Source organism: Leopardus geoffroyi, chromosome B1, assembly GCF_018350155.1.
Source record: "Leopardus geoffroyi isolate Oge1 chromosome B1, O.geoffroyi_Oge1_pat1.0, whole genome shotgun sequence".
NCBI lineage: Eukaryota > Metazoa > Chordata > Mammalia > Carnivora > Felidae > Leopardus > Leopardus geoffroyi.
In genome coordinates this window covers 65684852-66838284 of record NC_059327.1, presented here as the reverse complement: position 1 = coordinate 66838284, position 1153433 = coordinate 65684852, and the positions used below count along the sequence as shown (strand labels likewise).

The 1153433-nt window shown below is 34.2% G+C and overlaps 1 protein-coding gene, 1 long non-coding RNA gene, 2 other non-coding genes and 1 pseudogene across 6 annotated transcripts; all 5 read right to left on the bottom strand.

Annotated features, from left to right (window-relative positions):
• Nucleotides 1-9312: 9312 nt before the first annotated feature.
• Nucleotides 9313-11028, bottom strand: LOC123582872. The gene is made up of 2 exons (XR_006704630.1): nt 10969-11028; nt 9313-9583 (listed from the first exon to the last, which is right to left on the bottom strand). It is a non-coding gene; the product is annotated as an uncharacterized LOC123582872 (long non-coding RNA).
• Nucleotides 11029-293456: 282428 nt separating this feature from the next.
• On the bottom strand, nt 293457-1059497 carry FSTL5 (follistatin like 5). Of its 3 annotated transcripts, none has more exons than XM_045464161.1 (16): nt 1058799-1059497; nt 1007307-1007448; nt 926685-926718; nt 793584-793832; nt 650180-650376; nt 635116-635236; nt 544498-544664; nt 482169-482289; nt 442783-442944; nt 438292-438426; nt 402218-402244; nt 392856-392974; nt 371999-372148; nt 355089-355196; nt 348477-348601; nt 293457-295974 (listed from the first exon to the last, which is right to left on the bottom strand). In XM_045464161.1, exons 2-16 carry the CDS (start codon nt 1007430-1007432, stop codon nt 295272-295274), a joined length of 2544 nt encoding a protein of 847 aa, XP_045320117.1. In that variant the 5' UTR covers nt 1007433-1007448; nt 1058799-1059497; the 3' UTR covers nt 293457-295271. The 3 variants fall into 3 exon arrangements, with proteins under 3 accessions (XP_045320117.1, XP_045320135.1, XP_045320127.1); XM_045464179.1 differs by having other exon boundaries at nt 402218-402241; XM_045464171.1 differs by having other exon boundaries at nt 926685-926715.
• On the bottom strand, nt 329308-329436 carry LOC123596645 (annotated as a pseudogene).
• LOC123596584 lies at nt 512177-512285 on the bottom strand. The gene has a single exon (XR_006711755.1). It is a non-coding gene; the product is annotated as a U6 spliceosomal RNA (small nuclear RNA).
• Nucleotides 525882-525987, bottom strand: LOC123596574. The gene has a single exon (XR_006711747.1). It is a non-coding gene; the product is annotated as a U6 spliceosomal RNA (small nuclear RNA).
• Nucleotides 1059498-1153433: the final 93936 nt, after the last annotated feature.

Here is a 1153433-nt window from a genome sequence, read left to right as displayed (position 1 = left end):
AGGAGTTTCTTTCTTATGTTTTTTTTCTAGGTGTTTTTGTTTGTTTGTTTTATTTTTTTTTTTTTTTTACAATATCAGATCTTATGTTTAAGTCTGTAATCCATTTCAAGTTAATTTTTGTGAGTGGTATAAGATAGAGGTCCATCATTGTCTTTCTGCATTATCCAGTTTTCCCAACACCATTTAGTGAAAAGACTATCCTTTCCCCATTGAATGTTATTGGCTCCCTTGTCAAATGTTAGTAGACTAAATATGTGACAGGTAAAACTATCATTATTTGCAAATGATACGATCTTTTATATAGACAATCTTGAAGACCCCCCAAAAAAAGTTGTTGGACTGATCAATGAATTTAGTAGAGTTGCAAGAAATAAATTCAACATACAGAAATCAGTTGTGTTTCTATACACTAGCAAAAAATTCTGAGAAAGAAAAAAACTATTCCATTAACAACAGCATCAAAAACAATAAACTACTTAGAAATAAATTTAATGAAGGAAGTAAATGATGTGTACACTCTAAACTATAGGACTTTGATAAGAGAAAATGTAAAAGACAGAAACAAATGGAAAGACACTATGTGTTCATGGATCAGAAGAATTAATACTGTTAAAATGTCCATACCACCCAAAGCTATCTATGAATTCAATGCAGCTCTTATAAAAATTCCAATGACATCTTACACAGAAATAGAAAAAAACAATTCTAAAATGTATTTGGAACCACAAAAGACCAAAAATAGCCAAAAGAATCATGAAAAAGAAGAGTAAAGCTGAAGACATCATATTTCCTCATTTCAAACCATACTACAAAGCTATAGTAATTAAGAGAGTATAGTACTGGCATAAAAATAGATACATAGATCAATGGAACAGAATAAAAAGTCTAGAAATAAACTTATACGACTTGATTTTTAAGACTTACTGTGAAATAACAGTAATTGAGAAAATAGGTTATTGGCTTATGACATACCAATCCTGGGATAAAATAAGGAGTTAAGAAATCAACTCATATAACAAGTGTCAGCTGATTTCCTTACACTTATAACATGTGATTTTCTTCTCCTCTTATATAAAATTACCTCAAATTGGGTTGCATAATAAATGTAAGATATAGCAATAACAAATACTCTACAAAGAAATGTAATAGAAAATATGACAACTTTACGTCAATAATTTTTAGATGTGACACAAAAAGTGCAAATCATAAATAAAAATTGATAAATTGGATTTTATCAAATTAAAACAACAATCTTCTCTTTGAAATTCATTGTTATGAAAAAAATTTAAAAACTGGTGTAAAAATCTATTTGCTAAATAGATACTTGACAAAGGACTTGGGTGCAGAATTGACAAAAAAAATTTTCATTACACAAAAATAAAAAGATAATTTAACACAAGATGGGAAAAATATTTGAATAGACACTTTACCAAAGAAGATACACAGATTGTATGTAAAAATAAAAAAAAATTGTTTATCATCTTCATTCTTTAAGGAAATGCACATATAAACCCCATTGATATATGATCAAACACTTATTAGAATGATTAAAATTTAAAAGACTGATAAAAACCAAGTACAGGTAAGGATGCAGAACAACTGAACTCTCATGAATTGTTTGTGGGAATGCAAAATGGTACAACCACTTTGTATGAGAAATAATATGCAGTTTCATATAAACTTCAACCTGTGCTCATAATAATACCCGAGACCCTCATTACTAAGATTTTCCTACAAGGAAGCAAAACAGTTATTCACATAAAGACCTAACTGCAAATGCTGATAGCAGTTTTAGCCCATAATTACTGCAATCTAAAAACATCACAAATGTCATTAAACTTTTGAATGGATTAAAAATTTGGTATCTTCATACAATGAAACTGCTCAATGATTTAAAAAAATTACTTAGATATGCAACAACATTAATCTCTATACAAGGTGAAAGAAACCAGTTGCTGAAACTCCATACTATCTGATTCCATGTATATGATTTTATAGAATGGCACAGTTATGAGGACAGAAATCAAATAAGTGGTTGCTAGGGCGGGGGGAATTAGGAGTGAACTTGCTGCAGAGGAGCATAAGGAAATTTTTTAGGGTGATTAAATTGTTCTTTATCTTGATGGTGGTGGTGACATAACTCTATACTTCTTCAAGACTCATCAACTGTGCCTTAAAAGGGTGACTAAAAACAGCAACAAAAAAATAAAGTTCTATTTCTTGCAAATCCAAGATTTTGATTCATACCCACTATGAATAAAACCAAGCATGGGAGGCCTGAGTGGCTCAATCAGTTGAGTGCCTGACTCTTGATTTTGGCTCAGGTCATGATTTTGCAGTTTGTGGGATCGAGCCCCACATTGAGATCCGTGCTGACAGCATGGAGACTGATTGAGATTCTCTCTCTCCCTCCCTCCCTGCCCTTCCCCTGCTGTCTCTCTCAATAAATAAATACACATTAAAAAACAAGCATTATATCCTTACAACTATCATTAAATGTTTGAAATCTTCAAATCTGATCTCAGAAATCTAAAAGGGAAAAGTTATGTCAAAAAGACTTGGCAAATTTTAAATTACTTTTAAAATACTTAGTTAAAAGTAAGCATTTTTTTTCTTTTGTCTTCATATGATATCATCAAACCAGCTGCAGCTCTTCATTTTCTATTATAAAACGAATGATTTGTATACCAAAGTATATAGAGTTCAAGTTAGTGCATATAAAACACAAATTTAAGACCTCCTTCTTTTTAGCTCATTCTAGACATATCAATCACACATTTGTACTGATAAATCCTTGTGACATTTGTGACAAGCAATTTTAAGGTACCTAACTACGTATCTTTAAAACTCTTATTAAAACTTAAAACAAAATTACAAAACACTTTTCTATAACAAGTTATACAATACTTACAAGATGATTTGGGGATGAATTTAAGTTACAAATATTTTCTTAGTTAATTTATTTTTTCCCAAAAATAAGTACTATAATGTAACGGTTATACTTTCAAATGTGGATGTGATTTCAAAATATATTACTTCAAAAATCTATTATCATGCTTAATAACACCAAGAATCTAAATATAAATCAAATTTTAAAAATATGGAACATTTTTCTGACACATCCTTAAACATGGGTGTAGAGCAGTGGTATCAATATTTCTAATTTAAAGGAGATTGTTTCTCTATAGAAAATTTTTGCCTATTTACACCACTCAGAGTTTTACATCTGAACATCTTGGACTCTCTAAAATGTTTGTAATATAGTTATATGGTTATCAGTCTGTAAGCGCAGCTCAATTCTGCTGATATAAAAGACAATGTTCTTTTTAATATTTGATACTGACACTCTTTCATGTAATTTAAGGAAAAATAACTTTTTTATCAACAAATTTTCTGTATCTAATGTATATTTACTCTTAGGTTCCAAATGTTTAATGTTTATACTGGAAAATAAGTCTTTGCACCAAATTTGTATTCTGTCTGTAACATGGCAGGTCTTGAGCTGGGTCCTGACTAAAATTATGTTGATTTGCTTTAAGAGAGGAAGAGAGAGATAGCATAAGCAGGGTAGGGACAGAAAGAGAGGGAGAGAGTATCTCAAGCAGACATGACCTAAGCCAAAATCAAGAGTAAGATGTTTAACTGACCAAGCCACCCAGGCACACCTAAAATTATGTTGATATTTAATTGATATATTTGTTTCCACCTTTATGCATTATACATAGACTCTGAGATGTCTTACAAAAACATTTAAACAAAAAACAATAAATTTAATTATGCACATCTATTGGTAAAACATATAATGCATATTTCCTACAGTATTTAGTGCAATATACAACAGATCAAGAGAGGGACTGAGAGCGGCTATGTTTTTTTATCTTTCTATGTCTCTTTTAAAATCTTGATACCCTTTGGAGTAGCATTTCAGCACCCCAGAAACACCCTGCTCATCACAGAATATTTTAAAAATGTTCTATTTTAGTAAAAAGGTAGTCTTTGTAGTCAAGAAAGAGTAAATTAGCCTTGTGGATCTTTGGGGACTGCACTCTCATGGTTTAGATTTCCAAATAAAATAGGTCTCAAATTTTCATAAAATACCTGTAAAGACACCAGGGAGGAAAGTGAAACATCACTGACATTTGCAAAGTTTGCCTACCAACTCCCAAACTGTTGATATAAATAAAGAATGGCAATTATTGAACCAATTAATCTATATTCACTTGAAAAAGTGACTAGTCCTTGACTTCCCTGACACCAGCCAATTTTCTACCTGGTTCATATATGGAAAGACAGTGGTGTGCATATAAGCTGGCTCTTCTGTTTTATGAAATTCAATTCTCAGGGAAAACAAAATTGTGACCTAAGAATATTTTGGCCAGTCTGTTTTTCTTTTGAATGAGTACAATAGAACAACACTCATATATTAGGATGCAGAAAAAAATACTACTGTATTATTATCTGTAGACACAGTTCAGGCAATAAGGAGATGAAATAAAGAAGGCAGTGGTATTCTCTTATTTACAAACACAAATAGCAAGGAAAGGAAATAAGTTATTGCTTTATTATTGAAAAGTCCTGCAGGAAAAGGTGCATATTATTATTGAGGTATTCTGCTGTAGTAAGTTCCCCAGTCCTAAAACTTTACCATCCCTTTATGATCTATGCTAGATCAAGGAAATATCTTGTGTTCCAACTTAAAGAAAGAGGAAAGAAAGTTCAGTGGCTGTGGAATTAGTCAGAGCTCTCCAGAGAAACAAACCAATAGGATTGAGGTTTATGTACATATGAGGTCTGAAGGTAGTCTGTGGAAGAATTCTCTCTTGCTTGGAGGAGGCCAGATTTTTTGCTCTATTCAGGCCTTCCATTGATTGGATGAGGCCCAAACACATTATGGAGGGAAATATGCTTACTCAAAGTTCATCAATTTGAATGTTAATCTCGTTCAATAACACCATCTAAGTTGACACATAGAATTAACCATAACAGGCAGTAGTTTTCTTTAACGAAGTAAAGTAGAATTTGCTTTTCGTTCATGTGTCATTGGGAAAAACTTAGATGCCCAAGCCTCCTGAAAGGTGGTCAGGGGGAATAAAAATAAAATAAAATAAAAAATAAAATAAAAATAAAAATAAAAAATCCCTAGGTGGGAATTTACGTGCCTTAGAAAAGGAAATCATAGATTTGGGGAAACATCTATATGCAATCTGCTGGATACGCAGAAATTCATGGAATCATCTTTTTATTCCTCAAACATAACTTTCTCCTTTCACAGGATCCATTAAATTACTTTATTCAGCAAAAGTCTGGGATTCCTGTGTGATGCATTATTCTTTGCAACAGGTCCGTATTTGACTGCTTATCATCTTGAGACTACAGACTGAAAGATGAGGTATTTGCTCCTACCCCATCAAATATAAAATCATGGAGTCAGAACAGAATAACAGAAACAAACCAATAAAAATTTGGAAAGAACTGAAATCACACAGAAGTTTCTAGTCCACAGCAGTGATTAAATCCTGGGCAAGATTTGAAAGCCTCCTCTGACCCATCAAGTGGAGTGAATTCCATAGTGTATCAGGTTCTTATTGCTGCTGTGACAAATTTCCACGCACTTAGTTGTCCTAAAACAATACGAATTCATTATCTCACAGTTTGGGATATTGAAGTGACTTTGGGCTAAAATCGAGGTGTCAGCAGGACTGGTTCCTTCTGGAAGCTTTAGGGGAGAATTATTCCCTTGAATTTTCCGGCTTCTAGAGATTTCTAGACTCTTGGCTTCTGAACAGCACCACATAGCCCTTTTCTTTCTGCTCCCATCATCACACACCCTCCAACTGAGTCTGATCCTTCTCCCTTTCTCTCATAAAGACATTGACCCTGCCCAAATAATCTAGGATGAGCACCCTCTTCTCAAGATCTATCTGTAAGTCCCTTTTACCATTAGTAACTAGTAATTAACTAACTCACAGATTCAGGAATTTTTAGGAGGGGAACATCTTTGCCATTTTCTACCTATCCCCTCCCACAAACTTAGTAAGTCCCTGTGCTTGTTCTCTGGGAAGAAAGCCTTTATCCACTGTTATCCATGACTTCTTAGAGGTTTTCCTTGACATGTTTTTCTTTGGCTATAGTAGGTGTCAGAGAACTCTCCTTTAGGTTGAGGTCTTCATAGTCTGGTGTTATGATGCATATGTGAAGGCCCGAATCTTTTTATTCAAACCAAGCTTGTGGTCATTAACCATGAAATTCTCTTAAAAAAATAGTAGACTTCTAATAGCATGTACTAGTAAACATTCACCATGCTCCTTTTTGGATAGAATTCCTAAGCCTTTCTTATTAAGTGCCTTCAATCTACATTTTTCCATCATTTTATTAATAGTTACAATAAAACTATCTTGCATTAGAAGGTGATACCTTTATTTAATACAATCTGTTGCAGGATTGGGACTGATTGTAAATGAGAGCTTGTGATACGAGGCCTTTGAGAATGGCACAAGGAACAGTGTTATATATGGTTCCCAATATTATTATTAATCTTTGATATATTATTCCAGAACTGCAAAAGAATAAGCTTTATTTTGTTAAGCCACCAAATGTTTGGAAAATTATTACAGCAGAAATAGGAAACAGATACACCGAGGACTTGTTCCCCTGCCTGGTCAAAAAGGCTTTCCAATACTGTGAGCTGATATTATCACTGCTGTGCACCAGAAACTACAGTGTGGTTTCAATTATCCCTTTTGCCAATTTTGTTGTTTGTTTTTGTTAACCTGTTCTGGGTCCGTGATTTAATATTTGATGCTGTGGGAACAAGTATCTTGTTCTTCAGTCTCTAATCTTTGTGTCATTCATTCCCAGCACATAATCCAAATTTTGGTTGAGATAAATTTTTTTCTTATAATACTTTATTAAGGGGCCACTGGGTAGCTCAGTCGGTTAACCAACCAACTTTGGCTCAGGCCGTGATCTCACGGTTCTTGAGTTTGACCCCGGCATTGGGCTCCTTGCTGGCAGTAGGGAGTCTGCTTGGGATTCTGTCTCTCTCCTCTCTGTCTGCCCCTCCCCTGCTTGCACGCACTCCCTCTCCATCAGGTAAATACATAAACTTTAAAAACCAATAACAATAATATTTTGTTAAAAGCAGCTAGGAATAATTAATACTTACTAATACTCTGGATCATTCCAACTGCTTCCAGAAAGCCAGAGGCCTTGTAGTTACACAGATGTTCTGTCAAGTTACCACAATGACAACTTACCAAACGTTCTGCTGCAGTATAACGAGGAACATGAGAACTTGGTTTTCCTCACCTCTCCTTGTTTGGTCACTAAGCCAGCGTCACATATTTGATTTTACATTTTCAACTTGAACAATGTTTTATGTCAATTACATCTCAATAAAACTGCAAATATTATACTAGTGGAATGCTGTCCCCCTAGTTGCTATAAAGTTTAATTTTCATTATCAAGAAACTTAAGGGGCGCCTGGGTGACTCAGTCAGTTAAGTGGCCGACTTCGGCTCAGGTCATGATTTCGCCGTCCGTGAGTTCAAGCCCCGCGTCGGGCTCTGTGCTGACAGCTCAGAGCCTGGAGCCTGTTTCAGATTCTGTGTCTCCCTCTCTCTGACCCTCCCCCGTTCATGCTCTGTCTCTCTCTGTCTCAAAAATAAATAAACGTTAAAAAAAATTAAAAAAAAAGAAACTTAAGTAAAAGATGAATGTGTTCCCAAAGCTCATTTGGACTTTCTTGAGTCATCTAGGTTTTATAACTGGCAAAGTCCAGGAAATCACCCAGGAAAGAAAAACGTGCACCTAGAAATTTCTTCATTTAGCAGTGCTTACTAGTCATGAGATTCTAAGTACAGCATAGTATTCCAAACTCAGGTTGTTATCAGATCCCACAATTTGTATAAAGAATTTGGGGGCTAGAGGGGAAGCAGGAAAGGCAGAGATAACCAGAGTTGGGATTTCTTTCTTTCTTTATGTTTTTGATTGTTTTATAAAAGAGCTAAGTTCACATGAATGTTCTTTAAAGTCTGTCTAATATAACAGCTTTATTTTTACTGATGTAACAGATTATAATACAGGGAGGGGAAGGGTTTCTCTCCATAAAAGTGAAGCAAATTCACAGCAGCCTGGTTGTTAACCTAACGGCCCTTTAGTGGACATTGTCAGATCATCCCTAGCACTGTCCTGGTACCAGCCATAGAGGGCTCCACAGGAAGTTCTCAACATCTTTGGCCCAGTGAAGTATTGGCTGGGGAGTTTGGTGGCCTTTAGAGGCTGGAAAGGTGAGTGTTATCAAACAGAAGCAGAGTCAAAACAGAAGACAGGGTAAAAGGTGATGGCTCTGTATGAGCTGAGTGCTGTGTTGTGATCATAGAACCACAACCCCTGTGGATCTGAAGGAATAAAAAGGACAGAGGGTTTGAAAGGCTCCTCTGGATGGAGACACATAACTTCTCTTAGTTACAGAAATTGTAACGCTGCATTTATGTTCGGTTCTTAAAAACCCTTGGGCCATCATGCAGTATGTTTCAACTATGTCACAGGTTGTTGTAAAGGGATATACAAAGTCAGGCACTACATTGATTCATAGCAGAAAACATTCTGCCAAAGTACTTACACTTCTTTATTTATATGTTACATGGGGATTATAGAGCATTACCTTAGTTAATTTTATACATCAGTCCCAAAGGTACAAAGCAGGATACATTTGAGGAAAGTGTGTGTTCATTTATGGAACTTATTTTCTTTTATTATAAAGTAGATGTGGTGGAGGAGACATTAGAAAATCCCAGATTTTATGAGTCTCTGAGTTGCAAAAGTGTTTTAAAAAACCAAGCTGTCCTATGTTTGATGTATTTTCCTTTGGGGCTTGAGTAATAAACATAGATATATGGAGGGAAGAATTTTATATCAAGTTTTAATGAAAGGTTAATCACTTCAGCATCAATAAGTCATTTACCAGGAAAGACATTCTAATTCATAACTGTAAGGTTTGATATGTGTTTCCATTTATTAAGATGTAAGGAGAGAAAAAATGAAAATAACCAAACTTAAAATATAGCTATTAACTGCTTCGTGTGTCCTGGTGCTAATAGATTCCTGTCAAAGTAGAAGCCGACTTAAGATGACCTTGGCTGAAGTTGACTAGTACTGAAATTCAATTAACTGCTGCATTAAGGTAGTAATGAACACACTTTTTTGCAGGTTAGTAACATCCAGAGGAGACAAAGCCCAAGGGTACAAGTTGTTCAGTATGTCACAGAGATAGCAGGAGAAGAATAAAATTATATGCAAGCAACTGGAAACTTCATTAATAAATTATTTTTAATGTTATGATGATACAGACAAAAATCCCTTGATTCTTTAAGGAAAACCTAGGAGCAGCAAGTTGCTGAGAAGGTTGTTAATACTTTCTTTACAAATATGTAAGGCTTTTTATGAGAGATTGGGAAAGCACAATTATTTGTGCTTCCTTAGGTCCATTTTCTTTGCAGAGTAATGTTGCAGATGTTTCTTTTAGAGGTGGAGGATCTTTCCTTACTCTTTGAATTTGAGCTGGTACAGTGACTTGTTTTAGCTAAGAGAGAGACACAGTGAGGTTATATCTTACTCCCTAACTTCAGACTGGAGAAGCCTTGCATGTCCCCAGTAGCTTGCTTGGACTTCTGTAGCTTCTGCATGAATAAGACTTAGAACAGAGTCAGTCAGCTGATTCATCTCAGCCAAGACCCAAGGTACATGGAAGAGTCCAAGTGAACTCGGCAAAGCCAAATCCCATCAGTCTTTCCAGCTAACACCCCAGCTGACTGCAGCAGGTTACACAACCAAGGCCATCCTAGATCTGTCAAGCCCACAGCGAGTCAATGATTCATGAGCTAAATCACTGTTTATTGTTTTAAAAGACCAAGTTTTGGGGATGCCTGGGTGGCTCAGTCAGTTAAACGTCTGACTCTTGACTTCTGCTCAGATCATGATCTCTTGGTTTGTGAGTTCGAGCCCTCATCAGGCTCTGCACTGACATTGCAGAGCCTCCTTGGGATTCTCTCTCTCTCTCCCTCTCCCTCTCCCTCTGTCCCCACCCCCACCTGTGCTCTCTCTCTCTCAAAATAAATAAATAAACCTAACAAAAAAAACAAAATAAAACAAAAATGAAATAAAACACCAAGTTTCTCATCAGTGTGTTACATAACAACAGATAACTGATATACTATTGATTGCATTGTGGTAGACAAAATATAACAAAAAATTCATTTTTTAAAATATAATTGTGTTTTGTTTTTGTACTACTACTCTGTAAACATCCTCTAGTTCTATCTATCTATCTACCTATCTACAAATATATAGGTATAAATGTGTGTATCATATGTATACCCATATAGTATTTATATCTATATGCATATATCTGTAGATATACCTATGTACATATGCATGTATGTATGTATGTATTTAAGTTCTATGAAGAAATATAACACAGAATAAGAAGACAGAGTGCTAAGTGAGAAGGGGTTCTATTTTAGACGTAGAATGATACCAGGATGCTCTCAGGAATTGGAAAACATATAAATAGGTTCACTAGATTGTCAAATCAATTTTTCACATCACTTATATGATGGACACAAGTGCTATTAATAGCTGGTAGTTAGCAGGAGTGAATAGTGTCAGGGAACCAAACCTCCACATTAAAACTAAGTGTGTGAAAGTTTGGAAAATTAGTCAGGTTGAGAAAGCTAATTTATTTCACTTTCCTGTTAGTTGAGATGGAAACAGCAACACCTTTTGCTTCTTACTTTTCTTCACAAACTAGATTAAAATCCAACTAGAACCTATAGTTTGTAGCAGCTCCTGAGATTTCAAAAAACATCTCTTCTGTATCCCTTTGGCCACCGCTTGTCAGAGACTTATTATCACTAGCATGAAGCATGGCAAAAACATGCTGTAGTGATTTTTCTAAACCGAACAAACCGCTTTCCTTTTAAGCCAAGTTTCACTCAGGAAAGATGTTCAGCCTGAACCAAATTGAAAAGTTTCATTTTTCATTTATGATCCTTCAAAGGCTACTTTATGACATCTTATCAACATTCATGACCCCAGAGCATTCCAGAATTGCTTCCCTCTGTCTACCACTCCCCATTACTGCCCATGGAACATACACTTTGTATGCAGTATACCATTCAAATATACTTACCTTTTAATTTTTTAAAAAACCTGAGGCATAATAAACTACATAAATGTTAATGTTTCCTTTTTTCCTAGAATGCTGAAGAATTGAAAGTCAAATATGTATTTAACTTTTAAATTTTCCCACTCCAATATTTTTCTTCTTGGTCAAAACAAGATTACTGACACATATCTGACAAACTATTAAAATAAGTAGAAGCAAGAAAAGTAATCAAATAAATAAAAGTTCATAATAAAAGGCACAAAGTGATAAAAATATGTTTTAGTTGGTCAGAGATAATCAGTTTTGGTTGATAAAAACAAGTTAGTTTAATGAAAGAGGCCCAAAGGGACTTCTATATCTGTGTCTGGTAGAGTATGAAGATATTGAACAGAATATAATGAGTATGCACTATATTCAAGTATATGAAAGTAATGAGCTTAGTACTGGAGGCTCTAAGAATACCAAAGTCTGACAAAAGCAGTTAATGAGTGGGAAAGGAAAATGATGTATAGGATTTAAGCAGTCCACAGTTGTATGGGATAATATCAAAGATGATGGAATCAGAGTGCCGGGATTTTAATCCAAGTTCATACATTTATAAGATATGAGCAAGTTAAAATTTTCCTGTTTCCTCACTTGGGAATAGCAATAGTTTGACTTTTCAGGGTTATAAATATTAAGTGAGTTAATGTTTTATTTTTAAAAATATTTTACTGTCCAAAAATTCTTGCTTGTCTTAGGCTACATTCACTTCTCCGCTTAGGGCATTTGGATCCTCTGACATGGAACATTCGACAGATCCTCTGGTCTATTCTATCATTTCATCTATGTCTTCAAATGCCAACTCCTCAGAGCATCCCAGTATCATCCCTGAGCTAAAATAGATTCCCTTCTTACTCAGCACGCTCTGTCTTCTTACTCTGCTTTATATTTCTTCATAGTACTTATCAACATCTGAGATCACAGTCTATATTTAGACAGTTGTTTTCTCTCTTTCTACTAGAATATAATAAAAAAAAAACATTACAGTAGAGATGTTTGCCTTTTATTATTGTTTTTCACGGAAAGTATGTCACTTATAGATCTTTCTAAATATTTTTAATAAATTATTTTTATTTTTTATTCATATATAACTAACACACAGTGTTACATTAGTTTCAGGTGTACAATACAGTGATTCAACAATTGTATACATTACTCAGTGCTCATCAGGACAAGTATGCTCTCAATGTCCTTCACATTTTCACCCATTCCCCACCCATTTTCCCTCTGGCATCCACCAATTTGTTCTCTATATTTAAGAGTTTTTTTTTTTATTTTTTATGTTTTATTTATTTCTGAGAGAGAGACAGAGAGAGAGACAAAGTGTGAGTGGGGAAGAGGCAGAGAGAGAGGGAGACACAGAATGAGAAGTAGGCTCCAGGCTCTGAGCTGTCAGCACAGAGCCCAACATGGGACTCAAACTCACTAACCATGAGATCATGACCTGAGCCAAAGTTGGATGCTTAACTGACTGAGCCACCAGGCTCCTCAAGAGTCTTTTTTGTGTGTTTGTCTCTTTTTGTTTGTTAGCTTATATCTTGTACATCCCAACGAAATTTTGTCATTGGTCTTTTTAAAATCCTATCTTGAGAGAATGAGCAGAAATGTCTTTAAGACTATGCTTTACTCAAAAAAAGCAGAGAATTCCTTTTCTACTACCCTACATCAAAAACTTCAAATAACAAGTAAGAGAAAAATATGCTGGGAGAAGATCAGGAAGAGGACAAGAATGTTGAAAAATGCCTTTTTTTAGGCACCACAAAAAGCTAAGTTTGTCACAGTCAAAAATATAAGACGAAATGCAGCAGGAAGGAGGGAATGCATACACATTCAGAATGGATGTACAACTCAGAAATGAGTTCAAAAGGACTCATGAAAAGTAATACCATATGTAATAAGTAAAAGCTGAACATATATACACACACGCACACACACAGATGATCTGTATTTACAGATACAAATAGAAAAATTAGCAGAACAATTTTTTTTTAATCTGGAAAAACACGTTTTGGGAATTGGGATATCTTATATATTCAGAGAGTAACATTTTTTATGACCCTGATTCTTTCATCAGAACAGCTTTGATTACTGTAGCTTAGTGTGTGTATGAAGCATGTGAAAAATACTCTCTTGTCTTTTCAAGGATTAAAGTTTGAAACAGCTATAATGAAGAGGAAGCATTAATATACATAGTATTTAATTTAGACCTAAGGTACAAGCAATTCCCATCGGTATGATTTAAATTAAGGGCAAGATTTGGTCAAGTTTGTCTCCCTGCTTGGCAAGTCTATCAAGTCTCTTATAGTCACATAGAGAACAGTCCCTTCTTTTCATGTGTTCAGGCCTCCCTGGTTTCTCAGATTTGGACAAAAGATATAAATAATAAAAAAAAAAACTTTGTAATGGAAAATAAAATATGTTATTCACCAAAAGACTAATTTAAATTTAAAATATTTTTTAAATGCATAAATGACACATTAAACTCATTATCATTGAATGTTGTTGGATCAGTTTTTCATTTTTAAATGTTTTGATCTTGTATAATCATAGCTTTTCTAAAGTTCACAATAACCCATTTTATTAAATGACTTTATGAATTTTGAAATTAGAGTGCTTAATTTTGTGGATTGTTAAAAAAATATTTTTCATAAAGAGATCTGGCTATAGTTTAATATTTATTTGGCACTGTACTATATAATTAGTCATGTGAATTATACACATATAAAATACAAAAATAATAACCAACTTTTTAATATGAAATAAAAATCTTTATTAAGAAAATAAAGACCTTTCTTTGCAGTTTTCAATATCAATATTTCAAAACTGAATTTCAAGTTTACTTGTTACCGAAAATTTTTCATGATTTTAATCTCTTTTTGACATGTTTGCTAATGTAAAAATCTAAATAGCTAAAAACTTGACAAGAATATATATCTCTGAAATTTATGGGGCTCTTCTACCAATAGTTAAGCGTATACAGTATAATGCAAGGAAAAACTTTCTTCCCGTCTCATTTTCCTTCCAACAGAAATAGAAATTGTTGAAAATACAAGAGATTCAGCTGAAATTCATTATTCGTATTTTTATAGAAATGGTTGCCCATATCATAACTTAATAAACTAACTAATAAATTTTATATTACACTCAAATTGTCATAGACCATAGGTCTTACTCCCTAGGTAAGAGTAGAGATTTCAGATTATGGCAGGGGAGACAATATAATCCTGCAGCCAAACAACAGCACTTTTCAGACTGAAAGGTTGTGAGGCCAAGAGATGGGACACTGGAACCACAGTTGTAAACCAGAATTGTGTCTAGTAAACTGTAATCTAGGTCACGCTAGTTATGTATTTACTGTCTTATCTTAGATATTTGACTGAGAACTTTTCTGTGTGTTAGGCACGGACTTTGGGTCGCTCGTCTAGTAGTTGGGAAGCTGAGATAATGGATATAGCTATGGAGGCAGCAAGGCAAATGGTAGTGAGTTTTGAGTAAAAGTTATAAAGAACTGACAAAAAGTAGGAACAAGAGACTCTGAATAAGGCTTTCTTTATAGACTTTACTGCCCTGGCATCTGAGATGAAAAATCCAAGCAAGGGAATGAGGCACTAACAATTTACCTTACTGTACTGTAGATTTTGAAGATTGATAGCATTTTGTTCTCCTTGTACAGCACATTGGATACATGAAAAGGGTATATGGCTTGCCTTAGCACACTGAGTTTATATCTGATTTATACGCTGTAGAGGGCTCTCCATCAAAATAACAGAAAAGGTTTTAGTGTTTCTTAGAACGGCATTCTGACTTTTGTCTAAGAATGAAATGTGATTTAAAGTGTATCACCTTATTGATGGGGAAATCAAACCCCTCCCACTACCTATTTTACAACTTATTTCAAATAAGGCCCTCAATTTGGGCTGTGGCAAATATAATTTCTTCAGTCTTGACAGATTTATTTTGATCCTGACTATAGCATCACCAAATAATAGCTCTGTCTAAGAGGGAAGCTACTTACTTTGCCTTTGAAGACTTAACAGCTTATCGGGGGAGAATGTTACAACTACTAAAATGTCCACTGTTGCATAGAGTGGCTCCCACCTAAGATTTTAGTTTATGCCTAAATAACCTAGCAAATATAAAAATATATAATAATGACAATCTACCTGATATTAGGTTTAAAAAAAGGAAACTGGCTTATAATTAAACAAAAATTGCTCCATATTTTCATGCATTTGATATGAAGGTATGTTTTATTATAGTGTCCTAAGTAAGTGCTTCTTGTAACTGGCAGTCTTGAATCTCTTGTCTAAATAAATACATAAATACATTTTGAAAGAAGGAAAGAGAGAGAGAGAAAGAGAGAAGAAGGAAGGAAGAAAGGAAGGAAGGAACATTAGAAACTTAAAAATCTTACAGGAATTTTATAAAATTTCATATCCTTAGTTTTTTAAAGTTATTTATTATTTTATTTTGAGAGAGAGACAAAGAGAGCACACCAGTTAGGGAAGGGCAGTGAGAGAGGGAGACAGACTTTCAAGCAAGATCCATGCTGTCAGTGCAGAGAGACACAGGGCTCAATCCCAGGAAACCCTGAGGTCATGATCTGAGCCAAAATCAAGAATCAGATGCTTAACCAACTAAGCCACCCAGGCACATTCCTCTTAAGTTTTTAAAAAAATATTTTTGTTGGGATATATTCATGGGAAATTCTAAATATATTCTGAGCAGTATTATATAGATCTGGAAGTTCAAGATTTAGGGTGGTTAAAGGCTATTAGCTTTGTTTGATACATGGCCACAATATCCACCAGATTTTATAGCCCTAATAGAAAATTTATATCGTATATAATGATTTAAAATTTCCTTTAAATAAATATCAAAATCTATTTTATCTAAAATATAATCCATTATCTGGCAGGGAAAAGATTTAGCTGAGGGTACAAAAGTATGCATAAATGAAAGGTTTATCATTTGATTAACATATGCCTAACTATTCCAAATATCTAAACTAATAAAAATAAATAAATAAGTTAAATACCATAGTATCAAAAACAAACAAACAAACAAACAAACAAACAAAACTCAACCATAAAACCCCTAGGCATAAAAATAATCAAGTATGCACAATGTCTCTAACTGAAAATAACAAAACATTGATAGGATAATTTAAAGAAGACATAATATATGGAAAGCTACGCTTTGTTTAGTAACTTGGATAACTCAGTATGTTAAAGATGTCAGCTTCCCAAATTGCTATATAAATTCAATGCAATCTCATTAAATATTTGAGATCTTTTTGCAAAAAGTGATGTCTGTTTTAAAAATAAAATGAAAACACAAAAACCTCAGGTACCCTAGACAATCTTGAATCACAACAAAGTTGGACTACTATACAACTACAAAGTTACAAAAATCACAACAGCATATTAGTGCAAGAATAAACATATAGAAAAGTTTAATAGAATATAGAGTGCAGAAATAGATTTCAGAAGGGAAAGAATGAAAAATTTAAAAATTTAAAAATTTAAAAAAGAGAGGAAAGAATTGTTTGCTTAATAATTGTATTAAGTTAGTCTATGGAGAAAATAAATAAATATTCACCTTCACCTCACATTAGTATAAAAATTAATTTGTTATGAACCCTAAAATATATGTGTAATAAAAGACATAAAGCTTTATAGAAAAAAATTTTTAAAATTCATGACATTGGGGAAATAATTTTTGTCAAAGACACAAAAAACACTAACCATTCAAGGAAAAAACTCATAAATTACACTTAATTAATATTAAAAATATCTTTACTTCAGTAGAGACAACTGAATGAATGAAAAAGAAAAAAATATATGGAAGGAAGATTTTCATACAACATATATCAAAGATTGAATCATATCCAGATATTTTAAAGAATTCCTACATATCTATAAGTGAGAGACAAACAATTTAATTTAAATATTATGGTAAAGGCTTGAACTTACATTTCACAAAGAAGAATATCCATATAGCCAATCAGCATATGAGAAGATGCTCAACATCATTTTTTACCAGGAAAATACAAATTAAAATCACAAGGCAATGAATTATGTAGTCATCAGAATGGCTAAAATTAAAAATTTGGTAACTTACAACAATCATTATCATAGATTGGAATGTAAATTGGTACAACAGCTGTGGAAAACTGTTCGGTGATATCCATTAAATGTAAACATATACTCAAACTATGACAAAGAAAAGTCTACTCGTACGTAACAAGTAACAAGAGAAATAAATGCCTATATGCACCAAAAATGTACACATGGGAGCATTCATCACTTTACTCATAATAACAGAATGTCTGTCACTAGAAAAATTGACTATTGACTTAGTGACTTATGGTATGTTCATGTAATGGAATATTCCAAACTAACAAAACAAACGCTAATACACACAACAAAATGGGTACATATTATAGCTATTATTTTGCAATAAAGCCAAAAGAGGGCATTCCATTCATTTAAAGTTTCAGCACAAGAAAATCTAAGATTAAAGAGAGAAATCAGATTATTGATTATAACTATAATTATAATAGGGTTCTATTGCTTAGAAAGTGACACAAAACAACTTTTGGTGCTTCTAAAACATTGTATATTTTTATCTGAGTTTTGTTTACATGGATGTATAAATTATAGAAAAAAATCATCAGTCTGTATGTTAAAGTTACCAACATTTAAATACTTTATAAATGTTATACTTCAAAATAAGGTAACTATAATTTTGGAATACAGATAAGGCAATGATTGAAAGAAAGTTAAGAGTCTTAATTACATATATTAAAAAGGGAAAAATCTAAAGTCATTGACCTAAGTATCATTCCAATAAGATTGAAAAAAAACATCAAATTAACGAATGGAGAAAAGAAAAAAAGAAAATTTGAAGTAATTTATACAAATATAAAAAATATAAAAAGAGATTAAAATAACTGCTATAAATGAAACACAACAAAGATTTGAAGAGGCTGGTCAGGAATGAAAAAGAAGACATTAATATCTAATGTAAGTAATGACAATAGAGTCATCACAATATGCACTAAAAGCATCAAGGACAAAGATATAATGAAGAACACTATGTACTAAATGAGCTAATATGAATGGATGGGTTACAATTATCATGGTGAGTCAGAGAAATTAGACCTAAAGGATATACTTAAATAAGTATAATTGTATAATTAAATAATGCAAGATAATATTAATGAATGATTTGATTTATATAAACACAGGAAAACAGAAAACTCTATTTTAGTGTTAATGTTTTGTAAAGAATGAGATTATGATAAAGAATGGGCAAGTGAGAGTTTCCTAGGTGGCAGTACTATTTTATTTCTTGATCTGGGTGTTGGTTATCCAAGTATTTTCTTTGTGATAATTCACAGAGCTGCATATTTATGGGGGAGGGGGTGAGTTGGCACTTATCTGGTTGTGTTTTATATTTATTTTTTTAATGTTTTTATTTATTTTTGAGAGAGAGACAGAGCATGAGCAAGGGAGGGGCAGAGAGATAGAGAGGGAGACAGAATCTGAGGCAGGCCCCAGGCTCTGAGCTGTCAGCACAGAGCCCAATGTGGGGCTCAAACTCACAAACCATGAGATCATGACCTGAGCCAAAGTCAGATATTCTACCAACTGAGCCACCCAGGCATGCTGTATATTTCAAAAAATTATAATATATCCAGTATCATACCAAAAACCTCCAATAAGACAATGATAAACTTTCAAAACCTATAAGGCTAATTCTGGATATTCGTAAATGTAGTAGAACAGATTTGATGGTTTTAGTGACAACAAACGGGATAGAAAGTATTGTGACAATTAGATCTTATAAAGAAAATTGTGTGATATGGAAAATTTTTAGTAATCTTTTATTCATGATCACCCTCTATTCCTCCATATTTGCTAGTGTAGTACATCAAATTTTCTTAGGACTTTATTAAAATTAGTGTACCAAATTTGAAACATGGTAGGAAATTTCATGAAAATAATGAGAAGAATATAATACACTGTAATACTGTTTATCTGCCTCTGGTTTCTAGCACAGAGATCCTAAAACCCTTGGAATTTCTCAAGTGTTGTGAGTGATCAAGGTGTCTTCTGTTATGTCAATGAAGTGGCCTTTGGACCCCACCTAAAGATGTGGGCTGGTTGCTAGGAAAACCAGGCATGTGATTAGAGGGTTGGAACTTTGATTCCCACCCCAGACCACCAGGAAAGGGAGAGAGCCTGGAGGTTCAATCAATTGCCAATGACCAATAATTTAATTAATCATGTCTATCCTTGTATAAAACACAAAAAGGACAGTGTCAGGCAGCTTTTGTGTTGGTGAGCATGTGAAGGTATTTGGATAGTATTATGTCTGGAGAGGGCTTTGAAGCTCCTCACCCTTTCCCCATGCCTGGCCCTAAGCATCTCTTCTGGCTGGCTGTTCCTGAGTTACGTTTATACCCTTTTATAGTAAATTGGTAATCTAGTAGGTGAAATGTTTTTTCTGGATTTGGTGACCCACTCTAGCAAATTAATCAAGCTCAGGGAAAAAGAGGGTTGTGGGAACTTCTGATTTATAGCCAATCAGAAAGAAGTACAGGTAACAACCTGAACTTGTGACTGGCATTTGAAGTCCAAGGAGGAGGTAATGTAAATCTGCAATCTGTAGCCTATCAGTCACAGGCACAGATAACAACCTTGGCTTACAACTGGCATCTGAAGTGGGGGTTGGCTGGGAGCAAGGGCTGTTTTGTGAGACTGAACCCTTAACCTATGGAGTCTGATGCCATCTCAAGGTACATAGTGTCAGAATTGAGTTGAATTACCAGACACCTAGTTAGTGCCCAAAGAATTACCTGTTGGTGTGGGAACACTTGTCACATTGGAAGTGATGCCAGAACCTATTTATACATTCAGAATATAATTTGCAAAATAAACTTTGATAAAATATTGTGAACATTATTTTATTTATCATTTAAATAAGAAAGTTGTGAAAGGAAAAGTTATGTATAGTTATGATTGAATGATAATAATCACTTCTCATAAGTTCAGTAGTAATAAGAAAGAAAATCTTGAAAAATAAAATAAATTGAGCCCATATGATCTACTCTTTTACAATAGATCATAACATAATTTCATTTTGGGAGAACAATTTTTGAATCATTTGATTGTACAGGAGAAAAACTCCAGAACATACTGATTCATTTCTTATTTCTTAAATTTGCAAAGATAAAATGAAACATAATTCTGTTAGTTATTTTTCAGCATATATAATTTTACTTTTTAAAAATTAATGTTTGTAATCTGGAAATGAGTGGCATAGAATCGTATAGATAGGTCTTTAGACAATCTGTCAACAATGCTTAGATGTCATTTTTTACTTTATGTTGAGATAATTGTACATAGTTTACTCATTTTCTTCTTTGAATTCTCCATCAGCTTAAGTGATAATATGAATTGAAGTTTGACTATTTGCCTACTTAACTTGCCATGTTTAATATCGAAGTAAATGATGATTACATGAACATTAATTTTAAACTGGCAAAGTACAGTTGCATCTATGTTAGAATAACATTTGGAAGGTTTCCGCTGTTAACCTGTCCATTCAAATGGCTGTTGTGTCTTTTTTTTTTCCTATTTAACTTATTATTTACTTGACTAAATCAAATAAATAAATTTTCTGTAATTTTAGCTCAAAAAGTAAACTCTTCTTAGGACTTTGGCTTTGTCTAATAGTTCACATACAGCAGCAATTTAAAGGCATACATTCTACATGGCATGATTAATAAATTTGTTCTTCATCTGGCAATATAAATGCAGCTTAGCTATATAAATCTTTTTAGAGATCTGTTGTGAGTTGCAGATTCTCAAATAAGATTTATTGTAAAAAGTTTCTTAAATTTTACAATGTAAAATGCAATGTTTGTTAATGGTTATGTTGAGATTAGAAGAATCCTATTTTTAAATGGCCTATTATGGATATATTGAGAAGGCATAAACGTCCAGACCACAAATGGTCAGCCCTGTTATATCTTAAAAACCCATTATCCAAATGTTAATACAGTTGTTGTTCATTAGGACAGTTGAGCAAGACAGCTTCATGAACACAGTCAAATCTGTTCTCTACATAGTCTTGGCTTTAATATCCATATAGGCAGCTGCTCCCAACAGGATGGCTGGGCTGAGACTATAGATACTATGGAGAAAGTAACTGCCTTGTCACATGATTTAGAGCATTGTTCTTGGATTAGTTGTCATGTGCCACTTTCAGAGTAGTATAGAACATTGAAGATACTTGTGACCAGTGGTAAAGGTGGTATAGAAGGCTAAATGCTGGTGGGAGCCTTTAATTTACGGTAGTTTTTTTAGAAAAGGAAAAACAATATTGCAAGACTTGGCAGCATACCTTCCTGTTAACAACCATGGGATCCAGAATTGTTAAGACTTGAGTTTGAAATTGATCTCTGCTTTTTATTAACTATGCACTAAACAAAATACCTGATCTCTACTTCATTTTTCTCCATAGTGAGAAATATAATCCTTCTCCTATGATTAATTTTAAGATTTATCTATTTATTTGTTTGGTCAATGATTATAAAGTAAGCTTATGGCAGTAAACTGCACAGATGTAGAATTCATTCTTTTCATTGAGAGGATTATGGAAATTTACTTTTTTGCTTGATAATAGTGAATACTGTTAATTTTAGCTTACCTTCAGAAAAACTAGATTTTTTTAAGTTTATTTATTTTGATTTTATGGAGAAGGGGAGAGGCAGAGAGAGAGAGAGAATCTCAAGCAGGCTCCACACCACACCATCAGTGCAGAGCCTGACATGGGGCTTGATCTCACAAACCCATGAGATCATTATCTGAGCTGAAATCAAGAGTGGGATACTCAACCCACTGAGCTAGCCAGTTGCCCCCATAAAAACTTGGTTTTTAAAATTTTATTATTGAAGTATAGTTGACATACAATCTTATTTTACTTTCAGGTGTACAACATCATGATTCTACAATTATATACATTACAAAATGATCATAATAATAAGTATAGTTACCATCTGTCACCAAAGTTATTCCAATGTTCTTGAAATATTCACTATACTGTACTTTTCATGCCCAAGCCTTACTTGTTTTGCATGTGGAAGTTTGTAACTCTTAGTCCCCATCACCTATTTATTTTTAGTTAGCTACCAGTAGTACTTTTCTTACTGCTGATTGTTTTCCATGTACCCTATCATCCTTCCTCTTCCAGATTCCAGACTTGTGTTCTCTTTGTGTTTAATTTAAATCAGTAATTTACGAATTCCAGTCACCTATGCTAGAAACTCATAGACATTTTCAAGTACTTCAATACCTATATATAGAATGCATTTCTATACTCTTTTGAAATTTCCACCCACTGTAGTTTTTTTCCAAACAATAAAAATATAATTTGAAAAAATATACTATATACTCACTATTCTTATGAAAGCCACCATGTATTCTCTGCAATTGCTGCCTGGTTTATAATGCATCACTTTTCTCTTCCCTTCCAGTTTCATTCTGTTATTATGAAAAAAACTGCCCAGATTTTTATAAAAGCCAATGCCTACACTTATACTTTAGATCCTTTTCTCGTCTCCTCAACACGGTACGATTCTACCAGTTTTATGGATTTTTGTCCTGCTTGGTTCTATTTTCTCTCTCTAATAAATAATTCTGACTAGCTATAAATATATTAGAATTTCTCCATCATAAATATATGAATTACTACCTTGTCTCTATATATATGCATAAGCATATAAATAGATTTATATCAAACTAAATACATATCTATATATGTGTATATTAACATATCTAAATCTATTTTTTTTATTTTTTTAACGTTTATTTATTATTGAGAGACAGAGCGTGAGCAGGGGAGGGGCAGAGAGAGAGAGGGAGACATAGAATCCGAAGTAGGTTCCAGGCTCCGAGCTGTCAGCACAGAGCATGATGCGGGGGCTCGAACTCACAAACCCTGTGATCCTGACCTGAACCAAAGTCGGATGCTTAACCGACTGAGTCACCCAGGTGCCCCTCACATATCTAAATCTAAAGCTAAATCTATTTATCATCTTGCTTATATCAGTCAGCATAGGCTGGGTTATGATTTGGTAAAAAAGAATGCCAAAATTTCAATGAATGTCTTAAAACAACAAAGACTTTTTTTTCTTCACACAATGTATGTCTGCCACAAGTTGAAAGAAGTCTATGCTCTTTTGAATTTCTTAAGGAAGGTAAAGTAGACAGTATCTTGAATATTGTTGATTGCTATGCCAGTACAACAGAGATATCTGAATGATCTCAAACAAGCAATTAAATGTTCTGGCCCAGAAGTAACATTCATATCTTTATACACACACCATATCTTGGGTACCAACCAAAGTGAAGGAAGCTAAGAAGTGAATCCATATAACCAGGAAGCAGAGTTGAATATATATGATAAATGCACTAGTTTTAATGACAATCTGCATTTTACCACTAAATAGTCTCTTCTCCCAATACACAAAATACCCCATCTTCAAAGGAAACAACCCCAATTCCCAGTCCAATAATAAGATCATGGCATCAAATTTAAAGTTCAGAAACTCTGAAAAGTGTGCAATTATATATTCATCAGATCCATGTGGTTCCCCTTTGATCTAGAAACGTATGAAATAAAAGCATGAGTTTGCTTCCACCTCATATATTCAGTGGACGTAGGTGGAACAGAGATAATGTAATTAAAATAAACACCCTCATTCAGGTAATGAAGAGGAAATGAAGCAATTCTGAGATGCATTTGGGCAGACAGGTGAATAAAGATGGAGGCCTCCACCCTGGGAGTAGCTGTCTTGTTCTCCAAACACCCTGGCTTTGTCCTTCTGCAGCTTCTTTATTTCCCCTTTTGCTCCACCTGAAGGGACTTTGTGAAATATCTATTTTGTGGGTTCTGAGCAACTATTTTTTAGTCTACATCACAAACATGGACATCTGGAGGTACAGGTTTTGTTTCTATGACTGCTATGACTTTCTATCTTAAGACTAAGATACAGGTCTTAGTCATATTTGCTCACAGATATTTAGAAAATATAGCCCTCTCAAAAATATAATGAGTTTTTAATCTGTTTAATTCAGATTGCTTCCAAGTTCTAAAAGCCTAGTGAGGTGGGTAACTTCATTAGTGAACAGAAGAGCCAGATTCAAACCTAAACTTTGGAGTTCAGTGCCTATGTTCCTGGTCACACTGCTACTACACTGAGTCTTGTTTTTCCCTCTTAAATTTCCCAACTGCAATCACTTTAAAAGGCAATGATCCCAACTTCATCATATTTGTATGCCTTAAGACATTTAGTATATGCTAAAGGGCTATTATTTTTATATCAGAAATATCTCATTTATTTAATAAAGTTTATACAATAAGGTTTTGAGATTCTAGAACATTCAAACTCATTCCATTTTATCCGTTTCTCACTATGACATGGTGCCTAACAATCAATAATATGCCTTACAAGTGATATGATCACCTTCAACCATGCCATCTTCTTTGATATAGACTCTCCACAATTTTTAGAATATATAGTCAATAACATTGTGTTGGCTCTGTGGTTTAGCAGCATATCAGATCATAGCATTATTTTAAAATCATTATATGGTTGGTCAAATATAATTTCTTTTTTGTCCCACATCCAATTCTGACCATTAATTTTTTCCCTATTATCATTCATTTGTACATATAATTTATTTTATAGGATATTCATATTGTTATGTTGCTCAAACTGTTATGTGGCATTTAATGTTCAAGGATTTTGCCTCTTAAAAAAATGCATTGCATCTTGATTCTGTCACCAAATTGCAGACTATCTCTCAGGGGTAGGAATCATCTAGAGATCTGACAAGAATTTGCCATATTATCACTTAGATAACTGCTAAAAACATTAAAGAGGTATAGAATTTTGTAGTACAGTGACCTAATAGTGAAGAATTATCAATTTGGGGGCTCTGATTAAGCAGCAAGAGAATTGTCTCAACTAAGCTATGATCATGTGAATACCCAATGTGCAGCTTATCTTCAAAGATAATACTCACCCAGAGGTATATTATCAGGAACCGTGGTGGAGGAAAAGGGCACAGAGCAGAGATTAAGGAAGCCAGTATTCTTCTCTTCATTCTGATGCTTACAAGCTACATAACAATCAGTCACCAAACTCTACAAATTTTAATTTTGTGTATTAATAATAAAATCACTATCTTAAATACATTATGAGCATTGTAAGCATTCTAGTGCAATGTCATCTATTTTGGTCATCGTTGGAAGCAAATACCATTTACTGAATGCTTTCTACATAAAAGCTTTCATGTTTTTATTCTAATCTGTTCAATAAACTTATGGGGTGGGTATTGTAAATATACTCCAGCTTGTTAAAATGAGAAAAACAGAGGCCCAATGAAATTACACAAATTGCTAATATTGACAAAGTTTAGTTTGGGAATGAGATCTGGCTAGTAACATTATGCTATTCTGTAAAACATAATGGATTTGAAACCCTTTTGTGTAAGGTATAAAATTTGGCAAGTATAAAGCATTATGCTTCTGAATAGAATGTAATTAAATAAACTACAATAATTTGACACCAATTTTTATTAGATTACCTTTAGTTTTTTTTGGTAAGAGATTATGTTTAATTCTATTAATCAATGTGAAAATCTTATTTAAATGAAAGCTTGCTGAGAAAATTAAATCTACATTACTAAAATGAAAGCTCTGAAAAAACTTATAAAGAAGCAATAGAGCAATTTTCATTAAAGTAATAATAGAGTGGGAAACTGTTAAAGATTTAAAGATACAGTAAAGTAATATGACTAGAAATGGCTGATGAATATTAAAAAAAAGATCAGATTCATCAATACAAACGTTGGAAATTTTTTTTTTTTAATTTTTTTTTCAACGTTTATTTTTGGGACAGAGAGAGACAGAGCATGAACGGGGGAGGGGCAGAGAGAGAGAGGGAGACACAGAATCGGAAACAGGCTCCAGGCTCTGAGCCATCAGCCCAGAACCCGACGCGGGGCTCGAACTCACTGACCGCGAGATCGTGACCTGGCTGAAGTCGGACGCTTAACCGACTGCGCCACCCAGGCGCCCCAAACGTTGGAAATTTAATCACATAAACGCTAAAGTGTGCAAACACTCCATACAGGTGATATATGGTGTTTTCCAGTGTACATTAGATAGAAATTCACATTAACTTTAGATATAAAATTGGAATAAGTCCAAACTTCCTTTATGGGGCACCTAGGTGGCTCAGTAGGTTAAGCATCCAACTTTTGACTGCTCTCTCTCCTCTCTCTGCCCCTCTCTCTGTTTCTGTCTCTTTCTCAAAATAAATAAACCTTAAAAAATTATATATGTATATATGTATAAATATATGTATATGTATATATACATATATTCATATAAATGTACATACATATCTACATATAAATATATATTGTGTATGCATACATATATAAAAATTACAAGTGTGTATGTATAAATATATATATTTATGATGTTCGAGTATTATTTCTGGTATTTCCACCTCCTGAAATTTAGTTAAATGAAATAATATAAATCATGGTCAAAGATACATGTTTACAAATACTCATTAGATTGTCCCATATAATCCCACCAAATTTAAAACAACTAAATATTTGGAAGTATGGCAATGAACTTAAGATAATACATCATAGGGGCGCCTGGGTGGGTCAGTCGGTTGAATGTCCGACTTCGGCTTGGGTCATGATCTCGCGGTCGGTGAGTTCGAGCCCTGCGTCGGGCTCTGTGCTGACCGCTCAGAGCCTGGAGCCTGTTTCAGATTCTGTGTCTCCCTCTCTCTCTGACCCTTCCCCGCTCATGCTCTGTCTCTCTCTGTCTCAAAAATAAATAAATAAACGTTAAAAAAAATTAAAAAAAATAAAGTATTAAAAAAAAGATAATACATCATAGAATTCAAACAACATTATGCTCCTATCCCATAACATCATTCTAAGAATATATAATAATCTTGGAATATGTTAAAGTGTTAAGAAAGCAGAAAGAAAAATATTATAGTGCCCATTCTTTTTTAATAAATTTTTATTTTTCAATAATTTTAGATTTACAGAAAAGTTGAGGAGATAATGCAGAGAGTTCCCATATACCACACACAAAGATTTCCCTATATAAAACTCCCCTAAGACTCCCATTTATGGAAACTCCTTTTATGAACTATATGAACTTACCCTAAAATATCTTATTATTTGTGACACTATAATGGATAGAAGATGGTTGGAACCAGAGTTTCAACATTGCAGTGGAGTTCAAAGAAAAGCAAAATAATTAGGTCTGGAATGATCTGTGTAATAACAGATTGAAGTTGGAAAAATCACTGTGAATTCAAATGTAGCTTAATAAAAATAGACATGGTTTTATATAGACATGTTTATCTTGTGTATATATACAGGCTAGCATGCATATATTTCTCCTTACTTAGTCATCTGAGAGGGGCTAGAAGCTACAACACCCACGTAGCAATGAGCACATCTAGCACCTGGATCTTGTTTTCTAATATCATTCTCCAAAAAAAGGAACCAAGTTTCCTTGGGGAAAATGGTTGATTATAGGACTAGGCAGAAAATATACAACCTGGGCCTGGAGCAACTGGTAATTCCAGAAAGTGAGGAAGTGCTTTAGAAAAAAGTTAAAATAAGTAGAATATATCAAAGACACATGGGAGTCAACTGAAAGAGCTCCAAATGTCCGACTATGGAACCATATGAGCAAACTAATAATAAAAATAAATAAAAAATAATAATGTATTAGATTATAGCCCAAGGTATAAAATAAATCCACATACATTCATACTGATTGATATGAGTAATTTATTAAATAAATAAGTAAATAAATAAGAAGAAACAAATCTTCCTTACAGAAGAGTTTCAAATAATTTATGTAAATACTCCAGCATGGATAGAACATGACTCTTCACTTTTTAAATATGCACAGTCACTTTCTTCAAAGGGTACAGTTGAAAAGAGGCAAGGAGGAAGTAACTATGTAGTGGAAAACCTGACAAACACAAACTCAGCTAGGTGATCAAGGTTAACATCAACTGCTAAGTCATGTTCCTAGTATGTACCCTTGATATAAAGTGATAAAAAGGCATTTTAACTGTGTAATTTCCTCCTTAAAACCCATAATCTCAGTGCTATGAGAAAAATAATTCTACTTCAGGAGTATTCTGCGAAATACCTAACCAGTAATAACAATTTCGAAATTGCCAAGGTCGTCAAAAGGAGGAAAAGTCTGAGAAACTGTCACAGTTAAAAGCTTAAGGAGACATGACCACTAAATATAATGCTCAAATCCTGGATGGGGTCCTGAACAGAAAAAAAGGATATGAAGTAAAAACTAAGAAAATATAATCACTATACAGGTTTCAGTTAACCTGTGCATCAACATTGTTTAATTAATTGTAAGAAATGTACCATGAGAAAAGGTGTGGAATATTTGGGAACTCCCAGTACTATCTTCACAATTTTTCTACAAGTCCAAAAATTTTTCTAAAATTAAAAGTTTGTTTTCAAAGATTCCTTGTACTTCTCTATTCAATGATTATTTCTCCTAATTCCTGGCAGCTGTAAATCTGTTTACCAGCTCTATAGGTTCTCTTTTTTCCAACTGTCATATAAATGGAATTATACAGAATGTGTCCTTTCCAGATTGCCTGTTTACTTAGCAATATACATTTAAAATTCATCCAGGCCTTGTATGACTTGATAGAAATCCCTTTTGATAACTGAATACAGTATTCCCCTGTAGTATTTAATTATTCATTCATGTATTTAAGAACATCTTGTTTGCTTCCAGTTTTTGGTGGTTATGTATAGAGCTTCTATAATGTTACTGCAGGTTTTTATGTGGACATAAGATTTCAAAGGAATTAAAAAAGTAACTACGATATTATTTTCCATCATAAGACTAAATTTGTAAGAAATCACCAAACTGTCTTCCAAAGTGGTCATGCCATTTTGAATTTTCACCAGCAATAGTTGAAAGTTCCGGTTTTTCACATTTTCTCCATCAATTACCATTTGTTTTGATTCTAGCGTTCTAATAAATGGTATCACATAATTGTTTTAGTTTGCATTTCCCAAATGACAAGGGATGTTGAGCATCTTTTTATATGCTTATTAGCCATCTGTATATATTCTTTGGTGAATGTTCAGATCATTTGTCTACTTTGAATTGAGTTGTTTTCTCACTGTTGTGTTTTCAGAATTTTTTGTAGTCCGTTACAAGTCTGTTATCAAATCTAGGTTTTGCCAATATTTTTTTTTCCCAGACTGTGGCTTGTCTTTTCATTCTCTTAGCAGAATCTTTACAGGACAGGCAATTTTACCTTTAATAAAGCCCAACTTATGAATTATTTATTTCATGGACTGTCCTATTAATGTTGTATCAGAAAACTCATCACCAAAACCAAGGTCACATACATTTTCTCCTGTGTTTTATGCTAGAAATTTTATACTTTCACATTTTGGATTTGGGAACATGATGTGTTTTCAGAGAATTTTTGTGCAAATGTTAAGGTTTTCTCTATGTTACTGATGTTTTTATGATTATTATTTACCCATGTACAACCAATTTTCTAAGTGCCATTTGTTGGTAGATTATTCTTTCTCTATTGAATTTTCATTGCACATTAAAAAATCAGTTAAATATAATAGTGTGTTCTATTTCTGGGTTTTCTATTCTGTTCCATTGATCTATGTATCTTTTATTTTGCTAGTGCAATGCTGTCTTGATTACTGTAGTTTTATGTTTAGTCTTGAAATCTGGTAGGGTTAGATTTTCAACTTTGTTCTTCAGTATTGTGTTGACAATTCTAGGTCTATGACTTTTCATATATATTTTTAATCACTTTTTAAAATATTTGCAAAATACCTTCCTAGGATAGTGACTGGAATTGTTTTTAATTATAATTCAAACTGGGAACAATTGGCATCTTAACAATAGTAAGTATTCCAACTCATGACCATGGAATATCTCTCCATTTATTTGGCTCAGCAGATTTTTGTAGATTTTCACATAACAATCCTACATAGGTTTTGTTAGTTTTATACCTAAATACACTATTTTTTCATGCAAATGATATTGTTTTTGTAATATCAAATTCCAGATGTTCATCAGTACTACACAGAAAACCAATCAACTTTTGAATGTTGATCTTGTATCCTGCACCCTTGCTATTTTCACTTACTAGTTACAGGGCTTTTCTTCCAGATTCCTTGGGGGTTTCCACATAGACAATACGGCACTTGCAAAAAAACTGATTGTTACTTTTCTTTCTGTACAAAATGTATAACTTTTATTTAACTATTTTGGTCTTATTACATTAGATAGAATTTTCAGTACTATGTTGAAAAAGAGTGATGCAAAAGGTCATCCTTATCTTCTTTCCAATCTTAGTGAGAAAGTGTTCAGTCTTTCACCATCACATATGTTGTTAGCTGTAAGCTTTATTTAAATATTCTTTATTAAGTCAAGGAAGTTCTCCACCCTAGTGTGCTGAGATCTTTTTCATGTATTCGTTCTGGATTTTGTCCAATGCGTTTTGTATGTCAATTGATATGATCATATCCTTTTTCTTCATTGCTCTGTTGACAAGATGTAATGTAATTTTTAAATCTTGAACTAGCCTTGCATTCCTGGAATAAATTGTATTTGTTCATGGAGTATAATTCCTTTTGTACATTGTTTGTTTTAATTTTATATTATTTCATTAAGATTTTTCACATATAAGTTTATGAGAGACATTGGTTTGTCTTCTTTTTTTTTTTTTTTTCTGCATGTCTTTATCCAGCCTCTTTTTAAGTAATGTTGGTTTCATACATGAATTGGGAAGTGTTTCCACTGCATTTATATTCTGGGGGAGATTGTAGAGAAATAGTGTTACTCATTTCATAAATATTTGGTAGAATTCACCAGTTACATCATCCAGGCTTAATGGTTTCTGTTTTAAAGGTTATTAATTAGTGATTAAATTTATTTAGCAGAGATAGAGCTGTCAAGAACTCAGCTGAACTGGAGAGCAAGTTGAGCAGCCAGATGTCAGAGGCACAAATGAAAGCAGTAACATGCCAAAATGAAAATAACAGCAATGCCTTTAATCACTTACTGGAGAAGTGTAACTGCAAGGCTAACCCTCCCTCCCCCCCCAAAAAAAAATGCCTACTCCTCCACTTTCCATTTTCCCCCATGAGTCAGTGCATTGGTTCAGGGTCAGATGTATCAGCACGGAAGAGAGGGTCAGTTCACAATCTAGGGATACTAGAACAAAACGTTCTTTTAGTTTTATGGGCCCTGAGGCTGGAGAGAGGGAAGCAGAGGGAGGATTAGGAGTAGAAAGTTATTGAGTATGGAGTTATGGTGAGGAAAAGTGTCTTTGTGTCTACCTCCCCCAATAAGGAGGTCTGAGTAGAAGCATGTGAGGAAGGCCTCAGCTAAAGGACTCAGATATAGAGGCCTCCAACGTAAGACATCTGGGCTAACAATGCAACTATATATTTGTTCATAGAGTATGGCTGGTGAGTTGAAGTCAACTTCAGAACCTGTAAGTATTTGACTGCACCAAGTCTGGTGTGGAGAGGCCAGCTTTCCCCTAAGGTCTACCAGGTACAGCCTCTGTAGTTGTCTATGGTTGAGCCTGAAAAGAAAAAATAGACACTTTTTTTTTTTTTTTTGGCCAGGCGCCCGAATTTTCAGGAACTATTCAGGTTGTGTATTTCACCTTATGCAAGCTTTGGTTGGTTGTACCTTTCAAGAAATAGTCCATTTGATGTAAGTTATAAAATTTGTAAGCTTAAGGGTTAGTTGTCCACAGTATGTCATTATTACTCTTTAAATGTTCACGAGATGAGTATTAATGACCTCTTGTCATTTCTCATATTGCTAATATGTATCTTTTCTCGCTTATTCATTGTTAGTCTGACTAAAGCTGTATTAATTGTATTGATTTTTTTCTATAAATAGAAATAGATAATGTTGATTGATGGTACTGCTCAGATCATTTATGTATATCTTTAGTGACTTTCTGCTTATCTCAACTAATCATTAATGATAATTTTGTAAGTATAATGTATCCACATATGACATGGATTTGTGTAAGTATCTACATATGACAATGGATTTGTCTATTTCTCCTATCAATTTTGTCTCCTATGTTTTCAAACTATGTTTTCAGGTGATTATATGTTTTGGATCATGATGTCTTTTTGCAGAATTGCCCCCTTAATCATTACATAATGCTCTTCTGACATAGAAGTTGTCTGAAATCAATACCTACTCCAGCTTTATTTTATTGTTAGCATGGTATACATTTCTCCATCACTTTACTTTTAACCTAAGTATTTATACTTAAAGTTGGTTTCTTGTGTGTGTGTGTGTGTGTGTGTGTGTGTGTGTATACATATGTATATATAAATAAAACTGGATTTAGTTGTTGTTGAATCTAACTTCTTTTATTTGGTATATTTAGACCATTCATTTAAAAACAATCATTGATATAATTAGATAATATCTGCCATGTTTGTGTTTTCTATGGGTTGCCCTCCCTTCTCTTTTTATCTGTTTTCAATTGAACACTTTATATGATTTCATTTTATATCTTTTCTTAGTATATCAGTTATATTTACTTGACAATTTTTGGTGCTGTTCTAGAGTTTAACAATAAACATGTTTAATGGAAATCCATCTTCAAATAACACTATATCACATGTAATGCAGGTACTTTTCACCAGACTATTTCCAAATCCTTCCTCCCCTATATCCTGTGACATTACTGTCATTTATTTCATATATATGTTATACGTATGTTATATGTATATATATATATCTAATGTGTATATATATATATATATATATATATATATATATATATATATTTTATATGTTATAATCACCCAATACAGTGGTATTATTTTTGCTTTAAGTGAAGAGTTATCTTTTAGATCAAATAATAAGAGAAATAAAATTTTTTATCTTGATTTCTTTTTCTGTTTTTTTCTTTTCTTATTATTTAAGCAAGTGTTTAACTTACATGATTTTTCTTCTGCCTAAATAATTTCCATTAACATTTCTTGTGGGGCAGTTTTGCTGGAGAATTCCCTCAATTTTTGGGTTTTTTGTTTGTTTGATTGTTTGTTTTGAGAAAGATGTTACTTCTATTCACTTTGTAGAATAGTTTTGCTGGATAAAAAATTTTAGGTTGGTGTTTTGTTTTGTTTTGTTTTGAACATGTTATAAGTTTCAGTCTATTCCCAGTTTCTTAGGAATCTATTATAATTCTTGTCCTCAGTTCTCTATATTTAAGGTGTTTTACCTTTTGTCTGGCTTTTGTTCAATCACTGTGTTTGCCGTTCTGCTGTTTGAATATACCTAGATGTGTTTCTTTTTGGTGTTTTGTTTTCTGTTGTTTTCAATTTATTCTGCTTGAAGTTTTCTGTGCTTCCTGAATCTGTCGTTTGATGTGTATCATTACTTCAAATATTTTTTTCTCTTTCCTTCTCCTTCTGGTATTCCAATTCCACATATGTTACATTTTTTTTTTGATATTGTCCCACAGTTCTTAGGTGTTCTGTTCAATTTTTTCGATGGTTCATCTTTTAGAATTTTAGTTTGGAAAGGTAATTAACCATTTTCAAACTCACTGATTTTGTTTTCAGCCATGTGAAATCTACTTAGCTCATCAAAAGCATTCTTCATTCAACAATTGTATTTGAATTCTATTTTTTTTTATTCTTAGAGTTTTTATCTCTATGCCTATTTGTTCTTGCATCTGGTCTATGTTTTCCATTAGAGCATTTATCATATTAGTCCTACTTGTTTTAAATTCCCAGTCTAGTCATTTCAAAATCTTTGCCATATCTGAATCTAGTTCTTATTCTTCATTGTTACTTTCAGACAATGTATTTTGTTGTATTTTAGTATATCTTGTAATTTTTTATTGGAAACTGGGCACGATGTATATCTAGTGTTAATCTTTTCTTAACCAAAGTTTAACCAAGGATTATCTGATTTTTTTCCCCAACTAGGCTTAAACTTTTGGAGTTCCATTGCCCCATTATTACAAAAATCCTGCTAAGTTGGTTTAGCTAGAATCCCCCACTCTGATTAAATGACCAAACTGCTCATCCTCTCCTATATCCCAAGTGATATCTTATCACCTTGGTCTGCTTTCAACAAGAATACTGTTAGGTTTGGATACAGACACCCCACCCCCTACCCCTCCAATACTCTTGAGATTTTCCTTAGTTGTTTTCCATCCACCAGACAGCTCCTTTGCTGCAAATTTCCATTTTTATGTGTTGTATTCAAAATTGAGCCCAGTTCTATTTTGAAGTCTATTTTCCTCTATTGTGATAGACCACAATAGTATTGAATAAAATGTGTTATTATTACTTTATTCTTTTCTTAAGTTTTATTTATTTATTTTTTTTTACATTTATTTATTTTTGAGGGACAGAGTGAGACAAAGTGAGAGTGGGGGAGGGGCTGAGAGAGGGAGACACAGAATCTGCAGCAGGCTCCAGGCTCTGAGCTGTCAGCACAGAGCCTAACATGGGGCTCGAACTCACGAACCGCAACACCATGACCGAGCCAAAGTCGGACGCTTAACCGACTGAGCCACCCAGGCGCCCCAGTTATTGTTACTTTAATGACCAGCTCTACTGTTCTCTGATAATGGCAATAGGAAATGGGTTACATAGGCTTTAAATGGGAGGTTTTATGAACATCTGTCATGGATTTGGGCTGTGTTGATTTCACTGTACTGTAGGAGCCAGAACCTTCAGTTTCCTCCAGGGTCTTCGTTTTGGTCATTTATCTTGGCTTTAGTCTTCTATGAATATTCCCCATCAAAAAGAATCCCTTTTTTAGAGCCTTTACAACTGTAACCCACTGTTATTGTGTTAGTGTGGTGAAAAGTGTGTGGAAGGAGATACTTCTATAATTTCCTAATTAAATCACAGTGTTTAAATGACCCTGTGAAACAAAGCTATGACTTTCATAAGTAGTTATCCATGGTATACATCTGTTTCATGTTTTCCACTGATTTCTCTTCCCTGAGTACAGTGTTCTCAATTCATTTCCTAAGGGCCTGATGCCTCTTGATGACTTCTCCCCTTTAGTTGTAAAAGGAGGGCTATGAAGGGCTGGAGTGGCAGGAATGCCTTTATCCCAGCTTTCCAAAAGCTTTGGCAAAATCCTTTCACCTGAAATATAGGCCTTTGTTATGGAGATAACCCTTGATAAATTTCACAATGATTACCTTTCCCTTCTGAAACCTGCCAGAACCAAGATGATTTTTCTTGATCTTCACTATGGGAACCTGAGATTGGTGGGGATATATTTTATATCTTTTATATATTTTTATCTATCTATCTATTTTATATATTTTTATCTCCAAGATATATATATCTTGGAGATAAAATATATGAAAATATGGATCCCCTCAATACCAAAGCCCCCAGAAATTTTTCACTCTTGCATCTGTCTGTATGCAACCTATAACAATCATCAAAATTACCACTTTAGTGTCCTTACCTGTTTAAGGCTCTAGGTTCATTTCCAAGTAAGCACATCTAGAGTATTTCTCTCAGGGTGTTCCAGTACCTCCATATTTCCAGATAGCAATTTCCCCTGAAATTTCAATTCTCTGAGTCCAAAAACAGTCACTGATTTTTAGTTTATCCAGATTTTCCTTCTGCATGTGATAACTACTAAGCTCTTTAAATGAAGCATCATTTCATTTCTTCTTAATAGGTTTTTTTCTTGCTTATTCCATTCTTGTTCATCCTCCCTATTTATTAACTTACTTTTGATATATCTGTTTTTTTCTGTTTTCTGAAGTATAATTTTGATGTCACCTAATGCCCTGTATATTTTCTAATCACCTATTGAGTTATAGAGTACAGAATTAATTTAATATTTGTGAAACTATAAGATCATATAATAGTGCATCATTATAATACTAACTCTGATTTATGCATTCCCAATGGAAGTCATATTGCTTTAAGTAAAGTAAATACCTTTCTATATGACATAATTTCATTGACCTCTGGGAAATACTCTTTTTTTAATGTTTATTTATTTTTGAGAGAGAGAGAGCATACATGAGAGCAGGGGGAGGGGCAGAGAGAGAGGGAAACCAAGGATCCAAAGTTGGCTTTGCACTGACAGCAGAGAGCCCCACGCAGGGCTCAAACCCACAAACCATGAGATAATGACCTGAGCTGAAGTCAGATGCTTAACCAATTGATCCACCCAAACGCCCACTGGGAAATATTCTTGATTTCAAAGTAACTTTTCTCCAACATATATTTGAAATACCTTTAACAAGAGAGAAATCTTTTATGCCACAATGAGAAATAAGACTTCAAATATCTCCTTGGAGAAGTAATATGTTGAGTTCAATTCTTCTAAGGCAAAATTAAGTAACAAGTCCTTTGAAGGTAGTAAAAGATTGAAAAGGAAAAGTAATGGATCAGATAAGCTGGAAAAAATGGAAAAAAAATATAAACCTCATGTGAAGAAACTCTGAATGTGTCCCAGCTCTACTTTAAACACCAAATCTATAACTTTATAAAGGAAAATATCTTAGAGTTGAAGAAGAACAAAAAGCCACGTAGAACTCACCCATAAAATGGTTGTCAATTATGGCCTGCTAGAAAATCACTGACATTACTGAACAAAAATGTTGTGACCATTTCATTCTCATAAGCAGAAACAGATCTAGAGAGATTAAGTGAGCCAACCCACATCACAGAGATAAATAGTAGCAAATGTGGAACTAAAATAAAAATATTCTAACTACTGTCCTTTGCTAACATTTGAGTTTGTAGTGTACAGTAAAAAGTTATTCACCTTGCTAATTTTTAATTTAATTTTATTTTTTTTTTAATTTTTTTTCAACGTTTATTTATTTTTGGGACAGAGAGAGACAGAGCATGAACGGGGGAGGGGCAGAGTGAGAGGGAGACACAGAATCGGAAACAGGCTCCAGGCTCTGAGCCATCAGCCCAGAGCCCGACGCGGGGCTCGAACTCACGGACCGCGGCCGCGAGATCGTGACCTGGCTGAAGTAGGACGCTTAACCGACTGCGCCACCCAGGCGCCCCATCACCTTGCTAATTTTTTAAATCATGGCAACAATAAATCATAATAAAGTCACAAAAGTAGAATGTTATTAATTTTTTTTTTCATTCATGCCTTGAACTTTGAAAACTTAAAAGCCTAGATTTGAATTCTGGCCTTGAATTATTTATCTTACCTTAAAACTTATTTCAAGATGATGGGCTGAAAACATAATTCAGCTGCCCCTTGCCTATTTAAAAATGTGGTATTTATAGAAGAATATTTTTAAAGATCTATAGTTTTTTTGGAAAGCTAGATATAGAATGCCTAGTAGACAAAAAATGTCAAGAAATATCAGAAATAAGGAAAACAGATGGCATATTACTGAAGAATAAAATCACAGTGATAAACGCTTGAATGAAAATTATATATGATCAATATAGAGTATCAAGGACCAAATTTACCTCCCCACTTGAAGGAACAGCAGCAGCAAAATAGACAAAATATATAAAACAAATATTGTTGAGATAATGGACATTGGATAACAAAGATAGTATTCATTGATAGAGGAAAACAAGGAAAGTAAGTCCTAGAATGGCCTTGGCTTAATACCAGGAGAAAATTTCCAGTCCATGGAGTAGGAAGAAAAAAATCCAAACAGACTCCTATAGCCTTTCTAAAATCAGATCGGAACAAAAAATTCAAACAGGCAACAGGAACTAGAGTTTACAGTGAAGAGGTATGTAGGGGACTTCTACCCAAATTGGATTATAGATTCAAGCAAGCCCAGTAAAAATCTTAGCTGATCAATAGGATAGTATAGATAATACAGAAATAGATTCATACATATATAGTCAACTAATCTTTGACAATGGAGTAAAGGAAATTCAATGGAGAAAGGATAGTCTTATCAATAAATAGTTCAAGGAATATTAGATTTTCAAATAGTGAAAAATTAACTTAGATTATACATCATAACTCATGAAAAATTTAAATCAAAATGGATCCTAAATTTAAATGTAAAGCCCAAACTACAAAACTTCTAGAGGAAAACACAGGAGGAAATCTTTGTGAGTTCCTTTCTCTGTTCTGGTTGTTTGTTTGTTTAATCAAGCATTTTTACTCTATTCTTTTTATACTTTTTCTGTATATCCTTCTTTATTTCTCTCTCTCTCTTTGTATTAAGCCTTATAGTTTCTTTAATTCTCTACCTGGACTTTTTTTTTCCACCCCTGTCATATCTCTCTTTGTAGAGGATAAGGTTTCTTCCCCCCCCATCACCACCTTTTTTTCCTTTTCTCCAGGGTTACTTCAATGAACAAATCAAAGCACACCTGGTGGAAGTTCCAACCTACCACTACGAGCAGTGAAATAAAGCAACCAAAGACGCTACAACAGAGTCCACACGACACACTCCAAAAACACTTCCTGTAGTGACAGGCCCTAGACAGTGTATGACCACTTTTTAATATAGTAGTAGTCGCAGGTGCAGGACACACTGCAAGCTATTAAAACGTGTAAAGGACAGAAAACTAGCCAAAATAATGAACCAGAAGAATTTTCCTTGAACACAATTCCAGGAAGAAATTACAGCCAGAGAACTGCTCAAAAACAGATATAAACAATATATCTGAACAAGAATTTAGGATAGTAGTCATAAGACTAATAGCTGGGTTTGAAAAAGCATAGAAGACAGCAGAGAATCTATTGTTGCAGAGATCAAGGACCTAAGAAATAGTCATGATGAATTAAGAAATAAGTGAATTAAGAAATAAGTGAAATGCAAAATAAACTAAATGCTGTGACGGCAAGGATGGAAGAAACAGGAGAGAATGGGTGAACAGAAGACAAAATTATGGAAAATGATGAAGTTGAGAATAAGAGGGAAGGAACATTTCTAGACTGTGAGGTAAGTATCAGGGACCTAAGTGATTCAATGAAATGAAATAATATCCATATCATAGGAGTTCCAGAAGAAGAAGAAGAAGAAGAAGAAGAAGAAGAAGAAGAAGAAGAAAAGAGAGACAGGAGCAGAAGGTTTTTTTGAACAAATTATAGCTAATAACTTCTCTAATCTGAGGAAGGGTGCAGGCATCCAATCCAGGAGGCACAGAGAACTCCCTTCAAAATCAACAAAAACAAGTAAACATCATGACATATCACAACGAAACTGGCAAAATACAAAGATAAAGAGAGAATTCTGAAAGCAGCCAGGGACAAACAGGTTTCAACATACAAGGGTAGACACATAAGGGTAGTCACAGATCTGTCCACTGAAACTTGGCAGGCCAGAAGGGAGTGACAGGAAATATTGAATGTGCTGAATAGAAAAAACAAAAAACAAACAAACAAAAAAAACATATAGTCAAGAATCCTTTATCCAGCAAGATTGTCATCCAGGATATAAAGAGAGATAAAAGCTTTCCCAGACGAACAAAAACTGAAGGAGTTAATGACCACTACACCAGTCTTGCAGAGGATCCTAAGAGGAACTCTGTGAGTGGAAAACAGCCAAGACTACAAAGGACCAGATAACACAGTGACTCTAAATTCATATCTTTCAATAATTACTCTGAATGTAAATGGACTAAATGACCTAATAAAAAGACATAGGGTATCAGAATGGGTAAAAAAAACCAGGATCCTTCTATATGGTGCCTACTAGAGACTTGTTTTAGATCAGAAGACACCTGCAAATTGAAACTGAGGGGAAGGAGAACCACCTATCATGCTACTGGATACCATAAGAAAGCTGATGTAGCCATACTTATATCAGACAAAATAGATTAAACAAAATTTTTTATGTTTATTTATTTTTGAGAGAGAGACAGAGCATGAGCGGGGGAGGGGCAGAGAGAGAAGGAGACACAGAATCTGAAACAGATTCCAGGCTCTGATTGAGCTGTCAGCACAGACCCCAATGCGGGGCTGGAACCCACAAACCGTGAGAACATGACCTGAGCCAAAGTCAGATGCTTAACCAACTGAGCCACCCAGGCACCCCCAAACAAAATAGATTTTAAAACAAAGACTAACAAGAGATGAAAGGGCATTATATCATAATTAATGGGTCTACCCATCAGGAAGAGCTAACAATTGTAAATGTTTGTGTCCTCAATGTGGAAGAACCCAAGTATATAAATCAATCACAAACATAAGTAAATGTATAGATAACAATTCTGTGATTGTAGGGAACATTAAACTCCACTTACAGCAATTGACACATCATCTAGGCAGAAAATCAACAAGGAAACAATGTGTCTCAGTGACACATTGGACTGGATGGACTTAATTGATATATTCAGAACTTTTAATCCAAAAGCAGAATACACATTCTTTTCAAGTGCACATGGAACATTCTCCAAAATAGATCATATCCTGGTTTATGAAAAAGTCCTCAACAAATATAAAAGGACTGAGATCATACTATGCATATTTTCAGATCATAACTCTAGAAAACTAGAAATCAACCATAAGAAAAAAATTGGGAAGCCTCCAAATATATGGAGGTTAAAAAAAATCATACTACAGAATGAATGGGTCCACCAGGAAATTAAATAAATGAAAAAATATGTGAAGTCAAATGAAAATGAAAATACGATACTCCAAACCCTTTGGGATGCAGCAAAGGCAGTCCTAAGAGGAAAATATGCAATCCAGGCCTATCTCAAGAAGCAAGAAAGGTCCCACATACAGAAATTTATCTCACACCTAAAGGAACTAGAAGCAGAACAACAAAGAAACCCTAAAGACAGCACTAGAGGAGAAATAATAAATATTAGAGCAGAAATAAACACTATAGAATCCAAAAATATATATAGTAGAACAGATCAATGAATCTAACAGCTGGGTTTATTTTTTAATTTATTTATTTTTTTAATTTACATCCAAATTAGTTAGCATATAGTGCAACAATGATTTTAGGAGTAGATTCCTTAGTGCCCCTTACCCATTTAGCCCATCCCCCCTCCAACAACCCCTCCCGTAACCCTCAGTTTGTTCTCCATATTATGAGTCTCTTCTGTTTTGTCCCCCTCCCTGTTTTTATATTATTTTTGTTTCCCTTCCCTTATGTTCATCTGTTTTGTCTCTTAAGGTCCTCATATGAGTGCAGTCATATGATTTTTGTCTTTCTCTGACTGACTAATTTCACTTAGCATAATACCCTCCAGTTCCATCCATGTAGTTGCAAATGGCAATATTTCATTCATTTTGATTGAAACAGCTGTTTTTTTGAAAAAATAAACAAAATTGATAAACCTCTATCCGGACTTCTCAAAAATAAAAGAGAGAGGACCCAAATGAATAAAAATCATGAATGAAAGAGGACAGATCATAGCCAACATCACAGAAATACAATTATCAAGGAACACTATTAAAAATCATATGCCGACAAACTGTACAACCTGGAGGAAATGGACAAATTCCTAGACACTATCAAGACTCAAAAGGGAAGAAATAGGAAATTTGGACAGACCCATAACCAGTGAAGAAATTGAATCAGTTATCAAAAATTTCCCAACAAATAAGAGTCCTGGGCCAGATGTCTTCCCAGGGCACTTCTACCAGACATTTAAAGCAGAGCTAAAACCTATCCTTCTCAAGCTGTTCCAAAAAATAGTCATGGAAAGAAAGCTTCTAGACTCACTATGAAGCCAGCATTATCTTGATTCCCAAACCAGACAGAGACCCACTAAAAAGAAGAATTACAGGTCAATATCCCTGATGAACAAGGATGCAAAAATTCTCAACAAGATACTATCAAATCAAATTCAACACTATATTAAAAGAATTATTCACCACGATCATGTGGGATTCATTCCTGGGCTGCAGGCCTGGCTCAATTATCACAAATCAACCAATGTGATACATCACATTAATAGAACAAAGGATAAGAACCATACAATCCTATCAATAGGTGAAGAAAAAGCATTTGACAAATAATGAATTCTTTCTTAATAAAAACCATTAAGAAAGTTGGGATAGAAAGAAAATACCTTAACATCATAAAAGCCACATATGAAAATCCCACAGGTAATATAATCCTCAATGGGGAAAAACTGAGATCTTTTCCCCTGAGATAAGGAACACGACAAGGATGTCCACTCTCACCATTGTTGTTTAACAGTGTTGGAAGTCCTAGTTCCAGCAATTAGACAATAAAATGAAATAAAAGGCATCCAAATTGGCAAAGAAGAAGTCAAACTTTCACTTTTTGCAGATTACATGATACTCTACACGGAAAAACTGCTAGAACTGATACATGAATTCAGCAAAGCCTCTGGATATAAAATCAATGTACAGAAATTGGTTGCATTTCTTTACACAGATAATGAAGCAACAGGAATAGATATCAAGGAATTTACCCCACTTACAATTGCACCAAGAATGATAAAATACCTAGGAATAAACCTAACCAAAGAGGTAAAAGTTCTGTAAGCTGATAACTATAGAAAGCTTATGAAAGAAATTGAAGAAGATACAAAGAAATGGAAAAATTTTCCATGGTCATGAACTAGGAGTATAAATATTGTTAAAAAGTCAATAACATCCAAAGCAATCTACACATTCAATGCAATCCCAATGAAAATAGCACCAGAATTCTTAACAGAGCTAGAACAAACAATGTAAAATTTGCATGGAACCACAAAGAACCTGAATAGCCAAAGTAATGTTAAAAAAGAAAACCAAGCCTGGAGGCATCATAAAATAGGACTTTAGCATATATTACAAAGATGTAATTATCAAGACAGTATGGTATTGGCACTAAAACAGACACATAGACCAATGGAATAGAATAGAGAACCCATAAATGGACCCACAAATGCATGGCCAAATAATCTTCAACAAAGCAGGAAAGAGTATTCAATGGGGAAAAGAAAAAAAAAAAACACAGTTTTTTTAGCAAATGGTGCTGGGAGAACTGGACAGCAACATTCAGAAGAATGAAACTGGACCACTTTCTTACACCATACACAAAAATAAATTCAAAAATGAAGGAAAGACCTAAGTGTGAGACAGGAAACCATCAAAATCCTAGAGGAAACAATAGGCAGCAATCTCTTTGACTTAGGCTGCAGCAACTTCTTACTTGGCATGTCCCTGGAGGCAAGGGAAATAAAGGCAAAAATGAACTATAGGGATGTCATCAAGATAAAAAGCTTCTACAAAGTAACAGACAATCAACAAAACTAAAAGGCAACTAATAGAATGGGAGAAGATATTTGCAAATGACATATTGGATAAAGGATTAGTATCAAAAATCTATAAAGAACTTATCAAACTCAATACCTGAAAGACAAATAATCCAGAGAAGAAATGGGCACAATGCATGAACAGACATTTTTCCAAAGAAGACATCCAGATGGCCAACAGACAAATGAAAAGATGATCAACATCGTTCATCATCAGGGAAATACAAATCAAAACCACCCTGAGATACAACTTCAGACTAGTCAGAGTGGCTAAAATAAACAACTCATGAAATAACAGATGTTGGTGAGGATGTGGAGAAAGGGTCACTCTATTGCACTGTTTGTGGGAATGCACACTGGTGCAACCACTCTGGAAAACTGTGGAGGTTCCTAGAAATCTATCCAAAGGATACAGGAGTGATGATTCGTAGGGGCACATGTACCCCAATATTTATAGCAGCACTATCAATGATAGCCAAATTATGGAAAGAGCCCAAATGTCTATCAACTGATGAATGGACAAAGAAGATGAGGTATGTGCATACAATGGGATATTACTTGGAGGTGAAAAAGAATGAAATCTTGCCATTTGCAACAAAGTGGATGCAACTGGAGGGTAGTTTGCTAAGTGAAATAAGTCAGTCAGAGAAAGACATATATCATTTGTTTTCACTCATATGTGGAATTTGAGAAACTTGACAGAAGACTGTAGGGGAAGGGAATGAATAATAAGTTACTAACAGAGAGAGGCAAACCATAAGAGACTCTTAAATAGACAACAAGCTGAGGGTTGATGGGAGTGAGACACTGGGTGGGGGGCGTAGGGAAAATGGGTGGTAGGCATTGAGGAGGCCACTTGTTGGGATGAGCGCTGGGAGTTGTATGTAAGTGATGAATCATAGGAATTTACTCCCAAAGCCAAAACTACACTGTATACACTGTGTGTTAGCTAACTTGACAATGATTTTTTTTTTAAAAAAGGAAACTACAAATTAAATGCATTTCAAGTATAAATGTGTTAATTCCAATTGAAATTAAATCCATTAACTCCATTAATGATATAATACTATATTCCAATTAGAATGTATAAATTTTAAAAGGCTCACTATGGCAAGTATTGGCTAGGATGAGAAGTAATTCAACCTTTGATACATTGCATATGAGAATGTGACATTGTGGAATGCCTTCAGAAAGCAAAATTCTACACTAAAATATAATGACATAAAGATCAGTGGTCATCTTGTGATGGGGACCTTAAAGAGGTAAGTGGTAATACAAATGTAAACAAACTTTTGGGGGTGTTGGATATGCCTATTATCTCAACTGTAGTGATGGTTTAGTATGTACTAAAAATTAAATTGCACATTTTAACTATGTGAAGTTTAATTTGTGTATTAAACTTTAATAAAACCATTTTAAAAGAAAAATGTATAGAACTACACAGTTTGTAATTCAGTTTGATTATGACTCAAAGAAAACTTGAAATAGTAATGGCTTAAACAAATGAGGATGTTTTTATATTTTTTCCTCCCAAGATAAGAATTTCAGGCTTCCAGGTTTCATTAACGTTGTGGGCTTCTTAGTTTTTTTCTGTTCAATTGTTATTAGTGTTGAGTGTTTTCCTTATAGGCTCAGGAACATACCCCTACTTCCAGTAATCAAAAGCATGTCATAAGCAATTTGAAAGAGAAAAGTGAAAAAGGAGAGAAGCCTGTACTACTCGACCTTATTTTAAACAGGCTTTCTCATTTCTGTATGGCTCTTTGGCCAAAATTTGTCCTTTGGCAATCTCTCTCAAAAGAAAGTCTGTGATATATAGTTTTCATTTTCTTTGTTTAGCTTTACACATTGCCTTTCCAAACTAAATTGAAGTTTTATAGTTTCTATTATTAATGAAGAAGACTAGAATGGATATTGGATTGATATCTAGCAGTATGTGCCAGAGGCACCAATAGTCCTTTTCATAAGTAGGTATAGATACAAGAAAGAGAAAAGTTCTCAAGATCAGCAATTGTAAAGTGTATGTAGTATGATTCCTGGGGAATCAAATCCTGCATATTCTACCTCCCCACCTGCCTCATCCCTGACAGTAGTACTAGATATACGTACCAGACAGAGGAGAAATGACTATGTGAGATGGGGTTGAAGAAAGAACAATGTCTCACATAACCTGCTATTGTGGAGGATAAATGGAGCATCTACATCCAAATTAGTAGACAACAAAGGACCCCATGCAAAAAATGCAATCTCCCAATCTTATTTTCTATTTAAAAAAAAGCCAGAAGACACACAGAAGAGGCATATATAGCTTTTCCATCTAGTGCCCAAAAACATTTTGGAGATCCGAAGGAAAATATCAAGTGAGATGATTAAAAAAAAACCAAAAATTCATCAAATGAGCAGGTACTACCATGGATTAGACAAGAAATTTGACAGATGTGAGAAATCATGAACATTGAAATCGAAATGATTTTCATTAGCTCTTTTTTATTTGTTGGTAAAGTGGAATGTTTTCTCACTGGGTGTTAAATATTGTCTAAAGTCCTAAGAAATATCTTAAAATATATAATGTATTCAATATTAAAAGATATTTTTGGAAATGTATAAAAAATGAATTTTCATTATCAAAGAGAATATAAACAAGCTAATCAATGAAAAGGTTGGAGCCAGGCTGAAATTATACTATTTATAATCTATGATTCTATTGAATTTATGCCAATGCATTTAAAAAAGCATTATAAACAAGAAATTTTCCAAGGGATCATAAATTATCCAAATTGGACCAAGAAGAAGTAGAAAGCCTGAGTAACTTTATACTTATGACAGTTTGAAAGATAATCAAGGATCTTATATTTGAGGTACAGATGATTTTACAGATGAAACTTGACAAGAATCATTAATGGATAGTTCCATATTATATAAAATATATTTAAAAAAAAGATTATCAGTTCAACCAGACAAGATAGTCAATAAATTTAACTACTTTTGAAATGTAAATACAATCAGGGTGTGATAATTTAAGAAATTAGAGAATTGTCATACATAGTTATGTTTCTTACTTTCAGAAATAGCTTGAAGCAATGTTAGCTAGAAGTAAAAATATTCATTTCTACCTGAATGAACACGCATTTATTGCAGTTTGCTTAAATCTAAAAGGGCAAATGGACTTCGAGACAAGTCTGAGCCTAGTTCTGCAGGATAATAAGAGCTATAACCTTATTTTCTCTTGAGCTGAAAAAATAGGTGTAATAAGAAAATATACCTGTTTCCAGAATGAATTACCTATAAAATTATTTATTCTTTTCCTTACAGGTAATTAAAGATAGAAATTTCTGTAACTAGTGTCAATTTATAGTTGGAATTAAAAATAACTGTGAAGTTTACCAGTCTTATTGATAACAAGTAGAGCCTTATAACAGACTAAGTCAAAGAGAACTCATAGCAAATTTACTTAGTATAGCAAATATTATGAAACCTGTGTTATATATTTTAGGCTTAGAGGGGAGAAGATTTCAATAGCAAATATTGTCAAATCTCAAAAATTTAAGAACAGAAAAATAATTAACAGATAACACATTGACTATTGGAATGGATACCTTTTTAAAATTCTTAATGCAAATGTAGGTTTCTTTTTCTAGTAGAACCTGATGACTGGTAAAAATTGGTTCATTTTCCAATTTTATAAGTGTTTGAAATCATTTTCCAAATTGCTTTCCCAGGTAACCTTACAATCAGCAATGCAAGAGAAATGCCATTTTCCCACATTGTGTCCATTTTTGGTATTATTAGACTTTGTGTGTGTGTGTGTGTGTGTGTGTGTGTGTGTGTAATCATAGTATGAAAATTAAATCAGCACCACTTCTACTTTCCTGTTTTAGAATACCTAACTAGATGAGCAATTTTCTGCATCTTTAATGTCAACAAATATGAATTTTTTAGTCATACAATTTAACTAGTTTTCTATTGGTTTGTAGGTAGTAGAAACTATTTGAAAAATATATATTTTGTACACTCTGAATATCAATTCTTTGTTGAATTTTCCAGATATAAATCTATCATTTCATATTGGGCTTTGCATTTCAGTTTAGTTTTTCATACATTTGGGCATGTGTTGTTGTTGTTTTTTCAATGTATTTATTTTAAGGAAGATTAATTTGTAACTTTTCTTTTTCTTTTTTTTTTTTTTTTTGATAGACAAGTAAGTACTTTTAATATAAAAAATCCTACAAATCAATAATAAAATGTTGAATGCATCACAGGGATAAAATAGGCAATAACACAAAATTTAAATACTACAAAAATTGCTGTTTGAGAATTTTCTGTTCTTTTTTTAATATTTTTTGTCTTAAAAAATGTATAATGTTGAAAATGTAAACAAAATACACTTTTAATAGCTGTGGACATTATGTGAGTAACAACACTGCTTGAGACATCGCACCCCACCGGATTCACCAAATGGCTTACTCTTTAAAGAACTTCCCCCTACTTGCTCCAAGATGAAAAGAGCCTAGTTCCTTTTCTCCCCATTGTTTAACTACTTTTATTATTACTGTTGATGTTGTAAAACATTTAACATAAGATCAACCCTTCTGACAAATTTTTTAGTGAACAATACATTATTGTTAACTCTAGGCCCAATGTTGTACAGCTGATCTCCAGAACTTATCTTGCATAACTGAAACTTTTTACCTGTTGAACGACTTCTCCTTCTCCCAGCTCCAGGCAAATACCATTCTTTTCTGAGTCTGACTTCTCTATAGGTACCTTCTAAAAATGGAATCATTCTGTATTTATACTGCCGTGTCTGGTTTATTGCATTTAGCATAGTCCTGCAGATTCATCCATGTTGTCTTATATGGCAACATTTCCTTTTTTAAAGGTGAATAATATTCTACAGTATGGATTTACTACATTTTCCTTATTCATCCATCCACTGATGGACATTTGTTTCTTGGCCACTGTGAATAATGCTGAACATGGCAGTGCAGAAATCTCTGAGATTCTAATTTTAGTTCTTCTGGATATATACTCAGAATGGGATTGCTGAGGTATATGGTAGTCCTAGTTTTAATTTTTAAGGAAACTTCATACTTTTTCCCATAGCAGCTGTACCATTTTATATCCCCATCAACACTGTGTAAGGTTTCCAAATTCTCCATATCCATAACCAACACCTGTTAGCTTTGGGTTTTTGTTGTTGTTGTTATTCTGTTCTGTTTTCTATAATAACCATCCTAACACATGTGAGGTGATATCTCATTGCAGTTTTGATTTGCATGTCCCTGATGATTAATGATGTACAGTGTCTTTTCATATACTCGGATATTTGTACATCTCATAAATCTTTATTTCTGCTTTTTAGTACTTTTTAAAAAATTGCCTAAGATGAATTTAATCCTTTGTATACTTTTCCTAACACTTTTCAGTTTTTCTCTTCATAAGTCAGCTTTAAATACACCAAGAATTTGCTTTATACATGGAACATAATGGGGTTAAGAGTATTAAAAGTAAAGCACTTCATAAAGTGTCAATACAGGAAAAGTACAACAAGTATGTTGTCAATATTATAATGCAAAGTTATACTCACAGAAATAAGCATAAATAAAGAGAGTGGGGCAGGAAAGAATTAAGTGATATAGGGATAGATTAAAGAAAAGCTGGCTGTCCATGTTAACTGAAGAAACAAGGAGAACAGATACAAAAGCGAAGACCATTTTCACTGATGCTTGAACTCATATTTGTTTTCACAGTTTTAAGAGCTCAGAAGTTAGGATGCATCCTACAATCACTAGTTTGTATCAGTTTATTTGGCAGTGTTTTCTCTTTCTTAATAGTACACAAAATATAGTAAGACTTACAGTTAATGGCACCTTTAGATTTGATGAAACCCTTTAATAAGATTTTCATTGAGCTGTAGAGAACACAGATATTTACATTAATGGGACCCACTGCCTGCTGAATAGGATGAACGATTAAAGACTCATAGTTACATTATGGCAAAATATCAGAGGCCTAAAAATGAAGACAGAATCGTCTCAGACACCAGAGATAAAATCAAGCAAAAAGTAAAGAATTATACTAATGTAATAATTTTCATCAATAACACTGGAAAATAGTAAATGAACACTTTCCAAGTTAAAATAAAATTATAGTTTTGGACAGAGAGAAGGCCATGTGAGGACACAGCAAGATGGTAGCCATGTATCAGCCAAGGAGAGAGGCCTCAAGAAAAACCAACCCTTCTGGCACCTTGATGTCAGACTTCAGCCTCCAGAATTGTGAAAAATACATGTTTGTTGTTTTGCCACTCAGTTTCTGGTATTTGTTAAAGCAGCCCAGGCAGACTAAAGCAGACTTCGACATAGAGAAATGGGGTTCTGCTATAACAAATACCTAAAAATATGAAAGCAGCTATGGAACTGGATGACGGGCAGAGGCTGAAGAATTTTGAGGTGCATTTGACTAAGGAACTCTCACTGGATAAAGAGATTATAGGATTACACAAGTGGAAACATTGTAGCTTTGACTAAAGGGCATACGCACCAAAGAAGTGGTGGAAGGCTCTCAGACTTCTGGGATTCTATAGGACTACACAATAGAGCTAGTTAGCTGAGAACTAGTTAGCTGTGATCCTTCAAGAAAAGGAAGAAAGACCTCAAGGTGTCTCACAGCTCAGCAAGGCTGTCTCCTCCTCCTTTTGAGAAGGTGGGGCCATCTCCTGGGGGCAGGCTGTTTTCCACCAGTGCCTATGAAGCAAGGTGGGGACCACGGCCGAGGGGAATACCCTGCTGCTCCAATGAATCTGGAAGGCCATATCTAACCCCGAGGGTCACACGTCTCACACCCCAGGGGTAACACCACCCACAGCTAATGCCACGCCCACATTAAGGTGTCCAGTTCCCTGGAGGACTCTCTTTGGTCTCTTCTTGGGGTCTGCGGCGAGACGCGAGAGGTGAATGTGGCTGAGCTGGGGATTTGCTGCCTGTGCACTGCCAGGAAATGTTTTGGTTCGCAGAGAAAGTCATCTTTGTTCTACAACAGCTCTCTCTGGGTGCCACTCAATACCCAGATCCCCAAAAATCTCTGGGGCACTCAGCAGTCCTACTGACCTTGCTTCCTCCAAACCCACCAGGATCCCGGGAGCTTTTCTGGAGGCGGGATTATTCAAAAAGTAGGCCGGCCCCAGCTTGCAGCCGAAAGTCTTGACGGGAGTCCGTGAAGGATGGGAAAGGGGGCGTGGCCGCTTCCATAGCTCTCGGCAAGGCTGTAGGTCTGGCGTCTGTTCAGCGCTTCTTGGTGGTGCTAGCCGCGGCAGCCATTCCGGGGGCCTGCTGTGGATGGGAACAAGCCCAGGACTGTCCAGGGAAGCCATGTGGGCCCCAGGTGCAGCCGGACCGCCTTCCCCTGAGGCTCTGGGCTTAGATCCCCGGATGACCATGACAGACTAAGTGGCACAGTTGGAGGGACGTCACTCCACAAGAGGGGGCAAGACTGGCCTCACTAACTCAACGTCGCCTGTGAAACGCGCCCACGATGACCTTTAGCCGGGTGATTTGGCAACTGCATTTCCACAATAAGGTAGGCGATGTTGCCAGTTACGATGTGGGTGAATGGACATCGCATCCTGAGCTTTTCCCAGGTTATAAGCAGATGGTTGCTCCCCTCGCCCGGTGGGCCGCCAGCCAGTCATAGCTCCTCTCTGCCCTGGCGGGGGGGGGGGGGGCGGGCGGGAGGAAACAAAAGGCATTCTGGGAAGGACCGAGTGCTCAAGTTCAGGGGAGTGGAGGTGGCTTGACACCTTTTCCCTGGGTCAGGGACATGGGTCCTGCTGGCTCCGCAATTGATCCGCAGCTCCGAGGACCGGCTACCCCTGTTCAAACCTTCTGTCACTAAGAATGTCACCCAGGACATAGCCAGCCTCCAGGGGCATGCACACCTTTCCAGGCCTGGCCTTAGCCGGCCCTGCGGCTTTAACCCCCAGTCAAGTCCAACCTCAGCCTCCAGTGTGCCCCTTTCCACCAGGAACCCTGTTACTATTGCTGGACTGTAGACCTCATGTCTTGGGATGTTGCAGTGAGTGAGGTGTTCATGCCTTTCGTTTTCTTGGTAAAAGGAAAGATCAGCAGCTGCACCCAGGCTTCCGGTTAGGTGATAGGTAGCTGATGTTTCCATACACATTGCATATAATTTTAGCCAAAAGACGAACCTCTAGGTTTTCTAGCTGTCTTGTGTGGTTTTATTGAGAATAGAGGCATAATGCCTTCAGCTTTTGAGTGTTCATTAAAGCATGTGGACTTGCAATGGGAACACTGGCCTGTCCAGTCCTGCACCCTCTGGTCTTCGGTGCTTCTTGGGATTTCATCTGCCCGCCCTTTCCAGGGTGCCCTGAGTCTCTTCCTGACCCCAGTAGGCTCTCTCATGTCCCCATGAGGGCTCCTGCTCCCGATCCCTCAGGGCTCTACCCTTTTTTGTGCTGCTCCTTATTCACTCTGATCTCCTGACAACACGGAATCCCTGTCTACCTTTTAGTATATTGCGTGAATGGAAAGCTCACCACTGAGCAGTGGATATTTGAGACAGACTTATCTATTCTCTTTTGGATTATTCACAGTACTTAATACAGTACTGCATTATTATAATTGTGCAGATTTTGCTGTGGTGAGTTAAGTTTCCAGTATTAAGCAGGTAAAAGCACAGAAGGCTTAATTAGAAGTGTGGAAAGAGTGCCAGTGTTGTAAAACCTGACAATGTAATAATCATAACCAAAGTAACACAAACCAAAAGTCTACGCAGATGTGAGAGGTAGAGAAATTTAGTGTATTCTTTGTATTTTTTTGTGGTAAGTTAAAAAGCATTTTATCTAAATAATTTTAAAATTAAGAAATAAAGGAAAAGATGTGCATGATTCAAAGCTGTGCAATTAATCATCAAATAACTAAATACTGAAAACTTTAAAAATAGTTAATCCTGAAAAATAGGACCTGAATCAGGGGACGGAGGCTGATAACTTCTTTTTGTTTTAATATCCTATTTTTAAAATCGTTGTCACTCGTACATAAAGCAGAATTAAAGGAGAGTTGTTAATTTTAGGGAAACAAAGGTTTCCTTTTTATTTTTTACCCTGAGTTTGTTAATTTAACTTCAGGTTATTTCTTTTCATATGTGTACAAATATTTTACTTATTCTTTTTACCTCACAACCCAAACTTCTCTTTTTTCCTAATTACTTAAGGAAAACACATAATTTTAATTATAATTTTGTTTTGCAAGTAACCCAGATAATATCTCAATCAAGTCTACAGCCTAAACAATGAAGTACATTTCAATTACATGAAAATTATTAAATGAAAATAGGCATGACATCAAATAAGAATCATTAAGTACTTTTATAATTTTCAGTTAACTTGTATCTAAATATTTATTCTGAACTGCTTTCTCTCTGGGAAATAATGCTCAAAATAAATTCAAAATTCAGTCAGTGAAAACATTTCTTTTTTATTAAACCAGAATTTTGTAGAGATATTTTTCTTTGAGTTCAATGGTGAGATATAGTACATAGTTCCTATCATATTGTATATGGATTTTATGGGCTGACTTCTATGTAAAAACTAGCTCCAGAGAAAATCTTTCTGAATATGAATCAGCCAAGTTAAAAATAGTATTTGGATTAAATCCATATCTGAATCAGAGACAGATTTTTCTTTTCCTGCTTCTTTAAACATAGTTTCATTCAACCTAGAACCCATGTATTATAGTTTTACATTTTATTTCTAATGACAAAGTATAATATTACTATTATACCAGAAAAGAGTGAATAGTTTCTTTCTAAAATGTGTATGTGTTGCTATAATTGATATTATATCCTAGTGATTAAAATAAAATAGAAATACATGAATTAAGGCTCAAGCAACTAATTTATAGAATTTTCAGTAGAAACAGTGATTAAAATAATATAATATGCATTGCCTAAAAGAGCTAAGCTAGAGTACAAAGAGACTATGATAATGGAATATTTTTCCTGTGTGCAGACATAAATATTTGTATTCTGCCCACACAGTATTTTGAACAACCGTTGGGAAAAACAGACAGTTATGCACTAATATAATTAGCATATCCATGTCTGAGGGATAATACTATAATTGATTATATAAATCACAGAAGTATATAACAGGATCATAACTACTGAAAATTACTACGTTGAAGGTGAAACAAAAAATATAGTTTTAGAAATTACATAAAATGCCAAGTTATTTTAAAATATTTGCTATAAGGAATAAATTATGTATGCTGGACTCTATGTCAGTGAAGGATATACTAAGTAGCAAATATGTTTACATGAGTGAATAAATAATATTGTTTTAACATTTTATTGTCAGAATGAATTCTTTTCCTTTACTACCAACTGAATAATTCAACATTTTTTGAAAATAATTTTTATCATTAAGTATCAGGATTTATCTAGTTTCTGATTTAAAGAAATGGTCCCAATATTTCAGCCATAAAGAACGGTATTTGCTGTGAGATACTGGTAACTGCTCTTTAGTAGATGAAACATATGGAGAAAAGCTTATGAATGGCAGTGGGCATTATGTGTTTGTTTTTCTTTTTTCTTTTTTTTTAGTAATTGAGGTAATTAGTGTTTTTATCCTCTAATCTGTTACATCGGTAGAATTTTCTTTTTCTTTTTCTTTTCCTTTTTATTTATTTATTTATGTATGTATGTATGTATTTATTTATTTATTTATTTATTTATTTGACAGAGAGAGAGAGAGTTCGAGCGGGGGAGAGGCCAAGAGAGGGGTAGAGAGAGAGAATCCCAAGCAGGCTCCCTACTGTCAGTGCGGCATCAACAGGAGGCTCAATCTCAGCAATATGAGATCATGACCTGAACTGAAATCAGTAGTTGGACTGACTGAGCCACCCAGGCACCCTTGATAGAATTTTCTAATTTATATCTGTCTTTAGGGGGTTTTTTTTGCATCTATGGTCCTAGGTAGGTTTGCCTTTAAACTCCAATGTTGTGTGTCTTGTCTCTTACTCATTTGATGAGTTTTTACATGTGAATTGATGATTGGCTGAGCTGGGAGTATCCTATGAGGCTGGGTTGAGGATTTTTTACTTCATAGAGATTGGTTTTTGGTTCTGCCAAGTACTCCAAATAGTTCCCACTTAACAACAACAACAAAAATCCCATTAAAAATTTTTTTAAATTAATGTTCCTAGTTTGGTTTCAGTGGGCTTTACCAACAAATAATCTCAAACTCCATATCATTATAAGTATAGGCTGGTATTTACAAATTCTTATATTAAAACAAAGCAAAACAAAACAAAACAAAAAAACAAACCTCTATCTAGAACCCAAGCAAAGCAGACATGTTTTTATATGTATGTGTCTCCTTTTGCTAGAAATGCGGATTCCCACCCCCCCCACCCCGTCCTTTCACTGAGCCTGTGTTTTTGGTTTTACATGGGAATAGAAATGAGTTTGTATTCTCTGTTCCTTTCCTTCTCACTTTGCATGAGCCCAAACCCTTGCCTTTTGTTGCCCATGTGATTCCTAAATCCCAAAGCTCTATATTAGGCAAATACTTTGAATGTAAATGTGGATCCATTGCTTGATTACTCATATGTTCCCGGGCTATGTATTTCATTTGCACAGTTGGGAATTTCCATTTATAACTTCTGTGGTTTACCTGGTATTCATGTTAGCACAGATGCCCTGTTTCCCTTTCTTGAAATTCTGTATATTTACCTGTCTCAATTGCATAGCGTCTGAAAAAATTGCCACAGGTTCCTTTATGGCAAAATCAGAGGAATATTTTCTATAAATATTTATAGTGGCATTACAGTATCTTTCCTTAAGATGATTTGCCTCGTCTTCAGTCACTGGGTTCTGGTTTTGAAAACTACATTACTTGTCTAAACAGGATAATGAGTTGTTATTTTTCATGGTGGTAGCTGACATATTTACCTTCTCGTTGACTTTCAATTTTATTTTGATTGTATTGATTAAACAACCTTCTACTTGGCTGCCTATCTATGCCTCCTGTAATATTATGAACTACCAAATGTCAATATATTGTCTTGAGAGTCCAGACACAGTGCTAGCCTCCTCAGCCATCCTGCATATGAGGAATTAAGACATTCTTACAACTTAAGGTAAAAAGTGTCATAATATGAACATTGCCATTCTGTAATGCTATTATCCATGTTGAAATTAGGAAGCTCGGTTCAGGGAAACATCTTCCATTGTTAACTGTGGCTAGAGGATGGCCATTACCAAACTTCTCAAAAGATGTTGGTATCCTCCTCACTAGTGCAGTCCTTATTACCTAATAAAGGGAATGACCTCTGGGCCTTTCCAAGGAATATAATTAGTAGAAATTTGATATAATAAGAACATAATAAATAGAACTGCAGTTATTACATAGTAAATCCATTGTTACGCTAAAGATATACTGACATCTCAATCTCATTTAGTATAGGGAATCATTATGTTCACGGTTCAAGGTGATATTACAGTAGTATATTTGCCTAGCTCTGACTTTCCTTGCCAGAACACTCAATTTTTAGCCAGTAGTAAGTCCATTTTTCAGTGTATTATTCTTTGTCTCGCCTCATGTTATTCCTACTCAGATCTAACTCCTTAAGGCGCATCTCCGTTCAGGTTACCCAGGTTCCTTCTAACACATATTTAATAAACTATTTTCCCCCATTTATGGTAAGGGAATTAAACTCTTTATTATTTTTATTATTTTTGAGAGAGAGAGAGAGAAAGCAAGCGGGGGAGGGGTAAGAGAGAGGGGGAGAGAGAGAATCCCAAGCAGGCTCCATGCTGTCAGCGCAGAACTCAATGTGGAGCTCGATCTCATGAACCATGAGATCATGCCCTGAGCCAAAATCAAGTCAGATGCTTAACCAACTGAGCCACCTAGGCTCCTGAGATCCTTTTTTTTTTTTTCTTTTCTTTTTTTCTGACACAGAAGCCATATTCAAAATTAAAATGATGCTGTGTTCTCACCGTGGTCATCATCACCAAAAAATAAGTGTTGAATATCTTGACAAGAACAAGCTTTGTCACGTGAGGTATCTACTTCAGATGGAGTCACTATGCAGTCTGCAGACAAAGAAATCTGCTTTTCATTTTATTTATTTATTTATTTATTTATTTATTTATTTATTTTCAGTAAAAGGAGAAGGGATGTTACTGTTAGCCAGGGAATTTCAAAGGATTTGAATATTTAATTTCCCAGATTTGTGTACTCAGAGGCTATTTTCCTAGGAGTAGAATACCCTCTCCTACCTGATGAGGGAACAAACTTAGATATAATGTAAATCTCATAACTTTATTCTTCATCCTTTGTAATTAGATCCTGAAGCTGCTGTTCAGCAGGGTCTGACCATTATCTATAGAATATAAGAATTTCCACTGAAGCATCATAAAGATACTCTAACTTTCACAGCATGATTTAAATTGCTAATTAACACTTCTGGACCTAAGGGTTTCTTTTTGCAAAGCTCCAAGTGCCATAAAAAGCAGGTTTTCTACAGGACAATTATCATTGCCACTCTACTATTCAAGTACAATAGTCAGTGTCCCCCCCACCCCCCCACCCCCGCCTGCATAGTATTAACTTTCACATGAACTTCATTCCACTTGACCACAGATAAGTGTTGTGTGGTCTCTGCAAACCACAGGTTGACTTCCACCCTAATTATAGCCATAAACAAAGATTCTCATTTCTTATATAAAAGTGGGAAAGTTAACTCCAAAATAAGATTCTGGCCTCTGGTGGTATCAAGTGTGTTAGCTCTGATTTCCTAGGGAAGAGGGCTGAGGCAAAATATATGTACTACTACATGTATGCTTCATTTGAGGCATTTCTTGGATAAGGAAAACTGAAATGAAAACACAAAGTAGAGGGAGCAAATACAAGATAGTACTTTCACCAAGCTTTCACAAGGAAATACAGACTAGGTTAATGCATCCATCAGGGGAGAATAAGACTACTTTTCCACTTCCTTTGTTTCTTCTTTTCATGTTTCTATTTTGCTTCATGGTGTGTTAACTGTGTGTGTGTCTGTCATGTGTAACCAGGCCCAAGACACCTTGGATGTGTGTCTGTCATGTGTAACCAGGCCCAAGACACCATATCTCATGCCTCATGGGGCAGTGCCTCATCTGAATTGGGAATTGGTGGGAGGATCCATTTATTCTGTCAGTCTAGTCAACGAAAGCAGAGTGACAGAGCTACTTAAATGCCCACTGTAGCAGCCTTGATGGAAGCTGTACCAAAAGGTAAGCCCCAGTGTTGGGGAATTAGGGGCACTTGATGATATTAGATGATGAGACAAAGTTGGTTATAAATAGGGCTCACCAGTGAGCAAGTGGGAGAAGATCAAAGGAACAAGTGGGCACACTGCACTGAAGGAGGGACACAAATAAATCTAGTACAATCCTGCTTTTTTCTCCATACCCAACTTAATAAATATACTTTTAATCTCCGCATATATATTTTCCAAATTCTATTTTCATGTTTTCTGTGTACTTTTAAATGTATCTCTTGTAAATAACAAATCGATGACTCATTATTTTTGTGGATTTTAAAATCTCCATCTTTTAATTACTGTGTTTGAACCAGTTATACTCAACATAATTACCGTTATTTTAGGAATTGTTTCTAAGATGCTAGTTCATATTTCCATTTACTGTACTTTATTTTCTCTATTTTCTTGCCAGCTTTGAAGTGTATGTTATTATGCACATAGTTGTATATGTCAGCTTTTCTGCTGCTGAGTAGAAAGTAATATATTTTGTAATTCTTTAGTTAAGGTTTATATTTGAGGTATTTTTACCCCTGTTGATTTATGAAATTTATCCAAATATAAATTTCTGAATGAAGACAAGAAGTAATATGGTCTCACATTATTTTTTCTTCTTTCTTTCTCCAACACCATAGTGATATTTTTTACAATTTTACATGGACTTTTGTGAATGCATGTTTTTCTATTTGTTTGGTTCTTTGATTATATTCAATTTACATATTTCCTCCAGCGTCATCTATATTGTTCTTCCAATTTTCAACCTTTCCTCAAAATTCCTTTCAGGTATGCTTTTTGGTAAACAAAATAAGAGAACTTAACTAATAATATCTTTATTGTACTTTTCATTAAATTACAATTTAAATTGAGAATAAAGGTTTCATAATTTGAAAATTCTGTTCCACATTTATAGCCAGTATATTTGTCTTGAAGATTCTTTGCCCCTCAGTGTGGTTTTTGGTCCATAGTTATTTCAAATTTTTCAAATTTTTAGTACAGAATTTTCTTTTGTATCATGTTTGGCATACTGAATCCTTTCAATGTGCTTTCTTATATCATTCTTTGATTATGTGAAATATGTCATCAGTGATATTTTCTCCATTCCATTTGTTTCTCTTTCCTTCTGGGACTCCTATTATCTGGGATATTGATACTTATAATTTTATGTCTCTTAGCATAATTTTATTTAAATCATTTATTTCTTAAACTTTCTAAGGTATTTTTGGGAGTTCATCAGTCTAATTCTTCAGCTCACTAATGTGGTCTTTCATGCATATGTTCTCCTCTTTGGTTTATGATTTGTCTATTTAAATGTATTCTCCCATGCAGCTCTTATTTTCCGTTGGTTCTGTTTTATGAAAATCCATTACTATGTCATATCACCAATATGTTTCCTTACTCTTTTACAGTTAGTTTTTATTTTCTTAAAGGTAATTTAAATACAGCTGTTTCAGCAATTCTACTTTATTTGGTCACCTCTTTCAGCTCTTATTTCTGTTTTATAGCAGTTCTCTTTTTTTAAGAGTGGGCTCATCTTTCCCTGGTGCTATCAGTCTTTCCCTGTGGTAATGAATGCTGGTGATGGCATCCAAACCACATGCTCTAGTGTATGATGCTCTTGCAAATTTAAGAAGAAAGAAGAGAATGTGGGGAGAATGGAAGTTCCAGGCGTTTATAAAATCACATTGACTGCCTATGTTGCCACTCTACCATGTATTTATTTTAGTCCATGTATTTATTCTAGTCAGGAATATCTCTTTGATTCAAAGAAAGAACTGCAAAAGCAGCAGCAACAGCATAATAATGAATGGTTGCAGAGTCTATGCTGTGGGACAGGCACCTGTGTGTGTGTGTGTATGTGTGTGGGTGTATTCACTTAATTCCACAGCAACCATATGGAATATACACTATCGTTAGCCCACTTTACAGAGAAGAAAACTGATACAAAGAGAAGTAATGATTCCTGAGTCTGGCCCAGAGTTTTGGCACTTAACAAAATTTTTCCCAGTTTTCAAATTGTAACCATAATTTAAATATAATGACTGCTATAGTTATACCATACAAGTTTTGTTATTTTCTATAAAAACACCTAGATCAATATGTTAAAGTTAATTCAGTTTTGTGAATTCATTTTCTTAAAAGGTTGATTTCAATAATCTGGAAGTTTCATTTGTATCATGTTGACAGACAATAAGCAGACAAGGTGTTTTACAAGAAAGGAAACATGGAAAAAGTCTTACCATCACATATTTTACCTTACAAAAATAAAAGTTATCAAAAATTTTGTAAGAGCAAAGAATGCTAACATATTAAAAATGCAGTTTTTCAAAAGGGAAGAAAAGGGGAATGAAGACAAAAAAGAAGGAATTTTAGTGGTAAGGATTTTTTTAAATAAAAGAAAAAAGGAAGAATGTACACTTGAAAATAAAGTGGAAAATGAGTTTGATTTGAAGTAACATCATTGCATCATACTGAAGAGAAGTAAAACGATGCAAATTAGATATATGTCATTGCATTCAAAAGAACATTTCTTCACAGAGGTAGCTGAATGTAGAGTCTATTCTTACCTTTCTTCTAAACAGCAAGTCGACAAATGACAGATAGAAAGAAGTAGAAAATGAATACGACTGAAAAAGAGAGAAATCACAATAAGAGATGCATTATCAGGATTCATTATTATTCAACTCAATTACTTGATTTACTGTAAAAAAAAAAAGCCCTTAAAAACCATCATTTTATGTGTTCTGTATAATCTTTTTGGAGTTTGTATTGGTCAATATTCTGATGCAAAGGGTGAGTTCCACTCTAGATAATTTGAATAAAAAGGATGTATTACAGCATGCCACATTGCTTATACAACTATTAAGATGCTGAATAGAAAACTGTAGGATGAGATTCTAGAATCTCAAAGCTATGCTTCAGAATCAAGCTGCCAAAGGAAGTGCTTCTCCTCATGATCAGGAAGCTGCCAGTAAAATCAGGAGGCATCTTTTTTAGTATGTATATAAATAAGGACTGCCTTAATCTGGTATGCTAAATTAGCTATAGGTACTGGTTCCAGAAGAGCATCACCTCAATTGCAAAATCAGAAAGTTTACACTATAGCTTCAGGGTTCGGTGGGGAGATGTGTGAAATAGGTGGAGAGCATTGGGATACAAACTTTCAGTTATAAAATAAGCAAGTCACAGAGATGAAAAGTAGAGCACAGACAATATAGTCAGTAATAATGCAATAACATTGTATGGAAATGGATGGTAACTTACTGTGATGAGTGTTGAGTAATGTATAGAATTGTTGAATCACTGTGGTGTACAACAGAAACTGATGTAACTTTATATGTCAACTGTACTTCAGTAATTTTTTTAAAAAGACCATAAACAACAGTCAGCGTAACTACATAGATAAAAATAAGGGTCAGTATTTTATTAAAAAAAAAAAAAAGCCATTTCTGCTAAATCAGCAAGCCTCAGAGATTGATTTTAGCTCCAGACCTATGCCACATTTGCTCTACTCCACACTGATGAATGGGATATTGTGCAAGTGTTTTATCTCAGTTCAAATTTTGCGTGTCATGTGATTGCATCTGATGTGGAACCTGAATTACACTTGGATCAACAACTGAAAGTGAAGAACTTTTGATTTAGCTTTCTCCTCTCCACAAGAAATGGGAGTCACACCAAAAGAAGATTGGAATAGATATTGTGATGCAAACTTCCATAACTTCATTAGACTTCATTCTTACTTTGCTTCTCCACATTAATCTTTAAAAATTTCAAACTTTTTTTGTTATATAAAAAATTATATGTTTAATTCCATTTTTGAGCATAGTCCCAAGGTCTAGAATACTCCTACTGTAAATAAGTGCTTAATAAATATTTACTTAATAGATTGATGTCAGGTACTTATTGAGATTTGAAAATGTATTTTTATAAGAAATTGGAAAATATTGGATTTTCTGGTTACTTTCATATGGAACGAGCACATCAAATTCTTCTCTGTATTAAGGGTTACCAGCTAGAGCCTTACTTGGAATTCCTAGACATTTAGGAAATTTGCTAAAGTTTAGAGTAGACTGAAAAGATTTAACAGTATTTAATAACTCTGTTTACATAAGAAATTGGGGAGTACAAGAGTAGGAAATTTTCCTAAAGGATGGAATAGTCAGAACAATGCAATTAATCAAAAAATGATCCACAGTTTTCAAAATGGTATGGCAATTATGAATATAGCCTGGTGGCTATAATTCTAATCTTTCTTTATCCAACCATCATAGGCACATATTGGTTCTGAAAAGGAGAGAGGGCTGTAATTAACAGCTGCAACAGCTGTTTCTCTATAACAAAGCAAACAAAAATCTATAAAATTTTGTAGCCCGAGCAGAAATGATTTGGGTCTCAGGAGCATAATGTTACATAAAATGTAGAGTGATGATGCTATCTTTCACATTTTATCTCAGACTTCCAAGAAATGGGGTTCTTAACAAAAGGAAAATGTCCTATGTGAGGAAAAAAAATCCAAAATCAGAGTATCAATCATTGTCTTTTTGCTTTAAAATTGGTAGTAAACAACAGGTTGTTTGCCTAGTTTTATTTACTTATTTTTTCATGCTACTGGTAGCTAAGAGTTAGTGGTTGTTGCTGGAAAATTGGGTACTTAGCAGGGTTTGTAACCAATTTAACTTTGGTGAATAGAACATGTTTTTGAACTCTTACATAACCAGCAACAATGCCATCATATTCACTTCATTGGTGAAGTCCTTTGTGGCTAACTGATATGCATGAATGTAGTGGTTTCCCAGTATAAAGGTATAAAAGGCCTTCTCCAAACTGAATGCTATTAATGAGCCTCATAATAGACAAGTATACCTGCTATCTTTCAGGACAATACTTTGCTCCCTGCTGTTAACTGACATAGATCTATTCTTGTTATTTTTCCTCTCAGACACAATAGGAAAGGTGATATAGTTGTTGAAGTTCTGCCAGTGTGAAATTTTCCTTCTCCATAGTCATTCTGGGTCCTCATTAAGCCAGGATCTAATACCATGAAATGCTGGGGATTCTTTTCTGTTAATGGTCACAGAACCTCACATGAGGCCTTAGATGTAGGTTGAAGAAGAAACAGCAGAGTGACAAGAAAAAAGAGACATGTTGGAAGTTGAGCAAACTATTTTTGAAATTCGCTCAGACTTTCAAAATCTGTTTAGGTCTTAGCTTATGTATAACTCTTCCACTTGATAATAGAATGCTTTTTGGGCATTTATATTTATATGGCCAGTCATATTAGATAATGTTAAACTCATTGTAGACAGGTAAATTTCCTACTTTTCTAAAAAAAAAAAAAAAAAAACTTGGCTGGTTTTTCAATATCCATCACAGGTTAATAGCAAGAGTTGTTTCTTAAAATGAGTCTTTTTCATTATTTAGAGGAAAAATCTTTGCTCTTAAAACTCTGAGGTCTATACTGTGATTATCCTAGTATGACTTGGCTATGGTCTATAAAGCAAGTCCCAGAGACATTTTAATGCCCATTGGATGATCATAGATATTTAGCAATAGTACTCTTGGTCCACCTGGAACATCCTTTCTTGATCTGAGTCCTCTGTAAAGCTAACAGGTTTGGGAAGATATAGGAAATGAGTGAAAATTGGATAGCCAACTATGACAATTTTTGCCTTCATAATTGAAAGACCATATTGCAATCTCCTACTTAGTATTAGGGAGTATAAATTCAGCCATGTGTTCTTTGCTTTAGAGGAGTAATTCCATATTACTTAAGCCACAGAATCCCCCAAACTACACAATATAGCAGGCTCTTTTATTACATGGGATTTATGTCTATGTATGTTTGTAAATAATATAGACACATAATTTGCTACGCATGTGCCTTAACAAGTCACATAGTGTACTTGGTACAGTATTTCCAACTTTCCAAGAATGGCATTAATAGGTTAAAAGTCAATGTGTATTGTATTCTAACACCATGCAGAGGTGTTGATTTATCCATGAGATAAAATAGTAAGGTTAAAATATATCCCGTGATGGGTAAAAGAAAACTACTTCAATTATTTTCTCTTTAACAAAATGGAGGGAAAAAAATCAATTACAGGCAAGATCAATAACTGCATCAAGGTGCAAGAAGAGGAATAAGATAAAAAAAAAAAAACAAACATACAAAAATTCATTACCTGAGTTCCTCAATCAAATCTTCTCTCTTACTAGTGAGCCATAATGGCATTCTTGGTATCATGGAATTATTTTGCCCCAAGCCGGTGTCTTCATGTGCCCGGGAAAATTTTAATGTCCTATTTTATTCAGTGTGCAATGACTCATGCCAATGGCTAAAGGTCACTTAGAGAATATCCAAATAAAAGAATGACTCTATATCAACTTGTGTTGGAACCATAACAGTCTTCTTTACATCCACAAAGTGATATAGCAAATAAGAGACATACGTGTGAGCTGCAACAGCGTCTTGTTCTTCTGTCCAATATTATTGCTTCACTTCTGCATTCCAAAGCGTACACAAAATGCCTTTTTGTATTCCACTGTATCCAGACATGGCTGAGGAAACGTAGTCCCCCCTTGTAGTGAAGCCTAGCCAAGTTGAAATACTACAAATCCACTAAAAGCAAGAGTTTGGGATGGATATGGGATGGTACTTGGGGCCTAGCCACATCCTAATTTGTAATAGATTTAAGAATGCTGAGAAGATCAATATTTCAGAAAAAATAGAAGAACTGATTGGATTTTGATTGTTGGTAAAGTCTATTTTACAACCATCAATCTCATTAGACACTTGATAAAATACCATTATGATACTGATTCCTCATGAAAGGGGACTTATTACACTTGTCCAATGTCATTGGTAGGAGGTCACAGTATATGATTGACTTTTAACTACAAGAGAATTTTTTCCAGTTTGATGGCAAGGGAGTAAATTATATTCAAACGAGAAGGACATTTTCTTACAAGATGGAAGAGCTGCTTCATTTGATAAGGGGGGAGCATCTGGAGCCTTCAGAGTTATTCAAGTTTAGGGATGCTCTGAATTCTTCAAACCCTGTCATGTAGCTCCAACCTAATGACAGAGTACTTCCTCTTCCATCAATGCTCCCAAGTTTTATATTAGAGGATAGTAAGATATGAATTGAATTGATAATATAATTCAGCCAACTCGAAGATTATTTTTTGGCTATCATAGCCTTGTGTGTAAAAACATATATAAAAGATTCTTTCAACATAGGCATAGAAAATCCCTGAGTTTCAGATCATTCCTTGAAATGAGAATTCAGAAAGTGGCATTTCTCACTCTTCTTAAGTATCTTAATATAAAGTCACACCATCCCATATTTCTTGACTGCCGCATACTGTTAATAATATAATATTCTGTGATTCCCCCAGAGCCTGACCTTCCTGGCATACCCAAGAGACCACCAGCAATAACTTACTTAGTTGTTTTGTCATAGGGTAAAGCAATGGCCAGGATATTTTTCTGAGTTTGAATAGAGCTTCACTGCCTTCAGCTGCATTCTTCAAAAATACTTCATATTGTCCTGGCCATATCAATTTCTTATAGGAACATCTGTCATTAATTTATTTTCCTCTTATTATTTGCTTGTTTTGGGCTATAAGTAACAAAATTGATGTTGTCTAAGTAAAATGTATTAAGTTCTTACAAACTTGATAAAAAGAACAGATTTGAAAATGATAAATGCCCTATTTAGCTGTAGAGGCTGAGAAGTGGGGACGCTACAGTATCGAGTGTCATAACAGAAACCATCATGTCCGAATGCCAACACCAGAAAGGTAAAGGTGCTAAACATCTTCAGTTTCTTTGCTGTTCTTTTCAGCTCAAGATTCAAATTAAAAAGGAGGCATATGACTATTCTAACTTCAGTCACATTTTATATATGCAGTAGACTAAATCCAAAGGGGAGCAAACCATTCCTTTAAGGACGTCAGTGTGCTTTTAAGAGGAAGTAGAAATGGATATTGAGTAGTTAAAAATAAATTAACATTCTTTGAACTTAATTTGTTTAATATTCATAGAGATGTAACCAAGAATGCTTCCATTTTATCTTTTTGAAAAACATCTACCGTAAATGGTTCTGCTAGAGTTCTTAAGTCTATAGCATTTAAATGCTTTCCAATGATTAATGTATACAAGAATGAACTGGCATGTTTGGTATAAATGCAAATTTTAGGGTTCCACCCTTAGAGAATCTGATTCTTTAAGTATGGCCTGAAGCACAGGAATCTACACTTTAACAAATATTCCAAATGAAGATCATAACAGGCCTTACATACTTAAAGAAGTGCTGTTCTAGAAAATGTTGAACACATCATTGAAAACAGATAATACAAACTTGATCAATTAACAGCTAACCCAATTTCACATTACATCACTAAATAATTTAAATTTATGTGTATACCTTGCCAATTCATTTAATTAGTGACATTAATATTTATCTAAGGTTTCCATTTATTTAAATTTCTTAATAATAGTTATTTGTTGCAAATTTCTATTTTGCGTTTATTTCTCTAATCTAAAATGTATAATACATGTATATTCAAATGTGCTTATAATATGATTAGTATCTCTACCTTTTTATCTTATCTACTATGTTAACCTAAATTCTGTGAAGAATTACCATCTTCATTTTATAAATCATGACAGCAAGATTTTGAGAAGTTAAAGTGATCAATTTCTTATAATAAATTCAAGAATGATAATGCCAATCTATTTGATCAAGATATCTGATCTAAATATATTTAGCTATTTTGTTACACCATCTGAAAGAATTTTGTGTTTTCATTCCCTTTCTAGAACAGCAGATACCATGATATAAGTTCTGCATTCTAGATTGGAGATAATTCCACATAATTCAAGAACTGGAAGCAGAACACATATGCTACGTTGTAATCATTGTCATGTCTTTCTTATCCCATAGTAGAAAATTCTCATGTGATCCTCCCACAGTACACTGTATGCTAGAAATTTATATAATGTATTTATAATGTTTTGTGACATGTATAAAACTGTGAAAATGATAATTATCTTTTACTTAAATCATTTTTTACTCAATATCTCACCAAATGATGTCTACATTTGAAGTCACTCTAATAGTTTTGAGTTCTTGTTTCTATAAAACAGTAGACCAAATGTGGAACAGAGACCAAAAATTAACAAAAAACAACAACTCTATAAGCAAAGAGTTACCCTAAACACAATCCTAAAATTCAAACGTGACTCACCAATAAAAACACAGGAGAGATTTCAGTACAAACATGGTTGATACAATAAGTCAATTCTTGTATGACCTATGATATCACAATGTCATCTGTATCTCTGACCTCTTAGCACTTATATCATGATAGTACATTGCTATTTATTTTTATTTTTATTTATTTTTTTATAAGTTTATTTATTTTGAGAGAGAGAGAGAGAAAGAAAGAAAGAGCACTGGAGAGGGGCAGAGAGAGGGAGAGAGAGAGGTAGACCCAAGCAGGCTCTGCACTGTCAGCATGGACCCAGACACAGGGCTTGATCTCATGCACCATGAGATTATGACCTGAGCCAAAGTCAAGAGTCGGATGCGTAACCAACTGAGCCACCCGGGGCCCCTGGTTTCTAATTTCTTAATAAGTAGTTATTCAGTTATAAAAATAGCTGGCTGAAAAGCAACCAAGTATTATGAACTTTAGTTATGTTTTAAGGGATAAATAGATTTTGAGTATAATGTACATAAATATATATTTTTGGTAATAAACAACAAATGTATTACACAAATTTATGTAGCTTGTGCAGAATGAAATATCCTTCACAATGCAGATAGTCTTATGCTGCTTTGATCTTTTTCTTGTGTACTAACCCTCATTATTTACATACTTAATTTACATAATTACCAAAGTCTAATTATGGCACACTATTTGTTTTTAGGAAATATAATACATTTGGGTGATAGTGAGATTTAAAGTAATCTATATTCTCATAAAATAAATAAAATCATTGGTTGAAGAAAGAACCAAAATGACATAAACTAGACATATAACCTTTTGATGACATCAAGACAATAATACCTAAGATCTGAAAATATCTTATTTTAACATAAATTTCTTCTTTTAACAAATCATGCTTTTCTGTTTGTGTGTGTGTGTGTGTGTGTGTGTGTGCGCGTGTGTGTGTGTGTGTACATGGTCCTTGTGGTGAGCTACAACATCACAACTGCTGCAAATAGCAAGATATTATCACTTTCTACCCATGGAAATATGTAAGCCCTGGGCTTGCCTTAGGAACAGCGAATTGGAAATATAATAATACAGTGTTCCCATCAGGCTTCATTACAAATCCTGGATATGTTTAATTCTACCCATAGCCAGTATAAGACTCACAAAGAATCATTAAAATTTATTATCTGATTTCTCACTAAAATGTTAGTCATCAAATGCAGTCCAAAATAAAAACAACACTGAGCTTACACTACACAAATTGATATCTGTTAAATGCATAGCTGCTCCTATGATAAAGTTTTTTTTTCCCTTTGTTTTAACACATAGACAAAATTAGAGAAAAATAATTTAGGAAAAAAAGTCTGTTTTTAAGGGAGACGTACCTAGTGTCAATGAGCTTAACAAACATGTTTATTTATAGTTGACCAAAAACTATTCCTACATTCCATTGAAGCAATACTAAGTGTATCACTGTGATGCCATCTGTTTACTGTGTCTGTTATAATCAGCAGTTTTTGAGGGTTCTACTAGTGACTAGTAATTTGAAACTGATCTTGAATTATGTAAAAGAAAAAAAAATAAACCTAACCAGTGGAAAGTAGGAAATCTTACCAAATTATCTTAAAAGTCAGGGTGAAATTACTTTAATTTCTGAGGAGCTTTCTAAATGGTATTCAAACTATGGTTAACATTCCCATTACCAAGAAGTAATTTGTAATGGTCTCTCTGATAGAACCATTTTTGTAGGAAAACATGAGATTGAGGGACTTACAACCTTGAAAAGTAATTATTCAAACATTGCTCTGAGAAACTTTTGAAAAGTGCAGAAAACAAACAAAACTAAAAGATGTTGCATATGACATTCCTTGAATCTCAGATTCTTTGTACTTTCGAAATCAATGACAATTGATCGCCCCTTCTATTTCTATATCTCTGGTCCACTCATCTGCATATGTTAGACATTCCCTGTATTTAAAGTTATGTTATATCCAAGAGAAGATCAAATATTCTTAATTGCAATTTATTTTAGAAAATAAAGTTATGCATGGAAAATACTGATTACAACAAGTAGCATATGCATTGGTCATAGGTATTGTGAAAGATAATTTTAAAAAGCGTCACCATTATGGAAATAATTATTGGTTACTTTTTGAATAAGGATTCATCTTCCAGCAAATGCTTTAAAAGGTGGAAAGAATAGAAAAGAATAAACATAAGCAAAGACACACAGAATTATTTCTGTAAGTGCAAGGAAATTAAATAAGCTAGCCTACAAATGGGGAGCATCCATTGCTATCTATGTCAGGTAAATATAGAATCATTTTGATGGATTGATGTTGTTTAACCCTTTTTTCATTTAAATATGATATTAAATGTTCCATATAATACATGCATATGGTTCAAAACAAAACTGAATACAAACTGTATGTTGAGAATTCAAATTTGTACCCCTTTCTGCACCTAACTCTTCCTCCACATAACATCTTTTCCCTAGTCTACAGCATATCCTTGTCATATTTCTGTTAAATTATGATGATGCTCCTTTAAAGGCAATCAAAAATATCTATAACTCATCTTATTCTACCTAGAGTGTGTGATAATTTTATGCCTCCTTGGTGTTTTATTTCATAATGTGCTACTGTTCATTTCCTATCTGAATTTACTTTTCCCACATAGGTCATGCCCCCTTTGGGGGCATAGTTGTTTTCTTTGACTTTCCTCTTCAGCGTCGTGAGTATACACTTTCTGATTTGGGGTCAGAGGTGTGACAGCTAGACAGACACCTTCTCCCTCCAGTTTGAAACAGTTGAGAAATAATGTGGTCATTCCTTGATCAAAATATCAATTTGATTGCAGGTGGAAATGGTCTACACTGTGGCTTTGATCTGCAGTTATACATAGACAACTTAATATATCCCCTGACCAAAGAACTTACTTAATTAGGCACAGAAAAAGTAAGTAAAAATGTTCTCAAGACTCACCCCTGGGATACTCCCCAGATAAGCTAACTTAATAAAGGCAGTAAAGGGCTCCTAGTTTAAAAAAAAAACTCATGAGTATGCATTTTTCTAAGAGTTACTCATCTGGACTCTTCTGAGGGACTGATTTTCCTTCTTAACCTCTGCTCCTATGATGTTTTATTCCACACTGAAGGACTCAGACCTCTGGTGGTGAGTCCACTCGTAGCAGATATGGTTTTCAAACAAATTATGACTATGCTAATTGGATATACTTTAGCAATAGCAAAGGGTGATTGTTGGTTCACATGAAGATGTTTAGATTAATAAGTCATGGAGAATGAGAGGCAATCTGAAGGACAGGGAACTACATAATGAACTGGGCACCCCACCCGCGTGAGACTCCTGTGTGATGTGTTGGACTATGTTCCTCAGTGATGCATTTCCTCATGTTATAATCCCCTTTGTTAATAAAAGTGATGTCCGTGTACGCACACACTATGTATTATACAGCTTGTGGTAAATAGGGAAAACTTAACAAGGCAACAATGGCAAAGGGTGTTTCTATTCCCTTCTCTATATTTTGTCCATATTGACACCTCTTAAAATCTGCAGTCTAGGATAAGATCTCCAAAATTTTAGGTGGTGACCATAACAAAGTAACTAAGCAACCTAAGTAGCTAAGTAAACATAGTAAAGCTAGGTACAAAGGAGGAAGAATAGTCTTAGGGAGGTAGAGCTTTTGAAAATTAGTTTTTTGTTTTATTGGTCTGTTCTCCTTATCCCAGGAAAAAGATGAAGAATCAAAATAAACTACTATTATTCTAAATGTGTTTCTAATGTAAAATCATTAAAATTCAGACTAGATGTTTGACATAAATTTTTAATTTATCTTCTGTTTATTACCTTGGGATTTTTTAAAAACAAGTTGAGGAAATGCAGCCCCTCTTCTTATTGCTCTGCATGAAAAATAAAAAAAAAAAAATGGGGAAAAACGCAGAAGGCCTAAAAACTCAGTGTTGCAAGCAGTTTAGGCATGTGGACAGGAAGCACTGGCTGATGAAAAGTGGTCCATCAAACCAAAAGCCTCTCTGGAGACTGTGCTTCCATCATATCACCGAAGGCATGTTTTTTGTTACTCTTTCACAGTTAGGTAGACAAAAAATAGCTCTAAGAATATGTGAGCATTAAAAAAGAAAAAGACCAAGGCTATCAATTTCCTACTAAGTCAAAAGGAAAAGTAAGAAGTATCTTAGCAGCTACTCATTTGAATGATGTATATTATTGCTCATCACCCAGCAGAATGGAAAGCAAGGATAATTTGTATGACTTTTTATCTTAGGCCAAAGAGTAAAAGCAAAAGTAGATGACAACTTGTTTCATATTAATTTATACAATTTTTTAATTTTTTAACTTGAAGTATTAAGCGATGTGAATGAAAAAAATCAAAATTGAGCATTGTAATAGTAATTTGTGGTCTCTGTATTTACAAATATCACTGATTAGGAATGCCATTGATTAAGTATGACATTTAATGAGCTCATAACTTTCTAAGGAGTAGAAAAGGCTACTGGGGTTAAGCTTAATTGTTTGCAAGGACAGTGGGCTAAATAAAATATTAATCACTGGCACCTTAATTTAAGTAGTCTGTTATGGGGAAAAAAGCAATATAAACATGCTCTTCTTTCTTAAAAAATACTGATGATCTGAAAAGTAATTTTATACTTACAAGTAGGGCAAAGACAGCCTGCAGCAAACACTGTTATGTCAGTGGCAATAGTTTACATAATGATTCAGACTGTTTTAATAGCTCACTGATTTTGTGAGTTTGTACAGAATGTGCAGCACTTTGACTTGCCAACTGAACATTTCAGTATCTACATATTTCAGTTTATTCATTGCCTGAAATTAATTAACAATGATGAGAACTGTGAAATCACAGATTCTAAGTCATTTCACATTAGAAAAATGTTCGGATTAGGTGACATTCAGTTTCTATAATTCTTATTTTCTCTACCTTCATTTTTGAGAGTTTGATGCATATCTTTAAAGCTTATAATATGCCTAAAAATAATAGTGATCTTATAAAATCACTATTTTGATGATATATCTACCAAAATAATATCTACTAAATATACTGTACCCCATAGGTGAAAAAATATAGAGCTCATATATCTTCTTCATTTTCTTCTTTCCTTGCATTCATTCCTTCATTCAACACATATTAATTGAGTGACTATTACCTCTTAGGCATTGTGTCTGATTTCAAGTCACTGGATACCCAAGTGTCTGGGTATTCATGAGCTCACATTGTACAGTACACTTCAGTGACTGGCATCTAGTAAGGATTGTATGAAACAAAAATAATAATTTAGGTATTTGTGGATATTTTTGCAGAAGTACAAGTTTTGATAAATTTTGAGCTATAAAATATAATCAACCAATAACAACAGATGAATAAAAACAAGCATAAAATCAAGAGATGGATTTGCTTATTATGAAAATAAATTATCAGAAACAATTTTTGAGATTTTATCTTCATTTGGAAATGTGCATGGCACTTGAACAATGGTATTTTGAACTAAATTTAAATGGCCATTTATAGGCATTAATTAATTAGCTAGAGAAATCATTGTCCAAAAAATTAGTAGCACTTTGATTAGCCTGAAAGAAATTCCAAAATGCTTTTAAATTGAGTGTACTGCTCTCATAAGAAAAAAAAAGTGTAGGTTTCTCCTTCTCCTTTCCTTGCTTGTGCATCTCTTCCCTCCCTCTTCCCCCTTCCTCTCTCTCTCTCTCCGCCTCCTCCTCATGCTCTTGCTCCTTCTTTTGCGGTTGCTACTTCTGAATCATCTGTTTATGCCCCTCTTCCTCTTTCTTGATTTCTCCTTCACTTCTTTTTTTCTTTCTCCTTTTTCTTTCTTTCTCTTCCTCTTCATTATCTTTTACTATTATTTTCTTTGTTTCTCCCTTCTTCACTGCTATTTGAAAAACACTCATTTAAATTAACATGAGAAGAGAATCAATTTCCTTCATTAGTGTGTTTAACTATGATCTGAGGACAAGGATTGAAGACATCTTCTCAGGTCCCCAAAGAGGCTTAATGGATACCCTAAGTTCAGATCTTTCATTTTATCAACACTAGCCTAAGGCAGTAATAAATCATGTTTCAAACAGTGCACTGAATAAAAGAACGCACAAATATCCTTGGATCAATAGCCTGAGGTTTTATCATTGTACTATAATTACTAACATAATTTAATTCTAATGCAGTCTAAAATTGAGTTTAATTACCTAAAGAGAACAAAATGATGGAATACAGCATATGAGTTAAAAATTACATGTTATTTTGGCAAATACAGTTCTACAGCAGAAATGACTTGCTAACTAGGCTAAACAATTAGATAGCCACTTGAACTGCACATTACAAATTTTAGATGACTGAAGCTTAAAGGGTAGGGTATGCAATAGTTTTGTCAGGTAGTAAATATCACTGAGGTGATGTACCATACAATTGGAAAAACATAGCTCCATTTTCTCCTCCATCATTTGGGTTCTGCATACTATTTTTATTTTTAAAATTTTACATTAATTTTATTTTAATAGACTACTTATTCTGTTATGTTGAATTAACCATAATTTGTTTTATTGTACCACTGAAACTTAACCTTTACCTGATAAATAGGTCACTGACTAATATGAGAATGATTGAAAGTACTTATTATGAATGCCTGAAATTTCTGCAAATCGGTTAATAGATTTTTTGTATATATTTTTATTCCTTGATTTTCAAATATTTTCAATAAAATGTATTTTAAACTAATGGTATCAATATAATTTCTATAAATAGCTTATATGTTATTATGCAAACTTCAATCACTAAGAAGAATGTATATATATAATGTAATATAACATACATAATATATAAATAGTGTATAATGTAATAAAATAAAATATATATAATGTAGACACATATGTAATAAACATACATTGTTTATATATATATTCATTTTACTGTGAAATATTCCTGTAGAAAGGACCTTGCCAGTTATGTGTGCATTTTAACAAATAATTACAAATTAAGCACTCATAAAACCCCAATCGAAGAAACAGAATATTATTATCATTGTAGAAGTCTCCTGTGTATCTCTCCCTGATAATAGCCCATGTGATCCCCCAAGAGGAAACTACTCTTCTGCAATTTGCCACCTTACAATGAAAAATAGGACTTGTTTACTTCACTTAGAATCTGTAGGCTTTTCTCTAATAGTTATGTATTACCCTTTTTGGAGATCTCCATGACACTAATGATAGCTATCATTTATTCAGCTTGCTGTGTGTGTCAACATATTCAAAGTAATTTACAAACAGAAATTTATTTCATTTTATAGAAACTTTCTGAGGTGGATCCTTATGTAATCATTTCACAAATGAGGAAGCTGAGGCTTATGTATGTTAAATGATTGTTTAAGTGCCTGTTACAGCCAGTGTGATAATGAACATGGCATTGATACTCACTGAGAAAGTGTAACTTTTCCTGAAGAATTATTTTGATGCCTAGAATCAGGAGGTTTTTAGGTAAAATACCAAAGTGAGATACTGCATTGAAAGAAAGTAGTGTTTTATCAGATCAGTAAATGAATCACTTAAAATTAATAAACTGAATGTGCCCTCTTATAATAAATTTAAAAATATTTTCTTTTTTCCACTTAAAATAGTCATTGAAAATATGACATGAATTATTGGAAAGGATTTATTTTTATTTTTTATTTTTATTTTTTAAAAATTTTAATGTTTATTTATTTTTGACATTTATTTAAACATTTAATGTTTGTTTATTTTTGTTTTGTTTATTTGTGAGAGAACGAGGCGGGGAGGGAAAGAGAGAGAGAGAGACATAGAATATGAAGGAGGCTCTAGGCTTTGATCTGTCAGCACAGAACCCAACATGGGGCTCCAAGCCATGAACCACTGGATCATGACCTGAGCCGTAGTCAGACACTTAACCAACTGAGCCATCCAGGTGCCCAGGAAAGGATTTATTTTTTAATTTATTTTTATTTTTTATTATTTTTTTTAATGTTTGTTTATTTTTGACAGAAAGAGAGAGACAGAGCATGAGCGGGGGAGGGGCAGGGAGAGAGGGAGACACAGAATCCGAAGCAGGCTCCAGGCTCTGAGCTGTCAGCACAGAGCCCCCACGCCGGGCTGGAACTCAAAGACCTCAAGATCATGACCTGAGCTGAAGTCGGATGCTAGACTGACTGAGCCACCCAGGCGCCCCAGAAAGGATTTATTTTTATTTATTTATTTATTTTTTAATTTTTTTTTCAACGTTTATTTATTTTTTTGGGACAGAGAGAGACAGAGCCTGAACGGGGGAGGGGCAGAGAGAGAGGGAGACACAGAATCAGAAACAGGCTCCAGGCTCTGAGCCATCAGCCCAGAGCCTGACGCGGGGCTCGAACTCACGGACCGCGAGATCGTGACCTGACTGAAGTCGGACGCTTAACTGACTGCGCCACCCAGGCGCCCCAGAAAGGATTTATTTTTAAAAACGATCTCTAGATAACCCTTTGTTTTCAAATGACTTTTAAGTAACCAAAGACAGATATAAATGCCAAGTAGATACATTTATTTTTATACACCAGAAAAGTGTATCAATATATGATATGAAATGTCATTAAATAATTAAATAATGAGGCATATAAAATAATGGGACAGAGAAAAAGAGTAAAGATAAAAGCTGGAATAAAAGGGAGAAAATAATGCACCAGGAAAAATTTCTAATTTTAAAACAGATGAATGATGAGTATTTCTTTGCACCTACAGGTACCCAGAATTAAGCTACTGACCTTTAATGTTTGTAATGTGACAACTGTAGACAAGAGTCTGTGTACAACATTTTAAAATTTTATCTTAAAACAAATAAACAAGTAATCCGAAAACAAATAATGAGACACAGTATAAGACTGCATTGGAATAAAACTGTGTTTTACAGGAAGACTAATTGCTAGTTCTGGCTTCCAATAGCAGCACCTTCAGCAGCAGCAAGTGGCAGCGAGCATGAAGAAATGGCACAAAGAAGTTAGGAAGCTATAAGAAGTAGGGCTCATGACCTTAAGTCTTTCACCTTGTACACAAGCAAAACTGTATTTAATAAGGAAGGTGGATTCTCAAAATTTCATCTTACTGGGTACCTCTGCAGTCAAGGGCAATAAAGAAAGGTAGTTTAGGCAGAACACAAGTAGATTTTAAATAATAAATCAAATCATATCCAAAACTTATGCCCCCAACTCTGAACTCAGAAATGGCTGGGAAAGCACTTTAGAGTATGAGTTAAATTTTCACCAGTTTCAGGGACAAGGATTATTGTAAGAGGATTATTATTTATTATTGGTAGAATTTTTTTTTCTCCAAGTTGGACTGTTTGAAGAATCTGCATTATACGTGGCTTGAAACAATCTTTTTAGAAGGAATGAAACCAGGGAGTCAAAATTATGGTGTTGAAATGGAAAATTTGAGTCTCTGAATAAATCTATGAATATAAGATATAGAAAATTTATAGATTAATTGAATATATTATTAAAAACATAGCAAATGTAAATAATGTTGCAGGGATAAGTACTAAGGAGAAAATGGGAGCAAAATGACGACTAATGACGAAATATTTGACCAGAAAGGAGAACAGTTAAATAGCAATCACATAAAATTCTAGCCAGGAAAAGCAACTGTACTTGGGCTTTAAAGGTCTGAATCTTTTTTATTAAAGAAGTTTATTGTGATGACTTGGAAGAATTGTAAAAGGATAAATACTTTTAGGTAGAAAGGTCATTTGGGAACTGGAGAGAAAGTCAGCTGTGTGAAAAATAAAGGACATTGTACAACATTGTCAAATAAGTAAAGATCAATAGTAAGAGACTTAAGAAAATAAAAAGGGGTGCCTGGGTGGCGCAGTCGGTTAAGCTTCCGACTTCAGTTCAGGTCATGATCTCGCGGCGCGTGAGTTCGAGCCCCGCGTCAGGTCAGGGCTGATGGCTCAGAGCCTGGAGCCTGTTTCCGATTCTGTGTCTCCCTCTCTCTCTGCCCCTCCCCTGTTCATGCTCTGTCTCTCTCTGTCCCAAAAATAAACGTTGAAAAAAAAAAAGAAAATAAAAAGACAAACCAAATACTGGGAGAAAATATTGTGACAAAAGACTGCTATCTAGAATAAACAGTGAAAAAATCTAAATATATTAAAAAATAAACTTCATTTTTAACTTAAAATAACTTTTACATTTTTTGTTTGATTTAATAAATATACTTTAATATCTGAATTCATACTGAATCAAGCGTATAGTGACCATATAGTTGGGAAAGGCAATCTTTTGTCCATGAAATTCTTTAACTTTTTTTTTTACTGAGTTTATATAACATAAAAATGATTCTATATTTGTATATATTGTGAAATGATCACCACAATAAGTCTAGTTAACATCCATTACCACACATAATTAAAAAACATTTATTTTTCTTATGATGAGAACTTTTAAGATTTACTCTTTGAGTAACTTTCCGCTATACAATCCAATATTTTTACTATAATCACCATGATTTTCATTACATTCCCATGACTTACTTATTTCATAACTGGAAGTTTGTACCTTTTGATCCTTTCGCTCATTTCACCCCACCCCACTCCCTACCTTGGTACCTACCAATCTGTTCTCTCTCTCTCTTTTCTTTTTTTTTTTTAATTTAATATAATATTTATCAGTGATTAGTGTTAAAATTACTTCTCTACCTACAAAAATACAGATTTGAACCCTATGAAAACAACCTCTAATCTCTTCTCTGTTCTCTGAGTTTGGTTTTGTTTGTTTCTTTCTTTTAGATTCCACACATAAGTGAGATCATATGATATTTGTCCTTCTCTGTTTAATTTGTTTCACTTAGCATAATGCCCTCAAGGTTCATTCATATTATTGCAAATGAAAATTTCATTCTTTTTTTTTTATGGCTGAATAATATTCATGTGTGTACACATGTACACACACCACATCTTCTTTATTCATTCATTCATCGCTGGACACTTAGGTTGTTTCCATATCTTGACTATTATAAATAGTGCAGTGCACTAAATGCATATATCTTTTTGAATTAGTGTTTTTGTTTTCTTTGGGCAACTATCCAGAAGTCTAATTGCTTGATCATATAGTAGTTATATTTTTATATTTTTGAGGAACTTCCATACTGTTCCCATAGTGGCTGCACCAATTTACACTCCCCAACAGTACATAAGCGTTTCCTTTACCCACATCTTTGCCAACCTTATTTCTTATCTTTTTTGATAATAACCATTTTAACAAGTGTGAGGTGATATCTCATTGTAGTTTTGATTTGGATTTCCCTGATGATTGGTGACATTGAGCATCTTTTCATGTAGCTATTGGCTATCTGTATGTCTCCTTTGGAGGGAAAAAAAACGTCTATCAGATCTTTTGCCCATTTTTTAATCGGATTTTTTTTTTTTGCTATTGATATGTGTGAGTTCTTTATATAGTTGGATATTAACTCCTTATCATATCTATGATTGGCATATATTTTCTCCCATTCAATAGGTTGCCTTTTAATTCTGTTGATTTCCTCTGCTGTGTAGAAGGTTTTGAGTTTGCTAAAGTCCCACATGTTTATTTTTGTTTTTGCCTTTGCTTTTGATATCACATCCAAAAAATCATCTCCAAGATGTCAAAGAGCTTACCACTTTTTTTTTTCCTAAGAGTTTTATGGTTTCAGGTGTTACATTCAAATCTTTAATTCATTTTGAGTTAATTTTTGTGTAGTGTATAAGATAGTGTTCCCGGCAATTTTTTAAAAACCCTTTTTAAAAAATATTTTATTGAGATATACTTGACATATAGCATGTAAATTTAAGGTATACAATGTGTTGATTTGATATATTTGTATATTGCAATATGATTACCACCAGAACTTTAGCTAATATCTCTGCATGGAGTCTTAATGCTCACTGGGCTACATGAGAATGTGGCTTGGGCCTGGAACAACACTTCCTTACCAAGAGATAGAATTCTCACAGCCTATGCTGGGATTATCACCTTGTGTAGGACAGTCTTCCCTTGTTTCAGATTCAGTGTATTCTTTTGTTCTGCTTACCTGTGCATGTCATACGGCACCTGGCCAACTGGATGGTTATATCTGTCTCCTAATGGGAAACGATGGGGGTCTTTATTCTGCATCACAACAGGGGTGTGTCCCTGTCAGTTGCCCCTGGAAGGGATCTGTAGCCACGGGGGACTGATACCCAGTACTGAAGCCCTGTCTGTTCTCCAGGAGAATAAAGCGTGACTGTGTTGTGTTTTTCTTGATGACTCTCATAATAGGATACAGTGGGCAGAAGTGTTCAGATTTTGGCTCCTTAATGATAGGCAAAAGATGCCACTTACATGACAGTTATGCTATGGCTAAAACAAAAATAAAGACACCAAATTACTATAGAGGAAGAATTACAAAAGAGTAGAAGATCTAAAGAAAATATTGAAGATTGTTTGGCCCCTTCCATACACATTTTGTGGTAATGTATGAAAAAAATCTTTAGGTGGAAATGAGAGTTTGGGAGTAAAAATAGAAGATACAGATAAGCAGACAAACTTAGAAAAGGAGTAATTTATCCTCTTTGTGTAGGATAAACATTTCTAGTAGACATAGGGGAGTTATGTTTTTCCATGTGAACTTTGAAATAAAATCTAAAATAAGAATTTTCAAATAATTAAATATGCCATGTAATATTTTATAGCATTTAATAATTCAAATAATAGTGATAATCATATTTATCATTAATGTAACTATATCACCAATAAAATAGTAACACACAAGTCAAATAACAGAGGAACCAATGGATTTAGGGAATTTAAATTTGGATATGATCATAGACATAATTCATTGCAATATGCCATTTCTCCTGCTTGGACATGAACACAGTATTTCCAAGTACCAGTCAATCTTAATAATAAATGAATCTTAAATGTGTCTATATTTTTCTTTTATTTAAGTAAATCAACCCCATTTAGGTATAAATTACACACCAAAAAGCTCATTCAAAGTGTGTAAGACTTTTGACAGAAGTACACACTCATGTAACCACCTTAATACAGTCAAGTTATGGAACATGTTCATCAGTCCAGAAAATTCCCGTTTGCTCCTTTGATATCATTTATTAATTGAAACAGAGCAAACAGTGTTCCACTTTCTGTCATCTTTGCTGATAAATAACACCATTTAAAATTTGACAGCAAGCTTTCTTGGAACAGGTTTGCTTCTATGCTGCCATAGTGGAATGTGAAGATCAGATTGAGTCTCTAAGCGTAGGACTGAGTCTAGAAACCTATCATCCTTTCTATGACTGTCTCCTACATTCATATACCTTAGTTTTGTGTGTGTGTGTGTGTGTGTGTGTGTGTGTGTGTGTGTGTGTGTTTTAACTTGTTAACAATTTAGGAACTGCTACTATTAATATTAAATGGAAAATAAAGGGTTGTTAAGATGGAAGACCAAGTATAGCCATTTTTCTGGTTTATGAAGGGATTTGGAAAAGCAATTATAGAATGAATGCCCTAGTCAGTGAGAAACCAGCATACACTAATGACACAATATGGACATTATGGAAATGACAGCAGATAATACATGGTTCTACTAGTAGAAGGTATTGAGTTCTTACTAGGGCTTTCCTGGTCTGGTGGTTAAAAATATACTTAACACTTTTGGAATGAATACATCCCTTTAGAATGTTTTTATATTTGGGGTACCTGGGTGACTCAGTCGGTTGAGAATCTGACTTCAGGTCAGATTCGTGGGTTCAAGCCATGCATTGGGCTCTGTGCTGACAGCTCAGAGCCTGGAGCCTGCTTCCGATTCTGAGCCTCCCTCTCTCTCTGCCTCTCTCTTGCTGTGTCTCTCTCCCTCTCAAAAATAAATAAACATTAAAATTTTTAAAAATGTTTTTATATTTGAAGAGGAATAAGAGAAACAAAACTCAAAGATATATTAATTATCATGTTAATTGAATCATGGGATGAGCTGAGCCATTAATTTGAAAAAAATAAAATAAAATAGATATGATTCTATGCATACCTGGAATTATGGCAGTGGGTCATAGTGTTATTCATCTTTCTTCATCTGTTGTAAGGGGTGTAGAAACACATTTTATACTCACTTAGAATCTAAATATCATTATGTCTATGAGGGCTTTGCAAATTTACTATAAAGTTTGTTGTTGTTTTAATCACTGGTGGATGGTCTTCTTTACTGAAATCATTGGTTTTATGCACCTCACTATATTTTCCTGCATATGTTTCCTTCTGTTTTGTGATTTCTTGCTCATGCCATCCTGCTGTTTCTGCTGCGATGAAGTGATCTCCTTTAAACAGACAAATATCTCTTGTAGTCAGACACTCCATGCTAACTTACTTGCTCTTAGTGCTGCTACTATAAATCACTCTCTTAATCTAGGCACACAATTTTCCTACTCTTATCACTGTACTGCTCCTGGGAGCAACACCAAAAACTCTATCCTTGCTTGCTGGATTCTATTCTATTCTGTCCTGACTTTAGGCTTCTATTCTTAACAAATATCATTGATAAAAGAAACTATTTCTGCCAGAAGAGGACCAGTATAACAGAGGGAAGGAAAAAAGGGTAACATGTATCTATTTCTGCAATTACTAGATGCTGCCTTTTTTCCCTCTGATTACTCCAGGATTAATCCATGGCTGATCCCCACTCATTGTTTTGATTCCTATTCAATTTCAGGCAGTGTAGGGATTACTTAAATTTATCTTATTCAATTATACTTATTTGTGGCACTGCTAAACATTCATTTATTTCTTATCTGCAATAATCTCCCTCTGCGTCTCTTCAACCTCCCCCCACCCACCTCCTACATTTTGCTTCATACTGCACTTCTGAACAATTTCTTCTCCATACTACTTCCAAATGATCTTCCAAGATTATCTTCCAAAGCTAGGTACTTAGACTCCATTAATAAATCAAGAAGACATGATGCTTTCCCTAGGGTGGTATATTTTCTACTTAGGATTTGGAAATAAACTTAAAAGAACAAATATAGTAACTGCACATATAAGAATTTATAATAGAAAACAACCAAATAAATTGAATAATCAAATGACAGGGCATAACTTCTGATAGTGTGATTAGAGACAGCGTTTTCAATCAGATAACAGTGAAGCAAAGACTTGGAAAAAATATTCAGGTCTAGGTATTTAAAGAAGAGCCTTGGAGGCAAAGACATAAGCATAAAAGAAGTCATAAATGCCTTTTTAAGAAACAGAGAAATCATATGAAGATGCCTTGTTCTGAAATGTAAAACCAAAACCCATCACAAGCAGAGGCTTTAAAATATCAGTTGTTGAAACCATTTAAAAAGATTAATTAGAGCACTTTTGCACTTTGGGCTTTCTGTCTTTTCTGTGCAATGCTTATTTCTGTTAAGGGTGAAATTTGGCCTGTGTTTGCTTGAATATAACTGAGAAGAGCTGAAGCTGTGTGGGTTAAATAATTTGTTAAAGTAAGTTAAATGCTGTTACAGATAAATCCTGACATTTCCATGTCTTAAGTAAATTAGTTCATTAACACTGAGAAGTGTGGCTTAACACGGTCACACATAAAGTTTATTGTAGGGGAGTTCAGCTCAATTGAGTTATTCAGGAACCCAGAATGATAGAGTTATTCAAGGGGCTCTACCTTCTTCAACACTTGACTGCACAGATCACCTTAGATTAAAAACAAAACAAAACAAAAAAAATGAGAGAGTTGGTCTCGAAGTGATTTCATCAATTTTTCCTACATCCCATTAAATGAAGATTCAAATGCAAGAAAAACATGAAATGTAGTCAACTGTGGGCTTACAAGGAAATGCCAACTTTGGAAAATAGTTGGCTAGTCTCAGACCCAGTCAACAACACTGGTTATTGAATGCAACTGGAAGGTTTTCTGGGGCCAATAATCTTTTTCAGGGTAGACTGTGTACACAATAAATAGATAACATTTGTTTGGATTCTTTAGATTCAGTACGTGCCCTTGAGGACTATTCAAAATCGATTTAGCGTATCATATTGTAAAATATTTATTCTAAATTTTAAATACTGTCTGCTCACACCATTTAAAACTTTTCAATTATTTGATGTACTCCATCTCCCATTAGTAAAAACAAACTTCTAAACTTAGGAGTACATGAAGGTACATTTGTCAAGAGACGACAGGCTATGCTGACATCATCAGGTATTTAATTCTCAGTTGCTTTAAATAATAAAAATTACTTTTTGGATCATCTTATATATCCATTGAGCATCATTAGGAGGGGTCTACTCCACATAGTCACTCAGACACAGAGCTTGGACCAAATAGGCTTCCTTGGTCATTTTGGGGAAGGGGAAGCATACATATATAGAACACATATAGCTTCTACTTATAGTCAATTTTCCAGAGCAAATTATGTGTCCCCTCCTAACTTCAAATTGGGCTGGACATATGTGGGACTATATTCACTTTAAGTGGAAAACATTGGTTCCCAAGTTATATATTTTCAAAATCCTATTGGGAGGAAATATTAGCAGAAATTTGAAGACCATATTTTTAAAGAAACCTTAAGGAAATGCTGGAGTTGAATTTGCATCTGGAAGAACAACAATCAGTCATACCTAGTAGAAATTTCATATGATTTCCTTACATCTGTTATCATTATGTTTTGAATGATGTTATGAAAAGTATAAGATATATACATATCATTATGTCTTGAAGGGTGTTATAAAAGGTGGTACCCGTAGTGATGTAGGAAATGAATGGAGGGTTCTGTGTATATTATGTATGAGGGAGAGAGCCATATTGCCCTCTCTAGTTGCTGTCCCCAACATCTATGAAAGTCCCAAGATCAACTCTCTGGAATTAGATGATCCAGGAGTCAGGGGAGTTGTTGTTAAGACTTGGTAGGAAAAAATATGAGCTTATTAGCTCATGAGTAACTGATACAATTGAAGAGTGGCACTAGGGGGGAGGGGAACCTATAGTTGAGAGGTTAATAATCTCAATTGAATCATTAATATAATGATTTTGTAATGGTGAAAAATTTTCTAAATTTGGTGAAAATTATAAAATCACGTATTTAAGAATCTCTACAAACCTCACACAGTGTAAAAGAAAATCAAGGAAAACACATCAAAGCATATCGTCATGAAATTACAACAGTGATACAAAAAAATATTGAAATAAACTTGCAATAGGAAAATGCAATATGTGCAGAACTGTAGATTGTTCATAAGAAAGAAAATAAGACATATCTAATGGGATAACATCTTCAGAGTGTTGAAATAAATTTTTGCCATCTTAGAAATCTCTACCCGTTGAAAATATCATGCCAAAGGAAAATGGATGTAAAGACTTTCAGACAAAATCTGAACAATCTCCTGGCTAAGAGGCCTGTACTAAAGCAGATATTAAAATAAAATCTCCAGGTAGAAAGAAAATGATAGCAGATAGACATTTAGATTCACACAAAGAACTATGAAAATGGAAAAATGGGACAAATATAAAATGATTTTTGAATTATAATTGGATAATTTGTTAACAAAAAATAATTTGTTAAGGGGTTTATAACTAATGTCAAAGGAAATGTGTAATAAAAAGTCCACAAGGTTTCAAGAAGGCCCCATATACCCAGTAGGTTTAGAATCTATAGCCTCTGAATCTATTGCCCCCAAATCGTAACAATCTCATTTATCAGTAATATTAGCTCTTAAAGATTTGATTACTCAGACTACATTTTCTGAAATAGGTACTTTTATACTTAAATTGTGCCTATTAGAAACAAAATTATTAAGTTAAAAGGAGAAAATGTATTCAATTATGTAGTAATTTGACATATAGGAGAACTATATATGAGGAAGATCAAAGTATAACTCTTTTCTCCAAAATTGGCTTGAAAGATGATTAAGAAAAATCATGGCTAAAAAGAAGTTCCAGAACTGTGGAATCCAGCTCCTTTTTGTAAGTAGATGTGAAAAGAAACTGTCATGGGTTCATCATAGAGGCATGCTGTGTCATAACATTGTGGGACAATGAAAATATGAAGTCTATGTAACTTTTTTTTTACATGGCACTGGATTCACTTTGTGTCCCAGTTGTGAGTATCTATGTTGATGTGCTCACAACACTGACTCATTTATGTTATATATGCGAAGAGGGGCACAGCAAAAGGGAGAGAAAGGTGAACACTGAGCAGTTTTGCATATGTAATTTTTCTCCTTTGTGTTTGTTTCACTTTAATGGACCTTATTGTTTATATTCATTTACAGATGAACACATTTGTATTTGAGAAGAAATAGCACTAGGAAATATTTCAAAGGTTTTTATTTGGGGGCGGGGGAGAAATAACTGCTCTTATTCAGGTCATGTGCCTAGCAGATACACAGGTGAGCACTTCATTTCTCTTCACAGTGTCATCAATTGGCTTGACCTGGTTTCCAGTGATGTGTGAGACAATCATAAGAGTTATATTTAGTTACATATACTTATAGAAGCCAAATGTGTAATTAACATGTCCCAAGGAGGTGAAGGAAGTGTCAGTTTGAGCCCATTAAGTGTCATGTAATCAAATTTCATGAATTAATTTTCTCAGTGAACAGTGTTTCCTGGAGGTATGCTTGCTAAGGTAAGAAGTAGAGATGCAGATTAATTGAAAATCAATTTTTTGGAACAGATAGTGGGCTCTTAAGGTAACATCCTATTGGCAGGTGAGCTTAAATGCTTTGATAAATAAAAGGAAAGAAATGATAAATAACACTATTCTTGAACATCATTCTTGAACATTCATTATGTAACAGCCCATAATTTCACAATTATTTCTAGATCTATAATTATTTGTGTTATGTTGGCAAACATAGTATTTGGCTTAGAAAACTGTGCTACTAATTATTAGGTTTCTGAAGATTTATTTTGTAGCATCTGTCCAGTTGCTACTATTTATCATTTGTAGTTCTGACCCTATAAATTCAGAACTTCTATATACTCCTGGGAGTATTCTCCCTTTAATGAGACATTTATAGTGAAGGGGTATTAAAATGAAGCATTTCATTGAAAAGGTCATTAAGCATCTAAATTCATAAGCAAGCCTATTTAATTGATACATTAATGGCATGTTCATAAGAAAAAATCCCTAAAGATGTATTACTACTGAAAGTGAAACAGCAAATATGTAAATTTAAAATTAATTGTTTTCAGTGACTTAGAATGTATAAGCTGCAAGAGAGACTGAGGGTCATTTAGTTTTATAGTTTTCATACCTGATTGCACATTAGAATATGTTGGTTTCCAGAAGTTCTTATTCAGTAAGACTCTTTTTAAGGCAAGAATATGCAAAGTGAAATAAGTCAGACAGAGAAAGACAAATATCATATGATTTCACTTATATATGGAAACTAAAAAACAAAACAAAATGGGTAAGGGAGAGTGGGAGATACAGGCTTCCAGCTATGGAATGAATGAATCATGAGAATAAAAAGTACAACTTAAGGAATATAGTCAATGATACTGTAATAGCATTGTATGGTGACAGATGGTAGCTACACTTGTGAGCACAGCATAAAATATATACTTGTTGAGTCACTATGTTATACACCTGAAACTGATGTAATGGATGTCACCTATACTTCAACAGAAAAAAAGGAAAAAGAAAAAGAAAAGAAATCTGGATTTCAAAAGTGGTAACTAAACCAATTCTTCAGATAATTCCCACATAGCCAATCTGTACTAATGCATTTGAAAATCGCTGTTCAAGAATAAATATTTCATTTAACATACAAGAAAGTAATAGCCAAAAAGAATGAGAACCGTGTTAAAATTTTATTTTTAATTTTATCCAGTGTCTTAGGTTTTTAGGCCAGAGGAAAGGTCGGGTACCAGTTACTTCAACACAAATGGCAGCATACATTGTAATTTTTTAATAGTGTGCTATATCTTCTCGTAATATATTTGTTATGTATACCTCTTTTTAAAAAAAAATAAATGCTTGTTTTGGAGTTGAAAAATGCGTTGTTAATTTATGAAATATTTTATTTATGTATTTATTTTTGATTTTTTTGATGCTTATTTTTTGAGAGAGAGAGCGTAAGCAAGCTGAAGAGGGGCAAAGAGAGAGGGAGAGAGAAATCCCAAGCAGGCTCCATGATGTCAGTGCAAAGCCCAATATGGGGCTCGAACTCATGAACTATGAGATCATGACTTGAGCCCAAACCAAGATTTGGGAGCTTAATCAACTGAGCTACCCAGATGCCCCAATTTATGAAGATATTAAAAAAAAAACTTTTTTTAATGTTTATTTATTTTTGAGAGAGAGAGAGAGAGCAAAGGAGGGGCAGAGAGAGACACACACACAGAATTGGAAGCAGTTCCAGGCTCCACACTGTCAGGGAAGAGCCTGACAAACCTATGAAATGTGAGATCGTGACCTGAGCCAAAGTTGGACACTTAACCAACTGAGCCACCCAGGCATCCCTATGAAAAGATGTTTAGAATAAATATTGTATTATTTAAACTGTACACTTCATACTTTACCCTTTATACTTCCTACTTCACACTTCAAACTTGCCAGATTTTAGTTCCAACGTCCCATTTCTGACTTCTACAATGAAATAATGTCCCAGGAGTATAGTTCTCTATGTCCACCTACGTGGAAGAATAATTCCAAGTGTTGTTGTCGTATCTTGTATTGCAATGTACATTATAAACCACATTTTACATTTTATTAATTCTATTTTTGTCAGTTCTTTTGGAGGAATATTTTGAAAGAAAAAAATAGTCCTTTATTCTTACCTACATAGTTACTTTTCTGGCACTCTTTTTTCCTTCTGGTAGATCCATGTTTCTGTTCAGTGTGGTTATCCTTCTGCCTGAGAAATATCCTTTACCATTTCTTGTAGTGCAGGTATTTGGGCAACCAAATATTTCAGTTTTCATTATTCTGTAAAAGTTTTATTTTACCCTTGTGTTCAAGGATATTTTAACTGTATAGAAGAGTGGTGGACAGAACTTGGTTGTTTTCCATTCTTTCTCTCACTTTTTTATTTCTTTTAATTTTTCAATTTTATTTATTTATTTATTTATTTATTTATTTATTTATTTATTATTAATATGAAATTTATTGTCAAATTGGTTTCCATATAACACCCAGTACTCATCCCAACAGGTGCCCTCCTCAATGCCCATCACCCACTTTCCCCTCCCTCCCACCCCCCATCAACCCTCAGTTTATTCTCAGTTTTTAAGAGTCTTATGGTTTGTCTCCTTCCCTCTCTGTAACTTTTTTTTTTTTTTCTTTTTTTAAATGCCACCACAGGGGCACCTGGGTGGCTAAATGGCTGTGACTGACTCTTGATTTCAGCTCAGGTCATGATCCCAGAGTCATGGGATTGAGCCCCAGGTCAGGCTCCGTGCTGAGTGTGGAGCCTGCTTCAGCTTCTCTCTCCCTCTGGCCCTCTCCCCTGCTTGTAGTCTCTCTCTCTCTCTCTCTTTCAAATACATACATACATACATACATACATACATAATAGAAAAATACTTCTCCTTTTTCTTCAGGCCTCCATTATTTTTGATGAGAAATATGTATTATTGTTTTCCTGTATGTAATATTTCTTTTTTCTCAGAATGCTTTCAGATTATCTTTGACTTTCTACTGAATCTATTTGGATCTGCAAGTTGATTCATTTCTATTACTTTTGGGAAATTATTCTACATTGTTTCTTCAAAATGTTTACCAAGTTCTCACATGCTTTTCTTCCTGGAATTCTTATTACATGTCTGTCAGATTTTTATTTTGTTTGACAACTTCTGGCTATTCTGTGCATGTTTCTCTGAATCATCTCTCTCTCTCCCTCTCTCTTTCTCTCTGTTAGTATAATTTTTTTTTTTTTGGTCAGTGATTAAGTTCACTGAGTCTTTTCCTATCCTCAGCCTACTATGAAGCACAGAAAAAGTTTTCACCTCAGTATAATTTTCAGTTTTAGAATTTTTATTTTTAAACGTAGGCTCCATTTTTCTGAGCTGCATTCATTATCAGCTTCTGTTGTTTAATTCTTTGAAAATCATTATAAAACTTTCTTTATTTCTTTGAACTAAATAATGCCTTTTCTAAACTTGTCTGCCAAATCTGTCATCAAGATATAACTGGTTTACCTTCTATTGACTGCTTGTTTTATTGACTACTAGGCATATAGTTTGGTTTCTTTGCATATATGATTTTTAAAATTATTTTTAAGTCTTTTTTTTTAATGTTTGTTTATTTTTGAGAGAGAGAAAGAGTGCTAGACAGAAGGGGAGGGACAGAGAGAGAGGGATACAGAGGATCTGAAGCAGGCTCTATGCTGACAGCAGAGAAACCCGATGGTGGGGCTGGAACTCACGAACCATGAGATGATGAACTGAGCCGAACTGAGCCGAAGATCATGAACTGAGCCACCCAGGCACCCCTAAAATTATTATTATTTTATTCTATTTACATTATTATTATTTAAATCATTATTAATTTATTTGAAATTCTTATTTTATACTGAAAATGTTTGATGATACATTATGGAGACTCTAGATTCTGTTAATTTCTTCTCAAGTATGTTTATTTTCTTTTGGTAGGAGTTCAATTACTGGTTGATTACCCTACCCTTAAGTAGGCTTTGTTAACACTTTCCTGGTAAGGATCTGTGGGAAGTCTAAGTTGTTTCTCAAGCTCTTCTAAATTGGTAAGATTCAGTCTCAAACTGCCTCTGCTTTGGATCTTGTCAGGGCTTGATTTTAGCTATTAGGAAAAGTATAGTGTAGGCCTTACTTAAGTCATCATACTCACTCATAAGCTGCGGTTTTTCTGTTGTCTCAGCTAGATGTACAAGATGTGAAGTAAGGGTAATGTGATTTCTCCACTTTGGCTGGACTGAGCTACCAGTGTCTCCCAGAACTGTGTGATCTCCTGCCTTTAGCGAATGCTATATAGTAAATTGTGTAGAATTTTCCATTATGTATGTGAAATCTGGTCCTCCACAAATGACTAGTTAGGAAACTTCATGCATATTTTCAGGAAACCACTTTGCATAATCCTCTTCTTCAGTAGTCCTTGCTACAGAATTCAGCTATTTGAACACTCATGAATTCTGACCTCTCCCTCCTTATCTCAGTTCAAACATAGTGGTTCCTCTTGGAGATCAGCTTGCTGAGCCATCATTAGGAAGTTGTCTGCTAGTAGAGGGATGATTGTGGAGCTCATCTTATGAATTTCCATGTTTCCAAAATCTGTGGTTATATGCTGTTGGCCACCCAGTTCGTAATAACTAACCTTGCCTAATGTATTTTGTCTGATTGTTATTTGTTTAGAGGTCTAATCCAATATCATTTACTCTATAATATTTGGAAGTGAAAACTCTGTGTTGATATGTAATATTTTATATTAGCAAATGAAGTACATAAGACTGAATTGTATCTGCCAAAGAAATAAAATTTGCATCATTGTCAGAATAAAAGTAAAGTTATGTCATATATAAACTAACAGAAAGAGCACAGGCTCTTGGATCCTCACATTATAAGAAGATGAGTCAATGGATAATGTTAAAAGTTGTCTACAATTGATATTTTAATTAAAAATCAATTGAAGTTTTAAAAATAACATTACTCTTCTGTATTGGATGGAAGAAAAACAGGGGGGGACAGAGTGATTCTGATAAGATAAATTGCTATGTTTTATTGTAGTAAATTAATAGATTGTCAATATCTCATATTGATAGATCAAGAATTAGAATCATGGAAATAACCATGAGAAACAGTACATACTAATTTCTAGAAAAGAATGTAATTGAAGGAAGATGGGAAAAAATAAAGAAGAAACTCCAGTTCTTCTTTCTAATGAATTGAAATTGTACATGTTAAAAAAGTATAAAATACTATATAGTAAATAAACATATCCATTTTTTAGCATTCATTTATAATATAATAATTGGTTGAGTCTGCATTATATGATGAAAAGATCCTATTTTTATTCATTATTTGATGTTTTTAAATAATTTAAATTTCTTTACATGAATGTCTTATTTTTATGTTCTGAAAACACAAAGTCATAAAAACAAGAGCACAGTGCTTGGTTTAGATTTTTATCTCCCTTTGTGTTTGTTAATTTGTATTTTAAAAGAGGGTACCCACAGTGTGTTAGTCTGCCATAATGTTCCTCAATAACCCAGGGACTCTGATAAATCACTGTCCTTAAAATACCCAAAGACATCAGACTAATCCCACCTCTCCCCTGTTCCCTCCAGATATTTTATAAAAATTGCCTACTTTCACCAAGGATTAAAATCCTGTTTGCTGCATTGAAATGAAAATGTCTCCCTCAGAACAGCATCCAGCCTATATCCAGAATTAGCTAATTTGAGTCCCTAAACTTACTTTGTGTTTCTTCCCTTGACTGTACATGGAACCCCTGTGGCTGGCCATTGCATCTAAAGAATAAGAGATTAGTGTGCTTGATTTCCATCTTTTTCGCTACTGTGAATTAGATTTGACACATATAAAAAATATGGTGTGGTAGGGGCACCTGGGTGGCTCAGTTGGTTAAGTGTCTGACTCTTGGTTTCGGGTCAGGTCATGATCTCTTGATTTCGTGAGGTCGAGACCTGCCTCTGACTCTGCTCTGGCAGCATGGAGCCTGCTTAGGATTCTCTCTCTTCTCTCTCTCTCTGGCCCTTCCCCACTTGCGCTGTCTCTCTCAAAATAAATAAATAAACTTAAAAAAAATATATGGTGTGGTATTTCAGTGTTGTACTGAGAATACCACAAGCCCTCGTTACCTTGGGGAGATTTTCTATATCTGAAAAAGGAAGTGAAAAAAGCATTCTCTGAGAAGATGATTGTTTTTTTTTTTTTTTTAATGTTTATTTATTTATTTTTGAGGTCAAGAGCACAGAGAGCCTGATGTGGGACTCAAATTCACAAACCTGTGAGATCATAACCTGAGCCAAAATCAGGAGTCAGATGCTTACCCAACTAAGCCACCCACCCAAGCGCCTTTGAGAGGATAATTTCTAATGTCACCTGGAAGATGGCATGTGGAGTCATACTCCCAAGCATTGTGGGTTGGCAATGACTTGATTACAGTTGTTCTGCTGGAGTATGGTTATCCTTATACAGTCTGTTGCTGACTTCTATTGTAGGTTGTAAACATACCACAAAATAAATGAATAAGTATACTTAACATTCCGCTCTTTCCTGAATATTGCATTTTCCATGTATTTTTGAACTTCATTTCTCTGCAAACTTGCTGATATTGCATGTTATTTATAAAGTTGTAGCTCCCAAACTTAAGTGGAAAGGTTCATTTTCATATGATGACTATCTTGCTTAGTTTTATTTCAGACCACTCCACATTTTATGGCACAAAATAAAATATCTTAGGATAGCACAGTTATGAATCATTTAGTGTCCTGGAATGTATGAACATAATTGCCATCTAAGATAATAGAAAATACATAAAATAATCTCTCAGAACTCAATGGGCATATTTCAAATCCTACAAATATTTCTGTTTTGTGGAATACTATATCACAGAATAATGAGCAAAAGAATATAGATTGTGTAATTCAATAATCATCTCCATAAAAAAAAACTGAACCCAGATTTGTGTGGTTATTCAGTAAGGGAATAATTCTGATCATTAATATGGATAATGTTTAATATAGTATTCAAGCCATCCTGATGTATTCTTCTGTGATAGGACATTTCACTTAGATATTTTCCTGAGTTCATCTATAAGAGAAAGGTAATTAAAAATGAAGATGCAATGCTTACTCCCATCACAAATCATACTTTATTGTAATGCATACTTTTAGATTCACATTTAAAGGGTATCCATCATAAATTTTTATGTTGTACATGAAGAAAAGTGGGTAATATTCCAAATAGGTAATAACTTTACAAATTGTATGGGAATGAATGGCACAAATGTGCTGGTGCTGCTTTATTTTAGAAATACACAGCAGTAAAATTCATCACTTAGGAAGATTTTTATTCAAATGCTTATAAGTTCAGAAATCTTCCTCAATCAGAACCTTTTTTTCCCCTTGTTCTTTTGTTGGTTTTGTTATTAATATAGATAATAAGTGAATCACCAAACCAGCATTCAAGGGATAATAGTACTTCCCAGTGTATTTTCTTTAAGTCTATGGAAAATTATTTGGAGTATCTGACTTCTGTTGTCTGTGACACACTTGGAAACTTCTTGCTCCTCCTTTCTCCTTTTCAAGATCTCTTTGCATGGATGGGGTTAATTGGAGAGCAGAGAACTCATCCAGGACCAATTGAGTTGTTTTGAAATTATCTGAATTGATGAGCATTGTTGTGGGGAGATAAAAATGCCATAGTATAATCATTTGATTATTCTAAAGCTATCTATCCCTTTCTTCGAATGAGTGTTCATTTGTAAGTTCACACATATTTCTGCTGCATTGGAGAAACAGATGGACTTTGTTTTACAATCCTCACCGTGCCTCTTGGACTTCATCAGTGTTCTCTGAGTATAACCTATATCTAGTAAGGCTCAGAAGGTGTTTCAAAATAACTGAAGAGAAAGTACGGACATTTTTTAGTTAATGCTGTTTCACTCCCATCATTTGTAAGAAGGGGATAATAGTGGCTGTTTTCCTAAGGTTACAGTGAAAATTAAAATAAAACATGAATTTTATAAATTTTTTTTTTTTTAATTTTTTTTTTTTTTCAACGTTTATTTATTTTTGGGACAGAGAGAGACAGAGCATGACCGGGGGAGGGGCAGAGAGAGAGGGAGACACAGAATCGGAAACAGGCTCCAGGCTCTGAGCCATCAGCCCAGAGCCCGACGCGGGGCTCGAACTCACGGACCGCGAGATCGTGACCTGGCTGAAGTCGGACGCTTAACCGACTGCGCCACCCAGGCGCCCCGAATTTTAAATGTTCTTAACAATCCCTTAAAAATAACAAGTTCTAAATAAATGTTAATTCTCTTCTTCATATATTTACTGACATAGAAGACAACCCATAATATGATCACATACGATTCCAAGATAAAATATCCTAGTTTACTAAGAAAACAATGATATAGACACCAGAAAGTAAGCATAAATTCTCACAGAGCTCTAACACTATATTTTGCTCATTTTTAAATCATACTTGAGCAGGGTAGACAACTGGAAGAACTAAGAGACACCCATTCATTCAATTATTTATTTATTCATTCGTTCAGTATTTATGGAGAATCTACTATATGGCAGGCACTGTGAGAAGTCCTGGGGTTAAAGTAATGAGCAAGACAAACATGCTCCCATTCATAGATAACATGAAATTAATAGATTAGACATCGATCTAAAGTGTTCACTTACCAAACAAAGTTTAGTTCACAATCTTATTCATGGTTTTAAATTTTAAACATAATTTCCAAATGGTCACACAAAATTGAAATAACTCAAGTTTTGTTTCTTTGCCTTTATAGTCACTGTCCTATTATTGTTTACTTTAAATCCACTGTTTAAATGCAGGAAAATGTAGCACCACAGAGGTTGGAGACAAAAAGTGAGTCTGAAGTGATCCTAAACAAATTCAAATCTTGATGAATTTATTCTTTAAAAATATATATATACACTCTTAAAAAACTGGAATATATGTGATTCAAGGGATAATTGTGTAACTGGGAAATTTTCCAAATTATTAAGGCATATATAATAAATGTGTTATTTTAAAACACACACACATATGCACACACACACACACACATATATATATACACATGTATATATGTGTGTATGTGTTTTAAAATAACACATTATTTTGTCACTGACTTTATTTAAAGTTTATTTATTAATTTTGAGGGGGTAAGGGCAGAAGGAGAGGAAGAGAAAGAATCCTAAGCAAGCTCCACTCTGTCAGCACAGAGTCTTACTTGGGGCTTTATCTCACAAACCACGAGACCATGACCTCAGCCGAAATCAAGAGTTGAATGCTTAACCAACTGAGGCACCCGGGCACCCCTGTCACTGCCTTTATTTTAAAATGCTAGTGTAGGGGCGCCCAGGTGGCTCAGTCGGTTGAGTGTCCAACTTCAGCTCAGGTCATGATCTCACAGTTTGTGAGTTTGAGCCCCGCGTTGAGCTCCGTGCTGACAGCTCAGATCCTGGAACCTGCTTCAGATTCTGTGTCTCCCTCTCTCTCTGCCCCATCCCCACTCATGCTCTGTCTCTCTCTGTCTTAAAAATAAATAAAACATTAATTTTTTTTTGAATGCCAGTGTATGTTGATAATATAAGGCCAACCAATGTTCAGTTGGTTTTATTTTTGTTCATAAATTCTATATAGAATATGTGATACCTTGTCATCTGCACCCAAGAAAAATATCTCCTGCCAGTTCAATCTTGGCCTTCCACTGGAACACACTCACTTGAGAAACCCCTTCTTACTATTGGGAAGGATGTAGAATTGAGGATAAATGTCTTAGTATGTCAGAGCCAGTGAGCCCCACACAGCATTAAACTCCCCTACTGACTAATACATTCTATCTCATAGGATAAGCTCATTAAGCTTATCTATCACAAAATTATAATTTGATTAGCTCAAGTTGTATTAATGGTAAGGGAGCAATAAGCAGTCATGTTCCTTATCTTCTGTTTATGGTAAAAGAAGAAAGTCTCAATACTTGCAACACAGTCATTTCTAGTTTTCAAATAATTGAATGTGAAACCACAGGAAAAGTATTCTTTCTTACTCCATTAGTGGCATGTGGGCTGAGCAAGAAGGGAACCAACTGAAATATTCAAAGAACCCAGTTTGAAAATCTATGGCTTTACTTAGAGGCTGTGGTCAAAGTAGATATTAATTATATAGCCCTAAAGCACTGCAGATGGGAAAAAATGTTTCCTTAGATGGGGATTAAGATTTGGTCAGAAGTATGCACAGGGTGGGACAGAACCTGTTTGAAGTTTGAAATGTTGCAAATTTTAAATGTGCAAACATTCCCCCTACATAAAAGATTTATAGGTAAAGATTTATATAAGATTTACAAAGACTTATATAAATACAAATTATAGATTTTTATTATGCTCTATGAATGGACTAAGAAAGATATGGATATTTTAAAAAAATTCCCTATGATTCTGGTGATCATGCAGGTGACTTTGGCCACTTTCAGAAAGAACACAGAGTAGGTTACAAGGGTGTGGTTCTTTTCATCCTATGTGGCTGCAAATGCTCAGACAAAATTTGGTTCAACTTGGGTTCAGAGGAAAATTTTTCACATTGGTATCACCTATTAAAAATATTTTCAAACTAAAAAGCTACTAGAATTAGCATGCATCAGCACTCTCCCCCCACCCTTTCATTAAAGAGAAATCAGAACTGTAGAGTACTGGTCTAGGATAGGAATCAAAACACTTTGATGATATTTTAGTGTGAAGAAAAATACATTCTCTATATATAGGTTCCTGGCTTGAACCTATTCCAATGAACAGAAGATTTTGAGCATCTCTATTTTCCAACAGTATTATAGTTAGCAAGAATCATCCACATTCTTAAGGTGAACCCTAACTAGAGAGACCTTACAGATTTATTATGGGGACTCTGTTTAAAAGAGCAAGGGAAATGGAGGGTAGTGGTGTAGCTCCAACTCTGCCTACCTTAGAATTCAGACCCTAATTACCATGCTCAAATTGCCCAGCACTGCTCCAAACTTAACTACCGAGAGTCTGGTCCTCCCAACTTCACCCTATTCATTCTATCAGTGGAATCAGCGGGAAGAGGTTAGTAGAAACACCTGAAGTGACAGCCCAGTCGTGTAACTTCAAGATATTGAGGGGCAAGATGTGGCAAAATGTGTTGTGGAACATAATGTGGAATGTGAGGTGAGTATATAAAAGAGGGGAGTGATATGGAGTATGTGATTCTTGGCATTCAGTGATAAGGAACAAGTAAGAGCTCCACGTATAAACCACCACTCACTTTCCTGACTTGAAGTGAGGTGACAATTTTAGGAAGAGACCCCCACCACGCCACTACATGTGGCTGGAAGCTACCTGAAAAGGTACTCCTAGCCCTCTCCACTCATTAAACTGGGAGAGGAGAGTATCGTCACTTTGAATATATTCAAAGCATTTCTCCAGGGAGAGTCTTTTAAAGGCCAGAATTCCCCCCACCTCATTTCTGAGAACTTAGTCCATCTTCCTTATTTTCTCACCATTTCATTGTCCTAACCCATTCTGTCTTTGGTATAGAAGCAAAAAGAGATGAACACTCTGTTACTTCCATGATGCAAAGAGTTCAGATGAAAGAGATGTTCAAAAATAACAAGAGAAATGAAGATTTATCGTACGCATTTATGGGCCAGATGGGCCTGAAATTCTAGTAGCTTTTAAGTTTGAAAACATTTTAAATTTTGTTCTAAAAAAACCCGAAAGATTTCCCTCATCCTACATGTGATTCACTGTGAGAGAACCATGGTGAGGTAGGTAAGGGCAAGTAGTGGTATAAAGATACTAGAAGACCTATGATAGGAGAAAAAGATGGAGGGTTCCTTGATGCTTAGCTCATTTTATGGGTTGAGAGCAAAGAATTTGCAACATACTCTGATCTCTGTTAGGTATATACATCATCTGGTAATAAGATTTCCTTGTGGCTATGGAGGGTGCCTTTTCTTACTTCCAAACATTATGGGCATACCCAAGTTTATTCATAAATAAATATGTTATCTTTCTAACATTCAAGGGACCATTATATTTCTAAAGAACTAGTGCAAAGTCAGAAAAATGGAGAATTTTCTGCATATTTGGAAATTAAAAAAGAAAAACAAAGAGCTCTAGAATGTTCAGGGTTGTCTCCAGTAAAGGTCTTCATTCAACTAATAATCAAATTTTAATAGAACAGTCTTGGATATCCCTTTTTTAAAATGTTTTATTTATTTATTTATTTATTTATTTATTTATTTATTTATTTATTTTTGAGACAGAGAGGATGAGTAGGGCAGGGGCAGAGAGAGAGGGAGACAGAATCTGAAGCAGGCTCCAGGCTCTAAGCTGTCAGCACAGAGCCTGACGTGGGGCTCCAACTTGCGGACTGTGAGATCGTGACCTGAGCTGAAGTCAGACGCTTAACCAATTAAGCCACCCACGCGCCCCTAGTCTTGGATATCCCTTAAAAGTCTTGTCAGTTTTGGAGAAGGATTAAGTTAAATATAAGTTTCCTCAAAATAATTTACAAACTTATGTGATTCAAAGTAAAAGAGTATGTTAAATACGATGAAACAGGTTGAAAGGATTCAAAATAAGGGGCCAGAGTATCTCGTATGTTTGATCCTTATTCACACCATGAACAATTAACCTTCTGTAATTTCATTAAAAAGATGGTATGATGAGATTAATAACAAGAAGTTTGATTTGAGGAAGGGGTAATTAATGGCAGACATCCGCATTTGTTTGTTTTGATCTGCAATCTTCCTGGGATTTATTTGAAATTTATCAATTGGATAAATGCACGTTTTAAGTGTCTTATTACCTCATGAAGGCTAGAATGAAATTTGAGACTAAATCATGAGAATTCTAAGGAGTACTCTAGAATTGGGCTGGTTCTATTTTCTGCCATCATTATTATCACAATTGCCACAATCAAGAACTACATCAAGAATAAATTAATTTAGAAAAAAATTGTGCATATAAATATATAAAAATTTGTGCTAAGGGCAAAACTCACTAAATAAAAACACGTATGAATTTCACTAAAATTTCTTTTGAGAGCTATGAAGGATAGTTGGATTATATCTCTTGAAGCTACTTACTATTTATAGCTCTAAATCAAGAAAGAAGTAAATTAAAAAAAATGTTTATTTTTGAGAGAGAGACAGAGCATGAACAGGGAAAGGGCAGACAGAGAGGGAAACACAGAATTCCAAGCAGGTGTCAGGCTCTGAGCTGTCAGCACAGAGCCCGATAAGGGTCTCAAATCCACCAACTCAGATCATGACCTGAGCTGAAGTCTGGCGCTTAACTGACTGAGCCACACAGGCGCCCCAAGAAAGGAGTAAATTTTAAAAAGAAAATAAATGTCATTTTATATTAATGAATTCACATTACACTTTTCTAGTAATCAAGTCAATTGATTTCATATGGCAACAGGATATTTGAAAAGTGCTAAGGTGGGTTCATGACAAATATGGGTAGATGGGCCTTCCCAAGGGTCCTTAAAGTATTTCAAAAATGTGTAACTTATTTTTTTAATTTAACCTCTATAATACTCTTAAAATATGGAAGTACTACTTCTAACTACTTAGAACCTATAAGTGAAAATATAATTAATTTAAATTTAAATTAAATGGCACTATGCAGCATATGATTTCAATAGTATAATACTACTTACAGTGTTTCATGAAAAACAAGTAAAAAATGTTAGAGAAACACACTATGTTACAACATCAAGAAAATTTATGATGAACACAACAATATAAAATATCCCAGAAGTACTTCAGTTAAAAAAAAAAAAATTATGTAATTTAAAATTTTCCCTTACCGATTTTTGCATCACAATTCTTTTTTTTTTTTTTTTTTTATTAATTTTTTTTTTTTTTTCAACGTTTATTTATTTTTGGGACAGAGAGTGACAGAGCATGAACGGGGGAGGGGCAGAGAGAGGGAGACACAGAATCGGAAACAGGCTCCAGGCTCTGAGCCATCAGCCCAGAGCCTGACGCGGGGCTCGAACTCACGGACCACGAGATCGTGACCTGGCTGAAGCCGGACGCTTAACCGACTGCGCCACCCAGGCGCCCCGCATCACAATTCTTAACTGGTGAAACACACTTTTGGGAAGTTTTAGTATGATAATTTTTTTTTCATTTTAGAGAGTGCGTGCACACATGCATGTACACGCGCGTGCGCGTGCGCACACACACACACACACACACACACACACACACACATCAGAGTAGGTGAGGGGCAGAGGGAGAGAGAGAGAATCTTAAACAGGCTTCCTGCCCAGTGCAACAGACTTGGGGCTCGATCTCAGGACCCTGAGATCATCACCTGTACTGAAATCAAGAATCGGAGGCTTGGCTGACTGAGCCATCCAGGTGCCCAGGTAGTATGATAATTTAATTCAAAAGCTTAACTCTCAAATCATATAATGTTGGAGAGGAGACCTGAATAACCGATAAACTGAAAGACTTGGACATCACTTTTGATGCACCTGAGTCCCCATAACACAGTTGTGGGGTTAAAGGACGATTGGATATCATGACCACCCTCTTTTACAGCATCTGTATTTTGTTAAGCCAGTTAACAAACTTGACCTCCCTGGGACATGACTTTCCTTTCCTCTCACTTGAATTCTCCACTCTGTAAACAAGGAAATTTCTTGTGTAGGTATCCCCCTTATCTTTAGTCTTCAGTTGAGCTTTAACTCTTGTGGAAACAATCACAATTCCTGAATGAAGAAAATACTCAAATAGGTTTGTAATAAAGCCTGAAATGCCCCAATGCCACTATTAATCAAAAGAAGATTATGGTTAGGATAACTTCAAAGCTAAGTGTAATTATTTGAAAATCAGAAATATATGTAAGAATAAACACAAGAATCCTTTACTTTTCATTTAACCAATTAATATCTAGTTACTTTACTGCCCAGTCATCCTGCATAAACATGACTTTTTTATACTTGCTGATTCTATACTGAGACCCAACCCAGTTGGTTAAAATTACTGAAAAATCTAGATCACAAAACTGTGTAGTTTGTTAGTAAACGGTTTTATAATTTGAAGTTTCACTTTGCTTCACAAAGCCTTGTGTGATATTTTCTTGTAAAAGAAAACATTGAGTTTTCTTGATTACTTAGAGTATATATATATATATATATATATATATATATATATATATATCTAGAATATTTTCTTCAAAGTTTCTCAGTAGAAATATAGAATACTATGATATTTATAATGTAAAGATGGAAAAGTATCTGAAAGAAACCACTAACACTCACATGCACTTTTAGTAATCACCTGTTATTATGCTCCCTATAGTCTCCTTAGTATGTGGGCCAAGGCATGTATGAGTGACAAAGGCCTTTTTGCCTGTCTAGCTTAAGCCTGTACACAAACTCCAACCAAATGGCCTTTTGATCCTTTTCCACTAAATTCTTTTTTTCCCCTTTTCGCTAAATTCTTGACAAATCTTAGGCATATAGAAAAGTATAATCTAAAAAATAATGTGCAGAGGAAAAATTATTTATTATGAGACCCTAAAGCAGAGTTGTGTTAATCAATGAGGAAAAACAAGGAAATGAAAATAGCAAACAAAGGACAAAAAACAAAACACAAAAACTCTTCTAATTCCTTTTGCTATACTAGGAGATTGAAATAAAGTAGCCAACAAACATGATCTCAAAAAGAGAGTGAAACCCACAAACAGGATTAACTTTAACCTTTTTTCTGGATAGTAGCTCCATTTCTGAGTAAAATATCATGATCTAATTAGGTCAGGGATCCTGATTAGTCTTTTTTGACCAAGGTGGCCTTAATGTTCCCTTTAGTCTGACTAAACTTTAGGCAGCTTTGTTCCTGATTATAGGCCCTGATCTCTGTTTTCTTAGGGCTTTTATTTTAGATATCTTGCAAATGTAAATTCTTTTAATGTTTCTTGGAGATGTAAATCTTCTCATAGCCTCTCCTTGCCTCTTGCTAGTTTTACCACACAATCTTTGTCAAAGATTTGGGAGCAATCCCTGTAATGTAATCATCAAGAAAATAGGACTCCTGGGGCGCCTGGGTGGCGCAGTCGGTTAAGCGTCCGACTTCAGCCAGGTCACGATCTCGCGGTCCGGGAGTTCGAGCCCCGCGTCAGGCTCTGGGCTGATGGCTCAGAGCCTGGAGCCTGTTTCCGATTCTGTGTCTCCCTCTCTCTCTGCCCCTCCCCCGTTCATGCTCTGTCTCTCTCTGTCCCAAAAATAAATAAACGTTGAAAAAAAAAAAAATTAAAAAAAAAAAAAAAAAAAAGAAAATAGGACTCCTATCTCCTTGTCTAATGGAGGGTGGGAGCCTAACTTTGATAATTACCAATTAGTAAAAACGGGTGACCTAAACACATTGACCAGCCTCTCAGTGACCTCCTGTACTTTACCAATAGCTCACCCTAGTACGTAAGAATGCTCTTGCCTTTGGTTTCAGCAGAGTTAAATTCAGTCTTTCTTCGCTCTTGCAATAGTGTAAATAAAGTCTTCCTTGCCTGTTTAAATCCATAATTTTTCTTTGACACTTCCTTTTTGGGAATTAAGAGAGATGTGGCTCAACTTGATCTCTTTGTAAAGGCCAAGAATTGCCAATATATTTCTGTAAAAACAAAACTTCTTGTGATAATTTTAAAAAGAAATAGTTAAAAAACTGCTTTTAGTGTGGGAATTAGTTTAACCTTATTTATTCAGCATTTTCCACACCCACTTACAATCAAAGTAGTAACATAGGTTAAGACAGGTTTTAACTTTCCTGGTGTCTTTTTTTTTTTTTTTTTTTTTTTTTTTTTTTAACGTTTACTCATTTTTTGAGAGGGAGGGACAGAGAGAGAGGGAGACACAGAATCCAAAGCAGGCTCCAGGCCTTGAGCTGTCAGCACAGAGCCCAATGCAGGGCTCGAACCCATGAACCATGAGATCATGATCTGAGCTGAAGTCTGACGCTTAACTGACTGAGCCACCCAGGAGCCCCCTTTCCTCATGTCTTAATTGGCTCATAAGAACATGTTCACAAAATAACTTTATTCTTTAAATAATATATAAGGTATGTTATTAAAAATGAAGGAGACATTTGCAAATATGTATTTAATTTTGTCTGTGGGCCAGTAACTTAAGCAGCTGGACTTTGATTATCCCTGCCCACCCCTCTACCTCTATACAAAGAGTCTTAATTCGTTCTGGATGTTATAACAGAAATATCATAGACTGGGTGGCTTATAAACAACAGAAATTTATTTCTCAGTTCTGGAGATTGGGAAATCCAACATCAAATCACTGGGACATTCAAGATCTAGTGAGAGCTTATTTCCTGGTTCATATATTGTCTCATTCTTTTTGTGTCTTCATACGGTGGAAGGATCAAGGGGAATCTCTGGGATCTCTTTTAAAAAGACACTAATCACATTTATGAGGGCACCACCCTCATGACTTAGTTACCTATCAAAGGGTCTACCTTCAAATACCATCACATTGGGGATTAGATTTCAACATATGAATGAGGGGAGGGGGAACACAAACATTCAGTCAATAGCAACAGGCAATCTAACTTTATTATATCTGTAACTATATTCACACAAAAACATTTAAATATGGCCACAATTATTGAATCAATACTGCTGTATTTGGCATACTATCATTATTTAGTGTTTTGCAAAAAAAGCTCATTACCACTCCCCTACTGACCCTTTTTAGACTTCTTTTTTCCTAATTGTTCAGCTTCCATCATGAAATTTTAATACCACAGAGATACTGTAAATTGTTTATGTATATACTGAAGGCCACAAACCATTATAATATCTAAGATATGATAGCTCAAAAGAGCTAATTCTTATTCCTTTAAAGGTGATGGGACTCCCTTTACGAATGCATGGTTTAAATAATTCCTTTGATAAGGTACAAATCACACTATTCTCTATAATACAACCAATATAAAAAAAAATATATCTCTGCCAGTTAATTTATATATGTATTATGTAAACCTCATTACTTTCACCAATTTAAAATGCCATCTTAGTTTACTAGGGTCGGGCAGGAGAAAGTGGGAGGGCAGTTTGTGGGGGAGGTGAGTTTCAGATCACCCTTGGGTAAGGCATAATTTTGTATGTTTATGTCTAGAAAATATTACCCAAATGAATCTATATATAATTGACAATGACCCTAGTAAAAGTAGTTAAGAGGACTGAAGAAATATTGAGAAGAATAATTAATTTCCTAAAAAGCAGCTTTGTGCATTCATTATTATCCTCATTCACATCTGTTTTATTATATATGTCTTTTATACGCTGTTGAAGAAAAACAGATAATTTTCTATTCATCCTGGAAAGTCCCACAGCATGTCAATAATTTTCTTCTGAGTTCTTAATGAGAGGCTTTAAATTTCAATAAAGAATGTTCTTCCTTTTGGGAACTCATGAAGGGTTTGCAGCAATTCATTCCCAGACAATATTTTATGGCATCATTATACCAAAATTTTACCAAGTAATTTCACTCAAATAATTCAATAAGAAAATACCTCTATAAACAGTTTTCTTGATCTTTATAGCATAATTAATTAATGGCAGTCTTTTTAAAAATCTTGCCACAATAATATGTTGCTAAACCCAGTTGCTTTTATAATTTCATTATATCAATGCTTCAGTCAGAATGAATTAAACTAATGAGCTTATTAATGTCATTGTAAATTATATTGTGATATACATTTATCTTTTTAACATATAATTTAAGTCTTTTTATTTGTGGTGCTCTCCCACAAAGTCTGGTCTACATATGCAGTGTGTAATAGAATATTTAACTATTTTCAACACTTTCACAAAAACAATTCCTGAAACATTAAGATAATTCAACTGAAAACAATTTTTGTTGTTTAAATTTCTAGATGGTTGTCTTGGTTCTGTATTCTTTGGTGTGTATAAAATATGCTAAAGTAACATAAGAGAAAAAAAAACATGATTTATTATTTAGGTACTTTAAAAATATATTCTACATATAAATTCTACATATTGTACTATAAATATAAAACATGTTGCATAGTAATTAAAATCTTAAACCTTGACAATATATTTAGTTATTAAATGTAAGTGCATGGAAGCTGGAGCAAGTGAGCATTATACATACAACTAAAGACACAGACTCTGGAATCAAACTGCTAAGTTTGAACCTGAGCTATGACATGTACTGTCTGGATGACCTTTGACTAATACTAATTAGTCACTAGTTATTTATTCTCCTTATTTCATTTTCCTTCTCTGTGAAAGAAGGATATGAATAGTATATGGATAGAAATAAACCAGATACAAAAGAGTTTATATTGTGGCAGGCCAAACGAACCTTTGAAATAAATAAAAATAGATAACTTTAGCAATAGCGATTGACTGGAAAAAAAAGAAAAGTAAGAAGTTTAAGAAGTTTCTGGAGAGGGAATATTCTATATCATGATAGGGTTACAAATTATATGGATGGATGCCTTTGTCAGAAGTGATCAGAGTTTGTCTCTAATATCTCTTAATTTCATTATATGTAAATGATACTTCATTGTTGTTAAGATGATGATGATGATGATGATAAAAATACTCAATATAATTTCTGCCAAGTATAGTGTGACTGTATCATAGTAATCAATCACTGATAGCCTTGGAAGTCAGGGCTTGGCTGTGATCTCACTTTGCCTATTAATGAGGGTAGCAAATATTAGCTTTGGGCTTATCCTTCCTTCCTTCACTTCACAGATATTTTTGAGTGAGTTCATGTGCTGATACATCAGTGTTGAACAGGACATAATCCTTGCCTTCAAGGAGCTGATAATGGAGCTAATGTTGGCATTTCTTAATTTGCCTCCTCATCTGTAGAAGGAAAGTGTGATGCTGGTAAGCACCCCCTTAACCATAAACTAAGCAGAAGAATTCATTGTTCATGAAACAAAAACATAGTGCTGTGCTTACTATAGATATACCTGGGTCTAGAGCCAAAAATACGGTATTTTTGGCTCATATTTTCCTCAGTCCATCTATCAACTCTGCTTTTCTTTTTGCATGTTTGTTCTCCTCCCCCCACTCCCTCCCCCCCCCCCCCCCCACACACACATTCTTACTTTCTGACTCCTTCATCAGCCCAGGGAAATTTGTGGCAATCCACTTACTGACACAAGTATTCATCTTCAAGAAAGAAAGACCTTTTATTTCCCAGGGTACATATGTCAAAACATCTGTCAAAAAAACTAGACAGATCTTGACTGTCCAGCTATATGGGATGGACGGTGGATAAGATTATCTTCACATAAATCATATGGAATAGATTTCCAACACCAGGAAAATCGATGATGGGGACACTAATTACACCCAAACAACTATCACACACACCATTTCACACTGAAGCAGCACAATGTGGAAAAGCAGAAACTATGAAGGCTGAATGGGTACAAAAGCACATTTTGCAATTTATTTACTGTGTGTTTTATACATTTACTTAAAATCTTGCTGCTTCTGTTTCATTATTATGAAAATATGGATTATAATACTATTCACCTATGGTTAGAAAAATCAGGCAGTATAAAGAGTACTTAAAATGGTATCTGTCACTACATAAATGCTTGATTAATGTAAAATCTAAACTCTACAATGTTACAATTAATTAGAATTGGTGTTGTTATATCCTCATCTTCACACTAGTAGCCAGAAACTATAGAAATATTTTGAAATCCATAAATGCCTCAGCAAACCATGAAATTGAAATCATGTTTCTGAAGAACAATCATACTAACTAGTCATTCAATCAGTCTCTTATTTCATTAGAGTTTAACTTTTAATAACATCAAGAATATGATGCAATATCCCCCTGAACATGCCAATTTTGGAAACATTGTGAAGCTATGTATAGACAATACTGTGGTGTGTTGTAAAAGTTATGAAACTACAGACGTAAAATAGATAATTGCTTGGGTTGTTACAGGAGAAAGTTGATTTCAATAAAAATTACAGTGTTCAAATGCAGCCTGTCATTAATGTCAAGTTATATTTTAGCTAAAATTTGCTAAATGTGAGTTATTTTCAGGGTTTTAAAATATTGAGATGTCAAAGGAGCCTTTTTCATTCCTCTGTGGAATATGGTTATATTTCTTGAGCAATTTGGAAACCTAGAGACCTCAGGAAAGTCCACTCTCTCTGGTCTCTTTATAGAGTTGCATATAAATACTTGGTCACTGTGATACTTTGTTTTATGTTTTAATAGCAATGGAGAAAGCATATGTATCCCCACTGACTTCTTGGATTACATCTTGATAAAAAGTAAAAGTGCTTTATCACCACACTTCGTGCCACACGTAATTTTCTCTGTCTCCTTAGAGAGTCCAGCAATTTTACACTTTTCACTTGAGGGAGCCACTTCTGGTGTTAAAAGAAAACAGAAATAAAATACCAACCAAAAACGTCAACGCCTTATTTTTCAAAGTTACATCCATCAGAAGCCTCTTGTTATCTGCATCTTGGGCAAATATGTTTAATCTGGTCAAACATGGAATAGATGTAAAGTCTAAATGAAGGGATACAGTCAAATATATCCTAATTGCCTGTTTTTCAATACCGTGTGTTCATTTCCTATAGTTGGTTAAGTGCCACTAAATATGTAAAAAGCTATATTACTCAAAAAGATGCCATGTGTTAGTAAAGATTATGGAAACTTGTTTATATTGCCTTCCAGAAATATTAAAGAAATAAAAACACAGTTATCTATAAATGAGTTTTAGTTTTTTTTAATGTTTATTTATTTTTGAGGGAGAGAGAGACAGAGCCCAAGTGTGGGAGGGGCAGAGAGGGAGACACAGAATCCAAAGCAGGCTCCAGGCGCTAAGCTGTCAGCACAGAGCCTGACACAGGGCTCAAACCCACAAACCTTAAGATCATGACCTGAGCCAAAGTCGGATGCTTAACTGACTGAGCCACCCAGGTGCCCCTCTATAAATGAAATTTAAACACATTTACTCCTACTCATGTTCTGCTTTATTTTGGCTTTTTAATATGTAAAGTATTAAAAATAAGGGGGTTTACTTTGAAGTAAAATATATGACATTATTTATGATAGAAAAATAATCATTGCCACCAGAGTTGAACAAACTAGGTAGAAAGTAAAGCTAAACCAAGTATTTGTCTCCATGCAGAAGAAGTAGTTGATGCTTGAATTTATTCATTTAATTTATACACCTTTGTGTATGTATACAAAGCTAGTGATTAAAAGAATATTTGGGGGCGCCTGGGTGGCGCAGTCGGTTAAGCGTCCGACTTCAGCCAGGTCACGATCTCGCGGTCCGTGAGTTCGAGCCCCGCGTCAGGCTCTGGGCTGATGGCTCAGAGCCTGGAGCCTGTTTCCGATTCTGTGTCTCATTCTCTCTCTGCCCCTCCCCCGTTCATGCTCTGTCTCTCTCTGTCCCAAAAATAAATAAACGTTGAAAAAAAAAAAAAAAGAATATTCAGCCACAGAAAAATAGCCTGTTGTTTTTTTCTCAACATGAGATATCATTTTTTTTTCCCCCAACAAACACACAAGACCCTCTTCCTTTTCTCTGACATGAAGTTAATTAGGGAAAAGTGAAAACTAATAAAAATAATTAAGTACTTACCAAATGTCATGTGTTTATCTAATATCAAGTGTAGTGTGCCAGAAATGTTAGTGGAGGGCTTAAATCTACAGGCTTTGGAGTCAGACATATTTCAAATTTGAGCTAACTTGTATGGTAGACTTAGGCAAGTTTCTTCCTTCTCTTCCTTCTCTTCAAGCACCATTTCCTCAAGTGTAAAATAGAAATAATACTGTCACCTAATAAATGATTTCTGTAATTAGTATACAAAAACTTTAAGTGTCTATAGTGTACTCAATAAAGTGTTTACTATCATTACCTCATTATTATTTTGTCTACTCTTCCCAGCTAAACTCAGATATATATATCATTATCTTTATTATACATTTTAAGAAAAATGAAGTCAAGAAAATTAAAATGACTTGGCCAAAGTCATGCAGTCAGTTAAGGTACTTTGAACCCAAAACTTTAAAGTCTATTGGTTTGTCATCAGACCACAAATTTTGCACACTTCTCATTTTCTGGTGTCTGTTAGGCAACGAGTGTTCTGCCCATGCCACTGTACAGATCATTGTGTAGAAAATTGACAGGCTGTTCACATAGAGAACATTAAGTTTATAATTTTAGTGCACATCACAGTAAAATTATCATTTAACAGTTACTACCTCTGTCTTCTGGTCACAGTAAAAAGAATTATCCCATTTAATTTTCAGATTATCCTGAACAACAGGTATATTTCTTTTATTTCTATGGCGAGGAAACTGATCACAAAGAAGAAATGATGTTTATTATCAGACAACCAATGTGAAAAAGATTTGTTACTTGAACCATGTCTATCTTATTCTAAAGTTTATAATGTAATCATAAAGCAACAGTGTCCCCCATGTGGGTCCAGCAAATAAGGTCAGATTTTTTATATTCAAGAATTGCTCCTGCCAACATGAATTGCCACATTCACCTCTACTCTGAGAAAAATTTTCCTGGATGATACAACATACAGTTATGAATTCCAGCTTTCATATTTTAAATAGAAATATTAAATAGGGGGATAATTTAAAAGACAAACGATCTCCTCTGTAACGTCCTTAGAAGAAATCAAAGTACTTAAACTGTTTCACTTTTCTGACAGCTTTGAAGTAAACTCGTGTTGAAGACCGAAGAAACCAGCATGATATGCTGAACCTTGCACACCTTCAGAACTATTATTCATATAAAGCAAAATCTAGGCTTATACTCTGAGATATGATTACATATAGAGTATAGGGAAAGGATTTCAGTCCAAAAACAGGCCTATGAGTTGTGGATGTGCTTAGCCAGAGCTCACAATTATATGCCAATTCCTTACAATAAGTTCATGTAAAATTGCATATCTCAGTCATAAATATCCTGAATCTGCAACCTGTTAGTTCTGCTTCTCTGGTTGAATCCTACCCAATACACCAACCTTTTTCTTACTCGGTTGACACCCCCTGGTTAGAGCAAGCAAACTATAAAAAAAGTTTGGTACCAACAGAGTCTAGATAGTTTTGAATTGTGTGGAGAATGGTGGGATTCTTTCCTGAAGATCATAGACAACCCTTCAGCCAAACTACTTGCAGATGTTATCTTCCTTTTCAAATGAGTGGTTTTCATTGGGTTATAAGATAGTCTTATGGCAAAAACATAAAATTGATTCTTGTGTTCTAAATAACCATGAAAATGTCATGCTGAATAATATGTTGGCATATTCAATGAGAAAGAACAAAATAGGGGTAAGATTTTTGCAATTGCCAGTGGTTGTGGTATCATTTTTATTTATAGTCATTTATAACCATTAACAAATAATTAGACATTGTTTGCTGAAGATAAACCAAAATAAAAGTTAAATTAAAATTGTAAAGAATGATTTAACATGATTTAAATATTCTAAAAGTACATTGATCAATAATATAAAAATGTAAAAAAAATGTTACTTCTATATTTCTCTTATCTTAAAATTAATCAAATTACAAAGATAAAAATTACATACACACAGTCATACATAACTGCTAATAAGGGTTGAGGATCCAGTTACCTACATTTTTATTTTTTGGTTTTAAAGCATGCATAACCCCTTTGATAATTAGAATATGCAGAAATTAAACTGAACTTCATTTATTTTCATGTGTGATTCATTATGTGTGCATTAAATAAAAATGTTTCCATTTTGCATTTTAAGTCAAAGCCTCTAGAAAAATCCAACCATTTAACTACTATTTATTAATAATGTTATTGCAAAATGACAACCAGAAGCTTCTTACATCATTTGCATCATACCAATTTTCTAGAGTAATCTATGATATAAGACAACCTCTGGTTGATTGCATTCTTGCTTAAAATTATTGAAAGATCACATTCATGACTTTATTCATAATAAGAAATCATTTTTTAGCATCTGGGTAAGTGTAAGCTATACATATTACTGTTTTATTTTCACTGGCTATTTTTATTTCAGTGCATGATAAGAGGAAAATTGTGTATCCTACAATAATCTGATTTTAAATAACAGTTTTGACATGCTTAATATTATTATTAAAGAGTTAATGTTTATCACAAAACGAGACCTCTAGAACCAGCTTGATCATTGTGATGTTCACATTCTATCAGTTGTTAAATATTTGAATATCATATTAATTTCTTTATCAGCACACTTTTCCATTAGCCAGTCTGCAAATGCAGAGATGTTTCATATGTAAATGCATCACCCAAAGACTATTCTATTTACATTCTAACTCCTTCACACTCGTCTTCCTACTGGAGCTTTGTATGATTTCTCTGTGGCACCTTTAATAACACTACCAGGAGGAATTTCACTGGCTAATTAGATTCTCTTAGATAAAACTAGAAGAATAGATAATGGAAATAGACTTGCTGAACAAGAAAACTGTAAAATATAGTGTGTGTGTGTGTGTGTGTGTGTGTGTGTGTGTGTATGCATACACACTTTTCTTCTAGAAATAGGCAACTCAAACATAAAGAGGTAAATGGTTCATGTAGCAATGGCCATTGGATAAGCTTGTTTATTTCAACTAAAGCAAAAGTAAAACCATGTCTAGTCCCCAAAGAATTTATGATTACATGATACTCGTGTCAAAATAACCTAGTGTTTATGGGCCCAGTAGCCAAAGCAGTTCCTCTGTGGCATCACATTCTGTTCATAGAAAATTAGTGGTTATATTCCCAAACTTCAACTCTTCCCTGGGTGTAGGGAATCAGATCAAGAATATGGAAAAAGTTTCCTTCCACCCACTAGTCTTTGCCTTTAGGAATCCAGTGGATGAAAGTGGGGATATCTAATTTATTTTAGTTACCCACGTCTAGGAAAATACTTTAGGTTTCCAATTACATGAAAGCTGAGCTCCACAGAGCTGAGAGTATTGAGCACTGTATCTTTGGTAGTGTGCTCCCACTTGCTTGCCCTATTCCTCACAGGTATGTTCCCCAGGAACTTATCAAAGATTTTCTCTATGGGAGAAACACATGAAAGCCAGTGGGTCTGAAAGAATATATAAAGAAGCTGGATGGAACTGAGCAGAATTTCTGGAATGATCCTTAATGTGGTATAATCTCCTTGGGAGCTTGCCAATAGCTAATTCTCTGGGACAGAGAGTACGGAAAAAAACAGAACTGAGGCTAAAACTGAAAGTAGAGGTAGAAGTTTTATACGGATGAGCATATGATTGGATATAGTAGCAGAAGAGTTAATTTTTAGAAGTATCTGGCTAGGTTATTGGAGAGGACTGCCTCTTAAAGATCAAAACTGTTAATGCTCATCCAAATATCTACCATACAAATTCCTTGGGCTGGAGACTGACTGCTGTTCTGTTGGCTCTGTGAATGTGCCAAAATGGCAGTTGGAATTGCTTGTTATGATCTTTGCTGATTGCTTCAAAAGAGTAATCATTGCAAATAAAAATTCTGGTAGAAAGTCCACCAAAGGAAGGCATATATTCAGGCCCTCTACCCTTACAAAATAAAAACCTAAGTGTTGGGGAGGGTAGGGAATCTTGAGGAATATTCTACTTCCCCTGTCTGTTTTCATAACTTCCTTGAACAATGTAGGTTGATAGATGGTTTCCATTGTTCAGATGAAGGGCAGCTGGGTGGACATAACTTGGACCTCATTTCATTTTAGGTGGCTCCAAAGTTAAACTCTTGTATTTTCAGAAATCACATATGGTGACATAATGCTGTCTTCTGGATATGAAAGAAGGATAATAGTCAATGATGGATAAAATCCCAATGGATTAGTCAAACACTGCCAACCCCAGGAAGTGGATGGAGGGTATAATATATTTCTCACTCTATTTTCCTATTCTTGATTCAATTAATTATATCTCCTGATAAACAGGGTTCATATTTGATTATTTCTTAAGATTAGGGGTTGACTTGGAAAAGACATAATTTTTGTTAAGATCAGACTATCACAGTTCTCTTGGTATTGTGCAAGGATGCCAGCTTATTCTATTACCAGGCACTTGGAGAATGTACAAAGAATCTTGGCAACCTTCTAGAGTTTTCCAGTGATATCAGTACAAGTATTGAACAGGTGGTACCCAAGTTCAGACTGTCATTTTACCATTTTTAAGAACACTCAAATACTCTCTGTAGAACATATTTTTAGGAAAATTTCTTTCCTGGAACACAATGTTATTTCTAGTTGAGTCTGACCCAAATATTCCTCTCTAAAGGATGCTGAGAGAGCAGGGACCATCCCCCCCCCCCCTCATCTTGCTGGTAACTTTATTCTTTAATTCTAGTTTCCAAATATGGTCTCTGATAGTATTTTTTTGAATCCTTCCCTCAGTGTGTGGATAATAAATTCTTCATATAAGCTCCACCAAAATCCCAGTCATTATTTGTTTCAGCTTAACACATTCTTAGACACTTAGGAGTAGGAATATGGAGAATGAGACAGTTTGGGGGATGTACTTTGATCTAAGCAAAGTGAAATATATTTCTTTGACCAGTAAGTAAAATGTGTTACATATGAAATACATCTTGTGACCTTGAATCTATAAACATCTACTATTGTGAACCGTATAAATTCTCACATAGTGAATTTTTATGTTATAAACTAGCTCTTATGTAAACAATTGCAAAACTATTTCCTAACCATAGTAATGTATATAATACCAATTTATGTGATTCATGGAACATCATATAATAAAATTTACCCAAATTTCTAATAACAATTTGCCTTTGCCTCTACTACTGAATGATTTCCAGAGTAGTCTCCCAAATCATAGAATTTCTGGTCTTGACTGACAAAAGCAAGGCAGAAACACTAAAATTATCTTAAACACTGATTGTTTTCTTTATCCAAAAAGAAGTCCAAGTTCTTAAGTAATTTTATGGTCATGAAGTTGTAAGGAAAAATAACCAATTTGCTATTTTATGAGGGAGATAGTTTAGATTTCTGAATATTGAAAGGCATACGTTTAATCAGTTGGTTGGTATTATACCTAAATTCTGAAGTCTAAGTTGAATGCCCAGAGAAAAACCTGATAAATTTGAGGGGACAGATGCCTTAACCTTTACTCTGAATTACTTCTAAAGAAACATACAGAAAATAATTAAAATGGAATTACATACTTGTATCTATGAAAGATTACTAAGAGGTATCTAATTCAAAATCCATGTCAACATTTTCAGAATTTTTCTTTTTCTTTTTTTTATTTTTAAAAAAAATTTTTTTTTTCAACGTTTATTTATTTTTGGGACAGAGAGAGACAGAGCATGAACGGGGGAGGGGCAGAGAGAGAGGGAGACACAGAATCGGAAACAGGCTCCAGGCTCTGAGCCATCAGCCCAGAGCCTGACGCGGAGCTCGAACTCACGGACCGCGAGATCGTGACCTGGCTGAAGTCGGACGCTTAACCGACTGCGCCACCCAGGCGCCCCAAGAATTTTTCTTTTTCTACCTTACTTTTTGACATATATATTTTGAAGCTACTCATATGTTTAAATCTCAACAATCTCCATCTTGTTTCACAAGATCGTTTTTCCTTTTTCTGCCTCCGTCTTTCCTTGAACTTTTTAAGTTGAGCAATCTAGCCTCTTTTCCATTGAGTACAAATATTTCTTATTCAGAATACCAAGGAATGATGAAAAAAAAAATCACTGGAGACTGATACAGTGGGTTTAGAGCTCAGAAATAAAAGGTACAACTCTCAACATTCTCATGCAGTTTTTTTCAATTCCCACATATATTTGCCACGTGATAACTGTCTGATCTGAATGAGATAATTCAGAAAATAAAAGCTTCAAGAAGTTAGGGATCATGTGGAAAACCAGCACAGAAATAACCTCTACATATCAGCATTTTCCTGTTTCTGCTAGGTATTACATGAATGTCCATGACTGTTTTGGGAGAGATATTTATTTTCCTTCCATAAATGGATCTCAGAAAGTACTATGTTTTTTATTATCCACAATGCAGTTCTTCATAAAGCGTTACCTTGAAAACTGAGAAGCATCTTTTCTCTTCACATGTATTGTATACAGTGCAAAATTCAAGATGTCATAGCTAAATGTTCACATTTTAAGACAATTTTTAATTAATTATAAATAACAAATAATTAAAATAAAACAAACAGTGGGCATAAGATGTTTGGAGAAAAAAAATTTCACACTGTTTGTTGAGGTTCTGGGCATGGCCACCCGGAAGCGTGTCTGTTATCTGCCCTTATCTTGGGTTTAATGGTATGTGTGTAGTCAAGAAAGGTCATGTTCACAAACATGGTTTCAACTAATATCCATGAATGATGCTGGGATTTGAAATTTGTATTTAGAAAACTATAATGCTTAATTGTATTGGTTGGAACCACTAAGATACACAGAGAAATTGGGGATTAATTTTTAACACCATATTGGGTCTGTTTGCATTTACCTTTTGGGTGACCATACAGTTATCTAATCTGGAAGTTCCCCAGGAAATTTAGAAATCATAGTGTATGATATCACCCACTCAGTTCCTCAGAAGAAAGACTTGACTACACAAATGTATTTCATGTCTGCTTAAAATGATGTTAAACTGTTCTAATGTGGTTACCAACACAAAAATTTCAATATGAACCTCAAAATATTCTCTTGACTTATTATAGGTCACTTATTATAAACTTGTTCCATGCTTACTTATACCATTCATATCATTTATATAAAACAATTTGTGACAGGTAAATAAAGGTCTTGTTGATGGGGTGGCTGGGTGCCTCATTTGGTTAAGTGTCCGACTCTTGATCTCACGGTTCATGACATCAAGCCCTGTGTCGGGCTGTGTGCTGACAACGCAGAGCCTGCTTGGGATTCTCTCTCTCCTGTTCTCTTTGCCCCTCCCCTGCTTGTGATCTTTCTCTGTCTCCCTGTCTCTCTCTCTCAAAATAAATAAATAAACTTTAAAAAGTAAAGGTCTTATTGTATGTTTTTCTTAACTTCTTCCCTGTGTTTCCCTTGTCAACAGTCACTGAAACCAGTATTGAAAAGTGTTTTTCATCATGGCAAGCTGTAATAGTCATTCATGTCACACTCTTCTAATCATGTTATATACATAGATTTACTGTCTAAGACAGTAAATAGGTACATAGATTTACTAAGATCATATTATGTAAATGCAAGGTCACCACCAACATTATACCAGTCACTAAAAAGTTTTTATGGGGCACATGGGTGGCTCAGTCGGTTAAGCATCTGACTTCGGCTTCGGTCGTGATCTCCTGGCTTGTGAGTTTGAGTGCTGAGTCAGGCTTTGTGCTGACAGCTCAGAGCCTGGAGCCTGCTGTGGATTCTGTGTATTTATCTCTCTGTCTGTGCCTCCCCTGCTCATACTCTGTCTCTCTCTCTCTCTCAAAAATGAATAAACATTAAAATATTTTTAAGTTTTTTTATGCTTTATGTCCAAAAAGAACAGTAAATTTTAAATATTCCAAAATTATTTAAATTTTGAACTTAAGGTAATCAAAGATTATTGGTAAAATATAAAAAGTAAATTCTAAGATTGTAAATGATAAAAAAGTTTCCTGCATTTATGTATAAATAAAAGTCAAGAAAGTTTAACATTGACATTCAACAGAGGCCATGATTTTTTGCAAATGTCAAATTTATCTTTGTCTAAAGCTAGTCATTTTTTTAAAGAAAATATTTTAACATAGAGGCACAAGGATGGAATTTCTGAATATACAATTAGAGTTTGTCTTTTGATTGACTGTTTGGATGCAAATAGGATTCCATTTATAAAGAATAGAAAAGATCCAAATACTATTATTCTTAGAATTCTCATTATTTTAATTACACAAATGATGCTACTCTTTCCCAAAGGTTAATTTGCTTTAAAATTTTGCAGCTCAATCCTTGATTATAGATTATTCCAATTTCCCTGGAGTGGAAATGATACTAATCAAAGAAGGGATGAAAAAAGAAATTTATAGTTATAATTAATTAAATATTTCAGTCTACATATTGGAGCTTTTATAGAAAAAAGATATAAAACTTTTAGTTATTTAACTAGTTTGAATGAAACACTGTTTGAATATATATGCACATGTTCTTAATAATTTTCCTGAAGTCAAATAGTTATTCAAATTTATCCTTTTTGCAGATCAGCCAGCCCTTTGCTTATCTCTAATTGAGTTCATTGTGGCTGACCCACAGATATTATCTCACAAGGATTCATTTTATTTAAGTTCCCAATTTCAGCTCATTCCCACCTGAATCCCCCCTGCTCAATAATATGTTACTAATAATATAGTTTATTAATCATAATAATATAAATTGCTTCATACAATAGAAAAACCTGAGTTTTTCACATATACTGATCTCATCTCAGTATAGCAATAAATATACATGTCTCATTTGTAAATAACTTGAAATCATAAATGTTCTCAGGTTATCAACCTTTAACACATTGAGACTTTAGTTGTGTGAAAATGCACTTTTTTTTCTAAGATGTTCAAGCTCTTGGAAAAGGTTCCTTTCTTTATATCTTTAAATATTCTCAAGTTGCTAATGTTTTATTTTATTTTTAAATTGTTTTTAATGTTTATTTATTTTGAGAGAGAGAGATAGAGAGAGGCTGAGTGCAAGCAAGGGAGGGGCAGAGAGAGTGGAGACACAGAATCTGAAGCAGGCTCCAGGCTTCAAGTTGTCAGCGCAGAGCCTGATGTGGGGCTTGAACTCGCAAACCCTAGATTATGACTCAAGCTGAAGTCAGACACTTAACCAACTGAACCACCCAGGCATCCCTCAATTGCTAATATTTTTTTTTTAAATGATTATTTAAAATGCCCTTTCAGGACTAATCTCTCATTCAATCTCCTTGAAATCAGGTTTAATTACAACCTACATGTGCTCCTTATTTTCATCCTCTTCTATTTGACTTCCACTCTTGCACAACACTATATAAGGGTGACTTGAAATTTAAAAGAAAAAAAAATTATCTAATCTCCTATATGGTATTTCTCTTGCCTAATTCCTCTGAAGCATTTGGTTCCACTGGCCATTCATGGCTTGCAAATTTCTCTTGCCGCCTCTTCAGTGATATTATGCTCTTGATACTCATGTTATAGTTACAAACTTCTCTTCTATATCATTGTCTCTTTCTTTCCTTTCACTACTCTCTAGATCTTAGTGTTCTTAAAGCTCGAATGCTTTGTGTTAAAAGTAACTTCAAAATTGCAATTAACCCCTTATAACTTTTATGTGCAAATCTTGATTAAATTTACTGTTATTAACTTTCTTAAAACTTTATTTCTCCTTTACCTCCATGTGCCAAGAACTGAGAAATGTCCAAGTAATCGGATTGAAATGGCTCACTGAGTACTTAGTGATGATTAAAAATAACAAAATTTAAAAAATACATTTTTTTAAATAAAAACAATCATAAAAATTAAAAAAAAACAAAATAATAAAATTAGATTTAAAAAACCCATACAAACACATAGAAAACAAATGTTCAGGAAAAATATACAAACTAGATTGGAAATGAGTTTCCTAACAGTAATATGGATGCTAGAAAGACATAGCAGCAGCACTTTCAACTTTATAAGCAAATGATTTTTCTATCAGAGATATATACTCAGCCAAACTATAATTCACTTGTGAGAAGTTTGTTTTAAATTTTTTTAATGCTTATTTATTATTTCGAGAGAGAAAGACAGAGTGTTAGTGGGGAGGGGGCAGAGAGTGAGGGAGACACAGTATCTAAAGCAGGCTCCAGGCTCTGAGCTGTCAGCACAGAGCCCGATGTGGGGCTCGAACTCACAAACCATGAGATCATGACCTGAGACAAAGTCAGATGCTTAACTGACTGAGTCACCCAGGAACCCCCATGTGTGAGGAATTTTTAAAAGCATGACAGATATATAAGAATTCAGAAAGTTTAACTTGTCACAGCCTTTGTTAAATAGTTGAAGATGTGTTTTGGCAGAGTGGGATGTACATCAAAGAAGAAAAACTGTTAGAAGCCAGGTAACAGTGGCTCTTGCTATCAGTAATTCTTAAGGTAACAGCCCAATTGCAGGTGGGGAGATCAAAGTTTCACCATGAGAATAGAGATTGAAGGTAGAGTCTCTCAAAAGGACAATAAAAGAACTAAGGAAATGAGAAAATTTGATTAAGCAAGGAGAAATACAATGAAGTCTTGATAAAAGTAAGTAAGCTAAATAAAAGTTTTTACAATGTCAACAAAATATAGTAACAGCACTATTACCCCATAACTACTACTGTTCCTACCACTACTATTATTGCTGCTGCTACTATCTTCAAGACAATCCATGAATTGGAGACAATTATGTCTACAGTAGTGTGATTTTTTCTGTTATTTATTATAAAATATAGATCAACTTAGGAAGAAAATACTAGAGGAATACTACCATGGGTGTAAAAGTAAAAGTGTAGCTGACTAAAGGTGAGGTGTGAATGTGGGAATGTAGAATAGGAAAATTTATATGTCAATAATAGTTTTGTCTTACAAAGTGGGGACAACTGGCATTGCTCAATAGTGATATTAACATAAATATTAAGTATATACTTCAAAATTAGAAATGCAACCAAAAGAATAATTAAGATAACATATCATATATAAAACACTTGTTAAAAGTTAAAGTAAGATAGGGGCAACTGAGTGGCTCAGTCAGTTAAGCATCCGACTCTTGATTTCTGCTCAGGTCGTGATTCCAGGGTCCTGAGATTGAGCCCTGCATAGGTCTCTGCACTGAGGGTGGAGCTTGCTTAAGATTCTCTCTCTCCCTCCCTTTGCCCCTCTCCCCCATTCCCACTGTCTCTCTTTCTCTCTAAAATTTAAAAAAAAGTTAAAGATATATATAATTTAAATGTTATAGACCATATTATTATTATGATAAATAATGTTAGCTTTTTATTAAAGTTTATTTATTTTGAGAGAGAGAGAATGGGGGAGGGGCATAGAGAGGGATAGAGAGAAACCCACTCAGGCTCCATGCTGACAGCAGAGAGCCCGATGTGGGACTCAAACTCATGAACTGTGAGATTAGGACTTGAGCCGAAATCAAGAGTCGGATGCTTAAATGACTGAGCCACCCAGTGTTCCTACCCATATTTATTTTTAAATAATATTGATAGTAATGTTTCTTTTGTCCTATTATACAGTAGAATACTTTTATTCTCTTTTTCCTTGTCTAGTAATACTTGTTTGAACTGCCTACAGCCATTGAGACATCTTTCTTTTCTTTTAAAACTCACTCTGACTTGCAACTCTGGTCTTCTCAAGGCTGTATCACATTGATTCCACATTTAATGAGAGGCAGCAAACCAAATATCCTCACAACAAAAAGAGTTGAGCATAGACTATTTAGAATTTTACTTGCCAGAAAGTTTTTAGATGATAGGAATTAGTTTGCAGCTCTCCAAGTGTCTACCCACTTACACTGCCAGCTAGATCTGGTAGACCAGTCATTTACCAATCAGATTTTCTGTACTCATAAATGTATTATACAGCCTATTCATGTTTAAAGTGCCCATCATTTTTAATCATTCTGAAGCACGTGGATGTCATCATAAATTATATATCCCTTTCTTAAAGAAAATGGTTTAAATGCACAGAGGTAATTTGATTTTTGGGAATCAAGTTAAATTTCAAGTGAATTAAAAGACATAAGAAAGTTGCATTTAACTTGGCTTCCTTTTTCTGGTGAACCTTCCTTCCTTCCTTCCTTCCTTCCTTCCTTCCTTCCTTCCTTCCTTCCTTCCTCCCTCTTTCCCTCCCTCCTTTCTTTCTTTCTTTCTTTCTTTCTTTCTTTCTTTCTTTCTTTCTTTCTTTCTTTCTTTCTTTCATTTTTTAATTCCAAAGCCATCTTATTTCCTCTAGTTGGTTATTTTTCACTTTAGGAATTTCTTTCATACCTACAATAACAGTGAATAACTCAAATTCAGTTATTTTATCCTTTTCTAGGTTCATATGTCCTTTTCAAAGATCATCAAACAGTTTAGGTGAAACAGCATAATTTTTCTTTTACTATAATGGTTTCCCTCTTTTTCATGTCCAATGTATCTCCAAATTAGAGTACATCCTATATGTACACACTTTGAAAATATAATTTGATGGCAGGCCAACATTTTAAGATCATCTCTATGGCCAGAAAAAAATGATAATTATCTTATAGGTGCAAGTCTAATCTCTGTCCTTTTATATAAAGTTGAAATCTTATCATGGGCTCATGCATGTTTTAAGAAAACTGAAAAGTGAGAAAGCGAAGAAAATCTTTACTATGAAAGCCTCAATATCACAAGTCAGCAAACCCCGCTCCGTTTTGACATTGCTATTTACAAGATATGCGGGATGTTTAGCAAGTAGGGTCTCTTCATTTATTTGGTAAGAAGTTTATAGACTAAATGGGATTTGCCAAAATCTACATTTGTGTTTTCTGCCAAACATGAGAACAGAGTCTAGTTTTTATTTGAACAAGGTAACAATCTTTAGTTTCATATTTTCTGCAGTTTCATCACACTTGATAGAAATCAAGATTATTTGAAACTCCACTTTTTAAGTCAAAATTCCTAAAAGCTAGAAGGGGAATTCTTCTTTTCTTTATTTCTTTCCTTCCTCCCTCCCTTCCTTCTTCCTGTCTCTCTTTTTTCTTCTTTTGTCTTCTCTTCATCTTTTCTCCTCCCCTCCCCTCTTCTCTCTTCTCCTCTCCTCTCCTCTCCTCTCCCCTCCTTTCTTTCTCTTCTTTTTTCTTTCACCTTGATTCAACAACTTGATGAACTTAGAGAGTATCATTATAGGCAGGATCCTCAGAATTAGCACTACACCATAAAAAGCCAAAACATATGTTATTAAAATGTCCTTTTGTGTTTAAAGGAACAATATGATAATTACTTTTCGTTCCTATAGTAATATACCCAAGCTAATTCAGCAGTCACTATTTTCAATAGACAATTTGTGTCTTTTGGGGAGATGACCAATCTTTTGATTCATTTAGAAGTGACTGTGTGTCTTCTCCTGGAAATGTGAGTTTGTGTGTCCGTATGTGTTTTCTTATGCTCTGCTCCACCAGGTCCAATAACAAATTCTGTTCTGCAGATTGTCCAATATGCTCCATTGTGTTTTTTTACCTCCCTAATCCAGTTGTATGTGTTCCTCCATCTGCCATCAATATAGCACAGTTGTTCAGTTCTTTTTTTTTTTTTTTTTGATAATGTCTGAGTCATCCTGTGTTGGCATGGTAATCATTCATTTTCATTATCTTAAGCAAAAAAAAAAATATATATATATAGTCACAATATACACAATGTTAAAAATTAAGCTGGCATTACCATGATACAAAACATCACAGTTAATCCATAGAGGCAAAGTCAAAGGTAAAATAATAATGCTTACAACTACAAAATAATAATGCTTACAACTACAGCACCCTCAGTTGCACATTTAGTTGCATAATCTGGAATGAGCAACAATTCTCATGATCCATAAAACACAAATCATGGTTTCCAAGATCAGAAATCGGGGAAAAAAACAGTAACAGGACACCAGGAGGCAGATAATCTGTCCTATCCATTTTACATTAAAAACAATGCTACTTTTAGCCCTTGTTTTGGAAGCAGCTATATAGGTTGTGGGCTTTCCCCCAAACTTCCAAACTCATCACCAAAAAAACAGAACTTTTCAAATCCTGAAGAGAGGTTTTTTTTCTAAGATATAGCTCTTTTAGTACTAAAACAGGAGCTGACAAACCAGACTGTTTTATAGCAGCACATGGTAAAAGGACCTTGAATAGAAAGGTAAGTGAGGCACTGAAAAGCAGAAAACATAGAAGCAGTATAAGCATATTTGCTTGGTAGGGGCTTTGGCATAGGAATATTTTTTGGGGAAATGGAAAAGCAGTTTGTTTCAATAGCAAACAAAATATCAAAAAGATTAGTCCCTGAATACATGAGACAATTTCTCAGAGTCCTTATGAGTAAAGTTACAAGAGGGGATTGTAAATTACACATAAATATGTATATAGAGTGTATATATATATATATATATATATATATATATACACACACACACACACACATGCACACCCATATATATACACACACACATACAATTTACTTACAGTAATTAAAGAAAATTATTATACATACATATACATATATATAATTTTCTTACTCTTACAATATACCTATTTAAGCCATAGGATCACATTTGCCAGAAAATATATATTCCATATTTATAATTTGTGCTTCTGGGAAACTGCAGTTTTTTTTTTATTTTTTATTTTTTTAACGTTTATTTATTTTTGAGACAGAGAGAGACAGAGCATGAACAGGGGAGGGGCAGAGAGAGAGGGAGACACAGAATCTGAAACAGGCTCCAGGCTCTGAGCTGTCAGCACAGAGCCCGACGCGGGGCTCGAACTCACGGACCGCGAGACCGTGACCTGGCTGAAGTCGGACGCTTAACCGACTGCGCCACCCAGGCGCCCCGGGAAACTGCAGTTTTAAAATAAACACTGTTAAAAGAAAGAGTAAAGATAAGAGAATAAAAGAACACTGTTACAAAAATCAGTTTTGATTAAATGAGGAAAAAATGGAGTAGAAAACAATGAATATATAAGGATACTTGAGCAAGATAAAATAATAGAAAACCTTAATATCTACCAGAAAATTGGCTGGGATTATTCTGATAATATATTTGTTTTTATTACTGCTTTTTGTTAGTTTTAATGTATCTTGCATTTTACCAAATGTGACTTTGTTATAGCGTTTCCCTCAGGTTTTCTTATTAAAGGCTGACATTTTGCAAATTTAAAAGTAGGTATTGTCACATAATTATATTAATTTATATTCAAATACTTCACACGTATCTATCGTATATCAAAACATCTTTCAAAATCTTAGAAGTGTAGTGTGATCACCTTTTTCTTTACCATTAATATCATCTTTATTTGAAGGAATAAGTGCTACTATTTTCTATTTAGTACCTTAGAAAATTTTATTTTCACATTATTTTGTCTTTTCAGTATAAAAACCTTGTATTTTATTGTCTGTATTCATTTTATGTGAATTGGAAATATCATCCATTCTAATTTTCAAAAGAAATAATAGTGACCATTTGAGAATTTCTAGCGGATTAATATATACTTTATGGTTTGAGGAGCTGTTACTGCCATGCAAGTATTTGCCACTACAGATTACATATTTGCATTATTTTGAAAATGTTCTATTCTGCACCTAAGTCAGTGCTTAAAAGTTAAATGATATCTATATAATATGTGAATGAATTACTTTATATTGCAGTCACATTTTTGAGTATGTTATATGAAGAAAGAAACTTAGTAGAGATGTATAGTGCTAAATTTATTTTTAATAGTATTTATTTAACATTGTTTAGTATATTTTGTGAATATATCATGTTTTACATTTTTATGACATAAATTACATGGTACTGGGAAAAGTATGGGTGTTGCAACTGTAAATAACATAAACAAAACTCAATATTTGATAGTTTATAGACAAATGCCATTGATTTATTGCTGAAAGAGCAAGTGAAATCTCATGTGTACTAAATTAGGAGTCAAGTACTAAATGAAAGTGAAAACCTGGGCTTCATTTGAGATTGGTGGAAAAGATAGCAAAACAGGAGGAAACAGGAAGGAAAATGAGATTTCGGGTAATGATTACAGATAGGAAAGAAGTCTAAAGAGATCATGTACTGAATTGTGTATGCTAATCATGCTCATCTGAATATTCAACACACATCAATATAATTTGCTCTAAATTACTACCCAAACTATTTTTCCTCAAATAGATCATATTTTTTTCTACTAAGTGTTTAAAATAAAAATCAGATCAACTTCTTTAATCCTGTGCACTCTTCATTTGTTTCCTTATTTTATCCTTGATCTTGTGTACAGGAAAAATATTTATAGGCAATGATTGATTCAAAGATATTATAGTTTTATTTTTAATTTAATTTAATGTTTTTTAATTTTTATTGGGGCACCTGGGTGGCTCAGTTGGTTGAACATCTGAGTTTTAATTTCAGTTCAGGTCATGATCTCACAGTTTCTGAGACTGAGCCCCACCTTGAGCTCTGTGCTGTCAGCAGAATTCTTGAGATTCTTTCTCTCTTCCTCTCTCTCTGCCTCTTCTCTGCTAGCACTCTCTCTCTCTCAAAATAAATAAACATTAAAAAATTATATATATTTAAGGTGTGCAACCTGATTCTTTGGTATATAGTCATCATGCTGTACATTAGTGTAGCTGATGTAGATATACTTATATCAGAATTTAAAACAAAGACTATAATAAATGACAAAGATTGCACATAATGATTAAATTGCCTCAATTAAACAAGAGGCAATCCAACAAAAGGATACATTTCTAAATATTTATGCATCCAACATAGGAGCACCTAAATTTACAAAGCAGACCTAATGGATGAAATAGACAACAGTTCAGTAATATTAGGGATTTTAATATCCTATTTACATCAATGGATAGATTATCAAGACAGAAAATCAATAAGGAAAACATCAGCTTTACACACGTTAGACCAGATGTACTTAACAGATATTTACATAACATTCCATCCAAAAGCAACAGAATATACACTCCTCTCTAGTAAACCTGGAACGTTTTCAAGTATACATCCTTTGTTAGGCTACAAAACAGTCTTAATACATTTAAGAGGATTAAAGTCGTTTCAGGCATCTTTTACATCCACAAAGTAATGAAACTAAAAATTAATTATGTGAAAAAAAAAGGAAAATTCACAGATAAGTGGACATTAAACATGCTACTGAACAACCAATGGATCAAAGAAGAGATTAAAAGATAAATCATAATATGTATTGAAACAAACAAAACTGAAAATGTAAAATACCAAGATATGTGGGATGCAGTAAAAGCAGCTCTAATAGGGAAGTTCATAGTGGTAAATACCTACTTCAAGAAACAAGAAAAGCCTCAAATAAACAACCCAGCTTCACATTTCAAGAAACAGAAAAAAAAAGTCAATAGGGGAGATCAATGAAACTAAGAGCTGGTTCTTTGAATAAACAAAATTGACAATCCTTTAGTGAGACTCATCAAGAACAAAAAGAGAAAGAACTCAATTTGATGTTGAGGTGATTCAATTGAGAGGATTCAATTCAAAAAAGAGGTGTCTATGGGGCACCTGGGTGGCTCAGTCGGTTAAGCGTCTGACTTAGGCTCAGGTCATGATCTCACAGTTCATGGGTTCAGGCCCCGCGTCTGGCTCTGTACTGACAGTTCAGAGCCTGGAGCCTGTTTCAGATTCTGTGTCTCCCTCTTTCTCTGCCTGTCCCCTGCTCATGCTCTATCTCTGTCTCTCCCTCAAAAATAAATAAACATTAAAAGAGGTGTCTAGGGGCGCCTGGGTGGCGCAGTCGGCTAAGCGTCCGACTTCAGCCAGGTCACGATCTCGCGGTCCGTGAGTTCGAGCCCCGCGTCAGGCTCTGGGCTGATGGCTCAGAGCCTGGAGCCTGTTTCCGATTCTGTGTCTCCCTCTCTCCCTGCCCCTCCCCCGTTCATGCTCTGTCTCTCTCTGTCCCAAAAATAAATAAACGTTGGAAAAAAAATTTTTTTTAAAAGAGGTGTCTATTTGATAGATGAAGGATAAAGAAATTGGGATATATATGTATTTTTAGATATAATGGGATATTATATATATTGAAAAAAGAATAAAATGTTGACATTTGTGACAACATGGATGGACCTTGAGGGCATTATACCAAGTGAAATAACTCAGACAAAGAAAGATGAATACCATATGATCTCTCTTATATGTGAACTCTTAAAAACAAAAAGGAAAAACAAAGCTCATAGATACAGAGGTTGCCAGAGTCAGGGGATAGTGTGTAGGAGAAATGAGTGAAGAGAGTCTAAAAGTACAACAAAAGAAAACAAAAAAATATGTTCATGTTAATGATATTGGGCCATATCTATAAAGTAGAATTCAGTGGGGCCGTTTATAAAAATTATATATTTTTTTTTTATTTTTTTTTCAACGTTTATTTATTTTTGGGACAGAGAGAGACAGAGCATGAACGGGGGAGGGGCAGAGAGAGAGGGAGACACAGAATCGGAAACAGGCTCCAGGCTCTGAGCCATCAGCCCAGAGCCTGACGCGGGGCTCAAACTCACGGACCGCGAGATCGTGACCTGGCTGAAGTCGGACGCTTAACCGACTGCGCCACCCAGGCGCCCCTAAAAATTATATTTTTGATATAAACAGATGATCAAGTGAAAATAGCATTATTATAATACAATTCAGTTTTTTTGTAATATGTATATATATTGGGTGTGCATGGAAAAGGTCTGAAAGGCGATATATCAAAATATTAGTTGTTATCTCCGTTATGTTAGAATTATAATGACTTATTTTATGTAGGAAGAAATAGATCTCTTGGCTTATTCATCCTATGTAACTGCAATTTTGTTCTCTTTAACCAGCATTCCCCATTTCTCCTACCTCTTCTCCCCTGATAATCACAATTCTACTTTCTGTTTCTATGTATTGTTTAGATTCTACTTATAAGTGAGATCATACATTTTTTTTCCCCTGTGTCTGGCTTATGTCACCTGGTGCAGTGTCCTCCAGTTTTATCCATGTTGTTGAAAATGGAAGTATCTCTTACTTTTTTGATACTGAATGATATATATCCACCATAATTTCAGTTCTGTATCTGTTCATCTGTCAACAGACACTTAGGTTGTTTCTGTATCTTGGCTATTGTGAATAATGCCATGGGAGTGCAGTTATCTCTTTGAGGTACTGATTCCATTTCCTTTGGATATATACCCAGAAGGAGAACTGCTGGCTTATATGGTAGTTTTATTTTTAGTTTTTTGAGGAGTTTACATTCTGTTTTCCATATAGCTGTATCAATTTATATTCCTGTCAACAGTGTACAGGGTTCCTTTCTCTCCATATCCTTGTCAACACTTGTTAATTACTGTTTTTTTGATGCTAGCCATCCTAAAAGGTGTGAGGTGATATTTTTCATTGTGATATTGATTTGTATTTCCCTGATGATTAGCGATGTTGAGTACCTTTTCATGTATCTGTTGGCCATTTGAATGTCTTCTTTGGAAAAAAATGTTTATTTGGGTCCTTTGCCTGCTTTTTAATCATTTGTTTTGTTTTATTTTGTTTTGTCTTTTGTGATTGAGTTGTGCTATGTTGATTATAATTTAAAATCTTAAATTTATTCAGATGTACTCTTTAGATAATTATATATGTATTTTCATATTTAACCTGACATTTAAATTACAGAGAAAATTCTCACATAATTACTAGTTATACATATACCATGCAGCAATGACTTTTTACTGTATAAAGGATTTCATTCTATGCACTCATGTTTGCGATCACTTCTCTACTGATAAATTGTTAGAACTGAGAGGTAGGAGTCAAAGGATGTGCTTGATGACTTTCCCCAGGAATCATTGTCTAATTTAATCTCTCTTATTTTATTACCAGTGCTTTTGAGTTTTTTTTTTTTTTCTTTTACCATGGTCTTATTTCTCTTATTAGATCTCAAACTGAAAAATTAAACTGGCAAAAAAAAAAAAGCTGAAAAAGTTAAATAGAAAAATGGGAATAATAAGCTTAGCTTAATTCCTTCAAGATCTCCATTTGAAAAGTGAGATGTCTGTTTGATGCCTAGGTTGTGTTGGAGTCTCCTCCAACACTCCCACACTCCACTTGAGACTCTAAAAGACTCCTTTAGTGTCCCAAAGTTTAGAACCAAACTGCTGACTTGGCACAATTGTTAAAAGTCTGTAGAGTTAATGTGACACATATTATCACCCACCAGTATTACAGACAGAAAACTATACATACACTCCCCAAAAGTATTCCCAAACTCTAGAAGTTTACTTGAGTCGAAGTATATTCCAAGAACTCATTGCTTAGATCTATGAAAGACCATAACAAAAATTAATTGTAGCCGATGTCAGTCATTCTTCTTCAGTTGTTCAGAATCGATAATATGTGAACTCAATTTGGCAGAAATTAAGGAAAAGACACAGATTAATATGAGCACTCGCCATGCATATACCATTTGGGACAGAAAATTTAGTTACACATTACCGCTAAATTTTCAGTTCTTGTTTTAATATATGTTTCTGTTTAGTGTTATTGTCTCCTTGTTAGGAAATGGAGTAATGGGCTAACAAACACTTAATAAGAAGAAGTATACTTTTGTATGATGTGAACTCACTTGACTTATTATATTAAATATAATCACAATACATAAGAAGCGGGGATATAATCGATAGGTGATCCCTTTGCAACTGCAACACTTGGTTTCTTTTCCAAGAACATTGGAAATTTAAAAAATAATAGGACAGCATCTTTTACTAGAGCCAAAGTATATAGCCATTTATCTTACACTGTGATGAACAAGGGAATATAATCAAGGTGTTTGGAGCAGATTTTACTAGGCTTCGTTATTTCTTCAAGTAGTATAGATGACTTCATGTTGCTTCCAGCTGTACAGAGGCTTAAGACGTCTTCAGGGGGTGCCTGAGTGGCTCAGTTGGTTAAGCTCCCAACTCTTAGTTTTGGCTCAGGTCATGATCTGACAGTTTGTGAGCTTGATCTCCGAGTTGGGTTCTGTGCTGACAGCACGGAGCCTGCTTGGTATTTTCTCTCTCCCCCCCTCTCTGTGTGATTTCCCTGCTCACGCTCTCTCTCTCTCAAAATAAATAAATAATTTTTTTCTTTTCTTTTTTTTTTTTTTTTTTTAGTCTTCAGGGAAGGAAACTCCTTAAGAAAGGCACTCTATCTTTTTCTGTATTTTTCCAGTCATGCTCCAGGTGGAGGTCATGGGTAGAGATCCTAGTCATGATACTAAGGAAAGGAAAGTAAACCTCTTAGATAATGTCACAATCTTTGCTGATACCTCAGAAAGTTAGAATTAGAGATTTAATACTAGCTATTAGCCAATAGACTCTCTCCCCAACACAAGGAAATTGATAGGCCGCTAAAATTTGAATGGAGTCTGTTTATCTGAGGCAGCTAAAATTTGAATGGAGTCTCTTTATCTGATTAAAAGGGTATGTAATTAAGACTTCTCTTCAGTCATGAAAAGGGAGCCAGGGATGGGCTGAGTATGGTCCCTTCTATAGAAGTAAGAGATTTTGCAATTTTTTGGTATGGTTACTTTAACTTGGAGAGGTTTAGAAGCAAATCAATAAGAACCCTGATAAATGTTTTAGGCAATTTACTGCAGAAGAAACCACAAGCTTGAATCTTGAAAGCCAGTGTAGCAGATCGTATACCTACCGCATCTCTGAGTTCACTTGAAGCTATGGAAGTTAATTTCTATTAGTCTTTCTCTGCAGCCTGGGAGCTGACTCTGCAGCAATGACACTAAAGAATGTGAGCTGAGGATGGGGTTAAAAGTCTGAAGATCCTGAGTGCAATGCTGAACACCAAAGGGTCTGAAAGGATAAATGCTGCTGGTGGAACAGTTCCTGTTGAGGCAATTTAGTGGTAAACTCTATGTAGTTCTTAGAGATTCACAGTGGAATTGAGCCCAAGTTGATCACAGTTCCCACTAGGCTCATTTTTGTACACTTTTTTTTTTTTTTTTTTTTTTTTAACTTTTCTCACTTCACTGTCTCACTTTCCTCATTTAGACTCCTTGGGATTACTTTGTCCTAAACATTCTGGACCCAAGTCCTCATCCTGAGGTCTACTCTGGGTACTCCAAATCCTTCACTGGCAGAATATAAGCTATACAACAGAACGGCCTCTCAGTGAAAGACAGCCAGAGAATTATTCACAAAGGGCAGATGGACTTACCAAGGAATTTACTTCTGTCTCAGGCCCGGGGATGTCTGCATTTTCTGACGAGCAGGATTTTTAGATTGCTGTGGATAGCTGACTGATGTGTGTATCCCATTCAGGTAGAAAGTCCTGGCTGACTAATGAGATTCATACTCCCCTTCAGCTTTACAAACTGAGTATATGGATGACCAACTAAGGGCAGCTAAAATTTCCTAACCTATTTTTCAGTTGGGTGTTCCCCAGTGGTTAAGTTTTCTCTGATAAAATTTGGTCTGAGCAGATAAATTTCTCTGAGCAGAAATTTGGGTACAGTACCTAAGCCTGACACAAGAAAATTTCCACAGTTTACTCCAAGCTCTTTTCAACTTCTGGCTTCCGGATGTAGCTAACATCAGGTTGATGTTATAGGACCACATATGACAAATGGCAGAGCACCTGAGTTTGTGAAAGCATCGACCCTCTGACCTGCAGCAGATGAAGCATGCTAGTGCTGAAGGCAAAATGTAAACTTCATCCTTGTACATTTGGGGAGATTTCACTGGAGCGGTTTAAGTCCTCATAGCTATACTGTGGCATTCTTCCTTTTTCCAAAAGGAAATTTTAATGGGCTTATTATATTTTTGCTCCATCATTGTACATCAGTTGTGGAAGGACAGATATATTGACTTTTTAAAGTTACTGGGGAAAAAGTAGTCATAGCATGACCTTCTAGAGAGTACTTAATGCACATCACCAAGAGATCCTAAAAAAATAAGCTGAAAGCAGTGCAGATAGGGACATGAGGAATTCACCCTTGGAATGAGTCATGAAATAGCCGTACTTGTGGGAAAAAATGGCATTCAGGAATGCTATGGTATTTTCTACCTATAACCTAGCATTTGTTCTTATTTTCTTTCTTCAATTTTTTTTAAAAATCCGTGAACTGTAGTTGGCAATGTAGACGCTAAGCCAGAGACTGCATTTCCTGGCCATTAGTATGACACTGTGCTTAGCAGGAGAGCAATGAAATTGAGGGGGATAGATGTGCTTCTTCTTCCCTACTTCCACAGCCTGAGACCCAGAGCTAGAAGCCAAACCACATATTTAGGATGTCAGAGCAAACTCACCTAATTGGATCTTTGGAGTAAAACTCAACCTAGATATTGTTGTTCATCAACATTTGGAAAAATGGGGAGAGAGAATGTAATTTCTATCATACCTAATTAAACGGGAAAGTATACACAAAAGTCTATTCAAATTACATTTCTTCAAATTAATCAACATGGGCACATCTAACTGCAAAAAAGAAAAAAAAAAAAGACTGAAGAACAGATTGATGGTTGCCAAGGACATGAGTGGGTGGTGATGTGGGGTGGGTATTGTGGCTGAGGTAGCCAAAGGGTACAGCTTTCTAGTTACAAGATGAATGAGTCCTGGATATGTAATGTACAGTGAGCATACTGTATTGTATATTTGAAAGTTGCTAAGAGAATACATTTTAAAAGTACTCATCAGACAAACACACTAAAAGTGTAACTATGTTAGGTGATGGATATGTTACTTTTATTGTTGCGATCATATATATTCATATATATATATAGTATTTCATACATCACATATATATGATTGTTACATGTATGCCGTAAACTTACACTACATTATATGTCCATTAGATCTCAATAAAGCTGGGGGAAAAAAGGTTGGGATATATAGATATATAGTAAAGTATCTTCTGATGCTATTTGCCTACTTTACAGGTTATCTCCACTGACCACCCACCAAGCACTCATTCTAACATTTCATATAAAGTGAAAGTTAAGTTTCCTCTTTATATTGTTAACACATTCCCCTTCCTCCTTTCCAGATTTAATCTTCTCCCAAGGTTGTTTTATGTTCTCACCATGCATTAAAAATTTTAATCAGTCAAAACTGACCAAATAAAAAAGTAGTTCAAATAATTCTAACATCTGTTTAAACAGGTTTAGACTTAGCTTGAAGTTGGTGTACAGAGATACTTTGCTTGCTATATTCCTTAAAATGTATTTTGTAGCTAATTCCTTATATAAGATTAATATTTTATGTAAAATTATTTCATATTTCTATATGCATTCAAATTATAAAAATATATTTACTGAATTCCATAAAATCTTCTAAAATATCTCATAAAATGATTTATCTGTTTTTTATCTGTTGATCAAAACAATGGTGATGGTGTATTTTAAAAATTAATGAAATTAGAGAATATTTATATGAACATATAACAATGCTAAATCTTTACTGAAATAAAAATTGAACATAAATGAATATATTTAAGCCAACAGCACCACCAAATAAATCAGCTAGAGTATTATTTTAGAACATTTCTAAGTGGATAAAAATATAATATTTATATGTTTAAATAAGGAATAAGAATACTGTTCTAAAATAACTTATGTGGTCTCAAAAGTTTCTTAGAAGAGCCCATAGGAAGAGGGTTTGTAAGGCCAGTTCTTTTTTATTTTTATTTTTATTTTTTCTTTAAATTCCATTTAGGTAACATACAGTTTCAGGTGTACAGTATAATGATTCAGCTGTTCCACACAACACCCAGTGCTTATCACAGCAAGTGCAGCCAGTTCCTTTATTTTTTTTATTTTTTTTAATGTTTATTTATTTTTGAGAGAGACACAGATTATGAGTGGGGGAGGGGCAGTGAGAGAGGGAGACACAAAATCTGAAGCAGGCTCCAGGCTCTGAGCTGTCAGCACAGAACCCAACAGAGGGCCCAAAGCCACAAACCATGAGAGCATGACCTGAGCCAAAGTCAGACGCTCAACCAATTGAGACACCAATGAGCTTTTTTTTTTTTTTTTTTTTTTTTAATAGGGGCATCTGGATGGATCAGTCGGATAAGCATCCCACTCTTGATTTTGGCTCAGGTCATGATCTCATGGTTTGTGAGATCAAGCCCCACATAGGGCTCTGTGCTGACAGCTAAAAACCTGCTTGGGATTCTCTCTCTCAAAATAAATAAACAAACTTTAAAAAGTAAATAAAAGGGGACCCTGGGTGGCTCAGTCGGTTAGGCGTCCGACTCAGGTCATGATCTCGCAGTCCGTGAGTTCAAGCCCCGTGTTGGGCTCTGTGCTGACAGTTCAGAGCCTGGAGCCTGTTTCAGATTCTGTGTCTCCCTCTGTCACTGACCCTCCCCCGTTCATGCTCTGTCTCTCTCTGTCTCAAAAATAAATAAACGTTAAAAAAATTTTTTTAAGTAAATAAAAATAATCTTTAATAAAGTACAGTTGACACAATATTACATTAGTTTCAGGTGTAAGATATAGTGTTGCAGAGCTTAATAAATAAAAAGGAAAAGTTATTTTTAACCCTTCAAATAAGTCAAATAAACTATTAGAATAAAGTAATTAATAATCATTATTTATATAATGACTGCAAAGAAAGCTTTAACACTCGGTAATTATAACATTATACAAAAATAATTTATTTTCCCCATCATAATAATTCTGTATAAGCAGCAAATACCTGCAATATCAGTGTCAACCACATCATCATGTGTCAGAGTAAGTATAGAAATAATGCTCTTTTTAATTGGGCATATTACTTTAATACTTTGTTTACGACAGTATACAGGTAAAGATTTTGTGGAATTGTCACAGAGAAAATTAAATTTAAATTAAGCTCTTTGATTCATTTACACTGTGACCTTCGCCATATTATTGCTTCTATGAGATACAATTTTGTCGAATGTAAAAAGCAAGGAAAACAATCTGTAACCTGCAGCCTTTATTTTAAAATCTTTGTTGTCTGTCAGGCACTATGTTAGATGCCAAGGAGATATTGTTACAGAACGCAGATCCTGGCTTAAAGGATATTATATTCCAGAGAGAAAAAGGAAACAAACATGTCAATAACTGCAAGATAGCGTGATGTGCAGGGTGATAAAGATACACGCACTGTGTACTCTGTATTCAGGAATGGAGTAAGGAGATCTGCCGTGGGGCTGGGTCAAGGTGAATCATTGTAGAAGTTGCCTTGAAAGACAGACTGGAAGCAGCTGGATGAAGGAGGGAAGAAGTGTGTTCCAGGTAGAGAAAAGGGCATATGTAATGTCAGAGAGACATTAAAATGACATGGGACAATTTTTTTGAATGAATAGTGAGAAAAGAAATAAGGATGGATGATGGGAAAGGACTCCCTGGGAGAAGGCCCTAGCCAAATTTTTGTAAAAGGCTTTATGTGTTAAGCCAGGACCCTAAAAATTATGATAATGTCCTGCTATCAAAATATTAAGGTAAGCGTGCGTTTTAGAGAAATTATTTTGGTAGTGTGTGGATGATTAAACGTTTGCGAAAGTACAAGCAAGAAGTGCAGTTGGGAATCAAATCTGGGTATTTACATGGTAAAAGTGAGGAGAATAACAGAACTGGGGATAATGGAAAAGGAGAGAAGTTGAAGAGTGCAAAATTAAATAAAGAAGAACATTCACAGACTCTGGTACATGATAAGGCATGTGACAAATGAAGGGACTGAGGTTTCTGAGTTTCTAACTTGCCTGACTGTAGAAAAAGGGCAATTCACAAGCATGGCAAATACAGGGAGAATAGATATGTGGGGAGAAAAATGGTCTTCAGATTTAAACATATTTATTTTAGTTTTTAGTACGAACTCTCAGTGGAGATGCCAGATGAGCTTTGGCTCAAAAGACAGAATCAGACATAGATTAGGAGTTATTGGGAGTTTTGGTTTATATGTGCTAATCAAAAATTGTACATATGAGGTTATTCAGGGTGACATTTAGAGAAAGCAGAGCTCTGGGATGCAGTGAAAGATATAACACAAGTGGAAATACTACCTAGGTTTTTGATGATGAATTATATTTAAAAAACCTGGTTTATATCATGGTAAATGCTAAAATTGGTCATATGTATAATTGATATATAAAATCATATATATTTGGTATATGTATAATTGGTATATATAATTGGGCATATGTATAATTGGTACATATAATTATATATAATATATATCATCAACATATATATTTATAGCAACTTGATTATATAACAAGAGTATGTATACACACACATACATGTGTGTATACATGTATGTGTGTATACACATACACGTGTGTATACACACATACATGTATTCCATATATATACATCTTTATATATATGTAATTACTAGATTGCTACAGTGTAGAGTATAAGGTGACTCCAGAAAAAAATGTCTTAAATACTCATAATTTTTCTAAAAAACATAATAAACTTTTTAAACATTCACGTCATAAAGAAATGTAGGAAACATTCATTTAAAAGCAAGTCTAAAATGTGTTTGGGTAAATTATTTTACTTGCTATTTCTTTCCTTTAATCAGCTGTAGATATATCTTTACCACCCAGCTTCCCAGTTATTTTTGACCATTCTCCCTTTAAACGGAATCCTTCTTTTCTCTCCATTCCATTTCACCTACTTCAGATGTCTTTCAAATATATATTGGATCAGAACAGATCAGAACAAATATTGGGTCAGATCTGATCTCATTTTATAGAAGATAAAGATCTTGCATAAATAGAACTTAATATATTATTGGTTTATATTTGATTTTTTTACAGGAAAATAATCAAAGTGTTTTCCAGGTATTATAACATACAATGATGAATTTTCATTACATTTGCAGAATGAATAGAATAAGAGAAAATGGTATGATTACATAAGTGCCTTTTATATGTATTAAGTGAAGATTTACTGCATGATAAACAACAGATGATTATTTTATGTATGTGTTAGGATCTAATTGCTGTAGACATCTGAGTGCACAGCTTCAGTAACTGCATGAGGAAGGCAGGCTGCCTGAAGTCTTCAATTAAGGTAAAAAAAAAAAAAAAAACAAAAACACGCAGATCCTTCAGGTCATTTATGGGAGAGTAGAAACTGCACTGCAATTAGAGTTTCCAAGGGGAGAAATAGCTCAATCTAATCCCATTTATAAATAACAAAAGGAACAATGATGGCAATTTATCATCAGTCAGTGGCGAGGAAGTAAACTAAAGAAAGTGGGGATTAAAGATAGCACTGGCTTCTGTGCTGGATGCCTAAACCAAAACTAAGAATGGCAGACCCTGGGGACACTGTGGTCTGCTAATGCTTAGTTTCTTTCTCATAAAAAAAAAAAAAAAAAAAAAAAAAAAAATTCTGAGGATACTTTTGTAATGACTTAATGTGACCATGGTACATTTACCTTCAGGGGCACCTGGGTGGCTCAGTCAGTTGAGCGTCCGACTTCAACTCAGGTCATGATCTCATGGTTGGTGGGTTTGGGCCCCGCATGGGGCTCTGTGCTGACATGCTGACAGCTCAAGGCCTGGAGCTTGCTTCGGATTCTGTGTCTCCCTCTCTCTCTCTGCTACTCCTCTGTTCACACTCTGTCTGTCACTCAAAAATAAATAAAGTTTAAAAAATTTAAAAAAATATATTCCTCAATCCTTTTGATTTAGCAGAGATATGAATAAATATTACAAATACTGTGAGCATCACTATTCATCTCATGCGATAGTGATATATTTGATTTTTGCTTTATTAAGTATTTTATGATCACATTTCTTCTCCACTATTGGCTTATTATTTATACAATTTTTTTAAAATTAAGATATTACCTTAGGATATACAATATATATCTTTAATTTGTCATAGTCTACCTTAAAATAATGTTATAGCTCTTCAAACATAGTATAAGATCCTTACAATAAGAAACTCATGATTTCTGCTTCCCATACTTTTTGGTATTATATTTATCACATTTTTACATATGCTGTAAACACCAATATGTTACCACTATTTTGGGTTTAGCAGTCAATTAACTTTTAAATTTATTTTTATTTATTTTTGAGGGACAGAGAGAGCGAGTAGAGAGGGGCAGAGAGAGAGGGAGACAGAAAATCCCACACATGCTGTACACTGTCAATAAGGAGCCCGATGCTAGACTCGAGCCCACGAACCATGAGATCATGACCTGAGCCAAAACCAAGAGTTGGACGCTTAACCAACTGAGCCACCCAGGTGCCCCACAAGAAAGATTAAACATTAAAAAAATAAATTTATTTCTATTTTGATTTTTGCCATTTCCAGTGCTCTCCATTGCTTGTATCGCTGAACTTTCTATCATATTATCTTTAATATGATATAAATTTACCATATTCTGTCTGCCGAAATAACTTCTGTTAATTTTCTTATAGTGTAGATCTGCTGGGAATGAAGTCTTCCTTTTTTACTTCAACTGATAAAACTTGTTTTTCTCCTTCAATTTTGAAAATGGAAGATGCAAATTTGAATAAAGAATCTAGGTTGTTAGATTTTATTTTACTTTTTTTTCTCAACACTAAATGTTTCTATTTCTATAGTTCTGAACAAGAGGACTGTGTAATTCTTATCTCTGTTCCTCAATATATAATGTGTCTCTTTTCCCTGGCTACCTTCAAGATGTTTTCAATCTTTCTCTCTATCTCCCTGTCTTTGTCTCTGTCCCTCTCTTTTGGTGCTGAATATATGTGTCTAGGAAATTTTAATTTTTCCCTTGCCTTAAAAAAAAAAAAATAGACTGGCTGATGCTCTTTGAGCTTCTTGGTAGTATGGTTAGCTGTCCCTCACCATTTTTGTAAGAATTTGTATCATTATGTCTTCAAATATTCTGGTGCTTATTACTTTTCTATTCTGAAATTTTAGTTGTGTGCATGTTAAATCATTGATATTGAGTAGCAATAATATGTTCTATTATTTTCTTTTCTACTTTTTAAATATGTTTTGTTTTCTATTTTCTTTTTATTTTCCTTTTTGTTTCAAATTGGGTAATGTCGATTAGGATTTCTTCAATGTCACTTATTTTTTTCAACGTTTATTTATTTTTGGGACAGAGAGAGACAGAGCATGAACGGGGGAGGGGCAGAGAGAGAGGGAGACACAGAATCGGAAACAGGCTCCAGGCTCTGAGCCGTCAGCCCAGAGCCTGACGCGGGGCTCGAACTCCCGGACCGCGAGATCGTGACCTGGCTGAAGTCGGACGCTTAACCAACTGCGCCACCCAGGCGCCCCCAATGTCACTTATTTTTAAACCTTATCAAACTTATTTAAGTTCACTGATTAAGATTAGTGTATGAAGCGGGGGGTGGGGGCACACCTGGATGATTCAGTGAGCATCCGACTTCAGCTCAGGTCATGATCTCACAGTTCATGAGTTCGAGCCCTGCATTGGGCTCTCTATTGTCCGTTCAGAGCCCAGTTCGTATCCCCTATCCTCCTATCTCTCTCTGCCCCTCCCCTGCTGTCTTTCTCTCAAAATAAGTAAATATTAAAAAGAAAAAAAATATGCTATGAGGAATGTTAAAGGACTTTCAGGAAAAGAAACTGAACAAGCTAAATAAACAAAAAGCGGTGGAGTATTGAATCTTTAAAGAGGCAATGATTGAAAATTCATGAAATATATGAACCCAAAGGAAGCAGAACATATCCCAAACAGGATATAAAACTAAAGTACACCCACATATATTGCAAAAATGTGTAGAATCCCAAGACTAACATAAGATCTTGAAAACACCAACAAAGAAAAGAGAGATAACATTCCAATAAAAATAAGAGAAATACTATAAAAATTATTTCAGCACCACCTTAACAATAACAATAGTTAACTTGCCTTTTATCACCTGTATATAATATAGACTCTAAATCTTGAAAAATAAAATGTTTTACTTGAGAGTATTAAAGATGCAGATATTAGAAAGCTAAATATATTCAAAGAAACTCTTCTATTCTCCTAATCCAGTTAACTCTGTCACGGTTGTAGGGTATATTTTAAAAAATGCCATTGGTAATTGGGTCTTAATGCTATGATAAGACCAGAGAAATCGCATGTAATATATATTTTTGAGTGCATGTTGTTTCACATGATACATCTAGGGGATATAACTTCTTTTTTGGTTTTTATTTTCCTTAAGTTTGGAAATGATACCAATTTTTTATTGGTTTTAATCATTGTATTATCTTCAGTCAGATATATATATTGTGTAGATGATAGGTAGATAGATAGATAGATAGATAGATAGATAGATAGATAGATACACTGATGTATGTATCAATATATAATGATAAACATTATACTTACAAATTCAAACACATAAATAAGAAGAGGTGAAAAGTATAGCCTTTGCATTCTCTATAGCCTGCAAGCAGAGAAACTTAGTGCTGTGATGTATAGAGATGAAGAGTGTTGAACCATATTTAAGAATTTTTAAAAATCCTAGATTTTTGGTCAGAAAGCATATGTTTGAATAGCTTTGTTGATAGAAAATAAATTGGCATATCCTGCCAAAACACATCCTCTGGGCTTCTCTCAAAGAAAAAAAGTGGGATGATGGAGAATGTAGGAGACTGAGGTTGAATACCTATTCCAAGACATACTTCAGAATTGCCGTGTCAAAAACGAACATACTTCTTTTCCTTTCAAACTAGCTTCTCCTTCTTTGTGACATATTTTACATGTCAAGACTACTATTCATTTAGCTAATCAAGCTAGGAGCCTATGTACCTCACAGACTGTCCCTGGCCCCTCACCTGCCTTTGTGAAATCTGTTATCAGTGCTGTTGTGTCTACCTGTGTCATAGATCTCAAAACTGTTTTGTTTTGTTTTGTCTCTCTCTTTCCATTCCTGTTTATACTACTTTAGTTAGAGGTTCTGGCCTCTTTCAATTACCTGTAAATATTTCTTCACAATTAATCTTCTTTCCACACACATTCAATATTTATTATGCTTTCAGAGTGAGTTTTCTGAATTAACAATTTGACCGTTTAATTTACCAGCACAAAATCTCTTATGGCTTTCTGCTATCTTCAAGATAGAATGAAAATCTGTAGTTTATCTTCTGTTTAGACTGCTTTATTTACCAATATTCAAAGGTTTAATTTCTCTCATTTTGGAGTTTGTTCATTGTTCTAGAGCTTTGGATTTCTTCATTATGATTTTTATTTGAGAATGCAAATTTTGTTGTTAAATATTTATTATTTATTTATTTATTTATTTATTTATTTATTTATTTATTTTAAGTAAGCTCCATGCCTAGTGTGGAGCCTAGCATGGAGTTTGAACTCACAACCTTGAGATCAAGACCTCAGCTGAGATCAAGAGTCCAATGCTTAACACACTGAGCCACCCAGGCACCCCAATTTGTTGTTAAATTAAAATGAAATTCCAAATATCATAGATAAAACTAATAGAGTAGAAAGGCACATAACTGTTAACATATGAATGTAAATAAATATCTGACTTTTTCAAATCATGCAAAAACACACCTGGCTATGTAGAACACATTTGTATGGCCATTACTGAGGTGAGGTACTCTCTTTAGGGTTACCTTATCCATCTCAGCCTTAGGAAGTGCAACAGCAGATGGGAACTAAGACACCTAAAAGTAGAGACAATATGTATAACGTTTAGGAAATGTGCTTCTGGAATAACACTTCCAGTGTTTGCCCACACCATTTATTAGCCATGTGAACTTCACTGCATTACTGAAACTTTCTGTCTATACCTGCTATAATCAAGACGACAGTAGTACTAACTTTATAAGGTTGTTTTGAAGATTAAATAAGTTAATACATGTAAAGCAATTAGAATGGTGCCAGAAGATACTAAGTGTTCAATAAGTGTTAGATATTATAAACATTATTATATTTTAAAATGTTATACATAGCTAATTTATCAATTAATTGTATTGGTAAAATGAGGCATTTTAAGTCTTATAGGGCTCAAAACATTTCATCCTACAAACTTGTTGCAGGACAGTAGTAAGGATATGCCATAGCAAATGAAGGGATGAATCAAGAAACGAGAAGACTAGGATCCAGAAAAGTGGCGACCCAAACTAGAAAAGCAACACAGAATGGCAGCTCATTGGCTGAGAAAGTAAAGAGCATACTGGAGCAGAAGGGAAAGTGAAGGGAAGGTGTTTTCAGCCAACAGAGAAGATTCCATAGGACTTCATTAATAGGAAATTTGGGAAAATACTTGGCTAATATATATATATATATATATATATATATATATATATATATATATATTTCTTGAAGAAAGAATGTCAATTATTAACTTCATATAAGCGTATAAGGAAGGACTTATTTCTAAAATACGTTACTTGATGGGGCGCCTGGGTGGCTCAGTCGGTTGAGCGTCTGACTTCGGCTCAGGTCATGATCTCACAGCTCAAGAGTTCGAGCAGCACGTCGGGCTCTGTGCTGATGGCTTGGAGCCTGGAGCCTGCTTCTGCTTCTGCTTCTGTGTCTCCCTCTCTCTCTCTGCCCCTTACCCACTCACATTCTGTCTCTGTTTCCCTCAAAAGTAAATAAACATTAAAATAAATTTAAAATACGTTACTTGGATCCACAATGAAAGCATTCACACAAATATAATGTAGGCTGTATATATTTTCTTACTTTTACACCAAAACTAAAGATATTATTATGCCATGATTAAACGGCATGATATAAATCTCCAACCTGGAAAAATGTAACAATAAAATATAGACTGGAGGTAGTAAGAGTTGGGAATAGGAGCTTAAGAAAAGAGCAGTGTTCATAGTGCCCTCATCTTTCAAAATAAGGAGTCAAATGATAGCTGAAAGAAGTAAAAATATAAATGTAACAAGTTATTTAAAACTGTAAAGCAACCAATGAAGAAATTAAACTGGGAATTAAAATATGCCAGGAAGACGGTTGGAAGGAGGAAAGGTGCGAGATTATACAAATGAGCTAGGCTTTTATCTATTATAATAATAAATTAACAGCTAATTTCTATAGTTGATAAATCAACATTTGAGAAAACATATTAATTTGATATGTAGTGGTAACCAACAGAAGAATAACCTAAAAGAATCAAGGGAAGTTGCAATAATACGAGTTGGAAGAGGATAGTAGCAGGAGATGGCTGCATTGTGTTAAAATCATTCTATTTTTCTTTTAAAAGTCATTAATATAGGGGCGCCTGGGTGGCGCAGTCGGTTGAGCGTCCAACTTCAGCCAGGTCACGATCTCGCGGTCCGTGAGTTCCAGCCCCGCGTCGGGCTCTGGGCTGATGGCTCAGAGCCTGGAGCCTGTTTCCGATTCTGTGTCTCCCTCTCTCTCTGCCCCTCCTCCGTTCATGCTCTGTCTCTCTCTGTCCCAAAAATAAATAAACGTTGAAAAAAAAATTTTAAAAGTCATTAATATATATCCAATTATAAGAAGGCAGATAATATACTGAAGAATACTTTTTTAAATTAATTTATTTATTTTAGGGAGAGAGTGAGAACAAGCAGAGTGATCAGAGCTGAAATCAAGAGTCAGACACTTATGGGGCACCTGGGTGGCTCAGTTAAGCATCCAACTCTTGATTTTGGCTCAAGTTATGATCTTATGGTTTCATGAGTTTGAGCCCTGTGTCTGCCTCTGTGTTAGTAGCACCAAGCCTGCTTGGGATTCTCTCTCTCCCTCTGTCTCTGCTCCTCCCCTCACGCTGTCTCTATCTCAAAATAAATATATAAACTTAAAAAAAAAAAGTCAGACACTTAACAGACTGAGCCACCAGCAATCAAATAATGATTAGATTTATTTAAGTAACCTTCACACCAAATGTAGGGCTTGAACTCATGACCTCAAGATCAAGAGTTGCAGGCTCTAGTGACCAAGCCAAACAGGCATTCCAATTATACTTTTTAAATTACACTGGGATAGGGGCGCCTGGGTGGCGCAGTAGGTTAAGCGTCCGACTTCAGCCAGGTCACGATCTCGCGGTCCGTGAGTTCGAGCCCCGCGTCAGGCTCTGGGCTGATGGCTCAGAGCCTGGAGCCTGTTTCCGATTCTGTGTCTCCCTCTCTCTCTGACCCTCCCCCGTTCATGCTTTGTCTCTCTCTGTCCCAAAAATAAATAAACGTTGAAAAAAAAAATTTAAATTACACTGGGATAGAATTATGATATGAATAAGAACCTGGAAGGGATAACCTAGTGAAATATAAGCCAAAGAATCACTTTTATAAAAACTAAGCATTAAATGTCAAATATTGTTAAATTATCTCTTTTAAAAATTTATTCCAAGAAAATAATCAGAAATAATAGATGTTTAGATTTAATTAGGGAACAAATATTAACAATTGAATTTTCATTCTATATAGCTCCTGCAATTTTAAACTTTGTATGTTGATTTCAAAATTAGAAATATATAAGTGAAATCACATTCAAGAAATTCCGATTACACATTTAGAAATTGAAATATAATAATAAATTGGTTTTAAATAAGCAGAAAGCCAAATTAATTAATACTTTGTCAAATATCCATATCATTACCTCTTCTTTCTTCATAATTTTGTAAAAAAATAAATAAAATTGTATGATTCTCAATGTATATTTCCTGGTGTAAAGAAAGTCATTTTCATAGATGATTTATTTCCAGGATCTATTCAAGCCATAGGAAATAGTTATTAAGATACTCTTTTTAAGTATATGGCACACATAGGATCAGAAGGAAAGAGAATTACTTACTCTGTTCCCTCTACTGAATTCGCAGGATCTTGTTAAGCATCTTCCTTAGCAGGTGTTCATTAAAACTTGTTAAATCAATGGATTAATTAATGTACAACCATTTATTTTCCCTTTTGCATTGGGAAGAGTGTTTTACCAGCCAGAGAAACAAGAAAACAGTTGTTGAATGTACACTATACCACAGCTGCCAAATCATCAGGGAGGGACATCTATTGTGCCTATATTATTTTCATGTGATGGCTTTCTTTAGTCATCAATATTTTAGAGGCTGAGGCAGCCATGAAAACATTCGCCTCTGAGAATTTACTGAACTCTGGGGTAGTAGGTGACACTTCCATAATCAATGGGCTAGGTGGGAATCTGAGCAAATTACAAGTATATCTATAATTTGCAAGTAACCACATGTAAATCTCAAACTGGTTTTAAAGGTGACAGAAACTTTCCTAATTCTCAAGATTAATGGTCTAATAAATTAATGCTTTCATTTCATTTTTTTATCATTTCAATTGGAATCAACACAGCAAATGTATTTATTGGTTTCTTTGCACCTTTGATTAAGATATTAGTGACTTTATGAAACTATATTATGATGAGATCAGAAAATTAGATAAGTAGACTCAGTGGAAAATGGAATAAGGAAAATACTGAAACCGTTTAACTTAGGTAGTCTTTGATTGTGAATTGATAAAATGTTTTTATGAAAATCAGTTTTATTTATTTGTAGTCACATATTGCATATTCATAGAAATCTCCATCTAAAATAAGTTAGCATACAAAAATAAACATACTTGATGTATTTGATATACATAGAATATCGAGGTTCATCAGGGTGCATATATATTTGTGAAGTTATAATATCAGAACTTTATCAGAAGACTCTTTCCATATCCTGTTGATTTTTCTTTCTTTTCTTTTTCCAAGAGGTTAATAAAAAGCAAGAGAAAATTCAGAGCCAGATATATTACAGCTGCACAGAAAAAGCAAACATCTGGCACATAAACATGATTGTAGATTCATTAGATCATGAATATATATTCACACTTACCTGCCATTGCAAGGTGAGAAAAGTTTTAGTTATTGTCAGTGCTATAGAGTTTCAATAGCTCATTGGACCCAAAGCTGCTTGAAATATTATAAACAAGACATCTAAGGCATCCTTAAGGGGAAAAGAGAAACAACTGTAGCTGAAGCAAAAAAAAAAAAAAAAAAAGTAAAGCTATCCATATGGCTCTCTGAAACTACTGCCAAAAAAATAAAAAATAAAAAAATCCCAGAAAAATGTAATTGTCTTTTATAGGGGTTCATTATTTTTCTAAATACTCTGAAAATAATTTTCCTTTGTGTGGAAATAGTTTAAGAAAATACTACTCTTCATCTGGCTGACCATTAAGCCCACACCAAAGGCCTCATGTGTTATATGTGCTAGCAATTGAAGAGAAGGAATAAACATGTTTAACTGAATTGAATACAAGAATTCATAATTTGCTTAAAATCCTACATTTTTTGGAAAAGTGGAAAAGTTCTTTTAGCATATTATGTACATACATTCTTGTATGCTAAAATAAAACATTCTGTTAAATTAGTAACTAAAGCAGGATACATAATGCACATAGAAATTAGTAGAGGACATTATATTGAATGAAAACACAAATCCACAGTATTTGTAAATAATGGCTTGAATATTCCCTACAGAAATTTATGTTATAGACTAAATTTCTTGAAAATTATTTTTTTCTGACTTTCAACTGTTTAGGAATGAACTAATCACAAAAACGTATGCAAGAATATTATTTTCATTTATTTTTCAATATATGAGAGTTTCTATATTTGTTTCTAAACATCTACATAACTAACATGCATAATGATTTCCCAGTTACTAGAAAATAAGTAAAATATTGTAATATTGTTGGATGAAACTAGGCTCTGCCCATAAGTTTAACTGATAAAGTTGGTTTTAATTCAGTCAAATCTGACATTATTCCATTTTTTAACTATTTGTTTCAGCACACTTCCACAGTTTCATTTTATTCTTTACTCCATGCAAAATACATAGATTTACCACAGTCCTTACTTATCTATATTCTAAAGTTGATCCCTAGAGGTCTTATATTAAATCCTTAAGAGAAATGCAATTCTTTTTTTTTTTTTTTTTATTCCAACATGCTTAAATTAGATGTTGGGATTCTAGATACAAAACTTCAAATGAAACCAATAGTACTAAGAAATTCAAAGTGAATAGAGAAATTATTCTTTTGAGGAAAATTACTTCAGAAAACATAAGATTTAATGGGTTTTTTGTTGACCTATAGGCAGCACTGAATCCCATATGTTTCAAAATCTGCCCTTTTCATCTTTAGTGGATATTATTGACTTTAATGTTTTGTTGTTCCAAATGTTTAATTGAAATATGGAAAAATATGAAACATGTTTTTCTTTCTAAATAATGCAAATCATTTGAATATTGGGAGTAAATTTATTTTTTGGAGCTACAGTCTGTCAAGTAAATTTAATTGTATTTTTTCTTAAAAATATAATTAAATACATCTTCTACATAATTTTACTTAAAAATTATTTTTTGAGATCACTTATTTGCATATTAACTTTGAAATTAATATTCAATAAGACATTTTCAGTCATGCCAATTTTGATGAATTACAGTTGTTACCATTATGAATATTATTTTTGGTTCATTAGTCCAAAGAAATTATTTATTTCTGGGTCATATTTCACAGATAACATATTCTGTCAAAAACTCTCATTCTTCTCAGTTTTAGGCAAATTTTAATTTTAGAGTATGTACTTCTGTACACTTTCAATTTTATTGTCTATTTATTTTTTTCTCCAATTATGGGTTTTTATTTTTATCAGTCAACTTTGGTGGTTTCCAGATTTAGAAATTGTGATACAGCAACCATTGTCTTCTCATTTAGAACAATTTTACTGAAAGCAGCTTTGGAAAGTGTCTCTTTCTTTGAATTTCTTTCTAACATTAGTTATCATTAAGAATTGAAAATAAGTGTTATGTAATAAATAATCCACAAAAAGTTAATTGACAGAGACAGCATGAACAGGGAGGAGCAGAGAGAGAGGGAGAGAGAACATCCCAAGTAGGCTCCATGTTGTCAGCACAGAGCCTGATGTGGGGCTGGAACTCATGAAACCATGAGATCATGACCTGAACTGAAACCAAGAATCAGGATGCTTAACTGACTGAGTCACCCAGGTGCCCCAGTAATACATTTCTTAAATACATTCTGACCAATTTATGATTGTGTGATTATTATATATAATTTAAAAGTGATTAGAAGGATCATAACAATCTCAGCATTCTTGTTTCAAAGCAAATATGCTGGGTCACAAATTGAAAATACCATGATCAGAGTGATTTGATAGATTCTTAGAATTCCAAGTTATGTGGAATTCTGCTCTTGGGCATCTAGAAGTACAATTGTTGGCAAAATGGGGCATCTTAGAGATACTGTAATGCAGAAAAAAAAATTACAAGTGTTATCTTTATGACACTGTACCCAAAGTTTGTTACAGTTTTCTGCTTTTAAGATGAACCAAAACCAGCTAATCAAGGAACCAAACAACTCCTCAGCTTCCCATAAAAAAAAAAAAAAAAAAAAAAAAAAAAAGCTAATGGACTTCTATAAAATTTGTGTTTCAACTAGCTACTCCACACCTCATTATTTTGTTTTATTCTTGAGTTTAAATCTTGGCTTTTACTCCTATTATTATATCATTTTTATAGTAACATAATTCATTTTTATAGTAATATCTTTTTTGTTACTCATATAAAAATGCTACACATGACCTTAAAAATATACCTCGGTAGCAATGAGCACATCTAGAAGCCAGATCTTGAATTACATTATCATTCTCCAATAAAAGTTACCAGAGCTCATTAGAGATATGACTGAGTCCAGGATTGGGACAGGACATATACAAAATGAGTCTGGAACATCTTGTATTGCCAGAAAATAAGAAATTATTCAAAACAAACAGACAACAACAAAACACTGAGGGGAGTGTTTGTGTCAAAGGCATAAGAGCCAAGTGAAAGATCTCTCAATAGTCAAAATGTAAAAATGTGATAAAAAATTAATCAAAATAGCATTGGATTATAACCTAAATTATAAAATAAATATCCAGGAGTCCATGCTGATGTAAATAACTGAAAAATAAATAAATGAGTAAGGAAAGACAAATGTCACAAGCAAAATTCAAAATAATTCATCAAGATACCTCTTTATGAGGAAGGGAATCATAACTGTCTATTACTTAAGTGACTATTGTGACTTTCTTCCAAAGTGAAAAATGTGGAAAAGATCAAGGGTGGAGGGAAGAGTAACTTTGTAGTGAAGAAACCTAACAAATGCTACTTCAGTTAGGTGATCAAAATCAACAGCAATAATTATAAATTACATTGAATAAGTTTCCCTGATATTCTGTGATGAAAATGGCACTTTAGTGATCTTCCTTACAAAACCCTGCAATCTTAGTATAGTGATGAGAAGAAAACAGTAGAAAAACTCCCAACAGAGGTGACTTCTACGAAACATCTGATCAATACTCAAAACTGTCAAGGTCAGAAAATACAAGGAAATTCTGAGAAACGGTCACATATAGGATCATCCCATGAAGACATGACAACTAACTACAATGTATCCTGGATAAAATCCCTGAACAGTAAAAGGATGGTAGATAAGGGGCGCCTGGGTGGCTCCGTTGGTTAAGCGTCCGACTTTGGCTCAGGTCATGATCTCACGGTCTGTGAGTTCAAGCCCCGCGTCGGGTTCTGTGCTGACAGCTCAGAGCCTGGAGCCTGCTTCGAATTCTGTGTCTCCCTCTCTTCTGACACTCCCCCGTTCATGCTCTGTCTCTCTTTGTCTCAAAAATAAATAAAGATTAAAAAAAAAAAAAGGATGGTAGATAAGAACCAAGGATGGGAATGCAAACTGGTACAGCCGCTCTGGAAAACAGTGTGGAAGTCTTCAAAATATTAAAAATAGACCTACCCTGTGACCCAGCAATAGCACTGCTAGGAATTAATCCAAGGGATACAGGAGTGCTGATGCATAGGGGCACTTGTACCCCAATGTTTATAGCAGCACTTTCAACAATAGCCAAATTATGGAAAAAGTCTAAATGTCCACCAACTGATGAATGGATAAAGAAACTGTGGTTTATATACACAATGGAATACTACATGGCAATGAGAAAAAAATGAAATATGGCCTTTTGTAGCAACGTGGATGGAACTGGAGAGTGTTATGCTAAGTGAAATAAGTCATACAGAGAAAGACAGATACCATAAGTGAAAACTCACTCTGATGTGGATCCTGAGAAACTTAACAGAAGACCATGGGGGAGGGGAAGGAAAAAAAAAAAAAAAAAAAACAGAGAGAGAGAGGGAGGGAGCCAAAGTATAAGAGACTCTTAAAAACTGAGAACAAACTGAGGGCTGATGGGGGGTGGGAGGGAGGGGAGGGTGGGTGATGGGTATTGAAGAGGGCACCTGTTGGAATGAGCACTGGGTGTTGTATGGAAACCAATTTGACAATAAATTTCATATTAAAAAAAAAAAGAAGAACTAAGGAGTAAACTAGAGACTTTAGTTAATGGAAACACATCAATATTGGTTGAATGTTGATAACAAATGTCACATACTAATGTGTGAAGCTGATATTAGGGGAAACATTGTACAGGGTATCTGAGGACTTTATACTCTTCTCAAATTTTCTAGAAGTCTAAAACTGTTATAAAAACTGAAGTATATTTAAAATACTGTAGATTACTACTGTTAAATATTGTTTCTATGCTACATATTCTGTAATCACAACTTCATATTCAAATATTCAAGACAAAACTAGACTTATGGCCTAGTTCTCCATCCACTGAATGAGACTAGTAGTTGTTTTTTAGGACTATTATGCAATAATATTTTAACAGTGAAACAGTCAGGTGCTCCAAATATCTGTTCTCATTTTGTGAAGAGTACTTACATAGTGCTTATCTGTAAGGCTTTTAATTTGCAGATAATAGGTCCTGAATGTCTTCTATAGGTTAATTTCTTCAAGTATTACTTTAAAATTCTCCTTATTTGAGACTTACAAGTAAGATGTAGGAGACTGTGATAGGTGAACATTCCTGATGAAAATAGGAAAAAGAAAATACTTGTTAAATTGCAGAGGTAATTTTTTTGCATTTATTATGGTTTTTTTTAATTCACAGATTTTATTTCTTTAAGCAGTTTTAGGTTTACAGGGGAATTGGAAAAAAAAATAATAAAGTACGTCCTGTATACCTTTCTACCTGCCCACAGTTTCTCCCTTATTACACCTTGAATTGGTGTGGTACATTTGCCAGAATTGATGAACAAATACTGATACATCATTATTAATTAAAATCTATAGTTTGCCTTGGGATTCACCCTTGATGTACAATTCTGTGGGTTTTGCCTCGTGCATACTGTCATGTATCCACCCTTGAAGTATTGCTATTTGGGATAGCTTCACTGCCCTAAAAATGTTCCTGTACTTCACCTATTCATTCTTTACCTCTCTTCTGAAGCCTCTGGAAAGCACTTATCTTTTTACTATTGCTATAGTTTAGCCTTTTCCAGTACATATCATGTAGTTGTAACCATACAGTATGTACCCTTTTCCTATTGGCTTCTTTCACTTAGCGATATTCTTAAGTTTTCTCCATTCCTTCTCATATCTTGATAGCTTATTTTTATTGTTGAATAATATTCCATTATGTGGATATACATAGTTTGTTCACCTGTTCACCTATTGAAGGACATCTTTTTTTTTTTTTTAATTTTTTTTTTTTTAACGTTTATTTATTTCTGGGACAGAGAGAGACAGAGCATGAACGGGGGAGGGGCAGAGAGAGAGGGAGACACAGAATCGGAAACAGGCTCCAGGCTCTGAGCCATCAGTCCAGAGCCCGACGCGGGGCTCGAACTCACGGACCGCCAGATCGTGACCTGGCTGAAGTCGGACGCTTAACCGACTGCGCCACCCAGGCGCCCCACTTTATTTTTTTTTTTTAATATTTATTTATTTTTGACGAGAGAGAGAGAGACAGAGCATGAGTGGGAGAGGGACAGAGAGAGAGGGAGACACAGAATCAGAAACAGGCTCCAGGCTCTGAGCCATCAGCCCAGAGCCCGACGTGGGGCTCGAACTCACGGACCGCGAGATCGTGACCTGGCTGAAGTCGGACGCTTAACCGACTGCGCCACCCAGGCGCCCCTATGGACATCTTGATGGCTTCCAAGTTTGGGCAATTATGAATAAAGCTGCTATAAACATTACGTGTAGGTTCTTGTGTAGTCAAAAGTTTTCAATTCATATGGGTTCAATACCAAGAAGTGTAATTGCTGGATCATAGGGTAAGAATATGTTTACCTTTGTAAGAGACTGCCAATTGCCTTCCAAAGTGGAAAGCCATTTTGCATTCCTACCAGCATAACGAATAAACATTTTTGCTACTCCACATACTCACTAACGTTTGATGCTATTAGTGTTTTGGATTTTAATAGGCATTCTAATAGGCGTGTAGTGGCATCTCACTGTTACTTAATTTGCAATTTCTAATATATGATTTGAGCATAATTTTCTATGATCATTTGCCATGTGTATATGTTTTTTGCTGAGGTATCTGTTCATATCTTACCTGGGACGACCTTGACAGTTTGGAAATTAGCAAATCCACAATACAAGCCAGATTTACTGCAGTACATTTTGTGAATTTTAGGGTGGCACATGAGGAAACTGGATGTAGGGGCCAGAAAGACAAAGTGAAATCGCCCATGGTTCACTAAGATACAAAGGTCCCACTGATCCAGAGAGCAGGGGACTCAGGAAATTCTGGCCACACATGCACAATGAGTTGCTGCCTCAAGACATAAATCAGATTGTGAAGATGTGTAGGATAAGGATAAAGAGTTAAACTCAAGACCTCTGAGTGATGGAATGGAATCTTCTATAATCTGTTAGCTGTGAAGAATCAGAAACCTGCTAAACTCTTAATCAAAAGACTCCGAAGAACCCACACTTAAGACTTTGCCAAGAAGCTCTTATAGGAACAATCTTTTGCAGATAACAAATAAACCTTAGATTAAATACTAAAAACAGCTATCTGAAGATACTGGAGAGTGAACAAAAAGCCGCAGGTTCTGTTGACACTTCAACAAAGGGAATGTCTCTGGGTGAGTTTCCAGCTTTTATGACTCAGCCTGCCTGGGGCAGGCTGTGGGCAGTGCTACCTCAATGGCTACATTTTCTAAAAAAAAAAAAAAAAAAAAAAAAAAAAGAGTTTGAGACAATTGCAGGGATGAATGGTGAATGGTGAGAGAAATCCCAGGAAGAAGAGAGCCAGAGCCCTGAGTTCTGTGTATCCATACTGTCTAAATATCTGGTTACCCCTGAGCTACACTTGTATGGAGCAGACACTAAGCTAAGGATTAACGAATGTAACTTAGATTTGAGCTTCTTCACAAGACAGTTTTCTGTTGGAGTCAAATCAAGTTAACTGCTGCTAAAAGATACAAACAAAATCAATAAATGTGTGATATTTTGATGCTTCTGGCAGCCTTTCTTTTAGCATTTTTGGCTTCCACTAACATGATTCCTTTTAGTTAGATTTTTAGTTTTGTAGGATAAATTATTGTGAAAAGTATTTAAAATTATTCTGGGGGCGCCTGGGTGGCGCAGTCGGTTAAGCGTCCGACTTCAGCCAGGTCACGATCTCGCGGTCCGTGAGTTCGAGCCCCGCGTCGGGCTCTGGGCTGATGGCTCAGAGCCTGGAGCCTGTTTCCGATTCTGTGTCTCCCTCTCTCTCTGCCCCTCCCCCGTTCATGCTCTGTCTCTCTCTGTCCCAAAAATAAATAAACGTTGAAAAAAAAAAAAAATTAAAAAAAAAAAAAAAAACGTTGAAAAAAAAATTAAAAAAAAAAAAATAAATAAAATTATTCTGAAATCAAGGCGTACACAAGAATAGTTGAAAGCATTTTGTAATTCGCCGCTCTGTTTTAAACCTCAAAAATGCACATTCAAAAAGTATATATGCAAGTTATTTTAATACTACCTGCACTTATGCATGTATGTATTTATATGTGTAGTACTTTTGTCACTATAGTATTTGTTTCTTCATGGCATTTTGCCACACCAGAGACAATTTTGCATACAATTTCTTTTGGGACTGCCAAATTTTGGCAGGAAAACATATGAAGCATTCTAAAATGCAATATGATAGATTGAGATGCATAAAATATGTAACTTCACAGACAAGCACATTCGCTGTTTGAAATACGAATACTAATAGAGATTGTGGCACACAAACCCATGAATTTTGGTGATTGCTGCTTCCCACATTTCTTGACCACCCCTCAAATAATCTATCTACTTGTCTATCTATCTATCTGTCTATCTATATCCCTATGATCTTCTCACTTACCTACTTATCTGTGCATCTCATATAATAGTAAAAAAATGAATTATACGTGTAAGCAGACAAGACAGATTATTCTAAAGATCAATGAAGTGAATAATACACTTACAACTTACACAGCTCATGACTATACCAATTTTCCACAAAATTATTTCCAGATCTATCTATTTATTTATTTTTTTCTCCTACACTACTCACATCATTCCAGAGCCAAGTACTGTAGATTACATTTGCATGGTGAATTTATCTGGCCCTGTGTCACAGTGCTGGTTGAGTCAGCACAGTGAAGGGCAGCTCCTAAACTAAAGACAGCCAACCAAACATTACAAGTCCCAGAAGTATATCCTACAACACTAAAAGCAAAAGATTCCAACTCCTTCAGTGATATCCTCAAAAGTGCCCATGCTTAGTCCAGTATTAACCAGTATGAGAGAAAAGATGACAGATAGTAAGATGAACCATTAAGAGATAGTAGACATTAACAATTGTATTTAAAATCATGCTTTGGAAAATTTTACAAAAAATACATGATTATGTGAACAAATATCCAGAGCTCATCCTGGGGTTTTGGAAGAATCCCATGAAAGTAAAAGGCGCAAAGTTGGAGTTTTATTACCTTCACTGCAAAATCACCATCGTATACTTTGTACAGCCTGGTCAGATTTTTGCTCATTACTAGTTAAAATCCCTAATGAAGTTACCAATAGAGTGAAAGACATGAGAATTTTCATACATATCTTCAAAAAGAGGAGCAACATAGCAAAAATGTCAAAGCATTTAATTTTCTTATTGATCCATGGAAAACAGAACAAGTTAGAATTCTTAACATTGTGCCTGTGTGGGAATTCTTGTTCTATGAATAGTAAACCTGAACACATAAGGTATTTTCAGGTCTATTTTATTTCAAAAGTTTTGAAAAAGAAACAAATAATTTAGAATCTTAGAATTGTTCAAAAAAAAACTTACTCATTCACCTCACTAGTTAAAACTATCTTTGTATTTTGTAGCATTTTTTAATATTGGCTAAGAAAAAGGATAAAATAACTGTGCGGAATTCAAGAGTTTCTACTAAACTATTCAAACTTCTATTCAACTAATGTCTTTTATATTTTATATTTGCTTCAACCAAATTTATTTACTTTCTTTTTATATGTGCACCATGTTTTCTCATCACCGATGCTCTTTCTTCTTTCTGGTGTATTTTTATTCTTCCTTGTTTTGAATAATTCCTACCCTCAAGAACCAACTCTTTAATAAGGCATTCTCTCCATCCTCAAGATTCATGTAACACAGTGTATCCTTTTCTTTTTTTAATGACAAGGAATTTATGCCTTTCACAAAAATTAGCTTAGCTCTCCCACTAACTGAAAACTCATAAAGGACCATGTATTTTCACTTGTATATCCCCTGTTCACTTCACCAGTGCCATGAAGAAATATCTATATAATAATTATTTGTTCAAAAAACAACCAAAATTATACCATGCATATTAGTAAACATAACAGAGGTGTTAAACCTGACTTACACCCACTCTGCATGTCTCTGAGCCCTCTCTGTTCTGCAACCCAGAGAGTCTTCTCTTCCCTTCTCTAATTTTCTCTAGTTATCCCTGGTTTACATATTTGAAAATGATTTTGTTATAAGAAAAAAAACTACATAACAAACAATGTTTTCTGCACTGTGCACAGACATTTATTTTTCCTTTATTGTTAAACGTAGCCTCAATGTATAGACCTAGTTTTTTTGGACTCAGGACAAAATAACAACAGCCCCCCCCCCAAAAAAAAACCTATTTACAGTAGTTACATTGTAGAGTATAAATGGAATGCCCTTTTCCATGTCTCATAAATTGTCATATACCACAAGGAATGTAAGACAGTGATATACAAAATCCATCTTAAAAGAACAAGATGAAGGAGAGTTGCAAGCAGACTGAAGAGATGTCCCTCAGCTTCAGATTTCAGAGAAAGTGGCAGAACATTACCTGAATAAGGCAGCATACCTAGGAAGAAAAATAACCATCTCTTATTTAGAGAAATGGGACCACCTTTCAGTGGCTGATATGGGCCTTCCTAGATGGGTGTAAGGGGGAGCTAGAAAAGTGAAGGAGGAGCTGGAAAAGTCAAGGTGAATGAGAAATCCCTTAGACATGCCATATTCGTAGGAAGCCGTCTGTTGGTGAGTATGGATGATGAAAGGATAAATTATAAGTAGCCCAATATCTGCAGATTGTTGAAGGCAGGGAGTAATAAAGCTAACACAAATTCACAGATATATCATGTCGTAAATAAAATCACTGAGAATGAAAGAAAATTTCTCTTATTCTTGGAAACTCTACTTAATAAACATTAGTTGATTAAAAAAATTAGTGACCTAGGGGCGCCTGTGTGGCTCAGTCGGTTGAGCATCTGACTTTGGCTCAGATCATGATCTCACAGTTTGTTCGTTCAAGCCCCATGTTGGGCTTTTTGCTGACAGCTCAGAGCCTGGAGTACTTTCAGATTCTGCTTCTTTGTCTCTGTATGCCCCTCCCCTGCTCATGCTCTGTCCATGTCTCTCTCTCTCTCTCTCTCTCTCTCTCTCTCTCTCTCTGTCTCTCGCAAAAATAAATCAACGTGAAAAAATAATTTAAATAAGTAACCTATTATAATTGCTCTATTTTAGGCAGTTTTTGTCTTCTATGTTGTGTGTTTGTTTTTCAGCAATTAGTTGCACAGCTACCCTGTATTTTGGCATATTATTAAGGTATCCTTTTGAACTTTTAACACCATTGCCCTTTTCTATTGAATATTTTAGTAAAATTAAATGAAAGAATTATCAAAAATGCTTAGTACTCTTTTTTCCTAAATGTCTAAATAAATGTTTATTGCTGCTATTATTATTATATCAGTATAAGTCTAGTTAATATTACAAGCACTAAACAAGTTGAGTCAATAAATATGATTCTCTAAATTAGAAAGTCACATGCACGTAGAGGCTCTTGGGTGGCTCAGTCAGCTGGGCATCCGAATGCAGCTCAGGTCATGATCTCATAGCTCCTGAGTTTGAGACCCATGAGCCCCTCATCGGACTCTGTGCTGGATTCTGTGTCTCCCTGTCGCTCTGTGCTCCTCCCCTCATGCTCTGTCTCTCAAAAATTAATGAACATTAAAAAAAAGAAAGAAAGCCACATGCAGTTAAAGTAAACCGCACATTTGTGTGTGACAGGGATTAGGAAAAATACGTGTTAGACCATGACTGAATTATGAGAAAACAAACATCAGGTGAATTGAAAACTTGTATAAGCAACTTACTTTATTCCTATGACCAAAATTAAAATGTTTATCTCATTATTCTCGATATCAAGTTGTTTTAGGTGCAAAATGATTTTTGCATTTCCAAATAAGGCTTAAAATTGATAGGTTAATTATTTTTATATTTCCACTAGTAGAGGTAATGTAGAGCTAACTAGATTTAAGAAGTGAAGTTTTCAGTGATCAGTAAGAAATATTCAATCATTTAATTCTAATCACATTCAGACATTTTATAGATGTATTCTCATTTGGAAAAATATCACTGAATGTATGATAACATCAGATCTATGTATTACCTACTATGTCAATAATGACACATTTGTGAACTGGTTAGTAGCACTTTCAGGACACAAAGCATATCCCACTAAAAACAAACTTGATTTTGATTGTTTGGAATAGTGGAAGTGAAAATATTGTCTTTACTTCCTGTTTGCCAGAGAAATAATTCCACTGCAGAGCCAACAGTAAATTTAAAGTGAAGAACATTATGAAGAAAAATAAAATTCAGCTGTGCTTGAAATGTTTGATGCAATTACTACAATGAGAACATATGTTAATAGGTATGCAGTCAATGACTGACAGATTAATAGATTGTCACACATAAAGGAAGACAATGCACAGTAAAGGAACATTTGTCCAAATCAAAACATTAGGATGAAACATATGTGGTCTTTAGGTTTGTATAGTGTGTATGTGTGTGTGTGTGTGTGTGTGTGTGTGTGTGTGTGTATTAAGGCTTTATTACCCAAAGGTGTGGAAATTATAATCAGTACAAAAAGGATAACATAAGGAAACCCATAAGTTACAACAAAAGTTGCCTTCTAATAATGTGATTTAGAAAAATAGAGTGAATGGGATCAGCCTTCTAGTAAAATGAGTAAAACTAAATAAAAATCTATGAATTGTTTACTAAAATGGATTTTTAATAACCTTATTGTAATCAAGGTGTCTAAGCTATGGTGCATTTTACGTGATCATTTTAGTAAGCATAACTTTGTCAAATAAATTTTATTTGTGTGGGCTGTGTACCTCTCTGCCTCACCAAATCCACTCTCTACCCCTCTCTCCTCTGCTCTGTGCCAAGAGAGACAGATGTTTATGGAATGCATCAAAGGAGCTCCTTGTTCTTGGCATCCACTTGAACTAACAAAAAGTACTAGCAAGGAATCAGCAAGTGGGTGTGGAGTCAGTCATGGAATATTTCTCCTGAATCCATCCCCCATAAGATTGCTACAGATTGGTTAAATTATTTTAATGGAAGCTACTAATCTGTCCAGGTTCTGATAACTTCAGACATGGGGCAGATTTCTTTATTGTAAGCTAAGGCCCCCTTGCTATTCATTATTGGTTTTTCATATTCCCACCTGCACCATTTAAAAAGGTTTCTTTTTTAAACTATCCTCAACTTTCAAAGTTAGTGTCATTTATTTCCTGATAAATACACATTTTAAGGGAAAGCGTTTATTAGTAAGATTGAGAAAGAATTCACAGGGCCTAGAAAATTGAATTTCTGTAAAAAAGGTAACCTGTTGATATATATCAGGTACTCTTTGGGAGATGACGTGCTGCAGTCAGTTGCTCCAGATGATCCAGTCACATTATGTCTCTCTTTCTCTCTCTCATTTTCAACATTTTGCTTACTTTATTGAATCGGTATCATGAGTTATCCAGATTTTAAAGAAGCTAGTCCTATAGTAAGCACTAAATCAATGTAATTCCTTCCATAGTCAGTAATGACACCAGAAAACTTTGAATTAGAATCCCAGAAGAATTTCTTATGAGGAAAAGGGAAAATATTTGATAAATGGGAATTTCTTCCTAATGATATTTTGAGAAAAAATGTAAAGTGTTAAGACAAAAACAGGAACATAAAAGTATATGATCTCTTGAGAGTTTATTGATACATAAAGGAAGCTATGGAGTTTATGTCAAACTGCCTTTGTTTTTGTGTTTTTTTTTTTAATTTTAAAAATTTTATTTAAATCCAAGTTAGTTAACATATAGTGTAATAATAATTTCAGGAGTAGAATTTAGTGATGCATCACTAACAAGTATCAACCAGTATTCGTCCTAACAAGTGCCCTCCTTAATGCCCATCACCCATTTAACCCACATCCCCAACCCAACACCCCTCCAGCAACCCTGTTTGTTTTCTATATTTCAGAATCTCTTATGGTTTGCCTCCCTCTCTGTTTTTATCTTATTTTTCCTTTCTTTCCCCTATGTTCATCTGTTTTGCATCTTAAGTTCCATATGAGTAAAGTCATGATATTTATCTTTCTCTGACATTTTGCCTAGTTCCAACTGCAATGTTGCAACACTCTAATTCCATCAACATGGCTGCAAATGACATGATTTCATTCTTTTTGTTATTGGAGAGTAATATCCCATTATATATATATATATATATATATATATATATATATATACACACACATATATATACATGTATATATATATATATACACACACACATATATATACATGTATATATATATATATATATATATATATACACACACCACATTTTCTTTATCTGTTCATCAATCAAATGACATTTGGGCTCTTTCCTTAATTTGGCTATTGTTGATAGCACTGCTATAAACATTGGGGTATATGTGCCCCTTGGAATCAGCATTTTTGTACCCTTTGGATAAATACCTAGTAGGGCAATTTCTGGGTCATAGGGTAGTTCTATTTTTAATTTTTTGGCGAACCTCCATACTGTTTTCCACAGTGGCTGCACCAGTTTGGATTCCCACCAGCAGTACAAAAGGGTTCCCCTTTCTCCACATCCTTGCCAACATCTGTTGTTTCCTGTGTTGTTCATTTTAGCCATCCTGAACAGTTGTGAGGTGGTATTTCATTCATTATGGTTTTGGCTTGTATTTCCCTGGTGATGAGTGATGTTGAGTATCTTTTCATGTGCTGTTAGCCATCTGGAGGTCTTCTTTGGCAAAGTTTCTATTCATGTCTTTTGCCCATTTCTGCCACTGGATTATTTGTTTTTTTGGGTGTTGAGTTTGATAAGTTCTTTATAGATTTTGGATACCAACCCTTTATCAGATATATCATTTGCAAATATCTTCTCCCATTCTGCCCATTGCCTAAGTTTTGGTGATTGTTTCCTTCACTGTGCAGAAGCTTTTTATTTGGATGAGGTCCCACTAGTTATTTTTGCTTTTGTTTCCCTTGCCCCTGGAGACATGTCAAGTAAGAAGTTGCTGTGGCCAAGGTCAAAGAGGCTGTTGCCTGTTTTCTTCTCTAGGATTTTGATATTTTCCTGTTTCACATTTAGGTCTTTCATCCATTTTGAATTTACACTGAAAACTGTAGAAAGTTTATGAAAGAAATTGCCGAAAACAGAAAGAAAGAAATGGAAAAATATTCCATGCTCATGGATTAGAAGAACAAATATTGTTAAAATGTCTGTACTACCCAAAGCATCTACATATTTAATGCAATCCCTATCAAAATAACATGAGAATTCTTCCATACAAAAATTCCATTCTAAAATTTGTATGGAACCAGAAAAGACATTGAATATCCAAAGTAATATTAAAAAAGAAAACCAAAGCTGGAGGCATCACAGTTCTGGACTTCAAGCTATATTACAAAGCTGTAATCATCAAGACAGTATGATACTGGCCAAAACCAGAAACATAGATCAGTGGAACGGAATAGAGAAACCAGAAGTGAACCCACAAATGTATGGTCAACTAATCTTCGACAAAACAGGAAAGAATATCCAGTAGAAAAAAGATAATCTCTTCAGCAAATGGTGTTGGAAAACTGGACAGTGACATGCAGAAAAATGAACCTGGACCACTTTCTTATGCCAGTCACATTCTCTTGAAGGGATAGCCTTATCAAGCTATCATTGCTGGCATTGGTTAACATCACTTAATATTTTGCTTGTGTAGTGCTTATGAAGTACACTTCCTGATAGTATAAATTCCAGTGTAGTTTTTTTATTTAAGAGTGCTAATTAATGAAGTAAAATTTTGTGTAGTGTAACTTGATGCTCTTGAGTTAGTCTGGTCATTTCTCAGCCCTCAGTCTAGAGAGAATTACCAGACTTAAATTAATAATCAAACTTTAAAATGAAACTCAAGTTGTGCTACCCTGCAGAAGACCAACTGGACAGACAAATTTTCATGGTGCTATTTCTCTTAAACTACATAATTTTAAAAACATTTCATATCTTCCAACTCTTTTTTGTTTTTTTAAATATAGCAGTCTAACTATCAATAGCAAAGGCATATCCCTGGTTTATGCAAGTAAGTCAGCTCCTGTAATTGTGTTCATTTAAAATAATTGAATAATTATTTCCAATAAGGAGTGTAATTTCTGTTCCATAACAAATATAAATTGCAGCGAGTACCCATTTATGACTATACAGTATAAAGTTAAAAGAATACCAGTGTGAAGAGAGTTATGGCTTATTCCATGATTCTTCTTTTTTATTTCAATATAATAAATCAGAATGTATGAGCTGTATGTGGTTGTCCCTGCCCTGAATTATGGGCATCTCTGGGGACTAGATTAGGAGGATAGCTAACATAAGTCTAGTTATTAGTTTGATTAACACTGATAAAATACTTTTATGTTCAATGTGTATACATTTTTTGAATTGTGTTGAAAGAACAACAACAAATAAGATATTTTTACTCAAAGTGAAAAACGCCTAAAAACCAATCAAGTTTTATCACTATAAAAGAAGGCAGGGTCTCAGGAGTGTCACTTTCTTCAATTCTAATGATTTTGCCAGATATCTTTTATAATGGGATATTCACGTATGGTGATATAATTATGTATCATTGATGTGACATTTCTTAACAATTCTCTACAGTAAGGGAATGTGATTGGCATTTAGAAGAAAGCAATAGCAAAGAATGGTCCATAACACCATGGAACTTACATTTCTGAGGTAGAAACAGACTTAACCAGGTAATTGTGCATTTAATTATTTAATTTAATGTTGATGAGTCCTCCAAAATTAAAGGGTGATAAAAAGAATATAAACAAGATTTAGGGTAGTGTAGAAGTAAGGGAAAACAAATTTGGAAGAGAACATAAGATTGAGATTGGAAACATTAAAAAATAGTAAATATGTGAAGATGAAGATAATAATGGAAAACATCGCATACAATAAAAATAAGATATTTGACATAGAAGAGATAAAGGATAATTGCTATGAAGTTCAAAATTCTAGTAAGCACTAAAAATAATGACCTTATACAGTGAACTTTTTTATCTTAATTGTTTCTAATTTTATTTTTTTGTATCTATAGTTTTTATTGAGATGCAGGGGTTTTTTAAAGATATTATTTATCTTTAAGGAATTGTGACTTCCTAAAGAACTACCCCAAAATCATTTGTTCTCACACCTGGTAGGTGATACAAAAATTCAAATATCAAAAATTTTCCTATACTTTAAAAGTTCTCTCTTAGTCACTTGAGCATATTTGCAAATGAATCTTTTATAGCAGTCTCCAAGGACTCTTACTTACTGCAGCATTTTGTCTTTCACAGGTGAGAAACTTCAAGTGCCTACAGTAATTTTATTTGAGCCTTTACTATCCTTTCAAAGCAGGTGCAAAAACCTAAAGAGCCATGGTATTCATCACTCAGCAAGATTTTTATGTATGTAACATTGAAAGAAAGCTGCAAATTTGATTTGAGATTACTTTTAAAAATCCTAGGAGAACTGACTTACTACTCAGCAGCTTGCCTAACAGGCTATTTTAATCACAATTACATTGATTATCCCTTGTCTGAATTCAAAGAATTTCACTTAAAGTCACACTCACATACATATCCTGAAAACTTTCCTTACTCTTATTGATAAATAAGAAAAATAATGGTTAATAAAAACAGTATTTTTATATACAGAAAATGGAGTAGTAACTTAAATGTGATACCAGAACTCTGTACTAATGTAGAAAAATTCTGTTTGAATGAAAATTGTATCTGTTCAATAGCAAATGTACTACAGAAATTTCTATCATGAATGTGACAACACTCAAGCATTACTATTATGTGTGTGTGTATATAGTGTGTATGTATATAGCGTTCATTCTCAAGAGAAATGATATGAAATGAAAACTGGGATCTACAATAAGGAGTGGAGAGCATCTGATATAATAAAAACAGGTGTGGGTATGTGTGCATATATACTCGTATGTGAGTCTGTGTGTATGTATGTTTCTTCTCAATTTCTTGAAAGTATGACTATTTGTAAAAGCATTTATAATAACAACTGGAGATATCAATTTTAGTAACATCATTTATGAAAAAAATACTAAGATGGAGAGGGCTGTAAACAGAATTTTATTGCTATAAGTTTTGGGGTTTTGTTTGTTTTTTGATTTTTAAGTGAAGTGCTACAATATTACATCCAGGTAGACTTTGATAAGTTAAAGACACATAAGATAGTTGGTGATCCCAAATGTCACTTTTAAAACTAAAAAGAAATATGATCATAAAACCAACAGATATTAAAATGGCAGGAAAACAGGATTAAAGTAAAAAAATGAAGATGTGACAAATAGCAAAATGGTCAATTTAAACAAAAACAAATTAGTAAAATGCAATTTACTATTTTTAAATATAGTTTTAAATATATGTGGATTAAGCATGCATATTAAAAACAATCATTGTCAAAATAGGTAAGTAGTAACACCCCAAACCTTGTCATCTACAAACACACTTTAAATTTTTTTTTTCAACGTTTATTTATTTTTGGGACAGAGAGAGACAGAGCATGAACGGGGGAGGGGCAGAGAGAGAGGGAGACACAGAATCAGAAACAGGCTCCAGGCTCTGAGCCATCAGCCCAGAGCCCGACGCGGGGCTCGAACTCACGGACCGCGAGATCGTGACCTGGCTGAAGTCGGACGCTTAACCGACTGCGCCACCCAGGCGCCCCTACAAACACACTTTAAATACAAATATCCAGATGGCCTAAAAAGTGCAAACCATAGTAAAAGATGTATCTTGAAAGGGATAGGACAGGAAAGCTGGATTGGCTATATCATGATCATAAAAAATATACTTTAGATATAATCATGGTATATTATCTGATATACAGAACTTTATTGTGTTATGACAAAATACTAATTCTGTAGGAATTAAATGTATCATGTCTAAGACACCTACCAACTGCACTTTAACATGTGGGGCAAAAACTGGCAACACTGAAGAATTAATTTAAAGAAATAACAATTTAGAGATAGAGACTTTAACAAGGTTTATCAACAAATGATAAACCACCTAGATAAAAATTCAGTAACAATACAGAAGAATTAAACAATGAATAACATAAGGTGGTTGAATTGTTTCAAGTTTTTTGTTTACATACTTTTGCTATCATGTTACATTAAAAAGATAAGAAACCAGGAGCCATTGAGACCAACTCTTCTGTGTTTCATCTATAGTCCTTTTAAAGGTATTTTCTTTTGTTTCCTGAGATATCAGTGTTGTCAATACTCTTGTCCTGCCATAGGAAATATTCCTTAATACCTTCACCCTATCATTCCACTTATTATAAAGCAGACAGTAGGACAGTTCCTTGGGAAGATTTTATAGGTATTAATGTTAAATGAGTAGAAGATCTTAAGTGATATTTATCGTACCTAATTTATAAGCTTTCTGACACAGTTTAGTAATTCGCTTGATATATCCAATTGTGTTCTTTTAAGAAAAGGATATATTCTTAAACCTAAGTAAATAGTTACATGGTTAGAAAGTAGGGGCGCCTGGGTGGCGCAGTCGGTTAAGCGTCCGACTTCAGCCAGGTCACGATCTCGCGGTCCGGGAGTTCGAGCCCCGCTTCGGGCTCTGGGCTGATGGCTCAGAGCCTGGAGCCTGTTTCCGATTCTGTGTCTCCCTCTCTCTCTGCCCCTCCCCTGTTCATGCTCTGTCTCTCTCTGTCCCAAAAATAAATAAACGTTGAAAAAAAAAATTAAAAAAAAAAAAAAAAAAAAAAAAAGAAAGTAAAGGAACATATCTTCTCCCATTCAGTAGGTTGCCTTTTTGTTTTATTGATGGTTTCCTTCACTATACAAAAGCTTTTTATTTTGATGTAATTCCAATAGTTTATTTTTCCTTTGTTTCTCTTGCTTCAGGAGACACATCTAGAAAAATATTGCTGCGGCTGATGTCAAAGTAATCACTGCCTATGTTCTCTTCTAGGATTTTTATGGTCTCACATATCATGTTTAGGTCTTTAATCCATTTGGGTCTATTTTTGTGTATGGTATAAGAAAGTGGTCTGAATTCATTTTTGTGCATGTAGCTGTTCCATTTTCCCAACACCATTTGTAGAAGAGAATGTCTCTTCCTCATTGTATATTGTTGCCTTCTTTGTAAAAAAACAACCTACTGAATGGGAGAAAATAATTGCAAATGATATATCCAATAAGGGATTAATATCTAAAATATAAAAAGAACTTATACAACTCCAAAAAACAAACAATCCAAAAAAAAAGAAAAAAGAAAAAAGAAGCAGAAGACCTGAATAGACAATTATTTTAAAGAAGATATACACATGGTCAACAGACACATGAAAAGATGCTTAATATCACTAATCATCAGGGAAATACAAATCAAAACCACAATGAAATATGACCTTATACCTTTCAGAATTGCTGAAATCAAAAATATAAGAACAGTTGTTGACAAAAATGTGGAGAAAAAAGAAAATTCCTGAACTATTGGTGGGAATGTAAATTGGTACAGCCACTGTGGAAAATGGTCTGGAAGTATCTCAAAAAATTAACAATAGAAATATGATATGATCCAATAATTCCACTATTGGGTATTACCAAAGGAAATAAAAAAACACTAATTCAAAAAGATATATACATCACTAGATTTATTGCAGCACTGTTTACCATAGCTACAATATGTAAGCAATCTAAGTGTTCATTGATAGATGAATGGTTAAAGAAGATGTGGCATGCGTGCACGCACACACACACACACACACATGCATACACACACACACACACACACACACACACAGTGGAATATTACTCGCCCATAAAAAGATGAGGGTGTTGTAGTTGTTGTTGTTGTTGTTGTTGTTGTTGTTGTTTGCTTGTTTTTTGTCTTTTTTGTTTTGTTTTGTTTTTGTTTTGTTTGCCATTTACAACAACCTGAATTGACTTAGAAGGTATTAGGCTAAGTGAAATAAGTCAGACTGAGAAAGACAAATACCATATGATTTCACTCATATGTGGAATCCAAAAATAAAACAAATTAAAGTAATATAGTTAAGGTACTTTGGGAAATATTTAAAAATTGTTACTATTGTTTTGAGCTATTTTGTAAACAAAGTCAATTGATAGTCATCATTCTTATCTAAAGAATTAAGTGGTTTTTTTTCTTGAAAATTCATAAGCTTATTAACATCGATATTTTAGCAAAATAGTCTTGTTCAATTCTAAGTGTTAGCTGGAAAGAGATATTGTGTAAATAAATATTTAATGCCTGTTTGTATAATAATAATCTGGTAAATTGTGGGTTACAGATAAAGGAAATATAAGTGGGTTTTCACATGCACTATTAATACAAATATTACAAGTATTTTTTTAGACCTTTTGGTCCTAGGTTATTAATTCTTGTTTTGTCAGTCTTGAATTATGCAGTCTGCTTTCACGTTATCTGTCTAGACTAAAAATTCTTGGGAACACTGTGTCTTTGTACTGCCTGAAAGAACTCAGTTTATGGTGATGCTATCACCTTAGACTGGAAAGCCTATATGAATGGTAGAGTGATTAAGGAGGAGAATACACTTAATATTAAGATACACATTTTGTGGAAATTGTAGTAAAGTGTTATGATGTTCCAACTTACTTCAAGTGATCCAGTAACAATAAAAAATATCTACTGTATTTACACAGTGAAATGAAATCAGTATATAAAAATGTATATTGTAATCAAATATAGGTGAAACTAGGTAGAGGATATAGTAGTGTTTATTCTACTATTTTTTCAACTTTTGTGTATTTATACAAGTTTTTGTAATAAAATATTAGGCAAATAGTTGAGTATAATATCAAACTAAATTTGAATATTTAATTTAATTTACCATTGGTATTGCCTTATATTATGTAAATACTCTTCAGTTTTAAAAATTATTTTTTTTTTTTATTTTAGGGAGAGAAAGAGAGGATAACCATAGGAGAGGGGCAGAGGCAGAGACAGAGACAGAGAGAGGATCCCAAGCAGGCACCATGCTCAGTGCAGAGCCCAACACAGGGTTCAATCTCATGACCCTGGGATCATGACCTGAGCTGAAATCAAGAATCAGATGCTTAACTGGACTGACCCACCCAGGCGCCCCTACTCTTCACTTTTTAAATGTAACCTGGGTACACTGTGTCTTATGCACATAGAAGCTGGAGAATGTTGAGTTCTTAGATTAAGAGAAGACACAAAAAGATGATATAAATGTAGGCTCTAGATATTCAAATTCTCTGTTTAAAGAAGTGGCTATCAAAATTCTACTAGGACTAGAGAATTCTAATGTGTTATATCTTGCTATCAGGGTTCTATATTTTTCTTTTTTATATTAGGAATTTATTCCATTAAAATAAGTTAAGATTTTCTTGTGCAGTTGGGGACTTAAAGAAATAGAGGACTCCTTTTCAGTAATTGTGGTTGTGGGGGAGATGAGGTTTAAACAACCACTTTTATAATATACAAGTACTATAATCCTATGCATATATATGCATTTATATTATTATATAATTAAATGTAATTTATCTTATTTAATATATATAAATACTATAAATGATTATTTAAGGATAACCCACAGAATAATTTTGCAATGAAAAAAACATTTAGGAATTAATTTTGCTGAGAAAAGAGGCACAAAATTATAGCTGTCTATACCTAAGTTGTATTATACTAGGATATCCCATGCTTGCATGAGCATTATGAAAACAAAAAGTTGTGACTTAGGTTTTAAATTCTTTGTGGCAAAGAGATTTGGCTGGTAATAGAATGATCTAGTAGTTTATGAAGACAATACTAACTAGAGAGATGAGTTCACCTGCTAGATGTAAAAAGGTTGGGTCTTTCTATCACATAATATACAAAATGTTTTATTATGATATTAGAAGTTGAAGTTTCATAATAAATCTATTTTCATGGGATGATATTTTTAAATTTTATTTTTTATTTCTTTAAATTTACATCCAAATTAGCATATAGTGCAACAATGATTTCAGGAGTAGCTTCCTTAGTGCCCCTTACCCATTTGGCCCATCCCCCCTTCCACAACCCCTCCAGTAACCCTCAGTTTGTTCTCCATACTTATGAGTCTCTTCTGTTTTGTCCCCCTCCCTGATTTTATATTATTCTTGTTTCCCTTCCCTTATGTTCATCTGTTTTGTCTCTTAAAGTCCTCATATGAGTGAGGTCATATGATTTTTGCCTTTCTCTAACTAATTTCACTTAGCGTAATACCCTCCAATTCCATCCACGTAGTTGCAAATGGCAAGATTTCATTCTTTTTGATTGCTGAGTAATACACCATTGTATATATATACCACATCTTTATTCATTCATCCATCGATGGACATTTGGGCTCTTTTATTTTCATGGGATGATTTAATCTTACCTGAAATTAATTAAATGTTCATATTTCTGAATTGAACACAATGTTTCTATAGTACCAGACTTGAAATCTAAAATAAAATTCAATTATTTTTGCTTACAATTTAACTTTTAAAGAAAATGAAAATGTTGCTTTTCATCATGTATTAAGGTTCATATATTTGGTACTTTTCATTTCATGGTTTGCTTAACACAAAATTTCATTATTACTGTCTACTCTCTAACCACACACTTGAGTGCTAATTTTATTTATCAATATATATTTAGGAAAACTATATCTAATTCCTGTCCTAAACTTTCTAATACTATAGAATTAAAACTTATGCTCTCTTTATACATATATATTTTTAGTATAAACAGGTAATAATCTTATTATATGAGTGTACAAAAACAATAAATAAAAGTAATTTTTCATCTACTTTACTCACATTCCCTAACAGTAAAATAATAAAAACAGCTGCAGCTGACAGTTTGGAGTTTATTCTTCCAGATATTTTATATGTGTGTGCACATATATAATGTGTGTATATATATATATATATATATATATATATATATATATATATATATTTAGTATATTATACTTTATTATGTAATATTAAATAGAACTTAATATTATTCTATATTACATTTACACATAGCAGTATTTTTTGGGCCTCATTCCATGTCTGTGAATGAAAATTTAGCTCATTCTTTTAAGAAGTTTTATAGTATGACATAATATAGAGAAGGATATGACTTCTGTCTGAGATTTGTTATATTATTATGGATAAACTGGTTATTATAATTGAACATGCCAAAGACACATCAGTGTCTGTTAACTACCTCAGAGACAAGTAGTCCGACTTTAATTTACAAAGGTGAATGAGAAATGAGCAGTAAAATTATGACCTAAAATAAAGTTTTCATGTCAAATGAAGCCTTAATCATGTTATGTGTACAAATGAAGCTTCTGCAATATTTCAAATTTTATAAAAAGGCAGAAAAATCAAAGCATCACATATCACTCATAATTCTAGATATGGCAAATTTGAAAAAAAAAAAACCTTGTGCTGTAGATATCGATATACTAGCTCAGCTTCTTTGAAGAATGTGGTATGTTCATGGGCGTCTGGGTAGCTGGGTCATTTAAGCTACTGGCTCTTGATTTTGGCTCAGGTCATGTTCTTGTGGTTCATGGGATAGAGCACTGAGTCAGGCTCTGTGCTGAATGTGGAGCCTGCTTGGGATTCTCTCTCTGTCTTTCTCTTTGTCTCTTTTTCTGCCCCTCCTCAACTCCTGTGTGTGTGTGTGTGTGTGTGTGTGTGCACTCTCTGCTTTTTTCAAAATAAATAAACATTAAAAAAAGAATGGTTTCAGCACATCATTCATAACATTAAATTAATGAACTAATTACATGTAATTGATTCTATAGTTACATTAGTATTTAATTTGTAAAGGTTTTGGTTTCGTATCTGCAGAGAAACCGTAGCATAAGAGTTTACATGTAACTTACTAGTATATTTAATATTTCAATAACTCTCTTAGTGAGAGTGAGTGTTCACAATAATTTGATTATTCTTTGAAACAGTCCATACCTTATTCAACTTTAAGAGATATTGACATAGGAAACAGCCTCAACAAAGATTACATGTTATTTGTTTGCTATATAGTGAACATTTAGTTTTTGAGAATATATAACTTTTACATTTTAAACTTCTTTAATATCAAAAGTGAAAATGAAGGCATACCTGGATGTTTCTATGAAGTGAAAAACAGAAATTAAGGAAAAGAAGAATTTTCCAGCATCATTGATGATCTACTTGACAGTATAGAATATAAAATTCACTGTGGCAATGACAGCTGGTTTGACCAGTGTAGAGAATATTTTGGTTGCTCAATAAATATTTGCTTAAAATACATATATGTGAGAATACATACATAAGCATGTAACAGATTATTTAATATTGCATATAAATGTGTTATTTTGCCTGCATAAAAAGTGTATGTTGATGAAAAACAATATGGGTCGGCACCTAGTGAATTATTCTTAAAACTAAAGCATTAAATTTTCTGGAAAAAATCTGTCTACATTTTAAGATGGAGAGAAATGTTAAAGCATGTAATTGCATGGTTTTCAACAAACAGAAATTATTCAGGCTACATGCACTTATAAAAGATTCAGGAGAAAGGCAATACTTTCAGAATAGCAGAAGAAGGCCCTTCCAAAATCTACATCTCAAAAAAGAAATCTTCATCTCCATAAAAGCCATGAGAAAACTGACGAAACATGTAAAAAGCAACTCAAAACTCTGGATTTAACCAAAGGCTTGCAACCATCTAAGGAGTGACTATTCAGTAATAACAGCTAAATCTCTGTAAGAACAGCCAGTTTTTGACATATCCTATTTCCAACCTTGTGTCCCCAGGTTCATGGTAGCCTTTTAAATGACAGCCTCACAACCTGAAAGGTGTGAAAACTAACAACATTATAGTAATTGGAGAGGAGAAGCCCAGTGTGCAGCTCATCCAAAGACTCCCATCGCCAAAGAATTGGCACTATTTGACATACATGTCACCACTCTGTAAAAGTCCCATTCCCAGGTCTGATTGTCTGATTCTGAGCTTGCTCAATGGAAAAAGTCTCTTTCTTAGGGAGTTGGTAAAAAACTTAGTGACAATTATTTAACATCATAGTAGACTAAGGCAATGATACTGGTTGAGACAAACAAGAGGAAAGTAAAATATTAAAAGGAAGGTTTGAGGAATTAAGATGTCCATAGTGGTTTTAAAAATCTCCTCATTTTTTATAAATATAAAAGACCATATGCATGTGAAAAGATGTTTCACGCCGAGAAAACCCCAGATACATGAATGCTTCACTTGTGGCTAATTTTGAGGTTCTATGCAAGCAAGAAGTGAAAGGTAAAGCGGAGATGCAATCTGCATATAGAAACATTGAATGTGACCCCAAGTCAGAACTAAAGAATCCTGACGAAGTGTAAGAGACTTACTGATTCCAAATATTTGAGGAAATCTATCCAATCTTTATCTAACCACTAAGCTAAATGAACAGAGACTTCAGTAGCCACAAATGTCAGGGAATGCAGACTTTATAGAATCAGTTCAGGAAGATCACTAAACTAACAAACAGCAAAAAACCCCAACATAGTAAACACCACCAACAATACATGGGAAAGAGAGGGAATCTACTACCCATACTTGTCAAATATATTGTCTGTGACATTTGTTTTTTAAAAAAATAATTTTCAAAAATGCTAACAGCCATTAGTTTTTTTTTCTTCATATCAAGTGAACAAAAATAATCAATAGAAACTCTTTAAAAGGACAGATGTTGGACTTACTAGACAGATTTTAAGGAATTAAAAATGTTCAAAGAACTAAAAATAATCATGTCTAAATGATTAAAGGAAGGTGTGGATTGATATGTTACTAAATAGAGAATATCATAAAAAAGAGAGAAATCCTAGGGTTGCCTGTGTGGCTCAGTTGCTTGAGTGGCTGACTTCAGCTTAGGTAATTATCTCATGGTTCATGAGTCCAAGCCCCATGTCAGGATCTGTACTGATAGCTGAGAACCTGGAGCCTGTGTCTCCCTCTCTCTCTCTGCCCCTGCCCGATTGTGCTCTTTCTCTCAAAAATAAATAATAAAACATCAAAACGAGAGAGAAAAATTCTAAAAAAATATCCTGGGGTGAAAGTACATTGTTATAGACTGAATATTTTTTTCCTACAAAATGTATGTATTGAAATGTATTCCCGCCATGTGATGGTATTTGGAAGTGAGAATCTTTGGGAAATAATTGTCTCATGATGGTGAAGCCCTCATGAACAGGATAAGTGCTCTTATAAAAGAGGCCCCAAGAGTTCCCTCATCCCCTCCACTATATGAAGACACAGCAAAAAGATGGCTATTTATCTATGAACCAGATAGGAGATCATATATGATAGCACCTTGATCTTGGACTTCTCATTCTCCAGAATTGTGAGAAATAAATGTTTGTTGTTTTGAGCCATACTAGTGTTTGTCAAATTTGGCCCAAATGGATTAAGACATACATTAACTGAAATTCAAAATAATCACGAGAGTTCAACAGAAGATTTGAATTGGCTTAAGAAAGAATAAGCATACTTGAAAATAGGTCAAAAGAAATTACCCAGTCTTAAGAGCAGATAGAAAAAAGGGATGAAGAAGAAGTGGTCAGAGCTTCATATGTCTAGGGGACATCACAATGTGTACCAACATGCAAATAAATGTGACAAAGGAAAGCAGAGAGAAAGAGGCAGAACGTGTATTTGAAGAAAAATGGCCCAAAACCTCTGAAATTAAATAAAAAGCACTATTTATACATCCAAGAAATTCAGACTACTAATAGTATGTACAATAGCATGATATTAATATCATGACAAATTATATAGTTAGGTTGTCAAGAGTAAAAAAACAAATAGAGACTCTTTTTAAAGTTTTTATTTAAATTCCAGTTAGTTAACATACAGTGTAATACTAGTTTCAGGTGTACAATATAGTAATTGAACATTTCCATAGATCACCTTGTGCTCGTCACAACAAGCACACTACTTAATCCCCATCACCTATTTAACCCATCCCCTTACCTCCTCCCTTCTTGTAACCATTAGTTTCTTGGTTTGCCTCTCTCTCACGAAGAGAGTTAAGGGTCTCTTTCTTAGTTTTCCTCTTTCTCACAAAAAGAGACTCTTAAAAGCAGCATGAAATAACTCATCACACACAAAGGATTCTCAGTAAGATTAATAGCAGATTTCTCATAAGAGCCATGGAAGTCAAAAAGCAGTGGGATGACATTCAAATTGCTGAAAGAAAAGGACCATCATCAAATAATTCTATATCCTTCAAAAATAAAAATAAAGATAAAGCTTTTAAAAAATAAATGAATTTATTGACAGGATATGTGCATTATAAGCAATTCTAAAGGAAGTGGAATAATACATGAAAGTAATTTAAATCTATCTGAAAAATAAAGATTACTGATAAAGATAGTTATATAAGTAAACAGGAAAGGCAATATGTATGTGTTTAGACTTTTTATTTTTCTTCAACGATCTGACTTAACAACAACTGCATAAAGTAATAATTATAAAAGTTAAACTGTATAAATATGTAACTGTATGACAGATAACACGAAGAAGGAGGATAGAGCATAGATCTATTTTGGAGAAAACATTTTATATATTATTGAAATTAAGTTAATATTAATGTGAATGATATAGATTTATGTAAAGATGTAATTATAAAACTCAAGGCAACCACTAAGAAAATACCTGAAAATGTATACTGGAATAAATAACAAAGGGATGAAATGGAAGACTAGAAAATGTTTATTTAACATGAAAGAAGGCTATAATGTAGAAATAGAGGAATATAAAAGAACAGAAGACATATAAAAATAGCAAAATATCCTATAGGATTTAAGAGAACAGAAGACATAAAAATAGCAAAGTATCCTAAATTAATTTATCAGTAATTTCATTAAACTTAAATTGTTTAAACATCCAACGAAGAGTCAGATGTTGATAGCATGAAAATAAATGTTATCCAACTATGTTTTATGCATGGGGACACACTTTAAATTAAAACTCACAAGTAGACTGAATTAAAGAGTAGAAAAAGATATACCATGCAAATAATAACTAAAAGAGAGTTTGAATGGCTCTATTAATAAGAAACTAAAAAGAATTTAAGAAACAAAATTGTTATTAGCATCAAAGAATCACATTTTAAATGATAAAAGGATCGAAAGATCAGGGAGATATAGCAACTTTAAGCATGTGTGCAGCTACTAACAAGGTTCTAAAATGTATAGTGGAAACCAATAACATCAATAGTTAGAGCTTTGAAAAAATCAACATTGACAAAATTTTAGCTCGGCAGAACAATGAAAAAGACATAAATTATTCACATCAGGAATAAAAGAGTAAACTCTTTACTACTTGACAAAAATAAAAAAAAATAAGAGGAAATACTATGAACAATTATCTGCCAAATACATATACAATATATACATACATTGCATATGTAATATACATATATATATATATATATATATATAATATACCTATATATATATAAAACCAAGATAAAGTGGAAAAATTCCTAGAAGGATACAAACTATCATAACTGAATCAAGAAGAAATAGAAAATCTGAATAGATCTATAAAATTTAAAAATATTCAATTAATAATTTTGAAAATTTCCACAAAGAAGAAAACAGGCCTACACTGCTTCAATGGTATACTCTACTAAACATTCAAAGAATATTTAATTCCAGTCCTTTACAGACTCTCCCCAAAATATTAAATCAGTAAACAGTTTTCCACAAATTTTATTGGACTAGAATTACCCTGATGCCAAAACAAGACAAAGGTATCAAAAGAAAAGGATAGTACACAGCAACATCTTTCAAGAATATAGCTAGAATAATCCTCAACAAAATACCAGCAATCAAATCTAGCAATATATCAAATGGATTATACTTCTTGACCAAGTGGGATTTACTATAAAAATGCAAGGCTAACCTACTCGAAAATCAATCACTGTAATACACCATACTATACAATAAAGGACAAGATCCTCATGACTATCTCAAGAGATGTAGAAAAAAAGCCTTTGACAAAATACAACACCTTTTACTGATAAACACTTAACAAACTAAGAATAGGTGACCTCCTTTACCCAGTAAAGCCATCTATAGATTACCCACACATAACACATTTTAAAAAAAAATGTTCATTTATTTTTGAGAGCAAAGAGAGAGAGTGTGTGAGAAGGGGAGGGGCAGAGAGAGAGGGAGACAGAATCTGAAGCAGGATACAGGCTCTGAGCTGTCAGCACAGAGCCTGATAGGCACACATGAACCCAGGACTATGATCTCATGACCTGAGCTGAAGTCAGACACCCAACAGACTGAGCCACGCTCCCCACAGCTAACATGTTTAGTGTTTGAAGACTGAAATTTTTCCCTCTAAGTAGAGGGCAAGACAAAGACTTCTACTCTCATCTCTTCTGTTTAACATTGTACTCGAAATTCTATACAGGGAAATTGGGCAGGAAAAAAGTTTTAAAAGACCTCCAGATTAGAAGGGAAGAAGTAAAACTATCTCTATTCACCTATAATGTGATGTGTATAGTCTTGCATATAGAAAATCCTAAGAAAGCCACAAAAAAAAAAAAAAACACTATTAGGACTAGTAAATTCATAAGTTTACCAAAAAGTAAGCTCAATATCCAAAAATTATTTGTATTTAGATTAACTGGCAATGAAAAATCCAAAAATGAAAAAACATTCCACTTATAATAGCATCAAAAATACAATGCTTGGAAAGAAGTTTAGCAAATAGTGAAAATCTTGTCCATTGAAAATTACCAAATATTTTCATTGAAATCTTTAACTTTTTAATATTTTTCAAAAATGATTTTTAAATATCAAACTAATGGAAAACAATTACATGTTTATGAATCAGAAGACTAAGTATTATTATTATTATTACTATGGCAAAATTCCCTAAATTGATCTACAATTTCAATATAATCTTTATTAAATAATAATACCAACATTAACAATAATAAATATTCAGGATGAAATCATCCTCTGGAAATTTTTGATGATTCTTTTTTACCCTAATAGATGAATTTCAGGATATTCTACCTGTTAATGCCAAAATGTTGCTATATCTTTACAGATGATATGTTGCCAGCATTTCAATGCTCGAATTTGGAATCCAGGAGCAGAATAGAAGTTCAACGTATTATTTCCTCACTCTGATTTTACTAGTGTATCCTTGATTCTACAGCAAAGAAGGTAAGATTCAGAATCATAAAGTCATTCATCTATGCAGAGCAAATTTAGTTTGCCTCTGTGTGAAAACAATTTAAAAACACTGCTTGAAATTTTTTTTGTTTTAAAATGTTGCTCAAAATGTAATGATCCATGATAAAAGCTACAAATTCTTTCAAACCAGTTGGTGCTGAGGATAAATTTCCATAGCTAAAGCAAATTTATAAACCACATCTATTATTTTAAAAATCTTAACAAAAAAGAAATACAAATGATAAGGTGTTTGATTCCTCTTCAACAAAGAGGTTCTTGTAACTTTCTTCGAATTGGTACAATTTAGTCATGATTACATCATATGCTGATATCTAATGATGTTGCTTATGAGACTAATTTTTTTCTCTTTATTTTCAATAAGAGGAAATATCAGTAGTAATAACCCCTGGAGCATCTACTGATGCAAATTTTGAAAGAAAAATTAAGTCTGTTTCTTAATTAGCCGTAATAGCTTCTAATAGAAGTAAGGTGTGTAAACAGACTTGCTAGGAGGGCAGCCTAGAAGCAATTTACATCAGTGTCAAACACAAATTATATCTAAAGGTTTTGCATTCAAATAACTCAAGCTAAGTTAGGAAGAGTTAGTATAATTAAACCTGCATATAAAACCAGATCTAGTTTAAAAACAACACTTTTTAACATCAAAGAACATGCAAGTCTCACATCTGAGAATGGTTGCTTTCAAAAATATGTTTAAGTGAATTTTATTTTAATAACCACAGTATCAAATACTTTATTTTATTAATACATAAACCAGAGTAAGCTTGTTAAAAATAATAGTATGTTTTGAATTATAGGTGCAAGAATTCCAGTTTAGCCTGGAGACATTGCTTGATGCACACATGGTATTTTGTTCTTGACCCTTTGATGCTCTTTGATTTTGAACTCTTAATAGATTGATTTATAAAATGGAAATTTGGGGTCTAATTTCAAATGTTGTCTTTTAGTGGAAATTTACATTTGCTTCTCTTAGTAGTCAAATGTCATTCTTAACCAGGACCACAATTGGCCCCTTACAGCCCCCCTGGATGAATCTGAGGGTTTCAGGTGCTGCTCCTCTGCTTTATCCACTGGCCAAATGCTTAGTCTTTTAACTGATAACAGCATTCTTTTCTTCTTGATGCCTTGTTTTAGCATTTGCTTGCTCTTGTCTTTTCAGTGGCTATGACTTCTTTGCAGATTTCATTTTTCACCGCAAGTCAGCTTTTCTGTCTCTCTCTCCTTAGATAGTCTCTTAATTTCCTGTTAGCTCAGGAATACAATGAAAATTATGTTTGTAGCAGAATGTATTCTTTTGCATTGCAAATGACTATTACCAACACCTATTTTAAAAACATTATTTTGTCACTATTTTTTAAATTTTTTTTAATGTTTATTTATTTTTGAGACAGAGACAGATTTTGAGCTGGAGAGGGGCAGAGAGAGAGGGAGACACAGAATCTGAAACAGGCTCCAGGCTCCAAGCCGTCATCAAAGGGCCTGATATGGGGCTTGAACTCACAAGCCATGAGATCATGACCTGAGCCGAAGTCAGATGCTCAACCGACTGAGCCACTCAGGCACCCCTGTCACTATTTCTAAGAGAGAAAGGACAGTAAACCTCATATACTTGCTTTAAATACATAGGGGACAGAAAAAAAAAAAAAAAAAGCAAATGACATGGCAATTCTGCCGATTAACCCAGCATATAGCTTAAGAGGGATGGTGGATATTGTCAGCTGACAGCCAGTCCTGTCATCATCATTTTCTTGCTTACTTACTCTGTAAAATTAATTGGTTCACATTCTTCTCTAAAACCTTAGTTTCAGAACTCTGAAGTGGGAAAAATAGTAATACACAATTGAGATTATTTCATGTATATTCTTACCTGTGTTATGCCTAATTCGATATGTGGCAGCTATTATCTATCAGTGTTATCATTACTTTATTAGATAATGCAGAGACAAGAAACAGGAGAGGATAAGGAAAACACAAAAATAATAAGAAAAGTAATCAGAGATAAAAATGCAGTTGTCTATTGAGTAAGAAACAAAGAGAATAGGAAGTTGAGAGAAATAGAGAGATAAAAAAGAAAGATACATAGGCATAGACTGGGAATAAGATATATAGGTATTTAGGTTCATATAAATAAAATCAGATAAAAACAAGGAAAGTAGATTTTTGGAGAAACAAATTCAGAGAAACATACAGAGGCAGTGAATAACTGTAGATACTGATTTGAATTACATTTGTAAAGATTTGTACTTTAGTCATTGAGCTTTAAAAAATCAATATCACTGGGGTGTCTGGGTGGGTCAGTCAGTTAAGTGTTTGACTCTTGATTTTAGCTCAGGTCATGATCTCACAGTTCCATGAGTTTGAGCCCAGCATCGGAATCTGCACTGACAGTATGGAGCCTGCTTGGGATTCTCTCTCTCTCTCTCTCTCTCTCTCTCTCTCTCTCTCCCTCCCCTTCTTCCCTGCTCATGATCTCTCTCTCTCTAAAAATAAGTAAATAAACATTTAAAAAATCAAATATCACTGATTATAAAAATTCCTTAGTGCAGTTTATTTCTTAAGTATTTTCAGTTACTATGAATGTTATTACAGTCTCCCGTCTTTCCAAAATCCACTCCAAATTCATTCACTTCTAAAATTCACAATTATATAAAATATTATTTGAGGGGCGCCAGTGTGGCTCAGTGGTTTAAGCATCCGACTCTTGATTTTGTCTCAGATTCATGATCTCACAGTTCCATGAGTTCGAGCCTGGCATCGGAATCTGCACTGACAGTATGGAGCCTGCTTGGGATTCTCTCTCTCTGCCTCTCACCTACTCACACTCACATGTGCATGCACATTCTCTTTCTTTCTCTCTCAAAATAAATAAACATTTTTTAAAAATAGAAAGGATTATTTTTTAAGCTGAAATTTACCTGTTTGTATTCTTTTTATTCAAATTAGAATTGAATGTAGTACACAGAAAATTATTCAGGCAGCCCAGAAAACAAGTTTGTTGTCCCATTTATAGCATCAAATAGCAAGATAACGTTGGGCAAGTTAATAAACTTCATTAAAGTTAACTCTTTTATCAAACGAGATTTGGATTAAATAAAAAAATATATTTATTTATTTTTGAGAGAGATTGAGAGCATGAGTAGGGAAGGGGCAGAGCGAGAGAGAGACAGAATCCCAAGCAGGCCCCACACTGTCAGCATGGACCTTGATGTAGGAACTCACAAACCATGAGATCATGACCTGAGCAAGAGTCAGAGGCTTAACTGACTAAGCCACTCAGGCACCCAGCAGCATTTTCACCTTTATATCCAAATGTAAATCATAGCATGTTGTAAGTTACCATCTGAGTATCAGATGTCTTCTTTTTCATTTACACTGTATTTAACATGGTGTGTGTAATTCCAAAATTAATTGGTTTTATAGTTTTAACACACTTGGAGCAAGAACCTTTAAAAATAAAACTATTTCATTATAAAAGTTAAAAATCTTTGCTGTAGAAGCCTGCTTAAGATTCTCTCTCTCCCCCTCTGCCCTTCTTCCCTACCGGTGCTCTCTCTTTCTCTAAAAAGTTACAAAAAAAAAAAACCCACAAAACCTTGAAATATATGTTTAAATCAGAAACACTTAAATATTCTTCATTCTTGGAATGTTTGAGAATGTTATGCTACAGCCATAGGCTGGATCACATACATTCATGATTACTATAGTTAACAATTTTAAATAACTTCGAACGTAGGTGCTTTTAAATGTTATGTAAAAATATCCAGCATGAAAGATAAACTATATGATATGTATTTGACTATAAAAAATACATATGCTTAGACTAAAGCCTAGGAAGAAAGACAAATAATAATATAATTTGTATCTAGATTATAAGATTAAGTTATTCCTATTTTTCCTTTTTATAAGTTTATTTTACTAATTTTTAAAAATATTTATTATTTTAAGAGACACAGAGAGAGCATGAGTGGAGGAGGGGCATAGAGAGAGCCAGATTGAGAATCCCAAGCAGGGTCTGTGATATCAGTGCAGAGCCTGATGTAGGGCTCAATTCTATGACCCTGGGCTCATGACCTGCGCTGAAATCAAGGGTAGGACGCTCAACTGACTGAGCTACCCAGGTGCCTCAATACTATTTTAAATACTATTTAAATACTATTTAAATACTATTTTAAATACAGAGCACCAGATGAAGTAAAAACAAAGAAGTACCACAATCCTGTGCACACTTCTATTGTCACCTGAGAGCTGTCTTCATTCTTTCTTTAATTCCAAAGGAGAGAGAATAAATTATTAAATGTGACTGTGTGAATGAGGCCTAATCCTTTTATTGATGTAGAAAACTGTAACTTATTTTCTCACAGTACAAAGGGAAACAAAATGCTTTGAAAATTTGGGAGACTACAAATTCTAGAATTGGCAGGTTGGTGAGGTACAATTACACTGAGAAAGTGATAATGGCAAGGTAGAGTGAAGAGAAACATTCTGAGGAAACTTCTGGAAGCTTTCTATTTTTCTCATATGCTACTAGGTCATTTAGGAAAAGTCCTTGGTCTATATTAAAGTAATATTTTTAAGGCAAAATATGATATATGAGTATATTTAAAGATTACATTTTCTTTTAAAGTTTATTTTCTTTTATTCAGCTAATTTGAAGATAGTTTGGGATATTTCAATAATCGGCACATGTTTATAATTTTACTTTTTAAGGTCAGGTGTCTATGTCATTAAAAATAAAATTACTTTAGTTTGTAGTATTTAGCTAGAGTAGTCATGACTTCCCTCCCAATATTTTTGCAGCTTGTGAAAAATAGTAGCTTCCCCAACATCCACTCATGATCATGCATCTTTGATCAATCTATTCTTTACTTGGTACAGAAGGAAAGGCATACACTACAGTGACCTCGGAGGGAGATAAGTACCACTGCAGTACATATACACACTCCTTTTTGTGCCTACAGATAAATCTCTGCCAAGGTGAAGTAGGAAGGAAATAGGAAAGGAAGAAAAAGGCAGGAGAGACCCATTTTTCTTATCAATTCCATTAACAAAATAAAGATTCGGAATCTGAAGTCAGTAGACAGTAAATCACTTCCTAGCTAACTTCACACTCACAGAAGCCCTATGAAAGATTAACATACAAGAATTACTTTTACTGCACATACACAGACTAGAGATAAGGACAAGGGTTTTTCTAACCCGTTGCTGAAAAATTAATGAGCATTCAGATAATAAGCCCGTTTTTATTTCCCCAGTCCGAATCAGGAAGTTATTTTCTTTCTGGCATAGACCTCCCAAAACCCTTGTAATTTCTTGCGTAAGAGCACTAGGAGCCTCTTGATTATTAAGGTGACTCTGAGTGAGCTCCTGGATGGCTCCTGGAAGGGGGCTGATCACCAGAAAGACCCAGCCATGATAAGAAGCTTGGAACTTTCAGCACCCCGCCGCCTCTTCCTCCAGAGAAGAGAGGAATTGGAAATAGAGTTAATTGGTCATGCATTTGTGAGGAAGTCTCTCTAAAATCCCAATAGTAGGGAATTGGATTCAAAGAGTTTCCAGTTTGGTAAACACATACACACCAGGAGGGTCAAACATCTCAACTCCATGGGAACAGAAGCTTCTGCACTCAGGAAACTCCTGGATCTCATCCTATGCATCTCTTCATCTGGGTGTTTATCTGTATTCTTTATCATCTCCTGTAATAAACTGTGAATATAAGTACTTGATTCCCCAAGTTCTGTGAGTCACTGTAGCAAATTTATCAAACCCGAGGAGGCGGTCATTGGAAACTCTAATTTCTAGCTGTCTGGTCATCGTGACTGGCATCTGAAGTAAGAGGGAAGGTGGCATAGTCTTGTGGGACTGGGCTTTTAACATGTGAGATCTGATGCTATCTTCCGGTACATGGTGTCAGAATTGAGTTGACACCCTACTGGTGTCCAAAAACTGCTTGTTCTTGTGGGAACCACCATCACCGCCCCCAACCCCATCTCCACACACACACACATTTGGTGGCCAGAAGTGTGTTTTGTGTAAGTAGTAAAGGAGACACAGGGATAAAGACCCAAGGCAGGGAAGAACTGTGTTTTTCCCAATATAGAAAGTAGAGAACTGGGGAGCCTGGGTGGCTCAGTCGGTTGGGTTAGACTCAGGTCATGATCTCCCAGTTCGTGGGTTCAAGCCCCGCGTCAGGCTCTGTGCTGAATGCTTGTTCAGAGCCTGGAGCCTGCTTTGGATTCTGTGTCTCCTTCTCTCTCTACCCCTCTCCCACCTGTGCTCTGTCTCACTTTGTCTCTCAAAAATAAATAAATGTAAAAAAAATTTTTTTTAAAAAAAGTAGAAAACTGAGGTGTTTTTTTTTTCAGTTTTAGTAAATGCCTTTTTTTTTTCATCCATTCTGAGAGAGGAAAACAAACAAACAAAGAATCTAATTCATATAATGCTTTGAAAGAACTATTGAATAATAGACTTTAATTTATTTCTGGTCTTTATATTGAAATAGTTGGTTGTTACAGGAAGATCAGTAACACTAAACATTGGGGAACTGACGGGCCTAGATTTCTTAGGAAACAAACAAAAAAGTAAGGTCAAGTGATATTTAAATAATTTCAAGGAAATCTGAAAATAATCTTAATTTTTTCCCCATAGAAATTTTCCACGGGAGTAAAGAAATTCATTGCCTTAAAAAGGTTCAGAAGTGGAAAAAGGTAGTATGCATTTCCACATATAAAGTGGTATGCATATTCCACGTCTGATCTGTGCTTTTCCCAGAAACCACTTAATATTTTAATTATATGTTAAACTTGTATTATATTATAATCTTATTTACTCTTTTTATACTATCCATTCTTTATTGTGTAGCTCCTCTTTGCAACATTTGTACTTTAGATATTTAAATACTGCATTGCTCATGGTAAAAGCAAAAATGTGTATTTTAACAACTCTTAAGAAAGTTCTTTTTTTTTAAGTTTGTTTCTGAGAGAGAGAGAGAGAGAGAGAGAGAGAGAGAGAGAGAGAGGAAGTCAGGAAGGGGCAGAGAGAGAGGGAGAGAGAGAATCTGAAGCAGAGTCCACAGTACCAAGACGGAGCCCTATGTGGGACTCGAACTCACAAACCGTGAGATTATGACCTGTGCCGAAACGAAGAGTCAGACGCTTAACTGACTGAGCCACTCAGGTACCCCAAAAGCAAAATGTTTTAAAAGAGATTATGTTCTAATTTGTTTAAGCACTGGTAATCAAAGTCTAGATTCTTTTCAAGAGATGTTGTGCAGTTGAATGGATTCAGTCCCTTGCCCCAGAGGTAAGTACATGATCCAGAATGGGCCTATTTATACCCTTGGTCACAGTAGTTGTTTCAGGGATAAGAATGAGAGTGAGTCAAGGCACAAAATAATTCTTTGTTCCTTGGCTACTTTTGGAAAGAGGTCCTCTCTTTATGATCAAAGATATGGACAGAAAGAGAAATAGAGACCTAATGCCAATATTTTGACCAAAGTTCATGTGTATTTGATCCAGAAGACGCCTGGGTTTTTCAGTTTACCTAGGTCAATATATACTCTATTTGGGTAAACAAGATTGACTTTGGGTTCTGTCTGTTATAAATGAAAATTATTATCTAATATAACAGGAATTAAATTTAAGTGTAGGATTTCAGGAACATCATCCGAGAAGTAAGAAAAGTTAGAATTCTTGATTTGTTTGATTTTTTAAAAAAAATGGGTGCCCCTCACCCTAATCAGTCTTAGTTAAGTCATCTTTATGTCAATTAAGGATTTTAAAACTTAGGTTACTTTCTAAAAAATTGGTTATTCAATTATCACCCCTATTAGGTATCATCTATATTCCTAAATGGAGAATGCCATTGTAACATTTTGGTAAGAACAGCTTGTGACTTCCAGAGAAAAGCGAGAAATATGGCTCAAAGAGATAACCACTGTGTTTGCACATCTTGGCCTTTATGTGAATGTGCTCTTTTTAAAAGTAGGACATAGGGGTGCCTGACAGCTCAGTCAGTTGAGCATCTGACTCCTGATCTCAGCTCAGGACATGATCTCACCGTTCCTGGGACCGTTCCTCTGAAAGCACAGAGCCGGCTTGGGATTCTTTCTCTCCCTCTCCCTCTTTCTCTGCCTCTCTCTTTCTCTCTCTCTCTCTCTCAAAATATAAATATATAAACTTTAAAAAAATCACATGTAAAAAACAAGTTGTATATCTGTCTGATTCCTCTGATCAAGAATCTTCCAAAGCATTCTTCTCAGTTGGTGATAAAGATAGTGAACACATATCTTCTTTAACCTCCTGTCAGTGGCTTTGCCAAGGCACATGAAATATGGCAGATTTACAGTGTATCAGTAAATGAGTATAAACAACCATCAGACATTTTGTATTTATGGTGGTTGGAGTAGTTTGATATCAAAATATAACACAGGCTCTTGATTGATTTCTTAATATTCATTTAGTACCAGTATTAGCTTGGCTATATACATTATTACTAAGCTCAGAGATCTCTATGTTACACTTGAGCAGGATATACCCTATTTATATTGCTTCTACTCTGTTAGAGAAAAAGAACATAGTATCTGGATCAAATGTAGTCTTAAAATATTTGTTGTTAATTTCAGCTAGCAAATGCAGCGCATAGCACTTTAATATTGTTAGAAAAAAAAGGATAAATATATGGATAATAGTCTTTTGCTATACTCTTAAGCTTATCTGGGTGGAAAAACTTGAGGCAGTAAAACAAAAAAGAGTTAAGTGTTTTTATTAACTAGAAATATTTAGGCTGTGTCAATAACAATAGGAATCAAGCTATGTATATTTAGATTTTTTTAAAGATACCATTGTGTTTTCTAGATGCTTTTGTATATAATTATTTCTTATTCTACAATTCTTAGAAAGAGTGAATTAAAAAGGGAGAGAGAGAAAATACATTTAAAAATAAATAAAGAGGAAGTGATCTGATTTTTCCAGAATGACTAGTCTTACTAGAAGTTTCCTTACCATACTTAATTGTGACATAAGAATAAATTGACTTTCTAAAAATATTGAGAGTAAAGATGAAATAAGTCACTGGACTTAAGCATCTATATATTCAAGAAAGCCTCTGTCAAAGGCGATCTGAAGTCATTAAAATGAGGCCTGTATAGTCAAGAATCTAAACTGGTAAAAATAGTTCATGTGTATGATTTGGGGAGAAAATAAAATATATTAAGCATTAGCACTATTTATACAGCCTGGTTTTTCAGTCTGTATTCAGTGAGGCAAGCAGAGAGTCACTATGGGTGTAATGGGATAAGGGATTTACTATTCTAGTTTGACCTTTTACATTTGTGGATGAAGCTTGGACAGCCAAAGCCTGCAAGGGGAAATTAGAGGAAAAAGAAGTCAGTCACTAACCAGTCAGTCTGAAAAGACAAGCACTTCTACTCCCAGATGTGGGCTTGAGAAGGAGAAACCTATGGGAGGCTCCATGCAAAGCTGCTGCCTCTGAGCGGCTTTATCTCTGACAGCTGAGCATACAGTGAACTTGGGGCCTCTGTTGGTCAGCAAGTTCAAAAATCTGAGAGAAGACCTAAAGAGATCAAAGAGAGGTTGGAACCCATGGGTGTGTGACAGCTTCAGTAATGACCCCATCCTTCATTTCTGTTTTCCAAATCTTTTGTCCAACTCTCACCTCAAACTGTACAAGAGAGGGGATTCTGGGAAAACATTGTTCCAGCTTAACCAAGTCAAGAGAACACAAAACATGACCAATGTTCTGGCCCCTTAGAATATCAAGTTGTCTAAAACCAGCCTTTAGAAGAAGGAGTTTTACATAAAGAATGTACAACCTTGAGAAATGTATTCAGAATGACCCCTATTCAGTAGATGCAATAAGCAACACCTTATCTTGACTAAATAAAACCAAATTTGACCAAGATCTTGGTATTTATATAGGTACAGCATTTTATTGTTACTGTAAAAGGATGACCCATATAAACTGACTCCAATATAGAACAGTATAACATGACAAGAGCAAATTACAAATAATTAAAGAAGAGCGATTTCCTAACTAGACAAAGGAAGTGTCTTGCATTTAGCAGGGAAACATAAAGAATGAATAAACAAATGTAAGTGGACTGAAACAGATGAAAGATACAACCAGCTGTAATAGCAGGAACTACAGAAAAGTAGCAGCCATTACAGTTTAAAGACATCAGTGTGTAGGGAATCTGAGAGAACCTGGGACCAATAAACTTTTAAACACCACTGTCTCAGGAGAAAATTACTAGTTTAGGAGGACAATAGAGATTCCAAGGACATTGTGACAAAACAGAAAACTGGGACAGAGTAGGACATTGCCTTTGGCTATTTTCTGCTAAAATACTTGAACAATACTTAATAAAGAGAAATGAGCAACTAAACAAGAAAAGGACTATTAATAGACCATAAAATAATGTATAATGAATATACATATTAACATATTAGTTAATTTATGATCATTTCCTTGTAGTGGTATTACAATTATTTTTGAATTTGAATTTAATTCCTGAAAACAATTTGAAGTAATCCTTTTGTTGCTAAAATAGAAATCTTTTGGGGCGCCTGGGTGGCGCAGTCGGTTAAGCGTCCGACTTCAGCCAGGTCACGATCTCGCGGTCCGTGAGTTCGAGCCCCGCGTCGGGCTCTGGGCTGATGGCTCAGAGCCTGGAGCCTGTTTCCGATTCTGTGTCTCCCTCTCTCTCTGCCCGTTCATGCTCTGTCTCTCTCTGTCCCAAAAATAAATAAACGTTGAGAAAAAAAAAAAATTAATAAAAAAAAAAAAAAAAAAGAAATCTTTCATCCAAGTGAAATCAACTAACCATTTGGAAATAATCTTGACCTACCTATTGGTGATTGGTAAACGAGTGGCACATTTATAGTTTATTGAGCTGACTTGTAAATGTGAACTGGCCATAACAGGTGTATCTCCTAGAAAACAGTCTTGTATGTGGTGCTGCATAACCTGATTGGAATTTGTCAGACATTTTCAACACTTCCACCCCCACCCCTTTTTATCACAGTGATTGGGAAGCAGAAGCTACATTTGTTATTCTTCTTTGAAGCTAGAGTTCTGTATCCATTTAAATTATAGAAATAAATAACACTCTCATGGGATTTGAAAGAAATTTTAACTTAGACCATTTTATTGCACTTTTAAAGCAGGGAGAGCAAGACCTGGCGCATATGACTATTTGTAGCAGATTCCATATTTTTGTGTTTAACTATAAGTTTCATAGAGATGAGACAAGCATAGAGGATGTGTACCTGAAGATTCCTTACATTCTGTGTCTCTACCCCTTCAATCATTATTGTAACCACAAAATTCCCTGTATTAAATTTCTTGCTGGTTGGAATACTTTCAGTGGATTCTTACACTATTTCGTATATTATGGCCTGACAGATACACAGCTACCTCTAAGAATCCTTATCTGATCATGCACACACTGAAATCCTGATAAAACACCACAGTAGAAACTGAATTTCAACATTGTAATATAATATCTATTTAGTTTGGAAAACAAAACATGCCCAGTTGGATTGTGAGATGGTGAATGTATGGTTTCAAATATCAAAGTAACATGAGAGCATGGACAGTAGGACTTGTCTTAAACCTTAGGAATTTTTGATCTTGCTCCATTGTCCCAAATCGTCGGCACTTAGAAATAAGATGAGTCACATGCAAACATTGGAATATGCCTAAACAGCACTAATGAGTTACTTTCAATAATTATGTTTGATGTTTTATCAAGGTAATGTGATAGTACTTCTTACTAATGCAGCCATTTTGACTCTACAATTTTTATTTATTTTGTTATTTGTGTATTTATTTATTATTTATTATTATTTTTTTGATGTTTAGTTTTGAGGGAGAATAACAGAGAGGCAGAGCATGAGCAGGGGAGGGGCAGAGAAAGAGAGAGACACAGAATCTGAAGCAGGCTCCAGGCCCTAAGTTGTCAGTACAGAGCCTATGCGGACCTCAAACTTGTGAACCAGGAGATCATGACCTGAGCTGAAGTCAGACACTCAACCGACTGAGCCACCCAGGCTCCCCTGATTCTACAATTAAAAAAAAAAAAAAAAAGGAAACAAATAGGGAAAATGTATTTAAAATAAATCATTTTATTTTTATTATTATTAAAAGAACGAAATTTGTGGAAAACTGGTCTATTTTCTGGTATCCAAACATGGTTTAATTCCTGGATTTTCACAGTTTAAATTAATAATGTTTATTCACTGAATGCTCAATCTGCCCATATCCTGAGCAATGAGTTAATACATTGGCAGTCTCATATTGAGCAGCTGATAGGCTCTGCAATTAGTCTTGTTGAAGACCTGGTATTTAGTGTGCAGAAAAGCCTTAATTACATGTAAATCCACTGTCTTGTCTTTTTCTTTTTCATCACTACTCCTCCCACTGCCTTGTTGCTACCTCAGTATAACTAGACTTCATCTAGCCTTGATATCCTTGCTTAGTACTTGTATGTTCAAATCTGGTTCTACACCAATCAAAAGCAAGCTGATTGGAGCCTTTACACACAATCTTCCTTTTGTCAATCTCCCCCAAAATTGTGTTCCTTCAGCAGTGATATTGTTCTTAGGAGGCCGGTCCACTATCTCCTGACTGATTCCAAGCATTGCCTGTCACCTATTTTCTCACTGTATCATAACTCTACCATCTTAATGGGTCTTTTCAGTTCTCCAGGCCTACCAACCAAGCCAGAGTTAAGTACAACCTCTTGGAAATAGCACAGCTCGGAAGTGCCATATTGCTTTGCCAAACATGGCCTCTTTAGAAAAGTTACCTTCCTCTGTCTTTTTGCTACTGGATCCAATTTGCTTCAATGCCTTTTTTTCCCCTTCTGCTAACATTGCAGTCTGAAAGCCAACTTTTTCTCTGCTGGGCATGATGAAAGCATTTCAGTTTTCCTTTTCTGTCACACTCCATAGATCTCATAAATCTTACACTCCTCGAGAGCAAGATAAACGGCTTTCAAGCATATAAAACTTACTTAGGCATGTTTTTCTGGATGTGTAGCTTTTTATTCTGAACAATTGGAAGTTTATATGAAGCTAAATAATTATCAACAGATAGTATCAGACTATTTCATATGCTAAGAGTAAAAGAAATATTGATTAAAAGGACTTTCAAGCTGTTCTACACCACACAAACTCTTTATAGTTTTCGATTTCTCAACAAATCTTCCTGACCTACAATTTCAATGAAAACAGCTTCTCCAGAAGTTTACATAGATGAGAAACATGGGATAAAGAAATGTTATATGTCCTCTTGTCTATAACACGTACTTGCTTCACATATTTTTTCTTAAGAAAAGAAAATCTCCTTATGATGTATTAATTACTGTGAATTATAATGAGAACTAATTGTGTTTAAGATACATTTTGTATACTTGGAGTTAATTTTGCTGACACATCAATAATAAGTAAAAAAAATTAACATAGGAAAACAGGCAAAATAAAGGAATGCTTAATAGTTGGATATGCATGTCCATTACCACAGATATATTTGTATAATTTAAAAACAATACTATGTAAATTGTACTTTCTTGATCTTCTTTTAACATTTTTAATAATGCAATAAACCAAGAAAATAATTTATATGGTTGCATATAAGCCTTGAAATTCTGTAGTTCTGAGTCCAGATCTCATATACTTAACTGAGTAAGTATGTCTCAAAAGATAGTGCCTCATCAAATGATAAATGGCTCTCATCATTTCATTTAATTGTAAAACTGTTTTATCTTGAAGATAAACATAAGGGTACCTGTGTGGCTCAGTCAGTTAAGCGTCTGACTCTTGATTTCAGCTCAGGTCATCATCTCCTAGGTTTGCAAGTTTGAGCCCCGCATCAGGCTCTGTGCTGACAGTGCAAAGCCTACTTAGGATTCTCTCTCTCCTTCTCTCTCGCTGCCCCTCACTAGCTTGTGCTCACCCTCTCTCTTTCAAAATAAATAAATATTTTTTAAAAAAATGAAAAAATAAAATCAACATAATATAAAACTCTCATAAAATTCTTAGAAAGCCAAATAAAACATCACACTATCTTTAAAGAAAATAAAATTGTTTTAAAGTTAAGCATCCTTCCAAAAGGCTGAGCACACTCTGAATATATTTTTAATGGAAAATTTCTAAAAATAATTGATCTTTATACTGATATGTAATAAAAATTATATATTCTGAATTGGGACTCTAAAATCTAAATTCCACTTAGTTTAAACTTGAAGTTAAAATTCATAGAGCATATTTATTCTTTAATTTGTTATTTATTACCATTATAGCTAGGCTACCCATATATTTTATCCCTATTCAATCCATACTTTAATGTCAAATAAAGAACTGTACTGATAATATAACGTAATCATTTATAACTTGAATTCTTTAGTGATCTAAAAATAAGTTTAGTCAACAAAGTTGGGGACTACATCGAATGAAAAACCTGCATGGCAAAGGAAACCATCAACAAAGTGACAAAGCAACCTACTGAATAGTAATTTTTGCAAATTATTTGTCTGATAAGAGGTTAATACCTAAAAATATAAAGAACTCCTACAACTCAGTGGTAAAAAGATCTGACTAAAAACCAGCAGAGAATATGAATAGACATTTTCCCAAAGAAGACATACAGATGGCTGACAGGTACATGCAAAGATGTTCAACATTATTAGTCATCAGAGAAATGAAAATTAAAACCAAAATGAGATATCAACTCACACTTGTTAGAATAGATAGTATTAAAAATAAAAGACAAAAATAACAAGTGTTTGGAAGGATGTGGAGAAAGAGAAACCTTGTGCACTGTTGGTGGAAATCTAAATTGGTGCAGCCACTATGGGAATAAGTATGGAGGCTCCTGAAAATATTTAAAAAAATAGAACTACCATAGCTAATATCATTCTCAATGGGGAAAAACTGAGAGCTTCCCCACTAAAATCAGGAACATGCCAGGGATGTCCACTCTTACCACTGTTGTTCAATGTAGTACTGGAAGTTTTAGCCTCAGCAATCAGACCAAAAAAAAGAAATACATAGCATAAAAATTGGTAAAGAAAAAGTCAAACTTTCACTCTTCACAGATGACATGATACTCTACATGGAAAACACAAAAGACTCCACCAAAGAAACTACTAGAACTGACACATGAATTTTGCAAAGTTGCAGGATATAAAAACAACATACAGAAATTGGTTGTATTTCTATACACCAAGAATGAAGCAGCATAAAGAGAAAACAAGGAATGGATTCCATTTACAATTGCACCAATGACCATAAGATAGGGAGAAATAAACCTAACCAAAGAGTAAAAGATCTGCATGCTGAAAACTATAGAAACCTTATGAACGAAATGTAAAAAGACACAAAGAAATGGAAAAACATTTCATGCTTGTGGATTGGGAGAACAAATGTTAAAATGTCAATACCACCCAAAGCATCTACACATTCAATGCAATCCCTATCAAAATAACACCAACATTCTTCACAGAGCTAGAACAAATAATCTTAAATTTTTATGGAACCAAATAGCCAAAGTAATGTTGAAAAAGAAAACCAAAGCTGGAGGCATCACAATTCCAGACATTAAGCTATATTACAAAACTGTAACCATCAAGATAGTATGGTACTGGCACAAAAACAAACACATTGATCAATGGAACAGAATTGAGAACACATAAATGGAACCACAAATATAAGGCCAATGAATCTTCGACAAAGCAGGAAAGAGTATCCAATGGAAAAAAAACAAAAACAAATCCTACATTCCTACAATCCTAAAACAAGCAGCAATTTCTTTGACTTTGGCTACAGCAACTTCTTACTTGGCATGTCTTTGGAGGCATGGGAAATATAAACAAAGTGAAATATTGGGACCTTATCAAAATAAAAACCTTCTGCACAGTGAAGAAAACAATGAAAGGCAACCGACAGAATGGCAGAAATTTGCAAATGACATATCAAATAAAGGGTTATTAACCAAACTCTATATACATATAAAAAAAAAAAACTTATCAAAGTCAACACACAAAAAACAAATAATCCAGTGGTAGAAATGGGCAAAAGACAAGAATAGACACTTTTCCAAATAAGACATCCAGATGACTAACAGACAAATGAAAAGGTGCTCAACATCACTCATCATCAGAGAAATACAAACCAAACTACAGTGTGATATCAGAATGGCTACAATGAACAACTCAGGAAACAACAGATGTTGGTGAGGATGTGGAAGTAGGTGGGGAAGCAAACTGGGGCAGTCACTCTGGGAAAATGGAGGATTCTCAAAAAAAAAAAAAAAAAAAAATAGAACTACCCTAAGACCCAACAAATGCACTATTAGGTATTTCCCCAAAGTATACAAAATTGCTGATTTGAAGGTGCATGTGAACCAGTGTTTATAGCAGCACTATTAATAATGGCCAAATTATGGCAAAAACCAAAAGTCCATCGACTGATGAATGGATAAAGAAGAAGTAGATAAAGAAGAAGTGTATATATACATATATATATGTATATATATGTAAACAAGGAATATTAGTCGTTGATGAAAAAAATAAATTCTGTCCTTTGCAACAATGTGGATGAAACTAGAGTGTAGTATGCTATATGAAATAAGTCAGTCAGAGAAAGACTTATGATTTCAGCCATATGTGGAATTTAAGGAACAAAACAGATGAACATAGAGGAAAGGAAGGAAATATAAGATAAAAAGAGAGAGGGAAGCAACCATAAGAGACTCTTAAATACACAGAAAAACTGAGCGTTACTGGAGGGGAGATGGGTGGGGGATGGGCTAAATGGATAATGGCCTCTAAGGAGGGCCCTTGTTGGGATGAGCACTGGGTGTTATATGTAAATGATGAATCACTGGGTTCTACTCCTGAAACCAGTACTACACTGTATGTTAACTAACTTGAATTTAAATAAGTAAATTTAAAAAAGAAAAAGAAAACATATCATCAATGAAATGTATTAGTGTTTACTTATATCCATTAAAAAAAAAAAAAGAACTATCATATGATCCAGCAATTCCACTTCTGGGTATTTATTTGAATAAAATTAAAACACTAACTTAAAAAGATATGCACCCCCATGTTCATTGCAGCATTATGTACAATACCCAAGACTTAGAAACAATATACATGTCCATCAGTGGATGAATAAAGAAACTGTGGAATATATATACACAGTGGAATAGTACTCAGCCACAAAAAAAAAAAGAAATTTTGCCATTTCAACAACATGGATGGACCTTGAGGGCATTATACTAAGTGAAAAAGTGAGATAGAAAAAGATAAATACCATATGATCTCATTTTCATGAGATCTAAAAACAAACAAACAAATACACAAATAAAAACCAAGCTTATAGATCTAGAGAACAGATTAGTGATTGCCTGAGGCAAGGAGTTGAGTTGGGCACAATGGGTGAAGAGGGTCAAAAGATACAAATTCCCAGATATAAAATGAAAAAGTTAAGGGAATATAATATACAACATAGTGACTATAATTAAGAATACTTTATTGTATATTGGAAAGTAGGTAAGAGAATGGATCTTAAAAGTGTTCATCACAGGAAGAAAAGATTTTTTAACTATGTATGGTGAATGATATTAGCTGTACTTTTTGTAGTGATCATTTTGCAAGATATATACACATTTTGAATCATTTTATTGTATACCTGAAACTAATATAATATTACATAAATCATACCTCGAGAAAAAAATAAGTAGTGAATGCAACATGCTATACTGTTCATTCATCTTACAATAGGCATTAATTTATGATACAACATGTCGAATGCAACGTAATAAGCAGTTTTAGAAAAATGCAGAAAATAATATACAATTAAAAAAAATTAGCTGGTGTGGTGGAGGGGATATGAGAATTGGGATAAGTAGCCAAAAGTCTGGTTTTGGTACCATCCCTAATTATCTGCACTACGTTGATTTTTTTTTTTTTAATCTTTATTTTGAGAGAGAGAGCATGTGCGAGCAGGGGATGAGCAGAGAGAGACGGAGAGAGAGAATCCCAAGCATGGTCCATGCTGTCAGTGCAGAGTCCAACTCTATCCCATGATCCTGGGATCAAGGTCTGAGCCATAATCAAGAGTCCATCACCTAACCTACTGAGCCACCCAGGTACCCCACCCTTACTATTCTTTAAAGAAGTCTGACATAAAATCTTTCATTAAGTGGGTGAGCCAGACTGAAAAACCTATTTGGACCCTTGCAATTCTAGGATCCTGAATCCTTATGAGTTTTAGTTCTATAGATGGATTGACATTTCTTTCTAGACCAAAAATCTGGGTATATAATTCCATGATTAAATTCTGTATTCCCTGCTTTGTGAGAGGGCAGTCTAGGCAATGTGGTCAAGATGCAAAATGATAAGGCCAGAAAAGTGGTAGCACAATGCCTGGAGCTTAATAATCATAGAATAACTATTAGCTGCTCTTATTTTTACTCTCTATACACACTATAGCTACATGATTTCTTAATAGTACATTTTGATGGGTAGGGCATGTGCTAGAGTGATTCTGGAGAAAAGAAGGCATTGTAAGAGGAAAATATACAAACTTGTCTCTACCTTGTATGTGACGTTAGTCCTTGATCTTTTCAGCTAACATCTAAGTGTCTTGGTCTCTTTGTTGTGTATGCCTGTTTTTTTTTTTTTTTTTTTTTAAATTTACAAATATATGTGCTGCTTAACCACAAAATTGCACTGAAAGCAGCAGAGGATTGCTTCCCAGACAGGCATCCTAAGTAACATTGACTTGATCTTGCTCAGAGGAAAGACTCCTAAAAAAAACATAAGTCATCTGAGCAAAATAAAAACTCATGAAACTCATTGTGTTCTACCCAGAGAAGACATTCTCCACAAAATCGCTTCCTATCACGATACCTTGTGGAGCCTTTTTCAAACTACAAGTACGTCCTCAACCTGTCTGGTGAGTATGTATGACACATTGCAAGTTCTTGTCCCTTCTGATAATTACTGCTGTCTTACTGCTGTTGTAGTGCAGTGAGACTATGATGTAACCTTTGAGTGAGGATAAATGATAGTACAAATGGTTGAAAATGTAGTGTACTGCTACCTTTATTGATTTTTCCAAGCGACCTGTTGGTGTTATGTAACCCTTCCCATTTTTATAGTTTATCACCTTTTCCAACATGTATCATTACAGTAGGTGCTATGTAGTTTCTTGCTTTGCTGCATTTACTAATGAGATGGCACTAAAAGTTGAATGAAGTGACCATTTTTTAAATCCCACTATTTTCTATCTGTGTGAACTTGCGCGTGCAATAGTCAAGTGCCCGAGGTAGACGTGTACAGGCATACATCATTTTATTGCTGATATTGTGTGTTTTTTGTTTGTTTGTTCATTTTTTTACAAATTGAAAGTTTGCAGGAGCCTGCAAGTCTATTGGTGCTGTTTTTCCAACAGCACTTGCTCACTTTATATCTGTGTCACATTTTGGTAAATCTTGCAATATTTCAAATTTTTTCTTCATTATTGTATTTGTTACAGTGATCTTTGATTGGTGACTTGCTGCTGAAGGCTCAGATGATAACATTTTTTGGCAATAATGTATTTTTAAATTAAGTTTAAATAGCATTTACACATGATGCTATTATCACTTAATAGACTGTAGTATAGTTTAAACATTTATAAACTTGTACATGAACTGGGAAACCAAAAAAAAAAAAATCATTTGACTCCCTTTCCTGCAACATTTGCTTTACTATGGTGATCTGGAACCAAACCCACAATATCCCCTAGGTATGCCTATGTATCAAATAACTGTTGCATATATCACAAGCTTAGAGCTTAGTCAGGGATACTAATAGGGGCAAGCAGTTGTTTAAAACTACTTTTTACTTGGCACCTGGGTGACTCAGTCAGTTAAGAATCCAACTCTTGATTTCGGCTCAGGTCATGATCTCACTGTTTGTGCCTTTGAGCCCTGCATCAGGCTCTGCACTGACCCGTGGAGACTGCTTGGTATTCTTTCTCTCCTTCTCTCTCTGCCCCTCCCCCACTTGCTCTCTATTTCTCTCTCAAACAAATAAATCAACAAAAAAAATAAAATAAAATTACTTGTACTACCTAAACTTATTTTTTTTTAGATTCTTTAGATTCAAATTTAATGTTCAAAGAAGGTTGGCTGAGAAATAAGAGATAAGATACTTTGAAGATATAGATGTACATTGAAGGGAAGGGATGACAGTTAAAGATATTTTCCAAGAGTGAGTACAGATGGTAAAGTATAGAAGAGAGATAAAACAGGTAGTAATCAGAAGAAATTTGTTAGAGAATTCCAGGGTCACAAAACCAAGGGCCACACAAACAAGCCAGTTTGTCTTCAAAATTAACCAGATAAATCACCTACTAAACACCATGAATTTTCACTTGTGGAATGTTTATGGAATGGATGAATAAATACATATATAAATTGAAAGTCATGACTAATACTTTGGCCTCTAAAGTACTTGAACCACAAATGGAATAAAATGCTTTAAAAGGGAGATACTAAAGATATAAAGTATTTAAAGTTGTTCAGAGTATAGACAACAAAATATATTTGTCATATTTCTACACTTTACAAGTCATGACTGATTAATAATTTACTGAATGAAAAGAAGCTCTAAATTATGATCTTCAAAATTCCTGATATCAAGGGATTTCCCTTCCCTGAAAAGAAACCAAAACGAGTTCTAAAATAAATAGCATTCTCATTCCTAGTATGTCTAATATTTGGGCAAAGGTGATTATTGTGCAAGATATTTTAATCATACACTTATTAAAAGAAATGACTTTATTCTACGAAGTGATAAATTAAAATTCCTGAAGTAAATTGCAAATTGTGGATGCTTCCATATTTTCAAATTCATTATAATCTTCTTGTTTTTGTTTCACTCCACCACCTGCCCCAGCACACACACCATCTTTGGGAGACTTAGCTAATGAGAGGAAAGCTGTTCTGTTTTTTTTGGGTTTTTGTTTGTTTGTTTGTTTTTAATTTTTCCAGATTCTTTCCTGTTTATCAGTTAACCTCAGTATACACAGTTACTCATCCTCTCGAATGATCTGAGACTGCAAGTCTCTTGAAAGTACAGCCAATGCAGAAGGCAACATAGGTGTTCCAATCTTGCTGTATCCTTCTTTGGGTCAGCAAGCTCCAACAGATGTGATTTTCAGTTCTATTAGCCTCATTAAGAAAAAAAAATAATATTTTTCTAAATAGTTGTTATTTTTTAGAACAGATACAAATTTGCAGAAAAATTTGTGTAATAATGCAGAGACACAAATGTCAGCTGATATTTTGTTAGGGATTGCATTGAATCCATAGATTAATTTGGAAGTATTGTCGTTTTAACAAATGTTAAGTTTACCAGCCCATGAATAGGAAATATTCTTCCATTTATTTTGAATATTTTAAATTTCTTTCAACGTTGTTTTTTAGTGCAAAGAATAAATTTTGTGTTTCTTTTATTAAATTCGCTCCTCTGTACTTTATTCTTTTTGATACTTTTCTAAGGGGAAATTTTGTCTTAATTTCCTTTTTGGAATGTTCACTCCAAATGTATACATATACTACTGATTTTTGCATATTGATATTCTTCAATCTTGCTGAATCTGTTATTCTAATAATTTGTTTAGTAGGTTTCTTAAAATTTTTTATATACAAGATTATGTTATCTGCAAGTAGGGATGGTTTTACTTTTATTTCAAATATGAATGCCTTTTATTTCTTTTCCATTTCTAATTGCCCTGGCTAAAAGTTTTATCAGTCAATCAAGATCATTTAGTTATCAAGGGACACAAAGCCAGCAGAAAACAAAATGTGTGTGTGTGTGTGTGTGTGTGTGTGTGCACATATGTAAGATGTTTATTTCAAAGAATTGGCTTATGTGATTGTGATGTCTGGCAAGTTGAAAATCTGTATGGCAGGCCAGAAGACTGGAAACTCTCAAGTAGGAACTAATGTTGTAGTCTTGAAGCAAATTTCTTCTTCTTTGAGGAATTCTTTTTTACTCTTAATCCATTTCAGTTGATTGGATGAAGTCTACCCACATTACAGATAGTAATCACCTTTACTGAAAATCTGCTGATCATAAATGTTAACCACATCTACAAACCTTCATAGCAAAGCATAAATTAATGTGTGATCAAATCACTGGGTGCTACAGCCTAGCCAAGTTGGCAAATCAAAATAATCATTACCTTCCAACTCTTGTTAACCTGATACCCATACACGTCTCCTTAAACCATAATTATCTATTAATGATGTCAATAGAAAAGTTACATTTCCACCTAACATGGTAAAATTATTCTATATACAACCAAAAATGTATTAACCCTTTTCTCTAAAGAGGATTCAAAATTCTTGCATAATGTTCACTCTTCCCACAGATATAACCAATATTGTGATGTTAACTGTTATCAATACATCTTAAGTTATATGATAAAGGAATAAGAAGAAAGTATATATATCTGAAGTATATAACATACACACATAAATGTATTCATAACAAAATAAGGAAAAAATACAATAATTACAGTCCTAGTTTATACAACTTGGCATGTGGTCATAGCTGGAATTTAAAACTGTATTCTTCAACTATCCATTTGATACTCCATTTTATCTCATCAACTACTTAAGTTAGTTGTGGTACTTTGCTTGGTGGGTGACTTTAACTTTCACTCCTTAAGTAGCTGGGCCATAAGTAGTCCTGAGTGGTTTGGGGTTGTGGTTATTTCCCATTGATTTTAATCACAGAGCATGGTAGTACTAAGAGAGATCTCAAGGAATCTCCTATATTCCAGACATACTCTTTCTTGCCTCCATTGTAGAGTAGCAGCCCTGTATCCCCTTGGTAATCAGAATCTGCAGTATAGGAAATCCTTTCCCTGCCTATCGGTGCAGAGACAGGTGAGTCAAAATAGCTGAATGGCAGTTTTAACTTGCAGTTCAAAGAATCATTGTGTTTCCTAGTGCAAGCACTCTTCCTTTGGAACTAATGCCTCTCAACTCACAAAGCATAAGGTCGTAAGGATAGGAAATGAAAATTTTGTCAGTGGATCACCAAGAGTAATAATGAATTGTACCACACTCATTTCTGCCACTTGATTCCTAGACCTATAAATCTTGGCTACATGAGAAACGACACCATATATTAGACACAAATTCAAAACTTCTAGAGAACCTTGTCACAGTTCTACAAGGTATTGCCACCTAGCTGGTATATTCTACATATTCAAAAGGTTATCCCACCATCAGATTGACTGGATCATATGGCCTAAGTTGAAGAGGAGCTTGCACAGAAGCCTGGATCTGTTACAATGCCTTCTTTTGGCCTGGGACTCACACGAAAGTAGCAGCTCTTTGAGTAACTTAAATAAGCCAGAGTAGCACATCCAGATGAAGAATATGTTGCCTTCAAAATCCAGAGAGGCCTAGTAGTTGTGGCTCTTTTTAGGTTATGGGAAATGCCAAATGCAATTATCCTTCACCTCAGAAGAGATATCTCAACATATCCCACACCACTGGCCCCCTAGAAATTTTACCGAGGTATAAGGCACTGAATTTTTGTCATATTTATTTCTTAACCTTTGGCATGTAAATGTCTTACCAATAAGTTTAGAGCAGTGGCTACTTCTCAGTCACTGGGTTCAAACAGCACGATGTCCTCTCAGTGTAGTAAGACAATGGGATATCTTGTGGGAGGAAAAAGTTATCAAGGTCTCTGTAGACTAGATTATGATATATGACTACTGATTTGATATACTCAAGAGGTAAGTAGCAGACATTCTTGTCTTATTTCTGATCTTAGGAGGAAACTATCTAGTCTTTCACCATTAATTTATTGTTAGCTGTGGGTTTTTTTGTAAATGCTATTCACCAGGTTGATGAACTTTCCTTCTATTATTAGTTTGTTAATTATTTCCTTATGAAAGGATTTGGATTTTGTCAAATGTTTTTTGTACATCTATGGAGACAATAGTGAGATTTTTGGTTTTTTGTCTGTTATTATTATTACATTAATCCATTTATTGTAATCAATTAGTATATGTGTCTATAGTAACCTCTGTGTATGGATATATCGCTACAAATGTCTATATGCAACCCCTGTATTTATATTAAGCTAAATATGAGTTCATAATATCTCCAACTTTATTCCATTGCCAGATGGATCATTTCAGTCTCACTCCTTATTTACGCATAAACTCATGCTTTGGCAGTGAGAAATCCGGTTCCCAACATCAACTGTTTATTTACTTAATTGTACGTTTCAAATATTCATGTATAACAATATGCATGTAAAAGTATATCAGAATACTTAACCTGTACTCCTGGAGGAGCCAACTTTAGCAAATAAAATACAGTGGCTCTATGCACTTTGGCTTTCAGTCTTACGGATGCCACTGTTTCTAAAGTTACTTAGGTCAGCACCTCCCTCTTCCTTCACTGAGGGTGTTTCATGTATTTGGTATTCCAAATTTGGTATTTCAATTAGATTCTCTTGACAGATTCTGAATTCCTTTCTATGATTCTCAATCTCCTAAATGATATTTTAGAATTTGCATATAAAAGGTCCTCTCTTTCTGATGTAAATGTCTATGGATTTTCACAAATGCAAAATGTCATGGACCCACAATTACACTCTCAGTAGAAGGGTTTCACCACTCTAAAAATCCCCAAGTTTACCCATGTAAAGTTTCCCTACTGCCCTTCCAAACTCTTGGAAACCACTGATCATTTCACTGACTATAATTTTGCTTTTTCAAGAATTCCATATAATTGGAATCACAAAGTGTTTAGCCTTTGTAGACTGCCTTCTTTCACTTAGCAATACGATTTTAAGGTTTATCTATGTATATATATATGGATTGATAGCACATTTCATTTCATTGTTGACTAGTATTCCATTATATGGTTGTACCAAAGTTTGTTTATCTACTTATCGGTTGAAGGACATCTTGGTTGCATTCAAACTTTGGCAATTATGAATAAGGCTGTTATAAACACACTTTGAGGTTTTTGTGTAGGCAAGTGTTTTCAAATCAGGTAAGTAGCTAGGAGTGCAAATGCTGGACTGTGTAGTAATACCATGTTTAGCTTTATAATGAACTTCCAGCCAATCTTGAAAGTTGTGTACAAGTTAGCATTCCCACCCACAATGCATGAGAGGTCCTGCTGTTTCAGCATTTGTCACTGTCAGTTTTTTTTAGATTTTAGTAATTCTAATAAATGTAAGTATCTTATTATTTAATTTTTTAACGTTTATTTATTATTGAGAGACAGAGAGACACAGAGCATGAGCAGGGGAGGTGTAGAGAGAGGGGGAGACACAGAATCTGAAGTAGGCTCTGGGCTCTGAGCTGTCAGCACAGAGCCTGACGCGGGTCTTGAACTCACAAACCGCGAGATCATGACTTGAGCCGAAGTCGGTCGCCTAACCAACTAAGCCACCCAGGCACCCCAGTATCTTATTGTTTAATCTGCAATTACCTAATGACAAAATATTTTAGTAGCTTTTTATATATTCATTCTCTGTATATCTGCTTGATGAGGTGTTTATTCAGATCTTTGCCCATTTTATTTGTGTTTGTTTTCTTATTATAGAGTATTAAGAATTTTTGTATATTTTGGATACAGGCCCTTAATGAGAATAATATTTATTTTAATAATATATTTTATATAAAACAATGTATATATTAAAATGTTTATACTAAGGAACTGGGTCATTTGATGGTAACCATCGGTAAGTCTGAAATCTTTGAGAAATGTTGGCAGGCTGGAAACTCAAACATGAGTAGATGTTACAGTCTTGAGGCAGAATTTATTCTTCTCTGAAACACCTGGTTCTGGCTCTTAAAGCCTTTAGATTTATTGGATAAAGCTCATCCACATTATAGAAGGTAATTTCCTTTACTTAGGAGTCAATAGATTGTAGATATTTACTACATCCACAAAATACTTTCACATCTATCCCTAGATTATCGTTTGATTAAATAATGTTAAATAATCTTTAATGTCTAGAAACATTTTTTATAGACTGGGTAATCTAGTCTGAAAAAATTGACACATAAAACTTAACCATCACAGAAGTCATCAAATTTACTATCAAAAAAATAAACTTAGCACCAGAGTTAGCATATATGTAATGATTTTTCAATACCTGAATAGAATATCAGTTTTTAATTTAAGTTTAGATTAATTAAAATGAACAAAATTAACAATTCAGTTCTTCAGACTCACTACATTTGAAGGACTCCATGGCCACATTTGATTATTTGCTTTTATTGGACAACACAGCTCTAGACATCTTATGTGTTTTCTTGCCATCAAGCATCCATTTATTTGGGCAATTCTTAAACATAGTTTTCCATCTTAACATTTCTCAGCATTGCTGTATATTTCCAAAGAAATTCTATGAGACAGGCTTATTTATTCTTAACAATGTATTTGAAAACTGAACCCAAGCACCACTTTTATAATCCTTAGTCTTCATTATTAGAACTGCCTTATTTGTCTACATTGTATAATCATACTGTATTAGGGAGTAGAAAGTATCTGAACTTAGGAACAAGGCCCAGGTGTGAATACATGTGTTAGCACTTTCTAGCTAACGATTTCATATCTATGGACCTTAATTTATTTTTTAATTTTGAAATTGGCATAATAATACCTTCCAAAATTACTTGATATGATAAGTAAGATTATTAACAAAATAGGTGTATAGTAGCTGCTCAATAAATATTACTTACCTTATTTCCTATTTATGTTTTTCTGTATTTTGTTACTTTAGTTATTTTATCATTTACATGCCAAATAGATTTTCCCCAGGTCAGTTCTTTTTTTTTTTTTTTTTTTTATTTATTTTTGGGACAGAAAGAGACAGAGCATGAGCGGGGGAGGGGCAGAGAGAGAGGGAGACACAGATTCGGAAACAGGCTCCAGGCTCTGAGCCAGCAGCCCAGAGCCTGACGCGGGGCTCGAACTCCCGGACCGCCAGATCGTGACCTGGCTGAAGTCGGATGCTTAACCAACTGCGCAACCCAGGCGCCCCTCCCCAGGTCAGTTCTTAACTGTATTTCTACACGGATTTTATATCTCCAGGTCTGTATAGCCATCCTTAACATCTTTTGATCAGATAAATCATCACAAAAATCTAACTCTGCTTGCATGCCTATCTTATTTTTTTTTAAGTCAAGTATCTATCCATTCCCAACCAAAACATGATACTTATTTAGTTGAGAATAAAATAGTCATGGCATTTACAATACAGACCATTTCCAAAGTCGTCGCAGTCTCAACTCATACTTAAAAAGAATATATGCCATTTCCAGAGAGGACCTATATTAATTGCATTACTTGAGTCTCTTTTTAGATGCTGATTTTCCACAACTGAAATACTTCCCATTTCAATCCCACCATTTAATCTCATTTCAGAACAAGGTTTATTACATTTAGATATGTACATTGTAATTCCTATTCATTATATCATGAGTAAAAACTACACTCTGGTAAATTCTGTCTACTCAGTTTGGATAAAGTATTCTCATTAGAATGATAATTTCTCTTGAAGTAAACATGACCTGTTTTCTTTCTGTCAGTTAAGTTAGATGATCTTTGATTTTTCTTTTCCATAAAGAGGATATGACCCTTTACAGCTTATTTCTTTACCTTGTTTGACTATCTGTCTGTGTTCATTTGAACTGAGATTTTTTGGGTCAACTAAATATATGACTGTATGAAACTCTCAGATGTGCGAATTATAAATTGTGTATTACAAGACATTGGTAATATTAAAATAGCACATTAAAACAGAGGTGAGGTCAATGTACATTGATATAACAAACATTGAAACTCTAGTTTGAATTGAATTTTGACTGAATTGAAGGTTACTATACCAGAACATGCATTTTCACTACATTTTGAATGTAAATGATGTTGAAGGGATGAATACAGAAGGAAATCTGAAGTGTAAACACCACAGTGAGGTTATATACTGCATTTTAGATTTGTGCATAGATTATAGTATTTCTAGCATCACAGTTTCACAAAAGCTAAAATATTTATGTCCATATCCACAGAGAGAATATGAAAAAAAAACTTATTCAAAGCAAATTGAAATGACTATCAGAGCTAGATTTTAATACTATAAAGCACGCATGTGATTCATGCATTTGTGAAAGTTTTTAATGCTAAACATTTCAAGCAACACATCTTTAACTGAAAAACTCAAAAGATATTTAAAAAAATTATTCTTGGGGCACCTTGGTGGCTCAGTTGGTTAAGCATCTGACTTCGGCTCAGATCATCATCCTATGGGTTCGTGAGTCTGAGCCCTGGATCAGGCACTGTGCTGACAGCTCAGAGCCTGGAGCTTGCTTCAGATTCTGTGTCTCCCTCTCTCTCTGTCCACCCCTCCCTGCTCTCTCTCTCTCTCTCTCTCTCAAAAATAAGTAAACATTAAAAAATAATAAAATAAAAAAATAAAAAAATCATTCTTGAACTAGAAATTTAGAGATGATCTCTTCATGTTTTTAAATCATGTTGTTCCTTTCTAAGTTCCATAGGAACCACATACTTTGAATTTTCTGGAGTTAATCTATCTCAATTCTGCCAGTATATACATATATACTATAAATATGTATATATATGCAATAGCTTTTATTATACTTATTTTACATTAATGTAATTATGGATGAAAAATCTCTAGATCCATGAAACTTCCTCAGATCAATGCAGTGTGATTAAAATCTCAAGAAACAAGCAGTAAGCAAGTAAATAAAATGGGTAGGTAAATACTGCCACAAATATATAAATGGCAATCTTATATTTTGGAACTCTGCACTAGGAAACAAAGGCCTTTTGATTCCTTCATTTCAAAGACATGCCCCTCATGGGCCTCATTGTTTTATTTCATTGTTAAGACCTTAAACTGGACACATATTGCCTCTAAATACAAATCCTTGTCTCCTTTCTGTATCACCTACTGACCAAGTGCTCACAAAATGCCCTGAATTTGTCCACTGAACTTTGGCTTGACCAAACTGTAGTCAGGCTTCTCTTCTCCCCACAGGCCCCTAAACGTTGGCTTGCCTCCAAGTTTGAGCAAGCACTAAAGCACTAGGCGCAGAACATTCCCTCTGACCAGCTCATTCATCTTTTCTTAAGTTTATTTTTAGAGAGAAGGTGCACGCATGAGCAGAAGAGGGGAAGAGAGAGAGGGAGAGGAGAGAATCCCAAGCAGACTCCGCACCATCAGCACAGAGCTCAGTGCAGGGCTCAAACCCACAAACAGTGAGATCATGACCTGAGCAGAAACCAAGAGTTGAACGTTCAACTGACTGAGCTACCCAAGTACTCATGACCAGCTCATTCTGAGAATCAGCCAGCCACACAGAGAAACATTTCTTGCTGATGCATACTGATTTACCACCTGCACATTCACACTTATTGACCCACTCACTCTCTCACAGAGTCCTGCTAGTCCTTCTTATAAAAGAAAGCCTTTCCTGTTTGTTTTTGGGATGTTTGCAAATTACTAAGATCGGAGTCTCCTCTGCATCTCAATAATCTTTTAAAAATAAAGTTTCTACTTATCTAGGTCCTGATTGATTTTTATTTTCAATATGTTCAGGATATTTCTCTCACCAGGATAGCTAATCACCAGTCAATTATGTCCTTTATAGAAAACTCTGTACCCTACCTAGATGTAGTTAGACCAGTTATTAGTTCCTTTTCTAAAACACAGAGGATTTTTAAGGCAGTGAAAACATTCTGCATGATACTATAACGGTGGATATATGTCTTAATACATTTGTTCAAACAAATAGGATGTACAACTCCAACAGTAAACCCTCATGTAAACTGTAGACTCTGAGTAATTATGATGATAATGTAGATTCATTACCTGTAACAACGTCCTCTCTGGTATCAGATATTGATAATGGGAGATTAGTTTGTATATGTATAGGGGCAGGTGGTACATGGAAAAACCTCTGCACTTTCCTCTCAATGTTGATGTGAACCTAACATGGCTCTAAAAACCAAAGTCTGTTCTGTTCTTTTCAGAGTTTATTTTCTTTGCTTTTCAGTTTTGAAGGTTTCTATTGCTATATCTCCCAGCTTAGAGATTCTTTCCTCAACTGTATTCAGTTTACCATCAAAGGCACCCATTTCTGTTGCTTTATCTCTACCATTAATTCTCCCCCCACCCCTTTAGGGTTTCCATCTCTGCTTACATTTCCTATTTTTCTTACAATCTGTCCACTTGATTGGTTAGAGCCCTCAGCATGTTGACCTTAGTAGTTTTGAATTACCAATCTGGCCATTCCCTCATCTCTGCCATGTCTAGTTTTGATGCTCACTCTCTCTCTCTCTCTCCCTCTCTCTCTGTCTCTTTTTTAAAGCAGGCTTCACGTTCGTTGTGGAACCCAATGCAGGGCCTGAACTCATGACCCCAGGATCAAGACCCGAGCTGAGATCAAGAGTCTTTTTAAAAACATTTTTTTAACGTTTATTCATTTTTGAGAGACAGAGTGTGAGCAGGGGAGGGGCAGAGAGAGAGGGAGACACATAATCCGGAACAAGCTCCAAGCTCTGAGCTGTCAGCACAGAGCCTTATGCAGGGCTCCTGACTGGTGAACCGTGAGATCATGACCTGAGCTGAAGTCTGAGGCTTAACCGACAGACCCACCCAGGTGTCCCTGAGATCAAGAGTTTTAACCAACTGAACCACCCAGGCACCCCTGACTCTGTCTCTTCTAACTGTGATTTTTGTATTTTAGTATGCTTTGTGGTTTTTTTCTTGGTAGCTGAAAATGGTGTATTGGGTAAAAGAAACAACTGTAAGTAGGCCTTTAGTAATGTGATACTAAGGTAGAAGGGGAAGGAGAGCATTGTACTGTTCAATGATCAGGCCTAGTCTTAGTGATCCTTTGCCTCTGGACGTTGAGCTTCACAGTTCTCTTCAACCCTTACCTTAGGAGGGACGGAATTGCTGGAGTAGGTTGAAGTGAGGCTCTGATAATACTCCAGCAGGTTAGGCTCTAGTTAACTACTTTCTCCTGAGGGCAGAAGGTTTTAAGAATAACAATGCTATGGCATATTTCAAAATGCTTCCTTTTCCCCTCCCTCTGCTGCAAGTATGACGGGATTTTTCTCCAACATTTACTGTGAGACTGTAGTCAAAGTTTTGGAAGTAAAGCTTACAAGAGGAAGAGGGCCTCCATAACTGAGTTCCACTGGAGTTTTTAGTGTTCACACTTGTCCTCTCTCAGCCTCCAGTAATTTGTCAGTTGTAATTCAGATTTTCCTATCCCATCTGCTTGTGAATCTCTGCTCTGGTAAACTGTATTTTCCTGTTTGTCTCACCAATCTTGAGGCTGACATTTGCCCTGTTTCCTCACCTCCATTAGAAATTTAAGAAGCATTGTTAATTATTCAGTCTGTTCAACTTTTCACTCCTTAGAACAGAATGACAACTTTCGAGCTCCTTACATGCAGAAGTGTAAACCAGAAGTTTCTATCAGCTCTTTTTTTTAATTCTTGCTTTTAGTCATTAAGACAATCAAATTTATGTTCCAAAAAATTAATATTTTCTTATTAATGTTCTATAACAAATGGTTCACATAGATTTGAGGAATGTTGCTTATAACCTTGCTGTAGATATGTCTGTTAGAGACCTCACTACAGAAGTTTCTGCTTGAACTTTGCTACATTGACCACTATTAGTATAGCTTTAAACTCTTCATATAGTTTAGAATTTGGCCTCTAAATTTTTCAAGAAAAAAAGAAAGATAATCACTACACAGATATTTAAAGTTTTATCAAGGTCTTACATTGGGTTGTAAATGCTATTCAACACTGATGGTATTTATCTTTAGTTAACTCCCTACCATGCTTTCTTCACACTCCCTTTTTCTCTTAATATTAGCCACGAACCACTTCAGGCAAATCTCCTTGCCCCTTATTTAACTGAGCTTCTATTCCTCTGTTCACATGGTCTATACACCTAGTAAATAGATTTTATGTTTTCTTATCACAATTATATAATCGTTTATCACTTTATATTTTCTTAAAAATTGCTTCCTTGTTTAATTTACCTTTTCTTTTTTGCTTTCCAATTTCACTGCCAATATCTTTTCTTCTGAATTTTAGAACATCCCTTTGATTGGTTTTAATTTAGTTGTATTCAAGTTAAACTTTCAGAGTTTATTCAATTATCTTTCCTGGAGGACTATATTAATTATCATATGGTTTATTCAAAACTTTCAAAAACACCATGTTTTGTGCTGTTTCATGCTGTAAAAAGTTATATTTCCCCATCCCATATTAAAGATCACTACTATATGTTACTACTTATCTTTCTGGTGCATTTTTGAAGTCTCTTAAAATAACCATTAACTTAGTCCAAATAACCCACTCACTGTTTCTCAGTAGACCTTATTCATTCTTTTCCCATTGTGTGTGTGTGTGTGTGTGTGTGTGTGTGTGTGTGCGTGCGTGCGCATGCGCGCCCGCGCACACACACATATGCTTAAATCCTTCCTCTTAATTCAATTCTATCTCACACATAATAAAAATATTCAGTAACTTCCAGGTGGATTAAAAACTTAAATAAGAAAAAAAAATTTTTGAAATTTCCTGGAATGAGAATATCTTTAAATGACATTGGGCCTGGGAAGGAATTTCTTGGCATTACCATACAAATCATGAAAATAAAGACTAATGCATTTGACTACATGTAGCCTTTTTGTTATGATAACAACACACAAGAGATGAAAAGACAGGACATAAACTGGGAGACAATATTAGCTTTATATCATTTCAAAAGTCTTAATATTCAGAATACATTGTTTCCTATCTGTTAATAAGAGAAACACAAGCACCACAACAGAATATTGGGTTAAAGTAATTTTCACATATTTCACAATAGAAAAAATATAACCCAATGATAAAGATAAGAAACAATTTTGAGTTTATAATTAATCTAAAAATACAAACAATGTTATTGAATTGAATACCATTTCCTTTTTAACAGGTCAAAAAACAAAACAAACACTAAAAAAATTTTTTTATAAATAACAGTAAAGAATAGAGCAATAGCTAGTTTAAGCAGAATATAAATTGATAGACATACTTTTGAAAAATAATTTGGTATTACCAGTTGCAGATATGTAATTTTATTCTTAGAAATATTCTTGCATATCTGTGCCAATGAATATGTACAAGAATGCACATGCCAGTATTAGTTCTAAAAACAAAACACGACAAAGAAGCAAATGTCTATTCATATTAAAGTATAAATACAATTTTTATAGAGTTATACAACAAAATCCTACTCAACAGTGTAAAATAATTTTTTTTCAGTGTTTATTTATTTTTGAGAGAGAGAGAGACAGAGACAGAGCATGAGCCGGGGAGGGGCAGAGAGAGAGGGAGACACAGAATCTGAAGCAGGCTCCAGGCCCTGAGCTGTCAGCACAGAGCTCAACATGGGGCTAGAACTCATGAAGTGAGATCATGACCTGAGCCGAAGTCAGACAATCAAATGACTGAGCCACCCAGGAGCCCCTCAACTGTGTAAAATAATAAACTAACTTCATATTGATCAACATATATGAATCTTAAAAAATATTTAATGAAAAATATCAAGTCACAGAAGAGTATACATGCATATTACATTGAAGTAAAAATCAAGTGTGCAAAACTTGAAATTAATTAAAAATGAATACCTATGCCATAACATGATGAAACAATATAAAAGGATAAATAATAGCATTTTGGATGATTTTCTTGGGCAGGAAGAAGAAAGAAGATCCTTTCAGAACAGAACCATTGAGAAATTTGATTGCAATGGCAATATTATATTCATTAAGTTTGGTGGTGTCCATGGATTTTCATCTTATTATTAAGCTTTGAAATATTATAGATTTTTTTTTTACATTTTTATGTATATTCACAAAAAGGGATGAGGGGGAAAAAGGAAAGGGAAGGAAAACAAGGAGAATAAGAAACATTGGAGTTGGATGGGCTGTGTTCAAAATCTTCATTTGCCACTTGCAATGGTACTCTGGGCAAGTTATTGAACTCTCTTGGGTATTTTTTCTTATGTGTAAAGTGAATAATGACAACAGCTATCTCTCAGTCATGAAGAATAAATAAATTAAAACATGTAAAACAATCTAGGACTGTATCTAGCAGCTAGCAATACTGAATAAATGCCAGTTTTCATTTTTAATTATGGAAGAGTAAAATCTCACTTATGTTTTGTATCATTTATGTAGATAAATAGTTACTTGAACATAACAGAAACACTAAAATCAATAAATATTGTTGATTTTTAATAACATTGTGTGTTATAAGAAAACAAACTCTTGCTACACACACACACACACGCGCACACACACACACACACACACACCATGAATGTTCTGGCTTGTGTCAACTTCTCCAGCCTTCAGAATAGTACATGACCTTCGGTTGGTTCTTCAGATACATCCTCTCTGCTTTTTTATGTACTTTTTATGTACTATTTCATCTATATAGCAGTCTCTTCACTTAGTTCTTTATATATTTGGCTCACCCTCATAGATTAATTCTAGACAAAATTTCGCTTCTAAGGTAGGCCTGCATAACATCCCTAACCAAACATGTAAATATGTATGAGTTTGATTATATTCTTTTCATAGGATTTCTCACAAAAATTCATACTATTACTTGTTGTTTTCTCCTTCCTCCCAACACAAAACTAAATTTTAGGGAGTCAGGAGCTCTTCAGTCTTTCTCTCCACTGTATCCCCAACACTAAGAGATGTGTCTAGTACAGAGTAGGTGTTTAATATGTTTTCATTAAATAAATAAATGAATATATAACAGAATAAGTGAATAAATGAATACATTCTGCTCTTGAATATTGTTGGTTATTTAACTAATAGTTTGTAATTTCATTACATTAATTGTGTGATTATTTTCCTTCAGTTATCTAAATCATGTGCAAGTCATGACCTTTTATAGGGGAGCAAGGCAGGGTGAGCAAAAGATTGTTATTTGAAAAAAGATTTTCCCAAATAGCACAGTGATTGTGTTAGCAAAAGGTTTTAATAGAATAGATCCAAAAGTCCACATTGGTCTCCTGAAATATGTGAGCTTTTCTCTTTAGTTGAGGAAAAACCATTCAGAAAAGTAAAAATAATTGCCACAGTGTTGCTTGAAGAGTGGTGCCCTACCCCAGTTATAAAATTGTTTAGATAGAGAGGTGGCTTGATGTAAGCAATACTAAAACTTTTTTCAGTCATATTAAAGATATCTATGAAATGAAAACTAGCAGGAATAAGCCTTTTGATAAGCAGTTATTAAACACAAAATTTACACTTTGAAACTATTTTTATATGATAAACCAACTTTCACATGGCCAATGATTTTGAAACAGTTATACACTTAATAGGAAGTTGTGGATCTTTGTTCTAACTGTAAAATTGGAGTTTAGAGCTACTTAAAGCAGGCAGATTTGCCTTGATGACATGAAATCAGGCTGGAAAGCGGGAAATTTTTACAAGTTGATGCAAACTGTTTATTACTTACAAATTTTGCTGTCTATGTTTTCACATCTTCCCCTCATTCTCAGGGAAGCTATAACTGCATATCCCCCATCAGTGTCATGAAACAATTTGGATTGCAAGAATATGAAGCATCTTCATTGTACATCTTCAATGTACAAATACCTTACCCCAAAGGGAAACATAATGTAATAAAGAGGTTGAATGTAAATAGGTGAGGTATATATATAAAAACTAAATTAAAATGCCACACACCAAAAAGTATAAGCAAGTGAACAAATAAGACAACCACTTTGAAATTAAATGCTTCTTTATTTATTTTAGAGAGAGAGAGAGAGAAAGAGCACAAGTACAAGCAGCAGAGGGGTGAGAAACAGATAGGGAGAGAATCCCAAGCAGGCTCCACACTATTAGCACAGAGCCTGGCACATGATCGGGAGATCATGACCTGAGCCTAAATCAAGAGTCGGTCACTTAACTGACTGAGCCACCCAGGAGCCTCCGAAATTAAAGAATCCAATAAAAATAAAGCTATTCACTGATCAGTTCAGGCTGTTAGTGATTTTATTATTTTTAAAAACACACTTCATGGATTCTAAATAAAAATCTTCTATAGGAAACTTAGTGTTTAAAGAACAAAAGTGATGTAATGAATCAAATTCCTAAGAGTTTCAACAATCAATATAAGAAATCTTCCACACACAGTGACTCTGTAGTTTAGTCAGCTGTTTCAAATGGTCTTCAAGAGAGTCTGACAGCAGGACCCTCAGTAGGGAGCCACATCAATCGCGGGCAAATCATTCTAGCTCATCTAGTGATAAGAGGTAGTAAAAGGAATCACAGACTTTAAACTGATTTAAACTTGGTATAACAAACTTGAAAAACTATACTTTTTAAGGGTTATGTAACAATTGCAAATATTCTGAACTATCTAAAAAATAATTTGATGTGATTGGATTTCTTTTATTCAAAAAAAATTTTTTTAACGTTTATTTATTATTGAAAGACGGAGAGAAACAGAGCATGATCAGGGAAGGGGGAGAGAGAGAGGGAGACACAGAATCTGAAGCAGGCTCCAGGCTCTGAGCTGTCAGCATGGAGCCTAATGCGGGGCGCAAACTCACAAACCGCAAGATCATGACCTGAGCCGAAGTCAGATGCCCAACCGACTGAGCCACCCAGGCGCCCCTGGATTTCTAATATTCTATGATTTTGTACAAATCATTACGTTTAACAAAGTCTTTTCTTATGGATGGCAGTAATGTAGGGTGCTTATCTTTTGATTCATATTTCTTATTTATAAGAACTGCATATGAATTCTACACTTACAATTGGAGAATAGGCATGTCATAGCAAATTGATTTAAGGGTTACACTGTGATGGTAAATAAGTTATGAATATTAAAACTCATGAAACGTTTCTATAAAAATTTTCTGATTTAAAAAAATTCACTGTCTTTGATATTTTAAAGAGAAATTTAAAAAATAAATAGGGATGACCTACAAAATATTTGTTTTGTTCTATTTTATTTTATTTTATTTTATTTCATTATTTTTTTTTTAGAGAGAGAGAGGAAGAGTGAGGGAGAGGAGCAGAGGGAGAGAATTTTAAGCAGACTTTACATTCAGCATGGAGCCCAATGTGGGGCTTGATCTCATGACCGTGACCTGAGCCAAAGTCAAGAGTTGGACTCTTAACCCAGGACACTGAGGTGCTCCAAAATATTTTATTATTTATAAAACAAAGTTTGTGAACTTAATAACACTGATACTATTAATGAAATCAGATTACAAAACAGTATTTGACTGATTCATCCATCTTACATATAAAGCCTATGACCAGGGAAATAGAAATGATTCGTTTTCTTTCCTTAACACATGTTCTAAAGTGGAGAACAGTTACCAAGTCTTTGTTATGGAAACTATTAAATTTTTAGCACAACTTGGTCTCTGCTTTTCTTTCAACATTGTATGAGATACTAATAAAACATTGGACATAAATTAAAATTCTTAGAAATGCTAGTTTTAGGTTCTCTTGTAATGAGAGGCAATATAGTACAGTGAATAATATTCAAAAAGTCCAAACAACTTTAATTTAAGATCAGGTGCAATACTGATAAACTTTGATCTTTTAACCAGAAAACCTTATTTAACCTCTCTCTGTGCCTTCATTTTCCCTGGTTAAAAACATAAAAGAATAACTTACAGGGCCTACCTCAAAGTGTTATTTATTTAATATTATACAAAGCACTTTGAAGTGAGACTGGTACCACTGTAGAATACATGTGTACGTGTATGTACATATACATATGTTTCTAGATTATTTTGAACTTTTATAATTTGATCTTATTTAGAAGAACTTTATTTTATTTAGAAACTTAGTATAAAATATTACATATTATCACCATTGCCATATTTATTAGATTTTCCAGGATTTTCTCTATTTAAAATATCATTTTTCATTGCATCACCTATTGTTACCATTACATTCATACTTGTGAGATGTGTAAGTTTTGATTATTACAAATACGAATGTCATGAAGGAATGAAAATGAAAATTCAATCAGGAAATGACCATAATTGATAACTATAGTTGTATGTTTGAAAGTTGCTAAGAGTGTAGAACTTAAAAGTTCTTATCACGAGGAAGAAAATTGTATTACTATGCATAGTAATGGATGTTAAATAAACTTACTGTGGTGATCATTTCATAACATATACAAATATCAAATCATTTTTTTGTACACTGAAACTAATATAACGTTATATGCCCATTATATATCAATTAAAAATAACCTAAAGCTCTTTTCTAATAAAAATTAATGAACTATATGGTGAAACAAACAAAAAATCCTAATAGAAAAAAATAATATGTAAATAAAAGCAATTTGACGACACTCTCACACTACATTTTTTTGTACTACAATTCATAAACGGTAATATTTTGTTTTCACAAAACATAGAGGCAGCCAATACAAGGTTTTTCTAAGGGCTTTCATATAAAACAAAAAGAGCTCTGTCTATCGCAGTTCTAGTGTCTAAAAAAGGATTACTGGAATGAAATGAAGTCAAACACCTTGCTCCATTGAGTATTTAAGAATGTCTATCATAACACCAATAAGGTAAGTATGAGTAGGGAAAGAAAATCTCTCAGGTAGTTTTTAGAATAAACAAGAAGTAGAGTTCTCAAACTGTCAGGCTGTTTTCCTAAGGGGATTTTATTTTTACTCAGGGCTTAACTGTCTGAAACACTTCTTTTCTGCACATCTGATAAGTCAAATTTAATATCACTCTTTCTATGAGAAAACCTAGAGAGTGAATTAAAATAAAACATGGAAAGTATTTGTGCTTAACTTGCAGCATAAGACAACAAAAAGAATATCCAAATGTTTTTCTGGGTCTTCTAAGTCTGTAAGCTTGGCAGAACATCATATACAAATATAAATAAATATTTAGAGGTGCCTGGGTGTCTTAGTAAGTTAAGTGTCCAACTTCGCTCGGGTCATGATGTCACTGTTTGTGAGTTCAAGCCTTGAGTCAGTCTCAGTGAGCCTGGAGCCTGCTTCAGATTTTGTGTCTCCCTCTCTCTTTGCCCCTCTCCTGCTCGCACTCTGTCTCTTTCTCAAAAATAAACGTAAAAATTAGAAAAAAAAACAAATACAAATGAATATTTAAATCAAATCCTAGATTATGAACTTTTAATGTAGTTGCTGTCATACCTGTCTCTGAAAACACATGGGATGAAAGTATTCTCTATAATTCAATACAATTAATTATTATAAAGTTTTTTCATGGAACATGTTCTTCTAATTATTTATCAGTAATCACCTTAAAGTATATACTATAAAACATTCAACTTCCACTTGAATTTTTATTTCTCATTGAGAATGATATCTTTTTATCTCTGCTTCCTAGTTATCTATAGTTTGAAAGACAGTTTCCTACTTCTATTTTGGTTCATAATGGAGCACTCTATGATACAACAGACATTCAAACAGAGTAGAAAATTATTCTTCATTGAGGATTACCAACTTGAGAAAAAAAGGCAAAATCCTATTGAATAAATACATAAATATTAAATAAGGCCAGGAAATTAAATAACAAATTTATTTAACATATTTTTGTGATAAAATATATGAGAAATGCTACCCACCTAATTTAATTGCTTTTAAGTATTTAAAAATATTTTATGGTAAAATTATATATACTTATGTAAAAATTAATGTAAGTGTTTGGAATATTAAAATAGAATCAGAAACAAGAAAATTTTTTACATTTTCTTTAACACACAACCTGGAAAAAAACTCTCTAAACATTCCATGCACATACTTTTTTCTTTAATTTTTCTATGAATATGGTGTATAAGAAAAATATGTTTCAAATGGTCAGGCTACAGTTAGGTTGTTAGTATCACTAAGGTTCTCTCCAAAAATAGATGTGTATTTGTTTTTCAAAATAACCCTAGGAGTGCCCGGATGACTTAGTTAAGCTTCCGACTTCCACTCAGTCGTGATCTCACAGTCTGTGGGTTAGCCCTGCGTGGGGCTCTGTGCTGACAGCTTGGAGCCTGGAGGCTGCTTCTGATTCTGTGTCTCCTTCTCTCTTTGCCCCTCCTCTGCTTGTGCTCTGTCTCTCTCTCTCTGTCTCTCTCAAAAAAAACAAAAACAAAAACAAAAACAACCTAAAATAAACATTAAAAAAAGAAAAAAAAATAGCCCTTATGATAAGAGTAAATTGTTTAAAAGAAGTATAAAATGATGAAAATATGAAAATCTCAGTAAATAAGAAAATTGAAGGCAAATAAATGTATTTTTAACACCACTCAACTTTCTAAGAAGACAAAAAAAAGAGACATGAGCATGAAGTCCACTTTCCTTCTGTCCCACTGAAACTATGTAATGAAAAGATTAATCACTCCTACTGGATTTCTTGGAGTATCTAAGTTGATAAAATACATTAGAGTCCTTTGAGACTTGCTGGGGGTATTGTTAAGGTATTTAGCTTAAAGCCTTTTCCTTTATGAGTAAAATGAAGTATTGTAAAGAACACTGAACTACAGAGAAAAATAGGAAGATAAAACACCAGAAGTGGAAATAGAGGGCTGATGTAAGAGTTCATGTTAGATTTGTTAATTGTTCCCAAGCCTCCACTACGTCTCTGTAATTAATTACATAACCACCTAATTTTGCCATTTGCCTTTGTAATGGTTATCAGTACAAGTAGGCAGAGTATATATTACCACCCCATTGAGTATGTAACTCTCTGGGACAATAAAATGTTAGTAGATGTGATGTAAACAGATGATTAAAATGGGCTTTTGTTGTTTGGCTCAGTCCTTTGGGCTTCTACTATGGCCACAAAAAGAGCACAACCTGGGTAACTGTTGGTCCCCAGAATGATGAAGATAAATGAGTTAAGAATTCCAGAGTCTCAGCTGAGCTCTGTGAGAACCAAATATGTCTAGTTAAGACCAACCAAACTGTATCCGACCTAAAGATCCATAAGCCAAAAAAATCAGTATGTGTTGCTGCAATCCATTGAGCTTTGGGAATTATTTGTTATACATTTGCACAACAATAGCTGAGTAATAGCCTTACTGTGTGTAAGGCTTTGGTGAGTAGGTCAGACTCTGCAGCCAGACTGTGTTTTAATTCTAACCACACTACTTTTTAATTGAATGATCTGGGTTAAGTTGCTGACATTGTGCTGTAAGCTGTGTGTGCTGACAGCTCAGAGCCTGGAACCTGCTTCAGATTCTGTCTCCCTCTCTTTCTGCTCCTCCCTCACTCATGGTCTATCTCTCTCTCTCTCTCAAAAATAAATAAACATTAAAATTTTTTTTTCAAAAAGATCCTCTTTTAAGAAAGAAGTGTAAATAAACTTAGAGGATTGCTGTGAGAATTACATAAGTTGAAGTATATATGTTTAGAACAACAGCTAGAATGTAGTAAGTGCTTGTTACATGTAAATAAGTTACAATTCTTAATCAAGTCTAAAATTCATATTATTTCACCTAGAAGCGTGATGTTTATGTAAAAAAGAAAATATATATTAACCCTGAGTGTCTAAACATAAATAGAAAGGCTAACTAAAAGTTTATAGATTGGAAACTTGAGTGCATGTGTGTGTTTCTAAATCTCAAGTGTAACTGGTAAGTAATTGAATTACCTGCAATAGTTCAACATTTTAATTTTTTCTGGCATTATAATATTATGGAGAAAATTAAATTGGATGAATTTTTGGATAAATATTTGGATAAAGTAGGATTTTGAAAATTCTGAATAGAAAGCTATCCAAATCTGTATGCTTCTGAATGTAATGAATTACCACAAGTTTAGTGGCCTAAACAATACAAATTTATTATCTTATAATCAGGAGGTTAGACCCAAAATGGGTCTCACAAGACTGAAGTCAAGGTATCCTCAGGGTTGGACTGTGTCTAGAGGTTCCAAGGCAGAACCCAACCCATTGCTTTTCCATCTTTTACAGGTGGCCTGATTTCTTGGCTTGTGGCCCATTTTCCATCTTAAAAACCAGCACAGTTGCTGTATCTCTTGTTCTTTCTTCCAATTCCTTTCCACCCTAAGGACCCTGGTGATTACACAGAGCTCATCCAGATAATGCAGAATAAGCTCTCTATTCTGAGGTCATTTATTAGCAAATTTAATTCCATCTGCACCTGATTCTTCTTTGCAATGTAATCTAGTATTCACAGGTTCTGGAGATTGGATATGGATATCTTTGGAGGGGGACACTATTCTACCTAGCACAAATACTCAATTTAATTTCTGTAGATAAAATAAGAATATATCAAATTTTACCTATTATAGTGAAAGGCAGGAGCATATTGACACAATAAAGTGTTCATCTTGTCATATTACGATATTTCTGTGTGTTGTTCTGTATTTAAATCTTCACTGGGTAATTTGAATGTTTTCATGTCTTATTTTCCATTTGCATGTATGTACATATTGGACTGAGAGAGATTGTTTCAGGGTGCAAATCTGCATATCTTATTTATATCAATAAGTTTTTCAGGAAATAGCATTATATATTATATATAATGTGTATTATATATATATATATATATATATATATATATATATTCCTATTCTAAAACTTCCTCTCAAGGTATATATTTTTAAATTGACTGACTTGGGATAAAAAGTCAGTACACATCTCTTTGTTATTGTGGCTGTTCTGTTATATGAGTTTTTATTTTCAATCCATTACTTTTTTAACCCCTACTCAAATACTAGCCATGCTATAGTATTATAAGACCCATTTTTGATGAAACTAAGTAAAATTCCACTGGGTAACTTTTGTCTCATTATGTCATAGAATACCCATATGAACTTCAAATGAAACATGAACTCTAAAAAGCCTGTATTTTATTCTTTTATGACTTAATATTAGCCAAGTTTGTATTTTCCTATTGGTTTTGTTTTTCCTCTTGAATTCTAGGTGATGAGCAAGAGGTGAAATATTTTATAATTTGTTTTTAGAACATGCTTAAACATGAAAATAAGATATAGTTATTTTTATATAGATGTGGTCTGCAGTCTATCAACATACAAAGAATCAAGAAAAAAAACCTTAATTCAGGACATAAATCTTATTTTGTTCAATCCCTTAATTCTTTTTCTGGAAATATATTATGGGGAGAAAAAATTTATTGAAATTTGAAGAGATCTAATACTTTTATAATCACTATTATACTGTTGAGTTCTGGGTATCCCTTGACAGTGAAATGTTATGGTTCAAAATAGTTCTCTTCCACCTCATGAAGACATTTTGCAGTAGGTCATACAACTATTATATTTAATATGGCATCCACTGTGTCATTTAATTCTTAAATGCTGAGAGCATAGTTGACTAAAAATAGTTTATTGGTGTGACCATTCTAAACAATTTCAGGATAAATCCTGCTGACAGAAAGACTTTGCTAAAGAAAATTAACATCAGCCATGTAACCTTCTAATGTGAGAGACAAAGACATATTGCTGTGAACTCTGAAGAATGCCACAAAACACCAGTTATACTGAGCTTCTAAAAGCCTGCAGGCCTGAAAACAGCAAAAACTACATGATTTAAAAAGAATGCTAAAATCACTAAGGGGTAGAGTAGAGCAATTTTGAGGTCAATAGGGTTTTAGTGACTAGCCTGGCAAAATTGGAAACATTATTCCGTATTTCTAATCTTAAGGTCATTTCACTTTTTTTTTAAGACCAAGAATAAATTTTAGGGAAGTTGAAGACAAAATTCTACTCTAAAGTTGTTATTTTTCAAGTTTCAGAATCACATATCCATTTAAAAACCATCATTATTCCTCAAATTGTTCCCCCCAAATGCTATAATTCTTTAGGTGACTTTGCACATATTATCTTTATCTTGTTTATGTATTTATTCATTTGTTTTCGTTTGATTTTAAGATCCTCTAAGGGAGAGTTTCCCTCCTCTGTTCTCAGCTAGTTCTGATCTATCATGCTATTTTCAAGTGTTCTCAACCCTATAGGGCTTTCACTTATGGCTTTAATTTTCAGTGTCATGTTCTTCCCAAATGCCAATAAAAATTAAGTTTAAAAACACAAAAGTAGGAAATGGTTGACTATGTTGGTTTCATTGGCCTGTCCAAAATGGAAATAAACAACTTACCAATAATTGGTCATTTTTCTGACAATGAATACGAGAGAAACAGTAATAAACGCAAGGTGTTCATTCTACCTCCTAATTAAATCCAAAATACACTTTAATTCCAAATGTATCTAAAGGAAATTTAAACTTTAAAAACAATGACTACACACTAATTATATTTATTCTAATGAGAAGTGCTTAGATGAAAAAGAATTTAAAATACAGCACATATGAAAAGGAATATTCACAACACAAACTAATTTTCTCTTACTCCCTTGGGCAACCTGAAGTTAATTATAGCCAGAATTATTCCCCTTTATACATTATTTTTGAGAATCTGAAAACACAATTGCTTGCCATTGAATTTTTTTAATTTAAAAAGCTTTATTAGATCATACAATTTGAAAATAATAATGAGTTATAATAATAGTAAGTGAAAAGCCTCAGAGCATAAAAATATTTCTGTACATTTTAGATGTGCATAGTCATGACATTATCCAGATGAATAGTAGGATGAATGTTATTTTGAAAAAAATAAATTTAATTAAATGTCTTTGCCTTAAAATATCCTTCAGAATAATACCTCCCATGCCATGCCACCTTGGCATTTTGGGGAAATATATAAAGAATAAAAGTTTCAAGTTTTGCATAATTTACATCACAATATCCACACACTTTTTCCATCACTCATTTACTCCAGTTCAAGTCCAGAAACACTCATTCCATCTTTGATTCAACAAAACAGATATATGCATAGTGCAATGATGAATCTATACAGAATTGTGTTCCCTTTATCCAAAAATATGTTTCTTTTTTTCCCAGTTAATACTTTAAATTTTTTCTAAAATAAAAAATGCAGACCAATCAATATGTTTTAATGCAAAACTATATCTGGAAAGATTATTCTTTGTGCTTTTCCTAAACATTCACTTTCATTTTTCAAGAACTATATATTGATTCTCCTGGAAAACTTTTGTGGATAAGATTGTAATTTATATGCCCATCATCACTTCCTCAAATTTTCCTAGTTGCCAGTTTCCTCCTCAGAATACAGCTGTATGCAATGGCCTAAAAATATCTTTCCAAACTTACAAGCTTTGATTCCCAATATTACACAAATGATATGTTAGAAAAGCAGAAATCCCTCTCTGAAGGAAATGGAAACCATATTCATTTATCTAAGTATATGTTGATGTGAAAATGGATACAAAACTATTTATTCTTAAAATGTCTATACTACCCAAAGCAATCTACACATTTAATGCAATCTCAATCAAAATACCACCAGAATTTTTCACAGAATTAGAACAATTTTAAAGTTTGTATGGGACCACAAAAAAACCCAGATTAACCAAGGCAATCCTGAAAAAGAAAAGAAAAGCTGGAGGCATTATGAATCTGGAATTCAAGCTATATTACAAAGCTTTTGTCATCAAGAAAGTATGGTACTGGCACAAAAACAGACATATGGATCAATGGAACAGAATAAAGAACCCAGAAATAAAACCACAACTATATGGTGAACTCTTATTCAACAAAGCAGAAAAGAATATCCAATGGAAGAAAGATAACCTCTTCAAAAAATGGTGTTGAGAAACATGGACAGCAACATGCAGAGGAATTAAACTGGACCACTTTTTTATACCATACAGAAAAATAAATTCAAAATGGATGAAAGACCTACATGTGAGACAGGAAACCATCAAAATCCTATAGGAGAACACAACAATAACTTCATTGACCTTGGCTGGAGCAAATTCTTACCAGACACATCTCTGAGAGGCAAGGGAAACAAAAGCAAAAATGAAATATTGGGATTTCATCAAGATAAAAATCTTCTATACAGTGAAGGAAACAATCAACAAAGCTAAAAGCCTATGGAGAAGATATTTGTAAATTACATATCTGATAAAGAGTATCCAAATTCTATAAAGAACTTCTCAAACTCAACACCTAAAAAACAAGTAACTCAGAGTGCCTGGGTGGCCCAGTTGGTTAAGCATCCAACTGCAGCTCAGGTCATAATCTCATGATTCTTGAGTTCAAGCCCCACATTGGGCTCTCCTCTGTCAGCATGGAGCCTGCTTAAGATCCTCTGTCCCCTCCCCTCTCTGCCTCTCCCCCACTCATACTCTTTCTCTCTCTCACAAATAAATAAACATTAAAAAAAAACAGTTAAGAAATAGTCAGAAGACATGAATAGACAGTTTTTTCCAAAGAAGACATGTAGATAGTTAACAGAAACATGAAAATATGCTCAACATCACTCATCATCAGGGAAATACAAATCAAAACCATGGTGAGATACAACCTCACACCTGTCAGAGTAATTAAAATCAACAACACAATAAACAAGTGTTGGTGAGGATGTGGAGAAAGCAGAAACCTCTTGCACTGTTTTAGGAATGCAAACTGATGCAACCACTCTGGAAAACAGTATGGAGTTTCCTCAGAAAGTTAAAAATAGAACTACTCTACAATCCAGCAATTGCACTACTAAGTATTTACTCAAAGGATAAAAGAACAAGAATGCAGATTCGAGGGGTACATGTACCCTGATGTTTATAGCCACATTACCAACAATAGCCAAGTTATGGAAAGAGACAAATGCCCATTGACTGATGGATTGATAAAGATATAAATACACACACACACACACACACACACACACACACACACAGCCATCAAAAGGAATGAAATCTTACCATTTACAATGATGTGGCTGGAGCTAGAGTGTATTATGCTAAGTGAAATAAGTCAGGCAGAGAAAGACAAATGCCATATAATTTCACTCATATGTGGATTTAAGAAACAAAACAGATGAGGGGTACCTGGGTGGGTCAGTAATTTGAGCAAACAACTTTTGGTTTCAGCTCAGGTCATGATCTCACAACTTACGAGATTGAACCCCAAGTTGGGGTCTGTACTGACAACATGGAACCTTCTTGGGATTCTCCCTCTCTGCCCCTTTCCCATGTGTGTGTACATGCAATCTCTCTGAAATAAATAAATAAACTAAAAAAAAAAAAAAAAAGAACATATGGGAAGGGGAAAAAGAAGAGAAAGAAACAAACCATAAGAGACTCTTTACAGTAGAAAACATACAGGGTTGATGGAGGGACATGTGTAGGGGATGGGTTAAATGGGTGATGGGTATTAAAGAGGGCATTTGTCCTGGTGAGTACTGGGTGTTATATACAAGTGATAAATCAATAAATTCTACTCTTGAAAACAATATTACACTATATGTTAACTAACTAGAATTTAAATTAAAATTTGAAAGAGAAAAAAAGCCAAAACAAAACAAAAACAAAGGTAAAAATAAATAAAACTATTTATTTTTCTCACCACATAAATAGCTAGATTGCATTGATTTTCGACATGGTCATTCATTGTGATGCACTGTGAGCAACAGCATATGAGTTTAAGTGTTAAAAACTTTCTAGGCTTGTAGGCTTGACTCATGTCACTTCCCATGTAGCATAACCCATACTTTTTTGTCCTTTCTTTGGGCATGATCCAATGTACATGAATGCCCAAGGGTTGTAAAACACACGGATTCAAGATAAAAGAAATCCAGGTTTGTAACTTACTATTAAGAAGAAAGACACAGACCAGTTAGGGACACTAGTTTTGGAATTTACTAAAATGATAAATACACTTCACTCATGTGTGAGTCCTTATATTTATTTATTAGAGCATCTGGCATTACGTCAGTTTATACCAAAACTGGTAACCAGAAATGGATCACTGCCTTTATAGTCACGTGAAGTATGTGACATTGGCTTGGTGGTTGGATGACAGGTGGTAAATATAAAAATATACATATTACAAATTGTAAAGTTGTGTTAACTGAAGACCTGTACAATTGAAAAGTATTCAATAAAATTATTTCCTATAAAATTGTTGAAAATTTTCAAAATAGACTATGTGCCCACTGAGCCTGACTTAAGGGAAATGGAGTTAAAAAATATACTGTATATTCGCTATGATTGGCAGATTTTAGCAAGGTATTATAAGATATGACGTCAAACAACAATTGTCTGGTTTCAAATACAGATATAAATAGAGAAGATATAGAAATGAAGTTATGGGGTTGGAAAAAACCACCAACCCCTTCTCGATCCAAGTAAAAAGATATGAATACAGAGCCAATAATACTCCCTAAAGAGACAAAGATCCAGTCCAGAGGCAAAGATCATCGACACTAATACTGACACACTTGAATCTTCTCTTTCATTTTACTTCACATTAGCCAAAATTAAGAGGGGAAAGGAGCATAAGATAAACCAAATAAACAAAGAGTACCTGAGAACTATGCACTAAGACGACTTTCTGTGAATGTATTGCACATTTGAAATAGCTCCAATAAAACAGGTTCAAAACCCGTACAAAATGAGGGAATTGTTTTGTCAAAGAAACAACACATCTACAACTAAAAAACAAACAAACAAGCAAAACCCTTTGAACTTTTTTTTTTTTTTTTTTTGCTTCAAATCTGTTCAGAGTTGCACATGTAGGAACACTGTGAAAACTGCGCATGACCAAACAGATTGTTCTCTCCAGATTACACACACTTCAGATGTAGCTTTGGAGAGTAACAAACAAGGAGAAATTTGTCAGAGAGCAGAAGAATTAAAAAAACAAACAAACAGCAATTATGAGAACAATGTATAAGAGGAAAATTAGGGAGGGTCTTATTAAGGTGATTCTCCAACAGTCAAAGTAGTTCTTACAATACCTGAACAGTAGGATTTTATTATTTCTCTGGAAAAGTGATTTCATTGTGTCTTTCATTCTCCACTCTTCCAGATGATAATTTTTATTATGATTATTCAACCCCTGCTTCTCAGTTATATAAACTGAGATAAAACATCTTTTGGTTTATAGGTTATCAGACAATTAGGAACTCACCAAAACCAAATGATCTTGATTGAAAATAATTATGCACCAAAAATGAGCACACCAGAGACACAGAAAACGTAACATAAAAAGTTTTCAGTATGTTATCCTGTAATGTAGTATTCGTGACATCATCAAAATCAACATTGTCAATGGGTACAACTAAGATGATTTGGTTTTATTTTTTATTTTTTAAATGTTTTATTTATTTATTTTGAGAGAGAGAGCATGAGTGAGGGAGGAGCAGAGAGAGGAGGAGGAGAGAGAATCCGAAGCAGGCTCTGCATTGTCAGTGCAAAGTCCGACATGGGGCTCTATCTCACACTGTGAGATCATTACCTGGGCCGAAACCAAGAGCCAGACGCTTAACTGAATGAACCAACCAGGTTCCCTGATTTACTTTTAAATTTAATACTTTATTCCTTATTCCTCTGACCTTAATTCCATGAAAATGCCAGAGTCAAAGAGAAGATTTTTTTTAAGTGAACAATAAAATTACGTATGTATGTCTGTTTGCCACTGTGTACTACATGAGACGTTAAATACCCTCAGTAGTCAGTTTACTACTATCAGGCCTGAAATTTGCTGGCCTTGGAGTTCACATCGCTCTCTCTTATTCTGGCATCTCATCTTCTTTATCTCTGGACCTCTAGTTCTAGATGATGCACCAAAAGTGTGATGTAGATTTATCTATTTTTACATATAATAGCATCTGAGGGAAAATCAATGGAAGTACAGTTTTTCTATCTTGTGAGAGAATTGCTAAAATTAACAAGGACACTGATCAGATACACTTGGTAAATTTAATAGTGGCACAATGTGTATGTAGCATTCACAAAATGCTAATATTAAGTGACATTAAGGGAAAGGAGAAAATCATAGTTTTGTTTGTAGCAAATGCTAACAAGTGCACTTTGACTTGAAATCCAGTATTGAAAAAATGGAGAAATAGTTCAATGTATATTTAAACTGCGTATCATGAAAGAAACTGTCTGTGCATACACAGCACAAGTGATAACTAAAAAAAGCTTAATGCGTTACTTTTGTCATATGCGTAGGTCCATTTAATATTACTGTGAAACCATTACTAGTTTAAGTAGAATGAATCCTAGATAATGTAACATTTGTGGCTGCATTAATACTCTCAGATACAGAGTGCTGACTCCCCTATTGTTTTCTTACTCCTTCCAAACACAGGGGAATGGTTTTACTGTTAAGATTTATTTATTTTATGTGGCTTGAATGTATTTCATCACTTATTTACTGTTTTGGTGCACATCATTATACATTATTATCATCAAAATATGCTTTTGTAAGTACTTTATTTTTATGTCCAGGGATATTCCATATATAACATGTACTTAACTAATGAAATTTCTCAGTTCCATCATTTGTAGAAATATCTATAGCCTATCTTTCATGAATGTCAAGAAATCTCTATATGAAAAGTAGAGGACTAGTTTATTTATACCTTGCCTATAAGTTGCAATGTTGTTCTGACAAGTCCAATTTTTCAAAATAATAGAATGTAAACTCACACTGTATTTGTGTAATTGCAGGATTCTAGAAGACTCCTGAAAAAAGTATTATACTTTCGAAAACCAATGAGATATGAAAATTATAAATGTCTACAGCTTTTAAAATTGAGAATAATGGAGAGTTGTTTATCACACTCCATACTTTATTCATATCTGACTTCACTTTGAAGTATATTAATTGAAACTTACTACTTTGAAAGCTATGTCAATATAGTTTTGTGGGTTTTTTTCACTACCAAATCTGTTTCCAGTTCTGTCTTTAAATTATACAACCTGAACAATATTATGAACTTAAAAATGACTATTAAACTTAGAACAATAGTCCATTGATTTTTGTGTTGTGACTATAAATTTTGCACTTTTGAGATTTGGCATAATATTCTGTAATGATGCTGAACCCAGAAGTTATAACACTGTCCAAATAGCTCAATTATAAATTAATAAGTTACTATTGAATACTCATCTAGTAATGTTCCCCTTACCAATATTGTAAACATGCATTATTCTTTAAGTAGAAGTTATTACTCAGTCGGTTATGTGGCCGACTTCGGCTCAGGTCATGATCTCGCAGACCGTGAGTTCGAGCCCCGCGTCGGGCTCTGTGCTGACAGCTCAGAGCCTGGAGCCTGTTTCAGATTCTGTGTCTCCCTCTCTCTGACCCTCCCCTGTTCATGCTCTGTCTCTCTCTGTCTCAAAAATAAATAAACGTTAAAAATATAAATAAAATAAATTATAGAGTGATAATTCTTATATGTTGTCTTCTTTCAGTCTTGATTCTGTCTAATGGAATGAAAAATCAATGCGGTATCAAAGGCATAGATCCAAGTGCTAACTATGTTGAGTAATTCAGTTGTGAACTTTTTTCTTTGCTGAGTCTTTCTTTGTCAGGAAACAGGAGAGATTCTGGAGCTGAGTGAAACAATATCATCTCAAAGATTCCCTGCAATTCTAAAGTCTCTTTATTTCAAATGTAACTCTCCATACATTTGTTTTGTAATCTTCCAATTTATGGATAACACTCATTATTTTCATAATTATGGTTACTTTTTATTTTCATAGTTTGTTTCATTTTCATCAGATGATATGTATCAGTATTACCATAGATTAGGATTCATATTATTCTGTACTGAATAAGGTATTAATTGTTTTATTTCTCTATAAATGTACCTTTATGAGAAACTGTGTGAGAGTTACACCTGTACAAGAAGCTTCCATGGTAACAGAAGATAGATGTGGAAACAGCACACTGGATAAAACATATTTATGCTGAGAGCATTGGTAGTCTACAGCATCCTCTATAATTTGTACTGATAACACAGAAAAATAAGATCAAATACGGCTGAAATCTAAACATTTTACAGAAGAGATAACGTTTGAGCTATAACTTGTCAATAGATAAACTTCTGACCCACAGTAAACTTTAGGGGAACATTTTTTTTTTCAACGTTTATTTATTTTTGGGACAGAGAGAGACAGAGCATGAATGGGGGAGGGGCAGAGAGAGAGGGAGACACAGAATCGGAAACAGGCTCCAGGCTCCGAGCCATCAGCTCAGAGCCTGACGCGGGGCTCGAACTCACAGACCGCGAGATCGTGACCTGGCTGAAGTCGGACGCTTAACCGACTGCGCCACCCAGGCGCCCCTATGGGAACATTTTAATGAAAGGAAATGACTGTGCTCAACCTTTATTTCATCGTCCCGTGCCAAAAATATAGTGGCAGATCTCAAAAGTGAAGTCTTGAATGACTTTTACATGTTTGTGATAATCCCCAAACATTAATAAGCTATGAGAATATTTACTAAGATCTGACAAGCTCTTCCTAAGTGAATAAAGTTGTTAGACAATTTTCAGTGTTAGAAAATAAAACAAATTTACTGGGGAAAGGTAATTCTGAAAATGGAAGCATGAATTGTTGGAATCACAAGGAACCAGAGAAATCACCTAGTTTAAAACTCTGCTCTTTAGAAAAGTATTCTCTGCAATATTTCTTTAAGTCATCCTCATACTCTTTCAGTACTTCCAGTGATACAATTTTCATTTTCTTTAAAAATATGAGTAAGATATTGCTTTTGCCGTATGCAAACTGGGAGAGTTGAAATAAGCTAGTAAAAATACTATTCAATAGGGAAAGAACAATAAAAACCTTTTTTTCCTTTTTTTTCTTTTTTGTGCCTATCCCATTTTACGACTGTCTTGAAATTAGCATATGGCATTATGATTGCTATTTCCTTTCTCCTTTAGGACACGGTCTTTGTCATTTGTATTTGTAACTTCAAAATGTATCATTTGCTTACCACATAGTAGATGACATAAATATAAGTTTCATGACCAAATCAACCTCCTCTTTATGAGGAAGTGATTAAATCTGAATCTTAAATATGAAGAATATATACTTTGAAGGGAAAGGAGCAAAATATAGGAAAAGGTCATTCGGTGCCAAAAGAAATTGTATATGAAAGAATAAGGAGTATTAGCAACTTAAAGCTGAGGAGACGTGATCTGTCAAAAACCCAATAGTAATCATAAGGTGGCTAGTATTCCAACATAATTGGAATAAATTTAACTACAGAAAACACAATCTTTGTGTTTATTCTCAGCTTGTTTAATACAATGTTTTCTTAAGAATTTTAATGTCCTTTTTCCCTTAAACAACTTTATTGAAATATCTTTGACACATAAAAATGCTGTATATTCAAGGTGTACAATTTTATGTTTTGATATATGTATATCTTGTAGGAAGATCACCACAGTCAAGCTAATTAACATACCTATCACCTCTACATAGTTACCATTTTGCATGTGTGTGTGAGAGAAAGAGAACACTATTTTCTTGAGGTATTATATAATATGTCATATGACTGTTAAGATTTGTTTACTCCTGTTGTATTTAAATTGTATTCCAAAAATATAAGAATTCCTTTGCTAGTGACAGAAAGCTTTTTTTTTTAAGTTTATTTATTTATTTTGAGAGATAGACAGCACGAGTGGGAGTGGGGCAGAAAGAGAGAGGGAGAGAGAAAATCACAAGCAGGCTCCACACTGACAGCACAGAGCCCAGTGTGAGGCTTTACCTCAAAAAACCGTGAGATCATGACCTGAGCGGAAACCAACAGGCAGAGGTTTACCCGATTGAGCCATCCAGGTGCCCCTTAGATTTTTTTTTTAAGTTTATCTATTTTGAGAGGAGAAAAAGTGCTCCTCGGGGGAGGAGCAGAGAGAGAGAGAGAATCCCAAGCAGGCTCCCTACTGTCAGCACAGAGCCCAATGCAGGGCTGGAACCCACAAACTGTGAGATCATGTCCTGAGCTGAAGTTGGTCACTTAACCTAATGAGCCACACAGGCACCCCCAGAAAGCTTTTTAATGGGGAGTCAAATTAGAACATCAAACTGTTTATTCTTTAGAAAATAGATTTTTCAGAAAATTGCAAGGTGACCTCAAACGAGTTACATTTACTGGGGAGAAAAGAAAAAAGCCTAAGGTGAGAAGAGTAACAATATAATCCTGAAGTGTCAAAGGCTTCGTTGATGTGTTACAGATGGATGTGCTATGCCAAGGCATTTTTGTTTAATTTGGCACCTCAGTATTGAGTAGGAGTTTTTCAGGTAAGAAGGAAAAGGCAAATGGTATAGAGAAATTACTAAGAAGGGGGCTAGAGGCAAGAGAAATCTAGATTTTCTTCTAGGAATTACATTGCATACTGTATAGCCAAATGGTAAAGTGTTCCAAGAAGTTAAGTGGAAATAATATGAAATAGTCTTCCATTAAATCTCCCGAGAATCTATTATGATTTCAGTTGGAAGAATGCTTACATTAATTTTATTCTCAAAGTAGCACTAAAATTAGTATGTATATTTTGGAGACACATAGTCTCCAAAATGTAAGCTCACATATCTTTCTCAATTGCTAATAACTGCAGATACACTAAAAACTAAAATTTGAAAAAAACCTGTAGAATATTTTGTTACTATTAAATCTTTCTCTAGAAGAGTGTAAGTTCATTGAGGGCATAAACTCCATCTATAGCTGTTTGCCCTTGGCCTGGCATAATATGTAGTATACACTATGTACACATATATTAATATTTATCTCAGTGAATAAAAATAAGGTTATTCAATGGTGAATTAAAGAGAATATGACAAAGGTCAATAGTGTACATATTGGCTGTACTTCAAAACATATTTTTTTGTCATTTATATTCTTAGACCTAGCCACTTGTAATTAACCTTACCTCTGCATTTATAATTCCTTATTGGAATGATTGGTTTGCTCACTTTTCTTCTATTTTAGAATTCAGACTACTTGAGGAAGCCACTATGCATCGTTCGCTGTTGTATTTTCTAAAGAAGAAAACTGACACTTAGTTTTGAGGTAAATTAATTATAACAAAGCAAAAATAGCTTAAATTATAAATAAGTAATAGAATAATGACGGTGAAAAGAAAATGGTTTTGGGGGTGGGTGCCTGGGTGGCTAAGTTGGTTAAGTGTCCCACTCTTGATTTTGGCTCAGGTCATGATCTTGTGGTTTGTGAATTCGAGCCCCATGTCGAGCTCCCTGCTGACAGTGCAGAACCTGCTTGAGATTCTCTCCTCTCTCTCTATGCCTCTCCCTGCTCTCTCTCTCTCCCAAAATAAAGAAATAAACATTAAAAAAAGAAAATGTTTTTTAAAATACTCTTAAGCTGGGGCGCCTGGGTGGCGCAGTCGGTTGAGCGTCCGACTTCAGCCAGGTCACGATCTCGCGGTCCGGGAGTTCGAGCCCCGCGTCAGGCTCTGGGCTGATGGCTCGGAGCCTGGAGCCTGTTTCCGATTCTGTGTCTCCCTCTCTCTCTGCCCCTCCCCCGTTCATGCTCTGTCTCTCTCTGTCCCAAAAATAAATAAACGTTGAAAAAAATAAATAAATAAAGTACTCTTAAGCTAAGCAACTTTTTTTTTTTTATTTGGAAACACATGAATTAATCAGGAAATAGTTTTAGGGATCTAAAGGTCAGGATGTTAAATAGTTTGAGAGTTGACATGTGGTGATCATCTACACTCATATATCCGAGTCAATGAGGGTCCAAGAGTATTAGAGAAATTAGAGGTTTTGTTTTGTGTTGTTACATTTCCTAGCAAAAAATCCAAACCAAAAAAATCATTACAGGGAAGACATTACAGCAAAACAACATGTCATTAATTCATATAATATGTATAATCTTACTACTGTGTATATAAGAACACATGCACATGTACACATGCACACACAATAAGATGTTTAATGAATCAGGGACGCTTGGGTAGCTCAGTCGGTTAAGCATCTGACTTCAGCTCAGGTCACGATTTCACATGAGTTTGAGCCCCACACTAGGCTCTGTGCTGACAGCTCCGTGCCTGGAGCCTGCTTCAGATTCTGTGTCTCCCTCTCTTTCTGCCCCTCCCCTGCTCATGCTCTCTCTGTGTCTCTCAAAAATAATAATAATAAAAACAATAATAATAAAAACATTTAAAAAAAAGAAGTTTAATGAATCAGATTTCAACTGACCCAAAGACAATTGGTTTTAGAAGAAATATGAGACTTGGAGTCAGAACTTGATTTAAATTCTGGTTATACCATTTTCCACTTTTATTGAGGTAGACATTACATACAAAAAATCCACATATTTATTGTATACATTTTGATGACGGTTCTACTGTGGTATTATTAAGATATTTAATGGGGCGCCTGGGTGGCGCAGTTGGTTAAAGCGTCCGACTTCAGCCAGGTCACGATCTCGCGGTCCGTGAGTTCGAGCCCCGCGTCGGGCTCTGGGCTGATGGCTCAGAGCCTGGAGCCTGTTTCCGATTCTGTGTCTCCCTCTCTCTCTGACCCTCCCCCGTTCATGCTCTGTCTCTCTCTGTCCCAAAAATAAATAAACGTTGAAAAAAAAAAAAATTAAAAAAAAAAAAAAGATATTTAATTATCTTGAGCCCCATTTTTTTCTGTAAAATGGAAATGATAATATCCTCTAGGTTATTTGTGAGGATTAACTATAGTAATATTAAAAAGTTCTAACACAGTGACTGAGTTAAAGAAGGAACTCACTAAGTATTAATTCCAGTGTCTATTATCAAGTAGATATTTCCATTAGCTTTTCTAGATCAAATAACTTATTGTACAGAATTTGACAACAGCAAAACTGAAAATTTGGTGACAAATATGTATGGGAAAATGTATGCTGATGGATCTCTTGGAATAGAGTGTAGATATTTGTGCCACGTACAAATGACCACCAAAGCACATCCACTCTGGAGGAGAGTGTCAATTATCATAGACAAAATGACTGATCATATAACATAGCTTTGGTGCAGGATGAAGGCTTTCTCTGGGATTAATAACAAATTCTCCTTACTGAGGCTGTTTTGTCTGCCAAAGCTGTTGAATGAATGCATAATCTTCCAAGAGCAAAGTCCAACACTGAACTCCTAATATGGTATCAGAGGGCAAGCTGGTATCTAGTTGATTATAGTGAACCTCTCTTATCACCAAGGAACATTACTGTGCTCTCAGAGAGATAGACAAATATTCCAGATAAGAAAGAATATGCCTCTCCGTTCCACAGAGCTTCTGTCAAAACTGTGATCCTTTATCCTTTCTTTATACTGTCTGACACAGTATTCTTTGGGTTCAGGAAGCATGTTGTGTAGCAAAAGAATATGGCAATTACCCTGAACTCATGAATTTCATTGATTATAAATACATGCTTCATCATCCAGAAGCAGTAGCCTTGTTCTCATCAGTCAAATCTCCAGTTTAATGTCATGCTATCTAATAGGTCGTGATGAATATATGTAATTTTTTGTTTCAAGAACCTCACAACCACTAGATGTCAAATTATAGAGGTGCCTGGGTGGCTCAGTAGATGGAATTTCCAATACTTGATTTCAGCTCAGGTCATGATTCCAGGGTCATGGGATTGGTCCTGTGCAATTAACTCCAAGCTGGGTGTGGAGCCTAAGATTCTCTCTCTCTCTCTCTCTCTCTCTCTCTCTGCCCCTCTCCCCTGCTCATTCATCTGTTATCTGTCTCTCTCCAAAATGTACCCTAATATTTATAGCAGCACTTTCAACAATAGTCAAATTATGGAAAGAGCCTAAATGTCCATGAACTGACAAATGGATAAAGAAGATGTGGTTTATATGTACAATGGAATACTACTTGGCAATGAGAAAGAATGAAATCTGGCCATTTGTAGCACCGTAGATGGAACTGGAGGGTATTATGCTAAGTGAAATAAGTCAGGCAGAGAAAGATACCATATGTTTTCACTCATATGTGGATCCTGAGAAACTTAACAGAAGACCATGGGGAAAGGAAAGGCGGGGGAGTTACACAGAGGGAGGGAGGGAAACCATAGAAGACTTTTAAATACTGAGAACAAACTGAGGGTTGATGGGGGGTGGGGAGATGGGGAAAGCAGGTGATGGGTGTTAAGGAGGGCAATTGTTGGGATGAGCACTGGGTGTTGTATGGAAACCAATTTGACAATAAATTATATTTAATATAAAAAATAAAATATTAAAAATAAATAAAGTCCAGGTCAATAAACCCAATATTTTTATTAAAAATAAAATAAAATAAATAAAATTATAAGCCCAAATGAAGGATTCTAATTGTGTGTGTATGTGTGTGTGTGTGTGCGCGCTTTTTCTTTTTTCTTTTTTCTTTTCTTCTTTTTCTTTCTTTTTTTCTTTTTTCTTTTTTTTTTTTTTTTGTAGACAGATACAGCATGCAAGCAGGGGGAGAGAGGCAGGGAAGGGGAGAGAGAGACAATCTTAAGCAGGCTCCTAGCTCAGTGCAGAGCCCCACACCAGGCTCAGTCCCACAATATGAGGATCATGACCCGAGCAAAAATCAAGAGTCAGACACTCAATGACTGAGCCTGTGAGGTGCCCTCTCTAATTGTATATCTTAAGTCCTACTGTTTCTTAAAACTGCAGGGTGACATTTACAATACCTAGTTGACACTTAAACAGTTATACTGGACTGTCTCACCCACAGCAGCCCACATTCACTGTTTTCAAATCTGATAGCCCAAGACATGGTAGAGCCATCAGGCCAGAGTCGTCAGCACAAACGTGGACCCTCTTACTCCTAGTCTTATATTTGAATGTCCCCTGCTATCTCTTCTTTCCCTCCACTGACAACCTCAATGGAGTAAACGAATAGAATATCAATTGAATAGACAAATTCCAGTCTTGTATTACAGGATCTTTTGATTCAAAGGGTCTCTTCTACCTAAAATGCTTTCCAGTTTCTTCTAGCCAATTCAACTGCTATTTTGGGAAATAACACTCCATCCGAATGGTCTGCTTCTCTGAGCAAAAGGTACTAAAAATCTTCCCTGGAAACTAGAGATAGTATCTCTCTTCAGGTCAAAGGGCATTTGTGTCCTGACCAATATAATAAAGATAGAGAATTTTATTATATTTTTTTCCAGGAAACATTCCAGGAAAGTAAAGTCTCCTTTTCATCCCCAGAGAAGATTTGTTTACCTTCCAGAGTAAAGATAAGGGCTTTTGTTTTTCCTCATAAATGAGGAGAGAGTGGGTAGGTCACCAGCAGCCCTAGATAAGATCAGTATTCCTTAATTCCTGAGTTCCTCCTCCTTATGTCCTCTGTATTCCCCCACTATGTGTCAGGTATCATCTGTCCCTCACTCTGTATGGAGATCTGAGTTAGGAAACTAATACAAAATATTGCTGGGGCTGCTGCTTTTATCATGAGTTATAACTGGTCTTTGTCTCTGATAGCGGATTCTCATATTTTCTTATAACACTGAGGCAGACTCACTTGTTAACTTGCAAATAAGACAAAACCTCACCCCCTTCCCAGTTTCTGATTATACATACCTTCAGGAGGATTTGCAGATCCTTCTAGATGTAATCTTTAAACCCTTTAGGATTTCTCTTTCTTAGATCTCTTAACATCTTTTTGTTGTTGTTGTTGTTACTATTCTTACTACACTCATCCTGAACTTCTTTCCCAGTAGTATGCTACTGGAAGGCAGAATTATACTGCTGGTAAGAGATAACTCCTTTCTTTTGCCCAACATATGTTGTCTGGCCCTTAAGAAACATTCAGTAAATATGGAGTTTTATTAATAAAACCTGAACTAGGTTTCAAAACATTCTTTACAAGTCTGCATTTTCTCCTGCTTTGATATTTGCATTAGTTTCACCCTTCTTTGAGTTTTGAACATTCCAATGTCATATTTCTTTATGTGCAGTACATTTCCCCCCTACGTTACAAATGTCAAGAACCAGGAGTTTTCTATTTAGTAACAGTTGTTCCAGGACCATCATGTCTGCCACAGCTGTTCTTGTTTTAAATCAGAGTGGGTGGTTTTTCATCCTAATCAATGTTTTGTGATATAACTGTAATATGAAACTATTTTATCACGTTTTATTACCTAAATGGGTTATATATTTGTTTCTAATTTTTTTGTGCACTGTTCATGTAGTTTTTAAAGGTAGGCTAAGAATAAAAAATTATCTTATAAACAAATTTTTTTTTATGAATGGGATTGAATGAGGTGTCTGTCTGGAGGGATGAATACAGTATTTACTGACTTTAAAGTTTTAGTGGTAACAATTGACTCATACAGTTTTCCTTAAATAAAAGATTATATCATGATGTACATCAGTATGCCCCTGCTTAGATGCACATTATGCTGAAAAGCCTCTGAAAAAAGTAATATGTGTACTTAAAGGTATTATAATTCTCTCTCAAGATACTTTTTCTTCTGTTTCATTTTTAAAGGAACCATTCTTTGGATGTTTGACCTCCTGCTGTTTTAAATAGGCTGCCTAATCAAAAATTTAAACCATAGTACACGTATTGAAAACAACTCTAATAAATCTTTGAACTTCATTCCATCTATGAAATTCTATTTGTGCTGTAGCTTTTTCATACAAAAAAAGAATGTCAATATTCTATAAATATACCTGTTTTCAATAATAATCCAGTTTTCCATAAGTAACATTTCAGTCTTGCTTTTCAGCAAACGCACAACAAATATGCATGCATAAACACAAATGCCTATCCGTTTTCATTGTGGCAAGATGAGATACTCAATGAGAAAACACAGCATTTGTGTTTAGGCATGCACATTTGGCTGTGAGTTGTATGGCTGTGGGTATTTTAGAGTGTATATGTGGATGTGAGTGTGATGGGTGTGTGTGAATGCATGTTTTACCTCTTGAACTAGCAAGAACTGAGTTTCATGTAGAGTTTGTTGTTCTTATGTTATATATGAGAAATATATTTTACTTTAAGAACAAGTCAGAAAACATCCTCACATAATTTGAAAAGCAATTATCTTTACTGGTTCAACAAAAATGTCACATTTACTAATGAAATTTTAATAATAATGTTAACCCTTAATCTGGTTGGTTATGCCCCATGCCCTAATAAAAAACCCTTTTTTTCTCAGACATTTAGTCCGTTGCTCTCTCAAGCGTCCCCTGTGTCTACTCTAGTGCAAGTACTTTCTTTACTAAATTCACTCAAGCTCAGATGTCTACTACTTCATTCCCAGAAAGAGAAATAATTTACTCTTTTTTAAAATGCTTTCTAATGTTTATTTATTTGAGAGAGAGAGACAGAGACAGAGACAGAGGCAGAGAGAAATGAAGACACAGAATCCAAAGCAGGCTACAAGCTCTGAGCTGTCAACACAGAGCGGGATGCAGGGCTTGAGCTCAAGAACCAGTAGATCATGACCTGAACTGAAGTCAATCGCATAACCAACTGAGCACCCAGGCGTCCCACTAATAACTTACACCTAAAGTTCAAGCTACAAGCATATCATTAACATCTCAGGTGTTTCAACTAATAGAAAATAATAATCAGATATGAATTATTAAATTGGGGCAACAACATAGTCATACACAATTTAATGTGATTTAAATTACCTAATTACAATAATAATTTACTAAAATTCTTTTGAAGTGAAAAATTATTATCCCATATGCTATCATTTCTACTATCACTCTGTGTTTTCATTTGATGATAGAATACATATTTGAATCTTTGCTAAATTCATTGTTCCAAGGGCTGCCGTGGTCTCAGACTGTTTTGTTCTGTTTCACTAGAGCATCACTCCACCCCAGCATGCATTCCTTTTGCTGGTCAATCATGTTGTACCCAACAGGCTCCCATATCCTTAACTCAAGCCCATTCTCTCCCTGTTGAACCTTCCTGTCTCTATCAATGACTGTTCTCTTAATATTCCAACATATTTTAGGTTTGAAACCTTAACTACATCCTTATACTCATTTTCCTTATTGAAACTTGTCTTTTACTAAGGGCAGTCTTTGCCTTCCTTGTGAGTGCACCTCTTTATTCAGTCAGCAATTATAAGACCCAATGCTTATCACAGAAGCTGCTAGCATTGTGTTAAGCTCCTGATCCATGATAAAGGATCAGGAAAGCTCTTCTGTTTCTCCCTAACCTCGATATGTCTCTTCTGAAACTGGATGTGAATTTTCCCATACATCAAACAATTCTCTCACACCAGCTGGGTGTCCTGCAATTCAACTCAATTCTGACACTGTCTACCTGGAGTTATCCTCAGGTGCCACATTGGTTAAGGGCTCTGTCCCATAACTGCCCCACCTCAGATAGTGATCACAAGTCCAGGTTGTCACCTGTGCCTTTGACTGGCCAGCTCTAAATGGGACTTCTCTGTGACTCCCTATTCTGATTCATTAATTTGCTAGAGGAGCTCACAGAACTCAGGTAAACAGTTTACTTACTGACTTATCAGTTTATTATATAAGGATATAATTCAAGAACAGAGAGATGGAAGAGATGCATGGAAGATGTATGTGGGAGAGGGCATGGAGTTTCCATGCCCTCTCTCTAGGTGTACTGCCATTCCAGCACCTCACATGTTTGCTCACCAATCCAGAAGTCCTCTAAGCCCATCCTTTTGGGGTTTTACAGCACCTTAATTATATAGGCAAGATTAATTAAATCATTGGCCATTGAGTGATTGTACTCAATCTCCAGCCCCCTTAGCTCCCCAAAGGTTGGAAGTCAGGAGTAGGACTGAGAGTTCTAATCCTCTAATCGTATTATTGGTTCCTTTGGCAATAAGCTCCCATCCTAAGGGGCTTTACAAAAGTCACCTTATTAGTAGAATCTCAGGTGTTGTTCAAACGGGCTTGTTATGAATAACAAAATACATCTTTATCAAAACCCCAAGGGTTTTATTTTAGGAGCTCTGTGCCAGTAACAAGAACAAAGATTGAATATATATTTCTTATTATAAATTGCAATATCACAAATGGGGACGCCTGGGTGGCTCAGTCGGTTGAGCCACCGTCTTCGGCTCAGGTTATGACCTCACGGTTTGTGAGATCGAGCCCCACGTCAGGCTCTGTGCTGACAGCTCTGTGCTCCAGCTCTGTGCTGGAGCCTGCTTCTGATTCTGTGTGTATGTCTCTCTCTCTGCCCGCCCCACCCCCCTGCCATGCTCTGTCTCTCTCTGTCTCAGAAATAAATAAACATTAAATTTTTTTAAATGGTTTGTTTGTTTGTTTATTTTAATTTTTATTTCTCCCAGCAGTGTTGAGTAAGTTTCAGGATAGATGGTTCTCAAGTTATGATGGTTTGACTTAACGATTTTTCAGCTTTGCAATGATGCAAAAGTGATACACATTCAGTAGAAACCATACTTTAAATTTGGGATTTGATCTTTTCCCAGGCTGGCAATATTCAGTATGAACCTCTCTCATGATGTTGGGCAGTGGCAGCCACAGTTCTCTGTCAGCCAACGATCCTGAGGGTAAACCACCCACACACTTACAACCATTCTGTACCCACACAACAATTCTGGTTTGTTTTGTTTTGTTTTGTTTTGTTTTACTTTCCTTACAGTATTCAGTCAAATACACAAAATATTCAACACTTTGTTATCAAATTGGCTTTGTGTTAGATGATTTTGTAGAACTGTAAGCTAATGTAAATGTTCTGAGCACCTGTAAGGCAGGCTAAGCTAACCTATGATGTTTGGTAAGTCATCTGTCTTGAGTGCATTTTCAACCTATAATTGACTTATCAGGACGCAATTCCATTGTAAATCAAGGAAGATCTGTACTGATCTTGTACATCTTTTGTCAAATGCATTCAGTATTTCATATTTTTTAAAGCTACTGTAAATGGTATTAGCTTTTAATTTAATTTCTGATTATTATTAGTTTATAGAAATACAACTGAGGGTCTTGATTAGTCATCTATCCTGCAATCTTGCTAAATTCACTTTGTTAGATTAGCATGTTTTTTTTTTTTTTTGTAGATTCTGTACATTTTCTGCATAATCATGTTGATTACAAATGAAAAAAATTTTTCTTTCTCCTTTCCAATTGGATAACATTACTTTCTTTGTTATTCCTACTGCACTGACAAGAATCTCCAATATATTGGAAAATAGAAATGGTGAATACAGACACCCTTTCTTTTTCCTGGTCTCAACACAAAGTATTCAGTCTCTGATCGTTTAGGAGCATAATAGCTGTAGATGTTTAGATGATGCCTTTTATCAGGTTGGGAAAATTCCATTACACTGTTAATTTATTTTCCTTCAGCTTTGACATAACCATAGAGTTTATCTTTACAAGTCTTTTTTTTTTTTAATGGTAAAATGCATTGATTGATTTTCAAATGTTACAACTTGGTATTCTTTGGATAAGCTCCATTTGTAAACTGATCTATATTTTTATTTCTGGCATACATTGACCTAATTTTAAAGTCAATGTAATAACCTCAAATAATGAATTTAAAATTATTTATTCCTTTTCAGTTTTCTACAAGAGTTTTTGTGAATTTTTTTTCTTGTTTAAATATTTGCCAGAATTTATCAGTGAAGCCATCAGGGTGTGGAGTTTTCTGGTGGGTAGTTTTTAACTGTAATTTTACTTTATTTAATAGATGTAAACTATCATTTCTTCTGCGAACTTTGGTAGTTTATATTTTTCAAAGAATTTGTACATTAAAGTTTTAATATATTTACATAATCTTGTTCATAATAATTTCTTATTGACCTTTCAATCTCTACACAATTTGTATTGAGGTCTTCTCTCTAACTGTAAATATTGGTCATTTATGTCTTCCCTCCTCTTTCCCTGATTGGTCAGACTTAGGGTTAATCAATTTAATCTTTTTTGCCCAGTGGGCTAGTTTTTGGTTTCATTTTTTTTTTTTTTTAATTTTTTTTTTTTCAACGTTTATTTATTTTTGGGACAGAGAGAGACAGAGCATGAACGGGGGAGGGGCAGAGAGAAAGGGAGACACAGAATCGGAAACAGGCTCCAGGCTCCGAGCCATCAGCCCAGAGCCCCACGCGGGGCTCAAACTCACGGACCGCGAGATCGTGACCTGGCTGAAGTCGGACGCTTAACCGACTGCGCCACCCAGGCGCCCCAATTTCATTTTATTTCTCCCATTTTGTTTGTTGTCTAATTATTCTACTTATCTCTTATTTTTATTAATTCACTTCTTTTTTTTTATTGCTTGCTCTTTGTTTCTAGTTGTTTAATTTGGAAACTGAGGCCATTGACCTGAGACTTCTTTCTAATGTATTTATTTCTAATGCATTATTCTAATAAATTTACTCTATAATTATCGCTCTAAGTTCCACTTTAGCTGAATACTATAAATTTTGATATGCTGTGTTTTTATTTTCATTCAGCTTAAAATACTTTCTAATTCAGCCATTGATTCCTTTATTGACCCATGGATTATTTAGAAGCATGCTATTTGGTTCCCATCTGCTTGAGGATTTATTAGAGACTTCTCTGTTATTGATTGCTAATTTAAGTATGTTGTAGTCAGGGTAACTCTATGTAACTTTAACTTTTGTAAATATGTGGAGGGTTTTTTTTTTTTTTTATGGCTTATAATATGGTCCATCTTTAAATGTTTCCTGTGCAGTTGAAAAGAATGTGTATGTTGTCTAGTGAAATACTGTATAAATGTCATGTAGGTCTACTTAATTGGTAGTGTTGTTCACGTCTTCTATATCTTTACTATGTACCAATAATTTCTTTCAATTACTGAAATGGGGGTGTCTAAATCTCTGACTGTAACTGTTGAATTTTACTATATTTACTTTAAGTTTTATCAACTTTTCTTAGTTTATCTTAAAGTTGTCTATTAGGCACATAGACATTTAGGATTATTATATCCTTTCAGTGAATTTTCACTTTTATTATGAAATGACCTCTTCATACCGGTAATATTCTTTACTCTAAATTCTAAACTTTTAATTACTAAAATAGCCACCTTAGCTTGTTCTTTCCTTCTTTCTTTCTTTCTTTCTTTCTTTCTTTCTTTCTTTCTTCTTTTCTTTCAAGAGAACTAATATGAGCAGAGGAAGGGCAGAGAGTGAGGGAGAGAGAATCTTAGGCAGGTTCTGCATATGCAGAACCCGACATGAAGCTCAATCTCACAACCATGAGATCATGACCTGAGCCAAAATCAAGAATCAGATGCTTAACTGACTGAAACACACAAGCAACCCCCCCAGCTCTCTTTTGATTAATATTATCATAATATAACTTCTTCCAGCTTTTTACTTTTAAACTATTTTTTCCTATATAGAAACACATAATTCCATCTTGCTTTATTATCAGCAGTATTCACTTAATTTGGTTTTAATATCACTTACAGTTTTATGATTACTGATATCACTAGGTATAAATTTATCATCTTTCTATTTATTTTCTATTTTTCCTATCTCTTTTTGGTTCATCCCCCACCTTTTTTTTTCTGCTTTGCTTTGAATTATTTTTACTGATTAGTAATTTTATCTCCTTTGTTGCCTTATTAGCTTAACTCTTGTGTGCATATTTACTGTTCACTTTAGAATTTATGAAATTTACTTTAACTTATTACCCACAACCTTCAACTTTTGTTATGCCACAGCATAAGAGTCTCATAACTACATGTTTCCATTTTCCTCCCCTATGCTTTTTTTGTTATGGTTGTCAATATGTTACCTTCCATCTATGATATAATTTCCACAAATATCTTTTTTTTTACGTTAAGTAGCCAATTTTCACTTAATAAGATTTAAGTTTTAACAGAAATATCTCTTATATTTGTATACTTATATATATCATTTCATTCATTTATATTTGAAATCTAGTTTTGATCTGATGTATTTTTCTTTTGCCTTCATGATTTACTTTAGCATTTCCCGAAGTGCAGTCTGATGTTGATGAATTTCAATTTAGTATGTCTGAAAAATGTTATCTATATTAAAAGATATTTTTGCTGGATATAGAATACAAGATTAACAGTCTTGTTCATTTTGTACAAAAGAACAAGGCAAAAACCGAAATATGCTACAGATGTCTCTGCAACTAATGTCTTTTTTTCTTGCCATGCCTGTAAGATTTTCTCTTTATGACTTGTCTTAAGCAATTAATGAGGATGTGCCTCAATGCAGTTTTATTCATGTTTCTTTTGTTTGGGATACTTTAATCTTCTTGGAATTATTTTAACAAATGTGAAACATTTATATTATTTCTTTAAATGTTTTTGTGCCCTATGAATTTTCTGGGTTTTTACTATGGCTGATGAGACATATCTGCTTCTAGTCCTGTTTGAGTACAGGAGTTAGCACCGTCTAGTCCATGCGGATGATTCCTTCTCCAGCCTTGAGTTATCACCTTACACGTATGCACTGATCAGTACTCAGCTTAAGAAGAAGATCCTCAGGGCGCCTGGGTGGCTCAGTCGGTTGTGCAGCCAACTTTGGCTCAGGTCATGATCTCACAGTTTGTGAGTTTGAGCCCCGTGTCAGGCTCTGTGCTGATAGCTGGGAGTCTGGAGCCTGGAGCCTGCTTCAGATTCTGTGTCTCCCTCTCTCTGCCCCTCCCCTGCTTGTGCTCTGTCTCTCAAAAATGAATAACTGTAAAAACTATTTTTTTAAGAATAAGATCTTCTGCAGATCTCTGAGTTTCTTTCTTTTTTTTTTAAATATGAAATTTATTGTCAAATTGGTTTCCATACAATACCCAGTGCTCATTCCAACAGGTGCCCTCCTCAGTGCCCATCACCCATTTTCGCCTCCCTCCCACCCCCTACCAACCCTCAGATTATTCTCAGTTTTAAAGAGTCTCTTATGGTTTGGTTCCTTCCCTAACTTTTTTTCTTCCTTCCCCTCCCCCACGGTCTTCTGTTAAGTTTCTCAGGATCCACATTAGAGTGAAAACATATGGTATCTGTCTTTCTCTGTATGACTTATTTCACTTAGCATAACACTCTCCAGTTCCATCCATATTGCTACAAAAGGATTTCTGGGTCTCTTGATGCAGGTTTCCCTTTTCTGATAATCTGTCCTGCGAAAACTATCCACTTTTGCTTCTCAGATCTCTCAGCTTTCTCTCTCAATTCCCTGGGGTCCTGATCCCTGTGATGAGGAACTCTGCCATAAACTAAAGCGGTCAAGTCTTCCCTCAATTGTTTCCTATCTTTCATGGATCCGTTGCCTGATGTCCATGTCTTGAAAAGTGTTTTATCTATTTTGAGTTTTTCCGTGGGGTGGCAATCTGATCGCTACTAATAAACAATATTTTCAATGTTTTTTTTTCTTTATTTCATTTTCATATATATATATATATATATATATTTTTTTTTTTTTTTTTTTTTTTTAACCCAGCAAAATACTGCGTTAGGGTTAGGGATAGGGTTAGGGTTAGGGGTTAGGGTTAGAAAGCGCTCAATGACAGCTTTTCTCCTTAGTGTATGCCAAATGCTATTTATTCTTTAAGCCAAATTCTTCTTCATACACTGAGTACCTACTCAAATATTTTCGTAACAACTAATATCTGAGATTTTCTGACAATGCTGTATATATTTATCTACATTAATAATTAAAAAGTTTTGTTAAAAGTTTTCTTACCTTGTGGTGTTTGAGTAGGTCCATTGGTTGCACCATTCTTGGTTTCAGCTCAGGTCATGCTCTCACTGTTCATGAGTTCGATTCCTGCATTGGTCTCTGCACTGACAATGTGGAGCCTGCCTTACTTTATGTCTCTCCCTCTCTCTCTCTGCCCCTTGCCATACTCACATGCACTCTTTCTTTGTCACTCAAAATAAACAATACATAAACATTTAAGTTTTTTTTCTTACCTCTAATTATGTTATATATTATATTTTCCAAAAAAGAGATGTGTCTTCCAGAAGAGTGAAGCTTACGTTTTTTGTCTTTAGCATATTAATTCATAGTAAATTAATAAGTAAACATTAATATTTATTGAAGAATATGTAAAATATAGTAAAATATGAACTAACAAACAACATGGTTAACTTGTAGGATTATCCAACTTCCTTTATAAATGTTTTTAATCACTTATGAATAATTATCTTCGGAAAGTTTCTCAAATTCTTTTCTCATCTATGAAATGGAATAACACTAATTAAATGCAGTAATTTATATAAAGTGTAAGACTTAATAAATGTCAGTTCTCTCCCTGCTTGTTCGAGGGACTAAATAACCACTTTAAAATAAATACAGCTTAATGTGTTTAATAAAACCATTTGACTAATCTGCTCATAAATTGTGACTTATAACCCATGTGTTCATTCCAAATATATGTGATAGTACACAGATTGTCATGTTTTGTTTTGTTCTTCTCCAGGATCCTAGAACAATGATACATACGGAGAAGTTACTATTTTTCTAATAAGTAAACAATGTTGAGATTAAGTACAAAATTTTTGTCCATGCTTATTTTTTTATTCATATAATGTCAGTTCCCACATTTAATAAATCCTTTAATAAACAGGATTTTCAGGGGCACACATCAGTGAGCTATCACTCGAATAGGCATGTTACATAACCATTCTTCCTTGAGTCTAACAGAATCTTCAGCAATGAGTAATATCTTATATAGCTTATAAATGTCTGCTCAACAGATTTAAGACATTTGATTTGTCTTCTAGCTTTGCTTACTGCTTACACACAAGGAAGATGGCTGATTACCACGCTATAGACATTGTCAGTTCAAAGATATTTGTGAATTTGCTTAGAACTTTAATCCTAGTCTATTCATTATCTACAGGTTAAATTTCGTTTTAAAGGTTTTCCTCTTTCTTGTTTCCCTCCCACAGGCTTTCATGTATTTTAGAGAACTCTATGAATAAATATTATTTTACTAGGTAACATTTATTGAGCACTTACTACATACCATTTTTAAATTTATATTTAAATTTATTACATATATACTTCCTATTTGTAACATCATTTTGAGGCAGATACTACTATATTCAGAAGTTCATAAATGAGAAAACGGATCACAAAGAGGTTAGGTATCTATTAGCACACTTTCCGGGTTATTAAGGTATTGTCTCATTGCATCCATTTTACCTTGCTGATCTCTACTTGATGGTGCTGAGTTTGAAAATCTGCAAACCACATTTATCATTGCAACTGCCTTCTTGTAACATTCTAACAATAGCGAGCAACACAATTAAGAAATTACAGGGTGCCTGGGTGGCTCAGTCAGTTAAGCATCAGATTTTGGCTTAGGTCATGATCTCAGTTTGTGGATTCCAGCCCCATGTCTGGCTCTGTGCTGACAGCTCAGAGCCTGGAGCCTATTCAGATTCTGTGTCTACCTCTCTCTCTCTCTTTCTCTGCCCCTCCCCTGCTCACGTTCTCTCTCTCTCTCAAAAGTTATAGGCATTAAAAAAAATTATAAAAAAAGAAAGAAATTACAAAATTACAAACTAAACAAAGGGGAGACTGTCTCCCTTCTTCCAACTGCTTGCTATTTATGTCACCACCACCTCCATCACTGGACTTCACTTCAGAAGCAGCAGGTGATTCCAGCCTCCCGATCCTTTTTGCTCTACTAGCACCTGGGTCCTTTAAACCCCTCCTGGTACCTGCAGCAGCACTCTCACACCTCTTCTCGGAGTCCTGATTTCTGTTCTGCAGGACCGTTCTTAATAGTCTATATTACGATAATCCCACCCTTTCTCCTTTATTTCCCCAAAGGTAAGAATGATAAATTCTTCTTGTAGTTATCTCTGACTTACCTCAGTGTTCCTGTTTTTGTTTCTTAATCATTCAGTCTATTCAACATCTACATAACCAATTCTCTGTTAAACTCCTTCGTTTCAAATTCCTAGTTTGATTTCTGATTTTCCTGCCATATCCCTGATTGATCAATTCTCTTGGCTCATTTATTTGCATTGTGAGATCTCTTAATTTACGTCCCTTGGGGAGTGAAAATAAAATTGTTCATTTTAAAACATTTTCAAATAATTATTGGTATAAATAAACAAATATAACTACTTCTTACATCCTGGATGCAAATAATGCTCAACTAAGGAAAGCTGTCATATGCTCATAACTGCTCTGAATGCTGAAAGTGTCTAAGCCATGCCAGCTAGAATTGTGAGGTAGCATGCCTTTATGCTCATGTCCGTGTGGGTCTCCGTCTCCCAGGTTCTGAGCCAACACAGTGTGGGCCCAGAACCTGCCAATAATTTTCAGCTATCCATCAGTCAAAATCAAAATCATGCCAATATCTAAATTTCCCTCATCAACAGCCTTCCCTTTCACTCTACTCCATTTAAAAAATCTGAATTCATATCCAAGATTTAAAAGAAAATTAGGCATTACTAAACATACTAACTTATACAAATAGCATGTGTATTTGCATGTGCGTGCGTGCGTGTGTGTGTGTGTGTGTGCGCGTGTGTGTGTTGGAGAGGAAATGGTGATTCCAGATGCCTACTAATCTTTCTGTTTTAACCAGTCCAGCTGAACCATCTGTCTTAACCACACTGAACAGAATTGACTTTGCCATTTACCAGTTCGGGAATTTACTCAAACTCCACACACCTCAGTTTCTTCACCTCTAAACTGAGGAATTCAAAAGTATCTGAATCAAGGATTATATGAAGTTAAGTGAGCTAATAAATATTAAATTCGTTGAATGGCATCATCACATGGCAATTGTTGAATGAATGCTAACTACTTTTACTGGTATTATTCTTGTAACATCCTAGGATGGCATAGCCTGGAGAAACATGTACTGGCAAAAAAAAATTAATGTATTCTAAAACATGTATAGGAAATTTCCATAAACTAGCAATAGTTTGCTCAAAACTATGGAAAGTATAAATTTATCAGACAATTTCTCTTGTGAACAGAAATATCTGAAATGAAGTCAGGAATGTCAATGGAGTGGCAGGTCCTTGGGGAGGTTAGTCTTACACATGTCCACACTTGGATGGAATGTGAACGTTTTTTAGACTGTGCCAACCACAAACTACCACATCCTGTTGCACTTCTCGGAAAGACTTATTTCACTAAACTCAAACCTATCAACTAGCATAGTCACCTATAGTATAATATAGACCAATGTTAATTATTTTTGCCTACACTAATCATGTGTCTTCCACAACTTACATAAGCCCACTCTTTTTGCCTTTATAAACTTTCTCCTCGCCTCTCAGGACACATTTCAGTTTCCTCCTGCATCTGTGCCTCCTGGATTTGAGTTCCTAAAGACCACAAATAAACTTTTTGTTGGCTTTGCAGCCTCATTTCTTTCTTGTTCGACACTCCTTTATACTTGGTTTATTAATTGGGTGGAACTGTTTCACATTTCTGGAGAAGAGAGCCCCTCAGGTAAAAAGAAGTGTGAAAACGCTTTCTTCACCTGCCTACCCCTCATTTCTCCCTTACCATATGTTCTTAGAAGAAATGTGAAGGCAGATGTGGCATGCAAAATTTTGATACTACTTGTAGAAAACAATTAAAGATTAAGTAAATTGAATATGAAGTAAAGTTGCTATATTGTTTGTTCCATTTAGACAAATTTTCTCAATCCTGTAAAGAACATTTTTCTAGTTCTTTGGCAGGAAATTAAGCACTGCCCTCTCCACCAGCTCCCACCCTGTATGTATGTATGTATGTATGTATGTATGTATGTATGTATCTATCTATCTATCTATCTCATTATTAACCAGATTTTTCTTTCCTATCTTCAATTTCTCTGACTTCCAAGTTCCATATATAAAAAGCTGCTATTTGGTTTCAGAAGTATTTTTTATACTTTATTCAAATTGATCTTGGTTATGCTTCTCCCTTATGAACAATAAAGTTGAGTCCTAGAAGCTAAATGCCTGAATATAGTGTTTGAGTCAAGTCTAAATTAGATTTCCTGATCCTTGGCCCGGCATCTTTTGTTAATGTCTGGATTAGAAGTACGTGTTTGTCCTTTTCTAGGGCAAGAGTCCACAGCTTTTATTAGATTCATGTATGGATATATACAGTGAAAATTTTGTAATAACCAGGACTTTAAATATTACAAGAAGCTGAGTTTTGGATAGTGAAATGTACTGAGTTCTTTACTAGTAGATCTGGTGAACACATTTTAGGTCTATTGCACTGTTCCCATTTACTTGTGAGTGAGAGGGATCCAAGTAATTCAGACTAAAGAGGATTTTCATTTCTCCTTATCTTCTGTGCTGATCCTGCCTAGCTGAGACTTCTCTGACAATAAAAGGACTAAATATTTAGTTCAGAATAAAATGTTTCTGTAATTTTTCACTATAGTAGAAAGACAGAGATTGGAGAAAATATATCACAAAACCTTAACTTAGCCAGTTGAGTTCCATCATAAAATACAGCAAAAAAAAAAAAAAAATTAATTAGGAAATAGTTATCCTAATGTGCTACATTTTCCTTGGAGTATGTAACATTTTGCAGAGAAATATAAAACATGCAGGACTAGGTCCATTTATATCTAGTCCTGGAGATTCTTGGACTCTATTTCTATTTCAGAAGAAAACTCCCTGGAGCAGGCAGCCAAGACAACATGGCAGGCAGGATATAAAGAGAGAGCGTCTGACTTCTCATCTATTCTACAAAAACTATAAGTGCAAAGATGTATGGAGTCTACATCCATAAAGTCTCCCAATGTGATACATTCACAACTGCAATACCTGCACTTTTTATCTAGTGAGAAATGTAATCATCTCGAGTTAATACGCCTTTCCTTCTTCATACTGAAACTCGGTTCGTGTGGGCCTAGAAATCTGTTTCTTTCCCTCTGTGTCTCTTTCTCTTTCTCTCCTTCATTTCCTCTCTTTCACGTATTCCCTCTCCCCATATCTGAAGTTTCTTCTGTAATTTAAAGCATCTTTGTTTCACAAAATTTAATATTTTAATTGACAAAACAGCATGCTCTCTCAAGTCATAAAATTTTTATATGCTTACTTATTCCTTAACACCCTCAAAAGAAATACAAATAAACAAAAAAACCCAGTTGGAGGAGGAAGTTACAGGGACACTACATTTCCTAAATGATACTTATGTTCTTGTTTGTTACTAATTCCTGAATTCGCCTCAATCCATCCCTGTTGAATCCTCATTTCTAGAGACTTTGCCACGAAAACTTCTGCTCTTCTGAAACCTTGTTTCCGTTAAAACCAAGCAAACTCTACGAGTTAGGTTTAAAAGAAACAGAAGAAATCGTCTTGCTTCATTGTGTTGCATTTTCTTGTATTTTTTAAACAAAACTCAATTTATCAATTCGGGAGAGGATAGAACATAAAAGTAAAGGATGTTGCCATAAAAGTTGGAAATCTATCCTCTGTAACAGCTTCTGGGGCCGATCTGCATAGCAAGCTCTTGGTTGTTTATTCAGTGCGAAAGCTAATAAATCTATTTGTGAGAACTCCTAAAAGGCAATCATTTTCAGCAAGAGTGAATTCTGGCAAAAGCTATTGTTTCAGCAAACCCAAATGACAAGTGCTTTAATATGACAACATTTGCAGTTCCGGGGGCACAGTACATTTTGGAATCATAAAAGTAGCAACACGTTCTGTGTGGCAAAACATACTGTGTTTAAATCTGTCCCACTGAAACGTGCTGCTAATGGTTATGTACAATACGTGAGGGAGAGGAAGGATGACAAATTATACACCTACACAGATCCAGTCATTACAAGAAAATCTTTATTTTCTTTATTTATTTTGTTCTTTTCATCCATCTGTTTTAGTTATACACACCCTCCAAGTTTAGCTAGAAATCTGTCTCTCAAGAGCTTTCTCACACCACATTTCTACTTTTCTTTAAAGGATATGCATTAGAATTTGCAATAACAATAACTTTCTACTTTGTAGATAGCAGCAAATAAAATGTAATTATTTTAGATTAATGAATTAAAAGAAACAACGTTTTTTGCTATGTGTAAAATGTAATGATTCTCACGAATGCTTAGGAAGGTGAAATTCAGTTCTCATTTAACTTACTTTTTCAGTTGCTATTTTCTGTTTGTTACTGGGACACAGGACACCAAACATTGTGGAAAATGAAAAGTTGATAGTCTTTGCCCCGAAGCTTACAATCTGCGAATAAAAACCTGAGACAGGCAGAGTCAAAATAGGAAAGCTGTACCGAAGTGAAGTGAACACTGTTAGAGGTAAGGCAGTAAGAAAACAATAAACTCTGAACTTGGAAGTAGAGGAAAAAAATCGTGTTTGTTTAAGAATTGTCAATTTCTCTAACTTCATGCCGGGAGATGACCCCTGTGATAGCGGGCTTAGATATTTCTCTTAAGGATTCACGGAGGTAGCTTCTTATTTGGATTTTCTGATTGGGGCTCAAAACCACACTGCACAGAATTGTCAGGAAAACATACCAAATTTTTGAAGATATTCCAACTCCCTCTCCCCCCCCCCCCCCGCCCTTTTTTTTTTTTTTTTCTGTTACATTTGATCTAAACCTGTTGCACAAACTTTCAAAGCTCTCTATTATATGACTCTGCCATTCCTAAAGAGTTCACCCTTCCTAGTCAATGATCAGGCCAGGTTTCATGTGATCCAGTTTCCCAACGTGCTCAGTTTTCTCTGTTCTGCCTGTTCAAATCTTGTCATTTAAGTCCAGATGAACACTCACCTCTTCCACCATCCTGACACTATTCTTTTTTACAGGTCTCAGTTTCTAGGTTATATATGAAGGTGTGACTTGTAGATTGTCAGCTCCTGTTTCTGGTGCTCCCTTGGTCAGAAAATGTGCTGCTTTAGGGGCGCCTGGGTGGCTCAGTCAGTTGAGCTTCCGACTTGGGCACAGGTCATGATCTCACAGCTTGTGAGTTCAGTCGGGCTCTGTCGGGGCCTGAAGCCTGCTTTGGATTCTGTGTCTCCCTCTCTGCCTCTCTCTGCCCCTAACCCACTTGCATTCTGTCCCTGTCTTTCTCAAAAACAAACATTAAAAAAAAATTAGAAAATGTGCTGCTTGAGGAAATCTGTGGTGTATTGGCAAGTTTTTCATTAATAATTACGTTATTAATGCTTCTTATATTAAGTATAATAACTATGTGATGGGTTAATAAAAGTGTTATTTTAGCTACTTTACATTTTCAATTTTATTCTTAAAAATGTTTTTTCCTTTATTTTTATTTTTAACATTTATTCATTTTTGAGAGTGAGAGAGACAGAGCATGAGCGGGGGAGGGGCAGAGAGAGAGGGAGACACAGAATCGGAAGCAGGCTCTAGGCTCCGAGCTGTCAGCACAGAGCCCCACGCGGGGATCGAACTCACAGAGTGTGAGATCATGACCTGAGCCGAAGTCGGACGCTCAACTGCCTGAGCCACCCAGGTGCCCCTAAAAATCTTTTTGAATACATTTGGCTCTAAGATAAATTTTCATTATAATATTTTTTCTCAATTTTCCTCCACTCAATTCCACCCTAATTAACGTGAAGAGAGCAACGGGTTTATTTTCCTAATTTTCAATTGAAATTATGCAAGTGAGGATAGCATATATTGATTGTCTTGAATACACACACACTCTGAATTTGGCTAAAATATTTTAATTATTTATAAGTTCTTATTGCTTTATAAGTAAAACACCACATCATCAAGCTCATCAAACCTTTTTTTTTTCTTCATAAAGGACTCTCATATGGAAGCAAGTAAGAGTATTTATTTTGTATAAACTTACATTATTTCAAGTAATATTAACTTCATTTTGGTGTAAATTCAGTAATATTACAGGGTAAATAATACAATATAGGTTCATGAACAGTTTCCTGAAATTGTTCCAATAGCCAGCACTGCTTCAGATATCAACACTAGTTTGCAATATCAAAGGAAATCGTCACAATAGATTCTTTGCATCTACCTTTCAGTTTTTACGGGCTCAGAGTGGTGAAGTGATGGAAAGAATGAAGAGCTCTCTCTCCCCCACATCTCTCTCTGTCTATATATATCCATCTCCTCCCCTTGTCCTGAAGTCCCTAAGTACTCTCTGTCACCTCTTCACAAAAGCTGTTCTCCTTGAGATCACCAGTATTATCCACACTGACCGTCCACATTATTAGTTCTCAATGAAATACTTGACACAGAATATCAGCCGAGTTTGACGTATGTAATACCATTGATAGACATTCTTCACATAGTTTTGAGAACACTATATTACATTATTTTTACTAACTCACTTTTCTGATTCACTCTATTTCTGTCAACATTGCTTAGTGTTAATTCTTGGTTCTCCTTTGTTTTTCTTTTTATTTTATAAATAATCTCTTGATGATCTTATTGATCCCATGGTTTTAAATAGGGCAAAAACTGACAACTTACAAATTTCTTTTCATGAGAACTTCATTCTCTCAGTGGCTCAGTTAGAAAAATCCTAAAGTCACTTTTTCTCTCACTCCCACAGCCATCAGAAAATCTTCTTATAATTTAAATTTTAGCCATTTCTCTCAGTCTCTTCACCTCTTAATCTCTTAACTCTATCTAAGCTGTTGCTGTTGTCATGTTGAGTTTCAATTGTTGCTGTAACCAACAGATCTCAAATTCTTCTAGTGCTCTCTCTAATCTGTTCTTTTTTTTTTTTATTTTTTTTTTAACGTTTATTTATTTTTGAGACAGAGAGAGACAGAGCATGAACAGGGGAGAGACAGAGCATGAACAGAGCATGAACAGCCCCGACGCGGGGCTCGAACTCACGGACCGTGAGATCATGACCTGAGCCGAAGTCAGACACTTAACTGACCGAGCCACCCAGGCGCCCTCTAATCTGTTCTTAAAATAGATGCCGCAGTGATCCTGTAAAATGTGCTGTAATTCTTCTTCCCTGGCCAGAGCCAGGCAATGATTCTCCATTTCAGTCAGAGTAAAAGCCAAAGACCTTCCCATGACCTAGAATACCTCGCAAGATCTGACCTTGCTATGGACTGAATTGCATCTCCCCATAATTTATATATTGAATTCCTACCCTACAATATTAAGATATTTGGAAATGGGGCTTTTGGGAGATAATTAGGTTTAGATGATATCATGAGGGTGGAGCTCTTGTGATGGGATTAGTGCCCTTATAAGAAGAGATATCAGAAAATGTGTTTTTATTCTTTCTGCTATGTGAGGACACCGACTTCTGTCATTTGAAAGCCAGGAAGGAAGCCCTCACTGGAACTTAACAGTGCTAGCATCTTCATGTTGGATTTTCATCCTGCAAAACTGTGAGAAAATAAATTTCTGGTGTTTAAACCACCTAGTCGATGGTATTTGGTTATGGCTGCCCAAACTGAGTACTTCAGACCTCTGTTAGCTTTCTGAATTTTTATTCTATTAGCTTCTTTACTTGAGTCAGAGCCTCCTTTCCTTTCTAGAACTACTAAGTATAATCCTGTGTTAGAAACAAGTTCTACCCATACCCTTTGCTTGAGATAGTCTTTTGGAAGACATTCTTCAAAAGATTTCATTTCTTTCGAGCTATTGCTCGAAATCCCACTGTGGAAGCAAAGTCAATCCTGCCTGCCCAATTAGCCACCACTTGTACACCTGACCCAAGGATTTCTCACCCTCTTTACTCTGCCCTATTTTTTTAGGTTTTTTTTTTTTTTTTTTTAATTCCAATTAGTTAAAAGTGTAATGTTAGTTTCAGGTGTACTATGTAGTGAGTGATTCAGCACTTCCATACAGCGCCTGGTTGTATCACAACAAGTGCACTCCTTAATACACATAACCTATTTAACCTATGCCCCCAACCACCTCCCTTCTGTCAACCTTCAGTTTGTTCTCTATAGTTAAGAGTCTGTTTCTTGGTTTGCTTCTCTCTCTTCCCCTCACCTTTACTCATTTGTTTTGTTTCTTAAATCCACATATGAGTGAAAACATATGGAATTTGTCTTTATCTGACTGACTTATTTCACTTAGCATAATACTGCCTCGCTCTACTCATGCCATTGCAAATGGCAACATTTTATTCTTCTTTATGGCTAAGTAATATTCCATTATATATATATCACTTCTTAATCCATTCATTAGTTGATTGCCACTTGGGCTGTTTCCATAATTTGGCTATTGTAGATAATATTGCTATAAACATCAAGGTGAATGTATCCATTTGAATTAGTATTTTTGTATTCTTGGGGTAAATAACCTAGTAGTGCTATTGTTGGATCATAGGATTGTTCTATTTTTAACTTTTTGAGGAATCTCCACACTGTTTTCAAGAGTGCTTACACCAGGATGCATTCCCACCAACAGTATAAAAGGGTTCCTCTTTCTCCACACCCTTGCCAACACATGTTGTTTCTTTTGTTGTCTATTTGACCCATTCTGACAGGTGGGAGGTGACCTAATTGTAGTTTTGCTTTGCATTTCCTTGATGATCAGTGATGTTGAGCATCTTTTCATATGTCTGTTGGCCATCTGTGTGCCTTTTTTGGAGAAATGTCTGTGTATATTTTCTGCCCATTTATTTATTTTTATTTTTTAAAGATTTTTTAATGTTTATTTATTTTTGAGAGACAGACAGAGTGTGAGCAGGGGAGGGGCAGAAAAGAGAGACACACAGAATACGAAGCAGGCTCAAGGCTCTGAGCTGTCAACACAGAGCCCAATGAGGGGCTCGAACTTACAAACCGTGAGGTTTGTGAGATCATGACCTGAGCCGAAGTTGGACATTTAACCTACTGAGCCATCCAAGTGCCCCTTTCTGCCCATTTTTTAATTGGATTATTCATTTTTTGGGTATTGAGTTTTCTGCATCTAGTTCTTATCCTCTGATTAATGTGATGTCTCACATTGATAGATTTGCAAATGTTAAACTACCTTGCAGCCCAGGAATAAATTCCACTTGATTGTGGTGAATTATTTTTTTAAATATATTAGTAAGTTCAGTTTGTTAGTATTTTATTGAAAAATTTTGCATTTAAGTTTATCAGGGATATTGGCCTTTAGTTCTCTTTTTTAGTGGTGTCTTTATCTGTTCGGTTTTCTTTAATATAAAATATCATCTTGTAATCATAAGGTGTCATTTACTGATTATGTGTATTATGAAATGCTGTTCTCTGCCTGCTAAACTGAGAGCCTCACAAAGACAGGGATATTTTTCTCTATGCTTTTTTCCTGATGAATACCAAATATCTATAGAGAATACATAGTATTTTAACTTAAAGTTTAATTTTAATGTATTTTATCCTATCAACAGTATTTTTTTCCTGAGAGCTCAGAACATTCATATAATAATTATTTTATTGTGCCGATTTCATATTTTTTCTCTTAAAATATTTGTAATAAACAGTTTATCTAATTTTAATTTTTGCTATTAACATTTAAATCTTTGTATATAACTAGCTTCTTTTTTATTGACGTATAATTGATTTACAATATATTAATTTCAGGTGTAAAACAAAGTGATTTTAACTTTATATACATTATGACATGATTATCTCAATAAGTCCACTACCCTATGTCATCATACAAAGTTAATAAAAAGTTGTTAATTATATTCCCCCTACTGTACATTACATCCCCATAACTTACTCATTTTATGACTAGAAAGTTGTACTTTTTGATTCCCTTCATCCATTTTGCACTACAACCCCCATCCCACTAGCAACTCTCAATCTGTTCTCTTCAGCTATAAGTCTGGGTTTTGTTTTGTTTGTTTTGTTTTGTTTTGTAAGATTCCACATATGACTAAAATCATCCAATATTTGCCTTTCTTTTCTGACTTATCTCATATAACATAATACCCTAATAATAATATGGAAGGTCCTTCCATATTGTTGCAAATCACAGCATTGCTTTCTTTTTTTATGGCTGTGCAGTATTCCATTGTGTGTGTGTATATATACCACATCTTATCTGTTTATCCATCATGGACATTTAATCTCTTTCCATATTTTGGCTATTGTAAATGGTGCTGCAATGAATTTAGAAGTACACATATCGTTTGAAATTAGTGTTTTCTATTTCCTTTGGATAGATATCCAAAAGTAGAATTGCTGGGTCATATGATAGTTTATTTATTTATTTATTTATTTATAGGAATTGTAATACAGTTTTCCATAGTGGCTGCACCTATTTACATTCCCAACAACAGTGTGCCAGGGTTTCCTTTTCTCAATATCCTTGTCAAAGTTGTTATTTTTTGTCCTTTTCATAATAGTCATTCTGACAGGTGTAAGATGATATCTCCTTGTGGTTTTGATTTGCATTTCTTTGATGATGAGTGATGTTGAACATTTTTTCATGTGCCTTTTACCCATCTGTGTGTCTTCTTTGGGAAAATGCCTATTCAGATCCTCTGCCCATTTTTTAATCAGATTTTTAATTTTTTTGTTGTTGTGATTGAATTGTATAGATTCTTTATATATATTTAATATTAACCCCTTATCAAATATATCATTTGCAAATAACTTGTCCCATTCAGTAGGTTGTGTTTTGGTTTTGTTGATCTTTTTTCTTCCCCATATAGAAGTTTTTGAGTAGGTCCCTTTTGCTTATTTTGCTTTTGTTGCCCTGGCCTTTGGAGTCAGATCCAAAAAAATCGCTGAGACTAATGGGAAGGGGTTTATTGCCTTTGTTTTCTTCTAGAACTGTTACGATTTTAGTCTCACATTCAAGCCTTTAATCCACTCTGAGTTAATGTTTCTGTGTTTGGTATAAGACAGTGGTCCAGTTTCAGTCTTTCACATGTGTCTGTCCAGTTTTCCCAGCACCTTTTATCGAAGAGACTGTACTTTCCTCTTGTCTATTGCCTTTTTTTGTCATAAATTAATTGGCTCTACATGTTTAGGTTTCTTTCTGGGCTCTGTATTCTGTTCCATTGATCTATGTATGTTTTTATGCCAACGACATACTCTTTTGATTACTACAGCTTTGTATTACAGTTTGATATTTGGGAATATCTCTGACTTTGTTCCTATTTCTCAAGATTGCTTTGGCTATTCAGGGTCTTTTGTGGTTTCATACAAACTTGAGGATTCTTTGTGCTAGTAGTGTGAAAAAAAATGCCATTAAAATATTGGATAAGGATTGCATTGAATCTGTAGATTGCTTTGGGAGATACAGGCATTTTAACAATATTAATTATTCCAATCCATGAGCATAGAATATCCTTCCATTTATTAGGGTCTTCAATTTCTTTCTTCATGTTTTATAGTTTTTAGTGTAAAATACTTTTTTCCTTATTGGTTAAATGTATTCCTAGGTATTTTATTCGTTTTGATGTAATTGTAGGTGGGATTGTTTTCTCAGTTTCTCTCACTGATTGTTCATTATTAATTTATATAAACAAAACATATTTTTGTATATTAGTTTTGTATCCTGCAGCTTTAGGGTCTTTAGGGTTTTCTATATATTATTGTGTCATTGCAAATGGTGACAGTTTTGCCTTTTTCTTTCTAACTTGGATGACTTTTATTTATTTTTCTCTTCTGATTACTATAGCTAGGATTTTCAATACTATTTTCAATAAAAGTGGCAAGAATGGGCATCCTTGTCTTGTTACTGATCCTAAAGAAAAATCTTTTAGCTCTTCACCATTGAATATGATATTAACTGTAGGTTTGTCATATATGACTATTACATTGGGGTACCTTCCCTATATACTCACTTTGTTGAGGGTTTCTATTATAAATTGATGTTGATTTTTGACAAATGCTTTTCCCATTTCTTTTGAAATGATAGTGTAATTTTTATCTTTTATTTTGTTAACATAGTGTATCATGATGATCGATTTGCATACATTGAGCCATTTTTGCATCCATGGAATAAATCCCACTTGATCATAGTGTATGATCCTTTCAGTCTATTGCTAAATTTGATTTGAGAATATTTTGTTGAGGGTTTTTGAATCTATGTTCATTAAGAATACTGACCTGTGAATTCTTTTTTTCTTTCTTTCTTTCTTTTTCTTTTCTTTTTCTTTTTTTTTTTTTTTTTTTTTTTTTTTTTGGTAGTCCTTGTCTTGTTTTGGTATTAGAATAGTGCTGGCCTCATAAAATGAGTTTGAAAGTGTTTTTTTCTCCATTTTTTGAAGAGTTTTAAAAAGATGGATATTAAATATTCTTTCAGTGTTTGCTAGAATTCACTAGTGAAGCCATTGGGTCTAAGATTTTTGTTTGTTGGGAGGTTTTTATTACTGACTCAACCTCCTTACTAGTGTTCAGTTTATTCAGATTTTATATTTCTTCCAGATTCAATCTTGGAAGATTGTATTTTTTTAGGAATTTATCCATTTCTTCTAAGTTGTCCAATTTGCTAGTATATAATTGTTCATAATTGTACAACATAAAAATTCACATTTACAGCATCCAGAATACAACCTTAGAAAATTCTAAAGCATATGCAATTAGATTTTAGCAGTAAGATAGTCCTTTTGTTTATTGTAGCACATCACTTAAAAAGTCAAGAGTATTATGGATAAAGTACTGTTCTGTCAAGAACTAGAAATGAACTCCATGTGTATAATATCACTGAAAGCAAAGTAACTTCTTCTGTGGATGAATTTCAGTGGCAAATATTATTGACTTCCAAGAAGCAGATACTAAAGGAATTTCCAATCAAAATACAAGTGCAGTGGCTTTCATCCAGTATAAAACTATGATAATTCTATAGAGACTCTGAATCCTTAAGTACTTGTAAAATGATTTTATGCTGTGACACTAGCACAAAACACTTCAACTCTAATGCAGATTCTGACAGACTATAACAACAGAATACTAGAGATAGCCCTTTTTCTATATCAGAAAATACCGAACATATTTCTGTGGTATCAGTTGTAATATCCCTACTTTCATTTCTGATTTTACTTGTTTGAAATTTTTTTTCTTGTTGAGTCTAGTTAAAGATTTGCTGATTTTATTTATTCTTTCAAAGAACTGGCTCTTAGTATCATGTATCTTTTCTACTGTTTTTTTTTTAATTTTCTATTTCATTTATTTCCTCTATAATCTTTATTATTTCCTTCCTTCTACTACCTTTGAGCTTCATTTGTTTTATTTTGTTTTATTTTACTAATTCCTTGAGGTATAGATTTAGATTATTTGATGTTTTTCTTATTTCTTTAGGTAGGCTTGTATCGCTATAAACCTCCTTCTTAGAACCACTTTTGCCAGATCCAATAAATTGTTGTATGTTGTATTTCTGTTTCCATTTGTCTCTATGTATTTTTTTTTATTTCTCCTTTGATTTCTTCAATCATGCAGTAGTTGTTCAGTAACATGCTTAATCTGTATTTTTCCCACTATTTTTCTTGTAATTCATTTCTAATTTCACACCTTGTAGTTGGAAAGATGCTTGATATGATATCAATATTCTTGAATTTATTGAGACTTGTTTTATAAACTAACATGTTATCTATCCTAGATAATATTCCATGTGCACTTGAGAAGAATGTATATTTTGTTGCTTTTAGATGGAATATTCTATATATATATCTATTAAGTCTATCTGGTCTCATGTGTCATTTAAGGCCAATGTTTTCTTATTGATTTTTCTGTCTGAGTGATCTATCCATTGATGTAAGTGGGAAGTTCAAGTCCCTTACTATTATTACATGGCTGTCAATTTTCTCATTAAGTCTCTTAATATTTGCTTTATATATTTTGGTGCTCATATGTTGGGTGCATATATATTTATAAATGTTATATCTTCTTGCTGAATTGACTCCTTTATCATTATGTCATTTTCCTCTTATTACATTTTTTGTTTTAAAGTCTATTTTGTCTTATATGAGTGTATATATATATATATATATATATATATGTATATATATATGCCAGCTTTCTTTCCATTTCTACTTTCATAAAATACCTTCTTCTATCACTTCTCTTTCAGTCCCTATGTGATGCTACTTTTGAAGTGGGTCTTTGATAGGCAGTATATAGATGAGTCTTGGATTTTTATCCATTGAGCCACTCTCTGCTTTTGATTGGAGAATTTAGTCCATTTATATTTAAAGTAATTATTGATAGGTATGTACTTATTGCCATTTTGTTAATTGTTTTCTGGTTGTTTTTGTAGTTACTCTCTGTGTCCTTTTTTTTTCTCTCTCCCCTGTGGTATAATGTCTTTCTTTAGTGTTATGTTTAGATTCCTTTTTGCATTTGCTATAAGTTTTTGCTTTGTGGTTACCATGAAGCTCATGTATAATATCCTGTATATATAACAGTTAATTTTAGGTTGATAAAAACTTACATTCAAACACATTCTAGAACTTTACATTTTTACTTACCCTCCCGTTTTATGTTTTTTGATGTCACATTTTACTTCTTTTTATTTTATGTATTCTTTAATTATTGTGGTTTTAGTTAATTTTGCCACTTTTTTATTAAGGTATAATTAACATATAATGTTATATTAGTTTCAAGCATAAAACATATTGTTTCAACAATTCTATACATTACTCAGTGCTTACCACAATAAGTGTAGTGACCATCTGTCACCGTACATTATTACCATATTATTGACTATATTCCCTGTTTTACTACTTTTGTCTTTTAAACTTCATGTTAGCTTATACATACTACCTTCACTGTATGATTACTTTTCCAAGTGATGTTTTTACTTTCATATGTTTTCTGGTTTTTAAATAGTGCCATTTCTTTTCAGCTTGAATAGATCTGTTTAACATTGCTGGTAAAGTCAGTTTACTTATGATAAATGTCTTGAGCTTTTGCTTATCTGGAAAACTCTTTATCTTTCTTTCAATTGTGACCAGGTAGAATATTTTTTTTGACAGTTTTATTTTTCCTTTCAGCACTTTAAATATCTCATGCCACTCCTTGCTGGCCTGTAAAGTTGTTGCTGAAAAGTCTGCTGAAAGCCTTATGGGGTTTTTCTTGCACATGACAAGTGGCCTGTCTCTTGATGATTTTAAGATTGTCTCTTTGGGGTGCCTGGGTAACTCAGTCACTTGAGCATCTTGCTCTTGATTTTGGCTCAGGTCATGATCTCACAGTTCATGAGCTTGAGCCCTTTGCCAGACTCTGTTAGCACAGAGCCTACTTGTGTCAGCATGGAGTCTGCTTGGGATTCTCTCTCTCCCTCTCTCTCTCTGCCCCTCCCTCATTCACATGCTCTCTCTCTCTCTCTCAAAATAAGTAAACATTAAAAAATGATTTCTTTATTTTTAACTTTTGCCATTTTAATTATGAGGTATCTTAGTGTGGATCTCTTTGGGTTCATTTTATTTGTGACTCTCCATAGATTTTGAAAACTTACATATCTCTTTCCTCTGTGGTTTAGGAAACTTTTAAGCTATTATTTCTTCAAATAAATTTTCTGTTCCTTTCTCTTTCTCTTCTCCTCTGGGACCCCTATAATACAAAAGTTATTCAGCTTGGTATTTTCTCAGGTATCTTACATTATCTTCATATTATTATTATCATTTTCTTTTTGCTGCTCTGGATGAGTTCCAAAATCCTTTGTCTTCCAGCTCACTTATCCATTCTTCTGTTTCATCCAGTCTGCTGTTGAACCCCTCCAATGTATTTTTCAGTTCAATTTTTGTATTCTTCAGTTCCTTGACTCTGGTATTTTCTTAAATTTTCTAACTCATTGTTGAAGTTCTTGCTATATTCATTTACTCTTCTCCTGAGTTTGGTGAGCATCCTTATGACCATTACTTTAAATTTTTTATGAGGTAAATTGCTTACCTCCATATCATTAAGGTCTTCTCCTTAGATTTTGTCTTATTCTCTCATTTGGAACATATTTTTCTCTTTCCTCATTTTGTTTGACTTTATGTGTTTGTTTGTATGTATTATACAAAACAGCTACCTCCTTGAGTCTTGAAGGAGTAGCCTTATGTTTGTGATGAAGCTTTCATTAACCTTTGCCCTAGTTCACAGGTGTCTCTCAAACCTTTCTGTTTGTCTAAATACCCTGATTTATTCTTGATATGTCTTCATTGTTGATGGTGTGCCAAGACCTGTCAGAGTTCCAAGGGGAACAATCTCATTTTGCATCAGGTTGCAGGCTGATTGGAGTCGTACCCTCAGACAGAAGCTTTTGAAGCACTCAGATATATACAGTCCTGTGAGGCCACAATTGTAACCTCTGCTAGCCTCCAGATCCCTCAGTCTGCAGGTATCCCCTGGGCAACAGTTGCAAAAATCAAGGCTTCAGATAAGCCCATTTCTGGGACATTTCATTGAGTTTTAGCAAGACAAAGGAGTACCCAAGAATGGTGTCTTCCTGCTTACATTCTCTGGGAACACTTGCATAACCTATAGAACCTGGAACCTCTTTCACAAGCTGAAGCTCCAGGATAAGTAAATAGGCCTTTTTCACAGGAAGATTGGGGGTATATTTCAGTTTCTGTGTAGCTTCAGAAAGACGACAAGAAAATGTCTTGACTCTGTGCACTAGTGGGCTTCAGTGATGTTATGTGTAATTAGCTTCTTTTTTCTTAACACTTCTTTTGTGACTTAATAAAACATAATCTCATTAGGTTGTTCCAATGAAACACTGAATTTGATGTTTCCTAATGTGTCTTGCTTACAACAAACTATTTCTTACAAAGATCTAGAGTTCTCATCACAAACACCTTTGTAACATACCTGAGGCACTTGGCATATATCTGTGATCAAGTTAAAAACATCCTTATCCTCTATTCTATTCTATTCTATCCTCTATTCTACATACCATATATATCATATATATATATATATATATATATATATATATATATATATATCATATATATACCATATATATCCTATGGGTTCAAATCCAGCTGTCTGAATTTCAAATACTATCATACACTTTGACCCCCTTTCACTTTAAAAGTTTCACTCCAAAAGACTTGCATTAAAACTTTTTCTCAAAGTCTCTGTTTAAACCATTCCCTTGGTACATATAATGTTTCTTCAAATTTATTAAGTTTAATATTTATCCTTTATGTTATGGTGTTTCTCTGAAAGTTCCATATGGTTTATTTAAAGCTTTTTCCTTCTTTTGATGGATTATAAATGCCTTTCTCACAAATGGGTTGATATATATAAAATAACTTTAAAAGTAAATGCAAGTTTTTAATATTCATTCCCTCTTTTTTACTTCAAACATCATTTACCTTTACTCTTTTTCATCACCACTTTTAAAAACTCTAGACTACAATACAAACTGTAAACTTTTGTTAATATAATTTACTCCTTTCATTTCCATCATTATTTTGTACATATTTCTTTTAGTTTCTTCTTTTTTGTTGTTGTTGTTTTTACATATTGTCATTCCATTAGTGAGAATTAATCTAAAAGGTTTTCCGTCTGAGTAAGTTTGTTCGGTGCACTTAAGTCCCTGCCTGAGAGTGAATTAGGCACTTAGAGAGGACCATTAGCATCTACAGTGCATGTATAATGTTCAAAACAGCACCCAAGTGGTCCAAAGAATTTATGTACCTGATGCCAAACATTCTTACAGAGCTTAACTTCGGTACTAGGGAGGAACAAATGAATAACAGGGTCCTAGAAGATTATCCGATCTAGCTCCTTGACTTCAAGCAGGCACTTGCTGACTTCAAGCAGGACGGATCTTTTCTAATTCTGGATATCTCATGTTCATATTTTTCTTCTCCTCAAATTACACAAAGCAGTTGTTACAATGCCATGCACTTGGTGCCTTCTGACATTGCCTGGTTTGAATGGTTGCCTTGGATCATTTTTTGTTGCTGTCATTTGTAGGTACCCATGTAGCAAGGGTTAATATATTTCACTACTCACTATTTTAAAAATTGAAATAATGTTAGTATTCTGGGGGTTTAAATTTATATATGAAAGATAAACAAATAGGTAATGTAAAAGTAAAAACAAATCCTTTATTATGAGTCAGAAGAGATTCCACCTGATTCTGCCATTGGAGAATTCTGGACACTTAACATTTTCTCCCTTTGTTAAGTGTTAAAAATAATATCTGCACTAACTACCTCATTGAATTATTGTAAGGATTAAATAAACTAGTGCATGGGACAGTGCCAAGAATTCTACAGGGTACGGGGCGCCTGGGTGGCGCAGTCGGTTAAGCGTCCGACTTCGGCCAGGTCGCGATCTCGCGGTCCATGAGTTCGAGCCCCGCGTCGGGCTCTGGGCTGATGGCTCAGAGCCTGGAGCCTGTTTCCGATTCTGTGTCTCCCTCTCTCTCTCTGCCCCTCCCCCGTTCATGCTCTGTCTCTCTCTGTCCCCAAAATAAATAAACGTTGAAAAAATAAATAAATAAATAAAAAGAAATCTACAGGGTACTATTCAATTATAAGGCCTTTAATCACTATCCCTTCTATGTCCCTGGCAGAATTTGTTTACATAGTTATTATAACATTCGGGATATTGTTTCGTACTATTAAATGTGTCTCTTCTGTTTCCCAACAGCAAGGTTGTCAACTAGGAGAAATCAGAGGCTGTAATTTATTGCTATGCTCCCAGAATGTAAAACAAGCACAGTGCTATGGGTGTTAAGAGCCAATAAATAAATGTGGAATATATGATTAAATAAATGTGTAGATTTCATTGCTGATTATTTGCAAAATTAACATTTTACTGAGCTAAGTTGGAAACAGAAAACAAAGACATAATGAAAATATTTCAATCTGTACATTGCTAGATTTCAGTGGTAAAAAAATATGATGTAAATCTGTATGAGAAATATTGCGGACACAAATTTAGAAGAGAACATCATGTTTTAAAACTATTGGAAAGATTGGGGCACCTGGGTGGCTTAGTTGGTTAAGCATCCGACTCTTGGTTTCAGCTCAGGTCATGATCTCACAGCTGGGGAGTTCAAGCCCTACATCAGGCTCTGCAGAGACAGTACAAAGCAGGCTCTGGGATTCTTTCTCTCTCCCCCTCTCTTTCTGCCCCTCCATACCTCTCTCTCTCTCTCTCTCAAAATAAATAAACTAAACAATTTTTAAAAATTTAAAAACAAATTAAAAAAAAAATAAAACTATTGGAAAGAGATAACTCACTTGAAAAAAAAAGTCTGCATTACCATGTGATTATGTCTACTTGTAATACCAGAACTTTACTCAAAAGAGAACACCAGAAGTCAATACTAGGTCAGTATATTCTATCTATGTGGTCTTGACAAGCTGGGAATTTTATGATTCATCTAGGAATGGGATGTCTATTATTTAATATTAAAGTATTAAGTGTTGCCCTGCTTTGTAACTATCTCAATCCATTATTTCAAAGTTTTATTCAAGCTTGATCTAAACGTTATTCAAAGCAGTAGTTATTTAGGAAATTTGGGGCAGAAAATTCAGCAAAAGCAGTAACATAGAATCTGGTATAGCTAAAAGAAATATAAGAACACCAAGCATTATGTAAAATATTTGAATAAACTGATTTTCTCACCATTCCCGAGAGAACTACTTGTCAATATAACTTAATATTAATGAAGAAAAAATCATGAGGTATGGGAATACTCAAATGGTGACAAATTATGATATAAATCAGAGGGGGGAAACCAAATATGAAAAAGGATAAAACAGTCTACTACAAAGAAGTGAGATTTCACCTGATTTAAAATGCTTAGAAGTTTGCTGACATTAATAAATGAGACTTTAAGGTATGCCTGGGTGGCTCAGTTGGTTAAGCCTCTGAATCTTGGTTTCAGCTCAGGTCATGATCTCACGGTTCATGGGTTTGAGCCTCACATCAAGTTCTGTGCTGACAGCGCGGAGCCTTCTTGGGGTTTTGTCTCCCTCTCTCGCTGCCCATCCCCTGCTTTCTCTCTCTCTATCTTGAAAGAATAAATAAATAAACATTTAAAAATTTTTTTAAATAAATGGGGTTTTAAAATATTTAATTCAGAACAATTTGCTTCTCAATGGTTAAGTCTACATTAAAATTCTGAAAGAGGATACTAAAATCAATAATATTACTGTTAAGAACACATAAGAAAAAGTTACTAAGCATATCTTTCCCTTATCCACCACTTAGAATTAAACATGTGTATTTTTTGACCTTACCAAAAGGCAATAATAATAATAATAATAATTAAATAATTAATGAAAACAAAATGCTGAGGAGTCTATTAATTCCTAATCACATGCTTATCTAACTTTCCTGAAATTGGAGGGGTGTTGGGGCGCTGGGAATATCAGTGTAATAGAAGAGTCTTATATTAAAGAAAACATAAAGGAAAAGGTTGTTCATTTATGTGGGAGCTACCAGTTTACAATGTGATTGCTCACAACATCCTTTACTCAATCTGGTGTTATATTAGTTGTCATAAAATCAACCCAAGTTTGTAGAGTTTTCTCTTTCCCTTTGATCTTTTAAAATGGCTGTGTCGCATTTTTTTAATGTTTATTTATTTTTTGAGTGAGACAGAGTGTGAGCAGGAGAAAAGCAGAGAGAGTGGGAGATGCAGAATCTCAAGCAGGCTCACGTTCTGAGCTGTCAGCACAGGGCCTGATGCGGGTCTGTAATTCTCGGACTGCAAGACCGTGACCTGAGCCGAAGTTGGACACTCAACCAACTAAGCCACCCAGGTGTCCCTATGGCATTTTGTATCAGAATATTTACATTTTCTTAGAAAATGGTTGCAAAGATCTATGAATATTGTTTTGCTGAAAAAAATCAGAAAAATTTTGTATGTTCATCAGTGGTGGCTTTTGCTATTGTGAAATTCTGATTCTTTGGTTAGAGAGACAGGGAGATCAAATACCATTTATTAGAAAAACTGTTGCCAGCAAAGTAAGCAACGAGATAAACGCCAGTAACAAATAAAATACTCAAAAGATTGATATCTAAAAATGTATGGGAGAAGTGGTATCAAGCAGAGCCTTATGTATAAGGAGAGAAAGAAATGGGAAAAATTAATAAGTGAAAGAATATTCAAACCATAGAGTACAGTCCACTCTCACAAGTGAGAAGTCATTTCTTTACTGGCATGTACATCGTATCATCAATACAATTTCTTAGAATACTGGTGGTGACTATCATAATATGTCATGACAGATCATATTTCTTCATGCAACATTGATATCATTAAAGTAGAATTCACCTATTGAGAGGGTAAAACATTACGGGTGTATTGAATTTTTTGCCAAGTAAATGCAAACTCTTCCTGACTGTGTTTTATAATAGAGTGGGAAAAACTAGCATGAACAAGATCAATAACAGTGTGCCATTTGCCTTCATCTAGCTGAGCTTCCACTCCTCCCGTGATTAAAAGCATGGACTCTGGAGCCAGACATCCTGGATTCATGGTCTAGCTCCACCTCTTATTAGCTGCATGACTTTGCCAAGTTACTTAATCTTTCTGTGTTTCGTTTTCTTTAGTAAAGTGCATTTTAATAGTACCTACTTCATAGAGCTGTCATGAGCATTAAAACAGTTAAAATACTTAAAGCTTATAGTAGAGTGTTTATAAATATAAAGAGCTATATAAGATTTTGCTATTATTCTTATACTCAAATGTTTTACATATACCACTTCTTCAATTAGAAATCCTATTTCTTAAAGTCTTCCTTAGAGCCAGTATGATTTCAAATTTTCCACTACTTTCAGCCTAGTAGATCAGAGGTTTCTACCAAGCATGTCCTCTTAAACCTGAGAGAAAAGCAGCACTCCATACATCAGAAAGGTTTTAGCATTTGGTTCTGATTCCCACACCACTGTGCTACACTGTGTCACTCAGAACAGAGATCATGCTGAACATATTTAACCTCCCTTTTCATTTTTCACATCTTCATCACTGCAGCCCAACACCTACCTAAGGTTATAGCCAGCCTCTGGTGTTGGTGTTTAGAGCTAATGGCATAATCCACAGAACCCAGGAGTTTCCTCCATGGTATTTGTGCAAATCCTGCCATCTCAATCTTCTGCAGAGCAGTTAACAATAACTAGGGAAATTCAATGATTGTTTTTCTTTTAAAAAATTCTAATGTAATCCAATGAGCCAGACCCCTAAGAGCTAAGTCTTCATACTCCACTGAGAATTCTACTTGCCATAATATATCATAATGTCTGAATCACAGGAGATACATTCAGTCAATCAAGCATTATATGTTCTTCCCCAACTCCATTCCCTTTATCACCCTGGTATCTTTCCACTGAGATTTACCCTAATGGTCTATGGTTTCCATAGCAAATCATTTAAACTATTCTTAAGTAAGTCAGTACAGTCAGAATATGTCACAGAGAGAAGCACCATTTTTCATAAGAGATAGTGGTACAGAGTCCTTAAAACTTAGAAATCCTCATCTGTTCCAGGGAAAAAATAATATGAAAAAATAATATGAGGATGAGAGTCACATTCTATCTCCAGGATTCTCAGGTGAGCCATGAAAACTCAGCCTTCTATGTACAAGTGTAGAGAGCTACTACATACAGTACACAGCAAGATTGGAAGCACACTGCATATGTCATCATTATTGGAAAGGTACTATAGCCCATATGGCTACAGAGTGAGAATGAGTGAGGGAAGGCACAGAACACAGGCATAAACACACTCCTCATTTGTCATCTGTAGCTTCCTAAGCTAATAAAACCTCATCCAAGTGTGTTCTTGAACTCAGAGCTGTAGAGTTAGAACAAGAGTTACACGACATACTCAAGTGTCTCTGAGCATCTGGCTAACAGTCCTTTAGGCAACCACACACCCTATGTTGAGCACTCAACATGTTTAAATGAATTTGTTAAACATAAAACTTTTGAACCTATCATATCTGATCACATTATTTGTAGTGATGCATTTGTGCTGTGGTTTGTTAAAATCGAGTGTAAGGTGGAAAATCATACCATTGTTTAGTGATTTTCTTGAACTAGGTAAGATATTTGCACTTAGAAGATGCCCACTGACCCTTAAGTTGCATTGAGAGCAGTGCAAAAAGGGCAATGGTAGCTATGGATTAAAGTTCCAGGGGCAGCTTTATGAAACTTCATGCCTCCCCCTTGTTTTAACTGAGTCAGAATGTTTGTGTATAGGTGTGTCTCCGATCCATATCCTTTCCCCAGGGACTCCTGTACACCAAGTAAAAGCTACAGTGATAAAAATGGAGAGGGGTGCCTGGCTGGCTGAGTCGGTAGAGCATACAACTCTTGATCTTGGGGTTGTGAGTTCAAGCCCCACTTTGGGTGTAGAGATTACTTATAACTAAAATCTTAAAAAAATAAAAATAAAATGGATAAATGAAAGAATCATCTGTAAAGGGATAAATAACAAAGCATAAAAAATAGAAATGGGAATCGACTGGAGCACAGCTTTTGAAGCCACCATGAATAGCAGAAGGCACAGGCAAGGACTCAAACAGATAGAATTTTGTCCTCCTGGTTCCCTGCATCTCCCCTGACTAGACAAGCCCCCTTCAAGAAAAGTCTTTGTCTTTGTTTGTTGCTCTATAACCAGCACCTAGATCAAACCCTAGCAATAGTCAGTACTTGCCAAATATTTTGTAAATGGATGAAGGAAAGAACAAAAGTAGCACAGAAAAAACAGAATTTGAAGATCAGAAGATTGATGTAGTTAAGGACACAGTGAACTCTTTTCCTGAAAAAGTCAGGTTGCTAGTATAGATAATGTCCATTTGTTCCTAAAGTAAATATCTTCCAACTTGGGGGAAACTATGCTGTCATATAAAACATAATAACATCACACTCATATAACACCTGGTGAGCAAGTGCCCAAACCAGCAGTGCTACAAAGCACAAATGCAAATGGTCAAACTGATAAAGTTAAAAGGCTGCCAAATAAAAATTTCAAAATATTTGTTCTATTTGGTTGTTTATTCCTCACTGGATTGAAAACTTCTATAGATGGTGATAGGATCTCATTCATCTTTGTTCCCTGGTAGTACACAGTATCTGATTCAGAGTCAGCATGCATTTATTAATTTAATTGAACTAAATCCCAAGAAACTTTCTCAGTAAGCAGACATCTTGCCAGATCAAATAAAGCCTGCCCTAATCTCTGCAAGCCAAGATTACCAGTGTTCCTACTTTGTTAAATCTTCTGTAAAACAGGTAACTTTAGGCAATTCCTCCTCTAGCTTGAAAGAACCATAGTATTGACACTACTTTGATTTTTTTTGTTTTCTTTTCTTTTCTATAATCGTGTCACTTGAGGTAGGCACTGCCAATCGGTCTTGTCAGACAGCTAGTTGCCACCCATTGCCTGTCAGCCTCTCAGAAGGTGGTGGTTCAGTGAGAGAGAGCACATTTACGTCTCTATGATTCCATCAATTGGTTTAGAAAAGCACTACTTCTAACAGCGTTCAGCTTCCACATGATGAGAGAGATTGTTCGCTTGTCCCTTAGGCTACAGTCTGATTTGTGTTGAAAAGTATGATTTATGTGAACCATCTGATACAGGCAGTATAGGCAGATGTCAGTATTTTAAATAAAATGGCAACAGTGCAAGTGAGATAGATATGGAGACATGGGACCTTAAAGTGGTCTAATTCTTTCATCTCAGGGAGAAGTAAACTATTCCAAAGAGATTATGGCCTAATAAGGATTATACAGATAAGTGGTAAGAAAAACACTGTAAATTAGAAATGATGTATACTATATGCTAATTAAAAGGATTCTTTCCAGACTAGAACTTTGAATGACTGTTTCTGTCAAATATGGTAGACACTAGCCATGTGTAGTTGTAACTGAAATTTAAAAAAATTAAAGACCCTGTTCCTCAGATTCTCTCTCCCCTGTCTCTGCCCTTTCACTGCTTACACATGTGCCTCTCTCTCTCTCAAAATTAAAAAAAAAAAAAAAGGTGGGAAGATGGTGGCGTAGGAGGACTCTGGGCTCACTGCCTCCTGTGGATCACTTAGATTCCACCCACACCTGCCTAAATACCCAGAAAACCACCAGAAGACTAGCAGAATGGATTCTCCGGAGCCAAGCCTAGACGAGAGGCCAACGGAAGAGGGTAGGAAGGGAGGAGAGGCAGTACATGCTACACGACTGGCGGAGGGAGCCGGGGGGGAGGCGCAGCCCGCTGGCCAAGCAGAGCCCCCGAGTCTGGCTTGCAAAAGTGGAGGGGCCGGACAGAGTGTGTTCAGACAGTAAGCGGGACTTGACATCTGGAAGGTTATAAGCTAACAGCTCTTCTCAGAGAATGGGAGGGCTGGAGGACAACGGGAGGGAGAGTTGTTGAGCCCTGGATGACAGAGCTCAGCTTGGCGGGGAACAAAGGCGCTTGCCAGCACCATCTCCCTCGCCCATCCCCCAGCCAAAATCCCAAAGGGAACCAGTTCCTGCCAGGGAACATGTTTGCGCCGTGCAAATACCCATCTCTGTGCTTCTGCGGATCCATCCTTCGGGCGGCAGGTCTGACTCCCTCCCAGTGCCGCAGGGCCCCTCCCGAAGCGCATCACCGAAGGATAAGTGAGCTAAGCCTGTCCCTCCTGCCCCTGTGCACCTTGCCGATCCACCCCAGCTACTGTGCCAGATGCCTAGCACCACAAGCCTGGCAGTGTGCAAGTAGCCCAGACTGGCCATGCCACCCCACAGTGAATCCTGCCCCTAGGAGAGGGGAAGAGAAGGTACACACCAGTCTGACGGTGGTCCCAGCGGTGGGCTGGGGGCAGACATCAGGTCTGACTGCGGCCCCGCCCACCAAAGCAAGTTATTCAAGATAGCATAGGGGAAGTGCCCTGCAGTTTCGCACCACTCCAGGGACTATCCAATATGACGAAATGGAAGAATTCCCCTCAACAAAACCTCCAGGAAATAACGACAGCTAACGAACTGATCAAAAACGATTTGAACAATATAACAGAAAGTGAGTTTAGAATAATAGTCATAAAATTAATCACTGGCTTGAAAACAGTATAAAGGACAGCAGAGAATCTATTGCTACAGAGATCAAGGGACTAAGGAAAAGCCAGGAGGAGCTAAAAAAGGCTATTAATGAGATGCAAAATAAAATGGAGACGACCACAGCTCGGATTGAAGAGGCAGAAGAGAGAATAGGTGAACTAGAAGATAAAATTATGGAAAAAGAAGAAGCTGAGAAAAAGACAGATAAAAAAATTAAGGAGTATGAGGGGAAAATTAGAGAACTAAGGGATGCACTAAAGAGAAATAATCTATGCATAATTTGTATTCTAGAGGAGGAAGAGAGAGGGAAAGGTGCTGAAGGTGTACTTGAAGAAATAATAGCTGAGAACTTCCTTGATCTGGAGAAGGAAAAAGGCATTGAAATCCAAGAGGCACAGAGAACTCCCTTCAGACGTAACTTGAATCGATCTTCTGCACAACATACCATAGTGAAACTGGCAAAATCAAGGATAAAGAGAAAATTCTGAAAGCAGTTAGGGATAAACGTGCTCTAACATATAAAGGGAGACCTATAAGACTCGTGACCGATCTCTCTACTGAAACTTGGCAGGCCAGAAAGGAATGGCAGGAGATCTTCAATGTGCTGAACAGAAAAAATATGCAGCCGAGAATCCTTTATCCAGCAAATCTGTCATTTAGAATAGAAGGAGAGATAAAGGTCTCCCAAACAAACAAAAACTGAAGGAATTAGTCACCACCAAACCAGCCCTACAAGAGATCCTAAGGGGGATCCTGTGAGACAAAGTACCAGAGACATCGCTACAAGCATGAAACCTACGGACATCAAAATGGCTCAAAACCCATATCTTTCTATAATAACACTGAATGTAAATGGACTACATGCGCCAACCAAAAGACATAGGGTATCAGAATGGATAAAAAAACAAGACCCATCTATTTGCCGTCTACAAGAGACTCATTTTAGACCTGAGGACACTTTCAGATTGAAAGTGAGGGGGTGGAGAACTATTTATCATGCTACTGGAAGTGAAAAGAAAGCTGGAGTAGCCATACTTATATCAGACGAACTAGACTTTGAATTAAAGGCTGTAACAAGAGATGAAGAAGGGCATTATATAATAATTACAGGGTCTATCCATCAAGAAGAACTAACAATTATAAATGTCTATGTGCCAAATACGGGAGCCCCCAAATATATAAAACAATTACAAACATAAGCAACCTTATTGACAAGAATGTAGTCATTGCAGGGGACTTTAATACCCCACTTACAACAATGGATAGATCATCTAGATATATGGTTAATAAAGAAACAAGGGCCCTGAATGATACATTGGATCAGATGGACTTGACAGATACATTTAGAACTCTACATCCCAAAGCAACAGAATATACTTTCTTCTCGAGTGTACATGGAACATTCTCCAAGATAGGTCACATACTCGGTCACAAAACAGCCCGTCATAAGTATACAAGAATTGAGATCACACCATGCATACTTTCGGACCACAATGCTATGAAGCTTGAAATCAACCACAGGAAAACGTCTGGAAAACCTCCAAAAGCATGGAGGTTAAAGAACACCCTACGAAAGAATGAATGGGTCAACCAGGCAATTAGAGAAGAAATGAAAATATATATGGAAAAAAACGAAAATGAAAATACAACAATCCAAACACTTTGGGATGCAGCGAAGGCAGTCCTGAGAAGAAAATGCATTGCAATCCAGGCCTATCTCAAGAAACAAGAAAAATCCCAAATACAAAATCCAACAGCACACCTAAAGGAAATAGAAGCAGAGCAGCAAAGACACCCCAAACCCAGCAGAAGAAGAGAAATAATAAAGATCAGAGAAGAAATGAAAAATATAGAAACTAAAAAAAATTGTAGAGCAGATCAATGAAACCAAGAGTTGTTTTTTTGAAAATATAAACAAAATTGATAAACCTTTAGCCAGGCTTCTCAAAAAGAAAAGGGAGAAGACCCAAATAGATAAAATCATGAACGAAAATGGAATTATTGCAACCAATCCCTCAGAAATGCAAGCAATTATCAGGGAATACTATGAAAAATTATATGCCAACAAACTGGACAACCTGGAAGAAATGGACAAATTCCTAAACACCCATACACTTCCAAAACTCAAACAGGAGGAAATAGAAAGCTTGAACAGACCTATAACCAGCAAAGAAATTGAATCAGTTATCAAAAATCTCTCAACAAATAAGAGTCCAGGACCAGATGGCTTCCCTGGGGAATTCTACCAGACAATTTAAGCAGAGATAATACCTATCCTTCTCAAGCTATTCCAAAAGATAGAAAGGGAAGGAAAAGTTCCAGAGAACTACAGACCAATATCCCTCATGAATATGGATGCAAAAATTCTCAATAAGATACTAGCAAATCGAATTCAACAGCTTATAAAAAGGATTATTCACCATGATCAAGTGGGATTCATTCCTGGGATGCAGGGCTGGTTCAACATTCGCAAATCAATCAATGTGATACATCACGTTAATAAAAGAAAAGATAAGAACCATATGATCCTGTCAATCGATGCAGAAAAAGCATTTGACAAAATACAGCATCCTTTCTTAATAAAAACCCTTGAGAAAGTCGGGATAGAAGGAACATACTTAAACATCATAAAAGCCATTTATGAAAAGCCCACAGCTAATATCATCCTCAATGGGGAAAAACTGAGAGCTTTCCCCCTGAGATCAGGAACACGACAGGGATGTCCACTCTCACCGCTGTTGTTTAACATAGTGTTGCAAGTTTTAGCATCGGCAATCAGACAAGAAAAGGAAATCATAGGCATAAAAATTGGCAAAGATGAAGTCAAGCTTTCACTTTTTGCAGATGACATGATATTATACATGGAAAATCCGATAGACTCCACCAAAAGTCTGCTAGAACTGATACATGAATTCAGCAAAGTCGCAGGATACAAATCAATGTACAGAAATCAGTTGCATTCTTATACACTAATAATGAAGCAACAGAAAGACAAATAAAGAAACTGATCCCATTCACAATTGCACCAAGAAACATAAAATACCTAGGAATAAATCTAACCAAAGATGTAACAGATCTGTATGCTGAAAACTATAGAAAGCTTATGAAGGAAATTGAAGAAGATATAAAAAAATGGAAAAACATTCTGTGTTCATGGATTGGAAGAATAAATATTGTCAAAATGTCAATACTACCCAAAGCTATCTACACATTCAATGCAATCCCAATCAAAATTGCACCAGCATTCTTCTCGAAGCTAGAACAAGCAATCCTAAAGTTCATATGGAACCACAAAAGGCCCCGAATAGCCAAGGTAATTTTGAAGAAGACCAAAGCAGGAGGCATCACAATCCCAGACTTTAGCCTCTACTACAAAGCTGTCATCATCAAGACAGCATGGTATTGGCACAAAAACAGACACCTAGACCAATGGCATAGAATAGAAACCCCAGAACTAGACCCACAAAGGTATGGGCAACTAATTTTTGACAAAGCAGGAAAGAATATCCAATGGAAAAAAGTCTCTTTAACAAATGGTGCTGGGAGAACTGGACGGCAACATGCAGAAGGTTGAAACTAGACCACTTTCTGACACCATTCACAAAAAATAAGCTCAAAATGGATAAAGGACCTGAATGTGAGACAGGAAACTATCAAAACCCTAGAGTGAAAGCAGGAAAAGACCTCTCTGACCTCAGCCGCAGCAATTTCTTACTTGACACATCCCCAAATCAAGGGAATTAAAAGCAAAAATGAACTATTGGGACCTCATGAAGATTAAAAGCTTCTGCACAGCAAAGGAAACAATCAACAAAACTAAAAGGCAACCAACGGAATGGGAAAAGATATTTGCAAATGACATATCGGACAAAGGGTGAGTATCCAAAATCTATAAAGAGCTCACCAAACTCCACACCCAAAAAACAAATAATCCAGTGAAGAAATGGGCAGAAAACATGAATAGACACTTCTCTAAAGAAGACATCCGGATGGCCAACAGGCACATGAAAAGATGCTTAACGTCGCTCCTCATCAGGGAAATACAAATCAAAACCACACTCAGATATCACCTCACGCCAGTCAGAGTGGCCAAAATGAACAAAGCAGGAGACTATAGATGCTGGAGAGGATGTGGAGAAAAAGGAACCCTCTTGCACTGTTGGTGGGAATGCAAACTGGTGCAGCCACTCTGGAAAACAGTGTGGAGGTTCCTCAAAAAATTAAAAAATAGACCTACCCTATAACCCAGCAGTAGCACTGCTAGGAATTTACCCAAGGGATACAGGAGTACTCATGCATAGGGGCACTTGTACCCCAATGTTTATAGTAGCACTTTCAACATTAGCCAAATTATGGAAAGAGCCTAAATGTCCATCAACTGATGAATGGATAAAGAAATTGTGGTTTATATACACAATGGAATACTACGTGGCAATGAGAAAGAATGAAGTATGGCCCTTTGTAACAACATGGATGGAACTGGAGAGTGTGATGCTAAGTGAAATAAGCCATACAGAGAAAGACAGATACCATATGTTTTCACTCTTATGTGGATCCTGAGAAACTTAACAGAAACTCATGGGGGAGGGGAAGGAAAAAAAAACAAAAAACAAAGAGATTAGAGTGGGAGAGAGCCAAAGCACAAGAGACTCTTAAAAACTGAGAACAAACTGAGGGTTGATAGGGGGTGGGAGCGAGGGGAGAGTAGGTGATGGGTATTGAAGAGGACATCTTTTGGGATGAGCACTGGATGTTGTATGGAAACCAATTTGACAATAAATTTCATATATTAAAAAATGTGGTAAATATATACAATGGAGTATTAACCACCAATCAAAAAGAGTGAAATCTTGCCATTTGCAATGACATGGATGGAACTGGGTGGGATTATGCTAAGCGAAATTAGTCAGTCAGAGAAAGACAAATATCATAGGACTTCACTCATAGGAGGACTTTAAGACATAGAACAGATGAACACAATGGAAGGGAAGCAAAAATAATATAAAAAACAGGGAGGGGGACAAAACTTAAGAGACTCTTAAATATGGAGAACAAACAGAGTGTTCCTGGAGGGGTTGTGGGAGGGGGGATGGGCTAAATGGGTAAGGGGCACTAAGGAATCTACTCCTGAAATCACTGTTGCACTATATGCTAGCTAACTTGGATGGAAATTAAAAAAATAAATTAAATAAAAATAAATTAATTAAAAAAATAAAAAATATTAATGTTTATTTATTGTAGGGGAGGGGGAGGGGCAGAGAGAGAGGGTGACACAGAATCCAAGGCAGGCTTCAGGCTCTGAGCTGTCAGCACAGACCCAATGCAAGGCTTGAACCCATGAACTGTGAGATCATGACCTGAGCCAAAGTTGGTGGCCTAACCAAATGAGCCACCCAGGTGCCACCCCAAAATAAACATTTTAAAACAAATTCCATTCCTCAGTAATACTAGCTATCATAGATGATTAGTGGCTATATATTGGACAGAGAAAATATGGAACTTTTCCATTAGAATGTTCTTTTTTTTTTTTTTATTTTTTAAATGCTTATTTATTTTTGAGACAATGCAAGAGACAGAGTGTAAGCGGCTGAGGGACAGACAGAGGGAGACACAGAATCTGAAGCAGGCTCCAGGCTCTGAGCTGTCAGCACAGAGCCTGATGTAGGGCTTAAACTCACGAACCATGAGATCATGACCTGAGCCAAAGTTGGACGCTCAACCGACTGAGCCACCCAGGCGCCCCTAAATTTTCATGATTTTTATTTATTTTTTATTTATTTAAGAAAATTTTTTTTAATATTTATTTATTTTTGACGAGAGAGAGAGAGACAGAGCATGAGTGGGAGAGGGACAGAGAGAGAGGGAGACACAGAATCTGAAACAGGCTCTGGGCTCTGAGCCGTCAGCACAGAGCCCGATGCGGGGTTTGAACTCACAGACAGCGAGATCATGACCTGAGCTGAAGTCAGATGCTTAACTGACTGAGCCACCGAGGCACCCCTAGGATATCATACTTTTTTTTTTTTTTTTTTTGAGAGTGCGAGAGAGACACAGTGTGAGCAGAGTCAGGGGAGGGGCAGAGAAAAAGGGAAAGACACAGAAATCGAAGTGTGCCGATAGCACAGAACCTGATGCAAGGCTTGAACTCACAAACTGTGAGATCATAACCTGAGCTGAAGTCGGACACTTAACCAACTGAGCCACCTAGGCGCCCTGAGAACATCATAGTTCTAAAGAGTATGTTTGCTGATGGCTGCACCTCATATCAAATTAAATATTTCTTTAAGTTCCTTCTACCTAACATATTTGGCTTCCTACACAGAATTTCATTAAAAAATATGGTTTAAAACTAATATAAATATCACAGCAACTTCCTGCCTTTGTTTCTGTTTCTTCAGGAACATAGTGATACTTCATAGTGACATTTACTACCCAGGATACATCACATAATAAGAACTTGTGGATTTTAAACCAAAGTTTCCATAACCAGCAAATATATAGCATCACATCCATAAAATTGACATTAATATAAATTTAGTACTCTATTTCAATAAAAAGTCAACTTTTAAAAATACTTCACTTTGAAATAATTACAGATTCACAGAAAGTTTCAAAAATATATACAGTAAGGTCCTGTGTACTCTTCACCTGCCTGTATCAATTTTGACATCTTGTACACTACAGGAAAATGTCAGAACTAAGAAATTGACCTGATTCAAGCTGTAGTTTATTCATATTTCAGCAGTTATATATGTAACAGTGTATATATGTATGTACATATGCGTGTTACTCTATGCAATTTTATACATGTGTGGCTTAGTGTAACCACCATCAATGAGGATAGTTAAGTGAACCATCGCATGACTTCCTTATGTTATGGCCAAGTCCATTTTACCCCACTCTCCACTATGGCAATGGATATTCCTCGCTATCTCTATAATTGCTACTTAACAGATGTCTACATACAAATGAAATTTTGTAATATGTGTTCTTTTGTGATTGGCTTTTTCCACTCAGCATAATTTTCTTGAAGGTCAACCCAAGTTCTTGTGTATATCCTTTTTATTGCTGAGGAGTGTTCCATGACATGGAAGTTCCACAGTTTGTTAAACTATTGACCCACTGAAGAACATTTAAAAAACAGTTTTTTTGTTTGTTTGTTTGTTTGGGGTGATTATAAATGAAGCTGCTGTGAACATTTATGGACAAGTTTCTTCATGAATCTCTGGAATAAATGCCCAAGAGTGTAATTCTTTGGTAATTTTTAAAGACCATTTTTAGTTTTAAAAGAATCTGCCAAATGCCACATTACTCTTCCATTTTACATTCAAACCAGGGAGGGCACCTGGGTGGTTCAGTCAGTTGAGTGTCTGACTTTGGCTCAGGTCATGATCTCACGGCTTGGCTGGTGAGTTCACAGCCTGTGTAAGGCTCTATGCTAACAGTTCAGCTCAGAGCCTGGAGCCTGCTTCAGACTCTATGTCTCCTTCTCTCTCTGCCCCTCACCCTCTCACACTCTGTCTGTCTCTCCTTCGAAAATAGATAAACACTAAAAAAAATTTACATTTGAACCAGCAATGTATGAGTTATCCAGTTTTGACACACCCTCACCAGCATTTGGGGTTATCATCATTTTTTAATTTAGCCATTTTATAGGTATGTAGTGATATCTTATTGTGATTTTAATTTATATTTTTGTAAAAGCTAATGATGTGAAAGATATTTCCATATGCTTATTTATCATCTGCCTGTTATCCTCTTCTGTGAAATGTCTGTTCACATCTTTTCTCATTATCTAATTGTATTGTTTATTTTATTAACATTGCGTTTAAGAATTCTTTACATATTGTGTATATGAATTCTTTGTCAGACTTAGGATTTGGAAATATTTTTCCCGAATCAGTAATTTGCTTTTTCATCTTAGAGTTTTTAACAGAGCATCATTTTTAATTTTGATGGTTTCAATTTATCATTTTTTCCTTTGGATCGTGGATCACCATCATATATGTAATTGATTTATATGGATCATTATTTCTGTGTTAAGTGTAAGATGCTTAGCCTAGTTTTATACCCCAAATATTTTCTACTGCCTTGTAAAAAAAGTTTTATCATATTATGTTTCATATTTAATCCATTATCAACTTTAACTTAATTTAGTACAATGTGTCAGAGTTTCATTTTTTGCCTATAGTGGTCCAGTTGCTCCAGCATCACTTGTTGAAAAGATTATCTTCCTTCTCAAGATCCCATAAGACTCTCTTGAATACAGAGAACAAACTGAGGGTTGATGGGGGGTGGGGGAGAGGGGAAAGTGGGTAATGGGCATGGAGGAGGGCACCTGTTGGGATGAGAACTGGGTGTTGTATGGAAACCAATTTGACAATAAATTGTATTTAAAAATAAAGTAAAATTAAATAAAAATTAAAAAAGAAGAAAAGATTATCCTTCTAAATTAAATTATTTTTCCCCTTTGTCAAAAATTAATTCTAGTTTCTGTATTCTGTTACATTTATCTATGTCATTCACTCCAGCAGTACCACACTGTCTTGATTATTCTAGATATGAAATAAGCATTTATACTGGAAAGAATGGTTCCTCTCACTTCCTTTTGTAAAAAATTTTATGTATCTTAGGGAATTTTCATAAAAAATTTAGAATAATTTTTCTATATCTACAAAAAATTGCTGAGAGTTTGATAATAATTGCATTAAATCAACACATCAATTAAGGACAATTGACATCTTTACTGTGTTGAATCTTCCAATCAATAAAAATAATATGCTTCTTCTAGTATTTATATCTTCTTTGACTTTTTTCTTCAATATTGTATTATCATCATATAGATCATATAAATATGTTGCTAGATTTATCCTAACATTTCCTTTTCTCTGGAGCAGTTGTAAATGATATTGCATCTTTAATTTCAGTCTCCAGTTGTTCATTGTAAATACATAAAAATCCAGTTGATTTGTGTGTATTCATATTGTATTTCATGACCATACTGACTACACATATGAGTTCTAGGAAATTTTGTAGATTCCTTGGAATTTTCTACCAATAAATCATGTCATCTGAATATTTCTCCTTTTATCTCCATCATATTTTTATTTTTTTATATAATAGTTTAGTGAGATAAAATTCAAATGCTATAAATTCAGTCATTTAAGTGTATACTTCAATAGTTTTAGTATAGGGCTCCCAGGTGCTCATTTGGTTAAGCGACCAACTCTTGGTATTGGCTCAGGTCATGATCTTGTGTCTCATGAGATCAAGCCCCCTGTCAGGCTCTGTGCTGACAACGTGGAGCTTGCTTAGGATTCTCTCTCTTCCTCTCTCTCTCTCTCTCTCTGCCCTTCCTCCCATCATGCTCTCTCTCTCTCTCTCCTTCTTTCTCAAATTAAATAAACTTTAAAAGATGGTTTTAATATATCATGGAGTTGTGCAAATTCCATTGTAATGAACTGCAGAAATGTTTTTACCATTCTAAAAGAAAGTCGATTCCCACTAGCAGTCATTCCTTCTGTCTCCTCTACCCCAACCACTAATATGCCTTTCTATCTCCATAGATTTTCATTTTGGAAATTTCATATGAATGAAATTATTCAAGATACGGTCTTTTATGACTGACTTCACTTAATTTGCATAACGTTTTCAAGATTTATCCATGTTAAAGCATAAAATAATATTCATTCTTTTATGAATGATATTTAATTACTTGGAATATACCATATTAAAATTGTTCATTAACAAAGTGCTAGACATTTGATTGTTTTCACTTTTTGGTTAGTATGAATAATATTGCAGTGGACAATCATGTATATGATTTTGTGTGGACCTGTTTTAGATTATTTGGATATATATCTTGAAGTGGGATCCTTGAGTCATTTGCTAATTCGGAGATCAATACTTTAATAAAATACTTTATTTTCATACTGTTTTCCAGTGTCTGTAACATTTTATATATCCCACCAGCAGTGTAAGACAGTTCTAATTTCTTCACATACACCCTAATACTTTTTATTTTCTTTTTATTATTCTAGTTGCTGTGAAGTAGAATCTCATTGCATTTCTTTTAAATGTTTATTTATTTGGTTTAGAGAGAAAGAGGGAGGGAGAGAGAGAGAACATGAGCGGTGGAGGGACAGAGAGAGAAGGAGAGAGAGAATCCCAAGCAGGCTCCACACTGACAGTGTGACAGCTTTTCATGGGCTTACAGGCCATATTTATATCTTGTTTTCTTATTTTTACAGCTTTATTGAGATATATTGACATACTACATTTTGTGAGTTTAAGGTTTAAAATGTAATGAGTTCATATATCTATATATTACAAAATATTTATCATAATAAAGTTAGTTAACACATCTTATACCTCATATAATTACCATTTTTTGTTGCTGCTGTTATGATGAGAACATTTAACATCTACCCTCATAGGAATGTTCTGGTGTATAATATAGGATTGTTAACCGTAGTCACCAGGCTGTACATTAGATGCCTGGAATTTATTCATTTTATAATGGGCAGTTTGTTCCCTTTGATCAACATCTCTTCGTTTTCCCCCATTCCCCTACCTCCAGTCCCTGGCAATGACTGTACACTCTCTGTTTCTATAAACTCAGCTTTTTGGTTTCCACATATGTGTGAAATCATATAGTGTTTGTTTTTCTCTGACTTGTTTCACTTAGCATAATGCCCTAATCTATCCATGTTGTCACAAATGGCAGTATTTCCTCCTTTTTATGATACAATAATATAATATTCCCATTATTCCATTTTGTGTGTGTGTGTGTGTGTGTGTGTGTGTGTGTGTCACTTTTCTTCATCCATTCATCCCTTAATGAACACTTAAGTTTTTTTCCACATCTTGCCTATTGTAAATAGTGCTGCAGTGAACATGGGGATGCATTGTCTTTGAGATGGTGATTTTATTTTCTTTGATAAATACCCATAAGTGGATTTTCTGGGTCATGTGGTAGTTTTGTTTTAATTTTTTGAGTAAATTCTAATTCTTTCTCATAAACTTGTTGGCATACAATTTATTTTGTAAATTGTAAGTGGAGCTACCAACCTCCACTTAGTTGCTTATAATCCAGATCTTTATTGTTTGTAAGAGTGGTCTCTAACCTTAATTCTTCACATTCTGTTTCAAATAACATCAGTTATTTCGAAGGAAATTTTAGAGCTATTTATTCTTATGGTCTGCCTCTCCTCCTGTTCAAAATATCTGGTTTCTGATCTGACATTGGGAGTGGGAACAATGATTCAATTTGCTCTGTGTGACACTAGGCTGGTATTGTACTCTTTGGTCTTTTTGAATTCCCTCTCTTCTCCCGAAACTCCAACTTGCAAGTAAGTTGGGGCAAAGACAAGCAAAGCCAGCGTTTCCAAGTTTTCTAGGCTGGGGTAGATTTTCCTTCTGACCTATGAGTGGATTGTCACGGACATTCAGTTTTTTGGCTCAACATGTTAAGTAATATTCATCCCATAATGCATAATTTAAGTCGTACAGTAACTTTGTCCAACATGGTCAAGTGTTTAGTCTCAGCCAGTAGTAAACAAGAAGCTACTTTTAACTTCATTTTTTTTTCTGAAAAATATAACATGGATATGCACCAAAGCCCAGGAGGAAGGAGGATTTATTTGGGGCTTTTCCAATATAACTGAGACTATAGGCTTAATACAATGTGGCAGGACATTGTATATTGCAACCTGGACCTTTTATGAATCAAATTAATACCTTATACTATTGCCAATAATGCTATTTTTAAGGTTTTATAATATTAATAATTTATGAACTTTAAATTTGCTTACCTTAGGTCTATAGCTGACTCTCCCTCATACCTTACTTAATGTATGAATTCTATGCACATTCCATAATATCACTTCTCCCACAATCCTTTGGGTTATGTACATTTCTCCTAGGCTTAAACTGTTAAATTTATTTTTACTTGGTTTTACAAGTTAAGAGAATACATAATAATAATGGGTTTTATAGAAAAAAAATCTAGGAGGGTTTAAAAATGATAAATATTTTAGATAAATATTGGGACTACTTATTTATTTTCCTTGTATAAACTTCTCCTTAATTTTGTCTCTCTTCTCAGATTTTTAAAAAGCAAAAATTGATCCTAGTAATATTCTGAAAGACTTCAAAAATACAATTTATAAATAACATAGTTTAGTATTTTAAGTATAATGTGTACATTTACTTTTTTCCATTTACTTATTTTTTAACTATAATTTTCTTTAATCAGCATGCTCTTTCTGGATAGCACTACTTGGTTCAAATAATCATAACTAATAGTATTAGCAAAAAATAAACACTGAGCTAATAATGGAAGGAGATATTGAACATAGTTGGATAACAGTGAAAAGTTTTATGCACGTACATGAGTAAGAGAAATCAGAGGCAAGTTATCTCAGGTTGGGTGTTGGGAAAGTATAAATTCATCAAACAATAAAGTTTAAATAAAATTGTAGCTGCCTCCAGTAAGGAGTGGAATACTTTCGATTTCATAAGTAATCTTGAAACAGAAATACAATTATCATCCCCCAATATACTGATATTTCTTTAGGATACCAAGATGCAACATTCTTTATTTATTTTATGTAAGCATGCTTTTTTGTGGCACAGCTAATATATACAGGACAATCTGCCTCTAGAAATAACTAAAACATGATATATATTAATTTAGAGATTAATAATAAATGGAAGGGATTAATCTTTAGCATAACAAATATCATGTTTACATAAGCAATTACATTTGAGATGACAAATGTTTAAAAAAGACATCATCTATTCAAATGTTCATTATATGTCTATTAGTTCTAATACTTTAGAGAATTATAGAATATTAAATAGAAAACTCCTGCCTGAATGTTTCCACAGTTAATTATCACAGTTTAATAACATTCAAGGAATACATTTTTACGATAATGATTTGAGATTATCAAAAGTTAAATATATATTCTATAGAGACCAAAAATAGTTTGAGTCCAATTAAAATAACAATTCAGTTGTCTCACATACATTTATTGACTGCCTCATATGTACCTACCACATTCTAAGCCTTTTTCTGGATATGATATAAACAAGACAGACAAAAGTCCCTGCTCTTATTTGGTTGCGTTATGTGAATGTGTTGGCTGGGGTTATGCAGGTAATAAACAAATACACAATAAATAATATAGTATGTTAGATGTTGATACATTTATGGAAATGCATAACAGCAAAGGTAGATGAGCATATTTTGGAAGATGATTTCAAATTTTAAATAGGGTAGTCAAGAAATCTCACTAGTAAACAGACATCTGAAGAAAGTAAAGAAAGAATTCATGAGAATATCTGGGGAATGTGTATTGTAAGTGGAAAAAAACAACATGTAAAGACCCAAGTCAAGAGTAGTTTTTCGAAAGAAAAGAAAGCTATATGACTACAGTTGAATGATTGTGGGAGAAAGTGCTAGGGCATGATCAGGTGATTAGAGAGCTAATGGGATGTTACATCATGATGTTCCCTGCAGATAATTTTAAGACAGTTCCAGGATCAGAGAAGAAAGCTTAGAGGAACAGAAGCTACCATCTCCCACCCACTGCTTTGCTCATAAAACTGGAGTATCAGTCCAAGAGTAGGGAGCAACTATTTCCAACACCAGCTCCAAAGCTGTGGTTCAGATATTTTGCAGGTCACAGGAAAGAGGGAGAGGCAGATCACACATACACAGACACACACTCACACACACACACACACACATTCACATACTCAAAAGCAGAGTATAGACCCTATAGTCATAAAAATCTGACTCGCAAAAGAGTGTGAAGGAATTCAAACCTAAGGGCTCTTCAAAACATTAGAGATTTTGGTGGTAATTAAGAAGAAGGTGGGGATTCTTCCATGGCTCAGTCAGTTAAGTGTCCGACTCTTGGTTTCATCTCAGGTCATGATCTCACAGTTTGCAGGTTAGAGCCCCATGTTGGGCTCTGCGTTGACCCTGCAGAGCCTGCTTGGGATTCTCTCTTTCTGGCTTTCTCTCCCCCTCCCCTGATCACATGCTGTCTTTTTCAAAATAAATAAACTTAAAAAATGAAAATTATGCAAAATTTAAGAAGCTGATTACTCTACCTGGGTAATATATTAAATCATAGGTCAGCTAATATTCCAGAGATAACCAGGAAAGGAAACAGTAAAGGAGAGCTATGTTGAAATAATTGTGGGAGAAAGTGCTAGGGCATGATCAGATGCCTCAAAATTATCCCTGCATAGGAGTCTAGATTTAATTGGGGCAGACTGGAGCAATTTGGTTCCCAGGACATTGTTGAAAACAATAATAAATTCTGCCAGCAATTAGTGATACAAAATATGAATTCAAAAGTATACATGCACCATTATATTTATAGCAACATTATCTACAAAGTCAAATTATGGAAACAGCCCGTGTCCATTGACTGATGAATGGATAAAGCAATTAGTGGAGCTCAACAGCTGGGTATAATGCCAAACTAGAGAGATCAAGTAAAGAAATAGTATAAGCAAACCGACTAAAACATTGTCATCCTAGAGTTAATGTGCATATGCCACATAATGTGGTGTTCTCTGAGGAGTAACGTCAGAGTCTTCACATTGTGGGGTTTCTGTATTTTATTTCAATTGTCCAGTTAAATCAGTAATCAAATAAATGAAGAAACAAGGAGAGGAGAGAGAGGATCTAGAGTTGCTATAGTATGCTATCTAAAAGATACTATTTTTGGGGCGCCTGGGTGGCTCAGTCGATTAAGATTCTGACTTCGGCTCAGGTCATGATCTCACGGTTCGTGGGTTCGAGCCCCACGTCAGGCTCTGTGCTGACAGCTCGGAGCCTGGAGCCTGGAGCCTGCTTCTGATTCTGTGTCTCTGTCTCTCTCTGCCCCTCTCCTGCTCATGCTCTCTCTCTCTCTCTGTTTCTCAAAAGTAAATAAATGTAGAAAAAATTTAAAAAAATCATAAAAGATATTATTTTCAGCTGCTAGAAACATAGATCCTAACCTGCCCCTCATAGGTGAGACAGATGACTGCCTGTATCTTAGCTCCTTAATGTTTTGGTTTCCAAGGCAGAGGAGTCAAGGCACGGGGGAAATGTCTGTCTCCCCACAACTGGACCACCACTTACACACCATGCTGCCTGGGCAGCTCTCTTTGATCTCCTGCCTGTTCTCTGATCCTTTTGCCTGCACATGGTAGAGGCCTGTGGAAACAATATTGAAAGTGAATATGAACTCTTCACGTGCCTGAACCACCCCCTCTCCATTCCTGCAGCTGTTCCTGATAAGCTAACTGACCCATAGCCTTTAAGAATTTGTGAAAATTTTAGGAGATATCTTGACACCTGCTCTTATGGAGGCCACCTCTTTCTTGTGCCATGCCAAGGGCTACTTGGGGAACTTGCAAATCCAAATATATGATATGTTCAGGTGAAATTATAATTTTGTTGATTTTTCAGCTTTTTCTTTTTACTAGAGTGGCAGTAACTTTCTTTCCAGATCTCTACTTTCTAAGTAATGTCAGAATCTTCACATTATTGTTGAATTATATTGTTTCCATTTTTATTATTATATAAAGAATCTAGATTGGGCCTATCTGAATTTAATTTTTCTTTGAAGTGTTGTTTATAAATACTTGTATATATTTTTGCTTATTAATTTACATATTTGTAACTTCTTAAGTGATTGAAAAATGGTTATGTCTTAGTTTATTTCAAATGAATTGAGAATGTTTTCTATATCATCTTCTTTGTTTTTTTTCTTTTGTTTTAAAGTCTGTATTTAAATTTCAGTTAGTGAACATACAGTATAGTTAACATACTATAATATTAGTTTCAAGTGTACAATATAGGGATTCAACACTTCCATATAACACCCAGTGCTCATTACAGCAAGTGCCTTCCTTAATTCCCATCACCTATTTAACCACCCTCCCTTCCCCTCTGGTAACAATCAGTTTGTTCTCTATAGTTAAGAGTATGTTTCTTGGTTTGCCTCTCTCTCTCTCTTATTTCCCCCCTTATGTTCATTTGCTTTATTTCTTAAATTCCACATATGAGTGACATCATATGGTATTTGTATTTCTCTGACTGACTTATTTCACTTAATGGAATATTCTCTAGCTTGTCCAATTGAAAAAATGGGCAAAAGACATGAATAGATACATTTCCAAAAAGACATACAGATGGCCAAACAGACACATGAAAAGATGTTCGTCAGAGAAATACAAATCAAAACTACAATGAGATATCACCTCACACCTGTCTGAATGGCTCCTATCAACAACACAAGAAACAGGTATAGGTGAGGATGTGGAGAAAGGGGAACTCTCTTGCACTGTTCGTGGGAATGCAAACTGGTGCAACCACCCGGGAAAACAGAGGATTTTGAGGTTCCTCAAAAAGTTAAAAATAAAACTACCCTATGATTCAGCAATCACACTACTAGGTATTTATCCAAAGAATACAAAAATATTAATTCAAAGGTATACATGAACCCTGATATTTATAGCAACATTATCTACAAAATCAAATTATGGAAACAGCCCAGGTGACCATTGACTAATGAATGGACCAAGAAGAAGTGATATATATATATATATATATATATATATATATATATATATATGCATATATATACACATACACGATGGAAAATGCTTGAGCCATAAAAAAGAATGAAATATATTATGTTCTTTATTAAATTTGTGTTTGTAATTGATTTTAAAATGTACTAGTAATTTTGAAAAAATCAAGGGAGTGATGTGTATAAGTGTGTGTGTATATACACACACATAGTCATTTGTTAAATCTTAATATTACATTATTCAGATCATATATATATTTAATTTACTTGATCTAATAGAATCTCCAGAATTAAGACCCATTACTATTTGGTTTCTACGATTTTCTTTACTTCTATGTAGCTTATACTTTCATTATTTATTTATTTATTTATTTATTTATTTTTAAAGTTTATTTATTTTGAGAAAGGGAAAGAGAGAGATAGAGGGAGGGACAGAGAGGAAAGGACAGGGAATCCCAAGCAGTCTCCATGTTGTCAGTGCAGAGCCTGATGCAGAACTCAAACCCACGAACCTTGTGATCATGACCTGAACCAAAATCAAGAGTTGGACACTTAACCAACTGAGCCACTCAGGTGCCTTTAGCTTATACTTTGAAATACTTTGACAATCAATCTTGTCATTCTAGATTTAATAGACATTCTAAAATACTAATGGGATATGTTTGAATATTAAAATTTAATTATCCAATATTTCCAGATATGCTTCAATTTTTGCATATGCCCTAATTAACACACACACACGCACACACAAACACACACACACACAGTGAGTTTTCTAATTGCTGCAGTATCTAAAACTGCATGGCATATGGTGCAGTTGCACCAAAATTGACAAAATGGAATAATATAATATTTCTGTCAACAATCAAATTTTTAAATAATGCAAAACCAACATGCTGTGTGTTAATATAATATCTTTAATCTAATCTATATATTCACTTTTTCCCAATTTATTATAATTATTTCCCTAAAGAACAATTAATGTATCAAAAAGATGTTTATTGATCTAGACAAAGTCATGGATTATATTTTATTCATAAGCTCAAATGTTGAATGCTTGCTACTCTTTGCTAATAGTTCTGACCACAGTGCATAATTTGAATTAAGGGCAAAACTGGTTTGAAAGTTGGTGGGTAAGCTGAGGCACAGTATGGTAATAAATGATTATTTGCTTCTAATAGCTATATATTTCATGTATGTTGAGTCCCTATCTTGATTATCATGAGACTGTCCTCTTGTAATTTGTAACACTGAACAAGTATGCAGATCCAGGTATAAAAGAACATTGTAATTTTTCATAGAAGTGTAAAAATAATTACACACAGGAATAACAGACTTTTTTTAATTCAAGTAACAGTCTATTCTTTTGACACTAAGGCAATTTTGATTCTTTTAAAAGTGTTGAAATGTGTCTTCAATACATTTATCAAACATTAAAACAGAATCATGTTTGGTATTTTAGTGTCAGTTTCATCCAAATTATACTATTTACAAAATTTAATTATGTATGTAAACATGAATCTGAAAACATTGAGAATTCTATCATTTCTCAGCTCTAGTATAAAAGAACAATTAAAACTTTTGTAAGTCACCAAGTGCAGCTGAAAATTACTGTAAAATAGCTGTGATGTACCCATTAAATACCAGAGAGACAGCTACGTTTTGCTGATGAATATTACTGAAAAGCTAAGTGCTTTTCCAATTACCAATAGGACTATATAATTTATTAAATACAAACAGACAAAAAAACAAAAATATGCTTGTATGCTCTGGTTAAGACTTAATCTCCTGGGAAATAGGAAAACTTACCAAGACTTAAGACTGCAGACAAGAACTTCCATAGCATAACTTTGAGAATACATTGCTATGTATGAAGCTTCCCAGAAGAGGTAAATGATATTTGAGTGTTTTCGGAAGGATAGTGAAAATCGGCTTTGATAAGGTGCTGCTATAGTTCTTTTTTTTTTCCATTCATACAGGAACAGATAAATGGTAGATATATGAACAAGTGGCATTAGAAGTAGCCTCTGATGACCTTTTAAGGCTGTAATGGTGGGTTGTGCATTTTCATCTTGTACTGATTTCCATGATAGTATTTATCCTTAATATTTTTCTCACTTGAAAACTTATAGAATATGATAAATTGTTATATATGATTAAACATATTGTTTCATCCTGTAAAATCTTTTACTACTGAATGTAAAACCCAGTCAAATTAACTTATTTCTCAAAAGAAAACCCTATGAGGAATTTTTGAGTGGGAATCTGAAAGGCAATAAGGTTCTAAATTGCATTTTTTAAAAAATGCTTCAACTTTACGTAGATATAATTAAATGGAATTTGGTTTGCCATACATGCTGACACTTCTCTGGGAATATATTCCATGGCCCAATATTTTCAGTTAATTTGCCTTTTATCTAGTTTCTTATTTTCTGACCCAAATCTGTTTCTCCCTCATGGCTTTCCTATTTCTATCAATGATGTCGTATTTAAAACCGGTCATGTTTACCTCTTTTTATGACCCATATTTATTCAGTTGGCATTTCATGTCTGGTTCCTTAACACACCTTGTTTCAAAATATATACTTTCAAATTATTCTCTTATATTAAAAACTATAAACTCACCTTATTGCAGCAGCCTCTCAACTGATACCTCTTCCTCTAATTTCCCTTTTCTTCAGTCAACTCTTCATTCCATTAAAAAATAATAAATTCTAGAGGCACCTGGGTGGTTCATTCATTTAAGCATCTGACTCCCGGTTTTGGCTCAGGTCATGATCTCACATGGTTCATGAGTTGGAGCCCCTACCTCAGGCTCTGCACTGATGTGTGGAGTCTGCTTGGGTTTCTCTCTCTCTCTGCCCCTCCCTCGTTCACTCTCTCTGTCTCTCTCAAAATACATAAACTTACAATATTAAAAAATAATAATATTAAATTCTAAAAGTGCTGTTTTCACTGCCATTTCTGTTTTCAAAAATTATTGAGTCCCTATTGTCTGGATTAAGTCCAAACTCTTTACATTGGTTTCTTCTTCCTCTCCCACCCTCCCAAATCTGATCATAACCTACTTTTCTTACCTTATTAAATATCACCTTCTTTACATAAAACATTTACTTCTTCAGTTTCAGTCAAGGGCCTCCCATATCATATTCCCATTCTTTGTTTCACACCTTTTCTTATTCCAGGGCCCTTCACTGCTATCACTTCCCTTTTTACTCTGTTTAGTAGAAATATGCTATTTGATAGAGTTGTGTTTATTTGTTTGTTTGTTTGTTTAGTGCAATTATCTCATAATTTTACCTTGTTTTTTCTAAACTTTCAGTGTTTACACATACCCACATTATCACTGACATCATTATTTGCAATACAACTTACATTTTCTATAAAAAGATAAACTAAATTACCTTTTTTTGATTGTTCTCACTTTCCTTGCCCTCTACCTCATCCCATCAATTTTCAAAATAATGCAGAGTACCAGACTATGTTTGAGCACGTGGAGAAAAAACAAAGCAAAACACTGTTATGCGCGTTAAAACATTGACTGAACTCAAGCGTTAAAATTTAAGAGGTTTATTCTCCTTTTATCAAGCAATGTCTACAGACAGAGCATCCACATGGTGTAAGCTACTGAAGAAGGATGTATGAGACAGACTTACATTAAATCATTAGACACTTTATATGGTTCATGTTCACAAGGGAGAAAATCGCTAAAAAGGAAAGCAGGTAAGTAGAAACATAAGCTGATCTTTGTTGTTTATTAAATCTACCTCCCATAATGTTTCCTTAAGCTAAGAAGAAATCTACTGCATCACACAGCTCAGGATGCTATATATACATAAGATATTACACACTATAAAATTTCAGGTTTCTAAGCAGTTTTATACAATTTAAACTTGAGTAAAATTTGTATTTAAAAAAGACCTTATTGGATTACCTTCAGTAAACGGAGGTCATTTCAACAGCCCATTAGCATTTTTAGCAACAATTAAAAAAAATAAGTAAAAAGATTCTCCAAACATGTAAGCTATTACTTTAAGCCTAGATAATTATCTGCTTATTTCAGTAAACCAACTTTCTAGTTTTAATCCACGTCTACTGGCCTTTTATTTGCCCTTAAAAAAAAAAGAAGCAATAATTTTTACTTCTATACAGTTTCTCAAATAAGAGGATTAGTTAGGTTTCAAACCATAGCACACAGTTAATGAGGGGGTCATTTAAGGATTATGTAGGAGTTGAGCAGAAGTTATTTAAGAAAGTTCTTAAGGAATGAAGTTCTTTGATGAGTTATATTTAAATTGCCAAGACAATAGTGAAGTATGTCTTTACTCACCACTGTGGAGCTATCCCCTTATTTCCAATTTCTGCTACTAATTCTCCTAACCCGCTAATATTCATCAGTTCTTGGTGTTAATTTCCCCATATGAGGTTTACTCTAAGCAGATACAAATGGTACTACTTTTTTAAAACTGAAAGTTCCTGCTGATTCAATTCTGGACTACATGAAAAGAAAGGAATCGATTCTGCTAATAATAAACATTTGTAAGCAGTTGACATCCCAGACAAACTTGCATTAAAAATACAATGCACTCCAATGATTAAAAGCAAAATGAATAGAGAATACATTGCAAACATTTTTTCATAATTATTTTTCCTCCTTTCTTCCTCATTTTCCATAGCATGCTGCAGACCATATAGTAAGTATTAAATAGAGTTTGTCACTGGTGTACGACCTAAGGCCAACTTATGCCTTCAAATGATATTTCGTTGAGGTTTAAACCAATGCTGAAGACAGGATTTGGTGTAAGAGATGTTAAACTTTTCTCTTTTAATGACAAAAGATTTGTAGTTATGAGGGTGTTCAGTATGCAGCTTTCAGCCTACTTTTTCCTCTTGTGACATTCCCTTCAAGGCACAAAAGATTATAAACAGTGGATGGGACAGAATATTTTGAAGTAAGAATTTTAAGGTTCCACAATACCTTTTGATTTCTAGTTTAAGCATACCAAAAGACAGAGAAAAAATAATAGATAAATCACTTCCAAAATGAAATGCTTAAAGTCATCTGAAATTCCCTGCAGTTATTTTTTAATTGTTTAAATTTCTACTTTGTTGGCTTGAATGTAATTATAGATTTGAATCTTGTGATTGATCTGTTTTTTTTATTAAATGTCGTGTTAAATATTTCCAGTCAACCAATATTACTAATTGTGTTCATCTTTGCAAAAGAAAAAATCTGTTTTATTTGGGTCTATCAAGTAACTTATGTTTGACTAGGGTGTGATCTTGAAAAGTTAAGCTGTAAATTTAAACAATGGGTTAAGTGCAATGTACTGGAAAACTCTTCATTCAATAATTATCTAATAGGGCTTCTAGGCATCTCCAACCCAAATGACTGTATTTCCTTTCTCAACTTCAGTGATCTCACAGTTTAACTTATTGAGTCGTCCATCTAGTATAAAGAGAGAGTCCTTGGAAGGTGTCATCAGGTACTGACCAAACAAGCCACTGTCCTGGATTTGCCTGTTCTTCTGGTTCCAAGGCCATTCTTCTGCCTTGAGTGGTTCCTTAAGACTCTTTATCATCTTAACCTTCCCAGAGGAGAGCTCCACAAAGAGCACATCAGTTTGTGTGCTTGAACTACCATAAATGTTGTATTGGTGAGCTTCAGTAAAGGATGGCTGAAATGCCAGATCAGATATGTGCAGATTTGTGTGAATATCAAAAGCCTCCTGTATTTCTCCTCGGATGGTAATGTACTGGACCCTTACAAGACCTCTCACATCATTAATGCTGACAAGATAGTGCCCATCTGGAGAGACATATGGAGTGCCCGTCACATCGCTATTGAATCCAATGACTGAGTCGGTTACACTGTCCACCATAAGCTGTGGTGGAATTGCCCCAGTGCTGTCAGGTTTGCAGCCAATAAAGTAGTATCCTCCCAAGTGTGTATATGCCAATGACTGAGGAATGCACTTATAGTCCATCAAGTTAATTGTCTTGATGTATGACATGGTTTCAAGATCAATTTTTTGTAATGCAGCTTCATCTTTGTGAAGAATAAATCCAAACCTGAAAAAATGAAAACCAGAGTTAGACAGGAAACTACAGAGGGGTAATCCCATATGAAAATGTACCTTGGGCAGGTGGAAAGGGCCACTGCAAGTCCACACATTAATTGTCAGGCTATGCAGCAATTTGTGTCACGATCATGTTAGAATTAAACTTTAAAATTTTGCCACCCTCCTCCTTTCTCTAGGTCATTCCTTCATTACAGCTAAACAATTGTAACTCATGGTGTAGAAAACAAAATAATTAAAAGCAATATATCTAGTTAATTGGAACAACAAATTTTACTTTTACCATACAGGGGGAAAAAAGTAAAAATCATCTTGTGTGCCTCTAATCCTGATATTGAACAAGTTTGGTTTACTGCTACTAAAGTCAGGAATAATAAAATACTTGAATATATAGGTATTTCACTCACTTCATTTCCTTCTTGTCTCATGACCAACAGAAAAATGTGACAGTCATCTCTACTTAGACAATTATCCACCACTTTCTACTTTCTCATTTTAATAAACTTTACAGGACTACCTTAATAAATGAAGTTTTTTTTTTTTTTTGCTAGAAAACTATTAAACTTCTATTTATTAGATTTTAGGATTACTTTGATTAACAACTTTTATGATTTCAACACTTATTATAAGTTTTAAATACAAGTTACATTTTCAACCTTGCTATGCTTAAATTGTTATTGTTTCTGGTGGTATATCTAAGTTATATTGGTTATCTTATACTGAACAATGATAAACCTTAAAGATTTATGATATCTTCTGTTAAAGTTCATTTAAAAGTAAATATTTCTTATTTGTTTTGGTGTCCTCTTTAACTACTTCAGTATTTTTCACAGCATTTGTCTGGAATACTCGCTACAAATTATTATAAGTCCCTGTGATGAATGTAAATGTATTTTTAAACTGAGACCCATAAGACCAGTGGGTTCTTATGAAAAATAAGTAAGTTAAATAAGGTAAAATGAGATGGGGGCTACTATACGAAATTATATCTGAAAGGATACTGGTCAATGAAGAACTCTACTTTTTTTGTTAATAATATTGATTAAAACACAACCTAGTATTTGTTAATAATATTGTTATTATTTTTTGTTAATAATATTGATTAAAACACATCCTGGGGCGCCTGGGTGGCGCAGTCGGTTAAGCGTCCGACTTCAGCCAGGTCACGATCTCGCCGTCCGTGGGTTCGAGCCCCGCGTCGGGCTCTGGGCTGATGGCTCAGAGCCTGGAGCCTGTTTCCGATTCTGTGTCTCCCTCTCTCTCTCTGACCCTCCCCCGTTCATGCTCTGTCTCTCTGTCCCAAAAATAAATAAATGTTGAAAAAAAAAAAATTAAAAAAAAAAAAAAACACATCCTAATATTTTCAAAAGCTCCTTAAATATAAAAAAAAAGGCATCTATTATTACACTGACTGTGCTAATAAATGAAAAAAAAATAAGATGACTTGTGACAATGTAAAACAAACAAAAACTCTAATGATACCCAATTATGTTATTGTCACCTGCAGGAATCATTTTCAATATGCTAATATTTACACAAAATTTTATTTATGTAAAAATGACCATTTCCACACATAACACATACATATAGTGCATTTGGGGTAATAGTTCCTGAAAATTTCAAATATAAGCACATGGCAAGCTCAAAAATATAAATAAACTCATCTTTAATATCATAGAGAAGATAAGATGAATGTTGTCAAACATCATTCCTGTGTTGTAATTGTAGAAAGCAGCAAGTGCATAAGCACAAATACTTTACTGAAATGGATATAAAGTTGTAACTGCTTCTATGTTCTCATATTATATATGGTTGGGAAACCATATTGTAATTTTCGCTATATTTGAACATTGATGAAGAGACTATTTGTCCTTAGAGAGATTACAACTCCATCTATACAAAAGAAAAACTACAATGTATACCTAATCCTTTTTAAAAAAAAGTTTTAAGCATTTATTGAACATCTACCGAATACAAGGTGCTGGGAATATATTAAGGACCAACATATCTCTCCCTGCTTTTAATGAGTCTAGGAAATGATTAATGAAAAAATGACAACTTAGTGATTAATGTTTAATTATAGCATTCTGCTATACTATGACTTAATTTAGTAATTATCACTTATTCTATTTACACGAGATGGAATAAAGTAATCATTTTGAAAATAACATTCCTGGTGTATTTCAGAATGACATTCACCATTTCGGCTTATTTCCTGGATCCTTCTCTCTCCTGTGTCCTTAATAACTATGTGTCATTTCAGTAAAGACAGCTCATACCATACCTATTTAGGATAAAGTTCTAGTTTTAATTATAATGATATGAAGAAACATTAATATTATTAAAAAAACACTTCTTAGTTTTTCCACTAAAATATTAATAACCTAGCAAAGCTCTTAAATACTACTGAATATTAAAAAATAGAAAAGAAACCAAACCTCAAACTGAAAACTGAGTCCCATTGTTTTTTGTCAACATCAAAAACACTGTAAAATCTTAGATATCACTCTCCACTCTCCTACTTGTCTTAATAAATAATTAACTTTGATTATTGTAAAGGGATATTTTTCCATTAATGGATAATCATTAAGGATATACAAGTGTGTATATGATTGTATGTGCTATTATTTATGAAATTTTGAATAATAATGGAAGATATCGTCTTTTTTATGTTATGTGTTGTACATGTGCCCAGAGACAAAAGCAGTAATATTCACAGTTAATAAAAGCAATAAGCCAATCAAGTTTTGGCATTTCAGCTCCTCTCTTAACCTTGAGTCTTCCAATCCCTTGGCAATGGTTTTTGAATGCTAATGAAGAAGAATGAGAAAGCTCCAACTACTCATGAACTATTTTAACTCTAATACTAAAGAATGCACTCAAGTTTTCTGTGATACTATTCGGCCTCTTTTGGAGGTAATTAAAATTTTAAAAAATGGTCCCGTTAAAAATGCAAAAGCTCCATGTGGGGTGATAAAATTACATCTATTTTGGCATCCATGCTGCATGCTCCTTTAGGACTAGAGATCTAGCTACATAAGCAGATGCATGAGAATGCCTTCAATTTTTCACTACTGATTTATTGGGTAGGAAGTGGTGTCTCTAATTCAAAATTTCCCTCTAGTACAGATTGATATTCAGAAATCTCCCACTGTTCATTAGTCTGTGATTAATATTTACGAGGCTCTCAGCTTTCATGCCTGCTTAGTATAATAAAATCCTGCACAGTACTAGGCCTAACATAGTTTGTCTAATATTTGTCAGAATGTGTATAGGAAGTTCCAGACTGTAAGAAATGAGAGGTAAAACTTACTCTCGGAATCACTTCTTTTACTAGGAAATTAATAAACCTAGGAAAGTGTGACCTCCCAGCGCGGCATTGTGTGGATTTGTTGTTGGAGCTGGTGAGGAGAATTAGAGCTGTGTTTTTCTTTCCCAAATTTCTGAAATGTAATCAATCTAGTTCATTATAGATGTTTTTAAAAAGTTCAACTTTAATTACTGCTTTTGTACTTTAAGGTGAGGTCCTGAACTGATTCATACAAGAGAACTTGTTTTGGACAATGTAAAGGTTTTCAGTCCAGGCTGATTTAGTCTCATGATCCAGTTTTTCAAGGTAATAGATAGGTGACTTTGTGTAAAGTCCTCGACTGCCATAAGTTTCAATGTTTTCATTAGCAGAAAAAGGATAAAACTACTACCTTGCTTTGAGGATAAAAGTGAAATGTGTGTTCTTACCAGGCAAACAGTACATCCTTAATAAATAGAACTTGCTTATGCTTTACACTGCAACTAACATCATTTTCCTATTGTCAATCATATAGGATATTTCCTGTGGGACAGCAGATTGTTATAATTCATAAATGGGGAAAAGAAAAACAAATTATTGATTTTTCTATATAGCCAGTATTCCCAGTTTTTAAAGATTTATTTATTTTTATTTTTTTTAATTTGTTTTGAAAGAGAGAGAAGGAGAGAGAGTGGGGCAGGGGTAGAGAGAGAGGGGGAGAGAAAGAGATCTCACAAACCATGAGATCATTACCTGAGCAGAAATTAAGAGTCAGACACTTAACTGATTGAGCCACCCAGGTGCCCCAGTCTTCCCAGCTTTTAAAATAAGCACATCTGGGGCGCCTGGGTGGCGCAGTCGGTTAAGCGTCCGACTTCAGCCAGGTCACGATCTCGCGGTCCGTGAGTTCGAGCCCCGCGTCAGGCTCTGGGCTGATGGCTCAGGGCCTGGAGCCGGTTTCCGATTCTGTGTCTCCCTCTCTCTCTGACCGTCCCCCGTTCATGCTCTGTCTCTCTCTGTCCCAAAAATAAATAAATGTTGAAAAAAAAATTTTTAAATAAGCACATCATGTTACTCAAATGTGGCAAGATTTTTCTACTTGTGAATGCAGCAGAGATCGCACTGACAATAGAAATTCACATTTTTATTCTTGCTCTCACTTGTGCCAACAGGATCTATGGCTGGAACACACCTAACCCAAAAACCAAGTCTCTCACATTGTTAGGAACGAAGGCGATCAGCTCACTCCTTTGCTTGGAAGTGCTGTTTCAGTTGGGGGCCTGGAGCACTGAGTCATGGTGTGCTGGGTGATTTTGACGTCGGCATAGATGATGGGATTTGAAACAGATACCTGTCTTACTCAAGAATTTTCACTAAAAGTGAAATTCCCTAAAAGAAAATTTTGTAGGCAACTTTAGGACACGGATGTCTAAAGACACAGAGAACTGCAGTCAGAGTTTATGTCATGGCAATTCAAGAGCCTTGCAAGGGAAGTTATTTGGCAGAGAAGGGGAAAGAACAGATATTTAGAGAGAAACATGGCTGAAATACCATGAAGCCGAATAAAGAGCTGCTCAAAGACCTCCACATCCCACAAGACCAGGCTGCATTTTTTGCATTTGAGTAATGTTTGATTTCCCCAGATGTCTCACCCAGTTCCCAAATGAGTCTGATCACACAGAGTCTCACAGAGCAATTTTCCAGTTATTGTCACCTCACATCCTCTGCCGTGTTAGTCTGCCCCTATTCTGCTTTTTGAGATACTACTGAAGGAATATCAGAATTACAATTAATAACCTGTATTACCTTTCATGGTCGGTGCCAAGAATGTTAATAATCCAAAGCTTGGGGTGAAAGAAACTCATAAGATTTGCAGAATAACAATGATTTTATCTCCTGAGTCTTAATACCACCTTTCCCCAGAGTCCTCATAGATTCTCACCTGAACAGCTCGCCCTACTGCTGACTTTTAGTATTTAACCAGTGAGATCACCACCGCCCCCCCCCCCCCATACTACAAGCTGGGAAGTGTCCCTGATGCTCCCTCTCCATTCCTACATTTCTTCTTTCCTCATACCCTACCATCTACACCTCCCCAGATTTAATTTTTTTAACGTTTATTCATTTTTTGATAGAGAGAGACAGAGTATGAGTGGGGGAGGGGCAGAGAGAGAGGGAGACATAGAATCCGGAGCAAGGTCCAGGCTCTGAGGTGACAGCACAGAGCCTGATGCGGGGCTCCAACTCATGAACTGTGAGATCATGAGCTCAGCTGAAGTCGGACGTTTAACCAACTGAGCCACCCAGGTGTCCCTACACCTCCTTAGATTTTAAAACAAGTATTTCTATGTATATCAATGGATGCAAAGGGGAAGTTGTAAGTACAGATTGGATGTATTTGGGCATTGGATTCATCAGACACTCTATCCTGTTATAAAAACAGCACTGATGTCTATTACTGATGTCTCAGTAATAGAAACCATGTTCTTTGAAATAGAGCAGAATAATTTCAACAGCCCTAGGAATTAGTTGTATTGAGGCACAACATCCAAAACATATTATCATAATTAGTACTTCATAATAGTAGTGGGCAGGATTATTAATACCTTATTTTTTTAATTGGATAATAAGTACCTTGTTTTTTTTTTTTTTAATTGGAAGGTAAGAGATGCTTAACAGATGATAAGAAACAAAAATTATAACTTCCTCTCCGTATAATTAATATATAAACTCACATATACAATGTGCTGTTGAAATGACATCTTCCATTGTGTAACAGCTGACAGAGAGTTTTCATGGGCGCAAAGCATAAATCTGACATGAGCCATTATTCACTAGTTTATGAATTCCTTTATATTTAGTTGTTTTCTATTATCCCAGACTGACCCTTGTAAGAAAAGATTGAATGCTGTTCCTACTCAAGTACCAGAGGATTTAGTTTTTATCTGAACTTCACATAAATAGCTCAGTAAAACACACCTGTTCATAAATAGTAGTCACATTCATATTCGGGATATGGGAAGCACAGAGAAATAAAATTGACACATTTAGTAGAGATTTATAACTAGGGCAAGGACAGTTTTTGAATAGGCCTAATGCTTTGATGCGTTTGAGAAATGGTACTACTTTGAAGTTTTCTGTTTTCAAAACATAGGTTGGAAAAGCTAGAATGAACCACAGGATGCCTCCTGCCTGCCTTTTTAAAGTATATTATAGAAATTCTATAGTAAAGATTTTAACATTACTTCACCTACTTTCACTTTTAGAAATTTTTCCTTTAAAAAATGGAATGTGTTTTGGAATACTAAATTCCCTATTTTCTTCCCTCTCTGGTACCCTATTGTTCTGACCTGTAGAAAGTTTGATTCTTCTAGGCCAAATCAAAACATAAATGCATAATTTGATTTCAGTATATTCATGATGTCTAATTGCTTGATAGAATTAATACAGTGTCTAGAGGTCTATCACTTCTAGTGTCCAGAACATTAAAAAATAAATAAATAAATAAACAAACAGATTTATTAAGAATTCTGTGCACACCATATATACTACAGAACATATTTCAAAAACCAAAGTCCTCAACCTCTTTTTGAAGAGCTTAAAAACTTAGGGAAAAAACAAAACAAACAAAAACAAAACAAACAAACAAAAACAAAACAAACAAAAACAAAAACAAAATACCCTGACACCGACACCTGTGCTTTCAGATGGCATTTTAAAAGTTTGGTTGCTCTTCTTAATTTGGTTTTGGAAAAACATGAAAATCTGAAAATAGGAGCCTCTTGAATCTTACCCATTTTTCTGATTAGGATATGTTTTATGCAGGAGTTGACAAATGGAGCAGGGATGCCAGAGTGGAAATGGAGTTAGTAATTAGAAGAAAGAAATAATTTGTGAATATAAAGGTGGAAATACAAAAGGAAAGTAAAACAAAGGCAAGAGCAAAATCTGTTAATAAATAAAATACTACTGAAGTATCCATTGCATACCTACAAGAAAGAAATCATGGGTGAGAAAAAGATTCAGTAGGAACTAGGTCTGTCATGAGTTGGGTTCTAGATACTGTATGACCAAATTCAATATTATTCACGTCCTGCTATGTTCAGTACACTTTGTACAACCTTATAAAGGAAATGGAGAGGAAATAAATGATTCCTATCCTTAAGGTAATTATAGTCAAACAGTGGGGTGCTTATAATTGTATGCCCTGACTTTCAAAAAGTGTTTAGGGAGCCTCTTCAAAGATGAGAGATGGGATGGATATAGTTATATCCCTGTTTCAGCTACTAATTTACATTTCTGTTATGCTAGGCTTTCACTTGAAGAGAGAGTTTATATTAGTCTGGATCCCAGAAGGAAAGGAATAAATTTCAATTAGAATAAATCAAGGAGGGTGCAATAAAGAGTCTGTTTACAGTGAAATAGAAATTGGTCACAAGAGACAGTGCAGTAATATGGGGAGAGTAATAATAAGGCTGTTGTCACTACTTTATCTGGGAAGGAAGGAGTTATATAGAGAGGTGCCTCTTGTGAGTATCTGTCTCCTTTGATCTAAAGAAACACTGATTGCTTACAAAACAGCAGACATGGGGTGGGAGGAGTGGGGGAATAAGCAGTGGGAGGGTAGGGTGGATTCTATACTCTGGTCTCATGCTCCTTCTTCATGCAATCTCCAGTCAGGCTTTTCATTGGCCCAAACAACCGGAAGCCATAGTATCCAGCCTTCTGGGATAGAAAGCAAGATAGTGAAGGCTAGAGTGTGTACCAGGGGATAGAGATGCAAAACAGCAGCCACAGATTTCCTTGGCCAAAGAGACTTGAAAAAAATGAATTGTAGTGAATATACAGAGCTACATCAAGTAAGGATTGTGACATGTGACATATACATTTAGTCTCTTTTTTATAATATTTATTTATTTTTGAGACAGAGAGAGAGAGAGAGAGAGATACAGAGCACAAGTGGGAAGGGGGGCAGCGAAAAAGGGAGACACAGAATCTGAAGTAGGCTCCAGGCTCTGAACTGTCAGCACAGAGCCTGATGTGGGGCTCAAACTCATGAACCATTAGAGAACATGACCTGATCATGAGATTAACTGATTAACCGAATGAGCCACCCAGGTGCTCCTATATTTAGTTTCTAATTGGAATCATTTGACAACTGATAAAGAAAAATTGTGTAACTTTCCAAGCTGGGAAAGGTGTATTTATTTATTTATTTTGAGAGAGAGAGAGAGAGAGAGAGAGAGAGAGAGAGAGAGGAGGGAACAGAGAGAGAGGGAGAGAGAGGAGGGGTTAAAGGGAGAGGGAGAGAGAGAATCCCAAGCAGGTTCCATGCTCAGCCCAGAGCTGGATGCTAGACTAAATCTCAGGACCTCAGCAGAGATCAGATGCTAAAGAGTCAGATGCTTAACTGACTAAGCCACTCAGGCGCTGAGGAGAAGGAACATTCTTGATTTTTTTTTTTTCCACCTGAAATAAATGCTTCTTTAGATAGCACTTTCTTATTTCTGGTAAAGCTTTAGAAAATGTCTCTTACCTTTCGTTACTGGTAAATATTTTCAGTAATTGTTGTGTAATAAATGTTTGTGTACCCCCACCTGAGCAAATTCATGTATTGAAGCCCTAATCCCCATTGTTTTTGGAGGTGGGGCCTTTTCAAAGAAATTAGGTTGTGAGGGTGAGCGTTCATGGATTAGATTCATGCCCTTGTAAGAAGAGTCATAAGAGAGAAGATTTCTTGCTATCTCTGCCACGTGAGGACACAGTAAGATGATGGCAGTCTACAAATTTGGAAGAGGGCTCTGCCCAGAACCCAAACATGTTGACATCCTGATCTCTGACTTCCTAGCCTCCTGAACTGTGATAAATAAATTTCCATTGTTTAAGCCAGCCAGTCTGTGATATTTTGTTAAAGCAGCCTGAACTGGCTAAAGCAAACCTCTTATCAGAGGGGTGCTTCTACTTTTCTTGAAATGGGGCTGAAGCATTGGAACTGGGTAAGGCATAGAGCCTTGAAAGGTTTTGAGGTGCATGCTAGAAAGAGTCAATACTGCTGTGTAGAGGCCACTAAAGACATTCCTGGTGAGGGCTCGGAAATAAAAGAGGAGGGCTGGAGAGAAAGCCTTCATCTTCTTAGAGAATTCATAAATAATCATGAACAGAATGTAGAAATATGGATGGTAAAGGCCACTCTGATGAGGTTTCAGATGGTAATGAGGAATATGTTATTGGAAACTGGAAGAAAGGCATTTCCTTACGGTAAATTGACAGAGAATTTAGTTAAACTACGGTAGTGTTCTAACATTTTATGGAAAGTAGAACTTGAGAACGATGAAATTGGATAATCAGCTGAGATTTATAAGCCAAGTGTTGAAAGAGTGATTTGGTTTCTCCTGATACTTATAGTAAAGTGAGAGCAGAAATAAATGAATTAAAGAGAGAATTGTTAAGCAAAAAGGACCCAAAACATAAATATTTGGAAAAATTTTAGCCTGTCTATAATACAAAAAAAAAGGAAATGCTTGTTCAGAAAAGAACATTAAGGGTGGGGAAGACCAGCCCCTTAATAAGGAGGTTAACATAGTGTGAACCACAGAACTAATCAGCCACCCCTGCAGGGAGACTGCCAGTTTGAACTGAAGGGGATGGAGACTGGATGGAATGAAGGAAAGCTCTTAGATGTCCTGAATTTTATGGGATGAGCCCACACAGCTATTTTTAAAACTTTTTTTTAACATTTAGTTATTTTTGAGAGACAGAGAAAGGCAGAGCATGAACAGGGGAAGGGGGGGGAGAGAGAGAGAGAGAGATACAGAATCTGAAGCAGGCTCCAGGATCTGAGCTGTTTGTTAGCACAGAGCCAGACGCGAGGCTTGAACTCATGAACTGCGAGACCATGACCTGAGTTGAAGTCAGACGTTCAACCAACTGAGCCACTCACACGCCCCTCCCACACAGCTATTTATCTGTGAACATGCATTATTATTCAAGATAAAGGAAAAAAAAATGACTCCAAGGTGATTCAGTGATCATGAGGGCTACAGTCTCAGTTTGAAAGAGACAAAACATCACCCAGAAGCTTGGGGGTGCAACTCTCACCTTATGGAGCTGCAGGGACATGGCCACCCACTGCAGTGGGTCTGGAAGTCAGAACATCAAGTCAAAAGGAGTTATTCTCAAGCCTTAAAATCTTAGGGAGTTTCCCTTTCCTAAATTTTAGACTTGTCTGGGACTACTCACCACTTCCTTCTTATTTCTCCCATATGGAGTGGAATGTCTATCCTATGCCAGCACCATCATTTTATTTTGGAAGCACATAACATATTTGATTTCATAGGTTCACAGCTAGAGAACAATTTTGCCTCAGTGTGAATCAAAGTCTTTCCCATATCTAATTTAGATGACATTTAGTTAAGACTTTAGACTTTAGATTTGATGCTGGAACAAGTTAAGACCTTTGGGACTGTTGGAATAGAATGCGTGCATTTTGCATGTGAGAAAGACATGAATTTGAGGAATCAGGAGTGGAATGCTATGACTGAATTGTGTCTCCCCCACACCTCAAATTCGTATGTGGAAGGTCTAATCCCCAATGTGATATTATTTGGAGGTGGAGCTTTGGGGAGGAAATTAGGTCATGAGGGTAGAGCCCTCCCTAATGGGAATGGTGCCCTTAAGAGAAGAGACATGGAGATATGATCTCTCTCACTGTCAGCCATGGGAGGACACAGCTTAAGGCAGCTATCTGCAGATCAGGGAAAGGGCTCACCACCGAAACTCGAGCGTGTTGGCAGCCTGATATCTGACTTCCCAACCTCTAGAAATACGAGAAATAAACTTCTGTTGTTTAAGCCATCCAGTCCACGGTACTTTGTTAAATTAGCAGAACTAAGTTAGAAATCTGTGGTAAAAGTTATGCACATGATTAATACCAGTGGTTGTATTATTATTTTCCCATTACTTTTACATTTTCTTTAGGTGAAGCTGCATGAGTAATTAGTGTTTAACAGGCTAAAAGTTTATAAAATATGTTTAGAAATTTACCTGTATTTGGTAATTTTTAAAATTTTCTTAATCTGTGTATATGTTCTCAGTATGCAGAGTAAGGGAAAGGGGAGGACTTTATTTTGTTTTGTTTGCATTTTTTATTTTATTCATATAAATGACGAAGTGGTATATCTCATGAGTGGTATATCTCATATGGTGTGTTTTGTTCTTTCAGCACTACATTTTAAAGATATATTTGTGTTACTCTGCATATTTACTATACTGCTTTATAGTCACTCATAGGAAATCTATAGTAATATCCACCATATTTTACTTAATCACTTCCCTAATAATAAGTGTACTCATGTGGCTTCATTAAATTGGTGGGTTGGTTGGTGGCTGAGCTTAGCAAGAAAGCCTGAGATGGATGAGCCTTCCTCTCTCCACGTGGTTTTCTGTCCTTCAAGGATGACTTCCATCAAAGGTAACTGCAACATTCTAAGAGGGAAAGCTCTTGTCAAGTCTTTGCTTCACTTGTGTTTGCTTATGTTCCTGGAAAGAAATAACACGCTTAGGGGCAATGTGCAAGGAGACTCGCCAAAAGCATTGATACTGGGAGATAGGATTCACTGGAGATCATTATCATAAAAAATTATCATATAAGGTAATGGCTCAATTGTTTTTTTAATTCTTTTTCTTTAATTTTTTTTAATGTTTATTTATTTTGGAGAGAGAGAGAGAGAGAGAGAGAGAGTCAGTGGAGGAGGGGCAGAGAGAGAGATGGAGACACAGAATCTGAAGCAGGCTCCAGACTCCGAGCTGTCAGCACAGAGCCTGACCCAGGGCTCAAACTCCCAAACCATGAGATCATGACCTGAGCCAAACTGACTGAGGCCCCCATCATTTTTTTTTATTCTTAAGGTAGTTACCTATTAGCACTATTTTATTGAATAGTCCATTTCCCATTGATTTGGAGTGTCACTTGTTGGCCTACATGCATTTTGTCTATGTCTGAATGTTCTGTTTCTTTCAGCAGTCTTTCTCTTTCCTCATACTTTTCGCACTATTTTATTCATTGAGCCTATATAATATGTATAAATATCCAGGAGAATGAATCTAACAATTTTCTTTCTCAAAACTTATTGGCTATTTGAGTGAGTGCGTGTGTGTGTGTCTGTGTGTGTGTGTATCTGTGTTTGTGTGCCTGAGTGTGTGTGATGTTACGTAAACTTTTCAGTTTATCAGGTTAGAACACGATTAGAACTTTTATCTTATGGGGCACCTGGGGAGCTCAGTGGGTTAAGCATCTAACTTCTGACTTCAGCTCAGGTCATGATCTCAGGATTCTCTTGAGTTGGAGCCCCGCCTCTGTCTCTATGCTGACAGAGTGGCCTGCTTGGGATTCTCTCTTTGCCCTTCCTTCCCTACCCTTTTCCTCCCTCTTCTCCCCACACACTATCTCTCTTTCTCTGTCTCTCAAAATAAATAAATAAACTAAAAACATTAAAATGTTGATATATGAGGTGTTTATTAATTTACATAGTAACTGAGTTTTAACACTTTTAAAATAATATGATATGTATTTCTATTTATTTGATTTATTTTTTAATTTGATTCATTTTTAATTGCTGTATCAAGAAAAATTAATTTTTTCTTGGGTATATTCATAGATATTTTACCTTTTACTTGCTAATAATAATAGATTCTTTTTTCCATTATATCTCCTGATTGGTTTTGTTCATATGCATAAAGTTATTAATTTCTGATATTAATTTTGTGCCCCCTTAACATTTTGAATTACTTTATTTTAGGTCTCCAGCCTATATTCTACTGTTATTTATATTCAGTCATATCATTTTTAGAGATGGATAATTTTACCTCCTCTTTTCTAACCAAATTAAGTCTTCATTTTTTATCATTGCAGTGGCTAGTACTTTCCTCTTATTTTTAAAATATATATTTCTGGGACGCCTGGGTGGCTCAGTCAGTTAAGCGTCCGACTTTGGCTCAGGTCATGATCTCAGGGTCCGTGAGTTCGAGCCCCGTGTCGGGCTCTGTGCTGATAGCTCAGAGCCTGGAGCCTGCTTCGGATTCTGTGTCTCCCTCTCTCTCTGACCCTCCCCCGTTCATGCTCTGTCTCTCTCTGTCTTAAAAAAATAAATAAGCATTAAAAAAATTAAAAACAAAATAAAATAAAATATATTATTTCAAAATTGGCCTTAATCTAGTGGTGTTTCAACAATACATAAAAATATTGATGGAAAGAATAAAAATTTCAGAAGCAAACATATGTGTTATGTGAAAGTTAAAATATAATAATAATAATAATGGTTTATTAAAACTGTAGAGAAGATATAGGCTACATTGTATGTTGAGATAATCACCTATCTAAAAGAAAAATGTATATATAACTCATTTTCTGTGTAAAATAATACCTAGATAGGTGAAAGAGTTAAAATTACACTAATACTAAATAGTATTAAAAGATTGGTATTAAACAACAGTATAATAACAGCATTAAATGCATCAACAATTTAAATATTGGGGAAGATGATACCTTTCAAAGAAAAACCCCACATTCTTAAAGTCTAGAAATGAAGCTTGATAAAGGTGATTATATTTTAAAAATGAACAATGGTTAATGCAATCCATAAAATGAGCAAAATATAAAAGAAGAATTCAATATTCTGACTATAAAATGAATTACTAAAATCAAAAAAGCAAGAAGTTAAAAAAAATTTAGCAAACAAATAGCTATTCCTCATGTGAGGGGGGGAGAATCAATTTACCCCCCCCCCCAAAATGTGGTATTTATTTTCACCAATCCATTGGTAACAAAAATAAAGTGTGTTTACAACCAGCACTGATTCTGGGGTGCCTGGGTGGCTCAGTCAGTTAAGCACCTAACTTTTGATTTCAGCTCAGGTCATGATCTCACAGTTTCTGAGTTTGGGTCCTGAGTCAGTCTCTTCACTGACAAAGCGGAGGCTGCTTGAGATTCTGTCTCCCTCGTTCTCTGCCCCTTACCCTCTGGCGTGCTCTCTCTCTCTCTCTTAAAAAAAAAAAATTAAACAGGGAGCCTGAGTGGATCCTTCCATTAAGCATCCGACTTCAGCTCAGGTCATGATCTCACAGTTTGTGTGTTTGAGCCCCGTGCCCCGCTTTGGAATCAGTTCTGTGCTGACAGCTCAGAGCCTGGAGCTTGCTTCAGTTTCTGCCCCTCCCCTGCTCATGCTTTGTTTCTCTCTGTCTCTCAAAAATAAATAAATGTTAAAAAAATAAAAATAAAAAAGGAAATAAACATTATAAATCCAACATTAGTAAAGATCTGATCAAATAGGTGTTCTCACGTACTGCTGTTAGAAGCATAGATAATTTAGGCTTTTTGGAGAATGATTTGATGTTACCTTTTAAAATTAAAATATGACTCTGCTTTAATGAAGCAATAACATCTCTCAGTATCTCCTCTTAATTAATGCTCATAAATGACCACAAAGTAACATTCGTAAGGATATTCACTGCAGCTTTGGTTGCAATAAAGAAATTTAAAAATAATTTAAATGTCAAACAGTAGAGGAATGCTTAAATACACTATGAACAACCAAAAAAAGAAATCTCACACTATACAAAATCTTGCAGCTATACAAATGATAGGTTATTGACAAATGACATAGAGGTCTCTCCAAAATGGTTCATTTTTAAAGAAGACATACCAGATTTCAAAGAATACTAGATATTTTAATGCATTTATGTGTAATTGTTTCAAGAAATGGATTGAAAGTTTATTCAGCAATATGTCTCATCTTCTAAAGAGAAAAGTTCTAAGAGTGCTTATAAAAGGAGTACTTATTATATAAACTTCTTGATGGTTTCAATATTGCATATATATTTCAAAATATATAAAGAAAACAAGCAGCTACATAAGTTTTCAACTAAAGAAAATTAGAGACATTTTAGTCTCTAATCATCATTTTCATTTCACAAATTAGGAATATATAATGGTAAAGAGTGTTCAATGAAATTGGCACTTATATTGCTAATAACAGTGGAATTGCATGTGGAAAATATTTAGTAATTAGCATGAAGGATCTTTCACATATTTCTACCCTTTTTAGTAGTAATTCACTTTCTAGTTGACTATCCTGAGAAAACAATAATAAACAGGAATGAAGCTTTGTGTATAAATACACTCATAATATTATTATGTATTGTAGTAAATATATGTAAGCAACCAAAAAGACCATATATGAATGAATATGTAAATGGTAATAAAGACACTTGATGCAATAGAGTACACATGTTGAAAATATAAAACACTAATTTAGGATTAATGTTCATTCAGTGAAGTTATAACAAAAAAGCACAATATTGTATGGATGATATGATAAACCATTAATAAGAAAATAAACAAAGCCCGTGCTTGCACTGAAGGTAAATATACCCAAAGTTTCACTTTTTGATCAAGTTTAGAGACTGAATTAGCTCATTTTTTAAAGTCTTCCATCTTTGTTCAAAGAGAATAGTCTACTTTTGTAACAAAAAATATATCATATATTTCTATGTGCTGATAGAAATAAAAGAGTATGTATTAAGTCTGGATAAAAAGCCCAGGTAGCACTCATTATAATTGGTCAATGTTTCAATCTTGAATATGCACTTACTAAGTTGCTAAATAAATGAAGAGACTGTGAACCCACAATTATATAGTCAATTAACCTTCAAGAAAAAGAGGCAAGAATATATAATGGGAAAAAGATAGTCTCCTCAACAAATAGTGTTGGAATAACTGGACAGCTACATGTAAAAGAATGAAATTTGATCACTTTCTTATACCATACACAAAAATAAACTCAAAATTCACTAAGGACCTAAATATGAGACATGAAACAATAAACATCCTAGAAGAGAACACAGGCAGTAATTTCTCTGACATTGGCCATAGCAACATCTTTCTAGATATGTCTCCTGAAACAAGAAAAACAAAAGCAAAAATATACTATTGGAACTACATCAAAATAAAAACCTGTGCAGCAAAGGAAATAACCAACAAAACTAAAAGACGGCCTACTGAATGGGAGAAGATATTTGCAAATGACATATCTGAGAAAAGGTTAGTATCCAAAATATATAAAGAACTTATACAAGTCAACATCAAAAACAAATAATTCAATTAAAAATGGGCAGAAGAAATGAACAGACACCTCTCCAAAGAAGACATACAGGTAGCCAACAGACACATGAAAAGATGTTCAAGATCAGTCATCGTCAGGAAAATACAAATTAAAATACAATGAGATATCACCTCATACCTGTTGCAATGGCTCAAATAAAGAACGCAAGAAACAAGTATTGGGGAGGATGTGGAGTAAAGGAACCCTTTACTGCACTGTTGGTGGGAATGCAAACTGGTGCAACCACTGTGCAAGAGTATAGAGATTCCTCAAAAATTAAAAATAGAACTACCATATGATCCAGTAATTGCAAGAGTGGGTTTTTACCCAAAGAATATAAAAACACTGGTTCAAAGGGATATATGCAGTCTTTTATTTATTACAGCATTATATACAGCAGAGAAACTATGGAAGCAATACAGTGTCCATTGATAGATGAATGGATAAGGAAGATATAATGGAATATTCTTCAGGCATAATAAAAAGTGAAATCTTTCCATTTGCAACAACATGATGGATCTAGAAAGTATAATGTTAAGCAAAATAAGTCATTCAGAGAAAGAATAATGCCATATGATATTTCACTCATATGTGGAATTTAAGAAACAAAACAAAGAAAAAAATAAGAGACAAACCAAAAAATGGACTCTTAACTACAGAGAACAAACAGATGGTTACCAGAAGGATGGTGAGTTGGGGGGGGGGTGGGTATGGGTGAAATAGGTGAAGGGAACTAAAACTACACTTCTCTTGATGACCACTGAATAATATATGGAACTGCTGAATCGTTACGTTGTACACTTGAAACTAATATAAGAAAGTATGTTAATTATACTGGAATTTAAATAAATAAATAAATAAATAAATAAATAAATGTACAGACTATGCTTCATGCTTCAGTAAAAATTCATCCATGTAAAGACTTATCTGCAGAGAACGATAGACTTACTGGAAAAAAAAATTTTGAAAATACCAGAGTAGGGGTGCCTGGGTGGCTCAGTCAGTTGAGCATCCAGCTTTGACTCAGGTCATGATCTCATGGTTCATGAGTTTGAGCCCCACCTCCGGCCCTGTGTTGACAGCTCGGAGCCTGGAGCCAGTTTCTGATTCTGTGTCTCCCTGTCTCCTCCCTTCCCCTGCTCATGCTCTGTCTCTCTTTCTCTCTCAAAAATAAATAAACATTAAAAAAAAAAAATACCAGAGTATGTTTTGATGTTAAATTAAATGAAAAACATGTAAATACAAAGAATACCTGCACTGAAGATAATGAAACAATAAATTCATAGTATAAATAAGAATATAATAGTTGAATATTAGAGGACCAATGGAAAATGTTATGATTTGTAATACTAATAAATAATTTGCATAGTAAAATGAAATTAAAATTTTGCTTGAAGAAAATGGTTTGCAGCTGTAATTTTGTTTTATTTTATCTTCAAATTATTTTTTTTACCATTTATTTACTTTTAAGAGACAGAGACAGATTGTGAGTGGGGGAAGGGTAGAGAGAAGGAGGCACAGAATCCCCAGCAGGCTCCAGGCTCTGAGCTGTCAGCACAGACCCCGACGCAGGGCCCAAACCCGCAAACTAAGTTTTCGCAGCTGTGATTTTAATAGATAGAAGAATGCAGCAGAAAACAATGGAACGGAAAAATTGGAAACAGGAAAGTTTTCTCCTCTCAAGACATCATACCACAGTGTTAATCACAGATTATTTTTTTATATTTCTCTAAACTATACTGTCTTTGAATATCTGCTTTGAAATTCAACCTGAAAATAATATGTATATATATATATATATATATATATATATATATATATATATTTACAAATTCTATATTCAAAAGAGCACCTTTGATAATTGTCTTAACTCTCATTTCAACAATTTTGGAAGGTTTTCCATTTTTAAGTCTGTTATGGGCAATTTGGTGACTGAACATCAGACTTTAAAAATGAATGTGATTTATTGCAAATCTCTGAAAAGGCATATTCATTTCAAAGATTGAACCAGGCATACATACTATAGAAATGAAGACAAGTCAAAAGTAGTTGAATTTGTATAACTACTTCATCAGTTCTGCTTGAAATTTTAATCTTATTAGCTTTAGTAGCTTTTCCCTGGTAACTTCTTTTAATTGGCATAATGCTGCTATAGAGAAACATGTAGTGAAGTTTTATGAGGAAGAAAGTAGAAATAGAAAAACCAAAGCGTGTCTGATACTTACGTTGTAAGCCTGCCCCAAAACTATAATTTCATTGGTTTTATCTATGTTTGCACAATGGTGATTATGCTAGTTACTTCCCAGAACACTGTAAGAATAAGTTAGTTTTAAGAATATCAGTGTTTTAAGTCATGAAATTCTTATATAGGGCAGAAGCAACATACATATAGCTAGAATGTTTACAACAATGAATTGAAAAATGGTGCTTTTTCACTTGGATGGAAATTAGATGGTTGCTGTCTATTTATTTACTTATTTGTTTGTTTATCTGTTTGTTTGTTTATTTATTTATTTATTTATTTATAATTTATTGTCAAATTGGCTTACATACAACACCCAGTGCTCATCCCAACAACTGCCCTCCTCAATGCCTATCACCCACTTTCCCCTCTCTCCCCCCACCATCAACCCTCAATTTGTTCTCTGTGTTTAAGAGTCTCTTATGGTTTGCCTCCCTCCCTCTCTGTAACTATTTTTTCCCCCTTTCCCTCCCCCATGGTCTTCTGTTAAGTTTCTCAAGATTCACATATAAGTGAAACATATGATATTTGTCTTTCTCTGGCTTATTTTACTTAGCATAATACCCTCCATTTCCATCCACATTGCTGCAAATGGCCAGATTTCATTCTTTCTCATTGCCAAGTAGTATTCCATTGTATATATACACCACATCTTCTTTATCCATTCATCAGTTGATGGACATTTAGGCTCTTTCCATAATTTAGTTGCCGTCTTTTTAGAATACTTAATGAATGTCAATTAACTTAGAGCTCAATAATGACATTTTTTTCTTATTTTACTACAGTGATTTTAAATTTATTATAATTATTTGACATTCTCTTACTTTTCAATCAATAATAGGATCTTTAAAAGTGACTTTTTTATATCTCTGTATAACTATCAGTCAATTAAGAGTAGATAAAAAACACAAAGGAACTGTTACTGAAAGGCTCTGAGTATAGCTAACATTTCTGACGATAGTCAGGATAATGGCAACTTATTGTTTAGTGGGTACAGGTTCTCCCTTAGAGGTGATGACAACACTTTGGGATATTTAAGTTTATTTATTTATTTTGAGAGAACAAGTGGGAGAGAGGCAGAGAGAGAGGGAGAGAGAGAATCCCAAGCAGGCTCCTCACTGTCAGCATGGAGCCCAATAAAGGGCTTTAACTCATGAACCATGAGATCATGACCTGAACTGAAACCAAGAGTCCATCACTTAGTCTAAGTCACTCAGGCACTCCTGGAATATTTTTAAACTTGAGTTGATGGTCACACAACATTCTGAATATATTAATACTATGAATGATACATTTTGAAATGTTTAATATTGTGTTATGCGAGTTTCACCTAAAATATTAGAAAACAAACAATGTAAATCAAAGTATTAATTGATGTCTAAACTAAATCTAACAGCAAAAGAGGAGTAGGAGTTGCTGACTGAGTATAACTCAAGACAACACCGACGATATTAAACAATGCTGTCCCTGCTTTGGGGCACATTGAACAGCAGTTTTATCACATCCTCAGTTCCATCCTTAATTTTACTTACTGGTTGCAGGGAAAAGAAACAAACAATGAAAACATGAACATCCAACAGAAGGCCATTAGATATAGTCAATTAGATATAGAAACAAATTAGATATAAAAACAAAGCAAAACAAAAATATCTATACGATTTAGGTTATTCACCTGAAGGAAGTAAAACGCAATACATTTTTAATATTTGCATTTAGAGATTCTCTGAGTCCACCGTACTTCTAGAATCTTTGGTGTAATTTTAGCATTTAGTTCAAAACGGTCATTTACTTATCATGGAATATCAGTCAGGTATCTTAAATCTTTTCATCCCTTGGGGTGCCCAGGTGGCTCTGTCAGGTGACTGGCTCTTGATTTCGGCTCACGTCACGATTTCACGGTTCATGAGTTCGAGCCCTGCCTTGGACTCTGCAATGACAGTGTGGAGCCTGCTTGGGATTCTCTCTCTCTTTGCCGCTCCCCACACCACTTCTTTCTCAGGATAAATGAACTTAAAAAAATCTTTTCATCCCTTATATTTTATATAGGGAGACAACCTAGATAGTTGTCTAATATTCATTAGTTAAACTCATCAAAAAAGGAGAAATAAAATCAAAAATAAAAACAATATTACAGGAAAGGAAGCAGCAAAAGCAAGAAAGGATTCAAAAAATAAATAGAAAAGATGACAATAATAACAACATACCAGCAATCCCAGAAGAATATTAACTGAACATTTTTTTTCTGCATGTGGAAAATAATAACATACCTATTGTTTCCTTCCTTTAAATACTGGTATGAATTTTAACATGAAACAATATTCCAATTCAGGTTCATCACGATTGTTTGTATAGGGTGTTGTGGAGTTACCTGAATTTCAGTACTGTTATTGCGACATTTTGAATAAGTTTCTTTATTTGGGCTTTGGTTCTTCTCTTTTTTATATATTCTAACAATGCAAACCAGTGAATATTAGAGAAATACATGTACAAAGTCTGATATATTGTAGGAGCTTAGTAATTACAGCTATTACCATTAATGATAATTGCAAAATATCAAGAAAATATATTAAAATTACAAATAATGCAGTTTCTTTTCTAGAATTTAGATAATTGCCCTGGAAAGGGAAGATAAATACATCTAAGAGCTCTGATTTTATTTTCCCCCCTCAGCAGGCTTTCTTGTCTGCTCACTTTCTTTTGAGGTTCACTTAGCTATTTTGGCTTTAAAATAATTTATCATCTTCTACCTACTCAAGAAGATACATGTTGCATTATGGGGGTTAACTCTCTAGCATTTCATAGTAACAACTGCTAATTTGCTTTGATGTTATTCTTTAATTTATGTCTACAATGGGTGGGTGAGTGATGGATGGCCTGCACAGATCATTTCTCTATTCAGAGAACTTAGCGCTTGGATACTTGGAAATGCCATATGGAGAAATATTTCTGTTTAGCACATTCAAGCGTATGAGCTTATGCTTACATTAAGCCTGATTCTATATCTTTATTTATTGATGAGCTTTTCAATGCCAATCCATCAACATTAAAATATGGAGTGACAAGAGATTTTCCCTAAAGCACAATGATCTAGTGTGATACATAATTTCATTATTATTTTTCCAAGAGAAAATGTGAAAAGTTCATCTGAGAGGAAGGTCATTGAATCCCACTTTTTTCTTCTGATGACTGCAAATGATTAAGTGTTGTCCAGTTGTCATGGCTGGTTACAATAAACAATTTGGTTTAGAGAACTGACAGAGCCAGTGATCTTTCATTTAACTCTTTTAATTTATTGGTGCGACTGACAAAGTTTAAATCACTAGAATATATTTTACACAAGCTTTTTCTGTTTGTTTCTACTGAAGATTTTATTCCCCCATTATTTGGTCATTTTATTTTAAAGATGATTGAAATCATTTCTTGTTTTCACACTATGTCATGCTTTAGTCACACAAGAAGTGTGGGTTCATCAGCACTGTTTTTCTCAATTCATTTCTGCAGGATTTAAAAATATTCTACATAAAATCATACCCAACAGTGGTATCCTTTCTGGTCTGTGTAAATTGCCCATTTCCCAAAGGACCCCAGGCTTGCCTTCAATATTCAGTATATTATACTAAAATCTATGCATTGGACAGCATCTCTTTATATGTGGTCTATTTTAACAAACATAAATAATGCTACTTTATACTTCAACAGTAGCCTAATTTTGAAGCAGCATATCTAGTAGATATTTAAGTGGTTTGTTTGTTTTCACTCTAGAAAATTTTGCTCAAAAATCCACAATTCTTTTATTATTTTTTTAAATTTTAATGTTTATTTATGTTTGAGAGAGAGAGAGAGAGAGAGAGAGATCGATCAGGGAAAGGACAGAGAGAAGGAGACACAGAATCTGAAACAGGCTCCAGACTCTGAACTGTCAGTACAGAGGCGATGTGGGATTTGAACTTCCAGACCGTGAGATCATGACCTGAGCTGAAGTCAGAGGCTTAACCAACTGAACCACCCAGGTACCCCCCAAAAAATCCACATCTGTTAATGATCATGCAAACTGAGTGAACATTTATCGCTCTCTCTCTCTTATCATCAAAGTCACTCATAAAATAATGTGTGCCCCATTTCTTACTAATTTTCAATAATGACATTCTATACTACAGCTAATTTATAGTTATAATTTGTCTAATATGTTTAATAATTTTCCAACCTTTTGATCTCCTCTTCTCATGTTGTCCTATTCAGAAAGTTGCTGGGTACTAGAATTACATCATAGACTGTGGAACAGTCACTATTCTTTAGGGGTGTGTAGTCTAGGATTAATAATGTGGGTCTGGACACTAGGCTTTCTAGCTTCAAATCCCACTACATAATGACTGTGTAGCCATCAGGGACCTGTTTTTATCACCTCTATGATGGGAATAGCAATAACATCTATGTGTAAGGGTTTTGTGAGGGCTGAATTAATTCATGTAACACAAAATCATGGCTTGCACATATTTACTCCCATATATGTTTGTTCAATAATATTTAAAAAGAGACACTAATGAATACACAAATTATTTTAATACAATGTATTAAGGGTTATAATTAGCCATGAAATTCCATTAGAAAATGGGCAATTTACACAGACTGATAGAGATTATGAATGTTTTACTGGAGGAAATAAAATAAATGTTGGAGAACGGTGGTCAAATGGAGGAGGGGGAAAACACATTTCAAGTATAGGGAACAAAATAAGCCTCACAGTCTAAAACAGCACATATAAGCTGCCTTGTGTCACACAACTGAAATGTGTAAAGCAGAGATATCTATTTCATTCTGTTCCTAAGCTCCTGGAGAGGGAAGTCCTGGGCTGGCATAAGTGCAGCACTTGTAGTCTCTAACCCAGAGCTTTACACAAAAGAGACCCTCATCATGTCATGCATTATTCTTGTGATGGCTTTCTAAACTTCTCTCAAATGCTCTTCTCAATCACATTTCAATCTACTTCCTGTAGAGCTTCCAGAATAACCTATGGCACACACATAATCCCTCAGAAGAAGAAGAGGCTGAACAACACTAGTTTCTGCTTGTTACCAATGGCATTAAAGACACATTCCTGTTCTAGTACCAGACGTGTTTTTCACAACTTAAGGCCTCTTTGCTTTTTATTCAGCCTCCTCTTTTCTTCCATCTAAATCATACATGTTTACCTACACATATGAAACAAAAATAATTGTTCTAACTATAACACCTCTGTTTTTGTATAGCACACATTAAATCTAGAAGTTTAAGACAAATGCAGTGGGAACAGCAGAGAGAACACAAAAGAAAATACTCTTAAAGGAAAGAGATTTCCTGAACACTGATCAGTTCTTAGTATCATGTTCTTGAGGACTCACTGTCTGGAAGATCCTGCCCTTTGATTTGTACTTCTACATTAGCTTCTTAACTGATCTCCACACCTGTCTTCTTAAAATATAATCTCCACAACTGTGCACTTTCCCAGTGAAAATCAGATTTCATCTCATCTCTGATCAAAACTTTTAATGGCTTTTATCACACTCAGAGTAATATGCCAATGGCTCCACTTATTCAAACTCATCTCCTACCACCGGAACTGCAGAGGTCTCCAAGCTGCTCCTCAAATATGCCCAAAGATTTCTATTCAGTATGTTTGCACCCAGCTGCCTCTACCTTAAATACTTGGTTTCATTGTTCTCTCACTTTTTTTTTCAATCCATATCATCTTTTCAGAAGCATACCCTGCTTATTACCAATCAGTTTACATTCTAATGTCTTATTTGACCTTTTATGTATTTTAGTGGGCTAGAGGTCGTGCTGAGATTCTGGTCATCCCTGCGTACTTCAAAGTATTAGTCTCCTTGGGGCACCTGGGTGGCTCAGTCGGTTAAGCGTCCGACTTCGGCTCAGGTCATGATCTCACGGTTCGTGGGGTCGAGCCCCACGTCAGGCTCTGTGCTGACAGCTCAGAGCCTGAGACTGCTTCTGATTCTGTGTCTCCCACTCTCTGCCTCTCCCCTGCTTACTCTCTGTCTCTTTCTGTTGCTCAAAAATAAACAAATGTAAAAAAAAAAGTATTAGTCTCCAGGCCTTGAAATTAGAGTCTAACTCCTGAATTCTGCTATCAAATCTAAGAATCATTTAGTAAGGCTCTGCTCAGCCTCCAGCAGGCTGTTCTTTGGTTAGCATTATATGATTTCCACATTTCATTCTCTATTAATGTCTATAAATCCCTCATTTGAAGGGTTATTGAGAACACTGTAAATGTTATACGTAAAGTACTTAATAGACTGCCTGGCACAAAATAATGAAGAGGCTCTACTATTACTATGATTGCTGGTCTAATGAGATGCATGAGGTTTCTGAACAGGAAAACTAGTTTTTCCTGCTGAGCTAATGAGAATTTTATTAGGAGTCCAGAACCAATTTTCTTGTTTAGATTGCCTGGACTAATCCAGAAATTACTTGGGTTTAGAATTATCCCACAGAAAGTGAAGCTAGGGATCCCAGGGGCTGAGGTAAAAGTGTGGAGGTCCAGCATAGCTGAGGGCATTTGAGCATCTGGACTGGGTCTTAGGACTGCCTATATTGCCTGTCCTTGACTTCCTCTGACTGACTGTGTAACCACCAAAAAAAAAAAAAAGGAAAGGATTTGAATATTCCTTACAGGATGCCTAAATGCTAGTCTTCAAAGTGCCCTGGGGAATGTATTTTATTTTTAAAAAAATAAGTCAACCATAATGCGACACATTTCTTTTTTAGAAAAAGAGAGTATGAAAGAGGCCAGAGTGTTGCCTTGGAAAGGACCTATGGCCTGAAAACACATTTACAGCATATTACAATCCAATCACAGCTTCGCTTATCTATTTGGAAAGGCATTTATATTGCACTTATTACCTAGTCCCTGTTAAAGCTGTTTATGGAGACCACAAGGAAGAAATAATTTTTATGCTCCTTTTAGTTTGCTATAAATTCAGAAACAATTTTGCTTGAACAGCTGATCTGTGAATTAATAATGAGGGACTATAACTTTTTTTCACTACAGTATGTCAAGTACTTCTTTGTGTTTAAAAATTGATGAGACTCAAAACTCCATTTCTTTACACGAAACAGATTTCAAAGGCATATGGGGCAATCACCACTTCCCTCATAAGGAAAGTTCTTTCCTAGATCATGTCTTGGCTAGTAAAAAAATAAATAAACAGTGTTTAGCTTTAAACTCAGTATGAAATAAAATACTATGTTCTTTCATTAAGTACTTCCTGAAAGTATCCTGACAAATGATGTAAAGAATCATTTCTGGTAAAATATGTCATGATTTATCTCAGAAATTCTACCCTAAGGGGCAACTGGGTGGCTCCGTTGGTTTAGTATCTGACTTCGCCTCAGGTCATGATCTCATGGTTCATGAGTTCAAACCCCTTGTCAGGCTCTGTGCTAACAGCTTGGATCCTGGAGCCTGCTTCGGATTCGGTGATTCCTTCTCTCTTTTCTGCCCCTCCCATACTTATGTTCTGTGTCTCTCTCAAAAATAAACATAAAAGGAAAAAAAAGAGCTTTAAAAAAATTCTATCTGAAGAAACAATTAACTGAGTCTTTTCATAATGTAAATAACTCTCTTAATTGCTTTCATTGGCCTTATATATTTATTTTTATGTCTACTGTTTTTGAAGAAGCAGTATTTTCTCTAGATTATTTTTCATTCACTATTAGATTGAATTTACCAAGACTAAGACGTTAGTGAAATGAGAATCCTATCATTCATATAAATGGACAGGTATAGGTCAATATGGAAATACTCTCTTCTCCAGATATGATGCCTTAGTCCTGAGCATGGACACATCAGCAGCTGAACCAAAGTCAACCTGAAAGTGACCTGAGGCAGTGGACAGGGTTTGACCTTTCTAGTATTTTATATGGTTTATCATCAGTTGGAAGATAGAGAGGAGATAAAGTTTTACTGATGTTGAAAGATTGCCCAGATTATCCATGTAGTAAGAATAATTCTTAAGGTAACTTTAATATAATTATTTTATCATTGGAAATAGGGTGTTGATTTAATCAAAACATTTCCTGGATGTTTACTGGGATATAGGGGATGACAGTAAATGATATAGTGTCTTCAAGGCAAATAGTCTACCCTGCTTAAGGTTTTAATTTTTGCGTGGCAGGAAGAAAATTTCCTAAGTAGTTTCTGCAGAAGACTTGCATTTTCATTTGAAGAAAAGCTTATACCTTTTTTTCCCCTTTATCTAAATTTTTAAACACATTTATTGGTTTTCTTTTGTGTTTTTCCCATTCTATCTCTTTATTCATGTGTGTGTGTGTGTATATATATATATATATATACACACACACATATATGACTATATATATATGACTATGTATACTTATATAAATATATGTATTATATATTTATATATGCATATAAAGGAAATCCTTTCTCTTTCCTGTTTTCTCTAGGACTCAGTATGCTAATAAGATTTTGTAAATGTATAGTCTCTATGTGTGGAGACTGGAAGTTTAACTCAGAAAATGGCAGAACATGACTTTGAATCTTTGCAGATATGCACTCTGCACATGAGCTTCAATTTGACAAATTTTAAAAGGAAAAAAAAAGGTTATATAATGTTGGAAATTTTTTTGGAGGCAGACACTAAAGTGAGAAAGAAACTGTAGCTAGGAAAGAAAATCATTTATATTTCATAAAATGTTGGTATCTTGACTTAATGTTCAAATTTTCCTTATTTAGATATTATTTACATCAAAGTATGTCAAATACCAATCCAAAGATTCTGGGGATGTGTCTTCTTCCTGTACAATGCCACAAGAATAGGCTGAGACTAGCAAGGATTTATCTGTAGTTAAGGCTATATTTGACAATACGGCGAGCTGGGCTGTGTTATAGATCTCATAGATCTTTGAATAATCATGTATTGTATTTTAACAGGTATTAATTGCCCAGGAAATTCATATTCCAAAGACTGTTGGCCTCCTTTGGGAGAATGATTAATATTTTGTAATTCTTATATACTACCACAAGGCATTAGAGAGAAAAAAGCAGAAAGCCAGATGTTCTGGTCTGAGACAATCTTAAGACCTTGGCGTTTGCTTTGGAACTGGAGAGACTTTAGAGATGATCTGGTTCAATCCCTTCATTTTACAGATGAAAATCTTGAAGCCCAGTGAGATTAAAGGATATACCTGAAGTCACACAGCTCGCTTACTGAGGATCTTGGATTAGGTCTTATGTTCTTAAATTCTATTCCTCTCTCAGGAGTGAGATGGTCATGAGTAGAGCTTAAAACTACTGTGGGAAATATATATATATATATATATATATATATATATATATATATGAAATATATATATATGAAATATATATATATGAAATATATATATATATGAAATATATATATATATATATATATGAAATATATATATATGAAATATATATATATGAAATATATATATATATGAAATATATATATATTTAATTAGTGCATAGAAAGAAGGAAAGAGTAACTAAGAATGATTGAAGATTGTAAACCAACAGAAAATTCCAGAAAACAAATACTTTCAAAATCTACCATTTTCTAGGTAGTATCTCAATCTATACTATTTGCACAATATTATTTGTTTTGTGTAATTTATAAACATTTTTGTATCTACATATTCTTTACTATAGGCAGATATTAAAGTTACTAAAATTGATTAACATATATAGGTATGATATATATGTTATATATTATATATACTTATATATATGTTATCATATGTATTTTGTATGTATGCATGTCTGTATATATGTGTATTTTAATTGCATATATATGTACATATATAAATTCTACCCAAATGATATTTATTTAACACATTGTCTGTTAGGTACTGCAATAAGTGAATAAATGAACAGTTTAACAAAATTCTATTACCTTACTTCCAGCAACATAATGTCTAGAATGCAAAGATAAAAAAAAACCTCTCTGATATAAAGTACAATATGATAAATGCTACAGTAGCTATAATCATAATCAGTTTGAAGAACACAGGAAATGGACAGAGTAATATAGATGCAGCTACAGAATGATACTGAAAAAAATATGGAAAAAAATCCTTAAAAATAACAGACACAATTTGATGTGAGTTTTAAATGAGAGACAGTCCTTGTAGGCATGTGTATGAAGGTGGGTGTTTTTAGTACAGGAATTATTCCAAGTTCACTTCTACCACATTCCACTTTCCTTTTCCAAGCTTGAGGGCACAAATCTTTCAATAGAAGAAGGTAAATTTTTATTCTACTTATTGAGAGGACTAAAACAACCATATTTTCTCTGATCTATAGCTATGAGGACCTTGAAAATAATTTCACATAAAATTTACTTAGTTACCTAATGGTCTCTAGCCACACTTAAAATGATTGCCAAATGTCTCAGAGAATTCAACAAAAGATTTTTTTTATATGTTTATTTATTTTTGAGAGAGACACACACACACACACACACACACACACACACACACAATGTGAGCAGGGTAAAGGCAGAGAGACGGAGCCAGAACCTGAAGCAGGCTCCAGGCTCTGAACTATTGGCACAGAGCCTGACACAGGGCTCGAACCCATGAACTGTGAGTTCCTGACCTAAACTGAAGTCAGAAGTTTAACTGAGCTACCCAGGTGTCCCTTCCAAAGGTGGTTTTTGAAAGGACTTGTATTCTCTACCAAATATCATGTTAAGTATAAATTATGTCAAAGATTCAGACAATAGATTTAAAGATCTAAATCTATTGTTCAGATTAAAATATGAACAATGCATTATCTACTGTAGAAAACCAAACATCACTAATATGCAGGCATTGTAAACATATAAAATAAAGATTGGCTAAAAATTACAAAACTCCCAACTTGGAAACTAAATACTCTAGAGTAGAAGTTAATTTTAATTTTTGCCTAGATCTCAATATGCTTCCTTAGGAAAATATCGCCCTCATTTTTATTGTTACTTGTAATTTAACTTAATTCAATTAATTTTACTAAACTCTTGCTGACTATTGATTTCTGTAGGATCCATGTTACATGCTGTGTCAGCCATGAAAATAAGATCATCTGTTCTTCTCCTGTGGGGACCCTAATTGACTGAGGGTCTTGGCTGCTGTGCTTTGAAATCTATAGACGCATTTGTGACCTGACCATGTTTTCAACAGGCTGCTCTGAGCCAGTGCTCCAGTCCAGTACTGATAGTAAAGCAGACCCATTCCTTCTAGAGGTGAGGCTTCTCTGAATGAGGATTTTGGCTCTAGGACTTCCAAGAGCACTATTAAATCTTCCAGATCTCTGGCAGTCTAGGATGTTTCATCCAAACTGACTTCCTTTTCTTTTCATTGTTCTTCACTTAGGGTCCGACATGCACAGGGTTAGGTAACACCCCCAGCCTTGCCTGTCTCCCTCCCCATTTGTTTTCACAGGTGTTCCTCCTAATAAATTTCTGCTTAGTGTCTGCCTTACAAAAGACCCAGAATAAGACACGTGCATATAAATGATATGTAAAAATAACACCCAGTTATAATAAGCCATATTGTGAAGGTGACAAAACTTCAATAGAAGCAATAAATTTTTATTAAACCAGGAGGTCAGCCCTCATAGTAAACTGTCAAAACTAGACTGTTCCTTGGCAACTCTCAAAAAACCTACTCATGTTGGTCAATGAATGCAACACTTTATGCTTCTATGATTCAGAAACAATTGGACTTCCCCAAAGGAATCAAAATAGTTTTTTTAAGTGCACTTTATTTTCTGATTATAAAAGTTAGCATGCCATTTTTAATTTTTTTAATTTACATGATTTTCCTCTATCTGTAATAAGTCCTCATGTTTCTCCCCTTGTTTAGTATGGCTAGCCATGGAACTTGTTGTAGTTGTCTTAGATTGATTAATAGAAATTCTCCAACAGACATAATCAAAAAGCCACTTATTTTTTAATGAAGTCAAAGATTTAAGAATATGTCTGTATTGGTCAGCACTTCATGCAGAAGATACAACAGACGGCTCTCAGTTGGAGAAACAATTTTATCAGCCCACTAGTCCCCATAAGAGAACTGCTGATGATAACCCTGAAGAGAGAATGAAGATCTAGAAAAGTCCCTTCTTTTGTTTCTTCCATCAGCTCTCAAGGGATTTATATACCCTCCTAGATTCTTCCAACTCTTTGGGGGATTTTGGCTATTGACGGCCCACTTGCCTGATGTAAGAAACTAAGTATTCCTCAGTGTTTACCAAAGGGGTGAGCTGATGTTCAAATTTCTGTGCAAACTCTGCTAGCGTTTTCACGTTACAAGCTTTGCCTTCTTTATTTCTTTAAAACTGACTGTACACATCACTGCTACTGCCACTTGTCTGACTGGACCAAAATGGTTGTGTCCTTCACTTCTAATAGAAACGTGTTGGCATTACCTCTGTGATAGCACTTACCATAATGAATTAAACAATGTTTATATACTAAGCTATTTCACTCAGTTATGAAGAACTTGGTTGAAACACGTGAGTTAATGATTTCTGTATCAGAATCTTCCACCTATGCCTATGTTTATCTTCAAGGGTCAGATTACGTCCATCAAAAAATTGGGACATTTCATTTACTAAGAATAATAAGAATTACCGGCTCTTACAGAGATAGAGGAAAGTAAAACCTTCCCCTAACTGGTTTCAAGATTGCAGAAGAAACTTTCTGAAATATGTGCAAGTGGCTTCCACCAATTACAATCATTCCCTTACTGAGCATTCCTGTGCCAGACAAGGAGCTGTGGGCTAGGGATAACAGTACAATGATTATGATTCTGTTTGTTACTAGGAACCTTATTCTCATAGGGAAGATAAATATGTGAACAAATAATTTTTGAAATCTGAGTTCTACTGTCATATACACTTGCATAGAATTCTATGAAAATACAATTATCAAGGGCTGAAATGCTTCAACAGATGAGATTAGGCACGGAGACCTTGCAGCATAAGAGAGCCTGGAATAGTAGAGGCACTGTGAACAGTCTGTGTGAAACACAAGATAAATATTAGGAAGTAGCAGATGGTGAGGATGAAAAAAAAATGAAAAACCTAGGTCACAAATGTCTTTAATGCCATGAAAAACATTTTGGTATTTCTTTTAAAGATAACATATGTTACTGTTATTTGAAGCATTGATTTGATTCTAAATGCAATATGAGTAATAGGGTCAATTAGACAAATTAGGATATATTTTTGAGTAGAATCAATAGCACTGGTTGATCTTGTGAAAGCGTGAAGTGAGATGGTGGATGAGTAGTCCACATATAAGCAGAAGTTACATGGCAAGACATGGGATGGGGTGAAAAGTACCAACTGACGTTTTGTTTGTTTTGTTTTGTTTTGTTTTGTTTTGTTTTTAAATCTATATTCAAGTTTCTTTTTTTTTTAATGTTTATTTATTTCGAGATAGAGACAGCAAGTGTGAGTGGTGGAGGGACAGAGAGAGAGGGAGAGAGAATCCCAGGCAGGCTCCACACTGCCAGCATGGAGCCCAATATGGAGCTCAATCCCACAAACCGTGAGATCATGACCTGAGCTGAAATGAAATCAAAAGTTGGACGCTTAATCAGCTGAGCCACCGAGGCACCCTAAGGGGATTATACATTTCTGAAGGGGAGCACTTGCCTTTTTGTCTTGGTGATGGAGGACCAATTGTCTATAAATGACTGTGTGGGCAAAAATGGCAAAGGCAAACAACTCGCTCCCTCAGCCCCACGCACATCAAGGCTGTTTAGAATAAGGCATGTGTGCAAAAATAGCCTACAATAGGAGGAATGGAGTTTCATTAAAATCAAGGAGGGTGAAGAAAAATGCTTTTAAAAGTCTGTGGGTGTAGGGAAATTTAACTCAAATAGCTGTCTATAAAAATAAGATAACGTTGAGGCATCTGAAGTGATTTTCTGCCTATGAGCTCCATCTGTCCGTTTGAAGTTTTTTACATTTATCTCTAAGTGGGCCAAAGTCTACACTTATTTTTTTTTCTTTTATGTTTACAATGTACCAGCAAGAAAATAACAACTGTTACATACAAATAAATGAGCAGCTTATTGTACTGGATGTGTTCATGGTGAAAATGAATATACCATTCAACAAAAGCATTTCATCTAAAATCACTCATATGTTGCCTTTTAATTATCCTTTATCTCTTGCTGATGATTAAAAAAATAGGTTGCCCAGTTACCATCTTATATGGCTACAGAATCGTATTTTTCCAATATGTCATGGAAAAAAAAGATTCTAAAAGTCTAAAGAACACCCAGAATTATATTTCAATTCTACAATTCATGAACTAAATGAACAAAAGATAACTGAATTGAATTAAAGTATATCACTACTGGACAAGGGTTCAAAAGTAAAATTAAATTGAGGAATCCAATATAATGAATCACTATCTGAAAGATACTTAAATGTTTTTACAGAGTACTTAATTATCACATACGAAGTAACATTTTGGAAAAGACAAGCAATCAACTCTGATATAATAGATTAGAAATGAAAATCCATATTATAGTAGTTCCTGTCTCATACTTGAAATTGAAATATATATTGTATCCTTTCTAAAGCCTGTGCCTGTAATATTTTATAGTGAGTGTAAATAATGTTTTTAGAGTATATAACACACTGTCAGCCAAGAAGGAAGCTCATAGATGATGGTATTAACCTGATAAGAACAGATACTACACTTGATCTTAGCCAAAAGGCCTAGAAGCGATCATAGATGATGATAAAAATGAGGAATGAGCTTGCTTGTTTTCCACCAGAAGAAATTTTTAAGCATTGAAAGCACCAGAACATAGCACCACCCAATTATTATAAAACATACATTATAATCAATATAATTTAATTGATTTGATGTCTTATAACACAATAAGCCATTGTTTATACGTTAGCAATGAACATCTCTCAAAAAACATCCCATAAAACAAATTTCAGAAATATGTCTGACCAAACAATAGATTGTGCAAAATCTCTCCACAAAACAAACACACACAATGGGAAATGTTAAATGGAAGTAAGTGTGTATGTACTTGTGCTGAGGAATTGGGTCAGATGGGTGTCTTCAACAGAGCAAAGTTTTTAAGAGCATTCACACGCAGCACTCCAACCAGACTATGCAGGTTTGTGTCCAGCTCCATGATGTGATAATTTGTGTAATGTTGAGCAAGCCATTGGATTTTTCTGTGAATCTGTTTCTTTTTTTTTTTTTTAATATATGAAATTTATTGTCAAATTGGTTTCCATACAACACCCAGTGTTCATCCCAACAGGTGCCCTCCTAAGTGCCCATCACCCACCCTCCCATCCCTCCCGCCCCCCATCAGCCCTCAGTTTGTTCTTAGTTTTTAAGAGTCTCTTATGCTTTGGCTCTCTCCCACTCTAACCTCTTTATTTTTTCCTTCCCTCCCCCATGGGTTCCTTAAGTTTCTCAGGATCCACATAAGAGTGAACACATATGGAACCCTGTGAATCTGTTTCTTAATGCATGAGATGGAATTGGTATGGTTGTTATGATTAATAAGCTAAACATGCCCAAGATACATTCCGTTGCACAGATTAAGTAGTTAATAAACACCAGTTATTTTTGAAGTGATATTAAAAATATCTGACAACTTATAGGTCATAGGCACCAACCAATTAGAATGCATGGCAACCTGGTATACACCTCTTCAATACAAACCCTGATTATTTAATGCACACTTATATGTGCATGTGTAAAATATATGTGCATAAAGAGTGATTTGTAACCAACTGACACTTTTTAGTTGTTATTACCACAAAGTTAAGTTATTCACATAACAAGTTATAGAGATATCCTTTAGTGTATCTAAAGATTATGTCAGGAAAGTTCTCCAGGTAGTGGCCAAAATGAGTTGGCTCTTTGAGAGGCATTTATTGATGCCATGGTCTAGCATATTTTCTATAAATGATTGAAAATGGATTAGTGCCATTTTCAGAAGCTTCAGGTCCTGTCAGAAATAGATAATGCCTAACAATACAATATATGCTGATATTAGAGTCATGGAGAAAATAAGATGACTTTGCAGTTCATCTCACAATGACAAGGCTATGTTTGATTTTCCTTTTTTTTTTTAAACCATAATAAAAAAAAAAGAGTAACCGTAATGTTCCTAGGGGGTACCTAAAACAAACATTTCATCATTGAACATGTAAGGGATGTATCAACATACAGATTTTTGTTCCGTTTTTATCTATATATCATCTATCTAACATCTATCTATCATCTATCTATCTATCTATCTATCTATCACCTATCTATCATCTATCTATCTATCTATCTATCTATCTATCATCTATCTATCTATCTATAGCAGCTAACACAATGAGTGTAATCACGTATCTGGACTTGTTGATGAAATATTTTATTTGCTCTCCTCCTACCCCTACAGAAAGTCTCTGGCAGTCTCAGTCTCCAAAAGAATGGGGATTTGTCTTGTTCTTTTCATGCTATTCCGAGTTTCCTAATGAACATCTATACTGGTGGTTGTTGATTCTGTTCAAAATACTGATGTGCCTCTGGACTGGCCAGATAACATATCTGGATTTTATTTTGGAGATCCTTGTTTTTGCCACGTTTTCATCTCACTCTTGTGTGAAGGTCTCTATCATGGCTGTGATTTCAACAACTAATGGTGTTTTGCTTCAAAAATTACACTATAGGATTAATGTTTACAGTGGCACATATTGAACATAATAGAAATAACTGTGAACAATTCTTTATTAATTCATTTTGAGTATGTACTGATATTCCTAGTAAACTGAGTAATAAATTTTGAGAATGTTCAAACATTTACCTATATAATGCTCGTCAGGTAATAAGCTTATAGATTTATGATTTGATTACTCTGATAGTGACACTAAAAAATTCTCCAGTATTCCATTTGATAGATATTTATTTAGATTTCTTCTATGCCATCTTTGTTACAGGATGTTTTTACTCAAACTATTTCTCACCAGAGAGAGATAAGGCACTCAATACAGCTACCCACAGTTTTGTGAATCATCAGTCCTCATGATTGACAACAAAACAAATCAAGACAAAACCACATTATCCTTGGTTTTGAACTTTTTCCTATATCTTGTTTGCAGAAGACTATGATTTGCTTTCTCTATAGCACCAATATTAAAACTTAAAATTAAGGGGTGCCTGGGTGACTCAGTCGGTTAAGTGTCCTACTCCAGCTCAGGTCATGATCTCACAGTTCGTGGGTTCGAGCCCTGCACTGGGCTCTGTGATGACAGCTCAGAGCCTGGAGCCTGCTTTGCATTCTGTGTCTCCCTCTCTCTCTGCCCCCCCCCCAAAAAAAAAAAAAAAAAAACTAAATAAACCTTAAAAATTTTAAAATAAACCTCAAAATTAAAATGAACAAAAAACCAAAGCTTCCTGAGCTTTATAAGTTATTTAATAAATATACTGAATATCAACTACAGATGAAGCTCTTCTTTGCTGTGTTATAATTTGATAAATTCAATTAAAAAATTACACTCTTTGGAGAAATATTAGCCATGGGGTGGGTAGGGTTCTAACTTACTTATAAACCTTACTAATTAGTCAATAGTGTTATAAACTAGGTTAGTAGTAAATTGAAACTGAGACACCTAGGGGCTCCTGGGTGTCTCAGTCAGTTAAGCATCCCAATCTGCTCAGGTTATGATCTTCTGGTTTGTGAGTTCGAGCCCCACGTGGGCTCTGTGTTGAAAGCTCAGAAGCTAGAGTCTGCTTCAGATTTTGTGTCTCCCTCTCTCTCTGCCCCTCCTCCTCTCATACTCTGTCTCTGTCTCTCTCTCTCTCAAAAAATGAATAAAACACTAAAAAAAAAACACCCTGAGACATTTAATGAAATGTCCACTCCAATACACATTGCTTTGAACCAGAAAAAAAATCACTGAGTAAATGTCTCTAGAACATTTTCAGAATTTCATGAAAGATATAAATTTCAAACAAACATTCTAGGAGATTTATAAAGAAATCCAGCTGAGAAAGGAAAAAAAAAAAAAAAAACAAACTAGATTCCCTAAATCTTAGAAGAATTATAATATTCCCAGGGTTCAAGGTTTTGTTCAGTCACAAGTTTCAGTCTAATCTTAAATGAAATAACAACTTTCTCTCTGAAGAAAGTCCTAGTGAATTTTCTTGTCTTAGCACTTAGAGGAAATGTGGATTCGTGCAAACCATAGAGATAGATGCCCAGATTGAATAAACCAATGGCCTCGTCTGTAGCCATTGTAATTTTAAAGGACGCTGAGAAAACCTCGACAAATGAAGCCTTATAGTCTCAGTGTTACTCTTGAGCTGCCTCAAGTGATCCAAATATCTTCAAACTGAGTCATCTTCTTAGGATGTTACACAAGTGGTTGATAAATAGCAGCTCCTTATCTCCATAGGACTAAAGCCATGGAGAAGTTTTCAGTAAGCTACAAACTGAGACTTGACTCATTGCCCTTTGCTCTTTTATGCAGAATCACCATGCCAGACAGGCATTCAGAGAAACATTACTAAGTACACGACTTTTTTTTTTTTTTAAATTTTTTTTTCAACGTTTATTTATTTTTGGGACAGAGAGAGACAGAGCATGAACGGGGGAGGGGCAGAGAGAGAGGGAGACACAGAATCGGAAACAGGCTCCAGGCTCTGAGCCATCAGCCCAGAGCCCGACACGGGGCTCGAACTCACGGACCGCGAGATCGTGACCTGGCTGAAGTCGGACGCTTAACCGACTGCGCCACCCAGGCGCCCAGTACACGACTTTTTAACAAATATTTACTGAGTGCTAATTTGTAAAACTGCTATAGTTATAGTAACTATACCATGACAAGAAATTTGTCAACCCAAAGCAGTAGGAAAATAGCATTTGTTAATCACCTATAGTGTGCCCAGAACTGCACAAGATCTTGCAACCAACTCAAAATAACTGTGAAGTGAATGTCCTTTACAATAGGTGTATTTTAGACATGAGGAAGCCTCCTCTTAGACTCTTTCTTTTGTGAGTAATAGGATATGCACTCCAGACCTTTTAAAAGGAAAATAATATGGGGATTCATACAGATAGAAATTCTAGAACCAGATCAAGCATAGCTGAAATTTGGTCTAGAGTCATATTAATATAGACCATATTTTTTCTTTGTATATTGGCTCTGCCATCTTCTATCTTGATTTCAGGTCTGGGCTTCACATGGTATGAAAAGAACCGCTGATGCTTTAGATCTCCCAGACCAGCCTACACAGAAAAACAGAAGCTGCTTTCTAGAAAGTCCCAGAAAAAAATTTCATTGTAACATATGGGTTCTGAGTGGGTTACACGCCTATGTCTGAACTAATTATTTTAGTCAGAGAGAATTTGGGGACGTATTTGTCTCTCTCTCTCTGTACAGGTGCTCTTCCTCTTCAGTTTTGCATATGCAAAGACATGCAAAAGACATGGACCTAAGAAGAGGGAGGGCTAATCTGTAGCAGACAGTTTTCTTTTTAAAAAATTTACCTTGAGAAAGTTTATTTAAAAGATTTTGAAGAATCACACCCCATTGGAGTCTGCAGAGAAAAGCAGGGGAGAAATGAAAGTGAAGGTGAGTGGGTAGGGCTTTCCCCTCCTGCCACCCCCACCTATCTCTGTTAAATTAACCTGGGTTGACATTTATTTCTTTTACATAAAGACTTCAACTTCGACATAGGGTTCCATTGCTTTGGTAAGAGAAAAAGAAAGAACACTAATATTTTAAAACTAGGTGTCAGTTGACCTGAATATGGACATAAATTATGTGTAGTTGTAGGTGAGGAAGGGGGAGGAGTAAGCGAAGAAAATCATTCCAGCGAATTAAAGATAAACTAATATTTGAAACAAGCAACATTTCTGGATGAGACACATATCCCTAGCAGACAAATTTTTTAAATGTCCTTTACAAAGTTTAATTTACTTAAAATTGCACTGTAGTGAGTGGTAGCATCTGAATTTGAATCTATATTATTATCATCCCAAAGTGTGAGTTCTTTTTAAAAAATATCTTTTAATTTTTATTCACTGTTGTGATATTCACATTGTACTATAGGAAAATAAGATAAAGTTTGTATTCACTTTCCTATTGGAATCTAGAATAATGTCTGGCATGTGAACAGTTCAGCTGTATTGAAAGAATAAATGAAATAAACTAACAATTGAGGTGAGGTTGGTGCACTCAACAAGAAGTAAGTTCTGAGGAGAGTGCTAGCATAAATGACAGAGGAATAGAAAATGTTGCATGAATTGGAGTGTTTTTGAGTTTGGCCAGAAGATGGACATATATTAGGAGGGTCTATATCAGAATCAGAGAGAGCCCCTTAGATAAAATGAATGGTTAAGTGGGAACAGGAAAGTATGGTCCATTCACTGGACCATAAAGTATGTGCAGATCAGTCCTAGGAGTTCAGATCAGTAAGGAAGTGGGTTCAACTTAGTTTGGACTTAACCTATATGCAAAAGGAAATATTTTAACATTTTTTTTTCTCCCCAGTGCAGAACTATATCATCACAGCTAGGAATTCAGGAAGAGGGATGTAGTGGTTCTCTGTTCAGTGAACTGAAGTAGGGAGAAAAAGAAGTAAAGAGAAACAGTGAAGACCTCATTGTGTTAGCAAGGTGCGAGATAAGGAAGCTCAGCTTAGGGCTGTGTCACGACAGTGGAGAGGAGCAGATTAATAAATAGACATTATGAAGTTAGACATGAGCAGACAGCAAAAAATTACTGTGGGGTCTGTAGGGACTGTAGACACCACATCATATTTTTTTTCCTCTATCCCTTCTGAAATCATTTACCTTTGGAAGAGGAAAATCAAACTTATCTAAGCAAAATTAAATACTGTGTTAAAGGCCCCAAAGGATCTGAAGAGCTACTTTCCAACCTAGGTCTTGTGCGAGTCTCAACACAAATGAGAGAGAACGAAAATTCAGAATGCCAAAGGGACTCCAATTAGGGAAATTATAAAAAATTTTATCAAAGGTGGCTTTGTGATGAGCTCTGAAGGGTTTATTGGGCAGATGAAGAAACAAGGCATTCTGCAAATAAACGCAGATAGGTGAGAAAATACGGTGTAGGTTTGCTGTGAAGAGGAGAGTTTAGTTGTAGCACAGGTGCATACAAGAGAGAGAGGGAATATTTTAAAGGTAAGTTTAAGATAATTTGTAGAGGACATCAGTCATTAAGGTTTACCTGAAAAGTGAAAAAAGGACTTGAACACTAACATGTATTAAGTGTTAAGAAACTAAATTTAGACACAACTAAGTTTATAGCTGGTTCCAACACTTATTAGTTAAGTGATTCACCATATGTAGAATAGGGATAAAAATTTATGTAGCTACTAGTTTTAAATGAGGCAGTGCATAAAAATTCTGAGCTCATTGTCTGGCATAGAATAAGTGCTCAATGTTTCCTCATTACTCTTAACACATTATATAATAACCATAGTAATAAGAACAAAACTATAACCAAGCAATACAACCTGAGGGTATATAAATGATAAAGTAAACTCACACTTGACTTCAGAAAATCAGGCTTTGCTACTATATTAAAATAAAATTGTAGAAAACCACTTTAAATGATTATTATACATAGGACCAGAGGAAAGTTGGACATTAATCATGAAGCTGCTAGGCAATATGAATAAGTGGTAGTCATGTATTTCCTGTATTTCTAATAAATTTCCCATGTACCTGGGCTTCTTTTTCTTAATATTTTCATTCCTTTATTTCCTGATAAAATTCAAATTCTTGATTTATTTATTCGCATAACTTTTAGGAAATCATTATGAGTTTATCATAATAAAAAAAGTGTATCTCTTTAAATTATTTACCTGAATGACTTACATTTTAATTTAATGATATTGCTTATATTTAACTAGTATAAATACAATAAAGAAAAATATTTCCCTGGTGAATTTGAAATTTTAATAATGACTTCATAATAGGAAGATGAAATATAACGTATCTGCCTTCTGTAAAGCCACATATTAGGTTATCTAAAAGTGTTTTCAAGTATTTAAAAGTTTTAAAAGATGGTAAATGGATCAACTTGAATTCAGATAAGTGGTAAAAGTATCAAAAAGATGATCAATACATCTTTATACGATGTTGTCAAGGCACAGACTTGAGTCAGGAAATGAAAAATGTAAAAAAAGGTTAATGTGACCTCTCTTTTTATAAGGTCTCTGATAATGATGATACCTATGATATATCTCTTTATTCATAAAGCATTCATTATTAAGTTATCAATATAATGTATATCTCAAAACGACTGTTGCTAAATAATTTCTATTCTATTCTATTTTTGTAGTGTTTATTTATTTTTAGAGAGAGAGAGAGAGTGCAAGCAGTGGGAGGGGCAGGGAGAGAGGGAGAGAGAGAATCCCAAGCAGGCTCCTTGCTTTGACATGGGCTTGATTCCGTGAGATCATGATCTGATCTGAAATCGAGTCAAACGTTTCACCAACTGAGCCACTGGCACCCCTCTGATTCTATTTCTTAAAAAAATAATTTGTGTCCGAAAAAACCTCTCTAAATTATATTCCATTATGTTCCAATGTGAATAGTAATTTGGACAGAAGTAAGGTTTGATGTCAAAAGTTACCAAACAAATTAAGGCTATATACAAGGAATCTTAGAAGACATGTCTAGCCCACATAAAGATATGTGTACCTATGATCTACTAAAAATATTTCTTAACATCATCTTCCTCTGTAAACTAATAATCTATTTTCAAATTATTTTCATGTATTAATTAAATAAACATTGTCCAGTTTTTTAATAAAAATTCTTCAGATGTTCCAAATATTCTATTATTTCATATTTGTGCAACCAATCTTTGAACAGAATTTAAATAATATTTACTTTAATTAAAAACATTAAAATATTTTCTATTAGTCAAAGTTGATGAATAATCTTGATTTACATTACAGGGGAAACATCTAGGTTATTTTAGGATTTTCTTGGCTTAGTTACATAAATCAGCCACTACTTTCATAGCACATGCAAACTCTGATTCCCTTTCGTTTCAAAGAACTAAAAATTGTATTTATGGGTGCAAATTACATAAGCATAAAAGTAAGCCTCTACATTATGACAAAAAATGAATTACCGTAATTTCATACAGTTTTTCTTGAAAATCAGTTGTCAATATAGAAAAAAATCAATAAGTATTCATTATCTCCCCCAAATAAAATAAAAAAATGGAAGATAAGAAAAGTTTCCTTAGTATAGAAAAATTCAGCTAACCCCAGTCTAAACAAATACAGACATTTTAACCATAACTAACCCAGCTAGCAGTTTTATAAGTCATTTAAGACAAGTATCATTTTTATCTCCTCTGAAGTTAGCTATTTCAATACATTTTGTGAGATTTATATACCTACACAACACTAGTGCATATACCAAAGGATATAACCCTGGAAGTTTGATATTTGTTGCCTAGTGTTCTTAATCTACTCATGAGGTCATGTTGAGTATTTCCATTTATGACTGTTGACAGATGAGACCTAATAAGCAGTTTCTCTATACATCTACTAATTTGGTTGGTTTTTCTGTAAAAGTACATTTTAAAGGCTTCTGATATCCTTAAGTACCTTACTTTTGCTTGAACCAAATCTTAAAGAACTCTAAAACCTGAAATTTTGCGGCATGGTTACTTTTTCAAAAAAGAGAAGCAAAAGCTAGAACACTGCTACATAACAAGTGAATGATAATTTAATGGAAAAAAAAAAAAAGGAATGCATTTGTGTTAAAATTATTCGATTGGCTTACAACAACCAGTTCCTTTTTCCTACATGGATAGCCATAGTACGACAACATCTCACTATCTCACTGTAAATATACAGCTAGATTAAAACAGCACAAAATATCAACTTGGGTAGATTCACAGTGAATAGTTTTGACAGTCTTAAATCATTGTAGACAGAGAATATCAGTGCCACCAATGTTGTCCATCTAAAGACAGCCCCCCACTACCACCACTAATTATACAGTTAAATTAACTTTGTTTTTATAATTAACCAAAATTGAAAAGTGATGTATACATAAAAAAGTATTTAGCCACATTCAGAGAAAATTTCCAAAATATTTTATGACAGTAATCATTAATTTATGCATGATTATCAAAGATAAAATTATTTATTTAACAGTATTGCTTTGTTGAGCCACAGTAAGTCTTTCATTCAAAAGGGAGTTTTTGTTATGCTATGATACTTGTATTTAAAGTTTTAGTACTTTTATCAAATGTTTCAGCAATAAAAATTAATGAATTCATAAGATATTCTGGTAAAAGATATCATCTTCCTTCAATAGAATAATAATATAGTCACTTCAGATAGAAGGAATTAGAAACTCCAATATACATTATTCTTTTGTATACACATTTTATGAGATCTAGTTAATGCTTTATAAGCTTGATTCAAAATACTACAATCTATTAAATATATGCATGAAATAAGTCATGGAGTGCATATACTAAATTCACATAAGAAATTACTTAAATTCTCAGGATGAGCTCTCTCTCATCTCAGGATGAGAGAGAGAGAGAGAGAGAGAGAGAGGCAGAGTGTGAGCGCAGTTGGAACAGAAAGAGAAGGAAACACAGAATCCAAAACCGGCTCTAGGCTCTGAGCAGTCAGCACAGAGCTTGACACAGGGTTCAAACTCAAAAGTCACAAGATCAGGACCTGAGTCCAAGTTGGTTGCTTAACTGACTGGGCCACCCAAGTGCCCCTGTTTATTTACTAATGTTAATTGTTACCTGAGTCTGTTTTTACTACCAAGCAAAGAGAGCAATCCATGTAACTTTATCATTGACTCATTTAAGGTAAAATAAGTTAGATTTACCATTTCCAGCAAAACTCAAAATCATATGTGACAAAGAAAAACAAGTACAAGTATGCTGCATATATCCCACAGCTGTCACCTAACAAGAATACTGGGTCCTATCAAATGGACAGACCTATGTTTTACTGAACACTTTGATGAGTTAGCATAAGGATCTCTGAGAGTAGCAAGAGCTATGTTTCTTTGCATAATAAAACTCAAGAGGCAGATCTGCAATGTAGAGTGTTTCTAAATAACATGTTATTCTTGCTCCATTGATTCCTTCCTTTAAAAATTCTATAGAATGAGTCTATTTAGGGGCTTTATTAAATCCTAGAAGTTGGAGTCTACTAATAACATCTGTACAAAACTTTTCCTTTTTTAAAATAATGAGATTCCCATGTTTTAAATACAGTTTGCCCTTTAAGTCAAATATTGTTTCCCTATACAATTAAAAAAAAAATTACAGCTATTATGAGCTACTAAGCTAAGTGTATGTGTATCCAAAAGAGATGCTGGTCTACTTGGTTCATCCACTTTGGACACTAGGACCTGCTTATTTATTTATTTATTTATTTACTTATTTATTTTTACACAGGGTTCAGATAGTGCAAAGACCTGTTAATATAGGACAGAGACCAAGCAGGGAAGCAGACCGTGTTCTCTAACTCGAGAAATAATGATGATAACACACTGAATACACACACATACGTGCACACACATACACACACACACACACATCCCACTTGGCTGCAAGCACACCACTTGGTTTTCTGTCTAAGCATTTTACACTCCATGTGTGTATCACACTAGTATGGTAAAGAAGGTTGAAAGTAAAAAGGTAATCCAGTAACCTTAATGAAAAATAAAAATAGCATTACAGATCCAAGTTGAAGGGTATAGTGTGTTTAGACTTCTTTAAAAATAAGATGAAGAAAGCTGTCAAGTGTTTATGCAGAAGAAGCTTTGCACCCATGTAATAATGCTGGAAGGTTTTCCAGCAATGATTTGTATATGTATATTCAGACACACTTATAAATCTACATACACGTACTTTGTTTAATAAGCAACTTATGAATGTCTTATGTTTTTCAGATAGTGCACTAGGCTGTGTATATGTAAGGATCCCAAGATACAGAAGGTCCTAACAATCTAGAGTGTGTGTTTGTGTCGAGTAGAGAGGGCAATGAAGAATTTCAGAGACACTGGGAAAAGAGAAGGCCATGGTTTCAGAATTTATGAATGTTTCAGATATTTACTACGTAAGAGAATATAGATAGAAAGAGCTCCCACTCCTAGGATATTTAGAATCCTTCTAGTTTGTTATTTTATTTCTTTGTGGGAGGAATTAGCATATAAGGATGAATGGAGTAAAAAAAAAAGAACTTCATTAAACTGTGATTTTGTGAGCTCTTTAAGAATCATTTTGCAAAACAATTTTAATTGTTGCTTCTCATCCTGAGATTATATTTTTCCTAAAAATGAATTGCCCAACTGATATTTTCAATTTCTAATGTGCTAGGATTTCAGTGTAACCAGACAATTTTACTGCTAAAATTGTATCTCCTTACACCTGGCCTATCCATGAATCAAGTCACAAGTGTAGAGTTGTCTTGATAAATGGCTAACCGTATATATAATTTTGCTTTAACAGATTTGATAAAATATGAAGAAGAATGATATACTTTACTTTAACTTTCACTTTCACAGAATGTTTATTTTTCCCTTGGAGAAGCTTCAAGGAAACATAAATCAACTCCAATCCCTTCTTAATCATTTCCTTGCTGTAATTTATAACAGAAAAGGAGTGCTATAGACCTCTCTCCAGACTCACAGAATAGTGCCCGTTACATGTTATTTCAGTTTTCTTCATCTCTTGCAGTGGAGCCATAGCCATTGGCTGTGCAGGAATTATGACTGATCCGAAACTGGATAAGCACTGAGCCTCTTTTCCACATTTGACTGCAACCCTCTTACATTACACTCTTCATACTCATTCGACTTTTGAGGGTCCTAAAACAGTACCTCCAACTACCCTTTCCTTTCCAGCCCACCAAAATTGAAGAGTAACACTGAAGTCCACTAACCATGGAATTATCCAGTTTGAGATATTTATTCAACACTGACATCATCTTGGAGTATGTGGTAAGGAAGGAAGGAGTTTTATAAGGAAACTTTTGGAACATTATTTGTTTGTTTGTTTGTTTTGTTTTGTTTGGTAGGTCAGGTCCAGAGGAAGAGAAAAATGTGGAAATTGGCATTTTCAAGTGTTATTGCTTTTAAGGTCTCTATTATATATACTCTATTCATCTTATTGCTTATCAATGTAATCATTGAAATAACACACACAACACACACACACACACACACGCCCTCCTGAGTTCAAACATTAATTTTAAGAAACTACATAATCAACCAATCAACCCATAAAGTAAAATGCTAGTAAGAAAGATTATCAAATTTCCCAACAACTCCATTTTCCTCTCAAGAAGTAGAAGCACTTTAAAGGTAAATTTCTAGAGAAATATAACCCAAAGAAACAGGAGAAACAGAGTTCGAAATTCTAGGCAATATAATCAAATGGTGGTGTTGTTGAGGGTGATGTTAAGGTTAGGCAAGCCTTTCTTTCGAAGCATCTCAAACAGCATCATCGAAGTTGCTATCTCCCCTTTCTACTGTAGGACTACTCCTGAAGTAGCACAGAGTCTAGAAATGACTTCCTTCTTGTATTTACTGTAAGTCTCCTGTGTGCCAGTTGAACTAGATGGTATTAAACTTGTCTGTAGATGCAGTCATAACTTCAGAGAGGACAAGAGATGGAAGACACGTGATTTGTAGACCTATAAGGGTTAGGCTGTAAATACACATTTTTTCCTTCATGTAGCACCTATTTTAAATTTTTTAATGTTTATTTATTTGAGAGAGAGAGATATCATGAGCAGGGGAGGGATAGAAAGAGAGGGAGACATGGAACTTGACAGGCTCCATGCTATCAGCACAGAGTCCAATGTGGGGCTGGAACCCAAGAGCTGTGAGACCGTGACCTGAGCCTAAGTCAGACGCTTAACCGCCTGAGCCATCCAGGCATCTCAATGTGGCACCTATTTTAAATTGTATCAAAGGTATTATTTTAGTCAGGGAAAATTTTAAAGAATTTCTTAGAGCCCTAAATGTTGTGCCCCTTTAATGGAGGTGAAACGATCTAGCTGTTACCTTCTTCCTTATCTTCCAATTACTTTTATTCATGACAAGTCAAAGGCTCTCAGAAAGACTTCTGCTAATTCCTGCATTTGTTGTAGCTGCTGGCCTTCTAGGTATCTTGCACTAAGCTTTATCAAGTTTCCTTGCTCTGAGCCACCTTGGCCCCTATGTAATTTTCTCTTTAGTCACCGCTCTACCAAGAATAAATCATTCTTTGGAAAAATTATGGAAGAACTTTCAAAAGGCAGGGGGAGTTCCATGGAATTATTTTGTCACTCATTGCTTGGATATCTTCCACCTCATTAGCTACTCCTCTTATTTTTTCAATTCTGCTCACCCGTTGAATCTTTACAGGGAAAATTGAAAAAAAAACATATGATAATTTGATAAATCACTGCCAAACCTGTGTTTTTTGTTTTCTATACTTATTAGAGTAAAACTTGCACAGTAAGTTGTAATCTTTACACATACTACAACACAAAATTGACATTAAATTCTTTTCTCTTCAGAATGGTACCAAAAATTAAACAATATAAATTATGTAAATGTTCATTCTTTATGAATTTTAGTTGCTTTGAAGTTAATACAACCATTGTAATACAATCATTTTTCTGGGGGAAAAAAAACTTGGTTTTAAATCACTTTTTAATCTCTGACTAATTTAAAAAATCAGTACAAAAATTATAAAATCTCCCATGCATTAGCCAAATCATAAAAATATTAAGAGTAGAACTACAATATCGTTCAAATATATTTATTTGCATTTAATGATATTATAATAACTCAGCTCTTTGGGTACAAGTTATGAGTACAATAATGAAATATTTTCCTTTACATTTGTAGAGCACTTTTGATTAAAAAAGAAAACTTTTTTCTTTTTTCTTTTTTCAGGGAATTTAAATTCCCTGAACAGTTGGAGGGGGGGATATTGACCAACTCACACTCAAATGTATTAAAAATATCTATGCTAGAATTTTAATAACATTTTAAAAACAAACTTTCAGTCAATAGGTATTGAGTCAATCCCTTTCAGAAGTTGAGTAAGTAGTTGGAACTTTGGGGAAACACGATTATAATACACCTTCTCTCATCTTCCTGGAAGTTTAGTTTCATTAAAATAAACTGAATTCACAACTGGGGCTCACATATGCATATCTTAAAGAATGGCTGCACGCTGGTCTGGAGTTCTTTATTATCTTCTGGATAAGCACTCATATTCAAGAAAGTGGAAGGCAAGGACACAAGCTTGGTCCAGTAAACAGAAGTCAACAGTTTAAAGACCATTTTGATTTAGATCAAAGATAGCATGGCATTGATGTATCTGTTTTATCCCTGGCCTAGGACTCAGGTACCCTTCTGATTTCTACAGAGAAAAAAGGAATACATAAAACTAAAGGGGATTTTTCTCGAATAAAGTGTCACTCTATAAGATAAATTTAGAATAACTATATGTGGCCTAGGCTGTGTCTCTCAAGGAATGGGAAGGAATTCAGCTGAGAAACTGAATAAGTAGATGGAACCAGGCCTTCCTTCTCAGATATTTTTAAAATGGAAATTAGGGGCGCCTGGGTGGCGCAGTCGGTTGGGCGTCTGACTTCAGCCAGGTCACGATCTCGCGGTCAGTGAGTTCGAGCCCGGCGTCGGGCTCTGGGCTGATGGCTCAGAGCCTGGAGCCTGTTTCCGATTCTGTGTCTCCCTCCTTCTCTGCCCCTCCCCCATTCATGCTCTGTCTCTCTCTGTCCCAAAAATAAATAAACGTTGAAAAAAAAATAAAATAAAATGGAAATTAGTTTTTTGAAATGAAAATTCCTCAGGCCATTCAAAATGGGTGAAGAAAATGTGAAACATATGTACACACACACACACACACACACACATTGGAATATTACTCTGCCATAAAAACAAATGACGTTTTTCACAACAACATGGATGGACCTAGAGGGTATTATGTTAAGTGAAATAAGACAGACAAGGACAAATATCAAATGATTTCACTAATATATAGAATCTAAAAAGCAAAATAAGTGAACAAACAAACAAAAACAGAATCATAAATACAAATAGCAAACTGGTGGTTTTGAGGGAGGGGCAAGAAAGCAGGATGAGTGAAATAGGTGAAGGGGACTTAGAAGTACAAACAGAGAATATGGTCAATAACATTGTAATATTTATGTATGGTGACAGATGGTAACTACACTTACCATGGTGGGTACTTTATAACACAGACAATTGTCAAATCAGTATGCTGTACACTTGAAACTAATATAACATTGTATGTCAACTATATTTATGTTAAAAGGGAGAAAATAAATTAGAATCTCAAGGACTTTTAAAGTACTGAGAATATTAAGCTGTTTTAAAAAGTGAACATCTTCCTAAATTTTGTGAAGACTGAATTTTTTTTAAATTTTTATTAAGTTTATTTATTTATTTTGAGAGAGACAGAGACAGCACCAGTGGGGAAGGAGCAGAGACAGAGAGAGGGAGAGAGAAAATCCCAAGCAGGCTCCACACTGCCAGCACAGAGCCCAACATGGGTCTTGAACCCACGAAATCGCAAGATCACGACCTTAGCCAAAACCAAGAGTTGGACGCTTAACCAACTGAGCCACCCAGGCACACTGACTGATTATATTTTAAACTACAAGTTTATTTTTTAATATAGATTGATTAAGTAATTTTGGTTCTCTTAAATTCCTCAGTCTTGATTTACTTTATACACTAGATTAAACAAGCTTGAGAATTATAGACACTAAAAAAAGAAAAAGAATAAATAAAAGGAGAACAAAATGAGAAGAAGCCAAGCAGGGAAAAAATAGAGACTTTTAGCAAAATTTAAAGTATTCGCAAGGGAGCCCCTGCACCAATGTAAATTACGAGTAGAGTAGTCTGAAAGATGATTATGGGCAACCTAATACTTAAACATTATTTCATTCCAGTCCTTAGAAAGAAATGAAGTAAACTAGCTAAGGTCACAATAGCCAATGGCAAATGATGTTGCTGGACATTCAGGTTTAAATCTATCTGAGAAGAAACTAAGTACTTATTACTACTTCTACAGAATTCATGTGCTCTTAATGCTGTATTTGTTGCATCTCTGATATCATGTTAGATGTTGAGAAATCCAGTACATAAGAAATACAGTTCCCTCATTGCTATATAATTCCCTCAAAACTGTACAAATTCTGGTTTAGGAGATAGTGTAGTATTTTCTTCTTTATTCCCATTCTTATGAGATATGTGAATTAGGACCCTACCAGTTTTTAGGCACTTAGAATATAAAATCCTGACACTTGTCCAAGAGCTTTTCAGACATTGGAGATATACATTATTTGTAGTGAGAGTGTAGCAATCTGAGAGAAAATTAGATTAATGTGATGAGGGGTCAGAGGAAGGAAACTCATATTAATCCAACACATATTATGGGTCAGACCTTCTGCATAGCCTGGAAATATATACCAAGCAAAACAGTCAGAAAATAGTTTCAAATTCCAAAAAACACAATTTATAAAAAGATCAATCTTTGCAACACATATTTAAACACATGCCAAATTTGATTAGAAAAAATATGTTACATGAAATTGGTAGAAGAAAAGATCGTGTCTATCCGTCAGATTTTCCTAATGTAAAAAAAAATTCTCATTATGTTAAAAATAGTTTATGTTTAATGTTTTGATTTTGGAAATGTATGCTAAATTTTACTCTTACTCTTCACTTTAGTAATAGGAATAGTGAGAAGAGTAGAATAGTTGCAGTAGAAAATTTGACCATCTGCATTCATTAAAATGGGACTCCATATGCAAGTAGGATTGTAATTTAGTATAAATAAAGCAAAATACTCTTGCATTTCACTATGCATCCCTAAAAGGAAAAAGATTTAAAATATCCTCAAGCACACTTTCCAGCGTTTCTCATAATATATAGAAATAACCCAAATAAAATTTTGCCTTATATGTGTTCATAGTATTAGGATGCTCCTCTAATTATTAGCTCCATCTCTACCTATGTTGTAAGACCCTAAAGAGATGTTATGTTCTGACTGCATATGTATCAATTCTATAATTGTGCAATGCAGTCTTGAATGTCAATTATAAATACAACCCCAGAAATAACACATAGCACTTACAGCATTTAGACAAAGTTAAACTCTTGGCCTGGTAGGTATCTTACCATAATGAAATAATTTACTGGTTGCAGGGGAAAAGAAATACCCCCGAACTGTACACTATTAACCTGATTAGTGTTATAGACACAGAAAATTTGCTGCAAATAATTCCATCTTTAGTGCATTTGGGAAAAAAAAGCAAATTTCAGAATAGTGTATTAAATACAGTAATGCATAATAGGAAATGGGGTAAATAAAAGCAAGTTTTATCTATTAAATTATTGATTAGTGATAATTCATCAATAACTTGAAAATAAAAAAGGAATAGTTGTTACTCATAACACTCACTGCCAATTAAATGAAGTTGTATCCTTATCAAGTGTATAAAAATATTTTTAGGTACCATCTCAAGTGGTACCATTTTTGGTTAATATGCTGATTTCTTCTGTATCTGAACTATTACAGTGCTTATCGTCAAATGTAAAAATTATGACTTTGATACAAACAATTTTAAAATATGCTGCATTTTCAACAAGTTCTACTTATTTTCCATAAAACATGCAATAATTGTGACAGGCCATTACATTTTTTAATCACTTTATTGCTGAGTACATAATAGACACTCTGAAAGTAATGGTCAATTGCTTGAAAAATATGCTAACCTCTTTGAAAACATACTTGACTGTGCAAATGACAGTTTATATGTAATGTCTGACTATGAGCCACAAGTCTGATTTATTAATCCCCCTTTTTTCCCTCATGAAAGTTGAATTTCATAATCTTTATAATTCTTACAGCTCCAATTCTTAGATAAGATAATTTCCAATTTAATACAAAAGAAATATACACAAGAATCAATAATGACTCATATAACATATCTGGAGCATTTCCACCTCATTCACTTGAGAAACAGAACGTATTAGTTAGGTTCAAATTCACTAACATTGCGAAGCAATACTTTAAAATTTTTCCAAATAGATTATCAAGATACACAGTACCTGAAATTGTGATATTATCCAGCATTTAAGCCACTTCTATGGAACTTTGGAGTGACGTCATTCGAAGTTAATACTTTTCCTCCTCTTGTAAGTACACACAAAGATGGAGCACAATAACGTATTTCTCAAAGGGTAGACCTCAAACATTTTATTTAAACTTACTGTATACTTCCCAATACAGTTTTATATTAATTTCTAATGGACATTTTTATAGTAATTTCCATATAGACGTGGTGTAAGAATGTCATTATAATATATTGAATAGATTTCTAGAAGAGTGGTTCTTTCATCATGCTGAGTTCAAATGTCAGCATTTTGTAAAAGCCTAATAAGAAGACTCTAATGACAGCTTGCAAAAATATTAACTGTAAAATTGATTTTAAAATGCAACTGATCTTTTAAAATTCACTTCCTTATTAGGCATACAAAGAAATTCATGACAGGAAACTCATTACTAATGTTGGTAAATAAAATTTCATCAAGTAGATGAGACAAGGTAAATCATGTGTGTATTTGTTGTATAACAGAAATGTGTTTTAGTTTTTATGATTTCCCACGGCTTCCTGTCTAAATTAAGAGGATTCCAAAAATTGATCATTCATTTTAGCACTTACCTCATATGTGTGATGATGAGTGTTGTCATGGGGATAAAAAAATCATCCACTCGGTCAAACTGCTTTCCCACAGGCTGGGTGTGAATAGTGTGGTGGGGAACATTCCCACTGGCCAGGGTTATTACCTAAACAGAACACGCCATGGTTAGACATTGGCAGTGCATTCCCTTAATAGTATCAGTGTTAACTTTATTTAGAGATGAAACAAATCAGCAGTTGTTTCTTAGATTCTTTATTGCCATCCTGAAAATTAGTACATCATTAAGCAAATTGGAATTTTATAATTGTTTGCTTATTTTTAACATAGAAATTTGTTTTTATAAAGAAAAAAACAGAAAAAGATTTGTCTTGAATAATTTCTGCTTAAATTATAAAATTATTATAAACAACTTCTGTGTTATAAACATGTTAACCTTGCTATAATGAGAAAAATAAAAACAAGCATACATATGATGTAAATGAGATTATTAGCTTTCCTTCCTTCCTTCTTTCCTTCCTTCCTTCCTTCCTTCCTTCCTTCCTTCCTTCCTTCCTTTCTTCAGTTTTGTTAAGGTATAACTGATGAACAGAAAACTTTTTTTTTTTCAACATTTATTTATTTATTTATTTATTTATTGGGGACAGAGAGAGACAGAGCATGAACGGGGGAGGGGCAGAGAGAGAGGGAGACACAGAATCGGAAACAGGCTCCAGGCTCTGAGCCATCAGCCCAGAGACTGACGCGGGGCTGGAACTCACGGACCGGGAGATCGTGACCTGGCTGAAGTCGGACGCTTAACCGACTGCGCCACCCAGGCGCCCCCAGAAAACTTTTAATATAGAACAGAGCTGGAAATAAAACTGAAAACTCTAAAACAAATCATACATAATATTTTAGCACTTAATAACGTAGAATAGATGAAATTATATTTAACTTTTTCCTCCTATACATTGAAAATAACAGGTTCAAGTAAGTTTTTATCAAAGACTTTTCCTCTTTTTATTCATTGTTAATTGGTTTTTAAAACTTTTATAGTCCATTCAAGAAAAGATGACTACATTTAAACTCTTTTGTTCCTTATATCCCATTATGCACCAAATTCTATCAGTTGTTTCTTCAGATTTCTCACACCTCCATATGTTTTCCTGTTCCTGCTGGACAATCATTGCTCTGTGTTAGCCTTTTAAAGCACTTTCTGCCTTTATTTCTCCCCTTTTAAATCCTTTCTACATATGGCCACCAAATTAAACTTCTTAAACTATTGACTGACTCTCCTAAGTTAAGTAGACTTTCCCCCCTTAAAACTGAGTCTTTTCCTTTGGTTTATATGGCAAAAGCAAATAGCACTTTTGATTTTTTTTCTCTGAAAAACTAAGTTTTCTTCATTTCTTCATTTCTTCAGGCTGATCGCAGCAATAATAACATTTATGGAGAGCTTGCTATATACCAGTATGTGTTCTAAGCAGTTTACAGGCATCACATAATTTAATAGTCAAACAACACTATAATGTATCCCAACATTACTGATGAAAATTATTTTATGCCAATGAAGCATAACTGAGCATCTCATTTGTGTTTGGCATAGTCCTAGGTTGTAAAAATACAGTGCCTCCCTCTGTGTTCAGCATAATGCTCTCCAGTTCCATCCACATTGTTACAAATGGTAAGATTTCATTTTTTTGATTGCTGAGTAATATTCCATTATATATATATATATATATATATATATATATATATATATACATATACATATACATATGACACATCATCTTAACCATTCATCATCAGTTGATGGACATTGGACTTTTTCCATAATTTGCCTACTGTTGATAGCACTTCTGTAAACATTAGGGTGCATGTGCCCCTTCAAATCAGCTTTTTTCTATCCTTTGGATAAATTTCTGGTAGTGCAAATGCTGGATGTACAGTAGTTCTCTTTTTAAGTTTTTGAGGAATGTCCATACTGTTTTCCAGAGTGGCTGCACCAGTTTGCATTCCCACCAACAGTGCAATAAGGTTCCCCTTTCCCTACATCCTCAAAACCATAAGACACTCTTAAATATAGAGAACAAACTGAGGGTTGAAGGGATAGTGGGGTGGTGGGGTGGGTTAAATGGGTGATAGGCATTAAGGGGGGTGCTCTTCAAGATGAGCACTGGGTATTATATGTAAGAAATGAATCACTGGGTTCTACTCCTGAAGCCAAGAAGACTATACTGTATGTTAACTAACTTTTCCCTAGTTCTTAGTCTGGACTTTGTTTCCTGATGGTTCTAGATCCTTCTCATTGCTGCAATTGAATGGGAAGAGGTGGATTACCAGATATTAGGACTGAGCTGACTAACTGCCAGAACACACAAATTGACCCACAATGCACCTTAATCAACAGGCCAGATCTTGGGACAATCCTTGGCTCATTCCTAATGGCATCCTGCTGCTTGTTTCTCTATCTGTAATAACCTACAGCTGCCAACTCCGACTGTCACCCCATCTGGCTGGAGCCTACTTCCTGGCCAATAGCAAGACGTAAAGACTTTTTTTTTTTTAATTTTTTTTTCAACGTTTATTTATTTTTGGGACAGAGAGAGAGCATGAACAGGGGAGGGGCAGAGAGAGAGGGAGACACAGAATCGGAAACAGGCTCCAGGCTCCGAGCCATCAGCCCAGAGCCCGACGCGGGGCTCGAACTCACGGACCGCGAGATCGTGACCTGGCTGAAGTCGGACGCTCAACCGACTGCGCCACCCAGGCGCCCCAAGACGTAAAGACTTTATTCCAAGTTGTTTCCTGGGGACATTTCCTCTCTAATTATTGTGCATTTGAAAAGATAACATATGGATTGTAAATCTGTGTAGATGACAGACTCATGACTTTCAGAACAGCATTTCCTAAATTTTCGTAAGGCATAGTTTCCTTTTAAAAAAAAAAAATAATGATGGGCGCCTGGGTGGCTCAGTCGGTTAAGCGTCCGTCTTTGGCTCAGGTCATGAGTTCGAGCCCCACATCAGGTTCTGTGCTGACAGCACAGAGCCTGGAGCCTGCTTCAGATTCTGTCTCCCTCTCTCTCTGCCCCTCCCCTGCTCACGCTCTGTCTCTGTCTCTGTCTCTGTCTCTCTCAAAAATAAATAAACATTAAAAAATTTTTAAAAAATAATAAAAAATAAAAAAATAACGATAATAAATCTTTGATAATTCATCTGAGAATACTAATTGGAAAACCACAGTCTTATGTACCTATAGTTATGAAATTTATTAGTTGTTATTAATTAATTATAAATATCACAGAAAATATGTTTTGCTTCCATAATTGGTAAAGTTGTATAGATTTAATTATAGTCAAATGAAAACACAAAGTATAAGTATATATATGAGTTTCAGATCTTTGATAAAAATGCTTTCGCACCTTCAAGCTTTCAGTGGCCACTATTATAAGATATATTGCATTAGGGCAAAAAGTTATTGCCTAGCCATCACAACCTGACATCAATACCTCTAGTTCTAGTCTAATCTTTCAACATGCCACAGGAACAATCTAGCAAAAATCAGACCTTGCCCATATTTTTGGTTTGGTGAATTCAGTTTCTCCAAAGGTAAGTCTCTTCCCCTTTGAAACAAATCTTAAATCCCATTTCCTTTGCAGATGTTTCCTGATAATCTTGTTGGAAGACAATTAACCACTAATCTGTTGACATTTCTGCTGAGTCAAGTCTTTCTGAGCAGAGGGCACTGGCAGAGTCGGTTAAAGGATGACAGGGTAGCAAAAAGGCCTTGGAAGCTAAAGGTGGTGTATTGCTCCAGAGAGAGGTAGAGACTTAACTCCTTTGAGCCTTACTGACATTCCAGGGCACCGTCCTGATAAGATTTGCATCCCAGAGTAATAATAATGTCTATCTTTCACAGGAGAGGATGGGTTATTGTGCCAGCAGTCTTAAAAAAAAACTTGGAGACACATAATTGCAGGGTCCTTCTCTTGTTAGTGCAACTGTGCTGAGGCAGGGTAATATTAATCTCTCATGGCATCACCCCATGGGAATGGGGTTGGAGAATTAACACAAATATGCTCCTTGAGTAAGAAATGGTCTGTTCTATGATCCAGAGACTCTGTGTTTCCTGTCAGCCTGTCTATCAATCTATCTAATCTATCACAGATTTATATAGATGTATGTGCATGTGTGTAAATTTTACTTCATGCAAATAAATCTTATGGTATGTACTATTTCAATAGTACTTCTGAATTCTTACATATTGTATTATATTTTCAGGTGTGGAACTTACCTTTCCCTCCATCCAGCAAGTACTTAAAAAAATCATTAAATCTTACTAGCATATTTTTTATTAGACATCCAGAGAAAAAGAACCCATTTTTTAAGGGCTGGATAATGTGTGGGAAGTTACTTAACACCTTTATAAAACCTTTTCCCCCCTTTCTGTATGATATTAAAGGAGTTTGCCTAAAGTGCCTTATGGAAGGATTGCAACACTGAGGATTGCAACATTAATCTATCCAAGTAGCAAATACCAATAGGGAGGGAAAGAAATCAGTTCTAAAGAATATAGTAGAATGAAAATATACAGCTTGTAGGGTGCCTGGGTGGCTCAGTTGGTTAAGTGTCTGACTTTGGCTCAGGTCATGATCTCATGGTTCATGAATTGGAGCCCCACATCAAGCTCTCTGCTGTGAGCACAGAGCCCACTTTGGATCCTCTGTCCTCCCTTTCTCTCTGCCCTCCTCCACTTACTATCTTTCTCTCCCACTCTCAAAATTAATAAATAAGTTTTAAAGAAAGTATAAAAATAAATTAAAAAAGAAAATATATACTGCTTTAAAAGAAAAAAATTAACTTTTATAAGCTGTGTTTATTTTATTTTTAAGGTAATAGAATTAAAATAATTCATAAGAATGTTTTTTTAAAAAATAATATATATTGGCCTGTTTTATCTTGTCAAGATTTAAGAGTGAAATATCAAATAACTAGACGATATTACCATATTGTCATAGATCAGTCAAACAGTTGTCCACAATGAACACTGTAGTCTTTCCATCAAAAGATTGGCCTTGTTACTTCATGTTCTTGAATCTAGGCAAGGAGTATGCCTTGCTTTGATCAATAAGCTGTAGTAGAAGTGACTTTATGTGAATTCTAAGACCTAGATCTTAATTAGCCTTGCAATTTCCACTGTCTTATAACCTGGAACCACCATGTTGCCAGATGCCAGTCTAAAGGATGAACAGGCACATGCTAGAGACACAAGCCACCCAGCTAATCACCACTATCACATAACAAACGTGGGAGTGAGACTATTTTGAACCATCCAGCTACTGTAATCAGATGAGTGCAGCCATCTGAGTGTTTCTTAATCATGCCCACAAACTGCCCAGATTGCTGCACCACAGAACTATGAGTAATAAGTCATTGTTATTATTTTTTATGTTTATTTCCCTTTGAGTGAGAGAAAGAGACAGAGCATGAGCAGGTGAGGGGCAGAGAGAGGGAGGCACAGGATCCAAAGCAGGCTCAAACCCACAAACTGCAAGATCATGACCTGAGCCAGAGTTGGGTGCTTAACCGACTGAGCCACCCAGGTGCCCCATTAAGTCATTCTTTAATTCTGTTTAATACATCAAATTTTGGGGTGATTTCATTTGCTACAGCAAATAACTGAATAACTATTACATGTTAGATGTTACTTATGACACATATTTCTAGTGAAATATAAAATGAACCATCATTCTCATAGTTCCTTTAAAATCATTTCAGTAAACTTGCCTCTTGTAAGTTAAATATTGTAAAACTAAAAATACTTCAGAATCATTTAAAGTATTGGTAGTGACAACTGACAAAAAGTAAAAAAAAAAACCAACAAAACAAAAAAAATTTGCATGTGAGACTTAGTGAAAACTGGCCAAAGTTAATGATTTAGGACTTTATAAGAAGAGGAATCTTCACAGCAGTGCTATAATCAAGGCAGTTTGAGAAATAGATAAAAACACATTTCCAGGGCCAAATGTTCTTTCTCATTCCCTCTCAGTTTTCTGTTAAACTTGTAACTCCAAAAATTGAAAGACTGTGCCAAAGAGACATTGTCAAAATATATATTTTTTTCTCTACTAAGTTCTGTATAAACAATTTTAAAATGTAAGCAAATTCCACAAAGATTCTACCACTTATTCCCCAGTTAGAAACGAGTCTGTGCTCAGATAATAACACACTATCTTTCTGGAAAAATTGGAGATGTGTCTTGAGACTGTCCAACTCTCTTAGTCTCTATCTCCATGCCACGTTTTGAAAGAGAGATGGAAACAAAAGAAATCTCATGCAAATTGGAGTGAGGAAGGTAATTGCTGAAAGGTAAATTATGATTTTTTTCTTCCTAAAGGCATCAGTTTTGTCATCATCGGTCATTATTTTTGCGTATAAATCTAACCTTTGATAAGTATGACCTACAGTATTTTCCAATCCAAACAAGTACTTGAGTATTATCTCCCCCTGCCTTTTCTATGCAGATCTAGATGTGATTAAAGTACAGTCCTCAGATGGAAGAATATCATTGCTAAATAGTTATAAATATCCAGTGATATATCTAAAGGTTTAAAAATCATTGTTTTCTCAAATATACTGAAATGTACTTACTTGCAATGTTGGAGAAGTCTTTTCCATGGTACCCCAGCTTAACACCCATACCTGGTCATGTGATTTGTCGTAGTGTAATTTAACTGGCACAGGGTCTGTGCTTACTGCCTGTAATAAATAAGAGTTGAAAAAAATGTTTTCAGACTGAAATATTAATTTAAAACTATGCCAAAAATTATGAAAGAACACAAGAGTTTAGATGTCAGATTAAAAATTTATGTTGCAAATTATCTAATTTTCTAAACCTTCATTTGATTAATTTGGAAATATGATACTTTACCCAAGCATATTTTTTGAATAATTTTTTGCCCATATTTTTATGTAGTCTTAAGTTCCTTCATTACCTATGCAAATTGTGTGTCGTAGAGAAGCTATTTAGAAACTCAAGGTATATAAATGATTAATATGTGTATTTTATTCAATTGTTGAACACACGTAAGAACTATGTTTATACTATTAGTTTTTTTTTTTTTTCATTCTAGTGCTGGTTATGGGATTTCGCCATCTATAATGCTAAAATGCCTGCAATCTGATATATGGTTGTAACTCTAATGACAGATTACCTAATTTAGTTTCCTTAATGAATAATCTAATACTACAGAAAGAAGTAAAAGCATTATTTTAACATATTGATGTGGTAAATGTGTTTTTCTGCTAATATATATAATATTTAGCAATTACTTAAAACAAAACTTCCAAAAAACAAATTGCTGCCAGGAAGTTATTTCACTCACCTTAATTTCAAGCTATTTATATTTCAAGCTAACACCTTTTTCAAGTAATTTCCTGTAGTGGTTTCCTTACATATTTTTTTTCTGATCATATAGCATTAAACAAATTGTATTCAATAAAACTACCTTTATTCAATATAGAAAGCATTTCTTCCAAAAGCTCTGTTCAATATCCCTAGAGAATTTCCCAGTTTTTAGTTAATAATGCAATCCTCTTCTCAGTGGATTAAAGGTAAACTACTGTTGGTTGAACATGTGAAGGTTCATGCTTTAGTTAACATGTTGGCAATTTAGTCTTACCAAAGTAACTATTTTCTAAAACCTTGTTCTGCATTTTATCTATTTAAAATTCTCAATACTCTTGGATTACTGCAGTAATTATTTAATTTCTAAAAACACCTATTTAAAGATTTCTGTATTAGTGCCCTTGTCACTTTCTTCCTAACAGAGCCACTATGTTGCTTTGGGATTAGGTGGCCATCAATGTTCTCAGGGAAGGTAGCCCACTTGGTGAGCATCAGAGATTTAAGCCTACTTCCCTTTTTTTTTTTTTTTTTTTTTTTTTTTTTTTTAGGGATTCCAGCTTTATTATTCCCCTTTTACACAAAACCAAGTAGAAGAAACAATACAAGATTAAAACTGCAAACGTAGTCAATTGGTAGAACACATATACACAAAAAAATCCAGACAGCAAGACAGGCTTATCTACAATGGGAAACACATGTAAAAATTAAGGTAGTTTGTAGTTTTCATATGGAACATTAAAAAAAAAAATCAAACATTATGCTACAATGGGTGCCATTGTTTACAGTAATATTGAAGGGGAGAAAATAACACTTATTTAGGGTCCCTTTCACAAGTGCGAAGATTCCCAGCCTCTCTAGAGGCTAGAGTGGTCACATAGAATATTCCCCTTTATACATGGTAAAGATTAATGTGATGAATGATTTTTGAGAATGCTACTGTGCCACACTTTCTCTTTCTTCCTGCTTTGGATGCTCTCATATGAGAACAGTAAACTTTAATTTCCAAAGTCATTTTGAGGCCATGAAACAATAAGCTTAAGAAGGAAAACCCAAGCAACACTTGGAGGATTTGGCAAGAGATAAATGAAACGAGACTGAATTCTCCGTAACAACCTTGAGTTGCTACACAAACCTAGAATAACTGTCTCTAGACTTGATGTTATTCGGGATAATTAAATGGCTTTTTTACTTAAGAAATAGTCTGATATTTTGTTCATTGTAATCAAGTGAATGCCAGATGTTTCATTTAAATTCTTCATATCCTCATTGACAATTTCATTGCATATACAGCAAAAGTGCCATCATTAATCATTACGCTAATAACAAAGCAATAAGATCCTTTTGTTTTTCATATCGTAATATTGTATTATTTGTAAAATTTGATCTATGTGTGATTATAACGTTACCCTATTTTGCATGCAGCTTAAAATGGAATAATCTACAATGTAAAGATAAAATAGTTCAATACAACAACAAAAGCAACATTAAGAAAAGGCTCTTTGTTTTTCAACTGTTAAGACACAGTTAAACAAAGATCAAAGATGTTTAGATAACTTTAAATATTAAGGAACAATTTAAATGAAAATTTCCATTTTGCCAGCTCTTATAAGTTTCAGTCCAAGGGTTATGTTAATATCCACATAAAACAGGATAAGAAATGGAGACTCGGTCTTACCAGTAGTCATCTACAGGTGGTCAGAAGAGCTGAGATTTGATAGTCTGTGTTTACCCCCAATGTGGCAACCTCCTTGCACATGAAAGATCATCCTTCTTAACTGATAGTTTAATTCCTGACAGTGCGTATGTGGATATGGTGCACTTCTATTTATGCCTCATGTATAGGAAACATTCTTTGGGTTTTTTTTTTTGTTTGTTGGCTTTGTTTTTTGTTTTGTTGTTTTTTTTCTTTTATGGAAGGTGGAAGGAAACCCACAGACCCCAATACATGCAGTATTATCTGTATAGACAGTGCAAACGAAGCCAAGAATCAGTGAGAGGCAGTAGTACCCCATGCTTCTGAGCATGCATTCTGAAGCTAACTGCAAGTTTTAGCCTCTTCACTTAAGTTAGAAAAATAATAGTACCTTGGGAAGTTACTAAGCTTCTCTGTGTTTCAGTTTCCTCTCTGATAAAACGGAGACAATAATCACACCTACTTCAAAGGGTTGTTCTGAATATTTTGGTAAGGTAGTAAATATAAAGTACTTAGGGTATGCCATGGAAATACTACTACTATCAGAAAAGCTAACCTAACTAGAGGTATTTTCATGACAATTAGCATCATAATATTTTAAAGTTAGAGATATAGTACCCTTATTTAGCAAATGAAGAATCTGAGACCTGGAAGAGAAAGTAAATAAACACTGTCTTTGTCCTGAAAGAATTTGTAGACAAGAGGATGAAAGAACTTAAAATAACTAGATGTGGCAAAAAATAAAAATAAGAACCAAATGCCACGAAAGCTCAGGGGAAGGAGTAAAAAGCAGGATGAAGGATAGGGGCATGAGGTGATACTTTGATTGAGCTTTTAAGTATGAATATTTTTATAAATGGGAAGACAGAGACTATTTTATATGGGAAGACAGAGACTTAGAATATGTTTCAGGAGACGTCAAAAAGCAGTCCATGAATAATTGCCTTCAAGTAAATTAAGCTATACATATTTGAAGGAGAAAAATATCAATCAATTTTCAAAACAGCTTCAGAGTTAGAAAAATATCTGCTCAATGCTCTCCCAAATTTTTGAACATTTTGCCTTTCAGGATTTCAAAGTTTTGGTATTCAATTCTCTTCAATTTATTTTGGGATTTGGTTATAAAAGCTCACCAGAACTAAAAAAGATATGTGGATCAAAATGAAGAAAAGTACATCTGACATACTTTATTTGGAAAATGTTTAACTCTAGGAGATAAAAATATGTTTACAACATTTCAAGTGTGCAGATATAACACATTTCACAGAAGGAACATTTACATGGTTTTCAGTAACAAATTCATGTAACAATGACAGAAATATTTCCAAACAACCATTTTCAGGCTAATCTTGCCATACCCAATTTTCAGCCAAAAAATTGTTATTTTTCTTACTTATATTGTCAACTTTTGAAAGGACTAAATTGCATGTATTGTATTGTATTTCACAAAATACCTGCTTGTATACTCTGGAAATTACTTTAAATGTTGAGTAAGTTTAGACCATTAGCCTTTATAAAAGAGAAAGACACTATATTTGGTACTTAATTTTTTTCTTCCATAATTAAACCTGTAAACTTCAGTGTTATAAAATAGTTTAAATGTTTCTCCACATTTTATGAAAAGGATTGTAAATTTTCTGTTATCCTTTTTTGCCCTCTCTCTCCCATGCCTCTCATTCTCCGGAACAGGATTCCATCTGCCTTTTAAATACTGATCTCTGCAGCATCTCCCCTGCTACCGACAAGAACAGAGACTCTATCCTCTTGACCCTCATCACATGGTTTCTAACATCTAACTTTATACTCACCAACTTTCTCAACAGATTTGTCAGGATGCTTTTGTTTGTTTGTTTGTTTGTTTTGTAAGCATTAGACAGATCATGACAATAATCTGCTCTAAACACCACAGTGTCTTTTCCTTTCCCTCAGAGTAAAGCCAAAAGTTCTTCGAATGACTACCAGGCCCTAGCTGACTTGCCACTTCCCTCTTCTTTCTCTGACTCCTTCACCTCCTCCTCCAATCAAGGTGCTCTTGGTCTCCTGCCATTCATCCAACATGCTTTCCACATGTCTGTCTTTTGGAGGACTTTTCCCCTGAACTTATCCACAGATAGCCCAGTGTCTGCTTCCTCAACACCTCCTTTGTTCAGAACTCGCCTTCTCAGGGAGGCCAGTCTGACCACCCTGCTTAATACTGTTAGCAGCCTTCACTTTGTGCACATCCCCTCATCCTTAGCTTGCCCAATCCCACATGGCCTTGCACTACCATTTTACCTTTTCTAAAGGACTTACTACCTCAGCATACATTATGCAATATACATTTTAATATTCCCATCTTTCATTTGTTTTCATCCAATGGATTCTAGGTTGCAAGAAAGCAGATTGTTTGTGTTTGTGTAAGTCAATAATATCACCTATGCACTTAGAACAATACCTTGTAAATAGCAGTACTCAACATACAATTAATGGACCTCTAAATCTACTTAATTGGGGAAACAAAATTGCAAAATTAAGGAACATTCCAAAACTTATTACTATCATTATTATTTTTTTATTTAAGAAAGACAATTATACTCTGTGCTATGCTTATTATAAACAAGGTTTTTAAAAATGTTTTACAAATACAATTTCTTTTAATCTTCGTAACAGTCTTTGTGATGAGGTATGCAGTATCATTATCCCCTTTGTACAGATAAAAATGAACTAAAGTACCACTATTGATCCCTCCTTATTGTAAAGCTCCCACATTCTCTCCAAATGCCGTCATGTTTAGTGTGCATTACATCACTATTCAAAATACAGATGAATTCAAGCTTCCCACATTGTTCCGTATATTAAATGTTTATAAAATGTAATATGTTTTTTTTAAGAAAAAAGACATCCTAGTATCTCCTTCTCACAATTTGTCATTTTCATTCCTTTATGCTGCACCCACTCCACTTTGGAGACCATTGGTGTATATAGGTTTTTTTTTTTTTTTTTTTCCTGCAGCTACTAACCATTTACCAAGAAAAAAAAAATGATATAAGTTGAATAACAAATGTTCAAGAATATGTGATTGGAAAAAAAAAGTGTATATGTATTCATCTTTCACCTCACAGCTAACCTATATAGAATGCTCATTTATTACTTTGTATAAATTTGTTTTAATTACTGATATTATTTTACTAGGAAAATTGCTTTCAAACTTTGCCTGGAGAAGCCTATGGAAATGAGATTTTTATTTGTAGCAGGTCATTGAAATCCTGACCATAATAGAACAAAGGGAAGCAGTTAAATCTATTGAATGATTCCATGAGACTTTGTTCAAAAAATTTTTTAATGTTTATTTATTTTTGAGAGACAGGGAGAGGCAGAGCATGAGCAAGGGAGGGGCAGAGAGAGAGGGAGACACAGAATCTGAAGCAGCTCCAGGCTCTGAGCTGTCAGCATATAGCCTGATGAGGGCTCAGACCCAAGAGCCAAGAAATCATGACCCGAGCCAAAGTCAGACACATAACCAGATGAGCCACCCAGATGCCCTGCATAAGACTTTGTTTAAATTAAAGGTTCTGATACTGCAGACTGGAACTTTTTCTCCCATATAATAAACACGATGATTTTCTGCACACAGTATCCTTTGCTTGGCCTGGTGATATTCAGATAATTAAACCATAATCCTACTTCCAAAAATTTTCATTTTCAGAAATATCTTAAAAATTACAATATATTGTTACCATAACTAATTAATAGTAGTGATCTAGGTATTCAGGTCTGAGAATCCATATTTCTTAATTTTCCATATAAGTACCGTTTTCAGAGTGTTATATTATGTTCAATTAACTTCTTACCCTATTACTTTCTTTTTTTTTGTTTCTTTTATAATGTTTATTTATTTTTGAGAGAGACAGAGACAGAATGCCAGTGGGTTAGGGGCAGAGAGAGAGGGAGACACAGAATCCGAAGCAGGTTCTAGGCTTAGAGCTGTCAGCACAGAGCCCAATGCGGGGCTCGAACCCACAAGCCGTGAAATCATGACCTGAGCCGAAGTTGGACGCTCAACCAACTGAGCCACCCAGGCGCCCCAGTATCCTATTACTTTCTTAAAATATACTATATAATGTAATAATAAAAAGGTTTTATTTGTACCTTTATAAAGATATTGATAATTTTCTTTCTTTAATATTTTAAAACATTGTTTAAGGATATAATTTACTTACACTATAAGGTTTTGTTTTGTTTTTTCTCTATGTCAATCTACAAACCTTAACTCCTTCATAATTCCAACATACCTACCATTATATAAATTTATCAGTATTTCTTGAGGGGGTGAGGCAAATATAAAAAATCTAAAATACATGCTATATTGGGCGTCTAGTTGGCTCAGTCAGTTAAGCATCCACTTCAGCTCAGTTCATGATCTCATGATTCATGAGTTCAAGACCCAGGAAGAGCTCTGTGCTAACAGCTCAGATCCTGGAGCCTGCTTCAGACTCTGTGTCTCCCTCTCTCTGCCCCTCCCCTCCTCGCACGGAGTCTCACTGTCTCTCTCAAAAATAAATAAACATTAAAAAATTAAAATACTTGCTATACTGGTCATGGCCAGTTGCATCAACTTCTATAAAGATGGCTTATTTTGTAAGGGTAAAATACTGATAATAGCAACGAAGATACACAAAACTTGAGGTTGAGTCTTGACATGCAGGAACAGTGAAGCACAGCTTGTTTATCAGTCTGACAAGGAGAGTAGCAGCTGGCTAATTAAGTGAACCTAATTTAAACTAATGATGTCGATTCTCAAGATAATGTGCTAATGGCTAGAGGAGACTGCTGATGACACTTAAGAATACTCCCGAGGTGTCACAAGCCACTTTTGCATCCAAGCAAAACCTGATTTTGCTCCACAGAAGACAAAATGAGGTCAGTTGGTTACTAGTCAATCTCTTTTACAGCCAAATATCACCTGTATGCCACTCATAAAAATTTCATGTGTTCTTATAAAAACACATTTGATGTTTAAAGCAACACCAACGTTATAGACTCCATTAAAATGTTGTGACCTTTTACTTTTTAAGCTGTTGATACAAATGATATTGTTGCATCCACTGAAAACAAATAGACTCCAATGATAATATTTTATCATGGATTTTATAAAATCTAACGTTGTCAAGAAAATATTTGTCATTTTAATAATAAAATGTAACAAACCTGCTCAAAATGTTTAGATTTTTAATTCTAAAATACACATTTAATACCAATCCACACAGCCTTTTGCAGGTGTTTTCAGGCAAAAGTAAAAGTCAGAAATATGATTTCTTAGATAAGGTCAGTGTAAAACACTAGGGATCTACTTTAATTAGATTGAAAAAGAAAGCTCGAAAGATTAAACTTAAATAAGAGTAGTGTTATTTTTCTTCTCTTTTCTGTTTTTTTAAGATTGATTTGGGAATTCACTGTTCCATTTATATATCCACACTATGGAAAATTCTATGGTATTTTTTATCATGTTTGGGAGAAGATGAACTAACTTTCTGTTATAATTAATATTCTTAGCTGTATAATATACTCAGGTTTGAAAGAAAGAAATAAACAGCTACAGCACTCAATCAGGAAGTATAACTTTACTTGGATGCAAAAAAGACTGACTTCAAATCTAGGCTAAGTTGAGAAAAGTGATCAGAATGAGAAAGAGATGCTTTACTTTTTATAAAATTAGCTTTGTGCTTTGCAGTTGACTTTGAGTGTGCCGTGTATTTGGATATAAATACAGCTTTAAATCATAAAGTGTTTTTTTTTTTTTAATTTAGTCTTTCTTTTTTTTTTTTTTTTTTTTAAATTTTTTTTTTTTTTTTTTTCAACGTTTATTTATTTTTGGGACAGAGAGAGACAGAGCATGAACGGGGGAGGGGCAGAGAGAGAGGGAGACACAGAATCGGAAACAGGCTCCAGGCTCCGAGCCATCAGCCCAGAGCCCGACGCGGGGCTCGAACTCACGGACCGCGAGATCGTGACCTGGCTGAAGTCGGCCGCTTAACCGACTGCGCCACCCAGGCGCCCCTAATTTAGTCTTTCAAGTAGCTAGAAATGTTTTTTTTTTCCTTAAGTAGTTTTAAAACTTGAACTACTTGGGTTATTAATTTATAAAACAGAGGGTTCAATATTGAAGTCTGTAAGATCTATCATGTTGTTTTCAAATTGGGAAAACCTTGAGGGAATTTATAATTCTAAGAGATGAAGTGTTTCAAGTACAAAAATAGAACCACTAGGATATTTATAATTCACCTTTAAGCATGTACTTTTGAAGACTAAAATTTACATACTGTAAGGTATTGTTAAGACAAATATAAGGATGTGTTCTTTCACCCAGAAGGTAGTAGACATATGGAACTCATTATCTAAAGAGTTCACAGGCTGAAATTACACACGGTTTTGAAACAAAGAGCTTAGACAAATTAAAAAATTGGAAATTCTAATTTTTGGGCCCCTGGGTGGCTCAGTCAAGCATCCGACTCTTGATTTTTCTCAGGTCATGATCTCATGTTTTGTGGGATAGAGCTCCACCTTGGGCTCTGTGCTGACAGTAAGGGGCCTATTGGAATTCTCTCTCTCTCTCTCTCTCTCTCTCTCTCTTTCCCTCTCTCTCTCTTTCTCCTTCTCCCCCTCTCTGTCCCTCCCCAGCTTATGCTCTCTCTCTCTCAAAATAAATAAAATTAAATTAAAAAAAAGAAGATTCTAACTTCTATATTTAAAAGGAAAGCAAACTTTTATGTATATATCTAAAATTTTAAGTTGATATTTACAGTCAACCAGTCAACCATAGGTTTCAATAAGTAGTATTTCTATCAGAAAGAATACTAGACTGAGTGTACTCAGTATGGAAATTTTCATTTTAAAACTACAGTGATGTCTAAATTTCTATAGAACAGATTGTTGCAGAATGACCCAAATCATTACACTTGCTACTTCACGTTCCTTCTTTCCAGTGAGGTATTCGGTAGCCCCTATAATTCAAAACCATTTCTTTTTATTGATGGAAAGGCAACATTCAACTTCATCATACACCTTGCCAGAATTGTGTGGGAAACCCCATGACACTCTACTGCCTCAGCCTTTTTGCTCCAAATATTAAGTTCTTACATTTTTTTTTTCCTACAATAGGAACATATCTGGTACGTTTTTCTTGGTTCCTACTGTTCTCCAAATAGAAGGCAGCTGTAGAAAGTGAGGCAATAAGGCTGATAAATGGTGTGTGGGGCAAAATGCATCAAGAGAAGGTTAAGATTTGTCTTTGATAGTAGAAAGTATGAGAATATACAGAGACTATCCCCAGAGGAGGAAGAGTAGATAAAACAGGAAGAGAGCCACCAAGTCAACTTTCACCTCTAAACCCAGTTGGGACAGAATATTTTGTGTTGTTTTGTTTTAAAGCTCTTAAATTAATATTCCTTTTTATTCTTTTTTGAGTTACATGTTTCCAACATATTTTCCCTTTAATTTGTTCCTTCCCACATTGTTTTTAGAATTTACTACTTTAATACTTTCTTAGTTTCTTCTATTCTCTGCTAGGATTGTGGTTATATATTCTTTTATTCAACTCTAATAGTGTTAATCGTGACCTTTGTCCTTATTCTTTGCCAAAATTCCCAGAGTTTACTTTTACTTAGTCTTTTTTTTAATAAATCAATTTTTGTCTTTTATACATTTATTCCTTTGTGTATTTATATATACAGGAAAAGCTTGGATTGCCAGTAACTTGTTCTGTGAGTGTTCTGCAAGATTAGTAAACATTTCTTATAAATTTTAACTTGATAAGCTAATTATGTCTTGCAATACAAGTAGTACATGACACCAAAAATCACATGATCACAAGTGAGCGAATGGTTCTTGAAATTCGCTTTGATATACAAGTGCTTTGGATTACAAGCATGTTTCCAGAACAAATTATGCTCGCAAACCAAGGTTTTACTGTATATATTTGTCTTTATATTTTCCTTCTTTCATAAAGATTATTCTGATTTTCTTTAGCTAAATTCTAAAACTATCTGGTTAAATGTTTTATTTTTACCTATTATTAATTTTTTTAATTAAGGAAAAAAACCCTCAAATCATAGTCTTACTTGGATTCAACATATTTATTTATGGTTATCAATATTACTTGATATTGATATTAATATTTTAAATTTACTTTGGTACTGTTAATAGCTTAACATTGTGTCAGAAAATCAGTATGAAATAATTTCATTTCTATTTCTTGAGACTTAATGTGTAGCCTACCATGTGGTCATTTTCACTAAATGCTATGGTCTGAGTGTTTGTTTCTCCCTCAGAATTCATATGCTAAAATCTTAACTCTCAAAGATGATAGTATCAGAAAGTGGGCCTTTGGGGAGTGATTAGGTCATGAGCATGGAGATTATGGAATTAGTGTTTTTAAAGAAAGATCCTACAGAGATTCCTCACCCCTTCTACCATGCGAGGACACAGTGAGATGGCACTATGAACCAGCAAGAAAATCCTCACCAGATCACAACCATGTTGACACCTTAATCTTGGACTTTCCAGAGTCAGAACTGTGAGAAATAAACTTCTATTGTTTATAATCTACACAGTCTGTTGTATGCTCTTTGTAATGGCCCTAATGGACAAAGATATAATAAAATGTTTAGTGATGATGTATATATTAATCATTGCCGGATGCAAAGCCCAACACGTACATCTGTTCAAGCATAGTAATACTGTTGTTCAATTCACATATAGTGTTGATTTTGTTGATTGGTCAAGTATAGATTTATCAAATTCTTCTCACTTTGATCATATGTCAATCTCTACTAGTAGTATGGCAATAATCACTTTACAAAATTGTAAGCAATCATGTATGTTTTTAGTCTTATATTTTCTTAATAAAGTAAACCTTTTATCATTATCAAGTAACTTTCTTTAACTTAATACTTTGTTGCCTTAAAGTTCCTTTAAAATCTGATGTCAATATAGCTATATGAGCTTTTTTTATTTTTTTAGCATACTTCCTGCATCATCTGCACTGTCCTTACACGTCAATTTTTCTTTTATCTCTTATCTCATAATGTGCATATGGCTAGGTTTTCATTATTCAGGCTGACAGGTCTCTTTTTTGTTTTTCATTGAGTTACGTTAGTCCATCCTCAGTTATTGTTATTGTGAACATATTTTTTTTAATTTCTATTTATTTTATTATTTTTTAATACGTGAGTATAGCTGACACACATTATTACACTAAGTTTCAGCTTAGTTATTTTACAAGTTTATACATTATGCTATGTTTACTATAAATATAGCTACCGTAAATATAGTCCCATTACATTGCTATTCCAGTATCACTGACTGTATCCCTTCTGCTCTGTATTTTATCCCTGTGACTCGCTCATTCTATAACTGGAAGCCAGTATCTCCCTCTCCCCTTCATGTATTTTGCCCAACCCTCCACCATCCACCTCTCTGGCTATTATCAGTCTGTTCTCTATATTTATAGTATGATTCTGCATTTTGTTTGTTTATTTTTTTTTTAGATTCCACGTATGAGTGAACACATATAGTATATTTGTCTTTCACAGTCTGACTTATTTCACTTAGCATAATACCCTCTAGGTCCATCCATGTTGTCTCAAATGACATGATATCATCCTTTCTTATGGCTGTGTAATATTGCATTGTGTATCACATTTACCTTATCCATTCCTATCAATGGACACTTAGGTTGCTTCCACGCCTTTGTTATAGTAAAAAATGCTGCAATAAACATAGGAGTATATCTTTTTGAGTTAGTGTTTTCATATTTCCTGGGGAGATACCCAATAGTGGAATTATTGGATCATATGATATTTCTATTTTTTAATTTTTTGAGGAATCTACATAATATTTTCTAAGATATCACCTTAGAATGGCTAAAATCAAGAAAGCAAGAAACAATGAGTATTGAAGAGGATGGGGAGAAAAAGGAACTCTTGTGCACTGTAGAAAACAGTATGAAATTTCCTCAAAAAATAAATGTATTCAGTTGTATCCTATCATTTTGTTTAAACTTGTTTCTATTTATTTGGGATTTTCCATCCTTATTATTTGTCTTTCTTATTTATTTTTTCTCCCAGTGTATTTATTTGTAAGTTTTTCATTGCCTTTCATTTTTTAATAGACAGACACAATATTGAAAGATAAGTGCTTGTAACATTAATAAGCATACTTAACATATGTATGGATAATTAGTTATTATTCCCATTCCAAAATAATACAAAAATCTTAAAATATTGCAAACAAATCATCCCTTTCCCTGTTTACGTATTATGTACAGTACTTAAACACTCATATCACTGTTTTTGTCTTGTGTTTTCACTCTTTTAAACATTTCAATCTTTTTTTTCAAAACATTTTTTCCTTAACATTTTAATTTATTTTTGAGAGACAGAGAGAGACAGAGTGTGAGTGAGGGAGGGGCAGACAGAGAGGGAGACACAGAAATCGAAGCAGGCTCTGAGTTGTCAGCACAGAGCTGTATGACTTGGGGCTCAAACTCAGAGACCATGAGATCATGACCTGAGCTGAAGTCAGATGCTTAACCGATTGTGCCAACCAGGTGCCCCTAAACATTTCAATCTTAAACTAAGAGGATATCCTAATTATTACTGAAAGTTAGTATTTTAATATATCATATATTTACCAAATTGCTTGCTCACTATCATATCAAACTTACTGATCAGTTAATTTTCCTTATTCCTGAAGCAAACAGTTTCAGTTTCTGTTCTATTTCAGTTTATCTTAGTGATAATATCTGTTTTTGTGTCTCTGACACAATAAATAATGCTCTTGTTTCAAAATTATTTTTCCCTGATCATATTATAATATTAGAATATATTTTATTTCCACTAAGCCCTTTAATAATGTTTCTCTTTCATTTGGTGTCCATTATTGTTATTGAGAAAATTGCTGCTGTTCTCATAGTAATTCATCTGCCATTTTAAGATTCTTCTTTGATATTTATTTTTTTTCCATTTAGATTTCATTGTCCTTTCTAAATCTGAAGGCTTACTATATTTTATTTTATAAATTATAAAATAAAAATAATATGCAGTGTATATGTGTACACATATATATAAAATATTCTTTATTATAGTATAGTAAATGCTCAGTTATTATCACTCATTTTGACCTAAATACTGTTTCCTCTTTTTTTTTCTTTTTTTCATTCCCGGTTTGAAAAATATTACCTCCTTTCTGGAATCTCCTTCTGTAATTTATGTTTTCTATTGTTAATGGATAAATAATGTCTGGTATATTAAGATGCATTTGATTCCATTATCATTGGTAATTGTTTCTATAAAGTTACCATAAACACTGAATTTCTGAATAATAACCCATTGTTCCTAGGGGAAATACATACTTCAATTCCTAAGGGCCTCTGGTCAAAAGGTTTTCATCAACTAATCAATACTTAAATTTATTTCATGTGTGTTTCTGTTCAAAGACACTTTACTTAATATATATTGTTCATTAATTAACATTGATCTCATGGCCAAAGTGTACTACAACTCATGGCTAAATGAAGCTTACCATTGGGCACATCACAGCCTTCTTACACGGGCATTTCAACACTATGCTTAGGAGTCATTTTAAGTGGAAAATTGCCCACAAAACCACAAAAATGCAAAACACATGGTATTAAATAGACCATTGAAAGACGACTTGTTTACAGTATAAAACCTGAAGCAAGAAGGCAGAGTCTCTTCAAGTTCAATCTTTGCTAGAAATATATATGTTGGGTGACAAATTTTTCACCACTCTGTGCATGTCCCTGAATGACCACAAAAGCACCATGAGCATTGATTTTTTGGTTCTAAATGAATTTGGTGAACTTTCACATGCAGAATCAACAAACAATGATAATTAACTATAATCAATGTCCCTACAGCAAAAAAAGAATCACACTACAGCTATGTTTAAATGAAATGATCTTATGATTATAATGTACAGCAAAGTAGCCAGATACAAATAATGGAACTATATATTTCCACTTATGTCATATATGTCATATTCAAAATTAGTCAATACTTATTTATGGTGGCAGAAATACACATAATGATTATCTTTGAACAATGACCAAAAGGAGTAATAAAGTATTATTATTTTAGTAACAAGATCATAAGGAGGACTCATTTGGATGGGGCCCAATTTTCTAACCTATAAAAACGTAAATGTTAGATTCTTGTCTGAAAAATCTCCACAATCATGATATATCATAATATTATTTTTAATAATTCAGTATTATATAGTATCTTTTACATTCTCATATTTCATTGTAATTATAGGCACTATGAAAAATAATATAATTTATGTGACTTTTACCATTGCATTAACATTTCATTATCAATATTTTCTATTAATTTAAAATTTTACATTGCTGTCTGAAGATAGTGATTATATGAAGATAAGTGATATTAGCTTTACTCACTTTTGAGGATCTAGTAGGTAATACATATTTAGTCAGTGTAGGTTTATAGTTGGAAGACTGAATTTAAAAACCAGTTTGATTATTTCTGAAACATACTTCTAATTTTAACCTGCTAGCTTTAATTTTTTTTAAATATTTATTTATTTGAGAGAGACAGAACGTGAGCCGGGGAGGGACAGAAAGAGAGGGAGATACAGAATCCGAAGCAGGCTCCAGGCTCCAAGCTGTCAGCACAGAGCCCGATGTGGGGCTCGAACTCACAAGCTTTGAGATCATGACCTGAGCTGAGGCTGGAGGCTTAACGGACTGAGCCACCCAGGTGTCCCCATTAACCTGCTAGCTTTAGAATGTAAATAATCCCATACTGAATGCCTATAATTTGATGGCCTCTGTTACAGCTGAAATCAAGATAAAATGAACCTGCTCAAAATCCAGCAGTCTCAAAGACAGAAGCATAAGTGGTGAAATATACAGAAAGATATATATTCTCATAATAGGTACTGAACCATTAGATTGGTTATATATATGAGAATCATGTAACTCTGGAGGTCTTAGATAGGTTTTCTACCAGAACAGTTATGCATCCTTTTTCTCATGATTATACCAGTCGTTATCTTATTAGAAATTAAACCATTATACTAATTGTCCACTGTAAATTTGTAACCCTAACCAGAGTTTTTCAATAGAAACACTTTTCATTCTTTTACTTGTAATACCAAAAATATCTCATAGTAGGCAATCAATATGTAGAGCATGAATGGATGGATGGATGATGGGTGGGTGGGTGATTAGATAAATTCATGTGAAGCTGTTAAGGATTCTTAGAACGAAAAGCCCTAACTTTGGACTTATTACCACTTTTTGTGGTTCTAGTCAGGAATCATTAGAGGGACTAATAGCTACTTCAATATTCAATTTCAAACCAATATCGATGCAAAAAAAAGTCTTTATATATGCCAAGATCTGCTATAAATGCTTTATATGCATTAATTGAGTTAATTCTTTTATTTATTTTTTTATTTTTAATGTTTATTTATTTCTGAGAGACAGAAAGACAGAGCACGACCAGGGAGGGCCAGAGAGAGAGGGAGACACAGAATCCAAAGAAGGCCCCAGGCTCTGAGCTGTCAGCACAGAGCCCGACGCTGGGCTTGAATTCACAAACTGTGATATCATGACATTAGCCAGCCACCCAGGCTGCCCAGTTAATTCTAAATATCACTTTATGAGATATGTATAATTATTAATCCGTTATTAGATATACCTAATAAAACTGTTTTAAGTTTGTTTCCTCTGAGCTGTCAAGCAATAGATCGTGAGTCAAGGGCCCTGTCACTGGAACCAAACTACCTAGAAGCAAATCCAGTACCACCGGTTTGCTGTTGTGCAGTGGAGTACAACCAGATTGCCTAGGTTCAACAACTTTGGATGGAGCAGAGCATGAAACGTTTGGGGACTCAAACCAGAATGTTTTTTTTGTAACCATGATCATGATAATTTTTATTAGGAGTTTTTTCTCTGTCATTGACCTATGCACCTATTGACTTGTTTTACTACTATACTAAAACCTACTACACTACTATTATCTAGTAAAGTCTACTATTATTTTGGCTTTTGTTAAGAATAAAATAAAGAGATAATAGTGTTTCTGGAATAGTAACTAGGAACACCTTAATTAACTTCTGATGTGAATTCTTCTTGCTCTAAACAGAATAAGCAATTCTTAGGTTCATTTTTGTGGAACTAGTCATGTTAGTATTATGATGTGTTTATGGAATCAAATTTCTGAAAATAAGAAAAAATTAATTATTTTCTAAATTCATTAAGTTCAAGCAGCAGAATGAGAGGAGACTTTGCAGAAAATGCATACAGTTCCCAGTTATCCAATTAATGAAACAAGTTACCAAAGACAATCAAATGGCAATGTACAAGTTACCTGGTGAAGAATTACATAAAAGGACATTTTTTTAAATATCACCTTAAAAAGCAGGGATCATGCATACCTGAACAACTTTTTGGGACTGCACATCAACGATAAGGACTCTGTCCAAAGTTGGCTGTGCAACATAAATGAACTTGTCTTTGACATTAACAGCTGAGGCCCACACACACCTCTGAATTTCATCTCCTTCAGCTTTGGGACATACTTCATCCTATAATTTAGAAAATAGTCGAAAAATGAATATTTTAAATTATAACATGGGTATGACATATTAGGAGCAAAATTAATGTTTGATGCCTTACTACTTTCAACATCAAATGTTAAATATAAACATACACAGAGAGATAAAGTTGTCTGTTAAATAAAACAATACATAGTGCACATTTAAGCTCATTAAATGTATAAATAAATCAATGTGAATAACCCTCTAATATAAATTTCATCAAGCCCTTAATTACTTATTTCTAATAGGACATTGGCCTTTCATTTGTTACTACCTAATTCATAACTCAGTAACTTCAGATATAGATGATAAATTCAATGTTTTCTCTCAAGTCTCCCACTCCTAAGCTTCTTTACCAGACATTAAATGCCACACCAAAGTATAGTTAGAGGTTATCACAGCATCTGTGGCTGCCCCCATGGCATCTCCATGGTCTTTTCAAAAGCCTCCAAATCCACTGGAAATGATTGAAAGTTTTCTAATTCTAATTCATGGAGAATCAGAGTCTTAGAAAAATTATTAACAAGTATTCAGAATGCTTATTTTATATTTTATTTTCCAATTTGGTATCAAGGTCAAATTTTACAAAGTCTTTTAATCTGCCCAAGCCTTTTTATTCTGTCTGCCCCTTCACCCTACAACTTCTTTCTGGTTGAATATTATATAGCTTGTGCTAAATGCCCATAAATGAGGTTAACAATGCCTTCTATTTCCTCCTTTCCTGAATTTTGTCAATAAACGCATGTTGAAGGGATACATAAGCCCTGGTGATCAGTGCTGGCAGACACATCACAAATGGAAGAAAAGTCATTTAGCTCATTATTTTTGTTTCAGGTTTTTCTTTTATTCACTGGTCTTTTTGGTTTGTAATTTTCTCAATTTACCTACAGTTAGAAAACTGCTAAGAAGAGAGATTTGTTGAGCTATACACAAAATGTATGTGTAATGATATTTATTTATATAATGATAATGATGTAATGATAAACACTCTTCATAGCATTTCATTTGTTTTATGATTTTGGTATGATCATTGACTACTGATGTCTAACTTATTGATTTGTATACTCCAGTTAGTAACTCTTAAGGTAAACTAGAATACTCTGCTTCTTCCTTGATTCAAATGAATTTTTTTCATCATACATTTCATTTACCATTTGTATTCAATAATCATGAAATAAAATCAACAAGGTTTTCCTGATCACCACTAAGCATTTCTTTTCATTTAAAGATAATACTGACAGGAAATAAACCACATGCGACATTTAGTAATTAAAATGAATACCACAATAATATAATCCTTTTGAGGCAGCACATAGTAGGTTGATTTTCTATCTGCATAACATATAGAAAATAATGTAAAAACCATAGCACTGTGGAATGAGAAGGTCAATATGTGGTCTGATGTTTTTGTTCTTTAGAGAACTTCAGATCTGATTGTGGGAGGATCTGGCAGTTCCACTAGATTTTAAGATCTAGTTTTTAAGATTTTAAGATTCAGTCCAGAAGTTTCCAGGTATGGCCAAATCACCAAGAATATATAATGATAGTGATTTTAAAAAATAAAATAAAAAGTAAAAACAAGCAAACAAAACCAGTACAGGTTGTTCCAGGCTTGCAGAACATAACCTAAAAAAAAAAAAAAAAACAATCCTATATATGCTTCTGGTAGTTCTGGAGGTATGAAATTAACTTCATTATATAGAATATACCGCAGTCATTCTAAAATGATTACCAGTGGGTTCATCCTGAATCATGTCCATGACACCCTTAAGTGGGCATCACAAACCTGAAGGCAGAAATCTGTCCTCAGCACATGCCCACTATAGTTTCATTCATCAAATGAATTTGAATAGAAACATTATTTTCTATGCCAAACAAGCTTCTTCAGAAGCATATTAAATATCTTTGACAGGAACCTATTTTGTGAGAATCAAGCACTATATAAAGTAAGTACTTGAGAAGCATGAAGATGTGGGAAGAAAGTGGGATCTAAGATTGATGAAAGGCTCTGAATTTGGGAAATTGTTTACAAATTCTTTGCTGTTGTGTAAAAGCTACCAAGAAAATCTGCCAGAATAATAGGAAGTGTGAGTGACCTGACACATCACTGTTAGCGGAACAACTGCTGAACCAGGAGCAATTTCCACCCCTTTGTTTTCTACAGAACTATTCAACAGTAAAATAAACTGCTCTGCTGGGAATTATTTCCTATTTGTATGCTGTCCCCATAAGATGTCCCTGACCAGCCTCGCAATCATTTTTACAAAGCCATTAAAAGTTTCCTGACAGCCACCCTGAGTTTTCCTTGCTTCACTTTATGCCATTATTTCTGATGAGTCTATTAGGTCCCATTTTGCAACGACACTCTTATTTTTTCAGATCACATAGATTAATATTTATTTCTGGGGATAGGAATTTTAGAGGAATGTTTTTTTCACATGCCTTAGGCATTTAATGAAGTAAAAGAAAACCTCAAAAAAAAAAAACAAAGATGCAAAATAAAATTAAGATAATACATATGGATTAGGGAAATTGTCAGGAATTATATTGAGAAGTTTAATTAAATCACTTTTTATAGAAACGTATACCACCATTTAGAGTAAAAGGAATTAATAAGATATTAGAACTAATAAGGATGAGCATCAATAATAAAAAGACAATTCATAATCCACAATTAGAACTTATCTATTTCCCTTTGGGTCATTTTGACATTTAATAATACACAATTCCTGTCTATGCATTATTCTCTTCCAAAACTTTAAAGGCAAACAAGACATGTTTCTAGCAATGATGAAAGTTTGGATTTAACGATTAAAACAGTGCTGATGATACCTGACTTCTAAACATAAGTAGGTCAAATAGATGGATATATGCATTTGTTTTCTATACTTTGCCATTTTTATTTATTGTATTGACTCTCTATTAAAAACACATTCCTCAAATTTCTAAATTCCCACCTCTCCTTCCTCTTCTTCCTCATACACCCCCTCTCAACATGCCTTCCATTATTTATGGCAAGGACAAATGTTATTTGTCATAAGCACCTCCATTTTCTTTGCATCCAACTCAGCAAGTGTCTGTCATTATCCCCTCCTCTCATCCTTCTCTCCAATCATAGATTTGTCCACCTGTCTTTTGCCTTCAGAAAGATCTGCCCTATATTTCATTTGAAATTTTATCTATGTCTCCAACTATTCAAGCATGAACATTCTCTGTAATTTAAGAAGCAAAGAATAAGAAAACATTAATTGGATTTCATCATCTTTCCCTTCCAATCATCCATCCAATTCTCTTCAGACACTGAACAAGCTGTCTCGAAATTTACTTCCATTTCTTGATCTTTCAATATAAATTGTTCATACTTCAGACAGGTTTTCATCATCCTAGCTCTTTAAAAAGAGGAAAGATCACCAGTGGCCTCAGAATTTCCAATCATTATTCTTTAGTTTTTGTTGGGAAGCATTTATTGAGTTCATATTATGTGAGAGATATTGTACAAAACTATGTTTGGAAACAAAATCATGAATAGAAGAGAACGCCTGCTCTCAGATTGCTCATAAATTCTGATGCATTTGGCTATTCAGACACTGATTCTTCCTAAAATGTTCTTTCATTCAAGTAAGGCGAAGATCGGCAAAAATTTTTTTCAGGAGTAGATTCCTTAATGCCCCTTACCCATTTAGCCCATCCTCACTCTCACAGCTCCTCCAGCAACCCACTATTTGTTCGCTATATTTAAGTCTCTTATGTTTTGTCCCTCTCCCTGTTTTTATATTATTTTTCTTCTCTTCCCTAGGTTCATCTGTTTTGTATCTTAAATTTCTCATATGAGTGAAGTCATATGGTATTTGTTTTTGACTAATTTCACTTAGCATAATACCCTCTAGTTCCATCCATGTATTTGCAAATGGCAAGAGTTCATTCTTTTTGATTGCTGAGTAATACTCTATTGTTTGTATATATACCACATCTTCTTTATCTACTTATCTGTCGATGGATGTTTGGAGTCTTTCCATACTTTGGCTACTGTTGATAGTACTGCTATAAACATTGGGGTGCATGTGCCTCTTCAAAACAGCACACCCATATCCCTTGGATAAATACCTGGTAGTGCAATTGCTGAGTCACAGAGTACTTCTATTTTTAATTTTTTGAGGAATCTCCATACTGTTTTTCAGAGTGGCTGCAACAGTTTGCATTCCCATCAGCAGCGCAAAAGAGATCCTCTTTCTCCGCATCCTCGCCAACATCTGTTAATTGTAGCCATTCTGACAGGTGTGAAGTGATATTGTGGTTTTGATTTGTATTTCTCTGACGATGAATGATTTTGAGCATTTTTTCATGTGTTGGTTGGCCATCTGGATGTCTCCTTTGGAGAAGTGTATATTCATGCCTTTGCCCATTTCTTCACTGGATTATTTGTTTTTTGGGTGTTGAGTTTGATAAGTTCTTTATAGATTTTGCATACTAACCCTTTATCTGATTTGTCATTTGCAAATATCTTCTCCCATTCTGTCAGTTGCCTTTTTGTTTTGCTGATTGTTTCCTTCACTGTGCAGAAGCTTTTTATTTTGATGAGGTCCCAATAGTTCATTTTTGCTTTTGTTTCCCTTGCCTCCAGAAATGTGTTGAGTCAGAAGTTGCTGCGGCCAAGGTCAAAGAGGTTTTTGCCTGCTTTCTCCTCGAGGATTTTGATGGCTTCCTGTTTTACATTTAGGTATTTCATCCATTTTGAGTTTATTTTTGTGTATGGTATAAGAAAGTGATCCAGGTTCATTTTTTTCTACGTGTTGCTGTCCAGTTTTCCCAGCACCATTTGCCGAAGAGACTGTCTTTATTCCAATGGATATTCTTTCCTGCTTTGTCACAGATTAGTTGGCCATACATTTGTGGGTCCATTTCTGGGTTCTCTATTCTGTTCCATTGATCTGAGTGTCTGTTTCTATGCCAGTACCATACTGTCTTGATGATTACAGCTTTGTAATACCGCTTGAAATCCGGGATTGTGATGCTCCAGCTTTGGTTTTCTTTTTCAAGATTGTTTTGTCTATTCAGGGTCTTTTCTGGTTCCATACAAATTTTAAGATTGTTTGTTCTAGCTCTGTGAAGAATGCTGGTGTTATTTTGATAGGGACTGCCCAAATTCATACCATTTCCTACTCTGGTATGTGGCCCAACAGCTAAGAACATTTTTTTGCATTTTTTAGCGGTTGACAATAAAAGAAGAATACTATTTTGTGACATGTAAACATTATATGAGATTCAAATTTGCATAAAGGTTTATTAGAACACAGCCACGTTCATTTATTTAAATATTGTCTATGACTGTTTTCATGCTATAATAGCAGACAAAAAGATCATGTGGACTGGAAAGCCTAAGATATTTACTATCTGAACCTCTGTAGAATAAAATGTTGTTGATCTCATTCTTGGATATAACCCTATCTTAGTTATTATTTAAATCCTATTAAGTTCTGTCTATAGTGACTTCTTTATCTTATGCTCCTTAATTATGATTTCAGAAAAGGTAAGCCTCAGACCTTGGTTTTCTGCTTTATTTCCTTTACATTAAATTCTTCTCAGAGTGCATTCATTCTTATTGCATTATTGTAATTATGGTCAGATGACACAAAGAAATTAATCTGTGGCCTTGCCAACCACCAGGCCTTCTATTATCAGTCTCTTTACAGAAAAAAAATCTGTTAAATGAACAACTTGAAATACCACCACAATAATAAAAAAAAATGTGTACTATATTAAAGGTGATTCAAAACTAAATAGAAAGTAAAAAGAGTGAAATACACATACATGAACACACTTAGGTAAATTACAGATAGATGATAGATAGGGAGATATATGATAGAGAAGGAGAAATACACAGATGGTATAGAAAGATAAACCTTTTCCATCTAGAGATAGATAATAAGGTTTGTTTTATATTTGGAAACTTTAAAAAACTAAGTAATTTTATAAAATAAAGACTATTGAGTAGCAAAATAATAGAGTAAAATTAACAATAATAATCATGTGTAGGCCCGCATACAAATGTAAGTATAGTTGATATGTAAAATATCTTGTTTAAAAGTAGACAATAATCTAAGGAATGTCAGGACTAGGGGCAAAGGGAACAAAACACAAAAGGCAAGCTAATTAAATACAAATAGGTTAGAATTCTCTGAGATATACAGAAAAGTAGGTATCTGATCTTTTGCATAATTTGGATTATAAAGGCGTTATGTAATATACTGAGCTGTGAATAAAAATAAACTGGCATTATATTATATTATAATAAAATATTATTAAAAAGGCAGAAATAAGCATGTAACATATAAGGTGATCTAAGATGGATATACCAAATTTAGGCATTGGATTCACCCAAGGGTGGTATATAGACACTCTTAGGTAAGTACTGAACTACTAGAATTTTATATTAAGTCAAAGAATGAGAGAAAGAGAATTTGACGTTTTGATCAACATGAAAATTTATAGATATATTGCAGACCTGGTTCTCTTGCTGATGTGGTCACTAGTTATTAAAAATAAATTGATTTTAGTAGTTCTGCATTGTTTAATTTTTCTGCTTCTCTACCAGTCATGTTCCTAAGACTGGCAAGAGAGTTGCCTCCCCTGGCAATAATTAAGAATTGTGGGGAGTTGAGGGACCTTGCAAATAGAAAAAAAATTAAAGAAAGAAATTTAAAAAATCTTACTGAAAATGTGTAACTATAATCTTCATTTACCTGCAATAAACAGTCTGTTCCCTAGCTAGAATATTCTCACCAAAACTTCATAAACACCAATGATTTTCCATAGCTACTAAAAAGCACACCATACCTTGTATTAATCAAATTCTTTTCAATCTACATTTGGCAGTCATATTTCTAATATTTCCAGTGAACTTATCCCTAACTACTATGGGTCTTACTGATTTCCTTCTTGTCTCAACTTCCATAGCTTTTATATTTTATATCACATAGTTTGGCATATAACCATGTACTATCATCTTAATTAAAATGATAGCCTTTGCTATTCCTATATTTTTACATTTTCCAAACATAATAGCAAAGATACAATATTTCTTCAGTAAATATATGTTTAAAATATATTTGGAATCTTTTGCAGCAATTTGGCATTGGCATAATAGCCATGTGCTCATATGACTAGTAGACATCTCTTTAAACAGAATTTAGACCAGTCTGGGTGTGTCAAAGTTGCCTGGAGGATTTCTTGGGATGAAAAATACCTACTGGTTAAAAAAGAAAAAAAAAAAGAAAAATTGAGCAAAAATCAAAGTGATTCTTTCCCCCCACAAATAGTTTAAGAAGCATTGATTTGAGCTTTTTTTTTTTTTAAATCCCGACTGTCATCATCTGAGTCAACTGAGATATATAGAAAAGTAGAAATATAAAATACTTGAAAAAATAGTGTTCACTTTATCAATAGACTGTAAATAATTATTTCCAATGAGGATTTGTTCAGTTTATCGTGAATCAAGACAAATGAAACAAAGGTTCTTTTGTACTGTTTAGGTTGGGATTCCTAGGATAGTTTTCATAACATAAAAATATCTATAATCAAGGTTAAGCTTTTTTTTAATACACTGAATATAATGTATTCTGTTGATCTTGCTTAGTGATATTAAAAAAAGAGATCTTACAAAAATGTATTAATTTAAATTAATATCAATGGTTATCTCCCTGTTGGACCACTTTTTAAAAAGAAAGGCCATGAAGTTTAAGTACTTTTATCAATTTTTAATTGAAATCACTATTTATAACCTGAGCAATACAACTTTTTCTATAATTATGTATATATATATATGTATATAATTATGTATATTCAATTTATCTAATTCTATTTGCCATTTCATTTATTAAAGTGTCATAAACAGTCTAGCTCATACTAGTCAAAGCACAGGTAGTCAGAGAAATGTAGGAGGTCATTTGCCTTAATTTGGCCTTAGAAAACTGTCATATAGCATGATTTTGATTCTAGTATATTAAAAGTACAAAGACCGCATTACAAAAATTTCCATCCTTTCTTTTAATATAAAAAGGATGTATTTATGTTTTTTAGTGTTACAATAAAAATGGAGCTGATAACATTACAGTTATTGAGAATCAGTATCTCTTTAGAGACAGTGCATTAGAGAGGTTTTGAAAACAGACTTTGAGGTCAACCAGACCTAGAGGTAATACACTCATATTAACTGTGTAAATATTCTTCGTGGCCCTTGTTTATCTCAGTGGTATAACAATATTATGTATCACATAGGATTATTATGTACATTAAATAAAATAATGCTTGAAAAGTTTAAGTGATCCATAATATTACCTGCTATTTTCATATAGAAAATTTCCTATGGGTTATATTTCATGAAACTAAAATAGTCTACATATTTTGCATATGATTTTTTTCACTTTTTCATAGTGTTTTGGAGAGAAGTCACTGTGAATATTTAAGAATTTCAGAGAGTTACTTTAAGTATGGAATAGTTGATGCATAGATAGAATTATTCAAGAGATTTTTTTCCCTTTATCATTTGGAAGTTCTGTGACATTGAGCAAATCACTTCACCTGTCACATTTCATCTGTAGGTTGAAGACATGAAATTAAAATTTTGTCAACTGTTTTCAAAAAAGAAAAAAAATCCAAAGTTTTCTGAATTATTTCTATTCTGCTTAAATGGAAAATATTTTACCCAGTTTATAAAAATATTGCATTAGGTAAGAATCGCTAATAAAAATTTCAAATGCCTTCATAAGAGAAGAAAACTGTAGACCTTTTGTAAATGTAGGACTAGATGGTTTGTGTCTTGCTTCTCTTGGTTCTTGCAAAAGAACTGAAATCCTGGCTAGGGCTTGGTCCAGATGCCAGTAGGCACTGAGAATCCCAGGGGCAGGAACTTAATGTCTGTTGGGAAAGGCATAAATTTGAATAATGGGAGACCAAATTAAATATAAAAACTGAAGGTTTAAAGTTAGCTTGAAGAACCAGTAAATAGAGTTTGGCAAAAAAGTTGAATCAAAAGCTGATATCAAGCACTAAAGAAATTGAACAATTATGATCAATATCAGAAAGTATAAATTATATGGGCCAATATGTTTTATGGTGGATAGTTTGGTTAAATAGTAGTGGGGATAGTTGAAATTAAATTATTAGTTGTGTTGAATTTTGTTCCCTAACATAATGAAGTTTTGATTTGTATAGGAGCAATAATAGTTTTTCCTGACTTTGTTTTACAATGCACAATTAGTAAATGGTGAGCTAGAGGGAAAAAAATAAGATTAACAAATTTTTTTCCTTACCAGATAACACATGAAGTTAAGTGACCAAAAAGAGAATAGAAGAGAGAAGAGAGGAGAGGAGAGGAGAGGAGAGAAGAGAAGGGAAGAGGGAGGAAAGGAAAAGAAAAACAAGAAAAGAAAGAAAGAATGAATGAAAGCAACCAAGCTGGGCTATAGTGTGTAAACTTTTCTTTAAAATAATGAAAAACTCATTATAATAGTGACATCATTATGAACACTAATGAATATCATGGGAAATGGGGCTTACTTCTTTCAAATACATTTTATAATTTCTTTTCTTTTAATTTTTTTGTTGAAAAAAGTTTCAGTGTTTGTATTTTATTTCTGAGAGTGAGACAGAATGTGAGTGGGGGAGGAGCAGAGAGAGAGGGAGACACAGAATCTAAAGCAGGCTACAGCTGTCAGTACAGAGCCTGACACAGGGCTTGAACCCACAAACTGAGATCATGACCTGAACTGAAGTCAGACACTTAACCAACTGAACCATCCAGGCACCTCTGTACTTGAGTTTCTTTAAGTGGAAATAGAGAATACTTGTTCAAATGGTCCTTTCCAACTACTGATTAGTAGATTCATTATTAAAAAGATGAATAAAATATTTGTTTAAATGCCAAATATACACATTTCCATTCTACAATTTTACAATTTTTTCTCACAGCTGGATATCTAGTATTTTTTTTCTTTCTTTCTTTTTAATTTAGAAAAAAGGGAGGCTTCTTTATAATGTACACTTTTAAATTTTGGCTTGAGAGCATAGATCTGTCTCCTTATAGCTTTCCATCATTTGATTTAGTTCTTCCATTTTGAAGCAATATATTCTCTCCTAAACTTTACATAAAAGTCCTTCCAATGTTAAAGAAAATTTGTTAATGTCCCTTTAAAACACAGCTCCCAAAACTAAACTTACATTTTTTTAACGTCAGTACAAATTAAGGAGTTCATTTCCTTTGCCTTCCTGATTACCCACTTCACAGGTATTATTTATTTCAAAATCTATAAATGCTTTAAGTAATATGATAGGAGCATGGAGAAGTGCAATCTGTCAAAATAAAATTGCTGGTTTTTAGAAGACATTGTAAATGCATCAGTTTGGATTATTTACCTTAATGCTTTGAAATTCTTCTATTAAAATGGAGTATATTAAGTTATTTCTTATCGTTAAAGTCCACAGGATATAGATGAATCAAAGTTAAACTTTTAAGGAAAGAGCTAAACAATTTAAATGAGATGGGATATCAAAAACAATCTAAGGTTCTAAGGTGTCCTTTCCTTTAAATGTTCATCACTCTCTCTTTTCTTTTTTAAGTAGTGACACATGAAATTTGATAATGCCCATTTTTCAATTTTTTGTTTCAAAACATTAGTTTAGGATCAAGATGGGTTTTAGTGATTATCTTTTTCAAATATACATATGTAATCTGTCCTTGTGAATAGCTTACTTTGCCTTGTAACTATTTTTAAAAATGTTGACAAAGGAGTCCCTGGGTGGCTCAGTTGGTTAAGCATCTGACTTTGGCTCAAGTCATGATCTCAAAGCTTGTGAGTTTGAGCCCCGCATCCGGCTCTGTGCTGACAGCCTGAAGCCTGCTTCAGATTCTGTGTCTCCCTCTCTCCCTGCCCCTCCCCTGCTTGTGCTCTGTCTCTCTCTTTCTTTCAAAAATAAATAAAAACATTAAAAAATTTTTTAAAATGTTGACATAAAAGTATAAATTGAAAAAGAAAGCATAAATAGAGCTAATTTATACTTGTTGGACTATCTACACTTGTTTCAATAGAGTGTAATATCATTTAGGAATTGAACTTTTTTTGTAGCACATAATCTCACAATGCAGATGGCGACATGTCATTTTGATCGAGTCCTTCCATCTTTCCATATTGTCTAGCACAGAAGTGCCTTATGTGGAAGACAGGCGTGATCATTTTTGCAAGACTACTATTTACTGAAGCAAATTATTCTGAAGGGTGATAGATTTATCTTCAAAAATTATAAAGCTATTTATAGGATAACTATATGCATTTCTATTTTTTAACTTTACTGTAATGCACACATAAACTTGTCCCACATCAGGATGCCTACATTGAATACCATTACATTTTACCTTTTAGGTCAACAGTCTTTAAAAATTATTTTAGCACATGTTATATTATTTTCTGTTTAAAGATTATTGCAAATGACTTTACATTCTATTTCTTATAGGTATGCAGTGAAAGAATATTGGTCAAATAATTTATGCCCTTATGTATTTTGCTTTGTTTATATCAGTTAAAGAAAAACCATGAAAATAGGCCCATTTTTAAGTTATATTTTGTAAACCTTTAGAAATAAATGTTATGTTAAAATAATTTATCTCTGCACCAACATTCTTTATAAGGGGATACAAACCAAAGGTACATTTTCTTTATTATATTTCCTACAGAACTATATTTTGTCTTGTCTCCTTTTTACTACTGAATTACATAAGAGTTCTGCCCAGTTCAAAAAACTTCTTGGGTGATAACATGAAGACAGTATTGAGTGAGAATTCACCAAAACTGCCTAAGTTAGTTCTATGTGAATCCTTCAAAACGTATACAGAATGGGGCGACTGGGTAGCTCAGTCGGTTGAGCGTCTGATTTAGTCTCAGGTCATGATCTTGAAGTTCTTGGGTTCCAGCCGCATGTCAGGCTCTGTGCTGACAGCTCAGAGCCTGGAGGCTGCTTCTGATTCTGTGTCTCCCTTTCTCTCTGCCCCTCCCCCATGTGTGATCTGTCTCCCTCTCTCTCTCAAATATAAACATTTAAAAATATTTCAATGTGTACAGATCACCTAATCCGATATGCTATTATTTTATTACATTTCTAATTTTTCTAAATAATTTCAACAGGGAGCAATCAGCAGTAAAGTAAATGTTTATGAAATTATATTAGTAGATAACTATATGCTGCAAATTATACATTAAAGAGTTCTTTTTTTTTAATTGAAGTCAATGTATACACAGTGTTACTCTAGCATCAGGTGGACAATGCCCTGACTCGAAATGTCCATACTTTATTCTGTGCTCACCACAAGCTGATTACTATCTGTGACCACACAATGCTATTCTGATACCATTGACTATATTCCCTCTGCTGCCTCTTCTACCCCCATGACTTACTCATTAAAAGTTACTATTTTTCAATGAAAATGGTACTAGTGTATAGGTTTTTAAATATACTAAGCTCGTTTTCTTCTGCTCTTATCATAGGAGTACGTTTTTCATCTTAAAATAGAAATGAGATAGGAGCGACTGCTGTGGTCTTTTTCAGGATGGAAGGAAGTACACGTAAGATAGAGTCCGTAAATGGATCCAGTTCTTGAAACGAGAAACACTTTGGCGGTGATTTCAGGCAACTTAGACTGCCAGTAGTTAAGCCCCTCCATAGTGGCTCGTGTTCCATTTTCTTTAGCACTTCAGAGATGAGATTTAAAAAGGGAATGGAATGATTGCCACGCTGTTTGGCAAGCCCTAGGTGCGCTTTGGGTTTGTCTTTAATTTACTGAGCAATCTGTAACATGTTGTTTAAAACTGCTTTAATAAAATCTTGAAGAAAAATTACTAAATTATAAAGAAAAAGGAGTTTTAATAGGCAATAAATTAGCAGCTTAAATAGTTAAGAGATAAACAATAATTTTGAGCTTTAAGTTTTGTCTTCTTTTAATTCTTATTGTATAGTTGTATCTCCAATTTCCGTGTAGGAAACATATAAAATCATTATATGATAAGTATATAAAGAAATGCATACTGTCTCTCTAAGTGCTTTCAGCAATATTTTTAATTCTTCACAATTCAAACACTTAATAAAATAAAATTGAGGACATTAATTTACTGTATTGTTTTTCCTCCTACACCTCCTCTCAAATTATTCAAACTGAGATTTATGACCTATCTGAAATATGAAAATGATATTAGAGAAAATGACTAGCCTTTGGTATTAAGTTGCAACTTTGACAACTATGTTTGAAGCATAAAATGTAAACAATAAAATATCAAGCAAGAGCTTGGGAAATTAAAGTTACATAGAAATTTTAGGAAATTTCAAGAAAAATAAGAACTAAGATTTAAACAAACCATTAAAATTTTAAATCTAATCCACAAAAGCTTTAAAATAATTACATAATGTTCAACATATTCAGAGAGAGAAATGTTAGGAATTATGTGAGCAAAATTGTCATCGTTCATAAAGAAACACCAACAGGAAATATCTAATTCATAATTCAAGAGATACTGCACACTCCTTAAAGTGAGTAAATGAAATGGATTCCATGCAGTGGGACTGGGAATAGGGAAGCATGAAGAAAAAAAAAAAAGACTACTTTTTCTGTAAGCTTTTTTTGCATCATTTTATTTTACCATGCAAATCATTCCTTTGGGAAAATAAAAATAAAAATAAAATAAAGAATAGGTACCTTTCTTGTGAATAAAATTAAATCTTAGGCCAGAACTATAGTTTAAAATCTGTAAAAGACATACTTATATGATTTCATAAATCTCAAGTAAAAAGGTTTCATGTTTAAAGACATTTGTATTAATAATTTTTAAATAGTTAATTGTTTATTAATTTTGAGAAAGAGGGAGAGAGCACACATGTGGGGGATACAGAGAGAGAAAGAGAGAGAGAGAGAGAGGAAATCCCAAGCAGGCTCCATGCCCAGTGCAGAGCCCAACAAAGGACTCCATCTCACAACCATGAGATCGTGACCTGAGCCAATATCAAGAGTTGGACGCTTAACCAACTGAGCCACCCAGGAACTCCTGAATAATTTCTTACAAAACTCTTCAATTTTATCCTTAGGAAATTTCCATCGAGAAAATTAAATTGCTATGAACTCATTTCTTTCTGAAGTGCATAGAATGTATTTTATATTATAATGAGTTCTTATTTCTCCTGAATAAAATGTTTCATAATGATGGCAAATGATTGTCTAAGATATATATATCTTTTTGGTCATATTTATCCAGGTAACTTGGCTGGTTCTCATTAGTAATCTTGAAGGAGACTTAATCTGCTTTCTTAGATAAAGTCACCTGCTATTCAACTCCACTAAAATGTTATTGCACAATTTACATGTTTCCCACTGTTGTTCTCCCAATGTTAGGCTTACATACTTACAGTCTAATAGAAGCACAATACAAGATTTTTTAAAATAATGTGATTTTTATTGGACAATTAGAAGGCCTCTTTAAGTCTAGGGTTTCAAAGATTTCATATATTTACTTCTTTTAACATCTACAGAGGAATCTACTAAGATATAGAAGTAGTTTGTATTACTTTCTATAAGAAGCTCTTTGCAGGACATCACTGCAACCACAAAGGGAGAAAAGCTTAAATCTTCAGCATTCTAGAACTCTTTTCACTATAAGCCATGTTTGAATGGAGGCCGATTGAGAAAAGAATAAATGGAGAAACATTTCTTTCTGAAGTCTACAGTGCCCTTGAATTCAAAAGGATGCTCAATGGCTTCGTGGGGAAATGAATGGTCTGCATCATATAAAGGAGCTGATGATTTAACAAATATTTTTTGTGGACAGAGTTTGGAGAAGTAGTAATTGGGTTAGAACCAGAAAGAAACGCTGAAAAGGGAAATTTGGAGGTGTAACTAATGGAACGGATAAATACCCTGAAGGCGGCAGTGCTTGAGGCCAGAGACAACACCAACGGAGAAAGAAATGTGCACCTGCTGTGTTTCCCTATTTCTAAGTTCAGCATCAATTTCTTAATATCTAAATATTCTGAATGCTATAGACAATCTGTTCCTATATACCAATTCTATTTCAATAGAGTACTAATAGTATTTATTCGTAAAAGTAAAGTAATTTTCATAGATGGGAATTTCAGACCTAGAAAACAGGCATTTTAGAGGTGATACATATCAGACTTCTTATAGAAAGTATGTTCCTCTGCAGTTCAGCACCATTTTAATTATCATTAAACCCAGTAATTAAACCTTCGTGTCTCAAAATATAAGACCCATGCAGGATAAAATATATGTGATTTTCATTTGAGCTCTTCTAGGGTCGATGAAAGAATAAGTAACACCATGGTATGTGTGAGGAACCGCAGCTAGATCTATAATAAGCAAACACAGACGTAATGGAATTTAAAAGGTATTAAGGAGTACAGATGACAAAATAGTTGAAAACCAGAAGAGTTAAAAGGTTGGTAATCTTGGAAAATCCTGTCATCCTCGAGCCTGTAATTTACACGTTTTTCCAACCCATTTCAGTTTGCATTCTGAATTCATAAGTCTGGGTTAGAATTCTATTTGCTTGAAGTTCATACTGTGGGGGACGAGATGAAATCATGTGTACAACTAGGATAAACATAGCAAAAATCATCTAGTAAGGCTATGTAACAAAAAAGAAAAAAAGAAAGAGAATGAAAGTATAACCATGTTGCATGAATCCTGACCAGCTCACTATCAAAAGCTGAAACCCGATGTAATCTGACATTGCACCAAAATTGAATTTTTATTTAAAGCAAGAAAATGGCATCTTCTGAGAGATTTGATGGAAAATTCTATATTCGCAATATTTCAGTTTTCATCTTAATGTTACTAGTTAATGAGTTATATTGGAAATTGTGCTTCCATTCTCTTAATACCAACAATGACTTGATAAATGTTATATTTGTTTAATCCTTTCATGGAAGAAAAAAAAAAAACTCCAAAAGACTCATTACCCTCACTCAAGAGATTTATCTTCTAAATTCCCAAAGAACCAGCTTTTTTTTTTTCTGTAGTAAAACTCCAAACTATCTTCTACAACTTATCTGCACAGTATATTTTGACTATGTGATCCTGAATTAATAGACACATGAGGTTATATGTACCCTGAAACAATCCATTGATAAATTATTCTATGAAACATTTTTTTCACAAACACATTAAAAGAACACTGTTTTCTGGGAACTGAAGTAAGGAACAGTATTAAGGTGAGGAAGAAATTAGATGTATACATGTTTAGACTTAAAGAATGCATAAAAGAATGAATAGCCCAACTGTCTAAACAATGGAATTTTTATGAAATTCATTTAACAAATGTTGCTTGATTACCTGCCATGGGTAAAACACTGTACTAATATTGGGTATACAAACACGGATTTAATAAGTCCCTTGACTAAGAGATAGTAAGATGTGATGGTTAATTTTGTATGTTAACTGGGTTATTACTAGACTATGGCACCTAGCTGTTTGGGCAACACCAGTCTATTTGTTGCTATAAAGTTGTTTAAACGTGATTAACATTTATAATTGTTCTTTAAGGAAAACAGATCACCTCCCATAATGTGAGTGGTCCTCGTGCAATCAATTGAAGGCCTTAAGATTTAAGAATGAGTTTTCCATAGAAGAAGGAATTCTGCCTCAAGCCTTCCCCATAGAAGTCTGCTTGAGTTTCTAGTCTGCGTACATATTTGACTCAAGACTTCAATACCATTTTGTGTCTGAGTTGCCGTCTATTGGCTTTATCTGGATTTCAGACTCCAGACTATATATAGCATCCCAATATTCACTCTTACCTGAATTTCCTGTTGGCTGTCCTGCCCTAGGGTTTTCAGACTTGCTAACCCTCCCACCATCACCCGAGACAATTCCACAAAATAAAAAGATCGGGGATAAAGACAGAGACAGAGATAGACAGAGATAAGGATAGAGATAAATATAGAGATAAAGTCAGAATAAAGAGATACAGGTATTAATTATATTGGTTCTGTTACTCACATAATATGCAACAATTTGCTCAGGAAATGATTTTATAATTAGAAATGTAAATCTAGAAATGTAGCACCAAATAGCTTACACACTCTGAAATTGGTATCTCTCTTGTGTTTAAACACAAAACAAAATAGCTTTGCGTGAGCTTTTATTCTCAAAACTTAACATGATCAATTTCTTCTTACTTCTACCTCTGTATACTTGTATATCATGAAAGTGCCTGTGTATATATACCAATTATTTAAGTTTATCTCACACTAAGGAATAAAAAAGTAACAGAACAATATGAAATAAAAATTTATTTACTGTACTCTTTATTTCATATATATGGACTATAATAATCACATAAGAAATGTGTCTTTCTTTTTGGTATTCATTGAATAATTTTATATTCTGCATTTAACAGTTATAAGCAAGACATAGTTTTAGCCAATTCACAATTCTCTCTATTACTTTTAGTGCTTTAAAAAATATATTGGTCAGAGGCGCCTGGGTGGCTAGGTCAGTTAAGCCTCCAATTTTGTCTCAGGTTGTGATCTCACAGTTCGTAGGTTTGAGCCCCATATTGGGCTCTGTGCTGACAGCTGAGCCTGGAGCCTGCTTCTGATTCTGTATCTCCCTCTCTACCCTTCCCCATTTGCACTCTGCGTCTGTCTCCAAAAGAAATAAACATCAAACAGATTAAACAAATAATATAAAATAAAAAATATATTGGTAAGCTGAAATGTTTTGGTATTTTAATATCAACATTCAAAGCAATAGAAAGGTCATAAATTTCAAACATACACATTTTGGGGGTTCAGTGGGTTAAATGTTCGACTCTTGATTTTGGCTCAGGTCATGACCTCATGGTTCCTGAGTTCAGGCCTGGCATTGGGCTCTGTGCTGACAGTGCAGAACCTGCTTGGGATTCTGTCTCTCCCTCTCTCTCTGCCCCTTTCCCGTTCGTGTGTGCATGTGTGCTCTCTTGCTTGCTCTCTCTCAAAAAAAAATAAGCTTTAATTTTTTTTAATTTGATAGTTGCCTTCTTCTTAAAAGTGCAAATCTGGTATTTCTTACTTTTTGCTTACTCTTCCATTATAATAATTAGAGTATTAAATTTTTTGTAAGTTTTTGTTTTTTATAATACAGGAATGCTAACTTTTCTCCTTTTATTTTCTCTCATTTTGCACTATGCATTTCTAGCATAAACTCTTATGTAGGCTTAATATAAGATTTCCAGAGACTGCAATTTGGAAAACCTGATGCAGTAAATTAGTTTTTAGTAATTACCCTTGCTTTGACACTCACTGTAGATGGACGTTTGCAGATAATGGTTCTCAGGTTGAAAGAAATGAGTGAAGGCTGTCATCACAGGGTTTGGTTTTCACTTCTTCAACTTTTAATTTTTATAGAAAATTACATATAATTTACATCTATGTAAATATGTAATTTCTCACTATATATACCCAGACATGTAGGGAGAGATGCATGATCCTATATAGTTTCTACTTTAGTTGTTTTAGAAGAAGGTCTATATAGACAAAGGCTTTAAAAAGAGAGAAACTCAGGTAAGTAAACTCACATCCTTATTGTCAAGACATGTCACAAAAATTCCACGTCACTTTTTTGCTTGCTTTCTCAGTTTTAGATTCCAAATAATTAAATTAACTCATCCAGAGCCATCAAAACACATTCTAAAAAAGGATATTCTTAAGACTTGCATTCAACTAAATTGCATTAAACCATTTACTGATACTCTGAAATAGCACACTTGTAATGTAAGAAGAAAATTCTTTGTCTCTAAATTTGCAGATCAAATTCAGGAGGTGATGGTTTTGAGATAAAAATTATGGATATCACAGATTATCTTATTGCTGTTAGTCGCCGAAGTTTCAAATTCTGTGATATGACAAACACATCTGTGTCAGTTAGCTACAAAACTGCTGGTCCTGTAGGAATCAGAGATATACTCTCCTACAAAATTATTTTGCTTTAATATACTTTTTTTGCTTTTATATACTCTCCTACAAAATTATTTTGATTTAAATCATTTTGATGCTACATTATCTTTGTATTAGCCCAGAATTTTCATCCATAATGCTTTTATGAAAATATGAATGTGGTATTAAACTGCATGATTTGCTTTATCACAAGCAAATATTTATATTTTCCTATATGTCTTTATTTATTTACACACACATATATGCCTTACTCAGAATGGACTTAGTATTGATATTATATGATTGTAAAACAAAACAAAATTGTTTGTGTAATTTTAAATGTTTTCTTCCTTGTTAAACTATAATTTAGCAAAAATAATAATTCCATTTAGCTTATAACCGAAACATTTTTAAATTAAAAAATGTTTCATTTGTTTTAAACAATCACAGGCATATTGAATTATTTATTTTCTTCATTTAAAATAAGAGGTCTTGGGGGTGCCTGAGAGCTCAGTCGGTGGAGCATCAACTCTTGATTTCGGCTTAGGTCACGGTTCATGGGTTTGAGCCCTGTGTTGGGCTCTGCACTGAAAACCTGCTTGGAATTTTCCATCTCCCCTCACTCTCTCCCCCCCCCCCCCCGCCTCTCTCTGCCTCTTTCTCTCAAAATAAATTTTAAAAATTAAAAAAATAAAATAAAATAAGACATGTTTTTTCCTATAAAATAGCTGGAGGGAAGCTCAATTATCTTATCCCACTTATATTTTTCTTCTCATTTTAGTGCCTAAGATGTGAATTGTCTCCATACATCAACATAAGACAACACTGGCTACTGGTAGGCTGAAAATAGGAGTTGAAAGTAAAAAATCTAAATAATGGAATTATTAAATATTTATTTTACTCATATCTCATGGCCATGCTAACCTTTAAAATGAGTATTGGGAGAGGATCCATGATTAGGTCTACCAATATTTTAACTTATTTGGGGAGTTTGGTGCATGTCCAAACTTGTGTGGGAACACATAAATAACATAGATACCTTTAATCTTACATATTTTGGTGTATTCATGTTTATGTGGAGATATATATAGAGCTATGACAATGTAAACATAATTATAATTTATCACCTCATAAAAATATAATCCCTAATATGTATGATTAATACCCATTTTGTTAGATATTATTTTATTTTCAGAATGCTGTACCAATATTTTACAGAAAAAAATCTTTCTAAGAAGGGTAAGGTACATATTTATAAATAAAAGAATTGATATTTTCCCATATAAATCTAAGGCATTCATTCCATTGAGACCTCATAAAAATGAGATGAAAAATAAAGGGGAATCAATATTTATAAAGCAGCTAATATACCCCAGTTTCCCATCAGATTATTTTCATGTTATTTTCTTTTATTTTGTTAAATAACCATTGCCTACCCAGATGGGAGACATTCTAAATTAAGGAGCAGGTAAAGTTATTATACTGTGTTCATTCTACACGTTTCACTTCTATTGCCTTTATTTTAATTAGAGCAAGTAATTAGGAATATACAACATATTATTTTTTCCTTCTCAAGTATAAAACCTGCATAGAATATCAGCCTGTCTCACAGTTTTAATATTTTACTCCCCAAACTTCTCATACACGCATGGATTTCATTGTGTTTCCAAAATATAATTCTACTTAACAAATCTGCTGCATAAAACTGCATAGGAAGTTTTTAAATACTTGCCTGAAATCCAAGGAGCTTTTCACTAGGCTTAATGTGCCTCTGAAATTCACATTCTATGGGTTGTATCACTTTGATTCCATCTTCATAAAAAACATAGAACATGTTCCCAATTCCCAGACCTTAGGAATAAAAACACATTCAAAAGTTCAAAATAAAATTATCAGAAATCTTTACAACCAAAACTCAGTGTTCCTCCCAGTACTGGCAGGAGATCGATTTGTAAAGTTGTATAATGTTAATAAAGCAAACCATATGAATCCTTTACCTTATACCAAAGCAACTTTGTGATATTATGCGACATTCTTTATGGTCTCTAATCTGCAATTCAGTGATTTCTTTAGTATAATTCAATAAATGTTTCACATAGAAATGGAACTTGTAAACTCTTTGATATATAGATTATGTCTGACACTTTCCCCACTTAATTTAGGTGTTGATTAAAAAATAAAAATAGTTTTTGGGGCGCCTGGGTGGCTCAGTCGGTTGAGCGTCCGACTTCGGCTCAGGTCACGATCTCACGGTCCGTGAGTTCGAGCCCCGCGTCGGGCTCTGGGCTGATGATGGCCCAGAGCCTGGAGCCTGCTTCCGATTCTGTGTCTCCCTCTCTCTCTGACCCTCCCCCGTTCATGCTCTGTCTCTCTCTGTCTCAAAAATAAATAAACATTAAAAAAAATAAAAATAAAAATAGTTTTTGAAGAATTATATTTATTGTATATTATTATTAGAGTTCCCTAGGGAAAATAAAATTTCATTCTTTGTAGAAGTTTTGTTTACATAAAGACTTTTAGAAAGAAAAAGACCAAGTCTTCCAGATTGGGGAAAATATATTTTTTCCTAAAGTAATTTTTGTAAATATAATCATATATGAGGCCTTAGATTTCAGTTTTTACACTGGCCAAGTTTGGGATCCATTTCCACACTTTAAAATTTGTATAAATTTACGCTCTTAGGAAAATTTCAGTAAATGATTGAAATCATACTTTTAATTTATTCACACCACAGATTTGGGTATTTGATATCTCAGAAATTCATCTCACTTTACTGATCCATGACCAATAGGTGCAGGATGCTACAAATCAGACACTGGGAATGTGGATAAGGTTAACTGATGCCTGCATGTGGGAGGCTTTCACATACTCCTGCACACCTGTTCTCTGTTTCCTCTGCTTCTGCTTTGTTCCAACATGGCCAGTCCTTAGCACATATAGTTCTTTTTCTTCTGATCTTCACCTGAGTACCTCCCTCTCTGGCTGTACTATTTTGCACAATTGTATGTATTCAATCTAACTATAGCATGCACAATTCAATGATAGCATGACCTCTTTAAAAGATAAGTAATGATATTCAAATCTCAGTAGTTTGAAAAGCCAAACCATTATTGTTTTAAATGTTTAAATTCTAAAAATATTTATAAGGAAAAAAATTTATTTAAATACAAAAAAATTTCCCCAAGCATCATTTCATTTTGATTGATTACACCTGCAAGGTTTTTAAGTCAAGCCTAAGGATCATAATAAAAGTGTATTGATTCATAAAAATATTTGTTTATTCAACTTAAGCCATATTTATTCTTATCTAATATGTTCCTAGTTAATAAAAGGATCACCAATTTTGTCCATCCAGCCACATATCCATCTATTCTTATGATTTAGAGGAAAATATATTCAAGTACGATTATGACTTTATTGGTGTTTATAGATAGTGGTTATAATTTTCTTTTAACACATGAAATCATTTCTATATAGTACAGTTATGCATTTTAAGTGACTCTGGATCATTTTCACACATCTTATTGTTTTATAAATATTTCATAGTACTCATATTTTAAAATGATGCAATCTTTATCAGTTATTATGTATTATAATTCCAGAGAGCACTACAGTATGTTGGAATATTTCTGAACAGTAACAAAAGTAGCAAAAACTAAATTCAAGTCATATTTTTCATAGAATTTAATTCATAAATTTTCATAAAATTTAATTTTTTCATGATTTCTAATAATTTTAATATAAACTTAATATTTTTCAGAAAATAAAATTTAGTAGTTGTCAGCTCTTATTTATAATTATGTTTATACATAGATGAATATAAATTCTATGCCCAAAGGATAAAACTTTTAAAAAGTCTGATTTTATGCCAAAACAATTGATTCATATCCAAGCTTCCATGTAAGCATTAACATAGGATTGACGTGAACTACATGTTGGTGACTATCAATTTTTTTGGTTGTTGAAACTTGTAAACATAATCATGTAGTCATGTGGTGTCTAATTTTTAGTTGTGTCAGTTTACTATGTTTCATGATTATTATAAAGCTCCCAAAATGTTTAATGACTATGACTCTCCCTTCCTTCAGCTACTGCAAAATTCTGGTCCAGAATCAGGAATTTGAATGTGTTTGAATATGAAAAAAAATACTCTAAGTCCAGAGTGCAAAGTTTCATGAAATCTTTCTGCCCTGACTCAAATGGAATCTTTCATTATGTCATTTACCATATTCTGTATACAATGCAGTCAGTGGAATTTTGCTGAATTGTTGCACTGATGAAGTTTCTAAGATGTACTTTCCTCTAAAACCCACTTAATCCATCCAAATCACTTGTTCAAATCTCAAGTCTATTTTCTTACTTTTTAAAATATAAATAACACATTCAGTGTTGTTACAAAAACAGCTGCTTCTCAGGTTACAAGCTATTGAAGAAATACAGATTTCATTATGCAAAGTTTAGTTTGTTCTTGAATTTTTTTATTTTCAATGGAAATATAACTTTTCAGTGTTTATGAATAGTAATGCCAGCAAAATACCATATATATTAGCTAAAATAATAATTATAAAATGAGTAGTTTTTAATCACTCTCTTGCTATCAATTAAAATTTTATGTATGCCTTTAGAGCCATCTATGAGTTCCTCTTCTCTACACTCACAAGAGATGTGTTTTCCTTTTTCTTTTTCTGGTTAGAGAAATATTTTAAACTAAGTTTTCTGTAGGTTTTAGCAGCAGAATTTATGATCTGAATATGTGATACAGATGTGTTTATTTTTAAATTTACTGCTATAATATTATACATATAAACACTTATTATGATTATACTGGGCACAGAATAATAAAAAATACCCAATAATGGAGATGTTGGTAGTTAAAGACACAGATTTTCATTTAGAGCATTCATTAGCTTTATTTATAAAGAAAATAATAATGTATTTGTGTACGTTCACTATAATTATTAAGTTGTCATGACCAAACTTCTTTTTGTTGTTGTTGTTTAGATGAGAGACAGTAACAAAGAGAGATAAACTCCATTTTCTGGGTTCACACATTTCAAAGATCAATCATGGCAATAGAGCTAAGTGTTGTACCATGGGAAAGTTACTCAGACTATGTGAGAATTTCTCTATCTCAAGCTTCGAGATAAGTATTATACTTATGTCATACAGCTATTATAAGAATTAGATTAAATGGAGAATGTAAAACATTTAGCAGTGACTGGTGCATGGTAAATTTTGAAAAAAAATGGTACTGTCGCTATTTTTATGACTGACATCTCTTCTTTTAAAAATTAGTAGAAAAAAATTGTAAAATGGTATATAACCAGATTTTGATTTCTGTTCTCATGTTTTCATCAAATCTACACTGTGAGATATACTGCTACATTTCAGTTTTCTATGTTATCAAATTCTATGGATCCATGAGCCTGCTAAAACTCAACTGCATTTTCTAGTAGGAATTCTTGAAGTTGATCCTTTCAGGGGGTCTACAAATTCAAAACTATTTTCATAATGATACTTAGGTGTCATTTGCATTTGTCTCTTCCATTCTCACACATTAGATTCTTCCAAATATAGAGGGTAGTTTTCCAGGGGCTACATGACATGTGATATAATGAGTGATATCACAACAATTCAACGCAGAAGCAGAATATATGAATCCAGCATCTTCTATTGAGCCAGACATGAAAAGAATTTGCAAAATGCAAAACATGTGAATCTCTTCATTTTTCTAATGTAGCTTTAAAAATATAGCTTTAAAACTGTTTTACTTATGGGTACATATAAGGAGCTTATTATGGTTTATTTCAATAAATTAATAAATAAACATCTTTTACTTTTCTCAGTTTTAATTTCTAGTATGGTAAATATAAGTGGATAGTAGTAACCCCATAAAATCAAGCTTTTGAGTTCTCAATAATATTGAAGACAGCAAAGGGGTTCTGAGTCTGAAAAAGTTTAATAACCATTTAGGTTTCAATTACAATTCTTTCTTCATGAATGCGTTGTATTGCAGTATATTACAAAAGTTCCTGGCTTCAGTAAAAGCTTCACCACTCTAGTCACAGTAAAGATTTGCAATATGTGCAGCCTGTTGTTTCTTTTTTCATCCCCTGGTGAAGACAGACACATGTACTCTGTCTTTTCCAGGTCGATTGTTAATCTAATGGAGTATAGAGGCTCTAGAAAGTGATCCATAATTTGTTTGTTCCTTGTGAGCTTTCTTTTTGCTTTGTTTTTCTTTCTATACAGAGAAAGGACGTAAGCAAGAATTACTTGCAGTCTTGTAAAAGGGAAGTATTTCCTAGAGGAATTTCTAGTCAATACTGCACCTTTAAATACATGAAAAAGACTGAGAAAAAAGTGGATATAATGCACATTACTGTCTCTTGAGGCTATCTGCTGAAGAATAACCATGTACCAAGATAATATAATTGTATCATTTCTTATATATAGCGTATATGTTACGTAATTTATATCAACAATAAAATGTGGCTAATTTGTAATTATTGGATGGATAACGATGGCAAAATAGTAATAAAAGCTATTTTGTGGTGATGTTTGTCGTTCTCTGTTTAAATTGCCATTGCTTTAACATTCAAATTATAGTCAAGAGCAAATTATAATCATATGATGCAGTGATTTGGTAACCAATCAAAAGATAATTCAATAAGTTTAGTGTATAAAGTCCTTCATTGGTTGATATTATTATTTTCACCTTATAAAGATGCTGAGCTTGTTTTTTTTTTTGAAATATAGAAAAAATATCTTTTTTAGCTAAAGAAAAATATAAGCAAGAATAGATAGTCCATATTGCATGTCTCATCTTGAATAACTTAGCAGGGAAAGGTTTTGGTTCAGGAATGTTCCCGTTTTATATCTTTGTCTCTGGAGTTAAAAACTTTTTCACACCCAAAGCTCCTCCCCTCCTCCCCTGCATGCACATGCACTCTCTCTTTCTCTCTCAAAATAAATAAGTAATGAAAACTTACTTTCATTCTCACTAGAAAGTTTTTGCAAGTGGTCATGCCAGGCTCTTTACTGGGCACTATTAATTCAGCAAGTGGGTACTATTTGACTGGTCAGAGTGACATTATGTAAAACCAGTCCTTTTGAGTCAGTATACCATTTCCTGAACTTCCAAAGATATGCTGAAAAAGCTGAATACAAATCTGCATGATTAATATCACATTTAATGATTAACATAGCAAAGGTTATAATAGAGTATTTTTGTTATATAATTAATATTAGTTGGAATTATGTATATCTTTGTATATACACCCATGAGTATGTATGTGTATATATATATATATATATATATATATATATATATACATTTAGCATACATAAATATGTATATGTATATACACATACATCTGCAAATGGATATCTCTTATCAGATCACAATTGTGATGTGAAAACTTTTTAATGAAATAATTTAAAACACTCAAAAGGCCAGGTTGATGTTAGTATTTAAAGCAAGGGTAGAGAACTGGTAATGAAAATATCGAGAGCTTGATCATGGTTTAATTGGCATCGTGCACTGACTGTTAGAAGGCATGGTCTCTACCTCTTCACAATGCTGTAACTTTCTAAGTTTCATGAATTTAGAAGTTTATGCTCTGAAAATCCTTTTTAATTTTAAATAACTTCTCAATATTACTGTGAGGCAGCAATCTGGTCTTGAGAACCTTAGCATTTTTTTTTCTCTAAAAATATACGAGAAGCTTATGGAACTCACAAAGTTGGTATATATTAGTCTATATTTTTCAAACTCCCTTACAATGCATAGTAGGCCAATGAAATAAGAATAATTTCAGGCTGAAGAAGTTAAAAACTGACCTGTTTGCCATATCTCTTTTTCCCCAGTTTGGTGACATTACAGATCACAAAGCTTTGCGATCAGATCATCGTGTAACGTGTAAGCTTTTTGTAAGGTTTCCCTGCAATTTTCTATTTGTATCTTGTGTTGGTAGGTGTTAATTATATTGATTTGTTTCAATCATTTCCATATTGTTGTTTGAGTAGATTCATAAATATTTACAAAGTTTAGAAGGGACAATCTTTAATAACATAGAAATTATATTTTTGACTTTCAAATCATTAGATGTCATGTAAATCCACTATATCCCAAAGTAGCCTTTATTCAATATTGATCCTATAGATATTCATCAAAATAATTCCATGTTCTAACAAATTTAGGAAATGCTATCCTATATAACGAACCACCTTACATCTGTGTTAGGCGCTTGAAATTAGCATATTTAAAAGTTAAGATTAATTCATCAGTGAATAAAATGGCTTAATTTCCTTTAATTCAGTGCTTATACAAACCAAAACACATATTATTAAGTTAGACCATATAATATATTCCTAAATTGTTGTTTACAAACAAATATTAATATACAATTTATTAGATTACATTTTATTACAAGATCATAAAAATGTTGTGGAAGAAAACCAGTCGGTCTTTTAATGTGTATTTTCAAATCACATCATAAAGTCAGTTATCAACAAGAATGACTTAGACTTTAACTTACTATATTGAAATTTTCTTTAGGGAAAATATTCTAGTCTTTATATTTCCAGTATTTTCAAAGTGCTTTACATTTAATAGGCTCTTTAAAATATTTGTCATTAAATGAGGTGGATATTTCCTCTCTTAATAATGTCTTCCTGCACTCCTGCAAGCCACAATGATGGCTAGAAAAGGAGTGGAAGAACCCATAGCAGTAGAGGACGCTGTGCTTCAAGCTTAAATATCTGTGTAATTAGTATGGTAATACACATTAAATTCAGTAAAATCAATTCAGATTACAAAACCCTGGCTAAGTTAGATTCTGATGTTAATGTTTAAAAAAATAATTTTTCAGTTATAAAATTTTATAGTTTTAATACTTGCCTAGAAGTAAAATGACATTATGAGAGGTTTATCATTTTTAACTCTTTTCAATATTAATCTTAAAATGCCAGAAACTGGAATTCCCCAGCTGGTTTTCTCTTGGATAAATTTCTCTTGGCCATGACAATGACACATGCATACAAACAAGGAGCATTACTACATGTGGAAATAAAAATAGCTCTCAGAGTTATGTAGTTCATATTTGTTATTTTTGATCCTTTAAAAATAAAAGTAGAAAAATTAATTTGGAAGCTTCAGTTGACTATTACTTTAATTACTTTTTATGAAATAATTGTACATACTGTTAGTATTCAGTGATTTCTCAAGCTGGCCACCATTACTATTATTATATGCAATCATTTCTAATTGTAATGCCTTGCCAATAACTGCAGCATTGTAAAAAATAATTTACAGATGACTATGAATCTAAATCAGGCATATTGTTTTCTCAAATATACTATGTTAAATCTTGTTTATTCTAAGAAACAACAAAGGACTCTGATGATAATTGCACATGAAATAAAAGATTTTAAAAACTTTACCCAAAGACATTTACTTATACAGGTCTTCAAATTATCTGCGAAATAGACTAAATGGCTATTACTCCTCAAGATATATTCTCTGTCAAACAAAGTTATGAAAAGTAAGCAAATCACTGGTTGATGGAAAATAATTATTGAGAGTATACATTTTAAAAAACTAACAGAGGAAAATTTTAAATAGATAAAAATGGTTTCATATAATGAATCTCAGCGTCATTTTAATTAATCTGGAGGTCTCCTATAATTTTAAGGGTAGCCTGAAAAATATCATATTATTATTTTATATTCAAATCATAAAATAATCATGGTCACGATTGTTATCATAGTCAAATCACAAGAAAGCATTGTTTCACATACTTTGAGGGCATTCATATATCACAAATTTGCAAGGGGAGTGACAACTGTATTTCAAGCAATATGTTAGAAAATCTGGCTCAGAGAAGTAAAATAATACATCCAGTTTTTACCAGCAATTAACCAGCAAAAGTCAGATTTGTGCTTCCTGATCTCTGACTACTTAAGTTTTGTTCCTTGCATTTCGATAACATGAAATCAATTTTAAAAATTTCAGGAGATATATTATGTGATCTCAAGAGGGAAGAGAATATAAAGAAATGTTTAACAGACATGTTAACGCTAGTTTCAACAATGATTACATTTGTATGTTCAGCTGTGAACTACCTAAGTGGAATAAAATGAGAAGGTATAGTTACACTAGAACCTCTTTAGAAAACCAGACTTTGAAGAAGCCCATACAAAAGATTTGAGAAGCAACAAATACCAACGGGGGAAATAGTGGTATGCCTCATCATTGAGAACAAAACTGAGATGCTTCAATTCTCAAATTACTTGAAGTTTACGAGACACAGCCCTTGCAGGCAGCAATGACTCCAATTCATTTAGGAAGCCCATTATAATGAGGGAAGAAAAAGTTTGTATAGGATCAAGTGTGAGGCAATATTTTGGTCATTGCTTACCAGAACTCTAATGATGACTTACTACATTTTTCTCCTAAGAATTTAAGTCAAGCACATGAGTACCTGGCCAAATGCATTCTCCCTGGTTTTTATGAATAAGAAAAATAATAACAATAATAAATGGAAGTGGAAACTGCTTATTCAGTATAGACTATGTTTAAGGAACTGGTAATAACCCTACTGAGTATTAACAACTATCCTTATATTTGAGATGAGAAAATTGGGACATTAAGGGGCCCTTGATTATATGGTAGTGGAATCTAGATTTGAATCTAGATCCTTCAAGTTTACCATTGATTTTCTTAAATAATTTATTACATTTCCTTGATAAGGTGATAGTTTTTTATAATTTTTCTTTTTCTAATCGAAATCAGGGTTTATTATGGAAGTTAATGTTTAAGTTTGCCTTTATTTTTTGACATAATTTTAAACTCTTAATAGCATTTCAATATATTATAATGTACCTCCCTGGTTATACATCAATAATAAATCAAGCTGATGAGGAGTAATAAATATTTTAATGGTAACAGTTTCACAAAATAATATTGATTTATAGTCAAATGAAAATATTGAGTCAACATAAAAATGAATAAGGTAATTATTAAACATAGTCAACAAATCTACTAAAAATTAAACAAAATAATCACAATATAAAAATAATGGAATTTAGTACCTTCTTCTCTCCATAATATGTTAGCTACTGCAGCATGTTAAAAAGAAAAAGGAGAGAAAGAAAAATGAGTAAATAGAGGTTCAACTGCATACTAATATAAATAACTATTAAAGAGGTCACAATCTCTAAGATAGAACATGTACATAACAGTGATGTTGAATTCAACAAACTACTTCGAATTAACAAAACAGTAAAATGCTGGTACTAGCTAATAATGCTCTTTTCATTTATTGAAATTGTCGATTCTTCTTTGTAATAAAGATGTTGCTAATAAACAAAAAACATTTTATGCATCACTGGAAAGAATGGGATAGTTAGGTTAATGTTATTGAAATACATCTTTAGAACAAATATTGGTAGTTAAAACTATTTACTAAAGACAGTATAGTTAAAAGTTGCTAACTGAAAAAAATGTATTTTAAAAATTCTCAATAATCACAATATGTAATAGAACTACATAATATGCAATATTCCTGAGCAAGAAGAATTCTTTTTTTTTTTTTTTTAATTTTTTTTTTTTTTCAACGTTTATTTATTTTTGGGACAGAGAGAGACAGAGCATGAACGGGGGAGGGGCAGAGAGAGAGGGAGACACAGAATCGGAAACACGCTCCAGGCTCTGAGCCATCAGCCCAGAGCCCGACGCGGGGCTCGAACCCACGGACCGCGAGATCGTGACCTGGCTGAAGTCGGACGCTTAACCGACTGCGCCACCCAGGCGCCCCAAGAAGAATTCTTTAAAGGATTTTGAACATGGCAGTAGCCTATTTTTAAGTAGCATGCTTTCACTTTTTAAACCAAACAGAATTAAACATAGTAAAACCTTGGTTTGCAAGCATAATTCGTTCCACAAACATGCTTGTAATTCAAAGCACTTTTATATCAAAACAAATTTCAAGACCCGTTGACTCAGCTGCGATCATGTGACTTTCAGCATTGCATAATATTCATATTGCAAAACATTGCTCATTTATCAAGTTAAAATGTGTTAGAAATGTTTGCTCGTCTTGGAGAACACTCACAGAACAAATTACTGGTAATCCAAGGTTTTACTGTATTTCTAACTATATCTTACTTAGTTCAGTGCACAACAATGGTTCAGATTAAATTGTTTTTGGAAAATAGTTTTATTAAATATTATACCGAGATTAAATCAATAGAGTTAAAATATTGAAATAGAAATAATGAAATAAATACCAATTAGAAACATTCTCAGAGAAATGTCTGCCTCCATTACCAATTCAATGTTGCCCAAATTTTATGCTTTCTAAGCAAAATAAGATGTCAAAAGAAAGTGTGACTGATGTAAAATCTCATGCACAATTAAATATTCCCTGAATATTTTAGCCATATTAAAGCACTTTTTTTTTTTAACGAAAGCCCTTTATGAATGCAGCAGAGCCAACACGGTAGTCCAGCACTCTTAGACAGATGCTGACGGACCAAGTCATCCAGTTTTCAAAACCTGCTGTATTTTTTAAAAATAAATTTGTGTAAAGTAAGCTTTTTTTGTAATTCTTGGCATTTTTAATTCTTTATGATTATTTATCCAAATCTGAATGCATGCTATATGCTTCCCTTCAGGACATTTTGTGGTGCTATTCTTGTTGTCTACAGTGTTCTTGAAATGAATATGAAAATGATAGATCCTATTTGTGAGGAGAGGACACAGACCTCAGTTACCAGCAGTTAACCTCGGTCTGGAAGTAGATGATCCTGCTCCGGAAGTACCATCAGAATATCAGTGGTAGTCTCAGAGTCTATCTATGTCATTCACCTCGCTTCCTCTCATCACATAGGCATTCTATCATCTCACATCATCGCAAGAAGAAGGATGGCGAGTGTGGTGCAAAGAGATATTTTAAGAGAGAGACAGAGGGAGAAACCACATTTCCACAACTTTTGTTATAGTACATTATTAAAATTATTTTGTTATTATTGTTGCTAACCTTTTGGTGTGCCTGATTTCTAAATTAAATTTTATCATAGGTATGTATAGATAAGAAAACACATGGGGCGCCTGGGTGGCGCAGTCGGTTGGGCGTCCGACTTCAGCCAGGTCACGATCTCGCGGTCCGTGAGTTTGAGCCCCGCGTCGGGCTCTGGGCTGATGGCTCAGAGCCTGGAGCCTGTTTCCGATTCTGTGTCTCCCTCTCTCTCTGCCCCTCCCCCGTTCGTGCTCTGTCTCTCTCTGTCCCAAAAATAAATAAACGTTGAAAAAAAAAATTAAAAAAAAAAAAAAAAAAAAAAAAAAAAGAAAACACAGTGCACCTAGGGTACAGCACTATAAGTGGTTTCAGGCATCTGCTGGAGGTCTTGGAACATATCCCCTCCATAAGAGAGAACTAACTACTGTATTCAGAGAAATTTAAGTAACTGAGTCTATTTGAAGCACAAAAGAAGATGAGGCTGGATAATTTTTCCATGAGTAGATGAACAAAGTCTTTTGTACACCATGCAGCAGATATTAAATTTTCTTCTGTAGGCTCAGGAAAGGCTGAGCCATGATTAGACTTATTTTTGTATGGGTGGGTTTTTTTTTGTTTGTTTATTAAAAAAAGGGGGGTGACTAGACACATTTCCTCATATCTCCATTCATTCTCTCAGTGAGTACTGACTGAGTGCCTAGCATGTGTCAGACATTGTGTTCAGTGATATAGGACACAAAGTAGAACAGGCCTAGTCTCTCTGTTAATAGAGCTGACGTTCTAATTGAGAAAAAATTTTTAAATTACAGATTTAATGTGTTATAAAAGAGAAGAACATTGCTGTGAATGCTTTCAACAGGTGGATTAAGCATAGTGAAATATTGAAGGTGTAGTATACAAGATAAATAAAAGTGAACCGAGTGAGGATTTAAGGGTAGGTTTTCCAGATACTGGAAAAAGCCTGCACAAATTCTAGTGGTATACCAAAGTACTGCTATTTTAAAGGGCTAAGGACAGATATTTTTTAAAATAGGAAATCATTTATGAGAAAGTACCAAAAATACATGGTTTGTGATATTAACATCAAACAAGGCAAAATTCAAGGCACTGCATGCTGAACCTAAAATTATGTAAACTAAAAACATACAATTAAAATATAAAGCAAAAGCTATTAGGATTGGATACAAAATTGATAGATCCACAATTATATTCTATTTCTATAACTCTTCACTTGCAGTGTTTGAAAAATTAAGAGAAAAAAGACAAAGTTTCAATGATATAATTATTAAAACTGAATTAGTATTTTTATAATAACTATCATACTATACAAATTGAATGTTGTATTATACAAACAGAAGTATTTTTTTCAGGCTTTCTGGAAAATATTTTCAAGAGTGCTCACAAACTAAACTAGAAAATAAAAAGTCTCTGTTTTGTAGATATATTCCAGTCAGCATAAATCATTTAGATATTTTCAGACAATAATAAAGAAAATACGATAATCTATGAGAGGTGTTTAAATATATTTTATTTTATTTTATTTTATTTTATTTTATTTTATTTTATTTCAGAGAAAGAGAGAGAGAGAGCACATGAGTGGGGGAGAGGAGCAGAAAGGCAGGGAGATAGAGAATCTTAAGGAGAATCCATGCTCATCACAGAGCCCAACACAGGGATTGATCCCACGACCCTGGGATCATGACCTGAGCTGAAATCAAGAGTTGGATGCTCAACCGACTGGGCCATCCAGGTGCCCTGAAAATCTATGAGAGGTGTTTAAACACACAAAATCCTTCAATAAATTATTACTTTTTAAAAAATCAAATATAATTACAATTCATATAAGACAACAAAGATGAGTATTTGATATATGGACCCAAAGAGTTTTGGACAAAATGTAATACATAGACTTAATTGATTCATTATTGAGCCAAACAGAGAGGGGGAAGAGAGAGAGAGAGAAAGCAGAATTGGAAGCAAAAGCAGGAGGAAGAAAAAAGAAAGAGAAATATGGAGACAAGTAAGAAAGTAGGAATGACTATAGTTATGATTTTAAAATATGGTAGAAATTTTTTGTAGTTTCAAGTTTTTAATTAAATTCTAGTAGTTAATATAATAGTGTAATATTAGTTTCAGGAGCGCAATTTGGTGATTCATCACTTTAATGTAGAATTTCTTGCTAATAAATTTGATAATCTGGATTTCACTTAAAAAATAATCCAAGGTGGGGCGCCTGGGTGGCTCAGTAGGTTGGGTGTCTGACTTCGGCTCAGGTCATGATCTCGGCGGTCCATGAGTTTGAGCCCCACATTGGGCTCTGGGCTGACAGCTCAGAGCCTGGAGCCTGTTTCGGATTCGGCGTCTCCCTCTCTCTCTGACCCTCCCCTGCTCATGCTCTGTCTCTCTCTGTCTCAAAAATAAATAAAACGCTAATACAAATTAAAAAAAAAAATCCAAGGAAATGTAAATATCCAAACTGAAAATGAAGAAAAATATGGAATAAAAATAACCGTAGTACTAACATGAAACATTTTTTTAAAGTTTTTATTTACTTATTTTGAGAGAGACAGAGACAGCAAAAGTGGGAGAGATCAGAGAGAGGGAGAGAGAGAATCCCAAGCAAGCTCCACACTGCCAGTGCAGGTCTCAAACCCATGAAGCTATGATATTATGACCTGAGGCAAAACCAAGAGTCAGAAGCTTAACAGACTGAGCCACCCAGGCACCCAAAATTGCAATATTTTTAAATGTTTATTTGTTTATTTTGAGAAAGAGAGAGAGAGTGGGGAAGGGGCAGAGAAAGGAAGAGAGAATCCGAAGCAGGCTCTGCACTGTCAGCGCAGAACCCCACACCCCAGGTGACCACATGAACTGTGAGATCATGACCTGAGCTGAAATTAAGAGTTGGACACTCAACCAACTGAGCTACTCAGGGGTCCCTTAAATGTTTTTAGAGTATCAACCAAGATGGAAACATTTCATTTATTTTATAAAGTCAGCAAAAGAGATGCCAATAACTGATAATGGTAACAAAGCAAAGGGAATTATAGGACAATTTCAGTAATGACAAAAAATTATTTATAAAATGCAATCAAAACTAATCAGGATATTAAAAATTTGATCATAAGTGAGCCTGGGTGGCTCAGTCAGTTCAGCATCTGACTTCAGCTCAGGTTCATGATCTCGTGGCTCATGAGTTCAAGCCCTGCATTGAGCTCTGTGCTGACAGCTCAGAGCCTGGAACCTGCTTTGGATTCTGTGTCTCCCTCGCTCTCTGCCCCTCCCCCACTCACAATCTCTCTTTCTCAAAAATAAACATTAAAAATTTTAAAAAACAAATAAAAATAAATTAAAGCTTGATCATAGACAGGAATCCTCTTGGAATGAAAGACTATATTGGTAGGTATTTATTTAAGAAATTAATTAATTTAATGTAATATATTAGTAATATAAAGTGAGAATAATTAATGCAATATAACTAAATAAATATAATCTGATAGAGTGTGCCACCTATTACCAAGTATAGTCTAAATACTCTTAGTGACTGAGCAAACTATATATAGGGGGTATTACACTAAGTGAAATAAGTCAGACAAAGAAAAACAAATACCACATGATTTCACTGACATGTAGAATCTAAAACATAAACAAACAAAAACAAACAGATACATAACTACAGAAAAGAAGATAACAAGATAAAGATGATTAAGAAGTGAAATTCCACTTATAAAATAAGTAAGTCACAGAGATGAAAAGTACAGAATAAGGAATATAGTCAATAATATTGCAAAAATGTTTTATGGTGACCACACTAATCGTGATGAATGAGCATTGATGTATAGAGTGTCAAATCAATATGTTATATACCTGAAACTAATATAATATTGTACATTAATTATACTTCAATAAAATAAAAATAAAGGAGAATGTAAATACAATAGAATTAACTAAATTGCTATTATCTATACTTAATAAAAAAGAAAATTAGAGACATATTTTATATTAATAAAAATTTAACAAAATATCAGGATAACAAGTTGAGAGTCTAAATAGTGATTTGTAATTTTCATTAGAAATTAGTTTTTTTGTGAATTCATTAGACAATTCATTAAGTCAAGAAACAAATATAAATTGCATTAGTAGTGCAAATTAGAGAATTAAATAATCAAAATTTGAAGATAAAATTAATCCCAAAAGATTGAATTCAAAGTACACATAAAGTTAGTAAGACGATTCAATTTGGTGACAAGACACAAGATAAATAACCCAAAACCTATGTTATAGAAGAATTAGAAAACACAAAAGAGAGGTGCCTGGGTGGCTCAGTAGGTTAAGCATCTGACTCTCGATTTTGGCTCAGGTCATAATCTCACGGTTCATGAGTTTGAGCCCTGCATCTGGCTCTGCACTGATGAGTGGAACCTGCTTACGATTTTCTCTCTCTTCCTTTCTCTGCCTCTCCCCCACTCTCTCTCTCAAAATAAATAAACTTTAAAAAAAGAAAATGCAAAAGTGATCTTTTTACAATAGCCCAAAGCATAACATATTAATGGATCACTAAATTCTACACCTGAAATTAATATTACACTGTATATTAGTTAACTGGAATTTAAATAAAAACTCAATGACTTATTAAAATATAAAAAGTATAGCAAATCAAGTGTAACCCTCACTAAAGATATGCTAGATGTAAAGCTATATTATTCTTAATTCAAGAGAATGAATGTTTATAGATAGAATTTATTCTGCAATTACTTAATTTAAAATTTGCATATATTGGTATTGTGTATTTAGAACATATTCCATGTCATTGTATCAAGTTGGAATGCACATTAAATTAAAAAAATACTTTAAACTCAATTACAGGGATATATTAACCAAGTCTCTTTTCCCTAGATGTCTTTTCATTATTTTTCTGATCTTTATATAAATGTGCATGAAATGGGGGTGTTTCTGATACTATCAGTAAATATGCAACATATAAAAATAATTTTAAATCCTCTATATTAATTTATCATATGTCTACCCTAGACTTCAAATATATACGGTTTTAATCATTATACACTATTCCTTCATATGGATTTCTTCCTTTAAAAAACACTATTGCTCATTATTCAATAATCCTAACTTAGTACATAGACCAGAAGCTAATTTAAGTTATAAGGTTCAGTAAGTATCATTGACTTAGTCAAAAAGATGCATGTATGTATACATTGATACGCATATGTGTGTGTGTATGTGTGCATGGATGTGTTTTCACTGTGATGACCATCCTTCTATGTAGTTACTCCATTAGTATGCATTCCTACAAGAGGTATGGGGATATTTAAAGCCATTGACGCATGCTGTCAGGTTAATTGCCAGATGGTTGTTATCAGCACCAAACGCAGTCTATGCAAGTATTCACCCCACCACACTCAAGGAAGACTAAGACCGTATGTATGTGTATGTGTACATATACACAAGCTTACCAAATATGAATATATGTTATATGATACATGCGTATATATAACATATGTATGTTATATATAATATATAATACTTTGATTATAAGCTATATTGAGTATGTTTGCAAATATTTAAGAAAATTTTCTTCTATTTATGCCTATAACCTATTATTTCTGTTGGGATGTTACTTTTCTATGTTTTATATTTTAACAGCTGGATGCATATTGGAATGGCTTTGTTTTGCCATATTAATTTCTCTTTCACACAATAAAAACAGCTACCTATAGTAAATGCAGGCTTGATCATGCCATTTATTTACTTAAAAACATAATGCATATTCGTGTGTGTGTGAGTGTGTGTGTGTGCATGTGTGTGTACTTAAAGTCCTTAGCATAGCACATAAGGTCATCCATGACATGCTTGTATCATATTAAACTCACATTCCAAACATCAAGTCATTTTAAATTTCTTCATTTTTACCCATATGTTAAATATGACAGTAATACCCTTACCAGAATTCTTCACTTAATTTGCCCCTAGTTCTCTTTTAAACCATCTTTTTTTTCCCCTGTAGAACCAACAGTCTGGGCTTAATTTTTTGTTCCTGTATTTATAGAATCCTATAAAACATCTAATGCATCCCTTAATATAGCATAAGTAAATTTCTGTCCTGAAATATTTTATTTATAATTGAACAAAAAACCCTCAAAGTTACAGACACCAAGCAATTAAACACTTATTCATAACTTAAATGAAATGCAAAACTCTTTCTGAAGATAGCATATGTCTTATAATGAAAATGTGGTTCAATTGAAGAGATGCTTGAACACTAGTAACAGAATCTTTTATTAATGCCTTTTTTTTTATTTTTTTTAAGTTTATTTATTTTGAGAGAGAGAAAAAGCACAAGTGGAGGAAGGACAGAGAGAGGGGAGAGAATGAGAATCCCAAGCAAGCTCTGCACCGTCAGCACCGTGCCTGACACTGGGCTCTAATCCACAAACCGTGAGATCATAACCTGAGCTTATTTGGATGCTTAACTTATTTGGAGCTTATTTGGATGCTTATTTGGATGCTTAACTGACTGAGCCACCCAGGTGCCCCAATGCCTTTTTTAAATAAATTGCCTCATTTTATATTAGCGACTTCCAATTATATTCAAAGTGATGGATCTCATATTAAATATGCTACCTGTTTGTGGAAATATGTGTGGGAGATTTGAATATTATATAAGTAATAGTAATAAGGTGATTAACTACATAGCAGCATATCATAGTACTAAACAGCTAATTTTACTTGGCTACTCATATGTAAACTGGTTGGCTTTTCATTAAATAAGTTTTTGTTCGTCTTTGTCTTTGAAAGTGTAAGGTTTTCATCAGTGGAAAACATATTTTTATAAACTGCATTTACGGAAAGATAGTATTTTAGTTAGATGTCTTATTGACTGCTTCTCCTTTTGCATTTAAGAAATTGACTTAACTTCAGAAGGCAAATGAAAAAGGGTAACGTTAAAAGAAAATGTAGATAAAAATTTAATGTATCCAAAAATGTATAGTTAGTATTATGGTAAGCTGGAATTTCTTTGAAAGTGCATATGGAGAATGAAATGAGACATTTAAAATATACTATTTTTAGGAAGGAAAGCTATGTAAGATATGTCAAGTACATTGCCTGCCATGTGCCAAATTCAAAGCCACTTTTAAGTAAAACTGTCACTTGCTGGGCACTGATTGAAGATGATTCTCCCCACTGACTACACAGCTTCCCAACCTAGTGTCTCACATTAACTAAGTAGGCTATATAGTGTCCAGCTTACATTGGGGAATATGATTCAGAAACTGGCCAGGAATCTATGGTCTTAATTTATATAAGCTGATGAAATGAGATGATCAGATTCTTTTCAGGACTAATTTGAATCAAGAAATCATGTTAAAAAACGAAGAACACAGAGAACCAGAATTATAAGAATGCAGAGCAAAAGGCACCATTATGCAGATTCAGAGCCCCTGATAATTTGTGAGACTGAAGAGAACTCTCCCATGGGAGAGGAAGAGAGTCAGCAGGTGTCTTAGGATATCAGTTTCTGGATTCTGAATGTGGATACATCCTTCATTGCTTCACATTGCCAGTTTAACAATCACATCACTTTAAAAATAACCTATACTTAACCAAATAGAACTTACTCTGGCGACCAAGTAGTCTGATTGAAACCAAGGCAATGTAAGAACTGTTCCCCTGTCAAAAGATTAAAGCCACAACACAAAACAAATAAAAATTATATCCATATTTCTAGGGCACATGGCTGGCTCAGTCAGAAGATCCTGTGACTCTTGATCTCGAGGTCCTGAGTTCGAGCCCCAAGTTGGATGTAGAGATTACTTAGATAAATAAATACACTTAACAACAAAAAAAACTATATCCATCTTTCCTTCCAATGCCAAATCAAGTAAGTTTATATCTGTAGTAGTTATCACATGATGTGTTAAAAAATTATCTCAGACTTAGTGGCTTAAAACAACAACAACAACAACAACAACAACAACAACAACACATTTATGGTATCTGTGGTGGAGACTTGTCTAAGAGAGTTCTGATTTGGGATATCTCATGAAAGCTTGACTTAGATTGGAAGATCCACTTCTGGGTGGCTCACTTACATGGCTGGCAATTTTGTGCTAGCTGTTGGCAGAAAGCCCCAGTTCACCACTTATGCAACTCTCCCCAAGGCTGCTTACGTGTCCTCACATACTGACAGTTGGCTTCCTCCAACTGAGTGAGTGATCCAAGAGAGCAAGGCAGAAGCCCAAATGCCCTTTTTGAACTGGCTCCAGAAATTATATACCTCCACCTCCACCCTACTCTATATGTGATAGAGAACTGATCTATTTCAATAGAAAATTATATAAGGGTGTGTATAACAGCAGAGGAGGATCATTAGGACCATCTCAGATACCACACAATGTAAGTGTAACAGGCTGCTTACTAACAAACATAACTTCAAGAAAAATTTTCTAGCTAACATCCTCCCATCCAGACTGCCAACACCTGAGCTTCTCTTAATAGAAATTCTAAGCCCACCATTGTCAGGAAGTGACTTGATTTTGATAATTCTTCACACAAATGATTGATTGTCATCTTTACATGATAAACAAGAAACAATGACATTATTAAACAATTGTGGTGATTAGCTATGGGTATGTATGGGAAAATCTTTGCCTTCTAACTTACTTATATACCCTACCATTTCAAGTATATGGCAAGCAAAGTTACTTCCTCTTTTGCTTTAACTTTCTCACCTAGAAAATATACCAAATGGTTAATTAGAGAATTACAAAATAAAATAAAGTGATTATAATATTTGTTAAATATCACATGTCACATAATGAATTGTTCAATAGATCTTGATTATATAGTTGTATATATACAATAAAAATATTTATATATATCCCATATCTCCTAGGTAAAACTTGAGATAATCATACCTATAGAAATTAAATTAATAGAAATGTTGCCAAAACAAAACCTTGCATAAAAGTATATCCTAGCTTATCATTAGGACTATCAGAGAGTCTCTCTTATTATCATCGAGAAAACAAATTAATTAGAGATATAGACTATTTGGATGTTAATTAGCATTATGCATAGGAAACAATGAAAGATGGTAGACTTTAAAGCTATTGCAATGCAGTATAATTTTTATAAGAGTATTATTTCTATAACTTTTATCACTTCTCTCATATATTGAACTTTTCACTATTTGATATTTAAATGTCTATTTAGTATATTTATATTCATATGTTAACACACAAATATAATTATATTTAAATATAGAGTAAGTAAAATAAGAGATATGGAATCTTTGAAGGAAATTGATTACTTTAAAAACATTTATTGATAAAATAAAGATTTTAGGTAAATATTTCATGAGATTAATTAAAATTATAATTACAACCCTCAAATACATTAAATATCTTGATATTTATGAATTCTGGGTAACTGCTTAGTTTATAATTCAGTTAAAATTGCTCATCTTTAAAGATATTATAAACAGATTAGTAGCAGTGCAATAAAAGGCATCAGACACCCAAATGAATAACCACTGTAGTAGGCCATAAATTTAGCACCTGAAATTTCCAGTAGTCACAAAATAAAAAGGAAAAAAAAAATATTGGACTTTACACTATCTAAGAAAGTGTTCAGGTAGAAAATGACATAATGTCTCATAAAACAACAGAGGGTAAATTAACATAAATTAACAGGGGATTACTTCTTCTTAGAACAAATTTCTAGGGGTACCTGGATGGCTCAAGGGGTTGAGTTCAAGTCTGACTCTTGGTTTCTGCTCAGATCATGATCTCACTGTTCATGGGTTCCATCGCTGCATCGGGCTCTGAGCTTACCGTGCAGAGCCTGCTTGGGATTCTCTGTCTCCCTCTCTCTCTGCCCCTCCCCCAATAAAGAAAAAAAGAACAGACTTCTATAGAAATTGAATGAAACAAGAAAAATGAGATATTATAAAGAGTTTAGGAAAATTCCATGAGCCAAAATTTTAAATTGCTTACAACAGTGATTGGCACATACTCAGACACACACGTGTATGCACACACACCACAGATATGTTTATATGCATATGTACATATATATTTTTCTCTAAACATATCTTTAAAGATAGCAACTTTATATTGTGTCTCAAATGTGAAGCAACTTGCAGTAATAATTAGCATATATATATTGCTTTTTAATAAGGAGAAATAATATGATGTTTGTGTGTACACAGTGTTGAGAAACACGTTATTTAACATACCCCTTCTGTGCTGTCAGTTCAGAGCCTGGAGTCTGCTTCATATTCTGTGTCTCCTTCTCTCTCTGCCCCTCCCCCACTCACGCTCTGTCTCTATCTATCAAAAAAATGAATGAACGTTAAAAAAAAAAGACATTCTTTGTCAAAGACCAAATATTAAAAACCTTAGCAGGCCAATGACAAGTTCTGAAATAAACTCAAATTTGTCTCTTACAATACCTTCAAGTATTTGAAGTGTTTTTGTAAATTTTTTTAATGTTTATTATTTTTGAGAGAGAGAGAGAGAGAGAGAGAGAGACAGAGCATGAGTGGGGGAGGGGCAGAGAGAGAGAGGGAGACACAGAATCCCAAGCAGGCTCCAGGCTTTGAGCTGTCAGCACAGAGCCTGATGGGAGGCTTGAACCTGCCGACCATGAAATCATGACCTGAGCCGAAGTTGGAGGTTTAACCGACTGAGCCACCCAGACACCCGTGAAATGTTGATTAAAGTGAATTTCATATTGTTTGGATTTTCTTATAGACACAATCAGCACCAGGCTTAGCACTCTGTTACAAAGTTAAAATGTGATATTTTCAATCTGTTACATTCCCATTCTATAACAATAAGGTCACATGTAGTGGGACTGAAGGGATGACTAACTCTAGAACTGAATTCATTTTCCCCAAAGTATTTTAAATATATCTTAGCTTTTGTACAATTTCATAGTAGAGAACCCAGATATCAGCATTATGAGGTAGGAATTTTGATGTAAAAATATTAATTGGGAAATTAGACACTAACAATAACTTTTATAAAATAATGTCAGCTTAATCTTGGAAATGTGTGTGATATTAAGTTAAAAAGTATCTTGGGACACCTGAGTGGCTCAGTGGGTTAAGCATAGGACTCTTGGTTTGGCTCAAGTGATGATCTCATGGTTTGTTAGTTCTATCCCCAAATCAGGCTGCTCGCTGCTGGTGTGGAGCCTGCTTGAGATTCTTTCCTCTCCCTTCCTCTACTCATCGCCCCCCCCAAAAATAAACAGATAAACTTAAAAAAAAAGAAAGTATCCTGATGACTCCAAGAAGATAAGTTAACTGTGCATTGCATGTACCCTTGGTTAATTGAGTCATCCTGTTGAATAGGATTGTTTTGTACTTGCCAACTCTATAGCCTGAGGTTTCTCTTACCGTTTGTTCTCCTGGGATATTTCTCTTTCTCTGACTTAATTATGAATGTAGTACTTGCTCAAAAAACATTAGCCTCTTTGTTTGGCTTGCATTAATGGAAAGGGAATGGCAGCTTCTGCCTAAAATTACATCCTAAACTCTAGATTTTGTTCTCAGCTCTTCATGGTATTGCCACTGACTAGTCTACGTTTTCCTAAAATTCTCCATAGATACCCTTCTAATTATTGGAATTTGGAATTTACTTACCTGTTTTTGAAACATCATTTAGATGAACTAAGTGAAATATGGTGTTTTAAATATGACAAACTAAGAATCAGTTCAATAGTTTATTTAAAGAGGAAAATATAATGAAACCAGAAAAATGTCTCCAGTCATCCAGTTTTTTTTCTAGATTAACTAACATGCTTCTTACATTGTTCCATTAAAACTCCTGATCATAATCTCACTTGATTTTAAATCTCAACCTTCCAAGAACCTAACATCTTCTCTCTCTCTTTTTTTTAAATCTTTTTAATGTTTATTTTTGAAAGAGAGATAGAGCTCAAGCCAGGGGAGGGGCCGAGAGACAGGGAGACACAGAATCCAAAGCAGGCTCCAGGCTCTGAGCTGTCAGCACAGAGCCCAACGCAGGGCTCGAACTCATGAACTCGTAAACTGCAAAATCTTAACCTGAACTGAAGTCAGTCACTTCACCCACTAAGCCACCCAGGAGCCCTAGAGCCTAATATCTTCTCTATTGAGATATTATCATTATTGTTTTAAATGCCTGCAAATAAACTTGAGACCACAATTCTTTATCATCACATGAGAAGGGGAAATTAAAGCCTGAAGAAGTGACATCGATGTCAAAGACTGTGTAAAGGAAGCAAAAATGTGCCCTACCACTACAAATTAAGATTAGGAATTTGTAAACCCATCTCATTGGAACGCAGATTATCTTCTCTATTTGAAACATCACTGTTACTTCTGGGGGCAGGATCACTGCTTAACTGTTACAATGGAGAAACAAATGTTGGAAAATCCTAACAGGTATAAACTGGTCTCTTCTCCCCAAAGCCCTATCTTTCCCCTCTCCTCTTCTTTCCCATCTCTACCATTACACCACAAAGATTCTGTTTCCTTAAGAGAGAACAATGGCAGGTGCTCTTCCTTCCATTGTCGATGCTGAAAAAGGGCCCAACTAGCAACAGAAAGCAGTGATACCTTAGCAGCTGCAATTACTGGCACAGAGAAAAGGGAATGGGGTCAGAGATGCTCAGCAGAGAAGTCACAGGGAGAGCAAAAAAACTAGGCCAAGTAGCAGCGGTGTAACCACCCGTGGCTACGGTAAGAATGTGCATTGGCACCGAAACGTGAGAGCATTTTCAGCTGAAGCCTTCTGATATCGCAGTTACTCCGCACAAGTGTAACCTTTAACTATCGCTCACTCTTGAAAATAAAGTGTGGTGAGGCATGATTTTGAGAATATGATATAAAAACATTTTCATATACATTTAAATTTTTTTTTTACTAACGTTCCTTATGAAACTTATTTTTCTTTCCACACTCTACAAGAAGGAAAAGCCACGGATAATTATCAGATTTGAATAAAACTCTGAAATTAGATGTTCTAGGGGTATGTTTTCAAACTGGAGGATAAAATGTTCTGATGGGATTCAAAAACAGAATTTAGCTTCAGAGGAAAGCGATAGACTATGTAAGACACAAGAGTAAAATAGCCACTTGCCACACCTGTTAATAAAAATGTAAGCAATTTCTAAATATATCTGAACTTCAAAATATTTTGCTACTAAATATACATCTATGATATCTAGTTTGTGATTCTTTCTTCAATAGTCCCATACTAAGCTTATGGTACTATCACTTTTATCCGTTTTCACCCAATTTCATTTTTATACATTGTTCAGTATATTTAAGAAAAATTTAAAGCTAATAATTGTTGAACCCAAATAATAACAATAACGATAATCAGAACAAACACCTATTGAGTGTTCATTAATTCAAATTAATGAATTTTCATTAATTCTACCCAGGTACTAAAAATATGCTCAAACGTCTACTATATTTACTAATAAAATCTAGAAAAAATGCTTATTGTGAGCTCTGTAAATAACGTATATGTACAGAAATTTTACCTTTGCAAAAATATACCATGTAAATCACTCTTTTTTTTTTAAGTTACGTGCTGGACATTGGTAAGTATTTTACAACACTAGATCATTAAAATTTTATTTCTACAAATGTCTCCAACTGAGTTAATGTCGTAATAGCTTAATCTAAATAAATAAATAAATAAATAAATAAATAATAAACATAAAGCAAGCACATGTTAAGAATATAAGAGGCTAAGGGTGGGGCACCTGGGTGGCTCAGTCAGTTGAGCGACCGACTTCAGCTCAGGTCATGATCTCATGGTTTGTGAGTTTGAGCCCCGCATCGGGCTCTGTGCTGACAGTTTAGAGCCTGGAGCCTGCTTTGGATTCTGTGTCTCCCTCTCTCTCTGCCCCTCCCACACTCATCCTCTATCTCTGTCTCAGAAATAAACATTAAAAAAAAAAAAAAAAAGGCTAGGGGTGCCTGGGTGGCTCGGTCTGTTGAACATCAACTCTTGATTTCCATGATCCCAGAATCATGGGATCGAATGCCCTGACGGGCTCCACACTAAATGAGGAGACTGCTGGAGATTCTCTCTCTCTCCCTCTGCCCTCTCTCCTACTTGTATGCTCTCTCTTAATAAAATAAAATAAAATAAAATAAAATAAAATAAAATAAGCAAATCCAATAGTCTGGGATAAAATAATAATATTCTAAAAATAAATCAATGAGCAGAATAACCACTGTTTATTTTCTTTTCAATTTTTTTTAATTTTTTTTATTTTATTTTTGAGAGAGAGAGAGACACATAGAGCATGAGCAGGAGAGGGGCAGAGAGAGAGGGAGGAACAGAATCTGAGGCAGGATCTAGGCTCTGAGCTGTCAGCACAGAACCCCATGCAGAGCTCGAACCCACAAACCATGAGATCATGACCTGAGCCGAAGTTGGAGGCTTAACCAACTGAGCTACCCAGGTGACCCATAACAACCACTTTTTAAAGTATCACATAAAATGTTTTCAGATTAGGTTTGTTATCCAGAGTTGTTTATCTGGCCAACATCCCACCAACTGTATTTGTATCACTGTAAAGTAAAGATTGCTCAGAGGGCTCAAAAGTATTAAGTTGACAGTAGATTATCTTCTATCTATTATCATAATAGAATCTTCCCCATGTCAGTTTTGCTGTAATTTAATGGTTGCAAATTAATAGGCACATACAACCTAACGCATAATTTTAGTTCTTGGCTGTTTTAATGTGATTATTTATGATGAAAAATAATACTTTATGAATGCACTGGTTTTCTTCTTAGAAATTCAAGTAGGCTGATGAACCAAGTAATACTACTTTTGGGAAGTGCCATTATGCCAAATACTCTTCAAAAGATAGATAAAGGGAGATAATTCAACTTCACCTTGAATGCTCACAACAATCGTGAGTCACCAGCATGCTGTAATGAGTTTTCACCATACACATTCTGTCTTGTGATTAAATACAAGCATATTTGTCTTATAAACTATGTTGGGAAATTGAATTTTCATTAATTCTACCCAGGTTAAAAAAAAAAACATGTTCAAATGTCCACTATATTTAATAATAAAATCTAGAAAAAATGTTTATTGTGATCTCTCTAAATAATGTATATGTAGATAATTTTTACCTTTGCAAAAATATACCATGTAAATCACTCTTTTTTTAAACAAATAATTAATGTTTATTTATTTTTGAGGGAGAGAGAGAGCAAACAGAGGCAGAGCAGAGAGAGGGGGAGACACAGAATCCTGAGCAGGCTCCAGGCTCTGAGCTGTCAACAAAAAGCCCAACGTGGGGCTTGAATCCACGAGCCATGAGATGATGACCTGAGCCAAAGTTGGACACTTAACCGAGTCACCCAGGATCCTGGTAATTTACTCTTAATTTGACTTTTTCCACTCATAAAGTTCAAGGCCTCCTTAAATCTGGTTCTACCCCATAATTTGTTCTCACTGTGTGTTTTAAATTCCAGGAAACATTTTTATGATCATATACTACACCTAGTTCATGAAACCTACCATGTACTTTATGATTATTCCCTGAGTTTGACATACTTTTAAGTCTCCAGCTATGTAAGGATCACTAGAGCCACCAAATATCAGCTCAAATGTCATCACCTCTATAAAGAAAGGCTACACTATGTAACTCGGTTGGAATTTGTTGCTTCTGTGTCTGTGATCCTTTCATACCTGGCTTATATGTCTAGTGCAGCAATTATTTCATTCCACCATGCATTATAGATTCTTCACTTCTACTTGTACTTAACTATACCTTTCTGAAAGTAGAGAACAGTCTTATTCTGTGTTAGCCATATGCCAGCGACATGTTTGTTTTTGTGTTTGTTTTTACCTCAGTAAATATGTAATAAGTGAAAACATGAGTGATCAAACCTATTGTCCCTGTAGATTGTTTTGTTCTCCTTACAATGAACCTCTTATTCATGGTACATTTTGTCAATGTCCCTTTTCTAATAGCTAATTAAGAAATGAACAGATAAGTTTGAAGCAATACTGATGCGGTGCTCATGCAAGCGGGAAGGTAACTAGCTTCACACACATTTAAATTATAGCCATTGTAAAAAGCATTTGAATTAAATTTAGTTCAGTTGCCATGGAAATATGGATGGAATTAAAAGGCAGATTTAAAAGAAATTACAAATTGTAGCAGAATATCAATTACATGGAAGGTTTTTCCTAAATAGATTCTCTTTTTTTAATTTATTTTTTAAATGTTTATTTATTTTAAGAGAATGAGAGAGGGGGGATCAAAGGGCAGAGAGAAAGAGAGACAGAGAGAATCCCAATCAAGCTCCACACTGTCAGCATAGAGCCAAATGTAAGAATTGATCCCAAACACCGTCAGATCCTGACCTGAGCCACATCAAGAGTCGGACACTTAGCTAACTGAGCCACCCAGGCACTTCTTCCTAAATAACTTCTGAATGGATGGCAATTCAATGTTTCTTTAATGCATGTGATTGCTGGCTCCCTAGGTATATGCGAAATCAGCTCTAATGGATAATGCCAAAGAGCTTTCCAAATGGTGGTAAAATTGACATTAGTACAAATCAGGTATAATGATTCCTATTTTTCCTAATCTTGTTATTATGTAGCTTTTTAACATTTGGCATTCTAGTGCATACAAAACAGCATTTCTCTGTAGTTATAAGCTATGCTTCCTTGATAACTAATGAGGATTCATTCTTTTCATAATATAAACTGCTGCTTCATTTTTTCTTGTCTCTGAAAAGTTCTTTTTAAAATTATGCTCTAGTTTTTTTGCTTCATTAACATCTGTCTGTTTATCTATCTATCTGTCTATGACACAAGTCCTTGTCAACTATTTGTATTGACTACATCTTGGGGGCAAACTTTTATGATTAGAACTTCTTAATTTTAACATAATCATGCTGTTTCCTCTAACGTTTATTCTGCTTTTTGAAACAGAATTACATTATATTTACTGATTAACATTTGTATAATAGTAATTTGTACAATATTGGTTGCAATATATATGGATAGTATGTATATATGTATAAATACATACAGTTTTTAGTTAAATATTATTATAATAATTAAAATAGAAAAGAACACATCTTTCTCTTTATTCTACAGTATACTCAGTCATCTGAGTCAAAACTGTCTCTAGAGACATATTTTGACTTCCTATTAAAACATATTTGAAATTAAAACAAATATTTTGGTGTGCCTGGGTGGCTCAGTCGGGTTAAGTGTCCAGCTTCAGCTCTGGTCATGAACTCGTGGTTCATGGGTTTGAGCCCTGCAAAGGGCTCTGTGCTGACAGCTCAGAACCTGGAGCCTGCTTTGGATTCTGGGTCTCCCTCTCTCTCTGTTCCTTTCCCACTTGCACTTTGTCTCTCTCTGTCTCTCAAAAATAAATAAATATATTTAAAAGAATGAGAAAAGAGCCCTTCCTAAAACAGAAAAAAATTAATCACTAATAATTTATTTTCTATTAAAATTTCACTATCACCAGAATGTTTACAAAAATTCTATTATGTTTACAGTAGAATTTAGTATAAAGGTATGTGTTAGTTAAGCAAGTAAATTTAGGGCAAAGATATCCAATTGACACATAATTTTACTGCATGAAATAGGAAAGTGCTTCTAAAGAATTTTCATATTTAAAACATTTCATATGTAATATTACGTTTCATATGCAGCACAAGTCTGGAAATGTGGACTAAGTTGAAAAATAAAACAAATAAAGATGCAGAACAATAATTAAACTGACTAACTCTTTCTGTCATATTCACCTCATAACCAGCTCTATCAGAATTCAGGTATCTGGGCAAACAGAGCACAATAGGACGCACTATGTGTAATCTGGGCTCTGCAGACAGTTGATAAAAATGTGTGGCATAAATTAGACTTCATAAAACTTTAAGAAGGTAACACTGCAGCTCCTTATCCCAGAGCCTGCAGTGAAGAGCCCATTTCTTTTAGTAATGCTTCACACATTTACACTATTTTTCAATTGCATTTCCGTATCAGAGGACTCTAAGAAAATCACAGAGTGATGACAATTCTAAATTCCTTTTGAAACTAAGTGCCCAGTTATTTTGCAAAGGATTCACCAAGCTTAAGACCTTTGGAATTATAGAGTTTTAAAGTGAGTTCTAACATTCTTTCCTGAACACACCAACAAAATATTAGTATGAGATTTTCTAAGAGTTTCATAGAGATGTTATACTTAGCACTGCCACTGTATATAAGCTTTTTAGTCTACATGCCTGAAGTAATATAAATAAGATGTCATCATCACTTGCCTAATTTATCATCAAATAAATTAGGCAATTGGCATTGTGTAATATGATATGAGAATATTTCAGTGAAGGTATATAATGCCTTGCAGACAAAATGTAGGCAATAAATCAAAATAAGAAAGCTTGGAGTCTTATTTTTTTGGTAGGCAAAAGAGATGCCTGATTGCTTATGATTTTTGTAAACCTGTCAATTTGATGACATTCAGATCACGGAGCATTCTTGTTAGACAACAAGCCTCCAGTATTGTGCAAAAATGTGTTAGACACAGATCTATTTAATGATGTTGAAAAGGGTGTTATTTTAAAAATACAGCCTTCAGAATTGGAAATCACGAGGCAGATAATTTCAGCGTGTTCTGGGTCACCAGATGAAAAGATTTATGGAACAAGTTACTTCACAGGATGTGACAATGTCATTGGCCAAATTGAGACTATGAATATTAGAATTTATGATAAATAATAAAAGCTCATAAAATAATAAATGCTTATCAAGCATGGCTAACCTTGACATGAGTCTGATTATCCTAAGTGCATTTTATTTCGCACTAAGCTTACTAATATGCCAGGGTCTGTGACAAATATTAAATAAATAGGTTTGGGGACTTTTCAAAAGAAATATGAATTGTTCATTCTGCTTTAAATATTTTTAGTATAGCTTTTCTATGGAATAATATTTAGTAATAATTAAAAAAGAAAATTAACATTTTTCATGTATTGATTTATTTCAGTTTTCCCCAAATATTTGTTTTTACATCATTCTTTTTGATTCAAGTACTTAGCTTGTAACTATCAGGATTAAAATCTCACTCTGACTATCACATGCACACCTTATCTTTAACTATGGACTCTTCTTACTCCTAATTATTCTACCTATCTCACAGTGGTTGAGTGTAAAAATTATAACTAATGGATGACAGTTGGATCTTGCTTCATCTGTACCTGTTTATGGACTATGTTCATCTATTTATGTTATCTTCCTAGCATCTAAGATATTGATAAGATTCTGCCTAAATGATCTCATTCAATCCATACAACTGCCCTTTTGAAGTAGGTATTTTCTCCATTCTTTTCTTTTTTAAATTTATTTACTTTGAGCGAGACAGACAGCATGAGTTGAGGAGGGGCAGAGAGAGAGGGAGAGAGAGAATCCCAAGCAGGCCCTGTGCTACAGAGCCTGATGTGGGGCTTGAACCCACAAAGCTGAGCGATCATGACCGGTGTCAAAACCAAGAGTAGGGGAGGATGGCCAATATGGCAGAGAAGTAGGGGTATCTGTACTTCCTGTATCTCCCAAACAAAGAAGGGCTGAAGCCAAAGGACTTTGAACTCCAAAACTCTGGGGGGAAAAGAGATTGAATCTACCAGGAAGAAAACGGGACAACTTGAGAGACCATAGGTGGTTGATTGTGACCTGGGGGAGATAAAATGGGCCACGTAGGCATAGAGGAGAGGGATCCCCTTCTGCTGAGAGACAAAGGGAAGAGAAAGAGTGGCTGGGGAAGCATAGGACTGTATCTGGACAAGAGAAAAAAACATCAGGCCAGACAGAAAGGGATCCCATCTCGAACTGCAGGTTAGAGGATCTAACTGCAGATCCCATCTTCAGACTGGGGCCCGATGCCCTGTTTGCACACCTGGGGAGGTGGGGAGCCAACTCCAGGTTTAGCTATAGATTATGAGCGCAGTCCGCAGCAGGAGAAACCAGTCCCTTCCCCTGAAGGGCTGCAGCACAAGACAAAACCAGCCAGGACCTCATATCAGGAGATGCTTCCCCAGTACTGGGGTGCATGGAGCAGGAATTTAATTCCCAGCCAAGCCCCTGGGGCAAAGGAGTCAGTGAAGCAGGACAAACTGCCTCATCTGGGCTTGCAGCACAGTGAGGACAGCTCCAAAGGAATGATTTGGGACACCAGGTGATGGAGAAGAGACTGGGGAGGTCACCATTTATCTCCCCACCACCACCAAGGTGGGGCCCACAAGAGGTGGGACCAGCCTACACTAAACAATGCCCCTCTGCACTGGGTAACTGTGTATCTACTGGAGCAGGATAGACACTGTGGAACTAGACGGATAGCTCCTCCAGACCAGCACTGCAGCACTGTCTGGATTAATTCTAGGACAATTCTGGATATATAGATGTATTCTACATGAGCCCCCCCCACCATTTCTCCTCCTTATCTCTTCCCTCTTCTAGGCTGGTTACTCTGGTTATTGGCTTGTTTAAACAGACATATTTAATCCATTCTCTTGATACATGTTCCACACCTCCTTCTTTACATTCCTTTCTCTCTCTCTGGAATAATCAAGCCATATAGCTTCTCTGTCTGGGTAACTTTATCTTCGTTTCTTTCCCCCACCCCCCTCTTTCCTTACTTTCCTTTCTTTCTCTCTGGATTAAGCCTTGTAGTCTCTCTGCCTGATCAATGTTCTTTTCTTTTTTTCTTTTTCCCTGCCCTTGTCATTTCTCTCTTTGTGTTCTTCTATAAGCATGGCCTCCACCCTGTTCTTTACTTGTAGCTGGTGTTTCTGGTTTTCTGCTTTTGGATTGTTTTCAGTTCTTCATTTTCTTGTTTTTGTTGGTTTGTTTCATTTGTGTGTTTTCATGTTTTTATGTCCTGTTTGTCTCTCTCTTTGCTTTCCTTCACAAGGCTACTTCAAGGAACAAATCAAGGCACATCTAATGGAGGGACCAAAAACATCACTATGAATAGGGAAATAAAATAACCAAAGTCACAACAACAGAGAGAAAGTAACACTGTCCAAAAAACACCTCCTGAAGGGTGAGGACCTGGACAGTGTATGACCCCCTTTAATATAACAGTGCTTACAGGTGCAGAGCACATAACAAGCTTTTAAAACTCATAAGGGATAGAAAACTAGCCAAAATGATGAAACAGAAGAATTCTCCTCAAAAGAAATTCCAGGAAGAAGTGACAGTTAAAGAATTTTTCAAAGCAGATTTAAGCGATATAACTGAACAAGAATTTAGAATAACAGTCATAAAATTAATTGCTGGGCTTGAAAAAAGCATAGAGGACAGCAGAGAATCTATTGCTACAGAGATCAAGGGACTAAAAAATAGTCATGATGAATTAAAAAATGCTATAAATGAGGTGCAAAATAAAATGGAGGTAGCCACATCACGGATTGAAGAGGCAGAGGGGAGAATAGGTGAATTAGAAGATAAAATTATGGAAAAAGAGGAAGCTGAGAAAATGAGAGATAAATAAATCCAGCAGTATGAGAAGAGAATTAGAGAACTAAGTGATTCAATCAAATGGAACAATATCCATATTATAGGAATTCCAGAAGAGAGAGAGAAAGGGGCTGAAGGTGCACTTAAACTAATAGCTGAGAACTTCCCAGATCTGTGGAAGGAAACAGGCTTTGAAATCCAAGAGGCACACACAACTCTCTTCAGATGTAACTTGAATCGATCTTCTTCATGACATAGCATAGTGAAACTGGCAAAATAAAAGGATAAAGAGAGAATTCTGAAAGCAGCTAGGGATTAACAGACCTTAACATACAAAGGTAGACACATAAGGGTAGTAGCAGACCTAACTCCTGAAACTTGGCAGGCAAAAAGGAATGGCAGGAAATTTTCAATGTGATGAACAGGAAAAATATGCAGCCAAGAATCTTTTACCCAGCAAGCCTGTCACTCAGAATAGAAGGAAAGGTAAAGGTTTTACCAAACAAACAAAAACTGAAGGAATTCATCACCACTAAACCAGCCCTGCAAGAGATCCTAAGGGGGACTCTGAGTGAAATTTTACAAGGACCACACAGGACCAGACACATCACTACAACCATGAAACCTACAGACAACACAATGAATCTAAACCTATATCTTTCAATAACAACACTGAATGTAAATGGACTAAATGCTCTAATAAAAAGACATAGGGTATCGAATGGATAAAAAAACAAAACTCATCTATTTGCTGTCTACAAGAGACTCATTTTAGACCTGAGGACACCTTCTATCTGTCTATCATGCTACTGGAAGTCAAAAGAAAGCTGGAGTAGCCATACTTATATCAGACACACTAGACATTAAATTAAAGGCTGTAACAAGAGATGAAGAAGGGCATTATATAATAATTACAGAGTCTATCCATCAGGAAGAGCTAACAATTATAAATGTCTATGCATCGAATTCAGGAGCACCCAAATATATAAAAAATTAATTATAAACATAAGCAACCTATTGATAAGAATGTGGTTAATTGCAGAGGACTTTAATACTCCACTTACAACAATGGATAGATCATTTAGACAGAGAATCAGTAAAGAAAGAGTGGCCCTGAATGATACATTATACCAGATGGACTTGAGAGATGTATTTACAACTCTGCATCCCAAAGCAACAGAATATATTTTCTTCTTGAGTGCACATGGAACATTCTCCAAGATAGATCATATATTGGGTCTCAAAACTTCCCTCAATTAATATAAAAGAATTGAGATCATACCATTCACACTTTCAGATCACAATGCTATGAAACCTGAAATCAACCACAGAAAAAAGTCTGGAAAACCTCCAAAAGCATGGAGATTAAAGTACACCCTACTAAAGAATGAATGCATCAACCAGGCAATTAGAGAAGAAATTAAAAAATATATGGAAACAAATTAAAATAAAATACTACAATCCAAACCCTTTGGGATGCAGCAAAGGCAGTCCTAAGAGGAAAATACATTACAATTCAGACCTATCTCAGGAAACAAGAAAAATCCCAAATACAAAATCTAACAGCACACCTAAAGGAACTAGAAGCAGAACAGCAAACACACCCCAAACCCAGCAGAAGAAGAGAAATAATAAAGATCAGAGCAGAAATAAACAATATAGAATCTAAAAAAACAGTGGAGCAGATCAATGAAACCAAGAGTTGTTTTTTTGAAAAAAATTAAAAAATTGGTAAACCTGTAGCCAGCCTTCTCAAACAGAAGAGAGGACCCAAATAGATAAAATCATGAATGAAAATGGAATTATTACAACCAATCCCTCAGAAATACAAGCAATTATCAAGGAATACTATAAAAAATTATATGGCAACAAACTGGACAACCTGGAAGAAATGGACAAATTCCTAAACACCCACACACTACGAAAACTAAAATGTAAAGAAATAAAAAATGTGAATAGACCCATAACTAGTGAAGAAATTTAATCAGTTATCAAAAATCTCCCAACAAATAAGAGTCCAGGACCAGATGGCTTCCCTGGGGAATTCTACCAGAGTTTTAAAGTAGAGTTAATACCTAGCCTTCTCAAGCTGTTCCAAAAAATAGAAAAGGAAGGAAAAGCTCCAGACTCATTCTATGAATCCAGCATTACTTTGATTCCCAAACCAGACAGAGACCCAACAAAAAAAGAGAACTATAGGCCAATATCCCAGATAAATATGGATGCAAATATTCTCAACAAGATACTAGCAACTCAAACTCAACAGCATATAAAAAGAATTATTCACTATGACCAAGTGGGATTCATTCCTGGGCTTCAGGGCTGGTTTCAATATTCGCAAATCAATCACTGTGATACATGACAGTAATAAAAGAAAAAAGAAAAGAAAAGAAAAGAACCATATAATCCTGTCAATGGATGCAGAAAAAGCATTTGACAAAATTCAGCATCCTTTCTTAATAAAAACGTTCAAGAAAGTCTGTAGAAAGAACATACTTAAACATCATTAAAGCCATTTATGAAAGGCCCACAGCTAATATCATCTTCAATGGGGAAAAACTAAGAAGTTTCCCTCTGAGATTAGGCACACGACAGGGTTGTCCGCTCTCACCACTGTTGTTTAACATAGTGTTGGAAGTCCTAGCATCAGTAATCAGACAAAAAATAAAATAAAAGTCATCAAAATTGGCAAAGATGAAGTCAATTTTCACTTTTCGCAGACCACATGATACTCTACGTGGAAAACCTGACAGACTCCACCAAAAGTCTGTTAAAGTTTCAGGGTACAAAATCAATGTACCGAAATCAGTTGCATTTTTATATACCAATAATGAAACAACAGAAAGAGAAATAAAGAAACTGATACAATTCGCTATTGCACCGTGAACTATAAAATACATAGGAATAAACCTAACCAAAGATGTAAAAGATCGGTATGCTGAAAACTATAGAAAGCTTATGAAGGAAATTGAAGATGACACAAAGAAATGGAAAAGCATTCCATGCACATGGATTGGAAGAATAAGTATTGTCAAAATATCAATACTACCCAAAGCAATCTATACATTCAATGCAATCTCAATCAAAATTGCACCAGCATCCTTCTCAAAGCTAGAACAAACAATCCTTAAATTTATATGGAACCACAAAAGACCCCGAATAGCCAAAGTAATATTGAGGAAGAAAACCAAAGTGGGGGGCATCACAATCCCAGACTTTAGCCTCTACTACAAAGCTGTCATCATCAAGACAGCATGGTATTGGCACGGAAACAGACACATGGACCAATGGAATAGAATAGAGACTCCAGAATTGGACCCACAAATGTATGGCCAACTAATCTTTGACAAAGCAGGGAAGAGTATCCAGTGGAAAAAAGACAGTCTCTTTAACAAATGGTGCTGGGAGAACTGGATAGCAACATGCAGAAGAATGAAACTAGACCACTTTCTAACACCATTCACAAAAATAAACTCAAAATGGATGAAGGACCTGAATGTGAGACAAGAAACCATCGAAACCCTAGAGGAGAAAGCAGGAAAAAACCTCTCTGACTTCAGCTGCAGCAATTTCTAACTCAACACATCTCCATAGGCAAGGGAATTAAAAATAAAAATGAACTATTGAACACAAATGCTTCTGTACCGCAAAGGAAAAAATCAACAAAACTAAAAGGCAACCGACTGAATGGGCAAAGATATTTGCAAAGGACATATCAGATAAAGGGCTAAGCTCCAAAATCTATAAAGAACTCACGAAACTCCACACCTGAAAAACAAATAATCCAGTGAAGAAATGGGCAGAAGACATGAATAGACACTTTTCCAAAGTAGACATCCAGATGGCCAACAGACACATGAAACGATGTTAATGTCACTCCTCATCAGGGAAATACAAATCAAAACCACACTGAGATATCACCTCATGCTGGTCAGAGTGGCTAAAATGAACAAATCAGAGGACTAGATGCTGGCGAGGAGGTGGAGAAACGGGAACCCTCTTGCACTGTTGGTGGGAATGCAAATTGGTGCAGCCACTCTGGAAAACAGTGTGGAGATTCCTCAAAAAATTAAAAATAGAACTACCTTATGACCCAGCAATAGCACTGCTAAGAATTTACCCAAGGGATATAGGAGTGCTGAGCATAGGGGCACTTGTACCCCAATGTTTATAGCAGCACTTCCAACAATAGCCAACTTATGGAAAGAGCCTAAATGTCCATCAACTGATGAATGGATAAAGAAGACGCGGTTTATATATACAATGGAATACTACTTGGCAATAAGAAAGAATGAAATCTGGCCATTTGCATCAGTGTGGATGGAACTGGAAGGTATTATGCTAAGAGAAATAAGTCAGGCAGAGAAAGACAGATACCATATGTTTTCACTCATATGTAGATCTTGAGAAACTTAACAGAAGACCATGGGGGAGGAAGAGGGGAAAAAGAGTTAGAGAGGGAGGGAGGCAAACCATAAGAGACTCTTGGTTACTGAGAACAAACTGAGGGTTGATGAGGCCTGGGGGAAAGGGGAAAGTGGTTGATGGGCATTGAGGAGGGCACCTGTGGGGATGAGCACTGGGTGTTGTATGGAAATCAATTTGACAATAAATTATATTAAAACAATAAATAAACAAAATATATTTTGCACAAAACAAACAAACAAACAAACAAGAGTAGGATATTTAACCAACTAAGCCACCCAGGCACCCCTGGTCCATTCTTTAAAAATAATAAGGGGGCACCTGTGTGGCTCAGTTGGTTAAGTGTCCAACTCTTGATTTCAGCTCAGGCCATTATCTCACTGTTCCATCCCCGCATTGGGCTCTGTGCTGACAGCATGGAGGCTGCTTGGGATTCTCTCTTTCCCTATCTCTGCCTTTCCCCCACTTGCTTGCATGGGCACATGCACTCTCTCTCCCCCAAAATAAATAAATAAATAAATATTTTTTTAAGTTAAAAATAAAAATAGGAAGTAAATATGAGGTCAAGTCCCATACTGAATGTGAAACTTACTTAAAATTTAAAAAATAGTAAAAACAGGAGGTAAATGATGACTAGAGAGTTCGTTAATTGTTTTAAATTATCAGAATATGTTCTATTTTCAAAATTTGTAATACCATATTCAAACTGTGTTTGTATGTAAAAAGACCCCATTTTAAGCCATTTTATTTTATTTTATTTTATTTTAATTTTATTTTATTTTATTTTATTTTATTTTATTTTATTTTAATTTTATTTTAATGTTATTCTTGAGACAGAGAGAAAGAGAGAGAGAAGAGAGAGAGAGAAAGCCAGTGTGAGCAAAAGACAGAGATATAGAATCTGAAGCAGGCTCCAAGCTCTGAGCTATTAGCACAGAGCCCAACATGGGCTCAAACTCAAGAACCAGGAGATCATGACCTGAGCTGAAGTTAGATGCTTAACTGCTTAACCGACTGAGCCACCCAGGTGCCCCTAACCTATTTTAAGATGCTTTTCTCTACTTTTTTTCATTTTCTTATCTTTGCATTTTGCTTTAAGGTTTTTATTTAAGTTCCAGTTAACATAACAATGTAGTATGTTACACACAGTTTCAGGTGTAGGCAAGCTGGCTGTGACATCTGTCACCCCACTGATTACCAGGCTTGAGACTGCTGATCTGGTTGGTTAGACACATGTCCCCTTCTCCCCTCACTGTGGCCTGCATGTCCCTCTGAAGCTGTGTGCTCAGCGGAAGAGGATGATCATCTCTAATAGAGGAAGACCATCGTTCGTCAAGGAGATAGGAGTAGCTGCGCTCCCGTGCTGTAACTCCAAACATGCTCTCAAGGTCCCTTCTAAAATAGGCAGACACTTCTTGAGCATTTACATATCTTTTGAAATATTTAGGTGCAAATGGATACATTTTACCATATTCCTAGAGTCTGTGTATTGTGAATTACACTCATTATATTTTTATAATATCATTAATTTACATTAACATTATATATTTGCATACCTTGTTTATTCAAGTAATCTTGTTGTAGAGTTTAACACATGTCAAATACCCTGTAAAGGAATCCAACAACTGATGTATTTCATAATTGTTGACCAATACTAATTCACTGAATTCTAAAATAATGATTGTTGTAATGGCGCAATATTTCCAAATATAATACTGACCGTGACAATGATGAAAAGAAAAATTGTATATACCATTATAATGTATTCAGGCATTATATTCCAATATTTACAAGAGGCTAGATCTTTACTAAAATCCTAGCAAGGTGTGATATAATCTGTGCTTAGTGCTTAATGCAGCTAGTAGTTTAAAAGCTTTCAATAGCAGCCTACATTCACACTGCTTTTCATTTACCTTAATCCTGCAGATGAATTATTGTCATCTGGGAATTCACTCCCCTTGGGAATGAAAATGTATCAAGTGCTTATGCTCCTTGCAAGATGTTTTAAAATGAATAACATTTACCTCTGCCTAAACCCCTCTCATATATTTCATATCATCTCTTACTCCCTGTTACAATCCCCTATGGCCCATTTCTACTCTTCTTTACATTTAAATCCTCCTCATATATCACTCTATTAAATCTTAGTTATCAAACCCTATCCCTAATGCAACTGTAGATTATATTATTTTGAAGCACTTTTTTTGTAGTTCAATTTGTCACACGAGAAGACTTCCAGTGAGGTTTGTTGACAAAGTTGGGTACTGTAACTCAAGGTTTTCCAATTCAAAGATTAGGTTACAAGCAAAACATAAACTCCTTTGCCATATGATGCTTTGCATGAATTGTTCACTCAACAGTATCATCCTGCTGGGAAATGTAGTATAAGAAAAAAAATGTGATTGATACTACTATGACTGCTCTATTATGTAGAAAATAATGGATGATTGCTCTGAAGCTGTAGCTAAACAAAGTAAGACTGTGTGGTGTCATTTAGTCCAAAAGTTGTAAATCTTTCCCCATTTTTCTTGCTGTCTAAGTGAAATTCAATACTTCTCATCTTGCATCTTTCAAAAAGAAAACAGAAGAAGGGAACATTAAAGAATTATTTTTAAAATGTAATAGGAGTATAAATTGATGTAAAGAGAAATAAAATGTAGCTTTTGCTTTCATTCTGTGACAAAAGTGGACTCTGGCAACAAAATGTATTTTATTTAAAATATCTTAAAAGCTACATTAAAGGAAAAATGTATTCTCTAATCCATTGAAACAAGTTTTTTATGCCAAATGAAATAATGATATTTTATATTTGAATAAATAATTTTATAGGTGTCCAAATATATGTCCTCTCTCTCACAATCCCTCATTATCTCTACATCTATTTCAGTTCTGCCTCAATCTTTTTATCTGCCTCTAAGTATCATTCATCTTAGAAACTATAATTTCTAAGAATTGCTAGATTCTCCAGAGTATTAAAAAATAACTGTCAATATTTCTAGCAAGGAGTAAATAATTATTTTCAGAAAATAAGCATAAATTGGAGGAAGAGCAAATTTATGTCTAGCACTATGGAGAATGCTTTATAATGTCTACAAAGAAAGCCCTTAGTAAGTTAGTAGTATTCATTCCATATTACAAATAGATAAATTAAAGCTCAGAGAGGTTTTGTAATAGCTCCAAATCACAGAACTATCATGGGGTAGGGCAATGATTCTAACTCCTGTCTAATGCCCAAATTCATGCTCTTCTACTATACCAATCTGCCTGTTTAGATACATTGTATCCCATCACTACTGGCAGGGAATAAAAGACCTCTGAATTTATATTTGATCAATATGGGCAAGTCCACAATTTTTTAATATGTACAAATGAGAAAAGTAAAGTCATCAGGGATGGCTCTGTGACTATTTCCTTTGGCTTTTTTGAAAATAACTATCTATCCAAATACACATTGTATAATTTATATTGGACTTTGTCCCTTGAATTACTAGTAGAGAACCCAAGGAAATCCTTAAGAAGTAGGTTACATAAGGCCATAGACTTCTCTAATGTGATCTCCACTTGATCTGGATATTGTTTTTGTTATACAGGATTCTGACAGTTTTACTGAGTAATAGGACACATCCCCAGGAAAACTGTCTTATACCACATAGACATTCTTACATTTTCTATTTCTTCTTTTCTGTAGCTCCTAATATTCTCATTTTACTCATTTAGTGTTATTCTGATTTTAATTATGTGCATAAATTTCTAAAATGGATGCATTCACATCTCTGTCTCTGTCTCTGCCTCACTCTCTCTCTCTCTCTCTCTCTCTCTATATATATATATATATATATGTATATATATATAACCAGTACAGCAAGTTTTTGGAAACCAAATGTCACAAAAATTAAAGCCATTTATTTAAATGAGAGGTAAATTTGTTATTCCAAAGAAACTGGATTGCATCCTATAAAAGAGTAGAATATAAACATGAATTAGCAATGTTTGAAACTTCAGGGTTACAGTCAAAATCCATTATTTTCATTGCCAAGATCAATGTAATGAAACATAGAAGTTTTACACTTTCAGGTCTTATGTTTAAATCTTTAATCCATTTTGAGTTGCTTTTGTATATAGTGTAAGACTGGGATCCAGTTTCATCCTTTTACATATGGACATTCAGTTTCCCAGAATCATTTTTTGAAAAGACTACCCTCTCTCCAATGTATATTCTGGTCCTCTTGTTGGAATTCAATTAACTGTGCATTCATGGGTTTACTTTTGGGTCCTCTGTTCTGTTCCATTTGTCTATGTATCTGTCTTTATACAAGTATCATATTATTTTATTTACTATAGCTTTATGTACATTATGAAATCAGGAAGTACAATGCCACCAGATTTGTTCTTTCTCAGGATCAGTTTGGTTACTCCAGATTTTTGTTGTTCTATATGAATTTTAGTTTTTTTTCTATTTCTGAAAAAAAAGAAATCCATTGTGTTTTTTATGGAAATAGCGTCGAATCATAGATTTCTTTGGATAATATTAGCATTTTAATAATGTTTGTTCTTCTAAACCATGAACATAAAATATCTTTCCATTTATTTGTGTCTTCAATTTCTTTCATTAATGTATAATAGTTTTTAGTGTACAGTCTTTTACCTCCTTGATTAAGTTTATTCCCAAGTACATTATTCTTCTTGATGCTATTATAAATGGGATTGATTTCTTAATTGCCTTTCAGATATCTCATTTTAATTTATAGAAACATAACAGATTTTTGCATGTTGATTTTGTACACTGAAACTTTACTGAATATGTTCATTAGTTCTAACAGATTGTTTGTGGAGTCTTTGTACGGCTTTTTATTTAAAAGTTTATATCATTTGCAAATAGACTATTTTACTTCTTCCTTTATGATTTGAATACTTTTTTTCCCTTTGCTTGACTAATTGCTGTGTCTAGGATTTGTAGTGATATGTTGGATTGAAATGGTGAGACTGGGCATCTTTGTCTTGTTCTTGAGCTGAGAGAGAAATATTTCCATTTTTTTTTTCATTGAGCATGATGCTAGCTGTGGGCTTGTCATATATAGCCCTTATTATGTCGAGGTATGTTCTTTCCATGTGTCATTTGTTGAGCATTTCTAGCATGAATGTGTCAAATATTTTATCTGCATCTATTTGATGATCAAGTGATTTTTTACTCTTCATTTCTTCATTCTTTTTTTTAATGTGCAAATCACAATTTTATCTGCATATGTTGAACCATTCTTGTATTCCAAGGATGAATCCCACACGATCATGGTGTATGCTTTTGTTAGTGTGTTGTTAGAATCAGTTTGCTAATACTTTGTTGAGGAATTCTGCATCTATGTTCATCAGGATATTGGCCTATAATTTTATCAAAAACACAGGCAACAAAAACAAAAATAGACAAGTTGGACTATATCAAACTAAAAAGTTTCTGCACAGTAAAGGAAACAATCAAGAAAGTGAAAAGGCAACCTAAGATATGGGAGAAAATATTTTCAGCTCATATCATATTATCTGATAAGTGTTTAATTTCCAACATATATAAGGAACTTCAGTAACTCAACTTAAAAAAAAAACAAAAACAACTAAGTAAAAAAAAAATGGGCAAAGGCCTTGAATGTCTCCAAAAAAGTATATAAGAATGGCTAATAGGTTTATGAAAAGGTATTCTACATAACTAATCATCAAAAATGCAAATCAAAACTACAATGAGCTATCTCACACTTGTTGGGATGGTTATTATTACAGTAACAAAAGATAAAAGTATTGGCAAGGATGGTGAGAAATTGGAATGTGCCCTGCACATTCACGGGACCGAAAAATGGTGCAGTTATTATGAAAAACATAGAAGTTCTCAGAAATTAAAAATGGAACTATCATATGATCCAGTAATCCAACTTCTGGGTATATATATATATATCCAAAAGAATTGAAATCAGGATCAAAGAAATACCTGCACTCACATATTCATTGCAGCATCATTCACAATAGCCAACGTATAGAAACAACTCAAATATCGTTTGACAAAATGAATGGATAAAGAAAATTTTGTGTATACATACAATAGAATATTATTCCACCTTAGAAAGAAGGAAATCCTATCCTTTGTGACAATATGAATAGACCTGAAAGACATTATGCTAATTGAAACAAGCCAGTCACAAAGACCAAGACTGTGTAATTGCATTATATGAGTTATCAAAGAGTCAAAAGTCATAGAAACACAATGGAATGGTGGCTGTCAGTTGATGTGGAGGAGGGAAAAATGAAAGTTGTTCAATGTGTACAAAGTCACAGTTATACAAGACAAACAAGTTCTGGAGATCTGTTGTACAACCTAGTGCCTATAGTTAACAATAAAATGTGGAGCATTTAAAAATTTAAGAGGGTAGAGAATTTATGCTGTGTTCCTAACAGAATAAATGAATTAATTAAATTAAAAAATAAAATCTGGTAGTTTTTCTCTTTATCCTTGAAAATGTTACATAATTAAATATAGAAGGAACACCTATAAATAATTATATCCAGACTTAGGACCAAAACCCTTTGAATCTTTTATTTATATTGTTATTTATGGGATGAATTTGAAAGTTCTATAAACATAGATATAGTAAGGACTGCATTGCTATAACTTACAAATGCTACTTCTGATTTTAATAGGATGTTAACATATAATCTCAAAAAGTTATTTAAAATGTATTATTTTGACCTCTAAGAGCTTAGAGTAAAAACATGATTTCAGAAAACTGTTTATAATTAAGCAAATACATTCATGTGACTGAATCTATGAATAAAATTATATTAAATCTTCCCCTAAAATTTTTCTCAAAGTTACATGCTGCTAAATAGTAAGTGGTTCACTCATTAAAGGAACAGTAGCTAGTATTTTAATGTTGTAACTAGGGAAACACATTGAAAAATACTTGACTAACATTAAAAGAAAATCAGAATAGAGAATTGAAATTAAACTCTGTCTTACAACTTTCATCATAAAGAACAAAGAAAACTAAAGTATTCAATACTTGTCACCTAAATTATTTTTAAAGAGAAAGTGGATTGCAAATTGATATTTAGCAGAAATATATAAAAGGCAAAAAGAAGTTACGGTGGACCTTATCCAGGTCATTAACTTTAACTTTCTTTTATCTTTATCTACCTTAAGAATTTTCTTTAAAAAAAATTTTTTTAATGTTTATTTACCGTTGAGACAGAGACAGACACAGAATGCGATTGGGGGAGGGGTAGAGTGAGAGGGAGAATCCGAAGCAGGTTCCAGGCTCCAGAAGCTGTCAGCACAGAGCCAGATCCAGATCCGGGACTCCCAACTCACAAGCCCTGAGATCATGACCTGAGCCGAAGTGGGCCTCCCAACCAACTGAGCCGCCCAGGTGGCCCAAGAATTTTCTTTTTAAATATTTGCTTGCAATGATGGTTGAACTAGTGAGACCAAATATAGATAAAGAAATACTAGTAGTCAGGACTTGGATAAGATCTTTCTCCCCCCTTGGATCCACCAATATCTGCATATACTCGTTGATTTAAAGAGAAATAAGATTCCTGAGACAATGCTTTAACCTTGTTCAAGAACTCGATTGAGAAATAGGCATGCCAAACTAGACAGTCCTCCAAGTATCAGGGGCCCTGCAACAAATTAGAATAATTAGATTTATAAATGCATCTAACAAATCAGATTGAGGAGCAAGGGTAATAGTCATTCCAAGTACATCCAGACCCAATCTTAAAACAACCATCCTGTGGCATATGCGGACTGGGGGAACAAAGTGTCCGTGACTTTTCTCATAGAGAGCACATTTGATAAATCATGGTACTTGGAGTTCCAAGCAATTTAGCTATAACTAAAAATCCATCTTGAGCATCCCCACTCTATCCATATCTCTTTCGCTACGTAATAGTTGTTTTTTGTTGTTGTTGTTTTGTTTTGTTTTAAAACAGAATGAATGGTACATTTTTCCCCATTACTTCATGATACAATCGGGAAACGTGGGCAGTGATGGCAAAGCATTTCTAGCACTGAATGGAGAAAACAGCCCAGGGATTGATGTTGGTGGCAGGGCAGTGAGCTCTTAAGGTGGCAGTAACCACAGAGACTGCTGCAGAAAAGCCCTGCTCTATAGCCAGTCGCGCTTTGTGAGGGCGAGTGTTCGATACATACGGGTCTTTCTGGCAGAATCTTCCACGAAAAGAGAAGAGATGTCTTCATCCACTCCTGCTTCATTCTTTGCGATACAAGTGTATGCTCCTGTATCTTCATAGCGCACATTGCTTATATGAACCTCGCTGCCATTTGCTGAAAACAGAAGGCAAATGCAACTTGTAAACTCCAATTTCAGTTTTGGTACAGTGCTTTCCGATTACACAGTCAAGCAGTTCTCTTAGCTTGTCCTAATTAAACTGCTTTCCTTCCTACTTTCATGCTTTGGAGGCATGCCAAATTATTCCAAAAGCATTCAAGTGTTTCATAAACTGTGTTGTCATTCTGCTAACAGAGAACCCAAAACTCTGTATCAAATGCACACGCTTTATATTTTATATTTATTTCCTATTTCCTACTTGGTATAGGTATTTCATATTGATAACTATAATTCCATTTATTTATTTCTTTTTAGTATTCAAAATTCACTTTGTCTTAAGTTTTACAAAATTTTAAAATAATAACAATATGTTTTATATACAGGAGAATACATATAAAAAGACTTCATAAAGGAATTAAGCCAGCTACATCATACAAGTATAGTGCAATTACCACTTGTCAAGTACATTATTGAGCGTGTATTAAATATCTGGAATTATAAGGTAAGGGAACTATTAAGTAAGGAAAACAGAAAGATAAAAGCACATGATTTGTCTGCAAGATTTCAATCTTTTGCCAGGAATATATGTAAACAATATTATAATATGGAAATTAACACTGTCAATGTATAACCAAAGGGTTAAGGGAATAAGTAGCTCAACTTTTACATCTTAGTAAAATAATTTTTTAAGCTAATCCCTAATTAATGAGTTGTATTCCCTAATGTGGATACCAGAGTATAATTAAAAACTGACTATATGTAGGAAATATACAAGGTGGTGTTACACATATTATGTGTTAATTGTCCTAAGTAATACATAATTATCAGAAGCAGAATCCGAGACTCAGAGAATGATCGTACATAAATCACTCAACTCAAAAGATGGGGGCTGGATGCCTATCAGACTCCCAAATCCAGTGTTTGTTGTGCTCATTTTTTTCCCTCTTTTACTTTATTTCTTTAAGTCTTTCTGTGTGTGTTTGTGCCCTTTATTATCTAATCACAAGAACACCATGCACCATGTCCTGTGTGGTTGTCTGGGAAAGAAGGCAGAAAAACAGTGGGAAAAGAGCTTGAAATGCCAATGGCTCTCAAGGGATGTGAATAGGAGGATATGGAGAGGCAGTGAGTGTTTGGGGAGAAAGAGCCAGACTACTTGAACCTCTTTCTCACTTTGTAGATGTTATTACACACCTCCACCATCCCCCACCCCCCATCCATTGTTGAGAGTCACTACTCCAAAAGGGAGGTTGGTGATTTTTTTTTGTTTTTGTTTCTTTGCTGTAAAAGGCCTGGTAAATATTTTGTGCTTTATAAGCTATATCATATCTGTGACAACTGCCCACTTCTGCCATAGGCTGCATAAAGGAGCCATGGACAATACAACATGAGTGTGGCTGTGTTCTAAAGACAAACAAAAACAAAGCCCCCCCCCCCCCAATTGACTTTATTCACAAAACAGGCATTTTCCCAGATCTGGCTTGTGGACCTTAGTTGGCAGACCCCTGCTCTGAAAAATAAGGAGTGAACATACATTTAAGCCTGCATCAGCTTCTTGTTTTACATGAAATATGGCTCTCTCCAAAGAACATACTTTTTCTTAAGACCCACAACTTCACAACTTCAATTCTCTAGATTTGTTTTGAAATATCGTCAATTTATTCCTTCCTTAAACTTTCTCTTCTCAATATTCTTATATGTTCTCCTAACCTACATGCCTCACTGTCTTCCTCCTTCTCTACATAATCCACCATTTCTAAATATTTTCTACTCTATTGCCAGAATGAGCAATTCCCTCGTCCATTTATCATTCTGACACACAGGCCTTACTAACTGCCCAAACTGCAACAAGCTGACATATCTCCACACTTGGTGTCTCTGAATCTAGTTTTTTTGAGTACATTAAGAGACTACTGCATAGGCAAATTTACAGATTTTGAAATTCACAGTTTTCAGTTTGCAAGATGTTCAATGCTACTTGCTATTTATTTCACCTGACCTTTATGGTTACATGCCTTTCATTTCCTGCTCCATTTTTATTTCAAATCTTTACTATGTTTGATGTTTCCCATCTTAATACTAACTTCTTAATTTACGCAAGTGACCTTGCTTTTAAATAATGAAATACATACATGTAATTAGAAAGTAAACTCAAATCATTTTGCAGTATACATGGTTATTAAATCATCACATTTATTACCTTAAACTAACACAATATTATGTCAATTATATTTCAGTAAAAGCTGGGAAAACGAGTTAGGCCAATTTCCTATTTCCATCTACATTTTTACATTTATTTACATTTCAAAGGAAACTCTCTCCTGTTTCTTTGCAAGGAAAATCTCCTCTCTTTTCTTTCTGATTTCTATGATTATTTGGTCATCCTTCCTCACCTCCATCATCTCCACATCTTTTTCCTTACTAATATTCCTTCAAATCGATGCACTGTTTAAGAAAAAATATCTTTATTTGCCCTAGTTCTTACCCTCAGTGGCAGCTAACTTTTCTTTTTCTTCCTTTCAAAACTGGAGAGATTTTTATACTTCCTACTTCCTTTTCATTTCCAAACCCACTGAAGACTAATTGCTACTATTACTGCTTTTTTAAATGTCAAAAGGCCAAACCTAATCACCTAACTCACAAATACATTTCAGTGACTTTCCTTAACCTTTCTATGCATTTGACATTGTTGAACACTTTTCCATACTTAGCTTTATTTTCTTCTGTAGAATCACCTTAATTTCATGTTTCCTTGTTGATTTTCAGTCTCCTTGTGTTATTTACCTTGATTTGCCTTCCAATTAAACACTTCTGCTTTTCTAGGATTTTACTTCCTCTCATTAACATATCATCCCATCCATGGACATAGTTATGGAGTCTGTGCCTAGACTTGGACCTCACATATAAATGCCAACTAAGCATTTGTTGAATAAATGGATAATTGAATAACTATAGTATTTGGTAATATGTAATCATATAGAAAGTCCTATGAAATTCAACACTCCAATGCACCCAGAGTTATCTCGTAGGTTGTGTTCCCTACTCACCTTTCATTTGTCACATTTTCTCAAAACTTTAGCTATTTTCTCTTGTTTTTAAAAATGATAATAGCTATCCTACAAGGGCCCACACTCTTTCAAAATTGAATCTAGAGTGTAACCAAACCCCTGAATTTACCTCCCTGTATATTCCTAGAGGCAAAGATATAACTTGCCCATCTAATATGGCTTACTAGTATTAAATGGGCAAGAGATGACAAAATCAGAAACTAATTAGAACTTTCTTCACTTTAATTTGTGTTAATCAGATCAATGTTCTTCTCTTCTAAGATTATAGACACTAAAGATATGATCAGCAGATGTAAACATGTTGGTTTACTTATATTAATATGGAGATTTGTAGCATTCAGGTTTTAAAGATCAAAATTACTTTCCCATGTCATTTTTGAAAAAAAAAATAGTAGATATTTCAAAAAAGTATTTAAAAACATATATTGAAACATTCTTTGTCAAAGTGGAATAAGAATTGATGTCTGTGCTTATAGAAATAATGCCAAAATGAAAATACATTCATTTCTAGCAGTATGAATTGCAGGAATTTAAAGCAAGCAATAAAGAATATCATGTCATGCAACAGATACTCCAGCAAAATGACCTGTCATATTCTACTCTTGATGGTGGAAATAAGATATACATTTTTCAACCTACTGGTATAATCAACGTATATGCAACTGTTTTTGCACAAAGATATTTTTTGTTTTCTACTTACCACATATTAATGATTATTATATGTGTAATAATTAATTACAGTTACACATTAGATTATTAAAATTTAGGATATTTTATAAATTAGAATTCAATAATAATATTCATAACCTTAAAACAATTTGGTAATGTTTTTATTTTCCTCTGTCTTCATTTGCAAAGTATACTACAAAACATTCACTAAGGAATTTCCATATTATTTATACTTCCTATAATGTATTTTAAAAGTATGATTTAAACATTTAATTGGCCCCTGCAGAAAGGTATTCTCTGAAGACATCCACCTATTCTGTTCAGCATATCTGCTATAATCCATAAGACAAGTATTTAAAAGATACATAATATAATATTTTATTTATTGCTAAAATAATGACGTAATTATTATGACAAGATTATTATTGAAAACACTAAAAATACTAAAGGGCTCTATTTCAGATATAATGTGTTAGAAACAGCTATATTCTTTTCATATTCATGACATTTTGTTGTCATCTACTTTTTTTTTTAAGTCATGTAAACTGTGTTATAAATTTTAATATAAAATTTCTACATGGTCATTTGAGAGGAGAAAATGAAACTGAAAAGCACCTTGAAGTGTGAGTTGTTTGGACAGCTTTGGTGTAATATCGATTCCATTCTTCAGCCAGCCAAGCTGAGGGTTTGGTATGCCCTCTGCGTGGCACCTGAGACTTGCAGTTACCCCAGGTTCTCGAGCCTGACTCTCTGGATACACCCGGATCACTGGAGGGACTACAAGAAGAAATGGGAAAAAAGTGAGTTACTAAGCCATATTCTGTGATTTTCCAAAAATTACAATATGATAAAATTGATAATTATATATTCTAATGATATGTAATTCCATAGATCTTAGTTTCCAAATATCAATATCTCCAAAAATTTGCCACTATTCCTTGCATCAAGGTTATTATGAGACTGTGTCAGGAAAAATACAAGCTGAGCCTGGAATATCCTGTTTTGGTAATAAAGGAGGTTTTCAAAGGATGATAGAAACAACAATAAAATACAGAATCCAAGGGCGACTGGGTGGCTCAGTTGCTTAAGCATCTGAGTTCAGCTCAAGTCATCAGCTCACTGTTCATGAGTTTGAGCCCCACATCAGGCTCCATGCTGACAGCTCAGAGACTGGAACCTACTTCGGATTCTGTGTCTCCCTCTCTCTCTGCTCCTCCCTTGCTCACTCTCTGTCTCTCTCAAAAATAAACACATTATAAACAAAAAAATCTTAAAAACAAAATACAAAAGCCAGCTTAAAGGGGCTCCTATTTGCCAAATATATGAAAATGTGGGCATTAAAATAATTAACAACTCTAAAGAACTATAAGGAACAAAATAAGACTTTAAGAATTCAGTTATAGGGTCCCTTGGGTGGCTCAGTCAGTTAAGCATCCAACTTCTGCTCAGGTCATGATCTAGCAGTTCATGAGTTTGAGCCCCACATCGGGCTCCATGCTGACAGCTCAGAGCCTGGAGCCTACTTCAGATTCTGTGTCTCCTTCTCTCTCTACCCCTCCCCCACTCATGCTCTGTCTCTCTCTCTCTCTCTCTCTCTCTCAAAAATAAATAAAACATAAAAAATTAAAAAAAAGAATTCAGGGGGCGCCTGGGTGGCGCAGTCGGTTGGGCGTCCGACTTCAGCCAGGTCACAATCTCGCGGTCCGTGAGTTTGAGCCCCGCGTCTGGCTCTGGGCTGATGGCTCAGAGCCTGGAGCCTGTTTCTGATTCTGTGTCTCCCTCTCTCTCTGCCCTCCCCCGTTCGTGCTTTGTCTCTCTCTGTCCCAAAGATAAAAATAAACATTGAAAAAAAAAATTAAAAAAAAAAAAAAGAATTCAGTTATATAAACAAATAATGAATATATAAATGAGAAAGAACAAAAATATTTTCCTTACCATAGCATGTTTAAAAGATCAGAGTAACAATTATATTTATAGAAGCATCCAAAAAATAAAATATTTAGAAATATTTAGAATATTTAGAAATGAATTTAACCAAGGAGGTGTAAGATTTTTACACTGAACACTGCAAAATGAGTTGAAAGAATTTAAAGAAAAACACATAAGTGAAAAGTCATGTGTTTATTAATTGAAATAATTAATTAGTAGGACAGTAAGAATTGGTAAAAATTGTCTGTGAGATGACAAGACTCCAAAAAAATCGATCTATAGATACAATGTAATCCCAATCAAAATTCCAACTGCATTTTTTTTTTGCAGAAATGGAAGAGCTAATCTTCAGCTTTATATGGAACTACAAGGGACCCCAAACAGCCAAAACAATCTTGAAAAAGAAGACAAAACTGGAGGTCTCATATCTCCCAATTTTCAAATGTATATATATGTAGACAACACACACACATATAGTATAGTAATCAAAACAATGTGATAACTGGCATAAAGAGAAAAGGCAAATCTATGGATATAGACTTGGGATGCCAAAATAAACCTATTAATCTATGGTTAATGGATTTTCAACAAGGATTCCAGAAAAGAGTCTTTTCAAGAATTGATTCTGAAACAACTGGATATCCATATGCAAAAGAATGAACTTGAACCCCTACCTCACAACATATATAAAAATTAACTCAAAATTAATCAGACTTAAATGTAGGAACTGAAATAATAAAACACTTAGAAGAAAACATAAGGATAAATTATCCTGACTTTGTATTTTACCATGGTTTCTTAGATATGACCCCAAAATACAAGCAACAAAAGAAAAATTAATAAACTGAACTCATTAAAATTAAAACTTGGGGTGCTCAAAGGACACTATCAAGAAAGTATAAACACAACTCACAGAGTAAAAACATATTTGCAAATTATATCTGATAACATACTAGTATCTAGTATATATAATGAGCTGTTATAACCTAGCAACAAAAGACTAACATCCCCTTCCACACAGCAAAGGAAATTGTCAGCAAAATGAAAAGGAAACCTATAGAATGGGAGAAACTATTTGTAAGCCAGATATCTGATAAGTCATTAATATATATACAATGAACTCATATAATTTAACAGAAAAAAAGCAAATAAAAATGGGCAAAGTACCTAAACAGACATTTTTTAATGAAGACATACAATGACCAACAGGTTAATGACAAGGTACTCAACATTACTCAACATTACTGCTAATCAGGTAAATGCAAACCAAAACCACTTCATATTTGTTAGGATGTCTATTTTAAAAGGCAAGAGATAACAACCACTGGTAAGGATATGGAGAAAACAGAGCCCTTGTACACTGCTGGTGGACATGTAAATTGGTACAACCACTATGGAAAATAGTATGGGGGCTCCTACAAAAATTAAAAATAGAACTACTTCCAAGTCAGTAAATTCTAACTTTCTGCTCAAGTAAGTTTTAACTGACACAGATTCCTTCTGAACTTTATCCTCAATATTCTCCCAGGAAAAATAAGATTGGATTTGTGTATCTTCTTTTGCCCTGTGTCAGTTCTTCTGCTGATAGAAAATAATACCATCAGCAATAATACTTTAAGAGTAAAAATAATAATATGTTCATAGATGCCATAGAATATTTGTGTTGTACTTCTTATAGTCATGTTGCTTTAAAGATGAGTCACATAGAAGTTTGAAGCCTTCCTCAGGACACAGAGCTTGTTAGAGTCCAGAGTTGAGATGAAACTCCAGGAGGCCGTGATTCCTCAGCCAATGTTCTTTGCTTTTCATGCTGCCCCTAATCAACCTGGCTGATCTTGGTCTCTAATAGCCACTCTATTGGTCTCTATTTAGCCAATAGGAAAAAAAATACACAAAAATCTGAAGGGTAGTAAAAACATGTTCCAAATTTGACTGATCAGTAATTCCTATGGCAATCAATCAATCAGTCAGTCAATCATAAAAATTGCCTTACAATCCAGCAATCCCACTTCTGGGTATATACCCAAAGGAAACAAAGAGTGATATCTCTCACTATCTTTGGAGAGATAACTGTAGTCTTATGTTCATAGCAGCATTATTCACAATAGCCAAGGTAAGGAAACAACCTTAAATGCCCATCAATGGCTGAGTGATAAAGAAAATATGGTATATATATGATGAAATATTATTCAGCCTTAGAAAGGACATTCTGTCATTTGTAAGAACACAGAAGGCATATTGTAAGTGAAATAAACCAGACAGAGAAAAAAAGATACTGTATGGATGCCTTATATGTAAAACTTAAAAACAACAACAAACAGCAATAAAACCAACAACAGTAAGAAAATTATGTTGACTGCAACCTCAGAAAAGACCTAATACCAGACCATCTGCTTAAGCTGTTCTCAAATTCTTTAGTTGTCTCATTTCTCTGCTTATAATCTCATAAATCTATATCTCTATTTTCCTGTTATCTCATATGAAAACAAATGTTATTTTAAACCACTAAGTTTGAGGATAATTTATTGTTCACTAATCTCTCTATCTCTCTTTCTCTCTCTCTCTCTCTCTCTCTCTCTCTCTCTATATATATATATATATATATATATATATATATATTATCTGCACTGCCAGCGCAGAGCCCAACATGGGGCTCAAACCCACGAACTGTGAGATCATGACCTGAGCCAAAATGAAAAGCCGGACACTTAACCAACTGAGCCACCCAGGTACCTTTAGCATTTGTTATTTAGAATGACCATGAAAGCATATGCACCCTGCATTTGCCTTAGTAATAATATGACTTGGTAAATAAAGAAAAACACTATGGTTTTCAGTGAAAAAATTTTCTGCAGGAGCTATCTTAGCAGAAGACAATGGACAGATATGCTCACCTGGGCCATTTTGCTCTTTGGTTAACTAATATACTTTGAACTACCTGATTTCTTTTATTTTCACCCAATGGAATGCCAGTCAAAGATGCAATATGGATAACTAAACTGGGAGACTCTCTTTAGGATCTCAGCTTTAGACCTAAGTTAATTTCACCACTGTTCTTTCTAGTGACTGGAGGAGCCATTGTATATACAAATTAGATTGACTAATGAATAAATGTCAGCCTTCTAGATTTACTGAAGATATAAAAGCAATTCAAACCAAGAGACTAGTTGAAGCCACAATCAGGACTATAGATATGTTTATCATCCTACTGTCCCCTTCTTTTTGGCTGTGTACGAGAGCTCTTAAACTAGACTCAAATCAGCTCTGATATGGAGACAAAGGGAAGGAAGGGGTCCTCAAAAAGTCCCAGTAATCCTTTGAATTTGCAGCTGCTTCTTTACTTTGTGAATTGCCTTTAATAGTTTCAGGAGCAGAAAAATATTAAACTTCCAAAATTCTGAACACCAGATTTTTGCTACATCCTTTCCCCCTCTCCTAAATATAATTCCAAAGAAATGCAATACACACATCTGCAACAGCGATGGGAGTAAACCAAGCTCTGATTTTTTGTTAACCTCAATGACTATTTAAATGGTTTATTTTGAAATATCAAATATATTTTCAAAAATAGTCTTCATAAATTTCTGTACATGCTTTCTGGTGACCTAATGCACGTATTTTGGTATTGGGTACATATCTAAAAGCCCAGGGTAATTTCTATACCATTTTATTACATTGGAGGTTCAAGTAAATAAGTTTTTAAAGAGATACAGTAATATACTTCCAGCAAAACCACATTACCATAAGATCTGGAGTAAAGAGACTTCTTTCATATACTCAGACCCAATCTTTAATCTCTTGACAACTCGAAAGTGAGTTAGAAGATGAGCTTTTTAAAAAGACTTTCATAGAGTGCCAAAATGGAAATCTACTCTTTCAGTAAACATTTAATAAAAGAAAGTGTATCTTGCCACAAAACTCATAGCCAAAGTAAGGACCAAGGCTTCTTGAAATATTATTTGGAATAGCAAAAACTTGAGACAACCTACATACATTGAAAATTAGTTTGAAAAGAAGTACATCAGTCAACTCAATGATAACAATAGATTCTAGGGGCTCCTGTGTGGCTCAGTTGGTTGAGTGTCTGACTTCATCTCAGGTCTTGATCTCATGGTTCATAGTTTGAGTCCCATATAGGGCTTGCTTCTGTCAGCATGTCAGCATAGAGCCCACTTCACATCCTCTGTCCCCTTCTCTCTTTGCCCCTTTCCAGCTCACACTCTCTCTCTTTCTCAAACAAAACAAAACAAAACAACAAAAACAATAAATTCTACATCTTTTCTATTAAAAATTGTAGATATTATATGGGTCACCTATACTGTCACTGATACTCCCCAAAGAACAGCTTTTCAAATAAGATGTTCAATTTCCCCCTGCATTCCTAGTTGTTTCTACCTTATTGATACATTTGCACGTGAACTGAAAGGAAAATAATGAATAATAATTTTTGTCATATTGAACCTTTATACCCAAATATATAATATTACATTTTGAAAAAATCCTAATACTTATATTGTATGCTTCTCCTTTACTATATGGATACCAAGTGATTGTCTGAAAGCTATCTCTTAACTTAGACACCAAATTGAAGGATAAGTGATCGGCATAACAACTACTTAACCTCGGTGACAAGCTACACATTTAAAAGTAGGTTATTTTTCCCGGGATACATATTATGAAATATAAATGACGATTGATGGCAGCCTGAATTAAAAAGTCAATAACCCTCCAGAGAGCATTTCAAGTCATTTGTTACCGTCATTTTTAGTTAAGAAGTTCACTCTATGAACTTATCTTTCCTTTCTACTGGTATTGCATAAAGAAACTGAGGAAGACCACCAAAGGGTTTTCACATTGGATTTAGAATATTATTTGTGTGTGTTATCATGAAAATCTTTAATTTTTTTAATGTTTATTTATTTTTGAGAGAGTGAGAGAGAGAAAAAGTGTCAGTAGAGGAGGGGCAGAGAGAGAGAGGGAGACACAGAATCTAAAGAAGGCTTCCGGCTCTGAGCTGTCAGCAGAGAGCCTGATGCAGGGCTAAAACTCATGAACAGGAGCTCATCACCTGAGCTGAAGTCAGAGGCTTAACTGACTGAGCACCTCCAGCGCCCCTATCATGAAAAACTTTAAATTACAGGTTCCCAGTATTTTAAGCAAAATGTAATATGTAAAGGTTAGTGTCTATACACTGAACATTTTCTAATGATATTCAGTGTAGCACTAAAATAACTCAGGAAGCACTTTAAACTGGTTGAATTTATTTGGCATAACGTTGTCTAATAAAGTCAAATAATATCTATATTAAATAGTATAATATTATGTGCTTATATGTACTAAACATTTAAGTAGGTGAGTTTACATACTGTTCAAATTCATTCTATAAAATATAACGAAATAAACTTCTGTGCCTTAAAATGGAAGAGATCTAAGAGGATGCAAATATATGAATTCTTTCATTAATAAAACTTAAAAAACATAAAATAGGAGTTTTGAAATAATAATTTACAGATAATTAGTGAGCAACTTCTGAGTGTAGCAAATTGAGCTAGATGATGTTCTCTCTCCATCTCCCACATACTCTGTTTTATGCATTAACATATTGAGTGAATGTTGAATTCAGGTTTTGAAATTAGCCAAGTGAACACTGGAAAAAATGCATTCTTGGCCTAAACTGTCTTATCTGGTACTGTTTATAAAATAAACATATTTACTGGATTTAACTACTTGGAAACTAAATATAAAGCCTGAATTCGGTGTTTAGCAGTTATATATAAGGTATATTTGGGGTCCTTGAAAAATAGTATTTTAAATGTCAAGGTCAAATAAATGTCAGTTCATTTATAGTAATTTGAAGAGGGATTAATGATTCACCTTAAATGGACATAACTTATGGAAACCCAACTCTTCTTTCTATAAGACGGTTAAAATAAATATCATGTGACTATATTGAGCTAATATAATAAAACTGTATTTAATTTACCTGATGGTTCTTACAGCATAAAGTAAAAGTAATTGGATACTGTATATGGAGGACTAAGAATAGGTACTTAAGGCTAATACTTTTTTAACTAATTATAGAAAATAAAATGGAAATGAGGTTCTGATACTAAATATTAAATTTTGAATCAAAAAAGTAGCTAAGCTAAAGAAAATATTGCATAATTAGTACAATTATATTTGTTAGATCTTTCTTCCTGGAAACTTTGGGGTCCTAATGGAATCATTTGTGAAGATTTATCAGCTTAAAACCATAAAGTATTGAATAATAATAGGTATAAAGCTTAGTAAAGGTTGATGTATATATTTCTTAAAGATCTATAATAACTTCATTGTATTAAAATATATCAGTGCTATTCTCAATATTAGGAGTGTCTAGTAGAATCTAATAATCTTCCTCATCTAGTATTAGAAAAGATCTAATGAAAAAAATAGATCTCTATAATACTAAAACCTGATTTTTTGCCCCTTTAGCTTTCATTCTGTGATCTTTCTTTAGAAACTGCTGCACCATTATCAGAAAGTATAAAAACAGCATAACCTGGGTACTTTGGAAGCCTGATTTTGGAGTCAGGAAGCAGAGGTCACTGACCCAATACGGTGACTGCAATCTAACTGAAAACAAAAATGAATTTAAGGTGAATTGTCAGGTCACTGGTATGTAAACAACTAAACATTAGATATTTTTTTCTTTTTCTTGATGCCATTATCTTGCACTCTTTTGAAGGATTCTATCACTGCTCTTCCACAAATTATTCACACAGCTGCGACTGTTACAAAAGGTTCTAAGAAAGCTTGAGGGTAAGAATATAAATGTCTCTGAAGTAGTGCTGACTCACAGCGGCATCTGGATTGTTCTGTTTGTATTATGACTTCCTTTGTCATTAAAGCAACTTTCCTATGAAAAATTACAGACAGAGTTTAATAAATATTTTAAATGCTACTGAGCTTGTCCAATGCCTTTTGTCTCTGACATTATTAAAGCCATCAATTTCTCTTTAACTTTGTCCCAAAGCAGTCTTTTTATATTCATGACTTTCACACTGCCTCTTGTCAATATTACAAAACTCTCTGATCACATTATTGCAGCCTTCATAAAAATGTAGAGGATACAACAAATGTTGGAGGCAAAATATAAATAACAGCAACATACTTATGGTCATAAACTTTTGCAATTTTTTATTGGGTCTTCCTATTTATCCTACAGTATTGTAACAAATCACAACTTTTTAAGCTATTTTGAAAGGAACAGGAGTCTATCCTACTTTAACAAACTTAGATCCATTAATAGCTGTCTTTAAAGTTAGTGGCCCTTTTAAGGCCCAATTTTGAAAAATCTCAAAAGCCCTCATTTACAGAAATGCTCTCTGAAACAAAAGAAAGCATAACAAAGGCATTCAAGGCAATAATATAAAATGTTGTTTTTCTAAATCTATGAAAAAAGAACTAATGAAAAAATTAATGTTATGTCTGGTACATGATGTATACTGTTTTTTTTTTCTTTAGACTGTATTTACTTTCATTTAATATATATTTAGTTTTAAAAAATTGGGGAGATCTCAAATTAATTATTTGAGGCAGGGAGTGTGCATCATAGAACATTATAGTAACCACTCCACATGCACACCTGAAAATTTGAATGTATCTCTAACACTTATTCTATGCTCTAAGAAATAAAATATCCAATTTCTCTAAGTCTCAGTTTCCCCACTTGTAAAGTGTGAAACCTTTCCTAGGATGAAATTGCTGAAAAGAAACAAAGTATGACAAGTTGAAATATTAGGTGTCTTAACTCACACACTTTACTTTCCAGAAATCATATTTTTGCCATTACTTGCAGAATGACTGAGACTTAGTAGGAGAAATGACAAATGCACATAATTTGACTAGTCAATATCAATTGATTAGTAGAAATGGACATTTTGAAGACCTAAATTGGAAGTGGCCAAAACTTATGTATGGGTTCAATACAATATAAAAGCTATATTTGATCAGCAAAATCTGCAAAGACTGGAGAAAGGGAAATGGAAGCCCAGACACATTTTGCAAATTTGTTTAATTTCAATATACAACATTAGATATAAACCCTATCTCAATACAATATGTAATGAGATATATTCAAAGCTGTCTGTAACTGTTCTAAACATGTCAAGTGAATCTTCTAAGGTCTTCCTCAATCACATTTGTATCCTATTGGTCACATAACAAGTAAGCATATGCTTACTCTGTAAAAAGACTGTGCTTGTGACTAAGAAGTAAGAAAAACAATTGTATTAATTAGAGCTCAAAAAGATATAGAAAATATATGTAATTCAATATAATATTAAAATGTGTGGCCAAAAACACAACTTTCCTTAAAGCTATCATTCTACCTAGACCTATCTTCCACCATTTGTATAAGGAATTGTAAGAACTTTAAATATATGTGAGACCATAAAATATGAAACACATTGTATCAGACAGGATCACTCAATTTACAGATCTTAGATCACACCCTGGAATTAAGTCATTTTGGAAAACTTACTCTAAATCTTCCAGTGTGTGTTTCTTCACTCGAAAAAAAAAATGATGATGAAACAATGTGATGGCTCTTTAAAATATAAAATGCTTTGCAAATGGAGAGGAATACATTTATGGTTAATATTGTTGATTCAAATGTTGGTGGAAGTCTTCAATAGAGAAGATGATGAAAATTGCAAATATAAAATAATTTTGTTCAGAGATTTTCTTATTGCAAACTACTCTATGTAAAAAACAAAAAAGAGGGGCACCTGGGTGGCGCAGTCGGTTAAGCGTCCGACTTCAGCCAGGTCACGATCTCGCGGTCCGTGAGTTCGAGCCCCGCGTCAGGCTCTGGGCTGATGGCTCAGAGCCTGGAGCCTGTTTCCGATTCTGTGTTTCCCTCTCTCTCTGCCCCTCCCCCGTTCATGCTCTGTCTCTCTCTGTCCCGAAAATAAATAAACGTTGAAAAAAAAATTTAAAAAATAAATAAATAAATAAATCTTTAGGTTTACGGGGTTAAATTCATCTACAGTTATGCCAATTTAGCTAGTCCACAATTCCACGTCAGAGATATATACTTTTTATTACAGATTGATCTCCAGATTTAGCAATGTGAAGTAATTTCTTAAGAAACTACCTAATTCACCTAGAGCAATTTTTATGCATGCTAACACACTGAGGATTATAAATATACTTTCCTAATTTCAAAATGAGCTTTTTGATATGAATCATAAATGCAATCTACCTGTAATTAGAGATTGTCATGTAATACTAAGCCATAATATTAATTTACTAAAAGTGTACAGATAGTTCATTTGAAAAAAGACACTCTTGGGGCGCCTGGGTGGCTCAGTCGGTTGAGCAGCCGACTTCGGCTCAGGTCATGATCTCGTTGTCCGTGAGTTTGAGCCCCGCGTCGGGCTCTGTGCTGACAGCTCAGAGCCTGGAGCCTGTTTCAGATTCTGTGTCTCCCTCTCTCTGACCCTCCCCCGTTCATGCTCTGTCTCTCTCTGTCTCAAAAATAAATAAACGTTAAAAAAAATTTAAGAAAAAAGACATTCTTTTTATAAAATTTTATTTATTATTTTTTTTAAATTTACATCCAAATTAGTTAGCATATAGTGCAACAATGATTTCAGGAGTAGATTCCTTAATGCCCCTTACCCATTTAGCCCATCCCCCCCTCCCAAAGCCCTCCAGTATCCATCAGTTTGTTCTCCATATTTATGAGTCTCTTATGTTTTGTCCCCCTCCTTGTTTTTATATTATTTTTGTTTCCTTTCCTTTATGTTCATCTGTTTTGTCTCTGAAAGTCCTCATATGCTAAGTGAAATTAGTCAGAGAAAGACAAAAATCATATGACTTCACTCATATGAGAAAAGACACTCTTGAATAAAGCAGCAGTAAGCTTTGTTTTAAGCAAACATTATTTTATTTATATTTTAATGAACAGTTATCAAAAGAAATCTTTAAGTTATAAAACTACAAACAAAACTCTGGCCTCAAAAATTACCTTACTAAGCATAAACCTTATTAAACAAAGACATACATATGACTACTTTTTATTAAAATACTTTATTATTTAAACTTTTCATTGGTAAATTGACAAGGACCTTTTTTAAGGATTTTTAACTTTTTTATCTGCAAGAAAAACCTTCATGGCATACATAGAAATTTGCTCTCAACAGAGGAGGACTATGCTATTTTAGACTTAGTGCATTTGATAATTTTCAGAATATCCCCTAACTTAATGGACAGTGACATGGGTTTTTTCCCTTCTAGTCAAAACCTAATGATTTTATCTTACACAGGCATGATCAGAATCTATCCCTGTTCATCTAAATATATGAACCACATGAAACCAGACCAATCAGTTTGAGGTCAATTTTTAGCACGTACAGCCACCTGTAGGTGGAAACGTCTTAAGCTTTCTTTTTTTTTTTTTTTTATCATAAAATTAGCATATTAGTACCTCAAAAGATTTTTGAGAGAAAGATATCATGTATGTATAAAAACCATCAAAATACTGAAAAACAGAAATTGCTCATTCATGTTGGCTCTAATTTATTTCTTTCTAATTTCTTCTTACTGATTTCTTAATATACTGCATATTTATTATTAAAAACTCATAATATATAAGAGGAATATAAAATATTATTTGCCTCTCTCATCACAGATGTTTGAAATGACCAGTTTTAACCTTTCAGTGTACTTTAAATTTTACCTCTATCCTTATACAGTGTATACAAATGTTTGTTACTCAAATAGGAACTTATTCTTTATACATTACTTTTGATTTTTTTTATTTTAGATATCTTAGACATATTTAGGACAATATGTGTAAATTAGTTTATTGTTTTTAATAGATTAATTTAATAATTTTTACAGTAAGGGTTATAATAATGTATTCAACAATTTTAATGATGACTAGGGGTCACAGTTTCACACTATTATATACACAATTGCGCACAAAAATCATTCTTGTACCAAGGCATGCGGTGGCTCAGTTGGTTAAGTGGCTGACTCTTGGTTTCGGCTCAGGTCATGATCTGAGGATTTAGTGAATTCAATCCCCACTTTGGGCTCTGTGCTGGCAGCAAGGAGCCTGCCTGGGATTCTCTCTCCTCTCTCTACCCCTGCCCCATCGTGTTGTCTCTGTCTCTCTCAAAATAAGTAAATAAGCATTAAAAAAAATCATTCTTGTACCTACATACTACTGTTGCTTTCAATTTTTCAGATTATCCGAATCAAAGAATTGCTACATTAAAAAGTACATACATTTAAAATTGAATGTCAGATGACTTAGCTAACATGTACAAATCCCTTCTCACCAAACTAACCAATGTGTGGGAGGGTCCACTTTCCACAAATTCACCTGAAATACATGTTATTATTGTTTTAATTTGGTAAATGGTTTCTCATTTTAAATAAATTGAATTTCACTAATTGCTACTTGAATACGTTTTCCTATACTCATTAGTCATTTTGATTTCTTCTATGAAAAGGCCTGTTCACAGCTTTTACCCATTTTTCTTGTAAGTATATAGGGATACATATTCAACTAGAGAAACCTACAATAATCTTTTATCCCTTATTTGTGTGTAAATGTTTTATCTAGTCTATTTTAAATAATTACAAAACAGAATATTTTTATTTAAGGTAACCCATGAAAATCTCTTTTATTACTACTGGATTTCTTGTCTTGCTAAAGAAAAATGCACACATGTTGCCATCTTCAATTAAATAAATGTTTTCCTGAACAATGAACACCCTAAATTTATTTTTCTTCTTAAAACAATTCTATTTATAATTAGATTACAATCTAGTTTATAATCCAATTTTTGGATGAATGTTTAAAATGTTTACATATAGTGTGAAGACACATAATTTTCTTTCAATGATGTTGATTACTTTTTATACATCATTCAAGAATAAAGCAATATATTCTCAATAATTGGATATCCTTTCTTCATCACACTGTATAATTTGTCAATCACTATATATATTTCCATTGTACATTTTCTGTGTTTATTTTATTTTATGCATCATATATACATACATATATTTTCACACTTAAAATGATTTTACAAATTTACTGACTGCATTTCTTTCTGGTGATTTATTCACCTCATGAATTTTACCTATATTCTTTGGTTAATGTAGATTTAAATTAGGCTTTATTATCCCTTACGACAAATTCATTCACACTAGTGTTCATCTTATCATTTTCCCCCCACATTTATTCTTTTATTAGAAGACGTTGAGGGAGCGTAAAGAGAAAAAGGAGATGTAGGGAGGAAGAGAAGAAGAAAGAAAAGAAACAGAGAAAGGGAAGGAAAAACGGATCCTTGGAATTCCGGTTGAAACTGAATTAAATGCACAATTAAAGAAGCTGTGCAATTATTTTAATATAGGATATCTCCCAGTCTAAGAACATAGTATATTGCTCCATTTATTAACATTAGTTTTGAAGTCCTTTAGTTAGATTCTGGATTTTTTCTACTAAGTTTTTTTAACATTTTCCTTTTTTGCTGTTAATGAGAAATGTGTTTCTATATATTCATAAGTAGTTAAGTGCCAATGAGCACTAATTTTCTTTTAGTAAAAAAAGCTTTTAGATATTTAATCTCTTGGGATTCAAAGGTAAGCCATCATATTATCAGCAAATATATAAAAAAACTGTCAATCTTGTAATATTTATGTTTTTAAACTTCAAAACAATTTGAATGAGGATTAATTATGGATGATAGATGATAGTATGGCTTATTTTGGTGTTAAAGGAAACATCCATTATATTAGGCAGCATTTTAAAAATAAGCATTGTAAGGTATGGATTGATTTTTTTGGTATCTAATTTAGTATACTATGGTATATTAATTTGACCAGTTATGTTTCAGTTACTTTTCAGCATTATATATATATATATAGACATGAACACATATGAAAATGAATATATATGTATATACATATATATAACTCAGTGAGTATGTTTGAGATATATATGTCGTATTTAGATTATAGATAGATGGATGGCTGGATGGCCATAGCATTAGTTCTGTCATCTGTCTGTCTACTTATATCTAAACACAACATATATATCTCACATATACTCATGGAGTCATTACAATCTCCATTCCTTTGCTTAAACTTTATTCATTTAATCTGTCAAATATTTTATAAGTTTATTTATTTCTGAGGCAGAGAGAGAGAGACCACACAGCAGGGGAGGGAGAAAGAAAGTTGAGGGAAAATCTCAAGTAGGTTCCACACTGTCAGCAAAGAGCTCGATACTGGGGCTCAATCTCATGAACAAAAATCATGACCTGAGCCGAAATCAAGAGTCAGATGCTTAACGGACTGAGGCACCAGGTGCCTCAAAGTCTTTTTAACTATATTTTAAAATCCTATCATTATACCTTTATCAAAGAATCCTTTGAGTTTTATATTTTGCTTGATGCAATTTCACTGTATATATTGGACACATAAAAAGTTTTGATTCTTATATGTTCTTTGTATGTTGTATGTTTTTACTATGGGAAAATATTTTTCTTTATTCTAGTCAATGAGTTTAGCATAAATAAAACTTTAGCAAATATAGGTACATTACCATTGATTTAATGCAATTTATTTTCTACACATGTATTGACTAATCACTTTATTATCAATATATTTTCATTATTTCTTTTTTTGTGTTTCTTACAACTATTACATAACTGAATTTTTTTACCCAAACATTCAATTTGATGCAGAAGTTCAAACCACATATACCAATTGTGATACACATGATAGTTTTTTTCAATTTTCCATTTTATTTTAAACTTGTACATTGTTGCTGTTTCCTTTTTTTATTTTACTTTTTTTAAAAAAATTAATGTTTATTTTATCTTTGAGAGAGAGAGACAGTAGGAGGAGGGGGGGCAGACACAGAGGGAGACACAGAATCTGAAGCAGGTTCCAGGCTCTGAGCTGTCAGCACAGAGCTTGATGCAGAGCTCTAGATAATGAACTGAGTTGAAGTCAGCGCTTAACCTTTTCTTTTTCTTACCTATACTTCACTGATAAAGTTCCTTTGTATTCCTTCTTCTTCAGTTCTATTGCAAAATTCCTGTGTTTAGCTATCACATAAAAATCTTATTTGTCAAGTTATATCTAAGAATTAAATAACAGCTACTCCTACCTCAGGATGTAAGACCACCCTTATCTAAGATAGAGTTTTAGAATTCTTTTGTTTTCTTGCTTCTTTTTACTCCTGACATCCACTTTCCAACCTAGAAAAAGTAAAATAGGACCAGCAAAAACTCTAACTCAATCACATCATGGAGACAGGAATCCTTTTATTTTTCTGGTATAATTTAAGGATTAGAATTTAGAGATATATGAGCTGTCTGAGAAATAAGCAGATATTTGGCTATAGGAGAGATGGTCCAGTTTGTAATTACACAGATTTATGTCATCCTTCCCATTGCCTGCTTCTTGTAATGTTATACCCATAGTTGGAGGTTACTATTTTCTCTTTTGTTAGTGTTAACATATTATCCTTCTGTCATGGCATTATCATTGATTCATATCTCATACCTTATACAAAACCTAACCTAAAATGTACTATAAACTGCAGAACATAAAACTGTAGAACTTTTAGGAAAATACATAGGAAAAATTCTTCACTATCTAGGAATCAGCAAAGAATTATTAGATTTGACATAAAAGTACTATTCATTAAAAAAAAAAAGGATTAATAGACCTCACCAAAATTTAAAACTATTGCTCTAGAAAAAAATCTGTGAAATGGATTAAAAGACAAACTACAGAGTGGACAAAATATTTATAAACCAGATTGCAACAAAATAATATTTAAAGAACTATCAAAACTCAACAGTAAAAAAGCAAGCAATTCAATTCGAAAATGGTTAAAGGACATAAGAGGACATTTTATTAGAGGTGATATACAGATTGCAAGTAATCACATGAAACGATGTTTGGCTTCATTAGCCAATGCAAATTAATATGACAATAAGATTTCACTACACATATCAGAATGGCTGAAATAGAAACAGTGATAATGCCAATTGTTGGCCAGGATGCAAAGAAACTGAATCACTCATACATTGCTAGTGATAATGTAAAATAATATAAGCACTCTGTCAGTTTCAAGAAAAGAAAAATCTAAACATGTAACTACCATATAACTTAGCAATTAAATTCATGAGTATTTATCCCAGAAAAATGAAAATTTGTGTTCATATAAAAAATTCTACATGAATACTTTTTTTTAATGTTTATTTATTTCTGAGAGAGAGAGAGAACACAAGGGCAAGGAGGGGCAGGTAGAGGGAAGGACAGAGGATCAGAAGCAGGCTCTGCACTGACAGCAGAGAGCCCAATGCGGGACTTGTACCCATGAACCATGAGATCATGACCTGAGCTGAAATCGGTTGCTTAACCGAATGAATTAACCCCTACATGAATACCTTTTACAGTGTTATATGTAATAGAAAACAACTGGAATCAGCCTAAATTGTCCTTCCACAGGTAAATGAATAAGCAAACTTTAATATATCCATACCATGGAATACTATTCAAAAAAAAAAAAAAAAAAAAAGGAACGAACTATTGATACACACAACAACATAGATGAATCTCCAGATAACTGTGATCCATGGGGAAATAAAACCAATCCCAAAATGATATACTATGCCATATTATTTCATTTATAAAACATTCTCAAAATAATCGTATAAAGGGAGAGCAGATTAGTGATTGCTGGGGATTAATGAGGGCAGAAGAGAAGTGGGTGTGGCTATAAAAGGGCAACATTAAGGACCCTTGTGGTAATGGAACAGTGGAACAGATAACATATCTGCACCTGTTAATGTTCTGGCACATATCACCTGCAATATATAATCTGATCAAACCCTAGAGGTCAGTGGATATTACCACCACTTTCTGCTCCTTTCCTCTCTGAAGTATTGTCCCTTAATTAGCATATATTTTTAACAATCAAACTCTTTAAACTACTCAGTATTACCTAGGTAATTTGGCCAGAAAGACAGATTGTTCCAGCCAGGTGTATTGTAGAAAATTGGAAAAATTAAAGATAATAATTTAGAATTATTGAGAAGAGCTAATCTAAGCGTCTTTTACATAGTCTGTTATTACATATAAAAAAAACAAAATTAAAAAGAAAAATAAATATTAAATTCAGTCATAATAGTATGTTGAAAGGTACATATTCAAATTTTTACATGTTAAAATTATTTTCTGCACATTAAAATAGGATAAAAGAGAGGGATGCCTGGGTGGCTCAGTCAAGTAAGCCTCCAACTCTTGATTTGGGCTCAAGTCATGGCTTCCTTGATAGTGCAGAGCCTACGTGGGATTCTCTCTCTCCCACTCTCTCCTCCCCTCGCCACTCATACATGTGTGTTTCCTTTCCCTCAAAACAAATAAAAAACATTAAAAAATAATAAATAATGAGACACAATGATTCATCCCTCGCCATATAGGTAGTTATTGCTTAATATTTTTAGCAGAATATAGTATATAATATTAAAGTTAATTTTCTTCATTGATAAAATTTATTATTATTCAATTGATTAACAGCTTAACTAAACTTAATTCAATAACCAATGTCTATTACAGGAAGTATAACATTATTAATCACATACATAAAAATATACACATAAATACATACATATACACACATAAACACACCCATTCACACAAATACTATTTTTAACACAAGTCTAGTACTTGATGTGATAAAATAATAATTTGAAATAATCACAACACTAAGGAATTATATATTTTGAAATATATTCCTATACATGTAAGTCTCGGTTTTCCTTAAAAAGAAACTGTAGTTTTCAATTTTATCAATAGATGGCACTACTATTTACCACATTTTTTGCTACACTATAACATAAAAAATTTGCTAAAATACATCAGTTGATTAAATAATATTTCCTTCTTTCTAAAAGCTTATATTCAATAAATAATTATTATTCCCTTGACATGGTGATATAATACTTTAAAATATTCACTTTCAAAAATGATACAGATTTTAAAACCATGATAATTACTGTAAAATTCTTGGTATCATTCACAAAATTTCCCAGATACTTTCTAAGTAACATTTATTTTATTATTAATAGTTTTAAGACAGTGTGATTTAAATGAGCATTTGCAGGAAAGATGATCACTGTAGTTGTTGGGAATAGTACTATCATTGGGTGTTTTGCTTATTACTTGCTTTTACTTTAAAATAGCTAGTGGTCTTAAATGAAAAAGTGATTTAGAGGAAAATTTTAAAATTTGATGGCACATGTAATCTATTAATAGTGATAGGGCACCACTGATAGTCACAAATGATCTATTTTCCATTGTTAATTTCTTATGTGTATATGACAGACAAAATTATCTGTATTTTGCTATGAAGCATATTCCCAAGTCACTATTACAGATGTCAGTATATAGCACTCCCTCTGCTTACCCTCCGGCAAAGCTTACTTAAACTAATTTGTTAGCTGGAAATGTGGAGCGGGAAGCAAAGAACTTCTCAGGCTACCTTATGAACAAAACATAATCAGAGCCTTCCAATCCATACTGCCTTCTCACTTTCTTTCGTCATATCTTGTCTGTCATCATCATCATAGTCATCATAACTAGCAGTAACAACAACATCTTTTACCACTTGACCAATATGGAGCCTTTATATATGTCATTAAACTTCAAGAAGTATGCTTGCCTCATCATCTAAACTAAATTGAAACCTCCTTGTGCTTAATATAGGCTCAATAAATACATTAAAATAAATACCTATATAGATTTCTGAGGAAAAAAAATGCTATTGCATAACCACATGTTTCTCTTTGACCTCATCTAAAATTATTAGCCTGCATAAGTGTCAAACCTGCTAAGAGAAAATGTATTCAAGCTAGCATGTGTCCATGGCCCATTTCAGAAAAGTCCTTCTTTGCACTTTGCACACAACTTTTTGGATTTGTATGATACCTCAAATTTCAAAAAGGCTGCACGGGTAGGAGTTATGTCCTTGTTTATATCACCACATTTAATTAATGACCTTATCTGTTGTGTGTTTAATTCAAGCAGTGGTTTCATCATTCTGAGACTACTATGCAAAAGACCTTTGAACATCACAGGTTTGAATTGCACTGGCCAACTTATATGCAAGTCTTTTTTGGTAAATACATACAGGACTGTAAATGTATTTTCTCTTCCTTATGGTTTTCTTAATAAAATTTTCCTTTCTCTACTTTATTGTAATATAATACCTTTAGTATACAAAATATGTATTAATTAATGGTTTATGTTATCAGTAAGGTTTCCACTCAACAATAGTCTGTTAGTAGTTAAGTTTTGGGGGAGTCAAAAGTTATATATAGATTTTTCAACTGTGAGGGGGGGTTCACGCCTCTAACCTCCACATTATTCAAGGGTCAACTGTATATTGAGACACAAATACCACAATTACATGTAGAATAGCCAATTTTCATCAGCCCATAAGCCATTAAGTTGATTATTTTTAGTTTGTAAAAAAAAATTTTTCTAGTTCAAAAAGCAAAAGAGATCAATATAGATGTGCTTACTGTTTGCTATTTGCAAAGTACAAAATTAAACCTATGAGAAAGCAAAGAATTTATGAAACTTGACCCTCATTTTTTGGATATCTAAATGCAAAGCTCCATATACATTAAAACCCTAAAGAACGATAGTTTGAAAATCAAATTCATTACTTCTTTTAAATTTTTTTACTGTTTATTCATTTTTTGGGAGAGAGAGAGAGAGAGAGACAGAGTGTGAGTGGGGGGAGGGGCAGAGAGAAAGGGAGACACAGAATCCGAAGCAGGCTCCAGGCTCTGAGCTGTCAGCACAGAGCCAGACGAGGGGCTCAAACCCACAAACCATGAGATCAAGACCTGAGCCAAAGTCAGATGCTTAACTCTCAACTTCATTACTTCTATTGAAAATAATATGCAGTAAGCAGGGTGCCTAAGGTGGAAGAGATTACTATGAGCTGAAGTGCTCATGGATATCTGCATGTAAAACATGAAACATGAATTGAGTCTTAGAAAATGGATCTGACTTAAGTCAGAGAAAATAAGAGGCTGACCCATGCCAGTACTCATGCTCTGCTGGCTTCAAGAAATAAAGTGCTACAAGAATAAACTGCATTGAAAAAGAAATAAAGACTGGGCAGTAAAAATCATGTAAATGAATTATGAGAATCACTCATTAACAAAGAGGTATTAATAAAGGGGTATTAATTTGGAGAACTCATCCAAGCCTAAATACGGAATGTGAAAATGTAATTCTATATTTTTCCAAAGCACCAGAAAACAGTATACAATTGACTGAATTACTGCTATATATGATCTTCTGTTTCATTGTTAAATTAATTTCTAAAATGTTCTCTCCATTTGGTCAAGTTTAAAAATGACACAGGTATCAAATAATGAAATCACACATACTAACATATTGTGTGGTGTAATATAGTGTACTAAATGACATAAAAGTTACTTAAATGAGTCTAGTCATGATTTGTCATAATTGCCTGCATTTTACTCAGCTATTGTTTCATAATTTAAAACATCTTACTATTTTGACTCGAACTACAATTTAAACATAATACAAAAGAAAAATTATAAATAACACATATCAAATGAAAAATTCAAAGAAACCCCATCAGTAGTAACAGTAAACAGCACAAGGGAAGAGATGAGACAAATTCATTAACTTAAAGGAAGTAAAATTTATTTTTAGAACATATGGATTAACAAGTACACATGCAAATTGCAAAAGGTGCTTAAAATCTAATTAAGCTATCTTGAGAGTTCCTTCATGCTAAATCTTTAAGATCAAATAAGCCTCATTATCACATTAACCTTCTTTCGACTCTCTTGTTATACAAGTGTCATTACATTAATTAGTCATTATACTGTTCTTTAAGTGCTGGCCACCTCATGAGTGTTTTGTAACATTACCTAGTACTTGTATACACAGAAACAATCTATGAAATATCACTTCTATGGACAGGTGTAAACCAGTCCAGTAAACTATGCCTTGCTAATTTCAACGTGCATGTAGATATAATAAGATTATAATTTTATGAAGGAAAATACTTTTGTAATATTTAAAAATAAGATTTAGTACATTCACTTACCCATGAAAGTATATAAATACATTCATTTACACCATAAAAGAATTTTGGCTGAATAAATTTAGGTCTGAGTCAATCACGGGTGAATACAATAGTATCTGAGAATGAGTCATCCACCTGAAAGATTTGCTCCTATTACCAAAAGACTCCAAAGAACTCTGTGTTCCTGTCGAGGATTGTATCTATCCCCAGACCTTAGTAAATCCACAAGTAAGAAGAGGGATGAAGTGTCTTCTTGTCATGCTTTAAGAAAGACTGAGCCTTTTCAGTTCATCCCTTCTCATATTTTGGGTCTGTCTGTAAAGAGGATGTGTATTATTCTGCTCTTGGTTAAATCAGGTATCAATTTTTGTTTTCTTGTGCTAAGGTCTATACCAATGCTCATGAGTTATTGGACAAACTAAATTATAAAAATTAAACAACTGTTACATATCTCAAACACATTCTCTAAGCAGCTTTTCCACAATGTAGATGATATTTTGTCCTTTATATGACTCATTATCTCTCCCTCACTTGCTTCCAAAGACAAGATCAGGAAGGGAAGAAGCTGGTGTTATTTACCGATCTCCTAAATGCCTAACATCTGATGCTTTGGGAAGCCTTGACAAATTTACAGAGTAAAGTTTGGTTGACATGATAACACTAGGGTTTTGAAATGGCTCCAGTGGGTAACTTAACTCTGATAGTATATGCTTTGAGGGTGATTTTCTATGGAGAGAGAGAGTAGGAAAGTAGGTTTCCATATGCTGCAGCCTTAGCAAGTGGCTTTAGGCCTTAAGCTTTAATAAATATGGGTTAATTAGATTTGATCCCATTGGGTGACTTTTTTCCCCATAAATGAATTGTTGTGTTTATGCAGGCAGAACTGTGCCTAACAAATACAGACCTTAAGAAGTGGGTCACCCTGTGTATGGGCTTTAATAATTCAATTTTGAATTACAGAGGTGCACTTTGATCTGGTATTTTAATCAAGGCTGAAGTAAAGGTATCAGTAAGTGGCTTGTGCTGTGTTTCTCAACCATGTCTGTGGGAAGCATTTTTGTGTGTTTTTTTTTTCCCCCTAATGCACAGGCAGCTAATTTCCATTAGTGTTACAAAGTGCTAAGTACAGGTTATTGCTTTATATTATTAGTGGCATATCTAGGTAGGCAATACTAAACTGACTACCCAAATTTCATTAACCACCTTTTCATTACAAAGGGAGGAATCTTGCAGGGATTACTAATATAAAGAGAAGCTTTTTCAAAGACTCTTAAGCCCCAGCCCACTGTTAGTGGTAATAAGTTCTCTGGCTTCCTTATTTATATAAACTCTGATCATGGCTTTAGATTGCAGAGATCTATAATGTGTCTTCACCCAAACAAATATTATATATTTTATTAGCAGACAAATGCAAAATAAAAAAAAATCTTCATTCTAGAGAAGTAAATCTCAAGGGCTGGATAGAGGAAAAACTCAACGAAAACATTGCTAACTAAAAACCTAACACGACCTTTGAACCTCCATACCTCCACTGTCTCTAAGAATTACATTTGCTCAGGATGCCAAGGAGGAAATGAAATAATTGAAAAATATACTTTAATTCTCTACCAGGACATGAGTAGTAGAAAATGAAAACAAAAGAAAGGAAGAAAGATTGACTATACTGGAAAAGAGAGATTTACCTAGGAGGACATTTTAGAAGACAGAACAGCCTGATATCAAAAGGAAAATTAGATCTTGAAGTCCAGTGCAAACACATCCACCCACCCTGTACACACACAGACACACACATACATGCACATGTCATGAAGAGGCGGCTCTTAAAAAGGATATCAGTAAAAAATGATGAAATGTTTTAGTTGTCTATTTAAGGTAGTCCCTCACAATCTGACAGCTGAGAAGAATGGGAACATCTCAGAGAGCAGACTACTAGATTCCTCAAAGGGATCCTGAACCAGGAACTAATGACAAATATTTATTTATCTAGTCATATGTATTTATCCAGCAAATGGTACTGTTTTAAGTACCAAAAGGCAGAGAGAGAAAGAGAGAGAGAGAGAATCTCCTCCAGTGAGGGAAGACCAAAATTAAATTATAAACAGGGGTGCCTGGGTGGCTTACTTGGTTAAGCATCCGACTCTTGATTTCCGCCCAGGTTAGGATCTCACGTTTCATGCATTCCAGCCCTACGTTGGGCTCCACATTAACAGTGCAGAACATGCTTGGAATTCTTTCTCTCCCTCTCTGTCTGCCCTCTCACCCTGCTTGCATGTTCCATCTCTCAAAATAATCATTAAAAAAAAGTATAAACATACTAAATAAGTAATCCACCTTACTTAATTAAATCTAAGATGCCATTATTTATATACCAATAACAAAGAAAAAGAAAGCTTCCAGTTTAATAGACACATTGCTTCCTATAACCCTAGATTGTAGAACATATCCCTATTTTGAGGATGTTAAAATGCCAGGGAAAAAAACTTAGTGCAATACTATGTTAGGATGCATGAAGTTATTAGAAGGTAATACTACTATCCATAAAGTTGTCAGTGACTGCAAGTGTGAGAAGGTGGGGACTAGTTATGGTTTCAAATTGTGTGGTCTGCATAGACTTCATTTTAAAAAATGCACATTTAACCAAAGAGTTGAAGGAGGTTGGAACTGGGCCTGGTGAGGATATAGAAAGTATCTTCAGGCAGAGGGAATAGCCAGCTGCAAACACTTGCTATATTTACAGAAAAAAAGCACATTAAATACCTGGAATGGAGTTTGCAAGGGAAAGAACAGCAGGATAAGAAGACACCACAAAATCCGAACATTTAGCATTTTGAAGGGCATTTGAAAGACTGACTTTTAATCTGAGTGATTAAAAGGGGTCACTATAGGATTTTTTAAAGTGTTTATTTATTTTTGAGAGAGAGAGAGAGAGAGAGAGAGAGAGAGAGAGAAACAGAGAATATAGGGGAGGGGCAGAGAGAGAGGTAGACACAGAATTCCAAGCAGTTCCACGCTAACAGTGTGGATTTGAACCCATGAACCGTGAGATCATGACCTGAGCGAAAGAAATCAAGAGTCGGATGGTTAACTGACTGGGTTTATCCTAGGTGCCCCAAGGATTTTAAGCAGAGTAAGGACATGGTCTGACTTCATAAATGTGAAGTTAGGGATACACAAAAATAGGAATAATCATATTAACTGGGAAATACTTAAAAATGAGAATAATATTTTACAGATCTCTACCAAATGTTTACACAAATTGTGGAAAAAATGTTAGAAGACAGAAGAGCAGCATAAAAGTCTCATGGCATCCCTGGATGCATTTCAAAGTGACAGTCATTACAGGTGGTCATGGAGCTATCCTCTGCAACCAAGGACACATAACCAGGAAATCTATGGAATTAAGACTCTGAGAGAAGAAGGATCCAAGATGAAACATGCTAAAGGAATCTAGGCATGATAATGATGGATCATGTCTGGGCAGAGGTTTGATATTGTTCTAATGGAAAAATAACCTCTGAGTGGGATTACTCAAATCAATACGGAGAAGGTGGATAATATTTGTTTGAACTGTGAATGTTTTTGGCAGGTTCAGATGCAATATTTTCAAATCTCTCACTGAGACAGATCCCACAGGACAACATATAGAGAAATACATGAGAACAAAAACGTTTGGGCCAGAAAGAAGAGAGCAATAAAAAAGAAGGAAGACACTTATTTCTAGCATACCACCCTGCCAAAGGAAAAAAAAAAAAAGAAATAGTCCAAATTAAGAAGATAATGAAGTCGGTGAACCTTCCTGAAATAAATAATGGAAGAACTAAGAGAAAGAGAGCAGTAGAAGCAGGGGAAAGTGTAGCAGAAATACAGATAGCACAGGTCTACAATCCTTCTAAACTGAGGAAATGACACGTCGCAGAGCTCCTGGTGAAGTTTAGGTCTGCAGTAGTCCCCTGAAGGCACAGCTCTCAGAAACATTAATCTCAAGTTTAGTTTCAGAATCAGCTAAAGGGTATATGCCAGCTGAGACCAGGCCTTATGGACTTGGTTTCACAAATACAAAGAATTCCTTGGGGCTCCTGCATGGCTTACTAAATTAAGTGTCTGACTTCAGCTCAGGTCATAATCTCCTGGTTTGTGAATTCGAGCCCCACATTGGGCTCTGTGCTGACAGCTCAGAGCATAGAGCCTGCTTCGGATTCTGTGCCCCCCTCTCTCTGCCCCTCCTCTGTTCACTCTCTCTCTTTCTCTCTCTCTCTCTCTCTCTCTCTCTCTCAAAAATAAACATTAAAATAATTTTTAAAAATGCAAAGAATTTCATTGTGACACTGGGTCCCAAAATGCCTGATCCTAGAAGACAATATGATTATCTTAAATGTTTTCTATACCATTTGATCTTTCTCCCAGAAAGCTTATGAGCATTATGCTCTTGTGGCAAAATCAGGCTAGGTGCACACTAAAAGTATTCCCCTTTCTTTCTGAGCCCAGAACCAGCTTATCATTCTCAAACTCCCTTACAAAAGAATGTATAATTGTGAATCCCAGCAAGTGGGCAAAAGTGCTATCTGCTACAAGTGCTACCCTATAAACTTCCCACACAATCCTTCATGTGTTGCCTCTTCTGTTAACCACTAAAAAAACACACAGTGGATCTAGTGGAGGACTCACAGGCTTTACGGAAGTGATTCTCAAACTATCTGTGATTGGAGGTTTTTTTTTTTTTCTTCAATCTCTACAGTTATCAGATAATAGAATCCTTTCCATAGATGATGTAGAAATATGCAATTACTATAAATTTTTTTGAACTTACTAATAATTTCTATACTTTATTTTATGGATAGGTAACAGATGACAGATGACAGATGACAACCCAGGAATAGCACTACTAGGTATTAACCCAAAGGACACAAAAATACTGATTCAAATAGTTCACAGACTATAACAAGGACATGCAGTACCATAGCCTTACATAATACTCTAGTGTGCTAGGCATAGAAGGATCCTGGATTGCTGAATGCATCAAACAGAGCCCCTCTACAAATCTGCGGTTGGACTGTGGTAGAAATGAAAAATAAACTTGATAAAGATATGATGTTGGTTAAACTGATGTAACAGAGCAAAAATACAGTCATGGCTTCAATAAGATATAAATTCTGATATGTGGTCAATATGAGTGGCTTGATAGTATATATAATAGAGACTCAAATACAGTGGTTTAAGCTAAATATAAGTCCTTATAGATGGCCAAAGGATGGTCTGGTAACTTGATCTTGTTACAGAACCCAGTGTCACTGACAAAAATTACCACAGGTTTACTGGCTTAAAGTAACATTTCCAGAGGCCAAAAATCCAAAACCTATTTTAGTGACCTAAAGTCAAGATGTCGGCAGGATTGGAGCATTCTGGAGTCTTAGGGGGCAGTCTGTTTCCTTGCAATTTCTGGCTTCTTGAGACCACCTGCATTCCTTGGTCTAAGACCCCTTTATCAAATCATTCCAATCTCTTCCTTCTGTTATCACATCTCCCGTTTCCTTCTTTGACATTTTTGCCTTTTTTTTTGTATGGGAATCCTTATATTTACAACACACCTGGATAATATTGCCAACTCAAGATCCCTAACTTCATCACATATGTAAGTCTCCTTATAAGCCATATAAGGTACCATTCATAAATGCCAGGGATTAGGATATGAATGTCTTCTGTGAAGACATTAAGCCTTCCACACCCAGGGACCTTCTATTATTTTCTTCTGCTAACTTTTAAACATGACTTCCTTTCTCTAAATTGAACATCATTCCTCAGCTACCACTGTCAGATCCATATTCCAATAAGCAAAAACAGAGAAAAAGAGAAGGGAAAGCACATAACCTCCTTTTTTATGGTAAAATCCAGATATTAAATACATTAGATAGTATCACACTCCATTGGCCAAAACTCTGTCACAGGATAATACTTAGCTTCAAAGAGATCTGGGAAATATAGTTTTAGGTGGTTAGCCATGAAGGGCTAAAATTGGGCCTCTGTCACTAAAGAAAACTAAAGAAAATTAGGTGGTAGCTAATAGTCTCTTCTTCACACCTAGTCACAAAATTAACATCATTTGGGGTGGTTATGATCAATTATATATTTAGCCTTGAATATTGAGCCTTGAAAAACTAATATAGAAAGATTCATACCTTGTCACAGCCAAAACAAACCCTTTTTTTTCTTTTATTGTTATTCATTTATTTTATTGTTATTCATCCTCCTCCCTTCATATACTGAGTACCTGCCATCCTCTTGGTAGAATTAAGTACTGGACGCTGAGAACAAACAAGTAATACCTGAAATTTCCAACTGTATTTCATATAGTGTTGATGCTGTCAACATTAGCCATGTCTACTAACTTTCAGAAAGTTTATACACAAGGGTCATAAGAAAACTTGCTTTTAACTAATAAAACTTCTCAGTCTTTTTTAAAAAATGGTTCCTATGAACCTTCTTTCACTGTTAGTGGGAAGGCAAACTGGTGTAGCCACTCTGGAAAACAGTATGGCGCTTCCGTAAAAAGTTAAAAAAGGAACTATCCTACAACCCAGCAATAGCACTACTAGGTATTTACCCAAAGGACACAAAAATACTGATTCAAAGGGATACATGCACCCCAATGTTTTTAGCAGCACTATCAACAATAGCCAAATTATAGAAAGAGCCCAAATGTCTATTGACTGATGAATGGATAAAGATGTGGTTTATATATACAATGGAATATTACTCAGCCATAAAAAAGAATGAAATCTTTCCATTTGCAACAATGTAGATAGAGCTAGAAAGTATTATGCTAAGCAAACAAGTCAGTCAGAGAAAGACAAATACCATATTATTTCACTCATATGTGGAATTTAAGAAATAAGACAAATGAACATAGGAGGAAAACAAAACAGAGGCAAACCAAGAAACAAAACTCTTAACTATAGAGAAAAAACTGATGGTTACCAGAGGGGAGGTGGGTGGGGGGATGTGTTAAATAAGTAATGGAGACTAAGGAGGGCACTTGTGACGAGAACTGGGAGTTGTATGTAAGTGATGAATCTCTAAATTTTACACCTAAAGCTAATATCACAATGTATGTTAACTAACTGGAATTTAAAATAAAAAAATAGAGGAAAAAAAAAAGGTTCCTCTGAGATTTAAGGTCATGATAGAAAATGTATAGCAGATAAGTCCTCTGCCATAGATAAATAGAACAAATATGAGTGGTGCTTGGGTGGCTCAGTTGGCTAAGCATCCAACTCTTGATTTCGACTCAGGTCACAATCTTGAAGTTTGTGAGTTCAGGCCCCACATCAAGAACTGTGCTGATGGTGCAGAGCCTGCTTGGGATTCTCTCTCTCTACCTCTCTCCCTGCCCCTCCCCCACTTGTGTATGCTTTCTCTCTCTCTCTCTGTCTCTCTCTCTGTCTCTGTCTCTCTCTCCCAAAATAAATAAACATTAAAAAAAAATAAGAAACAACTGCTATCAAATGCTGGGAAACCACCAACAGAAGATCATGATCCCTGAAAGAAGAGAAAAAAGAAAACAAATGAGGTGGGTTTATAATTGCCTCAACTTTCTGCCTAGAGACATTTAAACTGATTCTAGGAAGAGGAATTGAAGGGTCTTGCTATAATAAAAGAGACTGGAATTCAAGAAAGCTTGATACCTGGAATTTGTAGGGCAGATTTCCAAAACTGAGAGAAATATGTAGAGATAGAGATCTACAGGAATCCGAATAAGTGTCTGTTGGGGATGAAACTCCACAAAGTAAGGCAAAGTTCAGTGACTATAAAAAGAACTACAACCAGGGAGCTATAAATATAAAGTCTCCAAGAGTTTACTCAAGGATAGGTGTCATTTGAGTTAGATTAATCAGACTCTGAATGGAGAGACCTAATAGAAGAAAAAAAAACAAATTAAAAGGAACCCCATTAAATACCTCCTAGAAACCCCAGAAACACTATATCTTGGAAGGATAGTGAAATAAACCCTAGTGTGAAGGTTACTCTAGATATACTCAAATAGAATTAAAAAAAAAAAAGTGTCAAAAAAGATCTAACAGGTGTGCAGGTAAGTTAATGCCAAAGCAGCACTTCTCAAGAACCCTGAAAATCTCTCTCACCAATTCCCATCATCAAAAAACAAAATAAAACAAAACAAAACAACAACAACAACAACAAAGACAGATGTAAGAAGAAGGAAGTGTGATTCATATGCAAGAAAAATATTGATGAATAAAGACAGACATAACATTTCAGAGGTCATGAAGTTAGTATACAGATTTTTAAAATATCTGGTACGGATAGGTTCAGATATTTAAGGGGAAACATGAACATAATTAATGAGAAAATGGAGATTATGAAAAAAACAAATGAAACTTCTAAAATTGAAAAATATATTATCTGAAATACATTTTTAAAAATAGTTTGGTTGGGCTTAGTGGAAGATTATACATGCAGAAAAACAGAATTTTGACTTTGAAGTCAGAGCAACAGAAACTATCTAAACTGAAGTATAGCGAGAGCAAAGCATGAAGAGGAAAACAAATAAAACAGATTTTAGTGGACTATGGTAAAATGTCAAGCAGTCATGCATATCTGTAATTGAATTCCTAATGGAGAGAGAAAGCAGAAATCTACTTAAAAAAATCGCCAATTTTTCTTCCAAATTTGTTGAAAAATATATATTCCAAAGTCCAAGAAGTTGAATAATCCCTACAGGATAAATACAAGTAAAGAAAACAAAACCAAAACATGTTAATAATTAAATTGCTGAAACCCAGTGAAAAATTGAAAATTTAAAAAGCAGCCAGGTTGTGGGAGGCAGGGAGGAAAGACTGGAAATATAACTGACTTTCCTTTACAAACTATACAATCCAGAAGATAATACAACAACTTCTGTAAAATGTTGAAGGAAAAACAGAAAACAAAAACTGCCTATTCAAATTTCAATATCCAGTAGAAATATTCTTAAGTGAAGAGAAAAAACAAAGGCTAAGACAAACAAAGACTGAGAAAATTGTTAAAGGATTTTTTGTAATGTATGTATTTTTAAGTAGGCTCCACACCCAGTGTGGAGCCCAACACGGGACTTGAACTCATGACCCTGAGATCACGACCTGGGCTGAGATGAAGAGTGGAACGCTTAACCGACTGAGCCATCCAGGTACCCCAATGGATGTTTATTAGGCTAACGGAAAATTGAGAAATTTGCATTTATGTGAAACAGTGAGGAGGATCAGAAACTTAAAGTAAAAGTTTTGTCTCTTGTTTTTAAAAAATAATCTTTTTGAAGGATATTTACTTATTAAAAGCAGAAACAAAACAATATGTTGTAGAGTTTGTAACATATATAGAATTAACTATTTGACAATATTATCAAAAAGGATGGAAAGGGAGAGGTCAAAGATTTCTGTTTTAAGGTTCTTCTTTCAAATGTGAAGTAATAAAATATTATTTACAGATACATGGTGATAAGTTAAAGTTGCATATTATAAATATAGCTTACAGCTGCACTTAAAAAATTAAACTAAGAGGTATAGCCAATAAGCCAATACTGAAGATAAAATGAAATTCTAAAAGTTATGCAATCCAACAGAAGGCAAAATACAAGGAAATAAAGAACAGATGTGACCATTTGTAAACAAATAGCAAGATAGTACATTTAAATCTGATGGGAATTAGATTCTCATCAGATAAAGATGTAGACATTATATCAAAGCCATAAACTTTTCAAAGACCTCTCTCATCAAGAGGGAACAAAATAAGAAATAAGGGAAGAACTGGACTCCTGGAACTTTACTTGTAGTTAAAACATTTGGACTTTCTTTAGACTTTATGTTCCAGGGCAGAAGTCTTCAATTTTGGACATTAATTACTTTAAACTAATTTCTTTGAAACTTTAATCTTTAAAGTTTTATGTATCTCTGGGAATTTAATAGATTGTACATATTAAATTTTGAGCATCTATATGCTCTTGCTATTGCATAATTGTAGTATATTGATGCCATGATTTAATCTAGTTGCAGAAGCTCTGAAGAGCTCTATTGAATAGTATAACTGGACATAATTTAGCATGGGTAAATGATAGAGACAGAGAATTTTCAGACTCTGGAGTTAATGAATTAGTGTAATGTTTTATCACATTTCAAAGACTTCTGGAAGCAAACATATGGTGCCTACCAGTAGCTATCAAGGGCGAGCTACCAAAGGGCAGCAATTATTACTAATAACAATTACCTTAAAGTAAGAATATTCCCCGACATAAGAATCCCCAAAAAAAAGCACCTCTGAGAACAGAATTTAGGTTCGTGTTTCCTGTTTGGGATGTGATCCCAGGAAACACAAGTTAGAGACCAGGAAAATGAGATGGAGGAAAGAAAAATAACAAAAAACAAAAAGCAAGCAAACAAAAATAAATGAATGAATGAATGAATGAATAAATAAATAAATAAATAAATACGAATCATGTAGACTGCATCTCAGAATCTTCCCCCTGAGTGAGTGGGAAGCTATGATTCTTACCTTTTGACTTGTGTCCCTCACTGGTTAAAGATTGTCCTGGGAGAGATTAAATCCCTGGCAAATCTAGGCTGCCTTGAGTACAGCTGATAAAGCCTCCCGTATCAAATATAATTCTTAGGAAGAGTGGTTTGGGACTGGCTCCTGTAGTATCAAGCCATCAGGGGACATCCACCACAGCTGAGGTGGCCTGGGTGGGCTTTGGGCAAGACATCAGTACCATATGCTGCCAGGCCTCATGAGATGGATGACTGATCTGATGCATGGCTGATCCCACCCCCTAAGAGACAGCCATTTCCCAAGAACACTGTGAACTTAGTTTCAAGTCAAAATTAAGGGAAGAAAGCTGGAGTATATGAGGAAGGAACACATATTCCCACTTCCCATTTCTCTAGGGACTAGCATTTCTAGAGCAGTAATTCGTCAGCTACATCATCTGAATCATCAGGAAGGTTTGTTAAAACACAGGTCATTCTCCTTCATGCACAGAACTTCTGATTTAGTACTCGTGGGTGCACCCTAAGAATCTGCATTTAAAACCCATTGCTGAAGGTGTTTGCCCAAGAACCACAGAGAATCACTGAGCCAGAATAACCTTCAAGACTCTTCTTTCTCTCATCTTTTCGTAAGTCATAGAAGAAGGAGGAGTGAGAAGGGGGAGGTAGGCCTCTTACCACCTGCTTTCTGGATCTTACTGCTTGCGGGAAGGTTTTATTCCCATCTGCACTTTGGCAATACAGAAAGTTTGGCAGGGAAGGCTGTCTGTGACTGGAGGAGGAAGTTCAAATCTATGATGTAAGAAGAAGCAGGCCACTGTTGCCCAGACCTAAGCCACTTTCTCTAAATAGCTTTGTCAGTAAAGAAGGTGATGCTTCCATATATACATCTGGCTCTAGTGTCTTTCTTTCAGAGTTTTCCAAACTTTGAAGGAGAAAAAATGGGGTGTTCTATATAGACATCTTATAAAACCAGCAATATTGTGCAGACATTTCTGACATGAGCAGGAAAAAAAAAATCCAATTGATATTATGTGTGAGGTTTTAAATAATAAGAACAAGAGAAATAACAGCATACATATGGGTCTACTGTGAATATGGACAAGCTTTTTGCCCAGAGGGTAGTGTAAACACTGAATGACTTTTAAAATTTCAAACATTCTGTATCATAAGCTGAAGATCTAAAGACGATTCGCTTTATGTAAAAAGAAAAAGAAAAGCATGAAATGAATTCCACTGGCAGAGTCAAGCTCCTTTGATTTATACATAATGTTTCTTCTGACAAGGACACAGAAGCACTCTCATATTTCAATAATCTAATTTTGCATTGTTTGAAAAGAAACAGGGCTATTGATAGACTTATTTGGCTTGCACCCTGGGATATTTAAATAGACTTTGCACTTCAAAAACACTCTTTCACAAATTCCAATAACTTGTGGTATTTTCAGAGCTTTTTATGGTAATCAATGATATATTTTATTTTTATTACTAATTGAAAGATTGTTCAGACAAATATGTTAAATTTTCTATGAAAACTTAATTTCTAAAGGCCTTTTTAACCTTTTCTGAAAAGTGGATGAAGAATAGAAAATGAGTTAAACCAGTTTAGAGATTTATTGGATCTATAAATGTGCCATTTGGCTAATCTAATTTGCATTTTCTTGCATTTTCATTGTATTTTTCCAGTGTCACAGCTCATTTCCAACTATTCTTTTGGTATTGGTCTATAACAATATTCTGAGTGATCTCAAGTTTACTGTACTTATTTATACTCAAAATATATGTTTAAAGTTATTATCCCAAATATAAAACACCATAAAATCAAAGGAAAGCAAACCACCAAAAAGAGGAGAAATCACTTGTTTAGCAAATCACTTGTAGGGTTGTTGTTTTATAGAGAATCTTACTATTTCTAAATAATTTTATAAAGTATCATTGTTCTATTACTGTTTTGCAAAATGTTTTGACAGATCATATATTTTTTCATAACAAAGATGGCTATCTACCTACCCAATATTTATTCTTCTTGTAAATAATTGAACTGTTAATTGTTGTGGATGTAAAACAAGAAGGTCAAAGAAATATACTTTAATCTCTGCATTTAGAGAGGGTCAATGTAAGTTATTGTTTATGCTTCCATTGGTGTTATTTCAAAAGTGCTCTCTCTTGGGGCACCTGGGTGGCTCAGTCGGTTGAGTGTCCGACTTCGGCCCAGGTCACGATCCCACGCTTTGTGGGTCCGAGCCCCGCATCGGGCTCGGTGCTGACAGCTCAGAGCCTGGAGCCTGCTTCGGATTCTGTGTCTCCCTCTCTCTCTGCTCGCCCCTGCCCCCACTCTGTCTCTCTGTCTCCCAAAATAAACAAACATTTAAAAAATGAAAATAAAATGGCTAACATTTAAAAAAAAAAGTGCTCTCTCAGATGTTCTCTCAGGTTATTTTCCTTCTTCTTTCTTCCTTTTTCCTTGTACTATGAACATGATGATTGGAATTTCCACTGCCATTCGGAAAACATGGGATGACACTGAGAATGGAAACCATTTCTAACCACAATGGGGGAAGAATAGGATAATGATGACATTGTGGAGTAGCCATTTTGAAGCACCTCATCTGAACATTTTTTATGCATTAAAAAAACACACTGGTATCTTCTTTAAGCCCCTGTCATTTTGGTTCTCTGATATCATGCCTGAAGGTAATCTCTTACTGATATACATCTAATACATTTTCTACTTAGCTTCTTGGCTTCTTCAAATAGGTTTAAAAATTAAAGATGATCCTTGAAATGCACTTTATTATCTTCCCTCATTGATAAAAATGCTGTAGAACAAGGTTTTGATCTACTCTCGTTGGTTTTGATGAATTAATGTTATTCTTCCCTTTGTTTCTCCTTTTCAGCTAAGCCTGGATCTGGCAAGTTAGATTTAGAACAGCTAGCTCCCTAAACACCTATCAAACCTTAGTGATTCACACGTTCCTTTATATAAACTTGACCTAATTAAAAGTGTTTCTAATAAAGAGAAATTGCCATATGTCTTAAGAGAATGCTTTGAGTGGGGCACCTAGGTGGCTCAGTTGGTTAATCATCTGACTCTTGACTTTGGCTCAGGTCATGGTTCAGGGGATCAAATCCTATGTCGGGCTCTGCACTAACATTGCAGAGCCTGCTTGGGATTTTCTCTCTCTCCCTAGAGACTGACCCTTCCCAGTCTCTCTCTCTCTCTTTCAAAATAAATAAACATTAAAAAAAAAAAAAAAGAAAAGAAAATGGGGCCCATGGGTGGCTCAGCCTGTTAAGCTTCTGACCATGGCTCAGGTCATGATCTCTCAGTTCTGGAATTCAAGCTTCGCATTGGGCTCTGTGCTGACAGCCCAGAGCCTGGCACCTGCTTTGGATTCTGTGTCTCCTTCTCTATCTCAGCCCCTCCCCCACTCACACTCTGTCTCTCTGTCTTTCTCAGAAATAAATAAACATTAAAAAAAATTAAAAACAAATGCTTTAAGTGATGGTATTATATTTCATTCTCTCTAGTACCTCCTCCTGGTAGTATTTGATCAACTTGGAAACACCAGTCAGGGTTTCATTTCATTTCACATTTTTCATGCTTTCACTGCTTTCCTCATCTACCACTTTCCTTACCTTACCACTTATTCTCTGGTCCATCATTATAATCATTCTCTTGTAAACTTGTTTAGTTTCCTCATGCCTGTTTCTCTCCCAGTTACTCACCTGATAAAATAAAAGGCAGGTTAAACCCAATTCCCTTCTTTCCAGGATTGCAAACTCACAGCCGACCACAACTGAAGGAAAACATACTAATATATATCACCTCGAGAACATTCAAAGATCTGCCAACATTCCAACTGCCGCCTGCCATTTCTATCACCCTCCTGCCCTGCAAGATAATTGTTTTCTATCTCTTCCTCTCCTCAAACTGAAACTCTCACAAACTCCTTGCTTTCAATAGTTGGTATTCCCGACTGCACTGAAAAATTCCAAGCAATGCAAAGAGGATTATTTCCTCATGCTCTCTCCCTGAGCATCTGTTCCCAAACAGTCTGTCTTGCTCAGTTTCAACAGATTAACTATTCATCTTCCAAAGACCAATCCTTCCATTTCTGTACTAATCACATCAACTTTTTAAAACCTTGACTACGGCAATTTTCCCTTTTTTCTCTTAAATGATCTGCTTTTCATCTTTTACCATATTATTCACATCAGCAGAAAAGATTACCATATCTGCAATTTTTATAAGTTCCCTCCCCCCTTTAACTCCACATCACTCTCCAGCTACTGCAGAGTTCTCTCTGTTCACTTTCAACCAGTGTTCAGCAATAATAATATCATTTTCCCTTTTTCCAAACCCCATGCCTTCATAAAAACATTTATATGAAAGATTCTGAAACAGATTAAATGTAGTAGGAGGTAATAGAAAGAGATGGGTTTTACTCCCAGGTTCAGGGATCTGTGTTTCTAGAAGAGGGACAGCATTAGATCTCAGCGGCAGTCACTGCTAATATTGAATTCCTCTAAATTAATTCATAATATTGAGACTGATGGTCATGGCTCTATTGCTGAGACCTCATTGTTCCTTTATTCCGTTATTCCATCTTCAGAAAAACCTGAGATCAGAGAGTAAGCAGTTCATTCACAGGAGGGGATGAAGTAGGGAAACTGCATTTCTCCAGTACTGCTCAGGGCATATCTTGCAACATGAAAGCCTGCAGTTTGGCTCAAAGTCTTGTTCCTAGGCTTCCCAGCTGGAGCATGGCAAATGAGTAAAGTTGTCTGAGAAGTCTGCTTCAGACATCAATAAGGAGCAGAAACTCCTAAAGAACAGTCATTTGGAATGATTCTCATGCCCGACCATGCATTACAATTACTAGGAAGCTTGACAAAATGCAGATTTCAAATCAACTTCCATAAAGTGCTGGTAGAGTCCAGCGTTCTACAATTTTGATAATTTTTTTCATGTGATTCTGATACAGCTAGAACATGAACCATGCACTACTTTAGAAACTAGAAACCTGACCAGTTGGTCCTTAGACTGAGAGAGTGAGTATAGAAGAGAGAACTAATTGTTAGCCAAAACAAAACTGGAGAGTCTCCAACAAAACAAAGATAACAGCTCAGAGCATTTGTCTTGTCAAATAGGCCATTAGTTTGTAAACAATCACAACAAAGAGGGAGGAAAGTACCAGATTTGCAACAATAGCCATTTCCCCAGGAATGCAGCAATTAGATAGAGAACATCCCCTAGGCAGACTTGTTCTGTCCTCTCAAGATTGTATATCCTCAGGTAGATTGTACCCAAAGCCCAACTCCAAACATCTGGACCACTGGGAATAACATGCATAACCTCCCTTGTACCTTGTCTGCCCTCTTCACTGGCTTCCTTGAAGGTTGGTTTTCAAGCCTTGACCCACGTTAGTTACAACTGGGTTTACATTAGAAAGCAAGGCCTAGATCTGCTTCTGTTGAGTGCCCACAACAAACCATAAACTCTCCAATCTTTTCAAAGTTTTTGCCAATATTTTAAAATTGATTTCTCAGGACACACTTACAATCACAAGGTGCTCATTCTAAGTCTTCTTTTCTCCACCTGTTAACCTCAGCTACAAGGCTTAATCCTCAATAGGAGTATTTATACTCATTCTTTTTTTTTTTTTTTTTTTTTTAATTTTTTTTTTTCAACGTTTATTTATTTTTGGGACAGAGAGAGACAGAGCATGAACGGGGGAGGGGCAGAGAGAGAGGGAGACACAGAATCGGAAACAGGCTCCAGGTTCTGAGCCATGAGCCCAGAGCCTGATGCGGGGCTCGAACTCACGGACCGTGAGATCGTGACCTGGCTGAAGTCGGACGCTTAACCGACTGCGCCACCCAGGCGCCCCTATACTCATTCTTAAAGTGACCCCATCAAGCTCAAATTTATGGCTTTTAATACAGTTTATGCACATTGATATTATATAAATATACAACTTGGGCTGACACCCTCCTCTGATCTCCAAACTTGCATACTAAAGACTTGATTTCCATTTAGAAATTGTATTGTCCAAAAATATATATATTAATTTCACTCAGTCTCCAAATGTGTTTCTTCTATATTCAGTTTATGTCACAAGGATATATGTAAATGTTTCAAATTTCTTGTTTTTTTTTTTAACTCTCTTTTGTATTTACATGCCATTCCTCAATAATATCACCAGATCTACTTTCAAAATATATTTCAAATTTAACCGCACTTTACCTTTTCATCATTAACACTATATTTTAAGCCACAATTATCTCTTCCCTAGATATTAAAATAGTTTTTTTAAACATCTCAGTGCTTCCAGTCATTTTAGAATAAATCAGAATATGCTACTTCACACACTAAATACTTAGAATGAGAATCCACATATTTAATTAAGTCCACAGGGTTCCACATGATCTGACCCCAGACTACCTCACCAAGCTCATATCTGCCACTCCCCTCCTAATTCAAACCAATCACACTAGCTGAAGAGCCCACTTAGTTTTTATCTCCTTTTAGTAAATCATAAATTAAATTAACATATATATCAGTATGGAAGTAAATTGGTATGAATTAATGTGTCATACATACCATCCTGTATCATCAATTGAACTAAATAGCTAAAACTTGAATTAAATTTAAAAAAAGGCTCTGATTATAAGAATAATATCAGCTTACATGGCAAATGTCCAAAGTCATTTAGTTAATTATTAAAAGTATAACATTTGCTGAACATAAATAGCAGTTTTTTTATATCATTAATAAGATCAACCAGATAATCTGATTAAAATTTTAACATGCTTAATATTTTGTTTCTAAAAGGTATATGGTTGCCTACCTGTTGATATTTAGAGCTTAAAAAGTAATTTAAATTTCTTATGCTTTAATTTTCCAATTAAAATGAGTTACTCTATAATATTTCAGAATGAGAAAAGTGGTACAAATTTATAACATTTACTCACTCAACCACCCCATTTTTAAAAATTTATTTATATTGAGAAAGAAAGAGAGCACAAGTCGGGGAGAAACACAGAGAGAGGGAGAGAAAGAATCCCAATCAGGCTCCACACTGTCAGCATAGAGCCCGATGAAGTGCTTGAACTATGAGATCATGACCTGAGCCGAAGTCAAGAGTTGGATGCTAAACTGACTGAGCCACCCAGGTGTCCTGCACTTTTTTGTTTGTTTTGTTTTGCTTTCAGTTAAAAGGTTTTACATTAACAATAATTCCCAAAAGAAAACAAAACAAAGCTTATACTTTGCCAAAACTCAAAGAAAATTGAAGATTTACCTTCCTAATCAACTGTGATATTCTTTGAATATATAGTGAAGCATAAAACAATAATAGCAACACCATATTTCTTACCATTTACTTGGAAGATGTGAGTCTGAAAGACTTGTTCATAACCATCTGCATAGCAGGTGTAATTGCCCATGTGAGTTGTGGTAACCTTAGTAATATACAAGGACCCATCATCTCCAAAGTCCTATAGAAATAAAATAAAATGAAACAAAATGAGCTGTTCATATTTAAAATGTATTTGAACAATTCACTTAAAAAAATAAACGTGTACTCAGGAGCAAAGTAAATAGACTAAAGTATTGTTTTTAAATTATCAAAATATCACTGTTAGTCTTTATAGGGATGGAAGACCTATAATTATCAATTCTCAAGATATGGTTTGTTTAAAAAGTGTAATTTCACTCATACATACAGATTTTTAGTACTTATTTGAAGTATATGAGTTTATATATTAAGTCAATTTCCACATATTTTTTTCTAATTTAGCTTACAGCAGTCTCCCCTTATCCATGGTCCTGTTTTCCCCAGTTTCAGTTACCCATGGTCAACCAGAGTCTGCAGGCAGATGACCCTCCTTCTGATGTAACATCAGGAGGTCAGTAGTAGCCTCACACTAAATCACAATGTCTACATCATTCACCTTGCTTCATCTCATAACATGAGCATTTTATCATCTTACATTACAAGAAGTATGAGTATGGTACACTAAGATATTTTTAGAGAGACCATATTCACATAACTTGTATTATGGTATATTGTTATAATTTTTCTATTGTATTATTAGTTAACTGTTGTTAACTCTTACTATGCCTAATTTATAAATTAAACTTTATCATAGGTATGTATGTATACGAAAAAACATAGTGTATATAGGGTTTGATACTATACAAAGTTTCAAGCAGCCACTGGGGGTCTTGGAACACAACCCCTGAGGCTGTCCATTTTTAATTAATAAATAGGTAAAATGACTTGTTTTTATTTGTAGCTAAAACAAATAGCTCTTTATTATATTCTTTACACTTATAATTGTCCATTAATTTTTATATCCTTTAGTTATATATCTACCCAGAAAAGAGATGATGAAAGCAGTATGGTCTCAGAGATAAAATTTATAGCTATATTGATAGAGTACAATTTTTTAAGCCCAGAAACAATCAATAGAGTAGAGCAAAACAACCATACCATTTCAAAACTGTGGGGGCAGATGTATGACCATTTTGGAAAGAAGAAAGAAAAAAAAAATCTCACAGTGTTTGTCAAAATCAAATCTAAGAAGCACCTCTGGAACAGCAGAGTAAAGACCAGAAAATCTTCTCTTCCACAAAGGCAATGAATACTCTGCAGCAATTGTCAAAATCAACTTTTTCAGAAAGTTTATCTATTTGGAAATAGATAAAAAGGGCTTGCACCAAACTACAGAGCATTTACTCCAAAAAAGGAGTTGAATCTCAGTAAGAACAAAGAAATTTGTGGCATCCCTCTCTCCACAGCTTCATGGATGCCTTGAACCACCAACTTTTAATTCTGCTATCTGTGAAAACCATCATCCTAGCAGGCACCGGAGGGGGAAGAGCAGGCTAGGAGCTCTTCCAAGGTCCCATCCCCAGAGAATTGTCACCATTTGACCTATCTAGCAGCCCTTTGGGAACTTCCATTTTTCTGACTTTGTTTGTTTGTTTGAGCAAGGCTTTGAGTCCTATCCCAAAGGTCTGTATTGAAAAGAAACAACAGCAATCGTTTAACATTACAGCTTCTTGTGAAGGAGATATTAATGGGGATAATAACAGGTGTACCAAACAAAATAATACAAAGTAAAAGAAACCAACAAAAATTTAAAGGGAAAGTGGGAATGGGATGTCAAGAGAAGGATATGAACAAATCTACATATTTCTGGGAATTTAGAAGTCCATAAAAATGTGTAGGACTGTGTGCATGCCCAAAAGAGATGTATTTTCTTTACATTTTAGAATTAGGAAAAGAATCCCTAATCTCTCATCTCTGATTGATATTGAGGTCCCGTAAGGACAGAAAGTGAAGGCTAAGGCAGACTTGTAACTGCCTATGGGAGCATTCAGTTTATAGCAAAAAGCAGAAATATAGCCCCTTGGCCTAGTCTGGAAGACTTATTGATTCAATACATTTAATTAAATATCTGTTCAATCATTAGCTCACCACTACACTGAGCAAAGGTTTCAGTAATTAAATATAGCAAACTCAAGGAGATTGGATACATTATACTTCATCAAAATTAACAACATGTGCTTCCCAAAGGATACTATCAAGAAAGTGAAAAGATCTCCAACAGAATGGAAGAAAATATTTGCAAATAATTTACCTCATAGGAGTTTCTATCTTCAATATATATATTTAAAAAAAAACTGTTACAATTGAACAATAAAAGGGCAAACATTCCAATTAAAACAATGTTAAACAATTTGAAGACATACATACCTATCAAAAAAGAATTACAAATGGGCAATATTCACATACAAGTATAATCAGCATCATTAGTCATGAAATACAAATAAAATATTTTTTATTTACAAATACAAATAAAAACCACTATGAAATACCACTTCACACCTGCTAGGATGGCAAAAAAATAAAAATCAATCAATCAATCAATCAATCAGACAGTCAATAACAACCATTGAAGAGGATGTGAGAAAATTGGAACCTTCCAACATTGTTGGTGGAAATATTAAACGGAATACCTAGTTGGGATAACAGTTTTGGCAGTTCCTCAAAAAGTTAAACAAAGAGTCTAATATGTCTAACAATTTCATTTGTAGGCATATACCCAAAAGAATAAAAATAAATAAATAAAAATCTGTACACAACTGTACATGAATGTTCATAGTAGCATTACTTGTATTAACCAAAAAGTGAAAATAATTCAAATACCTATCAATTCATGAATGGATAAACACAAAATGATATGTCTATATGTAATAGAATATTATTTGGCTATAAAAAGGAACAAAGTACTGATACATATTATAAAATAAATGAATCTTGAAAACATTACACTAAGTCAAAAAAAATGAAACACAAAAAGCTACAAATTGTATGAGTGTATTTATATGAAACGTCCAGAATGACAAATCCATAGAGATAGAAAATGGCTACCAGGAGCTGAGCAGAAGGGGTGATAGGAAATGAGTGCTAAGAAGTTGGATTCCTTTTTGGAATGATGAAGATATTCTAATCTTTGATAGTGATTATGGCAACACAATATTTATTTACTTATTTATTTATTTTTGAGAGAGAGCACATGCAAGAGCGAGTGGGAGAGTGGCAAAGGGAGAGGGAGAGAGATAATCTTAAACAGGCTCCACACGCTCCACACATAGCAGGGAGCCCAAATTGGTGCTCTATCTTTTTTTAATTTTTTTTAATGTTTATTTATTTTTAAGACAGAGAGAGACAGAGCATGAGCAGGGAAGAAGCAGAGAGAGAGGGAGACACAGAATGTGAACCAGGCTCCAGGCTCGGAGCTGTCAGCACAGAGCCCAACGCGGGGCTCGAACACACGGACTGTGAGATCATGACCTGAGCCAAGGTCGGACACTTAACCGACTGAGCCACCCAGGCCCCCCTGGCGCTCTATCTTACCACCATGAGATCAAGACCTGAGCCAAAATCAAGAGTCAGAGGCTTAACCCACTGTGCCCTACAGGTTTTGAGAATATACTAAGAGCCACTGAACTCCATATTTTTCAAAGGGGTTAAATTTATGGTATGACTATATTTCAAAGCTGTTACTAAAAATAAGTTATATATGGAATACTTAAATATAAAATATATATGTTAAAATAAAACTATATATAATTTTAGCTAATATAATCTTTATTTACTTTAGGAGCTCCTGGGTCACTCAGTCAGTTAAGTTTCAGACTTTGGCTCAGGTCATGATCTCACCATCCGTGGGTTTGAGCCCTGCATCAGGCTTTGTGCCAACAGCTCAGAGCCTGGAACCTGCTTTGGATTCTGTGTCTCCCTGTCTCTCTGCCCTTTCCCTACTCATGCTCTGTCTCTCTCTCTCTCAAAAATAAAATAAAAACATAAAAAGAAAGAATCTTTAATTAGTATAAAAATTTAGAAATCAAAAAAAGTGGGGTGCCTGGCTGGCTCAGTTGGTTAAGTGTCCAGCTTTGGCTCAGGTCATGATCTGTGGTTCCAGCCCCAGGTCAGGCTTTTGTGTTGATAGCCCAGAGCCTGGAGCCTGCTTCGGATTCTGTGTTTCCCTCTCTCTCTGCCCCTCTGATGCTCATGCTCTGTCTCTCTCAAAAATAAATAAACGTTAAAAAAGTAATAAAAAGGGGCGCCTGGGTGGCTTAGTCGGTTAAGCGTCCGACTTCAGCTCAGGTCACGATCTCGCACTCTGTGAGTTTGAGCCCCGCGTCGGGCTCTGGGCTGATGGCTCAGAGCCTGGAGCCTGCTTCCGATTCTGTGTCTCCCTCTCTCTCTGCCCCTCCCCCGTTCATGCTCTGTCTCTCTCTGTCTTAAAAATAAATAAAACGTTAAAAAAATTAAAAAAAAAAAAAAAAAAAAAAAGTAATAAAAAATAAATGTTTAGAAATCAAAGAATGACCAATATCCTTATGTAAAAAATAAACACTTCTGAATTACAAAACATGGTAAGCATTAAAAGAAAGAAAATGAACCTCAGGTTATCTATGCAAAATATACATAAAAAATACATTTTAATCCTCATTTATGTAACAGTTATTATATGTCAGATACTGCTCTAAGTAGTTGATAAATATTGATATATTTGGTCCATATAACAAGCCTATGAATCTGCTAAAGAGAATCTGTTAAATTCCTGCCACGTTATAGCAGGGGATATTCAAATGTTGAGTAATCCCCTTAGTTTCTTTTGGCCCCTAATTAGTAGAACTAGCATTTGAAGCCAGGTAGGCTTACTCCAAGGCTGTGCTTTAAACCCCTCCACTATGCTGCCTTCCTTGTCAATCATAGATTGAACTAGAAATAAGGACAGGACAAGAGAACAAAGAAAAAATTCAAGATAAAATGCCCCAAAAAAGGAAGTCAATTATACCGTTAAGTTTGAAAGGGCCAGATATATAGTGAGAGCACATATGGAAAAGGAGGAAGGAAAGCTGATAGATCTGAGGCTTAAGTCAAAAGACAAGAGTATTTAAATAAGTCAACAACTGTGTCTCTTCCTTTTCTCAGCAGCAGAAAAGGAGGATGACAAGAAGGGTGCTGTTGTACTCATTCTTCTCAGGATGCAATTGACAAATTTTCAACATCTTTTACTACAAATATTATTAAAGTGTTTTTTTATACATGTGGTGATGATTAGGATTTACCCTTTAAGGATTGTTTACTGTTTCTTTCAACTTTTAACTTTGGAGTTTGCTACTTTTCATGTTAATTCCCCAATTTTCTAATGCATTGCTTATCTTGTAATTTTGTGTGGAATACTGTAGTTTGGATTTTTTTTTTCATTCGTTACAGCAGCTTTATGATAAGAAAGACTTTTTTTTTCATTCTGATATAAAATAAATATTTCCCAACATTTCTTTCTCATTTCCTAATGTTTGTAAAATTACATTTAATCCTTTAACATTTTATTTTTATTTTTGTGAAGTAAGCAATCACCTTTACATTTTACCTAAACCGTAATTAACTGTGTCAGCAGCATTTGGTCGGGAAACTCCATGGCCCATTAGTGATTTTTTTTTAATCCTTGTATTGTTAAAATATCATAGTACCCAGTGACTTACGAATATTCATACAGCAGTGCTCCAAAAACATACCTTGTATGTTTCTGACTTTACCTATATTCAAACCATGTGCATTTCTTTTAAAAATAGATTCCCTGTAACTGATTCTCATACAGATTGATTGCAATCAAGAAAATTACTATGAAGCTTTTGAATCTGGGCCCGAAAATAATGAAAATGTACTCTCAGTCAAGAGAGAAAGAGACAGAGAGGAGACAGAAAGAGGGAGTGAGAGAAGGAAGAAGAATAAGAATGTGAACAAGGAGGAGAGGGTAGAAGAAGGGAAAAGGGAAAAATAAAGAGAAACAGTGGCAGGAAAGAAGGAAAAAAATATACTGTATGCTCTGGCAATCATATTATTTAGCTGAAAAATAATATTTTTTTAATAACTGCCAAATAAAATTAAACCCCTCTACATTATATAAGATTAATCATACCACATATCTATAGCTGCCAGGCGGAACTTTCATAAAGCTACAGGGGAAGGCTCATGACCTGCACAATAAGAGAGGATTTGGAACTTGATCCTCAACAAGAAAGTCGCTGTGTGATACACATGTGTGATAAAACTCCTTGCATTACTGCAGGCTGCCTTTAAAAACACTGCTCACTCTTAGTGCAGGGCACTTTGGCTAGAGAATGGAAATGCCAAACATAAAGACAGAAGCTGTGATTCTAGTTAACACTAAGGCAGATAGTTGACATGCGGCAGGATAAAATGTGGGAAAGCCAAACTTCTGTAGAAATCAATTAATAATGGTTAGAGTTACAAAATATTTTGTGAAAGATTATGATCCAAAAGTAAACATTGATAACCTAATATATAAGAGTAATATACCCAGTGTGCATAAGGTGACAGGGAGGCAGGGGGGCATGGTCCTGGAAGAAAGATTCATCCCAAGCAGAACAAATCACGGAGACCAAATCAGAACAGAAATGAATCCTTTCACTGAACAAGAATAGTTGGAAATAATTGTAAAAGCCCAAAGAATATTTGATATTTGTAATTATTTTTATATTTCTATATCCCAGGCTGTCAATAGGTATTTTAAAGTATATTTTCAAACAATCTTTTTTAAATCTCCATAAAATCTGAAATAAACAACTTTTCCATGTATTGTTCTATATAGCTACCTAGAAAATATGACTCTTCCTTGTCTACTATAATTAAGACTCCTTCACCTAATGATGTGAAAACTATCTGAGAATATAACTTTGAGAATGTTTATTTAAAGTATCTTATTGCTATCTCTGTTACTCTGCAACATGAAATTGCTTTAACTTATTTTCTAAAATAGCATATGTGTGATCCCCTTCTAGTCTATATATCTTTATGTTTTTTCTCTTTCTTCTAAATGGAAGCAAAATCTTCCAGCTTCAATTTCTTTCAATATACAACTTTATAATCACCTTTTCAGACAGCTTTTCTATATAAACAAGACTTTAATATTCCCTCATCACTTTGAGAAAGGCATGGATCTTTTCACTACACTAAAACTAAACCCAATAAATATTTATTGACCACTTAAATATGTCGGGCACTGTGCTAAATAATTTATATAAATTATAAAATTTCATCCTTTAAAAAATAAATCTTTTTTAAATGCCCTATTATTGACTCCATTTTATATACAAGAAAACTGAAGTATGCTGATGCTAAGTTTGAGGTCACCAGTTCTTATGGTCTGAATGTTTGTGTCCCCTTCCCAATTTATCTGTTGAAATCCTAATGCCCGATATGATGGTGTGAAGAGATGGGGCCTTAAGGGTAATTAAATCATGAAAGTGAAACCCTCATGAATAGGATTAGTGCTCTTTTAAAAGAGACCCAACATAGACCCCTCACCCTTTCCACCACTTCAAGACACAGGGAGAAGCCACTTGCTATGAATCAGGAAGAGGGCTCTCAGCAGAATATTAATATGGTGTGGGGGATAAGCTTAGGAATCCCCGGGCTTACACCAATGGGTTAACAAGGCATAAAGAAATACAAAGTCATAAAATGCTCACACCTGAGTTTGGGTAAATCAGTTTGGCACTCAAGAATAGAGGGGTGCAAAGACACCCCAAGAATAGGGAGGTGCAAAGGTGCCAGGAATCGGGAGGTGCAAAGGCACCCCAAAACAGAGAGGGGGGCATAACCCTCAAAATAGAAATGGAGAGGCAAAGGCCTAAAATAGAAATGGTGCAAAGGTGCCAAATACACAGGTATATGAAATGGACAAGATTAGATATTCAGAGTGGAAGCACCCCCAATTTAGTACTGTAGCAGAAAAGCTGTTTTCACAGGAGTATAGGGCCAGGTTAGGTAAATTGATGAATTAGACCATAGACGGCTATGCTGCAGGCAAAGCAGTCAGCGGAGATGGTTAACAAAAGAAAAGGTGCCTTGTCAACCCTGAGGTTATTCCCGCTATCTGTCTCATCCCCTAGGCTAAGATAAAGAGAGGTGCTGCCTCATGTGCGCTGTAAACAACCCTCCTCCAGACTGCCTGGTGCCCGGATTTTGCTTTGTATTAACCCTAACCACGAATATCCTCAAGACCCCCTTTCCCTCACATCCACAAGTTAATGTTCACAGATTCATTGTCCCTTTGTGCACGTCCATTGCCATGCTTGTAAGCCTTCTGATCCTAGTAAAAATGGGGCAAGGACCCTTATTCGGGGCTCTTGTCTTTTTCCTGGACATTAGCCATCTTCTCGCTTTAATCCTGCATCTGCTCTTTTGCTGGTCAAAAGAGAACTTTAGACTTAAAGTCTAAGACAACATGGTAGTGCTTTACACTTTGATTTCTCAGCTTCAGAACTGTGAGAAATAACTTTTTATGGTTTTTGCTACTAAGTCTTTAGTGTTTTGTTATGGCATCCCAGTGGACTAAGACACCACCAAAGCCAGGGTCTAAGATGAACATCCCAACTACCCTTGTTATTATGCAGAATCGAACTACCCTTGTTATTATGCAATGAAAGTATTTTCTTAATTTTATTTTATTCATTTGCCGGGGGGGGGGGGGGGAAGGGGCAGAGACAACCCACATTGCCAGCACAGAGCATGAACTGTGAGATCATGAGTTGAGCTGAAATCAAGAGTCAGATGCTTAATCGACTGAGACACCCAGGCTCTCCTTGTTATTATGTAATTGTTAACACATCTTCCTCTTTCTAGATTTCCACTATTTTAGCCAAACCTCAAAATTACCTTTGAGTTTTTAAAATATATATGTTTTAATATATATATATATAAATAGATACACTATATATAAATCTATATAGACACATCAATCACACTCTTTACCTCCATCCTGATTCAGCTTTTCTAATCTTTTAATCTTTCATTTTCTCAGCATTTTTCTAATCTTAAATAGATGAAATCAAATGTACAATTTTGATGCTTGACCATAGTTGAGAATTATGGCCTGAGAATAGGCACTCTTTGAATTCAGGGACAAAATCTTCCATTTATCCTGAACCCCCATTACACCTTTATGATCTTACTGCCAATAGAAACTCCATAAATATTTCTTCAGTGATTAAATCTTTATAAGCTTCTACACAATTAAAAAGTTGCCTCAAGGCTCTGATGTCTGGAAAGTCAATAGAAAAAAAACTACAACTTTTTAAAAAATCATTAATTTTGTTGAGTTGATTGCTTACATTCTTTCCAAAGCAGTAAAAAAGAGAGCTGTGGTTAAAAGTAAAATCTGTAACACATTGCAAAAATTTTGAAAAAATATTGGGGCTACTATTAATGATAATCAATTATGTAAGAGTAAAAATTAGAACATTTAACAACCTATAAATGGTAAACACTGACCACTGTGAATATATAGGGTAGCACATGTCAGTTGTGATTATACCAGAACATAACAAATGAATTTCAGGCCTATATTTAACAACAAGCATTTGTTCCAATCTGAAAGAAAATTTCATCCATTAAAAAATGGCATATTTTAAATTTAAAACTTACTTTCCTATTTCGTATTACGTTTTTCTTCATAGTTCTAGATTACATGGTAGCAGTGTTACTTTACTTTAAACGAGGCTTTCTATGTAATATACATTGCTTCAATATATACTCACATTAATGTAATTTCCTTTGTAATTTTGATTATGCTAGTGTGTTTTTACTTTGTAAACTTGTGCAAACTATTTCCTAGCTTTTTATGTGTATAAAATATGTTTTCATAAAATAGCAATAAAAGTAATTTAAGCAAACATCTACATTTTAAAATTGACTAAGTAGTATTATCTCATGATTTATGTGATTTTCTAAAAACTCTGGTAGTTTCTCATTAACCTATTTAGATATTTATTCCATCATCAATAAATAGCACAGTGAAATATAAAATTCAATAATGTAAATATAGTTTGTTAAATACATTATTTGTAAAACTTTTTTTACAATTTTGTAAATTGAATTTTGTAAAACATTCAATAATGTAATTTAATTTGTTAAGTACATTATTTGCAAAACTTTTATTTTCCTCTAGGGGCACCTGCCTGGCTCAGTCAATTAAGTCTCCAACTTTGGCTCAGGTCATGATCTCATGATTAGTGGGTTCAAGCCTGCATTGGGCTCCTCAGTGACAGTGTGGGGCCTGCTTGGGGTTCTCTCTCTCCCTTTCTCTCTGCCCCTCCCCCAATCGTGTTTTTTCTCTCTCTCAAACATAAATAAATAAACTTAAAATAAAAAACAACTTTTTCCTCTAAAGTAAGCCATTTCATGTGTTAAAGAGATACACTAGAAAATAAGTAAACTAATATGGACTGAAATTATTATTTCAAGTTAACAAGCAAACAAAAGTCAAGCAACTACATTCTTTGGTGAGAAAAATCAAAACCAAAATCATGAAAGCTATGTAAAAAATATTATTTGATATATATGTGAATAATTAGATTAATTATATTTTATTTCACTGAAGAAAATAACCCTGCACTAATTTGAAAAGATATATACATCCTTATGTTTATTGCAGCATATTAACAACCACCAAATATAGAAGCAATCTAATATTCGTTAATAGACAAATGGATAAAGAAGATGTGGTTGGGACACGTGGGTGGCTCAGTCGGTGAAGCATCTGACTTCAGCTCAGGTCATGTTCTCATGGTTTGTGAGTTTGGCCCACATCAGCCCAGAGCCCACTTCTAAAAACTCTGTCCCCTTTTCTCTCTGCTGCTCCCCTTCTCACACACATTTTCTCTCTCTCTCTGTCTCTCTCTTTCTCTATCTCTCTCTCTCAAAAATAATTGAACATTAAAAATATTAATTTAAATATATATATATGTGTGTGTATATATATATATATATATATATATATATATATATATATATAATGGAATATTACTCAAACATAGAAAAGAATGAAATCTTGCCATTTGTAACAACATGGATGGACCTAGAGGGTATTATGTGAAGTGAAATGAGTCAGAGCGAGATAGATAAATACCGTATGATTTTACTTATACATGTAATCTAAATAATAAATGGACAAATAAAGCAAAATAGAAACATACTCAGATGTTGAGAACAAACTGATGCTTGCCAGAGGGGAGGGAGATGGGAGACAGATGAGATAGGTGAAGGGGATTAAGTGGCACAAATTTCAGTCATAACATCAATAATACAGGAAGCCATAATGCACAACATAGGGAATATTGTCAGTAATATTGTGACTGCTTTGTGTGGTGATAGCTGGTAACTAGACCTGTCATAATAACACTTTCATAATGTATATAAATATCAAATCACTGTGTTGTACAGCTGAAACTAATATAATATTGCATGTCAATTATTCTTCAATAAAAAAGGAAAGAGACTTACAAAATGTTTCCATTGATATAATAGTGAGTAATAAATTAAAAATGTCTATCATTTTTATAGAACTACTATTCAAAGGGTTTTATGTATATATGGATTCAGATTTGCCCCAAAGATAATAAGGATTAATTAAGTTTCAGAGTCCCTCATCTGTACATTTACAAGGATATGACAGGAACCCTGAAATGTGTGTATATCGCTATATGTTTCTGTAAAAATTTATAAATATATTGAAGTTTCTGATTTCCTGTCTTATTGTAATAAACATCCAATTTTGTATCTAATTGTTATTTATAATTTGTATTCTATTTCTTAAATAGAGCACCTTTCAACTACAGGTGTTCTATTTTTTTAATGGAATTTACAGGGTTTTTTAAAGTTTATTTATTTATTTTGAGAGACAGAGAGAGACAGAGAGAGACAGAGTGCAAGTGGAGGAGGAGCAGAGAGAAAGGGATGGAGAGAATCCAGGCAGGCTCCACACTGTCAGCACAAAGCCCAATGCAGTGCTCAAGAACTGTGAGATCATGACCTGAGCCGAAAGCAAAAGTCAGATGCTTAACCAACTGAACCACTAACGCCTCAAAATGTGGGTGCTTTAAAACTTCAAGGTCACATAATGTTGAACCACCCCGATTATATGAATTCTTTATATTTTGGCAATATTGTACTTTACACATGAATAAACAGAAGTAAAAAAGATGAAGTAACTTATCTATGAAGACTTTTTAGTTAATTTTACAATATTCAAAACTAGGCCATCTGACTGTGAAGTCCAAGTTCTGGAAGTCCATGCTTTATGGATATAAGCATCAATATAGATGAATCTCCAAACACAATGGCAAATACATATGTAAAATACAATATGACTCAATTTATGTAAAATTCAAAAGGCAAAAATTAACTGTATCTTTTAGGTATATATGCATTATACATTATATACATTTATGGTAAAAATAAAAAACAACAAAGAACTAGTTAACATATAAGTCATGGTAAGAGTTATATCTACAGAAAAAGAAGGAGAATATAATGGGGAGGAGCCTATAAGCAGCTTCAAGTTTGTTGTTAATGTTATATTTTTTAAATGATTATTGGGTCCATAATCATCACTGCATTTTTTTTTTAAGTTTACTTACTTTAAGAGAGAAGAAAGTATGATCTGGGGAAGAGGAAAAGAGAGAGAGAGAATCCCAAGCAGGTCCCTCACTGCCAGCACACAGCCAGATGCAGGGCTCAAACCCACAAACCGTTTTATCATCATCTGAGTCGAAATCCAGAGTCGGAGGCTTAACCAACTGAGCCACCCAGGAGCCGCCTATAATTATCAGTGTATTACTTTACTTTATTTATTTTTTTTTAATTTTTTTTTCAACGTTTATTTATTTTTGGGACAGAGAGAGACAGAGCATGAACAGGGGAGGGGCAGAGAGAGAGGGAGACACACAGAATCGGAAACAGGCTCCAGGCTCTGAGCCATCAGCCCAGAGCCCGACGCGGGGCTCGAACTCCCGGACCGCGAGATCGTGACCTGGCTGAAGTCGGACGCTTAACCGACTGCGCCACCCAGGCGCCCCTGTATTACTTTACTTTAAGTTGTATACACCCTTAGGTATGTGTAATACTGAAATATAAAACAACTAATTAAATAAACAATTCTACTAGACCTTAAATCATGTATCTTTAAGTAGATAGCTTTCCCTAAGTATATGTAGAAAGTTCTGTCTCTTTCTTATTTACTCTAGATAGACTGTAATTTTACTTCTTAAAATTTTAATGAAAAAGATAAACATAGAGATGCTAAACTATATTCTAACATATTCTGAAAGAGAACTAATCTTTATTTTGGTTTCATCAAAATTATTAATAACATAGTACCCAAAGGTACTTGGAATCTTAATGTTATATAATTAGCTAATTAATAACGTATATTATAGACTTCTGGCTCCATCTTAGAATAGAAAATGGAAAATGGAATAGAACACGGAAATCCAAACAATCAGAAGCTGGGCAATCTATAAAATCATACTGTGTTCTCAAACCCAACAGAGTGCTGACTTCAAAGGCAACTGATAAGGGTAAAATCGGATTAAGCTGGAGTGAGCTTCCAGAAAGAGACAAGGCACAGGCAATCACACATCTATACGGGAGCACCGGAAGAAAACAAGGCTACCATGTAGACAGGTATTAAAAAAAATAAAAAAAAAAATGAAGTGATTTTTAATGAATTGTTAAAAGCTAAACACACACAGTTAGGAGTATAGACCCCCGGGAGCACAAATGCTTGCAGCCATTTCTCCATGGACCTCACTATTTGCTCATGAAAAACACTGGGGGCAGTAGAGATCAGGGGAAGCATCCGTCAAGTGTAGTTCTGATGTTGTGTAACATAATGTAGTCCTGCTGCTGAGAAAAAAGAAACAACAGTTCTTGCCTGAGTCTTCTCCCCAGTGGAATAAAGTTTTAAACTGCCAAAGAAAGGCAGTGAATCCTGTCACTTTCTGTTGGTGAAAACTTACTGAGTTTGGGAAAGGGAGAAAGGCAAGAAATCTTCCTACTTCCAGAAAATTAAAGATCCCTTAACACTGGGGGCAGGCAGGATATCTGAGAAAACTCTGCTCAAAAGACTCAGAGACACATGAACAGCCTAAGGCTAAGGTTGAATGAGGAAAACATAGAACGCTTCCTTGCTCCTCACCACCCAGGATATCAGAACCAGAAAATGAGCAACAGCAGAATACCACTAGTGGGGAGGACAAGAGCATGGAGAGACAACTTCGCTGAGGAACAAAAGTATAAAATTGAACGTGGACCAAGCAGAATCGAGAATTTTCTCAGATAAGCAATCTAGCTCCCACCTTAACCAAAAGGTATGACTAGAGGAACTTGAAACTGTCTAACTTGGTCTCTACTACCCCACACAGAATATGCGGATTTCAACAAAAAAATTATGAGACACACAAAATTGAAAGGAAAAATAAATTGTTGTTGAGAGGTGAAACAATCAAAAGAACTAATCTCAAGTATAAATCTACTGTTAGGATAATCAGATAGGGGATAACATAACAATGATTAATATGTCACAGGCTCTAGTAGAGAAACTTGAAGACATTCATGAATGGATGGGTAATTTCAGGAGAAAAATAGAAGCAATAAGAAAGTGTCAAAATACATGCTGGAAATAAATTTAAACACACACACAGTAGCAGAGATGAAGAGAGCCTTTGACAGGCTCATCAGTATGCCTGACACATCCAAAGAAAGACTCAGTGAACTTGAATATAGGTCAATAGACATTACTTAGATGGAAACACACACAGGAAATTAGTGAAATAAAAATTTAGAAGAAAGAGAGAGAAATGAGCATCCAAGAGATATAGGCCAATATCAGTCTAAAATGTGTGTAATTGAAATCCTAAAAGAAAAGAGAGAGAGAGAGAGAAAGAGAGAGAGAGAGAGAGGGAGAGAGAGAGAGAGAGAGAGAATGGAGAGAAAAATGCTTGCAAATGAATAGTCAAAATATTTTCAAAGATAACTAATTAAAAAGCAACCAGGAAATAAATTCATACTGCTGAAGACCAAAGATAAAGAGAAATGCTAAAGGTTGTCAGAAAAACAAATGCACATAATCAACTTTAAGGACCTGGAGAGCCTTCCAGGTTCTTGACACCAGGTATTACCAGAGTAAAAGTATCAACATATCTGAAAAAAAAATATGTATAATGTAGAGGAGTGGATGATCTCCAACAGAGGTTAAGAAAAATCAGGGAAGTGAGGTAACAATATCAATATCAATTCTCCAACATAAAATAAGAGAAGTTCTCTTTCCCTGACCAAGGGAAGTTGGACCATTCAATCATTGATAACTTTATTGCAAATATCAATCAATCACTCCATCAATTAATTGAGCATATATAAATAAAAAATGCATACAATTTTAACAGAAAATGATCAGATTCTGATGTTATTATATATTCAAATGATAAAACTAATCATCTCTTGGTATTTGTACCTAAATAATATTCATTTCCAATCACTTTCTTTTCAATAGAATTTGCTTCTTACTTTCAATGTAGTTTTGATAATTATCTTCCCAATATCTTCTTGGGTTGATTTTCATATTCAGTTAAATTGAGTTTAATATTCATTGATAGATATCTTAAATTTCACAGATTAAATCAGCAAATAATAATATGCAAAAATCCACTCAGCACTATTACCATGAATCATCAGTCTTGAATCAGAAGAGCTCTGAGAACCAGAAGAAAGCAAACACATAATTCAAAAACCAATCAAGAGGCAGAAACCACACAGTAATTTGAACATGGAATTTTCTATTAGAAATTACTAACTGTAACAATGAATTACAGTAATGGGTGATCGTCTACTAAAAGTACTCTAAACAATGTAGGAATAACAGATACAGGGGCAACCATTACCCAGAGAGGTGAGATAGTAAGCCTAAAGAAGAGACTCCTTTCCTGCATTGCTGACACCCAGCCCTTTTGTAGAAGGTAGGCATGTCCATGGCTCATTAGAGAGTAGAAAATTCACTGAGCTGCAAAGCTTCCCAAGAGGTACAGGAGAAATTTTTCATAGGACGTACCCTGCTGGAAACCCCCAACTGAGAAGTCACTTATGGTGTTGTTGGAGAAATCTACCCATGGGGACTGCCATGAGCTGTTAAAAATCACGTACTTTTAGAGTCAAGGGACTAAACCAGGAGTTGCACAAAGCTTTGGGACTAAAAACTTGCACATAGTGCAGAAGTCTGCCAAGGAAAACACACCAGAACTTCAAAGAGAAACCTTCCTACTGATGTGTTCTTCCAGTACTCTCTACTAAAAAAGGATGCCATCTGCTACAGGAGAAATATTTTCAAATATATTACAGAACTATCATTTAAGGGTGATTAGAGAGAAGACACAATGCATCAAAAAAACATCAATTTTCAGTATCTTTCAAGAAAAATGCCAAATTAGGAAAACAAAAGGTCAGCGGTCTGATCTACTACAAGCCACATGTTTTTCACTACACACACTTTCTATCCTCATCATTCACCAATAAAGAGAACGAGAGGGGAGAGGGGATAACATATAGAGAATAAATTCAAAAGTATCCCAGGGCTGGATACATTGTTATTTTCAGTTTGTGAAAATTCATCAAACTGTAAATTTGTGGTTTATGCATTTGTCTGTAACATTTTTTAATAAAGATTTAAAATAAAATATCCTTGTTGCAAAGTTTAATTTCTGATTATTAGTGACTGCCTGTGCAGAGCACTCCATAGAATCCATGTCTATAGCCCTATTAACACGTATTTCTCTCTGTTGTAATTGCCTATTTAATTGCAATGCTCTGAATTGAAAATAATTTTATTTCCACATCCTAAATAAAGGTTTGTTAAAAAGGAACTAAAGAATGAATTTACTTTGGAAGTAAAGACTTGTCAGTCATTCAAAACATGTTTTTCTTTTTCTTTTTTTTTTTTTTTTTCAACGTTTATTTATTTTTGGGACAGAGAGAGACAGAGCATGAACGGGGGAGGGGCAGAGAGAGAGGGAGACACAGAATCGGAAACAGGCTCCAGGCTCTGAGCCATCAGCCCAGAGCCTGACGCGGGGCTGGAACTCACGGACCGTGAGATCGTGACCTGGCTACGATCTGGCTGAAATCGGACGCTTAACCGACTGCACCACCCAGGCGCCCCCAAAACATGTTTTTCTATGACTTCTTGTATGTTTCCCATTTTTCCTCTACATGAAGATAATTGTCATTACATATGCTATCAGGAAGCTACTGCCAACAGTATTAATTTTTTTATGGTAAAAACCAAATGACCCTCATTTAACTCCCTAAGTTCTTGCCCTTTCAATGAAATTTACTAGTTGGACACCCAACTTATCCTCAATACTGAAAGTTGAAATGTCTTTGCCCTTCAATGGAAAATCATCCCAAATCTTAAAAGGTAGGTCTTTTTGACAGTGTTGTTAACACAAGAATCACCTTTTGTGGTAGACAGATTTCACTGATGGTCTCAATTACTTGCTTTTCTAAACAATGTAATTTGCTCTATATCTTTCCAGTCTTCTCTTTGACTATGACTTCTGCTGTTTTAGTTACTCTGGCTAAAGTGATTTAGTAAATGTGATGCAAACAAAGACTTGAAAAAAAGAAAAGTGCATTTCTGCTTGCTCTGTTACATGACTTGTCCTTCTCTCTTCTGGATTCTTGCCATTAACATAAGCACATGCAGATTAGCCTCCTACAAATTGAGAGACCCTATGGAGTAGAGCTAAATCATCCCAACTGAGGCTATTCAAGACTGAGCAGTTCATGGTTTACACACAAGTTTATTACATTGGACTGAGAAAATTAAGCAAGGTCAGTCTAGTTTAATCCAGATCATCAAGGTCTCCATGCTAACCCAGAACCTTGCAAGAAATAATGAATGGTTGCAATTTTAAGTTATTTAATTTTGGAATAAAATATCATGTAGCAATGTTAATTAGTGTAACTTTTTACCTCTGGCTGGAGTTTTCTCTTACTTGATTTTTTTTCATTATTAAAATTTTGTTTGGTTTTGTTTTCTTAAGAAATAATGTTCAGAGCACTTCACTGGAGTTATTGAATAGGCAAACTGAATAAGAATCAAAAAGCCACATGTAAGAACATTAAGTGATCACTTGGGTTTCTCAATAACTAGAGAGCATTTTTCTTCATATCAGCAATGAGAGATTATAAATCTAAATTGTATTACAACCAAAATAGAGAATATCATATACCATGAACTTTAAAATTACTTGGGATGAGTTAAAGCTTATATTTAAAATCTATAAATGCTGAGCCTACTAAATAATATAATTGATGAAAAATGAAATTAACAGTTAAAAATTAAATATACAGTAGTAATGTTCTGATTTCATTAAGAAAGTTGCAACGTTTAAATAAAAAATGTTTTTAAAATCATTTGGAAGCCTTTTACAATCAAAAGGTGATAATTCAATAAATGTAGACTTACTGTTGTTTCATTATGTGTGAACTGACCCACAGGTTGTTATTAAGTAACATAACAAGTTTGATGACCATCAGTGAGGTAATAATGATGAACAGCTGAACAAAACTGAACAGTCTCATGTTCCATATCATTCTGCAAGTTAGGGGAAAGAACCTTATGATTTCATGATTAGTCATGAAATGCTGTTTATATGAGAAATTTATTACTGAATTTTTCTTCTCTGTGCAGTTAGATGATAACCCTATTATTGGCTCAGTTGTCTTTCGTAAGTTAGGAGACAATGGGGAGTATTGTTCTTCTAATTGCATGCACGACAGGTAAAATATAGGTCATATTCAAAAACAATGACTCTTTTTTTTACATTAATGCTGTCTGTTACCACGATAAGAATAAATAAGACTTTAAAAAATGAAGAACATTAAATAACTTCTCTAAGACAATTTATTTCTTTCAGGAAATGTTTGTTGGATACCTCTTTTTGACTGGCCACTTTGAATCTCAGGCAAAGGCTGCGTACTTGTCTTTTCATATGTCCTATGGGAAGGGATAATTTCCTTTTAACTAATCACAAAGAAAAAAAAGATATAATCGGTACTGAGGACCTGAATAAAGATGATTCTTTATTCTACTCCTAATCTTAAAAAAAATTTTTAAACTCTCCAATCCAATGGGTGCTTACTTAGAACAAAGATATTTACAGAATTTATAGGATGCTGATTATTTAGCATTTCAAAATGTTTATTTTTTTCTTTCTACTTATTCTTTCTGCTTTCTTCAGCTTTATTGGATGATATTATACATCCACATGTGTAAACTTAACCCACCAAAACTATGCTTATTAGAGAAGCCTGGTTGATGCTTTTGTTAACAACACTTTAATTCTAATTATTTATTTAAGTCATTGACTTTCTGAAAAATCAAAACTTGAATTTGAAATCCAGCTTTGTCACAGACTGCTTTCAAGAAAACGGGAGAAAGCTGTTTCCACTCTCCAAGCTTCAATTTCCATATATACAGAACGGGGTTGAAAACATTTGCTCACTTTATGTCACAAGTAGATCTGAGGAGAAAATGAAAATAAAATGATGTTTCGCAAAGCACTTTGTAAATTACAGTAAAATAGGACATATGACCCTTTTAATGGTAAGGAATTAAAAATTTGTATATTAGCACATCTAATTTTGCATGCATTGAAGGTTTCCAAATGGGAGGTAAACATGTTAAAGTAACAATCAATATTATAGTTACTTTTAGCAGTTCATTCCAACATCACCAATCAGTATAGTTTTCATACAGTTGGTAAAATTAAGATGTTCTGCAGTTCTTTTATAAATGCAGCTGTATATTCTTCTGTTTGGAAGGACTGTTTCTCTCACGGTTCCTTTTCTTTGGTCTACAAAGGCTCAGATAGCTTCGTTGTTCGGATGATAATTTCACATTTAGAGCAAAATGGTAAAGAAAAGCGTAACTGAGAATAAAGCGATACTTCCTCATTTGAGATTTTCTACACATTTCTAAACTCATCAAAAAGGATGAAGTAAAAAGTCATAACTAAGAATCTTAAATAATTAGTATATATTCTTTAAAAACATTTTTTACCTCATGTTAACATCTGTAGGAGAAAAACCACATGTGATATACTAATAGAAAATGTCATATGAGAGTTTTAAATTTTATATCAAAAAAGAATATATGACTGCCTATGCAGTCTTGTCTCTTGCCATCAGGCTCACAGAGGCCTCTTTTGATTTCTTTCCAGCAGTCCAGAATCCTTTCCACCCTGTAGTGCTCACCCTATTGCTTAGTGCACACCTTCCAGAACATCTCCTATATATCCTTGAGATATTACACTAAATCTCCTGTTGGATAACATAAATGAAGTCCCCTCTGTATAATCTATCATATTACTCTATACTTTTTATTCTTAACTTTTGGTACAATTGCTATTAGCTTTTAAATTTTATGTGACTATTTTTTTTTTTAATTTTTTTTTTCAACGTTTTATTTATTTTTGGGACAGAGAGAGACAGAGTATGAACGGGGGAGGGGCAGAGAGAGAGGGAGACACAGAATCGGAAACAGGCTCCAGGCTCTGAGCCATCAGCCCAGAGCCCGACGCGGGGCTCGAACTCACGGACCGCGAGATCGTGACCTGGCTGAAGTCGGACGCCTAACCGACTGCGCCACCCAGGCGCCCCATATGTGACTATTTTTAATGATCTATCTCCATAGTCTTATCCACGAAGGCAGGTAGCATGTAGTTCACTACATGTCTTCAGCATGTAGCACCATGCCTGGCATCTGGGAAGAGGGCAATAGACATTGGAGTGTGTTAATAAAATAAATCAATAATAATTTCTCTTTTTCAAATTTCCCAAGCATTTAGTTGGAAAATTATTTATTATAAACATTTTAAAGTATATATCATGCTGAAAATAAGTTTATTTTACCTTTGATTAGACTTTTTATTAAGTGGTAGATCATTAAGTGTTGCTATTTAGATTTATTAGATAAAATTATGCTGCAGCATTCCGGTTTTAAACCCAACAAATATACTTAGACCTTAAATTATTTATTTCATTGGATTCCAGAGCATTTTATTTATTATTTATTTATTTAAGAGAAAGCGAGAGAGTGTGAGCAGGGGAGGGGCCAGAGGGAGAGAGAGAATCATAAGCAGTCTCCATGTCCAGCACAGAGCCCCATGTAATGCTTCATCTTACAACCGTGAGATCATGACCTGAGCTGAAATCAAGCGTTGGCTGCTTAATTGACTGAGCCACCCAGGCACTCCTCCACAGCAAATATTTTGTTTAAAGATGGTTATCAAAATTAAATTCAATCCTGATACGTCATGTGGCTAGTTTGCTGGATTGAATTAGGTCAAGCTATCAAGAACAGTGACTGGTCTAATATTTTTTCCTACTTACAAGTTACTAAGTAGGCCTGCTCGAGTTCTGTGAATGCTGGTGGAAGACATGAGATTCCTGGGTCAGTGAGAAAAGTCTTCCTTATTTGTAGTGCAGCAAGCAGCATGAGCTTCACACTTTTATCAGTTCCCCTTGCCCCATCAGCCTTATGGGAATGATGCAAAGCAGCCCGGGTGAATGCTGCACATAGTAAGCAAGCCCAAACTCTGTTTTGGAGGGAGACACTATTTCCATTTTCAAGGACTGTATTCTACACAAATACCCTTACAAACATAGTCCTGAACAAAAACTGTCAGTGCCTCTGTTCAAAAGACATGCAAAAATGTTTAACACTCATTGGAAAATTGTTTTTTTTCTTTTTTTTTTTTTTAATTTTTTTTTTCAACGTTTATTTATTTTTGGGACAGAGAGAGACAGAGCATGAACGGGGGAGGGGCAGAGAGAGAGGGAGACACAGAATCGGAAACAGGCTCCAGGCTCTGAGCCGTCAGCCCAGACAGAGCCTGACGCGGGGCTCGAACTCCCGGACCGCGAGATCGTGACCTGGCTGAAGTCGGACGCTTAACCGACTGCGCCACCCAGGCGCCCCGGAAAATTGTTTTTTAATGTACTCCTCATTTGATGGAAATCTTGCAGCTTATACTTTGAAATAATCATTTTATTCATTTTATCAGAGCAGTACATGTGTCAGAAAACTTTTATTTCCATATGTATATTTAAGCACACTAAATATGACACCAATTAAAGCATATACTGGCTTGTTGAAACTCTTCTCGCTAATAAAAAATAGATAATACGCAGCCATAGAAATGTTGAATGTCGGCTTTCCTTCTTTTGGATTATATTTCTAGAGCCAATCATGTTGCACATTTGTAAAATGCTCCGTTGCATGTGTAAGGGTTACATATGCTCTAATCACAGAACTACGGTTTTGTTATAGAATGCTTAAGCTGGCAGAAGTGATAAAGATGAGATAGAGGTGTACATCACGTAATAACATCAAATATAATATCTCTTTTACTTTCCCAACGCATGCTGCTGGCCTCAGAAGAAAACGGATTCTATCCTTGTTTCAGCCCAATTTTGCTTTAAATTTGAAAAATTTGAGGTGATCGCATGGCTGAAGTCAGTAAATGCAATCCAGGTTTGCAAAATCTAGAAAGGACTGCTTTAAACAAGAGAGTGGGGGAGGATCATTTCAGTGGGGATAGCACATCACCCCTGCCATGGAAACCTAAATTCAAAATCAAATGATTAGGGGTTGAAATTGAAAATGAAGACTCTGCCACAAATTTCATTCTTGAAATGACAAGGCAGCTTCTTTGTAGTGATATGAAATTACTAACTTAAATCAACTTCTTCCATAATTTATTTCATTTATATTTTGGTTGTGGATGAAGTTTCTCTGTAGAGATTTTATGTGCTATAGTTTTTGCATGGCAATTTCAGGTGCAGATATAATGAAAAATTGACTATTTTCTATAGCCCCTTTTCTCATTCATAAGACAAAAAAAAACAACATAATTAAATTTTAAATTATGAAAGAAATATATAAAATTATTTGTAATATAACTCAATTCAGTATATTTATTCCATCAAGGAATAAATGGACACAGAAGATCTGAATAATTTGCCCAAGGTCAAGAGTAGGTGAGGTCAAGAGATGAAAAAAATATAAACATAACTTCCTAGATCAGTCAATTATTTAAGTCATCGTCTTAAGGCTTTCTTTGCAATTTAATCATTAATACTCTATGAAGAAACCTGAGATATCTTTTTCTTCTATTCTTTTCTTTTTTTTTTTTTAGACCTTTGCCTGAAATAGAATATATGAAAGCCATATTAACAAATCTTCTAAGTGAAGACCATGTGTTTGGACTAGAAGGAAAATATAGATAAAAGTCTTCCAGTGTGACATCAATGGGTTAATGGGTCCCAAGTGAGAGCTGGGGGCCACTCACAGTGTTAACTTGAGAATAATGCTTTGGACTAGAGAAGCCATTTTGGCCAGGTGTGGCAGGCTTTTAGCCAAAGATGAAGAATCAGCAGAAACACCTTTAGATCACATTATGAGAGCAGAGCTATAGCAGAAACAGAGACAATGGAGGAGGGGTGTCCAGAACTCTTGGGGATACCATGCCCATTCCAAGATGCTTCTGAAGCCAAGATAGGAGAAGTGGCATTCAAACACTAGAAGGTAAATATATTTTCCTAGATATCTCTAGAGCTATTAAGGTGGGATGCCTGGTGAAAATGGGACAAAGGTACATAAACCTGGTGCTGGCAAAACAGTTTTGAGTATATGGAAGGGACTATGTGCTAAACAGTGTGGGGCGCCTCATGTGGATCACCTTTTCCATACTAACAAGATTCCTGGGTGGTGGGCAAGATGAGCCTCATTTCACAGAAGAAAACACTAAGGCTAAGAGTGGTGAATTCCCATTGCTAGGAAGTAGCAGGGCCCAAAGTTTGAGCCAACCGTGGTTGGTGGGCTTGTTTCTTTTTCATAAGGTGCTTAGCTACAGCCAGGTACCTGCTTTTGGAAGCCTAGTGGATACAATAAAAGGAACAAGAAACAGAAGTAACATTTTGAGAGAATTCGCCACAGACCTGAGCTGATACACAAGGAGGGGGTGGCTTCCTGATACAACTGGAAAAAAAGGCACAAAATAGGCACAATGTGGGTGGACAGTCCAGTTACTCAGCTGTGGTTGGGACAATGGGTGAGAAGAGAAACATTTGAGGGATTCTCAGGTTCTCAGCCTGAATGTGGATATTTGGATTTCCTAGTCATCAAGGAAGAAGGAAGAGAAGTGATTTTCCATTTCTTCTCAGCACCAGTGAAGCATTTACTGGTTGAGTAGGTGGGGGAGAGGCTGGAGAGGGGTGTGAAGAGAAGGCATATTTTTTTCTTCAGTGGCCAGCGGAAGGCAGCCACAGCGCAGCACCACTCCTTGGCACTGGGGTAGCCAGATCTCCTACCTCCCAGGGAGCAACATAGGATGTGGAGGGCTGGTTGAGGCACCGACCAGGTCCTGCATGCAGCCACCACTCCCACATGAGTCTGAGGACATTCTGACAAGTCTCAGTAGTTATCATACAGTATGGTGTGCCTTTCCATTAAGGCACACATTATGGTGTGCCTTCACGAGGGCAGGATTATATCTTTTTTAAAAGCTATGGTCTTAGGTCAGATTTACCTATGAATATACTCTGAGGATCAGTTGGGAATGTTCTCAGGAGCAATACCTGTTAGAACATAAGGGAAAGGATGAATGGTGATGGGATTAGAACAGAGGCCATGGGGAGCTTGGAGTGTGGCTGGATACAGGCTCATGACATGACATGTCCAGGAGCAGGACATATCTATTTCTATTTCTTTAAATGTATTTTTAAAATATTTTAAAAGATCTTTATAAAAGATTAAAAATAAGTATGTAGTAAGTATGTAACTTACTACATACACTCTTATGATAACTGTAGCCTTTATCACTAATTAGCTAAGAATTAGCAATATGTTATATGTTTTTGTTTATAAATGAATTTTTTATCCATTGTAAATATTCATGAAACACTCACTAGGGAGTATACAGTATTCAAGGTCCTCTGTATACCAAAGTGTACCAACTAACCAAGAAATTGCCATCTGGAAGCTTAATTACAGTGAGGACAATACAACAGTAAATACAGACAATAACTAATTTCTTAGAGAAAAATTATGGAAAAAAAATTTAGGGTGCAAAAGTTATTTTGGATGGAATGGTCATATAAGGCCTCTCTGCCAGGGCATATCTTACTAACGAAACTATAAGCTTGAAAAGGAACCAGCCATGGGAAGGGCCAGAAAGAAAAGAGAGCGATGCTCAAGCTCAAAGCCCCAAAGGCCAGAGCCATTGGAGTTAAATCTGTGAATATCACAGCACTTACTTCAGGCTGGATAAGTTCATCTGGAGAAAAGAGAAGGGGGTTAAATCTGGCCGTGCCAAAATCTATAGATTGTTAGTGAAGGACGAGTTGGCAAACAAGAAGACTCAAGATCCTCCAGAAGCACAAAAATAAAACCAGCAATGTGCCAAGAGAGAAAGCCAAAAGAGAAAAGAGATTCCTCACATTGTGTGCCTTCTAATAATTAACAACTTTTTTTTTAGCGTTTATTTATTTATTTTTGAGAGAGAGAGAGCGAGCGAGCAAGCACAAGCGCGACAGGGGCAGAGAGAGAGGGAGACACAGAATCCAAAGCAGGCTCCAGACTGTGATCTGTCAGCACAGAGCCCGACTCACAAACCATGAGATCATAACCTCAGCCGAAGTTGGACACTTAACCAATTGATCCACCCAGGCGACCCTAAAAATTAACAACTTCTAATGCAGAACTTCAATTAATTGCCAAACATGAAAATAAAATAAATAAAAATAAAAAAACAAAGTATAACTTCAATATTACTTTAGAATAAAGGAAAAGCAATAAAATAATAGATACATAAAAGTAATTTGAATAATAACTTGAAATATTGTATTCATATTATTAAAAGAAGATGTTTTATGCCTACTACTTTCAGGATAATAAATAGTACATAATTCAATAACACAGTAATCAAAGAACAAGGATTTATTTCACGGTATTCATTAGTGTGTTTTTTCACTAAAGGAAAATAAAATCAGTGGCATTTTATAAGGCTAGAATAGTCAGCTTTCTCTATTTTGCCCTTTACCAGAACCAGTGTATGATCAGGATGAATGAATTTGGTGCTCGAAATCCACACTATTGTGTTCTACCATTGTGGTATTCATTAGCGCCCGCTGCCACATTAACATAAACTTGTGATATGATTTTCTAGATTCTTTTAACAACTATAAAAGGTCACACAGTTCACTTGGACTTTGGAAGTAGGGAAGACACAATATCTTTATCAGGGCATTGCTTCAATGAAGGCATAGAAGGCTATAAAAGCTTCAGAGGGAATTTCTGCTTGTGAACTGAAAAACTGGTTAACAGTGCTGCAGGGGTCTGTTTCTGTAGGGAAAGGTATTGAAGTAGAATCTATTCTAAAAGCAAGAATTATGTGATGAAGACAAATCCCACACCTCTTTTTGTCTCAGACTTACTATCTACAAAATGGGAATATTAGTGATAATCTTATAATATTAATGATGTTACAAGGTTCAATGATTCTATTAGTAAAATATACCGAAAAATATGTCTGCAACACTCCAATTGTAACATAAATATCTATTATTAGTGTTCTGTTATTATAATCTTAAGTAGTTTAACAATTCTACCTTATGACTGAATGCCGAAATTCAGAAAAGCTTGGAGCTAAAGAAGGTACTAACAAATCCTTTTTTTTCCTTTTTTTCCCTTTTATTTTAGTATTTTTAAATTTTATTTTAGACAGAGAGAGCACACACAAGTGGGGGGAAAAGGCAGAGGGAGAGATGAGAGAGAGAGACTTAAGCAAGTTCCATTCACAGCGTGGAGCCCAACACAGAGTTTGATGTCACGACCCTGGCGTTCATGACCTAAGCCGAAACCAAGAGTTAGACACTCAACTGGCTGAGCCACCCATGCACCCTGGTACTAACAAATCTTTAACCAAGCCTGAAGGAAACTGTATCTATTGAACTCAAAGTATAATCATAGAATTTCTTATAAACTAAAACTAATTATGTGACAATTCACAGTAGTGCAGCATCTAGTGTAATGCTCTCAAAACTTAACATGGTGGCCTAATCATATAAGTGCTCCTAGGATGCTGATGCTGAGGAAGAAGAAGGCCCGGAGACAGAAAGACTACAGAGTAGAGCAGGAAAACAGGGAGACCAGAAGGCAAAATCCCTGATAATGTCTTCAAATATTATCCAGTTTAAGAAAACATACAGGTAAATCCATATGCAATAACTTTTATCTGCATTTCAAAAATATTCATCTGAGTTTTCCTTTAAAGAACACATTCCTTCAGCATCTTTTAAATGAAAAATTACAAGTTTTGTTTCATATGTAACTTTTCTGGAACATATCTTGTCTGTGAACTAACAATGTATGTAGAGAATGCAAAAAAAATACAATTAAGTCTGAAGGTCATGTTTAAAATATTCATTTTCTGTGAAGACTTTGAATTGAAACAAACATAAAATATGCAAAACATGAACTCCTAAGGTAGCTCAATTATATTTCATATATCATTGACCAATTAATCAAATGATTTTTATGTTTATTTTGTTATTTAATCCTTATTTATTACATTCCCAAATTCTTCTTATGTTTAAAGAAAGAAAATAGTTGAGTGCTTAAATTTAAAATATAGTATGGGCTTATACTCAATAATTGCTATTTAAAATACTCTTGCTTACAATTTATTTGAACTCCTTAAAGTGGGAGTTTCACAGTGTGGTTTTTTATATTATATAGGGCTAATATTTTCTGTGATATCTTGACATTCTTATTAGTAATTATCTTATCTCAGAATTATACAAAACAAGTTAATAAAATTAGTATAAATTTAAAGCTTAATTATTCTGTATGGATTCTGATAAACTTTCCAGTCTTATTCTAGTATGAACCAAATGATCTGATGTTGAACAATTATGTGATCCTGAGAAAGTTGGGCTCCTTGAATTTCAGTTTCCTTATCTTTAAAAAAATTTGTTTAGCATTTATTTATTATTGAGAGACAGAGCATGAGCATGGGAGGGGCAGAGAAAGGGGGAGACACAGAAACCAAAGCAGACTACAGGCTCTAGCTGTCAGCACAGATCCCGTTGTGGGGCTCCAACTCAGGATCATGACCTGAGCCGAAGTTGGTCGCTTAACTGACTGAACCACCCAGGCACCACCAGTTTCCTTATCGTTCAAAATAAGATTAGTAAAACTGAATTTATGATTAAATAAGTTTAGATCGGCAAATCTAGTATACTATCCATCACAAAATAGACATTAATTAAAGTAGAAGTATAAAGAAGTAATTTAGCAGAGTGACAAGAGCAAGGATTTTGAAATCAGAACCTTGGAAAGGACTTGAATTCCATTCTCTACTCTTGGATTCCATTTCACAAGTCAACTGGCTTCACTGATTAGTAAGAATAAAAATGTTTATGTTGCATGATACAAGCACATGAAGTTTCTGGTAAATTGCAAGTAATCACAATCATTGTCATTTATGACTATATTCCAACAGCCTATTCTCATTAATAAACCTTTTACCTATACTCTGATAGCAAACCATTTCTATATTGTACCCAGTATACAATACACTATATTTAAAATAAGTTTATTCCCAGAGACTATGTATTCACAGTCATTCCAAATTCACCAACACCTCTTCATCATCCAATGGTTGACAATCTCAAAAATATGGGAGTAAAAGAGAACTTCAATTTAAATATAGGATTGCAATCAGGTGTCCATTACTATCTGTTATGGAACCTCAATTAAAGAGATTCATTGAGATAATAGAAATTGTAACCAATCAACAAGATGAAATGATCATGTAGAACAAATAAAGGGGAGAATCTTCCTGAATAATTAGGAGTCCATATAATCCTTTCTTCCAGATTTATACACAAGGGCTATATATACAAAAAAAAAAAATCAAATGTTGTAATTATATCTAGGGTAAAAAGATTCTGATTTTTTGCCTCTTTAAATATCAAAATCTTTAAACATAAAAAAATATTTAGAATCATACAATACTCTTGTTATCTTATAAAAATATTATTAATTTTTCATTATAAGCATATCAATCCATGTAGCATGGAAAGAAATCTAAAAATAAGTGAAAATGGGATTTAATTCCCCTCATTAGATCAAATAAACATCATAACGAAATGGTACAAATATTCTCCATCTCTTCAGTGCTCCTATATTTATAATATCAGTGTACTTCCAATACCATCAACATTTTCCATAATCATGTGTATAGAAACTTTTTACTAGGCTATTATAGCAATACATTTTTTAAACTGTAGCATGCATAGCTTTCCTTCTGTCAAAATTATTTTATTAAGCCACCTTTTAAAATTGTTTGGATTATATCTGCTACTCAGCAACCATATTCTGTTACTTCTGGTAATTGGACTTTTAAAAGAGCAACAATTCTCTTTCACCCTTTCTTTTTCTTTTTTTACTAAGCGTATCTTCAGATTTTGTTACTTTATTGTTTGAAAAATGGAAATAATTGAGCTAAACACTTTACAAACCTAATGTCGTGTGTGAAAAGTGTACCATCCTCACTTTACAATGAAGAAAGAGGCTCCGAATCTCCTCAGCCTAGAGAAGACATCTAGTTAAAGGCAGAGAAGGACTTCATAATGGTAGAGCCCAGCCTTCACACAGCTCCTTATGGCATGTCATGCATTGCCATAGCTCAATACTTAAATCATGGTTAAGAACAAAATGCAACTTTACCACCGTGATATTTTCATTTTTCACTTATTATTTTATAAGTATTATTAATGCGGATTGGTGTTTCTGAGTATTTCCATAATTCGCTTCTTTCAACTTTTTTAAATTCAATCCTCAGGGGATAAACCCCAAGGTTGTATCTGTGAAGCCCATGTTGAGATCTCTACATATTCATTACGTCATTCTTGTGTGGGGCCATGCTAATCTTCTCTGTTTCATTTCAATTTTAGTACATGTGCTGCCCAAGGGAGCACTCTACATATTCATCACTGTTTAAAATTTATGTAGTTTGCAGGGAAAAGCATACATTAGGAATATGTATAAACAAGTTTAAGTTTAAAAACTGTAACTGTTTTATTTGTTTTATATTTAAGATAGGTCACCTGATTTTTGAGATATCTAGTTTGTATTATTATAGTCCGACAACACTCTTACAGGAAATCATTTTGATTTTTGTTGTGGTGGAAGTTGGTACTAGACAAGCATGTGGCTAGATAAACAGGGGCCAGAATGGTTTGGGTTACTACCAATCTAACCAAAGCTATATTCACTTAATGGGTTTCTTGACACAGTGTTCACACTTTTTTTCTCCTGAAGCCTCAAGTCTCACTCAAGAAACTACCATGATAGGCATAGAAACTTTTTACCTACTTTATAGAGAAGATGTATGAGCTCTTGTATCTTCTCTCCTCTCTTATTTAAAATATACTCTTGTTTTTTTTTTTTAATGTAATCTGCATATTGTTTGTATCAAAGTCTCAATGAGTGCTTGTTTAAAAATACAGATTACTTTTTCCAGGCCAGCTAATTACTAGATCTTGAGAAGGAATAAAGCACTTCACAATGAAATTCTCCCAGAGATGATTTTTAACATAAAATAATTTTTAAGACACACTTAACATACTTTTGTCTTTTTGCCTTTCTTAGTGAAAAAGTAAATAAATAAAGTTCCCCTACATTTCTAAGAAGGAAATATTTACTTTTCTTAAACATATTATCTCACATATTCCTTTTGCCACTCTTTGCAAAATGTCCTCCTTTATCCCCAGTCCTAATTTAGTTAAAAGCCCTTATTTATTGGCTTATGTAATGTTCATGTTAAGCCCTTTCTATCATGGCATTATTTGATCTAGAAGTAAAAGTTAAAAATTAGCCAAAAGATTTGGTTTTGTAAGTGAGATATCAGCAATTTTGTTAGCACTTCCTCCTTCACTTTTTTTGTCTGTGTGACTAAAATGCGTACTTGATGTCCAAAGTGCAACCACCATCACAAAGGAAGGCACAGAACGAGGGATGGAGGAGCCCGGGTCCCGAGGCCACAGCTGATCAACCATTCCATCTCCAGCCTGTCCAATTTTGACTTGAGTTATGAAAGACAAACACATCCTTACTTATTTAAGCCACTGTTTTTCGAGTTTTATCTTACTTGTATTCATATTCAACTCCTAGTTAAGACGATGTATAGATTTGATCAGGAACAATTTCAACTTTATTTTTTGTTTTGATCACAATGTTGTTCTGGAATTTCCATTGCCCTACCCTTACTCCATTTTCCCAGATATTTTTTTTTTTTTTTAATTTTTTTTTTTCGACTTTTATTTATTTTTTTGGGGACAGAGAGAGACAGAGCATGAACGGGGGGAGGGGCAGAGAGAGAGGGAGACACAGAATCGGAAACAGGCTCCAGGCTCTGAGCCATCAGCCCAGAGCCCGACGCGGGGCTCGAACTCACGGACCGCGAGATCGTGACCTGGCTGAAGTCGGACGCTTAACCGACTGCGCCACCCAGGCGCCCCCCAGATATTTTGTTAATATCAAAGTTAGTACCTGGAAATTCTACCTTTGGGTAAAAAATGGATCCTGGATATCATTGGATGTCATGAATATCTGGCATTTGTTGTTTCTACACCTCTATTCTGATTTTTATATGATATATTCATTTTCAGGCTGACTATATCCACATAATGGCTCCCATAATAGAATTTCTCAGGATGTGACCCCAGAAGTATATCCTTATAAATCTAAGCAGAGCAGAAAGAGCTCAAAAAATCTATCCATTCATCCAAAACTTGGGATTGATATTGACTACCATGTTTTGGTTTTGGTGACTACGGTGTTATATGTGCCCCATCTGGAACTAAGGATGAGGTCATCTTCATCCAGACCCATGGACACAGAGTCATGGAGAGATGGTTATCTAAGAAGATAAAGAAATTCTGGGCTGGCAAAATTAAAAACAAAGAAACAAACAAAAAAAAAAAAAACCCAACACTTTCCACTCTACTACTGCCTTACTTTTTACATTTTATATTTGCCTGGAATGCTACAATATCTATTTTTTTCTTAAGCACCCTGTTTTCAATACTTCAGTTGCATTCTTTAACCAACTATTTCTTCCTACATCTAAATCCCTTTAATATTTTCCATTGAACTATGCTTGTATACGAGAAACTGAGTAGAACTTTCCACTACTGCCTAAGGCAAGAGAGTTTGGAATTTGAGTCTAGTCATATAGTCTGCCTACTACAAAAAGAAAAAAACAAACACAAAAACAAAACAAAACAAAAAAAATGATCCCTCTTCAGAAAAAGAAAAAAGAATCCATAGTGTTCATAACATATTGTTCTTACTATACACTATCCAATTAAAAATAAACCAGACAAGCAAATTGAAAAACAGGACCAAACTCAAGAGAAAAAAAATCTGTCAATAAAAACTAATACTTAGATGACTGAGCTATTGCATTAAGTAAATAAGGAGTTTACATAGGATACTATAAACAGGATCAAAGATTCAAAGAAAAAAAGGAATGACAAAAAAAATCTTGAGGCATGTGGGTGGCTCAGTCAGTTAAGCATCTGACTCTTGATCTCAGCTCAGGTCACGATCTTACAGTTGATGAGACACAGCCCATGTGTTAACTCAATCAACAACACATGACAGAAGCTGTATAGCTCCACATCTCCCAAAAATTGTTTTTATTGTCAAAATCTTTTCCCACCAAGAAAGTTCATATTTTAGATGTTTTCAATGGTAAATCCTAGACAGACTAAGGAATGAACTAATATGCCAATCTTACAAACACTTCCACAAGTACAGAAGAAAGCACCTCTCAACATATTTTATGAGCTCAGAAAAAATTTGATGTCACAACATGAGAAAAACATTGCTAAAATAGAATATTATAGCATTTCATAAATATAGACAAAACTGTTAAAATGTTAGTATTGGAAAACAGCAATATATGTAAATGATAATACATAAAAAGATAATATAGTATGAAAAAATAGAGTTATTCCAGGAATGAAAAGTTAGTCTAAACCTTAAAAACTAAATACCATAATCTACTATGTTATCAGAATAGCATGATCACGTTAATAAATGAAGAAAAAAAACACTGGACAATTTTCAACTCTCATTAATAATAAAATTCTCTGAATACCAGGAACAGAAAATAACTACCTCAATCTGATAAACGATATCTTGGTCATTACAATAAATCATGCCCAATTTGCTTTATCCAGGAAACCAAGGTTGGTGCATATTATAAAATTCAACTTCCAGTAAAAGATTAAAAGAGAAAATTCATAAGACCATCCCAATAACTGCTGAAAAAAATAACATTTGATAGAAAAGAATCTTTGATGATAACATTTTTAGGATATTCAGAATAAAATAAACTTCCTTTATTTATCTGCCAACAGATATTCAAAATGTCTAGAGCAAACATCCTATTTAAGGGTCAGACCCTTAAAGCTTCCTTTTGAGACTTGAAGAAGAGAAAAATTCCCATTATCATCATTTTCATCCAACATTTTACTGGAGTTTCTAAAAGGTGCAGTAAGTCAAGGAAAAGGAATAAAAGCAGAGACAGGAAAGATGTATTCACAGATGTAAGGACAAAATTATGAATTTTCAATAAAGTGTCAAGTGAAAATACATATAACATACTTGTGTCTTCAACATGAGATATATTATTTATATCAACACTTAAACATTTATTTTTTAAATTTATGAATAGATTTTTGAGAAATAAAGAAAGCCTCAGTTCCATTCTAACTTTATTTCTAGAGTTTCTTGATAGACTCACAGAAATATCAAGCATCACAAGGGGTGGTGGCAGTTAAAATTATATGTAGATACACATACACAGACACAGACACACACCCAGTTGTATTTGAGATTATATCTGGAACTCATCCTTGACGATAGGAATTTTCTCAACTTTTTGGCCCATGTTTCATTTCATAAGATATTGAATCCAATTAGAAATTATGATATTAATGAATACCATTCCTGTCTCATTCTCAAGTGTACTAACAATGACAAAAACATTAGAAGGTGAATTTTTATTTATTTTTTATTTTTTATTTATCACTACAAACACGCTTTCATTCCAATTACTCCATTTTTATTTCAACATTTATGTGGTATTAAATTAAATACATGACTACCAAATGACCATATATTTAAAAAATTGAAATCTGAGGGATGCCTGGGTGGCTCAGTCGGTTAAGCTTCTGACTCTTGATTTTGCCTAAGTTTATGATTCCACAGTTTGTGAGTCAAACCTTATGTCAAGTTCTGCACTGATAGCACAGAACCTGCTTGGGATTCTCTTCTTTCCTCTCTCTTTCTGCCCCTCCCCTGCTTGTGCATTCTCTCTCTCAAAATAAATAAGTAAATATTTTTTTCAAAATTTAAATCTAAAATATTGTATCTAGACTCTTTATAAAATATATTATGCTTATTGCTCATTAAGATTATTTATAGTTTTTATATTAGTTAAATGAAATCCTTGTTTGTCAGGATATGTCAGTTATGTTATCAACAAAACTATTTCCTGTGTAATTTTTCATAATAGTTTACTTTAAATTAGTTTTCGGTTCACATAAGACACTCTTAAATGCAGAGAACAAACTGAGGGCTGATGGGGGTGGGGAGTTGGGAGAGTGGGCAAAATGGGTGATGGATATTAAAGAGGGCATTTGTTAGGGTGAGCACTGGGTGTCATATGTAAGTGATGAACCACAGGAATCTTCCTAAAGCCAAGACTACAGTGTATGTTAACTAACTTGACAATAAATAAAAAGCAAAATAAAATAAAATAAAATAAAATAAAATAAAATAAAATGATAAATTAGTTTTAGGTTCAGCTTTGTGTGTGTGTGTGATATGGTTTATAAACAAAATAATAAAATGATGGTATTACATTTCATATCCCAAATGACTGATTTCTGGCATGATATATTTCAAGTCAATGATAGATATCTACTTATTTCTGTTAAAGAAGGATATCACTTTTCTTCATTAAGTGGAACCTCTAAGAGCAGATTTGTGCAGAATATCTTGTACCCTTTGCTTGGAGAGCTTTTATTTAATGTATTTGAGATATTGGATGTGGTAAAACTCTCAAGGACTTGCTTATACATCTCAAATTTATTATTTCTCTTTAATTAAATTCACATAAGCTCTTAGGCAATTACATTTGCAAGAGAAATTTTTAAGTGATGAGAAAGATTACAGGGGGGGATATAGAAAAGTGAAATTTTCCAATACTGATTACATACTATTTTACATAAGACAAAAGCAGTGGGGAAGATAAATGCTTACTCATAAGAGATAAGATAGTTATTACCAATTAAGAAAATGCATTTGAAGCAATTACTAAAGGATAACAGCAGTAACTCCATTCATATTTTGAATTTCCCCTGTCTGCCAAATTGAAGTGTGGACCTCTACTCCATAAGTTACTGCACTAAATTTGATTTCCCCCTTTTTTTATATTAATAGGGCAACATATTAAGTTTTGAAAGCCTAAAGGACTTTCAATTTTGAAATCCAGAAATAAGCACTTTTATTTTGTTATTTTAATTTTTCTCTTCATGTATATTTCCACATATTAAAATTTGTTTTAAAGATTGAAAATCAAGATATCTTCTGATATAAATATTTAAAGAATAGAGGAGAAGAGCCAGGATGGCAGAACAGCATGGAAGTTTTTTGTGTGTCTCGCATCCATGAAATACAGCCAGACCAACACTAAACCATCCTACACACCTAGAAAACTGATTGGAGGATTAACAAAACAATCTGCACAATCTTAACCACTGATTTCAGCAGGTACATGGCACGGAGAGGTGAACATGGGGAGAGAGAAGCAGGCAGCAGGCAGGAAGCTGCTTTTGCAGACGGAGAGGATGGAGACTGGGGAAGGGGGTGAGAATACAGGAAAAGCACGCCTCCCCAAAAGCAGCTGGAGAGAAAGTGGAAAATTGGAAACAGCTGCAGGGACTAAACTAAAACAGGAGAAAGGAGAAAGGAGAAATTTTAAATTCCATTAAGACTGTAAACAAGGGGAGTGCAAAGGCTGCAACTCTGCAGCTGGATACCTTGTGGTGCTCTGGTGGGAAGGGCGAATCTCCAGGAACAGAGTGGGGTCCAGGAGGTTCTTGGACCACACAGGAAGAAGCGGTTCCACTGTTGGAAGGACATTTGGTAGAGACTGTTGAAGCTACCTGGTCCCAGCAGACCCCAGAAGGTGGCAACATTTGCTGGTGCTGGAACAAGGTCGTTAAGGGTGAAGCCTGGTGCCAGATGTGTGTTGTGATTTTTCATAATCCCTGAAAAACTGCTGCTACACTACTTGCAAACTTTTTCTGGGGCAGACTGGCACCTGGCCACAGTCTTGAGACACCAGCAGCAGCAGGGTGCAGCAAGCATTCCTGGGTGCAGCTGGCATTCGGCCATTGCTTGGTGAGACCCTTCCTCAGAGGGGTGGAACAGGTCAAAGCTGCAGTCCTTCAGAAGTAAGGGGCCAGAGAATACAGGCACATCTGAGACAAAACTCAGGAGAAAGGTAGTGCCTGGGGCTTGGTCACAGACAGTGAAGAAAAAGCGGGGAGTGGACAAAAGCTGAAGACAGAGAACAGGTGCCCTATTGCTGATCATGGAGAACAGGGTTCCCATACTAAAGACTGGGTAGCTGGGTGACGCCATTTTCACCACTCCCGCGCATGCACATACACACCTATGAGTGCCACAACAATCCACTCCAGTAGGCTAGCAGCACCATCTAGTGGAGAGCGGATCCGTTACACTGAGCCCCGCCCACCAGGGCCAACCTTGCTCTTCAAGAACACAAGTCTCACCGCCTACTTAGTTTATGGACTATAAAGTGCTTCATAGTCTGACTTCTACAGGAAAATGAAGTAATTTCAGTTATATTTCAATCTGTGAGCAGGTCCATCTATTCAATTGTCTTTCTTTTTTTTTTCTCTTTTACAATACTTTCCTTTTCTTGAATACAGAAAGAGAAAAAATTCATTTTTATTTTGAATTTTTATTAAAAATATTTTTCTTTAATTTTTTATACTATATTCTTTACTTTTGTGTAAATTTTTTAAAATTCTACTTTACTCCCATCATCTCATTTTAGACTACTTCAGTGTATTCATTGTTTCAAATTCTCAAATGATTTCCTTTTTTCCCCTAACCCAGACCTGCAAAAAATTTTAAGGGGGACTCTCTGAGGGGAGAAAAGATTAAATATATATATATATATATATATATATATATATAGAGAGAGAGAGAGAGAGAGAGAGAGAAATGAATAAATAAATGCCAAAAGCAGCAATGACTAGAAAGGACCAAAGAACACCACCAGAAACTCCCAACTCTACAAGCATCATAATGGCAATAAATTCATATATTACAGTACTCACTCTAAATGTCAGTGGACTCAATGCTCCAATCAAAAGACATACAGCAACAGAATGGATAAGAAAACAAGATCCATCTATATGCTGTTTACAAGAGACCCAGTTTAGACCTAAAGACACCTTCAGATTGAAAATAAGGGGATGGAGAACCATCTATCATGCTAATGGTCAATAAAAGAAAGCTGGAGTAGCCATACTTATATCAGACAATCTAGACTTTAAAATAAAGACTGTAACAAGAGATGAAGAAGGGCATTATATCATAATCAAGGAGTCTATCCACCAAGACGACCTAACAATTGTCAACATTTATGCACCAAATGTGAGAGCACCCAAATATATTAATCAATTAATCACAAACTAAAGAAACTCATCGATAGTAATACCATAATAGTAGGAGACTTCAACACCCCACTCACAGCAATGGACAGATTATCTAATCAAAATATCAACAAGCAAACAATGGCTTTGAATGACATACTGGACCAGATGGACTTAACAGTTATATTCAGAACATTTCATCCTAAAGTAGCAGAATATACATTCTTCTCCAGTGCACATGGAACGTTCTCCAGAATAGGCCACGGACTGGGACATAAATCAGCCCTAAGTAAGTACAAAAAGATAGAGATCATACCATGCATAGTTTCAGACCACAATGCTATGAAACTCGAAATCAACCACAAGAAAAAATTTGGAAAGGTAACAAATACTTGGAGACTGAACAACATCCTATAAAAGAATGAGTGAGCTAACCAAGCAGTTAAAGAGGAAATTAAAAAGTATATGGCAGTCCATGAAAATGATAACACCACAACCCCAAACCTCTGGGACACAGCAAAGGTGGTCAAGAGGAAAGTATATAGCAATCCAGTCCTTCCTAAAGAAGGAAGAAAGATCTCAGATACACAATCTAACCTTATGTCTTAAGGAGTTGGAAAAAGAACAGCAAATAAAACCCAAAACCAGCAGAAGACAGGAAATAATAAAGATTATAGCAGAAATTAATGCTATCAAAACCAAAAAAAAAAAAAAAAAAAACAGTAGAACAGATCAATGAAACCAGAAGTTGGTTGTTTGAAAGAATTAACAAAATTGATAAACCACTAGCCAGTTTGATCAAAAAGAAGAAGGACCCAAATAAATAAAATCCAGAATGAAAGAGGAGAGATCACAACCAACACAGCAGAAATAAAAACAATAATAAGAGAATATTATGAGCAATTATATGCCAATAAAATTGGCAATCTTGAAGAAATGGACAAATTCCTAGAAACATATACACTACCAAAACTGAAATAGGAAGATATAGAAAATTTGAACAGACCCATAACCAGTAAGGAAATCATTTAGTAATAAAAAATCTGCCAAAAAACAAGAGTCCGAGGCCAGATGGCTTTCCAGGGGATTTCTACCAAACATTTAAGGAAGCGTGAACACCTATTCTCTTGAAGCTGTTCCAAAAAATAGAAACGGAAGGAAAACTTCCAAACTCTTTCTATGAAGTCAGCATTACCTTGACTCCAAAACCAGACAGAGACCCCACTAAGAAGGAGAACTATGGACCAATTTCCCTGATGAACATGGATGCAAAAATCCTCAACAAGATATTAGCCAATTGGCTCCAACAATACATTAAAAAAATTATTCACCATGACCAAGTGGGATTTATACCTGGGATGCAGGGCTGGTTCAATATCCAAAAAACAATTAATATGGTTCATCACATCAATAAATGAAAAGACAAGAACCATATGATCCTCTCAATAGATGCAGAGAAAGCATTTGACAAAATACAGCATCCTTTCTTCATAAAAACCCTCAAGAAAGTAGAGCTAGAAGGAGCATACATCGAGATCATAAAAGCCACGTATGAATGACCCAACGCTAATATCATCCTCAATGGTGAAAAACTGAGAACTTTTCCCCTAAGGTCAGGAACAAGACAGGGATGTCCACTCTTGCCACTGTTATTTAACATAGTATTGGAAGTCTTAACCTCTGCAATCAGACAACACAAAGAAATAAAAGGCATCCAAATTGGCCAAGAGGAGGTCAAACTTTCACTCTTCACAGATGACATGATACTCTATATGGAAAACCCTAAATATTCCACCAAAAAACTGCTAGAATTGATTCATGAATTCAGCAAAGTTGCAGGATATAAATCAATGCACAGAAATCAGCTGCATTCTTATACACCAATAATGAAATGACAGAAAGAGAAATCAAGGAATCGATCACACTTACAGTGGCACAAAAAACCATAAAATACCTAGGAATAAATCAAACCAAAGAGGTGAAAAGTCTATATGCTGAAAACTATAGAAAGCTTATGAAAGAAATTGAAAAAGTCACCAAAAAAGGAAAAAGATTCCAGGCTCCTGATAGGAAGAACAAATCTTGTTAAAATGTTGATACTACCCAAAGTAATATACATATTCAATGCAATCCCTATCAAAATAACACCAGCATTCTTCACAGAGCTAGAAAAAATAATTCTAAAATTTGTATGGAACCAGAAAAGACCTGGAATAGTCAAAGCAATCTTGAAAAAGAAAGCCAAAGTAGGAGGCATCACAATCCCAGACTTCAAGCTATACTACAAAGCTGTAATCATCAAGACAGTATGGTACTGGCACAAGAACAAACACTCAGATCAATGGAACAGAATAGAGATCCCAGAAATGGACCCACAAACATATGGCCAACTATTCTTCGACAAAGCAGGAGAGAACATCCAATGGAATAAAGACAGTCTTTTCAGCAAATGGTGCTGGGAAAACTGGACAGTGACATGCAGAAGAATGAACCTGGATCACTTTCTTCCACCATACACAAAAATAAACTCAAAATGGATGAAAGACCTAAATGTAAGACAGGAAGCCATCAAAATCCTCGAGGAGAAAGCAGGCAAAAATCTCCTTGATCTTGGCCGCAGCAACTTCTTACTCAATACATCTCTGGAGGCAAGGGAAACAAAAGCAAAAAGTAACTACTGGGACCTCATCAAAATAAAAAGCTTCTGCACAGCGAAGGAAACAAAGCAAAACTAAGAGGCAACCGACAGAATTGGAGAGGATATTTCCACATGACATATCAGATAAAGGGTTAGTATCCAAAATCTATAAAGAACTTATCAAACTCAACACCCAGTAAAACAAATAATCCGGTGAAGAAATGGGCAAAAGACATGAATAGACACTTCTCCAAAGAAGATATCCAGATGGCCAACCGACACATGAAAAAATGCTCCACCTCACTCATCATGAGGGAAATACAAATCAAAACCACAAAGAGATGCCACCTTACACCTGTCAGAATGGCTAACATTAACAATTCAGGCAACAACAGATGTTGTCAAGGATGCAGAGAAAGAGGATCTCTTTTGCATTGTTGGTGGGAATGCAAGCTGGTGCAGCCACTCTGGAAAATAGTGTGGAGGTTCCTCAAAACACTAAAATAGAACTACCCTATGACCCAACAATTGCACTATTAGGCATTTATCCAAGGAATACAGGTGTGCTGTTTCAAAGGGACACATGCACCCCATGTTTATAGCAGCACTATCAACAATAGCCAAAGTATGGAAAGAGCCCAAATGCCCATCAATGGATGAATGGATAAAGAAGATGTGGTATATATATGTATACACACACACACACACACACACACACACACACACACACAATGGAGTATTACTCAGCAATCAAAAAGAATGAAATCTTGCCATTTTTAACTACATGGAATGAACTGGAGAGTATTATGCTAAGTGAAACTAGCCAATCAGAGAAAGACAAATATCATATGACTTCACTCATATGAGGACTTTAAGTGACAAAACAGATGAACATAAGGGAGGGGAAACAAAAATAATATAAAAACAAGGAGGGAGACAAAACAGAAGAGACTCATGAATATGGAGAACAAACTGAGGCTTACTGGAGGGTTGTGGGAGGGGGGGATGGGCTAAATGGGTAAGGGGTACTAAGGAATCTACTCCTGAAATCATTGTTGCACTATATGATAACTAAATTGGATGTAAATTAAAAAAAAATAAAACAAGGTAAACAAATTATATATAGAGAGTAATTTCCTATCTGCTAATAAAGCTACAGAAATTGGCTACAAAAATAAAGAAAGAAAGAATAATTAGAAAGCATGCAAAATTATGTACACTTCAAATTTGATGATTTTATAATGTATTTTTTTCATTCTCATATGTAGATACTTATTAAAAGCTGCTTAACAATGTGAGTAGAGCTACAGATTTATAGCAATATTGTATATATTGTATTGTATCTATTGTTTTGTTAGTGTTGCTGTTTACCCCTTTTTTCTTTACTTCTTTTTTTAGAAATACATTTTATTTTTATTTTTTCCCCACATTTTTATTTAAATTCCAGTTAGTTAACAAACAGTGTAATACTACTTTCAGGTGTACAATATAGTGATTCAACACTTGCACACAACACCTGGTGCTCATCAAAACAAGTGCCCACCTTACTCCCATCTGCTACATCACCCATCCCCCTGCCCACCTCCCCTCTGATAACCATCAGTTTGTTCTCTATAGTTAAGATGTCTACTGTTTTTTAACCACAGCACATTAAAAACTTTTATTCTTCAATGTAAGTTAATTACTTTTTGTGTGCTCATTACCTTAAAGTGTTTACATATATATATGTGTTTATATATATATATATATATATAATATAATATATAGTGTATAATATTATATATATATGTGTGTGTGTGTATATGTATATACATATAGATATATGTATATATATGTATACACGTGTATATATAATCTGTATCAGTTTCTGTTCTGTAGATTGAGTTTGTACATATCTGTTGTGTACAAAACTGAATTCCAATCCTATACAGAAGTCTGATGCAATCTAGATTGGACAAGACAGAGAAGCCCATGTTGTGGTGAATAACACGTAAGCTGCGTGGGGCCTCTTTGGCCAGCATCACAGCCGCTACAGTTGGAGCCATGTTAGGAAACACCAGTTTGTCATTCTAACTCTACTTTGTCAATAGCATGCACTATTTTTCATTAATGGGACAGCAGAATAAAATATTCATCATATGGGAATGACAGCCTTCAAAAAGTTCTTTTTAATCATATGCAAATTGAAGTCTTAATAAGTTGACCATTTTTCCATATTTACCAGTTTTTAATAGCAGTATTTCACAATAATTTTAGGAAGTGTGCTTTTATCAGGTACCTTTGTGTCAATATTGACCCTCAGAATCTTAATTGTTAATTAAATTGAATTAATTTTTGATAATTCACCATGTTCATATCTATTACTATAGTAACTTAAGGCATAAATCATGTATAACCAGATAATTTTCCACATGATTACTTGGGGTAATATCGAAATATTTTTCTGGAATATTAAAATGGATTTGATTAAAATAATACCATTTCTATTCTATATGTAATAAAACATGTAATTTCATATCTGAAATGGAAATTATTATTATAAAAATTCTGAGTTTATACTGATACTATTATACAGGTATAGACTTGGAATAGTCGTAAATAGTTTTATGATGGCATCATATGCCAAAATAACTGTTTTTTTTTTTTTTTTTTTTTTGGAGAGAGAGAGCATGAGCAGGGGAGAGAGGGGCAGAAAGGAAGAGAGAGGGAATCCCAAGCATGCTCCATGTTCAGTGCAGAGTCCCACACAGGGCTTGATCCCACAATTCCAGGACAATGACCTGAGCAGAAATCAAGAGTTGGTTGCTCAACCAACTGTACCACCCAGTCACCCCCCCCAAATAACTGATTTTTTTTTAATGTTTATTTATTTTTGAGAGAGAGAGACAGAGCGCCAGCAGGATGGAGGCAGAGAGAGAGAGGGAAACACAGAATCTGAAGTTCCAGGCTCTGAGCTGTTAGCACAGAGTTCAGTGTGGGACTGGAACTCACCAATCCAAACCATGAGATCATGACCTGAGCTGAGATGCTTAACCAACTGAACCACCCAGGTGTCCCAACTCATTTTTAATTCAAATATAATACACAAGGAACAATTAGATAGACATGGATAGAAACATTCCTGTACAGACAAAATGGTATGACTTTGAAGCCAACAAATCTGGCTTTTTTTTTTAATGAAATGCTTCATGTTTTTGCATGTCATCCTTGCACCAAGGCCATGCTAATTTTCTCTATATCATTCCAATTTGATATTATGTACTGCCAAGCAAGCACCAAATACGGCTTTTAATTCTGACTTTACTTCTAGCTCCCTTTGTATGATTTTGGTTAAATCAGTCTTCTTAGCTTCCATTTCTCATACTTAAATGGCGGGGGGGGGGGGGAGGGAATGCACCTTTCTTTATTGAATTTGAATATTATGATTGAAGGAGCCAATTTAATATAACACAGCACTGTGTCTGTCATGTTAAAGGCACTCAAAAAATGTTAATTCCTCCAATATGTTTTTATTGAACTGATTGGATTTGAAAATCTATAATCTCTATGTTTTAAGTTATGGAGAATATTTTAGTTTTGGTAAGTGGTAACAAAACAACAATAAATTGTATTTAAAATATCAATGAGCCCTGATGAGTCTAAAGGATTTCTTAAGGTAGAAATGTTACACTCTAATCAGAAGTATGACCACCATGATAAAAACTGCTTAAAGGAAACACACGGATGGCAGCTCCATTTTTAAAATTATGCCTAAAGAAAAATTACTACATAAAACATAATTTCAAAGTATAATCATTTTACTTCCTCAGATTAACCAAAGATGAATGACGGCCATATTACTTTTAATGTGCAAAGAGATGCCAAAAAGGACATTTAAAATCACTTTCATCCATTAAGAGTAACATTAAATCCCAATGAAATTTAAGTTTTAATTTTATAATGGATCTCAATCTGAAACTTTCATTTCTAATTAGTAATTTATTCCTTTGAACTTCCTATCAGGTTGGCTGTGCCAATCTCAAGCCCTCGATTACAATTTGTCACTTACTCATTTCTGATGTCAAGATTCAGACTACTAATGGACAGCCATGTTATTCTGCTACCTGGATGTACCAAAAAAAAGTCACTGATCTCAAGGACCAATAAAACTCTATATTTTATTGACTGCTTAGCATACTCCACTCAATAGTATTTATTGAGAACTTCCTATGAAGATATTATTTTGGTTATTATATGGTTACAAAATATGAATTAAGCACTGCCAGAATTAAGCATTACCAGTGAGCAAAGACCTTGGAATTTAGTGAGGGAGCTAAGGCAACGTGTATATAGATATGTGTTAGACAAAGCAGAAAGACATTATATCAATAAATCATTAGTAAAATCTAGGTTTGTGTTATATATGGAGATTAGTGATGTTTAGGGTACATCCAGGCAGCAGAACCCAATGGCTGTCTAACATAAATCTCACACAAGGAATTCTTCCTCCATCATTTTTTTTTCCTTCATCATTTTTTATGTGGCCTATGGGACTACCACATATATCTCTACCTCCAACTCTGTTTTCTATGCTAAGTTGCAGCAAACATTTCCAAACATATATTTTATTAGTAAGGAATGGTAAAATTCCAAGAGATTATAGGAAAATCAATAAAGTCAACTTACTAAAAATGTTTTTAATAAGGACATTGATCTTGAATAGAATAAAATGGGATTTTTTTTTCAAGCTATATGGGTACAAGTTTGGGTTGAATCGGTTTATGCCAAAATTATTGAGTCAGGCTTCTGCTCAAAAAATCTATGTGTGATCTTTCAGGCCTGACCACAGGCAGTTACAAAAGTTTTGCTTGGCAGATATTGTAAGGGGGAGCTGCCTTTCCTACACCAGACTCGGAGCACAGCCAATGCATGGACGTTTCTGGAGAAAGTTACAGTCAGGAACTCAGGACCTCTTGGCCAGCCATGCTCTTATCTGTATTACCAGCCTAAGCGCCTCCATTCACTACCCCCATCAGGAACCGATGTCAGAGACACCTGTGACAGACACCTCTGCTGAGATTTCTTTATGGGGAAAGGGATGGGGGAGGGACATGACACTTTTTTCTGCTTGGACTCTGTATTTAGTACTTTGCCACTCCTAGCCCTTACCTTTCCTCCTCTTCCTCCACCCAGGTCCATAAAACTACAGGATCCTTTTGTTCAGTTTCTCTTGGGAGTAATATAATTACTTCCATTTTGGTTAGCGATCCACCATATCTGTGCTGATGCATCTGACCCTTGACTGGTGCCATTTGACGGAGAAAAATGAAACAGTGGGAGATTTGGCCATCCTCTATTTAGCCTGTTGCTTATAATTTTGCACTAAGTGACTAAAGGGTTTCATTTTGGCGTGTAGTGTCAACGAGCTACTGTGACACCTGGCCACTCAGCAATCTCCAGCTCAACTTGGCCCTTGAAGTTGTCTACCTTCTTTGAGCCCTTCTTAGCTGTAAAACTGAGATGCTGATGCCTTTGTATCATAAGAGATGACATAAGTAGATTTCTTAAGATAAAACAGACATTCAATAACAGCAATCTCAAAACCATAACTATAACTGGAAACTTGAAGGATCTCCAAAACAGTAAATAACAGCGATTGACCATATGAATCATGTTACACTTTGGTTAAGTTTTTATAAATACGAACATTAGATCTTGCATCTTCAAAATACACATATTTTCAACAGGATGTCATTAGATGACTTCAAAGTCAACATATTTATGTAAAACATATTCTAATTCCAACAAGAAACTAACTCACTTTTTACCAATAGTACTGGGTACTATGTGGTACTAATAGTACTGCGCAATAGTCACCAGGACCCAAGTTTTTGAGTCCTATTTTGTTCCTGCTTTTCCCCAGGACAGTGCTTCATGTGCACGTATGAAGGAGACAGAACCTCACTTGCTATCTATACCTGTTACCTTAACAGGAATCTGACACAAAAAGTCATCCTGCCTATCCCCAACATTTCTGTAACATATTTGTTCAATTACAAACAAATAAGCAATACTTGAGCAAATGAATTCTTCACAGGCCAAGTTAATAATTATCAGATGCACCCAGACGTTTTTCAGTATCAATTTAAAGGCAAGAAAATTTCATTCCCTACTGTTGTCTTACATACTAAGAGCAAGTATGGCAGTGGAGTTGGTTGATTCTATGTCTTCTGAATATTATTTGTCCATTTCTGCCTCCATGAAATGTCCTTATAATTAACATTTATGCATATTACTTAGAATTTTCTGTTCCTTCAATCTCACAGTTTGTGAGTTCGGGCCCCACATCGGGCTCTGTGCTGACAGCTCAGAGCCTGGAGCCTGCTTCCGATTCTGTGTCTTCCTCTCTCTCCACCTCTCCCCCGCTCATGCTCTATGTCTCTCTCTCAAAAATAAATAAACATTAAAAAAACGAATTTTCTGTTCCTTCTAATTCTTCAAAACCAAAGTCTGAATTTCCCCATCAATTTTTTAGTCCACTAATTCATATTCCTTTCTTCTATCAATAATGCATGTGACCCACAACACTAATTTGGTCCTTGGTGCTGTGATATTTTATTCATTTAACAACACAATTATTATTCAAAATGCCATATAGCCTTCTTAGGCACACATAATTGCCACGATGTTTTGACTAGACAACTTTAATAATAAAAAATTAGATATATATTAGGAAGTATAGTTTCAAATTTAAATTGCTGCCTGAATAAACTTGGTAATTAAAGCAAGCTGTATGAGATTTCAGCATATTATATAAGTGGGGTCTTTCTTAGGCATTTCCTTTAAGTCTTGATTTATTCTTGATTTATTGTATCCTAACTTCTCTCATTTAAAGTTACCTCCAATTTAGAAATATATTGAAGTTTTATTTGACTCATATAAGATTTATTTTAACATGTGACAAGGTCAACTCCAACTTCAATGAAAACAACACTCTTCAACTGATCGCCATTCCACTGCACAGAAGTAACATTTTATTTTTAGAGGAAAATAGATTCAAAGAAACATGGTTGCCATGGTATAATTAGAGATAGGTGTGCACTGTTTCAAAGTCTTCAAAATTAGTATCATTTAAGGCTAATAAGATTTTTTTTTCAAAGTAAATTACATGACCAAATATATATTTCTGTTAATGTAATTGTATTCTTTTGATATTCCTCACAAGATAGTAATTTTTATATTCTACTCTAGGAATTTGTGTCAAGGAAAACATATTCTATGTAATATTAAGAGTCTGAAATAGAACATTTTCTGGATAATTATTTTTGTGTTTTTCAGTTAGAAGGTGAATATTATGTTTTATTATGAAGTATTCATTGGTGTTATATATGCTTCACTAATTTACTTAAAAATTGATTTTTCACTTCTTTGATTATTAAAATATTCAGATATAATAGGATAAAATCTTATTAGTAAATGAACAAGGGAATTTAAGTCAGGACAAAAGGAATGGAGTAAATGTTCTTGTGAGGGAAGGAGAACTAAATCTTATTAAATTTTACTATTTATCTTGCGTTACTTTAAAGATGTATGTTTCATTTAATATAATTTTTTCACAAATCTACAAGGCAAGTTGCTGGAATGTCTTTTATTTTCTTTACAAATAAGAAGGTTGTGATTTAGAGAGATTTCACTCCTTGCCAACCTTCAATTACCACGGCACTTTCACAGCAAACACTTCAGTGTTTCACGGATGCATATCTCTCTTGAGCCACAGATTATGTTAAAAGTCTCTGAATGTCTCAGTACAGTAGAAGCAATTAAGTTCTTTCCACCCACCCCACCAAAAAAAAAAAAAAAAAAAAAAGCTGATTCTAACACCGAATGTTATCACTAAATTGTATAAATAATAGCTCCCTCTTTTTATTCAGTTAAATTGCTGGAAGTAAAAAGCACATTTTACCAAAATATCCTGCTGGAGTGTGTAAGAACTGTTGATGCAGGCAGCTTAAAACACTGTTAGTGTAGCTTTAAAAGTGTTAAAACAGGGGTGTCTGGGTGGCTCAGTTGGTTAAGCATCTGACTTCAGTTCAGGTCATTTATTATCTCCTTCAGTTCAGGTCATAAGCTCATGGTTCATGAGTTCAAGCCCTACGTTGGTCTCTGTGCTAACAGCTCTGAGTCTGGAGGCTGCTTCAGATTCTGTGTCACCCTCTCTGTCCCTTCCCCACTCACTCTCTCTCTCTCTCAAAGATGAATAAACATTAAAAAAATAAAAGAGTTAAAACACAATTCTAGTAAAAATATAAAATGAACAGGAAACAAAGTTTTATTTATCTCATTAATGAGGAAACCAACAGGACAGTAGAGCTAGTTTAAAGTCCATTTGAGGAGCAGAGATTTGTATAATTTGGGAAAGTCATGCTGAGGTAAGTTTGTTAAGTTAAACACAAAAGTGATTAATAAACAATTATTTTGGAGTTATTTTTTCTATAGAACAAAAATCAATTGCGTCTCTTTTGGACAACATATATACAACTTAACAACACGCGTATTCAGAGTCTTTGTCCCAATAAGTAGTTAATGGACAAATGTACATCCCTAGAGAATTAAATAATCTTCAGGTGAGAATGTTAGCCCATACTTCAATATGGTATTGAGAAATATGGTATTGTTAAATATCTTTGTAACATCACTGCTACATTGTTTCCAGCAATTGACTCTAAAGCATCAGGCAGAAGATGACCCTCTAGTTGGTTACCTTAACCCAGAATATGAACCAATGTCACAACATATCATTGTGATCATGTTTATTTCAGTTTCTCTCTAAAAGTTAAATTGTCCTTGTTCACCTCATACACTGAAGATTGTCTTTATTTCTGAAGCCAATTTTTGCCATAAATTAAGTACCTCTTATCTAGAATAATAGATGATATAATATGGCCCCTATTATTAATCATACATATTTTTTGGCTTTGTAAAAATTCATTGATAAGTTGTCAAAGAAGCTCATTGAGCCTAAGTCATTAGACTTAAATATGCCATAGTGGAATAGAAATGAATAAAATAAGGGAGGATTTGATATCTGCCTTTGGGACAACAGCTAGTTAATTATTTTAGACAAAAGTTGTAAAATCACAATGCATTTTCCTCCATTGAAAGAAGGTTTTGTGAATCACAATGTCAGTATAAATATGTTTGAACATTGATTATATAAATTTAAGAGTTTGTTAGAGTTCTCTGTCATAAATATAATTCATTTTCAGGAGGAAAAACAGTAATTTACAAGTAATTGCCAATTAACATGCTTCACTAATATAACTGATTTCACACACCTCTGCATCAACTTCTTGAGTGAGCAAAAAAATTTTAAGAAATGATGTTCTTTATTAGTAGTGTTTTTATGTCCTTGCCTTATTTTAATAGTGTATACTGTTAGGAAGAAAATATATGATAAATCCCCAACCTCTGACAAAACCCTGCTAATTGAACAGAAATAGCAAATCCTTTAAGGAACAACAACATTGGATTTTACAACTTCTTTTCTTTTTGGTTAATCATTTCTCATAGTCTTCTTAAATTTCTTTATCTAAAACACTGAGTACTCACAAGTATACTATTGGTAGCTTCTATGAAAACTGTTTCAAGACAGAGATATCTATGATACTATTTCTTTATTTTATTTTTTTATTTTATTTTTAAAATGTTTTTAATGTTTATTTATTTTTGAAAGAGAGACAGAGACAGAGTGTGAGTGGGGGAGGGGCAGAGAGAGAGGGAGACACAGAACCTGAAGCAGGCTCCAGGCTCTGAGCTGTCAGCACAGAGCCCAAAGCAGGGCTGGAACTCACAAACCATGCGATGATGACCTGAGCCGAAGTCTGATGTTTAACTTACTGAGCCACCAAGGCGCCCCCTATTTCTTTATTTTATATTAAACTATAAATTTTGCTTCTTGTACAAAAGGAGAAAGATTAAGAAAATAAGAATCTACAATTACTGTTAAAGTGATTGGTTGTCTTTCTGTATTAAAAAGTCTGCACCTATTATGCCTTTAATTAGATAAGAAGATTTTGATTTTGAACCCTATGATTGTTGGTGGCTGTGAAGCAATTATACCATAGAATTTCTCTTCGGTTCTTTTAAAATAAATTGTGTAGTAGATGTAGCTCTTAAATCTGGTCATTATTTAAAAGGTTAGGAAGAAGTTAACTATAATTAGAGAGCAATGGAAAGTCTACTGTGAAATGAATGGTATATATTTTAGGAGGTCTGTAAGATCAGTTGGCATAGGTTATATATCCTTTAAATTGTGCTTGCTGTTCTCCTTTGCTATGAAACTAAAAAGTTGTTTAAAAGTTTATAGATGTATTATTTGTTTAAATTATAGTTCTATCCACAAATATGGACCAAGGTGACTGGACAAAGATAAACTATTAAGAGAACCAAGATTATTATCAAAACGATGCACTTAAATATCAACTTAGAGGTGCCTGGGTATCTCAGTCTGTTAAGCGTCTGATTCTTGATTTTGGCTCAGATCATGATCTCACGGTTCCTGGTTTTGAGCCCTGCATCGGGCTCTGGGCTAACAGAGCAGAGCCTGCTTGGGATTCTCTGTTTCCCTCTCTCTCTCTATCCCTCCCCTCTTCTCACTCTCTCTCAAAATAAATAAGCATTTAAAAAATCAACTTGGGGGGGGGGGTTGGGTGGCACAGTTGTTTAAGTGGCGGACTTTTGGTCTCAGCATAGGTCATGGTGTCACAGTTCAGGAGTTTAAGCCCTGGGTCGGGCTCTGCTCTGGAGGCATGGAGCCTGCTTAGGATTCTATCTCTCCCTCTCTCTGCCCCTTCCCAACTCTCCGTCTCTCTCTCTCAAAATAAGTAAAAAATAAACTTAAAACAACTTAAACATCATTTTGTGTACAGGTATAGATAATGTTGGTTTCTCTTGTGTTGTGAAATAAATAAGTTAGTATACTGTTTTAGAATGATAAATGTCAATGCTTGGTAAATATTAAGTATCCATCCAATGTTATTATTGTGTTATATGTTGTAAATGTAAATTTATACCTTGATAATCAAGTGCAAAAACCTAATTTTCTGTAATATATTCAAACCTTTTATCAATATATTCATATACTGAAGCCCTTTATTAATCTATTGTCCTTGCTTGTTTATACACAAGGGACTTGCAATGCATTAAATATACTATGCTATCTCAAGCCTGATATATACTCTTTCCCAGTATACCTATCTGCCACTCCTTCATCTAGCTCTCGTCTAAATTGCAAGACTAGTGTATTCTTAGAAGTCTTCTGAGACTCTGTAACTTAAATTTGGCTTCCCTTTTCTATTCCTTATATATTTGCACATAAATATACAAATGTACATATACAGATGGTCTCCAACTTATGATTTTTCAACTTTGCCAGGTGTGGAAGTAATACACATTCAGTAGACCCGGTACTTTGATCTTGATGTTGATATTTTCCTGGGCTAGCCCTGTATAGTACTAACACTCCTGGTGAAGCTGAGCAACAGCGGTGAGCCACAGCTTGCAGCCAACCACGCAATCACCAGGGTAAACAACTCGTACACTGGGGTAAACAAAATTGTCCGTACCCATTACAATCATTTTGTTTTTCACTTTCAGTGCCATATTGAGTAAATTACATGGGACGTTCAACACTTCATTATCAAATAGGCTTTATGTTAGGTGAGTTTGCCTAACTGAAGACAAATATGAGCATTCTGGGAACCTTTAAAGGAGGATGGGCTAAGCTATGGTGTTCAGTAGGTTAGGTGTATTAAATACATCTTCCACTAAAGATATTTTCAACTTAAAACGGGTTTATTGGGGTGTAGTCCCATGGTAAGTTGAGGAAGATCTGTATTTAGGAAACTTTCATACTGCATTATCAAATATAATGCAGTTGTGTTCTTTCTTTGATTCCTTCAATCTGTGAGATTTTGAAGCCTGGAATGCTGTCTCTTTTAGGTGTGTTCTCAGAATTTAACTGAGTATCTAGAAAAGTGAAGCAGTTAAATCAATATGTGTTGAATACATAAAGATTAAGCAATGACCAAATATGTGTTGCCCCTCATCTTTTTCTTGCCCCCCTTATTGCATATGATAAAATATTAAATTGAAACTGTAGTAAAAAATCAATATGCTTAATTAGAAATGTTATTAAAGAAATGGAATCCAGAAATTGTTGAGCTATGCTAGGCTTAAATGATTGATTGTAAATAAACATCAGTTGATTGATAATCCTGCAAGTAGCTAGAGTAAGTAAATAAAATCTCTAACAAGATTTGAATATAAAAAGTGTACAAATAAATTCAATAATGCATAATTGTCAATATCAGAAATATCACTATGCCATTTGTTATTTGTACATTTAAATTTGATTATCTCCTATGTGTCAGTATAGTGCTAACTATTACATTATAACACAAAGTTAAATATGCCAAGGTCCTTGAACTCAGCGTTTCTAGTCTGGAGAAAAAAGGCAAGAATATTAACAGTTTTATTATGATGCAACAAGTATGGTAGTTACTGGAAAAAGAACTTTTAAAAAAGTCAAATTTAGGCATAAGAAGCATTTGTCTATTTGTAAAGAATACATTAGATGAAAATGACAAGGGATGGTTTTCCAGAGAGACAAGGATGTGTTTGAGAATGGTAATAATAACACAACCTAATAGTTAGAAAGCAGCTAGTGTTCTGGAGGGGCTTTAGGAAAGAATGGAATTGTATGAATAGTAGGAAGAATTAATAAACAGGCTTTCCAGAATAAGCTAAATAATTTGAATCTTTTTTTTTTTTTCATGAAAACTAGAAACACCATTAAAGGTTTTAAAGAGCTATACATTTTATGAGAATCTGTCTGCCTGTGATATGAAGTGCATGTTTCAACTGGGGCGGGGGGGTTCATCTCAGTAGGAAAGGGTCAAATTTGAAGGTGAGAACTGATAGGACCTTAAACTAAGACAGCCATAGTGGAAATGAGATGACAGAAGAGATGTAGGGTAAATAAAAAAGATAAATTCACAAGGTTTGGTGATAGATTGGATTTGAGGGGAAAATTGAGAGAGAACTCTAACATGACTTGGTTTTCTGGCTACATTTGCACGGAGTGGGAAACACTGGAAATGTCGCAGTTTTTGAAATAAAGATATTGGTTTGGATTTCACACATTCAAATGAAAAAAAAAAAGAGAGAGAGAAATTTTAAATAGAAGTATAACTTAGAATGTGTCAACTTAAACATAGTAATTAAAGCCATGGGTTTAGACACATAATGAGGGGGGAAAATGAAAAAAAAAATCATCAATTTAAGAATCTATATAGATATTCAGCCAAAGTTCATATTGAAAAAAAAAAAAAAAGAATGTCATAGTAAACTCATGCTTCCAAATTAATATTTCTCATAAACCTATTTAAATAACATGATCTGTCATAACTTTGAAAATTGGACCTAAATTTTTAAAAATTAAAAAAAAATACATTACCAGGTACTCAACAAACTAGTATGTGACTATTTCATTCACGTATCCACACATGAATACTTTTGTTTTTATATGTTGCTATTTGTAAGAATAAGTTCAAAAAGAATATGGCCAATGACATTTAAAAATATTTTTAAATTACTGATTTTAATACTTTTCTAAGAGGTGAATTGAAATATGCAGTGTTCCGTTGTATCAGCAGAACAAAGCAAGTTAGGAACAATACTCATTTTAAAGCAGAACACTCTTAGGCAATGTTTATGATTACGTGCAATTTCACCAATTTAACAATTATTGGTGGAAAATGAATGCATGTTGCATATTTGATGTTTGTGGAAGAAATCCAACATCTTCAGCCTTGCCAATGCTCCCTGCTTTATTTGGCTTGGAAGATTTTGAATCATAAATATTCTCTAATTCCCCTTGGATTTTAAGAGCCACAGTGGCCTCAGGCTTATATTAAAAATAAATTAGTGATGAAAATTACATGGTGAAATATGTATTATATACCAAACGTTAAATGTCTACATTTTTAGTTAAGATGGAACAAGAAATGGATTGTTTATAGTCTAGAGAAGAAAAAAGTCAATACCGTTCTTTTTAATAACTAGTTTTGACATTATACTCTAATATGTTCCATATTGAAAGACAACACTGTAGGTTTCTAAAAAGTTAAAATTAAATCTTGCTAATTAAATTGTTTTTATCAGAGATCTATAATTTTGGTTATGTTACCAAAGAATAACATAAGGGATAAAAATGTCTGTCTTTATATATGAGAACTTTAAAATTCATAGATTTAAGGGAAAAAGTTATATCCTCACACTGCTTTAAGTATTAAACCTGAGAAACAAAGTCAGAATTCTCTGCTACTAAAATCACTTTCAGTCTCTGGGAACTAAGTTTTCCTTAGGGATTTTACTTCTAAATTTGAAGTTCAGCGTATATTCTGAAATAAGATATCATAATAAGGTATAGTATTCTATATTAAGCATTTAATGGCTTTAAAACTTCAAACATATTAAAATAAAATTAATAATAAAATAAAATTTTATTTTATTAAAGTTTTTAATTTGGATCAAATTTCATTATTATGCTTGGATACGTTATCTCCCAGTACTAGTTTGCCAACTATGTACTAGGAAGTGTAATATTTAGAGACAAAAAACAAAACAAAACAAAAAAACAAAACAAATCATCAAATGCAAACTGCCCACACCTGCAATTGGATTCTGATTGGAATTAAAGTGATTATTTCAATTGTCTGTGAGTGACTTATCTTTTTTCTTTTTTTTTTTTTCAACGTTTATTTATTTTTGGGGGGACAGAGAGAGACAGAGCATGAACGGGGGAGGGGCAGAGAGAGAGGGAGACACAGAATCGGAAACAGGCTCCAGGCTCTGAGCCATCAGCCCAGAGCCTGACGCGGGGCTCGAACTCCCGGACCGCGAGATCGTGACCTGGCTGAAATCGGACGCTTAACCGACTGCGCCACCCAGGCGCCCCATGACTTATCTTTTTTCAAGAGAAGGCTTTGCTTTAAATTTTTTTTAATGTTTATTTATTTTGGGGACGGAGAGAGACAGAGCATGAACGGGGGAGGGTCAGAGAGTGGGAGACACAGAATCTAAAGCAGGCTCCAGGCTCTGAACTGTCAGCACAGAGTCCTACACGGGGCTCGAACTCACAGACTGTGAGATCATGACCTGAGCTGAAGTCAGATGCTTCACTGACTGAGCCACCTAGGCACCCCGAGAATGCTTTGCTTTAAGTGGAAGTTAATGTACATGGTGAGAATCACTTCAAATAAGCTGCAGGGATAGACAGAGCGATCTTAAGAATTATCAGAAAAAAAAATCATCAGACTACATGCAAAATATATAAATAAAACTTAGTGGAATATATATATATTTTTTATTTTTTTAATGTTTATTTTTGAGAGACAGAGAGAGACAGAGCGTGAGCAGGAGAAGGGCAGAGAGAGAGGGAGAAATAGAACATGAAGCAGGCTCTAGGCCCTGAGCTGTCAGCACAGAGCCCAATGCAGGGCTCGAACTCATGAACCGCGAGATCATGACCTGAACTGAAGCCAGACACTTAACCAACTGAGCCACCCAGGTGCCCCAAACTTAGTGGAATATTTCCAGAGAGCCCTATAAAAACAAAATAAAAAAATCAAGGAAGTAAATTGATGACTGATGAAACTACCAACGGAACAAAATTGGTGTGCAGAGATGCTCAGATTGGAATTCAGATGGATAATCACATTTAATTAATGCAGAAAAACAAAACAAAACAAAAGTATAAAGAAAAAAGTAGAATATCTTACATCCTCTTAGATGGCCTCGGGTAGAGAAGTAGAGATTGCTCTCCTGTTCCTCCTTTGTAACAGAAGGCTGAGCAGTATGCCTAGCTAAACGATGGTATTTACCAGTCTCCCTAGTATAGTTATGCCAGTTATTGCACATCGGTGACCCATAAACAGTTGTGGGACTTCCAGGAATAAGTTCCTTCATGTTTTACCTGCTTTGTACTCTTGTGGACCTGGATTACAGAATGATGGAATATAGATTGGTGACTGGAGTTCCAACAGCCTTCTTGACCCCTGAGATGACCTTGAAGATAAGAGCCATGCTCTTGGAATGTCAGAAAAAGAAGATAGAAGATTGAGATCCAGATGCTTCATGGAGCAATCATGCCAGCTATGGACAATATATTTCTTGAAAGAATAAACTCCTGTGCATTTAATCCACTATTTTTTCTCACCTCTTCTCAGTGCCAGACACAATTACTAACAGGTTAGATAGATGAAAAAGAAACAAAAATCACAGAATGCATGTTAAGATGGGAAAACAGTACAGACTCCACAAAGTCAATGTATTAAATTCATATGAACTTTTGACAGTTCAAACTTTTAATCTCAGTGATATAAGCCACAGTATCATTTGTAAGAAAATGGTTTTCATGCAGTATTCAAGCCAACCTGACTTTATGTAAATAGAGTGCCTGACATAGCAAATAATATGCAGCACCTAATTAAAGTTGAATTTCAGACAGGCGAAAGATGATTCTTGTAAAAGTATATCCCATTGTACATTTGGTATATGCCTATAGTGAAAAAAATATGTATTGTATATCTGAAATTCAAATGTGTCTGTGAGTTCAGTATTTTGTCTAGTAAGTCTACTTTTAAAGTTGTTGAATGTTATAATGATATAAATTATATCAGGCTATTTTGAAATAATATTTTCATGGGGCTTTACATTTGTTATTAAGCATGATCAACAACACCATGTTGAATCACGCTACTGATAGTGATAAAATAAATAGCTCATATTTTATGTGCAAGTTGATATGTGTCACTGAATTTTATGACAATATCTCCTTGTATAGATGAAGAGACTGTACCTTAAATTGGTTCAGTCTATTCGTTGTGATTACATAGCTAATAAGTGGCAAAATTAGGGCTGGAATCTAAGAACCAGCTGGAGAGAAAAAAGGTGAACGGGAGACTCATACTCTGTACCTCATAGCTCCCCATCTGCATCCCTGGTCATGGCTCAGCAGACCAGCATTAGGACTCAAGTTCAATCACAATAATGTCAGAAGTGTAGTTTGTGTGCCAAGTACTACCCAAAACAAAATGATGTAAATAAACCAATGATCTATTGCAGAAATTTAGGTTGAGAACTGAGAGCACAGATACTAAGAAAAATATATAAATATATAATAGCTGAGTGCATTTTTAAAAACTTTTTAATGTTTTTATTTATTTTTGAGAGAGAGAGAGAGACAGAACATGAGTGGGGGAGGGGCAGAGAGAAAGGGGGACACAGAATCTGAAGCAGGCTTCAGGCTCCCAGCTTTCAGCACAGAGCCCCAGGTAGGATTTGAACTCTAGGGACCCTGAGATAATGACCTGAGCTGAAGTCAGACACTTAACCAATTAAGCCACCCAGGCACCCCCTGAGTGAATTTAATGGCATATCTTTAGAGCAGGGATTAATACAAGATTGCTAAAGAAAGTTTCGTCAGCCTGATTCCTAAAGCTGCACTGAATAGAAAAACAAAACAAAAACAAAACAAAACAAAACAAAAAAAACAACTTCCAGTTTTAGTGACTATAATTGGACCAAATTTGGTGGGGGCATTTCCTGTGAGTTTTCAAACTCTCTTATTGCTGTATGTGTCCTAGCATTGAATTCCTGTGGTTTTAGGCAGGTTGAGTGTTTCTGTGCTGTTGAAATATATATCAGGAGGAAGGGAAGAAAGAGGAGGAGGTTGGGAGGAGGAGGAGAAGAGAGAAAAGAAAGCCAAGAACCTAGTTTAACTGAACATTTACAGTATGATCCATACAGTGTTACCAGTTTTAAAATGCTTTATGCCATTAGCTGTTGTGCAAAAATGAGTTCATTCTACTGTTATCTTCAATTTACAGATAAGGAAGCTGGGCATAGGTGGGTTGAATAACGAGAGCACATCATTCCCAAGAGATTGAATATTAATTGGAATTCAGACAGTGTGAATCCCCAGCCTGTGTTGCAAACCACTGTCACTGCCTCCAGTAGTTCAGTGATGTTCTTTTATTTATTTGATACAAAACAGAAGACAGAAGACAAGCAAAATGAAAGTCTTCTAACATTAACAATATCAATCTGTCTCACACATAATAACTGAGGATATAAAATCTATTAGTAATGTATAGGGGCCAGAATTATTTGGGGTGCATTTTTCAAAGGGTAGCATAAAATGACAGACCATCTCACTTCCATGCAGTGGTTAAGCTCAAGAACTAGAGTCTATCAGGCCATATAAACATTCCAGCTGTACCATTTATCAGCTCAACAACCTTGGGTGAACAACTCTCTAGCATAAATCCCCACATAGGTAAATAGGGATAAGATTCCCTGCTTCATGTAGTTGTCTTTAGGACTAATAAGATAATAAAGTAGTGACATAATGAGGATTAATATGAATCTAGCCTACTAAAAAAAATAAAATTATATCTGCAGCTCATAGAAGGGAGATTAAAAGCAGTCTCACAGGATTTCTTCTGCACTTAAAAATGAGAGCAAGTGGAAATAAAACAAGAGGTAGTTATGCTTTAAAAATATGTCTATATTATTTTAATCTTTTGCAATCAGAAAGTATGTATGTATTGCCTAGGTAAGTATATATTAAATCCTACCTAATATATATTAAATAATGAGAAAGAATTTTGAAAACTATCACTGAGTCAGTGGTTATAATTTTAACCTTACATAATTTAATGGTAACTAAACCCACTTTTGTGAAAATAAATATGTACAAAGTAGGTATAAAACTGACTCATATCTGAAAGGTTTGAAGTTCTCTTTGCTTATAAACAATGAATGTATTTTACTATACTGAGGTCATTTTGGTCTTTCAACACATCCAAAATCTATATCTAATGATGAAATATACATTTCAAGAAGATATAATTATAGGGGCACCTGGGTAGCTCAGTCTGTTAAACGCCCGACTCTTGATTTTGGCTCAGGTCATGATCTCCTCAGTTTGTGAGTTCTAGCCCCTCATCAGGCTCTGCTCTGACAGTGCAGAACCTGCTTGGAATATTCTTTCTGTCTCTCTCTCAATCTGACCCTCCTCGGCTCTCTCTCTCTCAAAATAATTTAACTTAAAAAAAAAAAGAATATGTAATTTATAGATATTTCTTAACATAGTACACCCGAAAATTTAATTAAACAACATTCTTAGAGGCAAACAATAGAACCCATTCTAGCGAGTTTTAAGCAAGAAAGACATTTAATGAAGATAGTAGGAAGGTCATAGAATATCCAGAACTGAGTGTCATCCTTATGGAATGAGAAGCCATCCTTATGGAAAAATGCACAAGCCACATGTTGACACTGTCCAATGAAAACCCAATTACACCTAAACACTGACCAACTCCAGAACTTTTATCACTAATGTCCTGGCAAGTAGAATCTGCTGCCACAGCACTTATAAGGAAGAATGGACGGGAGAGTGAATTCTGTAAAGTACCTGTAATTCCCTGTTCTTGCTTATGAAATGAAGCCTTTAGCAGTCTTTTTGTTAGAGCTTTATTTACATATATACTCCCTAACTGCAAAAAAGGCTAATTAAATGACTTTGGTTTCTATCTTGGGGAAGAAAACAATCCAAGCATTGACAAAATATTTGAAGGGGTGTTCAAAAGATGTTGAGTAATCAGAAGACACATCATATGTCCACTCTCTGTGTGTATCTATCTATCTATCTATCTATCTATCTATCTATCTAATAAACTAGAATAGTTTAACTATTATATAATAAACACAATATAATAATATGTATAATATACTATAATATATGGTTTACTATGATAGTTTATTATATTTAATACAGTTATATATTTTAAAACTATATAGTTTATTAACTACAATAAACTATACACTATATACAGATGGATAGAAATAGATGATAGATAGATAGATAGATAGACAGATAGATTGTTTATTTACATGGTGTGGTCCATATTTTAGCAGACTTTAAGCAAGAATAAGTATAAAACAAAACACAATAAGTAATAGTTTATAACTGCTTTATTTCACACTTTAGTTCTACTGGTAAATGCATTAAATGAAAACTCCAGTAGTACATTGGGACATTAAATAAATATCCCTTTCAAAGATATCCCTACAGTTTTAATGCTGGCAGTTATGTGTATACTACAGATTATGAACATTTGTCCAACTTATTTAAATATGACTTGTAATGAAATTGAAACTTTCCAACTCTTGAAAATGTTTTTAAATTTCTTAAAATTTACCTGCTTTGTGAAATGTAACCAAAATAACTTTAATAAAAATGTATTTATTGATACCAGAATTTATCTAATGCTCACATATATTTTAGACATCTAACTTATCTATAATCATTTTTCTAGAGATTTCACATTTCTAGAACAGAGTCAAAAGTTAGGAAGTAAGTAAAATAATTTACAAGATATATGCACAAGAATGTGCCCATTTTTACAATTTTTCCACAGGGTATTACTCATAGCATACCCTTTCTTATTCTTGAAACAATTCAAATGAGCTTATTTTAAGGTGTTCAAACCACAGCACCATAGAATACAGGGGCCTCTGGAAATAACAGTGGAAAACATGATAGTAAGAATGAAGATAGAAAAATAAAAGATAAAATGTAGACATAACAACATAAAAAGCAAACCCAATGTGGCTTTATTTAAGGCGATATCTCTCAAAGACTGTTGAATGCTCCAGAGATTATAGCTGTTCTAATGCACAGTGTTCATGATACCTTAAGAATTAAATATTATTCTCCATGTACTCTCCAAAGAAATTTCACAGATGTAAGCAAAGTTAGAAAAAATATTAAATTTAAAAATTAAAATTAGAAAGCTTATTTTTTGAATAATTTGAGGACATTAAACAAGAGTATTAGTAAGATGTAACATATAGAAGTGACTCTCTTAGATCTGTGTTTTAGGGTTTCTTTATGAAGCAATAAAGAATGAGTGGATAGGTGATGGCTTTCCCGAGCAATAATAAAAAATAACTAAAATTTATGTGCAAAGAGATCATAAAATCCCCAAATCACTAAGACAAAAGATTGCCCTACATCATTTCCATGGGCATCCCATAATGCACAATTTTTACTTCTTTTCATCATCTAGGATGATGTATACATTTTAATCCCCACTTGGAACGCTTAGCATGGAAGAAACAGATGAATACCCTGAAGTTTGTTCTATTTCTGTTTCATTTTCAGAGCAGTAACCTTTCAAATTGAGTTTAGATTCTGAATTTCTAGGAGAGAACTGAGTGGAAAAATATATTCCAATTTCATTCTAGAAAAAATAAACCATTTGTTGCTTGATTGATATTTATTATTTCTAATACATTATGAAGAATTTGAAGCAAAAACCGCCTTTCCCCAATTTAACACCTCACAAGCTAAAGGTGGTTGCTTAACCATAATAGCAAATACATAAAGATTAATTGTTAATAATTGTAGAAATTCTGACAGGCAGACATTATTGGTTTAAGTTGATATGATCCCACCAACACAGTGCTACATTACCTGCTTACCACACCTACACAAGTGATTTGGATAATTTCATGTGATCTATAGTGCACATCCTAGTCAGTAGTGTGGATATGACAATGTTCCAATTCTCTTCTACACTACACCCAATATTCATTAAGCTACTCAGACTTCACAAGGCTTAGAGTATATCACATGAAATACACAAATTATAAAGGAACACCTATGTATGTACTCACATTGATGTCTTCCAAATCTAAATTATTTAGAATAATATTGTTCCTTTTCCAGATGATGGGGGGTCTCAGTGCCCCCTGAATGGCACAGCTCAGAACAGCACTTTGTCCCACGGTTGCTGCTGTAATGCTTAGTTTCTGATCTTCAGGCAGACTCAACTGGATAACCTCTGTAAAGATAAAGTGTCAGTAATGTTGATGAGCCTGTAGTTTTATAAGGTTAATTACTATAAAGTTTCTGAATACTAGTAATTAAGGCTTTTAGTTTGAATAAAATTGAAAAAAGCTTGTGATGAAATGAAAAAAAAAGAGTAAATTGTTTCCAATAAAAGGTCAGAATGACATTTCAATTTAATTGATTGACAAGCATCCTCATGAGGCAAAGAACTATTAAACATGAAATGAATATCAGAAGTAGAGTTATAATAAGCCTGGCAGATTGCACCCAAAAGAGAGATAAATTATTTAACTGCCAAATCGACATGTAGTGTGTCATCGGTGTTGAAATAAAAATGATGTTGTTTATTCACTGATAGATTTATATTGTAGGTGCGGTGAGATCATTGCTGGCTGGCTTCAGAGAACACTAGCATAGCTGAATGGGTAAAATGCATCATTATGCTGGGAAACGTAAATTGACTCTAAAGGAGTAAGATTTATTTGGGAAGTTGAAGGAGGAAAAACTGAAGTTCACCAACCACACAGTAATTAAGTGAAATTCTGCCAGCTGCCTTTATCAGTCAGACAATGTTGGTATAGTACACTTGCTTCCTGATCCTTAAATTTTAAAGTTAAATATAATAATTTTAACTACCCAACACATTTCTTCTAATAATTTTGCCGAACCAATAAATATAATTTGTAACTTGGATCTGGCTTTCCCTTTCTACTTTCAGACAATATTTACCAATTATGGGAATTAACAACTCTGTCATTGTCGATTATCATGAGAAATGACTGGATAAGCCTACCAGTTTTCTTCCACATGAAAGTTGCCCTTTAGTTTTCTCAGCTGACATTCACAGGCACTGTCTTTTCTATGCTACGACTGAGTCTTGCATTTTGACTTTGCTCAGTTTTAGCCAGGTTAGAAATATCACAAACCACAATTCTGAACTGAAATTTCCATGGGGGTAGTGTGGGGAGGAACAATGATTATCTTTTGTTCCTTTGTTGCAATTGATGATATTTTTCATGGGGGCATTGGGTAGAGAAAGTGATGGATTTTAATTTGCGATAAATATGATCAGGTGCTATCTTTGCTGTTTCCTCCACAAGCCGCTTTCCTTTCCTTTCACCATTCTACCTTCTTTTTTTCTCTTTCTGAATCATGTGTCCTCTTGAGAAGGAAGAAAAATGCCTATCAAATAGTTTATAGAATGTAACTATTTGATAAACAGTTACTTTATTTTTTGGTGCAATCACAAAAAGCAGTGTCAAAAATGGCATGCATTTTTGTAACATAAGACCAGGATTAAACAATTCCTCACATGCACATGCTAAGTATGAATGTTAAATGATCTCTATTGTCATGAACCACTGTCTGCCACACCATTACCTTATGAAAATAAATGAAATAAACTGACCCTTACATTGTTATATAAAATCTAGTTTCTAAATTTAAAGGCCTTAATTACTTAAGTCAGAAGTGTTTTGTGTTGTCAAAGAAGGGGGTAGGCATGCTTTTGAAACTGAAAAACCCTATGATACTCAGCCCAAGATTATTCTTTTTGTCATTACATCCAGAAATGATAGAAATAGGTAACAAGCATGTTGCTCAGTCATTTGTATTGGCAGCCTAATGTTGCCTAATGACATTCATCTGTATTCACATTTTATTTCAGAGTTTCCTGAGTAATAAGAACATAGGCAATATGTTTAAGCTTCTCTTTAATACTAATTCTGTTATTATTTATTTATTTATTTATTTATCTATATTTTATATGTTTGACCAATTAAGCATAGAAAACATCTGAAATTTTCAAACACAGTGTTCCTCAGGTTTTTTAAAATATGATAAACTTATAGAAAAAGAGAGAATTATAAGAGTAAAAACATCATGAGAGTATCATAAGGATTATTTATAGTTTTAAATAACATTTCTGAATTCCAGCTTCTGGTTTCTCATAAAATCATCCAAGAGACAATGGGGACATCTGGTTCTAAAATCCATATGTTAGCGTTGGCTATTCTGACCAATGCCAATAGCCAATAGCATTGGCTATTCTGACATTTAGCAATATAATTGCTACTAAGTCACTTTGGAATCTCTTCACTAACCTCCATCATTTGGTATTAGATCCCGGGGCATTGAAATCAGTTGTGCTTTTGGTAGTTATGCATTAATAATGCTAATTAGATAATATGAACATGTTAGAGTAAATGAAAGATAGGGCATAACAATGTGGGACATCTTTCTAAAAATGTAATTTTTTTGAGAGGATGCATAATGAGAAACAAGAATTACTATTCACCCAGGGTATATTAACAAGCACAGTAAAAAATTTTCTTTAATTTGGAGATTACATTTTAAAATGACTTTAAAACTATCTCAGTGATATGTATTATTAAATAATGATATGTATTTTGAAAACTGTTTAGAATTTTTCCTGTTTTCATGTTTCATATTACATGTTACATATACATTTCATGTTACATATACATTTCTCCTTTTTCTAGTATATCACATAGAACTACATACACCAAGCCAATTATGTTCACTTGCTACTTCTCAAAATCAAGTGGTTCTTTGCTTAAATATGTATAGCAGCGAAATTTGTTTTACCTACAAAACTGTCATACTTATTTTACTAGTCTTTCTGATAGCTATTAACAAGCAAAGATTTAATCTCACAAAGTCACTGACATTAAACGTTTTCATTCTTACATTCTAAATTTCATTAAACCTGCTTTAATGGTAAAGAACATACATATAAAGCATATTGGATTTATGTTTTATAAAGAAATGGTGACTATGTCTAGATTAACGACCCAAAACAATAACTATGAATCAATCTGTAAGCCGATTTAACATTTATTTTAAGAGCTATTAGTACAGGTTGGTTGTCTCTGAGTGTTTGTGGATATTTAGTGTTCAAAGTTGTTAGTTCCAAAATTAGTTCCAAGGAAAAAATATTGAAAATTTAATTCCTTATTAATTAGGATTAATCTACATTTTCATAGATATACATTAAATGAAAGCATATTTCATTCTATAGCATTCTATCCACAAACAGCTTATGCTAGTTATGTGAAGACAATTACTTTGTAGAAAATAAGATCTACCATTTTTGTACCCACCTCCATCCTTTCAGCTCCAATAATAGCACACATATAAAAGTCTTTGAGTAAAATCACATACAGGCTAGGTTTAACAGATGGTACTAGATTTTTTGAAACACTTCAGCACGTTTTTTGACCTATAAGCCTTGTCTCCTAGCGGAGGACCTCTCAAGTATTCAAGGGAAGAAATCAGAGATCCAGCTGTGGCGTTTCCTGTAATCTCATCTTATGAAGACTATTAATGCCATTTCTAGATCAGCTTTTCTTTTGATTACTTGGGAAAAGGAAGAGGCAAGTACAAGAGTGTCTCCCTTTGGAACCCTTTCTGCACTTTCTCATTTTCACAACTTGACTTAACAGGAATATTAAGAGCTCGCTTACAAAGGAATGACAAATTATCTATACTAGCAGAACCTAAAACCAAAGAGAGACAAGTACAGTTGAGTACAACTTCAACCACAGTAGGTAAGTATTTTTAAAGCATTTATTCCAATAGAACCTAGGTGATAGAAATAGTAATAGGAACATGTGTAAATATAGTATGTGTTCTGAAAATAGTACCAAAAAAGGAATAAAATACTATGAATATTTGTGAAACACCAATTAAAAAGAAGATTTTAGTAACTGACTTAAAAATTGATTTAAAAATCAATTATTTTAAAGTCATTAGAAAAATATAATTTATCATAAACAGGATTCTGTTCCTTCCAAGTTCCTTAGTGCATACTTATGTTGAATATTTTAATACCAGTTCTATAGTCTTATTGCCTTAATTATGCATATAATTATTATTATAGGCATGAAAAATGGAAAAAGTTTTATCAGCAACATTTTCAAATTGCATGTGTTTTTCCCTTCTCTACCTCATTAAAAGTAATTACTAATTAAAAACAGAAAAAATAAAATACTTAAGTAAGAAATGCATCACACCAAAAAAGACACTTAGAAATCCTAAGTGGTGTAATTAATTATTCTCATAATAAAACCACACTTACTCAATGACACACTCCTTAACTAACTAGAAAATTCTGATGGCATCTTTTGTCAAGAAATAGGTAATTTCAAAATAAATGTTAATTCTTACCTAATTTAGACATGTCAAGATATACACTAATTTACTGTGATAAAATGTCTGGAATTTTTTAATACTAATTGCTTATCTGTAAACTATTGTATGTTTATATCAGAATATGCATTGCAAAAATAAAACAAAATAAATTTAATAAGAGATCTAGAAATTTTCCTTTGGTAGCAATGGATTAGATAATTTGGACTAACTCTTCTACTAAAGAAGTAACATAACAAACAACAACAACAACAACAACAACAACAACAACAACAAAAACAACCCAGGAATAAATACAAATACAAATTTTAAAATACTATATGAGAGACATATTCTTTCTCATTCCTTCTTATTTTTATTTCATGAAAGAGATAACAGGACAGTGAGGAATTGCTCAATCTATGCCTTGAAGAGAACTGTAACTTTGAGAGATAAGATTGCACCTTGAGTCACAAATCCCTTTAGGAAATTTTCCATCTTGAGAACATGACTGAGGCTTAAAGCCATTTGGTGGCTTTTGTTCCTCCAGCCATATAGGATACGTGCAATAATGGACTAGATGCTGTTTGTACTTGAACTTGAAGATGTCTTACACTGCAAGTGAATAGTATGGACTACAGCTCACTTTTATCTAGGTGTCTCATAAAATATAAAATCTTCCCCTGTATAGTAAAATAATATCATCCTACTCATCTGATCATTATTATAAGCAATTCTGAAAATAAAATTCCCAATAAACAATTAAGGATAATATGGCATTCACAGAGAGAAGACAACATGATGAGAATAAGCAGAAATACCATACAGTAGTAACAAACTCACCAGAATTATAAAATGTATTGTTTATGAAAATATAATCAGGTTAGGAAATTTGACAAAGACCTTAGACATGCAATCAATAAACATTATAAATTCATGGAAGAGACAAGTAGAAATTATATAAGTAGAAAATGTAATAAGTGAAATTAAGAATTAAATTGTTGTACATAAGAACAGATTAGACACAGCAGAAAAGAGAATTAGTAAACTAGGGAAGAGATTAAAAGAAACACTACAGAATGAAAAGCAAAAAAGATAAAGAGTTGAAAATATGGGCGAGGGTAACAAGAATAGGTTTGTGTGGAACCTCAAAAGGAGAAAACAGAGAAAATAAAACAAAAGTAATACGTATTTAAAGAAATAGTACCTGAGGATTTTCCATTGAAAGATACCAATCAACAGATTGAAGATCATCAAATGTGAAGCAAAGAAAACAAAAAACTAGAATAATCTACACCTAGACACTTAGTAGTAAAATTAAAGAAAAATCAAAGAGAAAGAATATTCTTAAAATTATGCAAATAAAAAAATAAAAGATTGCCTTACAGTAAGTAAACTAGAAAAGTAACTGATATCATTAACAAAAACAGGAACAAGAAGCTAGTGAATGATATCGTGTAGATGATAAAACAAAATAAAATCAATCTCAATATTTAATACATATAAATAAAAAATAAACAAATACATTTTTAAACTTTTTTTTAATGTTTTTATTTTTGAGACAGAGAGAGACAGAGCATGAGCAGGGGAGGGGCAGAGAGAGAGGGAGACACAGAATATGAAGCAGGCTCCAGGCTCTGAGCTGTCAGCGCAGTGCCCATCGTGGGGCTTTAACTCATGGATTGTGAGATCATGACCTGAGCTGAAGTCGGATGCTTAACGGACTGAGCCACCCAGGCGCCCCAATAAATGCATTTTTAAAAACAATAAGAACATTGATCTCTAGTAAACTTGTCTTAAAGTAAATTCTGCAGGAGATTCTTCTGGCGAAGGAAAATGTTCCTAGATGGAAGCTCAAAGCTGTGTGAAGGAAAGCAGAGCAAAGAAAGTGTTTAAATGTAACTATTAAAGTTTAACATTATACCTTGACACTTCAAGAATGCCTGATAACATAAAAGAGTATCTTCATAACCCTGGGGTAGAGAAAGATTTTTTAAGGCATAGAAAAAAACAAAAACAAAAAACCAAAATGAAAACAAATAAAAACAACAGCAACATCAAACTCACCACAAGGGAAATGATTTACAAGTTTAACCACATGATAATTTACATGACCTATTCCTCAAAATGTACTTTTAAGAGACCAAAAATGTAAGCCACCAAGCAGGAAAAAATACTTGTCATCCACAAAACAAGCTCACACGTAGAATGAATAAAGATCACCTAAAAATCAGTAAGTAAATGACAAAGTCCAAAGAACCACCAAACAAAGACTTGAACAAATAATCTATGAATTAATTAATCCATATGGCTAAGGAAAATCTAAAAAGTATTTAACAATATGTGTAATAAGGGAGAAGCAGGTTTAAGCCAAAACTTTCACACTGGCATAAATTACAAAGTCTCGTGATAGCAAGTGCCAGGAAGAATATGAAGCAACATAAATTCCTATATTCCTTGAGGGAGAATTCACATATATAGTTTCTTTCCCATTGGTAAATAAAGTCTCTTCTACACAAACTTGCCCTGCCAGTTCATGTTTCCAAAGACAAAGTTATCCTTGTGCCTTGTGGAAGCCGAAAATGACACAGAGAAGGCAGAGTGTTTGCATGTTATATATATATATATATATATATATATATATATATATATATATATATATAAATTAATAGAGGTAGCAATGCATATATTTTCTAGATCTTTAATACATTAGACAGCGAGGGTGAGGGGTGGGGGAAAGAAGAGGTCTAATTTGGGAGAGAAGAATCTGGTTTTGGAATTAGGATTTAAAAAGATACTGAGTTTATCCTAAAAAAAAAAGAATCAGTAGAGAGGAAAATTCTGAGAATACAAGTGAAAATGGAATTATTTCCACCACAAATTGTGAAGGAAACCAGAAGGAGTTATAATCATAAGGATAAATAAAGTATGTAGCAGTTAGTTAAAATAAAAAGGTCATTTTTTCCTGTGTCATTGGAGGGATCTAAAAATTATGGGAAGATATTTTAAAAAGACTTTTCAATAAGAGATTTTCTGTACAACTGAGCAAAGTTTCTTGTACAAAATTGGAAATTCATTTTTTCATCTCTTTATAATTCTGTAATAAGGACAATACAGAATTATAGTCAGGACTATATTTTGATAACACTGAAAGATATCTTACATGTTACAATATTAAGTCACATTTTTTTAGTCATGATTTTGATGCTCTTTCCATGATCTTATAAATGTAGTACAATTACCATTCAACTTTTCTCTTCAAGTATATTTAATTTCTCTCTTTCAAATAAATTATATACAGTTGAATTTTAAACTGAAGTATGGGAAGAATAAGCCTATTCATTCAGTGATATGTATGACAGTAACAATTTGGGAAATAATTGTTTTTTATGAGGAATAATTTCACTTTGAAATTTGACCTAACAAAAATTGTATCCAACAAAGAGCTGGGTGATGATTACCCAAAGTAATCAAGTTAATTTTAACATCTCAATTTGGAAAACTTCAAAGGTAGAGACAACTGGATGATTTTAACATTATAGGTATATAAGCTGGAATAATAAGGTATTGATATTTCAAGCTATATTATATCCAGTTTAAAATCTCTTTACAAGTGAGTGTTCCTTGGAGGACTAAGGTAAAAAATAGAAAGTAGCTGTCAGCATTTATTCAGCACTTACTATTTGTTAGACACTGTTCTAAGTACAATAAAACCTTGAATTGTGTGTAACCTGTTCTGCTAGTGTTCTGCAAGACGAGCAAATATTTCTAATACATTTTAACTTGATAAACGAGCGATGTCTTGCTATGAGTAGTATGTGACACTGAACATATCACAACTGAGCCAGTTGTTCCTCTCTCTCTCTCTCTCTCTCTCTGTCTCTGTACGATTGTGGGTGACAGTCTCCCATGCTTGGATGCTCTGTCTCAGGCCACAGTGTTTCGCAGAAATTAGTGGTTTTTCAGAACATTGGAAGGTGCCCACAACTGGCACTAGTGTATTTTTTTGGCATTTCAAAGCACCTATGGACAGTTCTTTACTTTTCCACGCAACAGTAAGCTCAGGAATGCTTTGCTTCATTCTAGGTCAGGCTGCCAGCAGACATAGACCCTTCCTCCACTGCCTTATTGCCAGTCACATTAAATAGTGGTTACAAGAGTTTATTAATACTGTACTGTAGCCAATATTCGTGCAAGCATACACAATGGCTCCCATGCAGAAAAAGATTCCATTGAGCCAATACATAGCAGGGATTCCATTAGTGATAGTGAAGATCATCCTACACAATAACCCTCCTCTCTCTTGTCTTCCTTACACCAGCCATGAAGATTTTCAAAGGTAAGTGTAAGTTAATTTGTTTTTCTTTATATGTTGTATTTTCATTATTTTGTATTATATTAAGTACTATAAACTTAAAAAAATAATTCTTATTTATTTGTGTGTGTGTGTGTGTGTGTGAGAAAGAGAGAGGGAGAGAGAGAGAGACAGAGAGGGAGAGAGGGAGAGAGAGGGACAGAGTGAGAGGGAGACAAAGAATCAGAAGCAGTCTCCAGGTTCTGAGCTGTTAGCACAGAGCCCAACGCAGGGCTCAAACTTGTGAACTGTAAGATCATGACCTGAGCTGAAGTCTGACGCTTAACTGACTGAGCCATCCAGGCACCCCTTATAATCATTTTTATGTGAATATTTTTGGGTTATGGAACAAATCTTCTGAGTTTCCATTATTTCTTATGGGGAAATTCGCTTTGATATACAAGCACTTTGGATTACAAACATGTCTCTGGAATGAATTATGCTCACAAATCAAGATTTTACTGTATTTGATTCATTTAGTCTTCACAACTACCCTAAGAGGTAATGATGTTATGATCCTGCTTTTTTTTTTCCCTTTGTCTCTTTTCCACTCTCACTCATTTGTAATTCTATTACATGAGAAAGAGATCAATGAAACTTCACCAGCCATTTGGTGATCAAATAGGAACTTTCCCCAATGCACTAAGTATGGCTAATGCAAAGGGAAGAGTTCTGGTCTTTGATCACAATTACAGAGAAGAAAAAAAATACTATCTTAGGGTATCTTGCAAAGCAATCATCTTAAAAAGATACACGCTAATGACAATGAAGTCTGAAGAGCATGGAGGATAAAAGCATGAAATACATCGTCAAGAAGACTCACATTTGAGACATGACTTGGATACCTTTGATTTCTAATGCACACTATTCAGAAGACTTTTTTAAAAACACTCTTTATGCTTATTTATATTTTTGAGGAAGAGAGACAGCGTGAGTGGGGGAAGGGCAGAAAGAGAGGGTGACACAGAATGAAAGCAAGCTCCAGGCTCCGAGCTGTCAGCACAGAGCCTGACATGGGGATCGAACTTGTGAACTGTGAGATCTTATCCTGAGCCGAAGTTGGACGCTTAACTGACTGAGCCACTCAGGCACCCCCAGAAGACTTTTGACAAATTATTTAAACTCTGTGATTTAAACTCTCAATTTTTCCATCTCTACAATAAAGATGGTGCCTAACTCTTAAGAATATTGTGAAAATATGATATTTTAAAACACATTACTGTGCCTGGTCTTTAGTAAATTCTGGATATGCCACAGCTGTTACTACTAATGAAGAGCTATTGAAGTATGTGTAAGTTAAAATAGGTCTCATTTTACCATGTATAGAAATATAACATTATGATCTGTTTGAAAAAGGCGCTGCTTATATAAATTGTATTGGTTTGATTTTCATTGATATTACTTAAACATGAGAAGAAAAATCCAGGCTCATGACCCATAAGGCAATTTAGGCTCTACTTTAGTTCTACTCTTACATACAAACTAAGTGCCTTTAATGTACTTAATATGTATGTTAAAAAAAAACAAAGCCTATTGAACATAATGATAATCACTTTCTACTTTCAAAAATCAAGAAAAATATAATGAAATGTTGAAATAATCAAGTATCTTTCTACTGTACAATTTGTGGAATAAATACCATGTGTTTTGAGAAAATCTGAAATTACTTTCTAAATGCCTAAATTACTGAATACATGAAATACTGAATAAATCTACTATCTCTAATAATCTTTTAAAAGCTTCAGTATGATCACTTATAAATGGAATTCAGTGTAATAAATTACGAGGAGAAATTGCATAGACATGCGAAGGAAAGAATCTAACGTGAAGAGTTCTCCCGTGAATCCTGATTTGTCACTCAGGGCAAAGCAATCAGCTAATCACTACCCATTTCCTGTATGTTAACAGTGTGTTCAGTGCTGTGTTAAAAAGCTATTACAGATATAAGGATAGAATGTTAACCTGTGTTCGTTCCTTCAACTTATCTCAAGGAAACCCCAGAATGTTAATGTTGGAGTCAATCAAATGACACATTATTTGCTCTGTCTTTAATAAATTGAAATTTTGTCACCAATTTTTAGATTACAGTCAGTCGGCAGAGCTAAATGAATTAACTATTCCCTCCATGCAATGTAATATAGATTTTGAGCATTTCAGACTGGAAAAGATTTTAGTATTGTTTGCCTAATTAAAACAATTCAGGTAAAGGGGAAGATTGTTGTTTGCCTTAACACACTGCTATTAACTGATAAAACTGAAACTGGGATCCAGAGCATTCACCTACACTATGAAGTTTTACAGAGTTAGAGTCTCCCTATTATGTTGCAGCGAATAGACCTGAAAGATGGAGAATTGAACGATGGCTGTTCATTTTGGCAGCTCTTCATAGCTTCAGAAGACTGGGTCTCAGCTATGCGAATTCAGAAACAAATTTAACAATTCATCCAGAATTAATTAAGCTATTGGGGATTGACTGAGCTAATCAAAATCACAGGATACTTTTGTTTATAGTGGAATACCAATTTATTCATTTACAATTGGGAAAGCATCAGGTTTAGTAAGTAGTGTCAGCTGTGAGCCTGGGAATCTCCTTTCTAATGCACAGGTCAAAAGCTTTCAAGATTGATGAACAGAAAATTACAAAAAAGGGAGTTGGCTATTCTCAAGCCAGTCAAGCTCTAATCAGCTAATGAATTGCCCTTTTCAACTCTAAAGACATTTCTGTCTAGAGATCCTTTCTTTTCCTTGTCACTTTCAAGTTTACTGACAAATTCTCAGCTCTTAGCCTCCTGTTTTTTTTTTTTTTTTTTTTTTTTTTACTCCATGCAAATGACCATATGTTTGCAACTAGAGTTATTAACTCAGGTATGCTGTAAGAGTTGAGCATATAAGAGCCTTCTTCACATCAGTTAATGTTCCCGTAGTCCTGGGCTTGGCAAATGATGCCCACACATCAAATCAGGCCCACCGGTTGTTTTTGTAAGTAAAGTTGTATTGGAACACAGGTATATTCCTCTATTACTGTATTGTCTATGGCTGATTTCAGTTATATAGGCAGAGCTGAGTAGTCATTACAGAAAACTTATGGTATACAAAACCTAAAATATTTATTCTCTGGCCCTTTATACAAAATTGCCTCATCATGGAAATACCACACTGCCGATTTTACATCCCTTCACCATGCTTTAGTTATTTAAATGTGAACTATTGGATTCTCCTTTCTAGGTTCACAATGCTAAGCATAAAATAATTACACAAAGAATACATGAAAATTGTTCCCATTTATAGATGGGTGAATTTGTAAATTACCACTGTATTTTTTATCTTCTCTGAAGCTTCCATAAATAACGAAGGGAGGAGTTTCTATAACTATGACAATTGATGCTCTTAGAGTACAAAAAAAAAATAATAATGTAAAAGTGAGTCAAGTTTGTCATTCCCAAATGTAAATTCCTAGTTCCTGATGGTAGCATCCTACTGGGTCTGTCTTCTCCAAGTTTATCATGTAGAACAATGATCATTTCTTCTCTCTTTTTAACATCCAATCAAAATACCAATTCTCAGGACACATTTCTCAGCCAGAAGGAAAGCAATCTGATTATCCCATGTAAGTCATTCACAGTACTAATCTGTGAACAAGCCTGATTTCCAAGAAAGAATTTACATTTTAATAGGGAACATTTTAATTCAAATGTGTCTTTAACCACCAAAATGCTTAGTAGAAATACTTATGAGAAAGAAAACCTTCTAAGGAACGCTTGTCAACTCTGACACCATTTTCTCACTAAGAAATCAGAGGGACCTACATCTGACATAGACAGCCTTAATGTTCCGCTCAGTTTGACCAAATTTTAGACAAAACCTGTCTAGATTATAGTTCTCTGACCTTTTTCTTAGAGCATTTGCTTTGAAAATTTGCTATTGGAGATTCTTTCTCTGCCCCTTAGAGATGTAAATCATCTGGCCAGTTATGCCACCCATGAACGCCTTTCTCAAGGATCTCAGAGCCATCCCTGTGAAATGTAATCATCAAGGAAGATATGTTCTTACCCCAGTCTCTCTGAGGTGTGAGGCTAACTCCAACAAGCACCAATGAGTAGACACGCTTGGCCTCATCAAATTGACCAACATCATTTTCACCCCATTACCCTTCAGTACCTTTCAATTTGCTCACCGTGGTGCTTAGTAGCTCATTTGCCTTTTGTTTCAGCGGAGTTGAGTTCAGTCTTTCCCCTATTGCAATAGTCTTCCTTGCCTTTTAAGTTGTGAGGTGCAATTTTTCATTGAAAGGCAGAAATCAGTTTTCCTTTTCTGAAAAATCATGGTATTTGCTCACCTTTACTTCCTACTTCTTAATCATGCTTAAGAGAGAGGGACTTTACAAAGTATTAATGAGGGGACGAGTGACATTTATTTATGGTCTACCGTTCTGGAGAGGTCGAGAAATTGAAGAAAAACAGATTGTCCTCATTTATTTTCAGCTATCCCCCCAAAAAGCTATAAATTTAAGGATTTTTACAGGTTTTTGATTGTTTCTATACAATGGTGGTTTTTATCACTTATCAAGCTAGAAATACATCTTCGCTGAATATAAATACAGTTTAAATTACTTTAAATATGTACTTCTCTTAGGATCTTCCAGGCATAATTTTATACTATATCACTATCTTGAAACTACAGGCCCTTACAAATCCTATGTAAATAGAGTACAATTGGAAGCTCTCCAGCAAATCAAACGTTGTCTAAACGCCTAAAAACTCAGATTTAGGGTCATTAATCCTCATCATCAAAACAAAGAAGATATGTGAACAATAATGCACTTTACCCAGTAATTTTGAATAGATATTCTATACACTGGCTGCTAAAATTAATGCACTTGATTTAAATCATACAAATTGAAATGTGTTTATGGAAATTAGAACTTGCATGGCTTTAATTGAAATTCTATATGTATAGATCTCCTAATTGCTAAAGCATATTTGATTATTTGAGAAAAGGGATCCAGTACAAAAATGTCAAAATCTACATTTTGTGCCTTTTTTCATGCAAAAATCTCAGTCTTTCACATGAATTTGATATTTGCAGTAAGTTTCCCAATTTTTTGCAGATTTCACTAAGGTACTTTATCTTTATCTTGCTCATTTGAACAAATTTTGTGCACAGTACTAAAAAATAAATTCATTTTCAAAGAAGCTGCTGAAGTAAATCCAAAAAGATTTTTAGTAATTCTTAAGTAGTAAAACTATTTATTATAGCATCATATGACAAACAAGCAAACCATGTTTTTTTTTGTTTTTTAGTTTTTTTTTGGTTAAGTAGATAAAAGAGTGGGTCAAACTCATATGCTGATGAATTCTAGCCTTTGACACTATATTTATTTCTTTGTAACAAATAAATGTTACTTATCAAATGTCACTATTTTTATATTTAAGTCTGAGTTTTGTCTTATTAATTTGTGATACAAAGTGCATAATTTATCTTATTAGATGACATGTGTATATTTTTAATAATTATTTTTGAGAATATTTTTATACTTATTTTAAATTCATGAAGACTTATAACTTGTTTCAAAATTATATAAAATTAGCACAATATTTCAATACCTATTTATAAACTGTCAAACAGAAAAGTCATAGTATTTTAACCTTTATAATCTAATTCACTTAGAATCAAAGCAATTTTAAGACATGATGAAGCACTGTATTTCATATAACGTTGTCAACAAGAGTGATTTTGTTTTGGCTGATATTACTTAGTAAACAATTAAAAAAATCTAATAATTAATGCAAAAAAACACTCCATAGGTTCTCACTATTAATAGAAATTTTGTAATGGAAATGTATATTTGGCAAGATACTAAACTCAAAGCTTTACAGCATCAACATTCTAACAGAAATCACTTCCTTGGAAAGAAAGGATGAAAGGAAAGAATAGAAATGAGGAAAAAATTGAAACAATTTGGTACAGCTAATTCATCTTATTACTCATTGACTTCATTTCTTCATTGCTACTCTAGTGTTTGATGTAAATAATACTAGAAATAAGAAAAAAATGATCCATATCCCTTTTATATTTGCATGTGTCTTAGAAAAAATAAATTGTTCCGACACATAAAAACCAGAACTATTGGGCAGCAGCATATTTGGGTTTTTCTCTAGCCACACCTGAGGGCCTGCCGCTGCTGTTATATTAGGTATGTCACCATACCAATGGCCTCCCTGATAGGCTTGTTTGGTTGATGTATTATATATTAAAGAGATATCTAGTGACCAAGTTAGAAACACAAATCTGTGACAATAGTTTATGAAGAAAAAGGTAGTAAAGGTGAAGTCATGCCCCATAGATTTAATGAGGTTGAAACTAGCAGAAAGTTGAAAGCTTCTTTTTCAGAGAACCGTTTTCCCCTAATCTGCTATTGTGTATGTTCAGACCCCTCTAAGTAACCCACTAGCTGTCTGCAGAAGCCTGGACTCAAGGTCAACTGATACGGTTCCAGCCTATGAAAAAGCAAGGCTCTGCATTCCTTACCCAACATGAATCCAAGACCTCATCCAGTTTATACCAGCTCTCAGAGCATGCCTGTAACCCCTTCTCCTTGTCCTAAGATAACCTCCGGATGTCAGGGGCTGAACCTTGCCTCATTTTGGTGTTGTCACCATCCCGAAGTGAACATGGGATGTATGTTATATATACGTTTGCTCATGGTGCTTGCTCCATCTTTCTTCATGAGTTCATGAGTTCATCAATATGTATGTAATCTCAACCCCTATGATTATAAAAAACTGTTCTCTCCCTGCTCAGGGAGGCGAATTTGAGCTTTGTCTTCCCTCTCTTGGCTGCCTCTCAGATAAACTTTCCTTGCTGCATCCCTGATGTCTCAGTGATTGGTTTTGTTGCGCATCAGGCAGACAGACTTGGATTAGGTCACAAGGGCAATCAATATACAGAAGGCACAAAGGGGGACTATTAACTTTGATAAAGAAACACTTCAGTGAAGACATGTACCATTCTGTTTAACATTGGGATGCATGTAAATCTGATCTTTGGGAGAACTCTTTGGGGCTTTAGCACCTGGTACTGTTGCTACCCTTGTGAGACTCCATAGGAAACAGAGCCTCTCTCTCCTGACAGAGGTCTTGTGCTTCAGTACCTGAGTTTAGCTTTATAATCTCTGATTTGATTCAGCTGAGATATCTATTACAAAATTAATATCATGCGAATGGTAATAGAGGCATAAACACAAAATTATAGATATAGCAGGACACTTCATAAACATTTCAATTCACTATATATATATATATATATATACACACATCAATATCAAAATAGATATGTTTCTAATCACTTCAGTGAAAAGTTAGCAATAAAACAAATGATAAACAGTTGCTTAAACTTAATTGCTTGATAGTAATAAAATAATAGCATATATAGTTTAAAATCATGTGGAAACATTTCATTAGTGTTATTCCCTCTATGAAAATTTGATAAACCAATATAGCTATTACTTATTTTTGAACTTGATCCATAAAGAGTGTCACATCATACTCTTTAAACACATATTTACTAGAATTTCACTTAATTTGGAAATTGGAATACAAATGAACAACAGAACACAATATTTTCCCAGTAATGCTTAATTATCAATTTAATATTAGATAATTGAGACATTAAACTCACCATTTTGTTAAAATAGCAACCCAGGAACACACTGAGATTCTTAACTAATTCCTCTTATGCTCATAAAGGCAAAGTGCTATAATTAGCACAGTTAAATAGGAAGTATTTTTACATAATCCATTTTTTATTTATCAAAATTCTAATTTGGTGGTTTTAAGAAGCAGGGATTTACTGTTTATCATGAAAGCATAAACTTGGATGTAGTATTTTTCTTAAGGAGTGCAAATATTGTAATTCTCATAAGAAAAAAATATATTCTTTTCCTTGAAGGCATGCTGTATAATCAGATTTTATACATTGCTACAAAAAACTTACATTAATGTGCTTTTAAGGAAAAATTTAAAGAGAAAACAAAACTAGATTCATGATGTAATTTATGCTAATATGATGCTGTCTGATATAAAATCTTTAGAAGTTTTTATTATATATCTTATATGTATGATATATTTATTTTCTCAGAAAAGGAACAATTTCAAAAATATTAGACTTAACAGCATAAAATATATTATTATATATGTTGATATGACCTTGCTATGTCACATATCAGTCAATATAAACTAATTTGTATGATACGTTGTAGGGAACAAATCACATTGGAAAAGTACAAACTGGTTCCTGGTCTGACTCCGAATTTGAATTCTGACTCTTTTAACACTTTCTCATAGGACCTTGGATAGAAATCACAAACTGCCCTCATAGAAATCAGTTAAATTAATTAAAGGTAGGATATTGGCAGGGGAGTGAAGGGAATAATTATAAATATGTTCTCTTCATTTTCCCTCATCAAGAAAGACAGAACATTCTCAAAAATCTTTGGTCCCAATTCTTAGACATTTGAGCTTCGAAAAATGCAACAAAAGAACAGTAAACCAATCTTTGTAGTTTCTTAGGCCCACATTCTCTCAGATCTTGTTTTCATCATTATTGCTACTACTACTGCTGATAATACAAATTACACAAATAAATCATTGAGACTATAGAAAGCGAATGTAATAATTAAATGAGTCAAGTAGAATTCAGAAGGACTCTATCATTACGTTTGATCAACAAAAGAAGAGTATGCATTGATGAAAGCTACAGATATGTTTTCAAAATAAACTGTGAACCCCGCAGAAGGTGGAGAAAAGTTTCAGAGAGATGGAAAGTGAGAAATGGGAAAACAGCAATAAAGGATGAGATTTAATTTAGATAAATGCAACGGAATACACAGAAGGGATGCCAAAGAAAGAAACAAATTGAAGAGTATTGGTTAGAGAACACCTTTTGGAGATTAACTATGGATTATTATGGGAGAGAATCTTTGCTATATGACAGAGAAGTGAAAACTAAATGAAATATGTCTTGTAGTAGATAAAGAGGATTATTGCCATTTTATCTACACACTCAGGGTTAATTTTTAGCAACCATAATAATTTTTAAAACAACAACAGTAATTTTAATAGGTAGAGGCTATAGAATATTAGATACACACTGGATGTTCTATTAAACTCTTTAGTATTAAACATTCAAGTAACTATTGAAGTAGTGTTACTAATGTCATTTTACTTATGGGGTATTATCTCTTAGAGATATTAAGTAGTTTTTCAAGGTTGCAGAGTTATAAGTAGTGGCGCAAAGATGATATAAACTCTGAAAACTGATAGCATAAAATTTAAATAAGAGAAAATAAAAGGAAGCATACAAAAGCATTGGATGTTAATATGTAGGAATAAAAGGTTTCAGTAAGACATGATTTTCACAAGTGACAAAACCTGCTAACATACATTAAGCATTAACTATGTGCTAATTACTGTTTTCCATACTTTACTAGTTTTTGTTTGTTTAATCCTCAAAAATCGTATGTGTTAGAATTATCATTCCATTTTGAAAGTTAGGGACACAAAAGCAGGGAACAATTGTGTTAACTAGTCTTGGTTATATAGCTCGTAAGTGGTAGAGCTGAGAGCTGAATCTAGCAATCCCACTCCAGGCTCCATGAATGTGTGCTAGTTACCATTATGTTACATTGATTGTAGTATTGGGAAAAGGGGGCAAATATAGAATAGAATACAAGTGTAGAAATCAATTAAATGCAAGAAAATAGGAGTTACTGAAAAAGGACTGTGCCTGATACATAGTGTAATTATTAATAAATGATTATTGAATACATAGAAAATAATCTAAATGAGTGAAGTTTGGAATCAACATTCATTCATTGAGAAAATAAAAATAATAAACCAATATGCTATCTTTCTTCCTTTATCAACAATAGTTATTGAGCACACACTATGTGCTGAATACCCTTCTGGTGTGAGGAATACATTTTTGAAACACATAGAAATGGTCCTCTCTTCACAGAGCTTATATTCCAGGAAGTATAAAATAATATTTCACCAAAGCTCAGCTATTTACACTTTTATTCCTAATTATATTCTTCTAGTTAATTTTGAATCAAGACATAATTATATGATATAAAGTTAAACCAACTATATACCAACAATAATTAAATATGCAATTGTAACTTAAAAATATTTCTTTACATACATATTGTTTTATAGAAGAGAATAAGAACATCTTAAAAAGAAATATAGCCCAGACTTCATTTTAGGTACCCAGAGCTTTGAGATTCAAATTAAACAGATTTGAACATGACGCTAGACCCAATGCCATACATTTTGCTTGTCACATCATGTTCTGAGCTGAGTCTACTTAATTAGATCAACATTTGGACCACATAGCCATCTGTGTGCATATTGTCGCAATTCCAAGCTATTATTTGTCCCTCCCAGAATACATTTACTCACTCTGACCCTTCCATCCCCTTTCAGCTTTTGGTCCACTAAAGTTTACGCTAACACTCATTTTTTAATCTGCTTCGTGAAGAGCTACCCTCAGTCAGTTGAGGTGAAGCAGCAGTGACTTTAACTTTTCTGCTCTTGTTTCTTTGTTTTGTTTTCATCTTCCTCTCCCTGTCATCTTTATTTGTGAGGATAAGGATCTGGCACAAGCAGACATTTCCCAGAAGATATGAATTACACCCTTTTTCATAGATGTTAGAGTTTGTTTTTATTTTAAATGTTTTATTTTTCTATTAAATTAGAAAAAAAATGGAGGAAGAATTAAATAAAATTTATAATTTCATATACATTCCTAAATTTCTAAATATCCCTGGGAGAAGATCTCTGGAAAAGCAAGCATTTTGTTAAACAATAAGTTGACATTGATTAAGTAAAAAATTTAAAGCACACACTAACAGTGGACTTACGAAGCCTTGAAAACTTTGAGGCACTGAAAGATTCAAAATACCAAGATTCAAAGGAATTCCATGTTTTCTACTCTCCCTTGTTTGTAAGTCCCTCTCTGACACTAAAGAAAAACACATTAAATCATTCAGTTCAGTGAAGTGTAACACTGCAAATGGTAATAATGTGTAGATGCAGTCCAAAAATCAAACTGAATTATAGTCAAGGCAAAACTTTCATTACATGAAAGAGTAACTATGGTAATCAATTAATGGAGCAGATAAATCCAGCTGTGGGTCAAGTGAATCAAACCTAGCCGGTGTGTGTGTGTGTGTGTGTGTGTGTGTGTGTGTGTGAATTAAAAATGGTCTTCATACAATTGAAATGATTCCACTAAAAACTGTTTAAATACTGGGATTACAAACAAATACTTTAGGACACAAATGCTTTCTGACTTATAAAAAAATGTCATGAGCCAAAAAAAAAAAAAAAGTCACAAGCCAAAAAAAAAAAAAAAAAAAAAACTATATCACACAAAATTTAAGAAATATGAAGTCTAGTTAAGAGACAAACTAGCACACATCAGAAGCATTTGGTACATTTCTTTTGAGCTATTTTGCAAGGAACGGATAGATGTTTGTGGGTTTCAAACATCTTTATGTTTATTTTTCATCCTTGTAATCAGGAGTATACTAAACATATTTCACAACCAGTACTATACTGGTACTGATCAATCCAATCATGCCAGTTGAATATTAGTTTTAGTAACAGTCAGAATTTGCACAAACGTTGAAATTGTATTTATAATCAGCATTTTTTCAAATGTTTATGTACTTTTCAGAGAGAGAGCACACAGGGACATGTGGGAAGGGAAGAGAGATAAGGGGACAGAGGATCTGAATTGGGCTCCACGCTGGCAGCAAAGAGCCCCATGGGGGGCTTGAACTTGCAATCCAGGAGATCATGACCTTAGGCAAAGTCAGATGGTAACTGAATGAGCCACGCTGGCACCCTAAATCAGTATTTTGAAATGATTAGATCATACTGTATAGAATACATATAATTTATAAGTCTTTTTAGTATAATAAATATTATACAGTAATGTGCAAATTCAGAACTACATATTTTCTCTTATTTTATATTTCCTTATCCCTCCAAAAAGATATTAAAAAGTAAGAATTAGTTAATAATGTTTAACATTCTTGATACATATTGTCAAATTACAAAAGAAAACTAAGTTATACAGAGATTCTGTGTGTGTATGTGTGTGTATACAAAATATGTTACTGTTTGCATGTTTTAATACTTTTATAATTATACATATAAAACATATTCAGTGCATAATTTTTTAAATACTTGGGGAAAAATACAGAAAAGAAAACTTCATATAAGAAAGTTTACCCATTATTTACCTATAGAAAACAAAACCACTAATCTGTTCTTCTTTAATATATGAAATTTATCGTCAAATTGGTTTCCATACAACACCCAGTGCTCATCCCAAAAGATGCCCTCTTCAATGCCCATCACCTACCCTTCCCTCCCTCCTACCCCCCATAAACCCTCAGTTTGTTCTCAGTTTTTAAGAGTCTCTTATGCTTTGGCTCTCTCCCACTCTAACCTGTTTTTTTTTTTTTTTCCCTTCCCCTCCCCCATGGGTTTCTGTTAAGTTTCTCAGGATCCACATATGAGTGAAAACATATGGTATCGGTCTTTCTCTGTATGGTTTATTTCACTTAGCATAACACTCTCCAGTTCCATTCACGTTGCTACAAAGGGCCATATTTCATTCTTTCTCATTGCCACGTAGTACTCCATTGTGTATATAAACCACAATTTATCCATTCATCAGTTGATGGACATTTAGGCTTTTTCCACAATTTGGCTATTGTTGAGAGTGCTGCTATAAACATTGGGGTACAAGTGCCCCTATGCATCAGCACTCCTGTATCCCTTGGGTAAATTCCTAGCAGTGCTACTGCTGGGTCCTATGGTAGGTCTATTTTTAATTTTTTGAGAAACCTCCACACTGTTTTCCAGAGTGGCTGCACCAATTTGCATTCCCACCAACAGTGCAAGAGGGTTCCTTTTCTCCACATCCTCTCCAGCATCTATAGCCTCCTGATTTGTTCATTTTGGCCACTCTGACTGGCATGTAGTGATATCCGAGTGTGGTGTTGATTTGTATTTCCCTGATAAGGAGCGACGTTGAGCATCTTTTCATGTGCCTCTTGGCCATCTGGATGTCTTCTTTACAGAAGTGTCTATTCATGTTTTCTGCCCATTTCTTCACTGGATTATTTGTTTTTTGGGTGTGGAGTTTGGTGAGCTCTTTATAGATTTTGGATACTCGCCCTTTGTCCGATATGTCATTTGCAAATATCTTTTCCCATTCCATTGGTTGCCTTTTAGTTTTGTTGACTGTTTCCTTTGCTGTGCAGAAGTTTTTTATCTTCATGAGGTCCCAATAGTTCATTTTTGCTTTTAATTCCCTTGCCTTTGGAGATGTGTCAAGTAAGAAATTGCTTCGACTGAGGTCAGAGAGGTCTTTTCCTGTTTCTCCTCTAGTGTTTTGATTCAGGTCCTTTATCCATTTTGAGTTTATTTTTGTGAATCAAAACCACTAATTTGAAAAGATATATGTGTCTGTATGTTTACTGAAGTATTATTAACAATAGCCAAAACATTGAAGCAACCCAAGTGTCCATTAGTAGATAAATTAAAGCAGATATGCTATACACACACAGTACAGTATTAGTCATAAAAAAGAAAATGCATTCTTGCCATTTACAACAATGTGGATGGACCTAGAGGGTATTATGCTAAGTGAAATGTGTCAAACAGAAAGACAAATACCATATGATTTCACTTGTATGTGGAATCTAAAAATCAAAACAAACAAATAACTAAAAAAATAAAACAGGGACTCAGATGGAGAGATCCAACTGATGGTTGTCAGAGTGGGGGGCAGTAGGCAAAAATAGGCAAAGGGAATGGAGAGGTACAAACTTCAAGTTATAAAATAAATATGTCATGGAGATAGCACAGGAAAAAAAAGTACAGCATAGGGAATATAATCAATAATATTTTAATAACTTTGTATAGTGACAGTTAGGAACCAGATTTATCTTGGTGAGCATTTTGTAATGTATATAATTGTTAAATTACTGTGCTGTGAACCTGAAAATAATGTAAAATTGTATGTCAAATATATAATTAAAATTAAAAAATAGGGGCACCTAGGTGGTTCAGTTTTTTAAGCATCTGACTCTTGATTTGTGCTCAAGTCATGATTTCAAAGTTTCATGATCAAGCCCTGAGTTGAGTTCTAATCTGGCAGTGCAAAGCCTGCTTGGGATTCTCTCTTTCCCTCTCTCTCTGCTCCTCCCTCACTCACAGTCTTACTCAAAATAATTTTAAAAAACTTAAAAAAAATTTAAAAAAGGAAGTTTATCCATAATCCCTTACTGAAATATTTTATACACATTTCAAATAATTATATAATGAGATTTAAACTATGCTAAATATGTGTGCATGAATCTATATGTGTGTATGTACATATAAATATAAGCATATGTATATATGTATTGTAGCATGAAACATACACAGATAATGTTATTTCTACAGGCTTCTAAACTTTTTCTCAACAATAAGGTATGAGGCATACTTTTATATCATTACCCATATTTTTTATCCTCTTTTTAATAATTATACTATGTTATATTCTGTAGGTAGATATGAAACACTTATAATTTATATAGTGAACCTCACAGTTTTGATATCTTTGTCATTTCCATCTCTATTATAATTTATTCTAAATAAATTGTAAGTTGTATATAAGTAACATATAGATAATTAACAAATTGATTATTTTTGAAATAAATCCCTATAAGTGGAATATGTGAAACTAATTTTGTGACAAAGTAAAAATATGTATTCATATCTGAAGTCTGACCTCTCAAAATGAATACCAATTTTCAATTTAATAAACTGGACAAGAAAATGTGTGTTGGTCTGGCCCCTGCTGACAGTATGTATTATCATAAAATACCACACACACACACACACACACACACACACACATGCACACTTTGACAAAGAAGTGCAAATGTTTGCCTCAATGCTTTAATTTGCATCTTAATCATTATTTATATTACATTATTATAATGAAATAATTATGTGCATTTTCTTAATTATTTAGAATAATTGAATGTTTGAAGTAAACTAGATGTATAATGACCAGATAATGGTAACAAAATTTATATTAGATCCACAATGATTAAGTACAATGTTAAACATTTATTTTCCTGCCATATATGTCACAAATAATTTTTATAGTGGTTTATGCTATTGAGTCATATTCATAAATATGCAATTTAACAAATATGCTTCAGTATTTATTCTTTTGGTGTTCTTACAAAAATTTTCCAACCTGTAATTAAAGTGAATTTATTTTCTATTAATTCATTTATTTCCTTTTTTTTGTCTTTTGGAACCATTTCAAATTAAATATCCTATAAGATATGAGGTAAAGAGTATAAAAATGTGTATGATTTTTAAATATTTCACTATAGAAACTTTACTATCATTTTGATTTTTAGGTTCAGCTATAAAAGTGTAAACACAAAAGATTTTATACATTCACAGCCACTGAGAAGAACCAGTCTAGAATTGGTGGCTTTGCAATATCACCAGAAACCTAGAATCCTTCTTTTTTTCACTGCTTATATTTTCCATCTTCGAAGCCATCCTTAATCCAAAATAACTATTAATCAATCTTAACATCCCACACAAACAGAAAGGAAGAAAATGAAATAAAAATTAGCCTTTCTGGAAATTCCATACCTAGTTTTAAATATATACCTATGTGGTATATATAGATTACTGTGTGTGTGTGTGTGTGTGTGTGCATATATATATATGCAGTAATAACATTTGGACTGGTATTGAAAGGCATTAAATTAATTAAATAAACCTTTCCTTATAATAACTGTTTTAACTAGTTGTCTTTTTTTTTTTTTTTTTTTTTTTTTTTTGCATAAGGAACTACCTTAAAGTTTAGTGGCATAAAGAGGCAAATATTGTATTAAATCATGATTCTGTAGGTCAGTATTGCAGGCTCAACTCAACTATGAAATTACTCTTTTCCATGACATTCACTTTGTAGCATTCTGCTAGTAAATGCACTAGACTGATAGACGCAAGAAATGTTCATTTACATGTCACCTCAGCACTCTTCTATAGGTCATTGTATCTCTACACTGGCCTTGGACTTTCTCACAGAATACTGATCTCTGAGTGTTTGCACTTCTTACATATTAGTTTGCTTGCCATTTTAATTTCACATTTTTCAATAAGACTTGCAATTTTATAGGATTTTTCACCTTTTAGTTACTTTTATGGACAAGTTAATAGAAATATTTAATTATGTTGTTGATAGAGTGAATGGCATCTTTCTTTGATTGTATTTTCTAAATGTTTATTGCATTACAATCAAGAATAGTACTGCTTGTGTATTCTTGAACCCAATATCCTTCTCAATTATAATGCTTTTAATTGAGATCTTTAGGTTTTCTAGATATGCAATTACATCATTTGCAAATAATAATTGACTTTTCTATCATTGTTTCTTACTGATTTTATTAGCCTTATTATGGTAATTAATTCAAAATAAACAAATTCCAGAAGTCATGAACTACTTCTTTTCATGCAGCACTAATTTTTTGGGAGAAACATTTATGTCACTAGACACAGCTCTGTATATTCTGTTTATACTGCAACCTTTTTAATATGTTCCAAGATATGGAAACAGGGAACAACATGAGTAGGAAAAAAATGTAGTTGACTTAAGAATGTTTTCTTCACTTTCCTGGAATAGAAGGCCAGACTTTCCTTTTTTTGTATATTATAAACTCTAACTAGGAAGGTAACTTTTGTTCATTCTATGGAAAGGTATGTGGAAAAAACATTCTGACAAAATTCAATTCACTTTCATGATAAAAACACTCACCAAACCAGGAAAAGATGGGGACTTCCTTTACATGACAAAAGGTATTTATGATTTGTTGTGGTTTTGTTTTTATTCATCTCAAAGTATTTTCAAATTTTCCTAGTAGATTCTTCTAATTGGTTGTTTAAGAGTGTATCATTTAATTTCCACATATTTGTCAATTTACAGTTCTTTTTTTCTTTTATTGATTTTAACTTCATCCCATTGAGGTGTGAAGTTTTCAATTAACATACAATCTTCAATTGTATTACTGTATAGTCCCCAACAATACTGTAGACATATATTTTATAACTATTTCTTTCTTCAATTCTGTCAATGTTTGCTACCAATACATTGCTGCCAATGTATGTTGGATTCTATTGTTTGCTGCATATATGTTTATAATTGTTACATCTTCTTGATGAACTGACACTTTTATCAATATATAATGCCACTCTTTACCTCCTCTAACACATTTTGTCATAAAGATATTTTGTCTAACATTAGTATAGCCATCCCAGCTCCCTCTTGGTTAATGTTTATGTGGAACATTTTTTTCCATTCCTTCACTTTCAACATATTGGTATTTTTAAATCTACAGTGAATCTCTTAAACAAAATATAGAGTTGACCATGTTTTTTAAATCCATTCCACCAATCTCTGCCTTTGACTTTAGAGTTTAGTTTGTTTTCATTTAACATAATTACAGATAAGGAAGGACTTCTGCTACTTTGCTGTTTGATTTCTATATATCTTATACCCTTTTTGTCTTTCATTTCCTCCACTGCTTCTTTTTAGTTCAGTGCATTTTCTGTTGCGAATTATATTGATTCCCTTCTCATTCCCATATTTTGATTACAACGGTGATTACAGTTAACGTTCTAAATTTGTAACAATGAAGTTTGAATTGATACCAATGTAATTTCAATATCATATACTAAATCTATCCCTGTCCATCTCTTTCCTCCATCCCTTTATGCTGTTATTGTCACAAATACATATTTATACATTGTGTAACTGTTAACATAAATTCATTACTGTTTTGTAAACTTGTCTGTTAAATAATTTCAGAAACAAAAGAAAGTTACAAACCAAAAATATAATAATTCTACCTTTTATTGTTATCTATGTAATTATCTTTACCAGTGATCTTTGTTTCTTGGCTACAAGTTACTGTCTAGTGTCCTTTTGTTCAGCCTGAAGGACTCCTTGGTGATTTCAATTGCCCTATCTTCAAATTTGCTGTTTCTTTTTTCTTCCTGCTAATATCTTCTGTTGAAACTCTCTGGTGATATAAGACCAGATTATGAAAATTTTTCCTTTGAGCTATTTATTTTTCAATTATAGCAATTCTATTTGTTTGTTTGTTTGTTTTACAATTATATCTCTTACCGATATTCCTTACTTTTTCATACATCATTCTCTTGATTTCCATTATTTCTTTATTCACGTTTTCCTTCAGCTCATTGAGCATCTTTAAACATAGCTAATTTAAAGTATTCATGTAATAAATCTATATTTGGATTTCTTCAGAAATTTCTGATTTTGCTTCTTCCTATGAATGAGATATGTTTTCATGTTTCTTTGGCTATTTTAGAATTTTTTTGAGAACTGGATATTTTAAATATTGTAATATGATATGTCTGTAAATTGCGTTCTACTCTGTCCCCAGAGATTGCTGATGTTACTTGTTGAGGGCTGCAGCTGTCCATTTGATAAGTGACTTATCAAAACTTTTTCTTTTTTTACAAAGACTGTATATTTTATCATGTGTGATCACTGAAGTCTTCGTTCTATTATCGGATCAGTCAGAAAAAAAAAAAAAAGATGTTCTCTATTTCTTTAAATTATTTTTACAAACGCTAGAAGTCATTTGAGCCAACCTCTGCACCAATCCCCCAGTGAAACAACAGGCAAATTAATGTGCCACTTATGATCTTTATAGGGTAACATTCATATTTTCCACACTGTCCCCAGCAAGCCACACTGGGAATGTGTGCTGCCATCCACACAGCTATCTACACTTGAGTTTGGTAGTAGGAGTGGTGGCTCCTATGTGGAATGCTTTACCAACCTATTTATTCATCAAGCACGCTCCTGGACACTACAATTGTTTCACCAGAATCCAGAGTCCTGAAATAGTTTATTTTGACAATTCTTGCCAGTCAATAGTTGTTTTAGCAGGGGGAATCCTTTCTGGGAGCTTCCTATTCCACCATCTTCTGTAATATTCCACAGGATAATTTTGAAACAAATAATGAAAAACAGTCAATAAAAAAGTTTAAAACTCTGAAATTCATATCAGTAATGAACGTTTAAAGGGAACTGTGGAATAAAAGCAATTGAACTGAAAGGAAGAATTAATTTGATGAAACAGTCTAAATCTTCAAAGAGCAGTAAAAGAACTGTGAAAAGCAGATGAACAGGAAACAACTTCAAGTTCTGGATCTGTCCTTAGGTAGCTGATTGATTCTGACATACCATTTAATAGCTGAAAACTTTTTTTCTTTATTTTTGGAATAAAGAGATTGCGATTTTGAAATTTGAAATTTACATAAAAACAAAAAGTATTAATTTTTTTGAAAAGTTTTCCTTTTAAATTATGCCTTACTGTAGCCTATAATGCATACATAAAAAGATGATATTCCATATAAATTGCTTGTACAAATATTTTCACTATTACTCATACGCTGCTCAACATTTGTTGAATATTTAATATGTACTACTTAGTACTGGTCACATGAAATAAGTCTTTTCAGCTCAAAGACAAGACAAAAGCAGTCTGCATTTTTTTTCTGCCTCAATCTTCACCCCTTGTATTTTAGAGAAGAGAGCACTGTTTTTCCCAACCAACAACCTGTGCTGTGATAACTTGGAATCTGCTGTATAAGTTGCAGGATATTTTCAGATATAGCTTTTCATTATTTAACTAAAATAATCTGCAAGAAACACATTAATATATTCACATTTAAGATATGCAAAGTGAATGTAATTTTGGCCATTTCTTTTGTAGTGCATAAAATATTGAGTTTCTATAGAATACAATTATAAAAATTTATGTTAATTTGTGCATTTATATGACTATTTTTATAATGCATATAACATGTTACTAATTACAAAATAAAAGATTTCTACTTAAAATGTATGTTTCAGTTACATATTCAATTACATATTCTATTAACAATGATATGATTTTGAGCTTGTTATTTCTTTTTCAAGTTCTAGTTCATTGTTTCCTCAAAATTAATGCTAAAATTCTAAACTAATAAATGGTAATGAAGCATATTCTTTATGTCTGGAATTAAAACTGAATTAAACCTGCATTCATTTGCTTTCCTTCTTTAGAATGTGATTTAAAAGCAACTATGTTTTATTTTTTTTTGTAGTTTTTTGAAAACAACCTATTCTAAAACTTAAAAAAGTACCTTTATTCTAAGACCATGTTTCAAGTTTAATGAATATTTGATCATATGTACATTCATGATTTGATGTATTCTGTTACATCAAAGCATCAATAAAAGAAAATATGTACTTTATTTGGACATATGTTATCAATGATATTAATTTTATTCATATGGGTGACAAAGATACTTGGGATCCACTGGAATTAATACTTTACATTTTCTTTTTTTTTTTTAATTTTTTTTTTCAACGTTTATTTATTTTTGGGACAGAGAGAGACAGAGCATGAACGGGGGAGGGGCAGAGAGAGAGGGAGACACAGAATCGGAAACAGGCTCCAGGCTCTGAGCCATCAGCCCAGAGCCTGATGCGGGGCTCGAACTCACGGACCGCGAGATCGTGACCTGGCTGAAGTCGGACACTTAACCGACTGCGCCACCCAGGTGCCCCAATACTTTACATTTTCTTAAATGTTATTATCACTCAGAAAAAAAATCTTAAATGTATGTAAAAACATTTTCCCAATGTAACTTTCTAAAGCAATGTAAATCTAAGGCAGTATTTTTCCTAAAAAGAAAACAGAATTATTTTAATATCTGATTATAAAAATTGAGAAGAAAACTAAATTATAGCTTTATCATTTAGTATAAAATCAGAACAAGTTTTAGGTAAAGCAAAATGTGATTTTACCAACAATACCTTTTGTTATCCAAAAGCACATCTGTAAAACCTTTTGTAAACCAAAGCAGTGAAAAGCAGAGTATCCCCCACTTTCTGAAAGTTTGCATTAGGCCACTTCACTTTTACAAAGGACCTGTATCAGTACTTGTGTTTGCTAAACGAAAGGAACCGAAAGAAAATTTTCACTTTTTCACTCCACTAATGTAGTAGGTCTTTTGTGAAAGTGAAGTGACCCAATGTGTACCTCCAGCTTTCGGAAAATACCTGTATTACTCTGTATTTTCATAATGACCGTTTATTCTTTTTTTTAATTAAAAAAAGTTTTCTATTGTTTATTTATTTTTGAGAGAGAGAGAGAGACAGATCATGAGCAGCGAAGGGGCAGAGAGAGAGGGAAACACAGTATCTGAATCAGGCTCCAGGCTATGAGCTGTCAGCACAGAGCCCAACTCTGCGCTTGAAAACAGGGAGCGCGAGATAATGACCTGAGCCAAGGTTGGACACTTAACCAACTGAACCACCCAGGCTTCACTGTGACCATTTATTCTTCCAGATGATAATGCTCTAAACAAATATTTCATATTATCTTTCTTATTCAAAATATAAGTTAAAGATTTTATCATATAAATATGTGGTTAGAGGACTATTGAGTTGACTTAAATAGTTGTAAATTGATTCATTTGGATATGATATTCAAGCGATACTTGAATACACTGTGTATGGAATAACTATTATGCCATAGTCCAAAAGTGGTTTTATGTTCTGATGCTTGGTATAAGAAACAGTCAGTTGTAACGCAGGTACCATTACATGCTGATTGGATTGATATTATACATGCATTGCCTACATATAAATATGTTAATATACTTACAATGATATAGTTCATAAAGTATTTGTTTGTGTTATTCCTATTACAGTATCTTATGTACTTCCTTAGTACATATTTAAATATGTTTCAAAGCAGGCAGAGATATATTCTGAAATTGGTGGTACTAATACAATCTTGAAGGGTTGACCATGGCATTCTCCTACTTAAAACTATTGATGGTTTCCCTTGATATACAAAATAAAATTTAAGCTACTTTACAACATTGGAATTAATTGTTGCATGACACTCAGTATGTAAATAAAACTACTTCAAAATTTAAAAATTACCTTAGTCAAATGAAAGTGTAAGTGTGCCTGCAGTTGATGAGGGCAATAGAAACATTAATTACATAATGATTATCACTTCTCTTTTATTATTAGATCAATCTAGCTCATTTGAAGTTTATTTGAAGTTGCCTCTCCTAACATTGCAAATTCCTCCTCACTGTGCTTAGTCATGGAATCCTTTAGGAGGCTCCCACAGATGTAGCAATTTATTAGCGGCTGTTTATCTATGGGCAGCCACACAGTCATCCCCTGAAATGACATGCCACCCCAGAGTGTCATTTTAGAGTAAACTCAGGATTTTCTACATTCTACTCATTATTTCTTGTGACATCCTAGAATTAGAGAATGGAATCAGTCCTGCTGATTATCAGACTTTGATAACAACCGTAGATATATGACTGGCTCCAAAGGTAGCAAACATTTTTCCACAGGCCACCCCTGCTTTAGGCTGCTAAAACAGCCACCTTTGGAGTGATTTCTCTTGTCATACCAATGATGTCTTCAGATCCATTTTGCTGTTCTGCCTTACCTTGAAAAGATTATTGGGGTCACCAAGGTGGCTCAGTTGGTTGGGTGCCTGACTCTTGATTTCAGCTCAGGTCATGATCTTGGGATTTGTGAGATCAAGACCCACATCTGTGCTTCCAGCACAGAGCCTGCATGGAATTTTCTCTCTCTCAGAATAAATAAACATTTTTTAAAGTAAAAACAAACAAATAAATAAAATATTATTGACTTAACTGATTGCTAAACCTCCCTTGTTGTATGACAGAAACCAAAACAAAGCTGAACTCTGCTTCCTCCAGTCCTTCCTCTATGTATCAGAACAACTGATACATAGTTGCAATGGACTGAATTGTGTCAATTCATGTGTCAAAGCTGTGATCTCCAATACCTCAGAATGTAAGTATATTTGGAAATAGGCATATGAAAATGGTAAATCCATTGAGATGAGGCCATTAGGGAGGGGTCCTAATCCATTATGACCTGTGTCCTTACAAACAGAGAGAGAGAGAGAGATGCCAGGATTGTGCATACACAGAGTGACAGTTGTGTGGGGCCACAGTGAGAGGGAGTTACCTACAAACAGGAAGCAAGGACCCAGGAGAAACCAAACCTACCAACACCTTGATCTTGGAATGCTAGCCTCTGGAACTGTGGGAAAATCCATTTCTGTTAAGCTTCCCAGTCTGTTACCTCGTTATGGCAGCCCCAGCTGGCTAAGTTCTCCTTTGTTGTGGCAAGTTAGCAAACCTAAATTTGTTTGACTACAGGTTTGTTCCTGGTGGTCTTGACCTGATGGGCTTTATCACCCTTTCCTGAGGTTCAAAACATCCTTAACGTCAGGCAGCACCATTTGAAACAAAAATCCCACACCTCTCTCTCTCTCTCTCTCCCTTTCATTTGATACAGTTTTATTCCCTCCACATATGTAGACAGACCTTTATAACAATAATCTTTTGATGAGTTGCTTTATGGGTAATCTCAGACTCCATGTTGCTGAACAATTTATAGAGATTATACATACATTTTAATGCATAATATTAAATATATTAAATTAACAATGAATCTGTAGGTCAGAACTTCATAAAGCATAAATTAATTTCTCAATTACCTACTATAATATTGAGATTTATAATATATACAATGATCCAGCCTTACCTTCATTTCAGTCATTGGCCTTCCCCTTTTTTCAACTTGAACATATATTATTGCCTTTATATTTTAAAAACATAAATAAACAAATAAATAGATAAAAACACAAACAAGTTTTCATAGGAAATAAATCCAACTCAAAATTTTCTAAGCAGATTCAACCATAACAAAAATCTGAACACAGCATTAATACCCTATGAAAATGCACTTTGGGAATTTTAAAATAAATTTTGGAAGAACTGATTGCTAGCTCTTGTCAAAGTTTTATTACAAACTTGTGACAAGGGACTAATGACCAAGAAAGGCAATTCAAGATTTCTTATCTGATAAATAATTTTTACAGGAAGAAAAGTTGGTTAAAAACACTAGTAAACTAGGTACCAAGAAAAAAGAAAAAAGAATCTTGTTTTATTACAGACTGATGTTTACCTAGGCAGTTTGAAGAAAAATTCTATCACAATCAACTGCTTAACTCTACTTTCAGTAATGCTACCTTTTTGTTAATCATATGAGACAACTCCCCCCACCCCCCAAAACACACACATTATCTTTCTCAGGTCTGAGACCATCTTCTTTCTCACCATGACCTACTTGAGGTCTACTCTGTGCTTTTGCTCATGCTGTTGTGTCTCGCATTTTTTTTTTTAATCTAACTCATTTTTTTTTCTTAAAAATTCAGACATCATTTATTCTTCAAATAGTCATCTATCCTTTATAGAAGCGTTTCCTGAACTTCAGATTGGGTTTATTCATCTGTATAATCCAATAGTCCTATTTATAGCTCTACTACAGTATTTAAACATTGTATTACATTTAAAAATTATACTATTTGCAATGATCTTTCCAATAAATTATACACTCCGTGGAAACAGGTATGGCATCTTATGTATATTCGTAACTCTGTATTCATATTTATAAATTAACTTACATATAAATTTATATTTATGTCAACTCTATATCAAGCACAATGTAGACAAATATTAAATGAGTGTTGAAATGAACTAAACCTGTTTGTGATAGCCAATTAGAGAAGATAAAAATATTTATTTTTATGAAGTGTGGGAAATGTTTTTTTTCCTACAAAACCCTAACTATATGTATTATTAGCAAAACAAAACAAAAACTTACGGAAGATGTACTGATTTTGAAAGAAAAGAATAGTCTTAAAGTAGGAAAGCCGAAGGGACTCCATATTAGAAAGACTCTATCTCTGTTGTTTTCTTGCTAGGCCCCATTTGCTCATGTTCCATATTTTGCCTCTGAATAAGCCAAAAAAGCTATGTTCCCACTTACAGGGGGAAGCAAGGAAGTTAATCATTTTCAGAGTTTTGTCCTAGGCCGCAAACAGCTGATAACACCTAAGGAGAACAAGATCCCAAACACATTCCAGGATATTAGCATCAGACAAACCTCATTTGTTGTTGGCATCAATACCCTTACCTTCCATAATTTATGGAATAACACCTATTGTTCACCTCAGACTCATCTTTGATTGGACCCTATCATGCAATCCTGAAAAAACACATATCCTAGATCCTTTCCCAATAAAATTCCCTAACCCCAAACAAAGACAAGACTCATTCTTATTTCCTTTCCAAGTTTCCCAGAAACTCCATCTACTATTCTCCATCTGTCACTCACCCTATTCAATAAATACTTTCACTCATTCTGGCTATATTTGATTTCCATTCTGTGTGAAGCCAAGGATCCTCCTGGCTACTCTGTGGGTCCCTCCTCTGGGTCCTCAGGCCCAACCTGCCTGCATCAGCTTCTTTAGGATGTCATAGGGGAAAAAATGTACAATATTAGAAGAAATCCTATATTTTAAATTGACCTAAGCTTCAGTTGGACAGGACAATAAGTACATTAGGAAACCATGAAGGAAATTCATTTTTTGACTGGAAGTCAAAAGGCCTTGGTCTGAATTCCAAATCTGTGCCTGGACCACTTTGTGCTCTGTGATTTGGTTGGGTCCTGTCTTTTGAATTTCAGTTTACTCACTTATAAAATAATAAAATAACACTGACCTTGCCAACCTTCTTTGCAGGGTTTCTGTGAATACCTAAAGTTAAAAAGTTTATAAAATACTTAATCATTATAAAATATGTATTTTTTAATTTGGTTTAATGATTATTATAATAGTATTTAGATTGTAATAAAGGTGAAAGAATTCCACTTTTTACTTTACTCTTTTTTTTCTTTTTGAATAATAGGTTTATGGGGCTATTTATCATGAGTCATTGACTTTATTTCAGTGAGGTGGGTTTAATTTAGAATCAAACAAGGATGGACCAAAAAAAATGTCTTAATTCACTAGCACCTGTTGAAGCTTAACCAACAACATCTATAAAATCATCAGGTAAAAACAATATTATAAGAATGAACATATATTAGCTTATAAAAGTATAAGGATCTCAAAATAAGCAGCTGTCTGGAAGGCAATAATTATTTTATTTTACAGGTAAGAAAGCTTTGATCTGTATTGTTTTTTCACTTATTATTTAATAAAATTATTTAACTTAAAAAGGGATATAATTTATCATTATTTTTAAAAAAAAATAGAGAAACAGGGCACCTCGGTGGCTCAGTTGGTTAAATACCTGATATCGGCTCAGGTCATAGTCTCGAGGTTGGTGGATTTGAACCTGCATCAGGCCCTGCTGTCAGCGCAGAGCCTGCTTGAGATCCTCTGTTGCCCTCTTTTTCTACCTCTTCCCAACGCGTACATGCTCTCCCTCTCTCTCTCAGAAAAATAAATAAGCATTTAAAAAATAAAGAGAAAGAGTTATCTAAAAATGCTACTGATATAATAATAAGTACTAGAAAAAAAATTGGAAACTATCTAATTGCCAATTGAATGCTTTTTCATTAGAATAACTCAAACCATGGATAAGAGGAAAATTAGTAGGAGATATTACTGGATATTTGCTAAAACTGAGGTGTTTCTTTTACTTTCATTCTTCTTACAAATGTATATAGCATTTAAAATAATATTTTGGAGGGCTCCTGGGTGGCTCAGTCAGTTGAGTGTCCAGCTCTTGGTTTGGGTTTGGGTCATGATACACTGTTCATGAGATCGAGCCCCATGATGGGCTCTGCACTGACAGTGTGGAGTCTGCTTAGGATTCTCTCTTTCTGCCCCTTCCCCACTCTTGCATGTGTGCTCTCTCTCTCTCTTTTAAAATTAATAAATAAACATTTTAATAAGCAAAATATTTTTAGATTAAATATGGTTTATAAATATTTTTGCATTGTAACAAAAGTGATTTTAAAGTTAAAACAAGAAAATGTGCACTTAACGAGTTTTATAGAGGTCATAGCTATCACTACCTGAAAAAAAAAAAAAATCTGAATGCACTAGCTTGTTTAAGTTAATAAGCTAATAGCATCATCCAGGGTAAACCAAATCATGTATTCTGAACAAGGTTCCCATAATTAATCTTTGCAGGCTAAAATCATTTCATTAGCAATATCAAACAGCTAATACAGCAGTCTTTCACTAAAAGAATACATATAATAATAGTAAAATATCTATACACACAACTATTGGTCATCAATTCTTAGATTAACATTACTTTTATACAGATTGTAGTTAGTGCTATAATATTACTTATTTTACCATACATTTATTCTAATGATTCTAATGCATTTATTTAACCAAAAAATGTCTCCACAAAAATTAATTTGTTTCTTTCTATGAATTAATTTGTTCAGAGAGAAATACCTTTCTAGAAATACAAATTGAGTCTAATTACAATAGTTACATGATACTTTTCACTTCTCAAGCAAGAAATTTAATTTTCACACATCAGAAGAACATTGTATTGAAATGAATTTTAAACCGAACTTCTTGGCCAAAATCCTATTATAGAAGCAACACATGCCTTACTGAAAAAAAAATGTTTATGCAGTTAATGACTCTACCTCTTCCCCACTCATACGTGCTCTCTCTCTCTCTCTCTCTCACAAAAAATAAGTAGGCATTTAAAAAATGAGAGAAAGAGTTATCTAAAAATGCCAATGATTTGTTTTTTACCAACAAATTTGTAAATTATGACAATATGTTTATTAGAAGATACATTATTGAAAAGGAGAAAATAGTATAAAACTTTGAATTTGTATTTCACTCATTACTCTATAAATGCCTCAATGGCATAAAACTTTAAAGCATGAAGATTGAAGTATGTACTACATATAATACTGCTGTATAAAATTAACCTATGAAAATTAAACAATTTAATATGTTTATTCCAAAACCTTATTTCAATGTTTCCTCATAAAACCTTGCTATTTTGGTGTTGTTATGCCAAATATACTGATTAATGAAAGTTTTCAATTTGGTAACAATTTCGTTCTGATTTTGTAAATTCAATTTTATTACACAATAGAACACAAGCATTACTAATTTTTTGATGATGATATAAAATAATAGAATATATTCCATTGTACAAATGGAGAAAATTAAAAAAAAAATCTATGATGATATTTGGTCTTAGACAGTGTCTTTGCTTCATTGGTGGCTTGGGGTTAAAACTTGATAACATTGAAATGGAGAATAAAGACAAAAAAGAGGAAGAAAACATTAAAAACTAATAGATATTCATTTCCCCCACAAAAATACTTTTCAAGTTTTGTGAAGGTAAAGGTATACTTTATCAATAACAGACCTTTAATGCCTGCCCACAGAATTCCAGATGGTAGAAAGCTAAAGTGAGCACATATTATTACAATGTGGAATTTTACAGATGGAAGGGAAGTTACACATTTCAAATCTTAAGACTTCAGCACAGAGGCATCCAGAATCCTGTCCCAAATTCAGAGGCAAAGAAAAGATTGTGGCCCTCGTCTTCCTTGTAATATATCTAAACCTCTTCTCTATCACATTTTTTCACCCTTGTCGACTTTAGAAATCTAGAAGACCTCTCAAAGTGTAAGCTTATATAAAATAATTTAATCTTTTGCATTATATCACTTCTTTACTTAAATTTTACCTAAAATAAGAGGTTATTTGTTTTACAGTTTATACATGCACTCAATATTTGCTAAAATAACACTCCACTTTAAGACCGTATTTCCATATTTAATGCATAATTAGTTGTACTTCAATACATTAAAGGTATTAACAAAAAAAATAAAAATAAGAAACCCACAAAAGCTTGAACAAGTGTCAGCTCTGAGTCAGAAGGAAATGATTCTACTGTTGGATGTCCCCTTTAAAGCTGTTTCATGCCTTGTGCACCATTTAGAGACTGTACTCTTTACTTACACCATGTAAGATCATTTACATAAATTATTTTTCAAGTTCTCAAAAACACACATGATTTTATGTTTGCTTTCTTTGCTTCTAACACTTTCCTCCTTTTCTAATGATTAAACATGTATATATATATATATATATATATATATATATATATATTTGTAATTAGGGAAAGGGAGATGAATTGTATAATAGGACAAAAAAATAGTTTTTATCTGGTTATTTGCCTACCAGGCATGAACATGGTGTCAATTCTAGATCTATGGAAATATATATTAGGAGTATTTCTTCTAAGTAGATTTTTTATATGCTAAATTTACATAAAACTATGTACAATATTATACAGAATGTTTATGAAATGTCAAATGTAAAATAATGCTAATAATTCACTAATTTGCTTTTCCTTGTGGCATTTATCACAACTGCTATAATATCATTTAAATACATGAAAAATCCAATATGCATTGATTATTTATACCCTTTAGTCAAACAAAAATTCGCCACTGTTTTACCTCAAACACATCTGTTGTTATTTTTCATAACATCTAAAAAAACAAAACTAAACAAAACAAATGAACAAACACAAAGCAGAAACAGACCCATAAATACAGAGAAAAAACTAGTGGTTGCCAGAGAGGAGAGAGTGGGGAGGAAGGGCGAAATAGATGAAGGGGATTAAGAGATACAAACCATTAAAAAATAATTAAGCCATGGAAATGAAAAATACACCATAAGGAATATAGTCAATAATATTTCAATAATGTTGTATGGTGACAGATGCTGACTACACTTACGGGGGTAGGCGTTGAGTAATACAGAGAATTGTCAAAGAACTATGTTCTGCGCCTAAAATTAAAACTATTAAATTAATAAAACTAATACAGTTGTATGTCAACTATGCTTAAATAGTAATACACACATAAATAAATAAAACTGTAGGCACATTTAAAAAGAGAGAGAGAGAGAGAGAGAGAGAGAGAAAGAGAGAGAGAATGCTTGCCTTTCTCCAAATGGTGCAGGAAAAAAAATAAGGACCATTGACGTCATGATCCTTATTGTGTCATGGTCCTTACTGAGTCATGTTCCCATCACTGTGGAGGAAGAATGTCATTCTCAGATGGGCCAGATCTGAATCACTGTAAGCCTCAGAAAATAAGAGTGAAAGAAAAAGCAGTTCTCTACAATGGTTGTACTCAAAGTTTATCTTAGATATACATATATTATCAGCTATACCTCAGACGTATTCAATCAGGAACTTTTTGGTGAAACTTAGCAATCTGAGTTGTTATTTTGTTTTGGTTGTTTTTAATTTTTTTTAATGTTTATTTGTTTTTGAGAAAGAGACAGAGCATGAGTGGGAGAGAAGCAGAGAGAGAGGGAGACACAGAATCCGAAACAGGCTTTAGGCTCGAGGTGTCAGCACAGAGCCCGACGTGGGGCGAGGGGTGCCTAGTAATCTGAGTTTTAATAAGCTATCCAGATGATTCTGATAGCTACTCAAGTTGGAGAATCAGTGCCGTGGTATAAAATATGGATTTTAGAAATAAAAGAATATAGCAATGATGGGTGACAAAAATAACAGATATTCATCATAATCTCTTCAATAAAATATTTGTGATGTGTAAATATGTGTGTGAGTGTATATATAAGTGTGGTTTTATTACTGAACAAATAATTTGTTTTGTTATTTGACAAATAGTTGAATCCTGCATTCATTTATATCATTCTTCTGCATAGAATATTCAGCTTTATTTCTACATTATTATAACTTTATTTCTTTGATTAAAATAAATGAAACTCATACATATTACAGATATATAAAAATTATGAGACATACTTCTTTCCATTTTCTGTTTCCCTAATTATTATTTTTTAAATGCTGCAAATAAAACACCTTACCAATGGCATTGTGAGAGATTCATGGACCCTTATCTAACCAAATAACCATAATTGGTAAAAATTTATTTTTTGAAAATGAATGTCTTTAAATTGAACTAAAGGCATACAGCAAATGGAGATACAATTACTCTAGGAGACGAAGAGATCTACTAAATATCAATAAAAACAGAGCAAGTCTGTGGCATTTGAATGAAAACCCCTTCCCTCGTTCCTGAACTCAGCAAGATGCAAGCTCTACACTGTATATATGCACCAAAGAAATGGCACTGCCTGTCTCCTCAGCTATAAGTCTAGAGCTACACTTTCTTCCCAGGAGAGGAAGGTCACCATCATTTCTCATTTCCTTCAGCTCCATAATAAAGAGGCTCTTTTCTAGGCAAGCATGGGTGAGAAATCTGAGTTCCCTTCTTTTCCCAGTCCCCACCTCTAGGGTGCAAGAATGTTGGGCTCAACTACATTCATCACTACTCACTCATCCAATGAAATTCCTACCTTAGAAGACACAATGTGAGAAGATCAAGGCAACAACCCCAACCCAACAAACCTCTTACCGAGGTTCTGTCTGTCACTAAGAGAGAAATGGGATGCTATTCTCACCACCAGAACAAGTGCAGTAGCATAGAATTCTGCCTAGGCAAGCCACAAGGGGAAAAAAAAAATCTCTATAGCAGTCTCTAAGGTGACTAACCTATTTGGAACAGAATATGGGGAAGTTCAGGCCTAAGGGGGCTATTGAAAACAGTGAAAATTTTTGTGGTGAACAATTAAGATGAGTTGATAACTCCATGATAACATTAACATTCCATGAAACAATAGACAAGAGAAACACCTAACAGAGAAAATAGGGAAAGAAATAGCTAAAAGGAGGCTTTGCAGGATTGAAGCAAGACTCAAAGAATACATCAAAATTATGCTTCCAAAATGAACCAAATTTAGCATCACCTGACTATGGAACATTGATTACATCCAGGTTGTTATCAAACAATAGAACGATTATCTAACAATTAGTGGATAATAGCAAATGGAACTGATATAAAAAATTCAGTTCAGAAGTTGAACAGAGATCAGGGAAAGGACATAGAGAGCCCTATTTCAACCACTGACTAACTTAGGATGGGTGTACCAGGGTGAATATGTGCATGCCCAAGAATAAGTCCTTTGAGTTGCAATATCAGAGGCTGAACTTTCTTCTGTAGGGAAAAGAGACTTTACCAAAATATTATGGCTAAATTACTAAACAAATAGTAAGAAAAAAAAAAAAGAACAAGAAACTCTAGAGTAGGGTGTCAGTATTTAGAGTTGATGCTTTATATTGTCCCAAATGACTTTCTTTCCAACTTACTCTATAGTCAATATTTTCCTAATACCACAATTAGATTACATAAGAAAATTATGTAACAGTACCTCTTATGATTATAGATGCAAAAAAAAATTCATCAAAATACAAACACACCTAATCTAGCAATATGTAAAGTAGGCTATATGTACATTATGACCAAGTGGGATTTATCCTTTGGATCTTAGATTGGTTCAACCTTTGAAAATCAATTAATATAATACACCATAGCAATAAAATAAAGAACTAAAATACATGCTAATTTGAATAGATGCAGAAAAAGCATTTGACATAACCCAAAAACCTTTGTGATAAAAACACTCAACAACTAGAAGTAAGGAGGAACTTCCTAAATCTGATAAAGGATTCGTATGAAAGACCCACAGCTAACATCATATGTAATTTGAAAGACTGAATGGTTTCCTCCGAAGATCAGGAATAAGAAACAATGTTTTTCATACTTCTTTTTAATATTATCCTGAAGGTTGGGGTGGATGTGGATTGACCACCAATAGGTAAGGGATTTCTTTTCAGAATTGTAGAAACGTTCAAAATTGATTGTGGTGATGGTTGCACACCTCTGTGAATAAACTTAAAAGAACAGAGAATTGTACACTTGAAAGAGGTGAATTGAATTGTATGGTATATGAATTATATCTCAATAAAGGTGTTTTTAAAAAGTAATACATAGGGGCGCCTGGGTGGCTCAGTCAGTTAAGCATCCGACTTTGGCTCGGGTCATAATCTCCCAGCTCGTGAGTTCAAGCCCCGCATCACGCTCTGTGATGACAGCTCAGAGCCTGGAGCCTGCTTTAGATTCTGTATTTCCCTCTCTCTCTGCTCCTTCCCCAGCTCACACTCTGTCTCTCTCTCTCACTGTCTCTCTCTCAAAAATAAATAAACATTAAAATGATTTAAAAAGTAATACATAAAGAGCTGAGTTCTGCTATTTTGCAGAATATCCAAATGCTGGTAAATGGTCTTAAATTCAGCTAGTTAAATCATTTGACCATTAGGTTAACCTTCCTAGTAGTGACTCTGCAAGATCCATTACAGATTTCACAAAGACAATGAAGTTCCTATCACAGAATTAATTCTAGACTGATGGGGTTTGGAAACCAGACTCGGAGAATCAATGCCAGTGGTTGCACGACACAAAAACACTCAGAAAATGTGTTTGTGCCATGTCTGTGCCACAGTCGCCATGTCTAATGAAGTCAGTGTGTAGCAGTATAATGTAGATTTCATTAATCTAGGAAATAAGTCTGCACTTCCCCTAAACAACTTTATGATTTAAAGGAGTACCTCTTTTCTGGTTAGCATTCTATAAATAGAAATAATTATACAATCAATGAGGAATCATAGTAGCTAATAATGTGAAGGAAAGCCTCAAATACCAAAACATGTTTTACGCATATGCATGTTATTGTAAAGTTCTGTCTGGGGATGTGAAGGGTGACACTGCACAAACAGCAGAGGCGTGGGGGTTTCAAAAGGTGTTTCTCAGACCCTCTTGAGTAGAAGCAGTCATGTCAAATGGCATTTCCCGATGAAGTGTTTAGAGAAATGTTAAGTAATTCAAGGTCAAATGAGTTTCTTTGTTTTGTGATATTGCTTTGAAAAGGGAATATTCACCAAATCTCTCAAAAATATTTTTTCAGACAACACTCTTAAATTATTTGAGTATAAAAATGCTCAGGGCACCTGGGTGGCTCAGTCGGTTAAGCGTCAGACTCTTGGTTTCAGCTTGGGTCATGCTCTCATGATTCCTGAGGAGTCAGGTCCTGCTCTGTGCTGACAGCACGAAGCCTGCTTGGGGTTGTCTGCCTCCCTGTCTCTCTGCCCCTCCCACACTCGTGCTCACTATCTCTCAAAATAAATGAATAAACCTTAAAAAATTAAAATTAAAATTAAAAAGATGGAAAAAGGGGATAGAAGCTGAAATCCCTCAAAAACATGAGAAAAATATATTGATTACCCATTTATAATAACACATACAGGGGCACCTGGGTGGCTTAGTAGGTTAAGCGTTCTACTCTTGATCTCAGCTCAGGTCATGATCTCACAGTTTGTGGGTTCAAGCCCTATGTCAGGCTCATGCTGATGTTTATGGAGCCTGCGTGGGATTCTCTCTCTCCCTCTCCCTTTCTGTCCTTGCTTGCTCATGCTTTCTCTTTCTCTCTTTCTCAAAATAGATAAACTTTAAAATAAAATAAAATAACACATACATAGACACACACACACACACACACACACACACACACACACACACACCCCTCTCCTTAGATATATCTGCACAGATGTTTAAGTTTTCCATTAATCATAACTTTTCTACTAACATTATAAAATAGGCATATTTTCATGTAAATATCTTTTCATTTTTGGTGGCCTTTGTTTTTTTGGGTTTTTTTTTGTAACATATTGTATTTAAGTTAAACCCCTACTATCAAAGGGATTTGGAATGTGGTATATTTTCTCTACTTGGAATTGTTTAGTAAAAAATATACATGTTAACTCTTTGATTTTTAATGCTAGACTGCTCCCCAGAAATACACCCTTTTACACTCCTGGTGGATACCTTTTCCCCATAACCTTGTGGAAATTGTGCTGTCACTGTGTTCAACCTATCATATTTGTAAACATTTAAAACAATCCCATCATTTTAAATTGTCTTTATTTACTGGTGAGCTGAAGAGCACTTCCTGTTTGTTGGTCACTTGCATTCCTACTTTTAAAAAAATTTCCTCCTTTCCCAAACTTCGGGAAAAGCTTTTCAGGAGCTTCCCATCCAGAGGGAAGACTCAAAGGGCAAGCAGAAACTCATTAAAGTGTGTGAAATGGTCTGAGGTCACCTCAAGTCACATTTTCTCAAAGACAAAGTAAACCAACACCCAAAATGCTCATTCAATTGCCTCAGGACCACAATGCAGATAAGAACATTCTATTCCAAGGCCTGTGTTGTTATTGTTGTTGTTTTCAGTGAAAAGTGTACTCCATCTTACTTAATGCTACATTCATGTTCTACTTAATGTTCAGACATGAAACATTTCATAATCAATTTACACAGTGAAACCTGTTGTGAAGAATAAAAAAGGGAAAGGAAAAAAAAATGACATTCAAATCTCCTAATCCTTTAACAAATCTTCTAATCCACCAGCCTGTCTCCTGTAATGAATGCTCACAGTGTGAGCAGGATTTGCTGTGCTGCAGGATTTCCTTGCTCCTTGGCTTCAGTCTAACGCTATCATCTGCTGAGTTTTGTGGTTATCCCAATGTCACCTTTACATACTCACCAGTCTCTTCTAGAAAGAAGGAAAACAGGGGAAAAATAAGCTCTAATTAAAAATGTTTGCTTCTAGATACAAGCCATAACTTCTGCACTGGGAGAAATAAAGTTTGCTTTGTGCTTTCTTGATTATAGAGGCAAACAGGTGCAGCTTGATTTTTGTAGATAAATTGGCTTTTTATTTTTTGTTTTTTTAAAGAAAGCCTGAAGTTACTTTCTCTATGTAACATGTACTAGGAATAAAGACTAGTAATTTTAATGCCAATCTAAATATACCTTTTCTTTCCAAGTTTGAAGCCCATTTAATAAATAGCACATTCAAAAGTTTTACTAATTTCAAAGCAACACTATTTTATAGTAAAAAGACTAGATTGAATGTTAGAACCACCAACGGCTTTAGAATATTTAAAATAAATAATGTAGCTATACAATGAATACAATCAGGATCACTACAATGAGAAACATATTTTAAGGAGGAGGATGGGAAGAGAAAAGGAAGAGAAAATGCACTGAGAACTTATCAGCCATGTAACCAACATAACTGTAGGTTTTTCCTTCCATTTGAAAGTGGAAGCCAAAGTGCAGAAGAGGCATTGGGATGACCCATGCAAAACTGATTATGTATAGCTATTATTTCGCTTACAAAAAAAGGGTGATTTCAAGCAGTTCAGAAAGCAAAAGAGTTTTGTCTGATGTCCAAATATTTGATAACAGTTGAGTCTTCTCTCCTTAATGAAATACTTTCTTCATGTGGCTTCCTACAGATATACTCTGCAGTTTTGTTTGTTTGTTTCCAATTTTACTGGCCACTTGTTCTATTTTTAGTGGATGTTTTTCATCTTCTTGACTTTTAGATAGCAGAGCTCAGAACTCAGAATATTCACAACTCGGAATATTCATGTGAACTCTTCACTCCTCTAACTCCTGCTCCATGGTTTAAAATACCACCCAAAAATTCAGTTTCCAATTCATACTTCCAGTGAATCTCACTTCTAACTGCCAATTCAACATCTCTATTTGGATGTTAATAGGTACTTAGATGTAATTATATACCAAATTTTCTCCTTCCTCAGTCTTTACCCATCTAGGGAAACAAGGGCTCCATTTGTCCAAATATTCAGAGCAAAGTTCTCAAAGTTATCCTTATTTTTCTTTTCTCACCTATTCTACATTCGATGAAAAGATGTGTTCTAACTCATATATATATATATATATATATATATATATATATATATATATAATCTCTAGCCTGGGCTAATACCAAAACTACCTTTCCAATCTATCACTTCCATTCCTGCTCTCCCTTTATTCCATAGACTATTTCTACAGAGCTGACAGAGAAACTCCATTAAAAAGTAAATTGTTTCTTATCACACTCAAAATCAAATCCAAAATTCTCAGAGAGGGTCTACACAGCAGAATGACTGTTAATCCTTGACTACCTCTCTAATTTTATTTCTTATACTCACCTTCTTGCTGAATTAGTCTCCATGCTGACCCTTCACTACAGGGAGCACACTCCTGCCTTGGGAATTTTCTACTTGCTATTCCCTTTACCTGATAGCACTGTCTCCTCCCCACCACGACACAGATATACACATGGCTTGTTCTTTACTGCATTCTAATCTCTCTTATTTATCACCACATCCAACAGATCATCCCCAGCTACTTATAAATAATGGCACCCTATCGCTGTCTAATCCATTACTTTTGTTCATATAATCTCCACATGATATTTTATGCACTTTTTCTGTCCTCTCTCTCTCTTTATCCAACAGAATGGAAACCTCTTAGGACTTTATGTATTTTATATAATCCTTTACCTCAGCACCACACACAAAATGAAGTAATCAATATACAGTATTGTTAAATGAATTAATAAGTAAGAGTTACTACTGAAGTCTAGAAAAGAGATTATTCTGATTTTATTCAACTCAAGGTACTAAAGATAGAAGTGGTTAAATAAAAACATCTGGGTAGTAATTTCAATATAGACTTCAAAATGGTTTGAACAATTTTTGTGACTAGAATGGAGAAAAACTGCTAGATTAAAACTACAAATGTTATTTTTCTTTTTCTCTGAAGTTGAAATTTACTTTTTTGAAACAGACATTCCTTTGGTATGGAAAATTGCCTTTAGTGACCTTTTGACTATTGGTTAAGATATGAATATAGTGACATGACCTAAATGCCCATAATTCAAACTAAGAAGTTAAATGGTCTTTTTGTTAATGGAAATTGACATATCTATGTGTATGAGATTATATTTTCTTTAGAGATTTCAGTTCCTAATAAATATTTGGACTGTGTTGAGTACTTAGACTGTGGGGCTCCTACAGCTGAGTATATCAATAGGAAAGACAACTTCTTCCTCTTCATTATTAGAAATTATTAGGGGCGCCTGGGTGGCGCAGTCGGTTAAGCGTCCAACTTCAGCCAGGTCACGATCTCGCGATCCGTGAGTTCGAGCCCCGCGTCGGGCTCTGGGCTGACGGCTCAGAGCCTGGAGCCTGTTTCCGATTCTGTGTCTCCCTCTCTCTCTGCCCCTCCCCCGTTCAAGCTCTGTCTCTCTCTGTCCCAAAAATAAATAAACGTTGAAAAAAAAATTAAAAAAAAGAAAGAAATTATTACTGGTTTCATGCCTGTGTTAATAAAGACCTTAAAGCTATAGCAGCGATTATCCACTCTGGTTTATGCCCCAATAGACAGGACATAAAAGTAGATACTCATAGTATCCAAAATTATACTTGTGTACATGTTTAAGTGAATACATTTTTTATCAGCTCTACCTCAAAACTGCAATAGGGTCAGGTAAACAGGATTAACCTCTTCAGAGAATTGGATCCTTAGCGTCTTAGAATTGTGCAGTGGGGGCCCACTTAAGGGAAATAATGCATTTTTTTGTGATCAGCTATATGCGGTTTGTTAAAAACACAATTTTTATGTTAAAAGATGCAATGTTCTGTTCTTTTTTATCTCAATTTAACACAAAGTTAAAAATATGTTTTATTATAAACTAACATATATTTATGCTATTTAACATTATATTAAATCATTTAATTTTTGATAAGAGCATAATTATAAAAAATAAGTTTATAATATTTCCACATAAGTAACTAAATATTTTTACCAATTATATAATTGCATATCTAAAGACATACCTATTTTTCCCATTTAATAGGTGATATAGTTACTTAAATCATTTTAAACTAACATAGTTGACTAATGTAATACATCAATTTGTATTGTATCAATTTAACCAGGAAAATAGTTATTCTAAAATGTTAGACTTTTATTATGTGTTATGGCATCTAACAGAAAGCAAACGTGCATTTTTTTTTTTTTTTTTTTTTTTTTAAGCAAGCTCCGTGTCCAGCATGGAGCCCAACACTGGGCTTGAACTCATGACCCTGAGATCAAGACCTGAGCTGAGATCAAGAGTCAAATGCTTAACCGAGGTGCATGCCCAAGTCTGAATTTATTACCTGATATTTGAAATTATCGCATTTTTGCCTTTGAAAATCAATTGGTTGGTGTGCCTGGGTGGCTCAGTCGGTTAAGCTTCCCACTTCGGCTCAGGTCATGATCTCACAGCTTGTGAGTTTGAGACAGGCATTGAGGCTCTGTGCAGACAGCTCAGAGCCCTGCCCCCTTTGGATTCTGTGTCTCCCTTTTTCTCTGCCCCTCCCCCACTTGCGCTCTGTCTCTCTCTCAAAATTGAAAAAAAAGTTAAAAAAATTAAAAATCAACTAGCATAATTTTATAACAATTGTGAATTTCGAATCATTGTTTATGAATAATAATATAAATTTTGGGAAATGCTGGCTGTTGTTTTAAGACTTTTCTTTAAATATAGTGAATTTGATCTATAATTCTATAATTGAAAAGAGAAACTGGCAATGATTGTTAACATATTTTTGGTTTATTATCAATTATATTTGAAGTTTTAGAAATAACTTTATATACTATGTAAGGAATTCATTCAGATTAATGTCTTTTAGTAATCTTTGAGCAGCATCTTGGGGCAAATTTGACAGAATTATTACCATTTTTATGTTCCCCATTAAATTGTGTTATCTCAAAATTAGTATTTCCTGTATTCCCATCTCTAAATTATGGTACACTAAGGTATAAATTATACAATACGTATTTACAAATAAAAACACGTTGAAACAGGGGCGCCTGGGTGGCGCAGTCGGTTAAGCGTCCGACTTCAGCCAGGTCACGATCTTGCGGTCCGTGAGTTCGAGCCCCGCGTCAGGCTCTGGGCTGATGGCTCAGAGCCTGGAGCCTGTTTCTGATTCTGTGTCTCCCTCTCTCTCTGCCCCTCCCCCGTTCATGCTGTGTCTCTCTCTGTCCCAAAAATAAATAAACGTTGAAAAAAAAAAAAACACGTTAAAACATTAACACCTCAGCAACTATATTCTATCAAGTAAACATTTGAAGGTATGTCTGTATCACTATATGCTTATTTTATTTCCATTAACACAGATGTTTACTTAATATCTAAATTAGGTACTAAATTTTTGTTTCAAAGGAAAGAATAATTAGTTAAGAGTCTTTGGAATTCCATTGGAAGCCACTAGAAATCCAATGATTACATTCTGAAAATATTAATACCAACAATCCTTGAACAAACTTTCATCAGTAGTAGAAAAAAAATTGGAAATTTTAAATGGTTAAATGCTGAGTGTGTTGAGTGTGTTGAGCCGGGAAGTTGGGGGGGGTGGTCCAAGTCCCACCTGTCAGGTTTATTCTCTCTCCCAGTGGACAACCTCTAAACTTTTCCCTGCAATGCAAGGTCTCCTGGAATTACATTTTGAAGAACATGACCTCATGCCTCCTGGGCTGGGACGTAAGACATATTGTATCAGAAAAAGAAAGTGAAAAACATAAAAAGCATCATGCTATGTAGACAAGATTTTCTTTGAATAAAGCTACTTAACAGAAACTTTTCACTCTTTCTTTGGCAATGATTATACACACAAAAGAAAAAAAATAGTGAATTTTAAAATAGTTTGCACAGGGATAGTCTAAAAGAACATAATCAGGTATCATTATATTGGTGAGCCAGGGGTCAAAGTAATTGAATTTGTAAAAAGACACAAAGGATATCTGGTGAATTAAATTATAATTAGAGAGTGATAACATCTGACACATGATATGGATGCAAATATAAATGAAAAAAAGACATTTAAGATGTCTTTTTCTTTCATTTCTCTCTGGAATAACATGTCTAGCTTCAACTTCCTTGCCTTAAGGATTATGTGGGTGTCTGGGATTAGTTCCCAGAAATGTTAATATTGCTTTATTTTCATCCTGTCACTGATGTGAAAACACAGCTGGGAAATTAAATGCAAATGCAAACATTTTCCTTAGCAGATTTCTTTCTACTCTTGTAAAAATTTCTTGTACCTATTTGTTTTAATGATTAATCCTATTCAACATTTGTCATTAAGTTTTAATTAATTCACAACATGAAATTGATTAAAAATGATTAGAAGGGTCATCTAAGTCTTTTTAGAATATTGCTTTCCAGACTATTCTTGCCTTTAAAATTATTGAATTTCAAATAATTTTCTTATACTACAGATGAATCTCATTTGATGTTCAGCTCACATTTCACATACCTCCTTTTAGTTCACTTATTTTAGGTGACTTTCCCTACCAGTGTTTCCAGTATCTTTAAATATTCTGATGTATGTAAATTGCAATGATGTATTTCCTTATCATGGTACTGCTGATCTATCTATATGCACAACTAACCCTGTGGCACTTAACTAGCTACTTCCTCCCTCAATTCAATTTCAATTTTAATCATTCTCACAGGTTTTATTCACTTAAATATATTGAATTATATTCTTGGCCAAACTATTTTTTAATTGGCATATCTCATAAGGCATGATTGATTAGCTTTTCAAGCTAAATACATTGAATGTCACTAGAAGAAAATCATGGAGGCATGTTAATCCTTTTGGGTCACTAGAATGCCACTGAGGTTTCTGGACCCTGAACAGCTATTGTTAAAGCTGTCTTTATTAAAAATACTCAGTAGGAGCTATAGGTGACTTTTTATAAGTGTCACCTTTACATTTATAGAAAGACAGCTACATTTCTTTCTAGAGAATACATAATTTTATAACAATAGAAATCTGCAAATCCAAATCATCCTCGAGTCCAACCAGAAAGTACCTTTCTGAAATAAGAAGGCATCTTTATAATTTATGTGTACATATAAGGCATATTTTTCCTGATAAAATGCTATTTGTAAAGAAATAAGGAAATGCATACATATAAAGTTTTTTAGCTGAAAGTCAGGCTTATAAACACATAAGATTAGCAGCTCTCCCATGCACTAAAATATGTGAAGATAAGACTATCTAAGCCAAAACTTAGATTGATGAGCAACTTATTGGCAGAGTATTGAGGGATCATCCACTAACTAGAAAATTGATTGAGCTGGATGGAAAAAACTGTCAGTGCACAATGAGTGCTTTTTATAACATAGACAATTGGTTCTTCTCCTTCTCTCTGTCCTCTAGATAGGAAATCAAGGATCTGTATCACACAGAATATTAGGTAAACATCTTTAAGGGTGTTAAAATCAAAACCAAGTGAAAAACAACTCTGAAAATTCCCTGAGCAGACAAAAACAGTATAGCCAAACAAACAAAGCTAAATTTAGCTTAGTTTGCAACACTAACTTGACCTGGGTCATTTCTTGCCTGTATTTCTGGAAATCATGAGCAAAACTTAATCTGCTTCCCAAGGTTGATCTGAGGTAACCACTGACCAATTCTCTATAATTTAAGAAAATTCTAATATTATACCCAATTACTGTGAACAACAGTCATTGCTTTCTCACTATAGAAGCTGCTTTATACTCCTGAGCCTCATTCCACATTTTGGTTTAAATGCTCCTGGTTTGCAAACTTTTCGATGTGTGCACAATAAACTTTTACTGATTACTACTTTGATGATTGATCGTTTTTACTTCCATTATTGCTAAACTTTTGATGAGGGGATCCTAAATATTGAGAATTGTTTTTTTTTTCTTTGCTCTCCACTCATTTTTCTATATCCATACATGAAATGATCATTTAAACGACAACAGCTGGGAATATGGGGAGATGAATTTTAAATGGTTATCGAATCCTCATGGATAGAACGGTTTAAAAAGAACACAAAATAAAGCCTGAACATTAATAGACACAACTATTTCTTTGAAAGTAGAAATTAACCCCAACCCAGCGTCCTCTGCACAGGAAGGACTAATATCCAGACAGATGTCTGGGTTATCAAGAGTATATTGAAAGGAAAATCAACACCAAAACAAACCAACTCTGGATTTTGAAAATTGTACTTAACCAGAGGGAAAATAAACCCAAGAAGAAATATATTTTGAAAATAATTATACAGAAAAAAAGTAAGTTACTATTTGGATGCTTAGTGAAATTCAAAATGACATTAAATCCACAAAGGAGAATGAAAGGCCATAAGAATGATCAAGTCTTTTTGAAAGGATATTAAGTGAAATAAGAGTAAAACTGAATGAGATTTGATGATAAACTCTTTGAAATAAAAATCACAAAGAAAAAAATAGCATTAACACAATTAAAAACTCTTTTCAAGACAGTAAGAGCAGACTTGATAATGGAAAATTTAAATGACGATGTTGAGAAAAAGTTTAAAATTTTCTTAAGTATTTGGGTAATGGATAAAGAGGACAGAGAGTAGACCACACCTAAATATTATTCATGTTCCTGAGTACATGCCAGAACAATGAAATAAGCATTGTCAATAATGCAATTTGTAATGTTTGTTTGTTTATTTATTTTGAGAGGAAGTGCAAACACGTGGTTATGGGGAGAGACAGAGAGATGGCGAGAAATAATCCCAAGCAGGTTCCGAGCTATCAGTGCAGAATCCAACATGAGGCTAAATCTCACAACTCATGAGATCATGACCTAAGCAAAAATCAAGAGTCAGACACTTAACCAATTGAACCACGCAGGTGGCCCAACAGTGCAATTTTTAATAGGAAAAAAAATCATTCTTTTTGAAACTGAAAAAATACCTATGTAAAGATCAAGAAAATTCATCATATTCCAGGCAAAATAAATGGAAAAGTGAGTGAAAAAACATCCATAGTAGACAAAACATTCACACATATACATGTGTGTGTGAATGCATTTTATATATATATATATATATATATATATATATATATATATATGAAGGAATAAAAACATGAATTATCTTAAGGACTTTCTCTGAAATATAAAATGTTAAAAGGCATTATAACATGTACAGATAATGTCTGTGATGAAAGATTTTATATCTATTTGTTTAATATGAAAGCCATAAAAAGACAATTGCACATATATAATTACTCAGAAAATACATTAATTAAGGTCCTATCTGTAAAAGTTATCTTGAAGCTATACCTGGGTAAATGACATGGATCAAAATTAATTGCTGAGGCATTTGGGAAGGGGATAGTAAGCATTAACAGAGGGGCACCTGGGTGACTAAGTCTGTTGAGCATCCAACTTCAGTTCAGGTGATGATCTCACAGTTCATGGGTTTGAGCCCCTCGTGGGTCTCTGTGCTGACAGCTCAGAGCCTGGAGCCTACTTTGGATTCTGTGTCTCCCTCTTTCTCTGCCCCTCCCCAGCTCATCTTCTGTCTCTCCCCCTCTCAAAAATAAGTAAACATTAGAAAAAAAAATGAGGCAGAAGCATTTAATGTGAAACTTCTCTAAATTATAGTTAACAGAAAAAACAAACAAACAAACAAGATAAAGACCCAAGAATATTATATGCTAACCATTCATAATCTCTTGTACATGTTTAGAATCACACTGGAAATTAGCTTCTTAAGTGGTTTGTGATATGGATGCCTCCAGGGAGGTGAATTGTTTTGTGAAAAAGGGAAAAAAACAAAACTCTTCTGTGCCATTGAGCCTGTAAATTCTTCCATACTATTTATTTTCTACCATGTGTATATAGTTATTCACATAGTTATTACTTTTTTAAAAAAATCATTAAAAAGTAAGTCAAGTTTGCCAGTATCATAATAGGTTGACTATATATGAACACTGTAAAAACTAAACAAATAGCTAAATCTAAATCTACAATTAAAAAGAGTTACTATATAAAAAGTTACTTGAAAGGTTAAATGGAATACATAAATAAAATATATGAAAATATCACAGAATACATAATAAATAAACATTTTTTAAAACACTACCTTCATAAGATTTAGTGACAACAGGCATTTTTGGTAATGTATCAATGCATTTGTGAAAAGACAAAAAATAATTGGAATAAAAAAACATTAGAGTCAATATTTGAATCCTTGGAGTCACCTGGATATTCAAGGAGAAAGAGGAATAATGATAGAGTTACTGAGTATACTGGGGAATGTTCTAAGTACTTTATATATGTATATGAACTCATTCAATTCCCACTACAAACCTATGAGATAAGTAGTATTATAATCCCTGTTTCCTAGCTAGGAAAGAGGGGCACAAATTGGTTAAATAATTTGCCTGAGGCAAAAAAGCTAGTGAACAGCAGAGTTAGGATGTAAACACAGGCTATCTAGCTCCACGGTGCCCTAAGCTATTCTGCTTCTACAATGGATTCAAACTAAAAAGACCATTTAATGTTGATGTGATAATAATTGAAAAAAAAAAATACAATGTAACTCTGCTAAATAATCTGAACCTAGTTCTGGGAAAAAAATAAATTTATACCATGCATATGAAAATAAGCTGGAAGAAAATATCAATAGAAGTATTAACTCTATTGGCATTGTCTATGATTATTATTTTAAATACCGTATTCTTATAAAGACTAAAATGGATAGTCATTATTTTCATTATCATCATTGTCAAAAGTACGATATTTGAACATAAATAGGTAATTAATTTACTGATGTATAGATAAACAGTTCATCTAGGAGCTGATAGCCTCAAAATTCCATAGTTGATGGAAGTTATCATCAATCAATTCTAAACTACCAAGAGTCAGTCAATGCTCTGGCAAGAAATCAACACACAGAAAAATTATTTTCATGTAATTTTTGTGTCTGTCTGGATAAAGAAAAGCGTTAAAGTATGTTAAAGTATGTTAAAGTATGATTTTGTTATTGTTGTTGCATTGTATATACAAGTTTTAGTTTAAAAATTCAGGAAAACTGAGATACTTTGAAGAGATAATTTTCTTGTCAGAGATATTGTTTGCTGCTTGTGATATTGCAATAGGAGGTAAATATAATACTTTTGTACTTAATCAAAGGTGTAGTTTGCAATGGCTGACAATTTATCCAGGTGAGGGGTCCTGCTGTTGTCCGACCTTATAAAGAGTTTTTGACAACTGACTTCTTTATTTACATCATAAGACTCTATATTTTGAAGTCACAGTTGCCTTTAGTTATTTTTAGTGTCAATATATTGTGAAGTGATTTGGATTGTTGTTAATCCTTCACAGGTAAGGGCACCAAAATTAAAGAGAGAGAGAGATTATGTGTCAACATAATCCTAATTTAGATTCAACTAGACTCAGATAGTGTTAGCCACAGGTAGCCACATGTGATTCTGCTTCAGCAATTTCAGAAGAGAGGTACTACAGCAAGCCTGGCCAATTTCCTGCGTATCTATCCACCTCAGTCATTTTACTGAATGACTAACCTGCCAAATTGCTAAAGAGTTTTCACAAAGTTTTCACTTGTTTCCTGACAGCTTTTGTCTCTGGCCCTGACCCTGTGTCTTTACATGCAATCGGTGGAACTTTTTTCTAATCTAATATATCATCTCCTGTGTGTTAAAAACACACGCCTTTATTACTTATGTCCCTTCCACTTTCCACCTCAGCATTAGCCTCTCTATTTGTTGTTAAAATAGCAGCACAGGGGCTCCTGGGTGGCTTAGTCACCTGAGTGTCCAACTCTGGTTCAGGTCATGATCTTGTGGTTTGTGAGTTCCAGCCCCATGTCGGGCTCACTGCTATCTGCCTGTCAGCGCAGAGTCCTTTTTGTATCCTCTGTCCCTCTCTCTCTGCCCTCCCCAGCTTATATTCTCCCAAAAAACAAATAAATATTTTAAAAATAAATAAATAAAATAACACAGAAGTAGCAACAAATAAAAATTGTAAATATAAGAGAGGGCTTTCTGAACAAGGTAACTTCTTAGTTTTGCAAAACTTGAATGAGACAAAGGAGAAGAAAATGTGTTCAAGAAAGAGAATAGCTTTTTAAAAACCTTGCTTGAAAACAAAGTGTGACAAGTTCCACATGTGTTGAGTCAAAATCTAGGAGGATGAAAAATGCTACAAGTAGGAGCAACACAAATAAAACGATGCTCTAAAATTTAGAAGAGAAGAGAGCATCTCAGCTTGATTCCCAAATTCACTGAGAGCCATTGAGAGATTTATAGCAAGATTTGAAATTTAGAAATACCACCTTGCTGGCAGCTTAAAGATCAGAGTTTGAGAATTCTTTTTTTTTTCTAAGTTTATTTATTTTGAGAGAGAGAGAGAGGGAGAGAGGGGCAGAAAGAGAGGGAGGGAGAGAAGCCCAAGCAGGCTCCCCACTGTCAGCACAGAGCCTGATGCGGATTTCAGTCCCACCAACCGTGAGATCTTGACCTGAGCCAAAATCAAGAGTTGGACACTTTACTGACTGAGCCACCCAGGTGTCCCAAGACTTTGAGAATTCTTGAAACAGAAATATTAATAAAGATACTTTGCAATAATCTAGGGAGTAAATGCTAAAGGATTAACCAATTATTAAAAATGTACATAGAAAGGGGATATCTTTGAGAGATATTTAGTTAAGTAAAATTTCACTGTTGATAACTGTGGAGGCCAAGGAAACAATACATTAAGAGCAGTGCAAAGATTCGAGTCTGGAAAACTGATGCTTACCTCATAGAAGAAATAAGGGAGGGATAGTAGGTTGGAAGGGATGATGATAATGTTGGTTTATTTTGAATTTAAGATGCTATTCAAGGGAACATGTATAGTAATTTATGAAACTCAGTGTGCATGTGTGCACATATGGATTTGAGGTTAGAAGGGAGTGAGGGATAAAGATTGGGGCATAGATAATTGAAGCCATATATCACACAGGACAACTGTATCAGGAAGAAAAAAAGTAACAGGAATTGGAAAAAAAAAAGAAAGAGAAATGAAGGTACATGATGGAGCTAGGGAAGAACTCACATTAAGACTAAGTTCTTGATTCCCTTATGTTTCAAAGAATTTAATGGAAATGTTGTAAATGCCCAATACTATACAAAAAGAAGTCGTAACTGTCCAACTGTCCAATAATATATGTATCAATAATTAACAATTATATATATGCAACAATATATAACAATTATATATATATATATACACATATATATATATATATATATAATACACACACACACACACACACACACACACATGATATTCTCTCTCTCTGTCTCTCTCCATCTTTTTCTCCCTTCCCAAGTTCATAATTGTGGAGAAGGAAGATTTGGCTGAAGAGTATTTCCAGGCACTGGAAACTGCACCACTAGAAAACTTTCCACCGTTTGCTCTCTAATTGCAGTCATCTTTGCTGCCATTCTATGATCTAGTTCCACTACTGCTTAGATTTGCACCACTACATAACCCATATTAGTTTCTACAGTGTGTGACACAAGAGTCAGAAAGGGCATGCGGCTGTAACAATGCCTAAGGAGGTATTAGAAACAAACAAATAACGACAAAAACTAGTACACCAGTAGTCAAAGTTAACAAATTGGTTGCTAAGGAGAATGGGTAAATTGGCATAGGAAATAATACGGGAGCTGAGAAGAAAGCAATCAGCATGTTAGTCCCATTTGAAAATCCAAGTTATTATATGTTCTGAAGGATTTGAATGCCACAACGGTATCCTGTCACTAAAGGGTCCAAGAAAGAAAGTCACTATGAGTGGATGCATGTTCTGTGCTGGTGACATACACTCAACTAAGCCTGGAGTTTTAGGAAAAAATCTGCTTCTTCAGTCATGGTTATCTAGGTCTGGAAGCTTCTCTGGATATAGGCACACTACCTATGGGGTAAAAAATCTAGATGCACTAAAAAGCTTTATCAAGCCCTAACTTTGGAATCTTAAGCACAGAGCATCACTGCAGCACATATAGTGGATACCTGTCTGCATGTACAGCTCAAGCTGGTGAAGTGGGACCTACTGCTTACAGAGTAGATACACAAAACACATCACAGGATTTGGATTCGAATGCTATTCTATGCCATAGCCGGCAGAATAATCACGTTCCAAAGATGCTTATGCCCTACTCCCCAGAACCTGTGAATATATTATGTAACAAAGAGAACTTTGCAGAGGTATTTAATGTGCTGCCCTTAAAACACAGAACTTATCCTGGGTCCAGGAGGGCACAACTTACTCACATAATTCCTTAAAAGTAGAGAACATCCTTTATCTGGAGTCAGAGATATGGAGCAAAAAGGGAAGTCACAGAGATTTGAAACATGAGAGAGATTCAACCAGTCATTGCTGGAGATGAAGCTACATGGAAAACATAAAAATGAATGTGGGCGGATCTAGGAGCAAATACCACCCAAGATGGACGGCCAGGAAGGAAATGGAGAGCTCGGTCCCACAGCTGCAAAAAACTGAATTAAGCCAACAACCTGAATGAGTCTGGAAGTGGATCATCCCCAGGGACTCCAGAAAGGACCACAGCCTTCCTTAGACCTTGATTTCAACCTTGTGAGTGACACAGAGGACCCAGCTGAGCAACACTTTACCAAGACTTCAGACCTACAAAACTGTGGGATAATAAATGTGATGTTTTAAGCTGCTAAATTTAATGTATTAGGGCAGCAATAGGAAGCTAGTATATATGTATTAACTTGTGATAGTGTGAAGAATTTAGATTGCATTAATAAAATTACATCAAGATAATAGAAAATTCTAAAGCACTCACAAAAGATAATCAGATATATTTTATTTCATCTTGAGTACTCCCACTGAACTGAACAAAACAATGAATACTAATGCAATTTCAGATAGCAAAGAAGACACTCAACTTTAAACCACCTTGCAGACATGATTCAGTAATAAATACCAGGTGAGCTATTTCCTATGAAAACTGTACAATAAAATACAAATTTTAGGTGTAATTAAAATGAGAAAATATGATAAAGACTTGGAGAACTTCTATGCAAACAGGTAGTATATGATATGTTGATAAGTGTCCTTTTAGATATTCTAACTTAAGTGTATTTATTTTGGGGACAGAGAGAGACAGATTGTGAGTGGGGGAGGGGCAGAGAGAGGAAAACACAGAATCCGAAACAGACCCCAGGCTCCAAGTCATCAGCACGGAGCCCAATGCAGGGCTCGAACTCACAAAGCATGAGATCATGACCTGAGCTACAATCGGATGTTAAACTGACTGAGCCACTCAGGCACCACTAGATCTCCTAACAACACTTTAAACTAATAGGAATTATTTCAGAGGTCTTCCGTAACATTATGAAATTAAGCTGCTACCTTCAGTTAACATTCCTGCTGCTTTATCTCGTTCACAGCTGACTTGTGCAATTGCCCAATCACCAAGGTGAGAATGGCCTCTAAAATCCCAGAAATTTGCCACAAAAGCACAGCAAACCTACAATCACCACCCAAGACAATTTATTAGACGTCTGGCTCTACATCTCTCATCTCGATCCAGAGAGCAGCACATATATTCCACATGCACCTTCCTGTTGTTTAAATAAGACTGAGTCCCTGCTGCCTCCCTCCGAGCTGAGGTATCCTCTCAGGGAGTGTGGCCAGAATACCAAAATGTTTTCATAAAATTTGGGTTTAAGAAAGTTTTAGTGCCTACTCTAGCACCTCCTCCACTTTTACAACCCCCAAATAACTCCCGTAAAATGGATGTTTTACTGTCCTCTACCCATCAGTTTCCTGTAAGTAAAAGTTTAGAAGTGTGCAAGGCCAAAAGGTGTATAGGCAGTTGAGAATACTTTATGATGCTGAGCATGTCAGATTTGAAGCTTCATGGGTTTTAAACACACACTTCTGAATAACTCTGCCCTCATACCTGATCTTTCTAGCCCAGCAGTCTTAAAAAGGATGGCAATTACCACTTCATCAAGTTCAGTGATATATGATTTGTCTCCTTCTATTATTTTCAGTGATTTAAAGATTTGGAAGGAAGAACAAAAATAGATACTTTAAGTGAAGCCAATTCTGAATTATGAAAATTAGTTATGAAACATATGGAAGGAATGAATTCCTTCACATTTGAAATGAAAGCAAACAAAAATTTACTCTTCTGTGTACAACTATTCATTTATTTCCACAGGCATTTATGATGAAGTTGGATGGTAGCAGTTGGTCCATGATTAAAACTGAATTCCAAGTAATTTCAGGTATAGAAAGAAGACGATGATGGGAGGGAATCATGTGTTCTTCTGTGCATCACAGAAGGTGATGAACTCCTAGAGTATATGACAAGGCAAGTAACATCATCATTACTTCTACTTGTGTGTAGATGTAAAGCTGTAGCATTTTTTTTTCTGTATATGTTTATTTTTCATGAGAATTTGGGAGTAATTTCAGCCTAGAATATTCTAAATCAGCATTTGTTGTAATTGTGTGTCTGTGGTATATGTTTGTGTGTTCAAGATTAATGCTTTTATTATTTTATGTCAGTCTTATTCATGTCTGTGAATGTTATTCAGTTTCTGTATTTTTTGGCTCCAATTCTTTTTTATGTTTGCACATATTGAATCATGTGACAGAAGAGCTTTATATGAAACAAATATTCCTTTGAGAATTACAAAGGATCCGTATTAGAAAATCTGACTATAGAATATAGTGCCAAAAGAATTATAAATATGAACATTTTGGAATATTTTTAGGTATGTAGTACTCTCCCAAAACTTACAACAAATGTGAAATATAAAGTATTATTAAATATTAATAAATATAAATTAATTATTAAAATAATTTAGTCTAGAAGGAGATATTTTCCATCTTATTTTTCTTTGGTCTATTTTATTTACTTAAAATTAATTTTAATTTTATTGAAGATATATTTAAAATTACTTTTCATCAAGGATGGATTGCACTAATCAATATTTTCCTAGGATGATATCCATAATAAATGGCCTGTACTCTTCATATGAAAAACTTGCACCAAAAGTTAGCTGCTGTCAAAATCCATCTTCAGTTGTTGACCTTTCACTTCCCCTTTCATCCAGATTCTCACAAATCTAACCCTTTCTCTGAAATGATGCATTGCCTCATTAGCCAGAGTATGGCTCTACTACTCATAAATTTTGATTCAACATTAATTTACCTTTTCTTGCTTGCACACGAATTTGGAAGGATTTCAGATTTGCAGCTCAACATTGAATTACTAGGAATCTTATACTAGATAGATGAAAACTGTTAATGAAAACTCTAACACTTTCATACCAAAGTAGGAGAAATGGAGAATTTTAGGGGTATATACATATCTATCCCAAAACAAACAAAAAAAATCATGTTGCTAGTGCCCATGCAAAGGAAACGTGTGTGTGTGTGTGTGTGTGTGTGTGTGTGTGTGTGTGTGTAAACTTTCAGGTCATCTATTATTTTTTAAAGATTTTTTAAAATTTTTATTTATTTATTTTATTTTATTTTATTTTATTTTATTTTACTTTAAAGAGAGAGAGAGAGAGTATGCAAACGGAACAGAAAATAGAGGGAGACAGAGAGAGAATCAGAAGCAGGATCCACACTCAGCAATGAGCCTGACACCAGGCTCAAACCTATGACACTGGAATCATGACCTGAGCTGAAATCAAGGGTGGGACGCTCAACTGACTGAGCCACCCAGTTGCTCCATAAGGCTTTCTTTTAGAGTATTTTAAGTTTACAGCAAAATTAAGCGGAAAATACAGATATTTTCTGTATACCCCCCTGATCTGCACATGCACAGCCTCCCTCATTATCAACAGTTTGTACTAAAGTGGTACATTTGTTACAGTTAATGAACCTACATTGACACATCATTGTCACCTAATGATTGCACTGGGATTCACTCCTGGTGTTTTACATTCTATGGATTTGAGACAATTTATTTTATTATACTTATTTTTACTTACAGTTTCCAGTCATTATCAATAATATTCCTTGTTTAATACTATTATTTTTAACCAGTTTATTAATTTTACACCATTAATGAGATAAACTAATGTAGACTAAACTGCATATGTTTAAATGTATAATTAGATGAATTTTAATAAGTATACATGTACCCATGAAAACATCATATACCAAGATGATAAATATAACCATCACCCCTAAAATTTAGTGCCCCTTTGCAACTCTTTCCTTGCACTATCCTCAAGCAAATACTGCCTCTCTTTGTTAGTTTGCATCTTCCAGAATTTTTATAAATGGAATCTAGTGTGCACTATTTTTTGGTCTGGCCTCTTGTACTGAGCATAATCATTTTGATATATCCACCGTGTTGTGTGTATAAATACTTGATTCATTTATATTCCAAGGGCCATTCTTTTGTGTAGATATTCCATAATTTTATTATCCATTTACCAACAGATAGACATTTCAGTAGTTCCCAAGTTTGACTATAACAAATAAACTAATATAAACACCTGTGTACAAGTTTTTATGTGTCATATTCTTACATTTTTATTACCTCCTAGATAGGGTTATAAGGCAGTTGTATGTTTAACTTTTGAGAACTTTCTTGTTTTCCAAAGTGGTTGTTCTATTATGCATTCCAATCAGCTGTATATAAGAATTTCAGCTGCTGTATATCTTTGTTAACACTTGCTGTAGTCGATCTGTAATTTAAGCCATTCTAGTGGGAGCATAACAGTATCTCATTGTGCTTTTAATCTTCATTTCCCTAATGAATTTAATCTAATGAATTGAATTTAATCTTCAATTAAGGGTGCTGGCAAGTATGCACATGAATTTGCCATTTGTGTATCTTCCTTAGTGAAATGTCTGTTATTTCATTTTTTACCCATTTTTAAAATTGAGTTTTCATCTTCCTATTATTAGATTGGAAGAATTCTTTATAGTTTCTTCATAATGGACTTTGCTAGACATATGGTTTGAAAAATGTGCTTCATTCTATAGTTGCCTTTTCATTTTTTTAATGTTGATTTTCTAACTTTCTAAATGAAAGTTTTGATTTTTACAAATACCAATTTAATTCTTTTTTTCTTTTGTAATTGTGTTTTTTCATGTATATTAAATAAAACTTTGCCATTCCAAGGTAAGTAAAACTTTATATTTCCTCTCAGAATTTTCATTATTTCAGGTTTTAATTTTAGATCAAAGATCCGTTTTGAGTTCATTTCAGTCTGTGATGTGTCATAAAGACAAAAATTTAATTATTTATTTTGCCTATATGTATATCTATTTGTTCCAATACCATTTGTTGAAAAGATTGTCCTTTCCTTATTGTATGGCCTTAACACCTTTGTCAAAAATCAGTTGACCTTATAATGTGCCATTCCTTGACCCTCTTTTTCTATTCCATTTTACTGTATATCTATCTTTATACACATACCACACTGTCTTGATTACTATAGCTTTATAAAATAATTTAAAATTATATGTAAATTCCTCAGCTTTGTTCTTTTTTTAAAGAAATAGTTTTGGCTACCTAAATACTCTTTATTTCCATATATATTTATATGCAGGCCTTGATTTTTGATAAAAATCATCTTAACATTTTTCTTTTTTTGCTTTGTATTTATCCATAGATCAATTTTGATAGTATTAACATATTTTGTTCCCTGAACATGACCAACTTCTCTATTCATTTGTCTTCATGACACATGTCTTATGAAAATGGCAATTTTCAGTATACTGATTTTGCACATTTCTTATCAGATTGATCTCTAACATTTTATATTTTTTGTTGCTATTCTATTTTTGTTGCTATTGTGGGTGTATATGTGTATATTTTTAAAATTTTAACTTCCAATTGTTCATAGCTAGTTTATTGAAATCAAGTAAGTTGTTTATTGAAGTCAAGTTATATTGGTATAATATCTTGTGTCCTTGAAAAACTAACTTATTAGTTTTAGTAGTTTTTTGGGGGGGGGTAGATTTGTTAGGATGATTGTGTTGTTTTCAAATAAAGACTTTTACTTCATTTCTAATCTGTATGTCTTTGAAGTCCCTTTCTTGTCTTATTATTCTTGATAGATTGCTAAAGGACTTTTGGAGATGACTTTTAGCAGGTGGTGATGTCCTCATCTATATCCATGTTGCATGTTATCAGCCCTATATATGAGAATATTATAATTATTAATATACATTAATTAACTTTTTGAAATGTGCTTTACTGAAAAATAAAATATTGAATACTATGTGTCTCTCAAATCGATGTGGTTGTCTCAAGATCCATTAGCTAAATTCCCTTTGATCTGATGAGAAATGAAATATTTTTTGCTTAACAAGCAGTCAGTCTTTCAAACTAGATGAATTAAGTTAAATAAATAATATTAAAAATTAGGTGACTTACCTGCCAGTTATTATTATCTGTTTCTTCTAAAAATATCAGTTAGCTAAAGTCTAATTGAATCAGTTAATGTGATATAATTTTAGTTTAAGAAAATGTTCTGTTGTATTCAAAATTTATTTTGTATCATATAAGTAATACTTTTAATTGTTAATGTATGAATGATCTCAGTAGTAATGATCAAGAAGACACTTTAAAATTATTGGGCCCTGAGCATTTTTTTGCATGTAACTAAATACACAAACTCTCCAGTAGAGTTTTTGATAAATTGAGAATTTACATTGTACATTCATCACTTTTTAAGTGCTTATTTATTTATTTTGAGAAAGAGTGTGTGTGCATGCATGTGTGTGAGTGGGGGAGGGGCAGAGAGAGAGGGAGGGAGAGAAAGAATCCCAAGCAGGCTTCACTCTGTCAGCACAGAGCCCAACACAGAGCTCAATCTCACAAACTGTGAGATCAAGACTTGAGCTGAAATCAAGAGTCAGACACATACCCAACTGAGCCACCCAGGCACCCCTGTGTATTCATTTTTATAAAAAGTGTGAGCCAGGAATCTTATTTGTTTCTTTCTTACAACTCTTCTATTTTCTAATAGAATTGCTTGATTCTATTGGACTTTAACTTGACCACCAAAAGAAAAAAGAAAAGTTAAAAAAGAAAAACAGTGTAAATGGAGAGAAGAGATTATTCCCAGGTCTTCCAACATCCATATTCAAAAACATAGAAGCTAACCTTCTGCAATTATGAGAGTAGGGTTCTCTCAGCAAGCCTAGAATTTGAGATTATATGACTTTCTGTATCAAATTTCACATATTTGAATGCTCAAAAATAAATCATATCACAATTTCATAATAGTACTCTTTAATTACAGCATGTTATTTGCTTACAATTACCGAAATAAACATGTTTGATGCTGTAGGAGTCTTTACAAAATAGTTTGTGTCATCTAGCTCATCCTTTACTACCATTTTGTATTAGTAAAAATTCACATTATTAAAAATGCTCTTGCTTAAGAAAAAGCAGTATTACTACATAAATCTCCTGTGGAGATGAAATGAAGCTCCCCCCAAAGTTATCTATTTAATTGAAGGAATCTACCAATTAACAACTAGTTTTGGCTTTATTAATGCTATATAATATATTTTGTAATACATAAAACACATCTATTTTATTCCCTTCCTAGATTTTATATATGAATATTTAGTATTGGACAATCAAAAGTAACTGAAAAAGTAGACCCCATCTAGCCCTCTTGGGAGACAGTAAAGTAGATAATATTGATTATGTAAAATAATTCTCATTTTTTTCTCTAGTGTGGAGCCAAGGAACAGTCATTCTGAGAGTTCTTTTCCTATTTCTAAGAGCCAGGAGAAGAGGTGCAGAATCTGAAGTTGGTTATGAAAGAATTTGTCCTGCAAATTAGAAGTAGTTAGGAACTCATTCTTCTGCATGGGTTTATATTGGGCTAGGCAGGAATGTCTGTGGCTATAGGAACCTACTGCTATTGTTAGATTAAGCTGCTGGCCCTGAAAAATCTGAATACTAAAAAGTCACATCTGCACCTCTAGTTATGGTGAACAATAATCTAAAAAACGTGGATTTGCAGTGTCCATTACTGCTCTGGATGATCCTGTGGAATGTAGATTGCCAAAAGGTGAGTCATGAATAATAAAATGGACCTTAGAAGATAGAGCAAATTTCCTAGGGAAACACTAAGTAGAGATAGGAAGAACAAAGAAGGTTAGTTACCAAACAAACCCATGAAGGAATCACTGTTAACTCTGTGTAAGCTTCAGCTTTGGTTTATGGAAAATATCAGATTTAAAATTCAGGTTTTTGCTTTTTTCTATTTCAATTTATAGTTCCCTTTAGTGAACCTAACTCTTTATGAGTACCTGGCATGTCCATAAAGCACTGTGTGCTAGCTTTGTGGAAAATCAGGGAAAGGGTAAGGAAAGGGAAATAAAGTGTGGCCATCAATCAACCTTTGTGGTTTCATATTGAGGGAGATACATGCAATCATAATGATGAGTTGAAAAAAAAATCTGATCCTACAGTAGGGCAGGAATAGCAGGAAGGATCACAGAATGTGGGACAACAGTTCTTATAAAACAACTGCTATTCCTTATAAATGCATTCTGCAATAATAATACAGAAAAAAACATTTATATTCTCACTATTTTTCATTGTCTGTTTATTACCAGTTAGGCACAAGCATGAAGTAGCTCTCAAACACTATTTTCAGCATATTTTATGTCAACTTGAAAGGATCAAAAGAAGATCAAGAGTCAAAGACAATCAAACTTCCAATTAAACAAAATCTATATATTTATTTTCAAACTGAGAAACATTGTTAAATTTAATTTTTTTTTATGTTTGATAACATGGATGCTGACATCTATCCATTGAATAGGTTTAAAAAATAGAAAAAAATAGGGGCAAATTCCAGGTTTTTCTAAATCAACTACTTTATAATATTCCTTATAATTTTAAGTTTAAAAGTGACCAAATAAGATGCATTTAAATATAACTGTTATGAATAATCCTAAGGATAAAAAATTTAGGGTCAACACTTTTTAGAATTCCAGTGATATTCTTTTTTTTGAGCACATAATGAGAAGGGGAGCATATAGATTATGAATAAAAAACAGACTATGAATAAACAATGAGAAAACTGATTTTTTGCTGATTTTCTCAGTGATCATGAATGTAATATTTAAAGAGAAAGGCCATTATTTATCTGATGAAAATTATTTTACATTTTTTTTACTGTTAAACCAAATGAGAATGTACATTCTTTTATGAGTTACAGACTATGTTTTCTGGACAACACTTAATGTTCTTCTGAGTGTCAATTTTATCTGAGAAAATAAGAGAGAGATGGTCCATTAAACAAAGTTCTTGTGTTCATAAGTAGCTATTAACCTCTAAATAATTCCAACAATGCATCAACTTATGTTGCTGGCTTTTGAAAACCTAAAAGCTTTTATAATGTATGTGATTTGGCTCAATAATTGTGAAATAATAGCTCATAATATAATTACTATTAACTTTTCTCAATGACAAAATAAGAAGGGTCAAAAATGAGCTGGGGAGATGATGTTCATTCATTCTTCCAGATACCACATTGAAAAAAAAAAAGTATTATATGAATAAGAATGAAAATCAGAAAAGCTGGCATTGAAACTGATCCAGAGACAGAGATAATTAATATAATAAACTGTGATCAAGTATAGTTTGTATTATGTCAAAACATATCAAATGAATAAAAATATAATGGGAACACTTAGCTGAAAGGTAACCAAATTAATTAGTGTTGATCAAATTCAAATAATAATGCTTTACCTACTTGGAAAATTGTATGCAAAATCAAAACAGTTTGGCTTAACAAAATATTAAACTACAAAATAAACCTTTGATAATTTGCATGTTTTTGATAATACCTAAAACACTTCACTTGTTTTTTCTGATGAGTCTCCTTTATTTGCATATTTTGGTTAAATCACTTGCATAATTTCCTTAAATGGTATAAGTTGCAATCAAGCTCTTTTAAAGTGCTCTATTATTTTGAAAATTTACAGAAAATAGCATTCTTGTCCAAATTTCATTCAAGGCACTATTTGTATAGGAAAATTCCACCAACTATGTTCATCTATTTATGCATGGCATGCATAATTATCTGCTTTAGTTATTTAAATGTGTTTGCTATGGCTACTTGTGGTATGGGTTGAATTGTGTTCTGCTCGAATTCACATGCTGAAACTAAACTAAAAATGTGACCTTATTTGGAACTAGGGTTATTGTAGATGGAATTAGTTGTTAAGAAAAGGTCATTAGAGTGGGCCCTAATGCATTATGACTGATGTCCTCATAAAAAGGAGGCATTTAGACACAGAGACATGCATATAGAAAAAATGCCATTTGAACATGAAAATGGCCATTTACAAGCCAAGGAGAGAGACTTGGAACAGATCCCCTATTCAGCACTCAGAAGGAACCAGACCTACTAAAATTTGTATTTTGGATTTCCAGCAACCAGAACTGTAAGATAATATAGATTTCTGTTGTTTAAGCCACAATGTTTGTGATATTTTGTTATGATAACTCTAGCAAACCAATACAACTTGTTTATATCACTTTATGCTTAAAATATTCATAACTGATTTAACTGCCAAATTTTACACACACTGAGGCAACCATTTTTACAAAGCTCACTTGAATAGGGGAACAATTATGAACACAGAAGGGCAAGAACAGGAATCACATCAGACTCCAGCATAACTAATGGCACACACCAGGATAAGGACCGAGAGTCAGAGATTGACGTCCCAGATCCGGGCAAATATAGGGGGTCCAAATGTAAAGTGAAGAGGGGTTGGCATGGAAGTAGTTTTAAACAAGTGAAAGATATGTCTGCCCCCTGTTTAAAATTGAAACATGTTTTTAAAAAATAAGTAGCCAAACTAGTGCACTTTAAAAAAACAAAACAAGCAAAAACCAACAAACCAACCAACCAACCAACAAACAAAAACCAAAACTAGACATAATTGGGCTTCATAAGAGCAAGAAAACTGATGCCTTGTGGTTTTTGTAGATTACCCTAAAGCTTAAGGAATCCCAAAATTTACGTTCCGAAGGCAAATCAAAGACAAATAATCCCAGCTACTAATCAAGGTATCTAAAATAAGATAGCATCCCCTGTAAGCATTGATTGACAATATTCTCAATGTGTATAAAGGTTTAAGAAGAGTTTTAAAATGTACTATCAAATTTGATTTTTATATTTTCATGGGATAAGCATGTCAAGCCCTATTTCAATTTCCATGTTTTAAGGAAAAAAACAAAGCAAAACAACACACACACACACAAACCCGATTCTTATAAAGATAAATTAAACTGTCCTCAAATTAAAAGTAATAAGAAGCATGGCTTACAGATAATTCTAGTCTTTGGTTTTTGATTTTCATGTTATTTACAGAACACCATGTTTACTGACCCACACTGCAGAGCTATGTCTGTGCAATAATTTTCATAGATATTTCATTAACATTAATTTTATACCCAAATCATCATTTTGAATTTGAAATCTTTTGAAATTAATTCATTGATTGTTTCATACATAAAATATATATTTAGAACACTTTACCTACTTAAATAGTGTGGTGCTCCTGATCCAAAAAATATCCACATCCCAATTCCCACAACCTGTGAATATGTTAGATTACATGGCAGAAGGGAATTTAGGTTAAAGTTGGAATTACGATTACTAATCAACTGACCTTCAGATGGGAAAATTATCCTGGAATATTTTGGGAGGGGCGATGTAATCACAGGGGTCTTTATAAGTGGAAGAAGTAGGAAAAAGAGAGAGAACCAGAAACATGGCAGCTTGAGAAAGGCTTGATCCAAAGTTGTGGGCCTTAAAGATGGACGAATGGAGCCATACACCAAGGAATGCGATGGCCTTAAGAAGAAGAAAGGGAAGCAGATTCTATTCCATGATGTCCAGTAAAGATGTAGCCTTGCAACAGACACCTTGATTTTAGCCCAGTGACAATTATGTCAAAATTCTGACCTACCTTACTCTAAGATAATCAACTTGAGTTGTTTCAAGCCTATATATTTTTGGTAATTCATTATGGAAGCAATAGAAAGTGAATACAGATAATATTTCTGATCCAATGGATCTAAGAACCAAACAGAGAATTCAGAAAAGTAAATAGGGACTTATAATAGACTGTGGTAAGTATAGGGATTAGTATGAGTGAGTACAGGAATACTTATGCAAATCCACTAAACACAGCCTAGGGACTAGGAAGGTAGTGGGACATGAAGGAAGAATGAATTTTTTTTTTCTTTTTAATGCTTGTTTATTTAGTTTGAGAGAGGGGGGAGAGAGAGAGAGATAGAGAGAACAAGGAAGTAAGAAGGGGAGGGGCAGAGAGGGAGAGAGAGAATCCCAAACAGGTTCCATGCTTAGTGTAAGCCCCAACATGGCGCTTGATCCCACAACCCTAGAATCATAACCTGAGCCAAAATCAAGAGTTGGTTGCTCAACTAAGCCACCCAGGCACCCCAAAAGAATGTGTTTTAGGGGTGCCTGGGTGGCTCAGTGAGTTGAGTGTCTGACTTTGGCTCAGGTCACGATCTCACGGTTTGTGAGTTCAAACCCCACATTGGGCTCTGTGCTGACGGCCCAGAGCCTGGAGCCTGTTTCAGATTCTGTGTCTCCCTCTCTGTCTGCCCCTCTGCCACTCACACTCTGACTCTCTCTCTCAAATACATACATACATACATACATACACATTACAAAATAATAAAAAAAGAATGAGTTTTAATTAAAAAGAAAGTGTGGGTCAGTGTTATGACTTAGTGTGAATAAGCAGTAAGTATATACAAAGAAATAAAGTATGTGGCATTTTTGGATAGTGTTTTGGTATGGTAACTTGATAGCTTGTGAGAAAAAACTAAATGAAGAAACAACAAAAATAAGCAAGAAAACAAAAAACTCTGACTACTATTAGACTAATGAAAGGGCTAGTTATTTTAGAGATAAACTTGTTAAGAAGAGTGTACTTAATAACTTGAGAGGAGGGGAGGCCATTAAAAATTATTTCAGGATAAGCTTTGCATTGTAGGAAGAATATTGTGGTAAAGGGAATAGGTTAAAAGGGGACAACAATGGATGCAGGAAGATGATGCAGAAAGCTGCTGCATTATCTGTTTAGAAAGGATGATGACCTGAATGAGGAGACTGATAGAGATGACATAAAAAAGAGTAGATTTTAATTATTTTAACATGTGTATTTATTTATTTTTGAGACACACACACACACACACACAAACACACACACACACACACACACACACACAGAGCAGGGGAAGGTAGAGACAGAGAATCCCAAGCAGACTCCAAGCTCTCATCATAGAGCCTGACACGGGGGCTTGAACTTCTGAACTTCAGATCATGATGAGCTGACGTAAGATTACCTGACTGAGACACCCAGGTGACCCTGGATTTTAATTTTTTTAAGAGAGCGATTCAACACGGATTTTGTTATGCCTTAAGAAACAAGGATAAGGGAGAGAATGTATTTGTATTGCTTTAGCAACTTGGTACAAGGTGATGCCATGCTCTGAGATGGATACACAGAGTAGGATTTGACAAGACACAAAGAGTGAACTTAGGCTTGCACAAATGGTATTGAAATGCAAGGAGAGGGAAGATGGCGGTGTAGGAGGATGCTGACCTCATCGTATCCTGCTGATCACTCAGATTCCACCCACATCCACCTAAATAACTCAGAAAACCACCAGAAGACTAGCAGAATGGACTCTCCAGAGCCAAGCATAGACAAGAGGCCCACGGAAGAGGGGAGGGAGGGCAGAGAGGCAGTGCGCGCTACACAGACTGGTGGAAGGGAGCCAGGGCAGTGGAGAGGCAGCCTGCCTGGAAAGGCAAAGCCCCCAAGTCTGACTTGCAAAAGTGGAGGGGCCAGATGGAGTGAGTTCTGACAGCAAGCAGGACTTAACATCTGGAATGTTATAAGTCAACAGCTCTGCTCAGAGAGCTGGATGGCGAGAGGACACCTGGAGGGAGAGGTGTTGAGCTCTGGAAGACAGAGTTCACCTTGGCGGCAGCGAACAAAGGCGCTGGCCAGCACCATCTCATTCTCCCATCCCCCAGCTGAAATCCCAAAGGGAACAAGTTCCTGTCACCGAATGTGCTTGCACCTTGCAAACACCCAATGTTGGGCTTCTGTTGATCCATCACTCTGAGGAGTCTGCCTGTCTCCTGGTACTTCAGGGCCCCTCCCACAGGGCAAAGCAAGCTAAGCCTGCCCCTCCTGCCCCTGTGCATCTTGCGGATCCACCCTGGCTAATACACCAGATCCCATCAAAGCAGCACCACAAGCCTGACAGTGTGCAAGTAGCCCAGACAGGGCCACACCGCTCCACAGTGAGTTCTGCCCCTGAGAGAGGGGAAGATAAGGTACACACCAGTCTGACTGTGGCCCCAGCAGTGGGCTGGGGACAGACATCAGGTCTGAAAACATAAATAGACACTTCTCTAAAGAAGACATCTGGATGGCCAACAGGCACATGAAAAGATGCTTAACGTCGCTCCTCATCAGGGAAATATAATTCAAAACCACACTCAGATATCACCTCACACTAGTCAGAGTGGCCAAAATGAACAAATCAGGAGACTATAGATCCTGGAGAGGATGTGGAGAAACGGGAACCCTCTTGCACTGTTGGTGGGAATGCAAATTGGTGCAGCCACTCTGGAAAACAGTGTGGAGGTTCCTCAAAAAATTAAAAATAGACCTACCATAGGACCCAGCAATAGCACTGCTAGGAATTGACCAAAGGGATACAGGAGTGCTGATGCAGAGGGGCACTTGCACCCCAATGTTTATAGCAGCACTTTCAACAATAGCCAAATTGTGGAAAAAGCCTAAATGTCCATCAACTGACGAATGGATAAATGGATAAAGAAATTGTGGTTTATATACACTATGGAATACTACATGGCAATGAGAAAGAATGAAATATGGCCTTTTGTAGCAATGTGGATGGAACTGGAGAGTGTTATGCTAAGTGAAATAAGTCATACAGAGAAAGACAGATGCCATATGTTTTCACTCTTATGTGGATCCTGAGAAACTTAACAGAAGACCATTGAGGAGGGGAAGGGAAAAAAAAAGGTTAGAGAGGGAAGGAGCCAAAACATAAGAGACTTAAAAACTGAGAACAAACTGAGGATTGATGGGTGATGGGAGGGAGGAGAGGGTGGGTGATGAGTATTGAGGAGGGCACCTGTTGGGATGAGCACTGGGTGTTGTATGGAAACCAATATGACAATAAATTTCATATAAAAAAAGAAATGCATGAAGAGAATCCAAGCGGCATTATCCAGTGGTCTAAGAATGGTTGTTGTTATGAAGATTCTAGTCTGGAGGTGTGCATTACATTATTACAAGGTATAGATTATAAGCACCAGAGCACAGTGGGTTATATGAGTAGAACTACTAAGAACCTCCATCTTAATGTGATTACTAAAGGAACTCAATAAAGGAAAGTGACGAATGACCAGAAATAGATAGATTTCCAGGCAATATGGTGACTGACAAAACTAGGAGAGCAAGGATTTAAATTGGAGGGAATAGTGTGCAATTTCACATACTGAGGAGACATTAAGTAAAATAAGGACTAAAAACATTTCACTGGGTCTGGCAATAAGCAAGTTAACATTCACACTGGCAAGAGCACTTTCTCTGGAGCGGTGACATGGGAATATGGTTTTAAGGTAAGAAAAGGAACATGAAGTATAAGCAAGTGTAAAAGTTTGGATAAGAGAATGCAAACAGTTGGAAGAAAACATGCCATATGATGGGGAGAAACTTATCTTTAAGACTATTGATGCAAGGTAGCCATCCTAAAGGGAGAGAATAGAGGTATACTATAGAGAAAGAATTATTTTGAGACTCAGATTTTACAGGATGTATGAAAAAATTGGGTACAAACCTGTATAAGTAACATTATTACAAGGGATTAAAGGTAGATAATGTCTCTTTGTATTGTAGCTAGAGATAATGAAGAAAAGGTAAGTGTGAATGCAAATAAAAGGATGGGTTTGCCTGGAATGTATGACCTGTCACTATTCCCTGGGGAGTTCTAGCAATGCACTTATTGATGTCAATCAACTAAAATAAAGAAAATTGACTCATAACAGATAGCTAATTGCTTCTTGCTTCTTGGACATATAAAGCAATATGTTCTACTTAGTAAATAAAATTCTGCTTAGAAAATTCTCCATTCTACTTAGTAAATAAAAATATTGATGGTAAAAATCAATGTATCCTTTAATTATTTGCATACACTTTACAAAGTATTTGCAGATATATTTAGTTTTATTATCTTTGAAACTGTTACTAAATACACCTAATGTAAAATTTACCATTTTAATCATTATTAAATCTATACTTCTGTGGTAGTGAATACATTCACACTGTTGTGAGATGATCATCATCATCCACCCCATCATTAAGTACCAACTACTAATTTTCCCCTCATCCTAGACCATTCTACTTTGTCTCTATGGATTTGGATATTTCATGTGAGTTTAAGCATATAATATTTGTCCTTTGGTAATTGCCTTATTTCACTTAATATAAAGTTCTCAAATTTCACCCATTTTCAAGGATGTGTCAGTGTTTCTTTACTTTTTGAGGTTGAATAATATCCTATTGTACATATATGCCACATTTTGTTCATTGAATCATCCATTAATGGACACATCTTTTCCATTTTGAATGATACTGTTATGAACATGGATATGCAAATATCTCCACAGTCTCAGCTTTCAACTCTTGTGAATATATATCTAGAAGTGGGATTGCTGGATTATATGGTAATTTTGTGTTTATTTTCCAAGGACTACCTAACATTTTCCATAGCAGCTGTATCATTTAGATTCTCACCAGCAATGCACACATTTCCAATTTTTCCACATACTTGTCAACATTTATTTCCTGTGTTTTTTTTTTAAATAATAACCACCCTAATGGATATGAAAGGGTATTTCATGATGAATTTGATTGGTATTTCCTGAAAGATTAGTAATAATCTTTCAGCAGCAGTTCTTAAATATTGCAGCAGTTCTTAAATATTTTGGATATTAACTTCTTATCAGACAAATGATTTCCAAATATTTTCTACCATTCCTTGGGTTGCCTTTCCAACCTATTGATAATGTTCTTTAATGCACAAAAAATTTTAATTTTGATGAAGTCCAATTTATTATTATTTTTTATTTTGTTGTATCGTATCCAAGAAACCACTGCCCAATCCAATGTCATACTTTTTCCCCGTTTTCTTCAAATATTTTTATAGTTTTAGTTCTTACTGCTAATCCATTCATATATGTTCAGTCATTTTTTTAAGATGGTATAAGTTAAGGATCTAATTTAATTTTATTTTATGTGGATACCCCGTTTTCTGAACACCATTTGTTGTAAAGATTCTTCTTTACCAATTGAATGACCTTGGTGTTCTTGCTGAAAATAATTTGACTATGTATGTGAGAGTTCATTTCTGGGTTCTCCATTCTATTTCATGTATCTATCTTTAGGCCAGTACCACATTGCTTTGACTATGACTTTATATTAAGTTTTAAAATCAGGAGGGATGAGACTTCAAATTTTCTCCTTCTTTACCAAGAGAATGTTGGCTATTCAGGGTCCCTTGAAATCCAAATGAATTTTTGCATGGATTTTTTTCTATTTCTGCAAAAAAAAAAAAAAAATACCCCCCAAACAAACAACAAATCCCACTGTCAGCATGTTAATCGTAAATGCATCACATCTGTAGATCATTTTGGATAGTATTGGCGTCTTAACTGTGTGAAGGCTTCTAAATCATGAATATGGAATGTCTTGCAGATATACTTTAAATCTACCACATTTGCAACATTTTTGAGAGAGAGAGAAACAGAGTGTAAGTGAGGGAGGGCCAGGAAAGAGAGGGAGACACAGAATCTGAAGCAGGCTCCAGGCTATAAGCCATCACTCAGAGCCGGATGCGGGGCTCAAACTAAGAAGCCTTGAGATCATGACCTAAGCCGAAGTTGATGCTTAACTGTCTGAGCCACCCCAGCGTCCCTATCTGTTTCTACTTATGAGATTGTGATGAAAGATGCAAGGAAGTCTCACGCCAAATTCCACCATACATACCAACATCTAATATCACCTGGTGGCAAAGCAAGCATTTTCTACCAGGGAGGTGACATTAGGCTTTCATCCATCTCCAGCTATTTGAGGTCTCTGGTAGTCCCTACAAGAAACCTAATAGTTCTTTTTTTTTTTTAATTTTTTTTTCAACGTTTATTCATTTTTGGGACAGAGAGAGACAGAGCATGAACGGGGGAGGGGCAGAGAGAGAGGGAGACACAGAATCGGAAACAGGCTCCAGGCTCTGAGCCATCAGCCCAGAGCCTGATGCGGGGCTTGAACTCACGGACTGCGAGATCGTGACCTGGCTGAAGTCGGACGCCTAACCGACTGCACCACCCAGGCGCCCCAAGAAACCTAATAGTTCTTAATGATCCAATTGGCACAGGCCACTTCTCAACACTGATATCCTGTCTCAGCTAAAATTAGAAGTAAAACCTGATGAAATTGTTTATAAGCTCTTTCAGTTTATATACACTAAAAATTTTAGCACTATATTTCTTCTAAATATAACTATACTCTTTCAATCGATACTGTATGGTGATAGTTACATACTATTAGAATCAAAGTTTCATAATTTGGGGTATCAATATTTTTTGAATAGCTGTCTCTGCATCAAAAAAAAAAAGTAAAAGGTCACGTAACACAAACTATAAAATGAGCTATAAAATTAGGGATAGGAAATATCAGATACAAGTATTCTGCCTTATTAGATTTAGCAGCAACCGAGACTGAGTGGTTTTGGAGAAAAGAATGCAGTTCTCTGCTAAAACAGCATAAAAAGTGACCACACGGGCTGGATCTTGAAGAATAACCTCAATTAAAATTGATCGATTCTGTTTCCCTGAACTACAATAATATCTCAAATATCCTGATATTTCAGCAAGTAATAACTTGATGAGTCAAGTTTGAAATCAAAATATGAAAAAGTTCATCAATCCCAAAGACTGAAAAAACACAGACTAAGTGAAGCTGTATAATGTCACATGAACATCTTTCACTGGCACTGTTTATTTTGGACACCTGTAGCTATGTGAAAATGTACTACTTTTTAAGTTATGAAGTCTAGGAATTCAGTGGTAATATGAAATCTTTTTCAAACATGGTATTAATATGAAGCTGTTCAGTTACAATATGGGGTGATAATAACAAGCGGGTCTATAGAGGAGTAGTGTATATAGCACTTTCATTTGTTGTTAAAACATAGTTAAAAGGTGTTAAATATTTAATTATAGATTTTTAGTTGAGTGCCAAAATATCTACAAAGGGCAGGAAAATAATCTGCACTTTTAATGAGACGTCACAAAAATAATATCCTTTATATGAGAAATGTGTCAACCCATAAGTTAATAATCTCACTCAATATAGAAGTAAGATAAACTCTTGCTATCAAAGAAAATGTTGCCAACTCATATATTATAGCAAAGATGCAATCATTAAAAGAAACGTTAAGCTGTCACTTAAGTAGTTTTCAGATTGCTAACATCGGAAATTCTTATAAAAGATTATTCTAATAAAATGAATTGTGTCAATGGAAATGATTTAAAGGCAATCACTGGTTCAGATCTTTAGTTTGCTAATCTAATTTAGTTTGATATCATTTCAATCTCCATTTTTCATCAGTAACAAAAAAGACTAGTATACTTTTTATGCTTTAGTAGGTCAAAAATTTTGTAACAAATTGCTCATGACTTCTTTCTATCGTCAAAAATCTATTACATCACATATATAAATTATTTATACTATAATAAAATGCCACATTAAGATTTCTAGAGATAAAGAGAATATTTTTGAATTTGAAGTTGAAAAAAAACAAGAATTATCACCAATTAACTTTCTTAGATGTCTTTTTTATAGATCACAGCAATTTTATTGATCTGATTATTACTAATTTTGGATTGCAAAATGTGTATCTTCTAAGATTCTTTTCTAGCAATTGTCAGCCTTAGTGTTTTAGGTCTTCTCTTTTAAATACATATTTTTTTTTAATCAACACCCTCTTAATTACCCAATTATCCTTGTTCAGTCTCTCAAAATTTATCACTAGAGGATTGCAGCCTTTAGTCAGTAGTATTCTGGTAAATATTACAAAACAAACAAAACAAAACAAAAACAATGCAGATCTCTGAGCTGGAGTGGGTTTGGAATTGGGGGTAGGGCTTTAACTTGTAGCACTAATCAATGTCTGTGGTGTAAAGGTTCCCACCATGGACCACTTCCTAGTCTTCAATGATATCAACTCAACAGTAAAATTTCTGAAAACTTAATCACTGACTTCAACACACCACTGATTGCACTAATGTGCCCAATCTTGTTTCTTAACTGCATTTTGCTTTCAGCTTTCTAAGTGATCTTTCCAAATTTAGATCTGACAATTCCATATTTCTACCAGTATCTTTCTTGCCTACCACTACACAGATTATCTCAGTTCCTCAATATTGCATTCATGGAGTTTCAAAATCTAGCTCTTCTTAGTTCCCTCCTAAGCTTTTTGTTTTTACTAATTCCCCCCTTTCACTCCGTCTCCCTCAACTCTGACATTGCTTGTAATTTCCCACACCTCAGTCTTTGCTGATATGCTCTGCTTAGCAGAAAAGCACATGATTTCATTTTCTCATCCAGAACTCCTATATGAGGGTATGCTTAATTCAGAAGTTATTTCTGCTTAGAATCCATCCTTTAGAGTGGCCTTTTTTTTTTCTTGTATTTTATACAAGTCACTTTTGCTCCATGCCATATTATTTTCTAATTGTTTTCTTCTGTTTAATTTCCTGGAGTTGAGAAGAAAGCTTTCTTATCTATTTTTATATTTGTAGTGACTAGCCTTGTGAATGTCACATAAGAGTATAACACATGTTGGTTGTTGTGTATAAAGTTAGTAACTGTAATGGAAATATTAATCAAAATATGTAAAAGTGTACCCCTGGATCACTGCACAGCTAAGTTTTAAACTACAAAATACTTGCATAAAATAAACCACACTTACTCTTCTTTGCCTGGCTTTCATCTTTCTCTCTTCAATCTCTTTTCTCTGTCTTTTTTTTTTTTTTTTTTTTTTTTTTTTCAACGTTTATTCATTTTTGGGACAGAGAGAGACAGAGCATGAACGGGGGATGGGCAGAGAGAGAGGGAGACACAGAATCAGAAACAGGCTCCAGGCTCTGAGCCATCAGCCCAGAGCCTGACGCGGGGCTCGAACTCACGGACCGCGAGATCGTGACCTGGCTGAAGCCGGACGCTTAACCGACTGCGCCACCCAGGCGCCCCAATCTGTTTTTTTTCTTATGTCACTGTCTCTCTGTCTGCTTCTCTGGCTTGCTTTCCCCTCCTTTCATCCTATCTTGTCTTTTTAAATTTTATGTTTAGTTGAAAATATTTATCTTTTAGGAATAGACTAAGTAGAATATACCATACACTAAAATGTCTAATTTTCTTATTTATTTAATAATATATTACTATAATTAATGACCAATTATAGCAACAGTCAGAAGAAAGAGTTATCCTTCCCTGTCCTCTAGGCAGTTGCTATAAATGTAAACTACCTCTCAAGATGATTTGCAATCTGTAGCTTCCATAATGCTTTAAACATCATTGATGCTTTTTTCCCATCTTATCTGGTCACCACCAACAAGGACCTATTTGCATTACTTAAATGATCATTAACAAGTTTACTGCAATTTCCTTCCTTTTTATAGGAACAATTTCCATTAGGATGAACACATTACCCAGTGAGCACATTGCAGATGATATATAGTATTCCATGCCTCACAAAATCCTCAATCAGGCAGCTAAACAACACTTGGTGTAGTGTCTCCTTTCCCTCTTTGTTAAGAAATCTATTTAATTTCAATCTACTTTTCATTTTACTTATTTTATTTAAAGTTTATTTATTTATTTTGAGAGAGAGAGAAAGAGGCAGAGGGAGAGAGAGAGAATCCCAAGCAAGCTCCCCACTGTCGGTGCAGAACTCAATGTGGGGTTCAAACCCAAGAACCATGAGATCATGACCTGAGCCGAAATCAGACACTTAAGCAACTAAGCCACCCAGGCACTCCTTGATCTATTTTTTAAATCGTCACCTAAAGATATAATGAATATTCATTAGAATTATAAGATAAATATATTTTATAAGAAATTATCATTCCAAAATCTGCTGATGATATCAATGATAGATTATGCTAAATATTCATTCATCATATAGCACTATAGAGTTAGTCCATTATAAACTTATAATAAGACTTACTACAGACTTATTAAGTCTATTATAAACTAAGGGAGAGAGTTGTAATAGGATTTCCTTAAGAAATGAAAGACTGTTTTTGAATAAAATAAACAATCAAAAGATTGAGCATTACTAAACACAGTGTCAGGCATATATAATTTATATAGGTAATATTCATCAAATTAATTACTTGTATAAAAGTATAACAATGGATGTGTATTAATTTATTCTGTCAATTCTTAAAGTGTTTGTTACAAACTAATTTGTTATTGGTTTTGGAATATCTGTAAAAGGAATTGCCATACAAAGTATCAGGACTGAATAACTGTAAGATGTGTTAATAAGGTATTTGGCATATACCTTGTTAACAATAAATACTTACATATGTACATGCATTTTTCTTTTATTGTGGTGACCCTGAGGCACTACAAGATATTTCAGTAACTCCTCAGCATTAAAGAATATTGGGTTATGTTCGGTGTAGTGCATTAAATCCCCTAGGATTCTCAGAGGTAAAAGTACTCCAGAGCTGTTTTTAATACTTCAAAAAAAAATGAATATAAACATTAATCCTTGTGGTACATAAGGTCTTACAGGCTCTTTGAAAGTGTCTCATTGCTTAGTGTTAGACTGAACTCACTCAGTAATACCTTTCATTCTCAGATTGAACAGCTTCTCACTGGAAGATGTATATGATCAGTGCATTTGTTTTAAATCAGAGGGGAAAAGTAGACCTTAAGAATGAGATTATTAAAAATTCAGAAAAAAAAATTAAGGTGCTAACTGTGGGCAGAGGATATATGATTTAAATGATCCTTTGATAACAATTTGGGAGAGAGTGGTTTAAGGTGGGTGGCATTAAATATATATTGTTGAATTATGTTTTTAAAATAAACATCTTACTTATGTTGAGGATATAATTTTGTTGCTTAGATGACTACATTTATCCTATAAATGTGTACTTTTCTGGCTTCCTGAAAAATAGATATTAGCATGAAATTCATACTCTGTTTTTTATTTACAAATAGAATATGTGCTTAACCTCCTATTCAAAATAACTGAATTGTCAAAAAAATATGCTGTACACTTGAAATTAATATAACATCGTATGCCGATTATACTTTAGTCATAAAAAATAGATCGATAGATAGATAGATGATAGATAGAATCTGTAGATTTCCTACATACACACCTATGTTGTCCCTGAATAAATACAGTTTTGGGGCGCCTGGGTGGCGCAGTCGGTTAAGCGTCCGACTTCAGCCAGGTCACGATCTCGCGGTCTGTGAGTTCGAGCCCCACGTCAGGCTCTGGGCTGATGGCTCAGAGCCTGGAGCCTGTTTCCGATTCTGTGTCTCCCTCTCTCTCTGCCCCTCCCCTGTTCATGCTCTGTCTCTCTCTGTCCCAAAAATAAATAAACGTTGGAAAAAAAAAATTTAAAAAAAAATACAGTTTTATTATAGAAACACTGGAATAGAATTTTAGGTAGAGATTTTAACACTCTAATATAATACTGACCGAGATGGTAGTCAATGACTACTCAGCATTCAGAATGTAGATAGTCCAAAATGAGAAATGAGATATGTTGTAAGTGTAAAATATATGCTAGATTTATATTTCGTTATGCTTCAAAATCACATACTAAAAATATTCTGTTGTTAATTTGAAAATTATATAATATCCTAATATAAATCAAAATATAAAATTAAAAAATGAGTACAATATAATAAACTAAAATAAAATATATGCTAGATTTTAAAACTTGATAGGAAGAGACAATAATGTATTTCCTTCATTTTCCTAATGATCATATGTTGTGATAATAATATTTTTTTGGTCTATAGGGATAAAGTGTTAATAAAATCAATTTTACGTGTTTCTTTTAAATCGTTTTTTAAAATGTTTATTTATTTTTGAGAGAGAGAGTGCAAGCAGGGAAGAGGCAGTGAGGTGGGGACAGAGGATCTGAAACAGGCTTTGTGTTGGAAGAAGAGTCAGATACTGGGCTTGAACTCACCCACCTGGAGATCATAACCTAAGCTGAAGTCGGACACCTAACCTACTGAGCCACCCAGGCACCCTACTTGTTTCTTTTTTTTTTAATGTGACTGCTAGAAAATTAAACGTTTCTAGGATGACTACCATTTTTGCATGTATTATATGTTAAATGGACACTGTTGGTCTTCAAAGAGAAATAATAGCTTGGTAATAGTAATAAATGGAGTGTTATGATTATAATTTTTATAATTATGGTAACTTCACACAATGCAAGCCATTAAAAATATGTTAAGCTAATCAATACTGAGATATCTTACCCTAATTAATTAAAATTAGGAATAATTAAAGTAAATCTTGAGGATATAATAATATAGTCACATTTTCATAAAATATGTGCATATATGTATATCAAAGTGATTATACCTAAATGAAGGAACTAAAATTGATTCCTATTTTCTCTTTTGTGCCTTTCTGTTTTAACTACTACAAGAACCAAAATAAATTGTCATTGTTAAAAAGGATATGGAATTATGGTACTTAATAAAATTGAAGTTTGTTGGCCAAACTTTATTAATATGTGATTTGGCTTAAAATTTATTAAAATTCAAAATTCCATTTCTCTTGTTCTGATTCATTTCCTCTTTTTTAACAAGACAAATAGATTCAAACTAATATTATACAGCTTAAGTCTTATTGTTTCTACATGTTATTGATAAGGCCTACTTAAAACTTCTTGTTTTATCTGGTTATAGCCATGTGACCACAATATGAAAGTGATAGGACTCTCTTAACTAAGAGGATAAGCCTCTGGCTGGTTTAAAAAAAAATGTGAAGGTAATAACAACTATATATTAAAATACATTTAACAAAAATGTGTTTTCTAAGTGCTAGCTTTCAAATCCTTGAATTAAAAAAAAATAAAGATTAATTGCCTAAACATGTATGATTATCTTATCTATTTAAAAAGCACTTGATTTTATATATCATAACATTCACTTTGTAGATAAATGTCTCCATGGTGGATCATTTGACAGAGCAGAATCCTATAAAGAAACTTTCACCTGGTAAATGTAAATGAAATGCATTCTCAGACTAACCTTAACTAGAGAATTCAAAAACAGCTACAGATTAAAACATGATACATTACATTCCAATTGTTTTAAATTATTGTACAAGATTTAGCCAGTTAAAATCAAATCCCACTGGTAGAAACTCAGTTCAGAAATATGAGATACTTTATTTTTTTTTAAGTGGGCTCCACACCCAACATAGGGCTTGAATTTAAGACCCTAAGATTAACAGTCCTATGTTCTATTGGCTGAGCTATCCAGGTGTCCCTGAGATACAGTAAAATGAATCTAAGGCTTTGGTGCCGAGCTGCAGCAACACCGTCGTGCCCAAATGACACTGGGGCAGCAGTGAAGCTGGCGATCTCCACAAGAACTCCATTATGAAGAAGATGCCATCCAGATAGAGTTCAGAACCACCGAAGCACAATGCAAGGCTCAATTCAAGGAGTTTCTGAGAAATTAGTATAAAGAACACGGGGTTAACAAAGCCAAAGTACCCATGCATTACAGAAATGATTTTGAAAGTCCAAAACAGCCTTAGGCAAACTCTATTGCTGAATACCATGCTGAAGTCAGAGGAAAGTAATTTTAAGTCAGATCCACTAAGTTATGATTGACAAGACAGGGTACAGCATGGAAAAATAAGAACGATTAATCAATTTCTATTTTATTGTTTCTTATTTCAATTTTATTTTGCATCACAAAAGGCCCTACTCTCAATATCTATATGACACAGAGTCAATACTTTAAGAAATAAATACGAGGTTTTCACTTGAAATAAAAGAGAAGCTAAAATACCTATTTCTGCTTTTATGAGTTCCGAGTAGTTAGGTCAGCAAGTGACCAGTGAGAAATCATTATGGAGGCTACCAGTGAGAAAACTACCAGTGAGAAATCATTATGGAGGCTATAGGTAAAAGGAGAAACATAAATGTGCACTAGCTACAAAAGATTAAGATAGTCTTAGCAATCTGGAGGGAAGGGTCATCTTCCAATGGAAAAAAAAAACATAAGACTTTCATTATTTTTAAAATTAAACTTCAAGTTGGTATTGCTTTACCTGTTGTCTATTAACAGTTGGTATGTGCAATTTATCTCGTTTAGGACAAAATCTGTCCTTTTGGAATATGTGTCTATAGGTTGGGTCTCAGCAATCATTTTGGACAGTCCTTTCCCTAAAAGGTCTAAAGAACTTAGAACATAAAGTGGAAATTATGTGTAAGTGAATGATGTTGACCTTTATTTACCTAAACTGTCAGGGCATATCTATAAACTCTAACATAGAAAATTACAAGTATACAAACAAGTGAGTTAATTTTTTTTTTAATCAAAGTATGTAGTAAAAAAGTTATTTCCCCCATGTGCTAGGCAATTTAAGTTGCTGTGAGGTCTCATACTACAATGATCTGTACATGGGCCTATGCTATAGTAGGTGTAGCAATGTCTAATACAGAATTTCCCAAATGAGTGTGGGATTTTTGTAAGGTTAAAAAGTAGAACGCTGTGAGTACCATGGAAGCCTTCTTCTCACCTTGTGTTCTCACCCCATCACCCACCAATTCCTCCAGAGGCAACCATCATGTTAACTACTAAAACCATATACGAGTTACCTATTTTGGATTTGATCTAAATATATACTTGATGTATGCTTGTGTGCTCCACTAGTTTCCTCCACATTTTTTTCTTTTACTTTTTTCCCCTACATTTAACCTCTCAACCACCAGAACTTTTGCTTCTACCCCTACATCTCCGCTGAAAGTGCTGTGACCAAAGTCACCCACACCTCCTTTTGATCAAAACTGGTAGCCATTTCTTTATCTGTCATATATCTCTTGTTTTGAACTCAGTCATGGAAATTGCTCATCAACAAATTCTAGTAAAGTTTTATAAATACATAGTCCTTTGGTTTATTCCCTATTTCTCTAAGCATTTTTGTTTTTGTTGTTGTTGTTTGTTTTTATTTATTCATTAAGTTATTAAAGTTTATTTTAGGAGAGACAGCATGTGCATGTGTATGTGAGAAAGTGGGGGAGGGCAGAGAGAGAGAGGGAGAGAGAGAATCCCAAGCAGGCTGTGCACTCTACACCTAAGGTGGGACTTGATTTCATGAACCATAAGATCATGACCTGTGCCGAAATCGAGTCAGGCACTTAACCGACTGAGCCACTCAGGTGCCCCTGTTTGTTTGGTTTTTAATTTCATTACTTAATTTTAAGTTTTAGTTCCCTGTTGCTCTTTTGCTCATCTCTTCTGTCTTTAAATACTCACCTTGGGTATCCCATTACCTGCCAGCGCAGGTTTTAACTGTATGCCCCATATTTCTATTTGTTTCCCTGAACTCCTACTTGAGATCTAGGCCACAATATTCTCCAACCAAATGTTTCTATGTAAATATGCCAATATGCTGAAAATCCAACTCAGTATATGTTCCCAAACTTGCTTATCTTACTGTGTGCCCTACTTTAATGAATAGTACCATTGTTCACCTCAGTATGCAAGCTAGATAGCTGGACATTATCCTTGACCCTACTGTCTCTATCTCATGTATATGTAATCACTCAAGTTGAAATGATTCTGCTTGTAAGTTACTGCCCAAATATGACCACCTCTCTGTATTATTACTGTTCTCTTTTAATCCTGACCCTTTCACCTTTAACCCATATTACTGTAATAGTTTTAATTCTTCTCACTAAACTGTTATTTTTCTCAAATAAATGTCTTTCATATACTAATGACCTAAAATCTATGAATATTAATATAATATTCATATTTCATTGCTGTGATTATTAGATGGTTCCAATAAGTAATATTTTTATTATAGAAATTGTGACTTCCTAGAAAATGATTTTTTCCTCATAATGTCATTATCAAATCTATATTCCATTAAGAAGTGTTTCATATAAAGAAATATGACATTTTAAATATAATCATGAATAGTTAGGTAATTTAAAATAACTGTGCCATGTATTTTTTTAGTATTTTAAAATTTTAGAATCCTAATTATCTATTCTTTTTAAGAATGGAGAGAGCTATTATACAATTAGTTTCAATATAAATGCTCACAGTTGATGCATTATGCTTGCAAAAAACTAATTTTTTCATGCCTAGTAGAAGCACATTTCTTTAGGGAACTTTCCACACATAAAGATCATTTAGAATTGATAGAGATTTATTTAAGTGTAACATTAGAACTTGAACTAATAGAATACATACATATCTTGAAGGACTTGTACATGGATTTAGGAACTGCAACTCGTAACCATTTAATGGAATTTTAAGAATCTATCAGAATTGCAAACTCTTCATTTCATATAATTTTAAGACTTAGCACTATAGTCAGAGCAATTTATAATTTAACTCAGAAAATAAAGTACATAGAAAGCATTCTCAAAACAAATATTCTTTCTCTGGATAGCCAATTGTACCACTTTTTGTTAGCTAGAAATAAAAACAACTAATTCCTAAAACCAATAATCATTTAATAAAAATTTATTATCTTAACTGAGTTTGACTGCAAAAATAGGTAAACATATATTTATCTGAGTATCATTTATGAAAATTAAATGCCTCAATTCAGTGTATGTTCATGTTTGATGACAAATAAATTTCATTTACCTATATAGGCTTAAGGCAAAAATATAGTGCTCCATGCAAATCAAACAATCAAAGATTTTAATTTAATTTTGAGTGCGAAGAAAATAAAGTGCTGTTTTTTCATATGTTAATTCAAGTCCTTATGGTCAATAATGGCACTGTTTACTCATTTTTAATTCTATAAGAAACCTTTGCACTGAAAAATCTATACATTTAACTGAAATTATTCAAGACAACAAAATGCCTGGGTGAAAGAATTTGCCATCTGACCAGAGGATTTAGTATTTCCTCTAAGTATTCAAAACTGTGTCACTGACCTCATTTAAAATTTATTTGATCTCATAAAATAGATTTCCAAATTTATTAATAAAACAAGGCATGGTTTAGAATGCTTGATGCTCACACTGAGGATTTATTTTAAATATCTTTTTAATAATACCCAAATTTCTGGAGAAAAATTAAGAATAGCATCCAATGCCTATTGTCAAATATTAAAATAATCCCTCTTCTTATCCAAAAAGGGGAAAAAAAGGCTATTTTACAGAAAACCTTATTACCAACTGTAATAACAATTTACTAGTGTTATAATGGTTGATAATGTACTATTTTTATCATTAACCTTTTCTTGTTTGCACGTTACATTTTGTTCTACTTTCTTCCATTTTATACTATGGCAGAAAGAATAATAAAATGCAACTCTGTCTATTCTTGTCTCTACCAGTAAATAATTAATGGATTAAGAGAAGTTATTGTTTTTTAACTTCTCTGGACTTCGTTTATTCTTTTGAACATTCATTTAGGGACTGTTTAGTTTTCTAGGTTTTCATTTTAAGAGTTATCTGGAGGAATCATTCTGGATATAGAAAAAAAAAAAAGATTATTTTACCCTTACTAGATCTGTCATTTTTATCATTGTCTGTCTGAGATTATATATTCCTAAGGGAAAGAAAACAATCTTTCTAAGTTGGTTTAACTATCACAGCATTCTATACACATAAGTACTTAATACATGATTTTCAAATAGATTGCTTTTCTCACTATTGTTACACATTTTTATTCATGACACTACCTTAGTATTTTATAATGCAGTGACTTTTTGAAATTATGCCATTATTAAAAGCCTGCCACTAAACTTCACAAAACCAAATTGGGTTTAGTTGTAAAGTATTATAATAGATGGAAAGAAAGAAATAGATACATGTTTTCTATTCAAGAAGTATAAATACTTTTTGCTAATCTAGACACTATCCACACAAATTAGTTCTTCTACCTCTAAGGGATCATTATATAGTCTGATGACCTATTTAAGCAAGGTGCAACACTGAAAATGTGATACTTTCCAGAAAATCGCTTGGTAAGACCACAAAGAATATTAAAATATTCCATATAATTCCAGCATTACTTAGAAAAACATGATCTTCTCTAAATGACTACATGAACATTATTTTATCATTGTTAAGGGATAGTTTTGCAATTACACAAAAAGGAAAAAAGCTCATAATATGATTGCTGATTGCCAAGTGCTTTCATTACTTAATATCTCTTTATGACTCAGAATATTAAAAATGTAGACCTTGGGTGTGATGCATAATTTTGACCTCATGACAGAAACATTATAACATTCATTAAATTCATTGCCTTTACTATATATAATTTACATAAAATTGTTACTTCTAAGAGTTAACCCAAATCATATAGATTTTTTTCCATCCAACTTCAACAGTTTCTAGTATACTTTAGCTCCTTCACAGACAACATTTTATTATTTCTCTATTGAATGCTTTTACTGATGATACAAATTTCTGAAATGCAAAATTTTCTTTATCAGAACAATATACTGATCTACCTTGCCTTCCTTAGCAACATCAAATCATATCTCAAAACACAGTATCATTTTTTCCCTGTGATAGGGTAAGCAGCAGCATTCTAGACAAGATTCTTATTTACTGATATTGCCAGGGATCATTATTCAGTCTTTGTTGTACTGTCATAAAAATAACATATTATTCCTACTTTATTTTTATTGTTTTAGTTTCTAGCTTCACCATTTCATCATCAGCAATATTTTTATTAAAAATTCTCACAAACATCTATTTAATTATCTTTTTTTTTTATTAAATTTTTTTCAACATTTATTTATTTTTGGGACAGAGAGACACAGAGCATGAACGGGGGAGGGGCAGAGAGAGAGGGAGACACAGAATCGGAAACAGGTTCCAGGCTCTGAGCCATCAGCCCAGAGCCCGACGCGGGGCTCGAACTCCCGGACCGTGAGATCGTGACCTGGCTGAAGTCGGACGCTTAACCGACTGCGCCACCCAGGCGCCCCCTATTTAATTATCTTACTGATGCTTGATAAATTGCATGCCATTAAAAATATGTTCTGCTCTTGCTACAAGTTTCAATTACTTTTATTTAGTCAAATCCAAGTATCTGCCTAGTAGAAGGGTGAGAGATTGGAGCTGGTAGATTAGACTGATTGTTTAAAAAAACAAGTTAGTAAAATAATAATAATAATGTATATATTTTCATAGAATTTCAATACTGGAACAGACCTTACAGTTGAATTAATTTCCGTAAATACCCTGGTATGTGATACACTTGAGTTTTTATTTATGCTATACTTTTTTGTCCAGTTTCCCATCTTTTATTGCCCAAAGTCTATATCCACTCATCCTGGAGACTAATTCAGTTGCTACCACCTTCAAAAAGTCTTCGTGATTTCCCAAATGAGATTATATTCTAACTTACTTAATATTTTATGTAGTCCCTTCTGTGATGTGTATCTCTTTCTAGCTTATATATGGTATTTGTAAATTAATATATGACAATATTAATGTAATATAGATATAGAAGAATATAAATATAATTTCTTTTCTGATAAACCATAATATCTTCTCGTTGCCACCATAAGTACACAAAATAATTCCTATTACAGAGTGAAGTTTAGTGGAAAACACAAAACCTTCACAGTCTGACATAGCTTTGATTATAAACTCAGCCACTTAGTTCTTAAGTTATTTGTGTTTCAATTTCTTCCTATAAACGTAGAATAATAATGCTGCTTTCCTGTTGTTGTCTTTGGTGTCTATCCTTGATTGTGACATTTTTTAAGGGGTTAACTGTTTATAGAGTCACTCTGCATCTTGCTAGCCTGCCTTTTAATTGAAAATGGAAATGCAATTTAATTAAATCTGAAGAGCATACTGATATCTTGGCTTAAAGCTTCATCACCTGCAACTATTTCACATATATTATTTTGCTTTCTCAAAACTTACATAAAATCTAATTTAATGTTTTAATATAAAATTATCATATGACAAGAACATTACTATTCATATTTATATGGATTTTCAGGAATTTAAGTAATTTCCGTAATATCAGACCACTGATAGATGGAAGAGGCATAATTCAAAAGAGATCTTTTTACATCAAGTACATATCCTATTTCCTGTCTTTTTTGAAAGCAATATATAAATGTGCATATATATAACATTGAAGATAGAAAGATAGAAAAAAATACTGGTTTCAGTGCTGACTTAAATCCTGTTGAGCTTTGATTCTTTGGTGACTTATAAAGCATATATAAATCATATTTCATATATGATTTATAAAGCATATACAAATCATAAATCATATAAAGCATATAAAGCATATTTATGCTTTATAAAGCATAAATAGTCGATTTTAAGAAGTATTTAAGCAATTTAAACATACATAAATTATTCCAAAGTACCTTAATATAAATACAATTTTCCATTGTTATGCTAATTATTGTTAACATATATGCAAACTCTATCTATTAATCTACCTTGGTTTCCCTATAGTGTAAAAACAAAAAACGAAAAACAAAAAGTCACTGTGTAAATAATTAAATTGTTATTGATATACAGTGAAGACTAGTCAAGTGCTACTACTCCCCCCAAACTTTAAAAACAGCATTGTGGAATTCACGTTTTCAATGAGAATCAGTAAGAACTGATATCCAGGGTTATCAAATATTTCCAGCTTTTCATTTTAGGATTACTGCATCCCTTAACTTTTACATATGTTTCAGTATACTTCAGCACTTTATCTTACACCACTTCTCTTAATTTAAAAACAGCCTGTACTCTCAGATCAAGCAACATTCTGGATTGTGTAAAAAAACAGGAAAATGAACGAAGAGGAATTAGAGAATGAATATTATACTCACGGAATGTTCTATAAAATTCTTCAAGAGCCAGGTGCTTGTCAGAGTTAAAATCATCGTATTTCAGCAGATCATACAAAGTACAATCAGAAAGATCCTTGCCAAGTTCTTCCTGTTTTATCACCTGACAAGGAAATTATAACCATACAATTATAACCGTCTTAACATTTCTATAGCATAATTAATCATACATAATAATCACTTAGTGATTATTAAGTCTGCAGTCATTTTAAGTCTGCAGTAGGGCAAAGAACTGAACCTATGAATAATCCTGATTTTCAGTTACTGGACAATTATTTTGAAGCATTCCAAAGATATAAAGTTAAAAAGTTAAGATAGGTACTTAGAATTGTCCAAACTTTCTAATACAAAATCTCATAGTAGGTCCCAGAAAATCTGAGCTTTACAAGGACATTTTGTATTTCACTCATTTTCTTTGCTCCATTTATACTGACTCAAGGAAATATCTCCACATGAAAATTGCCTCCTACGTCTCAGTGACCTCTGTCAAAAGAAAACAGGGCTGTTTCTTAACAAAAATAGTGAGATCGTTTGTTCCAACTTTCATCTTCAAATTATTTGTGAAAAATGAAGTTAGATGTTTTGTTTTTTTTTTTTTTTTCTCTGCCCAAACTCCTCCTCAGCTGGAAGTTAAGCCATTTGGGATTGTGCATTAACTCCCTCGGTCACAAAAGAGCTATTAAGCAAATGACTGTTTCCAGGAGCCAGAGAGAATTAATGCACCAATTGATGATGAAAATCCATCCAAGTGTGGGTGAGAAAAATCATCAAACTGCTTTTCTTCTCTGTGCTCTGTCCTATGGACTGAGGCAGTAGCTTTTTTATACTCTACTGATTTGACTATTGTGTCTCACATAAAAGAGCTCCCCAAGATTTTTCAAACATTCCTATCCATCTGGGTGGCTGCATAGCTGTGTCCGTAGCTTTTCACATTCTCTCACATACAGAGACAGTATTTCACATTGTTGGAGCTGTGCATTATAGTTGTGTTTTTTCATCTTCTTTTAAGTTTTATTTATTTTGAGAGACAGAGAACTCAAGTGGAGGAGGGGCAGAGAGGGAGAGAGGGAGAATCCCAAGCAGACTCCTCACTGTCAGCACAGAGCCCATAGTGGGGCTCGGACTCATGAACTCTAAGATCATGACCTGAGCCAAAGTCAGTCCCTTAACCAACTGAGCCACCCCGGTGCCTGTAGTGTGTGCTTTTTTTTTTTTTTTTTAAAGGTGGTGCCATGTAATTAGAAAATGCAAGCTCTGAAGTCAGCCACCTCTGGCTTCTGCACCTGCCAATGGCACTTAATATAGCTCTACAATTTCTGGCAAATTATTTAACCTTTCCTCAGTTAGGAATAACAGATAGTAACATTTATCTCTTATGGCTATTGTGAAGATCATATTTATAGACATGTATACACACACACACATACACACACATATACATGCACACATACACACATAGTTAGATGTAAGACAACATATAACACATAGTTAAAAGTAATCATTTTAAGTTAAAAATAATGATTTTTTATATATAATGTGCTTTTTATTCAAATAATTCACTGCAGATTTCCACGCCAGCTTGCACAAGCTCTGTTGTGTGTTCACAGTGTGAATCCAGACTTTCTTTGTTATATCAATAGCAGATCAGTGATACTAGTTTCAAAAGATTCTCAGATGCTATTGACTATTTTTTTAAATAATCTTTTGGGGAACACTTCTATGTTAAAAGTTCAGTTCTGCCTGAGTGCGGATGAGCTATAGAGGTAGCTCTGACGATGGAGCTTAGCATATGGATCACTAGAGCCTCCGGCCCTCTTCTGTAGCCACCTGAGTGGTTTAGCAATGATGACACATAGACGTTGCTAAATATAACTTCTACAATATACTGGGCTCTCTATTCTTGTGTTATATATTCACATTTCATTGGTTAAGCCGATGTTTGCTGCCTTGGAGGGGGAAAATAGGCAAAACATTTATCTGCTTTAATTGATCCACATAAATAGATATTGTTGAGAGTGAGTATTAAGCCCTACACTTTTGCATAGTCCAGCTGTAGGGATTAACAAAACTACCTAACGGCTGAAGCCATTTCTCCTATAAGCCTAATGAGAAAACTAATACTGCTTTTCTATTTAGAAGGCAACAGAGCTCTCAGTCATTCTCCATCTGTTATTTGTTAGATCATGGAAAATGACTTTCCCTGGGTGGTAGTGGGGGGGGGTGGCATATTTCATTTTACCTTACTATGCTCTTCCTAAAGTTCTGCAATGCTAGCATAATGGTAATTTTAAGGATGCAGTGACACTCAGGCTTGGTGTATTCAGGTATTTTAATAATATTTTTCAGTAATTTTTATTCTCATACATGTTCATAAAGAGAAGGAGATGGAAAAACCTGGAGAAAATATTCATCATTTTATGTCTCATATTTTCTATTTTAATAGTTTACTCAGATTAAATCATGTCTAATTAGACAAAGAGAATGAACTTCTACCTTTTTTTCTGAATGCTGGCTTAAGACTAGACTAGCTTGATCTTGATTTGATCTTGATCTTGATTTGATCATGATTATACAACTTAAGCTGGACCTGCTGTTTCAACTAGTGTGTCCTAGAAAAGCAAATGGTTCTGGCTAGGAAATTTTCTAAACAAACAAACAAACAAACAAACAGACAAAAAACCCTCTTCACCTATACTGGACCATGCCCATATATAGGAGACAGGAGATTTGTCTCTCATCATCAATAGTTCATGTATATATTTTCTTCATTTATTCCATTTTTTGGCCAATAAAACAGCCTACTTAAAAACATACTTCCTAGTTACTTCTTCTCCCCTTTAGAATTCCTGATGGGAGCTGAGTAGTCTGGTGTATTCCAAATGAGGAGGGTACTTTCCTAAGACTTCTTAGCCAGCATGGAGAAATGGCTTTAAATAACTAGAGCTTTGATCATGTTTGACTGTCTGCAAGAAAGTATGATAGAGGGGTGCCTGGAGGGTTCAGTCAGCTAAGCATCTGACACTTGATTTTGGCTCAGGTCATGATCTCATGATTCATGAGATCAAGCCCTGAGGTACTCTGTGCTGACAGTGCAGAGCCTGCTTGGGATTCTCTCTCTCCCTCTCCTCTACCTCTAAATAAATAAATAAATAAATAAATAAATAACTTAAAAAAAAAGAAAATATGACAGAAAATAAGCAGATTTCCTTCCCAAGTGCACAGTAATACATTAAGCACTCTTTGGAACAGAGGATCCAAACTTGTAGGGCTTTCATAGTTGCCTGCATTTCTTTTGTTTATTTCTGGCATTGGCTTTCAAAACTTCCCAGTCTAGTTTCCTCAAAACACTCATGTTATTTCTGAACTAGAGATCATGACAGAGCCAGACGCACAAATGTTATCTAAGTATCCTACAATAAAGCTTTAGTCAAGGAGGTGACTCATAATTTTATTTGTTATCTATTGTAAAATATTGAGTATGTTTTCCAAATTTACCAGTGCTTTGGTGAACTCTCTAAGACTAAAATAATGATAATAATAATTAAATTAAAGATTCTCACTTTCTTTAATGATCAAAAATCAAGTTACATGAATATTCTGCTCCACAGAGATTAGAGTCAGTGTGACAAAATAGAAGTATTAGCAGAATGTATGTCATCCAGGGAGCTCAGATACACAGTATTCCAGAGGGGTACATATTTAATTTCAAAGTAATAGAACTGTCAAAGTTGCATGAGGAATTATAACTCAGGAATGATTCAATGTTTTGATACTGTATTCTTTTTTGTCCCCAAACAGGAAAACAAAACAAAACAAAACAAAACAAGACAAAAACTGTCCCTCCCCAAACTAAACTATTCTCCTTATTATTCTGCTTCATTTGTTTGTTCAGGTATCCATTCAACAAATCATTTTTGAAAATCTATTTGCAGACACTTTCCTAGACTCTGGTAATAGACAACAAGATAGATAAGAAACCCTCTTTTGTGAAATTTATATGCTAGTAGAAGGGAACAAATAAATATATGTCAAATATATAGTTTGTCAGATAACAATTTATTTAAAGATAAATAAAACTGGAATTAAAAAAAAAAGTAAAATGCCAGAGGTAGGTGTAGAGGATTGTCTCCCTGCTATAAATATGTATATATGAATATATATATCCCTGTATGAATATTGGTTTTCCAGGAATATATCATGACTTGGAAATCAAAGATTATTATATTGACTCTCATAAAAGAGATATAACATCCGTAATTTTGATGGTCTCAAGTCAGATCATGGTAATGAGTCTATGGGCATGAGGGCATAGGAGCACAATGAAGTAGAATCTTCCAATTCTGTGTCTTTTTCTTTATTCTTCTTGGTGGAAACAGGGAAAAACAGCAACTGTAAACTCATGGAAAGATACACCACTCAAAATTTCAAGTGTTCATCAGAGGATGAGCTCTTCCTTATCCTTTGCCAGCTATTTTTCCTCAAACTAATCATGACCACGTCACAATCACAGTGGTCTTAGTAGATCAGAGTTCAGTGTTCCTCCATTTTAAAGAAAGTACATCACATTTGTGAAGTTGAGGAGAAGACGATATATTCAGTCTTTACCTGGCAAATATGTAGATTACATCAAAACCTAAGGGTCAGGAAATAAATATACTTTTTTTAGAAATATGTATCTTTAGGCATTATCTTTAAGCCTCTCCCATACACTCACTATGGGTTGGCTTCCCTACTACTTAGTTCTCTGAATATCTCCTATTTGACTTCCTTCTTCTCTCCTTCTCTCCCTTCCCCCTTCCTTTTTCTTTCTTTTTTTTTTTTTTATTATTTTTTTTATTTTTTTTTCAACGTTTATTTATTTTTTTGGGACAGAGAGAGACAGAGCATGAACGGGGGAGGGGCAGAGAGAGAGGGAGAAACAGAATCGGAAACAGGCTCCAGGCTCTGAGCCATCAGCCCAGAGCCCGACGCGGGGCTCGAACTCACGGAACGCGAGATCGTGACCTGGCTGAAGTCGGTCGCTTAACCGACTGCACCACCCAGGCGCCCCTTTCCTTTTTCTTTCTAACAACTGACATGTGCCTAGAAATGTGCTACAGTTTTGGAGATACAGTAGTAAAAAAGAATGACATAGTCTTTGTCCTCATAGAGTTAATTTTCTAGAGAGAATGTGTGGGAACAAGCAAAGAATTAAATAAACAAAGTAATTACAGATTGCCAACAGTGCTCTAAAAATAAGGTGAAAGGACAGAGAGTAAAAAACTAACATTACAAATTATAATTGTTTAATCATATATAACTGATGCTATCATACAATAGGTGTGTTAGAAGAAAAGATCACATAAAAATTAATTACATCTTTCAAGTTGTCTTTAGTTTTCCTAACATCCGTAACACATTAGAAAACGTTTAAAAAATCAATAGGGCCAACATGAATTCTTTTGAAAAATTCACTGAAGAAATAACATTATTCAACCCGTGGTGGGAAGAAAAAATACCTTATTTTGAAGGCATCCTATATGGCTCACAGGGATTCTCTGAATATGAATGCCAAATTTTTAAAAGCACGTTAACATTCTAAAGGAAAGATGCTATAAAAGATATGTTTAAATTTTTTAAGACAAAATTTTAATTTTCCAATTGTCTTGTGCATATTATGAACAACATTAAAAAAAAAAAAAGAGTATTTGAAACTAGTTACTAATGTTTCCAGATAGAATTGAAAGTACTGTTTCTTAATTGTAGCCCCAAGCTGCACCCAAACCAACAATTAGGGGCCTCACTTTTCTGTTAAGTGCTAACTGTTGCTATTATTATTATTCTGAAATCTTTAGCGCTTCAAAGGAAATTGCCAGTACTACTAAGATCTACCTACTGGCCTTGCTACTACCATTCTCAGTCAAATACCTGGTTTCTGCTGCCTTATTTTGTATACCAGAAAGTTTATGTGGTTTTAAATGTTAAATAGGATTAATTACCATGGCATTTCCTGGAAGTTCTCACTTATCTCCCTTTTCTAGCCATACAAGTGCTTATTTGTTTGTATTTAGTTTGTTCCCACCAAAATAGCTTTTTAACCATTAGACAAAACAATTCTTACCAATCTTATAGTAAATAAATATGTTGACTAGAAACCAGAACCTCTTAAAAAGACTTTAAAATTGTAATAGGCTTTATCAAGTCAAAATAAAGATTAACTGTCCATTCCCTATCTAACAGCTCTAATAATTTCTAAAGAAAATTGGTATGTACAAAGTTTGCAGAAACATCATTGCCCTGCCCATCTTGATAGCTTAAAAATATCTAGTCTTATTTATTCTTGCTTTTTATTTAATTTCGTAAATGTATTCACATATGGTAGTCATTGAGCAAATAGCATTTTAAGTCAAATATGTATAACATAATAATCTAAATCCTATGAACAAGTAGCTCTTTTTATTATTTTAATAAAGAGTTGGCATGTGTGCACATTAGGGAAATATTTCATTCTAATATGCATGCCTAATGTGAATCAGCTTATTAAGATGACAGAATCTAAATGAAGAAAATGCTAAATCAATATACTCAATACAGCTGCTTATTTAAACTCAGAATCACAAGGGAATGATTTTGCTTACTTAAATTCCACGGGTGGTTATTTTATGAAATAGGGAGAGGCCAAAAGAGTAGATTTTCCAAGCTGTTAGCACTATTTCACTTTAAGAACCCTATGTTTGCTGCTCTAAACAAGGAAGCCCTTAGACGGAGTTGGCTCTAATGTCCTGGTGCCTATGTAAACAACCCAAAATCTAGGCCTGCAAATGCCTCATTGTTTCAAAACTCACAACCAATCACAAATAGGATGTGTTAAGCTACAGGGAATCAATGATTTCCTGCCTTACTTTGCTCTCTCCTTTCTCTATAGAAGCTTTCCCCTAGCTCCCCTCAGTAGAGTGCTTCTAACCACTTCTGATTTGGCATTGCTGGGTTCAAATCAACTTTTGCTCCAATAAACTCTGAAAATTGGAACCTGGTTGGCTCAATGAGTTAATTCACTGGCTCTTTATTTCGGTTCAGGCCATAATCTCCCGGTTGGTCAGTTCAAGCCCCAAGACCCGCTCTGCGCTGACAGAAAGGAGCCTGCCTGGGATTCTCCCTTTCCTCTCTCTCTGGCCCTCCCCATGCTCTCTCTCTCTCTCTCTCTCTCTCTCTCTCTCTCTCTCTCTGTCTCTTTCTCTCAAAAATAAATAAACTTAAATGATATAATAAGCCCTTAAAATTGTAATATGTTTCAGTATACCCATCTTTTAACACTGCTAACAATTCAAAGATGCCATTCTGCCAGGTGAAGTCTGCCTACGTATTCCCTCATCTTACTCTAACTATCAAATGTATTACACCACAGTGCAAAACACAGTTGTCCATTCTCCTCTAAGGAGCAATCTGGACAAATTCCTTTGTCCTATGTGACCCTATGTAATCCAAGTTTCCCTATATTGCTTTGCATATTTCCTTCTCTGACTCAATCTCCATTCTTTTCTAACTCAAACCCATCATAATGACCTCTGGAGATCCTGCTTCTGGTCAAAAAACTCTTCACCTTCCATTTCTTATAAAAACATGTAATCCACGCACACTAACTTTAAGAAATTCTGGCTGCCCCTGAAGAAAATCACTTGTCAAATAATTTTAACAATTGGCGGCCAATTTTTCTCTCATATCCATTCTACCTCAGCGAGGAAGATGGGTCAATAACTAAATGGTTCCTTACTGGCACTTCTGGATTATTTCCTCCTCCCAAACCAAGTCTTCATTAGATAGATACAAAGATGAGAGAGATGGTAGGTATAGATAGATAGGTAGATAGATCGATCGATCAACAATAGATTGATAGAGAGCTAGAACCTACTTTGGATCTCAGGCCATTCAGCTACATAGTTCTCTCCTATTCTCTCCCCATAATTCACAAACAAATTTAACTGCTGATTCACAATATTTCTGCCCACCTTTTTTTTGTTTAATGTTTATTTTTGAGAGAGAGAGAAACAGAGTACGAGTGGAAGAGGGGCAAAAATAGAGGGAGACACAGAATCCGAAGCAGACTCCAGACTCTGAGCTGTCAGCACAGAGCTGAGGTGGGGCTTGAACTCACAGACTGCCAGATCATGACCTAAACCGAAGTCGAATGCTCAACTGACTGAGCCACCCTGGCACCCCTATTTCTGTCTACCTTAACTCTGTAATATTCTCTGTGGTTTCCATATACACATGAATAAGCCACCCAGAACAGTTCTGAGCTCCTTTTGACAACAAATGATCATTAACTTTCACACTTCCAGTGACCTTTCCCTACATGCCAGACTGCCAGAAGGAACATACTCATACCTTAGGTCTCTTCATCCTGAAATCTTGATTTCAAGCGTTACACATTCATGTCTGTTTTAGAAACAACATGTGTTCTTAAAACCACAAATGTGTCACTATGAAACTGAGTACCTGACTACACTAGTCATATATACAGTGTTAGGGGAGATAACAGGTTTGTGATCATCCTTTGGAAAAAAAAAATTATGTTTGTTGAGGTTTTTGCAGTAAGCTATTATTCTATGAGTCATACATTGGAGTATGATAACCCAATTTGGAGCATATTGTTAGAACAATTTTCATTGAAGCAGGCATTAGTAAAGCTCAGATTTCTCCAAAGAGAGCAGTGAATTCTCACTTTGGGAGAAGGTAATTTAAGAGAAGCAAGAGAGAGATCCAGGTAATAGAGATGAGCCTTAGAAATTTGCTTAGATGTGGGGAGGAGCTAAGGTAAAACACCAAACAAGTGAGGGTCACACCTTATTAGGATGGTCCTCAGGAAAAGGCAGAACATTTGGGTTTGCATTTAGTACACAGGATTGGTTACCAGCACAGACCACTGGGTTCTATAACCTCATTATGAATGGGATCCGGGCACTATGGCATAGATTTGAGAAAAGATATAGAACCACTAGAACAAAGTAAGTTCCCATTTACCTATTTTCAATAGAGGATAGACATTTAAAGGAAAAAATACAAAAAAAAATTTAATGTGATTGAAATATTACCTTTATCATACAGTAATTAAGACACATGGGAGAGGAGACAATAATAATCTGTTTTGTTCCTACAAAAAAACTTTGATAGATATCCCACTTTTCTTCCCTAACACTCATGTCCATGTCATTTGGAAAAACAGAAATACTCACCCCAGGGGTAAAAGTGGACAATGCACTTGAGGAAATAGAGACAGATATGACTTAATTGGGCTCTGAGGGTGTAAAAAATAGGGCAGAAGATGGAGGCTAGGGATTTCTTTTTGTTTTCAGAACTGATGATATATTTCTCCCTGAGGGAAGAGTATGATAGATACTGGTTTTTGATGTTGGTGTAGTATTCTATTACTTGCCATTAGTTTTTTTTTTTTTTTTTTCAACGTTTATTTATTTTTTTTGGGACAGAGAGAGACAGAGCATGAATGGGGGAGGGGCAGAGAGAGAGGGAGACACAGAATCGGAAACAGGCTCCAGGCTCTGAGCCATCAGCCTAAAGCCCGACACGGGGCTCGAACTCACGGACCGCGAGATCGTGACCTGGCTGAAGTCGGACGCTTAACCGACTGCGCCACCCAGGCGCCCCTGTCATTAGTTTTTTAACTAAGGTAGATGTTGGCATCTGTGGAATGTGATATATTTGGTCATACATATTTAGAAGGAGAATCTAAAATAGAACATTGTTTTGCATGACAAATAATTTGGAGCCCCCAGGGAAAACTGAGGTTGAGAGATAGACTTGGGCACTGTATCAGTGGTGCAGGTAATGAAAAGCACACCATGGACAGAGTACAAGGAAAGGAAAAGTGTACAAAGTGCTGGATCTAAACTGGATTTCAATTTGGGATTTGTGTAATTTGTGATGTAAACACTCACATATATATAGTTGAGCTCAAATATAAGTACAAAGGGGACAACAGACATATGCATTACAGCAATAACCCAATAGTATCATTACCATTATTACTAATATTATGATTACTCAGTTACTCTAATCTGGTACTGAGGATTTAATAATTCATGCCAGCTATATGAGATAAATGTGTAACTACTTCAAATGAGATGGGCAAATTAAAAACATGCCATCATTTATTTTTTCTAATTTCTTGAGATAGCCAAAACTACTCTTCTTTGGCAAGAACTATTTTTTTTTTCTCATTGTAAAAGTTGGTATTAAAACTTTTGTATGTTTAATAATGTGTGTATAGATTTCTGGGTTATAATGGCTGTAAACTAATGGTATTTAAGTTGTTATCACCTACCATCCAAGCATAAATATTAAAAAGTTGCAAGGGATGAACATAGGGTAAATATTATTAAATCGCTCAATTACTAACTTAAGTGTATGGACCCACTTTATTTCCATTATCATCCATGACATTCACATGAAAGTTAGATTTGAAAATACAGTTATAACTAACACACCCTATTTTGTATGTGCTAGTCATGCTTCTAAGAAGCTGACACGTTCTAAATGATGTGTGTGTGTGTGTGTGTGTGTGTGATCAAATTTACGCAGTAGGTACTAATATCATTGCCTATATATATATGTATATAAGTCTCAGAAACTTTAAATAACTTGCCAAAGGTTAACAGGTCATAAGTAAGAGATGTTATTTGAACCCAGGCTCTATAATAACAGTTCTTAACCACTACACTTTGATCATAAAAAAGATTATTTTGAAAAAAAAATCCTAGGACTTCATCACTTGGGACCCACTCACTCCTTTCCATCTGAACATTCTCTTTAGATCTTCTGAAATGAATATACCATCTCAATCTTTTTTGATTTTTTTTCTTCTGGATCTTCAACTACCAATGACAAATCTACAAGTGTACTATCATAAATTTTATCAACTTCATAAAAATTATTTTAAAAGTCCAAAATTTCACTTTGCTATCAATTTGTATTTCATACTTGAATATTTTCAACATAAGAACATTAGCCCCAGACTGGAAGACTAAACATAGAGTTACAGATGTTTATGTTATTAAGCTAGAGTGGTAAAGAGATGGATTGAACGTGATTTATTTCTATAACCAGTCAGTTCATTTTAGCAAATATTTTCTTGCTATAACATGTTGTTAACTGTGATTCTAAAGGTCCTACTCTTTTAACTATTAATTTTTTAATGTATTTTCTCTCACTTAGACAGGCCTCTGTGTTCTAATTTACATGAAAATCTGTAAGATTCCCCATTCATTATGGGGAATAAAAATAGAATGTGGGTTGCCAGCTTTCATGCTACAATTATAAAACCTCAAAGTCAAATTATATTCTTTAATTTTTACTTGTCACTGACAGTATCTTACATTTCTGTTAATAATATCTTATAAATTATTAATAGACACCATTAAGATCCTTTCCCTTTTTACTCTTCTAAGTTAAATTATTTGAAAATTCCATATTAAATGATGGTATTATATGTTTCTGCATTTATTAATAAAACCGTATGTATTATTGGTTATAATACTTGCAAAAGATCTTTAAAAAGTCCATGAAATCTAAAACTACTCACATCAAAACAGTATTTGTGCCATTCATATCTAGGTGTTTATTATATTTTTTCAAGATTACTTGTTACAACCTTCTGTTTTTCTTGTCGTTGTTGTTTAAGTTCTGTGTTTTTGTTTATGTTGCTTTTTTCATAGTTGATTTACAGATGAGATACTGACATTTTCACAACACACTAGGTGGGAATGACTTATGTAGTATGGGATGTATTCAGAAGGAAGCCAGTAAATCTCCCAAATCTTTCCTTGCATGTACCTCATGGATGGCCAAGAAAGAAATGGGTTTCTGAAGACGACTTTCAGATGAATTGGAAGGGGACTTTTCAGACATAAAGTGAGTCCAAATCAAAGGTAACAGAGAAAACACAACTAAATTTGGTAGCAGATGAACTTCATTATGAGTTGAGTTGTATCTTCTCAACAGATATTTTAAAGACCACATCCTGAGGACCTCAGAACATAACATGTTGTGTTTTTTGGAAATAGGGTTGTTGAAGATATAACTAGATAACTGAAAATGAGGTGATGCTGGAGTAGGGTGGCCCCTTAATCCAATATGACTGGTGTCCTTCAAGAAAAGGCAATGTGTTGTGAAGACAGGCACACCAAGTATGGTATATGACTGCAAAGGCAGAATGATTTTGTTTGTTTATTTGTTTGTTTATTTATTTTGAGAGGAGAGAGAGAGAGAAAGAGAGAGCATGAATAGGGAAGGAGCAGAGAGAGAGAGAGAGAGAGAGAATCCCAAGGAGGCTCTGTGTTGACAGCGGGATCTCATGAACTATAAGATCACGACCTGAGCCAAAATAAATGGTGGGCTGCTTAACCCACTAAGCCACCCAAGCGCCCTGAGGCTGAATGATGTTATCTACAAGCCAAGGAATGCCAAAGAATGCCTAGCACTACCTGAAGCTGAGAAAGACAAGCAAAGATCCTCCCCCAGTTACTTCAGAGGGAGCATGGCTTAGCCAACTCCTTGGTTTTAGACTTTGAGCCCCTAGAACTGAAGGACAGGTTGATATAGCCACCCACATTCTGTTATTTTGTAATGGCTGCCTAGGAAACAAATACTAACTTGAATGTAGCACAAACTTGAAATAGGTATAAAGTGCTGTCACTGCCATTTTCTAGTGAGTAGCAATTTTCCATTTGGATTTAGATGTAGGTACTATGATAATAACTGGATTTCGTCAGATCATGTTTTGTACCCAACCAGTGGTTACAATGATGTAGATACATTAATAAAAACTAATAAATATATGTAAAATATGTAATATATAATAATATATAATACACAAAATAAAAGCAAAAGCAAAACCACAATATATTCCAATATGTCAGGCCCACATAGACCAAGGTGACATGACTGAATTATATTTTCATTTTAATTAACTAGTCATTTCTTATCATTACTATAAATATAAAATTCTAAAGAGTTTCATTCTTGAAAAATAAATCATGAGGTAAATGATAACATAGGTATCTTAATTAAAAATTTTCTGATTTTACTCTAAAATTCCAGAGTTCAATTCTTAAATCCCAATGCCTGGATTTAGTAAATTCTCAATAAATGCAGGCTAAATTAAAGAAGATAAGGAAAATGATATATATTTTAATTAACTGGAATGGCAAGAACTGTAATTAATTTACTTAGAAAGTCACTTTGATATAAAGTCTTGAAACTAAGTTACACTATTCCAAAGCTTAAAAATCCTTGTATAGTCGAACCAATATTCCACAATGTCAGATTCTTTATATAGACCATAAAATTAACCATAAGAGATAAATGGCATGGTGTTATGGAGATAAACTACTGGATTTTTTTTAAAACTATATTAACTGCCAAGCACTGCAGCAAAATCCACCTTAATAAACACTATAAGGATTATTAAGAATTCAGAAAACTTCTTCAGTGCTATAGCCATTTTCCTAGATTGGTCACCCAAGATTGGCTTTTTTTCTCCATTACTCCCTAAAACTTGTATACGTTTTTGGAGAAAACTTATGTCTCTTATTTCACATTTCTATACTACCTACAACTAGTTTAGTTTCTTAAATCTGGGTATTATAATTTCCTTCAAACTGTTCTGTCTCCATGATACACACATAAAAGTATTTGTATTTTTTTCCAAATGGTTCACATAAAGACCTTTTGTTTATTCAAATACTCTCTTTACTAACAAATTTCTTTTTTAAAAAATTTTTTTTTTTCAACGTTTATTTATTTTTGGGACAGAGAGAGGCAGAGCATGAACGGGGGAGGGTCAGAGAGAGAGGGAGACACAGAATCGGAAACAGGCTCCAGGCTCTGAGCCATCAGCCCAGAGCCTGACGCGGGGCTCGAACTCCCGGACCGCGAGATCGTGACCTGGCTGAAGTCGGAAGCTTAACCGACTGCGCCACCCAGGCGCCCCATTTTACTAACAAATTTCTTATCACATATTTCATTTGGTGACAATTTTCAAATAAGTGAAATTTAACAATGTGGACTTAATACTAGACCTAGATTAACTATATTTTAATTGATCTTTGATTATTGGAAAAATAAAATAGGTCAGAAATTTAATACCTTCTTAAATGATGTATTTACATCATGTTATAGATGTGCTCAATTGTTGGTGAATAGTTTCCTTGAATATTGGACGCGCAAGTTTTTACTGAGTGATAGAAAATTAAACATTATGAAAGGCTTCAGAACATATCTGAAGATATCTTATAAATTTTGTAAGGTAAAGAACTGATGATTCCTTAAGGTATTTAAGGTACAGAAACCTATCAAAAGTAGCTATCTTATTTTGAACTCTAAAATATCATATAAATGTTATTTGAAATTAATATTGTTGTTAGAGTAGTGTTAGAAGAAAAACAACACCAAGACCCAAAAACCAAACCATTTTGGTCCTAAAACAGTCCTAAAATGGCATAATTTAAGCCAAATCCTCAAACTCGGGTTTAATACGTGATCTAATGGCAGTTCAACCTTCCCCAGAAATGTAGTCTTAACGGGTCGGTCAGGAATTTTTCAATCAGCCCCAGTGGGTCTGCCGCGTGGTCCTTTTCCATCCCACAAAAGATGATGAGGTAATCGACATAACAGCCCTAGCCTTTCCAGCTAAGGGAAAGCAGCCTTGCCGGGAAAAATCTTTCTCTTTTGCTAATAATTTTCTTGCCCCACTCTCCTGCAAAAACTTTCCATTTGTACAACTTCCCAAGTGCCTCTCTATTTGCTAGATGGGATGCTGCCCAGTTCATGAATTGAATAGTAAAGCCAATTAGATTTTTAAAATTGACTCAGTTGAATCAAATCTTTGTTATTTAACAGCAGTCAAATTTTACTCTTAAAAATATGTTTTGTCCACACTTTCAAATAATACAAATTAAATACATATTATTAATATAGAATAAATTCACACAGATATAAATATATTGTACATGTGATTTTTAAATAAGCTTGTTAATTTAATCATTAATCATACCTGAGTTAGTTCATTAATATCTACAAGTCCGTTACTGTCGGCATCAAAATATTTAAACATTTGATCCACCAACAACTTCTTCCAAGACAGGTCATCACCGTTAGGGTTTTCATTTTCTTGTGTAATATATTTTTGATTTTGTAAATCTAAAAGCATGCTTTTCATCTTGTTGTATTCAGTGGTCTTGCAGTTATTTCCTGTAACAGAAGAACTAAGTTATTTTCAAAGCAATATTATTGAAAAGGAATCATTTATTGTTTTAATGTTAAGAAATTGATATCTTATAAATAATATACTCGGTACATAATTTTTATCTTCCAACTTGTACAAGGTTAAAATAATAGGATATTTTCATTTGTATCAAATCTAATAAAAACATGTTTACTGTGTGCTTTCTCTAGGATAAAGTAATTGGTTCTATGAGGGGTTTAGAAACACATGATAGCTCCAATTGTTTAAATACATTATCTTAGTTTTTTTAAGTTGTTTTTTTTAATGTCCATTTATTTATTTTTGAGAGAGAGAGAGAGAGAGTAGGAGTGGTGCAGAGAGAGGGAGACAGAATCTGAAGCAGGATCTGGGCTGTCAGCACAGAGCCTGAGCCCAAGAAGGTGCTGGAATCCAGGAATCCTGAGATAACGACCTGAGCATAAGTCAGATGTTTAATGAACTGAGCTACCCAGGTGGCCCAATTATCTTAGTTTTAATCCTCACCATACATTCCTATATAGATAGTTTCATCGGTTTTAACATGAAGTACGGGGAGTTGAAATAACTTGCCCAGCAAAGAGTTAGATTGTGTTGAATTTTCGCACTTGAGCTCATATATATATATCTGGTTTCAAAATAGGATAGCATATATTAACTGGAAGTATGCTTTTTACACTTGAATTTGTTTTGAAGATGTCTGTATGCATGTGTTTACATTTATAAAAATCCTATTCCCAATGATGCTGAGTTCTTATTTGTATTCTTCTAAAAGACTTTAATTATTTTTCTGATATTTGTTTATCTCTCCTTTAGGAGCACAGTGTATTACATGATATGTGTTTGCACCTTGTATCTCCAAGTTTTAACTTTGCAAATTTTATCACCACAAACGAAGTATAAGCTCATTGCACTAACAATGCATCAAAGATTTTCAGTATTTCCCATAAAATAGCCAGGACAATACTGGCAACATCAGAATTAGTGAAAATGATTGCTTAGCTTAATGTCTTCAAAAATAACTGCAATTTTCACACAATTGTCTTACAAAGGATTTTTTTTACACTGGCCCCCATGATAATGTCTTTAAATAGTACAATGGAAAGTAGTATATACTACTGATAGCAAATGTGATATAAAATATATTATAGAAAATACAGTGCCTAATGTAATTTGTAAATGAAAAAAAAGTAGGTATTATATTAGCCAAGAATTTTACAATGTACTTTTAGAGAAAATACTAACTTTATAATTGTTGTCAATATTGACAATTAGGCTTTAACAGAATCTACAATTTTAAAAGATTTCTAAAGATTTTTAAATATATGTCTAAGAAGTATGGAGTTGAAAAACAGGATTTGAAGTCTCATTCTCTTTCAAGACAAGATGGAAAACAATCTCTTCTAGAGAGATGAGAGACTGTCTTATTTTTCAGATAGTGAAATAGCTATTGTTGTTCAGCAATTTTAGTGTTTAGCAATCCTGTCAAGAACTTCTTTTTTTACAACAAAACATAAACTTTGTGCTGCAGATTAAGTCAATTTTGCATTATTCCATTCTCAGTAAAAAATAATGCTAAAAATGTTTTCATAATAGCAATGAAATCACTGACAAAAGAGAAGTAATCAGATCTAGAGGGGATAGGTAGCAATTTTGGTGTCCATGAAAGTGACAGAAAAGAAGCCTTCAAATGTGTGTGTGCCTGTGATTCTGTGTGTGTGTGCCCACATGCGTATGCAGAGGAAGAGAGATAAATGTGTGATAAAACGATGAGAAAAAGGATAATAGACCATTGCAATAGCCCTCCATGGAATTTCTGTATTTGACCTTGGGTTGGTATCTCCTTTGACTGATGCTGAGTAGGGTTGAATTTAGGGGAGCTGATATTGGGCCATAGGCAATGTGGAGACCAGAATGTTGGTGAGAGACAATGGGAATCAGGGCTTAAATGCTGAAAACCTGCTAACTAATATTTAAAATTTGAGGAACAAGGAAACAGTTTGAGTTGTTCATTCTAATTTTGATAAAACTGAGTAATGTGATCATCATCGTGATCCTATTAATATTTTCATTTCCCAACTTGTAAATTTCCTTGAAAGTTCAGGTGGCTGCTGGCAATCCAAAGAAAATAAAAATAAAAGCATGGCAGTGAAGGCATTTATAGTCCACAGAAATGTACAAGAAGTAGTTATGTAATTATGTAAAACTTTGTAGAATTTATAGATTTAATAAAATTTCTGTCACAGATTTTTTTAGTAATAAATAGGAACATCTGCTATTAACAATAAATTACATGTAATGAAGATTTCTTATGTGTCAAGAAGTTTATATATTTTAAATTAGTTATTCCTCACAACAGTCCCAGAAGAAAGACAACTATCACCATTTTATAGATGAGGAATAAAGGCACAGAAAAATTAAATAATTGTTCAAAGTTACAGAGCTAGAAAGGAGCAGAGTAATTTTTTTTTTATTTAAAAAAATTTAATGTTTATTTTTGAAAGAGAGAGAGAGAGAAAGTGGGGGAGGGGCAGAGAGAGAGGGAGACACAGAATCTGAATCAGGCTCCAGGCTCTGAGCTGTCAGCACAAAGCCCTATGTGGAGCTTAAACTCACAAACTGTGAGATCATGACCTGAGCCAGAGTCAGCCCCTTAACCCACTGAGCCACCCAGGCAACCCCAGAGTGATTTTTATATACAAGCAATATCCCTTCTATCCTTTATTCTCTGCTTCTCTTATCTTCAGAACTGAGTTTTAAGATCAACTTTTACATGTGATTCAGTAAATTTGTCCAAGGATTATTTGTAAAGAGAAAGATAAACATCATAATAAACACTAGGCAAGTAGAGAAAAAAATAACTCACAAAGGAAAAAGAAAAAGGTCTATCTGAGAACTAGCACGAAAATACTGAAAAGGAAGCTAAAGGGAAAAGAACTCAAGAAAGAGGGTCTGATGAGATATCAAATGTTTCAGAGTAAAAGTAAGATAGGCAATAAAACAGGCCCATCGAATTCCTTAAACTGTAGGTAACTGGTGACTTTAAAGAAAAATTTTAGTAAATAAATGGAGCATTTTTTTAAAAAATCTAGAATCTCCTTTTTTATTATATGTCTTTTTCCCATTGATATTTTTCTATTTTGTTTTAATTTTAGTATGGGTAACATACATTGTTATATAGTGATTCAACACTTCCATAAATCACCCAGTACTCATCATGACAAGTGCACTCCATAATCCCCATCACCTGTTTCACCAATCCCCCCACTCACCACCCCTCTGGTAACCATCTGTTGGTTCTCTATTAATAGAAAACAGAGTTAAGAGTCTGTTTCTTGGCTTCCCTCTCTCTTTATCTCTTTTTTCTTTGTTTTGTTTCTTAAATTCCACATATGAGTGAAATCACATGGTATGTGTCTTTTTCTGACTTATTTCTCTTAGCATTATACTCTCTAGCTATATCCATGTCATTGCAAATGGCAAGATTTCATTCTTTTTTTTATAGCTGAATAATATTCAGTGATATATCTGTGTGTGTGTGTATATATATATATATATATATATATATGTATATATATTTCTTTATCCATTCAACTATTGATGCTGCTTCTGCAATTTGACTGTTGTAAATTATGCTGCAATAGACATAGAGGTTCATATATCCCTTTGAATTAATGTTTTTTGTAGTTTTGGGGTTAATACCCAGTAGAGCAAATGCTGGATCATAGGGTAGTTCTATTTGTAACTTTTTGAGGAATCTCCTTACTTTTTTCCATAGTGGCTGCACAAGTTTGCATTCCCACCAACAGGGCACAAAGGGTTCTTTTTCTCCACATCCTCATCAACACTTGTTTTTCTTGTGTTTTGACTAGCTATTCTGACAGGTACGAGCTGATATCTTACTGTTGTTTTGATTGCATTTCCCTGATGATGAGTGATGTCGAACATCTTTTCATGTGCCTGTTGGCCAACTGCATGTCTTCTTTGGAGGAGTGTCTGTTCATATCTTCTGTCCATTTTAAATTGGATTATTTGTTTTTCGGTGTTGGGTTCTAGAAGTTCTTTATAAAATTTGGATACTAACCCTTTCTCAGACATGTCATTTGCAAATATCTTCGAAATGCAGCAGAATTCTTATTATAATGGGTTAAGGAGCAAAAACAGTGAAGATTTGGCATTAGTAAATATTTACTACATTTTTAGTGAAAGAAAAAGAATTAGCATTATTAATGAAACAGAATAGATATTTAGAAATAAATATCAATTAATAGATATTTGGAAATCATGGACTCATCCATGAATAACATCAGGCAGGAGGGTAAGAAATTTTTGTTCATCTGCTTTGATAAGATTCCTTTCTCAAAGATTAATCAACAGGCAGTGTTTGATTGGTATAGGTAAGAGAAAGAAATATTTTCCTGGATTTACCTCCTATTCTCGGAGACCAGTAAGAGATCTCCTCTGCGTTCCCTGTTTTAGACACTGAGAACAAGACAAATGAGATGCCTATTGGTGGTATCTATTCCATCATCTTTCCCATGAATGCAGTGACACTGAAGTTGTGCTGATTCTTGATTCAGAGTCATTCAAAGGGAAGTTAAAATCCATCTGGCCTTGGGGGGCCGGGAAGGATGCAGAATCTCTGACATTCAAATGGCTGCACCTGTGTAGCTAGCTGGCAGTACCTCTCCAAGTCTCTATGGAACCAAAGATAATTACATTTTATACATCCTATAGTACATCCATCTGTTTGAGGACATGGTAAGTGCTAAAAATTATAGATTATATCAATTATCCTTAGTGTTATGTTTTCCAAAGGCTGTTTTTATCTTTTTGAAATTACACTTTTATCCCTCTCCCATCAATCAATAAAAATTACCTATTTCCTTCAACACAAAAACATTCAAACCTAAATATATAAGAATATTATTTTTCTTTTTAACATTTGTGGTTAGAATTTGATTATTTTCATTCTAATGTAAGCTAAAATCTTAGGTATTCAAAGAATAAAAATTGAATGTTTTTATTTTAGTGTTAATTTTATTCAAGTATTAGAATGTATATTGGAACTATTTTTTCCTCAAACTGCTCAATAATTGTTAATAAAGTCTTTTCACATAATTTATTTATTTATTTTTAAAGTTTATTTATTTATTTTTCTTTTGAAAGAGAGAGAGAGAGAGAGTTGGGAGGACGGGGCAGAGAGAGGAAGAGGGAGAATTACAAGCAGGTTCTGCACTGTCAGCGTAGGGCCCAATGCAAGGCTCAATCCCACAAACCATGGGGTCATGACCTAAGCCAAAATCAAGACTCAGATGCTTAACCAACTGACCCACCCAGGTGCCCCTCACATATCTTTAGAAAAATATTTCGTATTTATAGCATAAGGAATATATCAAAACTTTAGTATATTGATTTATGTGTATATGTGAATCAAATTCAACATGGAAAGCTATTATATTGAAGTTAATTTGTAAGTTGTTAAAGTGTGTTTTTATCTTGATTGAATTTATCTTGATTAAAAGTAGTCAAAAGAATTAAAACAAACTTTAATCCTTAACTGGAATATCTATTTAAATGTGAAAAAAGATAAATGTGTAAATTGTTTTGTTTTACATGAACTCTACTTAAATGTTCATATTAAAAAGTATATTCTAGGGGTACCTGTGTGGCTCAGGTGGTTAAGTGTCCAACTCTCGACTTTGGCTCAGGTCATGATCTCATGGTTCATGAGTTCAAGCCCCACATTGGGCTCTGAGCTGACAGTGCAGAGCCTGCTTGGGACTCTCTCTCTCTGCCCCTCCCCTGCTTGTGCTCTCTCTCTCTCAAAATAAATAAATAAACTTAAAAAAAAGTATATGATAATTATAAACAAAATTAATGTAAGTTAACTATGTTTCAGATACTATTCTATTCTGGGAATTCACTAATACAAACACACACACACACACACACACAAACACACATACACATTCTTCACAATGTAGGACATTTAAAGAACCATGATTTTCTCCTAGAGGCAAGGATCTTTTTTTTTTATGTTTTTTTTAAATGCTTATTTGTTTATTTATTGAGAGAGAGAGACAGAGAGAGAGAGAGAGGATGAGTTGGGGAGGGGTAGAGAGAGATGGAGAGAGAATCCCAAGCAGTCTCCACACTGACAGTGCAGAGACTAATGTGGGGCTTGATCTTATGAATCATGAGATCATGACCTGAGCCAAAATCAAGGGTTGGACGCTCAACCAAGTAAGCCACCCAGGTGCCCCTTTTAAGTTTTTATTTAAATTCAAACTAGTTACCGTACAGTATAATATTAGTTTCAGGTGTACAAATAGTGATTCAACACTTCCATGCATCACTCAGTGCTCATCACAGAAATTGCACTCCTTAATCCCCATCACCTATTTTACCCATCCCTACACCCACCTCCATTCTGGTAACCATCAGAGTCTGTTTCTTGGTTTGAAGTAGGAAATAGTTTTTAAAGAATACACTATTTTTGAGACTAGTTCTAGGCTCACAGCAAAAGTGATCAGAAAATAAAATTTTCCATATACCCTCTGGCCCCTACATGCACCGACTTCCCCACTATAAATATTCTGCAACAATCAGCAAACATACAGTGCATATCACTATCACTAAAAGTCCATTTGAAATCATACAGAATGTAGCCTTCTAAGGTTGACTTCCTTCATTCAGTAATAAGCATTTAATATTACTACATGTCTTTTCATGGCTTGAGAACTCACTTCTTTTTAGCATTGAATAATATTCTATTCTCTGGATATACCAAACTTTATTTATCCATTTACCTACTGAAAGATATCATGGTTGCTTCTAAATTTTGGGAATTATGACTAAAGCTGCTATAAATATCTGTGTTCAAATATATTTGTGCGGCCCTTAGTCTTCAACCCTTGAGTAAATCCCAAAATGCATAATTTCTGGATCAGATGATAACATTATGTTTAGTTTTGTAAGAAACCATTAAACTGTCTCCCAAGTGGCTGTACCATTTTGTATTCCCATCAGCAATGTATGAGAATTCTTGGTGTTACACAGCTTTGCTGGCATTTGGGGGAACAGTGTTCTGGATTTTCACCATCTAATATATATGCAGTGGCACCTCGTTGTTCTATGGGCAATTTTTTAAAGTTAATAAGTATATTTTACAAGAGATATTGGTTCTTTTACCATTTCCCTACTCTTTACTCATGCACAATGTAATTTGGCTTAATTTAATTCCTTAAGCATTGTTGAATAGTTAAAAGAATATGATGAAGGATACAATTAATTGAATTGGTATGCTTACTGATTAACTGTGGGAATTAATCTTACTGGAAATAAAAGGAAAGTATTATGAATTAAATACCCATTCTCCAAATGCTTTGCTACTTATGTATAACTTTTGTCAATGATATGCCACATGTCATTGATAACTGCCTACAAATCCTTATAAGCAGGATTTAAAACAGGGTTTGACTTTCTAGTTTGGCAAAAGTGATTGTATATTAGAATTTCAATAAAAGTGCTCTAGTAATCAGGTCACTCTGCTCTGTAAACCCTAAGAGAACATTAATTAAAATGCTTTGAGGGGTCAGGTTAGTCACAGTATGCTCTATTTCCAACTATACTCTTAAAAGATGACACACTTTGGAGTAGGTGCTCATCTTAGCTGTTACTTACTATCACCACCCTCTCTCATCATCTTCACAAACACAATCACATATTATAAAGATACAGAGAATGCACCAAAGTGAAAAGCACAATACAATGGTGAAATTGATCACCTAGAATGCTTGGAAACTTAAAAGGAAAATGGACATTTATCTTACCCAAAGTAAATAAAACTTGTAATATTAATTATCATAATTGGCCAAATGTGTAATTCTATTGTTTAGGGAATTCAAAAGCCTCTTAAAACATTGTCTTTGTAGTAAAAATCAAGAAAATATAATATGCTTCATATGAAAAGGCATAGTTCTTTTACAACATATGAAAGTTAATGTTGCTAAACAATTTGTGAACTAAGTTTTTCGTACATAATTTTTTTTCTGGTAATCTATCTACAAATATTTTGTACATAATATGTAAGGACTACCATCTTTTTACAAATTTACAATTATTATTAAAATGTGAGTGCATATTGCCTTAAATATATATAACATATTGACCTTACATTTCTTGTTGTGGTAGCCTCCTATGTTTTATGAAGGTTATTAATTTTCATTCATGTTACCAATACTTATATGACTTTTTGGAGTAAAGATACATAAAGTAAATTGCTTATTTTTTAAAGAATTTCACCAAATCATTTAAAATTAACCAGGTTACAAAAAAGTAAATCTATCCCTGCACAATTGTTTTGTGCTGGCACTGTTCTAAGTATTTTACAGATAACTTCTTTAATCTTTGTAATTACCCTATAAAGTCATATCATATCATTGGAAGTATAATAAGCCCAATAATAGGTTTGACATTTGACATTATGTGAAAGGTTGAGAAACATCTAACCCTAGAATTGGAAACCCATCACTCAGAAATTAATTCAGAAATTTCCCTTGAGGTATACAGAACTCACAAGTTTGCATCTATTTGTCTATTGAGAAGCTAGAGAAGCTTCAGGCGTGAAATCTCATATGCCTACTCAATAAATCTTTTTTTTTTCTTTGCTTTTGTCTTCTATATTGAGACACAGAGACCTTTTGGCTAGTGGGATTTTGAATTTCCACAACGATCATTAGGCCTACCTAATAATGACATGAATGACTTGTCAAGCCTATCTAAACATCATGATTTTGTAGGCTCACAACTTCAAAAAATGTAACTCAGATGGTGATACAATTACCAGGCAAGCTTGATCAACCACAAAGAAAAACTGCAAACTTCCATATGGGAAACAGATCAAGCAGCCATTAAGCGTTGTACGTGGGTCTGGAACAAATCCAGAAATGTACTCTTATAGGACTATAGAACTCTTCCTTAGGCACTAAGCTTAATGTTAAATTTATCTATAGAAGTTTGAGGTTGAATCAATTTCTTCCTGAAGTTCATCCATGAACCCTGGGTCCTTTGGACAGTTTGGTTTTATAAGTTCCTAGTTATGAACATGAGTATATGTCTTTTTCTGGTCACTGAGTAACTTAGTGAAGAGTTCATACACATCTTGCTTTCTAATAGTTCAGCTACTCTTTGTCTAATTTATCACAAAAAAGTAACGAAGTGATAGTGAAAAATATGATTTTTCTCTGGGGTTTTTACTTCTTATACATTCTATATAACTTATTTTGCCAAATAAACAAGAAATGATAGTCTTAAATGGGCATCAGCCTCTGGCTGTGCTTTATCCTATCAACTATAACAAGAAATATTATTTCAAAAATAAATCTAATTATAATCAACTATAAATATGCACACATTATCATGTATTAAACATCACAACAGCGATGTTCATGGGGTTGATTTTTTTTATGATAGATACTTTCATACAGGTTCAATCTAGAAGTGGGTTAATATAAATATCAATATACGGGTAGTATCACCTTACTTGATTTTTTTTCTTAATACAGTGGTCATGTACAAATTTTTTCTTAATACAATGATCATATATAAATATCTTTTTCTTAATACAATTATCATGTATAAATATTTATCTGAATAGATGCAATGTGCAAAAATTCATGTGCTTGTGGGAACAAGAACTATGTATCAATTGTCATTATTTCTTTTAAGCACAGTTGGCCTATAGATATTGTTCTATAAATGTCCTATGACATTTCACATATAGATTGGTCATAGCATGGATGTAGCATTAATTACCTCCCCACTGTCACAAACCAACCAAAAAACCAGAAGTGATTCTACCAATTTGTGTCTGTCTGTAGAAGAGAATTACTTTGTGTTTTCAAATCAGTCTTGGTTTTAGTAGTTAAATAGTTAAATGGTCAAGAAAGAACTTCTTCAACTAGACATGTATCTGTCATTTTCTTCTATGTAATGATTCTTTGGAGTATTTCCAAAGTGGACCTTACTTTTGCCTTAGATTTTAATAACTTATACATAAAATACTATATAGTAAGAACACTTGTGGGATGCCTGAGTGACTCAGTCGGTTGTGTCTGACTTTGGCTCAGGTCATGATCTCACAGTCTGTGACTTCAAGTGCTGCATCAGACCTGTACTGACAGCTCAGAGCCTGGAGCCTGCTTTGGATTCTGTGTCTCCCTCTCTCTCTGCCCCTCCGCTACTGTCTCTGTCTCTTTCTCTCTCTTCCTTCAAAAATAAAAAAAATAAACCATTAAAATTTTCTTAATAAAGAATATTTGGTTATATATAATCTTTATACAATGCTCACTGTTTTGTTATCTGGAAGATTATAAATTTTAATTGTTCAATTCCTCAGCATTACATATCATAGAAATATGACACTATGACATTTTATTTTAATTCACCCATATTTAGTCATACAAGATAAGAAATAATTATCAACTTAGTCATGAACTTTTTTGTGGGTATATGTCACATTTTTAAAGTTTATTATGTATTTCGAGAGAGAGAGAGAGAGAAAGTGCATGTGCACATGAGCAGGAGAGGGGCAGAGAGAGAGAGGGAGAGAGAATCCCAAACAGGCTCCATGGTGCCAGCACAGAGCCTGACACAGGGCTCAAACTCATAAACTGTGAGATCATGACCTGAGCTGAAATCAAGAGTTAGATATTTAACCAACTGAGCAGATTCTCCATCACATTTTAACAGTAGTTCATCATGAACTTGACCAAAGATATTTAGGAACTAGAAAAGACAGAGGGTAAACTATATAAGCATTATAAGTAGGAAGAGTGGGGCATTTAGTACTGGAAAGTTTCTGCATTAAGTGTAGACTGTGTATCTCATCAGTAGAAATTGGGCTTATGAGACAGTGAGCAAATAAATATAGAGGAAATGAGAAGTTAATTTTTAAATGTGTATTTATTTTGAGAGAGAGAGAGAGCACACACACCTGTGCACCTGCAGTGGAGGGGCAGAAAGTGAGGGAGAAAGAGAATCCCAAGCAGGCTCTGTACTCTCAAAACAGAGACCAATGCAGGGCACAATCTTATGAACTGCAAGATCATGACCTGGGATGAAAACAAGAGTCAGCGGTTTAACCAACTGAGCCACCCAGTTGCCCTGATGACTTTATTTTTACATTAGATGAGTTTTAGATAATTTGGGGATATCCTGTTAGAGGTCTCAATGAGGGAAAAGGAAATATAGTTATAGCTCAGAAGCTCATTAGTTCAGAAGGAAAAAAGTGTTTGATAAATTGGATGAATGAGTCAATGGCAAATGCATGGCAGTTGTGCATCACTTCTTGGATTGAGCACTGAGTGTTATATATAAGTGATGAATTACTAAATTTTGGTCTTGAAAGGAATATTGCACTATATGTTAACTAACTAGAATTTACATAAAACTTGAAGTGATAAAAAAAAAATAATAAAGGAGGGAACTTGCTGAGTGTGAAATGAAGATGACAATGGTAAAACCATGACCACACACATTTTCAAGGAATATTAAGATACAGATTTCTTTTTTTTTAATTATTTAAAATGTTTTTATTAATTTTTGAGAGAGAGAGAGGTCTAGCGCCAGTGGGGAAGAGGCAAAGAGAGAGGCAGACACAGAATCCGAAGCAGGCCCCAGGCTCTGAGCTGTCAGCACAGAACCTGATGCAGGGCTCAAACTCATGAACCCTGAGATCACCACCTGAGCTGAAGTGGGGTGCTTAACCGACTGAGCCACCCAGGTGCCACAAGATGCAGATTTCTTATAAAGAGAATGCTGAAGCACTGACTAGTTTGGTGGAAGAAGAAATGAAGATAATTTCATGACACCACTTTATTTACATATTTATAATTTTTTAATGTTTATTTATTTTTGAGAGAGAGAGAGTGAGTGGGGAAGGGGCAGAGAGAGAGGGAGATACACAATCTCTGAGCTATCAGCACAGAGCCTGATGCAGGGCTCAAATTCACAAACCATGTGATCATGACCTGAGCTGAAGTCGGGTGCTTAACTGACTGACCCACCCAGGCGCCCCTCATCACACAACTTTAGATGCTAAAGTCTATTTCTTGAAAAAGGAAAAATTGACTAACTGCTGCAAATTACATGGAAGAATATGAGGAAAAGAGATATTCCCTTTCTCTGAAATGCAAAGTTAACTGTGAAATTCAGCTAATATTTTTATTTTCACCCTATGCAAGGATGTGTGTGTATGTGCATAAAACAAAATCTGTGGTTATATTAATATGAGTGATAATAGCACTTGTAGAGATATATTCCTTTGATATGGTGTTGACTAATGTTTAGAAAAAGGCTATGGACTGCTTTAATAAAGATAAGTTCAAGATAACTTTAACAGTGGAAAGTTGCTTTTTCATTAAATTGACCTTTCTCAAGTTACTTTTGCTACAATTTAAAAGCATATGGGTTATGAATATGTTTATATAAGAAAAAAATTAAAATGTGTGAAATTTCTAAAGCCTATGTAAAATTCTTAATTTTTACACTATGAATAAATAGTAAAAGAGAATTACTTAAGGAGTTGTCCTTCTCATGTATTTTTTCAGATGCAAATGAATTACAAGCTCCTTATTTTTAAAGCCATTTGTTTTACAAATGAGTTGCAGAATTATTTAATAAATTTATTTTAAAGCAATGCCTGACTGCCTAGTTTCTAAGGAAAAAGAAAAACTAAGATGTTGCCTTTCCATTAACTCTAAAATTCTTATTTATTTAGTTATCTGTTATGAGCAGTAGAAACAAAAACATACTCTCTTTGAAGATAACATACATTAATATTCATACACCTATATTTATATATGTTCACAAAGAACTAATGAAAAATACATAATGGTTTAGTAACATTTTCTTCAATTAAATTAATTTCTTCTTAGCTCCATAATTAAAATAGTGATGGTGGTTATAAAATTTATGTCTGAAGTTTTTCATTTTGTGTGACTTCAATGCTGTTGATGCCACATACTGATTTCTAGTACTACAGTTTGGTAAGTTTGGAATGAGCAAAGAGATTATTAGGTGTCTCCAATGGAAAATTATTCATTATTTATAGCATGACTCTCAGGGTTATCTAACTTCAGCCTTTCGTTGCCTTTGAAATATTTTACTGCTCTGTAAATTGTAGATAACTGTTACCAATGAGAAGTAATTCTTCTCTATGAACTTGCAAATGAATTCTGACTGGAAGAGATTCAATTGATTTCTCTTCCCTCTTTTGAGGAAAAAGCCAGATTCATGTACAACTGTAACTACATTTCCACAATTGTTTACTCCATATATGTATGTGGCTCTTTGACTTCTTTGAACTGATTATAACATCTGCCTAGGTCCCTTATGAATAAATAACAAATTTGTTAAACATCTAACATGTGCTAAACCATGCTTGGATTTTGGTTGATACTTGATTCAGGACCAGGTCCCTAGCACAGACCCATGGTTTTGGAATTCTGACAGGTTTAGAGACTAAATATAAAGCTATGTGAGGCAATAACTGAATTTTTATTTTATTTTAATGACTCTTCAGATCATCCTTAAATGATCTTTCCCAGACTTGGTAAGAGATCTCAAGGGAGGCAAAAAAAGTTTGGCCCTTGATTTGTGGGAAGATGGCTATCATTTTAAAAGTCCAAGAAGTATAGCTTTTTAAATGGTCCAAGGAAGATAGGATATTGTATCATAGAAGGAAAAAAAAAAAAAAAGCAAAAAAACACAATAAAACACAACTAAACAAACAGGAAGGGAAAAGAGGACAAGACAGAAAAAAGAGACAAAGTGAAAGATCATTTCACACTGAGGAATAGACTTGTTTTGCAAATAACTCTTTTCCCTTCCTTTGTTCATTACAAGGAATTGTCAAAGAGCAATCTGAGGGAATTAGCTTTCTCAAGTTATCTTAAATTTAATAGATTTTTTAAAATCAGTCTATAGCAGGATAGCATAAACTTTTTCTGCAAAGGTCCAGGGAATAAATATTTTAGGCTTTCTGGCCCGTGTCATTTCTGTCACAACTACTCAACTTTGTTACTACAGGGCAAAAGCAAACGTAGGCAGTACATGGATAAATGGTCATGGTTGTGCTCCAATAAAACTTTATGTACAAAATCAGGTAGTTGGCCATAATCTGCTGTCCCCTGGTGTATAGAATAATGGGATAGCTGAGATAGATATCAGTATAAAATTAATTATATTACTTCTGGTTTTTTTGTTTGTTTGGTTTGTCTGGTTTGTTTGTTTGCTCTTTTCTTGAAATTTAAGTGTTGAGTTTTGGGAAACAGAAAAAAGACACAGGTACAGATATATTCAATACTGAATTCAAAAGTGGCATTTTTGGGGTCCCCTGAGTTGCTCAGTGGGATAAGCGTCCAACTTTGGCTCAGGTCATGATCTCACAGTTTGTGAGATTGAGCCCCACATCAGGCTCTGAGCTCACAGCTCAGAGCCTGGAGCCTACTTCAGATTCTATGTCTCCCTCTCTCTCTACCCCTCCCCTGCTCACGCTCTGTCTCTCTCTCTCTCTCTCTCTCTCTCAAAAATAAATAAATATTAGAAAAATTTTCAATAGCATTTTTATCTTGATTTTAAGAGCTCCTTTAATGTGTCATATAAATGGACTTCAAAAAGGTGTGAGAAATTAGTATGTTATGTAAATTTAAGGGATAATAAAGGAGGGCTACTATACCACATATATCCCAGGAAAGTCATTGTTTTTTTTTTTTTTTCTATTGTCTTAATATAATAGACTAGACCTTTTACTTTTACTGAAGTAACTTCTTGGTCAAAAGGGGTTGTTTTACACGAAAGCATTTTGTTAAATATAGTCAGGACAAATTCGGTATTATATTAATTTGTGAATATAAGAAAGATCTGCCATTTGCCTCATAGGGATGGTCAGGAAAGCTAGACAAACAGGTAATTCAGACCCCTAAGAGTGTTGTTAGCACAGCTTGAAGTTGCTTTTAAGGTCCACTGAATGAGAGACTAGAACTTTCAAAAGCAGTTTTTAATGTGTGGTTCATGCTATAGTCACCTGAGGAACATTAAAACAAGTGATGCCTGGGCCTCTTTCTCAGAGTCTGATTACTTGATCTGTAGTGGTGCCTGGGCATCAATATTTTTTAAAAGTGCTTCAAATGGTTCATAAGTGCATCCAGGGTGGTGAACCACAGTTTCAGAGTTTAAATAAATTAGATTATAACTATATCCCTATAAGATGAAAAGCAGACTTGACATTAGTTCAGGAGCTAAATCTAGACCATGATGTCCTAGTTGCTTCTTCACACACATGAGCCTAGTAGCCTATGCAACAGGAAAATGAGCCTTCAGAGCTCTTTCTGTGTGTTGCAATAATTGTAAATCTAAGTTAAATTTGTAAAGCTGAAGAAAGATATGCTTTTATCAATGAATTGCAATCTAAGTCCCATCTACTTTTAATATCCAACTTAGGGGCAACGTAGGCAATGTCCCCAGTCCATAGGGATCAGAAACAGACAGGCCCTGGCTGGGGCCTAAGTTTGTTCCTCCTTTTAAACTTCTATAGTACTTTGTATGAATCACATTTATTCTAATTCTCTCTCTCTCTCTCCCTTTCCCTCTCTCTCTCCCTCTCTCTTTTGTTCTCTCTCTCATTTTACTTTTTATTTTTTAAAACATGACATTTCTCCTCCTTTTTTGGATGATGGTAAGATAATTTAATTCATTTTGGATTATTAACTAGGTTATAACTAGGTTTGACACATAATAACATTTTAATCAATTGTCATAAATACCAATAGGTTGTCACACTTTTTTTTCCTTCGCTCCCATTATGCACATTGCCTATATTTTATTACTATAATCAGGTAAACATAGTGACCAGCTTATTGAAGAAACTATATCTACAACTATAACTGCACACACACACACACAAATATATTTATATTTTGAATACAAATATATATTTGTATTTTCACTGCTTAGCTCAGTGCTAGCACCTGTTTGCTTACTAATATTTGTTGAATATCTTAACATCTACCTGAAAAGAGTAAGAATAAAAATGACTGAAAGAGTGCAGTAAATGAGCATTTCAGCTATTACTAGAGTTGCCAGATTTAGGATGTAAAAATGCAAAACAGCCAGTTCATTTAGAATTTCAGATAAATAATGAATAAATTTTGGCATACATATTCCTAAATATTTCATTGTATTTTATCTGACAACCTTAGTTACTAACTCTCCCCTAAATCATCCAATTACCTTTAAGGCAGCATTACATGTATCCTAATCTCATATCAATGGATTTTAAAAACCTGACATTCTCTTTATTTTAATTTGTAAGATTAGTCCATTTATATTTATTACTGTTATGGTCTGAGTGTTTGTGTCCTCTCAAAATTCACATGTTGAAATTCTACTGCTCAGTGTGATGGCATTAGGAGATAGGGCCTTTGGGAGATGCTTAGGTCATGAGAATGGAACCCTCATGAATGGGATTAGTGCTCTTATAAGCTCCAGCAGAGCTCCCTAACCCCTTCTGCCATATGAAAACATAGACCTCACAAACAGCTGTTTGTGAGCCAGGAAGCCCTGACCAAACATGAAATCTGTTGGTACCATAATATTGAAATTTCCAGCCTCCAGAACTGTAAGAAAATATTGTTGCTTTTTAACTACTCAGTCTGTGGTATTTAGTTATAGCAGTCTTAATGGACCAAGACAATTATGATGATTAGTGTATTTGAATTTGCTTTTGTAACATTTATTTGTGCTCACTATTGTTTTGCTTTTATGTTTCTTTTTGAATAAATTTTATTTGTTTTGTTTTTATTTTATCATTTTCCTGTTACTGATTTGGAATTCATATGCTCCTTTTTAAAATTTATTTTAGTGTTTGCCCTCAGTATTTTATCATATATGTTTATTGTAGAAATATCTTCTATTCCTTTCTGTGTCTTTGAGAAATTTATTTATAATTCCTTTCAGTGGAGTGCGTGGGTGTCTCAGTCAGTTAAGTGTCCTACTCTTGATTTCAGCTCAGGTCATGATCTCAGAGTCATGGGTAGGATTGAGCCCTATGTTGGCTCCATGCTGGGTGTGGAGCCTGCTTAAGATTCTCTCCCTCTCCTTCTGGTTCCCCCTCACTCTTTCTCTCTCTCAAGGAAAACAACAACAACAACAAAGAAACAAACAAACAAAAAAAAGAAACAAAAAAACCACTTTCATTAATAGCCCAATTTTTTTATGGGATTATTATTTTATTCTCGTTTTATTGGAGTCTAAGGAGGTGATGAGATAAATGTTTAATCTCTTTAGCTTTCTTCTACCCTTCCTTCTTAATTTCTCTTATATTTCTCCATCCATACTAGTAGGTAATGTAACTTGGGATTCTAGCATTCATCTGATTCTACCATTAATTTCTTAACTGCCTACATGCAACCTTCTATATTTTCAATCTTGCCAACTTTAATCTAATTACTGTTAATCTATAAATTACCATTTTCAGGTACCTTTTCTGCTTCAAACTTTTAAATGGTTTACCATTCCTTTCTATATTTAGTCCAAACAGAAAAATGTGACACAGCTCTGCCTTTCATCAACTCACTAACTTCACTTCTAGTATTGTTCAGATACTCTGAAATTTCTGAGGGCTGTCTGTTCATTGGCTACTCGATGTCTTTTAGCAAGGATTTCATATTGCCTATTCAGCAGGGTCATGGTACAAAAAGCATATTGAAGATGCATAGTAAGCATTATGTTTCACTCAAATTGTCTACGTGTCCACATACATAATAAAATTATTATAAATGGGGCATTATAACATTCTGGGAACTGCTTAATGATATTCAGTACAGCATTTAACTTTCCTAGAATAGTTTGTTTATGTTAATTTGGTTTTAATCAGGTAAAACGCTGTTCTTTACCACACTATTAGCTATTCTTGCATAAAAATGGCAAGTCTTCTACAAAATTACAAATTGAAATAAATATTTGACCAAACAATTGATCCATTCTGATGATTATATTTTAATTACAAAGCACATAGAGCACTATTAGAACAAATGGGTTTTTAAAACAAAAGGTAGGATTCTGTAGGCTGTTTTATAAGTACCGTGTTTATTAAAGAATTTGAAATAGATTTTTAATGAATGTAATATTTTCAAGAATAAGAAATTTATTTTTTCTTAAGTAGCAAAGTTTATTTGTTGCTTTATAAATATGATATTTTTGAAGCATTTGGTATTGGAAATATTTTAATTGTAACATTTCCAGGAATATTATGGTTGAATTAAAACTATAAGCATAATGCAAAACATGATGATAAGCTGAGATCTGAAGTCCATTTGATCCTTGATGGTTATATCTATCATAATTTATCAGTTAATAAACTATTCAAGCAAAATATTTGAAATTATATGCATAATGTCATTATCGAAGTAAAAGTGAACACTCCTCTATCCTTCACCATAAATATTTCTTAGTGCCTTTCATCTATTAATCCATATGTTACCAAAACTACGCAATAGGATGTATGCTATTATTATTTTCCTACTTTAGATTAGGAAACTATGGCACAGAGAGGTTAAATAATTCAATCAGAGCTAGAATTTGAATTTAGATAGTTTGGCCAACTGTGTACTACTTTACAGCCTATCAAGTGATAGTGGTTGACATTAGACATTTGTAACTGAAAAATTTGATTATAGCTTCCTGTTCCACTAATGCTTCCTCTAGTCTATAAAAATAGATGTGCCACCTGGGTGGCTCAGTTGGTTAAGCATCCGACTTCTGCTCAGGTAGTGAATTAATGGTCTGTGAGCCCCCCTCTTGATCGGGCTCTGTGCTGACAGCTCAGAGCCTGAAGCCTGCTTAGGACTCTCCCTCTCTCTCTGCCCCTCCCTCACCTGGGTTCTGTCTCTCTGTCCCTCCAAAATGAATAAATGTTATAAAAATAAATTTTAAATATAGAAACAGCTGCCAGAAAAGGAGAAGGGAAAAATAGAATCAAAATTTTATCAATTCCTAGCTAATATAGATATTCTGCTAGCTGGAATTTTGTCAAGGGTCAAAAATAATGTTCATAATAGTAAAAAAAATACTTAGCATTTATGGGAACAAAGAGACTGAAAGCATTTTTAAAATGTACTATATTAGTCTATATGAGTGGTCTCACATTATAGCCTAAAGGCAAATTCGCAGCACCAATCAAAAGTAATGAGTCAGAACCTCTAGGTATACGGCCCAACAATCTGCGTTTTAATAAGTTTTTCAGGTGATTCAGATGAACACTCAAGTTTGATAAACACCAGATTTTACTCACAACAGTGTAATCCAGTTAAGGGGCTCATTTAGAAATATAAAAAACACGAAGTTTAAGTACTTCACAGGTGAGCCCAAGCCTAATTTTTAGCATAGCCTGGCAGGCCAAATGCAAAACTGTTTTGTTTTAATAATATGAATTAATAGGGGCGCCTGGGTGGCGCAGTCGGTTAAGCGCCCGACTTCAGCCAGGTCACGATCTCGCGGTCCGTGAGTTCGAGCCCCGCATTGGGCTCTGGGCTGATGGCTCGGAGCCTGAAGCCTGTTTCCGATTCTGTGTCTCCCTCTCTCTCTCTGCCCCTCCCCCGTTCATGCTCTGTCTCTCTCTGTCCCAAAAATAAATAAACGTTGAAAAAATAATTTAATAATATGAATTAATAAAGAAAACACACTGAAGAAGTTTGAACTTCTAAACTGTGTGAAGTGGAAAGAAAAGTGGAAATTGCAGAGCCAGGGATGGGAGTAACATGTAGACAGAGAGACATCTGAGGGAAATTATGACAGACTGTGAACTCATCCTGTGAAACTCAAATGAAAGTTCAAAAGGTGAACCCTAGATTAGGTTGGATATTGAGGCCATGCATTATTAAATGACTGTTCTCAATTACTAAAAGATAGGTGCCTAGGTTAAGAACCTGGCTCTAACATATGCTAGCTGTGAACATGTGAGTCATTGACTCTTTCTGTATCTTAGTGTTCTTAGTTAATAAAGTGATATCAGAATCTAACTCATGCATTTTTGAAATGATTAAATTATACATAAAGAGTTCACCACATTTTATGATAAATAACTGACCCCACCCCACAATGTTAGATTTAGATTCTCCTTTTAATGCAAATAGAACACATCACCACAGTAATGAGTAAACTATGACAGATTAAAAAAAAATATATGTATATATATATATATATATATATATACTCTATTTACAAATATTTTGGATAGATACTAGTGACATTAATTCAGTTTGATATTATTTATGATGTTCCAATGTTTGCAAAGGTGAAATACATGAAAAAAATAGAATTTTTTGCCTAAGCTATTTTGATAGTAGAACAAAAATAGATGTTTGAGTCAAATTGCTTTCCTATCTATCCCTAAACTCTACTTTTCATCATGTTCACATAGGCTGTATTTTAGTGCAATGTATTTTGCCTGACTCCAAAAAGGAAATACGGAAGAAAGACATAATGTATACATGAAAACAGCAAACAATTATAATTGAATGTTCATCATGTTAGAGGATCTCAAGCTGAGTATTAACACATTTAATCCCTGCAACTATATTATGAGATAAATATTACGTCTCTTTCATGGATGGGCAAACTACTGCAATTGGGTGTTGAGCAAGTTTCCAAAAGAGATATAGTCAGTGACTACTGGAGCTGGGTTATAAAATCAGGCAATTAAACTCCAGAGTCTGTGTATTTAACCACTGCGCCATGATTCAAGCCTCTTAAAATAAAGATGTTTACAAAGTAATATTGATTCATAGCCATAATAGCAATTCAAATATTGACATAACATTCAGGACATCTGCTCAAATTTAGATTACCATATCAAAAAGATGTAGTACAGAATGCCATAGACAGGCTAAGATTAGACTTGGCTAACTGATTATTGAAATAGTGATGTCTCATCTTAAAGTGTTAATTTTACATTTTATTTTTAGCACTGAGATGAAAATCCCTTTCCTATCTCTGCTTTGTTTGTTTCTAAGCTTAATTTCTAGATATAATCTCTGAGGATGACAAAAGTTTACCTTTTGTTTTTAGTAAATGGCTCAAGAGAAAAAGCTTATGTTCTAAATTTTGCCCCTAATTATTCATTTCATTTAATGGGATAAATACAGTAAACAACACACAAAACCAGCCTAAGCCAGAGAGAAGCATCCTTTAAAGATGAGACTAAGAGGAACATTTCCATATGACTCTTGCTTCCTCCTTTACAATGCAGGATCTAGATACAACAACCACCACTGTCAGAACCATCCCCACGTGGCCTAGCCAATTTTCACCTTTCCATGTTTGTGTCAAAGGACATTTCAAAGCCTTCACAGAAACTACATTTAAATTTCAAAAGAATCTTTTAAAAAAAGAAAATCTTCAAGCTGGCAGATGGAAATGAATATACAAAGACCATCTTTTTTCCTCAATTGAGACAGAATTGCCCTGATTTCTTTACCTCTTAAGTAAAGCTAACTTTTAATTTAGATTTCATTGGGATAAAGCTTTGATAAATGAGCACTTCCAAGTGACTCAACTAGTAATTAGAAATTTAAGAAGTACATTTCTATTAAGCTTCAGTCATATTTTAATTCTGAAAATGCCACGGAAGATAATTTAAAAAAATGCGAGTATGCACTAGGTAAACGCGATTATCATCATAGGCAGTTCTTCAGGTAGTGTAAACATCTTTGATAGAAACAAATATTTTATTTCTCAGAAGAGCCCAAACAGTCCCTGATAATATAAGAGAATCAGTGACTGTTGTGAAATATATTTCGGTCCTATTTTTAAGCACTTGATAAGTTTATCAGAGTCTATGTGAATATATTAATTTTAGTTTCATTAGATAGGAGTTTGGAAATACTGAGAACTGTTAGAAAATAATGATGAATGACAGTGGATATGTTTCATTAAGCAGCTTCAGGGATTGCTATTAGGTGATGAAAAGTGCTACACTTGTCACATTAGGGAGATGAAAAATAAATAAACCAGCATTTTTGCTGTCCCAGTTTAAAAAAAAAAAACTTTTGAAAATATCTTAGCGTTCAGATTTTTGTTGTTGATGCATGTTTTTGCAGGGAGAAGGAGTGTTTCTGGGAGGACAAGAGTGATGAACAAATGTATGTTTCCTATATGAACTATATTATTCCTTTTAATCTTTTCATGGCTGTATGCAGCATAATTGGCAAATAGTAGGGATACCATTTGGGTTTACGTATTCACTTAATGCACATTTATTTTGTGAAGCAATGAATGGGGCCTGACAGTCTTTCTCAGATTTATGCTTTCCTAGGGTCTGGGATTTTCTTTAAAGGAAAACCTCCTCAGAGAAATATGAGAAAGACTCATTTCTACAGAATCAAGAGATCCTTCTGTTTTATCACTATGTTCCTAATGGAAAAGCAAAATCCTCTTCTCCTTGCAGACATTCTAGGTCTCAGATTTAAAATCTCTTATCCAGCACAATATTCAGTTTTAAACATACTATAATCAGAGTTTTCAGTATGACTGATACATTCTTGTGAAACTGTTCTTGAATATATCATTTATTACTGTGTTATATATAAATATGTATAAGAATCTTGTATGTATGGTATGTATATGGCTAATATGGTATGTATAATAATAATAATAATAATAATAATAATAATACCTTTGGAAAAAAAAAGTCTCTATCTGGCAGGTATTCTATCAAATTTCTTGAACACCTGATGAGCTGTGATTGAACTGTATGAAAGACAGACTAAAAAGAGATTCCTGTTGTGCCTCTAGTACTAATGCTCTTCCCTCTCCCCAGAAAACAAACTGCAAGATACGGCATTCTTTAAAGATGCCTTTCTCCTTGTTTGCACAGTATTCAAGAATAGAATGTTACTTTATAATGTACTCAATCTATGACAATAGAGTAAAATCATACAGTCACCAAAAAGTCTCATGTCTGCACATACTTTTGAAATTTTATTCAGATGGTGTGCTATTTTTTACACTGAAAGAAGACCATTTTAGTCAACCTTTAGTATTTTCTTTATTAGGAATATAATGGGTTCTTTGGATTCTCCTTTCACATGAGCTTGAAGATACAACCACATCATACCTGTGTTAATTCTGTTATGTGGTTAAACAACTGCTCTTTGGTCATAAAATGAAGAAAGCCAACTACCCTCTACAACAGTTAACTCTAGGACATTGATTATAGCCACTGTAATCTAAGCATTTCTAAGATAGTCAGTTTAATGGTACTATATGTGTGTGTATACATGTGTGTGTATTGATGATATTTTCTGATTCTAACACAGTGAGCCCATTTATAATTTTCCAAACCAGAGGACTCTGACAAATAAGATAGGCAATGCACTCAGGGGAAATGATGTGGAGCTCTCACATTGCTCTACTCTGATAACCATTCGTTGAGTTAGGTAAAAAGAGATAATAAACTTTACTATATGAGCAGGGTTTTTTTTTTTTTTTTTTGCTAAGCCTGTATTTCAACCTTCCAAATCTCATGGTATTAATTATCTTTATTATCAGATCAATACCTAAGATGCTCTGCTGTATTTTAAGTAAAAATTAAAGCCTAGCAAGAGCTATGTGTCAGAGAGTGTCTTTAATTCATGTATTGCTGCTGCTAGAACATAGGAGACAAAGAATACAAATGCTGTTATTAAAGAGGAACTCCATTCATATGTGGATGAGAAGATTTTTTAAAAAAATCATTCTGTTCTATCACTAATGATGTCCATGGCCTTACTGAATAGAAGGATGCTTCCTGAAATTCACACTTGAAGATTGCAGGATTGAATATATTTTGTGGCAATAGCTTGAAAATAATTTTTGAAACTTAATAATTCACTACCTGTGCAAAGTTATTTTTCTTCCATTATTATGATAATAATCTACAGAAAAAATTAAAGCAGAAGACACATATATTGATCTCTGAGCTTTCCTGGTATCCTAGTACCTGGTATATTTTGCACTTTTTGGTTTATAAATTCAGAAGTGAATTAATTTGCTGCTGTATTGAAAAGGATACTATATGATTTCTGCATAAGGCATTTCAAAAATTCCTTAAACCTTTATTCTATTTCTGTGAATGGTAATGCTCATTGTTTATCACTGGCTTCGTGATTGATTAACTGGGTAAAATTAATCTTCTAGGATAATAAGCCTCAGAGTCATGCTTGAAATCCATTTAAAAGGACCCATATAAATAAAACATTGGAATTTAATAAGTTGTAACTTCTTGAAGAGAGATAATATACAATCTGCAAGGTCTTTTAATATCTATGGCCCTGTAAAACACTGATGATCAAATATTCTGTCACTGTCTTCAGAATAGCCGAATTTCAAAGTTTCAATTTCAAAATATTCAAAAATATTTATGATGGTGAATATAATTTTTATTTTACCAAGAAACTTTCTATATGCAAAGAAACTGATCAATACATTATTTAAGAATTATAATCTTAATAATATGTGTGTTAATTTCTAACTGCTGTCCTAACAAGTTATTACTAACTTAGCAGTTTAAAACAAGTCAAATTTCTTAATTCATAGGTTCTCTAGTCCAAACATCTGGATATAGTGTAGTTTAGCTGGGTCCTCTGCTCTGAGTTTCTCAAGGCTTAAAATCAGGGTGTCAGCTGTGTTGCATTGCTTTCTAGAGGCTCTATGATAAATCCACTTCCAAGCTCATGCATGTTGTTGGCCAATTTTGGTCCTTGAAATTGTAGGACTGAAGTTTTCGAGCTGTCACCTTTAGATCCAAAGGATCTCTCTGTGGGATGTGCATGGAGTCCCCTACATCTCAGAACAAATAGTACATCCAGTCCTTCTTATCCTTCAAATCTCTGATGTTCCTTTCTGCTGCTTCTTCTTGACTTCACCAAAGTAAGCATTCTGCTTTAATGTTTATTTATTTTTGAGAGAGAGAGAACATGCACACATGCAAGTGGGCACACGAGTGGGGGAGGGGCAGAGAGGGAGACAGAGTCTGATTGCACTCTGTGCTGATGGCAGAGAGCCCCATGTGGGGATAGAACTCACAAACCTTGAGATCATGACCTGAGCTGAAATCGATGCTTAGCCTACTGAGCCACACAGGCACCCCAGTAAGTTCTCTGCTTTTAAGGACTCTTGTGATTAATTAACTCCATCAAGATAATGCAGGGGACTCTATTTTTGGGTCCCTAATCATAATTGTATCACTAATGTTTATTTTCCCATGTGACATATTAACAGATTTCAAGAATTGGGATGTGGATATCTTAAAGGTGGAGCAAAGTTTCTGCCTACCATGGGTATTTTGTTAGTTATTGTACATATCCTATTTTTTTTTACTATTAACTTATTTCAATTACATTTTATTTTCAAACTCTAATTATTCATTAATGTTCATTAACAATATCATGTGCCAAAATATATATATTGAGCAGTTCCTCATATAACCAAATATTTTGTTACAATCATTATTTTTCTTCAAAGTGAAAATCAACTATCATACTTTTTCCTGTTTATGGGAAAATTCTTTAAAATATGGGCTACTTTTATCACCTTTTAAATAGAAACTAATAAATATTTAGTAAGATTTGCCCATTGGAACAGATGGCTACAGGGTTTCAAAGAGCTATCCTTAATGCAAATTTCAAAAATTAAGTTCAGTTTCTTAATAGAAAAGAAAAAGGGTTAATTGTTCATTTAGTTTAAGTACCAGAGGAGACTGAATAGGAGAATATAGTCAATTATGAAAATAACATGTAGCAGTTTTTTGACATTACCCAAATATGGAAATCTTAAGAGCCATTGCCCCTGAGGTGGTTAAATGAAGGTTTTGGAGGTCATTCCTAACCCTTACAGTACATAGATACTACTTTGTGCATAGCACTGTTGCAGTACTTACACACATTAGTTCATTTAATCCTTAAAAAAGGTAGATATAACTATTAAAACTACATTTTATGGATGAGAAACTAAGCCAAATAGAAGTAAGAGATTTTCTCAAGTTATACAATTAGTAATGGTAGCACTTGGATGAACACTCTTAACATTAAGTAATAAAAAGTTTCTGTGGAGTAGGTTTTTGTATGTATCCATTTCTCTTACTGCCATACCACCATTGGTTTTACGGTCCATCAGGGACACAAAGAAGCGTCAAAAGTAGTTGGCAGAAAAATGGAATGAGTCAATTTAAGTGAGGAGTGCTTGAAAAAATGTCCACTATTTAAGGGTGGATATTGGATAAGTATATCGGATAAGTATAAGGAGAAAAAAGATGGAAAATAGCTGTTGGACACAGAAAGAAGCAAATCATGGATGATGTTAACAATGCCTTGGAATAGTAGTGTAGGACCAAAATATATTTGGTTAGCATCCAAGATGATTAGATAGATGATAAATAGATAGATGATAGTCACAATATGTTTGTTAAAGGGAACAAGAGAAGAAATTAAAGTTAAGAAAAAATGGGGCACGTGGGTGGCTTAGTCGGTTAAACGTACGACTGCAGCTCAGGTCATGATCTCACTGCTCATGAGTTCCAACCCCACATCGGGCTCTGTTCTGACAGCTCAGAGCCTGGAGCCCACTTTGGATTTTGTGTCTTCCTCTCTCTCTCTGCCCCTCCCCAGCTCATGCTCTGTCTGTCGCTGCTCATGCTCTGTCTGTTGCTCTCCTTCAAAAATAAATAAACATTTTAAAAAATTTTTTAAAAGTTAAGCAGGAACAGATTAATCAGTAAAGTATATGAAAAGCCAAAAGGGAGCATGAGCTTACACATAGGTTGAGAAATCACGCTTGGGTTAGAGGAGTATTTTTTATTATAAAAGGAAGTAATTAGAAGCAATGAGACTGGATATTGGTTAATCAGCTGGTCTCAAGGTTTAAAATAAATGGCAGTAATTTTCACTTTGAATGTCTGAAGAAAAAGGAGTCCATTTGAAATAGTTACTGCGGATTATGGAGACAGAGATGCCTCAAGAAATGTAGAAATTTGCTGGACAGAATTGGTACTCAAGTCTTGGCTGAATTTGTCATGGTATTATTTTAAGAGGTTTGTGATACCATATAGACAGAGATCTGCAAACATTTTGTATAAAGGCCAGATAGTAAATATTCCAATTTGTAGGTCTTTGTAGCAACTACTCAATTTCGTTTTAACACAAAAGCAGCCATAGAAAATACATAAATAAAGGGTCATGGCTGTGTTCCAATAAAACCTTATTTGCAAAAATTAGTGGTAAGCTAGATTTAGCCCATTAGCCATAGATTAAACACCCTGTTCTGCAGAAATATATATCCATTTGGTGTAGACAAGAAAGCAGAAACTCGTATTGAACCTGGGTAAAGTTTCCTAATCAGTGGATGGGCACTAAGGCATGCATGTCAAGGCAAAAGAGTGTTTAAAGTGTTGACCATGTTGGATGGACTGGACTGGAAATGAGAACTAGTTAAATCAGTAAGCAAATATACAGGGAGTAATTAGAAGGATCAGAAAGTAAAGACGACAGATAGCATGTATGTTGGGGTTACTGAATAGAAAAAAGGTAAGGAAAATAGGTAAAATAAAATTTAGTAAAACCAGGCTATGGCACATTTCTATGTGTGTAAATAATAAAATGATTTATACTTTTTTGGCAGTCTAAAGAAGAAAATAATCCAAGTGATATAACCTTCAGAGAAAGGACTGATAGAAAATTAAAATAATGTGGGCATAAAATGTAAAAAAATACGGATAGATACATAGATTGATAGATGATAGATAGATAGATAGATAGATAGATAGATAGATAGATAGAGATAGATAGAAAAGTAGAAGTGTATAATAGCAAAATAATAGAATTGTATAGAAACTCATCCAGAAATTAAATATAGAATTACCGTATGATCCAGCAATTCCACTCCTAGGCATATTCTCAAGAGAAATGGAAGCAGGGACTTGAATAGATATATCTATATCCATGTTCACAGCAGCATTATTCACAATAGCCAAAAAATGGAAACAACTGAAGTATCCATTAACAGATAAATAGATATAAAAAATTAACTCCAAATGGATCAAAGACATAAAGGTAACACCTAAAACTATAAAGCTTAAAAGAAACATGAGGAAAAGCTTCATGATTTTGGATTGGCAATGATTTCTTGAATATGACAACAAAAGCACAACAAGAAAGTAAAAATAGATAAAATGGATTACATCAAAATTAAAATCATGTGCATTGCAAGACACATGGATGGTGATGATGGTTACACAATAATGTGGATGTACTTACATCATTTAAAAAAATATAGAGAGTCAAATATTTTGATCAATAATCTATTGGCTCTGGAATTAGAATGTGTAGATTTGAGTCAAAATATCATTGTTTCTAAATTGGTGAACCTGGACAAATCAATTAGCCTCTTTAAGACTCGGTTAAACATTTGTAAATAAGAATAATATTAAAACTTAAAAACCCTGATGGTGTTGTGAGATAGAATGAGATAATACTTATGAAGCACCTAGCACCACATGTGACACATAGAAAGAAATCAACACAAATTAATTATTGTTTTATAATTGTTATTATTATTTTGATTTTTATTATTACTTCAAGTTTCTGAGACTAAGATGTGTTCAATGATAATGAAACTAATAAAATAGAGAATGCAAGACGAGAAGAATGAATGTTATACAAGAAGATAGTCCCAGTGATGGGTGCATTCTATTTGAGTAGCCAAGAAAGAAAGCCATAGAGAGGTGAACAGGAAATTAAAAATTCAGGACCAGGGTATGAGAGAATGATCCTGACCAGAGACATTAGTGTTGTGGTAAAATATTTCAATTTCCTGCAAAGCTAAAGTGTATAACTAGACATAAATAGATTATGATTTCTAATTTTACTACCAATGTAACCTTTAGTATATTGCTTTACATCTTAGTGAGAAAGACCATTTTTACTTCATAGCTTTGTTCTAAATTTATATACTTAATTATAACAATATTAATTGATATATAATTTATATAATGTAATAATAACAGTAATTTAAATAAACCCCTTAATATAGAGAAGATGGTTAGATGTACCCATAACAAAAACAATTATAACTTCTGAGATTAAGTGATTTACATACTTGATAAGCATCTAATAATAATAACAAAGCAACAAAACAATGCACCAGACCAAGAGTAGCTACCATCTAAAGGCATGGAACACTCACTATGGAACTGTGCCCTTTCCTAGACATTTCACATGAATTTTCTCCTCTGATCTTCAAACCCTTGGGACTTATTTTTACTCTTCTCCACCATTTTTATAAATAGGTAATATAAAGTGACTATACAGAGAGGGGATGAGAACTGCAGGCAGTATCTTGAATAATCCTTTTTGTGTTGATACAAAAAAGCAATGAGAGAAGTGAGATGACTCAAAGTCAGAACAACACAGTGCCAAAAATTATTGAACAGGCACAACTTCACTAAAGTCAAAGCAAGAAAGAGTTAAAAATATATAAACCATATGAATTTTCTTGAAGGATAATCAAATTATAAAATTATTTTATGATGAGGTTTTTAAAATGTTTTCCTTTCATGTAGATGCCAAGCACATGAATTATTGAATGACTTGTACACTGTGACAGCATTTTAATGGACTTTCTCTGTACACTACAATTGAATCCAAATTTCCTTCACTCAGCTTTCACCAAAACAAGCAACAATCTTAAAATGACTCTACTGAGAGTGAATTTTGCATAGTGTACAATATGTCTGAAAGCATGGAGATGAAATCACAAATGAAACATTGACCCAAAATCCTACTTGATGTTCAAATCAAGACAGAGCTTGAAAAATAAAACTATGTCATTAATCATGGTTAATCTATGAAACCACTGCAAACAGAATACTATGCTGAGATGCTATTATTCTGTTGTAAGTCAGCAAATTTTATGCACAACAATTCACCTACATATTTAATGTCATGTACAATTTGCCTTACAATCAAATGATTATCTGAAGGCTTAAATATAAACATAGAATTTATATATAATAAACAAATATCACCAATTGGCTCACTGAATATAAGTTAAAAGCTCTGAGGATCACTCTTCCTAAAACCACTTCTACTACTACACTATAGATTAAATGTTGAAGTAATACTTGACAATGATCCCTGGGAAATGTTTGGAAATAATGCAAATATTAATAAGAAATATTTATTTTTCAGAATTCTAGATCCTCTGTTTTCATATTAAACTATATAAAATGGCAACGCATCTGAAAATTTGATAGATGTTATAGAGATTTGTTCCCAAGTTTTATTTTAGGAAACATTAGTTCTATAAAATATTAATATATGCTTCATTTAAAAAAGAAAGTTTGTGGGACTATTGAAGTAAATATCTGTAAAGAGACTTCTTAGTCCTATTCAAAGGGCACTGTGAAGTTTCAAGAGAGGATCACACAGACACATCTTTCTCCATTTTCTTTCTTTGATCACAGAGCCAGGTACAAGTACGTGTATAAGTACTATGAAGTAGTGGCTAAAAGCTGAACTTTGGGACGACACTGGGAACAAAACACAACTCTGCCATTTTTCAGGTGTGTGACTTTGTGTAAACTGCTTAGCCTCTTTTGTCTCAATTTTCCCATCTAAAGTGAAGAAAAAGTACATAAAAATAAAATGAGCAAAACTATCTCCTGTGGTTCTAATGAAGACTAAAAATTATATTTTGAGGATTTTAAGCCGTATCTGGTACATAGGAAGCTCTCATTAATAGTTGGCTGTTGTTACAATGTGCTATGAATTGAATGTTTGTATCTTCCCTCCCCTCAATTCATATGTGGAAATCCTAATCCACTGTCATCGGTTTACCGAGGTGAGGCCTTTGAGAGGTAATTAGGTCATGAGAGTGGTGCTCTCATGAATGAGATTAGTCCCCTTATTAAAAGGTCTTACACCCCACCCCTTCCCTCTTACATGAGGCTACAGCAAAAAGGTGGCTGTCTGTAAACCAGGAAGAAGGCCTTCACCAGATACTGAATATGCTGCTATCTTGAACTTGCCACCCTCAAAACTGTGAGAAGTAAAGGTTTGTTGTTTAAGCCAACCAGTCTTGGTATTTTTGTTAAAGCAGCTCAAACTAAGACACTATGATTCACTGAGGAGAACTGTACCAAAGTAGTGTACCACTCAGAATGGGCTCAGACTTTGCATCCTGGCAAATAAACTGAGGTTTATGGCATATGGTGAGGCTGATACAGATATTAACATGCAGGTTGAGACAGGTGGCTATGTGGAATTCTCTACATTTGGGGCCTTATAGAATATTAAATTTTAATAGAACACTATCTATCTATCTATCATGTATCTTACCCATCTATCATAAACACAGGTTTAAATAGGTTATTGGCATTGATGTTTAAAATTTATTTTCCATTGTTTTATATATTTCTGTTGTAAAAATTAAAGTAGCAATTGAACTATCCATGTTTATCTCCTCCCAAACACAGTAGCATCCACCCATAATCAAACAGAGGTTTCTTTAAAATTTATTTTTTGGTTTAATATTTAGTAGTGCAACCTAAAGATGTCATTCAGATCACCTGATTCCAGAAGTATGGGACAAAATTCAAAGGGCGATAACTAGACTTTTGATGTTGAGGAACTTTAAAATATTCTTTGAATATGGAGGTTAAAGAAAAATGAGATTTATTAGGAACAGCTATTGGGTCTGGCACTGTGATTTTTTTAATGTTTACTCATCTTTGAGAGGGGGGAAGGGCAGAGAGAGGGACAGAAGATCTGAAGCAGGCTCTGCACTGCAGCAGAGAGCCTGATACTCAAACTCATGAAGTGTGAGATCATGACAAGAGCCAAAGTCAGACCTTAACCAACTGAGCCACCCAGGCACCACATAACACTGTGATTTATTATATTTCATATAGTTAAGCTGGGTCTGTCCACTTGTCCACCCACTTTTCATGTCATAGTGCCTTTTAAGTGCTGAGCACTGTAATTACATTTTGGCTAACAGGCTTTTCATAGAGATACGCAATATAAAATAAGTAACTTTACATATAAATATATTGCAATATCAAAATAAATAATTTGATATACCAAAATCCTTAATTTAATTTTATTTGTTTATATAGTTATTTATTTATTTTTAATTTACATCCAACTTAGTTAGCATATAGTGCAATAATGATTTCTGGGGTAGATTCCAGTGATTTATCCCCTATGTATAACAGCCAGTACTCATCCCAACAAGTATCTTCTTTACCCATTCTCCCACCCACAACCCCTCTAGCAACTCTCAGCTTGTTCTCTGTATTTAAGAGTCTCTTATGTTTGTCCCCATCCTTCTTTTTATATTATTTTTACTTCCCTTCCTTTATGTTCATCTGTTTTGTATCTTAAATTCCATATATGAGTGAAGCCATATGATATTTGTCTTTCTCTGACTAATTTCACTTAGCATAATACTCTCTAGTTCCATCCATGTAGTTGCAAATGGCAAGATTTCATTTTTTTGTTTGCCAAGTAATACTCTGTTGTATATACACACACACACACATATATATATACATATATATGTATATCTTCTTTATCCAGTCACCGTCGATGGACATTTGTGTTCTTTCCATACTTTGGCTATTGTCAATAGTACTGCTGTAAACATTGGGGTGTATGTGTCCCGTCGAAACAGCACACCGGTATCCTTTGGATAGATATCTAGTAGTACAATTGCTGGGTTGTAGGGTAGTTCTACTTTTAACTTTTTGAGGAACCTCCATACTGTTTTCCAGAGTGGCTGCACCAGTTGCATTCCCACCAGCAGTGCAAAAGATATCCTCTTTCTTCAAATACTCACCAACATCTATCGTTGCCTGAGTTGTTAATTTTAGCCATTCTCACTGGTGGTGGGGTGGCATCTCATTGTGATTTTAATTTGTATTTCCCTGATGTTTAGTGATGCTGAGGATTTTTTCATGTGTCTGTTAGATATCTGGATGCCTTCATTGGAAAAGTATCTGTTCATGTCTTTTGCCCATTTCTTTACTAAATTATTTGTTTTTTGGGTGTTGAATTTGATAAGTTCTTTATAGATTTTGGATACTAACCCTTTATCTGATATGTCATCTGCAAATATCTTCTCCCATTCCGTTGGTTGCCTTTTGGTTTTGTTGATTTTTTCCTTCACTAGCAGAAGATTTTATCTTGATAAGGTCCCAGGAGTTCATTTTTGCTTTTGTTTCCCTTGCCTCCAGACACATGTTGAGTAAGAAGAGTAAGAAGTTGCTGAGCCCAAGGTCAAAGAGGTTTTTGACTGCTTTATCCTCAAATACTTTGATGGCTTCCTATCTTAAAGTTAGGCCTTTCATCCATTTTGAGTTTATTTTTGTGTCTGGTGTAAGAAAGTGGTCCAGGTTCATTCTTCTGCTTGTCGCTGTCCAGTTTTCCCAGCACCACTTGCTGAAGAGACTGTCTTTATTCCATTGGATATTCTCTCCTGCTTTGTCAAAGATTAGTTGGCCATACATTCGTGGATCCATTTCTGGGTTCTCTATTCTGTTCTATTGATCTCAGTGTCTGTTTTTGTGCCACTACCATACTCTTTTGATGATTATAGCTTTGTAATACATCTTGAACCCCGGGATTGTGATGCCTCCAGCTTTGGGCTCTTTTTTGGGATTGCTTTAGCTATTCGGGGACTTTTCTGGTTCCATACAAATTTTAGGATTGTTTGTTCTAGCTTTGTGAGGAATGCTGGTGTTATTTTGATAGGGATTGCATTGAATATGTAGATTGCTTTGGGTAGTGTCAACATTTTAACAATATTTGTTCTTCCAATCTAGTAGCATAGAATATTTTTCCATTGTTTTGTGTCTTCTTCAAACTCTTTCATAAGCTTTCTAAAGTTTTCCGTATATAGATTTTTTTACCTCTTTGATTAGGTTTATTCCTTGGTATTTTATGGTTTTTCATGCAATTGTAAATGGGATCGATCCCTTGATTTCTCTTCCTGTTGCTTCATTATTGGTGTATAGAAATGCAAACAATTTCTGTTCATTGGTTTTATATCCTGCGACTTTGCTGAATTCATAGACCACTTCTAGCAGTTTTTGGGTGGTATCTTTTGAGTTTTCCATATAGAGTATCATGTAGTCTGCAAGGAGTGAAAGTTTGATTTCCTCCTTGCCAGTTTGGATGCCATTTATTCCTTTGTGTTGTCTGATTGCTGAGGATAAGACTTCCAATACTATGTTGAGTAACAGTGATGAGAGTGGACATCCCTGTCATGTTCCTGACCTTAAGGGGAAAGCTCTCAGTTTTTCCCCATTGAGGATGATACTAGTGGTGGGTCTTTCATATACGGCTTTTATGATGTTGAGATATGGTCCTTCTATCCCAACTTTCTTCAGCGTTTTTATCAAGAAAGGATGCTGTATTTTGTCAAATGCTTTCTCTGTATCTATTAAGAGCATCATGTGGTTCTTGTCCTTTCTTTTATTGATATGATGTATCCCACTGACTGATGTGCAGATATCGAACCATCCCTGTATCCCGGGTGTAAATTCCACTTGGTCATGGTGAATAATTCTTTTAATATATTGTTGCATCCAGTTGGGTAGTATCGTGTTGAGGATGTTTGCATTCATGTTCATCAGGGAAATTGGTCTGTAGTTCTTTTTAGTGGGGTCGTTGGTTTTGGAATCAAGGTAATGCTGGCCTTGTACAATGAGACTGGAAGTTTTCCTTCCATTTCTATTTTTTGGAACAGCTTAAAAAAGAATAGGTGTTAACTCTTCTTTAAATGTTTGCTAAAATTCCCTTGGAAAGCCATCCAGCCCTGGACTATTGTTTTTTGGGAGATTTTTTATTACTAATGTGATTTCTTTACTGGTTATAGGTCTGTTCAAATTTTCTATTTCTTCTTGTTTCAGTTTTGGTAGTTTATATGTTTCTAGGAATTCATCTATTCCAGATTGGTCAATTTATTGACATATAATTGCTCATAATATTCTCTTATTATTATTTGTATTACTGTAATGTTGGTTGTTATCTTTCCTCTTTCATTCTTGATTTTACTTATTTGGGTCGTTTCCTTTTTCCTGAGGATCAATCTGGCTAAGGGTTTATCAATTTTCTTAATTCTTTCAAGGAACTGGCTCTTGGTTTCATTGATCTGTTTTACTGATTTTGTTTTTGTTTTTGTTTTGTTTTGGTTTTGATAGTATTTATTTCTGCTCTAATCTTTATTATTTCCTTTTTTCTGCTGGTATGGGGTTTTATTTGCTGTTCTTTTCCATCTCTGTAAGGAGTAAGGTATGTTGTATATCTGAGACCTCTCTTCCTTCCTTAGGAAGGCCTGGATTGCTAGGTACTTCCCTCTTATGACTGCCTTTGCTGCATCCCAGAGGTTTTGGACTGTGGGGTTATCATTTTCATTGGCTTCCATGTACTTTTTAATTTCCTCTTTAACTACTTGGTTATCCCATTCATTCTTTAGTAGGATGTTCTTTAGTCTCCAAGTACTTGTTGTCTTTCCAAACTTTTTCTTGTGGTTGATTTTGAGTTTCATAGTGCTGTGGTCTGAAAATATGCATGGTATGCTCTTGATCGTTTTGTACTTGTTGAGGACTGATTTGTGTCCCAGTATGCAATCTTTTACACTAGAAAAAAAATGTGTATTCTGCTGCTTTAGGATGAGATGTTCTGAATATATCTGTTAAGCCCATCTGGTCCAGTGTGTTATTCAAAGCCATAGTTTCCTTGTTGACTTTCTGTTTAGAAGATCTGTCCATTGCTATTAGTGGGGTGGTCAAGTCTCCTACTATTATGGTATTATTATCAATGGGTTTCTGTATGTTTGTGTTTAATTGATGTATATATTTTGGTGCCTCTCCACTTGGAAAATAAATGTTTACAATTGTTAGATCTTAGTGGATAGACTCTTTAATTATAATATAATGCCCTTCTTCATCTCTTGTTACAGTCTTTATTTTAAAATCAAGATTGTCTGATATAAGTATGGCTACTCTGGCTTTCTTCTGGTGACCATTGGCATGATAGATGGTTTTCCATCCCCTTACTTTCAATCTGAAGGTTTCTTTATGTTTACAATGTGTCTCTTGTAAAAAGCATGTAGAAGGATCTTGCTTTCTTATCCATTCTGTTACCCGATATCTTTTGATTGTAGTGTTTATCCATTGACATTTAGAGTACTGAAAGATACAAATTTATTGCCATTATGTTCCCTGTAGAGTTGGAGTTTCTGGTGCTGCTCTGTGGTCCTTTCTAATCTTCATTGTTTTTGGTCTTTTTTGTTTTGTTTCATCTTTCTCCCCTCAGAGAGTTTCCCTTAAAATTTCTTACAGGGCTAGTTTAGTGGTCATGAACTCCTTTAGTTTTTGTTTATCTGGGAAACTTTTTATCTCTCCTTGTATTTTGAATGACAGCCTTGCTGGCTAAAGAATTCTTGACTACATATTTTTCCAATTTAGCATATTTAATGTATCCTGCCACTCCTTTCTGGCCTGCCATGTTTCTGAGGATAGGTGTGCTGAGAACCTGATCTGTCTCCCCTGGTAGGTTAAGGACTTTTTTTCCTTTGTTGCTTTCATAATTCTTTCCTTGTCTGTGTATTTTGTGAATTTGACCATGATATGCCTTGTTGATGGTCAGGTTTTGTTCAGTCTAATGGGAGTTCTCTGTGCTTCCTGGATTTCAATGTCTATGTCTTTCCCCGGGTTAGGAAAGTGTTCTGATATGATTTGTTCACATAAACTTTCTCTCCCTTTTTTTGTCACTTCATCTTCTGGGACTCCAATGTTATTTCTTTTTAATGAGTCACCGAGTTTTCTATTATATTGTGCTCTTTACCTAGTTTCCCTGTTTTTTTGTGCTTCATTATTCTCCCCAGGTTTGTCCTCTTTATTGATGACTCGCTACTCTGCTTCATCCATCCTTACCGCTGTGGCATCCATTTGAAATTGCATCTCAGTTATAGCGTTTCTAATGTCATCCTGACTAGATTTTACTTCTTTTATCTCCACAGAAAGGGATTCTATGCTTTATTCAACCCAGCTAGTATTCTTATTATCATGATTCTAAATTTTGATTCAGACATCTTGCTTGTATCTGTGTTGATTAAGTCCTTGGCTGTCATTTCTTCTAGTTCTTTCTTTTGTGGTGAATTCCCTCCACAGCTTCTCCCCCCCCCCCCCCCAGTTCTCTCTCTGTGCTACATACCTGCTGTGTTCTGTGGTACAAGTTGTGTAAATTGTTATGTTAATCTTCAGATCAGTTTTCTAGGTGTGCAAGATGGTTTGGTGTTGATCTACTGCATTTCAAGGATGGGAGAGGCAAAAAATCTTCCATGCTGCTTTGCCATCTTGATTCAGACCAAAATGCTTAATTTTAGAGTCTCTAAATTATTTGGGATCATGTAATAACTTTGTTAATATCCAAACCTGAGTACTCAGTAAGGAGACAGGCCAAAATTATAATGATATCTCATTAGAGGGGTAATCAGAGCAAAATAAGGGTGTGTCATTGTTATAACAAGTTCAAAAGCCAGACATATGAAACAAGTTGATGGATTCGATCAAAGGCATAGACTATAATAAGGAAGACACAATAGTTGAAAAATAAAATGTGGAGGATTAAGTTGAATTCAGGAACAAGTTTAGAGCCTATCAACTAATTTGAGACAGCATTTCTTGAGTTATTCTTTCAAATGTTCTCAATAACCCTGGTGGAGAAGACACACAAATATTACAATGTGTTGTATTTTAGGAAAAGAAATTTAGTAGCTTGTTAGGATCAATGAAAATGTGTATTTAATAATTATACTTGAAACTAAAAAAATAAGAATGTGGAATATTGTTTATGTGAAAAACCAAAGTGAAAATTATTTTTTAAAAGGAGTCTTTGGGGAGCAAAGTATAACCTACAGCTTGGCAGCAAGGGGAAGCCAGCTGAAAGCAACAGATGTGGAGCAGCAGCCATTTAATAATGGCCTGGACTGAGTCTCAACTTGGTTCTACAATGAGGAAATTAAGTTATTGATTGAGATTTCTAAAAAGGAAGATTATTTGTATTATCATTTTGCAAACTATCCTCAATACGTCTTAGCATAAATGTTTTATTTTTATTTACATTCATTTTATTTTAAAAGTTTAATACTATTTCTAAAATACCATTTCCAAGTTTTAAAGAAATGGTGCTGACCTTAGAACATACCTGAAAATTAAGTGTGAAGGTGTGTGTGTGTGTGTGTGTGTGTGTGTGTGTGTGTTTACTTTCAGATGAAAAGGTCTTGGATCAGAATTATTTTTAAATTCTCTAATATTTAGATCTAAGTTTTCATTGTAAATCTTAGAATAAGACATTATTCTAGTCAAGTAATAATCCCTCTTTCTTTGAAAACCTTCTAAAACTTCAGTATATTTTGAGCTAATGGGGACTACTCCAAAACTAAAAAGACTCTGGCAAGTAATTACAACAAAAACCTTTGCTATATGATTTTTATATCTACTATAGGTGTCTTTTTATAAGTTTACCTATTATTTTTGCTGAATATATTTGGTTTCCCAAGAAAATTGTAACCTTCTATATGTTAGACCTTTATTTTTGGTGGGGGAAACCACTTTGAGTAATTGGTATGCTTCTCACACACTTGAGGCTTCATAAGAGTTTTATTTAACAATGAAAAGCAAAAAATAAATGCGTTTGTTGAAGTAAAGAAAAATTATAGTATAATTTAACCATTCTAAATAGCAATGCCTATGGAACATATGCATTCATTCACCTACTGCAATAAAATCTGTTAGCCTCATTTTTCTATATTTTAATATATGAAGCAATGTTATTATTATCTAATAATAGTTACCAAGATGATATATTTTAGGTAAAATACATTTCTTCGTGTTTCATTATAAGAACTGAAAACCTAGAATTTTTCAGTATTTATGAAGAGATAAAAATATTTATTGGAAATAAGCAATAGCTTCCTTTGACAAATAACTTACTCAGAAAACAACAGGTAATTTGTTCACTGAGTTGATTCCTTCTATTTTATGCAATAATAGTCAAGATACTTCCCTGAAATTTTATTTTGTATAACTAATATAAAGAGGGCTTACAGTTTCTCAAAATTAATCTTCAGTTTCCAGCTTTCATCATCTATCTGTCACACTCTGTGAATTTCAAGCATTTAAAAATGCAGTATTTGCATTTTGAATATTATACACATAGAGTGTGACCTTTTTAGCAGAGTACATCAATCAGATTTACCGTAATTTATTTTCAAGTCGTTGCATCAGATGGAAGGAAATTTGGGACAAGAAAAGGAAATCCAAAATCAGTTTTTATCATTTTAAAATACATTTTAACTGTGGCAATCTCTTCTGAAATTTAAGTATAAATATCATATTCTAATAAAGTTGGCATGAGAAATCAGTGATTTAATCATACTTTCAAGAGTGGTGTCTTAGAGGAAAATTAGTTCACATCTTCTGAATCACTTATTTTTTTTTCAATATGTTACGTCTATATCAAAACCTGATGATATTCTGTAGGTGGGTTTTTTTTGTCATAAGGCAAAAAAGTTAAGAGTTATTAGAGTACTTTTTAAACACTTATACAGCATTTTTCTCTAAAGGACATTGAAGATTTTTAGTTCCATTAAAGTTCTGGAATTTTTCATCTTTTACCCTATTAAAGGATGTTTTTAAAGTGGAAAATATTTATCTCCTGATGCTTGCCAAAAGTTGTTCTCAATAACATAGAGGAGAAAACTATTTACAAAAGTTTACCATAATTTCCCTCTTATTTTGCCTACTGCTTTGAATAGTATCAATTAACATAAATATTTTATTACTTACAAATTAGATTATAAAGTATTATTGGGAGATAAAGATTATAGGAAGTGGTTTATTACATGATTCCCCACCTGTCCCTGTGTTTAAGGAAAAAATAATAAAAATTATCAAAAGAAAAAAGAAAGGAATTCAGAACCACCCTTAAGAACTTGTGATTCTTAGGATTCAAATAGGTATATTTTAAGGATTAATTCTAATATGTATGCAGTTTAATGCTATGCACACATATTTTTAATAGAAAAATGGGTTTTTGAGACACAGAACAAACAGCTGTTTATTTTTTTTTAATTTACTGTCTACATTTTTTAAAGTTTTTATTTAAATTTTGGTTAGTTAACATACAGTGTAAAATTAGTTTCAAGTGTACAATATAGTGATTCAACACTTCCATACAACACCGGGTGCTCATCACAGCAAGTGCCCTCCTTAATCCCCACCACCTATTTTATCCATCCTACCATCCACCTACCCTCTGGTAATCATCAGTTTGTTCTCCACACTTAAGAGTCGATTTCTTGGTTTGTCCACCTCTCTCTTTTTTTCCCCTTTATTCATTTGTTTTGTTTCTTAAATTCTAGGTATGAATGAAATAATATGGTATTTGCCTTTCTCTGACTTATTTTGCTTGATATTCTCTAGCTCCAGCCATGTCATTGGAAATGGTAAGATTTCATCCTTTTTTATGGCTGAGTAATATTCCATTGCATATTTATATCACGTCTTTATTTATTCACCAGCTGGTGGATACATTGGCTGTTTCCATAATTTGGCTATTATAGATAATGCTGCTATAAACATTGGGGTGCATTTATCCCTTTGAATCAGTATTTTGTATCTTTTTGGTAGTACCTAGTAGTGCAATTGGTGGATCTATTTTTAACTTTTCAAGTAAACTCCGTACTCATTTCTAGAGTGGCTGTACCAGTTTGCATTCCACAAACAGTGCAAGAGTGTTCTCCTTTCTCCACATTCTCGCTAACACCTGTTTTTTTCTTGTGTTGTTGATTTTAGCCATTCTGACAGGTATGAGGTGATATCTAATTGTAGTTTTGACTTGTATTTCCCTGATTATTGGTGATGTTGAGCATCTTTTCATGTAACTGTTGGCCGTCTGGATGTCTTCATTGGAGAAATGTCATGTCTTCTGCTCATTTTTAAATTGGATTATTCATTTTTTGGCTTTTGAATTTTATAAGTTCTCTATACATTTTAGATACTAACCCTTTATCAGATATGTTATTTGCAATAGCTTCTTCCATTCCATAGTAGCCCTTTAGTTTTGTTCACTGTTGATTTTGTTGATTGAAACTTTTTATTTTGATGTCAACTCTCAATAGTTTATCTCTGCTTTTGTTTCCCTTACCTCAGGAGACATATCTAGAAAGAAGTTGCTATGGCCAATGTCAAAGAAGTTACTGCTTGTGTTCCTTACCAAACCCATTTCTTATTCTTCCCAGGTTCATGGGGATGTGAATTTTTCAGTGTTTACTGTAGTGGGTTGTGATTGAATGACAGATTTAGGCAATGGAAAATGAGCAGAAGTAACATGTGGTAATTCTATGGCCCTGGACTTATAGATGATCCCTTTGCTTGTTTCCTTTGAATTATGTTGAAAATGGAGCATAAAATGGAAGAAACCTGTGTCTCAATTAGAGAATTACTTGTCTTTTAGAAACACATTTTGGTTTTTATATGAGCAAGAAAAAAATGTTTATCATATTTGAGCCATCACAATGTTTTTATTTGTTACAGCATCCTAGCATTCATTAATTAATACAATGATTTTCAAAGATTCTTAATTATGAGAACTCAAATGTCAATTTACCAAAAAAAACAAAACAAAACAAAACAAAAAGGCTTTATGGATGGTAAATATATATTTGTAAACTTTTTTTAATGGATTTGATTAAAAACATGTTTAATTAAAGGGCAATGAAGATTTGATAGGTTCTTTTTAAAATTTTTTTAATGTTCATTCTGAGAGAGAGAGAGAGAGAGAGAGAGAATGAGTGGGGAGGAGCAGAGAGTGGGAGAAACAGAAACGGAAGCAGGATCCAGGCTCTGAGCTGTCAGCACAGAGCCTATAGTAGGGCTTGAATTCACAAACTCTGAGATCATGACCTGAGCTGAAGTAGGCTGCTTATCCGACTGTGCCACCCAGGTGCCCCAAATTTGATAGGTTCTTTGGGCCATATTAAGATTCATATTTTTTAAAAAGAATGTTTTATTTGGGAGAAGTTTCTTTTTAACTATACAAAAGACATTTAGAGTAATTATCTGATAATTTTAGAATCTGTGATTTCTTCCATTAGACAAAATATTCTCTGAGGGTAGAAACATATATCACTAACTTTTCTTGGACAGAGTTCAGTTATATTTAGCTAATGATAGATGTTCAATACATTTTTACCAAGTGATTGAACACATTTATGCATTTTGTATCTAATTTTATTTTAGACATTATATTTATCATATATCATTTGTACACATGTTTTTAGTTTTTACAACTTTTTATAAATGTGATATTCATGCAATCAGGAAGGGAAATCAGTAGAGAGTAGAGACAAGTATTTTGATTTGGCCCAGCTATGGACAGACCCCATTCCATTACAAAGTTATGTCAAAAAAGGCTATTGTAGTAAAAGCAAAATATGAAGCCCTGTCCTTCAACAGGCCTCAGATGAAGAGTGAAGTTATGAGGGAATGAACTCTTAGATGAAAAAGGATGAACTCTTTGTAGGTGTCAATGGTGGTGAATTTAGGATACTTGAGAAATAGATTAACTCCAAAATAAAAAAAAAAAAATTGATGAAGAGTTAAAAAAACGTTAGGGGCGTCTGGGTGTCTCAGTTAAGCGTCCAACTCTTGATTTCAGTTCAGGTCATGATCACACGATTTGTGAGTTTGTGAGTTCATCAAGCTTTGCACTGACAATCAGGAGCCTGCTTGGTATTCTCTGTCTCCCACCCTCTCTGCCTCTCCCCTGCTTGTATTCTCTCTCTCTCAAAATAAGTAAACTTGACAAAAGAGATTTAGTTACATTAGACACGATGAGAGGGGGGAAGCCAATGGATTCTATCTCTAGGAACAGAGTCTTTCTCTATTTCAGGTTAATATTTTTCTGATGATAAAACTTCTGGGGATGCCTGGGTAGTTCATTCGGTTAAGTGTCCGACTCTTGATTTCAGCTCAGGTCATGATCTCACAGTTCGTGATTTTGAGCCCCATATTGGGCTCTGCTCTGACTGTATGGTGCCTGTTTGGGATTCTCTCTCTCTCCTCTGTCTCTGCCTCTACCCTGCGCATGCTATCTCTCTCTCCCAAAGTAAATAAATAAACATAAAAATTTTTTAAATAAGAAAAAATAAAACTTCTGGGTAGTACATTAATAAAAATCTTGTAATATATATATAATATATTATATTTATAACATTTTAAGAACAGTTGCTTACAACTGTATATATTCTGATATTTAGAGCAAAAGCTCTTTAAAATATTAATTTTAATTAGATAGTAAACATAAGAAAATATTAACATTTTTCACTTCATGGGTGACAGCTAAAGGAAGTAAAGAACCAAGGAATCATTTTCAGGATTGTCAGTGAATAGAAAGAATTCTGCCTAAACAATAGCAAATCACAAGATAAACCAAGAGAGAACAAGATTTTTAAGCTGAAAATCAACACAAATCACATTATGATGAATGTATACAATTAACTATGATAGTATGCAATTCAAATTTACACCAATTTTTCTTCAAAATTATCTTGTTTTGAGCATTTCTTATGAATGGAAAATAATTTCCAGTTTTGTTTTGAGCCATCAAATAACAAACACCTTGTAAATGAGAAGAAAACAAGAATCCATTTGGCTACTGTGCCAGGAGGGACCCTAACAGCAGGTGATTACAATAAAAACCACCTTGTTGTTATATAGTTAACATCTGTGCTTTCTAAATGGTAAAGTAAATGAACATAATGGATATAGTTCTGGTTTCACATTTTGCCACCTGCCTTTACACAAGCGTATGCAGATTGTCTTCAAACCACAGATCCAAAACCTCAGATACATCCTGCCAATTTCCCTTAAATGATTGTATGCAACAATGACAAGGAACAAACACATTTTGCAATTTTGTTCACAAGGAAAGAGCAATAATTAAGTTTGTAACAATGAAAGGCTAGAATCAGAAGCATTTTTGAGATGAATAAAGACTAGAAAGCAAAGATCCAGTAGAATTCCAGAATTATCTTATTGTTTTAAATGGTTTTAAATATCTGATATAAATACAACTGATTACATAAACTATGAACTTTTTGAGTGATATAATAATATTTATTGATATTTAACTCAGGTAAAAATATTTGATACTGTGCAAGAACAATTCTTTTTATGGTTAGTTAAGGTATTCAATTATAGTATAGAGAAAATTTGGCCAATGATTTTCAGACTTTTTTTTTTTTTGCCCTTTTCGAACAACTGGAAAACTCAAAGATGTGCACTTTGAAAATAAATGAACCTGATGCCAACTAATTCCAGAGATTTTGCTGCCTGTTATGTTTTCCTAGTTCTTAAGAGGATAATAAGAATTAAAAGTAAAGATATCTATAATTCAATTTTTAAAAATTTGAATGTCTCTTATTTTTGTTGAAAACATTTAATTTGACCAAGCTTGCTTTGCCCTGCTTAAACTAAAAATTGTGATAAACATGACATTGTGTTTGCAGGCATATTTTTGTGGTGGATAAAATATTTGATTCTGAGTGAGGAGAGTCTTAGCCTCTATTTTCCTTTGTTTTGTGGTCTAGAGAAGGTCTTAGAATTTCTGGTCTTGAGGTTCTCTGTCTATAAAATGAAAGTATTAGTGTCAAGAGTGTTAAATTCAAGATGCTCCTGTATGTTTCAAAAACATAAAATTAAATGAAAAGTGTCCCTTTGAAAATGTTTGGGAAATAGTCATTGCGTAGTATCTCAACAAAAAGACAGCGTGAATGTCAGAATATTATATAAAATATTGAGTATTGAATAAAAATCTAAATGAATGAATAATTTATTAATCAATCAATCAAAAATCTATCTATCTTCATTTTCTCAAATTGTTTGACCAGAATACTCCCAAAAATTGGAAATGGGGTAATAAAGTTTGAAAACATATTAAAATATCTCTGACCCCTAGGGTGTGGCATTGCTATCTTGAGGGAAAAATTGGTATTGGATGACAGGTGGGTCCCTATCAACAATAAATTGCTATGATGCTGAGCATATTTGAAAATCACAATTTTACATGTTCTCTAAAAGTCTAAATGTGACTCTATGACTTAGCATTAAGAAGCATTTGGCTCTTTTAGTCTTTCCCAAATATCTAATCAGTGGACATACTGTAAATTCTTATTTGGACATTTAAATGCAATTTTCCCCCTTTGAAACATACCTCATATTATGTATTTGATAAGACAAGCAAGCACCATCTGCTTGGTTTTTAAATTAGCATTTCATCACCTGAATGGTTTCTTTTGTGTCATTTTCAGGAGGAGATAATACAAAATTTGAAAATAAAATGAAAAGATTTACATTTTTTCACAGGAATCATATACAAAAGTTTAAATATTCTATGATTTCAATTAATGATCCCCAAAATTTATATTAGATTTAAGATCAAAGCATAAAGTTAAATTTCTTATATTCAAATTCATATAGTATTTTATTCTAATGTGCATTTCCACATGATTTTAGGTTTGAAAATTAAGAGCTGTTTAGGAATATATTTTTAAGTAATGTCATTTATTAAGTAACTTGTATTGTATTTGTAATATATATAATTATGAATAGCATATTAATACATATTTAATGCCATTCTAAAAAATCAAAAATACTCTTAGGGTTTTAGAGACATTTTACTGAAAAATGTATTTAAAAAATGAGTAATGACTTGTGAATTTATTGACCTATTAAGTAATTTGGATAATAGTAAAAGACATTGTCCAATTAAGACTATTACAATCAACAGAGTCTTATTGTCTCCTTCTTAGTATGTGCCAAGAATAGGTCATAAAGAGAGGAAAGACACCTGATAGTAAGGCTAGTGGAAATTTTCACATATAAACAAACCACTGTAATACAACATAGTATTATGACAATTTTAAGCGTGGTATACATTTGTAAGTCTTGATTACACTTCAGGTGAGGGGGTGACTAACTGTCTCAGGGCAAAGACAAGGGAAGAATGTGTAGATAAGATGAAAACTAAACTAAAAGAATGAACTGTACTATAGGAGTATGTGGTGGTGTATTTTGTGAGGAGAGATTATCATGCCAGAGAGCCAGAATACAAGTAGAAATGCATAAAATTGGTAAAGAATGAGATATATTCCTACACCTGCATATAGTGCATTATCCCTCAGGTAGAAGGTGCTGGTGGAGTCTGGTAGATATTGAGAGTTCATGAAGAGTCTAAATGCTCTTGTATGGAGTTTGGACTATATCAGGGAGGCAATTTTAAAATGGCATTGCATTGCAGACAGCATTGTAAGGCTATCATATAAGCAAATTTGGACATTAAAGAGTACTCCAGAAGCAGTGTTGAGAATAGTCTGTTGAGGAAGAATATTTGAGTTATTGTAAAATTTCATTTCTTTAGAAATTTTTTCAGATGTTAAAATAAGGGGCGAGACTGGACATGTAAAAAAAAAAGAAAAAAGATACAATGAAGATATTTTTAAGAGGTCAGAAAGAATTTTTTTAACAAATTTCAAATATTTACCTATTTAGTGATTTGAATAATCAAATAGATATTAAGTGTAAATTGTGGAAAGGAAGAGAACCAGGTACAGTATCTGAGAAAGATCCTTTCTTAAGACCAAAAGAATAGAAATAGGAGCCCAGGAAAAAGAATAAGATGTTGTTAAAGAAATGTTGATGGAAATTTAGAAAATAATACCACTAAGAATTTCTAGATATATAAAATGCTCAAAATTTTCAAATACTATAAAAAAGTTATATCAAACCAATAAGGAAAAATGCCTAGTTTATAACTAAGTAGGATGCCTTTGAAATTAGGGAAGAAAATCAGTGAATTTTAGGAGCAGATGGCACTGCATTAGTTTTAGATGAAGAGTCAGCAAGGAATTGAAATAAGTAAATTAGAAAAGGTATTTTAAACTAGACAAAGCTTTTTAATACCATTAGTCAATTAAAAAGATCACACTATTTACTCTGTGAGGTCTTGTCCATCTTTATAAAAGATAACTTTTACTACAGCTATGAAATATGGTTAAAAATTTATTCTATGGCCAATGAAATTAATGCATTATGAACCTACACATGGAATCAATGCTGACCCACTTGAAATTATGAATACTTCTTCATCCATAAAATAAATATTTTGTTGACTTTCAGAGTCAACAGAACAAATACTAATATATCATTATGGAAGTCACAGAATGTTAACTATTGGACTTGATTATTATAACTGCTTAGAAATATTGCTTTTATTACATGATTTTAATGTTATACATGTTATTTTTTATTATTATTTTAGAAAGCAGGGTTGGATTGAATAAAACATATCCAGGATTCACACACACACACACACACACTCACCAATAATAGATAATAATTCGAGAAAAAAGTCAAACTAAAAATAAAGCGAAATAAGCAAGTAAATAAACAAAAATGCTAAAAAAATATTACCTTCTTGGTAATACCAAATAGTGATAAAGATGGAAAACTGCATATGTTTATGTGTTTGTCTCTCTATAACTCCATGTATGAAAAAATATTTTAAATTTTATTGAATATTTTTATTTCCAAATTTCATCCACGTAAGAGAAGATTTTTAAGAGATGACACTGATGATTGTTATCATCTTTCCTCAGAACTGGTTACTTGTATCAAACAATAGCATCACTACGTGCCTAGAAATGGATGTAAATATGCAATATATATTATTATTTCTAAAATAAATTGCAGACTAGAGTAATTAAACATCTGTCTATGAAATTTTAACTAGAACCATGAACACAAATTTTAAATGTCAGAAAAGTAGACTAGGTTTTGAGTGATACAGAGATGTCACATAAACGCTACTATAAAAACTGGGAAGTATTATGGACTTAATGAGTGTGGTAATTTGGGTCTGAATTGGAATGGATGTGAACAATGTAATAAAGACAGCATTGTCTCAGAATACAACTAATCATTATTGGTCATTTAGAAAATGATGTTATTTCTTTAGAGATGTCATCATTGTGCTACATGTGATTGTGCTACATGTGATTGTAATCCATATGCTCTTTCAAGGACTACCCTGTGTGGCCAGGGGTCCAGAGTAAACCTGAGTTACCAAGAGACTTGATCTTGGCATTCTTAAAGAAAGTGGAGGAATTCATGTGAGCTTCTATCTCTCTTTCTGTCTCTATATATGTATACATTATAGTCATAGGTTGTCCTTCAACTGGTTATCTTTTCTCTTTTTTTGTTGGACTTATACACATTTGAAACCCCAAAAGGTTAAAGAAATAAAATAAATGCTCATATTAGGAATAAGTACTGCTTAGGAATAACGTACTGCTCCATATAAAGATTGTTCTTTGAAGCATAGTGTCATGTTATTATTGGTTATATGAATAAAACATATATATCACATATTTTATGATTTTACTTTATTACTTTGTTTATAATTAAAATATATTTAGCCATTTTATGTAATATTTTATTAAATGTTATATTCATTAAATAGTTTATCATTAAGCAATTAATTATTTACTATACATATTTATTATTAAATTATTAGTTTAAAAATATGTTGTACATATTTGTTATACGTTAACATATTAATATTTCTTATTTTTTATATTTAACTTTATATTTACAATTTACTTATATTAAACATACACTTATTACTATTGCAAATATGTACCTTGAGGTATCAATTTTGGATTACTCCATTTTCTTAAAAAATTTTTTAACATTTATTTATTTATTTATTTAAAATGTTTTTTGTATGTTTATTTATTTTTGAGAGAGAGGGAGACAGAGTGTGAGCAGGCCAGGGGCAGAGAGAGAGGGAGACACAGAATCAGAAGCAGGCTCCAGGCTGTCAGCACGGAGCCTGATGCGGGGCTTGAACCCACAAACTGTGAGATCATGATCTGAGCTGAAGTCTGACACGTAACCGACTAAGCCACCCAGGCGCCCCAACATTTATTTATTTTTGAGAGACAGAGAGACAGAGCACAAGCAGGGGAGGGGCAGAGAGAGAGAGAAACAGAATCTGAAGCAGGCGCCAGGCTCTCAGCTATCAGCACAGAACCCGATGCAGGACTCCAATCCACGAACCATGTGAGATCATGACCTAAACCAAAGTCAGATGCTCAACCAACTGAGCCACCCCAAGAATTACTCCATATTTTTTGAAAAAAACTAATTTCATTTATTTATTTATTTATTTATTTATTTATTTATTCTTTTATTTATTTTTTTAATTTTTCTTTTTGAGAGAGAGAGAGAGAGAGAGAGGTGGGGGGGGGAGGGGCAAGGAGGAGACACAGAATCTGGACCATGCTTCAGACTCCAAGCTATCAGCAGAGAGCCTGACATAGGGTTCAAGTCATGAACTGCAAGATCATGACCTGAGCTGAAGTCGGATATTTAACTGACTAAACCACCCAGGCACCCCAAAACTAATTTATTTTATAATAAAATGTTTTCTCACTATATATTAAATTGTTCTGGCACTTTTGTGCCATTAAAATATTCAAAAGCCAGGGCGCCTGGGTAGCTCAGTCAGTAGAGCTTCTGGCTTCAGCTCAAGTCATGGTCTCACTGCTTGTGAGTTTGAGCCCTGCTTCAGGCTCTTGTGCTGACAGCACAGAGCCTGGAACATTCCTCAGATTCTGTGTTTCTCTCTCTCTCCCTCTTTCTCTGCCCCTTCCCTGCTCGCACTTCATCTCTCTCTCAAAAATAAATATTTAAAAAATTTAAAAAGTATTCAAAAGCCAAAAAAATTATGTGACAAATTTATAAGTGGTTACTTTCATTCTTCTGTTAACACAAAAATATTAAAGACAGTAAGACTGATGACAGTCCTTTGGGGGAGTCCAGTAGAAGGTGGGATACCAGGCATATTGATCAACTCTTTCCTTTCCAGGGGGAAGAAGAGAATGTTTTTTTTTGTTTTTGTTTTTGTTTTTGTTTTTTTTTTTTTTGTCTGTTCACTTTGTGCTCAGGGCATGAGTAGGTGGACTCATGATTTGGGTGAGGAGGAATCTACAGTCTCTCCCAGCCCATGTAACCGTCCAGGCTACATTGTGCTGGGACTATCAGAGATCCAAGACTAACAAGACAAGTGACACTATCAACTCTTTCCTTCTCCAGGGAGAAGCTAAGAACTAAGAACTTGTTTTCATCTGCTTGCTCTGTGCTAAGGACAATGGAGAATGCATGGCTTATACTACCCCCAAGACAGTGTCTCCATTCTCTCCCAAGGGAGTAGACTGTGTAGGTCCCATCAAAACTACAAGAATGGTAAGATAGAAGCCAGTCCTCTGATGAGCCCCATCAGAAAAGCTTGTGGTGTTAAATGACTAATCTCTTTCCTCCTCTGGGAGAATCTGGGAGGCAGGAAGGTCTCTTTCTGATTATTATGTTGCTGCACAAGTGCTGGGACCCTGGAAAGAGGATGTCCTGAATCTCCCTACCTTTTCTGGTTAGTCTAGTTTCACATTTGCCCAGTGTAAAGGAGCCTTTCAATTTCAATTCTGGATTTCTCACAAAGGAAATTTATCTATGACTTGTTGTTGAATCAGTGTTTTAATGAGGAAAGGGAAGTCCAGAGCTTTCTATTTTTCATTGATAATTATAGTGGAACTGAGTTGAATAAATACAAAAATATTTAGAATAACAGGTAAGCACTTAGGTCAAAATATAAAAGACTTTATATGAAAGAAAAATTCATTTTGTTTCTACTCATTTTTTTCACTGTACCTTGGCAATAAATATTTTTTCAGTAACAATGAAGGCAGAGAAAGAGAATAAAAAGAGATCTAGAATAAATAAAGGAAGAAGAAAACAGAAAAATTGAGCAAAGAAGTAAAACTTCTCCCAGAGAATAGGAGTAGGAGAACATTAATATTAAAAAAAGAGTAGAGAAAGAGAAAATAAAAATGAATTCTAGCACTTCATCATTTTCAGAAAATAAAATTACGTCAGAAGAATAAAGTATAACTAATAGAAATTTTCATTTCCTAAAAAAAACGTACATAGTATTCTTATGTTTAAAAGGAGGATACTTCTCTACTCTTCAGCTCCTACTGCACAAAAATCTTGTCTGTGACCTGCAACTTCTTTTGTTTGTTTTTTAACTGGAGCTATATACAAAAAATAGTTCAAAAAAAGAAGTCCTTCTCAATGGGCTCTAATAGAGGGTGGTATTCTTTTATCAAAGTGAACTTAGAATATTTTCTGTGTAATGGTAACCAATCTTTCTACACCATTTAAAAATGTGTATTATAATAAAAAAGGGGTAATGTGGGAAAGGTTCATCTTCTTACGGATTCGAGTTCAATAAAAAGCTAACTGTAACCAAAGGTTTCTTTTCATGCAATCATCTCTAGTTTTGCAAATGGATAGGGACATCATTAAACCAGATCCTCAGATTTGTATAACCTCTTCACCATCCACTTTCTATGTTTCCTTCCACGACTCATTCTTTCTTGCTGGAGCCAGCTCATACCAGATCAGAAGAGTCAACTGTTCACATCGCTTCCCACAAGCTCAGTAGCAACAACCCACTGGTAGCTTAAAATTGACCACAGTGGGAGTATTTACACAACTGAAATCAGCAAAGGTTACAAACCAAGGCTTTTCTCTGCAAAGGTTACACATCAGGACCTTTTCTTTCTCTTTTGTTTTCTGTCAGGCAAAGGATGCTCAGCATTTACTCACATAGCATTACTTGCACTTCACTGGTCAGAGCACTCTGAAATTTTAACCTCCTTCCAAACTATACTCCAAGCTTGGACTACCATTGACATTATTCAAGAAACCAATATGAAAATTTCCCCAGATAACAGAAAAGGAAGGACAAATCCTCTAACTCACCTCATTCTGAAATTAAATTTCTCAAAATGCTCTTCTTTACTTCGAAAACTTTTTCCAAATCCAATACCTTCCACCCTTTACCACCCTTGTACTGATGACGATAGATCAATAAGCAGTCCTCTACACTTACAAATGGTTGATGGAGGGCAACTTTCTGGGACAAATAGTGATTGTAGGGCCATGCAATCTTTTTTTTTTTTAACTGAAATTGAATTTTGAGAGAATTGTAATTCATACGTCATTGTAAAAAATAATATAGAGATTCCTAGTATACTTTGTCCAATTTCCCCTACTGATATTTTGCAAAATTATGCTATAATACCATGACTAGTATATTAATATTGTGACTATCCATTTATCTTATTCAGATTTTACTTGTTTTTAGCACTTCTACTTGTATATATATTTCTGAGGGCACACATATGTATTTGTGTAACTGCACAATATTATCATTCATGCAGGTTATGGATGCACCACCACAGTCAAGACACGGAAAAACTCCAATACTACAAGGATTCATTGTGTTGCAGTTTTATAACCACACCCAACATCCTCCAGTTGCCCCCCACCCTCCCCCTGCACATAACTACCTTCTGGCAAATACTAAGCTGTCTTTTATTTCCAAAATTTCATCATTTAAAAATGTTATATAAATAAAATCAGGCAGTGTGCAATGTTTAGTTTTTGTTTTTGTTTTTTTTTTTTTTTTTGGTTGTTTTGTTTGCTTTCACCCTGGATATTTAGCCAAGTTTATCTCTTCATTTTCATTGCTGAGTAGTGTTCCATGATATGTATGGACCACAGTTTGTTCCAACATTCATTGAAGAAAATCTGGGTGGATTCCAGTTGTTGGTTGTTACAAACAAAACTGAAATATTTGTGTACAGATTTTTGTGTGAGCATAAGCTTCATTCCTCTACAATAAGTGACCAACAGTGCAATTGCTGGGTTATATGAAATATTAGTTGTCTAGGGTTGTAGGAACAAAATACCACAGACCAGGTGGCTTAAACAACAGAAATTTATTTTCTCACATTTCTGGAGACAGAAAGGCCAAGATCAAGGTGCCAGCAGAATTGTTGTTTGATGAGAGCTTTCTGCTTAGGTTGCAGATGAGTACTTCTCACTGTGATCACGTGTGTGTATGTGCACACAGACAGAAACAGCAATCTCTCCTATATCTTTTCTTATAAAGATACTAATTTTAATGGATCACAGTTCCATTCTTATGAATTCATTTAATATTAATGAATTTTTTAGAAAACTAATTTCTAACAATAGCCATAATGGAGATTAGGGTTCCTACATATGAATTTGGGAAGGATAAAAACATGCGATCCATAATATATGGTTATTAGGCATTTTGTTTTGTAAGAGCTACCAAACTATTTTCTAGAGTGGCTGTACCATTTTATATTACACCTAACAATGTATAAGTGATCCAATTTTCTTGCATCTTCACCAGCATTTGTGTTGTCACTAATTTTTATTTTAGCTATACTGATATGTGTGCAGTAATATTTCCTTACACTTTTAATTTGCATTTCCCTGATGACTAATGATGCTGAACATCTTTTTGTGTATTTATTTGGCACCTGAATATATATATTTTTGTGAAATGTCTATTAATGTCTTTGGTTCATCTGAAAATTTCTTTGGATTTTTTATTTTTATTGTTGAATTTTGAGCATTCTTTATATTTCTAAATGCTAGTCCTTTGTTGGATATATAATTTGCAAATATATTCTTCCACTCTGGAGCTAGTATATTTTTTAAATTCTTAAAGTTTGTTTATTTATTTTGAGAGAGAGAGAGCAGAGGAGAGGCAGAGAAAGAGAAAGAAAGAGAATTCAAAGCAAGCTACACACTGTCAGCACAGACCCTGATGCAGAGCTCGAAACCACGAACCATTAGATCATGACCTGAGCCACAATCAAGAGTCAACACCTAACAGACTGAGCCACCCAGACGCCCCTGTAACCACTATTTTTTTTTTATCCTGGTCCCATGAGCTTTTTTTTTTTTTTTTTTTAATATTTATGTTTGAGAGAGAGAGAAAGAGTGTTGAGAGAGAAAGAGTGAGACAGAACACGAGTGGGGAAGGGGCAGAGAGAGAGGGAGACACAGAATCCAAAGCAGGATCAGCACAGAGCCTGACATGGGGCTCAAACTCATGAACTGTGAGATAATGACCTGAGCTGAAGTCAGATGCTTAACCGACTGAGCCACACAGGCACCCTGGTCCCGCGAACTTTCTTAAACTTTTTTTTTTTTGATGAAGTTAATTTATCACGTGTTTTTTCATGAATCATGATTTTCATATAAGAATTTTTTATCAAATCCTAAGTCCTGAAGACTTTTACCTTATTTTTTCTCCTTTACATCTTACATTTAGCTGTGAGGTTTAGGTTGAAGTGTGTTTGTGCATATGTGTACATGTGTGTGCTTTTTTTTTTTCTCTTTTGGCGCTGTGGTTGTCCAGGAACCCCAGCATCATTGTTGAAAAGGCTATCTTTCCTTCACTGGGTTGCCATTGTGTTTTGGTGGCTCTATTTATGTATTCTCTGTTTTCTTCTATGACTCTATGTGCTTATACCTCTGCCATTACCACTTGGTCTTAATTTAATGTAAGATCATCTTCCCAACTCCTTAATTTTGTAAAGATTGTTTTAGCTATTATAAGTTCTGTTACTTAGGAATATTATGTATTCCTGATTATAGCGGAAAAACTGGATATTTAAATATTCATATGAAGAAGGAAAATTTTTAAATTCAGTGGTATAATTCTATCATAAGATGTTGGAAAAAAGAAAAAAAATAACATAAAGTGTGTATAAAAAGTAATAATAAAGGTAAGTATCATTAAAATAGAAGTCATTTAATAGAATTTAACAGACAGATATATTTCATTTTAGATGAGAATATTTGCATTTTATTTTATTTTATTTGTTTCATATTGGTCACTTGTAATTTGAGAAATAACCTGAAAGGACGATTATGCTGGTGTTCATTTGTAGAAGACCATTTTTAGACTCGTAGTTGGTTCTCCATAACTGTATAAATGTGTATGAAAGAACAGATGTTTGGAATTATATAAGCCAATATGGAAGTTGACTTGGTGAAGTCACAGATATGGTTTGGAATGAGCCTAGAGTGTTTATAATGCAAATAGCCATCCTGATTACACACAGGAAGATTCACAGACTGTACCTTCAAAATACAATAATCACCATTGCATTTCAGTTCACATTTAGCCACCTGTTTTTGATTACTTGGTACCAGCTGTCAATTTGCAGCTATTTATATTGATGTCACAAGGTGTCCTGGTTCTGTTGGAGTCCTACAGTTGACACCATGCAAAGCCCCTCAGTGTTTTCCCTGAAGCTCACTGTGAAGACAGCCTCACATCCTTCAGTGCCAACATACACACCAATCTGAATAGTCATGCAGCCCAGCTGGGAGCAAATCTTCAGGCCCACTGAGGAGATGCCAAAGCCTCACCAGCATCAAAAACAGTTATTGAAGAGCCAAGTAGAAGATTAAACACTAAAATATTAAACATGATCTTATTCACTATGCTTCTATTGCACTGGTCACTTCTCTATTCTTAAAATAGCTCCTTTAAAGAATTAGGAACAGCAGTTAACATTACTTATGATCGATCGATTGATCGATTGATTGATTATATCCTCTCACCTAAATAGAAGTTCTGTGAGAGTGGTGATCTCATATCTTCTGTTTAATGTATCTCCATCTCCTAGAAAGCTGTTCTTTATAAATATCTATTGAATAAATAAAAATTATAACATATGTTCATCTATAGGATTTTGGTCTCAAATATTATACATGAATGCTTTCAAACATATTTTATACACAAAAGTGGAACTGATTTTAAAGAATAAATTTAACATCAGATGAAGATATATACCTTCTACTGTACTTTCTGTCTTGTTTTAGAATAATTAGATGGTTATCTGTTAACTGAAACTCAGAAGCTTTTCATTCACAAAAGACTGGAAGACAAAATTTAGGTAACTTTTCCTGCCTTCACAATTGGTTTATGGCCAGTATTGGATCTATTCATGCCCGCTTCAAATACATGGGCCACTTTGGCCCCCCAAATATATAATATCAATACATTTTGTACAATACTTTCTAAAATAAGGAAATGAGTAAGAAACTGTAGCAATAGTACTGTCATTTTCTTTTTCCTCTCATTTCTATTTTTATCAATAAGAGAAGCAAAACAATTAGAATCCTAGCAGAAATCAAATGGTACTTGAACTATAGTCAATTTGAAGATAGGTTAAGAAACTATTTATAGGAGTGTGGAATAACCTAGTAACAGCAAGGTCCCATTCCCAATTTTAGACCTGAACACGTCTTTCTTCTTACCAGAAAGAAGCTGTGTTGAGTGTCCCCTGACAAGGTCTGTGATGTTAGGTCAAAGGATGCAGTGACATCCAGTGCCCTACAACTGGTGGGGAAGAGGGTATCTATATCTAAATCTGTATCTATCTAATCATCTCTCTCATATATCTACCTACCTACTACCACCTACCTACTTACCTACCTACAGCATCATCTGTCATCATCATCTATCCAGCTATCTATCTGTCCCCAGTCTCACCCTCTCTCTTCCTTCCATTTCTTGCCTGTGCTTCTCATTTCCTAAACCCCTTCAAGACACCACAACTCAAGACAACTTTCTGAAGTTATCTATACAACCCAAGAGAAGATCTGGCGAGGGAAAGAGAGCACAACAAGCACAGGGAAGATGATCCAAATTGGGGATCAGGGCATCCGTTGCCCAGTTTATTCTGTACAATCATTTTAGCAATATTTTGGGGGTAATTTACAAAATTTGGTTTGCCACATAACAAAGATTAGGTTGAAGTGAGATTAGTTTCACAGAACTATGTGGGAGAAGACAGAATGACTGGAATTAAATAGCAGTTTACCCAGAGAGTTCTCATTCTTACTACTATTGACTTCAGCCAATATAATTACTTTTTCACCAGACAATTGCAAGTAGTCATTTTATTAATTCTCCTAATAATTTGTCCTGTTTTCAAGTTCAAATGTAATTATCATAAAATATAGATACAAGTCATAAAACATAATCTTTTGAGATCACAGTTACTTTGATCTACCATGAATTCTTCAACAGAACCACTACTGTGCTCAATAATTCTTTATCTAGTGCCCTAAGGAGGTGAGAATGATTTGAGAACCTATTTGCCAACCTAATTGTGTTTGCTATTCTACATTTTTAAACATTTTTCATGTTTCATGTGATTGAATATTTCTTTTTTAAATTATTAAACTATTGCAATAAAGCTCATTTCTTTTTTCCAACTTTAAGGGACTGTTGCCATAGTAACTTTAAGGTGTACAATGTGATGATTTGATATATGTATACTGTAAGAAATGATTACCACAATAAAGTTAGTTAACACCTCAATCCCCTCACTTAATTACCATTTTTGGGGTGATGACATTTCTGTTCTACTCCCTTAACAAATTTAAAGTGTATAATACAATATTGTTTATAGTTATGATGCACATTAGGTCCCCAGAACTTATTCTGGAAGTACAAACTTCAGAGCTGGAAGTTTGTACCTTTGGACCGACATCTCTCCATTTCCCCCATCTCCAGAATCTGGCAACCATCATTCTGTTCTCTATTCTTATGAGTGACTTTTTTAGATTATTCATAAGTGAGAACATAAAGTACTGTATTTGTCTTTCTCTGTATGACTGTATCTCTGTATGATTTATTAGCAAAAAGCCCTTGAGTTCCAGTCATGCTGTCCAAAAGGCATGTTTTCCTGATTTGCTATGGGTGAATAACGTTATATTGAATGATCATTTTTTTTATCCATTCATCCATCAATGGATGCTTAGGTTGTTCTCAGGTCTTGGCCATTGTGAAAAATGATGCAATGAACATGGGGGTGACAGATGTACCTTTAAAAGAGTGATTTCATTTCCTTCAGATACGTACTGAGATAGAGGTTTGCTAGATCACAAGGTAGTTCTATTTCTTTTTTTAAAGATTTTGTTTTTAAGTAATCTCTACATACAATGTGGGGCTTGAACTCACAACCACAAGAGCAAGAGTCACATGATCTACTAAGCAAGCCAGGCATCCCTCCATTTTTCATTTTTTGAGAAACCTCCATACTGTTTTGCATAGTGACCGTATCACTTCAGATCAGCAGTGCACAGGGGTGCCCATTTCTCCACATCCTTGCCAGAATTCATTGTCTCCTGTCTTAATAATAATCATTCTAACAGGTATGAGGTCATATTTCTTTGTGATTTTGATGTGCATTTCCCTGATGATTAGTGATGTTGAGTATCTTTTCATGTACCTGTTGGCCACTTGTATGGTTTTATTAGAGAACTGTTTATTCCAGTCTTTTGCTTATTTTTTAAAAAATCATATTGTCTGTTTGTTTTTTGCTGTTGAGTTGTATGAGTTCCTTATAAATTTTGGATATTATCCCCTTATTAAATAGATGGTTTGCAAATATTTCCCTCATTCAATAGCTGGCTTTTCATTTTCCTGATTGTTTCCTTTGTTTTGATGAAAAAGTTTTTGTTTGTTTTTGTTTGTTTTTTGTAGACTCATCTTGTTTATTTTTGCTTTTGTTATTTGTACTTTTGGTCTGATAACAAAAAAATTATACCTAAATTATACTTTAGGGTTCAAATGCAAGATCTTTTCAGTCTTGGTTTTACCTTTAAAGTCTTTAGTCTATTTTGAGTCAATTTTTGTGAGTGGTATAAGATAGAGGTCAGATTCTACTTTTTGGCATGTGTGTATCCAGTTTTCATTTATTAAAGAGACTATACCTTCCCTGATGAATATTCTTGGCTTTTTTTGTCAAATTGACCATGTATGGTTGGGTTTATTTCTGGGCTCTCAATTCTGTTTCATTGATCTATGTGTCTGTTTATACAACAGTACCATATGGTTTTATGTAATATCATTTTGTAATAAAGTTTGAAATCAGGAAGTGTCATGCCTCCATCTTTGGTCTTCTTTCTCAGAATTGATGAGCCCAATTTTTATTATTTGCTGAGTACTACCATTTCTTCCAGAAACCTCCTTTACATACTTTGTGGATAACCACTTAAAGGGTCGAATAACTATCCTATTATTTAGATAAACTCTGTTGTATACCTAATATCTTTGTCATAGGTTATTAAGAATTAGGTAATAATGTACCTGGAAAGTTTTTGCTTGATTTTGTACTAAAAGCATAATAAAAAAAGACAAAGAAACAAACCCGAAAACAACAATAAAAACTGTTCTTATGAGTTCAACCATGCTACCCTATTTATGTCTTTCCTGAGTTTAATGCCCAGATCTTCAAATTGCATGCCTGAGAAACTAATGTACTGTAGTACTACAAGCTATGATATTAATGAAATCTTGTAAATTATAATAATTGATTCCTAAATATCTTTAAAGCCAAGTAAAAGTGACTGTTTTTTTCTTTTTGAGTTTTCTTTTAACTAAGGCTGTTTCTTCTTTTTATTCATGCTGTCTTTTCCTGCTGTGGGCAGGTAATGTGCTCTTAAAACAAGCATGAATATTGTGTGTCTTTGCAGTCTTCAGAGTACCTAGAAGCTGTCTTCTGGACAAGCTTACTAGTCACACTGGAAAATCAATCTCATTCTTTAATAGACTATTTCATTTGTGACTGTAAATGATATTATGAAGGTTGACCACTCATCTTATTCACATGAAATACGGCATGAAAGAATTCTGCTTTAAAGAAAACATATTTACCACCACTAAATGTATTGGAAACTTTTATTTTAGGATTCAAATGTATTGCAAAAGAGAAACTCAAAACATGGTTTCAGAAATGTCAACGTCTTAAATTTTCATTTGATGGCTGAGGTACATTTGTTTATAATATGGTCCACTATTTAATTACTTCACAGATTTGTAATGTTATTCTTTACAGGCATCTTTAGGTATTTTATCTGATGTTAAGAACAGTGAATGTATGTGTATGTGTCTGTGCATGCAAAGGGCATGTAATTTGTAGTCTACAATGTTATTATTGTTGGAGTAATCTTTAAATTATTTTCTATAATTAATTAACAAATTATAAATAACTATTTTAAATAAGTCTGCATTTCAAGTGCATTCTTTGTTCAAAATTGTGTCATTTTACTATATATATATATATGTATCTATATCTATATCTATCTATATACATATACGTTTACCATATATTAAACTATATAAACATATTAGTAGCAACTTAGTATTTAAGTTTGTGGAACAAATTCTTTTCATTGATTGCATCATAAACAATGTACACATAAATTCAAACACCTGAATATAAATTTAGGTTACTAGTTAAGGTACAAGGCATTTGCAGGGCGCCTGGGTGACTCAGTTGGTTAAGCATGAGACTCAGTTTTGGCTCAGGTCATGATCTTATGGTTTGTAAGTTCGATCCCCGCCTCAGGCTCCCCACTGATGGCATGAGCCTGCCGAGGATTTTCTCTCTCTCTTTCTCTCTGCCTCTCATCCATTCTGTTTCTTAAAATAAGTAAACTTAAAAAAAAGCCATTTGCAGGTTTTCATTAGTACTAAAATACTAGTAATAATGACTTCAAATGCTATATATTTATACCAGAAAACCATACATGGATACTTTTACTCCGTAGATATCTATGAAGAGGATTCACAATGATTAACCCATCACAATTCATTCTGCCAAGATTTTCACTTTCATTATGTCATTTTATTATTAAAACTATAATTTTACATTTTGACATTGTAAGATAAAGAAACTGAGACTCTCATATTTTGAGTATTTATCTAGGTCAACAGGTTAGTCAAAGTTGAATGGAGGATTAGAACATAAGCATTTTTTTTCTACTACGGATACCACTTCACTGTATAATCATGAAGTCAAGTATTCCTGAGTTAGCTGCCTACTGTGATTTTTTTTTACCTGATTAAGAAAATAATGAAATGTTGATAAAAATAATATGTGCATGTGTCATCTGAATATCACTTGAAACTTACATTTAACTATTACCCCTAGATTTCAAGTGATACTTGAGTGTTTTAATAATCTATGTAAGGGGTGCTTGGGTTGCTCAGTCGGTTGAGCACCCTACACTTGATTTTGGCTCAGGTCATGGGATCAAGCCCTGCATTGGTTCTGGGCTGAGTGTGGAGCCTGTTTATGTTCCTGTCTCTCTCTCTCTCTCTCTCTCTCTGCTCCTTTACCCCACTCACATGTGTTCTTTCTCTTAAAAAAAAAAAAAATCTGTGCTAGTCTTTGCTATTATTTCAAATAACTAGCATAAAATACTTGACAGAATTATAGAATCATTGCTTTAAACTCATACCACTTTTTATTTATTTTGCTAATTTTTATTATTTTTTATTTTTTAATTTATTTATTGTTTAATTTACATCCAAGTTAGTATATGGTGCAACAATGATTTCAGGAGTAGATTTCTTAATTCCCTTTACCCATTTAGACTATCTCCCCCTCCACAACCCCTCCAGCAACCCTCTGTTTGTTCTCTATATTTAAGAGTCTTTTAGGGGCGCCTGGGTGGCGCAGTCGGTTAAGCGTCCGACTTCGGCCAGGTCACGATCTCGCGGTCCGTGAGTTCGAGCCCGCGTCGGGCTCTGGGCTGATGGCTCAGAGCCTGGAGCCTGTTTCCGATTCTGTGTCTCCCTCTCTCTCTGCCCCTCCCCCGTTCATGCTCTGTCTCTCTCTGTCTCAAAAATAAATAAACGTTAAAAAAAAATTAAAAAAAAAAGAGTCTTTTATGTTTTGCCCCCCTCCCTGTTTTTATATTATTTTTGCTTCCCTTCCCTTATGTTCATCTGTTTGTATCATACCAATTTTTAAAAGTGAAAAAAAAAACATTTAATGATAGAATAGTAAAATAGTAAAGTAAAAATATTACTTTTATTGATGTTCAGGTCACATAATATATGTATTGAATAGAATATTTAGAAAACATCATTATCGGGGGGAAAAAAAACAACCATACCAAACCAAACAAAATGTCTGTACAAAGTTTAGTCTAAAGTTTATTTAGAGAATCATTATAGAAAGAATGATGAATTGGTAATCCTTCTTATGATTATAATAAATAACTTTCATTGAGTGATTTCAATGTACAAACAATTGTTCTAAGCATTTTTCATGAATTAAAACTCTTTTGCAAGGGAGCTATTACTATCCTCATTTTATAAACAAGGAAGCACACACATAGGATGGTTAAGTAACTTGGTTAAGGTCACATAGATACCAAAACGGCAGGGCTGAAATTAATATCAGTCAGTCAACCTGGCTCCAGAGCTGGCTCTCTCAAGCACCAGAGTTTATTGACTCTAGAATCAAGACATCTCTAGGTTCACTGCCATTTGCTTTTCCAGAAAGCAGGGTTGTTTCTGTTTTGTTTTATTTTTTAATTGTGTTTTCTCTCTTTTTCTCTGTAAGTGGAACTGTAGTAAGGAACAAAATAACTTCCAAGTTTACCTTAGTATTTGTAGCTATAACCTAAACATTTTAATTTCAGCATATTCAAATAATTTCTTCCTAAAAATCAAGAAATATCAGATAGAACATACAATTTTATTTTTTCATGATATTTTAAGGAAAGAAAATAGCTTATGTATTGAAAATTACAGTAATGTGAAGACATGAAATGAGTTGCTATTTATCAGAAATGTACTGTTTTTAAAGAATAATCCATAAAAAGGATCTCAGGTATAATTAGTTTTTTCATAAATAGAATAGCTACAATGAAAGGGTCATCGCTTCATAATTTTCAGGATCTGGATTTCTTGATTATTTTAGCTTTGATTCATGAAATGGAGGGTTACTATTTTTGAAATAATATTTTTATTATTTATATCTTTCGTCATTCTTCTAAAGTAATATTATCTTAAATTCATTTTCTATAATAGGAACTTGAAAAAATGAGTCCCATCATTGTTTTTTTAAATTATACTAGATTATCAATGCTTAATGAATTGTTAATGATTAATATACTAGCATGTGCTGTGAGATTTCAAAAATTAATATCACACACTGTGTATTTGCATAATTTGTATACTACATATAACTTTATTTCCTTATTAAGTCATTGGGAAAGGATACATTTTTATACAGCACAAAAAAATTCAGAAAAGTCCTTTCTACATGCTAACAATGTGTTCGATAAAGCTCTGCTCCATATCATCATCATTTGGAGCCCAATCGTGTGGTGCTGTTTCCATCTGGAAATTTTGTGGTTCTTACGACAGAGGGTAAAGAGAGTATTCACAAACCATGAATCGGTTATTTATCTACTAAAAACTGACACATATATCACTTTTGCTTTCCTTAAAGTAATGAAAGTAAGTTATAGACATTCTGAGTTCATTAGGGTGTGGAAGCATAATCATTTACACTTCAGAGGTGTTGCAGGTCATATGGCGAGAACTGCCATCAGTAGCGAAGGAATAAGAAACATTAAAAGTAACACAATCTACCACTGTCTCTCTATAGGAATTAGTGACAAATGTGTAGCTAACTGCACACAGTAGTTGCTAAATATAGATTTTTGAGTCAATGTTAAGGTAAAGTAGTTTCTATATTAAAGACATTTTCTTTAGAAAAAAGTGTCCATTGACCTCTAAATCTGAGGAAACTAGAAAAACTAGATATGTCTTCATAGAGGAAACCCAACCACCAGCAGCATGACTGTGTTTCTTGGATTTCTGTCCCTGAAAACATCTAGCAGTGATAGGAGATCAGCTTTCACATGATCTATTTGACTCACACACATGTACAGGATCCTGAAATTTTACTGAATATTTCTCCTCTGTTTATTCTCTCTTTGTTTCTTTCTTTGCTAAATGAGAATGGCACTAATAATACAAAGTATTCATAAAAATTAGGTAAGCTATTTATATAAATTATAAGAATAAAATGCTACATAATCTATAAATGTCTAGGACTTTTTTCTTTTATAATCATGAAATTGTTACCTGGTTTCTTTAATACCACCACTGCTGTCATAGATTATCCCTAAAGAGCAGCTCTTCTAGTTCTTAATATGACAAAGTCAAGAAAATCAATTCTGTGTCAATATGTAGTTTTTTATTCCATCAATATTGAATTGTTTGGTATCACCAAGATCAAAAAAAGAAAGGCTAATTTTACATAAATTTGGTACGGTATTTACACCCTGCAATACCTGGTAAAAATACGTATTGCAAAAAATTAAGGATATATATCTCATCACCCATTTCAAATACAGAGTTAAAAAAGTATTCTGTAACTTAGGGAAAGGTATGATATGATTTCTGAGGATTTTAGCTAGAAAATGGTAGAAGCTGTTAATTATATAAGTTAATAATAACATGTTTTGGAATTAGTACCATTGAATGAAGACTGCAGTGTCTGATGGGAAGGGAAACTAAAATGCATTGATTGTGTTACTGTGTATTGGTATGAATTTTTAAAACATTAGCCCATTTAATTATCAGAGTGACCATTCAGGGTAATAAAGTAAGATTGAGGGAATGGTTTTTTAGCACAATTTAATTGTTTCATACAAAGTATAGATGTGCATGTGTCCATGTACACACACAAGCATGCTGAGTGAGGACACAGAGGGTGAGGCTGTGCTAATCTTCATAGTGGAAGAAAATCATAGGTCTGGCCCAAAGACATTTGGAAGGTTGTGGAGCATGTGGCAAAGTCCACCAGATGTCAAATTCAGCCCCCCTCTCTCCAAGCCTCAGAGGAGGCTGACCATGCATGAAATAAAGTGACTACTCCTTCCAGTAACCCAAGATATTCAAAGGTTAACCAGAAAAGGAAAGCTATGAACTATGTATTCATATGAAGGGAGACAAAGAGGTTTGCAAGCAAATAAAGTCAGAAATCTACAAATTTGAAGAGGAGCAAGGAGCTGATTTTGGAAATTTTGAGTTAAATTTACCCGTATATTCAAGGGCAAGAACGATTCAAGTAAAAATTTGGTCTACTGTAGAAATTATTATTCTCATTAATTACACATGACTAAGATAAAGCTTAGAATACATAAATTCTGAGGTGCCTGGATGGCTAAGTAGGTTAGGCATCCAACTCATGATTTCAGCTCAGGTCATGATCTCACGGTTCGTGATTTCAAGCCCTGTGTCAGCACAGAGCAGGCTTGAGATTCTTTCTCCCTCTCTCTATCTGCCCTTCCCCTGTTCCCTCCTTCTTTCTCTCTCTCTCTCTCTCTCTCTCTCTCTCTCTCTCTCTCTATCTCTCTAAGTAAATAAATGTGAAGAAAAAGAAAATATAAATTATTTTCTCACAATAATTTAGCTAAAAACTGAGAGAACTACGATTTGGAAGTTGATCATACTGACTCCATAGTTCTTTTTCATACAGAATATAAAGAAATGTAGAAGCTATCTTCTTTATGAAGTGTTTACAACATAAATCCAGATGTGCGTTTTTCATATAGTCTGTGTTGTTATTGAGGTGCCACCATTAATCTGTTTAGAGTAGATAATCATCAGTAGTATCTGGTTAATAATAATGTGTTTTACAATTAGTGTCACTGAATGAAGATTGCAGATTACCTGAGCACACAAACATAGGTGCACAGGATCACAAATAATTCAAGAAACACTGTTTCAATATATCTTTCCTAATGACAAACTGCCAAAACAAAACAAAATGTATGCACGTATATACACATACATATATTTACAGATATATGCACATGATATGAGTACATATATGCTATATTTTTTCAATCATTATTCCTATATCAGAAATAACTTCATTGTGCATGTTAGTGTAAACACTATTAGAATATTTAATTTTTAATTTTTTTAATGTTTTTTTTAATTTTTTTTTTATTTTTGAGAGAGAGATAGAGTGTGAGCAGGGAGAGACACAAAATCTGAAGCAGTTTCCAGCGTCTGAGCTGTCAACACAGAGCCCGATGTGAGGCTAGAACTCGTGAACTGTGAGATCATGCCCTGAGCTGAAGTTGGTCGCTTAACTGACTGAGTCACCAGGTGCCCCTAGAATATATAAATGCAATGAAACATTTCAGAGTAACCCAGAAAACAAATGTTAGAGTCATATATATTCCCTATATTATGTGAGGATATTTTGTTTTGAATGTTATATTCTTTGTAATTTTAGCTTCTCTCAAAGTTACCTAACTTAAGGATACTTTTACTTTCTTCTACAACCATCTTTTTTTTTTTTTAACATTTATTTATTTTTGAGACAGAGCATGAACGGGGGAGGGGCAGAGAGAGAGGGAGACACAGAATCTGAAGCAGCCTCCAGGCTCTGAGCCATCAGCCCAGAGCCTGCCGCGGGGCTCAAACTCAGGGACCGTGAGATCGTGAAATGAGTTGAAGTCAGACACTTAAGCGACTGAACCACCCAGGCACCCCTTTCTACAACCATCTTAAGTGCTAAAGAAAAACAAAATAAAGGAGAATCCAGTTTAAAGTATGTGCACACACACACGATTTTTCAAACCATTTAACTTACGATAATTTTGTTTCATTCTCAAGAATATTTTCTCTTCATGACAGTTTGGTCACTTTGTTGTGCTATAACATTTTCAGGAAATGCAATGTACATTATTTAATTTATTCCATCTTTGAGACTTACCTAAGAAATATATTTCTTCTGGACCCAACATAGTTTCTCATTTTGTTAATTGAGGTTAATAACATGACCCTCAGCCTTTCAAAATACCCATTAAATACACTCTTTCGACTCAGGTAGATGTAAAATGTACACGTGTATTAGAAATTATACATACAGGGGCACCTGAGTGGCTCAGTCGGTTAGGCATCTGACTTTGGCTCAGGTCATGATCTTGCAGTTTGTGAGTTCGAGCCCCACATCGGGCTCTGTGCTAACAGCTTGGAGCCTGGAGCCTGAAGACTGCTTTGGATTCTGTGTCTCCCTTTCTCTCTGCCCTCCCCCACTCACATTGTCTCTCTCTCTCAAAAATAAATAAACATTAAAAAACATTTTTAAATTAAAAAAAAGAAATTATACATTTAATTATATAGGAAAGGCCTGTCAAATATTAAAGGACTTAAAATAACTTATTTGAAGATAAAGGAATTACTTCAAAACAAAACAGACATTAACAAAAAAGAGAAAAACAAAACCCCCCACCAGCAGGTATCTTATCCTTTAGGAAAAAGAAAGGTGAAATTAATAATATCTAATCTTATTATTTTCTCATATTTTACACCATTTATGTATTATTTATATTATTGAAATGAGAGAAAAAAATTGGTTTCCTAACAATTCCCCTGAAGACGTCTATCAAATTGTTTGTTTCTCATTTTGTTTAGACCTCCAATTTTCTAACTATACTATCGATATACTATAATTCACCTTTAGGGAAGTTTTCACAAAAACCATACAACTTAACCACATAGATGAATGAGTTTTAAGTGCTTTACAGTTTTAAAAAAAAATATTTCATGTTTAAAAGTCTTTCCTAAAATTTAATCACTTATCTTTTGCTTTTTCTTGGGAATATGCCAATTTTTATAGCATTTTTACACTGTGAATAGTTTGATATTATTGACATGGTCAAGGGGGCAAAGCTAGTTCTTGGGTATTTATTCCTCTTCATCCTGGTCAGAAAAAAGTATAGTAAGACCAATTTTAAATGTTCCTATGCATTTGAGTAGGGTTTATTCTGGTTCTGACAGAAAACAGACAAGTCAGCATTAAGATTCTGGAGTTAGATAAGACTATCTAGGTTCTTCGACTCACTGTCTCTGTAACATTAAGTTACAATGTTGAGGCCCAATTCCCTCAAATATACAATGAAAGTAATAATCTTTATTTTATAGGTCAAGATGAAATTTGAATAAAATAATCCATGTTATAAGACAGGAGTTAAGAAAACTAACTGCCATTAGAAATCCTATTTATAAATGTAGATCAGATCCTGTATATATTTCTTTAAAGTGACAACTTTAGAGTTAAACACAAACTTATTCTGGAACTCAGAGTTGGGTGGGGATGGGCTGTCTGAGAGGAGAGATGGGCTATTACTGGAATCCTAGGAAGGGCTGCCATTGAAAAGAGTAATTCACGATGACATGGACTGTTATATTTTCATTAAGAAGAGGAAACAGATGACTAATATTCGCTTCCCAATTGATGAGAACCAGTGCTCAAACGAGTATGTTCAGTCTTAGGAACTTCTGTCTCAAATGAGACTTCCAGTAGATAATCTCAGCACTCAGCACAGAGCCTGCTTGCACAGGAAAGAGCAGTATCAGTTCTTTGGATGAGTGCCACGAACTTCTGGGGAGTCCCTAGACAATAATTTCTCTTGACAGGGGTTTTGATTATAAGCATTCACATTCACTAGGAATGATTACATGCCTCTTCAGTGGCCTGAGAGAACAAAAGATATTTGATTTCATATCAAATCAAATAGGGGTGATGGGGGTTTTAATTCTCCATGGGGATTACTGATGTTACTCTAACAAAAACACCAATTTTATAGACAAACATGGACTTCTTGAGTTAGAGAGTGTGACTCAAATGAGAAATACTAGGAAGAGAAATACTAGGAATAAATGAGTTAGGAAAAGTTACCGTGTCAAATAGTATCTGGTTTTCATGAGAATATAGCGGTCATGAGAAATATTTTACAAAATATATAGCACATAATGAACCATATAAACTATAATATATAAAATGCAATATGTTATATATGTCTTTTAAAAAATAGGCATGTAATTACCATATAGATACAATTTCAAACACATTACTGACTCAGAAGGTTATTTTGAAAATATTCAAACCAAACAAACAAAAAAAGCCAAATCATTTTTCTAAATCTAAACCTGATAATAATTGACATGGAAATGGCAGTATAGCTAAGCCAATCCTCACTTTTTTTTTTTTTTTTGCTTTCCCCCTGAGGAATTTGGTTGTGGGGTTTGTTTTCTTTTTCCTTCTGTCCTGTTACTACTAAATCTACAGCTTGAAAGAGAAGATTGAGAATGTTCTTAGAAATCTGACTCAAGGCAATAATATTAAAGAGAAGAGAGTCTGATTAAGCCCTAATTGTGCTATTTGGGGTAAATTAATTATATTGTAATAAATATAAAGATTAAGATTTGCAAAGTTTTATGCCCTGGGCTACATAAACATAGGCTAAAATTGCCATAAGGTATCTTTGGAGAGCTTTCTAACTGGTTTATTCAGAGTTACTCTGTATTCCCTTGAAATTTCACAATAGAAGAAAATTATATATTCAGGTCCATGAGGAATACATGGAAAGAAAACAAACCTCTCCTTTGAGCATAAAAAGACTCATTTATTTCAATATAATGTCAATGTGCTTGTTTGCAATCAGAGTGCTGAATCACATTTGTATAGAATTTATAGTTAGATTGGAAATTCACAGAAACACATAGAAATCTGTTCTTAATTATTCACTACATCAATGCCAAAAAATATAAGAAGTGTAGGAAGAGATAAAGAGGCACAGTACTTGGTTCCAGGACTATATTTGAAATTTGTGGAAAAGGTAAAATGTCTACTTTCTCTGAATATTGTTCACTACTTTGTTTACTGGTCATACAGCAACTTGATCAGAGTGTTAATATAGACACTAGTCATATTTTGCTGAAATTAATTTAATAACACATTTATTTATTTTTTTCATTTAGATTGGTAAACTAGACACTTCAAAATTAAATAAAAATCTCAGTTCCATGGGTAATTTTTTGCAATTTGTACATATAAAACTATGTATAATTTTGGTTGTATTGGGAAGGGTTCATTCAACATAGGGCAGGCAAAGGCACTAAAGTACCAACATCTAGGTTTGGCCAAGAAAATAAGGCTCAACAGGAAGACAAAAAGTAAGATATTTAAAATCTTGCTGTTTAGTTTTTGTTTGCTTGTTTTGTTTTTAAATATTTATATGCATCATGCCTTTAAGGAGCTTACAGTCCAGAGGAATACAGTGTAAGCCACAACAAGTCACCTATCTATAATAAAGAACACTAATTATTAGTGAAAGACAAAATATTTTTTTAAATTTTTTTAACGTTTTTATTTATTTTTGAGACAGAGAGAGACAGAGCATGAACAGGGGAGGGACAGAGAGAGAGGGAGACACAGAATCAGAAGCAGGCTCCAGGCTCTGAGCCATCAGCCCAGAGCCCAACGCAGGGCTCGAACTCACGGACCGTGAGATCGTGACCTGAGCCGAAGTCGGACGCTCAACCGACTGAGCCACCCAGGTGCCCCAAAATGTTGATTTATTTGAGAAAGAGAGAAAGGGGGGGGGGTGGAGAGAGAACGTGAGTGTGGAAGGGCAGAGAGAAAGGAAGAGAGAATCTGAAGCAGGGATGTGGGGCTTGAACCCACGAACCATGAGATCATGACCTGAACCTAAACCAAGAGCCTGATACTCAACCGACTGAGCCAGTCAGGTACCCCAAGACCAAATATTTGAATGCTGAAGGAATAGTGAGTTATTTTCATTTGGGGGATGGCAAAAGTCTCATGCATCTCAAGGAATACGAATTTTCCTTAAGTAATAATTCAGGCCAAATTTCTTGGAATGGAAAGTAAAAGGAACAGCATAATGTAAGGTATGGTGGTGGGCAAATGTGTGTGCTCAAGAGAATGGAGAAGATCACAACCAAAAAATATGTAGTTTTCAAAGATATATTTTGAATACACTGATAGTTGGAAATATTAATAGTATAACTATAAAATTAAGAAAATAATTGTAGGGATGTCTAAAGTATAGTCATTTTATTTTATTTTTAATTTTTTAATGTTTTATTTATTTATTTTTGAGAGAGACAGAGTGCATAAGAGGGGGCGGAGCAGAAAAAGAGATGGACATAGAAAATATGAAGCAGGTTCCAGGCTTTGAGCTCTTAGCTCAGAACCCAACGTGTGGCTCGAACTCACAAACCATGAGATCATGACCTGAGCCGAAGTCAGGTGCTTGACTGATGGAGCCACCCAGGCATCCCCAAGTATAGTCATTTTCAAAAAGCCATTTTGAAATACCCTTTGGTTTAATTATATGCAATCATCAACCATTTACTGAGCAAATAGTGTACTAGGTACAGTTCTTTGCCTGGAGATACAAGAGTGAATAGGCAGCCAAATACTTGTTTCTTTTAAAGGAATGTATGTTCTATTGTGGAAGAAAGACTATTTCTCTTTCTATCAGTGCATCTATTATTTACTTGCATGTTCATATATCTACGAATGTGTATGTATGTGTATCCACAAGTAAATAAGTACTGTGAACTCAAATATTATTAAGTATAAAAAATAAAACCCAGAGGGGGATTGAAAGCTTGGTTGGTAAGTAAAGACAGAAGGCATAAATGAGTCCAGAACCTGACTGACACAGAGAAACAAAGCTGTCAAAGACCTGAGGAAAGAGTGTTCAGGCAGAGTTCTGTCGTCAGACAGAATAAGTTTTTCATGCTAAAGAATGGAAAAACAGTCCTAATGGACTAAAGCCCAGTAAACTTGGGGAGAGAATGATGAGATGAAAGCCACAGTTGAGATAGAAGCCAGATACCTCATCTTTGTAGATCATTGCCTGGAATTTAGAATTTACTCTAAGAGTAGGTGGGGATTCATTGATTGGGATTTTCAGAAGTGGCAGTGGTATGGTCTGACTTCCCTTTGTACAAGATCATTCTGATTGTAAAGCTGGAAGCAGAGGAGTAGTATTTAAAAGCCTACTGTTACAGTACAGGTTAGAGATGAAAATGCCTTGAAATAGGTGGCAGTGGAAGATGTGATAAGAATTGATCAGATTCCCAAATTGGATATGTATTTGGAAGATGTTTCCATTAGGATCTGCTGTTGGATTGAGTGTGAGATTGGAGGGAAAGAATGGAGTAATAATATTTTTTTGTATTTTGGTCTGAGCACCTCAGTGAAAATATATTTAAATCCATTAAGAATTTTTTCCTAAAATTTCCAAAAGATGATTTGGGAGGAATAATTATTTGTAACATTCTTAACTGCTGCATTATACTTATTTGCCTGGAATACTATCTCCTCCCAGGCCACCTCCATCCCTTTCATAAATCTCTTACTTGATCTTCGTTACTCAATATAAATATATCTTACTAAAGATTATTTCCCTGCAAGTCTACATAAGTATCTTTTGTCACATTTATCTCTGCTTTAATTACTTAAATGTTAATTTAATAATTTCATTTAATAAAGTTTGCTTCCCCAGTATGAAGGCTCCAGAAGGGCAGGAACTGTGTCTGCTATATTTATAAATTATTCTCAATACCAGGACCTTGCAGACACTGGAAAGTCAATAAATATTTATTGAGTGAGTAAGTCTCTCTTTCTTGTATTTTTCTTTATTTTTTTTCCTACTTGTTTATGTGGGATCTGTTTCTATCACCTTTTCTATAGCCTCTTCCTATTGCTGTCAACTACCAATCAATTAAGCATTGGTAACAAAGGGACTTTTAGCCTAACTTTTAGCCACCTATCAAATTTAAAGGCTTCGAGGCAACTACTCATACCCTAATCTAAAACTCCTTGACTTATTTGCATAATTCACTTTCACAAAATTCTTATTTAGGGAGCCTTTGCTGCTTTGAGGCACTATGATAGGCACCGAGAATAGCCTAGTAGCAGAAGCAGACATGATCCTTGTCATCATGCAAATCAAGTTCCATGGGAGGAAACAGATACTAAGCAAACAATTCCACAAAATGCCCTGACCTGCAGCCCACTTCAGCTACCTTTCTCCATAGACACTGCCCTGAACTCTGTAATTGTAATTCTAATTCTCATTCCCAGACCACAAAAGTGACCCCTCTACCATTTTCATTCTACTGGTTCTGCTCTGTGAATATGTTGAGATATCTAGTACATGGCCATGCCTTCCACTCTTAGATCAGCAATATGTCCTGGCTTTTTTCCCTGCTGTCTCTTTCTTTGGTATCACATGGAGCTTCTCTTGGCTTAGAGCTTTAATTCCTTCAATTCTACTTTCAGCCACAAATCCTTGGTAAACCCCAATCTATAATACACACACATACATACATACATACATACATACAATGGAATATTACTTAGCCATCAAAAAGAATGAAATCTTGCCATTTGCAAGGACATGGATGGAGCTAGAGAGTATCGTGCTAAGCTAAATAAGTCAGAGATAGACAAACACCATATGCTTTCACTTATATGTGGAATTTAAGAAATAAAACAAATGAACATAAGGGGGGTGTGGAAGGGAGGCAAACCAAGAAATAGGCTCTTAACTATAGAAAACAAACTGATTGTTACCAGAGGGGAGATGGGGGAGGCAGGGATGGGTGAAATAGGTGATGGAGATTAAAGAGGACACTTGCGATGAGCACTGGGTGTTGTATGTAAGTGTTGAATCACTGAATTCTATACTTGAAGTTAATATTATACTGTATGTTAACTAACTGGAATTTAAATAAACACTTGGGGATGGGGAGAATCAGCTATGTAAGAGGCATAGCACTAACTGCTTAGGATAAAATAATGAATGGAGTAGGCCAGTGCCTTACTATTATTAGACTTACAGCCCGTTTGAAGAAGCAAATGGTTACATTTCAACAATTAAATCCTATGATATGCAGATGCAGAGGGCTGGGGAACATGGTGGAAGGAAATGGAACCCAGAGTGAGGGGTTAAGTTGGGGTGTCAAGGAAGGGTTTGAAGATTAAATGCCAATGAAATGATTGTCTACAGTATGAGAAGAGTGTATTAAATAAAAGAGAGATGGCAATGAGGAAACGTCAAGTGCTTTCCAATGTGTTTAAGACAGTATGGAATTTAAAACGAAGTTTGGCTGAAATGCAGAGCTAAAGGTGAGAGATGAAGTTGAACAAATAATAATGTTATTGCATGGTATGTTAAGGAGTTTGCATGGTAAAACAGAAACATAGGGAGTCTTTGGAGAATGAAAAAATAATAGGGTCAGATTTGCCTTTTTATATCAGTCAATTTTGCTTTAAGGTAGAAAAAAATTTCCAGTGTCTTAAAAATGGGGGCAAGAAGTTGAATTAAGAGGAATTCATATTAAAGGTAATGGTAGCATAAATCAGGGTAGAGACAATGGGGCTGTAAAATACTCTACCTTGTGGACACATAAAATTTAATTTAACCATCCTTCTTGTTTTGTGCATTTATATTCTGACTGGTGAATCTCTAAGAAGGGTATAAAGTATATAACATTTTTATACGTGTATTTGACTTCATTGTTTTCCCACAGAATATCTCATTATGCTATATTTACATGGCCCACACTGCAAGAAATGCTGACAGAGTACTGTTTAGCAATGGATAAATACTCAAGTATATGCCTACAACAATGCAAGTATTTGCTTTATAGCCCAAGAGATCTTGGACTGGGTATTATGCATCTATTACTAACCCCCACACAAAGACAGCATGTTATATTTCTCAAAATACAACATTGAAGGCAATATTACAACCGAATATTCTTAAATATCATCTCTTGGTTCAGTGCTTTGTGTGTTATACTTGTAAATATTTGTGTTGATATCATCTGTTTACTGGTTCTGCTAGAGGGTATTATATTCTGTTTTCCTGTCAGAAATTTGAAATGGTAGTTTGGTGGCATCATTCAAATTAAAAAAAAATTGATATTAATCCTCATTCAAACATGGTACCAAAAACTTAGCAGGCCCGTGTTTGGAAGAAAAACCCACTTCAGATAGTGTCATATTTTTCATGGGTAGAGGTTGTTTCTTTCTTCTGGATTCTTGTTACAGAAGCGGCTGAAGGATTTAGTGGGCAAACTTCAACTCATTTCAAGCAGTCTTTGGAAGTTGCTTTCTCACTTTAATTCTCTGATGATAAATGTGGTATAATAATAGTTGACAGCAAGATGGAAAGAAAATATATAAATACATAGAATAAACTACTCACAGACAATCTGATCAATGCATGTGTCTGTGGCTAAGAAATCATTTCTCCCTTGATGCAAATTTAGTTCATTCTATCCCACTGAAAAGTAATCTGACATCATTAGTCTTTCTTTACCTGGTAAAAGTGGCATAGCATACACAAGAGAATTCAATTTCCTTCTTTAGAAGGAACTGTAATACAGAGATCAAATTGAACTGTCAATGAGAATGAATTCTTTATGCAAATACTTCCCATTTGATGAATACTCTATAAAAACATTTTAAATATACTTTTGAAAATCTTATAAAATATATTCCTTTTTTTTAAAAAAGTAGTGGTATTTCATTTTTGTTTTCAATAGTTAGAATACAACAAAGGTAAAAAATAATGATTTCACTTATCAATGAATATGAAAAATAAACTTGAATCTATAACTACTGGGCAATTAATAGTTTGCATATAGTAAAAGAAGTTCATTATTTTCTATTAGAATTTCAATTTTAAAGAAGTAATAACATCACTACTCAAATCAAACAGGTAATGTCAATATTAATTGTGTGAAGATACCATATTTAGTGTGTGCAGGGATAATCTCAAGAAGTCAGTATAAGAGGAATTGAAATTCTAAGGAAAAATTTCGACTTAGTCCAAATTGTTGTCTCTTCTCTCTTCTGAAAGTAAGTAGAGAATTTACAAATGCACTTTTATTGTAACTCAAACTGTCTGAAAAATAAAAGTGATAACGCTACAAATGAGTGGAGAAAGTATGTGTCATAAATTCTCCACTGAGAACAAAATATTCTCTGTACCAAATGTTATGATAATGCCACAATTTGATTTGATTAAATTGGCTTTCATATGTAATAATCCCTAAATACATATGAAGCTCCTTACAGAAATCCCTACTCATCTATATGCAATAAAGCGGTCTGCCATTTTTCTATCAGTTATGACATTTAAGTACTCATATTTAAATATAAAGATAGTTGCTGTATATTGTTAATTGTTACAGGTAAATAAGAAAAACAATAAAAGGACACAGTGTTAGGAAATGAATGGTTGTGCTGAGGAATAAATAAATGATCTTATTCAAGGTAAACAGTGAATAGTGACAATAGAATAGGTGGGTTTATGTCAGAGGATAGAAAACCTTGAATTGCAGTCAGACTTTTACTACATGTGATGATAGATCAGGTTTGTTTGTTTGTTTTATCAAGGGGTTTCAGTAGCAAAACAGTGTAGGAGCATGAGTATTTGTATTCAGCTCATGGAGAAAGCCAACACAGAAAAAAAAGGGGGGAACCACAGAAGAATCAGGTAGAGGTTGTTGCTAGTTACAACAACAGAAATTGAGTACACGGAGACGCTGAATGAGTTGTGCTAGGCATGCTGACAGTGGAATTGACAGATTGGATATGATGCAAGCAGACCAAAAGAGGGGTGTTGGAGAAATTCAGCCTGGGTAAGAGGGTTAAGAGTGTTTGCTTTTTCTGGTTCTTGATTTCCGTGAGAAGCGATTTGCCTCACCTTCTCATTCTTCCCTGCTCCACTCTTGAGAAGTAGAGTTCTTTATCTTGTTTGTAAATTTACAAAGTATAATTTGGCCAGCTTGTCACAGCTCCACTCACTTTTCCCCTGAGATCTGTACATCTGCCAGCAGTGAGCCTACTCAGCCGCTCCTGCAGGAGCTTTGATTCTTCGGGAGAAGGATGTCAGCACAGCTGGGATGAGTCTGGCCAGTTCCGTGGTCAGGATTTTCAGGACCATTAGGCTCACGCATTGCAAGCCATGTCTTTTAACCTTAATTTTATCAGTGGCAAAAAGAAAAGCCTCTGTTGTTTCTTCCTAAAATTTGTTATAACTCCAGTGGGGAACAGAAATCCTATTTAGATGGACCTCCGCTGCCCCCTGAAGACTCCAGGAGCTGTGTCATGTTTTGTTCTGTTTTCTGTAGGTTAGCTTGATATTGAACAAAGTATTTCATATTTATCTTTAAGAAACACACTACTTCAAGTAGATCCTAAAATGTCTTCTAATCCAATGAGTTACATGAAGTCCTGAGGGCACTATGGGAGTCTCTGAAGGATGTTATGAAGGGGAGTAACATATGTATTTCAGATTCATTCTGACAGTAATATGTAGTTGGCAGTCAAGGTTCCGTTATTCACTAGCCTTGGAGTCACGTGGACCAGACCTCAACTCTCATCCCTGACTCTTACTGGCTATGTAGCTACAGAAAAGCCATGTAAGCCATGTGAAGCTCAGTTTATCTATCAGTATAATGGGGGTATTGTGACTTATCTCTGAAGTCGTTGTGAGGACTAAATGACATAATGTAAGTGTAGCACTTAGTCCAGAGCTAAGTATACAGATTAAATTAAAGACCGTTATTAATAATGAATGGAACAAGGCAAGCTGAATGAAGGAGGAGAGGTACGAAGCCAGTGTAATAAACCAGAGTGAAATTGTTTTATAAATATTAGCAAGAGTGAATAATGAGTTCAATTTTGGTTGCATTGTGTTTGTAATATTGGTGAAGTATTTCAGAGTATATGTCCAGCAATAAAATATAACAGGTGGAAGAATGTTACAGGAACCATAGATACATGGAGATGCATAGTAATATAAGAGTAAAACCTATGGATTTATGCAAATGGGCCAAAGCAATGAGCATAACATAAACAATGAATGAATTTTTCAATGTAGCCTTAACATTAGTTGCAATGTAATGAAATTATATTTTATACTGACAGAATGTAGTGATCAAATTAAAATATAAAGCATGTTTAGTTACATATGCATTTTTCTTCCTACATATTAATTTTATTTCAATAACTTTCTAATATCAAGTCATTACACTCTGCTATACAAGGCTAATACAAGATCAACACAATTTTCAGTATTTTGCAGTTAGGCAAATAAAGGAAGATAAAAAGATTGAAAAAATGGTGATTTTCACATTTATTAATTTGTGTTATACAGTTAAATGTCATTTTTTTCACTCTATCTTAAGCTCTAAAGATAGAAGAAAGGAGACCATGAAAGAAAACAAGTGTGATTTATACTTGGCTAATAACATGTCTTCTCTCTCTCTTATTTGCCTCTGGAAATACTGAAGTTTATTGTTAATTCAGGAGGAGAGAGGAGGAAATAGAATGAGGTATTCCAGGCTTTAGTTTAAATCCCAACCTTTTGCTTTATCATTTGAGGGCACTTATTAAGTGCTTTCAGCTACATACATGTATATTTTATATTTATATACATATTAATTGTGAATTTTACAATACTATAATATGTTCATGCTTACTTGCTGTCTTGAAATTGTCTTTTAATTATCATCTATTTCCCTAAATAGATGATATACTGTTTTAAAATTAATGCCCTAAGTAATACAAAGTATTAATATACTTAATCTACCAATGTCTCAAATCATTAATGGCTAATTAACTTAATGAGCAATTTCTATGTGACAGACACATGAGTATTTGAGCAAAGGCATAGACAAGCAATTTAAAATTAAAGAAATATAAATATTTTAAGTGTGCATGGAAATTATGTTTCACTTTAGAACTAATCAAATACATTAAAAATCTATGCACACATTATTTGTATGTAAGTACTTGGCTATCATATAAACAATGAAAAATTATTGTATTAATGTTTGACATGGAGTGAGATGAATGGAATACTTAAACATTACTTCTGTGAAAATAATTTAATAAAGTCCTTCATGAAAGAAAAGAAGCAGTACAGAATAGGAACAATAGATATCTATAAACTTTGGTTCCATAAACCAACTGAGGCCTTATCCTCAGGAAAGAGTTTAATATACAAAAAAAATCATATGCTAAGATATTTACTTCAGGGTTTTATAGTGCAAAACTTAGAGAAAATTAAATACTGACTATAAGGATTTGCATACAATATAAAGCAAAGTAAGAGAAGCACAATACAAATTTGCCTATGATATACTGTTAACTATATTACAAAAACAAAAACTGCATCAAAAAAGGATAAAGGTAACTGCCCCAAAGTCTAATCAAATATATATATACATACATGTGTATGTTTGTGTGTGTATACATACATATATATGTATATATACACTGAAATAGCCTTTTGTAAATTAGGGAGATAGCTGAATAAAAATAGTTTGAAATGAAACAAGAAAACATTGTGAGGTAGTTTTCCCTTCCTCCTATTCATCATCTACAACCATGTGCCTTCTTACTTAACACCCCTCCCCGCCTCCCATCCATCTTTTTGTTTTCTTGTCTCCCATTATTAGGGTTTTGTACTAATTAGATGGCCAAGCCAAAAACCTAAAGTGTTACCTTTTCTTTCTTTTATAATATTATCATTAGTTAACATATATTCTTGATCTTCTTTTCTCAGTCTGACTAGAGCTTGACTTTTTCTTCAAAACCACTGATGTCATTTTAGTTTAGGTGCTTATCATCTTTCACCCTGTCTTGTCTGAACCTCCTTATTCTTCTCTCTGTCAAATAATCCCCTTCTCCTTCACAAATCTATTTCCACAATTTGTCAAAGTGATTTTCTAACAACTTAGTACTATTATCAATTTTGAGGTCATATTCTTTCAATGACTCTTTATCATCAACTGGATAGTATCTAAACCCATTAGTGTGATGTAAGTGGTTGGACATTCTGCCTCTTCCAGGCATCTTATCTTATTTATGTACAATCTATCTGCAATAAATCGTTATAATTCCTTAATGCAACTTCCTTTCACAATTGTGTCCATCTATAAATGCTAGACCTAGAGCCTCTTCTTGGTGTGGCCTCTTTGGATATGTCCCAGACTATCCTTATTCCTCTGGTCTCACAAACTATCATTTCCTTTGACAGCCTTCTTTGGTCTCCTGGGCAGATTTTGACAGTGCTACCCTCGTATTCTAAGTCATCTCAAACACTAATAATCTGACTGTGAAAAGATAACAAATGAAGCTTCTTTCACTAGGCAGCTATGAGGAAGAATGTAGTGATTATGGGAAAATGTTTTAGAACATAAGAGATACATAGTCAGTGATAACAATTTAGGAGGGAAAATATATTAAGGTTATGAGAATATTGGGTTCATATTTAGGCATATCACAGATTACTGGTTCTATAACCATAATCAGCTTTTTATCTAAGCTTCAGTTTCTTTATCAGTAACAGAGAAATAATACTGCTGTTGTTGACATGCTGACTTTCACCACCCATCCCACCTATCCAGCTCTAAGCCCTGATTATTCCAATAGCAGTGATTCACAACCAAGGGAGAGTTTGCTCTCTAGGGAGTTTTTAGCGATGTCTGAAGACCTGCTTGGGAGTGTGAACGGCATCTAAAAGTAGACATCAGGGATGCTGACAGACATCCCACAAGGCACAGCAAGGCCCTCCACAACAAAGAATTATATAACTCAAAATATCAATAGTGCCAACATTGAGAAACCATGGTCTGATAATCAACTGTGGCTATCCCAGACACTATACTAGTTTTAAAATACCAGCATATGGCATTTCCTAGATAGGTATTTCCCAGATTATGTAGTTTAAGTTGATATAATTGGACTTACATGCAGAAATTATATTTAAGCGTAGAGTCGCCCTCTCCTCCTCTCCACCCCTCTCAATTCACCTCCAGTTTCTTTCTCTGTCCCTCCTCCTCCCATCTCCCTTTGTCCATTTTCTACCCTTTCACTGAAGGTAGACAAGAAGGGTTGTACCTCTGATGAATACCAACACTCACTTTAAGGCTGCAAGGGCGATCTCTTATAGCACAGACAATAGAGAAAAGTGATCATAAGAGTGTGGGGTTTTTGATGACCTCACTGACTTCATGAGCTATCTCCCTTCCTAGACTAAATACTATAAGAGAGGTCATGTACTTGTTCACCACCTAGTGTATAGCACAATATCTGGCACATGTTAGGTGGTATATAAATGGTGATTATTTTATTGCTTTGTCCTTCTGTGTTCTTTTCACAAAAGAGTGAGTTACTTAGGAGTTTTCTTTTTTCCATCACAAAGACGAAATATCATCTGTTCTATCATATATATGTATATATCAATCATATATATATATATATATATATATAATATCAGCACAATACAAATTTCATTAAAAAATCACAAAAATCGTATATATAATATAATGCATATCAGAATACCAAGCTTCTAATCTGGGCCCAGCTTATTTTATATCACATCATAGTGTCATGCTTTGACTTCTCTCTCTCTCTCTCTCTTTTTTTTTTTTTTTCTTTTCTGTTAAACAATGTACGCCAAGTGTCTGGGAGAAGAAATGTCTGGCATATACTTGGCTCTCAATAAATTCTTATTGACAGTGATTGAATTAATATCACTTAACCTTTCTGAGCCACGATTGTTTCTGTAAAATAAGGCTAACCATACTTACCTACAGGTTTTATTAGGATTCAATTAATTAATGTAAGCTAAGCATTAGACAAATTACAGGTGCTCAATACATATTAATTCTTTTTATGTCTTTATTTTTGCAAATATTTTTCTGCTTGAGAAACAGCTCAGACAGCTGGATGCTAATTAAGTGTACTAAATTGGTCAAATTTTTCACGTAATGAAAATAAGCCCAAAGGGAATGACAGACAGGAGAGAGTAAAACTTGTTGATGCATAAAGATGCCCTAATAACATATAGATATGTTTTAAATGACTAATTTTATTTAAAAATAAATTATAATTTAATTTATATTAAAAAAATATGTGCAGTCACATCTTTGAGAACTATTGGCTTAGAAAAGAAGCATTATCTTCACATTATTTTTTCCAAGTCAAGAACAATCGACTATTAAGCATTACTAATGAATTATAGCTGTTAGGTATTATAAAGAATTTTTATAATGGATTCATTAGCCCATGCTATATATGTTAGTGTAGTTTTACCTGACATAATGTAGAACATAACAGATGCTAGCTAAATAGTCTGTACATCTTTGCATTTTCAGTAATGAAAATTTTCCATATGCTTATCTAACTACTTTCAATTTTCAAAATCAAGAATAATTTCTGAGTTTGTTTTATAGATAAATGAATTCTTAATTTGAGGAAACTCTAGTATTGAAAAATTTTATCTGTGACTTTAAAAAAAATTTATTAGAACAATCACTGCAATAGAGACGGCAAATTTGTCCAAACATTTCAAAAAGCAACACAGTAAAGACAATGGACATTTACCTAGTATCTTGTTGTGTATAACATAACCTACATATATTTCCACATATAATAGGACATTTCCCAATATATTGTGTGGTACACAGGAATTAATATTCTCCATCTTCAGGGAAAAGACTCAGCTATCGAATGTTTAGCAAATGCTTGTTAAGGGTCTATATGACCACCTTCAGGCAGATTGTCCATTTTCCAAACTGATTTATTTTTAATATAATGAATATGTAAGTTGAATTTATGACCAAGCATGGTTCTTGCTTCTATTATCTGTGTGTCTTTGGGAAGTTTACAAATATCATGATACCTTCTCTCATCTGTAAAATAAGGATAAATATAGTGCTTGTCTTACAAAGTGGGTGAAATGAGTCATTTGATTCTTGGAAAGTACACAGAAAAGTGTCTGGCAATCCTAAATGCAGTCTGGAAGCTATTATTATTATAATTATTATTTCAAGAATGTAATAAAAGTAACTTTTTAAACCACAAAACTGTTACTGTTTGTCCATTTGACAACTACATATTTTATTCACACCAAAAGATATTGCTTTGTAGAAAAATAAATTTTGTTGAATCCAGAAGGGCCTTTCATAGACTAATATGGTGGCTTTAAGAATGCTTAAGAATCCACTCAAGACTTTTATAAAATTTCATGTTCCTGCTCTCTTTTCTGAAAGGATTTAATTCAGAAAATACCGTGTAAGGTTATATTTATGCTATTCAACTTCCTGGTTGGACAGTATATGTGCCATTCACCCAGAATATATATATACACACGCTGTGTAATTTCTACAGTTTCTATTTAATTGTGTAAAAGCTGCTTGTTCATTTTATAGGCTTTGGTTTTTCTTCTATTCCGTTTAATAGCTTTTTCTTTATCTCTATATAGTATTTATTTGATATTATATATCTGCAGAGATGATTATCTTGGTTCTCACTCAAGTTTCCTTATTATATTATGTGAAAAATATTTTTTTTAATTTGGAGCCATATATATATATATATATATATAATTTGTTGTTGTTTCTCTGTGGAACCACACAGAGGCCTAAGGTAAAAGTTTGCAAAGAAAACCTTTGTACCGCTTGCCCTTTCCTGGCACTATCATCCCAAATCCCATTTAAAATGGAATCACTGAGGTTTTTCATAATGTGGCTATCATATAAATTAACACCAAAATCTCAGAGGAGAGATAGTTTGTAATTATCAATTTTTTTAATTTGAGAGAGAGAGAGAGAGAGAGATACACACAGAGAGCAGGGGAGGGGCAGAGAGAGGGGGAGAGAGAGAGAATCCCAAGCAGGCTCCATGCTTAGTCCAACACAGGGCTCAATCCCACCTTGAGATCACGACCTGAGCCAAAATCAAGAGTCAGAGGCTCAACCGACTTAGCCATTCACATGCCCCTCATCAACAATATTCTTAAATATATTTCTGTAGGCAAACTTATGTCTCTATTGAATATTTTATACAATGTGTATATAGCAAATGATTTTTGGACACATTTCCTAATTATAATCAGGAGGAAGTATTAAAGTATATCTGATCAGCGCAAAAACATTAGATAAAGAACAAAGTTTCAAGAGATAATTAAGGTAGCACTATATGCCTTTGTATCGCATTCATGTAAGTTGTGTCAATAATTATCTCTATTTGAATAGCCCTCTGGGGCAGCTAAAATATTTATATCTTAAAATAAATCTTAACTAAAAACAACAAAAAAAGTCTATGCTACAGTGCAATGTTTAAATGTATTGTTGTTTAAAGTGACTAGTAATCAAAACATTTTCATTTTATAGTAATTTTAATTTTTTACAGTATTTTATTTAAATTTTTATATAAAACCATCATCACTTTCTCCTATATATTACCACACAAAAAGCATAGCACTATTATAAATAAGAAACAAATGTAATAGTGTTTTTGTGTGTGTATTTACATATAATTACATTGTTAATATATTAGAGAAATACATTTTTACCCAGTAAGTGGGAAAATAAATTTCCCATACTTCACTACTTAAAAAATTGTTTAATAATATTCTTGTTTTGTGTGACTTACTAAAAATGTAATCCAATGTTCAGTTTTATTAAGTGCATTTTTATTTGTATTTAAGCACCTCTCTCTATATATATACAGATTTATAAATATATATTTGTAATTCTGTAATGAAGAGTAATATGAGCTTTTCCTCCCTTCCCTTTCCTACTTTTAATTATAAGAATAATGTGTATATACATGCACTGTAGTTTGATGAACTGAGAAGTTCAAATATAAGAACCAATCAAGATTGTGCAAATATTTTGGAGGATTATTTTTACTTTAGCAATCTATGTAATTTCTTCGATTCTTCATTTAAAGAATGATTCAAGCAAAGAACACCACAGAGGAGGTGATTGTATGATCTTTTGATTTTAATCAACTGGGATAATCTAAACTGTGTAAAGGGAAAAATCTTTTTGTTTATTTACATTTTGCATCCTCCTAAAGCAAACTAGGAAACCCAACAATATCAGTGAAACACATATATTTTAAAACCAAACAGAAAAAAGAAAGAAAAAACATGGATTGTGAAATTTAAGATGAAAATAATAAGGGTAATAGGGTTCTGATTATAAAATGTAATATAAAATATCCTAGTCGTCATCATGAAAGGTGGGACATCAACTTACTGACGCAGTATTCCTGCAAACATTACATCTTACTTGATCTAAATGCCCATTCCTATAGATATTAAATTTAAATGAAATTAATGGGAATAACAGCAAATTCTAGAAACTTCTTCCCTGTATAAAATCTCCTATAAGTTTTCCATTGATTAGTTAACATGGATATTATCCTACACTTACAGGTGATGCCACTAGGCTCAGAAATTTATATTTTCTGGTGGTTCTTAAATTTTTCTGCAATGATGACCTCTCCCCTAAATATTAGGTTTGTATTTTGAATTGCCCACTCAAAATATCCATTTAAATATGTAGTACTCACTCTAAAAGGCAAACTGTGGCTTTCTGTCTTTCCTGAACTTTCTCTTTTTCAGTCTTTCCTTGGTTAGGAAATAGCCAGCTGATATCTGAAATCTGAAACTTTGATGTTACCATTGTTTTGCCCCACCCTCACCTGGTATTAGACCCGCAGTAAATTTCATTGGATTTACTTGCAAATTATATTCAGATTCCAAGAAATTCTCCTCACCCCCACTGCTATCACAGTAGGTTAAGCCAGCATCCTTTCTCACCTAATGAATAGACTTTTGATAGCCTCCTACCTGGGATCCATTTTTCACTCTTCTCAACCTGCAAATTAGTCATCATAATAAAACAGGTTGGAACTGCGCAGGTCTGCTTACATGCGGATTTTTTTTTTGTTTGTTTGTTTTACAATATAGCACAGTAAGTGTATTTCCTCTTCCTTATGATTTTCTTAAACATTTTCTTTTACTTCAAACATTTCAGCTTACTTTATTGTAAGAATACAACATATAATACGCATAACAACAAAATATGTGTTCATTGACTGTTTACGTTATCAGTAAGGCTTCTGGGTCAATAGCAGGCTATTTAGTAAAGTTTTGGGAGACTCAAATTTACATGTGGATTTTTTATTTTGCTGTGGGTCAGCAACCCTAACTTTCAGGTTGTTCAAGGGTCAAGTATATAAATCTGTTCACTGTACTTCTCTAGGCAAAACATTCCGATGACTTTCTCTGGCATAAAGGGATAAATCCAGACTGTTTAGCAAAGTGCAGAAGTCCCTGGAAGAGGACTCGTCTCAGGCAGTTCTCCAACATCATCTCTATTCAGCTTTCTCTTCTCCACTCTTCTCTAGTCACACACACCATGTAGTAATTTCCTGACACATGCTGTATGTTTTTGTCTCATAACTTTTTCAATACTTTTTCATTTTGCTGTGAACTTTCTTTTCTTGTATCGTCACATGGCTAGCACCTTACTTCATTCAATTCTCTGCTCAAATGTCATCGTACCTGAGGGACCATCCAAAAACTTCTACCCCTGGGACACTTCCCTATCAGTTATTATTGTTTACACATACCACTCTTATATTAAATATTTATTTATTTCCTTATAGACTACTCTGTCTCACTAGAATGTTAGCTCCATAGAAAGAATGGACTGTTTCTCCTGCCTGATTCTGAATACCGTAATTTCCCAAATGTTAATTTTCATTAACCCTTAATGACTAATTGCTAACTATGTTAGCAGGCATCCTTCTCAAGATCCTTAATCACATTGGCAGAGACATCTTCTCATATATGGTAATATTTATCCTGTTCATAGATTGGGTCCTGAATATCTTTTGGAGGGCCATTATTTTGTCTCCTATAGTGATTAAACACAGAACATAGCTACTAAATACAATGCAACCTTGACTCAGGAATTTAATGTTTGTCTTTTTAAAAAATATAATAAACTAACACTCATATATTGTTAAACTGTAAAGTAGTATAGACACTCTGAAAACAATTAGACAATTTCTTAGTAAGTTAAACATACACTTACCATATGACCTAGCAAATCCACTACTAGTTATTTAGTTTGAAAACATAAAAACTTATATCCACACAAAAGCCTGTAGACAAATGTTTATAGCTGATTTATTTATTGCTGTTTTTATTCACCAAAAACTCAAAACAACCTAACTGTGCTTTGGTGGGTAAATGGATAAACAGACTGCAATATCTATATGATTGAATACTACTCAAAAATAAAAAGAAATAAACTATTGATATATATAAAAAAACCATAAATGAATCTGAAAGGCATTATGCTGGTGAAAGAAGCCAGTTTCAAATGGTCCCATACTGTATGATTCCATTCATATGACATTCTGGAAAGAATAAAACTATAGGGCAAGAGTTGAGATCAGTGTTTGCTCTCAGGTAGGGGTAGGGAGACGGTGTGACTACACAAAGTGAGCAAAAGGAATTTGGGGCAGATAAGGGGACTTTTCTGTGCCCTGATAATGAAGGTGGTTACACAAATCTATAAATGTGTTAAAACTCATAGAATAATACAGAAAAGAAATTAAAAAAATATTTTTGACTCTGTATTTTTTAAAAATATTAACCTTACAATGTTCTATGATATGGTAATTTGTGATTTTGCTGAGGAATAAAACTTAAATAACTTTGACAAAAGCAAATAATTTAGCCATTTAGTATATCCAGCCAATAGTATGATAACCGTATTTCAACTCAACATGTTGTTTACGCACTATGCACACACATCACACATACCACACAGATGTTTCTGGGTTGAATTATGTACTGAAGTTGCATGAGTAAACTTCAAGGCTTGGGGGTTCAAGAATATTTGGTAAATATATATATATTTTTAATTTTAAAGAACACAGTATACTAATTACCTGGGACATTATATAAAACAGTAACACAAAAAACAAACAGGTATACAGACAACTATCTTTCTCATTCACATTTAAGTTTTAGAAATAACTGTTTTCAGGGCTGCTTGGGTGGCTCAGTTGGTTAAGCAGCCGACTGCAGCTCAGGTCATGATCTCACCGTTTGTGAGTTCCAGCCCCGTGTAGAGCTCTGTGCTGACAGCTGAGAGCCTGGAGCCTGCTTCAGATTCTGTGTCTCCCCCTCTCTCTACCCCTCCCCTGATCATGGTCTGTGTCTCTCCATCTCTCAATAATAAATAAACATGAAAAAAATTAGAAATAACTGTTTAGATTAATGCTGATTTTTCTGATGTCAACATTTGAACACCATTTCTTGCTATTTTTTTTTAATTCTGACAGCACTATCTTGTTGCTCTGAATACTCCTAGTGAAGAAATGCAGAAATCCTGCATTTTGCTAATAGCAGGAAAAGACTAAGGTCACTGCCCATTTTTTTCCCCTTTGGTTTTGTTTTCCTTTTATGAAAGAAAACTACTTTCTGTTTCACAGGCTTATCTCAAGCTATCTGGTGCCATTATGGTCACAATCAGTGTTACACGTGCAAACATAATATTCTGTGTTATAGTAAGGGTCAGAGAATCCTTTTTGCTCTATTTGGTTTCTCCTGCCTGATTCCTTGATTCTGAATACAGCAATTTCTTGAATGTTAATTTGCACCAACCCTCAAAGCTTATTTTTTAACTATGTCAGCAGGCATCCAGAGGATTTTATAAAATGGCCTCAAACTAATATTGATGTTAGTATTTAAGTAGGTCAGACCCTTTTCTTTCTGATCACTGGAAATTCCTATTTGATCAGGCAGTTTTAACATAGAAATATATAGCTGCTTTACAAATGGTCAAAGTAGTGTTTTAATATTTATTATATTTAATTAAATAACATTCAATCATTATAAAAGTTCTTTTCCAGCTTCTCTTTACCCTCGTCCCCTGGTTAACTTTCTTCAGACTCTGTGAGCACCAGTAAATATATATATATATATATATATATATATATATATATATATATATATACATATATTCAACTTGGAAGACCTAAGCCAACAGTAATGGACTTTAAGCTGATCACTTGTCTTATCTTGAATTGTTCCTCTCTAATTCAGGATTTTCTCAAATTACTAGTGACCTGCTACTTGAAAACCATAAATCCTCAACTAATTCCTGACATCAGATTATTTAGAAGCTTCCATCTGTTGCACCAAGGCAAAATTGTAGTACTTATAAAATTGCAAACATTCATACAGCTTTTGGCATCTCTGTTAGCTAAGATATTATTTGTTTGCTATTTTATGCTTGTTTATCCCAATCATATTATGTTAAAAATCCAGAATAAATATTTCCACCCAATGATATTATCCATAAATCTGAAGTAATCATGTAAGTTCTTTATTAAGGAAACATAAAAACTTTAAATAATGACCAATGAGAATACCTTATCTAGGATGTTTCCTATTTACATAGATCTAAAAAACTAAAAATAAAAATGATTTTAATCATGTTTTATCTTTATTCGTTTCTTCTGTACTTTTTCTATTTCCATTTAGAGTGGAATCATCATTTTACAGAACCTGATGTAACTTTCCAGTCAAGGAATAAGCCACAGTCTCTCCATAATGGAGTAGGGAGAATTTTCAGTAGAATTCCCTGATTAGCCATGTATGAAGCTTACTGCTAAATGGTTCGCTGAAATGTATAAATAATTTGGTTTTCATTTTGGCTCCAAAAGACCCCACTCCAACATACCCCATGTATTATCCCATTTGGGTCAATAGTGAATAACTGATTTTCAGTGAGAACATTGCTGAATGATCTATTTGTGGATAACATCCATTGAAGATACGTTTTAGATATTTGGAAAGCACATAATACTCAGGGTACTGTGTGATTATTTTCTTCCTGCCTAGAATACAATATTGCAATTGAAAACATGAGGTGAAAGATAAACTTTAAACCAGAATATATGGACTACAGGTTTCTAGTTCTTGTAAAGAGCTTGGAAGTCACCACTCTGTCCTAACAATGAATAAAAAGCTGGGCAGATTGAAAAAAATCAACAACTCTTCCTGGATCTGTAAGAGAAGAGGGGATACCCAGCAAACTGCTGCTTCCGTATTGGAAAGACAGGTGAGTAGGTGAGTAGGAGTATACCATGGCAGAGACTCAGCAGTAAAAGACACCAAGGGAAACAGTGCCAGAAAAGAAAAGAAAAAAGAAAAGAAAAGAAAAGAAAAGAAAGGAAAGGAAAGGAAAGGAAAGGAAAGGAAAGGAAAGGAATGAAAAAAGAGAAGAAAAGAAAAGAGAAAAGAAAAGAAAAAAAAGAAAAGAAAAGAAAAGAAAAGAAAAAAGATAAAAGAAAACATAAACTGTAACTGATAAGTTGCTGAGGCTTTGTGTGGACAGGTATGAGAGTTAAAAGCTTCAGGGGTACCCAGTCATAGGGAGCCCCAACCTTTTCGCAAGCTTTACCTTTAAAAGCTTAACCATGGGTGCCTGGGTGGCTCAGTTGATTAAATGTCTGACTTCGGCTCAGGTCATGATCTCACAGTTTGTAAGTTTGAGCCCTGTGTTGGGCTCTGTGCACAGCTCAGAGCCTGGAGCCTGCTTTGGATTCTCTGCTTCCTTCTCTCTCTGTCCCTCCCTAACTTGTGCTCTGTCTCTGTCTCTCAAAAATCAATAAATATAAAAAAAAAAATAAATAAAGCTTAACCAGATTCTCACAGTAAATGCTGAAGAAAAATCCCTTCGGGCTTTCAGGAGGGGATGGGGAAGAGTAACCACTTTGAAATATGAGAAAACACCTTGTTCTTAACAAGGTGTGCTCTCACAATTAACAGTTTAAGGAGAGCCCAAACAGCTGGTGTTTTATCATACCCTACATAATCCTCAGAAGAGAAATACCCAACTTCAGCTCACTCTAGTCAGCCATCCTGTCTGACTTAAGAGAAGGGGAAAAACTGAGACCCATAGGTAACATTGATAATTCAGAGGGAAAGGTCCTCTAGAACACTGAGACCTCATCATAGGAGAAGGTTTTCTTCTTTTCATATAGAAACTTTTCTTTCTTCTAGATCATACCACCACATTATTAAAGGCCTAATGACAGCTGTTCTTTTTTTTTTTTTTCTGATACATTCTACATCTTGTCTGTCTATCAAAACAATTTTACATGCATACTTAAAGGCAAAAAATGCAATTTGAAAACACAGAGCAAGTAGCATAACCACACATGGCAGAGATGTTGGGATGATCAGACCAGAAATTTAAAACAACTATGAGTAATATGTTACGGGCTCTAATGGATAAAGTAGACAGTATGTGAGAACAGATGGGCAATGTAAGCAGAGACATAGAAATCCTAAGAAAGAACCAAAATGAAATTCTAGAGATTAAAAAATGCTGTCACAGAAATGAAGAATGCTTTTGATGAGCTCATTAATATACTGGACAAAGCTGAAAAATATCTTTGAGCAGGAGAATGTATTGGTAGAATCTTAAAAGCTAAAAAGGAAAGTAAACAAAGTGAAAAAAATTATATAAGGGCTGGGGGGATAGCTACAAAGGTACAATATATTCAAAATGGGAAAAACAGATGGAGATGAAATAGAGAAAGGAACATATTTGAAACAATAAATGAATAAGAATTTCCCCAAATTAATGACAGATGCAAAATTACACATCTGGGAAACACAGAGAATATTAAGCATAATAAATAAAAACAAAGAAAAAGGAGGAGGAGATGGAGAAGGAGGAAGAGGGGGAGGAAGTAGAGGAGGAGAAAAAGAAGAGGAGGTGGAGGAGGAGGAAGAAGAGGGGAAGGAGATGAGGAGGGAGGAGAAGGAGGGGAGGGGGGAACCCTACATGTAGCATATCATTTTCAAACTACAAAAAATCAAAGGAAAAGAAAAAAAAAATCTTGAAAGAAGGTGTGTGGAGCACACCTTACCTAAAGAGGAACAAAGATAGAAATTGTATCTGACAGTTGCTCAGAAACCATACAAGCAAGAAGAGAGTAAAATGATTAATTTAGAGTTGAGAGAAAAATACGCCACCCTAGAATTCTGTACACTGCAAAATTAACTTTCAAAACTGACGGACAAATAAAGACTCAGACAAAAATAAAAACTGAAAGGTCTCTAGCCAACAGATCTTCTTTGTAAGAAATGTTACAAGAAGTTCTTTCCCTAAAGAACTACTTGGGTGGCTAGGTTGGTTAAGTGTCCAACTCTTAATTTCAGTTCAGGTCATGATCTCATGGTTTGTGGGATCAAACCTTGCATCCTGCTTGGGATTCTCTCTCTCCCTCTACCTCGGTCCCTCCCCATCTTCTCCCTCTCGTTCTCAAAAATAAATAAAAAACATGAGAAAAAAAAGAAGGGAATAATAAAGTTCAGAATCTTGGATCTACAAAAAAGAAAGCAAGTTGTCAAAAGGAATAAATAAAATTAAAATAAAAACTATTTTTTCTTATTCTTAAAGTATCTAACAAATAAGTTTGTTCAAAGTAATGATACCAAGAAATTATTTGATTATGTATGTTTATGTATATATCATATATGTATGGTTATACATAAGTAAATCAATGACAGCAATGATAGAAAAGATGGGAGGGAGGAAATAGAATTATTTTGTTATCATAACTTAATCACATACTTGAGAAGTGGCATACTATTGTATGAAAGTGCACTTACATTGGCTGTAATGTATATTGTTAATTCTAGGGCAAATGCTAAAAAAGGGGAAAAATAAATCTAATCTACGTGCTAAGAAAAGAGAAAAAAATAGGATTATATAAGATGCTCAACTAAAATCAAGGCAGGAAAAGAATGGGAGAAAAAATAGAAACAAAGAACAAAGGCCACATATAGATGACAGTACATATATGCTAAATGTGACTCCAAATATATCAAAATCATTCTGAATGTGAAGAGTCTAAATCCACCAATCAAAATGTAGCGATTGTCAGCAAACCACCCCCCCCAAAAAAGATCCAAGTATATGTTGTGTACAAGAAAACCATTTTAAATATAAAAACGTATACAGATTAAAAGTATATGGATCAAAATTAAAAGCTTCTGCCCAGCAAACAATCACCAAAAAAGACAACCTACTGAATGGGAGATGTTTGCAAATGACAATTCTGATAAAGGGCTAGTATCAAAAATATATAAGGACCTTATACAACTGAACACCAAAAAGACAAATGATCCAATTAAAAAATGAGCAGAATACAGAATGGACATTTGTCCAAAGACATCTGGATGGCCAACAGACACATGAAAAGATGCTCAACATCATTAATTATCAGGGCAATTCAAATCTAAACCACAATGAGATACCACTTTATACCTGATAAAATGGCTAAAATGAAAAACACAGTGACAGGTGTTGGTGAGGGTTGTGGAAACGAAGGAACCATTGTGCACTACTGGGGAGAATGCAAACTCGTGCAGCCACTCTGGAAAACAGTGTGAAGTTTCCTCAAAAAATTAAAAATGGAATTACCATACTATCCAGTAATTCCATTACTGTGTATTCACCCAAAGAATAAAAAAACACAAATTCAAAAAGATATCTCAAAACTACAATGAGCTATCTTCTCACACATGTCAGAATGGCTAAAATGAACAACACAGGAGGCAATAAATATTGGTGAGGATGAGGAACAATGGGAACCCTCTTACACTGTTGGTGGGAGTACAAACTGGTGCAGCTACTCTAGAAAAGAGTCTAGAAAAGGAAATTCATGGGCAGTTTCCTCATGAAGTTTCCTCAAAAATAGAACTACCCTAAGATGCAGCAATCACACTACTAGGTATTTATCAAAGAATACAAAAATACTAAATCAAGTGAGTACATACACCACAATGTTTATAGCAGCATTATCAACAATAGCCAAATTATAGAAAGGGTCCAAATATCCATTGATGAATGGGTAAAGAAGTGGTATATATACAATGAAATATTGATCAGTCATTAAAAAAGAATGAAATCTTGCCATTTGTAATGACATGGATGGAGCTAGAGAGTGTTATGCCAAACAAAATAGGTCTGTCAGAGAAAGACAAATACCATATGATTTCATTCATATGTGGGAATTTAAGAAACAGGACAGATTAACATAGGGTGAAAAAAAAGAGAGGCAACCCATGAAACAGACTCTTAACTACAGAGAACAAACTGAGAGTTGCTGTAGGAGAGGTGGGCAGGGAGATGGGTTAAATGTGTGATAGGTATTAAGGAGAGCACTTGTGATAAACTCTGGGTGTTGTATGTAAGTGATGAATCATTAAATTCTACACATGAAACTAATATTACACTATACGTTAGCTAACTGGAATTTAAATAAAATCTTGAAACTACAAAAAAGATATTTGCACCCCTATGTTTATTGCAGCATTATTTACAACAGCCAAGTTATGGAAGCAACCCAAGTGTCCATCAATAGATGAATGAATAAAGAAGTGAGATACACACACACACACACACACACACACACACACACACACACACACACAAATATATACAAATCTTCCATTTGTAACAACATGGGTGGATCTCGAGGGTATAATGTTAAGTGAAATAAGTCAGTCAGAGAAAAACAAATACCATATGATTCCACTCATATATGGAATTTAAGAAACAAAACAAGCAAACAAATAAATAGAGAAACCAAAAACAAACAAACAGACTCTTGACTGTAGAGAACAAACTGGTGGTTACCAGAGAGGAGTTTAGTGGGGGGGGGTGAGTAAATTAGGAAAAGGGGAGTAAGAATACATTTATTGTGATGGTCACTGAATAGTGCATAGAGTTGCTGAACACTATATTATATACCTGAAAGTAATACAACATTTTATGTTAATTATGCTGTAATTAAAATTTAAAAGAAAAAATAATCACCAGAAAAACAGTTTTTATCAGTGTAACATTTTACATGGTGCAGAAAAATAAAATAGTACCAATGAGCTTTAATGAAAAATAGCACTTTCCATTCCTTCATCTCCCTGAGGCAATCTAAGGGTAATATGTTTATTGTTCTTCCTTGATTTATTGAACTCAGACAAGTTTCATTGAAAAAAAAAAGTAAATGGATGGAGGAAAATATACCATGTTAACACTAATCAAAAGAAAGCAGGAACAACTATATTAATTTCAGACAGGAAAAACTTCAAATGAAGGGAAGTTATCAAGAATAAAGAAGGCTATTACATAATGAAAAAGGAGTCAGTTCTCCAAGAAGACATAATAATCCTTAACATGAATGCACCTAACAACAGAGCACCCCACTATATGAGGCAAAAATGGATAGAAGCAAAGAGAAATAGATGAATCCACTATTAAAGCTGAAGACCTGAACATCTCACTATCAGAAATGGACAGATCCAATAAGTAGTTATTCAGTAAGGACATAGTTGCACTCAACAACACCATCAATCAATTGGATATAATTGACATCTACCGACTACATCATTCAAAGCAACAGAATACATATCCTTTTTAAAGGTCTTATGGAACATTCAACAAAATAGGTTACCACATTCTGGTCCATAAAACACTCCTTAATAAATTTGAAAACACATAAATCATACAATGTCTGAATTCAGACCAAAATGGGATTAAATACAAACCAATAAAAGAAAGATAACTGGAAAAACCTAAGCTATGTGGAAATTAACAGCATACTTCTACCAAACACATGGATCAAAGAATAAATTTCAAGATAAAATTTTAAAAAATGTGTTTTGAAGCAAATGAAAATGAAAACACAGCTTATCAAAATGTGTGTAATGCAGTTAAAACAGAGCTTAGAGGGATTTCTCCCCCAGATTTACTGAGATGTAATATAACATTGCATAAGTTTGAAGTGTACAATATAATTATTTGATAAATGATTACTACATTCAGGTTAGTTAATACTTTCATCCCCTCACATAACTACAATTTTATTTTATAGTGAGAACATTTAAGATTAACTTTTTCAGCAACTTCCACATATATAATACAGAAATGTTCTACACTCTGTTTCAAAAATTTGGCTTTTATTATATTGCATATATAAGCAATATCATACAGCACTTTTCTTTCTATGTCTGACTCATTTCATCTAGCAAAATGACCTCAAGTTCCATTCATGTTGCCACAAATGATAGAAAATATCACATTTCCTTTATCTGATCATCCATCAGTGCACAGTTAGGTTGTTTCTATATTTTGCTTTGTGAATAACACTGCAAAAAACATTAAGACACAGATATCTCTTGAAGATAGTGACTTCATTTCTTTTGGATATATACCCAAAAGTGGGATTGCTAGATCATATGAAAGATCGATTGATCTATCATCTATCTATCTATCTATCTATCTATCTATCCTTTTCATTTCTTTTGAGGGCCCTCTAAACTCTTTTCCATATTTGCTGTACCAATTTATGTTTCCATCAACAGCGTACAAGCAGTTCCTTTTCTTCACATCTTTGCCAACACCTGTTATCTTGCCTCTTTTTGAAAACAGTCATTCTAACAGGTTTGAGGTGATATCTCATTGTGGTTTTGACTTGTACTCCTTGTTACTTAGTGGTGTTTACACTTTATGTACCCATTTTAGTACATATTTTTTATGTACCCATTGGGCATTTGTATGTCTTCTTTGGAATAATGTCTATTTAAATCCTCTGCCCATTAAAAAATCAGATTATTAGTGTTTTTGCTACTGAGTTGTAGGCATTCTTTATATATTTTGGATATTAACCACTTATATATGGTTTGCAAATATTTTCTCCCATTCCTTAGGTTGACTCTCCATTTTGGTGTGTGTGTGTGTGTGTGTGTGTGTGTGTGTGAGAGAGAGAGAGAGAGAGAGAGAGAGAGAGAGAGTTGGATTTTTAATTTGTTTTTGTGTTTTTTGTTGTTGTTGTTGTTTTACTGTGCAGAGCTTTACAATTTGATGTAGTTACTCTTGATGATTTTTTTTTCTGCTTTCCTGTCATTTCCAAAAAATCACTGCCAAGACAATGCCAAGAAGCTTTTTTTCCTGTTTTCTTCTATTAATTTCATGGTTTCATTGTCTTTTTTTTAATCTAATTTATTGTCAAATTGGCTAAAATACAGTGTGTAAAGTGTGCTCTTTGTTGTTGGGATAGATTCCCATGGTTCATCACTTACATACAACACCCAGTGTTCATCCCAACAAGTGTCTTCCTCAATGCCCATCACCCATTTTCCCCTCTCTCCCACCCTCCCATCCACCCTCAGTTTGTTCTCTGTATTTCAGAATCTCTTGTGGTTTGCTTCCCTCCCTCTCTGTTTGTAACTATCTCTCCCCCCTTCCCTTCTCCCATGGTCTTCTATTAAGTTTCTCAAGATACACATGAGTGAAAATATACGATATCTGTCCTTCTCTGACTTATTCCACTCAGCATAGTACCCTCCAGTTCCATCCACGTTGCTGCAAATGGAATGATTTCATTCTTTCTCATTGCCAAGTAGTAGTCCATTGTATATATAAATCACATCTTTTTAATCCGTTTGTCAGTTGATGGACATTTAGGCTCTTTTCATAATTTGGCTATTGTTGAAAGCTCTATTAGACCACTTGCTTATACCATACACAAAAATAAACTCAAAATTGGTGAAAGACCTAACTGGTTTCATGTCTTAAAGTTTTTCTAAAATCAGTTGTGAGGTAATTTTTGTGAGTGGTGTAAGATAGGGGCCCAATTTAATTCTTTTGCATGTGAATATCCAGTTTTCCTGGCACCATTTCTTGAAGAGACCATCCTTGCCCCATTGAGTATTCCTGGCTCTCTTATCAAATATTAAATGACTGTCTATGCACGGGTGTATTTTTGACCTCTTTCTTTTCTTTTTTTCTGATTTTTATTCTCCATTCTATTAATGTGGTGTATCAAGTTTATTGATGTGCATATGTTGATCCATCCTTGGATTTCAGAGATAAATCCCACTTGATCATGATGTATGATCTTTTTAATGTGCTGCTGATTTTGATTTGCTAGTATTTTGTTTGGAATTTTTGCATCTATATGTATATGTATTCATTAGGGATATTGGCCTATAGTTGTCTTGTCATGTATTTATTTATCTTTGGTTTCTGGGTAATATTTCCTCATAAAATGAATTGAAGAGTATTATAGAGGGTTATTCATACCATTGGATGCATATATTTGAGAAGAAGAAATATCTAAAATCAATAGCCTAAGTTTCTACCATAGGAATCTAGATCCTCAGAACTTACTCATCTTATAACTAGAAGTTTTCACCATCTGACATAAAAAGAACAAATTAAATGTAAATTAAGGAGAAGAAAAGGGATAATAATAAAAAAATAAAGCAGCAATCAAAGAAATTGAAAAAAAGGAAATCAATAGAAAAAATCAATAAAACTAAAAGCCGGTTCTTTGAAATGATCAAATAAAATCAATAAGCCTCCATCCGGGTTTAGGGAAAGAGAAAGAGAAAGAGAGAAAGAGAATGAAAGAGAGAGAGAGGGAGATGCGGAGAGAAGACAGAAGAGAGGACACAAATTAATACTATCAGAAAGGAGAAAGAAGAAATTTCTACAAACCCCATGGTATTAAGTAATACTATGAACAAATTTGGCTGACCAAATTGAAAGTCACAATCTCACAACATTCACACAACTACAAATAGGCAATACCTAAAAAACTGAATCAATAATTTAAAACATTTCAAGACAGGAAGCATGAGACCAGGTAGGTTCACTGGTGAATATCCCAAAATTTTAAGGAGGAAACTATAGCACTCCTAGACAGTCTTTCAAAGCTTATAAGCAGAGAATTTTAACTCTGTGAGGCCAGCATTACCCTAAATACCAAAACCAGATAAAGACATTTCAAGAAAAGAAAGCTACAAATCAGTATCTCTCATGCATATATGTAAAAACTTCAATAAAATCTTTGCAAATCAAATTCCACAATGTATAAAAATAATTGTACATGGTAAATAAGTCACATTTATTTCAGGTATGTAAGATTGGTATAATTGAAAATTAATGTTATCGGGGCGCCTGGGTGGCGCAGTCGGTTAAGCGTCCGACTTCAGCCAGGTCACGATCTTGCGGTCCGTGAGTTCGAGCCCCGCATCAGGCTCTGGGCTGATGGCTCAGAGCCTGGAGCCTGTTTCCGATTCTGTGTCTCCCTCTCTCTCTGCCCCTCCCCTGTTCATACTCTGTCTCTCTCTGTCCCAAAAATAAATAAAAAAAAGGTTGAAAAAAAAATTTAAAAAATAAAAAAAAATAAAAAAAGAAAATTAATGTTATCTATCACATCCATGGGCTAAAGAAGAAAAATCACATGCTAATATCAATTAATGCGAAAAAAGTTCTTGACAAAATCCAATACCCATTCATGATAAACTCTCAGCAAACTACTAAAAGAGGAGAACTTTCTCAATTTAGAATATCTACAAAAAAAAAAATCTACCATTAATGTCATACTTAATGGTGAGAAGCTTGAAACTTTCCCACTAAGATCAAGAATAAGGCAAAATGACCCCTCTTGCCACTGCTTTTAAATGTCATGCTGAAGTCCCTAATAATGCAATAACACAGGAAAGGAAGTAAAGGTGTACAGACTGGGGAGTAAAAAAAATAAACTGTCTTTGTTCAAAGATGACATGATCATCTATATAGAAAATCTGAAAGAATCTACAGAAAATGTGGAACTAATGAGCCCTTTTAGGAAGGTTGCAGGATATATGGATTATAAAAGCCAATCACTTACCTACATAATAGCAATGAACAAGTAGAGTTTGAAATTAAAATCAATATAAGTTACATTTGTACCCCCAAAATGAAACACTTAAAACAACTACAAACTCTGATAAACAAATCAAAGAAGAACTAACTAAATAAAGAGATATTCTGTTCATGGATAGGAAGACTCAATATTATCAGTATGTCACTTCTCCCCAGCATGATCCATAGGTTCAGTGCAATACCAATTAAATTCCAGGAAGTTATTTTGTGAATATTAACAAACTGATCCAAAGCTTATATGAAGAGGCAAAAGACCCAGAGTAGACGGCACATTATTGAAGAAAAGGATCAACATTACTTGATGCCAAGACTTATTATTAAGCTTAAGTAATAAGGACATGTGGTATCAATAAAGGAAAGACAAATCAATGGAAGAGACTAAAGAGCTCAGGAAGGGACCCACATAAATATAATCATCATATTTGACAAAGGAACAAAGACAATACAGTGGAAAAAAAAGATGTGTGTTTTTGTTTGATTTGTTTTGTTTTGTTAACAAATGGAGCTGGAACAACTAAATATCCACATGCAAGAATAAAAATGAATCTGGACACAGACATTCCACCCTTCACAAAAATTAATTAACAATGGATTATGGCTTATAAATATAAATGTAAGATGTAAAGCTATGAAACACTTAGAAGATAACAGAGGAGAAAATCCAGATGATCCTGGGTAGAGCAATGACCTCTTGTTACAACCCCAAAGCCATGATCCATGAAAGAAATAATTTAAGAGGCTAAATTTCATTCAAATTAAAAACTTTAGTTCTGCAAAAAGATGATATCAAGAGAATGAGAAGACAAGCCATAGACTGGAAGAGAATATTTACAGAGAGCACATCTCATGGAGAACTGTTATCTAAAATACACAAAGAATTATTCCAAAAGTTAATAATAAGAGAACAAACAACCTGACTAAAAAATGGGCCAAATATTGTAACAGCCACCTCACCAAAGAAGATATGTACATGGCAAATAAGCATATGAAAAGATGCTCATATGGTATGTCATCAGAGAAATGCAAAATTAAACAACAAGATACCACTCCACTCCTAGTAGGAAGGCCAAAATCCAGAACCCTGACAACAACAAATGTCTGCCGAGATGTGGAGAAACAGGAACTCTCATTCACTATTGGAGGGAATGCTAAATGGTGCAGCCACTCTGGAAATCCGTTTGTCATTTTCTTATAGATTTAAACATATTTTTACCATACAGTCCAGAAACTGTGCTCATTGGCATCTACTCAAAGGAGTTGAAAACTTGAGCCCACAAAAACCCTGTGCACAAATGTTTATAGCAGCTTTATTTCCAATTGCCAAAACTTGAAAGCAGCCAAGATATCTTTCAGTAGATGAATGGATAAATACACTGTGGTACATCCAGACCACGGAATATTATTTGGTGCTCTAAAGAAATGAGCTATCAAGCCATAAACAGATAAGGAGAAATTTTAAATGCGTATTAGTAAGTAAGAGAAGCAAATCTGAAAAGTCTACATACAGTATGGATCCAACTTCCTGACACTCTGGAAAAGGCAAAATTATGGAGACAGAAAAAAAGATTAATGGCTGCCAGGGATTGGTGGGGGAAAGAATAGGGGTTTTTAGGACAACAAAATCATTATATATGATACTACAATGGTGAATACCCTTTATTATGCATTTATGAAAATCTATAAAGTGTAGAACACTGAGGGTGAATTGTACAATAATTCATGGATTCTGGGTGATAGTGGTATGTCACTGAAGGGTTCATAGACTGTAACAAATGTACCTCTCTGGTGCAGGGTATTGATAGTGGAGGAAGCTGTCCACGGGTGGTGTTAGGCAGTCTCTGTACTATCAGCTCAATTTTACCATGAATCTAAAACTGCTCTCAAATAGTCATAAGAAAATAACAGCAGAAGAGTATATACCCATAGTACTTTAATCTCCAATCCATAAACTCTTCAACTCTCCATTGATGCTGTCAGTAAGAATTTATTTTTAACCTAATAGAATCAAGGACACTAAGTTGAACACAACCCAATCTTTTTTTTTTTTTAACGTTTATTTATTTTTCAGAGAGAGAGACAGAGAGCGAACAGGGAAGAGGCAGAGAGAGAAGGAGACATAGAATCCAAAGCAGGCTCCAGGCTCTGAGCTGTCAGCACAGAGCCTGATGCGGGGCTCAAACTCATGTACTGAGAGACCATGTCGTGAGCTGAAGTCCGGCGCTTAACCAACTGAGCCACCCAGGTGCCCCAAAACCCAATCATTTAACAAGGGTCAGTAACAAAACACTCTTTAAGTGACTAACTTATCGATGATTTATTTTGTTGTATTAAGTATATATAAATTATGTCCTTTATCCATTTCATTTTTCAGTGTCACATTAACTCTGTCATCATTATGAGTTCTAAATGGGTCTCATGCAGCTGTTTGCTAAGTAATTTAAAATTTGAATAAAAATAAAAACTTCCCTTGGTATTTACTGTAATGAGTAGAGAAAACAAAGATAACCCTCTGGAATAATGACATTTCAGGATAACTAATGTCAGGTTTAATAATCATGGATGGTGTAAGCATTTTATTGAAATAAAATTTTAGCAAAAACCTATTATTAATAATTGATGTAAACAGAGATAAAGGTTCATTTATGGGTCAAAAACAAGTGCTGGTATAAACTAAGGCAGATACTAAGCTCCCTGAGGTCAGAGATGAGAGCTTCATAAGTCCAAGATTCTGCCTGAAGTTAACTGATGGTGTTGCAAGTAACACAGGAGACTCCCAAAGGTTGATAGATAGGTGGAGGATGCATTATTCTTTGTGCTGTGTTATAAATTTTGTCCTCACCTGTTTGAACATTTTCTGAGATTTGTCCGGTATTTATGATATAATTTTATATATTTCTTTTTTTTTTTTTCAACGTTTATTTATTTTTGGGACAGAGAGAGACAGAGCATGAATGGGGGGAGGGGCAGAGAGAGAGGGAGACACAGAATCGGAAACAGGCTCCAGGCTCCGAGCCATCAGCCCAGAGCCTGACGCGGGGCTCAAACTCACGGACCACGAGATCGTGACCTGGCTGAAGTCGGACGCTCAACCGACTGCGCCACCCAGGCGCCCCATAATTTTATATATATTTCAAAATGTCCTCAATATTTTTTGTGTGAAAATATGCTTAGGGCTCAGAATTTTAGAAATTCTTTTGAGCATCTGATTGTTTAAATGTATTTAAGCAGCTCTTGTCAGGAATAATTTTGTCTCCATTTGAAACAATATGGTGTAAACCCCAATGAAAAGATGGAAGGAGAGAATGCTCAATTCGGAACTTACAGGCAAGAATTTTACCTCAAACTTGAAACTTATTAGATGAGGAAGGAACTTAGGACAAGATTTGACTTCCATGATTCTCAGTCTGCATCTCTCCCATTCTACACTGGTAGGAATATTTTGAGGATTCGAAAAGGTAGCAGATATGAAAGACTGAGACAAGAGATCCACACTGTGGGTCCACTATCAGTTTACAATCTCTCCTCCTTCTCTTCCTCCATTCTATGTTTCTTAAGAAATTTCTATGCACAATAAAGTAAAATGCAATATAAGAGGGAGTTAACCTTCTACCAAAAGTAAAAAAGCATAGAAATAAATGTAAACAACAGAATTCATATATTTGTTTTACTTAAACATATAAAATACCATTTTAATTGTGCTTTCATTAATGGGAGGTATTTTTTATGTAAAATCTAATGTTTCAGGAATGAGATACATCTACAAAGAAAATGCATTTTAAATAAAAAAAATATTTTTAAGATCTTCAGATAACACTGCATTTCTCCAAACCTATTTTTTTCCCACTTAAATTAAAAATCTCTAGAGAGTTCATTATGCCACCACTGCCTTAGGTCCTTATCAACTTTATACCCTGTACTAACCAAATGTAAGAAATTGTTATATCTATGACAAGAAAATCTGAAAGTAGTAAAATGTTAACAAAAGTCTTCCTCCCTATCTCTCCTGAGCTTACTAAGCACTTTTTTTAATTGAAAGAGAAATGGTATATTATGAAAACTACATACTAAATAACCATTCTACAAAAACAATAGTGAAAAGATACATGCTCTTTCTGTATGTAGTTAGTTACAAAGTTGCAGGTAGACACAGAACCTAAAATTTGGATTATATCCCCTTTTGATTTTAAATTACCTTTAACCTTAGGTGATGCTGTGAGAAATTGAAACTATAGAATTTTGATTTACATTTAATACGTGAATGTGTGATTGAGGGTAGTCATAGTTTTCAGAGACAGTATAAGACCGAAGTGACTTTATCTCAGTTAAATGAATACTCCTACTACCCATTTTTTTAAATCTTCAACTGATCTTTGTCGTATTTTGAGATCCTAACAATGTAGCCCAAATTCAGTTTCTGCAATTGAAAACCAAGAAAACTCAGGAGAAAGTTTTAGGTGAATTATTCTGGTGATAGTATTTATAGCTCATCTCAATTTTAAATATTTGAATAATTTCTATGACTAAAGAAGAGCAATCAGTGCAAATGATATAAATAACCATTAGGGGGACATTTTTGACTGACAGCTATTCCCCAAAATGTTCAAAGTTAAAGGCAGTTATTATCAACAAGATTACTGAATGTAATAACTTTAAGGATGTAGTGTAGTCCAAACTCAATGCATTTAGACACACGCAAGAATGATTTTTATAAAATTTGCCATTTAAATTCTCATGAGGTAGAAAAATAAAAATAGGGATAAAGTCATATTTGATTTATATTTACATAAATTGAAGGGTGAGTAAAAGTAAACAAGGGAAGACACTTGAGCCATTTCTTTCCCAATACATTTTTTTGTGGTATAACTGAGTTTTGGGAATCTAACTACATTCTGTCCTCTGCAGACAAGTCCCGCAAAACAGTATATACAATGAAAAAACAAGGAAAGAAAATAAAAAATCACTGTATTTCTAGTATTTTTGTTTTGTTCCTCCCCTCCCTCCTCTTTTTTTGCTGTGTGTTGTATGTGTGTGTGTGTGCACGCGTGTGTGTCTGCCTTAGGTCCTTATCAACTTTATACCCTGTACTAAACAAACGTATGGAAAGGAAAACACACACAGTGTGTGTTTTCCTTTTGGCTAGAACAGTTTAGCTTAGTTAGGTAGCCACAACTACTGTCACAGGATTCTACCGTTGTAACCACATGAAAGGTATCAGAGGAATGCTATGGAGAGCTACTGAAGGACTTTTGAATAACATAACTGCTTAGCCAGAAGAACTCAATTAGTTCCTGTTTTTATGTCCTTTGATAAACAGTTATTTCTAAAACACATATTACAAGCTCTTGGACTGGACACTGTTTAAGTAACTGGTGATACTATAAAAGTCTTTGCCATGAGGAATTAGTATCTAATATGGGGAAGGGAACAATTAAATAAAGTTTTATAATTCATATTGGTAGATAGCTGATCAAAGTAACTTTATATTAGAAGAATTTTTTATTTGAATAAACAAGAGGCATTAAGATAAATAATTCCCCTATGCTTTAATCATATTTAGATAAAACAGGGCCAGTACTTCAAAAGGTATGAACAGACTGTGAAGTAGACAGCAAAAAATGACTACATCTCCATACATCGTTACCTTTATCTGTATCCAAAGGTCACCATTAATAATTAATTTATCATAAAGCTCAGTGTATTCTGAAAGGCCCACCATCTTTGGAGTATATTCTAGTGTTATACACTTCATTCAGAAGAAAAAGAGCACACTGCTTTAGGATATGCACATACAAATTTCATGGACACACATCACAAATACTTGATTAGCAATTCAAGAATCGCTGGGTTGTCAATACAACAATCCTAATGTAAGCTATCCTGTACAAAACAATTTAGCCCTGATGGGAACTTCAGTGTGTAAGCATATTTTTCAAGCTCAGTCAATGTAACCTTTAAAATACGTAAATTCATGACTGCTAACATTTTAGAGGTTTGGTAATTTACAAGTAATGCAATATTTAAGGGTTCTGAAGAAAGTTTGTAGCAAATTTTCATAACCCAAATCCTGTAATAGCATTAGCAGGTAAGGCTGAAGGTCACTTAATGTAAATTAATGTTGCTTGTTTTCAAGGGTTATCAGACAGTTATTTAAGTGCAGATAAATTAAGTTAAACATTCAGACTTCTGACCAAGAAAAAACCAAAAAACAAAAAACACTGCTACTTTACCATCATCGCCAAGTTTGATTTTTATAAAAATGTGGGAACATTGTTTGATCAATTATGATTTGTTTCATGTATTGGTGTTTTCTTCTATTTCTGAGTCTCCCTGTTATATGTTCTGCCTATCTAGCTAGCTATCATCTATTCATCCGTCCTATCTATACTATTGGGTCTTCTCACTTTCCCAATTTTAAATGCTTCTCACACTTTTTCATCTTTTGCTATAATGTTGTTAATGGTACCTATAGAATCTTTTTAAAGTATTTTAGATTAATTTCTGTTAATATTTTCTATGCTTTATTCCAGTATTTTTGTACTTTAATACATTCATGAGCAAAATGGATGAGAAATCTCATTTATTGATCAAATATGCATTCATATTCAACTGTCAATCTTTTAATTTAATTCACTTTATACTTAAGACTAATCTTCATAAGACTGATTAACCACAGTTAATCTTCCACAGAAAAGTTTTCAGTAGGGACCATGCATAGTATAATTCGTTCATTTTACCAGTGAGGACATCTAAGTCCAGAAAGGGTAATGCCTTGTCAAGGTATCAAGACTCATCCAGTCCCTGCGTACCAATATCCATTCAAGTTTATTTTTCTTTGCCTTTTCCCCCCATTAACCCGCTGGCTTCACCAAACTCCACCTGAAAGTTGTCCCAGTGTCTACTCTAGTAAAATAAATAAGGTCATGTGGCTGTTAGAGACAAGTAATATTCATCAAACCTGTTTCTTTTCCTTCTATGCATACACCAAGTTCATTTCCCAGTCTCCCTTTAAATGAGGTACAGCTTTACCCTTTAATGAGTCACTCTTTCAATGAGTCACAGCGAAGTGACTGAGTCTGGTTAATGTGATATAGCAGGGTAGTGTGTGCCACTTTCAGTTTGGCTCATTAGAACCTCCCCTGAGTGAGCCTCATTCTTTCTCCATTCATTGGAGAGACCTCACAAAACCTGATATAGATCAGGATTCTAAGATTTCCGGAAGAAGCCTGGGTCTCTGAATTACAACATGAAGCAGAGCCCATCCAAACCTGGAAAACACATCTTGGACTACAAGAAGTATAAGAAATAACATTTGGGGGCCCCTGGGTGGCTCAGTCAGTTAAACATCCAATTTCGGCTCAGGTCATGATCTTGCAGTCCACGAGTTTGAGCTCTGCGGCTGGCTCCGTGCTGACAGCTCAGAGCCTGGAGCCTGCTTTGGATTCTGTGTCTTCCTCTCTCTCTGCCCCTCCCCCACTCATGCTCTGTCTCTCTCAAAAATATTTAAGTATTAAAAAAATTTAATGCAGGGGTGCCTGGGTTGCTCAGTCGGTTGTGTCTGACTTTGGCTCTGGTCATGATCTTACACTTTGTAGGTTCGAACCCCATGTTGGGCTCTGTGCTGACAGCTCAGAGCCTGGAGGCTGCTTTGGATGCTGTGTCTCCTTGTCTGCCTCTCTGCCTCTCACACTCTTTCTCTCTCTCTCTCTCTCAAAAACAAATAAACATTAAAAACATTTAAAAAAATAATACATCTGTTTAATGGATAATGGATGACAGAAATGTAATATTATATTTAATATATACTTGAATTTTAGTAATTAATTTTTATGCTTTAGGCAGACAAATTAAGAACTAGTCGTGATTTGATTCTGTCATTGCTTCATTGTATGACTCTAGCCAAACAATGATGCACAAAAATATCTAGTTAGTTCCACTAATTCTTTTTGACTTGACATGCTCAGTAGCTTTAATATCTCTTTGTTTTGTCTATACAAAAAGAATGATTCAAATAGAATACTAAATAGTTATACATATCTCACCATATATCTATTTAGTTTTCTATATATTTCAACTACTGTATCCTTTATTTAAAAACACAATAGGAGGAAAGAATTTTGTAAGCCACAACTACTGTGAAATAATTATTAACTTTCTAACTGTAAATGAGTTGATTCATATTTCCTTTATAAAATAAATAACTCAGGATTTTTTTCAGTCATCTATGTGTACAGCATATCATATTGTTTTAATCTTTCACAAAACATTTCATGAAGAGAATTGTTCCTGAGTTACAACAGATATCCTTATTTGGATTTCTGATATTAGTTTTAGTAGCAATTAAGAATTTATTTATAGATATTACAAAATGTGTGACTTTTTATAGTTTTTTTTAAGTTTATTTACTTATTTTGAGAGAAAGAGAGATAGTGTGTGAACATGGGAGGGTCAGAGAGAGTAGGAGAGAGAGAGAAGCCCAAGCAGGCTCCATGCTGTCAGTGCGAGGCCTGATGGGGGCTTGAACACACTAACAATGAGATCATGACCAGAGCTGAAATCAAGAGTCAGACGTTCAACCAACTGAGCCACCCAGGTATCCCCAAAATGTGTAAGTGACTTTTTATGTTTACAACTAAGAAGAATGAGAAAGTATTTAATTTTTTTTCATCCACAATTAGATAGCAATCAAATTATCCTAGATTTGGAAAGCTTGGAAAAGCAATTTAAGGCCATTCATCACAGAGAGAAGGTCTGAATACTCTTCTTTAACATTTGGTTTTGTTGAAAGGCAGAAGATTCTATCTTATTATAATACAATGGAGTCGTGGATATGGTTTGGGGAAATCCCGGTTATGGTAATTCATGTTTATCCTTGAATATCCTGGGGAGGCATGAAATAATGTGTTTTAAGAGCATTCTGATCACTTATTGGAAATGTAAGTAAATCAGTTACAGGTAAATAAGTTGTTTCTGTTCTTGTTTCTGATGTGTGTGGTTGTAGTCCTGGTAGTTGAAAATTACGACAGAAACTTGGGAGCTAAATGGCCTAAGAATATATGCCATCTTCTAACAGAGGTTTTCTCTAATAGACTTTCCATGAATAATATTGCCTGTCTCCTAAAGACATTATTTTTTTTTAATAAAAGGAAATTAAAAAAAAAACTTTGGGGGTGCCTTGAGCCTCTGACTTAGGCTCAGGTCACGATATCACGGTTCAAGGGTTCGAACCCCATGTCCAGCTCTGTTCTGACAGCTCAGAGCATGCAGCCTGCTTCAGATTCTGTGCCTATCTCTCTCTGTGCCCCTACCCTGCTTATGCTCTCTCTCTCTCTCTCTCTCTCTCTCTCAAAAATAAGTAAACATTAAAAAATATTAAAAAAAAACTTTAGTTGTTTACTTCTAGTAAACAAATATATGTGGTTTATAATCTGATCTCATAATTCTGAAAAACATTACTAGGTGATAAAGTCAGTGCCAATAACACAGACATTGAAGGGGATATTCCAGCTGTCTGATATTGTTGTGAATCATGTAAGACTTACAAAGTAATACATCTCTATTTTTATCCCTCTTTATTCTCTGTGTCAGGAAACGGAGATGAATCTATCTATATAACATATTTACAATCAGTTCCAATAAACTCTGTTAAGGTATAAAACTAAGGAAGTTCACATGCCACAATTTACCTGATTGGCACTTAATGGATGCACTTTATTAAACTATGGGTTGATGATATATTGAAGTTTTGCTGTAAGCTGATGTCAAATATCACAAATTCAAGCTTGAATGAAATATTATTCTATATTAATTAATAATGTGAAACAAATCACCTTAAGAATAATACATTCTCTTATTTCCAGGATTATTTTGCATCAAGTGAGGAAAAATATGTGCAAAAGCTTTGGAACCAGGAACATGATTTATAAAAATCAGGTATTCAAAACCAACCACAGAAAGCCTCATGTTAGAAGAAACCTGTGTCCCTCTGTCTTTTTCTATCTGTCTCTTTCTTTTTGTTGAACAATAAAATTATATGCTATGATTTTAACTGCAAAGCAACTACTAACAAAGTAGGTCCGCGGATCACGCTGAATTGATAGATAAATTAGCTAGTGCTGCCTGACCTTCCTCCCCTACAATCTGACATTCTTGTCAGTCTAAAATACTAGGGTTTCCTAATTACTTTAATCAATTTTATTTTTCTTTTAATGTTTACATTTTGAGACAGAGAAAGAGCACAAGCAAGGGAAGGGCAGAGAGAGAGGGAGACACAGAATGTGAAGCAGGCTCTAGGCTCTGAGCTGTCAGCACAGAGCCTGACACGGGGCTCAAACCCACCAATTGTGAGATCATGACCTGAGCCAAAGTGGGATGTTCAACTGACTGAGTCACCCACATGCCCCTCAATTTGATTTTTTATCTTCATTCACTAGGATTCTATCAGTATTGTATGCTTAATTGTCAATTCTCCCTTTGCATTATACTTTTATTAGTCCAGTTTTCAAAAAAAAAAAAAAAACAGGGACAAAAGTTCATAAGTTTACCATTTTGTTAATATTCTCAGTTCATATTTGTTACTATAGAACACCACCAGAGTTTCTTCTTTGCCACAGAGATTTTAATCCTAGCTCTCTGTAACTATAGAGACCTGTAGAAGTCTATAGGTTTAAATGTATATTGAATATATCTATGCAGCTTTTCAAATTTGAAGATTTAACCCCAAATCACCTTCCAGTATTTAATATAAATTCTCAATAAATCACATCACACTATAAGTTTATTTTACTAACTTTTACACGTGTGAAATGCCATTAGTTATCTATAGAAAATTGAAATACTTTGAATATCAAGATTTCTAGGCCTAATATTCTGTTAATTTAAATAAACAGCTGAAGAAGAATATAGCAAGTAGAAATTCTTCAGGTTTTCTTTGGAAAAATATGCCAAGTATTGGACAATATTTTATAGCAATATTTCATGCTTTACTTAAATTTTAATTAGAGGTAATACTCAAATCTTTAAGTACATATTATAAAAAATATTTGCCACAATGTTGTATTCTTATGATGCAAATATTCATATCTGCCTCTTGCAATAAACAAAGAAAAACTATTTTTTTGCATGAGTCAAGTCTGTGTTTTCCTACCATAGCTAAAATTTCTGTTTTAACACTTAGTCATACAGTAAAAAAGATGGATATAGTCCCTACACAGCCATTTACCATCTGGTTAAACAAATACACTTAAAGATACTTCTGCAATTGTGATCAAGTGACAGAAGATCTAAGAGCAGACAGAGCTTGGACTCTGAAATGATGATTGTACAGCTGCAGTTGGCATCATTAGAGACCAATAAAATCTTTATGTTCCGTTTGGCTGGCAAGGACCTTTATCAAAGAGAAGCTCAAATGGCTAAATAACAAAGAAATGATCCATTTAGCAGTTGTTTTAAATTTAAGACAGATAATGAAACTTCTAAGTCATAATTAGCTTTTAACACTGGAAAGATTGTTTTCAAGTTCTATATTCCATTCTGATATTTTAAACTTGTCATCTAACCATAATTCTTTGATTATGGTTTTGCTTCATTTTTCTAATGCCATCAATGTAAGCTAAAGCCATCACATAATCCTTAACAGTTAAGCCTCTGAAATTATCATAATGCTTTCATACTATTTTCAATTAAATAGTACAATAGAGGGAAAAAAAAAACCTCCAAATATCTTTTCCCTAGTAAAAAAAAAAAAATAGCGGATATACACTTTTGTTTTCTTATCAGGTAATTCAAAACTGTTTCTGAACATTGGATATTTATTGGCTTCTCTATTAACAGGATAATTCCTGGGAAGCTATGTAAGGTGTATTAAAACAGAACAAACGAGCACAGCATACTTCTACTGATTTACAATATCAGCAGTAATCTCTTAGAAATCACACTTTAGATTTTTCAGTGCTTTAAATTGACATCAGCATTTTTTATTAATTGGTATTTTTTGTCTTTTTCTAAAGATTCTATAATCTCGGTGCCTAAATATTTTAACGATGTTCCATACTGGAAGATAAACCAACTTTTTACTTCTGCAAACTTAATATTAGTCAAGCTTTCCTAGGGAATTCCTGCAGAGCTTAAATTGTATCTATTGTAGAAAAACAGGTATGTTTTTTCCATAGGCTATACTATAAACTTATTGGAGTCAGAGGCTAGTATATAGTTCTCAGTTTTAGAATTTTACATGAAGAGGCTTTAACCATTGCTCTAACTCAATATTATGTCCACAGATATGGAAAGTTAAGTCTGAGATGAATGTTTGGATAAAGTTACATGGTAAGAGGTAGAGCATAGATTAATCTCAAGCCTCCCTGCGTCCCAAGTTCCAGTTTCTCTCCATTTCAGTATAAAACTATTAGTCTAAGCTTTAGTGACATCAGGATTTTTCTTAGTTCATGCTCACATCATTACTAGACTGCCATCACTTTATATTTTAGTGTAGTATTTGAACAACTCAATAAAAAAAAAAAAAGAAAAACTCTCTTGCTTATTTCCATATGTCTGCCTGTGGACAAATATACGTATGCTTTTTCAAAACATATTTACGTGGACACACATGCAGACACACATAAATTTACGTGGTGCATATTTATACTATATCCTATGTGGGAAAGGAAGCTTCTATAAGATAGGAAATTATTTTCTTCAAGAATGTGCACATGATTGAGTAAAGCTCTCCTGGCTATATCAGTACTTGCCAAAAGTAAATCAATGCTTAGAGAAATCAATCATAATGATAGCTTGCATGTACACGGTACTTACTATGTGACAAGCACTGTGATTTGTGAGTTACATTCTTATAGAGTCTTCAACCAGGACAACAACTCTTGTGGGTTATGTATTGTAATTATCTCCATTTTGCAGTTAAGAAAATTCAGACTTGAATGTTTGGTTAACTTGCCCAAGATCTCACAACTAACAAGTAGCAGAAGCACACCCACCAGGTGTAATCTGACTCCAGTGTTCTTTATTTTAACCACTTAGCTGCACTAAATTCCATTATTACATTTCAATATTGTGTTAGAAATGTCCTTTCTTCTGCATGAATAAGAAAAAAGCAAATCCATTGTTACAGTTCTTTCTACCTTTCAAAGATATATTGTTTAAAAAACTATTATGTGTTGGGGCGCCTGGGTGGCGCAGTCGGTTAAGCGTCCGACTTCAGCCAGGTCACGATCTCGCAGTCCGTGAGTTCGAGCCCCGCGTCGGGCTCTGGGCTGATGGCTCAGAGCCTGGAGCCTGTTTCCGATTCTGTGTCTCCCTCTCTCTCTGCCCCTCCCCCGTTCATGCTCTGTCTCTCTCTGTCCCAAAAATAAATAAACGTTGAAAAAAAAAATTAAAAAAAAAAACTATTATGTGTCATGTTCTTTTATTTGGAACCAGCTTTTAAGTGATATATAGGATTCACATTTAATTGAGGAGCTCAATTAAGTTGCAAGGCTTTCCATACTGTTAGGAAGTAGCAGGGACAGAAATTGAACCCAGTCTTCCGATTTTCAGTCCAGAGCTATTTTAAGTAGAGAAATATGAAGCTGAATTCACACAGTTTTTTTTTAATGTGCCTGAGACTCCATCCACAGCAATTGTAACTGTGATGCTATATATGATATATCAGAGCAGAAATATAGCAAGAAGCAAAAAAATAATAAAGTTATTTATTTTCACTTACTTTAGAGTGCACTTAACTTTATGCTGGCCATTGTGATAAAGGGGCTTATACATTGTGCTGTTTAATCCTCACTACAGACTATTTATTAGGATTATTTTTACATGCCATAATATTTTTTGCATGTCTTAATCACTGACCAGAGGACCACTGGCTTCTAATGGTGGAATTCAGAATGAGTACTCTGCAATGCAGAGTTCGCATTTTCTGGTGAGCAACAAACAATACAGAGGAGCATATCTCCTGCTTTCCTTCCTGTATTATTTTCCCTTAGATATCTGACCATATTGCATTTTATCACTGACACAGAGTAGCCACCTGAATCACAAAAGAGTAGTATTTTCCTCCTTCACCTATATGGCCATGGAAATATACAGTTGATACATAAGAACAGTATGTGTCTAGATAATTAATCCTTAAGTATCAGTTTAGCCTTATTATGTTTGATTTGTTGTCATGACATCTGAATTCCATAATAATGTTAAACTTTGAAAAATTCTAACAATAAATATATAGGCATCTTTTGATATCTCCATTGTTTTGCTACTTAAACTATTTCATTCCTTAATTATGGTAAAAATGATAGATTACAAATTAGACTGAAATATACAAACTTACGTTTTAGGTAAAAAAATGGTAAATATTAGCAATTTTGTATGCTCCGAACTGATAATACTATCTTATTTCCTAAAATACACATGCTAACCTTGGTTATAATGTAATACTTTCCTAACGGACTTCCACCAACATATCAACACTTTTTGAAAATTTAATTTAAATGCTAGAGGGATAACTCCCATGCCACCACACATGCATCCAAATAAGTATTAAAGCAGCTTATTTCAACTGTGAAAAGCTCATATCTTTGATTTTCTTTTACACCATATTAAGAATTGGTTTTCATTTCTCAATAAATATTAATATCATATACAATGGAATTTGCATCTAATAATGCTTGCAGCTACACAAGCTGATAAAACATGAAAATTTTAATATCTTTAACCTGAAAAAATATTAATTTTTTTCTAATTAGTTAATTGGGCATTTACATAATTCCTTAAGAAGAATTTTTATAATTTTTTTAAATGATCATGTTTGCATTTACTTAAGACCTTTTGAATTATAGAGATTTTATTGTGTATATTTATATTATACATTTTTAATTCCAATATGAAAGCATCAGTAAATCGTACACTCTGTGAAATGTATTAAATTTTTTCCCTTAGATGTTAAAGATTCCGTTGACATATATAACATACAAATCTTTTCAAAATAGTGATATATCTTTAAAATAACGAAAACACGGGTGCCTCAGTTGGTTAAGTGTCTGACCCTTGATCCCAGCTCAGGTCATGATCTCACAGTTCGTGAGTTTGAGCCCCATATCAGGCTCTGTGCTGTCAGCATGGAACCTGCTTGAGATTATTTCTCCCTCTTTCTCTGCCCCTCCCCTCTGTGCTCTCACTTTCTCTCTCTCTCTCAAAAATAGACAAATAAACATTTTTTAAATAAGGAAAACATCAAACATTAGAATTCAACTGCATCATACTGTTTATGAAATCGTATTATTGGAGGATTAAATTACATATTTAATTCAATTTATTTGTAATAGGTAATTGGAGGAATACTAATATATATAATATATATTCCAATGGGATATATATATATTTTAAAGTAATTCATTTTTTTAACGTATCCATTAGGTAACTAAAGTTCCTAAGTTCTTTGTGGCAAGATTCTTTTAACTTATTGTAGTGAAAGCCATTATTGTTATTGTTTTTAAGTCTATTTATTTAGCTTCAGAGAGAGAGAGAGAGAGAGAGAGAGAGAGGGTGGCAGATAGAGAGAGAGAGAGAGAAAGAGAGAATGCCAAGCAGACTCTACACTGTCAAAAGAGAGCTCAATGGAAGGCTCAACCCCACAAACCCTGAAATCATGACCTGATTTGAAACCAAAAGTCAGATGCTTAACCTACTGAGCTACACAGGCACCCCTGCTTTTTTTTAATTAATAGGCTAATATTTAGAAAAGTTTATGTTTACAAAAAAATTGCATAATGCAGAGAGATACTTCTATCCACCAAGTCCTAAATTTTCTTCAATTATCAACATCTTGCCTTGCTTTGGTGCATTTGTTACAATTAAATAAACTGATATTGATACCTTACTATTAAATAAAGTCTGTAGTTTACACTTCAGTTCATTCTTTGTGTTGTACATTCTATGGATTTTGATAAGTGCATAGTGGAATCATCATTACATTATTGAACAGAATAGTTTCAGGGCTCTAAAAATTTCCTAGGTTTCACCCATTCATTCCTCCTTTCATCTCTAAAATACTTGACAAGCACAAATCTTTTTACTTTCTCAATAGCTTTGCCTTTTCCAGAATGTATAGTTGGAATCATGCATTTTGTAGCTTTTTCACTTAACAATATGCATTTAAAGTTCTTTTATGCCTTTTTGTGACTTGATAGCTCATTTCTTTTTATTGTATTTATGAATATGTGTATGTCATATTATAAATTTATATTTGCAACATTATTATATTAGTGTTAAAATAAATATATATAAGCCTATTATATATATTATCAATATATTATTATATGTATTATAAATAAAATACATGAAATACATACAGCTACTAATATTAAAATTTTAACCTATATGTTACATTCATATTTATGATATCTATGCATATGTGTTTATCATATGGATATGGTACTCTCTCCATGCACCCTGAGAAGACATCTTCATTGTTTCCAGTTTGGGGCATTTATAAATAAAGTTTCTATAGTGCTCACAGGTGCAGAGCACATAACAAGCTTTTAAAACTCATAAGGGACAGAAAATTAGCCAAAATGATGAAACAGAGGCATTCTCTTCAAAAGAAATTCCAGAAAGAAATGACAGCTAAAGAATTGATCAAAACAGATGTAAGCAATAAAACTGAACAAGAATTTAGAATAATAGTCATAAGATTAATCACTGGGCTTGAAAAAAGCATAGAAGACAGGAGACAGTCTATTGCTACAAGGGGCGAGGGACTAAAAAATAGTCATGATGAATTAAAAAAATGCTATAAATGAGGTGCAAAATAAAATGGAGGCAGCCACAGTGCGGATTTAAGAGGCAGAGGGGAGAACAGGTGAATTAGAAGATAAGATTATGGAAAAAGAGGAAGCTGAAAAAAAGAGAGATAAAAAAGAGATTAAAAAAAAGGAGAATTAGAGAAGTAAGTGATTCAATCAAATGGAACAACATCTTTATCATAAGAATTACAGAAGAAGAAGAGAGAGAGAAAAGGACTGAAGGTATACTTGAACAAATCATAGTATCTGGTGAAGGAATCCAGACATTGAAATCCAAGAGACACAGATAACTCCCTTCAGATGTAACTTGATCTTCTGCGCAACATATCATAGTGAAACTGGCAAAATACAAGGATAAAGAGGAATTCTGAAAGCAGCTAGGGATAAACGGGCCTTAACATACAAAGGTAGACACACAAGGGTAGTGGCAGACCTATCTACTGAAAATTGGCAGGCCAGAAAGGAATGGCAGGAAATCTTCAATGTGATGAACAGAAAAAATATGCAGCCAAGAATCCTTTATCCAGCAAGCCTGTCATTCAGATAGAAGGAGAGATAAAGGTTTTCCAAAACAAACTAAAACTGAAGGAATTCATCACCATTAAAGTAGCCCTACAAGAGATCCTAAGGGGGACTCTGTGAGTGAAATGTTGCAAGGACCACAAAGGACCAGAGATATCACTACAAGCATAAAACCTACAGATAACACAATGACTCTAAAACTAGATTTTTCAATAATAACACTGAATGTAAATGGACTAAATACTCCAATCAAAAGATATAGGGTATCAGAATGGATAAAAAAAAAAAAAAAAATTTGCTGTCTACAAGAGACCCATTTTACAAGAGACCTGAGGACACCTTCAGAAAAAAAAAGAAGTATCATGCTACCAGAAGTCAAAAGAAAGCTGAAGTAATCATACTTATATGAAACAAACTAGACTTTAAATGAAAGGCTGTAACAAGAGATGAAGAAGGGCATTATATCATAACTATGGGGTCTATCCATCAGGAAGAGTTAACAATTACAAATATCTGTGCACTGAATTCAAAAGCACCCAAATATATAAAACAATTAATCACAAACATAAGCAACCTTATTGGTAATAATGTGATAATTGCAGGGGACTTTAATACTCAACTCACAGCAATGGACAGATCATCTGGACAAAAAATAAGTAAACAAACAATGGCCCTGAATGATACACTGGACCAGATGGACTTAAAAGATATATTTAGAACTCTATATCCTAAAGCAGCAGAATATACTTTCTTCTCGAGTGCACATGGAACATTCTCCAAGATAGATCACATATTGGGTCACAAAACAGCCCTCAATAAATATAAAAGAATAGAGATCAGGGGCGCCTGGGTGGCTCAGTCAGTTAAGCGTCCGACTTCAGCTCGGGTCACGATCTCGCGGTCCGTGGGTTCGAGCCCCGCGTCAGGCTCTGGGCTGATGATGGCCCAGAGCCTGGAGCCTGCTTCCGATTCTGTGTCTCCCTCTCTCTCTGACCCTCCCCCGTTCATGCTATGCTTCTCTCTGTCTCAAAAATAAATAAACGTTAAAAAAAATTAAAAAAAAAAGAAAAAAAAGAATAGAGATTATATCATGTACACTTTCAGATCACAATAGTATAAAACTTGAAATCAACCACAAGAAAAAGTCTGAAAAACCTCCAAAAGCATGGAGGTTAAAGAACATCCTACTAAAGAACAAGTGGGTCAACCAGGCAATTAGAGAAGAAATTGAAAAATATCTGGAAACAAATGAAAAGGAAAACACAACAATCCAAACCCTTTGGGATGCAGCATAGGCAGTCCTAAGAGGAAAATACATTGCAATCCAGGCCTATCTCAAGAAACAAGAAAAATCTCAAATACAAAATCTAACAGCACACCTAAAGGAAATAGAAGCAGAACAGGAAAGACACCCCAAACCCAGAAGAAGAAGATAAATAATAAGGATCAGAGCAGAAATAAACAATTCAGGAAAAAAAAAAAAAAACCCAGTAGAACAGATCAATGAACTTAAGAGTTGGTTTTTGAAAAAATAAACAAAATTGATAAACTTCTAGCCAGGCTTCTCAAAAAGAAAAGAGAGAGGACCCAAGTAGATAAAATCATGAATGAAAATGGAATTATTACAACCAATCCCTCAGAAATACAAGCATTATCAGGGAAAACTATGAAAAATTATATGCCAACAAACTGGACAACCTGGAGGAAATGGACAAATTCCTAAACATGCACCCACTATCAAAACTAAATGGGGAAGAAATAAAAATTTGAACAGAACCATAACTAGTGAACAAATTGAATCAGTTATCAAAAATCTCCCAACAAATAAGAGTCCTGGACCAGATGGCTTCCCAGGGGAATTCTACCAGACATTTAAAGCAGAGTTAATACTTATCCTTCTCAAGCTGTTCCAAAAATTAGAAATGGAAGGGAAACTTCGGACTCATTTTATGAAGCCAGCTTTACTTTGATTCCCAAACCAGACAGAGATGCAACAAAAAAAGAGAACTACAGGCCAATATCCCTGATGAATATGGATGCAAAAATTCTCAACAAGATACTAGCAAATCGAATTCAACAGCATCTAAAAAGACTTATTCACCATGATCAAGAGGGATTCATTCCTGGGCTGCAGGGCTGGTTCAACATTCACAAATCAATCAGTGTGATACATCACATTAATAAAAGAAAGAATAAGAACCAGTCAATAGATGCAGAAAAAGCATTTGACAAAATTCAGCATCCTTTCTTAATAAAAACCCTCAAGAAAGTTGGGACAGAAGGAACATACTTAAATGTAATAAAAGCCATGTATGAAAAACCTATAGCTAATATCATCCTCAATGGGGAAAAACTGAGAGCTTTCCCTCTGAGATTAGGAATATGACAGGGATGTCCACTCTCACCAGTGTTGTTTAATATAGTGTTGGAAGTCCTAGCATTACCAATCAGACAACAAAATGAAATAAAATGCATACAAATTGGCAAAGAAGAAATCAAACTTTCACTTTTCACAGACAACATGATACTCTACATGGAAAACCCAACAGACTCCACCAAAAGTGTGTTAGAACTGATATGTGAATTCAGCAGTCTCCTGGCACAAATTCAATATACAGAAATCGGTTGTATTTGTATATACCAATAATGAAGTAATGGGAAGAGAAATAAAGAAACTGACCCCATTTACAATTACACGAAGGACCATAAAATACCTAGGAATAAATCTAACCAAAGATGTAAAAGATCTGCATGCTGAAAACTATAGAAAGCTTATGAAGGAATTTGAAGACACAAAGAAGTGGAAAAACATTCAATGCTCATTGATTGGAAGAATAGATATTGTCAAAATATCAATGCTACCCAAAGCAATCTACACATTCAATGCAATCCCAATCAAAATTGCACCAGCTTTCTTCTCAAAGCTAAAACAAACAATCCTAAAATTTGTATGGAACTGCAAAAGACCCTGGATAGCCAAAATAATATTGAAGAGGAAAACCAGAGTGGAAGGCACCACAATCCCAGATGTTAACCTTTACTACAAAGCTGTAATCATCAAGACAGTCTGGTCTGGCACAAGAACAGACACTCAGATCAGTGAAACAGAATAGAGAACCCAGAAATGGACCCACAAACATATGGCCAACTAATCTTTGACAAAGCAGGAAAGAGTATCCAATGCAAAAAGACAGTCTCTTTAACAAATGATGCTGGGAGAACTGGATAGCAACATGCAGAAGAATGAAACTAGACCATTTTCTTACACCATACACAAAAATAAACTTAAAATGGATGGGAGACCTGAATGTGAGACAAGAAACCATCAAAACCCTAGAGGAGAAAGCAAGAAACAACCTCTTTGACCTGAGCTGCAGCAATTTCTTACTTGACACATCCCCAAAGGCAAGGGAATTAAAAGCAAAAATAAACTATTGGGACCTCATTAAGATAAAAACTTCTCCACTGCAAAGGAACCAATCAACAAAACTAAAAGGCAATCGACTGAATGGGAGAAGATATTTGCAAATGACATATCGGATAAAGGGCTAGTATCCAAAATCTATAAAGAAGTCACCAAACTCTACACCCAAAAAACAAATATCCAGTGAAGAAATGGGCAGAAGACATGAATAGACACTTTTTCAAAGAAGACTTCCAGACGGCCAATAGACACATGAAACAATGCTCAACGTCACTCATCATCAGGGAAATACAAATCAAAGCCACACTGAGATACCACCTCACACCGGTCAGCGTGGTTAAAATGAACAAAACAGGAGACTATAGATACTGACGAGGATGTGGAGAAACGGGAACCCTCTTGCACTGTTAGTGGGAATGCAAACTGGTGAAGCCACTCTGAAAAATAGTGTGGAGTTTCCTCAAAAAATTAAAAATAGATCTACCCTATGACCCAAGAATAGCACTGCTAGGAATTTACCCAAGGGATATAGGAGTGCTGATGCATAGGGGCACATGTACCCCAATGTTTATAGTAGCACTTTCAACAATAGCCAAATTATGGAAAGAGCCTAAATGTCCATCAACTGATGAATGGAAAAGAAGATGTGGTTTATATACACAATGGAATACTACTTGGCAATGAGAAAGAATGAAATCTGGCCATTTGCAGCAACATGGATGGAACTGGAGGGTATTGTGCTAAGTGAAATAAGTCAGGCAGAGAAAGACAGATACCATATGTTTTCACTCTTATGTGGATCTTGAGAAACTTAACAGAAGACCGTGGAGGAGGGGAAGGGGGAAAAAGTTACAAAGAGGGAGGGAGGCAAACCATAAGAGACTCTCAAATTCAGAGAACAAATTGAGGGTTGATGGCGGTTGTGGGAGAAAGGAAAGTGGGTGATAGGCATTGAGGAGGGCACTTGTTGGAATGAGTACTGGGTGCTGTATATAAGCCAATTTGACAACAAATTATAAAAGTGAATAAATAAATAAGGCAGCTATTAATATTTGTGTGCAGCGTTATTTATTATAGACTTAAAATTTCAACTCAAGTGGATAAATACCTAGAAATATATGCTAGGTCATATGGTAAGAACATGTTTAGTTTTCTAAGAAACTGCCAAACGGTCAACTACTTAGGCTCAGAGAGTTTGAAATTTTGAAGCATTGGATAGTATAACAGTAGGGAACACTTCTGACTATTCTACATTAAGGTTTTTAAAACCTGCATCCATCCACCCAAAGTATGCTTTCTTACCTTTTAAAATCAAATACTAGTTCTCAGAAACTTTCAACAATTATTAATATGTGTTTAAATTTGAATATTCAGAGTGCTGATTTATGATTGAATATTATTACAAGCCACAGATCAGGTCTTTGGTATCTGCACAGATAGACAAAGTAATTAATTCAATATCCTTATATTCAGATTGCAGGAAAGTACAATTCAGTCTTGAGATTTTAATTACTACAAGCTCAATTATAAAGTGTAATTCTTATATTTTTAAACAACCAGAATGCCAAAGTCACTAAATGACAGCAAATTGAAGGATTCCATTTTATGTCAAATTCAGGTTTGTATTAAGTCCTTTAGAAACAAACCAACATTTATTATTGTCATTTTGGGGTTTTATTTATTACTTATTTTATCCATTCTAATAGGTGTGTATTAGTATTGAATTGTTATATATTTTTGCAATTTCCAACTGAAAAATGATATTGAGCATTTTTGCTTAAGTATTCGCCATCTTCTTATCTTCTTTATTGAGGTGTCCATCACTGTCAATCTCTAGTCCCTTCAGCTAGCAACACTGCAGTTCCCTTCTTTTAGGAAGATACTCTTCCTCCATTCTGTATCCTCTTGGATGGAGTGATTCCTTCTTTATTATTTAAAGCAAGTCTGTCATCAGGAGTGAGGTGGTAGGCTAAGAATTAGGGATAGCATGTGACCCAACTGTGTAACCATGAGATTCTCATTGGAATTTGTGTGTGAGAGAAACTATCTTTCCTTCAGACAGTAAAATATGAAAAAAACTAAGCCACATGGTGTCGCAGACATATGAGAAAAATCTACTTGTGCCTCTTAGGTAGAGCTGAAAAAGAGGTGAACAGAGGTGGAACATGGACAGAGGACACATTAGGATATTCTTAGAACCCCTGTGTGCATTGTATTCTACTCTGACGATTTTAAGTTTGAAATTTTGAAGCAACAATTTTAATTGTATATACCACTGAATTCCCTAGTATTTACTCCATCCAATTCACTGGATTTTTCTGTCAAGTCTCAAAGTTGTTAACAGATATATTCAAACATAGGTGTCATTGAAAGGCCTAAAATTCTCTACCCGTCATAATAGAACTTTTAGGAAGCTTCTCACTTCCTATTATCCAATTATTTAAGCTAAAACTTATTTATTGAACATCTGTTATGTGTCAGATATTGTTCTAGGGTTTGAGGACACAATGATGAAAAATCAAAAAAAATGACTCTGACTTCAAAAAATGTCATTCTGGTGAGCGGGGGGTGGGGCAGAGAAACAGAAAATAAACCAAAGACATAAATCCCATTTTCAGAGTAGCCAGGCTTTTGTGAAAAGAAAACAAAGCAAACTTCCCATAAGACATCCCACATTTAAAAAAACATGTTAACAAGGGAGCCTGGGTGGCTCAGTCGGTTAAGCGTCCAACTTTTGATTTTGGCTCAGGTCATGATCTCAGTTCATTAATGAGAGCCCTGCATTGGGGCTCCACGCTGTTAGTGCAGAGCCTGCTTGGGATTCTCTCTCTCTCCCTCTCTCTCTACTCGTTTCCTGCTCACATGCTCCCTTTATCCCTCTCAAAATAAATAAGTAAATTAAAAAAAAAACATGTTAACAGTAGTATCACCAAAGTTCTGAACCCGGGAATGCAAAAGTGGCTGCAGAGTGAGCTTCGAAAATCTCAGCTTTAAACAGCAGCTGAACAAGCATGTCATGATGATGACAGAAGACACATCCGGAGTCATAGCACAAAGCCACATTATAAATGAAGCACAGAGTATGGCAGGAACAACCACAAATGTGACTAATGGATTCTTGGAAGAACAGAAAATCCTTAATAAGGATAGCATGAGGTGGACACTGAGTCACTGCATATGGGGTCTGTGTACATCTTGAAACATAGGAAGATGCAAACATTTAAAACAGTAGAAGTGTGGTATTTGTCTGGTTATATGTGATTAGTTAGCACAACTCTCAATTGTAAAGAGATTATAGGAAAGGTTTAATATGTTCGATATTATGTGTGCTATTTAACTCTTTAGAAATCAGTCATGCATAGTCCGTAACTGTTTTCCTAAACCACTTTTATTGTTATTATTAAAGACATCTGAAGAGATATTTTAGAATATTTGTTCATTCATTCTTTCATTCATTCATCACATATTTACTGAGTGGCTACCTCAGTTCTAGAGATGGCGTAGATGATCTACAAGAAAGAAGATGCCCCTGCCCTCACTGAGATTACTTTTTAGTAGAAAAACCTGCCAAAAAAAGTAAGACATAAATTGATAATGTTTTAGGCAATTTTTCAAATGTGTACTTAAAGTGTTTTGTATTTTAACAATTTAAGTCTGTCTCTCTCAAAAATAAATAAACATTAACATTTAAGTACAGAATACGTAATGTGTTTGGAAGAAGATATCAAAAAGTACCTTATAAAAGGTATCCTGTGAAAAGGTGATGTATGAGAGCTTCATGAAGTAGGGCAATGAGCCCTGAACAGATCTGAGGCATAACATTACCAGTAGTGCAAAAACAGGAAATGTAACAAGTTTTTAGGTGGGAATGAGCTTGCTGTGTTTTAGTATCAATGAAAACAGACAAGAAGTCTGAAATGAGTAAGCAGTTATGGAGAGTTATAAAAGAGGATGGGCATTTATATAGGTATTAATTAGAACACATGAAACCCTTCTAGATTGTGGTTAAAACAATGTATTTTATTTGGTGTATCAAAATGCATTTGGGGTGTTTTGAGAGAGAGAGAGTAACATAATTTTATCTTTTATAAATTTCATTCTGATCTTTGAAATGGATATGTAGTTAGAAAAAAAACCTAAGGTTTACATAAATTAAACCCCACTAAACATGAGTATATAGGTGGAACATTTTCTTTCCTTTTTTTATTTTTGAGAGAGAGACAGAGTGCGAGTGGGGGAGAGGTAGAGAGAAAGGGAGACACAGAATCTGAAGCAGGCTCCAAGCTCTGAGCTGTCAGCGCAGAGCCTGACATGAGGTTCAAACTCAAGAAGCATGAGATCAAGACCTAAGCCGAAGTCGGATGCCTAACCACCTGAAGCACCCAGGCACCCCAGAACGTTTCAACGTTATCTTTGCTTTGTTTATCTAATATCCTCTCTCACATGTATTCTGATAACTTTATTGTTCTCAGTCTTTTAAAATATTTATGAACCTAATATAGTTACCAATTATAAATTATGCATATCAGTATTTTACCTAGTTTTTAATTAGTTTAATGAAGACTGTACATCCCTAAAAGACACTCTATAAAATCAACCTAATATATAAAATCATATGATAGCTAATCTGATAAATAAGCATTTATTCAAGCTCACTAAGAGAAGCTGGAAAATCCAACAGACATGTTTTATGTATTAATAAGCCTTAACTAAATTCTTCTTCTTGAATTGCTACAGTAGTAGAGAAAGGTGTTTTTATTTTTTAATAAATAATATTTAAATGGTAGGCAAAGGAACATACACATGTTTAAATAATAGATAAAGGCAGTAAGGCTAAATTTAAATGTAGCAGTGATTCTCTTTTTTTTTTCATCTTCAATGAATTTGTGTCTTATCAAAGTGATGATGAAAGAATTAATGTATAAAGCTTTTCTTTTAAAAATAATATCCAAAAGAATACATTTTGTGAACATATTTAATCCTTGCTACTCTCATATCAGCTATCTTGCATTTTGCCAGCTTACCCGCCAATATTAAGATTTTGATAACTGTTTTTAGATGTTTGAATGGTGAGGTCTAATTAAACAGCAAAGTCAGACTACTCAACCTAGTGAGAGTTGACAGTACACTATATTAAACACCTTTTCAGGATTTTTATTGTGATGGTTTTAATAGGTGTTATTCCTACAGGATATCAAATCCCAAGCTCTAACATTTTTTTTCATGTAGTTCATTCATTTTTTTTCTTTTGATCAGGTTATTAAGTCTTCTATAATGTTCTCTCCTCATTTTATGTGCCATCACTTTTAACACATTTTAAAAGACACTATTGATGTGACTGCCCCAAGTGTTCTATTCAACTATAATTTTCATTTCCTTCTGGCATAAAGAGATAATTTTTAAAAAACCATCCTTTTCTAGACCCCTCAAAAACCATTACACCTTTGTCCCATAAAAATAATAAAAATGAGAGACCCTTTTTCATTCATTTCCTCAAGTATTATTAGATGAAACCACCCTTTCATTTATTTTTTTCTTTAGTCCTACTTCATTTTAGGTATAATGTATTAAAAAATCCTTGTTGTAACTATATTAGATCTTTCGTAAAATATGTTTTTTAAATAACTATAGTCACATCCCATGAATCTTAGGCATAATACCTCAATATTTTTTTAAATTCTTATCAAAAGTCAAAAGGCTCAATTATTTAATTTTTTTAATGTTTATTTACTTTTGAGAGAGAGACAGAGACAGAGAAAGAGAGAGAGAGTGTGTTCTGAGCTGCCAGAACAGAGACAATGTGGGGCTTAAACCAACAAACTTCACAGTTGACCTGAGCCAAAGTCAGACACTTAATCAACTGAGCCACCCAGGTGCCCCCAGATAGTTCAAATATTGAAATGACATTAGATTTCCCCTAAAATTAGACATCCATGGGGCTTTGTGTGTGTATGTGTGTGTATGTGTGTGTGTGTGTGTGTGTGTGTGTGCGTGTGTGTATAGGAATAGGCAATAATTGTCTCTTGAGAAATAGTATTTAGATTTTCTCAGAGTACATTTAGTATATTTAGTATTTTCTCTCCAAAAGCATAGTTGCATAGATCAGTCACTAACTGAAATTCAGACACTGCATGTTCTTGGCCACCCAAACCCTTACAGTGTTAGTCTGGGATCTTTATTTATCTTCCAAGTCTTCAGTCCTTGCTTCAATAATGTAAAGATGTTAGAAGGTGAAAAGCAATTTTATCACAGAGATGGAAAAAGTATTACTAGATAAACTCAAGAGCCAAATTTTTGGAGAAAAAAAGTTAAGAAAAAGAAAAAATTTCCTTCACTATCCTAACATGCCTTAGGAAAGTCCTAGATGAAAAAATAATTCTCATTTTTTTCTATTGTCTCAAATTCTAAAACTTTAAGGCATGTATTTTCTCAACTTTCATACAATTTACAGACCTGTTAACTTAGATTCATAAGCAGACAAAGTTCTGATGAATTCTGTCACTTTTAAACTCATAGGCCTTGGCAGTTAAGTATCAGTCTTAGTGTGAACTTACAGGTGCACAACATAAATGTGATGATTTTTCCTTAGCACAGTTAAGTAGTCAAAAGGGGATCATTCTTAAAGTGGCTCAGAATTTAATTTATTCAAATACTTTAGGATTTGACAATTAGAAATAGGAAGGTTATTTTCTCAAAATTCAACCCATTATTGACCAGTGCTGAGTGCTAATTATTTAAAATATACCATTCTCGGGGTGCCTGGGTGGCTCAGTCGGTTAAGCATCCGACTTCAGCTCAGGTCACGATCTCACGGTCCGTGAGTTCAAGCCCCGCGTCGGGCTCTGGGCTGATGGCTCAGAGCCTGGAGCCTGCTTCGGATTCTGTGTCTCCCTCTCTCTCTGCCCCTCCCCCGTTCATGCTCTGTCTCTCTCTGTCTCAAAAATAAATAAACGTTAAAAAAAATAAAAAAATAAAATATTCCATTCTCCTTTTCTCAGAATAAGACAATTTATTGTTGAAACTTCACATTATTTTAAATAATTTTGTGAAGCAATAATAATAGAGTTAAATTTATATAAAATACCTTTTTTTAAGGGGCAAGGGCATGTTTGGTGTTAAGCAGAAACTCAGACCAATAAAGGAAGACTATGTGTTATTCCTAGAAAACAAAACACACACACACACACACACACACACACACACACACAAATACCCCTCAAGAAATACAGACACATTTTCACTCCATAAAAAAACAAAGTAATAATGACTTGAGTATTAATACCTATAGTAATATACCTTCTTATTTAATTTGATATATTATGTTGAAAATCACTGTATCCTCAGCCAGTCAAGTATCGAAGCATATCAATATGCTTTAAAAAAGCAGTATGCTTTAAAAAAGTCATTGTTCTATCATTATAATATGTGGGAAAATAAATATTAATATTAATGTAAATGTTATAGTTTCATATAAATGTGTTTATGTGTACATATATATTTTTAATGTGTATTTATTTATTTATTTATTTATTTATTTACAGAGAGAGTGAGCATGAGCAGGGGAGGGGCAGAGAGAGGGAGAGAGAGAATCCCAATCAGGCTCCATGCTCAGCACAGAGGATGATGTGGGGCTTGACCTCATTAAATATAAGGTCGCTTGAGTTGGAATCAAGAGTAAGATGCTTAATTGACAGAACCACCCAGGTGTCACCCTATATTTTATTTTTTTAAATTTTTTTAGTGTTAATTTATTTTTCAGACAGAGACAGAGTGTGAGTGGGGGAGGGGGAGGGGCAAAGGGAGAGGGAGGCACAGAATCCAAAACAGGCTGTAGGCTCTAGGCTCTGAGCTGTCAGTACAGAGCCTGGTGTGGGGCTCAAATCCATGAACTATGAGATTACGACCTGAGCTGAAGTGAACGCTCAACTGACTAAACCACCCAGCCACCACTATTTTTAAACTTATACATGAATTACTTCACTCCTGTCTACTATTATGAATTTACAATATGTCTATCACAATAATAGGCAGTTGGATGATAACTGTAGTTTAACAAACCTGATATATAAAAATTCACTTTGTAATAAACTAGGACAAAAATCATTTTGCTAAGTAATTTTCATTTTATAACAGGTGTTCTTTCATAATATAGCTCCTTTAAAATTAAAAAATGGTTTGGGCACTTGTAGCCCAATGTTTATAGCAGCACTCTCAACAATAGCCAAATTATGGAAAGAGCCTAAATGTCCATCAACTGATGAATGGATAAAGAAATTGTGGTTTATATACACAATGGAATACTACGTGGCAATGAGAAAAAATGAAATATGGCCTTTTTTAGCAACGTGGATGGAACTGGAGAGTGTGATGCTAAGTGAAATAAGCCATACAGAGAAAGACAGATACCATATGATTTCACTCTTATGTGGATCCTGAGAAACTTAACAGAAACCCATGGGGGAGGGGGAAGGAAAAAAAAAAAAAAGAGGTTAGAGTGGGAGAGAGCCAAAGCATAAGAGACTGTTAAAAACTGAGAACTGAGGGTTGATGGGGGGTGGGAGGGAGGGGAGGGTGGGTGATGGGTATTGAGGAGGGCACCTTTTGGGATGAGCACTGGGTGTTGTATGGAAACCAATTTGACAATAAATTTCATATATTAAAAAATAAATAAATAAAATTAAATTAAAAAATGGTTTTACATATATAAATAAATTTATATATATATAAATATATATAAATAAATATATAATATTTATATTATATAAATATATTAAATATTAATATATTAAATTTTATTATTATTATTTTTTTAAATTTTTTTTTCAACATTTATTTATTTTTTTTGGGACAGAGAGAGGCAGAGCATGAACGGGGGAGGGGCAGAGAGAGAGGGAGACACAGAATCGCAAACAGGCTCCAGGCTCTGAGCCATCAGCCCAGAGCCTGACGCGGGGTTCGAACTCACGGACCGCGAGATCGTGACCTGGCTGAAGTCGGACGCTTAACCGACTGCGCCAACCAGGCGCCCCATAAATTTTAAATATTAAATATATTAAATATTATATTATATAATTATATATTATATAAATATTAATATATTTAATTAAATATTAAATATATTAAATAAATAAATATATATATATATAAATAAGTTTATATATATATATATTTAGCATAGACAGTTTGGTAGACAATAAGATACATCTGAAATGAAACTTCATGTGTAATAGGTACTTGGTCAGAAATAATTGAACGTTGTGTGTTTACCATTCTGTGATCAGGAAAGAGACCCTTGAATGGCCTCTTTATTTTTATTTTTATTTTTTTTAATTTTTTTTAACATTTTATTTATTTTTGAGACAGGGAGAGACAGAGCTTTAACAGGGGAGGGGCAGAGAGAGAGGGAGACACAGAATCTGAAACAGGCTCCGGGCTCTGAGCTGTCAGCACAGAGCCCGAATAGGGGCTCGAACTCACGGACTGCGAGATCATGAGCTGAGCCGAAGTCGGCCGCTTAACCGACTGAGCCACCCAGGCGCCTCTGAATGGCCTCTTTAAAATATGAGTATAAAGCAAACAAACCACATTTATTTTTAAAGGCTGTTATGATCAAAATTTGTGAATATGTATGGCTTAGATAGCAACAACAACAACAACAACAACAAAACACTGTTTTCTCTGTTTATGTAAAGACTCTGGGGATACACAGGTTGGTAAAACTGAAGACTATAAGCTTCTCCACTGATATTCAAAACAAAGGAAGCATGATGGAGTGGACTGGTAGAGTCATGGTTGAGATTTTTGGACTGTATAGGACACTGAACAGTCAAAGCACAACCAAACACAAGAGACGGGAATGGACTGGTTTGTGAGAGAAGTTTTCTTTTTTTGACCCAGAACGTGGATGAGCCTGGGAGCTTCCAGGGAACCTGCCTTTGGACAGTGTTTTAATCAGTGATATCGGCATATGAACACGTGCATACCTGAGATAAGTTCGAAGAGTCAAAAGTTCCAAACTCCTGAGTCCGTATAAAAGATATAGATTTTGTGATAGAAGAATGGGAAAAAAAAGACTTGAGTGTCCTGAGGAAAAGATATACGTAGGTGCCCCAAGAAAATGACAAGAAGCCAGCTAAGTCAAATTCTATGAATGCTCACTGATACCATTACTAATAAGTATCTTTTCCTTCTTCAGTCCTAGTTGGCAGTGGTAAGATGAAGTGATGAGACTGTGCCAGTATCCAGGAGTAGGAAAAATGACAGAAGTAGAATGACAAAAGCAAAAAAATTCAGGTTAAGCACTTTGGGAAAAGAAGATAAGTTTTTGAAATAGCTAAAGGCTGTAGCTCAAATTGATCCATTCACTTTCATTTGATTGGAAATGAGGTTGGAAGGGAAGCTGCTTTTTATGCATTTAACAGTTGTGTCCTTCTGAGCTTTTCTTAAGAAACAAGAGTCAGGAGATTGGACTATAAATGGAGTTGATGTCTTGGCCTCTTCCAAAACTCACAGTATTATAAGTTTTTGGTTTTTTTTCCTTGCCAAGACCACTGATTTCAAGTCTCAGAGAACAGTGGAGTCCTTTGGGAAGGGGGTGAAGAGGACTGGGGCGAGGGAAGGGTGACAGGAGGCTTTGCCTTTGGTAACCATTTTCTGTAGCTGCATGTAAATTTTATAAATATTTAGAATTACCTGGAGTCAAAAATAGTAACCTTCTGCTCCCTATTGCTTGCAGTAGGATGTCTGGACGTCTAAATAAGATATTTATCTATTTATTATTTATTTATTTATTTATTTATTTATTTATTTATTTATTTATTGTGGTATTCTGATGTTGAAATAATTAGAGTTACATAAAAAGGGCATGGTGTAATCTTTCTTCCATATATTTATTGATATGTTGAAATGAAACTCACTTCCATGCTGGCTGTTCCCTGTAGATGTAGACACAGCACTGACAAATTTATGCGAGAGTCAGTGTGCGTGTTTACTATGGAATTAATGAACAAAGCTGTTGCTATGTTGTATACTAGCTATGTCTGAACTACGGAGACTGTGCCAATGTGTCATGTAAATGTTTCCACTTGTTAAAATTTTTAAAGGCCAAAACATGTGCTGTATTATTCAAGCATATTTTTCCCCAGGATTTGAAAGTAATTTTGGCATAAATTTAATTAAACCCCCAAATCCTACTGTTATGTTTTGTAGACCATCATCAAAGCTAAACGCCATAGTTATTATTCTAAATACTGGAAAACACATCCCGTACCAACTTATATGTTCTTTTATATTTCACTAAAAGTGCAGGTGATGTGGGCCTATTGTAGTATTTTTCAAGTGAAGCTTAAACAATAATCACTTTGTCTTTTATGACTAATTTACACACATGTGTATGTTTTGAAAATAAGTAAATGTGGGGATACATAAAAAAATTATGGGTTTTGATAAGGCATAAAACTACCTCAAAGCTAAAGTTCTAATGTTAATATTCTGTGCTTGTTCGGGAGTAGATAAAAGTCTAATGACCAGATAGATACAATGTCAATAAGTAGTCCCAAATGTCTTTCTCCTCCTTGAAATATTTACTTAGTCAAGTTATGCCACGCACTACATACATACCATTAGGTTCTCTGGATTTATATAGGTATGCATTAGCCTCAGGGTATACAATGTCACTACACCTTACCTGATATCATCACTTACATGAAAGTAGAGTGAATGACCAGTATCTCCTAGGTTATTAGAGTGAACTTAGGTTGAGGTTGTAAATTCTTATAAAGAAACATTGTCTGCTGATTAAAACAATATGCAGTACCTTCCAAAGCTAAAGGAATTAACATAAGTGATAAGAAGATAAAATTATTTCTCTACATTCGAGTCCTAACTTCCACGTTGCTGTTTCCTAAACCTGATTCTTATTTCTTGCTGAATATATTTATCAGGGATCCCTGATCTTTCTTTTGATTTAGACCTTATACTCAATAAACTGCCAGGAGAAAAACTAAATGTCCATCGATAACAAGGGAATGTAATGTGGCACATATACCCTATGAGAAAAAATTTTTCCCTTATACAAAAGGTTTACACAAAAGTGCTTGTTTTGACACAGAATAATTTCATGTACCTGAATATCAGGTACAGATGCTAATCTAACTGCATATCATGAGATTTTCCAGACATGGTGGAAAATATCATATTATTGGTCATTAACAGATTGGTCTAGCCACTCATCTCTACCCAGTTAGCAAAATTAAGAATAGTGCCATCTACATTTTTGGATAGGTCTGACACAGGATCAGGTGTCAATAAATAATCACTGATGAATGGTTAAAAAAAATCGTATTTTATCATACATACCTATCCATGTGTACATGTGCATATATTTTATTTCTATAGATATTTTATATTAACTACCTGAACTCTTTTGACAAGTACACAACATTTTGAGCATTTATAGAATTAATCAAGTATATGTAATATTGTTTTTTACAATTAATTACACTAATGACCAATTAAATTAATCAAATGCTCATGCATCTTTCTGAATTTTTAATAGGATTTTCTTCTTTTTTAGGAAAAAGAATGCTTTTAAAAATGAATTAAATGCTAAGAGCCCCAGAAATAGCCACATTAAATCAATCTATATTCCAACATTATTGGCAAGCAGATTGATTAAAGCATATAAAATAAATGAATGTTTCATGTCTTATTTCATATATATATATATGCATATAGAGATATATATCTGTATCTATATATACAGATAAGAACAATACACTTTTATATCATAAAATAAGTTCATCTACCTGCACCTGAAAGTACTTATTTTTCCTTTCCTATTTAATGGATGAAGAATCCATGTGTTCATCTAAAGTCAAAACTACCCCTTCTCTGTGGCCTTAATCTTTCCTTAATCATGGCCTTAATCTTTCCAAATCAATGTTCATTTCCTAATCCCCATCATACTTGATTTCAGCAACATTTAATCCAGTTCATCATTTTTTCCTCTGTGAAAAATTTTAATTAGCTTCATGTATCCACACTCTCTTGGTTTTCCTCCCTTTTCACTGCGGACTATGTATTTGACTCCTTTACTTGCTCTTTGTCCATCTCCTGACCTCTGAGGGTGAAATACAATAGAGTTCTATCCCTAGCATTCTTTGCTTCCCAATGTGCACTCATTCTCTTGTATATCTCAAGTATAAAGCTCCATGCCTGCCTCTTTATTAATATACTTATAAATCCTATATATATGTATCCTCCTCCAAATTCTCCGTTGATTTCCTGACTCAGATCCAACTGCATAAATGGCATTTTTCCTCACTTGTCTAAAAGAGATTTAAATTTAACTGATCTTAAGTGCATATGTATATATTTTCTCCTCATATCCATTTTCAAATGTGTGAGTCCCCCAGCATTTCATATTTCAATTAATGACTTATTTATTTATTTATTTATTTATTTATTTATTTTTGCTTAGCTCATGTATTTAGTTCCCATAAACTCCATGTCCACGCCCAAAACAGTTGTGTTTAGGTAGTTAGACAACTTTGTACCATCACTGGCACTTCTGTCATCTTGATTCAAGCCAGCATCATCTCTACTCTCTTTTGGGCAACCACACTTAGATACTAACTGAGTGCCCAACTGACACCTTGCTTTTCTGTGCCATGGAATTCTTATGCAACTAAAACAAAGAAACATTTTATGTCTTTGTTTTAAGTTTATTTATTTATCTTGAGAGAGAGAGAACACAAGTGGGGAGGGAGGGGAAGAGAGAGAATCACTGTCAGCACAGAGCCCATTAAGGGGCTGATACTCAACAAACCTTGAGATCATGACCCGAACCAAAATCAAGAGTTGGGTGCTTAACTGACGAAGCCACCCTGGTACCCCAGAAACATTTTATGTTTTAGTTTTAGCAAATCTTTCTACTTAATCCACCAAGATTCTTCATTGATTATTCTGGCCTTAATTGTAACTTTTGATTTCCCTAATAGTAACTTAGTTGTTACTACCATCCTTTAAGGGTTACTCACAGACATGTTTCCATACTTTCACCTAAGGACTTTTGAGCCACTGTGTTACAATTAAAATGAATGAAAATCATCAAGGAAGACCTATCTGGCACCTAACCAATGTGGAATTATTGGGAAGAAACCTTTGGAAACAGTATCAATTGTTGAATTTACTATGCTACCGCTTTTTAAATTACACCTCTATGTTAAATTATTACGGATTTTTGAAAGTCGTTATTGATTTATGGTAAAAAAGAAAGTGAAAAATTCATTTAGAAATCTCCACTAATACTACAAACTTTTATTCTAGACCTATTTGTAACTGTCTTTTTTATGTTATTTTATATTTATAATTCTTAAGAAATGAGGAGATAAATGCCTTATTCAATATTCTTATAGAAAAGCTAAAGTCAAATTTTAGTGCAATATTGTTTCTACATATTGTGGACTTTAGTTCAACCTGGTTTCATATACAAATCCATTCATGAACTTTGGTAGTTATGAGTGATCTCTTTAGATATCATCAAGGGGAAAAAATACTGACAAAATGTAATCACAACTTATGCCTAGATTTGGGGGGAAGACTTTTAGAAAGACATTATACAAACCACTGGAAATTCATATACTGATTAGAGAAACATATAGAAACAATTCTTTAAAGTGATTATCATGTAAGGGAACACATGAAATGCTTCACATCTGTCTGAGCACACACTACCTTCTATTGTAACCATGAGATTGATAAATAATTTACAGCTAGATGATGTGGTATTTTGAACTAAAAACAAATTGATTGCATATTACAGTATTAAATTAATTTGAATTTTTGTTAATTGAAGTTCCTTGTACTTTTCTTCCAGTATTCAAAACAGAAACATTGCTAATTACCTATGCTTTACATTGTGCTAGAAAGTGCCAAATCTTCTTTCTTCAGGGTGATTCCCTTCAAATATTTATTTTTTCCCACATAACTATCTGAATGATAACCACAGATAAAGCTTCTCATTTTTCCCATTTGGTTTAAAATTTTTAGCATTAATAGTTTTCAAATGTCCCCTAAAGTATATATACACCCTTCAGAAAGGATTTTAAAAGTGAAATATGAACCAGACTAATAGAGAACAATTTTCAATTGCATTTTCTTTTTTTTTTTTTTTTTCCAATGTTTATTTATTTTTGGGACAGAGAGAGACAGAGCATGAACGGGGGAGGGGCAGAGAGAGAGGGAGACACAGAATCGGAAACAGGCTCCAGGCTCTGAGCCATCAGCCCAGAGCCCGACGCGGGGCTCGAACTCACAGACCGTGAGATCGTGACCTGGCTGAAGTCGGACGCCCAACCGACTGCGCCACCCAGGCGCCCCTCAATTGCATTTTCTAGAACATTTTATCCCCAGTTATATATGCGGAGTGTAATCATTGGAAAGTTTTTCATCCTCATGTTTTTGCAAAGAAATGTCAAAGAGAAGAAATTAACCACATTTAAAAATAATGGTTTTAAAAATGTTTTTCACTTTGTAAGTTATAGCATTTAAAAATAGGATACTGAAAAAATAAACATGATAAGTGAAGGTGCCAGTGAGACACAGTGACTGATACAATGTTTAAACAGCCTCAGTATACAAGACAAGGACAAGTTATTTGAACTGATAAAATGTTCTTATTTTTTTCTGTCACTATTGAATATTGTGTTTATAACTATTGATGGGATATTCATATATCCATAGAAAGCATGAAATAAAATATTAAACTAAAATATTTATTCTATAACTTGAAATTGAAGAAAAATGATATAGCATGAAAATATACAAAAACAAGATAAGACTATCCATGGATTTGAATGTTAAATTTAGTTCCTATAACGGGGGGAAAATGAGAAAATTTGACTAAAATTAAACGCATCAGTAAATGAATTTAGTCTTTAAATGTTTTTTTTTTCTCTTTTTTGGAGGGGGAATAGGAGATTGAAATAACTTTGTAACATATCTAATAGATATTCTATTTATAGCATAAGATCAGCAAAATCGGCTTAAAATAAATCTGTGCAAAAGGTGACTATAAGATGGCATCTTAAATGTCAACCAAGAAACTAATAATAAATGTATTTTTTAACAATAAATATATTTCTAAATTCAAGTTAGTTATTTTTTCTTCAAGTATTCTTATCTAAAATAAAAAAAAAATTTACTACCATAAATTAACCTATTACAATCTGGCAAATTCAGTTATATAATAATTTAACCTGAGTCTTTTGATGCAACATTATAACCTAATGTTAACCTAAAATAAAATGTGTGGCTTCACAGACTCAAATTTGAAAATTTATTGCAATCAAATGTTCACAGTTACTATATAAATGTTACAGTCTTAAATAAGTATTATCTTTTACTATGTTCTTCAATTGGCTAAGAACTATATCAAATGCATTACTTAATCCTTAAAAATACCCAGTGAGCAAGAATGTTTCCAAATAATGTTGCATGTTCTAGGAAATCACTATTAAAAGTAAAGTTTTTAAAAGACATGGGCAAGTAAGATGTCATGGTATTATATGTTTAAGTAGAACATTTGCAGCATACGTACACTAAAAGAGAAGACAGAATCCATTGGTTCTTGTCCCAGCAGCATTAACTTGCTATGCGCATGTCGGCAGGTCATTTTTAAAACCTTAGGCTTGTTGCCTTCTCTATAGTATATTGGCTTATTATGATAAAACAGTAGTATAATACTTGAAGTGTTTTAAAATAAATACCCAATGTATTACTATTATTACTGATATTCTCTCTCTCTTACTTTCTGGTAATATATATATATATATATATATATATATATATATATATATATATATATTTATTTATTTTTGAGAAAGAGAGAGACAGAGCATGAACGGGGGAGGGTCAGAGAGAGAGGGAGACACAGAATCTGAAACGGGCTCCAGGCTCTGAGCAGTCAGCACAGAGCCGGATGCGGGGCTCAAACTCACGCACCGGGAGATCATGACCTGAGCGGAGGTCGGACGTTTAACCGAATGAGCCACCCAGGCGCCCCTCTGGCAATATTTTTTAATACATTTGTTAGGTAGTCAATATCTAAATCTCTTTTTGGATCATTTTTCATATTCTGTGTAATATCTACCATTTATCCACTGTTTTTCTATAAACAAAAGATAAACCCATATAAAATGTAATGTTTACAGAATCCTTAATCCCAAATCAGAGGAGAAACAAATATTTGGTATGATTTTAATAAAAATGGTAAGTTTATGAGTATACACACTACAATGATTTCTAAAGAATATTATGTAATGTTACGTAATGAGAATACATAGAATTCTATATTTCACATTAGGATTAGAGAGAGTGGCAACGAAACTATATTGTTAAGTTTGATTAAATGTTAAATGCAATATAAATTTTAAAAGTGAAACACAACTCAATTTCATATCACCAAATTCAGAAAATTTTGCCATAAATCTGCCCAAATATGGCTGATTAATCAAATTTTGATGTTGTGTACAAGGCTTTCAGAAGGACTAGAGTTTCTGTCTGTAATATGACCTTCAAGAGTTAACAACTATAAATTTTGTTCATTTTATTAATTTCACTACCACCCTGCAGTTCCAGTTGGCTAACACTGGCCAAAAACAAATTAAACAAACAAGTATCTGGGCATCACTTTCCAAAGTTTAAATATTTATCAAGATTACTGTTTTTCATGAAATGGCATAAAAAAGTAGACAGAAAATAGAAACTTTACAAAGCTTCAAAAAAAAAAGTAATCTAAAAGCTCCTCTGTGTTAACACACAGCAATTACTGTTATATTTTAAAATATCATTGTATCATTGGCAGCCTAGTTCTCTAGCCCAATTTCTACAAGTCTTACCCTTAAAAAAAAAATCAGGTAAGAGAACGAATTAAAAAGTGGAATATGAATGTCTCTCCAGATTATACCAAAGAAAAAAAACCACAATGTCAGATCTCATTCAAATAGTGCACACATAGCCATAAAAACCATATTTCCCAAGTTGTTATTGTTTGTGATGCACATTTAAATGCACACAACATTTGCTTTTATGGCAATTTTATTCTTAGCACAGTAAATGGCAAAAGGGTTTCTGTTCAATTGACTTTCTCATAAAAGGCTTAATTTCTTATTCATTTTGGCATAGGTTATATCTTGAGTTTCTTACTCTAGCTTTTGTCTATTCTCTGAGTAAGTAAATTCTGCTGTGTACAACAGACTGACCTGGAGTCAGGGTGAGAGGAAATTTTACTTGTTAAAAGTGATGTGAGTTGTAGAAGTTAGAAGCTGTTTGGGGGTAGAGGTGGGGATGGGAAATGACTTTAAGCCCAAACTGCCATCACAACGAATAGCTAGGCATTACATAAAAATATAAAAGTTTTATGCTATGTGATAGGATTCAGCACAGTTCATATCAGAATGTGCTGCTTTGGCATGAGAATTATTTTCAGCTGAAGACAATAAAGCCCTACAGATGCAAAAAGGGATTTTTGTCCCCCCCCCACCCTCTATATTCCCTTAACTGCCTAAAAGAATTTAGATAGAGGCCCTAGAGCTATTACTAAAGATAACTTGCTTTTTTGGTTTGTTTGTGTTTTTGGTTTTTTTTTTTTTTTTTTTGGATAAGAAGAATTTCTCAGCATGACACAGCAAATATATATATATATATATATATATATATATATATATATATGTATGTATATTTCCCCCCCCAAATGTTTTCTCTTCCATCTACTTATGAATTATCTTCTCCCGTTTGAAGTCTTAGACCCTTACCCTCTTCTTACTTCAGGGCTGCATATAAACCTCAATTCCCTGTCAGTGGATCTCATATTCTCTTGGGGGCCCTATGTATATATAATTAAATTTATCTTTCTCCTCTTATCTGTCTCATGCCAATTTGATGATTAGGCCATCCAGAAGAATGTAGAAACGTAGATAAAATTGTTTTCCTCCCCAGCATATGTGAAGTGTCATCTTAAAGTCTTTGTTCCAAAAAAACAAATGCTACATTATTCTTTCTTACTATAGCCAGTTTCTTTGTAATTACATAAATGTGAATAGAAATAAATTTAAAGATGTTTTATTACTAGGTATATTAGATGCTTTATTTATAGTTCCATAAATCATAAATCATTAAAGAAAGTTCTTAGTGAATTAATGTCTCTTTTAAGTGTCAGTAAGAGTAAATGCTAAGCACACTATAGAGGCATTCAAATATTTAACAAATCTAATAAAAGGAAGATATATAGATATACTTATAAGCATATACATATGTATAAAGATGGAAATGTAAGTCCTTTTAACTTACACTCTAATCTTAATTTTAAAACAATCAATAAGCATGATTGTACATATATAATTCTAATAAGTTTAAGTATAAATGGCAAACATAAACCTGATAAATTTGATATGTGAAATAGGTCTTAGCCTAAAATTGAAATAATTAATGAATAATGCAAACCATACTTTCTTTAAAATTGTCTTAGTATTTGCAAATAGTTTCCAGGTTTTTTTTTTATTAAACTCTTTCTATTGAGGTTATATGAGTCATATGAGGTTGTATGATGTTGTATATATGAGTTTGTAATAGTCATATGAGGTTGTAAGAAATAATACAGAGATTCCTTGTTCCCTTTACCCAGTTTCTACCAATAGTAACATTTTGAAAAGCTGTAGTACAATATCATAACCAACATATCATCTTTAATACTACCCACTGATATTACTCAGATTTCCTGTTTTACTTGTAACCATGTGTGTGTGTGTGTGTATGTGTGTGTGTGTGTGTGTATTTCTATTCAAATGTAACAATGAGTATGTCCCTATATTCACCACCATAGCCAAGAAGATATAGGATAGTAATAATCTATCAATATTTTACAAAAATGTGTTTGTTTATTTATTTATTTTGAGAGACAGGGTAAGAATGAGCAAGTAAGGGGGAGGCAGAGAGAGAGAGAGAGAGAGAGAGAGAATCCCAAGCAGGCTCCCACACTGTCAGTGCAGGGTCTGATGCAGGCTCAGACTCCCAAACCTATGAGATCATGGCCTGAGCTGAAATCAAGAGTCGGATGTTCAACCAAATGAGCCACACAGTAGCTCCAATACCCATCAATATTTTAAATAATTAATTTTAAGGCGCTGGTAATCTTTTAAAGCAGATGTTAACAAGCTTTTTCTGGGAAGATGCAGACAAAATGTTTTTTATGTTTTGGGGGCCATACTATCTCTGTTGCAAATACTCAACTCTCCTTTTGTTGTGCAAAAACACCCAAAGAAAATTTCCTAAATTAGCAGGTGTGGCTCTGTTTCAATAACACATTGCTTTAAAAAAATGGACTGGATCCTGAATTTGGCCTCTAACTTCCTGTTTGTTGACTAATGTTCTAAGGTTTGCTTAATTACCTTTTATTAGATCTAAACTACCAAATTTTTCCCCCAAAGGAGGAAAACTTGTTCCTGTTATTTAGTTTTGATTTTTTTCATTAAAAATCTAATTAAATATAGGTTTTTAGCATTTCATGAACTTAATATTTTGATTTGCTTCTTCCTTTAGGCCATTATTGTAAACAATATAAATTACAGACTTTCTAGAGGAAATAGAGTTCACAATCACAAGGATTAATTTTGGCCATCACAATGATGTCAGGCCTTCAGCTATAACGAATCTTGTTTTACACCTAAAACTTGACCAACTGCACACCAATAAGACAGGCAACTTATTGTTTGTTCTATATTATTTAGTTCCTTTCTGCTGAAGCAAAGTCCTTTTGTGAGTTATATATATGTTAGGCAAAACCCCAAAATAAATAAGCAGAAGACTCACAAATTCTGAGACCAAAGAAACATGCTAACCCTTGCTAACTAACCCAGACAATATTAATAAAATTTTAATACTATATATAAAGAGATAAGGAAGTACTTTGACTTACATATGGTGAAAAAGTATTTTGAAACGATCATAGATGTGGTAAATATGCTGAGTATCAGTCTAAAAAGCAAAAATTTTTCAAACCATTGTTTTATGAACTCACAAGGAAGGCAACGTTCCTAGCTATATCCAGTTCTTCCACCTCCATACTGATATACACATTGATTTGCAATATGCCAAAGCATCCAGCAATAAAGTAGAACATTAGATATTCCAAATGTTTTTTCTCACATGATAATTTACTATCATATGTTTCCATATAATCATTTACAGTGTGTCGGTTGGACAAAACTTCATTTTGGGAATATGATTCTAAATTACCTTAATAGAATATTATTTATATGATTTTAGGATGTTATACAACATTGGCATAGTAATATCTGCACTGTACCATCTCAGGTCAAAATGACAGAATTGGGGCGCCTGGATGGCTCAGTCATTAGGCATCTGATTCTTGATTTCAGTTCAGGTCATGATCTCACAGTTCATGAGATTGAGCCCAGCACATCAGTCTCCACACAGACAGCAGGGAGCCTGCTTGGGATTCTCTTTCTCCCTCTCTCTCTGCCTCTTTCTCTCCCTCTCTGACAAAATAAATAAATAAACTTAAAAAAAATGACAGAATCAATTCTCTCTCTCACACACACACACACGCACTACTCTCTCATGAGTTTTAAAGCACAATGCTAATAGAATTAATTATAGTTATTTGTAAAATAGACTTGATAGAAGAGGGAAGTAAATAGACTTGAAACCACAACAACTGATATTCTTTCTGTACAAGAAGATAATCTGATACCATAAAAATTTCTGTGCATGTATTCAAGTTGCACATAGTTTACTGTTGTGAGGAAAACTATTCTTCTAATTTTACTTCAATTATATCAGGAGGCGTCTAGTGGCCACACTGACTAGAGTATTACCCCTTATATCATTTGAAAAGTTCTGTGCATAATTTTATTATTACCTTGGAAATAATATTTTATTTATTCTACCAAATTTGAAAAAAGGAACGTTTTTAGTCATTTACCTTAATTGGTGCACAGATGAAATACATTATATTTCAGTCATACATTTAAGCTAAGAATTAAAATATCAGACAAGATTTAATTGTAAGTAAACCTCAGGAACATTATGAAAAATGAGATGAGGAACCAATCAAAGATGAGAAATCAAGCTGATCACTGACCTATTCGAATGATGGAAGTTCCATACACTTAAGACTTCAGAATTTCAGTGTGGGTTATGACAATTAATAAGCAAATATTCTCTCCAGTAGAAGCAAATAGAAAATGAGTTTGTGAATAAATAAATAACATTAAAAATGTCCAAAGATTTGTTTATATATCATGTTAAAATAATTTTTCAAATCACTAAATCAGCAGTGCCTTTTCATAGACAATACCAATGATTTTGAGTGCCATGAAAGTAAACACCAATACTTTCAGATTTTATATTATTGTCATCTCAAATTTACTAATTAAATTTAGCATGAGTTCTTCAGAGTTGTTTAAATGGACATTTGCAGGCTCCATGTAATCTGAATTATGTGGTGCAAACTGAAACCCATCATTTTTAATCAGGAAGAAAGGAGATGTTATCACAGCATGGTTTGGCATTCACTATTCACTCAATTCCACTCCAGGTGCTTTCCACTGGGTGGATTTGGCCTGTTGACTGAATTGGCCTCCGTGTGTCCTAAGATAACTGCCATGATTGGGAAGCCATATGGTGCAAAGCTGTAAGCTATATTAAATTTGAGTCAGATTTTGGCCAACTTTGTACTCATAATTGAGATTCAGAATTGTATCCATGTAAATTTCTATATACTTACTGCTTATTGGTGTGATTAAACTCACAATCTTTTCCTTTCCACTTTTAAATATTTCCTGATATAAAATTGGGTTAGAGGTTAAACTTGAAGTTTAAAGGCAGTAGTTGAGAAGACGAAAGAAATAGAAGGTGACACTTTAGGTCCACCCTGTATTTACCTTTAAAGAAGCAGTCTTCATTGTGAACAATGGTAATCTTTTGCTTTTTCAGGCAAGCAGCTCTATGCACTTCGCAGTGGTTTTCGTAAAATTCCCCATCAGATCCACACACAGGTTTGTAGTGACGTTTGCAAAGGTCCATACAGGCACATTCTGCTTGCCCTGTCTCTCTGCCGATGACACAGTGCCTTCCCAAACCACAGTATTTATTTTCACAAGACCCCAAAGGGACATCCTGAACCAGGAATCCTGAAGATAAAGAAAAAATCATTTGTATTCATTTGTCTAAATGTGGCATATCAAAGTGTGAAATAAAAAAATTCCATGAGAAATTCAGTATAAGCAGGGTTCAGTTGTTCTCAGTGGAAAAGAGACTTGTGTTAGACAGGGAGACTAACTTTTGAAAACACTCTCAACATTGCTCCCCTCTTCTCCCCATGTGCTTGTAGCTCTCTTCCATCTCTCCAGTGACTACTGTGGTCCTTAAAAACATGATCCCCAAGACGAAATTGCCTGAGTTCAAATCCTAAGTCTACCATTTATTAGCTGTATGTCTTTGGATAAATTACGTCTTTGTGCCAAGTTGTCCCATCTGTCATATGATGGTAATAGTATAGACCACCTCCTAAAGTTGTACAAAATATTACATGTAAATAATCCACAGGAATGACTTTCCTGTCATAGAGTAAATGTTTAATAAATTCAACTTTTACATTAATAGAATCCTGGAGAAATGACAGGAGAATGACATGGAGAAATGACTAGGAGAAATGACATGTATGTATAAAAAGCAGGAAGTAGGAATGGAAAATTATTGTGCCTTGAAAACTTCTTGATGGGTTCTTATAGCTACTCCTTCCTTGTTTTGACCTTTGCCACTTGACAATCACTAATACATTTCTTGACTAAACGAACAAATCATGAAGAATCAATTTTCTTGTTACTTACTCAGTTTAACAGTCTCCATTGGCATCAGAAAGAAAAGATGGATCCAACAGCCTTGTACTAAAACCAAACTAATCACCTATAATCCCTGCACTTTCATAGGCAGATCTGGCTTTTCTTTTTTATCTGACTGGACTTTATCTGACTGGAAAGTGAAAATTGGCAGTAAACTTAATATGAATATATATATATAAAATACATGAATATATATGTATACATACATACATATATATATTCAGAAAGAGATACACACAGAGATATATGTGTGCATGTGGATATATGTGTGTGTGCATATACATGTGTGTATATATATGTATGTATGTATATATATATATATATATATATATATATATATATAAAACAATCAATGACACCTATATATTGCAAAAAAAGAAAAAAATTGTGAAGTAATAAATTACAGTAAGTTTATTAGACATATAGTGTATATTTTCAACTTGTTGATTTAAAACCATTGCTCCAGGGCACCTGGGTGGCTCAGTCAGTTAAATGTCCAACTCTTGATCTCAGCTCAGGCCATGTGTCAGTGTCATGGTATTGAGTGCCATGTCAGGCTCTGCACTGAATATGGAACCTACTTAAGATTCTGTCTCTCCTGGGGTGCCTCAGTGGCTCAGTCAGTGGGGTGTCCAACTTGGGCTCAGGTCATGTATTCATGGTTTGTGAGCCTCCTGACAGGCTCTGTGCTGACAGCTCAGGCCTGGAGCCGCTTCAGATTTCTCTCTGTCCCTCCCCTGATCGCACTCTGTCTCTCTCTCAAAATAAATACACATTAAGAAAAAAATTAAGGGGCGCCTGGGTGGCTCAGTTCATTGAGCATCCAGCTTCATCTCAGGTCATGATCTTGTGATCTGTGAGTTTGAGCTCTGCATTGGGCTCTGTACTGACGGCTCAGCTGTGGGTTCTGTGCCTCCCTCTCTTTCTGCCCCTTGCCTGCTCACACACACTCTGCCTATCTCTCTCTCTCTCTCTCTCTCTCTCTCTCTCTCCCTCAAAAATAAATAAACATTAAAAAATAAATGAAAATAAACTTTAAAAAATTTTTAAAAAAGATTCTGTTTCTCCCTCTCTCTGCCCCTCCCCTGTTCACCCACGTGCATACACACATGCACATACTCTCTAAAATAAATAATAAATAAATAAATAGTATGTCTCTTCACATGATGACATCATAATGATAAGGAATATAGATTCTTATACAGAGTTTAAGCCATAACCCCACTAGTTACAACTTTCAGGACCTTGGGTGAGTACCTAACACGTCTGTAAATCAGTTTCTTCATCTGTAAAATAGAGATAATATCATATCCTCATAGGGTTATTAAAATTAAAATGTTTGGCATATATAAAAATGCATTTAATTGCTAGTTATTTTTATTAATACTATATTTTTAGGGACTAATTTTCATAAGGCAGATATATACAAATAAAAAGTATTTTAAAAATCGATTTTATTTGCTTTTAAATGAAACCTATGCTGTACTTTTATTTCAATACATATGCATGTATTTCCAAATGGAGTATAACAAACATAATATTACAAACAAAAAAGACCAATACTATCAACTGTATTTTTTAAGGTATGGCTTTTGATAGCAGTTTAAATTGGAACAAATTTTCTTGAAAACAATTTTTAAATATTTGAACCCTTTGATAATATATTCCAGTTGTTGAGAAATGCAGTCTATAAACTTATAAAAATAAGAAAAATAAATAAAAAGATAATATAATTTATTTAACAAACCTTCCTGATGTGTTATTTTATATGATACCTCACTGAAATATTTTGTTAAATTTTGTAAAATACATTTAATGTTGTAGTTTCTGAAGTTTGGCATGCATTAAAATGGCCTAGAGGAGTTGTTAAAAGATCAGTTCTACCTCCAATCCACTTAAGAGTTCTGATTCAGTAGATCTGGGCTATGTGTAGCCCCAACTTTATATTTCCAAGTTCCTATGTGATGATGGTACTGTTGTTTCTGAGATCATACTTTAGGGTCTTTGATTTATTGAAATCCTACTTTATATTTAAAATAAATATAACACAAAGGGAAAGACTAGGTAAACAATTAAACAATGATCTTAAGTGGGAAAGATGAGAAGTATATGGTACCAATAAAAACATATAAAATAATGTAAGAAGAAACTAAGAAACTTAGAAACTAAGAAGAAGCTAAGAAACATAGAAAAAACTAAGAAAAGATAAAGTAAAATAAACAATTTATTAACTAGGTGGATATAATGCTGGGCAAATTTTCCTATGTTTGTATTACTGCTTTTTAATGTTCAATGCAATACATTTTTTTAAAAAGTCCAAAATTATGTCAACTGTAACTCTACAGTAATGACTGATTTGAATCTGGAAAATCTTTTTTCCTCATTCTTATGCCAGTATTTATGCCAATTGTTGATCTAATGTTGACAGAGTCCAAAATGTGAGTGCCAGGAATCTGACTCACATACTTGCATTTTGTATAATTTTACACCTTATATTTTCTTTGTTTTCTTACTATCTTACTAATTCTAAATAGTTTTATTGCTATCAAATAGTTTAAGATTTTTCAAGAGAATATTTCATGTTTTTGCTATCAAAGAATGAGTTTAATGTTTATTAAGAGAGTCTGATTATTTTACACTTTAGTCACAAAATGAGTTGGCTAACTGAATCAGTAGTTTTCTTTTTAGCGAGGAATGCTCTGCTAAAAATGAAGTCATTTCTGGTATATCTGATGAATTGCATTCCCAGATTCCCTCTTCTTTTTACTTTTTTTTTTTTTCTGTCTCAAAGCCTATACTCTACTTTAGAGATTTATATTAGGATATTGGCCATTTTCTAGAAGTTAATGAACTAGTTAGAAGCTGCATGTTGCATGTAGTTGCTACAATTAAAGGAAATTTAATTAATTCATATGCAATCCAAAAGAAAGCTCATATTATGTAAATGAATAGCTAGAACATATCCTTTCTGACAGTAATTATCCATGACTAACACTGAACTTAAGTTTCAGCTGAGATTAAATCAATTTAATCTGATCAACATGTCAAAGATTTCTTTTAAGTACATTCAGGCAGATGACACACTAAATGAATTTTAATCAAGAACTTATATCCTGCTGTCTCATAACTTGATAAAGTAACATTTGTTCCCCAAAAAAGTGCTGTATGTTTAACAAGTACATCATTTTATAATTTCTATGCCTTCAGAGCAGTATAAAAACTCCTCAAAAGATTTGAGACAAAGATGAGACCTTTAAAGATAAAAGACACCAAGTTATAAAGCAAAATAATTCCATAGAATTCTAAAAATTTTTTCTTCAGATTCTCAATCATGATGCAATCCTCTTCAAGTGATTACATATATAATATACAATTTACTAAAGAGTACTTAATATAGAATGGATCTAAATTGAAATAAACTTTAATATAATGTACTTATTTTTATTTGTAAGGTGCTATGTTAGTTGCTATAGGACAGATGAAAAGAACCATCATTGACACTTTTTGTAATGGCTCACAAAGGGCATAAGGCAGGATTTGAGTGTGCCCAAGTAGGGAAGGAAAGTTGGAGGGGCACAACTTGGAGAGTGAGATGGATAATAACAGGTAAGACCTCACAAGCAATGTATCATGTCACAGTTGAGGTTATGTCCTACAAATGGATTCAGAGTTCAGAAAGCCGCTCTAGGATTAGACACGGTATGGAATAAACAGATACTGGATTGAAAACAGAAACAGCAGACGGAGGTAAAAGATTGTGATGAGCTAACTACTTCTAATGATTCCAATGGAATATAAACATAATTAATTTAGAGTGCCAAGTTATTTGAGGTGTTAATTGTCTCATAAAAATGGATAATGCTAAAGTACCAAATATAAGTATTATGTTAACTTTGATTTGTTAAACAAACAAACAAAAAAACCAGATTTTGGAATTGAACAGGATTACAGACTTTGCTTTTCCATTACATATTAGTCTGACCTCATCTAGGCTGTAATGTCTTTAGGTCTGATATTCAAATGGTAAAATAAAAGGGAACTGATAAATTATGTTCAGATTTACTCTCACCCAATCTCTTCATTTGAGAATGCTTGGCAGGGGCGCCTGGGTGGCGCAGTCGGTTAAGCGTCCGACTTCAGCCAGGTCACGATCTCGCAGTCTGTGAGTTCGAGCCCCGCGTCGGGCTCTGGGCTGATGGCTCAGAGCCTGGAGCCTGTTTCCGATTCTGTGTCTCCCTCTCTCTCTGCCCCTCCCCCGTTCATGCTCTGTCTCTCTCTGTCCCAAAAATAAATAAACGTTGAAAAAAAAAAAAAAAAGAATGCTTGGCAAAACATAATTTTAATAAAAGCTAATATCCAAGAAATATATTAATAAGCTTTCTCTAGAATGTTTAATATTTAAACTTTACCTGCATTAAACAATCACATACTCAATATTTTCTAGTTTAAATATTTTCATACTCTAGAAATAGCGTCAGACATACAAAATGTAAAATTATTATTGTTTAAAATTTTTTTTAATGTTTATTTTTGAGCGAGAGGACAGTACAAGCAGAATAGGAGCAGAGAGGGAGAGACAGAATCTGAAGCAGGCTCCAGGCTCCGAGCTGTCAGCACAGAGCCCAATGCAGGGTTCAAACCCACAAACCACGAGACTGTGACCTGAGCCCACGTCAGATGCTTAAACTGACTGAGCCACCCAGGTGCCCCAAATGCAAAATTATATTTAACGTAGGTTTTCTAATTTCTCCTTTCTAAGATTTTGTGATGATATATTCTATTTCTATATCATGTTAATAATTACAAGAATGGGCCTAAAATCAGTCCTTTAATTTACATTCCAACTGTCACTACCAGTGAAATTTCTGGGCAATTAGTTAAAATTGGTGAGTATCAATTTCCTTGTCTAACTAAAAAATAGAAGAAACTCTATAAGTATTATTTAAATGAATAAATAAAATGAGGATAATAATAATAAGCATAGGATAATATGATTGAGCCTATGAGAGGATAGCATAGAGATATCCTCTATGAGATAATGCATTGCATGTACTTGGCTTAGAGTATGACAGATGTAGTTATTATTATTAATAAATTATCATTTATGATCAATTTGGCATGGACTTAATATCACTGGAATGAATAAAGAACAGCTTTTGACAACTCAAGCTTTTATTATGTTCATTAGAAATGTATTTATGGGAGTGTTGAGGTGTGTTTTTCTAAATAATATACCTAAAAATTTTAAATAGTGTCCACTACATAAGAAGTGGATATCCCCTCACCCGCAAAAATAAATAAATAAATAAATAAATAAAGAAAAATAAAAAAGAAAGAAAAAAAACCCTAAATTTATCTAATTACATATTTTGATTTATAAATAAGTATAATACTTTGGTGACATTTTGTTACCCACATAAAGAAAAATTGCAAAACTCTTCAGTAAATGCAAAATACAATTTCACACTGTAAATGAATAAAACACATTCGGTCCTCACTAACTTCATGGCAAGTAGCAGTTCAAGTAAATATTCTAATGCCTGCAGAAGATTGAGCACAGTTATGATCTTTTCATGACCTTTAATGATTAGGATATGTATTTCCTGCTGCTACTTTGTGAAGTTGGTGAAAACAAGGCTACCTGATTGATATTTGCCCAGGGTGCCACTACTGAAAGACAGTTTGAATGACCACCTAACAGTAGTTCAGTGAATTTGGAACCTTCTTCCCCATCTTATTTTAAACATCCCATTGGACTTCTGTAAGCACTTTCATGTAATTCTGCATTCAGATTTATTTTAAAAGAAGTAAATATGAAAAAAAAAAGATAAGTACAATAAAAAGCCAGGAATTCAGTTAAATTGCAACCATCCAAATTATAGTTCCTGTTTAACTCAAGGAAATTTTTGCCAACACAGATAGTTTTTCATGTGTCATTATGAGAAGTTAGATAATTTGAGATCGCTAGCTAATATGCTAATAGTTACTTCTTTGAAGTTCTCAACTGCAGTATAATTCCAATGGCAGAACACTGAAAGAGCCCAAGATACATGCTCAAAACTCTTTCCAACCTCAACTAGACACCTTGATCACAAAGTACACCAAAAGTTATCCTACTCCTTAATTTTATCTTTTCCAAGTAACAACTAGGAGCCAAGATTTCTCTATCAACTTAATATTTCAATCCTACTGAGAACTTAGAGTAGTACTTGTGGTTATACACTTTACCAGATAAAAATACTTTCATCATCTGTGTGATTTATTTAGATCACAGAAATGGGTTGGAAGCCAAAGAAATCTCACTTGCTAATACTTGCTATTAGTAGCTAGAAATGCAATGACATTATAGACATATCAGTAAATAGATAAATTGATAAACTGATAGATGGATAGATCATAGGTGAGTATATGATATCTAAAACTTTTTAAAAATATGACAGTGATTATTAAAAAGAAAAAAAAATTATTTTTAAATATTTTAGTTCTGTGAAGATTATGAGTTATGAGTTATATTAAAAGAAAAAAAGTAATCCTTTTGCTTAGTAACTAGTGGCTATTGTTCTCTATGAATGATTCTGACCCTTATTATAAATAAGAAAATAAATCAATTAACAGACATAAAATAAAAGTATTTTATAGAAGTCTATGTAAGGAGACTAAAGACATATGTTAAATCATCTGTGATACTTAAAATATTTCAGGCTTTGGAATAAACCCAAATCATAAAAAATATCTAACTTCCTATTTACATAAAAACTTAAAGCAGTAGATAGATTATTCTCAAATAATGTAGATATTTCCACACAATGATAAAGAATATTAAATAGCAAAATGAAAATTTTAAACTGAAGATCAAACATTGTAATGGAAGGGTAGATTTGGGTAGGCAATCTTCAGGTTCATTGTAATGCTGATTGCTGGAGTCAGACCAACAACATGACTAATAAAGAATTGAGGAAGAAATGAAGACAACAATTTCTGTACTGACTGTAATCATAAATGGCTGCTAGAAGAGGGACATTGTTTTTAGAATTTAAAAGTTTCAGTTTTATGGGTACAAAGGAGGGTACTTGTTGTGTTGAGCACTGGTTGTTAAATGTAAGTGATGAATCGTTAAATTCTAGTCCTGAAACCAATATTACACTACATGTGAATTAACTAGAATTTAAATAAAAATTTAAAACAAGCCAAAAACTAACAATGAAACAACCCAACACTTTTCCTAGTGAAAAAGGATTTCAATTTTAAAATCCACTTCAATAAATTATTTTGATATGCTCACTTACCATTGAAAAAGTATTGTTTTTATATAGTGTTTTTAATTCCTTGATTTTATATTTTTAATTAATAGATTTATTTTTTGAGTATTTTTTGGTTCATAGCAAAATTCTGTATGAAATACAGAGAGTCAGTTAATCATAAGAAGACAACTACAATATGATTCTAGTTATGAGCTTCTTAGAGATGTCAAAATCATAAAGACATAAAGTAGGATGGTAGTTTGACAGGGGCTGGGGGAGGGAGAATGGGTAGTTCCTGTTTAATGGGTAAGAGTTTCAGTTCTGCTAGAGAGGAGCTAAGATGGTGGAACAGCATGGAAGTTTTTTGTGTGTCTCTCATCCATGAAATACAGCCAGACCAACACTAAACCATCCTACACACCTAGAAAACTGATTGGAGTATTAACACAACAATCTGCACAACCTGAACCACAGACTTCAGCAGGTGCACAGCATGGAGAGCTGAACTTGCGAGCAAGAAGCTGCGAAAGGTAGGGAACCACTTTTGCTGGTAGAGAGAGGATGGAGACTGGGGAGTGGGGGAGAATATGGGAAAATCACCCCTCCCCAAAAGCAGCTGGAGAGAAAGTAGAAAATTGAAAACAGCTGCAGGGACTAAACTAAAAACTAAACTAGAAAGGAGAGGGTTTAAATTCCATTAAGACTGTAAACAAGGGGAATGCAAAGGCTGCAACTCCACAGCTTAATACCTGGTGGTGCTGTGGTGGGAAGGGCGAATCCCCAGGAAAAGAGTGAGGTCCGGGAGGTTCTCAGGCCACAAGGGGAAAAGCGGCTCCACTGCTGGAAAGACATTTGGTAGAGACTGTTGAAGCCACCTGGTCCCAGCAGACCCCAGAAAGTGGCCACATTCGCTGGTGCTGGGTCAAGGTCGTTAAGGGTGAAGCCTGGTGCCAGATGTGTGTTGTGATTTTCCATAATCCCTGCTGCTGCTGCTGCTGCTGCTGCTGCTGCTACGCTGTCTCGCTAACATTTTCTGGGACGGGCTAGCACCTGGCTGCAGTCTTGGGGCACCAGCAACAACAGGGTCCAGCCAGCATACCTGGGTGCAGCTGACATTTGACCATTGCTTGGTGAGACCCTCCCAACAGGGGCAGAACGGGTCCAAGCTACAGTCCTTCAGAAATAAGGGGCCGGGGAAAACAGCCATATCTAAGACAAAACTTGGGAGACAGGTAATGCCTGGGTCCTGGTCACGAAGAGTGAAGAAGCAGAGAGTGGGTGAGAGCTGAAGACGGAGGACGGGTGTGTGATTGCTGATCCGGGAAAACACTGGGTAGCTGGGTGGCTAGTTTCATCGCTCCGGGGCATGCTCCTATGCACCTACAAGCCCCACAACAATTCACCCCCAGTAGGCTAGCAGCGCCATCTAGTGGAGAGCGGAGCTGTTACACTGAGCCCCGCCCAACTGGGCCAAATTCTCTCTTCAAGAACACAAGTCTCACTGCTGGCTTAATTTATGGACTATAAAGAGCTACATAGACTGACTTCTAGGGGAAAACAAAGCAATTTCAGTCCTACTTCAATCTGTTAGCAGGTTCATCTATTCAGTTTTCTTTCTTTTTTTGTTCTTTTTCCTTTTTCTCTTTTACAATTCTTTTCTTTTTCTTGAATACAGAAAGAGAAAAAATTCATTTTTATTTTCAATTTTTATTAAAAATATCTTTTCTTAATTTTCATTACTATATTTTTTACGTTTATGTAAATTTTTTCAAATTCTACTTTACTTCCATCATTTTATATTAGTCTACTTCAGTGTAATCACCTTTTCCAATTTTCAAACAATTTCCTTTTTTTCTTTTTTTCTCTTTTTCATTTCTTTTCATTTTCTTGAATGCAGAAAGAGAAAAACTTCATTTTTACTTTCAATTTCTATTAAAATATTTTAATTTAACTTTTATTACTATATTTTTGCTGTTATGTAAATTTTTTCAAATTCTATTTTACTTCCATCATTTTATTTTAGTCTACTACAGTGTACTCACTTTTTCAAATTTTCAAATGATTTTTTTCTTTTCTTTCTTTTTATCTTTTTTCTTTTCTTTTAAATTAAATACAGAAAATGAAAAACTTCATATTTATTTTTAATTTTTATTAAAAATATTTTCCTTATTTTTTCTACTGTATTACTTATTTTTGTGTATATTTTTTCAAATTCTATTTTACCCGCATCATCTTATTTTAGTCTACATCAGTGTATTCATTTTTTCAAATTCTCAAATGATTTCCTTTTTTTTCTCTCCCCTCCCTTTTTTTTTCTCTAATCTGTGAAACCACTTTCAACACCCAGAGCAAAACACACCTAGGCTCTAGCATCATCTATTCGATTTTTGTGTGTGTTTTTAATTTTTTAATTTTAATATGTTTTAAATTTTAACCTTTTTTTCAATTTCAATTTTTCTACCTCATTAATTCCTTTTCTCCCATCAAAATGACAATATGAAGGAATTCACCCCAAAAGACAGCATGAAGAAATGACAGCCAGGGATTTAACCAACACAGATACAAGCAAGATGTCTAAACCAGAATTTAGAATCACGATAATAAGAATACTAGCTGGAGTGCAAAATAGATTAGAATCCTTTTTTGCAGAGATAAAAGAGGTAAAAAATAGCCAGAATGAAAGTAAAAATGTGATAACTGAGCTGCAAACACGGATGGATGCAGTGGCGGCAAGGATGGATGGGGCAGAACACAGAATCGGTGATATAGAGGACAAACTTATAGAGAATAATGAAGCAGAAGAAAAGAGGGAGATGAAGGCAAAAGAGCACATTTTAAGAATTAGAGAAATTAGTGACTCATTAAAAAGGAACATCAGAATCATAGGGGTCCCAGAAGAGGAAGAGAGAGAAATAAGGGTAGAAGGGTTATGTGAGCAAATCATAGCAGAAAACTTTTCATTAACCTGGGGAAAGACACAGACATCAAAATCCAGGAAGCACAGAAGACCCCCATTAGATTCAACAAAAACCGACCATCAACAAGGCATATCATAGTCAAATTCATAAAGTACTCAGGCAAGGAGGGAATCATGAAAGCAGCAAGGGGAAAAAAAGTCCCTAATCTACAAGGGAGGACAGATCAGGTTTGTCGCATATCTACAGAAACTTGGCAGTCCAAAAGAGAGTGGTGGGATATATTCAGTGTGCTGAATCAGAAAAATATGCAGCCAAGAATTCTTTATCCAGCAAGGCTGTCATTCAAAATAGAAGAGATACAAAGTTTGCCAGACAAACAAAAAGGAAAGGAGTTTGTGACCACTAAACCAGCCCTGAAAGAAATTTTAAGGGGGATCCTCTGAAGGGAGAAAAGATAAATATATATATATATATATGTGTGTGTGTGTGTGTGTGTGTCATACTAATGGTCAACAAAAGAAAGCCAGAGTAGCCATACTTATATCAGACAATGTAGACTTTAAAATAAAGACTGTATCAAGAGATGCAGAAGGGCATTATATCATAATAAAGGAGTCTATAGACCAAGAAGACCTAACAATTGTAAATGTTTATGTGCCAAATGTGGCAGCACCCAAATATATAAATCAATCATAAACATAAAGAAACTCATTGATAGTAATACCTCAATAGTAGGAGACTTCAACACCCCACTCACAGCAATGGACAGATCATCTAATCAAAAAAATCAACAAGGAAACAATGGCTTTCAATGACACACTGGACCAGATGGACTTAACAGATATATTCAGGACATTTCATCCTAAAGCAGCAGAATATACATTCTTCTCAAGTGCACATGGAACGTTCTCCAGAATAGACCATATACTGGGACACAAATTAACCCTAAGAAGTACAAAAAGATCAAAATTATACCATGCATAGTTTCAGACCACAATGCTATGAAACTTGAAATCAACAACAAGAAAAAATTTAGAAAGGTAACAAATACTTGTAGACTGAAGAACATCCTACTAAAGAATGAATGGGCTAACCAAGAAGTTAAAGAGGAAATTAACAAGTATATTGGAGCCAATGAAAATGATAACACCACAACCCAAAACCTCTGGGACACAGCAAAGGTGGTCATAAGAGGAAAGTATATAGCAATCCAGGCCTTCATACAGAAGGAAGAAAGATGTCAGATACACAACCTAACCTTATGCCTTAAGGAGCTGGAAAAAGAACAGCAAATAAGACCCAAAACCAGCAGAAGACAGGAAATAATAAAGATTAGAGCAGAAATTAATGCTATCAAAACCAAAAAAAAAAAAAAAACTGTAGAACAGATTAATGAAACCAGAAGCTGGTTCTTTGAAAGATTAACAAAATAGATTGAAAGAAGAAAAAGGAAAGGACCAAATAAGTAAAATCAAGAATGAAAGAGGAGAGATCACAACCAACACAACAGAAATAAAAACAATAATAAGAGAATATTATGAGCAATTACATGCCAATAAAATGGGTAATCTGGAAGAAATGGACATATTCCTAGAAACATATACACTACCAAAACTGAACAGGAAGATATAGAAAATTTGAACAAACCCATAACCAGTAAGGAAATCTAATTAGTGATCAAAAATCTGCCAAAAAACAAGAGTCCAGGGCCATATGGCTTTCCAGGGGAATGCTACCAAACATTTAAGGAAGAGTTAACATGTACTCTTTTCAAGCTATTTCAAAAAATGAAATGGGAGGAAAACTTCCAAACGCTTGTTATGAAGCCAGCATTACCTTGATTCCAAAACCAGTCAGAGACCCCACTACAAAGAACTATAGACCAATTTCCCTGATGAACATGTATTCAAAAATCCTCAACGAGATATTAGCCAACCGGATCCAATAATACATTAAAAAAATTATTCACCATGACCAAATGAGATTTACACATGTGAGGCAGGGCTGGTTCAATATCCACAAAACAATTAACGTGATTCATCATGTTAATAAAAGAAAGGACAAGAACCATATGATCCTCTCAATAGATGCAGAGAAAGCATTTGACAAAATACAGCATCCTTTCTTGATGAAAACCCTCAAAAAAGTAGGGATAGAAGGAGCATATCTCAAGATCATAAAAGCCATATATGAAAGACCCAATGCTAATATCATCCTCAATGGGGAAAAACTGAGAGCTTTCCCCCTAAGGTCAGGAACAAGACAGGGATGTCCACTCTCCCCACTGTTCTTCAACAAAGTATTGGAAGTCTTAGCCTCTGCAATCAGACAACACAAAGAAATAAAAGGCATCCAAATCGGCCAGGAGGAGGTCAAATTTTCACTCTTCGCAAATGACATGATACTGTATATGGGAAACCCTAAAGATTCCACCGAAAACCTGCTAGAATTGATTCATGAATTCAGCAAAGTTGCAGAATATAAAGTCAATGCACAGATATCGGTTGCATTCTTATACACCAACAATGAAGAGACAGAAAGAGAAATCAAGGAATCCATCCCATTTATAGTTGCACAAAAAACCCATGAAATACCTAGGAATAAATTTAACCAAAGTGGTGAAAAATCTATACAATGAAAAGTATAGAAAGCTCATGAAAGAAATTGAAGAAGACACACAAAAAAATGGAAAAAGATTCCATGCTCCTGGATAGGAAGTACAAATGTTGTTAAAATGTCGATACTACCCAAAGCAATCTACATATTCAATGCAATCCCTATAAAAATAACACCAGCATTCTTCACAGAGCTAGACCACATAATCCTAAAATTTGTATGGAACCAGAAAAGACCCTGAATAGCCAAAGCAATCTTGAAAAAGAAAACCAAAGCAGGAGGCATCACATTCCCAGACTTCAAGCTATACTACAAAGTTGTAATCATCAAGACAGTATGGTACTGGCACAAGAAAAGACATTCAGATCAATGGAACAGAATAGAGAACCCAGAAATGGACCCACAAATGTATGGCCAACTGATCTTTGACAAAGCAGGAGAGAATATCCAATGGAATAAAGACAGTTTCTTCAGCAAGTGGTGCTGGGAAAACTGGACAGCAACATGCAAAAGAATGAACCTGGACCACTCTCTTACATCATACACAAAAACAAACTCAAAATGGATGAAAGACCTCAACGTAAGACAGGAAGCTGTCAAAATTCTCGAGGAGAAAGCAGGCAAAAACCTTTTTGATCTTGGCCACATCAACTTCTTACTCAACATGTCTCCATAGGCAAGGGAAACAAAAGCAAAAATGAACTACTGGGATTTCATCAAAATAAAAACCTTATGCACAGTGAAGGAAACAATCAGCAAAACCAAAAGGCAACCAACAGAATGGGAGAAGATATTTGCAAATGACATATCAGATAAAGGGTTAGTATCCAAAATCTATAAAGAACTGATCAAACTCAACACCCAAAAAACAAATAATCCAGTGAAGAATGGGCAAAAGACATGAATAGACACTTCTCCAAGGAAGACACACAGGTGACCAACCGACACATGAAAAAATGCTCAACATCACTCATCATCAGGGAAATATAAATAAAAACCACAATGAGATACCACCTTATACCTGTCAGAACAGCTCACATTAACAACTCAGGCAACAACAGATGTTGGTGAGGATATGGAGAAAGAGGATCGCTTTTGCATTGTTGGTGGGAATGCAAGCTGGTGCAGCCACTCTGGAGAACAGTATGGAGGTTCCTCAAAAAACTAAACAATAGAACGACCCTATGATCCAGCAATTGTACTACTAGGCATTTATCCACAGGATACAGGTGTGCTGTTTCAAAGGGACACATGCATCCACATGTTTATAGCAGAACTATTAACAATAACCAAAGTATTGAAAGAGCCAAATGTCCATCGATGTATGAATGGATAAAGAAGATGTGGTATATATATATAATGGAGTATCACTCGGCAATCAAAATGAATTAAATCTTGCCATTTGCAACTACGTGGATGGAACTGGAGGGTACTATGCCAAGTGAAACTAGTCAGTCAGAGAAAGACAAAAATCATATGACTTCACTCATATGAGGACTTTAAGAGACAAAACAGATGAACATAAAGAAAGGGAAACAAAAATAATATAAAAACAGGGAGGGGGACAAAACAGAAGAGACTCATAAATATGGAGAACAAACTGAGGGTTACTGGAGGGGCTGTGGGAGAGGGGATGGGCGAAATGGGTAAGGGGCACTAAAGAATCTACTCCTGAAATCATGTTGCACTATATGCTAACTAATTTGGATGTAAATTTTAAAAAATTAAAAATAAAATTAAAAAAAATAAAAACAAAACAAAAAAAGTGAAAAACTAAAAAAAAAAAAAAAAAAGTTTCAGTTCTGCAAGATGAAAAGAGATGTGGAGAGCTCTGAAAACCGGTGGTAATGTTTGCACAATAATATCAGTGTACCTCACGCCACTGGGCTGCACACTAAAAATGTTTGAAAAGGTAGTTTCATATTTTTTTACTACAATATAAATTTGGAAAAAAAAATTAAAGTCCAAAGAGTTCTTATATATCTCTTCTTTCCAAAGTACATAACCTTCCCCACCACCAACAAAACTTGATCATCCACTATTTGCAAAGAAGAGCCTTTGCTTCCTGAGTCAACTCATCACCACTCTAAGACACTATACTTCCACGATTAATTTAAAACCTCAATCTCAGTCATTTTTGAGGTTTTTGTTTTCCTCCTTGAGGGTGTAAGTCAATGTAAGGGTGAATTTTCTGAAATAGTAAGGCATGAGAGATCAATTCATTTGACCTTAGGCTCAGAACACACAGTTTGTTATTTTACAACTTTATTTCCTATTCCCATGGTCACTCCAATTTCTATGCACATAAGACAACAATACATAAGACAATAACAAACAACATAAGACATAAAGCACCTTCTCTACTCTCATACCTTATTTCCTTTAACCACCTAGTTCTTCCTGCCACCAACTGTGGTTTAAATCTAATACATATCCAATTCTCCAAAAATCTTTGTTTATCCTCATAATCCCTCAATTCCCATGACTTAGGTGTTTGGAATAAAAATAGGCATTTTAGGCTGTTCACACACTTCACTTCTCAGAGGTAACAGACACGGGTTCAATCCACTGCTTGAATTGGACAAATGTCAAGGAGAAAATAATAGAATACTACCTCAAAAGTGTTATGTCACCGCTTTATAATGTAAGGACATATAACTCAGCCCTGTAGGGTTATGGAAGCCATATTAGAGGAGAAAAGACCAGCACTGTATGGGAATTAGCCATGTAAAGAAAAGAATCATAAAAGGAGACTTTGAACAAGGTGCGAATATATGCACAAGATGATTTAATGTTACCAAAAGGCAAAGATTATGGTTCAGATTGTTAGAGGATGTGGTGCCCAAATTAGAGACAGGATTATAATAGCAGCCCTGAAGGTTATGTTAAGGATGTGTTACTGTGGCAGTAGAAGCTAGTATGTGCTAGTTTTAAGGATGAATCTATATGGAGGATAGAAAATAAACACCAGGTAGGAAGCTACCACCCTGGCCCACATAAAAATAATGTGAGTCAGAACAAGGACATCTATTAGAAAATGAATATATGGAGCAATATAATATCAATCATAAAGAGAGGAGGCAAAAAAAGAAACATTGAACATAAATAGAGTCTAAGAGTAGTTATAAATAAAGATAATTTTGTCAACAGCTTTGTAAGTGGTTGAAGAAATTCTTAGTCTCAATATACTTGAATAATAATAACAGTAAGCACAATAAATAATTGGTTGTGGATGAAAATGACACAATTTAGGCTGGAATCCGAATAGCTTTAATTGCATGAATTTACAACATTGTGTTATTTTTCATCAAAACTCACTCATCTCACATAGAAGAATGGGAAAGTAAGATGATGATGATTATTACTATCAAGAGTAATGGTTCTACTTGTCAAGTGTGGTGGAAAGATTTGACAGGCAGGGAAATTCACCACTATACTGATGGGGAGAACATGATGGAAGGATTTGAATGGATGAAAACCAGAAGCAACTCAAAAGAAAGTATTGCAAGCAGGGTACAAAGAACAGGGTACAGGTAGGGAAAATAAGGTAGTTTTCTGAATTCTTGCCTGGTAAATTGCTTTACTACATTAACATCACTTATAGTCATGGAATTAAGTCTAACATACTCTTGTCAGCTGAAATGACAATCCATTATGTTTCTTTGACATATGGAAAATTAAAAAAAATCTCCTTCTATTCACCCAGATAACAGATGTTTTTAGATGTAAAATTGCCAAGCTGTTGTCTTCTTCTATTTTTTAAGTTACTGTTTATTATCTCCATTATATTGATAAGTTCTAATACTTATGTGGCTTTCACATGAGTCAGAAAATTAAGCTGTATGTAGCAGAAATATAATTTGTATATATTAAAGCTAATTATCCTAACAATGAAATGAATGTCATATTAGAACTTTTAATATATTTGTTTTTAAAATCTTAGTTATTTTTTGAAGTTCTTATTTTAATTCCAATTATTAAAATACAGTGTAATATTTCAGGTGTATAATATAGTGATTCAACACTTCCATAGAACATCCAGTGCTCATCACAACAGTGTCCTCCTTAATTCCCATCACCTATTTAACCCATCCCCCCAACAACTTCCCCTCTGGTAACCACCAGTTTGTTCTCTATAGTTAAATAGAATCTGTTTATTGGTTTGCCTCCCTCTCTGTTGCTTTTCTCCCCATTGCTTGTTTGTTTTGTTTCTTAAATTACACATATGAGTAAAATCATACGATATTTGTCTTTCTCTGACTGACTTATTTCACTTAGCATAGTATTTTCTAGCTCTATCCATGTTGTTGCAGATGACAATATTTCATTCTTTTTTATGGCTGAGAATATATATTTATATATATTTTTTTTCTTTATCCATTCATCAGTCAATGGATATTTGGGATCTTTTCACAATTTGGCTATTATAGATAACGTTGCTATAAACATCAGGTGCATGTATCCCTTTGAATTAGTAATTTTGTATTCTTTGCATAAATACCTAGTAGTGCAATTCATCTATTGACGGACACATGGCCTGTTTCCACAATTTGGCTATTGTAAATAGTGTGGCAATAAACATAGGGGTTCATGTATCCCTCTGAATTAATGTTTTTGTAGTTTGTGGATAAATACCCAGTAGTGTGATTACTGGATGATAGGGAACTTACATTTTTGTCTTTTTGAGGAACCTCCATACATTTTTCCAAAATGGACACACCAGACTGCATTCCCACCAACAGTGAAATCCACATCTTCACCAACACCTGTTATTTCTTGTATTGTTAATTCTAGCCATTCTGACAGGTGTAAAGTGATATCTCATGGTATATAGCAATATAAGCCTACCTCAAGAAACAAGAAAAGTATCAAATAAACAACCTAAAAATGCTAGAAAAAGAACAACAAAGACTAAAGCCAGCAGAAGGAAGGGAATGATAAAGATGAGAGCAGAAATAGATGATATAGAACTACAAAAATAAAGCAATAGAACAGATCAATGAAACCAGGACATATTTCTTTGAAAAAAAATTAACAAAATTGATAGACCTCTAGCCAAAAAGAAAAGAGAAAGGACCCAAATAAAAAAAATAAATGAGAGAGGAGAAATAAGAACCAATACCACAGAAATATGAACAATTATGAAAGAATATTTATGAAAAATTATATGCCAACAAGTGGTCAAACTGAAAGAAATGGATAAATTCCTAGAAACATATCAACTATCAAAATTAAAACAGGAAGAAATAGAATACTTGAACAGACTGACCAGCAAAGAAATAGAATCAATAATCAAAAAACTTCCAAAAAACAAAAATTCAGGGCTTCACAGTGTAATTATCTCAAAAAGGGTAAAACTTCCAAATGCATTCTATGAGACCAACTTTACCTTTATTATTTGTATTTAAAATCTTATGTAGCCTATGTTCCATTGTGATTTCTAGGTTTGGTCTTACTAATTTATTCTGTAGCTCTACATTCTATTTTTGTTTTGTTGTTGTTGTTGTTTGTTTGTTTGTTATTGTTGTTTTGCTTCATATCACTGTATTCTTTTAAACGTTCTAAAAGTTTTCAACTTATTACACATTTCTGACTTCTACATATTTGCAATCTCATTTTTCCACAAAATAAAATAAATATTTTAGTTCATCGGTTGACCAAAACAAATGCTTTTTTAGTTATTTTTAAAGATTATTTTATTAATTTTACTAGATAGTAGTTTCCTTAGCCTTCCAAATATTTTGATTGTGGTGTTCTCCCCATCACTGGATTTTGCTTACTTTTTAACTGCTGATAAACTCTCTACAATTTATATAACAAAATATAATCTCTACAATACATAAAGAAATATTTATCTTTTTATACATGTTTTAATTTCCATAGTCACGTGATAATCTCTATACACCTTTATATCATGTACAATTTGCTTGGATAATATTATCATTTTTCCATTTTACACTGCTGGCAGACAAATATGGCAGAATTGGTGTAAATTTAGAATTATTTCATGATCTGGCACCTAACTCTCCCTAACCTGCCAACATATCTAGCACTGATGCTCTTTTCCAAGGGTTTCTCTCTCATTATGCTTTTCAGGCTCCATGGCCACATGATCCCACTGGAATGATATTTTATGGTGTTTATAACTTGGTGACTATCCTTGTTTCTTTCCTCTGTCTGTCTCCTCTTTCTTGGATGTACAGGTTATGTTCTGGAACTCACTACAAAAAGGTAATCACCTAAGTACTGAAAAGTAGACTAAAATATATGTCATTTGTGTTTAGGCTCCAAAGGACCTTACGTTTTAATAGGGATATGAAGTAGTTAAGATGTAAATATATTATAAATAAAAAAAAAAAACAACTTGTTACATGGTAGATACAAAATTATATGAAAGTTTGGAGTAAGAGATTTATTTTAAGGGAAAGTAATAACAAAATCTTCCTAACAGAAGTCATATATGATCAAAGATTTTTAAAAATTGGCTACGAATTTGACAAGTGGAAATTGGTTGGAGAAGGAAAAGCATGGGAAGACAAGAAAGAATATGTTATGTTCTATAAAACTTGGCTCTTGTATCATTTTTATATGACCCTTACAAATAGGTTGAGAGCAATGATTTCCTAAATGTTTTATTATTGTCCCAATAAAGGAAAACACTAGAACCTATGATATCTCTTTTAAACTATTTATTTTTAAGTACTTATCACATATTTTCAAAAATTATATAAAAAACAGCAATATAGGAGCGCCTGGGTGCCTCAGTCAGTTAAACGTCCAACTTCCATTCAGGGCATGATCTCATGGTTTGTGAGTTGGAGCCCTGTGTCAGGCTCTGTGCTCAGAGCCTGAAGCCTTCCTTGGATTCTGTCTCCCTCTTTCTGTCCCTCGCCTGCTTGCCTTCTGTCTCTTTCTCTCTCTCAAAAGTAAATAAAAACATTAATTTTTTTTAAAGGCAGAAATAAAGTTTTTCCTAGGTAGTTAGTTCTTTGAGTGGTAGCTCTGAAGTAAAGAATTACCTCCAAAACAAGTTTCCTTTCTGATAACTATCTTTTATGAATACTGACTAAAGCATTTTCCTAATTATTTTTCCTTTTCTTGGTATTTGTAACCTATGAATTAAGTTTTTGCTTTCTGTTTTACAAATAAAATAGAAACTAGCCCAGAATGTTTACTTACCATGTCCTAGGTCACACACTTGATCAGCGATGGCCCCAGGCTTCAAACCATGTATTTTAAATATTAACCATTACATTATTTTGCCTGGATTTTATGCCAGCTGATTTTTATATTTCTGGTCGAATATATAGAACATATTTATTATAGGCAATTGGAAATGTAAAATATGAGCTTAGTGGAAAGTTTAGGAATCTGAATTTGACAGCCATCTATATAAAATGATATGTGATAACATGAGTGAATGCTTTGTAAGAAAAAAAAGCATAGAAGGGAGTTTGGAAGTAGAGCAACTTGGACTTCAGAAATTTTTTTCACAAGGACTGAGATTACCTTCACCTTTAGTCATAAAAGACTTGGTATTAAAAGTCATATATATATATATATATATATATATATATATATATATATATATACATATATATGTGTGTGTGTGTGTGTGTGTGTGTGTGTGTGTGTGTGTACGCGCTGTCAGGGTTTGAAACCCGGCTCCATCAGTAACTGGTTGTGTAATCTTGAAAATTTTCTTTGTGTCTTTTTACTTTAGTTTTCTCATCTGAAAAACGGAGATGGTAATAAAACAGATTTCACAGACTTATTATAAATCAACATCCTTAAGATAGTAGCTGTCTATTAATAACAATATTACTATTAACTATTATTAACAACAATATTATTGCTGCTGTTGTTATTGTTATTGTTGTTAGTATTGTTCATTCTAATGCATAAACCCAAATATAGGCAATTTTCAAATTTTCAAAGTTGAAAATTTTATATTGAAATTTTCACTTTTCAAAGAGTCATAATCCAAAGCTTATGTGCTATTTGATACTCATTGGAACAATAATTGACAAGCTCTCAGGTTAGTTCACACACTCTACTTAACTCTTGATGATTCAATAGCATGGTACCATTTTGATAGTATTACAGAAAATGTTCTTTAACAACAATGTGGCCAGTAATTTAACTTTGGATCTCATGACTACATTTCTTCTATTGTAGAAGATTTCCTGTCCACATTGTCAACTTACCAAGTAGTGGAAATGAGAAAACATCTCAAATTCCTACTTAATGATTTTATTGACACAAGAGCTCAAGTTTGGCAAGGCATTTGTAAAGTGTTGGTAAAAAGAAAAATGTGAACATCAAGATACTAGGAACAGAAAACTTTGGAGACCACTTATTACTATAAATTTTGATTCCCAGAGAATCTTTGTTTCCAATTTATTCTCTGTTCTAGGGTACACAGCATCAATGGTGCAAAACTCTCTGTCTTTCCTCAGGAAGGTGAGTCCAACCATCTCATGACATGTTTCCGAAAAAAGGCAATCCTACACTGTGTCATATCCATCTGCTTACCAGATGTTCTCTCGGACATTGGTGGTCGTTGAATGCATCTCTGTTATGATACTTCTGATTGACATCTAGGGCTACATAGTCAGAGCTATCTCTTCAATCACCAGTAAGAAGTATTTAGGGGTTGGGCATCTTGGTTTCACTGAACTTTTATAGAGAATATGAGGGCTTTTCTCAAACTGTTGAGTGTCACATTCTGCCTCTCCCTTTGCACAGATCTGTTGCTTTTGATACTCAGTCTTTTTTGTCCTATATCAGTTTCCTTCTATTCAACTTTCATCCATTCAGGCCCAATTAACAGACTTTTCTCTAGGTTTCTCAATGGTCTTGATAACAAGCAATAGGATAAACCTTTACTTCCTTCACAAATAATCTTATGAAAAATGTGTAGACTTAAAGACCCTCCTCTGAACATTTTCTTAAACAAACAAACAAAAACTAGAAACTATTAGCCAGTATAGATTTTCGTTTAATGAAATACAGATAAAGTTCCTTAACAGTGGTTACATTGGGGAATTGCAGAAATTAAGAAACCAATGAAGCTTCTTTTACATATATTTCACACAAATGTACAAAATACATAATCTGTGTATGTGTATGTACATATACACCACCACACATACATTTTCCTCTTTAGTGCACTTCTAGTTTACTATGGCATATTGGACATATGAACATCATTATGCTCCCTACTTAAGCCCTTCAAAACCACCAAAAGAAATTATTTTAAAAGATATATACAAGGATAAGGAGAACTGGAAGAAAGACAACAAAAAAATATTAGAAGTCTGAAAGAATATGAATAGGTGGGAGCTGACTTAGTGACTCCGGAGAAACTGAATATGAACACTATGTTGGTAAAGTTGAAAAAGCTTATTTACTGCACAGATTCCCCAGAAAACTAGCAGCACCAAGTGTCTCTCAGAAAGTGAGAGTGGAATTGATTTTTTTTAATGTTTGTTTATTCTTGAGAGAGAGAGAGAGAGAGAGAGAGAGAGAGAGCATGAGTGGGGGAGGGTCAGAGAAAGGGAGACACAGAATCGGAAGCAGGCACCAGGTTCTGAGCTGTCAGCACAGAGCCCTACCCAGGGCTCAAACCCATGAACTGGAAGATTATGACCTGAGCTGAAGTTGTACGCTTAACCAACTGAGCCATCCAGGCACCCCGGCAGTGATTTTAAAATACAGAGCCCTGCTGAAAATTATTGGAGAAATTGCTAAATTACTAGATTCTCTCCACTGAACAACTTTGGTAGAAGTCTGAAAGTTAATTCACTCAAGACAAAAACTATATGGAATTTGAAGAATACTGAATATTGAATGCAGTGAAAAGATCTCTCCCTGCAGTGCATTCAATCCTAGCACTGTGCAAGAATATTGGCAGTCATAGGCATAACTCTGAAGCAGGTGATTCAAAGACTCTTCTCTGATAAATCTGTAACTTACTATCGAGAGTTCCCTAAAATTGATCCACCCAGGTCAACCACAGTGAAGTTTACAGTTAAAAAACCTTACCTGGTGCTTCTTGATATTTCTTTCATAATTGAAAGCAGAAAGCCAACATTAGCTGGACATCCGAGTAAACTGTCTAACATAGAAACTAATGACAGGGGCACCTGGGTGGCTCGGTCGGTTAAGCGTCTGACTTCGGCTCAGGTCATGATCTCGCGGTCCGTGAGTTCGAGCCCCACGTCAGGCTCTGTGCTGACAGCTCAGAGCCTGGAGCCTGTTTCAGATTCTGTGTCTCCCTCTCTCTCTGCCCCTCCCCTGTTCATGCTCTGTCTCTCTCTGTCTCAAAAATAAATAAACGTTAAAAAAAATTAAAAAAAAAAGAAACTAATGACAAAATAAGCATAAAAAATAGCGTGAAATGAGAATATGCGAGGAGAAAAATACTACAAAACCAAAACCGAACCAAACCTGTAATTTATATTCTTAAAGAAATAAAAGGTAATAGTTGATCCAAAAACCAAAAGAACTATTGGAATTTAAAAACCTGATAAATTTAAAAACCCGACTTCAAGAGGAAGTCTGGAAAATAACGTTAAAAAAACTTAAATGGAAAAAAATGATAACACATAGAACAATAACCACAAAAAAGCAACATGGATATCACTTCCAGAATTCCAAAGTCAAAATAATAGAAGGTCCAGATGGTGAAGGAAGAAAAACAGATGGTAGGAAATAACTAATAAAATTATTAAATCATTTCCCAGAACTAAAGGACATTAATTGCCAAATTGACAGTGCTAACCCAGTGCCCAGTAAAATGAATCAGAATAGACTCCCACAATGACACTGTGAAATTTAAAAATGTTGAAAACAAAGGGAATTTTCTACAAGCTTCTAAAAAGAAAAAAAAAATAAATGTTCTGTCACACAAAACAGATTAGAAAACAGAATGGCCTTTGACTTGTCAGCTGTAACAGGGAAATCAAGAAGGCCAGAAGGCAGTACACAATTCTGAAGGGGAAAGGACCTTGTGCTTATGTCTTCCCTGCACCTGCCCTCCTCTCCATGTCCTGCTCCTGAGGACACTTTTTGTCTCTCTACAGAGGTATTTCTGCTTCGACTTACTCCTGAAAGATGGAGGTAGGGAATGGTAAATTTGGAAGCAAAATAATTCAAAGACCTGTCTTTCAGCCCATGTGTCTGCTGTACTTTAGTGCTTGGTTCACACTACAGCCCTGCCAATGGCCTTATTGCAAACTTCTGGTCTTTAAGATATTGTAATATGGCGATCCCTCGGAAATCATCTCAACTGCACACCAACACACCAACATTTTTGCCTAACTCCCACTCATCACACAGGTCTCACATTATGTGGCTTCTTGTCAAAGAGGCCTTCATTTATGCCCTTTCTTTATCCCTTTCCTTACACTACTTTACTACTAAAGTTACTCCACCATTGGTCATCAGTGTCAATGCACTTTTGTAGAACTCTGTGTCTTTTCTCCATAACACCTAAAACAAAACCGATTATAAGGCTACTGGTATGAATATTTGTTTAATATCTGTGTGTCAATAAATCGAGGTTTCAAGAGAGCAAAGATACTGCCTGCTTGTCCAACAACTGGATCCTCATCCCCTAGCAGAGTCCCTGGTGAATCTTAATAAGTGGATAAGGGAATGCCTGATACATTAGTTTTTTGGTTTTTGTTTTTTAATTATTTTTTTTTAATTTTTATTTTTGAGAGAGAGAGATAACAGGGAGGGGGCAGAGAGAGAAGGAGACACAAAATCTGAAGCAGGTTCCAGGCTCTGAGCTGTCAACACAGAACCCCATGTGGGGCTCGAATCCACAAACCAGGAGATCATGACTTGACTGAAGTCGCTGCCTAACCAACTGAGCCACCCAGGCACCCCGACACATTAGTTGATATTATATCCAAAAACATCACATTGCATCAACAAATTGAACTACAATGTGAAATATTTTTAAAAGATATATATATATATACACATATACATGTATATATTTATTTTATTATATATATATACATACATTATCTTTTAAAGTGATAGATACATAGATACTCAGTTAACATTATTATTTTTCAACTTCATATATTTGGCACAAATTTTATCTGTGAGAAAGATTACATGAACATGTTGTGATATGAAACACTGGTGCACATCTTCATTTTCTATATATCATGATTGAATAAAATGTAATATCAGTGGTAAATTAGAGTAGTAAAGTGCCAAATGCTAGAAAATAATAAATTGATTAAATAAAATACAGTTTATAAAAATGTGACTTCACTAAAGAAATACTGCAATGTGTATACCTATCAATGATTGTCCCTGATCTCTATTTTTTTTCTGAGTGCTTTGGTTATAAGATGCCTAAATAATTTAGTAGCATTCTTATGAATAAGTGTTACATTTATTTATATTATTTTCTATTGGGAATAAATTATTCTTAGACTCAAGTTTCCTTTTATTGGTGATGTAAGTCATAGAAAAATGTTTCCAGTGGTTAATTTTCATTATCTTATTAATTAATAATTTTAAAATGTACCATTTGTTGCTTTAGTCCTCAGCAAAGAGAGCAGCTAGTAATATGGAAATACGTTCAGAAGATGTCATCATAAAAAAAGAGAATGACAATGACCATGATATATCACTTTCCTGGTTACAACTGATAATTAATTATATCATCTAAAGATGTAAAAAAGCATTAATATAATTTAATTATTATGGTGCTATCATATTGTATATTGACACAGAAAATTGGCGAACTATTTAATAATAAAGGAGTTTGAATTTGGAAAGAAAGTTTATCTTATTTTCTTTTTTTTTTAAATCTTATTTTCTTAGAATAAAGGAAATTGTGTTTTTATGTATTAAATTAGAACAAGGTAGAAATTTTAATGAAATCCTAAAATGTATATTCTTGTTATTGTTGGAGACCTATAACTTGAAATTATATTGAAAATATTTGTAATAAGAGAAGCTTTCTTTTCACTGTATATATATATAACTTTACAATATTTTCTCTTTATTTAAATCCCAAATAATCAAGATAAGACTCAATTTTATTTTAGGCTTATTCAGTCAATGGTTTCAGTAACTTTTCTTCTTTATTTTCTTTATTTTTTTTAGTGTTTATTTTTGAGAGAGAGAGAGAGATAGTGTGAGCAGGCAAGGGGCAGAGAGAGAGGGAGAAACAGAATCTGAAGCAGTTCCAGGCTCTGAGCTGTCAGCACAGAGCCCAACGTAGGGCTCGAACTCACAAACCGCGAGATCATGACCTGAGCAAAGTTGGAAGCTTAACCAACTGAGCCACCCAGGCACCCCAACTTTTCTTCTTTATACACTTTGGCTGATTCTAGATAGTTTGCACTCAGATTCATTAAGCTGGTTGACACACTTCATAACTCAGGCATAAAAATGTCTGTGTAATGAAAAGGACGATACAGGAGGAGTTGATATTTGCTACTTATGTATAGCAATTCTTACTGCCAGTTTGAGGAGTTTGGCTAGATTTGGCAGGAAATAAGGTATCATTCTGGATTACTAAACAAACAGTAACATGAGGAAAATAGTGAATCAGAAAAGTTACTTTTAAAGTTATGTGCAAGATGATGTCAGTGATAATGGTGAAGCAGGTAGCTGCAGGAGTCTGGTCCTTCTCAAAAAATAAAAATAAAAAAAATTAAACTTAAGCCCTCAGAATAAGCTTTATCAGAACTCTAGAAAATATTCAAGAATTTATAGAAACTGAGAGGGCTGACTCCAGAAAAAGTCAACTTAAAAATAGTAGAAAAGCTTTGTGACATTTTCCCTTGCTCTTGCCTTGCTCTCTCCCTTGCTCTCTCTTTCCCAGCTCAGTGGTAATTATGTTAAAGATATCAGTCCATGTTTCCAGCCATTCTGGCTCTGATCATTATAATGGAAATGAAAAATTCACTAGAGGTTTTCAATAGCAGAATTCGGTAAGCAGAGGAAAGAATCAGAAAACTCAAAGATAAGTCTTCAAACTATCCAGTCTAAAGGACAAATATAAAAAGGAATCAAAACAAACTAAATAGAAGAATAAAGCTTAAGACACCTGTAGGACACCATCAAACATATACAATAAGCATAATGGTAGTCCAAGAAGGAGATGAAAGAGAAAAAGAGGCAGAAAGAACATTTGAAAACATAATGTTCAAATTCTTCCCAGATTTAATTTAAAAAACACAAATTTTCACAGCTAATAAGCGCCAAGAAGGATAGATGCAAAAATTGTCACACTGAGACACACTTTAAACTTCTGAACGATAAAGAATCTTGAAAGTAGCAAAATATGATATTTCTCCTATAAAATAAATACAAAATAAAAAAAAACAACTGAATTCTTTTTAAAAAAAAAGGTTTTTGAGAGAGAGAGAGGGTGCACATGTGTGCGATTGGGAAGGGTCAGAGAGGGGGAGAGAGAGAATCCCAAGCAGGCTCCACACTCAGAGCAGAGCCCCGGAGTCTGACACAGGACTCGATCCCACAACCTACCTGAGCTGAAACCAAGAGTTGGGTGCTTAACTGACTGAGCTGCCAAGGCACCCCAAATAGCAGCTGATTTCTAAGCAGAAACCATGGAGAACAGAATATAGTAGAAGGATAACTTTAATCTCCTGACTTAAAAATACTGACAAACAAGAATTCCATTATCAGGTAAAACTCTCCTTCAAAAATAGAGAAATTAAGACATTCTCAGATAAACAAAACCTATGAGAATTTGCTACTTGTATACTTGACCTCTAAGGAGTACCAGGACTCTTTTTTGACAGAAATAAAAGGATACTAGATAATAACTAAATGCTATATAAAGAAATAAAAAGCATTGATAAAGGTAACTATATAGGGAAATACAAAAGTTAGTATTACTGAATTTTGGAGTGGTAACTCCTTTTTTTAACTATATGGGTTAATAAAGAGTAAAAAACAATTTTAAATTTATATTAATGTACATAATAGATAAAAATCTGACTTGTGAAAACAACAATATAAAGGGTGAGGAGTGGAGCTGTATGAGACAGTGGTTTTATTATGTATTATTAAGGCTAAGGTGATATTTATTCAAAACAAATATAATAAGTTTAAGAGGTTAATTACAATTCCAAGGGGAACAACCAAGAATGCAACCATATATATATATATATATATATATATATATATATATATATATGAAAGTAATCAAAATGGAATACTACAAAAAATCAACAATACAAAATGAGGCAGTAATGGAGGAAACCGGGAAATAGAAAAGACAGTAAGACTTATAGAAAAAGTAGAAAAATACAGAAGCCCTTCCTTATCATTCATTCCTTTAAATTTAAGTGGATTATGGGGCGCCTGGGTGGCGCAGTCGGTTGAGCGTCCGACTTCAGCCAGGTCACGATCTCGCGGTCCGTGAGTTCGAGCCCCGCGTCAGGCTCTGGGCTGATGGCTCAGAGCCTGGAGCCTGTTTCCGATTCTGTGTCTCCCTCTCTCTGCCCCTCCCCCGTTCATGCTCTGTCTCTCTCTGTACCAAAAATAAATAAAAACGTTGAAGAAAAAAAATAAGTGGATTAAATTATCAAGTCAAAAGGCAGAGGTTAATAGAATGGATAAAAAGGTGATACAACTATATACTGTCTAGCAGAAAGGCACTTTAGATTAAAAATACAAACTCAAAGTCAAAAGATGGAAAATATATTCCATGCAAATAATAACCAAAAGAGAGATGAGATGATTATAACATTATCAGACAAAATAAAAAGTAAGTCTCAAATTGTTATCAGAGACAAAGAAGGATATTATACATTGATAAAAGGATCATTTCACCAAGAAGGTATAGCAGTGACAAACATATAGGCATCAAACCTCAGACCTCCAAAATATATGCAACAAGTATTGACAGAATTGAAGAGAAAAATTTACAGTTCTACAGTAATAATTGCAAACTTCACCCCCCTCTTTTAATAATGGGGGAAAAAAACTAGAGACAATATCAAAAAATGAAATAAAAAACATACAACACTGTAAACCAGCTACACATAGTAGGTATATTCAGAAAACTTTACCCTCAATTCTTTGACATGAGTGAAAATGAAAACATAACAAACCATACTTAAAATATTCAGAGATGGAAAGATTACGAGAGAAATCATAACTATGATTTCATGATCCCATGATCCCATATCATGACTCCATGACCCCATGATCGTGGGCTAGATCCCTGTGTCAGTCAGAGAGAGAGAGAGACACTTGTTCCTCTCTAAAATAAAAATAAAAAATTTTAAAAAAGAGAATAGAAAAACAATGAAGATCAACTAAACCAAAGTCGATTCTTTGAAAAAAATCAACAAAATGTACATACATTTATCTGGATTCACTAATAGAAAACAACGTGTTGGAGGAGAAGAATCAAATTATTAAATTCAAAATCAGAATGGAGTCATTACTACCACCTTACTGAAATAAAAAGTGTAACTGAAATAACAAGAGATTGACTCAGTGATCAAAAACCTACTAAGAAAAACAAAACCCAGGACTAGATGACTTCACTGGTTTTATCTACCAACCATTTATGGAAAATGACCCAATCATTCTTTTCCATTCATTTCCAAAAACAGAAGAGGGAACACAATGTAATTCACCGTAGTAATAGAATAAAGGAGGTGAGTGGATGATTATATAAGTTAGTTAAAAAAGAAAAGAAAAAGAAACCATCTGATAAAATTCAACATTTCTTTTTAAATTATAAAAACACTTAACAAACTAGGGATGGAAGGGAATTTCCTCAACTTCATAAAGGCTATTTATGAGAAAACCCACTGCTATTACACAGTAACTGAAAGTCTCCCACTAAGATCAGTAACAAGACATAAATGCCCAATTCCACTGGTCTTTTCAACTGGAAAATTCTAGACAGAACAATTGGGGCTGGGGCTGCGGCTGCGGCCGGCAGTAGGAATAAAAGACACTTAAATTAGAAAGGAAGAAGTAAAAGTATCTTAATTTACATACAGCATGATCTTATGCTCAAGAACCCTTGAAAACTGATTAGAATTAATAAACAAATTCAACACCTTTGCAGGATATAGTATAAACACAGAAAAAGCAGTTGTTGTTTTTTTATAAACTAGCAATGAACAATCCAAAATGGTAACAGAAATTAAGAAAACTTCCATTTACAATATAGCACGTAAAAGAATAAAATATCTAGGGATAAATTTAACCAGTACAAATCATACATTAGAAACTAAACACGTTGTTGAAATAAATTTAAAGTGACCTGTATGAAGATCCATATAAAGATATTCTATGTTGATGGATTTGAAGACTAAATATTGTTAAGGTGACAATACTACCGAAGTTCCATTGTGGCTAGCTACTATTATTACTTTATTTTATTTTAACCTTTTTTATTTTTTTAAATGTTTTTATTTATTTTTGAAGGAGAGAGAGAGAGAGAGAGAGAGAGAGAGAGACAGAGCATGAGCAGGGGAGGAGCAGAGAGAGAGGGAGACACAGAATCCGAAGCAGGCTCCAGGCTCCGAGCTGTCAGCACAGAGCCCGATGCGGGGCTCAAACCCACGAACCATGAGATCATGACCTGAGCCGACGCCAGACGCTCAACCTACTGAGCCATCCAGGCGCCCCTATTTTAATCTTTTTTAAATGCTGATAAGAAACATGCTTATAGTGTAGTTGTAATTATTTTTAAGGTGTTCTGTTATTTTTAGAATTTTGACATGATATGTTTACATATGAATTTATTTCCATTTATTTTGCTCAAGTGTTTTATTTTATGCCTATTTAGATGATTGGCACATTTTTTTTTTATCTGGCAAATTATTGCCTAATATCTCCTGGGGCTATTACTTCCATCACATTCCCAGAAGTCCTACAAGTTTTTTTTATTTGGTATTTCCCATCATAACCTCTATAGTGTAACTACTCTATATAACTTTTTTTTTTCCCCTTCCATCAAGTTCTCACGCATAGAGCTGATTTTCTTTTTCCACTGTCTTAAGTTGAGGAATAGAGTTACACAGTTTTTCTGGTTCTCTTTTAAACAGTCAGAGAATCAATTTAAGGCTTCTGTCTTTCTTCAGGGTTACAGCTTCTAGTTTCCAATCTTCTGAGGTATAAATTAATTGTTCCTTTCTCTGCAATGCCAAACCTCAGTTTCAAAGTTCTATCTTGCTATGAAACTGTCTTCGGTTCACTGCATTAGCTTGTATTTCATTCTGAAATTTGATGTATTTATAGTTAAAAGTTGCTTGCTAGTAACAATATAGTCTCCCACTTTACAAAAATATTCCAGAATTTAATTATGGTTATATTTACACTTGTACACCCTAATGTCAACTGCCAGTAATCTGTGTTGACCTCAGAAATCATGTCAAAATATTTTTGCCAGTAAATGTCTATTTTACAGGTATAATTAAAAATTGAAAAGCAATCTAAAAACTGAAAGCTTTGTTACATTGTTCCATAAAATGAGACATATTTGACATCATGAAATAATATAATGGTGAAGTATAATTGATTAATTGTTCTTGGCTAATTAGAAAAATATAAAAGCAGACATAAAGAATGCAGTATGGATTTTAGCCAACCCAAGCCACAGTGCTCATAGAATTATATAAATAGAGAAATAGGGTAGAAAAATTGCTTTATAAAAAGTGAATATACATATTTTAGACTCAGAACCATCATCCTATATAGTATCATGTATCATATATACATTGAAAACAATTATTTCAATTTCACAAACTAATGCCTGTTAAACTAAGTTGATGATATAAAATTTGTTATTACTGGTTTTGCAGTTTGGTTAGTAGATATGATGCTAGAGGCAGGGAGATTTAAAAAAAAAACTCCCAAACATTCAATGAGTAGGGATGGAGAAACTAGCATAATTCTGTCTTTCTATTGAGGTTATCTCAGGTGACACTTTTATTTGTACCCAGGAGAACTTTATTCTCAATTTCACAAAAGAAAAAAAAAAATGTTGTTACTGTTAAAATAATCCAGTGAAGACTGAAGGCTTCTGATATGTCAAAGAATGGCAACTGCTACATTCTTTTCCAAAGCAAATGCTATATGTAGATCTGTAATATTTTCCTCATAGAATTTACCCACAACCAACAGAATTCCTAATTTTTAGATCTCCTTCATTTTTTTAAAGGTTTATTCATTTTTGAGATAGAGAGAAAGCATGAGCGGGGGATGTGTGGACAGAGGGGGACAGTAGATCTAAAGTGGGCTCTGGCAAGTCCGATGTGGGGTTCAAACTCACTAACTGTAAGATCATGACCTGAGCGGAAGTCCAAAGTTCAACCTACGGAGCCACCCAGGCACCCCAGATCTCCTTTATGTGAGGGAGATCCCATCCACATCTCCTTTTCTCTTCCCAATTTCACGAACTACAGATGAGGAATGAAGAAATCCTAGTGCACGTGTTACAACATTCTTTGAGTTGAGTCAGAGGAAACTAAGAACAACAAAAAAAGCAGAATTCTGAGAGAGGGTCTTGAAGTGGAAAATGAGACAGAGAGAGAGAGGGAGCTAAAGACAGTTTTTAGAATGTTTCTAACATTGTCATATTATAATTTTACTTTAAAGTTTTGCTAATCTTTTTATGTTCTAATCACTGCTAACAATATTATATATTTGTATGGATAAAATAATTTCGGTATGTGTTTACACAAAAAGATATAACCCAAGCTTGTCAAAGGTTTCTTTGTAAACTTGCCATACATTTCTCCCTATATACTAAATAATCCATATTTCAAATTTCTTTGCCAAACTAATTATAAATCAATCTAATATGTTCATCCATTGACTTATTTTTCCAATGACATCTAAATTTTATGGTCTCCAATTCTGTCTGGTAACTTTTGAACTTTGTGTCTTAAGTGATTAATTTTGTGTTCATTAATTGCTATTCTTCTCTTACCTCCTTCTAATATGACTTCAGAAGATACAGAGCTTTAATAAAACTTTTAAATAATGTGGAGCTCTAGGGAGCAAATTTACATCATAGATGTTGCTAAATAAATTAAACAAGAAGGCCATTAGACAGAGGTAGCTCTAACGCCGTGGCAGCTTACATAAGCAAACCAAAAGTCTAAGCCTGTAAATGCCTCAAAGTTCCAAAATCAAAACACTCAGAACAACCAATCACCATCACATGCGGCCATCTAGGCTTTGAGCCATAGACAATCAGGTAATTTCCTTTCTTTGCTTCTGCACTCTCATATAATTATTTTTCTTGGCTCCCAATTCAAATTGAATTTTGCTCAAGTAAACTTACAATTTTTAATATTGCGTAGTCTGTCTTTTAGCAAAGCTTTCCATTTGTTTGTGCAGAAACCCATTGGGAATCCCAGAATTGGTCTGAAGATTATTTTAAACTGAAGACATGTGAAATTCAACACATGCAGAAGGAAACCCTACTTTGACCTTCCCTTATTTGACTAAAATTGGCAACTTCCTGGAAGTGAGGCTGCTATAAATTCGCTCTTCAAAGTGTGTCAATTCCTGGAGGAAGAATAAAAATAAGCCTACATAAAGGCACTGAAGGAAAGACAGACCCCTCATGTCTATATAGATAAATATATAAACTTTCTTATCTCTCCTTGGTTCTCCTAAAAAGCCATTTACCTTTCTTGAAGAAAACTTTCTATTCTTCCTAGAAGGGCCTTTCATCCCTCTTCCTTTTCCCTACTTCATTAGGTCTCTAAGCTTGTAATTTTAATCATTTAAGGAGCCGGTTATTTCTTTTGTTAGCTCCATGCATAGTATGCATACACATAAACCTTTTTTTTTCTTCCTGTTAATATTTTTGTCAGCTTAATTCTCAGACACCCAGGTACTGAAATAAGAAGAAAGAGGAAAAGTTGCTTTCCTCTCCTACACTTCAAAGCATGACTAAGATCTTATGCTACTCTCTTAAAAGTTGCTATGCTTTTAAAAACTGAGTTACCTAATGCAAAATATTTATTGGATTTCTGATACTTTCACGAAATCAGATTGTGAGTTTAAATTAGTTTGTCGTTTTGAAATATTGTAATTGTAACTTGCAATAATTTCATAACTTTGAAGACCACCCCAGAAGATTTAGGATCCATTCTTTAAGATCTGACTCTGTTTTCATTCTATGTTTAAAATACTATTATGTACAAGCCCACAAAGAGTAAAAATGTCTGAGATGACTGTTAATCATGTTAGCATACTTTCTGTGGAATCTCTACACTAAGTAGAATGTAATGAGTTGTTCCATTTGCTTGGTTGTTAGAATTTTAGTAGGTATATATGGAAAGGGGAGGTGTTTAGACTATACTTCTTAAATACAGTTGTAACTCATCTTTAAATTTTGAACTCTACATTTGAAAGAACACTTAGAATGGAACAAACATTCAAAACTTAGCAGAAAGAGGAAATAGGTTTCTTTTCTTGTGAATTTGTGGGGTTTTTTGTTTGTCTTTTAGAGAAAGAGAGGAAGAGGGATGGGTAGAGAGAGAAGGAGAGAGAGAATCACAAGCAGGCTCTGCCCTATCAGTGTGGTGCTAGACCTCATTAACCGTGACATCATGACCTGAGCTGAAATCAAGAGTTGGATGCCTAACCGACTGAGTCACTCAGGCACCCCTTGTGGATTTGTTTTTAATACAATATGATGTGGTCTACAGAATGTCATTTAAGAACAGTTGGTGTGAGATGTCTTACAAAGGCCTCAAGGTTCCCCCACCAGGGACCTCTGGGTGGCTCAGTTGTTTAAGAGTCCAACTCTTGATTTCAGCTCATATCATGATTTCATAGTTCTTGGGATGAAGTGCCTCATCAGGCTCTGCATTGACAAGGCGAAGCCTACTTGGGATTCTTTCTTCCACTCTTTCTGCCTCTCCCCAGTGCACGTTTGCTCTCTCTGTCTCTCTCAAAATAAATAAACATTAAAAAAAATGTACACACCTGGACCATAGCTGATTTAATAAAGGGAGAGGACTAACCCCAGATCTGTTTATTAGATTTTGTTTTATCTCAAATTTGGAGTTGGAAGTGAGAGACTACTAGTTGGTTTCTGCATGGAGTTGAAGAATTCTAACATTTAGAATTGGAGGATGTGGATTTGTCAATGCTTCTGTACAGAGCATGGACAGCTTTCTGCTGAGGGAATTGACAGTGGCAAAAAAAAAAAAAAAAAAAAAAAAAACAAAGCAAAACAGAACAAAAAAACTATCTGGTTATCTAATGACACTCTGTACCTTGGTTCGTGTCCCTACTTGTGGATCAAATACATCATGCCTTTGGCTGATTTCATAAGAAAAGCTTAAAACAAAATTGTCTCATTCTTGCCATCACTTAAAACAATTTCGATTCTTGCATGTACAATTACAAATATAAAAATTATATTAATGTAATTATCGAGAAAACAATTTGTGATGTTATACTTTAGATGTGTGTAATGCTCCTTGAGTTCAACATACCAACAGGAGTACTGAATATAAGAGAACTGGTCTGTGCCCTACTCCTTAATCTACATAATGGAGATGGAATTACAGAGCACACACAAATATGTTCAACTCATAGATTACCTTTTAGCCTTCTTTGTCTAAGAAATTTTGCTCCAGATATGTCACAAAGCCACACATGTTAATTTCTGTTAATGTATCTATATGGTTGCTTAGCTCTGCTTTGTATTGTTTTAAAATTTTACCTGCAGAAGTTTATAAAATATGTTGTGGTAATTTAGGATCTACTGAAAAATTAAAATGCAAGTGTACTTATCTGAGAAAAGCCAACTTTATTTTTAAGCAATATATAGATGACAAGTATGTTAATATATCTTAGCCATGGATGCCATTTATCTATACCCATATGAATGTGCATAAATATTTAAAATATATATATAAATAAACATAAGTGATTGTTCATACCAGCACTTTGCATTTATTTTGTTTACAATTAAAATTTAATATGCAATGTGTGTTTTATTTCAACACTGAATTTATTATAAATATCTAATGATAATTATGGCTGTAAATAAGATTATATTTCTAACAATTCTTGCAAGAAAAGGGACAGAAAACTATTAGTGTAGAAATGTTCATGGGCTTCCTTACATTCTACACAAAGAGAATCTCTGGCCCTTGTAACTCATGTCCGAGGTTGTTTCTAATTTTAGACATGCTCTTTTCAGATATTCTTCAATGTCATCATGAATCTCTCTTTTTTGTTTTTTTTCTTTCCTCTGAAACTATTTTCCTTACCATTGGCCTCATTTTCCTCAGTAGTACTTCCACCCTACAGCAATGATGATTTCAAGCTACTCTAGACTTACATGGTGCCAACAACCTTTTATCTTTGTAGAAGAGGTAATCATCATTTGGGATATCAACCTCTTCAAAAGGTTTCTAATTGGTCCTAATTGGATCAGATGCCCATGCCTGATTAATCCATGTGACTAGAAAAAAGGGGTAATATGATAGGTCAGGTGGAGTGGCATACATTCCCCTCCTTTACAGTAAAGCAAGAAAGGTTGTTAAATAGCCTTCCAGATTGACAGGAGCAATTTCTAAAAATAAATGTTAGAGTGCAGAAAAAAAAAAAAAAAAAAAAAAAGAGGATCACATTTTCCTTCTGTCCTGAGGAACAGAAGTAAAAAAAAATTCCTTTTTAATTACTTATTATTGTTTAGCTCTGCTAACTTCTGGAGATTGATCCACTAGGTTTCTCACTCTGAGAATGATTGCTGTAAACATAAAGACAAAATTAAGCTGCACCAAAAGGATGGACTTTGTGAAGCTTTAACATTTTTTAGGAGATCTGGGATAGGAAGCACAGAGCAATGAGAATAAAGAGATAAAATGTTCTTTTAGGAAGGCAAGAATTAATTCCTAATTTCACCCATTATTTTAATTTTCTTTAGACATATATTTGGGAATATGATAAATTTGAATATGAACATTTTGATTTATATATTTAGCTCGAGACAGAATTTATATTTTAGTAAGTGCATAGATCTCAAGCAATTCAGTTTTGACAATCTTACACTCTATTAACACTTTTATTAAGATATATAATATTTCCATCTACATCAAGTTCACTTCTGACCTTTCCTGGCAATCCCAAGCTCAACTCCTCACCTCAGAGAGAAGCACCATTTTGATATCGGTCAAGACACACTGCCTAGGGCTCTCAGTACTCTCTGTGACCCCTGGAAATGTTTTATTTTAAAGCTGGAAGGAAAAATAAGGTTTAAGTGAAAGGAAATGTTACATAATATTATTATTTTTCTTATTACACGAGAAGAGCCAAATGTGCTTAGGGTCCACAGTCACAATGCAGCCCTGATTTCTTTCACCATAGAAAACTTTATCTCCTTTGGATTTCATGAAACCAATCATACAGTATGTGCACTGCTGTGTTTGCCATCCTTCATTAAACATCTCTTTTCTGAGAACTATCCGTGTTACCATATGTGATTTTGCATTTTTAATGACGAGTGGTATTCCATTATATGAATATATTAATATCCACTTATCTATTCTCCTGTGGATGATTACTTGTGTTGTTTTCCTGTTTGGGACTATCATGAACAAGACTGTGATGAACATTCATGCACAAATATTTTTGGAAATACATTTTCACTTATTAAGTAAGTATTTAGTGGTGAAATTTCTTTGTCATAAGGTAGATCTATATATAATTTTATAAAATATTACCAAAATATTGCTCAAAGTAGCTGCTTATTTTACACTTATATGTGAGTTCCACATTTGCTACATCTTTGTTAAATCATGTTCTTATCATCCTTCTGGATTTTAGCCTTTCTAGTAGGTATGGTATGGCATCTCATAGTTACACTCATTTTAATTTTCCTGATAAATGATGATGATGAACATCTTTTAATGTACCTTCTAGACATTCATATTTTCATTTTTCAATATCTATTCAAGACTTTTGTCCATATTTATTCAGTCATATATAATTTTATATTGGTTTGGGGGCACCTGAGGAGGTCAGTCAGATAAGTGTCCGACTTCAGATCAAATCATGATCTTGCATTCATAAGTTCAAGCCCCACGTTGGGTTCCCTGATGTCAGTGTGGAGCCCACTATGAAACCTCTGTCTCGCTCTCTCTGCCCCTCTCCCACACGTGCGCTCTCTGTCTCTGAAAATAAACATTAAAAAAAACTTTAATTTTATATTGGTTTTTAAAAGTTCTGTATAGATTCCTTTGACAGATATATATGTATGCATGTGTTTTAGTCTGTGGTTTGTTTATGCCTATTAATTTCTTTAATGAAGTCTTTTGATGAACAGAAATTTATTTTTTATGAAGTTCTATTTATTTTTTGTCTTTTTGATTTTACTTTTTGTGTGTTATCCTAAGATATCCTTTGTCTATGTCAAAGCTGCCTAGAGTGAAGGCTGCAGCATTTTCTTTTCTTTATTTTATTTATTCTCTCAAAATAGTTTTGTCCAGTTCAGATTTGTTGAATGTACAAATATGTTTTAGAATCATATTGAAATTTAAAAAAATACTGTCTTCTAGCTTTATTTAAATCTATCGATTTGGAAGAATAAACACCATAATATTAAGTTTTCCAATCCATAAATATGGTATGCCTCTCTATTATTTAGATTTTCTATAGAGAGGTCTTTCATTCCTTTGTATGCCTTATGATTATTTGACATTAAAGCTATTTTAAATGCTGTTTTATTTTATTTTCTAAATAAGAAAGAAAAAGAGACATTGATTCATCCTTTCTGGTAATCTTCATTATTTTGTTTCTGAAAATCTAGGTTTTGATCCAATACAATTACCCTTAACCCTGTACAACTTGGGTTGCTGTTGTTGCTTTTATTTTAATTACTCTTACAGTGTATTCTGTAGGAAAGAAATATTTTTTTTTTCATTTTTTGTTTGTCCTACAAGTGTTTTGGTTTTTTTACTTTCATTCATTCTGGATGTACAGCTGAAATAATTATTGAATTTTCATTTATATTTTGTTTAATGTAGCCTTTTAAAAATGTTTATTTATTTTTTTTGCACACATGCACATGCGAGACAACCTGTGAGAGTGAGCAGGGGAGGGGCAGAGAGAGGGAGAGAGAAAATCCCAAGCAGGCTCCGTGCTGTCAGTGCAGAGCCCAGCATGGGGCTCCATGTCACAAACCATGTGATAATGAGCAGAGCCAAAATCAAGAGCTGACGTTCAACTAAATGAGCCACACAGGCACCCCAAATTTAGCCTTTAAAAGATATTATTTCACCATTCTTTATGATGACAATTTTGCCATTTTTCTTAATGTTTTTCAATATGATCCATGGCTTTCTCCTTTGGTAGTTTACTATCTTATTGATGCTGTGGCAAATTGCCACAAATTGGATGGCTTAAATAACCCAAATCAACTCTCTTACAATTTGGGAAATTACAAGTCTGAAATGGTTCTATTGACCTAAACCATAGGTATTGGCAGCACTGTGTTTCTTCCGGAGGGCCTAGGGCAATATCTATCTTTTGCAGCTTCCAGAGGCTGCCTGTCTTTCCTTGGCTTGTGGTAGTTTCCTTTGTCTTTAAAGCCAGCAACATAGCATCTTCAAATATCTCTGTTCCCTGTTCTAGGCTTTCATTATCTTCTCAGATCTCAGTCTTTTGTCTCATTTTTTCCTTTATAAGGAGGACCTTTGTAATTATATGGAGCCCATCTAGATAATCCAGGATAATCTCCCCATATCACTATCCTTCTCCTAATCTCATCTGCAAAGTTCCTTTTGCCATGTAAGGTAAGGTATTCACAGGTTCTGGAATATGGACATATGGGATATGGGATATGGACATCTTTGGGGAGCTACTATTGAGTGTACACAGTTTTTTTGTTTGTTTCTTTGGTTTTTTTTTTTTTTTTTTTTTTTTTTTTTTGTTGTTGTTGTTGTTGCTGTTGTTCGTTTGTTTTTAACAGAAGTTCTATTTAGATATGATTTTCTTTGATTTGATTTTGATATACCTGGGTATGGTTTTATTTTTTCCTCCTGCATAGTGTCTGCTGAGATCCTTGATTCTACAGGTACTTTTCCAAATTTTGAAAATCTTAGCAATTATATCTTCAATTTTTTCTCATTCTAATGAGATTAATTCTAATCTCTTTTCTTTTTGAACTCAAGTTTACATATATAGAATATATTTTATTGCACTAAAGATCTCAAATGTTCTGTCAATAGTTCTTACTCTGCATTTCCTTCTTGCTTCAGTTTAGATCATCTTTAAAATCGCTGTCCAAATTCACAGATTCCTTTCTTCCGTGTCCATTTTTCTGATATCCAAACGGAGATGTGTTTTTCTTAACATCTCCATGTGGATTTTTAAAAATAGTTGACATTTTCTACTTCAATACTTCCTCTGTTCACTCAAGTTTCTGCTATACATTTTAGCATATTTACTACAAACTTTTAAAATTCTCTGCTTGATAATTCTAGCATTTAGGCCATCTCTACAGTGGTTTCTATTAATGGTTTCATTCTTTGATGATGTTATATTTTATGGCTCCTTTTCATGATTTTTTTGTAATTCGGAAGAAAATGATATAAATAATATTACCTTCAGAAAAGGGCACATCCTTTATCTTTCTGAACAGTAATGTGAGTCCCTGAGTCGATAAATGTGTTCTTGGGAAATTCTAGCCTAAGCTAATGTTTATATTGAGTTCAGTTCTGATGAGGTTCATTCACTTCAGCAGCGCCTGGGATCTTACCAGCAAGGACACTGTAAAAATCACTTTTTTTGATTTACACACAGAACCAACACTCTAAATCACAGGAGATTTGGCTCTCAGCTATTTGGGTTAGTGAAAAATTCTATTTGCTATCTACTTCTGCCTCCTACTCCTACTTCTGCCTTTATGATATTCAGATGTTCTCTCGTTTGTTCTCTGCCCTGCTTCCCTGAGCCTACATTTTGAAGAACTGTGGTCTAGCATTCAGTGAAAGCTTGAAAAGCCTTGGTGATTTTTTTTATTTTCTTAACTTCCCTATCCTGCCACATCCTTAGGATGCCGTGCTTTAGACTCTGAGAAGACACAATGTGCTCAGAGGCTTTGCTTTAGTTCCTGGGCTACACAACCTGTAGCAGCCATGCCTGATATTTCCCAGAATGTTTACCTCTAAGGAGCTTATCTTAACTGTTTCATCTTTTCAACTGTTAACATCTTTTCTCCCTCCCCACAGTGTTCAACAGCCATAGCCTCCTAGTTACTGAAGGCCCAGAAAGCCTCATTTCGTTTTCCTTCAGTTATCCAGACCTGCCCTCAGTCTTCGGTGGGCTCCAAATGCCTCAGATGAAAGGTCTCTCTATCCACCCTTCTGCTTCTTTAGTCTTTTGGCTGCAACTCCCGTTCTCACTGAAGAATGTAGAGAGTTGACAGGTAGATGAAGACTTGCTTGCAAGGTGGAGCCCCTCAGGATTCTCCATCATCATGCTAGACACCATTTGGCATTATTTGCTAGTTGCTAGTCCTACTACCACTACTGTATGTTAATTTAGGTTTGTTTCACTTTACCCCATTCCCTGATGAATTCCTCCTCCTTCATCCACTCCACCAAGGATGAAAGCAGATTTAGGTCTCTTTTCTCCTAAGAGGGCCTTGTTGCTTCATAGGTTTTACTTCATTAAAGTTTATTTGCATCCTCATTTCCTTAATGGGTTCTTAAAACTATGATTTTGTCAGTTTTCTGTTTTTTTTCTTCATTATTAGAGTAAAAGTGATATTCTCTTGAAACATTCTATGTCTTACTTGGAGGCAGAAGTCTGCAAAGTTTGATACTAAGTGTATACTAACTAATCCTGACCTGAAGGCTTATTGTCAAAATTAACTTACCTGTAATATTTAAATTATTTTACCTATTAGGTAAATTAAAAAACAATAGTGTAAATGAAGTTTAAAAGTCAAATAAAATAATGCATAAAATCTGTAACTTTTGACTAAAGAATCGCATAACACACTTTGCTGCAAAATTATTTGAAATATATTTTGGAATTTTCAATTTATCTATTGTGTATATGAGAATGTTCATATAGTATTATGTCTTTACATGGGAATGCAGTTTTATTTTTAAAATAGAATTACATTTTTTTTGGAATAATAGCAGTGGGAAAATAATGACTTTTTATAGCAATGTCCTTATTGACATAATTCTCAACTCAGTTATATTGATAGAAGAACTTCACGTTTTATAAAAAAAAAAATTCAATGTATCTATAGCCAACTTCATGGATTCCTTGTTTAGGTGAAATATATAACTTTCAAGGTATTATATGTTTACTCATGGAAGGTAATAAAAATATAAGCTGCTTGGTAGAATGTTAAATTGAAAATTAATCTCTGAAAAAAAGAAAACTTTACAGATATATAATGACAAATAACAAAAGGTTTAAAAGTTATATGTGGGGAAATAATGGATGTTCCTTTTTAATGTAACACCATCCATCTCACTAGCTTTGATTAGACTTTTAGGTATTGTCGTCTTTTCTCTTTCTTTTTAACAGAAAATACTTTTGACACTTGTCAGACACAATCAATAGTTCTATTTTTGACCTTATTGAAAAATATGTCTCGGGAGAACTAGAGATGGAAAGTGAGAGAGAAGATAAAAATCTGGACAAAGGAAAGAAGGGAGGATATAATGTAGTAGTTTTCAAGTGATCGTGACCGAGTGATCTGAGGTCATTGGAAAACAGTTTAACTCATCATATAATAAGAAGGACAAAAAATTAATTCATAGTGCTTTTAGCCAAAGCCTTGAAAAACATCTGGAAATTCTAGTTAAGTTTTGTTTTGTGCATCAGATAGCAACTTAGAAAGTATAAGAAATAATCTCATTTTTTAATGTAAACATTCTTACACAGTGTAAAAGATGCCACTTGGCTTTGGAAATAAATATGGTTAAGGTCTTAGCTTTAAAAACTAAAGAATTAATTGAACTCATTCATTCATTTCACAAATATGTGAGGGATAACTAGGCACAGTACTAGACTAAGGAATAAAATGGCCACAGTATTAAGCAATACCTTTTAATTTTGATCAGACCAGGTAAGTAGAATCTATTAACTGCTTTTGAAAATATCTTTAGGTAAATTAAATGTAGACCTTATCATCATAACTTTAAGAACAACCTTTTTATTAAAAAAATAACCATGTACAAAAATATGATGGGTTTATAGAGAGCTAAGCATACATTAAATTATATGACCATTTACTTTTGGCTCAAGGCAAGGTTCCTTATCTTCATGAATACAAGACAAAACTTTTAGGAATGATTTAGACATTTATCTGCCTGCAGGCCCTGAAGAAAGATGGCTTACCACAGGATTATTTTACTTCCCTTTCTCCCCTTTAGAATGTATTATCACAGGTAATCTAAGTAGGTCCTTAAGACCATACCTTAAAAATGTGGCTGTTTGCTCTCTCTATTTAGAAGATTTGCACTGTAATCTGTTATATAATGTGTGAGCCTGTGGACTCAATTCAAGTATATATCTTAAAGAATAATGCTACAAGTCCTTCCGTTAACTTTACAATGAACTCATCTAAATTATAGTAAGATTAGAAAATTATAAAAGTTAAGTATTCTGAAGCTTTTTTTATTTATAATTTTAAAATTTAACTCTGTATTCAGCTGATTTGTGACAAGTTGTGCTTAAGTTATTTGAAAATATAAAATACAGGAAAATTTACCTTTAGGATAAGACATTTATTTTATGCATTTAGACAATATATAATGGACACTACTAATTTATAAGCTGTATGTGTCCATGTGAATTCAATTCAAAAATTAGTCACATGTTTAACAGAACTGATACACTTCTCTAAGTAGGTAATTTTGCCTTGATAGAGTCAAATAACAATCTTTCTATGTGATTTTAATAAAATTGCACAGTATTAGGTCACCACAAAATTGCCAAACACATCTTTTCAAATATTGGGTAGAAATAATTTAAATCTAGGAGGAACAAAAACAAAATTGCTTCACTTTTTGTATTTCAAACCCCATAATTATCCCATATATATTTTTTTTCCCTAATGATTTTCAACTGTTTTCTATATAAGATATAAAACTTGGTAGATCTGGAAACAGTTTTAAAAAGTATGTTTACGGGGTGCCTGGGTGGCTCAGTTGGTTGGGCGGCCGACTTCAGCTCAGGTCATGATCTCACAGCTTGCGAATTCAAACCCTGCATTGGACTCTGGGCTGACAGCTCAGAGCCTGGATTCTGCTTTGGATTCTGTGTCTCCCTCTCTCTTGGCCCCTTCCCCACTCATGCTCTGTATCTATCTCTCTCTCAAAAATAAATAAACATTAAAAAAATTTTTAATAAAAAATAATAAAATAAAATGTGTCTTTAAATTTGAATTTTGTTTTGTCAAGAAGTAAGTCATTTATATCCATTACTTAAATATTAACACAACTAATTTTGCGATCCACTATGCAGTATAACTTACTGAGATATAATATGCTAGATGATCCATTGCATATTAATGTTTAGTATTCAATTTGAGTGCTATGTATCAAAGGACAATAAAGTAAAATGAACATATTATAAGATCCAGCTGTGTTACAGAAAAACATTAGAATAATATTTAAAACATAAAAATGAGCATGTATGAAATGAATTTTCTTTTTTTACAGAATTTGAACCACTAATGGGCAAAGCTGTGGTACACACGAATAATTGATATCTAACCTTAGATTCTGAGTGGAGTAAAATGAGTAGTCCTATTATTCTTATGTTTTGGGTTTTATTTTATTTGCATTTGTGTTCTTCCTGGCTTTACTGAGATATAGCTGACTTATAACACTATACAAGTTAAAGGTATACAATGTGACGATTCGATATATCTATATATCATGAAATGATGACCATAATAAATCAGCTAACATATTTACCACCCCATACAGTTACTGTCTGTATGTGTGTGGTGGGAGAGCTAACACTTGAGATTTACACTCTTAGCAAATTTCAAGTATATAACACAGTATTGTTAAATGTAGTCACCATGCTGCATGTTAGATTCCCCAGAACTTATCCATCTATAAATGAAAATCTTTACCCTCTGACAAACATCTTCCCATTTTGCCCCATCCCCCAGTCCCTGGCAACCACCATACTGTTTCTATGAGTTTCACTTTTCTAGACTACACACATAACTGAAATTATACAATACAGTATTTTGTTTGTCATTCTCTGTCTGGCTTATTTAACTTAACATAATTCCCTCAAAGTCCACCCATCTCAGACATGTCAAGAGTTCCTTCCTTTTTTATGGCCAAACGCTATTCTTTTGTATATGTACATATATTCTACACTATGCAATACTATCACATTTTCATTATTCATCAGCTGTCAATGGACACTCAGGTTGTTTCTATATCTTGGCTATTGTGAATAATGATTCAGTGAACATGGGAGTGGATTGCAGATATCTTTTTGAGATAGTAATTTCATTTCATTCACATATATGACCAGAAATAGGATTGCTGGATTATACAGTAGTTCTAATTTTAATTTTTAAGGAACCTCCATACTGTTTTCCATATGGCTACACCAATTAACATCCTCAGCAACAGTGCACAAGGGGTTCCTTGTCGACACATCCTTGCCAGCACTTATTTCATCTTTTTTAAGTTTATTTATTTTGAGAGAGAGGGAGAGAAAGCGAGCATAGACAGGGGAGGGGCAGAGAGAGAGGGAGAGAGGGAGAGAAGGAGAAAGGGAGAGAGAGAGAGAGAAAATCCCAAGCAGGCTCTGCACTGTCAACACGGAGACCTACACAGGGCTCAAACTCACGAACTGTGAGATCATGACCTGAGTCAAAACCAAGAGTCAGACGCTTAACCAACTGAACCACCCAGGTGCCCCTTCATCTTTCGATAACAGTCTAACAATGTGAGGTGATATAAAATTGTGGTTTTGATTTGCATTTCCCTGGCAATTAATGATGTTGAACATCTTTTCAAGTTTCTGTTGGCCATTTGTAGGTTTTCTCATTTGTATGTTTTCTTTAGAAAAAAAATGTCTATTCAGGTATTTGTACATTTTGTAATTGGATTATTCACTTATTTCTATTATTGTATCGTATGAGCTCCTTATATATTTTGGATATTATTCTCTCATCAAATATACGGCTTACAAATATTTTCTCCCATTCTGTAAGTTGCCTTTTCATTGTGTTGATTATTTCTTCTGTTCTGTAGAAGCTTTTCAATTTGATGTCATCCCACTTGTAGAATTTTGTTTTGTTGCTTGTGCTTTTGTTGTCATATCCCAAAATTCTTTGCCAAGACCAACATTGAGGTTTTTCCTTATATTTTCTTTTAGAAATTTTATAGTGTCAGGTCTTACATTTAAGTTTTAAGTCATTACAAGTTAATTTTTGTGAGCATTGTAAGATAGGAGTTCAATTTACTTCTTTTGCATGTGAATATCAGTTTTTCCCCATATCATTTATTAAAGAAACTACCCTTCCCCCGACAGAGTATTTTTGACTCCCTTGTCAAATATTAGTTGACCATATACATGTGGGTTTATTTCTGGGCTATTGATTCTGTTCTATTGGTATATGTATCTGCTTTTATTCTGGTACCACGTTGTTTTGATTGCTATATATTTGTAGGTTGAAATAAGGCACAAATAAATAAAAATATATCCATGTTCACATTTTAGAATAATAAATATTGTTAAAATTTCTATACCTAAAGTAATCTATAGATTCAATGCTATCCTTATCAAAATTCCAATGGCATTTTTCACAGAAATGAATTATTCCTAATTTAGTTAATTTGAATAAATAGATTTTTTAAATGAGATAAAGTCAGTTATATATTAAGAACCATAATACATATAAAATTATTAAAATATTTTAAAAGGCTATCTCAAAATTTTCAAAATATTCATAGACCAAATTCCTTTAGTTTCTTGCCATGTAGAATTAGTACAGATACTTTTATAAACTACTTGGAAATTAGTGCCCATAAATTTGGCTATTATTCTATAGATCTCTTCAAGCCATATATTATATATTGGAGTCTACATGTAAAATATCCCTGTTTGTGTGTGCCCCTATGTGTGTAAAATGTATCACTGTGTCCATCTCTATCTGTCTATCCATTCATCTATCCATCATCACGGTAGGCCTGGGTTTTATATTCCTGTAAGGCAACTCCATCCTTCCTTTGTTACTTCTTTTTTCACTGTTTTTATTCACGTATACCAAGCACGTACATATTTCTCCCAGAGCTGAAATCAATAAACTATCATTGAAAATATGACTATCATTGAAAATATGTCAAAGGGCACCTGACTATCACAGTTGGTAGAGCATGTGACTCTTGATCTCAGGGTCATGAGTTCAAGTCACATGTTGGGTGGGGAGCCTACTTAAAAATATATGTATGTCTATTGGTCCATCACTTAAAATATGTCTCATAAATGTCAGAGGCAAATTAAGAATAAAATATATAATAAAATAGGACACAAAAAGTTAGATAATGTGGAATTTAGGACCATAGCAAATGGGAAAAGAGACAAAATTTCATGATGATAAAAGTTTTAATATGCAATGAAAACATAATGATAATACATATAAAAACACAGAAAAACAAAAATAATAAAATACATGAGGAAAATTTACTGAGAAATGCAAGCATTAAAAAAAAGAGTATACCTCCCAATTTAAATTCTCTTCTGGATATTTTATGCCACATTGATATAAAAATATTTTACTTGAGTATTTCGGTTTTAATTTATGAGTCAAATAATAAAATGTATAATTTTCCACAGACAATATTTATTTCTGGGAGAGAGAGAAAGAGTGAGAGACACTATGTCCCATGAAAAGAAAGAAAGTTCTTATATGTGTAAGGAACAGCTACAAAAATTACCTTAATACACACACACGTACACACACACACATGCACACACTTTAATTAGTTACAGAAGGCAGAATTCCTCCATATCACATTATTGGACCTCAAGACAATTAAAAGATAAATAAATGATAATAATATAAATAACCCTCAGGTAGATACTTTAAATAAAACCGAAAACATCAAATAAATCTCACGTTAAAAAATAAAAATAAAACTTAGAAATTAAAAGAAATCAGTGCAAGGCAATAACATTTTATGGCAATACTCAGAGGATGTAGAAATCCCACAGAAAGGGAAATATTTAAACTTATTTTCTTTAATATTAAGTAAAAATCATGAAATAAATTAACCTAAGTATCTCATATAGCAAATAAAAACTGAGCAACAAAATACATCAAAAGAGAATGTCCAGAAAATATACAGCTAGCAAAAGACACAAGACTAGCAGCCTAGCTAAGGAGTGACCTCTTCTGCTGCAAACAGAACATGCATTTGGAGTGTGTTGAGTCCAGCTTAGTATATTCACCATCAGGAACCCTTGCAGCTGGAGTGATCATGTGACATGGTTTTGATTAATAAGTGGGCGATATATAAGAGGATTAAAAATTTTGACCAATGACACAGACCTTTTACTTCTTTTTTTAAATTTTTTAAATGTTTATTTATTTTTGACAGAGAGAGAGAGAGCGAGAGAGAGAGAGAGAGAGAGAGAGCATGAGCGGGGTAGGGGCAAAGAGAGAGGCAGACCAAATGCAAGCAGGCTCCAGGCTCTGGCTATCAGCACTGAGTCTGACCAGGAGTTTGAACTCACCCACCGTGAGATCATGACCTGATCCAAAGTCGGAAGCTGAACGACTGAGCCACCCAGGCGCCCCTTAATTTTTCTTCATTATTGAAACACAGAGAGATGCCTGGAGGGGCAGAAGCCTTGAAACTGGAAAAATGAGAATTACATTCACAGAAAGAAAGAAAAAATTTATGGGAGATTGGTGTCGGAGTGAAACTATTGTACCAGCTACTTATTTTGTTATTACAAATGAAACCTCTTATTCACTTAAGTCTATATAAAGATTTAGTTTGCAAATGGCCAAATGAACAAAGAACTGAAGAAGGAATGAATAGTGAAATATAAATAAATGAATTTCAAGAGTAAATAGAATACCAAAACATCTAGTTCTTTCAAAATGTAAGTATGTAGGTTGCTTATTTAAAAATGAGGATAAAACTGAAATATAGACAAAATATGTGAAAATTGATAAATGACACACAAAATAACTTTATATCTACTCTAAGATAATACAAAAAATAATAATTAGGAATGCATGAAAGTCTTTACAACTCTCCAAAATTATAAAGGAGGACACTGACTTATTTTATCAAATAAAATTTGGATATTTCTGTATTTCAAAAAATAGGAAAAGAGAAAAAATATTTACAACTCATAAAACATAAAGGACTAGTGTCTATAATATATAAACCAGTCCCACAAATAATAACACATAATTTAATAAAAAATTATGCTGCCAAATAAGGCATAGAATAGGAATCATAAGTTAATGTGAAAAATGCTGACACTTTCTAATAAAGGTACACAAAACAATGCAAACTGATGTTTTACCCATAAGATTGACAAAAATTAAATAAAAATTATGTTTATTTACTTTTGAGAGAGAGAGAGAGAATGAGTGCAAGAGGGGCAAACAGAGAGGGAGTCACAGAATCAGAAGCAGGCTCCAGGCTCTGAGCTGTCAGCGCAGGGCTTTACACCAGGCTCGAACTCATCAACTGTGAGATCATGACCTGAGCCAAAGTCGGACACTCAACCCACAGAGCCACCCAGGCACCCCACGATTGACAGAAATTGTAGAACATGTTAACACTAAATGTATTTACACTGGCATGTCTCAAATAATTATACATTTAAGTTGGTATTATTTATTAGAGTGATGAGGTACTACTTAGGAAAATTTTAAATACATAAGGTCTATAAGCAATGTGTTTAATCTGTTGACAGAAAAAAAAAATAGCTCAGCATTACCAGCAGAAGCACTAAGGAATTTGTTATAAAATTGTTTGAGAAAAGGGCTGGTTATATAAAATATGTAATTTAACAAAAATTAGCAAAATTAAATTAGATTTTTATGAACTGATTTGAAAAGATATAAAGATCCCCTGGCTTATAAAAACAATGTTTATTAAAAAAAAAAAAAACTTTGAAAATACACAGTTGGGATGAATGGTGGATAGAGTGTTGCTGTTTTGCTGTTGTTATTATCTTCAGGCTTTACTTCTGTGACCAAATATAATTTATAAAATGTGTATAAATGCATATCACCTAGCACCATACTTTTGCATTAATGAAAACTAAATGGCAGACATTTGCACAAACATACACTTCTTCCATTTTATATTGTGGTATGGTACTTCCCCTCACGTCCAGGCCTCATAACAAGTGGGTAATATGTTTTGCTCCTCTTATTCATGTGACTTTCTTTAGCCAAAAGAATTTTAGAAATCAAGATACAAGCAGAGACTTGTAAAAATCTTGTTCTCTTGTTTCTCTTACTTCTTAATGAATGAAAACATGCTTAGAATAGCAACTGAAGGGATGAAAGAGACATGTGGGGAGAGTAAAGGCCTACAGCAGCCAAACAGAGTAATTCCTACTACACGAAATAGCATATTTAAGACAACCATTTTATGAAATCCTCAGAAGTTGATTTTTTAACAGCTATCAGGTACAACTGATGTACATTTAACTATATATATTTAAAGTATGTAATCTTAATTTTCTGTAAAAATTAATAAATTGAATAATTACAGCTCAAGGTGTAATTTTTGACTTACACACACTTATGTTTATTTTTCTAGCCTTTAGAGATTGTTGAGTTTCATAGATTTGCTAGTTTATAATTTTTTATCAAATTTGAAAAAATAATTTTCTGGGCTCCAGTTACACATAGCATTTCTAAGATTTCAGTTCTACATATGTTAGGCTGCTTGAAGTTGCCCCACAAATCAATGATGCTCTTAATATTTAAAAAAAAAAACTTAACATTTAGTCATTTTTGAAAGACAGAGAGAGACAGAGTACGAATGGGGAAGGGGCAGAGAGAGAGGGAGATACAGAATTCGAAGCAGGCTCCAGGGTCCAAGCTGTCAGCACGGAGCCCAATGTGGGGTTCTAACTCATAGACCGTAAAATCATGATCTTGAGCCGAAGTCGGCCGCCCAACCAACTGAGCCACCCAGGCACCCCAATATTTTTTAAATCATATTTCTATTTCTGTTATATTTTGGATAATTTTTATGAATCTATACTTGATACTTAATGTTAGCAATCTCTTCCTCTGCAGTGTCCAATTTTCTGTCAATCCACCCATTGTTTTTTTCATATCAGGCATTGTGGTTCTCAACTTTAGAAGTTTAATTTGGGTCTTAGTTACAGCTTCCATATTTCTAATTAACACATTAAATCTCTAGTCTCTTGATTTTATGGAATATAGTTATAGTATCTCTTTTAATGTTCTTATCTACTAATTTTATCATCTCTGTCATGGACTGATTTAAATTGATTGGTATTTCTTCTCATTGTGTGTTATACTTCCCAATTTTTCACATGTCTGGTGAATTTTGATTGGATAGAAGGTGTTGTGAATTCTACCCAAGGTACTTGATATTTTGTATTCCTGTAAGTACTACTGAGCTTTCTTCTGGGATGGAATTAAACTACTTGGAAAAAGTTTGATCCTTTTGCAATGTGCTTTTAAGCTTTGTTAACTAGGATTAGAACAGTGGTTAACGTAGTGCTAAATTTGCCTCATTCCTCAAACAAGACCCTTTTGACTACTCTCCCTAATGTTTTACTTCTTGAATTATGAAATACTCTACTTTGGATTATGGGCAAAAGAACTATTCATAGTTCTATGTGAGCTCTAGAGATTGATCCCTCTAATTATTTCTCAGATCATTTTCTCATGTTTCTGCTCTTCAGAACTCAGCTGAAGCCTCAAGGAAGAATTTCTTCAGATGTCCAGATGTCCAAATTTTTTTTTCTCTGTGCAATTTTCTCCTTTACAGTACTTTGCCCTTTGAACTCTAGCTTTGCTAGCCTCTCTAGACTCCAGCTCTGTCTCCTTAATTTATGGAGACTCCTGGGCCCATTCTAACATCCCTGTCACCGGGTCACATGGTATGGAAATCTCCCAGCCCATGACCTGGGGGAAGCATTGTTCTCACATTGTTGTTTACTGGTCTCTCAGACATCACTGTCTTTTGTTCCCTGATGACCAAGATCTTAAAAAAATGTTTCATATTATTCCTCCTGATTTTCTACTTGTTTCAAGGAGGAGGCTGAACCCTCTTCCTGGTCCTTCAACTTGGCCGGAAACACGTATTTTGCAATGGAGTTTGAACTTTTCCTCTTATATAACCATTATTTTATTTAAGGTGACTATATATTATATTAAGGTCACAAAAGACTTATATAACTTTTAAAGAAATATGCCAATTTCAATGATTCTAAGATGAACATTTGCCTACATAGATGCAATGATTCAATTTACAGACTTTATTTTTCAGTTTTGTAGTACCCAAATAAAGTCTTACAATAAATAGACTTCTACATTCAGTGTGATATATTACTTCAGAAAGTTATAAACTGACTTAGGTAAATAGTTTTTAACTATTTAGTGAATTATGACTACCTTATCATGTTAAAAATATGTAGACCCTTTTATAACAGAAGTCCTAATACAAAAATATGTAGACCCTTTTATTACAATTCTAATACCAATTGATTGAAAAAAATGGTAACAATGGCAAAAAGTTCAGTCAAGCTTTTAAATTAATATATTTTAGTAATGTCAACAATTTCTAACTTCATTAACAAAAAGTAGCATATATGTGTGAGAAATCATCTATTTAGATTAGAGATGTTTCTTGGTATACAAATGGTTTTAGAGATTTTTTTCAATAATGTTTCACCCTTCAGAGTTCTGTGCCTTACAATTTATTGGGTGAGAATTGGCTTTCTGAGAAAGCTAATTCAGAGGTGTGATGGTGAATTGGCCTTTAACACAAACAGTAATTCACTAAGTGGTGTCCTGGTTGCCTAGAAGAATGAACAATGTTTTAAATTTATATCCAGGGAGCAGTTTACACAGAGGAGAACTTCTGGCTTCTTGCACGCTCACCATAACAAAGCTAGCATTTCAGAGTATTCCAAAACTCCAAACTAAAATCACATTGAAATTTCAAATCAAGCCAAAGAAAGCAGATATACGTTTATTATCCACAATGTAGTTAAACAAAAATAAGTTTCAGCACTTGAATGTTCAGTTAGCTTATTTGCTTTTCCAATATTTAGTCCTATGCTAAAATATAAACAGGCAGATTGCGATATATGAAATTTTAATATACTCTTAATATTATGAATATACTATGAATATACAATCAAATCTGTATAGAAAGTATATATATTTATATATGTATTAAATTATCTATACTTATTATTTCTTATTGAATCATTATTATTTCTTAAATTATTTTTTATTAAATAATTTATTAAATAATATTTTTATTATTAAATAATGATTTGCTTAAAATAATAATTATTAAAAATAAATATAAATACTTATTATTCAATAATTATTTATACGTTACATATATTAATATTTTATTGAAATATTTACATATATATTTCAGGACGGAAATGAAACTGCTGCTAAACTATCTGCTTTACAGGGCGCCTGGGTGGCTCAGTCAGTTAAGTGTTGGACTCTTGATTTCAACTCAGGTCAAGATCTCAAGGTTCCTGGGATGGAGCCCCTTGTTGGGCTCAGCACAGAGCCTGCTTGGGATACTTTCTCTCCCTCCCTCTTTCTGTCCCTCTCCTGCTCACACACTGTCTCTTTCTCCCTCAAAATAAATAAATAAATAAACATTTAAGTATCTGCTTTCCACCAAATGCAAGCCTGATATGGTATTAAAATAGTAAGAAATTTTGAGAAGATAATTTAAAGCAAAAATAATTTTTAAAAATTCTGATATGGGGGTGCCTGGGTGGCTTGGTCGGTTAAGCGTCCGACTTCGGCTCAGGTCATGATCTCACCGCCCGTGAGTTCGAGCCCCACGTCGGGCTCTGTGCTGACCGCTCAGAGCCTCCAGCCTGTTTCAGATTCTGTGTCTCCCTCTCTCTTTGCCCCTCCCCTGTTCATGCTCTGTCTCTCTCTGTCACAAAAATAAATAAATGTTGGAAAAAAAATTTAAAAAAATTCTGATATGAATGGGAAAACTATGTTAACAACTCAAAGTTGTAAAGATTCATGAACTATGATGAAAATAATCAGGAAATGCAGTGAATTCATTTGTAAATGAACATGAAAACTTTTAAATTTAAATTACTGTTCTACATGTATATCTCATTAAATATAACTACTTGGTGAAGTTTCTTATATATACTCTTGCCTATATGGATTATATGTTTATAACTAGCTGTATTTTGCTCTTTACTTTCAAAAGGAATGAAAACTTGAAGAAATAACTTTGGTTGTAATAGATCTTAAAATTTGAAATGATACCTTGCATAGCTACTAGCTTAACTGGTCTCTTTGGTCCCAAAGATATAATAAGCAAATAAATGTTATATTCACCATTTCACCCTGGAAGGAAACATACATGAATATTTTATAAATATAAAGTTTGAATTATGAATCACATCTTTTCTTTATTTAATAACCATCATTTCTTATTAAATTGAAATTCTTTAAACCTTGAGAACTTTCATTCCATCTCCAAAACAATTATCAAAGCTTTGTCCATAAAACAGAACAACATCAATGTCTCCAAAGTTGATAATTTGGTGATATTAACTTCTTTTTACATATTGTAGAATTCAATTAGTACCTGAGTATTAATTTTTAAAAGTTCTTCTTACCAAAATTCATATCATTTTTAAACTTCATAAAAAAAACCCACACTGGAAAACAAAACAAAACAAAAAAACCCACACTGTAATTATAAAACTTTTCAATTAGACAAATTGGGTCAGGTGGGTCCCAATTGAGTGAATTTATGTATTTTTAAATAAATTAATTCTTTACTAACTAGTCGGACATATATTTTACTTATGCTAAATATAGTAATAGGTGTTGATGATATTATATGTTAATATGACATAAAATTTATATTTATTTCAATAGAATCTTTTTATTTATAAAAATTGAGTCACAGACACTCACAGAATAAGTCAAATATGAATAAAATCGAATGAAGTATTTAAGTATTTGTGTACCCTACTCTCAAATTTAAAATATTTGTACCATATTAGAATATTAAGACAGTTACAGAACAAAATTTGAGTATTTACATAAACATTCCTAAGTAGATTCTAAATTACCTAAGAATACAGTCCCACTTGCTCTTTTAAATATTTTGTCTAAGAACCTAACATTATTCTCAGTGTGCAATTATTGTGATATGAATTAGAAAATCTTTTCTGCTTCCTACTTTAGCCAACACTGTTCCTTTTTTGAGATCTAATAATTCTCTTTTCCTCTATTGTAACCCCTCAACACTCTAATTGGTACCTTCCTATGAACTCAGAGGAATAATTGCCCATACTGCTCGTTTGAAAATGGAATTAGAAGCACTGTATGATAGCATCTTTTATTATTACCTTTACTGTTGATTATCCATCTTTTAATTTTCATAACTTGATGCCCTATCTTTTAAGTTCCTCTAGGGCAGGCACTATGAATTAAAAATAATTTTGTCATTGATACAGCTTATTAACTGAGACTTTAATACTCTTTAAACCACTATTTAGATAATCACTAACTGCAATTTCAGGCATGTCCATAGAACTAAAAAACTGTTATTTCTCAAGGCACTTGAAGGACTATCATTTAAACACATTCATTTTCTAATTGCGGAAAATTGATGTAAAAATTTTATATTCTAGACATGTGATTTAGAGATCAGAATCCATTTTTCCTTTCTCTCAAGTAGCCCCTTATTATTACAATAATGGATAAAAGTTGCCATTCTTCTAAAAGCTGAATCTTACCAACAAGAGTAACATGCATTTTCATAGGTGTATGTATGCAATTAACAAGTACTTCTTGGTTATTAATACCAAAAATTATTTGAAAAGCTATCTGTATACAGTGTATCAAAATGTTGCTATCAAAGAATGTTTAGAACCCCATTAAGGATTATTTTAATTTATAAAGATATTTCAAGAAAGGAAATAAAAGTGTGTGTGTGTGTGTGTGTGTGTGTGTGTATACGTATGTATATGTGTGTTGATGTATACTGCACTTTGAGAGGTAAGTATTGTTATGAAAGAAAAAGCATAGGTTTGGGGATTAAACTAAGTTTGAATTCCAGCTATGCCACTTGCTAGCTGCATTTTGTTTAGCCCAATTTACTACCAATAGAGAGGAAATATAATAACTCACAGAATTGTTGTAAGTTTAAACAAAATCATTTAAGTAAAGGATTATGCAGAACATGTGAATATAGTAGATGATAATTACTGTTTTTTCCTTGCACTTTCTTGTAAATGAATTCAAAATAACTGTAAGATAGTAAAATAGTAAGTCTCCCTTTGTTGTATCAAGTTCATAGAGTCACCTTCAAGATCACAAAAATGTTCTTTGTTAAAATGACATTTTTTCAGAAATCTTTCATATATTGCATACGGTTACAAGAAGGGCATTTTTAAGAAGTTGATTTTGAATTGTTTTAAATATAAATCAAAACAGAGCATTCACACCAAGTTTCCTCATTTGCAGGTTTATTTATTATGCATAATTCTCACTGCAGCTGAAATACAACAGTAACCTTGGCTCTTCTTTAGATAACTTAATTATGGTCTCATATATTTCCACCTTTTTTTTTTAATTTTTTTTTTAACGTTTATCCATCCTTGAGATAGAGAGAGAGACAGAGCATGAATGGGGGAGAGTCAGAGAGAGGGAGACACAGAATCCGAAACAGGCTCCAGGCTCTGAGCTGTCAGCACAGAGCCTGACGCGGGGCTCGAACTCACAAACCGCGAGATCATGACCTGAACCGAAGTCGGCCGCCCAAACGACTGAGCCACCCAGGCGCCCCTATATTTCCACCTTTAAAAGAGTAAAACGTTATATTGCAGAAACATGAATTAGGATCTATACTTGAAAACTCATATAAAGAAAATCATAATCTAAAATATGGTATTCTTTAAAATGTATGCTTCTATGAACCTTCCATTTCTAACGACTGACCTTTTGGAAGAGGTTGATGCAATTCAATAAAAAGAGTTCCTCAAATTAATTTTTTCACAAAAGTTTGCCTATTGTTGATTTCAACACAAAATGCAAACATTATTATAACCAATTAGTGGCCTCACCTATGTATTAATATGAAACTATACTACACTGTACAAATTCAAGGCATTTTCCCCTTGCTTACTCTGGACACATGGCTAACTGTTAAATGTATGGAAAAGTGATTTAAATAATTTCTGAAATTACTAAGACACTTTGGAAATTAGTTGTAATAGTAATCTTATGAGATCCTTGCACATAATAATATATCTCCATGAATTCTGAATTATGTATAGTTTTTTTATTATTATTACTGAGACAAAAGATTTCAGGAAGTTAACTTTTAAATAGTATCCTTTTTCCCCCTCTAGTTGTATTTAAACTTTATGAATGTTAAATACTAACTTTTCACACTTGCCATGATTTTAGTCCCCATTCAATTCTATGTGACCCTGAAATATGATAGATATCAAATAAAGACACTGCACTGAAGGTGGCTTTTATTATAATTTGATGAATATATCTGAGAGTATGTTCTCGATTGGCAATGATTTTGACTGCAGTGGAAAATTTCAAGTCAGATTTCACCTCTAGCAGAAAATGACATCTTCACACTTCAGCTCACAGATTTTGGTTTTGAATTATTTAATTAACAATCAATTTATCAAATTCTTTATTAGATTCAAAAGAGCTTTGCAGTAGCTCTTTAAACACATTTCAAGTTACATGTAGATTGTTACGGTTTTCCTCTCAAAACCACATAGTGAAATGAAGCTACATTATGTTGAATGAAAAGACTACAAAGTTTTAGCTGAAATTCCAGGAATTAGCTATTTATTATTTACATCAAGAAATCTCAGGCTCTTGCATGTGGTAAAGTGAGAGATTTAATAATATCGAAGGTTAACTGTTTTAAAGACTCCCTGTGGTTTTTCTTTTTCTGTTACCATAGGAAATCATCTGCCAGATTTGTGGTCAGTTTACTGTACTCTTCTATGAAAACAGGTAATATTTAATTTATAATGTTTGCTTCATTCTTAGTCCATAAATATTAATAACTTCCTGTATTTGCCTTCTAGGACACAGCATGATAGTAATAGAAATTTGTGAAACATGAGATTTAGCTTCTAGTTATGAGTTACATTTGGAATAAAACATTCCTAATTTTATATCACATATGGTCACTACTTTTCAGAATTTTTTTTCCTGAGCTCCTAGAAAAGTATAATAATTTCTCTGTAACAAATAAGACCATCCTTAATTGTTGGTTCATCACTGCATTGTTTTATTTTATTCTAGAGCAGGATAATGCCTATCTAATTATAAGAAAGCATCCAGAGTTGATGTAAAACTATTAAGGTATCCCTTGAAGCATTATTGAATCTAAAGGATAACTGCTTATTAGGAAGTATACATTAATTATTTTGAATATTTTTCCTAAAACACATGTTTATTCATGGGAATGTTGAATTTTTTATTATACCTTAATCGTTAATATTTCTAATGGGCCCATTACCTTTGTTAGTTGACCTTAACTTCCATTCGATACCTATGGTCCCTTATACAACTATATTCAGAATCTTAAGCATGTGACCACCCTCTATAGTTTAAGTGTCACAAATTTATAGGACTAAAGACTAGGTCTACCCTAATACGTTTTAGGGACTTAGATCTTGTAGCAATTTCATTTGAGCATGAGAGAGGATCGAAGAGTGTTGATAACTTCACCTTGGAATGGTAACTGGATTTTTTATCTGAACTAGAGAGTGAAACTAATATTACTTGGTATCTTTCACCTGTTACTTTTTATGTAACTAATTATTCATTTAATTTGTGTGAGGGAGAGGGAGAAAGAGAGCTGGAGTGAGAGAGTGAGAAAGAGAACACACTAGAAAGCAAACTGAGTGGGTAGCTCACAGTCTGTATAAGACCAGACAGGATTTGTCTTGAGATATGCATTTACTATGCCCAGTAGAAATAAATTTGGGAAGAATGTGACCTATGTATCTACTGAGGAGGCCATTATTGTTTATTCCTTTTTTGAAAAACTGACATGATTGGAACAATTTTAACATACAGCCTGAGCCACTGCGGAAAAACTGCCATACCTTTTTTTTTTTTTTTCTTTTTGGAACCAGGCCAAAATCTTTGGAGAGGGCAAAACTATAAATAGTTATAAACAATTTCTTGAAAACTCAACAGGAGAATGGACATCCTGTTCATAAGACCGATGGTTGGGGATTTTCTGAAGTAGGAATCAGTAGTGAATCAATGTATAACCCAGAATAGTTTAGCTAGTAAACATCCATAGCAAACTTTGTTTTCTTTAACTTATTTAATTGTTCCCTCTTCTACTTCTTCATAAAAACTCCTTGCTTTCACCCTGCATGTGGGACACACAGAATCTGTGCTCCCCAAATTGCAATTCCTTGCTAGCAAGTGAATGATCATTTGACTATCATTGTGGCTTTTTATTTTCAGTTTAACAATTTTCTTCCTGCTCTTCTTATAAAGGATATTTAAATAAGTCAGGGAGCAATAATTCACACTTTGCTTAATACTGAATACATCATTTTTCAGGCACTTGCTTTACAGCACAGAGTGGAGGGATTTAAGGGATGAAAAATGATAGGGATTGCCATTTTCTACTGGTAAATATATTTAGATATCCAACTTAGATGCCTTGGAAATAATGTTTCTCTTTTCACCAATTATCAGTAGAATATGGGTAGTCTGTCACAGTTTAGAAAGTTCCTACATACTTAGTTTATTAATTTAGGGACTGTTGAATAGCCAGGTTAAATAAATGTTATGTAAAACACCTGGGACTTAGTAAATTTTACTGTATCTATGTGTACATATAAATTTGTTATTTTGTGTGGAAGCATTTGTGTGTGAGTGTGCATTCTGTGTGTGTGTGTGTGTGTGTGTGTGTGTGTGATTTTCTTATTGCCACAGAGCTGATTTGCAATAAAGTTTTATGGTAGGAAATATGAGGCTATCATAAGAAAACTTAATGTATTTTATTTGATTCATACTAAGCAGATAAATGAGATTATGAAAGCTTAAGTTTCAGTTCACACTGAAATTTGGCTTACAGCTCTATAATTTGAGATCATCCATCCTGATTTTGTTGATCTCAAGCATTACATTCTAGGTTTCACTAAATCGCTTACTTTGCACTGCTACATATAAAACACTAAATGAATTATTCAGGAAATCTTTAAGGACATTTTCATAAGCACTTAAGGAAATATCAAACAAAAGCCACCAATGAGGTGGTGTGTCCCTTCCCAAAATTAGTATGCTTGAGTCCTTACCCCCAATACTTAGAATGTGGCCTTATTTGAAGGAAGTGTCCTTACAAAGTTGATTAAGTCAAAATGAGTTTATTAGGTGGACCCTACTCCAATATTACTAAAGCCCTTGTAAGAAAAGGAAATTTGGACACAATGGTAGACAAAAGGGAAAAAATGTGAAGACATAAGGAGAAGGCCATCTGTAAGTCAAAGAAAGATCCCTGGAATGGATCCTTCCCTCATGGTACTCAGAAGGAGTCAGTCTTGCCAAAACCTTGGTCTCAAACTTCTGGCCTCCAGAACTGTGAAAAACTAAATTTCTTCTCTTCAAGCCATCCTGTTTGGGGTAATTTGCTATGGCAGCCCGAGCAAACTAATATAGAACATCTTCCTTGACATCATGATTTTATTTGGGTACATCCATTCCATGCTTATAAAATAATGCTTTATGTAAGTCAAATGAATGACTTACTCATAGCTTAACATGAAAGAAAATCTAGATCTTTCAGTGGAAACATTTTACATAAGATGGACTTAGTCACAACTAACTTAGCCATAAGAAACCTGTTAACCCTCTCCACATAAAAGTAGTATAATATTAACTGACTTGTTTTCTATTTCCCCTCCAGCCTCTTATTCTGTATACAGAATCAGTTACAAGCTAAGCCTCATGAGTTCGAAATGTCATTGATGAAAAACTATAAACTGCTCTCTAAAATCAAGAGTTACACTACTAAAATACACAAAATTGAGTACATTCTATTACTCCTTCTTCTGATTTCTATTTGAATGATAACAATTCCTGAATAAATTAAGTCATTATGTGAATAATTCATTTTATATATAAACATTTTCATATTTCATTTAAATTTTCAAATTTCTAAACAGATTATTGACTGTTCTAAAGGAAACACAGATAAACTATTTTAAAATTGAAGTTGTCCCTTTTAGATAATACTCTCAATATTTAATTTCTACAAATAAAAGTTTCATAAAAAGTTGCCCAATTTAGTAATTTGAGATTTATGTCTCAAACACACAAACAATTGTCTCATAGTTAAACCATGTTATAGCATTACCTAAATATAGGAATTTGAATAAAACTTTTGGTTTTAGTTTAATGTAGCTGAGATAGTCATCTAGCTATATCCATTATAAGTCAGTCAGAGAAAGACTGATATCATATGATTTCATTCACATGTGGAATTTGAGAAACTCAACACATGAACACGGGAAGGGAAGCAAAAAAGATAAAAACAGAGAGGGAGGCAAACCATAAGAGATTCTTAAATGCAGAGCACAAACTGAGGGTTGCTAGAGAGCAGGGGTGGGGTTCGGTGGGGTTGAGTTAAATGGGTGACGGGCATTAAGGAGGGCACTTTTTAGGATGAGTACTGGGTGTCATATGTATGAGATGAATCACTGGTTCTACTCCTGAAGGCAGACTACACTGTATGTTACCTAACTTAAATGTAAATTAGAAAGAAAGAAAGAAAGAAAGAAAGAAAGAAAGAAAGAAAGAAAGAAAGAAAGAAAGAAAAAAGAAAAGAAAAAGAAAGAAAGAAAATAAAATATTAGACTTGAAAAATAAAATTCCAGGCTAGAATCACAGTTGTTGAAGGAAGTTGACATGTCTCTGTCACATACTGTTGAGAAACTCCACCTTATGGAATTTCTTCTTCAATCATTTTAAAGGTTTATTGAGCTAGAAACAAGATGAATAGCCTGCCTCCATATTCCCTCAACAACGTCAATACTTCTTAAACAAAAAGCACACAACAAATATAATCCCCCCACAAAAAGAGAGAGAGAGAGAGAGAGAGAGAAAGAGAGAAGAAAAAGAAAGAGAAAGAGAAGGGAAGAAGAAAAAGAAACAAAAGGAAAAAATAAAACTAGGAAGAGGAAAGCTAAAAACAGGATGATCCTGATTCTAAGGAAAGGAGAAAAAATACGCAATTATATAAAGTAAACTTGTAAGTTATTGACTTATGGTCAAATGCTATAAAGATATAGAGGAACTAAAGATAATATAACTTCTTGTATTCAACTGAAGTGTTTAAAAAATTAAGGGCAGACAGACAAAAAGCATCCTCACACTATAACATTTGAGACACAATTTATCTAGAATAAATTAACTTTTCTTTTTTAAAAGCATTAATCACTGGAAGTAGTTGGTTTAAACAGGCTCCTGATTTAAACTTCTTTCTGAAAATAAAAATGTTTCTTTTTCAATTTTTAAGACTAATAGAAAGGATTGAAAATGATGAATGGGGAATCTCAAGCCTTCATATTTAAAGAAATATCTTCTTCCAGACACCTTAGTGAAGAGAATATTTTGTGCTGAAAATAAACTAGAGAACTTTCCAAGAAAGAGTTTTCCTTTAATATCCGCTGTGCTTATGGATGTTTCAAAAATAAAATAAATGCTTCCTTGTTGTTCTTTATTTGCTTAAAATATAATGCAGTTGTGAGGAACAAGGGTTTGGTGTACTTCTGATTTTTAAAAAATACCCTCTCCTATTAACTGAGGGACCATGGGTAGTTTATTAATCTGCACATATTTCTTTATCTGTAAAACGTATTGTTCTTAAACTTACATGATATGACATTGTGTGATATGATACAAAGAGACTTCATCTGGCAAAAATGTTAGAAAACCTTGGTTAAGGGAGAAATATATCTTCATTATTAAGTATGTGCGTAATATTATATATAATGTATAAAATATAAATGCAATTTTTTTGAAAAATTCTCATTCTTTCCACTGAAATAAGTGATATAGTCTATGAAAGAGGTAAAAACACACATACTTGAGAAACAGTATATTTATAAATCAAATAAATACATTGTACTATACATGTACTACTGCATATTTCTCATAGTCATATAAAATAAAATATTTGTATTTTTCTTATAGCATAAATTCAGAACAGAAATTCCCTACCTAATATATAAACTGGCCATTTGGGAACAGAACATTAAAAAAATAGGTAATCTGAGATTTAGAAGGCACCTCAGAGACATTCTAAAACAGGCCATTCATTTGATATTTTAATCTCCCCCCATAGCTTTCAGCCAGGCATTCAATCCATATATGTTTGAATACCTGTTATACGCAGCAGTAACACTGCCTGCTAAATTTGTCTCTAGCATCCTGATTATTTAAAGCTAATATTTAGTTTTTATAGAGCTAAATATATTCATTTAGCCTCTACTTATTAATCCTTTGGGGTATTAAGAGAAGAACAATCCCTCTTGTCCTAACAGACTTTAAATAAGCAAAGAAAATAATTATGCTTCCCACTAACACCCATAATACACATATGTACATTTACACACACACACACACACACACACACACACACACACACACACACAAATACACACATTACTTTGTCTTTTTCAAAAGAAATATCTAAGGACCAGGAATTTATGAGTTGGCTGTGAAATTTTTTATCACATTCACTGGCATTGTCTGTACAGATACCAGGATGGTGGCGGGGAAGAGAGGCCACATGTTTCTGGAAATAAAGGCCAGCCTATATGTGAAAATAGTATTCCATATTTACTGTTAGTAGAAAGTGCAGCTTCAGTTAAGCTATTCTCTCAAATGACCTATTAAGTATATAAAAATAAGTTTAAATCATTCTTTCTTCTGCTGCTTCACTGTTTCCTTTCTCAAGTCATTTTGTCCACCAAAGCCTGGAAGTAACATATTTTGTCCGATTATACTAAAACTACTTGGCCTAATGTTGGCATGCTTAGGGTTACAAAATATTTACCTAGTTTATTTTCTATCAGAACTTCAAGACATATACAAATTTGGCAAGCATTTCCTCTATAATCTAAAAATATAGAATAATACCAAGTCACAAACTTCCAAATGCACTTAAGTTTGCTTCTATTTGGAAAGAAATGCATTTATAAGAAATGTTTTAATGTATTTGGGCCATATATCATTGGGAGAGATTAGCTAAAGCCACAGATATAGAAGATACATAATTGAATATCACAGTGCTTTAAGAAACTCAGCCTGTAATAGATGAAAGAATAACATATACACAGAGGACGTATTTCTTTTTTTTCTTTTTTTTTTTTTTTTTTTTAAATTTTTTTTTTTCAACGTTCATTTATTTTTGGGACAGAGAGAGACAGAGCATGAACGGGGGAGGGGCAGAGAGAGAGGGAGACACAGAATCGGAAACAGGCTCCAGGCTCTGAGCCATCAGCCCAGAGCCCGACGCGGGGCTCGAACTCACGGACCGCGAGATCGTGACCTGGCTGAAGTCGGACGCTTAACCGACTGCGCCACCCAGGCGCCCCACAGAGGACGTATTTCAACATAGCATCAACAGAATGGGTGAAGACATAAAGAGGAACAACCTGGCATATGGGCACTGTTGATACAGATGTTGGTAAAATGAAACAAGCAGTGAATGTTTGAGAAAATGATCAATACATCATATGAATATCGCCTCTAACAACATAAGCTTACCTTAAAGCATATTGGTGAGTCAACCATTTGGAATGTAGAGTAAAATGATAATAATTAAGATTATGTTTATAGTTTGTAAGTTAGTATGTTCAAAAGGGCAGAGGATAGGACGAGAACATAAAATAGATTTCCATCCCAAAAGAAAGAAAAAAAGAAAGAAAGAAAGAAAGAAAGAAAGAAAGAAAGAAAGAAGAAAGAAAGAAGAAAGAAAGAAAGAAGAAAGAAAGAAAGGATAAGTAATAACCAACATTAACTGGTTGTGATGTTCAGCATTTGGAGGGAAATAAAAATGAAAGTTGGAAGTTAAGACTATATAAATGAGGGCAGCAACATGTTTATAGGATCATGTAAAAGAGCTAGTTTATAGAAGGACAAGTAGCAGAATTTGTTAGGAGGCACCTAGAGATCAAGATATTAATGTAGGTACTTTGCTTTGGAAGAAATAAAATAATTAAACTTTCAACCAAGTAGGCAGTTAGGCCAGAGATAGAAGGAAAATCAATGATACAAAATATTTCTCAAAATCTAATACTATGTTTTCTATTTCATTGAATGTAAAATACACCCAATTATATGATACACCTTTATTTCCAGCAGAATGAATAAAGATAACACCTGCTATTATAGATGTATTGTAGGGTGCTGTAGGGAAATAGAAGAGGAAGAACTTGGTCTCAGGATGAGTAAGGACTTTTTGGAGGAACTGATTTGATTCATTAGTCCAATCCAAGAAGGGGGAGAAGAGGAGGGAAAAGGGAGGAAATGGGGAGGGGTGGGGAATGGGGAAAAAGAAAAAAAAATGTATAAGGGAGGTGGGATGATTAATAATACATGAGTAAATGAGGGAGGGTTAGAGGAGATAAAGGGTATGGTGTGTGTTTGAAAAAATGTAATTAGTTTATGATTCCTATAGTGTAAGTTTCAGCGCAGAGAGTGAAAGGCTATGAGCTGAAGAGGCCGGTGAGGAACAGACTCTTACCTGTGGGGCTAAGAAATTTGGACTGGATTTGACAGAAATTCAGGAAAATTATGTGATTAAAAAAACTAACAAAAGTTTAAAATGTGGAAAATGTTGTTTGAGGCTTCCACTATTAAAATAGTCCAGATGGAGAAAATGAGGACCAAAGCAAGATCATGATAGAGGAATAAACAAGTAAGAACAGATTTTAAAAACACTAAAATGTTACAATTCCAGAACTTATTCTGAATTTAGCAAGTTTATGTTGACTATATCAATAATAATATTTTTCAGGTTCGTAATGGAACCTTTGCAGTGTGGAAGCAACTTAATTGATCCTGAGTATCAGTGAGTTGAGTCTGGATTTGGGAAGAAAAGAGCAATAAGAAGAATACAGACTTGTGAACTAAATGTTTAAAAGTGCGGAATTGTGGTGACAACCAAAGTTTCATGAGAGCACATTACATTTCCTTCAAGACATGACATTTTTTAAAAAGTCTTAATTCATATAAGACTATATTTTTTAATTTTTCAGGAATCTGGTATCCAGATTGAACTAAGAAAAAAGTAAAATGTTGCCTTATGGAGAAGGCATCTGTGCAGTGAGAAACAGAGATTTCATCCTGTACAAAACTCCCTCAGGCTGAAATATTGAGCAAAAAGTTTTCTAAAAGGCACACATTTAATCCTGGTTTAAGGAAAAGACCATTAAAGACAGAATATTAGAAACAAAATCCCCATGGTAATGCATGCAAATATTCACAATACAAATCTCTGAAATGCAAAAAGAATAATATGATTTCAATACATGGTTGAAAATTAATTTATATTCTAAGCAGCTCTGAGTGTATCAGCTATATTTGAACAATGAAATTCAAGTGAATCATGTAGAAATTAGAGTTAATACTTGGTATGGATTCTATTTCATTTGTGTACTCTCTGTAAGCAATGTAATTACATAAAAAGAGAGATGGTTCATCATTAAGAAATGACTTTTCCATTTGGGCCTATGAATTATTTTACTAGAAAGTAATAATAATTTCTTGCTAATGCATATATCAATTACTGCCATAACATAATAATAGCAATGGTAAATATTAAATATTTATTTTTTTATATATTTTGCTCATATAAAATGACTCAGACTGGAGATTTCAGGAGATAGAGAGGAGTTTCTCAAATCAGGTAACAGGTAGTGTAATGTCACCTTGAACCATATAAAAATACTTTTTTTTTAATAGGGTATAGGCCCAGGGGTGCCGGGGTGACTCAGTCGGCTAAACATCTAACTTTAGCTCATGATCTCACAGCTTGTAAGTTGGAGCCCCACATCAGGCTCTGTGCTGACAGCTCAGAGCCTGAAGCCTGCTTCAGAATTTGTGTCCCCTTCTCTCTCTGCCTCTCCCCTGCTCATGCTCTGTCTCTCTCTCCTTCAAAAACAAATAAACATTAAAAAATGTTTTAATAGGTTATAAACAGAAATACCAGAAATGCCATATAGTTCTAGTTTGGTATATCAGAAATTAATTTTATAAATCCCATATTGCAGAATTTCTAAGCTATTTTTAAGTCTTCTTACATATTTTATATAATCTGGGATGACTTAAGGTAACTATTAATTATTTTCACAAATTTTCTAAGGAACCTGGAGAACCATCTTCAGACATGAACATATTATTATGAGGTGATCAAGATCAGGGAGTAGGAATTTTGATTGCCTCAACATTCCTGAGGAAAATATTGAAATAAATAATATGGATTTCTCTTTGAAAACTGTACATTTCCTGAGTTTAAATATCAGAATACAAAAGGCAGCAGCCATAGTCTATCAACCGACATAATGCAAAAAGATCTAGTTATAAATTGTGCGTATCTCAAAAAAAAATCCAAATAGCCAATGTTATAAATAAACATTCATTTATCAATCAGTAAAGCCAGCATCTTTCCTCCAACTGATTGTAGAATATTCTTGAAATCATTCTCCCACCCTTACCTTATCCAATCCCTTACCAAGTTGAAGATACTATCTGATAATGTCAAAATCCTCTGCCCTACTTTCTATCCTTCATAGGAACTATAGCAAGTCAAAATTATTATAGTACACAGATTCTAAGATAATCCTCAATGATCCCCACCTGCTGGTATTTACTCACTCGTGTAACGCCTCCTCTCAACCTTCCACTCCCTGCTTGATTGTGGGAGGAAACGATGACTTACTCCTTAACAATAGAATATGGGAAATATATTGGGATGCCATAAGAATGACATCTGATTCACTAGCAAACTCTTTCTCCTGCTGACTTTGCTGGAGCAAGTTCCCATGTTGGGAGCTGCCCTGTGGAGCAGACCATGTGGCAAGGCACTGAAGATGTTGGGATCCAGTCAACAGACAGCAAGAAACCAAGGCCCTCATTCAAACGGGCTTCTAGTACCTCAGGAAACTAAATGGCGTCTACAATTGAGTGAGCTTGTAAGGGAGATATTTCCACACTTGAAGTTTCAGATGAGACTCCAGCCATGCTTAACACCTTACATGTGGGAGATCCAGAAACAGAGAACCCATTTCAACTTTGCCCAGTCTTTTGACTCATGGAAACTTTGAGGCAAAAATGTGTTTCATTATATGCTTCTGTGTCTGTGGTACTTCATCACCACAAATAAATAATACAGATACCACTACTCTAACATGGACTACTAGTGTTTTATTAGCTTCTCCACTGCCACTATCCAAAGCATTCTCCTCCATTCAACAACAGTTGTTTGTACGAAATGCAAACCTAATCACAATGTCTTCTCTCTTTTTCCAACCACACATACTGTTTATAATTCTTTAATGGCTTCTCATTGATCATAAGAAATTTATATTTCCTTAATATGACCTAAAAACTTTCACCTGTGGCCTTCATCTATTTCTCCAGTCTGATCATTGTCCCTAGGGAGGATTATTCAGCTCCACTTACTGCCATACAGTCAGAGTTAGAAAATTACTTGCTGGGGTGCCTGGGTGGCTCAGTTGGTTAAGCACCAGACTCTGAATTTCATGTTGGGTTCTGATCTCTGGATTTCGACTCAGGTCATGAATTCATGGTTTGTGAATTGGAGCCCTCTGTCAGGCTCTGTGCTGAGGAGCCTGCTTGGGATTCTCTCTCTCTCCCTCTCTCTGCCCCTCCCTTGCTCATGCTCTTGCTCTCTCTCTCTCTCTCTCTCTCTCTCTCTCAAAATAAATAAATAAATAAATAAATAAATAAATAAATAAACAAACTTAAAAAAAGAAAGAAAAGAAAATCATTTGCTAAAGTGTCTCATATCTTTTGTATTACTTAGTGAAAGTTGTTTCACGACAGTTTTAAACACCCAGATATACACATAAAAAAAGAAAGGTAATTTTGGCATAAACTATATCAAATACAGCTGTGGTGTCTGTGTAGATATCACTGGGCCCTATGATAGGCCCTATTCTGTTAAATATTGTTATAACATGTGAGTGGAACTGGAAATAAAACACATTTTTTTTTAATTTTTTTTTCAACGTTTATTCATTTTTGGGACAGAGAGAGACAGAGCATGAACGGGGGAGGGGCAGAGAGAGAGGGAGACACAGAATCGGAAACAGGCTCCAGGCTCTGAGCCATCAGCCCAGAGCCTGATGCGGGGCTCGAACTCACGGACCGCGAGATCATGACCTGGCTGAAGTCGGACGCCTAACCGACTGCGCCACCCAGGCGCCCCAAAACACATTTATTTTATAAATAGCACAAAATTAAGAGAGATAATTAGTACACAAAAAATGAAGTATTTCAAATTATTGGAAAAATAAAAATCAATAAAACTTTTTCAATGTCTTCACTAGCAATGAGGAATTCTTCATTAGAAATATAAATAATATATTATATTTGTAAAACCCATAAGGTTATACTAAAGATTAAATGAGATAGTGTGCAAAGCACCAAGTTTTATGTATATTACTGAGTAAGTATTCAAAAATATTTCATAGTACTTTTAGAATGTGTTAGAAATGTACTTCAGTACAATGCAAAGTACTCCCACTTGTGATAATGATTGAGAAGTTAGACCACTAATGAAGGATTCTCTGACTCTGATAATGAGAGTGGAGGGAAAATCTTCACTGTGTTATACTGAGACCCAACCTCTACCACCAATCAATTAAATACAGGCATGGCCAAATCAGAGTCCGTTAATGATTCCTCATGTGCATTTCATCTTCACCCGCAATTATCTCCAGTGGAGAACTTCAGACTATGAACGTATTCCCCTTTGCAATAAAATAGGAGGTTATGGGTAAGGGAGATTGGTAATGCTACTGTTTGCTTTATTTACTGTATCCAATCAGGAAGGCCTCTCTTTGATGGTCTTTGTATTTAGAGTAATTAATTGAAAATACGCATAAGATCTGATAAAGGAAGAATGGGATACACTGTTTCTCCCAACAAATAAATATCAAAATTTCTCAGTGTGGGATCAAAATATGAGTAGTTTTTTGAATGTTTATCAGGTGATTTTAAGATGTATTTAGGTCTGAGAAATTTGCATGAACCTGGTAAACCCCATGGGACCTATGAAACAGAAGAAAGCCTTCTATATATGTGGGAATTGCAAATTCATCCAAGACTAAGGTTTCATGATTAAACCTTTATTCCTATCATTTTTCTGCAAATGGACACTATCCTTTCTATTTTCCATGGTGATTATTATAACTATCTTCATTTTATTCATTCAGAAAAGAGCAGAGCAGTTGTAAAGTCCTAAAGTTAAAAGTCTCAATTGTAAGTGAACCCATCATTTATAATGAGACACACTTTACCAAAGCAGAATTAGGCTGACCATGAGATTCCATCAATATGATATTTTTATTAATCTATATCAAAAATAGGGATTGAAAAACCTTAACACTTATTGTATGTTTTGACATTACCAAAATGAATTACTATATGAAATCTGTAAGTTATTTTGATGCTGTCATAACAATGAAGAATCCATTTATCATTCATGTTATTGTCCCAACAGTATGAAAACAAAACTAATAGTATTGGCCTTTCTACTTTTATTTATAATGTAAACCTCCAAAGGCAACCTACTGTTTTTGTTTAGCATAGTTTATGTCTAATAGCCATTGAAAATAATGGCTAATAGGACTTCTTATTAAAAATACACAAATATTGATAATTTTCTAGAAAAATTATATTATTTATTCCCCATTAAGAAAATTAAACCATAAAATATTGAAATGTATATTTCTATGCATATATTCCATACCTATCTCATGAAGCTATTGATTATATAATGTTAACATTTTTGAAAATATTAAAATAACCCTCATCACCACACACAAAAAAAACAAAAACCAAAAAGCAGAAAACTAGTTAGTGGACACTTCTGGATATTTAGAGCTATTTATTCTTTTGTTTAAATAATCACATTAAGGTGGTGAATATGATTTATTATTTACATGCAAAAAATATAACATCACTCATAATGTTTTATTTATTATTCATAATCTAAAAACAATTTTAAAATTCACATTTGCCCTATTTTATCCATCCATCTATCTATTCTACATATCTGTTTAATGCATTTGAAAGTAAGCCACAGCTGTCATGAACTTCACTTTTAATTATTTCAGCACATATCTCCTATGAATAAGGATGGTCTTCTATGTAACACAGCATCATTATAACACCATATAAAATTGATAATAATTTCATGATAGCAAGTAATATATAGTTCACACTAGTCTTTACTTAATGTACATCAATGTATCCATGATTTTTTTTAACCTAAGATATAATCAAGCTCCATAGTTTGTGTTTGGTTGTATGGCTCCTTAGTTCTTTTCCTTCACAGTTATAGCCCCATCGTTTAGTGTGTTTTGAAGATTGTAAGCTACTTATATTCTAGAATAGTTTACATTCTAGATTTGTCTATTGATTTATCATATTTAATTTAAGTTAAAGTTAACTACTTTGGACAAATTTACTATGCAGATGATCTGTGCACTTATTACATCATATTAGGAGATACATAATAGGTTATTTTTATCACTTAAATGGTGACTGCATTTTCTCTCTGAACCAAAAAAGTAATCCATTTGTAATATTTTAATATAAATATCCTGATGTGCAACAAGCTTTCAGACTACTAATTAGCTAGATCTATCTAATATGTGACAGATAAATCATAGAAGAATTATCTATTCTTTCATTTTGGATGTAGACTTGGCCATGTGGCTTGCTTTGGCAATGAGATGTTAGTGGATTGGATGAAAACAGAGGCTTGCTTGAAATATCCTTGCCCAGGCTTATTGTTTTGCTCTCCTTTAACCACAAAATAAAATTTGTGACTCAGATAGCCACTAGTCCACGAGAATGAAAAACACAGGAGGGAGAAATAAATGTTCTTTGTATATGTTATAACATAAGACTATTAAACTGGATTATGGCAAATACTGATGAGCTTTACTTGATTTAGTAAGTACTTTGGGGGTTGAAAAATGATTTCTTATATTTGCTTTTTGTATGTATGTATATATCTATATCTATATCTAATATCTATATCTAATATATATATATATACATATATTATATATTAACTTGCTTTAAGTAAAACTCTCTCTCTATTCCCCCTCTTTGTTTTTATAAGTCACTATGGATTCAAAGAGTTTTTATTCAATATGTTATACTTCATTTGCATTATTATTCTATTTGAAACTTAAATTATGTTAAATTGAACAGGTGGATAACCTTAACATACTAATTATTATGCTTTTTGGACACAACCCTATTGTCTCTGAGCAATTCTTTGCTTTATGTACTAATAGCATATTCACCACTGCCCATACCTGGAATCACACATTTCTCAAGGATCTCTGATCCATGGTAGTGGGGAATGGTACTTGACAATCAATCCAACACCGTGTAGGTTTTTAATCTAAAGTCCAAAACATTTTCTACAGAAATATACTTGGATCACTTCCCTTCAAAAAAGAAAGAGGAAAGTTTAAGGAACTGAATAAATTACCAAGAGACAGGTGGATTTAAAAAGAAACTGGGAAATAAGAAGCAGCTGCTTAAGACCAAAGAACAAATGACAAGTTATATCCATGGCACCTGTTCTTTGTTTCCTTTATTCCTAAACATGGCAGTTTTTTCTCCCTCTCTCATTTTTCCTTTTCTTTGCCCACTGTAATTCCTTCCCTACATTTTCATTTTTGCTTTTATCTCTTGGTTTTCTTATAATTTTCCGTTTAGTCTCTTCTTTCTCATTTATCATCTGTATCATACGGAAATTATAGGGAAAGTGAGTGGTATTTTATACTCTAGTTTGTTCCATAAATCCGTCTATTCAAAACACCAAACCTTCTAATAATAATAATAATAACAGGGGCGCCTGGGTGGCTCAGTCGGTTGGGCGGCCGGCTTCAGCTCAGGTCATGATCTCACGGTCTGTGAGTTCGAGCCCCGCATCGGGCTCTGTGCTGACAGCTCAGAGCCTGGAGCCTGTTTCAGATTCTGTGTCTCCCTCTCTCTGACCCTCCCCCATTCATGCTCTGTCTCTCTCTGTCTCAAAAATAAATAAACGTTAAAAAAATTTAACAAAAAAATAATAATAACAATAAAAATAATACATTAATAATAATAATTAAAAGCAAGAGACTAATACAAAATAATTTAATGTGTAATGTGATTGTACTTTATTCAAATAAATTCAAGTAATTTTTGCAAAACTTAGCATGCAGAAAATCTCTACTCTTTTTTTTCTACCAAAAGCAAAAGAACACTTTGTAGTTCTGAGATATATATTTTCTAAAAAGTTAGTACAGGAAAAGATTTGATGAGACAACTAAGCCAAGTATGTTACCTCCTTACTAAAATACAGATATTCAATCCTTGCTTCCTCAATTGAAATTCACTATCATGCATAGCACACATTCTAAACCAGAATTTAGATCCATTAAAAGATAGTGTAAATGTTTTACTGTTACAATGATGATCTTGTATTTTATAGTAACTTTTCAATAAGAAATCAGAGTAGTAAAAAGACTATTTGCCTTTGGATATGCTACAACCAAAACTATTTGCCTTTGGATATGCTGCAACCAAAAATGTGAAATTTTCATACTTATATATATACAAATGTGTATATGTGTGTGTGTGTGTGTGTGTGTGTGTCAGTTTTCTCCCATATTTTATTCTTTTTACCCTAGTTATATGCCACTACTTCTTTCTATAATGATATATAAGTATAGTCTTCACATCAGACCACTAGTTCATCTTGAGGATATTTCATTACAAAGGTTTGGATGTAGCCTATGAGATCCTTGGACTTGGCCTTCAACTCAATATTTTAGTGTTTAAATATAATCTTTATCTTATTTTGGCATATACACATATTGTAAAAAAAATGACATTAAATAAGCTCTTGGGGTGCCTAGGAGGCTTAGTCTGTGAAGCCTCCCATTCTTAATTTTGGCTCAGGACATGATCTCAGCATTTTTGAGATCTAGCCCCGTGTTGGGCTCTGTGCTGACAGCACCTACCCTGTGGGATTCTCTCTCTCTCTCTCTCTCTCTCTCTCTCTCTCTGCCTCTCTCCGGCTCATGCTCTCTTTTTCTCAAATATATAAATAAACGCTTTTTAAAAAAGAGTTTAAAAATTACTATGTCATTTAGACATTTAAATTGCATGTTTATATAATAATTGAAAACACAACTAATTTATATAAAATTCTACAGGAACCTTGAAGTTGGTCCTGGTTTTCTTCAGTTAGAAATAGATACATTTTGGGGCGCCTGGGTGGCTCAGTTGGTTAAGCGTCCGACTTCGGCTCAGGTCATGATCTCACCATTGGTGGGTTCGAGCCCCAAGTCAGGCTCTGTGCTGACAGCTCAGATCTTGGACCCTGCTTTGGATTCTCTCTCTGCTCCTCCTCCACTCACACTCTGTCTCTCTCTCTGCTCCTCCCTCACTCACGCTCTGTCTCTCTCTCTCTCAAAAATAAATAAACATTTTTTAAAAATTATAAAAAAAGAAATAGATACATTTTGGGGCACCTGGGTGGCTCAGTTGGTTAAGTGTCCAACTTAGGTCAGGTCATGATCTCAGGTCATGATCTCATGGTTTGTGAGTTTGAGCCCCGCATTGGGCTCTGTGCTGGCAGCATTAAGCCTGCTTGGGATTCTCTCTCTCTCTCTCTCTCTCTCTCTTTTTCTCTCTGCACCTCCCCCACTAGTTCCCTCTCTCTCTCTCCAAAATAAATAAACATTAAAAAAGTTTAAAAAAAGAAATAGATATATTTTGAAATAAGTTATATTTAACTTTTATAAACTCTTCAACAAAACAAGGCCATTAATTCTGATATATTTCTCCTTGATTATTGGAATTTTAGAGGCTGCCTTATGATGTTTATGCCTCTAGTGGGTACTCAAAATCAAATTTGAACTACAGCAATTATGTTGAAGTTAAGACTGCAATTTTCAAATATTACACATGTCTTCATAAATAACAACAAAGCCACAGTAGATTGAGACCTAGTTTGGATAAAGGGAAGAAGCTGGGTAAGGAGTTTACCTTGCAAGAATGAACTACACAAAAGTCATCGGCCCAATTGATGGTTTATTTGGGATTAAGTCTTGTTTTTGAGATCTGTTGTGGGCCCTCATACTACCAACTATATCCACAGGAAGTCAAGACCAAAATTGTAAAAATGTCTATTGGAGGACAAAAAGGTACTTCCAAATTAGAAGTTCTCTATGTTTAATTGCCATTTTTCTGCAACACAGTGACTGACAAGGGAAGCAAAGTTGCCTTTAGAAAAATGAATGCTCTCCCACTTCTGTCTTTTAGCTGAATTCTACTTTTTTGTATATCCACATCCGTATTTGTATTACATATTCATTTGCTTAGGAAAAACTATCATATACCTATTTAAGTCTACCTCTGTGAAAACATGAATAATATTTTAATAATATTTGAGTTATGTCCCATATGTAACATGTAATAATATAGTGTTCATTTATATATACCATAATTATGGTCTTTAGTATCCTATTATGGTCCTTTTTGATAATAAATTAAGAGAAGTTACAAAATAAACTGCCAGTTTTTTCACTCAGTAATTCATTAAAAAATAAATGAATGGGCTACTTGCTTGATGGGTGTAGTATTTTTTTAACTTCTTAGGAATTTGATATGGCTTACAATGCATTAACTGCATTATAGCACTGTTTAAGATAGTATATTATGAGAAAAAGATATTATATCTGTATTCATTTACTATCAAAATATACAATGCATTCTAGGTTATTGGAATGTAATATTGGAAGCTTCTACAATATATTATTCAAACCTAACTCAAATACTATGCTTATGTATTTAAAGATTTTTTTAACGTTTATTTATTATTGAGAGACAGAGAGAGACAGAGCGTGAGCAGGTAAGGGGCAGAGAGAGAGAGGGAGACACAGAATCCAAAGCAGGCTCCAGTCTCTGAGCTGTCAGCACAGAGCTCGATGCATGGCTCAAACTCACAAACAGCGAGATGATGACCTGAGCTGAAGTCTGACGCCTAACCGACTGAGCCACTCAGGCGCCCCACTATGCTTATGTATTTTAATCTTTTTTTAAGGAGGATATTATTACAGCAAATCATAAGTTAATAAAAGGATTAAGAAACATATCAGTTATTATATGCATTGCACTGACAAATTAGGATGAAACAGGAGAAAAACACTTTCAAGAAGGTTTTTGCAGCATGGGGAAAAATGAACTCTTATGGAAATAATGTATCATTCATATCAATTGTAAGCAGTGCATTTTTTAATACTTGTGTCTGTGGTTTAGCATTAATATGAATTACATGTCTTCTCCTAGAGAGATTTAAATATCTATACATTTAATGAAAATGGGAGAAGAATGATTAAAATTAGAACCCAGGACACTCATTTATACAACAAAAAAATACAAGATATATCTTGTTAATTTATTTGTTTTCCAGTATTATGCCTTTCACCAAGACAATCCCAGAACATGCTAAGAAAACTTTGCAAGACCACAGAGCACAATTATATAGTTTGGATTAAAACATACTCTCATTGTTTACCTCTTGTATTTGACAAATATCTGCAGAAAATCTTCTCACAAGACAATATCCAATGACTAAATCTTTTTGCTTCTTGTCTGATAAACACATTTCCTTAATGCTTCCATAATGAAGTTTAAAAGAATTATAGTAAATACTATAATATCCTGTAATGTTATAAAATAAATTTAACTTCTATTTTCATGCTATATTATTATTTTTATTTTTTATTTTTAAATTTAAATTTAAATTTAATTTAATTTAATTTTGAGAGAGAGAGAGAGAGTGTGAGCGAGAAAGGGACAGAGATAGATGGAGAAACAGAATCTGAAGCTGACTCCAGGCTCTGAGCTGTCAGCACAGAGCCTAACACAGGGCTCGAACTCATGAACTGGTAGATCATGACCTGAGCTGAAGTCGGCTGCTTAAACCACTGAGCCACCCAGGTGCCCCATATCATGCTATTTTAAAATTTGTGTTTCTCCATACATTTGTCCCCCCTAGGGTCAAAATTACCAAAACATTTTTTCTAATCAAGTAATATGCAAAGTGAAATCAATTAGCAATTAACTAGTATTATATGCTTTCAAGCTCCTTTACTATACGTTTTTTTTTTTTGCTCTGTTTTTCTGCTACAGGTTTCATTTAACTTTCTTCTGACATTTCACATACCCTTAATTTTATATTACAGATATATAATCAGATATATACAGATATATAATACATATAATACACTATACCAATAATCAGTACCTACAATATGAAATGTCATTCATTTATTATTTATTCTGCCAACTGTTTTCATAAAAAACCTGATAATAAAGAATTTAGAAAAACCCTAGAAATAATCTCATTCAATTTAGAATCAGGTCCCTATATTGTTATTCACTGTTTTTAATTGACTTTAATTTCCAGATCCTCAGTCATTTCCAAATGATTAAAATAATACTAACAATAATTAGTGTGTACTTCTTTTAATAATAAGAAAAAGTAAACGTATCTGTAGTGTACTTGCTATTACAAGAGTGGTTCTGCCAGTTTCACTGTAAATCAGAATGACTAAGACAGCTTTGAAAAATCCAGATTCCTTGGCTTCACTCAGAGCTACTAAATCAACACCGGTAGTCATAAAGCTAAGGAGGTTTTCTCTTATACTCTATCTCTCTTTCTTTTTCTTTCTGTCTCTAAAATATCTTATCTGAGTGATTTTTATGTTTAACCAAGATTTCTTTTCTTGTAAACCAAAAATACCCTCAGGATTGATTGGATTCATTGTTTTTAAATCTCATAAAAGTTATTTTAAAATTCTTCAATGTCACTATCAAGGATGTTAACATTTTGGAAACTTCATGAAACTATTAAAATAATGATAGTTATGAATCACTTTCAGAAAAGGGTGTATTTTTTTTTGAAAAGTTTATATTATTTAGAAGACAAATTTGTGGTTTACCCAATTATTCTATCTATTACTACCGCATGGTTTCACCACAAAATTCAATTTTTGACATAAGTGAATATGTGTTTCTGAATAAAATAACTATTAATTTTTTTTAATGTCCATTAATTTTTGAGAGAGATACAGAGAGTGAGCAGGGGAGAGGCAGAGAGAGAGAGAGAGAGAGAGAATCTATAGCAGGCTCCAGGCTCTGAGCTGTTAGCAAAGAGCCTGACACAGGGCTTGAACACATGGACAGCTAGATCATGACCTGAGCCACAATCTGAGGTTTAATCCACTGAGTCACCCAGGCACCCTGAAATAACTTTCTTAAAAATATAATTGACTCATGGGGCGCCTGGGTGGCGCAGTCGGTTAAGCGTCCGACTTCAGCCAGGTCACGATCTCGCGATCTGGGAGTTCGAGCCCCGCGTCAGGCTCTGGGCTGATGGCTCAGAGCCTGGAGCCTGTTTCCGATTCTGTGTCTCCCTCTCTCTCTGCCCCTCCCCCGTTCATGCTCTGTCTCTCTCTGTCCCAAAAATAAATAAACGTTGAAAAAAAAAATTAAAAAAAAAAAAAAAGAAAAAAAATATAATTGACTCAAAACTTCACTGAAATAAAAACTAGCTAAATTCGGTTATATAAGTGAATTTAATTTTGAATATAACTATATTTTTAAATATCCATATACCATCTGTAAGCACTTAATAATAGTTTTTGATGGCACATTACACTTTACTAAGTTGAATGGCATTAAAATTATCGGAGGAGGGGAGTTTGGAAGGCTCAGTTGGTTAAGCCTCCCACTGACTTGGCTCAGGTCATCATCTAGCAGTCTGTGAGTTTGAGCCCTGCATCGGGCTCTGTGCTGATGGCTCAGAGCCTGGAGCCTGCTTTGGATTCTGTGTCTCCTTCTCTCTCTGTTCCTTTCTTGCTCGCATTCTGTGTCTCTCTCTCTCAAAAATAAAGTTTAAAAACATTTTTTTAACTATTGGAGGAAAGGGTAATTTTATGAACAATTGCATATAAAAATATTTATTATTATCCACATATCTGTTCTCCAGGCATATTTAATAGTTTGAACATGTACTTTTTAAAATAAAACAGACATTATTTTAATATGCATTCCCTTGAGATGTAAGTCTTCCACCAAACTACTTTCCCCTACCACCTAGTCTTACCATGTGTACCTATCAAAATTTGTCACCTCTTTATAAACCTTTTTATGTTTTTAACTGACAAATGTCACTATGCTCTTCTAAGTACCCACAGACTTTTGTAGCTAATGTAATTAAATCACAGTGCTATTTTTGCACATCTTTGCTGTTAAAATATAAGGTTTTTGGAGGTAGGAAATGGGATCCTTAACAATTGTAATGTTAGTGTTTGCCAAAGATCATGGTAAATGGTAACCATCAAATATATATTTGTTTTAAAAATGAATAATTAAAGAAATTAGAATAATAAATGTACAGATTTGAAAATTAATTGGGAGATTTCACAATCACTTCAAATATAGGAACAACTTTGTTCAAATAGTTTCTCGAATGAGATGACTGAATGGAGAGTTGAGGTAAATGTTTTCACCTCAAAAGCTTTCTGAAAAGTGGAGAGCATGGTGATCAAGACTCTAGAAGAGTGGTACAAGCACCACATTTGACATTTATGGCTCTGGTCTGCATTTAGCTATTCTTGCTCAAATAACTGATGAAGACAAACATTGGGTTTATTAAAAAATAAACCACAGGCCCCAAACAGAGTAATTTACTCTAGGCCCATATCACCAAACCAGGGCTATTTAATGCCTCTCCTAACTGTAGTTTCAACTTTCCCTAGGAATGTATCTTAACTGGTCAGTAGGGAACTTCCTGGTCAGCACTGGTGAGATAATCCATGTAATAAGATCAGTTGTCCCCCAAAGAGAGATGATCTTGGCCAAAATAATCCTTTTGTTATTATTGCTTATGACTTCTTTGTATTGCCTTGAATAATCTTTCCCTTTCTGTAGCTTCTTGAAGTTCCTTTGTACTTGCTAGATGGTATGCTGTCCAATTCATGAATTATTCAATAAAACCATTTAGGTCTTTAAAATGTACTCAGTTGAGTTTTTGTTATTTGATAGATTTATTAACACTTGAAGTTTGGGGAAACTTGCCTCAGATTGGTCATAAACCTTGGAATTTAAATCCTAAAAATATGATTATCTGAAAGTTAAAAGTTGTGAAATTGACAGTGATGGATTACAGAAAGAGGAGCCTGGAAGTAGTAATTAAGGGAGTAATACTCCCAGAATCTCTACTCCTGTTCCAATTTATCTACTGCCCTACCCCTAGTTCTGCCATATCACAGCTAATCCATTAACTTCCACGTACAGAAAACCTGATTTAAAAAAATAAACTAGTTTCTGGGGCATCTGGGTGGCTACTCGGTTGAGCATCTGACTCTTGATTTCTGCTCAGGTCATGATCCCAGGGTTGTGGGATTCAGTCCCATGTAGGACTCCATGCTGAGTGGGGAGCCTGATTAAGATTCTTCTCTCTCTCTCCCTTTGCCACTCTCCCCCACTTTATCTCTCTCCTTCTTTAAAATAAAAAAAAATCTATAAAAATAAAATAAACCAGTTTCTTTCTTTATTACTTATAGAATTCTGTGTTATAGCTCACAGATTACAGTGATGGTGGTAATGGTTGCTTTTGTTTGTTTGTCTTCACAAAAGCACTTCTAAAACCCAAATAAACATAGCTCCTCTGGTGGTTTTCAGGAACAGTTAACAAAGCTGTGAGGAAGGTATTTTGATATGGTATGGAAAGGAGAAGAAACTTTGAAAACAGAAGAGCAGGTTTAATAATCCTTAAGTAACAATATAAACACTACATAAAAAGAGAATCCAAGGGGTTTAGGAAGCCCAACAGAGGAAGACAGAATCAGGAGGAATATTCTTATTCAATGGTTCCAACAAATTCTAACTTGCAAAGTTGTGAGTTCTCAGGGAAGAACTCCATACCTGAGCATACCTTAAATGAAAATGTCCCTTAACAAGAAATTTGTCACCTTTAGCTTGACTTTGAGAGATCAGTAAAACTTAGACTACCAAATCATAATAAAAATTAGTATTTATCTAGTCCAATTTCATCATTTTACACACGTAGAAAGTGGGTCTCAAAGAACTAAAGAATCTATTTCTAAGTTATTTCAGTTTGAAATTGCAAACTGAAAATACGAAGAGGCCTCTACAAATTTTATAGTGAGAGAATAAATGACTGAATTCAGAAACTACTAAGAGAAAAATAGACGTAACTCATGAGAGTTGAAATATGCTTCCCATTTCAGATAAATGTTAGCATTTTCTTTGATTTCACAAAATTGGAAAGGCAAATCTAGAAGAAGTAGAAAATGTTGATGTTAGGAGGTAATTACAAGATTGTTTTCATAGGTACAAACCACAAAACATGAGGGTTAGAATGGGGAAGTCAAAGATAGCCAAGCAGGCAAAAGTTTTCCCACTGTTTAAGGTAAGAGAATCACTGACAACAGAAAATGGGCCATTGGCCCTGATATGGGGCAAAACAACAAAAATCCAGAATATATGTAAGTTAATTAGAGTGACAGTTAATAATTCTCGAGGAGAAGCTAAAATCTCTAAAACAAGAAAATTCTATGGAAAATAAAGCTTGGAAAATTATTTATCAATAAAAAAAACTGGCATGTTATAATTTCAGTAGAAGCTAATTGGATTTATTAAAATATGAAAACTCCCCCAGGGAAAATGAACTTTTTCAATGCATACACTTGAGATTTAAAAAGTCAGACACATGATGAAAATTATGAAAAGTTCTTGCCACATATGCAACCAACATTTTGTTAATAAAGAAGTTTTTTTTTAGTTATTTACGTTTTTTTCCCTTTCTGATGATTTACTTTAAATTAAGCAATATAAAATGCTAAGTTAGTTTAACTTAAAGCTGCAGCAGAACTAATTCTAATAATGAAATAACCCCTTACAGCAAGTCTTTGAATGATTAGAAGATTTTCAGATAATTTCTTGTGAATGCAAACAAGATAATCATAGAAGTGCATATATCAAGTAGCCCTTTCTTCAAACACTAGTGGTTATGCATATTCAACAGAATGCAAATATTGACTTTTCTGATAGCAAGTGGATCAGATTGAAAAGTGTCTGATGGGAAACTATAATCATTTGTGGAATGCAGCAACGACCTTCACACCCCCTATGCCAAGGGTGTATTCCACTTGAATCTCTGATTCTGCTAACCTTTAAACAGTTTCCACAACTTGAGAAATAAAATAGATATCTGGGAAAGGGCAGTCTCTGCCAGTACAACAAAGGCTTAGAAGAAATAAACAGGCCTTGTGTCTCATAATGTTTCTCAGGAGATTCAAAGCAAGAAAGCCTAAGGTTGCAATTGACTTCTCAAACAGACAAACTAGCACATGAAAAGCTTCCTCCCTCTGAATAAACTGAGAAGAGAATAGAAAAGGTCAGCCAATTGTATACCAAGTAATCAATATGTTCTGGGAATATAATACTAATTAGATTTAAGTATTTAGTGTTTCAATGAGAAAAATAACCTAGTACATTTCAATCAAGATATTGTTAAGTATATTCCAGCATGTTTTATACTTTATGAACATACTTATCATGCTTCAAATAGCAGCCAAAGCATAGCTATGGAATCAAAGCTAAAAGGAGTATGTCAGACTATAAATAGACTTTTATGTATCTACTCTGACAAATAAAAAACACATGCTATTTTATTGAAATATTAAATACATTAGATAGTAGAGATGCCAATCCGTCTCCAAAGGTTACATCCTGCATGATTCTGTTCATATGTTACTTTGGAAAAGGTGAACCTATAGGGACAGAAAACCAAATCAGTGACTGGCAGAGGTCTGGGGAATGACCTGACTAGAGAGGATAGGTATTACAGATTATTACTGGGTAATGGATCTATTCATATCTTAATTTTGGTGGTGATTATGGGATGCTAAACAGGTCTTAAAGCTCATAGCTCTGTGAATGAAAATAGCTAATAATAAATTTCATATATATATGTGTGTGTGTGTGTGTGTGTGTGTGTGTGAGTGTGCGCATGGGTAGATAGAAATATAAAGATAGGTATAGAGAAATATCTACTCATATATCTCTTGATTATGTTGGTGGTGAGTATATGTGAGAATATGTCGTCAAACTAACAGAACATGCCCATGAATGTTTACAGGAGCTTTTTTCATAATTACCAAAATTTGGAAGAAACCAAAATGTCCTTTATTAGATGCATGAAATTATAAACTGTAGTATATCCAGACGATGGAATATTATTCAGCACTACAAAGAAATGAGCTATCAAGTTATGAAAAGACATGGAGGAAAATTATATGCATAATATTAAGTAAAATAAACCAATCTAAGAAGACTACATATTGTATGATTTTAACTACATGACAATCTGGAAAAGGCAAAACTATGGAGACAGTAAAAATATCAAGGGTTTTCAAGAGTTAGAAGGGAGAAAAAAGTGAGTAGGCAGAACACAAAGAAATTCAGGGCAGTGAAATTACTCTGCATGAGACAATAATGGTATATATATGTCATTAACAAACACACACATACACACACACACACACACACAGCACCCATAACTTAAATATACCTCAAAGTTGTTGCTAAAATTATATCGAATAAATTTACACATACAGAAAACAACTTTAGAGAATCTATTCCCTTAATTTTAAATTAAAGTAAAATTTAAATACTCAAAACAAGACGAAATTTCAATGCTACACAGTCTAGTGATGTCTATTCAATCTAGTGAGGCTGGATCCTTATTTATTCAACTCTGGTTTAGGAAGTTAGACTGATTAAACAACCTTAAAAGAGTTTCTATGTGAGCTTCATTTTGTAATAAGACTATAAAATAAGCTACATTTTTGGCAAGAAAGATATCTATATCTATATCTATATCTATATCTATATATAGATATATAGATATAGATAGATATATATATTTTATTTATGTTATTTTTTTAGAGAGAGAGAGAGAGAAAGTGCGAGTATGGGAGAGGGGCATAGGAGGGAGAGAAAGGAGGGGGGAGAATCTTTGGCTGTCTCCACATTCAGCCACTCAGCATGGAATCTGAGGTGGGACTCAACCCCACAAGGGATCATAATCTGAGCTGAAATCAAGAGTCGAACGCTCCCCAGACACCCCTAGCAAGAGAGATTATTAGTCTATATATAAAATACCTTCTTTACCTAAACACTTGTAAGAAAGCCACTCAACTTTGTTTATCTAAAAAAAAATTAATGTTTATTTGTTTTTGAGAGACAGAGAAAAACCGAGTGTGATCAGGGGAGGGGCAAAGAGAGAGAGAGGGAGACACAGAATCTGAAGCAAGCTCCAGGATCTATGCTGTCAGCACAGAGCCTGATGCTGGCTCGAACCCACAAACTGTGAGATCATGACCTGAGCCGAAGTCGGCTGCGCAACCGACTGAGCCACCCAGACGCCTCAACTTTGTTTATTTTTTAAAAATAAAAAATGCATCTTCAAAGAAAATGGTGTTATAAAATCATGAAAAATAAAGTTAATTAAATTTTATATTTTTAAGTGTGAATGAATTATTAAATATACTACTTTTTAAAAAACATATATCTAAAATAAAAAATACAATATAAGTGAAAAAAGAATAAAGTGGATCAATTATCCTTCTTTTATAAATTTAGTATTAACTTATATACATATAAATTATATCACCATTATATATGTATATATACCTATATACATACATTATATACATGTATATATACCTATATACATACATTATATACATGTATATATACCTATATACATACATTATATACATGTATATATACCTATATACATACATTATGTATATACATTCTGTATGTACATATATAATGTATGTACATGTATATATACATTCCATTACAGTTCATTGGGAAATATGATGGAGATACCTGGTGGCTTAAGTGTCCTACTCTTGATCTCGGCTCAGGTCATGATCTCATGGTCCATGAGATAGAACCCACAGTGGGCTACATCCTGTCCTCATTGAGCCTGCTTGGGATTCTCTCTCCCTCTCTCTGCCCATGCTCGCTCGCTCTCTCCCTCTCTCAAAATAAAAAAATAAAAAAAAATAAAACTTTAAAAACTACAATGGGAGATATGAAAATTCATAGGATGATAAGAACATAGATACTACACTGAAAGGTTTTTAGCCATTATCTTGTTAATTTCTTGTAGAAACATTTTTGGTTAATCCCTGTGAAGCATCATGACCTTAGTTATTAATGGATTGAATCAATAACTCACTTTTGAACTCTTTCCAGTGAATGAAATATGTGAGATTCAACTCAAAAAGTTTTAAACTGAATCACAGCCACCAAATGATTACTCTTTCTAGTTGGGTGTTAGACCTACATGTCCAAACTTGCTATCTCCACTAACCTGGAAATCAAAATATAGCAGCTACTAGCTGAATGTTAACAACAGAGTCCCAGAAGTAAGTGAACGGAAATGGAATTTATGATACAAAAAAAAAAAAAAAAACCCTCTAGATGTGGACCAAATACTCAACACTAATTTCGTAAGAAACTTGATTACGCTGTTAGGGATTTGGAAGTAATATCAAGACTTAAAAATAAAAGGGCTATTAAGATATGCAAACTACAAATAATATGTTTCAATTTCATATAATTTTCATTTCATTTTAATGTAAAATAGTTCACATAATGCACTGGTTTGTCTCATACGTACTGAATAATCAATGTTATTTCATAATCTGCATTCAATTTTATACCTAAGATAATTGAACTTTGGGAAGAAAGAACTGAGTTCCCAGAGAACTAAGATTTCCAACATTGTAATGTCATGTCAGTGGCTACAACACCAACTGTCCTCAATTTGTTGTCCTTTCTCTCACTCAATCATTCTAATATTTTAATATCTTAATATTTCTGGGGCACCTGGGTGCCTCAGTTAATTAGGCTTCTGACTAGGTTTCAGCTTAGGTCATGATCTCATGGTTAGTGAGTGTGAGGCTCGCAACAGGCTCTGTGCTGACAGTGCAGACCCTGCTTGGGATTCTCTCTCTCTCCCTATCCCTCTGTCCCTCCCCTGCTCATTCTCTCTCTCTCTCTCTCTCTCTCTCTCTCTCAAAAATAAATATATAAACTTCATAAAACATATTTTTAATATTTATGCTGGCAGATTTGGAGGAACTTCCTCATGTATTCTATCAAATATTTTAAAATATAAAATTAAGTCAAGCCTCTATATTATAAACCATTTAAAAATATTCATCAAAGATCTATTTATACTAATATTCTAAATACAGGGTGTACAACAATGACCAGAGCAGGTGGAATTCTTGCCCTTAGGTAGCTCACATTCTAGTGAGGGAGGCAGATAACAAACAGGTTAAAAAAATTAAATATATAGGTTGTTAGAGGCTGATAAGGCCACTAAGGAAGAGAAAATAGGGTTAGAGGGAGAAAATGCTAGCCAAATGGGAATTGTCAGTTTTTAATAGAAGAGTCAAGGTAGACCTCAAGGAGAAGATAGCCTTTAAGCAGGAACAGCAAGGACAAAAGGGAATAAACCATGTAGACAGCTGGGAAAGGAAGATTTCAGAAAGAGGGAGGATGGAGTGCAAAAACCCCAGGAGAGACTGTGTTCAAGGAGCAGAAGGAGGGTGGTGTGGCAGGAGAAATGTGAATGAAAAGAAAGTGGTATGGTTGAGTTTGGAGAGAAGGGGCAGGGACATGGCTTGCAGGGCCCTGTGGTAAATCCGCGTTCATGCAGGGAGAAGTGGAGAGTCACAAGAGTGACTTTATCTTAATCACTCTGGCTGCTGGATTCAGAGGAGTTTGGAGGGAAGAATGTGCTGGCACAAGGAGAGTAGTTGGGGTTATCTTCTCACAAAGATCGTAGTGGCTTGGATAAGAGCGGCTGAAACGGAATTGTGGGGCAACTTAGAACTTAGAATGTAAAGACTAAGATTTTCCAAGAAAGCTGAGTGAAAGAGAAGAGTCTAAGTTGATTGTAAGACTGGACTGAGCACCTGAAAGGGAGGGGTAGCCATAAATTGCGAAGGGAAACACAGCACGAGAAGATGTATTCTGCTTTGGATAGGATAAATTTGAGATGTCTTTAGATATTCATGTATAGATATTTTTTAGTGTGTCTCACAAATGATGTGTGTATATGTTTTGTTTCCTGCCTTTGATATCAAGTGTTCATTCCACGGCTTGAATGTCAAATGTAAATGAATATGATTTTAAAAAAACAATTGCCTACAAATATTTTTTTTTTCAGAAATTCAGTGATATGGTTGGTCTGCAAATTGAAAAAAAATCATGATACCATTATATAATTGAACTCATTTCCAGAGGTCCTTACTAGATGGTGCTTCAAAAAAAAAAAAAAAAAGGCTTATGAGTTAACTTTTTTACTAAATAGCAAGAAGTCAATTAAAGAAAAAAAAAGAAAATCTTTGGAAGTTATATATGAGGTATAAAATAAATGGTGCATAATCTTTGAAAAAATAGAATATAATTTATAACTGAAAATCCATGGTCCTGCTCAAAAGTATGCAATAAATTTTACCTTTGCATGAGTTTTAATCTTAACGTAAACTGCTCAAAAATAAACGGAAAAACAATAAACTATTTGCTTTCAGTGTATGGAAATCAAAATTTTAAAGCTGTGTGATTATAGAACTTTGTCACACTTTATTACAGGCTCACCAAAGAAAGACTTTTTAAGTAAACCTGGCCTTTGAACTAAGAATACGTTTTGTACAGATGAACATAAAGAAAGGGAATCAAAAATAATATAAAAACAGGGAGGGGACAAAACATAAGAGACTCTTAAATATGGAGAACAGAGAGTTCTGGAGGGGATGTGGGGGGGATGGGCTAAATGGGTAAGGGGCATTAAGGAATCTACTGAAAACACTGTTGCACTATATGCTGACTAATTTGGGTGTAAATTTTAAAAAATAAATTAAATAAAAAAAGAATACCTTTTGTAGAATGTTTTTTTGTGTGTAGATTTGGGTAAGGCAGGAGTAGTAGTGAATAAAATTAACACTAAAATCACAGTGACCCGATTTTCAGTTTTTGTGAGTGTGTGTGTGTGTGTGTGTGTGCGCGCGCGCGCGTGTGCGCGCACGCGCGCAGCTGCGTATGTGTAAGATAGTTGTTTTATTTGGAATAAATAATTGACTCAAAATATTATAGATTTGTGCATTTAGATACAGGTTATTAAAAGAAGGCTACTCTAATATGATGTAAGGCTAGGGAGGGAAATCAAATCCTCACTCTAATTAAAAATGATTATAAAATAAGAATGATACATTATACAGCCTATGCAAAGCAAATTGCATAAAATTTTGCATACGTTTATATGCACAGCATTGGTTACTGATAACCACTCTATAGATAAATTTGGAATTATTTGCTTTTACCAATAAGCAAAATGAGAAAGTGAGTTGCCCAGTCTCACATATAGTAGAGCAATGAGCTCAGGATTCCAAACCAGACAGCCTAACACTAAAGCCTGTACTTGGCTTGCAATTAATGTGTCACATTTTTATGTATCACTCATATCCTTTGGGTGTCCAATCTTCTCTGAACAAATACTTCCTTAGTGCGTAAAGGGAAAATTATTCTTATCACCTTAAACAGATGCACCAGAGTTACTAATTTGTCAGCACTTAAGAATGCAATAATGAGCAATCAGCATCAGTACTTTTTTACTGAAGATACTGTATCACATCAAAGCTATAAACTAGGATACAGACCACTACATTGTTAATGAATTATTAATTTATATTCTCTAAATATTTCCTTAAATATGTTGACAGTTTCCTAACTATTTATTAACATGTAATGGGGTGGGGTTTTTTTGGCATTTGGATGTATATTCCCTTTAATATCTAACGAAAACATACTCTTTCTCTCAATTAGCCAAAAGAACTCTCTGGAGACCCATACCATTCTTCAGATCGCCTATAAGAATCTCAAAGCCTGCTGTTCTCCTAAAAAGACCTCCTGGTACTCTTAAACAGCAGTCACCTCACAGGGATATAAAAACCACTTTATTAGAGGGATTAAAGTACACTGGTGTTAATGCAATAACAATTATTTGCTAAACAAGGCCCCAAAATGCCAGAGGTGCCTAGGAAAAGGTAACTCTTGCTAATGAAGTCAATACTGAAAATAATTGTATGAATCAGTGGTTACAATCTCCATTATACAACAAGGGAATTGAGACTCAAAGATATTAAATAAGTTGCCTGAGGTAATATATCCTGCATGTGGCCAAGGCACATTTTAAGAATGATCTGATTACTGCAGGTGGCCTGTAGGCTCCTTAAACTAAGGTTGCTCACCAATGAACTCATTTTTCTCTCCAGAACTTGCATTACTTCCATGATTCATCTTCATAATGCACAGCAAATATTCAGGAAACTGTGTTATCTGCAGATCTTTTCTTATCCTCTCCAGTCCAAATGTTCACCATTGACTCTAACTCCTACATAGATCTTAAACCCTCCCTCCCTTGCCATCCTCATTGTGACTATCATAATTTAGGAACTGATATTTCTCAAAAGCCTCCCCTCCACCTGTCTTGTCTCTTTCCTTTGTTTAATCTATGTTCGACATAGCTGCTGATATCTTCCTTTGGATATATAAAAATGATCATATTTAAAACCATTCAATAGCCTTTGCCTTACAGTGCCATTTATTTTTTCTGACATGGAAATACATCCTTTTGTATACCACCTGGCATGCGCTCTCCCCTACAATGGAACCACCGGCTCAGATTATTGTTTGATAAATCTGCTAACTTTATTTGTTTTCTACAATTATTGCACTAAATGTCTATATATTTGCCTGTCTTGAAGGTTTGATTATAAGTAAGAATTCCAATTGTATCTATTGCTAATTAGAAAATGTTTTTAACCTTGCAAAAATCATTCTCCCGGGATAGATGTTATTACAGAGGAATCTAATTTTTATAGTTAAAAATACGTACCACATTGTAGTAGGCAATTATACTTAAAGTGTGAAATCACCACTCCAATAAAATTTATGTGAGTACAGTCAAAACACATGCTAATTAGATCTCACATGGGATGAGTCAGACAGATGTATATTGTCTGTATATTATATTATTTTATAGTTTTACAATGTTTTATTTAACTTTTTATTGTAACTTATGTGGGGAACAAATGAAGAACCTAAATTGAATTTTTAGAATTATTTTGAGCTAATGAAGTTCTCAGAGATTAGAAATAAATATTTGGAAACATTATTTCCACCCCAGAACTTATTTGATGAATTAACCAATTTCTTTTTCATATAAAACTTTTATGTTTTAATAGATTTTTCCTTATTATTTTCAGAAAATATCTGAAGATATGTAACATAAATGGATACAAATGACAAAAGAATAACTTACGTGAAACATTGAAGAAATGCAACCTATGTAAATTCCCTAAATATATTACTGCATGTATAGCAACAGTGGCCTCAGATACCTCTAGTTAAAACCATGCAAGAAACAGAATTGGATGTCTGTAACATTCTTTTATCTAAAGCTGCTCAATGGAAGAGACTCTATTCTTTTATTTATTTTTTTCACTTTAAAGTTTTTATTTAAATTACAGTTAACATACAGTGTAATATTTGTTTCAGGTATATAATTTAGGGATTCAATAATTCCATACAACACCTGGTACTCATCAGAAGTGCATTCCTTAATCCCCATCATCTAACTTAATCCATCCCCCTACCCACTTCCCCTCTGGTAACCATCAGATTGTTCTCTATAGTCAAGAGTCTGTTTCTTGGTTTTTCTCTCTTTTTTTGTTCCTCTGCTCATTATTTTGTTTCTTGCCACATATGAGTGCAATCATATGGTGTTTTTCTTTCTCTGACTGATTTCAGGAAGCATAGTACTCTCTGGCTCTATCTACATCATTGCAAATGGCAAGATTTCATTCTTTTTATGGCTCAGTAATATTCCATGGTGTATACCACCTCTTCTTCTTTATCCATTCATCAGTTTTGGACACTTGGGCTCTTTCCGTAATTTGGCTATTGTAGGTAATTCTGCTCTAAACATCAGGGTAAGACTTCAAATTAGCACTTTTATATTCTTTGGGTAAATACCTAGTAGTGTAATTACTGGTTCACATGGTAGTTCTATTTTTTTAACAATAATTATAATTTTTAGTTGATTTATTTGTTTTGAGAGAGAGACAGAGAGTAGGAGGAGCAGAGAGAGAAAGAGAGAATCCCAAGCAGACTCTGCAGGGCAAGCCTTGAGCTCATGACTGTGAGATTATGATCTGAGTCAAAATCAAGAGTTGGTCATTTAACTGACTGAACCACCCAGGCGCCATGGTAGTTCTATTTTTAATTTTTGAGGACCCCCCATACTGTTTCTCAGAGTAGCTGCTTCAGTTTGCATTCCCACCAAAAGTGTAAAGGGGCTCCCCTTTCTCCACATCCTCACCAACTCCTGTTTATTTTCTATGTGGTGTTGATTTTAGCCATTCTGACAGGTGTGAGATGATACCTCATTGTGATTTTGATTTGTATTTCCCTGATGATAAGTGATGTTGAACATCTTTTCTCATGTCTGTTGGCCATCTGTATGTCCTCTTTGGGGGAAAAGAAAAATGTCTATTCATATCTTCTGCCCATTTTTTAATCGGATTATTTGTTTTCTGGGTGTTGAGTTTATAAGTTCTTTGTATATTTTGGATATTAGCCCTTTACCAAATATGGTCATTTGCAAATAGCTTCTCCCATGCAGTGGGTTTTTAGTTTTGTTGATTGTTTCCTTTGCTGTGCAGAGGCTTTTGACAGTCCCAATAGTTTATTTTTGCTTTTGTTTCCCTTGCCTCAGGAGACATATTTAGTAAGAAGTTGCTATGGCTGATGTCGAAGTAGTTACTGCCTGTGTTCTTCTCTAGGATTTCTCTAGGTTTCCTGTCTAACATTTAGGTATTTAAACCATTTTGAATTTATTTTTTGTGTATGGTATGAGAAAGTGATCCAGGAATGTCTTTCTTAAGGACCTGGGAGCTATGTCTTTGAAATGTAATTATCAAGAAAGATAGTGCCCTGATCTCCTAATCTTTGTTGGAAGGTAGGAGCCTAATTTAGATAAGAAAAATTAGCTAACACAGATGGCCTAATCGCATTGACCAACTTCCCTATTAAGGGAGATTCACATGTACTTTTCCATTACCTCCCTCCACCATTTACAACCCTTCTACCTTTTGCTCTAGGGGAGTTGAGTATAGTGGCTCTCTCCTATTGCAATGGGTCTTGACCCCTATTGTAATAGCCGTAAATAAAATTTTGCCATTTTTAACAAGTATTCAGTGCAATTTACTTTACAAATTATTCAATATTCGTAGCTAAAGAGTATTTGATTGAATTGCTTTTGGATCAATAACGAGTCAATTCAGTCAATTGATTCATTCATGAAAACAGGGCTTTTCAATAGGTAGGTCATGACTTCTCCTACTATACAAAATGAATTGCACAAATAAATATGTACTATTTCACTTATTAAACAAAAAATAATTTTTCAAAGAAATATCTAGATTTAAAAAATGACTTATCAATTGTTCAAGTGCTATTGAGCAATATTATTCCAAAAAAGAAAGTGGCATGCTAGAAAAATGTTTGTGAACTCAATATAAGTGAAATAAATAATTTATTATGTTATTAAATAAATTAAATTATAATACTGTAATTAAAAGGAAATACCTATAATAAAAGATAGACTCTAAATTTGTATTTCTATCACTTCTGCTTTATAGCTGTATTTCAAAATAAATGTTATATTGCTTTATTTTGTAGAAAATTTACTTTTCAGCATATATATCTAAAAATATTCCCAATTATTTAGATAAGGTGGTGAATGATGTATGGTTTTTTTAATTCTGATTCTGCCTTTATTCATAAGTTATGTTTTTCCTTAGGTAAAATATCAATTTTTCTGTGAATTACACTGCTTTTTCAGTGCAGAAGTGACAGGATTTTGTGACCTCTAGTCTGGTGTAGAAGTTCATTACCACGAAGTCATATAACTAGATAAAATTTCTAATAGGATATATAATCCAAGATAAGCATTAAAAAATGCCTTACATGTAAAAGCTATTTTAAAATATTCTCTTTGTTATGGCCATCTTAATTTTAGGAAAAATAAAATGAAAATATCAAAAGCATAGGAATGAAAATAAAATACCACCTGACAGCTTAGATGCAAAGCCAAATGTGAAGTGCTTGAGATAAAACTTTACAAAACAATGTAAGAAAATAAATGAGGCTATAATTAGATCGAAAATATTGGCAAGCACTCATTACTTTGAAATGTTCCTTCTCTGTCTCTGAAATAACATCACCTGTAGTATAACCCTGACAGTAACTGGTAACCAAATGGGATGACACACCTGTGATGATTATGTTACCATGTACCACCTTCATAAAGGAATAAGGCCTCCTGTCAAGAATAAATTATTCAAGATCTGGGAGGAAGAAATCAACATAGGCTGAAAATATTGTTTAAATGAAAATGATGATTTTAGAAATGTCGGCTAGATCTTTGAATTCATTATGGAGCTAAAAAAATAAGAATATAAAATATGCTAAAAAGAAAGAGCATATTTAATTTCTATATTGCCTACAGAAATAATAGATGACACATATTGATCAAAATAAACTATGAGAATTATATTAAAAGCATGTCCAATGCCTAAAATACCAATAACAAATTATTGTTATATTTCAAGTCCTCAGACACGTTCAAGTTTTAAAGGTTATTTATAAAGACATTGATTTATTTTATTTCCACTCTGAAATATGAAGTTGGCTATTTAATATAAAGACAATATGCTTTAATGAAAAATGTATTATCTGACTATGTAGATAAATGCTATGCCATGTGGATCAAAAATTACAAAATACCTGGATATTTAAGATACCAATAAAAAAAAAAAACCAACAAACTTCCCTTGAAAGTAAACATTGAAAACAGAATATTAACTTTAATCTGGTAATGTAAATTGATATTGATGAGAAAACAAATTCACTTCGAAATTATCTCCTTTTGTGTGTATAGTAAATCTCTTTCTAATTAACTATGTATTGCAAACACTTCATGGTGCCACTAAGATATTTGTACTCATCAGCAAATAGATTGTCTAAAAAAGTCTAATAAGAAGAGAAATACTCTCTTCTGGGAAAATTACAATGCATAATGTATGCACAAATGATCATTTGGATAAAACACTTTAATGTGGCTGAAGTAACACCATGATAGCCAACAAATTTCATTTATGGCTCAATTATATGTTAATTTTAGAAAAGAAAAAAATCAAGTATAATCCATAAATTTTATAAAGTCAATGACCTACATGAAATAATGATGTAAAAAGCCCACTTCTCATCATTCTTGCTTAGATAATTCACTTGAAAACCATTGCAGTCACCTCTAGTCTAGTCAAAAGGTTTTGACTAGAAAACTAGAAAGGCTTCAGAGGTCAGATTCAGCTCTGATTTCCCAGATAAAACAGGTAGATTTTTCAATGCAAGTAACAGTTTTTGCTGGATATCTCAGGTATCATAAGGTCAGCCTGTACTAAATGATTGAAGATTGAAATCAGTTCTGATAAGCTGATCTAATATATTGGATTTGAAGTTCTTTTGCTTAGGGGCTATCAGGAGAACAGATGTCAAGAGGTTTGACTTCTGGCAGCATCAGCCAAAACCTATGTATTTACACCCATGCCTGCCAGGCACAAAGATATGAGTACCCACAGGTTCAGTAGTTCAAGCTTTAAAATTGAAGGTTGAATATTTTCCTTTATTATGCGGTACCACTTACAATTGTAAAAGAACTAAAAATGCCATATTCTCTACATTTTTAAATGCAAACTGTGAAATAAAATATTGGGTTATTGTGCAAAAGCACCTTTGTACAATGATCTTTCTAATCCAAAGGGGATTGAGAAGTTGTTACTAAAATAAATGCTATTGTTTTCTTTGAGAAGGTCATAATTATAAACTATCTTACAGAGGTTGTGGAAGTAGATGTAAAACAGAAGTTGCAGCCCTTGGTAGACAATAGGGGAACACTAAAATAGGGAAAGAGATGTGTGTGGGGGGAGAATATGCCTGTAAATGTTTCCCAAAGTATTAAAACTATAAGTGTTGGAAATAGATTTGTACAAGTAGCATGTAATTATGTATAAATAATTTAATTTGATATCCCATTGACTCAGATCTATTAGACACTATGTATCTTAAACTAAGTGGATCAACAAGCACAATTTTTTAATTTGATTCCAAAAGAAAATGTCAAACAATGACAAGAGTCCTGAGATTTTGTAGTGTTGATTTAGTTTCATAATAACAAACAAATAAGAACTAGCAGCTACTAATTGATATCTACTTACTACCAGCCAGGAACTGAATACTGTATCTTACATTTTTATCACATTCATTTTTTTAAAGAGGAAAACTTCTCAGCAAGTTCTTAAGTGTAGTGAATACAATTGCAATGCAGTTAAAATATTGGAGATGTTGTATTCTCTTTAGGGAGGAAAAAAACAGCATTTTGTAAGTGTGTATCTGCTTATCATATTTATTTTTAACTACATGCTTGGAAAGTCAATTGGTATTATTCCCTCTTGTATAGGTGGAGTAGAACTGAGGAGACAGTAACCAGTAAGGACTGTGAAAATGAGGCATTGCTGAATAACAGTTAAGAGTCACATAGTCATGAATATGAATCACAACTCAGTCATTTGCTGTCCATGAGATCTTAGACACATTGCATTGTTTCTCTGACTTTTTGCTTTCCTCATCATACATGAAGTGTAAGATAGTGAGCATATTTATGTTATGAGCTGTCAACTGAATAATACACTGATGTCTCTTTCTGATACGAGTAGAAGCCTAATGTGCTTGTGTAGGTGTGCCTGTGTACAGGCAATATACATGGATAACATTCAGTAAGTGTGACTACACATGTTCAGTACTTCAAGAAATAATACCATTATTGCTAAATGTTAGCACAAGGATTCAAGCCCGGTATTATTTTCACACCAAAACCAGTATTTTCACTGCATTGATGCCAAACTCAGTCTCCTCCTGCTTTGGTGCAGATTAAGAAACCTGATTTATTCTCCATTTCCTTTATTTTTATTTAAAATTCTATACTTAATTGGATATATCATTTAAGACACTGTTGCAGTTTGGGGATATATAATGAGGCACTGTCTATCCATTAGGATAAAGACTATTATTACAAGGTCAATCCTAGTTTTATAACGTTGTAAAATAGAGTTGAAACCACCTACTCATTTGTTTAAAAATATATCATTATTGGGGTGCCTGAATGGCTCATTCGGTTAAGTGTCTGACTCTTGATTTTGGCTCAGGCCATGATCTCACATGCTGTGAGTTTGTGCCCTGTGTCAGGCTCTGTGCTGCAGTGTGGAGCCTGCTTGGGATTCTCTCTCTCCCTCTCTCTCTGCCCCTTATCTGCTTGTTCTCCCTCTTTCTCAAAATAAATAAACTTTATAAAAAATTAAAAAAATAAATATATATCATTATTTTTAATCAATTGTTACAAATTTAACATTTTTATAGGAAAATTATAACTTGATGATATAAAAAGTCTACATTTGAATGAACTCTACTATAAATTCAAAGAGATTGATATTTTTATGATTTTATATACAACTTTTATAACTTATGAAAATTCCTGCTCCATCATATAGCTATAACTAGAAACTAATTCAAAAATTCCATTTCAAAATAATTTTTAAAAAGAGATTTACATTAGAATCAATAAAGTTCTTTCCCCAAATCCAACCAGTTATCCAATGGTTAACTTGTGCACATATTTCAGGTATCAGATTAATGGTTACTTCCTCTAGTAAACCCTCCTCCCTGAATTCAACCAGAGCATATTGGCTCCATAGGAGAGAAACTCCTGCTACACCTGTCTGTAACATCTTGTTTTATGCTATCAATTATTTAATTACCATTGTTATTTTTAGTTTGTTAACTATGGGATTGTATGTACTTTGTTAACAATCTTTACTGAACACATGGCTACAAATGCAAAATTGAACCTATTACTAGCTTGCGTCAGACTATGTTCCATGGTAGTCACATAGGAGAGTACCAGACTGTTCTTCTAGGTGTATAAAGACACTTAAGAGAATCAGATAAAATAACAGCAATCTACCACATAGACCCAAAGATATTATTTTATGTTAAGTTTTCCCTATTAAATCAAAAAGCTTCTATTCTATCTTACCGTAGTATTTTACTAAGTTGACAATCACATTATTATTATTATTATTATTAATTATTATTATTAATAAATAAGTTTTACTTTAGGAGAAAGAGAGAGCACGAGCAAGGGTGAGGAGCAGAGAGACAGAGAGAATCCCAAGCACACTTAGCATGGAGCCCAGGATGGGGCTTGATCTCACAACAGTGAGATAATGATCTGAACCAAAATCAAGAGACACTCAACCAACCGAACCACCCAGGCATCCTTCAGATTATTGTTACTAAGGTTTGTTGTTTTCATGCCTGACTCTGATTTTATTTCCATAGACCTTGGGTTATTAGAGGTTATTAGCAGGGGTCATCCATTATTTTATTCATCTTGACTTATCTATCAAAGTATCTGACAAGGAATAATATATTACGCTTACATTTACATTCACATGTGCCAGATGCTGGTCAGTCTATGTGTTTTACTAATTCCATTCTTCAGCCACTTAAGAGATGGGAAACTAAGGTATAGTGACCAAAGCCATTCAGAATTTGTATTCATGTGTTTGGCCTTGAAATTTTGACGCTCAACAATTATGTTATATTGTCTTAGCAAATTTGGTACTAAATGAATGAATACTTAAATAAATAATAGAAGAGAAGATAGGAAGAAAAAGGAAGGAAAAAGTAAGTAAGGAAGGGAAGAAAGAAAGAAGGCAGCAAGGCAGTCAGGCAGAAAAGAACATAGGGAGGAAAGCTTAGTATTTGATTTATAATGAATTAAATGATAAGGATGGAATAAACAGTATGATTACTATTCATAGGAATGACATAATATTATTGTATTTCTATGTTCCACATATTATAAATGTAAAATCTTTATTTACAAAAATAATGGTGTTATTTAATTAAATGATATATGTGCAAATTATATATTTTATTGTTTTAACACTTTATATAAAGTGGCATTTTACATATTTCTTCATTTTTTACTTCACTCCACCCATAAATCCTATTGAAATAGTGCATGTATTATTGTGACCTTTTGGCCCACGAGAATACTCTTGAATAGATGAAATAAGTCCTCTGAAAACAGATAGAGAGCAAAATCAAGAAAGTAGCATTAGACTTAATTGAAAAGTCAGGAAAATAGTGTTTTTATCCTTTCTCTACCACTTAATAGATGCATCATTGGGCAAATTAAGTAATTTCTCAACATTTTGTGTTCTTCATCTTATAGGGTGAATCTTACTATTTTTTTTATCCTCTAAGCTCTAGACCCATGTAATCAAATTTTCCTTCTCTATACATTTATTCACCTGGACAACATACAGAACAACTTCAAAAATAAAATCCTTCTCTGCACATTTATTCACCTGGATAGTATACAGTACAACTTTAAAAATAAAAAGTTAAGCATTGTTCTTCCCATTGAGACTGCTTCTCTTCCTATGTTGCCCACCATAGAAATAACTACCTAGATTACCTAGTCAGAAATCTAAATATTAGTAATTTAGTTTCTGTCATCCATCATAATACTTCATTGCTAAGACCTAATGATTCTGCTTCCACAATTCTTTCAAATCAGGCCCCCAAAATCTACTGTCATAACTCAAGTAGAATCATCTCTGCTTACTTCTTGAACCTCATACCAACCTCTTCTTCACTAACAATGACATAATTCCATGTGTCTTCATTCATCCATGTATTTATTTATTTATTTTCTTCCAAGTTTTATGTATGTATGTATGTATGTATGTATGTTGTTTTTTTTTTTTTTTCAACGTTTATTTATTTTTGGAACAGAGAGAGACAGAGCATGAACGGGGGAGGGGCAGAGAGAGAGGGAGACACAGAATCGGCAACAGGCTCCAGGCTCTGAGCCATCAGCCCAGAGCCCAACGCGGGGCTCGAACTCACCGACGGTGAGATCGTGACCTGGCTGAAGTCGGACGCTTAACCGACTGTGCCACCCAGGCGCCCCAATGTATGTATGTATTTTTAATGTTTATTTATTTTTGAGACACCGAGAAAAACAGCATGAGCGGGGGAGGGTCAGAGAGAGTGGAAGACACAGAATCCAAAGCAGATTCCAGTTTCTGAGCTGTCAGCACAGAGCCGGATGCTGGGGTCTAACCCACAAACCCTGAGATCATGACCTGAGCTGAAGTCAGATGCTTAAGTGACTGAGCCACCCAGGCACCCCCAAGTTTTCATTTAAATACAAGCTAGTTAACATATACTACATTATTGCTTTCAGGAGTAGAATTTAGTGATTCATCACTTACATATAACCCCCAGTGCTCATTACAAGTGCCCTCTTTAGTGCCCATCACCCATTTAGCCCATCCCACCTACCTCCTTTCCAGCAACCCTCAGTTCGTTCTCCCAGTTAAGAGTCTCTTATGGTTTGCCTTCCTCTCTGTTTCTATCTTATTTTATTTTTCCTTCCCTTCCGCTATGTTCATCTGTTTTGTTTCTTAAATTCCACACCTGAGTGAAATCATATGGTATTTGTCTTTCTCTCACTGACTTACTTTGCTTAGCATAATACACTCTGCTTCCATCCACATCATTGTAAATGGCAAGACTTCGTCCATTTTCATGGCTGAGTAATATTGCCTTGTATATACAGATACCTCTCTCTCTCTCTCTCTCTCTCTCTCTATATATATATATATATACACATATATATATATACACACACACACACACACACACACACACACACACACACACAATATATATATATATATATATATATATATATATATATATATATATATAATTCCTATTGTTTCTGTTTCTCTGGAAAACCCTAGCGTAAATTTTGGTACCATGAGTGGTACCAAATGATGAGTTTTCTGAATTGGTTTTGGGTTTTCTGGAATTGGCTCTCCAATCTGATTAGTTTTAAAGACACTAATGACTATAGTTCCAGTAGTAAAGGGAGTACTGATAGTCAATGGCATGAACTATTTATAAAGATATGCAAAATATCTACATGTTTCACATGGCTCCTAATCAACTGCTTATAAGAAACAAGGAGACTCCGTGTATGATACTTTCAAATATTTTTTTTGGAAAAAAAATTATAGTGACATTGGCTGGTTGCTCCTAATGTCACTGGACAAAGCAGTAAAAGAAAAGGTTGCATTCTGGGATTTGAATTCCCAACTCAAACAGCATATGAATGACCTAAGAACTTCTATAGTCGTTCAAGCTATGTAGCCTCTAAATTCTAGTGGGTCTTCTTTGTTAGTGAAGAGGTTTCTCTACCCCTAATGGCAGTGACATACATCTCCCTAGATGTATTAGTTGCTTGACCTCTTTTTCGAGGGGATTAAGAATATATTGCCTGAGGAAACTATAATAGCCTCCTACAAGACAATGCTGATTTTCTCAGCACTCACCCCAACTCCTCTTTTTTGCTTCTAAAACTTAACTAGACTCATGTCCCAGCAAGCCCTTTGTGGGCACAAAGTGTGACCCATAAGGAGGTGTGCTACATTTCAAAAGAACTGCTTGAGTTTTCTAGTTTATACAGACAGATATCTGGGAAATATGTGTGGGCATGGATATTAAGTGTGTGAGATCATGGTGAAGGAATATAAGGTGGAATCAGGCTGGACATACTAAGAAGAGATTATGCATTTAATGTTGCAATTCTAGCTATTAGAGTTAGAATGGGCTTCAAAAGTTTGTTTGCTCAGTTGACTGAAACACAGACCAAAGGGTGATCCCTCTCCACCCCCCAATGAGTGCATCAGAAATGCCAGACATGACTTGGCTTAATGTAGAGGAAAGGATTAAATGGCTGAGGGAGATTGAAATGTTACAACAGTAAGGGTCCAGAAAACATATCTTTTACTGATACTTGGAGGCATAAATTTTTGAGGGGAGCCCTGGTGTCCTTGAAGAGCTCTGTGATAACTTTTCTCTGTAAAACAGATTTCAGAGTGGGAACCATAGTCTCTGAATTGGGAAACCCAAATGTGATGGGAATAATTGAATCCTGGGATGGCAGGGGCCTAGTGGCAGCACTCAATTGTCAAACACAAGGTGAACATAGTTACCATAATAGACAACAGAGTCAAAGCATCAATCAAAATAATCTGACTTGAGGCACCTGGGTGGCTCAGTTGGTTGAGTGTCTGACTTCAGCTTAGGTCATGATGTCATGGTTCATGAGTTCAAGCCCTGCATCGGACTCTGCTGACAGCTCAGAGCCTGGTTCTGATTCTGTGTCTCCCTCCCTCTCTGCTCCTCCCCTGTTTGTGTTTTGTCTCTCTCTCAAAAATAAATAAACATTAAAAAATAAATAAATAAAAAATAATAATCTGACTTACGCAGGAGTGATATTGTCAAGTTGGTCATGGCATTCCCAGAAGTGAGATAAGAAGTTTACTAAATACTTGATCTATATAAGCAAAAAAGTTCTAGGTCATGAACAAAAGTCCAACCTGAATCATAAAAACAAAGAATCATGGGATTTCAATCAGTTCCCAGACATGAGACACTTTTTAGTGCCATAATTCCTTGAATGATGAGGAAATCAGGTCACCTTGAGGAAAGACACTACTGGAAATTTTTATTGTTAATTTTTCCTGTACTTTTTCCCAAAAGGATCAACATCTAAGATCACAGGGAAAAGCAAATAATCAGACTTTTCAGGGATGATTGGACACTGGGTCTGGACAATAATTCCCTAAAATTCAAAATGTCACTATGGTCCACCAGTCAGAGTAGAAGCTTATGGAGGTCAGGTAAGCTATGCAGCTTTAGCTCAGGTCCATCTCAAGGTGGGGTCAGTGGGTTTGTGGACCCATCTGAAAGTTATCTTCCCAGTTCCAGAATGCACACCTAGCAGCTGGCAGAATGCCCACATTGGTCTCCTGCACTGTGGAGTGATGGCTATTATGGTAGGAAAGGACAAGCGGGAGCCATAAGAACTACTTTGAAAAAACTAAAGAAAAAGCAAGACTGTATTCCCAGAGAGATAACAGACATTGGTGCCGCAATCAAAGACTTGAAAGATCCAGTGATGGTGATTCCCACTACATCCTCATTCAAGTCTCCAATTTGGCATGTGCAGTAGACAGAGGTATCCTGGAAAACGACAGTGGATTATAGTAAATTTAGCCAGGTATTGACTCCAACTGCAGATGTTATACCAAATGTGGCTTGATTGTTTGGTACTTGGCATTAAACTTCTGATATGGCAAATATCTTTTTCTCCATACCTGCATAGGGTCCACCAGAAGCAGTTTGCTTTCAGTTGGCAAGGCCAGCAGTACACTTTCACTGTCCTACCTTGTGTACATACCAGCTTTCCAGCCCTATGTCATAATTTAATGCTCAAGGATCTTAATCACCTTTCACTTCCACAGATATCACACTGGTACATTACATCAATGAAATTCTGCTGGTTGGAACTAGTGAGTAAAAAGTAGCAACTACTCTATATTTATCGGCAGGCCATTTGTGCATTCGAGAGTAGGAAATGAATCTGAGGAAAATTCAGGTGCCTTCTACCTCAGTGAAATTTCTAGTGGTCTAGTTGTGAGTGGTCCATGTCAAGATATTCCTTCTAAGGTAAAGGATAAATTAGTGTATCTGGACTCTCCTACAACTGAGAAAGAGGCAAAATACCTAGAAGGCCTCTTTGGATTTGAGAAGCAACATTTTCTTCATTTGGGTGTGTTACTTTAGCACTTTTACCAAGAGACCTATTGCAGAGCCTTTTTTGTTGTTGTTCTGATCCCCACTCAAAACTAGCAGATTTTCAGGTCACTTGGTAAAATGGTAATCCACCACTTGGGCTATATGATTCAGCAGATCTAATGGTGTTTGAAGTGTTAGTAACAGATAGGAGTGCTGTTTAGATGCTTTGGAAGTCCTCTATAAATGATTCACGGTGCAGGGCTTTCAGATTTTGGAGCAAGGCCCTGCCACCATCCACAAAGGACTATTCTCCTTTTGGAAATAACTCTTGACTACTTCTGGGCTTTAGTAAAGACTAAAACTTAACCATGGCTCACCAAGTTACCATATGACCTGAGTTACTCATCAGGAGATGTGTGTCATCGTACCCACCAAGTCATAAAGTTGGGCACGCACAGAAACATTACATAATTACATAGAAGTGGTGTATACTTGAATGGGTCCAAGCAAGCTCTGAAGGTACAAGTAAGTTATATGGGGAAGTGGCTCAAGTACCTGTGGTTCCCAGTCCTGCTGCATTAACCTTCTCTTTCCAATCCTGTACCTATGGCCTCATGGGGAGTTTCTTATTATAGATTGATATAGGAAAAGGGGACTAGGACCTGGCTTATAGATGGTTCTGTATGATATGCAGGCACTAGCCAAAAGTAGACAGCTATAGTAATACAGCCCCTTTCTGGGAAATCCCTGAGGGATAGAGCTAAGGTGAATATTTTCCCAGCGGAAATAACTTTGAGAAATTCACCTGGCTGCTCACTTTGCTTGGAAGGAGAAATGGCCAGATGTGATTATATATCAATTCATGGACTATGGCTAATGTTTTGACTAGATGATCAGAGACTTGGAAGGGAAATTATTGAAAAATTAGTGACACAAAAGAATAGGTCAGAGTTACATAGATAGACTTCTTCAAATAAGCAACAAAAAATGAAGATATTCATGTCTCATATGATACTCATTAAAGGGTGACCTCAGTAGAAGAGGATTTTAATAATCAGAAAGGTAAGATGACTGTAGATACCTGGATTTGTATTAACTTATTTCCCAGCCACTTCTATCATTGCCCAATAGGTTCAAGAACAAAGTGGCCACAGAGGTAGGGATGGAGTTTGTTCATGGGGTCAGCAACATGGACTTCCACTCACCAAGGCTGACCTGGCTATGGCCACAACTGGGTGCCCAATCTTCCAGCAATAGAAACCAACACTGAGCCCAATCTCAACTGGCACTATTCTCTGTGGTGATCAGTCAGCTCTCTTGTGGCAGACTGATTACACTGGGCTGCCTCCAACATGGAACTGGACATGTTTTGTCTTACTAGAATAGTAAGGGGCCACTTACTCTGGAAAAGGATATGCCTTCTCTATATGCAATGCTTCCATTGAAACTATCATCGGTGGACTTACAGACTGCCTTGTCCACTGTTGTGCATTCCATATGTCATTGCTTCTAATCAAACCCACCTCACAGCAAAAGAAGTGTGACAAGGGGTCCATGTTCATAGAATTCTCTGGTCTTTTTTCCATACCATCCTGAAGCAGTTGCCTTGAAAGAATGATGGAATGGCCTTTTGAAGACTCAGATACAATATCATCTAGGTGACACTATCTTGCAGGGCTAAGGCAAGATTTTCCAGAAGGTTGTAGGTGCTCTGAATCAGCATGTGATACATGGTTCCATTTCTCCCAAAGCCATAATTTATGGGTCTAGGAGTTAAGGGGTGAAAATGCGAGTGACACCAATCACTACTATTACCCTTAATGACGTACTAGCAAAAGTTTTGCTTCCAGTTTCCATTACCTTTTGCTCTTCAGGCTTAGAAGTCTTAGTCCAGAAGAAGAAATGTTTCTACCAGGAGACAGAATAACAATTCCATTGAACTGGAAGTTAAAACCACAACCTGGTCTTTGGGTTCCTCATGCCACTGAATCAACAGGATGAAAAGGAAGATACAATACTGACTGGGGTGATTGATCTTGATTATGAAGGAGACATTGGACTGCTACTCCACAATGGAAGTAAGGAAGGGTATGTCTGGAATACAAGAGATACCTTAAATCATCACTTAATATTATCATGCCCTGCGATTAAGGTCAATGTAAACCCACAACCCAATCTAGGCAGTGCTATTAATGGCTCAGATACTTCAGGAATGAAGGTCTGGGCCACCCCCCTGGGTAAAAGACAATGACAAGCTGTGGTAGTCATAAATACTAGCTATGATCACAAGACCAGTTACAGAAATGAGAATTTTAATTGTCACAAGTATTCCTCGTTATTTTGCTATGAATGTGTTCATGCATAAATCTATCTATCTATCTATCATCTATCTATCTATCTATCTATCTATCATCTAATATCTAATATATCTTTGATTTCTTTATTCTCTTATCCCCTTATCAATAACATAAAATGTACATATATTATTTCATAGTATGTAAGTAATATAACAGGAGAAGAGAAAACACCACTCAATGATTTTTACTTTTTCTTCTGGGGAAGAAATTAACATGTTTTCAGTTGTATGCTGGATAGTTGTCATGTTAGATGGAATTACATCTTTGTTATTGTCTTTATTTAGAGATTAAGTATGGTTTAAGATGCATATGGGTGCAAAGTTGACAGAGAGAAAACTTTAGATAATCAATTTTATGTACCAGTCTGACTGGCTATAGGATGTCCAGATTAAACATTATATCTGGATGTTTTTGTCAGGGTGTTTCCAGAAGAGATTAAGATTGTATTAGATGTTATTGTAACTGGGATTGTTTTCCTAATATCTCCTTTCCTAATATCTCCTTGTATAAAAATGTAGCTGATGTCTCTGTATTGATTCTGTATCCAGCAATTTTTCTGGATTCATTTATTAGTTTTAATAGCTTTTTGGTGGGGTCTTTGGGGTTTTCTATATATAGTATCATGTTATCTGTGGACAGAGGCAGTTTTACCTCTTTTTTTCTGATTTCAATGCCTTTTGTTTCTTTTTCTTGCTTAATTGCTCTGGCTAGAACTTTCTGTACCATATGAAATAAATATGGCAAGACAAATATCCTTGTCTTGTTCCTGATCTCAGAGGAAAAGCTTTCCACTTTTCACTATTATGATGCTATTTGTGGGCTTACCCTATATGGCTTTTATTACATTGAGGCACATTCCCTTTATATCCTTTATATAACTTTAAATATACATTTCATACAGAAGCATTCCATCCTCTGACTAGATGGGCTCTTATGTTTATGTTTAATGTTTCTAAAAAACCCTCTGCTTAAAATGAAGAGAAAATTGAGATAGAAGTGGAAGCCTAATAAACTTCAGTTTGAGAAGTGTGTAAAGCCAGCAAAAGAAAAAAAAAACAAAGGATTTGGGGGATAAGATTAGTTCTTTCCTCTTTCAATTCCTTAATATCATCTGTTTTGGTAATTTAAAAAACACTGATATTGATAATAAATACCAGACACAATTCTAAGCCCTTTCTATGCATTTTATCACATTTAACTCCCAGTATGACACTGTGGGATAGGTACTATTTATGCATACTGAGAAAGGCTCAGTAAATATCATGAGGAAATACTTTTAATAAGCTAAAATAGGATTTAAACTCAAAAATCCAAAATCCCACGCTCTTATTCCCATGTAAACTGCTTCTCCTGCTACTATTGACAAAATTTTAATTCTACAAGTTGTGTGGTTTTTATGTTTTGGTCTCACATTGTGTGTATGCACACACACACATTCCTCCTCCTAACACATACACATTCAATTAACTGCTGGCAGCTATATATTGAGTATATATCAAATTTAACATAAACTTTATTTTTATATAATAAAAACTATAATAGTGAGATACTATAGTGTTCCAATATAAAGCTGTAGTTATGTTTGCATATAATTTATATTTTGGGGGTAGATTCCTATAGCTATTATCACATAACATTTAATTTTACCATTGATAACATTTATATCCTGAATAAATGTAAAAAAAAGTTTTCTTCTAAACACAATTAATTTGCATTCTAAAAATGATTTATGACCTAGAACTCCTATAAATTCAGGGAAAATGGAAGAAATTAGAATAATAGCCAAACTTTAAAAATAATTTTCTGACCTTCATTTGAAAAGTTAAACTGGTAAACACCTGGGGACTGTGGTGTTTAAAAATTAAGACACAGATAAATGAATAAATTATATAAAAAATTAGATTATACATGTTCTCTGGGTTTCTTGTAAGGAAATGTTATAGGTTGTCATTATACAAGTAAAAAAATATATGATTAAAGTCCATTTTTTTATGTTTCTACAGCAGAATGACTATTCAAGAATTAGTAGTATTCTTTTGGTAAAAAGAAAAAAAATCATATTTCCTAAGTCCCAGTGTTATTCATTGCACTAAGTGGCTTAATAATAAGCCAATACAATTTCTTTTATTTTGCCACGCTCATGTTGTTTCCCAAGTAAGATTTGCTGCTTTAAAAATTATTCCATTCCTGTGGAGCCTATTTGCAATATTGCAATTTTCCATTTTTATGGTAGGTTTTTTATTTTCAAATAATGTTCAGGAGCAAAAACAATAAAATAGCCTCAAGTTTCTGAAAGGGCATTGCCAAAATATTTAAATTATTGGATCAGTATTTTTTAATTAAATAAATAGATACAGGGGCGCCTGTGTGGCTCAGTCGGTTGAGCCTCGACTTTAGTTCAGATCATGATCTCACCCTCTGTGAGTTTGAGCCTCACATTCAGCTCTGTGCTGACAGCTTGGAGCCTGGAACCTGCTTGGATTTGGTGTCTCCCTCTCCTCTCTCTCTACCCCTCCCCTGCTTACACTCTGTCTCTCTCTCTCAAAAATAAATAAACATTAAAAAAATTAGAAAAAAATAGATACCTATATTAGCTGTCATTTACCATGTCAATCCTTGGGATATTTTTACTTTCTCATAGCTAATCAGCATCTTATTTTCAGATGATTAGGTTACTTTCAGAGATTTAAGGAGGCATCCCCATTTATTTGTAACTTGTTGCCAGGTCCACAATTAACCAACAAGATTTCATCAGTGGTTGATAACATTAGTTATTTTAAAGAAAATGAAAGAGATAATTCTTGTACTCCACACTCTGAAGTTACTAATATGCAGAGGTTATAAAGAATCATAGTATATGTAAACATCATGCATACCACAATATTTTAAAATCAAGTGTATTTTTCAAATAAAAATTACAATATAGAGAAATGTACACTAAAAATGAATTAGAACACTAGTTTTTGCAATACTTAGATTTAGGGGGGATATATTAGCACTAAAACATTTTATGCAGCTAGGGAAGTTTTGTAGTATGGTTATGTATATTTCCTTATGTTAACTCTGCAATGCCCATAACACAAAATTTCATTCAACTTATTTTCAAAAAGTATAAGTGTGGAAGAAATAGCACAGACTCAAAAGACAGGCAAAATTGGGTTTTAATCTCTGCTCTGTATTAGCCAAACACTCATCAACAGCACAATGGGTAAGTACCTTGTGGTATGTCCATACAGTGTAATACAGCAATAACAATGAAAAAAACACAATTTGGGGCAATAAGTGTTATAAATATCTTAGAATGTTGGGCACAGAATAATTATATTATTTCACTTATATATGGTTAAAATGGGTAAAATGAAACTCAATTTTAGAAGTTACAACCATGTTTAACTTTTAAACTTGTTAGGAACTGGACAGTGGGTGGGACAAGAGGAACTAAGGGGGGGGGTTGTAATACTCTATTTAGTGATGTGGTATACATCAAATTGTATACTTGTTATTGGTTTATATAAAATATCCTATAATAAAGTATTCCTTTGAAATATATTATGAAAATTGTATATAATTAGAAATTTGTTGTAAATATATTGTTAAACACTTTGAAATTTGAATTCAGAGTGCCTGGATTAATATAATGACCATGAATGAGATAACAGCTCTTGCTAACTGTATTCATCTTGATTTTCAAAAAACTTAAAAAAAAAGGGTAACATAAAAAAAGCAAATACAAGTGTTCTACATAATTATAGTAATGGTTTAATGATCAAAGAACCATAGTGCCATGACAAGTCTTAGGCAGAGTTGAAGCAGTTAAAAATCTAACTTTAAGATCCATTACTTATTTTCCAACAGTATCTTTTAATGTTTTATAATATTTAGGTTCAACTCATTTTGCTAATAAAGAGTGCTACTTAATAAAGGATGGTTATAATGATTAAAAATGATTCAATAGGAAAGTCATCTGTTGTTTTTATTTTTATAGAGATGGCTTATAACTCATGCACTGTTCTTGTGACAAGGACATAAAAATCTTATCTGAATTACCTGTCCTGTAGAAGCAATGACAAAATCACTATTATGTTTGTTCATATTACACAAAAATAAATAATGAATTTTTAAATACAATTTCCTTCCCTGTTCCAGAAGAAAGACATCATTACCCAAAAGACAATAAACTAGATAAAAAGAAAGAAAAAAGTGTTGGGCTCTAATTTCCTTCAGCTTGAATGACTTTAGGTCATGCTTTTTTTTAAAAAAATATTTAATATGAAGGATAAATTGCCTACACTTGGGCTTGATTTACACAATCTTCCTCTAGGATAGTAATTTGCATGATAGTATTTTAAATTAAACAGGCTCAGTTACTCAGAAAGCTATTGAAATCGAAGACTTTTTCTCTTCTATCTATTTAGCTTACACTAAAGGATTTAATTTTGTACAGAAATTAAATTGAAAAGGAAAAAAATACATAAAAGGACAGAAATAAAAAAAATTTGACCTTTGATTGACAGAAGGTTTTAACATTCTACAAAAAGCGTCCAATAATTATATACATTTAAAGTACTAGTTAGCAATAGATGTATTCTCTCTTAGCAAAGCCTTCTTAGATATGCCATTCCTTTAACAATAATCAGAACCGACAGCCTGGTCCACCTTTTATGATAATGTGGCATGCAGCCTTGTTAATGTGACCCATTGAAATAAATGAAAAATGTGCTTGTGCCCCAGTATAATTGTTGGCAGCAGCATTTTAGCAGGCTTTAATTTGCACTTCACTGTAATATCTCCTCTCAAGTCTGATGTAAACGTTAAGCAGAGCTGGCACTATTAATAGCATTCTAGGATCTGGGGTAGGGGCAAAGGAGTGTACTTGGAATGAACCAGAATATGACCTTAATTGTTAATGAAATGCGGCAGTTGTATGAAAAGTCAAGAGCACAAAATGACTATAATAATTGTTTCAGTAGGAACCTGCATAATGCAGAAAGCTACAATTGTCAAATATACCACACCAAAAAGCTCTCCTTAGATTCATATTTCAAAGTTATATGTGAGCTCTGATTGCCCTTTAAATTGCCAGTAGACAATATGAGAGAAAATAATATATCTTAATATATAATTAATAATATTTAAAAGCATTAACTCACAGACTTGAAGCTAATAGGTGGCATAAAAATAAGAATAATAAAACTGCTATACACAGAAAGCAAGAATTATTTTTTTATTCCTACATTAGTCTGGCTGCATGAGAATTTCAATATCATTTAGTATTTTATTTCTTCCATGTACACCATATAAATAATCATTCAACTCAATACATTTCTGATCAGTTTTCTACAAATTAGGTGTAGTAGTGGTAGGCTACAAAGATGAAAAGTAGCATAATGTCATTGGATTTTGGTTTCTTATGTGCAATTTTAAGTAAATTTTCTTGGTATTTTTTTGTTTGCTTTTGTTTCATTTTGTTTTAAGAAATAACACCTTTTGAAATTTTCCTATATCTTTACTAGTACAGAACATAAACATAAGTGATGATTCTGAACAATTTCTTGATGCTTTGTTCCTATGTGTAGGTTAATTTGCTTTTTATAAAGTTCACACACCAAACTTAAGAGTTTAGACAATAACGCTATTTCAAAGCAACGAAGTTGTATCTTGCAATAGATCTCAAACCGTTTCTCCCCCTTTTCTAACGCATTGGTATGCCTATAAAATTATTTGTTAAAGCACCCTTGAGTGGTGATACATTAATGCTGAAGATCATAGAGAAGTTAAATAAAAAGTACAGTCCTGCTACTCATGATTATCATGCTAGGGAGAAAAATGATGGAGGAACATATGAGAAACACTTCACATAGAACACAGCTCACCCACTTGAAGTATACAATTCAATGCCTTCAGTATATTCATAGGGTGTTACAACCATCACTACAATCTAGAACATTCTCATCACCATGAAAGGAAAGCCCAAACCTATTAGTAGTCAATCTCCATCTTTTCCTTTAGCTCTCCCTAACCAACTGCTAATATACTTGCTGTCCTTATAGATTTTCCAATTCTGGACACTTCAAATAAATGCATTCATATAATATGTGGCCTTTTATGTCTGGCTTTTCTCATGTACAATGTTTTCAAGGTTCATCTATATATGTTGTAGCATATATCAGTACATCGTCCTTTTTTATTACAGAATAATATTCCATTTCATTGTACCAAATTTGTCTCTCTGTTTATCAGTTCATGAGCATCTGGATTGTTCCAAATTTCTCACTATTGTGAATAATGCTGCCATGAACATTTGTGTACAAGTTTTCTCTGTATGTGTGTTTTTATTTCTCTTGGGTATATACCTAGGAATTGTATTGGTGTATATGGTAACTCCACTTAAGCTAATCAGATTTTGAGGAATATTATAAAGCACAATAAAAGTTAGGAACACCAGACCAGATTATAGATGCTCCCAGGAAGGAAGAACACATCTGTTTCACTGCATTTTTATCAGGTTATAACGTTATGGGAAGTGTACGTGGCAGTGAAAACTGGGATACAATGATGCCTGGAATTTGAGGGTTCAGAGTTAGGGGACATCTCAAGTCAGCTATTCAGTGCCATTCTTGTTCTTCTTACCATCAAACCATTAAGATTTCCATCCCCAGGCTCACCTTGAGTTATATACTGAAAGATCTGGCATGAATTTGTGGAATAAGCTTCCCACAAGCTTTGAGAAGACAAGTAAAATATTGCATGGGTTTGTATCTTTGGTATGCCTAGGTGAGTACTTTGCACTTAGGTTGATGTTCAGTAAATGTCTGAGTTCTAAATCCTTATGTGATGCACAGTGTTCAAAGGGTAATATCCAGAAATACAATATCCAGCACACACCAAATATTGATACACAACATGCATCAATCCTCTGTGGGGGTGTCTGTGGAAGGCAGCAGACTGAAGTGGGACATGAACTTCAATATCACCTTTCAGTTTAGGGCAAAGAAAAATATGATTTATCCTGAGGAACATGCTACCCACAGAAATCTTGATGGTACTGAATTTTAATAGCATTATTCCAACTCTTACAGATTACTAACACTTGATTCTCTTACCTTGGTGCAATTTCACATGTCCTTCTCAGGATATATAAATTCTTCAAAGGAACATGGATTATTAGTGAAAACAGAAAATCAGAGTTAAAATGAAATAATGTGACCCAAATTCCATTTAAATCATAGTTCAAAACATTCCAATTATTTCTTCAATTAAGAAAATCTGTAGCATAATATTAAGTAAAAGGAAACAGTCTTAAGCATATGAATTTTAATTCAACTTTGCTGAGTTTTGACAGGAAAACCCCCATGTGACAAAACTTGAAAAGCTTCTAGAAAGGTTTATTTTATCTTTTAGTTAAATTATAGAGGAAAAAACTTAGATATAGCAAATGCATTTCAAGTGACTCAAATATCTGAGTGCTTAATATTAAAGTGGAAGCTTATAGATTTTTTTTTCCCAGAATGGATGAAGAGTCATGTTTTTCACCCCCTTCCTCTATATGAAATTGTATGTTATTAGAATTTTTTAATATTACAGTATTAAGAATTTTATTCACGGGGCACCTGGGTGGTTCAGTCAGTTGAGCCTTCGACTTCGGCTCAGGTCATGATCTCACGGTTTGTGAGTTTGAGCCCTGCATCAGGCTCTGTGCTGACAGCTCAGAGCCTGTAGCCTGCTTTGGATTCTCTCTCTCTCTCTCTCTCTCTCTCTGCTCCTCCCCCACTAGTGCTCTGTCTCTCAAAAATAAATAAATGTAAAAAAAATTTAAAAAAAAGAATTTTATTCACTAAAATATAACCTCTCAGAATAGCTTCACAAGTGTCTATTATACTTCAAATGTTTCCTGTAACCATTTCTATAGTGATTTTGTTCTTCTGAGATTTGGGGAAGGACAGTGTTGAAGACCAGGGAGTGGAGACGAAGTGGAAGAATCTTCTTCTTCTGATGTTCCGTCCATATGGAGGAACTCCATTAGTATAACACACACTACTTATGGTTTCTTTCTCCTCTCTTGCATTCATTCTTAGGAGAAAGATATGAGACTTGAATTTGGAAAGAAACAACTGGGATTGTCCTGTTTACTTTCTTTCTGTGCTTGGTTTTGTTTGTTGGTTTGTTCTCTGTTTTGGGAGTTTTTGTTTATTTGTTTTCCTTTATTGTTCTCTATTCTCCATGATTTAGATTTTGCAAATTGGGATCTGGACATGGTTTTACTTTACATGTTATTAAACAAGAGTGGGGTCTTCGTTGCTGTTGTTGTTTTGTTTTGTTGTTTTGCTTTTACAGAGGCTTAGATAAGGTTATGTAAATGAATTTTAGGTCACCAACAGCCTTAAATCAAGGATTTGTTATTATTTATCTACCTTGGCTGGTCTTTGCAGGTTATGAAGGACTTTTCCATGGGCAATTTTTTAAATGTTTTTTAACGTTTATTTAGTTTTGAGAAGAGAGAGACAGAGCATGAGCGGGGGAGGAGAGAGAAAGAGGGAGACACAGAATCTGAAACAGGCTTCAGGCTCTGAGCTGTCAGCACAGAGCCCAACGTGGGGTTCGAACTCATGGACCATGAGATCACGATCTGAGCCGAAGTCAGACGCTTAACCAACTAAGCCACCCAGGCGCCCCTCCATGGGCAGTTTTTAAAAGAGATACAAAGACATGCCTGCAAACACAAGGCCTTAAGCAAAGGTTCACTGACTTGGAGAAAGGTACCAGTCATTCTGGATTTAAGCAACATAGAAGCCACATGGATATCTGAAATCAAAACGCACTGTATTCAGTCAGAAAATTTCAGAACACACTGAAAAGCCCCATAGGCTTATTAAAGGGACAATCCTGGTGAATCCTGGCTCTGAGTGCAGTCTGACAGGTTGACTTGCACCCTCAGTGCATGTGTGAAGGCATTGGTGCCTGAATAGATGCCACCAGGGGACTGCAGAGGCCTGAGCCATCAGACGTCACTGAAGTAAAAGTTTAGCTGTGTGGAAAAGCAAATCTTGCCATATTCCTACCATTTAGACTTTAAAAAGCAGAACAAGTTATTTGTCATTTGCATTGTGCTTTGCAGCCTTGTCTACAAGGGAATGACTTTTATACTGCAAGGCAGCTGGATTCTAGGCATGCTGCATAGTACTAAAGAGGTTCTGATTTTAAATTATTATTGCCAGGCTTAGGTCAGGTGCTTGAAATTTCATTTTTCATTCAAGGCTAAAGAGGAAATGGCAGAAGAACCAAGCTTGAATTCATGAAGTTAGCCTATATGCCTGAGATTTGAAAAGTAATAAAATAATTTTAGGTAATGAAGTTACTTTTACTTAGCTAGCCAGGAATTTTCTTTGCCTCGAGAGAACATGTATGATCAATTTGTAAAACTGTGATAATAAAAGAAAGCATAGCAAAAAGGAAGCATAGGACAGGAAGGCAGATGGATAGATTCAGTGCATGCTATGGTTAGATGATAATATTCCTCGGGTGGGGTTATCCAAGCCAAGAAAGTGAAGGTGCACAAGATTTGCTTGGGCAATGGATGCATTTGGCAGATTCACAAGATACTGGGTCTAAAATCTTTTTAAAACTCTGGATGTAAGCATACAGATGGCAAAGGAGCAAGGCAGTAAGATCCAGGAATGAGCTATTTTTTACATGGTAGAAAAAGAAAAAGACCAACTCTATAAGCAGGTTACCAATGGCTTTTCTAAAAAGAGAAGAGAAAGAGTAGGAAAATAAAACAATAGAAGTTATCTTCCATTATTGCGCGCGCGCACACACACACACACACACACACACAAACATCAGCTAGATATAAGGCTCAAGATCTAAAGCACTCAAAACACTCATGGCAGATCTATTGTCCTCACTGTGTTCTTAGTGTAAACTCTGAAGCATTAATGGTAGGTTAAAGTTAGGAATCTTCTGAGAGTGATATTAAAACCAAAATAGGAGTAAAACATTCCCCGGGGGGCAGTTTTCATAGATGTGAACAATTCTACAGTAACAAGGCAGTACAATGAGCCTCTTGTGGCCAGGCTCCATAAATGTTGGTCCACAAGGGAGGATGGAGGCTTGGTCACTAAAATGTTTCCACATTCAGGGCACTTGGGTGGCTCAGTCATTTATGCGTCTGACTTTAGCTCAGGTTATGATTTCACAGTCCAGGAGTTTGAGCCCGGCATTGGGTTCTGTGCTGACAGCTCAGAGCCTGGAGTCTGCTTCAGATTTTGTGTCTTCCTCTCTCTCTCCGCCTCCCTGGCTCACACTCTGTCTCCCTCTCCCTCTCTCAAAAATAAATCTCTCTCTCTCTCTCTCTCTCTCTCTCTCTCTCTCTCTCTTTCTCTCAAAAATAAATAAACATTAGGGGCACCTGGGTGGCTCAGTCGGTTAAGCATCCGACTTCAGCTCAGGTCATGATCTCACAGTCTGTGAGTTTGAGCCCCATGTCGGGCTGGGCTGACAGCTCAGCGTCTGGAGCCTGCTTCATATTCTGTCTCCCTCTCTCTTTGCCCCTCCCCTACTCATGCTCTGTCTCTCTCTGTCTCAAAAATAAATAAAAACACTTAAAAAATAAAAAAATAAATAAACATTATTATTATTTTTTTAATGTTTCCACATTCATTGCATCACTGGTGGGTTGGAAGCATAAGACTCAAAGAAAAAGAAAAGATTCTGGATTCAGTTCTATTCCTTACTCCAGACATGGAGTTGATTTAGTTTCTGACTGAATGACTCAAACCACAACTTAGCTGTTTCTTAGTCATGGAGCAAATTGCCACTGCCCTCAGTCCAATAATATGTCATGCCACACTAGGCACTATACACTGAGGCACAAGATTCAGCTCAGCATACACACATAGACAACCTGGAATGATGGGGCAGTTAGTGACAAGTTTTTAATAGAGGTCGATGGGTTCGTTCAGATAAATTCTTCCTCCTTCTTTCCCATGATGGATTATTTGCAGATAGAGTACCTTATACAGTTTCACTATTTAGTCCTTTGAGACTACACAGCTTGTTATGAAGCATGATGGCTAGCTTGCTAGAGCATCTATGGCTCTCCAACATTCTCTTTCTCTCTTATTCTTTACTCCTCAGTCCCTGGGGATGTCCTCCCCACTAAACATTAGCACATAAGTCTTTCCAAAGGCTCTGATTTTAAAAGAAATTCAGTTGACAGAAAATTAGAAGATGTTTCAAATGCTGGATGAGAAAGAAAGCTATGTAAACTAATACATGCTAAAACCTTCAAGTGTTATTTCCAAACTTCAAGAGAAGGTGATCATGTCTCAACAGCCATTTTCTGGAAAGGAGAGAGCGTTTGTAAGTTTACTTTTCTCCCAGATATGGTAAACACTGTGCCATCCTTAACCTCTTGATCAGAGTCTTCTTCTGGTTGAAATTATTTTCAAAGTTCATAGGTATGGGCAACTGGCGTGAATGAAATGGTTTCCTGAGTAGCTCTAACAAAGCTCATTTTCGTGGTCTAGTTCCATTTCTTCAGATAACATTAGGCTTCTGTTTTGGTCTTTGCCAATCCCAAATCCTAGCCTCTGCAAATATAATTCGGAGTGGAATTTGCCTGGGTTCTAGAAATAAGCTTCTTTAAAAGATTTACTGGCTAGGAATACAGACTGTAATAATCTCTGGACTCTTATAAAAGGGAGGCACATCAGACCTGGTATTGATCTCATTGAGCTTCTGAGTTAGTGAAAGAACCACACCAACACTGTGGAAAACAGAAGCCCAGGCTATGCTGAAAGAAGCTACATTACAGCCAGACTCCAACATCCCTTAGGGCTCATGCTGAACAGGATAGAAAAATAGAAAAAATTCTATTTTCTTTGGATTTAAAGGGGCTAGATAATTGATTTTTTGAGTTTTAATTCCTTTGGACTTTAGAGTCTTTGGAATTTAACTTACATGGGAATTTAGTCTTCCAATTGAATTTCTTTAACGGCTTCCCCAGGCTTCAAATAAGAATGAGATTTATAATTGTATTTGAGTATCTCTATGGTCTTGGCATTCTTTGGAGTATCTTTATAATGTTATATAATCTTAATATAAAATTTTGGATGAAACGTAGCTCACAACATGGCTGGGCATAGTTGGGAAGTGTAAGAGAATTGGAATGAACATTCAGTTTGGAGGGAATAGTCATAGAGTTACAGCTATTTCTTTCTGACTCATTTCAGCATCTTCTGGAGACAAAATCTACATGAACCATCAATACATCAGTAGCCCTGGTTGATGGTGGGTTTGTGATTTCATGAAGTCTTGTAACTGTCCTGATAAATTCTAAGCGGGATGCCCACATGGCATATTGAACATAGGCTTAATAATTTAGTCCAATGGTTTAAAAGTAAAGCTAAAAACAATCTGAATGGAAAGCATGTAAGTTCTCTCTGCTCCTATTCTCCAGTAAATTTCCCTTGGAGTCGGTCTTTGCAGGGTAACAGTGTAGTTATCCTGTGAGGGTGCTCCTGCTGTGACTGAGATCATAGGGCCTGTGGGGTGCAGACCACATGCCAGATGGGCTGTATGCTGTATCCTGTAGATTATCTGCCAGCATGTCCTTTCCAGAATGACCAGACAATAGCCAAACTCTTTGTAACATCTCTACCTGACCTTTTTTTTTTTGTTTTTGTATTTTTAGATACATTCACTGAATACTAAGAGCCCTAAAGAAAAGTGAGAGCATATTTTTCACTGATAAAGTGTCTCTTAACATTTCTGAATTCTATTACATCACACTAAAATTATTATAAATGATAACTGTTACTCGAGAGATGACCATGTAAAGAGGAAGTTGTGTCAGATATGCAATGAAGGCATCGTGACCTCGTGTATAGTTTCCACCGCCCTTTTGAAGAGCAGTTTAAAGCGGGCTAAGCTTAGGGCACCAACACCATCAGGCACAGGATTTTGAGCATTTTTAAATTAATTAACTTATCTTCATACTTCCAGCAGACCACTCACTAAGTCAGCCTAACACAATCAGCAGAGGATGGGGTCAGCAAGAACAGTAAAATAGTTTAGAGAGTGAAACAACAGTGGATAGCACTTTTTCCTAATGTACAAAGATTTAATGACTAGGTCATCAAACTCAAGTTTTTCAAAATGTGGTTTTAACCCATGTAAGCCATTGTTGTTTCAAATGCAGTTTCCTTTTCTAAACTTCCCCTAACGCAGATTTCCCTACCTATTGTACCCTTTGTAAGTGGTATTTTCCAGTTCATTACACCTCTTCCAGCATCACCAATTGGGACCAGGCAGTGGGTTCCTGTCTTGAGCTCCTTGCTTTGGTTGTTCCTTTCTTGGCAAGGCAATCAGTTCTTGGGGTTATGCCCAAGTCTGTATCTTGTTCTCTTCCAGGCCTTATTTGAGGTGATTGGACCCCAGGATTCCCTAACAATAACTCTGAGTCTGCTTCCTGGACCTGCATAAGTCACTTCTCAGGGCATATTTTTGCTTTTTAAATTTTCCCAAGAGGAGGAGCACCAGGGTGGCTCAGTTGGTTAAACATCTGACTTTGGCTCAGGTCATGATCTCACAGTTCATGGGTTCGAGCCCCATGTTGGGCTCTGTGCTGACAGCTTGGAGCATGGAGCCTGCTTCGGATGCTGTGTCTCCCTCTCTCTCTGCCCCTCCCCATTCCTGCTCTGTCTCTCTCTCTCTCTCTCAAAAAAATAAACAAACATTTAAAAAATTAAAATTTTCCAAAGAAGGAAAATAATAAAAAAGGGCATGCAATTATGTATAACAGAAGGAGAGAGCAAACTAAGGTGTGGGAGTAGGTAGGGGAGTGTTTTATTTGTACTCTTGCTCCAGTCTCCACAAATTTTAGAGTTGGGCCTATTTAAAACATGAATTAAGCAAGACAATGCAAGTTAGTATAGGTTGAGTCAAACATCTTAGGTTTTTGTTATTAGAATATTGTTTTCCATTAATTTCCAAAAATCCTATTGATACCTAACATTGTATTAATTGGTGACAGTGGTTTGATAATCGTTTTATTTGTAGGTAATTGTTTTATTATTTTGAAGCCTACTGAGAAAAATAAATCTTAAATAATTGTAAGATGCCCTTACTGAAATATTTTAGTACATAATGGAAAACATAAATGCAATCTAGATAATTTTTAACCTCACTATTGTTGATACTAAAGTAAGATTACTATAGCTTTTTATGTATTTCTGTGTGTCTTGTGTCAGTAGTTTTACATTACTTTAAATAAAAAAATAAAAAATAGATCAATGCCATCTTCTAACTCACTGTTCCTTTTTGATTTTCAGAAAACTTGAGAAAATATTCTACATAAGCTCAGACCCCATTCCTGTTCTTCAAAGGCTCCAGTGTTAATACTTCATATTGAGGAGTTCAATATTTTCCTTTTTATTGTTTCAGTGTAGATAGATCTGTCTTTTTCGCTATCCCCACCAATTCCATAGCGAATAGTATCTTTAATAATGAAACATGAAAATAAGTAAATAATCTGTTTAAATCTAAATTGCTCATGTTATTTTTTGCATTGCTGCAGTAATATATACAAACATTTATCCTAATCAAACAGTTAAACAACTTTCTATTGTTTTTTCAAGAGTCCTTTGATGTTATTACAAACTATTTTTGGCCTGCAAATTTGACTTTGTGAGCCAGCTGTGAAGAAAGCTTTTTCTCTATGCATCTGAAATTTTGAATTTTTTAATGATATGGTACATATTTTCCCTCAACTGGGAAAATTTACATTTTGGTAATATACATATTATCTCTAAGTCTTACTATAAAATAAAAAGTTTAAACTAATCACAATTTATACACGTTACTCATTAAAAATCTAGCTAAACATACCAGGCCATACATACCAATTCATGTTTTTAAAATTCTTGTTGAAAGACAGATACCATATGTTTTCACTCTTATGTGGATCCTGAGAAACTTAAAAGAAGACCATGGGGGAGGGGAAGGAAAAAAAAAAAAAAAGAGAGGGAGGGAGCCAAACCATAAGAGACTCTTAAAAACTGAGACCAAACTGAGGGTTGACGGGGGGTGTGAGGGAGGGGAAAGTGGGTGATGGGCATTGAGGAGGGCACCTGTTGGGATGAGTACCGGGTGTTGTATGAAAACCAATTTGACAATAAATTTCATATTAAAAAAAAATAATACACAAATAAATAAATAAATAAATAAATAAATAAATAATTCTTGTCGAAAATGTTTGCTTCCACATTTGCAAACCTCAACACTTGAAATAAAATGAAAATTCTATGTATGACAATAAATGTAAAAAGCTAATAATAGACTCTGACATATTGTTTGTCTAGATCATACACGAAAAAGATAACTGAAAATGTAATATACTTGCTATTGTTTAATGAAAAACACCTGGGAAAGTAATTAATTTTGAGAAAAAATAATGTATCACATTTATAATTAGAAATATTCTAAATAATTCATCATGGATTGCATGAGATGCTCTCATATGAAAGTATAGTGACATTTTGTAACTGAATATAGCTTCTAGCTCATTCATCATTTATTCATAAATATTTTCTGAATAACTTTTATGAAGAATGAACCTCCAATGTTTCAATAGAGACACAAGAACTAGATAAGTACTGATTTTAACCATAAAGAAAGTGGTTGTGTATGTGTGTGTGTGTGTGTGTGTGTGTGTGTGTGTGCACGTGAGTGTTATAATATAGAGTAGCTTCTCCAAAAGGCAGAAAGTGACTTAATTTTATTACTCGACATATATAAGTATATATGTATAAAACTATACAAGTTTATTTTAAACAAATTTCACTTTTATGTGAACTTACTGAAATTATTGTGAATTATATAGATTTAATACTATATATAATTGAACTCTTTACTAGTACATATACAAATATCTACATATATTCATAAACTGAAATTTGATACAGATTTAACTAATATTAATTGAATACCTTTGAGATTTCAGACAATGTGCTGAGTACTTTTTATATATTATTACATTAATTATCTTATTTGTCCTTCACAAAAAAAGCTTATAAAAATCTCCAAATTATAAATGAGAAAATTTATAGAGAAAAGGAAAAAAAATATGACTTATACTTTGTTCTTTCGATTTGAATAAATAATACTGAACATTCATCTCTTGATTAATAAGGGTCATGGGACACAAGTCATAGGCATAAACTCATAGTATAGATAAAACTAACAACTTAAGTTGTTAAAAAAATATATTTCATCAAAATTAAATCCAATACTTAGAAAAATTGATGATTAAGTTTACTGTTGTGAATAATCCGAATGTTGAAAGGGATCATTTTCCTTATTATAGATTCTTTCCACTCCTAGTCAAGATAACACATGGTATAGGTATTGAACAATTCCCCACATCTTACTTATGTCAATTCATTCAATAATTTAAAATGGTATTTAAGCTAACAGTTATAAAGTATTTCCTATGTGCTAAAACTACTCCAAACACTTCTATATGTAATCATAGTTAATCCTCACATCCACCAAATTAAATAGGTGCTCTTGATTGATCCTCATTAGGGAAGAGAAAAATAAGGCCCAAATTAATGTGCTAATTTGCCTATAGTTACATGGCTAGTGAATGTCAAAGTCAGGTTTCCATCTATGTAGTGTGACTTAATCACAAGGCATTATGATTTGATTCTATTTAAATAGCAGAAGAGAATAAAGTTACTCTTCAAACAATAGCAGCAACAACAACAAACCCAGAAAAAGCATTTCACATAAAAATTATGCTTTTTCAGCACATATTTATCATGTACCCTTTGCTGATTGAACCAACTGATAATTGCTTTATCAGGCCTCTCATAAGAGGGATTTTAATGTTTTAATTTTCTGTTTAAGTTTATAATTAATATTGAAATAAGTAAAATTAATCTTTCACTTGTTTAAATCATAGGACAATGAAATTCTTTTTTGGGGGGCAAGGGTTTAAGTTTTTCTCCCATTTAATTTCTTCAACCTGTGCACTTTTTTATTGGCTATGAAACATGAATTTTTCATATGGAAACTGATATTTAAATAATTAACCTATTTATTCAATTTTTGAGGGCACAGGCCTTTCCATCTTGCAACAATGTACTTTATATTTGTTACTATGTATTTGCAAACAATGACCATATTCTCAATAGATTTATCCAAAAATAGAAAATTTCACTGTATTACACATGCATCAGGAATTACAGTAATTAATTTAATTACTTTAAATTAAGCATTTATTAGCTGTATATGATTCGATGAGTTACTTAACCTTCAAGATTCCTATTCCTTACATACAAAATGATACCTATTTCTCAGAGCTTTCTCACAGATATAATAAGCTGGAGAAATAAAATAAATAAATAGATGTGTGCTACATGGTAAGAGATTGATATATATCAGCTCTCCTTTTAAGCCTGTACAACAGACACAACAAAAATACACAAACAGAAAATAAATCACATTGATGATCACCCAATATTGTGATTGTATTAGTTATGTTATTTACATAATACATTACACATCATGTTATATATCACATAATCATATGCCCCTCGACCATGAGGGGCAGAGAGAGAGGGAGACACAGAATCTGAAGCAGCTCCAGGCTCCGAGCTGTCAGCACAGAGCCTGACATGGGGCTCGAACTCACAGACTGAGATCATGACCTGTGCTGAATTCTAACGCTTAACTGACTGAACCACCCAGGCGCCCCTACAGTATTTTTAACTGTCGTAGTTGTTAACTTATATTCAATACGTTAAATTAGGTTTGGTTTTCTTGTTTTAAGTTTCTCATAAATTTCTTCATATTTGAATATAAGACATTACAACATCAAGTTCATACTCTCAGAGTATTCTCTCTACTTCCCCCCTCAAAAAGAATACATCTCCTATATTCGTTTATGTTCAAATCATTGTCCACTGAACTGTGCTTTTTTTTTTCTTCTAAGAATAAATATGACAGGACACCTAAAGGCTATTTAATATCAGTAGGTCAAATATATTCAAGTTTGGAAAGTATTTGGATTATAATTTAGATTATGTAAAATAATGAAGCAAAGTAAAATCAACATGTCCTGACATCTTAACACTTTATGAAATTAAAACTTTTTTTCATAAATATGTTTCTACCACCAATGTATTACAAAATAATAACAATTTTTAAACATATTCAAATAGGAACTCACATAAAACAAGAGCTTTTCATTCTACTCAAAAGTCATATAATTTACCTCATTTAATCCTTAAAAGAGCACTTTGTGATATGTTATATTGATGTTACAGATGAACACAAAATTCAAAGTGGGTATTAAATAACTGATCCTAACTATGCTGAGTCTAAACCCTGTGATGTATCTTAAAAAGTGTTATAAAAAATCAGTCGTTTTCAGAATGCAGTTCTTGTAATTCTAGTGCTCTGAGTTAAAATATCTTTCTTTTTTTTTAAATACGAAATTTATTGTCAAATTGGTTTCCATACAACACCCAGTGCTCAGCCTAACAGGTGCCCTCCTCAATGCCTCTCATCCACCCTTCCCTCCCTCCCACCCCCCCATTAACCCTCAGTTTGTTCTCAGTTTTTAAGAGTCTCTTATGTTTTGGCTCCCTCCCTCTCTAACCTTTTTTTTTTTTCCTTCCCCTCCCCCATGGTCTTCTGTTAAGTTTCTCAGGATCCACATAGGAGTGAAAACATATGGTATCTTTCTCTGTATGACTTATTTTCTCAAAAGGTGAGTGATGGGGAAAAATGGATCCTTGATCAAATACAATGAAAATGCTTAATGAAGCAACATAAGCATCACTAAAGGATTATGTAAAAATTTTGCAGTATCACAACGCATATTTGACCAAAGTTTTCCCTTATTTTCCAGTATCCAATGGATAAGGATTCCATGTAGTAAGAATTTAAGAAACGATATTAATTCTAGTAAGATGACACGCATTTGCCAATAAAAACGTTTATTTTATATCTAATTATCGAAGTAGTTGAAAAAAAATTACCCATTTAATGAATTAAGACTATCAAATGTATCTTATAATCGTTTGCTTTTAACATATTAGGTAAAACTCTAAATTAATTAATCTATTATAGTTAGACAAAGAAATGTATGTCTACTTCTCCTCATAGAAGTCACTGAGTATATCATAAAGTAACAACTCATTTTTATATAAAATTTCTATCCTTCAGAATTTAAAAACATGAAATAATTACAAAATACTGAAATATTATTTCATTAAATGGGAAGAAGGAAGAAATACACATTTTAAAATCCTTATCAAATATAGCCTTTTTAATAGAGTCAAATTTCATGTTAAAGAACCTGAGGACATAAAATATAAAGGGAAACTGATAGACCATGTAATTTTTCATTGGCAGATAAAATAAGGATTTACTCTCCCCCCAAAATTAATGTTCATAGCCATTTCAAAAACTACTCTGTCACAAAGGCTAACCATTGTAATTGAGTGAAGTGATTTATCAAGTTAAATAAATGAAGTCAAGTTAAATCAATGCATTTTGGTTAGTAATACTTCACTTTTCTTGAAACATGCCATTCAACTGTTCAGACTACAGAATTAAAAAAAAAACCTCAGGGAAATTTAGCTCTGCTAAAATCTAGAATAAATATATTTTTGGGGGTGCTTGGGTGGCTCAGTCGGTCAAGCATCAGACTCTTGATTTGAGTGCAGGTCACCATCTTGTGGTTCTTGAGATCAAGCTCCGTGTCAGGCTTGCTGAGCACGGTGTCTGCTTGGGATTTTCTCTCTCCCTATCTCTCTGCCTCTCCCCTGCTCATGCTCCCTCTCTCTTAAAAATAAATAAACGGTTTTTTAAAAAGATGTTTTGAGTTTGTGATTGAAGGAAAGATCAATGTTGAGATGTTACTGTACAGGTATACAAACTATTGGGTTCTGTAAAGAAAAACCTGAACAATATTAATTTGATATTACATGCATCATTAAATTATTCTTTATTTAAAAAAAATAGAAATCCAGTTGTTCTGGGTGTTTTTCCAGCATCAAAAAAGGGATTATGCCTTGATTTCTTTTAGTTAGTACTGCCTCCTGGTGGACAAAATGAGTGGCAAAATTAATCACCTTGAAATCAAAATAAATCATCTATTGGACAATATGATTTATTGTTATCCTTTTGAAAACTAGAGACTGTGTGCAAAAGGGGAAAGGGGCGATGTGTTTGGCATAATACAAATTGAGCCATTCATGGCATAAATGAGAAATAGAATCAGACGCTTTTTGAAATATCTTTTGGTTGATGATAATAACATCATTATGTAGTGAAGAAGGTTTGTCTTCTTGATTGTTATGGCAGAAGGAAATGCACGGAGATCATTTAAAATTATTCCAAGTTGGTCAAGTGAATTTTTTAAAGACTGGATAATGAGCATTACCTTAATTCCCTGAAAGGAATTTTTACTTTTAGTGAAATCTATAGTACTTGAAAGTTATTTAGTAAGGTATTTGGGGGCATCTTTTAGATTATTTATAGTGAATATACACCTGTAAATTTGTTTTTTCTTCGATGGAGTTATACATTGGAACTGAAATTGCTATTTCAGTTTGTCAGTTTGGAAGTTATGTATATGGCTTCTAGAATTTACATCTATGTATTATTATTTTTATTTCAAAACTCACCTTACAACAAAACACCATTCATATAAAGAATTTTGACCAAGTTTTTTTCATAGTAAAAAATCATAAATGGAACAGATGTCATCTAATGAATTAGAAAAGTATGGCAATGTGCTCATAAAAACTGGAAATTAAATTTTTAATTGATCTGTTATTCAACAATCCATTTATACTCCTATTGTTATGTTAGGTTTAAAGTGAAATGCATAGAAATAAATGAGATGCTTATATTAGTAATTTAAGGCATGCTAATCAATCATACACTAGAAAGTAGTGCATATATGACATTGATATTTTGCAACAAGGTAATTAATAATCATTTATGAGAATATGTTTTCCCCCAATTAATTTCAAAAGTGAATTTTTAATAAAATAAATAGAGCAAAATACAATTTTTAATTAATGCAATTGCTATATTGTAAAATGGCAAGCACACCTCAGAGATATTGGGGGTTAGATTCCAGACCACCTGCAATAAAGCAAATAAATACCCCCAATAAAGTGAGTCAAATTAATTTTTTAATTCCCCAGTTCATTCAAAAGTTATGTTACACTATACTGTAGTATATTAACTGTGCAATAGCATGTCTGAAAAAGCAATGTATGTATCTTAATTAAAGAATAGTTTGTTACTCAAAGGTGCTTACCATCATCTGAGCTTTCAATAGGTTGTAATAACTGATTGCAGATCACCATAACAAATATAATAAGCACAAAAAAGTTTGACATATTGTAAAAATTACCAAAATGTGACACACAGTGAGAAAATGCTGTTGGAAAAACGATGCCAAAAGATTTGCTCAACACTGGCTTGCTATACATTTTAATTTGTAAAAAGAAAAAAAAGACAAGACAGTATCTTGTGAAGTGCAAAGTGAAGTATAATAAAATGAGGTATGACTACGTATATAGAAAAAAATTATTGCTCCTTTACATATTTTTACATTTATTTTTTAAATAATTATTATCACAAGTCTTCCATAAGTACACTTGTCTAGAGTTTATCCAACATTATAGTTTTGCCAAAAACAAATAAAATAATCATTTGGTTAACATTTTCTAGACCTGAGTTTTCTTGTCTTTTAGATACTTAAACTTCTGAAGGATTATAACTTGGATATGATAGACAAAAAAAAACACAGTTTTCATAAAATTTGCAATTATTTTTCTCAGCAATAGCTTTCTACACTGAATACCAAAATACCTAGCATTCATTATGTATTATATTGTAATTGATTAAAAATATAGCAACTCTGAATTTCATATAATGGTAACAGTCTCCATTTCAGGCATTACTTATTGTATGGCTATATTTTATTTTCTAAGCATAAAGACATCCAACAATTAGACAAAGAGTCTCATGAAGGTCTCGTGTATATGAATTCCCATCTTTCAGTTTTACATAATATTTTCATTTATTAATGTAATGTGTCCAGTGTCTTTCAGGAATACAAATTTGAAGGTCTATCCATATCCAATAACTGTTTCTGACTAGTTACCTGATATTAAGGAAGTGAGCTAACCTCAGTGACTCTGTGAGATTATTCTAGTGAAAAGAGCTCTGAATATTCAGGCAACCCAGATTAGAAGTTTATTAGCATTCCAATTCAATATTACATGCATATATAATGTATATGTATGTATATAATATATAGAGATAAATTATATATATTATATATATAAGTATATATGTATGTGTATATATATACTATATATGGATATCTATATATGGATGGATATATATATATATATATATGTGTGTGTGTGTGTGTGTGTGTGTGTGTATATATATCTCCACCCCTGTACGTATCACATCATTTCAGTGCTCTGGACTGGCAATTTTGTGCTGTAGGAAATAAAAGAATCTGAATACATAGTTGCATAAAAGTAAACAGCATGTATGACTTGTGTGTGTGTATGTGCTTGTGTGTAAAGACTACAGGTTCCATAGTATTTATTGTCCCAAACATACACCTTTTTTTTTTTTAAGTCTATTTATTTATTTTGAGAGAGAGAAAGCCCAAGCAGGGGAGGGGCAGAGAGAAAGGGAGAGGGAGAGAATCCCAAGTAGGCCCTGTGCTGTCAACACGGAGTGTGATATGGGGTTGAATCCACAAACCTGAACCGAAACCAAGAGTCAGACACTTAACCGAATGAGCCACCCAAGCACCCCCAAACACACACCTTAAATTTCATTAGGTATGGTCTTAACATAACACTGTCTTTATTGTTCACTACATGTACGAATGTGTGTATCTAGGGAGAACAATTGTGCAGCTTACATTTCTCTCATAGTCAAATATCTATGACATAATACTTGCCATATAGAACCTATGGAGATTTATGGAGTTTCAAGATATAAGTGTTTTTAATAATAGCATTGTCCAATTTTTTTTTTCAACGTTTATTTATTTTTGGGACAGAGAGAGACAGAGCATGAACGGGGGAGGGGCAGAGAGAGAGGGAGACACAGAATTGGAAACACGCTTCAGGCTCTGAGCCATCAGCCCAGAGCCTGACGCGGGGCTCGAACTCACGGACCGCGAGATCGTGACCTGGCTGAAGTCGGACGCTTAACCGACTGCGCCACCCAGGCGCCCCATTGTCCTTCTGATTGTAGTAAGTATTTTAAATTATTTTTGGAAAATTCAAAGCTCAATTAAGTTGACAGAAGTTTTATGCTTTTTGTAAAGGAAGAATCATTTAATTTTTTTGTCACAAACAGTTACTGTTTTATCACTGAGAAGTCTAGAGAGAGGCTCTTAAATATAAATGAATAAGCAAATCACAAATTAAAATACTCCCCTGAGAAATATTGGCAGAGGACAACTGATTTATGCTCCTTGTATTGTAATGAACTATTCTTCAAAGGAAATTATTTCCTAACAATATTTATCAATTTCCTAACGGATTTTTTTAAGTTTATTTATCTTGAGAGACAGAGACAGCACAAATGGGGAAAGGGGAGAGAGAGAGAATCAAAGCAAGCTTCGCACTGTCAGCACAGAGCCCAATGTGGGGCTTGGTCTCACCAACCATGACATCATGACCTGGGCCAAAATCAAGAGGGGAACGTTTAACTGACTGAGCCACCCAGGCACCCCTCAAATTCTTAATGAATTTTAAACACATAATATATCCTATCCTAATGTATTTGTAATGTCACTGAAGAGCAGTGTGAAATATGGCTTCCCAAAGAGTCGATCATTCTTTTACACCTGTTAATATGATGATCCTGCTATCCTTGTCAATGGAATGTTAAGAAAGGATATCTTACATAATTGTAAACCTCAAAACTGTGTACTAACTAGAGCTTAAGCTCTAATTCATTTGACAACATAGGCAATCTAAATGTGGAAATCAATTGAGAATCCAATGGTATACTATTGAACCCAAATTCATTTTGTCAATTGAATTCCATATAATTTTAGAATATGTACATATTGGATCATATGGTATTTCAAAATACTATTAGAATAAGAGCATGTGTATCAAATAATTAATCAGGGTTAGAGTTGCAAGTTTCCGAACATTTCAATATATATTTCCATGTACACAGAGGAAAGACTGATTGATTTTCACTGGACTGCTTTGTGAATTTATGTCATTTCAGGTCACTGGTATAATGAGGATGGAATTTTTGTCATAAGCAAGAATAAGTACAGAATGCAGAAAATTAAAAGGTTAAAGACTTCCCCTGCATATATTCCTGACTATATAATAAACATGTCCTAATGAATAAGAATACCAATTAGTCAGGAAGTCTAGGGAATTAGATGTTACAATTGATTACTAACGTCAAGAGAACATAACTCACATTTCAATAGTTACCAAAATATGTACAATATTTGATTTTTAGAATTTTTTTCATCTATCAATATGTAAACTATTTGTTTTATTCAATTATTTTTTCTTAATATTAAACTTTAAAGACATTTTCATGCCATTTGTAATTTCCAGTAAAAAAAAAGCATTTCAAGATGATTCCCATTAATAGTCAAGAAAAATATTGAGTTCTAAGTAGAGTTAGGCAACAGGTCCCAACAAAACAGTATGTCTCTGGTTTACTTACAACTCAGTAGCCTACAAGCCATAATGTGAGAGTTCTGAACCATGTGTCAGCCAATAACAGTTAAAGAAGTGGCAAACATCATCTTGAAATTTTATTACATTATAAAAGAAAACATGTTACTAGGCACTAGTTGAAAAAATATAATTTCTACTACTTCAGATGATAGGATTTATATATCCCAAGACAATAAGGTATCAAGAAGAAAGCTATACTAAACTTATTTCAACTATAACAGAATTATAAATATGATTTAAGTTTAACTTGAAACACTGGGACCCTTCACGAGAAGGAAGATGTGTACTCAATATGCTTAAAATGCACATACCATTTAAATGCACATCATACAGCACATCTTGGAATAGAAATTCCCCTTTGTAACACAAAAGTATGAAACTTTGAGTTAATATGAGTGCTTTGAGGATAAATAAGTGTAATAATTTCACGTATAAAATAACAAGACATACTTCAGTTTGCTGAAAAAGAACACAAATAGTTTGGGAATCCCTGGAAGGGCCGTCTTCCATAATTCATTTGAATAAAACATGCCTAGCAAAATAAAAAAACAAGTATACCTTTTCATATTCTTCAGGAATGCAGACACACACAGATGACCAAACACGGAAAACAAATTGAGTAATTCAATTGCTTGCAGGGAAGTGTGCAGAGAATATTCTATTTGGATTTATTAGTAAGCAAGGTTGATATTGTCAATTTAGAGACCCTCAGAAAAATAATTTCCCCTTCATCATTTCAGAAGTACATGTATACTTGGTAACTTCATGGTTTTTGGTTTTGTTTTTGGTTTTTGGTTTTGATGTTAGTTTTGGTTTTGTAGAACTCCAAGAAAAAGTAAAATAAAAACAAACCTATCTTCCTATGCAAAAAGGGTAGAAGGAAACAGGAAAACAGTACTTCAGCCCATAGTCAGGCTTGTGACTAAATGCCTACTGGAAAGGGATTGGTGAGTGAGGATGTCCAAATTGTGCAATAAGAAGGACCAGCACCTGAATGGAGAGGCTGGAAGAATTAACCCAGGAAAAATCAGTTAAGATTCATTATTATGATCTGCATACACAAGCGAATGGAAACCTTTTGCTGAAGAACTACAATCTACCTAGAGTAATTGATTATCTCAACAAGTAAACAAACAACAAAACATAAGAGTGTCATTGTGGGGAAAAGAGTTTCCCTATGTCTAACTAGAGTTGACCACGCCATACTAAAAGCTACCGCCAACTTTTAATATATAAATATGTTCTTGCTTTTTTCGTAGAAAATAAAATAAGATAGCAGTGACTTAATAGTAGATCTTCCATGAGACATATTTTGTAAAGTTTATTTGGTGAATCATAGATGTAACAGAACACCAGCTCTTCTGGACAATGTCTGATGGAGGAACTCCAGGAGAACAATTCAGAGAACTAACAGAAAATTAGGTTGAAGTTCCCAACAGCACAGTATAAGAAAAAGGAAACCTCAACAGAGGATCCCCAGTGACCTTGTAGAATTTCCACAGGGCTCACAATGCCCTTAAAACCACATTGAAGATTTTGAATTCTTATTGTTTCCTCATTTTTAACTATGTTTCCAAAGCTGCATGATTTTTTTTCTTCTATACTCACGTGAATTTATGAAACTATGATCTTAAAACAGCCATTTCTTACCTTTGATTCTTGAACTTTCTTGACTCTTTTCCTGCTGGAATTAAAACAGAAATAGGTCAAAATCTGTGAGTATGTGATCAACAGCTTGATACAGCATATCATTGTAACTAAAGACTTGTCCAGGTATTTTGTTGTACATGTACCCTAGAGTCATTGTAACACAATTCTCACCTTAAAAGCCACTTATGTCAAATCTTTTATCAGGGCAGTAATCATTCTTAGTGTCCATATATTTCTTTAAGAAACTAATACATTGTATTAATATGGATTTATAAAAAAATAAATGGTAATGAATAATAAATAATCATGACTCTCAAATGCCTCAGGGCATTTTCATTTAATTTCAACAGATATTGAATGATATCTTCAGAATTTTCTTTTAATGTCTCCACATTAATCACAAATTGGTGGTGAGGAAAAATGTTTAAGGGCAAACAGTGGACAATTCAGTAAAAAAACACAAAAGACATTTCAACTGTCTTTTCTTCAGTTTAACTTAGAATTGATCCCTGCCTCACTTCTCTAAGGCTAAAGTTGACAACAATTCTATTATTTATTCAAAGGCTGCTTCAGTCAGACCTGTCTTTCAATTTGACATACTCCTTATTAGTTACCAGGCAACCCCAAAAGAATTAGCTTGCTTTCAACTTTTCAAGTAGAAATTGTGCCCTCTATAACTTCTCAATTAATATGCAAGCACAGTTTACTCTGTCTAAAAGTTTCAGGGCCTCACACTAAAAATAATTTTGAAATAAATTTCTAATAAAAATTATAGATAGATATAGATATAGTTATAGATATAGATATAGATACACATACTTCAGAAATGTATCAATGCCAATAAATTTTGGTAAAATTTATGAAAATAATGAAAAATATTAAGAATTTATTTTGTGGCAGGCATTAATCCCAGAGTCAGATTTGAGAACAAAAATGCATATTGACAAATGTATTTTTACGGAATATCCTTATCCAATGTATGATTCTATTAGACTTTAATACTTTATGTGCTATTTCTCTTTGCCTAATTTATCCAGCCTTTGTTTTTGAATTCTGTACTGTTTTTTGCTAATTGATTTTTTCTACTTCAGGTTTATTTTTAATTTAGAATATCTGTTGTTCATTTAAACTAAAATTTAAATTTTAATTACTTGATTTAAAAATACATTATTCTTTCATAATATAAGATAAGCAAGCGTAAATTCTCCAAAGAGGTATTTGTTAATGAAAAATAATCTCTCTGTCCTCTCTCCTCCTTTTATTCCATTGATTCTTTCATTCATTGAGTCATTCGTTCTTTGAATAAATATGTATAGATTGCTTTCATGTGCCAGACACTGCTTTAGGTGATAAGTCTTACAAAGAATGAACAAAACAGAAACAAAACAAAATGAAACAAACAAATAAAACAAAAAAAAAATGTCCTTAAAGTAACATACTGCTTAAATGTTAGTAAGTTCTATTTAGAAAAAAAGATATATCATAGAAGGTAGTTTTAGAATAAGTGACTGCAATTTTACCTAGGTCTACAATGATAAAATGTCTTTTTTATGTTTCAAGTTTTATTTAAATTTTAGTTAACACATAGTGTAATATTAGTTTCGGGAGTAGAATTTAGTGATTCATCACTTACACCCTGTAAGTGCCCTCCTTAATGCCCACCACTCATTTAACCCATCCCCATACCCACCTCCCTTCCATCAACCCTCAGTTTGTTCTCTATGGTTAAGATTCTCTTACAGTTTGCCTCCCTCTCTCCTTTTTTTTTTTCTTTTCCTCTATGTCCAGCTGTTTTCTTTCTGAAATTCCACATATGAGTGAAATCATTTGGTAATTGCCTTCCTCTGATTGACTTATTTTGCTTAGCATAATAACTCTAGCTCCATTCACATCATTATAAATGGCAAGAGTCACTCTGGAAAACAGTATGGCGATTCCTCAAAAAGTTAAAAATAGAACTACCCTATGACCCAGCAATTACACTACCAGATATTTGCCCAAAGGATACAAAATACTGATTCGAAGAGACACATGCTTATAGCAGCATTAACAATAATAGCCAAATTATGGAAGAGCCAAAATGTCCATCAACTGATAAAATGACTTTTGAACAAAATTTTGAGTGAAATGAGAAGATATTATTCCAAGCATTTATCTGGGGAAAATATATTCTAGGGGAGAAAAACAACTGTACATTTCCTGAGGTACAGAAATTCTTGGCATTGTCAAAGCTACCAAGGAGACCAGTGTGACTAAACTAGACTGAGTAAGGGGAATATAGTAAAAAATACAATAAGGGAGCTAATAGGGGTCAGTTAGATTAGCACCTGGGGCACTTGCTAGATCTTTGGCTCTTACACTGAGATAGTTGAGAAAACAATCAGAAGTTTCTTCACAGAGGAGTAACATTATCTTAATTGCATTTAAGTAGAATCATTCTGGCTACTAAAATAGGTTAAACAGGGCAAGGACAAAATTAGACGGACCAGGTGGAAGAGTATCACAGTAATCCAGATGGGAAGTGATAATGGCATAAAACAGTGTGATAACAGTGGAGTTGAAATATCAGTTATAACTGTCAAGATTTCCTGACAGAATAAATTTGGGGTGTGAGATATAGAATAGATGAGGGTGATTTCAAGGATCTGAGTCATGAGAAGGATTTCTATCCCTTCTTCACTTGATTTCTGATACTGTCTCACTCTGAATTTTTCTCTTGTCTGACCACCCCTTTTGCATCTCCTTTACTGATTCCTCCTCATCCCTCAATTTCTAAATACTAGGTTTGGAGATATTGAACCCTTACCTTTTCCCATACACATCTCACTTCTTTGGTGATCTTATCTGTTCTTATGGCCTTAACCACCATCCTTTTCCTAACGACTCTCAAATTTATATCTCTAGCCAATTCTCTCCATTGAACTTCAGCCTCATACATGTATTTTTGACATCTCTACTTGGATGTCTAATAACAGCCCACTTATCACGTCCAAAACTGAACTTCTGATTTTTCCTTACTTCTTTGGCCATCTTTCTCATCTCCATCTTCCTCATCTCTCCATTCTTCTAGTTGCTCAAAGTAATCCTTATCTACTTTATCTCTTAAGAGATGAAGAGCCTGAATTTTTCATGGATTTGATATTTGAACATGCTGACTTTTATTTTACTTTAAATATAACTCTGAGGACACAAAGTAGGCAGATGGTTAAAATGTCTGGAACTCATAAGAGATATGTCAACAAGACATATAAATTTAGAAACCACCATCCTATGTATAAATCATCAGTACTGCATCTGGAGAACATATAGTATAGTTGAATGATCTAGAATTGAGTACTGGAAACAATATAAGAAAAATATAAAGTTTAATTAAACAACAAAAGAGAATAGAAGAATAGACAAATTATAGGAGGAAAAAACAAAAACACAAAAAGGTGGAATCATGGACTCTCAGGGAATATCTAATACAGGGGTAAATTTTCAATAGTATAGACTTCTTCTGACAGACCAAGTATGATTATGTCTAAGGCAATGCCCATTAGAAAAAGTGACATAGATGTAACTATTGACTTCAAAGGAAGCAATGTATAATGAAATGGAAGAAACTTGCAAGGAAAGAAAGACCCGGGTGGTTTGTGGCTAGAGAGTAAAGTGAAATCTGTGCAGGTATTGTGTTTGTTTTTGTTCATCTCTTTGTTTCATGTTTAGTTTTATATTATCTATAGCAGTGAGAATTGAGAATGTGTAAATGAGGGGAGTACATAGTAGAAATGGAAAGGATTATGATAAAAGGGAGAGATGGTATGACTGATTTTATAAGGTTATTGAATGTGACACAGAACTTGAGTGGAGACGTTTAGACAGGAGGAGAACCAGTTTCCCCAATATAACAGGTGGGCACAGAGAGGTGCAGGCATAGATGCAAGAGGTTTATAGGTTTGATATGATTAATTTAAAATTTTTAATTTGTGAGGATTTATTTTCTTTATCCATTAGAAGGGCAGTTGGCTGAGTGATGAAGTAGGTTGATTTGTCGGTAATTTGAGGAGATAAAGAAGATTTTTAAATGCACTGCTTTTTGTGAGACTAGGTGTGTAGGACAGCTTGGTACTGTAAAAATCCTAATTGGGTTTTGCCATCATAAGTTTGCATGATACTGATATTAGCCTTATTTTGACTATAGTCAAACAGGCTTAATACTCACTGATATTATATCTTATTGTATTTGTTTCTGAAAACCTAATTTTCTATTTACAGAATTGTACATATTATAAATTACCGAAGAAAATAGCCTTAAATACTCTATAAACTGGAAATGTTTAAGAAGCATGTATCTAAAGAAAAAAATAGAAATTAATTTAATGGACTGAGACTAATAAACCTGTAAAGTAAGAATCAAATAAGGATAAACTACTTAATTCACTGCAAGACTTAATCTAGAACCATCTCAGTTGAGACTTAAAGAAAATTATTTAGGATTTTCAAAGTAGTAACTGTCCAAGTTGTTTCTATGACTAAAATGTTGCTTTATTCACCTGACAATATACTTCCCAGAATTTTATTTCATATGCCATTACTTCATGTTTTAAATGTTAATTTTTTAATGGGGAAATACTAAGGAGAAAAATGTGACTATTTAATTATGTGAGAACTCTTAAAAGATCGGAAAGATTTGTTATCCTGGACTCATGATACACTTGAAAAACATTCTTACATTAGGAAAACTTAGTCTCGTCTGCAATGGTAGAATGCCAATCCCTTGGCATAACTCAATTTTAATATTCTTTCAAAAGACTTTCTGATAAATTGATCTTGTCTTAAAATAAGAAATATATTTTGGCAACATATCAAAATTAAATAATAGCAAACCATTTGTGTTTTACTTTGTACTACACCATTTCTTGGAAGAATCCCAAAGTGCTATATTAATTATATAAATAGACTCCATGAAATCCAGCTTAATGGTAGAAATGAGTAAATAGATCCTTGCAGACAGTATGATAAAGATTGGCAAAGACAATCTGGGTAGTAGTATGGATTCAGAAAGAACACATGATTGTATAATATCTTAAATATAAAAAGATACAACATAATAAATAGAATTAGCTAAGCCAGTATAAAATTAAGTCCAGTTGGGGTACACAATAATTTTTAAAATGAGATGTTGTGATTCTAAAGTATCTAAGCAAACAAGACTATGGCCATATAACACTAATGTACAGGTTACTAGTTCCATTTAAGGGCAGAATAATATCTTCAATCTATAAGATATTATTAAGAATATTTCTTATCTAGTATTTGGATTTATAGAATGTCATTTACTAACATCTCATGATTCCCATAACATAAAAAACTGATGTCTCTTCATCAAGCACTAAAAGTAAATGTTTGGCCACAATATCTTCATAGTTTACCTGGTTCCTTCCTTCTTACTGAGAAGTCCATGCTCTCTAGAAAGAGAAGACACCATCTAAATGCTAAGTGAATCATTTCCATCATAACAGCATTGTTATAAACATTAGTCAGTGAATTGTCCTCTCACTCCATAATATAAAGCTTAAATCACTTAAAAAAATAAAAAAGAACATGACACATTGGGTTTTGAACTAACAGCACGGAGACTACTTGGGATTCTATGACTCCCCCTCTCTCTGCTTCTCCCTAGCTCCAGCACGCATGTGCTCTCTCTCTCTCTGTCAAAATAATTAAGCATTAAAAAAAATACATGAACCTCATTCAAGTAATACCCATGATACTCTTATTTTCAATTTGCATATGCATATTGTAGATTAATGAGACTAATGAAGTGCTTTTTGGTCATCCCACAGGCTTTCCTTCACAAAGAGGGATATAAGAATGAAGCAAGTACAGGTTCAATAGACTTGGTCCCTTAAAGAGGTATACTTAGTCTTTCTTTTGAATATACAGAAAAATAATGTCTATACTACATGAAGGAAGTAAGGAACATCAAGTACGTAAAATGCAGCATTTTCCCCTTGCAATAGTGAGAAAGAAAGGATCTCTAGGCTGCTACTGTTTTTCCTGAGAAAACTATAGACTTTCTGAGAGACTACACACTTTCTTTAATTCATGGTGGGAAAATGGTCTTTTTGTCTTTATTTGTTTTTCATTGCCTACAGTGTATAATAAAGAACACTCAAACTGTGTTTAGGTTAATCACATACTGAAAAAAAAAAAACGCAAAACAAACAAACAAAAAAGAAACCACTTGTGTCATGAGATTTAAGAAAAGTCAAATGTACTGAATAGTTTTACTGGCATATTTAATCAAGTTCAGAATGAACCTTAAAACTTAAATATTAACAAAAGAAACAAATAAATCTCAAGTACCCAGAAGTGATATGTCCTGGTTAAAGTAATCTTGCTCTCAATACATATGATCCACACTTGTTATTGAAGCAAATAGATTGTCAACATTCACCAAAGCTGAATCATTTTATATATATATATATATATATATATATATATATATATATATATATGTGTGTGTGTGTATATACACATATATATATGTATATGCATATATATGTATATATTTATATACACATATATATACATATACATATATATGTGTGTGTATATATATATATATATATATATATATATATATAGTCTAACATACATCATTGCATAAAATGTGATTAGAAATATTTGCTACAGGGTCACCTGGGTTGCTCAGTAGGTTAAGCGCTTTGGCTCAGGTCATGATCTTGTGGTTTGTGAGTTCAAGCTCCACGTTGGGCTCTGTGCTGACAGCTCAGAGCCTAGAGCCTACTTCAGATCCTGTATCTCCCTCTCTCACTGCCTCTCCCCCACTCACACTCTGTCTCTCTCTCCGTCTCAAAAATAAAATAAACATTAAAAAAAGAAATACTTGCCACAACTTATATTGTATATACATGTATATGTACACACATACATTAATTGTATAGAAACTCAGGTAAATGTACATAATTTTAAACTTAAGACTAAAGACTAATAGACCCTAACAGTGAAAATAGTCAATGGATGGAGAGAAAGGATACACAAATATAAATTTTGGTGGCAAACAAACATAACGGTAAAGATTATTAGTTTTAGATAGCTGCCTAGTTTAAATTTCTTCTCAGGATTCTTCCCTTCTCTTTGACACAATTATTGTTTACCAAAGACCACCAAACAAAAGTCGTGAAATGTTGATGTGCAGTAGACTACTCATGTTCAATATATATATTTAACATTTCCATGTGCTAGGTGGTTAAAATGTAAAATATTAAAGTTTTTTATGTTAGAGCTATTAAGTAATATTAATATTTAATAATAAGCAATATTGATTTCATGTAAGCCAAGAATAGGACACTTTCAGCCGAACCACTCCACCACAATCTTGTCGCAAATCTCTTCTATTCTGACGCATGCATACCCATGAACACAAGAGCTCCCTCCTTCAGGCTCTCAATGCACATATACACACACATGTTCACACACACATACACATATGCACACACTTTCTTAAAAACCTATTTTGCTGGTGGCAATTTAATTATAAAATGTCTCGAAAATAAGAACTACTGGCAATGAAAATGCAGTATATCAGGCTTCCTAAATCTTGGAGATACAGACCTATTTTTGGTAAACTTCAATGGCAAATTTTCAGTCTTGCTTAGTTTAATCAATTTTAGGATCGTTTATTTAAAATACTTCCCCTTAGAATTTGAATAATGTTCTTGATCCAATATCACCTCCTCAACAAGCCTCAACCTTCACCACTCTAAAACAGCACCCCCACTACTAGCTGCTTTTCTTAATTTTTATCCATTTCACACAAAAGTGGCTACCTCCTGGAATATGTATTTATTTGTTCATTTTATGTTCCCTTTACTGGAATGTATATTCCCTGAGCAAAAGGGACTTTGCAGTCTTAACTGGTTTACCCATAGTATTTAGAAGAGTATCCGCAGAAGAGTGGGCACTATTCCTAATAGAGTCTCTGAACACTTGAATTTAACAAACTGTTTGCAGGACAGACACACACTCAAGAAATACGTAAAATAAAACGTGACATTCAAGGGTGGAAATGTATATAAAATCTTGAGAGCACAGTCAAGGGAACAATGTCTTCTTTTTAACTTAGATGAAAGGAAGTTTTGAGAATGCAGAAAACTGGGAAATACAAAGAGCAGATGAGATTGGAAGAATAAGTAGTTCATCTCTACAGCAATGGGAAGAAGATCCTATCAGAAAACATAGCTTGAACAAAGTTAAGAAACTATGAGAGTGCATGGTAAGACTGCAAGATAGCAAATAGTGTCTCATGGTAAATGCACAATGGGATGATAAAATTGGCCAACTAGTAGGCTTCAACGTTTCATGAAAGAGTCAAAGTAACTTGCTTATGTTTTAAAGCCATATTTTATATATATATATATATATATATATATATATATAATCTAAAATATAGCATAGAAAACATTTGATCAGAAATATATGCTATAAGTTTTATAGATTTATATGGATAGGTATAGATAACAGGTATATATATAGATATTCAAAACATGACCTGGAAAAGCTACACATTATTAATATAGATCTGCTTCTTTCTTGACTTAATACATTGGTGTAAAGTCATTTATTCCAATATCAAAATTATAGTGCTTATTATTGCCAATTCATATTATATTTGATATGTTTATGTGATTTTAAGTAAGAAAAAGATAAAAAAAAAACTTGTTATTGGATTGATAGATATCCTCAATATTACTTTCAATTCTAAAGTCATAAGCTAGGTAACAAGACACATGCACAGGACTTGAAAAAAATCAAACTAGAACTGAATTTACTTATAAATCAAATCCATATTTAATAATATTTGTATTATCCTTTTGTTACATACATACTGAAATTTGAAATATTAAATTTAGAAGTTCATGATGGAAATGTATTTGTATTTACATTTAACATAAAATCAATTATTATAAAAATATATAATTATATTCATGGTTTAAATCTAATGTATACATTAGAAATATTTTTGTCTGTTTTTTTAACAAGAGTATGTGTATTCAAGTTAAATGGATATGACATATGCATAAACTATCACTACATATTGTGCCAAATACAAGTAATAAGAATTCTCACAATGTGTCACAAAAGACATCTTTGGTTCATGTACTCATTAAAAACATAAACAAACTGGATCTTAAAAGATGATCAGGATTTAACTAGATGAAGGCATTATGGGCATTTAGGGCAGAAAAAATAGCCTGTAGAAATGAGGAATTAGGTAGTGAGAAAGATTATATAGAAAATAATGCAAAGACTCACAAGGATAGTAGGTGATTAAAATAATCAAAAGAGAAATTACTCACTTAAAAGTCCACACATGGTGCACACATATATATGTACTCCTCTCTATACAAAGTATAAAATTATTTACTTTATTTTACGGTAATAAAGATTTGATAATTTAAAAATTTCTAGGAGGAAAAATGTTATTTAACTTAACCTATAATATAAAAATAAAAATGATGATTCTGCAGTCCCTTTTTATAGCATCATTGTTTTACACTATTAGACTTCGAGTTGAAATATGGGGAGAATCTAAAATTAATATTATGTTGATGGGCCACTGTTTTGGAGCTATAAATTTGAAATGGAAAGAAAATATATCTAAAATTAAGTATGTTTGACAATTTTAATTCTGTATTGTAGACAATATTTCATTGCTAAGGATATCCAGCATAAATATGGAAACATTTAAAAGACATACCTATTTAATTTTTAAAACATTGATCATTTTTTTCTAAAAAGAGAATAGAGGAGATTACATTTTTTAAATTGATAATATACATTCTAACTGGCTTTATCCATTTATCGCATTATTGTGTGAAGAAATTCAAAATATAATTAGAAATTATTAATGTTATGATTATGTTACCACTTTCATAAGGTATTAGCATATTAAACTACTCACCCCTTGAATGAAGTTTTGTTTAGAATATATATGAGATAGGTGTGAAGTATGGATAACATAAATTTCTGATCTCATAAGTTTACATTCTGTCTGGAGAGACTGATAGCTATTAATTATAAACAATGATAAATAATTTATAGAATGAAAAAAAAGAATTTATAGGATAATGCGGAAACAAGAATGGGAAGAGCAAATGTCTATGCTGAGTATGAAGCAAAGGGAGAATTCACAGTGAAAATTGTTGCTTGAACTAAGAATTAAAGAGTAGTAAACTAATTCGATGGGGAAAAGAGTATTAGGCAGTGCAAAGGCACAGAACTGTAAAATATTTAATCCTTTTGGAGAAACAGTGAAGAGGTAAGCATAGCTCACCTACATACTTCTTTATATATGAGTATTATATAAAAATATATTCAAGAAACTTCTCTCCTATTTTCAGAAGAATATTTATGACTACTTAAGTATTATAGCTAAAGCTATTTGGTAAAGAGCCATATAAATTAAATAAACACGCCAATTATTATAACAGTTTTCACAGTGTGCTTTTGAAGTGTGAAAAATAATGATGATTTTCCTAACAGAAATCACTAATTAAAGGATTTGGAATAAATAGATATATAAATCACTAATTAATGATTTTGACATGGAAATGAAGTCTTAGTGAAGATTTATTATTTAAAATGCATACATTTACATTAGAATTATTTCCATTTTAAATTTATCCCTTAGTAGATTTATTTTTTATTTATTTATTTATTTATTTTTTCAACGTTTATTTATTTTTGGGACAGAGAGAGACAGAGCACGAACGGGGGAAGGGCAGAGAGAGAGGGAGACACAGAATCGGAAACAGGCTCCAGGCTCTGAGCCATCAGCCCAGAGCCCGACGCGGGGCTCGAACTCACGGACAGCGAGATCGTGACCTGGCTGAAGTCGGACGCTTAACCGACTGCGCCACCCAGGCGCCCCTCCCTTAGTAGATTTAAATTTGTAATTTATTAAGTCTGTAAATGGATCCTAAATTATAATTGTTATAAGAATCTAATGATTCAATTTGTAAATTTCCAGTGATCTGGAGTATAGTAAGCTTTTTCTAGTAATATACACTTTTCAGAGGCTACCAATAACCCACATTTATTATTGAAAATGTATTTTGCACAAAAAATATATCCTGCAATGTAGAAAATATAAAGAATTATAGCCAAGTATTCCAGAGTATAAGATATTCTGGGCACAGGCAATCAAGGGAACTTGATAGGGAAGATAAGCACAACAGAGGTCAATAGATGACCTCTAAGCATAAACACAACCATTGCTCATCCCAACAGGTGGAGGGACTGGGTGCAAGTCTATGAAAAGAAGATTAAGACTTGGGGAATAAGAATGGAGATAGGCTGGGTGGAGGGGTGGGGTGGGGTGGTGTGTGGAGAGGAGAGGGGAGCCTGAGGGAATGACAAATAAGGGGAATATTAAAACACGTACATTAGTCTTACTACATAGCAAGAAATGTTTAAGTTATTTATATATTTTATCTCATGGAGGTGACCAAAGTCATGGTCTAGCTTCCCCTACTTACATCCTCAACCTGTGGGTTCATGGAGGTCTCTAGGAGATGATAACCATGGTATACACAACAACATTTTCAAGCAAATGTGATTACATGATATCGGAGACAAAACCATTAATTTAACTGCCATCTTAAAAAGGTGATATCCCCAAGTGAGATATCCCTTAAAATAAGTAAAACAATATTTAATAGGATTTTCATTCCTGCTTGGGCAGGTAAGTGGTAGCAGCTATTATAATATCATCCTAATTTTAACTTAAAGGTGAGTGAAATCTAGGGCATTTTATTTATAACTGTTTACTTTTTTTTAACTTTACTGAAGAATAATTGACAAATATAATTGTATATATCTGAAGTGTATAATGTGATGTTACATATATAAACAAACACACACACATACACACACACAAAAACATACATCATGGAATAATTACCAGGATCAAAATAACTAACATACCTAAATCACAACAGAGCTGGATGAGTGCCTGAATCCTGTCCAATGCACACAGAGACTGAGACACAACCAGGATGAATGAATGTCCTGAGCCTTGACTTCCTTGCTCAGCAGAGACCCAAATGGGTGAGATAAGCACCCTGAGTTTCAACTTCATTGATAAAGAGTTCAAAGTAATGATCAAAAGATGTTCATTAATCTTGGGACAGAAATGAAAGAGCACAGGAAGTGTTTCAAAAAGAGACAGGAAATATTAAAAAGTAGCAAACAAGTTACAACTGAATGGAAAAATGCACTGAAGAAGTTCAAAAATAGAATAGATGAAATAGAAGCATGAATCAGTAAGTAGTAAGACAGACAATGGAAAACATCTGGACAGAGCAGCAAAATTAAACAAACAAACAAACAAACAAAACAGACTTAAAAGAAGTGAGGAAATCTTTAGGGACCTCTGAGACAACATCAAGCTGAATAACATTTGCATTATAGGCTCCCAAAAAGAGAAGAGAAAGAGAAAAAGCCAGAAAAATGTTTTCGGAGAAACAATGGCTGAAAACTCCTCTAAGTTATAGAAGGAAATTACCAGGTCCAGGAAGTCCAAAGAGTGCCAAATAAGATGAACCCAAAGAGAAACAAATCTTAAAACCATAATGGAAAAGCAATATATTATGTACAAAGGAAACCCCATAAGTCTATCAGCAGAGTTTTGAGCAGAAATTATGCAAGCCAAATGAGAGTGGCACTATGTATTTGAAGTGCTGAAAAAAAAATACAAGATACCAAAATGTCTCTAGCCAGCAAGTCTATTCAGAATTAAAAGAGAGATTAAGAATTTTCCAGATAAGCAACAGCTAAAGGAGTTCATGACCACTAAACTGGTTTTAGAAGAAGTATTAAAAGGACCTCTCTAAGGTAAAAAGAAAGGCACTAGATAATAAGAAGAAAACACATTATGTAAAACACTCATTAGAAAAGGTAAAAAAAAAAAATAAAGACAGTGGATTAACTACTTAAAGAGCAAGTATAAAGAGTAAAAGACAAGTAAAATTAATTAAAATGAAATAATTAGTTAAGGTATATGTAAAATAGAAATATGTAATGTGTGTCATCAAAATATAAAATGGGGGAGGTAAAAATATAGCTTTGAAATGGATTCAATATTAACCTACTATTAACTTGGAAAAGACTGTTATATACATAAGATGTTATGTGTGTAATGCTGGTAGCCACACGCAAACACACACACACACACACACACACACACACACACACAAAGTTATAGTAAATACACAAAAGAAAAAGGGAAAGGATTCTAAATATTTCACTGAAGAAAACAAACTACAGGAGAAGAGTGAAAGAAAAGAAAGGAAAAGAGAGTAGCTACCAAAACAGCCAAAAAACAATGAACAAAATGGCAATAAGTGTATACCTATCAATAATTAACTTAAATGTAAATGGACTAAATTCTACAATCAAAAGACATAGGATGGCTGAATGGGTTAAAAAGCAAACAAATGAAAACCAACCAACCAACCAACCAACCAAACAAACAAAAAACAAGACTCATCTATATACTTCCTACAAAAGACTCACTTCAAAAGTAAGGAAATACACATATATTCCCAACATAGAAGTACCAAAATATATACAAAAAATATTCAGAGACCTAAAGGCATAATTTGGCAGTAATAGAATAATAGTGGGGGACTTTAACTCCCCACTTATATCAATAGATAGATTATTCAGACAGAAAATCAATAAGGAAACAGTAGTCTTAAATGACACATAGACATTCCAACCAACATAGAAAATATATATCATCTTCAAATGCACAAGGAACATTTTCTAGGACAGATCACAAGTTAGGCCACAAAACAAGTATCAATAAATTTAAAAAGACTTAAATCATATCAAGCATCTTTTCCAACCACAATAGTATAAACCTGGAAATCAAGTATAAGAAGAAAACTGGACAAAACACAAACATAAGGAGACTAAACAACATGCTATTAAACAATGAAAGGGTCAACAAGTAAATCAAGGAGAAAATAAAAAAATATTTTAAATAAATGAAATTGGAAATACAACGTTGTAAAATCTTTCGGACACAGCAAAAGCAGTTCTAAGAGGGACTTCAATGCAATTCGAGCCTACCTCAAGAAACAAGAAAATCTCAAATAAACATTTTAATTTTACATCTAAAGGAACTACAGAAAGGAGAACAAATGAAGCCTGAAGGTAGTAGAAAATGAAAACAATACAGGTAAGAGTGGATAAATATGAAGAAGAGACTAAAAAAATAGAAAAGATCAATAAACTAAGAACTAGTTCTTTGAAAAGAGAAACAGAATCAACAGATTTTTAGACAGAGTCATCAGAAAAAAAGAGAAACCCCAAATGAATAAAATTAGAAATGAAAAAGGAGAAATTACAAGTGACAGCATAGAAATACAAAGAATTGGAAGAGATGAGTCAGAGCCATGCATCAGGCTCTGTGCTGACAGCCCAGAGCCTGGAGTCTGCTTCGGATTCTGTGTCTCCCTCTCTTTCTGCCCTTCCCTCACTCACACTCTGTCTCTATCCCTCAAAAATAAATAAGTATTTTTTTAAAAAGATAAAGAAAAATAATTAGAGGAGAATAGTGTAAAAATTATTTGCTATGAAATAGGCAGCCTAGAATAAATGGATAAATTCTTAGAAACATAATCTTCCAATACTGAATCATGAAGAAACAGAAAATCTGAATAAACGAATTACTTGGAATTGAGTCAGAAAAAACAAAACAAAACAAAAAAACAAAAAAACAAACAAACAAACAAAAAACTTAACAAACAAATATCCAGGTCCAGAAGACTTCACCAGTGAGTTCTGTCAAACATTTAATAATGAATACTTATTAAATTATTCCAAACAAATGAAGAAGGAACACTTCCAACTCATTTTATGAAGCCAGAATTACTCTGATACTAAAACAGAAAATACTACAAAAAAAAATTGGCTAACATCTCTGATGAACATATATGCAAAAATCCTCAACAGAAGTATTAGCAAACCAAATTCAACCATACATTAAAAGGATCATACACCATAACCAAGCGGAATACATTCCAGGAATAGGATTGTTTAACATCTGCATATCAAAAGCATGATACGGCCCATAGCAAAATGAAGGATAAAAATCATATGGTTATTTCAATAGATGCAAAAAAAGCATTTGCCAAAATTCAACATCCATTTTTGATGTAAACTGTCAATGAAGCTGGTATGGAGGGAACCTACCTCAACATAATAAAGTCCATATACAAAAAGCCCTCAGCTAACATCAGAGTCAATGGTGAAAACCTGAAAGCTTTTCCTCAAAGATGAAGAACAAGACAAGGATTCCCACTCTCATCACTTCTATTCAATGTAGTATTAGAAGTTTTGCCCATGTCAATAAGGCAAGAAAAAGAAGTACAAGACATTCAAACTGGTAAAAAAGAAGTAAAGGTGTCATTATTTGCAGATGACATGATAATATATATAGAAAACCCTAAAGACTCTAATCAAAAGATTATTAGAATTAATAAACGAATTAACTAAAGTTGCAGGATACAAAATCAATATGCAGAAATCTGTTTTGTATCTATACACTAATGAACTATCAGAAAGGGAAATTAAGCAAACAATATTATTTACAATTGCATTGAAAATGACAAAATACTTAAGAATAAATTTAACCAAGGAAGTCAAAGACTTTCACACCAAAAACTATGAGAGACTGATGAAAGTAATTGAAGACAACAAAAATAAATGGCAAGATATCCTGAGCTCATAAACTGGAAGTATGAATATTGTAAAAATGTTCATATTACACACAACACTCTACAGAGTCAATGCAATTCCTATCAAAATACCTATAACATTTGTCACAAAACTAGAAGAATCTTAAAATTCATATGAAACCACAAAAGACCCTGAATAGTGAAGGCAATCTTGAGAAAGAAGAAAAAATCTGGAGGTTTCATGCTCCCTGATTTCAAACTATACTACATAGCTACAATAATCAAAATTGAATGATACTAGAAGAAAACCAGAAACATAGATCAGAATGGAATAGAGACCCAAGAAATAACCTCTTTTATGGTCAATTAATCTATGACAAAGGAGACAAGAGAGTATAATGGAGAAAAGACAGTCTCTTCAATAAATGGTGCCTAGAAACTGGGACAGCTATATGCAAAAGCATGAAACTGGACCACTTTCTTACACCATATTAAAAAGAAATAAATTCAAAATGGATTAAAGAGTTAAATGTAAGACCTGAAACCTTAAATCTCTTAGAAGAAAACACAGGCAGTAAGCTTTTGACATCGGTTTTAACAATATTTTTTTGGATATGTCTCCTCAGTCCAGGGTAATAAAAGTAAAAATAAACTATTGGGACTACATCAAACTAAAAGCTTTTATACAGCAAAGCAAACCATCAACCAAATGAAAAAGCAGCCTACTAAATGGGAGAAGATACGTGCAAATGGTACATCCAATAGGGGGTTGATATCCAAGGCATATAAAGAACTCCTACAACTCAATAACAAAACAGACAAACAACTGATTTAAAAACTGGCCACGGATCTGAGTAGTCATTTTTCCAGAGACATACAGATGTGTAACAGACACGTGAAAAAATGCTCATTACCACTAATCATTAGAGAACTGAAAATCAAACTACAAAGACACATGATATCACAATTGTCAGAATGGCTGTTTTCAAAAAGACAAGAAACTGGTGTGCCTTGGTGGTTCAGTTGGTTAAGTCTTCGACTTCAGTTCAGTCGTGACCTCACAGTTCGTGAGTTCAAGTTCTATACTGGGCCCTCTGCTGTCAGTGCAGAGCCCACTTTCAATCTTCTGTCTCCCTCTCTCTCTGCCCCTTCCTCGCTACACTCACTATCTCAAAAATAAATAAACATTAAAAGAAAAAGACAAGAAACAAGTGTTGGTGAGTGTGTGGAGAAAAGGGAACCCTGGTGTTCTGTTGATGGGAATATTAAATTATTGCAGCCACTAAAAAAATATGGAAATTCCTCAAAAAATTAAAAATAGAGCTAACATATAATCCAGCAATTCTACTTCTTGGTATTTAGCCAAAGAAAACAAAGACACTAATTTGAAAGGATATGTGGGCCCATATGATTATTGCAGCATTATTTACAATAGCTAAGATATAGAAGCAACCTAAGCATCTGTCAGTAGATGACTGATAGAAAAGATGTGATTGTGATACACATATGTACAATGGAATATTACTCAGCCATAAGAAAGAATGAAATCTTGCCATTTGCAGCAACTTGGACCTAGAAGATCTTATGCTAAGTGAAATAAGATAGAGAAAGAAAGATAATGTATGATTTCACTTATATGTAGAATCTAAAAACATAATAACAAACAAAACAAAACCAAAAACACTTTCATAGATCCACTGAACAAACAACTGGCTATCAGAAGGGAGTAGGAGATAGGAAAAAAAAAGATAAAGTGATTAAAAGTTACAAACTTCCTGTTATAAAGAAATGAGTCATGGAAGTATAATTTACACCACAGGAATATACTCAATAATGTAATAAGCGTATAGTGACAGAAGTTAACCGGAGCTATAGAGTTGATCATTTTGTAATGTATAAAAATATTAAATCTCTATGTTGTACACCTGAAATTAATATAATTAATTTATGAGTTATCAGAATATTTTAATAAGAATAATATAATTATTAATAATAATATTATATTTAATAATAATAACATTTAATAATATAAGAACAATATAAAATAAGAAAATTGTACATAATTAATCAGATAATCAATAATATTAGAATAATATCACAAGAATGCTGAAATTAGCACCCTATAGCTAGAATATAAATATAAGACTACTAAGTAATCCTTTGAGTAAAAAGAAAACCATACAGTAATTCTGAAATATTAAGATGGGAGCTAAAGAAAGTGCTGTATGACAAAAATCATGGAGTTCTGGAAAAGCAGTATTTGTGGGAAATTTTATAGCTTTAATTATCAGGAAACAAGAAAGGTTATAAAGTACAAACCATGAATTCAACTTCAGAAGTTAAAAAGTAGTAACAACATAAACATAAAGAAACAAGAAAAAACAGATATCAAGGAAATATAGAACAAAAAGAAATGAAGAATTGAAATACAATTTCAATTGATATTTTCTTTTTGGTAAGATTAGTAAGATCTCCTAGACAAACCTTCTTCAAGACTGAATTAAAAAATAAAAGGTAGAATATCAGAGTAAACAAAATGTGGCATGTAAAAAAAAAATGGAAATACAGACAACAGTGATTTTTTTTTTTTAATTTTTTTTTTCAACGTTTATTTATTTTTGGGACAGAGAGAGACAGAGCATGAACGGGGGAGGGGCAGAGAGAGAGGGAGACACAGAATCGGAAACAGGCTCCAGGCTCTGAGCCATCAGCCCAGAGCCCGACGCGGGGCTCGAACTCACGGACCGCGAGATCGTGACCTGGCTGAAGTCGGACGCTTAACCGACTGCGCCACCCAGGCGCCCCCAGACAACAGTGATTTAATGTACAGGACAAACATTACATTCTAATAAATCTCATCTAATGATCTTAGATGTAAATGATACAATTCTGAAAAAACTAAAAATGACAAAATGGTACAAGAAGAAAAAGAAGATGTGCATAGGTAAGTCAAATTTGAAAACCATACATGAAAACAAAACAAAAAATGCCCAAAATGGCCACAGAAAACTTCTTTCCAAATACCCAGACCCCAAAATCTTTGTAGATAGATTCCAGTAGATGTATAAGAAATAAAGTTTTTTGTATATGAGATTATTTTCAAAAACATATATAATTATAAAAGATACACTGCTGTTTGCATAAAACCAGAGAAATAAAATAGGAACAACCTCCTGCAAGCAATCTATTACAAAAGCTTAGAAATTCTCCTAAGTTCCACAAGGAGCAGCAGGGAGGGAGGATGACCATCACAACATTGTTTGTGGTAAAATGTACTGGTGGCAACTGATGTGGTCATGACTAGAAAAACTGGTTTGTAAATATTAAGAATTCAACAATTAGAAGCAATAATCAAGTAACATGGAAAAATGTTAAAAACAAAGCACTGAATGAAAAATTAATTAATGGCGTGAAAACAAAACCAACACTATTTATGTGAATTCAAAACACAAAAACACAAGAAAATGCATTTTTATAGGAATACATACAAAAAAATCATTCATCAAACAAATAAAATGGTTGACAATAAGGAAAAGAGTTAAGTAGAGAATGAGGATGAAAAGGAATAGAGAAATGTCAGATGATGATACATGATAGATAGATAGATAGATAATAGGTAGATATATAGATATACAAATAGATGATAGATAGATAGATAGATAGATAGATAGATAGATAGATAGATAGATAATTGATAGATAATAGGTAGGTGGGAAGGTAGATAGGTAGATAGATAGATATATAGATAGATAGATAGATGGATGATAGGTAGATAGATGATAGATACAAACATACATGCATGCATCTATAAGTAGATATACATGCATCTATAAGTAGATATAAATAAAAATATTTATACAATTCATTTCACCAGATGATAACAGGCACTTAAAGGATATGTATTAATTGTTTTGTATGGAATTTAAATAGGAAAGTTACATACATATAAATTTTTTTAAATAATTTCTTTGGCATATGAGAGAAGGGAAATTTCCAAATTAATTGTATGAGGTCAGTATCACCCCAATACCAAAACCAGACACCAGCACAAAAGATAACTTTAGGCCAATATCTCTCATGAGTATAAATGCTAAAAATCCTCAACAAAATGTTAGCAAACTAAATCCAACAATATATTTTTAAAAATTATATACCATGATCAAGTGGGATTTATTCCTAGGATGCAAAGGTGGTTCAATATTTGCAAACAATCAATGTGATATGTCACACCAATAAAAGAAAGGATAGAAACTATATGATCATTTCGATAGATGCAGAAAAAACATTTGACAAAGTACAATATCTATTCATGATAAAAACCCTCTGTGAAGTAGTTCTAAAGAGAAAATACCTCCACATAATCAAGGTTTTATATGAAAACCCCACAGCCAACATCACATTCAATGGTGAAAAACTGGGAGCTTTCCCTTAAGGTCAGGAACAAGACCAGGATGTCCAGTCTTGCCATGTTTATTCAACAGGGTACTGGAAGTCTCAGCCACAGAAGTTAGACAACATAAGAAAATAAAAAGAATCCTAACCAGTAAGGAGGAAGTAAATCTCTCACTATTTTCAGATGACAAAATACTATTTTTAGAAAACCCTAAAGATTCCACCTAAAAACTACTAGAACTGATACATAAATGCAATAAAGCCACAGCATACAAAATCAATGTACAGAAATCTGCTACCTACACTAATAATGAAGCAGCAAAAAGTGAAATTAAGAAAACAATCCCACTTACAATTGCACCCAAAACCACAGAATATCCAGTAATAAACTTAACCAAAAAGGTGAAAAACCTCTTCTCTGAAAATATAAAAACTGATGAAAGAAATTCAGAATGATGCAAAGAAACAGAAAGATATTCTATGCAAATGGGTTGGAAAAACAAATATTGTTGAAATATCTATACTACCCAAGTCAATCTACACATTTAATGCAATCCCTGTCAAAATACCAACAACATTTTTTCACAGAGCTAGAACAAGCTGTTCTAAAATTTGTATAGAACCACAAAAGACCCCAAATAGCCAAGGCAAACTTGAAGAACAAAACTGGAGGTATCACAATTCCAGATTTCAAGTTACATTACAAAGTGGTAGTAGTTAAAACAGAATGGTACTGGCCTAAAAATAGACACACAGTTCCATAGAATAGAACACAAAACCCAGAAATAAACCCACAATTACATGGTCAGTTAATCTTCTACAAAGGAGGAATGAATATCCAATGAGAAAAAGACTCTTCAACAAATGATGTTGGGAAAACTGGACAGCTGCCTGCAAAAGAATGGATCTGGACCACTTTCTATCACCATACACAAAAACAAACTCAAAATGGATTATATACCGAAGTGTGATACCTGAAACCATTAAAAAACCCTTGAAAACAGGCAGTAATCTCTGTGACATAGGCCATAGCGACATTTTTCTAGATATGTCTCCTGAGGCAAAGCAAATAAAGCAAAAACAAACTACTGGAACTGCATCAAAATAAAAATCTTCTGCACAGTAAAGGAAATAATCAATAAAATGAAAAGGCAACCTAATGAATGGGAGAAGATATTTGCAAATGGCATATCTGATAAAGGGTTTGTATCCAAAATATATGAAGAACTGATATAACTCAATATCCAAAAAACAAATAATCCAATTTAAAAAATGGGCAGAAGACATGAACAGATATTTCTCCAAAAAAGACATACAGATGGACAACAGACACATGATAAGACGCTCAACATCACTCATCATGAGGGAAATGCAAATCAGAACTACAATGTGATATCACCTCACTTGTCAGAATGGCTAAAATCAAAAACACAAGAAACAAGTATTGGCAAGGTTGTGGAGACAAAGGAACCCTCTTGCACTGTTGGTAGGAATGCAAATTGATTCAGCCACTGTGGAAAACAGCATGGAGTTTCTCAAAAAATTAACAGTAGAACTACCCTATGATCCAATCATGGAACTACTGGGTATTTATGCAAAGAATATAAAAACACTACTTCACGAGCTATACATGCATCCTATGGTTATAACAGCATTATTTACAATAGGCAAATTATGGAAGCAACCCAAATGTTCAGGCATAGATGAATGGGCAAAGAAGATGTGATACACACACACACACACACACTTACATATATACTACAGCCATATATGTATAAGTACATACAAATACATATATGCATATGTATATGTATACATATATATCACAGCCTTAATAAAAGAATGAAATCTTGCCATTTGCAACAATATGGATAGAGCTAAGGAGTATAATGCTAACTGAAATATTTGTCAGAGAAAGACAAATAGCATATGATCACACTAATATATGGAATTTATTAAACAAAACAAACAAGCAAAGGGGGGGAAAAAAGGCAAGGATCAAACCAAGAAACTGACCCTTAACTATGGAGAATAGACTGATGGTTACCAGAGAAGAGTTAAGTGGTAGGATGGGGGATAGGGGATGAGGATTAAAGAGTACACTGTGGGGTTTTTTTTAATGTTTATTTATTTATTTATTTATTTATTTATTTATTTATTTTATTATTTATATTATTATTATTTTTTTTTTTTTTTGAGAGCGAGAGAGACAGTGTGTGAACAGGGGAGGGGCAGCGAGAGAAGGCGGGGACAGAATATGAAGCAGGCTCCAGGCTCGCAGCTGTCACCACAGAGCCCCACAAGGGGCTCAAATTTATGAGCCGTGAGATCATGACTTGAGCTGAAGTTGGACGCTTAACGAACTGAGCCACCCAGGCACCACAGAGTACACTGATTTTGGTGAAAAAAAAAATAACATAAAATGATATAAACAATCAAGTAAATAAAATAACTTTTGGGGAAAATGGAGGTAACATAAGAATGTTTGATTTCTACCCTGAGCTTTACTTGGGGGAAATATATTTTCCTTAGTATCTATAATCATTGGCATGTCCTCATAAGGATTTGTAGCGCAAATGCATACTGTTATGACCATAAAAATTCAAGAAATAAAATATTTCTACTTTGGTAATGCCTTAAGATCCTTTACAGCAGAGAAGTTTTCATCTCTGGAAATTTGTGCCTTTGGCTGATGGTTCCCAAGTTTCCAGAAGACATAAATAAACAGAACACAATCACAGAATCCAAATTTATAAAGCACATGTAAATGCCAGTGGAAGGAATAATAGAGTAACTTTGCTGCCCCAAATTTCATATACTGGGATTACTGAATATAGAATATAAATTGCAGAGATGAAAAATACTTAGGGAGCTATAGAGAATTATGAATACATAAGAAAGGTAATGGCGGAGACTGGGTGGCTGTCAGTTAAGTGTTCAACTCTTGATTTTGGCTTAAGTCATTATTCCAGGGGCATGGGATCGAGCCCCACATCAGGCTCCAGGACGCTTGGATTCTCTATCTCTCCCTCTCTCTCTGCCCCTTCCTTGCTTGTACCCTCTCTTGCTCAAAATAAATAAATAAAAGATAAGAAAAAAGACAAGAAAAGTAATGGACCCTCTTAAATATTCTTTTAAATGAGTAGGACAGTTCAAAGTAACCTAACCAGTTAACAAGTTGAACAGCACCAAGATGAAGGGAATTTGAGTACTAGGAGACAAACATGAAGAGGTCCATAGAAGAAATCAGAATCATTGCAGATGATTTTCACTAGATCAGAAATATTGTTTAAGAAAATTGGTTTTACAGTTGTTTGTGAATATCAGCTACACTTGAATATGCAGATATCCTAGGAGATAACAAATCCACTTTTGATCATGTATCCCACTTTCTGCATATTCGCACTTGTGAAAATGTGTATGAATGATCCTAGCAGCACTGTTTGTAATTTAAAAAAAATGTGTGAAACAAACCATCCTTCATATAGTGAATTTGACATACTTATAAGTGAAGCATTAATTATAGAGGAAATAAATAAATTGCAGCTATAGGAATCAGTATGAAAAAATAAAATGCTACAATCATATACTTTTGTAACATGCTGACTCACTATTATGTATTGTCAAAATATCCATATATATTAAACTTCTAAATAATATTATAAGAGTGCTTAACACAAAATCAAGAAAACATTTTCTTTTGAAGAGGTAGCCAGGTAAAGAATATGATTCGGGAGAGGTACAGAGGAGCTTAAACAATATTTATAATATCTTATTTCTTACTTTGATGCTGGATTCAAAGAGTTTTATTATTTTTATACATTATTGTACATCAGAAATATTTTCCAACATTAAAGGGAGAGAAAATTTATCTCAGTAACAAAGTCCAACAAACTAATAAAACAATTTAATTAACTTAAAACATATGTTGTTGATTTCATTATCATAGAGAAAAATATATTGATACATGCAGACAGTTGATGCTGTGTGACTGCACAGGGAGATGATTTCAACTGATGCTTAAAAAGACCTGTGTACAGCAGGTTGCAAATAGGTCCTGAGGGGACAGACCAACCCAGCTGGAGTGTGGCCCACCTGCCCGATTAGCACTGTGGCTAAAAGGAGCTGACAGGCAGCTTCTATTTTTATCTGATCTTTAAATTCCAGGAACCTCATTTCACTAAATCATGGTTTTCTAGCAGGATTGTAAAAGCTTTCCCTCTGCTTATTCCTTTTTAATCTAGATTCCTCTCAAAATCTCTACTCATAAATGGCTACCATCCTGATAAACTCTTCATATCCTCCAACACTAGGACATTGGGGAAAAAAGAAAAAAAAAAAAGCCAAAACAAAAAAAAAAACCTCCCCTGAGTTAAAATTAAAGCAAAAGAGTAAGAACAATTTGACACTTATTCCGACTGGTAAAAACTCATTTTAAAGAGATTTAAAAATTATTAATACTCTAATATTTTTGGCATTTTTGCATTATGCATAAGGTAGACCAACATGGACAGTTAAATATATTTACACCCTCTTGGACTATTTTGCTTAAAGAGACAATAAAAATGCACCCATGAGTTTATTAAATATTCCTACAATTGGTGTTTTAAACTTAGCTTGAATTGAACTTTAATATTCAAAATTTTCTCATTTAAAAGATATAATGCTGAAGTATTAGAAACGACAAAGGTAGTATGCCATGAACACATTCTAAAACAGCATATTATAAGAAAATTTTAGTATTTTACCAACTACACATGTGTGTGCATTCTTAACTGATTTCATTTATGGCTATAGACTAGATAAGGTGTATACATATCCTAACTGATTTCATTTATGGCTATAGACTAGATAAGGTGTATACATATCCTAACTGATTTCATTTATGGCTATAGACTAGATAAGGTGTATACATACACTGATTGTGAGTATTGATATAGGTAGGGAGATGCATGAGGATGAGTGTAGTGATAGATGAAGAACCCATATGATTTCTTCTTTGACATCAATGGTAAGGAACCAAATTCATTTTCCATCAGTTAAGGACAAAGCTAGATTGGGAATGTGGAAATTTAATTTGAATTATTGGCTTCAAAAGAAAGCCAAGGATATCTTGGGGTGCCTAAGTGTCTCAGTTGGTTAAGCCTCTGACCTCTGCTCAGATCATAATCTCATGGTTCATGAGTTTAAGCCCCACATCAGGCTCTGTACTGACAGCTCAGAGCCTGCAGCCTGCTTCGGATTCTGTGTCTCCCTCTCTCTCTGCTCCTTTCTAACTCCCCCACCACACACTCTCTCTCTCAAAATCAAAAAGCAAATTTTAAAGAAAGCAAGGATATAAAATGACAGGAAAATAGATCAGACTTTTATGCCAGTTTTCAAAAAATGAGAATAAATCTGATCTTTGTTTTAAATCTGATCAACTTTAGGTTCAACTTGTTATCTATTTTATTAGAATAGAGTTGACATCCTACATTTAGAGTTAGATTTCTAAACTAATATGAGGAGAATATACAATCTGCTTTGTGTCAAAGTGAGGTCAAAGTGAGTGAGGTCAAAGGAATGTGTGGTATATTCACACTACCTGCTCACTTATCAGAAAATAAAAAACAAATCAATGAGCCTATAGGCTTTCAATGATAACATGTATTATTGCATCTAGAAGCAATAGCATCACTGTACTGGAAAGCAAGTTCACTAATTCTTAGTTCTATGAATAGGTGTGATTCAATCAATTTTAAATTTAAGAAAAGAAATAAATATCAAAATAAAATAGCATAGAAATCTCATAACATTTAAACTTATTGAATACTGGGAGGACTACATGTATATCTTTTAAATAATAACCAAAATTTCTAAAAGTCTGAGATAGTATCAGAATTTTGAGACAATCTAAAACTATTTGATATTTAAATCCCAACAAATTTTGAGTGGGTAATATTTGTGATACACCAGAAGTGAAAGAAAAAAAGGAAAAACCCAGCGGTCATGTGTTAATGTTTTATACTTAATAGTCAAATTTTTCTGTTTGCAAAACTGAAATATTAGCTATTCAACATCATATGTAGAGGTTATAGATTCTTATAGATTAGTGCTGTGGTTGCAATAAAGCATTCAAATTTTAAATTTACTTCAGAATCAAATAAAAATTAAGTTGCAATAGTTTAAATCACAGTAGGTTCAAAGCTCTAAATTATAACCTCATATTGGAAATTGAAACTGAAATAAAGCAATATTAATTATTATTTATTAAGCCTATTAAATATCATCAGCATTTTTTTAATGTTTATTTGGGGGGTGGGGAGGGGCAGAGAGAGAAGGAGAAAGAGAATCCCAAGCAGGCTCCAGGTTGTCAGCGCAGAGCCCTACACAGGGTTCAATCTCACAAACTGTGAGATCATGACCTGAGCTGAAATCTAGAGTCCAGTGTTTAACCAACTGAACCACCCAGGTGCCCCCATTAGCATTTTCAAGTACAATGCCAAACCACATTCTGTTCCAAATTACTGTAATACAATATTGGTCTGCACAAGCAATCACAAAGGTCAAGAAAAAGGTCCAGTCACAGTGGAATGGGAATGCTAATAGTAGTCCATAAATAGCATAATCTATAACTCAAACAATTATGTCTATAAACAAGAGGAAGACAAAGAAGGACCATGCTCAAGATTTAAGTGGACTGTGGGGAAAGATGGGCTGGAAAAAAGGTTAAGAGATCAGAAACACACACAGATGCCTGACTTCTGGATAAAGGCCACAGGTCTGGAAAAAGTTTCAAATTTCTCAAATTTCAGTGTGCATAGGAATCACTGGGGAACTTGTTAACCTGCAGACTTCCTTGGATTCTACTTTAAGAGGAGTGAATTGATTCAGCATAGTTTTCTAAAATATCTTTAAAATAAATTCCTCATAGAAGCCATTTTTCATAGTTTCTTTCAAAATTATATTGGAAATATAAAATAAAAACATATCACAATTGAATGTTACAATAAATTGGCTTGTGTTGATTTGGGATTAAATTAGTTACTTATTTTCAGTTCTGCTATTTTTTCTTGTCCCGAAACCTCTTTTATTATTCCATAGCTTTCTTAAAAATGTAGCTGAAATGTTTTGGTTGTAAAATCGTAGAAATAATAGTGGTCTTATGTTAGATTTATACTCAAATCTGTAAATAAATAGATAAAACTATATGTATCACAGGATAGGAGAGGCTCTATAATTCACAGTATCTTCTTTGAGTTTTGGAAAAGTGATTGGATTTCTCAAGTATAATTTCAGAGTGTTCTGATTAGTTTCTGATAAGAATAAAGCTAACTTTATTATGTACAAATCTACACAAGCTTCTAAATATGTTTTTAATTGTTTACTTATTTATTTATCTATTAGATAATGTCCATTTACTTCCATTTTTATATTCTGACTTTGGTCATTTCCAGATCTGAGTTATATCTAATATTATGTCAGGTTTCAATAAGCATTGTTCCTTTCAGCTGTCCTCAGATCTATAGAGACAAAATACTATAGACTATTTAGACTAAGATGGTATCCTATGTAGGGAAATGACTGTAAAGCAAAAGATTCCATGGCTGTACTGTGGGGTCTTCAACCATAAAACAAGTTTCAAAGTGTCTAGGATCCCATGTTCAACCACGTCAAGACACTGAACTCTAAAAATTCTTGCAGTGCAATGGAAATATTCCTCTGGCCACTTTTTCTAAAAAACTTATGATTGACATTCTCCTTTTACAGTATCAATATCGAAAATGTGATAGTTTTGATTCTTCTTCCTGTTTCATGTGAAATTACTTCACTTTTAACTGATAGCTATGATGTAATTGTTTTAAGCCATTGATTTTCAATGAATCAAAATAAAATAAAATAAAATTTGTGGCCAGAGGCTATGTGAGTTTGCAACTCTACCCTATTCCATCTTAACTGATTTTGCTTTTGAAAAGAATTTCTGTCTAATCTTGAGTTTCTCAGCTGGCTTTGATGGCAATAGTCTTGTTTTATTTCTTAAATCATTTTCTTCCCTAGCTTCCTTTCTCAGAATATAAGAACGCTTTAAAAACAAAACAAAACAAAACAAAACAAAACAAAAGACTATAAGAATGCTAGGTGCTACTTTTGTTCTTGTTTGGTTTATAGGCTTTCTCCCTATTACATTTTGAACTTCTCTGGATTGATATTTGATTTTTATTAATTTTGGTTTTCACCCATTTTTGCCATTTATAAAATATTTCTTCAAGAGATATATCACGTATCTTATTTAAAATCTTTGATATATTTTTTTTAAATTCAGAAGATATTCCCACATATCCAACCATACTCACTTTAACATTTCATAAAAGATAAACATTATTTCATTGATAAAATTACCTAAATGTAATAAAACTTATGAAAGAGATATTCTTGCCTCAATATAGTTATATCCAATTTCTCAGAATCCAAATTATGAATTGGATGCTATTAAATATAAAATATTTCACTTCATATTTGTGAACCTATGGTTTTTCTACTAGTGATTTCTTTAAAACAAATTTTTTTAATGTTTATTTTTGAGAGACAGAGTGTGAGCGGGGGAGGGGCAGAGAGAAAGGGAGACACAGAATCCAAAGCAGGCTCCAGGCTCCAAGCTGTCAGCATAGAGCCCAACATGGGGCTCGAACTCACAAGCCGTGAGATCATGACCTGAGCCGAAGTTGGATGCTCAACCAACTGAGCCACCCAGGTGCCCCAGTTTGTGATACCTTGTTATAGTAGTCCTAGCAAATGAATACAGCATATGATCACTTTTGTTAAGGGGAACATGAGCTTACTTGAGTGACCTTTGTTGCTTGGTACCAATAAGTTGTCATATAAAAAGTGAACAGTTTCTGACATAAATATTTTTGAAAAAGGACACACCCCCTTTTAAATACTGGTTTATGTTTATCTAGGAAACACTTAAAATTCCATGGGTGGTTCTGTTACAAAGTAACTTTTCTGTGACTGAATTGGGCCTTGAGTATTTTTTAAGATTGGAGCAACTTTCTTCCATGTCTAAATGTCTACCACACATGAGTTTATATGCTTTGGTGGTTTTGAGTTGTTATTTTGCTTGCCTGTTTTTTTTTCTGTTTTGTTTTGTTTTTCTCCTGGAAGTAAAATGAAGGGCTCTGGTTCAAGATAAAAGGTAAGAAGATGCTACGGTAAAGAAGAGGAAGCAAAAAAATAAAAGTGACACACTAAGAGAACAAAGAAAAGATAAGGAAGACAATTATGAGGAATAGTGAAAGGCAAGAGTAGCCAGCAAGGTAGCGGAGGAATTATGACTGAAGCCACATTACTGCCCAGACTCCCCAAGAGTAACAAAGGGAATGATAAACCCAAAGGGACAGCTTTGGTGAGCAATTTTCTGAGACTCTGCTTTGGAATACAGGTGGCATATGCAAGGAGTCATTCTCTCCATTCCAGGTCAACAGACAAGCCTCAGGCACCCAGAGCGTTGAAAACTGATGTCAGGAGCAGCAGAAAGCAACAGTAACCTTCCTATTGCCATTTGTGTTTCCATGGAAAAGCAAAAGTCACAGAGACAGCACACAGGAGGAACTGTTACCCTAGGACTCCCTAAAATAAATGGAGTATTTGTGGCCCAGAGTCAGGATCAGCTATGTAATTTGCAGGGCTCAGTGCAACAGGAAAATGCAAAGCCCTTTGTTCCAAAGTTATTAAGAATTTCAAAATAGTGACAGCACAGTAAGAACCCAAATATGTGGCCCAGACTCGCATGGGGTTTCAAGCAATTGTGTAGGTCACATGCTCATAAAGCTGGCCTCACCTGGACATGATTCATTTATAAGCAGATAAAGTCTAGGCACTGATGTGCTATAGTATTCTAACATAATGAGACTATGGTTAAATATGCAATCAATTTTCAGTAATTCCTCCATTCAGTAAGTATGATGGCTATTTGAAGGCATAAAATTTTAATTTTGTTTTTTAATTGCCTTAAAAATTAAACTGGTGAATCTGCTTAGAGTATCCCTCTCAATAAAACCTTTTAAAGCATTAAACAAATAACTATTTTGAGATCTTACTTTCTGGTGTTTTTTTTTTTTTTTTAATAAAATGACTACTTAATCAAGAAGTGCTTTCTAAACTCTACCTGAATTATATGCATGAAGTTAAAACATCTTCTCCAATTGATATATGGAACATACTATTTCTGATTAGCAACATTTACATGAAATTGGCATTTTCATAACAGATTAAGCAAATAGAAACCAATATTTTATCTTATCATGAATTTACTGCTGTCCAGGATACAAAGTCTAAGTAGTAGTTGAGTAGTCTTATTTCAAGTGCACAGATACACTAAGCAGGCAATCTGTATAGACAGAAAGAGAAATTCTTAATACTGCCTTGACATTCAGGATACTTTTTTTTCTTACTTCAATTCCTATTAGAATTTCCCAAAAGAAACAAAACTTTCCTATCCAACATCATACCTGTTTTAGCTGCCTTAGTAAATGCAGGTAATAATCACTTTACATTTGTTTTCTCTTTTCTGTTTCTTCTAAAAACTTACAATCATGTATCTGACATTTCTATCCTCATTTCATATCCATTGTCATGTATCTTCTAAATAAGAAATCATTTTAGGAATGATTATTATTATAACTAAATATTGAATAATTTCTTTGTTGTCCTCCTCATGCCCTGTCTTGGCAATTAAAGGGTAGGATAAAATAAAGTTTACTTGAAGAATGTTTATAAAATGTATGTTTACTCACACAATTTAGTTGGATGACTGAGCTTTTTTGCCCATACTAAGTAAGCAAGATTTTCAAATCCCTTCATGTTTTCTAATAAGAGTAATGACAACAATAAAAGTCACATGATTCTCTTTTCATAGGTATTGCAAATGGTCCTCAAATCAAGTTTCTCTATAAACAAAATATTGTCTTATTTGAATTCTATCCAGTTTATTAATGATTCTGAAACGACAGTCTCTTGACTCAAGTTCATAAAATTCATCTCTTTATTATTTGTATTATATACTACCATGTTATTTATTTTCATTTTCATTTTTTTTCTTTTTGGGAGAGAGAGAGAGAGAGAGAGAAAGTGAACAGGAGAGGGACAGAGAGAGGGAGACAATCCCAAAGAGGTTCCACACCGTCAGCACAGAGCCCTATGAGGGGTTGAACCCACCAAACCTGAGATCGTCACCTGAGCCGAACCTGAGTTCTAGGCTTAAAAGACTGAGCCACCCAGGTACTCCTATATGCTACTATTTTTTTTTTTTTTAATTTTTTTTTTCAACGTTTATTTATTTTTGGGACAGAGAGAGACAGAGCATGAACGGGGGAGGGGCAGAGAGAGAGGGAGACACAGAATCAGAAACAGGCTCCAGGCTCTGAGCCATCAGCCCAGAGCCCGACGCGGGGCTCGAACTCACGGACCGCGAGATCGTGACCTGGCTGAAGTCGGACGCTTAACCGACTGCGCCACCCAGGCGCCCTATATGCTACTATTTTAAACGGAGTTTTTCCTTTTGCTCTTCGAAAAATATTCTGAATGCCCTCCTACTGACTCCTCCAATCCCATTGTTACATTTTTGTATCATTTAATTACCTGAGTCCTTAACTCTTCCCGGATTAGTCTTTTAAAAAGTCTTTTAATAACCGCAATGTGGTTATTATTGTGTACGTTTCTTGTCTTGCTCCACCATTTTCTCTCCATTCTTCTTTCATTTGTCTTATCTGTTAAATTATGAATAAGTTTTTGGGGCGCCTGAGTGGCCCAGTCGGTTAAGTGTCCAACTGAGGTCATGATTCCACATGTTGATGGGTCATCGGGGGTCTGTGCTGACAGCTCAGAGCCTGGAGCCTGCTTCGAAATCTGTCTCTCCCTTTCTCCCTGCCCCTTCCCTATTTGCAGTCTGCCTCCCTCTCTCTCTCAAAAATATAAACATTAAAATTTTTTTTTAATTATGAAAAGTTTATGAAGTATTTGTTTACCACTTATTTTCATACTTAAATACACATAGTTTTGAATAACAAAACCTCTTTTAATGAAGTTTTTATAAACTTCTTTTATATGAGAATTTTTTCATTCCTGTTTTCCACCTATAAAACAATGATTGCATTTTAATTTCAAAAGGCCGATCTTGATGGCTCCCTGAGTTTTACTGATAGCCTGTATTGATCAATATGCTGTATCATCTAAAATTCTTTATACTGAAATGAAAAAGCACAGTAAAACCATCCTTTCAAATCTTATGATACATAGTAAACATTCTAAATGTAGATGTTAATTTCTAAAAAAAAAAACAACTTATATCATTATAATAGGAGAATTAGTTATCTTAAATTTGTCATGGACAGTTAAATCATTGAGTTTTTCTTTTTCTAAAATCTTGTTGATTTGTTATTGTTTGATCAAAACTAACTGTAGGCTCTTAAAAAATAAACGTTTGTACTCCTCTAAAACAATAGATGCTTTACTTTGAGAGCTTTATATTTGGACAATTATACTCCTTTAATTTATCTCTGGAATTAAACAAGGTTCTCATTTCATGAGACTTTTCTAGGAAGCTCTTCTCATTACTTATGAAGTGAATTCTTAAAACTAACTCTTCTTGAAAGTTTTTTTTTTCTGAACTGTGTTCTTCCTCTCAGAGATTTGTGTCAACTTTCTAAATCTATGTTTCTTCATGCAGATTGATGACAAATAGACTAAGAAACTAAGAAGTACACTTTCTTTCTTTCCCCCTGCCCAATGTTTACCTTAATTACATTCTTCTATCTTTTCTTTCTTTCTTCATCATTCAGCTATTTTTCCATTAGTATTTTTATTCTCCTTCTCTAGGCCTCCCTGTTAAACTTCCTTACCAGCCTTTACTATGCTCATATGCCTTTCTGCTCATCCTCAGGCCAGTGGCTTTCTTCTTAAATAGGGTTATTTACTGATGGAAAATTCTTGATCAAAAGTAAACTTGAGAACCTGTGTGCTATTTTGCTGATTGCATCTGAGGCTTGTTTGTAGAAGGGGTGAACACTTATTAGCTGATAGTACATGTGATGGTTAATGTTATGTGTCTACTTGACTGGGCAACACAGATATATGTTCAAATGTTATTCCGGGTTCCTCGGTGAAGGTGTTTCTAGATGAGATTAACATTTGAATCAGTAAACTAAGTAAAGCAGAATGTTCTCCCCAATGTGGCTGGCCCCATACAATTGAAGAACTAAATAGAACAAAGAGGCTGAGTAAGAGGGAAATCCTCCTGCTTGACCACTTGAGCTGGGATACAGGTCCTTACCTGCCTTCAGACTGAAATTGAAAAACAGGCTCTTCTCAGGTCTCAAGCCTCTCCTGGATCTCCAGCTTCCCAACTGCAGATTCTGAGACTTGGTCTCCATAATGTTGTGAGCCATTTCCTTATAATATGTATCTTCCTTTCTCTCCCTCTCTCTTTTCATTTTATATATCTGGAAGCATCATTTATAGACACTTGAATGTTTAGGACTGCTCTTCCCTCTTGATGGATTGACCCCTTTATCATTTTGAAATGACTTTCTTTATCTACAGTAAATATGTTTTACCCTGAAATCAGTTTTCTCTTATAGTGATATGGTAACTGAACTAACATGAGTTTGCTTCTTGGTGAGTTACAGGTAGAGACTAGGACCAGATAGAGTTGTCACACAAAAGAAACTGTTTGCAGCAAATAAGGAGACCTCTTGAAAAAAATCCCCAAAGCCAAACCCTGACTCTCTGAGGGGGTGAGTGGGTTCATTTTAGTTAGGTTCAGAATGAATATTCAGAAAGGAAATTTTGCCATTGCATATAAAGGCAGGCATAAAGTTGTGCAGCCATACCTAGAAAACATGCCTGTATAGGTATCCTATGTTACGTTAATGAAACTTGTGCTCCTCCTTGAGCAAATATTTAGCATTGTAATAAAGCAGAGGAGGGGCACCTGGGTGGCTCAGTCGGTTGGGCTTCAGACTTCTGCCCATGATCTCATGGCTCCTGTGTTCGAGGCCCGGTCGGGGTCTGTCTGTGCTGACAGCTTGGAGCCTGGAGACTGCTTTGGATTTTGTGTCTTCTTCTCTCTCCGCCCCTCCCTTGCTAATGCTCTGCCTCTCTCTCTCTCTCTCTCTCTCTCTCTCTCTCTCTCTCCCAAAAATAAGCAAAAACATTAAAGAAAAAATTTAAAGCAGAGGTAACTATCAGACAAAGAGAAGGGGCTACGGGCATGCTCTGAGAGCTGGCATAAATTGGATGATGTCTTGAGCTCATTATTGTCTTGCTTACTCTGGAAACAGTACTGGGAATTTTACCACTGATTTATTGTCTCTGATGTAGTTAGGCTATTTCCTGGTCTGGTAGAGACATTAGCTTTTACATTCCCTCTGTTCCTTTAAAATCTTTAACCATTGGGGTTTTTGCATTTCTTTGTGATTCTGACACCTCCTAGGGAAGTTCTGCAGGAGCTAGTGGAGCATAGTAGGGCATAGTTGGGGTGGGGTGGGGAATCAGCTAGGAGCCTAAAATTACCTAATGTCAAGAACGTTACATCTCCTCATTCTTTCTCTGGAGATCTCTAACTCCTGCTTACAATATTGCTAGTCTAGCTTTTTTCTTTAATTAATGTTACCATGTGATATATTTTTCTATTGTTTAACTTTTGATCTATTTGTATATTTATATTTAAAGTGAATTTTATAGGCAGCATATAATTATTCCTTGCCTACTGATGCAACAATGGCAATCTCTACCTTTGAACTGTAATGTTTTGACAATTTATATTTAGTGTGATCATTAATGTACTTAGATGTGAATCTATTATCTAGCTATTTTTTGCATTTGTCCTTTCTGCTGTCTGATTACTTATCTTTTTCTTCTTCCTTTTGGATTATTTGAACATCTTTTCATATATGCTGATTTTCCATCTGTTTATCTTCTTCGGTGGGATATCTTTTCAGATATTTTGCCCATTTTTAATTAGGTTGTTTTCTTACTGTTGACTTTTAAGAGTTCTTTGAATATTTGGATACAATTCCTTTATCAGATATGTGTTTTGCAAATATCTCTCCTTGTCTGTGGCTTGTTTTCTCATTCTCTTGACAGTGTCTTTTGAAGAGCACAGTTTTTAATTTTAATGAAGTCCATTTTATCAATTAATTATTTCATGGAATATGCCTTTGCTGTTGTAACTAAAAAGTCATTGCTATATCCAAGGTCTTCTAGCTTTTCTCCTATGTTATCTTCTATGAGATTTATACTTTTACGTTTCTCATTTAGGTCTTATACCATTTTGAGTTAACTCATTAGCTACTCATTAGCATCAAGTTAACTTATTAGCTACAACTCTTTAGCCTTTTAAAAAATGTTATGAGTTATTTAGGGGGTTATTTCCAGCTTGAACATATCCATCATCAAATCATATTACCTCATGTCTTCTATAATAAGAGAACCTTATGATACTATACATCTAATTTTCCCTTTATGCCCAAATGATTCATTTGCTGTAAGATATGTTAAAATGAATCTTCTAGGCCGAAGGAAAAAGATACCAGTTGGAAATGTGGATCCACACAAAAGAACAAAAGCAATGGGAATGGTATACATATGGATATATATATATAATATCAGTTTTAAATACAGTGTTTTCATTTTATTTCTTAAAAATGAAACATTATCCACCTCCCCACCCCCAACCCCAGAGTTGTACTGTATAATGGAAATGCAAGGGACATAAACAGAGGGGTAGAACGTATGGAAAAGCTCACTCTTTCCCTATTCCTCCCACATAACTATATCTGCCCCTAGTGTCATCCCTTGAGACTCCTCTGGTCTCATTCTTTCTGAGATTGGCTTATTATAGAAGTTTTCCTAGTGTGATACTTAAGAAACACATGTTGTTGTTGTTGTTGTTGTTGTTTGATGTTTATTATTTATTTTTGAGAGACAGAGTGCAAGCAGAGAAGGGGCAGAGAGAGGGAGACACAGATCCAAAGCTGGCTCCACGCTCTGAACTGTCAGCACAGAGCCCAGTGTGGTGTTTGAACCCATGAATCGTGAGATCATTACTTGAAGTCAGACGCTTAACTGACTTCACCCAGGCGCCCCAAGAACACATGTTTGAGAGCTCTCCACACAATCATAATTCATTTCAAGTAAATGTACATTTAATTTATTAAAATAACTTATTCCCTGCTAGCCCTTATTTTTGGGTTTCTGAAATCTATAATTTCTAAGTATACCACCTATTTGGTTTGGTGTAAAACCCTAGAAATAGGATGTGCCAGTAAATAAAAGATTAGACACTGAGAGGGAATACAATTCTTTCAGTATGAATTTGGTGAAACACAAGGTGAAATTGAAGAGACATCTTCCACCTATGAAAATAAGATTGAATGTCACATGACTTGGGACATAGGAAATTGGTTTATAGGAAATTGGTAGCTAAGAAGGATTCAAAAGGGCTTAATGGGAACTCCTGGTTTCATTATTCCTTTTATTTATAATATGTATATAACACATAAACTGAACCAGAACACTGAAATAATCGTCTTTTGATGTAATATCTTAACAGAAAAATTAGGTGAGGATTGGCATCAGTTTTGATGAAATGGTATGGTTGCTTAGTTAAATACTATATATGCCACTGGAATATCATAACATAAATATTTACAGCAAGTGATCAGTGAGTGATACTAAGGAGTGTCACTAGATGGGAGAAATATGAAGGAGACTTAGATCACCTAGCCTGTCTTTTTTTCAATAATGAATGTCAGTTTAATTGACATTGGTTCAACAGACTAAATAATGAATAGTTAATAAGGGACATCTAATCAGAGCTCATAATATTAATTCACATCTAAAAAGCCAAAATATATGTGCTTATTTATTAAAGCATATATTTTGTTTTACACTAACATACATAGAATAAAATCAAGATGAAACTTTACCCTGAGAATTCCAGCCATGGTTATTCTTCTAAAATGTAGAGATAAAATATTGAAATGAAATTTTCCTGCCTGATTTTTCTGTGTAATTTCCAAAATGAATACAACATATGCATTAGATGTCATTAAGTATCAATGATGCTATGGGTAAATAATTGGCTCTTTACTGATTGAATACTTAAAAACTTTACTCAATATTTAATTAATGAATAAATGAATTACTGTTTAAACATAAAAAGGTAATATATAACAAATTATACATAAATAAAAATAACCTTGCTCTGAAATCTATTAGGAATATTATAAGATAAAAACTAATAAATAAACAAATGCCTCATTTAATCACTAATAATTATTCATTTATTTGCTACTAATTTAAGGAACAAATATACAACATGATTTTTTTTTCTACATATGTGATCAAGCTCTTTGAACAGAGACAAGTTTTATACTTATATGACAAATATAGATACCCTTCAAGGAAGACAATTTTAACAGTGTAATTGCATTCTGGTACAACAGCACATACTTGCTGTGTATAATATAAGATTGTTGAAACCTAAGATATAATCACTCAAAACCTAGCTGACATTCTTAAGTTTACAATGTGTGATGGTTAATTTTATGTGTTAACTTGATTGAGCCAAGGAGTGCCCAGGTGTTTGGTCAAACATTATCCTAGATGTTTCTGTAAAACATTATCCTAGGTGTTTGGATGAGATAAACATGTAGATAGGTAGAATGAATAAAGCAGATTACTCTCCTTAGGGTGGACCTTATCCAACCAGTTGAAGGGCTAAATAGAACAGAAAGGTTTACCTTCCCCAAAGAAAAGAGAATTTCTCCTGTATGATTCCTTTAGATCTGAGACATCAGCTTTATCTTGCTTTCAGACCCAAACTGAAAAACTGTTCTTCCTAGTCCTTGATTCTGCTAACATTTGCACTGGAACTATACCATTGTTCCTTCAGGTTTTCAGGCCTTCAGACTCTGAACTACACCACCAGCTCTCCTAAGTCTTCAGCTTACTGACTCATATTACAGATCTTGGGACTTACCAGCCTCTAAAATCATGTGAGCCAATCCCTTGTAATAAATCTATTTCAAAATATGTATATATCCTAGTGGTTCTATTTCCCTGGAGCACCCTAATACAAAATGTAAAAATGTATGTTGTTAATACATTGTTGTTAATCACACTATCATATGCATGCGTGTGTGTTATGGGTATAAATTCAATATAATAATATTGTGTTGATTTAAAAAAGAATAACTTCTTTTATACTGACAAATTTAGGAAACTCATTTTTCTTGTTTTTTTTTTTTGTTTCTTTTAGTAAATTATCTGATTGATTACATTGCAAACATTATAGTAGAACTGTTTATATAAAGGCAAACTGTGATGCATTTATTTGTGATATATCTTTAATTTTTGCAAAAACAGAAAAAAATTATATCAAGAAATATCTCAAGAAGTAGCAAAGCATAGGACTCAAGTGTCTGTACTTTGAAAATATGCTTATGATTAAAAAGTATATAGATAATATTTGACTATAATAGCAAGTGTAAAAAATGAATATTTGCTGCATAATAGTTTACTTTGGTGAATTAATTTTTGTCATGATAATATGTAAAGGGTAAAATTGCAGGGAAATTAATGGTTCTAAATAAAATACCCTACTTATTCTGGTATTCCTGTATGTAAAATTGAGTATTCTTGCTATACTACTCTCCTATAGAAATAAGATAGGATAGATCAGGCAATGTTTGTAGTGTTTTCAAGTTTTGCCAAAGCAATACTGTTATTTCTAGAGAATTTTGAGAATCTTGAGCCAATGCATTTAAAAAATAAACATGATGCATTTTATAAATTTCAGCTTGTCAATGAGAAGTCTTATATGTTAAAATCTACCTTTTCTACCTGAATTTCTACATCTCTCAGTTGTTCCCTTGCTTATGAAAACTCTTATTCTATTATAAAAGGAAATTAAATTAGCTCAGCACAATTAGGCCTTCACAAAGTCAGCTGGATTACACACAGCTATTTTCTAATTTTAGGTGATTCTAAATTATGCCTTTAGTGACTTCAAGTAATTCCCCAAACACAAGCATTTTGCTCACCATTTGGTAATTTATAGATTTATGATTCTTCCTTTCCTAAGGAGATTTTTAAAATCACTTTTCTTTCAGCTGCATTTATTATTTTGTATAATCATAGTTGTGCAGTTTCCCTTAGTGTTTATGGTTCAAGTGATGGTATTCTTTGTAAAGCTTGCTAAGTTTTATTTATTTTTAATTTGAATTTTTGTTCCCTCCTAAACATATCTATGTGTATTTTACAACTATAACCAAAGGATTTTTTCAGTAAAGACTAAATTTCATATGAAATACCAGTGATATCATGTGCCAAGGGTTAATTAATATCTGTTGAATTAACATTATATATACATATGTTGTGTATATATACATATATATGTTTTATATAATATAAACTTCAGTTATTAATAAATTAAATTCCCTAAAATATGAGTGAATTTTTCCTCCTACTCTACACCTATTGCATGATTATTGAAATTAGTATCTTACTATTATATGAACTCTCTACAAGCAAGTCCCTTTCATTTTCTTCCTTTCACTTTAATTGTGGCAAAATAGTCAGCATTAAAGATCAACAAAAATATTAATAACAAAAGAAAGCCAATATTTTCATCTTAAGTAGATGGGAAAATTTCTTAGCAGAACATTTCGAAGGAATTCATGTTACAAGTAAGATGTTTCAGAGTTTGCATCACTGCTTTCCCTTGATTTCCTCCATATCTATGAGAAAATGGTCCAAAGCTTATCCAGAAAGTGTTTGTTACTGGAAATTGGCATCAAATAATATAGTAATAAAATCAAGAAAACATTCTTAAGAGAGAGCTACAGGGAAAACTACCAATTTCCCATCAGACAAAAATTAAATATCTATAAATATATAAAATGAAAGAAATTTACCAGATAATGATAAGTGGGATGAAGTGATTACCATAAGGATAATTTGGCTACTAGCTTCAGAAACCTGTTCCAAACACATGCATGCACACACACACACACACACACACACACCCTCCAAGACATTCTTGGAGAAACACAACAAATTTTACTTAAATGCATATCTCAGCTTTCAAGAAAGAAAGAAACAAAAAGTACTAGAAACAAATAAGAAAATGAAAATCATGTTGTAAGAGTCAAGATGAATACTGCACAATCCATAAGTTGCTGGTAAAGCAATTCTGAGGCTTGAAAAATATTGCCCATATGAAGCAGGAAATAAAGCTTTGGGCTTCCAAAAATTGGTTTATATCTTTGGGGACTGCAAAAAACCTGCACCATCAGTGGTCCGTACCCTTAGTGAAAGTCTGAACTAGGAAAAAAATAAAAACACATATCCACTGGACCACAAAAAAAAAAAAAACAAGGCAACTATCTCTGATTCATTTCTAGGGGATTGAGTAAATCTCTAAAAACACATAATCACAACTGTAAGCCCACCAGGGTAGATTTTAAATATGCAATATCTGTGCTATAGGAAAACCCAGGGTAAGATATTAGCACAAAATTTGCCCTTGGTTGGATATTGCTAAGATGCCAGGCGGAATAAAAAGCAAAAGCTTTCCAGAGAGATCATTCCCACAGGTTGTACCATAGCCTCCTGATCTTTCAGCCTCCTGTACATACTGTTGGTTGGATAGATAGGAAAAGTAATATTTATAGTTCCCAAACTTCCTTTTCTGTGAAGGTTTAGATATGAATTGGGTTCTTCCAATTAGATGCACCTGCATGAGATTTGGAACACAACTGCTGAGTCACAGGCCATCTTCTTGATGTTACTGTTGCCAGAAAGCAATGTGGTGACATTGAATGATAGACACAGTTGAAGTGACCAGAATTAGCATTCTAGTATTCGGCTGTCATCTCTGTGAGGATTTAAGGCATGTCTCTTATATAAGAGTTAAATGTATCAATTTGGAGGAAGTAGATTTCTGAAATTTAGAATGGACGCAAATGGATAGTTTCAGATACACACTACAATACCTCCCTTGCCAGTAAAATCAACTCTAAGTCTAATCAAATTACTCCTGAGATGCTTAAAGAAATTACAGTAATCTCACTTGCAATAGTTATCTTACAATGAGATACCAATACTTTCCTACCCCTTTCTTATCCCCAAGTGTAAGATCCACATACCCCAGAGGGAAAAATAGCAAAATCTGACTAAGGAAGAAGTAACTAACACAACAATTGTAAGATGTTGATCATTGGTTTCAGTGAAAATTTGGATGGCACATGTAGAGATGAATTCTAAGAGTGATGGCCTACATAGGAAAAAAAAATAACTAGATTAGGCCATAATAATCAATCTGGGTATAATTATTAATGTTCTGAATTTATTAGACTAGCTTCAGAATAGGACACTTGATTCTTTTGTTTGTTATTGACCAAAACTAGAATACTTATCAGTGCCCTATATTAAATAATGTTAAGAGTCCTAGTATTTTTATATAGTTCAAAAGATGAAATAAAACACTCAAAGTATAGTGAAGTTAGAATAGACTTATCTTAAACTACATATTCAAACTCTTTAATGATGTTCCTTCAAATACCAGACTGAAATCTTTATAAGGGCATTGGGTTGATCACCAGCACCTTTGAAAAGTACTGTGGTTATGCCAAAGCAGAAATTGACTCTAAATCTCTAATATATCATCTATAACCAGATGAACAAGCCAATTATCTGGGGCAGGTTTATTACATCGGTCAGATTTCATCATGAAGTTTATAGATATTTTCCACACTAGAATAGACAGTAATCTGTAACTTTTCTATAAGCAATAGTTCAGAAGTTGTCACCATCTTAAGATTCACCAAATGTCAGGGCGCCTGGGTGGCGCAGTCGGTTAAGCGTCCGACTTCAGCCAGGTCACGAACTCGCGGTCCGTGAGTTTGAGCCCCGCGTCAGGCTCTGGGCTGATGGCTCAGAGCCTGGAGCCTGTTTCCGATTCTGTGTCTCCCTCTCTCTCTGCCCCTCCCCCGTTCATGCTCTGTCTCTCTCTGTCCCAAAAATAAATAAACGTTGAAAATAAATAAATAAATAAATATTCACCAAATGCCTTATTTACTGCTATACATCCTACATAATATTGCTTTTAGCCCCAATAACTAATTTGCATGTAAAAGAAGTGATTAATACAACTATGAAATTCACTTCTTTTACCACAAATTCCAATACTCAGAAGCACCTGGCTTTATAGAGAAGTTCAATAGTTTATTTTATTGAGTACTTAGCTACATTACCAACTAGGAGGAAACAACTGCTTGCAAATTAATGGTTCAAGATGAAATGGATACCATCAATTGATAACTAATATATGATGCTGTTCTTTCATATCCCAAATGCCAGGGAACGAAGGTAAAAGATGGGAGAGATGTTTCTTATTATTATACTTAATACTGTATTCTCAAATTTTTGTTCACTCCTTTTGCAACTCCGAGTTATGTTATTTTAGTATTCAAGGGAGAAATGCTCTCACTAAGGCACAAAATATTCTTCTATTGAATTGGATGTTTAAATTGCTACTTGACAACTGTATATCTTCATGCAATTGAAACAAGAAGAAAATAGGGAGACTGATTATGATCAAGAAAATAGGGTTTCAGGCACAAAACATCTGTCTGAAATTCAGAAGTTCCTTTGGACTAACTCGTTATATTCCTACATGCATTGCCAAATATTGAAAGAAGGCTTTAGCAACCTAATACAGAAAAAAAAATCACTAAAGACTCAGGACCTTTAGAAAAGAAGTTACAGCCCAGCCTACTGGAGAAAACAACAACAGAACTCTAATGGCTGAAATATTGTCTAGAGATCCAGAAAACACGAAATAGTTAATGAAGGAAGGTTGTTATAAAAATCAACTTACAATTGGTTTGTGATCAGTTGAAAATTACAGATTTTAGAAACTACCTGTATTTTCTGCTTTGCTCTATTCTGTGCCTCATGTAAAAAACAACCAATTGTCTTTCATATTAATCTACCTTCCTTCTATGATTTTACATAAGGTATGTAGGTGGTGGTTAACTTTCAAATTTAGTTTTAAGGTTAGAGTGTACCAAGTTGAGAGTATGACTGAATTAGTGCAATGAATATCATCTCAAGATGGATCCTATGACTAAAAGAGCTCTGTGGGTCTTCTGGGTAAATGGATTTGTGTTCTATGATAATTGGTTGCCTTACGCTATAGGAAAGAGTTTCAGGAGGAGAAGAAAGGGGAGGGAAATGGAGAGAGGGTCTTTTTTTTTAAGTTTATTTATTTATTTTGAGAGGGACAGAGACAGTGTGAGTGGGGGTGGGGAGAGAGAGAGAGAGAGAGAGAGAGAGAGGGAATCCCAAGGAGGCTCCGTGCTGTAGTGCAGAGCCTGATGTAGGGTTTGAACCCACGAAGCTCTGAGGTCACGGACCTGTGCCCAAAACCAAGAGTCGGATGCTTAACTGACTAAGCAACCCAGGTGACCTGTAAAGAGGGTCTTTAGGTATATATGAGGTTTTTCTCTATTTTTTTTATTTTTAGAAATATGAAAGCAATCTGGAACAACATTAATGTTTCCTTATATGGTTATGAGCATGTGACTTCCTATTACGTATTTCTCTGTACTATTCTATGTGTTTAAAAGGTTTTTTTTAATTCAATGAAAATATAATGAGGATGTATTCATGTTTATTCGTCCCTAAACTTGCACATATAGATATGTGGATATAGTAAAATTACACTTTAATCAGTGTATTCTTCTAGACAGGGGCAGGGCAACTTCAAAGCACTTAGATTTCCAAAAAGAAAAATTATGTAAATGAGAATTGGAGCAGGATTATGTAACATTTAAGAAAAATAAAAAAAAATTGGAGAAAAATACTTAATAATAATATGCAGTACAGTAAAATTGGGAAGAAATTTTAAGCTAATGAAGTGCACTTTGGATTTGATGTGTGGTTGGAGGTGCAAGAAATTAACAGCTTTAGGAACACATTACACTGGTTGAAGAGATAAGACTATAGTACACACTTCAGGAAAACAAACATTAAGGGATTATAGCAGATAAAAGATGATGTTAGCTAATGAAAAAGCTAATAATGTGTATATTCTTAAAGGTGTCATAACTTTTTCCAAATTAAAATGATACAAATCGCAGTCAGGAAAACTGTTCCTGTCTCCCTAAAATCACATGTGTGTGTCTGTGTGTATATGTATATATATATATTTTTTTTTTTTCTGCTCCACATGGACCTCCATATTCTGTCTTATTTATCACTAACTGAGCAACGTCTCTTCAAACAACATAGTATTGAGATTATCTATGTGTGTTAGGTTCCCCAAGCCCTCTCAAATATGATTTCAATTGCTTTTAAGGATAATTTTACTTACATTTTTCATTGTATTTTTCTATGGCAAATTGCATAAAGATTTATTCTGACTTAATATATTTAATGTATCCTAAAACCGACAAGAATAATTAAATCTCATGCTGCAGGGCATAAGCTGATTGCTAGAGGGTTTTATTCATTTTTATTTTTTTTTTTTTTGCCAGGGATTGCCAGAGGGTTTTAAAGAGGTATTTTCCCTCTGTGCACAAAACTGTGTATTGACAAATTAAAAGAGGGGTGTCTGGAGGAGAATCTGCTGTTCATTATTCTGTAGGTACTGAATTAAAAGCACCAATCAGGAAAATTCCTTAGGAGAGGTCCATTCTAGACATTGTATATAGTGTTACAAAATATAATTTTTATACATTTTTTAATACATTTTTTACAATTTTATACATTTTTTATACATTTTTATAAATGTATCATAGATTGCATTTCCCTTTAAATTAATTAGAAAACAATCAGTTTTTCAAAGTTTTACTACTTTCTTGTGTTATATGGTTTATTTCATTATCTTGTCTCTAAATTATTACTTTGTAGTTTAATTCGAGTATCGATAATTTGAAATTGAATCTCAACAAAATCCCCCATGTTTTCAAATTCACTAATGTGCTGTTATTGAAGTTTTTAATGTGAATTTGACAAACTCTGTGCATTAGACTAAATATAGAGACTTCTAAAGCACATTTTGTTAAAACTGACGAGTCCTAAAAAAATTGACTAAGAGAACCCTACAGAATTTAAATTGCCAAAATTTAAAAGCATTGCTATGAACTAAGCATAAATAATCCTTGTTGTTTTAGACAGTATTATTCTGTAGAAATTATGTCCACACGACTTTTTTTTTTTCCAAAATAAGAACTGAAACTCCAAGATTGAAATATAACATTAGCTTAAGCTGGAGAGTTAATTTTAGTGAATATCTTTATGCCTGCCCTCTAAATAATCTTAACTGTGGGAAGCATTCTAATTTCTTAAAGATGAATATCTAATCACTTCTCATCTAACAGCAGCATCTCCAGGACTAGCAATATTGGAGTACATACAAAACCAGAGTTTTCCTGGGTCAGTGGCACCAAAATGCTCTTAACAAGTAAAAAAGTCCACTAGAGTAGATCACAACTAACAAAATATAATAGATCACAGTGACTCAGAGTTCAAAGAGCCACTGGGGAGGGCCTTCTGCTAATGAAGCAGATCAGAGGCAGGTATCCTGTCAGAATGATTTAGTTCTCATTTATTTCTGGCCTGGCATTTGGTTAGTAAAAGGCCAATTTGTAAAGTGATTCTCTTTATCAGGGAACACAACCCAGGTAAATCAAATGATATATGGAAAGTGAAAACAGACAATATTTTCTCTTTGCTCTCCCAAAAGCAAAATACAAACAGGTGGGAAACAAAACTCCCACTTTTCAGGAGGGGTCAGGCAATATACAAGTTGTTAGACTCTTTATTTCTAAGGAGGCCACTTCCATGTATTATTTAACAACACTGTAGAGTCATTATAATAATTTGGTAAACAAGGGCTAATTTATAGCATGGCATCTTGTTGTCCATGGATACTGAACACTAAAAGCAAAAGTCTATAATAGGAAAATAGAACCAGGAAAAAAAAAAAAACTATTAAGCTTCTCTCTCCTTTCTCCCTTAATTTCTCTCTCCTGTCTACACACACACACACACACACACACACACACACACACACACACACACTTTCTTAGGCAGACAAGAAATTACAAGAATATACATTTCAAAGATTTTTAAATACAGTTCAATAACCAATAAGCAGTCTTCAGTCCCAATGACACAACATTTCAAACAAATAGTCACTATCTTCAACAAGATTATTTTGAGCCCAAAATATTTTATAAAATTTGAATTAATTTCAACATTTAAAAATTGAGATATATTACCAAGATGAAAACTGAATTATTTTAATACCATTGGCATTATCTGATTTTTAAAAATTAGGTCGTTAAGAAGTTAGGTAGTTAGATGACTCAATGTGGAGTCATATGGTTTTTGTCCCTATATCAATGTTGATCTCTAATTTCCTTTCCAATCTCTTTTATAGTAGTTGGAAAATAAGTTTTCCACCTTTGTTGGAGTTGATTTTGATAACTTGCCCTTTACTAAGAAATCACCAATTTATCATAATTTTTAAGTTTCTTCAATTGAATCGCTATTAGAATTGCTTATAATTCTTTCCATTTCTCCTGATATTTCCTACTGTTGTTATTATTCATTGATCAGGTTTTAAAAAGGATATATATTTTATTAGTAAATTAAACAAAGAGCTTTTCTATATATTTACCTATTCCACTAATTTTTATTGTCTAGCTTATCAATTTCTGTTTCTACTTTATAAATCATGTATTCCTAAAGTTTATTTTATTTATTTTGTCCAATTTTAGCATAAACAATTAAGTTCATTATTGTTTCCAAAATCTGTAACAAAGAAGGTATTTAAGATTACATTTTTTCTTTCAAGTATTCTAGTTTCTTACAGTACTCACCAGGCCCAATTTGCCCATTTATTTCACTTACTTAGTTTCCAAAATCATTTGAATTTTCAAGTCCTGAACATCAATTTATGGGAAATTAGGACTCCCAGCATATTAAATACGTAAATCTTTTGATGTCACTATCATATTAAATTTAATCCATATCTACCCAAGCCCAGGACACATAAAATATTTTTTTTCTATTACCTTTTTTTTTGTGACAAAGCAAAATATTCTTTCAATCTCATGTGGCATCCAAACACACTCAGAAACTAACCACTGAAAAAAAATGCTTCAGTATATACTACAAAGTAAATCAATATGAAATAGAATGATAAATGAAAATTCTGAAGGCACCACATAGTGAGATTTGTATAAGGTTGCTAAATGGTTGATATCAGTAAAAGCTGCTGCCAGTATTTAGTGCTTACTCAATGGCAAGTGTTTTGTGATTCATTTGTTTGGAAAAGAGCTTATAATAAAGATATTCATATCAGAGATAATATATTATTTTATCCCTTTTTACATTTTGAACCAAATTGGTGGACATTAACTTTTACAATATTGATTTAAGGTAGTTCTATTGGAAACATGCAGAAAACATATGCCTACTACAATTTATTTGACAATTTTCTTGTATTTAATGGCTAAGTAAATGTAATGAAAGTCTTTAAAATGTTGAATTCATAAAAACCAATGAACAATCATTAATTACCACATGACATGCTCTAATTCTCCCATGAATGAATGTTATCACTTCATTCAAAGCATGAAAAAATTGAGATAGTTTAGCTTTAGGATATAAAATAATTGCCTTTCTTCAAGAGCAGAGTTTGGTATCAGATAAACATGTATTTTATTCAAATAGCTGGTTCAAGATAACAGAGATTTGGTGAAAGGAATTAATGCAGAAAATCCCATCTTTTAGGAAGAGATTTTCTCCTACAAAGATTTTCAACTAAGAATGTACCAGAACCGATAGGAGAACCCAAGAACAAAATAACTACAAAAAAATCTAGATCTTTATACACTTGCAAGGAATAATTTAAAGAAATATAATCCCAATGTTTAAAACTATCAAAACAGAGCTCCTGGGTGGCTCAGTAGGTTAAGTGTCCGACTCTTGGTTTTGGCTCGGGTCATGATCTCACAGTTCATGAGTTTGAGCCCTGTGATGGGCTCTGCATTGATTGCGTGGAGTCTGCTTGGGATTCCTCTCTTTCTGCCCTTCCCTGGCTTGTTCTCTCTCTCTTTCTCAAAAAATAAATAAACATAAAAAATAAAATATTATCAAAATAGACCAATTTCCAATAGGAAATAAAAAACTCCTAACAGTCAACTTAACAAAATACTCAGCACCAATATCAGAAGAACGATGAAACATTGCTAAGAGATATAAAAAATGGCTAATTGAGAGACATTTTATTTCCTCTTAGAAAAAGTTAAATTCATTGTAAGGTGATAATTCTTCTAAAAGTAAAATTGTAGGGGCGCCTGGGTGGCGCAGTCGGTTAAGCATCCGACTTCAGCCAGGTCACGATCTCGCGGTCCGTGAGTTCGAGCCCCGCGTCAGGCTCTGGGCTGATGGCTCAGAGCCTGGAGACTGCTTCTGATTCTGTGTCTCCCTCTCTCTCTGCCCCTCCCCCGTTCATGCTCTGTCTCTCTCTGTCCCAAAAATAAATAAACGTTAAAAAAAAAAAAATTAAAAAAAAAAAAAAAAGTAAAATTGTACTTGTAAAAGTACAAATACTTCATGTAAGAACAAGTTAATTATTAATTTTAATGCAATATACCAATAAATCATTCTGTGATTTAACTAAATTATTCCAAAGTGTTCATAGAAGAAAGTGTCAATAGAAAGAATTCTGAAAATGAGTTATAACAAGGAAGATGTGTGCCATTTCAGGTAGTATAGTATATCATAAAGCTATAGTAAATAAAGCTATTGCTCCCATGCCAGAGTGAACAGACACATCATTGGTATAAATTATAAATTTTGGTTGCAGTTTTGCAGGGTTGACTGGTAGCTGATAAACTCATACAACAGTCCTTCTGATTGGTAAATGCTCAGACCATGCTTATTGTTTAATAGTTAGCATGTTATCTCCTGGATTCATGTTTATGTGGCAATTTAATTTATGACTACATAGCATTCAAAGAGATTGGAAAATATGAATCACTTAGAAATAATACTTGAAAAGGTGGTTAATAATTTGGATAAAAGAAATAAAGATTTTTGACACCCAAATTAACATAAAAATAAAACATGTATTCCACATTTTGAAATGTATATTTACACTTTCCAATGTAAATGCAAATTATAAAATCATATTAATTCTAGGATAAATATTCTAGAGTAACATTTTGACTTTATAGCACAGTGCCAGCTTAGGAAAAAAAAAACCTCTTAAATAACAGTTGTCATAAGGACTAAAATATTGGGAAACATTCCTATGTAACTAGGATAAAATATTTTTAAAATTAAAGGAATTTAGTGTGAACAATACATATTTTAAATTTGCATCTTTGAAAATACTATTCACTGTAAGTCTTTGAAGTTGTTTAACAGATTGGAAAAACTTCTGTAATAAATAGGGTCAAAGGGTTAATGTATTTAATATATCAATATTTCCTATATATTATAAAAGTTATAGTAAAAAATAGCAGAGAAAATTCAAATATACAAGAAATATTTAAAAATAATTGTCACCTAAAATAAATAATACAACTACTAACAGGGAGATTATTTCAGGTTTAATATAAGGACATATTGGAAAATATACTGATTTTAACAATTTCTAAACAAAAATCAACGACATATTTCTTATTTTCTTACAATTATATTAGCCAGTATACCGTATAACCTGCTTATGTATATCCAGCTTCCGGTATATATTCAATGTATCTGTATATTATCATTAGCCACATGCTAAAGCATCTGATTCATTAATAGGAAATGTTATCAGAGATGGGGTGTGAGAAAGAAAGATAATAGTACTTGTATGGATGGAGTGGGGCACCCAGAATTTCTGCCTGCCCCTGGAGGTCCCACCATTGAATAGTTCTGTCAATTAGGTGATGGTTTATTCTACTTCTATGGATTCAGTCTTCTGGATACTAAAATATAGGGCTTTGGATTTGATACCTTTGAGATACCCAACTCACACACATATGCTGTGTGATCCTATTCTAAGAAAATTCACTAATTTACATCACAAACTTTCATATTTACATTAAATAGGGGCTCCTGAAAGAAAGTAATAAAAGATGTTAAATTAATCAGCATTTTGACAAAAATTACAGCATATTAAGCAGGTGGTCTCTGAAATTGACTCTGTTATTAGCTTCAGGGCATTGTCAATGAATGCATGCAATATTTAATATTATTTCCCCTCTTTCAGTTAATATTCAATAAATTTAATGTGCTCTTTACTCAGTCATTATCAAAATATGTGCTTTATGTATCTAATTCCACAAGGCACCAGGCTAAATATGAAACTTCTTAACATGGATTAGGGGAAATATATTCAGAATTTTTCTCTCCTTTACATCTTTCCACCTTACATATTATTGCCTTTACTTTTATATTCTCTCTCTCCTTTTCCCCTGTCCTTCTACTTGAATACCCCCAAATTTACTTTTGCTATTTTTTCTCAAACTTCAATTTTGATAATGGATGTTTACTCAATTATGTCCTGACCTAGAATTCCACTGGCAACATTAAAAACATATAGGGTATTTGTAAAACTTTCAGTTCTGCAATAATGACTATGTGGTATGCTATTATATATATTTTTAAGCATTATGGCTTGTATCTCTGTGGGATGCTTTTGAAAATTGACACTATCTAAAATGTAATTCTTTTATTACTTTTTTAATACTGAATTTGTGGCAATTTTTGTGGTTTATTCCAAATGTATTTTGCCTGGAGGATTGATTTTTTCCCTTTTGGTTTCCCTATGTCTTTCAAAATGTTTATTGATCTGAGAGCTGTAGATTTTTATCTTTTCTCAAAGAGCTCAAAACTTCATTTTTATGTACTCAACAAATATTTCCATTTAAGGAAATAATAACATAGTTTAAAATTCTAAAAGATTAAGTTAACATTTTAGCAAGGTTTTATAAGTAAAGAAAATGGAAACAGTATATCTCAATATTTAGTTAAATCCAAATATGTAGGTACTACTTTAGCAAAACACATTCTTCTGTGAATTATTAAGATGACTATTCTTTGGATATTTTAAAATAACTTTTTTCTGATAGAAAATTTTTTATATTTGCATCTATAAAGATTTAATTTACTAATGCACCAAATCTGAGTAAATCTGTGAAGAAATGTACTAATGTGAGTATATAAAATGTAGCATACAGATATTTTACAACTTTCTCTAGATTCGTATGCTCCTCTCCAATGTAAATATCTTACTTCTGCTCAGAGGAAATAAACCAAATTTTTAGAATAAGAGAATTTTAAAAAGCAATTTAAATTCTGCCCAAATGAAACACTTCAATAATAATTTCCAATAGTGGTGGGGCGCCTGGGTGGCGCAGTCGGTTGGGCGTCCGACTTCAGCCAGGTCACGATCTCGCGGTCCTTGAGTTCGAGCCCCGCGTCGGGCTCTGGGCTGATGGCTCAGAGCCTGGAGCCTGTTTCTGATTCTGTGTCTCCCTCTCTCTCTGCCCCTCCCCTGTTCATGCTCTGTCTCTCTCTGTCCCAAAAATAAATAAACGTTGAAAAAAAAATTAAAAAAAATAATAATAATAATTTCCAATAGTGGCATATATAAGATTACTCTAATTTGTCAAAGCTAAGTTGAGAAAACATATTTGGCTATTTATTGGTTTATAACTTTGCTTGTATTTGGGGAAAATCAAGCAAATAACAGGTCTGTTGTTTTGTCATGATTATTACGCAGAAAGAAAATGTCTTCAATTTGCTTTTGTTTTGTTTTGTGTTCAATCAAGAGAACGAAATCTCAGAAAAATATTCATCAAAGATAAAATCCCGGAATACTAAGCAGATTATAAAAACTAAATATTCCAATCTCAGTCAAGTTTAAACTTCATGGTCTAAAAAATTCCATCTTTTCCATTCCCTCCCCTTCAAAAACAAAACAGAACAAAACACAGATTTATCAAATCACAGATAGAAAAGTTTAAATTTAGTTTCTTTTTTTTTTTTTTTAATTTTTTTTTTCAACGTTTATTCATTTTTGGGACAGAGAGAGACAGAGCATGGACGGGGGAGGGGCAGAGAGAGAGGGAGACACAGAATCGGAAACAGGCTCCAGGCTCTGAGCCATCAGCCCAGAGCCCGACGCGGGGCTCGAACTCACGGACCGCGAGATCGTGACCTGGCTGAAGTCGGACGCTTAACCGACTGCGCCACCCAGGCGCCCCTAAATTTAGTTTCAAATAATTTTTTAAAGAAATTATTGAATGACACTTTGGACATCTATAAACTGAGACTCTATATAGAAATCGGAATCGGTTAAGTAAAAGTCACCATATGCTAACTTTTATTCCCTTTATTTCCCCTTATCAAAAAGGGATATACAGTAGATCTACATTTCAGTACAGTAATGAATACATTTTATATTATCATTACGGAATGCTGAATTACACAGGCTGATTCTAGAATAACTCCATGCCTTGCATATGTTTGAATAATTATTTACATCTTCAATATCAACAGTTGACTAATATTCTCCAAATTGTAGTAATGTCATATATATATATATATATATATATATATATATATATATATACACACACATGTATATATATACACATGTATATATATATACAAAATGATATATTGATTTGTGATAAAAAGAATCTAAGTAGACAAAAAAATGTATTAAACAGGATTTTTGATCCTTAACAAAAATAAACCTAAAATACCGGTTTAACTCTTAATATACAGAGTCCACCAAATTCACAATAAAATAGCATGACTTAACCACATGGTAGGAAAAACATCTCACCCTCAAGCAAAATCCACAGAAAAGCAAAAATACAAATTAGATTTTAGATTGTAGATTCTAGACTACCTAATGTAGATGCTCTTTAATAAGATGGGAAAAAAGGAAAAGAAACAACTAATTTGTTATTAATAACTTAGTACTTTGATACCGATGTCATATCCAGAAGGAAGTTGGAGTTGAGAGAACTGAGTTTTATTCCAGGCACCACTTTTCACAGGGAAGGGAAAAATGAACCGCAGTCAGCAGTGTTAATACCAGAACTTGTAGCCAAAGTCATACGAAAAATGGTTAATGGAACCAGAGACTTTTAGCTTGAGGAATAGAGAATTTTAGGGGATATGACAGCCATGTTCAGATATTTCACAGGACTTCTCTGTGGAGAGGATATTAGATACTTTATGAAAAATCTGCAAAGCTAAATTAACATCAGTAATTGAAAGCTACAAGGAGATAGATTTTAGTTCAAATTAGCAGGTTTTCAAAGTTGCAATGAGGAGTTTCACCCACCTGGAGGTGGTTTCAAGTTACTCAAAGTAACTTAGTATAAGCAGAATGACTATTTAACAGGTATATTTGAGAATATCCAATCTAGAAAAGGATAATAATCTGGTGAATTAGATGATTTTTAAGATATCCAAAAGACACAATATAATGTACTCAATTATCCTAAGAGAAGGAACAGTTATGGTTTAAATTATCAGATACTTACTTTTAGAACTTTTTATTTAACGGGGAAAGAGAATTACCTTGTTATGTTAAAATCCTCATGTGAATAAAACTGTTACATTTTGAATTATGCCTTTCCCTTTAGGCAGTAGTTCTCAAATTTTATCATGAGTCAGAATTACCAGGAAGGCTGATTTAGCAGATGTGGGGGGATCTGAGAATTCACATTTCTAACAAGTTCCCCAAGGATGTTGGCTGAGTTGATTCTGAGATCACTTTCTGAACTTTTTTTAAGGAACTGGGTGTGTAATATTACTGTCAACTTTCAAGCAGGTTAAGCTTCTATCTACCCAATAGTGCAGTTTCAGTTACAGATTATTGTGCAGAATGGCCAGCCTTTCCAAAGTATGATAAAACTGAAACATGATAAAAATTAGCTTCTTTACAAAATTATGTTACCTTAAAAATTAGCAAGATACTTTTAACCTTGGTATATAAAGATATATAAATCTATAAGGTATAAATAAATTTAAAGGTTATAAAATTACTAACTTTATATTATTCCTTCCTCTTAAATCCTTTCAATTGTCTCCTTGTCAATCCTGATAAAATCCAAACGTTTTACTACTTCTTATATGTAGTATCCTCCATTATCTCTCTGCTCTTCATCTGTTTTTTTTAGATTTTTTTAAAAGTTTAGTTATTTATTTATTTTGAGAGAGACACAGAGAGAAAGAGCAGGGGAGGGGCAGAGAGAGAGAGAGAGAGAGAGAGAGAGAATCCCAAGTAGGCTCTGTGCTGTCAGAGGAGAGCCCAACTCAGGGCTTGAACTCACAAACTGTGAGATCATGACCTGATCAGAAACCAAGAGTCAGTAGTTAAAACAACTGGACCACCCAGGTGCCCCAATGCTCCTCATCTTTTAAAATTGAGTTATTTCCCTGTGTCAAATACTTTAACTTTTGAAAACACTGAACTCATTCTCAGGGTTTTTTGAATAAATATTTTTCCACCTGCTTAGAACACTGTTATCCCTTCTTTTTACCAAGTAACATCAACATTTTTCTTTCAAGTTTGAGCTAAGTTGTTTCTTCACTTATGCCCCCCCTCAAAATCAAGTCAAATAACCATCTTATGCAATTCCATTGCACCCTGAAGTTACCTCAAGACTTTTGTTTCATACCTTATCTCATTGAATGTGTAAGTACTATATATGGTTCAAACCTCCACACTAATACATACTTAAATAAATGTATTGGTAGATTTTAAATATCTAAGCCTATAGGCATTGTGTTTCATAATCTTCACAGCTATCAAGTGTGGCTTAAACCAAACATATTTTCTTAATTATGAACAGAACCAACATATCCTAAACAAAAGCATTAACTACTTTTGGGATTACTTTCACCATAAGTTCCCATTAAAAGTCTCTAGGTATTTTTCCCCAGCCAACCTTGCAATTAAAGGGATGTTAATTAAAGGGATGATCCAAACATTCCCTCTGGAAGTTCTGTTCTTATTATTTGTTTGGGATTCATTCTTCCAGGCCTTGTTTGTGGCTTGACAGATTATAGATTTGGTTTTCCTCTGCTAATATCATGTACATATTATAGTCAACTCTCCACTTCATGCATCACATATTAACATCCTATTTGCTTCATGTTGTTGCATTATGATTTTTTTTTGGTCTTTCAACAACTATAGCAGTAAGAAAAATATTCACAACCAGTACAAAATTTTCACCAAAATGGCCTTCCTTTTATATAAAACCATTTTTCTTTAGTGGTTATATTCAAATTATATATATATAAATGTGTGTGTGTGTGTGTGTGTGTGTGTGTGTGTGTACACACCATTTTTGGTATATATACACACATTTTTGTATATATACACACATTTTTCTTTAGTGGTTATATTTAAATTATATATATATATGTATCTATATGTGTATATACACATATATATATTAATAGTTACTGTAAATAATACATAATTTAGTACATATATGACTATTTTATGTGAATATAATTATGCACTTTTTTAAATTTAGAAATATTGAACATTCTATATGTATTATACAATTCTATATCCTCTCTCTGTAAAATCTTATCTTCCTGTATATTCTTATTATATAAGAATTCTATGTTCTGTCTCCATATATTCTTATATGACATATATCTTATATATCTTATATAATACATATTTTATATGATATATAATAAGAATATGTGAAGAGAGAATGTAAAATTCTACAATACATATAGAATTTTCAATATATCTAAATTTTAAAAATACTTAATATTACTTTTTTAAACATAAATTAATATTCTTATGGTTTTTTGACACTCAACTCTTTGATACAGAATTCTAGTCATTAGCCCAGTGATTGTCTATCCTGACTGCACTTTAGAATTATCCAGGAAACTTTATAAGCATTCATGTCTGGGACTTAATTCCAAAAGCTCTGATTTAATTTCCTAAGAGAACAGACCAATATCTCCATGTTTATATGCTACTAGACGATTCTAATATGCAGTCAATATTGATAACTATGGCTTTAGAGGCCCTTAAAATCAGTCTATACCTATAACTGCTTTCTTGAAATAGTCTCAGATTGTTGAAAAAAAATTTGACAGAAATACATCATCTTATTCTACAGTTTCTGTAATGTTTCATCATAAGAATGCTAAACATAAGTCTTCTGTTAAGAGTCAGTAGTGTCTGTTATCATTTTTAAACTGATAACAGGTAAAATTCATAACAGATGATCATTTTGTTGCCAGAATTTTATTTCACGTGGCTTACACTCCTGATAACAGCAAGAGCACAACAATGGCACTAAGTAATTTTCAGATCATTGCTATTGACTCAATATTTGTGTCCTGCCCCCAAATTCAGACCAATTTAATAGTATTTAGGGAAGCAGAATACGGGTGGTAATTAGGTAATGAAGATGGAGCCTTCATACATGGGATTGGCACTCTTTTTAGAAGAAACATAAGACATTTTGCTTTCTCTATCTCTTTCTTGGCCATGCCATGATAGAGTAAGAAGACTCTTATCTATGAATGGGTAAGACACTAAACATCATGTCTACTGGCACTTTGATGTTTGACTTCCCAGACTTTAAAATTGTGATAAATAAAGGTCATGTAGGCAACTCAGTCTATGGCATTTTAATTATACCAGCCAGAATTGCCAATCATTTTCCTAAAGTTTGATAAGTAAAATAGAAATAAGCTACATTAGCTTCATTTAGAAACCAACTAATTCTACCAGTTGGTAAATAATTCAAAAGATACCTGAGCCTATGTCTCCGACTGGTATAGAAGCTTATATGTTATAAACTTAGAAAATTTCAATAAATAGGTTCAGCAAGTCTCTATAATTAATAGTAATACTATTATAAGAACATAAAATATTCACAAAATAAATATCAAACGGCATTCAATGTTGAATTGAACTAGAGGTGCTGGTGGGAAAGCCTGACAGTATAACAAGAATTTGGTGATCCACTTACACAAATGAAAACCACCAAAGGGGCACCTGGGTGGCTCAGTTGGTTAAGCATCAGACTTCGGCTCAGGTCATGATCTCACAGTTTGAGTTTGAGCTCTGCGTGGGGCTCTGTGCTGACAGCTCAGAGACTGGAGCCTACTTTGTGTTCTGTGTCTCCCTCTCTCTGTGCCCGTCCCTGACTCGTGCTCTGTCTTTCTCAGTCTCTCAAAAATAAATTAACATAAAAAAAATTAAAAAAAAAAAGAAAACTACCAAAGGATGGCTGTGCTTTTTTGTTCTTTTTATGCTTGTTTATTTTATTTGTTGATTTTTGAAATGCTTTACTATTCACACATTCTTAGCTAATTTTCAATTCAGGAAAATTTGGACTAGCTTAAGATACTAGATAACAGGTCAAATGTCTGTTGAGAAATTCCAAACTTCTACATATGAAGTATAGTGCTTTCCAGCAGCAAATACTGTTTCAGAGATACAAAATCTCTATTCTGTAATAAAATCTTATTTTGCTAATTATCAGCAAACACTACAAAAATAAAATGTTGAAGTCAATCCTACTGGGGATTGAGAAAAGATGGAAACTGCTTGAAATGACTTATTCCAAAGAGTATAAATATAAAATGCCATATCTGAGAGACCATTTTATGTTAAATAAATAGATACTGGGAACTTTGGTGTTTATGTACAAAAACTGTAAGAAGCTTAAATTGACAATCATTAAGTTTCCTCACATGTCGAAAAGGGTAAAAGTCTTTAAGAAAAAACTAAACTTCTAGTTCTGTGATTTGTTTATAATTAGGGTAACTTTATAAAGGAAGAATGGCTCTTTTTCCAAGTGAGACATTTCATACTAATGCACATTGTATTAAACTTTCAAAAATTGACTTAGTAAGAAATTTTGGAGCCTCAATTTTAGTATTTTTTTTATCTAAAAAGCTGAATATTCAGTCACTTAATCATCCTGTAATTGTTTTGCTCATCCATTAGTCAGCAGCAACAATAATATAACATCTGTTCACACCTCATTTTTTCCATCTAGGTAGACAAAAGAAAGATCTAGAATTAAAATAATTGCTAAATCATTCTGAAATACTTTACAAAACAAATACGCTGGCACAAACACTTTAGAAAACTCTTTGGCTTTATCTATTAAATCTAAATATGTGCCAACCCCATAATCTTATAGTTACACTTCAAGAGGAATAAATGCATATGTCCAACAAAAGGCATATGCAGAATGTCATAATAGCCCCCAAACTAGGAGAATTCCTATTCCTCGAATACCCATCAAAAACGGAATGCATAACATATTGTGAATTTTGTGTAATAAGGCGCTATAGAGTGCTAAAAACAATACAGTTCTGTTACATTCATCAATGTAGATAAACATCACATAGTGTTTAGCAAAATAAACAAACAAGCCATACACTAAAGAATACTTGCATCAGGATGCCATTTATATACGAAGTTCAAAAGGAATACTAATTTATGGCAAAAAATATGGAATAGTGGTTATCTTCAGAAGATGGCATTAATTAGAACTGTTAAAAGGAAACTCCTGGACTGCAAAAAAAATTTTGTATCATAATGTAAGTGGAGGCACTGCAAATATGCACATACGTAAAAATGTACTTAAATTTAAGGTGATGATCTACATGCTTCGCTGTATCTAAGTTATCTCAATTAAAAAATTTAAAATTGGTGTACTTTGATTTTTTATTTAATAATACAGCCTCGTTGCTGACAGCAGTATTTCGAAGAATGGTGATTACACATAGCATGCGATTTAAGGAAAATAAAAAACAAATTTGAAAAGATACATGTATCATAATTATTATACTATAACATCAAGATTATTTCTAGAAAAAACAAACCTAAAATAGACACTGATAAAAAAAGAGAAAAGATGGACTTATAACACTTTGTTGTTTTTAACTATAAAAGGATGGTAAGACGGATCTTTTTTTTAAATTTTTTTTAACGTTTATTTGTTTTTGAGACAGAGAGAGACAGAGCAAGAACGGGGGAGGGTCAGAGAGAGGGAGACACAGAATCTGAAAGAGGCTCCAGGCTCTGAGCGGTCAGCACAGAGCACTACGCGGGGCTTGAACTCACTGACCATGAGATCATGACCTGAGCCAAAGTCGGCCCCTTAACCAACTGAGCCACCCAGGCGCCCAAGCCGGATCTCTAATATCGTTAGTTTCAAGAGAGTCAAAGTCGGCTGATGTGTATAGCAACAATTAATTCTAAAGCTACTAGAGCATAGTTTCCCAAATTGTGTTTCTTAGAATACCAGAAGGTGTTGAAAATTTTCTATAGTCCATTTAGTTGGGAAATTCTAGGTTAAGCAAAGTTTAGAATATTTCTCAGACTTGAATATGCTCTTGTGCATTGTGTATTTCCACAGAAGCACACTCTGCAGTTCTCTCCAAATGACTTGGTCATTAGACTCCATTTTCAGCAGAACATTTCACAGAAATAATGTTCTCAGGGGCAATGAATACAGACTTCTGGGAGGTCAATAAGCAACTTTATTATATCAATCAAAAGGAAAAATCATGAGATCTTAAGGAACAGTTTTCCAAAAAGAGGGACACTAGACACAACAGGGCTTGAACTATAGCACAAGGTCAATTCTATTTGTGTTTAAAAGGCTGCTTTTTAGCTTAATAATGAGCTTAAACAATGGCTATGATTCTTCAGGAAGAAATAAAAATTGGGTTTTTTTTTGTCTTTTTTTTGAGAACACATAGTTATTTGACATATCAAGTTTTGAAGAGAAAGTTTTAGAAGCTGAAAATCTAGTACAATTGGTAAAAATATGCTTGTGCCAGTTATATTTGTACATACAATACACATACATGCTGCATGTGTATAATTGATGATAGTGTTTTAAACAAAAATATCAGAAAAATGTGTTAATGGGTAGGATCTCTATCTACTCTTTGTTAGGAGATCAGGGTATTATTGCAAATCTATCACTACCTGATTTTAGCAACTTGGGCATGTAACAGTTAAGACCTGAATTTTACACTAGCAAAAATGAAGATACTGGACTTGTAGACAAAGAAGATACATCTCAACTTTCACTTTCAGTGATGCCTTTGTAATGGCTGTGTAAGTTAATACGAATATTTTTCAAAATATTTAATTTTCTCTCCTGGAAAAACCTTTTAAAGTTGTCTTCAATTTTTTAAAAATATATATTTGGTTTTAGCTCATCTACATCCTTTGGGGACAAATTTGAGTTCTGGAAGTAGCTAAATCATTTGAAACCATAATTCACAAAATCACTAAGTAATCAAGGCCATCCATTTCTATATTTAATTTGCATTAAGCAACAAATTTTATCCAAATGAATCTTATTATGAGCCAAAATAAAAAAAAAAAATCAGAAATGCTCTACGTGAAATGGGAGTAGAATAAAGAGAGCTTTCTGCTCAACTTGGTGTTTGCTTTCCATTTTCATGTATTATTTCTTGGTCACATCCATGTAACTGTAACCTAAGCATAAAATGGACTGGAAACTAGTAATCTGGTATAGTCATTCAGAGATATCCACATACTCTTTCCCTTAGTATCTCTAATACCTGATTAAAACATGTTCTTCATTCAGAGGAAAGAAATAGTTCTGTGGACAAGCACTGTAGTCATTTTTTTTCAATATAATATTGCTTAAGCATAAACAAGCTTAATAAGGGTTATAAAATTCAGGAAATAAAAACAAATAAAAGAAGAAAGCCCATCTCACTATTGGCAGATGATATGACACTCTATATAGAAAACCAGAAAGAATACATCAAAAAACTGCTAGAACTGACAAACACAATAAAGTGGCAGGATACAAAGTCAATATACAGAAATTTGTGGATTTCTATACACGAATAACGAAGCAGCAGAAAGAAAAAATAAGGAATTGATCTCATTTACGATTGTACCAAAAACAATAAGACACCCAGAAATAACCTTACCAAAGAGGTGAAAGACCTGTACTCTGAAACTATAAAACACTGGTGAAAGAAATTTAAAAGGACACAAAGAAATGGAAGGCCATTCCATTTCATTGACTAGGAAAACAAATATTGTTAAAATGTCTAAACTACTCAAAGCAATCTACACATTAAATTTAATCTATATCAAAATACCAAGAGCGTTTTTCACAGATCCAGAATGAATAATCCTAAAATTTGTATGGAACCACAAAAGACTCCAAATAGCCAAAGCAACCTTAAAAAAGAAAACCAAAGCTGGAGGCATCATCATCCTCCAGCCTCCGCATCCTCCACATTTCTTTCCATCCTCCACAATTTCTATCCTCCACATACACCATCCTCCATAATTCAAAACTTCAAGTTATATTACAAAGCTGTAGTGATCAAAATAGTATGGTACTGGCACAAAACAGACATACAGATCAATGGAACAGAATAGAAAACCCAGGTTGAACCCAAACTATATGATCCATTAATCTTTGATAAAGAAGGGAAGAATATCCAATAACAAAAATACATTATCTTCAGCAAATCATGTTGGGAAACTGGACAGCAATATTCAAAAGAATTAAACTGAAGCACTTTCTTATACCATATTCAAAAATATATTCAAACAGACTGAACCTAGGGGGCTCAGTCTGTTAAGCGTCCAACTTTGGCTCAGGTCATAATCTCAACACTTGGTGAGTTTGAGCTCTGCATTGGGCTCTCTGCTGTCAGCACAGAGCTTGCTTCAGATCCTCTGTCCCTCTCCCCTCCATGCCTCCCCTACTCACTCTCTCTCTAAAAATTAAATAAACACATTTAAAATATATATTGTGGGGCGCCTGGGTGGCGCAGTCGGTTAAGCGTCTGACTTCAGCCAGGTCACGATCTCGCGGTCCGTGAGTTCGAGCCCCGCGTCAGGCTCTGGGCTGATGGCTCAGAGCCTGGAGCCTGTTTCTGATTCTGTGTCTCCCTCTCTCTCTGCCCCTCCCCCGTTCATGCTCTGTCTCTCTCTGTCCCAAAAATAAATAAACGTTGAAAAAATAAAATAAAATAAAATAAAATAAAATAAAATAAAATAAAATATATATTGTAAAATGGATTTAAAGACCTATATGTGGCACCTGAAACAACAAAAATCCTAGAGGAGAACACAGGCAGTAACCTCTTTGACATCAACCATAGCAACTTCTTTTTAGATATGTCTCCCGAAGCAAGGGAAACAAAAGCAAAAATAAACTATTGGGACTTTGTAAACATAAAAAGCTTTTACACAGTGAAGGAAGCACTCAACAAAACTAAAAGGCAACCTGTAGAACGGGAGAAATGTCATTTGCAAATGTCATTTTTGATAAAGAGTATCCAAAATATATAAAGAACTTATAAAACTCAAACCCAAAAAACAAATGATCCAGTTAAAAAATGGGCAGAAGACATGAATGGACATTTTTTTTCCCCAAGAGGACATACAGATGGCCAACAAACATGAGAAAAGATGTTCAACGTCACTCATCATCAGGGAAATGCAAATCAAAACTACAATGAGATATCATCTCACAACTGTCAGAATGTCTAAAATCAACAACACAGGAAACAACAGATGTTTGTGATGTAGAGAAAAATGGAACTCTCTTACACTGTTGGTGGGAATGCAAACTGGTGCAGCCACTCTGGAAAACAGTATGGAGTTTCCTCAAAAAGTTAAAAATAGAACTATCCTACCATCCAGTAAATAGCTACTAGGTATTTACCCAAAGAATACAAAAAATACTAATTCAAATGGATACATGAACCTCAATGTTTATAGCAGCATTATCTACAATAACTAAATTATGAAAAAAGCCCAAGTGTCCATCAATGGATGAATAGATAAAGAAGAGGTGATATCTCTCTCTCTCTCTGTCTCTCTCTCTCTGTCTCGAGAGAAATGTTATGCTAAGTGAAGTAAGTCAGAGAAAGACAAATACCATCTGATTTCACTCATGTGGAATCTAAGAAACAAAACAAATAACCAAAGGAAAGAAAAGAAAAGCAACCCAAGAGATTCTTAACTATAGAGAACACATGGATGGTTTACCAGAGGGGAGGTGGGTGACAGGATGGGTTAAGCTGGTGATGGGGATTAAAGAATGCACTTGTTTTGATGAGCACTGGGTGTGTATAGAATTGTTGAATCACTATATTGTACACCTGAAACAAATATTACACTGAATGTTAACTAAGTAGAATTTAAATAGAAGTTTAAAAAATAAAAATTATAATATTTATTAATATATACTTCTTAAATATCTATAAACCCTCAATAAATTTAGAGAATAAATACAAAAATTTTTAAAAGTCCAAAATATTCGATTAGTGAAACAGAATTGATACAATTAGTGATATATTATTGATGCTATATCAACACTTGCTATATATCTGTGGTACTGATAGGAACATAGAACACGGTAGCATTAAATATCTTTTACTTTCTTATTCTTCAAAGATGAAATGAAACTTCATTTTCAAGACTTGTTAAAATTCTAATATAACGTGATAAAGCAAGAGACATTTTCTCATTATAATAGTTATATGTCCTTTTATTCTTTCTTTTCCTAACTGGAGTTTTAATTCCTTCTCATCAATGTTATTTCTGCCATTTCTGGTTTGCGTATTGTTAATCTCACAGAAGTGAGTTATAGAGATGATATACTAGGGAAATACTGTTTTTGATCTTAAATTGGGTGTGATTGATTAACTATAGTGGCTCATAAAATAAGTGCAATAGATGAATTCCTAAATTTGTTAACAATGAAACATGAGTGAACTAAATATATTTTGAATTATATATATTATCATATATTATAACATACATTGATGCATAATTATGCACTGTATATAATCCTAAATATAAATAGATATAAGACTGTCCAAAGGTAGACTCTTTTTACTGACTTCACATTGCTTTTTATGAAATCACACTAAAGGCTGTAACAGTAGATCTATCTAGTTTAAAATTTTAAAATGATATAAATATTTTGATAAAGCAATTATATTTTCTTTGAAGTATTGAGAGAATGTAAAATACTTCAACAACTGAAAATAAAAACAATATTACAAAAAATGGGCAAAAAATTTTGGACACTTCACAAAACAAAATTTATGAATAGTACACAAATGAAAAAATTCTCAATGACACCACCAGTCATCAAAAAAAATATTAAAACTACAATAAATACCATTGTTCAGAATGACTACAATAAAAATTAAGACCAGGGAACATAAAAAGTTGTCTTGAATGTAGAGTAGCTGCAAATTTTACATTATTGTTGAGAATATAAAATTGTGTATCATTAGAAGTTCTGGTGGTTTCTTTTTAAAGGAAAAGTATCCAACTTACAAACCAGCAATCCACTACTAACACTTATTAACTATTAGCCCAAGGAAAATGAAAATATATAACCAAACATACTTGTACAAGAATGTTCAAAGACACTTTATTTATAAGAGTTACAACGAGGTTTCCATCAACAGAAAATATATAAAAACAAAAAAATTAAACGCTGTGATATATTCATATGGTAAAATATTACTCAGAAATGAAAGGGAATGTACTATTAAGAGACAATAACATAAGTGAATCTCAATACATTATTTTGAGTAAAACAAGTATTACACAAATCTGCATATATCGTATGATCCCATTTACAAGGATTTTAGAACAGATAAAACTATACTATGGTGAATAATATCAGAGCACTGGTGGCCTCAGAAAGAATGAGGAGGGCAGCAGAGATTGACAGGAAGAGGCATAACGCAACTTTCTTGGGGACAGATGATGATTTTCAATATCTTGATATAATTGTGTTTTTTATTATTATTTTAATATGAAATTTATTGTCAAATTGGTTTCCATACAACACCCAGTGCTCATACCAAAAGATGCCCTCCTCAATGCCCATCACCCACTTTCCTTTGCCTCCTACCCCCCATCAACCCTCAGATTGTTCTCAGTTTTTAAGAGTCTTTTATGATTTGGCTCCCTACCCTCTCTAATTTTTCTTTTTTTTCTTTCCCCTCCCCCATGGTCTTCTGTTATGTTTCTCAGGATCCACATAAGAGTGAAAACATAGGGTATCTGTCTTTCTCTGTATGACTAATTTCACTTAGCATAATACACTCCAGTTCCATCTATGTTGCTGCAAATGGCATGATTTAATTCTTTTCATTGCCAAGTAGTATTCATCGTATATATAAACCACAACTTCTTTATCCATTCAAGAGTTGATGGACATTTAGGCCCTTTCCATAATTTGGCTATTGTTGAGAGTGGTCCTATAAACATTGAGGCACAAGTGTCCCTATGCATCAGCACTCCTGTTTCCCTTGGGTAAATTTCTAGCAGTGCTATTGCTGGGTCATAGGGTAGATCTATTTTTAATTTTTTTGAGGAACCTCCACACTGTTTTCCAGAGCGGCTGCACCAGTTTGCATTCCCACCAACAGTACAAGAGTTTCCCGTTTTTCCACATCCTCTCCAGCATCTATAGTCTCCTGATTTGTCCATTTTAGCCACTCTGACTAGCATAAGGTGGTATCTCAGTGTGGTTTTTATTTGTGTTTCCCTGATGAGGAGCAACGTTGAGCATCTTTTCATGTGCCATTGGCCATCTGGATGTCTTCTTTAGAGAAGTGTCTATTCATGTCTTATGCCCATTTCTTCACTGGATTATTTGTTTTTCGGGTGTGGAGTTTGTTGAGTTCTTTATAGATATTGGATACTAGCCCTTTGTCTGATATGTCATTTGCAAATATCTTTTTCCATTCCGTTGGTTGCCTTTTAGTTTTGTTGATTGTTTCCTTTGCAGTGCAGAAGCTTGTTATCTTCATGAGGTCCCAATAGTTCATTTTTGATTTTAATTCCCTTGCCTTTGGAGATGTGTCAAGTAAGAAATTGCTGCAGCTGAGGTCAGAGAGTTTTTTTCCTGCTTTTTCCTCTAGAGTTTTGTTGGTTTCTTGTCTCACACTCAAGTCCTTCATCCATTTTGACTTTATTTTTGTGAATGGTGTAAGAAAGTGGTCTAGTTTCATCCTTCTGCATGTTGCTGTCCAGTTCTCCCAGCACCATTTGTTAAAGAGACTGTCTTTTTTCCTTTGGATATTCTTTCCTGCTTTGTCAAAGATTAGTTGACCATACTTTTATGGGTCCAATTCTGGAGTCTCTATTCTATTCCACTGGTCTATGTGTTTGTTTTTGTGCTAATTCCATGCTGTCTTGATGATTACAGCTTTGTAGTAGAGGCTAAAGTCTGGGATTGTGATGCCTCCCACTTTGGTCTTCTTCTTCAATATTACTTTGGCTATTCTGGGTCGTTTGTGGTTTCCATACAAAATTAGGATTGCTTGTTCTAGCTTCGAGAAGACTGCTGGTGCAATTTTGATTGGGATTGCATTGAATGTGTAGATAGCTTTGGGTGGTATTGACACTTTAACAACATTTATTCTTCCAATCCATAAGCACGGAATGTATTTCCATTTCTTTGTATCTTTTTTTCAATTTCCTTCATCAGCTTTCTATAGTTTTCAGCATACAGATCTTTTACATCTTTGGTTAGGTTTATTCCTAGGTATTTTATGCTTCTTGGTGCAGTTGTGAATGGGATCAGTTTCTTTATTTGTCTTTCTGTTGCTTCATTATTAGTGTATAAGAATACAACTGATTTCTATACATTGATTTTGTATCCTGCGACTTTGCTGAATTCATGTATCAATTCTAGCAGATGTTTGCTGGAGTCTATTGGGTTTTCATGTATAATATCATGTCATCCGCAAAAAGTGAAAGTTTGACTTCATCTTTGCCAATTTTGATGCCTTTGATTTCCTTGTGTTGTCTGATTGCTGATGCTAGAACTTCCAACACTATGTTAAACAACAGTGGTGAGAGTGGACATCCCTGTCGTGTTCCTGATCTTAGGGGGAAAGCTCTCAGTTCTTCCCCATTGAGGATAATATTAGCTGTGGGCTTTTCATAAGTGGCTTTTATGATGTTTAAGTATGTTCCCTCTATGCGGACAATCTTGAGGGTTTTTATTAAGAAAGGATGCTGAATTTTGTCAAATGCTTTTTCTGCATCGATTGACAGGATCATATAGTTCTTATCTTTTCTTTTATTAATGTGATGTATCACACTGATTGATTTGTGAATGTTGAACCAGCCCTGCAGCCCAAGAATGAATCCCACTTCATCATGGTGAATAATTCTTTTTGTATACTGTTGAATTCGATTTGCTACTATCTTATTGAGAATTTTTGCAGCCATATTCATCAGGGATATTGGCTTGTAGTTCTCTTTTTTTGCTGGGTCTCTGTCTTGTTTAGGAATCAAAGTAATCCTGGCTTCATAGAATGAGTCTGGAAGTTTTCTTTCCCTTTCTATTTTTTGGAACACCTTGAGAAGGATAGGTATTTCTCTGCTTTAAATGTCTGGTAGAATTCCCCAGGGAAGCCATCTGGTCCTGGACTCTGATTGGTTGGGAGTTTTTTGATAACAGATTCAATTTCTTCACTAGTTATGGGTATGTTCAAGCTTTCTATTTCCTCCTGTTTGAGTTTGGGAAGTATGTGGGTGCTTACGAATTTGTCCATTTCTTCCAGGTTGTCCAGTTTGTTGGCATATAATTTTTCATAGTATTCCCTGATAATTGCTTGTATTTCTGAGGGATTGGTTGTAATAATTCCATTTTCATTCATGATTTTATCTATTTGGGTAATTTCCCTTTTCTTTTTCAGAAGCCTGGCTAGAGGTTTATCAATTTTGTTTATTTTTTTCAAAAAACCAACTCTTGGTTTCATTGATTTGCTCTACTGTTTTTTTAGATTCTATATTGTTTATTTCTGCTCTGATCTTTATTATTTCTCTTCTTCTGCTGGGTTTGGGGTGTCTTTGTTGTTCTGCTTCTATTTCCTTTAGGTGTGCTGTTAGATTTTGTATTTGGGATTTTTCTTGTTCCTTGACATAGGCCTAGATTGCAATGTATTTTCCTCTTAAGACTGCCTTTGCTGTATACCAAATCATTTGGATTGTTGTATTTTCATTTTCATTTGTTTCCACACAGTTTTTAATTTCTTCTCTAATTGTCTGGAAAACCCATTCATTCTTTAGTGGGTATTCTTTAACCTCCATGCTTTTAGAGGTTTTCCAGACTTTTTCCTGCGGTTGATTTCAAGTTTCATAGCATTTTGGACTGAAAGTGTGCATGGTATGATCTCAATTTTTGTATACTTATGAAGGGCTGTTTTGTGACCCAGTATGTGATCTATCTTGGAGAATGTTCCATGTACACTTGAGAAGAAAGTATATTCTGTTGCTTTGGGATGCAGAGTTCTAAATATATCTGTCAAGTCCATCTGATCCAATGTATCATTCAGGGCCCTTGTTTATTGATCCTATGTCTAGATGATCTATCCATTGTTGTAAGTGGTGTATTAAAGTCCCCTGCAATTACCACATTAGATCAATAAGGTTGCTTATGTTTGTGAGTAATTGTTTTATATATTTGGGGGCTCCCGTATTCAGTGCATAGACATTTATAATTGTTAGCTCTTCCTGATGGAGAGACCCTGTAATTATTATATAATGCCCTTCTTCATTTCTTGTTACAGCCTCTAATTTAAAATCTAGTGTGTCTGATATAAGTATGGCTACTCCAGCTTTCTTTTGACTTCCAGTAGCATGATAGATAGTTCTCCATCCTCTCACTTTCAATCTGAAGATGTCCTCAGGCCCAAAACGAGTCTCTTGTAGACAGCAAATAGATGGGTCTTGTTTTTTTTATCCATTCTGATACCCTATTTCTTTTGGTTGGAGCATTTAGTCCATTTACATTCAGTGTTATTATAGAAAGATATGGGTTTAGAGTCATTGCGATATCTGTAGGTTTCATGCTTGTAGTGATGTCTCTGGTCCTTTGTGGTCCTTGCAACATTTCACTCACAGAATCCCCCTTAGGATCTCTTGTAGGGCTGGTTTAGTGGTGATGAATTCCTTCAGTTTTGTTTGTTTGGGAAGACCTTTATCTCTCCTATTCTGAATGACAGACTTGCTGGATAAAGGGTTCTCGGCTGCATACTTTTTCTGTTCATCGCATTGAAGATTTCCTGCCATTCCTTTCTGGCCTGCCAAGTTTCAGTAGATAGGTCTGCCACTACTCTTAAGGGTCTACCTTTGTGAGTTAGAGCTTGTTTATCCCTAGCTGCTTCAGAATTCTCTCTTTATCCTTGTATTTTGCCAATTTCACTATGATATGTCATGCAGAAGACTGACTCAAGTTACATCTGAAGGGAGTTCTCTGTGCCTCTTGGATTTCAATGCCTTTTTCCTTCCCCAGATCAGGGAAGTTCTCAGCTATGATTTGTTCAAGTACATCTTCAGCCCCTTTCTCTCTTCTTCTTCTTCTGGAATTCCTATGATACAGATATTGTTCCATTTGATTGCATCACTTAGTTCTCTAATTCTCCCCTTATACTACTGGATTTTTTTATCTTTTTCTCAGATTTCTCTTTTTCCATAATTTTATCTTCTAATTCACCTATTCTCTCCTCTGCCTCTTCAATCCGTGCAATGGCCGCCTCCATTTTATTTTCCACCTCATTTATAGCATTTTTTAGTTCCTCATGACTATTTTTTAGTCCCTTGATCTCTGTAGCAATAGAGTCTCTGCTGTTCTCTATGCTTTTTTTCAAGTCCAGCGATTAATTTTATGACTATTATTCTGAATTCTTGTTCTGTTATATTGTTTAAATCAGTTTTGATCAATTTGTTAGCTGTTGCTACTTCCTGGAGTTTCTTTTGAGGAGCATTCTTCCATTTCATCATTTTGGGTAGTCCCTGTGGTAGCTCCAAACTGCAGGGCACTTCCCCTGTGCTGTCCAGAGTAACTGTGTTGGTGGGCAGGGCCGCATGCAGACCCGATGTCTGTCCCCAGCCCACTGCTGGGGCCACAGTCAGCCTGGTGTGTATCTTATCTTCCCCTCTCCCAGGGGCAGGACTCACCGTGGAGTGGTGTGGCCCCTATCTGGGCTACTTGCACACTGCCAGGCTTGTGGTGCTGCTCTGATGGGATAGGGCATATTAGCCAGTGTGGATCCACAAGGTGAACAGGGGTGGGAGGGGCAGTCTTAGCTTGTTTTGCCTTTGGTGGTCCCTTGCAGGAGGGGACCTGCAGCACTGGGAGAGAGGCAGGCCCGTCAGAGGGATTGATCCACAGAAGCACAGTGCTGGGCGTTTGCAAGGTGTAAGAAAGTGAGGTGACGGGAACTGGTTCCCTTTGGAATTTCGGCTGGGAGATGGGAGAGAGAAATGGGACTTGCCAGTGCCTTTGTTCCCCTACTGAGCTCTCCTTCTGGGGCTCAACAACAGTCCCTCCCAGTCCTATCGCCTTCCCTGCTCTCCGAGAGCAGAGCTGTTGACTTTTAACATTCCAGATATTAAGTCCCACTGGCTGTCAGAACTCAGGGAGTCTGGTCACTCTGCTTTTGCAAGCCAGACTCTGGGGCTCTGCCTCGCAGGGTGGGCTGCCCTTCCACCGCCCCGGCTCCCTCCTGCCAGTCCCTGTAGCGTGCACCGCCTCTCTGCCCTTCCAACCCTCTTCCGTGGGTCTCTTGTCTATGCTTGCCTCTGGAGAGTCCGTTCTGCTAGTCTTCTGGCATTTTTCTGGGTTATTTAGGCAGATGTGGATGGAATCTAAGTAATCAGCAGGATGAAGTGAGCCCATCGGCCTCCTATGCCACCATCTTCCCCGAAATAATTGTGTTTTGAATTTTTTTAATGTTTATTTTTGAGAGAAAGAGAGAGTTGAGTGGCAGAGAGAAAGGCAGACAGAGGATCTGAAGGGGGCTCTGTTACAGGGCTTAAACCCACGAATGGGACATCATGACCTGAGTCAAAGTCTGATGCTCAACTGCCTGAGCCACCCAGGTGCCCCATGTATTTTGATATTTATTGCAGATGTGCACACACTTGTCAAAATTCAAAGAATAAAAACATAAGAGCAGACCTTTCCATTGTGTATAAAATGTCATCTCAAAAGAAAAAAAATCTCTTAATAAATATTTAACTCTAATTAATGATATGTACTAAAGTATTTAAGACAGAAAAGTGTACTGTCTATAATTTGAAATAAATAAAAAATATGGTAGATTAATAAATTAAAAGAGGAATGGAGATACACACAAACATATACACATATATGTGAAAATCAAGCATAAGAAAATATTTGTCTAGGTTTTGGTTATATGAATATTCACTGTAAAGTTCATTCAAATTTGCTGTATATTTAAAATTTAAAATAAATAAAATATAAATTTGAAAGAAATACAATATAAGCGATTAAACCTTTACACAATTAAGAGAAATGTTTACATCACTTCAAAGAATAGATTTTAAAATTTTATGTTATATTTGTTTACTTATTTGAATATCGTCAGAACACTCATCTTTGTGAGGTCTTTATAAAAGATTTATATAAACCTAAATGGGAAAATATCCAGCAGAAGGTTGATAGTGGAGGAGGGGTGCACAGGTGTGGTGCCAAGAGGAATATGGGCACTCTGAACTTGGGCTCACTTTGGTTGTTAACCTAAAACTGCACTGAAAATAATAGTAAGCATAACATATAGAGTTACTGAATCACTATGCTGTACACCTGAAACTAAGATAACATTGCATGTCAACTATACTCAAATAAAAAAAAATTAAAAAGAAATTACCTTGGAAAAACAAATTTTAAAAAAGCCTGTTAAAAAAATTGAGAAAGACTAAAAGAGGCAAAAACAAAACCACATTGCCAGGATTTCTGATAGAATATATAAGCAAACTTCTGACAGAATGTTTAATATTTTTAATGTTTATTATTTATTTTTGAGAGAGACAGAGACAGAGCATGAGCGGGGGAGGGAGAGAGAGAGAGAGAGGGCGACACAGAATCCAAAGCAGGCTCCAGGCTCTGAGCCATTAGCACAGAGCCTGACACGGGGCTCAAACCCACGAACCTTGAGACTATGACCTGAGCTGAAGTCTGACCGTTAACCAACTGAGCCACCCAGAAGCCCCTGACAGAATGTTTAAAATAGAATTTTTATGTTGTCAAATATTTCTACCAATTGTTAGTGTAATGACTGACAACCCCATCTCTGAATGGGCTGTTTGTTTAACCCACACAACTGATAAACTCACAATCACTTTCAGACAGCCTGGTGACTAGTTCAACAACTTAACTAAGCATGTTTTTTCTAGTGCCTAGCCCAGCAAATATGCTGTAGACTACTAAATTTCCTGTAGACTACTCTCTATGAAGCAAACTTGGCACTGGCTCTCCCTGAGGGCCAGTTCCCTTGCTATATATTAAATAAGGTCTTTTATTGTATTTTCATCCCACTCATTTGAGAGATTTACTTCACCAATGATCACAGGCATACCAGCAAGTGTATTTAAGAACTTAATTTGAATCATTTTGTTCAGCAGCTACTTAATAAATGTGTGTTGATATAATGAGTGAATGCATATTTTTGCTGATGAAAACCTGGACTTGAGTGTTAAAGGAAAAGAAAACTTTTTTGGAAGTTGGAAAATCTGGATTCTCATATTAGCCAAGCAACACCCACCTGTGTGATCCTCAACAAAGAACTTTTCCTCTCAGGTCCTTGGCTTTATATATATTTTTAAATGGATTGAATATTTTCTACTATTTTGTGGCTCTAAAAACCTAACTCTCAGCTCATACATAGGGAACTGATGCCTGAAATAAGCAGTGAGTAATATTAGTTAAAAGTAATACCACACACTCATTTGTGGTTCATATACCATAGGGTGTTTATCTTTTAAACATGCTGAATATCAAGCTCATGAATCAGGATATTTCCTTTCATTTATAATACAGAGATGTGGTAATTGAATTCACAATAGAATTTTAATAATTGAAGATGTACAAAACAACTTATAATTAATTTACACATTAAAGTAGTGAATGCAAATGCTATCATGCAATATATTAATATTAATGATCAGATAAAGGCATTTCTACTTCATTCACCTTTAACTCACGACCTGTTAACTCACAATCCTTTTTCCTACATCTACAGTGTAGCATATCCACACTGAACCCTGTTATAAACAACATACCTATATTTTGTTTTTTGAATATAAAGTAGCATAATGTGCTTAATTAGCAAATAATAAGGATATGTTAATAGGTGGATTTTCTATCAAGCTAATATGATGTAGTACTCTCCTCGCCACAGAAATGGTGAGAAAAGACAACTAGATCTAAAGATAAGAAGGCTTTGGAAGGCAACCTAAAGAAAATGAACAGTAATGACAAACTTATTTCATTGTACATAGGTCCTAATATTTTGGTATTTGTTGATTAGTAAACGAATCAATGACTGTTAGAAAAACAGGGGTAAAACCATTTTATTAACTATCAGGATAATTTTTAAAATCATTGCATTGGAGGAAGCACTGTGACTCAAATCACATGAAAATCCATATTGGGATGGTAGAAAACATGATATGTGCCCAAGGCTGATACATAAGTAGTTTTCTGGAATTCTCACAAGCTTGGCTTTAATGTACTATATAAATTAGACTTCATTTGCCTACTTTGTTATACTTTGTGAATAGATGTAAATAGAATGCTAAAACATCATATTTTTAACGTTTCAAAACTTTAAATCTTCAATGCAAAGTAGCTCCAGTCTTTCAAGTTATAGCTACTTTTAAAGGTTTACAAAAAATAGTTTAATGTAGAGTCAGAGAACTGTAAAGGAGCATCCTGTTTTGCATACCACCTTACACATCTATAATAACAGTACTGCTTTGAGAATTCATTCTTGATGGGATAAAATGACAATTTTCTGTAGCAGGTCTTCACCTTGAGAATTTTAAAAGTTAGATATATCCCTTTCTTGACTCAGTTTTGTTAGGCAGAATGATTCAGTCCACTGCATGCCAATTTTCCCCAGTTTATCAAATATACCCTGGTTTGATGGAACAAACATGCAAGCAACACATTCAAAGGTGAGAAAACTATTTCTCTCCCCTTAGAGTTCCAGAAAGGACAAAGTTAACCAGGAAAAAGGTAAGACGATCCTATAACCACATACTGGGTGTTCACATCAACTTGGAAACACACACAGAATTAATTTTAGCTTTAGATATACCTGATGGCAATTCTAACTTCCTGTTAAATGTGGTGCTCTCCATATGCATTGAGAGAAAATCTTCCATGGCCCCTCATGTACTGAGGCCTCATGTACAGAGACACTGAGCCATTTGCTCTGGACTATCTTGCCAGGGATATTTGGATAGAAAACTGTCTTGAAACATAGAGATAACATCTCTCACTGGAGCAAAGAGAAAGTGTATTTATAGCCTTAGAAGAGTTTGTATGTCCATTCACAGAGAAGGCAGGAATACTTGCCGTCCAGAGTAATAAAGGTCATGTTTTTCTCTGATACAAAGAAAAGGCAGACTTATGGGCCATACAACAGACATGGTGTCCTTCAACTCACATATCTTCTCATGTAGCATTCTCTGTGATATGTGCTCGTTTAACCTGGTCCAGGAACTAGCTCAGTTAATACTGGAATTTCATTTCTCAGAAATAAAATTCCAAAAATGTTCTTATTTTTCAAACATACTTTACTTGACTAGAAAAAATCTGTGATTTATTAATAATATTCAGCCATTATGATGTATATGGCATAAATAGTTCGATTTATATATTAATTAGTGCAGTCTTTAATATTTAATTATTTGACCAGTACTCCCTCACTCCCTTCATTGCCACCATTTGTTGCTCTTATCTACTGTGCTGATTTGCTTTCTGACCTCTGCAGAATATATTAACATTTTAAGATCCTTCTGTTGAACATGCTACAAGCAGTCAGATATTTCAGATGGAATGGAACAATTTTTCCTCAGTCAGGAAATAATGCTGCTGGGTTTGCCTGAAGGTTTCCAGCCTCTAAGCAGTCATGGTTTTGATGACCTGTTTAATGTTTGTCTCCTGCCCTAGAGTTCTCTCCTACTACTCTCACCAATCCACAGCTACTATTCTTTAATACCAAAAGAAAAAACTCATCTCCCACAAATGACATCTTTGAAGTATTCTGTAAAATGGTGCATAGCAACACTCTATGGATGTATTAAATTATCCTAACTCTGTCCATTTATATAGTAACTACTCTCATAGACAAACATTTTTATTTAGAAGGTAAAGGAATCATAAGCCCCTTTTGATTTGCAGGAGTAGTTCTGTACCATTAAGTTGGACATAGCATTCTCTGGTCACATAAAGATGTAAGAATTTTAATGTCTTTAAGTGGCATCACTAGGTATACTCAAAGAACACTCCTGTTGTCCTCATAAGGTCTTCCTTCAAGCCTGACTTTGATTATCAGCAACAGCAAATGATGCAGCAATGTGATCAGCGCTATAGGTAAGAAAAGGGATGTAAGGTATAGTTCTGTTCCTAACAGGATTTACAACCAACCAATTAGAGTATATGACAATATGCTAAAATATTAGGACACACATATTAAGGGTTGTAAATACAATAAGAAATTATACTATGGAGGCGACTGGGTGGCGCAGTCGGTTAAGCGTCCGACTTCAGCCAGGTCACGATCTCGCGGTCTGTGAGTTCGAGCCCCGCGTCAGGCTATGGGCTGATGGCTCAGAGCCTGGAGCCTGTTTCCGATTCTGTGTCTCCCTCTCTCTCTGCCCCTCCCCTGTTCAGGCTCTGTCTCTCTCTGTCCCAAAAATAAATAAACGTTGAAAAAAAAAAAGAAGAAATTACACTATGATGGGAAATTATGACCCAGAAAGAAGTAGAGACAAGAAAGAAATAGAGAAAAGAGAGTAAGAAAAATCCAAAGAATGGAAATAAGATAAGAAACCAGGATGGTACAGACAAAGGAACCCAGGATTTCTGATTAGGTGATATGAGTTTAAGTTCTAGTTCTGTCCTTATTGGTGAGGATAGGCTATGGTCATGCTGAGATAACAAACAACTCTCAAATCTCAGTGGTTTAAAATGAAAGTGTTTTGTTTTATTTTGTTTTTTCTCTCTTTCATTTTACCTTTCAAGACAATCACTAATTACCTGGGTGTTTTACTCCTCCTAGTTATTTAGATACTTGGGATGATTAAGCAACCACTACCTTGAACAGATGCTGTTTGTAATGCTAGAGGAAAAAGAGAGTTCAGGAACATTTTGTAAGAGTAGTCAAATGTTCAGTCCAGATGCATTCCATGGCACTTCTATTAACTCATTGGCCAGAACTACACACACAGTCCCATCCAATGACAGAGGGATATAATATCCTACCTTCCTACAATGTGATCAGAATGTGGGGAGAATAGGAAATATATGGCACACAGGTCAAATTACTATAAAAAGTTCTCATCGTGTACTCTGCATTATTTAGTCTCTGTGTATTCAATCCTAAATCCTTTCTCCAAAATTTCTAGGTATGTGACAGTAAAAATTACGATACATTTGTGAATCTAATTTCCTCATCTAAGAAATAATAAAATTCCTTACTGCATATGAATATTCATAATTAAATGACCTAATGTATGGAATAAAGCTACTGAATCCTTACATTTGATGTTTCATAAATGCCTGTTGGATAACACAGCAGTTAAAACACATGATCAGCTCCTTCAGACATACTGTGGACTATAATTAGAATTTCTATAATTAACATGATGAATTTATATGGTATTCATTTTTATCTTGAGACACAGACATAGGTTTTCAATCATATTTATGTGTACATATAGTTATAAATGATAAAAATATGTACATATATATTTATATTTCTATCTACAATATATTTCTATGTAATCTGACAAATAAGTCACATTTCACTTTTTCTCCCTAATGAGGATTCATTATACAGTTGGCACACAAACATTTGGTAAACATGAGTCCTAAACATAATATTTGTTTAGACTCAAAGTACTGACATCTTTCTGGGGAAAATGTGGAAAATAGCTAATTATATCTCAAGATCTATTTTATCTATTATTTATTTTATAGTTTTTTAGTCAATAAATATATTCAATACAGTGGAGCCTAAACCAAATAGAAAATCTTCTTGTGTATTCCCTAAGTCTTACAGAAATATAGACATTTATATTCTTTGTGATTTAAATAAAACCATTTTTATTTAAAATAAATAATAACAAATAATAGTAAATTAATTCATATATGTTAAAATAATCTATTTTAAACATTTTATTAAGTATTTCTCTGTTGATCTTACTATGATAAATTAATAGAAAAATCATACCTAATTTATTAATAATTATAATAAACTATATAATTATATATACCATATATGATTTCAGCCTTATTCTAGTCAGTAGGTGGAATCATTCATTCCATACATATTTATTAAATGTTGGCCATGTGCCAATACAATTTTAGGTGCTGTAGGATAGCAAGATGAATAGTGGCTCACATCATGATGGAAGGGAACAATCCAATAAACTAATAGATAAGTCAAATATACACATACACATATAAAACATATATATTTCTCATATAAATATATATGACAAATGGTGATAAGTTCTATAGATGAAAATGTATTTTAAAAGGAGAGATAGAAAACGTCTGTGACTGTAACAGTTTTTAATTATGGTTTGTGAAAGCCTTACCACTAACGTTGCAACTAAGCATAACTGAAATGGGAATCAGTGGAAAAAGGATGGCAGGGCATTTCTGGAATCCAAATAATAATTGATTCAAACAGAAATAAAGGCAGGGTGCCTGGGTGGCTTAGTCGGTTGAGCATCTGACTCTTGATCTCAGCTCAGGTCTTGATCTCAGGGTCGAGTTCAAGCCCCGTGTTGGAGCCTACTTTAAATAGATAGATAGATAGATAGATAGATAGATAGATAGATAGATAGACTATAATGAGCTTAATCCTCAAGGTCTTGGGGAAATAAAGACCTTGTATTCCCTGTGGTTGGGTAGGGGTATTGCTAGTGAGTGGAAAGTACTTGGTGGGGTTTTGGCAGGGACTGGCACAACCTAGGATATTCTTTACTTTTGTCAAGATACACACTTTCACACACACATTCATGAAATGCCTTTTATAACTTAATTTTACCTCTGTCCAAAATTTTTGGAAAGTTAGGTATTACTAATATTCTCTGCCATTTTGTTTTTAAATAACAGTAATAATATATTATCTGTAACTATTCAGAGGTAAGACCCATAGAGATGGAAAAGACTGAGAGGTAACTTTGATCATTTGGAGTGATTATCTGTGTTTCTAAAACAGGCTTGACTCACTGTGTTGTTTCTTTTCTTTAAAGGTTTAAATCTCATGGCAATACATGATAAATAATTTATCTTCAATATCCACATTTAATTCAAAATGGTTTGTTTATAAACGTACACTGACACATAAAAACCTGTGGTATTATATTTAGCAGAAGAACAATAAAAACAGCATAGCCATGCATTCTGCTGATCATTTCTCTGCCATGGGGTCAATTAAACAGTATCAATTATACTCATGGCACCAGAATGAAAAGATTAGAAAGGCATAGTTTCCGACCTCAAAACATATAACTCAGGGGAGACAAACGGAAAGAGTAAATAATTACTAGTATGTAACAAAATAAGCCAATACATTGCATTAATAATGTTTTCAGAGTATTCATAAAGCAGTTATTATTTCTAAAAATTGGAGTAGGATGAAACTGACAGTCTGTGAGGTAGGGAACACAAATGATAATTGAAAGGTAGCAGAACAGGTCCAATTCTCCAGCTGCATTTACCTAGAAACTTATCTCCTTTCACACATGAATAAATTTCAACAATGATTTTTGACATTGAAGTATATTTTCATATTTTACTTATTTTATTTCTTTTCTGGCTATCAAGCTAATACTTCACATTACCCTAGTCAGTTAATATATTTAATAAATGTATGCATTCATTGAATCCCTTAATTTTCTATAAAATTGATTTTTCATATATAAAATTAAACTGGTACATTTTTATAAGATTGTTTGGAGATTAAATAAAATATGACATTTAAGAGCTTACCCTATGGTCTGGCACATAAAAATCCAAGTAAAAGTTACCTATTTTATCAAAACACTGTAATATTATGAAAGAATTTTAGCAAAAATATATGCATGAAAACATACATGTATTTATACAACACGGGTTTGAACTGGGTGGGTCCACTTATACATGATTTTTTAAATAAATGTAGTACAGTAGTATAAATGTAAATTTTCTTTTCCTTCTAATTTTTAAAAATGTTTTTTTCTCTAGCTAACTTTATTGTGAGAATATAGCATATAATACATATACAATACAAAATCTGTGTTAATCAACTGTTTATATTATCAGTCAACAGTAGCCTATTAGTATTTAAGATTTGAGGGAGTCAAAAGTTATGCTTAGATTTTTGACTATGCAGGGGTCAGTGCCCCTAACCCCATGTTAAATAACCCCATGTTGTTCAAGGGTCAACTGTACTTATATTTATTTCAAGTGTTTCTTTTAAGACAAGTAACATAAGAAATTTTAAAATATATATTTTCTCCCATAATTATTACTATTATCTGCTTTCTATTAAAACCAAAATGTATTGAGTTGATTTGATTTAATCTAATTTGATTAAATTAATTTGATTGGATGAAACTGCTTTAGCATAATGATCTGTTATTAAAATAAAAGCACTAGTTTAATTAATATAAGTATAATATAATTAATATAATTAATTAATTAACATAAGTAATCTATATAATTTATAGTATGTCTAAATATCAACTTATTTTATGTTTGAAAATATTTAACATAAGGAAGTGATGTATTTGCCCAATATAAAATAACATGAATTTTATGAAATTAAAATGTCTAATGATTTCTACAAATTCTAATTCTTTGTCAACCTATATATCTCCAGATGGAATAGATATCCTTTTTCATTTACTTTTATTGCTAATTAAAAAACTAACACTTATGTTTAGTTTAAAAAGTCCTAAACTTAATATGGAAATGACAGAAACTATCTGATTGATTAGGTTAACAGATTTACTTATTTTTATAAATCCATTACTATGGCTTAATGTAAATTTTAATGATTTTTTTTTCAATAAACCATCTCTATATTTTGTCAAGAAATATTTAATTCCCCAAATTATAAATTTCTAAATTAGTCATTTCTCATTTTTAAATGTGCATTTTTATATGGAAATTTTATTCTGAAGGCATATACTGACATAAGTGCTCCTGAGTGAATAATAAAGCAGACACCTAGTAGTTTAGTTCATAAACTAAATGCCTAGTAGGCATTGTGTGCAAATTCAGAATGGTGACTGTACCTTGTGTCGCAATCTTATTAGAGGTTGGTAGGATTTAAGGCCATATCCTGCTTCTTTTGTTGGCCTTCCTTCTGACTCCAGAAAAATGAATCCAAGAACCAAAACAGCTGACCAGCACTTAAACATTCTTATTGCTTTCCACCTGTGAAAATTAGCATTGCAAGTAATCAGAAAATGCATTATATATTTAAAAAATGCATCAAGAAATATTCAATAGTGCATAGAAATCTCCACACATCTAATCAATACTTGTAGGCAACTGTCAACTGAACGCATAACAGGTAAGCCTCTCCAATTAAAGATTAGGATCCCCTTCATCATAACAAACAGTTTTTTAAAAAATTTCTCACTCGTACAGCTTTACACAACATTACATACATAGAAATATAGAAGCCAATCAAAATGTATTGAGGAAAAAAATAATTAAAATCAAGTTGAAAGAAAATGAAAATGAAAAAAAAAACAACTTTAAACCATGGTTAATTTTCTAAGCATCTATATAGAGTACAATTATCAACATACTTATAAATCTTGAACTCTTTGAGTACATTTGATGAATATCACTTAACTAAAATAATTCACTAGTAAAGACTGCTGACAGTTGGATAAGGCAGTCTTCTATGGTAGGCACTTCATAAACTGAGGTACAACAAAAATTAGGCAGACAGTTATATTGAGTTGTGAGTGCATTTTTCCAACACTATCACAAAGAATATTTTCAAAAAATTTCTTCATAAGTGCTTTAAATTCAAAACTATACGAGTCTTTCCGCTTCTCTGTGTCTTTGGACACACAAGAGAAATTGTAAAATGGCATAAATTTATTATCATATAACTCTAAGCCCTCTTCCTAACTAACAAATCAATGCTTTGAATTAAACTGTATTTCTTTTTATCATTTTCACCAACATATATTTGCACCTAATGTGCCAAAAAAAAAAAAAAAAGAGCTCTTTCTGCTCCTGTCTAATCCATACCATATATCGGACTTCTTGAGAAACTTAACCAAGTATTTAACCATGCTGGTTACTGTTTTCTAAACTCCCCACTCAATTATTAACGTCCATGTTTAAAGATGCTCAAATCTTAAGGTTTTTTAAGATTTTTTAAAGATCATTTTTCTCTTCTACTTTTTGAATTTTCTGAAAGAGTTGTGTATCTCATTCTAGCTAATTTCTGAACCGAGCCCATGCAAGCATTTCTATCACCCTATCCAAGTAACATTTCTTTTTTTCAAGAAATGGTCACTTTACCTGGAATTTTATGACACCCCTGACTTCCATTTCTGTAGAATTTCTGTAAAGAAAACTCCTTCTCAGCCCTTTTGCAAGTTCATCCCACTCCTTTGCTTCACTATTTAATATTATAGTTTATCAAATTTTGTTGTTAGCCACTTACCTACTCTATTCATGCAGCCAAACATTCAACAACATCTGCGGTTTTAATTACAGCTACCTCCTGCTTTTTGAAACTTACCTTAGACCACTTTGCTTTTACTGAACAGCTACATTAGTACCTGTTTTCACTAACCAAAAGAAATGCGAAGACGATTTTTGCTTTCACAAAACAAAAAGGTGAAAGGGGTTAACAGTATTGAGCATTTGTTTTGCAGTCAGCCCTTAAGGAAGCAGAGCGCTTCAGGAGCATGGAGCAGAGACAGTGGCCCAACCAAGCTCCTTCCCAGGCAACTACATTCAACATGTCAGCACCAAGCCACCAGAGCTTTGAACTATGTCTGTGAGCGCCCATGCTTTATCTTGATTTATTTTGTGCATCCGTGAGCAAGATGTCTCCTAAGGTATCAGAAAAGACTAAGAGGGGTTTTTTGGGGCGTCTGAGAACATTCAAAAATTTTTCTGTATAAATTAATGACAATTCCTTCTTCATTTTATGCTTTTTGGCTTATGAAAGTTTTTACAGAAAGGCTATACTTACAGATAGCAGGGGAAACGTTTATATTATTGCTTCTCATCCAATCTCCAGATTGGCATAGTTAGCCTACTTAACAGCTCCGCCTTTATGTTTCAAAAACAGTTTATAGTATACAAACCCCACATAAAGTCATGCTTTCCCAGATTTCCACTCATTTATTTACTCAAGCCAGAGACAAAGGAGACAGATTTGTCTCCTTTACCTTTCATATCAAACCCATCCTTAAATTCTGTTAGTTCTACCTTCAAACTATATATCCCAAACATTAGTTTCTTTCCAGTCTACTGTCACAACCCTAGTTCAATTATCAGCACCACTTGTCCCCTAAATTGCCTCAATCACATCCTCAGTGGCCATCCACATTTATGCACATACACCTTGAATTATTCCCTACCCAATAGCCTGAGTGATCATGTCAAAAGCAAATATCATGATGTAATTGCCCTTGTTAATAACTTTAAGATATACTCATTTACCCTTGAAATAAAAACGAAAATCCCTGAAATAATCTATAAGTGCCCACAGAGTCTAGGCTGTGCATATCTTTCTCTTCCTCCAAAGAACTGCTCTCCAGCCACACTGAACTTATTTGGTCCATTCTCACTATAAGACTTTCATACAGTATTTCCACCATTTGAAATTCACCTCTCCCCACCCCCATTTATCACCCAAAGGCCTTCACATATCAAACATATCCCTTAAGGGTTGTCCTCATCACACCAAGCCTGAATTGCATTTCTTAACTACTCATTCTCATAGATCAGTTCCCCTTTATTTCAGAGCAACCATTTGTAATTAGACATCATTAATGTGATAATTTGAATAATGTTGGTCTTCTTCACTGCATTATATAATTATCATCTCCTGCAAAGTTCATGAATGCAGGGATCTGGGTTGTTTTTTTTTTTTTTTTTCTTTTTAGCATTATATCATCTGGGACTGGCAAATTGTCTGGTACCTACTAGACACTCAATAAATGAATGCATAAATGAATGTCATCCTGCATTCAATAGTAAAAAACAGATTGTATTTTTTGCATTTTGATGAAATTGAATGCAATTCCTATTTCACTACCACTACAAAATGTCTGAAAACTAACCCAGAAAACTAAATAATTTCATTTGCAATCCATCCCTTTGCTGTCATTTTGATGTATAGTCTAATCCTTCTCTCAGAGGTAAATATTTGTTTATAAGACAACTGGATGGAATATTTTAAATCCAAGATAGAGCCCAAGAATAAAGCAAACAGTACCAACTGAGCTGAAGGGATATTTTCTAAGGGTTCTGAATACTATTTTACTCTGTTGTCAAACAGGAGAGGGAGAAAAGAGGTATGATCACAACCTTGTCCCACCATGATGGAGTAAAGGTGAAGTCATAAATTTCTTAAGCTGAACATTTAAGGGTTTCTCTTTTTCTTCCTCTCTCTTTTAATGTTTATTTACTTTTGAGAAATCGAGAGAGACACAGAGCATAAGTGGGGGAGGGGAAGAGAGAGAGGGAGACACAGAATACAAACCAGGCACCAGGCTCTGAGCTGTGAGCACAGAGCCCGACGCAGGTCTCAACCTCACAAACCACGAGATCATGACTTGAGCCAAAGTCGGTGGTTTAACCCAGGCACCGCTTTTTCTTCCTCTTTCTAATTCATTCTCACACACACACTCACACACATGCACACACACTCACACACATATATTCCACAGGGCTACAAATATTTCATATACTATATAGACTGAATGAACAAAATTTTAATAGGTGACCAAAAATCTCATAAATTTTGGGTAAGTAAACTTCCACACATTGATAATTAGTTCAACAGTCTCCTGAAATATTTTCTCTGCCAGAAGGCAATAGACTAGGAATATTTACTTTAAGAAATTTCACCAAAAGTTAATAACAAGTCAACATGTAAACCTTCAGTGCATCATATACAACTTATTTATACCATTTAAATCTACTTTTCATATTACTAACCATGATTAATTTTTTCATTGATAGTCCTATAATTTTCAAGTATAAAATTTCTTAATAATACCAAGTTACACAAAATTTTAAAATATAAATGCTTTATCTCACCAGCTATCATGCAACTGGAGTGATTTACTTGATGCCACAGATAAAATGAAACAATATTAAAAGTCATATCTCTTTGTTTTGTATTTCTAGTACAGATAGGCATTTGAGCTCAACACTGAGTGTTAGACAAGATAAAAGAACACAACCAATTTCTGCATTTATCTTCTGTGAAGGGCTACCTTGCAAGATTTTCTTCACTAAGATATTACTAAGAAAATATTTGAATCCAATTATACAGCAATCAATTAGCAAACTAAATAAAAAGATGACTCTTCTTGATGGATGCTCAGAAAATAATCATCATTTTCTTATTTCTCTTCAGCTACAGGATCCAAAGGATGCCATTATTATGTCTTTAAAAGTTCACTCATCCACAGAAGGTGTTCTGGAAATTGTAAATCAGTAGTAATCGATCCTAGGATATACTGACTCATGATCTAACTTTCTCAGTACTATAACCTCTGACAACCTGTTAGCTTTTCATAATTAATTGGCAGTTTGTGATAGCTCAGTAAGAACACTGAGGAGCATGTGACTAAAACAAACCAGCTGGAACAGATGGTGCAATAATGATCCTATGACTTTTCCTTGTAACCCCAACATGTATATGGAAGCATCAGAAAACAATCTCTTTATTAACTTAGGGAAAACAAAATGTTCACAAATCTAAAAAGTATCTGCTTAATGTTTGATTTAACAAAGTTAGACTCGAAAATGGTAAGGGGAATGGAAAGAGGTTTCTTTTCTTCAGAAAATAATATTTTTCTCTGAATCAAACTATTTTATTCACCATATGGTGTAACATGCTGTGCTGCTTATGGCAGTAGGATTTAGAGTAGTTACATGATTTAGTAGATTCAAATATTTCAGGGATTTTGATTTGTTTACACATTCTCTAGAATCTCACCATTTGGGAAAACAAACTAAGAGTGTTCAAGTATTGCCTTAGGAACAAAATGTAGCATTTGAGATGGGGAAGGAAACTGTGGTATTATGTCTATGAATGAAAAGAATATCAAGGTGAAGCAATTCCCAATATTATCAAAGGTTGCAGAAAAGTCAAGTATCTGAGGGTTTCACCTGAAGTACCCTCACTGCCTCTCACTCCAGCCTAGAAAACTACTATAGGTCTTCCAAGAAATATCCCCAGTCACTTCCATTGTGAAATCTCCCCTGTCAATTTCACATGGACTTTGCTGCTCTCTGCTGCAATTTTTACATATCTCCCTTAAGTGTCTTTTCACCTTGCACGGTGGTGATTGATTTAAGAAGGTTAACATCCTTATATAGCTGCAGAGGGAGATACACTAAACTGGTTCAGTCACAATCTAGGGAGTTTCTTAACTTCCATAGACTTCTCTGTTCTCTTCTGAAACAGGGAGGTGGCCTAAATTATTACTACTTTTTTTTTCCTTTTTGGTATTCTATAATTCTATGAGACAGAAAAATTGACTTTTAACCTGCCTCGTGTCATACCGTATAACCTAAACAAAACCAATTGCATTACTTGGGCCTCATCTGCAGGAAGGGATTTATGACACTATATAGTCTAGAATCTATACCAGATTATTCCTTCTGGGTAGATTTACTGATCTGGATAAGGATATGGGGAAAAAAAATTTGAGGGAGAAAACTATTATTCCTTTTTTGAGAGGCCTTTTGGTAGTCCTATTGGAGATGTTGAATATTCATTGGGATAAAGGAACCTGAAGTTCAGCAAAGAGGTATGGGCTAGATATACCTATTTGGAGTTCTTAGCATTTATATGTCATCTAACCCAGGTATGAGATGGGAAGAGGTTGGAAAGGAGAAGAGGTCCAAAGACTAAGCCCTCAGGCAGTTTTAGTCAAAATAAGGAATAAATGCTGCTAGGAGGTAGAGAAAATGAAAATAGTGAAATTTTAATTTTGAAGAAAAAGGTAGATGGAAATTTTCATTGGAATGGAATGACTGGAAGCCACAGGTCTTATCATCTGCCATGCTATATTTTTTACTGGTTTGTTTATTCTACGTTTCCAACCAGAACATTAGCTCCATAAAGACGGGACTTTGTTAATTACCTGTGTGAATTAGCGCAGTACCTGGCATACAGCATGAGCTCAATAAATATTTTTAGATAGATAAATGAATGAATAAATTAATGGTGATAAGTAATTAATTTGAAATAGTAGGTATACATTAAGGGATTCTTAATATTCTTCATGTAATTGAAAATATTCATTAAAACTGACTATGAAATCAATCTAGAATTCAAGTTGCTGTTATTATAAAAAGCTTTTGTTTTACAACTGGATCAAAACCAGGTTTTCAGTGGGGAGTTCCTGTGGAAAAGCCTCCCTTGTCAAGAACTGACAGTCTTTTCATTCCTTAGCTCAACTGAAGTTGGAAAGATGGGAGAGACTTCTTCTGTATCTATCAGGCAGATCTGCTGCAGTACCTGTTTGTATCTTTTGACCCACTTTAACTTCATACCCATGGCTTTGAACTCTGTGGTTGAGTTCTAATTTAGTCTTTCTCCTAGGATAAAAATTTTCCAAAGGATCTACTTTTGTTATGGGAAATATATTCTCCCTATCACAGAAGTAGATTCTTTCCTTCTATTAGTAGATTATCCTCATCAGAGCAATGTAATCTCCTAATCATTGTCCTTTCTTCAAATATCCAGTCCAATGTGTATAATTAAAAAAAAAAGAAAAAGAAAAAGAAAACAGCTAAGAGTCACCACTTTCATACTGTAGAACCATACAGGAGAAGAGCAAAGGAAAAACACGTCATACATATCCTACTAGACATACTAGGATGATACCTAATAATATTTAATTATCCAAAAAATATTTTCTGATAGATATTATTGCTTATTTGAACTAAATATAAAGAAAGAGAAACTTATCAGGATAAGGTTTCCAAGTTCACAAAACTGGTTATTGTCAAAATTGAATCCAAGGCTGACTCCAATCACCTTTGACCCAATATTCTGTGATTCAATTCTACTTTTAACATGCACAAAATGATGCAGATATAGAAGAATAGCCTGTACACGAAGTAGCCATAGAGGACAAACAACTACTTATTTAGACTGAATACTAGTGGAAGAGAGAATCTTTCACTTGACATTCATTTTGGATCAATGTAAATGGAGATACAGTATAAACAAATGCAGTGATAATGAGAACAATAGATATGTGACTTCTCTGTCCATACTGCATGGGTGAGTGTCTTTCATTTCTATATGGAAACACTCAAAAACATGGAAACTTCTTCAGTTCTTAATCCCACCTTATCGGTTCATATTTCTGAAAAGACCAAAACTTTTAAATATAAAACTCTGTATTGAAAGAGTATAACATGTGCAGTATACTTTTTTCTTAACATCTAAGATAAGAATAGAATTATAAGTGTTAAATAATAAGAATTATGACCATTAAATTAATTTAACTCTCAAAGGAGGAACTTGATTTCAATGACATCTGAGTCATTAATTTGGATGAACAAAACTGTCCAGATTCAAACCAATTATACCTTTCAATAGCCAGCTTAATTTGAAAAAGAAAGAAGCTAAATATAGATAAAATATATTCATTGGCATTTTGGAAGGACTGCAGTGTGAAATGGGTAATAATTTAAACTTGCACTAGGTGAAAATATTCACACTGAATTCCATTTAATTTTTTAAAAAAGATGTGAGTACTCTCCTTTAAATAAATGAAAATCCCACATTATGAAAAGTATATTGGGTGGTAAATATTTGTTTTCCAAAGCCATCTTTGCCTTACAAAACTATGCTGCAGTTATATTAATCCCTCTGGTGCACTAAAAACATTTTTAAGATAAAAAAATGAACTTCAACACAGAATACAAGATAATAGAAGTGAAATTCGTATTAGACACCTAGTGTTACCCTTTCTTTTTATAGGGGAGGACAATAGTAAGCAGCAAGAATAGCATTTGTGCTTACAAGGAAAGTAGTCATAGGCGTGTAATGTCACTCTCCTGATTCCAAACACAGTATTTTTATTTTAAATACTACAACACTTCTGACTAGAATCCATTCACTATGGAAATAAATAACACGTGTACAAATGTTTTAAGTGTCTAAGGCACTGTTTAGAAGCCGCAACTCTGTGAACCCCAACAACTTTATATTTAATATAAATAGAAAGCCAACAGAAAGAGTTTCCAAAAGCCAACAGAAAGGACTTCAGCATCACCATCTCTACAGAATCATATTGTTCAAGTAGAATTTTTGGATAATTTGTTTGTACACTTGTTTGATCAAAATGATCTTCACTGGGAAGATGGTTATATATAGCTGTGGTTAAAGTTATAAATACATGATTACAGTAGCGCTTATGTAACTGTAGTTATACAGTAGTTTTAGATATATTTGTTATATATAAGCATATACTATTATATGAATAAGTGATTTTATGAATATATATGTGTGTATATATATATATATATATATATATATATAAAATTTGTGAGAGATATATAACCATATAGAACTTTATAGTTCTATACAATGGGTTATATATAGTACAAGAAATATATATATATATATATATATATGGTATTATTATGGTATATATTATGGTATGGTATTATGGTATTATTATGGTATTATATATTATGGTATGGTATTATGGTATTATTATGGTGTATATATATATATGGTATTATTATTATTTGTTATATATAAGAAATATATATATAAGAATATGGTATATATATATGGTATTATTATTATTTGTTATATATAAGCATATACTATTATATGAATAAGTGATTTTATGAATATATATGTATATATATATATATATATAAAATGTGAGAGATATATAACCATATAGAACTTTATAGTTCTATACAATGGGTTATATATAGTACAGGAGATATATATATATATATATATATATATATATATACACACACACATATGGTATTATTATGGTATATATTATGGTATGGTATTATGGTATTATTATGGTATTATATATTATGGTATGGTATTATGGTATATGTGTGTGTATATATATATATATATATATATATATATATATGGTATTATTATTATTTTTTAAAGCATGTTTGACAACTGAAACAGAATGAAACTTTGGGTCTAGCTGACTTAAACAAGGAATTTTATTAAATTATATAACCTTACAATAGCCTGGACTTCAAATGGCATGTACTGGTGCCTCAAACTTAGGCAGAAAAAAACAAGACAACATATAGTGACTAATATTCAATCTCCCAAAGAAGGTCCCCAGACGACTTTATAACACATTCATGATTCAATAGTAAAAAAGTATATTATGTATATGTTGAAATTAAATTAATTCCATATGTCTTTTTGTTTATGATGGCCTTCAATAGACAATATTTAAAAATAAACTTTATGTGGGGCGCCTGGGTGGCTCAGTCAGTTGGGTGTCTGACTTCAGTTCAGGTCATGATATCACAGTCTGTGAGTTCAAGCCCCGTGTCAGGCTCTGTGCTGACAGCTCAGAGCCTGGAGCCTGCTTCAGATTCTGGGTCTCCCTCTCTCTCTGTCCCTCTCCTGCTCATGCTCTGTCTCTCTCTCTCTGTCTCAAAAATAAATACATTTAAACAATTTAAAAAAACTTTATGTAATTATTTCTATATAGTTTATCAAATCTTCTGTCAGTTCCTTCTTCCAATGAATAAACTGGAGTTATTTTATAATAAACTTGAATGAATATTCTGGATTATATATGTTTATATGTACACCTAAAGGGGCATCAATTCTCCACCTTCCTAAAAGCTGCAGTCTGCAACATGGTACAGAATAAGTGGTTAAAAAACATTGACTAATATAACCACGATAGCATGATATATCTTAATATTCTGCACTTAGCTTTTCTACACTGTATGTCCACCTGGGTTATGTGTGACAATTTCATAAAAGAAGCAGCTTCAATAATGTTCCTGTATCTTTGTATGCAGTTTATTTGACATGTTGAATTTCTGAGTTTCAACTCATTTTCACAGAAATCTGACATCAAGCAGGCACTTTTCTTCTTGTGGTTGATAAACTGAAAATATTCATTGCTAAAAACTGTACCAAAAGTATTTGTAATGCTGAGCAGCAGCATGCTACAGTAGAAAGAACAATAGCTAAAGTAGAAAGATATGGATTCTCCCTGTGGCTGTGTTCATGAACTGATTTTCTTAACACTTGCACTATAACTCCAGCTTCACCAACTAGTCCATTGAAAGTTCTCTCACAGGGGCACCTGGGTGGCTCAGTTGGTTAAGCCTCGAACTTCAGCTCAGGTCCTAATCTCACAGTTCATGGGTTCAAGCCCCACAACAGGCTGTGTGCTGGCAGCTCAGAGCCTGGAGCCTACTTTGGATTCTCTCTCTCTCTCTCTCTCTCAAAAATAAATAAACATTTTTAAAAAAAATTTAAAAAAAGGAAGTGCTCTTAGGAAAGTGACCACTTTACTTGACCTTTTCTCCCTGTAGCTTCAATCACACAAGACTCCAACGATCTCCCTTCACTTTTCTAGCCATCCTTCTGTGGTCTCTTCTTACACTTTTTCTTTATTCATCTGATCTCTTAAAGCTGATATCCCAGAGGTTTGGTATGTTAAGTTCAAAGAAGAAAAAATTAATCAGAATGATAAGGTTCATTTTTTTTCTTTGTCTTTTAATTCGTATTTTCAAGAAAAAAATTAAGGAATAACATCTGTACGTCATAATAATACAAGCTGAGAGTTCTAAGTAATCTCCTCCTTATTTTCAATGTACCAACTGGAAGTAATTATGGAAAGTAAAACTAACCAATCATTGATCATTGTTTGCTTGTTTTCTCTCAAACACTATGGATATAATTTCATTGTACACTGCAAAATGTTGGCTAAGGAAAAGCAATTTCATGTATGTCTGGTGTAAAAGTCCTGTGACCCTAGTTTGTATCTAAGCTGCAATAACTTTGCTTGATAAAACATGAAAAATGATGTTTTAAAAGTTTAAAAATAATAATATATTATATGACCTTGAAGATATTGCTCTAATTCAAGAGAAGAGAAAATCATTATAATCTCTGTCTTCTGAATTCATTGCCTTCTACCTTGATGAACACTTAAAATGTAAATTAAGGAAGAATGCAGCTCTTAGGATTGACTCTGTCTAAAATCCCAAAGGTACTATGTTACAGATTTTATTTGCTATTAAAAAAAATCATTGCAATTTTGTCAATGTCAGACAGATTTTAAATTCAACCTATTCCATACCAAGGTTTCTAGCAGCCTATGTTCTTTAAATCTGGGACTACATTTATAGTACAAGAAAAAAATATTCTGTCACAGTTTAACAATGAAGTGTTGCACAGGGAACAACTTAATTTCTTCTGTATTTAAAACTGAAATGCCAGGGGGAAAACTTGCCCATTTGTTCAGGTCAGCTGAGTCTCAGAGGTATTCTACTTCATATTCACAAAAGTATGGGAAAGTCCAGTGATGGAGTCCACAGTTAGTTAGAAGAAATCATTGGGACCTGAATATTTTTCAGAACAACCTAATGCCTTCCCAAAAGGAGAGATCTGGGCCACTGTGGTATGTAAGGAAAAGAGGGAATATAGGTTAACGTGACCTAATTCTGCCGTGAGGATTTTCAAAACATTTCTCAAAATCAAAACCTATGTACTTTCATGAAAGACAAAGAAAGCAGTGAGTAAACCAAGCATAAAGATAGATTTCAGCTAAGTCAACTGAACATGAGCACATTACCAGTGATTTGAACCAAAGCAGACAAGAGCAGTTGAAACTTTCCAATTAATTCCTAACAGGAAGTAACAGAAACTATACTAGCTAGTTATGAGACCAATGGTGGCTGGCGATTAAAATACAAGTCATGAGCAAAACCGCAGCCAATTTGAGTTAGTTTTCTAAGGGACATAAGAGAACTTGCATTTTATTTTATACCACTGTTTCAAATTCGAAAAATAAACTAGAGGTAAAAAGTTGGATTAAAAAAATCAACAGATTTTGAAATAAAGAAACCTGAAGAAAGATGAAAAAGAGAAGTAACATAATGTGTTATAACAGTAAAAAGTGTTTATTGGATATTTACAGTGCTTCAGGCCAAGTATACCATGTGCTTGCACATTCTTGATAACAGTCAATCAATACAAAAGCCACTGATTTAGGTAGCCTAGGCATGTGAATCCAGGCAATATATCCTTACCAACTTCCTACAGTATCCATCTTTCGAAGCAAATGCTTCAAGAATAAAATAAAGGCAAGGCACAGGTACCAGTTTGATTTCTAAGAATTTCACACAAGCGGCCCTTTGGGATGTCTCCTTCTAATTAAATTTAGGGGTAAATACTACATGGAATTTACCTATATAGAATTGGAGCTAACCTGCAACTACATCTAGATACTGTCTCTAGTCTAAAGGCAGATAACAAAATTTAGCAGCAACATCCAACCCTCAGATGGCCTGCTTCAGGACACTTGTAATTCTGAAAAATCCTGTAACCCTGACAACCAATCCTTTTTTTTTTTTTTTTTTTTTTTTTTAAGCGACTTTGGTTCTCCAAGTCTTCTTTTCTGGGTACTGAATATAAAACTCCCAACAGAACTGGCTGGGCTCAAAACTGCTAGTAAAATTTATCTCCCTTCCCCTGTTCTTATGGAATTAGAACCAGAAATGACCATAATGATTCCTTGCAGCTGGAGGCTGAGAGAAATGCCTCTCAAGTTTCTTTAATAAGGGAATCTATTGCAAAATGGGTCCTTGAACACCCAGAAAGCAGCTGAGAAATACGGAGGGGTAGCTGGAGAATCTATCAAAACTTCCCTCAAGCACACTCAAATGCTTCTTTCATTTCATTACTTTTCTTGAAAAAGCAAGCTACAAGTTTGACTCAGCCCAGTTATTGTCCTACAGTAAACACAAAAATAGCTGAGACCAGCCCTTGGGGGGCGCAATTGCCTATAAAGCACGAAGGGAAACTGGCTCAGGGGACATAGCTTCCCCTCCATTGAACAACTTCTGATTTTTAAAATAAATTTTGAATTCTATTTTCTATTTTCATTTTTAATTGTAACATATACAGTCTCTAATTATAATGTATACATTTTTTTGTTTAATGGTTTGTGATAACTGTAATATTTAAAAAGAAAACCTCCTTTCACCAAAAATATTCTCATACATGTATTTTCATCCGAAGTTTTTCATTTTAGTCTTTTCATTGATCTGGAATTAACTTGTGGCATAGTATGGTGACAAGATTTTACTTTATTTTTCTTGTATTTTAATTTTATTTTTACCTTAACTGTATTCTACTCACCTAAAGTTTTTCAAGCAGTTTATCTGATTTGTAACTTTATCTTGGTTAAAGGCTGGGTTTCTCTGCATTGTGGTTATGTTTTTAAATACTCTATTTGATTCCATTAACCTATATATTCCTATGAAGATAGTACATACTTGAATTACTAGAGTTTTATAATAATTCTTGATATTCAGTAAGGAAAACCCTTGGTTCTTTTCTCTTCTGTATCAATTTTAAAATGAGCATATAAAGTTCTTCATCAGAGCTAGTTGTGATTCGCATTCAATTTGGATTTATCTTAGTCAGTGCAATTTACTTAAGGTGTTTACTTTCTAAGCAGCCCACGAAGTTTTGGTTAACCATTATGAAAATCTATCTTTAGTAAGTGAATATAAGTCTTTTACATTCATGAAGATTGATATACTTCAACATTTCTACTATTAGATTTTTTTGCATGTATGTGTGTTTTGTTTTTTTAACCATTGTATGACTTCGATTACTCTCTTTTCATACTTTCAATTGGACTGATACATTTTCAATACATTTTCCCTTCTTCATTTAGATGCTCTAGATGGATTTCTACTGTCTAAAATATTCAATGTATATTTCACCTGAAAAACAAAATAGTGTAAGTTTTCAACATGTTTTGAAAATATTAGACCTTACATGAAATTAGTAATAAAGTAGCCTCACCTTTAAAAGATAATCAGTTATTATATTATAGTTAAAGTCAATAGTTAATTTAACTTCTGCATTTGTCATTTTTTTCCTGCACACTATACATTTCTAATGGTTTATTTCTATGCTGAGGTAAACCTTTCTATAATTTTTCATTGTGGGTCAATAAGAGGCAAACTGTCTTGTTCTTTGTGTTTTAAACTATCATTGTCTTGCACTTAATATTTAGGTAAAATAACATTTTAGGTAGGTAGGTAATCCTAGATATGGAATACTTTCTCTCCAACATTTTCAAATGTTTTGTGGCTTATACTAATTTAACAAGAAGGCTTCTGTTAATCTACTTGCCATTCCTTTGTAGGGAATGTATTCTTTTTCTTGGCAGTTTTTGGCACTCTCTTTGTTAAATTTATTTATTTATTATTAGCATTATATTCTTGATAAATTTCTCCATAGTATTCTATAATCCATTTTTTTATTTTTGTGTATAACCTACTGTGTAACCTCTCCATTTAACTTTTATTTAAATGCCTATAGGTATGTTTGCCAAGATTTGAAATTATATTGTTTTTTTATTTTTTTAAGTTTATTTATTTATTTTGAGAGAGAGAGAGAAAGCAAGCACATGTGAGCACAGGAGGCGCAGAGAGAGAGGGAGAAAGAATCCCAAGCAGGCTCTGTGCTCTCCGCAGAGAATGCAGAGCCCAGTGTGGCACTCAGACTCTCAAATCATGAGATCATGACCTGAGCCCAAATCAAGAGTCCACTGTTTTTGTTCCCTTGCCTTTCACATGTCTAGTAAGAAGTTTCTCTGGCTGAGGTCGAAGAGGTTTTCTCCCGCTTTCTCCTTTAGGCTTTTGATGGTTTCCTGTCTCACATTTAGGTCTTTCATTCATTTTGAGTTTATTTTTTGTGAATGGTGTAAGAAAGTGGTTCAGTTTCATTCTTCTGCATGTCATTCCCCAATTCTCCAGCACCATTTGTTAAAGAGAGTGTCTTTTTTCCATCAGATATTCTTCCTGCTTTGTCGAAGATTGACCATATAGTTGTGGGTCCATTTCTGTATTTTCTAATCTGTTCCACTGATCTATGTGTCTGTTTCGTGCCACTACCATACTGTGTTGATGACTACAGCTTTGTAATGTAGCTTGAAAACATGAACTATTGAGACTTCATCAAAATAAAAGGCTTCTGCACAGCACAGGAAGCAATCAACAAAACTAAAAGAATGAGAGAAGATATGTGTGAACAATTTATTTGATAAAGGGTTAGTATCCAAAATCTATAAAGAACTTATCAAACTCAATGCCCCCAAACCAAACAACCCAACTAAGAAATGGGCAGAAGACATGAATAGCCAATTTTCCAAAGAAAACATCCAGATGGCTAGCAGACACATGAAAAGATGCTCAATATCAATCATCATTAGGGAAATACAAATTAAAACCATGGTGAGATACCAGTCCACACCTGTCAGAATGGCTAAAATTAACAAAACAAGAAACAGGAGTTGGCGAGAATGCAGAGAAAAGGGAACCCACTTGCACTGTTGGCAGGAATGCAAACTGGCGTAGCCACTCTGGAGAACAATATGGAGGTTCCTTCAGAAATTAAAAATAGAACTACCCTAAAATCGAGCAATTACACTAGTAGGTGTTTACCCAAAGGATATAAAAAATACACATTTGAAAGGGTACATACACCCTAATGTTTATAGCAGCATTATCAATGATAGCCAAAATATAGAGAGAGCCCAAATGTCCATCAATTGATGAATGGGTAAAGAAGAGGTGGTGTGTGTGTTTGTGTGTGTGTGTGTGTGTGTGTGTGTGTGTGTGATGGAATATTACTCAGACATCAAAAAGGATGAAATCTTGCCATTTGCAATGATGTGGCTGGAGCTAGAATGTATTATGCTAAGCGACATAAGTCAATCAGTGAAAGACAAATAGCATATGATTTAACTCATATGTGGAATTTAAGAAACAAAACAAATGAACATACAGGAAGGGGGCAGAAACAAGAACAGAGGGAAACAGACCATGAGAGACTCTTAATGATAGAAAACAAACTATGGCTTGATGGAGGGAAGTGGGTGGGAGATGGGCTAGACAGGTGATGGGTAGGTACTAAAGAAGGGCACTTGTGATGAGCACTGGCTGTTGTATGTAAGCGATGAATCACTGAATTCTACTCCTGAAACCAATATTGCACTGTATATTCACTAAAATTTGAATTAAAAAATATTCAAAAATAAAAAAAATAAAATCCATTGAATTAAAAAAAAGATTATGAATAACCATTCTAAATTCACATTAAATGTCCACATTAAGTCTTTTAACAAGTTAAAATATTACTACTCATAAGGAAAACAAAGTTGGACACTTAACTTGAGTCACCTAGGCGCCTCTAGTTTGTCTTTTAAAAAAATATTGTTATTTTTATTTAATTCTGATTTCACTTTTTCATGTCTTGTTATGTTTGCATATGATGCCTTCTTTTATCTACTTGATATTCTGAAATATATTCATTTTCAAAACTTTCCAGTCTTTTTTCTTAAATCACATTTCTTCTGGGGTATAATCAACTCAGTGATGTATTTACTTATTTATTTGTCATGATGTTGAATATGTGTGTATGTGTGTGTCTAAGAGAAGGTGAATGTTTTCTGTGTTTCACCCTACCTCCCCAGTCTAATATTGGCAGCTTTGTACTTCTCCCATGTGGTTATGCTGAGACAAGGGCAGCCAGTTATGAAGCTTGTGCTTAGCTTGCCTGATCATGAGGTTTTTTAAAAGCAGCCACCTCTCTTAATGCTAAACTTTATTTAATTTGCAGCAATGACCAGCCCTTTTTTCTTCCATTTCAAATTAATACTATCTCAGTTCCTGAATTCAGTTTGATCCTAGCACCTTCTAGGAATCTGCATGGAAAGTTCTTTTTACCACTAACATGAAGAACTAATTCTCCAGGCAACTTTACTTGTTTCCCTACATGTCCCTGGCTTTTACAACTAACTCCTCCCTCTTACCCTCAAAGTTATGACTCTTTAATATACCCCTTTTTGCTTTGATGGTGATGATGATGATATGTTTTATGTTTAGGAATACCCTCAAAGGATAAATAAGGAAACAAGGTTTTGTTCGTTTGTTTGTTTTGTTTTGTTTGTTTGTTTTTGAGTTTGCCTGAAGCACACTTATGGTATAATCCATCTGTGGCTATTGGACTTTCAGGGATGGAACGAATATTAACTACTTATTCAGTAAATTATATATATATAAAAAAAGAGTTGTGGAGAATTCAAAAAACAAACAGACCTTGGGGCGACTAGGTGGCTCAGCTGGTTAAGCATCTAACTTTGGGTCAGGTTATGATCTCATGGTTCATGAGTTCGAGCCCAGTGTCAGTCTCTGTACTGACAACTCAGAGCCTGGAGCCTGCTTCAGATTCTATGTCTCCTTCTCTCTCTGACCCTCCCCTGCTCTCACTCAGTCTCTCTCTCTCTCTCTCTCTCTCTCTCTCTCTCTCTCAAAAATATACAAAAAAAAGTAGAAAAAAATAAAAATAATAAATAAATAAAAAGTGGATCTCACAGAAACACCATTTGCAAGTCATTTAGTGAGTACATATAGAAGAGTCTTGGGTGTCTGGGTGGCTCAGTTGGTTGGGCATCCGACTTCAGCTCAGGTCATGATCTCACAGTGCATTGAGTTCAGCCCCTCATAGGGCTCTGTGCTGACAGCTCAGAGCCTGAAGCCTGCTTCAGATTCTTGAAACCATTTGGTATTCTAATTTACTTAGATAAATTTAGTACCATTTTCATTACCTTTCTATGATAAAAATTAAGTGGAGAAGCACCTGGGTGGCTCAGTCAGTTAAGCATCCGAATCTTGATTTGGCTCAGGTCATGAGCTCATAGTGGGTGAAACAGTGCACCACTTTGGGCTCTGCACTGAGACCACAAAACCTGCTTGGGATTCTCTCTTTCCCTTTAACTCTGCACCTCCCCTGCTTATGAGTTCTCTCTCTCTCTCTCTCTCTCTCTCTCTCTCTCTCTCTCTCTCAAAATAAGTAAATTTAAAACAAGTTTATGTGGAATTTTTTGTACTATTAACCCTTTAAAATACAAATGTAAATACAAAATGCTAATGTATACATACTATAATTACATAACTCAGGCTTCATTGTAAAAATACGAGAGAGATGGGGCACCTGGGTGGCTCAGTCTGACTTCAGCTCAGGTCATGATCTCATGGCTTGTGGGTTTGAGCCCCGCGTCAGGCTCTGTGATGACAGCTCAGAGCCTGGAGCCTGCTTCAGATTCTGTGTCTCCCTTGCTCTCTGCCCCTCCCCCGCTCGTGTGCGCTCCTTCTCTCTCTCTCTCCCAAAAATAAATAACCATTAAAAAAAAATTAGGGGTGCCTGGATGGCTCAGTCAGTTTAGTGTCCAACTTTGGCTCAGGTCATGATCTCACAGCTCCTGAGTTCTAGCCCCACGTCAGGCTCTGTGCTGACAGCTCAGAGCCTGGAGCCTGCTTCACATTCTGTGTCTCCCTCTCTCTCTGCCCCTAACCCACTGGAATTCTGTCTCTGTCTCTCTCAAAAATAAATAAACATTAAAAAAAATAAAAATCTGAGAGAGAAAACAAGAAAGTATCAGTCTCAGTGAGGTTTTATATAACTATTAGACAAGAATTGGCATATTAGTATTCAATTTATACACTAACAAAAATGCTTGGGTGGAGAAAATCGATGATAACATTTTTTTTTCAACGTTTATTTATTTTTTTTTTTGGGACAGAGAGAGACAGAGCATGAACAGGGGAGGGGCAGAGAGAGAGGGAGACACAGAATCGGAAACAGGCTCCAGGCTCTGAGCCATCAGCCCAGAGCCTGACGTGGGGCTCGAACTCACGGACCGCGAGATCGTGACCTGGCTGAAGTCGGACGCTTAACCCACTGCGCCACCCAGGCGCCCCAATCGATGATAACATTTGAAAATCATGACTTTATTTGATCTACAACCCTGCAAATAATTCAAACGATGCACTAAGGAGATTCTTATAAATTTCTTTTTTAAACATATCCTTCTATTTGTATTAATTTTCAAAAACTGCAGAGCAAGTAATTAATATACTAAACTTGATCTGATACCAACATAAATCCAGTCTCATGAAACATGAAAAACTAGATTTTTATATTTGAAAGACGTATTAGAATTATGTAGCCCAAAGTCATTTTTCACAGATGAAGGGGAAAAAAAGTCAGTATAATGAGTTGAACTCTGATGGTATTTAGCTAATTACTTAGTAATATGCCCAGAATATTTTTGGATACATGTATGGGAATATGTCTAGACACAAAATTTCCTTATACCTAAAGTTATTTTCTAGACTTATTGAAGATTCTAATCAAATAACTCCATACATTTACCCTATATTTTAGAATATGCAAAAGAAAGAGATTAAGAAAACAGAATAATGCTACTGGAATTTTCTTTGTCCTGATCTAACAATGTTTGGTTGTTTAATATGCATACTTCTGTAATGGCGTTTGTAAGTTACATATTTTTCTCATGATAAATATTTTGTATACAAAAGATTGGTCACATTTTGGCAGCACGTTATCTCCAAGTTAAATTTAGCTGTAATACCTCATTGCTCAACACTTTATCCATTTTTATGTTTAATCAACTCATTTATTTTGTTCAAATCCACATCTTACATGAAATATAATCCTCTGAATATTGCATTGGTAACATTATTAGTTGTATTTGAAGTTTAAAGAAAATGTTTCCCAGAGAACTCAGTTGCAATTTAGTATTTCCAAGTAAATCTCTGCAAGTTTTCATATTTTTTGCAAAAATAATAAGAAAAAAAACCTTTTATGGTACACTTGATGTTACATAGCAAATTCTTAATTAAAGTATAGCAATCAACAAACCCAAACACGGAATAATCAAAGGTATAAAAAGAACATTATTTACAGTCTGTCCCCTAGAAGAGTCTTGGGTGTCCTGGGTGGCTCAGTTGGTTGGGCATCCAACTTAGGCTCAGGTCATGATCTCACAGTTCGTGAGTTTGAGCCCCACATTGGGCTCTGTGCTGACAGCTCAGAGCCTGGAGCCTGCTTCAGATTCTGTGTCTACTTCTCTCTCTCTGCCCCTCACCCACTTGTGCTCTGTCTCTCTCTCTCTCTCTTTCTCAAAAATAAATATTTAATTTTGTTTTAAAAAAAGAAGAGTCTTAAACCAATGCTATGTAGTTGTACAAATTGACCTCAAATTGTATCATGGCAGTATTAACAAGAAAGGTCATCTCTCAGCTCCATGTAGAAAACAAAATAAAATTAAAAGAAAAGGGAAAAAATCTGCTATATTTGAATCAAATAATAATTTAATGTAAATTAAATAATCCAGTTTTGTATAAATATCTTATGGAAAAAAATGCTGAATTTCAATAAATAATAATTTTCCAAATTGTGTAGCCTCAGAGAGTGCTCAATAACATGCCTCCTATGAAGGAAAGAGAGGAAGAGCTTAATCAAACAAAACCATCAATTTCTTTTAGATTTACTCATCACAAGATATCAAATGTGTTTTTTTTTTAAGAGGCACCATGCTAGCACTATAAATATATTTTATGAAGACAATACAGAGAGATTACAAACATGAAGCAATAGAATTCTAAGAACCTAGAGGGATAAAGTCCACACAGGTATTGAACATTTTTTATTTTCTAAAATCATCCTGCCATTTTAAGCAACGAACTGAAGGTCTTGTAAAATGATTGTATTCTGCTATACCTGAGCATTTGACAAAGAGTTTAGAAAAACATCATCTTTGTCTGGTCTTTGAAAAACTTTCACTTTGTTTTTGGTTTTCAGTGTCTATATGAGTTCATTCTTCAGGAGGAAGAATATTCCCGTATCTGTAAGTATAGTATTACCTGTACAAAATGTTTCATCATCACTGTAAATTCACCCCTTAACAAGTGCATAATAAAAAGGTTCATGGGATTGAAAATTATAGTCTTTTAAAAAAAGCGCAATCAAGCCTGAACATTGTAAGCACTTCCTATGCTACTGATTAGGAAAGTGCATGAACTAAATATCTATGACCTATGTAAACATAAGCTAATTATTTTTACAGTCAGATTTTTTCTTTCAAATGAGTGATAGTCTATATTAAATAAGAAAAATTCCAAATGAATGTGATTTTTTTTTGTCTTAGTTTTCTGTGTTTAAATAAGCTGTGTCAGTTCAAAGGGAACTATATTAAAAGCCCTTCCAGATATGTCAAGGCCTATACAGTTAAAACAATATATTAACAGCAATAGTAAACATTTCCTAAGATTTTACTTATTGCAGGCTTCATGTTAAGTAGGTTATTTGAACAATTCATTTTGATATTATTAAAGGAAAAAAAAAAAAAAACTTAGACTGATATGTAATGATATGTCCAAGATGTGACCACACTGATAAAGATTTGGATCCTTGTTATTTCATGATGACCAAAAATCAAATTATAATTATCAGTTCACTATGAAACAGGCACTGGCTATGTACTTTTTAAATATTTACCTTATCAACATTTCCACAATTAAATATGGTATGAAACATTAAATATGGTAAATAATTATGCATTGGACATATTTCTCTGCTTATATGCATGATTTGTTTCCTTACACATACACATTACTGTGTGTTAATATATGCATGTCAATCCTAATATGGTAGTAACTTTAAGCCATGTTTCTCATTACATATATGATAATATTGAATGGAAAAGAAAACTACTTTTTTTTTTTTTATTTTTTTTCTAAACGTTTTATTTATTTTTGAGACAGAGAGAGACAGAGCATGAACGGGGAAGGGGCAGAGAGAGAGGGAGACACAGAATCAGAAACAGGCTCCAGGCTCTGAGCCATCAGCCCAGAGCCTGATGCGGGGCTCGAGCTCACGGACCGCGAGATTGTGACCTGAGCCGAAATCGGACGCTTAACCGACTGAGCCACCCAGGCGCCCCGAAAACTACTTTTAAATATCATTATTTTGTAGAGCCACATTTTCTAATGCAAAGACTTATCGCCTATGTAAATATATCATTTGAATTGCATTATGATTTGCATTATGCTCTCTGCAAAGGTGGTGATCCAATGGGTTTACACAGCATTGTCTGCTATGTTAACCATAATATAAACCCACGGGATTTAAAATGTACCTAAACAAGCAGGAACACATTACTGCACACTCACCCCTCAAATAGAATCTCAGGAATTATCTGGGTAATTACATAATCATGGGACATGATTTCTCATTGGAGATAGAGAGTAGGATGTTCTGTTATTTGTGGGCTAATAAAGCTGTATGAATATTTTATATTAAATGAATGAATCCACTACAGTATTTGTTTGTACTCAGGCAGTGAAAAAATATAGATTGTGTTTACAGCAAGGTCACAATTGTTTAATATCAGGCACAACAAAATTTTAGAATGTGGGGCTCTTTGGCCACTTAAGGACAAGTTCATCTGATCTTCTCTAAAGCTGGCCATCTGGTGGCATCATTTCAAATTGAAGTCATGTTCCAAAGATGTACTGTGGTTCTCTGAGGATGTGGCTAAGTCATTCAACTCTATTTATAGAGATTATAGTAATCAAATGTCACAATGATATAAAATTATTCCATGGAATTGGAGGCTACCCACTATAGCAGAAGCTTCTCACTGAGAGATTCCTTGGGCTGGAAGGACGCAAGCAGCATCAGAATGAAAGTCAAAAGCTCCGGGCACAATGAGAGGGCCCAGGGGTGTCAGTACTGAGACTGTTCCAATTTCTATCTCATCTCACTGACTTTCCTAGCCTGTGGCTTCCCTTTCTCCGCATTTCTAAAACAGAAGACTTTATGCCATGCCTACAGCTATCAGATTTTGGTGGGCCAGAGAATTTTAGGCAGAGAGTGCTTGTTAAATGTTCCTAGGCCCAACCAAAGAGATTCTAATTCCAGACGTCTTAGGTGAAATCCAAGAATCTGCATCTTAAACAGGCATCACAGGGGATTCCAGCACTGGTGGAGCAAACCCCATACAGGCGAAACACTGCTTTATAAAACTGTCTGCTAGACCCAAGTAAGAAAACGATGAAGCTCAAAGCACATGAATTAAACTCACAATCCAAGGTTTATCAGGGTATTTTTTCATTTCACTGATTAAATTCAGTGTGCTGTTTCAGTGCCTGAATATTGGCTTTGCTCTTGATCTAACCAGAGGTAGGAAGAATTTCATTTATTTAGGTACTTTCATTTACAGGGCTAGGGGCCAGGAAAAAAGTGTTGCGACTACAGAGGCAAAATATTACACACATTAGAATTAAAAAAAAATCTAATCTTTCAGTTGCCAGTGGGGTAGGAGGTGGAGGGATGGGCAAAATAGGTGAAGGGGGGTGGGAGATACAGTTATGGAATGGAATGACTAAGTCATGGTGATAAAAAGTACCACATAGAGAATACAGTCAATGGTATTCAAATAGCAGCTACTCTTGTGGTGAACATAGCATAACATATACACTTGTGGAATCACTGTGTCCTACACCTGGAACTAATGTAACATTGAGTGTCAACTATACTTCAATAGTTAAAAACAAAACAAAAAAAAAAAAAACACTCAAATCTTTCTAACCTGAGATTAAATCATTAGTGGCATTAAAAATGCCCACCCTGGGGCGCCTGGGTGGCTCAGTCGGTTAAGCGTCCAACTTCGGCTCAGGTCATGATCTTGTGGTGTGTGAGTTCAAGCCCCGCATCAGGCTCTGTGCTGACAGCTCAGAGCCTGGAGCCTGTTTCAGATTCTGTGTCTCCCTCTCTCTCTCTGCCCCTCCCCCGTTCATGTTCTGTCTCTCTCTGTCTCAAAAATAAATAAACGTTAATAAAAAAAAAAAAAATGCCCACCCTGGGGCATCTGGGTGGCTTAGTCAGTTGAGATTCTGACTCTTGATTTTGGCTCAGGTCATGATTCCAAGGTCGTGGGACTGAGCCCTGTGCTGGGCTTCATGCTAAGTGTGGACTCTGCTTGGGACTATCTCTCTCTCCCTATACCCCTCTCCCCACTCATGCTCTCTCTTTTTCTCTCTCTCATTAAACAAAATAAAAGTAAAATGTCTGCCCTGAAAACTGTTCCTGAGCTTAGTAACAGGGCTTCTTTGTTATAGGTGGCAAGCAAATCATCTTCAGAAGCAAGAAGGAAAAGTTGCAATCAAAAAAATTGCAAGTATTTAGATTTCTTTTTGGGATTTTGCCATCTGCTCTGCAGGAGGAGCTAATTTCGTTTTATCTCTTAGAGGAGAAAGTTGTTTGGCCCTCCAGGATTGTCAACCTATGAACTCTTAGGTGATATTGCAAGGTTGTAACTATGTTTTTAAGTCTGACTTTTGCTTAGTTATTAGAAGTTGAACAACAGTGTTTCAATATGTCACAGAGAAGTGGTGGCAACATAATTCTAATAGTTGTTCAAAAGCTTAGTGTTGGGGCACCTGGGTGGCGCAGTCGGTTAAGCGTCCGACTTCAGCCAGGTCACGATCTCGCGGTCTGTGAGTTCGAGCCCCGCGTCAGGCTATGGGCTGATGGCTCAGAGCCTGGAGCCTGTTTCCGATTCTGTGTCTCCCTCTCTCTCTGCCCCTCCCCCGTTCATGCTCTGTCTCTCTCTGTCCCAAAAATAAATAAACATCGAAAAAAAAATTAAAAAAAAACAAAACAAAACAAAAGCTTAGTGTTGAACATAATGTATTTTTACATGCATCTGAGCTTAAAACAGTATTTGTGGCTCTCTGAAACACTGAAAGTAAGGCAGTAATAGAAGTCTGTCTGTAGAGTGTACAACTGAACAACTGGTGAGTGCTGTCTCCAAGGACATGCAGAGTATAAAAGGTCACCCTAAATCTCAGCTCTATGGTTCCATATTTTCTACAACGTAGGAAGAAGAGATAGACAAGTACGCTTGTTTATGGATGGTGTTTTCTCCCCCAACTGCCTGTGCTTCCCTTCCTCCCTCTTCCTTCTTCTCACTCTTCTCTTTTTTTTAAAGGCAGTAACATCTTATTTTCATATAAATACCAATAGCATTCACTTTAAAATGTAGCCCTTCTCTTAGATTAGGTCAGTGTTTCAGCTGGTGCTAGGCATATGGTTGACTTGATAAATATTTGAAAAGTGAAAAAATAAAGTTCTGTCAAAGCAATTCCCTTGCAATTATGAATCTTCCTATATTTGTGATAACCGGTGCCATAAAGAGATGCTTCATTTCTCCTGTTTCTGCTTTTAAGGAACTTAGCATAAGCAGCTCTAAAATATAAAGGACAGAGATCACAATGCCTATTTACCCCCTTCTTCTCTGTCAAGACTCACTCTTATCAGGTGCCCAGTGCCCCTGGCTGTTTCCCAGGCTCTCTGACTCCTTAGCCTCTTTCTCTAAAGGAAACAGACTCATGGTGCTTGCATTACAAGTGCACCTAATCCTGACAGCTGAGAGGACTTGGCATGTGGCCCTACCTTTGTCATGTTGGGTAAATCACTGAAATTGTTTTGATATTTTTTTGGTCAATCACAGGATGTAGAATGGATGATCTTCATGATTTCCTAAAGCTCAAAATTCTGATTTCTAACCCATAGCTCTTGCTATCTTCTCTCTTTCCTATATGTGGTTTATTTTCTCTCAAGCCTAACTCTGGGCCACTGCATTGTAAGGTTGAGAAATAAGAATAATCCTGGGAATATTAAGTACAGTGGTGTCTCAGGCCATGGAGACCTGCTGGAAGTGTGTGGGGGAGAATAAATTTATGTCAGGAGACTTAGCGGTATACTCAGAAATGCAAAATAATCCATTTTAAAATATGTGATTACACTTCCCCGGAAGTTTCACATTTCGCAAGGTATATTTTAATCTGTAATTGGTTGATGGGCTTCAGGCTAGTAATTACACACTCTTTCTATTAAATGACATGAGAAACCACCCTAAGAATATTTCAAAACTGCTTTAGTTTGTGAAAGCTGTCCGAAAGAAAACAAAGAAGAACTTTGTAGTTCATTGTTTTCCAAGGTGTATTTTTTTTAACAATACAATAACATTGGAAGAAATTAACAGCTTAACCCCTTCTCATTTAGCTTGTGGAAATTTTAATTCCATAGTCCCTTTCACATGCTGGAGGGAAGGGAGAATAACAAAGGTATTATCTTACAAAGGCCTCAGAGGAGTTGTTTTAATAGAATGGAATCATGGCTGCTGATCTTATTTTCCCATAAATGTTCACAGCTCAATCTCATGGAATGGCTGTGTTTACCACCACTGATGTTTATAATCAGTGTTAACACAGGAAACTTAGACAGTCAGCCAGGCAGTCCTTTTCTTCTCTTGTTAACTGGGCTTGTTATTACTGTTTCTTCAATTTCCTAGAGGATTCATGTACATAATCATGTCAGCTGCTAAACTGGTGGGAATTGAAGCTATTCTACATTTTGAAAGCATTAGCAAGTGCCAACTTAGTAGCTACATAAATTAATGCTTTGCTTTCCACTTTTTAAAAACTTCTAGTGGCTCAAGCAGCTCTACTTTTTTGGTGGATATGTGTTGTCATCATAGAACAACTTGAGTTTTGGCAATTATCGACTTAATTGGATCATTATGGAGCCAATCAGAATAATGAAGTCCTCAAAGGAAGTTTACTAAGGTTCTGTTACTGTCAGTTTTTGAATCATTTCATTTAATCTCTTATATTTACCATATTATTCAGATAAATATTATACCTTCACTTCATTTACATTTAAAATTTAATTAACAATAATCATTAGAACACAGTTCATTTAAAAATAATATGTATTCTTATTATAAAAAATGTATCTTAATTGTAAGCGCTTATAAAATACATATGAGAAAAATACAATAAAATTACTTGTAATTCCAGTCTAGAGTCAATAATGCTTAATATTTTGGTGCATTTCAATATTTTTATGTCTATAATATAAAATAAATGCCTTACAGTTCAACCCATTTCAATATGGTTTCTTCTCCTCTAGTCCACAAAACTCATCTCTCTGAGTCTCATATGTCCTCATTGTTATTAATTTTAATGATTCTCTACATACTTTCTTATCTGCCTTGGCTTTCCCTAAATAATTGGGTGTCATTATATATTTCAAGCTCTATGAGGTCATCCTGTCTTATTTATCTTTGTAGTTCAGTGCTAATACAGTGCCTGGCACATAAGTATGGCTCCTTGGATATTTTGTTGAGCAAGCATATCCTTCATTTCCAAACAATAGTTCCATTTTCTTGTATGGCGATAACCCTTGTGGATTTTCCACTAGTTATCTAGAAGAATGTTCAAAATCTCTTTCATTTTCTCTTACTCCTCCCTACTTTCATAGCCAGTGACTTTCTATTCTACATCTGTATCTTTCTATTCCACTCCGTCTGGCTCTCCATGCACCCCTATGACTTTAATTGTCATCTATATGGTTATCTTTCCTAAATAAATATCCATTGCAGATATTCTCTTCCCAGATTCATAAATGTAATTACCTATTGTAGTCTTTTTTTATGCTTATTTATTTTTGACAGAGAAAGACAGAGCACTGGTGGGAGAGGGGCAGACAGAGGGAGACCCAGAATCTGAAGCAGGCTCTAGGATCTGAGCTGTCAGCACAGAGCCTGACATGGGGTTCAAACTCACTAAATGTGATATCATGACATGAGTCAAAGTCAGATGCTTAACCGACTGAACCACCCAGGCGCCCCCCCCTTAAAATTTTTTTAATGTAGTTTTAAATTTTAATGAATATGCGTCTTAGAAACAATATGTTCTAAGCCAATACAATTATTCTCTCACTTCCCAAAAAGTAACTACAACTCTCTGCGAGGTATTTAAGAAATAGTCATAACTGAAATGGGCTTGGCTTTGAGGGATGACTAGAGCCCAGTTAAAAATGAAAAAAAAAAAAAAAAGGAAGATCGTCTTGAAGACATACCCTTGATGATTGCTTTTAATATAAATGCAGTAAACCAAATTATTTACTAAGAGTCTGTCAAATTTAGGTTTTACGTCTCTAGAGTTGGGGAAGTTGTGGATATAAAAATTCATGTGAAATGGCTTAGGATTGAGAGGGGTACTTGGTTAGAGTATAACCAAAAATATAATAAATAAATTTAAAAAACCCTATAGTAGTAGACTGTATTAATTAGCCAAACAAGTTACAAAAAGCTATAACTCTACATCAGGAAATCCAGTCTGTGAATATAGACGTTTATATACCAAAAGGAAGTAATCCGATTTACAGTATTAGTGAAAAATTATATATTTCTTACCTGAAATTACGTATTCTAAAATGCATTCTGCAGAACACAAGGGATATATTAGCTGACTTTATATAGTAAGGAAACAGACTGAAATGGTCAAATAAAATTTAGGGAAGCTAGGATGAAAAATAATTTTATAAAAAAATTTCTCAGACAGTTCACTATGCTAATGTGTATTGGAAACTCCAAGAAGAAGCCGTAGTATGCAGGGTTTCTTAAAGATACTTAACAATTCTTACTTTTTAAAAGGAAGAATATATTAAGGGATAAATAGACTTGTGATTAAACTTTGAAATAGACTGCTATAAATAAATGTATGCAACCCAGTTGCATATAGTGGGTAATAAGTAAAACAAGATCTTAAAAAATGCAGTATACTAAACAATAAAGAAAACATGTTTAAAATGTAAATTAATTTTTTTCTCAGCTATTTTTCTCTGTTGGCCATAAGTCAAGAGCTATCATCATAATTCTCTCATCAAAAAATAAATAAAAGCTGGTGGACATTTTCTACATAATGAATAATTTTAAAATGTGTCCCCAAATTTTTTTTTTAATTTTTTTTCAACATTTATTTATATTTGGGACAGAGAGAGACAGAGTATGAACGGGGGAGGGGCAGAGAGAGAGGGAGACACAGAATCGGAAACAGGCTCCAGGCTCTGAGCCATCAGCCCAGAGCCTGACGCGGGGCTCGAACTCACAGACCGCGAGATCGTGACCTGGCTGAAGTCAGACGCTTAACCGACTGCGCCACCCAGGCGCCCCAGTGTGTCCCCAAATTTTAACATGCATTTAAAAACATCCACATATAAGTGGACCTCAGGAAGCTCAAACTCATGTTGTTCAAGGGTCAGTTCTACACACATACACATAGCAGATATAAATATAAATAAACATAACATAAACCTTCTCTCTCTTAAATCTACTAAGTAATATATGCAGTTCAATAATCTAGCTCTAATCTAAATTTGAAGCATTTTTTTGATAAATCATGGTGTGAAGGAAAGAACACTTCAAAATTACAGAAACTTCAATTAAGTAATTAACTGAATTAATTAATTTGATTAGTATGTATTATAACAGCACATTTACAGATTAAAGGCCACTGATACTAATACTGAAGCTCATCTTAATATACACAGATATAATTCTCTTGATTAAATTTAAGATAATGCATGATAAAAAAAAAAAACTCTTAGCAAACTAAGAATAAATGGAAACTACTTAACCTAAAAAAGGACATCTAATTTTAAAAAATATTAAGACTACCATACTTACTGAAATAATCCTTTTAGGATCAGAAGCAAAAAGATGCTTGCTATTATCAATTATGTTAGGATTGTACTGGTGGTTTAGTCAATGTAGTTAAAAAGTAAAAGTAAGGGGCTCCTGGGTGGCTCAGTTGGTTGAGCCTCCAACTTCGGCTCAGGTCATGATCTTGCAGTTCGTGAGCCTGACCCCTGCATCGGGCTCTGTGCTGACAGCTCAGAGCCTGGAGCTTGGAGCCTGCTTCAGATTCTGTGTCTCCCTCTCTCTCTCCCCCTCCCCCGCTCATGCTCTGTCTCTCTCTCTGTCAAAAATAAACATTAAAAAAAAAGTAAAAGTAAAATAAAACCTATAATCAGAAAGTTAAGGCAAAACTCTATTTTTAATTATATGGCTGTCTATATAGAAATTGCCGAATGCATTTTGTTGTTAGAATAAATAAGTATTGCTGAACCAAAAGAAAAAGATGACACGCAACATGAAATTGCAATTCTTTAGGCCACAACATTGTTAGAAAATGCATTTTTTAATTAAAATTTAGAGTACCAATGAAAATACAAAAAGTTCCTTATAGAATAAATTTAAATATTTTACTGAAAACTTTAAACAATATTAAATAAATGGCAACATTGACTATATTTTGGAGAGGAGAACTCTGTCATTAATATACCAATATTCCTCAAACTGAGCTGTAGGACGAGTGCAATTCCAATGAAAATTCAAATAGGGTTCTTTATAGAACTTGATAAGCTGATTTTAAATTGTATATGGAAATAAAAAGAGACAAGATGTCTAAAAATCCCTGAAAAAGGACTGGGTGTAGATATTGGCAAGTGAAGAAAAAGTTTGAATAATGAAGCGATAGACTATAACAAATCATCTAATAGTTCAAGCATGAGGAAGACTAAAAACAGCAACATATTTAGTAACATGCAGAATATGCTGACCTTGATTGGAATAGATTTCAGAGATGAATCTATTTAGATTTATCAGGTAAAGAAGATTCAAGAGAGGACATAACTGAAGAGAGAAATTTGATATAGTGGTAGAGATTTACAAAGAATTTTGTCATAAAACAAAAGAGAGAAATTGAATGAAGGGTAATCATAATCAAAAGGGTTTGTTGTTTGTTGATTTTTAAAAAATGGGAAAAACTACATCATTCTTTTATACTGATAAAAATAATCCAGTAAAAGCAGAACTAATTGATGAGATTGAAAGAGTAAAGAGAATCCTTAGAGCAATGTCCTTGAGTAGCTAAGAGAAGATGTGATACAGTAATTGATATGTCCCAAAGATTTTTTTTAAAGAAGATGAAAGAACAAGCATTATCATTCATATGCATGAACTTTATTTTGACTTTGTCAATTATTAATAATGTATCTTTGGTCAAATTATTTAAACCTCTCTCTACTTCAGCTTGTGGTATGAATTAAATAAGATAATGTATGCATAATACCTAACAATTTACTTTGACACACATTAGGCTCTCAAATGATGACAACTATTAGTATTCTGATTTTTAATGAGACAATCAACTACTTCATCCTTGAGCTATTTCTCTGATTGTTATCATCAGTTAAAATCTCAAATGCAATGTCTATAGTTGTTTAGCAATTTCTTAAAATAGGCTATGTTCTGTTAAAAACTTCATATCCAATGATATACAACATTATAAATATTAACTCAAACAACATCTACACTTTCCACAAGTAACCATCTGCAATTTATATTTAATTGGGTCATTTTGTTTCTAGAATAAGATATGAAATTGCAATGATCCAAAAAATCACTTTTAAAACTTATTGACTGTAGCTTGATTTGTAGTAAGGCATTTGTACATGTTTGATTTAATTCAATTTTATTTTACTTTAAAATTTTAATTTTGGATTCACAACATTACCAACCTGTGCTCCTTACTTAATTTAAATCTGAGAGATGATTATTTTTCAAGATCAGAATTTGTACCAAATACAGTATTATATATGTTTGGTGGTCAAATCACCATTAACATTCCTTCTTAATTCATATAAATGGCATCATTACTAATTTAAATGCCTAAAGCATATTACTTTCTTTCCATTTTTCTTTTTACTGCAAGTGCTCCTTGGTTTTCATGGTTATAAGTTGCATATTTTTTTAGTACTTGAAGCTTTAACTCACCACACATTTTACAATAGTAAGACTTAGAATTACAAATCTAATACTTCTAATACACACACACATACACACACACACACACACACACACACACACACGGGGAAATTTGCTCTTACACAGTTTCTAAACAGAATTTTCTCTAAAGCATTTTGTTTTCTCTCAAGATTACACGATTGGTGTATGAAAATTACTGTTTTCACAATATTTGCATATTTTAGAGTAAAAATTATTTACTGAGAAAATTCAAGACATTGAAACTACCAGGGTGGTAACCCAATTTTGGAGGTTCCATAATTATGTCTAAAACAGAACCTGCTAATAGAGTTCAAAGCTTTAGTTATCATATTTTGAATGCAATGAAATGCTGTGAGGGCCTTCATTGTCCTCAGTAGGGGAAAGGGCTTGCCTAGTGACTGGTCTGCAGGAGATAAACAAAACGTATTCTAATGTGATCCAAAGTTAATGAACTTTCAAGCATGCACGAAAGGAACAAAATTCAAATGCACACATCAGTGATTTATATAGCTATAACTTAATTATTTGGGAGGAATTTCCATTTGTGTTATATGTTCTATTATCGATGTAACTCAATTGGATTGCCTTCCTATATTTGCATTTTAATGCACTAAGAGGATTTAATTTGAACTTTTCTCCCACAAGGCTATTCCAAATGGAAATTTATTTCTACGTTACTATTTGAGCTGTATTCCATTCATTATGATCAAACATGTCACAGTATACTATGTTGCATACAACCACTCAGAGTGTGTGATTAGTATGGAATCAAACTCAACTTAATTTTTTAAATAACTTTGTCAGCTCTGGAAATGGCACCAAATTCAAAGTTGTGCTTCATCATGATGAGGTTGTAAACATCAAGAACATCCTGATTATTTTGAAAATTTGATTAGACAAATATAATGATCAATAGGAAAAAAAGCATATGCATATTTCATCAAGGAGCCAATACAGAAAATCAAAAAGAACAAGGTAAAATCTGCTAAACTGTACACATATTATTGTAATCTTGTTTATTAAATTGTTATTTTTATAAATTTATTTTTTGTTTTGGAATTTTTATAAAAATGGCTGTAAAAGTATATACTTTAGAATGTGAAATTAATTCTAAATAGTAGGTATCCACACAGAATTATTGTTATCATTGGTAAATTAAGAAGTGAGAATCCTCAAAAAAATTTTAAAAACCAAGTTTTTATATAATACAATAGCATTTTGATTAGACACACATCTACTACCAGTACACACACACTCTCACACACACAAAGACACAAGTGCAAATCCATACAAACATGCACATTTACATATAAAAATAGAAGACTCAAAGGGGCACCTGGGTGGCTCAGTTGGTTAAATATCTGACTCTTCATTTTTGGCTCAGGTTATGATCTCATGGTTTGTGAGTTCTAGCCCCATGTCAGGTTCTGTGCTGACGTCATAGGGCCTGCTTGGGATTCTCTCTCTCTCTCTCTCTCTCGCTGTCTCTGCTTCTCTCTCTCTCTCTCTCTCTCTCTCAAAATAAATAAACATTTTAAAAAATAGTCATACACATAAAATATTGGAATTTATTTTTTAACAAATAATGAAGGAGAAATATTGTAATTATCTCAGCTTCTCAACTGGTTTTAAGAAGTGAAATCAAAATACATATTTGGAAACATTTAGGCCAAAATGCTTAGAATATTACCAGTAAGTATCACAGAAATAAAACTTTATTTTTAAATTATCTATAAAAATGCAAGTTTATAGAGATTTTTGTATAGTATTTATAGTCTAGATTGCCTACATTACACAACAAAAAATTTTAAATTACAGAAACCTATTTGTCTTTCAAAGTGAATTTTTGCCTCTGGTATATACCCATTGATAGTTGGCAAGAAAAGACAGTCTCATCTTAACATGGGCATCAGGATATGCCATTGCAAGGGAAGAAAACATAATCAGGCACCAGCTCTTAAATACTGGTATATAGGGTGTCTCTGTTATGTCTACTCCCTTCTCACTGGCTAAACAAGTCACATGACCACATCTAATACTTTCAGGAGGATGCAACTATGTAATCTCTCTATATGCTCAAATAGTAAGGAGGGTAAAATGTTGGTGAGAAATAATAATTCCTACCATACTTCAGGACTTTTTTTTTTCAAATAAATTCTACCCCAAAGTGGAACTTGAACTTACAACCCCAAGATCAAGAGTTGCATGCTCTACCCACTGAGCCAGCCAGGTGCCCTTTAGGACCTTTTATGTGGTAAAGTTTATACTATCCTAATGTGTATTATGATTCTTTAAGGATGGTGGTGAGACTATATTGAATTTTCTAAATTTTCTGAAACAGTGATTTTTTAAGTAGAATATTTTTATACTAAATTTCTGTGAGCATATATTGAAATAGTAATTTATGCAACATTTTAACTTAGAGATAAACTAAAAATAATTCACAACTGTACTATAGTAATTAAGATTTTTATTTTTTATTACTGAAATACATCTAATTATAATAATTCTTTATTCTTATAGCATGATAGTGGTATATCATCAATTTATCTACAGAATAGTCCCTCTTGGGGCACCTGGGTGGCCCAGTCAGCTAAGCATCTGACTTCCAGCTCAGGTCATGATCTCATGGTTCATGAGTTTGAACCCCACGTCAGGCTCTGTGCTGACAACTCAGAGCCTGCAGCCTGCTTCGGATTCTGGGTCCCCCTCTCTCCCTGCCTCTCCTCCACTCGCACTCTGTCTCTCTCTCTCAAAAATAAATAAGCATTAAAAAAATTAAAAAGAAAGAAAGAAAGAAAGAAAGAAAGAAAGAAAGAAAGAAAGAAAGAATAGTCCCTCTTTAATTGAAGTAACTGTAAAGTTTTTGGGGGATTCTATTCTATCGGAAGAATCAAATACAAAATTTCCTTCCTAAATTCCTTAATAATAACTTCCTGTCATAATTTCTATGCTCTTTATGAAGTGGAGTTAAAAATATGTTCAAATCTGTAGTTTTCTATATACATAAAATTACGAACTACCCATAAAATAAATCACTATATCTATAGCTAAAATGGCCTCTTTTCACATTATTTTAATGGATAGCCCCTTTTATAAGTTTTACGTTTACAGAAAAATTGCAAAGATAGTTCATATACCATGCCATATAGTAACCATATACCCAACCAACACCTGGTGTCCCCTATTGAAATATGTTTGTATGATACATTTGCCACTATTAATAAACCAATACAGATACATTACTATTAACTAAGGTTAATAAAGTCCATACTTTATTCTCAGTTCTTTAGTTTTACCTAATGTCCTTTTTCTTTCCCAAGATCTCATTGAGGATGTCACATGACAGTTAGTAATTATGTTTCTGTAGACCCTTCTTCACTGTGACCTCACTTAAGTCTAAGTTTCATTTTTCATAATTTTGTAAATATTGTCATCCGGGAGTTAGCTTCTTTTTTTTAAGTAGTTTTAAATTCATTCATATTTATTTTTAGAGATAGAAAGTTCAAGCAGGAGAATGAAAGAGAGAAAGGGAGAGAGAGAGAATCCCAAGCAGGCTCTGCACTGATGACAACACGGGACTCAATCCCACGAACCATGAGATCATGACCTGAGCTGAATGTAATCATGAGTCCAACACTTAACCAACTGAGCCATAGTTTCTAAACTTATCTTTTTAGTCTCTGCCCCTACATAATATTGAAATGTTCCTTTTCAAATAATGCCAACCAAGTCCGACATCAAGAAGCACTTCACAAGAAGCTGTTTTCACAACAGGCAAAAATTGGATTTTAAATCTATGGTAGTGCTTTGATACTTATTTATTTTCCAAGTATGTCCTATAATAAGTGCTGCAAGATTTCTTTGTAGTACAGAATGATAAATTCACTCCACTGTTGTGAGAAAATACAAAAATAGCGTGATAAATCCCAATTGGATTCACATTTTTTGTGCACCATTTAAGTTAAAATTCTACTAGATATCAGTTCACTATCCTTTCTCTGAAGAGGTTTTCTATAAGCATTTTTTTATTGTTTGTATTGTTTCTTTAGTATATCCACTTCTTATTCATTTGTGTTTACAAATTTAACTATATAGACCACTTTGGTAAATGACAGGCATTTTTACGTGTACCATTGACCCATCCTCATCAGTTAATTCACAATCTGACATACCTATAAAACGGCAGATTACTGATCAATATTTAACTAAATTTAATATCTAGAACTTATAAATAAATACTTAAAAGTTGAGGCCAGCAGAACTTTATCATATTGGATGAGCTTGTGAAAGACTATTTCATACTAGTTAACCAATTCTTCCCTCTGATAACCACAAGTAGTTTATCATTAAGAATTCCTCAGACACAATTAAAAGTAAAGTGAGATCAAATGCACTATTGATATTTTTTTTAGTGTTATAGTTATTGTGTCACCCTAAATTCCTTTTAAATTATGTCTTGAATTTGGAGATTTTCAACCATTATATTTAGTATATGCGTGATTCTAGTGGATCTTCAATTTAATGTATCAATATAATACACCATTGAAAATGTACTTATCTACATATTAGTAAGTATAAAAATTCCAACTGACTTGAGAGTTTTAGAGGATACACATATAAATATACATATATATACATATATATGTATATATATGTATATATATATATATATACACACACACAAACACAATATAAAAATAGGATACTACTTATTTCAAGGTAAACATAATTAAAGTTAGAGTATTCACTGTCAATAACAAATCATCATATATATAGTTCACCCTCCACAGAGATAATCATTTTTATCTTAAACATGTAAAAGTATTCCACGATGTAGCCAAAAAATGATATGAAATTTCTTGAAGTCCATGTGATTTATTTAGTACCACAGTTTGGCTTTCTAAGTCAGGCATTATCAACTTGCATTTCCAAAGGAATGACTGTCAAACACTATACCAATGAATACAATTTATATAATTTGACATTAATTCTAAGTGTTATAATGATTACAAAGGGTAAACTCTTATGAAGTAACATATGTACTACCCAGCCTGAAAAGCATATATACATTAAAAATGTTCAACATTACTCTACCAAAGCTTGTGTCAGGAATAATACTGCAAATTCAAAGTCAAAACCTTTTGTTTGTACCATTTGCTGTACAATTACAGGTATGAAACTCATCAATAGAGTTCTAGCATTCAAAAGTTATTGCAATAACACCATCCCCCAAAATGAAATGCCTGAAAGCATCTAGTTCAGAATTATACACAAAAATCTGGAAGTGTGCACTGACTGGAATGAAACCCATACACAGTTGAGTTTAATCCCGATTAAAATGAAATGGTTTAATCTTTGTTTTCCCATTATTTTTTTTTTTTTAATTTTTTTTTCCAACGTTTATTTATTTTTGGGACAGAGAGAGACAGAGCATGAACGGGGGAGGGGCAGAGAGAGAGGGAGACACAGAATCGGAAACAGGGTCCAGGCTCCGAGCCATCAGCCCAGAGCCCGACGCGGGGCTCGAACTCACGGACCGCGAGATCGTGACCTGGCTGAAGTCGGACGCCCAACCGACTGCGCCACCCAGGCGCCCCTGTTTTCCCATTATTAAATCAGATGATAATAAAGATCCCACCCAATGAAAAATTCAATGTAGATTCAGTTCATTTTTCTCTACACTTTTATATGCATTTGTATAGACATACTATATTTAACTTCTATTAGAATAATATTTTTTAAAAATACTGTTCCTATAAAAATGTCAGATTACATTTTTACTTAATCTGTAAGTCAACTTCAATATAATGTCTACTCTGACATGTTTATAAGATAAAATACTTGGAAGTATACCAGAAATAGAAGTTCTCATATGCCATCATTTAGTGATAAGGCTTGAATGAAAAACAGATAAAATTACATTAATAAATTTAGTTTTATTTTCTCTTTAAATTACAGAAAGTTTTAATTTTGGTGCCTTTGCTTTTGCAAAACTGGAGAATTTCTTAATTAAAAAATAATGAATAGGGGGCGCCTGGGTGGCGCAGTCGGTTAAGCGTCCGACTTCAGCCAGGTCACGATCTCGCAGTCCGTGAGTTCGAGCCCCGCGTTGGGCTCTGGGCTGATGGCCTGTTTCCGATTCTGTGTCTCCCTCTCTCTCTGCCCCTCCCCCATTCATGCTCTGTCTCTCTCTGTCCCAAAAATAAATAAACGTTGAAAAAAAAAATTAAAAAAAAAATAATGAATAATCAGGATTGCATTTGGATAATGTATCTTTGTTTACAGTCACAGATATTTAAGAGAGAAGTTACTTTGAAGAAATCTTATGTACTTGAGAAACCCAAGTGTTTTCTAAAAAAACCTGTTGGGCCTAAGGTATTTTTACTGAAGACTTTAGACATTGAAAAACCCAGCTTGCATGAAAATTATGAAATCAATATTATAGAATTCTTAATATATAGTCATACAGCATTGCCTTTGAGCCTGGGAGGTCCATGTCTGTGATGCTGTGGCCTTTAACCTCCCCAGAAGCCCTGGTTCAACCTTGGTTCTACCTTAAAAGCTCTTCTAGGGGCACCTGGGTGGCTCAGTGGGTTAAGCGTCCAACTTCAGCTAGGGTCATGATCTCACAGTTTGTGGGTTTGAGCCCTGCATTGGCTCTGTGCTGACAGCTCAGAACCTGGAGCTTGCTTCAGATTCTGTGTCTCCCTCTCTCTCTGCCCCTCTTCCACTCGTGGTCTGTCTCTCTCTTTCTCAAAAATAAAATAAAAAAAAAACCTCTTCTAAAGCTGTATTGAAATAATTTAAGTGTTGTCTAGAATCAGGCTTGAGGCCCAATAATTGCTGAATAAATAATAATAATAATAATAATAATAATAATAATAATAACTTATTTAATAGAATCCAATTTTCATTGATTTTGTAAAATCAAGTTAAAGTTCTCTTAGATTAATGGCCAAAAGACATACAGAGAAAATTTATAACAGAAGAATTACTTTAGGAAACATTAAAATATCACATTCACTAAGCAAATATAAGCAGAAATCTAGAAAGTGCAATTTTCCCTGTTCAATTAACAAAATTGTAACATGCAACACTATGACCAAATATCTCAAATATTACTAGCCTAAATCTATAGTAATAATTATAGAAAATAAAACAGCAATAGCCATTTCTAAACTTAAGTATGATCAGGTGATTTTACCAAATTATTCAACTTCTGGGAAAATTTTAAAATAACAATAAAAGCTTTGAATGGATTTCAAACATTTTAAAAGTTTGTAGATCACTCAGCATTCATATAAAAACTGCATGCCAAGCAATAGAAAATAAAATATAAATTTTACTAAAATGCAAATTTATTATGATTTCAATAAATCACATATACTGCTATTAAATTTAAGTGTCCTATGGAAAATGGCAATGAATTCCAAAAATTGTCATTATGCAAGAAAAGAATCTATTAATTTAGCATTAAATAAGGACTAAATAATACTGAAACTATGTTAGAAGTTATTAATAATAAAATTTCCATTCTTTTTAAAAAATGCTGGTATGTAATAGCTCATTCTTACGACATGGTAGGTTTTCAATTGAACCCTTGGGATATAACACTCTCTGATGCATAGACAATAATTAAAATTTTAATATGAAAAAGTGTTTTAAATTAGCAAGCTTTATATTTTCAGCAAAACTTTGGAAAATCCTGGAACAAAGTCCCAATCAAAAATAGCCTGAGTTGTTGCTTTCAAATTTATGATATATATAAATATGGGACCTGGCTCTTGGTATGAAGTTGTTAAATGAAAATATCAGGTCTGTTTAAGAGTTTCTGCAGATGGATGTCCTTTATCTTTGTGCCAGTTTTTGAAATTTCTAGAAGGATACTGCCACAAGTCCTGCATAGAATACAGACCTATGTTTAAGTCCAGTGTATTTAAGCTAACCAGTAACATTTTAGGATAGGGCCAGACTTAGTTTTAAGATTATCACAGGTTTAATTTAAGCCAACTAATGCTTTATAGAAGTCTCTGAATACTAGGCGTCTAGTTTTGATGTTCTTTTTCTGAATCAAAAACCCTGTACAGAGATCTAAAAACTGGAACAATAAAGCCCCAGTATCACAGAGCTGGATCTTCATAGCATTCCAACAATTTATAAGTCAAATCTGTTTACCTTCTGTTACAAATAGGACAAAAAATTAGGGGGGAATGGGGAAGCCTCTTCAAGTGCTTAAATAGCCATAAGCTTCACAACTTCAAAAAGGTTATTTTGCACTTAAGGATACTTTTATTTCCTATATACGAAAAAAAAAAAGAAAAAAATTTTTGAGGGAAAGCATAGTGACATTAGAAAGCTAGTATCAAAATATCCTTAAGGCCTTCTTGAGCTCCCTCTACTGATTTTTAGACAGTTGTTAACCTGACCGAGATGTTTAACAAAACATATATAATTATCAAGATGTCCAGTCGAGTGCTAGCATTAAGAGCAGTTTTCACAGCTGGACACAGACTTCTACTCCAGACATTATCAATTAAATCGTACTATTTGTGCACAGACAGGAAAACAAACTCAGGGAAAGACTTTCCCCATACTCAGCCCTCAGGAAATGAGAAACAGGACACTTGCTAAAAGAAACAGTCATGGAGGGCATATACTTGAAATCTTTGCTGTCATTTAATTGTAAATATGTAGACGTAAAATACAAAGCATTTCTAGAACTTTTTTCACTTCATTTTTACATTTTTTAGCTCACTTAATTATGACTTCATGAGGAATCTCACCAAAGGAAGTAATTAGGGAAAATACTGCCACAATTTGTGCAAGTTCTTTCAAGCCTTATTTTTTTTTTTTTTTGTAAATTCACTAACTTTTGAGACTCTGCCAAAGGATTGAGATGTTGTTCATGTAATTGTTGCATTTATTTCATAAAGTTCTGGGTGTATTTATATCTCATTTATTTTCTTTTGCTCTTTCCTTACATGGTCCCATGATGTCACACTTTTTAATGAACACTGTGGTTTCTCAAGCATGTGCACAAACCCAAAAGGCATACTAAGCATTTCCCTTTCTCTAATAATGCCATAGTGTTTAAGTTAATGACCACTTGACATAAACACCAGCTCAGTGGATCACTGCCTCAAAGGAACATAGATTTTAGAGCACTTAAGTTTTCTATGAAAGGATGTGAAGTTCTGAACAAATAAAGTGTATAATGCACCAAGAGTACAAATGAGTTTTCAGAAATCCGCTTTAAATCCCAGAATTTAGTTGCAATATATGCTCCGTATGGTGTATTTAACAGTGGAAAGAAAAGTTAAATAACATATTTCACATATATTGCAGTGCCAAGCAAAGAAGGATGTTAATCTTTATTAACAAGACCACCACAAATAAAAAGAATCTTTTTTTTTTTCATGATGGGAGCATTTTGGATTTTGTCAATAATTGGACATTCAGAAATGAAAGAGATACTATTTTAAAAAACACATACAGATGGCCAACAGGTACATAAAAAGTTGTTCAACATAACTAATCATCAGGGAAATGTAGATCAAAACCATAATGAGATATCACCTCACATCTGTTAGGATGTCTATTATCAAACACAAAGAAGCAAACAAAAACCCTGTGCACTGTTGGAAGAAATGTAAAATGGTATAGCCACTATGGAAAACAGTATGGATAGTCTTTAAAAATAAAAAGTAAAAAATAAAATTACCATATGATGAACTGATCCAACTCTTTCTAGCTATTTATCTAAAAGAACTAAAAGCAGGATCTCAAAGAGATATTTGTGCTCCCACATTCAATGTAGTATTATTCACAATACCCATAAGTAATGTCAACATCAGAAATTACAGAATGGGGACCACAGAATGTCAGAGTTGGCACCCCAAGATAACTCCTACCTTAGATACCACTCTTAATCCTCAGTAATCCTTACCTAGTTTACTTTTGATCATGGCACTTATCAATAATAGACATGATCCTCTGTCTACTTTAGTTTGCTGATTGTCTCTCTTTCTGCAGAAAGACTAGAGAGGCAATTTTGTTTCTACCATTCTCACTCAACCCCCAGCAACCAAAAGGGCACCCGAAACACAGTAGCCATTTATCAATATTTATTGAAATAATTATTTTATAATAAATATGGTCTTAATGTTTTTAAGAAAATTATTGTTTATTAAAATTAAAAATTGAATGTATATACAAATTAATCTTTTAGCTTGAAAAATAAATTTTAACGTTTATTTTTGAGAAAGAGACAGACAGACAGAGTTGAGTGGGGGAGGGGCAGAGAGAGAGGGAGACACAGAATCCAAAGCAGGCTCCAGGCTCTGAGCTGTTAGCACAGAGTCTGACACAGGGCTTGAACTCACGAACTGCGAGATCGTGACCTGATCCGAAGTCGTATGCTTAATGGACTGAGCCACCCAGGCGCCCCTTTTTAGCTTTTGTCAAGCTAAAATTATCTTAATTGTATGTAAACTATAAAAGATGTAAGTGCAATAATATTTTGTATAGTAAATGTTAATAAAGTAATTGTCTAAATATTTACCAATCTTTAGACAAGAACAAAATTATTAGTATCATACATGTGATAGTCTTTTGAAAATGACATTCTTTTAAATTTTTTTAGTGTTTATTTTTAAAAGAGAGACAGAGAGAGTGAGCCTGGGAGGGGCAGAGAGAGGGAGACACAGGATCCGAAGCAGGCTCCAGGCTCTGAGCTGTAAGCACAGAGCTCGATGCAGGGCTCAAACCCACAAACCATGAGATCATGATCTGAGCCAAAGTCGGATGCTTAGCTGACTGACCCACCCAGGTGTCCTCTAATTTTTTTTATGTTTATTTTGAAGATGACATTCTTTAAAAATGTAAAGTTTTTCTTTAAAAGTGTATAGAAATAAATTTTGTACTCTTCTAAAAGACAAATATAAATATCATTTTCACTTTCTATGCAATTTGTATATCACTTGTAGAGCATAATGTTAAATAAAAGTCCCCGATTTTTATGGAAAGATCCTATGTTGCATAAAATAAGATAATAACAGTAAACCCTTTGTGTGGTTTCAACTTGTCAAAGACCAATGACTAAATAAATAAATAAATAAATAAAAGATAAACAAAACCTAAAATCTAAAAACATGAACCAATCCATGAGCATACATGTACAAAATCATCGTACCAAAACCAATCCATTAAATATGCACGATGCTACATAATGGAAGTAAATATAAAAAAGAATCAACTTCAATGAGGATTATATAATAATATGTATATGAAGTGATTTTAAACTACAATGTTTTGCACACATGCAAGGAATTCCTAGGGTCTTCCTTTAAAAAGTGTTTAAGATTAATTAGAAAGAACAACCTAAGACACATTTAAAAAATCCAAAGGCCACACCAAACTGTTCACTGCATAGCTCAGGTCATAAATGCTGGGGATTAGTGGCACAACATCAATGGAGAAATATTCTAAGGTTCAAGTAGAACTTGAGTCAGGTATGGTAGGTAGTATCTTACATGAATCCCAATGACCCGCACTCTTGTATAATCACCTTACCTTGTGGGTAGACAAAACCTTTAAATTGCTTTTGACCAATAGAATATGACAAAGGTAATATATTGTTCTTATGGTTATGTTACATGGAAAGGAGAGATTTTAAGATGCAATTAAGGTTCCAAGTCAGTTGACTTTATGTATATCAAAAGAGATTATTCTAGCTGGACCTGACCTAATGAGGTGGGCCACTTTAAAAGTGGATCTTAGGGGCGCCTGGTGACTCAATCAGTTGAGCCTCTGACTTTGGCTCAGATGGTGATCTCAAAGCTCCTGAGTTTGAGCCCCGCATCCAGCTCTGTGCTGACAGTTCAGAGCCTAGAGTCTGCTTCAGATTCTGTGCCTCCCTCTCTCTCTCTGCCCTCCCCCAACTCTCTCTCTCTCTCTCTCTCAAAATATAAATAAACATTAAAAATTTTTAAAATTAAAAAAAATTAAAGTAGATCTATAGGTCAGAAACTGAAGGAATCAGTGAAATTCTTATCTGGCCTTAAAGAAACAAACTTCCATCAGTTTTAAGCTGAAGAGAAAAGAAAAGAGAAGACAAAAGAAGAAAAGAGGAAGAAAAGAAAAGAGAAGAAAAAGAAAAGAAAGAGAAAAAAAATAAAAGAAAAAGAAAAAGACTCTCGACAGCCAGTGATCTTGGAGAACAACAAACCTGGACCTCAAATAAGAGCCCAACCCTGGCTGAAACCTTGATGTGAGATGCTGGACAGAGGACCCAGATAGTCTGTACCGAGACTTGTGACTTATGGAAACTGTGAGATAATAAATGTTTAAACCACTGAGGTTATGGTAATTTTTATGCAACAATAGAAAACAAATACATACGTGTAAAGAAAAATAGACATCTTGGTAATATCCAGGGTGACACTAACATGACATTACTTGCAACAAAAACTAAAGACTTAGAAAAGCACAAATGAGCACAATATGCTCTTATACTATGAAAAACTTGGCTGGAATTAGAGAAGTGAGATGTAGGTGGAGATTCTTGAAAAGGCAACAGTCCAGACAGGGTATTGGTTTTCTGTAGAGGGAAGGATCATACTTTATATTTTGATCAATCTCTCTTTTACATACGTGCATTGCACATACGAGAAAATTGAAAATCAGATTGATTGCTTGAAGCTACAGAACCAGTAAGAAGGATCTTAACATCAAGTAGAGAATTTCAACTTGATACAGTAAAAATTACAGATCCACTGATGATTTCTGAAGAACACAGTGACATTTAAAAGCTTACTTTAACTGAGAGGAATCTAGAAGAGGTATGAAGTGTGTATCAGGAGAGCATAATGAGGATGATCATGCAGCTGGTTTCAGACAGAGTTTGGTTTGAGTCCCAGCTCTGTGGGCAGCATAACTCTTTAAGCTTTGGTCTTTCACTATCCACTATCTATCTCTATGAATAGCATTGTGCATATAAAATATAATACTGCTTATAGAAATTAACATATTGTATGGCATACTATGAATTACCAAAAAATGTACTTGCTAATAACATCACTAATTATTATTACTGCAGGGAAGAAACAAGAATCAGGGAGATCAATGTAGAGAGTGTCAAAATAATTCTGATTGAGATGGGATACTCTAGGTCAAGGTAAAAGTGATAGAATGAGGGAATAGAAAACAGAGAATTAGATAAAGGCTACGTTACAAAGGGAGGAATATCAAAACTTGGGGAGTCACTGCATATAGTATAGTAAGAATGATGTAAGTTTAAGACATCTATTAATTTTTCAGACCTCGGTGAATAGAAAAAAATGTCATTAACTGACAGGCAAAAAAATTAAGATGGGGGAATATGTGAGGGATGAGATGATATGTTCATGGAATTTATGCTGTCACCATGAAATCAAAGTTAAAATGTCCAGCAGACCTTTGTAAATACATTAATGGAGTTCAAATCTGGGCCAGAGCTATATATTTGGAAGATCTCTGTGAAGAGAGAATAATTGTAGCTGTTGGAGTGAATGGACTTCCTGCAGGGCTCCACAGAGAATGAGGAACAGTGAGTCAAATGAATAGTATACAAAATGGTGCTGAAATTTCAAGGATTAACAACTTTTATACCAGTCTTCATTCCAAAAGGTAAACACTGGATATTTCTAACTAATATGTAAAATATTTAATGAAAGCCCTATAATCTTACACTAAAATATTTAATGAAAGCCCTATAATCTTACACTAAAATATTTAATGAAAGCCCTATAATCTTACACTTTTAAGTTAACTTTTCTATAAATCAAACTTTTCTACCTCCTTTGGGATCCATTTAATAAGGACAACCCAAAACTTGGATAATGAGGATTCACTAGGGAATCTGATGCAACTCTGTGGCTCCCCTAGGAACTGTGTTATAATTACTGCCACCAGTACTCACCTTTTCTCCTACTCAGTGAGCTTAATGCTATATGAAAACACAGAGCATCAACTAGAGGTCAACATTTCCCTTTGTACCTCAAGTAGAATAAATAAACAATGAATGAAGTATTTAATGTTTCCTAAGTGTTCAAGAGCCCATTTTAGACTACCTATTTTTGTATTGTGTTTCAAAACTAATTTTATTTTGATTACTTTATTTCATGTCACAGACCATTTGAAATATTAGTAGCTAACTAGTTTGAAGGTTTAAACATGACTATCAGTTGATAGCACAAGTGGTAATTTCAGGAAGTGGCTAAAGTTCAAGATGTATTTGTATTTGATATTCAGTAGGACTTTTTAGAGGGAGAAAAAGAACAAGAACTATTAGGAAACATTAATTACTCTATTCTACTGTTTCTTATTCTACTTATTGCCTACTCTTACTCTTATTAATGCTCTATGAGATAGAATAATGTAACATCTTTCTAACATTAAATACAGAGGAAAAGCTTCTTAAAGCCTTTGGTATTGTGCATTCTAAAATGTGTATACTAAAGAATAAATACCACAAAATCATTTAAATATAATTTAATGATTAAGGGAAGACTTGGAGAAAGAGGGCAAAGTAGGCATTCACATGTAGTAAAAGTCTCACAGAAAATGTGTAGTTTTAAATAAGACACACCCAGTTGAATATTTGTCCCAAACAGAGGTGCTGGAAGTGCACAGCATAGCTGCAAAAGGAGTGAACTGGGTTTGAGTGTCTAATCCACCTATTCCTGGTTGTGTGAGTACATGCTGGAGAGGTGGACAACTTTCATCCGAGTTTCTGCTTTCTCCTATCTAAAATGAAGGTACCATGAATTTTTTTTCACAGTTATACACATGTTAAATGACTTAGATAAAATGGCCTAACATGAGTTAAACATGTGTACATATATATGTGTAAAATATATGTCTACACATATTAACCCTTTGAATGGTATCTTTTCCTGTCTTCTTGTATAAGAAAATCCAGGCTCAAAGACTTTTTGCTCAAATATCAATAGGTAATTTGCCACGAGACAGAAGATGTGTTAACTAGAAGCAAATCACTCTCTCTCTTTCTTTGGAAGGATGAATGGGGCCCCCTCCTCAATCCTAAATGAGGCGGTTCAGACTCTGGTTGATGTCAGGATCCCAGCAATTACTGTAGCTCTGAAAAAGGGGGCACATACCTACAGAGTACATGGGGGCATTTGTCCATTTGTCACATCATGTTAGTAAAAAATCTGTAAGGGTTTTAGAAATTAGAAAAAATAAAGCCTTGATGGTCATTAAAACACTACCTAATGTGTTTTGTGGAAGTGGTCCAATCACAAAAGGCAAATTATTTCCATTTCATCATCATCTTTGGGGAACACAGTTCAGGCTTGTATGTTCTAATTGCTACTGTATGTATGTTTTAATTGTTACCTTAGTGCTACTTACACAGAAAAAAAATATATCACTAAAGTAAGCTTCTCTTAACTGTCAATTACAATGGTATATTTAAATAAAACTGAATGAAAAAAAGTATTTTCAAATCCTTTGCATTGTGTTTTAGAACTGCTAGCAGTGTTATGAACCAGTGTTACCAGTTGGAATAATATTCTCTGTATTGACATGCAAATGAACTCACTAAGCAACTACTTTGCTTCGGAGATTTACATAATGTGATACTAAAAGCCACATTAAATTAATATTAATTATTTGGTTTTAAAGCAAGAAAGTTCAGAGTTAAGTGGCTCTTCTTCCCACATTTTAACACATCTATGCATGTAACATTGATATACAAAGAATAAAAATATCTTAGGTATAGGGATCTCCAAACTCTATCCCTTAGAAGTGCATGGCTTATTGCCCAGAGATATAGGAAGTAAACCTGATGTATCTCTTTTAGAGATAGAAACTTTCAAATCCTTATCAGCACTCATATTTTTTTTTTTTTCAGAATCAGTGTGATAATATAAACTCCTCATTATGTACACATCCATTCTGCTTCTTATTCCTGGAGAATTTTCATTTCCAATTGTCCCTTCCCTTGCCAATCAGCATGAGAGCTTATGAGTGACATTTTCATGGCAAAAAACTGGTGTGTGCTAAAGCATAACAGCCTAAATAGCAAAAACAATAACAGAATGAACACATTTGCCACTAAAAGTATATATTGTATTTCAGCTTGCTATGTAAATTATTTTTGTATTAAGTAACATTTCTTGGACTTGCATGTTCAAGATCATTCCCATTGCATGTTTATGGTAGAGCCTAATTTACTAAGAAATATATATGTATACACACACACACACACACACACACACAATGTACACACATATACACTCATTATATCATGCACTTATACTATTGTTTAGTATGGGTAAAAAACCCATACTAAGACTCAGTGAAATTCTGAATTTATCAAAAACACTCTCATTTACTATAATAATATTAACTTCCTCAATGCCAGGGTGATTAAAGCACAAAGGGACCAATTGTTCTGTTGCATGGTGTGATGACCAATTTAAAGGGAAAATTAGGATTTTCCACAAGGGACCCTACAGCTCACCTTAACTAGTCTATGCCCAAAGGACACTGGAGGTGTTGAAGCAGAAGATGATTAAGTCTGTTTGGTAAAAGATAATTGGTCACATGGCTGTTGCAATAATGTTAACAACAGGAAGTATTTTTTCTGACCTATTAGTTCCAAAGAATCTTTAGAACTTTATAATACATTAAGTAATAAAAATGCCAGAAGTAGATTTGGAGATTTGGAGCATATTATAGAAACATATTATTGAAGGTGTTTTGGTCTCATCGATAAACAAGCATTAAACATGAAAAATTGTCATTATTCAAAGATAATTCTCAATAAACTATTACTTCCATAATCTTTTAAATATAATTTTAAAAGTTACTTTTAAAAAGTCAATTTCCTAAAACTTTTTAGCTTATTTCAGGTTTATTATTACTTTCTTTAATTCTCCATTGTACACGTTAATAAATAGATTTTAAAAAAGAAAGCAATATATAGCCTTGATAACAGAAAACCCAAATCGTTTCATCTTGGCCTTAAATATAACCAAACATACATACTTATTTCATCTTATCTGTAAGAAAAAAATCTGTCTAGCAATATCATTTTTAAATTTTTTACTAGATCAATGTGCTTTAAGAAACTGAGAAGCAATTAAGGCAACTAGAGTATGTCATGTGACATATAATTAAATTATTTCAATAATCTTTCTATACACTTTGTAAACTTTATCATCTTGAAGTAAAAAGTTCTGTATATACTCCTAGTACTTATGCAATGAAAGGAATTCATTTTTTAGGAGGCTATCTACTGTGGTATTGAATATTCCTTTGAATTTCACATGGACAAGTTGTAACTCCAAAATATGGTCATTTTCTTTGTGAAGCAAAAAATTTATGAAGGGACACCACATTTGACTGTCTTTAATAGGTATCTTCCAATTTGGCAATTTTATTTGTTTACAGTAAGAAACATATTCTACATCCAAATAGTATACCCCTATATGCTAAGTTTGGGTTTATTGTGGTCACCTAATTTTACCTTACTTCAGAACTAATATATAAAAGCTAAATAGGTTTAAAAAAATCAGGAAAAATGTATCTAATATTTTAAATTTGCAATCTCATCGAATCTGCCTCCTTAGTTTCACAATTTCCAATAGCATATTTTGATTTTAGTATTTAACCATCTCACTGTGACTTCAACTGAAAGAATTCCAGATACTGGTAGTTCAAGAGAACTGTTTATACTCAAAGGAAGCCATACATCTTGGAAAACTTTATGCAAAAAGAAGTCAATGAGATACTAAAATACATTTAGGTGAACATAGTGTTTATTTCTGTTATTGCCTTTCAAGTAAGTTATAAAATTACAATATATATTGTTGTTTCCATATGACAAAGAAAAGGAAACTGAAATTAAAAGAAGCCATAATTCTGTTTGAAATTCCATACTTTGAGCATGTATACCCATATAACTAGTTTTAAAAAGAAAATTTTAAACTGTATAGAAGAAAAAAATTATTTCATATTAATTTAAAGGAGGCTGTTTAGTGGGAGCTTCATGGCCCAGTATTTCATATATTCCCTCCTTCGCTTCTCTACCTGCTTAGTCTTTAAAAAATTTTGTATCAATATTTAATGTAAGATCACATGACTGACAGGAATCCTACAAAGAACGATCTTCTTGGGGTAAAACATGAGAACAACTTAAGGGGACTTATATTTAACCTCTAGTGTTTGCAATAATATCCATTTCTTGCAACAATCACTCTGATGTAGTAGTGTGCTGTAAATAAAATGAAAAATCCTTATGCAGAAAAATTATTTTAAATAATTAACTTTAAAGCTAAAGTTCATACTGGTAAGTGTAATGCCACTAGAAAAGAAATGTTTACCATAATTAAAAATATACAAATATATAAAGTTAACTTAGTATACTCTTTATTTGCTGAAAAACATAGCCCTGGTCAGTTGAATAATACTTAGTAAGTCTGAAACAGCTTATATTTTACACATTCCTATTAAGATAGGATGTCTAGTTGCAATCTTTCCCTGGAATGTAAACCCTCCTCTCTCTGTTTTTCCAGCCATCATTCATCCTTAATCTAATGTCACTAAAAGAGATAAATGAAAAATCATAATTCTACTTATCAGATAAACAATATGCCTTACATATAAAGTCATGAATAGTGATAACAAATACACAGAGCACGAGTTAACTTCTATCATTTAAATATTGTTCACTATAAGAAGTACTGTTCAGTGGTTTTCTGTACTGAATTCTTTCTTCATACCCACTCAAAACACACTACCAATTGACAAAAGGAACACAGCTTCAAAAGAAAATCTCCTAAGTAGAGAAAAGCTCTCTGTTAAACATGCAAGAGGTTAAACATTTCTGAAATAGCGAGACATTTTCTCAGCCCACGCTTCCCAGTTCCATTCAATTACCAACAGCAGTAGCGACTATAATACAAGCTAATACTGTATTATTAAATCAGAGCTTCCCATTTACATCCACCTCTAACCTGAGGGGGTGGGGAGGGGATGACATTTACTATTCAATAGCAGGACAAACAGCCCCCAACTTGGAAATACACATGACCTTGGGGTGCAGAATTCTCAGAGACTGAGTTTCACAAGTTTTATTTGGATCTACTGCATAACAACACATCTAAATGAACCCAGCAGGATATGAATGCTCTTATCCTTACCACCTCACCTCCAAAAATGTTAAGAGAGCTCTGTACTTTGCAGTCTATGCTGTAGATACCAGAGGTAATATTGATTAATCAGAGATTAGTTCACTCAAATATTTCTTCAAGATTGCATTTGCTTTAAACAACTTGTTGGTTGATTTATTTACTGCAATTTACTAACATATTTGGGGCTTGCATTGAATGGTTCTTGTTTCTTGAGCCATGCTGGAAGTGTTGCTCTACAAATATTTATATTTATAAAGCAGAATGTAACCTGATGACATTAACTTCGCAAAAAAGCCCAAACCCTCAACTTCCCCTGTAGAATTCAGTGCTTAATCACCAATAGATGTGTTTGTAATAAAAATAATAATAGTAATTATTAAGATAATTGTTGCAATCATTGCCAAAAGTCCTGTTTCAGATTAGAAAAATCGTAACTTGCTTTTAAATTTTTGTATGGCACTCTGCATTCCTCCCCCCTTTGTAATAATTTATAACATATTCTTTATCTTACCTTATTTTAAGAGTCAAAAAAGTCTCCCAGAAAGATTCTTAAATGGTGTAGGTATATAAATCACAGTAATAATAATAGTTAAAAAAAAAAACCTAAAAGATTGTTTTAGCTGGGAAAAGAGGAAAATAGTTTGGTCTAAAACTATAGAAATCTCCAAAGTCACGCTTGAATGGGCGCCCAGGTGGCAAACAGAGGACTCTCTCCCACGTCCGATACCACACTCCTTTGTCAAGTTGATATGGTCCTGCTGGTGAAGCGGGTCCCGCAGGGCACAGAGAGTGCAAGAGGGCGTTGCCTCGAGGTGCTGAAGCACCCCGTCCGCTCGCGTCCCAGGTTCAGCACCGACAGCCCAGTGGACAGCACCAGCTCCTCTCACCTCCAGTTTGTCTCAGTCACTGAACCAGGCTGATTCTCGCGCCTCCTCCCACAGCAAAAGCTGCTGCCACTCAACCCGGGCGTGCCCCGCCCCCATCATCTGACGTAACTATTTTGCATATCAACTCCCTGAGAGGTGCGGGGCCGCCCCTTTGACTGGGCTTCTGGTAGGGTCAGCTGAGGCAATCGAGGCGACAAAATCCAGGCTTATGACCAACGTGGACTTCATTGGACTTCACAATCCATTCACCACCGGTCCTGAAGAAACTAAATGCTTTTGGCGTGGCATGAGCTTTTGCCTTCGCTGGGACTGCCGTTTTTGTGCGCTCTAAAGATCGCTGCTGGCACAGCTCTGGCAGGAAGAAGGGGCGGAGGGTGGGGGCAGTGGAGCACTGAGAGGAGAGGCTGGGGAGGCGGGTGGAGAAGGGACTAGGGAATAGAATGAATTCATCCAACCACTCCAAATAATATCCCCGCTCCTTTTGATCTTCCTAGCCAAACTTTCCTCCTGCTCCCTACCATTTGTTTACTGGAAAGGATGTGTCTGGTGTTCTGTTCCCTTTCCTCGGTTCAGGGAGCTGCTAGAGGGAGTCGCTGCAGCAGAAACTTGTTTAGGAGAAAAAAATTGCACTGAGCACTGGGAGAAAATGTGAAAGCTGGCGATGCTTATCATCATTCGTAAACAGAATCTTTTCTTATTTTTTATGTGAATGATGCATAGCATATATCAGAATTCATGTTTTCTTATAGAATCTACAGAATCTTCCCTTTCGTTCTTAGGATTTGAATACATCGTCAAGCTATGTGAAGTTGGAAATTCCAGGGTTAAAAAAAAATTAATAATGAAAAAAGTGAAAGTTCTCAGCTTCAACTTCCACTGCCAAAATACTGAAGGTTATGTAATATTTATTATGTCTAATATATCAATTGTTCTCTGAAAGATGGGGTATGCTGGAAGCATTTCATAGCCTTTAGCAATTCTCTCACTATATGTGATGTTTCTTGTTCCAGTGAGGCTCTGAGGGCCTTGACAGCAAGAGAAAGGGCTGCCATGCCAGATTTCTGACTGCTTAAACTTGTAAACAAATACTTTTAGTGAACTGGAGCAATCAATCTCCTAGAAAGATCATTATTCACATACTGTCCACATGTCCCACCTACAGCCAGCAGGACTTACTTGTACAAAGAAATGGGCAACTAAATATTTTCATAAACAAAGTCATTTATTCAAGAAATTTCTTAGCATGCAATACATTGTTTTCCATAAAAATGCATATATCCTGATATTCCTGGAGTGTAATATTATTCTGCACTGGACCCGCTCAGGAATGTTTGTAGGGAATCTGATGAAATGAGTATATTTGTTTATTTTCCTAACAAGAAACATAATAAATTTGATTTTCTGCAAAATTTAAGAAATTATTTGAGGAAACACATTTATTTTGTGGGCAGATATACCCAAATCCTTTCCTGAAAGTTAGTTAGCAAGATTGAGGGAAAAAAAATGATAATTTTTCTTTGGAGGGAACTTTCTTTTTTCTGCTTTTGAATAAACTTTCCTTTCCAGCTTTATTAAAGAATTTGTCTATTCCTTTCCTAAATATCCAATTCCCTTGGAATATCCCGCAACATATCTAGACCATCCCAGGTAATCTGCATTGTTTTATTTTTCTCTGACATCTATTGATTTTATGTAAGTATATAAATAACTAGTGCAATGCCTTTTTGCACTGCTCATTACATGCACGCGCGCGCACGCGCACACACACACACACACACATATTCTAATAGTGTTTCAGTTACCAAAGTGATTTTATAATGGTTTCAGATTCCATGGTAAGGCCTAAAGGATGACATTTGGGGGCAGATGGTACTCTATATTACAAGTACAATGAAGCCAACTGAATATCCTGTACTTAGGCTGATCAAAGCACACATGTTATGCTTCTTTTAGAAATGTCACATGGCATATTTTGGTCTGCTTCATGCCAACATGCCAAAATGGCAGAGAAAACTTAAAAAGTCCACTGTGAAAATATGTAGAGTGCATTATTAAAAATCCTTACAAAATTCCACCAAACTGTGTCATATGCTGTTTAATAGACATTATTTTTCAGTTCACTTCAGTCGTCATATTGTTTGGGGCTATGAATTACATTAAGGCAGGCATAATATTATTCAACAGCCTAAGGGGATAATTGCTTCAAATGTTTCAAATAAGGGGGAGGGAGAAAGCATTTTCTCATTGTGGGGAGTGGGAGAGAAAGAAAGAAAGAAAGAAAGAAAGAAAGAAAGAAAGAAAAAGAAAGAAAGAGAAAGAAAGAAAAGAGAAGAGAAGAAATAGAACTATTTTTGTACGCATGCACAAAGAGGCATGCATACAGAAAAGTACTGGGAGGACTGAACCCTCCTCAGAGATTCTAAGTTTTTTTCCGACTTAAATTAGCTGTGTGACCAAGATCAAGATATTTAAACTCTTTCATCATACTCGTCATTTGTAAAATTTGAGGATTTTATTGCACTAAATTGTCTCTAAAGTTCCTTACATATCTGTCATTCTATGACTCTACAGTAGAATTTTTAAACTTCATGAATTACTATATTATAATGATATTGTGATAGAATTCAAGATCTTAAGAGCCCTCCCCTCAGGTGGGATAAATTGGCATCTGGTTACTAAGACTGTGAAAATGGTACCTTAGGGTAATTAGTTTGGGAGGCGTGCAAAAAAGATGAGTGACTAGAACAAAAGATGAGGCTAAGTAAGAGAGGTCAAAAAAACTACATTTTACTTACCCAAGATGAAATTAAGAGAGGATTGAATGGGTCTGATAAAGTAGTCATTTATTTTTATATAAACAATATTATAATATCCTCACATATAGTCATACAAGTAATTACTGTTCAGGATGTTTAAAATAGTTGTAAAGCAACAATAAAATCTAATGCATGCAAAAAGTCATTAGATGGAGTTTTAGTTATAAATTGTCATGGGAAAGATGACTAAAATATTAAGTAAATATGAACAAGGAAAACATCTTTAAAGCTGAATGACCAACATGTACTTAAGGATTTTAATTTAGGTAATTTACATGAACATATTAAAATGTAATACACAGAAATTATGAAGCTCATTGTGTTGTGGCTTTGTGCATGTGTATTTATACTTGTACAAAAGAATTACCTTTTAATCATATTGCTTTTTGGTTCTCTATGTTTGGACTCCTGTAGTGTCATCAAATTTTACAAGCTCCTTTTCAAATTATAATTATTCCAATGTACTTGTAGCATATTAGAATTATAAATACTCTAAAGTTAATAACAATGGATGCTTTCTTAATTTTTATTTTTTAATTTTTATGAGAAGCTTTCCTGTGAATTAAGAACATGCTTATTTTGAAAAGCCAAGATTCACTACTTTTTGCTGGGTAATCTTCATTCTTAATTTTGGAGGATCAAAATAATAAAACAAATCAGGTTTAAAAAAAAAAAATCAGAGCCACAATGACCAAGCACTTCCTTAATTAAAAAGAGCAAGGGTCGCCTGGGTGGCACAGTCGGTTGAGCGTCCGACTTCAGCCAGGTCACGATCTCGCGGTCCGTGAGTTCGAGCCCCGCGTCAGGCTCTGGGCTGATGGCTCAGAGCCTGGAGCCTGTTTCCGATTCTGTGTCTCCCTCTCTCTCTGCCCCTCCCCCGTTCATGCTCTGTCTCTCTCTGTCCCAAAAATAAATAAACGTTGAAAAAAAAAATTAAAAAAAAAAAAGAGCAAGAAAATTACAACATAATCACAAAATGTATCTATCTTAGAGATTTTAACTTCCTTGCAATGTGAGCTTCCATGATTGTGCTTTCACTTAATACATTATATGCACATAGTTTTTAAAGCATGAAATCTGCATTCAACAATTAGTTCTTATGATAAAATAATTCCTGAAATTTATTTTATGCTCTTGGTTTTGGGCTTTTTAACAGCAATTACAAGTGCCAGGTATGCAATGATTTACAACATTATTTGGATATTTGTCACTTGAAAATATATTTTTCTTCCCTGACTTCTACTGTTGTTTTTCCTCCTACTTCCATTACTTCCTTCCCTTCCTCCTTTCTATGCTTTACTCTCTTAAGACCTTTCTCTCTCTCTACCTATCCTTTATGTTAACATTTTATTAATAAAAATTTATTAGTGATGTCTGTTTTGTTATAGGATATTTAAATACAGTATTGTATTATTGAATGAAGTGTTGATACGATATGTTTATATTTAAATTTCTTAGCTACTGCAGTATTTCAACCTGGTACCAATTTTATGTGTATGCGGGTGGGGGGTAAGGGGAGAATGCACTGAAGAGGAAAATATGTTTTCTTTAAAATATGTGAATAAAGTTTAAGATATAAGAACCAAAACTTCAATTCTAATATATAAAGCTACAGACTGAAGAACAGTATTGAATTAAGCACACGTGCAAGAGCGTTTTTAACCTAAGTGGTATTTGCAATTAACTACATAGCTTTCATGTGATTATGTTAGCTTAATTTTAATATTTTCAATATATGTTGCAAATTCAGATTATGTTTATTTTGTGTCTACCTTGTCTATTCGAGTTCAGGCATTGTATTTGTTTCACATAAGAGATTTTTACGTATATGATGAATAATAAAAAAGTTAGTTCTTTTCATATTAGTATTTAATACACAGGGAGACACACTAAGACTATTTCTGTAATTTTTAATCATGAACCTACCATCAAAATGGTACATTTCATAAAAGATTAGAGATTGCTTTTCAGAAATACCATGCTAAAACCTGGGATAGAATTCTTTATCCCTTAAATTCTCAGATCAATGCATGTATGAACTCTTTAATTCCCACTATGTAAATGGGTTTTTCAAATTCCACAAGAACTTCAGCAAATGTATAATATGAATGGAAGTTATTGGTTCAAAAAACTAGTTGATGTTAATCTGTATCGAGGTCATATTAAATAGAGAAAGACTAGAACATGTTTCAAGAAATGTTGCCTCACTAGAAAGCTAAAATCTACAGCATTTAACAGCAATCTAGGTTAGATTTTAAGCAACAGATTTGTTCATTATCATCAGTAATCTGGAGCTTATTATCATCTACAATTATCATCAATAATGTGGGTCAAATAAAATCCTGAATTTGAATTCAGGATTAAGTACCAATGGGCCACTCAAAGGATCACTGTAGAGTACAATGAAGGGTATGTACTATGGAAAGTGTGGAAAGACCTGTGAAGCTATTATTTTTCTTATGATAAACATGGATCCTTAACTTGATAAGGTTTATCTTCTAAATTGGAGGGAAAAAGTAAAGCTGCCTCTTTATATAAACATATCAAGGGAAATGAACCTTAATAGACGGATTTACCAGACTCATGTTTGTGTTACCTACTCTAGTTTTCCAGTTTTCATGTACAGTACTTTTATATTCCTTATCTAATAGCTCTTTTGAGACATACTCTCTCTGACTTCCAAGTGATACCACTATGAATTTCCCCCAGAGCTATATTTTGCCTTTCTTGTTTGGCTTGGTAAAGACTATTTACTTTTTCTGCACTAGTCTGAAAACAATGGGAATAACTTTTCTATAAGAACCATCATCTACCCATATGTCCATGCATAGAATTCTCAGGCTCACAGGGTTGGCATCAAAATGTGTTGTTCTATAAAAGCGAGTACCAAACAAAATGAAGAATTAAGAAAATACTTTTATAATAAATGTAATTGAATAAATTAAATATTGTTTTTATATTGCCATATGTCTATACAATTTGGGATAGTTTCATTAAGATGGAAGATATTGGGGCAGGTGAGTGGCTCAGTTGGTTAAGTGTCTGACTTTGGCTCAGGTCACAATCTTATGGTTTGTGAGTTCGAGCCCCACGTTGGGCTCTGTGCTGACAGCTTAGAGCCTGGAACCTGTTTCAGATTCTGTGTCTCCCTCTCTCTCTGCCCCTTCCCTGCTCATGATCTGTCTCTCCCTGTCTCAAAAATAAATAAACATTAAAAAACAAGAAGAAGAAGAAGAAGAAGAAGATGGCAGATACGAACATAAGCCTAGAAGAAAATAATTTAGTCATTGGCTTAGTAGGAAAAAAATTTTGGGAGTAATTTTTTATAAACTAAAGGTGGAGAGAAAATAACACAGTTCTATTTTTCCAGATTTATATAATAATCTTGGTAATCTTCATAAACTTAAATGTTAAAAGTGGATGTAGAGAACTATAATTAAAATACCTTTCATTAATAGATTCAATGCACACTCTGCTAATAGCTGTGTTATAGAAAATAATAGAAATTGTAGTAAAATCTGAAAAATCCAAATGTATCCATTAATTCATTTGAGCAAATGCTTTACAACTCAACCTAATCTTCTATGATTAAATTAACCTGAGAGTTATACTTACACCCTATAGTGCGGGGTGCATTTATTGAAATAAGAAATCATTAATCTAAGTGGATCAGATATATCACTGCATTCACTGTAGTTTTAAAAGGAATTCTGGAAAAGTCTCCTTTTCTTTCCTTTATTATTTTAATAATCAGTGTTTGGGGCAGGTAATTTGGAATTTGCTAATCTTAAGACTTGAGGATCTAAAAATACTGTACCATTTTACAAGTGTAATGAAAATTGAACTATGAAAATAAAGCGTAAGACTTACTGATTCTCAAAAACATGATTTTAATTCTTAGAGTTCCTGTGTTTAAGAGATCTCTTAGGGCATCTATTGGCCAATGTTAGTATTACATATGAGAATGATTATACAGCAGCGTGAACCCTAGAGTTCTGTGTATCAAAATAATGATTTAAATGCATGCTGATTAAGAATTTATGATGGAAATCTTTAATGTTTATTGTTGGATTTAAAGTGTTGTGCAAATACATGAAAACTAATATGGTATGGGAGTTAGACTTATAAAACTTTTGTAAAAACTATTTGCATTTCAATATTTTCAAAATTTATTTTAATTGTCTCTTAGAATCTGTATGTCACTGGATTAGCTTCCTTTAGTATTTTATTTATACTTCTGAATATTTTAAGAGTGTCATAATAATTATCTTTTCAAATTTCAAAAGGAGCACACACAGCAACATATTTTATATTGTTCTTTGAGAGCAGAACATAAAAGGATATTGAGAATATGGCTGTTAAGTCTCCAGTTCAAAAAGATTATAATATGTAGTTAGTGGAGATGATATGTTTATTTGGCCAGATGGACAAGTAATTTGCCCAAACAGCTACTTCCTACACATTAGGTACAGTGAGAAAGGATGGAAAAGGATATAAATCTTAAGGTCTAGCATCTGTGTGTGTATATGTATTTAGTATATAATACAAATACATTATTGGGGCGCCTGGGTGACTTAGTCAGTTGAGCATCCAACTTCGGCTCAGATTATGATCTCAGAGTTGGTGGGTTCGACCCTGCATCCACCTCTGCACTGACAGCTCAGAGCCTGGAGCCTGTTTCAGATTCTGTGTCTCCCTCTCTCTCTGACCCCATCCCTGCTTGTGCTCTGTCTCTCTTTCTCTCTCAAAATTAAATAAACATTAAAAAAATTATAATATAAATACATATGTATTAAATAATACATAAAATAAGCAATGAACCACAAAAATCTACCCCAAAAAACAGAGCACACTTTACACACTGTATGTTAGCCAACTGACAATAAATTACATTTAAAAAATAAGTAAATAATATAAAAAATAATGTCATAATTAAAATTAAAATACATAATTAAGATAGAAATAAAAAATATTAAGAAGCATATATAAAATTTCACAGGTAAAAATGAGTCAAAAGCCACAAGTAAAAAGTGATAAATCCTGAAAGAGCAGTAGAGTTTGGTGAAGTGAGCAATTACTACTGATTTTTTTGTTCTTTTTAGACTTTCTTGTATATAAGATCCTTCCAGAGCATATGGGCCAAAGCAGCTGTCTCAGTTTGTTCCCAAGAATGGTACTAGCACTGTCTGGGAAAAAAAAAATACGCTGAGGACCAAACAGAGATGTATACACGTTACTTTTATTGAAGTTTCACTCCACTGATGTGTTTCTGCTATTTATTAATATTATATAGAAATTATTTGAATTCAAACAGCAAACACTGTCACAAAAGAACCTCGAAAACAAGTCTACCTAACAGATCAGGATTTTACAATATACTTCTTGCGTATTCATTAACGCTGCTCACTTCATAAAGCCAACTTCCCTCCTGTGAATGTGTTTGAATCACATTTTGTGGTCTCCAATGGTTGAATGGAACCACGTGCCCACTTCTGTAGGAAGGATTATGAGTAGAAGTGACACATGTCACTTCTGGGCCGAGAATTTAGCAAAATCCCGCAGAGCACTTTTTCTCTGTCAAAGAAATTGACAACATTTGAGATAAGTGGTTGCTCAGTTAGCCTGGATTCCCCAGGGACAACCATGAACCCAGAAGCCTGTGCTGACTGTGATGGTTAGTTTTGTGTCACCTTGACTGGGTTAAAGATGCCCAGGTAGCTGGTGAAACATTACATCTGGGTGTGTCTGTGAGGGTGTTTCCAGAAGAGATTAGCATTTGAACTGGTAGCCTCAGCAAAGATCTCCCTTACCAATGTGCTTGGGCATCATCCAATCCACTGATGGCATCAATAGAACAAAATGAAGGAGGAAGGGCAAACTCACTCTGCTTGAGCTGGGATATCCACCTTCTGCCTTCGGCCCATCCCGCTTTGGAACTCAGATCAGGACTTACACCATTGTCCTCTCTACAACATCCCAATTCTCAAACTTTTGTACTCAAAGTAAATTATGCCAACGGCTTTCCTTATTCTCTAACTTGCAGACAACAGGTCATGAGACTTCTTGGTCTCCATAGTTGTGTGACCCAGTTCCTATAATAAATTATCTATCTATCTATCTATCTATCTATCTATCTATCATCTATCAATCATCCATCTATTTATCAATCTACCTATTTACCTATTTATCTAAATTCTATTGGTCCTGTTTCTCTGGAGAACCCTGATTAATATACACTGAACCATGATGGGCTTGAAACATGAGCAAGAAATAAACCTTGGTTATTTTAGGCTACTGAAATTTAAAGTGTGTCTTAGGCTTCTGATATTTGAGGCTTGTTTGTCTGTTATAACACATAAATAGCTTAAACTAATTGGTAAATAACAGTAGTTGAGTTGATTTTAAAATAGTTCTATATGCATCAATCCCTCACAACATCTTAGTTACACATGAACCGACCTCTCTAGGTTCCTATATGAATAATGTAACTGATCTCTTGAGATATATAGGCTTATTTATGCCCTGGTTTCATATTTATCTGGAATCAAATAAAACAAATCTCATCCTCTTACTATTCATCCTAAAATAAGGTTAGGTTGGGTTAGTAAAATAAAGTAACCCTGTATTGACCTGAACTAAGTTTCTATCATTCTGACCTAGATGCATTATTCTAGAGCTAATTATTTGGCTTCTATTCTACACTGCATAATGGCTCACTATCTTTCAGTTAGGATTTAATTTCCACCTACCCATTTTTGTCCAAAATAAGAACCAAGCCTCTTCTTTGGTGGTCATTTCCAAGTATCTCTTCAATTACCCATTCAACAAACAGAAATCTGTTTTCTACTCTGAAACAAATACGCTGGGAGTTAGAGATACAAAAAATAATATGCAATGCCCATCCAAGCCATTGCATTATGGTGTACCAAGTATTAAAATAGGGTAATGTGCCTAGAATCATCCCAGTCCAGTGTAAGCCTTATAGGTATTTCTACTGGGGATCAAAGTTCTGCCTTTAAAACTCATTCAGAAGGATTGGCTGGCACTTCCCAGGGACATTGTTCCCAGATATAAAATGACTGACCTATAGATTTCAAAGTATTGCTTGCCTATGTTCTCTATATCAATATTCCACCTACCTAACTAAGCAACAGCTAGTAAAATGAATATTATCCTATACCTAGAATTGATGGTGAATTACTTGTTCCTTTGACTACTGTGACTTGACCAAATGGCTCAATTACAGCATTTAAGCGCCCTTGCTTTTTGAAGCTAGTGAGCTTGTCTAGTTTTGTCCGGTCCTGCAAAATGTTGACCATGCCTGCATTGGAAGACATTCTTTATTTGGCTTCTGTGACACTACACCCTGTTGTTTTGAAGAAATTGCCTGATAATTTTCAGTTTTGCCTCTTTTTCTTTGCTTTCCTTCTCAAGTTGTATCCTTCCTCTTGCCTTCTCTCCCTCACTGCCTCCCTCCCTCTCCCCTCCTTTTGTCCTTTTGATTCCTCCTCCTCTGCCATTCTGAAATGTTTCTCAGGAATCAAATCCTACTCTTGTCAATTATTATTCTACATGTTGTCTGGAAATTCTCTTCCACTCCTTCCACAACCCTCTACATTTTGCTGACCTGATTCAGGGCTCAGAGTCAAATGGCACTTCCCAATAAAATCTCAATAAAAATAATTCACAGGTATCTGAAACACATGTCCCATATTGAATTTATCTATCTCACTGAAATCTCTTCTTATGATCCTTTTCTTATTGAACAACACCTCCATTCATCAGAGTTAAAGCTCAGAGTCCGATTGCTTAACTTTTGAGTTCTTTTTATCCCAATTTAGATGTCACTTTCTTCAGGAAGAATTCCTAATTCCACCCTTTGTAGTCCTTTTTTCCTCTTTGCAGTCTTAATCAGACATGCCAACATCATGGTTAACTAAATCTTTAATTTCCTCAAAATTATCACTTTATTACATTACATATAATTGCATATTTAAGCATGTATCCTGTTTCCTACATGAACCTCCATGAAAGAGTTCATTATGGGATTTCTAATCTTAGCCCATACCTGGCTTATAGTATAGAATCAAAATTTAATATACTTAATTCTATAAGTCCAATAATTTGAGAGTTTCCAAATTTCTAAATGGTGACCTTTAGAAGGGGAGTGACAGTGTGCACATTGGGTGGGCTAGAAGGGGAAGGATAAAATAATAGGCATGTAACTCAAGTAAAAGGCAACAGTTATCATAAATATAATAAAAGAGATGACCAAAAAAAGTGAAAATCATGTATAAACTAAGAACAAGTCAGGGAAAATAGCCTATTGGAGTGCTTAAAGAATTGTACAAACTTCAAGGAATTTAATTTCAACAGGGTAATAAAGCTTCATATGATAACTTTCTTTGAAAGATCAAGAGTTATTGTATTGAAGAAGAAATAAAATAGAACCACTATCATCAACAACAACAAAAACAAAAACCTTTTGAGAGTTACTATTGTCTACTAAATTACGTAAAATTCCTGGCTTTGCCTTAATTCCTCATTTAAAATTACATTGAAGTCAATTAAAATTGGACAGCACAAGTATCACTGAACTTTGTAAGTTTATTTTGTCACAGGTACATACCTTAGTCCAAGCTACAATTATCTATATTATACATCATCTATCATCTCCTATTATCTGATTGCCAAACTGATCTCTTACTTTCTTACCTCCTTGAAAATACGTTTTCCTCACATTAACTGCAGTTATTTTTTTAAATATATGTCACATTATGTTGATTCTTTCCTTAAAATTTTACATTCCATTTGTCATTTTAAAAAATCTAAATTACTAACCGTTGTTCACAGGTCCCTCCACTATTAGGCATTCACATCTTTGATGTCAGACTCTACCCCTGCCCTTATCTTCACTGACTTTCAATCATTGTAGCAATCTTGTTACTCTTTGAACATGTGAATGTTCACACCCATGTGAATGTTCACTCCATACTTAATGCACCCTCTTCCCAAATTCTGTTCTCCCAGATTTCCCTATGGCTAGGACCTTAGCATTTAGCTCCATGGAGTGGACTTCTTTTGCCTACCAATACTCTATACTGCCACCTTTTAACAATTATACCACTACTTGGTCTTCATAGGATGTATTAACATTTGAAAATAGATAATTCATTCATTTATTTCCTCATCCCTCAGTATTGTCTTCTCCTACTTGAATGTTAGCTCCTTGAGTGCAAGACTCAACTTGTTCATACGTGTATTCTGTGTGCAGAGAGAGCTGCCTATAACATAAGTGTTCAGTATATATTTACTAAATGACTGCATTAATATATTTGGCAATGCTTTCATTTATTACACTTTTAACTTTTCAAAATCTACCTATTTTTCAAGAGTATGTTGAATGTTATTTCTTTCATAAAATTTTATTTGCAAACTGTTACCCTTCCTTTAAACCACTGTAGAAGTCTATCATGATGCTCATTCTGTCTTTATTCAAACTTTGTTTTTTTGTTTTAATTCCTCTCTCTAATCACTAGATAGTGATTATCCTGGGGGTAGGGGGAGAACCTTAGATTTAAAAATTTGATATCCATAAAAAAAACTTAGGATTTATAAATTTGATATAACATAATGTGAATTTCTGTCTCATAGTAAACACACCATCTAGATACGTGTATTTACTTATTTTATGTTTGTTGTCTATCCCTAAAGGGGAGTTTGGCCTTCTGTCGTTGCTCATTTCTATATCCTTATCTGCCAGACACAAACTGGCAGGCGGGAAAAGCCTATTAAATATCTGCTAAAAGAATAAAAGTCTGAACATTTTCCCACTGAATTCAAAACTTGCTAAAATACAATTTTACCTTCTCAGTAAGAATATTAGCATCATCATTTGGTAATTTATTTCAAGAATGTTGTATTTTGTTGTAAGTATTTAAAATGTTCATTTTACCAGGGCGCCTGGCTCAGGTCATGATCTCACGGTTCATTGAGTTTGAGCCCTGCATCGGGCTCTGAACTGACAGCACGGACCCTGGAGCCTGCGTCAGGTTCTGTGTCTACCTCTTTCTCTGCCCCTCCCTCACTAATGTTTTGTCTACCTTTCTTTCAAAAATGAATACACATGAAAAAAAATCAGATGTTTATCTGACCAATCAGTGTCTTAAGATCACCAGAATTTTAATTATGCCTAATATTTATGTAACAAATAGTTTAACATTCTTTGGGTAGTTTGGAAATAAAAAGAATGATATGTCAGCTTCTAAGAACAGTGTCGATAGAAAATTTATGAAAGTAAGCAATGTATAGTTTGTTTCCTAAGTTTCAAGTTCCTGACATTGACTGAGATGTCTTATCTTACCCTGTAAAGCATTTTATTGATTCTTAATCTATACTTATCCTTGGTAAATGTAGGAGAGAAGGATATAAACCAGGATAACTCAAGTATGTATACTTCAAACTTAGACTGAAGTATAGAACTTTTAAACTAAGCCCACATGGAAAACACAAAATTCTTGTTAGCCTCACTTGGATACATATTCAGTTCCCCTTTACCACTATTTTGTTAAAACACAAATACAATTTATAAGATTCTAAAAAATTAAGAAAATGTATGCCCAAGTTTTCAAACTGATATACAAAACATGACTATTACATAGTGGCTGTTTATATGCCCATTTTAAATAATTAAAGAGTAACCTTAAGTTGAGTGATATACCAACCATATAATCAATAGTAATTTATTGGTTGAATTTATTGTAATTTTCTAATGGTTTTGCTTAAAAGCAGTAGAGAAATTGGCAAACGTTAATTTCTCCTAATGTAGTATTCCTTCTTGTGAGTTAAAAGAATGATATGACTGAAGGGAGTTTTCTGTGCCTCTTGGATTTCAATGCCTTTTTCCTTCCCCAGATCAGGGAAGTTCTCAGCTATTATTTCTTCAAGTACACCTGCAGCACCTTTCTCTCCCTCTTCCTCCTCTGGAATACCAATTATGCGTGGATTATTTCTCTTTAGTGCATCACTTAGTTCTCCTATTTTCCCCTCATACTCCTGGATTTTTTTTTATCTCTCTTTTTCTCAGCTTATTCTTTTTCCATAATTTTATCTTCTAGTTCACCCATTCTCTCCTCTGCCTCTTCAATCCGAGCTGTAGTTGTTTATAGCAGCACTTTCAACAGTAGCCAAATTATGGAAAGAGCCTAAATGTCCATCAACTGATGAATAGATAAAGAAATTTTGGTTTATATACACAATGGAATACTACTTGGCAATGAGAAAGAATGAAATATGGCCCTTTGTAGCAACATGGATGGAACTGGAGAGTGTGATGCTAAGTGAAATAAGCCATACAGAGAAAGACAGATACCATATGGTTTCACTCTTATGTGGATCCTGAGAAACTTAACAGAGACCCATGGGGGAGGGGAAGGAAAAAAAAAAGAGGTTAGAGTGGAAGAGAGCCAAAGCATAAGAGACTTTTAAAAACTGAGAACAAACTGAGGGTTGAAGGGGGGTGGGAGGGAGGGGAGGGTGGGTGATGAGTATTGAGGAGGGCACCTTTTGGGATGAGCACTGGGTGTTGAATGGAAACCAATTTGACAATAAACTTCATATATTGAAAAAAAAAGAATGATATGAACTATAGCTTGCTTAATGAAAGCAATAATCAACAGATAGTATTTGAGATATTTAAAGAATCTATAGTCTAGTAATAAAAGAAAACCTGTGGCAAATAGAATAAATGTTGCTTATTATAGGATTTATGTATTATACATAGATTATAGTTATTCTCTCTAAAAATAGGGATCAAACTAATGTAATTTTTATAAAAATAGAATTTTGGAGCAAATACAATATAGGTATTATACATGAAAACAATTATACTTAAATTATCCTCAAAGGTGAATATCAATTATGGATGGCAATACAATGTTACTAAATTGTTTCATAAAGCCTTAGCCAAAAGAGTTCTTTATTATTATTTATTTTACAGAATGTTGCTTAAATTACTGAAAATAGTTCTATGAGGACATTTTATACTGAATAAATAAAAGTGTTCCATTAGCCAGTGAAATGTTAGAAAGGAATTAAAAGCTGTGAAGTAAAAGAAATAACACATTTTAAAATGAGTCTTGAAGATTAATATGTTCTATTTGCTATGTTTACTATTGAGCATAAAATATCAAGACAAACTAGTAAAGAAAATTTATGAAAAAGCATTAAAGTAATCAGATGCCTGAGACTTAAGCAACAACTCAGTGCACACATAATTCAATGTTTTGTTTGGTTATTTATATATTTTTTATTTCAAATCAGGCCCAGTAAGCACGCTGTTTTATACACTTACTAGGCAAATGACAAGGTTCACTTAGCTATACAATACATGTACCAGACTAATCTTAGATGACTTCACAAAGCTGTTTCCTCAGTTTCAGTCCACAGACAACCTGCCTTATTACCTATCTTTGTGTTCAATTCATAGTTCCGGTTCCCTTGTTTCATTATCATTTTAACATTTAATCAATCCTCATTAAACCAGAGCTGGGGATTCTCAACATGCTCCACCTCATCTATTACAGAAGTTCATATTTTTTCCTACAAATGTTCATTACATTTGCTCCAACCTTAGCATTTTTATAAAATACTTTGACAAAGATAGATGACTGGATAGCAATTCAACTTTAACCATGTTTCAAGTCTATTTCCAAATATGAAAAAAAATAATTTACTTCTAAGTTACATTCACAGTTATACCTCACTGAGTTAGATTGACTCACATTGTCATGAAAGTGAAGCTAAAGTTAGGAATGTGTGGATTTTAGAGAAATAGTTTGATATGGAATATAAAGGAGGCATTTTACTTTTACAGAAATATATTTTGAACATAGTCAGGTGCTATAATAGGCACTGGGGATACTAATGACAAAAGAAAAAAGATAGTACTAATTTTAGTAAATATATTTTATAGTAGGAGAGAAACTTAATCTAAAAATACATGTTATTAAAAAATACATAGTTATTATACTATCCTATATTTATTAGACTTATGAAAAATAGATGATATAAGCATAAAGAGAAGTTGATGATATATTTCAGTTAGAATGTCCAAAGTAGCCTTCCAAATGAAAGAAATATTTGAAGCTTAGCAAAGAGGAAAATAAGAGTCTTATAAATATCTGGAGGAAATTTTCCATGTAGAAGGAATAGCAAGGACAAAAGATGCTAAGGAAAGCTAGGATGGTGGGATTGGATTAAGCTCAGAGAGGTAGGTGGGCTGGCCATGTACAGCCTCTTGACCCATTACAATGTGTTATATTTGGTACTGATTTTGATAAGAAGTCATTGAAAGGTTTGGGGGAGGGAAATTTGAGTAATATCTTGAAAGAATTCTCTGATGGTTAAATGAAGATTTGTCTTTAAGACAGCATAACTACATACAGGGAAAACTGCTAGGAGTCTGCTGCAGTGTTTCAGTAAGAAGTGGCCATAGGAAAGAATATATCAATAGTACATTACAAGGGTTATGCGCCATGATCAAATAGGATCTATTCCTGGAATTCAAGGATGGGTTAACATATATAACTCGATTAATGTATTACACTGTATTAATGGAATAAAGGACAAAAACCATCTGATCCTCCTAAGTCATGGGGAAAAAAAAGCATATGACAAAATTCAATACCCTTTTGTAGTAAAAAACTCTCCTGAAACTAGGAATAGAAGAAAACTGCAGCAGTGTAATAAAGGCCATAAATGAAAAGTTCTAGGTAATACCATACTCAGTGGTTAAAGACTGAAAGTTTTGGGGCACCTGGGTGGCTCAGTCAGTTAAGTGTCTGACTTTGGCTCAGGGCATGATCTCATGTTCATGAGTTCAAGCCCCATGCTGGGCTCTGTGCTCACAGCTCAGAGCCTGGAGCCTGCTTTGGATTCTGTGTCTGCCTCCCTCCCCTGTTCATGCTTTGTCTCTCCATCTCTCTCAAAAATAAATAAACATTAAAACAAAAACTGAAAGTTTTTCCTCAAAAATCAAGAACAAGGCAAGGATGCCACTCTTGCCACTTCTATTTAACATAGTACTGAGCATTCTATCCAGAACAATTAGTCAAGAAAAAGAAATAACAAGTTTCCATCCAAACTGGAAAGGAAAAAAGGAAAGATATCTCCATTTGCACATGAAAAAATCTTACATGTGGAAAACCATCTATTCCATACACACACACACACACACACACACACACACACACACCACACAAACTCTTAGAACTAATAAATAAATTCAGTAAAGTTGCATTATACAAAATCAATATGCAAAAACAAGCTGTGTTTCTATACATGAACAATCAATAATCTGAGAAGAAATTATGAAAACAATCCATTTGCCATGGCAGCAAAATCAACAAAATACTTAGGAATAAATGTTACCAAGGAGGCAAAAGATTCATGCAGTGAAAATGACCAAACATTGATGAAAGAAATTAAAGGGGATATAAATAAATAAAATATATTTTATGTTCACACATTAGACACTTAATATTGTTAAATTGCCTATATTTCCCAAGAAAATCTACGAATTCAATACAATCCTTATCAATATCACAATGGAATTTTCTTTTGCAGAAATATAAAAAAAATCCTAAAATTTATACTGAATTTCAAGGGACACTGAATAGCCAAATGATCTTGAAAAGAAAAAATAAAAAAAAAACTAGGTTGGAGGCCTCACATTTCCTTGTTTCAAAACATTTTACAAAGTTAAAGTAATCAAAACAATGACATTTATGTGAGGTATCCAAAGCAGCCAAACTTGTAGAAACACAATATATAATGGTAGTTGACAGTTGTGTGGATAACATGGAAATGGGGACTTATTGTTTAATGGGTTTAGGGTTTCGGTTTTCTAAAGAAAATGTTTTAGAGATCTGTCCATACACCAATGTGAAAATAGTTAACACTATTAAACTGTACACTTAAAAATATTTAAGATGGCTAAGTGAAATAAGCCATACAGAGAAAGACAGATACCATATGTCTTCACTCTTATGTGGATCCTGAGAAACTCAATAGAAACCCATGGGGGAGGGGAAGGAAAAAAAAAAAAGAGGTTAGAGTGGGAGAGAGCCAAAGCATAAGAGACTCTTAAAAACTGAGAACAAACTGAGGGTTGATGGGGGGGGGGGGGGAGGGGAGGGTGGGTGATGGGTATTGAGGAGGGCACTTTTTGGGATGAGCACTGGGTGTTGTATGGAAACCAATTTGACAATAAATTTCATATATAAAAAAATATTTAAGATGGCATTTTTTGTTATATTTTTATCCATAATTTTAAAAGTTCATCCTCGAATATATCCCTATCTTACGGGAGAAAACTATTATTTTAAAGAAAAAATAACCCTCATATCCTATTGGTGGGAAGGTAATTGGTACAGCTACTTTGAAAAACAGTTTGGACGTTCTTCAAGAAATTAAAAAATAGAAATATCATATGATCCAATAATTCCATTCTTGGGTATGAAAAGATATACGCACCCTTATGTTTATTGCAGTATTATTTACAATAGCCAACATATGGAAGCAAACTGTGTCCATCAACAGATGAATAGATAAGGAAGATGTGGCATGCACATGTGCACATGCGCGCACACACACACACACACACACACACACACGCAGGAATATTACACAGCCATAAAAAAGATGAGATTGTACCTTTAAGACAACATGGATGGACCTAAAGGGTATTATGCTAAGTGAAATAAGTCAGACTGAGAGAGACATATACCATGTGATTTCACTCATAAGTGGTATCTAAAACAACAAACAAATGAATAAATGAACAAAAAGTAGAATCAGAACTATAAATCTGGAGAACAAACTGAGAGTTGCTAGAGGGGAGGCTATAAGCAGTTCAGGCAAAATAGGTGAAAGGGAGTAAAAGACACATGTTTTCAGTTATGGAATGAATAAATCACAAAAGACACAGCATATGGAATATATTTAATAATAATGTAACTAAGCGGATGGCAGCTACACTTGTGGTGAATGTGGCACTATGTATAAACTTGTTCAATCACTATGTTATATACCTGAAACTAATGTTAATATTGTGTGTCAATTATACTCAAATAGAAAATAATACTAAAAAAGTATCATGTCTAGAAAGGATTAAAATTAGGATTCATATTTAAAACTGTCTTGATCCAAAAACTGTGTTTTTTCCACCCCCCACATTGATAGTTACAAGCTGTCTCTCCCAGACAAAGGTCAGGTTTATAGGCTGGATCAAAGCAGTATTTATTGTTTGTTTTGTTTTGTTTTGTTTTGTTTTGTTTTGTTTTGTTTTGTTTCGTTTCATTTTGTTTCCATGGGTGAGAATAGGGGTGGGTGGCTTGAGATGTTTGACTCCAGAGGTTTGTAGGTACTTATATTGTATCAGAGATTTCTCAGAGCCTATTTCTAGATAGTATGTTTGTGTGTGTGTGTATGTATGCTTATGAATAATGAATCACCAGCATATAGATTTGAGGGTCACAATAATTTTTAACCTCATAAATGGAGGAGGCTGATATCATTGGTTTATTCTCTACCTTTGAGAAAACTAATTCTTAACTAGAGGACAGTAGATATAAGATACCAATGGGTCTGTATATGAGGACTTAAGGACAATAGAAGTAATGAAGGAAAGGACATAGCTTGTTCAAGATAGTGTCCCCTAAGATCAAGACTCATTGCCTAGTTTACAGTAATCTCTATGATTATTGATCATTGCCTAAATGAGTAAGTGGTTTTCTCATCAGCTATGCTCCTCCCTTCCATGGCATAGAATCCAGACAACCTCAATTATAAGATCAGGGAAACTCCTGATTTGAATTACTAGACAATAAAAAGTCATGCTTTCCAGATTTAGCATCATTTTCCTTACCTTTCACCCAATTCATTCACTGAAATTCATTCTTTTCACTGAATTTTTCTCAAAATAATATAAAAATTCTCTTATTCTCCTTTTTTTCTATTTTCATTTCTCCTCTTTTTTTTCATAACTTTAAAGTTATATTTTCCTTTTTCTGTAGGGTCTCTCCAGATTCAACTATGATGTCCATGAATTTCTGACCCTCACTGAATTCTTCTCTGTTTTTTTAAGCAGGCTCCCTTGCCCAGCGTGGAGTCCAAAGTGGGGCTTGCATTCACAATCCTGAGATCAAGGCTTGAGCTGAAATCAAGAGTCAGACACAAATGACAGAGCCACCAAGGTGCCCCATTCTCCTATCTCTTCTGCAGCCTTGTTATCTGAAGCATTTCCCCTCTGTTTTTACACATGCTCATTTTCCTGTTTCCCAGAAGTATGACATGTAAACAAGTGAGCAGAGGAAATGGCAGTATAACGACTGGCATCTTCTTCTTTTTTTTTTTTTTTGGTAGTTTGGTAGTTTATTTTATTTCTTTTTAAATATATGAAATTTATTGTCAAATTGGTTTCCATACAACACCCAGTGCTGCCCTCCTCAATATCCATCGCCCACTCTCCCCTACCTCCCACCCCCTATCAACCCTCAGTTTGTTCTCAGTTTTTAAGAGTCTCATATGCTTTGGCTCTCTCCCACTCTAACTTCTTTTTTTTTCTTTTTTTTCCTTCCCTTCCCCCATAGGTTTCTGTTAAGTTTCTCAGGATCCACATAAGAGTGAAAACATATGGTATCTGTCTTCCTCTATATGGCTTATTTCACTTAGCATAACACTCTCCAGTTCCATCCACGTTGCTACAAAGGGCCATATTTCATTCTTTCTCATTGCCACGTAGTACTCCATTGTGTATATAAACCACAATTTCTTTATCCATTCATCAGTTGATGGACATTTAGGCTCTTTCCATAATTTGGCTATTGTTGGGAGTGCTGCTATAAACATTGGGGTACAAGTGCCCCTATGCATCAGCACTCCTGTATTCCTTGGATCAATTCCTAGCAGTGCTATTGCTGGGTCATAAGGTAGATCTATTTTTAATTTTTTGAGGAACCCCCACACTGTTTTCCAGAGCAGCTGCACCAGTTTGCATTCCCACCAACAGTGCGAGAGGGTTCCCGTTTCTCCACACCCTCGCCAGCATCTATGGTCTCCTGATTTGTTCACTTTAGCCACTCTGACTGGTGTGAGGTGATATCTGAGTGTGGTTTTGATCTGTGTTTCCCTGATGCGGAGCGACGTTGAACATCTTTTCATGTGCCTGTTGGCCATCCAGATGTCTTCTTTAGAGAAGTATCTATTCATGTTTTCTGATAACTGGCATCTTCTAAGAATTAGGACATTCCTACTATTATTGTAAATATTTAGGCGCATATGACCTTCCTTTTGTTGTAGCACCAAAGATCGTGGCAAAACAGAACTTAAAGCCAACTACTCTTTCCCTCTTTCTTCTTTTTTTTCCCTGCAAATATGCTATTAAAAGTCAATTTAGCATTTATTTTAAAGGTATGAGATGGCTTGGAAGAATAATTACATATTATTCTTATATATAACCCCCAAATCACCGTATTACTAAAAACAATGAGGAAAGCACAGAGCGCATGGATGGTTCAGTTGGTTGAGCATCAGACTCCATTTCAGCTCCGTTCATGATCCCAATGCAGACTCTGTGCTGAGGGGGAGCCTGCTTGACATTCTCTCTCTCTCCCTCTCACTGCCTCTCCCTCCCTCCCTCTCCCTCTCTCTCTCTCTCTCTCTCTCTCTTTCTCCCACTGCCCTTCTGTCCTGCTCATGCTCTGTCTCTAAATATAATGTAAATCTTTTTAAAAATGGGAAAGAGTAAGCATTTAGCAGACTGACTTTGTTTTACTTTGTCTCTTTTTTTAACATTAGAATGATACCATTTCCATTTTTATTCTAACGCTCATTTCTGTCAGCATCATCACCACTCCCACTCTGTGATGAAGTGATCCTGTTTTTACTTCAACTGGAACAACTTTTCATTATTTAAGAAATATGTTCCATTCTAACTCCTGGCATTGCCACCCGTCCCACAACAGTCTGACTACTGTTACTGCTGGTAGTACTACTAGTGTTCATCCGTAATGTACGAAAGGCAGCAACTTAATGGATGCTAATTGATCAATTCTCTGTGTAATGTTTCACAGAAAATGTCTCAATGGCATTTGAAGAGAAAGGTATGAGAGTTGTTAACAATAACACCATACAGATGCCTTACAAGTCAAAATGTATATGATTAGGCAAAAATAACTGAGAAATGGGTGGGGCACCTGGGTGGCTCAGTCAGTTGAGCGTTCGACTTCAGCTCAGGTCATGATCTCACAGCTCATGGGTTCAAGTCCTGCTTGGGTTCTGTGCTGACAGCTCAGAGCCTGGACCCTGCTTCGGATTCTGTGTCTCCCTCTCTCTCTGCCCCTTCCCTACTCATGCTCTGTCTCTCTCTCTCTCTCTCTCCCTCAAAAAAAATAATAATAAATAAGTATAATTTAAAAACAATAACTGAGAAATGGGAGTTATTTACTATATCTTTGACTTACAAAAATTTACATAGGCATGGTTTAAAAACAAATTTTTTGTCTGTCTCAAAAATTCGATTAATTTTGTTATGGCAACTGGTTTCTTGGGGTTTTTTTTCTCATTAAACTTTTGTTTTAATGGGTCTCAAAACTCTGTGACAGATTTTTGGTCAAGTTGTTTCCATTAAAAAGTACTAAGTTTAAAAACCAGTAACTCATATGAGGACTTTAAGAGACAAAACAGATGAACATAAGGGAAGGGAAGCAAAAATAATATAAAAACAGGGAAGGGGACAAAACAGAAGAGACTCATAAATATGGAGAACAAACAGAGGGTTACTGGAGGGGATGTGGGAGGGGAAATGGGCTAAATGGGTAAGGGGCACTAAGGAATCTACTCCTGAAATCATTGTTGCACTATATGCTAACTAATTTGGATGCAAAATTTAATAAATACATACATACATACATACATACATGCATACATACATACTAGTAACTTAAAACTGCCACACACACACACACACACACACACACACACTTACAGAATTTGTAAATTTGCTAAAACCATTTGATGTTAAACCAAGGGGAGTAAAACTTGATTTTTTATATCTTGGATATCTGTGACTGAAATGCTATGGTCTGTGTTCTAGAGATGCATTTGTACTAGGAAATACATAATATACTCTTTGACATTCTTGATCTGAAAATAGGTAATCATTATACTTCAATACATGAGGTACAACACATTTGAGAGCTGCTGTTAATGCTCTTCTGTTCAGAACTCTGTCGGGAAATCAGCTAGAACTCTCAAATTGGGTAGTCTGAAGAGACTTTAATAAGGGGATTGTTTATGGTGCTGAGCCAACAGTGTTTTGCATTGAATTGTATCTTCTAAAGAAAGATATGTTTAAGTCTTAACTCCCAGTACCTGAGAATGTGACCTTACTTGGAGATAGAATCTTTACACAGGCGCTCTAGTTAAAAGAAGGTCATTATGTGGTTCTTAATCTAATATAACTGATGTCCTTTTAAAAAGAGGGAATTTGGGGTGTCTAAGTGGCTCAGTCAGTTAAACGTCTGACTTCAGCTCAGGTCATGATCTTGTGGTTTGGGAGCTCGAGCCTCGTGTCAGGCTCTCTGCTGACAGCTAAGAGCCTGGAGCCTGCTTCAGATTCTCTGCCTCCCTATCTCTCTGCCCCTCCCACACTCACACTCTGTTTCTCAAAAATGAATAAATATTAAAAAAAATTTTTTAAAGAGGAAATTTGGACACAGAGAAAGACACACATGCAGAAATTACCATGTAAACATGAAGGCAGATATAAGGGCAATGTGTCTACAAGCAAGGTAATGTCAGCAATTGCTAGCAAACCATTAGAAGCATAGATGATCCCTCACAGCATCATCAGAAGGAACCGATCCTGTGTATACCTTGTATCAACATTCCAACTGGTCTTAATGGTTAAATTATCTCAGGTTGATGTATTCCTTGCTAGCCAACCTAAGCCCCATAGTTTGTAGCAGAACTAACCCACTTTCCTTGAGATTTTACAAACCACTGGCCTTGAGGGAGAAAGGACCAGACCTGAGCACATTAAAAAACAGCCTCCACTGATACCAGCCTGTCTGTTCAGGTCATGTGGATAAATGACTAACTGCTGAGCACCAGCTTCTCTTGCCCATAAGCCTCTTTATCATTTCCTCACCTTCCCATTTAAAAACTTCCTGCTTCGGGGCGCCTGGGTGGCGCAGTCGGTTAAGCGTCCGACTTCAGCCAGGTCACGATCTCGCGGTCCGTGAGTTCGAGCTCCGCGTCGGGCTCTGGGCTGATGGCTCAGAGCCTGGAGCCTGTTTCCGATTCTGTGTCTCCCTCTCTCTCTGCCCCTCCCCCGTTCATACTCTGTCTCTCTCTGTCCCAAAAATAAATAAATGTTGAAAAAAAATTTTTTTTTAAATAAAAAATAAAAAAAAAATAAAAACTTCCTGCTTCACCTAAACTGGCGGAGATGGTATTTGGGACCTTAGTCCACCATCCTCCCAGATTTCTGGCCTCCCAATTAAGCACCTTTTCCTTTCCCACCATCACTTGTCTCTTGAGTACTGATTTTCTAGGGTGAGCACCCAAACCTGAGTTCAGAACGAGGACGGTCCCCTAGTCTAATAACACTTTGATCTTGACCTCTGGCCTTGAAACTATGAGATGATACATTTTTGTTGCTTAATCCACCCTGTATGTTGTACTCTGTTATAGCAGCCCTAACAGAGAAGCCTAAGGCATAGTGTCTTAGTGTCATCATCCACTCAAACACCAATGGGCTTGAAGGGGCAGGTGGGATGGGAAACAGTTATTGGATTCTACGCAAAAGAAAGACTATACAGAGACGCCTCCATTGCAGAAGGTTAGACTTTACTTAGAGGTATGCAGCTAGTCAGGGAAACCTCACAAGCTAGAAATAGAGGAATAAATACCTTAAACTTGTTTTGAAGTTTTCCATTCCAAGATGTCCTTTTGATACGACCCATTCTTTAAACTCAACTGCAAAGCCCTCTGCAAAGTCTCAGAGATACAGAGTATGGTGGAGACAGGTAGTGAAGCATCTGGAAAGACAAAGGAAAGATAGTCACCACACACTCAATAGCTTTTAAAGTATGTTACATTTATTCACTTCTTTGTAAATGTCTAATATACATTACAGTATAGATTTAAATACTTTACTAGATTAATAATAGATTAATTATCTATTAGATTAATAGATTAATTATTAATCTAATAATTAATTAATTAATAATTAATCATCTAATAGATTAATTATTAATAATAGATTAATAATACTTTAATACATTAAAGTATTATTTAAAGTGCTTTTGTAAAAGGTGTTAATTTAAAAAACTTTTTAGGGGGCGCCTGGGTGGTGCAGTCGGTTAAGCGTCCGACTTCAGCCAGGTCACGATCTCGCGGTCCGTGAGTTCGAGCCCCGCGTCGGGCTCTGGGCTGATGGCTCAGAGCCTGGAGCCTGTTTCCGATTCTGTGTCTCCCTCTCTCTGACCCTCCCCCATTCATGCTCTGTCTCTCTCTGTCCCAAAAATAAATAAACGTTGAAAAAAAAATTAAAAAAAAATAATAAAAAAAAAATAAATAAAAAATAAAAAACTTTTTAGGTTTAGGTAATACTATTTCATCATTAAAGATACCCACAGAAAATATTAATCAGAAGGCAGAGTAATAATCATAGAAGATAGCGGGGAGAACAATGGCTACTAACATTCATTCTTAAGAAATGTAAAAAAAGAGGGAGGGGCCAAGATGGCAGAACAGCATGGAAGTTTTTTTTTGCATCTCTCATCCCTGAAATACAACCAGATCAACACTAAACCATCCTGCACACCTTGAAAACTGATATGAAGATTAACACAACAATCTGCACAACCTGAACCAGAGAACTTAGCAGGTATGTGGCACAGAGAGGTTACTGGGGGAGAAAGCTGCAGAGGGGAAGCACCTGTTTTTGCTTGTGGAGAGGACAGAGATGGGGGGAGAGTACAGAAAGCACACCCCCCTCCCAAAAGCAGCTGGAGAGAAAAGAGTATGCAAGAGACTGAACAAAAAAGTGAGAAAAGAGGAAGGAGAGGGTTTAAATTCCATTAAGACTCTATAAACAGGGGGAGGGCAGAGTGTGAAACTCCTGGCAGTGCTCTGGTGAGAAGGGTGAATCCCCAGAAGCAGAGAGCACAGTCCAAGAGGTCCTCTGGTCACATGGGTGTAGGCAATTCCCCTGCTGGGAGGACATTTGATAGAGACCATGAAGCGTCCCCATAGCCAAAGGTCCCAGCAGACCCCGGAGAACAACCACATTCGCTGGTGCTGGAACAAGGATGTTAAGAGGGAAACCTGGTACCAGATGTGTGTTGTGATTTTTCAAAATCCTTGAAATGCTGCTGTTACAGGATCACGGGAACTTTTTCTGGGGCAGGCGGGCATCCAGCCACTGCCTCTGGGCATTGGCACAGCACCATCTCCTGAACGTTCCTGGCGGCAGGCGGAACCCGGGCATTGCTCAGTGAGACCCTCCCCCAGAAGTTCTAAGCAGTAAAAGCCACAGTCCCTCAAAAGTGAGGTGTTGGGAAACACAGCCGCATGTGAGATAAAACTCAGGAGGGAGGTGCTGCCTGGCAACTGGATGGCTTGGTCACAGACAGTGTAAAAGCAGGGAGGGGACACAAGCTGGATGGTGCACGATTGCTGGTCTGGGGGAACAGAGTTCTGATACTAGAGACTGAGTAGCTGGGTGACACCATTTTCATGCCCCCCCACACATGCACATACACACCTATAGGCACCACAACAATCCACCCCAGTAAGCTAAGCAGCAGCATCTAGTGGAGAACTGAGCAGTTACACTGAGCCCCGCCCAAATGGGCCAACCTCCCTCTTTCAAACACCACAAGTCTCTCTGCCTGCTTACTTTATAGACTATAAAGTGCTTCATAGTTTGACTTCTTGGGGAAAATGATGTCATTTCAATCGTATTTCATCTGTTCACCGGTCCATCTATTCAATTTTCTTTTTTTTTTCTTTTATGCTTCTTTTCTTTTTCTTGATTACAGAAAGAAAAAAATATTTTTTATTTTCATTTCTATTAAAATATTTTTCTATAACTTTTTACTATGTTTATTACTTTTTGTAAATTTCTCACATTCAATTTTTTTACTTCCATCATTTCATTTTATTTGATTTCATTGAATTTATTTTTTTCTAATTTTCAAACATTTTCCCTTTTTTTCTTTTCTTTTATCTTTCCTTTTTTTCTCTAATCTATCAAGCTCTTTTCAATAGCCAGACCATAACACACCTAGGATATAGCATCCTTTATTTGATTTTTTGTGTTGTTTTTAATTTTTAATGTCAATTTTCATGATATCAATTTAATATCAATGTCATGATAATAAGAATACTAGCTCAGGTTGAAAAATAGATTAGAATCCCTTTCTGTGGAGATAAAAGCTGGTCAGGATGAAATAAAAAGTGCTGTAACTGAGCAGCAATCTCGAAAGGATGCCAGAGTGGCAACAATGGATGAGCAGCAAAGCAGTGATTTAGAGGACAAACTTATGGAGAACAATGAAGCAGAAAAAAAAAGAGGGAAACTAAGACAAAAGAACATGATTTAAGAATTAGAGAAATCAGTGACTCATTAAAAAGGAACATCTGGGGGCGCCTGGGTGGCGCAGTCGGTTAAGCGTCCGACTTCAGCCAGGTCACGATCTCGCGGTCCGTGAGTTCGAGCCCCGCATCGGGCTCTGGGCTGATGGCTCAGAGCCTGGAGCCTGTTTCCGATTCTGTGTCTCCCTCTCTCTCTGCCCCTCCCCCATTCATGCTCTGTCTCTCTCTGTCCCCAAAAAAATAAATAAACGTTGAAAAAAAGGAACATCTGAATCATAGGGGTCCCAGAAGATGAAGAGAGAGAAAAAGGGGTAGAAGAGTTATGTGAGAAAATCATAGCAGAAAATTATCCTAACCTGGGGAAAGACACAGACATCAAAAGCCAGGAGCCACAGAGGACCCCCATTAGATTCAACAAACATTGACCATGAATAAGGCATATCATAGTCAAATTCACAAAACACTCAAGCAAGGAAGGAATCATGAAAGCAGCAAGAGAAAAAAAGTCCTCAACCTACAAGGGAAGACAGATCAGGTTTGTAACACACTGATTCACAGAAACTTGGCAGTCCAGAAGGGAGTGGCAGGATATATTCAATATGCTGAATAGAAAAAAATATGCAGTCAAGATTCTATATCTGGCAAGGCTGTCATTCATAATAGAAGGAGAGATAAAAAGTTTCCCAGACAAAATTTAAAGGAGTGTGTGACCACTAAACCAGTCCTGAAAGAAATTTTAAAGGGGACTCTGAGGGAAGAAAAGATGAAAAAAAAAAAAAAAAAAAAAAAGACCAAAAGCAACAAAGACTAGAAAGGACAAGAGAACACCACCAGAAACTCTACAAGAAACATAATGGCAAAGATTTTATATCTCTCAGTATACACTCTAAATGTCAATGGACTAAACACTCCAATCAAAAGGCATAGGGTAACAGAATGGATAAGAAAATAAGATCCATCTATGTGCTGTTTACAAGAGACCCACTTTAGACCTAAAGACACCTTCAGATTAAAAGTAAGGCAATGCAGAACCATCTATCCTGCTAATGGTCAACAAAGAAAGCTGGAGTAGCCATACTTATATCAGACAATCTAGACTTTAAAATAAAGACTGTAACAAGAGATGAAGAAGGGCATTATATCATAATTAAGGGGTCTATCCACCAATAAGATCTAACAGTTGTAAACATTTATGCTCTAAATGTGAGGGCACCAAAATCTACAAATCATTTAATTACAAACATAAAGAAACTCATTGATAATAATACTATAATTGTAGGGAATTCCACACCCCACTTACAACAATGGACAGATCATCTAATCAAAAAATCAACAAGGAAACAATGGCTTTGAATGACACACTGGACTGGATGGACTTAACAGATATATTCAGAACATTTCATCCTAAGGCAGTGGAATACACATTTTTCTCTGGTGCACATGGAACTTTCTCCAGATTAGATCACATATTGGACACAAATCAGGACTCAACAAGTACAAAAAGATTGAGATCATACCATGTATATTTTCAGACCACAATGCTATGAAACTCGAAATCAACCAAAAGAAAAACTTTGGAAAGATAACAAACTCTTGGCGACTAAAGAACATCCTACTAAAGAATGGATGGGCTAACCAAGAAGTTAGAGAGGAAATTAAAAAGTACATAGAAGCCAATGAAAATGATAAAAACACATCCCAAAACCTCTGAGACGTAGCGAAGGTGGTCATAAGAGGGAAGTATATAGCAATCCAGGCTATCCTAAAAGTGAAGGTAGGTCACAGATATACAACCTAACCTTATACCTTAAAGAGTAGGAAAAATAACAACAAATAAAACCCAAAACCAAAAGAAGACAGTAAATAACAAAGATTAGAGGAGAAATTAATGCTATCGAAAACAAACAAACAAAAAAAAAACAGTAGAACAGATCAATGAAACCAGAAGTTGGTTCTTTGAAAGAAATAACAAAATTGATAAATGCCTAGCCACATTGATCAAAAAGAAAAAGGAAAGGACCCAAATAAATAAAATCAAGAATGAAAGAGGAGAGATCATAAAACAACACAGCAGAAATACAAACTATAGTAAGAGAATATTATGAGCAATTATATACCAATAAAATAGGCAATCTGGAAGAAATGGGCAGATTCTTAGAAACATATACACTTCCAAAACTGAAACAGGAAGAAATAAAAAATTTGAACAGACCCATAAGCAGTAAAGAAATCAAATTATTAATAAAAAAAAATCTCCAAAAAACAAAAGTCCATAGCCAGATGGCTTTCCAGGGGAATTCTACCAAACATTTAGGGAAGAGTTAACACCTATTCTCTTGAAGCTGTTCCAAAGAATAGAAATGGAAGGAAAACTTCAAAACTCTTTCTATGAAGCCAGAATTACCTTGATTCCAAAGCCAGACAAAGACCCCACTAAAAATTAGAACTATAGGCCAATTTCCCCAATGAACATGGACGCAAAAATTCTCAACAAGGTATTAGCCAACTGCAAGCAACAATACATTAAAAAAATTATTCACCACGACCAAGTGGGATTTATACCTGGGATGAAAGGCTGGTTCAATACCCACAAAAGAATTAATGTGATTCATTACATCAATAAAAGAAAGGACAAGAACCATATGATCCTCTCAATAGGTGCAGAGAAAACATTTGACAAAATATAGCATCCTTTCTTGATAAAAACCCTCAAGAAAGTAGCAATAGAGGGATCATACTTCAAGATCATAAAAGCCATATATGAAAGACCCAACACTAATATCATCCTCAATGGGGAAAAACTGAGAACTTTCCCCCTAAGGTCAGGAATAAGACAGGGATGTTCACTCTCACCACTGTTATTCAACATAGAGTTGGAAGTCCTAGCCTCAGCAATCAGACAACACAAATAAATAAAAGGCATCCAAATCAGCCAGGAGGAAGTCAAACTTTCACTCTTCGTAGATGACATGATACTCTATGTGAAAAACCCTAAAGATTCTACCAAAAAACTGCTAGAACTGATCCATGAATTCAGCAAAGTCTCAGGATATAAAATCAATGCACATAAATAGGTTGCATTCCTATACACCAATAATGAAGCAACAGAAAGAGAAATCAAGGAATTGATCCCATTTACAATTGCACCAAAAACCATAAAATGCCTAGGAATAAATCTAACAAAAGAGGTGAGAAATCTATACACTGAAAACTATAGAAAGCTTTTGAGCGAAATTGAAGAAGACACAAAAAAATGGAAAAATATTCCATGTTCCTGGATAGGAAGAACAGATATTTGTTAAAATGTCAATACTACCCAAAGCAAGCTACTTACACAATGCAATATTTATCAAAATAACACCAAATAATACCTTCACAGAGCTAGAAAACAACCCTACAGTTTGTATGGAATGAGAAAAGACCCCAAATAGCCAAAGCAATCTTGAAAAAGGAAACCAAAGGAAGAGACATCACAATCCCGGACTTCAAGCTGTATTCAAAAGCTGTAATCATAAGACAGTATCGTACTGCACTCAGATAAACAGAACAGAACAGAGAACCCAGAAATGGACCCACAAACATATGGCCAACTAACAAAGCAGGAAAGAATATCCAATGGAATAAAGACAGTCTCTTCAGCAAATAGTGCTGGGAAAACTGGACAGCAACATGCAGAAAATGAACTTGGACCACTTTCTTACACCATACACAAAAATAAATTAAAAATGGATGAAAGACCTAAATGTAAGACAGGAAGCCATCAAAATCCTCACGGAGAAAGCAGGTAAAAACCTCTTTGACCTTGGCCATAGCAACTTCTTCTTCACATCTCTGGAGGCAAGGGAAACCAAAGCAAACATGAACTATTTGGATTTTATCAAAATAAAAAGCTTCTGCACAGCAAAGGAAAAAATCAGCAAAACTAAAAGTTGACTGATGAAATGGGAGAAGATACTTGCAAATGACATATCATATAAAGTGTTAGTATCCAAAATCTATATACCACCTCACACCTGTCAGAATGGCTAACATTAACAACTCAGGCAACAACAGATGTTGGTGAAGATGTGGAGAAGAGGATCTCTTTTGTACTGTTGGTGGGAATGCAAACTGGTGCAGCTACTCTGGAAAACAGTATGGAGGTTCCTCAAAAAATTAAAACTAGAACTATCCTACGACTCAGCAATTGCACTATTAGGTACTTATCCAAGGGATACAGGTATGCTGTTTCGAAGGGACACAGGCACCCCAATGTTCATAGTAGCACTATCAATAATAGCCAAAGTATGGAAAAAGCTCAAATGTCCATCAATTGATGCATGGATAAAGAAGATGGAGGGGGGCAGGGAGGGGGACAAAACATAAGAGACTCTTACATATAAAGAACAGAGGGTTTCTGGAGGGGTTATGTGAGGAGGGATGGGCTAAATGGGTAAAGGGCTTAAGGAATCTACTCCTGAAATCATTGTTGCACCATGTGCTAACCTGGATGTGTAAATTATAAAAATTAAATAAACTATAGGGGAAAAATGTGAAAAAAATAAAATAAGAACTTGTCTATAATTTAAGCATTTTTACACAAATGTAGTGATGAAGTATTTATTTATGTGAAAGTTAAATTAAAATAGAAGAATATTATTTTTTTACAACCAAAAGACACATTTTCTTTACAATGTATTTATACAATGTATTTACACTGTATAATATAGAATGTACAATGTGTTTATACTTTTGTACATTGTTATTATACATATATACAGCCCTGATAGAAAGCTGGGAAACAGTTAATTTTAATTATCCAGAGATGACATGGTGACAGAAGACTACATACTAGTGTATCAGCACAGGCTTTTCAAAGTATAGCCAAGCTATATGTGATAAAATACCTATTTATGAGATATTCAAGCGTTATTATTTTGGCAAATCTCTGGCATTCAAGGTGCCAACTATTGAACTTGTTTGGAGGATATGTGGGGTCAGAGTATAGTGTGCGTTAGGGGTAAAATCTTAATTGGCTGTAGCCACAGAAGAGTTTGCAAACTTCCATTAACAGAGAGGACTTCAGCAAGATGTGTGTATAATCTGTCTACATTTCAGTTTCCTCATCTCTAATAGTGGAAAAGTTGATGCAATCTCTTAATGTTACTATGATATGGTAACATTGTACTGCTTGTATAAATTGCCTGGTACATGATAGTAACAGTGGCAATAGTTAAATGGTGGTGATAGTGTAACTATTTTTACCTACTGCATGGACTAGACATATAAACACTAGCTTATAAACATTGCACTTAAACCTTTTCTTTGGATACTACCTCCATTCATTTTATCTAACTACAGGCCATTCTGTTTATAGCCAAGCTGTTCTAAAATAATGATACCACCTAACATCTTGAATGTGTTGCTTCTTCACATAATTTGTCTTTTTCCTTGTACAGAGGATTCATTCATAATTATTTACAGAATTTGTATTGCTCACATCTTATATGTCTGCTGTAGATATTTGCTTTCTAATAGGTTTTCTTTTTAAATCTTCCATATCTCTTTACTTCCTGCTCAAATAACTCAAAGAAATATCCACTATCCTTTTGCTCCCCATCACTTTTTATCCCACCTATACATTAAAATTAAAAGACTTAAAGTACAGAATTTCATTTATACAAGATAAATAAGCAAGCCCTCTATATTTACTACAGCATAGAGCCTATAGTTAATAATATTGAATTACATATTTTCAATTTGCTAAGAGGGTAGGAGATCTTCTATTAAGCATTCTTACCACAAATAATCAAACAAATAAATAAACAGATGAGGAAACTTTTGGAGGTGATGGATATGTTTATGATGTAGATTGTGGTGACCATCTCACTGGTATATACTAATGTCTAAACTCATTGCCTTGTACACATGAACATGTAAAGTTTTTGCTATGTCAATTATACCTCAATAACGTGGCATAAAACTGTGGAATCAGATCCACAAAAAGGGCAGATGTTGTATTTATAATTGTAAAATATAAAATGCAAAATCATTGCATTTAGAGTAATAAAAGAATAAATTAAAACATGAAAAAAGCCCTAAATGCAACTGATAAATGTAAGTGGAGTTAGTGATAGACGTATACAAACCCAAAGGAAACGTGTATATTGAGAAATTCTGTCCCCTAAAAATACCAATCACTGGATTACATTAAAAAGTCTTCAGTCTCCAGGGTGCCTGGTGGCTCAGTTGGTTAAGCATCTGATTTTGTCATGAGCTCAGGTCATGAGCTCACAAACAGTTCATGAGTTTGAGCCCCATATAGGACTCTGTGCTGACAACTCAGAGCCTGGAGCCTGCTTGGGATTCTGTGTCTCCTTCTCTTTCTGCCCCTCCTCCACTCACACTCTGCCTCTGTCTCTCTTTCTCTCTCTCTCAAAAATAAAATAAAACATGAAAAAAAAAGTCTTCAGTCTCTTTCATAACCCCCTCTAAGTTTTCACTGACCTCAACAGTACTATCCAATAGGTGTGGTTTTCTTCAGGTATTAATTTTTCAGATTTTTTTAAGAAGAACATAATGTTTTATTCTCAGAATCATTTTAAAACTTTATTGATAAACCTGGCATTTCATTAATATTTACATTAGTATGATTTTCCTGATTTTTTTAATGTAATGTAAAGTATACCATCATCATTTACTTTGAGGATTTGATCATAATAACATACAGCTTCTAACCTCAATATATATAATATAATATAAAACATTACTGTTTATGCTAGGGGAGACCGGCTTGCTATATAAGGTAACATAGACAAAGAGGGGAAAAACAATTGTGAAAATACTAGAGATATGAGTTTCTATGTTAAAATAGTTTTTAAAATCAACTCTACACATAAAAGTGACCTACATAGCTACAAATTCTGCAGACAAATATAAACTGACATCTTCGTATTTGAAGTGGAATAATTTACAGGAAAACATGAAGTCAGAGAATCCATGATAATTGAAGTAGTCTTCTCAAAAAAACAAAACAAAACAAAACAAAACAAAAACAACGATATATAAAAATGTTCTCAGGCCAAGAACACAATCACAATGCTTACCACCTGTTAGTAGCATTGTAGTCCCGGTCACTCAAGATCCAAATCTTATAATCACTGTTAATTCCTCAGTCTCCCTCATAATAAGTATTTAGTGTCTGTGTGTCCTATTTATTTTATATCTGCAACATTGCTCCATTAAGCTTGTAATATATATTACTTCCTGTCCACTTTCCCTGTCCTAATTCAGATTTTCAGTACATTTCCTTAGATGATGGAAGTAGACATCTAATTGGGTTCTCTGTTTCAGACCCTTCCCTTCATTCCCATGTATACATTTCTTTCAGATTAATCTTTCTAGAGCATTTCCCACATCATGTCATTATCACATTAAAAAGCCTGTCACGGCTCCTCATTGAGCCAGTGACCATATAATTTGTCATCCAAGCTGGAAGACATTGGAGAGTGAGAGAGGCATGATTAATTTTCACCCTCAGACTGTTGGAAACCGGTGGAAACCAGAATTATCCTGGCTGGATGGAGAAGTATGGTCATTCTACCCACTGCCACAAACCACCCATCATTTCCCCCACTCTATTTTTCTATTCAGAATTTCCACATCCTTTTCAGACTAGCTGAATTACTTTATGTCTGACTACTCATCTTTTTTTAATATCTGTGAGTTGTGGATTGTTGGCTCTAGGTTTTTGTGAGAATAAAATGAAATAGTGTATATAAATACGTGAAACATATCACACACTTAATGTTACTGTCCATCTTATTCAATAAATGCCATTGAAAAATACAGAATACTCTCAACACAGAACATTGTCAATCAATGCCATGTAGGAAGTTTTACTCCTGTTGGCACTATTGAATGATAACTAACTAGCATGTTATTTAAAATTAGTTGAATAAGTCTCTGTAGAAATTTTCATTATTTTATTTTATCCTTTAACTATGGGAAATCTAAATTGGATCAATAGTGCTGTAATTTTTGGATGCATTTACATATAATCCCATTCTAACTCATTGGAGATTTTTTGTTGTTATAACAGTGGAATACACACACACACAATATTGTTTTTAACAATGTTGTATGAATAAAGATGCAAATTTTCCTTTAAATTAAGTTATATAATCATGTTTTTCTTAAGAATTTAGAATCTGTGTTTCTAAAAAAACTTACCTTGTAATTAGGTATTGTACTTGATGTCCCTTTAATCAAACAGTTACAGACATGTTAAATTATAACTTGATTAGGAAGTTAAAAATAAGCCCTTGCATACAAGAATATCTCTGGCATATGTCAAAAGGAATTCTGCTATTAATCCTATAATCAATTCATTGTTTTATAAGTAGATTTATTGACAATAGTCCCCAATGAGATAAATTGGATTTAATTTGAATTATACTTTCAGTGTGTTGTGAATCTGGCCTATATTCAGACATCATTCTCTACAATTTAAAATCAAATTAGTAGGAGTCTGTTTCTTATATTTTAATTTATCAAATTAAATTTGTTATTAGTAATGGCACTTTTCATCTTTTCTTGTTTCCTTTGTCATTTGATATAATAGAGTAAAAATTACTTCCAGTGTCTTATTTTTTTCTTTTCAATTTTTATTTCACTATGTACATATTAGTGGATCATTAATTTGCGATGATATAGTTCTATATTTTTGTAGTGAAAAGATGTGTATTTTATTTTTGTTTAATTATTTCAATTATCTTTTATATTTATGGCTAGTAAACTATAATAGTTTAAATTTAGTAAAATTTATCATTATTCATCTGATGATGGACATTCTATTTCAAATACAACAAATTAGAAATAAGGTATATTTGCTATGTATAATTTAACTGTGACAAACTTTAGAACCCACTCAACAAATGTGCTTTGCTTCACTAAAGAAAAGAATAACTTATTACATAACTCCTTATCAAATCTACTCTAATTATATGTAGAGATTTTTTTATATTACTGTTTCTATGATTAATAATGTGTAGTGTTAAGCCATTTGAGTACAATATACAGTCAGTTTTAAATGCTATTTATTATTTATTATGTATTTTTCTATCTTGTTTTATATGTATGTTATATAACATCCCCAAATATTTTCTTTTCTTGATTGAGGAAAGGGCACCAAATGCAGAATCCACAGTTTTGGTAACTGAAAATTGCCAATTCTTTCGCAGTACTTTATTACATTAGATGTCTTGTCTTTCTTGGGCTTTTAGTTAGCTAATGAATGAATACATAAGACACTTTACGTTTTAGCTGGAATTTTACATAGCTCACATTTTAATTCTTTGGTTCTTTGCTTTTGGTATTAGCCCATAGCACTACTTAATAAATGTTATAATACTAAATTAATTAATTAATTAATTAACAAATAAATAAATGTGGTTGTAGTTTATATAGAATGAAAGAAAAAAAAAAACCCTCATGTTCTATAGGCAATAATCTGTGCAGACACAGGTGGGTCTTGCTACTTTATTTAATATTATTACTTTAATCACTACTATTTTATGAAAAAAGTATTGTACTGTTGGTGTGGATATTTCCAATTATAATAACAAAGCATTTTTGTTATTAATAGGTAAAGAGAAAGGTATTCATTAAGTATATTTTGTTGGTAATGAAGTTTTCCTGATGTGGTATCTTATTTACAGCTATTCAATGGTAAGTAGTAGCTCAAAAGCTTCCATTTTGAAAAGAACAGAAGCAATAGGAGATATATTGTTGAGGTTATATTAAAAATTAGCATAACCTGATTTCACTTACTAAGTAATTGAAAAGTCATATTTAACTTTTTGATTTAACTTTTTGATTGTTTCTTCCATTCTCAATTTTTTATACATTAAGCAGCATCCATATATATGCATATATATATCCATATATCCATATATCCATATATATGGATATATATATGCATATATATGGATGCTGCTTAATGTATAAAAAACCTGATATATATATATATATATATATATATATATATATGTACACACACACACATATATATATGCACACACACAAACATACACACTCATAATTGAATCATAGTTCAGGATTTGGGGGATTCTGTTGATTACCAAAAAAATAATTAAGGCCTTTACGTGCACTAATACAAGTTGAGGGCAGGTAGTGATTTTTTGCTGTCTGAATGTCAATTCTATAACTGAGTTCACTTTAGACCTTTTAATTTTTTTGCTGAAATGTTAAGAAGATGATTATTTCAATTGATCCTAATGTCTACTATATGACACTTTGTTCATTTTGGAGATCTTTGATGAATTATTGAAATGTTTACAAATCTTTGTGATATACCTATCAAGGTGATTAGACCTTTGAATTGTGAACAAAAATTACCTTTGTCTACATTTTTCTGATGTTAGAATATTACTATTCTGACTTAATGTTTACTTAGAGAGGAATTGTGTCAGTGAAGATGTGCATTCGTGTGTTCATGGAATCACACCCATGAGGTTGATGCTTTGGAGTTGCACTGAGTAGGAAGGTCACACGTTGTATTCAAACATTATCTTTATGCTAATTCAAAATTTCCTGAAGGCTGATGTGATCATTTTAATATCTAATATTCAGAAGCCAACTCTTGACATTTTCTGTGTGATGAGAACAAATACACCCAGAAGAATTGATAAATATTTTATTAAACAAACATTGAATGAATGCATTCCCTTTTCAAAGCATTATGCTAAGCTAAGGAGACAACCTTTTCCTTCAGTCAGATAAAAGAAAGAGAAAACAGTAACAATGAAATATTTTTATGAAAAAATAGGAATGTGCAAACCTGAAAATTGCTAGGAGTATTGTGTGTGTGTGTGTGTGTGTGTGTGTGTGTGTGTGTGTTTCCTGTGGGTGATGATCTATCCCATTTGTACAGATGAGGAAACAGGTCACAGGATATATTAATTTGCCCAAGTTCACATAATGTGGAACTATGATTTGTGTCTATACTCCATGCACTACACTACTTTAACAGATGGCAAAGGATATCATAGGTTAATACAGTACATTATTATGACTAATAGGATATAAGTCCATGGATAAAGAATCTCGATTGTGTATTTTTAACTGGTAAATTTAACTTACATTAATTTAACTTAAATGAATTTAAACACAAATACATACCAACTCCATGATGTCTTTTGACCTATAGAGTTAGTTGGAAATGTATTTTTTTTTATTTTTGCAAATTTTAGTGTGTGTCTATCTATATCTAGATCTAGATAGAAATAAAACTTTTTTTTCTCTATTTTCACTACAAAACCTGGAGGTGAAAAGCATCCAGACTTACTCTCTCCAGAATGGGCACAATTATAGTTTGAAATGCTAAAAGAGAAAATGCGTGGATATTTTAAATTTAAGAACTTTGTCACTGTACTTAATGGTTACAGTGCTGTTTCTCCTACTCCTTCTCCTCCCCCTTTCTCCTCCTCCTTTCCCCTTCCCCACCACCTGTCCTCCTCTCCTCCCTCCTCCTCCTCCCCCTCCTTTCGTCAGTGTGATAAAGTATTTTAATTAAACTTGAAATGTTAAAATATGATCTAATCCTTGGATATGTTGCCATGTGGTATGATATTTTGTGTGTTGTGAAATCTGATTTGATACATGGTAAAAAGTTCTGTATCTGTGTTCATGAAAGGTATCTGTCCTCTTCCTTATAATGCCCAGCCCAGCTTTGAAAAGAGGGTGAAGTTGACTTTACAATACAAATGAGTTTGGTTAGTGTTCTTTTTCTCTCTATGAGTTTTTTCAATGATAATGTTTTCTCACCCTTAACTACTACACAGTATCAACATTTGAATCGTCTCAGTCTAAACTCTTAATTGTGGGAAATATTTTGACTACAATTTCAATTATTAAACAGATATAGTGCTAATTATATTTTCTAGGACTCATTTTCTAATTATATATTTATTACATTTACCTACCCTTCCTTTTAGCATTTATCCAAACTTTTCCCCCTCATGATAAAATCTTTGGAGATGGCCTTATTCTTCCACAGTTTAAAATTATATGTAATAATAAAATCACAAGGAAGTAATAGTTTTGTAACCTGTGATGATGATCTTGATATCTTTAGGATTGGCAACATACTTTCTCGGTATGCTGAAGTAACTAAATTTTTATTAGCATTTCCTTTTTAATTAAATCATAATTTCACTTTTTCTGACTTGAATCATGTATTTCTGGAAGTTAAATAGGTCTGTTCAAAAGGGGCATAAAATTTCTATAAAATCAATAATGGTTTCTTTGACAAGAGTGATATATAAATCATAAATTGGTCAAATCTCTCATTGTTTTTAATTTTATTTTTCATCTATTCCAAGGAGTTGGCAATTTCTCTTACCTTTAGCTTATAATAGGAAATCATTTGGTTTATATATAAATGACAAACTATAACAAAGCTTTCTGTACTAGAGTGTTTCTTCTTTTCTCAAGTCCCATAGAATGTTGTATGTTTTTTTCTTTGCAAGAAAACATAAATTGTAGGCATTACTCAAACAAAAGTATCTGTTTTACCATATCAGATGTAAATCTCCACCACTGTTCCCAAAACTTTTTTTTTCAATATATGAAGTTTATTGTCAAATTGGTTTCTATACAACACCCAGTGCTCATCCCAAAAGGTGCCCTCCTCAATACCCATCACCCACCCTCTTCTCCCTCCCACCCCCCATCAACCCTCATTTTGTTCTCAGTTTTTTGTTTTTTGTGTTTTTTTTAATTTTTTTTTCAACGTTCATTTATTTTTGGGACAGAGAGAGACAGAGCATGAACGGGGGAGGGTCAGAGAGAGAGAGGGAGACACAGAATCAGAAACAGGCTCCAGGCTCTGAGCCATCAGCCCAGAGCCCGACGCGGGGCTCGAACTCACGGACTGCAAGATCGTGACCTAGCTGAAGTCGGACGCTTAACCGACTGCGCCACCCAGGGCCCCTGTTCTCAGTTTTTAAGAGTCTCTTATGCTTTGGCTCTCTCCCACTCCCAAGACTTTTTGTATACAAAATAACTTTTTGTTTCAATGTCAAGTCACAGTATGCTCTTTTTCTTGAAGGTATATCAAGTGACATTTAAATTCAACATGTGTAGTTCCAAAAATATACGTACCTCAATTGAAGTGAAGACAATGTTAACAGCTCTGGCCAAGATGTTGCACACATAAACATTTACATTGCATTATGACTGCTGTTCCGTTGATCATGATTATAAAATTGTAATATACAACCTGATTTTTATCTACTTTTTCACAATGTACAAATTTGAAAAATTTTTGTCTTATTAACTAAATCCCCCCCCCCCCACACACACACACAATAGTACTAAAAGTATTAGTAAGGACTGCTATTTATCTTATCTTGAATTTAATGGGAATGTCTTCAGGGTTATTATGTTTAATATCATATTTCCTGTTATTTGGGGTAATTAGACTTTATTGTGTAGAATTATTTTCCTGAATTGATATTTTTTTTAAATTTTTATCAAACTGTCTAAGTATAACCTGTATTTACTTTAAAGTGTTAAATAATTCAGTAAGGTTTGTTAAAAATATGTCCACTGCTCCCCTTTCATTCATAATTTCCCGAAAGCCTTTCATTTCTACTCTTTCATCTGATGCTTTGATCTAGTCTACATCTCTAAGTTGTTATTGAATGAACTTCTCTCCATTTTAGGTTTCTCTGTTTTGGTTTTGTTCTTTACTTTTCACTCTGCAAGTACCAACACCCAACTTACACACACAATTTCCATTTCCTTGATGTGTTTTAAGTATAATGTTTGTCAGATCAAATTCAAACTTCACTGATTAAAATAACTTTAGGTACATCAAGATTTCAGAGAAGGGGGTCCCTGAGTGGCTCGGTGAGTTGAGTGTCCAATTTTGGCTCAGGTCATGATCTCAAGGTTCCTGGGTTCGAGCCCCATGTCGGGCTCTGTGCTAACAGCTCAGAGCCTGAAGCCTGCTTTGGATTCTGTGTCTCCCTGTCTCTCTGCCCCTCCCTCCCCTCTGCCTCTCAAAAGTAAATAAACATTAAGAATATATATGTTAAAAAAACAGAAAGCCCCTCAGACTTAAGGTTCAGGTAGCTAAGACAGAGGCACCACATACTTGAGGTTGGCACTTTTGAAAGGTTACGGGAGCCTAGTTCTTTATGCCAAATGAAGCTGGAAGCTGGGGTGAACTGGTGGCTCTGGAGTGATGCAGACAAGAGCAGAAAAAGATTTAAAAAAAAGAAGTTGCTTCTGCATTTCTCCTGCCTCCTAATCTTCTTTGTGCCTTGATTTACATAAAAACAGCTGGCATCACCCCATCCCATCCATCTTCTGCCAGAGTCAGCTTCAGCCACCTCCTCCCACAGGAACAGTAAATAGTTTGTGCCCACAGACTGCAGAGGCTGTTGCTTCTCCCAGGTGCTAGGAATCCGAGTTTTCAAGAAAAACTATCCTTAAAGGTAGCTGCTAAACCGTGACTGCGTGGGTCAGTAGTCTATGCATAACCTGTGGAAAAGGCTACAAGAAGACCAAAAGGATTAAATCCCAGCAACTCCAAATCCGAGTTCCTAACTGTTGCACACCCTTCTGTGAAATAAGGCAATAACGGAAGAGCTTTGCATTCTTTTTGACCTTCGGTTTGTTTATTTTTCCAACAGTTATTATCTGTGATATTTCATGTCGAATTTAAAACAAGCCCCAATGTCTTTCATATGCCTGATCCTACTATATAGTTAAAATGAAACAACTATTTTTCTAAACACTGTTTTTGTGTATTGTTTTACAACTAATGCATAAATGGCTTTTTAATACTAAAGATGTGTTTTTCATGAAGAGTTATCAGTTATTATGTTAACACTTTTCATGACTAAGTAAATTTTTGAGAGGAGAAAAGAAAAAATTTAATTAAGAGTACATACCAGCTGTTATGCACTTAGAAAAACCTATATGGCCAATGTCTTAAATTGAATTTTTGTGTATGAGCAACCTGATTAACTTAATAGTGTATATCCAATTGAAAGCTGAATCAAGATTTTAGTGTCAATGCACTCTCACTTATGGAACTAGAATGTAAGAAAGTTGCCATCATGGTTATCAACATTTTCCAGTTAATCCATAACAGGCAGTTACAGTCTTTGCCTTAACTCATTTAAAAATAAAGATCATTTTAAATTTTTAAACTTTTTTTAAGTTTCTTTATTTTGAGAGAGTGTGTGAGCTTGAGTCAGGGTGGGTAGAGAGAGAGGGAGAGAAAGAATCCCACGCAGGTTCTGCATTGTCAGCATGGAGTTGACAATGTGAAGCTCTAACTCATGAACTGTGACATCATGACCTGAGCTGATATCCAGATTTGGGCACTTAACCTACTGAGTCACCAAGGTGCCCCAAAAATACAGATCATTTTAATTTTTATGGGTAATATATGACTGATACTAACTATGGTAATCTTATTACATCAAAAATGAAGTAATCAAAGAACATACAGATCATTTTAATTTTTATAAGTAATATATGACTGATACTAACTATAGTAATCTTATTACCTCAAAAGCGAAGTAATCAAAGAACACACATTAATTATATTCAACCTTTGAAATCACTATTCTGCCCTCTCAAAGCACACAAGAGCATTTGATACATAACAATCTCACCAAGATTCTATGAATATCCTGCTTGTAAACACCTATTGAAAAATGTTTATGAAAAATGGCATTTTTATTGTATTACACATTCTTTTCTGTTGAGGAATTACAGCCAACATTGCTTTAAATAACTCTGAGAAGTATGAATTTTAGTTACTATGGTTTAGTTAAATAATGCAAATCCTCTAACAATATGGTCCAATTTTTAGTTGCCAGTAACCATTACATGTGAGAAACTGTGAAGTGCAAAATTCACGGCCACCCCTTTGGTCCAGAAGTCAGGAAGTAAATAATAGATACACAAAATGATCTCTGGCCAATTATGTCACTGGTTTGTTTTGTTTTGTTTTGTTTTGTTTTGTTTTGTTTTTAATCTAAAAGGGACTGGTCTCTGTGCATGTTATTAAGGTCACACACTATCAGCAGGGCATGTAACTGTGCTGCCTCTTTCTCTCTCAGTGATAAACCCATGTGACATTTACCAACACGGATGATAAAAAAGGAAACTGGCCAACAATACGAGAATGAAGAAAAAAAATGAAAAATTATAAATGCCAGAAGTAAAATCGCATCAAATATAAATGGAATTGCAAAACAAAGAGTGAGGTGTGGGAGCGTTGAGAGTGACAGTCTTTAGGGGACTCTAGATATGCTGCCAGACTGACTAAATAAACTTAATCAAGTGAACATATGGACATAAATAAGGAATATGATTGTGTTGAAAAGGATGATGTCCCAGTGGGAGGGACGCTGGCAAAATCTTCACCTGAAAGACATGTTAGAAGGCATTAGATGGCTTTGAAAGCACATAGGTTAAAATGCTGGAAGCTGATACAAACCTAGAGAGCCATATGAGGGGCTCAGTTGGTTAAGCAGCTGACTCTTGATTTCGTCTCAGGTCATGATCTCACAGTGGTGAGATCAAGCCCGAGATTGGACTGTGAGCTGACAGCATGGAGCCTCCTCAGGATTCTCTCTCTCCCAATCTCTCTGCCCCTCCCCCACTTGCACACGAAATAAATGTGTGCTCTCTCCCAAAATAAATAAACATTTTTTTTAAAAGAAAGGCATATGAAAGATAATTCCTTTATAATGTGTTATAGAATGTAAAGAAGGCAAAGACTATCGATGCTACCCTTGGTAATCAAAAAAAAAAATAAATCTAATACTTTAGATCTCAATGTTTCTATTGTTTCTATTCTAAATAAATAATAATCTACTTTTTAAAAAGTTTTTCATTCTTATTTTATCCCCAGTACTTAAGTGGCCAATGCTTGGCCTCTAGTTATCTAGCTATACAAAACACGTTGGGTAATGACATAAGCTCTTAATAACTGTTTTAAAAATATGGGAAAAGGATAATTCTGAGCTGGTTGACTTGGCAGATAAAGAATCAGTAATTGAAAGATAGAAAGGAATATGTTAGAGTCACCCTTAGAAACAATAATAAGTTCATGGATCATGGATTGCATATGAACTCACTGTGGAATGTGTGAGTGTGATGGGTCCTGGACAAGACAAAAGTTAGTCTGGGAACTGATTATGAGTGGTGACAGTGAAGGTGCTATATATTAATTCACTGACAAAGAGGAGTATGATAAGCATTGTTATTTGGAAGACAATAAGGTTTTCTCTACGTCTTAAATCTGAAATTAAATGAAAAGTAAATTAAATTATGCCTGATGTTTCAATTCTATCAGAATACAATGTGACCAAGCATGAAATGTAGACTGGTTTTTCCAAGTCGTGTATAAATGCAGAGTATCTTGGATGTGTGAATTGATAGAACAGCTGGAGGGGCAACATCGTGTAGTGAAAGGAATACAGTTTCATGCTGGTTTAAGTTTTTTTTTAATTTTTTTAATTCTATGTTTGGTGTTTTCTACTTGTATTGTCCTAGGATAGTTATGTAAGGTTTGTAAACCAGACTTTGTTAATTGGTGGTTTTTGTTGATGGCATTATCTTCTGTGCTACAATAAAGAAAGCAGCTGATGTATAACATTTATGAATAAATACTTGATAGATTTAGAAAAACAATTTTTATTTTACCTTCGGTTTATAAATAGGATTTTGTTCATCTCACAAATGAAGAATTTAAACTTATTTTCAAACCATATTCCAAACAATGCTAGTCAGAGAACTTTGGGCAGTAAAAATGTGTTAGTACTATTCATTGGTATGTTGAGTATTTTAATGGTAGAATTGTTTACACTTCCTTTATTGGAATGAACGATTTTCCTATTTCTTGCAAAATTATATATGCATCCTGGAAATACATTAGAGACGGAGTTAAATGGAATAGTATCTGAATTTTAAGCATCCGGCTTCAGCTCAGGTCATGTTCTCACAGTTTGTGAGTTCGAGCCCTGCGTCAGGCTTTGTGCTGACAGCTCAGAGACTGGAGCCTGCATCGGATTCTCTGTCTCCCCCTCTCTCTCTGCCCATCCCCAGCTCATGTCTCTCTCAAAAATAAATAAACATTAACAAAATAATCATAAAAATTAGGCCAACCATATCCCTAAATGTGTGGTGGTGGTTAAACATTCTATATGACTTAGTATGTTTATATTTATTTTTTTTAAGTTTATGTATTTATTTAGAGAGAGAGAGAGCCCACAAGCAGGCAGACAGAGAGGGGCAGAGAGAGAGAGAGAGAGAGAGAGAGAGAGAGAGAATCCCAAGCAGGCTCCGTGCTGTCGGTATCCCTACTGACTATATCCCTACTGACTGAGCCTAGTGCAAGCTTAATCTCATGAATGAACCAGGAGATCATGACCTGAGCTGAAATCAAGAGTCAAATGCTTAACCGACTGAGCCACCCAGGTGCCCCAGTTTGTTTTTTGTTTTTTGTTTTTTTTTATGTCTACCAATTTTTTAACTTTAATACAAATAAACAGAAGAAAGTGCTTCAAAGCTGTATTAATGAATTGTCAAATACTAATGTGTCTTTTTCAAAATGGCTTCCACATTCTTTTCATCCATAGCATCTTCACTGTTACAACCCTGATGTATTGCTGTCATTACCTCACATTGGTATCATTATAGCAGATAAAAGGAATAGGACTCATTTAAGTATTGTTGTTCTCCAATTGAACCACATATCATAGCTACACTAGAATTTCTAAATGTAATTTTCCACATAGTATGTGAAATTTTTGGTGGTTTTGCCTGAAATCTTTATTTTTCTGATGTCCATAATTTATATCACCTTTTTTTCCTGTGTAATTTCTTATGCTCTTTTATTTCACTAGTTCTCTCTTCTTTGTCAAATTCACCGGGGTACAATTTCAAGAATTTGTTTTCAGTTCTATTAGAGTTTATTATAGTTCTATTTTGTTATTTTTAAAAATTGGCTTGTCCTTTTTGATACCAGTTTCTTCCTTCATTATACTTTCAAGTCTATCTCTCATGTCTTTAAACACATCAGATATTTTAAAGAGAAGCTATTTTTATCAAGTAGTTTTAGATACACAGCAAAACTGAGGAAATTGAAGAGATTTCCCATATATGCCTTGCCCTGTATTTGTATAGCCTCCCTCAATATCAAAATCCAAGCCAGAGTGGCAATTTGTAACAACTGATGAGCCTATAATGACACAAAATTATCACCCAGAATCCATGGTTTACATTACATGGGTCCTGTACGTTCTATGGGTATGAACAAATTTATAATGACATATATCCACCTTTGTATTATGACAGAGAGTAGTTTCATTGCCCCAAGAATGCCCTAGTCTCTACCTATTCATCTCTACCCTGGCAACCATTGAACTTTTAACTATCTCCACAGTTTAACCTTTCCAGAATGTCATACAGTTGGAATCATACAGTATGTGGCCCTTTCAGATTGGCTTCCTTCACTTAGTAAGTTTCAAAGTTTCATTCAAAGTTTCTCTGTGTATTTTTGTGACTGGATAGCTCATATCTTTTTTGCATGGATAATATTCCATTGTCTCTATAAATCAAGTGTGTGTGTATGTGTGTGTGTGTGTGTGTGTGTGTGTGTGTGTGTGTACACATTATATTCAAAATATACTCTATGTATCCCCTGGCTGTCATCCCAGGTGGTTTGTTTCTTGTATATCTATCTCTGCCATTTTTTTCAGGCCTGTATTTAAAAAGTGTCTTGTTATGTCATGAGCTTTGGATACTATCAACCTGAGACCACTTTAAAATTTCTTCTACCTCAAGGGGCACCTGGGTGGCTCAGTCAGTTAAGCATCTGACTTCGGCTCAGGTCATGATCTCACAGCTCATGAATTCAAGCCCTGTGTCAGGCTCTGTGCTGACCACTCAGAACGTGGAGCCTGCTTTGGATTCTGTGTCTCTCTCTCTCTCTCTCTGCCTGTCTCCTAGTCACTCTCTGTCTCTCTCTTTAAAATAAATAAACATTAAAAAAAAATTCTTCTGCCTTTATATTTCTTAGTGTGAGAACTGCCATGAGGTAAGACTTTTTTCACATTTCTTTATGTTGTTTTCATCTTCATTTTGTTTATTTGGTTGGTTTTGTTTTTTGCCCATCCACAAATAAAGCAGAGGCAGGAAAATATCACCACCTCCTTATGCACTGTGCAAAGTTATCCAGTACTCCAACTTAAGTGATAAACCTTTATGGTACAGGCATAACTTAGAGATACTGTGAGCTTCAGACTACCACAATATACCAAATATTGCAATAGTGAGTCAAATTAATTTTTTGTTTTCCTAGTGCACCTAAAACTTATTTACACTATATAGTAGTCTCTTAAGTGTATAGTAGCATTATATGTAAAAAAAAAAAAAAAAAAAAAAAAACAGCCCATGTATATACCTGAAAAGGTATTTTACTATTTAAAAATGCTAACTATCTGGGCATCTGGATGGCTCAGTCAGTTGATTGTCTGATTCTTGATTTCAGCTCAGGTCATGATCTCACAGTTTATGAGTTCAAGCCTTGTGTTAGTCTCTGCTAACAGTGCACAGCAGAGCCTGCTTGGAATTCTCTCTATCTCTCCCTGTCTCCCTCTCTCTCCCTCCCCCATGCGTGTGCATGCCCACTTTCTCTTAAAATAAATAAATGAACTTAAAAATATGCTGTCATGTGAGCTTTCAGTGAATCATAACCTTTGCTGGTGGAAGATCTTGCCTCAATGGTGGCTGCTGTCTGCTGACTAATTAGGGTGGGGGGTGCTAAAGATTGGGGTAGCTGTGGGAATTTCTTAAGACACAACAATGATGAAGTTTGACTCTTTCTTTCACAAACAATTTGTCTGTAGCATGTGATGGTGTTTGATAGCACTTTACCCACAAGAGAATTTCTTTCAAATTCAGAATCAATCCTCTCAACCCTGCTACTACTTTACCAACTAAGTTTATGCATTATTCTAAACCCTTTGTGGTCATTTCAACAATGCTCACAGCATCTTCACCAGGAATAGATTCCATAGCACAAAACCACTTTCTCTGCTCAGCCATATGAAGCAACTTCACATCGCTTAAAGTTTGATCATGAGATTGAAGCAATTCAGGCACATCTTCAGGCTCCACTTCTAACTCAATTCCCTTGCTATTTCCATCACATCTGCAGTCACTTCCTGCACTGATGTCTTGAATCCCTCAAAGTCATCCATGAAGGTTAAGATCAACCTCTTCCAAACTTCTGTTAAATGATATTTTTACATCTTCCTATAATCATGAATGTTCTTAATGGCATCTAGAATGGTAAATTCCTTCCAGAATATTTTCAACTTACTTTGCCCAGGTCCATCAGAGGAATCACCATCTATGGCAGCTGCAGCCTTATGAAATGTAGGTCTTAAATAATAAGATGTAAAAGTCAAAATTACTCCTAATTCTATGGGCTACAGAATGCATGTCACGTTAGCAGGTACAAAAACAACATTAATCTCATTGCCCATCTCCATCAGCACTCTTGGGTGACCAGTTGTGATGTTGGTAACAAGTCATATTTTGAAAGGAATCTTTTTTCTGAGCACTAGGCCTCAACAGTGGGATTAAAATATTCAGCGAACCAGTTTGTAAATAAATGTTCCGTTCATCTAGGCTTTGTTGTTCCACTGAGAGAGCATAAGCAGAGTAGATTTAGCAGGATTCTGAAGGGCACTAGGATTTTCATAATGGTAGATGAGCATTAGCTCCAACTTAAAGTAACCAGCTGTGTTAGTCCCTAACAAGAGAGTTAGCCTGTCCGTTTAAGCTTTGAAGCCAGGCAGTGACCCTTCTCTAGCTATGGAAGTCCTAAACGGGATCTTCCTCCAATGGAAGACTGTTCCATGTAGGGGTGCCTGGGTGACTCAGTTGGTTGAGTGTCTTGAATCTTGGTTCCGGCTCAGGTCATGATCTCAACATTCGTGAGTTCAAACCTGGCTTTACACACTACACATGACCGCAGAGCCTGCTTGGGATTCTACACCACCCGCCCCCCGCCCCCGCCCTTCCTCTACTTGCACTCTGTTTCAAAATAAATAAATAAACTTAAAAAAAAAAAAACTGGGGCACCTGGGTGGCTCAGTCGGTTAAGCATCCGACTTCAGCTCAGGTCATGATCTCATGATTCCTGAGTTCAAGCTCCCTGTGGGGCTCTGTGCTGATAGCTCCGAGTCTGAAGCCTGCTTTGGATTCTGTGTCTCCCTCTCTCTCTCTCTGCCCCTCCCCCACTCATGCTCTGTCTGTCTCTCTCTCTCTCTCTCTCTGTTGTTCAAAAATAAAAATTATTGTTTTAATAAAAGAAGGCTTTCTGTGTACCCTGAAAAATCTGTTTTTCAATGTAGCTACCTTCATCAATTATCTTAGCTAAATCTTCTGAATAATTTGCTGCAGCTTCTACAACAGCATTGCTGCTTCACCTTACACCCTTCTATTATGGAAACGGTTTTTTTTTTCCTTAAACCTCATGAACCAACCTCTGCTAGCTTTATTTATTTATTTTTTTCCTGCAGCTTTTTTATCTCTCAGTCTTCACAGAATTGAAGAAAGCTAGGGTCTTGCTCTGGAGGAGGCTGTGACTTTAGGGAATGTTGTGGCTGGTTTGATCTTCTACCCAGACCACTCAGAACTCTCTTTATATTAAAGAATATTTCTATTTTTCATTAAAATTTTTTAATGTTTATTTATTTTTGAGAGAGATACAGAGTGTGAGCAGGGGAGGGACAGAGAGAGAAGGAGAAACCATAACTGAAGCAGGCTCCAGGCTCCGAACTGCCAGCACAGAGCCCGACACGGCGCTCAAACCCACAAACGGAGAGATCATGACCTAAGCCGATGTCGGACACTTAACTGACTGAGCCACCCAGGCGCCCCCTACTAAAGTACCACTTTTAACTTTCTTCAAGAACTTTTCCTTTGAATTCACCTCTTGACTAACTGGTGCAAGAGGTGTAAGAATAGGAAAGGGTGGCCCAAAGATGGAGAACTGTCAGTTGGTAGAGCAGTCAGAACATACATAGTTAGCAATTAAATTTGCCACTTTGTGTGGTCATGGTCTGTGGCACCCCAAAACAATTACAGCAGTAACATCAAAGATCACTGATCATAGGTATCCCAACACAAATGGAATAATGAAAAGTTAGAAATATTGTGAGAATTACCAAAATGTGACGCAGAGACATGAAATGAGCAAATGCTGTTGGAAAAACAGTGCTGCTAATAGTTTTATTCCACAAAGGGTTGCCACAGATCTTCAATTTGTAAAAAGCACAGTATCCGTAAAGCACAACAACATGAGGTATGCCTGTATCTCTCTGGCTCTTTCCCTGCTTTGGCTGTTTACCCAGGTTATCTCATATCTCTTAAGTAAAAACTCTACATGGCTCTCGGCCCCCTAGAGAAAGCAAATAAGACCCAAGTAAATGTCAGTTTGCTCCGTAGATTTATGCCTCTTTTATTCTCCTCTTTCTGATATTTTTTTAACTTTATATTTTGAATGATCTTTAGACTTTCAAAAGAATGTCAAAAATACTAGAATTTTCATAAATCTTTCACCAAACCTCTTCTAGTTGTTTAACATCTTACATAACTTTAAGTATAACTATCCAAAACAGGAAATTTACATTAGTGTAATGCTACTATCTAACCCCAAAATATTATTTGACTTCAACAGTTTTTCCACTAATGTCCTCCTTAGGCTCTAGGATTCTAGCAGGATATCATGTTCCTTTCTTTCTTTTATTCTATTACTTTTCCACAGTCCTTCTATGTTTTTCACACCTTTATTTAATTAATTAATTTAATTTAATTTAAATTCAATTAGTCAACATACAGTGTAGTCTTGGTGTCAAGAGCAGAACCCAGTGATTCATCCCACAAATGACACCCAGTGCTCATCCCTAAAAGTGCCCTCCTTAATGCCCTCAACCATTTAGCCCATACCCCTACCCACCTCTGGGTTCAAATACAGTTTGTTCTCTGTATTTAATATCTTATGGTTTGCTTCCCTCTATGTTTTCACCTTATTTTTCCTTCCTTTCCCTTATGTTCATCTATTGCATTTCTTAAATTCCACATATAAGGGACACCCTATGGTATTTGTCTTTCTCTGGCTTATTTTTCTTATCAAAATAAACTCTAGTTAAAACAACAGAATACACATTCTTCTTGAGTGCACATGGACATTCTCCAGAATAGATCATAGATTGAGTCACAAATCAGCCCTCAACAGTACAAAAAGATCGAGATCAAACCATACATATTTTCAGATCACAATGCTATGAAACTTGAAATCAACTATAAGAAAAAATTTGGAAAGCCTCAAATACATGGAGTTTAAAGAACACCCTACTAAAGAATGAATGGGTTAACCACACTTTTATTTTTTTCATAGTTAATTATAATATTTATTGACTCATAATATTTAAAAAAATTCACTTCCATTTATTTCTACCTTCAAAGTTGCATTCTTTTAATATCCAGAACACACAAAGAAGTCCTACAACTCAACAAAAACCAAATAACCCAATTAAAAATTAGGCAAAGTGTTTGGAAAGACATTTCTCCAAGATGACATACAGATGACCAACAAACATGAAAAGATGCGGTGCATCACTAGTCATAAGAGAAATACAAATACCACGGTGAAATATCACCTCACGCCCATTGGGGTGGCTGCTCTCAAAAAAACAGAAAATAACAAGCGTTGGCAACCATATACACTGTTGGTGGGATTGCAAAATGGTGCAACCACTATGAAAAACAGTATAACAGCTCTTCAAAAAAATTTTTTTAATTTTATTTTTTATTTTTTTTTAATTTACATCCAAATTAGTTAGCATATACTGCAACAATGATTTCAGCAGTAGATTCCTTAGTGACCCTTACCCATTTACCCTATCCCCCCTCCCACAACCCATCCAGTAACCCTCAGTTTGTTCTTCATATTTATGAGTCTCTTCTGTTTGGTCCCCCTCCTTGTTTTTATATTATTTGTGTTTCCCTTCCCTTATGTTCATCTGTTTTGTCTCTTAAAGTCCTCATATGAGTGAAGTCATATGATTTTTGTCTTTCTCTGACTAATTTCACTTAGCATAATACCCTCCAGTTCGATCCACGTAGTTGCAAATGGCAAGATTTCATTTTTTTTGATTGCCGAGTAATACTCCATTGTATATATAGATGACATTTTCTTTATCCATTAATCTGTCGATGGACATTTGGGCTCTTTCCATACTTTGGCCATTGTTGTTAGCACTGCTATAAACATGGGGGTGCATGTGTCCTTCAAAACAGCATACCTGTATCTCGTGGATAAATGCCTAGTAGTGCAACTGCTGTGTCATAGGGAAGTTCTATTTTTAGTTTTTGAGGAACCTCCATACTGTTCTCCAGAGTGGCCGCACCAGCCTGCATTCCCACCAACAATGCAAAAGAGATCGTCTTTCTCTGCATCGTTGCCAACATGTGTTGTTGCCTGAGTTGTTAATGTTAGCCATTCTGATAGGTGTAAGGTGGTATCCCACTGAACCACACTTTTATTTTTAAAGACTTGTTCAGTTATTTTAATGAATGTCCCTTTATATGTTTGTCTAATACATTTTAAGATTGGATGAAGGGTATGCATTTTTAAAAGAATGACACAGAATGAGTTTGTACCATTTCTGTGCATCATATTATGAGACTTAAGATGTCAATATATCTTATTACTGATGTTAACCAACACCACTCTGTTAGGGTGAGTTTTGGTATGTTTCTCTTTTCTCATGTTACTAGCTTTTCCTGCTTATTTAACAAGTATTTTGAGGGAGATTCTTTGCTTGTTTTTCGTCAAATTTATTCTGTATAATATTAGTATTCATAGTTGGATTATGTCTGCATATGATTATTAAGGTTTTTGTCTAATGGTGATTGTTTTTTAATTTCTCTTTTCTTTTACATCTGTTAACTGGAATTTCATAAGTGAAAGCTGTCTTCCTCTTCATGTATTTAATTGATTATTCATTTATATCAATATGGGTTGGTAGATTTTTATTTTACTCTATGAGTTATAATTTAGAGCCATCAACATTTATTTAGTTTCTCTGGACAAGTAACTGTTATCTAGTTCTACCTTTTAGGAACTCTTTTAAGTCAGCTCCTGTGTTCTTTTACTAAGTTCCCTCCCTTTTCCCCTTTTCCTTTATTCCCTCCTTCCCTATTCCTTTATTTCCTTCCTTCCTTCCTTCCTTCCTTCCTTCCTTCCGTCTTTCCTTCCTTCCTTCCTTCCTTCCTTCCTTCCTTCCTTCCTTCCTTCCTTCCTTCCGTCTTTCCTTCTTCCTTCCTTCCTTCCTTCCTTCCTTCCTTCCTTCCTTCCTTCCGTCTTTCCTTCTTCCTTCCTTCCTTCCTTCCTTCCTTCCTTCTTTTGTTATTTCCTTCCTTCCTTCCTCTCTAATCCTTTTTTTTCACTGTGGTCCCACAAGATGTCCTATGTTCATCTTCTATTTTTCTTGTATTTTTATGTTCCAGACTTGTAATCAAACACTTCTGCAAGATGTTCAGGTTACTTTTATTTTTTTAATAATAGCATTTATAAACCAAACAAGGGCCTTACACATGAATTTCACAATGAAAAGTCATTACTTCCAGGTCCTCTCAGTGTTCAGGCTAGTAAATACACACACACACACACACACACACACACACACACACACACTTTCTGTATTTCTGTACCTGTGTGAGTATTACTCCATAGTCATATCTATATCCATATATATCATGTCCATATCCATATCTATCTATCTGTAATCTATCTAAAAACAAGTGTTTATCCTGACATCATGGATTCCAATTCAACACCACAGGATTAATATTAGCCCTCCCCTTTTCCTTATTTGTAATTTTCCCATTATCATTGAGCCCGATTCTTATTATCTACAATATATTTACTTATTATTTCAACTCTAGCATACACATATAATTGTTTTCAACCTGTGAGAAATATGTTTATTGATGAGATTGCAGTATTTATGATTCTTTGTGTCTTAGTCTTACTGTATCCATGCAAGGTACTGTTTTCCAAAGTTACTTAAGTTAGTTCGTTCCTTCCCCAACTCCTTCAATGTGGATATTTTATTTACTTATTACTAAGTTAGCTTCATTTCTTTGGGATTATATTCCATTTAGAATTTTTTCATATCCCATTTATTGCCAATTATTTAATTTTTAGAGCATGTGAAATGTATATAAAAAATTCCTATTGTTCTAAGAAGCAGAACTATACAAAAAGTTATATTCATAAAAGTATCATTTCCTTCTCATCTATGCTGCAATGTTCTCATTCTACCTTCTTTCCATCCCTTTCTCAACAACCCTCATGTAAGTAAAAATTATTTTTAGTCTCTGGTTTGTATTTATCATATTTGGGTTTTTGTTTTCATTTATCACAAATAAGCAGACACATATTTTTTACATCAAATTCAGTTTTGTTACAAAAAGAAAAACATATTATAAATATTCATTTGTGATTTGCTTTTTCAACTTTATAGCATGTCCTGGAAATCACTTGTTATTAGTTCACAGAAATCTTCCTCATTCTTTTTCCTAGATGCATAGTACTCAACTGTATAAATGTAGCATAGTTTACTCAACCATTTTCCTTTAAATGGGCAGTTATATTGTTTATAATGTTTTGTGATTTCAAATTATGCAAAGAATAACTATGTGCATCTAAATTTTTTGTAATCATAGAAGTGCATCTTTGGGGTATATTACTAGAAGTGACATAAGTCAAGTTAGATGAATGTAATTTCATCCAAATTTTAAATGTGTTCTATTTCAGAAGTCTTTCTGTGTGTCAACTGTGCCTTATAGAGATAAATTAAAGAGCTACTATAATTCTATTAAAAACAGTGCTATTCCTATTTGGAGAATTTTGTTAAATATTTTTCTTTATTTTCTTTTTTTTCAAGAAAGTACATTTATAGTTCTGTACTGTATTTATTGAAAAAAAACTGCACATAATTGGACCCCTTGAGTTCAAACCTGTGTTATTCAAGGGTCAGCTGTATACTTTTTTATTTTTTAACATGAAATTTATTGTCAAATTGGTTTCCATAAAACACTCACTGGTCATCCCAACAGATGCCCTCCTCAATACCCATTACCCACGCTCCCCTCCCTCCCACCCCCCATCAACCTTCAGTTTGTTCTCAGTTTTTAAGAGTCTCTTACGCTTTGTTAAATATTTTTCAAGAAAAGCTTCTTTTTTTTTTTTTTTTCCAACGTTTATTCATTCTTGGGACAGAGAGAGACAGAGCATGAATGGGGGAGGGGCAGAGAGAGAGGGAGACACAGAATCGGAAACAGGCTCCAGGCTCTGAGCCATCAGCCCAGAGCCCGATGCGGGGCTCGAATTCACGGACCGCGAGATCGCGACCTGGCCGAAGTCGGACGCTTAACCGACTGCGCCACCCAGGCGCCCCAAGAAAAGCTTCTTAAGCACTGATATACTAGATTCTGTAAACTTAGTATATCAATATCTTTAACCAAACATTGATGTAGCTATATTTAGAGACACATCAGAAATCATAAAACAGCTTTGCTCTTTTAACAGTGTACCATGCATTTTCTGCTTTCCAAGAAAGAAAAAAATGTGACAATAAGTGCTTTTAGTTCCTTAATTTTTTTTTTTTATATTTGTTTATTTTTGAGAAAGAGAGAGAGACAGAGCATAAGCAGGAGAGGGGCAGAAAGAGAGGGAGACACAGAAACCGAAGCAGGATCCAAGCTGCAAGTTGTCAGCACAGAGCCCGATGTGGGTCTTGAACACACAAACTGCGAGATCATGCCCTCACAAACCACGAGATCATGACCTGAGCCTAAGTCGGACGCTTAACTGACTGAGCCACCCAGGCGCCCCAGTTCTTTTAAATCTAAGTGTTATTATCCTATGTTTATGCCTTATTAAAACTAGAACATACTAAAAAAGTGATGGCCTCAAAGTTTTGCAAGTTATTTTTTATGAGTTTGTTTCTTAACAGAAGAGTGAAGCTAGTTGTCTTTCCCCTGCAATTTCTCATTGAAAATATTTTCATCAAGTTGACTAGGAGGAATAGTGTAAGGAAAGAGATTTTTAATCTCTCACTGTTCATCTATTCTAGTATTTCTACTCCTTGATTAAAATTAGAAAACTATATTCTCATAGGAGTGAAAACATATGGTATCTTTCTCTGTATGACTTATTTCACTTAGCATAACACTCTCCAGTTCCATCCATGTTGCTACAAAAGGCCATATTTCATTCTTTCTCATTGCCACATAGTATTCCATTGTGTATATAAACTACAATTTCTTTATGCTATGTGGATCCTGAGAAACTTAACAGGAGACCATGGGGGAGGGGAAGAAAAAAAAAAAAAGGTTAGAGAGGGAGGGAACCAAAACATAAAAGACTCTTAAAAACTGAGAACAAACTGAGGGTTGATGGGGGTGGGAGGGTGAGGAGGGTGGGTGATGGGTATTGAGGAGGGCACCTGTTGGGATGAGCACTGGGTGTTGTATGGAAATCAATTTGACAATAAATTTCATATTAAAAAAAATAAAAGTTTAAATTTAAATTTAAAAAAAAAGAAAACTATATTCTCAATCAAAAGGAATGACACACAAAATCAAAGGTATAGAATTAGCATAGATTTGTGAGAATTAAAGTCTGCAGTTGTAAAGAGGTTTCAAGAGAACGAATTCTTCTAAACTAGTTCACAAGTCTAACTTCACAAAGTTCCATTATACTACCTTTAAAAAGAAGGTGTGAGTGATATCTATGAGTAAAACTGTGTTTATTATTCTTTAGACATTGGGAAATGGAAGAAAAAATTATGACAGGTAAAAAAAGACATGAGGAGAATTGGTATTGATATAAAAATAAGGGTTTCAAAATAGAAGTAAAAGTTTAGAATTGCTTCTGTGGAAATCAAGAACATTGCTGCATTGAAAAAGTGAAAGAACTGTTCAATGATGAATAAGGACTAGAAAATATTAGGAATACCTATTTTAATTGAGTAACTCAACATAATTACAAGTATTTGTTAGGTTGTTTGTTTGCGTTTATACTAGTCCAATTGAGAAAAATAGATATGTGGTTTATATATTTACTTAAGACTTAAGTCACAACAGCTGAAGATTTAGATATTTAGGGTTTCGAGCTATAGGTGAACATAGAATTAAAAATCTAGAGGGGCGCCTGGGTGGCGCAGTCGGTTGGGCGTCCGACTTCAGCCAGGTCACGATCTCGCGGTCCGTGGGTTCGAGCCCCGCGTCGGGCTCTGGGCTGATGGCTCAGAGCCTGGAGCCTGTTTCCGATTCTGTGTCTCCCTCTCTCTCTGCCCCTCCCCCGTTCATGCTCTGTCTCTCTCTGTCCCAAAAATAAATAAACGTTGAAAAAAAAAATTAAAAAAAAAAAAAGAATTAAAAATCTAGATATTAGATTTAGATACTGTTTAAAATATTACTTTCTAAAATATTTTGCCATTTCCTGTTTATTCACTTATTTTTTAAAACTGACATAATTGACATATAAAATTCTGTTAGTTTCAGGTGTATGAAATAGAGATATATGTATATATTGTGAAATAATCACCACATTAAGTCTAGGATTGCTGTTTTTTCATTTGTTTTTTGTTTTTCTTGCTTTTTAAATATTTTCGTTTGTTTGTTTGTAGGTTGTTTTTTGAGAAAGAGAGAAACAGCACAAGCTGGGGACAGGCAGACAGAAAGGGAGAGAGAGAATCTAAAGCAGGCTCCATGCCCAGCACAGAATCTAATGCAGTCTTGATCCTAGAACCATGAGATCATAACCTGAGATGAAATCAAGAGTCAGATGCTGAACTGACTGAGTTACCCAGGTGTCCTTGTCTAGGATTACTTTCTAAGATGAATGAAAAAAAAATATTTTAAAAGACATTACCTGATCAAAACAGTATGGTACTGAGACAAAAATAGACACATAGACAATGGAACAGAATAGAGAGTCCAGAATTAAATTCATGCTTTTATGGTCAATTAATCTATAACAACGGAGGCAAGAATATGCAAAGGTAAAAGACAGTTTCTTCAACAAATGGTGTTAGTAATACTGGAGAGCTACATGCAAAATAATTAAACTGGACCACTTTTTTACACCATACACAAAAATAAACTCAAAATGGATTAAAGACCTAATGTGAGAACTAAACCCATAGAATTCCTAGAAGAAAACACAGGCAGTCATCTCTTTGACATTAGCCATAGAAACATATTTCTAGATATGTCTCCTTTGGCAAGGGAAACAAAAGCAAAATTAAACTATTGGGACTACATCAAAATAAAAACCTTTACACAGTATAAGAAACAATCAACTAAATAGACAAAATGGGAAAAGGTATCAGATAAAGGTTTAATATACAAAATATGTAAGATATTATACAACTCAACACCAAAAGAGCAAATAATCCAATTAAAAATAAGCAAAGAACATGAATAGATATTTTTCCAAAACACATACAGATGACCAACAGACACATGAAAAGATGCTTACTATTACTCATCATCAAAGGAAATGCAAACCAAAACAACAGGGAGATATCACCTCACACCTGTTAGAATGGCTAAAATCAAAAATAGAAGAAACAAGAAGTATTGGCAAGAGTGGAGAAAAAGCAGCCCTTATGCACCTTTGGTGAGGAGGTGGATTGGTGCAGCTACTGTGGAAAACAGTATGAAACTTCCACAAAAAGTTGAAAATAGAACCACTTTATGATACAGTAATTGCACTACTGGTTATTTACTCAAAGAATACAAAAACGGTAATTCAATGGAATGCATAAACCCATTTATTACAGCATTATTTACAATATCCAAATTATGGAAACAACCCAAGTGTCCATCCATAGATGAATGGAAAAAGGAGATGCATAATATATCTATATTATCTATATGTATATCTATATCTATAGTGGAATATTATATGTTAAATATATAGTAGAATATTATTCAGCCATGAAAATAACAAAATCTTGCCACGCAATAAAATCTTGCCATTTGCAACAACATAGATGGATCTATAGAGTATAATGCTGAGTGAAATAAGTCATTTAGAGAAAGACACTATATTATTTCACTCATACATGGAATTTAAGAAACAAACGAAGAAAAAAAGAGACATAAAAAAACAGATTATTAAATACAGAAAGCAAACTGGTAGTTACCAGAGGTAGGTGAAAGATGGATGAAACAGGAAAAGGGGATTAAGAGTACACTTATTATAAGGAGCACTGAATAATGTATAGAATTGTTGAATCATTACATTGTACACCCAAAACTAATACAATGCTGTATGTTAATTATATTTGAATAAAACAAACAAACAAAAATATTAACTTATCCTTCAAAGAAACATAGCAACACCCTGGTGCCAATGATTGCTTATTGTTCTGATCCATTATAAAGTATTAATTTCTTTTATCTTTGACATTATTTAAAGTGGAAACATACAGTTTAATAATAATTAGATAATTAAATACTCCACCCACTTTCAATAATAGATAGGAAAACTAGACAGAAAGTCATCAAGGATCTAGGACACTTGAGTAGCACTATAAACCAACTAGACTTAAATCTACAGAACACTCAACTTAGAAATAGCAGAAAACAAATTCTTTCCAAATATGCATGAAACATTCTCAAAGAAAGACAAGATGGTTAAGCCTTTAAAAGATCACATTACATTGAAATTATGTAAATCATAAAATGTATGTTTTCTGACCATAACGAAGTTAGAAATCAGCAACAGAAAGAAATTTTGGAGGTTCAAAATGCATGCTTCTAGTTAATCAATGGGACAAAAAAAATCACAAAAGAAATTTGCAGTTACTTCCATATGAATGGAAAGGACAATATGACATACCAAAATTATAGGATGTGACTAAAACAGCAGGGAATTTATAGACTGTTTATCTATAAAACAGAAGGGAATTTATAGCTGCAAACACCTATATTTAAAAAAGAGAGAGAGAGAGAGATCTCAAATCAATACTCTAAGCTTCTACCTTAAGAAACTAGAAAAGCAGAAACAAAGCAAGGAGAAAGAAGGGGATAATAAATATTAGAGTAGAAATAAAAGAAAACTAGAAGAGAAAAACAATAAAATTAATTAACACAATTAAAGTTTGTTTTTTGAAAATGAACAATTGACAAAGTTTTAACTGGACTCATAAAACAGAGAAGACTCAAATTACAAAAACCAAGAATGAGAGAGAGGACATCACTATTGACTTTAGTTAAATAAAAAGAGTTATAAGAGAAGGCTATGAAAAATTGTATGTCAGCATACTAAACAATCTACATGAAACAAATTCCTAGACACAAACTGTGAAAATTGATTCAAGAAGAAGTTAAAAAGTCTGAGATCAAATTAATAATAAAAAACTTCTCACAAAATCCAGGCCCAGATTGCTTCACTGGTGATTTTTCCAAATATTTAAAGACTAACACCAATCCCTAAAAAACACTCCCCAAAATAAAAAAAAAAAAAAATACACGGAAGTGGGAATACTTTCCAACTCATTCTATGAAAGCAGTACTACCTGTATACCTAAGTCAGATAAAGATATTACAAGAAATAGAAACAGGAGCCAAGATGGCGGAACAGCATGGAAGTTTTTTTGTGTGTCTTGCATCCATGAAATACACCCAGACCAACACTAAACCATCCTATACACCTAGAAAACTGACTGGAGGATTAACACAACAATCTGCAAAACCTGAACCACAGAATTCAGCAGGTATGCGGCACGGAGAAGTGAACTTGGGGAGTGAGAAGGCGCAGGAAGGGAGGCGCTTTGCGAGCAGAGAGAGGACAGAGACTGGGGGGGGATGGTGGTGAATACGGGAAAAGCACCCCTCCCCAAAAGCAGCTGGACAGAAAGTGGAAAATTGGAAACAGCCGCAGGGACTAAACTAAAAAGGGAGAAAGGAGAAAGGACAGGGTTTAAATTCTATTAAGACTGTAAACAAGGGGAGTGCAGTCTGGAACTCCATAGCTCGATACCTGGCAGTGCTCTGGTGGGAAGGGCAAATCCCCAGGAACAGAGTGGGGTCCAGGAGGTTCTCGGGCCACACGGGGAAAAGCGGTTCCACTCTTGGAAGGACATTTGGTAGAGACTGTTGAAGCCACCTGGTCCCAGCAGATTCCAGCAGGTGGCCACATTCGCTGGTGCTGGGGCAAGGTTGTTGAAGGTGAAGCCTGGTTCCAGATGTGTGTTGTGATTTTCCATAATCACTGAAATGCTGCTGCTACACGTTCTCGTGAAATTTTTCTGGGACGGGCTGGCACCTGGCCAGTCGCAGGGCACCCGCAACAGCAGGGTCCGACAAGTGTTCCTGGGTGCAGCTGACATTCGGCCATTGCTCAGTGAGACCCTCCCACAGAGGGGCGGAACGGGCCAAAGCCGCAGTCCTTCAGAAGTAAGTGGCCGGGGAAAACAGCTGCATCTGAGACAAAACTCAGGAGAGAGGTACTGCCTGGGGCTTGGGCACGGACAGTTAAGAAGCAGGAAGTCGATGAGAGCTGAAAACAGAGGACAGGTGCGCAATTGCTGATCCGGGAAAACAGACTGGGTAGTTGGGTGGAGCATGGTCCCCATCCTGCGCTTGCGCATATACAACTACAGGCGCTGCAACACTCCACCCCAGTAGATTAGAAGCGCCATCTAGTGGAGAATGGAGCCATCACACTGAGCCCCACCCCACTGGGCCAACTTCCCTCTTCAAGAAGGCAAGTCTCAATGCCTGCTTAGTTTATGGACTATAAAGTGCTACAGAGTCTGACTTCTAGGAGAAAAGGAAGTAATCTCAGTCCTAATTCAATCTGTTAGCAGGTCCATCTATTCAATTTCCTTTTTTTTTTTTTTTTGTCTCTTTAACACTATTCTTTTTCTTGAATACAGAAAAAGTTCATTTTTTTTTTTTTTAATTTTTTTTTTTTTCAACGTTTATTTATTTTTGGGACAGAGAGAGACAGAGCATGAACGGGGGAGGGGCAGAGAGAGAGGGAGACACAGAATCGGAAACAGGCTCCAGGCTCTGAGCCATCAGCCCAGAGCCCGACGCGGGGCTCGAACCCACGGACCGCGAGATCGTGACCTGGCTGAAGTCGGATGCTTAACCGACTGCGCCACCCAGGCGCCCCAGAAAAAGTTCATTTTTATTTTCAATTTTTATTAAAATATTTTTCCTTAATTTTTTATATTTTTTGCTTTTGTGTAAATTTTTTCAAATTCTATTTTACTTCCATCATTTTATTTTAGTCTACCTCAGTGTATTCACCTTTTCAAACTTTCAAATGATTTCCTTTTTTTATTCTTTTCTTTCTCTTTGTTTTTTTTCTTTTTTGTTTCTTTTCTTTCTCTTGGATGCAGAAAGAGAAAAACTTCATTTTTACTTTCAATTTCTATTAAAACTATTTTTTTAATTTTTTTACCATATTTTTTGATTTTATATTTTTTTTTTCAAATTCTACTTACTTCCATCATTTTATTTTAGTCTACTAGAGTGTATTCACTTTTTCAAAATTTCAAAATGTCTTTTTTATTTTTTTAAATCATTTTTCTCTTCTTTGTTTCTTTTCTTTTTCTTGAATACATAAAGAGCAAAGATTCATATTTATTTTTAATTTTTATTAAGAATATTTTTCTTTCTTTTTTGTACTTTATTCTTTAATTTTATGTACATTTTTTCAAATTCTATTTTACTCCATCATCTCATTTTAGTCTAATTCAGTGTATTCATTTTTTCAAATTCTCAAATGATTTCCTCTTCCCCCCCTTTTATTTCTCTAATTTGTAAAACCATTTTCAACACCCAGACCAAAACATACCTAGAATCTAGCATCATTTATTCAATTTGTGTGTGTTTTTTTAAATTTTTTAATTTTATTATATTTTAAGGTTAATTTTTTTAATTTTAATTTTTCTACCTCATTAATTCCTTTTCTCCCTTCAAAATGACAATACGAAGGAATTCATACCAAAACAAAGAGCACAAAGAAACGACAGCCAGGGATTTAACCAACACAGATACAAGCAAGATGTCTGAACCAGAATTTAGAATCATGACAATAAGAATACTAGCTGGAGTTGAAAATAGACTAGAATCCCTTTCTGCAGAGATAAAAGAGGTAAAAAATAGAATGAAATAAAAAATGCTATAGCTGAGTTGCAATCACGGAAGGATGCAGCGGCGGCAAGGATGGATGAGGCACAACAGAGAATCAGCGATATAGAGGACAAACTTATAGAGAATAATGAAGCAGAAAAAAAGAGGGAGATGCAGGCAAAAGAGCACGATTTAAGAATTAGAGAAATCAGGGGCGCCTGGGTGGCGCAGTCGGTTAGGCGTCCGACTTCAGCCAGGTCACGATCTCACGGTCCGTGAGTTCGAGCCCCACGTCAGGCTCTGGGCTGATGGCTCAGAGCCTGGAGCCTGTTTCCGATTCTGTGTCTCCCTCTCTCTCTGCCCCTCCCCCGTTCATGCTCTGTCTCTCTCTGTCCCAAAAATAAATAAATGTTGAAAAAAAAAAAATTAAAAAAAAAAAAAAAAAAAAAAAAAAAAAAAAAAAGAATTAGAGAAATCAGTGACTCATTAAAAAGGAACAACATCAGAATCATAGGGATTCCACAAGAGGAAGGGAGAGAAATAGAGGTAGAAGGGTTACGTAAGCAAATCATAGCAGAAAACTTTCCTAACCTGGGGAAAGACACAGACACCAAAATCCAGGAAGCACAGAGGACCCCCATTAGATTCAACAAAAACTGACCATCAACAAGGCATATCATAGTCAAATTCACAAAATACTCAGGCAAGGAGAGAATCACGAAGGCAGCAAGGGAAAAAAGTCCCTAACTTACAAGGGAAGACAGATGAGGTTTGCAGAAGACCTATGCACAGAAACTTAGCAGGCCAGAAAGGAGGGGCATGATAATATCCAATGTGCTGAATCAGAAAAATATGCAGCCAAGAATTGTTTATCCAGCAAGGCTGTCATTCAAAATAGAAGGAGAGATACAAAGTTTCCCAGACAAACAAAAATGAAAGGAGTTTGTGACCACTAAACCAGCCCAGCAAGGAAATTTAAGGAGGACTCTCTGAGGGGAGAAAAGATTATATATATATATATATATATATATATATATATATATATATATAAATATATATATGCACATATATATATATCAAAAGCAAAAAGATTAGAAAGGACGAGAGACCACCAGAAACTCCAACTCTACAAGCATCATAATAGCAATAAATTCATATCTTTCAGTACTTACTCTAAACGTCAATAGACTCAATGTTCCAAGCAAAAGACATACGGTAACAGAATGGATAAGAAAACAAGAACCATTTATATGCTGTTTACAAGAGACCCACTTTAGACCTAAAGACACCTTCAGATTGAAAATAAGGGGATGGAGAACCATCTATCAGGCTAATGGTCAACAAAAGAAAGCCAGAGTAGCCATACTTAGACAATGTAGACTTTAAAATAAAGACTGTATCAAGAGATGCAGAAGGACATTATATCATAATCAAGGGGTCTATCTACCAAAAAGACCTAACAATTGGAAACATTTATGTGCCAAATGTGGGACACCCAAATATATAAATCAATTAATCACAAACATAAAGAAACTTATCAATAGTAATACCATAATAGTAGGAGACTTCAACACCCCACTCACAACAATGCATAGATCATCTAATTGAAAAATCAACACAGAAACAACGGCTTTGAATGACACACTGGACCAGATGGACGTAAGAGATATATTCAGAACATTTCATCCTAAAGCATCAGAATATACATTCTTCTCTAGTGCACATGGAATGTTCTCCAGAATAGACCATTTACTGGGACACAAATCAGCCCTAAGTAAGCATGAAAAGATCGAGGTCATACCATGCATATTTTCAGACCACAACACTATGAAACTCGAAATCAACCACAAGAAAAATATTGGATAGGTAACACATACTTGGAGACTGAAGAATATCCTACTAAAGAATGAATGGGCTAACCTAGAAGTTAAAGAGAAAATTTAAAAGTATATGGAAGTCAATGAAAATGATAGCACCACAACCCAAAACCTCTGGGACACAGCAAAGGTGGTATAAGAGGAAAGTATATAGCATTCCAGGCCTTCCTAAAAAGGGAAGAAAGATCTCAAATACACAAGCTAACCTTACGCCTTAAGCAGCTGGAAAAAGAACAGAAAATAAAACCCAAAACCAGAAGAAGACAGGAAATAACAAAGATTAGAGCAGAAATTAATGCTATCAAAACCAAAAAAAAACAGTAGAACAGATCAATGAAACCAGAAGTTGGTTCTTTGAAAGAATTAACAAAAGTGATAAACAACTAGCAAGTTTGATCAAAAAGAAAAAGGAAAGGACCCAAAAAAAAAAAAAATCAAGAATGAAAGACGAGAGATCACAACCAACACAACAGAAATAAAAACAGTAATAATTGGCGTATACGCCAATAAAATAGCGTACGCCATTAAAATGGGCAATCTGGAAGAAATGGACAAATTCCTAGAAACATATACATTACCAAAACTGAACCAGGAAGAAATAGAAAATTTGAACAGACCCATAACCAGTAAGGAAATTGAATTAGTAATAAAAAATCTGCCAAAAAACAAGAGTCCAGGGCCAGATGGATTTCCAGGAGAATTCTACCAAACATTTAAGGAAGAGTGAACACCAATTCTCTTGAAGCTGTTCCAAAAAATAGAAATGGAAAGAAATCTTCCAAACTCTTTCTATGAAGCCTGAATTACCTTGGCTCCAAAACCAGACAGAGACCCCACTAAAAAGGAGGGGAACTATAGACCAATTTCCCTGATGCACATGGATGCAAAAATCTTCAACAAGATATTAGCCAACTGGTTCCAACAATACATTAAAAAATTATTCACCACAAGCAACTGGGATTTACCTGGGATGCAGGGCTAGTTCAATATCTGCAAAACAATTAATGTGATTCATCACATCAATAAAGAAAGGACACAAACCATATGATCCTCTCAATAGATGAAGAGAAAGCATTTGACAAAATACAGCATCTTTTCTCGATAAAAACTCTCAAGAAAGTAGGGATAGAAGGAGCATACCTCGAGATCATAAAAGCCATGTATGAACAATCCAACGTTAATATCATCAATGGGGAAAAACTGAGTGCTTTCCCCCTAAGGTCAGGAACAAGGCAGGGATGTACACTCTTGCCACTATTATTCAACATAGTATTGGAAGTCTCAGCCTCTGCAATCAAACATAAAGAAATAAAATGCATCCAAATTGACCAGGAGGAGGTCAAACTTTCACTCTTCGTGGATGACATAATACTCTACATGGAAAACCCTAAAGATTCTACCAAAAAACTGCTAGAATTGATTCATGAATTCAGCAAAGTTGCAGGATATAAAATCAATGCACAGAAATCGGTTGCATTCCTAGACACAAACAAGGAAGCGACAGAAAGAGAAATCAAGGACTCGATCCCATTTACAGTTGTACCAAAAAACATAAAATATATAGGAATAAATCTAACCAAAGAGGTGAAAAATCTATACACTAAAAACTAAAGAAAGCTTATGAAAGAAATTGAAGAAGACACATAAGAATGGAAAAAAACTCCATGCTCCTGGATAGGAAGAACAAATATTGTTAAAATGTGGATACTACCCAAAGCAATCTACATATTCAATGCAATCGCTATCAAAATAACACCAGCATTCTTCACAGAGCTAGAACAAACAATCCTAAAATTTGTATGGAACCAGAAAAGAAATAGCCAAGCAAGCAAAAGCCAAAACAATCTTGAAAAAGAACACCAAAGCAGGAGGCATCACAATTCTGGTCTTCAAGATATACTACAAACTGTAACCATCAAGATGGTATGGTACTGGCATAAGAACAGACACTCAGATCAATGGAACAGAATAGAGATCCCAGAAATGGACCCAGAAACTTATGGCCAACTAATGTTTGGCAAAACAGGAAAGACTATCCAATGGAATAAAGACATTCTCTTCAGCAAGTGGTTCTGGGAAAACTGGACAGTGACATGGAGAAGAATAAAACTGGACCACTTTCTTAAACTATACACAAAAATAAACTCAAAATGGATGAAAGACCTCAATGTAAGACAGGACACCATCAAAATCCTCGAGGAGAAAGCAGGAAAAAACCCCTTCAATCTTGGCTGCAGCAACTTCTTACTCAACACATCTTTGGAGGCAAGGGAAACAAAAGCCAAAATGAACTACTGGGACCTCATCAAAATAAAAACTTCTGCACAGTGAAAGAAACAATCAGCAAAACTAAAAGGCAACTGACAGAATGGGAGGAGATAGTTGCAAATGACATAATAGATAAAGGGTTAGTATCCAAAATCTACAGAGAATTTATCAAACTCAAAAAACAATTAATCCAGTGAAGAAATGGGCAAAAGAGATGAATAGACACTTCTCCAAAGAAGACATCCAGATGGCCAACCGACACATGAAAAAATGCTCAACATCACTCATCATCAGGGAAATACAAATCAAAACCACAATGAGATACCACCTTACACCTGTCAGAATGGCTCACATTAACAACTCAAGCAACAACAGATGTTGGCGAGGATGCGGAGAAAGAGGATCTCTTTTGCATTGTTGGTGGGAATGTAGGCTGGTGCATCCAGGAAAACAGTATGGAGGTCCCTCAAAAAACTAAAAATAGAACTACCCTACAACCCAGCAATTGCACTACTAGGCATTTATACATGGGATACAGGTATGCTGTTTCAAAGGGACATGTGCACCCCCATGTTTATAGCAGCACTATCAACAATAGCCAAAGTATGGAAAGATCCCAAAAGTCCACTGATGGATGAATGAATAAAGAAGATATGGTATAGGGGCGCCTGGGTGGCTCAGTCGGTTGAGCGGCCGACTTTGGCTCAGGTCATGATCTCGCGGTCCGTGAGTTCGAGCCCCGCATCGGGCTCTGTGCTGACAGCTCGGAGCCTGGAGCCTGCTTCCGATTCTGTGTCTTCCTCACTCTCTGACCCTCCCCCGTTCATGTTCTGTCTCTCTCTGTCTCAAAAATAAATAAATGTTAAAAAAATAATTAAAAAAAAGAAGATGTGGTATATATATACAATAGAGTATTACTCAGCAATCAAAAAGAATGAAATTTTGCCATTTGCAACTACATGGATCGAACTGGAGGGTATTATGCTAAGTGAAATTAGTCAGTCAGAGAAAGACAAACTCATAAGACTTCACTCATATGAGAATTTTAAGAGACAAAACAGATGAACATAAGGGAAGGGAAACAAAAATAATATAAAAACAGGGAGGGGGACCAAACAGAAGAGACTCATAAATATGGAGAACAAACTGAGGGTTACTGGAGGGGTTGTGGGAAAAGGGATGGGATAAATGGTTAAGGGGCACTAAGGAATCTACTGCTGAAATCATTGTTGCACTATATGCTAACTAATTTGGAAGTAAATTTAAAAAAATAAAAAATAAAATTAAAAAAAGAAATAGAAACAACAAAGAAAGACAAACTTTATGATTATAGATACAAAAGATACAACCAAATACTAACAACCTGAAATATGTAATATAAAATGGTTACAAAAATCATTATATAATATGACCTAGTGAGATTTATTCCAGAGATGCAAGGGAAAGTTAATGCATAAAAAGCTAGTAATAGTAATATACCATATTACCAAAATAAAGGACAAACAACATTATCATCTCAACAGACTCACAGACTCAAAATATCATTTGACAAATCTAACACACTTTCATAATAAAAACACACAACAAACTATAGACATATAAAAGGTATCCCTCAGGCTGATAAAAGCCATCCATAAAAACTCTTTAAAAGTTAAAGGGAAAAAAGAATAGAAACATAGGTCAATAGAACAGTATTGACAGCCAAAAGGGAAATGCTTAAAACTACCATTAATTTGCTTTGGACTAGGTAACACGGCAATTCAGAGTGGAAAGAATTGTCTTTCCAGTGAATGGTGCTGGACAACTTCATATCCACACACACCCAAAAAAATAACTGGACCCACACCCACACCCATACTTTAGGCCAAAGGTAAAAATTAACTCAAAATATATAATATACCTAAATGTAGAAGCTAAACTACCAATTCTTAGAAGAAAACAGAAATAAGTCATCATGACCTTGGATTACATAATAGTATCTTAGATATGACACCAAAAGTGCAAGTGACAAATAAATAAATCAATTCAACTTTTTCAAAATTAAAACTTTTGTACTTCACAAGACAAAAGAGAGTGAAAATATAACCTATCAAGCAGGAGAAAGTCACAAACTATATATCTGATACGGCTCCAGTATCTAAAATAAACACTTAAAACTTAATAAAAAGACAATTCAAACACGGGCAGAAGGTTTAAATGGACACTTTTTCAAATAAGACAGACAAATAACCCATACAAACAGGAAAGGATGCTCAATGTAATTAGTCACCAGGGAAATGTAAACCAAAATGTCAATGAGATACCACTTAACACCCATGAGGATAAATTTTAAAAAAGTACAGGCAAAGCAACAAGTGTTGAGGATGTGGAGAAACTACAACCCTCATACACTGCTGAAAAATAAGCTAAATACAATGGTACCATATGACCCAGTAATTCCATTCTTAAATATATAACCAAGAGAATTGAAAATGGCACATCTGGGCAAAGATTTGTAAACAAAATTCAAATTGGCATTATTTTAATAATGTAAAAATGGAATCAAACAAAATATTGATAACTGATGGATAAATTAAAAAAATGGTATAGCCGGGCACCTGGGTGGCTAAGTTGGTTAAGTGTCCAACTCTTGGTTTTGGCTCAGATCACGATCTCACAGTTTTGTGAGATCAAGCCCCATATCGAGCTCTTTGCTGGCAGCATGGAGCCTGCTTAGGATTCTTTCTTTCCCTCTCTCTCTCTGCCCCTCCCCCATTCACCCTGTCCCTTTCTCTCTCAAAATAAATAAATAAAATTTAAAAAATAATATAGCCATATGACATAATATTACTTGACAATAAAAAGGAATTAAGTATGGACATATTCTGCAACAAAAATGAACCTTGAAATTATACTAAGTGAAAGACACCAGTCATGAAAAATCAAATATTGGGCAATTACATTTATAGGATATTTTTAGTACAAGAAACCCATAGGCAGAAAATAATGATTATGAGGGGCTAGGAGAGGGGAAAATGGGGACAGGCCCCCCTTATATATAAGATTTCTTTTTGGAGTAATGAGATGTTCTGAAATTAGATACTGATAATGGTGGCACAACTCTGTACGCAAAGTCACTAAATTGTACGCTTAAAAAGATGGATTTTATCATATACAATTGCATCACAATAAAGTTGCTGGGGTAAAAAGGAGCTATAGTCAAAGAACTTCTGATGTTAGGAAATGAAGTCAATTTGGAAAATGAAGCAGATTTTAACTGCTTATGTGAATAAATTTTTCACAAAGTAAAAGAGAAAAAGTTAACACCAATTTCCAATTTGAGCAGGAGAACATTTGAATCATAGTGATCTATGTAAGATAATGATTGAACTTTTCTTTCCTTGTTTTCTAATGCCCTTTAGTATTTTATTTAAAGCTGTTTACACTAGGATTTTGTTACTGCTAATGAGTGTTTTCCTCATATTGATCTTTCTGAGATGGTATTTTATTTGACATATTAAAGGCCTTATTCAGGTCTTCATGCTCCCTGGATTGTTGTAATGCAAACTTGTGAGCTCAAGCATCTTTTATGAATCTCTTTTTGCTTCCTTTTCTTTGTCTGATACAATGTGAATTACACTTATTAGTGAATTGCATGTACACATGTATTCTTATTAGACTCAAAATGTTGTCTTTAGTTATAATTTATTAAAGATTTTTTAAAGGTTGTTGAGTTTAAAACCACAGATGCTTATTTAACCATTCTGAAGGAATAAAATAAATCAGTAGTACAAATGTATATGAACAATCACTTAAGTTTTTGTGATTAAAAGTTTTTTTTAATCTTTAGGTATTTTAAAAATGTAATACACTGCTATGTATTGATGCAATGCTTGAATGGGGAAATTTTCTCCAATTCAAAACAGAAAACTTAATCTTTGGAACCTATTCAATAGTTAATATATAATAAATATCCATAAAATCAGATGTCCTAAAGGGAGTAAAAAATTTCTATGCTCATCAGTGACTGCCAAATTTTAGTCTTCGTTAGGTACTTCATGTCACTAACACTACCATTTACTTTTGGCTAATAGACATGCCCCTAAGAGATTGTGCTGTAGAAAAATCAAACACTTTTAACCACAAGCAGTGACCATCTTTGCCTACCCGGTTCCCCATCCCTCCTATCCTAAACAAGATATCATCTGTTTATTCATCTCCTCACAAAATAATACATCACATGTATAGGTACAAAGGTTCTTAGTCTTTTCTGGGTCATCATTACACTTGAAAAATAAAAAGGCCTTTGAAAATTTCTCCAAAAACAATGAGTTTATGCATTCATGTTCACACACACACACACATACACACACACACACATGCACATGCACACACACACACACAAAGACACCAGAGTGCTTCATGTGGCCCTTCCATAGAGCTAGATTAAGAGCCATGATCCATTAATTTTCTATAATTCCTGCCTTTTCTTATTTCCCATACCAGTTTTTATAAATCAAATCAATTCTGCCTCTATAATCTCTTCCATTTCTTCATCTCACTATTTTAGATTTTGCCTACAGTATCTCTTAATTTTTTTTATCATTTTGATTATTATAATAATCTCATAATTGATTTTTCTGCATTTTGTCTCATTCTTTTCCAATCATTGTTCATATTGCAGCCAACTTATATTTTTAATGTAATTATCAGAAAACATTACTGCATTTAAGACTTTCAAAGGGTGTCCATTATTATGTCTACTAGATAAAGCCCAAAACAATCATGATATTTTTTTTAGTTTCCTTATGCACTTTCATCTCCTAAAATTTCCTTCCACAAAGTTCATATTAAACTTCTTAAGCCATTTTGTTTTTACCACGTTTGTGCTATTTTTTTTAATTCTAATTTTAGCATTAAAATAATGCTGAAAAAAATTGTCATTGTTTAAACCATCACGGACAATGGCACTAATGTAAAACACTTGTTACCTTAACCTGTTTCAATTTATAGTTACAATTAATTTCAAAAATATATACTGTTTTCTTAGAACACAATATACTCACTTTTTTCTTAGAATGCATGTTTATTGAACATTTACTTTGTACTTGGCATTGTTCTAGGCACCAGCTCATCAATGAACACAGGCAAAAATCCCTGCCTTCATGGAATTTAGACTCTAGTACAAGTAAGGAGGCAATAAACAAAAGAAATTTGTAGAGTCTACAGTAAGCCAGATTGTACAATGGGTTATTAGGAACAAAAATATGACAAGAAAGGGGGATAGAGAATATTTGTAGAGTGAGATTTGTCATGTTTAAAATAATGTCTCCATGAAAGCAACACTGAGGACGTAACATCTGAGTGAAGATCCAAAAATGGAGAATAAGTAAACTATTTGTATATCTTCAAGTGAAGTGTTCCTGGCAGAAGAATATCAAATATAAAGATGCCAAGATGGAGTACATCTGATTGTTGCAGAAAAGGCAAAAAAAAAATCAAGTGTGTATAGAAAGGGTGAGTACAGTAGTAGAAATAAATTATATCAGTGAGGTGTGATGGAATTTATTGATGTCTTGTAGTTCACTCTGATAACACTGGCTTTTGCCTAAAATGAGTGGATAATGTGATGGGCTCTGAAAAGTTGAAAATCAGTCACACTAAGAATTGGCCTTTCCTTTCCTATCATATCAACAAAGTTTCTAAAAGAACACAGTCAAGATGTCATCATAGCCACAAAACAATTAGGTTTTTCTTACATGTGATTGCTTTCTTAACAAGTCTCAAATCATTTTTCCTGTTTTCGGAATAAAGGTTACCAAGATACCCAATTGCTGTATCACCCTGCTTATTAATAGTATCTAATTCAAAACAGACACTTGTTTTTCAAATTCTTCCTTAGAATCTTACAAGGTCTTCCATGTAAATCCTGTCTTACCAAGACTCACCAGGCTTCCTCTGATGAGCACCCTATCGTGATAACACCCAGCTAAATAAATCTGACATTAACTACAATTATATTACTGGTGGGATTAGATAGTTTTGAGGACAGAAGAGGTGGTATTGTAATTCATAGTTTACAGATCATCTGACTCTTAAGAGTAGACTGCAGTTGTATAAGACAGATACAGGTAAACCAATTACAAAGCTAATATAAAAATGCAAAGACTGGGGCACCTGGGTGGCTCAGTCAGCTAAGCATCTGACTTCAGCTCAGGTCATGATTTCATAGTTCATGAGTTTGAGCCCCACATCAGGCTTTCAACTTGCTTTGGATCCTCTGTCTCCTTCTCTCTGTGCCCTTCCCCTGATCTTTCTTTCTCTCTTTCAAAATAAAATAAATAAAAACTCAAAAGCACAAAGGATAGATAATGTGGTTTTGACCATAATGTTAGCAGAGAAGTATTGGGATGTGATAGGATAGTGAATGTATTTGAGAGAAGAGCTAATAACTGATAGCATGACCTGATGGATTCCATGTGAACATACAGAGAGAAGAGTTAAAGATGACTCCAAATATTGGACATAAACTGCTGGCAGAAAAATAGTGTCTTTTATCCAAATTGAGAAGAATAAAGGACAAGCAGATTTGGAGGGGAGTTCAGTTTTGGACATGGTAAATTTCAGATAGTATCAAGGTGAAGATGTTGAACGTGAGTCTAAAGTTCAGGGGAGCTTCTAGGCTTGAGGTGTAAATTTCTGAGTAGATGATATTCAAAGTCATTAGACTGGAGAAGATCAAGAGATATTGTATTTGTCTTGTTTTTATGTCTTCCAAACTGAGTTGCTATATTTTTATCACTTTGGTCAGATTTGTCTTTGTACTCTATAGATGCTACAGTCTCTGTAAGAGATCTTGGGTTTTCAGAATATCTAGAATTTGCTAATATTGGGAAATTAGTTTTCAATATGCAGAGTATTAGTTTCGAATTTTCAAAAACACAAAACCCAATTTCAGAATATTCATGTCACTTACTTTTATTTTAATATTTAATTGTATACATTATTCTGTTGCTAACTATCCAACCAAGTATCATGAAAGCTGAAAACATCCAGGATGGGAGAAAAATTAATTCAGTTTCAAATTCTGATACTTTTTTTGGTTAACAAAATAGTCAACTGCTTTCTTCAATTGGTTCTGGTATGATATGATAATATGTATTTTAATCACTCCAAATTGCATGTAATCTCTCAAAATATATTGATACTTACTGGCCGTAACAGAAATAAGATTTTTACTTCATAGTCATTTTTAGTAATCAATTATATACATTTTAATAAAATCAGTTTCCATTTTCACCCATATTTGGCACATAAATTTAAAAAACGTGAATTGGAACACAGCAGAAAGTTTAATACAAATAATATACCCTGGATAACAGTAGTCATTATCCTTATTGTCTTCTGGAGAGCCTCATATATCGTCTCTGGAGAGCCTCATATATTGTCTCTGTTGCTTTGTCCAGTCATTTTCTGTAGTAGTTTCATTCAAATTTAAGACCAAATGAAACTTCCTTAGGTTGATATTCCTCTAACTTGAAAAATTATTGATGCATCCACTTTTTTCTTTTAGTTTTTGTAAGCAAATGAGAATTGTTTTCTATTTTGCTTCAAGTTTCTATTTAAATTCTAGTTAGTTAACATATAGTGTAATATTTGTTTTAGGAGTAGAATTTAGTGATTCATCATTTACCCACAATACCCAGTGCCCTTCACAATAAGTACCCTCCTTAATACCCATCACCCATTCAGCACATCCCCTGCCCACCTCCCCTCCAGCAACCCTCAGTTTGTTTTCTGTAGTTAAGAGTCTGTTTCTTGTTTTTTTCTCTTTTTTTTCTCCCCCATGTTCATTTCTCTTGTTCTTAAATTTCACATATGAGTAAAATCATATGGTATTTGTCTTTCTCTATTTCACATGGCATAATACTCTAGGTCTATCCATATCACTGAGAATGGCAAGATTTCGTTCTATTTATGGCTGAGTAATAATCCATTGATATATATACCACTTCTTTATCCATTCATCAGTCAACAGACATGCAGTCTTGTTTCCATAATTTGGCTATTGTGATAATGCTGCTATAAAAATCAGGCTTTATGTATCCCTTCAAATCAGTATTTTTGTAATTTTTGGGTGAATACCTCGTACTGCAATTGCTAGATTGTAGAGCGGCTCAATTTTTAACTTTTTGAGTAACTTCCTTCTTGTTTTCCAGAATGGCTCCACCAGTTTGCATTCCAACCAACAATATAAGATGATTCCCCTTTCTTTACATCCTTGCCAACACCTGTTGCTTCCTGTGTTGTTCATTTTAGCTATTCTGACAGGTGTGAAGTTTTGATTTGTATTTCTCTGACAATGAGTGATGTTAATCATCTTTTTGTGCACCCATTGGCCATCTGTATCTCTTCCATGGAAAAATGTTTATTCATGTCTTCTGCCCATTTTTAACTGGATTATTTGTTTTTTGGGTGTTGAGTCTGATAAGTTCTTTATATATTTTGGATACTAATATTTTATAAAGTATGTCATTTGTAAATATCTTCTCCCATTCCATAGGTTGCCTTTTAGTTTTATTGATTGTTTCCTTCTCTGTGTGGAAGCTTTTTATTTTGATGTAGTGCCAATAGTTTAATTTTGCTTTTGTTTCTCTTGCCTTAGGAGACATATCCAGTAAGCAGTTGCTATGACCAAAGTCAAAGAGGTTATTGCCTTTGTTTTCCTGTAGGATTTTTATGATTTCTTGTCTCACATTTAGGTCTTTAACCCATAAGTCGTCTGGTTTTATTATGTTGTGTGTTGTTGTCCAGTTTTCCCAACACCATTTGTTGCAGAGACTTTCTTTTTTCCATTGGATACTCTTTCCTTCTTTGTCTATACAGTTGTGGTGATACATCCATAATTAAGATAAAATAAACAAATTAATATCTAAAAACTTGATCACTTATAGCTTTGCATGATTATACAACTTATATACAAATCTCATACATTATTGAAATATTTTTTAATGTAATCTAAGCTTTTAATTGAGCATATGAAAAACAGAATTAGTATTCACTCTCTGCCTTATGTATAGTAGGGGATATCATTTTTTATTCCACTCAAACCTCTAACAACATGGATATAATTATTTCCATTTAATTATTTAAAAATAAAGAATCTGAGTCTTATAAAATGTAAGCAGTTTTTTTCAAGGTCAGCCTACTAATAAGAGCCAAAACCAAGATTTAAATCAAAATCAGTCCAATCAAAAGTTAATTCCCTTTACCTTTCATGAAGGAGCCTGCTTCAATTTCTAAAGTAAAGTGTATTATGAATGGCTGTATTTATAGACCTAGGATTTTTTTTTTGAGGTGGGGGGGCAGTCCACATCCTTTAAGATTTATCTTAATTATTTAAAAAAAATTAAAGAAGGAAAAATAATTTAAAGAAAGTATAGGGACCTTATAGCTTTTCATTGGTTCAGTTTGGAGACATGTACTGAGTGCTACCCAATTTGGTTAGGTGTGGGAAATATCAAATAAAATAAAACATTGTCCCTCGTCTTAAAGAAAAAACAATCTAAAGGGGAGAGTCCTCATAAATCAACAATGTGCAATACAGGTCATAGAGGTATGCATAAAATTCTACTCTGAAATCAGAAACAAATAAAGTTCATCTCCAAAGCAGTGGTGAGATGCAGAGAGTACATGATTCTGTTAAATGTTTACAAATCATCCAGATAAAGAAATGGAAAACAGAGTCATTATTTTCAGAAGGAATAGCATGTGTAAAGACATGTCAGAAGGATGTGATGGAAGGTCCCATTTGGGCAGCTGTGAATAGTTTGAAAAAGCTGTAGCATACATAACTATAAGGAAGAGCGGGCCATGTGGCTTGAGATATAGACATGGGCGGGATGATTAAAAGGTAGGATACTAAGTAAGGGGTTACAAACACAAACTTATATTTTCTATGTAATTGAGCTTTGAAGAATGGGGATATGGGATATTTAGAACTACAGGGTTGTAAAAAGCTATGTCAAGAGCAAACTCTTCAATGATTTATTGATATGTCACTCACTAAATTCTTCTACAACTTCTGCTTGTAATTTCCAAACACTTTTATGGACAGTATTTGTACTGGGAAGAAAAAAGTTATTCCAATAAAATATATTTGGGTTATTGGGTTACTTTGCGTGTGGATAGGATCTGGTTGACAAATAGAACTATATTTAGAATAAACTTATTATTTCAGTTTCAGCTAACGCTTATGTAGGTTCTTATAAGATTTCAAGAGCAATGATTTTTCAATAAAAGGAATTATTAGGGTTTTTTTCAGCATTTTTCTATATTATTTTGTTCGAAGGGGAGTTTCACATGTTATATATGTTTTAGGTGTGAGTTGAAGAAAGAATACATACTAGTATTAGAACATTCATTAGATCACCTCTAAAGCAAACAACTTTTAAATGAAGAAGGGAAGAGCGCCTAGGTGACTCAATTTTGTTAAGCAGCTGACTCTTGATTTTCACTGAGGTCATGATCTCACAATGGTGAGATCAAGCCCCATGTCCAACTCCACATTGATCATGGAGCCTGCTTACATTTCTTTCTCTCCCTTTTGCCCTCCTTTTATCATGACTGCATGCTCTCGGTCGCTCTCAAAAAGAAGGAAGGAAGGAAGGAAGGGAGGAAGGAAGGAAGGGAGAAAGGAAGGAAGGAAGGAAGGAAGGGAAGGAGGAAGGAAAGGAGGAAGAGAGGGAGGAAGGATAGAGGGAGGGAAGAAGGAAGGAGGGAGGGAAGAAAGGAAGAGGAGAAACAAACGGTTAAGGAAAGTGCTCAAGGTCACAAGCAGTTTATGAAAAATCCGGGTCTAGAACACAGATTTCACAACTCTATAGTAATGGTTTTACTTTTTCCCGCTATACAGATATTGTTTTTCAACAATAAGATTGAATAAGATTTCAACAGAGTCATATGTCAAAGACAGATACTGATGAGGAAAAATTCTATGCTACTGAAAGCAACAAATCTCACGTTTTGGTCAAATGCTTAGGATCTTATACTTAGTTTCAAAGTACTCCCTTCATAAAAGTACTTGAAAGATATTGTGAAATGATAAAATATGTATATTTTCTCCTTTCTATATAAAGAACTATTTCAACAGTTCCCTAGAACAGATATTTATACACAGAGACCTGTTTTTTGGCTAATTTTGGTAGGGTAATCTCAGAAGATTCAGAGTTTATTTAGTTTGTCCAAAATATTGACTGGCTATCTAAACAAAGGAGTTATAAAATTTGCCTGGAGACATGATAAATTGGTTTGCTCTTCTCAAGATTGTTAGCATTTTACTTTTATTTGTAGAAAACCTTACAAATGTAGTTGTATGGACATTTTCATAGAAAGACTAAGTTCCTGTTACCTTCGTTAAATTATTTTTCCTTCTTTAAATTTTTAAAAACTAATTTGGATAAATCTTATTTAAATAAAATAATTATGAAATTATTTTTACCCTGAGAAGACAATGTAAAAATAATACTAAATGAATATCTTTTAAGGATAGTTTAAAAGTATCTTTTTTTTTTTTGCTTTTGAAAATAGCATCATTTTATAATTTCAGTTATTCAAACTTATGACTAATGTTTTTTTCTTTTCCTTTTTTGTAAAAATATGAATCCTGTACATTGATTTAAGAATTATTTTATTTTTCTTACTTTTAAAAAAATGTTTATTATTTTTGAGAGAGACAGAGAGTGAGCTGGGGAGGGGCAGAGAGAGAGGGAGACACAGAATCTGAGGCAGGCTCCAGGTTCTGACCTGTCAGCACAGAGACCAATGTGGGGCTCAAACTCACAGATCGTGAGCCGAAGTCAAACTGAGCCACCCAGGCGCTCCTTAAGAATTATTTTAAAATGTTTTTTGGTTAAAATATTAAAGTAAATATAAATTAAGTATATAATTTATATTTTATAATATATATATTATGTATATATACATAAAGTAAATATACAATTACTTGCATAAAGTAAGTTTATACAAATATATAAAAAGACCCCCTAAAAAGGATGTGGGAAAATGTGCTAATCTGAGTAAATTTTAGTATGATCAAAAAATGTTAGGACTAAAACACTTATGCACTATACTGTAGTTGCTATAGTGGTTTTTCACAGGCATTTAGGTTCACAATTCTGATACTATTATGTATGTATACTAAAATTGAACAACCATGTAAATGGATGCTGGATAGGGGGACAAGATGTCTCATTTTTAAATTGGGAGGTTACCAGGGGCGGGGGGAGAGAGAAAAAGGTAGACTAATCTAGGTGGTAACAAATTTGCGTTAGGGATATCAATATGAATTCATGTTTAACTTAATATAGATAAAAATAATCAAACATAGAATATTCACAGATATGTATATATTTCCAGAACAGTATATACACACATATTTTATTGTTCTGTTATCTAAGAAAGTGTAAAAGCAATGACACTTCTAGAGCAATAAGCACATGTAAGCACTCAGCATTGGTTTCTAAGACCATTCTCCAATAAAAGGAACAAGGGAACCCCTTGAGGAATGGCTAATTTTAGGTCTGAGGAGAGAAATATGCAAGATGATCCAGAAGCATCTTGTAGGACCAAAAAGCAAAGACATGCTCAAAAATGCCTTATATGAGTCCATATTGATATAATCAGATAAATAAGTAAATGGGGGAGAAAAGATAAATGTCTCATACAGAATTCCACAGGATTTATGTAGATACTCTGATCTCAAGAAAGAGGAGTAAAACTGCCCACTCCCACAGTGACTTTCTTCTAATGTTTCCATGGGGGAAAAAAGAGACACGGAAACTTACAATGAAGAAACTTTGTAAATACTACACAGCTATGTGATCAAAGTCAACACTAACAGTAAAGATCATGTTGAAAGAATGTGTCCTTGATATGATGCAATGAAAATGGCACTTTATCTATGGGGTCTTCCTCCCCAAACCCCATAACTTCAATCTAATCATTAGAAACACATCAGAGATTCAACAAAATATCTGACCAGAATACCTCAAGAAGGTCCAGGTCATCTAAAACAAGAAAAATTTGAGAAACTGTCACATTTAACTCTTTATATCATCTTCACATTTTTTGTAAGTCTAAAATAACTCTAGCAACATAAAATACTAGGTCTAGCAACCTAAAATACTGCCAGACCTATAGAAAGTAAGTATATTTTATTTAAGCAATAATGATGATGATTATGTTAATGATAGCAAATATTTACTGAAACATTCTTATGTGCCAGACAAGATTATAAGTAATTTAAATGTCATTTCATTTTGGTTCTGTAAAATAGCTTAAGTACAGTTTTATGTATAATGTTTTACTTGATATGATAATGTTTTACTTGATAGAGCACAGAGTTTCCCAAAACTTTTATCTTTACTTTTTCCTCTCGCTCCACACAAGGAAAACTGAGCAATGCCACTGAGTCCCCAGGGAATCAAACACCATTTACATCTGATGACACCATCAGCATCTAACCCTTTCCTGAATTCCAGGTTGGTATTTCCAACTGTCCATGGAACTTTTTTTTTTTCATTAATAAATACCCCAAATCTCAAGGATTCCTGGTAAAAAACTAAAATAAAACTAATTTCCTCCTTCCCTATTCGCTGTCCCAAACCTACTTTTCTTTTATTTCCCAAGGTGTACATACATTGCCTTCCACATAAATCCCCCAAGCCACAAACTTTTGCATCAAATTTACTTCCTCTATCTTTATCCCTCCACATAACCCACACTCATTTTCCCACTGTTGAGAGTTTAGCTTAGCTACTTCATGATACTTCTGCCTTAGCCACTATTTTGTTTGCCCAAGTGGCCTGTAAGGACTTTAAGCTGACACTAGCCGTTTATGCAAGCATATTCACTGAATAGCACTCCACAGAATCACAGGCAAATGTGAGTTCCTGATATGACTTCCTCATATGACTTCCCCAAGGCCTTCTGCTTATGTTCCCCTTGGATGAAAACCATATTTTTTTGTTTGAATTGACTAATCTGACCTTAGGCTGGGAACCCCAAAACATTCCAACCATGGACCCTAATAAAAGCATGTGCTCCATGTTCTGCCCCTCCCTGTCTGCCTACACTCTGACTTGACCACATATGTAGCCCCTTGAGGCATGCAGGGTACTTCGTCCAGGACCTGTGAGTAATAAACTTCTCTATTTCAATTCCTCTCATGGTCTGTTGTTAAACACCCAGCACATCGCTTCTCGGCCTTTTGGCTAAGATCAAGTGAAATATCCAGCACAGTGTTCTCCACTTAATAAGTGTTAATTTGAAAAATTCATAACAGCAGTTAAAGCCCATCTTTTCAATTTTAGTTTCCCCTTTTGCCAGTCTTTTGTAGTCCTTTCTTAGCTCAAGACTATGCATTCTCCCCTTCAACTTATCTTCAATAGGCTCAATATTTAGGACTCTGAAACAAAAATTAGCACCTTAGTGGATATCTTGATTAAAACTTTTGGCAATGCTTCAAATCCAAACTCCTTAGCATGTCTTTTATTCTGCTTTCAATTGTTTCCCAAGAATCCTTGGTAGGACTTTGTTATGGTTTTAATTGTGCTCCTCCCAAAACATATGTTAAAGTCATAACTCCAATACCTATTAATGTGACATTATTTATAAATAGGGTCTTTGCAAATGTAATAAAATTAAGTTAAAGTCATACTAGATTAGGGTGAACCCTAAATCCAATGACTGGTGTCCTTAAAAGGAAAAAGAAATTCGAACATAGAAAGGGCACAGAGAAATAAAAGCCAGGTGAGAACAGAGACAGAGAATGGAGTAAGGCAGCTATAGGCCAAAGAATGCCAAGGATTTCTGGCAACCTACTGAAGCTAGAAGAGGTAATGAGGGATTCTTCTCTACAGGTTTCAGAGGGACGTGGCCCTGCCTTGGTCTCAGACAGCAAGCCTCCAGAAATGTAAGAATAAAATACAGTTTTATTGTTTTAAGCCATCCAGTTAGTTTCACTTTGTCAAGGCAGCCCTAGGAAGCTAATACAGATTTCTTGATATTCCCAAGACATGATATGTGTTTCAATGTCTTTGAATCTGGTCCCCTGATAAATTTCACTTTTTCATCCCCCACAGGATGACTAAGTTATTAACCCTGGACAAGTTTCCATGACTTTTTTAGATGGAATTATTTGCTTGTATCTGTGTTTCTTTGAAAAAATGTACAATCGTTTACTAAAATATTCGTTTACATATTTCACTGTTAAACTGTCACCTTCTCAATGGAATATTTCATTCCTAGCTAAGTATCTGGCACAAAATCCAATAACTTGTATTAACTTACTCAAGGGTGGCATTCTCCATGTGTTTTCATGTGCATTATCTGATCTGATCATATATATAGATTCTTAACATTTTGAAATAAATACTCATGTCTAATTAAAGAATATGCTCTAAAAGATTAGATGTAATTGTATGAAATAGTATAATCTTCTATAATTTAATATTTTTAAGTATTATTTAATATTTAAGATTCAATTTAGTGTTTAATGCATTCACTACAAACATTTCATTAAAATTAATGGATTTTTATAGTAAATTCCTAAATATTTTTCTCAGTTTAAATGACATATGTTTGTTTGCATGAATAATATTGTACTTCTTGGAATTATCAAGGGAAGTAAAAAAAGCTTTCCAATCTAAATAAGATACATTAACATATAACTGTAAACAGTTGTTAAAGCTATAGAAAGATAATTGCACTTTATTTCAATTTAACAATATTTCCTGCTCTAAATGAAGAAGGAAATAAATGATCTCATGGGGGAGTTACCCAGAGTATTGATAGTTTAAGTGCTTAATTTAAATTATCTAGATACATGCTTTATTCTATACCACATTAAACAATCATCACAAGTTTAGACTGAATCCAAACATGTTAGGAAAATCACACACAAAGGGAAATATACTTTACTAGTGGTATAAAGAAGGGGAAAAAAACACCAGAGAAGTAAATTATATAAAAAATTTACCTTAGGTCATGTTTCTCATCTAAATAATAACGAGAAAAAGAATGAAACAAATAGACCAGGGATACAATTTGTCAAATGTTTCATCCACAAGAATAGAAAGTGATACAAGGACATTCTGTAAGATAATCAACCAAATGTCAGATATGGGAGGAGCATTGCTGGTCTCCCTTCTGAGATATACAATTGATTGTTCAGGACTCTGCAGGGAACTGCTCAGCACAAGAGGAATACAAATAAGATGTTCCCATAGTTCAGACATGTACAAATTCCTCTCTCACATGAAAGAAGAAGCAGTGAATTGAAAAATGTCTTTAAGTTTGTGATTTTATTCTTTCCCCAATAAAGCAAAATGGGGAAACATCCTTAGCACCTGGATGTGTTAAACGAAATGACAACAGTGGGTGGCAGTTAGAGAATAAATAAGAATGATGAGAGAGATGTTGGTAAACAGTGCATAATAGGGATATGAATCACCAAAATTTGAGGAAAATAAACAGTAATTGGAAGAAAGTACAGAACTCTAATGTGAGTTTGATGTTTACAAAGCCAGTTGTTTTCCCTCTAGTCAAAAAGTAGGATGTGTAAGGAAAAGACCAATAAAAAATAATAATAATAATTGGCACTGCCCTGCATGGCTGTTCCTTTCACTTGTATATAGCAAAGAAAGGAAGGAAAATATTCATCAGGTGATTTTCTTTGTGCATTTGAGGCAGCAGTGTCCTATCAGTGCCGTGATGAGACTTCTCATGGAAAGTGACTTGGACTGCTGGAAAGGCTCTGGTCATGCAGTAAGACAGCCTGTTCATGAATGTCACCAGTGACATTCTGCACACACACGGGGAGTTTTGTTTCTCTCAACAATTTTAAATGATATTAGAGCAATTGAGAGTTTTTTTCAACCTACAAATGTTTTTGACAGCCACACACACATTTCCTCTATGTATGATGTAAGATGGCAATAGAAAAAATACTTGGGTTAGTACAGAATTTAAACACTAATTCTATTATTAGCTGCATAGGGGTCTAGTCAATTTTCCTAATTTTGTAAAACTCAAGGTCTTTTTTTTAAGGAAGCTAAAACCCTGCCTCATACCTGCATTAGCAAGACAGTATCATTCTTGGCCTGTTGCTAGTACTCAAAAAATATTAGCTCCCTTTATGGTTCTACCTAATTCATAAGGGTTTACAGCTCCATCCTGTGGGCAATAGATTCTTCTGATGTTCAGAAACTCTTTAAACTTTATTCAATATATTTGGTCATATTCAAAGATCATTACATAGTCCAGTACTTAAAAAAATTATATATATATATATATATATATATGTGTGTGTGTGTGTGTGTGTGTGTGTGTGTGTGTATTATATGGATGCCAATACCAAGAACATAGACCAGAATCATTAAGGCTAGTTGTAAGACCACTAGGTCAGAAAGAAGCAACTTTCACTTAAGTACATTACTTCTTGGATACTATAAAATCATGGTTTTGACATGGAATGGCTTCATATATATGTAGTTCACCCTTCCAATTTAACTTTTTCTCTCAAGTTCTCTACAATTGATTTGGATAAAGAGTTTGCTTCAGTTGTCTCTATTTAGAAATAAGCTATTATTTAATACAGCATCATATATACTTGCCATGAAAACTGAGGAAAGCAATAAAAAGTAGGTGGGCAAGCCAATATGCAATGGTGGTTAAGATTACAGGATTTGAAGGCAGACCAATCTGGGTTTAGGCAGTATCTCTGGTGGTTAAGAACATTATAATCTTGGATACGTTAACTATATTTCCTGTGACAGTTTTCTTATTTGTGAAAGTGGAAATGAATAGTCACAATCTCAGAGTTGACATAAGAATTAAACATAGAAAAATTTTTATATTAAGAAAGATAATAATAAGGAGAGGGGCCAAGATAGCAGAAGATCATGGAAGTTTTTTTGCATCTCTCATCCCTGAAATACAGCCAGATCAATACTAAGCCATCCTGCACACCTAGAAAACTGATTTCAGGATTAACACAACTATCTGTACAACCTGAACCAAAAAACTCAGCAAGTACTTGGCCCAGAGAGGTGAAGTGGGGGAGAAAGTTGCAGAGGGCAGGGAGCTGTTTTTGCTTGTGGAAAGGGGACAGAAACAGGGGAAAAGTACAGAAAGCATCCCCCCACCCGCACAAAAGCAACTGGAGAGAAAAGAAAAAGTGCACAAGGGACTGAACAAAAAGGGAGAAAAGAGAAACGAGAGGGCTTAAATTCCATGAAAACTATAAACAGGAGGAGCACAGAGACTGAAACTCCTCAGCTCAATACCTGGCAGTGCTCTGGTGGGAAGGGCAAATCCCCAGGAGCAGAGAGCAAAGTCCTTGGGCCACACAGGGAGAGGCAGTTCCCCTATTGGGAGGACATTTGAAAGAGGCTATGCAGCTTCCCCACAGGCAAATGTCCCAGCAGACCCTGGAGAAGAACCACATTTGCTGGTGCTGGAACAAGGATGTTAAGGGGAAAGCCTGGAGCCAGATGTGTGTTGAGGTTCTCCATGTGTGTTGAGGTTCAGGTAATCCCTGAAATGCTGCTACTACACAATCACGTGAACTTTGTCTGGGGCAGCTGGCACCCAGCCACTTTCTCTGGGCATTGGAAGCAGCACAGTCCCATGAATGTTCCTGAGTATGGCTGGCACCTGGCCATTGCTCAGTGAGACCATCCCCTGGGAGGTCTGTGTGGGTCAAAGCCACAGTCCCTCAGAGTGAGGGATTGGGAAACACAGCCGCATCTGAGATAAAACTCAGAAGGGAGGGGCTGCCTAGCAACCTGACAGCTTGGTCTCAGATAGTGTAAAAGCGAGGAATGGATGGAAGTCGGAGACAAAGGAGGGGTGCACGATTGCTGCTCGGGGAGAAAAGTGTTCTGATATTAAAGACTGGGTAGCTGGGTGATGCCATTTTCATCCCTCCTGTGCATGCACATAAACACTTACAACCACCACAACGATCCACCCCAGTAAGCTAAGCAGCACCATCTAGTGAAGAAAGGAGCCAATACACTAAGCCCTGCCCAACTGGGCCAACCTTCCTCTTGCAAACATCACAAGTCTCTCTGCCTGCTTAGTTTACAGACTATAAAGTGCTTCATAGTTCGCCTTCTAGGGGAAACTGATGTAATTTCAATCATACTTCAGTCTGCTTCCTGGTCCATCTATTCAATTTTTTTCTTTTCTTTTCTTATTCTTGAATACAGAAAGGGAAAACATTTATTTTTATATTCCATTTATATTAAAAATAGTTTTCTTTAATTTTTTCTATGATATTTTTTACTTTTTGTAAATTTTTCAAATCCTATTTTTTTATTTCCAACATTTCATTTTATTCTATTTCATTATATTCATTTTTTCAAATTTTCAAACACTTTCCCCTTTTTTTCTTTTTCTTTTCTTATCTTTCCCTTTTTTCTCTAAGCTGTCAAGCTCCTTTCAACAATGAGATAAGAACACACCTAGGATATAGCATCCTTTATTTCATTTTTTTGTGTTGTCTTTAATTTTTTTATTTTTAACTTTTTTAACCTTATTAATTGATTTTCTTCCTTCAAAATGATGAAATGAAGGAATTCACCCCAAAAGAAAGAACAGAAAGAAATGACACTCAGGGACTTAATCAACACAGATACAAGCTAGATGTCTGAACCAGAATTTAGAATCATGACAATAAGAATACTAGCTGGGGTTGAAAACAGATTAGAATCCCTTTCTGCAGAGATAGAAGCTAGTCAGGATGAAATAAAAAATGCTATAAACTGAGCTGCAATCTCGAATGCCTGCCAGAGTGGCAAGGATGGATGAGGCAAAGCAGTGAAGCAGTGATATAGAGGATAAACTTACGGAGAACAATGAAGCAGAAAAAAAAAAGAGGGAGACTAAGGCAACAGGGCATGATTTAAGAATTAGAGAAATCAGTGACTCATTAAAAAGGAACAACATCAGAATTATGGGGTTCCCAGGAGATGAAGAGAGAGAAATAGAAGTAGAAGGGTTATATGAGCAAATCATAGTGGAAAAATTTCCTAACCTGGGGAAAGACACAGACATCGAAATCCAAGAAACATAGAGGACTCCCATTAAATTCAACAAACCTCATCCATGAACAAGGCATATCATAGTCAAATTCACAGAACACTCAGGCAAGGAAAGAATCATGAAAGCAGCAAGGGAAAAAAGTCTTTAACCTACAAGGGAAGACAGATCAGGTTTGCAACAGACCTATCCACAGAAACTTGGCAGGCCAGAAAGGAGTGGCAGGATATATTCAATGTGCTGAATTGGAAAAAATATGCAGCCAAAAATCCTTTATCCAGCAAGACTGTCATTCATAGGAGAGATAAAAAGTTTCCCAAACAAAAATTAAAGGAGTTCGTGACCACTAAGCCAGTCCTGCTAGAAATTTTAAGGAGGATTCTTTGAGGGGAGAAAAGATTAAAAAAAAAAAAAGACGAATACCAACAAGGACAAGAGAACACCACCAGAAACTCCAGCTTTACAGCCAACATAATTGCAATAAACTCATATCTTTCAGTACTCACTCTAAACATCAATGGACTAAATGCACCAATAAAAAGACATAGGGTAACAGAATGGGTAAGAAACACGATCTATCTATATGCTGTTCACAAGAGACCCACTTTAGACCTAAAGACACCTTCAGATTGAAAGTAAGGTGATGGAGAACTATCTATCATGCTAGTTTAATGGTCACCAAAAGAAAGCCAGAGTAGCCATACCTATATCAGACAATCTAGATTTTAAAATAATGACTGTAACAAGAGATCAAGAAGGGCGTTATATCATAATTAAGGGATCTATCCACCCAGAAGATCTAACAATTGTAAACATTTATGCTCCAAATGTGAAAGCACCCAAATATATAAATAAATTAATCACAAACATAAAGAAACTCACTGATAATAATACCATAATGGTAGGGGACTTCAACACCCAACTTACAGCAATGGAAAGATCATGTAAGCAGAAAATCAACAAGGAAACAATGGCTTTGAATGACACACACTGGACAGTTTGGACTTAACAGATATGTTCAGAACATTTTATCCTAAACCAGTGGGATACACATTTTTTCAAGTGCACATGGAAAATTCTCCAGAACAGATCACATACTGGGACACAAATAAGCCATCAACAAATACAAAAAGATTGAGATCATACTGTGCATATTTTCAGACCACAATATTATGAAACTCGAAATCAACCACAAGAAAAACTGGAAATACAGCAAATACTTGGAGACTAAAGAACATCCTACTAAAAAATGAAGGGGCTAATGATGAACTTGAAGAGAAAATTGAAAAGTACATGGAAGCCAATGAAAATGATAACACCACAGCCTAAAACCTCTGGGATGAAGCAAAAGCAGTCATAAGAGGGAAGTATATAGCAATCCAGGCCTTCCTAATGAAAGAAGAGAGGTCTCAGATGTACAATGTAACCTTACACCTTAAAGAGCTGGAAAAAGAATAGCGAATAAAACCCCAAACCAGCAGAAGACAGGAAATACTAAAGATGAGAGCAGAAATCAACAGTATGAAAACCAAAAAAAAGAAAGAAAGAAAAAGAAAAAAAAAAACGTAGAACAGATCAACGAAAACAGAAGTTGGTTCTTTCGAAGAATTAACAAAACTTATAAACCCCTAGTCATATTGATCAAAAGGAAAAAAGAAAGGAACCAAATAAATAAAATCAAGAATGAAAGAGGAAAGATCACAACCAACACTACAGAAATAAAAACAATAATAATAGAATATTATGAGCAATTATACACCAATAAATTGAGCAATCTGGAAGCAATGGACGATACCTAGAAACGTATAAACTACCAAATCTGAACAGGGAGAAATAGAAAATTTGAACAAACACATAACCAGTAAAGAAATTGCATGAGTAATAAAATATCTCCCAAAAACCAAGTGTCCAGGGCTTGATGGCTTCCCAAGGGATTTCACCAAATATTTAAAGAAGAGTTAACACCTATTCTTTTGAAGCTCTTCCAAAAAATAGAAATGGAAGGAAAACTTCCATACTCATTCCATCAAGCCAGCATTACCTTGTTTCCAAAACCAAAGACCCCACCAAGAAGGAAAACTATAGACCAATTTCCGTGATGAACATGGATACAAAAATCATCAACAAGATACTACCCAACTTGATCCAACAATACATTAAAAGAATTATTCACCTTGACCAAGTGGGATTTATACCTGGGATGCAGGGCTGGTTTCAATATCTGCAAAACAATCAATGTGATTCATCACATCAATAAAATAAAGGACAAGAACCACATGATCCTCTCAATAGATGCAGAGAAAGCATTTGACAAAATATAGCATCCTTTCTTGATAAAAACCCTCAAGAAAGTAGCAATAGAAGGATCATACATCAAGATCAAAAAAGCCATATATGAAAGACCTGCCAATAATATCATCCTCAATGGGGAAAAACTGAGAGCTTTCCCCCTAAGGTCAGGAACAAGACAGGGATGTCCACTCTCGCCACTCTTATTCAACATAGTATTGGAAGTTTAGCCTCAGCAAACAACACAAAGGAATAAAGGCATCCAACTGGCAAGAAGGAAATCAAATTTTCACTCTTCGCAGATGACATAATACTCTATATGGAAAACCCTAAAGATTCCACCAAAAAAAACCTGCTAGAACTGATTCATGAATTCAGCAAAGTCTCAGGATATAAAATCAATGCACATAAATGGGTTGCATTCCTATACACCAACAACGAAGCAACAGAAAGAGAAATAAAGGAATCAGTCTCATTTACAATTGCACCAAAAACGATAAAATACCTAGGAATAAATCTAACCAAAGAGGTGAAAAATATGTACATTGAAAACTATCGAAAGCTTACGAAAGAAATTGAAGAAAACACAAAAAAATGGAAAAAGATTCCATGCTCCTGGATAGGAAAAACAAATATTGTTAAAATGTCAATACTACCCAAAGCAATCTACATATTCAATGTGATCCCTATCAAAATAACACCAGCATTTTTCACAGAGCTAGAACAAATAATCCTACAATTTGTATGGAACCAGAAAAGACCCCATATAGCCAAAGCAATCTTGAAAAAGAAAACCAAAGCAGGAGGCATCACAATCCCAGACATCAAGGTGTATTACAAAGCTTTAATCATCAAGACGGTATCATACTGGCACAAGAACAGACACTCAGATCAAAGGAACAGAATAGACGACCCAGAAATGGACCCACAAATGTATGGCCAACTAATCTTTGACAAAGCAGGAAAGGATATTTAATGGAATAAAAACAGTCTCTTCAGCAAGTGGTGTTGGGAAAACTGGATAGAAACATGCAGAAAAATGAACCTGGACCACATTCTTACACTATACAAAAAGATAAACTCAAAATGGATGAAAGACCTATATGTAAGACAGGAAGCCATCAAAATCCTTGAGGAGAAAACAGGCAAAAGCCTCTTTGACCTCGCTTGCAGCAACTTCCTACTCAACACGTCTCTGGAGGCAAGAGAAACCAAAGCAAAAAATCAACTATTGGGATCTCATCAAAATAAAAACTTCTGCACAGTAAAGGAAATAATCAGGAAAATTAAAAGGCAACTGACAGAATGGGAGAAGATATATTCAAACAACATATCAGATAAAGGGTTAGTATCCAAAATCTATAAAGAACTTCTCAAACTCAACACCCAAAAAACAAATAATCCAGTGAAGAAATGGGCAAAGGACATGAATAGACACTTCTCCCAAGAAGACATCCAGATGGCCAACCTACACATGAAAAAAAATTCTCAACATCACTCATCATTAGGGAAATACAAATCAAAACCACATTGAAATATCAGCTCACACCTGTCAGAATGGCTAACATTAATGACTCAGGCATCAACAGATGTTGGTGAGGATGAGGATCTCCAGAGAAAGAGGATCTCTTTGCACTGCTGGTAAGAGTGCAAACTGGCGCAGCCACTCCGGAAAATAGTATGGAGGTTCCTCAGAAAATTAAATATAGATCTACCCTATGACCCAGCAATTGCACTACTAGGTATTTATCAAGGGATACAGGTATGCTGTTTAGAAGGGGCACATGCACCCCAATGTTTATAGCAGCACTGTCAACAATAGCCAAAGTATGGAAAGAGCCCAAATGTCCATCAGTGGATGAATGGATAAAGAAGATGTGGCATATATATACACAATGGAGTATTATTTGGCAATCATAAGTGACATCTTGCCACTTGCAAGTACATGGATGGAACTAGATGGTATTATGCTAAGCTACAGTAGTCATCAGAGAAAGACAAATATCCTATGAATTCACTCATATGAAGACTTGAAGATAAAAAACAGATGAAAATAAGGGAAGGGAAGCAAAATAATATAAAACAGGGAGGGGGACAAAACATAAGAGGCCCTGAAATATAGAGAACAAACAGAGAGTTGCTGGAGGGGCTAAATGGGTAAGTGGCTTAAGGAATCTACCCCTGAAATCATTGTTACTACATGTGCTAACTAACTTGCATGTAAATTATTAAAAAAAAATTGTATAAGAAAAATAATAATAATACTATCTACTCCATACAGTTATATTAGAACAGTGGACATATTGTAAGTGTTCCATAATTATTCTCGTAAAAGTGATTTTAATACAGAGAAGATATTTATATTTACTATGGATAAGAGAAGTAAGCAACTTCTCTAAACAAAAGAATAAGAAAGGTTCTTTGTATATATTTCAAGAAGCAGCTATGTATGGATGGGACATAATTTTTAAGTATATATTGATTCTGAAGAGGTAGGTGACTTAGCTAGAACTTAATTATTTTTAAATATTTTATTGATTTATCAAAAGGAACATAACATTAACTAAATTTACTGTAAAATTATCAGAATTAGTATCTAATTTGCATACTTTTGTTTTTATTTTTAATAGCTAAATAATTATTATAGAGTCCTATTATTGGAAGTTTAGGTCACTACTAATTTTAGTATTAAAAACAAATACCTTATGTAGGAAATCATATATTACAGTGATACTATCAACTTTATTGGGTGTAGACTACCCAATCATCATCATATTTTCCTCAATTCTATTTTATTAAAATGTTGCTTTTTGTGTTTCTTGCCATGATTCCCTAGATTACACTCACAAAGTCTTCATGTATTTTGATGAATTTTTATAAAATCAAGAATTTAGGTGTTTCAGTATAATTTCCTTCAGTATGTGCATATTTATAATTTTATGTTTACTACATTCATATTTTCCTTTGGGTTATTTTCAATTCCACTTGCAAAGTTACAGTAGCTCATTACATTTATTTAATGCTTCTTTTTAAAGATTATTTGTGAGTGAATTTGCTCATAAATTCTCACTTATCTGAGTCTCATATATTGCCATATCACATTTCATTTACATTATTTTCTAAGTTTTCCCTTTTTGTGTTTTTAATTCCTTTTTTGAGTCAGATGCTATATAAAAATACTTTTTATTTATTTACTAGTTTCTTATTTTGGCAATGAGATTAAATAGTGTACCTTGAAAAAGTAAAATATTTGATTTCTCAACGTTTTCTTTTTGAGTATTTTATAATATATATTTTTTCTAAATAAATCACAAAATCTTTAATGTGTTACTCTGTAAATTTAATATTATATATATTGAATGACCCTACTCATTTCAATTTTACTTATGAAATATGGTTAGTGATCAAAGATTTTCCATAAAATTTGAACTTTAAATAGGTTTTAAATGTTTTATGCTGTTGTCATTCATAGTTTTTATTAGTACTCCTTAAATTCTGTAAACTCTTTGTTGTTGAGGACTATGTTAATTTCTTATTTTTACTTAGCATAATACTAGACACATAAGCTCTCATTAAATGTATGTTGAATAAGTGGATATACATTTTAAGCTTTAAGTTATGTAACATTAAATTTTTTTGAATTTTCAAAATTAAATTTAAAGGAAAATAAGAGAATCTAATGTCAGTACAAACACTGCATAACAATTTATAAAACTCACATATCTCAGTATTAAGCAGGAAATTCCTAAATGTAATTTGTTATTTCATTTCTAGTAAAAGCACTAAATAAATAAAGAACCATCAACCCAAAATCATGGAAATGAAATGGAAACAACAGCAGCAGCAGAAGAAGAAGAAGAAGAAGAAGAAGAAGAAGAAGAAGAAGAAGAAGGGGGAGGAGGAGGAGGAAGAGGTGGAGGAGGAGAGGGGAAGGGGAAGGGAAAAAGAAAAAGGAGGAGGAAGAGGAGGAAAAGGAACA

Bases quoted from the DNA above. Each gene is read 5' to 3' on its own strand.
- FSTL5 (XM_045464161.1), bottom strand. From the start codon at position 1,007,432: ATGTTTAAGTGCTGGTCAGCTGTTTTGGTTCTTGGATTCATTTTTCTG. The intron at 793,833-926,684 runs GTAAGAAATGGC...CTTTATCTTCAG, and splicing joins AGAAAGTTCAAGAATCAAAG to GATTCCTGGTTCAGGATGTC. The intron at 355,197-371,998 runs GTATGCATGATC...TATTTATTACAG, and splicing joins AGTCCCAAAAAGTTGTTCAG to GCAGTAAGCACAGACCCTGT.